General features: G+C 35.6%; 2 protein-coding genes and 1 pseudogene across 5 annotated transcripts; 1 reads left to right on the forward strand and 2 right to left on the reverse strand.

The window, feature by feature from the left end:
- The first annotated feature begins 10,048 nt into the window (after window positions 1-10,048).
- On the forward strand, window positions 10,049-49,852 carry MSANTD4 (Myb/SANT DNA binding domain containing 4 with coiled-coils). Its single transcript, XM_082660799.1, has 5 exons — window positions 10,049-10,086; window positions 20,361-20,978; window positions 21,333-23,875; window positions 24,794-24,940; window positions 48,820-49,852. The coding sequence occupies exons 2-3, from the start codon at window positions 20,517-20,519 to the stop codon at window positions 21,906-21,908; spliced, it is 1,038 nt and encodes a 345-aa protein (XP_082516925.1). The 5' UTR covers window positions 10,049-10,086; window positions 20,361-20,516; the 3' UTR covers window positions 21,909-23,875; window positions 24,794-24,940; window positions 48,820-49,852.
- A 17,480-nt stretch (window positions 49,853-67,332) lies between these two features.
- Window positions 67,333-579,965, reverse strand: GRIA4 (glutamate ionotropic receptor AMPA type subunit 4; the record flags this gene model as incomplete). Of its 3 annotated transcripts, none has more annotated exons than XM_082660213.1 (16): window positions 67,333-67,497; window positions 71,897-72,031; window positions 74,226-74,340; window positions 110,933-111,180; window positions 116,923-117,121; window positions 123,082-123,452; window positions 128,696-128,902; window positions 136,722-136,832; window positions 142,191-142,295; window positions 150,848-151,015; window positions 155,434-155,592; window positions 207,004-207,057; window positions 251,840-252,024; window positions 414,075-414,314; window positions 578,529-578,687; window positions 579,878-579,965. In XM_082660213.1, the coding sequence occupies 16 exons, from the start codon at window positions 579,963-579,965 to the stop codon at window positions 67,333-67,335; spliced, it is 2,709 nt and encodes a 902-aa protein (XP_082516339.1). The 3 variants fall into 3 exon arrangements, with proteins under 3 accessions (XP_082516339.1, XP_082516340.1, XP_082516341.1); XM_082660214.1 differs by lacking the exon at window positions 74,226-74,340 and adding an exon at window positions 80,623-80,737; XM_082660215.1 differs by lacking the exons at window positions 67,333-67,497; window positions 71,897-72,031; window positions 74,226-74,340; ... (2 more) ...; window positions 123,082-123,452; window positions 128,696-128,902 and adding an exon at window positions 135,350-135,382.
- Window positions 579,966-866,302: 286,337 nt separating this feature from the next.
- LOC309826852 (putative G-protein coupled receptor 45) lies at window positions 866,303-867,602 on the reverse strand (annotated as a pseudogene). The gene has a single exon. The product of its transcript is annotated as a putative G-protein coupled receptor 45 (transcript).
- Between the last annotated feature and the right edge of the window lie 285,831 nt (window positions 867,603-1,153,433).

The raw sequence follows: 1,153,433 nt of genomic DNA on the forward strand, positions 1-1,153,433 counted from the left end.
GCAGAAAAAGGTTTTGATAAAATTCAACATCCATTTATGATATGAACTCCAGAAAATGGGCATAGAGGGAACATACCTCAACGTAATAAAGGTCATATATGACAAACCCACAGCTAACATCATACTCAGGGATGAAAAGCTGAAAGCATTCCCTCTAAGATAAGGAACAAGACAAAGATGTCCACCCTCGTCACTTTTATTCAACATAGATCTGGAAGTCCTAGCTACAGTAATCGGAGAGGAAGAACAAATAAAAGGAATTCATATTGGAAAGGAAGAAGTAAAACTATCATGGTTAGAGCAAAAAACTTTACAGTTTGCATGGAAACACAGAAGACCACAAATAGCCAAAGCGATCTTGAGAAAGGAAAACAGACATGGAGGAATCAGGCTCCCTGACTTCAGACTATAATACAAAGGTACAGTAATCAAAACAGTATGGTACTGGCACAAAACCAGGAATATAGATCAGTGGAACAGGATAGAAATCCTAGAGATAAATCCATGCACCAATGGACACCTAATCAATGACGAAGGAGGCAAGAATATACAATGGAGAAAAGACAGTCTCTTCAATAAGCAGTACTGGGAAAACTGGACAGCTAAATGTAAAAGAATGAAATTAGAACATTCTCTAATACCATATACAAAAACAAACTCAAAATGGATTAAAAACCTAACTGTAAGCCTGGGTACTATAAAACTCTTAAAGGAAATCATAGGCAGAACACTCTTTGACATAAATCGCAGCAAGATCTTTCATGATCCGCCCCCTGGGGAAATAAAAATCAAAACATAAATAAACAAAGGAGACCTAATTAAACCTAAAAGCCTTTATACAGCAAAGGAAACCACAAACAAAAGAAAACCACAGCCCACAGAATGGGAGAAAATAGTTGCAAATGAAGCAACTGACAATGGATTAATTTTCAAAATATGCAAACAGCTCATGCAGCTCAATATCAAAAAAAAAACAACCCAATCAAAAAATGGGTGGAAGATCTAAATAGACATTTTTCCAAAGAAGACAAACAGATGGCTTAAAAAGCACATGATAAGTTACTCAATATCGCTAATTACTAGAGAAATGCAAATAAAAACTACAATGCGGTATCACCTCACACTGTTTAAAACAGCTATCATCAAAATGTCTACAAATGGGGCTTCCCTGGTGGCGCAGTGGTTGAGAGTCCGCCTGCCAATGCAGGGGACACGGGTTCATGCCCCGGTCTGGTAAGATCCCACATGCCGTGAAGCGGCTGGGCCCGTGAGCCATGGCTGCTGAGCCTGCACGTCCGGAGCCTGTGCTCCGCAACGGGAGAGGCCACAACAGTGAGGCTCGCATACCCGCCCCCCCCCAAAAAATGTCTACAAATGATAAATGCTGATGAGGGTGTGGAGAAAAGGGAACCCTCCTAAACTGTTGTTTGGAATGTAAACTGGTACAGCCACTATGGAGGACAGTATGGAGGTTCTTTTAAAAACTGAAAACAGAGGTACCATATCATCCAGCAATCCCACTCCTGGGCATATATCTGGAGAAAACCATAATTCAAAAACGTACATGCACCCCAGTTTCATTGCAGCACTATTTACAATAGCCACGATGTGGAAGCAACCTAAATGTCCATCGACATCGACGATGTGGAAGCAACCTAAATGTCCATTCTTTATCACAAATAATGTGATAAAGAAGATGTGGTACATATATACAATGGACTATTACTCAGTCATGAAAAAGAACGAAATAATGCCATTTGCAGCAACATGGGTGGACCTAGAGATTGTCATACTGAGTGAAGTAATTCAGACAGTGAAGGGCAAATATCATATGATATCACAATGGTACAAATGAACTATTTACAAATTAGAAACAGAGTCACAGATGTAGAGAACAAACTTATGGTTACCAGTGGGGGAAAGAAGGGGAGGGATAAATTGGGAGATTGGGATTGATATATACACACTACTATATATGAAATATTGAATAGATAACTAATAAGGACCTACTGTATAGCATAGGGAACTCTACTTAATACTCTATAATGGCCTATATGGGAAAAGAACCTAAAATTGAGTGGATATATGTATATATATAACAGATTTACTTTGCTGTACACCTGAAACTAACACAACATTGTAAATCAACTATACTCCAATAAAAATTCAAAAAAAACAAAGGAGGGTGGGGAGACAGGCAAATTAGTAGGTAGGTGTGTAGATAATCCTTAATTCCCCGTTCCCCCAGCCTTCATTGTTCATTCCATTTCATGTCTCCTCCAAGCTTTATGCTAAATGTTTAGTATTTTCGGAAGGCATTGTGAATGTGAGCAAATTGAGGATTCAGGGAGTGGAAGGGGAATAACTGGTTGTGAAGTGATACTGTAAGCAGAACTGTGAAGAAAATTTAAATGTATTTATTTCTTTTAAAAAAAAACTTTAAAGATATGAAGAAAAAAAGTGTCACTGTTTGTAGATGACATGATACTATGCATAGAAAATTCTGAAGATGCCACCAGAAAACTATTGCTATTAGAGCTCATCAATGAATTTGGTAAAGTTGCAGGATACAAAATTAATATACAGAAATCTGTGCATTTCTATATGCTAAAAACAAACTATCAGAAAGAGAAATTAAGGAAAGAATTCCATTTACCATTGCATCAAAAATATAAAATACCTAGGAATAAACCTACCTAATGAGGCAGAAGTTTCTGTATTCTGAAAACTATAAGATGCTGATGAACGAAATTGAGGATGACACAAACAAATGGAAAGATATACCATGTTCTTGGATTGAAAGAATCAATATTGTTAAATATACTACCCAAAGGCAATGTACAGATTCAATGCAATCCCTATCAAATTACCAATGGCGTTTCTCACAGAACTAGAACAAAAAAATTTTTAATCTGTATGGAGACACAAAAGACCCTGAATAGCCAAAACAATTTTGAGAAAGAAGAATGGAGCTGGAGGAATCACGTTTCCTGACTTCAGACTATACAACAAAGCTACAGTAATCAAGGCATTATGTTACTGGCAGAAAAACAGGCACATAGATCAATGGAACAGGATAGAAATCCCAGAAATAAACCCACACACCTATGTTCTATTAATCTATGACAAAGGAGGCAAGTATATACAATGGAGAAAAGACAGTGTCTTCAATAAATGAGCTGGGAAAACTGGACAGCTATGAGTAAAAGAATGAAATTGAAATATTCTCTAATACCATATAAAAAAATAAACTCAAAATGGATTCAAAAGCTAAGAAAGACCGGATACTATAAAACTTCTATAGGAAAACATAGGCAGAACAGTGTTTGATACAAATTGCAGCGATACCTTTTTGTATCTGTCTCCTAGAGTGATGGAAATAAAAACAAATATAAACAAATGGGAACTAATTAAATGTAAAATCTTTTGCCCAGCAAAGGAAACCATAAACAAAATGAAAAGACAACCTACAGAATGGGAGAAACTATTTGCAAATGATGTGACCAACAAGGCATTAATTTCCAAAATATACAAAGAGCTACACAGCTCAATATAAACTAAACTAGACTCTATGACTCATTTTCCCTAACTATAAACCCCTTTAAAGAGATAATACATGTGAAGTACTTAATAGTGTCTAGTATTTAGTTAGTGTCCAGCAATTGTAGTAGTTGTTACATTTTATAGCTGGGAATTATGGAAATGGAAGGAATTCAGAAAGGACATAACATGGGTCTATTTTGTTTTATGTTTTTTATCTTTGATTCTCAAATCATGAAGTTTTCGAGAAACCAAATAATTTGATATAGAAGAACATGCTATTTGAACAGGCAGAACATGACTCTGAAGTAGAACACAATAGAGTGGAAATAACCTAGAGGAGGAGCTGGCAGACTTCTGATGTGGTCTCAGATTAGCTACTAATTAGTTATTAGATAAGCCACAAATAACTCTGGACATGCTTTCTCTTTTGGAAAATGGAGATTAAAAGATAACATCTTGAGAACAGAAATAAAAGGATACACACTATAAATAAAAACATGATAATAAAATAGTCTTTTAATTGATCTTTTCATGAAGTTAAAAGTTATTTTGAAAAATGATTTATCACTAGGATCCCCCTATCTACCTTATTAACTATGGTTTAAATATGTATTTTCATATCTTGTACTTGCATATATATGTATGGTGTAATGTGTTAAATAGTATAAAGACAGTGTTGTATGCTTGTGAATGCGGGATAAGTTAAAATTTGAGGCACTGCTTATTTCTGGATCTTGTGAAATGCATTTTCCCCAAAAAGTCTTGTCAGGAACCACTACTCTTGTCTTTAAAAATTTAAATAAGTTGAGTAACCAAAGGCAAGTTCCAACTTAGGTTCCTATTTACATTTGTATTATTGTTACTGCATATTGATCACAGCCACTATTACTCCCAATAAACAATGTGAATAGGAAAAAGAACCGAGAACAAACTTTTCTCACAGACAATACAGGCTGTGGTGTTTAGCAGAAGGCATTCCATGGAAACTGGTGAAGAAGTGAAGTAAAAGCAATGGGAAATGTAGTATAGAAAAGCTTATATAAAATAGATAACTAATAAGGACCCACTGTGTAGCACAGCGAACTCTACCTAGTACTCTGTAATGGCCTATATGGGAAAAGAATCTAGAAAAGAGTGGATGTATGTATATGTATAACTGACTCACTTTGCTGTACACCTGAAACTAATACAACATTGTATATCAACTATGCGCCAATAAAAAGTTTTAAAAAACCTTTCAGACAGCTGCTAACCAATGATAGATTCATTGACTAAGGCTACTGTTCAGAGGAATTATATGACCGTTGTCCATCCTACAACCTGAAATCTAAATTTGTTTGGGAATAAACTGTGAATTCAAGGTCTTTGCTAGGTGCTAGGGGCAAAAGAAAGACATGATCCCTGCCGTTGAGGAGCTTACAATAGAGCCCAACAAATGTTAGAAGAAAGTGTTTTGTGGGGACACTTTTGTTATCCCTCTACTTCACTAAAATCTTTTCAAACGTTTTGGCATCTTTAAAACAATCTCCTTGCAAGTAGTGCAAGGAGACATTTTTTAAATGAGTTGAGGAAAGAGAACTGGCCAGTGATTTTTGGAGTTTGGAGCTCCCAACTCCAAAAATCTGTGAGATTCTTATAAAAGGAACTCAAGAATACACATCCATTTTGAGTGATGTTATAGCATGGGGTTTAAATGTAGGCTAACTGGGTTTAAATTTCAGCTCTGCCACTTACTAATTCTGCAAACTTGGAAAGATATTTAACATCATTTTGCCTCAGTTTCCTCATCTAAAAAATGTGAGGAATACCAGTAGACTTCCTACTTAGGGTTATCATAATAGTCCAATAGATTAATGTAAATGAAGCCCTTAGATCAGTGCTTAGCACAGAACAGTCTTCAAAACTTATTTTTTAAATGAGTTGAGGAAAGAGAACTGGCCAGTGATTCTTGGAGTTTGGAGCTCCCAACTACAAAAATCTCTGAAATTCTTATAAAAGGAAATAAAGAATGCACATACATAAGCACAACCAAGAGGTTATAAAAAGTCACAATAATTTCTCAAACTGAGAAAACAGTATGATCAATCTTTACTATTAAAATGAAATTTATGCATATGTTTTTCTGTTGATACATGATGTAAAAAAGGCTAGATCAATTTTCACTAAATATTAAGGGTGTATTTGGGATGGGTAGTTAAAATATAGGCTATTTGGCATAAATAAAACTCATTCTGCAGGGGACTCAAAGAAACAGGTGGTCATCCTACAAAAGTGCTAAAATTGTTATTCAACAAGAAGCCTCTGACTGTTAAACAGGAGAGATAAACCAAAAGTGATTTTTAAAAATGAGCTCCAAATAGATAGTCACCAGGGCACATATTCCAAATTATAAGAATAGATTTGCAACTGATCTGATTCTTTCATGGGCAACTCCATGTATAGGTGTACTGGAATGAAGAACAGAATGCGATATATACATATATGTGTGTGTGTATGTTTTAAATTCTACACTTTCTTCCTTTTCTTTTTTTAAAATTTATTTATTTTATTATTTATTTTATTTTTGGCTTTGTTGGGTCTTCGTTGCTGCATGCGGGCTTTTCTCTAGTTGCAGAGAGCAGGGGCTACTCTTCATTGCGGTGCGTAGGCCTCTCATTGCAGTGGCTTCTCTTGTTGTGCAGCATGGGCTCTAGGCACACGGGCTTCAGTAGTTGTGGCTCGCGGGCTCTAGAGTGCAGGCTCAGTAGTTGTGGTGCACGGGCTTAGTTGCTCCGCGGCATGTGGGAACTTCCCGGACCAGGGCTCGAATCTGTGTCCCCTGCATTGGCAGGTGGATTCTTAACCACTGAGCCACCAGGGAAGCCCCAGAATGATATTTTAGAAAATATATTTTTTAATGATTCTTCTAATAACCATTGACCTATAGTATTTCATAGGCTATTCTAGTAGAAACCAAACCTCCCACCATAAATAAAAATGGCAACCTAACCACAGCTGATGCTGGTTGGAATGCCAGAAACCATTTGACTTCTCAAGATTTGACCAAACTGATCTTTGAAACTAAAATTTTCCATCCCTACCTCTTGCTATAATGATTACCATTTAAAAATAGCTTGTGTTCTAACACTTCCTATTTTTCCCAGTTATAACAAAATCAAAATCTAAAGGAAATTAATTGAAACAATTCTACAGGAAACAAATGGGCTTTCCATTCAATGTAAATTTTTTAGAAACATGAAATTTGCTGGTGAAAAGTTTTCAGTGTTATTTTACAAACCATTATAACTTACCTGATGGATGATGAAAATTGCAAGCAATATTATCACAGAGGAAAAAACAGAGTGAGTTTTCTTTTGTCAGTTTTCAGGTCAATTCATCAAATATAATTTTGTCAGACTAAGTGCCAGGTAATGTGCTATGTGCTGAAGATAAAAAGGTAAAAGGTAATAGCAATACTGAATGATATCTAAATAGAACATGTATAGGTGTAAAACTCATATGAAAAAGGAAAAGATCTGTTCTAACATTGTCAAGGAAGAGTTGGTTTTAAAGGGGAATAAGAGTGTGTCGTAAGGACAAGGAGGAAGCAGTACCTGTGCAAAGGAAGAAGAAACAGCATGTGCAAAGGCAAAAATGGAGACTGAAAACAGCATTGATACAGTTAAGTGCAACTGTTGGTATATAATAAAGGTTATAACGTGTTCACTGGGTTATTTTTTTCTTAACTAAACTGTGTCTGGAAGAAAGAAAAAGTGATTTTTTTCTTTCCCTTTGGTTAAATAATAAGCAATGAAATAGAAAGATTTTTGTTAACAATTATATTCTTATTGTGGCCAGGCACAGTCTAGAACAGCATTGTCTAATAGAAATATAATGCCAACCACATATATGTTTAAATTTCCTATTAGTCTCATTTTAAAAAGTAAAAAATTCACAGGTAAAATTAATTTTAATAATATATTTTCCTTGATCCAATTATGCAAAATATTATAATTTCAACTTATCAATATAATCAATATGAAAATGATCAATGAGGCATTTTACATTTTTATATTAAATCTTTGAAATCCTGTATATACTTCACACTTACAGCACATCTCAATTCACATGTTAATTTTATCAGAAATATTCAATCTGTACTTAGATTTCAAAAAATTTATAGTTGAAAAAGTAGATTCACAAAGCTCAAGTTTCCCAAACATATATAGACATTATGTAGTAACTGAATTGAATATCAGTTTTTAAATTTAAAATTAAACACAACTAAAATTCAGTTATTCAGTTGTCGTAGCCACATTTCAAGGGCTCATCAGGCTTGTTCAAGTGGCTACTGCAGTTGAACAACCCAGTTCTAGAATAAATGTTAGGTCAAATCTCTAGTCTGAAATTACTATTACAAAAATCAAATCAGAGAGCAGACTAGCAGGTTGGTAATGAGGTACTAATATTAGGCATTTTGGATTACCTTTCACCTCTCCCTTGTTGGTCCATGTTTACCCAGACAAAATACAGATGAGAAAAAATAGTGAGGGTATCTGGAAAAGATCTTGCAATCAACAAGGAGAATGAGGTTAATTGGAGGAAGCTTAAGAGTTCATGATATAAAAGCAGAACGTTCCTAATACTTACTGACTTACTAGGCCTTAACCCTGTTACTGAAGTAAATAAATAGATTCAAGTAGTAGACAGATTCTGAAAGGGTCAGAGAGAAAGAGTCTGGTCATAATAAGGATGGATAGTTCTCTTGCCTTCTCACTACCCCAAAAAACATCCACTATAAACGAAACCCCAAAACATAAAATACAAGTTCTTATATTTTTCCAAAAGCAAAAAATTTTTTTTGTTCTACTTAGGCAAAGTTATAGACATGCTTCTTTCACAAAGTCATAGGTAAAAATATGAAAGACTAAACTAATTGTTACATTTCAAAGAGGATTATTTCATAAGTACTTCTATTTTATGGAAGAGAGTTCCTCCAGGAATATTGAGCAAGTATTCACGATTCACCTAGAATATTCCATTATTTATTTACCAAATCTTTTTTGAGCGACTATTATATTTTAGGCACTGCGCTAGGCAAAGAAATTTCAGCGGTGAACAAGAAACACCTGCCCGCACAGAATGTGTGGTAAGAGCTGTCAGAGGAAAGGTACTATGATAGGAGCATGCTGGAGTAGGTTGCCAGATTTAGCAAATGAAAATACAGGATGTCAGATATTAAATGGGACATAGTTATACTAAAAATTATTTGTTATTTATCTGAACTTCAAACTTAGTTGAGTATCCTGTCTTTTATCTGGCAAACCTAGATTAGAGGGACAACTTGGAAGTGGAGGTAGTGTGAATGGAGAGAAAGGAAGGCTTCCTTCAGAAAGCAACTTTAAAAACAAATTCTGGGCATAGCAGGGAATAGGCAGGGAGAAATCATTCCAGGGGGAAACAATGCAATGCAAACTAAGTCCCAAGGCCACTGTCAAATCTAGGAACTGACAGAAGGGAAGTAATTGGAGTAAGGAAGAAGGAAAACGAAAGAGGAGGAATGTTGATGAAAGATATGCCTGAGAGAAAAACAGAAGAAACTCTTTTAAAGAGTTTATACTTTATCATAAGATGAGTGCGGTTCCACTAAAGAACTTTAAGCAGCCTGTCTTGGCTACAGTGTGAACAATGGACTACAGTCGTACTGGCAGGATAACTGACAGACCAGTAAGAATGCTACTGATGTAATTCAGGATTTCAATAGAGGCCTGAACAAAGGCAATGGAAAGACGGACCCATTAGTAACACCGTAACCTGAGATGGCAGCGAAAGAGGCAACTGCAAAGGGGATAGAGAAGAGGACTGAGAGGAAAACCAGGAGAAGCATTATGTAAATCAAATGAAGAAAGGTCAACAAATCAAATATTTTTTGAGGAGGTAAGATAAGGACAGAGATGTGATGCCTAGATTTAGCCGTAAGACAATCACCAGTGAGCTTTGCCAGGGGCAGTCTCAGAGGAATGATTTTGAGGCCAAACTAGGTCACAGTTGTCTGAGCAGAAGGTGATGCTGGACTAGGAACCAGCTGGGGCAACGCAAGGATCCCACCTCCTCTTTGCCCTTTTAACAGGTAAGGGTCAGGATAGGAGTAGAGTTTGGGGACGGAGCAACCTGTGTCCCAATCTTGTTGAACAGGCTGCGGGCTGATTGCTAGGGGCCAATCCTTTCCTAGAGCTCTTGATTGACAGAGCCGTGCGCCAAAGACTGAGCTTGAACGGGAGGCCATGACTCACAAGGGGGCGGAATTCCAGGGCACTAACCCGGAACGGTTTGGGACTCGCGTTCCTTTGTGAGGAACACCTAGGGCGGGCCCTCTGCCAGAATGGCAGTATCCTCCGGGCCAATGGACGAACCTCGTTAAACGAGCGGCAGCCGCGCCAGCCAATGGCTTAGCGGCAGGAGGCGGGCGAAGTCAGTGGGCGGGGAATTAATGAAGCGTCTTTTTGCCACCCCACCCCCACACACCCCAGAGGCGAGCGTGGGGAGGTTCCGCCAGCGTCGTAGGTGAGCTGTTGCGTTGTGGAGGAGGTTGCTAGGGAAGTGGAGGCTCCGCGGCCGGTGGTTGCTAGCGTGGCAGCGTCAGGTAGCTGCCCCCCCGCTGCCGGCTCTGGACCTGGCCCTGCGGCGTAGCAGACTACGACGTTCAGGAGAAATACCAGTCGCAGCTGCCGCCTGACCTGGGAGGGTAGGGAGGGCCCAAGCCGCTGAAACAAGGCTGCGAAGGTTTTTCGGCCGCCCAGTCGCGACTCTAATTTAATACGCGGAGCGGGGACTCTTCCAGTTTGCCCCACATCCTACCAGGTGCAGCCATTGCTCTGTGGCAGAGTCATGGGCGCGCCCCCTACTACTGACTGACCTCCCAGGAATTCAGCCTTCCTGGATTCTCCCAAGGGGAGCTGCTCCAAAGGAAGAGGTGGGGAGTGAGAGGTATTTTATTAATATGATAACCGGCAACACTTAAGTAAACTTTAATCATTTACCTATCACAGCTTATAGAGAAGAGCGTCCTATTCGGCAGGAAGGTTAATTTCCTATAAGAATATGGTGGCGACTGTGGGGTGCGGGGTTGGTGGGAGGTGGGGAGCACACTTCCAAGAGGATTGGGGTGGGGGTTGGGGGAAGTTTGTAGATTTTGTGATGTTTTTCTTCTTGAACAGCCTAATGAGTTTACCAAAAAAAAATTTTGGACCCAGAATTTACTGCCTGATTTAACTCAGACCTCTTACTTCTGTCTTATCATGCAATATTTAGGAACTTCATTCTTAAGTATTAGTCCTTGAAAAAAATTGCCCAGGTATAATATGCCATTGGTGGTACACCATCTTCACAAGGATTACCTAAGTGAACTACTTATACCTATTTCCAACCAGGAAAGAATTATTGTGAAATGGGATTTCAGGAAAATGGCTGTTCTCTGTGATTGGGCATGGAAGAACTAAGAATTTTTAGAGGTTGCAACTACTAAATTCCCTTTTGTAAAGATAGGGAAGAAAACCAATATGAAAGGGATAGTGTTTGACATCTAAAATGGCATCTTTTCATATTTTGTGAGGTGTTTAGCCCCAGCACCAAGAATATGTGCCTGCTACATAGTAGGAGTTTGATAAATATTTGAGTAAATTATTGGGTAATGGATGATGAAAATCTAAGCTGTTACATGAGTACCAAAATGTAAAGGAGAAGAGAGAAAAAAGGAATTCCTGGAAACATAGCTTAGTTTCTTTTCATGCAAGCATAGCTACCAAATTTCAACTCGTTTGCTTTGATTTGGGTACTGTCTTAACACTAATCAGATGTCAAAGATTTTCACACACTTAAGCCATGACTGACTGGAAATCTAAGATACATATTGTTGTCAATTTCAGTGAGCTAAAAAATGTGTGTTAAAGTGCATTTTGTTGAGTTCCCTGATAGTCTAGTGGTTAGGGTTCCGCGCTTTTACTGCTGTGACCCAAGATTCCCTGGTCAGGGAACTCCGCAAGCCGTGCCTCCCGGCCAAACATTTAAAAAAATTAAAAAATAAAGTGCACTTTGTCAATGAAATAGTTCATCAGTTTAGCATAGAACAGTCAGGGACAAAGGGATACCACTTTTGTAGGATAGAGATATGGAGTTACAAATTGTTGGGGGGTGGAAACAGGATATGCACATAAAAGCAACTGCTGCCAAAATTTTAAGAGTGTATTGACTCAAGCATAGTTTTAGAAGGATTGTTATTTTTATCATTACAAAATTGATCTCAGACTCTAAGAGCAGCAAAATCTGATTATGGGTTTCTGCCTAAATTAGGATTCTCTTGACAACTGCAGTCACTGTTTATTATTATGCACTTGTATTTTGCATGTTATAGTTTGTATATTATTACAGTAACATTGCCTCCATATAAAAGGTATGTTGCTTGAATTTCAAAAATATGTGAATTTTCACTGATATATTTGCCTCTTATAGTAAGTTTTTTAGCAAAGAATAAGTTCTTACAAGCCAACATTAAAGATTTGCTGACATTTGGCCCCAGCCTAGCTATCCAACTTTGATTCCTGATACTTCTGCCATTTATTACTGCCCCTCATTATTATATTTGTTTTTTAAGACCCAAATCAAGTGCTAATTCCTTTTCACAACCTCCCTTGATCCCACCAAAGATTTCTCCTTCTGAGCACCCAGGGTATTTTGTTAATAACTTCTCTTGTTGCACTTTTCTTACATTCACATTATTCATTGAGTAAAGAAATATTCACTTACTATGTCTAGACTATACTAGGAAATGGATAATAGCTGGTATTTGTTAAGGGCTTATTATATCCTACATATTATAAGCTTCTTGACTGGATTATCTCATTTAATCCTCAAAACATCGTGAGTATTATTCTATTTTTCCCATTTATAAATTAGGAAATAAGTTTAAAAGGTTAAGTAATTTGCTTAAGATCACAGAGCTTCTAAGTGGTGGAATTAATATATAAGCCTAGGTAGTCCGTATTCAAACTTGACATTTACAGTCTCCATTAAAATTTTTTCATGTAAATTTTATGCGTATATGTTTTACTAAATTATAAATTATTTGATAGAAATAATATATTCATCTTTGATCCCTTATTGCGCCTAATGTAAAGTAAGTAATTATAATATAGCCTGATAGTGGAAGCATGTAGCAGGGACATTAGATTTAGATTAATGGAACAATGAAGGTGCTGAGGATGAATAGTCACTGGCCAGATAAAAGAGCAAAGACCATGGGAATTGGGAGCATGTGCCAAAGGAATACATGTATGATAGTCCTAAGGTAGGGATCATGAAAGCTAGAACTGGGCTGTCCAATACAGTAGCCAATAGGCATATATTGCTATTGAGCACTTGAAGTATGGCTAGTCCAAAATACTCACTGGATTTTGGAGACTTAGTAGAAAAAAAGAATGTAAAATGTCTCGATTGTTTTTATATTGTTTAAATATTGAAGTAATAATATTTTGGTATATTAGTTTAAATAAAATATATCGTAATTAATTTTTACCTGTTTTTCTTTACTTTTTTTAATGTGGCTACTAGAGGATTTAAAATTATATATGTGACTGTCATATTTGTATGGGACAGCACTGGTCTAGAATTTAGAGGAATTTCAGAATGACATACTGTGTGTGCCCATACTGACGTGTATTGGAGAGGGTGGGTTGGGAAAGTATGTTTGGGGTTAGTATTGGAGGTGATAAAATTGGCAAAGGTAGATACGAATATATATAGGTAGGACTCAGGGTTTGTAATAGGGAGAGAGAGAGAAAGACTAGGGAGAGTAAATTTACCTCCGAAATGTGTACAAAGCCTTTGAAAGGTTTTAAGCACTCAATACATATTTGTTGAATGAAGCATTGTGTCTTAATCGCTCAGTCTTAATGGATGTTTCCAATGTATACTCCTAGTTCAATGCTAATTCTAATAAAGATATGGGTAGCTGTCTAAAGACTTAAAAGAAAGTTTGGTTCTCTAACGAGAGCAGTCCATTTCTACTTAAGTCTAAATTGACTTAGCTTGTATTCCTTTGATGTATTCCCAACACGTAGGAGTGTGAATTGGTTCTTACAATTAGACATATTCCTCTTCCACCTAACATGACTTTCTCCTGGGCATATTTTTCCAAAAAGAGTCCAGCTTTGTCTGTTGTTGCAAGTCTTGTGGCAGATGAAGCCTTAATGATCTCTGAAGGGAAATTTCTTAGCAGCTACAACATTTGCACTCCATCTTGCCTCTCAGTACACATTTGAGCAAGTCGACTTTTAACACTGATTCTCTAGCGGGGTGCTTCTCAATCCTGGCTGCAAATGAGAATCACCTGGAGAAGATTTTTTTAACTTTATTGAAGAATAATTGGTAAATATAATTGTATATGTTTAAAATATACAGCATGATGATCGATATACATAATACATTATGGAATGATTACCAAGATAGAGATAATTAACACATCCATCATCTCACATAGTTAACTCTGTGTGTGTGTATGTGTTGAGAATGCTTAATATCTGCTAGAGCACTTTTTAAACTCCCAATGCCTAGCAGTATTTTAAGATTGTTTTAATTGCTCAGAGATAGGGACTGGTTATAAGTATTTTTTAAAAGCTCCCTAGGTGATTTTGATGTGCTGTAGATCTGTACTAATATATGCTATTGAGTTCTTAGAATGTGTTTAGTACAAAATGAGATGTGCTCTAATTGTAAAATATACACTGGATTCAAAGACTTAGTAGCAAAACAAGAATGGAAACTCCCTCATTAATCATTTTTACATCGACCATATATTGGAAAGATAATATATTGAACTTACGGGGTTAAATATGTTAAAATTAATTCTACAATTTTTTTGGTTTTGTTTCATTTTTGCTTTTCTGAGGCCACTAGAAGATTTTAAATTACATGTGTGGATCCCTATTTCTGTTGGTGTAGTCCAAGGACCAGCAACATCGGCATCATTTGGGAATCTGTCAGAAATGTAGAATCACTGGTCCCACTCCAGACCTACTGAATCAGAATCTCATTTTAATAAGCGCTCCAGATGATTCAAATACGTAAGGTTTGAGAGACAACATCTTTAGAATTTTTTCAATTTCATAATTTTTCTTCATTTTTTGTTGATTATTTTTCATTGTAGAGGGTGGTAAGTTTTTACATTCATGATTTCCTCTTTGTCTCTTCATTTGTCCTTTAGAATCATTCATATACATCTCATTTTTCTGTTTTCAATTTTCCTTTCATTTTCTTATAATTTAACATCTTCAACAGTCACTGCTTTTCTTTTTTTTTTTGGTGGTACGCAGGCCTCTCACTGTTGTGGCCTCTTGCGTTGCGGAGCACGGGCTCCGGATGCTCAGGCTCAGTGGCCATGGCTCATGGGCCCAGCCGCTCTGTGGCATGTGGGATCTTCCTGGACCGGGGCATGAACCCGTGTCCCCTGCATCGGCAGGCGGACTCTCAACCACTGCGCCACCAGGGAAGCCCAGTCACTGCTTTTTAAATTAATGAATGGAATTAATATGCATTCATGTAATATGTGTAATATATAATGTTTCATAAATACATCTGTACTTTTATATTCATATGATTTTCTGGAAAACATCTCAAGAAATTATTAATATCAATTACACTGGTGGTGGAGAGAGATTTTCACTTAATTTTGTTGCTTTATTTAGGTTCTCTAACCATACCTATGTATTTTACTGTTTTTTTTTTTTTTTAAGTCAACAGAGATCTGTGGGTATTGGGTTTATGGAACTTTAAAAAGTATATTTTTCTGTAATAAAAATTCCTCATAAATATATTTTTAATATAATGTTAATCACCTCAAAGTAAAATGAAACAGATGTGCTCTAGGCAAACAAACAGCTCTGTGATTGAGACAAACGACTGTATACATGATCCCTAGAACTGGTGGTTGGTGGTGGACAGAGTGAGTGAACCTGTTGTAGAGCATAGCATGTTCTGTCTATAAATGTTCCTAAGTTGAAAACTGAGCTTCTGTGAGTATGTACACACACATAGACATATGTACACATTCCTTTTCTGGTTTTGTTGGCTTGCATTAACATAGTAAAATGTTGTGCTAAGCCATATTCATACTTTAATTGGGCATCATATTCCATTATGTAGCTGTAGTATAGCTTATTCATCTAATCCCTTATTGATGAATATTTATATTTTTACCATGCTTCTACCTTTTAAATATGACAGTGCTTTTTAAATGGTTCAAGAAGCTATTTAAATGGTCTGAAACATTCTGTATCTTTTGGAAACAAAAAGTCTTCCTTAATGCATTGTAAGTAATTTGATATGGAATTTGATGTAACTTTAGCAATCTGTTCTATTTTTAAGGACATCTAACCTGCTGATTTCATTTTTTAAATATGTCTTTGATAACCTGCTCATCATTGGTTCATGCTGCCTAAGTAGTAACATAGCCTATTTATTTAAAATTTCCTTTCAGAATTTTGTATAACTTGTTAACTGTTATATTCTTTGGCATAGTTATAGGGTAGGTAGTTTATCTAAAGTCTTCACTTAATCTCACAAACTGCTTCTTGCCTATATTGACTTGAGCTGCCTTTTCCTTTTAAACATAATGCTTTGCCCATAGCAGTTTCAGTTTTGCTAGCTGACCTTACTTGAGTTATTTTCCATTTCATTTTCTGCTCTCTTTCCCATCCCTCAATCACTGCCTTATTTTAAGTTGTATTTTTACCTCCTTCTGTTTGTTAGGCACAGTGTTATGTGTTCAGGATACTGCCTTTGGAGCAGGTGGGCTACCATCTTCCAGCTCCTCATAGGGGTGGAGCAAATGGTAGAGGAAGGAGAAAGTCAAGTTTGACTGCAGTAATTCCTTGAAATATGCCACAACCACAACATAGGTACTAAAGAGAAGTATATTTGGGCTGGTTTAATAATGTGTAAATCAGTTAGGTTCAGTTCCTTTTTTGTGTTGCTTATAAATATAGTATTTCATGAGTATTCTTCAGTTGCCTCTAGAGAAAAGCAGAATACTTGCCCAGCCCAATTGATAACTTGAATTACATAAGGAATGTTAGGTCAGTGCTAATTAAATGTGATCCTCTAAAATTACAAGTCTTCTAGAATGTTCACTAAACTGTTGTGGGATCAGATGTTAAAACATTGCATTTTCTTAATTTTTATTAGGTAATATTTGAAATATGCAAAAATCATGTAGCTTTAAGTGTGCTAGTAAACTAACTCCCTGACCACTCAAAAGAAAAATGTTCTAGTTTGTAACATTTATCCAGTTCTATGTTATAAATACTGCCATCTTGGCCAGTTTCTATTTCCAAATATGACATTACTGAATGTGGAGTTGGGAAGAGATGTGCACAATGACCTTTGCCAGCTCACATCAGCAGGCTCCAATATACCACTAATGTTATAAAGCATAATGATAAAGACCCACAGACCTACCACTTGACCTACGAACTAGAACAATACCAATATTATTGTGGCCTTTCTGTTTCCTATGTCAAAATTATTTAAAGATTTGCCTTTCGTGCAATAGTAGTAAACCTAATTTGTTAACTGTGTTCCAGGAACTATTCCATATTTTACTAAAACCTTTAATCCTTACAGTATCTCTATGAAGTAATAATATTATTTTACAAGTGGAATTGCACATAGGGAATTTAAATTAGGCCACACAGCTAGGAAGTGGCAGAGTCAGGATTCTAACCCAGGCAGTCTGACTGCAGAACGTGTGCTCATAACCATTACACTACACTACCTCTTTTGATGATATATTTTTTTAATAGATCTTTATTGGAGTATAATTGCTTCACAATACTGTGTTAGTTTCTGTTGTACAACAAAGTGAATCAGCCATATGTGTACATATGTCCCCATATCCCCTCCCTCTTGAGCCTCCCTCCCATCCTCCCTATCCCACCCACCCCTCTAGGTCATTGCAAAGCACTGAGCTGATCTCCCTGTGCTATGCTGCTGCTTCCCACTAGCTAACTATTTTACATTCGGTAGTGTATATATGTCGATGCTACTCTCACTTCACCCCAGCTTCCCCCTCCTGCCCCATGTCCTCAAGTCCATTCTCTATGTCTGTGTCTTTATTCCCGCCCTGCCACTAGGTTCATCAGTACTATTTTTTTTTTTTTTTTTAGATTCCACAGATATGTGTTAGCATACGGTATTTGTTTTTCTCTTTCTGACTTACTTCACTCTGTATGACGGACTCTAGGTCCATCCACCTCGCTACAAATAACTCAATTTTGTTTCTTTTTATGGCTGAGTAATATTCTATTGTATATATGTGCCACATCTTCTTTATCCATTTATCTGTTGATGGACACTTACGTTGCTTCCATGTCCTGGTTATTGTAAATAGTGCTGCAGTGAACATTGTGGTACATGTCTCTTTTTGAATTATGGTTTTTGTATGAATATGTTTCCTTATATTCTAGTGACAAGAGGCTTATATTTGACTATAAAGGCAGGATTTGCCTAGGGCAAGATCAAAAGTGCTGCCGCTGATGATACATTCTTATTTAGTGGATTTCAATTTTATTATTAAATGTCTCAAGAAATTTTGGAAGTCTGCTTTAGGCATAGTTTGCTGCAATCTTTTTTTGTTTTTGCATGCTTTGCCCTTTTTGTGGATGTATGAAATTGACAATGATTTCTTGAGAGTTTATTTTCTACTCTTTTGAACTTTTAGTTCTCTCTAGTCTCCATTTCAGCAGCAAGTGGCAGTTCAGGAGATGGTTATTCTACATCAGAGGTTAGAAACAAAATGACATAGTGGTGGGTATGTTTTTGGTGATGTTATTAGATACACAGTTGAAAAAGATTACTGGAAACTTGAAAAGGAAAAAATGCATAGAAGTTTAGTGAAATCTTAATAAAAATTACCTTTTTATTAGAGTTTAGAAATAAGGGATTTGCATCCACTTTTAAGTCCTAGAGAGAAGAGGCTCAAACAGTGATAGAAAAGATTAGTGCATTTTCTGATTAAATTTAGTTAGCCTTACTCAGTTGCTGTATTTTTGCTTCAGTAGAAAATACTATTTATATTTTTAATTACAAGGGAAAAATTTTTCACTCTAATAAAAATTTTAAACTGGCAGATATTAAAGTTTTTAAGAGAAGAAACCATGGTAGAGTGAAACATAACTGGTTGAAACTTCGGAGGGTTTTTCTGCCTATATACAGAACTTTATCCAAACCTTCCACATAGATAAGGATCTGTTCTTTTTGAAAATTTTCTACTAAAAGGCATCTCAAAACTTAGCAACACATTTCTAAGATTTAGCTATCGCAAGCTGCTAATAAAGTGGAAGGAGATGTGGCCTAAGGGAGCCTGAATTTATATCCAAGTTCGGTCATTTAACTAGCCATGTAATGTGCAAATTATTCAGTTTGCCTGAATCTTGTCGTATAAATACAAATGCAAATGATGGTATCTCGCATTCAGTGCTGTGGTGGGGATTAAATGACAGGACATGGAACTTAATGGATATTTGGTATTTTTTTCTTTGTATTGGCAGGAAATGTGGACCTTAACAGCCTCATCCCAACCCTCTCATTTTGTAAGCAAGGGAAAAAAATCGGCTCTGTAGCAGTGATCAGTATGTGAATTAGAAGTCATAAACCATGGTTTGTTTATATATCCCTTACTCTTTCTGAGCCCTTGTCCCCATTACATACTTTTAAAAATCTCTTTTCCCAGAAAAAGACCCATTCAACATCTTTTCCAGTTTGCTAGTGTGCCTTCCCATAATGCAAAGGCTAGATAGCAGAAAAACTACATTTCTCAGCTATTGTATTGAGGACTTGGATGTGCTTTAGATTCCACCAAACAGATGCACTATTTATAAGACTCGAAATCAGAGTCTGTAAGAGAATCAGGTGTGTGAAGCATTTGTTTCACTGGTGTGAGTCAGCCCCATGGTTTTCAAACTTTAGCATGTATTAGAATCATCTGGAAGACTTATTGAAACACACATTGCTGGATCTTGCCCCCAGAGTTCCTTATTCAAATGGTCTGGGGTGGGGCCTGAAAAGTTTACCTTTCTAGCAAGTTTCAGGTACACCCTCTTTCAGAGTCTAAATTTTTTTGCTTTTTGACATCCCAAACTAATGGTCATTTTGGCAGGTTGACTCATTTATTCATTCAAAAAGTATGCCTGCCATATGCCAGGATCTCTGCTAGACTCTGGGGACGTGATGGTGAGTAGAAATGTTGCTGTCCTCATGAAACTTCTGTTGAAATAGGAGAGACATTCTTAGTTGTATGTTAGCACAAGTGTAACATTTAGATGAAGACAAGGAGTAATTTGACTTGTCAGCAAAGGCATCACTGAGGAGCAGATGTCTAATCTGCAAGTTGAAGGATGAGGAGGAATTAAGTAGGCTAGGCAGGGAACAATCCATTTCCTAGGCAGAGGGAACAGCGTGTGCAGAAGCCCTAAACTGGGAAAGGGACTGACAAGAATGGGTGACTGAAAGAGGCCTTTGTAGTTAGAGTAGAAAGGATGAATTTGGGAGAGTAGAGTAGAAGTAGGGAGCAAGTCAAGAGTGAATACTGTCAATTAGTTCGGAACCATTACAGCAGCCTAGGTGAGAGAAAACGGTATCTTGGACTGTGGTAATGCTGGCAGAGACACAAATATAGTCAGTTTTGAGCCATGTTTAGAGGTCTTTTGTTTTTTTAATTATATAGCTTATTGGGTTGAAGTACATTGCAGAAGTTGCAGGTTGATTGATTTTTACTTTTTTCTCTTTAGGAATCATCCATCCTGCCTGTGCTATTGGATGAATGGAAAACTCTGATTTAAACAAAGTACTAACAAGGAATTGTCCTTGATTTCTGTACTTCGTAGCATTCCTCAGAATTCTTTTTACATCTTTTCTTACTGTAAAAACTGCATTTAAGTTAGAAAATGAAGCAATTGAAAAGGAAAAGGAAAAGCAATTTCAGTGTACAAGAAACTCAGACCCTTTTGAAAGAAATTACAAAAAGGAAAGAAGTCATTTTTTCCAAGCAGCTCAATACAACAATTAATGTGATGAAGCGGATGGCTTGGGAGGAGATTGCACAGTGTGTGAATGCTGTAGGAGAAGGAGAACAGAGAACAGGGACAGAAGTGAAAAGGAGGTACCTTGACTGGCGAGCACTTATGAAGAGAAAGAGGATGAAGGCGAACATTAAGCTAGTTGGTTCGGGGTTTCCCCTTCCCACATCCGATTTAGATGATTCTCTCACTGAAGAGATAGATGAAAAGATTGGATTCCGAAATGATACAAATTTTGATTGGCAAAATGTGGCAGATTTCAGGGATGCAGGTGGATCCTTAACTGAGGTCAAAGTGGAAGAGGAAGAAAGAGATCCACAGAGTCCTGAAGTAAGTATTAGCCTGTGTGAACCCTCTTTTTATTTCTCCATTTCTGATATGAAAGTTTATTATAGACCAGGAACAGTTAAGAAATTCCCAGATTTTCAAGCTAACTTAAAAATAGTACATAACAAAGTCATTCCATTTTTTTCCATCTTAATATCATCAATCTCTTTCTTTTCACCTAAATATACTTCTCTTAATTATATATGTTAATGATGTCAGGTAATAGTAAATATTTTTCAAAATTCAAAGTAAATGGTTTTGTGTGCTCAAACAATACAGAAAGCTTTTAAGAAATTCTTAGACGAATTAACAACCATGAAGTATAAATAAATACTGAGAACTACTTTTCTCTTTTAGTTTGAGATTGAAGAGGAAGAAGAAATGTTGTCATCAGTCATACCGGATTCCAGGAGGGAAAGTGAACTTCCTGATTTCCCCCACATTGATGAGTTTTTTACTCTGAATTCAACACCATCTAGGTCTGCATATGATGAGCCCCATTTGCTTGTAAACATAGAGAAACAGAAACTAGAATTGGAAAAACGACGGCTTGATATTGAGGCTGAAAGACTGCAGGTAGAGAAGGAACGCCTACAGATTGAGAAAGAGAGGCTGCGACAGTTAGACATGGAGCATGAGCGGCTTCAGCTGGAGAAGGAGCGGCTGCAGATTGAAAGAGAGAGGTTGAGGTTACAGATAGTCACCTCAGAGAAACCATCTTTGGAAAATGAACTTGGTCAAGGAGAAAAGTCCGTATATCAACCACAGGATATAGAAACAGAGAAGTTAAAACTTGAGAGAGAACGCTTGCAACTAGAAAAAGATAGGCTGCAGTTTTTAAAATTTGAATCAGAGAAGCTGCAGATTGAAAAGGAGCGCTTACAAGTAGAGAAAGAGAGACTACGAATGCAGAAGGAAGGACACTTGCAGTGATCTATCTAGATCTCCATTTATCAATCGTTTGTAAACCATAGGCTTAGATAATATAAAAACGGTAGCAGGATTAGCTGTATTTTTTTTTTCCTGTTTAGTATTAGTATTTTCAGGGCTTCCCTGGTGGCGCAGTGGTTGAGAGTCCACCTGCCGATGCAGGGGACACGGGTTTGTGCCCCGGTCCGGGAAGATCCCACATGCTGCGGAGCGGCTGGGCCCGTGAGCCATGGCCGCTGATCCTGCGCGTCCGGAGCCTGTGCTCCACAACGGGAGAGGCCACAACAGTGAGAGGCCTGCGTACCGCAAAAAAAAAAAAAAAAAAAATTGGTGTTTTCAATAGGAAAAAGATAGTTATTTGTGGGTAATTATATGCTTAAGTAGTATATTGTATAAAAACTATGTGCCCTTGCATAAACAGTATAGCAAAAACTATTGTGCTATACTCTTTAAATTAGTAAAATTACATAGTCTTGTCTAATCTGTGCACTCAGAGTTTACAATTAGGTCTGTAAAATTCTAGCTCAATAGTTCTCAACTGGGGGTGACTTTGGCTCCCAAAAGATACTTGGCAGTGTCTGGAGACATTTTTGGTTGTCAAAACTGGGCAGTGGGGCATGTTGCTACTGGCATGTAATAAGGAGAGACCAGGGATGCCTACATCCTGCAATGCACAGGACAGCCCCCCACAAAAAAGGATGATCCAACCCAAAATATCAACATTGCTGAGGTTGAGAAACCCTGTCCTAGCCTGACTGAGCACCTCTTCAGCTTTGTTTCAGTTTCAGAATATTAAAACCTCAGATATTTATGTGGGAGTTACTTAAATGGCCCAGAACTTTAACTATGAAACATTACTGTGTAGTATATTGAATATAGAAAGTTATGAAGATTATAGGTATTTTATTCATATGTTTCCATCTGTAAATAACGTGAGTCAGAAAACAATGTAGGGAACATCAGAGATTGTCTAAAGTGGGTCACTTTGAAAAGCAGTTCATTCGTCTAGCTATTGATGCTTTAGATACCACGCACACTTTTTAAGCTTTAGTTAGTTACCCTTTCTTCTTTGACTTCATTGTCTTAGTTTAGACAAAAATTTTCATTTCAGACATGTACTGAAATCTTAATGTAAGTGGTTGAAGCTAGTAAAAATGTTACCAATTTAAAAATGGTACCCGTAGTCAATGAGCTTGAACTCGGTAAGTGGTAATTTGATTTTTAAAATAGATAATAGCTATTTGGAACTGGGAGTGGGGGTGGGGGGAGAATGTCCTTGTATCCAATAGTAATGATGATGGTGATGAAATAATGATAGTAGCTGTGTGTTTTGAATTAGGGAATCACTGCACACTACCTGACCTAATCTGTAGAAAACTGAGAGTAGTATCTATTATTATTCCTGAATCTGAGGCTTAGAAGTCATACAGTGTGTAAATGGCTAATTTCATATATCATGATGTATTTTGTCTTTGCTCCTCCCTGTGCAACAAAGTATGTATCTTTAGTCCCTTTGGTATTTATTCTGAGACCAAGGGCTTGCTTAATTTGGTGATTTGCCTTCAGTCCCCTGAAGGTACTTCTTCCACAATCCAGGTGATTCTAATGCACACTAAAGTTGAGAATCACTGCACGAGATCACTTTGTATTTTCCCATTTCCAGAGCTGATATGTAGCCTTAGTATATCTCTTCTATTGACAGGTACTACCTTGATTCTGCATTTGGTCCTTGTTAATTTAAGAATGTCTTGAAACCATATGTGACATTTGAGTATGGGTATATAAGGAAAAAATATACTTCTTCTTAGTTACCTTGACTTTGAAATAGTGTTATTTTTCTATAACTGAAATAAATGCTTCTACCATAAAAATAAAATTTGCCTATACTAACTATGTGAACGTTTATCATTTCAAGTGATGCTCAGTGATGAGGGTTGAGGTTGTGAAGCCTGGAAAAGAGCTTTATCATGGTGAGTGGGGGAAAGGGGCCTAAACATTTGTGTTAGACATTGTGCTATGTGCTTTTTTATACATTATTTTATTTGTTTCTCAAAACAATCCTGAGCTAAGTCATGTTAGCCCTACTTTTATAAGAAAGGAAATAGTGCCTCAGAATACTTGAAAAATGATATGCCAATACTGACCCAAGATTTTAGCATAAGAGCTCTAAGGAGCAGGAGTATTGAAAGTTTGTAGGTGTAATTATAAGTATTGTAGCTTGGTCACTTGCTACTTGTGAAAGTCATTTAATTTACTCTGTGATTTGATTTCCTCGTGTAAAATGAGTGTAATGATATCTGCTCTGCCTATGCTTCATAGTTCTTTTTTTGTTAATAAAATGGTATTGAAACTATAGGCTATTTTAAAATAGGCTATTTTAAAGGCAAGTTGATATTAATGTTACATTTAAGATCAATAGATGTTAATTTCCTAGAAGTAAGCATTGAAGATAGCCAATATTATTTATGGATGGAGCATTCTTGGTTACTATAAGTAAGAGACTTAAAAAAAAAAGCATCAGCTTAATATCTTCCAGGGCTTTGGTTGAGGAGCCTTGGGTTTCTTAACCCTGCCCCAGGTATAGATGGATTGGGTTGGGTCACTATAGTAGGAAACTTCATTGCTGCATTTCTGAAGTGGTAGGCACACTGGGAGTGAGTCATTTTGGTTATTTCTGTGTAACAAACCACTCCAAAACAGTGGCTCATGTTGCTTATGATTTTAGAGGCAATTAGGCTGAGCTCAGTTGGGTGGTTCTGATCTTGGCTGGGTTCTCATGGTCAGCTGCAGGTTAGCTAGGCTGTTCAGCTTCTGGGGGTGTTAACTGGATATTGGTTTGGGGTGGAGGGTTGTCTTAGCTCTCCTGATGGTGTTTAATCCTTTAACAGGATTTGTTTTAATGGCGATGGCAGGAGTTCAAGAGCGAAAGAAGTGATTCTCAAAGTGTCTTGAGGTCAAGGCTCAGGACTGGCACTTCACTTCTGCTGCACGATACTGGCCAAAAACAAATCATCGGGTCAGACCAGAGTTGACAGGTGGGGAATCGAGTCCACCTCTTGATATGAGGAGCTGTAAAGTCTTTGCAAAAAATGGGGATACAGAGAGGGGTGAGGAATTGTGTTCATTCTCATAATCTACTACACAGTCATTTTGGTTTGCCTGGGATACTCCTGATTATACCAGTGGTATTGGTAGCTTATCTGGTTTAGCATTTGTCCTAGGTAGAAATACCCCAATATGGGCATTAAATTATATTGTCATCCTGATCATGAGGAACACCTTCATCCCTTTTGTAAGGATGCTGATTTAGAAGAAGAAAGGGGCCATAAATTTGTTTATAAACACTATAGTCTTTGTGATTGAAGAGAATTTTTGCTTAACTTCTTTTTTCTACCTAATTTGTCCATTGTTTATTACTTTGCTTCCTCTTTTCATTTTTCTACCTCTTCATGCTTTGTCACTTATATCCTGAAAATAAAAACAGATCATAGTGCTTCCAGAATATTTTGTTTTAAATTGGTAGCTACCTTTCCTACCTCTCCTTAACTTTTTTTTTGTTTTGAAATCAAAATTGTTTTCACTGGGTTGCTCTACATTTGTTTTAACATTATACTTCCCCCCAAATAAATTAATTTTTTAAATACAGGTGACCCATTGAACAATGTGGGGGTTAGGGGCACTGACCCCCCTATGCAGTTGAAAATCTGCATGTAACTTTTGACTCCCTGAAAACTTAACTACTAATAACCTATTCTTGACTGGAAGCCTTACTGATAACATAAACAGTTAACACATATTTTGCATATGTATTACATTCTGTATTCTTACAACGGAGTAAGCTAGAGAAAAGAAAATGTTATTAAGAAAATCATGAGAAAGAGAAAACACATTTACAGTGCCATAAACAGTGTCTGTTTACAAGATGAATTGTCTGTCTTGGCAGTATCTACATCAATATTGTGTTATATGATGCAAAACACAGTAGATGTTATATGTATTACACCAGACATCAAAAATGAATAAAATATGAAAAATTCATTTATTTACAGGTATGATGCTTCATGCATTGATAATAAAGGAGCAGCAGTATGATTGCTTTATGGTAGCCTAGTGTAATCAATATAATTAATTTATGGTAGCCTAGCCTATACACTAATGAATGAATCGTTATAAAATTTTTATGAAATATAGTATACAGTCATATTCATTATAGAGTATTGGAAACATTGTTACATTTAAAAAAATCATTGTGATGATAGGCTGATACTGTTTCTCCAATTATGAGAGAGACATACTGTACAGTAATGTAATACTTTGAAAACAAGTTATAAAATAGCAAGAAAACTAACACATTACTAATCTTATATTAAATATCACTCACCTTATTCCTATATAAGGATAGGCTTTCCACTTATATACAAGTCTTGCACATGATGTTCTACACAGTGAATACTTAGGTGATAATGACTGTGACACAAAAACGTCTCATACAGTTCTTGCTGTACAGTTATTATATTTTCACATGCAGACACACAAACACAACAGATAAGTTTATTAACAGTACAGCATAGTGATTATTTACTATTCATTAAGTGGAAGTGGATCATCATAAAGACCTTCATCCTCATAGTCTTCACCTCGAGTAGGCTGAGGAGGAGGAGGAAGAGAAGGAGTTGATCTTGTGGTGGCAGAGGCAGAAGAGGTGGAGGAGGTAGAAGGAGAGACAGGAGAGGCAGGCACACTCAGTGTAACTTTATGGAAATACATTGTAATTTCTGTCTTTTTTGCTTTTTCATTTCTCTAGAAATGTTTTAACATGGTACCAAACCTTCCACTATCTGCTTTAGTTTTGGTGCCCGTATCAGAATGGTCCATGTTGTAAAAGAAGTCAAATGCAGTCTTGCATAATTGGAACACTTCTACCAGATTATCTAATGTCAATTTGTTTTCTGGCACTGCTTCTGTTATATCTCTTCCTCATCATCTGGTTTGAAAGCACTCATCTTCATCAAGTGGTCTTCTGTTAATTCCTCTGGTTGTGGTGTCTATCAGCTCTTGAGTCTCTCCAAGATCCATATCTTGAAACCCTTCCCTCACCCCCCACCTTTTTTGGTCATGTCCACAATCTCTTTTATGATTTCCTTGATTGGCTCTATCATAAGTCCTGTGATGTCATGTAACACAACTGGACACAGTTTTCTCCAACAGGAATTTACAGTTCCAGGCTTAATGGCTTTCACGGCTTTTTCTAAAATAACCATGACATCTTCAATGGTGTAATCCTTCCAAACTTTCATGATGTTCTGTCAGGGTTCTCTTCCATTGTGTTGATAGTCCTTTCCATAGAGTACCATGTGTAATGAGCCTTAAAGGTCCTTATGACCCCCTGATCTAGAGGCTGAATTAGAGATGTTGTGTTTTGGGGGAAGTAGATCACTTTGATGCCTTTGATGTTGAACTTATGGGGTTCTGGGTGGCCAGGGGCATTGTCCAATAGCAAAATAACTTTAAAAGACAGTCCCTTCCTGACAAGATATTTTCTAACTTCAGGGACAAAGCATCTATGGAACCAGTCCAGAAAAAGGGTTCTCATCGTTCAGACCTTCTTGTTGTACAACTAAAAGCCTGGCAGCTGGTGTTCATCTTTCCTTTTCAAGGCTCAGGTGTTAGCAGCTTTATAGATAAGAGCAGTCCTGATTATAAACCCAATTGTATTTGCATAAAAAGTAGAGTTAGCCTGTCCCTCCCTGCCTTAAATCCTGGTGCTCACTTCTCTTCCTTACTAATAAATGTCCTGCATGGAATTTTTTTCCAGAATAGGGCACTTTTGTCTTCATAAAAAACCTGTTCAGGCAGATATCCATTCTCCTCAATGATTTTCTTAATGGTGTCTGGGAACTTGTCTGCTGCCTCTTGGTCAGCAGAAGCTGCTTCTCCTATTATATTGGCATTTTTAAAAAGCCAAACCTCTTTCTAAAATTATCAAACTGTGCTGGCATTAAATTCTCCAGCTTTAGATCTTTCACCTTCCTTTTGTTTTAAATTATCATATAATGACTTTGCTTTTTCTTGAATCAAATTAGAGCCTATAGGTATGCCTTTCTTATAGCCACCCTGAACCCATATAAAAGCTGCATTTTCAATATGAGATAAAAAGGTATTTTGCAAAAGTGCAAGGTTTTCACACCTGCTGCTGGAGCTGCAGTGACAGCTTCATGAATTTCCTTTTCCTTTTTTACAATGGTCCTTATGCGGAATTCATTTATCTTGAAATGGTGGGCAATCGCAGCTGCAGACCTTAATCTACTCTTCACATCAAGCAATTCAACTTTTCCTTATAAAGTTATGACTTTTCTCTGCTTCTTGGGAGCATTTCCAGCATCACTAGTGGCATTTTGTATGGGTTCCATGGTGTTATTCAAAGTTGATGGTATTGCACTAAACACGATAAAAAATACACAGGAACTGTGAGAGATCACTTTTAACTGTGGTATGCAATTTACTGGAGAGGTAAACTGCTCATACAGAGATGATTAGCATCACATGGCATTTTAAGCTGATACAACACGAGCTCACCACAATAGCAACAAAAGGTGGCTATGAAATTATTATAGTGTTACAATAAACACTACAGTTAATTTATGCAGTTATTTAATACTGGATTTTTACATTTGTTTACATTTCTTTGGACTATGAATGGTGCCATATATGGTCTATGTGTGTGTAAGTTTTGATAAATTGTAATTTTTTATAATAGATTTTTGTATATTTTGATAGTAAATAATGAAATAGACTAGTACCTACGTATATTTTATGCATTCATGACATATCTTTTTCTTATGTTTTTGATATTTCTAGGCTATGCAGTTCATCTGTGAGTTTTTTCAAATTGTCACAAATCTCCAAAAAGTTTTCCAGTATATTTATTGAAAAAATTTGCACATAAGTGGACAGCTCAAACCTATGCAGTTCGAAGGTTCAACTGTATATAACTTTTGTCAAGGCTTTCTAGTTGCTATCCTTAGACCTGAAGTTGTAACTTCTAAAGCTCCCAGAATATTAAACACCTGTTTCATTTTTTGACCTCTAACTTCTTTTTGACACATGCTGAGCCTTTAGAACATACATGTCAGGTGGCATTTTGTGCAGTGCCTTAATTAAAACCCAGATGAGAATTGTCAAAGGTATCACTTTGAAATTTCTCCCCAATGCATATCAAAAAGGATTTAGCTTAAACATAGTGGGAAGAAAACCAAAGAACATATCTTCTTGGGGGAAAAAAAAGAGTTGTTGATTAAATCTCAGGAGATTAATTTACCACTGTAGATAGAAGCATTGAGACCATGCTGAATTGAACTGAGACCAGAAGAAATGAGAAATTAACAATGATTATAAAATTTGAATTTTGATAAATATATTCTGAGAAGAACTTTCTTGATATGAATTTTATCAGGGAAAACCCTTTATTATTTACCATTTATTTTCTGATGTGACCCATTCATCTTTAAAAAATTTTAATAAGTTGAAATATAAAATCCATCTACTCTGGTGTCAATTCCTTTCAAATCTAAATTTCCAGTTCCAACATTTGAATTGAACTATAAACCTGTATTTTCAATTGTTATATGGCATTTCACCATGTATAGTTTGCTGTTTTCTGAAATACATGGTATATGCCAGAATCAAATTCATTAACTCCCTTCTCTCATATCTGTAAATTATCTTCCCTATGCAGTTGGTATTATTTGTACCAGATTGTTTGGTTGGAAATTTTAGTGGTGTCTTCTAATCCTTTGCCTTTTTCAATCTGCTCATGTTGTTAAGTCCTGTATTTTCTTCTTTTGATGGCTCATTCCAACCTCCTTCAATCTCACATGTAGTCTTTGGCATCGTGGCATTTGCAGTCTGTATCTCAGGAGTCTCCTGATTCTCAGTTTGCTTCTATTTAATCCTCCCTGTATGATACTTCCAGAATAGATTTCATAAAGTACTGTGTTCATTATGCCCTGAGAATTAACAGGACGTGAACTAGTGGAAGAAGAGCAGAGCTCTGGAAAGACCATAGGTCCAGTCTCAGCTCCACTTTATCAGCTGAGTGATGTGGGGCAGTTGGTGTTTCTTAGTCATGGTTCTTCATCTGTATTACATTGAATATCATGCCCTAACTCTCACTGTGTTTATATTAATAAAATTAATATATGAGAATGCAGTTAGAATTTAGAAATCAGCTTAAAGACATTACACATTTTTCTTCCTTGTAACAAGGATTCCTTCTGAATTAAGTGTAATATCCTCAGATGTTCTTTGCCTACCCTAAGATTGTCTCATACCAACATAAATAGGTTTGTCAATGTTCTTTCCAAATACTCCATGAAGTTTTCTTCCCTTTTCCTTTGATCATGTTGCTTTTACACTTGAACTTTTCAGTTTTTATCCTAGAGTGACAATCAGAAGAGAAAAGCTTTTTTCTATATGGGGACTTAGTCATTTCTACCATTCTCTACCATAATTAAAAATATAAAAATGAATTTCCCTGAATAAAATTGAAATATTTTATCATATAAATTTGGTATCATTTTAACAAGTTGATGTATAGTTGACTTACAGTATTATCTTAGTTTTGGGTATACAACATAGTAATAGTATATAATAGTAATTTGATGTTTTTATAGGCTATACTCCATACAGAGTTATTATAACATATTGACTATATTCTTTGCTCTGTATATTACATCCTTGTAACTTATTTATTTTATACCTAGTAGTTTGCACCTCTTAAAGCCCCTCACCTATTTTGCCCCTCCACCCATCCCTCTCCCCTCTGGTAACCACTGTTCGTTTTCTATATCTGTGAGTCTGTTTCTGTTTATTTGTTTTATTTTTTTCTCTTTTTAATTGGGGTATAGTTGCTTTACAATGTTGTGTTAGTTTCTGTTGTACAACGAAGTGAAGCAACTATATGTATACGTATATCCCCACCCTCCTGGGAACTCTCTCCCAATCCCACCCCATCCCATCCATCTAGGTCACCACAGAGCACCGAGCTGAGCTCCCTGCGCTATACAGCAGGTCCCCACTAGCTATATGTTTTATACATGGCAGTGCACATACGTCAATCCCAATCTCCCAATTCATCCTCCCCTCCCCCCATGTCCACACATCCATTCCCTATATCTGCCCTGCAAATAGGTTCATCTGTACCATTTTTCTAGATTCCACATACATGCGTTAAAATACGACATTTGTTTTTTTCTTCCTGACTTACTTCATTCTGTATGACAGACTCTAGGTCCATCCACCTCATTACAAATAACTCAGTTTTGATCCTTTTTATGGCTAATATTCCATTGTATATATGGGCCACATCTTCTTTATCCATACATCTGTCGATGGACATTTAAGTTGGTTCCATGTCCTGGCTATTGTAAACATTGCAGCAGTGAACGTTGTGGTACATGTCTCTTTTTGAATTATGGTTTTCTCAGGGTATATGCCCAGTAGTGGGATTGCTGGGTCATATGGAAGTTCTATTTTTAGTTTTTTAAGGAAACTCCATACTGTTCTCCATAATGACTGTATAAATTTACATTCCCACCAACAGTGCAAGAGGGTTCCCTTTTCTCCACACCCTCTCCAGCGCTTATTGTTTGTAGATTTTTTGATGATGGCCATTCTGACTGGTGTGAAGTGATACCTCATTGTAGTTTTGATCTGCATTTCTCTAATAATTAGTGATGTTCATCATCTTTTCATGTACCTTTGGCCATCTGTGTGTCTTCATTGGAGAAATGTCTGTTTAGGTCTTCCACCCACTTTTTTATTGTGTTTGCTTTTTTGATTATTGAGCTTCATGAGCTGTTTGTATATTTTGGAGATTAATCCTTTGTCACTTGCTTCGTTTACAAATATTTTCTCCCATTCTGAGGGTTGTCTTTTTATTTCATTTATGCTTTTCTTTGCTGTGCAAAAGCTTTTAAGTTTAATAGATCCCATTTGTTTATTTTTGTTTTTATTTTCATTACTCTAGGTGGTGGGTCAAAAAAGAACTTGCTGTGATTTATGTCAAAGAGTGTTCTTCCTATATTTTCCTCTGAGAGTTTTATAGTGTCCAGTCTTACATTTAGGTCTTTAATCCATTTTGAGTTTATTTTTGTGTATGATGTTAGGGAATGTTCTAATTTCATTCTTTTACATGTAGCGTCCAGTCTTCCCAGCACCGCTTATTAAAGAGACTGACTTTTCTTCATTGTATATCCTTGCCTCCTTTGTCATAGATTAGGTGACCATCGGTGCTTGGGTTTATCTCTGGGCTTTCTATACTGTTCCATTGATTTATATTTCTGTTTTTGTGTCAGTACCGTACTCTTGATTACTGTAGCTTTGTAGTATAGTCTGAAGTCAGGGAACCTGATTCCTCCAGCTCTGTTTTTCTTTCTCAAGATTGCTTTGGCTATTCAGGGTCTTTTGTGTTTCCATACATGTTGTAGAATTTTTTGTTCTACTTCTGTGAAAAATGTCATTAGTAATTTGATAAGGATTGCATTGAATCTGCAGATTGCTTTGGGTAATATAGTCATTTTCACAATATTGATTCTTCCAGTCCAAGAACATGGTATATCTCTCCATCTGTTTCTGTCATCTTTGATTTCTTTCATCAGTGTCTTATAGTTTTCTGAGTACAGATCTTTTACTTCCTTAGGTGGGTTTATTCCTAGGTATTTTATTCTTTATGTTGCAATGGAAATGGAATTGTTTCCTTAATTTCTCTTTCTGATATTTCACTGTAAGTGTATAGGAATGCAATCGACTTCTTTGCGTTAATTTTGTATCCTTCAACTTTACCAAACTCATTGATTAGCTCTTGTAGTTTTCGATGGCATCTTTAGAATTCTCTATGTATGTACCATGTCATCTGCAAAGAAAAGAAGTTTTACTTCTTTGGATCTTCTTTGGATTCCTTTTCTTTTTCTTCTTTGTTTGCCATAGCAGGACTTCCAAAATTATGTTGAATAATACTTGCAAGAGTGGACATCCTTGTCTTATTCCTGATTTTAGAGGAAATGCTTTCAGTTTTTCAACACTGAGAATGATGTTTGCTGTGGGTTTGTCGTATATGGCCTTTATTATGTTGAGGTAGGTTCCCTCTATGCCTATTTTCTGGAGAGTTCTTTTTATCGTAAATGGGTGTTGACTTTTGAAGCTTTTTCTGCATCTATCGAAATGATCATACAGTTTTTATTCTTTAATTTGTTAATATGGTATATCACATTGATTGATTTGTATATATTGAAGAATGCTTGCATCCCTGGGATAAATCCCACTTGATCATGGTGTATGATCCTTTTAATGTGTTATTGGATTCTGTTTCCTAGTATTTTGTTGAGGAATTTTTTGTTGAGGAATTGCAGAGGAAGGAACACTCCCAAGCTCATTTTCCTCAGCAGTGTTTTGGAAGGGTATGAGGAGGATAGGTGTTAGCTCTTCTCTAAATGTTTGATAGAATTCACCTGTGAAGCCATCTGGTCCAGGACTTTTGTTTGTTGGAAGATTTTTAATTGTAGTTTCAATTTCATTACTTGTGATTGGTCTATTTATATTTTCTATTTCTTCCTGGTTCAGTCTTGGAAGGTTGTACTTTTCTAAGAATTTGTCCATTTCTTCCAGGTTGTCAATTTTATTGGCATATAGTTGCTTGTAGTAGTCTCTTATCACCTTTTGTATTTCTGTAGTGTCAGTTGTAACTTCTTTTTCATTTCTAATTTTATTGATTTGAGTGCTCTCCCTTTTTTTCTTGATGAGTCTGACTAAAGGTTTATCAATTATGTTTATTTTCCCAAAGAACCAGCTTTTAGTTTCATTGATGTTTGCTATTGTTTTCTTTGTCTCTGTTTCATTTATTTCTGCTCTGATATTTATGATTTCTTTTCTTCTACTAACTTTGGGTTTTGTTTGTTCTTTTTTCTCTAGTTGCTTTAGGTGTAAGGTTAGTTTGTTTATTTGAGATTTTTCTTATTTCTTCAGGTAGGATTTAATTGCTATAAACTTCCCTCTTAGGACTGCTTTTGCTGCATCCCATAGATTTTGGGTTGTCGTGTTTTCATTGTCATTTGTTTCTATGAACTTTTTCATTTCCTCTTTGATTTCTTCAGTGACCTCTTGTTTATTTAGTAGCGTATTGTTTAGCCTCCATGTGTTTGTGTTTTTCACAGTTTTTTTTTTTCCTATAATTGATTTCTAATCTCAGTGTTTTGGTTGGAAAAGATGCTTGATACGATTTCAATTTTCTTAAATTTACTGAGGCTTGAATTGTTACCCAAGATGTGATCTATCCTGGAGAATGATCTGTGTGTACTTAAGAAGAAAGTGTATTCTGCTGCTTTCTGATGGAATGTCCTATAAATATCTATTAAGTCTATCTGGTCTATTTCATTTAAAGCTTGTGTTTCCTTACTTATTTTCTGTCTAGATGATCTGTCCATTGGTGTAATTGGGGTGTTAAAGTCCCCCACTATTTTTGCATTACTGTCAATTTCCCCTTTTATGGCTGTTAACATTTGCCTTATGTATTGAAGTGCTTGTATGCTGGGTGCATAAATATTTATAATTATTATGTCTTCTTGGATTGATGCCTTGATTATTATATAGTGTCCTTCCTTATCTCTTGTAATAGTCTTTATTTGAAAGTCTATTTTGTCTGATATGAATACTGCTACTCCAGCTTTCTTTTGATTGCCATTTGCATGGAATATCTTTTTCCATCTCCTCACTTTCAGTTTGTATGTTTCTCTGGGTCTGAAGGTGGGCCTCTCACTGTTGGGGCCTCTCCCGTTGTGGAGCACAGGCTCCGGACGCGCAGGCTCAGCAGCCTTGGCTCACGGGCCCAGCCGCTTCGCGGCATGTGGCATCTTCCTGGACCGGGGCACAAACCCATGTCCTCTGCATCGGCAGGCGGACTCTCAACCACTGCGCCACCAGGGAAGCCCTGGGTCTTTTTTTGTATCCATTCAGCCAGTCTGTGTGTTTTGGTTGGAGCATTTAATCCATTTATATTTAAGTTAATTATCAATATGTATGCTCCTATTGCCATTTTCTTTATTGTTTGGGGTCTGTTTTGTAGGTCCTTTTCTTCTTCTTGTCTTGTGTTTCCTGCCTAGAGAAGTTCTTTTAGCATTTGTTGTAAAGCTGATTTGGTGGTGCTGAATTCTCTTAGCTTTTGCTTGTCTGTAAAGCTTTTGATTTCTCCATCAAATCCAAATGAGATCCTTGATGGGTAGAGTAGTCTTTGTTGTAGGTTCTTCCCTTTTATTACTTTAAATATATCCTGCCCCTCCCTTCTGGCTTGAAGACTTTCTGCTGAAAAAATAGCTGATAACTTTTTGGGATTCCCTTGTATGTTATTTTTTGGTTTTCCCTTGCTGCTTTTAAGGTTTTTTCTTTGAATTTAATTTTTGTTAGTTTGATAAGTATGTGTCTTCGTGTTTTTCTCCTTGGGTTTATCCTGTATGGGACTCTCTGCACTTCCTGGACTTGGGTGACTATTTCCTTTCCCATGTTAGGGAAGATTTCAGTTATAAACTCTTCAAATATTTTCTCAGACCCTTTCTCTTTCTCCTCTTCTTCTCGGACCCCTATAATTCAAATGTTGCTGTATTTAATGTTGTCACAGAGGTCTCCAAGACTGTCCTCATATCTTTTCATTCTTTTTTCATTATTCTGCTTTTTACAGTTATTTCCATCATTCTGTCTGCTGGCTCATTATTTGTTTTTCTGTCTCAGTTATTCCTTTATTGATTTCTTCTAGTGTATTTTTCATTTCATTTATTGTGTTGTTCCTCACTGTTTGTTCTTTAGTTTTTCTACATCCTTGTTAAACATTTCTTGTATTTTCTCAATCTGTGCCTCCATTCTATTTCCCATATCCTGGATCATCTTTAGTATCATTACTCTGAATTCTTTTTCATGTATGTTGCCTATTTCCTCTTCATTTATTTTGTATGTAGGTTTGTACTTTGCTGCTTTGTCTGTAACATGTTTTTCTTTGGTCTCATTTTTTTTTTTTTTTGATGAGTGGGGATGTGTTCCTGTCTTGCAGGATGTTTGGCCTGAGGCATCCAGCATTGGAGTTTGCAGGCAGTTGGGTGGAGCTGGGTCTTGGTATTGAGATGAGGACTTTTGGGAGTCTGCATACTGATTAATATTCCCTGGGACCTGAAGTTCTCTGTTAGTCCAGAGACTTGGACTTTTGATTGTGTTGTTTGCTTTTTTGGTTATTGAGCTGCATGAGCTGCTTGTATATTTTGGAAATTAATCCTTTGTCAGTTGCTTCATTTGCAAATATTTTCTCCCATTCTAAGGGTTGTCTTTTCATCTTGTTTATGGTTTCCTTTGCTGTGCAAAAAGCTTTTAAATTTCATTAGGTCTCATTTGTTTATTCTTATCTTATTATTAATATTTCCTTTCTTCTGCTGACTTTGGGCTTTCTTTCTTCCTTTTCTAATTCCATTAGATGGAAAGGATTTGAGATATTTCTTGTTTGTTGAAGTGAGCCTGTATTTGTATAAACTTCCCTCTTAGAACTGCTTCTGCTGTATCCCATAGATTTTGTAAAGTTTTGTTTCTATTTTCATTTTTCTCAAGGTATTTTTTTTAAGTTTTATTTTGTTTTTTTTTTGTTGCCCCATTGGTCTTTTAGTAGCATGTTGCTTAGTCTCCATGTGTTTGTGTCTTTTCCCCAGGTTTCTTCCTGTTATTGATTTTTAGTTTCTAATTATTGTAGTTGGAAAAAAGGCTTGGTATAAATTTCAATCATCTTAAATTTATTGACAACTGCTTTGTAGCCTAGCATATTATCTATTCTGGAGAAAGTTCCATGTGCGTTTGAAAAGAATGTGTATTCTGCTGTTTTCAGATGGAATGTTCAATGGATATGTATTAAGTTCATCTAGTCTAAAATATCATTTAAAGGCACTCTTTCCATATTGATTTTGTTTGGATGATCTATCCATTGATGTAGGTGGATATTTGTATTACTGTCAGTTTCTCCATTTATGTCTGTTAATATTTTCTTTATATTTAGGTGCTCCTAAATTAGGTGCATATATGTTTATGAATGTTATATCCTCTTCTTGAATTGACCCCTTTATCATTATATAATGCCCTTCTTTGTCTTTTGTTTTAAGACTTAAAAAAGTCTGTTTTGTCCAATATGAGTATTACTACCCAGATTTCTTTTCATTTCCTTTTGCATGAAACATTTTTTTTCTGTCCTTTCGCTTTCAGTCTGTATGTGTCTTTAGTTTGAAGTGACTCTCTTGTAGCCAGCATATAGATGGGTCTTGTTTTTTTATCCATTCAGTCACCCTGTGTCTTTTGAATTGAGCATTTAGTCCATTGACATTTAAAGTGATTATTGATAGGTATGTACTTATTGCTATTTTGTTACTTGTGTTCTTGTTGTTTTTGTAGTTCTCTTTTCTTCTTCTTTTAGTGTTTTCCCTGTGGTTTGATGATTTTTTTTTGTTGTATGTTTGGATTCCTTTCTCTTTGTTTTTGTGTATCTATTATAGGTTTTTGATTTGTGGTTACCATGGGTTCATATATTTTGATCTATAAAACTACTTGTTTTAAATAGATAGTCATTTAAGTTCAAACACATTCTAAAAGCTCTATATTTTTTATTTACCCCTCCATGTTTTAGGTTTTGGTGTAATATTTTACATTTTATGTGTATCCTTTAGCTGCTGATTGCAGTTATAGTTGATTTTACAATTTTTGTCTTTTAACCTTGATACTAACTTAAGTGGTTTATCCATTGAATTTCGTATATATTGACGTTTATCAGTGAGATTTTTCTTCATATATTTTCTTATTTTTTTGTTTCATAGCCTTTTCTTTTTCACTTAAAGAAGACCCTTTAACATTCTTGTAGGGCTGACTTAGTAATAATAAACTCTTTTTTTTTTTTTGCTTTTCTGGGAACTCTTTCTCTCTCCTTCAATTCTGAATGATAACCTTGCCTGGTAGAGTATCCTTGGTTGTAGGTTTTTTTCCTTTCAGCACTTTAAATATGTCATGCCTCTCCCTCCTGGCCTGCAAAGTTTCTGCTGAAAAATCAACTGATACCCTTATGGGAATTCCCTTGTATGTGACTCTTTGTTTTTCTCTTGCTGCCATTAAATTCTGTCTTTATTTTTAACTTTTGCCTTTTTAATTATGATATGTCTTTTTGTGGATCTCTTTGAATTCATGTTGTTTGGGACTCTCTGTGCTTTGTGGCCTTGGATATCTGTTTTCTTCTTCAGGTTAGAAAAGTTTTTAGCCATAATGTCATCAAATACCTTTTCTGCCCCTTTCTCTCTCTCTTCTCCTTCTGCATACCCTATAATGCAAATATTTGTAACTTGATTCTGTCCTAGAGGTTCCTTAAACTATCCTAATTAATTTGTCTTCTCTATGCCATTCTGATTGGGTGATTTCCACTATTCTGTCTCCCAGGTTTCTTACGTGTTCTTCTGTTTCACCTAATCTGCTGTTAATTCCTTCTAGTGTACTTTTACTTTCAGTTTTTGTATTTTTCAGTTATGATTGGTTCTTTTTTATATTTTCTAGTTCTTTGATGAAGTTCTCACTGTGTTCTTCTATTGTTTTCCCAAATTCAGTAAGCATTTTTGTTACTACTGCTATGAAGTCTTTATCAGGTAAATTACCTATCTCCATTTCATTATGTTCCCTCCCACCCCCAGGGTTTTATCTTGTTCTTTCCTTTGGAACATATTCCTCTGTCTCTCATTTTGTTTGACTTTCTCTATTTTTATCCATGAAATTAGGCAAAACAGTTACCTATCCTGGTCCAGAAGGTATGTCCTTGTGTGAGAGCATCCTCATGTGGTTTGTAGCTGCCCAGTGGTTTTGGTTAGAGACTTGGATCTGAAGCATGGATTGTCTTTCCCAGGGTGTACTGGCAACCAGTGGTTTGGTGGAGGGTAGGTCTGCAGTTTGAGGGGCTAGAGCTCAAGTCTGGTGCAAACAGGGGCTTCTCTCAGGGTCAGTGGTGGTCTCTGACTTGGCTGGGGGCAGGCCAGGGCCCAAGAGGCTGGAGCCATAGTTCTGATCTAGTTCCACTTCTCCTCAGGGTGATGGTGGTCTACACCTTGGCAGGAAGCAGTGCCACAGCAGGACAGCCTGTAGTAGGTTGGTGTGGGCTGGGGGCATGCTGGGGTGGTCCTGGCAGGCTGGCTAGAGCACCAATCTGCTGCCTTTTTGCTGGGACTCAGAGCAAGCAAGTCTGTATGCATGTTCTTCAAGAGCAGAGTCTTGGTTTCCTACAACCATCTGGTAAGCCCCACTGGTTTTCAAACCAGCCAAGGAGGTTCATCCTACCTAGGGAGGATCCCTGAGCCCATTATATCCCCCTCTTCTTCTGGGTCACCAAACATGAGTGTGGGTCCTGACTAGATTTCTTCTCCTCCCTTCCTTCCATACTCTGTGTGGTTCTTTCTTTATAACATTGGTTGTAGAAGAGCCATTCTGCTAGTCCTCTGGTCGTTCTCAAAGAGAATTACTCTATATGTAATTGTAATTTAGATGAGTTTGTAGAGGAAGGTGAGCTCGGGGTCTTCCTACTCTGCCATCTTGATTGATATTGAAAATCAGTATCTTTATGTCTTCCAAAGTCTTCCTGGGTACCTTTTGAATAAAAATGTTAATATAAAATGAACATCAATCTGCCCAGCTTATAATTCATTCCCCACTAATTTGAGCACTGTTTCCAAACCATAGGTGTGGGCCCTGGTAGCCAAGTGTGTGTTCTGTGATTCTTTTCCTTTGGCTGCACAATACACACTGCAGTAGGAGTGGACTTGGCTTGGCCTTGCATTCGCTGAGGTAACCATACCATTTGGATGATTCTCTTTCCCATTAAAGATGATTTGGTTTTCAAACCAGCCAAGGAGGTTCATCCTACCTAGGGAGGATCCCAGATCTAATGTTTCTTTTAATGATTCTGCAAATGACAGAATGACAAATGTTTCAATTCATACATATTTGCTATGTATTCTGGTGCCCTCCTATGGGATTTGGGATCAGTTGTTTCGTTTAGAGTCCTCTTTGCTCCCCATGCTTTTTCCAGATCGTTGCTTCTTCATTCTTTTATTAAAAAAAAAAATGCATCTTTGAAACTAATCCACTGACCAAAACCCAGTGTCGTTCTCTTTTCATTACTCTTCTCTGTCACATTCACTGACTCATTTTCTCTCTACACTTGATTGTTCTAGGAACTTTCCAGGTAACTTTGGTGTCTAGGTGGAGAATCCCTGAAAGCTTTGACCACTGAGTTCTGTGTCCTCATAACCAGTTCCACCTCTTCCACTTCACCTCAAACACCCATTCTGTCCCACAATATTCTGGGCTAAGCCACCCTGTTCCTCCATGATAATGAATTCAAACACCAGCTCAGTGAGTACAATTCCAAAACCTCCCAGCTTGCTGCAAGTTCTTTTTCATTCTCAGGACTTGTAGTCCAGTGCCCTTTCCAATTTCTCCTCTCTCATCTGTTCTTTCCCAGCTCATATTCTATGACCACCATTTCATTCTTGTTCCCAGGCAGATTGGTGTTACTTTAAATTCACAGCCCCATCTTGGCTCTCAACAGCACTTGACAATATTGCTTTGGTTCTTTAGAATGCACGCTCTTCCATTCTTCAAAACCATGTGCTGTGGGTTGAACTGTGTCTCTCAAAAAGATATGTTGAAGTCCTGACAGGTACTTGCGAATGTAACATTTTTGGGAAGTAGAGTGTTTGCAGATGTAATCAAGTTAAGATGAGGTTATATTGGATTAAGGTGGACCCTAAATCCAATGACTGGTGTCTTTATGAGAGTGCAAGATTTGGAGATGAGAATACACATAGGGAAAGACATGTGACGATGGAGGCAGAGAGTGGAGTGATGCAGCTATAAACCAAGGAACACCCTTGTTGGTAACTATCAGAAGCTAGGAGAAAGGCATGGAACAGATTCTCTTTCAACCTCCAGAAAGAAGTAGCCCTGTTGACACCCTGATGTCAGACTTCTGGATTCCTAAATTGTGAGAGAATAAATTTTTGTTGTATGAAGTCACCAGCTTGTGATTACTTGTTAAAGCAGCCCTAGAAAACTAATACACATGATTTCAAGAGGTTTCCCACAGGAAAGCTCGGACCTTCCTTTGCCTCTCCCTTTATGTTCAGTGGATAACCTTAACTTTAAGGAATTAGAAGCCACCAGACAGTAACTTATTGAACTTATGGACACCAGAGTTACATATCTACACTTATTCTTTTCCTAATTTTCTTCCTTTTAGAACAAGGACAGTATGATCATATATCAAGCAGTGATTAAGGGTCCAGGGTCTGTAATAAGAATATTTGATTTTAAATTTAGATTCTCCAATTGCCAACTCTATAATTTTGGATAAAATATCTAATTTCTCAGTGACTCATATTCTTTTTATGTAGAATGGTTAATACTTCACAGGGTTGTTGTAAAGATTAAATCCTAAATATCAGAATTAACTGTCATATAGTACTCAGTAAAGGCCAGTTATTATATTTAATTATCACTTGAACCTATGAAATTGTTATACTTATAAGTAAAAAGTGCTTAAATATTGGCAATTCTGTATAGTTCAGCATATCATTTCAATAAACAGTCCAGAGGGAGTCTGAACTTTTATTAAAAGAGAATATTTTCTTGTATCCTCTTGGTGTTGATCTCATTCCTTCCGCTTTTTCAGACACACACAAGCTATCTCTTTTCCTGTATTTTCAACCTCAGTCTTTATGTATGCTACTTTGCATCATTACATAAATGTGCTCTACTCTCTACCATTTAAAATTAATACATGGGCTTCCTTGGTGGCGCAGAGGTTGAGAGTCTGCTTGCTGATGCAGGGGACGCGGGTTCGTGCCCCGGTTCAGGAAGATCCCACATGCCATGGAGCGGCTGGGCCCATGAGCCATGGCCGCTGAGCCTGCGCGTCCGAAGCCTGTGCTCCGCAATGCGAGAGGCCACAACAGTGAGAGGCCACAACAGTGAGAGGCCCGTGTACCACAATAAATAAATAAATAAATAAATACAATTAATACATAAAAGCGACTGAATAAATGAATAATTTCTAGATGTCCATCTCCCCTCAATGCCTTTCACAGCCAAAGCTTTCTGACTTTTTCCTTTCTGACTCTGCCTGACTCAACTCCCCATTCTTTATCTCACTTGAGCTTTCAATATTATCCAAACCAGGTGACCACTCCTTTCTTACATTCTTTTTTTTTAATATAAACTTATATATTTACTTATTTATTTTTGGCTGCACTTGGTCTTTGTTGCTGTGCGCAGGCTTTCTCTAGTTGCAGTGCATGGGCTTGTCATTGTGGTGGCTTCTCTTGTTGTGGAGCATGGCCTCTAAGCACATGCACCTCAGTAGTTGTGGCTCGTGGGCTCTAGAGAACAGGCTCAGTAGTTGTGGAGCATGGGCTTAGTTGCTCTGTGGCATGTGGGATCTTCCCAGACCAGAGATAGAACCCACGTCCCCTGCATTGGCAGGCAGATGCTTAACCACTGTGCCACCAGGGAAGTCCCCTTTCTTCCATTCTTCATTTGGCTTCTCTGGTCACACTCTTGATTCACTGTTCTATATCTGACCATTGCTTTTCTCTGTCTTTTGCCAGTTCCTGGCATCTTTTCCCATCTTTTAAATGTCAAATTTTTTAAGACTCAGCACTATGATCTTTTTATTCTACATCAGTGGTTCTCAAAGTGTAGCCCCTGAGCCAGCAGCATCAATATTACTTGTGAAACTGTTAGAAATATTTACAAATTCTGGGGCCCTGCACTCAGACCTACTATACTTACCAGGGTTCTCCAGGAAACCAAGACCAACAGGGTATGTATTTTTTTAAAGAATTCGCTCATGCAATTGTGGAGACTGGCAAGTCCAGAATTTCTAGTGCAGGGGCAGGTGAGAAACTCAGGCAGGGAATTGATGCGTCAGTCTTGAGATAGAATTTCTTCTCTGGGGAATCTCAGTTTTTGCCCTTAAGGCCTTTCAACTGATTGGACGAGGCCCACTCATTTTATTGAGGGTTATTTCCCTTACTTAAAGTCAACTGATTATAGATGTTGACAACATCCAGAAAATACCTTCACAGAAACCCCCACATTAGTGTTTGATTAAATAACAGGTACTAGAGCCTAGCCAAGTTGACATATAAAACTAATCATCACACCCACTGAATCAGGACCTCTGGGGTGGGGTCCAGCAATCTGCGTTTTAAATAAGTTCTTCAGGTGATTCTCATGTGCAGTAAAGTTTGGAAGCTACAGGTCTATATTTTCTACCCAGATGCTCAGACATTTCAACGTCTTCAATTACTATCTATTGAATATATACTGACTCTCAAAGTTCAATCTCTTGCCCAGATTTCTCCTCTGTTCTGTTCAGATGTTTCACAGACACCTCAAATTCAGTGCATCTAAAATTGAACTCTTGATCTACTGCAAACCTGGTCTTCCTCAACTGTTCAAGAGGTCAACAAATAATAACACCCTCCTCCTAGGAGTTCAAGCTAGAAACTTGGCATTTTTCTTTGAGTAAACCCTGTTTTTCACACAGAAGTCCAATCAATCACATTTGTCTTATAGATTTTACCTCTAAATAATTTTTCATTCTGTTCCCTTCTTTCCATTTCTGCTGTCACCATACTATCCCAAACCCATCACTGTTTCACTTGGATTAATGCACTACTCCTTCCAATCATTCATTCTCCTTGTAGATGTTTTGATTTGTTTTGATGCAGATCTGGACATTACTTAATAATAGGTGATATACATCTGTTACACCTGTGCTTGTACTATTTAGGATACCTTTGGGTACAGTTAAAGAAAAGACCAACTCTAAATGGCTCAAACTATAAGGGAATTTATGATTTCACAAAACAAAGTCCAAGGTTAGATGATTCCAGAGCTGTTTAGTTTGGCAGTTCATCAGCATTATGAAGGACCAACTTCTGTCTGTCTCTCGGGGGACTACTGTAGTCTCATTGTAGGATGTAGTGTTTATTGTAGCCTCACTAATGTGTATTTCACAGACTGCATGACTGTTAGTGGCTGCCTCATGTGTTGGAAACAGGACCATGGAGGCAATGTGTGCAAGGACCAGTGAGGCCAAGGTTTAGATTAATTCTCTATGTGCATACTGAAATCACCAAAAATAGTGATACGAATGTAGGTAAAGAGATGGGCAGAAAGTCAGGGACTAAAATCTCTAATGAATGAGAAATGACCAGGAATATGGTAGATGACTGCAATAAATGGAAATAATAGATGTAAGGCAAGTCCTTCAACGGAGCTGGATTTTTAGAAAGAAGAGAGGAATAATGATCTGGCAGCAGCAATAAGGAGCAAGGATAGCATGTATCACCTTCAGATCCAATAGGAGAAAAGAAAGAGACTTCTTTTGAGAGGGCTTCAGAGGAAACTATGTCCTTAGGAGGCATCCAGTTTTTTAAGTGAAAGTTAAGGGACAAAATCATAGCCACAGAGGGAAGTTGGAAAATGAGTTTTGTGCCCAGATAAAAATCAAGAATTCAGGTTCAGTTATTTTTGAAGGAGAAAATAGATGATGTGGAAGAACAGCAATCTTTGCTGTAAGTACCATCTCCCCCAGTGTTACTATTTTATTTATTAGCAGGATTTAGGAAGATATAATGTAGGTTGTTCTTAGCATTTGGCATTGTAATTGTACTTTTAGGGCAAAGGTCCCTAATAGGTATTCATGAATGGATTCCAGGTGTACCTCAGCCCTGAGGATGGTGGTGAATGGCGTCAAACTAGGGGTTGTCTTGTCAGGGACACTTCTGAGAGCAAGTCCCATAGTTCCCTCTGATTTACCTGGTACCTGTTGCTCTGCCCCTAGTGCAGGGCCAAGGGGCCAAGGATTGTCCTCTGGATATCCATTTTAGTAGCCAACTGAAGAATGTGCCACTGCCCATTATGAACAAGGGACACCTAAATCTGCAGGAGGCATGCTCAAGGGTCACTGTACCTCACCCAAGGTTTTGCCGTGGTATCTATGGGTGGGAAGTGGAGAAAGGAGAGAGACTTTACAAAGCAGAGCTCTTGGCTGTAGCAGCAAAGAATCTCTGTCCTTATATATATTTGGCAGATTCTTCCATCCCTTTGTGTCACATATACTCTTTAATGGCATCCAAGTGAGCTTCAGGGTGACTGCTCCAATAAAGCATGTGCATTCATCAAAATTTCATCATTTTAAAATAATTCATACAAAAAGTTTTATTGGATTCAAATCTATTCACATTTATCAAGAACTTTCAACATTATATTTGTTGACAAAAGAAAGGGAAGATTTGTTGTATCCTTTAAATATAATTTTATTTGTTGTAAATATTTGAATGGTTGTAAAAATGGTTTAAACTTTTTAAAAAAATCACTAGTACAAATAGCGTTTCTGGTTGATGTCAACCATTAAGGATTTAAAGAGGTTGTCTCTCCTTTGTTGAGAATTGTGGGTAGGCATTTAAGTATACAACCTGATTTAAAACAAAAGGTATGGCTACAGAACTAAGCTCATGTTTCACAGTAAATTTATTTGGAAAATATCTGATTTGAAAGCATGGACAGATTTATTCACTAATGCTTTGTATTCTTATTTCTTATCAATTATGTAATATAGAAAAAAATAGAGTTAAGGTTTTTCACCAAGTCCCACATAAATGCCTCTAAATAGCTTCCAGTTTACTCCAAGTGGGCTGCTAAAATGTTAGTGCTTAAAAAAATTTTTATTGAAATATCATTGATTTACAATGTTGTGTTAGTTTCAGGTGTACAGCAAAGTGATTCAATTATACATATATATATATATATATATTCCCTTTTTATAGTTCCTTTCATTATAAGTTATTATAAGATACTAAGTATAGTTCCCTGTGTATATAATTGGTCCTTGTTGGTTATCTATTTTATATATAGTAGTGTTTATATTTTAATCACAGACTCCTAATTTATCCTTCCCTCCCTTTCCCCTTTGGTAACTATCAGTTTGTTTTCTATATCTGTGAGTCTATTTCTGTTTTGTAAATAAGTTCATTTGTATCATATTTTTTAGATTCCACATATAAACAATATAATATGATATTTATCTTTGGCTTACTTAGTATGATAATTTCTTAGTCCATCCATGTCAATGCATATAGCATTATTTCACTTTTTTATGGCTGAGTAATATTCCATTGTATATATACAACATCTTCTTTATCCATTCATCTGTTGATAGACACTTACGTTGCTTCCATGTCTTGGCTATTGTAAATAGTGCTGCTATGAACATTGGGTGCACAAAAATGCAACAGGGTAGAAAGCCCAGAAATAAACCTACACACCTATGGTCAACTAATCTATGACAAAGGAGGCAAGAATATACAATGGAGAAAAGACAGTCTCTTCAATAAGTAGTGTTGGGAAAACTGGACAGCTACATGTAAAAGAATAAAATTAGAACATTCTCTAGCATCATGAACAAAACTTAACTCAAAATGGATTAACGACCTGAATGTAAAGCCAGATACTATAAAGCTCCTAGAGGAAAATGTAGGCAGAATACTCTTTGACATAAATCACAGCAATATTCTTTTGGATTTGTTTCCTAGAGTAATGGAAATAAAAACAAAAATAAACAAATGGGACCTAATTAAACTTAAAAGCTTTTGCACAGCAAAGGTAACCATAAACAAAATGAAAAGACAAGCTACAGAATGGGAGAAAATATTTAAAACAATGTGACCGACAAGGGATTAATCTCCAAAATATACAAACATCTTATACAGCTCAATATTGAAAAAACAACTCAATCAAAAAATGGGCAGAAGATCTAAATAGACATTTATTCAGAGAAGGCATACAGATGGCCAAAAAGCACATGAAAACATGCTCAGCATCACTAATTATTAGAGAAATACAAATCGAAACTACAGTGAGGTATCACCTCACACTGGTCAGAATGGCCATCATCAAAAAGTCTACAAATAAATGCTGGAGAGGGTGTGGAGAAAAAGGAAACATTCCCATTGTTGGTACAGCTATTATGGAGAGCAGTATGGAGGTCCCTTAAAAAAAAAGAATAGAGCTACCATATGTTCCTGCAATCCCATTCCTGGGCATATGTCTGGAGAAAACCATAATTCGATAAAATTTTAGCACTTTTGATGTGGGCCAAGATGTGAAAGACTGCTTTAGTAAGAGTAACGCTTCAGTTTAACCAAAATGGTATTGGTAATATCTGTCTTCTCTACTTGTTAAAATACACATTAATAAATTGTGTGTGTGTTTTCTAAACATTCCCAGATAGTTTGAGTTACTACCAGGTAAAGTCATGCTTTTCTGTCCTGAAAGAAAGAGGAATCTGGCATCTTTTGCTACTGTGATATACGTACTGGTACCAGAAATATGAAAAATTCTGACTAACAGGCATTTTTGTTTTGTATGTCAGAATTCATGTCCTCTTCCTGGGTTTATAGATTTTCTTCTAGAAATCACTACGTTTCCCATCTTCACAGTCCAAGGAAGGTTGACTTGACCACAAGCTCTAGGAGTGGGGTATGATGTGTGCAAGCCTATCCCTATATTCCATTCTCTTGCTGCAAGGTTGGTTCAGAGACAGGCAGATAACTCATTCAGAGCCAATGAAACAGAAGAAGGTATTTGTTGAAAGTTCTAAGAAAGAAACGTTCACTCTTCCCCTTGACATCTTAGCTTCCCATGGAGATGAGATATCTGGAAATGTATAAAACCATTTTGCTATATTGAGTGGCACAGTTGGCAAGTCTCTGTATAGAGCTTATCAGGGAAGATATAAATGAGACGGTAAAGTTGAGCCCTTGATGAGATGACTTGAACTGTTGAATCAAACCTCTCCTGATGTTGAGGCTAATTCTGAATTTTCAATTTTATGAATCAGCAAATTTCTCCCTGTTCTGTGCTTTCCTAGATTCTGCATTTGTCTATTTGGCATACATTCATCGCAGGGTCAATTTGTGGCCTCTCTGACTAGGTAGAGACTGCTCCTCTCAGGACTAGCCAATTCTTAGAGATAGCCTGCAGCATGCATTTCATATGCAAACCAACCAATCTTGAGTCTATATGCCCCAGCCACTCCCTTTATCAAACTATAACAAACCAATATTTCCTCAGCCTTAAATCAACCCAGGACCAAGTATGCAATATTTTTTTTCACATCTTTATTGGAGTATAAATGCTTTACAATGTTGTGTTAGTTTCTACTGTACAACAAAGTGAATCAGCTGTATGTATACATATATCCCCATATTTATTAGACAACTTTCTTCTCTTACACCCTTCTCTCCCTCATTTCCTCCCCCTTTTTCTTTCCCTCCATTCAATATTTATGAAGTGTTCCTGAGCACCTGTGCTGGCACAAATGTTACAAAATTGTATGAGACAGTTCCTACCCTTGAATGTGTAGCAATGAATACATTTGGAGTAGACAGATGATAAGTAACCTGATAGAAGCATGTACAAGATTTAGTGGGGCCTGAGGAAGGGAGTGATCAGTTTTTCTTAAGAGTGGTATTCAGGAAGTTTCCTAAAAGGAGTGGGTACTAGGTAGATTTTGTTACCAAAGGCAAAAACAGAGCAGAGTAGAGCTTTCAGTCAGAGGGTACTGCATGGACAAAGACTCAGAAGATTAACTCTTGTCATGCTTAGGTGTGGACAAGTAATTTTCTATGGCTGGAGCACGGGATGTGGCACTTGGTATGGTGCAAAATTTAATGGCACACCAAAAAACTAAGTAATAGATAAATTTATTTTAATGCAGTATTTTTTTTTTTTTTAATTCATGCAGGGCTTCCCTGGTGGCACAGTGGTTAAGAATCCGCCTGCCAATGCAGGGGACACAGGTTTGAGCTCTGGTCCGGGAAGATCCCACATGCCGTGAAGCAACTAAGCCCATGTGCCCCAACTACTGAGCCTGTGCTCTAGAACCTGAGAGCCACAACTACTGAGCCCGTGTGCTGCAACTACTGAAGCCCGTGTGCCTAGAACCTGTGCTCCACAACAAGAGAAGCTACCACAATGAGAAGCCCACGCACCGCAACGAAGAGTAGCCCCCGCTCACCACAACTAGAGAAAGCCTGCGCACAGCGATGAAGACCCAACACAGCCAAAAATAAAATAAATTAATTTTAAAAATAATTTTTACAAATTCATGCAAAACTCTTGATAAACAAAATATGAAATTTTGAAAACTTAAAAATTGACATAGTAAAACAAATGGTACCTTGCTACCTTGCAAAAGAAGTTTCAGTAAGCTGAAGTTAATTAAAAATTATTGAAGATGTTTACTTATTTTAAAAAAGTGTCAAAAATGTCAATTCTCTCAATTGAAAAGAAGATAAAGAAGTTAATTTTGAAAGTACTATGAGTTTGTTTGATTAAAGCCAAGAAAGTAAAAACGTAATACAGGGGCTTCCCTGGTGGCGCAGTGGTTGGGAGTCCGCCTGCTGATGCAGGGGACACAGGTTTGTGCCCTGGTCTGGGAAGATCCCACATGCCGCGGAGCGGCTGGGCCCGTGAGCCAAGGCTGCTGAGCCTGCGCATCCGGAGCCTGTGCTTCACAACAGGAGAGGCCACAACAGTGAGAGGCCCACGTACAGCAAAAAAAAAAAAAAAAAAAAAAAAGGTAATACATTTTGTTTTGATATAAATAAAATATTTAAACCTAAAATAATATTGTTGGTTTAATACATCTATTTTTTAAATTTTCAATATTTTTTCAACTACCTTAATATTCTATAATAAAAGCTAACCATTACAAACAAAAAACTTATATAGGGACATTTTTTCTTTTACTTCACAGTCTCATATGGCTTGATATGGAGCTCTCTGAATATTATCTTTGTTTAAAATTTTGATGTTTTATCAAAATGTTTTGTAGCAATTTTGATTTTTAAAAGAATATTGCAATAAAATATTATTTAACTTGATTACTGAGTTATTTGATTTCCCCTTAATTTTTGCTCTTAAAGCAGTTGTCTCACTGGTCTCACTCTAATATTGGCCTTGGAAAAGGAGTTAGATTCATTTAAAGACGTAACATATTCTTACTGTTTATACCCACTACAAATTGCTTTCTGATGAGTGAACTTAAACTGGTAATACTTAACTGAAGCTTACAACCATTGCATTAGAAAAACTTAGCAGTCTTCCTTCTATGTGTCCCTCTTACTCCTCACACAGAACACTTCACTTCTGACACTTCTGGTCGCCAACTATGTGGGGATTTTTTTCCCCAACACCAAGCAATCCTACACAACACCAGCTGGTGTCCTATAATTTAATTCAAAATTGTAATTTAATGTCTCTGTCCCGTAAGACTGTTCCCACCCCACTTCAGATGCCAGTGGCAAATAGTAGGTTCCCAAGTTATTCACAACTTCTTTTTTTTTTTGGCTCCATTGGGTCTTCATTGCTGCACGTGGGCTTTCTCTAGTTGCAGTGAGTGGGGGCTACTCTTTGTTGCAGTGTACAGGCTTCTCATTGGGGTGGCTTCTCTTGTTGCAGAGCATGGGCTCTAGGTATGCAGGCTTCAGTAGTTGTGCCACATGGGCTCAGTAGTTGTGGCTCACAGGCTCTAGAGCGTAAGCTCAGTAGTTGTGGTGCATGGGCTTAGTTACTCTGTGGCATGTGAGATCTTCCCAGACCAGGGCTCAATCCCATGTCCCCTGCATTGGCAGGTGGATTCTTAACTACTGTGTCACCAGGGAAGTCCCAAGTTACCCACAACTTCTGTCAGACTTGGCTACAAATGAGAGCTTCCCATTACCTGCTCCTCATTGGATTTAATAATTTGCTGAGCAGCTCACAGACCTCAGGGAAACACTTAACCAGCTTATTAAAGGATATGATAAAGAATACAGATGAACAACCAGATAAAGAGATACAAAGGACAAGGTCTGGGAGGGTCCTGAGTACAAAAGCTTCTGCCCTTGTGGAAGGTGCATCACCCTCTCAGTAAATGGATGTTCACAGAACTGGAAGCTTTCCAAACACCATACTTTTGGGATTTTTATGGAGGAGTTATCACACAGACATGATGGACTATTAACTCCATTTTCAGCTCTTCTCCCTTCTCAAGAGAATAAGGGGTGGGGCTGAAAATTCTAAGCTTCAAATAATGGTTTGGTCTTTCTGGTGAATGGCCATCCAGGAGCCCACACAGAGTCTCCTCATTAAAATAAAAGCCACCCCTATCACTCAGCAAATTACAAGGGTTTCAGGAGCCCCATGCTAGAAATGGGGATGATGACAAAATATATATTTATTATAAACCACAATATCATACCATTATGTAAAACTCAGGCTTATATACATAGCCCTGCCCTCCAGAGAGCCTGCACTAGCTTCTAGACAAGCCTCACCTACCAGGGGGCAGACACCAGTTGTGAGAAAACAACAGCTCCACAGTCTCTGGACCTGTCCTCCCTTCAACCAGCAGGCCAGATCCTGTACTGAGATGGGTTGGGCCCTGGCCCTACACACTAGCAGGCCACCACAAGCTTCAGGACACACCAGAACCCACACCCAACTGTGTCAGAAACATGCCCTACTCACCAGTGATCTAACATCAACTCAGGGATCCCTGGGTGCTGCAATCAGACTCCAGGACCCAGCTCTGCCTGCCACTAGGCCAGCACTAGCCCCAGAAAATGGCTTTCCCATTAGTGGGTGAGCAACAGCCCTAGAGTCTCTAGCTTCTAGACAAGCCTCAACTACCAGGGGGAAGATACCAGTCATAAGAAAACAACAGCTCCACAGTCTGTGGACCTGCTCCCCACCACAACCAGCAGAAGGATACATGCAGCTCTCATAGGAGGAATCCCTAGAGCATATAGCTCAAGTGATGAGAGTGGACGGATGCATAAGGATGCATAGGACGTCTCCTACAAAAAGTCACTTTTCCAAGGTTGGGAAATGTAAACAACCTACCAGATACATAAAAAGAAAAACAGCAACTTAGGCAAAATGAGGTGACAGAGGAACATGTTCCAAATAAAGGAAAAAGATAAAACCCCAGAAGAACTAAGTGAAATGGAGATAAGCAATCTACCAAAGAAAGAGTTCAGAGTAGTGATTATAAAAGATGATCAGATAACTTGGGAGGAGAATGGATGCACAGAGTGAGAATTTGGAAGTTTTTAACAAAGAGAAAATATAAATAACAATAAAACAGAGATGAAGAATACAATAACTGAAATGAAAAATACACTAAAATACACTAAAAGGACAGTAGACTAAATGGTACAGAGGAGCAGATCAGCAAGACAGAAGACAGAGTAGTGGAAACCACTGATGCTAGACAGAAACAATAAAAAAGAATGAAAAGAAATGAGGACAGTTTAAGACACCTCTAGGACAACATCAAACACACTAATATTTGAATTATAGGGGTCCCAGTAGGAGAAGAGAAAGAGAAAGTGGCTGAGAACATATTTAATAGCTGAAAACTTCCCTAAACTGGGAAAGGAAACAGTCATACAAGTCCAGGAAGCACAGAGAGTTCCATATAGGATTAACCAAAAGAGAACTACACCAAGACACATTGTAATCAAAATGACAAAAATTAAAGATAAACAGAATATTAAAAGCAGCAAGGGAAAAGAAACAAATAGCATACAAGGGAACTCCCATAAGGCTATCAGCTGATTTTTCAGCAGAAACTGCAGGCCTGAAGAGAATGGCATGAAATATTTAAAGTGATGGAAGGGAAAAACGTATAATCAAGAATACTCTACCCAGCAAGGCTCTCCTTCAGATTTCATGGAGAAATCAAAAGCTTTATAGACAAGCAAAAGCTAAAAGAGTTCAGCACTACAACCACTTTACAAGAAAAGTTAAAGGAACTTGTCTAAGTGAAAAAGAAAAGACCACAACTAGAAACGTGAAAATTATGAAAGGAAAAATCACATCAGTAAAAGCAAATATACAGTAAAGGTAAGAAAACATCCATGCACAAATCTAGTGGGAAGGTTAAAAGTAGTAATCATCTGTATTCACAATAAGCAGTTAAGTGATATACAAAACAATTAGATGTAAATCACACTATCAAAAACAGTAAATGTTAGGGGAGAAGAGTACAAAGACAGGGTTGTTAAAAATGCTTTTGAAATTAAGAGATAAGCAACTTAAAACAATCATATATATATATATAGTTATATAGTTATATAGTTATATATATAGTTATATATAACCTCATGGTAACCACAAACCAAAAATCTATAATAGATACTACACAGAAAAGAAAAAGGAATCCAGACATAACACTAAAGATAGTCATGAAATCACAAGAGAAGAGAATACAAGAAGAAGAAACAAAAAGGACCTATAAAACCCCCAAAACAATTAAAAAAATGGCAATAAGAACATACATATCAATAATTACTTTAAATGTAAATGGACTTAATGCTACAATCAAAAGACAGAGTGATTGAATGGATATAAAAACAAGACTCATATCTGTGTTGCCTACAAGAGACTCACTTCAGATCTAAAGACACACACAGACTGAAAGTAAGGAAGTGGAAAAAGATATTCCATGCAAATGGAAATCAAAAGAATGCTGGAGTAGCAATACTTGTCTCAGACAAAATAGATGTTAAAATAAGACTGTTATAAGAGACAAAGAAGAACATTACATAATGATCATGGGATCGATACAAGAAGAAGATATAACAATTGTAAATATATATGGACCGAACATATGAGCACTTCAATACATAAAGCAAATATTAATGGACATAAAGCGAGAAATTGACAGTAACACAATAATTATAGGGGACTTTAACACCCCACTTACATTAATGGACGAATCATTCAGAGAGAAAATCAATAAGGAAACACTGGCTTTAAATGACACATTAGACAAATGGACTTAGTAGATACATATAGAACATTCCATCCAAAAGGAGCAGAATACATGTTCTTCTCAAGTGCATATGGAACATTCTCCAGTATAGATCACATGCTAGATCACAAAACAAGCCTTGGTAAATTTAAGAAAATTGAAATCATATCAAACTAGAAATCAACTACAAGAAAAAAACTGCAAAAAAACCCCACAAAACTCTTGGAAGCTAAATAATATTCTACAAAACAACCAACAGATCACTGAAGACATCAAAGAGGAAATTTTAAAAAACTAGATATAAATGAAAACAAAAACATGATCCAAAATCCATGGGATGCAGCAAAAGCAGTTCTAAGAGGGAAGTTTATAGAGATACAAGCTTACCCCAGGAAACAAGAAAAACTCAAATAAACAACTTAACCTTACACCTAAAGGAACTAGAAAAAAATAAGGCCCAAAGTTGGTAAAAGGAAAGGAATCATAAAGATCAGAGGGCTTCCCTGGTGGCGCAGTGGTTGAGAGTCTGCCTGCCGATTCAGGGGACACGGGTTCGTGCCCCGGTTCGGGAGGATCCCACATGCCAGACCCGTGAGTCATGGCCGCTGAGCCTGCGCATCTGGAGCCTGTGCTCTGCAATGGGAGAGGCCACAACAGTGAGAGGCCTGCGTACCACAAAAAAAAAAAAAAAAAAAAAAAAGATCAGAGCAATAGTAAATGAAATAGAGACTAAAAAAAAAAAGAAAAGATCAATGAAACTAAGAATTGGTTCTTTGAAAAGATAAACAAAATTGATAAACCTTAAGCCAGACTCATCAAGAAAAAAGAGAGAGGGCCCAAATCAATAAAATTACAAATGAGAAAGGTGTAGTTACAGCAGATACCAAAGAAATACAACAGATCATAAGAGATTACAATGAACAACTATATATCAATAAGATGAATAATGCTAGAAGAAATGGAAAAATTCCTAGAAATGTACAAACTCCAAAGACCAATTACTAGTAATGAAATTCAGTCAGCAATAAAAAAAAAAAAAAAAAAAAAAACTCCTAACAAACAAAAGTCCAGGACCAGATAACTTCAGAGGTGAATTCTACCAAACATTTAGAGAAGTGATAACACATATTCTTCTCAAACTGTTACCCCAAAATGCTTCCCAACTCATTCTGAGGCCAGCATCACCTTGATACCAAAACCAAAGATATCACACACACAAAAAGAAAATTTCAGACTAATTTACTGATGAACATAGATGCAAAAATCCTCAACAAAATATAGCAAACAGAATCCAACAATACATTTAAAGGATCATACACCATGCTTAAGGGAGATTTAACCTAGAGATGCAAGAATGACTTAATATCTGCAAATCAATGTGACACACCACATTAAGAAATTGAAGAATAAAAACCATATGATCATATCAAGAGATTCAGAAAAAGCTTTTGACAAAATTCAACATCCATTTATAAAAACTCTCCAGAAAGTGGGCATAGAGGGAACATACCTCAACATAATAAAGGTCATATATGACAAGCTCACAACTAATATCATACTCAATGGGGAAAACCTGAAAGCATTTCCTCTAAGATCAGGAACAAGACAAAGATGCTCACTCTTGACACTTTTACTGAATATAGATTTGGGAGTCTTAGCCATAGCAATCAGACAAGAAAAAGATATAAAAATATACAAATTAAAAAGAAAGATGTAAAACTGTCACTCTTTGCAGATGACATGATTCTATACATAGAAAATCCTGAAGACACCATCAGAAAACTATTAGAGCTCATCAATGAATTCAGTAAAGTTGCAGGACACAAAATTAATATACAGAAATCTGTTGCATTTCTATATGCTAATAACAAACTCTCAGAAAGAGAAATTAAGGAAACAATCCCATTTACAATCACATCAAACAGAAGAAAATTCCTAGAAATAAACTTGCCTCAGGAGGTAGAAGACCTGTATTCTGAAAACTATAAGACACTGATGGAAGAAATTGGAGATATGTTCATGGGTTGAAAGAATAAATATTGTTAAAATAGCCATACTACCCAACGCAATCTACAGATTCAATGCAATCCCAATCAAGTTACCAATGGCATTTTTCACAGAACTAGAACAAATAATTTTGAAATTTGTGTGGAAACACAAAAGACCCCAGATAGCCAAAACAATCTTGAGAAAGAACAACAGAGATGAAGGAATCATGCTCCTAACTTCAGATTAAACTACAAAGCTACAGTAATCAAGATAGTATGGTACTGGCACAAAGAAAGACACAAAGATCAATGGAACAGGATAGAAAGCCCAGAAATAAACCCACACAGTTATGGTCAATTAATCTATGACAATGGAGGCAAGAATATACAATGGAGAGACAGTCTCTTTAATAAGTGGTGCTGGGAAAACTGGACAGCTACGTGTAACATAATGAAATTAGAACATTCTCTAGCACCATACACAAAAATAAACTGAAAATGGATTAATGACCTAAATGTAAGATCAGAAAACATAAAATTCCTAGAAGAAATCACAGGCAGAACTGTCTTTGACATAAATTGTAGCAATATTATTTTTGGATCTGTCCCCTAAAGCAACGAAATAAAAGCAAAAATAAACAAATGGGACCTAATGAAACTTAAAAGCTGTTGCACAGCAAAGGAAACCATTGAGAAAACAAAAAGACATACTGAATGGGAGAAAATATTTGCAAATGAAATGACCAATAAGAGGTTAATATCCAAAATATATAAAAGGCTTTAAACTCCACATCAAAAAAAACCCAAACAACCTGATTACAGGATGGGTAGAAGACCTGAGTAGACATTTTTCCAAAGAAGACACACAGATGGCCAAAAGACACATGAAAACATCCTCAACATCATCAATCATCAGAGAAATGCAAATAAAAACCATGATAAGATATCACCTCATATCTGTTAGAATGGCTGTAATCAAAAAGAACAGAAGGATATATTGTATATCACAGGAATATAGCCAACAGTTTATATGAACTATGGAATACAATTTTTAAAAATTGTGAATCACTTTGTTGTACATTTGAAACTTATGCAATATTGTGCATTAACTATACCTCAATTTTTAAAAAAAGTTAAAAAATAAAAAATTAGGCTTAAATAATTTTTCTACTATTTATTGTATAACAGAATTTTAGAATTTTTGATCCATAGCACAAGTACAGAGAATAAACTATATGAATGAATTGAGAGCCTTTGTTCTTTATCTCATTTATTGTAACTAAGAAGTAGACTTTGAAATTACTGTTGAGCTTGTAAATCCATGGAGAGCTAGGGGCTTATGTAGATAGATTTCAAGGGGTGTTTGTGAACCACCTTAAATTTTAGGCAAACTTTTTTTAGATATGTACATGTCCATGATGTTGATCTGATTCTGTACTCACTCACCATTTTATTTTTCATATGCTATATTTTTCTGGCAATTATAAATTCCATTCATTCACTCAGTAATTTGAATCAGCATTTTTAATGTGTCAATTATTATATTTGTGGTTATGGTTATATTTTAAGTGGTTTTCTTGTATATAGCTGTGTATAGATAGTATAATGCTGAGTATTGCTTTTTCTTCTTATCCTCAATCTCTCTCTATCTTTAATGGATATATTTAGACCATTCACATTGGCTATAAATATTAGCATGGTCATATTTAAATTTATCATCTTGCTAGCTGTTTTCTATTTGTTGATTGGTTCTTTGTTCCTTTTTATTTTCCTTTCCTGCCTTCTGTTGTATTATATTTTATAATTCAATTTCAGCTCCAGTAATGGCTTATTAGTTATACATTTTTTTAAAAAGTAAATTTTTTTCATAGTGTTTCACCTAGGATTTACAATATATGCCTTCAATTTATCAAATCTACATTCAAATACTATTATAGTATTTCATGTGCAGTGTAAGAAACTTCACATAGTGTACTTTCAATTTTGCCCTCCCTTCCTTTGTCATTATTGTTATTAATTTTACATTTTCATGTATTTTAAGCCCCTTCATTTCCTTGCCACATGGCTATTCACAAATGGCATTCTTTCAGGCCAGCAGCAGTGCATCTCTCTTCTTTTTTTACCTCTAGGCCTCCTTTTAAGAACTCACTTTATTAGGTCAGGCCCACCCATAATAAACTCCCTTTTGATGAAATCAACTGGTTAGGGACCTTAATGACATCTGAAAAAAATCCATTTTCCCATATAATGTATCATATTCAAAGACCTGCACTTGTGATTATACAAGAGCTTGCCTCATTAGGGGCCATCTTAGAATTTTGCCTAATGCATTTATTTAAAGACCCTGTGTTATAGTTCCAGCAGCTGGGTATGTTCTGTTTATTAGTTTATTTCTTGATGATGGGCTTTATTTGTGTGTGTGCCTTGTAATTTTTGATTAAATACTGGAAGTTGTAGGCAGAAGAACAGGAGAGACTGAAGTAAGTAATATTTACATGTGTAAATGGCACTTCTTTTTTTTTGGTCAGGACTTTGTTTTGGGGGTGTTGAGTAAATCTAATTAGGAGTTGTGCTGGATTTTGTTGTCGTTAACATTACCTTCAGTATACCATAGGTTTCGAAGTCGTCTAGTTATGGGCTGCTGTTACCCTGTGCTTAATGTGGAGACTGAGGTGCAAGAGAGTTTTTCTCAGTGTTCCTGTTCCTCCCATAAGCTTTCAGCCAGTCCTTCACACTTTTACCACTGTAGAGACCTCTCTCCACACTCTTATCCCTCTGCTCAGTAGCAGACAGCTGTTGCTTGTTAATCAGTACTAGGCTTGTCATGGGAGCAAACTAGGATTTTCTGTTATGCTTGTCTAGCATCAGTCATAGGCAGGCATTACTTTGGCATTGAGAGTGAGACTTTCTCAGTATTCCTATCCTTCCATCTCTTAGAATCAAAGCTGTAGTCTATTTTGGGTGAGAAATTCCTGCCTCTTGCCAGTAGCAGTAGATGTCTGCAGAGTGTTGGTGTAGAATCTTGGGCCCATGACAGTTTCCTATGCCTCCTCAGGGGGGCTTCAGTTAGTTCAGTTATTCAATTATTTCTCCAAAAGCAATAATTCTTTGTTTGATGGAGAGAAAAGGATTTGCTAATCCTCCTCCAGTAGCTTGAGACTTTTGATTTGTAGAACAAAAGGGTCTGGGAAGTCATGCGGGACATGTTAAGTGTCCCGCAGTAGGTGCTATTCACCTCATGCATACCTGCTTCACCAAAGGAGTCTTCCACCTTGGCCTCAATCTTTCTTCTGAGCACTCAGTGAAGGGTCATGAGAAAGAGATTGCAAGTAAGTTTGAATTCTCGTGGTTCAGGGTCCTCAGCTATTTCAAACTGACCTACTAGCCAATACTTGGCCTTTAAGAATGTCTTGACATTTAAGCTGAATTCTTCTTACCCACTTGTGTTGGTAAGAACAGTGTCACCTCCTCTCTGCTGTACTAAGTGTGTGAAACTGTTTCTGTATCCCATCACTCCCTGAAGGGATTTGTCCTTTTTCCAAATTCAGTTTACTTGGATGCCATGAGAAGTTCCCTGACTTGCACAAAAAAAGTTATGATTTTATTTTTTTGATTATTTGGCTTTTTCTTGTTAGGGTGAAAGTGACATTTTTGCAGCTTTCTATCCTAGGTAGAAGCAGAAGTTGAAGGATATAGAGATAAAATAAATATAGTTTTTTTTATTGAGCTCCTGTTACCAGATGCTGTGATAAGCAATTTATGAACATTCATTCTCCACAGCAACATCAAATGCTAGGTATTCTTGTTTCTATCTTACAGATGAAACAACTGGCTTTTTTCCAGAGGTTAGAGGGTAAATGCCCCCAAAAAGGATTTATACTTAGTTCTGTCTGACTCTAAAGCTAATTCTGGTACTCATTGTTGCCTCTGGAACCAAAGAGTCTAGAAAGATAAACTGAAGAAGTTTATAAAACTAACCATGTAACAGTGGTATAAATGCTGTTATAGAGGCACACACAGTACTTAGGGAAACAAAAAAGAGGGATCTCCAAACTGAGAGAATCAGGAATGTCTACCCAAAGATATGATTTCCAGAATGCTTCTTGTTGGATGAGTAGGAATTAGGCACAAAGGGACAGATGATATATGCCACACTTTGTGCCCACTCAGCTTCTTTTGAATATCTTCTTACATATATTTTCCACAGTATGCTTCCCTAAAGTGGAAGCCAGTATTTGGTTTCCCTGTCTCCCTTGTGCAAAAGGAAGGAGAGAACTGAGTTATCATCTAAAACCACCAGTTAGAATTCATGCCTGCAGTTTTGATTGGAAAGAGGCCATGCATGGAGCCCATTTCCTGAGAAGGTGACAGAGTATGCTGGGAGGCACCCCACCTTCAGAGGCAGTAGAAACAGAAGTCCTAACAGCAGTGTCCCTTGTTCAGTGTCCTTGCTCTGATATATGTGTCCACTGATAGTTCGGGGCAGATCAGTGATATAACTTAGGCATTGTTCTTGGCTGCTTTGGCTTCATGTCTGACTCTCTGTGTTTTCCAGAGATTCTGTGAATTCTCTAGTATTCATTAATAAATTCACTTTTTGCTTAACTGGACTAAAGTAGTTCTGTTGGTTATAGTTAGGAATAATTTTTGAAACAGACACATTTCAGGTAGAGGTAATATTTGGCAAGACTTAGAAGGGAAAGAACATGAAGCATTCTGAAAACTAGAGCTGTGATAGTAATTTGGCATTAATGGAATGAAAAGTGGGTGAGGGAACATACTAGAGATGTTGATAGGCCTCATATAATGGATGTTGAATTATTTTAATCAGGAAGGTGACAGGATCATATTTGTGTTTTAGAAAAATCTCTCTGGCAGCCATGTAGAAATGGACTAGAGGGGGATATAAGTGAGAAAAGAAGCAAGGAAACCTATTAGGATACAACTGTAGTACTTACAGTGAGAGATTGAGTCCTTGATTAAGTCAGTCATTGTATGGATGAAGAGCATGGGACAGAATAAGGAGATATTCAGGACATACAAGAAATTTAAGGGGCTTCGCTGGTGGCGCAGTGGTTGAGAGTCCGCCTGCCGATGCAGGGGACATGGGTTCGTGCCCCGGTCCGGGAAGATCCCACATGCTGCGGAGTGGCTGGGCACGTGAGCCATGGCCGCTTAGCCTGCGCGTATGGAGCCTGTGCTCCGCAACGGGAAATGCCACAACAGTGAGAGGCCTGCGTACCGCAAAAAAAAAAAAAAAAAAAGAAATTTAAGATGTTGATTAATTATATGTGAGAATGATGAAGAAAAGTGGTTCTGGAATGATTCTCATGTTTCTAATTTGGGAGATTAGGTAAATGTTAGTGCCACTCACTGAGGGAATATAAAAGGAGGTAGGAATGTATAGTGAAAGTTTGACAAGTTGCAATTAAGTCAAAAAGAGATAACCACTAGAAAACTGGATATGTGAGACTAGAATGGAAGATAAAGATTTCTGAGCTAATAATGTATAGATGATTGTAGACATCTTAATGATGGTGAGATCAACCAGGTGGTTTATGTCCTGAGAAGAGAAAGAGGAAGAGGATACAACCCTGGGTATATCAACATGTAAGGTTTGGTTGCAGGAAATAATGAACATAAAATAGACTGAGAAGGAATAAACAGGAGATTAGGGGGAAAACTGAAAAGTAAAGAGATTAATTGGTTTAGATCCACATTAAAAATTTTTAGTTAATACAGCTATAGGATGTTTACTTGTGACCTTGGGATGGACATTTTGGTAAAGTGATGGAGCCAAATAGAGGGGTTAAACAAGGGATAAAAGGCCACTCTTTTTAGTGACTAGGGTATGAAAGGAAGGTGAGAATTGAGTTATCATCTGGAGAAAGATAAGAAGGTAAATAATCATAAGGTCTGCTACATGTCTATTGGTATGGGTGACTTAAATAACATAGGGTAAAAGAACTGCAGGGCTAGGGCTTACATGAAGCACCTACATTGACCTTGAAGTTGTTCAATACGATAAGAGAACTTGGAAAGAATGAATAAGCCAAATGCCATAGTCCTTGATGAATGTGAGGCAATGACAGAGAAGTCAGCAGACAAAATGGACAACTAGGCAGTCCATTTTGACAGTGTGCTTACATGACATACACTTCAAAGAGGAGAGGTTTTTTAATGCATGGAAGAAGATGTATAATTGTAAGGATTGCCATTCCTTTTCCTTCTAAATTCCACTACTGTATGTGGAGTGATATTGTTAGGAGATTGGACAGTGCTCTGGGGAGAGACTGAGGCTATCAGGAGTTTCCTAACTTTATAATGAAGACACTAGGAAGAATGGTGGCAAAGTCAGGGAGAGAGGGAAGCAGTGAGAAGATGAATGGGGAGAAAGATGAGAAGTGCAGAAGAATGTTGGGAGGAGAATGTGGGATGAGAGAGAGAGATTATTGGGATAATTTCGAAGTGTGGCTGTGACCAAAGATGACATGGAGGTAGGCCTAATGGGTTGAAAGTTTCAAGTGAAACTCAAGTCAAAGTATCAGAATTTCCTGTACAGGTCTGAGGCCCAAAGATCTGGAAGCTCTGACCTGCTCTGATGGTGGTCTTAGAAGATTCATGATGCTAATAGACTTTGATTGTGTTTAGAGTTATAAACAAAATATTGTTGTAAAGTATGGCTCTGAGAAAGTCTCAGGCAGGTAGAATTAATCAACCCCCACATTTTAGAAGTTTGGAATTGCACCAGTTTTCAGTGACTAAGGTCATTCTCTAGATGTATACAGATATGGCCTAAATTGTTTCAGATACCTTCTTTGTTAGAAAATGTTAAAAGCATTCACATTTATGCAGAAAATTAGCTCAGGGAGCTGACAGAAATTTCTATACAGGCAATGATCACGAACGTCTTTAGTTGGTTTTCACTCATTAGTTCCTTTATTCATTTAGTCAATCAGCTCATTCAATCATATATTGAAATACTGATTGCCAATGACACAGTTTTCAGCCATTACTAAATGTTTAGGAACTTTAGAAGTGTTGGCCAAGTGTATGAACTCTGAGGGGGAAGTTATAATAATCTTCTACTTAAGCAGATTCTCGTTGTGTTTGGGATTACAGGATTACAAATCTCATAAATAACTTCATTCAAGCCATGAATTAGACATTATAATTTAACAGATTATTTACTTAATGATCTTATTATATAATTAAATAATGATCTATGTTTTATGATTTATTTTGTTGTTCATGACACTTTGCAGTCAGCACAAGTGGCTAAAAAACAGTTTATGTATTCTGGAGGTCTTCCTAACCTGCCATCTTCTTCAAATCCAGAAAACAGTAAAATGAACCTTCATTCTTTGCCATGTGGAAGGACAAGTTTCAATCTAGATTTCTGCACATTTTTGTGGGAAGCAGACATATTATTAGGGCTATTTCTGGCATCAACCCAAACATGGGATTTAGAATTTTCTCCTTGACTCCCTCCTTTAATCCAACCACAAATACCAGTCTGTGGCATGTAGGAAATTTTAATCTGCAGGTCATGGGAAAAGGAATACATCAAACATTGCATACCTACAATGGAAAAATCATATGCCAAACATTCCTGTTCCTGTAAGCTCTTTTGGCCACCCAATCCTATTGGCCTTTTACCCAATTTCTGCTCCCTTAATGTCTCCTTTTTCCCTAATCTTTTATTTTTCCTCATTCTTCAGTCCACTTTTTCACCCAAAGAAAATGAAATTAAAGCAAGATAAATAAATGCGTTATTCTTATTTCATGGAAAATAATTTATCTCTCTCTTGTTTTTTGAGATACAATTTCCAAATCTCATCTCTTGCTCTTCATAATTTATCAAAATCTTTTCTTAAAGAGCAGCTCTCTTTTGAAAATATTACTGGTACTAGCTGTTTAGAAAATATATAAACATACTACTGATTACATTTGCATTTGGTTTTACAAATGCTAAGTACTCTAGCCTGCTGGACTATGTGAAATTAAAAACTGTTTATGAATGTGCATGAAAAAGCACACTTTTCATGCAGCATCATATTGATAAATATAAGGCAAATGAATCTGTGCAATTTCAATTTGTCTTTTCAGAAACTCTCCTAGATGTTACTTTTCATTTAGTTCTTATTAACACTTTATTGATTTTGAAAATTGGGATAGTCTATTTTCTGGGAAAGCTATTAGACCATTTTTTTCACTGATACTGACTATATAAAGTTGTGTTTATGCACTGACAAATATATTGAACACCCACTATGTGCTATGCCTTAGGGAAATGGAATGAGTTGACAGTTGATAAGTGGGAGACCAGGGAGCAACCTGAAGCAAGCCTGAAACAAGTGTAGTAACAGTGTGGCATTTTCAATTAGTAGCTATTGAATTGAGTGTAGCAAAGTGGTTCTCCTGAGGGCTCTTTATATCTTTCATATGTGGTCATCATGTACTAGCTGATATAGTTTCAAAATTGGCTTTTCCTAAAATGTTCAGGAAATTCTGCCCTGGATGGTGATCATGCTTGCTTGATAATTAAGTTCTTTACTTTATGGAACTAAGGTTTTTAGCTTAAATGTTTTTAACTTAGACATACATGTTTTAAAATCACATTTCCTAGCTTTATAGCATTTCCTCAGATTAGATAGATATCACTTTTTACTAAAGTCAAATTTAAAATTTTGTTTTTGGCAAAATTATTCTATAAGGAACACAGAAATTGAAACATATAATAGTATTACTAATATAGAAATAAAACTATAAGAAATATAACTTCTTAAATTTATATCACTAATCCACTCTGTGACTTAAATGAAAGCTATTTTTAGAAGCATGGCTAAAACCTTAATCACCTTATGATAGTTTCTCTAGCTAAACAAATTACTTCATAGCTAGATACAATTACATGGAATACCTTCTTATCTGATCAGAAAATTAATCAGATCATATATATTTTTTTAGTGCTGTAGACAATGAGGTAGACAATGCCATGAAATCAGCCAACCTTCACTCTTCACTTTGACTCACTATATACTTAACACACACTGTTAATGAGGAAAAGACTGTTAATGATGAAAGATGTTGTCTTTTTTTGCTTCTATTAAATTAATTCAATTCAATTCATTCATTCATTCAACAAATGTTTATTAAGCACCTACAATATGCCAGGCACTGTGCTGGGTGCTGGGGATACAACTGTGAACAAGATAGACAGTCCCTGCCCTCAAAGAGCTTACAGTCTAGTAGTTAAACAGACAAGTACACAGGCAATTACAATGCAGTATGGTAAGTGCTGTGATGGGGACAAAACATCAAAAGGACACCTAACTCAGTCTCATGGGCAGGGGCTGGTAGATAGTCATGGAAATCTTCCTGGGGCAGGTAAAATATGATTTGAGTACTGAAGAATGTGTACCAGTGAATCAGGTAAAGAGGAAATAGGGAAGTGTTATAGTTTGAGGAAATAGAAAATGCAGTGTCCCTGCTTTTGAGGTTCATTTATGGGCAGCAGAAGTTGGGTAGAGGGGAGAGAATTCATGGAAGAAATAAGTAAGGGCCAGATTATAAAGCAATTCATTTGCTTTGCTCAAGAGCTTGCAATTTTTCCTGAGGGAACTCTATGTGTGTGTGTGTGTGTGTGTGTGTGTGTGTGTGTGTGTGTAAGCTATCAGATTTGCACTTTTTAAGATTGCTCTTACTGCAGCACAGAAATTGAATGGGGGACGAGAATCTTGAGAGTTGAAGCAAGGTGATCAGTCTTTCAACTTTTCCAATTTTACCTTCCATGATATCACACCCATTTCTCTTCAGCTCATATACTCCTTAAACAATCCATTGACAAGCCAAACTTTGGGTCACTGCTCACCTATAAGGTTTTTAACACCTGTAAAAACTCCACCTATGAAAACTCAACTCATCCTTCAAGGCCAGACTTCCAAAATCATCCTATCTTGTGCTTTCTGCCAAGATCTCTAAGTATTGTATGTTTATCTGTGTTATGGTACTTATTATTTCAAATGATCTAAACCTCCTTTTGAACCAAGTTAATTTAATCCCTACATAACTAAGGTGATTTTTGTAAATAAACATGTATAATTTTCAACAAAGACTAATTCTTCATACGTTGTCTACCACAAAATATTATTAGTGCCTTCAAATTATTTAAATGGAACAATGGGAATGGGGAGAGAAGCCCAAGAGACACATTATTTTATGCAGCAAAATACAGCCAAGTAAAATTTCAGTACATAATTACCAGGTATGTTGCTGTTATGACAATGATTCATTCCCCAATTTAAATACTCCATCTTTGACAATTTAACTGCTAATGAAGCAAAGATCTGTTAAAAAGAGTAGCTTACTATGCAAAAATAATAAGGGCTTGCTACATTTTTAAATATGGCCCACAATTTACTTCTACAATCCCACCTATAGTCTTACAATTTCTCAAATAACTTTTATAATGATAAGAAAAAACTTTAAGCTCTGTAAATATTTTAAGAATGTCTGTTGTTTATTCTTTTTGGTGGGTACAAAAACCACAATTTTGTACACAGAACAAGATTATAAATAATATAGATAATATGAGTGACCCGTAGTCTCTTCTGAGTCTACATTGTGGACTGATGATTTTACTTTAAAGTTGTCTTCATTTTGTTTTTGTTCCTGGTAGTGAGACAAATGTAATCTGTGGACACTGATTCATGTGACAGAGTGAAGGTTACAGCAAACAAGAAGATGACCAACAACTTTTATTTTAAAAAAGTCTCTAAAGTTTCTTACAGTGGTGGCATTTATTTCAATTATTGCAATGTATTGTTCCCTAAGATGGTTAGAAAAAAGAATTGTGTTGTCCTCTACCGAATTTACGTCAGTTAAAAAGCAAGCATGTTTCAGTATTTGTTTTCTCCAAAGTAAGTGTAAATACTTCCTTTAAATTTTTTCACAGGATTTACATGTTTGTTTATTATTTTCTTATCAGAGTTTAGTGATTTTGTTTTCTTGGCTGGATAGTCTTCCATTGAATATATGGGTGTTCTGGAGACACAGGTTAGCATATTCATTGACTTCTGTAACTATTTTATCCCTTGGAGTGAAGACTGAGGCCTTTCTGAGCAAGAACTTCACAGTTTAATGTGCTAACTCGCATGTCTGATTAGTTTTTAAGTTCACTCAAGTGAAATCTTTGCTGTTGATACACCCATCCCAGCTCCCCCCACCCACTCCCCCCCAAAAATTCTAAATTTTGAGTTTTCCTGATATAAAATCTGAGTTTGGGTTTCCGAGCTGAGCTCATGCACATGTTGCTGCTGCTGATGTTCAGCGCCTTAGGATGTACTTCCCGCTCTCAGCCAAAGGATTGGTTTGCGAAGACCTGCACTTAGCATGTCCCTCAGGGCTGCGTTTCCATCAGTCACCAACACAGTTTAATTAAGGCACTCAATTATTTTTTTGGTTTTTATGGTAGGTCTGATGCAATGACAGCCAATCCTGAACTTTGTCTAATTGCAGTTCCAGTGTGTACAGCCTTTGGGCAGTCGGGTGTCAAGACGCGGCCATTTTCACCTACACTCCCAGTGATGGATAATCTGGCTTTGTTTCTTATGGCTTCAGAAAAGGTCAGCTGGGTTGCATGGAAAGGAAACAGAAAGAATGTGGAGTGTTACAATATTTCTGTCTTTTCAACAAAATATGACACAACAAACACCAAAATATCAATAATTAGACATCTGCATTTTTTCCATATTCTTCTGGTCATATGAAAACTGCTTATCACAGGAAAGAAAAGCTCAACTACCTGGAAGAATAAATCACTCTAGAGTTTGTGGTCCTATCTGTTTAAGAACTAATTCTAAAATCATAAAACAAGATTTTGTTTGGCAAATCTGGGCAGGACACATCTTTCAACTTGCTGCACTCTACACCCTGGTATTTCTAGTCCAACTTAAAAGCTTCTTTAGGTTTGACAACATTCTTTATTTGGATCTTTTTTTCTTGTTATAAAATGTCTTAACAGTTAAATGATTGTACTTTTAAAATTGTGATGAATTGTCTAACCAAACTATATATATATAGACTATTTATGACAGATATTCCTGTCTTCAGAACACAGATCTATCCACAGATACTTTCATTCATTCACAGCAGCTATAGATATGACCCAGAATAGGACAATTAGTGACATAAAGTTCATTCTATGCCTACTATGGAAGTTAAAGTTCATATTTTAAGAAGCTTTAAGTGGTTAAAGGGAAGTGCACTGAAAGGGGGCATGTTTCAATGCCTCATTGAACGGTCATCACTGGGGAAGTTCCCGGATTGATGTTATGGGGTCAGGTCTCATTATATTCTTGTTCTGTCATATTAGGTAGAAGGTAACAATACTACACTGAGGAGAAACAGGCAGTGTTATTATGAAAATCTACTTGCTGTTCATTCATTGCCTTTAAATTCTTTCTAGTAGCTGAAATTTAATGTTAAAATCTTTCTAGTAGCTGAAATTTAATGTTAACTCAAGAAGAAATAAGGTAAAGGAGATATTCCCTAAGTTTGTTGTGGCTTATCATAACTTTCTCATAACTCATATTGTGTCTTAATTCCCTGTTGTGAATTTAAGTTTACCTAATTCTTTAGGAAATTCCATCCCTGTATTTATTCTGCCTTGTAACTTAAATATTAGAATAATGATGTATTAAATATGAAATAAAAATTGGATTAGAAACTGTTATAATGAGAAGGTTTTGAGATCAGTTACCCTAATAACTTCAGAAAGTTGAAGTCAAATTGCTACTGATGTATGTATGATAAACACTGAGGTCATTATTATAGTTCACCTTTAGTAAACAGTCTCAAAAATTAAATTTTACTTATCTTTATAATCAGGAGTCAGGAGACAATCTCTATAGAAATTACTCATCCCTAAATTAAAACAAACCAAGATGACAGTCTGACTTTGTTTCTTCAGATTCCCTTTCAACATTTAATATTAAGTAAAATAATTATTTTAAAAAATCTATTAAAGTTTTTTGAAGAGGAAATATTAAAATATAATTAATAAGAGCATTGTGATTTTTTCAGAAAGCTTTTGCCATAAAATCTATTTTTTTTCCCTTTATTTTCTTGATTGCCTTTATGAGGAAAAGAAAATATCAAAACAGGAAGTATTCCATGTACTCTCAAGTAATCTCTCCTTCTCTATGGATTAATGCAACTGAGTGTTAATAAGTCTTTGACAACTTCTTATTCTCTCTTTAAATCTTAGTATTCTTAGTTCTCTGCATTCTTATTTCCTATACTTATATCTTCTGCTTCTTACATAAAATGTCGTTTCTATTAATCTTTGTGTGACCCTGCTGAGACTACTCAAACTGGAAAACTTTCTTATAAATTTACCCTATAGTCTGGTTCTGGTTCTGGTTGGATGTTATGGCCAATGGCTGTGACCTTAATTAGGTGTTCCCTTGAGGGATGATCACTTTTAAAGTAGACATTCAGGTTTTGTTTTTGAAATTCTGATACAATATTATCTAAATTATCAGTCATTTTCATAATTATGGTCAATAGAATTTTTGAAAGGAAAAATCCATTTAATATGGGAGTACAATGGAAAATGCTTGCTCTCAAGTCTTCTCTACAGAATCAGATCATTTCATTTGCTCTGAATGCCATTAAGTCTTTTAAAAAGTCATATGGATATGAATGCTTTATTTATTTATTTATTTATTTATTTATTTATTTATTTATTTATTTATTTATGCGGTACGCGGGCTTCTCACTGTTGTGGCCTCTCCGGCTGTGGAGCACAGGCTCCGGACACGCAGGCTCAGCGGCCATGGCTCACGGGCCCAGCCGCTCCGCCGCATGTGGGATCTTCCCGGACTGGGGCACGAACCCGTGTCCTCTGCATCGGCAGGCAGACTCTCAACCACTGCACCACCAGGGGAGCCTGAATGCTTTATTTTTATTTGAAATTTATTGTCTTAAAAGTTCAGCTCTAAAGGCAATTCATGTGATGAACTGCAGTACTAGGTTCTGACTCCAAAAACATTTATTACATGTGAATTTTATGTACATAACCTGGGAATTCATATCTCTTTCTAGCAATTTCCCAGAACTTTGTATTGAACTAGCATCCATGAGTATTTCTAGAATTTTTCTAGAATGCATTTGCTATGCTAAAGAAAACTTTTAAACGATATCTTATGAAATTCATCACAGAATGAAGTCCAAATAATTGTCTCTGAAAACTTCTCAGATATTGTTTTTTGCAGTTCGGGAAAAATCTCTCCACAATTCTATAAATATTAAGTTGAAAGCATTACTATAATGGCTAAGAAAGCTTGACATCATCATAATTTGTTGTTCTGCTATTAGAAGACATACTCTAAACATTCTGATCTGAGTGAATTGAGGATTTTGTTCTCAATTCTTTTTCACAAAATTTGGAAAGAACCACTTTGGGCTTATCTATGTACAGTTGTACTCAGTCACTGATTTCTAGATTATGGATAAAAGCAATTAGATCTTGGTTAAAGAGGGATGGCTTTTGCTCTTTGCTTTAAGAGACTAACAAGTATTTCAATAGCTTTTTTTTTTGGCCATGCCACCAGGCTTGTGAGATCTCAGTTCCCTGACCAGGGACTGAACCTGGGCCACAGCTGTGAAAGCCCGTAATCCTAACCACTAGGCCACCAGGGAACTCCCTCAATAGTTTTTTTTACAAATAAATATCAAAATCAAGCATGTTTACCTGGCATAACCTCAGGTATACATCTTATTCTTATAAAAATTATATTGGGTTTGACTCTAGGGTGCCTCAAGCACTAAGTGTCTCTTGGGAGTTCAAAGTTTCATTTATCATTGTTAATAGAATGGCCATTATATATAATTTCAGAAAATGGAATTTAGATACCCGACTTTAAGAAAAGCAACAACAAATGCTTCCAGATCTTATTTTAAAATGATTTTCTATTATCAGAGGGAAAAAGTACTAGACATTTAGTCTTAAAAAAAATGACCTCCATCCTATATTTTACTGAATGCTTATAATTTTTTATTGTCACATGATGAAAGGGTGTAAGTGGGACTGATCTGGCTTACTTAAAAGCAATTGAAATGAAAACAAAAGTCAATAAATACTCACTGCAATTTTTATTTTTACTGTGTCTCTCCTAATGAACATATATTGCTGACATCTTTGATGGAGAAATTGCCTAAAATGCCTGTTCACCTTAGTGATGCTGTGAAAATAAAAGTTGAATTTCATCTAATAAATGTGGATTGTAGTCAATATTCTGATGATCACTCCTGCCTAAAGGTCTGACTCAAGGACTACTGCCAGATGAACAAATAGCAGGGTTTCACTCTTTAAAAATATAGAAAGATGGCTAATGTATATAAAACAAATTAGAATAGGAGCTAAAATTCATTGAGTGCTTACTATGTGCCTTGGAGATTTTACATATATTTTCTCAGAAAACAACACAACCTTATTAAAAATAGGCAACTGTCTAGGCTTTGATCATTTGAAACAGGTTTTATGCTTACTTTGTTAGCATTTACCTTAAAACTAGTTTGTTCCAGAGAAGATTAGCCTGTTCTGTGTACAAGGAAACCCAGATCTAATTTCAAATTTCTCCCAATTTTCAGGTAGAATATACTGTTTAAAACATTTTACAGAGCAATTCTGGAAGTTTGTTTTAGTCTTTTGAACACTTTCAATGCAGATATCTATTGGCAACATAAAGTTTCGAACAGTACATCTGCAGCCAGAGAAAACTGAACAGTGCACTGAAGTTTTCAAAAATGTAAAGCTGTAAATTAGAAGCAAGCAATACCACCACAGACAGGTCACAACACTGCATTTACAGAATGCATCACCCACTCACTGTAGTAGGCCCTAAGTCCTACCCCTAAATTTTAATACTTTCGGTTCCATATACGTTGTAACCTTCTCTATAGGTTGCTAAATTCTGGGTATTCTGCGAGGAAGTTGGGTTAAAAGTCTGTGCACTCTTTGCCACCTTCATTCTCTTCGCTTCTGCCCTGGACTTGTAACAGAACTCTATCAAAGCCACCAGCATTGCCAAGCCCAAGCCGCCAACCAGAATGTAGAAGACGCCTGCTACGTTGCTCAGGCTCAAGGCACTCGTCTTGTCCTGGGGGGGATAAAGACACTTGAGTTAACTGTGCAAAGTCACATCCAGAAGATGAAAGAACACATGAAATCCAAACAGCTAATTAAAGTAAATGCTTAATTTAACCTGAAATTATTTAACATGTATAAGTCACTGGTGTAGCTTTATGGATTTAAACATAAAGCTTATAGGTCTTGGCAGAAGTGAAGTTATGATGATTACCAATAAATTGTGTGTAATTACATTCAATAAAATCTATAACATTTATCATTGCTAAATATACAATGAAAACCACTATACTTAGCCATATATAAGCATAGGCAGAAGTGGGCTTATTATTGTTAAGTTTGAAAATGACATTTTAAAAACCCAATTACATGTGAAGGAAACCTCTTTTGGCTTTCCCTCCATTAAAACATTTTTAATGTTTGATATTTCTTTTGAATAAATTTAACTGCATGCTTCCTACTTAAAGAACTAAGGGACTTTAAGCTAGCAGTTTCACATTTTGTTCATCATGACTTTACCAAATACATGCAAATAGTGTGCTAGGGTATATGTTATTTGTTCTTTTAGTCACATCTGTTTAAGAAATCTCCTGGAAAGTGTCAACTTTAACATATTATATACTATTTAGGAATAACTATATATGCAACACATTGGAAACTTTTTAAAAAGGTACTTTAAAAATATACAAATGTTTCCACGGTCAGTTGAGAACTAAATTATTTATGGACAGATTTATAACTATTTTTATTGACTTTAAAATATGATTCCATTTCGCTTAAAAATGCTTGATCAGTTAATATTTTAGACATATTATTCTCCAGAGATTTAGAATACATATTATTTCATAATAAATTCAGAAATAGTCTGAAATATGGAAGCATATAATTGCAATTAAAATTGTAACAAGAATTCATAATTTTTCATAAATTGTAAATATATGTTATATAACATTATTTGAATAAGTATTTTGGGTAGACTACCTGAAGGATGCCCCGTGGTCAGCAGTGTGTTTTGTGCAAGCTTAAATAGTTTTATTAGGAGAAGGTTTAATTTTAAAAATTACTATGTACACTGTTCTCTTAGCCATAACATCAACTGATTGGACCAAAAATTTAGGGTAACTTCATTTTAAAAATAATCACTCATTAAGTACTTTTGCTTCTCTAACTTTACATAAGGGCTTGAAATAGCTATTTCATTATTTGGCCAAGCTTTTCTCATTCCACTCTGGTTCAAAGGCAGACAAAAGTGATTAAAACACGGGGAGAAGCCTGAATAGAGATCAGTTAACATTACTTTGTCTCTTTCTTAAATTAACTGAGGTTCTCTTATATATGTAAGTCACTTATTTAATGTCGTAGAATAACCAATAATTTTTTTCTTTCTAAAAGAAGATACAGGAAAAAATAAATGAAGATTTCAAGAATCCTCAACAATGCCTTTCAGGCATTATGTCCTATTAATTTGTGCAGGTGTTTAGATTCACTGATAAATTGTTACATTTTTTTCTTTAAATGAAAATATAACTGTTTGTAACACTATTTTCATTTGTACTCAACATGATCAGGCCTATAGGTTTCTGCATTGTTCTAAAAAAAATTCATGAATGAGATCTTAGAAGCTGAAGATATTATTTGTAAACATTGATTTATTAAAATAATTTTTCTAGAACAGAATTGGAAGGTTTACTCTGTTTATCAGAACAAAAATATAATAGGTCATCTTCAAACTAAAGTGGAATGCTTGGCAAAATGGTGACAAAAGACTGAACTCCTGAATAAAATATATTTAATATTTAAAATATTCTTTCTGTAGATGACTGCTGATCAATTCCCCATTTCCTGTTCTGAGAATACATCAGTTCTTGAAATAATACATTTCATGGTCTTTGCCTCCAAAACAAACAAAAACCAAATCCAAAAGCACTATTTTTATTAGTGGTACGTATATTTGAGAATAATATAGGAATTCTATTATTTTATATATTTTTACAGTTAATTTGTTTATTTAAAAGCCTTAATATTGGGGAGCAGTTTGCAATTTTCTGAGAAGCTACTCCCTTTGGCTTAAATCTATGACATTAGCTTCTAGTTTAGGCAGTGTATAGAGAAACATTTAGTTTTTACTGTTTCCATATACTCTTGACAATTGCTCCCATTTACTGCTTTGTGAGCACAAGAGGAGGCCCCGAACTGCAGCGACTGACCTTGCTTCCAGAGTCCTTGGGTCCACATTCACCTTTATCGTACCACCATTTGTTTTTCAGCTTGTCTAAGACGCCTGCCTCACTGAGTTTCAAAACGGCAAGGTTTACAGGAGTTCTTCACGTGGAAAATAACATAAATAACATTATATATGTTATTTTATGTTATTCAAGTAAAACTACATTAGAATCGCATGGCAAAGTGACAGAGCAGAGGCCACAGTAGGTGTTATGTCTTGTACTGTAGGCCCAGGTTTCAAATCAGACATAAAACTGGGGCCTGCTCCATCGCTTTAGGTAACAGGCACATACTGCTAGGGACGATTTTTAAATAAAATGTATGCAATTACTGTGAATCCAAAACTATTAGCCTGGATTGGGTTTCTTGAGCATTTTCAGTTTTCCCACCATAAACGTGGAGTCATTCAAAGTCCAGAAGCTCCTTTTTTTCTTTCAAAATTAATGGAAGTGGCTATAGGTTGACAGGCTTAAAATAGAAGCTAGGTAGGACTGGTTTCATTTCTTGCCGGCATTATGATTCAGCTAGTGGAATTTTACTCTATGCCTTAAATGTATGGCTACAGTATCCATCATTAAATTGACTCCTTTGCCACTCTCATCCAAGACCTAATTGAAAGAGGAAGGTGAGTCAGGTGTTACTGACAAAGGGCCACCTCATGCAGAGGAAAGTCCTTATAAGACAAATATGTAAATCATTAGTTTAAAGTATAAGCCCATGCTGATATTTTCCTTCTGAATTGCAGTATTTAACTTAAATAATATCACCAGAAATAATTTTCATCTATCTTGAGTCTACCATATGAATATATTCTAAGTATAAAGTGCAGTAATTATAATATATTCTATAAATTCTTAGAACAAATACATGATAGGTTAGGGGTAACCAAGATTTTTATAAACAGACAAACTCCTCATACTATAAAATTCCATTTTTCTTTTCTACTGTCTTTGAGTCCTTCAATACTAAATATTATACAAGGAGTCTCAGAGAGGAAAGTTTCACTTGTCAGTCAGTGTCAGTGTTCTGAGGAACCTAAGAATTCTTCTGGCTTTCATTCCCATGTTAACCTCTGTGTGTGTAGAATAAAGCCTAAAAAGATGGATGGGAAGCAGTAACGCCTAGGATCTTCTGTTGTTACTGTTTTTGTGGTTGTTTGGTTTTCGTTTCTTTTTGCTTTTACATTCGGAGAGAGACTCCTTGCATTCCTCTTGACATTTTTAAGGCTGCCACAATCATTTTGTCTGGCTGTATCTCCTAATGCTTCACTTCTTCTAGGAAATATTGAGTGCATTTGGAGAAACACAGCATACATTTATTTGGTTACCAAGGGATTAATTCTATGAACCTATCTACACAACTAGGTAATGCATTAATAATTATGGTGATGATGATTCCTAACATTTACTGAGCACTCACTATGTACCAGGGACTATTAAAAATATTTTACATGTTTAGTTACTATTATCACCTGTATTTTACAAATGAGGAAACCAAAGCACAGAGAGGTTAACTCATCTAGTCAGCTAGGAAGTACCTGAATCAGGGTTTGTAATGGTCTGTGTAATTGAAAATATTAACAACAGAAGACTTAGGAAATAGGGGTTTCTGGTTAATTGAGTTTTCTGATTAACAGTTAAACTAAAATCCATTTTTTTTGGTACTGTTTTTCTGAAAAAAGTTTCTAAAATATAAGTTTTTGTTTATCTGGTTTCTGAATTCAATTAAATTTTTGTATCAATGTCAAAGATCTTACAAGGTTTATTGTTCAATTTAAGCATATGCACTTGCCACATTCATAAAATATTATATTGTTTTTTGGATTAAAATCTAATGTCAGCATGATTTAATGCTTTGTACTAAAAACCTGAGTTTGGGTGTGGGGTGAGGATTATGGTTAATTGGGGTCCTTGGTTAGCCCCAGTTAATCTAGATTTTACTGTCTATAACCTCCCCACCCCCACATTACATCCCCCACTTCCATTTATGAAATGATTGTTACAAAACTACACCTGAGGGTTGGTTGGTGAACTGTGAACTCCTTGAGAATAGAAGCCACATCTCATTCATCTTTGTAAAATATTTACAAGGATATCTGACTCAGGGTAGGGGCTCTGTAAAATTATTACATTTAAATTATTCTGAATCCAGAACAAGCATTTTTGTTTAACTGATACTAAGGGTTTTTAGGTCCCCAGGCTAGCTCACCAAAGCCTTTTTAACGCACGTGTAAAGTACCTTATATTAGTCTATATTGTACTTCTTGCATGGGTTGTGCGGGGAGGAGGAGGACTTAATGCTGAAAAGAGAAGGAAAATGAAAGCAGTTTCCTTAAAGTTTCTTATAGATGGGACAGCTATTTTGAATCCAAAAATATGGATTAAATCAGCGGTCCCCAACCATTTTGGCACCAGGGAACAGTTTCATGGAAGACAATTTTTCCAAGGGGTCGGGGGAGGGATGGTTCAGGTGGTAATGCTGGGGAGTGGCAGATGCAGCTTATCACTCGCCCAATGCTCACCTCCTGCTGTGTGGCCTGGTTCCTAAGAGGTTGCAGACAGGGTTGGGGACCCCTGGATTAAATGAAGACTGCCTTTGACTTATCTCTCTTCCTTCTTAAGGACCATTTCTCCTACCTGCTTCATTTTCCCCTTGCCTCTTTGTCCATTCTGCTATTCACTCCAGTAGTCTGGTTTTAGAGGATAAGATTAGATTGGAATTTTGAATAATAGATATTTATTAACAACCAAGCTTAATGGTCAACTGGTGGAATGTCAGGCACTGAGCAAGAAATTCATTACTAGGAGAGTCCTTCTCCAGGGGTTAGCTTCCCTTACTGGTCTTTGTTTACAACATTTTTTCCTGCTTATGAATGCATATGTTCCATAATAATCCCTTTATTATTGCATTGGTTTCCATGGCTGGGGAGAAGGCCATTTGCAAGTATAACATATTTTAAAGTCAGGAATGGACTGTATTCTTCAAAATGCCAAATTAAAAACTGGGTATTGTGAGATTTACTATAATTCCTAAAGAACTCATTATTTGGTAACAACATTTACAAAATGACTTAAATATGAATATCCACATCCATGAGTATGCCTATTTTTATATATATAGGAGGAGAATAAAGTATAAAACAAACAGAAAAAACTCAATAATTTTGTAGATATTATTAGCATTATGGGTCATTGATGATTACAAGTATTGCCAAAATTTCCAACTAGAACCTGGATTAAACAACTCACATAAAAATTGGCATAAAATTCTGTGTATCATTTGTGCTCAGACTAAATCATATCAGATTAATCAAAGGGGATATGAGTTTTAGACTTTGCAATGAAACTTTTAAATTGGTTCATTGCCAATTAGTAAATTTCTCTTATTCACAAGAATGAGTATGAATTTCTTATGACCATAAAAAAGGCCACAGCACAATAACATTCAAAGGAGTAATTTTTCAAACAAATTCATCCCCTCTCAAATCATGCCTTTCCACTTTATTTCATTTAACATACCAGACCTTTTCCCTTATTTCTTCTGTGGAGCCTCTGGCCTAGGGCTGCCTTGGTCATGCTCTGGGAATGGCTATCAGTTGAGTGGGGAGGCTAATTATTTTGTGAACTGGAAGCTGCCACTGTGACTCCAAATAATTCAGTTGTTGATTATATTAAATCAATCAATCAACAGTGGGTATTTCTTCTTTTACCCATAGATATTGGTGCATAGCCCAGGTAAAACAGAACTTTAATAATGTGCTGCTGTATGGAAGGCTGGAGATGTCTTTCCTTGTTATAATCCTGTAAATGACAGGTGGGTCAATTAGCCCCTCATTGGAACATATTCATGTGTGGTACAGCTTTCCATGCTTTCCCCCCTTTGCCAGATGAATCACTGTTAGGAAAGTTAATTTTTTCCTACTAAGATTCTTTATGTCAAGATCACACCAGATGATTTGTATACTTGTGCTGAGATCACTGAGTGTGCATTTCACACAATGTGCCTTGTAGATAAACTGGCAGTATTTAATTTTCTCTTCTGCGTTGGCTTTATACTTAGCAAAGGCTTAAGAGCCAGCCTCTTCCTCCAATTCAGCGCTTTTCCTCCTTTCACCTCTTTCGATAAAGATCAGGCCAAATGGAAGGGGTAAGTTTAAAAAGAAAATCAGTCACCCAAAGGAGCTACAGAACAAAAATTTAAAAGCAGCAACTATCTCCTGGTAATTTACTTTGATTCTAAGTTAGGTCAGGCCATTTAAAATACCACCTTTTAAAATAAATGCAGAGTAGGGTATTATTATTATTACCTATTCTATTGGTGATAAATATTATATCAATATACAACCGACTAGAAATATTTTTCTAGTGTGAAAACAAAATTCCTGAGGGAAAATAGAACATACTGTAATTATATATGTAATTAACATACATTTTATGTTAATTTTTATAACATTTTAGAAAATGACTCAAAATATGAAATAACATTTTAGAATGTCATCTTATAGTTCATGTTTGGTGAAAGTAACAGGTGAAAGTACAGGAATAAGCAGTTTGATTTTTGAAAACTACAAGGTTAGCTTCATATATTTATTTGGTGTCCATTATGTACCAATGTTGGATGCAAACAGATTAAAATTCAATTGAGTTGTCCAATCCCTTATTTAAGTAAAGTAAAATGACTTTTGTTACATAGATTTTTCCATTATGTGTACATTTCTGCTTCTGCTTGCTTATTTTTCTCTGGAAAGAGTCTAAGAGTCTTTAATATACACTAAAACAGGAATTCATTATTCATTTTTTGTGGAAAATTTTATCTGTTAAGCAATATTATACTTTGTTTATATTTGTGATAAAAATAAAAATTTGCAAACAAAGTTTTTCTAATTGAATAGAATATCTTCAGTTTTGTTTTCTCTGGTCTTATTAGAGTACATTTTCTTACATTTCTAATTTGCATAGAGGATTAGATTATTAGTGTAAATGAGCAATTTTCTATTTATGTGTGTATATTATTTACGTATTCATATTTTTATGGAAATGATCAGAACATTCTAGGTAAGTTGGGGCTCCAAAATATAAAAGAGTTAATACTTCTGAAGAAAACATACGGTTGCTGTCTTGAATGGAGGTGTCTTAAAGGGGAACCATCTCAGAAGAATCCCTGATGACTCTCTCTAGCTTTTCTCTGCTTTTTTTCTCCAGGGACTCAGATTCTCCCACAGGATAGGAGATGGATGATCAGAATTGGGTCCACACAATTCTGTGTCTCCTCCTTTTTCATGCCTCCTTCTGCGGCCAGAATATTCATTTTGCAAAGTTTATTTTTTCTTCTCCTGCAACAGGGCTGTCTATAAGATGGAAATATACAAGTAAGCTGAATTTGAAAGGCTTTTCAGATCAGGATCGAGGGGGAAGTTACCAGCATTGGAAGAGGTTGAGGTTTGCAGCCTCCTTGACAGATATACCCTTTTTAAACAGAGCATAATTCTCTGGGTTTGGTGGCCAGGCAAGTGAGAGAATTTGTAGCCCAACCAAGAACCTGAAGATGAGCAGGACTACTTGTTTTGGGCAATTCTCTAGAATTTAAAATAAAGAGTGTATATTTAAAATTTTTCAATGTTCTTACATACCAGTTGAAAATATGTAAGGAAAGAAAATTCAGTCAGAATATTCCCATCACTGGATTGGTTTTCTTTATGTCTATCCACAGTGAAGAAGAGTTCTGGAACACTAGTTAATAACTTCTGCTTAGAAATAAAAGCAAAACATTATTTTATGAAGCTGGAAATAAGACAGGGATGCAGTAAAGATAAAACTGAGTTGGTCTTATTTTTGTAGCCGGATATTTCTTTAGTTTGACCCATTATGGAAGGCAAAAACTGTCTAGTTCATATGATTACCTTTGATTTGTTATATAACTTGCTATTTAATGGAAGCCTGAGAGTTTTAAGTGGAGAAATGTCTTTCTGGTAGGTACCTGATTTAGTGGAGTCAGATTATTGTTATTACTTAAAAACATTTCGTGGCAGCTCTTTTCGTGAGGAAAACAAGACAGACTGAACTTCTCTGTTCTCTCTCCTCTTCGCTAATTGCTCTTTCAAAAGCCTGCTTTCCAAAACGAAGGTTCCTAGGACTATGTCTGATCCATAACTTCTTCAGAGCCAGAGATTTTCAGTGACTATTTTAGTTAGGTTTGTTAGTGTGTCCCCAAATTGATATTGTTTGCAAATATTTTTGCTTTGACAGTAATTGCATACTTAAGTTTGTGAAGGGACTTGACTAGCAACTTCAGTGGTATTAGTAGGTCTAAATTATGTCTCCCAGCAGATGCACCTATTACTTTACATACTGTTTACCCGCTTTTGGTGACATTGAGGCTAACCTTGGAGTCACCTCCCCCGCTGCCACATTCTCCTTTGTCGTACCACCATTTGTTTTTCAATTTGTCCAAGAGGCCTTGTTCATTCAGTTTTAAAACTGCGAGGTTAACAGCATTTCTTGAAACGATAAAACATATTTTGTAAGAAACTGCACAGCTGTTAAGATGTTAGAAGGAATGAGGATTTAAGCTCTTTTATAAGCTTCTCCCGGACGCTAAATAAACCTCTCATTTTGTCATCCTGCAGCCCCTTCCACCAGGCAATTGTAGTTTCCTTCAAAGTGTATTAAACCTGTAGCATTTGGTGTTGTTCACTTTCACAGTTCATTTCTTGTCAAGTAACTGACATCAACATCAACCAATTACATGGATTTTTTTTTTTTTTTTTTGCAAAACAGTAATAAACTTGAATTTACTAGTAATTGACAAAGAATTGTGTCTTGAATTCCTTTGCCTCTAAGAATGTCAACCACCGGTAAGAGACAAATGAAAATTCATTCCCAGAAGGAAAAACATAATTGCGTAAACAAATCAGCAAATCAGCCACTAATTTTTGTGTACAGATTTTCTGACAACAAAGAGTATGGCTTAATTATTATTCCTTTTATTATTTGTGTTGGTTCAGTTTCCTGGGCTGGAAGTCATAGAATAGTCAAGAGAAATGTAGTAGCAGCTCTCAGGGAGCTTATATTTGAATTTCGTGTTGATTCTTAAAGTCACTAGATGCTATTTAGAAACCAGGATCATATATCCAATTTGACTGTTTAAATTATGTAATTAAACCACAGGAAGTCATGCTGCATTTGATATGGACTTCGCAAACAAACACTAGATTAGATTTCCTCCATGTTTATCTCTTTAGGGGAATAAGGGTAGCACATTCTAATTATTCTCTAAAAGGATTAAAAAAATGTGTCATGGGTTTTGCCTCCCATAAAACAAAGCAACCTCATGTTAATGAGTAGCATTTGAACATTGATTTGCAAGTGAAATATCATTTAGTTGATTAATAAAAATGTCACATTTCACCACAAATCAGCCTATTAATGTATTTATTCTTTTAAAATGTTTTTGTAATATTTCAGGTAAATGATGTGCATTTTCCAGTGTTGTAATGGTCTGATCCACTTGGAGAGTAAACATTTCCCATGAGTAAACCACACACTTTGAGAGGATTAACACTTTTTTTTTTTTTTTTTTTTTGCGGTACGCGGGCCTCTCACTGTTGCGGCCTCTCCCGTTCCGGAGCACAGGCTCCGGACGCTCAGGCTCAGTCGCCACGGCTCACGGGCCCAGCTGCTCCGCGGCATGTGGGATCTTCCCGGACCGGGGCACGAATCCCTGTCCCCTGCATCAGCAGGCGGACTCTCAACCACTGCGCCACCAGGGAAGCGCAGGATTAACACTTTTTAAAAGTTAGACTACCATTTATTAAATGCTAAGTAAATAATTAGCTGTCCCCACATTTCCAAGTAAGTCCCATGTTAGTGGTGTAAAATAATTAATATACTTCCTGAAGTGAACAATACCAAGTTGTCAGTTTAATCACCAAAAGGACCAGACTGAAATCTAGGGATGAACGAATATTCAGTGAAGCTAGAGTCATCTATTTTTTTAAAATGCTGTTGGGAGAAAAGGGTTGTTTTAATTTATTTTACGTCCATAAGAAGCTAAATATATTTGTCTTTCAATGAAGTGAAGCTAACAACTAAAGTTTTCTATTTTGGAGAAAATTAGTTTTATAATCCACTTTAGTCTTAAACATTTCTATTAGATTTTTTTCCAATAAAGTGGTATCCCAATTATTTTATATGTTGATTTAGACCATTCCTTTGATAAAACTAAAATCATTTCATGAGAGGGTTATTTAACATGGTTACTAGCCATCTAGTATATCTAAAGACAGTTTCTAAAGATAAACATATCTAAAGACAGTTTCACAGCACAATAGAAAACAAAAAAGCAAAATTAAAAAATGGATAAGGAAAAAAAGCTTTATGTTGAGAAAACTGTTTGGAATAAAGCTTTCTACAAAGTTATTCTAAGGCATTGTCTTTCTAACAACATCTAATAGGCCATGTAAAAACAGTTCAGTTTCACACTGCTATCCTTATATATGTGTGTGTATGTATCTATATTTGGTTAATATAATATACTTGACCCGTAGGTAAGTCACCGCCCAGTTCACAATCCACATTTTCCTGTGGTCCTTCAATAGAATTCACATAATACTATCACATGTAAAATTTACTTTTACTTAATGAAGTAAAATTTTACTTTTCTTAAATGAAGGCACTTTGTAATTAATATTTAGAGACAGTCTTTAGGATTTCAAAATTTCTTTGCCTATTAAAAGTGCCTGCTATTTTCTACAATTGTCTGACTAAAGATGTAATTTCTCTATGTAATCAGTTTAAGTCTAAAGGCATCCTTAGATTGCTATTTAAAATGCAGCATAAACCACATCTGTAAGGACTATTTGAACATCTGTTCTATTTTATAGAATGCATCACTTTTACATGTTATTAATAAGAATCATCAACTGACTTTTAAAATGTACATAAAGTTACTTTACTCAGTTTTCTAGACTAGTTTAAAAAGTATTTTTTATCCAGGCAAAAAGAAAAAGGAACCCTGAAGGAATAATTACAAGCAAGCCTAAGGAAGTCATAAGGAGTCAGGTAAATAAGGCACATAGACAGCAGATCCTTGCTGCAGCACATTTTACTATTACTTTGGAATCCCCTTCATACATTTCAGACATAGATTTTGAAATCTATGTCAGAAACTCATATTGATGATAAGGATATTCTTGTCCTGATTAAGCATCAGAGAAGCCATAATAGTAATCTGCCAAGCAGATAAAAGAAAGAAGAAAAATATTGTGGGCTATTTTTTACATTAATTATTCCTTTCATTCTATTAAATGCAGCTTTTACAGAATAAACTCAATCGAAATGGATTGCTTTCATTTAAAAATGGAAAGAGAGGAAGAAACAACAATAAGTGATCATATTTTTGCTGGAAGTGTAAATAAACCACATTTGAGAGCCCAGGTATGTTGACAGTGACCTTTTATAGACTGCAATAGGACCCAGGTAACATACTTATTTGCCTTTTCCTTTTATAACTTAGGGGAATCCTAGGTAAGAAAAACCCCACTCCAAATAGCTTTTTTCATAGTGGTGAGGTGATGGAGAACTTAATTCAGGCCTGGAACAAAAATGCTCACCTGGACAAATTCCAGGACCTCTGGAAAAATTCCAGGAGTTTTTACTCCTGCAATCATTCAGTTGAGTTTGAGACTATGAAAATCCATCTCTCCTTGCCCTAGCATCTGGGACCCATTTTTGTTAACTAAACAAAAGCTTTAGAATGGAAATTAACAGACCTAAACTTTTTCCATTTATTAATTTTGGGTAAATTAGTGCAAATTAAGATTTTCTTGTTGAAACCATGCTCAATTTAAGCTAAGATATTTATCTCTTACTCTCTACATTTCCGTAAATAATTTATCATTAAATTCTATAGATTTAGATATGCTTTTATGTTTACTTTATGCCTCACTCATTGTATTTACTTCTAGACCATAATTCTTATAGTATAATTTTTTCTGTTGGTGAGATATTAAAGTTTACATCTGATGAAATGTTTACCTATATAAACAGAGAAATTTTTAAAAGTTTGTTTAGTAAAGTATTCTTATGATTTCCTGGATTTGAGAATATTATTGTAAAGGACTGATATACAAGCCTTAGACTTAGTCATTGTTTGCACACAAGATATTCAGGGTATATATAATTTGTAGAATAAATAGTTTCCAATATTATATTTAGTCTGGTTAAAACAAATTCAATTACATTTCACTTAGTAGGTTGAACACTTCATTATTGTCCCTGATATCAATAATATATGGACCTAATGGATTTTATTTGTCTAAACTACTGTGTAATTTTGCTAATGCTTTATTATCCTTATAAAAAAGGATCCATTAATTATATACACATGAGAAAGTCTCTTTAGTTTTAGGCCTGTACTCTTTTAACTTGAGTGTTCTCTTCATACTAAACTCTCTATAAAATTTAAAGATCAGGTGTTAAAATGTCCAGAATATTTACCTGAATGATGCTAGAAAGTTTTTTTGTAGTCCTGATACATTTTAATATATTTTTTAAAAACTGAAAAATTATGTGAATCAACATGCAATTGTGTAAAACACATAAGAAAATCCTTTAAAACCTGCAAAGGATATTGGTAGATAATTTATGCAGGAAGAAGTACAAAATCATATAAAAATAATTCAACCTTACTTGGAATTAAACTAATGTGAATTAAAGAAATGCAAATTCATTTTTTTGCTATTCATATTGGCAAAGATAAAAGTAAGGATAATATTCAATACAGTCAAGGATTTAATGTCCTAATACACTGAAAATAGAATTTAAACCAGGAAAGAAAATAATATGGTTTTATACAACAAAAACTAAAAAACAATTCTTACCCTTGAAAATTATTGACAATATTGAAAATTATTGATAATAATTCCTCTATGAGGAATCAATCCTAAGAAATTAATCAGTGATGTTGACAGAGTAACATAATAAATGTTATAGTATATTTATATAGCAAAACGCTGAAAGCAATTTATATGCCCAACAGAAAGGGAGAAGTAAGTAGACTTTAGTGTACAGCAGTGGTTTTCAAGCTTGATCTGAGTGTCAGAACCACTTATTACAAATACAGATGCTCAGGGCTAAACTTGCTGTATCAGAATCTTCTGCTGTATCAGAATTAGGGCAGTGTATCTACATTTTCGCAAAGTTCTTGAGGTGTTAGTATTGGTAAGCACCAATAATCCATATGACTGAATGTTTAACAATCATTACGTGATTTTAATGACCAGGGAAATGCTTAATGTTGAGTGAAAAAAAAGAAAAAAATTTGTATATTCATTGTGATCTTCATTTGAGAAAAACATATATAATGTTTATATGTATATATATATATATATATTAAAATGTTAATGTAAAAAAACTGGTAAGAAATACAACAAATAGCTATCTGTAGGTAGTGGGATTATGATTGATTTGGACTGCATATTGTTCTTTATGCTTCCGCACTCACCCCAAATTTTCTGCAATGAAAAGTGACACTTTAATAATCAGTAAAGAACAAACAAAAACACTCTCTTAATTATTTTATAATATAATGCCTAATAGAATTATTTCATGAAAATCAAAATATATATTCTATTTTGGATCAAGAAAAATTGAGGAAGAATTAGAACTTAGAAGTTATTCTTAAGGATCTCAGAAAAAACATTCATTGTTCTGATAATGTGGTTTGCTTTGGTTCACTTTGTTTTGTGTCTCTAGTCACAGGCTGAATGGAGAAAATGTGATGCATTTGGCTTCTACAAATGTTCTACCTTATTTGAGGGGAACAGGTCAGGAAGAGAGGTATGAGTCTACCCATCAGATAGTATCGGCAGGAGGTTAATGAAACTCTCAGTGGCCTAAAGAGAAGCCTTGCTGTTTCACATGAACTTACATAGACAAGGAGAGTTTTTTCCCTTAGGCCGGATTAAATGAATGTGATTGTGAATAAACTTGAGTCCTGCTACGTGGGTGATTAAAAAAATATAAATATAGCTCTGTTTTTAGAAAAAGAGATTCCATGGCTGGCAGCTTTGTTCTTTTCCAAACAAGTATTAGACACTCTAAGAAAAAAGTCTTTTTCAATGTTTTGCAGTAATTTTTAAAAAGGCAATTAAAACAAATCTTCCATCATATAACATATTCACGCTATCTTTTTTTTGAAATCAAACTAAAATTCCAGACCGGAAAACTCATTTGATTTAAATTTTGTTATGTAGCTGGTAAATATATGCAGAAGTTTTTCTAGGGCTACTCTAATAAGAAAATAGTAATTTCATGAAAAATAAATAATAACTAACTCTGTATAGATTATTCATTCTGATATTTAAATGATGGCCATATTGTCAGTATTGTAACAAGTGTTGCATACATGGAAGTCCATCCCATATACAAGATGAGATAGGTAGACATGAGCAAATATCACATGGGATTTTACTTTTGTGGTTTAATGATGTCCCCCTCCATCCCCTTCCCATCCCCACATAAAGGCAGCTAAAGTAAATTAGCAGGAAAACAGAATTTTCAACAAATCCCAGAACTTTGTATATAGTCAGTTAATAACTAGCTGAGAAAAAGAACTATTTTATCACTCAAGGAAATATAAAAAGTGAATAAAAATCAATAGGCTGTCAAATAATAAGAGGTTAACTAAATATATCTGATTTAAGGAAAGGTATTTGCTTTCACAGTTCTACCGTTTATCAGCTGTTTAGGCCTGGAAGACTAATTCTCAGCATTTATCAATGCTCCACTGTTTTCAATTTAACTTGTAGCTATGCTATTAATTTTTTTCCCAAATTATTCCTTCCAGTAAACAAGCACAAGGCTCTTTTTGCTTCATTGGATTTGTGCACTTTTTTCCAAAGGCAGAATTTGGGCTGAGTTGCTCTCCATATATATATACATGCAAACATTTTTAGAAAAGTTATTAAGTTTTCACTCCAGTTTGCTTATGCAATGACAGGTAAGATTTGCATAAAATGGCACTATTGATCAATAATTTAATATCAAAATTCAGAGGGAAATTTTTTTTTTAAGGGGAAAGACAATTCAGGCCCAGCAGGATTTATAATGAGCATTTGAAAACCACTTTGATAATGAGGGATTTATTGTCTTTATTTTGGATTTTGGCTGACATATACGCAGTTAAGTTAGTCTATAGAAATGTTTGTATTTCATACTTCAATTGAAACAAAAAGAACTGAACAAATTGAGTTAATACCAGGCTAGATTCCAAGAACTGTCTCTAAATTGTGTTCTTTGGAATTTGCATGACTAATTCCTATTTGAGAACTAGGTCTGAAGAATGTGATGTTTAGAAGGATCACTATGATATTTGTGAGGATATCTGCCAGTAAATTTAGTCAGCACACTAGCTAGAGATTGTGATAAATAAAACATTTAATTGTATTTTTACTGTTGAGTTTTTTTTAAATGTTATATTTACAAATATTTCATGCAGTCTAGTTTCTTGACTTTTGTCAATTTTAGGTCACAGAGTAGAATTTTCTATCCTCCTTTGGTCATGGACTTCTTTTAGAAGTCAATGAAAGCATGGATACTTTCTCAGGAAAAATGCACAAATGTACAAAATCCAGATTGATATACAATTTCAGGGAATTGCTGGGGAACAAAATCTGCCACCCCAAAATATCTCTGGACTTCGTGACTCTTGGTTTAAAATTTGGTAGAGTACTACTTTTGGTTTGTTGATCTTTTTTCTCCCAAGGATGGTCACTGTTTTTCTTTGTCTCTGTCTTTTGTGTCATTTGTTATAAGGAGAAAACCATTGGTCTGATCAAGTTTTCTTTTTGTCTTCTATGCCTTGAGAGTTTAGTTTATATACTAATGAGAAAAATCTCTCTGGTTTCTGCCATTCAAAAGGTCCACATACCAGTGTGCATTTGGCAGCCACTTAAATAGACTGGGATTCTGAGCAGTCTCTTTGTCCAGCTGTGCCAGCTTTCAGAGGAGTTTTGTCATTAGGGGTCCAGTCCATAAGGGGCCTTTATCTTCTCAAACTTTCTTAGAATATTTTTAGGAGTGAGCCTTTGGAAGATGGGAACTACATCATCCATGCCCTCACTTCGGGACGCCTCTTGTGTCCGTGGTACCATGGTCTGGAAAGTTACCTCAGGGTCTTTCCGTAAATTGGCTTATTGGTTTGAATCACTATTAAGATCCTACTCATCAATGGCCAGATGATGGATCCTTTGAATTGGAAAAACTTATAAATTGGTCAATTTTTAGAAAACTCTCATCATAAACAGCTATTTTACTGGTACCTATGGAAAGACCAAATTAAAAGGTGGATTTAATGATATATAACAGCTAACCTTAAGAACTCTCTTAGTTTTAAAAATAAAAACAAAAAACCTGTTCAGGAAGCCTTATTAAATTTGTGGTCTCCGCTTCCCCTCAATGGGTCTTACAGATGCTAATAAAAACATTAGATTAATTAATAAGAGAATTGAGGAGAAAGAGGCTCTTCCCAACAAGATGGAAATTTTTAAAGGGTTGTTAAAAAATAAAATAAATAAAGCAAATATTGAAAGTGGTAGAATAAAGAGGAATCAGAAAGGGAAGAGTCATGGAACTCACCACAGCAAGATGGAAATCTTTAGATGGTTATTAAGAGTTGGGATAAATAAAACGAACATTGATGGGATCAAAACAAAGGTTTTTAATACAGCACTACCTAGGACTGTGTGAGCCAAAGGGACCCCCCATTGGTGCTCCCCGACAAGGCCACCAAACAAATCTGCTCTAATTACCCCAGTTTGGTTAAATTTTAAAAGCTGGTAGGAAAAAATTACACTGAGAAACCTGACCAGCAATTGCTTGGGGCAAGATTTAGGCCAATTAATCAAATCAAAGATTGACAAAAAGGCTTGGGTCCCTTGGCTCAACCCCTTACTGGGGTCCTCAAAGCCTTTTATACAGGAATGAATAAAATGGCTGGGGGAAAAAAAGGAAAAGTTTCTGGGACTCCTTGTAAGACAGACTTGTTGGTCCTAATGGAAACTAAGGTTAAAATTATAAGAACTGATAGAACTAAGATGAAAGTTTATAAGGAAATTGGTGTATTTGAATGGGCTTTATGTAAGATGGTTGCATCTCTTTTGCCTGATTGCATTGTGGGGATGGACATTTTGTCTTCCCTTGCCTGGTATTGTAAGACAGGGCAGGTAAATCCACCCTTTAGGCAGTGTTAATTGAATATGCTAAAGGAAGCCAATAGGGTTGCCTGAGCCCGCATAATATGAGAAGGAAATTGGGGGTTGATATTTAGGGGATAAAAGAACCACTAGTGGAAGATTTTGCCCCTAGAGTGAATTGGTATGGGGTGGCCTTGTGCACTCAGAAAGAGGGAATTTATTGAATGCTTTGTGCAGACTTTTTGAAGGCACGATGCCTTGAATCCTAAAGTTCTAGAACATAGAAATCTTTTGGTTTCCATTTTAGTTGGAAATCTTCTTTGTGATATAAAGAAGCAAATTAAAGAAAATGTAGTTGGATGAACAGAGCAGCCTTTTGATATTATTTCGGCAGCAGCCCAGTTCTTAGGGGAAATGGAAAGCAACCATCTTTGTCTTGCAAATCTCTACAAAATCAGAAATGTAAATACAGCTCACAATGGCCTGAGACTGAGCCTGGCTGACTCAATCAGATAGAACCTGAAACACCAAAGAAAAAAAAGAGATCTTTTAAAAAGTACAATCTGCTGGAAATGCTCCCTCACACAAAATCTAATCCACAGCCTCCTTAAAGATTTATCAAGGACAAATACAAGTCTTAAAAGTCTTTTCCACATAGTAAAAAGCCTTAGCAATCTGAGCAGATACAAACTTATTCCAATTGTTGTTTATAAACCAGTGAGTTTTGTGTTGTACCTAATTCATGACTAAACTTTTACAATGAAAGCTATGACATCTGTGGTTGTGTCTATGTCTATGTGTGTACATTATAGATATGGTATTTTTGTATCTCTGAATGGTATTAACCAAAATTAATTTGTAAAGAACTCTTTTTAATTGACTTAAAAGTAAGCACTTACAAATTAAACATTTCTAAATGTAGCAGAAATGAATCCAAATAGTTTTCAAGTGTACCTGATCTAGGATTAATCTTTAATAAATAAAAGCAAGTTTAAGTTTGTTGGTTTAATTAAACAGGCTTATCTTGAGAGTTATCAGCATTAAATGTAAATTAAACACATTCTACCAGGTTTACCACAAGTTAAATATATTCAGTTATCTCTGTTACAAAATTTGTCACCAAAAAGGATAAATTTTGTATGATAAAATTTTCATAAGTAATTAAATAAATTTAAATAAAACAAGAGTTTTTAGATGAACTCTTTAAGAATAATTATGTTTTATGGCATATCTACTTAAAAGTAATTTCCTTAAATTTTATTGGTAACTTGAAGCTTTAGAGTTTTGCTAAGTTAAATGATGGGAATTCATTGACTGTCTAGATCATTTCTAGAGAAGATAAAATACTGAAATATTAATTGTTAAACAACTCTAAGTCTACTTTTGTCTTCTTATTACAGAAAAACTAAAGATGTTGGGTTTATTAGAAACATGTCATGCATCACATTGAAAAAAAATTATGCCATAAGGAAATGTATGTTTTTGGATATTATAAAATGTATTTATAAGTTTTCCAATAAAAAAAAATACTGGTATAACAGTTTACAGTTGCTTAGTTTTCAGTAGAAATTAAGGTTTCTAAGGGTTACAAATTCTAATTAATCTATATAAGTAAAACTACTAAAACTAATAAGGAAAACATCTTCATATGTAAGGAGAAAAAGGTATGAGTGGAAATGCTTTTTGTTAAGGAAAGAAAGTAATTTTGTCCTAAAGAGGGGTTAAAAAAAGAGGGAAAGAGTAAAAGAGAAATCACAGGACGAAATCTGAAGGTGAAAAAGGAAGTTATAGAAGATTTGTGGAAAAGGAGCCCTGCGAAGAGTTTTGTGCTTGGTCAGGACTGGTTAAGATTAAAATAAATTTAATTGAGTGAATTAATTTTAATGTTAAAAGTAAGCTGGTGCAAAATTAGAATTTGGTTTTCTCTCTTGTTAGGAAGACAAAGTTTTCTTGGAATATTCATCTACTTTGATAGCAGATTGTAAAATTTCTTACCTTTCAAGTAACCTGTTGTAACTTTCTGTATTTACTTTTGAAATCTTTTATTGTCACTTTGATTAAGTGAATAAGTATTGTTTCACAGTGACCTATAATCCTATTTGACCAAGTGTTTTAAAACCTTTTGATATCTTTGACAAACTTTCCTAAATCAAAATTCTAAATAAAGTCCTTTTGACCTCTAGCTAACTTTGGGATGTTTCAGAGGGCCCCTGAAAAAGCTCGAAGAGAGATATTAAACTAACAAACATGGTATGTCAAATTACATGGGAAGCATTGTCAAATGAGAAATGATAAACCTTCTTAGGTTATATTGTATGGGTAAATTTTATTAATATAAATGTTCTAGAAGTTATATGAAATTCCTAAAATTCAGATATGTCCTGGTATGTTACCATTTTTCTAGTTATTATCTTAAAATGTTGTATGTCACAGAAATAGCCAAATTTCCTTGTCAATCGCATTGCAATCAGATTTTTAATTTGTCTTTTGTCATTTATAGACAGTTATTGTCTTACTAAAATGCTTTTACAAAATGAAGATCTTCAAGATGATTCATAGAAAGGATTTTTGGACAAATATAAGTTTCTGATAACTTGTAGATCATACCACTAAACTAGTAAGAAATTATAGAATTCTAATGAAAAACCTAATGGCTTCATAAAACTGCTAATAAAAGATCAAGGTCAATAAGAATAATTATATGGGACTGAATGAACTGATGAATGTGAGTTATAATTTTTATGACTTTTTGTCTGAAATTATACTGGCTTTTTAATCTTTGCTTTCCAGATAAAAAGAAATATTTCCTCTTATATTAACTATAGCTTATAGCAATTCGGTAAATTATACCTTTGTAAATAGAATTGAAATAACTTTTTCTTCCTACCTTATCCCTCCAGAATTTGGAAACTCTTAGTGAGTATTCTTATTTTCATGACAATATATTTATTTACACATGTTCACTAAGAATCTATTCTCCTTGTATTAGAACGCAATTGGAAACATTGGTTATATTACCAAAGCTTTGACTGGAATGTCATCTTTGAGAATATGCATAGAATCAGATATGACCAGACAGCTTTAAGGAACTAAGATTGACTTTATGGAGCCATAAAGCCCTTTGGAAAAACAGCCTGGTACCTTTCTTACAGGGTTCCCAGCAGCCTTACCAGGTGAGTAAGGAAGGTCATTGCCTGGAAGGCACAAGAACCTCAGGATATTTTCGGGACATCAAGAAGAGAAGAATTCAACCAAATCTATATATATTACAGGTAAATTTGATGTCAAGTCCTTGGCATGGCTTCATGGTATGAGAGGCATTTAAAAGTTCAATCTGGAGATTCCTTTGAATAATTCCAGCAAAGCAGATTTAAAAGAGATTATATGGTCAATTACTATTTTTGCTGGACTTAGGTAAATAATCAGGCCAAGTTTAATGACACTAAACTTATTTTGCGAACAAATTAGTCTTAATTTGGTTTTCTTTGATAGAAGTGAGGGTAATTTTTAGAGAAAAAAATGTGTGTTTCAGCAGAAACTATAATCTATATATATAGATCCAGTCCTGCAAACTGGACTTGATCCTGAATTCGTATAGTTTCCTCAAATATTTGGCTACAGCTCTTCAAACTAATGTTTCCAATTTTTCTCCTGCTGCTCCTTTTCATTTGGAATCATTGAGAACTAAAGCTGCCCTTTTCCTGAAGCCCTGCACACTGAAGCTGAACAACTTGTTATAAACTTTAGAGAGATCACCATAATTGCCTATATTTAGACAAACCTCTTGACTGTTGCTGTGTAAGCTTCTTGGAAAGTTTGCCTGAACACCCAATGACATCACTGAAGACATTTCAAACTGTAAAAGATGCTTTGACCCTGATATCTAGAAATCTTGATTGGTAGCTCTCAGGACTCAGACACTGGGTTTAGAATTTGCTCCAATAATTAACCTTTGTTTTTCTTTTGTCTCCCCACAAATACCTCTTATTAAATATCTGATTGCTTGCACCCTATAGGCCTAACTTTGAGAGCCTACCTGCATCACAGCCTCCTGAAATGAACTGACTTATCGTCAGGACTATGAGACTGATTGGATAAGATATAAAGCAATATATCTATTCAACTTCTGGACTGTGAAACTTCTCGAAGTTTCAAAGGTGAGACTGTAGGGGAACAAAATCTGCCACCCCAAAATATATCTGGCATGTGAATTATTTCAAGCTGAAAACAATCAAGGCCCAAAAGACTCAGGAAGAAACTTTGACCTTCTTGCTAACTGCCTTAAGAATTTAGATAGAGGGCCTGTTATAGGAATAGAGCTATCACCAGAGAAATCTGCAAAGAATATGGACCAGGTGAGGTGGGGGTATCCTTAGAGATCAGAGGCCACTCAGTGTACCACTGTCTCCACATGACCCAAGCATTTGTTTGCTAAATATTTGCTTTTCCATCTCTATGTGAATTGTCTTCCTCCCCCTTTGAGGTCCCAAACGACTACCTCCAACATCCTCTTTTGTCTTTAGCTGAAGATTGTTTTTAAGGTGAGGGCTTGGGCCATTTTGGCAAGTTAGTCAGTTTTCCTGGGTCTCTCCCATGTATACATGTTATTAATCTTTTGTTTGATTTTTCTCCTGTTAATTTGTCTCATATCAATTTAATTCTTAGACCAGCCAGGGTAGAGGAAGGGTATCTAACCCTCTCTGACAATTCTAATAAATCTATTTTTAAATTAATTAATGACGATTTTCATGTATGCCTATTAAAGGTAAGAGAAGTAAAAATATTTCTATGACCCATGGTGGCTCCAGAATTTTAATAGAGAAGAGGTTTTTAGTTTTGTTTTTTTTTTGCGGTACGTGGGCCTCTCACTGCTGTGGCCTCTCCCGTTGCGGAGCACAGGCTCTGGATGCACAGGCTCAGCAGCCATGGCTCGTGGGCCCAGCCACTCCGTGGCATGTGGGATCTGCCCGGACTGGGGCACAAACCCGCGTCCCCTGCATCAGCAGGCAGACTCTCAACCACTGCATCACCAGGGAAACCCAAGAGAAGAGGTTTTAAGACTGTGATTTGGCAAGAAAGAATTTCCAAGGTATTAACTCAATTTGTGATCATTCTGCAAGCACATCATATATGGGTTTTTTTAAAGGACTGTCTGTTAAATCAATAAAAATTAAAAAAAAACTGTCAAAAGATATTATTTACCCTTACATAGTATTTAGAAAATATAAATTAATCATATTAAATCATTTAAATTTTATTTTATTTGTGGTGGCCTTTGAGTGTGCTATTTGAGATTATATGGGATAAAGTCCCTGCCCTAAGCCACCCCATTATCATTATCTGTTATCAAATTGTACAAAAGGGCTTTATTTCAAGGTGAAGTCACAACTACCAAGATTGTGAAGTGCTTCAAGTTATCTCTAGATATCATTCACTATTTAAGTTGTGATTATCATCATTCTAAAATAAAATTTAAAAAATACTAGGCCTTTCACAAAGATGCTTTGTCTGGACTGTCATTTGCTGTGTGCACTCTGCCCCATCCCTGACTTTAGATTCTTTCATCTCCTAGACCATTCTCCTTATTCTTTTTATACAATTTCCAGAATTCTAAACCATTCCATGAACCATGACCATGTTTCCTTTTTCCATCCTTTGCTGAGTCTTAAAAATGTCCATCGATTGCTTTAAAGAACTAGAATCCTACAATATTTGAGTCAAAATGTGGTTTAGAGGTTGTCTCCAACGTTCTCATTTTACAGATGTGGTCACTGAGGTCTAATGAAAGTTAGGTGACTTGCTCAACAAAGCCCAGCTGGGACACAGGTCTTCTGCCTTCTAGTCCAGTGCTCTTTTCTACAGTACTATGATATCTTTGTTCCTGTCTTCCTTTCTTGTGTAGTTAAACTATTTGCTCATTCCTCCTATGGCTATCTAAGGAAACTTTTCTTTTTCCTGAAAAGTTTTTCAGAGTTGGTAGGGGTTACCCCTTGATTAAGCTTTGACTCATATTCCCTGCACTAGGAAGGTGGTACCTCCTGTTCTCTCTGGCTAAATACTCCTTGAGCTGAGATAAATCTTCAAAGGTAAGTGATCTTGTCAACTGAATTGATCCTTCCCAAATATCCAAGAAGGAAGTATAGTAGATGACTTCCTTTAAAAAACAGTACTAAAAGCCTAAATGATGACTTGATTTCATTAGATGGTAACATTTATTTTCTCTCATGGTTAAAATAAGATAGGTTTATTTTGATACATACAAGGTTCTTAATGATTTAAGTGATAATCGTTTAGGATACCTAATCTTGGATCTCCAAGAACAGTATCATAATAAAGCTTCAGTATAGTGAATTAGAAGGTCACAGAAACTCAATCTCATCTTTGAATTCTCATTTCCCCTCCTTTCCTATAGCCAATTATCCATTAAGAACTGTTTTTCTGAAAAGTGTCTCTTAAATTTGTATTTTCATTTCTATTACACTGGCATCGCCTTATCAAAGTCTTTATCACCTGAGACAAGATCCACTGACTCTCGATCCATTCTCAGATCCTCAGAGTCAGAATAACCTTGTTTCTCTGCTTGTTTGTAGTGCTTTGTCAAAAACCTTCAGTGATTCCCGATTGCCTCCAAGATACTATTCTATTCTAGTTTTTCTGGTATTCAAGGCTTCCCAACAATTCAGTTTACATATATCTTTAAAATATAATTTCATTATATTTTGTTGAGCTAGACTCTGTGTCAAGTTCTCTGTATTCTCACTGAATCCTCATTGAATCCACATGGCTAGTAAATGGCAAAGATGGAAATAAAACCTGAGTCTGTCTAACACAGTAGCCCAGCCTCTTAACACCCCTAGTTTCCCAAACAGAACTTCTCTGCCTCCAGCCAGTCTTGTTTCCTCATAGTCCCAAATATGTTTTATGCAGAATCAATTCCAGTCTCACGATAGAAAGTTTACCAGGAATTCCTTTTTTTTTTTCTCTTAGCTTTTCTAAATTCTTATCATTTTCCAGTAATCACTCATTGACTTATTCATTCAATTAATATTTATCAACTATTACATCCGAACCTATTTTATCAGGTCTTTCCCAAATATTCTAGATTCTAATTATCTCTTGCTTCTTTAAATTATCTATTTATTTTCAGGAGCACTCACATTTGCTCTGAGTCATACATTCCTTTACAATGTTAGCTGTACCATTTTTTCTCCTTCTTGGAGGACAGCAGCTGTGTCTTATGGTACTTTATACCATTCTCAGTCCTAATGCAGGGCAAGAAATATAGTAGGCATTCAATAACTAAATGCAGAATTGATATCTCAGTGAGTTAACTTAAGGTGCTACTTTTCAAGCAACCTACTAAAATGAGAGTATAGTGTGTTAGACAACAAAAGAGAATCAACCATGGAACCTAATGAATTTTGGGAAGACCTGGTATGAAGAGTGTTTTAAAACACACAAAAAAATAAAATAAAACAAAATAAAGCAAAAGGCTTCAAAACTGTCTTTTAAATATTGGCAAGGAGGACATAAAAAATTACTGACACTAGCCGTCTTAATGAATAATGGCAAGCAATTTTGTCCATTGTATAAACAAAATAATCTAAGAAGGTATTCCATATTATAGATAGTTAAAGAGATCACCAGCTCAGTTTGTGTAGCCAAAGAATACTAAAAGATAAAATCATATACAAGTTTGTTTGTGAATATCAAGGGAAATCTGATACTTCCAACTAAACCCAAAGACAAAAATCACAGATACTGGCAATTTTATAGATCAGTTTTAATCTATTTTAGTGTAGCAAATAAAACATACTACCTTTAGAAATTTTTTTACTGCTTAGAACAATATAATTCAGCACATTTTAGAAATTAAAAATTTCATTTATCATAAACAGATTTTAAATGTCAACTGTATTTGTTTTAACTTAAGATTTATTTTATTGTATATATAAATAATGTATTTAATTCACTAAATACATCTACTTAACCTTTATATACAAATACTTTAAATTTCCTATCAAGTTCTTGAGAGAAAATATTAAAGTTTTAATTTTTCTCTTTCATTTAAGGTTGTAGGTTCATTAGTAATAGAATAGTCTTTAAATATAACTCAAAATACATAACTTAAAATGTCTTTTAATTGATCTTGTTTCATCTACCTTAACTTTTGGGTTGGATTTTGGTTAGGTGGGAGAATGGCACAAACAGAAAAAGGAAATTGATTGATAAAAATAGGTCTTAGAGAAATAGAGATTATAAGCTAATGGGATCTTGAAAGGAAGCTATCTGAACTTGCCATACAAACTAGGAGAGCATGTGACTTTTCTGTTATTCTCTGACAATAGCTGAAGACTAAGAATTCTAAATATTTGTCTATAAATATTTTAAGTTTATGCCATTCTAAGTGAAACATAAAGCTCTTATCTTTGACAGCAACAGGGCTCATAATCATATTTCAAACAGAAACATATTCTCTCATTTATTTTTATTAAAATTTAAATAGGAAGAAACGACAAAAAGTTTAAATTATTAAGTCTCGCCTACAGTTGTTCCTATTGGGGTTAATACTAGAACATATCACACAGTCTTTTAGCTATTAGCTCCTCATCAGGTTGGATACTTTTTAAACTACCAGTTTGGGCACTTTCATTAATTATTTTTAATATATTTAATAAATGGAATGCAGTTAATATGAGATCAATACTTTTCACTTTACTGAGAGACTAAACAAGAAAAAATGGTGTTTTATCTCAATTTCAGGTTATCCAAAAGAACTTGAAGTCACTGCAGAACCACCAAACAATTCTTTCTTGGAATTAGATTACCATGATATATTTCATAAGAATTCAAAGTACACAACAGATCTGCCTGACATAACTAATATCTGTGTGGGTGTCCAATTTTAACATATAAATAGCCCACTAAAAATATTATGACTTTTTTTTTCTTTGCTTAGGAATGAATAATGTGCCTCCAATATAGCCTATACCTTTCACTAAAGGAGTCAGTCATTGAGAAACTCGAAGTTAGTTTCTATTAGGTTTCTGGATTTGGTGACCATTGCAATATCATTATCTACATAAATAGTATACGTTGGCATTAAAATCAAATTTCTAGTTCGTATGTGTGCTCTCATGTATGTTCCTAATCACATGACTACTATGGCTCTTACTCAGAAGATAGCAATCTCTAACAAAAATATATCCTGCTGAAATGAATTTCTTTCATTAAAAACCCCAACAATCCAATTTTAAGATAACGCCAAGATTCTAAACACATTTGTAACAAAGCAAAAACTGTGTTTCTGTAAGATGATGATTATTTACTGACAACTCATTGCCTGAATTCTCATTCTTTTGGCACATTTCTTCTCCTTCCTAAAATTTCCTTCTTCTTGATCCCCAACTGTCTCAGTTACATGATCCTAAAGCTTTCCTAAAATCTGTTTGAGTCACATTAAGATGTAGCCTCCTTGGAGAGCAACAATAACAAAAAGCTATTGCTGGATAGAATCTGGAAGCTGATCCCTCCATAATCCATATGATTTCTTCAAATATCTCAAATTCTGGATGCTTTGTAAATTCTCTCACTTGTTTCCACTTTGGATTTCTCCCCTATGGAAGGACCAATTTGAAATAGAGTACCAAAGGCGGGGAATACTGATGATGTTCATTGACAACAACGTAAAACGTGAGAGGTAACACTGGAAACCATTAAAGAAAATGTAAAAGGCCTGGGAAGTGCTTCTGTAAGCATGGAGAAGTACTGCTCAAGACAATATTACCTCCCTTTCATCTTATTTTTCTAACCACAGTTTTCATAGGGTATCTTAAAAATTTCATTAATCCTATACTACTTCACACCAAAAGTCTAACTGACCATATTTCAAATTATGTATCATTTAAATTATATCAGCTGCTTATTTTAATAAAATTTTTTCTTAATGATATATTTTCTATAGAAACACTTTGGATTTTACTTTTAATATTTTTGTAACCTCATTATCCATTATGGTTTGATTGTCAGTTACTAACCATATTTTAAATGTAGTGAAATTAACAACTGATGACAATTTCCTAAGGCCTATGTAAAAATCTAATCCTTAATGGAAAACTGGCACTGATATTTAATGATGATGGAAAACCTTTACATATAACTGATAAGACTTGTGTGAAGGTTTTTATTTTTTTCCTATTTCATTTGTAAGTGGATATTCAAATAACTATTATGCATAGGTGGCAAGCTGCTTTCCTAATCCTGTTGGGTTAAAAAATATAAATGTATAAAGAAAAAGGGATTAAAAATAGGTGGGGGAGGGGTTTCCTTCAAATAAATGGAACCCATTCTTTTGAAAGAAAACTCCCCTCTTACCTTGGTCCTGGAGCTGGTTAGTTCTCCTCTGTCCTCCTCCTAGGGGAGAAATACCCAAAGTTAAACAATAATAGAACATGGTCTTGTATTAAAGTCAAGTTCAGTTCTGGTTGATCCCTTCCTCAGGTCTCACAAGACACTACCAACTATCTGATATACTGGGGCATTCATTGAATTGAACTTAAAATACATTTAAAAATTAAGCCAAAGGGGAATGAACATTAGCTGTGTAAGGGAGACAAAACTGTCTGCTCTTTAGTCAGTCTATTTTATTAGAGCTTCAATAAGCTGAAGACTGACTTAGCAGAGTAATTTATGGAAGGGCATTGATTGGGTAATTTTCATCAGCTGGAGTGAATCATGAAGGGTGTACCATGGGGAGTACCTAAAGTTCCCCAAGTAGAGAGAGGCATGCTGTGATGTTTCAATGCATTTCCCTGATGTTCTTCATGTCTTTTGAGGGTAAAATGATAGTGCTACAAGCAACACCATGTTTGAAGCAGTACTAAATCTAGTATGAACAAGAATTATTGTGAAAGTGAAAAAAAACCCTAATAGCTCATTAGATGGAAACATTTGGAAAAAGTCTGAGACATGGATATGATCAGAAACTATGTGCTTTAGTTTTTTCAAAACAGGGAATCATAGGTTAGATAAAGAGGGGATTTTTTTTTTTTTTCTCAATGTGTCTCTAACTAGTACTCTCAGTGTCTTTGGAGAGAAACAAGGCGGCATAGTGAAACAAGCATGGATTTTGGAATTATATAATAATGGGCTCCTATTGCAGTTCTGTCATTTCTCAGCTCTTTGACTTGAATTTCAGCAACATCATCTGTCCACATGAAGATAGTAGAACCAATGTCAAGGGGTTGTGGCGGAAAATATATTCATATACATGTGCTTGGTATGTAGTACAGTAGTTATTAAATTTTATTTCCTTTTTATTTATATGGTCTCTGATATGGAATATAGTTGATTTACAATGTTGTGTTAGTTTCTGCAGTACAGCAAAGTAAGTTTGTTATACATGATATGGTCTTTTCTTACTTGAATGACTTTATCTCTTTAGAGACCAATGTCTAATTAACTGACCTTAGCATCAATTCCTATATACCCCTTGGCGTAATTTCAGAGATAGTGACCAGCTCCCATAAAAAAAAAAAAAAATCAAATACCAGACAATTGATTGAATTCTGTGAGACATGGAGGAAAGTGGAGACCAAGAATGAGCCTGAACCCATACAAGATCATGTGCTATTGTTATTTAACTTTGGGTAACTTATTAAAATTCTTTATCAAGTAAAATGACATCAAGTGAGAAAATGGATGTACTTTTGGAACGTCAGGTTGTCACAGTATATCCCAGAGACGTCAAAATGAAGGATGCTGTAGTCATTACTCAAATGGCTATTATGAAAATGTGCAGGGAAAAAACACTGTATGGCAGATTCTATATTATACATCTATTACTGTTACCATTTATTTAATGTTGGATTCATCCTATGAACTTTAATCACTTTAACGTTACATGATATAAATATGGCACAATAAAACTCCTCCAACTACAAATATACATGTTTTTTCTCATGTTCTTCCTTGGAAACTTTAACTTCATATATTTAATGAATATTCTAAGAATGGCTATTTTGACAAACCAGCCTTTATCCACTATACTCTATAAATTCTAAAGAATATACACAGAAATAGAGACTTTCCTTTTTTTCTGAAACAGATATATTCAAAAATCATAAAGCTGTGCTATAAATAGAAAAAAAGAGTAAATTATATTTTATGAAACACCTACTTCATCCATGGAACCCACTTATCTGATAGAGTTTTTGATGGAATTATCTTTATATTCTGAAATGATCTGAGAATCTATGAATAAGAACAACTGTAGGTACACTGCCAGGCTTGGTTGCAATTACAGTGGCTATACAGTCTTCATGCTTCAGGGCATAAACTGATTGCTATTTATAATGAAGGGAAAAATAAAAAAGAAATTAAGTAGTACTAAAGTTGTTGGAGCTATTATGGTGCTCTTAAAAATCAACCCTCTCAAGTATTACATGTTGAACCACCACAGGATACCACATTTCATAGATCAATTTTTATCATATCTAGATATGGATATATATGTTTTATTCTTAAAAAAACAAAGTAAGTCCTTCTACATGTATGTGTATCACCTTAGCTGTTTTATTCCCACTTTAATATAATCCAAAGAATTTTGTCAGATTTGTACGTTGCCAAAAATTTGATGTCAGTATATAATTTTAAATCTCTCTATATATAAATATAAAAGAATTGTGTCTATCTCTAGCTCTGTGGTTCTCTCAGAGAAGTTCTTTCCTTAAATACTTTTCCATTTCACAATGTAGACAGACTATGATAAAAGTAGCTATTTACTTAATTAGTGACTTACTTAATTCCAAAACCTGATGAGTTTCTATTGATGTTCTGGGGATGAATTTTCCCCCAGTGTTATTAGGTGTCCACAACTTCAAAGAGGTATAAGAGAATTCTTTGGTTGTTTTGCTAAAGACAGTTCAGGGCATGACTCAGAATCTCAGACTCTCAAAGTGAGAAGGGAATTTTGATGTCACTGTCACAGTACTCTCTAAGAGATGTGAGAATCCCTTCTATTTCTGTTTGAACAACTCTGATGTCGAGAATCATAGCCAATTTCCCCCCATTTTTTGGACCAGTTTTAATTGTTGTAAAATCTTTCTTTGTGTTGACCCAAAATCTACCTCTGTGTAATTTCCTTAACTTATCAAGAGTTTATTTAGTTTTTAATATTAATTAGACTTTATAGTTTCTTGAGCTCTTATATGGCTATTTGCAATATGCCTTGAAATTATCAGTGTTGCTGAAACTGCAGCATGGAATAATCATAGAACCTGTTCAGTAAGTTTTCAAAGTAAACTATATTTATATTAATAAGTTTTTTTTCTTTTTTTGTTCTTTTCCTATAAGAGCACTGGAGAGAGTCAGAAGATCTCCGTTCCAATCTCAGCTGTGTGAGACTGTGGGCAAGTCACGTAACGTCTCTAATTTATAATGTCTTCCTCTGTAACAAAATGACATCATAAAAGGGTTAAAAGGAGCAAGTAAAAAATATATATATGTGGAAGTGGTTTGAAAGCTATAATGCTGTACTGCTACTATTATTGTTTCACTTTAGAAATACATTGCTCAGCAATTTTTAGAGCTCTATGTTAAGCTAAATTTAAACATTATGTCTTAAAAGTGAACAAATTAAAAAGCACATTAATTAAATAATAGATTAACTGATTCTTTGCATTATATGATATTATCATTCCTATATCATTTCATAGTAAATAATTCTTTTTTTTAGTCTATGACCTTCATTTTTACTCTGGAAGACAATCAGGTCAGTTTTTCTTGGATCCCATTTACTTCTATTTACCTCTGATTAGCCTAGCCTCAAATATAAGCCAAAAGTTAGGGCATTGATTTAGGGTTCTGGATACTTGGTTTAATTTTAAGTTTTTTATTTCACATTCTTTTTATCTTTTAAATTTACTTTTCATGCTAAAGATGTTAGCAACTTAGAGCAGCTGTACTTATTGATAATACTTTTTTTGTGATCCTAGTTGCAAATTCCTGAAAAGAGGGGAAACTAGGGACCGGGTGTCTGATGATGTCTTCTCTTAGTTACTAACAGGATTCTGGCCTGTTACTATATCTAAAAGGATGTTCAGAAGTTGCAAATCTGTCAGCTCCAAATATGAAACAACTAGGCTTCTATAATAGCAGAGGCCTTGCAGGTAGTTCTTGACAGTTTTTATATAATCTTTTGTGTAGTGAAGCAACAATGGAGAGGGTCCATATACTCTTATGTTGTCTTTGAAAGTGAGTTGCTTGTGTCACATTTGTTTGATTGACTCCAATTTGATTTTTATTTTGGCAAACTCCCAAATAGTTAACACTTAGAGAAAACAGATTGAATTTTTAACATTTCTGTAAAAAATATTTGTGTATTAATTTCTTCATTGAGTACCCTAGAGAAAAAGTTAAGATAAATAAAATCTAGATTATTTCAATATGATGTCATGACTTTGTTTGGTCAATAGTATTTACAGTGATAGATTTCTTCCATATTTTGGTATTGTATACTTTGAAAGGCAGAATTAATGCTAAGAAAATTTTTATGCCTTTAATGATTCTTTCATTGTTGAGTTGTGTGACAGTAAAGAAACATATTGAAATGGCTTTACGAAGTTTCTGAAAGTGTATTTCATTCTGTGAATGAGTCCTAACAATGAATTTTAGGTTTTCAGAAAGTTTGGAATCTGTCCATTTAAAATAAACTACTTTTAATCATGAAAAAGCTATTCCTGGTATTAAGGAGGATAAACAATATATTCACAGTATTTCTAACTTCTGTTTTTATGATTATTATTTTTAAAATGTTCTCATAATCAATATAATGCCCATTTCTGAGAAGGCTTGTGGCCAGGCTAGGTATTTTAAAAACTCGAATGGTGACTTTTCTATTCAGGTGTTGCCAGGTGTGTATGACTATGTTTGTGGCAAAGCTATTTCAAATGTATGTTATTTCATTCTGAAAACAAGAATTATAGGACTGATTTTTGGGGAGAAATAAATATTTAAATAAATGACCTACAGTTTCTTATCCCTACTTAAATTAAAGCAGAATATAATTCTAAACTAGGGTCTTTACTATTTCCCAGTTCATTCCAAATGACTGCCAAACTATTCTATCTTCCTTCTCTTAAATATGAATAATAAACCAGCCCCATCTTGGCTGATATTGTTTTGGCCAAACAGACCCCTTTTCACTTGCTTTGTTGTTCCTTTGTGTCCCCTTTATAACCTGAGCGCTAGCACTGCAATTGCTTCTGGAGTGAGATGATGTGTAAAGATGAGTGACATAATATGGAACCTGTCAAACTATTAGACATATATCAAGAGGAAACACTTAAATACACTACTAATATAGGGATAAGTTCATCTACAGCACGTTTATTACATATCAGATTATGAACTTTATCCTTAGATACAACTATATGTTTCCTAAATACACGTGGCATGGGTAGGTCAAGGCTGCTTGACTTGGTTGGCTATAGGTTCTACACTCACATTAGTTGTGTGTTGCAACTGAATTAACTTGAATTTTATAGGATATAGATATTCTTTTGGGGGATTCTTTACACTTAATATATTTGTTTATAAGACAATTGTGTGGGACTAAAGAACAACAGCTTGGAATTCTGGCTTTTCACAGAACTGTCAAAATTGAGATCTAAACTTAGATCTTTTGTCAAATCAGGTTGTGAAGGCTTAAACTGTTAAACTTCTTTTGTAGCAGTTTTATCTTATTAAATTTAATCCTCTTTGAAGTGGTATAAACTAAAACAGCCACAAATTATCCACGTTTCTCAGGCAAGTTACTAAAATATAGCTTCTAAGTGTAATGGAGAGGAGGCATATACAGGTAAACATTGAATTTAAACTTTCAGATGGTGTTACCTACGGCAGCCACAAAACATCCCCAGAATGAACAACTTGAAAACTCTCTGGTAAATTCTCAGGTGGAACCCAGCAACCATCTGTTGAATAAATTGGCAAATGAATGAAGGCAAATCATATTGGCATTTTTTTCTTTTTACAAGCAGGGAGAATGGAAAATGTATAATACTTGGTGATCTTAAAGAAATGCAGAAAAATGCAGGATTTTTTTCCTTTTCATGGGGAGCTGTAAATTTAATCATCTTTTGACTGCAGGAAAGAGCTAAATGAAAAATCTAAAATTTCAAATGGCAATAGAAAGTGTTATGTTTCCTACTGTACTCAGTATCTAGCAAGAGAAAGATGGGATGCATGAATTCTAAAGGGGATTATTTTCCCCTGGGACACATTTAGCATTGATACCTTTACCATGTGACATCTCAGTTTGTGAATGTAAAATACTTGGTACCCACATCTCTAATAGCAAACTGAGTAAGTGTTTAAGCATATCACAACCAGGGGGATTTGCATGTGTTTGTGTGCGTTTATGCTGAGAGGTGCAAATGATTTTTGTATGAGTGTGTTTTCTAATCCCTAGGCCAACAGACTATGTTCCAAAACATAATGGGATCACAAAAACTAAGTTCAAAAACTAAGTTATCTGTAGCATCTTTTAATATGCCACCTAATAAAATGAGGGATATTCATAAATGAAAACATATCTCTCCCTTTCCATAATAGTTAAAAATAAACCCATACTTGTGTACTAATCTGCTGCAACTCGTTTCCAGAAAATAAGTTAAAAGTATATTTACTTGAGGCCAAGTGCTGCTAAGTAATATTAAGTACTCACTTTAAATTTCTGTACTTTTAAGTTTTACTAGTGTCTACATTAAGTGCTAACAATTGACTTGTTACTAATACCAAAAACAGACTACAACTAGTGTCACACACAGCATCCAGCAAATTCCTTCTTTCTAAACTTTCCAAGTATACCTGAACTTATGACTAAATATATCTCAGAAATTTTATGTAGGAAAGTGGTTCCTTCAAGATAATATATTTTTCACACATGAATTTGAATATTAAATTTAATACATCTGCCCTAAAAAAATACTCCCAAGTTGAAGAAACATAATTTGGCCTACAGAGAACTCTACTTACCCTGATACAGATTTAGACTTGAGACAAGTGTCTTATGAGGTCAGTGATTGTGTTAAATACCGAAACAAAAAGTCCAATGAAGATGTGCTATTCTAATTCCCATTCTTAGTACTTCCTCTCCTCTGCCATGATATTGCTGTGGGGGCTCTGAGTTGCCTGTTGTAAACTAAGCATGATGTGCCTGGTTTCAAAGGAGCAGCTCCTGTTGCCACAGGTTCCTGTACCTGGGCATCAGCAAGTCCAAATGGGCCTCACTTTTCCCCAGATTTCAACCACTGATCAAGTTCTTTTGGAACTGCTTTCTCTTGAAAGACCTTTTTTTTTTTTTTTAACGACAGATCATTTGTCTTATATTAGGCACAGTTCCACAAATATCTTTAGAGAAGGCAAAATTTGAATGGGAATTATCCCTATTGAATAATAAAAGTATAGGAGACTAGCTTTTTTCTTTTTTAGTTTTATTTTTAAATTTTTGGCTGTGCCACGGCTTGTGGGAACTTAGTTCCCTGACCAGGAATCAAACCCGGGACCATAGCAGAGAAAGTGCTGAGCCCTAAACACTGGACTGCCATGGAATCCCCAGGACACTAGTTTTTTTAATGTGGCTTCAAACATTAGGGTCAAGCATAAAAATCTTTACAAAGGCCAGGAAAATTCTGAAGATATGATCCACTTCTTTGTTTCCTGGAAGTACTTGAAGATACTAGATACCATGAATATTTTTAAAAGGGGTATTTCTCATTTAACAACTATTTAATAGTCAGTAAATCTGTATTAAATAAATTATGATTTACTCTAAACAATCTTTATCAGTTTACTTATTGCATGGTAAAGTTGAGAGTCTAGAAACTAGTGTAATATAGATAATACACTAAAGAAACTACTTTTTGATAGTAAAGTATACAACTTTCCTAGATAATAAATACTATAGTATAGTACGTATCTATACTAAAGTTGCATAGTAAAGTTGATAGTATTGATAGTATAGTCAAAATACACTTCCTCTTTCATCTAAACTTTACATCACATTGCTATGCCATCTAGAGTGTCTATTTTAAAACAACCTTTAAAAATTTCTCAACCAGTGAAGGCTTTTACAAGAGTTTTGGATTGCCAAGGGTACTGGAGAAGGGATGAGAAGGAAGTTCATGTAGAATAAATGGCATTGTGTATGTGGAAAGAAGATTCAGGAGAAATATCAAAGTAGGGAGATAGTGAAACATAAGAGATTTTACCCTTTTATCTCACAATAAGACCTGAAAGTTTTCTTTGGAAGGTAACTTAGAAAAACAAATAGTAATGCCAGTAAGATTTAAGTTTTTTGACTCACTGATATTTATAGCTTGTAGGTACACTTACCTATAATTGCTTTCCTTTTCAATTTTAAAATTTATAGATTCTAAGTTTAACAACATCAATATACCTGGCATCATTCTATCACCTACAAATTGGAGAATCTATGTCAAATCATAATATACTGATAATTTCTGAGCATACTTACTGGCCTTCTGTTACTGAGAGCCGTTAGTGATAGCTTGATGGTTTTAACATTGTGAAATGCTACGTATGTGTATGCCCAGCAAACGCTAGCCTGAAATAAAGTCTCTCTGAACAATAGGGAGCTTTGAATATCATTCTCTGCCATAAAGATGGGTGCCAGTCATAACTGGTTTAATATTTGTTACCCTAGTCACAGATATATGCTCTGTGATGATCCTGATTGCCTGTGTTTTAAAGCCTACATTAAAGACCCAAGTCTTGATTTTCCATCCTGATTATATATCCTACTCTTACTCTTTTCTGTGACATTTACTTTGAAGCATTTTGACCAAACAGCAAGATCTGGAAATAAAAAAACTCCCTAGATCAACAGAAGATTGCTAGTCATTTGTCTGCATTCTCTGGTTATACTTATATAGAAGGAAGATTGTTTTCCTTTTCATAAAGTCTCATATTACCCAATGAATCAAAACAGCAGCGTTTGGAAGAAAGCCATAATTAATGACAGTGAAACAGACCAATCTCAATGTGTCCAGAACTATTAACCTAAAAACTTGGTTAAAAAAATAGATCTTGTGGGAAAACAGACTTAGTCTCAACTGAACAAATGAGGCAGAAAGTTTTCAAAGATACTCTTGATGAAGGTATGCCCTCTGGATCTTTCTCTGATGACTAATTATTTTGAATTTCGTCATTTATACAGAAGGTGCCTATTGGTCCATCTCTATATTAGTTTGCCTCTTTTGAAGCAGAAGGTTACTAGTTGAATAAGAATGAGAATTTAAGCTTAATGAGCCTCCTGCTTAGTTGGGCTGGGTGTGGGGGAGTAAGGAGGTGTGGGTAAGGTGAATGGTGGTTAGCCTTCAGTGCACTTCCAGTATTCTCAAAGACAGGACAAAATGACTGTGGTTTTGGCATGCAGGGGCCAGCTTGCTCAGGAAATTGTGGCATGTATAAAGCAAAGCACATAAACAAACTCTTAACCCAGGAAGCTGAGTTTAACAATTGCCTCATTAACAAGATCCAGGGAAAGACAGGAAAAGAGGGGGAGGCCAATAGCTGATTATTATACAGTTCTAGACAGATGAAGCCCTTCAGCTTCTCCCTAAACAATCCCTGTAGTGTGGATTTGACAAAGTGGTACATTTAAGAGGGAACACTCTTGCTATCAATGGGAGTCAGGCGCACCCTTATCTGAGGGCCAAATTCAGTCCCTGGAACTTGACTTTATCAGTAGACACAAGACAGAGGACAAGGCAGCTACATCCACAGAGAATTAATTAAGAGCAAATGCTACATCCAGTGAATGTAATCAATAGTATGAACAGTAATCTACATATCACCCTCTGTTGCTGTCTCCCTTTCTATTTACTACTATTTCGATAGAGATTTATTTGCCACATGGCCTCATTGAAATTACATATTTCTCATGTTGCATCAAACAATATATTCCCTTAAAGACCAAATATTCTAATGTCACTTTTAGTTTCTGAATGGCTGAAATCTTTTTGGGTAGAATTTTATCATAGATAATTTATTTGTTTGGCTTTCTCCGTGCACATTTCTCCAGTTTCATATGCGAAGTGTGTTCAAATAAACCTGACTTCAGTATTGCCAAAGTCTACACCCAAATATGTCTTTGCTGGCTAATTTTGTTCTATCTCCTTTAAAAATTGTCCCTTTTGAACATACCATGGAACCCCTCTTGAATTATTACAGTGTTGTTTGCAAACACAAAATACTGTTTTAACACAAACTTTTCAGTACTAGTATTTGTTTCTTATATCTGTCTCAACCTCTCCCCCACCCAGCACATATACCTAAAGTACATTGCAGTTCCCTTTTTGAAACCAATCATATAATTTTATATTGTTTTCACTCCTACTAGGCAACAGTACAGGTCTCATTACCTTCATTTTTCAAAGGCTTACCAGAAGCATCATTTTTCAAGACCAGGTTCTTGGTTAATTCCTTTGGCAAAGATTCTGATTTCTTCTTGAATCTGTGCTTTGTATGAATCTCTCCTAAGCAGCACTGAGACCAGAGTAATTTATCAGTCGTCACTTTTGACCCCAGCTTTGCTCTAACCCCAGCAATTCAACAGTAGCCTTTGTTACTTAAGGAAAATAGGAAACTCTGCCTCCTGGACATAAACATGTGAATTTTCTATGTCCAGGACCAAAAGGGTGAAAAGGGCAGATTTTACCAACATTTCCTTAAGAAACAAAGTCTCACTTTTAACACATGTGGACTACCAACCACATGTGTGATGCTTTGGTCATAAGTCACATTTTAGGGGTCTATGTGTGAACAATTTTGAATTGTTACTGGGTCTAATTTTACAGATCTTACTTACCCCATACTCCCTTTGCAACAGTAGAGAGTGTGACTTGAGTAAGCACAATAAAATCAGAGCCCAGTTTTCCCTCTGATCATAATTGCATTTATAAATAAATGTGATTTACAAAGTTAGCATTGATACAACTCAGGATTTTCTAAAATATAATGATGTCATAATAAATGAAACATTGAAATGGAAAAAAAGTGTTTTTCTAGAAGATATTGATTTCTTCTTAGAAACTAGCAAGCAGGCATAATTTTAAAAATAATGAAAAAATGTAGAATTATTACTGACACAATGAGAATGTAGATTTCAGTGACCAAAAAAAGTTGATGAGATATAGAAGCATATGCTACCCATGTTTTAGGCCCACTGGAAGCAGCTAGTGTTCAACCAGTTTGGTTTTTATATGGCCTTGAAAGATATATGTCAATTAAGATTAATTATTCTAAAATTAAAAAAAAATACCTGATTGTTGAGCAAAAAATATGAAATGGAGAAACAGAAAAACAAACAAACATACCATGTTCACACACAAAACAAAATAATTCTCTCAGGGACATCAGGGAAGGTGGAATACTATAACAACACATGTTATATTGTTATACTATTCCACCCACCTTAATGAAGAACCCTTGGGTGTTGCTACTCCATAGCCTTTCGAATCCAGATTTCCTCCCACTTTCATTGTGTCACATGGCTTTCGCTGCTCAATGTATTCATTCATAGTGGACTCCAGGAGAAAGGCAAATTTGCCCTTGGATTTTCGGACACGAGCTACTCCCTCAGCTGTAGTCCTAGTGAACACTGATGGCTCTGCTGATCGCATGTAGGTCCACATCTTTTCATACACTGCTATTTTTGATCTCTGGAGGACATTAAAATAAAATTAAATACAGGAAAGAAGGGAACAAGATGTTAATATTGACTGAACCGAGATAAGGATAAAACCTTCTACGTTACCCTCTAATTGCAATTTGCCATAATAACATTATTCTTTTACAATTAGAAAACTGCCTTTTACAACTGTTTAAGAAAATCACTGAAATGAAAGACATTTAAAAGTGATATTTGGAGAAAAAGGTACCTCATGTCATAATAACTACCTTACTCAACTGCTTAAAGAACAAATTATTATTATAAAATGTAGACAGCCATAGAGAGAGTTGTACTGAATTATAACAAACAAGGAGAGTTGTTATATTGTTTTATTTTCATATTTTTCCATGCCTCAAAGTTTTAATGTAAACCATTCTAAAAAAATGTATACAAAATGTGCAGTCCCTATCAAGTCAGTATTTGAACACCAAAGGAGGAGGAGAAATCTGCCCTAGTTTACAAACCAAATATCCATAAAACAAGAATCAAACTAGGTTCACCAAAACATTTTTAGACCTTTTTTAACAAAATCTCCAAATAGAACATATATTAAACTTTAAAGAGAACTAATTCTTGTTTTCCCACTTTATATTTTGGAGAGTTAGTTTTTCTAATCCCTTGACTTCAGCCAAGAAACTTACTTATATTTTTGTTTATTTGGGCTGTATCTACATTATTTGCAGGACTTAATTTATCCAATTCATTTTGTTGGTATCTGCATTCATATTAGATTTTTTCATCCACACATTTTTTCACACGAAAATATATCCAAATGAACTCAAATGTCCCCAAAGGATATATTTAATAAAATAGAAAAGCCCAAATCCTGTTTGGTGTTTGACAATACAATGATACACACAGACTTTTATCTGGTGCAATTAATTTTGTTCAATAGCAAGATGTGGAAATTTTGCATCTGGATCCAAATTAAAAGTAATGGAGACTTCAGTCAAACCTAAATCTAAGCATGAGGCCAAATCCTGAGTAGCATGTATACTTATTTACACCAACCTTGTTTTGTTTACCAGAAGATAGAATCCAACAAGAAGCAAATCTTCAATAATCAACAAGGTACCCAAATAGCAAATTTAAGAATACATGTTTTGGGTAAAAGCAAATTACTCAGGTGAACAAAGAAACTGATAAAAGTGGTATTCAAAATTTTGGCTTCATAAGGTGGAAATTTAGTAATCAATAAATCTATATAATAAGTCACACAATAAGAGATTTGCATACCTAAACACCAAAAAACCCCAGATATTTTATGTTAATGTATATTCAAATGGTGATAAATATCAGATAGGAAATAGATATCCTGTATCCTCTGAAATGTTTTTATGTTATTAACACTTGAAAATATCTCATGATTCAGAGATTCTGATATGTTTGTGTATGCGTGTTTAGGTAATGACAGGTTACTTCTGGCTACAGAAATCCTCACATTAGGAAAATTCTATGCCAAATATAATTCAGTTGCAAAGATTCTATATTGTACCAGGACAGAAGAGTATCTGGATTCAGAACCCTTAACCATGAGATCCACTAGGGAGGCCATGTTGCCAGGCCTCATTCACTCCATCTCTGATAATGAAGTTCTCTTCTAGAGTATGAACTACTCCATTTTATAATGAGTTCCAATTTCTGAAAATTATCAGCTCTCTGGATCACTTGATACTGATTGTGTTTAAACATCTATCCTGATGATTTCAATTTAGATGTGTTGCTAAACAACATCATTTAGGCATATAATCACTTTTTTTAATGTATTGATAACTTCACTTCAGAGTTACACCCCAAAAGGTACAGAGTTCTCTATATATTTTTTGTTTCACTATGTATACTACATTGAAACCAGAGGAAATAAAATCTGAGTATTATTTTAATTAAATTTCTTTTGAAAAATTTTAAGAATATGAGAATCATGCTAGTTACTTGGCAATTTTCTACTTATTTTTTATATCTTATTAAAGGAAAAGAGAACAGCTAAACAAAACTAAGGCAGCAAAATGGAAAAAGAGTATTTTTAGGGCTTGGTAATTATGAAGATAATTTAACTATATAGAATGCAACATAATATTAAAGCAAATGATTTTTTTAAAGGAATAAAATACCTTTAGGTCATTGATATTTTATAGATGTCCATTCCCATAATATTAATGTGAGGAAAATTACTACTGCTTTTGTTTAAATATATTGAATTACATATACCTTAAGTGCAAAAGAAGTTAAATTAATTCCTTTGAAGTCCAGAAGAAAGAGGAATCTGTAGTGTAATTATGCTTAGTTTCTTATGTATAATAGAAATTATAAAATACACACTCTCAGTGGAAAATAGAGGAATGATGAAAGAAACTTTTTTGGAAAAAAAATTTATATGGTGTGTCACTATGTTAATGTTTAGAAATTCTGATTCTGATTTAAAGGGGCATGGTTTAGATAAAATCAAGTCCACATGGTGGAGAGGGTGAGGTTGGGAAATTCAGGAGGTAAAGGACTGGAAATAATATCGCTGTGCCTTACTTGTGACTGTAAGAGGGTGTTTGCTAAGGAATGAGGATAAGGTAATTTTTATAAATTTGATGAGACAGACTAAAATGAGATTTTTGCAGACCCAGTAAGCTCATAAATGTAGTGATAGTGGGACTTTTACATCTTTATCTTCAATTGTGATATCTACTTAAAGATCAGGTTTGGGGAGTGAATATGCTCAAGGTAATAAGCCAAGATAATATGTCATTTTTTTTAAATTATAAAATTGATCTCAGATTTACTTGTTTCATCTTTATTGTGAAACACAATGCATGGGAAACTATTTAAAGCATTATTTCATTACTTATAATAATTCTTGGAGATTTAAAAATGTGCCATCCTTTTAATTTTTCAAAATTAAGTATTTTGCCATTTCTGCTTTTAATAGAAAATATGTAAAAATGTCATGCACTATAGTTGATATTTACATTGTTATCAGGTAAATTATTTCCTGCTTTTAGTAGCTTATACAGCAAGACTGATGTTCCAGTAAGAGCTTATCAATGTACTATTTGATAATATTATAAGCCCTGAAATACTAATCCATCTCATTTATGCATTCATGATTTCACTGATGACTGAAACAGGTACAGGATAAAATCTGCACTGAAATGAAAATCAGTGTGTTTAAATCAGGTTTATAATAATGTAAAAGTACCTTAAAAAAGCCTGTCATTAAGTGACAAGTACAAAATTCCTTTAAATGCCTCTATGTGTATGCTTAACAAGTGGCACAGAACATGAAACATATCAAGTTTCATAATGGTACAAAACCAAGGCAACAGTTGAATTCTGATGTAATTTTCTCCCATGGCCTAATTCTTTTTCCAGAACAACTGCAACATTTTTTGAAATGCTGAGTATTCATTTCCTGAGGCAGTTTAGTGAAGCTGATAGATGTACCATTACTGTGTTCCTATAAGAAAACATTTTTGACAAGGGCAAAAATACCTTTCATGTTCTGTTTCCTCAACAACCCATCAGACAAATGATTTATTTAAACCAGGTGATCATGTATGAGAGAGGAGGGAGAACATAGGGTAGGAAATGAAGGAGATTTTTATCAGAGAACTCAAATTTATGTATTTCTGGAAGTATGCTTCCAGGGAAAATTATTTTCTTGTCCTATTAGGGTTCAAACTATTCTGCAACATAAATACCTATACATATAACACTCTTTCAATTTTAAAACTATAATTGGGTGGGACAGAAAGGAAACAGGGCATGGTGACTGCACTACTTATATGGGAGGCTCTGTATCTAGGAAGCAGCTTTCCTTATTCCTATATTTCTAATCAATATATTCTCTTACTTACTTCATTAGTTTTTCAAACTTGAGCAGTTTTTAAAAACTCTCTAAAGATTAGAAATAACATTCTCAATGTATTTGATGCCAAAGAGCTCTACAGTGAGTTATTTTTGAAACATTTTCAGGGAATCAATATGATATTTCTTTTCCCCTTTCTCACTCAAGGCAAAATGATGAACCTACAAATATCTGCTTTATTTACATGAAAATCAGTCATCATTTTTCAGTAAAATGTAAATGATAGCACAAATTTGTATTCTATTTTGATGCATATACATAATGGTTTTTAGTCAAAGTCACTAAATTTTACCTAGTTTCTTTTGGGTAGAAACACAGATTTCCAGAAAAGTACTGAAATTATGCTGAATTATGTGTAAAAGTACTGAATTATGTGTTACTATATTAAGCTTTAGAGACTGGAATGCACTCAGTAAGTTAAAAAATTTGGCTAATTAAGTTTATCCATAGAATATTGTTAATAAAATATATTGTCATGACTATTATTCACAGTTTTAGAAAAATCTACAAATAGTTTATAATTTACAAATTTTATATCTATTAGTAATGCTCCAAATTGTTGACAAAGGTGTTCACTGCCTGTTTTTTTGAAAACAATGTGCAATGATGGGTTTGGCACAATTTTTGAGTGATTTGTTCCTGATTTAGTGTTACATAAACATCTGTCATATCTAAGAATACTATAATTAAATTTTTTTTAAAAGAAATATTATTGAAATTCAAGTGCATGAAAGTTAAGGCTGGCTTAAGGAGTAGTATCTTTTGTTGTTTTTAATTTCCAAGCTGAGTGAGAAAACAATAAATATACACATTTAAAATGAAAATGTAATCTCCCAAGTACTGTATATAAGTGTGAATTTACTTTAAAGGGCTATCATTAATTTTACACAATAGTTTAGGAAATAGTGAAACATATCTTGTCTTCTAAATTACTAAATATTTAGTCTCTAAGCAATTGATGTTAAATATAAGATGCCACAATTACCTAATGAAATATTTGTGAAAATTTCACCCTGACCACTTTTTAGTTTTTTGGTTCTAAAGTCACAAAATTAACCCTTATCTCTGATCACACATTGTGAAATTTCTGGATTTAAGTAAAAGCAGAGTGAAAGAGATTCACAGATCAAAAAATTCATCCTTATAGTGGTACAAACAGCTAAAAACCCCAAAACCTCCAAAATACCTGCCATCATGATGGCAAGCCAAAGGAATTATATCCATATGTGAAACACAATTATATCAGTTTGAACAATTTTATCTGCAAAAGCAGAGAAATCAGCAAAAATGCAATATCATACAATGTTTTACAAAGGTGCTAGAACTTAGTAGTTCTTGTTCCCATTATCATGTGAGAAAGCAAATATATTGCTTTGAAATCCATTGTTACAGAATAGATTATAAAATAATAAACATCATATAGGTACTATAACATGAAATTAAGGTTTTGGGATTCAAATGCAGCAAGGTAAATGTATTCTTTGAAAAAAAAAAAAAGCCATGCTTTCATTTTTATGCTCTAAATTCCAAAGCATAGATAAATCCAAATCTTGCCAGATGAAGTATCTTCATAGCATTATGAATATTGGAATCTTTGGGATAAATTATGTTATAAAGTTGCTTTATTTACCTTTTTATTGTTACTTTTCCTTAGTAAGGGTCCCTCTTGCAATGTGAATAAATCAATTAGCTTTTTCATATTAAAGTGATTATAAAATCCAAGTAGAAGTATATAGCATTGCTATGTTTAAACATAGCAGTTACCATTATGTTTGCAAAACTTATAATAGCTAGAGCCCATAATATAATAATTGGCAAAATTGCCTGAATTTGAAAGTTATGAACATTTCCTTTTTAGTTTTCCCCTCCACTTACTCTGAAAAATTCTTTTGTTGACCCTGAATCCAATGTTCCATAGGCAATTTCTGTTTGTTTGGCCAGGTCTTCTGCACTTTCTATGGGGGAGACCATTCTCTCGACAGTCAGGAAAGCAGCGAGGTTAGCAGTATAAGATGATATAATGATGAGTGTAAAGAACCACCAAACACCTCCAACAATTCGACCTGAGAGGGATCTAAACATGGATAAGATAATAACATTTTCCTTTCTATAATCAACATAGAGAAAGAAAAGAAATACCATCAGTTCACCGTGTATGTTTAATAATGATTACAAGTATCATTTTATGTTCTGAATAGTCTACTCAGAATGGTTCTATTATTTCTGTATCACCTGACATCCTTTTTGCGATATTGAATGTATAAATGCCACATTTAGAATACTTTTCCTTTTTATTGCTTACTTGGCAGAAATGTAGAACCAAAAGCCTTTCCTTCAGGTCCAGAAGAGGAATGCTTACTTAAATTCATTGATCCCTTTTGCACTTTAACATCTCTGAAATTAAGATGCAACCTATGTTTGATGAGATAAAACACAGTACCATAGTTTGATTGGCAGCACTGTTTCTCTCTCTGTGGCACATAAAATAGGAATACATCTTAACAATTGGTGAGCTCTTAGATTTGATACAAGATGGCAGATGCTCTTCTGAGAGAACTTGTTTTTACCTTCAGTCAGAGCTATGCCAAGATGGATGGGACATATGCCAAGGTGGGGCTGGACCACATGAAGATCTAGGATTGGTCTCAAAGTAACCAGTTAAGAATGTTTTGTTTGTTTGTTGGTTGGATTGATATTCCATTTCTTATCTGAATGGAGGATGAGCTATGTCTTAAAGTTCTTTACACACTGGTATAAAAATGTTCTCTCTGCCACTTCCAACCTGAGACCAAAGCATGTGACTTGTTAATATGCAGTGTAACGGCACTGAAAACTGAGGCTAGAGCTCAGAAGAACATTTTCTCTTCACCATTTCTCTGGTTATCAGGGAAGTATGGGTGAGCAGAAGAAAAGTGAGAATGAAATGAATAAAAATTCAGAGCATAATCATAATTGATCTCATTCAACAGGACCATCAGACTATTTTAAATTCCTGTGACAAATTATTTTTAAACATTTTCTTAATATGAGGAAAGATTTCATATTTTCAATGGCATTTCTAGCTTAAAATGCTCCCTTCTTAACCATTATTATATAAGTGACACCTGTTGGTTTTAACTTAACATTTGCTTAATCCTGGTTTTAAAACCATAAAACTGGGGATTTGTTCAAGATTGTGGAGTAGAAAGATGTGCGCTCACTCCCTCTTGTGAGAACACTGGAATCACAACTAACTGCTGAACAATCATTGACAGGAGACACTGGAACTCACCAAAAAATTACCCCACATCCAAAGACAAAGGAGAAGCTGCAATGAGACAGTAGGAGGGGCGCAATCATAATAAAATCAAACACCCACAAGGTGGGTGACTCACAAATGGGAGAACAATTATTCCACAGAAGTCCACACACTGGAGTGAAGGTTCTGAGCCCCACATCAGGCTTCCCAACCAGGGAATCTGGCAACGGGAGAAGAATTCCCAGAGAATCAGACTTTGAAGGCTAGCGAGATTTGATTGCAGTTCTTCAACAGGACTGGGGGAAACAGAGACTCCACTCTTGGAGGGCACACACATAGTAGTGTGTGCGTCAGGACCCAGGATGAAAGAGCAGTGACCCCATAAGGGACTGAACCAGACCTACCTGCTAGTGTTGGAGGGTCTCCTACAGAGGTGGGGAATGGCTGTGGCTTACAGCGGGGACAAGGGTACTGGCAGCAGAAGTTCTGGGAAGTACTCCTTGAGCTCTCCCAGAGTCCACCATTAGCCACACCAAAGAGACTGTAGGCTCCATTGTTGGGTCACCTCAGGCCAAACAACCAACAGGGAGGGAACCCAGACCCACCCATCAGCAGACAAGCAGATTAAGGTTTTACTGAGCTCTGCCCACCAGAGCAACAGCCAGCTCTACCCACCACCAGTCCCTCCCATCAGAAACCTTGCACAAGCCTCTTAGATAGCCTCATCCAATAGAGGACAGACAGCAGAAGAAAGAAGAACTACAATCCTGCAGCCTGTAGAATGAAAACCACATTCACAGAGAGATAAAATGAAAAGGCAGAGGGCTATGTACCAGATGAAGGAACAAGATAAAACCCCAGAAAAACAACTAAATTAAGTGGAGATAGGCAACCTTCCAGAAAAAGAATTCAGAATAATGATATTGAAGATGATCCAGACCCTGGAAAAAGAATGGGGGCAAAGACTGAGAAGAGGCAAGAAATGTTTAACAAAGACCTAGAAGAATTAAGGAACAAACACCCAGAAGAATTAAAGGACAAACAGAGATGAACAATACAATAACTGAAAAGAAAAATACACTAGAATGAATCAATAGCAGAATAACTGAGGCAGAAGAATGGATAAGTGACTTGGAAGACAGAAAGGTGGAAATCACTGCCACAGAACAGAATAAAGAAAAAAGAATGAAAAGAAATGAAAACAGCCTAAGAGACCTCTGGGACAACATTAAACACACCAACATTTGCATTGTAGGGGTCCCAGAAGGAGAAGAGATAGAGAAAAGACCCAAGAAAATATCTGAAGAGATTATTTGAAAACTTCCCTAACATGGTAAAAGAAATAGCCACCCAAGTCCAGGAAGCACAGAGAGTCCCAGGCAGGATAAATCCAAGGAGAAACATGCCGAGACACATAGTAACCAGACTGACAAGAATTAAAGACAAAGAAAAAATTTTAAAAGCAACAAGGGGAAAATGACCAATAACATGGAAGGGAACTCCCATAAGGTTAACAGCTGATTTCTCAGCAAAAACTCTACAAGCCAGAAGGGAGTGACACAATATATTTAAAGTGATAAAAGGGAAGAACCTACAACCAAGATTACTCTACCCAGCAGGATCTCACTCAGATTCGATGGAGAAATCAAAAGCTTTACAGTGGGCTTCCCTGGTGGTGCAGTGGTTGAGAGTCCGCCTGCCGTTGCAGGAGACACAGGTTCATGCCCCGGTCCAGGAGGATCCCACATGCTGCAGAGTGGCTGGGCCCGTGAGCCATGGCCGCTGAGCCTGCGCATCTGGAGCCTGTGCCCCGCAATGGGAGAGGCCACAGCAGTGAGAGGCCCGCATACCACACACACAAAAAAGCTTTATAGCCAAGCAAAAGTTAAAAGAATTCAGCATCAACAAACCAGCTCTACAACAAATGCTAAAGGAACTTCTCTAAGCGGGAAACACAAGAAAAGGACCTACAGAAACAAACCCAAAACAATTAAGAAAATGGTCATAGGAACATACATATTGATAATTACCTAAACGTGAATGGATTAAATGCTCCAACCACAAGACACAGTCTTGCTGAATGGATACAAAAACAAGACTCATATATATGCTGTCTAGAAGAGACCCATTTCAGACCGAGGGACACATACAGACTGAAAGTGAGGGGATGGAGAAAGATATTCCATGCAAACAGAAATCAAAAGAAAGCTGGAGTAGCAATACTCATATCAGATAAAATAAACTTTAAAATAAAGAATGTTACAAGAGACAAGGAAGGACACTACATAATGATCAAGGGATCAATCCAAGAAGAAGATATAATAGTTATAAACATATATGCCCCCACCATAGGAGCACCTCAAAACATAAGGCAAATGTTTACAGCTATAAAAGAGGAAATTGACAGTGACACAATAATAGTGGGGGACTTTAACACCTCACTTACACCAATGGACAGATCATCCAGACAGAAAATTAATAAGGAAACAAGTTTTAAATGACACAATTGACCAGATAGATTTAATTGATATTATAGGACATTCCGTCCGAAAACAGCAGATTACACTTTCTTCTCAAGTGCATATGGAACATTCTCCAGGATAGATCACATCTTGGGTCACAAATCAATCCCTGGTAAATTTAAGAAAATTGAAATCATATCAAGCATCTTTTCTAACCACAACACTATGAGGGTAGAAATAAATTACAGGAAAAACCCCCATAAAAACACAAACACATGGAGGCTAAACAATACATTACTAAATAACCAAGAGATCACTGAAGAAATCAAAAGGTTTTTGATAAACCACAGCAAGATCCTTTTTGACCCACCTCCTAGAGTAATGGAAATAACAACAAAAATAAACAAATGGGACCTAATGAAACTTCAAAGCTTTTGCACAGCAAAGGAAACCATAAACAAGACGAAAATGCAACCCTCAGGATGGGAGAAAATATTTGCAAAGGAATCAATGGACAAAGGATTAATCTCCAAAATATATAAACAGCTCAAGCAGCTCAGTATTAAAAAAACAAAGAATCCAATCAAAAAATGGGCAGAAGACCTAAATAGACATTTCTCCAAATAAGATATACAGATGGCCAAGAGGCACATGAAAAGCTGCTCAACATCACTAATTATTAGAGAAATGAAAATCAAAACTACAGTGAGGTATCACCTCACACTGATTAGAATGGGCCTCATCAGAAAATCTACAAACAACAAAGGCTGGCGAGGGTGTGGAGAAAAGGGAACCCTCTTGCACTGTTGGTGGGAATGTAAATTGATATAGCCACTATGGAGAACAGTATGGAGATTCCTTAAAAAAGTCAAAGTAGAATTACCATATGACTCAGCAATCCCACTACTGGGCATATGCCCAGAAAAAAACCATAATTCAAAAAGACACATGCACCCCAATGTTCATTGCAGCACTATTAACAATAGCCAGGTCATGGAAGCAACCTAAATGCCCATAGACAGATGAATGGATAAAGAAGATGTGGTACATATACACAATGGAATATTACTCAGCCATAAAAAGGAACGAAATTGAGTTATTTGTAATGAGGTGGATGGACCTAGAGTTTGTCATACAGAGTAAAATAAGTCAGAACGAGAAAAACAAATACTGTATGCTAACACATATATATGGAATCTAGAAGAATGGTACAGATGAACCAGTTTGCAAGGCAGAAATAGAGACACAGATGTAGAGAACAAACATATGGACACCAAGGGGGGAAAGCGTGTGTAGTGTGGTGGTGGTGGTAGGATGAATTGGGAGATTGGATTAGTGTACATATGTACACTAATATGTATAAAATAGATAACTAATAAGAACCTGCTGTATAAAAAACAAATAAATAAATTTTTTAAAACCCATAAAACTATTACTTGATTTGCTTTAATTTCTTTTCATTTCATTATTTGAGGATTATTGATTCAACTTTCTATGTTATTGGAATTTAAGCACATTTATAGTGTTCCTGGTTCTTAAGGAATGCAAACTGCATTGTAACTAAAATGTCTCTTTTTGAGAAAGCATTTCTTTAAAAATACATATATTTGTGATGCTAATATAAGTCACTTTAAATTGAATTCTTAGCTTCTCATGCCTTCAGCTATTTTTCTGAGAGAAATTTGGTATTTTTCTTGCAACAGGAGGTTGGCTGCATTTTTGACAAACATAACTGAAACACATCCTTATGGATATGAGCCGTTACTCCACCGATAAGGAAAACAAATATAGTATTTACGTTGCTGACTCTTCGCCTACTGCTTAGCTTGTTTATGATTATTAGATAGAACAATGTATATCTGGAACCTACTATATTAACTCAGGTTTTAGGTAACTCCATGGTAGAAATCTCCATTAAGCTACATGGGCTGTAAATCGAATTCAAAATTAATTTTCAAAAGTGAACAAAACAATAAAAACATTTGATTTTGAAAAGGAGACAACATAAAAATAAATTCCTATTCTTAAAAATTTAGATTTAGTTTCCATCTGTAATCACTGAAAGAAATATTAATACAAAGTTATTTTTGAGCATTCTGATGGGTTCCATATGTTACTTTTCCATTGGGAAATTAATCTTTATTATGTATCCATACTTTGTGCTAATTTGGAAAAATCGGTTATGAGTATATTTAGATTAATTTGGGATTGCAAAGTTTTTCTGTGTTTCAAGCAATGCTCTGCCTCCAGGAAAAGAACATATAGAGAGATGTTATGCACAATATTTAGAATTACTGTGGAATTGGTGAAGAACTTAAGGGTTTTGAAACTAACCTGGGTGAAATGTCACATCCTTGCTGCATAAAAGCACCCAAGGAAAACCAGAGGCTGTTAAAGATGCCAAACTCATTGGGAGGCTGGTCACTGGGTCCTTCCTTTCCATCTTCTGGCTCTTCTGTGTGCCACTCATATGGACTAAACCTACTAACTAGGAACAAGACCACGCTGACACCAATGTAGGCAAAGACTATGCACATCCAAATCTCATAGGCCAGAGGATCCAAGAAGGAAAACACTCCTGGTTTAGATTTCTGAGGCTTTTTGATCATAATAGATATGCCCAAACTCATGAAGGGCTTAGAGAAGTCAATGACCTCCTCTCGGACCAAAGTGATTGTCAGAGGGGCAATAGCAATCTCTGCTTTCTATAAAAGAAAAGACACATGAAAACATGTAGGTTAATAGATTTCATGAAGCAAGTAGTACTGGATTGATCCATTCAAAGTTAACCAGTTATGTATTTATTCTACATTTTTTGGGGAATACCAACAATAAATAAGGCCAGTAATAAATACAAAGATGAACAGATTTGTTTTCATAAAATATTATGTCACTTTAATTGCACAGAATATTTTTATTGGTGCTAGTAATTAGATGAGAGGAAGAGAAAACGAGTAGACATAAGCAAAAATAACTTGAATTCAAATAACTGCCTTAGTCTTTAAGGGTCTGAGATGGCGCAGAGGAGGATATTCGATAGCTTTTCCATATGGCTGAATTTCTGAATTTCTTAGCCAGAATTGCTGCTATTTTGCAGTGTTTTCTGTTTCATTTGGAATGTTGTCACTGATTCATTACTTGGCCATTCCTTAATATTATGAATTTCAAACATCCTTTTCTTTTTTATTCCTTTCCAGTTATGAGTAAACCTATCATAAAGTCTGCGTTTGTGAGATAAAAGAAACCTATTGTTTGACAACATTTTTTGACTCAGCACACACACACAAATCTGGAAACTGACATTTATTTCTTCCTATTCACATACTTTGATTTCTACTTTCAATTTCTAAAAACGATTTTGGAAAACAGTGGATTCAATTCTCATATATTATTATTAATAAGACACCAGCTTCCATTTTCATTTTGTGATTCTGAGTAATTTTTCTGAGCCTTTTTCCATATCTCTAAAATGAAGACATTTTCTTTCCTGTTTACCTCATTGTGTTATTGCAATTATCTGTTAAATAAGCCTTAATAAAACAATAGTGAGCATTTAATGAGGGATTATGTATCTATGCTGATTTAAATATTTGGAATGGCTTTTCACTTAACCTTCTTAAAGAGATAAACAATCTTATGTTTATCATTGTTTTATAGATGATGAAACTGAGACAAATGAGTTTTACACATCATAGCAGCTCTGCAATTTGAGACTGTAGTTCTTCTATTAAATCATGCCATCTCTAAGATCAAATGAAATAAAGTGTGGTGAAAAAACTGTAAATTGTTACATGATCTACAAATGAAAAAAGGTTTTTTGATTATTTATTTTAAATGGAAAATATTTGGCATTGAAATGGAATCTGAAACACAGACATATATGCTCTTACATAGTGGCTGCCACTCTTACATTCACTCTATATCTCCTCAGGCCCTGGATTGATACAATACAAATGCAACTGGAGGGTTAGCATGGGGAATGTACTCTGGCTGTCACGTTTTCCACTGGGTGACTGAGGATTAACTGCATACACTTTCAAGTGGGAATAAACTTAGGTCACATCACAAATGCCCACATATAATACAAAAGCCAGAGAATCATTGCTGAGAGGTTATTTCCCCATAGTTATTATTATCTGTATAATTTTCATTATACAGTGATATATGAAGTAGATATAGAAAAATTAGTATATAAAAACAGAACCAGAAATTTAGGAAAATTTATCTTCATTTCCTTCACCTACTCTTATTATTTTCTTTATATATGCCCTACTAGACATTGTTTTATGAATATTAATTTCTTATTTTAAAATGGGATAATATATAACACTATATTTTATAATTCCTTTTCTCAAGAGAATGAGTTATTTCAACATATATAGTAAAAATAAGTTTTAATGATTGCAAATATTTTATCATGTTAAAGCATCAAAATTTACTCAATTTATTATTTTATCAATTTATTATATTGTTTCCAGTTTTACACAATTTATAATAATGGTGATGTGAACACCTTTGAAGACAAATCTTCGCACATATCTTTATTATTTAAAATAAATTTCTAGAAAGGGATTGCTGATCTAAATGATAACAATCTTTTTAATGTTCGTTACATGTTTTGCCCAACTTTTCTCCAGAAAGATCATGCAAATAGCACTGTGGGAAAGCACCTTCGGCTTTGAACCTTGGATACCCCGTGTATCTTTATTCTCATCTATCTTCACCAATTTGCTAATTTCATTGTATTGATTTGAATTTTTTTTTGTAAAACAAATAGCCACTTTTACTCTTTTTATGTATTACTTGTCATAATCTGCCCCATTTCCATATGGGGTATTCATTTTTTTGCTTACTAATTTATGTGTTTTAAAATAAATATTAAAAATATTATTTTTCATATATGTTTTTAATATTCCCCCAGTCATCAATTTTGGTTTACATTACTTAGTTCATGATACTTTATTGCATTATATACGTTTTAAAATTTTGTTGTAGCCATATAAAATTATCTTTTTGTGTTTTCAGCCATTGGTTTCATGCTTAGAAATATCCTTCTCATATCATGATTAATCTCAATCATATATTTTATTCTAGTACCTATGCTCCCTCTATAATTTATCTAGCATTTTGCATGATAATGTATTACAAAATTGTCCTGCTTTCCCAGCAGGAATAAGTGAATAATGCATTCTTTCACTGATTTGAAATACTACCTTTCACATACTACAATGTTATGTGTAGTATCTTCTGAAATTTTTTATTTATACAAGTTACCACTAATGAGAGTAAGCCTTAAAAGTAGAGAAGCATGAAGAGAAATAAAGGAGTCTCCAACACATAAAACTAGATGCAATGGAAAGCAAGCATTAGATGATAGTGTGACAGCAATGTTCAATGAGGACACATTTGAAGTTCTGAAATTTGTGATTTGAAAGAGGCCAGTGAACAGAGGATACATCTGAGTTTTCTCTGCTAACATTGGAGATGCTGTGTTTGCCTTGTTCCATTACCTCTCAGTGACTTCCAAAATTGTGAGAAATATCTCCTGTAAGAACCTGATAATATTTGGATTCTCAAAGACCTCTGGAGTAAGGCTCATGAACCAGCATTTTAACACACACCACAAGTAATTCTGGTGTTGGAAGGCCATGGAACTTGCTTTGAGAAAACAATCCCTTGGGTTGTTTATACACACACAAGTACAGCGGGGCCCAGAAGAAGGCGCTGGAGCAGTGTACCACAGAAGATCATATAATGAACTTGCTGCAGTGTGCAGGTGTGACAGGCAGAATGGACCTGAGAGTGTCATGGAGGTTTTGAGCTTTGGGGTAACCATCTGGTGGTGTGCTGAGATTACATATGCCTGTCTCACAGATAATCTATCCCTAAAAATTACAGTAACAAAGTTTGCAAAGAGTAAAGTAAAAAAAAATGGATTCAAAGTTAATCATTTTGCTGGCTTTGTTGAGTATAAGAATATAGATGGAGTTTTATTTAGGGCCCTGCAAACTGGGATTTCATGTAAGTATTAGCAGTAAAAAGAAAAAAAAAGTAGTTGAGAAACAAGTAAAGACTTTGCAGACACCAGAATGGAAAATAACAAATCTGTGGAAAGTGTATGAGACATGGAAAAAGATTCCTTTTGCGAAAAAACTGGACAACTCAAGTGGCAAAGATCAGATTATTTAAACCCTAGCAGGCTGGCTGATGAATGAATAAGCATTAATAACCATTATGTTATCTTCTCTCTCTGAGAACTGCCTGGGACTTTCTGTGCCTGTGACACGAGTACTACTGATACAAATTTTTGGTGTTAATTACGTTACTCTCTTCATATCACCTGTTTTCATTATTTAAACAATATTCTCCCAATAAAATGTGGTCAGAACCCTTGCCAAGGGGTGAGCCTGGGCTGCCAAATTGGTAAGGACTCCAGAGGAGAGATATGTAACAAATGTCTTAGAAAGTAACTCTGGTTAGTTATCTGGTCCATAATTAATTGGTAATCCAAGAATGAGTTTTTGAGATCAAATACTCAATAGTGTCTTCTGAAGGATATGAATTAGTGTAGTTCTAACATTTAGGTTAATGTTCACATTTAAAGTCTAAAAATTTAAAATATTACCAATGGACACATGCTTTAGGAACCCTTTTTCTTTGGGACTTAAAACTCAATATCAAACTGTTGATGAGCCCTGTGATAAAGTACTTTTTGATTTTTTAAAAGTGCGAATTTAGTTTTCCTCACTTAGGGCACCTAACTAGTCGGCAGTTCTTTCAAATGAATATAAAACTAACTAATTGCTCTTTAATGTCAAACAATTTCCTCTTGCTGCTGAGGTTATAGCTACCATACTGGACTGTGTGGAGAATGTTCATTGCTTCACGGTCTGAAAAGCAGGATGCAGAATCACAAAACTATTGAATTGCAGTTCTGGCTCGGAAAGTGAACCCCTCTATATATTTCAGTTATGCTCTAACTTGTTCTACCTTTATTCTTTCCTGGTGAAGGATGACTCTTGTGTAATTCTTTATTTTTAAAGGGGTCTTGTGACAATTAATCAGACAATGTGTTTTGAAGGTGAAATTTGTGAAATATGAATTAGCTTATAGAAAGTTTCAGAATACATTTCAAGTGTATGTGACTTATTGGTTACTTGATGAATAGAGCTTACTGTGAGCTCTAGGTTTGTTTTCTGGACTTTGGAAATATCATACCTTCACTAGCATTTGATAACTGTTGGCTTGATTTTAACACTTTGCAGTGGAACCTGAAGAGACCAATCTTGTTCTGGTTCAGGCAGGAATGTCTACATTGAATTTGCCCTTGGCTTTCGATATATACACTCAATATCTTGTGAACTCAAAGGGAAGGGCATGACATGATTTCATGTGAAGCCCATTATGGAATAAATTCTAGCTTTTGTGTTTTGTTGTGTAGGAAAAAATGATGTTGTTGCATTAAGTTTAAATTTACTGTGTTCAGCAGAGTTGTAAGAACTTCACATTATTGGTGAATACTTTAATATATGTTAAAATAGTTTACTGATTGCTTCACCAATAACTTAAAATATATTTACCAGTAAATACAACCAACAGGGATATAAGTAACTCTCAAAATAGTTCTCAAAACAACATGTCTATTGTATAACAGCATCAGGCTTAAGAGAATAATCATGGCAGATACTGAAGTCAGTGTTATTTTTTATAAAATAGGACATTGTATTCTGAATTTTTATCTTTTTGAAATTATCAAGTATTGGTTTCTCCCATTGTTTGGAAATTGCATTATTAATGAAATAGAGAAACATTTGACATCATATATGCTTCTTTGAATGTAACTGCAAATTTAAAAGACAACAGTAGACATTTAAAAATTGGTATGTGCCCACATGAAAAAAAACTTCAGGTTTATGTAAGTAAATTTTCAATAGATTGATTTGCTTACCCCATAAACAAGTTCCCCTACCATCCCATTCCAGATTTTTGTGTCTGCATCCCTTGCTCCATATTTTCCATCAGGGACAATGGCAATTTTATACTTGATACCAATATGTTTTGCAATTTCAGATGCCAAATCTACACAGTATCCTTCATACTTGTCATTTCCTTCAAACATTTCATGATTTTTCTTGTACATAACATATGGGGATTCCTATAATGAGAGAAGTAGAACTGTAAGGGAGAAATTATAAAACATTCAAAAACTTCATGCAACTTTTCAGTTTCAGAATTTAACAAAATATTATATTTAGTATTAGTACACACACTGATTTTGTGTGGCAAGAAATTGATAGTAAAACAGATGAATGTATAAATGTGCTTAGAAGTATATTAAGTTGCTTTACATTGGATACTAAAAATTAAATCTTTAAAATAATTTTCTCTTGAGTGATTATTACATACCTAGCACTGTGACTGTGATAGGAAAAATATACATTAATAATAGACTAGAGAAGCATAAATTATCATTTATGGCAATGAAATTACTATTTCCAAAGTATCTCATGACCTGAAGACTATTTAGGAGTCAGCTTCGTGTAATAAAAGACTCATTCAAAGTCACAGTTCTCCGTATTCTGCATCTTATTCAGCCACATTCAACTGAGACTTTCTTTAGGAAAAGAGCTCTATCATTCTTTGCTCTTTAGCATTTAGCAATATGTCTTTCTCAGAGCAGGCATTATTAGCAAGTTCAAAGAAGAAATGAATTAGTAGTTTTTAAAATTTTATATACTAATTTACATTAAATTGGCTTTCCTAAAATTGTCCTATATTTTGGCTTTAATTAGGGCTGTGTTCCATGAATTTTTATTCTATTATAAAATATGTTTCCAATGGAAACTAATAATTTTTCCCCAGTTGTGACAATCACACACTTCAAGTAATATTCCCATTTAGTTTCTGAAGCAAGTAAGACAAAATAGCATGAAGAATTATTGTGAAAATCCTTATAAAATGAAAAAGATTACTGTTAACTAATAATAACTGAACAGTTTTCAGTACACATACACACACACACACACACACACACACACCTCTAAACCAAACCATTTAAAGTCTGTGAAACTAAAGAGACATGTTAGCAAAAAAGCACTTGATTTTATAAATAAAACCTAATGCCACCAACTCAAAGATAGGCCTGGCGAACACGCAGTACCTACAGAACTCCTGGTCACACTTCAGATTTTTTAATCATTTGCAGACAAGGAGTGACCACTTTTGACCACAGTGTCATTGAAGTAATGATTCATATTTTATAAAATTGTACTGAGACATTTAGTAATTTTAATACAAATCTTTTCTTTTCTCCCAGAAATCTGTAGTTGGGAAAGTTGAACTTGCTCTTAAAACTCTGGATTAGAAGGTAATTTACTTTGTATTACATGGCAGTCTACACTAATTCTGATTTTGTTTTTAAGTACTTTGTAAATGTAGAAACTATTTCTAAAAACTTAATAAAACTGTACATTACATGATATATGATTCGCTCATAGAGATGCCTAAATAACTCTATTGTGGGAAATTGTATAGCATTGCTCCTTGTATTGTTTTCTTAAATCCTGCCTTAGGTAGACACGGCCAAGTGACCCAGAAGTCTCTCACTTCTTCCTTGAATTTGATGAATATTCTAACACTGGACTTGGGTAAAGAAAGTTTCTCCACCAACAAAATAAAGGCCGCTAATTGTCTCTTTAGATAGATGAAAATTATTTGTTAACTTACAGAAAACATTCTCCAAATATGAAGCATTTTTCAAATTATGAATGTGGTTATGAAAATCGGTGAGTTGTTGCAATACATTGTTAACTTCTAAGCTATGCTGTGGAATATTAGTAGTTAAAATGAACTAATCCTTTCATTATTTCTTGAAATAGCTAGTTAAAATATGGAAGAATATGTATAAAAAAGCAAGAATCACACATTTGCAAAATGCTTAACATTCTAATTGAAATGGCTGTTAGTATAACAAACGAGAGGTTTTCAAAAGGAATATTGCTAAGGTTCACATTTGGTACTAAGGTTGATAAATTCTAAAGTGTCTGAAATATTTGAACACATGAATTTTAGCCCTCAGATATGTATACTACCATATTAGCTTGTGTACAGAATTTTCTCTAGCTAGCATTATCATCTAATTTGCAAAATCCCCTGTACATTATATAGTGAACAATTTGCATCATTCAAAGCTGCATTTTTAGTATTTACTTAAATATTTGTTAAACACCCACTGTGTGCCAGGCAGCTTTCTGGGAACTAGGGGTACACAAATAAATAAAATATCCCCTTCGTCCTCTTGTGATTAAGGTTAAATTCTTTTTAATAAAGGTAAAGGAGTGAGAGTGGTAGGGGACAATAATAAAATATAGTAGTAAAAAATAATATTAGCCCTCACTTATTTAGTGCTTACTCTGTGTCAGTTACAGAGTTCTAAGTTCTTAATTGTTCTTTAATTGTGCTCTTTTATTTACTTTTCACACTGCCATTTTGAGGTAGGCATTTCCCATTTTGCAGATGGAAAATTTAAGCTTAGTTTCAACAAATTGCTCAATTTCACAGAACTAGCAGGAGTGAGAGTTGAACCTATATTTTGAAATATCTGGACATTTTTGAAGCTATTGTTGCATCTGTCAAAATATATGCAACCATTTGAGATTTCATATGATTTAACAAGCAAGGTGACAAGATTAGATAAATGAATTTCTATATTTTTAGTGAATGAAATTCTCTATATGAAATCTTGAGTAAACAATGTAGATAAAATCGTTCCATATTTCCTCATTGTGTCTGGTACTCAATAAATATAAGGCATTCAATAAATATAAAGATCTCCTTGTCTATCAGTGCTTCCTAAGTAAGAATATCATGGAAAAGTAATTGTATTGGAACTTCTTATTCAGATCTTCAAAAGGAAAGTAAATATTGACAAGTTCCAGGTCACCTCTTCTGAAACAGGTACATGTATATATAAATACAAATTTATTTAGTGTTTTCATCTTTTTCAGTTTCCTTTTTGGATAGCAGGGGCACATCAGGTCTTTGTTTTCCTGACAAACGAACCAATAAAGGCTAGAGAAACCTTCAGCTTACCGAAGATGTTGATTAGAAATTTAGCTAGGCTTTTTGCACAAACAAGGGCATGCGTAATTGTTGATATTCAGATATTGGTGCATGGAAATTAAGAGAAATAAGATGATCACACTCAGGAAGATGGAAGAACAAAGGGAGAGAATTGCTAGGCATTTCTTGCAGGAAACCTCTCACAGTTGCTCAGCTCTTCCCAATTTCTTTGAGTGTGTCTCATTTTCCTTTTCTTCCACATCAAATCCAAATTAGCAGCAAATCCTCAACACTTTCCCAACCTCTTCATTTGCCCCATCTTGAATCTGATAATTTATCCCCAAGTAGCCCTTCAAACACTGCATACTTGAGGAGATTCAATACAAAGTTTGGGGGCTACTACAGGTGAAGAAAATACCAAATCTTTTCAATATAATAAAAAACGAGTCATAGCCAATCATTAAGGGGTATTTGTGGGCCGTTTTTGTTACGCAACCTTATGGAGCCCCAAGTGTTCAACTGTGAATAAAAATGGAATATAACCTACCATCTTTGTTATCAACTACTTTGTTCTGTGGGACAATAATTCCTTAGAAGTTATTTGAAATGCACTACTTCTTAGTGACTATGAGTTTATTACCACAATTTCCATAATGCATAGTGTTCTACATCTGCTCTGCAATTTCAGGAAAGAAATCAATCTCCGTTTAAAACTACTACATTAGGGTTTGCTTATGAAAATGTTTGTGTAAATGAATTAAGATGATTTTCAATCAGTAAAGTATCATTTTCCTATTGAGGAAATTCTTGTTTGTATTTAGCAAAAGTAAAACTATTGAAATATATATATTTATTAGAAAAGCTTTAAGATTTTCTAAACATCACAAATATAATCATTAAAATTGCTACTTGAAAACAGTTAAAATAATAAAATCAGTAGCATCAACAAAGGTTATTTGCTATGTGGATATTTGTTTTTCTCCAAAGATCTCAATGTAGATAATTTATCCCATGTGTAAAATTCTTAAAAGTGAATATTAAAATGTTATTATTCAATACATAAAAAATGAGTAAATTTAATGGTGGCACAGTTTTAAACTTATTAAAAATAACATTTAAAAACATTGAGTTATAAGCTCTTTGGAGACAGGTGTATGTATGGGGAAGATTAATATCTGGTACAGGAAGAAAATAAAAGTATCTATTTTCTGTATCGGTATATACATATATGTGTATATAAATATGCATGTGTATATTGTATACACACATGCATCTATGTATACTGCATTTACAAAATTCTACATAGAAGAGATAAAATATCAAACAACTCATAAAATGTATAAAAAATATTCCTCTGGTACAAGGAAGAAAATAAAAATATCTGTATTTTCTGTATCGGTATATACATATATGTGTATATAAATATGCATGTGTGTATTGTATACACACATGCATCTATGTATAGTGCATTTACAAAATTCTACATAGAAGAGATAAAATATCAAACAACACATAAAAAGTATAAAAAATATTCCTGGAAGGACTAAGTGGTATAAGTAAAATTGCTTTAAGGTTTATAATGTAATTCTGAGTCTACGGTGAATAAATTTGGATTTTATGCAAAAATTTCCAAAAGGATTGTTATGTTCCTATGATGGCAAGAAGTACATTCTTACTTTAGTAATGCATCATCAACCTCTTTACCTTCAGTGGTAAAGATTTGGGGAAAAATGGGCTTGGCTGAAATATAACTGCATCATCTCTCTTTTTCCAGAGAGTTCAGCCAAAGTAGTGAGATTACAGATGAAATCACCACTACGACGTCTACTGCAAACTGCCTTTTCCTCAATTGCTGCACTTACCCAAACCACATGGCACAGATTTGGCTTCCTTAGGTTGTTTATTTTGAATGTAAAATGTTAAACCACTGTATGGTTACAGTCTCATAAATTTTGCAAATTTTTAGTCACTAAGACTTAGAAAAAATGATGAGCATCTGAATCTAGAACTTTAGACCCTTCAACTTTGTAGTCATGATTCTCATGTGATGATATTGTCAATTTTACTTTTATTTAGATTTAGTTAAGTTATATTCAGTATGACTATATTCAGGAAGAATACATTAGTCATTAAAATGAAGATCACATGTAGATATAAAACAAATAGATTTCAGAAATTCTAAAAGCTAAAGACACTTTTTATCTAAGAATGATATCTACTATACTTATTTATCATGTTTCTTGTCTGCTTTCTCTCACTAGAATGAAAGTTCAATTGAGAGTGCAGGATTTTTGTCTGTTTTGTTGGCTAACATATCCCCGGGCTTATAACTGTGCCTAGCAAATAGCAGACGCTTAATAAATATTTATGAATGAATAAATGAATTTCTCAATCAACTTTATTTAACAGTATCATATACTATTACAGTGTATCAACATGTAAATAACAATATACACAAAGGAAAAACAAATGGGAGAACAGCAAGGCCATATCAATTTCGATCAAAATGAGTGAGTTCCAGTGCCACAACACTCTCAGCCTTCTTTTGTGTCTAGATATCTGTCTTGCACATAGTTTAATATCTAACCAGTTCCATTGCTGTTGGAAGTTTTCAACTGAATTTGAGGGGTTATTATACACTGGTGCCCATATCTCATTCATTTATAAGGAAGAATATTTCTTTCAAAATGAATGAGATGATGGAGATGTCATAGGTCCTGGAATATCATTTTCAACAAAAGCAAATATAAGGAAGGATTCTAGTTTTTTTTTTTTTGAATTATTGAAGTTGCAAAGGTCAGAGGCATTATTTATATGGAGACTACATTTTTATACAAAAGACAGATACTAGTATTGCACTATTTTGATTGCAAAAATATTGGTGATATCACTGTCAAAGAACAGATAACTTTACAGAATAGTCGTTATGTATATAGGAAACAATTGGATTCTTCAGTAATTTGTACTTATTTTTTGACAGCATGCTTCCTGAAAAACAGCCATGCTTGCAAAACTAATTCAATATTTTGGTTTTAAGAATTATATCTCCAGCTCCTTTAATAACAGAAAAAAAGGAGATTCTCTACATTATATTTATAATGCACATTAAAACACTTTATTTCACATATAACAGGCAAAATTTCAAAAAATCTTTAAAGAAAACAACTACGTGTATTCAGAAAAGAAGGACACAAATTCACAGATATTTACTTTTAGAAAATCTACGCTTGGAATTAGAAGTATGATAATTCCATCATTTACATACAATGACCTCATTTCCAGATATGGGAATGGATACATCAGAATTAAGCGACTCTTTTTCAACATCTATTTTCTTGAAAAAGATGAGGATTAATTCTTCTTTTGTTTTAGTATCTCTGGAAAGTCACAGAACTTAAAAACTTTTTTTTCTGGTTGTCCAGAGTTGGTCATCCAAGAAGAATCCCACATGAAAAATTAGCTTAAATTTACTACACAGGAGAAAAAGACTTGAGCTTTAGTTAGGAATGGTCGAACAGCGTGGAGCTCATTTCTTTCTTGATCAATTCCTTAAAATAGGATTCTTCATCAGAGGCTGAAAAGAGGAGGACTGAACTGAAGTATGACTTTCCATTACTGTCTTTTTTAGGAATGTATATATATATGTATATTATATATATACATACATATATATATATTTAAGTCCCATGCAAATATTACACAATTAAGTTAGAAGATATATATTTTGCATCCTTACACAAAAACTGCTGTTGGTTGGTTTGCATTCTAAAATTATAAACTTCCAACTAAGTCTTGGCAGATTAACATTAAGTTTCTAGCTGGTGATGCAACACTGATAAAATTAACTGCAACATTATGAAAGCTTTTCTCTGGCATTTTCATGCTTTGACCTCCATGTCAAAATTTTGGAAATAACTTGACATTACTAAAAGCATAAAATTAAAATTACACAAGCTAAAAACTAAATTACATAAAATACTTCCACTTTATTTAGAGTAAGGGCTTCAAAAGTAGTCAAAAATGTGTTCTGCCTAACGAGACAGTGAGCTGAGGATATACAACTTTAAATTAGATAGAAAAGGTTACCGATTGTTGATCTCCTTTGACTAGCATTGACTCTAAAAAGCATGTTTGAATTTAGAAGAGAAAAATATGAGGCATCATATTATTTAAAAGATAAGTTCACGAGAATCTCTTTGAAAAAGCAGCCTTAAAATTTAGAGTATTTTTCATTTTATGATGTGACTGAATGAATATCATTTTTCTTAATTCCTAGGAGAATTCCAGTACATTTTATTGTGTATTTGTCACAGGTCAATGAGAAAAATAATCGGTATAAAAACCCCTTTTTGCATTAAAATTAAATATAAAATAAATTTATTTCTAAAGCATAGTTGTGTAAAGCATACTCATTAAAATCTTCACATTCATACCTCCACTATTATAAACAGACAATGCAAATCATTATTAAATGGATAAAGTACCTGAAAATTATAATTTTAAACACTATTAACGATTATTACATTGGTGTTTTAAAAACATAATAACAACAATGATATGATGTTTACTACTGGATATTTTTATGTGATTAGTTGTTGATCTTTTTCATGTTTATTCTTTTGTCCTTTGAAATCTTAGCATTTCATACATTTCCAACTAGAGAGCTTCAATTTTTAACACCTGAGCATTTTTCCAAGAACAGTAATGCAACAAAAGATAATACAAATAAAAGTACTAAATGTACTCAAAGTTCGAGACAAACTTATTCAAAGCCTCGATAGACTTTTGTGGATCAGAACACCCATGCCACCATCACTAAGATGCAGCTTTCATCCTCCCTGTTCACTGTAGCTGGGGAATTAAAATTGCCTGTGGACAAAATGGAACATCATAAAGCACAGACCAAAACTTACCATAATAGTGGTTACAACCACTGTTCTGTTCTCAATAGCTGCTGTGTCATTGCCAAGAGTGGGCATATCTTGAATTAAGACTAATTTATCCATATCATTCCAGTACCCAACCTGCCAAATACAGAAAATTATTGAAAACACATTTTAGAAGAGTTTTCTTTAGTTCTTATCAGAGCAATGAGAGGTATTAATAAGTAAGCAAACAAAACAAATTTATAAAGCACACAGTAATGTGTTTGGAAGTTTTCTTAATTGATAATGAGCCAGTTTTCCTGATGCTAATGATACTGCCTAGTTATACATTTGGCAAATTTGCAATTTACAATCATGGAGTAGCCAAGACATTGAGAATGGATGAGTTCAAAAAAGAAGGTGGATACAGATGGAATACCATTTGTGTTGATCCTCTTGTAGTGAGATTGATTGGCACCTTCTGTAACTAATTTACATGATTTTATCAATAATGTTACAGGTTTTATGGTAAAGGGAAGAGTCAGATTTACATAGGGTACACATACAAGATGTTTTCAAGAAAAAAGACTTGTGTATTTTTAAAGCAATATGGAAATAGTTTTTGGTTTCACATAACCTAGCCACTAGTCTCACCATTTTTAAATGCTAAATACATCAGATGTTAATATTAATGATTACTTAACATTTTCACTTTTGAAATTTTTTAATTTTTTCACTTTAAATCCTTATATTACTTCTCATTTAGATGTGGAACAAACTCCTTTCCATAAAATATATGAAGTAATTAGTTAAACACTTTACAAAGTAAATAAATGGGGTCCTAAAGGAAATTTAAGTTTCTTTTTATCATGCAGACCACTAAGTAATACTAATGGCTACCTCTTCTTGCCTGCTTGCTGTCTGGCAGACACTGTAATGAATACTGTTTAAAAAATATATGCATCTTAAAGTTTATACACATAGCAAATGTAAAGGTAGGTGCAATTACCAGTCCATATACTTTGCTATTATGCTACATAAACTCCCCAAATGGGTGTTCGTTTAATGCTTGCCAAACTTCTTTCTTGAATTTCTGGCTGCAGTTGATAAAACTCATATTTCCAATAAAATGTATGTAATTGCTCACTGGTCTGTAATCACTATTTGTCCCAATATGTTTTGAAAGTCTCTCTTGCTTCCTCCAAGTTCTTAACTTTCATGTTAGTATTTGTGAACATTTTAAAATAAAGTAAGCATTAGCATATCAGAAAGAGACACTATATTATTCACAAATATTCAATAACAGAATAGACATAAAAAAGAATTTTCATTAATATGGTTTGCTATATTGCTTAGTTTGATCCAAAATTATGAGTATAAATCAATTCAGCAATTATTTTCAATTGCCCATTTGAATTTATTTATAGCTAATATTTATTTAATGAGTCAGTGAAAAATTTAATTAAAGCAAAACAAGTATGACTTTGAGGACCTATCCTCTCTTCAAATCCTACATGTACTTAAAAAATAACTTAAAAAACATAGTTGCTCCCTGTTAGTTTTCCTTTCCACATGACAGTTATACAACATAAAAATAGGTTTCACAGTTTAGTACTCTGTTACGATGCAGCCACCTTCCAGATCTCAGCAGCCCATTTTCTGGGAAAGCATTTTTTCTTTATTTTTGAGTTCCCACAACAGAAAAACTACAGATCTGGGACACATTCTGGAGAGTCTTCGGATGTTGACAAGACCTTGACATTTTGCAGTTAAGAACAACCTGTGTGTTCATGACTATCTCCCCCCACCCAAAGATAAATGATTTAGAAGTACTGGCAAATTAAAATAATAGGCAAAATTTTACCCAACTGTATCTATTTGCCTTATATCTGCTTGAAATTCTGGTGAAAAAGAAAACCATGGTTTGTGTATGGAGTCATGGTTTGTGCATAGATCTCATGTGGGTCATGGACTTTTTGGGAAGTAGGACAGTATGGGGTGAACAGTGATATAAGGGTCACTTCTTAAAGAAAGGAATATTAAAGTTTACACCTAGAACTTCATATGAGATAGAGTTTTTCTCTCCAATTTTTCACAACATTTTACAATTTACTAGGGACACTTCCCATGCCTGATCTCATTTAATTAGACAGGGAAAGAGGCACTTTTTTCCTAGAGACAGAAATTCGGTGAAAAATAATTTTGTAATGTTAAAGCAAAAACATGGAAGCATTTAAATTGCTAACTGGCAGGAAATGTCAGAGAAGTATTTGTCTTCTTTGGATTCCTAAAGGTGAATTGTGCACAAATATAACCATAATATAATATATGAGTAAATATCTCCATATTTATGGTGGACTTTGCCTGCAATGTAGGGATTATGTAGAGATGGAGGGGCTATGAGAAGCCTCTGTTCTACTCAAAGTTGGTTCCTGGGAGAGCTGGTTTGACCAGACCTGTCCTGAAAGATATGGCTTAGTTCTCATATCAACCCTCAAGGGAAAAGTTATGGGCCCTGGGACTGATGATATTTTGTAACAGTTACGAGAATAGCTTTGAAGCTAGATGAGCCTTAGTCTCCACCCCAGCTCCATCTCTTTCTAGTTTAACATCCCTGAGCAGGTTACTTAGTTTCTCTGAGCCTTACTTTTCTCTTCTATAAAATGAGAAAAATACATGTTACTTTCAGGTTGCTGTAAGGATTAAATATTAAAATGCACATCAGTTTCCCTTTACTGTGTCTGGTGTATAACCTGCTCTCAGTAAATACAATTTTTATGATTAAGAATTCCTGAAACCACGCAAGCCTGGTTTTAGAGCATTCTTGAGAGATCACTGGAATAGCAAGAAGATTCCACCATACTTAGGAGCTGAGACTTCAGAAAGAGCTTTGTGGCTTCTGCTTAATGAGACTCTCACTCACTTTCCCTGTTATGGAAGTCAGACAAACTGATGGGTTAACTCTCTGATCTATTTTCAAAGATAGCTCTCTTACTGGCAAGTGTTCAATTTAAAAGAATGGTTGCTCGCTTTTCAGACATACTGCCAAGTCTCACCAGCAGAGTGTTTCTCATGGTAGTTCATTTTTAAGTTTAATATTCCTGACAGAGTGCCCAAGAAAAACAAAGATGGATGAGTCTACACCATTTCACATTTCATATTTCTTTTAAGAGTCTTAGACAAATGTCAGCTGAGTGTGAAGATGTACCGTTCCTCACTTTTCCAACTTATTCTTTAACTTTCTCCTCTAAAAACCTTAATTTTTGTAACCATCATGTTTCAATAGGCCATGAAAAGATTCAGTGCCGTAAGTAGCCCACTTGATGTTACCACTAGTTACCACCAGCTTCCTTTTTCCATTATTCTTTCTTTTATAAAGAGATCATTTTACTTTTTGTACTTACTGTTTTGTGAAATATGGAATTGTCTTTTGCATTTTAGAAAGGTTCTACTTAAATGGCTAATTTTGCAGAGTCTGGTTTGTGGCAGGCTGGTCACCAGTTAGCCAATGATTTTAAGGACTTATGGAATATTCTGTCTGCTCCACAGCTAGCAGAGGGACTTTGCTTAAAATGGGCTTCTTTGTTTCTTGTTGCTGGTTGCGTGCTGACAGAGTGGGTGAAATTGGGTGTTTACATGGAACCTCCTAACTTTCTTCTTGGGAGCATGTCAGTCCCTTTCTTCGGGTAGTACCCTTAAAAGAGCCCATCATACAGCTTGGCTTTCAAGCTGTCATTCCATCTCTTGCCCTTACTTGATCTGGATCAGATAAGCTCCTGCTTACCCTATATTAGCTGGCAGCCTGCACTAAAGGAGATGCCACTAAAAGGCTGAAAAGCTAGAGATGGTTTGCATGGCAGCTCCAAATCTCTCCTCACACATATGCAGAAGCACATGCTATGACAGACTGGAGCAAAACACAGCTTGGAAAGTCTTTGCCATCTTCCATGTATGACTTTAATTATCCTGCATCCAGCCTATCCTCAGGTTCTTGCCTCTACCATTTCTACCTATCCAAACTAACTTCATGACTAACTTTAAATCTCCACCATGCAGCCTTCTTTGATTTGTTTTCCTCCAGCTGGAAGTGATCTCTTCCTCTTTAGACTTTCCACATGCTTTCTTTTTAACTGTCGTATGGAACTTACTATATTCTATGCTACTAGAAAATAAACTCCTTTACAGCAGAGTCTACTCAGGCAGGGTACTAGGTAGAAGGGTTCTGGAGTCAGACATATCTGAATTAAAAATCTTTGTTTTCTCACTTGTAGGCCTTAGACAAGTAACCATAGCCTATTGCACTGTAACTTTCTCACTAGAAAAAAGGAGATAATTGTACTCTGTTACAGGCTTATTGTGAGGATTAAATTACACCAAGTCCAGTGGTTGGGACATAGCAGGCATTTCATAAATTGTAACTATCATTATTATACTAACAAAGGAAAGTATATTTGGGAAAGTTTTTTTAAACAGCCAAGTGTTGAAACAAATAGTTTTTAGATAATGTAAACTGAGCATGTCTTTCCTTGAGCATCCTAGCTAATGCTAGAGAAAAGAATGTTAAAAAATTATATGTGTTAAGTATAAAATGTTTATAGCCAATTGCTGTGGTGGAATTATATTGTTCCATTATATAAAGTACTTTTTGGACATTGGGAAAACTATGCTTAGTCACATCATAAGAAGACTTGCAGAGTTACTTTCTGAAATCCAAAAGTCTTTCATCATCAGCTTCCTAAACAACCTCCCTGGCTCCTCAGTTGATGTTCTTAGGTGTTTCTCTCCCTCTTCAACCTAACAATAATCTTAACAATATTATCTTCCATCTCCTCTTTTCTTTGCTCATTTGAATGTTTACTTGCTTATTTCAGGAACATTTAGCTTGTTCTAAATATGCCCTTTAGAAGTAGTCTTCTTTGTTCTCTCTCTAATAGTTTCATAAATGACTACATGGAAGTGAGTAAGTCTCTTACCTACATTGTGTGCTTTCCTGAAGAGTACATTATGGGTTCTGTGGGATTTTTTTGCTAAGCCTTTAAAAATATTGCTTCTATTTTGGATAAAGGATGTAAACAACATGTAAATTAGTTCATTTCAGCTTTGGTACACCACTAAATATCAGTCATAGGACACAAGAATTTATTTCAGCCTGAATTATCAAGAAAGTATTATTTGTAAGTGTAGTTGACCCTTAATCAACACAGGTTTGAACTGCTCAGGTCCACTTCTACACGGATTCGTTTCATAGTAAATACTACAGTACTATACAATCTGTGGTTGGTTGAATCCTCGGATGTGGAACTGCAGCTATGGAGGAACCACATATATGGAGGGCCCACTAAAATTTAGACCTGGATTTTTGACTGTGTGGAGGGTCAGAGCCCCTAGCTCCCACTTTGTTCAAGGGTCAACCATATTCACAATTTTTAAAAAATGTAGACTATCCAGCTACCTTTCACCTATAAGGCTTTAAAAATGTCAAATGAAAACTAAGAAAACAGTTGAAGTGTGGCTCACCTTTCTAGGTCCTGTGCTCTTTAGCTCAAACACATCCATTGTGTAATTGACCCTACGTCCATAGTGGTCAAACTGAACATTTCCTGTCAGCCCTTGAATTTGAACCTATGAATGAAAAAGAAAATCCACACATGTAATCACTTGCCATTTTAATTACAGAAATCTTGACTTCATCTGCTAGGCTTATGACTACACATGGGTATGGAACTATAAATTATAAGCAACTCACTAAAAAACCATGGGATATTTGAGCTACTGGGATAGAATCTGAAAGAGGAATATCAAAGTAATATATAAGCAATTCTGTTATGTGTTTGGGAGATGAACATGTTTTATTTATTTATTTTTTATTATGAAGTTCCCATTGTAACTAACAGAATACTCCCTCAAAATTGTTTATAGGAATGGAAATATGGTTTGTTTTATAGTTACTTTTCTGTTTTATCTGCATATACACATAACAGATTAAATAGCCCTGATAACCACATCGGATCATATTTCTCCTCATTAATATTAAAATTAAGATATAAGAAATCCAGAAAAATAAACATATTTTTGAAAATATTCAAGTGTACTTTATTCCAAATTTCCTTTAATTCATTTATACTTAACTTACGTTCTGAATCCATGGCATTTCAGAACATTTAAGATGTAATACTAAAAATACAGACATATCACATTAATCACTTGAAAAATGGTGTTAGTATTAACTATAAAAGACTAAAGTAAACAAACAATCCAAGGTTACAGGCAATTTAAAGATCTACTGAGAAGAGACCTTCAAGATGGTGGAGGAGTAAGACGTGGAGATCAACTTTCTCCCCACAAATACATTAGAAATACATCTACATGTGGAATAACTCCTACAGAACACCTACTGAATGCTGGCAGAAGACCTCAGACTTCCCAAAGGCAAGAAACTCCCCCATGTAACTGGGTAGGACAAAAGAAAAAGGAAAAAACAGAGACAAAAGAATAGGGACAGGACCTGCACCTCTGGGAGGGAGCCGTGAAGGAGGAAAACTTTCCACACACCAGGAAGCCCCTTCACTGTCGGAGATGGTGGGTGGTTGGGTGGAAACTTCGGAGCCATGGAGGAGAGCACAGCAACAGGAGTGCAGAGGGCAAAGCAGAGAGATTCCCACACAGAGGATCAGTGCCGACCAGCACTCTCCAACCTGAGAGGCCTGTCTGCTCACCTACCAGGGCGGGTGGGGTCTGGGAGCTGAGGATCTGGCTTTGGAGGCCAGATCCCAGGGAGAGGACTGGGGTTGGTTGCGTGAACACAGCCTGAAGGGGGCTAGTGCACCACAGCTAGCTGGAGGGAGTCTGGGAAAATGCCTGGAACTGCCTAAGAGGCAAGAGAACATTGTTTCAGGGTGCACAAGGAGAGGGGATTCAGAACACTGCCTAAACAAGCTCCAGAGATGGGCGCGAGCCACAGCTATCAGAGCAGACACCAGAGATGGGCATGAAATGCTAAGGCTTCTGCAGCAACCAACAAGAAGCCTGTGTGCAAGCACAGGTCACTATCCACATCTTCCCTCCTGGAGCCTGTTCAGCTCACCAATTCCGGGGTCCCATGATCCAGGGACAACTTCCGCAGTAGAACACATGGCACACCTCAGACTGTCATGCCGGCCTCTGCCACTGCAGGCTGGCCCTGCATTCCGTACCCCTCCCTCCACCCAGCCTGAGTGAGCCAGAGCCCCCAGTCAGCTGCTTCTTTAACCCCATCCTGTCTGAGCAAAGAACAGACTCCCTCTGGTGACCTACACGCAGAGGCAGGGCCAAATCCAAAGCTGAACCCCAGGAGCTGTGCAAACAAAGAAGAGAAAAGGAAATTTCACCCAACAGCCTCAGGAGCAGCGGATTATATCTCCATAATCAATTTGATGTACCCTGCATCTCTGGAATACCTGAATAGACAACAAGTATTCCCAAAATTGAGGTGGTGGACTTTGGGAGCAACTGCAGACTTGGGGTTTGCTTTCTGCATCTAATTTGTTTCTGGTCTTCTGTTTATCTTAGTTTAGTATTTAGAGTTTATTATCATTGGTAGATTTGTTTATTGATTTGGTTGATCTCTTCCTCTTATTTTTTAATGGTTGCTCTCTTCCTCTTTTATATATATATATATATATATATATATATATATATATATATATTTCCTTTTTCTCTTTTTGTGAGTGTGTATGAGTATGGTTCTGTGTGTGATTTTGTCTGTAGAGCTTTGATTTTACCATTTGTCCTAGGGTTCTGTCTGTCCCTTTTTTTTTTTTTTTTGTACAGTTTTTAGCATTTGTTATAATTAGTGGATTTGTTTTTTGGTTTGGTTGCTCTCTCTTTCTTTATTATTACTTTTGAATTTTTAATAATTTTTAAATTTTATTTTAATAACATTATTTTATATTTTTCCTTCTTTCTTTCTTTTTTTCTCCCTTTTCTTCTGAGCCATATAGCTGACAGGATATTTGTGCTCTGGCTGGGTGTCAGGCCTGTGGCTCTGAGATGGGAGAGCCGAATTCAGGACATTGGTCCACCAGAGACCTCCCAGCTCCATGTAATATCAAACAGCAAAAGTTCTCCCAGAGATCTCCATCTCAATGCTAAGACACAGCTCCACTCAACGACCAGCAAGCTACAGTGCTGGACACCCTATGCCAAACAAGTAGCAAGACAGGAACACCACACCACCTATTAGCAGAGAGGCTGCCTAAAATCATAATAAGGTCACAGACACCCTACAACAAACAACCGGAAGCAGACTTGCCCACCTGAAAGACAAGATCCAACCTCATCTACCAGAACACAGGCAGCAGTCCACTCTACCAGGAAGCCTACACAGCCCACTGAACCAACCTCACCCACTGGGAAAGGACACCAAAAACTATGGGAACTATGAACCTGCAGCCTGTGAAAAGGAGAACCCAAACACAGTAAGTTAAGCAAAATGAGAAGACAGAAAACAGCACAGCAGATGAAGGAGCAAGGCAAAAACCAACCAGATCTAACTAATGAAGAGGAAATAGGCAGTCTACCTGAAAAGGAATTCAGAATAATGATAGTAAAGATGATCCAAAATCTTGGAAATAGAAGAGAGAAAACACAAGAAACGTTTAACAAGGACCTAGAAGAACTAAAAAGCAAACAAACAATGATGAACAAAACAATAAATGAAATTAAAAATTCTCTAGAAGCAAACAATAGCAGAATAACTGAGGCTGAAGAACAGATAAGTGACCTGGAAGATAAAATAGTGGAAATAACTATTGCAGAGCAGAATAAAGAAAAAAGAATGAAAAGAAATGAGGACAACAATTGTCTCAGAGACCTTTGGGACAACATTTAATGCACCAACCTTCGAATTATAGGGGTCCCAGAAGAAGAATTGAAAAAGAAAGGGACTGAGAAAATAGTTGAAGAGATTATAGTTGAAAACATCCCTAATATGGGAAAGGAAATAGTCAATCAAGTCCAGGAAGCAGAGAGAGTCCCATACAGGATAAATCCAAGGAGAAAAAGCCAAGACACATATTAATCAAACTATAAAAAATTAAATACAAAGAAAAAATATTACAAGCAGCAAGTGAAAAATGACAAATAACATACAAAGGAATCCCCATAAAGGTAACAGCTGATCTTTCAGCAGAAACTCTTCAAGCCAGAGAGAGTGGCAAGACATATTTAAAGTGATGAAAGGGAAAAACCTACAACCAAGATCACTCTATCTAGCAAAGATCTCATTCAGGTTTGATGGAGAAATTAAAATCTTTACAGACCAGTAAAAGCTAAGAAAATTTAGCACCACCAAATCAGCTCTGCAACAAATGCTAAAGGAACTTCTCTAGGCAGGAAACACAAAAGAAGGAAAAGACCTACAATAAGAAACTCAAAACAATTGAGAAAATGGTAATAGGAACATATATATGGATAACTACCTTAAATGTAAATGGATTAAAAGCTCCAACCAAAAGACATAGGCTGGCTGAATGGATACAAAAACAAGACCCATATATATGCTGTCTACAAGAGACCCACTTCAGACCTAGGGACACATACAGACTGAAAGTGAGGGGATGGAAAAAGATATTCCATGCAAATGGAAATCAAAAGAAAGCTGGAGTAGCAATACTCATATCAGATAAAATAGACTTTAAAATAAAGAATGTTACAAGAGACAAGGAAGGACACTACAAAATGAGCAAGAGATTAATCCAAGAAGATATAACAATTATAAATATATATGCACCCACCATAGGAGTACCTCAATACATAAGGCAAATGCTAACAGCTACAAAACAGAAAATCGACAGTAACACAATAATAGTAGGGGACTTTAACACCTCATTTACACCAATGGGCAGATCACCCACACAGAAAATTAATAAGGAAATACAAGCTTTAAGTGACAAAATAGACCAGTTAGATTTAATTGATATTTATAGGTCACTCCATTTGAAAACAGCAGATTACATTTTCTCTTCAAGTGGTCATGGAACATTCTCCAGGGTAGATCATATCTTAAGTCACAAATCAAGCCTTGGTAAATTTAAGAAAATTGAAATCATACCAAGTATCTTTCCCGAAACAACACTATGAGACTAGATATCAATTACAGGAAAAAATCTGTAAAAAATAAAAATACATGGAGGTTAAACAATACACTACTAAACAACCAAGTGATAACTGAAGAAAACAAAGAGGGAATCAAAAAATACCTAGAAACAAATGACAGTGAAAACACAACGACCCAAAACCTATGGGATGCAGCAAAAGCAGTTCTAAGAGGGAAGTTTACACCAATATAATTCTACCTCAAGAAACAAGAAACATTTCAAATAAACAACCTAAACTTACACCTAAAGCAATTAGAGAAAAAAGAACAAAGCAAACCACAAAGTTAGCAAAGGGAAAGAAATCATAAAGAACAGATCAGAAATAAATGGAAAAGAAATGAAGGAAATGATAGCAAAGATCAATAAAACTAAAAGCTGGTTGTTTGAAAAGATAAACAAAATTGATAAACCATTAGCCAGACTCATCAAGAAAAAAAGGGAGAAGACACAAATTCATAGAATTAGAATTGAAAAAGGAGAAGTAACAACTGACACTACAGGAAAACAAAGGATCATGAGATATTACTACAAGCAACTATATGCCAATAAAATGGACAACTTGGAAGAAATGAACAAATCTTAGAAAAGCACAACCTTCCGAGATGGAACTGGGAAGAAATAGAAAATATAAACAGACCTATCACAAGCACTGAAATTGAAACTGTGATTAAAAATCTTTCAACAAACAGAAGCCCAGGACCAGATGGCTTCGCAGGTGAATTCTATCAAACATTTAGAGAAGAGTTAACACCTATCTTTCTCAAACTCTTCCAAAATATAGCAGAGGGAGGAATACTCCCAAACTCATTCTATGAGGCCACCATCACCCTGATACCAAAACCAGACAAGGATATCACAAAGAAAGAAAATTACAGGCCAATATCACTAATGAACATAGATGCAAAAATCCTCAACAAAATACTAGCAAACAGAATCCAACAGCACATGAAAAGGATCATACACCATGATCAAGTGGGGTTTGTCTAGGAATGCAAGGATTCTTCAATATATACAAATAAATCAATGTGATATACCATATTGACAAATTGAAGTAGAAAAACCGTATTATCATCTCAATAGATGCAGAAAAAGCTTTTGACAAAATTCAACACCCATTTATGATAAAAACTCTCCAGGAGGTAGGCATAGAGGGAACTTACCTCAACATAATAGAGGCCATATGTGACAAACCCACAGCCAACATCGTTCTCAATGGTGAAAAACTGAAACCATTTCCTCTAAGATCAGGAACAAGACAAGGTTGTCCACTCTCACCCCTATTATTCAACATAGTTTTGGAAGTTTTAGCCACAGCAATCAGAGAAGATAAAGAAATAAAAGGAATCCAAATCGGAAAAGAAGAAATAAAGCTGTCACAGTTTGCAGATAACATGATACTATACATAGAGAATCCTAAAGATGCTACTAGAAAACTACTAGTAATAATAATTAATTAATAATAATTAATGCACAGAAATCTCTTGTATTCCTATACACTAATGATGAAAAGTCTGAAAGAGAGATTAAGGAAATACTGTCATTTACCACTGCAACAAAAAGAATAAAATACCTAGGAATAAACCTACCTAGGGAGACAAAAGACCTGTATGCAGAAAACTATGTGACACTGATGAAAGAAATTAAAAATGATGCAAACAGATTGAGAGATAGACCTTGTTATTGGACTGGAAGAATCAACATTGTGAAAGTGGCTATACTACCCAAAGTAATCTACAGATTCAATGTAATCCCTATCAAAGTACCAATGACATTTGTCACAGAACTAGAACATAAAATTTCACAATTTGTATGGAAATACAAAAGACCCTGAATAACAAAAGCAATCTTGAGAAAGAAGAACAGAGCTGGAAGAATCATGTTCCTGGTCTTCAGACTATACTACAAAGCTATAGTAATCAAGACAGTATGGTAATGGCGCAGAAACAGAAATATAGATCAATGGAACAGGATAGAAGCCCAGAGGTAAACCCACGCACATATGGTCACCTTATCTTCGATAAAGGAGGCAAGAATATATAATGGAGAAAAGACAGTCTCTTCAATAAGTGGTTCTGGGAAAACTGGACAGCTACATGTAAAAGAATGAAATTAGAACACTTCTTAACATCATACACAAAAATAAACTCAAAATGGATTAAAGACCTAAATGTAAGGCCAGACAGTATAAAACTCTTAGAGGAAAACATAGGCAGAACACTCTATGACATAAATCACAGAAAGATCCGTTTTGACCCACCTCCTAGAGAAAGGGAAATAAAAATAAACAAATGGGGCCTAATGAAACTTAAAAACTTTTGCACAGCAAAGGAAACCACAAACAAGATGAAAAGACAACTCTCAGAATGGGAGAAAATATTTGCAAACGAAGCAACTGACAAAGGATTAATCTCCAAAATTTACAAGCAGCTCATGCAGCTCAATATGAAAAAAACAAAGAACTCAATCCAAAAATGGGCAGAAGACATAAATAGACATTTCTCCAAAGAAGATATACAGATTGCCAACAAACATATGAAAGGACGCTCAACATCACTTATCATTAGAGAAATGCAAATCAAAACTACAATGAGGTATCATGTCACACCGATCAGAATGGCCATCATCAAAAAACCTACAAACAATAAATGGTGAAGAAGGTGTGGTGAAAAGGGAACCCTCCTGCACTGTTGGTGGGACAGTAAATTGACACAGCCACTATGGAGAACAGTATGGAATTTCCTCAAAAAACTAAAAACAGAACTACCATACTACCCAGGAATCCCATTACTGGGCATATACCCTGAGAAAACCATAATTCAAAAAGAGTGATGTACCACAATGTTTATTGCAGCACTATTTACAATAGCCAGGACATGGAAGCAACCTAAGTGTCCATCGACAGATGAATGGATAAAGAAGATGTGGCACATATATACAATGGAATATTACTCAACCATAAAAAGAAATGAATTTGAGTTATTTGTGGTGAGGTAGATGGACCTAGATTCTGTCATACAGAGTGAAGTAAGTCAGAAAGAGAATAACAAGTACCATATGCTAACGCATATATATGGAATCTAAAAAACAAATGGTTCTGAAGAACCTAGGGGTAGGACAGGAATAAAGATGTAGACGTAGAGAATGGACTTGAGGACACAGGGAGGGGGAAGGGTAAGCTGGAACAAAGTGAGAGAGTGGCATGGACATATATACACTATCAAATGTAAAATACATAGCTAGTGGGAAACAGCTGCATAGCACAGGGAATCAGCTTGGTGCTTTGTGACCACATGAAACAGTGGGATAGGGAGGATGGGAGGGAGATGCAAGAGGGAGGAGATATGGGGATATATGTATATGTATAGCTGATTCATTTGTTATAAAGCAGAAACTATCACACTATTGGAAAGCAATTATACCCCAATAAAGATGTTAAAAAAAGTAAATAAAGATCTACTGAGGTAGTCAGTAGATTAGTAGATTAATAGTGTTTGCCAATGTTTGAGGTTCTTCCTCATTCTTGGCCCAATGTAGGCTTGTACTTCTTGCACCCTTTTTGGTTAGCTAGGTCTATGTGACTCTTTCTGACAAATGAGTTGTAAACAGATGTGATGAGTGCCAGAGCATTTAATTGCCAATTAGAAAACTGCCCACAACTCTTTGCCCTTTGTAGCATTCAAGATGGTAGCTGCTATGTCAGCTTGGATCCCTGAGTGATTATAATAAACAAAGTGCCCCTACTAATCTGGTGATTGTGAGTGAGAAATACTCTTTTGATGTTTTAAGCCACTGAGACTTGGGGTTGTTTATTACTGTGGCATAACCAACTTATCCTGGCTAAGCATCTACATATCATATAAACATCAGTATTCTATCCAGTATCCTATTTAGAAAAGTCTCAGAAATGAAAATGGTTCAATATAATAAAATGACAATTGTAATATATATTTATTCACAGATAGATTATTCTGTTTTCTTGAATATGCCATTAAAAAATGACTGTGAAATAAATTGAATGTAAATAAAATTGTGAGTTACCTGTTTTAGCGTCCTCTCCATGTCAATCCCCTGGCCCCATGGAGCAGCAGGATTTGCCAGACAATCTCCAGCATTTCCTCTCCTGGAAATATCAATTTTCTGTCTCCTAAGACTTCGGAATGTTTCAGCCATCACAAGGACTCCATCATAAGTCAGAGCAGATGTATACTAACAAAATGAAAGTAATTATAATGGTAAATGTTAAATTCTTATCAATCACCGGAATTGGGGACTAGTCTGGGGACTCTGTTTGTTTATGACATAAAGTACCATGCTGCCAGAAGGGCAGTTAAATTACTGATAATTAATTGCCTCTAGCTTCAGAAATTTCTATTATTTCTTTATTACAAAGACTGTATATCAATTCTTAACACTGTGGTTTTAAAAGGAGAAAACACACTCTGAAAAATAGAAATTCTAATGCACAATTTTCCATCAGTTGGGAGAAGCAAGGCCTCTAGGTGTGGTCTTTTTGTTGTGTCCAAGTGAAACAGCTAAAGTATAAAAAAAAAAAGACTAAATGCCGTAATCTCTTGCTGTGTTTGAACCCCTGGAAGGCTGGAATGTCTCACTCTTTCCTCCTCCAAATGCCCATCAGGAGTCCCTGAGATTTAATATATGTTTATTGACTTGGAGTATATAACTCTGTCCAGTTTCTCAGAAGAATGAGTGGGAATGTTTACTGTTACTCAGATATAGAATGCCAGAAATAACATCTATTTATTTAACAAGTGTGTATACACATGGTTAAATAAGCACAAGTATTGTTATGTCCATGCCTGTTGAGTGTGCTCAGGAAGGTTAAGTCATTTCTCTAAGTTTTTATCATAACTTAGGATACAGTGGAGAAATGAAGTATAGATCATCTGCTTTCTGATGATTGTCCCATGCTTCTCTTTGAGAAAAGACAAAACTCTCAGGAAAAGATTATTAAGGTTAGGAGAGGAAATGAGGAAAATCTGAGAAGAAAATGTGATTTGTTTAAGCTGAAAATAAAAAGAACAGGGAACATTTGTAAAGTTTGATTAGAAAATTCCTAAACATATGAAACATATGGAACAATTCTCTTGTGTGGCAGAGCATCAACTGCTAGTCATAAGAAAAAAATACATTATCTCTTTCAGGAATTCCATATGGTCAATTCTATATGATTAACACATTCTAAGCCTATACGAGAGGTACTTTTGTGCTATGGAATGTGGAAAATGATCCTGAATTGCTGCTTATAAATTAATAAAAATCGTTTGAAATTTAAATCATAGAAAGTAAACTTAGGCAATATACCTGCTAAGCATAGCAGTCAGCGATCCTGGGAAGAGAAGGACTAAAACATGGATAAAATAAAGAATATAAATTCTAACAAAGAACATTTCAATGTCAGAGAATCTAATTAAAGCTTCATCAGAAAGATTTATGTGTGACTTATAAATTATAAGCCTTGCTATATATTCTTCAAGGACATGACAAAATAGGTTTAATGATAAGCATACACCTTCATATTTGGAATGGGATGGTCGAAGGAAATTAAGGTACTTAACCAAGGTACTCAGCCAAAAATGGACATACCTCCTCCACTGCCTGGAGCAACATACCTTTGAGTAGAGAAAGCCATCAAATCATCTTTCTGGATGGCAAGAAAATAAAAACAAGTAATAAAGTAGAACTTATCAAAGATATAAAGGGCAAGAGAAAATATGCAATGCTAGCATTTTAGGATCAAGGAGAAGAAAAGAAAACTATTGTTGCTTTTCTAATAGGAAGAAAGAAGCTGAGAGATATGACTCCAAAAAAGCAAAAGCACTTGCTGTGTTTTAAAAAGTCCATTCATTTTTATGAAACAAGTGAACTAGAAAAGAGAACAGATATCGTATAGAGTGGAGCAGAGAAAAGCAGACATTCAGCCAGAGTGGCAAAAGCTTTTGACGGGTCATAGAGCTGATAGATGGAAAGAAGCAGTAGTTTAAACTGGTTTTACCATTTTAAAGGATTTCATTCTTTTCCATGTGTCTTATTGTGCTGAAGTCCAAGAAACCATATTTATGGGCACGCATTCCTAGATGGTATCTAGAAATTCTTATTAAACATACTCTTCATTTTGGAGGAGAGTAAAACTAAGTCTTGACCTAGAGCTATTCACTGCTTTAACCAGTGATTAGAATGGTGGGATGAATTCTGTTTATCAACATTTGTATATAAAAATATAGAGTTTGGCAGAATCACAGCACAGTGGCAAGAATTTAGGTTTTGAGAACTAGGTGAATTCTAATTCTGCTACTCATAGTTTTATGGGAATATGTTGTACATTTTTCAGCTATGAAGCAGAACAAAATCAAATAAAATAATGACTATCTTCTGTGGTACTTGTGAGGATTGAATTTCATAGCATATCTGAGAGCTAGATACTGGCTAGGAATGGTGAAGACTACAAAGATGGCCCAAAAGATGGCTGTCTAGTGCTCCTCAGTACAAGAAAGCTGTGATGTGTCTTATGGAAAAAAATACATGTTAGATAAGCTTTGTTCAGGCTTGAGTTATACTGCTATTGGCCATGAATTCAATGTTAATTTATTGACAATGTTTTAAATAAGATATCTTTAAACAGAAACACAGATAAAACAAAGTGTTATGTGTTGATTGTTTGACAAAAATGTAGTGACCTAACCTTGTAATTTCCCCTAGGAGTAAGTGTTCAGTATTCACTCATTCAGTGTTCATGGCAACTTTATAGAATGGGACTACCATGAACAATAAGAACTGGCTATATCTATTTATTAAATGGCCACTGGGTGCCTACTATTACGCTAAGAAAACTCTGAAAGATGAGAAAATTATATGTATTTATATATAAAACAAAGTGCCCAAAGCTTTGACATAGATAAGTCTGGTTGGAGATGATCAAATAGTAAACATTGTGATAGGCTAAAGGCAAGATAGGGAAGGACAAACGACACCAGTGTGTCCAGACAGGAGGACCACAGTGGACACATATTATTACATATTATCACTGAAATGAAAAAAGTCACAAAGTGCTGCAAAACACTGCCAAGAAGTTTGAAGCCCATTCTACATACTAAAACTGTAAGGGTAAAAAGAACTTGAAGAGATGGTTTACAGAAAAAATGCTGAGATAAAATATGGCTGAGAAAAAAATGTGAGGAAGGAAGAAATACAAATAGAGAAGAGAAGGGCAAGGGAGTCTCTACATACATTGATGACAGAATGAGGGGAATATCTGTAAAGCAAACTGTCCCAATGAGTTTAGAAGGAAGCTTTACACTTTTCTCCTTGTGTATTAATACTTGATATAATTGAGCTTTTGGGATGATTTTTCTCTGAACCAGCTTGAAGGCAAAAAGACTAAAAGACTTCTCAAGTTTCTTTTAATCCTGAAGGTGGTTTACATCTTGAAAATTTTTTGGCTTTTTAATATGCTTTCATATGTATTATCTAAGCATGAGAAGTGGTGTAATATAGTGGACAATGCACTTGTCTAAGACTCAGGGAACCCATGACTTGGTCCTGGGCATTCCACAAACCTGGTCCTTGACTCAGGGACAGCCAATTAACATACCATTTAATATCTTGTATTTATTAATCTGTAAAATCAGAGGGTTGGACTACAGTGTTTGAGCATAGTGGATACTCAATAAATGCTTTCTTTTGAAATTCCATGCTTCTATAGAGTAGTGAAAATGTTATGACTAGCCAAATTCCTATATTACAGAGAAGAAATTGACATGGATAGTAGAGAAAGTTTTATAATTAGGAAATGGAAGAACCGACTTGCTCTACCCCTAGATCATAGTTTTCTAGGCTAGAATTTCCAAATTATATTTGAAAACTTTTTACTAGAATACACAGTGAGAGATTAGTAAAAGTTGTTGAAATGATGATTCCTTTTTATGTAGGAATTCAAAACCATGTAGGAGTTGGAGTTTAAGAAACATTATGCCATTATTTACATGATATCTAAGGAAGTCATCTATCTCTTCAGGAGAGAAAAAAATGTGCTTATGATCAGAAATTTACCAGCTTCCTTTGTAGATACCAATAACATACTTCTGTAATGTCTGTCACATAAAATTTAAAAATCTGACATTTTACTGTTAACTTGAAAGAGAAATTTTGCAGAAGCTTATACATTTTACATTTCTACCAATTTCCCAATTTCCCTACTCATTGTAAATCACTTTGCAAATATATTTTTATCTGGGTGGAATAGCTACCAGTGGTTGTTCACATTTGAAATATTTAGTTAACAAAATTTTTTTAAAAAGCATACAATTTCTTCATGGAAATTCATACACAAAGTAATCATAAAATAATATAAAAACATAATATAATATATATAATATAATATATAATATAATATAGTAAACTACTTGAACTAATGTCTAACAACTTTCTTAAATATAGAAATTTAGAAGTTATTAAGGGCTGTGTGACAAATAGTGAAAAAATATTTCTGCCCTATGCCACATTGTGTCTGGCAAAATATTACTAGGAAAACTGCATAATGAGCTTTCTACCTTAAATTTTAAAAAATACTAAAAATTCTAAAAATAGATAAGATAACAAACAAATACCTTTGGAGGTGTCTCGGATCCTGGATATTCTCTCTGATCTAGTTTCTTCCAGCGATCCATTAATTTGGTTACCATAGGTGTATTAAAATCTACTAACTGGAATCCTGTAACATTGGCTCCACCATGTATAAACCTCTCAAGAGAAATATCCTTGAATCCCTATAAAAATCAATATGACAGTTTGTTTATTATTTATTTATTATATACATTTATTATTATATACATTATTATTATATATACATTTATTATTATACATTTTGGCTCTTCAATGGTAACATAAATTGGTAATCAATATGATTTCTAATAAAGTGATGGCTAGAAACAGATGGAAGATCCAATTTAGCTGTTAAATTCTGTCATTCAAAATTTAATACATGACACAACATCAACAAAAGAAAAGACAAAGGTCACATGATCATCTCAATAGATACAGAGAAAGCATTTGACAAAATTCACCATCCACTCATGATAAAAATTCTCACCAAAGTGGGTATAGAGGATACATATATCAACATAATAAAAGCTATTTATGACAAACCCACAGCCAACATAATACTCAATGGTGAAAAGCTGAAAGCCTTCTTGCTAAAATCTGGAGCAAGACAAGGATGCCCACTCTCACCACTTCTATTTAACATAGTATTGGAAGTCCTAGCCACAGCAATCAGAGAAGAAAAAGAAATAAAGTGTATCCAAATTGGTAGGGAAGAGGTAAAATTGTCATTATATGCAGATGACATGATACTATATACAGAAAAATCCTAAAAACTCCACATAAAAACTACTAGATATGATAAAGGATTCAGCAAGGTAGAAGGATGCAAGATTAACATACAGAAATCTGTTGCCTTTCTTTACACTAACAATAGATATCTGAAAGCAAAAGTGTAAAAAATAAACTTTCAAAATCACATCAAAAAAATTTAAAATACCTAGGCATAAACTTGACCTCAGAGGTGAAAGACTTATATCCTAAGAACTATAAAACAATGATAAAGGAAATTGAAGATGATTCAAAGAAATGGAAGGATATCCCATGCTCTTGGATTGGAAGAATTAACATTGTTAAAATGACCATACTATCTAAAGTACATACAGATTTAATGTGATGCTTATCAAATTAGCCATGCCATTTTTCATAGAACTAGAATGAATAATCCTAAAATTTATATGGAACCACAAAGGACCCATAATTGAAAAGCAATCTTGAAGAAAAAGAACAATGGTGGAGGCATAACCGTCACAGATTTCAGACAGTACTACAAAGCTACAGTAACCAAAACAGCATGGTCTTGGCACAAAAACAGACATATGGATCAATGGAACATAATAGAGAGCCCAGAAAAAAACCCCCACACCTACAGTCAGTTAATCTTTGACAAAGGAGGCAAGAATATACAATGGAGAAAAGAGAGTCTCTTCAGCAAGTAGTTTTGAAAAAGCTGGACAGCTGCATATAAATCAATGAAGTTAGTATATCCCCACACACCATACACAAAAATAAATTCAGAATGGCTTAAAGACTTAAATATAAGAAATGATCCCATAAAACTCCTAGAAGAGAACATAAGCAAAACAATCTCTGACATAAATTGAACAATGTTTCATAGGTCTCCCAAGGCAAAGTAAATAAAACCAAAAATAAACAAATTGGACCTAATCAAACTTAAAAGCTTTTGCGCAGTAAAGGAAATCATAAATAAGATGAAAAGACAACCTACAGAATGGGAGAAAATATTTGCAAATGATGCAACCAACAAGGACTTAATTTCCAAAATATACAAACAGCTCATACAGCTTAATAGCAAAAAAACCACAAACAACCCAATCAAAAAATGGGCAGAAGACCTAAACAAACATAATAGACATGTTTCCAAAGAAGATATACAGATGGCCAAAAGGCACATGAAAAAATGCTCAACATTTTTAATTATTAGAGAAATGCAAATCAAAATCACAATGAGGTATCACCTCACACAAATCAGAATGGCCATCTTCAAAAAGTACAAATAATAAATGCTGGAAAGGGTGTGGAGAAAAAGGAACCCTCTTACACTGTTGGTGGGAATGTAAATTGGTGTAGCCACTATGGAGAACAGTATGGAGGTTCCTTAAAAACTAAAAATAGAGTTACCGTATGATCCAGCAATTCTACTCTGGGACATATATCTAGAGAAAACTCTAATTTGAAGACATTTGCCCCCCAGTGTTCATAATAGCTCTATTTACAGTAGCCAAGACTGGAAGCAACCTAAGTGTCCATCGACAGATGAATGGATAAAGAAGATGTGGTAAATATACACTATGGAATATTACTTAACCATAAAAAGAATGAATGCATGCAGCAACATGGATAGACCCAGAGATTATCATACTAAGTGAAGTAAGTCAGATGGAGAAGGACAAATATCATATTATATCAGTTATATGTGGAATCTGAAAAAATGCTACAAATGAATTTATCTACAAAACAGACTCAACAGACATAGAAAACAAACTTATGGTTACCAAAGGGGAAGGGGTGTGAGGGATAGATTAAGAGTTTGGGATTAACAGAAACACACTATTACATATAAAATAGATAAACAACAAGAGCCTACCATATAGCACAGGGAACTCTATTCAATATTTTGTAATAATCTATAATGGAAAAAATCTGAAAAAAAAATATACACACATATGTGTGTGTGTATATAACTGAATCACTTTGCTCTATACATGAAACTAACATATTACAAATCAACTATATTTCAATAAAAAATCTAATACCTGAGAAAAGGATATAAGTATTTCTAGTTCAGTTCAACTCAATTTAACAAGTATTTCTGAAATGGCTCTGAGTGCCTTTTATGAAGCATGGAGGAGGATATAGGAGATGAATGAAAGCATCAAAAAGTCTTCTGTTGATAATATAATTGCCCTCTGATATAGATAAGCAGATATGTGTCTCATGTGAAAATGCATCTTATATCAAGGTATAATGGTACCCTGAGTCTGTAATGGGTAACACTTTTTAGGGAGGTTCAGTTTAATTACAAAGTGGTTTTAAAGCAGACAGAGATGGCGACTTGAACTAGAGAGGGTGAAAGCTTTGATTACATCAGTCACTACAACCCTCGTAGTCCTGGGAAATGGCAGTGGACAAGAAGAGAGCAAATAGGCCATTCATGTGTGATAGGGAAAAATATGGGGCCCACCAGGTGGAGTGAGGAAGGTGGCAGGAAAGGGTGTCATCTCACTTGGCCCAGAAGTAGTTATCTGAGTTTAAAAAATTCTGGAAAGTTATTTATTTTCTAACTGTATCTTTCTATCATCTATCTATCTATCTCACTATCATCTATCTTCCATATAGTTTATTTTAGAACAGGCCCTCTCTTTTCCATTAAGAATTTAAGGTACATTACAAAAATACACACCCAATTTTGTAAACAAATAATTACAGGAAGAAGGCAAAAAGTGTATTACAGAAGTGAATTCATAAAACCAAATATATTAGCTCTGAGAAAAGTAAACCACACACACACACACACACACACACACACACACACACGAGTTTGAAGGATCTGTGCTTTCTTTCTTTTCTGTTCCCTCTTAGTATTTAGGAAACTTTCTTTTGAAAATGTGAATTTGATTCAGTCATGTTGAGAAAACTAAGGGAAAGTGTTTTGTCTATCTATCTATCTATCTATCTACCTACCTACCTACCTATCTATTTATTTATTTATTTATTGGTCAAAGTAAAATATGCAGCAGTGACCCTACAGTATAGTAAGATTCAGGGAGAAGAGGAAGACCTATCCTCCTGCATATGTCTCAGCCATGATTTTGGAAACTTCTCTGTGTTTTATTTTAATAACAAAGGAGACTGTCTTACTAGCCAATATATGCACGTTACTTTCTGGCTATCTAAAAAGAAACAGACCAGTCTATTGGCAACTAAGGAAGGTTGCTATAGAAAGACCCAGGAGTGTGTATTCATAGTTAATATTGCTGCTGGGCTTATTAGGTACCAGGCACTGTGCTAAGCACATTTCACAGATTATCAATCTAGTTTAGTTCTCATAACAAACTTATGAGATAGATCTTATTATTAGCCTTATCTTACAAAAAAGGAAACTGAGAATCAGTGGAGATCTATTCAAGATCTCCCAGCAAATACATATTAGAACCAAAAGACTCTTAAGTTTGTGTTTTTAACCCCATGGTCTTGTGTATTCTTACACAAATATGAGTTTTCAATTTTGGTATTTATCATATCCATAGGAGAGGCAGGGAGAAAGTGTAGAAAACAACCCAGGCTTTGAATCCCACTTCTGTAACTTTCTAACCTTAGGTTTCCCACATGCAAAATAAGAATGATAATGCTAAAGCAGCTAGCATCTGGTTTAAATTCAGTAAATAATAGATATTATTAATTCATTCAACAAATATTTATTGCATGCTTATTATATCCTAGCTAATTTGACAGTTCATCAGTAATATTCTCATTTCACTGGGAAAGAAACTAGACACCAGAAATTAAATCCATGTTTTTGAAATTGGAAAAACACTGTTTGTCAATTTCTAGCTAGTAAAATGTCAGTTGAACATTTGTTTGTTTCTATGAGAAGATAAGGCAGACAGAGGCAGGAAAATAATTTCAATTTTCTAAAAGACACAGTGATTCAACTATTGCATTAGCTGCTAATTGATGACATTTTATTTTATTTTAGCAGTGGCTGAAATAAAAGGCCTGCCAAGTTTTCTTTGATAGAGTTATCCCACAGCTGCAATACACACAGGCAAAAAACTGCAGCCTTCAGAAAAGTCATCTGATGTAAAGTCTAACTGATAAATAACAGTTCACATCTCTCTGATTCCATTCTGCTGCTATGCTGAAGGTAAAGGTGAAAATATTACCACATCTGATTACAAGCTCCTTTTAGTTATGATCTGAAAGAATGGTGGGTGGCTCAGTTAATTTTAGCTATGTCTGAGTACAGGCAATATTTTTTCCTTCATATATTTTAAAATAATTTTATACAGCAAATTGATAGGATCTAGATTGTGAAGCAGTTTTCTTGGAAACGGTTACTTTGGTGACTGTTTAGATTTCAGTTTTTACCCAGAGAATATTGTGGAACTGAAAGTTCTGAGAAACACTGTAATAAAATTGTAACTCTACAGTCCTGTGGCAGTGAGGGGAGGTGGTCAGTGGCTAAGTAACTAAGTAAATAATGTCCCACAGGCAGAGGGGAAACCAGGGTAGAGGCCTTCGGCTTGTTGAAATGGGCTATTCAACAATGCTTGCATTTCACAATGGTCAGTGACATCCTAATAAAATATTAATTTCCAACTTGGTTTTCCTTTTAATTTTCACTTAGAGTTCATACATCCTCTGGGAATAAGGGGGAAAGTGAAATTAATAAATTATAGAACTTCAGATATCTTGATGATTACTGATGTAAATCTATATACATCCATCACATCATAGGTATTTTATAAATACTTATTTTATGTTTTTTCTAATTAAGATAACATTTCTGCTGTTTTGAATTTCAGGTTCACAGGTTGACTAAATCATACTGAGACAGCTCGGGTGCAGTTAAAAAGAAGGAACCTTAAATAGAATGGGAAAGATTCTGTCTTAACACCTTTTAAAAATTAGGTTAGGGGGGCTTCCCTGGTGGCGCAGTGGTTGAGAGTCCGCCTGCCGATGCAGGGGACGCGGGTTCGTGCCCCGGTCCGGGAGGATCCCACGTGCCGCGGAGCGGCTGGGCCCGTGGGCCATGGCCGCTGAGCCTGTGCGTCTGGAGCCTGTGCTCCGCAACGCGAGAGGGCGCAGCAGTGACGGGCCCGCGTGCCGCAGAAAGGAAAAAGGGAAAAGGAGAAAAAAAAAAAAAAAAAAGTCTATTAAAAAAAAAAAAAAATTAGGTTAGGGCTTCCCTGGTGGCGCAGTGGTTGAGAGTCCGCCTGCCGATTCAGGGGACACGGGTTCGTGTCGCAGTCCGGGAAGATCCCTCACGCCGCGGAGCGGCTGCGCCCGTGAGCCATGGCTGCTGAGCCTGAGCGTCCGGAGCCTGTTGCTCCGCAATGGGAGAGACCACAACAGTGAGAGGCCCACATACCGCAAAAAAACAAAAAAACAAAAAAACAAAAATTAGGTTAAAAATTGACTTAAAGGATGCGGTTTTGATGATCATGTAGATAGATGGTGGAGTCAGACATGCTCAATGCAGAAAAGTTGAAAAATATAGGAAGCACCAAGCAAAAAGTAAAATAATGTCTCCAAATTAATGGAATCTTTAACTGGGGTCATTGCACTTGAGTAAAAACTTGCTAGACTCCAAATTTCAAAAATTGAGTTTTAGTCTCCATTCTTACTAACCAGACACCTAAATGTGGACATCACTTTCCTCTCTGTATATTAATTTCCTTACATTCTAAATGAAGCATGAATGGTGTGTGCATGTGTGTGTCTGTGTGTGGTGGTGTGGAATAGGTAAGGAATAGATTCTGTTAATTTTTAATGATACATTCTGAACATTCTATAATTTTATACTACTTTATGACAGAGCCAGGTGTTTTCCTAGATGTGATAGTAAATTTTAAATGATAGATTTTAAGAATGTGCCTTGAAGGAAATTGCCTTGGAACAAACATCAACAGTTCCTTATTGCTACTGTTGGCCATATTTAAATCATCTGACTGCTGGAGGAGAGATGAAGAATGCTCTGAATATAAATACAGAGAATGTTTGTAAGGTCAAATTTCCCCTTAAGGGTGGTATAGGAAATGCTTAAATTAATGGTCACTTTGTGGCTATATAACTTATTTACTAATCTTGAGTTTATTTATTTATTTGAATTTATTTATTCTTTGCAACTAGACAGCACAGAGCTTCAATCTTGATTTTGAGACTTAGATGTGTGTGATCTTGGGTAAATTATACTGAACCCCATTTTCTGATCTATGTTTATCTATTTTGAGGATTAATTTGAAAAATTATAGTAACAAAATAAATGCAGTGACATAAGCTGGGTGCTGGAGGATAAAAAGCCATTCAACACATAAAGAGTAAGGATAATGGCCCTTTTTACAAGGTCAAAAAAGACATTGTTCCTGCCCTTAATGATCTTGTGAGGTGCTAATGTTTCATTTGCCGCTAGGCTACAGGAAGTTGGACAATACCTGGCACAGAGGAAGTATAAAAAATGATTTCATAAAGGAAAACAATGAATGCATTCTGTACTATTAGTGTACAGGGTGATTTGTGAACCCAGAAGAGTGGCTATCTGATTAGGTATATAAGGACAGCTTTCTAAAAGAAGTAACTGTTAATTAAGACTGGGTGGGGTAAGTGCTTCCTGGTGTAGAAAACAGCATAAGCTAAAGCTGCAAACATAAAAGCAACATTAGGTCTGGGAATTAATTTGGTTTTAGGAAGGGACACATATAGGGTGGAGTGGGAGAGAGGCTCTTGGGTTAAGCAGGGATAAATCTTACAGAGCTTTGTACATTAAGGTAAGTAGTGTAATACTTTATCCTAAAGGATTTTAGTAGTGTGGTACTTAGATTTAGAATGCTTACTCTGATAGGAGATGGTAACAATGGGTGCAATTGCAGTATGTCATTTTGAGAGAAATGCAAGAAGTCAGTGGCAGGATGAGATGGAAGCAGGTAGAGTTGGAAAGACCAAGGGGTCTTTCCCTTTTATGAAGAGCATGAATTCTTTTACTGAATTTACAGCCTGGAGCCAATGAAAATAATTTAAGCAGGGGAATGAAATAATCATACATGTCTTTGAAAAATAACAGGGAGCAAAGTGAACAAACTGGAAAAGAGAAAGTGCAAGGGCAAAGTAGGCAAGTAATTTTCTTATTTAAATCTGAAAAACAGACTACATTGAACCACCAGATAGACAGTTTTCCTGTATCTAATTTTCTTTGAAATTTCTAGAACAGAGCTTAATTGATTGAGATACAATATGCTTTCACCAGTACCTCTAGATGTGTAAATAAAACATACATATACCCACATATTTTGGGCACCCTAGCCCTGGGGTCCAACACTGGGAAGATGAATCCCCTTAGCTGATTTGGAAACCAGTGGCACTAACAGTAGGCCTGTAAGAAACATAGACTGCTCATGAAGAACACAAACACACTTGCTTACCTGTGGGAACAAGGAAGAAGAAGCAAATTGAAACAGCCTGGAACTCTGGCCAGTTACCCATGACTGCCCCAGCATGTGCCCTGGTCTACAGTGAACACCTCCTCCAGCCTCTCTTGCTCCAGCTGCTCACAACTAGGGCAAAGACTACCATAGCTGAGGAGAGTGCACAATTGGTGGGGATGGAGTTGGCATGGCATCTGAAAGGGGTAAATGTGGCCATTACTGGTGTTTGTGAAGGTGGCAGATCAGGAGCAATATGGAACTCTGACTGGTGTGCCAAGGCTGTCCCAACACATGTGCCAGCCCCCACCTGGTACCTATTCTGGTCCCTCTTCTCCAGCACTGCTCCCCTCTGGGGCAAAAGTGCCATTATTTGGAGTGAGGAGGGCACACACTTAGAGGAAATGGAACCAGCTCTGACCCGAACCTTGGGGCATCTGCTCCAGCAACTTGGGACCCAACAACACCCATGATAGGGCAGTGATAGCCACTAAGCATCGGAGAAGCCCCAGATCACACTTGGCTCTGGATGAAGTCTCTCCATCATCAGCACCATCTCCTGTCAAAGTGATAGCTGCCAGTACATTCTGGCATGGGGAAAACATGAAACATGATCACTTCAGATCCAGACCTCCCACAAAAGCCACCGGGCACATATAGACTGCATTGAGATGTTCCCACACAAGGACACCCCTTGAAAATCAGGATGGGTTGCTGTGTCACCCAATTTTATAGAGAAAGAGAAAATTAAGCAAGATGAGAAGGAAGAGGAATTTGTTCCAAATGGAACAATAAGAAAAAACCCTGAAAAAACAACTAATAGAACAGACATAATTTACCAGATGAAGAGTTCAAAGCATTAGTGATAAAAATGGTAATGGAACATGGGAAAAGAATAGATGAACACAATGAGAATTTAAACAAAGAACTAAAAAATATAAAAAAGAACAATTCAGAGCTGAAGAATACAATAACTGAAATGAAAAATAGAAGGAACCAGAAGGAGAAGAGAGAGAGAAAATGATTGCAAATATATTTTATAATATTGTGGCTGAAAACTTCCCGAATCTGAAGAAGGAAACAGATATCCAGGTACAGGAAGCACAGAGCGTCATAAACAAGATGAACCATACAAGGACATATTATAATTAAAATGGCAAAATCTAAACAGAGAACTTTAAAGGCATCAAGAGAAAAACAAAGAGTCACATAAAAGGGAACCTCCAAAAGGCTATCAGCTGATTTTTCTGCAGAAACTTTGCAGTCAGGAAGGCAGAATGATGATATATTTAAAGTGCTAAATAGGGAAAAACCTACAGCCTACGATACTCGAACTGGCAAGATTATCATTCAGAATTAAAAGAGAGCTAAAGAAGTTATCAGACAAGCAAGAACTAAAAGAGTTCATCAATACCAAATCAACCTTACAGGAAGTGTTAAAGGGGCATATCTAAGTGGAAAAGAAAAGGCTACAACAAGAAGAACTTATAGGAAAAAAAATCCCACTAGTAAAGAAAAATATATAGTAAACGCTGTGGATTAACCACTTAAATAAGCTAGTATAATGGTTAAAAGACAAAAAAAAGGAAAATCAACTATAACTACAACAAATAGTGAAGAAATAGATATGAAGATGTAAAATATGACATCTAAAACACAAAATGTGGGGGAGGGGAGTAAAAAAGTAGATGGTTTATAACATGTTTGAACATAAGTGACTATCAGTTCAAAACAAATAGATATAGTTAGAGGTCAGCATTTATGAACTTGATGGTAACCAAAAATCAAAAATCTACAACAGATACACAAAAGCTAGAGAGAACCAAACACTAGCATACCACAAAAGAAAATCATCAAACCACAAGGGAAGAAACTAAAAGAAAAGAACAGAGAACTACAAAACAAGCAGAAAACAAGTAACAAAATGGCAATAAGTACATACCTATCAATACTCACTTTGAATGTCAATGGACAAAATACTACAATCAAAAGACTTAGGATGGCTGATAAAAGAACAAGACCCATCTATATGCTGCCTATAAGAGACACACTTCAGATCTAAAGACACACAGACTGAAAGTGAGGGGATGGAAAATATATTCATGAAATGACAAATAAAGCTGGAGTAGCAATATTCATGTCAGACAAATCAGAGTTTCCAAAAAAGTCTATACCAAAAGACAAAGAAGGATATGATATAATGATACAGGGATTGATACAAGAAGAGGATATAGCAATCATTAACATACACACACCTAAAATAGGAGCACCTAAATATATAAAGCAACTACTAATAGGCATAAAGGAAGAAATCAACAATAGTACAAAAACAGTAGGGAACTTTAACACCCAACTTACATGAATAGACAGGTCATCCAGACAGAAAATCACTAGTGCAACAGAGATTGTAAAATAAATGATAGACAAGTTGGACTTAATAGATATCAATAGGACATTCCATACCAAAGCAGAAGAATACACATTCTTCTCAAGTGTACACAGAATGTTCTACAGAATAGATGACATGCTAGGCCACAAAACAAGCCTCAACAAATTTAAAAGAATAGAAATTATATCAAGCATTTTTTCTGACCATAGCAGTATGAAACTAGTTATCAATTACAGGAAGAAAAATGGAAAAGACACAAACAAATGTTGAATAAATAATATGTTACTAAAAACAAATGTGTCAATGAAGAATTCAAAGAGGAAACCAGAAAATACCTTGAGACAAATGAAAATAAAAATACAAATTTCCAAAAACAATGGGATGCAGTGAAAGCAGTTCTAAGAGGAAAGTTTCTTTTAATTGTTAATGTTTTTTAATTTTAATTTTTAAAAATTTTTATTTTTTTAAATTTTAATTTAAAATTATTTTTATTTTTTAAAAATTTTACTGGGGTATAGTTGATTTACAATCTTGTGTTAGTTTCAGGTGTACAGTAAAGTAAATCTGTTATAACATACACATATCCACTCTGTTGTAGAATCTTTTCCCATATAGGCTATTACACAGTATTGGGTAGAGTTCCCTGTGCTGTACAGTAGGTCCTTATTAGTCATCTATTTTATATATAGTAGTGTGTATATGTCAATCCCAATCTTCCAATTTATCCTGCCTCCCTTTACCCCCTGGTAAAAATCAGTTTATTTTCTATATCTGTAACTCTATTTCTGTTTTGTAGGTAAGTTCATTTAGAGGCTTTTTTTAAGATTCCACATATAAACGATATCATATGATATTTGTCTTTCTCTGCCTGACTTACTTCACTCAAAATGATAATCTCTAGGTCCATCCACATGCTGCAAATGGCATTATTTTGTTCTTTTTATATAGCTGAGTAATATTCCACTGTATATATGTACCACATCATCTTAATCCATTCCTCTGTTGGTGGACATTTAGGTTGCTTCTATGTCTTGGCTATTGTAAATAGCACTGCAATGAACACTGGGGTGCATTTAACTTTTTGAATTATGGTTTTCTTCAGATATAGGCCAAGGAGTGAGATTGCTGGATCATATGGTAGCTCTATTTTTAGTTTTTTAAGGAACCTCCATACTGTTTCCATAGTGGCTGTACCAGTTTACATTTCCACCAATGGCGTAGGAGGGTTCCCTTTTCTCCACACCCTCTCCAAATTTATTGTTTGTAGACTTTTTGACGATGGCCATTCTGACTGATGTGAGGTGATACCTCACTGTGATTTTGATTTGTCCTTCTCTAATAATTAATGATATTGAGCATCTTTTCATGTGCTTTTTAACCATCTGTATGTCTTCTTTGGGGGAAAATGTCTATTTAGAAATAGACATTTCTAAATGTCTATTTAGATCTTCCAATCATTTTTTTTTTTTTTTTTTTTTTTTTTTTTTTTGTGGTACACGGGCCTCTCACTGCCGTGGCCTCTCCCGTTGCGGAGCACAGGTCCCGGACGCGCAGGCCCAGCGGCCATGGCTCACGGGCCCAGCCGCTCCGCGGCACGCGGGATCCTCCCGGACCGGGGCACGAACCCGCGTCCGCCGCATCGGGAGGCAGACTCTCAACCACTGCGCCACCAGGGAAGCCCCCAATCATTTTTTGATTGGGTTGTTGGTCTTTTTGATATTGAGCTATATGAGCTGTTTGTATATTTTGGAGATTAATCCCTTGTTGGGTGCTTCATTTACAAATATTTTCTCCAATTCTGAGGGTTGTCTTTTCATTTTGTTTATGGTTTCTTTGCTGTGCAAAACGTTTAAGTTTTATTAGGTCCCATTTGTTTATTTTGTTTTTGTTTTCATTACTATAGGAGGTGGATCAAAAAAAAAATACTTCCTGCGATTTATGTCAAAGAGTGTTCTGCCTATGTTTTCCTCTAAGAGTTCTATAGTATCTTACATAACATATATGCCTTTAATCCATTTTCAGTTGTTTTTTTTTTTTTGTATGGTGTTAGGGTGTGTTCTAATTTCATTCTTTTATGGCTGTCCAGTTTTCCCAGCACCACTTATTGAAGAGGCTGTCTTTTCTTCACTGTATATTCTTGCCTCTTTTGTCATAGATTAGGTGACCATAAGTGTGTGCTTTTATCTCTGGACTTTTTATCCTGTTCCATTGATCTATATTTCTTTTTTTGTGCCAGTACCATACTGTCTTGATCACTTTGGTTTGTAGTACAGTCTGAAGTCAGGGAGCCAGATTCCTTCAGCTCTGTTTTTCTTTCTCAAGATTGCTTTGGCTATTCCAGGTCTTTCGTGTTTCCATACAGATTGTAAATTTTTTTGTTCTAGTTCTGTGAAAAATGCCATTGGTAATTTGATAGGGATTGCATTGAATCTGTAGATTGCTTTGGGTAGTATAGTCATTTTGAAAATATTGATTCTTCCATTCAAGAACAGGGTATATCTCTCAATCTGTTTGTGCCATCTCTTATTTCTTTCATCAGTATCTTATAGTTTTCTGAGTACAGGTCTTTTGCCTCCTTAGGTAGGTTTATTCCTAGGTATTTTCTTTTTTATGTGATGGTAAATGGGGTTGTTTCCTTACTTTCTATTTCTGAACTTTTGTTGCTAGTGTATAGGGATACAAGAGATATCTGTGCATTAATTTTGTATCCTGCAACTTTACCAAATTCATTGATGAGCCCTAGCAGATTCCTGGTTGCATCTTTAAGTTTTTCTATTAATAGTATCATGTTTTCTGCAAGCAATAACAGTTTTACTATTTCTTTTCCAATTTGAATGCCTTTTATTTCTTTTTCTTCTCTGATTGCTATGGCTAGGACTTCCAAAAATATACTGAATAAAAGTGGTGAGAGTGGAAATCCTTGTCTTGTTCCTGATCTTAGAGGAAATGCTTTCAGTGTTTCACCATTGAGAATGATGTTTGCTGTGGGTTTGTCATATATGGTCATCTCTGCCCACTTTTTGGAGAATGTTTATCATAAATGGGTTTTGAATTTTGTTGAAAGCTTTTTCTGTATCTGTTGAGTTGATCATATGGTTTTTATTCTTCAATTTGTTGATGTGGTGTTTCACATGGATTGATATGTGAATATTGAAAAATCCTTGTATCCCTGATTTAAATCCCACTTGATCATGGTGTATGATCTTTTTGATGTGTTGATGGATTCTGTTTGCTAGCATTTTGTTGAGGATTTTTGTATCTATGTTCATCAGTGATATTCGCCTGTAGTATTCTTTCTTTGTGACCTCTTTGTCTCATTTTGGTATCAGGGTGATGGTATCAGAATGAGTTTTGGAGTGTTCCTCCCTCTACAATATTTTGGAAGAGTTTGAAGATAGGTGATATCTCCTCTCTAAATATTTGATAGTATTCATCCTGGGCTTTTGCTTGTTGGAAGATTTTTTTTTTTTTTTTTGGCGGTACATGGGCCTCTCACTGTTGTGCCCTCTCCCATTGCGGAGCACAGGCTCTGGACGCGCAGGCTCAGTGGCCATGGCTCACGGGCCCAGCCACTCCATGGCATGTGGGATCTTCCTGGACCGGGGCACGAACCCGTGTCCCCTGCATTGGCAGGCGGACTCTCAACCAATGCGCCACCAGGGAAGACTTGTTGGAAGATTTTTAATCACAGTCTCAATTTCAGTGCTTGTGATTGACCTGGTTATATTTTCTATTTCTTCCTGGTTCAGTCTTGGAAGGTAGTGCTTTTCTAAGAATTTGTCCATTTCTTCCAGGTTGTCCATTTTATTGGCATTTAGTTGCTTGTAGTAATCTCTCACGATCCTTTGTATTTCTGCTGTGTCAGTTGTTACTTCTTTTTTTTTCATTTCTGATTCTATTGATTTGAGTCTTCTCCTTTTTCCTTGATTAGTCTGGCTAATGGTTTATCAATTTTGTTTATCTTCTCAAACAACCACCTTTTAGTTTTATTGATCTTTGCTATTGTTTCCTTCATTTCTTTTTCATTTATTTCTGATCTGATCTTTATGATTTCTTTCCTTCTGTGAACTTTGGGCTCTTTTTTTTTTGTTGTTCTTCTTTCTCCAATTGATTTATGTGTAAGGTTAGGTTGTTTATTTGAGATGTTTCTTGTTTCCTGAGGTAGGATTGTATTGCTATAAACTTCCTTCTTAGAACTGCTTTTGCTGCATCCTATAGGTTTTGTGTCATCATGTTTTCATTTTCATTTGTTTCTAGGTATTTTTGATTTCCTCTTTGATTTCTTCAGTGATCTCTTGGTTACTTAGTAGTGTATTGTTTAGTCTCCTTGTGTTTGTATTTTTTACAGATTTTTTCCTGTAATTGATATCTAGTCTCATAACATTGTATCAGGAAAGATACTTTGTATGATTTCAATTTTCTTAAATTTCCCAAGGCTTGATTTGTGACCCAAGATATGATCTATCCTGGAGAATGTTCCATCAGCACTTGAGAAAAATGTGTATTCTGTTTTATGTGGATGAAATGTCTTATAAATATCAATTAAGTCCATCTTGTTTAATGTGTCATGTAAAGCGTGTGTTTCCTTATTTATTTTCAGTTTGGATGATTGGTCCAGTTGTGGAAGTGGGGTGTTAACGTCCTCTACTCTGATTGTGTTACTGTCGATTTCCCCTTTTATGGCTCTTAGCATTTGCCTTATGTATTGAGGTGCTCCTATATTGGGTGCATAAATATTTACAATTGTTTTATCTTCTTCTTGGATTGATTCCTTGATCATTATGTAATGTCCTTCATTGTCTCTTGTAATAATCTTTATTTTATTTTATTTTATTATTTTTTTATTTTTATTTTTTGCGGTATGCGGGCCACTCACTGTTGTGGCCTCTCCCGTTGCAGAGCACAGGCTCCGGATGCGCAGGCTCAGCGGCCATGGCTCACAGGTCTAGCAGCTCCGCGGCATGTGGGATCTTCCCGGACCAGGGCACGAACCTGTGTCCCCTGCATTGGCAGGCAGACTCTCAACAACTGCGCCACCAGGGAAGCCCAATAGTCTTTATTTTAAAGTCTATTTTGTCTGATATGAGAATTGCTACTCCAGCTTTCTTTTAATTTCCATTTGCATGGAATATCTTTTTCCATCCCCTCACTTTCAGGCTGTATGGGTCCCTAGGTATGAAGTGGGTCTGTTGTAGACAGCATATATATGGGTCTTGTTTTTGTATCCATTCAGCCAGTCTATGTCTTTTCATTGGACCATTTAATCCTTTTACTTTTAAGGTAGTTATTGATATGTATGTTCCTATTCCCATTTTATTAATTGTTTTGGGTCTGTTATTGTAGGTCTTTTCCTTCTTTTGTGTTTCCTGCCTAGTGAAGTTCCTTTAGCATTTGTTGTAAAGCTGGTTTGGTGGTGCTGAATTCTCATCGCTTTTGCTTGTATGTAAAGTTTTAAACTTCTCCATTGAATCTGAATGAGATCCTTGCTGGGTAGAGTGATCTTGGTTGTAGGTTTTTCCCTTTCATCACTTTAAGTATGTCCTGCCACTTCCTTCTGGCTTGCAGAGTTTGTGCTGAAAGATCAGCTATTAACTTTATGGGGATTCCCTTGTATGTTTCTTTTTTTTTTTTTTTTTTTTTTTTTGCATTACGTGGGCCTCTCACTGTTGTGGCTTCTCCCATTGCAGGGCACAGGCTCCGGACATGCAGGCTCAGTGACCATGGCTCACAGGCCCAGCCACTCCGTGGCATGTGGGATCCTCCCAGAAGGGGGAACAAACATGCATCCCCTGCATTGGCAGGTGGACTCTCAACTACTGCGCCACCAGGGAAGCCCCCTTGCTGCTTTTAACATTTTTTCTCTGTATTTAATTTTTGATAGTTTGATTAATATGGGTCTTGATGTGTTTCTCCTTGGATTTATCCTGTATGGGACTCTCTGTGCTTTTTGGACTTGATTAACTGTTTCCTTTCCCATATTAGGGAAGTTTTCATGTATAATCTCTTCAAATATTCTCTCAGTCCCTTTCTTTTTCTCTTCTTTGAGACCCCTATAATTTTAATGTTGGTGCTTTCAATGTTGTCCCAGAGGTCTCTGAAACTGTCCTCAATTCTTTTTCCTTTATTCTGCTCTGTGGTAGTTATTTCCACTATTTTATCTTCCCAGTCACTTATCTGTTCTTCTGTCTCAGTTATTCTGCTATTGATTCCTTCTAGAGAATTTTTAATTTCATTTATTGTGTCATTCATCATTGTTTGTTTGCTCTTTAATTCTTCTTGGTCCTTGTTAAACATTTCTTGTATGTTCTCCATTCTATTTCCAAGATTTTGTATCATCTTTACTATCATTACTCTGAATTCTTTTTCAGGTAGACTGCCTATTTCCTCTTCATTTGTATGGTCTGGTGGGATTTTCCTTACTCCTTCATCTGTTGTGTGATTCTCTGTCTTCTCATTTTGGTTAACTTACTGTCTTTGGGGTCTCCTTTCCACAGGCTGCAGGTTTGTAATTCCCATTGTTTTTTGTGTCTGCCTCCAGTGGCTAAGGTTGTTTCAGTGGTTTCCTGCTAGAGGGGAACTGGTGCCTGTGTTCTGGTGGATGAGACTGGATCTTGTCTTTCTGGTGGGCAGGACCACATCTGGTGGTGTGTTTTGGTGTGTCTGTGACATTATTATGATTTTTGGCAGCCTCTTTGCTAATGTGTCCCTCTCTTGCTAGTTGTGTGGCATGGGGTCTCCAGCACTGTAGCTTGCTGTTCCTTGAGTGGAGCTGGCTCTAGCCTTGAGATGGAGATCTCTGGGAGAGCTTTCTCCATTTTCTATTACTTGGAGCTGGGAGGTCTCCGGTGGATGAATGTCCTAAATGCAGCTCTCCCACATCAGTGGCACAGACCTGACACCCAGCTGGAGCACCAAGACCCTGTCAACCATGCAGCTCAGAAGAAAAGGGAGGAAAAAAGAAAGAAGGAAAAAAATAAAACAAAATAAATTTATTAAAATAATTTTTTTAATTTAAAAAGTTAAAAAAGCATAAAAAAGAAGAAAGAAGAGAGCAACTAAACAAATAAACAGATCCACCAATGATAACAAACCCTAAAAATTATACTAAAAAACAAAAAAGGAAACCGACAGACAGAACCTTAGGACAAATGGTAAAAGCAAAGCTATACAGACAAAATCACACAGAGAAGCATACAAATTCACATTCACAAAAAGAGGAAAAGGAAAAAAAATCTATATATATAAAAAAAGGAAGAGAGCAACCAAATCAATAAACAAATCTACCAATGATAATAAACTCTAAATACTAAACTACGATAAACATAAAACCAGAAACAAATTAGATGCAGAATGCAAACCCCAAATCTACAGCTGCTCCCAAAGTCCACCACCTCAATTTTGGGATGATTCATTGTCTATTCAGGTATCCAGTGATGCAGTGTACATCAAGTTGATTGTGGAGATTTAATCTGCTGTCCCTTAGGCTGCTGGGAGAAATTTCCCTTTCTCGTCTTTGTTTGCACAGCTCCTGGGGTTCAGCTTTGGATTTGGCCCCACCTCTCCATGGAGGTCACCTAAGGGTGACTCTTCTTCACTTAGACAGGATGGGATTAAGGTAGCAGCTGATTAGGGGGCTCTGGCTTAATCAGGCCAGGGGGAGGGAGGGGTATGGAATGCGAGGTGAACTTGAGGTGGCAGAGGCCGGTGTGATGTTGCAACAGCCTGAGGTGCGCTATGTGTTCTCCTGAGGAAGTTGTCCCTGGATCATGGGACCCTGGCAGTGGCGGGCTGCAGAGGGTCCCAGGAGGGGAGCTGTGGATAATGACCTGTACTTGCACACAGGCTTCCTGGTGGCTGCGGCAACAGAGTTAACATTTCATGCCTGTGTCTGGTGTCTGCGCTGATAGCCATGGCTCGTGCACATCTCTGGAGCTCGTTTAGGTGGTCATCTGAATCCCCTCTCTTAGTGCACCCCAAAACAATGGTTTCTTGCCTCTTAGGCAGTTCCAGACATTTTCACAGGCTCCCTTCCAGCTAGCTGTGGTGTACTAGCTCCTCTCAGGCTGTGTTCATGCAGCCAACCCCAGTACTCTCCCCGGGATCTGACCTCCAACACCCAAGCCTCAGCTCCCAGCCCCCACCCGCCCTGGTAGGTGAGCAGACAAGCCTCTCAGGCTGGTGAGTGCTGGTCAGCACTGATCCTCTGTGTGGGAATCTCTCCACTTTGCCCTGTGCACCCCTGTTGCTGCATTCTCCTCCATGGCTCTGAAGCTTTGCCCCTGCCCACCCCCTGTCTCTGCCAGTGAAGGGGCTTCCTAGTGTGTGGAAACTTTTCCTCCTTCACAGCTTTCTCCCAGAAGTGCAGTTCCCATCCTTATTCTTTTGGCTCTGTTTATTTCTTTCTCCTTTTGCCCTACCCAGGTACATGGCAAGTTTCTTGCCTTTTGGGAAGTCAGAGGTCTTCTGCCAGCATTCAGTAGGTGTTCTATAGGAGTTGTTCCAGATGTGGATCTATTTCTTATATATTTATGCAGAGGGAGATGATCTCCACATCTTACTCCTCTGCCATCTTGAATGTCTCCCCGTTTATTAATTTTCTGTCTGAATGATCTATCCATGGGTGTAAGTGGGGTGTTGAAGTCCCTTACGATTATTGTGTTACTGTTGATTTTCCCTTTTATGACTGTTAGCATTTGCCTTTATATTGAGGTGGTCCTATGTTGGGTACATATATATTTACAATTGTCATGTCTTCTTCTTGGATTGCTCCCTTGACGTGATGTCTTTCCTTGTCTCTTGTAACAGTCTTTATTTTAAAGTCTATTTTGTCTGATATGACTATTGCTACTCCAGTTTTCTTTTGATTTGCATGAAATGTCTTTTTCCATCTTCTCACTTTCAGTCTGTATTTGTCCCTAGGTCTGAAGTGGGTCTCTTGTAGACAGCATATATACAGGTTTGTTTTTGTATCCATTCAGCCAGTGTGCATCTTTTGGTTGGAGCATTTAATCCATTTACATTTAAGGTAATTATCATTATGTATGTTCTTATTGCCATTTTCTTAATTGTTTTGGGTTTGTTTTTGCTGGTCATTTCCTTCTCTTGTGTTTTCTGCCTAGAGAAATTCCTTTAGCATTTGTTGTAAAGCTGGTTTTGCAGTGCTGAATTCATTAGCTTCGTTTGTCTGTAAAGTTTTTTATTTCTCCATCGAATCTGAATGAGAGCCTTACTAGTTAGAGTATTCTTGGTTGTAGGTTTTTCTCTTTTATCACTTTAAATATATCATGCCACTCCTTCTGGCCTGCAGAGTTTCTGCTGGATAATCAGCTGTCAACCTTATGGGGATTCCCTTGTATGTTATTTGTTGCTTTTCCATTGCTGCTTTTGATTTTTTCCTTTGTATTTAATTTTTGTTAGTTTGATTAATATGTATCTCAGTGTGTTTCTCCTTTGGCTTATCATAGATGGGATTCTCTGCACTTCCTCGACTTGGGTGACTATTTCCTTTCCCATGTTAGGGAAGTTTTTGAATATAATCTCTTCAAATGTTTTTTTCAGACACTTTCTCTTCTTCTTCTGGGATGTTTATAATTTGAATGTTTGTGCATTTGATGTTGTGCCAGAGGTCTCTAATACTGTCCTCATTTCTTTTCATTCTTTTTCTTTACTGTCTTCTGTGTCAGTGATTTCCACTATTCTCCACTATTCTGTCTTCCAGCTTCCTTATTCTTTCTGCTGCCTCAGTTATTCTGCCATTGCTTCCTTCTAATGTATTTTTCATTTCAGTTATTGTATTGTTCATCACTGTTTGTTTGTTCTTTAGTTCTTCTATGTCCTTCTTAAACATTTTTGTATCTTCTGGATCCATGCCTCCATTCTTTTTCTGAGATCTTGGGTCATCTTTCCTATTATTACTCTGAATTCTTTTTCATGTTTATTGCCTGTCTCCTCTTCATTTAGTTGCTCTTGTAAGTTTTTGGATTGCTCCTTCGTCTGCAACATATTTCTTTGTTGTCTCTTTTTGTTTAACTTACTGTGTTTGTGGTTTCCTTTGCAGGGTTGTAGTTCCTCTTGTTTCTGTCCCCTGGTGGGTGAGTTTGGTCCAGAGCCTTGTGTAGGCTTCCTTTTGGGAGGGACTGGTGCCTGCGCTCTGGTGGGTGGAGATGGGTCTTGTCCCTCTGGTTGGCAGGGCTGTGTCAAGGGGTGTGTTTTGGCGTGTCTGTGAGCTTAGTATAACTTTAGGCAGTCTGTCTGCTGATTGGTGGGTTTCTGTCCTGTCTTGCTGGTTGTTTGGTCTGAGGGATCCAGCACTGTAACTTGCAGGCTATTGCATGGAGGTGGGTCTTGGTGCCAAGGTGAGGAATGCTGGGAGAGCTCACACATATTAATATTCTCTGGGGCCAGGAATTCTCTGGGCATCCAGCAGCCAGGACTTGGCACCCCCACCACAGGGCTCAGGTTCGACCCCTGGTTGGGGAACCAAGACCCCACAAGCCATCCAACATGGCAAAAAAAAGAAAAGAAAGCAAGCAAACAGAAAATAAGACAAACAATAAAAACCAAACCAAACAAACAAACAAAAAAGAAACAAAAAAGTAAAGAAAACAAAAACCAGACACACAAAAAGACAACAAAGGAAAATAGAAAAAAATAGAAACAATAAAGAAACAAAAAACCAAAGCAACATCAAACAAAAATCAAAACAAAAAATAAAATAAAAATAGAAAAATAAAAAATTTACTAAAAATTCTTTAAAAATAAAAAATAATAAAAAGAAATAAAACAACAAAACAAAACAAATTCCCTAGTGTCTCCATTATCAGTGTCATTTGCCCCACTGTGAGCCACAGCCAACCTCTACCGCCCCATGAGGCCCTCTTAGTAAATCTCTGGATCTGCTATGGGTACTGTGGGGGCAGCTCAGACTCTGACTTGCTCCAGCTCCCACGTGTACATGCCCCCAAAGTCCACAGCTGCTAAAACAAGACTGGTCTCAGTTGTGGGAGCACTTGTTTTCCATTCAGATATTCCACAGATGCAGGGTTTACCAAGCTGATCACAGGTATTTAATCTGCAGCTTGTGCAGCTGCATGGAGAGGTTTCAGTTCCTCTTCCTTAGTCACATAGGCCCTGGGGCTCAGTTTTGGTTTTGGCCCCTCCTTTGCATGTGGACCACCCTCAGGTGTCTGCTCCCCACCCAGGCAACAGGGGGCGAAGGAAACAGCTGACTGAGGTACTCTTGGTTGCTTAGGAGGAAGGGGCAAGAGGCAGTGACTGATGGGGGCAAGCATGCTTGCTTAGGGGGGTGAGGGATAAGGTGGCAATGACTAGGGATTGTGTGCTCACTCTGCTGGGATCCCCCTCTAGTGCCTGTGGACACAGGGGTTGGCAGGAGGTGGTGACAGAGTGGGGCACACATGCTAACTCAGGCATGAGGGAGGCAAGGTAGCAATGACTGAGGCATTAATGTTCACTCTGGTGGAAGACCCTCTCAGTGCCTATGGAGGGAGGAGCTGGCATGTGAGCAGACAGGCCGTGATGGCAGCCCCACCCCTTGCACACCACTCAACAATGGTGCCTTGCTTCAATGGCAGTCCATGCTTCCTCCAGGAGCATTCCCAGTTGTGGAGCTCCTCACTCCTCTCCCCTCAGGCTGTCTCCACGCAGCAGAGCTCCTCACTCTTGTCCCTTTGGGCTGACTCCATGCAGCCAACAGCAGTCCTCTCCACAGGTCCGCTCTCCTAATCTGACACTTCAGCACTCAGACCCTGCCTCAGGCTGGGGACTGCAGGGCTGTGGCACAGACTATCCGTGCAAGTCTTGCTCTGTCCTGCCTCTCACAGACTGGCTGCTGCACTTTCATCCAATAACCTCTGAAGACCTCCTCACCATTTCAGCTGATCTTGCTGCTGGTAAGGGGGCCTCCCTGGGTGCAGTAACCTCTCCTCTCCTTCAGCTCTCCCCCAGGGATGAGGGCCCTATCCGTTTTCTCTTTTCTTTATCTCCCCTTTCTCTCCTTCAGCCTACCCAGTTATGTGAGGAATTTTTCTTGCCCTTTTAGGTATCTGAGGTCCTCTGCTAGTGTTCAGCAGGTGTCCTGTGAGAATTGTTCCACTTGTAGATGTATTCTTGATGTACTTGTTGGGAGAGGTGAAACCCAGGTCCTCCTAACATGCCATCTTGACCTCTCTCCATAAATCCTTGTTTAATGACTCTAAGAGGGAAGCTTATAACAATACAGGCTTACTTCAAGAAAACTCTCAAATTAACAACCTAACCTACTATCTAAAGTAATTAGAAAAAGAACAAAGAGAGCCCAAAGTCAGCTGAGGGTGCTAATAATAAAGATTAGAGAGAAAACAAATAAAATAAAGACCCAAGAAACAATAAAAAAGATTAATAAAATGAAAAGATATTTTTTGGAAAAAAAAATCAAAATTGATAAGCATTTAGACAGGCTTATCAAGAAAAAATAAAAGACAGGACCTAAATAAACAAAAAAGAATGAGGAGAAATTACAACTAATATCATAGAGATAAAAGAATCATAAAAGAATACTATGAACATTTATATGTCAACATTGGACAACCTAGAAGATATGGATAAATTTCTAAATACATATAATCCAAGAGTGAATCAGGAGGAAACAGACAATATGAACCGACCAATCACTAGTAGTGAAATTGAATAGTAATCAAAAAACTCCCAGGAAACAAAAAAGTCCAGGACAAAACTGCATCACAGGGGAATTCTACCAAACATGAAAAGAAGAGCTAATACCTTTCCTTCTCAAATTATTCCAAAAAATTGAAGAGTAGGAAATACATCCAAACTCATTCTACAAGGCCAACATTACACTGATACCCAAATCAAAGTTACTACAAAAAAAGAAAATTACAGCTAATATCTTTGATGAATATAGATACAAAATTCCTCAACAAAATATTAGCAAACTGAATTCAACAATATATAAAAAGGATCATATAACATGATTAAGTGGAATTTATTTCAGAGATGCAAGGATGGCTCAATATTCACAGGTCAATAGATACGATTTACCATATTAACACAAGGAAGGATAAAAATCACATGATCATCCTAATAGACTCAGAACATTTTTTTTGAGAAATTCGGTATCCATTAATGATTAATTTGCTATGGAGGTAATTTATCTGAAAATAATGAAGGCCATATATGATCATACAAGAGCTAATATCATATTCAGTGGTGAAAAAGTAAAAGCTTTTCCTCTAATATCTGGAATAGGACAAAGATACTTACTCTCAACTCCTATTTAAAAGTGTTGGACGTCCTAGCCACAGCAATCAATAAAAGGCATCCACATTGGAAGGGAAGAAGTAAAATTGTCACTATATGTAGATGCTATGAAACTATATATACAAAACCCTAAAGTTCCCACTAAAAAGCTATTAGAACTAATAAATGAATTCATGGAAGTTGTAGAATACAAGATTAATATACAGAAATCTGTTCCATTTCTTTACACTAATAATTAAATTTCAGAAAACAAACAAGCAAATAATCCCATTTAAAATTGCAACAAAAATAATAGAATACGTAGGAATAAACTTAACCAGGAAGTGAAAGACCTATACTCAGAAAACTGTAAGATGCTAATGAAGGAAATGGAAGGTGATATAAAGAAATGAAAAGATATTACAAATTCATGACTTGGAAAAATTACCATTGTTAAAATGAACACACTACCCAATGCAATCAACAAATTTAATGCAATCCCTATCAAAATATAATGACATTTTTCACAGAACTACAATAAATAATCCTTAAATTAATATGGAACCACGAAAGACTCTGAATAACCAAAGCCACCTTGAGAAAAAAGAAGAAACCTGAAAGTATCACACTACCTGACTTCAGACTAAAATACAAAGATGAAGTAATCAAAACAGTATGGTACTGGCACAGAAATAGACACATAGATCAATGGATAAGAATAGGGCCCAGAAATAATTCCACAAACTTATGGTCAATTAATGTACAACAAAGGAAGCAAGAGTATAAAATGGGAAAAAGACAGTCACTTCAATAATGGTGCCGGGGAAAACTGCACAGTTACATGTATAAAATAATGAAACTAGAACATTTTCTCACATTGTATATGAAAATAAACTCAAAATGGATTAAAGACATAAAGACTGAAAACCAAAAAATTGAAGAGTAGGAAGTACATCCAAATTCATTCTACAAGGCCACCATTACACTGATACCCAAACCAGACAAAGTTACTACAAAAAAAGAAAATTACAGCCAATATCTTTGATGAATATAGATGCAAAATTCCTCAACAAAATATTAGCAAACGAATTCAACTCCTGAAAGAAAATACAGGCAGACCACTCTATGACATAAATCACAACAATATTTTGGGGGGCCCATCTCCTAAGACAAAGTAAGCAAAAGCAAAAATAAACAAATACAGACTAATTGAACTTAAAAGCTTCTGACAGCAAAGGAAACCATCAATAAAACAAAAAGACAACCTTCTGAATGAGAGAAAATACTTACAAATGCTATGACCAGAAATGGCTAATATTCAAAATATACAGATAGCTGATACAACTCAACACTAAAAAAACAAACAAACCACTTAAAAAATGGGTAGAAGGGCTTCCCTGGCGGTGCAGTGGTTGAGAGTCCATCTGACGATGCAGGGGACACGGGTTCGTGTCCTGGTCTGGGAAGATCCCACATGCCGCGGAGCGGCTGGGCCTGTGAGCCATGGCCGCTGAGCCTGCACGTCCGGAGCCTGTGCTCCACAACGGGAGAGGCCACAACAGTGAGAGGTCCGCATACCGCAAAAAAAAAAAAAAAAAAAAAAAAAAAAAAAAAAAAAAAAAAAATGGGTAGAAGACCTGAATAGACATTGTTTTAAAACAAGATGTAAACATGGTCAACAGGCACATGTAAACATGCTCAACATCATTAATCATCAGAGAAATGAAAATCAAAACCACAATGAGATATTACCTCACGCCTCTCAGAAAGACTGTTGTAAAAAAGACCACAAATGACAAATGTTGGCAAGGATATGGAGATAAGGGAAACCTAATACACTGTTGGTAGGAATGTAAATTGGTATAGCCACTATGGAAAACAGTATGGAATTTCCTCAAAAATCTAAAATAGAAATACAATATTATCCAGCAATTCCACTCCTGGGTATATATACAAAAATAAATAAATAAATAAAAGCACTACAAAAACATACATGTGCCTGCTGCCTGTGCCCACCCCATCCCCAACAGCCTCCCGCTGCTGAGTCTCTGCTGTGTCTCGACCCCAGACAGTGGCAAGAGAGACCCCATCACCTCCTTTCTGCTGTGTTTCCCAGCCTGGTCTCTGAATCTCCAAATGACCCTAGTTACAGGAGGTCTGGCCAATAGAGCGGACAAAGTTCTGCAACCTTGAGACACATGGAGTTTGATTTGGAACTGCAAGCAGTACCCTTCGATGTGCCTAGGAGGAGAAAGTACCCCTGCATCCAGACATAGCACCTGGACTAAGAACAACTGAAGACTTAAATAGTGCAGTGTGGCTGACAGGGTCCAGGTGCTCCAACTAGGTGACAGGCCTGAGCCTCTGAGGTGGGAGAGCTGAGTTAGGACATTGGACCACGAGAAACCTCCTGGCCGCATGTAATATCAACTGGTGAAAGCTCCCCCAGAGATCTCCGTCTCAACACTAAGACCTAGCTCAGCTCAACAACCAGCAAGCTCCAATGCTGGACATCCCATGACAAACAATTAGCAAGACAGGAACACAATGCCACCCATTAGAAGAGATGCTGCCTAAAATTATAATTAGTTAACAGACACCCCAAAACACATCACTGGATGCGGTTCTGCCCAACAGGAAGACAATATCCCACCTCATCCATCAGAACACAGGCACCAGTCTCCTCCACCAGGAAGCCTACACAACCCACTGAACCAACCTTACCAACTGGGAGCAGACACAAAAAACAACAGGAAAAACGAACCTGCAGCCTGTGAAAAGGAGACCCCAACACAATAAGTTAAGCAAAATGATAAGACAGAGAAATATGCAGCAGATGAAGGAACAAGATAAAAACCCAACAGACCAAACAAATGAAGAGGAAATAGGCAGTCTACATGAAAAAGAATTCAGAATAATGATAGTAAAGACAATCCAAAATCTTGGAAATAGAAAGGAGAAAATACAAGAAAGTTTAACAAGGACCTAGAAGAATTAAAGAGCAAACAAACAATGATGAACAGCACAATAAATGAAATTAAAAATTCTCTAGAAGGAATCAATAGTAGAATAACTGAGATAGAAGAACAGATAAGTGACTTGGAAGATAAAATAGTGGAAATAACTACCACAGAGCAGAATAAAGGAAAAAGAATTGAGGACGGTTTCAGGGACCTCTGGGACAACATTAAAAGCACCAACATTCGAATTATAGGGGTTCCCAGAAGAAGAGAAAAAGAAAGGTACTGAGAAAATATTTGAAGTGAATATAGTTGAAAACTTCCCTAATATGGGAAAGGAAATAGTCAATCAAGTCCAGGAAGCACAGAGAGTCCCATACAGGATATATCCAAGGAGAAACATGCCAAGACACATATTAATCAAACTATCAAAAATTAAATACAAAGAAAAAATATTAAAAGCAGCAAGGGAATCCCCATAAGGTTAACAGCTGATCTTTCATCAGAAACTCTGCAAGCCAGAAGGGAGTGGCAGGACATATTTAAAGTGATGAAAGGGAAAAACCTACAACTAAGATCACTCTACCCAGCAAGGATCTCATTCAGATTTAACAGAGAAATTAAAACCTTTACAGACAAGCAAAAGCAAGTTGAATTCAGCACCACCAAACCAGCTTTACAACAAATGCTAAAGAAACTTCTCTAGGCAGGAAACACAAGAGAGGAAAAGACCTCCAATAACAAACCCAAAGCAATTAAGAATATGGTAATAGGAACATACATATTGATAACTACCTTTAGTGTAAATGGATTAAATGTTCCACCTGAAAGACATAGACTGGCTGAATGGATACAGAAAAATACCCATATATATGCTGTCTACAAGAGACCCACTTAATATCTAGGGACACGTACATACTGAAAGTGATGGGATGGAAACAGATGTTCCATGCAAATGGAAATCAAAAGAAAGCTGGAGTAGCAATTCTCATATCAGACAAAATTGACTATTACAAGAGACAATGAATGGCATTCCATAATGATCAAGGGATCAATGTAAGAAGAAGATATAACAATCGTAAATATTTGTGCACCTAACATAGGAGCACCTCAATACATAAGGCAAATATTAACAGTGATAAAAGGGGGAATCGACAGTAACACAATCATAGTAGGGGACATTAACACCCCACTTTCACCAATGGAAGATTATCCACAATGAAAATAAATAAGGAAACACAAGCTTTCAACGACACATTAAACAAGGTGGACTTAATTGATATTTATAGGACATTCCATCCTAAAACAACAGCATACAGTTTCTTCTCAAGTGCCCATGGAACATTATCTAGGATAGATCATATTTTGGGTCACAAATCAAGCCTTGGTAAATTTAAGAAAATTGAAATCATAGCAAGTATCTTTTCCAACCACATGCTATGTGATAAGATATCAATTACAGGAAAAAACTGTAAAATATGAAAACACATGGAAGATAAACAATATGCTACTTAATAACCAGGAGATCACTAAAGAAATCAAAGAGGAAATCAAAAACTACCTAGAAACAAACGGCAATGAAAACACGACAGCCCAAAATGTATGGGATGTAGCAAAAGCAGTTCTAAGGGAGAACTTTAGAGCAATAAAATGCTACCTCAGGAAACAAGAAAAATCTCAAATAAACATCCTAATTTTACACCTAAAGCAATTAGAGAAAGAGGACCCAAAACCCCCAAAGTTAGCAGAATGAAAGAAATCATAAAGATCAGATGGGAAATAAATGAAAAAGAAATGAAGGAAATGATAGCAAAGATCAATAAAACTAAAAACTGGTTCTTTGAGAAGATAAACAAAACTGATAAACCATTAGGCAGACACATCAATAAAAAAAGGGAGAAGACTCAAATCAACAGAAATAGAAATGAAATAGAAGTAACAACTGACACTGCAGAAATACAAAGGATTATGAGAGATTACTACAAGCAACTATATGCCAATAAGTTGGACAACCAGGAAGAAATCGAAAATAAAACAGACCAATCACAAGCACTGAAATTGAAACTGTGACTAAATATCTTCCAACAAACAAAAGCCCAGGACCAGATGGCTTCATAGGTGAATTCTATTAAACATTTAGGGAAAAGCTAATACCTATCCCTCTCAAACTCCTCCAAAATATTGCAGAGGAAGGATCTCTCCCAAATGCATTCTATGAGGCCAACATCACCCTGATACCAAAACCAGACAAAGATGTCACAAAAAACGAAAACTACAAGCCAATATTACTAACGAACATAGATGCAATAATCCTCCACAAAATACTAGCAAACAGAATCCAACAGCACATGAAAATGATCATACACCATGATCAAGTGTGGTTTATCCCAGGAATGCAAGCATTCTTCAATATACATAAATCAATCAATGCGATAAACCATATTAACAAATTAAAGATAAAATCCACATGATAATCCCAATAATGCAGAAAAAGCTTTCAACAAAATTCAACACCGATTTATGATAAAAGCCATTCAGTAAGTAGGCATAGAGAGAAATTACCTCAACATAATAAAGGCCATATATGACAAACCCACAGCCCACATCATTCTCAAAGGTGAAAAACTGAAAACATTTCCACTAAGATCAGGAAAAAGACAAGGTCGCCCAGTCGCACCACTATTATTCAACATAGTTGTGGAAGTTTTAGCCACAGAAATTAGATAATACAGAAATAAAAGGAATCCTAATTGGAAAAGAAGAAATAAAACTCTCACTGTTTGCAGATGACATGATACTATGTATAGAGTATCCTAAAAATGTTACCAGAAAACTACTAGAGCTAATCAATAATTTCATAAAGTAGCAGGATACAAAATTAATGCACAGAAATCTCTTATATTCCTATACACTAATGATGAAAAAAATGATAGAGAGGTTAAGGAAATACTCCCATTTACCACTGCAACATTAAGAATAAAATACTGAGGAATAAACCTACCTAAGGAGAAAAATGACCTGTATGCAGAAAACTGTTAAGACACGGACAAAAAAAATTAAAGATGATCCAAACAGATGGAGACATATACCATGTTCTTGGATGGGAAAAATCAAAATTGTGGAAATGAATATACTACCCAATCTACAGATTCAATGCAATCCCTATCAAACTACCAATGGCATTTTTCACAGAACTAGAATAAAAAATTTCACAATTTGTATGGAAACACAATAGACCCCAAATAGCCAAAGCAATCTTGAAAAAGAAAAACGGAGCTGGAGGAATCAGGCTCCCTGACTTCAGACTATACTACAAAGCTACAGTAATCAAAGCAGTATGGTACTAGCACAAAAACAGAAATATAGATCAATGGAACAGGATAGAAAGCCCAGAGATAGACCCATGTACATATAGTCACCTTATCTTTGATAAAGGAGGCAAGAATATACATTGGAGAAAAGACAGCCTCTTCAATAAGTGGTGCTGGGAAAACTGGACAGGTACATGTAAAAGTATGAAATTATAACACTCCCTAACACCATACACAAAAATAAACTCAAAACGGATTAAAGACCTAAAGGTAAGGCTAGACACTATAAAACTCTGAGAGGAAAACATAGACAGAACACTTTCTGCCATGAATCACAGCAAGATCCTTTTTGACCCACCTCCTAGAGAAAAGGAAATAGAAACAAAAATAAACAAATGGGACCTAATGAAACTTAAAAGCTTTGCACAGCAATGGAAATCATAAAGAAGATGAAAAGAGAACCTTCAGAATGGGAGAAAATATTTGCAAATGAAGCAACTGACTAAGTAGTAATCTCTAAAATACACAGCAGTTCATGCAGCTCAATATCAAGAAAACAAAAAACCCAATCCAAAACTAGGGGGAAGACCTAAATAGATATTTCCAAAGAAGATATACAGATTTCCAACAAACATATGAAAGGATGTTCAACATCACTAGTGATTAGAGAAGTGCAAATCAAAGCCACAATGAGGTTTCATGTCACACCAGTCAGAATGGCCATCATCAAAAAATCTACAAATGATAAATGCTCGAGTGGACGTGGAGAAAAAGGAACCATATTTTACTGTTGGTGGGAATGTAAATTGATACAGCCACTATAGAGAACAGTATGGATTTTCCTTAAAAAACTAAAAATAGAACTACAGTATGACCCAGCATTCCCACTACTGGGCATATACCCTGAGAAAACCATAATTCAAAATGAGACATGCACCACAATGTTCATTGCAGCACTATTTACAGTAGTCAGGACATGGAACTAACCGAAGTGTCCATCAACAGATAAATGGATAAAGAGATGTGGCGTATATATACAATGGAGTATAACTCAGCCATAACAAGAAATGAAATTGAGTTATTTGTAGTGAGGTGGATGGACCTAGTGTGTCATACAGAGTGAAGTAAGTCAGAAAGAGAAAAACAAATACCATATGTTAACACATATATATGGAATAATAAAAAAAAAATGCTCTGAAGAACCTAGGGGCAGGACAGGAATAAAGACACAGATGTAGAGAATGGACTTGAGGACACAGGGAGGGGGAAGGGTAAGCTGGGACAAAGTGAAAGGGTAACATTGATATATATACACTACCAAATGTAAAATTGCTAGTGGGAAGCAGCTGCATAGCACAGGGAGATCAGCTCACTGCTTTGTGACCACCTAGAGGGGTGGGATAGGAAGGGTGGGAGGGAGGTACAAGAGAGAGGGTATATGGTGATATATGTACACGTATAGCTGATTAACTTTGTTATGCAGCAGAAATTACCACAACATTGTAAAGCAATTATACTCCAATAAAGATGTTTATATGGAACCACAAAAGACCCAGAATTGACAAAGCAATCCTGAGGAAAATGATTAAAGCTGGAAGTAAAACCCTTCCACACTTTAGACTATAGTGCAAAGTTCCAGTAAACAATAGAGTGTGGTATTGGCACAAAAACAGACATATAAAGCAATGGAACAGAATATAGAGCCTAGAAATAAACCTATGCATCTACTATAAATTAATCTATGACAAAGAAGTGAAGAATATACTATGGAGAAAAAACAGTCTCTTCATCAAGTGCTGTTGGGAAAACTGAATAGCTATATGTAATTCAATGAAATTAGAACACTCTCTCATACCATATACAAAAATAATCTCAAAACGGTTTAAAGACCTAAATGTAAGACAGGACACTACAAGCTCCTAGAAGAGAACACAGGCAAAACAGTCTTTGACATAAATCGTAGTAATATTTTCCTTGATCTGTCTCCCAAAGGCAAAATGTATAAAAGCAAAGATAAACAAATTGGACCTAATCAAACTTAAAAGCTTTTGTGAAGCAAAGGAAACCATAAGCAAAATGAAAAGACAACCTATGGAATGGGAGAAAATATTTTCAAATGATGCAACTGACAAGAGGTTAATATGCAGAATATACCCACAGTTCATATAGCTTAATATCTGAAAAATAAACAACCCAATCAAAAAATGGACAGAGACCTAAATAGATATTTCTTCCAAAGAAGACATACAGATGACCAATAGGCACATGAAAAGATGCTCAACATCACTAATTATTAGAAAGATGCAAATCAAAATCTCATTGAGGTATCATCTCACAACAGGCTATCATCAAAAAATCTACAAATAGGGCTTCCCTGGTGGCTCAGTGGTTGAGAGTCGGCCTGCAAATGCCCCAGTCTGGGAGGATCCCACATGCCACGGAGTGGCTGGGCCGGTGAGCCATGGCTGCTGAGCCTGCGCATCCGGAAACTGTGCTCCACAATGGGAGAGGCCATAACAGTGAGAGGCCCAAGTACAGCAAAAAAAAAAAAAAAAAAAAAATCTACAAATAATAATTGCTAGAAAGAGTTTGCACACTGTTTGTAGGAATGTAAATTGGTGCAGCCACTATGTAAAACAGAATAAATATTCCTTGAAAAACTAAAAATAGAACTACCATAAGATATAGAAATCCCTCTCCTGGGCACATATCCAAGAAGATACATGCAGCCCAATGTTCATAGTAGCACTATTTCCAACAGTCAAGACATGGAAACAACCCATGTGTCCATCAACAGACAACTGGCTTAAAATATATGGGATATATATATATATATATATATATATATATATATATATATATATATATATATATATACACACAATGGAATATTACGAAACCATAAAAAGAATGATATAACGCCATTTGCAGCAACATGGATGGACCTAGAGAATATTATGCTTAGTGAAGTAAGTCAGACAGCAAAAAGACATATACTATATGATATCACTTATATGAGGAACCTAAAAAAGAATACAAATGAATCTATATAGAAAACAGAAATGGACTCACAGACATAGAAAAGAAACTTATGTTTACCAAAGTGTAGAGGGAAGGAGAAGAAACAAATTAGGAGTATGGGATTAATGGATACAAATCTACTATATATAAAATAGATAAGGAATAAGAATTTACTGTATACCACAGGGAATTACATTCAATAATTCATAATAATCTATAATGGAATATAATCTGCAAAAAACCCCACACCTAAATCACTATGCTGTACACCTAAAATTAACACAATATTGTAAATGAACTATACTTCAATTATAAAAATAATATGCTTGTAAATTCATGATATAATTTTAAACATCCCATATTGATGTTTGCCTTGTTTCATTCTTCTCTTTTTGTTAAATATGAATTGGACTTCATACTTTCTGTTTTGATTTTCAACTTTATGACTACAGAATATTTGAAACTTTCTAGAATATTTGTAGCCTTCACTAACCAGTAAGAATTTTTATTTTAGGAATCAGTTCTTACTATTCTCATTAAATCAGTATTTTTTCAACTGTATTGAGGGATACATGACAAATAAAATTGCGATATATTCAAACTGTACAATTGATGATTTGATATGTGTACACACTGTGAAAGATACCCACCATTGATTTAATTAACACACCCAACACTTCACATTTCTTTTTTTGATGAGAACAAAATTTCTACTCTCTTAGCAAATTTCAATAATATAGTATTAATAACTATAATGACCATGTTATACCATGTTTTTATATATATATAATATATATTTATCCATTTAGATAATAGCCACCCTAACGAATTTGAGTTTTGAGGTGGTATCTCATTGGGGTTTTGATTTGCATTTCTGTGATGAGTAATTATGTTAAGCATCTTTTCATATCTGTTGATAATTTGTCTTGTTTGGAAAAATGTCTTAGGTCATTTGTCCATTTTTAAATTACTTGAGTTTTGTTATTAAGTTGTAGGAATTCCTAGTATATTTTCAATATTAACCCTTTATTTGATATGTGGTTTGCAAATATTTTCTCCCATTCAGTAGATTGTCTATTTATTTTGTTGATGGTTTCCTTTGCTGTGTAGAAGCTTTTTCATTTGATGTAGTCTCACTTATTTGGTTTTTTTTTTTTTTTTTTTGCTTGTGCTTTAGGTATCAGATCCAAAAACTCATTGCCAGGACCAAAGTCAAGGGGATTATCCCCTAGCTTTTCTTCTAGGAGTTTTACAGTTTCAGATCTTATTTTCAATAATCCATTTTATATAGTAAAAAGGTCCATTTTCATTCTTTTGAATGTGCATATTCAGTTTTCCCAACATTATTTATTGAAGAGACTAACCTTTCCTTATTGTATATTCTTCACTCCTTTGTTGAAAGTTAAGTGACCATATATGCTGGGGTTTATTCCTGAGCTCTATATTCTGTTCCATTTATCTATGTGTCTGTTTTTATTCCAATACAATATTGATTTGATTACTATAGCTTTGTAATAGAGTTTGAAATCAGGAAATGTAATGCCTCCAGCTGTTCTTAATTTTTCTTTCTGAGAGTTTGCTGTTATTGTATAGAAACACAACTGAGTTCTATATTAATTCTGTATCCTGCAAATTTACTGAAGTCATTTATTCTAAAAATTTTTTTTGGAATCTTTTTTGGTGATTTTTTCTATCAATACTATAATGTCATCTATATACAGACAATTTTACTTCTTCCTTTCTAAATTGAATCCTTTTATTTATTTATTTTTTGGCTCATTGCTCTGGCTAGGACTTCAGTACTATATTGAAAAATTGTGGTGAGAGGTTGAATCAAGATGACAGACTAGAAGGACGTGTGCTCACTCCCTCTTGCAAGAGCACCAGAATCACAACTAACTGCTGAGCAGTCATTGACAGGAGGACACTGGAACTCACCATAAAAGATACCTCACATCCAAAGACAAAGGGGAGGCCACAGTGAGATGGTAGAAGGGGCACAATCACAATAAAATCAAATCCTGTAACTGCCGGGTGGGTGACTCACAAACTGGAGAACATTTAAACCACAGAAGTTACCCACTGGAGTGAAGGTGCTGAGCCCCATGTCAGGCTTCCCAGCTTGGGGGTCTGGCAATGGGAGGAGGAATTCCTAGACAGTCAGATTTTGAAAGCTGGCAGGATTTGATTGCAGGACTTTGACAAGGCTGGGAGAAACAGAGATGCCACTCTTGGAGGACAAACACAGGGTGTTGTGCACATCGGGACCAGGGGAAGGAGAAGTGACCCCATAGGAGACTGAACCGGACCTGCCTGCTAGTTTTGGGAGGTCTCCTGCAGAGGCAAGGGGTGGCTGTGTCTTACTGTGAGGACAGAGACACTGGTAGCAGAAGTTCTGGAAGTACTCCTTGGCATGAGGCCTCCCGGCATCCACCATTAGCCCCACCAAAGAGCCTGGGTAGGCTCCATTGTTGGGTCACCTCAGGCCAAACAACCAACAGGGAGGGAACCCAGACCCACCCATCAGCAGACAAGCAGATTAAGGTTTTACTGAGCTCTGCCCACCAGAGAAACAGCCAGCTCTACCCACCACCAGTCCCTCCCATCAGGAAACTTGCACAAGCCTCTTAGATAGCCTCATCCACCAGAGGGCAGACAGCAGAAACAAGAACTACAATCCTGCAGCCTGTGGAACAAAAACTACATTCACAGAAAGATAGACAAGAAGAAAAGGCAGAGGGCTATGTACCAGATGAAGGAACAAAATAAAACCCCAGAAAAACAACTAAATGAAGTTGAGATAGGCAACCTACCAGAAAAAGAATTCAGAATAATGATAGTGAAGATGATCCAGGACCTCAGAAAAAGAATAGAGGCAAAGGTTGAGAAGATGCAAGAAATGTCTAACAAACACCTAGAGAATTAAAGAACAAACAAACAGAGATGAACAATACAATAACTGAAATGAAAAATACACTAGAAGGAATCAGTAGGAGAATAACTGAGGCAGAAGAATGGATAAGTGACCTGGAAGATAGAATGGTGGAATTCACTGCTGTGGAACAGAATAAAGAAAAAAGAATGAAAAGAAATGAAGACAGCCTAAGAGACCTCTGGGACAACACTAAATGCAACAACATTTGCATTATAGGGGTCCCAGAAGGAGAAGAGAGAGAGAAAGGACCCGAGAAAATATTTGAATAGATTATAGTTGAAAAATCCCCTAACTTGGGAAAGGAAATAGCAACCCAAGTCCAGGAAGCACAGAGTCTCATACAGGATAAACCCAAGAAGAAACGAACCGAGACACATAGTAATCAAATTGAAAAAAATTAAAGACAAAGAAATATTATTAAAAGCAGCAAGGGAAAAATGACAAACACCATAAAGAAGAACTCCCATAGAGCTAACAACTGATTTATCAGCAGAAACTCTACAAACCAGGAGGGAGTAGCATGCCATATTTAAAGTGAGGAAAAGGAAGGACCTACAACCAAGATTACTCTACCCAGCAAGGATCTCATTCAGATTTGATGGAGAAATCAAAAGCTTTACAGACAAACAAAAGCTAACAGAATTCAGCACCACCAAACCAGTTCTAAAACGAATGCTAAAGGCACTTCTCTAAGTGCAAAGCAGAAGAGAAGAAAAGAGCCTACAAAAACAACTGAAAATAAATAAGAAAATGGTAATAGGAATGTACATATCAATAATTACCTTAAACGTGAATGGATTAAAAGCTCCAACCAAAAGACACAGGCTCACTGAATGGATACAAAAACAAGACCCATATATATGCTGTCTACAAGCAACCCACTTCAGACCTAGGGACACATACAGACTGAAAGTGTGGGGATGGAAAAAGATATTCCATGCAAATGGAAATCAAAAGAAAGCTGGAGTAGTAATACTCATATCAGATAAATAGACTTGAAAATAAAGAATGTTACAAGAAACAAGGAAGGACACTACATAATGATCAAGGGATCAATCCAACAAGAAGATATAATAGTAATAAACATATCTCCACCCCCCATAGGAGCACCTCGATACATAAGGCAAATGTTGACAGCTATAAAAGAGGAAATTGACAGTGACACAATAATAGTGGGGAACTTTAACACCTCACTTACACCAATGGGCAGATCATCCAAACAGAAAATTAATAAGGAAACACAAGCTTTAAATGACACAATAGGCCAGAGATTTAATTAATATTTATAGGACATTCCATCCCAAAACAGCAGATTACACTTTCTTCTCAAATGCGCATGGAATATTCTTCAGGATAGATCACATCTTGGGTCACAAATCAAGCCTCAGTAAATTTAAGAAAATGGAAATCATATCAAGCATCTTTTCTGACCACAATGCTGTGAAGTTAGAAATCACTTCCAGGGAAAAACAAGTAAAAAACACAAACACATGGAGGCTAAAGAATACATTAATAAATAACCAAGAGATCACTGAGGAAATCAAAGAAGAAACCAAAACATACCTAGAGACAAATGACAAGGAAAACAAGACAATCCACAACATATTGAGTGCAGCAAAAGCAGTTCTCAGAGGGAAGTTTATAGCAATACAATCCTACTTCAAGAAACAACAAACTACTCAAATAAACAATCTAACTTTACACTGAAAAGAACTAGAGAAAGAAGAACAAACAAAACCCAAAGTTAGTAGAAGGAAAGAAATCATAAAATCAGAGCAGAAATAAATGAAATAGAAACAAAGAAAACAATAGCAAAGATCAATAAAACTAAAAGCTGAAAAAAAAACCAACTAAAAGCTGGTATTTTGAGAAGAAAAACAAAATTGATAAATCATTAGCCAGACTCATCAAGAAAAAGAGGAAGAGGACTCAAAACAATAAGATTAGAAAGGAAAAGGAGAAGTTACAACAGACACTGCAGAAATACAAAGCATCCTCAGAGACTACTACAAGCAACTGAATGCCAATAAAATGGACAACCTGGAAGAAATGGACACATTCTTAGAAAGGAATAAGCTTCCAAGACTGAACCAGGGAGGAACAGAGCAATCGCAAGTAATGAAATTGAAACTGTGATTAAATATCTTCCAACAAACAAAAGTCCAGGACCAAATGGCTTCACAGGTGAATTCTATCAAACATTTAGAGACGAGCTAACACTCATCCTTCTCAAAGTCTCCCAAAAAATTTCAGAGGAAGGAACACTCCCAAACTCATTCTATGAGGTCACCATCACCATGATACCAAAACCAGACAAAGATACTATAAAAAAAGAAAATTATAGACCAATATCACTGATGAATATAGATGCAAACATCCTCAACAAATGCTAGCAAACAGAATCCAACAACAAATTAAAAGGATCATACACCATGATCAAGTGAGATTTAACCAAAGAGTGCAAGGATTCTTCAATATATGCAAATCAATCAATGTGATGCAGCATATTAACAAATTGAAGAAGAAAAAATATATGATCATCTCAATAGATGCAGAGAAAGCTTTTGACAAAATTTAACACCCATTTATGATAAAAACTCTCCAGAAAGTGGGATTAGGGGGAACCTACCTCAATCTAATAAAGGTCATACAGAACAAACCCACAGCAAACATCATTCTCAATGGTGAAAAACTGAAAGCATTTCCTCTAGGATCAGGAAAAAGACAAGGATGTCCACTCTCACCACTATTATTCAACATAGTTCTGGAAGTCCTAGTCATGGCAATCAGAGAAGAAAAAGATTAAAAGGAATACAAATTGGAAAAGAAGAATTAGAACTGTCACTTTTTTCAGATTACATGATACTATACATAAAGAATCCTAAAGATGGCACCAGAAAGTTACTAGAGCTAATCAATGAGTTTGGTAATGTTGCAGGATACAAAATTAATGCACAGAAATCTCTGGCATTCCTATACACTAATGATGAAATATCTGAAAGGAAAATTAAGGAAACCCTCCCATTTACCACGGCAACAAAAAGAATAAAATACCTAGGAATAAACCTACCGAGGGAGACAAAAGACCAGTATGCAGAAAACTATAAGACATGGATGAAAGAAATTAAAGATGATACAAACAGATGGAGAGATATATCATGTTCTTGGATTGGAATAATCAACACTGTGCAAATGACTATACTACCCAAAGCAATCTACAGATTCAGTGCAATCCTTATCAAATTACCAATGGCATTTTTTACAGAACTAGAACAAAAAAATCTTAACATTTGTATGGAGACACAAAAGACCCTGAATAGCAAAAGTGGTCTTGATGAAAAAAAACGGGGCTGGAGGAATCAGACTCCCTGACTTCAGACTATATTACAAAGCTACAGTAATTAAGACAGTATGGTACTGGCACAAAAAACAGAAATATAGATGAATGGAACAGGATAGAAAGCCCAGAGGTAAACCCACAAACCTATGGTCAACTAACCTATGACAAAAGAGGTAAGGATATAGAGAAAAGACAGTGTCTTCAATAAGTGGTGCTGGGAAAACTGGACAGCTACATATAAAAGAATGAAGTTAGAATAGTCCCTACAGGGACTTCTGGGAAGATGGCGGAAGAGTAAGATGCGGAGATCACCATCCTACCCACAGATACACCAGAAATACATCTACACGTGGAACAACTCCTACAGGACATGTACTGAACGCTGGCAGAAGGCCTCAGACCTCCCAAAAGGGAAGAAATTCCCCATACAGCTGGGTAGGGAAAAATTAAAAAAACAATAAACAGAGACAAAAGAATAGGGACGGGACCTGCACCAGTGGGAGGGAGCTGTGAAGGAGGAAAGCTTTCCACATACTAGGAAGCCCCTTCATGGGTGGAGACTGCAGGTGGCAGAGGGGGAAGCTTCAGAGCTGCGGAGGAGAGCACAGCAACAGGGGTGTGGAGGGCAAAGTGGAGAGATTCCCGCACAGAGGATCGGTGTCGACCGGCACTCACCAGCCCAAGAGGCTTGTCTGCTCACCCACTGGGGCAGGCGGGGCTGGGAGCTGAGGCTCAGGCTTCCCTCAGAGCACAGGGAGAGGACTGGGGTTGGCAGCATGAACACAGCCTGCAGGGGGTTAGTGCACCACGGCTAGCCGGGAGGGAGTCCGGGGAAACGTCTGGACCTGCCGAAGAGGCAAGAGACATTTTCTTCTTTCTTGGTTTCCTGGTGTGTGAGGAGAGGGGATTAAGAGCGCTGCTTAAAGGAGCTCCAGAGATGGGCGTGAGCCGCGGCTAACATCATGGACCCCAGAGACGGGCATGAGATGCTAAGGCTGCTGCTGCCACCACCAAGAAGCCTGTGTGTGAGCACAGGTCACTATCCACACCTCCCTTCAGGGGAGCCTGTGCAGCTCGCCACTGCCAGGGTCCCGGGATCCAGGGACACCTTCCCTGGGAGAACACATGGCGCACCTCAGGCTGGTGCAAAGTCCTGCTGGCCTCTGTTGCAGCAGAATCGCCCTGCATCCACAACCCCTCCCTTCCCCCAACTTGAGTGAGCCAGAGCTCTCGAGTCAGCTGCTCCTTTAACCCTGTCCTGTCTGAGCAAAGAACAGACACCCTCTGGTGACCTACATACACAGGCGGGGCCAAATCCAAAGCTGAGCCCGGGGAGCTGTGTGAACAAAGAAGAGAAAGGGAGATCTCTCCCAGCAGTCTCAGGAGCGGTGGATTAAATCTCCACAATCAACTTGATGTACCCTGCATCTGTGGAATACATGAATAGACAATGAATCATCCCAAAATGAAGAGGTGGACTTTGAGAGCAAGATTTATTATTTTTACCCCTTTTCCTCTATTTGTGAGTGTGTATGTGTATGCTTCTGTGTGAGATTTTGTCTGTAAAACTTTGCTTTCACCATTTGCCCTAGGGTTCTATCCTACCGTTTTTTTTTTTTAATTTTTTCTTAATAATTATTTTTTATTTTAATAACTTTATTTTATTTTATCTTACTTTATTTTCTTTTCTTTTACGCTCTTTCTTTTTTTCTTTCTTTCTACTTTTTCTCCCTTTTATGCTGAGCCGTGTGGATGAAAGGCTCATGTTGTTGCAACGAGGAGTCTGTGCTGTGCCTCTGAGGTGGGAGAGCCAAATTCAGGACACTGGTCCACAAGACAACTCCCAGCTCCACGTAATATCAAATGGTGAAAATCTCCCAGAGATCTCCATCTCAACACTGACACCCAGCTTCACTCAATGACCAGCAAGCTACAGTGCTGGACACTCTATGCCAAACAACTAGCAAGACAGGAACACAACCCCACCCATTAGCAGAGAGGCTGCCTAAAAACATAATAAATCCACAGACACCCCGAAACACACCACCAGATGTGGACCTGCCCACCAGAAAGACAAGATCCAGCCTCATCCACCAGAACACAGGCACTAGTCCCCTCCACCGGAAACCTACACAACACACTGAACAAACTTTAGCCACTGAGGAAAGACATCAAAAACAACAGAAACTACGAACCTGCAGCCTGTAAAAAGGAGACCCCAAACACAGTAAGATAAGCAAATGAGAAGACAGAAAAACACATAGCAGATGAAGGAGAAAGATAAAAACCCACCAGACCTAACAAAAGAAGAGGAAATAGGCAGTCTACTTGAAAAAGAATTCAGAATAATGATAGTAAAGATGATCCAAAATCTTGGAAATAGAATAGAGAAAATGTAAGAAACATTTACCAAGGACCTAAAGAACTAAAGATGAAACAAGCAATGATGAACAAGACAATAAAAGAAATTTAAAATGCTCTAGAAGGGATCAATAGCAGAATAACTGAGGCAGAAAAACGGATAAGTGACCTGGAAGATAAAATAGTAGAAATAACTACTGCAGAGCAAAATAAAGAAAAAAGAATGAAAATAATTGAGGACAGTCTCAGAGAACTGTGGGACAATATTAAATGCACCAATATTCGAAGTATAGGGGTTCCAGAAGAAGAAGAGAAAAAGAAAGGGACTGAGAAAATATTTGAAGAGATTATAGTTGAAAACTTCCCTAATATGGGAAAGGAAATAGTTAATCAACTCCAGGAAGCACAGAGAGTCCCATACAGGATAAATCCAAGGAGAAACACGCCAAGACACATATTAATCAAACTGTCAAAAATTAAATACAAAGAAAATATATTAAAAGCAGCAAGGGAAAAACAACAAATAACTCACAAGGGAATCCCCATAAGGTTAACAGCTGATCTTTCAGCAGAAACTCTGCAAGCCAGAAGGGACTGGCAGGACATATTTAAAGTGATGAAGGAAAAAATCTACAACCAAGATTACTCTACCCAGCAAGGATCTCATTCAGATTTGATGGAGAAATTAAAATCTTTACAGACAAGCAAAAGCTGAGAGAGTTCAGCACCACAAAAACAGCTTTACAACAAATGTTAAAGGGTCTTCTCTAGTCAAGAAACACAAGACAAGGAAAAGATCTACAATGACAAACCAAAACAATTAAGAAAATGGGAATAGGAACATACATATCGATAATTGCCTTAAATGTAAATGGATTAAATGCTCCCACCAAAAGACACAGAGTGGCTGAATGGATCAAAAACAAGACCAATATATATGCTGTCTACAAGAGACCCACTTCAGACCTAGAAATACATACAGACTGAAAGTAAGGGGGTGGAAAAAGATATTCCATGCACATGGAAACCAAAGGAAAGCTGGAGGAGCAAATCTCATATCAGACAAAATAGACTTTAAAATAAAGCCTATGAGAAGAGACAAAGAAGGACACCAAATAATGATCAAGGGATCGATCCAAGAAGAAGATATAACAATTGTAAATATTTAAACACCCAAAATAGGAGCACCTCAATACATAAGGCAAAAACTAACAGCCATAAAAGGAGAAATTGACAGTAACACATACATAGTAGGGGACTTTAACACCCCACTTTCACCCATGGACAGATCATCCAAAATGAAAATAAATAAGGAAACACAAGCTTTAACTGATACATTCAACAAGATGGACTTAATTGATATTTATAGGACACTCCATCCAAAAACAACAGAATACACATTTTTCTCAAGTGCTCATGGAACATTCTCCAGGATAGATCATATCTTGGGTCACAAATCAAGCCTTGGTAAATTTAAGAAAATTGAAATTGTATCAAGTATCTTTTCTGACCACAATGCCATGAGACTAGATATCAATTACAGGAAAAGATCTGTAAAAAATACAAACACATGGAGGCTAAACAATACACTACTTGATAATGAAGTGACCACTGAAGAAATCAAAGAGGAAATAAAAAAAATACCTAGAAACAAATGACAATGGAGACAAAACGACCCAAAACCTATGGGATGCAGCAAAAGCAGTTTTAAGGGGGAAGTTTATAGCAATACAAGCCCATCTTAAGAAGCAGGAAACATCTCAAATAAACAACCTAACCTTGCACCTCAAGCAATTAGAGTAAGAAGAACAAAAAAACCCCAAAGCTACCAGAAGGAAAGAAATCATAAAAATCAGATCAGAAATAAATGAAAAAGAAATGAAGGAAACAATAGCAAAGATCAATAAAACTAAAAGCTGGTTCTCTGAGAAGATAAACAAAATAGATAAACCACTAGCCAGACTCATCAAGAAAAAAAGGGAGAAGACTCAAATCAATAGAATTAGAAATGAAAAAGGAGAGGTAACAACTGACACTGCAGAAATAAAAGAGATCATGAGAGATTACTACAAGCAACTCTATGCCAATAAAATGGACAATCTGGAAGAAATGGACAAATTCTTAGAAATGCACAACCTGCCAAGACTGAATCAGGAAGAAATAGAAAATATGAACAGACCAATCACAAGCATTGAAATTGAAACTGTGATTAAAAATCTTCCAACAAAGAAAAGCCCAGGACCAGATGGCTTCACAGGCGAATTCTATCAAACATTTAGAGAAGAGCTAACACCTATCCTTCTCAAACTCTTCCAAAATATAGCAGAGGGAGGAACACTCCCAAACTCCTTCTACGAGGCCACCATCACCTTGATACCAAAACCAGACAAGGATGTCACAAAGAAAGAAAACTACAGGCCAATATCACTGATGATCATAGATGCAAAAATCATCAACAAAATACTAGCAAACAGAATCCAACAGCACATTAAAAGGATCATACACCATGATCAAGTGGGGTTTATTCCAGGAATGCAAGGATTCTTCAATATACGCAAATCTATCAATGTGATAAACCATATTAACAAATCGAAGGAGAAAAAACATATGATCATCTCAACAGATGCAGAGAAAGCTTTTGACAAAATTCAACACCTATTTATGATAAAAACCCTGCAGAAAGTAGGCATAGAGGGAACTTTCCTCAACATAATAAAGGCCATATATGACAAACCCACAGCAAACATCATCCTCAATGGTGAAAAACTGAAAGCATTTCCACCACGATCAGGAAAAAGACAAGGTTGCCCACTCTCACCACTCTTATTCAACAGAGTTTTGGAAGTTTTAGCCACAGCACTCAGAGAAGAAAAGGAAGTAAAAGGAATCCAAATTGGAAAACAGGAAGTAAAACTGTCACTGTTTGCAGATGACATGATACTATACATGCAGAATCCTAAAGATGCTACCGGAAAACTACTAAAGCTTATCAATGGATTTGGTAAAGTAGCAGGATAAAAAATTAATGCACAGAAATCTCTGGCATTTCTATACACTAATAATGAAAAATCTGAAAGTGAAATCAAGAAACCACTCCCATTTACCACTGCAGCAAAAATAAAATATCTAGGAATAAACCTACCTAAGGAGACAAAAGACCTGTATGCAGCAAATTATAAGACACTGATGAAAGAAATTAAAGATGATACAAATAGATGGAGAGGTATACCATGTTCTTGGATTCTTGGAAGAATCAACATTGTGTAAATGACTCTACTACCCAAAGCAATCTACATATTCAATGCAATACCTATCAAACTACCACTGGCATTTTTCACAGAAATAGAACAAAAAATTTCACAATTTGTATAGAAACACAATAGACTCTGATAACCAAAGCAATCTTGAGAATGAAAAACGGAGCTGGAAGAATCAGGCCCCCAGTCTTCAGACTATTCTACAAAACTACAGTAATCAAGACAGTATGGTACTGGAACAAAAACAAAAATATAGATCAATGGAACAGGATAGAAAGCCCAGAGATCAACCCACGCACATATGGTCACCTTATCTTTGATAAAGGTGGCAGGAATATACAGTGGAGAAAGGACAGCCTCTTCAATAAGTGGTGTTGGGAAAACTGGACAGGTACATGTAAAAGTATGAGATTATAACACTCCTTAACACCATACACAAAAATAAGCTCAAAATGGATTAAAGACCTAAATATAAGGCCAGATACTCTCAAACTCTTAGAGGAAAACAGGCAGAACACTCTATTACATAAATCACAGCAAGATCCTTTTTGATCCACCTCCTAGAGAAATGGAAATAAAAACAAAAATAAACAAATGGGACCTAATGAAACTTCAAAGCTTTTGCACAGCAAAGGCAACATAAACAAGACCAAAAGACAACCCTCAGAATGGGAGAAAATATTTTCAAATGAAGCAACTGACAAAAGATTAATCTCCAAAATTTACAAGACTTCTTGCAGCTCAATAACAAAAAACAAACAACCCAATCCAAAAATGGGCAAAAGACCTAAACAGACATTTCCTGAGAGAAGATATAGAGATTGCCAACAAACACATGAAAGAATGCTCAACATCATTAATCATTAGAGAAATGCAAATCAAAACTACAATGAGATATTATGTCACACTAGTCAGAATGGCCATCATCAAAAAATCTAGAAACAATAAATGCTGGAGAGGGTGTGGAGAAAAGGGAACACTCTTGCACTGCTGATGGGAATGTGAATTGGTACAGTCTCTATGGAGAACAGTATGGAAGTTCCTTAAAAAACTACAAATAGAACTACCATATGACCCAGCAATCCCACTACTGGGCGTATACCCTGGGGAAACCATAATTCAAAAAGAGTCATGTGCCAAAATGTTCATTGCAGCTCTGTTTACAACAGCCAGGAGATGGAAACAACCTAAGTGTCCATCATCGGATGAATGGATAAAGAAGATGTGGCACGTATATACAATGGAACATTACTCAGCCATAAAAAGAAGTGAAATTGATTTATTTGTAGTGAGGTGGATGGACCTAGAGTCTGTCATACAGAGTGAAGTAAATCAGAAAGAGAAAGACAAATACCATATGCTAACACATATATATGGAATCTAAGAAAAAAAATTGTAATGAAGAATCTAGGGGTAAGATGGGAATAAAGACACAGACCTACTAGAGAATGGAGTTGAGGATATGGGGAGGAGAAAGGGTAAGCTGTGACAAGGTGAGAGAGTGACATGGACATATATACACTACCAAACGTAAAATAAATAGCTAGTGGGAAGCAGACACATAGCACAGGGAGATCAGCTCGGTGCATTCTGAACACCTGGATGGGTGGGATAGGGAAGTTGGGAGGGAGGGAGATGCAAGAGGGAGGAGATATGGGTACATATGTATATGTATAACTGATTCACTTTGTTATGAAGCAGAAACTAAGACACCATTGTAAAGCGATTATACTCCAATAAAGATGTAAAAAAAAAAAAAAAAGAATACTCCCTAACACCATACACAAAAATAAACTCAAAATGCATTAGAGACCTAAATGTAAGACCAGACACTTAAACTCTTAGAGGAAAACTTAGGAAGAACACTCTGACATAAATCACAGGAAGATCTTTTTTGATCCATATCCTAGAGTAATGGAAATGAAAAGAAAAATGAACAAATGGGAGCTATAGAAACTTAAAGGCTTTTGCACAGCAAAGGAAAGTACAAACAAGATGAAAAGACAGCCCTCAGAATGGGATAAATATTTGCAAATGAATCAATGGACAAAGGATTAATCTCTAAAATATATAAACACCTCATGCAGCTCAATATTAATAAAACAAACAACCCAATAGAAAAATGGGCAGAAGACCTAAATAGACATTTCTCCAAAGAAGACACATAGTTGGCCAAGATGCACATGAAAAGCTGCTCAAAATCACTAATTATTATAGTAATGCAAATCAAAACTACACTGAGGTATCACCTCACACCAATTAGAATGGGCATCATTAGAAAATCTACAAACATTAAATTCTGGAGAGGGTGTGGAGAAAAGGGAACCCCCTTGTATTGTTGGTTGGAATGTAAATTGATACAGCCTCTATGGAGAACTCTATGGAGGTTCCTTAATATAACTAAAAGTAGAATTACTATATGAACCAGCAATCCCACTACTGGGCATATACCCAGAGAAAACCATAATTCAAAAAGACACACATACTCCAATGTTCATTGCAGCAGTATTTACAATAGCCAGGACATGGAAGCAACCTAAATGCACATTGACAGATGAATGGATAAAGAAGATATGGTACATATATACAATGGAATATTACTCATCCAGAAAAAGGAACGAAATTGAGTCATTTGTAGAGATGTGGATGGATCTAGTGACTGTCATACAGAGTGAAGTGTCAGAAAGAGAAAAACAAATATTGTATATTAACACATATATGTGGAACCTAGAAAAATGGTACAGATCAACCAGTTTGCAGGGCAGAAATTGAGACACAGATGTAGAGAACAACTGTATAGACATCAAGGGGGGACGTGGCGGGGGTGGGTGGTGGTTGTAGTGTGATGAATTGGGAGATTGGGATTGACATATATACACTAATATGTATGAAATGGATAACTATTAAGAACCTGCTATATAAAAAAATAAAATAAAATTCAAAAATAAATAACTAAATAAATATAAAAATAAAAAAAGAAAAATAGTGGTGAGAGAAGACATCCTCATGTTAAATGAAAAGCTTTCAGCTTTTCAACATTAGATATGATGTTAGATGTGGGCTTGTCATACATGGCCTTTTTTATAGTGCAGTATGTTCCTTCTATACTCAGGTTCTTGAGATTTTTTTATCATGAAATGATGTGAATTATGTCAAAAGCTTTTTCTGCCTCTATTGAGATGATCATATGATTTTTATTCTTTTTGTAATGTGGTGCCATCACATTGGTCAATTCGCTGATATCAAACCATCCTTGCATCTCTGGGCAAATCCCTCTTGATCTTGATATGATCTTCGTTCCATCCTTTTAATGTACTGTTTAATTTGGTTTGTTAATATTTTGTAGAGGATTTTGCATCTATGTTCAACAATCAGTCTGAAATTTCCTTTTTTTGTAGTGTCATTGTCTGGCTTTGGTATCAGTGTAATGTTGGCCTTGAAAGTAAATTTGGAAGTGTTCTCTCTGCTTCTATTTATTGGAATAATTTTAAAAGTTTTGGTAATTATTCTTGTTTAAAGGTTTGGTAGAAATTATCCATGAAGCCATATGTTCCTTGACTTTTTTGTGGAGGAGTGATTTGGTTACTGATTCAAACTACTCTCTTGTTATTGGTTAGTTCAGATTTTCCTTTTAATTATAATTCATGCTTGATATGTTTTATGCTTCTAGGTATTTATTCATTTCTTCTAGGGTATATAATTTGTCAGTATTATTGTTCATAGTAGTTTCTTATGATCTTTAGTATTTCTGTGGTATTAGCTGCAATTGATCTTCTTACCTTTATGATTTTCAAAAGTTTTCTTTTTCCTTTGTCTAGTTAAAGATTTGTCAATTTTGTTTATCTTTTAAAACTACCTTCATCGATATTTTCTATTGTCTTTTTAGTCTCTATTTCATTTGTCTCCACTTTGATCTTTGTTATTTCCTTCCCTCACCTAAATTTGAGCTTAGTTTTTTCTCATTTTTCTAGTTCCTTGAGGTATAAAGTTCTTTATTTGATTTCTCTATTTTTATTTAATGTTGGCATCTATTTCTATAAACTTCCCTTTTAGAACTGCTTTAGGTGTATTCCATATGTTCTGGCATGGTATGTTTCCATTTCCAATTGCATTTGTCTCAAGGTACTTTTTTATTTCACTCTTGATTTCTTTTGACCCAATGGTTGTCAGGAGCCTTTGGCTAATTTCCACATATTCGTAGATTCTCCAGTTTTTTTCTTATAATTAATTTATAGTTTCACACCACTGTGGTCATGTGGATGCATGTCCCATTGGCTTTTGGACCTAGGTGTTTTTGAGGGGCTCTCTCTTGAGTGGCAGCCTTAAAAACTGAGGTGTTAAACATGTGGTCCAAGTCCTTTGCTCTTCATGTAGAAGCTGAGGGTTGGGGATTCCCTTCCAATTGTATGGCACTATGCTGGGAGTAGTGTTTATGGAAAGAGTGTGCCTCACCCTTTCCAACCCATTTCTGTGTGGGTGTTTGCTCAGCTGCCTGATGTGTAGGAGTCATTCAGCTAGTTTCTGGATTTTTCTCAGAGGAATTGCTCTGTATGTGTGTCTGTGGAAGGAAGGGAGTTTAGGAGCTTCCCTTGTCTCCATCATAATCCCTCCAACTAAATCAGTCTTTTCTACTTCATATGTTGTTACTTAGTCGTTATATAGATGACTTGAATGTGATGCCATCTACTAGGGCTGTTTAATACAGGCTGTTATACCCATTAGGATATTATAACTATTAATTCTTTTAATTTTGTATTGGTTTGTCAATGTCAGCAATTCCGTTCTGGCATGATAATCTGTAACATATTGTCTTTTTTTTTCCTTCTGAATTCCATTGTTTGGAAAGAATAGATGGTATTAAAACCTTCTATTTGCTAGAGTCTCCTTGTATAATGTCATTGTGACATTATAAGTCACATCAATAAATGTCTCTCTTTTTCTCTTATGGTGATTAATATCAGGATATATTTGCTTTAAGATTTATAGTTTTATAAAATATTTTGAAACATCCAGACTACAGGCCTACTAAAAGCAATGGAAAAAACAAGTAAAAATTTCTCAGTATTTTCATGATAATATTAAGTAACAAAATTATACTTTATTCAAGAAACACAATACAATAAAACTTTAGAGTTTACTGATGTATTTTAATATCTCAACTCCATAGTGAAACCTAGTTCACTAAAGACTTAAAATTCCTGTCTCAAAGTATGATGGCCCACTTGCCACATGAAAAGAGTGGATGAATATGAATCTGTTTTGTAGCATTTTGTTCTTTCCATGCTTTGAGTGCAAGATCCTCACCAAAGAAATATGTGGTGGGAAAAGAGGAAAAGGAGAACACATTCTTAACTTCTCTAGGATAAACCACTTTTGAGATCAAGCACTTAGGGAAGATATGATACTGCCCTTTTTATCAGGGTACTCTGATAAATCAAGGAGAATGGCCCTCTGCATGGTCAGTTTTCCCCCGCACTTGCAAAGTTAACAAGAAATACTTGAGCCTTGCCAAGAAATCTAAAAGGACTTGACTTACACCTTTAAGAATTTTATACTAATGCCTGTATGTTGTACAAACAATAAACATCTATATATATGTGAAAAGTTGACAGTATTAAAATAATTTGGATTACTCCCAACAAAAGACTTTCTTAAATAGCCATTTCAAACTTGTTTTTCATAAAATTAAAAAACATGGGTCATCAATTTTAATCATTCTTGTAATACATCTAAGTATTGACAATCTTCATCCATAGAGTAGCACATTTATCATTCACACAGACAAAAGGCCATTATCTAATTTGCCAAGTAATATCATAGTAAAACAAACATTATAATTAGCTTTAAAGGTCACTATGGCAGATATCAAGCTTATCTGCACCAAAATATATTGAATTAGAAATATGATCACTGTGATTAATGAAATACAATTGTTTTTAAGGAAAGACAAGAAAAATTTAACAAAATTTTTCCACCATTTGAGCTACCACCTCCTCCCCTTTAGTGTGCAGTGTGCATCTGCATTATACATTAATATATTACCTAGATTCTCTTAGATGACCCAGGCATGCCTACTCACAAAAAAAAAGAAAGAAAGAAAGAAAGAAAAAGAAGCAATTTCCTACTGGCACCAGCAAGCTAACTACTTAGGAGAGTAGGAGATAACATTCCTCTCTCAATCCTGTAAGGGGTCACAATGACCCACTATTGCCTTGTTGGACTATGTAAACTGTCAATATGTTACTTTGATTCATAACCCTTTATCTCAAAAAATTATGTTTTGACCTCTAAGTTGTGCAGAAAATCTCGTTGCTTTGACCTCTAATGGGCAGAACAGTCCTCAGAGCTTTCTGAAAGACTAACTAGCAGGTTATAATCCTCAGGTAGGCCTAAATAAAATTTTCCATTTCTTTCTTAGATTGACCATTAATTTTTTTGTGGACACATAAGAGTACTATCCTATGTGTTATAAAAAGCTTAGTAAGTAATATAGTTTAATAATAGAGCACTATTTCAAGGCACAGTTAACATAATCTTGAATGTCTGAGCAATTCTTATGAAAAATAGAAAATAAAGAGTTCTTACCAAGTTTGCAATGATATAATGGTAGCCTTTAACATGCTTTCCAACACTCACAATCTGTGAAGATATAAGGAAATATGAGAAAACCAATTTAACTTTACTGAATGATCATATTTTTAAAAACAGAATTTTAACTGTTCTAGCATAATGCCATGTGGAAACATGTTGAGAAAATGATATCGTTTCTCTTATGAAAGTGATTTATCCTAATTATAAGAAATTCATAAGCCACACTAAAAATTAAGTGGTTGAAGTAAAAAAAAAAAAAAAAACAAAAACCCTGTAATTTCAATCCCACTGTATAAATGACCAATCATTTCATTATATCTTGTTCAGAAAACTACTATGCTATAATCCCCTCAAAGAGAATGACAATGTTATGAGACAAACCAATAGTTTACATATATTTCTAAAAAAGAATACTTTAACATAAGAAAGAAAATTATTTTGGTTCAAAGAATTTAGATGTACTTAATTTATTGATGATTTATAAGAATTCATGATAGACTGTTAGGTGCCTCAACTGGTGAGAATCATTTTCTATGAGTAGATTGGATCGTTGTCCTGAAAAGCAGGTAAGATTTTTCTAGGCAAAATCTCTGTTTTTAGATACCTCTGATACCACAGAATACCTAGGTAATTCTCACTTTCCTATGGATATAGCAATATTTTATTATGATAAAAAGAATAAGGACAGGGGACCTTGAAGATGGCGGAAGAGTAAGATGCGGAGATCACCTTCCTCCCCACAGATACACCAGAAATACATCTACACGTGGAACAACTCCTACAGAACACCTACTGAACGCTGGCAGAAGACCTCAGACCTCCCAAAAGGCAAGAAACTCCCCACGTACCTGGGTAGGGCAAAAGAAAAAAAAAGAAAAAACAGAGACAAAAGAATAGGGACGGCACCTGCACCAGTGGGAGGGAGCTGTGAAGGAGGAAAAGTTTCCACACACTAGGAAGCCCCTTCGCGGGCGGAGACTGCGGGGGGCGGAGGGGGGAGCTTCGGAGCCGCGGAGGAGTGCACAGCAATGAGTGCGGAGGGCAAAGCGAGGAGATTCCCGCACAGAGGATCGATGCCGACCGGCACTCACCAGCCCGAAAGGCTTGTCTGCTCACCCGCCGAGGCGGGCGGGGCTGCGAGCTGAGGCTGGAGCGCAGGGAGAGGACTGGGGTTGGCGGCTTGAACATAGCCTGAAGGGGTTAGTGCACCACGGCTAGCTGGGAGGGAGTCCGGGGAAAAGTCTGCACCTGCCGAAGAGGCAAGAGACTTTTTCTTCCCTCTTTGTTTCCTGGTGCGTGAGGAGAGGGGTTTAAGAACGCTGCTTAAAGGAGCTCCAGAGACGGGCGCGAGCCGCGGCTAAAAGCGCGAACCCCAGAGACGGGCGCGAGCCGCGGCTAAAAGCGCGGACCCCAGAGACGGGCGGGAGATGATAAGGCTGCTGCTGCCGCCACCGAGGGGCCTGTGTGCGAGCACAGGTCACTCTCCACACCGCTCTTCCGCGGATCCTGTGCAGCCCGCCACTGCCAGGTTCCCGGGATCCAGGGACAACTTCCCCGGGAGAACGCACAGCGGGCCTCAGGCTGGTGCAAAGTCACGCCGGCCTTTGCCGCCGCAGGCCCGCCCCGCACGCCGTGCCCCTCCCGCCCCGCCGGCCTGAGTGCGCCAGAGCCCCCGAATCAGCGGCTCTTTTAACCCCGCCCTGTCTGAGCAAAAAACAGACGCCCTCCAGCGACCTACATGCAGAGGCAGGGCCAAATCCAAAGCTGAGCCCCTGTGAGCTGTGAGAACAAAGAAGAGAAAGGGAAATCTCTCCCAGCAGCCTCAGAAGCAGCGGATTAAAGCTCCACAATCAACTTGATATACCCTGCATCTGTGGAATACCTGAATAGACAACCAATCATCCCAAATTAAGGAAGTAGACTTTAGGAGCAAGATCTATGATTTTTTTCCCTTTTCCTCTTTTTGTGAATGTATATGTGTATACTTCTGTGTGAGATCTTGTCTGTATAGTCTTGCTTCCACCATTTGTCCTAGGGTTCTATCCGTCCATGGTTTTTTTTAAAAATGTTTTTTCTTAATAATCAATTTTAATTTTAATAATGTTATTATACTTTACCTTCTTTCTTTCTTTCTTTCTTTCTTTCTTTCTTTCTTTCTTTCTTTCTTTCTTTCTTTCTTTCTTTCTTTCTTTCTTTCTTTCTTTCCTTCCTTCCCTCCTTTAGACAACGAATCATCCCAAATTGAGGAGGTGGTCTCTGACAGCAAGATTTATGATTTTTCCCCATTTACCTCTTTTAGTGAGGGTGTATGTGTATGCTTCTGTGTAAGATTTTGTCTGTATAGCTTTGCTTCCAACATTTGTCCTAAGGTTCTATCTGTCCCTTTTTTTTTTTCTAAATAAGAATTTTTTAATTCAATAATTTTATTATACTTTATTTTATTTTTACTGTATCTTCTTTCTTTCTGTCTTTTTTCCTTCTTTCCCTCCTTCCTTCCTCCCTCCCTCCCTCCCTCCCTCCTTTCCTTCTTTCCTTCTTTGCTTCTTTCTTTCTTTCTTCCTTCCTTCCTTCCCTCCTTTCCTTCTTTCTTTCCTCATACTTCTACTAATTCCCTCTACTTTTTCTCCCTTTTATTCTGAGCCGTGTGGATGAAAAGCTCTTGGTGCTCCAGCCAGGAGTCAGGGCTCTGCCTCTGAGGTAGGAGAGCCAACTTCAGGACACTGGTCAACAAGAGACCTCCCAGCTCCACATAATATCAAACGGCGAAAATCTCCCAGAGACCTCCATCTTAACACCAGCACCCAGCTTCACTCAACGACCAGCAAGCTACAGTGCTGGACAACCTATGCCAAACAACTAGCAAGACAGGAACACAACCCCACCCATTAGCAGAGAGGCTGCCTAAAATAATAATAAGGCCACAGACACCCCAAACACACCACCAGACGTGAACCTGCCCACTAGAGAGACAAGATCCAGCCTCATCCACCACAACACAGGCACTAGTCCCCTCCACCAGGAAACCTACACAACCCACTGAACCAACCTTAGCCACTGGGGAAAGACATCAAAAACAGCAGGAACTACGAACCTGCAGCCTGCAAAAAGGAGACCCCAAACACAGTAAGATAAGCAAAATGAGAAGACAGAAAAACACACAGCAGATAAAGGAGCAAGATAAAAATGCACCAGACCTAACAAATGAAGAGGAAATAGGCAGCTTACCTGAAAAAGAATTCAGAATAATGATAGTAAGGATGATCCGAAATCTTGGAGATAGAATGGACAATAGAATGGACAAAATGCAAGAATCAGTTAACAAGGACCTAGAAGAACTAAAGATGAAACAAGCAACGATGAACAACACAATAAATGAAATTAAAAGTACTCTAGATGGGATCAATAGCAGAATAACTGAGGCAGAAGAACGGATAAGTGACCTGGAAGATAAAATAGTGGCAATAACTACTGCAGAGCAGAATAAAGAAAAAAGAATGAAAAGAACTGAGGACAGTCTCAGAGACCTCTGAGACAACATTAAATGCACCAACATTTGAATTATAGGGGTTCCAGAAGAAGAAGAGAAAAAGAAAGGGACTGAGAAGATATTTGAAGAGATTATAGTTGAAAACTTCCCTAATATGGGAAAGGAAATAGTTAATCAAGTCCAGGAAGCACAGAGAGTCCCATACAGGATAAATAGAAGGAGAAATACACCAAGACACATATTAATCAAACTGTCAAAACTTAAATACAAAGAAAGCATATTAAAAGCAGCAAGGGAAAAACAACAAATGACACATAAGGGAATCCCCATAAGGTTAACAGCTGATCTCTCAGCAGAAACCCTACAAGCCAGAAGGGAGTGGCAGGACATACTGAAAGTGATGAAGGAGAAAAACCTGCAGCCAAGACTACTCTACCCAGCAAGGATCTCATTCAGATTTGATGGAGAAATTAAAACCTTTACAGACAAGCAAAAGCTGAGAGAGTTCAGCACCACCAAACTAGCTTTACAACAAATGCTAAAGGATCTTCTCTAGGCAAGAAACACAAGAGAAGGAAAAAACCTATAATAACAAACCCAAAACAATTTAGAAAATGGGAATAGGAACATACATATCAATAATTACCTTAAATGTAAATGGACTAAATGCTCCCACCAAAAGACACAGATTAACTGAATGGATACAAAAACAAGACCCATATATATGCTGTCTACAAGAGACCCACTTCAGACCTAGAGACACATACAGACTGAAAGTAAGGGGATGGAAAAAGATATTCCATGCAAATGGAAACCAAAAGAAAGCTGGAGTAGCAATTCTCATATCAGACAAAATAGACTTTAAAATAAGGACTATTAAAAGAGACAAAGAAGGACACTACATAATGATCAAGGGATCGATCCAAGAAGAAGATATAACAATTGTAAATATTTATGCACCCAAAATAGGAGCACCTCAATACATAAGGCAAATACTAACAGCCATAATAGGGGAAATCGACAGTAACACATTCATAGTAGGGGACTTGAACACTCCACTTTCACCTATGGACAGATCATCCAAAATGAAAATAAATAAGGAAACACAAACTTTAAATGATACATTAAACGAGATGGACTTAATTGATATTTATAGGACACTCCATCCAAAAACAACAGAATACACATTTTTCTCAAGTGCTCATGGAACATTCTCCAGGATAGATCATATCTTGGGTCACAAATCAAGCCTTGGTAAATTTAAGAAAATTGAAATTGTATCAAGTATCTTTTCTGACCACAATGCCATGAGACTAGATATAAATTACAGGAAAAGATCTGTAAAAAATACAAACACATGGAGGCTAAACAATACACTACTTGATAATGAAGTGATCACTGAAGAAATCAAAGAGGAAATAAAAAAATACCTAGAAACAAATGACAATGGAGACAAAACGACCCAAAACCTATAGGATGCAGCAAAAGCAGTTCTAAGGGGGAAGTTTATAGCAATACAAGCCCACCTTAAGAAGCAGGAAACATCTAGAATAAACAACCTAACCTTGCACCTCAAGCAATTAGAGAAAGAAGAACAAAAAAACCCCAAAGATAGCAGAAGGAAAGAAATCATAAAAATCAGATCAGAAATAAATGAAAAAGAAATGAAGGAAACAATAGCAAAGATCAATAAAACTAAAAGCTGGTTCTCTGAGAAGATAAACAAAATAGATAAACCACTAGCCAGACTCATCAAGAAAAAAAGGGAGAAGACTCAAATCAATAGAATTAGAAATGAAAAAGGAGAGGTAACAACTGACACTGCAGAAATAAAAGAGATCATGAGAGATTACTACAAGCAACTCTATGCCAATAAAATGGACAATCTGGAAGAAATGGACAAATTCTTAGAAATGCACAACCTGCCAAGACTGAATCAGGAAGAAATAGAAAATATGAACAGACCAATCACAAGCACTGAAATTGAAACTGTGATTAAAAATCTTCCAACAAAGAAAAGCCCAGGACCAGATGGCTTCACAGGCGAATTCTTTCAAACATTTAGAGAAGAGTTAACACCTATCCTTCTCAAACTCTTCCAAAATATAGCAGAGGGAGGAACACTCCCAAACTCCTTCTACGAGGCCACCATCACCTTGATACCAAAACCAGACAAGGATGTCACAAAGAAAGAAAACTACAGGCCAATATCACTGATGAACATAGATGCAAAAATCCTCAACAAAATACTAGCAAACAGAATCCAACAGCACATTAAAAGGATCATACACCATGATCAAGTGGGGTTTATTCCAGGAATGCAAGGATTCTTCAATATAGGCAAATCTATCAATGTGATAAACCATATTAACAAATTGAAGAAGAAAAACCACATGATCATCTCAATAGATGCAGAGAAAGCTTTTGACAAAATTCAACACCCATTTATGATAAAAACCCTGCAGAAAGTAGGCATAGAGGGAACTTTCCTCAACATAATAAAGGCCATATATGACAAGCCCATAGCAAACATCATCCTCAATGGTGAAAAACTGAAAGCATTTCCACTAAGATCAGGAACAAGACAAGGTTGCCCACTCTCACGTCTCTTATTCAACATAGTTTTGGAAGTTTTAGCCACAGCACTCAGAGAAGAAAAGGAAATAAAAGGAATCCAAATCAGAAAACAAGAAGTAAAACTGTCACTGTTTGCAGATGACATGATACTATACATACAGAATCCTAAAGATGCTACCAGAAAACTACTAGAGCTAATCAATGAATTTGGTAAAGTGGCAGGATACAAAATTAATGCACAGAAATCTCTGGCATTCCTATATACTAATGATGAAAAATCTGAAAGTGAAATCAAGAAAACACTCCCATTTACCATTGCAACAAAAAGAATAAAATATCTAGGAATAAACCTACCTAAGGAGACAAAAGACCTGTATGCAGAAAATTATAAGACACTGATGAAAGAAATTAAAGATGATACAAATAGATGGAGAGATATACCATGTTCTTGGATTGGAAGAATCAACATTGTGAAAATGATTCTACTACCTAAAGCAATCTATAGATTCAATGCAATCCCTATCAAACTACCACTGGTATTTTTCACAGAACTAGAACCAAAAATTTTGCAATTTGTATGGAAACACAAAAGACCCCGAATAGCCAAAGCAATCTTGAGAACGAAAAAAGGAACTGGAGGAATCAGGCTCCCTGACTTCAGACTATACTACAAAGCTACAGTTATCAAGACGGTATGGTACTGGCACAAAAACAGAAAGATAGATCAATGGAACAGGATAGAAAGCCCAGAGATAAACCCACGCACATATGGACACCTTATCTTTGATAAAGGTGGCAGGAATGTACAGTGGAGAAAGGACAGCCTCTTCAATAAGTGGTGCTGGGAAAACTGGACAGGTACTTTTAAAAGTATGAGATTAGATCACTCCCTAACACCATACACAAAAATAAGCTCAAAATGGATTAAAGACCTTAATGTAAGGCCAGAAACTATCAAACTCTTAGAGGAAAACATAGGCAGAACACTCTATGACATAAATCACAGCAAGATCCTTTCTGACCCACCTCCTGGAGTAATGGAAATAAAACCAAAAATAAACAAATGGGACCTAATGAAACTTCAAAGCTTTTGCACAGCAAAGGAAACCATAAACAAGACCAAAAGACAACCCTCAGAATGGGAGAAAATATTTGCAATTGAAGCAACCGACAAAGGATTAATCTCCAAAATTTACAAGCAGCTCATGCAGCTCAATAACAAAAAAACAAACAACCCAATCCAAAAATGGGCAGAAGACCTAAATAGACATTTCTCCAAAGAAGATATACAGACTGCCAACAAACACATGAAAGAATGCTCAACATCATTAATCATTAGAGAAATGCAAATCAAAATTACAATGAGATGTCATCTCACACCAGTCAGAATGGCCATCATCAAAAAATCTAAAAACAATAAATGCTGGAGAGGGTGTGGAGAAAAGGGAACACTCTTGCACTGCTGGTGGGAATGTGAATTGGTTCAGCCACTATGGAGAACAGTATGGAGGTTCCTTAAAAAGCTACAAATAGAACTACCATATGACCCAGCAATCCCACTACTGGGCATATACCCTGAGAAAACCGAAATTCAAAAAGAGTCATGTACCAAAATGTTCATTGCAGCTCTATTTACAATAGCCCGGAGATGGAAACAACCTAAGTGCCCATCATTGGATGAATGGATAAAGAAGATGTGGCACATATATACAATGGAATATTACTCAGCCATAAAAAGAAACGAAATGGAGCTATTTGTAATGAGGTGGATAGACCTATAGTCTGTCATACAGAGTGAAGTAAGTCAGAAAGAAAAGACAAATACCGTATGCTAACACATATATATGGAATTTAAGAAAAAAAAATGTCATGAAGAACCTAGGGGTAAGGCAGGAATAAAGATGCAGACCTCCTAGAGAACGGACTTGAGGTTATGGGGAGGGGGAAGGGTGAGCTGTGACAGGGCGAGAGAGAGTCATGGACATATACACACTAACACACGTAGTAAGGTAGATAGCTAGTTGGAAGCAGCCGCATGGCACAGGGATATTGGCTTGGTGCTTTGTGACAGCCTGGAGGGGTGGGATAGGGAGGGTGGGAGGGAGGGAGACGCAAGAGGGAAGAGATATGGGAACATATGTATATGTATAACTGATTCACTTTGTTATAAAGCAGAAACTAACACACCATTGTAAAGCAATTATACCCCAATAAAGATGTTAAAAAAAAAAAAAAGAATAAGGACAAAACAACATCAAGAGACTTTTCCTTCTGCTACATTAATCTTTTCTATGAATGTTTTTTAGAAATGTTTAGAAAATTAGAAACTAAGAAAGTTTAGAAAAAAGTAATCAGATATTTTAAAAAGTGCAACTTTATTTCCGTACTAGAAATTAAAATTCTTATTTTGTGAAACTGAAAATTTCTTTAATTAGAGAAACTCTAATGACAGTTACTAATGAGCAGCTTTGTAGCCTCATTGGTGTCCTCAAAGGTAACAACACAATATAAGATTTACATATACTTTTATTATTATTTTTTTGCGGTACGCAGGTCTCTCACTGTTGTGGCCTCTCCTGTTGCGGAGCACAGGCTCCGGACAGGCAGGTTCAGTGGCCATGGATCACGGGCCCAGCCGCTCCGCGGCATGTGGGATCTTCCCAGACCGGGGCACGAACCTGTGTCCCCTGTATCGGCAGGCGGTCTCAACCACTGCGCCATCAGGAAAGCCCTACATATACTTTTTTCATTAAAGAAAAAATTGAGTTATTTTTGGTATTTTAATATCTTCTAAAATAATTCTTTGTAAATTAGTGACTTGTGTATGAAACACAGGAAAACCATTTTATTTTATTATTATTTTTTTCAAGATAGCAGAAGCAGCTTTATTCTGAAGCTTGCATAGCTTTGCACAAATAAAGCATTGGTGATATCTAGTATTTTAAAAGTTGCCGTATGAGTATTACATGTTTAATTAATAAAACAATTCAATTTAATGAAATGTTTAGATAATCCCAGAAATGTTTCAACAGAACTTCAGTCAGAGACATTCACGGTGAGAATTACTGCTAGTAAGTACCAGCTTATTCCAAACAATATTTGTGAACTAGGGAGCTACAATAGTGTTCTCATTTCCATTCTTATTCATGTCCCATAACCACACTTTCATGCAGGTGCAAATTTTATTCCTGAGAGATTGGAGTTAATTTGTGCAATATTGTCACCTTGCAAGCTTCCCAGCACCAGAAACAACCTATCTTATTTATAGCTGAAAAGGAAAACAGCTGGAGGCCAACAGATGCACTAACTGTCACTGTTTACATTCTACTCCACTCCTTGGTTAGTTTTTAACCAGAGCCAAGTTGGCCTCATGTTAACTCCCCCGTTTTATATGCTCACCTGCTCTTCCCCTTCTACCAATCTATTTTTCCCAAGGGGTCCAATCCAGTTTTTGTTTTTTTAAATTTTTATTGGAGTATAGTTGATTTAAAATGTTGTGTTAATTTCTGCTGTACAGCAAAGGGAATCAGTTATACATATACATGTATCCACTCATTTTTAGATTCTTTTCCCATATAGGTCATTACAGAGTACTGAGAAGAATTCCCTGTGCTATACAGTAAGCCCATACTAGTTATCTATTTTATATATAGTAGTGTGTATATGTCATTCCCAATCTCCCAATTTGTCTCTCTCCCCTTTTTCCCCTCAAGTTTGTTTTTTGATTGGGTTGTTCGTTTTTTTGATATTGAGCTGCATGAGCTGTTTGTATATTTTGGAGTTTAATCCCTTGTCAATTGCTTCATTTGCAAATATTTTCTCCCATTTTGTCGGTTGACTTTTCATTTTGTTTATGGTTTCTTTTGTTGTGCAAAAGGTTTAAGTTTAATTAGGTCCCATTTGTTTATTTTTGTTTTTATTTTTATTACGGTAGGAGGTGGATTGAAAAGATCTTGCTGTGATTTATGTCAGAGAGTGTTCTGTCTATGTTTTCCTGCAAGAGTTTTATAGTATCCAACCTTACAATTAGACCTTTAATCTGTTTTGATTTGATTTTTTTGGTATGGTGTTAGGGAGTGTTCTAATTTCATTCTTTTACATGTGGCTGTCCAGTTTTCCTAGTACCAGTTATTGAAGAGACTGTCTTTTCTCCATTGTATATTCTTGCTTCCTTTGTCATAGATTAGTTGATCATAAGTGTGTGGGTTTATCTCTGGACTTTCTATCCTGTTCCATTGATCTATATTTCTGTTTTTGGACCAATACCATACTGTCTTGATTACTGTAACTTTGTAGTATAGTCTGAAGTCTGGGAGTCTGATTCTTCCAGCTGTGTTTTTCTTTCTCAATATAGCTTTGACTATTCAGGGTCTTTTGTGTTTCCATACAAATTGTAAAATTCTTTGTTCTAGTTCTGTGAAAAATGCCATTGGTAATTTGATAGGGATTGCATTGAATCTGTAGATTGCTTTGGGTAGTATAGTCACTTTGATAATAACAATTCTTCCAATCCAAGAACATGGTATATCTCTCCATCTGATCTGCTTGTGTCATCTTTGATTTCATTCATCATTATCTTATTGTTTTCTGAGTATCTCCTTAGGTGGGTTTATGCCTAAGTATTTTATTCATTTTGATGCAAGGATAAATAGGATTGTTTCCTTAATTTCTGTTTCTGATCTTTCATTGTTAGTGTATAGGAATGTAAGAGATTTCTGCATATTAATTTTATATGCTGCAACTTTACCAAATTCATTGATGAGTTCCAGTAGTCTTCTGGTGGCATGTTTAGGGTTTTCTATGTACAGTATCAGGTCATCTGCAAACAGTGACTTTACTGTTTTCTTTTACTTTTCTTTTTCTTCTCTGGTTGCCATGGCTAAAACTTCCAAAACTATGTTGAATAATAGTGGTGAGAGTGGGCACCCTTGTATTGTTCCTGATCTTAGAGGAAATGCTTTCAGTTTTTCACCATTGAGAATGATGTTGGCTGTGGGTTTGTTGTATATAGCCTTTATTATGTTAGGTAAGCTCCCTCTGTGCCCACATTCTGGGAAGATTTTATCATAAATGGGTGTTGAATTTTGTCAAAAGCTTTTGCTGCATCTATTGAGATGATCATATGGTTTTTATTCTTCAATTTGTTAATATGGTTTATCACATTGATTGATTTGCATGTACTGAAGAACCCTTATCTCCCTGGGATAAATCCCACTTGATCACAGTGTATGATCCTTTTAATGTGTTGTGGTTTATGTTTGATAGTATTTTATTGAGGAGTTTTGTGTCTATGTTAATCAGTGATATTGGCCTGAAACTTTCTTTTTTTGTGATATCTTTGTCTGGTTTTGGGATCAGGGTGTTTGTGGCCTTGTAGAATGAGCTTGGGACTGTTCCTCTCTCCGCAATTTTTGGGAAGAGTTTGAGAAGGATAGGTGTTAACTCTTCTCTAAATCCTTGGTATAATTCACCTTTGAAGCCATCTGGTCCTGGATTTTTGTTGTTGGAAGATTTTTAATCACAGTTTCAATTTCATTATTTGTGATTTGTTCATATTTTCTATTCTTCCTGGTTCAGTCTTAGAAGGTTGTATCTTTCTAAGAATTTGTCCATTTCTTCCAGGTTGTCTATTTTATTGGCATAGAGTTGCTTATAGTAGTCTCTTATGATCCTTTGTATTTCTGCAGTGTCAGTTGTAACTTCTCCTTTTTCATTTTTAGTTTTCTTGATTTGAGCCCTTTCCCTTTTTTTCCTGATGAGTCTGGCTAAAGGTTTATCGATTTTGTTTATCTTCTCAAAGAACCACCTTTTAGTTTCATTGATTTTTGCTATTGTTTTCTTCATTTCTATTTCATTTATTTCTGTTCTGATCTTTATGATTTCTTTCTTTCTACTGATTCTGAGTTTTGTTTGTTCTTCTTGCTCTAGTTGCTTTAGGTGTAAAGTTAGGATGTTTATTTGAGATTCTTCTGAGGCAAGATTCTAGTGGTATAACCCTCCATCTTAGAACTGCTTTTGCTGCATCACATAGGTTTTGGATTGCTGTGTCCCTAGGTCTTTTTTTTTTTTTTTTTCATCTTTGATTTCTTCAGTGATCCACTGGTTGTTTATTAACATATTATTTAGCTTCTATGTGTTTGGTTTTTTACATTTTTTTCTGTAATTAATTTCTAATCCCATAGGGTTGTCAGAAAATATGCTTGATATTATTTCAATTTTCTTAAACTTACCAAGGCTTGATTTGAGATCCAAGATGTGATCTATCCATGAGAATGTTCCATGCACAGTTGAGAAGAAAGCATATTCTGCTGCTTTCTGATGAAGTGTTCTATAAATATCATAGTCTGCCTGTTCTAATGTGTCATTTAAGGCTTTTGTTTCCTTACTGATTTTCTGTCTGGATGATCTGTTCATTGACGAAAGCGGTGTATTAAAGTTCCCCACTATTATTATGTTTCTGTCAATTTCTCCTTTTATGGCTGTTAGCATTTGCCTTTTATATAAAGGTGCTCCTATGTTGGGTGCATATATATTTACAAATGTTATATCTTCTTCTTGTATTGATCACTTGATCATTATGTAGTGTCCTTCCTTGTCTCTTGTAACAGTCTTTAAGTCTATTTTATCTGATATGAGTATTGCTACTCTAGCTTTCTTTTGATTTCCATGTGCATGGAATACCTTTTTCCAACCCCTCATTTTCAGTCTGTATGCATCCTAGGTCTGAAGTGGGTCTCTTGTAGACAGCATATGTATGGGTCTTGTGTTTTTTTTTATTGGAGTATAATTGCTTTACAATGTTGTGTTAGTTTCTGCTGTACAACATTGTGAATCAGCTATATGTATACATATATTCCCTTACTCTTGGACCTCCTTCCCACCCACCATCCCACCTATGTAGGTCATCACCAAGCTGAGCTCCCTGTGCCATACAGCAGTTTCCTATGGGTCTTGTTTTTGTATGCATTCAGCCAATCTATGTCTTTTGGTTGAAGCACTTAATACATTAATATTTAGGGTAATTATCAATATATATGTATCAATATGTAAGTTCCAATTGCCATTTTCTTCATTGTTTGGGTATTTTTTTTTGTCCCTTCCATGCCTCTTTTGTTCTCTTCTCTTGCGGTTTGATCACCATCATAAGTTCTGTGTTTGGGTTGCTTTTTCCTTTTTTTATGTGTACCTATTGTACTTTTTTGGTTTCCATTTCCGGTTTGGTTTTGATAAAGTAGTATATATATATATATATATATATACACACACACACACACACACACACAAAGTTGTTTTAGGTTGCTGGTCTCTTAATTTCAAATGCATTCCCATTTCCTGCATTTGTACCCTCCTCTTCTTATGGTTGCTTGTTTTAATATCCTATTTGTGTATGGATGATTTCCTTTACCAGTGAGCTTTCCCATTTGTAATTTTCTTGTTTCTCATTGTGGCCTCTTTTTTATCCCTGAACAGAGAGGTTCCTTTAGGATTTGTTGTAAAGCTGTTCTGGTGCTGCTGAATTCTCTTAGCTTTTGCTTATCTGTAAAGTTGTTGATTTTTATGTCATATCTGAATAAGCATCTTGCTGGGTAGAGTATTCTTGGTTGTTGGTTTTTCCCTTTCATCACTTTAAATATATCATGTTACTCCCTTCTGGCCTGCAGAGTTTCTGCTGAAAAATCAGCTGATAATATTATGGGAATTCCCTTGTATGTTATTTGTTGCTTTTCCCTTGTTGCTTTTAATATTTTTTCTTTGTATTTAATTTTTGTTAGTTTGATTAATATATGTCTTGGCATGTCTCTCCTTGAGTTTATCCTGTATGGGACTCTCTGTGCTTCCTTGAGTTGGGTGAATATTTCCTTTTCCATGTTAGGGAAGTTTTGGACTATAATCTCTTCAAATATTTTTTTCAGGCCCTTTCTCTTTCTCTCCTTTTTCTGGGAACCATAAAATGCAAATGTTTGTGTGCTTAATGTTGTCCCAGTGGTCTCTGAGACTGTCCTCATTTCTTTTTATTCTTTTTTCTTTATTCTGTTCCACAGCAGTGATTTCCACCACTCTGTCTTCCAGCTCATTTACTCATTTTCTGCCTCAGTTATTCTGCTATTGATTCCTTTAGTGTATTTTTCCTTTAGGTTGTTGTGTTGTTCATTTCTGTTTGTCTGTTTGTTAAATCTTCTATTTTTGTTGTTGTTGTTGTTGTTGTTAATCATTTCTTGTATCTTCTCAATCTGTGCTTCCATTCTTTTTCCAAGATCTTGGGTCATCTTTACCATCATTACTCTGAATTATTTTTCTGGTAGATTGTCTATCTCCTCTTCATTTAGTTTTTCTTGTAGGTTTTTATCTTGCCCCTTCCTCTGCAACATATTTATCTGTCATTTCATTTTGTCTGCCTTATTGTGTTTGTGGTCTCCTTTCTTCAGGCCACAGGGTGTTAGTTCCTCTTGCTTCTGGTGTCTGCCCCCTGGGTTGTGAATTTGGCCCTGGGGCTTGTGCAGGCTTCCTGATAGGGGGGGACTGATGCCTTCCCTCTGGTGGGTGGAGTTGGTTCTTGTCCCTTTGGTGGATAGGGTCATGTCAAGTGGTGTATTTTGCGGTGTCTGTCAGCTTAGTATGACTTTAGCCAGGCTGTCTGCTGATGGGTGGGGCTGTTTCCCGGTCTTGTTGGTTGTTTGGCCTGAGGCATTCCAGCACTGGAGCCTGCAGGCTTTTGGGTGGGGTCAGGTCTTGGTGTCAAATGAGGACCTCTTGGAGATCTCACACAGATTAATATTCCCTGGAACCTCTGATACTAGTGTCCTTGCCCCATGGTGAACTACAGCCAACCCCCGCCCTCCCAGGAGACCCTCCAAGACCCCTAGGTAGGTATAACCCAGGTTCCTATGGAGGTACTGCTTTGTGCTCAGTCCCAGTGCATGTGAGACCCTGTGTGCACCTTCCAAGAGTGAAGTATCTGTTTCCCCCAGCCCTGTGGAGCTCCTGTCCTCAAGCCCTGCTGACCTTCAAGGTTAAATGCTCTTGGGGTTCTTCCTCTTGATGCCAGATGCTCAGACTGTCTTGGAGGTTTATTTTTATATGGGAACATCCCTATATAACCTCCATATGTTTAATTTGTGTGTGTGTGTGTGTGAGGGCTGTTTTTAGTATCAATGTCTGCCACCTCTTTCCTCAGTGTATGCTGGTCATTATCCCCTTGATAGGGTGTTTGAGTGGTTTTGTGGTGACCAGGCCTGCCCTGGATAGTAAGCAGGGTCTCCCCTTTACTCTGTGGTTGTCAATGCCTGTCAAGGGCAGGGTCTGCTTCCCAGTTGTTTGAATGGAGGCCCCCAGATTTGTCTCATAGCTGTTTCTGATCTACGGAGCGAGGTAGGTGAGATTGGAGCACTCCCACTGGGAAAGAAGCCACTGAGTCTTCCTCCTCTGGAGCAGTTCACCTGTGAGCATGCTGCATTGTATCACCTTTCACCCGTTGTGTGAGCTTACAAGTTATTCTTGTTGTTGGCACTGCTCTCGGCCCCACCTTAACTGTGGGTATGCTGGCAATTGGCCCCGGTGTCTCTCAGGCATTGTTTTCAACAGTCCACCAACATAGATCCACTGAAGTCAGCTCCCAGGATTGCAGTAATTATAGATCTGGACCTACTGTGGGCTCTATGGGGGCAGCTCAGACTCTGGCCTGGCCCATCACCTGTGTATGTGCTCACAAAGTCTGCAGCTGCTAAAGCTAGACCTGTCTTGGCTGCAGGAGCACTCATTGACCACTCAGATATTCTGCAGTCACTGAGTTTACAAAGCCAGTCATGGGGGTGTAATTCTGTGGTTTGTGCATCTGTGAGGAGAGATTTTAGTTCTTCTTCCTTAGTTGCAGTGCCCCTGGTTTCAGCTCCGCCTCTGCGTGGGGGAGCAGGATGCCAAGGGCGTAAGAGAGCTGGCCACAGCAGGGATGGGGCATGAGGTGTGGCCAGGGGCTGCAAGTGTGAGACAGCCAGTCCCAGCAGGATCCCTTCCTAGTGTGCTGGGGAGGCAGGGGCTGGAGCATGGGGAGAGAGGCTGCAATGGCAGCCCTGCCCTTTGTGCATCACTCAACAATGACACTTCACTTCTATGGAGGTCTGGGCTTCCTCCAGGAGCATTCCTGGCTGTAGAGCTCCTCTTTCCCATCCCCTCAGGCTGTCTCCTCACATCCAACAGCAGTCCTCTCCCCATGTCTGCTCTCCAAACCCCAAGTTCCAGCACCCAGGTCCTGTCTGCACTGGCAGACACATGTGTCAAGCTGGGGTATGCAGAGCTGTGACTTGGACCCTCTGTGTAGATCTCACTCTGTCCTGCCTGCTACAGACTGGTTGCTGCACTCTCCTCTGAGCTCCCAAAGCTCCCCTTCTGTCCCAGCTGATCTCCCTGCTGGTGAGGGGGCTTCCCCAGATGCAGGAACATGTTCTCTCCTTCAGCTTCCCACCAGAGGTGTGGGTCCTGTCCCGCTTCCTCTCCTCTCCTTTTCCCCTTCTTCTTTCTTTCATCTTACCTGGTTATGCAGGGATTTTTCTTGTCTTTTTAGGTGTCCAAGGTCCTCTGCTAGTGTGCAGCAGGTTCTCTGTGAGAATTGTTCCACTTGTAGATGTATTCTTGATGCATTTGTGGAGAAAGTTGAACTCTACATCCTGCTACTCCTCTGACATCTTGACTTCTCAACCCTTTTATTTTAAACCCAGAACATATGAATTGTGTTGGAAAACAGAGTTTTGCATACATAGCTTTTGGTGAAATGGAGTTTCTGTTCATCTAATCTTTTCTTTTCAATTACATCTAAGACATTTTCTTTGTATTAAAGATTCTTCAGTTTCATTACAATGAGTTTGGATTTTTACTTTTTAATTTTTGTTTACTTTGTTCAGCATTTTTGTGCTTCCTGACTATAAGGATTGTACTTCAACAATTCTGGGCAATTCTCAGCCAATATCCCATAACATATCCATTCAAAGATATTTTCTATTTGCTTCTAACAGATACTACAATGTTGGTATCACTGGCCTTAGGGCCACCTTTATGATAATTTTCCAGTTTCCAGATTCCCAGATCACAGGGTATGGTATAAATTCAAACTACAATATGCCTAACAAAGGCTGTGATGACAAATTCTCACCAAAGATATCTCCCTCCCTACACTAAGCCCAGGCCAAGACAGAAAACACTTAAAAGTAGATTTTTTCTACTCTTCCTCTTTATTGAGATGTTTCCTTTCAATAGTCTGGCTTTATGTGGGATCCAAGATCTAACTTATTGCCTTGACTGAACACAAAGTTCTTGTTGTTGAGTGAGCATTAAATCCCCAGTCAGGCTACCCAATCTGACAACTTCCTTCAGCACAGTCATCTTGCATTCTTGACCCCTGAAGATTTTCTTTACTTTCTTTGATGCTCAGCTATACATTTGTAATGTTCTACATAGTATTCTACATGTTTTATATTGCCAGATTTATGTAGTCCATAATTTATCTAAAACTGAAATCCCCTTGACAATCTTACCATAAAGATGAGGACAAGCAATAAATAGATTGCAGTATAAAGAAAGTTTGGTAAATAAGCAGTTTAATTACTCATGTTATTGGGTAATGCAAACCTGAGTGGTTTAGCATGGGCTGAGCAGGCTGGAGCCCTCTTATTCTCTGGGTAGCTCAGTTACAGCTTTTGCAAAGATAATTATCAAAGATGGTTGGTACATATTTGGGAAACTGCATACTCTATTGTTGAATCTTACTAGAGATTCCTGCTATTTGATCTCAGCAAGGATTGTTGCCACTTGGCAATCCATTATTTATCTCTTGCTGATTCACTATAACTTTTCTCTGGTGTGGCTATTTAAGCCTTTTATGCACTCTCTTTAACCCCCTTACTTCTCCTGCCTCTTCTTTCTCAGCTTGCATTTTCTGTGTGTCTGTAGTCAATCACCTCTGATTTCTTTTAAATTCATTTTAAAGTATAAACACTTGTAAATGTTAAAAAGATATGGAACCAATGGAAATTCTGCACTAGGTGTCTCCATGAAGAAACTACTCTTGGTTCTAGATTGCTAGAAAGAACTATAATAAACTAGAGCTTATGTAATACATTTTCAAGAGGTGAGGATTTAACAAAACCACAAAGAACTGAAAGTGATGTAAATCCTGGCAGAAAAGGCCTTGCACAGCTTGATATGTATCAATATTCTGGAAACTGAGAACTCAAAGGCCAGAGGTCTGAAGATTTATTTACCTGGCTGGTTATGCTAGACAGAATACCATTTTTGCTGAGCCAGATCTTGGCTGGGAAAAAACAAATGTGCTAGACAAACTGTTGCAAAGGTCTCATTGCTTTTAAACACTCACCACCCTAACCTAGTGTGGCCATGGTGTAAGGTCAGATTTTGGTCCCTCTGCCAAGCATCCACCACTAGATGGAAATTTCTTTGTGAAAAAAACCCTAATTTATACTCTGTAGCAAAGTGTCCTACACCTAGAAGGTCATTTGTCTAAGGTTTTTTTTTTTTATGTCTGTGTAAAACTGACAATGTCATGAGTATGGTTTTTCATAACTTTCATCATCACAACCAAAGTGAAGACTGTCCCGTAAAACAACCAAATCTGAGTGACTTAATTTTGCATGCAGATCAAACATTGTGTCTCTGTATTTCTGATGTTATTCTTTTATAAAGAGGGAAAATAAACAGCTTGAGGTGAAAGATATGTATAGCTGATTCACTTTGTTATAAAGCAGAAACTAATACACCATTGTAAAGCAATTATACTCCAATAAAGATGTTAAAATAAATAAAATAAACCATTAAGAAAATACAGTAGCAAAAACAAAGAAGAAAGAAAGAAAAAGAAAAATAGCATTACCTTCATACAGTGTGTTTGGCCAAGTCATTAAGAGAAAACAATGCCTAGGGTGAGGACTTGGTTGCAATAATTAATTAAGGCCTTTCATAGAGACAGAAAAATGTAGGAGTAGAAAATCTGCATCTCCATTCTTTTTACCTTCTTGAAAGACACAGAGGATGCAACTAGACAAAGAATAATGATCAAGTGTCTGTTTAGAATTCTAACTAATAGGTTAGGAAAGATTATACAAGTTACATTGATCATTCTCTTTCAAAGGAGTCCATCTTTACAAGAATAAAATACTTACAGAAAGTGACTAATTGATTCCTTTAATTACTTTTTCTTGTTTGTTTTTTAGGAAACAAACAGCTGTTTAGAAGTATCTTTGGTGCTGGTCAAATGAGTCAGTTCTAAAATTAAGCCTAGGTATATTACCATGGTAAACCCCAGATGAGATCCCAACAATTGTTTTATTAACAAATTATGACATAATTGATATTTATGAATGTGACTTCTAAATATTTATTAATTTATTAAAATTAGGGAAAATGGATTCAGGACAGTTCCATCTTGATCTCACCCTTAGATAAATTTAATTCAATAGCTGTTACCTATGTACAAGTTTAGGGTAAGGGGATTCAAGGACTATAAAGTAAGTCAGTGCTGCTGTTATAAGGGTGTTTACTTTCTCGTAAGGGTATAATATTTAAATAGAAATGACTGAAATGCAGAGCAGAGTAAAGGGAGTGTTGTGGGTTTTAAGGAGAAGTGGTATCACTTGGTTAGGAGAATAGGTAGTTTTAAATAGAGAACCGATAATAAATATTGATTAAAATATAAAGAAGTTAATGAGGATATAAATGTCACAAACACTAGTTTATTAAGATGAACTCAAGACTCCCAAATGAATGACAGTTCAGCCTTCAATCCACAATCTGATTTTGTGTTAATTCTTTATATTTCAATGACTTATAAAGCACTCAGATGTCTTTCTAGATAAGAGCTTATATTACCTCAAATTATTATTATAAAGCTATGACGATTATATTGAGCACTATTTTTAAGCTAAAGATCTGCAATGGCACACTTGAGTATGAATGATTTTGGTTTCCCTTTTAATTTCATAAGTTAGCTGGAAATTCCTCTCCCAGGAATTGTTAATTGTTATTATGTTCCAGAGAATTCAGTGACAAGGAGAAAAGAGTACAACATATTTGGTGGTGATAGGGACATGATGCCTGGTAAATGTTGGAAACATTATCATGAAGGCAGTCACTGTCACTAATACTTTTTTTTTATAGACATTCCAAAGTCCAAAATGTTCCCTGAATGTTGATTTTTAAGGTGTTTCAAAATATATTATTATTGATAAAAACAAAAGCTTTAGTTTGTTTAGTTCACTTCAGTTCCATCAAAGTAAGACATAAGGCAAAGGACTTTTGCAAACAACCTGCAAACTTAAACTACAACTTGTAAGATAACAGCAGGCCCTCAGTATGATGCACAGATGGGGAGAGGAAAAGAAGGAATCCCTGACCAAAAAGGACTAAGGCTGTTTAGTGTGAGAAGAGATTCAGGGAGAAAATAGGGAATGAGAACTCTCTTCATATATTTAAAGATAAATATTTTATTTTCTTCTATACTTGGAAATGTTAAAAATTATAAAAGTTTCTAATCAGGACAAACTCTTTTTAGGGGAAAGGGAGGGGAAGAGAGTTGTCCATAATAAGATGGCTGCCTCTTAAAGTAGTGATCTCTCTCTCACTGGAAGTTCTTAGCAGATACTGACTGACTACAAGTAAAAGATTTTGAGTACCCTTCTTTGAGCTCTAGAATCCTGTACAAACTTAAATTCCTATGTCTGTATTGTTAGTCAATGTAATAAACACTACTGATGCTCCACCTACGTTTTTCCTCTTACTATTTCAATGCATAATTGCTCACCTTCTAACTGCCAGCCCCTGAATTTCCTTGACTCAGGGTCTTCTCTGATCTCTAGAGCCCACTTTGCCCTTGGTGGTGGGGAGACCAGGTTAGAAGTGCCAGGGAATTAATACATTCCTTCTCAGCAGCCCTCATACAACGATTGACAGAAGCTGGTGCCTAAATACTCTCAACTCCTTGCCTCACAAGTGAGAAGATTCTGACATGTATGTTCTACACTAGCTTCTATTAATTAGTTTACGCTAATTTCAAATGAGATTAAGCCACTGTCACTCACATGATAATCTCCTAGATAAAGGCATCTTTTATTGACTGCATTTCTCCAGTCCGCTCTTAGTGTGTTCTTCCCCTCCTAAACCAACTGATTACACATACATCCTTGTCTTAAGATCTGTTTCTAGGGGAAACCAAACTAAGACAGTCTCCCAATAAAAAACTTACCAGTGTGGTAGTGAAATCAATAATGTAAAAAACACTTACTTTTTGTTGGCAAATTGTCCCAAACTTTTCATCTCTGTAGTGTAGCACATCTACATTATACTCTGTGTCCCTAGTCTGTATGTATAATCAAGGGTTCAAGTTTCATAAAATACTTTTATTTAGATATCTAAAGTTTGTGAAAAAGCTTTATTCTCTTATATAGGGAAATAGGAATGAACCAGTACCTTTATATTCCTGACTCATGATTCCCTCCTTCATATTGTCTTATATACCTTAAGGACACCCATTCTTAGTACTGGTTTGTTTTTGTTTCTTTCCTTGACTTTATTGCAAATGTTAAAAAATTTCTTCACTTTCATCCTTTCAGATCACAGATCACTTTATATACACCTCTCTCTCATTCAGGGCCTTATAAGCAATATAATTTGAGTAGGGTCATAGAACTATGAGTGAAAAGCAAGTGCTGATATGTGGGTGTTTCATTTCCACTCCATGACACTCCATCTCACTATGGTAACTGCCAATAGCTTCAGAAATGCACATTGTAGAGTATATCCTTCTCTCTGTTTATTATGGTGGTTTTAAAATTCTATACCCACAAAGCTTGGCTAAAATGATTCTCATTCATGTTAACTATGAACATCTCTTAGCAGACATCCATTTTAACTGCATTTTAATTTAGTGATTTAAAATATTTGCAAAGAGGCAAAAAATATTCTGTGGAATTTGTGGTTATGAATTTGAAATACACGTTATAGATTGAAAGAACCAGTGAGGAGCATGCTCTTTTAATTAACAGCCTTTTTTTAAGAAACTATATAAAAAATAATTTTAATGAGATGTAGGTGGAGGAGGCAATTCTTTGCTTTCATAAATAGAAACACAGAATAAATACAGTTATTAAGTGATGTAGGTAGGACTCCAGCCTGGGTCTTTTGACTAGAATTTTCATACATTTTTCACTACACCCTGTTGCCTTCCTTAGGCCAAGCAATTCAGAAAAATGATATATTTTTGGCCAATATTAATTTATCTTGTGCAAGAGAAAAATGAATAAAACAGATATTTGTGAGTGACATTTTAAATCATATTAGATATTTGATGAACGTAAAATTTGTTTATGAGAAAAAACATCTTTCTCATGATGAAACAAAGACACAGTTCCTTTTCTTCAAATAATCTATATGAACATATTGCTTAATTGAATAAGAACATACATGCAAGGTGTTCCTAGTTCCATTTTTCTTCTAGAAGTTTTATGGCTTTGGGTCTTACATTTAAGTCTACAATCCATTTTGAGTTTACTTTGTATATGGTGTGAGAAAATTATCTAGTTTCACTCTTTTGAATATAGCTGTCCAGTTTTACCAACACAATTTAATGAAGGAACTGTCTTTCCCATTGTGTATTCTTGCTCCTTTGTCATAGATTAACTGACCATATGGAGTGGGTTTATTTCTAGGCTCTCTATTCTGTTCCATCGATCTCTTTGTCTGTTTGTTCAGTACCATACAGCAGGGGTCCCCAACCTCTGGGCCATAGATACTGGTGTGTGGCCTGTTAGGAACTGGGCTGTGCAGCAGGAGGTGAGTGGTAGGTGAACAAATGAAGCTTCATCTGTATTTAGAGCTGCTCCCCATCACTCGCATTACTGCCTGAGCTCCATCTCCTGTCAGATCAGTGGTAGTATTAGATTCTCATAGGAGCGCAAACCCTACTGTGAACTGCACATGTGAGGGATCTAGGTTGTACACTCCTTATGAGAATCTAATGCCTGATGATCTGAGGTGGAGCTGAGGTGGTGATGTTAGCACTGGGGAGCGGCTGCAAATACAGATTATCATTAGTAGAGAGGTTTGACTGAACAGAGACCATAACAAATCAATTGCTTGTAGACTCATATCAAAACCCTATCAGTAGGGACTTATCTGGTGGTGCAGTGGTTAACAATCCACCTGCCAATGCAGGGGACGAGGGTTTGATCCCTGGTCTGGGAAGATCCCACATGCCATGGAGCAACTAAGCCCATGCTCCACAGCTACTGAGTCTGCATCCTAGACTCCCCGAGCCACAACTACTAAGCCTGTGTGCCACCACTACTGAGGCCCTCATGCCTAGAGCCCATGCTCCACAAAAAGAGAAGCCACCACAATGAGAAGCCTGTGCACCACAATGAAGAGTAGCCCCCGCTCTCCACAACTACAGAAAGCCCATGTGCAGCAATGAAGATCCAATGCAGCCAAAATAAAAACCCTAACAGTGAGTGGCAAGTGACAAGCTGCATCTGGTGGAAGAATTTATAGTGGCAAGTGAGTTGATGTACTTCAATTGTACAGTTGCATCTGGTGGCAGGGTTTAAGTCAGAATCCAACACTTATTTTAGTCTGTGTATGGCCCATCCATTATTTTATTTACCACTTCTGTCTGCACCTCTTTCCCTCACTGCACACTTGTCTCAGTCACAGTTTTGGTAAGCCCACAAGCTAACCCTAGCCAAAATGAGTTAAAAACAAATATTGCTGGAGAGGTTCTTTGAAAAGGGGGAAAGACTCAATGATGAGACAGCAGAAGACTCTAAGACTGCCAACAAAAAGAAAGCTGCATTTAAAAGAAAATAGCAAGAGTCCTACTTAAATTATTGGTTCATTGCAACAGGTGATTCACATTCTCCAAGCACCCTGCATTCAAAGACAAGGCTTTGGAGTTTTTCAAAAGAAAAAAGCATGAATACTAAGAGCAGAAGCAATTATTGAAGGCCACCACTTCATCAAATGTGTCTGCCCTGAGAGCATCATTCTTAGTGGCTAACCACATTGCTAAAGCTAAGAAGCCCTTTACTATTCATGAAGAGTTGATCCTGCCTGCTGCTAAGGACATTTGCTGTGAGCTTTTAGGAGAGGCTGCAGTTCAAAAGGTTCAGTTCAAAAGAGTGTTCCTCTTTCAGCTAGCACCATAACTGGATGAACTGATGAAATAGCAGAGATATTGATGTACAATTTTTAGAGAAGATTAATGAGTCACCGTGGCACACAATCCAGGTTGACGAGTCTACTGATGTTGACACCAAGGCAACAATACTTCTTTTTGTGTGATATATTTTTTAGGAGGATGTGCATGAGGATATGTTATGTGCACTTAACCAACAGCACAGCTGCAGAACTATTCAAGTCTTTGAATGATTACATATCAGGAAAATTGAATTGGTCATTTTGTGTCAGTGTATGCACAGACAGAGCAGCTGCCATGACTGGTCAACTTTCTGCTTTCACTACTTGGGTCAAAGAGATTGCTTCTGAATGTGATTCTATGCACTGTGTCATCCATAGAGAAATGCTGGTTAGCCAAAAAATGTCACCTAAACTTAACAACGTTTTGTAGGATGTGATTAAAATTATCAACCACATAAAAGTACATGTCCTTAACTCACTTCTGTTTGCACAGCTCTGTGAGAAGATGGACTCAGAGCACACATGTCTTCTCTTACACAAAGAAGTGAGATGGCATTCTAAAGGTAGATCACTAGCCAGAGTTTTTGAGTTACAAGGCTACCTCAGAGATTTCTTTCAGAAAAACAGTCACCACTGGCAGTACATTTCAGTGACATAGAATGGGTTGCAAAACTTGCTTACTCGTGTGACGTATTCAACCTGTGCAACGACCTCAATCTGTCACTTCAGGGGAGAAAGACAACTGTGTTCCAGTCGGCAGATCAAGTGGCTGCATTTAAAGCCAAACTAGAATTACGGGGGCGATGAGTGAACTTTGGGATTTTTGACATGTTTCAAACATTAGCAGAGATTTTGAAAGAGACTGAGCCAGGGCCTTCTTTCTCCTAGCTGGTGCATGATCACCTATCTCAGGTTTCCAGAGTTTGAGCATTACTTCCCAACCACAAAAGACCCCCAAACTGGGAAGGAATGGATCCAAGACCATTTGTGAATAAGCCAGGTGAATCAACTTTGTCTTGCTAAAAGAAGATCAACTGCTTGAGATTGCAAATGATGGTGGCCTTAAAAGTATGTTTGAGACAACTTCAAATCTCCATACGTTCTGGATTAAATTCAAGGTGGAATATCTTGAGAGTGCCACAAAAGCACTGAAAAGCCTGCTTTCATTTCCTACATCCTATCATTTTGAAGCAGGGTTTTCAGCAGTGACAGCAACCAAAAAGAGATTATGGAGTAGACTGGACATAAACAACACATTTCGTGTGTCACTGTCTCCCATCACCCCCAGATAGGACCATCTAGTTGCAGGAAAACAAGCTTAGGGCTACCATTGATTCTGCATTATGGTGAGTTGTATAATTATTTCATTATATATTATAATAGAAATAAAGTGCACAATAAATGTAATGTGCTTGAATCATCCTGAAACCATCCTCTCCCCTCTGGTCCATGGAAAAATTGTCTTCCATGAAACCAGTCTGTGGTGCCAAGAAGTTTGGGGACTGCTGCCATACAGTTTGATTGCTATAGCTGTGTAGTATAGTTTGAAGTATGGGAGCATGATACCTCCAGCTTTGTTCTTTTTTTTCTAAAGATTGTTTTGCCTATTCAGGGTCTTTTGTGGTTTCATACTTTTAGGATTATTTGTTCTAGTTCTGTGAAAAATGCCATGAGTATTTTGATAAGGATTGCATTAAATATATAGATTACTTTGGGTAGTATGGACATTTTAACAATATTAAATCTTTCAATCCATGAGCACCATATATCTTTCCATTTATTTGTACTGTCTTCAATTTCTTTCATCAATGTTTTAAAGTTGTCAGAGTATGGGTCTTTTATTTCCTTATTAGATTTATTCCTAGGTATTTTATTATTTCTGATGTAAATTGGATTGTTTTCTTAATTTCTCTTTCTGATAGTTCATTGTTAGTGCATAGAAATGCAACAGATTTCTGTATATTAATTTTGAATCCTGCAACTCTACTCAATTCATTGATGAGTTCTAGGATTTTTTGGTGGTGTCTTTTGGATTTTCTATGTATAGTCATGTCACCGGCAAACAGTGTCAGTTTTACTCTTCCTTTCCCACTTGGATTCCTTTTATTTACTTTTCTTGTCTGATTAGTGTGGCTAGGCCTTCCTATACTATGTTAAATAAAAATGGTGAGAGTGGGCATCCTTGACTTGTTCCTGATCTTAGAGGAAAAGATTTCAGCTTTTCACCCTTGAGTATGAAGTTAGCTGATGGCTTGACATATATGGCCTTATTAAGTTGAGGTATATTCCCTCTATAACAACTTTATTGAGAGTTTTTTTTTTTAATCATAAATGGATGTTGAATTTTTTCAAAAGCTTTTTCTGCATCTATTGAGCTAATCATACGATTTTTATCCTTTGTTTTGTTATTGTCGTGTATTAAATTGATTGATTTGGGGATATTTAGCCATCTTTGAATCCCTGGGATAAATCCCACTTCGTGATGTATAATACTTTTAATGTATCATGGAATTATTTGTCATTGAGGATTTTTGCACATATATTTATTGGGAGTATTGACCTGTAATTTTCTTTGTTTTGTGATATCTTTGTCTGGATAGTGTCAGGGTGATGTTGGCTTTGTAGAATAAGTTCAGAAACATTCTTTCCTCTACAATTTTTTTGGAAAAGCTTGAGAAGTAGAGGTATTAACTCTTCTCCAAATGTTTGGTGGAGTCATCTGCTCCTGGACGTCTGATTGTTGGTAGTTTTTTTAAATTACTGATTTAATTTCATTACTGGTAATTGATCTGCTCATATTTTCTATTTCTTCCTGGTTCAGTCTTGGGAGATTCTACATTTCTAGGAATTTGTGCATTTCTGCTAGGTTGTTCATTTTATTGGTGTATAATTGTTTGTGGTAAGCTCTTATGATCCTTTGTATTTCTGTGGTGTTGAATATAAGTACTCCTTTTTCATTTCTGATTTTATTGATTTTGACCCACTCTTTTTTCTTGATGAATCTCACTAAAGTTTTATCAATTTTGTTTATGTTTTCAAAGAACCAGCTTCTCATTTCATTGATCTTTCCTATTGTGTTGTGTGGTTTTTTTGTTTGTTTCTATTTCATTTATTTCTACTCTGAACTTTATGATTTATTCCCTTCTACTAACTTAGGGTTTTGTTGTTCTTCTTTTTCTAGTTCCTTTAGGTGTAAGATTAGGTAGTTTATTTGAGGTTTTTCTTGTTTCTTGTGGTAGGCTTTTACCACTATAAACTTCCCTCTTAGAACCTCTTTTACTTTGTCCCTTAGGTTTTGGATCATTGTGTTTTCATTTTTCTTTGGCTTCAGATATGTTTTTATTTCTTCTTTGATTGACTCAGTGATACATTTGTTGTTTAGTAGCATATTGTTTAGCCTCTAACTCTCTGTGTTTTTTGCAGTTTTTTTCTTGTAATTGACTTCTAGTCTCATAGCATTGTGTTAGAAAATATGTTTGATATAATTTCAATCTTCTTAAATTTACTTCTTAAATTTATTTACTTTAAAATACATTTTAAATTTATTTTGTGGCCTAGCATGTTATCTAACCTGGAGAATGTTCTATGTGTCCTTGAAAAAAATGGATAGAATACTGCTTTTGAATGGAATGTTCTATACATATCTATTAAGTCCAGCTAGTTTAATGTGTCATTTAAGGTCACTGTTTTCTTATTAATTTTCTCTCTGTTCTTTCTGAATTATCTGTCCATTGATGTTAGTGAGGTGTTAAAGTCCCTTACCATTATTGTATTACTGTCAACTTCTCCTTTTATGTCTGTTAATATTTGCTTTATGTATTTAGGTGTTCCTATGTTGGATGCATATATATTTACAACTGTTATACCTTCTCAAGGGATTGATCCCTTGATCACTATGTAATGTTCTTCTTTTTCTCTTGTTACAATTTTTGTTTTAATGTCTATTTTGTCTGAAATAAGTACTGCTACTCTGGCTTTCTTTTCATTTCCATTTGCATGAAATATCTTTTTTCATCCCTTCACTTTCAGTCTGTGTGTGGCTGTGCCTTTAGATCTGAAGTGAGTCTCTTATAGGTAGCATATATATGGGTCTTGTTTTTGTATCCATTCAGCCACTTTATGTCTTTAGATTGAAGTATTTAGTACATTTACATTTAAAGTAATTATTGATAGCTATGTACCTGTTACCATTTTGTTAATTGACTTTGGGTATTTTTATGATTTGGGAAGATTTTATTTTTTGGATGTTGTCAGAAATTACAGCAATAAATTCATATATATGCAATTACTACATTCAACAAATAATATTACAATACAATTAATGCATACAAGTACACTTAGAACAGGTTTAATTCCACAGCACCTAAACTGCCCCCAGAGTGACTAAGGCACTCTTCCTCCTCCCTCCCATGTACTGGTTCACTGTTCTAGCTATTAAGCACAGGTACATGCAAAGTAACACAACTGATTAGCATGGTATTCCTCAGGTCAAGGAAGAGTTAAGGAGTTTAGGTTAAGTGCTAGATCAGAAAGTTGGGGATATACTATTACAAATAGTAAGGAAGTTAATAGCCTAGTTACTTGGAAGAGTATAGAAGCAGCTACTAAGTGGCTAATCTACACTGTAGAAGGAGCAGGCTTTGTGTTGTTTGTGTAGTTCTTTTTTTTTTTTTTTTTGGTTTCTTTCTTCTTCTTTTGTTCTCTTGCACTGTGATCGATGACTATCTTTAGTGTAATGCTTTAACTCTTTTCTGTTTTCTTTTTAATGTGTATATCTATTATATGTCTTTAGTTTGTGGTTACCAGGAGGTTTGTATATAGCAATTCATATAGATACATATGATTATTTTAAGTTGCTAATCTCTTAAGTACAAATGCATTTTAACAACCCTGCATTTTTACTCTCCTGTCCATGTTTAGTGCTTTTGACATCATATTTTACATCTTTTTGTTTTGTGTATTCCTTAATTGTTTACTGTGGATATATATGATATTATCACTTTTTTCATTTAACCTTCCTACTAGCTTTATACATGGTTGGTTTTCTATCTTTACTATGTATTTACCTTTACTAATGAGATTTTCCTTTCACAATTTTCATATTTCTAGTTGTGACCTTTTCAGCTTAAAGAAGTCTCTTAACATTTTTTTGTAAAGCTGGTTTTGTGGTGCTGAACGCTTTTAGATTTTGCTTGTCTTCTAGTCTCATAACATCATTTTAGAAAATGTTTGATGTAATTTCAATCTTCTGAAATTTACTGAGACTTATTTTGTGGACTATTTTGTGATCTAAAACTGTTGATCTCTCCTTCAAATCTGAATGAAAGCCTTGCTCAGTAGAGTATTCTTGGTTGCATGTTTTATTCTTTCATCACTTTAAATATATTGTGCCACTCTCTTCTGACCTGCAGAGTTTCTGCTGAAAAGCAGCTGATAGCCTTATGGGAGTTCTCTTGTTCATAATTTGTTACTTTTCTCTTGCTGCTTTTAATATTTTCTATTTTTAAGTTTTGCCACTTTAATTTCAGTGTGTCTCAGTGTGGTCCTCTTTTTGTTGATCATATTTGGGACCTCTGTGCTTTCTGGACCTGGAGGTCTGTTTCCTTTCCCAGGTTAGGGAAATTTCCAGCTATTCTGTCTTTAAATATGTTCCATGTCCCTTTCTCTCTTCTCCTTCTAGGACACCTATAATGTGAATGTTGGTATGTCTGATGTTGTCTTAGAGGTCTCTTAAACTGTGCTCATTTAAAAAAAAAATTATGTTCAGTTTCAGTGATAGCTGCTACTCTGTATTTCTGGTCCATTCTTCTGTATCATCTAATTAATTGTTGACTCCTTTTAGTGTATTTTTATTTCAGTTATTGTATTCTTTACTCTGGTTAGTTCCTTTTTATATATTCTAACTCTTTTTTAAAATTCTTACTGTGTTCATCCATTCTTGTCCCGAGTTCTTTGAGCATCCTTATGATTATTACCTAAGACGCTTTATTGGGTAGATTGCTTATCTCCACTTCACTAGGTTCTTCTTCCCTGGTTTTATCTTGTTCCTTCTTTAGGAATGCATTCTTTTGTAACCTCATTTTGCCTAATTATCTGTTTTTAATTCTATGTATTTGGTAGGTTGATTACATTTCCCAATCTTGGAGAAGTGATCTTTTTTAGGAGATGTCCTATGAATCCCAGCAGCACACTCCCCTCTGGCCACAATAGCTATATATTTAGAGGTTCCCCCTCTGTGGGCTGCATGGGCTCTTCTGTTGTGGTGGGTTAACTACTATGGGTGATCTGGTTAGCATGGCTGGCACCTGGTCCAATTGGTTGTCAAGCTCTGCCCTTGTTTACAGGCTGCCAGCTGCTTGTGGGTGGGGTCTGGTCATGGGTTGGCTAACTGTAGAGCCCTGGTTGGGGGGGGGTCTCAGGGCTAGTGCTGATGGGTGGATTCAAGTCCTTGGGTGGGTGGTTTTGGGACCAAGTGTCCTGGATCTAGTTTTGGCCTCCTGGTGGGAAAGGTCAACTCCTGAAATGGGTGGCTGTGGGATCTGGGATGTCCCAAAGTTGGCACTGGCCTATGGGTGAGTGGGGCTGGGTCCCAGTGTGTGTGGTTGAGGAGCCCAAGGTGTCACAAAGCTGGTGTTGTCCTGCTGATTGCCAGGGCTGGGGCCCAGAGGTCGTTAGGGCTAGTGCTGGCCTGCTGGTGGATGGAGTCTGGTTCCAGAGTCTCTGGCTACAGTACCCTGGAGATCCTGGAGCTGGTGTCTGTCCACTGATGGGCAAGGCCAGTTCCTGACACAACTGGCTACGGCATGCATGGTGTCCCAAAGCTGGTATTGACCTGCTGGTGGGTGGGTCCTGGGGTCTCTGGCTCAAGACTCCAGGGATCTCAGAGTTGGTGTTGGCCCCTTGAAGTGGGGTGCCTGGGGCTAGAGGTGATTGCTGGCAGAGCAGAGTCCTGTGGAGTCCCAGGGTCTCTGGATGCAGGGCCTTGGATGTCCTGGAGTTGGTTTCAGCTGGCTGGTGGTAGAGCCAGGGCCCAGGGGCCTTGGGACTGGGGCCTGCCCAGCGATGGGTTAGGCTGGTCCCAGGGCTAGTGTCAGCCCACTGGTGGGTGGAGTCAGGTCCTGGGGTCTCTGGCTGCAGGGCTCCAGGGATACTGGGACTAGTGCCAGCACACTGGTGGGTGGGTCTTTGTCCTGGGCTTTCTGGTGGGCAGGTCCAGGTCCTAGGGTGGCTGGGGGCTCAGGGGAAGCTATGGCAGTCAGCCTGCTGATGGATTGGGCTGTGTCCCTGCCTTGTTAGCTGCTTGGCCTGAGGCATCCCAGTATTGGTGTCAACAGGCTGGTGGGCAAGTCCAGGTCCTGGCACTATAAGCTGGAAGGAGGATTCCAAAATAGCATTTGCTAGCACCAGTGTCCATGTGGTAGAAGGAGCTTCCCAAAACTGCTGCCATATTTGTAATTATCCTCCTGTTTGTGGCTCAACCACTGGGGGTATGGGACTTGACTATATTGTGTCTCCACCCCTCCTATAAGTCTTGTTGTGGTTTCTTCTTTATATCTTTAGTCGTAAAAGATCTTTTCTGCTAGTCTTCAGGTCCTTCTCATCAATAATTGCTTCATAAATAGTTATCTTTGTAAAAAAATTTCTCACTGTGTTTCTTCATTCTTCCTCTAAGTTCAATGAGCATCTTTATGACCATTACTTTGAATTCTTATCTGGAAGATTGCTTATCTCCATTTTGCTTAGCTCTTTTTTTTAGGTTTTGTCTTGTTCTTTCATTTGGAACATATTCCTTTATCTCTTCATTTTGCCTAATTCTCTGTGTTTGTTTCTATGTATTAGGTAGATCAACTATATCTCCCTGTCTTGAAAGAGTGGCCTTGTGTAGAAGGTATCCTTTGGGGTTCAGCAGCATGGTCTCCCTGGTCATCAGAGTCAGGTCCTCCAGGAGTACCCTCTGTGTTGGGTGTGTGTGCCCTCTTGTTGTGGCTTACTGTGAGAGAGCTGCTATGTGGGGCTGGCCTTTGGTGAGTCTGACTCTAAGGCCCAGCTGCAACTGTTGCAAAAGCTTTTATGTGCAGGGCTGGGCCCTTCTGTGGAGCCACTTTGGGGGGCATCAGTGAAATCCATGGGTGCCTGACAGTACTGGTGGTGTGGGGAGCCACTTTGGAGGGGCTCCAGTGCCTACTGAGGGAGACTGCCAGGTCTGCTTTGGGGGATTGCTGGTTGGATCTGGTCCAAAGCAAGTCGAATGCAAGGCAAAGTGAGTGGTGTTGATTAGATAGGGAGAACCAGAAATGACACCTGATAGTGCTGGGCCAGCAAGGTGGACAGTGAGCCACAACCTCCACCCCCCACACCCCCAAATTGGCATCCACTACTTCCTCCATTCCCAGAGAAAGTTCCAACAGATCCCTGCCCCTCAGGCATATGCTCTAAAATTAGTTGATTAATCTCCTTCATGTATGACTGAGGTGCTTTTCAAACTACTGTCTCTGTGCTGGGAATTGGGAGAGGGTAAGTTTTTAAGTGTGAACCCTATAATAGTGGATTCTCAATTTCCTATAGCCCTCTGGCTCTCCTGGAAATAAACCCTGCTGTTTTTCAAAGTCAGACATTATGGGGGCTCATATTCCCAATGCAGGTTCCCCAGGCTAGGGAACCCAACGTGGGGTTTGGAGCCCTCATTCCTCAGGGACGACCTCTGAGCCTATGATATTCCTTCCAGCAATGAGTTGCAGTGACGGAGTGTGGGTTCTGGCTAGAGCATGTCTCTGCCCCTCCTATCCATCTCAATGTGGCTTTTTCTTTTTATATTTAGTTGTGGAAGTCTTTCTATTAGTCTTCAGGTTGGTCTCAGATATAGTTTCTCTACATATAGTTGTAATTTTGGTGTGTTCGTGGGAGGAAGTGAGTCGAGGATCTTCCTACTCTGCCACCTTGTCCTGGTCCCTGGATTGAAATTGATTAACTTTGTATACAATGCTTGGAAATTAGTAGGTATTGGATAAATGTTTGCTTAATAAATGAGCAAATAGATGAGTGTTGTATACATGTTAAGAAAGCAAAATTATAGTGTGGGGTGGGCAGAGACAAGAAAAATTGTTTCTCTTCTGTTAGCTGCAAGATATTTGTATTATTATCTTACACAGAATATTTGACTTTTAAGTTTGCATTATGATAGCAATCAGCAGAAATAGACACAAGTTAATTATAAAAATAGAATTCAAATATATATATTTCTAGTATAGTTTCTATGGTTTTAAAGGGAAAGACATAGGGCAAGTACAGATACAATTTAAGCCTGGACTTTGGAAAAATGTAACAAACATTTGGTTTGTGACCTTGAAAAAAACCTTAAAAAATAGAAAATAAATTCCCTATATCTAATCTTGATCTTTCTTCCATTTGCCAGTGATTATGTGAACCTTTATTTTCTTCCTTCCTTCCTCCCTTCTTCCCTCCCTCTCTTTCTCTTTTTCTTTCTTTCCTCCTTTTTTCCTTTTTGTAAGAACAAGACCACTTTAATTTTCTGCCACAATCTGATTTTAAACTTGGCATTGGTTGTATATGAGCTCAGAGAAAACACAGAAAATCAGTAGGGGAGTATTGAATGATTATATGGTTGATCTTAAAGGGAGAATTAGGAGTGAATTTGTTCCTTTACCTTTCTGACTGAATCAAAGTGATCAAAAAGATTAATCACTTCATCTACTGGCAGATAGTAGACTTTATCACTGAACTATTTAATATACTCTAGGATTTATAAAGAGTAAATATATTTATAGTGTTTACAAGATTCAGAAAAAGTGTCCTCAAAGGTATTGTTGAATGTTTTACTTCTTTTTTGTTAATTTCACTGTCTTTTAAACATTTGAAGAGTAGATGCAAAATTCTACTGAAATAAATTACGAAGTTCTCTTTTCTATTTAAAGAGAAATAGGGGCTTCCCTGGTGGCGCAGTGGTTGAGAGTCCACCTGCCGATGCAGGGGACGCGGGTTCGTGCCCCGGTCCGGGAAGATCCCACATGCTGCGGAGCGGCTGGGCCCGTGAGCCATGGCCGTTTAGCCTGAGCGTCCGGAGCCTGTGCTCCGCAACGGGGGAGGCCACAGCAGTGAGAGGCCCGCGTACCGGGAAAAAAAAAAAAAGAGAGAAATAGTGCTTGTCTTTCCCTAAACCATAGTGGATACTTCTATGCAGCTGCTTTCTATTTAAGGCTAGTAAAACTAATTTATTTTATATTTCTAAAATTATCAAGAATATTTTTCTTTATCTTTTTTTTTAAAGCTGAGCTTTTGAATGTTTCTGACAACAATAATAATGGAAACTATTCTAATAAGTGTTCTTGCAGCATCAACTAAAACAAATTAGTTGAACACAATTTAATCCTAGAATTCACAATTCTTTTAAGACAAAAACTATATTTTTCTTTTTCAAAAAAACTTATATTCTTTGCTTGCTTTACTTTTCAATTTATCTTTTTAAAAAATTTTAGAACAAAATTAGGAATAGCTCCATCCATGGCAACAGTAGCTAAGAGACAATTAGAGACCCCTTTCTAATTCCCACAAATTTATACTAGTCTGACTGAGATATGTAAATGTATTTTCATTTTCTATGAAAACAACAAACCCCATAAATTGTAATGGGGCTTGTACATTCAAATCAATTTGGCAAAAAATAAAATGAAAGAAGTAAAATTTTCCTTTTTTTGGACATAACTTCATGTCTTTTAAGTTCCTCTTATTTTGTTGCAGCTCCTGACTGAGCAAAGCTCTATTTGCAAATGCAGCTTTATAATGAAGCAAAAGCAGCAAGCTCTGCCAGTACTGTAGTGTAGGAAATTGCTGATATAATTTCTTTGCTGTAGTAATTTGAGTGCCTGATTTGTTCCCATTGCACCTTATGCATTGTTACTTTAATATATGGAAATGAAACTCTTATGCTTTTTTCAGCTTATACAGCAAACTCTAGAAAACCCAAATTTCCTATCATCTTTGGTGGGTGATATATTCTGGACAAGAAAGCTTCTCAGGTAACTGAGAGCTTACCTTCAGAAACTCCGGGTGCTATTGGGTGCTCTTCCCTTGAACACATAAAAGAAATATCTCTTGCCTGTGTCTTCAAGTGAAGCTCATTCAGACTTTCATTTATTTAACAATAATTTTTTGATCCTCTTTCATATCACTGGGAATATATTGGTAAATAATTAGAATAGACCCTGCTCTGATGGAGATATGTCAACAGCAAAGACAGATAGCTAAACTAATACAACACAAAGAATTCATTTTCTTGCTACTACAGGTCTTTACCACTTCATCTTAAATTACTGTGCCACTCTAATTCTACATTTGCTCCCGCCTGATTTTTATCAGCTAGAACTATGGGTTGGTCAAGAAGTTTGTTTGGGTTTTCCCACAACAGTATCTGCCTTCTGAGCTTTTACAGACCTCCTTGTTTTCACAATTGTTTCTGTCTGGAATATCCTTACTTTTTTCTGTTCCTGGAAAAATACAATGCATTTTCAATTTAAATGTCTGTTTTCTCTGTGAAGCATTTCTGACTGTCTTGATTATATTCAGTCACCACATCTTCTGGGTTCCTGATATATTTTGTAATACTTCTGTTTCTGAACCAATCAAATTGTTTTGTAATTATTTATTCATGTTTCTGATATCCCAGCTTGAGTGTAAGCATTCTCAGTATAGGGAACATGTTTTGCTCGTCTTTGTACAGCCCTGCAATGCCTGGAATGATGTCTGGCACATAGATGTTGAATTAATACATTAGGAATCAAGGGCAGAATTGTCTAGTCTACTACTATTGACTCATTCCTACTGTTAGAATGTGTGCTGTTTAATCCTATAGATGATTCAAATAATCAAAGCTATTATCTCCAATTATCAGATTTCTTCTTCAGTGACTACTCCTTATAACTGAAGGTAGCTTTACTCTTTTCTTTGTGCTTCTTTTGTCTCGTCTATCCCTTACTCTTGTTTTTGTGTTTTCTTTAAAAATTTTAGTGTGAAAAAATGACTTTATGGTCATTAGCCAGTAACTAAATAAAACGTGTATTTCCTTCTAGATAATGATACAACCAGTTATGGCATAAGAGGCAGGCTACTGAAGGCTTTGGTTGTTTTTGATACTTTATTCAGAGCTAGAGATGTTTTTGGAAGTGGAGGTGGATTGGGTAGAGTTCTAGATTTAATGCAATTTTTTTATGTTAGAGAATTCTGAAAATTTGTAAATGCAGGCTCTAAATAAAGAGTCTTATCTGTTGCCATGCATTTGACAACTTGCCAAAAATCCTGTCTGGGATCTGACATCTCATTTAAGTAGTACTAGGTAAGGAGGTGGCCTTGGATTTAGAATAAGTTAGCTGGGGGCTATGTCCACATTTCACCACTTATGTGCAAACAGCCATATTTCTGTTTGTAAGGAATTTTCCTTTTTCTAATTGATCATGCCCTGAGATAGAATTATTGGCTTCCTTTGGTGATGTAACAAACCTCTGAGAGGTCAGTCATGGCTTTTAGGCTTTTTTGATTAATTTTCAAACAGTATGACAAGGTCACTGGGTTTGCCAATTATCTGAGTGTCTAGTGGGACACTGAGTTTCCCTGTCATATAGTGAAAGCAAGAATACTGTTGAAAGGGGCACCGATTTGAGTATGTATTAGAGGTAGTTTGAGATAACTGTGAGCCACCTGTAGAGCCATTTTTCCCCATTCTTTTGTTAAACATCTATTTCATACTGTAAGGTTGACCCATACCATCTTCTCCTGATAAATACTTGGTTAGACTCCTTAAATACATCCTATGGCCAAATAAATAAATTGTCCTAGAGCCAATATAGTTCCAGTTCTCTATCTAATGCCTTTCATATCATCATGTATTGAATAAGAACTGGCACTCATAGCAAAATTCCTGAGATGCTTGATCATTTTATATGTACTATATTTCTAAAAGAAATAATATATTTTAGTAGGATTTTAGGAAATGCTTTTGGTTTGAGCCTTAGTTAACCAGATAAGAGTTACTAACTAGAACAGAAATTGCTCATAAATTTATCTTCAGCAGAGCATAATGTCCGACCTAAATAAAGTGGACACTCAATAAATATTTGTAGAATGAATGAATATACAGAAATGGCCACTTGAGTGGCCATTGAATATGGCCATTGAATATACAGAAGTGGCCACTTGAATGGCCATTACTTCATGCTTCTTTTCAACGTATAGCCTATGTGTAAAATTATTTATTGCTTCAGGATCAAATGCAATTATCAGGAAGTCTTCATTGGAAATAACATTATTGACTTTTAGAGTGAGAAGGGTTTTACAAGATCATCTCAGCCCAATGCTTATTTAAAGTAAGGAGAATAAGAGTCATAGGCATTAAGTTACTCCACTTACTTTTTCAAAATTAACAATTGAAGATTTCTTACCCATCTCTCAAAAGCTAAAAACATTAATCATTTTTGGAAACATCATTATTTTGGGAATATGTCAATTGACCAAAGGAAGAGGTAGAAGAAAGTACATGCCATCCCACTGCCCAGACTGTATTCCAGAAAAGGAGGGTTTCACTGACTATAGAACAAGAAATCTAGCTGCATGACTCTTGGGTATTTTTCATGGTGTATTAAAAATATGTGAGCAACCATTAGCCTTAAGTGCTATTTTGGTCAAATAATCTTTAATGCCTGAAAGACAGTTAAGATCAAGTTTGTTGCTGCTTTTTGGTATACTGGGTTATACACATGAATCAAAGTCTGACACTTAAATGTCCAACTGATAAGGCATAAGATAAAATCATTAGGGACTTTTTGCAAGCAATCAAAATTTAAAATCAAAGTATATGTGTGAAAATAAATAATATATGAAAAGGTTCCCACTTTATAGTGGGCACTTATTTTGATATAAAAACAACTCATTTGTTTCCAGCTATATTAAGCTATTTTGAGCTACTCTATAAAATAATTGATGAAGAAAACTAGGTAAGATGAATAATGTTAGTGTCCAAAATGGTATATTACTTTAAGTAAAAATTGAAACTCTTTCTATCAATAATTGATCACAAATTCAACAAATACTCAAAAAGTATCTTTAGTTTTAAGTTTCTTTTCATAGTTTTTTCCTGCAGATGATTGAACCAAATTGCCCATTGGATTTAGAGAGACAAAATGTAATTTGTTTTATTGCAGCATGAAACAAACAATATAATAAATCTAACTTGGTGGTTTTGCTATATTTCTATTGCCTTAAATAGCTCTGTGAGTGATATTTACATAAATTCTTTCATTTTTTTCTGTGGTGTAATTTAGGGTGGAAAAGTCAATATAACTTTAAAACACATTTTCAAATACTTGTTTTGAAATTCATGTTTTGAGATGTTTGAATGACTATGTGGTTAACTGCTATTTTAACTAACAATACATTTATAAGAACTAATTAATTCATAGCATAAAAATAATTTGGAAAACATGTACAGAAGATAAAGTGCTTTTTGAAGCAGTTGTTCATTAACATATTTTGAGAGAAAATTGTGAGCTATTTCCATTAAGTTTTTGAAAATTGATACAAATTGAAGTGTCAATGAAGTAATTATTGACAGCATATCACCACAATATGAAGTGTGCCCATCCTTCTAGAAATTTACTAACACATCCCCTTATCCTCATTGTACTAATTTCACTATCTTCTGAGAAAGGGCTACCTTTTGTCAAAGGCATTTTTTGACGGGAGATAAAGATGGCAGAGAAGGAGGACATCAAGCTCACTTCCCCCCACAAACACATCAAAAATATATCTATATGTGGAGCAACTTTAGCTGTAAACAACTGAAACTGGCAGAAAAGCTCTTCCACTAACAAGACTGTAAGAAAGATCCACACAGGGATGGGTAGAGAGGGAAGAGAAGAAATCAGGTCAGAACCTCCATCCCTAGCAGGGGACACAGAAAAGGAGGAGGATATCATGGGGTTGGACATTCTCCCTCGACCGTGAGGGGTTCGAACCACATATTGTGCACCCCATACCTGGGGTCTTACACTAAGATAAGTCCCCTTAGCTGGTTTGTAAACCAGTTGGACTTAACACGAGGCTGTAAGAAATTGACACTTTACTTTTGAAGAATGTGCACACACACTTGCTTTTGGGAAAAGGTGCGGGAAGCAGATTGAAAACTCCCTGGGGTTCTGACCAGTTTCCTGTAGCCGCCCAAGAGCACACCCCAGCCCACACTGGCAGCCTGCTCCAGCCCCTCTTGCTCTGCTGCAACTCTCCACTAGGGTGAAGGCAGATGATGGTGCTGGCTGGGACCTAGACCTGCACCTGAACAGGGTGTACTGAGTGCAGAGGAGGCAGTTTGGGATTGGCCTGGGGCTCTATCTGGCAGGCCAGGGCTGTCACAGTGTGTGCCTGAGCCTGCTCCAGGTGTCTGCTCTGATCCCGCTTGATCTTTACTACTGAGATTTTTCCTTTCTTATAAATTCTCACTTCTTGTAACCTTTTCTTTTCCATTTTAACACTTCTTGTAGAGTCGGTTTAGTATTATAACAAACTCACGGGTCACATCATATTCAACAGTGAAAAGCTGAAAGCTTTACCTCTAAAATCAGGAACAGGACAAGGATGCCCAACCTTGTCACTTCTATTTTCATAGTATTGGAAGTCCTACCCACAGAAATAAGATGAGAAAAAGTAATAAAAGGCATCCACATTGGAAGGGAAGAAGTAAAACTGTCACTACTTGCAGATGACATATTAGTATATATAGAAAACCCTAAAATTTCCACTAAAAAACGATTAGAACTAATAAAACAATTTAATAAAGTTGCAGGATACAAGATTTATATACAGAAATCTGTTGCTATTCTATACACTAATAATGAACTATGGGAAAGAGAAAGCAAGAAAACAATCCCATTTACAATTGCATCAAGGAGGTTAAAGACCTATACTTTGAAAAATATAAGACATTGATGAAGGGAATTTGAAGCTGACCCAAAGACTTGAAAGGTATCCCATGTTTATGAACTGTAAGAATTAACATTTTAAAAATGTCCATACTACCCAAAGCAATGTACAGATTTAATGCAATCCCTATCAAAATACAAGGACATTTTTCACAGAACTAGAATAAATAATCCAAAAAATTATATGGAACCACAAAAGACCCTGAATAGCCAAAGCAAGATTGAGAAAAAAAGAATAAAGCTGGAGGTTTTACACTCCCTGACAACAGACTATACTAAAAAGCTACAGTCATCAAAACAGTATGGTACTGGCACCAAAAAGACACATATATCAGTGGAACAGAATAGAGAGCCTAGAAATAAACCCATGAACCTATGGTCAATTAATCTACAATAAAGAGGCAAGAATATACAATGGAGAAAAGACAGTCCTTCAATAAGTGGTTCTGGGAAAACTGGACAGTTACACATAAAAGAATGAAATTAGAACATTTTGTCAGACCATATACAAAGAAAACACTCAAAATGGATGAAAGACCTAAATGTAAGACTGGAAACCATAAAACTCCTAGAAGAAAACATCTGCAGAACACATTATTTGACATAAGTCATAGCAATATATTTTGGATCATTCTCTTCAAGCAAAGGAAACAAAAGCAAAGGTAAACAAATGGGACTTAATTAAACTTCTGCACAGCAAAGGAAACCATTGACAAATAGAAAGACAACTTAGTTAATGAGAAAAATTACTTACAAATGATATGACTGATAAGGGATTAATATCCAAAATATATAAACAGTCCACACAAGATCAAAAAAACAAACAACCTGATTAAAAAATGGGCAGAAGACCTGAACAGATATTTTCCCAAAAAAGACAGAGATGGTCAAAAGGCACAAGAAAAGATGGTCAACATCTCTATTTGTTAGAGAAATGCAAATCAAAACCACAATAAGGTAGCACTTCACACTTGTCAGAATGGTTATCATCGTCAAAAGCCCACAAATAACAAATGCTGGCAAGAATATGGAGAAAAGGGAACCCTAGTACACTTTTGGTGGGAATGTAAACTGGTGCAGCCACTATGCAAAATAGTATGGAAGTTTTTAAAAAAATTAAACAATAGAACTACCATATGATTTAGGAATTCCACTCCTGGATATATATCTGAAGAAAATAAAAACACTAATTCAGAAAGATACATGCACCCCAATGTTCACAGCCACATTATTTACAATAGTTAAAACATGGAAGTAAAGTGTCCATTGACAGATGAATGGATAAAGAAGTTGTGATATATATATATATATACACACACACACACACACACACACACACACACACACACGTGTATATATATAACATGAAATATTACTCAGCCATAAAGAAATAAAATTTTGCCATTTGTAACAACATGGATGGACCTGGAGAGTATTATGCTTAGTGAAATAAGTCAGGCAGAGAAAGACAAATACTGTTTGTTATCACTTATACGTGTAATTTAAAGAATAAATAAGTAATTAACATAAGAAAACAGAAACAGTCTCACAGATATAGAGCACTAACTAGTGGTTACCAGCAGGAGGAGGCAACGGGGGAGGGACAAGACAGGAGTAGGAGATTAAGAGGTACAATATACTATGTATAGAATAAAAAAGATTCAATGACATGTTGTACAGTACAGGGAATATTGCCAATACTTTATAACAACTCTAAATGGAAGATAATCTATGAAAATATTGATTCACTATGTTGTACACCTGAAAATTATCTATACTTTAATAGAAAAAAAATTAGAGACATTTTTCTGATCAAGATTACTTAGCATTTTACTTTTTAAAAAATGCTTTGTTTGAGTCTCTGAAATTGTTTTCTATTGTTATTTCATTTTATTAAGGAGGATATTGAAACACAGAGTTATTGAAGTAAATGTACAAGTTCCTGACAAAGTTTGGACTAGCTCTTGTTTTTAGATGAGTCAAGAAACATTAAAAGTGATTTTGCTTAGAGCTACAGGAATTAAAATATAGACAGTTAAAAAATGTTCAGAATAGGAAACAGTTTTTCTTGGGGAGAAATTTTATAGGACAATTAAGAACACAATATATTCTTACAGTAGAGTAGACTTTGTTACAATTTATGATATTTATATTTGAGCCGCATTTTAAATAGACAAAAATCTATTAATAGTCTCATTATTACTATGCAGTCATGATAAAAAAAAACTTTTAGCATTCTGAAGAAATTAAAATAGAAATGGTAATGGTAAACACTCAAGTTTTCTAAGCTCTGGGGATCTAATGTACAGCATGGTGACTATATTTAACAGTACTGTATTGTACACTTAGAACTTGCTAAGAGAGTAGACCTTAAATGTTCCCACCCCTAAGAAGAAATGGTAATTATGTGACGTGATGGAGGTGTTAGCTAGCCCTACTGTGGTAATCATTTCACAATATATTTGTGTATCAAATTATAATGTTGTATTCCTTAAACTTATAACATGTTACATATTAATCATATCTCAATAAAGCTGGAAAAAATAAAAAAAAAATTTCTTTGAAATCATAACAAAAGTTAGATGCTTGGTTCCCTTAGTGAGAGCTTATTTAAGGTTTATTTATTCAACAAGTTTATCCATAGCACCTGGGTGTACTGATTTTCTTCTTAGAAACCTGCTAAGCCTCTGAAATGGGTCAATATGCTTTAGGCACTCAATTGCCTTCTCCAGCTGTGGTCTTTTAAGCACAAGTCTTTTAGCAACTAGAGGGTCTTTCTGAGCCTTACCCACTGACAGGAAGATGTTAGAATTGACTGTTCTGTGGGATTCATGAAGAGTTATTTACAAAGCTTCAGTTGTTCATGTCAAACAACTCAAACTCTCAACATAGGGGTAGAGTGGGAGGGAGGGAGAATGGGAGTTTGAGCTGAAGTGACCAGGTCTTACTTAAGAAAGTAGGAGAGTTTTTTCTTGGATTCCATAAATGCGCACTAAAAGTTTCATATACCTCGTATAATCACAACCTTAATGATTTCTTGGACTCCCTGAGGAATAAACCTGAGTGATGTACAGGTTAAAATTAACATTTTCTAATAGAATAATAACACAATTCATCAATCAAATGTTTTTTTTTCTTCTTTTATAAAAGTGTAACAGGAGGAGAGTACTCTTTCATTTTTCCTTACAGTATAGTCTGGCTTCATGAGAACTTTAAAAGAAATACTACATGCTTTTTTTTTTTTAATAATCTTATTTATTCTCTCCTTGTTTATTTCTTTTTTTTTTAAATTTTATTTATTTATGGCTGTGTTGGGTCTTCGTTTCTGTGCGAGGGCTTTCTCTAGTTGCGGCAAGTGGGGGCCGCTCTTCATTGCGGTGCGGAGGCCTCTCACTATCGCAGTCTGTCTTGCTGCGGAGCACAGGCTCCAGACGCGCAGGCTCAGTAACTGTGGCTCACGGGCCCAGTTGCTCCGTGGCATGTGGGATCTTCCCGGACCAGGGCTCAAACCCGTGTCCCCTCCATTGGCAGGCAGATGCTCAACCACTGCGCCACCAGGGAAGCCCACTACATGCTTTTTTACTTTTAACATTTACAAATGCTAATTATAGTTGAAGAAGGAAACTTATGGCATCTAGTTCAGCGTCCCTGGATATTAAGGAGAAATCTCTGAAACATATCTTGGCTTTGATATGTATAGTTGAGTACTTAACTTGTTCTCATAAATAAACCTCCAAATTGGTAAGTGAATCAAATCATATTGTTATGCAAATAAACTGTATGTAGCAAACTAACCAATAAAACATGCTACATTATTGTCTAGCTAACCTAACATATTGTAGATAAATAGGAGCAAACATTTATAAAACCACTAGATGGCATTCATTCACTGCAATTTTGGCCAAATACAGCCTTTAAAGCTTTATCATGATATGCAGGATTAGGGGCAAGGCAAGTGTTATCCATTATTTGATGATATTTTTCTTTCATATAACACACTGACAAAGCTCAATTTTATCTTTTCCTGTATGCTTCAAATCAAATCAACAGATACTTACTGAAAGCTTTATTAAATGATTCTTTCTTGTGAGGAGATTTGAAAGCCATCTTCACTGTGGTGGTAATGTATTTACTTACAACATCTAGAAGAAAATATGCTATATGCACTGTGCCACTTAATTTTCTTTTATTTCATTGCTTTATTAATTCATGTTGATATTTCTCACAGAGCTATTTCTCTAAAGGTTATAAAAAGTACAGAGTCACATTTTCTAATATTTTAGATGGAATTAATCTTCAATCTTAATGCTTATGAAAATAGGAGGTCAAGAGCTCTTGAGTCACAAAAAGTCCTTTCTATTGTATGTCTTTAAAATGTGTGAGGAAAAGTACTTCTAACTTCATTGAGAACCACAATGACCTTTGGTGATAAAAGATTATGATTTAATCTTGGAGATAAATAAATCATGGAATGAAAACTCCCAAACTCCACACTTCAGGCTAAACTGTTGGAAGAAGATATTGATGGGCCAAAAAAAGTCAAATATTTTTGTAGAAGGTCTAGGTTAATAGTAACATAAAGTCCAGTACTTACCTGTTCTAATATGTTTTGAAGCCTCTCTATCTCACAGTCTATTACAAATTTCTTTTCTTGTCTTCTATCAAGCTCTTCTAGAAGTTGCCTATAGCTGACATCATTAAAATTTTCCACACATATAGCGCTGACATGCCAACCATTTTGTCCTGCTTTTTCCATGATAGCTTGAAGTATCGAGTATCCTAGTGGGGAAAAAAATCCAGAGGGGTTACTAAAAACATGCCCTTAAATAACATGCAGGCACTGAGTCTACATCAATATTTTTATATTCCAAAACATACAATGAATTATTAGAAATTTAAAAACATGAGTGGTTATTTCTGAATCATTTAATTTTACTTTCTTTACTTAGGGCAAAAACATTCCTTAAAAATATTGCTTGAATGAAGTAGCAACATCATACCTTGAGTAAGCTCTCAAAATCCCTCTACCAAAGACTATTACATTGCTTTGGATATATTTTTGATGAGATAAACCAAAAACAAAATCTAGTACCACCCGTAGTCAAGAACAATTTCATAAACTTTTTGCTAATTTTACTCACTAGACAGAATTAATTTTGAACAGCTGTATTGATTTTCCCCTTGAGCAAAGTAGTAACAACATTTTTGGGTTCAACTGTGTCATAAAATAAACATTGCAACACTATTTATTGAGGACCCATTATTGTAAATGGAGAAGGCATTATTTAACTCTTCCTGTCTTGGTAGGGGAGTGATGTGGATTGGGGGTGAACTGAATGAAAACTAGGTGATGCAATGGGCACTCAAACTCATAATCTAGTAGAGGAAACAGACATTCAAATAAACAAATGAAACTTAGTTTAAAACTGTGTAATGATAGCCGTACTCAAGGGAAAGTGTTGGCCCAAGGGAAAGTTTGGTAAAATCTGCCTTAATGGGACCAGGAAAACTGCCATGAGGAGAAACAACTTGAACTGGGTCTTGAAGGTTTAAAAGGTGCCTTTAAGATTGCTGAAAAAGGAGCATTTATTAGCGGGAAACAGACTTCCAGAGGGAATGGAATGGTCTTTACACTGTTCTTCATTCAGATCTCTCTGCATGTGGAAGGGAAGTCATGGGTCTTAATGTCTGGGTTAAAGATGAAGGGGCAAACTCATGAACCCAGCACTTAGAATATTTCTTCATGACAACATTGTCTTGAAATCTTGAATTTTTGAGCTCTCAGTTTTGAGTTGGAATGTGAAAAAAAGGAAAAAAGATTCTTTGAATCTATGTATAACATTTAAACGAAGGTTGTTTTGGATCAGAGCCTGTTATTTTTTCCCCTTGTGGCTTAGCATAAAAAAATATGCTAGTCCTCTTTAAGAAGGTCTAACACTTATTTGAGCTCATTCTATGGCAGCAGTTGCCTATAGTTTCTCCCTCCCTTGGTCCCTGGACTTAGAGTGGAGAGCTGGGTGGATTAAACCTGAAGACTTAAAATGAATGCAAAGCATTTGCTAGATAAGAGCACCCTTTACTCAGTTTTCTGTTTGGTATGTGAGTCTCTCAGGTTCAAGGATTTTTATTTTTAGGTATGTTTTCTACAAGTCAGAGTTTCAAACATTACGGATGTTCATTTAATATCAACAGATGGAACTGATGATGAGGTCATATTTGAAATATAAATTACCTGATATCCTGCCAAATGAAATACTGTGGCAGTCAGGATTAATTTTTATCAAAATGAAAACAATTCCCTAAAGAGGAAGAAAGAGGGCATGTTAATTACTATATAATTATTCTAGTATATCTATTGCTTTGTTTAGTCTTTCCTTTTGTAATGTATGCCTGTAATTATCTCTTCAAATCTTACCTAGATCCCCCCTATCCCTGCCCCAAATTCAGTACTCTTTCCCTTGTTTCCTACTATATGCATACGTAACATGATGGTCTGCATCCTATCTTAATGAAATCAAGCAGGACTCTGAGGGTCCTCCTGGGTTCAAAAGTCCCTCAGTGTCCTGCGTTTCTTGTTTTTAGAGAAAGGCTTTAGTCTTCTAGGCCTTCCTTGAGTTCCAAAGAGCATCAGTTACTAATTAGGGAAGTGAGGGAACACACAAACAAAGGTGAAGCAAACTCAAATGGTCTTGGAGAAAACACAAAGCCCAAAAGGTCTTAGAAAAAAACATCAGGGGCCAACTGGGAAATGAAATTCTTGACCATCACATAATGCTCTAAGTAAATAATAAAATGTCTCAACTATTGTTTTTGCTCTCTCCTAGAAAGAAGTTAAAGGATCATAAGACCATGATTTACTAATTTGCTTTGTAGGAACAATCAATCAAAATCACCAATGACACATCAAATCATAAGACGGTGGCAGGAAGTCTGCAACTGAGATCTATGGGAAGCTGAAATTACAAGGCCCCCTCCCCTTTTACCCTTTTTGCTTTTAAAACCCTTGCACCCTGGCCAACCAGCAAGATGGATCTGAGACAAACCTACATCTCCCATCTTCTCTGGAGAGCAGCACCCTCTAGATCAGTAAACCTTTCTCTGATCCAAACTCCGACGTTTTTGTTTGTTTGGCCTCACTATGCATCTAGCACACAAACTTGGGTTAAACAACATTAATGTACACTGTACACGTTCATGCCTCATTTATCCTGTTACTGGGATTTGCTCTCTGATAGTGAATTAATGTTCTTTCATTCATTTTTGACACCTATGAACATGCTCTTTTTAAAAATACCAATTGACATCTTATTTTCCGTTTTCTCCTTTTATTTACTGTAGTATCAAAATAATTAAAAAAAACTTTTTGTTTGATTTTCTTGCATGTTGTAAAAATAATAACTATGTCCACACACATCATCCCTGTGACCAATTCACAGCTTGGCACAGTTCTTTAGATACTGCCTTTGTTTGTTATCATCACGTCATGTGGATATGTCAGTGCTAGGCTGTTATTTTCCTACCTACAGGAATTTCACAGAATATAGAGCCACACATCTTCTGATGAAATTTATATACGTTCCCAGTTGCATAACAGATATTGAAAGATTCACACTAATAAAACAAAATTATAATTCAAATTCAACATTTTGTTACCTGAGTTTTCAGATTTAGAAGTGACACTAGAATTGAAATAAAACAAAACCCTAGGACACAATCTTTGTTAAAGGGCAAAGAAAGTTGGCTGCCTAAAAAGAACCATTAATCATAGTCAGAAATAAATGGCATCTTTTTAATGCAAAGGACACACAGTTATAGTTTCAGAGCCCAGGTGAAAATTTGAGTTCTTTTACAAGCTGTGTTTGATTTTAATATCCTATCTTATTCATTGCAACTCAGATGTACCTGTCTTATTTATTTGCCAAGATAGTTGGGAATACATTGTAATTCAGAGAAAATACTGCTGTTGAATCTATGATTGTGTAACTTACCTGTTATATAAACTAGAAAATCACAAGTCAAGTCATATTAATTCTACAACTGCCTACGATTTGTATCTCCTAGTTCTTAGAAAATCTGTAGTGCAATATTGTTGGTCAGAAAATGAATACTACAGTTTTAGGTGAATATCACAAGAGTAATGAGGAGTTCACTACTGTAAAGAATTTTTAAGTCTTGCTTTTATTTAAAAGCTGTCTAACATTTTAATCTAATACAATTTATTGAAAACTAAGACATCCGAGATTCTTTAAGATATGCCAGGATAAACAAAGTTATGATTCTTGTCTTGACCAGGATCTAGCAAAACTGATATTTAAGTAACTATTATACAAATTACACTGTATTGTGTAAGTAACTTCAAAAGACCCAAAATAATTTTATTAGAATAGTAGTGAAAATGTATGATGGAGAAGATCACATTGTTGGATTAAAATAAATGATTAAAGGCTTTTTCATGGTTATTAAAGAACACTATCAGTTACACATACAAATATTTTAAAATGTTATATTATATAATGATATTACTAATTATGTTAAATAGAATCATAGTGATTTAAGCAGTCTTGAGCTACTGTATCCTTACACATCAACACTTTTTATATCACCCATGAATAATGACCTATTTTGGGTGAGTAGTACCATCCAGATATTCAGCTGCTAGCAACACAAACTGGGCTTGTTTATCTGATGTTCTCTTTTGAAAGAGTTATTTGATTCAACTATCTGCACATGGAGGGGCAGGAGGAGAGTCAGGAAATATCTATGTCAGAGTGGATATAATTTCAAAAAGGAGAGAGTTATCTGTATGCTATTAAAAACCTTTCTCTTTGATAAGGATAGAAAAGTGCTTTTTAATTAGAAGGTCACTGGTGCACACAACAGGAGTAGCATCAATGGAATGCTGAATATAGGAGTCATATTTCAGAGAAGTAAGAAATTGAGGAGAAAATGAGAAGTGAAAATGTAGAAATTAGGGAGGAATATCATCAGAATAATTAATTTAATGAGATGAAGGATATGCCTCTATAAGTATGAGATAGAGAAAAATTGAGGCCATGGGAACTCATTTGGGAAGGAGAGGACTGGGTCTGTCCCATGTGGCATCGTTGAGCTTAAAAAGAAGTGACAAAGGGATATAGCAGCAGTTTGTACTTACTCAAATTAAAGCCTCTTTCATTAATTTTATAGATTGCTATGCAGGTACCCACTACTACCCAATTTCTCTGATCTGGCATAATTACTGGCATCCAAAGCTAGTATATTCCAAGAGAAAGGTGTGTATATCTGAAAGTCTACTTTATACTGATTTTAATCTCAGTCATGAGAGGAATACGATTCTGTAAACCTCACGGCATTTAACGCCATCATAATGGCACTACAGGGCCGATTTAGTAACCATTTGGTTTGGACTCTTTCCAAAGCAGCCTAGGTACTGAAATAACATGTTCAAAGGCTACAGTCTGAACTCTAAGATCTCAGAACACAGAAGGAGTAACCAACATTGTAGCTTGGTTAAAATTATCGGCAGCTGTGACTATAGCATTTATTTATGCCATAGTTCAAGAAGGGCATAGTGAAAATAAGCAAAGATCTGCCAACTTACACAGTTTGAAGCCATACATATAAACCTGAGGTAAGATGGAATGTCTTGAGTTTTCCCTTTTCTACAAAAAATCAAGAGTAAAAATAGAAAATCCTTCTTCAAAGATGGTTATTTTGGGTCTTAGATTTTCCCTAAGTCCTCTTGTATTTTCTGACAATAACATTTATTGTCTCTTGACCACTACATTGTAGTGTCCATATTTAATTCAGAGATATCATACAGGGGAATTTGATACTTTAAAACTTTAAAGTTTTCTGTCAGTTGCAACTGAACCTAATCTTTATTTATACAGGCATATAGCAAATATTTTCAACTATTTGCCACAGGTTCAAGGCACTAAACTCCTCCTCCCAGGCATGCGTTATTTTCTTATTTCTCTTGGGTTTTTCTAGAACTAGACCACTGGAGAATTTTATTTCACTTGTTTACATGGCAACTAGACTAATCTTTGTCTAGTTTGTTTCTGTCTGGAAAGTCTATGGTACTTCCTTGAATGAAGCTTTCAATGTTTTCCTATTCTTTTATGTTACATACCAAAATCTGGTCATACTTGTCTCCTCCCTCTCTTTCTAGTCTCATTTTGTACCATTATTCTTCTTGCTTTCTAACCTCTAGCAGCATTGTCCTTCTCAGATATTTTAAAAGGTAGCATGCATCTCCACCTCATTGCCTTTACACATGTTAGTGTTCCCTTTAAAAGACTATTTCCTTCCATTTTTGCCTTCTATTCATTTTTCAGACCTCACCTTAGACATCACTTACCTTCTAACTAGATCACTTACTCCTCATATAATCTCTTGTAGCTTTCTGTACATTTCTTTCAGAGATTTTTTTTTACCAGTTTCTAACCATATATTTTGAATGATGATCTGATTAGTGTCTTCCCTCTCCTCCCCCCACTCCCATACTGTAGGCTCCATGAAAGTAGTGAGTATTTCTGTGCTCAGTATTTAGTCTAGTGGTTCTCAGTAGATGCTCAGCAAAGTTGTCTGAACACAGAAATAAATTAATGGGAATTTCATAGAGAGGAATCAGGATGTCAAGAGGATCAGAAGAAGCATGGCAGGTCACATTCAGGAATTTCAAATGCTTCAGATTATGTTGTGTGTTTGGAAGAACAAGGAGCGTGTGGAAAATTGGTGTGGACTGTGGGAAGAGCTTCAAAGGCTGGAGAGGTAACAAGAAAGGGACACCTCATAAGGGCCTTCTCTACCATATTATAAAATTTGGCCTTTACTCCTCAGGAACTTTAAGAAGAGACTGACAGAACTGCATGTGTTTTAGAGGGATTGTTTAGCTAAGGTGTGAAGGATACAATGGATGAAGGTAACACAAAAAACAGGAAAACCAGTTGGGAGGCCATATTGAAGTAATCCAGGTGAGAGATAATAAGGAAGGAGAGTAATTTCTAGATTAAAGTGGCAGAATAAATCAACTTGGTTATTGTTGAAACATAAGGAATAAGGAGAAGGAAGATTTGAGCATAATGACAATCTGTTCTTCTGGTGTTCATTTTACTTGTTTTCAGAAGAAACTCTTAGGTCTTTTTGATCTCCTGAAGAAACGAATATTTTTCTATTTGGATTTCAGATGTCAAGTAACTTCTAATGATATGGTCTTTGCAGTCACCTCCCTCATCACCCAAAGCAGTATGCTAAATTCTGAGACAGGTTTGAGAAACCCACTTTTCTCTCTTGCTATAAACATCAATTTTTCAAGAGACCATCTCTGTAGATTTTGAATATTCCCTAAGAATAATTGGATATTTTTTCAAGCTTGTTTGTAGCATTTTTTATCTCCTCAGCCCTATGGATATTTATCAATATCTTTTTATAATATAAGGGAATCTCTTTTTATGCAAGAAAAGCATTCTTGAAAAATTTGTGTAATTTTAAAGCCAAATGACTGAAGACCAATTTCCTAAAGAAATAGATATCTAGCATAATTTATATAGTTACTATTTTGCTCATCAATTGAGATTTTATCTACTTTTTATAGTATACTACATAAAATTCACAATTCTGATTTTACCTATTTTTTAATATCACAATATATAAAGTTCACAATTCAAACTTGCATAAAATACAACCATTATATCTTCATAAGGAGATTAAAATATAGATTTATGAATTAACAGTCACTCAAATAATATTTGTTTCATATTAAACACTTAAAGTACTTAAGACCTAATTTTCTTTTTTTTTTTAACATCTTTATTGGGGTATAATTGCTTTACAATGGTGTGTTAGTTTCTGCTTTATAACAAAGTGAATCAGCTATACATATACGTATGTTCCCATATGTCTTTCCTCTTGCATCTCCCTCCCTCCCACCCTCCCTATCCCACCCCTCCAGGCTGTCACAAAGCACCGAGACAATATCCCTGTGCCATGCGGCTGCTTCCCATTAGCTATCTACCTTACGTTTGTTAGTGTGTATATGTCCATGACTCTCTCTCGCCCTGTCACAGCTCACCCTTCCCCCTCCCCATAACCTCAAGTCTGTTCTCCGGTAGGTCTGCGTCTTTATTCCTGTCTTATCCCTAGGTTCTTCATGACATTTTTTCCCTTAAATTCCATATATATGTGTTAGCATACGGTATTTGTCTCTCTCTTTCTGACTTACTTCACTCTGTATGACAGACTCTAGGTCTATCCACCTCATTATAAATAGCTCAATTTCATTTCTTTTTATGGCTGAGTAATATTCCATTATATATATGTGCCACATCTTCTTTATCCATTCATCTGATGATGGGTACTTAGGTTGTTTCCATCTCTGGGCTATTGTAAATAGAGCTGCAATGAACATTTTGGTACATGACTCTTTTTGAATTTTGGTTTTCTCAGGGTATGTGCCCAGTAGTGGGATTGCTGGGTCATATGGTAGTTCTATTTGTAGTTTTTTAAGGAACCTCCATACTGTTCTCCATAGCGGCTGAACCAATTCACATTCCCAACAGCAGTGCAAGAGTGTTCCCTTTTCTCCACACCCTCTCCAGCATTTATTGTTTCTAGATTTTTTGATGATGGCCATTCTGACTGGTGTGAGATGATATCTCATTGTAGTTTTGATTTGCATTTCTCTAATGATTAATGATGTTGAGCATTCTTTCATGTGTTTGTTGGCAGTCTGTATATCTTCTTTGGAGAAATGTCTATTAAGGTCTTCTGCCCATTTTTGGATTGGGTTGTTTGTTTTTTTGTTATTGAGCTGCATGAGCTGCTTGTAAATTTTGGAGATTAATCCTTTGTCAGTTGCTTCATTTGCAAATATTTTCTCCCATTCTGAGAGTTGTCTTTTGGTCTTGTTTATGGTTTCCTTTGCTGTGCAAAAGCTTTGAAGTTTCATTAGGTCTCATTATTTTTGTTTTTATTTCCGTTACTCTAGGAGGTGGGTCAGAAAGGATCTTGCTGTGATTTATGTCATAGAGTGTTCTGCCTATGTTTTCTTCTAGGAGTTTGATAGTTTCTGGCCTTACATTAAGACCTAATTTTCATATTAAAGTTATATACCAACACTTTGGGAAAGCAAAGTGTTGAATTGAGAGGAGGAATAGTGCCCCTCAGAGAGAACTTCACTGCAGAGAGAATGACCTGTACTATGATTTGGTCCTTAGAGGACAGGGAGGGTTTAATCGGTGGAGATGGTGAAGAGGAAGGAGTTACTGCAGCATAAGGCAAAGACAGAGAGGTGGAAGCTTAAAGAATACTTAATAGGGGCTTCCCTGGTGGCGCAGTGGTTGAGAGTCAACCAGCCGATGTAGGGGACACAGTTTCGTGCCCCAGTCTGAGAAGATTCCACATGCTGTGGAGCGGCTAGGCCTGTGAGCCATGGCTGCTGAACCTGCGCATCCGGAGCCTGTGCTCCGCAATGAGAGAGGCCACAACAGTGAGAGACCCGCGTACCACAAAAAACAAAACAAAACAAACAAACAAAAAAAGAATACTTAATAAATTATTAATAGTTAATAGACTAGTTTTCTAGAGTAGTAGATTCATAAACTATATTATGCTTTATTATCATTTTACAATACAGTTGAATCACCTAAGAGCCTTGTGAAGTAGGTATTATTATCCCCGCCATATAAGTGAAGATATAGACATAAAGATAGATTATGTGATTTATGTCAAATCATTACCCTAATAAGTGGCAGAGCCACAGTTTGAACTCAGGCCTTCCATTTTTAATTTTAGGGACTTTTCCACCACACTTTAGTGAACAGGGAAAGCAGGAGATAAAACTAGGCAGGAAGGTTGAGGCTGTGTTGTGAAGGCCTTTAAATAACAGTCATCATCAACTCTTCTTGTTCACAAACACATCTCATATTTCAGCATATTCTGTCAGTGCTATCTTTAAAATATATCAAGAATCTGACCGTTTCTCCCTATAGCCACTGCCAGCATCTAGGTCCAAGTCACATTGCCTCTTGTCTGGATTATTACAATTATCTCCTTACAAGTCTCCTTGCTCGGCCTTTGCCTCCTTCAGACTAGTCACAGCAAGCAAGTCAGATCATATCACTCACAGCCCAAAGCTTCTCACTGATTCTTTACAGTAGCCTGCATAGCCCCACATCTCTGACCTCATTTACTCTCGTTCTCAGAAGTCAGTAGCAAACTTGCCTTTTTGCAGTTGCAATAACCGGACAGGTGATACTCTAACTCAGGCTTTTGCCCTCGTGTGCTCTCTCCAATGTGGGTCTGCAAGGATTATTCTTTCATTTCCTCTAGGTCTTTACCCAAATGCTTTCTCTTCAGTGGGCCCATCCTAGGCTACTTTCTCCGAACTTTTGTCCTGACATTTCCTATTGCCCTTTTTTGCTTTATTTTTCCCTAACATCACCATCTAACATACTATATATTTTTTTCAGTTAGCCTTGTTTATTGTCTATTTCCCGCACTAGAATATAAGCTCATGAAGGTAGATTTTGTTTTGTCCACAGTGCTAGAAGAGTGCCTGGCAACTAAAAAGCACTCAGTGAAACTTCTGAATAATAAACTACTAAAAGTTAAATTTTACTCCATTGTCAACAGGGAAACTCTGGAGATTTTGGAGCAGAGAGGAGACAAATTTATAAAATTGCTTTCAGGGGCTTCCCTGGTGACGCAGTGGTTGAGAGTCCGCCTGCCGATGCAGGCGACACGGGTTCATGCCCCAGTCTGGGAAGATCCCATATGCCGCTGAGCGGCTGGGCCCGTGAGCCGTGGCTGCTGAGCCTGCGCGTCCGGAGCCTGTGCTCCGCAACGTGAGAGGCCACAGCAGTGAGAGGCCCGCGTACCTCAAAAAAAAAAAAAAATGCTTTCAGTATATTAGAATTTATAGTATTAGAGGAAATGAAGGATACAGTAGAAAGAGAAGAGAGAAAGATAGTCCAAATAGGACGCTACTAAAATTAATATAGGTGTAATGGAATAACTCCTCTAATCTAGATAGGTTCTGAAAAAAAATACAGAGAAAGGAGAATGTCAGTTGCTTGCTTTTCTCTAAATTCTATACATTTTCCCTCATTCTGTATTTATCTATGTAAGAGTCAGGAGATTTTTCATTATATCAGGTGGAACTATAAGAAGTTGTCATTCCTGTTAGTCTAAAATACTCAAATTTCGGCAAATGTCTTATGGTTCAATCTAATTTCTGAATCTATAATAAATAATATTCAGTGGAATTAAAGTGATATGAAAATGACTTAGTTTATATAGTTAGACCCTAAAAGAATGTGACAAGTAAATGCAAAAACTCCCAAACTGGGGCGGAGGGAGGTCATGAGTGGTATGAGCCAAGAGCCCTGCACACCTCAGCAAGTCCTTAGGTTATCCCTGGAAATTGCTCTAAAGTTTTCATGATCAGTCTTCATAGCAACCTTCTTGAGTCATTAATAAAGGCTAAAATAAGTCTCAAAAAACGTAGAATTAAAGAAATTGTGAAATCCATTTTAGAAAGGACTATATTCTGAATGATAAAAACAGGCATACTTTTGGTTCATAAAAACAGATCCTCAGCTAACCCTGAAAAGTTGGTTCATTGGTTAAGGATGCAGGAGAGCCAATGCTATACATAGAATTCTGGTTCTTAAAACAGCAATTAACTTATTCATCAATACACTATGTTGAAGTTTGAGGCCAATATATCTCCTTAATTAATCATGAAAACATCACTAGCAACAAAACATACAGAAGTGTTTCACAACATATTAAATATCAGTTTATTAGATTTAAATTCCAAATTGTGTACTATAAATAATATTAATTTGGATCTGGCTTTTACACACAAAGCCAAAACAATTCATTTGTGTTGATTTGAAAGTGATATTTTAAAATGTTACTTTTGTCTTCTCTTTAGAAAAGGAGTAGCAATGCATAATTTTCTGCGATGATTCTGGTGAAAGAATTTGCATACAATTAGTGAGACAATTTCTGTTTCTAGTAGGGACAAGCACAGGATGAAGTAAGTATTCACCATATGATTAACCTAATTTTTATATCCCACTGAGGCTAGCTCAGTTCCAAGAAGTAATTGTAAACTCATGGCAGGGACCATGAGCATGAATACATTTAATTACTCACTATTAAATTTCTTTAGTAGGGAAATGATACTGAGTTTATCATCTAAATAAAGAGAAACTTCTTCAACAGCATGCCAGGTGACAAATGATGGGTTCAGTGGAAGACTCAGTTATGTTCAACTGCAAAAATTTGTTTTTCTCATTTCAACTATATGGTTCTGAGGCAGGTTATTTGAATTTCTCAATTGTCCACTTTTGACTTCCGTGCAATGAAGATGATAATGTAGGGTTTTATTAGTTATAATAGTTTGCTCTGTAGCTGTTAATAAAAATCAGCTTCATTCCTTATGGTAGAATGAATGTAGACTGCTGTTGTACCTTTGAGGGAAATACTTTGTGAATTCTTGATAGGTGAGGGAATTCCTCACTACAACTCTGGGAGAATCATAATGTATGACTCAACATCCGACACCATCACAAAAATGAAAACAAAAACTTAACTCTTACTCTTGAATCCATATTTGGTTATTAGCCATTTACTCAGTCACTTTAGTCAGAAACCCAGGAGATACTCTCAGACTTGGCACTCTTCTCTACCCTTATACCAAGTCAATCCTGATATTTCTTCCTAAATATTATATTTAAGGTCTTTAATAAGCAAATCCCTACTTATTCTTTCATTTTTCATTCAATGAATATTTACTGAGGGTCTACTATATGTCAGGCCATTGCTCTAGAGGCTGCAGGTATTGAAATAATAAAAACAGTAAAAGATGCCTACCTTCATGAAGTTTACACTCCAGTGGCTGAGCCAGACAAACAAATATACAGATACATTTATAGTATAATGACAAGAGATGGTAAATATTTTGAAGAAAAATGAAGGAAGAACAGGACAGAAATGACTGGAGATGACAGTGGGAAGGGTGCTTATCTTTCCAAACCAATCTTTCTTAAGTATGCATCACTCAAGTAATACTAAAGATTGGTAGTTTGCTGAATAAACCAGGTTCTCTCTTGCCTTAATGCGTTGCAATGGCAGTTCCTTGTGCTAAGAGAGTCTGTATTCTTTATCCTCATTTGCAACTTCTAATCCTACTTTAAGTCTAGCTTTAGCTTTAGGCCATTTTAGACTTCTCTGACCTTCCTATATTGAGTTGTTGTCTTTTTTCTTTATATTTCCCTAGCTATCTGTACAATAATTATACCTCATGTCTCACTGAATTAATTAAATTTTTTATCAAGTAAGCACTATATGCTACTTTTGAAAGTACTAAGTATACAGTAAGTCACAGTTATTTATCTCAAGGGTTTGAATTACAATAATTGCAATTTCTAGTTTACCTGTCTAGCTCTCATTAAGTATGAGATGAGTTCTTATTCATTTTTGTTTCTCTAGTTTTTTTTTTTTTTTTTTTCACACAAAGGAAAGAATATGGTCAGTATGAGTTATATTGAATTGAATGGCAGGGTAAAAATCCTGCCTTTTTATATAACCCCTCCCTCATTTGATCAAGCATAATAATAATAAAGATAATAATAAAAATAACTAACAATTATTGACTGTCTACATAATCCATAATAGACTGTAGTAATTGTTTTATGAGTATGGTGATAGTTTTATTGTCTTCAATTTGTATAAAGAAAACTGATGATAGAGAAGTTAAATTCTTGGCCCAAACTACTTAGCTATTGATTGGTAGAGCCTCATTCTGTCTGATATTAAAGTCTGCCTTTTATTCTCCTCTATGATATGGTCTGTAATACAAGAAACAACTCTATTCTGTTTGGGTTAATTTTATCCCCTTATTAAGAATTAATTTCTGCCACAGAAATATCCCTGAATGTGAAGCACTCTTAGGTAGCATGGATATTTCCAAGGAGTGCTGTGTCCTCTATTCATGCTGGGGATATGCTTGCTGCTTTAATTCCAGGTTCACAGAGAAGTGAAGTACCTTCCCTTCAGTACCGACTCCCCAACAATTTCTGGCAGATCTGATCCAAATGTTACAACCACTGAAAAGATTACAATAACACAAAGTTTCTTCTTTGACAATAGCCTGTGAATGCTGTCCTGTGGTCAAGTTTGGTTAATGATGTCGTCCCTGGCACTGCTCAGGACATACCATCAACTACTTTCTCTCTGTAAGGATATCAAACATTAAATCATAGAATTAGGTAAACCCTGGTGGAAAAGCTTTTGAATTACTATTTAGATCAATCTATATGCTTGCCCAAGTTCTTCCCTTCTAGAAGGAGTCACAAAACCCTACAGCAATATTTCATAAGTTATACTTGAATCACAGTATGGGATGCCTTTTGCTGATGGAGGGATTAATGTCGGCGACTTATTTGAATAGGTATTAAGATAGTAAAACCAAAAAGTACTAGTATTTTTAATTAGAATACAGTTGCCTGAAAATTGTAATGGATTTAGAAACAATTGTATACACTTTTATTATTGTAAGAAATTTGAGCCAAGTTTGTATAGTCAGGATGAAAAGTCAGATCAAGCTATTCATTTTTTTCAATCAGCTATTTGCAATATGGCAGTAAGTCAGTAAATCAGTGTCTGCTTTGGTTTCTGAATCAACAATCTATAGATTGTCTATGTACCACTGACATCTTGACTGAAGGTTCATTTCAAGGTTCATTCTGATGAAACTAATAAGTCACTATCAAATTAGTTGTGTTAGTGAATTTGATTTTTATTAGTTTAGTTATTATAAAGCATCTGATGAATTAATTCATAAAGTTGGTACAAATTTCTTCATTATGTGCTTTTAAAATGTAAAATTTGAATTATATTATATACTGACTATTTTAAACACCAAGTGTTCCCTCAAGGCTCATAATGTTATGAATGTAATTATAATACTTGGACTTCCCTGGTGGCACAGTGGCTAAGAATCTGCCTGCCAATGCAGGGGACACAGGTTCGATCCTTGGTCCAGGAAGAACCCACATGCCACAAAGCAACTAAGCCTGTTTGCCACAACTACTGAGTCTGAGTGCCACAACTACTGAAACCCGTGCACTCTAGGGGCCCACATGCTGCAACTACTGAGTGGCATGCTTCAACTACTGAAGACCGTGTACCTAGAGCCTGTGCTCCACAGCAAGAGAAGCCACCACAACGAGAAGCCTGCACACTGCAACAAAGAGTAGCCCCTGCTTGCCACAACTAGAGAATCCCTGCACACAGCAAAGAAGACCTAACACAGCCAAAAAAAAAAAAAAAAAGAAAAAAAGAAAGATAATACTTGAACTCAACTATTGTCTTTGTTCTAAAAAGCTTTTAGTGCTGGGATTTGTGAAAATATATTATAGTCCATTTCTGAAATTATGCCCATTTGCAGATAGATACTTAGAATTAAATGAGTCTATATGCAATATTTCCTCAAATAATGCTGACTTCTTTAAACATGGGTTGCATTTTATGATACCCCCTTGATAATTCTAGCAATGTTTGTAGATTGCACTATTTCAGTACAATCTGGGGAAAAAATTTTTTTTTTTTTAATCAAATTGAAAAACTCTAGAGTTCAAAAAAGACTTATTTTTTTCCTGGGACTCACCTCTTTGTAGATGTGGGGTGGTCTTGGGTCCAGAAGAGAGTATAAGTTGGATTTCTGAATTTTGTAACAGAATGTTGATTTTTGCCATCTGTATATATTTTACATGAAGTATATAGACTCTCTTTGCAATTGGGAATGCAATTCTGCTCCCCTAGCAAATCTAAGATCTCATTGACTATTTGCAACCCAAAGAGACTTTAGGGATAATGTAGTCCAAATTCTTGAACTTGAGGGAATGAAGGCCCCCACCCCCCAAAAAAAGGACTTACCAAGATGTAAGTGCTAGGTATGGTAGACACTAAAACAGAGGTCTCCTGACTTCTAAATTAGTATACTTTCCTGCATATCACTGTCTCATATTCCTGTTACAAAATTCCAGCTAGCAGTTACTATTTGAAGAAAGTGATCTAAAGAATATGCTATTCACTAACGATCTAATTATCAGATATGAATCTTTATATTCTACTTATTTATTTGGACCTCAGCATCAGATATTTTGCAAGGTAATAAAGCATACTTAATGACCCTTGTAGAAGAAAGAACCTTGATAAATTCCTTTTATAATGCAAATGAAGAAAGAGTTTGCCTCTCTAAATCAAGATCCGAATCTAGATCTTCCTAATCTAGATCCTTTTGTAAAACAGTATGAATAAAAATTTAGCTAAACATGTCTCCTGTTTTGCTTTGGATCCAAGAAAGATAAGACTGAACGCTAAAATCATGGTATATCTTTCTCTGAGTATACTTCTACTGTATTATGATGCCATGTTTCAAATATTATTGCACTAAATGCAAAGCAACTATTATTATGCTACCAAATGTAAACTAATGATCACAAGTGGCCCAGGTAGGGAATGGGAAGGTGTGTTTGTAAATGTTGGAGGCCTGTAGGAAAATAATTTAAAATTATTGAATATGGCTGAGTAGTTACTGAATGCGGCTGAGCGCTATTTTCATATTTAGCAATCATAAAATTTTAAAGAGAGAAGAAAACTCTCATTTTATAAATAAGGGAACTGAGTCTTAGGTAGAGGAGATGCTAGACACCTCTTAAGAAGTCAATGGCAAAACCAGGAGCTGAAGACTAGAGACTATGAAATATTACACATATAATGAGGATCCAGAAGTCTCTCTTTCTCTCTCCCATTCTTCTCATTCTCTTTCTCCTCTATTTCTTTCTGTTTCTCCCCATCCATCTAACCCTCCTTCCCTTCTTCAGTAATCATTTCATCTTACTACACTTAAGATTATTTACACTAATTACATTTCACTTTACAAAATGATTTACTGTACATATAGACATGATATCCAAAATATTTAACAAATCATGTAATACTGGTCATTCAAAATGATCACTGGTGCAGCATGGTCCTGGAGGGAAGAATATAATTTCTATGCACATGTTTTTTTTGTAACCCTCATTTTTCTTTAATAATAGATCATTTGTATCTTTTCAGGTCAAAAACATAGAACTATATCATGATTATTAATGGTAACAGAGTATGCCATTGCATGGTGTGTCAAATTTTATTTAACATTTAGGTTATTTCAACTTTTTTTCTTATTATAAACAACAACATAATTTTTCATTTTAAAATGTAACTCAGATCAAATCAATGTTAATTAATAAATTGGTGAGCAATAAAAAACAGGCTAAAATGTTACAAATCATTTTTGTTTTCAATAAATGTGTAATTACTAAATTGCAATATAGGTTTTTGGCTTTTATAAACAGAAACCAAATAGTATTGGAGTATTCTCTTTCTGGCAAAAATCCTTCCATGTACATTTAAAACTGCACATAAAATCAAACTGATTTCTCTTTTCTTTGCATGTGGCTGTGTGCTTGTGTATGTGTCCACATGCACACATTTACTTAGGTCTTTACATTCAAGCATCAGTCTAAAAACTTTAAAAGCTCCTAAATAATGTAAATGTAAATGAACAAAGAATATCTTAAACTTGAAAATAAACCAAATGTGCCATTTGAGAGATTTAATCATATAAAATAAATGTGCTTTTGCGTATTTGTCTTTCTTTTGCCTCAAAATGCTCTAATCTCAGTTTTAACACACTGTTAGAGCTGAGAGCAGGTAAAGTGTGAGATGAGTTAACTTCTCTTCCATGACAGGGACTGTCTTGGGTCTTTCTTGAATATAAGCCTTGATCAGGTGATCGAAACGTTTCTGCTGTCACTCAAAAATATCTCAGATGGCAAATCAGCACAAAATTTAGAAAAAGACTATGCTCAAGTAGGTACACCTTTGCAACTTTCTGATACTGGAAGAAAATTTTAAAGGTTTCAATGGGTTTTTATCAACTGTAGCTATTTAATGTTTTCCAATTTCTAAAAGTAATTCATCCAAATCTCTGTCTACCTATGTAACTATTTGTCTGTCTAACTATCTGTTGAGAGAGAGATAGAAAGAAAGAGATAGCAAGAGATATGTACAAAGTAAAACAAAATTTAAAAAATCAACCATATAGATCCTCAAGATGGCAGAGGAGTAGGAGGATGTGGAATTCATCTCTACTTACAAACACATTAAGAATACATCGACAAATGGAACAATTCTCACAAAGCACCTGCTGAACACTAACAGAGAAACTCAGACACCTAAAAGGACAAGAAAGATCTACATGTAACTGGGTAGGATGAAAGAAAGGACAAGGGAAAAGGAAGAGGAGAGGAATGGGACAAGACCTGTGTCCCCAGCAGGGAGCTGAAGGTGAGGAGAGGTTTCCACATCTGGGGAAGACCTCACCACTGGGGAGATCAGCTGGGACAGAAGGAGAGATTTGGGGGTTCAGAGGAGAACCCAGCAACCAGTCTGTGGCAGGTAGGACAGAGTGAGACCTACACAGATGGTTCGTGCCACAGCCCTGTGTGCCACAACCTGGATTGGGTGTCCACTGATGTGCACAGGGGCTGGGTACTGGTTTGGAGAGCAGACCTGAGGAGGGGACTGCAGTTGGCTATGAGGAGACAGCCTGAGGGGATGGGAGTGAGTAGGTCCACAACCAGGAATGCTCATGGAGGAAGCCCAGACCACCAAAGTAGTGAAGTGCCATTGTTGAGTGATGTGCAAGAGGCAGGGCCATCATTGCAATCTCTCTCCCCATGCACCAACCCATGACTCCATGGGCACTAGGAAGGGCTCCTGCTGCAGTCAGCTTCTGTGACTAAGGAAGAAGAGCTGAAATCTCTCCTCACAGCTACATGAACTGCAGAGTTACACCTCTGCTGATGGTTTCCTAAATTCAGCACCTGCAGGATATCCAAAAGTACAACAAGTGCTCCTGCAGCTGAGAAGGGCCTGGCTTTAGCAGCTGTGGGCTTTGTGGGCACGGACACTGGGGGTTGGGCCAGGCCAGTTTCTGAGCTTCCTCCATAGCTCCAAAGCAGGTCCAGGTGAATGACTACGGCAGTCCTGGGACCTGACCTCAGTGGATCTGCAACAGTGGCCTGGTGAAAACAACATCTGAGGGTTAGCAGGGCCAATTGCTGGCATACCCACAGTTAAGGTGGGACTGAGAACAAAGCCAACAACAGTGTACTTTGTAAGCCCACACAGTGGGTGAAAGGGGACACAACAGAGCACATACACACATGAACATGTCCAGAGGAGGAATACTCAGTGGCTTCTCTCCTGGTTGGAGTGCTCCATTCTTACCTACCTCACACTGCAGATTGGAAACACAGCTAAGAAACAGACCTAGGGCCTCTACTTCAGTAACTAGGGAGCAAACCCCACCCTTGACAGGGCATTGACAACCACAGAGCAAAGGGGAAGTCCCACTAAATATCCAGGGCAGGCTCTGGTCAATACAACACCAGTTGACCCCCCTATCAAAGGGATACTGGCACAAACCTCTGGACCAAACTCATCCACCAGGGGGCAGTCACTGGAAGCAAGAAGAACTAAGATCCTGCAGCCTGCAGAAAGGAGACCACAAACACAGTAAGTTAGACAAAATGAGATGACAGAGAAATATTCTGCAGACTTAGGAGAAAGATAAAAACCTATAAGAAAAACTAAATGAAAAGGAGAAAGGCAGTGTACCAGAAAAATAATTCAGAATAATGATAGTAAAGATGATCTCAGAAAAAGAATAGAGGCATGGATCAACAAGATACAAGAAGTGTTTAACGAAGACCTAGAAGAGCTGAAGAACAAGCAGAGATGAAATCACAATAACTGAAATGAAAAAATACACTAGAAGGAAGCAGTGGCAGAATAACTGAAGCAGAAGAGAGAATAAAAGAGCTGGGAGACAGAGTGGTGGAAATCACTGCCATGGAACAAAATAAACACAAAAGACACTAAATAACCAATGGATCACTGAAGAAATCAGAGAGGAAATAAAATACATACAGACAAATGACAACGAAAACACGACGATCAAAAACCTATGGAGCACAGCAAAAGCAGTTCGAAGAGGGAAGTTTATAGCAATACAATCTTACCTCAAGAAACAAGAAAAAACTAAAATAAACAACCTATTCTTACACCTAAAGCAACTAGAGAAAGAAGAGCAAAAAAACCCTCAAGTTAGTAAAAGTTAGATAAAAATCAGAGCAGAAATAAATGAAATAGAGACAAAGAAAACAATAGCAAAGATCAATAAAACTAGGAGCTGGTTCCTTGAAAAGATAAACAAAATTGATAAACCTTTAGCCAGACTCATCAAGAAAAAAAGGGAGGGATTCAAATCAATAAAATTAGAAATGAAAAAGGAGAAGTTACAATGGACACCACAGAAGTACAAAGAATCATAAGAAATTACTACAGGCAACTATATGCCAATTAAATGGACAACATAGAAGAAATGGACAAATTCTTAGAAAGGTACAACCTTCCAAGACTGAACCAGGATGAAATAAAATATATGAACAGACCAATCACAAGTAATGAAATTGAAACTGTGATTAAAAATCTTCTAACAAGCAAAAGTCTAGGAACAGGCAGCTTCACAGGCAAATTCTATCAAACATTTAGTGAAGAGTTAACACCTACCCTTCAGAAGCTCTTGCAAAAAATTGAAGAGGAAGGAACACACCCAAACTCATTTTATGAGGCCACCGTCACCTTGATCCCAAAACCCAACAAAGATATCACAAAAAAAGAAAATTATGGGTCAATATCACTGATGAACACAGACACGAAAATCCTCAGCAAAAAACTAGCAAACCAAATCCAACAACACATTAAAAGGATCATACACCATGATCAAGTGGGATTTATCCCAGGGATGTAAGCACTCTTCAATATATGCAAATCAATCAATGTGATACACCACATTACCAAAATGAAGAATAAAAACCATATGATCATCTCAGTAGATGCAGAAAAAGCTTTTGACAAAATTCAACACCATTTATGATAAAAACTCTGCAGAAAGTGGGCATAGAGGGAACTTAACTCAACATAATAAAGGCCATATACAATCAACCCACAGCAAACATCATTCTCAATGGTGAAAACCTGAAAGCATTTCCTCTAAGATCAGGAACAAGTCAAGAATGTCCAGTCTCACCACTTTTATTCAACATATTTTTGGAAGTCCTAACCTTGGCAATCAGAGAAAAATAAGAAATAAAATGAATCCAAATTGGAAAAATAAGTAAAACTGTGATTGTTTACAGATGACATGATACTATACATAGAAAATCCTGAAGATCTTACCAGAAAACTATCAGAGCTCATCAATGAATTTGGTAAAGTTGCAGGATACAAAATTAATACACAGAATTCTCTTGCATTCCTGCACACTAACAATGAAAAATCAGAAAGAGAAGTTAAGGAAACAATCCCATTTATCGTTCCATCAAAAAGAATAAAATACCTAGGAATAAAACTACCTAAGGAGGCAAAAGACCTGTACTCGGAAAACTATAAGATAGTGATGAAAGAAATAACAGATGACACAAACAGATGAAGACATATACCATGTTTTTGGATTGGAGAATAAATATTGTCAAAATGACTATACTACCCAAAGCAATCTACAGATTCAATGTAATCCCTATCAAATTACCAATGGCATTTTTCACAGAATTAGAACAAAAAATTTTACAATCTGTATGGAAACACAAAAGACCCTGAATAGCCAAAGCTATATTGAGAGAGAAAAACACAGCTGGAGGAACCAGGCTCCCTGACTTTAGACTACACTACAGAGCTACAGTAATCATACAGTATTATACTGTTACAAAAACAGAAATGTAGATAAATGGAACAGGATAGAAAGCCCAGAGATAAACCCACACACCTATGATAACCTAATCTATGACAAAGGAGGCAAGAATATACAGTGGAGAAAAGGTCATCTCTTCAATAAGTGGTGCTGGGAAAACTGGATAACCACATGCAAAAGAATGAAATTAGAACACACCCTAACACCAAAAAATAATCAACTCAAAATGGATTAAATATTTAAATGTAAGGCCAGATACTATAAAACTCTTAGAGGAAACCATAGGCAGAACACTCTCTGACATAGATCACAGGAAGATCTTTTTTGATCCACTTCCTAGAGTAATGAAAATAAAAGCAAAAATAAACAAATGCGACCTAATTAAACTTAAAAGGTTTTGCACAGCAAAAAAAAAAAAAACAAAATAAAAAGACAACCTACAGAATTGGGGAAAACATTTGCAAATGAAGTAACTGACAAGGGATTAATCTCCAAAATGTACAAACAGCTCATGCAGCTCAATATCAATAAAACAAACAACTCAATCAGAAAATGGGTGGAAGATCTAAATAGAAATTTCTTCAAAGAAGACATACAGATGGCCAAAAAGCACATGAAATGATCTTCAACATCACTAATTATTAGACAAAAGCAAATCAAAACTGCAATGGAGTATCACTTCACACCCTTCAGAATGGCCGTCATCAAAAAATCTATAAACAATAAATGCTGGAGAGAATGTGGAGAAAAAGGAACCCTCATACACTGTTGGTGGGAATGACAACTGGTAGAGCCACTATGGAAAACAGTATGGAGATTCCTTAAAAAACTAAAAATAGAGCTACCATATGATCCAGCAGTCCCACTTCTGGGCATTATCCTGAGAAAACCATAATTCAAAAGATACATGCACCCCAATATTCACTGCAGTGCTATTTACAATAGCCAAGACATGGAAGCAACCTAATATCCAACCACAGAGGAATGAATTAAGAAGATGTGGTACATATATATACAATGGAATATTACTCAGCTATAAAAATGAACAAAATAATGCCATTTGCAGCAACATGGATGGACCTAGAGATTGTCATATTGAGTGAAATAAGTCAGAAAAAGATAAATATGTGATATTGCTTACATGTGGAATCTAAAAAATGGCTACAAATGAACTTACAAAAGAGAAATAGAGTTACAGGTGTAGAAAGCAAACTTATGATTATCAGAGGGTAAGGCTGGGGGTGAGATAATTTGGGAGATTGGGATTGACATATACACTCTATTATATATAGAATGGACAACTAATAAGGACCTAGTGTATAGCACAGGAAATCTGCTCAATACTCTGTAATGACCTATATGGGAAAAGAATCTAAAAAAGAGTGAATATATGTATATATATAATTGATTCATTTTGCTGTATGCATAAAACTAACAGAACATTATAAATCAACTATACTCCAATAAAAATTTTAAAAAGTCAACCATATATCCACAATCCAAACTTTTAATATTTATTGAATTTCTTCTAGTTCTTCTTATTTATATTCTCACCAACATGAATGCTAATGTTGTATGCATATTTTTGTTTCCTAAAATAATTATTTATCTCTGCTATTAAAAACCTAACAAGCACTATTTTAAAGGCTGCTTAATATTATTTCATGATGGTTTTCTAAAGCTCATTTGTATCCTTATTAAGATTGTTCTCTTTTTTGTTCTTGTAAACAATATTGTAATCAATATATGGCTTCTAATGCTCCATTTCAACTGTTTCAACTCCATAGAGGTAGTTCTGTATTATGTGTCAATAGATATTCATAATGTTAAACCATTTTATTTGCTTTCTATTTGGGAAAACATTCATTATCATCTCTCTAAAACTGGAAAGTTTAGTAAGGCAATAAGACATATAGAACACAGAAAATACACTGATTTATTAGGTACAAATCCTTTTAGAAACTTTGTTAAAATTTTTTTGAGAATGATAAATTCCAGTAGGAAATCCTAGGGTTTGTTTTTAAGGCTAATTATGAATGTAAATCTTGAGGTATTTATATCCATAACATATCTTTAGTAGTCGAGGTTGCAGAAAGGAAGGGATCGCTACTGTTGTTTGAGGTTCTATTTATCTTAGATTACTAGTCCTAGAACAACTGCTTCCAAGTTTATATAGCTTAGACTCTCCTTATCTGAGGCATGTACACTGGTCCTACATCATTTGATCCATCACTTCACACTAAAACTACTTTGGCTGTGTTGCTGCTGCTGATTTGTTTAAACAGGTAGTTCAGCATCATTGCCAAATTAACCACTCCAATACTCAATTAGCTATTCATTTTTAAAAAAGCAAGCTTGTAAATTCAAAACTATAGACTTATTATCTTGCTAGTTATCTGTACTCAGATTTTATGCTAAGTGTTTCTTTGGGAATTGTGCTGGATTGTCCATCCAGATACACTTTTTAAAAAATTGAAGTATAGTTTACTTATAATGTTATGTTAGTTTCTGTTATACAGCAAAGTGATTCAGTTATACATATGTATACATTCTTTTTAATATTCTTTTCCATTATAGTTTATCACAGCATATTGAATATTGTTCCCTGTGCTATAAAATAGGACCTTGTTGTTTTTCCATTCTATATATAATAGTTTTTATCTGCTAACCATATGATATCACTTATACATGGAATCTAAAATATGACACAAATGAACCTATCTACAAAACGGAAACAGACTCACAGACATAGAGAACAGACTTGTGGTTTCCAAGGGGGAGGGGGAGTGGGGGAGGGATGGATTGGGAGTTTGGGGTTAGTAGATACACTTTTCATTTTTCCCCATCTTGCCTTGGGTTGATGGAAGAGAAGCCTGACCAATGTGGTCTGAATTTATGATATTTGACTTCCAGTTGAGTTGATTAAAGGAAGTCAGTTGCAAGAATACCAAAGAGCTGGAGAAGAGTGAGGTTAGGCTATTCTTTCCATGATTCCTTTCCTGCCAGGTCAATGTGGGGTGACCGCATCCATTAAATAACCTGCCATTCAGCATTCTCCATACAGCTACACTCTCCATACAAACATATCATCCACTTACTTGTGCAGTCACACTTATGGATGTAAAGTCTCCATGCTGTTGCTAGCTTGAGGATATAGCACAATCCTTTTTCTTGTTGGTGTCCCTAAACCCTGCCAACAATTTTTCAAGCAGTTCTTGATTACTGTTTCAGTCTGCTCTGGCTGCTATAACAAAAATAACATAAACTGAGTGGCTTTTAAACAACAAACATTTATTTCTCATAGTTCTGGAGTCTGGGAAGTTTAAGACCATGGCACTGGGACATATTAGATCATGGCCCACAGTGCAGGCCAGCTTACTCATTGACAGCTCTTTCCTCACTGTAACTTCACATGGCAGGAGGAGAAGGAGAGTAAGCTAGCTCTCTGGGATCTCTTTTAAAGGCACTAATCCCAATCATGAGGGCTCCACCCTCATGACCTAATCACTTTCCAAAGGCTCCACTTCTTAATACCTTCACACTGGGAGTTAAGGTTTCAACATATGGGAGAGGGGGAAGATGGCAAAAGAGTAAGACATGGAGATCACCTTCCTCCCCACAGATACATCAGAAATACATCTACATGTGGAACAACTCCTACAGAACACCTACTGAACTCTGGCAGAAGACCTCAGACCTCCCAAAAGGCAAGAAACTCCCCACGTACCTGGATAGGGCAAAAGAAAAAAGAATAAACAGAGACAAAAGAATAGGGACGGGACCTGCACCAGTGGGAGGGAGCTGTGAAGGAGGAAAGCTTTCCACACACTAGGAAGCCCCTTCGCGGGCAGAGACTGCGTGTGGCAGAGGGGGGAAGCTTCGGACCTGTGGAGGAGAGCACAACAAAGGGGTGTGGAGGGCAAAGCGGAGAGATTCCCGCACAGAGGATGGGTGCCGACAGGCACTCTCCAGCCCGAGAGGCTTTTCTGCTCACCCGCCAGGGTGGGCAGTGCTGGGAGCTGAGGCTCGGGCTTCCCTCAGAGCGCAGGAAGAGGACTGGGGTTGACGGCGTGTACACAGCCTGCAGGGGGTTAGTGCAACACGACTAGCCAGGAGGGAGTCCTGGGAGAAGTCTGGACCTGCTGAAGAGGCAAGAGACTTTTTCTTCTCTCTTTGTTTCCTGGTGCGCAAGGAGAGGGGATTAAGAGTGCTGCTTAAAGCAGCTCCAGAGACAAGCGCGAGCCGCGGCCAAAAGTGCGGACCCCAGAGACAAGCATGAGAGGCAAAGGCTGCTGCTGCCGCCACCAAGAAGGCTGTGTGAGAGCACAGGTCACTATCCACACCTGCCTTCTGGGAAGTCTGTGCAGCCCGTCACTGCCAGGCTCCCGGGATCCAGGGACAACGTCCTTGAGAGAACGTACGGCACGCCTCAGGCTGGTGCAACGTCACGCCGGCCTCTGCCACCACAGGCTCGCCCCACAATCCGTACCCCTCCCTCCCCCCAGCCTCAGTGAGCCAGAGCCCCCAAATCAGTGGCTCCTTTAACCCTGTCCTGTCTGAGCGAAGAACAGACGCCCTCCGGTGACCTACACGCAGAGCCAGGGCCAAATCCAAAGCAGAACCTCGTGAGCAGTGCAAACAAAGAAGAGAAAGGGAAATCTCTCCTAGCAGGCTCAGAAGCAGCGGATTAAAGCTCCACAATCAACTTGATGTACCCTGCATCTGTGGAATACCTGAATAGACAAAGAATCATCCCAAATTGAGGAGGTGGACTTTGAGAGCAAGATTTATGATTTTATCCCCTTTTCCTCTTTTTGTTACTGTGTATGTGTATGCTTCTGTGTGAGATTTTGTCTGTATAGCTTTGCTTTCACCATTTGTCCTAGGGTTCTATCCTACTTTTTTTTTTGTTTTTACTTAAAAAAATCTTTTTTCTTAATAATTATTTTTTATTTTAATAAATTTATTTTATTTTATCTTACTTTATATTATTTTCTTTTATCCTGTTTCTTTCTTTCTTTCTTTCTTTCTTTCTTTCTTTCTTTCTTTCTTTCTTTCTTTCTTTCTTTCTTTCTTTCTTTCTTTCTTTCTTTCTTTCTTTCTTTCTATTTTTCTCCCTTTTATTCTGAGCTGTGTGGATGAAAGGCTCTCAGTGCTGCAGCCAGGAGTCAATGCTGTGCCTCTGAGGTAGGAGAGCCAACTTCAAGACACTGGTCCACAAGAGACCTCCCAGCTCCATGTAATATCAAACAGTGAAAATCTCCCAGAGATCTCCATCTCACCACCAACACCCAGCTTCACTCAAAGACCAGCAAGCTACAGTGCTGGACACTCTATGCCAAACAACTAGCAAGACAGGAACACAAGCCCACCCATTAGCAGAGAGGCTGCCTAAAAGCATAATAAGTCCACAGACACCCCAAAACACACCACCAAACGTGGACCTGCTCACCAGAAAGACAAGATCCAGCCTCATCCACCAGAACACAGGCACTAGTCCCCTGCACCAGGAAGCCTACACAACCCACTGAACCAACTTCAGCCACTGAGGAAAGACACCAAAAACAATGGGAACTAGGAACCTGCAGCCTGTGAAAAGGAGACCCCAAACAGAGTAAGATAAGCAAAATGAGAAGACAGAAAAACACACAGCAGATGAAGGAGCAAGATAAAAACCCATGAGACCTAACAAATGAAGAGGAAATAGTCAGTCTACCTGAAAAAGAATTCAGAATAATGATAGTAAAGATGGTCCAAAACCTTGGAAATAGAATAAATGCAAGAAACATTTAACAAGGACCTAGAAGAACTAAAGATGAAACAAGCAATGATGAACAACACAATAAATGAAATTAAAAATACTCTAGATGGGATCAATAGCAGAATAACTGAGGCAGAAGAATGGATAAGTGACCTGGAAGATAAAATAGTGGAAATAACTATTGCAGAGTGGAATAAAGAAAAAAGAATGAAAAGAACTGAGGACAGTATCAGAGACCTCTGGGACAACATTAAACGCACCAACATTCGAATTATAGGGGTTCCAGAAGAAGAAGAGAAAAAGAAAGAGACTGAGAAAATATTTGAAGAGATTATAGTTGAAAACTTCCCTAATATGGGAAAGGAAATAGTTAATCAACTCCAGGAAACACAGAGAGCCCCATACCGAATAAATCCAAGGAGAAACACGCCAAGACACATATTAATCAAACTGTCAAAAATTAAGTACAAAGGAAACATATTAAAAGCAGCAAGGGAAAAACAACAAATGACACACAAGGGAATCCCCATAAGGTTAACAGCTGATCTTTCAGCAGAAACCCTGCAAGCCAGAAGGGACTGGCAGGACGTATTTAAAGTGGTGAAGGAGAAAAACCTACAACCAAGATTACTCTACCCAGCAAGGATCTCATTCAGATTTGATGGAGAAATTAAAATCTTTACAGACAAGCAAAAGCTGAGAGTGTTCAGCACCACAAAACCAGATTTACAACAAATGCTTAAGGAACTTCTCCAGGCAAGAAACACAAGAGAAGGAAAAGACCTACAATAACAAACCCAGAACAATTTAGAAAATGGGAATAGGAACATACATATAGATAATTACCTTAAATGTAAATGGATTAAATGCTCCCACCAAAAGATACAGACTGGCGGAATGGATACTAAAGCAAGACCTATATATATGCTGTCTACAAGAGACCCACTTCAGACCTAGAGACACATACAGACTGAAAATTAGGGGGTGAAAAAGATATTCCATGCATACGGAAACCAAGAGAAAGCTGAGGTAGCAATTCTCATATCAGACAAAATAGACTTTAAAATAAAGACTATGAGAAGAGACAAAGAAGGACACCAAATAATGATCAAGGGATCGATCCTAGAAGCACATATAACAATTGTAAATATTTATGCACCCCACACAGGAGCACCTCAATACATAAGGCAAATACTAACAGCCATAAAAGGGGAAATCGACAGTAACACATTCATAGTAGGGGACTTTAACACCCCACTTTCACCAATGGACAGATCATCCAAAATGAAAATAAATAAGGAAACACAAGCTATAAATGATACATTCAACAAGATGGATTTAATTGATATTTATAGGACATTCCATCCAAAAACAACAGAATACACATTTTTCTCAAGTGCTCATGGAACATTCTCCAGGACAGATCATATCTTGGGTCACAAATCAAGCCTTGGCAAATTTAAGAAAATTGAAATTGTATCAAGTATGTTTTCTGACCACAATGCTGTGAGACTAGATATCAATTACAGGGAAAGATCTGTAAAAAATACAAACACATGGAGGCTAAACAATACAATACTTAATAATGAAGTGATCACTGAAGAAATCAAAAAGGAAATAAAAAAATACCTAGAAACAAATGACAATGGAGACACGATGACCCAAAACCTATGGGAGGCAGCAAAAGCAGTTCTAAGAGGGAACTTTATAGCAATACAATCCTACCTTAAGAAGCAAGAAACATCTCGAATAAACAACCTAACCTTGCACCTAAAGCAATTAGAGAAAGAAGAAAAAAACCCAAAGTTAGCACAAGGAAATAAAACATATAGATCAGATCAGAAATAAATGAAAAATAAATGAAGGAAATGATAGCAAAGATCAATAAAACTAAAAGCTGGTTCTCTGAGAAGATAAACAAAATAGATAAACCACTAGCCAGACTCATCAAGAAAAAAAGGGAGGAGACTCAAATCAATAGAATTAGAAATGAAAAAGAAGAAGTAACAACTGACACTGCAGAAATACAAAAGATCATGAGAGACTACTACAAGCAACTCTACGGCAATAAAATGGACAAACTGGAAGAAATGGAAAAATTCTTAGAAGTGCACAACATGCCAAGACTGAATCAGGAAGAAATAGAAAATATGAATAGACCAATCACAAGCACTGTAATTGAAACTGTGAATAAAATTCTTCTTCCAACAAACAAAAGCCCAGGACCAGATGGCTTCACAGGTGAATTCTATCAAACATTTAGAGAAGAGTTAACACCTATCCTTGTCAAACTCTTCCAAAATATAGCAGAGGGAGGAATACTCCCAAACTCATTCTACAATGCCACCATCACCCTGATACCAAAACCAGACAAGGATGTCACAAAGAAAGAAAATTACAGACCAATATCACTGATGAACATAGATGCAAAAATCCTCAACAAAATACTAGCAAACAGAATCCAACAGCACATTAAAAGGATCAAACACCATGATCAAGTGGGGTTTATTCCAGGAATGCAACGATTCTTCAATATATGCAAGTCAATCAATGTGATACACCATATTAAAAAACTGAAGGAGAAAAACCATAGGGTCATCTCAATAGATGCAGAGAAAGCTTTTGACAAAATTCAACACCAATTTATGATAAAAACCCTGCAGAAAGTAGGCATAGAGGGAACTTTCCTCAACATAATAAAGGCCATATATGACAAAACCACAGCCAACATCATCCTCAATGGTGAAAAACTGAAAGCATTTCCACTAAGATCAGGAACAAGGCAAGGTTGCCCACTCTCACCACTCTTATTCAACATAGTTTTGGACGTTTTAGCCACCACAATCAGAGAAGATAAGGAAATAAAAGGAATCCAAATTGGAAAAGATGAAGTAAAGCTGTCACTGTTTGCAGATGACCTGATACGATGCATAGAGAATCCTAAGATGCTACCAGAAAACTAGTAGAGCTAATCAATGAATTTGGTAACGTAGCAGGATACAAAATTCATGTACAGAAATCTCTGGCATTCCTATACACTAATGATGAAAAATCTGAAAGTGAAATCAAGAAAACACTGCCATTTACCATTGAAACAAAAAGAATAAGATATCTAGGAATAAACCTACCTAAGGAGACAAAAGACCTGTATACAGAAAATTATAAGACACTGATTAAATTAATTAAAGATGATAGAAATAGATGGAGAGATATACCATGTTCTTGGATTGGAAGAATCAACACTGTGAAAATGACTCTACCACCCAAAGCAATCTACAGATTCAATGCAATCCCTATCAAACTACCACTGACATTTTTCACAAAACTAGAACAAAAAATTTTGCAATTTGTATGGAAACACAAAAGACTCCGAATAGCCAAAGCAATCTTGAGAATGAAAAACGGAGCTCGAGGAATCAGGCTCCCTGACTTCAGACTATACTACAAATCTACAGTAATCAAGACAGTATGGTACTGGCACACAAATAGAAAGATAGATCAATTGATCAGGATAGAAAACCCAGAGATAAACCCATGCACATATGGTCACCTTATCTTTGATAAATGAGGCAGGAATATACAGTGGAGAAAGGACAGCCTCTTCAATAAGTGGTGCTGGGAAAACTGGACACGTACATGTAAAATTATGAGATTGGATCACTCCCTAACACCATACACAAAAATAAGCTCAAAATGGATTAAAGACCTAAATGTAATGCTAGAAACTATCAAACTCTTAGAGGAAAACATAGTTAGAACACTCTATGACGTAAATCACAGCAAGATCCTTTTTGATCCACCTCCTAGAGAACTGGAAACAAAAAAAATAAAGAAAAAAATGGGACCTAATGAAACTCAAAAGCTTTTGCACAGCAAAGGAAACCATAAACAAGACCAAAAGACAACCTTCAGAATGGGAGAAAATATTTGCAAATGAAACAACTGACACAGGATTAATCTCCAAACTTTACAAGCAGCTCATGCAGCTCAATAACAAAAAAACAAACAACCCAATCCAAAAATGGGCAGAAGACCTAAATAGACATTTCTCCAAAGAAGATATACAGACTGCCAACAAACACATGAAAGAATGCTCAACATCATTAATCATTAGAGAAATGCAAATCAAAACTACAATGAGATATCATCTCACACCAGTCAGAATGGCCATCATCAAAAAATCTAGAAACAATAAATGCTGGAGAGGGTGTGGAGAAAAGGAAACAGTCTTGCACTGCTGGTGGGAATGTGAATTTGTACAGCCACTATGGAGAACAGTATGGAGGTTCCTTAAAAAGCTACAAATAGAACTACCATATGACCCAGCAATCCCACTACTGGGCATATACCCTGAGAAAGCCAAAATTCAAAGAGTCATGTACCAAAATGTTCATTGCAGCTCTATTTACAATAGCCAGAAGATGGAAACAACCTAAGTCTCCATCATCGGATAAATGGATAAAGAAGATGTGGCACATATATACAATGGAATATTACTCAGCCATAAAAGGAAACGAAATTAAGTTATTTGTAGTGAGGTGGATGGACCTAGAGTCTGTCATACGGAGTGAAGTAAGTCAGAAAGAGAAAGACAAATACCGTATGCTAACATATATATATGGAATCTAAGAGAAAAAAAATGTCATGAAGAACCCAGGGGTAAGACAGGAATAAAGACACAGACCTACTAGAGAATGGACTTGAGGATATGGGGAGGGGGAAGGGTAAGCTGTGACAAAGTGAGAGAGTGGCATGGACATATATACACTACCAAACGTAAAATAGATAGCTACTGGGAAGCAGCCGCATAGCATGGGGAGATCAGCTTTGTGCTTTTTGACCACCTAGAGGGGTGGGATAGGGAGGGTGGGAGGGAGGGAGATAGGAGGGGGAAGGGATATGGGGACATATGTGTGTGTGTGAGTGAGTCACTTTGTTATGAAGCAGAAACTAGCATACCATTGTAAAGCAGTCATACTCCAATAAAGATGTAAAACACAAAAACAAACAAAAAAAACCCCCCAAAGATTACAACATATGAATTTTGGAAGGGGGTGGAACACAAACATTCAGACCATAGCAATTAGCCAGTTACAGTGCACTGTTTGTTTCCTCCCAGGATCACAACTAACTGAAGTAGTTTGAGTCCAAAGAAATACAAGTTTCGTAGAAGGTATTTATAGGTATGATTATTTTACCTATCCTGTTACATTTCTCACCTTAATATAAATTCCAAAAATTTCATAAGACAGTTCGTTACTTTAGCTGTGTGATTATTTCTTTCTGTGGTCAGAAAAGCCTGTGAGCTAACCCTTTATCCAAGATATCACTACTTCCAAATATGCTACATTTTAATATTGCTTCAAAAATTAAGAAGATCTAATGCAACAGTTTATAATTTCAAAGAGTATAAAAAAAAGCTGCATTCTGGCCCTCCTTATTTTTGGGTTGTACCTTAATGATCTTGTATTCCTTTTACATTTTCGACAAAGGCTATTTTATAATAAATAATAAGCAAACCTTCTCCATTATGTTAGTGATATATCATTTTTATGAAACAGATATGATTTGAAAAGACAAAGGTTTTTGTTATCCAATTGCTGCCACAAAGATTGGCTTACTTGACCAAAAAAATCTGTCAAAATTAAAATTATATTTGTTAGACATTATCCAAAATTAAATTGTTTAATTCTACAAAACTTCATCCAGCAAGTTTTAAATTACATTGAGTATATTTTCTAGTTCACCCAGGCTGGCAGGCACACCAGATGGTTAAGTGCTTCATAGCCAGATAGTCTATAGGGACCTCAATAGGGGATTTTCAGTGACTCAAGTGGATCAGTTTTAATACTTGTTATTAAAGTTTTCCAAATCTAAATATTTCTCCCTTATGATTTGGAACTTTGGGATTACAGTCAAGCGAGTATACAAATGTTTGACTTGACAGGTACAAAGATGCTTTGTGGGAAACATTGCAGCCTTGTCTACAAATTATTTTCTGCAGGGAGATAGGGATACCTTTTCTGTAATTTTTCGGCATTCAAAATAAAATATCTTATCCTGTCACCTGATCATCTGATTCTCAAAACATATGGATGCTGTCTCAGTCAGTAATAAGAAACAAAAAACAGTGTTTTAGGACCTCATTAAATATACTTGAATAATCTGCTATCCTTTCATTAAGTACAGATAGAGAAAAACAGGTTGATTAGTTTTACCCTTTAGTTGCTTACACATTTTACAGTATAGCCTGTGTCAAAATAGGTTACTGGATGGCACCTGCTTAGCCCCACCTACAGAATTGGGTTAACAAATATCCTATAATATTATATACTCAACTTTTATTGAGAAACACTATTTAGACCATTTCTGCATTTGTTGTAAACTATCTCTAAAGAAAATATTTTTTACCCAATGTCCTCCAAATAAGTCTCACATTTAACCTATTTTTATGACTTCATCATCAGGATGATCCTTCTTGGAGAACTTGTAAACTCAATATTTTATGGTAACAGGGATTACACAATCAATACTTTTCCTTTTGTCCCCACTGATTACCAAGCAGTTCAGGACAAATGCTATATTCAATTATTATAACTGTATTAGCCCTTGTGTTTCCATAGTTGTTCTTTCCTTCTTTTTCATGCCTTTGTCTTTTATTTCTTTTAAAATAATATACATGTATGTGTGTGTGTGTGATATTCAGATATATATGTAATGCATATATACATATATGTATAATTACATAAATATGTAATTGCATATATGTGAATTCCATAGTATATTATGTATATACATTTTCATTATCTTTTAAAACCATCTCAGTTCCATTTTGTTAAGAATCAAGTTATGAATAGATATGAAAATACTTTCTGAAATTTCATATGAATACATGTAAAAATAATTTCTTCTTCTCTTCTTCAAAACTAACTGCAGATGTCAAAACAATTTACATGCAATGGACATTAGAAAAATCAGTAATTTAAAAATGGGGTTTGTTTTCCAAATTCCAAATACAAGTTTCCTAATTTTTAGAATTATTAACAAAGAACCATTATATATACAAAAGAAGTATGTATATGTAGATTCCCAAAGTATTTAAATATTGTCATCAGGAACTTATTCTTATCATTTATTTTACAGACAAACACATCATGACTAGTTAATGATCAATTATTTTTCTTCTTTTCTTTGACAAATGAAAGCATTCCCTCTAAGAAGAAACTGCATGAACCATAGTTCATGAGTGCTTACTTAATTCTCACATATACTCAGTGGCTTTTGTGGGAGGCCTATAGCTGAAATGAGTGTGGGCTGAGGCTTTTTCTGGGACTCACCAGGATTGCTGCCTTGGTAGGGGTGCTGGAGCTGGAGCAGCTAGAGCTGAAGCCTGGCATGGGATAGGCCCTCTCCTGGGGTGCACTGGGAGTTGCAGCTTTGGCAGGGGGTGTTGGAGCCAAATATGGGCTGGGGGTGTGCTAGGGTGGACTTGGCAGGCTGGCTAGAGTACCAGGTGCTTTTCAGTCTGCTGCCTCTGTGTTGGGACTTGGAGAGAGTAAATTTGTGTTTGTGCCCTTCAAGAGCAAAGTCTGGTTTCCTACAGCCCTCTGGCTCTCTCTGTGGTAAACTGGTTTTCAAAACCAGTTAATGAGGCTCATCTTTCCGGTGATGGCCCCTGGTGTTGGGGTGTCCAATGTGGGGCTTGAGCCCCTTGATTCTTAGGGAGGACCTCTGAGTTTGTGATAGCCCCTTTCTCTTTTGGGTTGCCTGCTGGGGGTTGTGGATCCTGATTAGATCAATTTTCTTCTTCTCTTAGCCATCCTGGTGAGGTTTTTTCTTTACATCCTTAATTGTAGAAGAGCTGCTCTGCTAGTCTTCAGGTTGTTTTCAGAGATCATTATTTTATATGTAGTTGTAGTTTTGATTTGTCCTTTGGAGGAGATTAAGCTCAGGATCTTCTTACTTTGCCATCTTGATCACTAGTAATAGACTATTCATCCGTTGAAAAATCTGAAATTTTTTCAAGCATGGCTGACAGGGATCTGCATCTCAAATTCATTCAGACTGGATTGGTCATTTCTTAGCCCAACAATATTTAACCTTGCTTATAGGTAGAATGATTATACAATTTATCATGCAAACTGAGATATTTTCAAGAGTAAAAGGGGGCACTGTTAATATTACACTAGGGTGTCAGGTGTAAACCAGAACTTTGCAGTCAAACCAAAATATAGGGGTCAGCTGTAAGCCTATGTTCTGGGGACAACAGAGGTAAATAAGGCATTGCAAGCAGCTCATAATTTTTGAATTTCTCTTATGTTGTAATTGAGAACTGATCAAAACCATTGACAGAAAAAAATGATCAATGGGAGAGGTCATGTGAAAGTCCAGAGGTATTATCTGTGAAGTGGTCTTAGTTGTCCAGGCAATCTCTGAGTCTCCTTTATTGTTTTTCTTGTTCTTACTTGGCTAAAGTTTAATTAATCCATGTCTCTGAGGACTTACATGTGAACCTATCAACACTCTTTTTTTTTTTCAAATCTCAGAAACTTAGGATAATAGAAATTCTGTGAGGTGTCTAGAGCTGGGGATCTGGAATAAGGATCCAGTGTTTGAGATCAGAGAGTTCTGGGCCCAATGGAAAGCAATTCAAGCTTTCTCAGTTTGGAAAGATATTAAAAGGGTGATGCACTTGGGTTAATAGAATGGATTCAATGGATTCTATTTCTGAAAAGCCAAATTAACTTTTACACATATAAGAAAATTCAAAAATAGGCCTAATACATTATTTATTGAAGCTTTGTTTATTGCATATTATATTTTATACTTTTGAAACCAATTTAAAGATGTTAACAAATAAACATAATAGTACCTTTCTAAACAAAACAACATAGACTAGTAAATTTGAAGATCAAGTGACTTTATCAGGCAAGCAAATTTCACTTCCAATTCTAATCTATGTTGAATCAAAGCATTTTACAGCTGGGAGGAATTATAGTGCAATTTAATCAAACTTCTGATGTGAACACAAAGGCTGAGCCAGTGTGCTTATATGACTTGCCCAAGGCAAAGGGCAAGTTATGGGAAGCTGATTGGTGGCAGAGAAGGATCTAAAAAAAAAACCTTCTTGTGTCTCTGAGAACATTGTCCTTGTCCTTGGGGAAATCTGGATGAGGCAAAGCTAAAAAGAACTCAGCAGTCCTCAAAAGGATTTGGACTTCCATTAGCTTTGGGCGGAATAAAGCAAAAGAGGAAAAAGAGCAAAATAACGTGCCTATTGAGTTCCTATGAAAATAAATATTTTAAGAAGGCTCTTAAGGATTATCAAAGGTTTAGTTTTCTTTTTCCTCAGCTTCATATCTTTCTAGAAATAGATTTGTATCAAGAATTCTTGAATCATTCAATGATTCGTTGGTTCCAGACTCTGTGGACATGAAACTCCACTTTCCATTGTATCTCATTGCTTTAACTCTTTCATTTCTCCTTTAAGAGGAGTGGCTGCCACATCTTTGAAAGAGATCAAGAGAGTATGTGTTGAAAATTATCATGTGATTGTCTCATGGCCTACTTAAGCAAAGTTACAGTTAAAGTATTTGCTGGTAGAATGCTCTAGGAAGTCATTTATCCATACCTTCCAGGAAAGTATGATCTAATATTGCTAGATCCTGTACTCTCTGCATTCTCTCGGTTCTGCCTTCAAAATTAAGGTGGACACTTCTCAACATATTCACTACTGTTGCTCTGGTCCAAATCACCATAATCTCTCATCTAAGTTATTGCAATAACCTCCTAACAGCTTTTACTGTTTTGGTCCCGGTCTCCTTCCAGTCTATTCTCATCACAGTGGTCAGATTGATCCTGTTCTGATCCTACATCTCTGCTCAAAGTCCTCCGATAGCTTTCCATATCACTCGGGGAGTACATACATAAAATACATACATACATAAAATAAGTAGAAATTTTAAAAAATAAAGTTTTTACAATGGCACTTTCCTCCCACTCTTGGACTTCTTTACCTTTCCTCAACAATTTGCTCACTCTGTTTTAGTTAACTGACTTCATTTATATTCCTTAATTATACAAGGCATACTCTCTCTTCAAGGCTTTGCACATGCCGTTCCCTCTACCTTCCATGTTTTTCCCTCAAAAAGCCACACAGCTTCCTCATCTCTTTCAAGTTTCACTCAAATAATACCTTCTCAGTGAGACCTTCCCTGAGCATCCCATTTAAAAATTAAATTTAAAAAAATGTTTAAAAAGTAAAACCTATATCCCCAGTGGTTAGTATGTGGTAGGCATTCCGTAAATATTAATTCAGTGAATGAAGGACAATCACTTGTGCCCCATTAGCTGTGACATTCACAACTATCAGCACTAAGCATCTCTTCTTGTCTCTAGCTTCTCTTGGGGAGCATAAAATGACATGTGTAGATTTGACGGTTTCAAATCCAGAACTGGAGTGAAATCTCCATGTGACTTCGGAATCAAGACTACAATCTTTGGAACAACAGCAACAATGAAAATGCAGGTACCCACCTGAATTTGTTTTTATTTTAACAAATCAGGATGATAAAAAATACACAAAAACCTTATAACTACCATCTATATCTGCACAATTTTATATGAGAAAACATTTTAATTCTAAAAGAGTAGGAAAGATACAGTTTTAGAATAAGGAACGTTTCTTCAAATTAAAAAAATTAGCTTCACAGAAACTCTCTACAATCTCTTGATTTTGTCTCCTGTGCTCACTATGGTAGGTGGATCCATAAGAGACATGAACTTTGGACTCCAGACTTGCAATCCTGCTGTGAATGAGTCCCAACCATCCACAGACAGAGCAGGCTCCCTCTGCCCACAAGGCTGCAAGACAGAACAATGCCTGTGTCTTCACTTTATTAAAAGACAAAGCTAAGGGTTTAAGAAAAGGTTTTGGGGTTAAGATGTTGTATATAAAAACAAGAGTGAAAATTTTAAGACTTAAGGACTTTTCTTGGGAATACTCATTCTTTGTATGTAGGAACAAGAGTGAAAATTTTAAGACTTGAAAACTTTTCTTGGGAATGCCCATTCCGCATTCCTTTTGCAGTTCAAGTATCTGAATGTTGACTTATTTGACTTTACCAAAGAGAATTGGTAGAATTCTGGTAGAATTTGGGAAATTCTCATACTCCACTGTCTGACATACTCCACTTAGTATGATATTCTCTAGGTCCACCCACATTGCTGCAAATGGCAATATTTCATTTTTTTTATGGTTGAGAGGTATTCCATGATAGATGGATAGATAGATAGATAGATAGATCAATCAATAGATAGATAGATAGATTATAGATATAGATAGATATAGGTATAGATAGATATCACATCTCCTTAAACCAATCATCTGTTGATGGGGACTAAGGTTGTTTACATGTTTTGGATATTATAAATAATGTTGCTGTCAGACAGTATGTCAGACAGTGTAGTATGAGAGTTAAAGAGAAACCATTAAAACATATAGGAGGAATGTTAATCATCTGAATTTTGCTTTGGAGCAGATTGGAAGCTTAAGAAGCCCAAAACAAAATTCAAATTTTTAAGGCTTCTTAATAAATAAACAGTAATTTCTACACAGGTTGACTCCTTTGCTTGCTTTTAAAGCTTTCCATAAGACATAGAGGGCAACAGTATATGTTTTGAGGATTTAGGATGCTTAATTATGAAAAGGTCTAAAAGGTAAGAAAAGGTCAAACCTCTTGGTTAATAATTGATAATGAACAATGTATGAAACCACAGGCACATTAAAATGGAGGAGCAGTTCAGATTTCAATTTCTTTATAAGACTGGCTTTCTAACTAATACACAGTTTTCACCATATTTTGAGTCTGTGAGATGTTTGTACTTTTTGATGTCACAAGTTAAACTTACAGATGATATACTGAAGTTGAGAGCTTCCTTGAAACAATTTTGGGGTATATTATAATATTGTAAAGAAACTGCATCGTTCAAACCTTCTACATACATGTGAACGCAGCACATCACCACTAGTATTCTACAACATATCAGGATCCATTATGCTGTATTAATAAGGCATTCTAAATGCTGTGGGTATATGCTGCAGGTATATTTGGAAATTTCTATCAAAACAAATTATTTCATGTTCACCTATCATATTATGCTTATTAAGTTCCCCCATGAGTTATGTTGTCAATTTTGAGGGACAGTACTGGAACTTGAAACATAATAATGTACTTATGGACCATTTATTAGTGGCTTATACATTGTGGAAGAATACATATGTTTTAGTGTCAATAACAGGGTGATGCACTTTGTTGTGGGTAATAATTTGGTTATTAAATATTTTAAACAGCTTCAGCGACAAAAAGCTTGTGTTCAAGAGTTTATAATGGAAAAAGAACATTAGTTTAATTTATGAAAAGAAAAATCTATTGACTTAAAATGAATTAGAGTTTTCATCTTTTTCAGATATATCCCCAGGAGTCGGGATTACTGGATCACACGGTAGCTCTATTTTTAAGTTTTTAAGAAACGTAGGTATTGTTTTCTATATGGTCTGCACCAATGTATATTCCCACCAATAGTGTAGGAGGGTTCTCTTTTCTCCATGCCCTCTCCAATATTTATTATTTGTAGACTTTTTAATGATAGCTATTTTGACTTGTGTAATTCAAAAAAATACATGCACCCCAATATTCGCAGCAACATTATTTATAATATCCAAAACATGTAAACAACCTTAGTCCCCATCAACAGATGATTGGTTTAAGGAGATGTGATATCTATCTATACCTATATCTATCTATATCTATAACCTATCTATCTATCAATCTATCTATCTATCCATCTATCATGGAATACCTCTCAACCATAAAAAAAATGAAATATTGCCATTTGCAGCAATGTGGGTGGACCTAGAGAATATCATACTAAGTGGAGTATGTCAGACAGAGAAAAACATTATATGTTATCACTTATATGTGGAATCTAAAAAGTAATACAAATTTATCTATATACAAAACAGAAACAGAGAAACTTATGGTTACCAAAGGGGAAAGGGAAGGAGAGAGGGATAAATTAGGAATATGGGATTAACAGATACAAACTATTATACATAAAATAGGATTTACTATATGGCATAGAGAGCTATATTCAATATCTTATAATAGCCTATAATAGAAAATAATCTGAAAAATATATGTATAACTGAACCTCTCTGCTGTATACCCAAAACTAACCTAATATTGTAAATCAACTATACTTCAGTAAAAAAAAAAAAAAAAAAGGAAAAAATGAATAAAAGTCTTCAGGGTTTTTAATCTACTATTCAAAGTAAATAAGAATTATTTGAAATGTCATAATGTTATCTATCTATAATAACTTGTGAAATATTAGTTAAATTGTTTTAAAACATAGAACTTTTGTTTTGACAGTAATAACAAAACAATCTAAAAAGACTTATATAGCATTAGCTAATTTAGCACTTGTAAAAAGTTCAGATAAGGTAGGCCCAGGTTTATATTTCCCTTAACTATTAATGAAATTTTGCTAGAAAATAATATTATTAAAATAAAATAATAAATTAAAGCTGATTATAGTTAAAAATATATTTTAGACAAATTTCTTTATAAGATGATTATGGAAATTATAATATTCTGATTAAAATTATATTAGATAAACATTTCTGTATAAGACAATAGTTATGATCATTATAAATAATGGTTATGTATATTATAGAAAACCTCTGAGGAGTTCTATTTGCTCACAGCGGTTGGTCAACAGCATGGTATTGAATATGCTTGATTCACATAAAATTTTATTTTTGTTAAAATGTTCTGTAACACTGATTTATGATTATTTCACATTATTGAAGTTTGAATGTATTAGAAAAAAGTCTACCTCCATTATTTTTACTAGACTTTCAATACTTGATATTTTTAAGATAGATTTTAAAAAAGAAACTAATAATATATTAACTTATACCCACCCATTTATCATTACACCTTTGAATACGGGGGATGGAGGGAGTTATGATTATTCCCATTTCACAAATAGAGAAGTTGATTATAGGAATTATGTATCAACCATTATTAACAAACTAGAGATAAAGCTAAGTGTGTAATTTGGGATCCTTATTTTCAATCTTTCATCCATTAATTCTTATAAATTATTGACTGTGCTTATATAAGATTTTGACACAGTATCCCATACAAACATGTGATACATTTTCAAGGAAGAATGATATCTTTTCTGTTTTATAGCCAAATAAAATGAGATAGAGATTAAATGACTTGAAAAAAGATAAAAAGGGAAACCATTATCAGAATAGAAACAAGAATTGAGAGAATCTTGTTTCTTCGGTATCCATTCTTTCAATAAATATTTATTGAACACCTTTCTATATTTAGATATAGTGATTTAGACTTGAGAAATAAAGAGAAATAAAACTGGCCCATGCCCATGAACAGTTCACACTGTATCAGGAGGGGCAGGAATCCTCCTCTATAGTAGGAAAGATGACATGTATATAAATAACTTTCCTACAAGGCTGAAATTAGTAGATATAATTTGAGAGCTCTAGATACACTACTGTAAAATTTCAGTAACAATAACTTCTTTTTCTAGAGTGAGTAGAATCTTCCATATGTATATCTTTATAGCATCAGAAAGGAAGGAAACTAAGCTATAGCAGTAGATGGCAGGCTGGAGGAAGCCTGTATATGGATGGGGTAGGATGAGGGCCTTGTCTCTCAAAATGGGTATGGGGACATGGGAGACACTGAAGAAGCATATGAAATACAGTTAAGTAGCAAGAACTAGAAAAGTTCCCGAAGAAGAAAGCTGTGCTAGTAGGAACCTGAATGTCAATTTCATGGAATGGTCATGTTTCAGGGGTCTGTCATTAGTCGCTATCCTGTCCCCAGGAGAGAGGCAATATTTTCTTCAATGCAGTAGTTCTTTGAGTTGACACAGGAAGCAGTGCTTCTGCTTCAGGTAGATTTGAGACTGTTTCAGGGGTCAGATGAGGGTCAACTCTTCTGTATCTTTTTAATCAATACTCCTTAGATCATTCTGCATAGCCAGAACCAGAACTCCACAGGCAAGCATTTATCTGGGAACCTGGGGAGTATAAGGTATGTATCTATAAAGTAGTGGGCTGGGCTTGTGAGCTCCACAACAGAAGAAAATGCATTATTTTACACAGAATGAAATAGGCCTGTGCCTATTAACACATGCCACATCATCATGTAGAAAAGGTTCATATTATTGCTTAATTTGTAGAAATGGAAATTCCAGGTTTTAATTTAAAACTTAAAACATTTTAACTCACAAAAAGAGAACCGTAATTATTTAGTTAGGTGATTTTTATCTTTATTAGAAAATAATACTCATTTTTTTTACCTTTACCGTTTAGCGAGCATTTTAATCAAAGTTTAATTTATTTTAATGATCAAAACCTAGTGTGATTTTGAAAATTGCCAGAAATTGGTCAATCATTTTGAAAACAATCTAAATAAATTGTCTTCAGTGTACTGGGAAGATAAGTGATTGTAATAGAAACAGAGTGAATTACTCTGTCTTGTTTTCTCACTCAGCACTGCAATTCACAATGATATGTAGCTCTTATTTGGAAATCATAATATGCTAACACTCTAATTTGTAATATTTTTGACTTAATTAAAAGATAGTAACAATAAATATCATACTAGACCTTAAAAATCAGGCAAAATTCAGGAATTCCTGATTGAAAACATTTCTTCATACCATGAGAACCTACTCCATGGCAGTATGGAATGCACTTATTGATTCTGGATTGAGTTCCACAGAATGCTTCTCTTTTCCCTTTTGATTTGTAGATCTAGTCTCTTTCTGTCCTGTATTAATCTCACCTTCAGCAGTTGTACTTACTGTTCTACCTGACTGAGAATATGAAAGACATCTGGAAGGATGTCCTTTAAGCACTCCCTAGCATGTGAATCTAGACTGTGCTCCTTGCCCTTTCCTCAATAATGGAGGGATTACTGGAAGGTGCACCTTCTTCTCTCTAATGTCAATGACGCCAGCTGTGGTCTTGGATATAGCATGTGAAGATCCAAAATGGTCCTAAGGTGTCTCTGGGAACATCCTCGCTAGTGGGAATCACTAATTTTAACTATGTCATCTGAGTCATCCTGCTGCTAGTTCAAGAATATTATGCAAATATTTTTGGAGTATGGATTATCACATATATAAAATATAAAATCAAAGTTATCAGTATTAAAAGTAATGCACACACATAATAAATTCATCCTTGTATATCACTTAAGACTATTTCTCAAAATGTTATTTTCAGATCATCTACATCAATATTACCCAGTGTGCTTGTTAAAAAGAGTATACTTGGGCTCTACACCAGACCTACTGAATCAGACCCTCGGGGTGTGGGACTCATAAGCTCCCCATGTGATTATTATGGAAAATAAAGTTTGAGAGTCATTGACTTAATATGATGGCAAAGGTAATATTAGCTACGAGTGCTCTGAAGTTGAAACCTAAGGTGAAGAAAAGTGTCCATAATATGAAGGAATATTTGCCAAAGCAAGGAACCCAGAGTAAACATAGGGCAATGGCCTCATGGGGAGGATAGGAACTCCACCAATCATCTAGTCCATGCTCTTGATATCACTGTACAACCTCACGATTACTTTCAGTTCAATGGCTAAAAGTTTTGAGTCACCACTCCATCTCTTTGGACAGTCTTCTCACTGAAATTAAGTGAGGTGGTCCCAATATTAGCTCCTCCCCCCACCGCTCAGAAGATAAGTAAGTCAAATAGAGCAAGTCAGCATCCAGTACTTTCTCCTTTCTCTTTTATGCTCTGGGTCTGGTGAAAAGGAGGAGGGGAGAGGAATATAAAAAAATTGCTGCTTCAAGAGTCCCATGTTGCGATGACTAATTACTTTCCCTTTCTACCAGCCTAGGAGCTTAACTTTTTATTATTGAGAAAAGCTAAGAGAATATTATTGAGCTGAAATTCTATTAATTCACAATATATTTTTGTTATCACTTTTATCCCCTTCTTCTCCCTGATACTCAAAATCTCCTTTTAACAGCTCTAACCTTCTATCCTCAAACATACTGAGACCCTTCCATCTTGATAAACTGTTTATCTTTCCCCCCTCTTACCTTAATTAATTACTGTATTATTTTTCTTCTTTCTTTCATTACCAATCTTCTCAAATGCCTAGTGTTTACCTGCTGAACTCATTTTCTTGCAACCCACTTTATTTCTACCCCCCCACTTTAAAGACACCACTCTCAAACAACAATGGTCTCTGCTTTTCTAAATCAAATGACTTTCACTCTTCTTCATGTTGATTAAAAGCTATAAAAGAATTATGCAGTTTAATATGTATCATCTGGGAATCCATTGGCCAAACTGTTAATTGATCACAAGTATTAGTGTGATATTTAATAAAAGCCCATGGATTTGTCAATCATTATTTGCACATAATTGGTTACATTTCATCACCATTTGATTCTGCCCACTGTTGCATTCATAGCTTTATTTCTAACTCATTAAAATGGAGGATGAGAATGCAAAATCATAGTATAGTATAATTTAAATAAAAATCACATCACATACATCTGTGTTTAATAGACTGTACAATTTACAATATTTTTTGTATTATTTGTATATTATATATAAATTTGTAAATATTTACAAATCAAATATTTACTAATGTATTAGTAAAAACCACATCATGTAATGAATGCATCCCTCATGTGTAAATCAAATTTTATAATCTGATTGTGGGATATTTTAATTTATGAAGAACATTCTCCACTTAAAATTTGTCAACATAATAAATCTTTTTGATTTGTTTTGCTCAAATTTTTAAATTTTTAAGTACAATGTTTAATAATAAAGTTAAAAATATTTTTAAAAAATTTAAATATATTATAAAATACATGGAGTAGACAATAACATATTTCAGCTCTTTGGATTTTCAGTTTAATATTAACATTTCTAGAAATAGAAAGTAAGAATTACTTTGTATTTTATGATAAAAGATAAATAATTAGAAATCTTAAATATCCCCCAATTTCATACATATATTGATCAGAAATTCTTGAATCAAATGCACTACACTAATGTATTTATTAGGATGATGTTAAAACTTATTGAAGACTATTTGCAGCAAGTTGAAATTTAAACAATCAGCCTGAATAGGTTTTCTGTTTGTTAGAACATCAACTTGATGCAGGTATATTCAAGGACTGCATGTCTGCCTGAACCCCCAGGAAACTGAACTTATCCCTTAAGGTCACACAGCATGGTAGCTAAAAAAGGTCTTTATGTAGCAGGACTATAATACTTACATCTGCAAATTTATTTAAATAACTCTTTAGATTTCACTGCATATTTCTAGGTGAAAACCATATTTTCCATAACTCTTTGATTCACTTAAGATCTTTTCTATCTTCTTATCCTTAAAATGCTAGCATGCTTCCCACAGAGAATATTAGCATTGCTCTCCCCAAACACATTTCATTAGTGGGGACAGCATGCTACCATGTCATTCTCCATTTAGAGACTCTGTACTCAAGCCTGTGCTGATTTTAACATGGAATGGTCAGAACTTTGTAATGGATAGGGCCATGTGTATAAACAGCATATGTGGGATAATTTGGGCTCTGAGCCCTCATCTGTCCTTAAATACTTTCCCATTGATCTTCCATTACATTTGCACAGATTAATTTACCATGTTAATAGTTATTATCTTGGATAATTTAGATATTATGAAAAGATTGAAAAATTGAGATATGGAAGATGGAGTGTGTGTGTGTGTGTGTGTGTGTGTGTGTATGAACATAAAGACAGCAACCTCTGGAACAGTGTCAGCTCTTCTGTTCCTCCTCTAATTTTTTCTGACTATGATATGCTCAGATATTCCTACTGGCACATCATAATATCCTGTATTTCCCAAGTCAGGACAATTACAATACTTTATTATAACTATTCTTTACATTGACTATATTGAACTAGTCAATTAATCAACATATGAATTAAAATAAAGTATTTTATAAATGGAGACTTAACAGCCAGGAATTATGTTTATAGAAACACAAAATGAATGTAATAAATATTAATCATGTAAAAATAGTAACATAACAAAAAAATTTGAAGATGGTTGGAGATAGGTAGGAGAAAATGTAAGGGTACTATGTACCATGGCTTATATAGCACAAAGCCAATCAGCACCTTTTAAATAAAACATATAAGGGGACCAAAAAGGTGGAGTAGGAGGATATGGAACTCACCTTCCCCCACAAACACATCAAAAATGCATCTACATATAGAACAATTCTCACAGAAAACAAACTGAAAACTAAAACTGTATAGAAGAAATCCTATACAACTAAAGCTGCAAGAAATATTTCCACAAAACAAGGTAGGATGGGGAAAAAAAGGCATTAGATTGGGACCTGTGCCCCTGGGAGGGATCTGTAATGAAGAAGTAGTATGTATGGACAGATCTGAGCCCCGGGGAGTGAGCAGGTCAAGCCACAACCTGGGCATCACAGTCCTGGGGTCCTGCATGGAGGAGATGAGAACTTTGCCTGCTGGGAGAACCACTGGGATGGAGGAAAGGTCTAGGGAAGCCGAAACTGTATTTGTGAGGAGTGCCTGCAAGCTGCTTTGCCAACAATCAGGGCAGAGAGAGTCTTGCACTGGTGGCTGCCACCTCACCACAACCCCCAATCTGAATGGGGTAAACACACTGGCCCCACTCACTCCCCAACACAGACTTGCACTAGGTCTGGGATAAATACAACAGAGAAAGGGACGAGATTTTGCACTACTTCTGAGTAGAACCAGGACACATCCACAGGCAGTGCATAGGTCCTCTGTGACTGCATGAGCCTTACTTGTTTCAGCAGACCCCTTCTCTGACAGTACAGCAACAGCCATGGAGCAGGGAGGAAGTCTCACCTCACATCCTGAACAAGCTTTAAATTCCCCACCACCAACCACATACTCTGTCAAAGGGATAATAGCCAGCACACACTGAAGAAAGATGCATCTGGCATCCATAGTAAAACCAGCACTCACAACAAAGACATTAGACACACACAGTCTAGACAGGAATGCTCCCACAGAAAAACACCCCTTCAAGACCACAGTAGACAACTGTTTCTCCAAAATGCACAGAGACAGAGAAAGTTAAGTAAAATGAAAAGACAGAGGAACTACTCTCAATGAAAAGAACAAGAGAAATCCCCTGAAAGAACAGATAATGAAACAGAACTCACCAATCTACCAGACCCCAAGTTCAAAGAGATGGTAATAAAATCCTAACTGAATTAAGAAATATTATCTATAGAAATGCAGATCACTGTAACAAGGAACACGAAACTATAAAGATGAACCAATCAAAAATAAATAATTCTGTTGCCAAGATAAAAACCAATCTAGAAGCAATGAATAGCTGATTAAATAAAACAGAAGAAAGAATAAGTGATCTGAAAGATGGAATAATGGAAATCACCCAATCAGAGCAGCAGACAGAAAGACAAATGAAAAAAATAAAAGCAACATATAAAATATATGGGATAATATAAGGTTGCCAACATATGGATAATAGAGGTTCCCCTAGGAGAAGAGGGGATCCAAAAGCTATTTGAAGAAATTATGGCTGAAAAGTTCCAAAATCTAAAGAAGAAAGCAGATATCCAGGTATAGGAAGCACAGAGTGTCTCAAAAAGATAAACCCAAACAGACCCACACCAAGACATACCGTAATTAAAATGGCAAAATTTAAAGATAAAGAAGATTCTAAAGGCAGCAAGAGAAAACCAAAAACTCAGTTACAAGGGAACTCCCATAAGGCTATCAGCTGATTTCTCCACAGAAACCCTGCAGGACAGGAGGGAGTGGCATGATATTTTCAAAGTCATGAAAAGGAAAAGTCTGCAACATAGAATATTCAACCCAGGAAGATTATCATTTAGAATAGAAGAAAAGAGAAAGAATTTCTCAGAAAAGCAAAAATTAAAAGAATTCAGTCATACTATTCCTACCCTAAAAGTAATGCTGATGGCTCTTCTCTAAATGGAAAAGAAGCAAGAATCTGTAGGAATGGGAAAATTACAGTGGGAAAGGCAAATATATGAAAAGATTGAAGATCACTTAAATACATCAGTACATAGATTAAAAAAACATTTAAAAATTTGTAAAAATGATTACAACTATGATAAACAGTAACAGGATAAGCATGAAGATATAAAATAGGACATCAAAATCACAATATTGGGGGAGTATAAAAATGTAGATCTTTTAGAATATGTTTGAAATTGAATGACTATCAGTTTAAAGCAAGTATGGATCAACATACCTGAACTCCATGGTGACCACAAATCAAAAACATACAACAGATACACAAAAACCAAAAAGAAAGGAACTCAAGCACACTACAAAAGAAAATTATCAAACCACAAAGGAAAAACAAAGAAGAAAAAATGAACAAAGAACTACAAAAACAACTGGAAAAGAAGGATTAAAATGACAATAAATACATACCTATCAATAATTGCTTTAAATGTCAATGCACTAAATGTGTCAATCAAAACACATAGAGTGGCAGATTGGTTAAAAAATAAAACAAGAGCATGAAATATGCTGCCTACAAGAGACTCACTTCAGTGCAAAAGGCACACACAAACTGAAAGTGAGGGGCTTGAAAAAGATATTTCATGCAAATGGAAAATGACAAGATATTGGAGGTAGCTATACTCATATCAGACAAAATAGACTTTAAAACAAAAAATTATAAAGAAAGGCAAAGAAGGGCATATAATGATAAAAGAATCAATATAAGAAGAGGATATTACACTCATTAACATATACATACCCAATCTAGGAGCACCTAAATATATAAAACAAATACTAACAGACATAAAGGGAGAAATTGACAATAATACACTGATAGTAGAATTTAACACTCCACTGACTTCAATGGCCAGATGATCCAGATAGAAAGTCAACAAGGCAACAGAAGTTATAAATGACACAATAGACCAGTTGGACTTAATTGACATCTACAGGACACTATATCCCACCAAAACAGAATACACATTCTTTTCAAGCACAAATGGAATGTTATCTAGGATAGACCACATACTAGGTCACAAAACAAGCCTCAACAAATTTAAGAGGATGGAAATTATTTTAAGCATCTTTTCTGATTACAACAGTATGAAACTAGAAATCAGCCACAGAAAGAAAAATGAGAAAAGAATGAACACATCGAGACTAAACAACATGCTACTAAAAATCCAATGGGTCAACAATGAAATTAAAGAAGATATCAGAAAATACCTTGAGAAAAACAAATATGAAAACATGAATTTATAAAATCTATGAAATGCAGCAAAAGCAGTTCTAACAGGGAGGTTTGTAGTGATACAGGCCTTCCTCAGAAACAAGAAAAATCTGAAATAAACAACCTAACCTAACACCTAAAAGAATTAGAAAAAGAAAAACAAACAAAATCTAAAGTCAGCAAAAGGAAATAATTAGGATCAGAGAGGAATCAAATACAATAGAGCTAAAAAAATAATAAAAAGGATCAATAAAACCATGATCTGATTTTATGAAAAGATAAACAAAATCGACAAACCACTAGCAAGGCTCACCAAGAAGAAAAGTGAGAGGACCCAAATAAGCAAAATAAATAATGAAAGAGGAAGAAATAGTAACAATACAACAGAAATATAAAAAAAAAATCATAAGAGAATACAATAAACAGTTATATGCCAACAAATTGGTCAACCTAGAAGAAATGCACAAGATTCTAGAAACATGCAGCCTGCCAAAGTGACTCAAGAAGAAACAGATAATTTGAAAAGAAATCACTAGAAGTGAAATAGAATCTATAAAAAAAAAAAAAAAAAAATCCTTGCAAGCAAAATGGCAGATGGCTTCACTGGGGAATTCTACCAAATATACAGATAAGAACTTATACCTATCCTTCTCAAACTATTCCAAGAAATTGAAGAGGAGGGAACACCCCCAAATTCATTCTATAAGGCCACTATCACCCTGATACCAAAATCAGACAAAGACAGTATAAAAAGAGAAAATTATAGGCCAATATCTTTGATGAATATAGATGCAAAAATCTTCAACAAAATGTTAGCAAACTGATTCCAGCAATATATAAGAAGGATCATACACGTGATCAACTTGGATTCATTTCAGAGTTGCAAGGATGATTCAACATATACAAATCAATCAATGTGATACACCACATAAACAAAAAGGATGACAAAACTACATGATCATCGCAACAAACACAGAAAAAGTATTAATATTTGACAAAATTTAACATCTGTTCATGATAAAAACTCTCACCAAAGTGGCTATAGAGGGAACATACCTCAATATAATAAAGGCCATTTATGACAAATCTGCAGCCAACATAATATTCAATGGTGAAAAGCTGAAAGCCTTCCCACTAAATTTGGGGACAAGACCAAAATACCCACTCTCACCACTTCTATTCAACATAGTATGGAAGTCTTAGACACAGCCACCAGACAAGAAAAATAATAAAATGTATCCAAATTAGAAGGGAAGAGATAAAACTGTCACTGTTTGCAGTGACATGATACTCTATATAGAAAACTGTAAAGTCTCCACACAAAAACTATTAGAATTAATAAATGAATTCACCAAGTTAACAGGATATAAGAATAATATACAGAGATCTGTAGCATTTCTTTACACTAATAATGGAATATCAGAAAGAGAAAGTAAAAAAAGAAAAAAATCCCATTTAAAATCACGTCAAAAAAAACACACCTAGGAATAAAGTTAGCCAAGGAGGTGAAAGACCTATACGATGAAAACTATAAAACATTGATAAAGGAATTTGAAAATGATTCAAAGAAATGGAAAGATAGCTTGTGCTCTTGGATCAAAAGAATTTGTATTGTTAAAATGGCCAGAAGCAATCTACAGATTAATACAACTTTATCAAAATATCTATCACATTTTTCACAGAGCTAGAACAAATAATCCTAAAATTTATATGGGATAACAAAAGACCCAGACTTGCCAAAGCAATCCTGAGGAAAAAGATCAAAGCTGGGCTTCCCTGGTGGTGCAGTGATTGAGAGTCCGCCTGCCGATGCAGGGGACACAGGTTCGTGCCCTGGTCCAGGAAGATCCCACATGCCGCGGAGCGGCTCGGCCCGTGGGCCTGTGGGCCATGGCCGCTGAGCCTGCACGTCCGGAGCCTGTGCTCCGCGACGCGAGAGGCCACAACAGCAGGAGGCCACAGCAGTGAGAGGCCCGCGTACCGCAAAAAAAAAAAAAAAGATCAAAGTTGGAGGTATAACACTTCTTGCCTTCAGGCTATACTACAAAGCTACAGTAATCAAAAGTTTGTGGTATGGCAGAAAAAACAGACATAGATCAATGGAACAGAATAGAGAGCCCAGAAATAAACCCACGCACTTATAGTCAATTAGTCTACAACAAAGGAGACAAGAATACACAATGGAGAAAAGACAGCCTCTTTAACAAGTAGTGTTGGGAAAGCTGGACAGCTACATGCAAATCAATGAAACTAGAACACTAGAACACTTCCTCACACCATATACAAAAATAAGACCCAAATGGTTTAAATACAAGACATGACATCATAAAACTCCTGGAAGAGAACATAGGCAAAACATTCTGTGACTTAAATCACAGCAATATTTTTGTAGATCAGTATCCCAATCCAAAAGAAATAAAAGTGAAAATAAACCTATGGGACCTAATTAAACTTAAAAGTTTTTGCACAGCAAAGAAAACCATCAACAAAATGAAAAGACAACCTATGGAATAGGAGATAATATTTGGAAATGATGCAACTGACAAGGGGTTAATATCCAAATATACAAACAGCTCATATAACTCAATATCACAGAAACAAACAACCCAATTGAAAAATGGGCAAAAAACCTAAATGGACATTTTTCCAAAGAAGACATGCAGATGGCCAACAGGCACAGGAAAACATTCTCAACATTGCTAATTATTAGAGAAATGCAAATCAAAACCACAATGAGGTATCACTTCACACTGGTGAGAGTGGCTATCATCAAAAATAACACAAATAACAAATGCTGGAGAGGGTGTGGAGAAAAGGGAACCCTCCTACACTGTTGGTGGGAATGTAAATTGGTGCAGCCACTATGAAAAACAGTCTAGAAGTTCTTTAAAAAACTAAAACTTGAGCTACCATATGATCCAGCAGTCCCACTCCTGGGTATATATTCAGAAAACATGAAAACTCTAATTAGAAAAGTTACATGCACCACAATGTTCATAGCAACACTACTTACAATAGCCAAGATATGGAAACAACCCAAGTGCCCATCAACAGGAGACCAGCTTAAGAGGAATGAATTATTACTCAGTCATAAAAAAGAATGAAATGTTGCCATTTGCAGCAACATGTATGGACCTAGAGAATATTATACTTAGTGAAGTAAGTCATACAGAGAATGACAAATACTATATATCACTTATATGTGGAATTAAAAAAATAATATAAATAAATCTATATATAAAACAGAAACAGACTCAGAGACGTAGAAAACAAACTTTCAGTTACCGAAGGGGAGAGAGAGGGAGGGAGGGACAAATTAGGAGTATAGGATTAACAGATACAAACTACTATATATAAAATAGATAAGCAACAAGTATTTACCGCACAGGGAATTATATCGCACAGGGAATTATATTCAATATCTTGTAATAACTTATAATGGAATATAATCAGAAAAAAATAACTGAATCACTATGCTGTACCTCTGAAATACACAATATTTAAATCAACTATACTTCAATAAAAAACTTTTAAAATATAAACACATGTCTCTAAGACAACAAAAATGACCATGATGACTCCAGCCTCTTAATATTTTTCAGTCTTTTTCTCAAAATTAAAATAATCTCTTGGGAAGTAATATCTTTTGTCATAAAGGAATTTATTTAAAGTTTATCAATTGCTTTTTCCTTGTCTTCTAATGAATTCAAGTAGAATAATTATTTATTATATATATAAAAATTACATTATTGCTCAAAGTCAATTATGTGAAATTATTTCCATCCTACCTTTTACATATATTTGTATATCTTCCATTATATTATCACAGGTTAATTTACAAGGTCAATAATTATTATCTTAATTAAATTAGATATTACACAGAGATGGAAGGATTGAAATATGAAGTAGGGTTATGGAGATATACCTGTCTATCTATCTACCTAGAAATAGTTGAAATAATGTTCATCAAATATTGACACCTGTTATTTTTGGGTAATAACTCTGTTCTGACTCAAGAATCTTATACAATGTCTAACATCTAGTAAGTGTTCAATAAATATTTGTTGCATGAGCTATGAGAAAGGAAACTCTGCTTAGAAATACAAAGTAAAGCAGTGGACACCCTCATAATTAACTTCTGACAGGGGAGTGCTAAAAAGGGGGGTGGTGAAAGATGTAGGAATTTGAAAGAAATAGTACTGTTAAACTCTTAAGAATATGTTTTATAATTACATATAATTATGTAATTATGAATATGTTTTATAATTACATATAATTATGTAATTCATATAATTATGAATTTGGGGGCTGAAAAGATAATGAGAGATGTTTCTATCAGTAAAAAGGCATGCTTGGGGCTTCCCTGGTGGCGCAGTGGTTGAGAGTCCGCCTGTCGATGCAGGGGACACGGGTTCGTGCCCCGGTCCGGGATGATCCCACATGCCACGGAGCGGCTGGGCCCGTGAGCCGTGGCTGCTGAGCCTGTGTGTCCGGAGCCTGTGCTCCGCAACGGGAGAGGCCACACAGTGAGAGGTACGCGTACTGGAAAAAAAAAAAAAAGGCATGCTTGATTTCCTAGTTGTGAGCTTTGTTCAAGTGCATTTGTAAAGGCAGTGACAACCAATTAACTTTCTTCATCATGTGGAAGAAGTAACATATACTCTGAAATTCACACCACAGAAAGAGAAAGAGTGGAATGCATAGCCACAAAACCATGGAAGGACATGTACCAGCCACCCTAGAAGCCCAGCTGCTGCCACACCTTTCCTGTCAGAGCTGTTAACTCTAAGGCAGGAAATTCTCAGTTTGGATAATACAGGCACCTGCGTAGATGAATGAAAAGCAAAGATTTGATCCTTAATGTAACAGAGCAGCTCAGTGGGAACAGAATTGAATTAGGTGTCAGAGGACCGAGCTCCACTTTGGAATAATCACTTCTCTCTGCTTCAGTTTGCTCCTCTGTAAAATGAAGGTACTAATACTTGCCTTGAGTACTTCTGAGGGTGATGGTAGATCACAAATTAGATAAAGGAAGTGACATGCTTGGTAAACTGTAAAGCACTACCCAAGTCAAACTTATCATTATTTAAGGTTATTTTTGATACTCTGCAGCAGGAAGAAAGTCAGAAAGAAAAAGCAGCTTTACCGTGAATTAATACCTTGTCTCAGAGAGTGAGTGTAAAGACAGTGATAGAAAGTTAATTGTCCCTGTTTTAAGCAGAGATCTTTACATTTGTTTTAAGAAAATGGCTTTTACTGATCTATCTCAACTAGCCGATACATGTCACGTCATGTCTGCTCTTTCTCAGAATGCTTCACTGCTCCCATCATTCTGTCTCTTACATTCCAGACTCTTCCTCTTCTATCCGAACCTCTTGTTCTTTGGTGATCTCATCTATTCCCCTGCCTTACTCTGCTCCAAATGAACACTTCCTATCATACACATAGACATAGATGTTGAATAGGCACTTCAAACCCAGAATGTCCAAAATGGAATTCATTGTCTTCCTTACTACACTTACCTCTTCTGCTGGGCTTTCTATCTCAGTTGGTTACATTGCTGTTTACCCAGTTTCTCAATTTTGAAATTATAGAACCAAGGATGTGGTAGATAGTTTTGCACTGCATAACTCTAAGGGATGCCATTCATACAGTAGTCTCTGTGAATGCAGCCAATGTTGTGCAGTGTACAACCTGCACAACTGAACATGGCAGTCCTCCCAACAGCTCCCCAACTTGTTCCGTTATCTCAATTGTCATTTATTTCTTGATTTTCTACAATAGAGAGAAGTCTGTGGACAATTCTCAATTTATCGGAGGAGCCCACTTAAACATTCATGACACTTTATCACAGTTTATCTTTAGTTAATAAGTCAGAGACAGTATTCTCAGTATGGACTGTTATAGGTGAAAATGATAATGCAGGAACATTTTTGTATTAATTTAAACATATATATTTTAATACCACATACAGATGAATATGGTGTGTATGTGTGTGTATATGTGTTTAGTAGAGAGTATACAAAGATAACCCTCAAAAATCCCCCCTCCCTGTATGCACATGCTGCTCCTCACGTCAAGAGGTGGAGCTTATTTCCCCTTCCCTTGAATCTGTGTTGATCTTGTGACTATCCTTGGTCTATGGGATATTACAGAAGAGATGCAACTGAAGGCTTGCCAAGTCTTGAACAGAGTGTGTGAACCTTGTCCTTGTCCTTCTGAAACACTACTTTTTAGAACCAAGCTACCACGTTTGAGAAATATACAAAGAGACATGTTGGTTAATAGACCCAGCTGAGATCCCAACTGACAGATAGTATCAACTTGACAGTCATGTCAATTAGCCATCTTGGACGTTCTCGCTCACTCAAGTCCCCAAATGACTATAGCCCTATCCATTGTCACAGGATTGCCCAGCTGAGCAAGTCACCACTAAAAGTCATTAGGAATAATAAATGCTCCTTTTAACTCACTAAGTTTGGGGTGGTTTGTTACCCAGGGATAGATAAGAAAGATAGTATATGTATGTGTGTGTACACATGAGTGTGTATTTAATTCATCTCTTTAAGGAGCCTAAGGTAAAGGCACAAAAGGCCATTAGCTAAAAGTGGTATGTATACTTTTGGTGGGAACAGTTTCCAAAACAGTTCTCTCCAATATTCAGTAAAACCACCAGTTAAGGCCATGGGATAAATAATAGAAAGGAAGAGAATGCCCCAGTGATGAGGAAAACAGGGCCTGATCCTGGGTGGAGAATGTAGACAATGAGTCTCATAATCTAAGCTTCTAGTTATCCTTTTGTATGTCATATCTATGCCTAACTGAGTTGATAAAACTTCAAGCAAATGAATAAAAGTGAAGCAAGTGAAGATTGAGGAGTTTCAAACATGTCTTCCACCTTTAAATTCCATACATAGAGACCCTACCATCTGGTGACTTGTCTATAAGACCAGAAAACCTGCTGAGATGTAGCTTGTCATCTATGGGACTAGTACCATCATCAACTCTATGGGAGCTAGGAACCAGCAGGGAGGAGCTTGCTTCTCTCTTCCCAGTCCTTATCTAATGTAGATCCTCCAGATTTTGTCTAAACAGCCTTGAGACAAAACATTCTGCTTTTGAGAAAACTTAGATAAGTCTTAGCATTCTGAAATTCAAGTCCAATGCAATTCCCATTTCCACTTTCACTATTTTAGTTTATAGCCTTTTCATCTTTGAGACTAAACCACTACATTAGTTTCCTAAATCATTACCCTATAGTTTCTATTTCCTTCCATTAATACTCGATTCTGCTGTCAGTGATCTTTTAAAACACAAATCTGTCACTTTACTGCCCAGTTAGAAATGTGACATCGAATTTCTCAACACACAGAATGGAGTAATTGTTAAGAAAAACAGGGATGGGAGATCTTGGGTTTTATTCAATAGGGAATAGGTATAATGATTTTTCAGGCAGGAGTAAAATAATCAAAGCAGTATTTTGAAAATGTCTTTCAATATCAGATTCATTAATTCCTCTTGATTTTAAGAAGCCTGTTAGTTTTAGTTCATAGCAACTATTTTTTTGTGGGTCTCTTTTTTATCCTTTTTTCCATTTTAATCTACACATGTCTCATGCTCCAATTCACACTCCTAGTCACACGTTTCCCTAACTCAGACCTCCCTATACTTATCTCTGTTTGACTCTACAACTTTAAGTTTATATTTACATATAGATACAAAAGCTTTCTGCTTTTCTCCCTTCAATTTCTGTCATCTAAAGAAAATGGAACTAGTCCCAATAGATCAGATAAATATTTCCCTTTCCTTTGAACACCTCCCCAAACAAATATCAGCACCTCTGTTAGTATATGTTGACATGAAGTAGGGAATATATCTTATAACTGGGACATTTTAAGTGGTTTCTCTTGCATGAGGATTAACTCTCTGTGGGTAGTTGATCATGTTTCAATTTAAACTGCCTAGCACAGTCCCTTCACTCTCCACAAAGACAACTGCAGGGGTTGTTCCCAGAAGCCAGCAGTCATTGCTACTTTTGTCACTGGCAGATGAGACTGGTAAATTAAAATGATTCTATAGGCATCCTCTGAAGTCTTCTCAGTTTGTAGCAGATTCACTGAATAAGAAAATTAAATATTAGGACATATTTCTTGACTCCATGTAGCTCCTGCTAAAGAGTTAGTTATTGCTCTTGCATTGCCAGAAATTTGGACTTCAACTTAGAAGGGTCTTGATGTTTCAATTCCTCATTTAGACATGTCCACAGTTCAAATCTCTCTCTTCCGTGCAAGCTGGATGGTTTTCCATAAGTTACTAAATAGTTTCAATATTCTTGTCTGTAAAAGGGTTATAATGGTATCTTCTGAGAATTAGAAATTATCAGTCTGTGCGTACATGTGTGTGTATGTGTGAACATTACTGACATAGCACACAGTAAATAGAGCTATTATTATTAGGTGATTCTATGACTCTTTTCCCTATTGCAGGTCTGTCTGGGAATACTGGGAACTCTATGTCTTCCTCCCCACTGAGGAGCAGTTTCTCATTTGTAATGTCAGCAAGCTATTCTCTGAGGTAAATCTGAAAATTGTCTCTATACATTTGGAATACTTTAAGTAGCTGAATATAAGCAATCTCATGTCAAAAATCACATCTGTGACACTGCATGGAACAAGAGGTAATCCCCAAAGATATGTTTTCAGATAAACCATTTCTCAAGAATTGTGCTATGGCCCTTGGAAAATTTTGTTACACCATGTATAAAAAGTCAGATCATGGGGTACACAAAAACTGAAAATCTGAAAGCCTTACACTCTTTTTATGAAAACACTGAGATTTGTCTCACCTGTCTTTCATTCTCTAGGAAGTCTGCTGACCAGCAAAATGTCATGTTTAAATCTCTCCTTATTTTGAATTGTGATCAGGAGGTACAAGCTTTCTTAAATATGATTTTCATCTATTTTAGTAGCCTCCGTACCCTGTATTGGCCACCTCAGGTAGGCACTAGCAACAGTGCTTAGCTGCATTTCCAACATATGGAATAATCTGGGTACATACCACATACAAGGTCAGTGGTGGCTACTGTGTCAACCAGTTTCTCATGCGTAAGAAATGCGTGCCTGGCTATGTCATTTGTCCAACTTTAAAAATGTATCTAGACTCAGCATGAATACAGTGGCTCTTAAATAGAGCAAAACAGCTTGGGAGATTTTACTTTCCCTCAACAATGCCCAGAATCCCTTGTTCAGTTAAGAAATAAATTAAATTTTGTGGAGGAGAAACAATAGTATGTTTGAAATATCCATAGCTGTTCCCCTTTACTTATATTTTAAAATGACTAACATTATTTAATTTACATTTGTGATGTCAATTGTCAAGTAGAAATAAAATCTTGTGGACCTATTTTTAATGGCTAAAAATAGTGTTGCAATAAAAATTCCAACTAAAAAAGCAGTCCTGTTTCACTGATGGTATCTTAAGAAAGCACAACATATTGGAAGTGTTTGCTGAATGGTCTTTTCTTATGTGTACTAAAATTCTTTTTTTTTTTTTTTTTTCAGTACGCAGGCCATGGCTCACGGGCCCAGCCGCTTTGTGGGATTTTCCTGGACCGGGGCACGAACCCTTGTCCCCTGCATCGGCAGGCAGACTCTCAACCACTGCGCCACCAGTGAAGCCCTAAAGTTCTGTATACCAGAAACATACCAAGTTGTTTGGCAGAACCTGTGATACATTGTTTAATCCTTGTTTATATAAGAAAGCAAATTGATTTTAAAATATTTATGCAGTGTAAAAAAATGTGAGGAGAATTAATAAATGCATATTTTTCCCTTTGGTATCCCCATTAGTTTCTCCTCTGTTCTTTTGATGATGAAAATTATAAAATAATCAGCAGTAATATCATATAGCTCTATTTCCTCTCTAGCTCTATAGCACTGATGATTGGAAGAGAATTTCAACAAATTTTTAGCTCTCATTATCTTTTACTTTTTGAAGACTTTTTTTTTGCGGTAAGCAGGCCTCTCACTGTTGTGGCCTCTCCCGTTGTGGAGCACGGGCCTCAGACACGCAGGCACAGCAGCCATGGCTCATGGGCCCAGCCGCTCCGCGACATGTGGAATCTTCCCAGACCAGGGCACGAACCTGTGTCCCCTGCATCGGCAGGCGGACTCTCAACCACTACGCCACCAGGGAAGCCCTGAAGACATTTTGAAAGTGTTACCAGGACAGCTATGCCATCCTCTTCTCATCCCCTAACTATAAAATAAAATTATACAATATTTTAGTAAACCCATGAGATGAAAGGGATTGATTTTAAGATAAGTTGCTTTAACGTGAAAAATTTTTCTGAAATAGAAATTTAACTTTAGGTTATTTTTCCAGTTTACTGTTTCTTTTCTAAATATTTTATATTTTGCTTCATAGTGTCAACTTTAGTTGGCACTCGCCATTGGCACTTGCTATCTACTGCTACAAAGATTAAATCATGTGCTGCTGCAGATGCTGATTTTCAACACCCCCTGAAAAGAGTTCAGCGTGGAGAGCAGAAATGAGGAACTCTGTGCAGAACAGGTCTTCAGATAGTTAGGTATTTTCAGGAGCCAATTTTATGAGGCCAATTCTTGTATCTCCTCATACCTAGAAAAACACTAAAATCCTTCATGATGATGTCTGCTCCTAATGACTAGCAATAACCTTCATGAGACTAGCAGAAACCTTCTACAAAAAATATGTGCTTGATTGCATGTACTCCCCCTTCACCAAAATCACATATATACTGACCTTCCCCCCTACCTCTTTGGAGCAGTTTCTCAGAGCTATCTGAAATGCTGTCTCCTGGGCTGTCGTCCTCATTTTGCCCCAAATAAAACTTAACCCGCAACTCTCAAGTTGTGCATTTTTTTAAGTTGACAATAGTAATCAATTAACAATGTAATTTAGCAAATACAATGTCACTGACATTGGTATCTTGTACTGAATTAAATTACTAGGCCCAAGATGGAGCCAGTCCTGCCAGGGGGGCCATGTCAGCAGACTGAAACTTAGATAACTTTTGTGAATGAAAAAATGTCGCCTGCTATATTAGTAAACAAAGGATGTTGCAGCCATCAACCCATCAGCCACTGCAGCTGCCCCTGACTGTGTACCCTGAAGGGATTAAGGATGGAGAAAAAGAGGGTACTGGCTCTAGACCATTAAGATGCATATCAAAGGAATGATTTCAATAAGCTCAGACTCTTGCATCTTCCCATACATAGAAAAACCCTAAATTCATTAACTTGAGATGTCTGGTTTTCTTTAATTAACAGTAATTTTTTGATGTTCCAACTACCTGCTTTTTTTGCAAAAACTCCTATATACCCTGGGCTCCTCCCTTACCTCTTTGGAGCAGTCTCTCAGAGCTATCTGAGAGGCTGCATCCCAGGCTTAAGTCCTTAGCAATTACGCTTAATAAAACATAATTCTCAACTTTTAGGTTGTGCATTCTTTTTTCCGTCGACACTTCTGTGTCCCTGTAAATGCTCTATTTAACCAGAAACTTAGTATATCCAGTCAGCCAGTCTTCAAACACCAAGCCAACTATCGGCTCTATACATATTTCCTTGTTCTTTATTCATTTTCTATTTTTCTCTTTCTTATTTCTTATTCTTTATCCTATAAAAGCTTCCTGCCTTCTGCCTCATTTTGCAGTTCTCTGGACCTTGGGAAGAGAGACTGACTGCTTTAGGAAGTGTTAAATAAAGTTTGCTTGCAAATTGTCTTCTTTAATCATCTTAACAGTTGTATATAACAAAATATTATTTTGCTATGGCAATATTTTATGAATTTTTGATTTAAATGTATATTTTTGGAATCTGTTCAGATTTCAAGTAGACACTAGAATTACACAAGCTTGAAAACTATTTTTATCTCATGTTTTCAAGTGGGAGCCTAGATATTCTGCTAGGTCATTTGAAAGCAATTGCTGAGCTTAAAAACTTCTATTTTGGCATCTTTGCAGCTTTGCAAACAATGATGCTCAATTAACATATGAAGAAGCTCCATTTCATCTATAGGAAGTGAGAGTCTTTTCCTATTTTGCTTCTTTGTATCTCCATAGGCCTTCCCTTCCTTAAAAATCTATCATTGTTCTGGTTAAATATGGCAGACTGAATGCAAATGAATATTTTTTCTTCCTCCTTAAATCCAACTAAAATGACATTGCGAAGGGATAAAACTAAGGTAAAAACCCACAGAAACACAGAAAATTGGAGAAGATATGAAAGAACACACTTGAGATGTCAACAAAATATTGGAAGCTGAAAAGCAGATGGACAAGTGGTGACATTTAGACAAGCAGAGGCAGATGAAAGGTACTTGTTTGCAGTGAGGGAAGCAAGAATCAAGACAAATAATGCTGCAAAACACCAATGTCTCAGGATTTGGAGGTGTCAGTTACTTCTGAAGGTTAGAAAATCAGTAAGGCTAAATAACAGAAATAGAGTGGGTTAGTCTTCCAGATTCTCTCTTTAATCCTAGCAGGAAACAAGTAGTTTACTGCCTGGAGAGGACACCAGCAGAGATGAGGGTAAGAGTACTGTATTGAGCAGAGGGGATAATGTGAAAGTCTATATGTTAAAAGGTGAAGAATCTCAGTCCTTTTCTCCAGCTCATTTCCAAGAATTGTGGCTGCTAAGGTTACATACAATAAGCAAGAGATTGATGATTCTTCCTGGGGATATTGACTAGTCCAAGAAGAAAGACCTAGGGAGTTGAAATGGCTAGGTTCTTCCCCAGTCATCCTATAATGAGGCCAATCACTTGACAAACTCCAGCCATTGCTACAGAGCTTCTAGTCAGCTTTTTTTGTTCTCTCAATCTTAAATAAGGGTAAATAGGCAAGGAACATCACACATTCAAAAAAAGTTGTAAGATTAAAGATAGAGATCAAAACAAAAAAGAACTTAAAGGGAACACATCAATTCAGGGAGCAGAAGAAGACTCAGAAAACAAAACAAAACAAAACAAAAACATTATAATCAGTATGCTCAGAGAACTAAGAGAAAGTACTGTACCCATGAAACAAAAAAGTGTAAGCTTTTGAAAAGAAACATTCAGAAACTTAAAAGAAGGAATTTAAAACTTAAATTTGGAAACTAAAAAAACGACAGCAGAAATGAAAAATTTAGTAACTGAGTTGGAAGAAAAAGTTAAGAAAAATCTCTCATAAAGTAGAACAAAAAAAGAGAGAAAACATAAAAAAATTAGAAGATAAGTCCAGAAAATCTTATAGTTAAATAATAGGAGTTTTAGAAAGGGAAACAGAGAACACAGAGAAGAAGAAATTACCAAAGAAACAATAAGAAAGTTTCCCAGAAGCGAAGGGCAAGAATTTGGAAACAATTTACTCAGAGCAATTAATTCAAGAACAAATGTTTGTCTCACACCTACATTGGGAGACAATTCTTCACGACCTCTCACATTTATGCATGTCTTGTGAGAACTGCCTTTGTTACAGACTATCTTTTCATAGATATTTGTATAGCAAACAACCTTGGAAAATAGAGATAGCATTTACTTCTGGGGCAAATAGTAGGTTTGTTTACAGCTCTGGAAGATGAAGATAGTGTCTCCTCTGGAGCATAGGGTTAGGCATCCTTACTGCCCATGAAAAAGATTCCTCAGCTCAGGGTTCCTTTCCTTAGATGCAATGTACTGTGTATGCAGATGTCACCTGTCCCTTTTTGTTTCATCTTCTGAAAATTGGAGCTTGGGGAATGAACACAAAAATGATTGATACTCTAGCTACTATGATTGCTATGAGTAATAAACTGTCCTTCATCTTTGATCCAGGAGACTTTTGTCTTCTTCCAGCATTCATAAAACAGTATCAGGATAACTAAGCCTACAGATAGGGTAAAATTTCAGACCCATTACAACTCTTGACAGTTTTGGCAATGAGGATGAGATGTGGAGAGATAATGGCTTTCTGAGAGCAGAGGGGTATGTGTCTCACAGGCTGATTGACAGGCTTTAAAGGAAATCCATAGGAATCAGTAGCAAAAATGTTGACTAAACTATATCGTCAAACAAGGCAGTAAATTATCCTCCACTTTATAGCCTGTTAACGAGAAGGAACTGAAGATGTGGTTGCTGACTGAGTAACAGAAAGTAGGTTCAAAGACAGCTGCCCAAATAGTGCCCTATTTATTGTTAACTCTATTCCAGATAGGGAATTTCCTTGCCAGTGTGGTATTCAGTCTCAGGTCTGCCCTATTGTAATGAGCATTACTACTGCTCATTCTGTGTGGGAAGAAGGTTTTCCCACCTTTCACATAATACTTTCAGAGTTGTGCACTCTCACTGAGGGAGAAAGGAGAGAAATTTGTTACAATTTTGTCTGGTTTGCTTAGAAAATGGGGGTGGGGTACATAATACTTGTTAAGGAATAATGTCAACAGCAAGGCCATCGTTAGGCTTAACCCCCCTTGCAGTCTATGCTGACAAACTCTGATCCATTCAAACACAATAACAAAATATCTAAGAGTTGTTTTTTGTTTTTGTAGTGGGTGTTGGTTTTTGAAACGGAGCTTTGGCCCTTTGGGGTAGATTTCCCCCAAAGATAAACTCTAATCAGAAACTACAGATGAGACATTGACTAGTTTGGGGGCTTTTAGTGCCCTGGATCTGGTTGTAACACTGATGCAGTTGACACACTGCAGAATGAGAAACTGACCCAGAGAAGTCTAAAAGTCTAGCAGTAACACAGCTTGAGATGGAAAGCAAAAGCAACACCCAGCTTCTACAGAGCTGCTTTCTTCCTCCAAGTCCTCTCCTGTCTCCACATCTCCTCCCTCCCAACTACCCCAACATCAGCTGCTTTAAGGAGAAAGATGTTTAATGGTGGGGTCAGATCTCCTCAAGGGGAACTGAAGGTTATATACACATGTCTAAGTATGTCAGGGAGGGAAGGGACTCAAACTTTTACAGCACTGTTGGATATAGGTGCCCCTTATCCCAGTCTGTCCTGCTCAGGAGAGAAGACACCCACATTTAACTGATAGGATTTGAACAGAGTTCACAGTGGGGACCGGAGCTGAAATGACCTTGTGAATCAGGCTTTTTGTGCTAATTTGATGTATTATTTTTGTGGCTTCCTCTGTAGAATATATAATTGGTATTGCATGCATGCCTGTACTATGAATGTTCATAAATGCCAGAGGGGGTGTTCCCATATGAAAAGAGCTATAGTTGGAGAGGTGATAGTATCTGCCCACAACCCTAAAGACCCTTTGAGATAAATGTCTCTGTGACTGATGATTTTGCCAATTGAAACCTCTGGCAAAAGGAGGCAATATCTATCCAGAGACACCCTTGGGGTTTGGGACTCTTTGTGTCCTTAGCACAGCTACCAGGTACATCCTTTTATAAAGCAGCTATTAATTTGCTTCTAGGTTCTTGCTGAAATCAAATGTCTGAAGCATAGAAGTTTTTTGACTCTTTGACCTGACATTCCCATTTTGGGGTAAGTCAACTTTCACTCAATGCCTAATAAGGTAAAAGGGCCCAGCAAGCCTCAACTGTTAGACAGCTGTGATGTATTAAAGAATGTAGCTGACCTAGACACAGCAGCATATCAATATTAGGTAAAAAATTGCACTGCCTAAACCAAATCTCTGGCTCAATGCTATCTCCAGTTCACAGCAATTTCTCTAAATGCCTGGGCCTAGTTTACTGATGGTTACTGATGATTCAGCTAGGCTGAAGTCTAGTGATATCCGCTGAAATACTGCAGCTTTTACCAAACACACAGAATTGAAAATGGATGTGGTTGCTTTGTTTAGTGGGCAGAACTCAAGTCCATTCTCATAGCTCTGGCTAATGCTTCCCTTCATAAACCTCATTATATTTTTACTGACTCATGGGTGATTGCCACTGGCCTTAGCTTTTTGGCCTGACACTTGGAAAATTATAAATTGGCAGATTAGTGATCTCCTCTTTGAGACCACAAACTGTGGGAAAAAATTGTGACTGCTGATTATACTGAGTCATTCACTTGCCTCAGTGACTAATGGGAATGGGTCCATTCTCTGATAAGACTGGAATCAAGGGCTGATTGAGCCTGCACCACTCAGACTGCCACCATTTCTTCCTGGATGCATCATTGTGCTAGCAATGACAACACATCCATCATAACAGACTGGGAATAAAATAAATGGCCCCAAGTGTTTAAGGAAATGTCTGCAGTAGATCTTGCAGCCTTCAGATGACTCTGGCAATCTCTTCAAAATGAGGCCACCCTTGGTTTATTGGGAGATCTTCTTGGAGAGCTAAATGAGTTGTTATTTGTGCACAATCTGTGAGGTAATTATTAACTCCAGGGAAAACAAAATATATTCCAGTTATAATCATGGTGCTCTACATGGCTCAACTATGAATAATATTTCAATAAGCACAGAAATGAAAACATCAAATATTATGATGAATCTATATTGTAAAGATGGGGGAAGTGAAATGTGTATGTAGATGTGTTTTTGTGTTTCTTCAGCAGAATAAGCCACTGAAGAGCTAAATCCCCATCTTTCTTAGTAGGGAGTCATTAGATATTGTTTAATGAAAAATTTAAGAAATAATGTAAAGTGCTATTTAAAAATATGTAGGTATATAACACCAGGAAGAAAAACTAAAAGACCTGGTAGCAATTGACTTTGTGGAGTGGGAAGTGGAATGTGGGAATTGGAATGAGCAGGGGGTGGAGCAGGAAACTACAGGGTGTTTTTAAGCTTAACTAAACTGTTTGACTCTTAAAACCATATGCATGCTGTATTAGTTTGCTAGGGCTGCCATAACAAAATACTGTACTGGGGGGCTTAAACAACAGAAATTTATTTCTCATATTTCTGGAGGCTGGAAGTCCAAGATCAAGATGCTGATGGGCTTGATTCTTTCTGAGGTGAGAAATGGAATGTTGTCTGCCATATCAGTAAACAAAGGATGTCACAGCCATCAGCAATTGCAGCCACCATGAGCCCTGAGGGAACTCAGGAAGGAAGGAATACCTGCCATCTAGCAGCCATCAGACTTCAGCCACTCCCTATGGTGACCTCTGAGAAAACTCAGGATATGGAAACACAGAATACTGGTCCCGGATAGCTGAGGTACATATCAAAGGAATAATTTCAGTGAGCCCAGACTCTTGCATCTTCCCATACATAGAAAAGCGTTAAATTCCTTAACTTGAGATATCTGGTTTTCTTCAATTAACAATAATCTTTTGACATTCAGACAACCTGCCCTTTGTTGCAAAACTCTTGTATAACCTGGCTTCCCCTCCCCCTTGCCTCCTCGGAGCAGTTCTCTCAGGGTTACTTGAGATGCTGCCTCCTGGGCTTGAAGTCCTAAAAATTTCCACCGAATAAAACATAACTCTCAATTTTAGGTTGTGAATATGTTTTAGTCAACAGAGGACTCCTTCCTTGGCTAGCAGATGGCTGCCTGTCTCTGTGTCCTCATATGGTCTTTTCCTTGTGCATCCTTGGTGTCTCTCTCTGTGTCCAAATTTCCTCTTCTTATAAGGACACCACTCAGATGGATTAGGGCCCATCCTAGAGTTCTCCTTTTAATTTAATCACTTCTTTAAAGGCCTTAGCTCCAAATATAGTTACATTGAGGTTCTGGGGGGTAGGGCTTTAATATATGAATTTGGGGGCAATGCAATTTCAGCCCATAACTTATGCATTAATTAAAATAATTGAAAAAAATTCTATCTCAGAAACATCCTTCAGATTTAAACCATGTAGCACTTGATAGTTATCTGGAGTTTCGAACTTCATTGTTAGCTCTAACAGCAATATCCATAGGTATTAATATACTTTGTAAAATATGTCAGGACTTGAAAAGTAACATTTAATTTTAGATCCATTTATCATGTTTCAAGTAAGATAGCAGTAACCACAATATCTTGGGAGAATGCCACCCTTACTATTTTGTCAGTTGTTTCCACTCAATCTTGCAAAATACCCTTTCCATCACCTGCTTTCTTGAGCTCACACAAGCAGTTCTTCAAGCTACTTATCTATGTTTTTTCAAATTTGTTTATTTTGTCCTCTTTCCCCCATTTTTTGACCTCTTCTCTTTTTTAGCTTAGTACCTTATTTTTCTCCACAAGAACCTAACCACAGAATTCTTGCCTATTCTTAGATGAAATTGGATAAGACGAGAAGAAAAAGAAATTCACCTCTATCGTTTGTAATTAGTTCCGTAATTCAAACTCTATTCTATAATAAGTCAAAACCAACTCTGGCAAATCCTTCGGGAGACATCTGCCAACAAACATTGTGATTCCAAATGAATTTTTGTAAACAGTGATAAGAATCCTGCTTTATCACAATGCATTTGAGAATATCTTGACAGAAATACTAAACAAAATTAATGACGAAACATGAAATGAGATTGAACTGAGAGAGAGTTAATATATTGCTTAGTACCACTGTCATTCTAAAAGAACAGAAAACGTTGGGAATAGCCTATAAATACTGAAAAGAACTGAGTATTTAGCACATTATGAAACTAGGGGTGTTCAAAAGCATCAATTGTACTAAAGGTAGCAGAAAGGAATTGGCCAACAAAATATATTGTATCCAGACCTTGCAAAGTAATGCTCAAATATTATACACTCCCATAAAAAAAAAATCCATTTTTGTTATATAATTTTGTGACATATTAACTGCACCTTATTTTTCAGATACTTTTGCTCTTTTTCCTGCCATTATACTATTATTATGTTAAGAAGATATATAATTAAGACATATCATAAGGCTGTGAACTAAGAATGCTGCCAGCCATATAGGTAAACAAAGGGTGTTGCAGCCACCAAGCTACCACATGCCCCATATATAGAAAAGCCCTAAATTCCTTAACTTGAGATATCTGGTTTTCTTTAATTAACAATAATCTTTTGATGTTCCGACCACCTACCCTTTGTTGCAAAAACTCCTCTATATCCTGGCTCCCCCCTTGCCTCCTCAGAGCAGTCTCTCAGTGTTATTTGAGATGCTGTCTCCCAGGCTTGCAGTCCTAAGAATGTCTACCAAACAAATCATAACTCTCAACTTTTAGGTTGTGCATTTTTTTTCAGTCGACAAGGCTAATTAAATCCCAGTTCATCACACTTTAATTAATTACTCTATTACCAAAACCCAACAAAATTTAAGTAAGCTTACAAGGACATAGAATAAGAATGTGAGCAAATATGGTAAAAGTAAAATCAGGGAAGAAAAAAATCAATGCATTTCCTGAACACCCTACTGTTTGCCAACATTATGCTAAATGTTATATACATGCAAAAGTGTTTAAAACATGTTTCTTTCCTAAGAGTTTAAAATCTGCTTGGTGACATCAACCTGCATAAACACTTATAGTAGGTATCTAACTTTCCCAAACTTACAAATCATTCTCTAAAATCAACCAAAAGAAAACAGAAATGTCAATAAACCTCAGGTTCTTTTTCTCAAAAAATTTCTGCTTTCCTTTGGGGTAGGCTTCAGGCAGCACTCCTAGCAAAGTTTTCTGGCTGGCATTTAAACTTTATCTTGGTTATTATTGCATACTAGTCATGAAACCATATATTTGTCAAGTGCCTTATTACCTTGAAGTATGAAATGTGCTACAGGAGTTAAAATAACATTATATACCCAAAGGAATGGCTTGGCTTCAAGCTAAGCATTTTCAGTTCCACTTAAGCTTTTGGTATTACTGTCTCTTTGTAATGCAAATTGTTCTACAGCACAAGGATTTTCCCAGTTCTGGGAACCTTTATGGCTAGGAAGGCTTAGACTAGCTCATCTGCAGTTGTAATAGTTCTGCTGCATTATGTGGTACTTAAGAGCAGCAGTGAAATCAGCCTAATATGCTTAATATGATAAGTCATGGTTTGTGTCAGCCTTTGGCCTAATGTGGTGTCTGTGTGTATGTGTGTAGAGTTTTTTTAACATAATTTTTTGGGAAATTATGGACAAGAAATAGAAACTACAGAATTCAAATTAGTAAGATCCTTTGAAAATTTCTTCAGAAGGAGTGGTATTGACAAAATTAAATTACTTCAATACAATTTTAATTAAATCATTCAGATTTTGAGTTTTCCCTTTTTTTAACATATTATTTTCTGAAAACAATTTCTAAAATGCAACTTTTGAGTCTAAGTTCTCATCTCACCATTTTCTTGAGTATTGAGGTAAAGTGAGCTCTTAGTTCAGGGTCTTCTAAAGATTCAGTGAAATTTAAAATTTAACAGAAGGCACACAATAGAGGCAAAGGGGTCAATAGTGGTGTAAATGGAGAGCCAGTTAATACACAACAGTATCAGCAACAAACTACTGGAAGCCCAGGCTTCATAATTGTCATGGAAGTCTTCCCTCTGTCCCTAACTGCCTGTTGATCAATTTCTGGATTGGAGAATTGGACAGAGATTACATATGGCATAAGTATACACAGCAAAACCTACATTTAAAAGTTGTGAGTGCCTTAGTTTACGGATCCTGAGTATAAGGAACTTAAAATTCATGAGGTTGACAGCCTACTACAGGTTACTAATCACCTGCAAGCACAACTGAATGAAATGAGAGCTAAATGAAATAATGAATAACGATAGGATGTGGATATAAACAGGAAAAAAAAGGAGTAATTCTGACTAGGTAGATGAAAAACATGGATTTGGGGGCGTTTGACTTAGAATTTGAAGGGTAAGGATTTTCATGAAGGGAAAATGGAGGGAAACATTTCAGGTTGAGAGAACACTGCATATGAAAATTGCCCAGTGTGATGCCTGGCATGGAGGAACCAGGCAATAATTACATTTTCCTCCCTTTGACCAAGTACACAGAAAGTGCATGCCTGGCAGTGGGGAAGGATTAGTTGAGGAGCATGGCTGGAGTGGAAGGTGTAAAAAGGAATGATGGAAAGATACAAGGAGTTGGGTCTTAAATCCAAAACATGTGGATTCCTTTACCTACTAATTATGTGATCTTGGATAAATCTTTTACTCTCTGGGCCTGAATTTCCTTATTTGTGAAATTGGGATTGTATTAGCTTCCTAGAGCTGTTGTAACAAAATACCACAAATGTGGTAGCTTAAAACAACAGAAGTTCAGTGTCTCACACTTCTGCAGGCTAGAAATCCAAAATCCAGGTGTGGACAGGGCTCTACTCCTTCTGAAGCCTGTAGGGAAATCTTTCTTTTTCCTTTTCCTAGCTTCTGATGGTTTGCTTACAATTTTTGCTGTCCTTGGTTTGGAGCTGCATATCTTCAATCTCTGCTTTAGTTGTCACACGGCATTTTCCCTTTGTGTCTCTGGCTTCACATGTTGTCTTCTTATCAGGATTCCCTAATAATACTTGATTAAGAGCACCCCACTCCAGTATGACCTTATCTTAAATACATCTGCAATGAGCCTATATCCAAATAAGGTCATGTTCTGAGGTATTGGATGTTGGGATTTCAATGTGTCTTTTTTAAGGTGACACAATTCAATCAGTTGGAGGCATTGTAATGTCTACATATTTCATTGTATTGTTGAGAGGCTTACCTATGATAGTGTATGATAATGTATGCATGTTATAAAATACAAAATTACTTGAGAGCAGGTTATGTGCTGAGCACTGAAATTATATGAAATAATTGTCACCCAAATAAATTCATGACCATTCTCACTTTAACAGATGGGAAAAGTAAGGTACAGAGATGTTAACTGCCTTGCAGAAGGTCACATAAAATAGTAAGAGGAAGAGCCAGGATCCAAAATCAGATATGATGATTAGACCACAGGTTCTCGAACTGTGCTCCATATGTCTCTCAGCAATAGCATGCAGACAAATAAGTAAAGATCCATTTCCACTTTTCTACCCTTGATGCCCTAGTTCTTACTGAAACCATAAAATGGTTTCATAAAAAAAACATGCCTCAAGGGAAAAAATTATATACTAAAATAAACTGACAGTGTCCAAACTTGAAAGCCTGCTTTTTTAGGTCCTTAATCCATGTGCCTTAGAAAGATGAAGGAAAAATTTTCTTCCATTGTCCTGATTTCCTTGTCTAAAATGGATGGTCATGAAATCTAACAATTCACATACTTTGATTTTCTTATACAATCATAAAAATTTGATTAAAGACAGAGGAAGTGTTTAGGTTTAAAACATATGACTTCTAAAATCCCATATCAAAATTGTAGCAATTTTCAGAGGCATGTCAGCATCAAGGAATAAAGGTGACTTATGTATGGCTATTAAGCAGAAGCCCTTCTTGGCTGCATTTTCTGTCCTGCTGTTGCCCTTTGGCCATTTGGTTCCCATTATGCTCTCTTCTATGCACGTGAAGGGAAGAGGTCAGCCTTTAAATGTTGCATTTGTCACAAAATTGCTCTCAGCAGGCATTTTGTGCTGTAAGGTGACTGAAGTTTCACTTGGAGGAAGATTGTGACCATTCTAAGAATGTCATCCATCTGAACTACCTCTGTCACTGTTATTATGTGTAATAAATTATTAACTAAATATTTGGAGAAAAATAGCATAACATGCAAGGAAGATGGAGATTAGCGTCAGTGATTAATAATGGGTAGAACTGTCAACAGCCATATATGCAAGTTATTGCTGTGCAATAGGTTACCCAGGCCACTCTCTTAATGTGAAAAAAAATGTTGTGAATTTGCATCCACCTCTCTCCTGAGTAACAGACCTGTACTTCCAACTCTCTATGGGACATCTCCATATGAGGGTGGCACGGGCACTTCTAACTCATTAGACGCCAAACCAAACATCACCTTTTCCTAACAAACTCTTGGGACTATAATTATTCATTGAGTGGATTTACTGGGCCTGTCTTCCATAACTGCAATTTGCTATCTAATCTCTTAAAAGTCTTTAGCAAACCACTTTATTTGGCTCACTTTTGATGACTCATACTGTACTTTTAGCAATGTTAATTCTCTCCTGTCCTTCTAATTTCACCTTTCTTTCTTTTTTTTTCCTTTACTTTCCTGAGCATCTTTATCTCTGCTTTGTGTTCTTTCTTCATTTAAGTGCTTGCATCATTAAATTGAAATGTTTGGCAAACAAACAAACAAACTCATAGTAAAAGAGACTAGATTTGTGGTTACCAGAGGCAGTGTGGGGACAGGGGATATTGAATGAAGGCAGCCAAAATGTACTACAAATTTCCAGTTTTAAGATAAATAAGTACTAGAGATATAATGTAAACGATGATACATAGAGTTAACACTGCTGTATGTTATACATGAAAGTTGTTAAGATAAAAAATCCTATGGGTTCTCCTCACAGACATTTGTTTCTTTTTCTTTTATTTTGTATCTATATGGGATGATGGATGTTAACTAAACTTATTGTGATAATCATTTCATGATGTATGTAAGTCAAATCATTATGTTGCATACCTTAAACTTATACAGTGCTTTATGTGAGTTATCTCTCAATACAATTAGAATAAAAGAAAATAAATTAAAAAATAAATGTTCCAAAAACTTGTTTACAAGTTTTGCTGGATTCAATTTGTTGGTGTATATTCTTTAGTTGTTTGTTTTTTCCATTTATTTCCATCCTTCCCACCTCCCTGCCCCCCCCCCCCCCCCGCCACATACTTTTTGATTATTAACCTTTGAAGGAGGTCATTTTCTTCCTTAAGTATCTATTTGTAGACAATATATATTGGGGAGGGATGGGTGGAGCTCTTTTCTAAGGAGACAAATTTTCTTTCTGAGCCAGGGTTTTGCCAATGGGTCTGCTTCACTTTTACTTCTCCCCATCCAGTGGAGAAAGACAGATGCTAGATTGCTGGCAATGTAAACCCTTTCTTCTCCCCAGACTCCCTCTACCAGCTATGGGGATTCATCTCCTTGCAAATACAGATTGTCTGTGTTAGTTCTTACTTAGCAATATCTCCTCTACTTCTTGGAACAAAACAGTCCAAGGAAGCTCCTGGCACTATGATCTGTCGCTGTCACAGATATGAAATTGAGGCTTTATATCTCAGGTAGTGCCTCTCACTTTAAGACACATAATTTTCCAGTTCTGAAATCTGTGGCTTCGATGTCTTTTCTAAGTTGCCCTTCTACCACAACCCTGCTTGATAGTGCTTTGGGTAAATTTTTTATAGTTAAATAAATAATTGTTTTGTTTTGTTTTAAGGTTTCTGTTTCTAGTTTGTTTTAAGGTTTCTAGTTTCACCAATGATGGACTTTATGATTGTTTCTAAATTTCCTTATTTGTTATTGTGGAAAAATCCAAGAGGTAAGGTAGCTAACTTTATTTCACCATATTTAAATATGATTTGAATGTGATAAATGTTTTTAAAGTAAAATCTATAGATATTCAACAAGATTTTGGTTATCCAAGCATTGGAGTTGTGTTATTCTTGAATATGCTGTCTTTATAAAAAAAGAATCAAAATGTAATTCATATACCATAACATTTACTCTTTTAAAGTGTACAACTTAGTAGTTTTTAGTATATTCACAATGTTGTACAATTATTACCACTATCTAGTTCCAGAAGATTTTCATCACTCCATAAAGAAACCTTATACACTTTAGTGGTCATCTCCAATTCCTTCTTCTTCACAGCTCCTGCCAACCACTAATCTACTTTTTGTCTCTATAGATTTGCCTGTTCTGAACATTTACTATAAATAGAGTCATACAGCATGTGGCCTTTCGTCTCTGGCTTCTTTCACTTAACATAATGTTTTCAAGGTTCATCCATGTTGTAGCATGTATCAGTACTTCATTTCTTTTTATTTCTGAATAATACTCCATTATATAAACAGACCATATTTTGTTTATCCATTCATTAGTTGACGGGCATTTGTTTTGTTTGCAAGAAAACTGGAATGGGGCAGAAAGTAAAATAATCACATAATATTTACAAGTGTCTATCACTTATATTATGTAAGACCCTATTAGAAATCATACATGTACTATTTCAAAACATAAAATACCTTATAAAGTAGGTATTATTTTACTGAAAGGGAAACTAAAGCTCAGAGAAGTGGCTTGTTATAGACCTAGGATGAGTGAGCAGAGACCCCAGGCATAGGAAATCTAAAGCCTATGCTTTCTCCATTATGCTATGCTACATCATGTTGTATCACACACACCCAGAGTGGTATATATGACATCAGGTGGGCTACTGGACAACAAGGAGGAGTTGCATCTTAATTAATTAATTCCTGGAAATTTAGAAAAATGAATGAATATCTTGGAACATTAGTAAATTCAATCAACCTTAAAGTGACTGAGAAATTTCATAAGAAATTATGACCTTTTCCTATTAAAATTATACACTCCCTGAAGCTATCTGACTTCCTAAAATATTTATTAAAATTTAGATGTAGCAGAAATTATTTCCAAACTCTATCAACTCTGCTAATGCTTTGGAAGTAAGAAAGAAGATATCCTGTTAGGACTCATTCGTACAAGTTTTGTTTTGTTTTGTCATTTTTTGATTATATAAACTCAAATATGTAACTGTCAGTGTATCTAAAAGTTTCTTACTCAGCCTTCAGCGGTAGTAGCTGGAGCAACATCAATAACAGATGGGCTAGGTAACAGAAAGGACACAGAGAGATCTCAGAATTGAGGGTGACCTGGCAGGTGAGGGAGGTCAGGAGTCAGGTAAGAGTACAGATGAATAGTGGGAGTAACAGCAAGGCTCTGGAAAAGGAAGGACATTCCCATTTACTTCTCTGTGAGGCGAAAGAATCTTAGCAACATTTCTTGTCTTAGCTGACTCTATTTCTAAATCCCTTTTTTGAAACCAAGTAAAGGATTTGCTTTGTGTTCAAAATGGATGAATATACTTCCAGAAGTGACCTTAAATTGCATTGGTCTATTAGATAGGAATCTTTGATTCATGACACTGGTTTAAGCAAAAAGGGGGGTTTATTGACTCATGTAACTGGAGATGTCCAGTGGAAAGGCTGGCTTTGTATTGCTTGATTTAGAGACTTACACACTATCATCAGGAGTTTATTTCTCAATGACCAAAAAGGACTCTTGGTAGCCCCAAACTCAACTTATCTACCTATTCACTCCAACAAAAATTTTTCTTATTGCTGTGGCAGAAAAGTCCCTGATTGGCAAAGCTTGGATCACATGCCCATCTTTGAACCAATCACTCTGGCTGGGGGTAGGATATTATAATTTGGGCAACCATGAGTTATGTGTTAATGGGGTTAATGGCAAGTAAGATCTACCCCATCCTTGGAAGGGGTTCTCCATGAATTAGTAGAGATATCCCATAGTGAAAGGAATAACAGGAAGAGCTGCCAGGAATATATGACAATAGATGTTCACATGAATTGCTATGCATTTATTTCTGTATATATTGCATGTGTTCTTAAAGATATGAGACAGAAAATGTATCCAGTTTTGTTTTCCCCTTTGTGTATACACTTAAAATAATAATAATGAGCAGCATTTATTATTTGCCTACTATTTGCCTCTCTGTTAGGCATTTTGTGTTTTTTCATTTGAATCCGAACAGCCTTACCATTGTTACCATTTTACAAATCAAAACACTGAATTTCCAGCGAGATTAATTTGCTCAAGACTACACAGAAACCAACATATGTACAAAATAATCTATCCTACTTAACACCATATCGTTTTAATTTCTGTAAATGGTCATCATGCACATGACACTGTCACTAATACTCTGCTTGTACATTTAGAGTAATATCAACAATAATGATTAGCAGAGGTATTATTTATAAAGTAAGAATAAAATATTAATTGATAACATTTATTGGACATTAAGTATGTATCAGACACTAAAATTCACTTTCTGTGTAGCAGCCACATGATTTCTTTAAACTATAAGTCGAATAAATCAGATCCCCTATCACCTGTTTAAAAATCTTCATTGATTCATTTTGCTCTTACAAGGAAACCCAAACTTCTTAACAAGGGTTAAAAGACCCTGCTTCTCTCACTAACCTCAAATCATACCCCTTGTCCTCTTGCTAATTTTGCAACACACTGAGTTCTTTTTTAGTTCAGCACATTTGCACTTGCTATTACATCTTATGGAAAGTTTTTGCCCTTTTTTTGTTGTTTTCTGCAGGGCTGATTCTCTCTTATCCTTCAGGTCTCAGCTGAAATGCAACCTGAAAAAGAGGCTTTCCAGGACCACTTATCTAAAGGAACCTCTCACCCCCACCCCTTACTCTCTTGCACATCCTCTTATTTGTTTCCTTCCTTTTATAACCTGTAAATGTCTATCTTGTATTGTTCATGTTTCCTGAGTACTTTGAGCACAGGCAGACACATACTAGGCACTCAGCACTTTTAGAAGAGAAGGTTGTTTTCACAGTCTCCTATGAACAGGACACTATCAGAATCCTAGTTTATACTAATAAGGAAATGAGTTGTTAGGTGGGATTAGGTCGTGTCCAAATGTTGCATAGCTACTAAGTGTCAGAGTCCACATTCAGCCTTATTACCTGACTCCAGAGCCTGTACACTTGCTGTCCTTATTTGTTTGGGGTTTTCCTAGATCCTAATTAAATTTGGAACTAAGTAACAGTGTCTCCATACCATTTTTCCCCAGTCATTTATAAAGTATAAGGCAGGAATGTTTCTGCCTTCAACTCCTTCTAGAATTTTTCTTCATTTTGGAGAACTATTCTTGGCACTTTAGTGACTCAGGATCACACTATGAATTTTATTACAGCTGTTCAATTCCTGAAAATATTTCAAGCTCTACATAACATTGCTAAATGTGAAACAAATTACATAATAGATGAATTCCTCCTTATTGAGGATCTCCAATTCTCCAATTAATCTATTATCTGAATATGAATAGATAAGCTGTGGTTTTATGATTCCTTCTCCTTCTTCCCTTCCAACTTACCCTTATAAAAAATGGCATGTTTCACTCTTCAGGGTAACTTTGGTACTTACTTCTTAACTTAGATGAAGAGAACAGCTAGTCATTCCTAATTTCCTTGTAATCATCCTTTAAATAAGAACGAAAACACTTTTCCCTAATCTTCCTGTCATACCTGTCTATGAGCAGAATGATTTGGAGAGAAGGTAAGAATCAGAAGCCTGAAGTTGTAATTTGGGTTATAACATTATGTATTTGTGACAAGATCCTATAAGGGAGAGGAGAGGAAAGAAAGGAACACTGAGTTCTCACTTTGTATTAGTTACTTGATATTCATATTCTTATTTAATTTATTCCAAACACCAATTAGGTTATTATTATCACTGTTTCAAAGAGGAGAAAATAGGTTTGTAAAGGTTATACAAATTTCCTAAAAGGACAAAGGTGATAGTAGGTGACAGAGATGGGATTCAAACTGTGGTGTGACTGAGTCAAAAGTCTGGGTATGGTGTGATCCTTCACATCACACTAGAAGATGGCACCAGGTAGTGGAAAGGTCAAGTCAGAACTTGCCTGGGTCTCAGTGTTCTAATCTGGAGAATGAGATGGCTGGAAAAGGGTCTCCAAAAGTTCCAATAAATCAAACTTAACGTAATTCTTCATGCCAATTATTCACAACATTTACATGAAGCCTGGTTTATCCATAAATGCTTATCAAATAAATCTGAAAGAATCCCTGTATGCTACTTAGGAAAGGGCAGAGAAAGCAAGTGGGCAATAATCTGGAGAGAACAAAGGAATGACAGTTCACAGTAGAAACTCAAAAGCGTTTATGAATAAATGAATAAATTATAAAATAACAGAGATAATCCTTGGCAAAATAATGAGATATTCAAGGTTTACTTCAGGTGCTTTCCTTTCTCCTCCTCAATATTTTCCCACCTGTCCAGGTGTCAGTTCTGGGTACATTAATGGAACCATCTTACTCTGAAATCAGAGTCCACAGGTTTCCTTTCTGAAAAGCAAGAGAGGGAAAGGTAAAGCAAAGGATGGTAGGGATAGAAGGGAACTAATGAGTAATGCAAGGATGCTGATCTTTGTGAATTCTAGCCCAGCAGAAGCACTTACTAAGGAGAGTGAGTACAAAGTATAAATGTCCTTGCTTGCTTTGTCATGGCCTAGCTTTGTGATGTGATCTAAGATTGCCAGATATAGTAAGTAAAAATACATGATGCTCAGTTAAATTTGAATTTCAGATAAACATCAACTAATTTTTTAGTATTTTCCATGCAGCGTATAGAATATAATTTTCAAAAAAAATTCATTGTTTATCTGAAATTCAAATTTAACTTGGTATCCTGTATTTCATCAGGCAGCCCAGTCTTTCATTTTTTAAAGACACTAAAGCATACAGATAATATCACTGTTTCATTCATAAGTGGGCATTAAAAAAATTCCTCCTGAGACTGAACAATTCCAGTCAACCCTTTGTTTACTGCCAGGCTGAGGCTTGGAAGTCGCTGACACCAGAAGCTGCCTTTGGGGACTTGACGTTTGGGACTTGACACACCAAAAGAAAGTGGGAGATAGGGTGAGAGAAAAAGGAACTGAAGAGACAGGTTAAAGGTCTCCCTGCCTCTGGTTCCCAGATATGTTGCCATAAGAATTTGCATTTTATAGTCTAAGACTGTTGAGGTAAATCTGAAAGTCACAACTTGTTTTTAATATAATTCCCTCGCCATTCATTCTCTGCAGTGCCTGCAGTTCTCTCAACCATGGGTCATACTGGCAGCTTCCTTTCTCCTCTTACCACTTAAGACTCCCTGCATGGATAATTTTATAATTGGGAGAAGGGGTGATTGCACTCTAATAAAAATGCAAGTCATCACTTCCAAATAACTCATCCCTCTCCCCTCTCTTCACAAATATACAAAATCTCATCTTGCATATAATTTGCTAAAAGTTGTAGCATTGCAATTAGTATTGCAGTGCATGCTAGACAGCTTCAGAAATAGCAGGCTTAAAAAAAAAGCAAACAGTAATCAACATTTTAAAAATGCTTAAACACAGTTGCAAATATTGCACTTTCTTATAAAAGTAATTCTGAAGAAGGAGGCCAACAAACATTTGCCTTTTCTTATATTGTAGCTTACGCAAAAATGTCTGCTTACTCTTGTTTTCAGGTGTCAGGTGAAATTCTGAAAGATGCTAGGGAGATAGTAAGGGAAGTTTTCCCAAATATCCAGGCAAGCTTTAGCATTTACATATAACCTCTTCTTTAGAGAGTCAGCTAGGCCTCGGGGAGAAGTTTGGAGACAGGTATATTTTGGAAAAGTTCCTTGAGGAATTGCTTTTCCTTCTTACCTTGGCCACCCATACTCAAGAAATGCTACTTGGTTATATTAAGATTTACAGGGGTTGTGACCCATTTTAGCCCCCTTGAGGACTGATTCCTCTAGGACCTAATGGAATAAACTTTTTAAAGATAGGCTTTTACTGTGACAGGTTCACTAAACTGAGTTGCTTGGCAAGTGTCATTGCCTGGGGTCCTTTAAATCACCTTCAATAGGTGTCCAGATGGCTAGTGAGAGCAGCAGATCCTGGCTTTCAGTCAGGTGGAGGTCTAGCTCCCTCACTCTTGCCCTTCCTCTCAGAGGAAAGAAAGAGGTTAACAATTGGCAAGCTGTCTTCCAGAGCTAAAACCAAGTTATATGACTGCAACTGCCACCCCACAACAAGGCTGCTATAATATGACTGTTAGTTAATTCATTAGCCAACAGTGTAGTAACAAATAGAATATGTTCCTTTGTATAAAAGTGTATCTCTTAAACTATCTTTATGTTTAATATTTTTTTTAAAGTGTATTAGTGACAATCATATAGTGCTTCATATTAATTATGTACCTTTTTTTAGGAATCTTATCCCCATCCTAGAACATTCATGGTTATCATTGTTACTGTTTCAGGTAGAAAATAAATATTATTTGTTTTGATTCAAAGAAGACGAAATGTTCTAACATGGAAGCCTCAAACTAAACTCCAGGCTCCACAGATGAAAGCTGTGAGGCAAAGCAAAATGAAAGCTATCCCTATCCTTAGAGGTCAACAGTGATGGATCGTTGGAAGAGACTGAGAAAAAGCAGAAATCAATGAGTTGCACTTTCTTGTAACAGATAACAAGTTTAAGTTTTTGAAAACTCTTTAAAAACTATTAAAAATGATGCTTAGCATTGCCTTTATTTGATTATTATCTGAATAAAAAATTAAATATATGCATTTATTCCATAAATTTATGGAGCTATTTGTTTTTCTTTGGAATTCATTCAATTCTACATTTGCTGTTACATTATGAATTAGCTGCAGATTTTTTTGTTCCCCATTTGTTATTCATATTTTAGTTTTTATTAGTTAACAGACTTTTAACTTAGTCACTTTAAATTTCAGGGGATATAGATTGAATCTGTATTTTACTACTTGTGAGACAGGCTAGATACTGGCATTTATTCATATTTAGGGAAAAGATGTACCTAACTATATTTTTGATCAAAAGTCTCTGTCAGCTAAGTTTAAGTTTGTCTGTTGATCTGCCAGTGATCTTGTTTTACCATCTCTGGGGACAGGAGTGAATTACAAGCAATAGCAAAGATCTTGCCATTCCTGAATTTCTTTATCATAATTAAAATATTTTTACAGCCACTATGGAGAACAGTATGGAGGTTACTTAAAAAACTAAAAATAGAACTATCACATGACCCAGAAATCCCACTACTGGGCATATACCCTGAGAAAACCATAATTCAAAATGAGTCATGTACCACAATGTTCATTGCAGCACTCTTTACAATAGCCAGGGCATGGAAGAAACCTAAATGTCCATCAACAGAGGAATAGATAAAGAAGATGTGGTACATATATACAATGGGATATTATTCAGCCATAAAAAAGAACAAAATAATGCCATTTGCAGCAACATGGATGGACCTAAGATTATCATACTGAGTGCAGTAAGTAAGTCATACACAGAAAGACAAATATCATATGATATTGCTAATATGTGGAATCTAGAAAAAGGGTACAAATGAACTTATTTATGAAATAGAAGTAGAGTCACAGATGTGGAAAAAGAACTTATGGTTACCAGGGGATAAGGGGTAGGGAGGGATAAATTGGGAGATTGAGATTCATATATACACACTACTATATATAAAATAGATAACTAATAAGAATCTACTGCATAGCACAGGGACCTCTACTCAATAATCTGTAATGGCCTTTATGGGAAAAGAATCTAAATAAAGAGTGGATATATGTATATGTATAATTGACTCACTTTTCTGTACACCTGAAACTAACACAACACTGTAAATCAACTATACTCCAATAAAAAATTTTAAAAATCAAATAGCAAAAAAAACCCAAAACCGTTTTTTTTTTGATCAAGCAACAACAATGGAAAAGGACAGGGACTGTTACAAACCCTGAGAGGGTTTACTATCATAAGTTTTTCCAGTGGAAATGGATCTTTATTTTCATCTTTTCCCAGTTTGTCTTCTAATCTTGGATCCAGACAGAAGGAATTCTGAGCTCCTGAGCCATATGAGAAAAATAATTAAAAGCTTCCTCCCCTTTATTATTTTTCCCCTCCAGTCCTGGGTAAGATTTTCTATTTCAACCATGACTCTGGGGGTAAGATATTAAGTAGCCCTTCAAGATTGATTGAGCCCACAATAAAGATCAACAAATTGAACTCAAGGAATAAATAAATAGAAAATAGTAATTAAATCCATGGAAAACATTCTTAGCACATACATTAAAAAATGGACAACACGGTGAAAATGTAGAAAAGGATATATCTCCTTAATTAGATTTAATAGATTTCAAAGAAATGAATGCTAGAAATAGCTATTTTTATTAAATAGAACAAGACAGGATCAAAAGAATGGACCATGATATGAAAACTGAAATAGACCAAATAAAATTAATATTGTAAACAATAAAAAGTAACAGGCAATAGAGATTATCTGAAGTTACACAGACGATAATTGTGAGAAATATCCAGAAAAAGAAAGAGGCAAGTAAAAAATCCAGAAAAATATGAGCAAAGATAATCAGAGTAGGAGATATGGAGAGCTATTATATGAATAACTAAAGTCTTTGAAAATAAAGGACAGATATAATCAGTGATAGAGTAGGACAAAAAAAAACGCTTCAACTTTTCAGAACCAGAGAAAGATACTTAAATCAGATATTATGGATCTCACTGAACTCTACAAAAAGCAAATAAGTAGTAATTAATATCAAAACACACACACTACTGCAGAGGGCAAAGCAGAGAGATTCCGCACAGAGGATAGGTGCCAACAAGCACTCACCAGCCTGAGAGGCTTGTCTGCTCACCCACCGTGGTGGGTCAGGACTGGGAGCTAAGGCTCGGGCTTTGGAGTTTGGATCCCGGGGATAAGACTGGGGTTGGCTGTGTGGGCACAGCCGGGGGTGGGCTGGTGTGCTGCAGCTAGCTGGGGCAGAGTCTGGGAAGAAGTTTGGAATTGCCTAGGAGTCAAGAGACCATTGTTTCGGGGTGTGCGAGGGGAGGGGATTCCGTGGCTGTCAGCACAGACACGAGAGACGGGCATGAAACACTAATGCGGCTACTGTAGCCACCAAGAAACCTGTATGCAAGCACAGGTCACTATCCACACCTACCCTCCCAGGAGCCTTTGCAGCCCTCCACTGCCAGGGTCCCTTGATCCAGAATCCCTGGCAGAACACATGGCATGCCTCAGGTTGTTGCAGTGTCATGCTGGCCTCTGCTGCCGCAGGCTTGTCTCCCCCTCCCATTACTTACCTCTCCCTCCCCCCAGCCTGAGTGAGTCAGAGCCCCCTAATCAGCCATTCCTTTAAAACCCTCCTGTCTGGGTGAAGAATGGATGCTCTCAGGTGACCTGCATCCAGAGGCAGGGCCAGGTCCAGAGCTGAGCCCTGGCAGTTGTGCAAGCAGAGAGGAGAAGGGGAGGTCTCTCTGGGTGGCCTCGGGACCAGTAGATTGAATCTCCACAGTGAACTTGATGTGTGCTGCATCTGTGGAATACCTGAGTGGAGAGTGAATCATCCCAGGACTGAGGGCATGGACTTTGGGAGCAATTGTGGACTTGGGGGTTTGCTTTCTGCATCTAATTTGTTTCTGGTTTTGTGTTTGACTTAGTTTGGTGTTTAGAATTTATTATCATTGGTGGATTTGTTTTGTTTCTGGTTTTGTGTTTGACTTAGTTTTGTGTTTAGACTTTATTATCATTGGTGGATTTGTTTTTTGGTTTGGTTACTCTCGTTTTTTTTTTTAATTACTTAAAAAATTTTAATAACATTTTTTTATTTTAATGACTTTCTTTTCTTTCTCTTTCTTCTTTCTTTCTTTCTTTCTTTCTTCTTTCTTTCTTTTCTCTCTTTTCTTCTGAGCTATGTGGCTGACAGGGTCTTGGTGTTCCAGCCAGGTGTCAGGCCTGGCCTCTGAGGTGGGAGAGCTGAGTTCAGGACATTGGTCCACCAGAGACCTCGGAGTCACAAGTAATATCAACTGGAGAGGACTCTCCCAGAGATCTCTGTCTCAATGCTAAGACCCAGTACCACTCAACAACTAGCAAGCTCCACTGCTGGACACCCCATGCCAAACAACTAGCAAGACAGGAAATCAATCCCATCCATTAGTGGAGAGGATACCTAAAATCATAGTAAGTTCACAGACACACCAAAACACGCCACCAGACAAGGTCCTGCCCACCAAAAAGACAAGATGCAGACTTAACCACCAGAACACAGCCACCAGTCCCCTCTACCAGGAAGCCCACACAACACACTGAACCAACATTACCCACTGGGGGCAGACACCAAAAACAATGGGAACTACAAACCTGAAGCCCATGCAAAGGGGATCTCAAACACAGTAAGTTAAGGAAAATGAGAAGGCAGAGACATACACAGCAGATGAAGGAGCAAGGTAAAGACTCACCAGACCAAGCAAATGAAGAGGAAATAGACAGTCTACCTGAAAAAGAATTCAGAGTAATGATAGTAAAGATGATCCAAAATCATGGAAATATAAGAGAGAAAAATACAAGAAACATTTAACAAGGACCTAGAAGAACTAAAGAGCAAACAAACAATGATGAACAACACAATAAATGAAATTAAATATTCTCTAGAAGGAATCAATAGCAGAATAACAGGCAGAAGAACGGATAAGTGACCTGGAAGATAAAATAGTGGAAATCACTACCACAGAGCAGAATAAAGAAAAAAGACTGAAAAGAATTGAGGACAGATTCAGACACCTCTGGGACAACATTAAATGCATCAACATTCGAATTATAGGGGTCCCAGAAGAAGAAGAGAAAAGAAAGGGACTGAGAATATATTTGAAGAAATTATAGTTGAAAACTTCCCTAATATGGGAAAGGAAATAGTTAATCAAGTCCAGGAAGCACAGAGAGTCCCATACAGGATATATCCAAGGAGAAACATGGCAAGACACATATTAATCAAACTATCAAAAATTAAATACAAAGAAAAATATTAAAAGCAGCAAGGGAAAAGCAACAAATAATATACAAGGGAATCACAACCAAGACTACTCTACCCAGAAAGAATCTCATTCAGAATTGACAGAGAAATTAAAAACTTTACAGACAAGCAAAAGCTTAAAGAATTTAGCACCACCATACCAGCTTTACAACAAATGCTAAAGGAACTTCTCTAGGCAGGAAACACAAGAGAAGGAGTGGACCTGCAATAACAGACCTAAAACAATTAAGAAAATGGTAATAGGAACACACATATTGATAATTACCTTAAATGTAAATGGATTAAATGCTCCAAGCAAGAGACATGGACTGGCTGAGTGGATGCAGAAACAAGACCTATGTATGTGCTGTCTGCAGGAGACCCACTTCAGAAGTAGGGACACATACAGACTGAAAGTGAGGGGATGGAAGAAGATATTCCATGCAGATATTCCATGCAGATATTCCATCCAAGAAGATATTCCATTCCAAATCAAAGTGGGGCTGGAGTGGCAATTTTCATATCAGGCAAAATAGATTTTAAAATATAGACTGTTGCAAGACACAGAGAAGGACACTCCATAAAGATCAAGGGATCAATCCAAGAAGAAGATATAACAATTGTAAATACTTATGTACCCAACATAGGAATGCCTCAATACATAAGGCATATGCTAGCAATCATAAAAGGGAGGTCAACTGTAACACAATAATAGTGGGGGACTTTGGCACCCCACTTTCACCAATGGACAGATTGTCCAAAATTAGAGTGAATAGGGAGGCACAGGCTTTGAATAACACATTAAACAAGATAGACTTAATTGATATTATAGGACATTCCATCCAAAAACAACAGAATACACTTTCTTCTCAAGTGCTCATGAAATATTCTCCAGGATAGATCATATTTTGGGTTGCAAATCAAGCCTTGGTAAATTTAAGAAAATTGAAATCGTATCAAGGATCTTTTCTGACCACAACGCTATGAGACTAGATATCAATTACATGAAAAAAAATGTAGGAAATGCAAACGCATGGAGGCTAAACAATACACTAATGAATAGCCTGGATATCAGTGAAGAAATCAAACATGAAATCAAAGAATACCTAGAAATGGGTGACAGTGAGGACCCGATGGCCCAGAACCTAAGGGATGCAGTGGGGGCAGTTCTAAGAGAGAAGTTTATAGCGATGCAATCCTACCTCAAGAAACAAGAGAAATCTCAAGTAGGCAACCTAACCTCACACCTAAAACAATTAGAGAGGAAAGAGAAGAGGAAGCCCAAAGTTGGCAGAACATAAGAAATCATAAAGGTCAGATCAGAGATAAATGAGAGGGAAGTGAAGGAAATGACGGCAGAGATCAATAAAACTAGAAGCTGGTTCTTTGAGAAGATAAACAAAACTGGTGAACCATTATCCAGACTCATTGAGAGGAAAAGGGAGAAGACTCAAATCAATGGAATTAGAAATGAAAAAGGAGAGGTGACAGCTGACACTGCAGAAATACAGAGGATTATGGGAGATTGCTACAGGCAACTATATGTCAGTGGAATGGACAACCTGGAAGAAATGGACAAATTCTTAGAAGAGCATGGCCTTCTGAGGGTGAACCAGGAAGGAATGGAAAATATGGACAGACAAATCACAAGCACTGAAATTGAGACTGTCATTAAAACCTTCCAACAAACAAGAGCCTGGGACCAGATGGCTTCACAGGAGAATTCTATCAAACATTTAGAGAGGAGCTGGCACCTATCCTTCTCAAACTCTTCCAGGGTATGGCAGAGGGAGGAACATTTGCAGGCTCATGCTCTAAGGCCAAGATCACCCTGGGGCCAAGTCCAGACAAAAATATCACCGGGAAGGAAGGCTGCAGGTCAGTGTTACTGGTGAACATGGATGCAAAAATTCTCAGCAGGGTTCTGGCAGGCAAAGACCAGCAGCACACTGAGAGGGTCATACACCATGATCAAGTGGGGTTTATCCCAGGAATGCAAGGATTCTTCATTATATACAAATCAATCCAAGTTGTACATCATATTAAAAAATTGAAGGAGAAATCCATATGATTATCTCAAAGATACTGAAAAAGCTTTTGACAAAACTCAACACCTATTTATGATAAAAACCTTCCAGAAAGTAGGCATAGAGGGAAATTACCTCAACATAATAAAGGCCATATATGACAAACCCACAGCCAACATCATTCTCAATGGTGAAAAACTGAAACCATTTCCACTAACATCAGGAACAAGACAAGGTTGCCCACTGTCACCACTATTATTCAACATAGTTTTGGAAGTTTTAGCTAGAGCAATCAGAGAAGAAAAAGAAATAAAATGAATCCAAATCTGAAAAGAAGAAGTAAAACTGTCACTGTTTGCAGATGACATGATACAATACATAGAGAATCCTAAAGATGCTACTGGAAAACTACTAGAGCTAATCAATGAATTTGGTAAAGTAGCAGGATACAAAATTAATGCACAGAAATATATGGCATTCCTATACACTAATGATGAAAAATGTGAAATAGAAATTAAGGAGACACTTCCATTTACCACTGCAACAAAAAGAATAAAATACCAAAGAATAAACCTACCTAAGGAGACAAAAGACCTGTATGAAGAAAACTATAAGACAATGATGAAAGAAATTAAAGATGATACAAACAGATGGAGAAATATACCATGTTCTTGGATTGGAAGAATCAACATTGTGAAAATGACTCTACTACCCAAAGCAGTCTACAGATTCAATGCAATCCCTATCAAACTACCAATGACATTTTTCACAGAACTAGAAAAAAATTTCACAATTTGTATGGAAACACAAAAGTCCCTGAACAGCCAAAGGAATCTTGAGAAAGAAAAACGGAGCTGGAGGAATCAGGCTCCCAGACTTCAGAGTATACTAAAGCTACAGTAATCAAGACAGTATGGTACTGGAACAAAAACAGAAATATAGATGAATGGAACAGGATAGAAAGCCCAGAGATCAACCCACACACCTATGGTCACCTTATTTTTGATAAAGGAGGCAAGAATATACAATGGAGAAAAGATAGCCTCTTCAATAAGTGGTGCTGGGAAAACTGGATAGCCACATGTAAAAGAATGAAATTAGAACACTCCCTAACACCATACACAGAAACAAACTCAAAATGTATTAAAGACTTAAATGTAAGGCCAGGCACTATAAAACTCTTAGAGGAAAACATAGGCAGAACACTCTATGACATAATCCCAGCAAGATCCTTTTGACCCACCTCCTAGAGAAATGGAGATGAAAATAAACAAATGGGACCTAATGAAACTTAAAACCTTTTGCACAGCAACGGAAACCATAAACAAGATGAAAAGACAACCCTCAGAATGGGAGAAAATATTTGCAAATGAAGCAACTGACAAAGGATTAATCTCCAAAATTTACAAGCAACTCATGCAGCTCAATATCAAAAAAACAAACAACCGAATCCAAAAATGGGCAGAAGATCTAAATAGACATTTCTCCAAAGAAGATATACAGATTGCCAACAAACAAATGAAATCATGCTCAACATCAGTAATCATTAGAGAAATGCAAGTCAAAACTACAATGAGCTATCACCTCACACCAGTCAGAATGGCCATCATCAAAAAATGTACCAACAGTAAATGTTGGAGAGGGTGTGGAGAGAAGGGAACACTCTTGCACTGTTGGTGGGAAAGTAAAGTGATACAGCCACTATGGAGAATATTATGGAGGTTCCTTAAAAAACTAAAAATAGAACTACCATGCAACCCAGGAATCCCATTACTGGGCATATACCCTGAGAAAACCATAATTCAAAACGAGTCATGTACCACAATGTTCATTGCAGCTCTATTTACAATAGTCAGGACATGGAAGCAACGTAAGTGTACATTGACAGATGAATGGATAAAGAAGATGTGGCACATATATACAATGGAATACTACTCAGCCATAAAAAGAAACAAAATTGAGTTATTTGTAGTGAGGTGGATGGACCTAGAGTCTGTCATACAGAGTGAAGTAAGTCAGAAAGAGATAAACAAATACCGTATGCCTACACAGGTATATGGAATCTAAAAAAAAGAAAAAATGGTTTTGAAAACCTAGGGGCAGGACAGGAATAAGACGCAGATGTAGAGAATGGACTTGGGGACACAGGAAGGGGGAAGGGTAAGCTGGGATGAAGTGAGAGAGTGACATGGACATATATATACTACCAAATGTAAAATAGATAGCTAGTGGGAAGCAGCCACATAGCACAGGGAGGTCAGCTTAGTGCTTTCTGTCCAACTAGAGGGGTGGGTTAGAGAGAGTGAGAGGGAGATGCAAGAGGGAGGAGATATGTGGATATATGTATACGTATAGCTAATTCCCTTTGTTATACAGCAGAAACTAATACACCATTGTAAAGAAGTTATACTCCAATAAAGATGTTAAGAAATTAAAAAAAAAAACATGCTGTGGCTCAAGAAGAAAAAATAAAGTAAAAGTGAAAATTTAAGGATTATAGAGGGCTTAAAACAGAACAGAAGCAAAGAAAGTTGCAATTGCAAAAGACAAGTCCAAGCTATCATTTTTCAATGCAATAAAAATAATCTACCTTTCTTATTTTAAGTTAAAACATTTAAACTTCTAGTTATATAAGAATTGAACTTATTTCTTTATTCAAGACAATGTGAATGGGGGAGCTATGAATTGGGGGATCTGTAAAGTAGTGAGATTCTAAGTATTTGACTTAGCATAATGGAGGAAGCTGAAAGACCTAAGGAGGGACAATTAGAAGCACAGAGCCCAGCAGAAAGGCTCAAGAATGAAGGCACCAATTTCATTGAAAAGAGAATACCTCTGGGGCTAGAAATAGGTACATTGGCTGAAAGTCTACTTTAAAAAACTTTTGAACACCCCACTTCTTTCCTAAGTCAATTAACTGCATTTGCCTATCTCCTACCCATGCACATCCAGATGAATAATTTATAAAGAGAATAAAGCAAAGGTATTCTAGACTTGAGGACAAGAAGCTGAGTTTAGGGAAGACGTGCCATGATGAAAATAGGCTGTGAAATGAAAATCTGCATGTTGAATCATAATCCTCTCCTAGTTAGTTTTTTAGTGCCTTACTTATACATCTTAGCAGTCACCTCATGGGAAATTTGAAAAATGCCCCAACTGGAAAATTATTCACCCAAACAAAACAAAGTAAATAATTTTCAAGTGAAAAGACGTCAATAAGGAAGCCAAAGAATATGTCAAAACACTTTTGTTAATACATGAGACAATGCTATGTATGCATGAAAAAAGAGCAGGAAGCTATTAAAAAGGACTATTCAGAGAACAACAACAAAACGCTCTTGAAAAGTAAAAATAAGATAACAACCCCCCAAAACACAGAAAAGTACAACACTGAAGTATAAAATTGGCAAAATCTCTTAAGAGGTGCAACCAAAAGACAAAGAAAGGAAAAATAGGAGTGAAAAATTCAAGTAAATTTGATAATCAGTCCATGACACCCAATGTCCAAAGAGTGGGAATCTCTAAAGGAGAAAACTGAAAATATCATATACTTCAAGGATAAAAATTTCTAAATTGAGGAGATCCACAGATGGTTCAGCACAAGTAATGGGGGGAAAACACTCAGGCTTCTTCATCCTATAAATTAAAAACACTGAGAAAAAAAGAATAGGTTCTAACAGCTTCCATAGTGAGTAACAAAGTGGACTGATTCAAATAATTGGGAATAAAATAACACTGTACATTGATCTTACTTCAAAGGATAGCAATTTTATTAGAAGTAAGAGAATAGAGGTAGGGTACATCGGTGGGTATTAAAGAGGAGGGAGATAGCTCAGTCTTCATCTTTAATGGCAAGAAGCCAATAGATAATATTTAACATTGAAAAAAGGCCAAGAAAATAGCAGTTTAAGTATGATATTTAGAATTTATGTATTTAGATATTTAGGATCTAGTCCAAAACTGTCAGGAGTTACAAGTGCTTACCTCTAAGGAATGAAAACTGAGGTTAGAAAGGAAAGATCTTTTTCTTTTCATGCCTTCTGGAACTAGTTGTCTTGTTAAACTGACTATATGTATAATATTGATTTCTTTTAATTAGTGGGTGTGTCTTGTTTTGTTATGTTTTGGTCTTTTTTTGTTTTTTTTTATTTTTTAACACCTTTATTGGAGTATAATTGCTTTACAATGGTGTGTTAGTTTCTGCTGTATAACAAAGTGTATCAGGTATACATATACATATATCCCCATATATCCTCCCTCTTGTGTCTCCCTCCTAACCTCCCTATCCCACCCCTCTAGTTGGACAAAAAGCGCTAACCTGATCTACCTGTGCTATGTGGTTGCTTCCCATTAGCTATCTATTTTACATCTGGTAGTGTATATATGTCCATGTCACTCTCTCACTTCATCCCAGCTTACCCTTCCCCCTTCCTGTGTCCCCAAGTCCATTCTCTACGTCTGCATCTTTATTCCTGTCCTGCCCCTAGGTTCTTCAGAGCCACGTTTTTTTTTTTTTTTTTCAGATTCCATATATATGTGTTAGCATACGGTATTTGTTTTTCTCTTTCTGACTTACTTCACTCTGTATAACAGACTTTAGGTCCATCTACCTCACTACAAATAACTCAATTTTGTTTCTTTTTATGGCTGAGTAGTATTCCATTGTATATATGTGCCACATCTTCTTTATCCATTCATCTGTCAATGTACACTTACGTTGCTTCCATGTCCTGACTATTGTAAATAGAGCTGCAATGAACATTGTGGTACATGACTCGTTTTGAATTATGGTTTTCTCAGGGTATATGCCCAGTAATGGGATTCCTGGGTTGCATGGTAGTTCTATTTTTAGTTTTTTAAGGAACCTCCATAATATTCTCCATAGTGGCTGTATCACTTTACTTTCCCACCAACAGTGCAAGAGTGTTCCCTTCTCTCCACACCCTCTCCAACATTTACTGTTGGTACATTTTTTGATGATGGCCATTCTGACTGGTGTGAGGTGATAGCTCATTGTAGTTTTGACTTGCATTTCTCTAATGATTACTGATGTTGAGCATGATTTCATTTGTTTGTTGGCAATCTGTATATCTTCTTTGGAGAAATGTCTATTTAGATCTTCTGCCCATTTTTGGATTCGGTTGTTTGTTTTTTTGATATTGAGCTGCATGAGTTGCTTGTAAATTTTGGAGATTAATCCTTTGTCAGTTGCTTCATTTGCAAATATTTTCTCCCATTCTGAGGGTTGTCTTTTCATCTTGTTTATGGTTTCCTTTGTTGTGCAAAAGGTTTTAAGTTTCATTAGGTCCCATTTGTTTATTTTCATCTCCATTTCTCTAGGAGGTGGGTCAAAAGGATCTTGCTGGGATTATGTCATAGAGTGTTCTGCCTATGTTTTCCTCTAAGAGTTTTATAGTGCCTGGCCTTACCTTTAGGTCTTTAATACATTTTGAGTTTGTTTCTGTGTATGGTGTTAGGGAGTGTTCTAATTTCATTCTTTTACATGTGGCTATCCAGTTTTCCCAGCACCACTTATTGAAGAGGCTATCTTTTCTCCATTGTATATTCTTGCCTCCTTTATCAAAAATAAGGTGACCATAGGTGTGTGGGTTGATCTCTGGGCTTTCTATCCTGTTCCATTCATCTATATTTCTGTTTTTGTTCCAGTACCATACTGTCTTGATTACTGTAGCTTTAGTATACTCTGAAGTCTGGGAGCCTGATTCCTCCAGCTCCGTTTTTCTTTCTCAAGATTCCTTTGGCTGTTCAGGGACTTTTGTGTTTCCATACAAATTGTGAAATTTTTTTCTAGTTCTGTGAAAAATGTCATTGGTAGTTTGATAGGGATTGCATTGAATCTGTAGACTGCTTTGGGTAGTAGAGTCATTTTCACAATGTTGATTCTTCCAATCCAAGAACATGGTATATTTCTCCATCTGTTTGTATCATCTTTAATTTCTTTCATCATTGTCTTATAGTTTTCTTCATACAGGTCTTTTGTCTCCTTAGGTAGGTTTATTCTTTGGTATTTTATTCTTTTTGTTGCAGTGGTAAATGGGAGTGTCTCCTTAATTTCTATTTCACATTTTTCATCATTAGTGTATAGGAATGCCATATATTTCTGTGCATTAATTTTGTATCCTGCTACTTTACCAAATTCATTGATTAGCTCTAGTAGTTTTCCAGTAGCATCTTTAGGATTCTCTATGTATTGTATCATGTCATCTGCAAACAGTGACAGTTTTACTTCTTCTTTTCAGATTTGGATTCATTTTATTTCTTTTTCTTCTCTGATTGCTCTAGCTAAAACTTCCAAAACTATGTTGAATAATAGTGGTGACAGTGGGCAACCTTGTCTTGTTCCTGATGTTAGTGGAAATGGTTTCAGTTTTTCACCATTGAGAATGATGTTGGCTGTAGGTTTGTCATATATGGCCTTTGTTATGTTGAGGTAATTTCCCTCTATGCGTACTTTCTGGAGAGTTTCTCTTATAAATGGCTGTTGACGTTTGTCAAATGTTTTTTCTGCATCTACTGAGATTATCATATGGCTTTTATTCTTCACTTTGTTTATATGGTGTATCACACTGGTTGATTTGTATTTATTGAAGAATCCTTGCATTCCTGGGATAAATCCCATTTGATCATGGTGCATGATCCTTTTAATGTGCTGTTAGATTCTGTTTGCCAGTATTTTGTTGAGGACTTTTGCATCTATGTTCATCAGTGATATTAGCCTGTTGTTTTCTTTTTTTGTGACATCTTTTTGTGCCTTTGGTATCAGGGTTATGGTGGCCTGCTAGAATGGGTTTGGGAGTGTTCCTCCCTCTGCTATATTTTGGAACATTTTGAGAAGGATAAGTGTTAGCTCTTCTTTAATTGTTTGATGGAATTCGCCTGTGAAGCCATCTCATCCTGGGCTTTCGTTTATTGGAAGATTTTTAGTCACAGTTTCAATTTCACTGCTTGTGATTCATCTGTTTATATTTTATGCTTTTCTATAGTTTATGCTTTTCTAAGAATTTGTCCATTTCTTCTAGGTTGTCCATTTTATTAACATATTGTTGCTTGTAATAATCTCTCATGATCCTTTGTATTTCTGCATTGTCAGTTGTTCTTCTTTTTCATTTCTTATTCTGTTGATTTGAGTCTTCTCCCTTTTTTTCTTGATGAGTCTAGCTAATGGTTTATTAATTTTATTTACCTCCTCAAGGACCAGCTTTTAGTTTAATTGGTCTTTGCTATCATTTCCTTCTTTTCTTTTTCATTTATTTCTGATCTGATCTTTATAATTTCTTTCCTTCTGCTAACTTTGGGTTTTTTTGTTGTTGTTCTTCTTCTTCTTTCTCTAATTGCTTTAGGTGTAAACTTAGGTTGGTTATTTGTGATGTTTCTTGTTTTTTGAGGTAGCATTTTATTGCTATAAACTTCCTGCTTAGAACTGCTTTTGGTGCATCCCAGAGGTTTTGGGTTGCCGTGTTTTCATTGTCATTTGTTTCTAGGTATTTTTTAGTTTTCTGTTTGATTTCTTCAGTGATCTCTTGGTTATTTAGTAGTGTATTATTTAGTCTCCATGTGTTTGTAGTTTTTACAGATTTTTTCCTGTAATTGATATGTAATCTCATAGCATTGTGGTCAGAAAAGATACTTGTTATATTTCAGTTTTCTTCAATTTACCAAGGCTTGATTTGTGACCCAAGATATAATCTATCCTGGAGAATGTTCCATGAGCACTTGAGAAGAAAGTGAGAAGTGTATTTGATCACATATACTGACCTTTAACATTCTAGAATTTTTTGTTTTGGCATTTATATTGTATTACCTTAATTAAGTCATGAATTTTATGACAATGCTTTGACTTTGGCTAGTGGTTTTGCTCCTATTATTCCAGTTTTTGGCTTCCGATATGGGTTTATCTTTTTGTAGGTGTTTCCTTTGGTTTTGTAATTTCTTCCTATTCACTTAAGTAAAGGTTAAGCTTTACACTGCTTGGACATTTTGAAAATTTTGATTAACTTGAGAGCCAATTTAGGGTTAATTGTTTTGTTTCCCCTCTTAACCATCAATTACTGATGAGTGGGCTGCCTTACTAAATCATGGATGATCTCTTCACTCTTTCTGCTTTATGTTCATGATCAATTGTTCTCAGATGAGTCATATTAATTAAACAGTACTCTGAATCTTTGTTCGCCCTCTTACTCATTCCTAAATAAACTTCATATTACAACGTCAACATTGCAGAAATGGAATGGGAAAGACCAGCTTAAAGTAATCAATGTAACAAAGTGTTAATTTAAAATATTAGCAGCTAAATTCTCAATCCCATATAAAATTGTTTTAAATTTAAGAATTCTATGTCTGAAAGGGAAGAGTCCTTGAAATCAGTTCCTTTAACTTATGAGGATAAGATAACCTCTAAAGTGTATTTTTCTACTAGGTACTCACACATATTAAGTAATTATTTTTTAAATAGAGTTATTTTAATGTTCTCTTTGGAAAAAGGCAAAATACTGTGTTCCAATCATTGAATTGAAAATAGCTTTACAATGGTCATATCTGGTACATTTCCCCAGTGGTTTTCACATGAGAATAGTTTTCAAGCAAAGCATACTTTTCATACGTTAAGAAAAGGAAAGTGGTTAAAAAAAGGAAATTCGGGGCTTCCCTGGTGGCGCAGTGGTTGAGAGTCTGCCTGCCGATGCAGGGCACACGTGTTCGTGCCCTGGTCTGGGAAGATCCCACATGCCATGGAGTGGCTAGGCCCGTGAGCCATGGCCACTGAGCCTGTGCATCCAGAGCCTGTGCTCCGCAATGGGAGAGGCCACAACAGTGAGAGGCCCGCATACGGCAAACAAAAACAAAACAAAACAAAAAAACTGAAATTCGGGATTCCCTGGTGGTGCACTGGTTGAGAGCCTAACTGCCAACGCAGGGGACACGAGTGCATGCCCCGGTCCAGGAAGATACCACATGCCGCGGAGCGGCTGGGCCCATGAGCCATGGTCACTGAGCCTGCGCGTCTGGAGCCTGTGCTCTGCAACGGGAGAGGCCACAACAGTGAGAGGCCTGTGTACCACAAAAAAAAAAAAAAAGAAAGAAAGAAATTCATTAACTTACCACTTGCTACTACCATGCTCTCAGAATTTTTAAATTGTGCAATCATCCATGGAAAATTTATTTAGTTTTATAATAGTTTTCTCCTTTATTCCAACCAACTACAGTTAGCCAGTACTTAGTTACCCTCTTGACAACTTTAACAATCCTTATCAGAACCTCCTCATGTCTACTGTCATTTTTCTTTTTGTGCAAGAGTACACAACCAGAATTCATTTTATCTCTTTTTTGATACAATTCATAGTTAAAAAAATCTGTTTAGAAAGTAATTCTGTTTTTTCCTTTAAATTCAAAACACGTACCATTTCCTGAGAATGGTGTGTGTGGTGTGATTTGTGTGCATGTTTCAATTAAATGGAAGCAAGAACACTTGATGTTCAGAAAATTGTTATTTATTAGGGGAAGCTAAAGATTGCTTTAAGTCATAATATGACTCTAATAATCAGGTTTATATTTTTCTTTTTTTCAAATTTTTATTAAAGTATAGTTGATTTACAATGTTATGTTAGTTTCTTCTGTATAGCAAAGATAATCAGTTATACATATACATATATCCACTCTTTTTAAGATTCTTTTCCGATATAGGTCATTACAGAATATTGAGTAGAGTTCCTTATCCTGTACAGTAGGTCCTCATTAGTTATCTATTTTATATATAGTAGTGTGTATATGTCAATCTCAATCTCCCAATTTATACCTCCCCCAGGTTTACATTTTTCAAAGTGTAGGTGAAATTATTTTAAGAAGTTATTTTGTCACCCCTACCTGCCCCTGGAAGCTAAAGGATCCTTGCCTTGATTTATCTCTGTGTTTGTTTCAAAAGCCTCCGGAATTTAACAGAGATATTTCACAGCTGTGCTTTAAGAGACATGCAGTGGTCAATAGCCATGAACTGGCTCTGACTTGACCACAGAAACATGCCTGCACAGATTAGACCTGGAGGTGTCCAAAAGTTACCTCTGCATCATTACCATGCTAAGATCTCCGCACAAGGGTGGATTCGTACTCTACTAGGCACAATTCATGCTGTGTGCAAAGTAATGTGGAAGACTGTGCATGCCCCGTCTGACCAGCTTCCCCTGGCAAATCTCTGCCCCTTTCCTAGAGCCCTGATGACATGTCTGCTTCTTACCTCTTAAACTTCCCTCACTCCCTTTCCTTTGGGAAGAAGGTGTTTTTAGAGCATGAGCTCTCCCTTCTTCATATCTTGGTCAATGGAAAAGTTTCTGCTTTGCTATACTGAACCTGGCTTCATTTGATTTACATTTGTGACTCTAGAGGGAAAATGACCCATTGAGGGGTCACTGACCTGCTGAGGATTGGTAACAATATCATACAAATTTATTAATTAGGATGTTTACTTAACATGTCCTATGTGTGTAATGTAAGAGTGATTCACTAGATTACTAATTTACACTTAAATAAATGTAACATCAAAAACAAGTAAATAACAAAACATTCTACAATAAAGTTCCCAAATATAACAAATGAACAGCTTTGCTTATTTTCCATGCTCAAATACCTCATCTTCTTATCTGAAATTTAACTTTAGCTTTTTCAGATCTAGGAAATACGAAGCATACAAGAGAGAGCCAGTCTTAATCGTAAACTTCAAGATATCAATATCTTGATATTTAATTTTTTTTTTTTGGTATAGCACCAAGTAGAATTACTTATCTATTCAACTTACCAAATATATTGTAAGCCTACTTTGAGACTACCACCATATTTACATTTTTGAAGCCTAAAACAAACCTCATTAAGAGCTTATAAAGTGTTCTTTATCTGGAAGATTTACAATGTGTATTGCTTAACTAATTAAGAATTATGATGGAAATAACACCTCAATTTATTTAGCTGTTCATGAATGTTGCTCTGAAATATTTTTCAGAAAAATCTATGGATTTAATTACCTCAATTATGCCTTAAAGCAGTTAAAACAAATAATTAACTTTTCAGTGTAACTTTGCGTTCACATTAACATGAATACCTAACTTTTGTTATGCTTTATGATGCCATAATATCATACATAAGACTGTCATATATATATATATAAATGCCTGTATACATCTCTATATGTATATTGAAGATGTATTTATTTATATAGGTAGACATAAATGTATAATTCTAAAAAAGAATCTAGACTTCAAAGTGTCAATAATCCAAAATCCTAGAGCCCCAGTCTTCTTTATATTATAGAAATAATATTAAACCCAATTAAATGATTAATTAAAAGGATCATACACCATGATCAAGTGGGATTCATTCCACAGATGTAAGGATGGTTCAAAGTCTGTAAACCTATCAGTGTGATACACCACATTAACAAATGAAGAATCAAAATCATATAGTCATCTCATTAGATGCAGAAAACTCTTTTGACAATATTCAACATTCATTATGACAGAAACTCTCAACAAATTAGGTATAGAGGGAACATACCTCAGCATAATAACGGCCAAACATAACAAAACTACAGCCAACATTATACTCAACAGTGAAAAGCTGAAAGAATTTCCTCTGAGATCAGGAACAAGACAAGGATGCCCAGACTTGCCACTTTTATTCAACAGAATATTGTAAGTCCTAGTCACAACAGTCAGACAAGAAAAAGAAACAAAAGGAATACAAATTGGAAAGGAAGAAGTAAAGTGTTGCTGTTTGCAGATGATATAATACTATGCATAGAAAATCCTAAAGATGCCACCAGAAAAACCTATTAGAAGCAATAAATGAAATACATTTATTCAATTCATATATTCAATTTATAAAGTTGCAGTATAAAACTTAATATGTAAAAATCTGTTGCATTTCTATACATTAACAACAAACTATTGGAAATAGAAATTAAGAAAACAAACTGATCTAAAAGTATAAAATACTTAGGAATAAATCTAACCAAGGAAGTAAAAGAATTGTACTCATCTAACGTAAGATATTGATGAAAGAAATTGAAGATGACAAAACAAATGAAAAGATATACCATACTCATGGATTGGAAGAATTATTATTGTTAAAATGACCATACTCCCCAAGGCAAATCTACAGATTCAATGCAATCCCCATCAAAATACCAAAGGCATTTTTCACAGAACAAGAACAAATAATTCTAAAATTTGTTGGAAACACAAAAGACCCCAAACAGCCAAAACAATCTTGAGAAAGGAGAACAAAGCTGGAAGAACAATGTTCCCTGATTTCAAAATATACTGCAAAGCTACAGTTACTATAGCAGTATGGTACAGATAAAAAAACAGATACATAGATCAATGGAACAGAATAGAGAGCTGAGAAATGAACCCACAGTTATATAATCAATTAATCTATGACAAAGGAGGTAAGAATATACAATGGGAAAAAATACAGCCTCTTCAATAAATGGTATTGGGAAAACTGGACAACTACATGCAAAAGAATCAAACTGGACTACTTTCTCACACCATATACAAAAATAAACTCAAAATGGATGAAAGAGTTAAATGTAAGACCTGAAATCTTAAAAACCCTAGAAGAAAACATGCCCAATACACTCTTTGACATCAGTCTTAGCAATATTCTTTTGGATATGTCTCCTCAGGCAACGGAAACAAAAACAAAGATAAACAAATGGGATTACATCAAACTAAAGAGCTTTTCACAGTGTAGGAAACAAAACAAAAATGATATATCGTATATCATTATATCATTACAAATATATGCTGTAAGGGGTTAATATCCAAAATATACAAAGAACTCATATGATTCGATGTCAAAAAAAACCAAAAAACAACCTGATGAAAAGATGGGCAGAGGATTTAAATAGAAATTTTCTCAAAGAAGACCTAGAGATGGCCAATATGCAGATGAAAATATGCTCAATATTACTAGTCATCAGTGAAATGCAAATCAAAACAACAATGAGACATTATCTCACATCTGTCAGAATGGCTATCTTCAAAAAGACAACAAATAATAATGTTGGCAAGGATGTGGAGAAAAGGGAACAATTGTGCACTGTTGTTGGGAATGTAAATTGGTGCAGCCACTATGGAAAACAATATAGACATTCCTCAAAAACTTAAAAATAGAACTACCATACAATCCAGCAATTTAACCTTTGGGTATTTACCTGAAGAAACAAAAACACTGATTTGAAAAAGATATATTCACTCCAATGTTCATTGCTGCATTATATACAATAGTTAATATATGAAAGCAACTTAATGGATGAATTGATCAACAAATGGATATCCAGCAGTGGACAAATGAATAAAGAAGTTATGATACACACACACACACACACACACACACACACACACACACACACACACAAACACAATGGAATATTACTTAGCCATAAAAAAGAATGAAATCTTGCCATTTATGAAAACATGGATGGATTTAGAGGGTATTATGCTAAGTGAAATAATTCACAGAGAAAGACAAATATGGTATGGTTTTTCTTATATGTGGAGTCTAAACAAAACAAAGCAAAGCAAGTTTGTATATACAGAGAACAGATTGGTGGTTATTGCCAGAGGCAGGGGGTGGGAAAAATGGATGAAGGGGGTCAAAAGATAAAAAGAAAATAGAACAGCAATGACTGGAGCTAGAGGAAGTAGAGGAAGACAGCTGGTTTGAACATATTTTCATATACTTGGATAAGAAACAGAGAGCAATTCAGAAAAAAAAAAAAAAAAAAAGACAGACTCCTAGGTCAGAAAGGTGATATATATTCAAATCTTGAGACCTCAAGATAGGTTTTCAGGGGAAAAAAAAAAGCCTAAAATTGACACGTTTTGTACATGCTACATTAGCTACTGAACCTAACAGCAATCCAGTGAAGTAGGAGTTCCAACATATAAGTAAACTTAGTTTTAGTGAAGGTAGGAAACTTTTCAAAAGTTGTACAGCTAGTATATAGTGCCAGGATTCATCTCTCTTTTCTATCTGAACTGCAAAGCCCAGCTCTTTTGTTATGCTGTCTCAAAAAATTTAAAGTATATAGTGAATACTATTATTAAGAGGTTCTAGTATGTGTGCTTATGCCTGTGTATATATGCAGTGTGTCTATACAGGTACATAGTGTGTATAATATTTACATTCTTAATATAAATTGATATATTAATATATTATAATAATATAAATTAATAAAATATAGCTATAAATAATCTTTTTGAAAGAAGTAAGATAAAAAGAAATGATACTTCAAGGACATAAGCTTTGAAATTAATTAAGTTATAGAATGTGCTTTTGTAAGAAAAATTATATTCAATATGCTTGTAAAGAAAAACAATTCTTAATAGAGACACAGATGTACAGAACAAACGTATGGACGCCAAGGGGGGAAAGAGGGGGGTGGGTGGTGGTGGTGGTGGTGTGATGAATTGGGAGATTGGGATTGATATATATACACTAATATGTATAAAATAGATAACTAATAAGAACCTGCTGTATAATAAAATAAAATAAAATTCAAAAACAAACAAAAACAAACAAACAAAAAAGAAAAACAATTCTTGGTAAACATTAAAGAAATTACCAGTATTTTTATTTGTAAGAATTTCTGATTGATTAAATAAGCAATATCCAGGAAAACTTTTAATAGCTTTACTGATGCTGAGAAGAGAGGGAATATCTTACCTATTGTAATAGGCTCAGAAATATTAAAAATAATTACCTTTACTGATAGGCTTGGTTGTGTCACAAACCATTTTTCTCATTTTGTGCCCACAGTTCAATTAGCTAATACTTTCTACATCTTGACAGCCAGGGTCACTGATGAGGTTAACTAACTCCTTGGATTTTATTTGATATTAATGTATGCCTACTCATCTTTATTCTGCAAGTACCTATTTATCTCAGATTGTTCTAAAACTAAGAGTCATTGACTCAGGTCTTAAATAGGAATGCATAGAAGAAGCTCTATTTCAGCATCTTGTCTAGCACTGCCATTCTGGCTTTGCTTTTGATGTTCTACCAGCAGATGGATTCTTGCTCTTGAATTCCAGCCTCCATTTGGCTATTTCTGTTCTTATGCTCCATTTTCCCACTGCCAGTCTCTGGAACTCAGATGTCCTGTGTTTGTAAGTTTGTTTTGGTCATTGACCAAACAGATGAATCTCCTTGAAGTGGAAGCATATTCCCATCTGGACCTAAGCAGGTCGCCTGTCCATCTGAGTCTTTGTTAAGTTATTCTCTATCTTAGATATCCACTAATTGCCTGCCTTTTTCTGCTAGAATTGGCATGCCAGATGCCAATTTTCTTCAACCTTGTCTAATAATACTGCTCTTCTTCATGTCTTTCCTTTGTGACTCATACCTAGGCATCACACTCTTAGCATTAGAGACTATTTTAGTTAGATATTATGAAATATTTTCTTGAACACCTCCAGTGATCAGAAGCACAGTATCTTCTAAGGAACTCAATTCCATTTTCATTATAATTTTGTTAGAAAGTTCTTTCTTATTTTGAGTCAAATTCAAGCTCACTATAGTTTTTTCCCTGGTTGGCTTAAAAATGAGCATAGTGTTTATGCAATGAATACAATAAATCATAGTGTTTATTATTATTTACAACACAAAGTTTTCAATTAAAAGATATTTCTGCCCATGGATAATAATAGTGGAAACAAAAAGCCACCGTTCAGAAAATGTAAGTAACACGCAAAAAGTTATAGTTAGTAGATTGTGGTCCCAATATGAACAAATGCCATTTTGGTTTTGTTATTTCTTTTTTTCAAGTGATCTTGATTTCACCCAATCACACTGTAGCCACTCCTTCCCATGGATATAATCTTGACGTTGACAAAAACTGCAATCGCTACATAATCAATTGGACAACCTTTAAATTTCACTTCCTATGCCTCCAACTAATTCCCTCTAGAGCCATACTCCAACAATTCTTTGACCCCATTAGAATCATCAACCCATTGATCCTACTGCTTTTGTTCTATCCCTCATTGTCCTTATGTGTTTTCTTGTCTCCTAAACCGCTTATAATTCATGGTTAATCATAGTTACACTTGTATACACTCTCAACCCCTTTACCTCTCTCCAGTTTATCATATTCATTTGGCAAAATTCTAACCCAGATTAAGTCCAATTCTTAATCAGACTGAGCCTACATCCATATAGCTGAATGTGGCTGGATAAAAACTCACAGTCATACCAACTAGTGTCTTTAATGGTGTCTGGAAACCTAATTCATTCTCTTTCCTACTATCTTAGATGATTATTATATCTTTTCTTTCCTCAAATATGAAACTTTTTCACATGCTCAGTTTCAGCAGACCTTAACTCCTGTTTTGTCTAAAAACTGAAGCTTTCAGAAAAGAACTTCCACAAGCTCCTACCACTATATCTGCCCATGCATCTGACTCTGTGTGCAAATATTCTACTTTCTCTTCTGTTACTATGAGTGAATTATCTGTGTTCCTAGCTAAGACCAAGTCCTTTATGTGTACCTTAGATTCCATCTGCCCTTACTTACTCAAGGACATCTCCTTTCTCTCCAACATCACCATTTTTCTCCTCTCTAGATCATTTATCAGCGTATAGACATGCTATTATTTCTTCCATATCTTGATCTTATTTTCTCTCCAGCTACTGCCTCATTTTTATCGTTCTCTTTACAGCAAAACTCCTTGAAAGAGTCATCTACTTTTGCTGTCTTCAATTTCTCTCCTTCTGTTCTTTCTTGAACACAAATTAGGTTTTCACCCCCTCCGGTGAAACTGCTCTTGTGAGGATCATCAATGACCACAATTTTGTTAAATACAATGGGAATTTCTCAGACCTAATCATACTCAATTTATAAATAGCATTTTACTCAGTTGATCACTCTTCCTTGAAACCACTTGATACTTGGCATCTAGAACTACCACACTCACCTCACTTTCCTTCTTTCTAGCCATTCATTTCTCAGTCTCTGTTGGTTCCTTTTCATCTCATCCATGTCTATAGATCACAGTGCCCAGGGCAGAGTTCATTACTTGGATTTCTCTTATTTTTCTACCCTCACTGTCTATGTGCTGACATTCTCTTGTGATGGCGATGACTTTAAATACCACCTTATACTAATAACTCCCAAATTTATATCTTAATCCTGTTCCTCTCTAAATTCTAGACCAACATATATGTCTACTTAACATTTCCACTTGGAGATTGAACAATGAACACCTCAAAATTAGCATGTTAAAACCTGAGTTCTCCTTCACTCCCCACCAATGTTCTTCTGTCTGTCCACATCTCAGTGATGATAATTGCATTTCTAGCTGCTAGAGCCTAAACGCTTGATGTCAATGTTGTTTCCTCCATTTCCCTCACACTCCACAATAGCAAGTTCTATTGACTCTCTTCAAAACATATCCTGAATTTAACCACTTGTGACCACCCCCAGTGCTAGTCTACGCATTTCTTGCCTGGATTATTGCAACAGTCTCCTAAATGGTCTCGTGTTTCTGCCCACTCCCATTCTCAGTCAGTACCATAGAGATCCTGTTAAAAATGTAAGTCATATTATGTCATTTCTCTTTTCATTCAAAACTAGATCCTGCAGGGTCCCATGTAATATAACATCCATCACTTCTCTGAGCTAACTTCCTATTCTTCTCCTTCTCTTCCTGTATTTCCAGCCACTTCATTTTATCACTATTCGTCAAGCACTCTAAGGAATCTGCTTTCTTGCTCAGGTTTTTGCAATTGTTTGTCCTGCCTGAAAACTCTCCCATAGATGTTCTGAGGGCTAAACCTTCAATTCTTTCAAATCTTCCTCAAAATTACCTCCACAGGTGACTCCACCCTTCTACTAACAATTCATATCTCTTTCCCTAGCTTTATTTTTTTCTTTGTCAACGTGTCATCTAACATATCTTTTTATTGTTTGCCTTTTCTCTATTTCAACACAAGCTCCATGAGTATAGCATGTATTGCTGGCTCTGTGTGTGTGTGTGATTTTGTGTGTATGCATATTGTGATTTCATCTGTTTTGCTTACATGGCTAAATCTAGGATAGTTCTTAGTAAAAAGTTGTTTCTACATATATTTTCTAAATAAATGAATACATAGGAGGAAGAATTCAAACTAGGCTTATCTTGTTCAAAAAATTCATGTAATTTCTATTTAAATTGTAGTCAGCAGTCACCTAAACAAATACATTGAGCTCTATGCTGTATACTAGAAGACATGCTGATATAGAGTTTGCATTCTTTCTGGAGAACAGATGAAGCCAACAATAAGTAGCAGAAATTGGCTTATAATTAATTGCTAATGATATAGTACTGATGACAAGTCCCAAGAAGGGGAAATGAATAAGATATAAAGGAATCCATTATGGTTTCAAAAAGGTGGTGTAGTTATTAAGCTGATTTAAGTGATGGGTGATATTTAGCCAGATAATGAGGATAAAGCATGAGTTAGATTGGAAGGATGTTGGAAACCTGACTAATTAGAATGGCTTAAGAGTGAAATCGGGGAATAAATTTTAATTTGGTGATGGTATTCCAAGAAAAATACAGAAGCATGCAGTGTTAAATTGATAATTAAAGTGTAATAATAGACCCCAAATCTCACTGTATAACCAGGTTTCCTGATTATTCATATTTGTAGAACCAAAACAGTTAAATTTTTCTTTGTTACGCATGTACCATAATTATCTTCTAAAAGGTGCACACCACCCTTTAAGCCTTCATTCTATAACCTTACTTAGAGTGAGCTTTATTTATGTCTTTTTTCTCATCTAAACATAAATTCTTTAGTATTTCTTATATGTCATTGCTCCTAATGTAGTGCTTTCTGTACAGTCTCTGATTTACTTTGGGCTTCTTTCTTCTATTACCAAAATAAGATATTAAGGTTTACAGTGTGTGGAAAAGAAAAATGACAAAAACTTTTATGAACTCTTTATAAGACAAATCATCAGTAGCTATGAAAGTATTAATCTATTGCTCAGTGTAAGTTTGGTACAACTATTTAAAAAATGTTCAGAGGAAAATAAATTCTATTTTATTTATTTACAGAGTCACTTTATAAAGATGATTTTTCTTTCTTATTTTCTTAGTTTCCCATGTGTTTAGACTCTAGATAACTATCTAGTACCTATTTGTCTTGTCCTGTACCTCACAGGATGATGGAGGAACCAGAACACTGATGGAAATCACCTCATACAACGAGATTGGTTGAAGGTAAATCAAGTAATGACACAATATTTGTCAAATATTGGAAATGTATGACTACAATGAACATTGATATTCATGAAACTTGGTACACTGGAAACTAAATGCTTTAAGAGGCCATCTTATAGTTTCCAGAGGTCACTCATTGTGTCCAACATATATAACTTTAAAAATCATATATAAATGATATACAAAAATCATATATAAAATAATTATATATAAACAAAATTAAATTTGTATCACGTGTCAATCGATTTGAAAGAAAACAATATGTTTAACATTTAATCGACAGAAAATACCCAACTAAATGAGAATGTGCTAGAAAGAGCAAAATTTTGGACAACCTTGCCAAACAATGTACTGCATTTGATTTTAGGAAAACGGATTAGTTGGATGGAATCAATGAAAATATTGAATTGCATCCTGGGGAACTAACAGTACATGAAAGAGAGGATTTGGCTAAAGATAAAATTAAAATTGAAGCAACTGATATAAATGTGCTTTGAAATGATATAGCTTATCAAAAAATCACTATGTCAAGATTGGAAGCTTAGAATGATGATTAGAAATGGGTTCCACTTCAGGCAGTTGGCTGGCAGTCTTTCTTGCATGGACTCACAGCTAAAATGGCTTTTGTCACCTGCTGAAGCTCCTACCTTACTTCCTTTAACCGCTAAAAGAAATGTAAATGGTTGTATTAGGCAAGGGAAATAAGGTTTATGCTACTAATAACAAAATAATTGTAGTAAAGTTGAATATGAAAACATAATAAGCATTGATGTTCTAATACTGTGTTAATTTTATTTCTGTATTTTTCTAATGACAATGCAGGTCTCAGACAATCTTCCTGAATTATTGTAACTATTTTAATTGCTCTCCCTGCTTAATGGTTGCCCCTCCCCAAATCAATTCACTCCAGAGTAATCTTTTACTCTGTTTTTAAAACTCATCAATAGCTTCCCACTATCCTTAGAATAAAGTGCAAATCTTACTTAGCCTAAGTGTATCTCTCCAGCTTCTATCTCTTACCCCCCAAACACCCACCTCATTTACTCACACAGTCACTCTGGTTCCTTTCACAGTAAACTTCCTTCAGTTTCTCAAACATGTATACTCTCCTACTAATGCTTCAGAGGGAGCAGAGGCATGACTTCTCTGGAAATCCTTGCAAGACACCCCATCTATCCTATGTATGTGCAATGATAGCATCATATTCTTCCCCTATCAGCATACTTGCCATATCATTGAATAATAATTACTTTTTAAATTAATTTATTTTATACCCCTAGACCTGGAGTTCTTAACAATTTTTGGTATCATGAACATATTTAGTATTCTGGTGAGGTCTTTTTAAAGGCATAAGATAGATTACTTAGGATAACAAAAGAAACCAGTTATATTGAAATAAAATTTCAAGATATCAAAATTGTATTTCAAGATATTGAAATACAATTTCAAGATATATTGATATACTAATATATTTGCTTTTTAATTATTGCATTGAGTAATAAAACCTAGTGGCATGTCAATAGCAAACAACTTAAAAATTATGATGAGCAAAAATGATACTTTCAGATATCTGTAGCACTGAAAAGTGTTATCTCTGATTTTTAATGGTGACAGAGTCACAGGTATACTAACACCTCTGCGATTTGTGGCCTATATTAATAATTAACTTTAATGCTAATTTTCAGTTACAGGTTAGGAAATATAAAGATGTCAATTTTTTTCCCCATACTAGTTTACAACCCCTCTCTCGCTATCCTAGGTTAAAACCTCTCTACACGTGGGTCAACTCAGTAAGGAGAGGCACCAGATCTGTCTTGTCTATCATTGAATCCCCATTTTTTTTTACTATATAACCATATAGCAGTAACTATAATATAACTACATATATAACACTTTCTGTTTTAGGTGTTGGAGATGGAGCTGTGAATAATAAGACAAAAACACTCTGTCTTATGGAACCTTCATTCTAGTGGGAGAGGAAAGCACATCATACACACTCATATTGTTTCTGGAAACAAATGTTCCTCTTTTGCTTTGACCTCTTCTAAGATCAATAAGTGCCTACAAACTGCTACTATAGCAGTTTCTAGTCAGGTATTGAAGTTCTGAATTAATTGGCTGATAATAAAGAGATCATTTAAAAATGGAGAGAAATTCTTATTGCCCTTTAAAATATACATTTTCATAACTGTCTGCTCATTTAGGGTTTCTTGATAGAGAATCATAATTCCTACATCTTCGTGACCTAGCTTATGCAATTCTCCCTTGAGATCCTACTCTTCTTGGTTAACTACTAACTTTTCAAGACTGAGATACCACTTACTCTGGGGAGATTTCTTTCCAATTCTCCCCACATAGCTTCACCATTCTGGTTTGGAATTCTTCCTTGGTGTTCAAGTAGTACTTTGGGCATATCAATTTTTGAACAGCTGACAGACAGGAGTGAAATTATCCACCTGTGTATTCATAACCTCGTTTGCCTTCCCTTAAATTATGTGACCCTCTGTCTCTGCTAGACTACAAGGCCCTCAGTAAAGCAGGCACATTGCTCTCTCTACTGAAGCACTGCTTCTGAATTCCCTGTGGGGATGAAAACCTTTCAACTCTGAGAACATTCATTCTTGCTTTATTGAGAATGTTTAAAGGTCAATTTTAAGAGAGGTAGCAGAATGCCTGTATTTTGGGGCTCTCAAAACTCCAAATGACATTATATGCACTTTTTGAGTTCCTTACTGTTGGATTCTATGGGCTATCTCCCTGTAGGACAAGGACTCAGCAGCGATTGTGTCTAGATATTGTGATCCTAATACCTGACCTGCATTATACCTCATCCTCTATTTACCTGCGAGGAGGTGTAGAATAGGGACTGTGTAGTATCCTTATTACTGTCTATATCTTTAAAAGTATAGGAAATGGTGCTGGCTTCAGGTATACCCTCAAGGGATGTGTCAGACCTCACTTACATCTACTTTGTCTAGCCTAAAATCCCAGGGAGTGGTAGCCCACTCTTATTTTATTTATATCTCCAGGAGTTAGCACAGTGCTCAGCAAGGGCAGTAGTTAGCTAGAAATGTTTCCTGAAGTGAACCAAAATGACTTTAACAAAATTATGAGATTTCTAGCCTGCTGGCACAAGAAAATGTTTTTCTGTTGATAATGCACAATTTTCCTTAAATAAGAGAATAAAGGAACCTGTGAGAATCTGATATGATTTTGGCTGTATTATTTTAAAATCTTAATAATTTAATTTATGGGTAGACAATAGGGATGATATGCCACCTAACTTTGTATTTTGGATCAATCAGTTGATAAAATGACATAGCCTTGACCAGATGCCTGATTGGTACTTTAAATATCAATTTAAGAAGTTGGTGGATGAGGAAGACCCTGAGCTCACTCCCCACCATGAGCACAACAAAATTACAACTATTTACAGAACATCTATTGATGAGAGAGACCTGAAGACTAGCAGAAAAGATCTTCTACAACTAAAGATGTAAAGAAGAAACCACAATGAAATGGGTAGGAGGGGAAGAAATGAGGTATAGTCAAGACCCATATCCCTGGATGGGTGACCCACAAACAGGAGGATAATTACAATTGCAGAGGTTCTCCCCAAGGAGGAATGGGTCCAAGTCCTACATCAGGCTCCCCAGACCGGGGATCATGAACCAGGAAGATGAGCTCCCAGAATGTTTGGCTTTGAAGGTCAGTGGGGCTTACTTTCAGAAGAGCCAGAGGGCTGCAGGAAATAGACTGAACTCTTAAAAGGGTGCACACAAAATCTCACATGTCTCAGGACCCAGGGAAGAAGCAGTGATTTGAAAGGAGCCTGGGTCAGATGCACCTGATGAGATCTGGAGAGGCAAAAGGCAAATGAACCTCAACCTGGGGACACAGACACTGGAGACAGCCATTTTTAGAAGCTTCTTCTGCCACAAGTACACTGGTACTGGCAAGCATCATTTTGGAATCCTCTCTTATTAACACTCACACTCAACCCTCCCAACAGCCTGATGGCACCAGTACTGAGATGCCTCAGGCCAAGCAGCTAGCTGGGTGGGACAATAGCCCCATGCACCAGCAGGGTGGCTGCCTCAGGGTACCCCTGAGTCCCCAGATGCTCTGGGACCCAGCCCTACCCATCAGAGGGCCCAGAACCCAGCCCCTCCTACCAGCAGTCTATCACCAGCTCAGGGACCCTTGGTCCCTGCAGTCAGAGACCTCACATCCTAGCTCCATACCCAAGTGGGCTGGCACTAGCCCCTGGTATCTCTAGGCCCCTGCACCCCCCAACAGTGGACTGACACCAGCTCTGAGAACCCTGTACCCTGCAGCAACAGATCCAAGGAACCAACATCACCCACCTGTAGGCTGACAATAGGTCCAGGAAATGGCTTCATCCACCAGTGGTACGCACTAACCCTGAGATACTCTGAGCCCTGGTCCCACTCATGAGCAGGCCGACACCAGCCTTAGCACCCCACTGAGCCCCAACACTTCTCACCAGCAGGCTGCACCCAGTCTGAGAGACATTGGGTCCCTAATCTAGCCACCCAGGGATCTGATACCACCCACCAGCAGGGCAACACCTCCTTTGGAACACTCTGGACCCTGTAGCCAGCTGTGTCAGGAACTGGCCTCAACCACCAGCAGGCCAACACTAAATCTGGGATACCCTGGCCACAACCAGATATTCCAGGACTCTGCGCCACCCACTAGTGGGCTAGTGGGCCAGGAACAGCCTGAAGCTACACAGCCAGCCATCTTGAGACCTGGCCATGACCACAATGGCCAGCATTTGCTGCATAAGGCAGGGCCTGGCAACCAACGAAACTGTTGGAAAGCCACACTTACAAGACCGCCCACAGTAGTCAGCCTGCCACAACAGAAAGGTCCATGCAGCTCACATATGGGGCTCCCCTAGAGCACATAGATCTTGTGACCAGAGGACTGCATTGCTGGGATGAATAGGATGTCCATGGAAAAGGCCAGTTTTCCATGATCAGGGAACATAACCAACACACCAAAAACAAAAAATAAAAACAGCAAATTAGGCAAGATGAGGGGACAGAGAATATATTCCAGTTGAAGGAACAAGATAAACCCCCAGAAGAAGAACTAAGTGAAGTGGAGATAAGCAATCTACTCAAAAAAGAGTTCAAGATAATGATCATAAATATGCTCAAAAGTACTTGAGATAAGAATGGACAAACACAGTGAGAACTTTAACAAGGGGTTAGAAAATATAAAGAAGATCCAAACAGAGCTGAAGAATACAATAATCAAAATAAAAAATATACTATAAGGAATCAACAATAGATTAGATGATACAGAGGAAGAGATCCATGAACTGGAAGAAAAATGGAAGTCACTGAAGCTGAACAGAAGAAAGAAAAAAGAATAAAATAATGAGGACAGTTTAAGAGACCTGTGGAACAACAGAAAGCATACTAACATTCACATTATAGGGGTCCCAGTAGGGGATGAGAGAGGGAAGAGGCAGAGAACATATTTGAAAACAAAATAGCTGGAGACTTCCCTAGCCTGGGAAAGGAAACAAACATTCAGGTCCAGGAATCACAGAGAGTCCCAAACAGGATCAAACGAAAGAGGAACACACCAAGGCATATTGTAATCAAAATGGTAAATATTAAAGATAAGAGAGATTATTGAAGTCAACAAGGGAAAAGCAACAAGTTACACCCAAGGGAACTCCCATAAGCCTATCAGCACACTTTTCAACAGAAACTTTGCTGGCCATAGGGGAATGGCATGATATATTTAAAAGTGACAAAAGGGAAAAATGTACAACCAAGAAGGCTTTCATTCAAGAAGGCTACCTGGCAAGGCTTTCATTCAGATTTGAAGGAGAGATCAAAAGTTTCACAGACTAGCAAAGAGTTCAGCACCATGAAACAAGCTTTACAAGAAATGTTGAAGGGCCTTCTCTAAGCAGAAAAGAAAAAGCCACAACTAGAAATATGAAATGGATTAAAGGAAAAATCTTATTGGTAAAGGCAAATATACAGTAAAGTTAGTAAATTAACCACATATAAAGCTAGTAGGAAGGTTAAAAGACAAAAGTAGTAATATTATCTATATCCACAGTAAGTAATTAAGGGATACACAAAGCAAAAAGATGTAAAATATGATGTCATAACAGTAAATATGGGTGGGTTGTAAAAATGCAGGGTTTTTAAAATGCATTTGAACTTAAGAGATTAGCAACTTAAAATAATCATGTATATATAGGATGCTATATATATAAACCTCATGGCAACCACAAACCAAAAATATATAATATAAATACACCTACAGAAAAGAGAAAGACATCTGAATATATCACTAAAGACAGTAATCAAATCACAAAGGAAGATAGCAAAAGAAGAAAGGACCAAAAAGAACTACAACAACAATCCAAAATCAATTAACAAAATGGCAATAAGTACATACCTAACAATAATTACTTTAAATGTAAATGGACTAAATGCTCCAATCAAAAGACATAGGGTGGCTGAATGGATACAAAAACAAAACCCATATAGATGCTGCCTACAAAAATTTCTCTTCAAATATAAAGACACACATAGACTGAAAGTGAGATGGAAAAAGGTATTCTATGCAAATGAAATGAAAATAAAGCTGGAGTACCAATACTTAGACAAAATAGACATTAAAACTAAAACTGTAATAAGATGATCAAGGGCTCAATCTAAGAAAAAGATATAACATTTTAAATATATATGCACCCAAAATAGGAACACCTAAATACATAAAGCAAATATTAACAGACATGAAGTGAAATATTGACAGTAACACAATAATAGTAGAGGGCTTTATCTCCTCACTTACATCAATGGACAAATCATCCAGACAGAAAGTCAATAAGGAAACAATGGCCTTAAATGACACATTAGAGCAGATGGACTTAAATGATAATAGAACATTCCATCCAAAGCAGCAGTATACACATTCTTATCAAGTGCACATGGAACATTCTCTAGGATAGATCACATGCCAGACCACAAAATATGTCTCAATAAATATAAGAATATTGAAATCACACAAAGTATCTTTTCTGACCATAATGCTATGAGACTGGAAATCAACTACAAGGAAAAAAAAATTCAAAAGATCACAAACACAGGGAGGCTAAATAATATGCTACTAAACAACCAGTGGTTCATTGAAGAAATCAAAGAGAAAACCAAACCATGCCTCGAGAGAAATGAAAATGAAAACACAATGATCCAAAATCTATGGAATGCAACAAATTAGCTGTAAGTGGGAAGTTTACTGTGATAGAAGCTTACCTCAGGAAACAAGAAAATCTCAAATAAATGACCTAATTACATATCTTATTAAAATAGAAAAAGTAGAAGAAACAAAATCCAGTTAGTAGAGGGAAAAAATCATAAATATCAGAGCAGAAATAAATGATATAGGGAGGAAAATAACAATAGAAAAGATCAATGAAACTGAGTTAGTTCTTTAAAAAATAAGCAAATTGATAAACATTTATTCAGACTCACCAAGAAAAAAAAGACTTTCAAAACTAATAAAATCAGAAGTGAAAAAGGAGACATTACAACTAATACCACAGAAATACGAAAGATCATAAAAGATTACTATGAACAATTATATGCTAATAAAATTGACAAACTCGAAGAAATGGACAAATTCCTAGATATGTCCAATGTCCCAAGACTGAATCAGGAAGAAATAGAAAATATAAACAAACAAATTACCAATAATAAAATTGAATCATTAATTAAAAAACAATTCACAACAAGTCCAGAACCAGATGGCATCACAGATGAATTCTTGTAAACATTTAGAGGAGCATTACTACCCAAATTTCTTAAATTATGCAAAAAATTGCAGAGGAAGGAATGCTTTCAAACTCATTCCATGAGGCCAGCATCACCCTGACACCAAACCAAATATATCACAAAAAAGAAAATTATAGACCAATATCCCTGATGAACATACATGCAAACATTCTCAATAAAGTATTAGCAAACCCAGTTCAATGATCCATTAAAAGGATGATACAACATGATCAAGTGGGATTTATTCCAGGGATGTAAGCATGGTTCAATATCCCCAAATCAATCAATGTGATTACCATGTTAACAAATTAAAGAATAAAAATCATATAATCATTTCAATAGATGAAGAAAAATCTTTTGACAAAATCCAACATCCATGTATGATAAAAACACTGAACAACGTGGATATCAAGGAAACATACCTCAATATAATAATGGCCAAATGAAAAATCTACAGTCAATATCATACTCAATGGTGAAAAGCTGAAAGCATTTCCTTGTAATATCAGGAACAAGACAAGGATGCCCACTCTCAATATTTTATTCAGCATAGTATTGAAAGTCCTAGCCATAGCAATCAGACAAGAAAAATAAGTACAAGACATTAAAATTGGAAAGGAAGAAATAAAAATGTCACTGTTGGTAGATGATATGACACCATAGATAGAAAATTCTAAAGACACCACCAAAAAAATTTAGAAATAATAAATGAATTTGGTAAAGTTGCAGGACACAAAATTAATATGCAGAAATCTGTTGCATTTCTGTACACTAACAACAAACTATCAGAAAGAGAAATTAAGAAAACAATCCAGTTGCAACAAAAAAAAATAAAATAAAATACCTGGTAATAAATTTAACTAAGGAGGTAAAAGATCTGTATTTGGAAAGCTATAAGACAGAAGAAAGAAATTGAAAACCATGCAAGCAGATGATAAGATACAACATGCTCATGGACTGGAAGAATTACTTTTGTTAAAATGATCATACCATCTAAGGTAATCTGCAGATTTAATGCAATCCCTATCAAAAAACCAATGGCATTTTTCACAGAACTAGAACAAATAATTCTAAAATTTGTTGGAAACATAAAAGATCTCAAATAGCCAAAACAATCTTGAGAAAGAAAAAAATCTGGAGACATTATGCTACTGGATTTCAAACTATACTACAAAGCTACAGTAATCAAAACAGTGTGGTACTGGCACAAAACAGACACATGGATAAATGGACCAGAAGAGAGAGCCTAGAAATGAGCCCACAGTTATGTGGTCAATTAATCTATGACATAGGAGGCAAGAATATACAATGGAGGAAAAACAGCCTCTTAAATAAATGTTGTTCAGAACAGCTACATGCAAAATAATCAAACTGGACTACTTTCTCACACCATATACAAATATAAACTCAAAATAGATTAAAGACTTAAATTTAAGACCTGAAACTAAACCTTCTAGAATAAAAATAGGCAGTATGCTCTTTGATATTGGTCTTAGCAATGATTTTATGGATATATCTCCTCAGGCAAGGGAAACAAAAGCAAAAATTAACAAATGGGATTACATCAAACTAAAAAGCTTTTGCACAACAAAGGAAGCTATCAGCAAAATGAAAAGATTGCCTACTAATGGGAGAAGATATTTACAAATGACAGATGCCATAAGGGGTTACTTTCCAAAATACACAAAGAACTTTTATAATTCAACATCAAAAAACAAATAACTAGGGCTTCCCTGGTGGCGCAGTGGTTGAGAGTCCGCCTGCCGACGCAGGGGACGCGGGTTCGTGCCCTGGTCCGGGAGGATCCCACATGCCGCGGAGAGGCTGGGCCCGTGAGCCATGGCCGCTGGGCCTGCACGTCCGGAGCCTGTCCCCCACAACGGGAGAGGCCACAGCAGTGAGAGGCCCGCGTACCGCAAAAAACAAACAAACAAACAAACAAACAAAAAAAACAAATAACCAGATGAAAAAATGGGCAGAGGATCTAAATAGACATTTTTACAAAGAAGACAGAGAGATGGCCAACAGGGACATGAAAAGATACTCAACATCACTAATAATCAGGGAAATGTAAATCAAAACCACAATGAAATATCACCTCACAATTGTCAGAATGGCAAAAGGATGACAAATAACAAGTGCTGGCAAGGATGTGGAGAAGAGGGATGCACACTTTTGATGGGAATGTAAATTGATGCAACCACTATGGAAAATATTATGGAGATTCCTCAAAAAATTAAATAGAATTACTATATGATCCAGTAATTCCACTCCTGGGTATTTATCTGAAGAAAATGAAAAACTAATTCAAAAAGATATACACATCCCTACATTCATTTCAGCATAATTTACAATATACAAGATAGGGAAGGAACCTAAGTGCCCATCAATGGATGAATGGATAAAGAAGATGCTGTATATATATATGTATATATATATATATATACACACACACACACACACACACACACACACACACACACACACAATGATTTATTACTCAGCCATAAAAACCAATGAAATCTTGTCTTTTGTGACAACATGGATTGGCATAGCGGGTATTATGCTAAATGAAATAAGTCAGACCGAGGTATATAAATAGTATATGATTTGACTTATGTGGAATCTAAACAAAAAAGCAAATGAATAAGCATAACAAAACAGAAATGGAGTCACAGATTCAAAGAACAAACAAACAGATGGTTGCCAGAAGGAGGGGGTTAGGGAGAGGATAGAAATAAGTGAGGGAGATTAAGAGGTACAAATCAAGTAAGTGTCATGAGTATAAAATGTACAGTGTGGGGAATATAAATAATTATGTAATATCTTTTTATGGTGACAAATGGTAACTGGAGTTATTGTAGTGATCATTTTGAAATGCAAAGAAATATTGAATCACTATGTTGTGTACCAGAAACTAACAAGAGTGTTGTAGATCAGTTATACTTCAAAAATCAGCAAACAAGCAAACATACTCATAGAAAAAGAGATCAGATTTATGTGTACCAGCAGTGATGGCAGGGGAAGAGGCAACTGAATGAAGGCAGTCAAAAGGTACAAACTTCCAATTATAAGATAAATGAGAACAGTTAAGTCCCCATATACAAATGAGTTCTGTTCCAAAAGCATGTTCATAAGTCTAATTTGTTCGTAGTCCAACAAAGTTAGCCTAGGTACCCAACTAACACAATCGGCTATATAGTACTGTACTGTAATAGGTTTATAATATTTTTCACACAAATAATACATAAAAAGCAAATAAACACCAAAAATAAATTAAACATTTTAATTTTACAGAACAGTACCTTGAAAAGTACAGTACAGTACCAGCTACATCACTGCTGCTTTTATGCTTGCTTCCAGACATACTGGGCTTGAAATATAGATACTGTACTACTGTACTCTATACAGTACTGTACAGTAAAGTACACACAAGTACAACCACTTATAGAGGATGCACACGTGACAATGTACACCAGACACATAAACTAACTTATGTAACTGGACATGCGAATGCACGTTCACACCTTTGAATGTTTACAGCTTGAAGGTTTGTATGTAGGGGACTTCCTGTACTAGGGATGTAATGCACAGCATGATAAATATAATGAACACTGATGTATGTTATACATGAAAGTTGTTGAGAGCAAATCCTGAGTTCTCACCACAAGGAAAATATATTTTTTCCATTTCTTTAATTTTGTATCTATATTAGGTGATGGATGTTCACTAAACTTATAGTGGTAAACATTTCATGATGTATGAAAGTCAAATAATTGTTGTGCACCTTAAATTATACAATGCTGTATGTCAATTATATCTCAATAAAACTGGAAAAAAAATGTAAAATATCACTTTATCAGTGTCTATATCCAGTTCTAGACTATAAACCACTTGAAGGCATGTTTAAATGAACAGTTTAGATAAAGATCCCCCTCAAAAGATATGTATAATCATTAAGTGTCTTCCCTCTTACTTATAATTATTGGAAGAACTAAGGAAATATCTTCAGGTATGTTAAAAATATGTGTTCTTTATTATTTTATTATTTTTTTTTTGCGGTATGCGGGCCTCTCACTGTTGTGTCCTCTCCCGTTGCGGAGCACAGGCTCCGGATGCGCAGGCTCAGTGACCATGGCTCACGGGCCTAGCCGCTCCGTGGCCTGTGGGATCTTCCCGGACCGGGGCAGGAACCCATGTCCCCTGCATCGGCAGGTGGACTCTCAACCACTGCGCCACCAGGGAAGCCCGATGTTCTTTAATTTAAAAAACATACATCGTCAAAATACAGTTAATGTATATAAAATTATACTGGGGAGATTGACCATGTTTGAGCATCAAAGTTTTGATTAAGAGTTGTGTTGGTTTTCCATATGAAAAGGACCTAATTTATTCTTGGCAAAAAATCTTTAGAAGGATTATGATATAAATATTAATATCCAAAGCTTTTAATTGTAAGGTGTTAAGACTTTGTTTTCACTACTAGTAGCAAAAATTTTTCTTTTATAGGAACTCTCTTGACTAAACTTAGGCAAAAAAATTGCATATTTGACTATGGCCACTCCCCTTGCAAATTACTTTTTATATCTGAATATATTTAAAATATATAAAAGATAATTTATGTTCTTACTTTTGATGTTGGTTTGTTTCTTGTACTTTATATCTACTTTTTCAAATTCCACAGCCTGACATTGACTGTCATCCTACAGACTTAATAGTTATATGATGTTCAATAAAATAGTATTTTATTTCTGCTTTTCATATGAGAAGAACCAAGTGCAGTTTTACTCTATGGCCTTCCTAAATATTCTTCTATTTTTTTAACATATGGCATTTATAAATAATATTTTAAAAGCATTCTGCTACCCTTATAAGGGGAAGTGATGGTTCTTCTTCGGTCTATTTTCATTCAGCTAACATTAGTTTGGTTCCATGTAAAACAACTTTCTTACATGACCCTCCATGAGAATCTTTTCAGCCTTCTACATCACCTATTGATCATATGGGGAGAAATCCTTTCACTAAGCTTTAATGTTTTAGAACACAGATGACATTGCCGAAGTGTAATTCATTTTAGAATTAAATCTCTAACGTTAATTTCAAGTGGATATTCAACTAATAGCAAAATTCATATTGCTATGGCATCTCTATACCTCTGAGTGTATCATATTTCTATACTCTCTATGATGACATAAACTCTAGAAGCTGGGCCAGGTCATTCCTTTTGAACAGACGAAAGGATTACTGAGTGGCTAGTATAACTAGGAACAAGTTTTTTGTGTAGATACACGTTACATGTAGTTGATAAGACAGGACAGGGCCAGAATTTGGTGACTGGTGAAGAAAAATAACCACTAAGAATTTAGGAATGAAATGGAGGCACCCTCCCTTAACAATGAAGATGGCAGCCCCACGTGTATATTGAATATGTAATATTTTTAAGCTTTAAAAAGTGAATTAGAAAAACAATTACAATGTCTTTTATAGAAGGACTGTGTGTATGAAACTCACATTGCTTTTTGAGACCAAGCAACAAAATAGAGTATACTTGGACCTGTTACTATTGATACACATAAGCGCATATCACAACTTTTTTTTTCTTTAACACTGTGGAAAATACCTTTACTGTCTTTAGTTTTTAAAACAGCACTGTAATTCATAATTCAAATGTATTATTTTTTTTGTTGGGTGAGACCAAACTGCATCAGATAAACCCTATATTAAATGAGCCAACTTAGATGGGAAAAAAAGGAAACAAAACAACCCTCAGGCATAAGCAGCAAGAAGGCCATGTGGGGTGAAATTCTTCAACACTTAAAGGGATGGAACACTCAAACTTATCACCCATCCAGTGGGAAGGCAATACTCACAGAAACCATTGGATCTGCTGACACAGACTTTGGGTGATGATAAATAGGGTAGAAGGCTGTCTATGTGAAAAGGTTTTTCAATGGACAGCCAATGTTCTTTAGGGCAGAAAAGCATGCAAATGATCAAGTCACATAAGAAGTAAATGAAAATATACATTATTCTACATGCAACAATCATCATTTTAGTTTGTCTCTTCAGGACTTAGCTCTTCTCACCACCTTCTTCAGATCTAAAAAACTTTTTTTAAAAAAAAGTACAAACAGTTCATACAGCTCAATATCAAAAAAGCTAATAACCCAATAAAAAAATGGGCAGAAGATCTAAGTAGACACTTCTCCAAAGAAGACATACAGATGGCCAAAAAGCACAGGAAAACATGCTCAACATTGCTAATTGTTAGAGAAATGCAAATCAAAACCACAGTGAGGTATCAGCTCACACCGGTCAGAATGACCATCACCAAAAAGTCTACAAATAATAAATGCTAGAGAGGGTGAGGAGGAAAAGGAACGCTCCTATACTGTTAGAGAGAATGTAAATTGATGCAGCCACTATGGAAAACAGTATGGAGGTTCTTCAAAAACTAAAAATAGAGTTGCCATATGATCCAGCAATCCCACTCCTGGGCATATATACAGAGAAAAACATAATTTGAAAAGATACATGCACCCCAATATTCATTGCAGCACTATTTACAATAGCCCAGACATGGAAGCAACATAAATATCCATCGACAGATGAATGGATAAAGAAGTGTGGTATCTATATAAAAAGGAATGAGAGTGGCTGCATCCTAATAAAACTTTATTGATGAAAAATTGGTAAAGGGGCATAACTTGCTGACCCCTGAGTTTTAGAGAATTGACCTACCCAAGATGGTGGAGACGGAGATGGTGATAACAGTTACAAAAGAAGCAGCAGTAGCAACTCACTTGTATACTGAGTTTCTTGGCACAGTTGGCACAGTTCTTGGTAGATTGGGCACAGTTCCAAGGATCTAAAGTGCAATAGCTCATTTAATTTTTTTTTTTTTTTCGGTACGCGGGCCTCTCACTGCTGTGGCCTCTCCCATTGCAGAGCACAGGCTGCGGACGCGCTGGCTCAGCGGCCATGGGCCCCCGGCCCAGACCCTCCGCGGCATGTGGGATCCTCCCGGACCGGGGCACGAATTCGCGTCCCCTGCATCGGCAGGCGGACCCTCAACCACTGCGCCACCAGGGAAGCCCACTCATTTAATCTTGATAATAATTTTATGAAATAGGCACTATCTAGCCTCATTTTATACACTAAGAAACAGTATATATACAGTGGAATATTACTCAGCCATAAAATAGAGTGAAATAATGTCATTTGCTACAACATGAATGGACCTAGAAATTATCATACTAAGTGAAGTAAGCCAGACAAAGACAAATATCATGTATCACTTATATATGGAATCTTAAAAAAATGATACAAATGAACTTATATACAAAACAGAAATGGACCCACAGACATAGAAAACAAGCTTATGATTACCAAAGGGGAAAGGGTGGGGAGGGATAAATTAGGAGTTTGGGGTTAACATATACATACTACTATATTTAAAATAGATAATCAACAAGGACTTAATGTGTAGCACAGAGATCTATGCTCAATATTTTGTAACAACCTGTAAGGGAAAAGAATCTGAAAAAAATATATATATATGTATATATATATCTGAATCACTTTGCTGTACACCTGAAACTAACACAACATTATCAATCAACTATACTTCAATAAAACAAACACACTAAATAAAACTAACTGGCAAAAATAAATAAATAAATCAAAACATTTAAAGTGCCAAGAGTAACACAATAAACTCCTGTGTCTTGCAAACCTCTACTAAGGCCTCCACTGACTGTCACAGTTTTCAATTTATAGCATTACATCTAATTCTTTTAGTTCCCAGACTTGAGACAGAAAGGGGAAATGTAATGGAAGAATGGTATACAAGGGCATTAAGGTTATATTAGGGATGCTTCGCAATTTTATCTTTATTCTCTGTGCTTGACAGTGTAGTTTAAAAACTGGCAAGGGAGTTATAGAGGTAGCATGTCATTTCTGCAGCATGGGAGAAGATAAATAAGCTCACAGATCACCTGCTACCAGTGTCTGAAATTGAAGATGGGCAACACATGTGTTGCTAGTGATTGACACAGCTAAACAGAGCTTCCAGATGACGCTTAGTAAGATTTGTTGCAGAATGTTGGCATGGAATAACCAAAGCCTGACATACACCAATGTGAGTTGGCTTCTATAAAGGTAACAGATGTCTCTTTGACAGGTTAGCTAGAGAAAACAGTTTTTATAGTAAAAGAATGTAGAAAAGGAGACAGAATAAAGAAATTTGGAGAAGTTCCCACCCAGCCTGTGGTTATTATCCATGCAGGTGGAAGGAAAGAAAAGATTATCTTCTCTCAGATTTTGGTAGTCGTTTTTGCATTTTGAATAGCTAACAGCATTTCATAGCTGTGTGAGAGTGATAGAAAAAAAAATTCTGTATTTTTCTCTTCATTTGCAGAAGCATAAAGTCCCCTTGTGTGACTCAGACTGCCTTGATCATCCATCAGTGTTGCTGTCCACTATGTTTTAAAGAGGAGTGCTTCAGAAGAAGCAGCCTATTGTTCAAATTGACATTTAGTACTGTTAAGAATATCACAATGACTTCACTCAGCATTTTTGTGTGTTTGTGCTGCTGCTTTTAGTCAGTAAAGTCATCCTGAACAACAATGAAATTAAAGATATTCATTTAGAGAATCTGTTTATATAAGCTTAAATTTCACTTCAACAGGTCAGAATATTATCTTCTGTGTTTTTCTTTTAAGTAATGTACACACAAGATAACAATTTGAATTGTTGATGCTGTAATCAGCTGAGGGTATGATTGAATCTAACTATTTTCCAACTGAAAAAAACAAGGGCCAAAGAGATAGAACTGTCAGCATCACAGGGCAAGTTAAGTAAAGGGCCCTTCAGGTCCAGCACTGAGGCAGATTATGTTGCAAGAACAAAGGAGGCTCCAGTAGGACACACACATCTTGTCTCTGAATACTCCGGAAATTTGTTTAAATATTCATTTTACTTGGCATACATACCTGCTAAAACTGGTGTTAGATTTTTCATGTTCTAGATGAGTTCAGAGAAAATAAAAATTGGTGGGGGCTTTAGTAGTCATGGAAGCTTCCTCAGCAGTTTGAGATCTTGAACCATTGGTAAGATTCTAAACTCAATGGCCGTTTATAGTTGCAATTCACCAGACTAGAAGCCTATATATTACTATTTTTATAGATCTATATTTCATCATACCATGGAATTAAAATATTAATTTGTCTTGCATACTTTTATGTCTTTTTGGCTTTTATCAGTTATACTTGTAATTATACAAAGTTTGACTTTTTTTTCCAAAAAGTGCTTATTTACCTCTTGGTTCGATTTTACCTTTAGAATGAGGGTAGAAGCCATTAAATGCTTTCATCTACCTGTGTGTGGCTAGAAATGTCTAATTCCCACATTTGACTGTAGATATTTTAGTCATGATCCCTAATTTCCTTTGACTCGAGAATTCCAGATTTCATCATTCAACATTTTTAAGCATAATCTTCATGTCACTGTCTAGTTTTTATATGAATATATTTTATCAGAATTTTTAATTATCAGAATTTTCAAGGGCTTTAATAGATTGTCCTTATTTCATACCTGACTTCCAGTTTTCAATCCAACCAGTCCTGAAGATATTGACTAATGATGGAAAGACTTTTTTCCCCTACCATTTATTTGCATGGATATTTGCAGTTGCTTATTGAAAGTAACAGTGATATGGTAGAACATCTTAATTCTATTAATTTTAGAATGATCACATAGAGTTTTATGGGTTTGTTTAGAATATTTTAATCCCATTTTCATACAGCATATTGCAATTTCTAAAATGGTATTTTTGTCATATAATCATTCAATTTCAATTTTATTTTTATTGAATGTTAATTTATTATCAACAATAGTTTTTGATATTAGTGTTATTAATCAAACATGGAGTAATTCCATGTGCTTTTCTTTCTTTGATTTAGGGGAGTAAATCCGTGTGCTTTTCTTCTTTGTAATGAACAGTCAGTATACTCCTATTCATTAAATAGAAGTATACTATTATAAAAACATTATATTTTCAGTGCTAATGCTAATAAAACAAAGACAAAACAAACACAAAATCCCAAACTAGGGACACTGGCAATTCACTTTTTATATTTTACTACAAACAGTATTTAAACAACATTTAAAAACATTAAACTTGTATGATATCAATAATACTTGCAAGATTCTCCCAGTCTTTATCAGCTTTTCTGTTTCTGAACTTGAGAACAGCTCAATGTATAGAATTCTTCACCTCTAACAGACTGTATAATGTTGCTTACAAAATGTTTCCTTGGTCTTAGATTTGTCTAAACTCCATGACTACATGGACAACATTTCACGTTTTTTTTGTTTTCTTCAGGGGGATCTAATACAACTCTACACAAACAATGGGGCTTCATGTACTTTTAATTGATTGGGGAAAAATAATCACCATTGCTTATTCACTATGTCTGCTCAAATTTACATTATAAAGAGTTATATAATCGTTTATTAATTGTTTTGAGTATAATCTAGTAGAGTCAAATGCCTTTTGACTCCTTTATTCACAGAAAAATAGATTTTGAACGATTCTGAAATTGTCTTTGTCTAGAACTACCAGAATAGATTCTCTCTGGTCTTTTCACCAGAATGTCAAGAATGGAAATCATTGTAATGTTTCAGCTCTGTTTTCTGAGGAGAAGCTGGGAGAGTCAGAGAACAATACCTTCATCTCCATGGGGGTGAGTGCCAGCTCTGATAGCTTTTCCTTTACCTCCTCTCTGAAGGAGATTTCTCCCTTTGCATGAGGGAGTCCATTTCTCTTTTCTCAAAGTCCAAGATGCACCTTAACAGCATGTTTACAGTCTAATTCACAGTGGAACTGCTAGTGATTCGATTAAAACCACTGTTTTGTAGATTAAATCTTTAAATGGAGCTTCTCCTGCAAAGTAATGGTAACATTATTTTTAAGCTTACCTTACAAAAAAAGCAAAAGAACCTCATTTAATAAAAGACCTTGCCATGGGGCAAGATTTTTCCCTCTACTGAATTAGAAGAGAAAGACTAATATGTACTATACTTTATTTATCGTTTAATCACCAGAATTTAGCACACTACATGATACCACATCAGCACATGAAAATTTTTGGTTAAATGAATTAACCAGTGAATTAATTAACATAATTAATTAATCCAGTCTTAGATTCTGTTTAGTATGCTATCTTTCACCTAAAAAATTCACATAAGTAGAAATTAAAGCATTATAAAGATAAGTGTTTCACAAATCAATAATATATGGAGAAGTAAAATCTACACTGCTTAAATGATTTTTGAAATTTGTTATAATGAATGATCAGAAAAAGAAACAATTTATTGCTTCACTTCCCTCATGAATTGCGATAATCCACTGTAATAGGAGATTCAACTCAATGTGATCTTAACGGCTGTAACAAGGGCAATATTTTATGAAACATTGTCATAAACTGCTGATTAATAGCAGACATTTCATTCTAGGCATGAATACTTTTATCCCAGTCAGCTGATACCATTGGCAAGAGTTCCCCACTATTTTCTTTTGTTTCAATTGTTTGCTTTTAGTACTAGATTAAAAACAGAATACAGCAGTTAGGAGAGATTAGCTATCAGATGTTAAATTGAAACAAGTAACAATTGATGTTATATAACTTTAAAGATGTGAGCATAACTTGATTTATATTGTAAATTTCCTATGAAAGTACTATCATTTGAAAAAATATTAAAAGTCCAAGCTATATCAACACATGCCTAGTTCATGCTTTAGAAATGTCTGAAGATGATGATTAGTTATAACTTCCCAAGAAACAATTTGTGTCTCTTTGGTACTTTATAGCAGTAAATTAAATCACTGCTAATTAATGTAAATATATTTTTTTGCGGTACGCGGGCCTCTCACCACTGTGGCCTCTCCCGTTGCAGAGCACAGGCTCCGGACGCGCAGGCCCAGCAGCCATGGCTCACGGGCCCAGCCGCTCCACGGCACGTGGGATCCTCCCAGACTGGGGCACGAACACGTGTCCCCTGCACCGGCAGGCGGACTCCCAACCACTGCGCCACCAGGGAAGCCCTGCTAATTAATGTTTTATTTGTTAAACATTTTTTTTTCATTCTGTCCTTTTTGCAATGTCTTGCTTATTCCCCATTTGATATTGGAAACAAAATTTATTGCCTTTCAGACTGATATAATTGATCAATATTATAGCAATAATTAATATATGCATACTTTACATATATATGTATTGGTGAATTTCTTCAGATTCCTGGAATCCACCCCATACCCACTAAATCAGAATCTCTACTGAGAATCACAGCTATAGTCTTTCCAATTAAGTGATGCTAATCCTTTTTTAAAAATTATTTTTTCCTTTCAAAAGAGGTTATATTTTAACAGGTCCTTTCTTTTTAACAACACAGATGTGATTTATGCCAGCAAAATGTGTATGGGTAAATCTTTGACTGCAAGAAATACTTGTAAAATTTAAAGTTTACATAATTTATAAATGGAAAATTGATAGTTTATTGTGGTACAGTAGAAAATATGATTTGTACAAAAAAATAAGAAATTTCAAGAAGCCTAAGTCAATCTCCACTATTTACTAAATAGCTTTTATTCATTCAACATGTACTGACTGAGTGCTCAGACATGCCCAGTACTGTGCTAATTACCAGGATTACAAAGATGAGTAAGAGGGGGACAGACTCCTGTAGTCATGCCATTTAAACAATATGTTCAGTTCTAGAATTAATATTGAATTAAATATTTTAATAACAGTAGTGAATTTTTAATAGCTATTTGTCTAGCCTCTATGTAAATTATAGAAATGTAGAGATGTCTAACAGACTACAGAAAATGTTTTTTTTCTTCCAAATTAAATGTCTTCCAAATTAAATCTGATAACAAGTTCACCAAATTATATTGCAATTAATTTGCTAAACCAACATAGGGATAAATTTATGGGATAATAAATAATGCTAATAATGAAAACTATAACTTATATAGTATTTATGATGATTCAGGCACTGTTCTAAGCACTTTTCATAGATGCACTCAATCTTCCAAAACAAGTGTGTGGGGAAGGTAGTATTATTGTCTCCATTTGACATGTTAGGGTGAGATACAGAGAGATAAGCAAACCTGTGAAACCTGTGAAAAAGCAAACCTGTGAAAAAGTTCACAGAAATATAGGAGGTAAAGTCAGCTTGTAAATACAGGTAGGCTTGCATTGAAGACAATTATGCTGTAATAACTTTGCTACATCTAAATCAGCTTGTAAATGATTAATCTATTTCAATGCAACTTCATAAATTTGAGTAATATGAAGCTTAATGCTGGTGCATTTTCTCAAATTAATTTTGTCTCTTGACCTTATACTTTATTGTTTCAATTATGTAATAGACTGGTAAGATATTTTCTCTTTTATACACACACACACACACACACACACAAAACTAGAAGCTATTTTATCTCTTCTTATTTGAAGGTCTGCCATATTTTGAATAGCACAATTGAGAAAATATTTTAATACTATGCCTGAATAAATAGTATTCAATATAATTTTGGAATTGCAACTGTCAGGAAGAAACATATGGATAATAAAGGAAACTTTGCAGCATTTCTGATGAGCAGCTGTTCTAGTTGGTTGAATCCTTCCTTAGGATGACCGTTATTGAGTCTTTATACTTCTGCACTGGTATTATGCATCCTCTGAAAGGAATTCAGAATTATGCAAATGAGTGGAAAGAGATCTATCTCTGTGCAATTGGATAATTCCCAGTGTAACAGCTGTGTGGGGCTAAGACTGAAAGTGACTCTGGAAGCGAAAAGATTGTGTGGCTTCGTGTTCCCTTAATTTTGGATTTAAACTTTCCCAAGTGTTTGAGAACTGCATACACTAAATTGTTCATATTAGATGAGTTGAAAATGCCTTTTAATCCACTATAATGATAAAGTTGATACATACATTTTCTTTTCTTCATAGAGTGTTAAATATTTGGGGAAAAAAAGAGCTACAATAAAAGACATTTCTCCCTGAATTATATTAATTTTGAATTTTTTCAAGGGCAGCACAGTGTTATAAAGGTAAAACCATAGAATTCAGTGTCAGAAGATCTCAATTTTATGCAAAATTATGAGTAAAGTGGGAATAACCTTTATTAAGCAACTCATGGGCTAAGTATTGATTTGAGTACTGCTATAACTTTACATTTATTATTTCACTCTATCCTCAGTCCCACTGGAGGTTTGGAAAGTTGAATAAGCAGCCAGAAAATGCTGAAGCCAGAATCCAAACCCGAGCCAGGTCTGTTTGAACCTCAAGTCCTTGACCTTTCCATAGCACACTAGCATTTCTCTTCTTGTTTATGAAGTCAGCTGGGCTTTTGTTGATGAAGAGTGGGGAGTTCCTTGGCATGATCTGAGAAGGACAAAAAGATCTACCTACAACAGTGCTTAATCTCCATCCTGCTGCTTATCCATTTGATTCAGTCTTCAAGTTAAGGCAGCGCTTCTCAAACTTGAGAAATCACAGACTCAAAAGAGTATCTTCAGACCTCTAGGAGTCCGTGAATCCTAATGTGAGAAACACCACCTTAAAAACTGAACCCTGTAACTTTGCTGTATGGTTTGAGGACATGTAATGGAGAGTAAAACTTCACACATTGATAGAAATACTGAAATAATGCACACTTGGTTATAAAAGGATATTCAATAACCCTTCACTAATTTTGTTATTATTATTGAAATAAAAGCATACATTTTAAAAGTCTCAAAAACTTGAGAATTTTTTAGTATGAAAACTTTGGGATGTGGAATTTTGTTTCTAAGAAACTATGTTAGGGCTTCCCTGGTGGTGCAGTGGTTAAGAATCCACCTGACAATGCAGGGGACATGGGTTCGAGCCCTGGTCTGGGAAGATCCCACATGCTGTGGAGCAACTAAGCTCGTGCACCACAACTACTGAGCCTGCACTCTAGAGCCCACGAGCCACAACTACTGAAGCCTGTGTGACACAACTACTGAAGCCCACGTGCCTAGAGCTCGTGCTCCCCAAGAAGAGAAGCCACTGCAATGCGAAGCCTGCACACCCCAATGAATAGTAGCCCCCACTTGTCACAACTAGAGAAAGCCCATGTGCAGCAATGAAGACCCAACACAGCCAAAAATAATAAATAAATAAAAATAAATAAATTTAAGAAACTATGTTAACATCAAACACATTTTGGTAAGATGCATATTTATTCAGAATCATTCATTAAAAAATTGGTGCTGATGAATTTGTGAGATTAATTAGTAAATATCTAGAACTATCCTGAGGGGATGAGGCAAAAGCTAGATGTTTCCCTGTGGGAAAGAAGTCTAAACTGTGCAGGTGAAGGGTTATTGATACTACAACTGATAGAGAACTTAGCCCCAGGCCAGATACACCATGTGTGACCTGATCATAACTGGTCTTAAATTCAGGAAAGGGGAACAGTTTCCAAGATTATGTTTATGATTTAGAAAATACAATGAGTTTATCTTAGGCATCATCTTCTGCTTCTGCTTCAGATTTGTTTATTTTACAATTAACAAAATTCTACCATCTTCTCTGAATCTTTAAGCAAACATTACTTTAAGAGCCAAATACCCTTTTGTTAATTGTAAAATAAATCTGCAGTGAAGAAATAAATGCTTCTCTTTTTGGAGGTGGGGAGAGATTCTTTTTCCAACCACTTTTTCCTAGGCCCCCTGGGTATAATTTACCCTTGCGTGCGCTGGAAATTTAAAAGTAAGCATCTTTAGGATTTTCTATGTGTAGAATCAAGTCATCTGCAAATAGTGACAATTTTACTTCTTCTTTCCCAATTTGGATTCCTTCATTTCTTTTTCTTCTCTGATTGCTGTGGCTAAAACTTCCAAAACTATGTTGAATAAAAGTGGCAAAAGTGTACATCCTTGTCTTTTTCCTGATCTTAGAGGAAATGCTTTCAGTTTTTCACCACTGAGTATGATGTTAGCTGTGGATTTGTCATATATGACCTTTATTATGTTGAAGTATGTTCCCTCTATGCCCACTTTCTGGAGAGTTTTTATTATAAATGGATGTTGAATTTTATCAAAAGCTTTTTCTGCATGTATTGAGATGATCATATGGCTTTTTATTGTTTAATTTGTTAACGTGGTGTATCACACTGATTGGTTTGCAGATATTGAAAAATCTTTGCATCCCTGGGATAAATTCCATTTGATCATGGTGTATGATCCGTTTAATGTATTGTTGGATTTGGTTTGCTAGTATTTTGTTGAGGATTTTTGCATCTATGTCCATCAATGATATTGGCCTGTAATTTTCTTATTTTGTAGTATCTTTGTCTGGTTTTGGTATCAAGGTGATGATGGCCTCCTAGAATGATCTTGGGAGTGTTCCTTCCTCTGCAATTTTTTGGAAGAGATTTAGGAGGGTAGGTGTTAACTCTTCTCTAAATGTTTGTTAGAATTCACCTGTGAAGCCATATGGTCCTGGACTTTTATTTGTTGGGAGTTTTTAAATTACAGATTCAATTTCAGTACTTGTAATTGGTCTGTTCATATTGTTTATTTCTTCCTGGTACAGTCTTGGAGATTGTACCTTTCTAAGAATTTGTGCATTTCTTCTAGCTTGTCCATTTTACTGACATAGTTGCTTGTAGTAGTCTCTTATGGTCCTTTGTATTTCTGTGGGGTATGTTGTAAAAAACTAAAAATAGAGCTATCATATGATCCTGCAATCCCACTCCTGGGCATATATCCAGAGGAAATCATAATTTGAAAAGATACATGCATTCCAATGTTCCTTACAGCACTATTTACAATAACCAAAACATGGAAACAACCTAAATGTCCACTGACAGATGAATGGATAAAGAAGATGTGGTATATTCATACAATGGAATATTACTCATCTATAAAAAAAGAATGAAATAATGCCATTAGCAGCAATATGGATGGACTTAGAGATTATCATACTAAGTGAAGCAAGTCATACAGAGAAAGACAAATATCATATGATATCACTTATATATGGAATCTAAAAAAAAGTGATACAAATGAACTTTTATACAAAACAGAAATAGACCCACAGACATAGAAAACAAACTTATGTTTACCAAAAGGGAAAGAGGGGGAATAAATTAGGAGTTTGGGATTAACATATACACACTATTATGTATAAAATAGATAACTAACAAGGACCTACTTTATAGCACAGAGAACTATACTCAATGTTTTGTAATAACCTATAAGAGAAAATAATCTAAAAAAATAAATATATATGTATGTATAATTGAATCACTTTGCTGTACACCTGAAACTAACACAACATTGTAAATCAACTGTACTTCAATAAAAAATAAAATAAAAGAAGTTATACAAATGGGCAATATACACTTTAATATATATATATATATATATATATAAATAGAGGATAAAGAAAGTTCCCCAGAGAAAAAAATTCACATAATCAAATAAAAAAATACTCAACCTCAAAAAAAAGTAAGCGGAAGTTACACTGTGTATTATTGCACTAGGTGATTCCTATGAGGTTTATAAGCGATTTTTAAAAGACTTGTGAGTTGAATTTAAACTAGCTATAAATTGAAAGAATACCAGTGAGAAAACAGTTCTTTTTTCCTGTAGGATCTAATTCTATACAGAAGCATTAATTTTTATTTTCCATGAGTAATGAAATAATCACTGATATAAAATGAAACGTACCCCCAAAATTGTGAAACAAAAATTTAAAAAAATTAGTTATGCAATTTATATATCTAGAAACTTCATCTTTGATTTAAAAAATTAGACTCTGAATGGTGGAATTAAAAAAGAACAGGAATGGGACTTCCCTGGTGGTCCAATGGTAAAGAATCCCCATTCCAATGCAGGGGATGCGGGTTCGATCCCTGGTCGGGGAAACCAAGATCTTACATGCCGCAGGGCAACTAAGCCCATGCATCACAACTACTGAGCTCACGCGCCTCCACGAGAGAGCCTATCTACCGCAGAAACTACAGAGCCCACGCTCTCTGAAGCCTGCGTGCCACAACTAGAGAGAAGCCCGTGCGCCGCAACAAAGACCCGACTCAGTCAAAAAAAAAAAAGGAAAATAAATAAATATTAAAAAAAAAGAACGGGAGTTTGTATGGGTGAACAAAGATAGGAGAAGAACTAGAGATCCACAGCTAAGATGTCCCTGTCAGAGTCTAACACCTAGAAGATTTTAAAGCCTGAGGGAAAGCTACACATGAGGAGACCACTGTAAGCAGGCAGTCAGGGTAGACTTGAGGCACTCATCTCTTTGAGCACTAATCAGTGCTCTGTAATTCCATTATCCTAATACTTTTATTCTCTTAAGTAACCCCTTGAGTCAACTGATGCCCCATTGAAAACAGACATTCCATAGCTTTCAAACAACTGCTATTCAATTGAAATGCAAAGTCCATAAATGTGAGCTACTGAATATAAATGTGGATATTATTCTTACTTGGATAACTTACTATGATAATATAAATGGAGTATGAGCTGAGATCTATACTCTGTAACATTGATGGGACTTTTAATAATGTTTTCCTATGTTTGGTTTGTGTCTTAAACAGCTCCCCTTTTACTTAGTGATTTAAAGATTTTATTTACATTCACTTAATAAAACTAGAAAGGCATTTGTAAAAGATGTGTGCATCTTTGCAAAAAATATATTTAGGGGTTTCCACATGGCACAAATGATCCCCTTTTTTGAACATACAATCTATAAGATGGGTTCCCTGAATTTATGATGAAATAATGTTCAGTAATAGAAACTACAAGGCTTTTAAAAGCATTAGGGAAACTACATACGAGGAGACCATTTTCTTTAGTTATTTGGACAAGCGGAATTCCTTACCAAATCTGGACCAAGAATTCCCTTTAACAGAAATTTAGAATAAAAACTAAGAGGACCTAACCTAGTTCAGTCTGGCTTAGTCTCATGAATCAGTATCTGTGGAGTGACTATCTTTGACCCATTTTTGAAATATAGGAACTATGATTGAAAACCTGAAGCAGAAGTGAATCCTCCTGCCTGGCCTGGTGATTTTTCAGTTCTTCGTCCCTTTCCCTTACTGAGGCCTCTTTGTATTCCTGACTTTGGGACCAATGAAGCACCCGTGCACACTCACTGTCATCACTTTCTGTTACTTTCAAGTGAGGGGTTGCGAGAAGTAACATTTTTGGGACTGTTTTGGGACTGTTATTGTACTTTAATTATTCCTATGAAATTGTACTTTGGGACTGTTATTGTACTTGAATTATTCCTATGAAAATTATTGAGATGAATGGCTGTCACTCTAATATGTAAAATGGGTTCTAGAAGCTGAACTTTCCTGGCCTTCTTTTATATTTCCATGAACTTAGGCTTCATCCTGATGGTATTTGGAATCATAAAGATTTTTTAAAAGACACTATTTGATTAATGTGTTATTTGGGACACCACTGAAACAACGTTAAAGATTTTCCTGAATGATTATGCAATAAAATGAATAAGGACTTATTTTAATCAGATGAATATGAATTTTATTTAAATAAAATATGAGAATGTAAGGCAAGATGTATGAATATTAAATAGAATGTTTCATCTCTACGGGGAGGGAATGGGGAACTATTTGGCAATAAATAGGTAGGTGAAATTTTCTTTCAGTTTTATTAATCACATATATTAATTTCTGCCCTTGACTGCATTATTTATTTTTCTGCATGTTTAACTTAGGTATATAATGTGTGTCTTTTTGTTTTTTAAGCTTCTTGAGTTGAAAGCTTAGTTTATTTGTATCCAATTTTCTTGTTTTGTGATAAATGTCTTCAAAAATATGAAATTTCTTCTCAGTACAACTTCAGTTACATCCCACATATTTTTATAATTTACATTTGGAAATAATTTTAACTTATGGAAAAGTTTAAGAATAAAAATAATACAAGAGGGCCTCCCTGGTGGCACAGTGGTTGAGAGTCCGCCTGCCGATGCAGGGAACACAGGTTCGTGCCCCGGTCCGGGAATATCCCACATGCCGCGGAGCGGCTGGGCCCGTGAGCCATGGCCGCTGAGCCTGCGTGTCTGGAGCCTGTGCTCCGCAACGGGAGAGGCCACAACAGTAAGAGGCCCGCGTACCGCAAAAAAAAAAAAAAAAAAAAAAAAAAAAATAATACAAGAAAGACCCATACGCCTTTTATAAAAATTTACCTATAGTTAACATTTTACACACACAAATATATATATATATATATATATATATATATATATATATATATATATATATATATATATATATATACACACGTGCACACAGACACTTGTATGGGTTATACGTACTTTTTTTTTATACGTACTTTTTTTCTGAAACAAAATGCATACATCATGACCCTTTAATCCTAATTATTTCAGTGCTTCAGGGATTTTGGAATCATTCAGATCAAAATTACAGTTAAGCAATGGTAAAAGCAGCATTGGCTCCAGAGGGAATGTTGAGAGAGCAGAGTTGAGCAGTAAGAACTGAATGTGGAGAATACTAATGGTTAGGATCAGGAACATAAGGCAGAGAACAGGCAGCATGCTTGTCCGTTAGTATCTGCAGAGTATCAGTTCCAGGACTCTTGTGGATACCAAAATCCACAGTTGCTCAAATCCCTTATATAAAATGTAGTATTTGCATGAAACCTAAGCACATCCTCCCACATACTTTAAATCATCTCTAGATTACTTATAATACCTAACACAATGTAAATACTATGTAAATAGTTTTGATTTTTGGAACTTTCTGGAATTTTTTCCCAATATTTTTGATGCAGTTTGTTGAATCTTCAGATGTGGAACCTATGGATATGGAGGGCTGACTGTACTGAAGATGATCATGGGAACATAATGTTTCAAAAGTTAGTGCAAAATAATGTCAGATACCAAAGAACAATTTAAGAGGATAAAGAATAAGAAGCACTTAAGAATATGAAATATCAGGAACATCTTTGGATTTGGAGAGCTGAAGGTTAATTTTTGAAGAGGTTAAATTCTGTAGAGCTGGTAGGTAGAACCCAAATTGCAAAGGACTAAAGAGTGAAAATGAGGAAGAACTTTGTAGACTGTGTTTCAATGAATGTGATGATGAGAGACTTAGCATAGTGGTTCAGGAGAGCTCGAATTATAGAGGGTGTTGAGTGCTTGTTTACCGTTGGGGAAATTTGGTCTTGTATATAGACAAAGAGAGAGAAACTGAAGGTCAAAGAGGTTGTGTAGATAACTGAAGGGAAATATGAGAGAAAACATTTGGAGGGTTAGCATTGAATGAAGGCAAAGACTATTTCTTGAAGGCAGAAAGAACATAGAGTATTCAGATCATTTTGATGTGGATAGAATATTGAGGGAACTCATGTTAAATGACCTCAATAAAAGTACCCTGATCTCCAGAGAACTAAGGGAGTAGAAAAAAGTCCAGTTTGATATATGTGAAAATTGGTAAAACTTTGAAATAAGAGCTTTGGGGAAAGTAATAAGGTTTTGACTAAGGATGAGCAGAAATTGCTCAGCCAAAGTGAGGGCCTTGGTCAGTCTGTAATGGCACAAAGTGATCCCATTTTATGTCTTTCTCCAGGACTACTTGGCAGTCTAGAAATAGAAAAAGACTGAATGACTGGGTTTATTTTAAAAATTGTGTTAAATTGGAGGATATTGTTAAGTCATGTATTAAAATACTTAATATTTTAAGTATTCAGGTGTCATCACAGTCAAACTGTCCTTGCTTCAGGATGTTATGTGCATTACAAGGCTGTAGTAAACTAGAGCACTTTATCATCCACATTCTATATGTATATCACGTAAATACACAAAATAGTAATATAAATGATGTATTATGACATAAAGAAAATGTATATATTGATGTTACTAGCATCTTTAGTACATATTGAAATACAGAATTGATGTAAGAACCCATGAGTTAAAGTAATACCTTGTTTTTGTTACTTAAAAGTAACTTAAAAGTTAAAATGGAGGAAACTTTTTAAAAATAAAATCTGGCTCCAAATCCCTAATGATAAATTTTGACTAAAGCCAGCCTACTCTGATGATTCATGTACTTGACACCTTCTTAGCATTTATGTATATAGGTTTTACTATGCTCTTTTTCACTTGTTTATGTGTCACATTCTAATTTTCCTAGTTGCTTTTTCTTCCCTGCAGAATCTTACCACCTTCAGTTCATTGTCTATATTGCTTTAGTGTTCTATTTTCGAAGCATAACCTTTTATCATGTCAACACTCTACTTTAAAATAACTATTGGCACCCCTTTACCTAGGGCACAGAGTCCAAATTCTCAGGTGGGCGTATACAATCTGACATTATCTGTTCTCATCTGTTCCAGACATCCTCGGTCAGCCCCATTCTCCCTGACAGTCATCTCCCACTCCCTTTTTTATTGAGCCATACTGAGTTACTTACCATTTGCATAACATATCATACTGTTGCCTCTAAGAAACACCATTCTTCCCTCACTTCATCGGGAAATCTCTTAGTCAGTCTTTAAGATCTACCTAGCTCAAATGTCATCCTTTCTGAAGCCTCCTCTTGACTGTCTAGGCAAATTAATCTGGCTCCTGTGTACCTGTGCTCAGTCTTGTATTGTATGTGCCTCAATTAGAGCATGGTTTACATTAAATAATGGTTATCTGCATAAATACCATTACACAAATTGTTGCACTTAACATTTCACCTACGTGTTATCTAATTTCACCTACATTCCAAACACCTGTTATATATCAGCCACAGGTCTGGGGAGTCTGAACAAGACCTAGTACTTCTCCTTTGGCTCACAGTTCTCTTACTAGATGCTAATCTTATCCAGGTTACTAAGCCTGTGCCCCAGAAAATGTGGACAGCTCTCCATTCATGTTGAAACTTTACCTTCCTACCTCTACGCCTTTATTTATTCAATTTCCTCTCCCTGGAATGCCTTCCCTTTCCTGTAGTTGAAAGCATGCATTAACTTCTTAGGCACCAATTCAAATTCTACTTCCTACTTAGGGCCCATCTTAGTCTCAAATCTGATATGGGGGTCTTCTTCCTTTGAATCCCAACATTTTCTTTGTAACTTTCTTATGTTACTTTCTTTTTTTTGCTAGATCACCATTGTATTTATTTATTTTAACATCTTTATTGGAGTATAATTGCTTTACAATGTTGTGTTAGTTTCTGCTGTATAACAAAGCGAATCATATACATATGTATATCATATATATATGTATACATATATCCCCGTATCCCCTCCCTCTTGCATCTCCCTCCCTCCCTCCTTTATGTTACTTTCTTAATGTACTTTCTATTACAGTGACATGTGTTCTGTTTTCTTTTTGCTATCAAAATCTATAGTTTATGCATATATTCATGTAGCATGGTACACATGGCTAATCATCCACAAACATTTGTTTAATTCAGTTGGATGATTTAACTCATATAAGGAAAGCTCTAGCCCATTTTCACCAAAGCATCATTTATTATGGTCTGAAGCCTCTACTTATAGAAAATACCAGGTTTTTTTTTTTTTTTTAAAGGTCTGGGTATGGTTTATTTATTCACTTTTCTTTTTTTAAAATATTTTTTCCATGAAAAAGTAAGCAATACTTTGACTTCCTAAAATAGAAATATGTAGATTCTGATTGTTCACTTGATATTCAAGTAGTCATTCCTTGATGTAACTGTCTGATTTCATTACTCTGTTATCTTCAGTTTTTAAATAAAATTTTAACTTTTAAAGCCTGCTAATGTTACTATTTTTATGCCAGTATCATCCTTTATCCATCTACAGATGATGCTTTTAGAAGACAACTTTGTTTTTAATTAAGTAAAAATGCATTTAGAAGAAAACTGGCACATGCATATCTTTGACTTTCAGTATTAAACTTGGCACATTATCTCTTGGGGCTGGCAGTCGCCACTATGCTTGCCTTGTCATTCTCCATTATGTGCTCTAGTAGTACAGCCAACACCTGTGACCACACAAAAGCCCATACACAGCAGCTGCAGGACTCAGATGTCCATGCTGAAATAAATTTCTAAAGCTGAAATATTTGGATCTGTAACTGGTTCTTCTTTTGAGCCTTTCAGGAATTGTTGGGATTTCCCAGTGCTGCATAGTGTTACATATGAAGTGTCCAGGACCTGCTTACTCTGCTATCTTCTTTGGCTATCTTTGATTCATTTTTTTTTTTTTTTTTTGGCCGTGCCACAAGGCTTGAGGGATCTTAGTTCCCCAACCAGGGAACGAACCCGGGCCCTGGCAGTGAAAGCACCAAGCCCTAACCACTGGACTGCCAGGGAATTCCCTATCTCTGATTCAAATTAAAGGTGGAGGTCCTCATTAGTATCATAACGTAGTGTGTTGAGCACAGATTTTGAAGTCCAACTGCCCAGATTTGAAGCCTGGATCTGTAACTGACTTGCTGTATTATCTTGGAAAAGTTATTTAACCTCTGTAGTCCTCAGTTTTATGATCTGTAAAATGGAAATATTAATATCACCTACCTCAGAATACTGTGATGAAGAAATGAGTTTATATATGTATAGCTTTTAGAATCATGCCTATACACTGTATGCACTATATAAGTGCTTGCTATTATTACTAGATTATAAATTTTCGAAGAACCTCAGACACCACTTGAAAGCAATATTCCTCTAATACCTATGATTAGCCTTTTTCCTTGTTCATAATTTTCTTTTTCCATTTGCATTTTTGTAGCATATGCTTCTTTTTTATCAAAAAATGCATGAGTCATCAAAAACACATTGGTGGGGGGACTCGCACATGTTTTAGAATATTTTAAGAACGTACTATACCACTTCTTATTTATACAGTCACAAATTGTTAAGTGTTAAAATTAGAAAAATATTTTCCTAGTTCAAGTATAAATAACTTAATAAGTGATAAGATATCAGAAACTCCATGAATCCCATGTCTGTCTTAGAAACCAAGCAATCCTGGTCATTCATTCCTGGGCCTCAGGAACTCCAGACCACCATCTCCTGAAATAACGATTAGATGACGGTACATGCTCCAGTCTTTTGTTTTTTTAATCATTATACTTGCCAATTCTTAATTCATTTGTCAAATTTCATTTGACACATATGTATGGTGTATCTTCTATGTGCCAGGTACAAATCTAGACCCTGAGAGTGCAGCACTGAATAAATAAACACAACATCCTGTTGTAATGGAGCTTATGTTAAGTAAGTAAATGTTTAGAATGCAGAGTGGTGAAATGTGATATAGAGAAAAATAAAGCAGGAAGGGAGAATGGGGAATACCAGGATGGAGAATGGAGGTGGTCAGAGAGAATCTCACTGAGAAGGTGACATTAAGAAAAGACTTGAAGGAGAGGCAGAGAGGTCTTTTTACTTCTGTAGAAAGAGTATTCCAGGCAGAGCAAAGAGCAGGTACAAAGGCCCTGAGGGTACAATGTACCTGGCATGCCATCATAAGAACTTTGATCTTACACTGAGTGAGTAGGAAGCCATTGAATAGCTTTGGGCAGAGAGCTATGGTCTGCCTATCTTAGAAGGTTCACTCTGGTTATTGCATTATGAAGACACAGATTGGGGTAAGGATGGGAGCAGAGAAATCAGTTAAGAAGCTATGGTAGCAATCCACAACAAGGACCTACTGTATAGCACAGGGAATGCTGCTCAATATTCTGTAATAACCTAAATGGGAAAAGAATTTGTAAAAGAATTGATACATGTATATGTATAACTGAGTCACCTGAAATTAACACAACATTGTTAATCAACTATGCTACAATATAATATAAAATTTTTTTAAAAAAGCAAAAAAATAGAGACAGAATGCCAGAATAGTAAAGAGCAGAGCAGATAACAACAACAAAAAAGAAGCTATGGTAGCAATCCAGCTTAGATATGATGGTGCCTCTGCCTTTGATCTATTTTTTATTTGAGTTACTAAATATGTAACTAAATATTACTAAATATGTAAGTCATAAAACAAAGCTAAGCCTTATATGCAGGCCCAATTAAGATTTTGGAAATATGTGTAAATGCATTCTAAAGTTAAAATTGCTGGTACTACATCACAGTGGTTCCAAGGTTAATTTCCAAAGTCCATATCTATTACTTAACATAAGTATAAACATAAGCATAAAACAAAAAAACGCTAAATATGACTTGGGATAAGTGACAACATTATTTTATGTTGTTTTTCTTCATCTACCATATATACATAAACAGTAAAAACTTCTATACGCTTGGATGCCTTCGAGAAATAGTTTTTTTCCCCTCCTAGAGAAATCTCATGCATAAAGGTAAACAAACAAATAATCCCTATTTTGATATTTCACATTAGAGGTTTTGATCAGGTTTATGATTATAGGGTATCCTGAAGAATAGGAAATATCATTATTTAAATAGAAAGACTTGAGTTCTATTTATCTAGTAATTGAAAGGAATAGTTCAACTGTGAAAGATATGAAAACTAAAACTTTGTTAGGTCAGGAATGCAATATATCAGGTGTAAACACCTATGTTCACGGTATAATAGATTTATAATAAATACTATTTCCATAGTACTCATACTCCACTCTTGTATAAATCCTGAAATCAGCTGCTCAAATATTTAGTGAGTTACTTTTATGAATAATTTTTAAAAGATATTTTTGTATTATGCAAATTTGGTTACTTAGCAATGTAAGCATACACAGAACAAACAGAAACTTAAACTCTTTCATATAAGATGATTCTATTGACATAATCAATTTTCAATGAAGATTCTAAGTCAGGGGTTAGCAAGCTTCTGTAAAGGGTCAGGTAGTAAATATTTTAGACTTTGCAGGTCATACAGTCTCTGTTGCAACTACTCAGCTCTGCCATTGTAGTTAGAAAGCAGCCACAGATTATACAAAACTGAGTATGTGGCTGTGCTCCAATACAACTTTATTTGCAAAGAAAAGCTGTTGGCCAGAATGGATCCTCCAGATGTAGTTTGCTCAGTCCTGTTCTAGAAGTTAGGAGTGAAAAGTTTCAGACCTATGAAGATTTGTGGTAACTGGGAAATTCTAGTTATTATGGATGCCCAAAGGCACAATTTTCAGACTTGGTCCTGTCTATGCTCTTCAGCATTATCCGTTCCAAATTTATTTCCACTAAGCAGTTCATTTTCTCATCAGTGATTTCATTAGCAATATGTTAGCTCCAGTGCTTCTTTAAACTCATTCTGATTTGTCTAATGTACATGAGTTTTCAGTACCTTAACTCTTGCCATTGTTGTTGATGCAATTCTACTCTTGCTAGTTTTAAAAACATTACTCTGTATTTTAAATTTAAACATCTGTGTACAGAAATACAGTGCTGAATAGGATTATTTCTCTATGTTAGATCAGAAAAATCTTAGCTATTTCATGATCTGTTCCATTTTGAACCCTATGTTAATCTGTATTGAGTTCTGCTGTATCACAGCCTTTGCTAACTTGGGATGCTCTTTCAATCCACTTTTCAAGGTTATACTGCTTTAATGGTCCTCTCCCTCTGAGGGCATATCTTAGAATCTATACAGCCATAGAGCTGAAAACACCATTGGTCACACAATTCTGGGGGCTGATCTGCTTGGCTGTAGTAACATCTGGCCCAATGGGTAGCCCTGGCCTTATTCTGACAAATGCATGACTTTAATAGTCCTCTTGGATCTAGTAAGGATCTACCTTGTTACATGTTTTTGACAAGAAACAATAATTTCCTGCTCAGGTGCTACTAAGAAGACTGTTTCTTAAGAAAATAAAAATTCCCTTTCTTAAGTCTTCTTTTTCCTCTTCTTCTTTTTAAAAACAACCTGCTTTTCCCTGACTACAGTAATATGCAGCCAACATATGTTTAATATTTAAGAAGACAGCTCACTCTCAAACTTGCCATTCTAGCTGAACAGACATTTTGTCATTTAAAACCTGCTAACTCCTTAATACACTATCCATAGTTCCTATGTAAACCAGTGCAGATTTTCAGGGGGTTTGAGCTGGGGTAGGGGTAGGGAGAAACTCTTTCTAATATAAATTAAATTTAGAAGGGTATTTTTTAGACTTAATAGGAATGCATACTCTTTGATTCTATATATCATTTATTTCCTAAATAACTGAGTGAAAACTTAGATAATGTAAATAGATAATATAAAATTCACAAAATGAAGTAACAGAAATGCTTTAAATAGCATACATTTCAAGTAAAAATTTAAAAAAGAATTAACATAAATCATCAAGTTTAATATAAAACTACAGAAAAATAATCTCTTCAGGATATATCAGTGGCAAATGTTAGTTTTAATTTCATACTCTACTTATTGTTTATTTCTGAATTGACATTTTAAGGTCGTGTTTGGGGGTATTTTAAGATACAAGCACACAAATTTTTTAAATGAGTCGTAGCTCAAATCTTCCCTAAATTTGAATTGATAGAAAGGTACCTTTTAGATATCCTTTTCTAAAATTCATATGAAAAGAGCTAAATGATTCTCAATGAAGTGAGAGAGGAAGAGAGTAACATGTGCACTCATATAAAATACCCTATGACATAGAATCCTTTCTGACAGGGTATGGTAAGCAAAAATGTAAAAGTTTCAGAGAGCAATGTCCCTCACAAAATTCTTTTCTCTACTTTCCAAATTAAAGTGGCAGAGTATTACAAAGGAGGGTATTTATACTAATTTCCTCTAGTAGAGGAAGAATGCTTGTTTGTTATTGATCTTAATCTGGCAACTATCAAAACATAATAAAACCCTAAAATAAAGTTTGAAAAATAGGTAGAATGTAATCTTTTGTATGACAATCATTACTGTGTTTAGATACCAAATATTCTGGTATATTCTGTTTGTCCAGTAGATCTTATCTATTCTGCCATGAATTGATGATTCTAGTTACATTCCAAACTCTCTCAGAAGTTTTAAAAGGTAGCTTTAGTAAATGCACAATGGCACAGGGCCAACGCATAATCTTAGTGAACTCTTAGTGAAACGTAGTCATCACAACCACCTTGCTGGCCTCAACTGGCACCTCCCTGTAAACCCTGTGTGCCAAAGGTTTTAACCAAACCAGACTTCTTAGCATCTGCAAAAGTCCATGAGTTTTTCACTTTCATGGCTTGGTTTGTGCTGCCTGCTGTACCTAGAGTGCTCTCTTTTCTCACTCCTATTTCTTCTAGAAAATCCTATTTCTTCTAGAAAATCCTATTTCTTCAGACTCTTTTTGTCCTCCCCAAAAGAATATTAGAATCTCCTATTACTTTGAACCTGGTATTTACCCATATCCTCTTTTTATTTTGTATTTCTACCCACTGCTCAACTTAGCATAGGACCATGCATATACCACACTGAAACATGGTCCTTAAATTTGATTCAACAGTTGCTCTTGACATTGATCTCAAATAGTTCTTTATGCCATTTTGTTTGTTATTCTGTAATCTGTTGGTATACAGATGAACTATGATGTAAAAAATCTTCAAAGCAAACAAAAATATTTATGGCAGATACATATTTCCCAAACAAGCTAATACCATATAGGTTGGAGATCTGGATTTCAATTTTGGAGATCAGAAGTTTATTCTAGTCATTAACCAATTAGAGACAAAAAACACAAAGAAAATAATTGTCAGAAAAATTATTAGTTTGACTCTAAACAAAAATCTATCAAAGAGTATCTGGTTCATGTCCTATAGAGTTTAAATATCAAGACATCCCAAAGGAGTATGAGTAAGAGCTATCTTGGGAAGGTGTGCAGGCTCATACATGTGTAGTAAAACTCCATTTATCTATATAATTGGAGAACCATTTCTAACACATTAATGAGTTTTTAATTTAATACAGTTAACCCTATTAAACAACAACACAATGCTTAAAAATTATATATTTTTTAAAAATGGAGATCTGTACACATTTTGCAAACTATAGTTCATGGACCAGGCCCCCAATTGTCTTGGTATGGCCTATAAAGAATTAATGGTTTTTACATATTTAAATGTTTGGAGGGGAGTGAAACAAAATAAAAATAAATTTTTGTGACACATTAAAATTATATAAAATTCAAATTTCAGTGTCTATAAATAGAGTTTTATTAGAGCACAGATATTCTCATTCATTTATGTATTATGTATTAGTATTATCAGTGGCTACTTTTTCATACAACATCAGAGTTGAGTAGCTGTAACAGAAACCAAATTGTCTGCAAAGCCTAAAGTATCTGCTATCTGGCTCTTTATAGGAAAAGTTTGCTGACCCTTGGCATAGATCATTCTCCCTCATTAAGTAAGGCATAATGAACATAATGTAAACTTTTATTTTGGTACGTAGTATAACATAATGGTTAAAGGCAAGAGTTTGTCGACTAAAGAGGCCTAGCTCTCTCATTGACTGCTCTGTGACTTTGGGCAAATTAATATTTAAACTCTCTAAGTTTTAATTGTCTCAGGAATAAAACAGGATAATAATTCTACTTATCTTTTGGGTTTGGGGAGAATTAAATATATAACATACATAGCAAATAACCTAGTGCATATGACAGTTGTGGAGCCCAAAAATATGCCTAAAATGTAAGGATACAGGAAAGAAAATAAAACAATGGCAAAAGATACACTTGACAAATATGGGCCAAAAGAAAACTTGGGTAGCTATGTTAATATTGAAAAAATAGACCTTAAGACAAAAAGCATCATTGAGGAGAGAGGGGCTCATTACCCCTCTAATATACATTAAAAAAGGTTCAATTTACCAGGAAGATGCTAAAAATTCTAAAGTATTTTATATAAGATATATCAATCACATATAAAGCAAAAATCTATATGAATACAGTTAGAAATTGATAAATCTATGACCACAGTGGGAGGTTTCCATGTACATTTCTCAATTAGGTTAAACAGTCAGAAATTTAATAAAAACATAGAAGATTTGAATAAAAATGTGTAATGATTATATAGAAAAATTCTCCATGAAATATTATTAAAATTGTACTTGTACTGGAACACGAAGAAAATTCTAAGAAGTTTCAAAGAATTAGTATTATTGAGAACACATTTTCTGCTAGAATTCATTAAGCACTTCACACAAATGAATTTTATATATCTTAACAAATGTGACACAAGGACAAATGAAACATTTGAATGAGGCTACCGACTCATGAAAGAAATTGAAGCATGGTTTAAAAAGGTTCTTCAAACTTCATGCCCAAATATTTTAAGACAAGTTTTATCAAACTTTTGAGGAAAAGTTAATTTTAACATTATACAAACACATCCAGAAAAGATAAAAATACATAATATTCTGCAACATATTCTAGAAGGCTAATATAAATCTTGCTACAAAATTCCATTTGTAATTACATGTGTAAAATGACATGTGTCGTAAAGGGGGTGATGTAGTTTTATTTCCCCTCCACTCCTTCCTGTTGACTTTAATACAGATATATGATTGGAGCTTAAGTAGCCACCATGGACCTTAAAGTGAAGCCACATGTTGAGGATGTCATAGCAACAATAATAGAAGTCTGATTGCCAGAAGATAATGGGACTTCCATAGCAGTTATATAGTAGTGCCATACTATATGTACCTCATATATATATACATATCTATGCATGCGTAGGGGTATGCATACATATATTGTTATTTTGTATTTGTTATTATTTGTGGCCTAAACTATTCCTATCTAATACAAAACCAAGATAGAAAACAATTTGCAGTAATTTTCCATTGTACTTTTCTTAGAAATATCACACTTCACACAAGTGTCTCATGAATTATTCTTTCCAAATATATAGGGGAGTCTTCCTGGCAAGTATTTGTAAGTACAATGTACAATTTATGAATGCTTCTGAAGATTTTAAAGCACAAAAGTGGCATATCTGTGGTTTGTGTTGCAAGTAGTTCACCCTTGCAAGTTAACAGAAGATGAGTTTAAGAAGGACAGTACTGGAGCCAAGGAGAGAAGTTGATTGATGCAGGAGAATGAAGAGGGCCTGAGCAAAGACTTCACTACTCTCCTCCTCAAATTTATCTTCTGTGCACTTACATGGAGGAAGGGATAAATTTGGCATATTTTTATGTGGCACACATTTGGCAGGACTGATGATTGGTTTGAAGAAAAAGGAGCAAGCCTAGCATGCAAGGCAGAGCACTACCTTCTAGGATAGAGAATATATGAAAAGGAACAAGTTTGAGGGGGCAGGTGATAGATTTATTCTTGAAATGCTGAGTTTTCAGATACAAATGGGACACAATAGTTACTATGTAAATGAGTCATACAAGTGAGTATGAGACCATAAGATTCATTCATTCATAATTACTGAGTGTGACTAAATAACTGGTCCAGTCCTTGTTCAGGGAAACTCAGTGAGTAGGACAGAATTCCTGCTATTATAGACCTTAAATAGTCCAATGGCAAACGCATAGAATTAAAGAGTTGGAATACCAGGTTGATAGAGATAATACAAAATGCTATGGAAGCACACAGAAGGGGTGTTAACTCATTCGAGGGTAAATGTGTAGAAAAAGACTCCTTGAAGCAAGTTATGCTCAGACCTGAAGGATGAATAGGAATTACTCCAGAGATATGCAATATATGTTTGAGGTTGAGGAAATGGCATTTGCAGAGCTGTCAAGGCAAGAGAGAACCTAGGGCTCAAAATCTTTAGAAAAGCCATTTTCACTGGGGCTTGGTGTTTCAGGGGAAGTGGACTATATAATGATATGGGAGAAGCAACCAAGAGACGGACTGTAAAGCATCATTTAAGGAATTTGAACATTATAAGAAGGGTAATGAAAAGTCATAAAATAAATTCTAATCAGGAATGGGGTATATGCAGGTTTGTGTTTAAGAAATTTACAGAGGCAAAGTTGCTGAGGACAGACCCCAGGGGGAAATGTCAGCATTTTAAGAGAAGTTAGAGGAAGTCTACAAAGGAGATGAAAAATAAGAAATCACAAACTTATGCTTCAGTCTGTTTCTTCATCAATTTAGCATTTATACCCAGAAATGTCTTATGTATTATGAAGGTTTATGTCTCATAAAATATTATCTTATAATAAAAAATTGTCTCATAATATAAAATATTATATAAAATATTAACCAAACACCTTTGATTTGTGATTAATAATACTGAAATTATAAATAGGGCTTCCCTGGTGGTACAATGGTTAAGAATCCGCCTGCCAGTGCAGGAGACATGGGTTCAAGTCCTGGTCTGGGAAGATCCCACATGCCGCGGAGCAACTAAGCCCATGCTCCAGCCACAACTACAGAGCCTGCGCTCTAGAGCCCGCAAGCCATAACTACTTAGCCCATGTGCCACAACTACTGAAGCCCATGAGCCTAGAGCCCATGCTCCACAACAAGAGAAACCCCTGCAGTGAGAAGCCTGCACACCACAATGAAGAGTAGCCCCCGCTCGCTGTAACTAGAGAAAAGCCCATGCACAACGAAGACCCAATGCAGCCATAAATAAATAAACAAACAAATAAATAAATAAATAAATTTATTAAAAACAATTAAAAACTCTGTTTAAAAAATGATAAATATTTATTGGAGTTTAAGCATAAATTATTATGGTATTAGTATACTACTACCACTAATTGCTACTACTAATAAATATAGTAGCAACAGCAACAACAAAATAATAGCTATAACATATAGTTTATTATATGCCAGGAATTTGATAAGCACGTCATGTATAACTCATAGTGACCCAGTAGATTTGATTATTAATACTATTTTTCAGACTAGAAAACTGAGATCTAACTATGTTAAGGAACACCTAATAAGTAATACATCTGAGATTTGAATTCAGGCACTTAACACTATGGTCTTAGGACTGTCCTCTACGGACAAAATCTGGGCTATAGAACTGAAAGAATGCTGGAGCTATTTCTGTTTAAACATGCAAAAGATTGTCAAGGCTATCATATATTAAACTAAGGAAGTTATATCTAAGAACTCCTTTCCATTGCTTCAAATAGTAAGTTACTGCTTTCCATAGTCCTGATATCATATGTATTATAACATGGTGAATGAACTCTAAAAACACCATTGAGTAAACCTTACCTCTGACATAAGTTTTATGCTGTAAGGATTTTAACCTTAATTGTGCATTGTCACTACACGCACATTTTGTTCCATTTTTATAATAGAATGAAAATTAATTGAGACAATGTAAATTATCTTGAGGCACTGTATTCAATCAGAGCTCTAAAAGAAAGCTTTTCCCCTCAGATCTTCAAATAAGCAATATTATTTTTAAACAAAGAAGCAGTCAGGAAATTGCAAGTCATTTGCAGACTTACTGCTTTTGAAAGTTGTGGGTCACTGAAAAGGTGGAATCATGAGAAAGCTTATGCAGTTTGACCTTTTAGGATAAAAAAAAATTGCTAAAACATTATACTCACATTCCATCAATTTAAGGATTCTCAAGGAACGTGTTCCCTACCCTTGGTCCTCAGATGTGGCTGAATAACTCTATTGACAGATTCAGCATCTGTTCAGGGCTCTGACACAGCAAATGCTTTAAAAATTTTTTAATATTTCAAAAAAATCATTAAAATGGTCACCATGAGGGAAAATTAGAACTCTCTTGGACTCCCATATATTTATTTTGTAATTTGTTTGTTTGAATTTTGAATTTCCATTGGGCAGGGCATAATCACCTTTCCAGTGAGTAGGGCCTCCAAAGGTCTCATCCAGATCTGTTCTTTTAATACATTACTTATTTATATATTTCATTGAAGTATGCCTGATTTATAATATTATTTTCAGGTGTACAACATAGTGATTCAATATTTTTATAGATTATATTCCTCTTAAAATTATTACAAAATAATAGCTATGTTTCCCTGTGCTGTACCATATATCCTTGTTGCTTATTTATCTTGTACATAGTAGTTTGTATCTCTTAACCTTGTATCCCTATCTCACCCCTCACCCTTTCTCTCTCTCCACTGGTAACCACAACTTTGTTCTCTATATCTTCAAGTCTATTTCTGTTTTGTTATATGCATTGGTTTGTTTCACTTTTTGTTTTCCATATATAAGTGATAACATTCAGTATTTGTCTTCATCTGACTTATTTCACTAAGCATAATACCCTCTAGGTCCATCCATGTTGTTGCAAATGGCAGAATTCCATCCTTTTTTATGGCTGAGTAATATTCCATTAGATCTTCCTTATCCATTCATCTGTTGTTGGATACTTAGGTTGCTTCCATATTTCTGTTAATGTAAATAATTCTGCTGTGAACATTAGAGTGCATGTAATTTTTCAAATTAATATTTTTGTTTTCTTCAGACATATATGCAGCAGTAGAATTGTTAGATCATATGGTAGCTCTACTTTTAGTTTTTTGAGGACTCTTTATACTGTTTTCCATAATGGTGCCCCAATTTATATTCCCACTAACAGTGTACTAGGGTTCCCTTTTCTCCACATCCTCCCCAACATTTGTTATTAGTGGAATTTTTGATGAAAGCCTTTCTGACACATGTGAGGTGGTATCTTCTTATGGTTTTGATTTGCATTTCTCTGATGATTAGCAATGTGGAACATTTTTTCATGTGCCTGTTGGCCACCTGTGTGTCTTCTTTGGAAAAATATATATTCAGGTCTTCTGCCCATTTTTTAATTATATCGTTTGCTTTTTTGATATTGAGTTGTATGAGCTGTTTATATATTTTGGATATTGACCCTGTATTGGTCATATCATTTGCAAATATTTTCTCCCATTCAGTAGGTTGTCCTTTTGTTTTGTTGATGGTTTCCTTTGCTGTGCAAAAGCTTTTAAGTTTAATTAGGTCCCATTTTAAAATTTTTTCTTTTGTTTCTTTTGCCTTAGGAGACAGATCCAAAAAATATAGCTAAGATTTATGTCAAAAAAGTATTCTGCCTATGTATTCTTCTAGGAACTTTATGGTTTCTGGTCTTTAATCCAATTTGAGTTTATTTTTGTATGTTGTGTGAGAAAATGTTCTAATTTCATTCTTTCACATGTAGCTGTCCAGTTTTCCCAGCACCACTTATTGATGAAACAATCTTTTCCCACTAATATTCTTGCCTCCTTTTTTGTAGATTAATTGATCATGTTAGTTTATTTCTGGATTCTCTATTCTGTTCCACTGACCTATGTGTCTACTTTTGTGCCAGTACAATGTTGTTTAGATTACTGTAGCTTTGTAGTATAGTCTGAAGTCAGGGAGCATGATACCTCCAGCTTTGTTCTTTTTTCTCAAGATTGCTTTGGCAATTTAGGGTCTTTTGTGGTTCCATATACATTTTAGGATTATTTGTTCTAATTTTGCAAAAACTATGGATATTTTTATAGGGATTGCATTAAATCTGTAGATTTCTCTGGGTAGTATGGACATTTTAACAATATTAATTCTTCCAGTCTAAGAACACAGGATATCTTTCCATTTCTTTGAATCATTTTCAAATTCCTTCATCAATGTTTTATAGTTTTCAAAGTATACGTCTTTCACCTCTTTGGTTAACTTTATTCCCAGATATTTTATAATTTTGATTTGACTGTAAATAGGATTTTCCCCCTAATTTCTATTTCTGGTAGTTCTTTATTAGTGTATGGAAAAGTAATGGATATTATAGTATATTAATCATGTATCTTGCAAATTTATTAGTTCTAATGGTTTTTTGACAGAGACTTTAGGGTTTTCTCTATATAGAATCATGTCATCTGCAAATAGTGAGAGTTTACTTCTTACCATCCAATTTGGATGCCTTTTATTTCTTTTTCTTTTCTGAGCATTGTGGCTAGGACTTCCAATATTACGTTAATTAAATAGAAGGAGTGAGAATGGGCTTTTTGTCTTGTTCCTGATTTTAGGGAAAAAACTTCTATTCTAAATGATAATCTTGCTGGGTAGAGTATCCTAGGTTGCAGGTTTTTCCCTCTCAGGACTTTGAATATATAATGTAATTGCCTTATGGCCTGAAAAGTTCCAGCAAAAATATCAGCTAATAGTCTTATGAAGGTTGCCTTGTATATGACTCTTCATTTTTCTCTTGCTGCCTTTTAGAATTCTATCATTAACTTTTCTCATTTTAATTATGTTGTGTCTTGGTGTGAGCTATTTCAGTTCATCTTGTTTGGGTCCCTCTGTGCTTCCTGTACCTGAGTATCTGGTTCCTTCTTTAGGTTTGAGAAGTTTCCAGCCATAATTTCACTAAATACATTTCTGGCTCTTCTTTCTCTCTTCTCCTTCTGGGGACCCTATAATGTGAATGTTGGTACAATTCATGCTGTCCCAGAGGTCCCTTAAATTGCTCTCAGTTTAAAAATTTGTTTTTCTTTTTGCTGTCCTGATTGGGTGATTTCCATTAGTTTATCTTCCAGATCAATTGTGCATTCTTCTGTATCAACTAGTCTGCTGTCTTTTTGTTTTGTCTTTTTATTTTGTTGATGGTTTCCTTTGTTGTGCAAACGGAAAAAAGCTTCTAATGTGTTTCTCATTTCAGTTATCACATTGCTCAGTTCTGATGGCTTCTTTTTTATATTTTCTAGTTTCTTGTTGAAATTCTCACAAACTTCCCTATTTCAGTTAACATTCTTATTACTATTCTTTTCCCTAATTCAGTTAGCATCCTTATTACTAATGCTTTGAGCTCTTCATCTGGTAAATTATTTATTTCTGCTTTATTATTTATTTTTCATGGGTTCTTCTTGCTCTTTCAATTGAAACAAATTCCTCTGTTTTCTCATTCTACTTAACTTTCTCTGTATGAAATTAGGTGAAACAGTTACCTACTGCAGTCTTGAAGGAGGGCGTCTTTGTGTGGGTGTGTCTGTATACAGTCTGCATGTGCCCAGTGACTTTGTTGGTAGAGCTGGATCTGATGTGAACACAAGACATGACCTTCCCCAGAGTGTGCTGGTAGCTATCACCTTGGAAGGAGGTGGAGCTTGAGATGGAGTGGCTAGGCCAGAGTCACATGTAGTTGGGGCTTCTCTTCAGCTCAGTGGCCTTCACTACCCTATCTGAGGTGCAAGTGGGTCCTAAGTTGCTAAGACATAGGTCCTGAGGGTTAAATCTGAGCTGGCTCCATTCCATTTAAGTGTGTGTTCTACCACCTTCTAGCACCTGCACCCTCACCCCTGAGGGGAGCAGTGCTTGGGCAAGAGGGGCTGGTGTGGGTGGTCCACTTGGGTCTGCACATGGGCTATGGTGGTCCCACCATAGTTGGAACCCCAGGATGCTTCTGATACACTGCCTCTGTAAACACCATCATGGCTGCCCCTGCCCTGCTCAGATGCAGCTCAGCGTCTAAGCTGCCTTTGTCCCTTCCAGCTGAGCTCTCCCCTCAGCGGCAGCAGCCCTCACCCCAATGGGGAGCTGTGTCCTAAGCAACCGGCTTAGGCTGAAGTACATGCAGGGGTTGTCACGGGAAAATGGCCAGTGACCTGGTGCAGTTTCAATCTGCCCTCTCTGCCCTGCTTCAGGAATAAACAAGTGTGTGTGTGCTCCTCAGGAGTGGAGTCTAGGCTCCCCACAGCCCTCCTGCTAGTCCCACTGGCCCTCCAACAAGCCAAACAGACTCGTTCCCCATGTCAGACCCTGGGTCTGGGAGTCCAATATGTGGCTGGAACCACTCACTCCCCAGGGAGGATCTCTCCTCTTCTGTGTCCCTTCTTGGGGGTACAAGTCCCAACCTGATTGCTTCTCTTCCCTTCCCACTGGATTCTGTGTGGATCTTTCCTACAACCTTGTTTGTACAGAAGTATTTCTGCCCGTCTCCGGTTAGGTGCAGTGAGAATTGTTCCATACGTAGGAGTATTTTTTTTATTTTATTTTATTTTTGTGGTACGTGGGCCTCTCACTGTTGTGGCCTCTCCCATTGTGGAGCACAGGCTCCGGACACACAGGCTCAGCGGCCATGGCCCACGGGACCAGCTGCTCCGTGACACGTGGGATCTTCCTGGACCAGGGCACGAACCCGTGTCCCCTGCATCGGCAGGCGGACTCAACCACTGCGCCACCAGGGAAGCCCGGTAGGTGTATTTTTGATGTGCTCTTTGGGGAAGTGAGTTCTGTGTCCTCCTACTCTGCCACCTTGATCTCTTCCCCCCAGATATGTTCTTAGTTTTTTTATTTAGAGACTGAACACTGATGGTGGGAAAGAAGTGAGAAAGGAAGAACATCCAGACAGGTGATCTGTCAGTCAGTCAACAATATGTGTCTAGTGCCTACTAAGTGGCAACTAAATTGACCCAAATATTCATGGAAGGTGCAAACTTATTTTCTCTGCCATCACACTCAGGCCTCTTTAACCTTTCAAATGAATGTTTGAGAGGCTGATGGCACCACAAAAGCAACTGTAGGCTTCTGTATTTCATCACAGAATTTCTCCATCCTGTCAACCCACTGCTTATTTTGCTGCTCCTTACTCTGCTCTCTTCTTTGACTACCCTTGTTTTAGCTTCATGTCATTGTTCTTTGCTAATCTCTGCCTTGTTTGGCAGTCCTGTTCTGATTCATTCTCCTTGTTAGATTTCACGACTCTTTCAGCATACAACTTTCAGCATTTGTCCTCAAATCTTTCATTCTATGACCAGGGAAAGTGGGAGGTGACAGAGAGATGTGCACCTCTCTTTTCCTTCTCTCACCAGGGAAAAAGGATTAGACACAAACCCTCTTTGTAAAAACACCCACCAATAGTCCTTCATCCCATCCACTCACCCCTTAGTACACTGTTCCCCTTCCTAGTCCATTGTGGTAACAGCCTGTAGAATCTGGGATAATAAGGGCAGGGAATAAACATTGCAGTGACAACCAATGGAGATGCTATGAAGGGAGCAGAGAATGCCTTACCTCTTCCTGATTACAGTAGTCCCTGTTATCCAAGGCTTCACTCTCCATGGTTTCAGTAACATTTGGTCAACCATGGTCCAATAATATTAAGTGGAAAAGTGTAGAAATAAACAATTTATGTTTTAAATTGTGTGCCCTTCTGAGATGCGTGATGAATCTCCCACTGTTCCTGCTCCATTCTGCCTGAGATGTGAATCCTCCCTTTGTCCAGCCATCCTGCACCTTAGTCACTTAGTAGCCAGCTTGGTTATCAGATCAACCTTTGTGGTATAGCAGTGCTTGTGTTCAAGTCACATTTATTTTACTTCATTTTGGCCCCAAAGCACAAGGGTAATGATTCTGGCAATCCAGATATACCAAAGAGAAGCCATAAAGTGCTTCCTTTAAGTAAAAAGGTGAAAGTTCTCGACTTACTAAGAAAAGAAAAAAAATAGTATGCTGAGGTCACTAAGGTCCACGGTTAGAATGAATCTTCTATCCATGAAAGTGTGAAGAAGAAAATGGAAATTTATGCTAGTTTTGCTGTTGCACCTCAAACTGCAAAAGTTATGGGTACAGTGTGTGGTAAGTGCTCAGTTAAGATAGAAAAGGCATTAAATTTTTACAGTAAGATATTTTTAGAGTAAATATCAGTACATGTTTATAATTTTCTATTTTATTATTAGTTATTGTTATTAATTTCTTCCTGTGTCTAATTTATAAATTAAACTTTATCACTGTAAAAACATAACATATAAAGTGTTCAGTACTATCCATAGTTTCAGGCATCCACTGGGTGTCTTGAAACATATTCTCCATGGATAAGGGGGGACTACTGTACTATTTCTTCCTCAATTACAAGTTAAAATCTCTATAGGAAGCTCCACTGTTATTTTTATACCTGTATTTTCCTTTGCTCTCCCACTGGCCTGGATCCAGCAGGAAGACAGTGATACACTTGAAAGATACAGTTAAGTGTTGTTTTCCTCCTGTTGGAATGTATTTTCCTCACACTTAGCAACTGGCAACAAATAAATATTTGGCATTGTCAGACTGACCATAAATGTAATAAAAGTCAGTAAGCAAATAAATTTGGATGAGCTATAAAATATAGTCTAAATCCTAATGGGTTCACTATAAACAGTTACCTGAAAGTTGTCACAGTAGGTTTACAAAAAGGGAACTCTTCTTCATCCTGGTGAGGGTTTTAGACTTAAAGATTTTTTTTTCAGGATTAGAAAATAAGTTGAAAATAGGACTTAATGTTGTAAAGAATTAAAGATAAATTACTCATCCTTTCTTGGATAATACCCAGTTAGAACCTGAAAGATTCTTACTTCTCCTGAACTGATATGTCAATTAACTCTGTTTTGCTATTGTGTTTGTAATTTTGTTTTTAATAAGAAAAATGGTCCAGAGCATTTTAAGTGGCACAATTAATGGTAGATGTGTGCTAGCAGAGTATCAGTATGTGTGGTAATTAGGAATTGGAGATGGGGGGAATGAGGAAAAACAGGTGCTTGTAATTAGCACTGTAGACACTAAGCACTCCAAGTCCAGTTGAGAGGTTGTATAATTACCCCTGATTTTCCCCATCCCACCCCTATTTAAAGGGATTTCAAAGAAGGAACAGATATCAGTAATTTTACTTTGGTGTGAATTGAAGTCATTAGGCTCTGTTCCTTAGAGTTATCTGCTCTGTCATCCCTCTATATTATTATGAACTTGAGTTTAAAGGGATCCTAGGAGTCCATAACTGGTAATGGATGAGAGAAAGGTTAAGGTTCCCATTGTGCCTGAAATCATTCACTTTGCCTTCTCTCTCTAGGTTCTGAGGGAAGGCAGAGAAAGAGGGAAAGAGCAATAAAATGAAACAGTATGAGAAAAAAATAAAGAAGAGAATTGGAACTGAACCCAAAAGGAAGATAGGAGAGTTTTCTGGAGTGATTTATACAGGTTTAATTTTGGGGAAATAAAAGAGATATCGAAAGGTGTCTCATGCCTCTTCCTTTTCATTTACTCCTTTTTCTATTACTTAGATCTCAACTTTTTTGTAAAAGGATTTAAAGCAGTTTTAAAATAAAAGGTATGCATGCATTGAAACCCAAAAAGCAGAAATAAAATAGGAAGATCTCTCCCCTCCCCATGCAAACATACTCCTCTTTCCATCCCCTCATCACTTGCACTGGCTTTAGCATGGGATAGCAGCATATACATATTATGCCATCCACAGCATTGTTTCCTAGACTTCTCAAAATATGTTGTGCAATGTGTAGAACGTATTTTTGTAAAAAATAGTGCTAAAAAGAAAAAAAATGACCAAAGGAAACAAGCCAAACTAGCCAAAGTAAAGTTTTATCCTCTATGCTTTGCCAAATATATCTCTCCTAGAAACAATTTACATAATGTTATAATATTTATTAAGATAATGGACACAAGATATTTAGCAACCTGTGAAACATCATTAGCCTGGAAAGCACTAATGTAGGTAAAACACTGAGCAGTAAATGTTAAAGAGAACCAGGATTAAGTAAAATAAGGTCAGTGTCAGCCATTGCTTACATTAGACACGAGGTCAAAGTTGCTGGTCATCATAACAGTTTTGAAAAATACCGACAGTGATCATTAGAATTTTAAAAAATGTTAGGTTTATGTCTCATCTTTCCCTTGATCATAAATTCACCTTGTTATCAGTGTTGTTAGAAATGGTCTTAAACACATCATAAATACTTAAAATTCTGGGCAACAGACGCAGGTAAAAAATATGTTATTTTGAAAAGATTTATTGAAAAACAACCATACTTATAAATATTTAAATTAATGTCTCTTTTTCACTCAAGGAAAATGACATATTAATTAAATTTGAAAAAAATTTCAAGATTTTATATAACTGAAAATATTATTTAAATTTTTCTAAATATTTAATTTAATATGTCTAAATTAAGAATGTTATTTTTCAGCCTTCTCCATATTTCTTCATCATAATAAAATTGCATTCAATTCAAGTACCATTCTTACAGGAGAATTTTTCATTTTGACTACTCTATGAACTATTTGGTTCATTAAAATATGGTGCCATTAATAAAAAATAAGTTACATGATTAGTTATTAGAGCTCTAAATTTATTTGATACTATTGTCAATGACTTCATTTGATTAATTCATTTATTTCATATTTATAGTAACCCCTGATAGTATGCCTATCAGGGGTTACTATGCTAAACATGAAAGGTATAAATATAAAAAGATATAACAATAACTGGAGAAGGACTTACATTTCTAAGGGAAGAAAAGATATGTAAATGTATAAAAAATGCAGTATGAAAATTACTATATAAAGGATTATGTGCAGGATGTTCTCTAAGTTCTTTTCTTACATAGTAAAATATAAATCAAGAAGAGATTTGGACATTTCACTCAAAGTGAAATATTGCAGATGAGCTCTGTGGTTAGATATGCTATGTTGTCCAATACAGTAGTTTTTAGGCAAATGTAGTTATTTAAATTAATCAATTAAAGTTAAGCAAAATTTAAAATTCAGTTTCTCAGGTAGATACATAAGTCACATTTTAAATCATTCAAGAGTATCATATTTATTAACACAAAAATCTTATCAAAGTTTGTGTTTAAATGATGTTTTATAATTGTTTTTCCCAAAAAGGCAATGATCTTTTTGGAAAATAGTTGTGTTCCAAATTAAAATTGTAAAAACATCAAGCTATGCATCAAAGACAAGTTTCCAGTTGTCAAGTAGAGTGTTGTGCACTATTTTCTAATGAAGTCATAGCAAGAGAGTTAATTTATTTTCAGTAGTAGCTTGCTCATTATTGCCTTATTAATATTTATCAAAGTACCTGATGAAAACTGAACAAAGTTTTATTAAATGTTAAATGGATAAATGGATACATTGAAAGAATAAATAAATGAACACATTTTTTTTCTTCTTTGAGAGTCAGTCAAACGCACAGAAGCAGGAAGTCATCTGCTGGTAAAGAGATCACTGATGCCACCTACTACTTTTGTTTTCCACCCACAATTTCCAGGGAAGGAATAGAATATTTGGAATATAAAATATCAAGAAACCTTAAAGATAGTTTGAATGAGCCTTAAAGAAAGTGCAGTTCAACTTTCCTTCCTCCTGCCCCTGCGTCCCCTTTCTTTCTCTTTCTTTCTTCCTTCCTTTCTTTCTCTTCCTTTCTTCCTTTCTTCCTTCCTTCCTTTCTTTCTTTCTTTCTTTCTTTCTTTCTTTCTTTCTTTCTTTCTTTCTTTCTTTCTTTCTTTCTTTCTTTCTTTCTTTCTTTCTTTCTTTCTTTCTTTCTTTCTCTGTCTCTCCCTCCCTCTCTCCCTCTCTCCCTCCCTTCCACCCTCCCTCCCTCCCTTCCTTCCTTCCTTCTTCTTCCTTCCTTTCTTCAGGTGTGGACAAAAATATAGACAGGTTCACACAGCTCATCAACAGCAGACCAGGACTAGAACACAGGTTTTATATCAGAGGAAATAAAGTATGATTCCTTTTATTGATTGCAATTCAACATTTTAAAACACTACTTAAAGTTATAATAGAGTGAAGCTCTTGTATCTTAAGATATCACTGTATCACTATAGTGATTACAATTTCAGAAATAATTGAGTGGATCAATGAAATAATTTATTCCAAAATAAGAATTTATGAGGCATCAGAAAGTCAGGTTCCACTCAAGTTCATAGAGAAATTCAGGGTCATATTAAGGCAGCTACTTAGAACAGGAAAAATGTTTAGATGAGCAGTTCATGATCACAGTAGAGGATTAGAGAAAAGTACTAAAATGTACCATACTATCTTATTTCTTTACACTTCATTTTTGCATTATATTTAAATATTCTGATCTTTAATGTTGATGTGTGTTCTTTTAATTATTCATGATGTGAAAATATGGATGACTCTTAGACAACTATATTTATGACAGAAGTTAATCATACTTTCATAACGTGGTTCACACCTCAGTTGGTGATAGTGATACATAATTTTAAAAACTGTATCTAAGAGGAGGTAAATTGGGCTTGTGATCCTAAATTCATAAAATGAGCACAATAATTTCAAAGAGGGAAAATTATTCTCGTCTTTTGCAAGTACTTACGTAAGACCCAGAATATTGAGAAAAATGGTAGTATCATGGCAAAGTGAGCCATCTGAACATAAGAAACAGCCATTTTCCTGACATGTTATTTTTCATTCATGCAATTACCACTTGGAATAAAGGTGTATACTCTGTGATTTTTTAAAAATTTATTTATTTGTCTGCATCGGGTCTTAACTATGGCACACAGGATCTTTGTTGAGGCAGGCAGGATCTTTTTTGTGACGTGGGCTCTTCATTGTGGCATGTGGGTTTTCTCTTCTCTAGTTGTGGCATGTGGGCTCCAGAGAGCATGGGCTCTGTAGTTTGCAGTGGGCTCTCTAGTTGAAGAATGAGAGCTCAGTAGTTGTGGCACGTGGACTTAGTTGCCTCGCAGCAGGTGGGATCTTAGTTCCCCGACCAGGGATCAACCCACATCCCCTGCATTGGAAGGTGGATTCTTTATCACTGGACCACCAGGGAAGTCCCTAAAGGTGTATACTTTGAAGTTGGATCGAATTACTATAATAGAAGGCAATTCAAAGGACTAGCTATTCATCCCAAAGTAAGTATTGGAGAGAACTAAGAAATACTAGAGAGTGATTTACATCAACTGGTTAAAAGTAACCAGTTAAATTCTAGGGTGATGACAGGAGAAAGCAGGCTTTTGTGCAGCAAGTTAATAGGTAGATTAAAAGTTACAGGATGCCTTATTAGAAGAAATAGTGCTGGTACCATGATGAGTTTAAGCCTTTGAAGGCAGAAATTTAACCAGGAGAAAGAATCTCTAAATAACCAAGTATTGTCTGCTTATACTAGAGAGATCCCATGGTAAAAAGTAATGGGAGGTGGACCAAGTTTGGATCATCTGACTTGTTATGCAGGAGTGAGGATCCTAAAAAGTACAAACTGGTGCAAAAGAAAATCATTAATTTTAATCCCTGTTTGGTGGGGAGACTGATGCATGAATGCCTAGAATCCTCTCCTTGCCAGAGACTGGTTTGCACAAGGGCAGAGGAAAGTGAGACAGGTCCCACTGGTATTTCAATGAGACCAAGATGCCATAAGATAAGGATCTTCTGCCCAAAGTGGCAAACTAAGCTGTGTCATAACAAGCCACAGGAAGAACCATCTCATCCATATTCCAGTATATATTTCTTGACATTATGATTCAATTTTTTAAGCACTTAAAATCAATTTTATTGAAGTGGAATTTTTTTTTCACTTGACACTCATATTATACAATTGATGAACTTACATTGGTACGTTATTACCCAAAGTCCTAGTTTACACTAGGGTTCATCCTTGGTTTTATACATTCTATGGGTTTGGAAAAATGTATAGTGACATGCATCTACCATTATAATATTACACAGAACTCTTTCACTGCCCTAAAAATCCTCTGTGCTCCACCTATTGATCCCTTCTTCCCCTTCACTCCTGGAAACCACTGATCTTTTTATTGTCTCATAGTTTGTCCTTTCCCAGAATGTCATATGGTTGGAATAATGCAGTATTGTATCCTTTTCAGAATGTCTTCTTTCACTTAGTTATATGCATTTAAGTTTCCTCCATGTCTTTTTATGTCTTGATAGCTCATTTCTTTTCAGTTCTGAATTGTCTAAATGTATCACTGTTTAATCATCCCTTCACCTACTGAAGGACATCTTGGTTGCTTCTAAGTTTTGACTATTATGAATAAAGCTGTTATAAACATCTGTGTGAAGGTTTCTGTGTGGTTTGGGTGAAAACACCAAAGAGCATGATTGCTGGATCATATAGTAAGAGAAAATCTAGTTTTGTAAGAAACCGCCAAATTGTCTTACAAAGTGGCTGTACCATTTTACATTCCCCCCAACAATGAATGAAAGTTCCTGTTACTCCACTTCCTAACCACCATTTGATGTTGTCAGTGATCTAAATTTTTTCCATTCTAATAGACATGTAGTAGTATCTCATTGTTGTTTTAATTTGCATTATGATTCAATTCTCAGTGTCCCCTAGCTTAAGAATATTTCCAAAAGTTAGAAGTGAGGAGAGTGATAATCTCTCTAATCTGTAATACATTCTCTAGGATGCTTTGGATTGTTAGCTATTGGAAAATGATACCATGAGATATAGATAGGCTCCCAAATTTCAAAATGAGAATTAGAGTATGCTACAACCATGAAGAAAATACACTGATGATATTAAATTTTCTGAGCTTGTTTCCAAATGGAAAATTTACCAAGAATGCCAATATAAACAAAGGACTATCATTGGTGTGAAATCTTATATGACTTACATTTCCATCTAATTAAATATGTAAATATAAATGAGAAATATGAATTCATTTAATAAGTTTTTGTCTCAATATAGGATTCTGAATATTTGGATTTTGAAGATAATTATATCTTCAAATGATTTATTTTGTTTATTGTTTTTATATTTATTGTTTTACTCACTTCACAGGTAGAATTTTACTAAGCATGTTCTTGAAATGTTGCCTGTTTGAACTTTTACTATAACTTCTTGTCTGCTCCTAAATCTTACACTTTAAGGAAAAAGAACTGAAAACAAAACCCCACAGGTGATTCCCTGATGTTTATTTTGAAACATAATATGTTGCTATATTCTGGTCACTAAATAAAAAGCAGAACTGAACAAAAATTGGAATTCCTTAAGTTATGTCTCCAACCGAAAGTCAAAGTATATCAACATTGTACAGAACTGTATGGATTGCCAATAATTTAGTGTTAGTTATCCACCTTGTTTCTCCAACACATGGATCATACCACTTATTAATCTTTAAAGACTGATAGGTAAAGACAAAGTGAAAGATTGCCAGCAAGCAGAAGCCTTACCACCAAATCTTTATTCTCATTATCATGACCCTTCAATTACTCATTTAACATTTTATATTTCAAACTCAATACTATGCCTCAACCTGATACTATTTAAAAATCTTCCAAATCATGAAATAATTTGCATTTGAGGTAAAGGACATACATATTTTATGACTGCACCTGAAATATCATCATGGAAATTTAAAAAAAATTATCTATTTTAATTTCAACTAAAGAGCATGGTTTGCTCAAGTAACCTTGTGAATTTGAAGTTCATTTAATTAAAAATTTTTCCCCAGAGTCAAGATAAAAACACTGAGAATACACATTGACCATTTTCTGATTTTAGCCACATTAGGGATCAAAATATTTTGCTCACACAAGTGATACAAAGTCATTTCAGATAGCAAATTAGAGTTTTACTTATGTAGATGTGGAATTGCGACTTACCCCTGTCTGTGTCATACAGGAAGACAAAACAGTTCCATTCATAGTGATCCAGCAGACTCAAGAGTGCTCCTCGTAAGGAAGGCCTTAGCTGCAGCACAAACTGGCTCTCCCCCTCAGTAGGGAAACTTGGTGTGATGAGGGAGATGTGTAAGGCGCTGCAGAATGAGGTCAAGGTATGTACTGACCTCTTATCATAGAGTCCAAAAATGGCAAATACTCCTCTAGAATACTGGGAACAGACTGAAACAAAAACAAACAAAAAAACCCATAAACTATTAGCACACTCTAAAATTGTTGACTCCACATCTATAGTTTATGAAACAAACAAAATCTCTGAGCCATTGATATGTCAGGAATATAATATAAGGAAACAGTAAAAGTGAAGTGTGCAATTATTTGTATAATCAATTAGTGAAATGTTAAGTTTGTCCTCAAAGCCCTGCAGTAAATGAGATAACAAGGGGTTTTCTCAAGAGACCAATTTGAATTAAGAAAAATTTGACTAAAATGAAGTAATATATAACATTCCACGATAATGTGACAAATCCTATGCTAGAGACTTTTAAGTGTGACCATAAGAAGCCTAGGGTGTTGGGTAATCTAGAGGTATTTATCTTAGGAGTAGTTCCTTGTGAAACAAAGAAATTAGATTTTTCTTTGTTAAAGCAGTTATAGTTTCTTGAAAAAAATTAACTGTCCTGATAACATTTATATCTATATTCTATATCTGGGTTTTAGGAAATTATGAAGCATAATTAAATAAGATAAATTAATAAAATCTGGAGGTATTTCGTTTATTCTTTTTTATTGTGCCTCTTGAAACTGGAGAGAGAGCCTAAGAAATTTAATTAAATAAGAAGAGGGTAACAATTAACAGAAAATAAATTGCTACTGGTTTTCTTTAGATGATGTGCTGTAAGAGATACACACATGTTCTGGAAAAACTAAAGTCCAATTAAGGGACCAGAGTTTACATTCATAAAAAAAGACTAAGAATTGACATTAAGATATAGGGGGAGCTTACCCGGCTCTTTGGTGGGGATAATGGCAGACACTGGGAGGGCTCACAACAAGTAGTACTTCCCAGAACTTCTGCTGCCAGTGTCCTTGTCCCTGCAGTGAGCCACAGTCACCTCCCATCTGCAGGAGACCCTCGAGCACTAGCAGTCAAGTGGTTGACAGAGTCTTGGTGCTCCGGCCGGGTGTCAGGCCTGAGCCCCTTAGGTGGGAAAGCCAAGTTCAAAACATTGGTTCGCCAGAGACCTCCAGGCCCCACATAATATCAAATGGTGAAAACACTCCCAGAGATCTCCATATCAACACTAAGACCCAGCTCCACTCAACGACCAACAAGCTACATGGCTGCACAACTCATGCCAAACAACTAGCAAGACAGGAACACAACCCCACCCATTAGCAGAGAGGCTGCCTAAAATCATAATAAATTCACAGACACCCCACAGACACAGCACCAGACATGGTCCTGCCCACCAGAAGACAAGATCCAGCCTCATCCACCAGAACACAGGCATCAGTCCTCTCTACCAGGAGTCTACACAACCCACTGAACCAACCTTAGCCACTGGGGGCAGACACCAAAAACAATGAGAACTACGAACCTGAAGCCTGTGAAAAGGAGACCCCAAATGCAGTAAGTTAAGCAGAATGAGAAGACAGAGAAATACACAGCAGATGAAGGAGCAAGGTAAAAAAACACCAGACCAAACAAATGAGGAAGAAATAGGCAGCCTACCTGAAAAAGAATTCAGAATAATGATAGTAAAGATGATCCAAAATCTTGGATATAGAAGGAAGAAAATACAAGAAATGTTTAACAGAGACCTAGAAGAACTAAAGAGCAAACAAAAAATGATGAACAACACAATAGATGAAAGTAAAAGTACTCTAGAAAGAATTAATAGCAGAATAACTGAGGCAGAAGAATGGATAAGTGACCTGTAAGATAAAATAGTGGAAATAACTACAACAGAGCAGAATAAAGAAAAAAGAAGGAAAAGACTTGAGAACAGTCTCAGAGACCTTTGGGACAACATTTAATCCACCAATCTTCGAATTATAGGGGTCCCAGAAGAAGAATTGAAAAAGAAAGGGACTGAGAAAATAGTTGAAGAGATTATAGTTGAAAACGTCCCTAATATGGGAAAGGAAATAGTCAATCAAGTCCAGGAAGCACAGAGAGTCCCATACAGGATAAATCCATGGAGAAACATGGCAAGACACATATTAAACTATCAAAAATTAAATTGAAAGAAAAAAATATTAAAAGCAGCAAGGGAAAAGCAACAAATAACATACGAGGGAATCCCTATATGGTTAACAGCTGAATTCTCAGAAGAAATTCTGCAAGCCAGAAGGGTGTGGCAGGACATATTTAAAGTGATGAAAGGGAAAAACCTACAATTAAGATTACTCTACCCAGTAAGGATCTGATTCAGGTTCGATGGAGAAATTAAAACTTTACAGAAAAGCAATAGAAATTAATAGAAATTAATAGAAATTAATAGATTAATAGAAATTAAGGAGACACTCCCATTTACCACTGCAACAAAAAGAATAAAATACCTAAGAATAAACCTACTTAAGGAGACAAAAGACCTGTATGAAGAAAACTATAAGACACTGATGACAGAAACTAAAGATCATACAAACAGATGAAGAGATATACCATGTTCTTGGATTGGAAGAAGGAACACTGTGAAAATGACTACACTACCCAAAATAATCTACTGATTCAATTCAATCCCTATCGAAGCACCACTGACATTTTTCACAGAACTAGAACAAAAATTTCACAATTTATATGGAAACATAGAAGACCCTGAATAGCCAAAGAAATCTTGAGAAAGAAAAATGGAACTGGAGGCATCAGGTTCCCTGACTTCAAAATATACTACAAAGCTACAGTAATCAAGACAGTATGCTACTGGCACAAAAACAGAAATATAGATCAATGGAACAGGATAGGAAGCCCAGAGATCAACCCGCACACATATAGTCACCTTATCTTTGATAAAGGGGGCAAGAATAAACAACGGAGAAAAGACAGCCTCTTCAATAAGCGGTGTTGGGAAAACTGGACAGCTACATGTAAAATAATGAAATTAGAACACTCCCTAACAACATACACAAAAATAAACTTAAAATGAATTAAAGATCTAATTGTAAGGCTAGACACAATAAAACTCTTAGAGGAAAACATAGGCAGAACACTCTGTGACATAACTTACAGCAAGATCCTTTTTGACCCACCTCCTACATAAATGGAAATAAAAATAAACAAATGGTACCTAATGAAACTTAAAAGTTTCTGCACAGTGAAGGAAAATATAAACAAGATGAAAAGAAAACCCTCATAATGGGAGAAAATATTTGCAAATGAAGCAACTGACAAAGGATTAATCTCCAAAATATGCAACCAGCTCATGCAGCTCAATATCAAAAAAACAAACAATCCAATCCAAAAATGGGCAGAAGACCTAAATAAACATTTTTCCAAAGAAGATATACAGATTGGCAACAAACACATGAAAGGATGCTCAACATCACTAATCATTAGAGAAATGCAAATCAAAACTACAATGAGGTATCACCTCACACCAGACAGAATGGCCATCATCAAAAAATCTACAAACAATAAATGCTGGAGAGGGTGTGGAGAAAAGGGAAACCTCTTGCACTGTTGGTGGGAATGTAAATTGATACAGCCACTATGGAGAACAGTATGGAGGTTCCTTAGAATACTAAAAGTAGAACTACCATATGACCCAACAATCCCACTACTGGGCATATACCCTGAGAAAACAATAATTCAAAAAGAGTCATGTACCACAATGTTCTTTGAGGCACTATTTATGATAGTCAGGAGAAAGAAACAACATAAGTGTCCATTGACTGATGAGTGGATAAAGAAGATGTGGCACATATATACAATAGAATATTACTCAGCCATAGAAAGAAATGAAATTGAGTTTTTTGTAGTGAGGTGGATGGTCCTAGAGAGTGTTATATAGAGTGAAGTAAGTCAGAAAGAGAAAAACAAATACCGTATGCTAACACATATGTATGGAATCTAAAAAAAAAAAAAAAGTTTCTGAAGAACTTAGGGGCAGGACAGGAATAAAGATGTAGACATAGAGAAGGACTTGAGCACATGTGGAGGGGGAAGGGTAAGCTGGGACGAAGTGAGAGAGTGGCATGGACATATATGCACTCTCCAAAGTAAAATAGCTAGCTAGTGGGAAACAGCCGCATAACACAGGGAGATCAGTTTGGTGCTTTGTGACCACCTAGAGCGGGGGGATAGGGACGGTGGGAGGGAGACACAAGAGGGAGGAGATATGGGGATATATGTATACGTATAGCTGATTCACTTTGTTATACAGCAGAAACTAACACACCATTGTAAAACAATTATACTTCAATAAAGATGTTAAAAAAAAAAGATATAGGAGAAAGACTGCAAACTTTGCAAGTAAGTTCAAATTGTTGTGATTTTGCTTATTAGCCAGGTAACCTTGGCTAAATTCCTTAAAATTGCTTGTCTCAACTCTGAATATATAATATGTCAAGGATTATATGAGATAATGTATCTAAAACTGCTATCCTATGAGGCTATACGAGGCAATTAGTAAGTGATAGATTTTATAAACACAAATTTTCTACATGCATGTATAAAGTTTAGTATTTTTATTATTTAATAAGAGAGTAAAATGATTAGAGGGTAAAATACCACAATTGATCCACAACCAACTATTAAGATTCTTATAACAAATACCAGTTATTTTCATGAATATTTAATAAAGAAATACTATCAAGAAAGTACATCCAATTCTAATTCTATGCTCACCAGAAACTGGAATTTGATTACCTGAGTAGATTGACCAAACTGGAAAGCTTGTTCTGACAGTGTGACTGGCTATAATTTTCCTGCAACTTATGAGAAACATCATAATTTAACATATGAATATCTTAGGCTTAAACTCAATTCAGTTCTATGATTTAAGGGACCGAATAAATCAAGTTGCTGAATTGGACCTTAACCTCATGAATGTTCCACCAAAGTTTGGAGATATTTATGTAAGTGCTATACATTTGGCATATAACCTGGAGTTACTCGGTGCTTTTCTTATTTCATATTTTCTTGTTCCTTTGATTTTCATGCAAGTTGAGGACCCACTTTCCATCTTTATGTAGTAGATAATCTAGTTCAATTAATTTTTATTTTACTTTACTGAAAAAAATTTTAAAGAGCTTTAGAACTCAAATCTAAGATACTGGCTTTCAGTTTGGCGCTGAAAAATATTGTACTTCATATAAATTCATAAAATTCATAAAATTTTATATAAAAATATATTTTATTTATATCTTTTCTTCATTCATTCATCCATCAGTGAACACTTAGGTTGTTTCCATGCATTGGCTACTGTATATTAATATATAATAATGATGTATAATGATGCTGAAATGTACATGGGTATACAGATATCTCTTTGAGGTGGTGATTTCACTTCCTTTGGATATATACCTAAAGTGGCATTGCTGGATCATATGGTAGTCCCGTTTTTTAATTTTTTTGAGGAACCTCTATACTGTTTTTCATAGTGGCTATACCAATTTATATCCCTCTCTCCCCACAGTTTGTGAAGGTTCCCTTTTCTCCACATCCTTGCACACTTGTTATCACTTGTCTTTTTGATAATAGCCATTCTAACAGGTGTGAAGTGATATCTCATTGTCCTTTTGATTTGCATTTCCCAGATTGATTGATTTCTCTGATGTTGAGCATCTTTTCATGTATCTGTTGGTCTTCTTTGAAGAAATGTCATTCAGGTCTTTTACTCCTTTTTAAATCAGATTGTTATTATTGTTATTAAATTGTATGAGTTCTTTATATATTTTGAATATTAACTCCTTATCAGGTATATTATTTACAAATATTTTCTCCCATTATGTAGGCTGTCTTTTCATATTGTTGATTGTTTCTTTTGTTGTCCAGAAACTTTTTAGTTTGATGTTTATTTTTGCATTCATTGCCTGTGCTTTTTGTGCCATATCTAAAAATATCAATGCTATGACCAGTTTAAGTCTTTTATCCATTTTGAATTAATTTTTGTGAGTGGCATAAGATTGGGGTCCAATTTCATTCTTTTGCATGTGAGTATTAAGTTTTTCCAAAACCATTTATTGAGACTATTTTTCTTCATTGAGTGTTCCTGGCTCCTTTGACAAATATTAGTTGACTCTAAGTATATGGGTTTATTTCTGGGCTCTTGATTCTGTTCCATTGTTGTATGTATTTGTTTTTATGCCAGTATCATACTGTTTTAATTACAATACTTTGTAATGTAGTTTGAAATCAGGAAGTGTGGTTTCTCCAGCTTTGGTTTTCTTTCTCAAGATTGTTTTGGTTTGGGGGTCTTTTGTGGTTCCATACAAATTTTTAGGATTATTTGTCTTAGTTCTGTGAAAAATATCATGGGTATTTTTCTAGGGATTGCATTAAATCTGTAGATTTCCTTGGTGGAGGGACATTTTAACAATACTAATTCTTCCAATCCCTAAGCACGGTATATTTTTCCATTTATTTCTTTCATCAATATCTTACAGTTTTTGGTGTACAGGTCTTTCACTTTCTCGGTTAAGTTTATTATTAAGCATTTTATTGTTTCTTAAGCTATTGTAAATTTTTAAAAATTTATTTTTCAGAGAGTTCATTGTTAGTATATGGAAACTCAACCGATTTTGGTATGGTGATTTTATATCCTGAAACTTTACTGATTCATTTATTAGTTCTAATAGTTTTTTGGTGGAGTCTTTAGGATTTTCTATATATGAAAGCATATAATCTGAAAACAGAGACATTTTTTACTTTTCCCTTTCTGATTTGGGTGCCTGTTACTACTTCATCTTGCCAATTGCTCTAGGTAGGACTTCCAATACTTGGTTCAATAGGAGTGGTGAAAGTGGGCACCTTTATTTTGTTCCTGATCTTTCAACTTTTCACCATTAAGTATGATGTTAGCTATGGGCTTATCATATATGACTTTTATTTTGTTAAGGTACTCTTTCTATGCTTTCTTTGTTAAGAGTTTTTATTATGAAAGGATGTTGAATTCTGTCAAATATTTTTTCTGCATCTATTGAAATAATCATGATTTTTATCTTTCATTCTATTAATATGGTTTATAATATTTATTGATTTGCAGATGTTGAACTATCCTTTCATCCCTGAAATAAATCCTATTTGATCCTGGTGTATAAACCTTTTAATGTGTAGTTGCATTCAGTTTGCTAGTATTTTGTTGAGAATTTTTGCATCTATATTTTTCTGGGATATTGACCTGTAGTTTTCTTTTCTTTCATGTCCTTATCTAGCTTTGGTGTCAGGTAATGCTGGCCTTGTAAAATGAATTTGAGAGTGTTCTTTTCTCTTCAATTTTTGGGAAGAGTTTGAGAAGGATTGGTATTAATGCTTCTTTAAATATTCACCCATGAAGCCACGGGTTCTGGGCTTTTCTTTGCTGAGAAGTTTTTGATTACTGATTAAATATCTTTACTTATTATCAATCTGTTCAGATTTTATATTTCTTCATGATTCTGTCTTGGTAGATTGTATGTTTCTAGGAATTTATCCATTTCTTAATACCATCTTAAGAATTGTTTCCTGGCTGTTTTGTAATTCCTTTGCTCCTTTCTTCATCTCTTGCTGTCTTTGTGAATTAATCATTTTCCATAGTGATTTTGATTCCCTTCTCTTTATGATTTGTGTAACAACTGTGGGTTTTTACTTTATGGTTACAATAAGGCTTACATAAAACATCTTATAGATATAACAGTCTATTTTAAGCTAATGCCAGCTTAACTTCAATAGCATACAAAGCTCTACCCTTTTACTCCTCCCCATTTTATGTTTTAGATGTCACAATTTCCATCTTTTTATATAATATATCCATTATGGTTATTTTTAATACTTTTGTCCTTTAATTTTTTTTTTTTTTTTTTGGTCGTACGTGGGCCTCTCACTGTTGTGGCCTCTCCCATTGTGGAGCACAGGGTCCAGATGCACAGGCTCAGCGGCCATGGCTCACGGGCCTAGCTGCTCCGAGGCATGTGGGATCTTCCCATACGGGGGCACGAACCCGTGTCCCCTGCATCGGTAGGCGGACTCTCAACCACTGCACCACCAGGGAAGCCCTGTCCTTTAACTTTTGTACTAGAATTGTGATTAACATACCATCATATTACAGCATTGGAGTTTTCTGAATTTGCCTATATAGTTACTTTTAACAGTGTGCCTTATAGTTTCATACATTTTCATGTTATTAATTAGAATGCTTTCATTTTAGCTTGAAGAATTCTTTTCAGTATTTCTTGTGAGGCAGATCTAGTGGTGATGAACTCCCTCAGCTTTTGTTTGTCTGGGAAAGCCTTTACTTCTCCTTCATTTCTGATGGACAACTTTGCCAGATAAAGTATTCTTGGTTGAATTTTTTTTTTTTTCTTTCAGCACATTGAATATATCTTCCCACTCTCGCCTGGCCTATAATATTTCTGATGAGAAATTCACTGATAGCCTTAGAGGATCTTTTATGAGTGGCAAACTTCTTAATTCTTGCTACTTTTATTATAATGTGTTTGGATAAGAACTCTTTGACTTTAATATGGTGACCTGTGAGCCCCATAATCTCAAATATACAAATCTTGCCCCTGATCTGGGAAATTTTCAGCCATTATTTTTTTAAGCAAACTTTCTGTCCCTATCTTCTTCTCTTCTCCTTCTATAACTCCCATAATTCATAGATTGTTTATCTTAATGGTGTCTCATAAGTCCTGTAGGTTTTCTTCATTTTCTTTTCTTTTTTTTTTTTTTGTTTTTTAATGTTACTCTAACTTAGATATTTTCAAATTGGGTGCCTTCACACTCATTGATTCTTTCTCTTGTTTGGTTGAGTCTGACGTTGAAGCTTTCTATTGAATCCTTCAGCCAGTCATTATATTTTTGAGCTCCAAGATTCCTGTTTGGTTATTTTTATATTTTCTATCTCTTTGTTGAACTTCTCATTTTTTTGTATTGTTTCCTTGATTTCTTTAAATTGCTTACCTGTGTTCTCTTGTGGCTCTCTGAGAACCTTTAGAACAATTATTTTGCATTCTTTGTCAGGCAATTCATGGATCATCATTTCCTTAGGGTCAATTACTGGATATTTACTGTGTTCCTTTGGTGGTGTCATGTTTTTCTGATTCTTTGTGATCCCTGTAACCTTGGGTAGGTGTCTGCACATTTTAAGAAAACATCTCCTTTTCCAGACTTTATGGGCTGACTTATCTGTGAGTTGGGGAATGCTGGAACATTTTGTGACTCCAGCCTAGTCTAATACTACAGAGTGCCAAATGCAGGGGTGTGTGTGTGTGCTCCAGGTCTTGGGGGGGCATTGTGTCTCATCAGCTCAGGCAGCTGGGGTCTGTGACATTGAAAACTGCATGGTCCTTGGCAAGAGTTATGGGGGTTTCACATTGGCTACTAAGGCTGATGGTGGGGTTCTCAAGAGCACCTCCAGGTCCAGCAGCTAGGGACTGGGGAAGGTGGCAGTGGTGGCCAGAACCAGTGGTGTGCATACACTTGGCTGACTGCATACACACACACAGTGGTGAGAGCTGGGACCAAGAGGAGTCAGAGCCAATTGCAGGAGCACGAGCAGCTTCTGGAGCCCTGGTTGTTGGCATGTAGTCATGGAACAGCATGGCCTAGCTGCAAATGCATGTATGGTGGTGGGGGCTGGTGACAGGAATCAGGGCAGGCATCGTGCAGGTTCTTGACTACTAGGACAAGCTGCAGGCAACCAACCGCAGGGCAGGCCAGTGAAAAAGGTCAGGGCCAGATCCAGGCCGACAACAGGTGTGGGGACCTTGTTTGTTGGTGGGCACTGATGTGGCTACAGGGGCTAATAATGGGTGTGCACACAGCAGTGGGAGTTGGCTGCAGGGGTCTAGGCTGGCATCTTGCATGCACATAGCTGCAGAGGCTGGGACTGGCTGCTAGTACTGATCTTGGGTTCTGGCAGGAGGAGGAAGGAAGAGAACAGGAAGGGATTCAGGCAACTGGCATCTGTGAATGTGGAAATCTGTAGGACAAAAATTTCAGCCATGAAATAGGCAGGGGATCTGTGATGGTTGTTTTGATTGTTGGTTTCTTCAGCAGAGAAATCTGCCTGTGTCCTTTGTGGGCCAATCTGCTGGGGTCCAGTAATAAAAGCTGTGCTAGTCTGCAATATCTTTAAAGGTTCTGAGATTCTTAGTAGTGAAGCCTACTGGGATCCTCTGACAAGCAGGCTACTGGGAACCAAGGTCATTCCTGCACATGGCTGTTATTGGTAGCCCCTTCCCTTCTTCCTTGTTCCTAGATGTCTCTAGATGTCTCAGCTTTGCTGGTCTCTGGATGGGGTGAAACCACAGTGGGTACTTTGTGCAGTTCCCTAAAAGACTGGGGAAGCTGGTCACTCACCCTCCTCTCCTTTTCTGGGCCAAGAGAAATCTCTTGGGTTGGGAGTTCCCTTTTGGCACTAAACAGTGCCAGTCTTGGGGAAGGGATGATGCAGGCAAAATGAAACTTTTCTTCCTATCGTTTCTGTGTGGTTGTTCTCAGATTTTTGCTCTATTGTGTTGCTGAAGCTTCGTAAGTGGACTCCTGAGCTCTGAGTTATTTTCATTTGTGGATAGCTTCCTAACTGTTGTTCTTTGTGGGAAAACAGAAGCCTGGGTCTCTTACACTGCCATCTTGGTCATAAAATTCTAAATTTATTAAATATCTCCACATTCCATCTGAATAACACAAGGACATTTAAGCATTTTAACCTAGAAATTGTGCTCCTGTCATACATGTTATTATTATTCAATATTGTAGTTCCACATGTGTTTAAATATTTTAAACATATCATAGCCTCTATCCAATGTTACTATTAACTGAAACCCTTGGTAATTTAACACTTCTTTGTGTGGATTATAGTTCTTACTCCAGGTGAATTGTCAACATGTTAGTTTCATAGCTTTGAACTGTGAGCTCATTTTAGCAAAGTCTGTCTGTGAGAATTTAGAGAAACCTGCTTGGATAAACATTTCTCAAAAGTGATTTTGCATTTGCCAAGCATCCCAGTGTATTTGTATATGTGGTGGTGGTGGTGGTGGCAGTGCTGGTGTGTGTGTGCATACATACCTGTAAATCTCAGTTTATGGTCTCTTGGAAAATGCAGAGTGCATAAATTTGTACAGGAAACTTACATGAGAGCAGACCATGTGTAAAAATTCTCATGAGAGACCATCATTATGATTATTTTTGTATACAGAGCTCCTGGCAAGCCACTAAAATTACACTCTCTCACTAAAGCTATAGCCTGGTTTGTATGGTAGTCTTAGCTCCAACTTCATGCTACTTGTTGGTCCAATGTCTTTAAGATTATGTTCTCATTCAGACATTTAGTTCAAATCTCCTCAAGGGAAAGCCACAGTGTCCACTCTTGGTTTTAAATTATTATTGTTTTCAGTTCCCCAGTTCTGTCCTTTGGATATATACATTTTTATTTTCTTGTAAACTCAACATACATTTAAAAAATTTTTTTTTTTTTTTTTTTTTTTTTTGCGGTATGCAGGCCTCTCACTGCTGTGGCCTCTCCCGTTGCGGAGCACAGGCTCCGGACGCGCAGGCTTAGCGGCCATGGCTCACGGGCCTAGCTGCTCCGTGGCATGTGGGATCTTCCCGGACCGGGGCACGAATCCATGTCCCCTGCATCGGCAGGAGAACTCTCAACCACTGTGCCACCAGGGAAACCCTATAACTGTTTTTAAAAAGTATGTTTATGTTATAGAATCAGTAATAATTCTGTAACTGAAAGTCTTTGCTGCATGTGTTACTGTATATGCAGATGTTGTGATCTAAGGTAGAAATTTCATCCAAACTTATGTTTGGCATAGCCTCTAAAATATTTTGCTGTTTCTATGAATTATCAATCCTAATTATGCAGAAATTTCCTTTTCTTGTAAACCTTCCCTGATTCCCTTAGGCTGAATTAGAGGCCCCTTCTCTTTTCTGCCCTCATACTCTGTGCATTTCTTAAAACACTGACCTTCCTTAGCTGTATTTGATATAGTTATTTTTGATATTGTCCATCCCTAGCAATAGTCATGAGATTCCTGGGAGTCTTATTCACCTTACATACCCCAATTGATATTGTGTTGACTGGACAAGTGAATAAATAAAGTACAATAATATTTTAAGGAAGAGTATCATTTTATATAATCTGATATATTATTCTCTCAGAAACTTTATTACTTCCTCTCTATTATTACATTGTAATAAAATTACTTGTTTCTCTCTTATCTACTAGGTTTGTATATACAATTAAGATTAGACATTACATGTTGTACACATATTGCATAAATGTTTATAAACATATTACAGAAATAATTGTTGGGTAATATTAATAAAAATTACATCTATTAATATTGGAGAAAGGGAATGTATTAATTTTATTTACCAGAAATGGAATGTGTTGAGTCAGTAAGTTCAGGGGAAGAGGAATAATCAAGCAAACATTGAGGAGAAGGAGACAAGCTAAAACAGAGGAGGCTACAGGATATTTCCATTCCGATGATCACAGCAGTGAGGTAACTTAAGAATGTGTTGGAACAAGGCTATGTGGGACAAGAGTCTCAGGATAAAGTGAACTACACAGGTCTCATTGCTAGCAGTCATGGTCATAAGCTTCCTCCTTATATTGATGATATTTTACCAATGCAAATAATGTTAAAAATGGCAATTAGAACAACAAATGAAGTAGTAATTACATTTTGCAGATAGAACTAGGGAAGAATTTGTGAGCCAGATATAGGTGAGGTGAGGATTGTAAAATAAAAGGCATTGTTATGCTGGGGATATTGGCTTGGTACTGCAAATCTGTTGTTTCTCCCTTCTCATGGATTAGTCAGTGTAAACATAATAGGTGTTTTGTGCTTATATGTTACTTCACCTGTTTTACCTGATGGTCATTATTACACTGGTGGATACCCAAGAATTAAACACATTCTCCCACTCTGATGGCTTTGGCAAATTGGCTGATGCTGTTAGCATTTGTGAAAATCTATTGCCTTGAATAATTTCCCCAACCTTTTCTGCTACAAGAAGGGTTAGAATGTGTCGGCAGAAGATTAAAAAAATAAAGATAACAACTTATTCCTTTAGATAGATCTTTACATTTTACAAAGAACATTCACATATATTACCTCATTCATCATTATTGGTATTCTATTATTGTTACTCTTATCTTTGCATTGTGCAAATACATACTATAGAGATCCTGTACCATTAAAGCCCAACCAGACAAGAGCTGAGGCCTCTCTGGGTGTTGAGGGGCGTTGGCAGCAGCAGAGATCACAATTATCACACTGTTGCTTATTGTGGGGGAGCCAGCTTGCTCTGCCTGGGCTGAGTGGGCAGGTTGTACTGGCTGACACATGCTCCCTGACTGGGGTGGGCTGGTGGGTATGTCTGGAAACTTCAGTTTTCCAGGAGCCTCTTGAATTTGGGGTTCACAAAGGAGAAGCCAGAGAATGCTGTTTGGTCGATGGGGTTCTTGTCACTGTAGGAGAAACATGGCTTCTGATCCAGGAACTCCTGGTTAAAGTTGCTATACATAACTTCTAGGAGTTAATTAGCAATACTAGTAATAGTGAGTTCCTAATAATACATTTCAGATTCATGATTCCAGTAACAATTGGATTAGATATCAATAAAATGTTGTCTTCATTAATGATCTAATGATGAATTTATCTTCAAAGGAATATGACTTCTCAGAATATCAAGTAGTAATATATATATATATTCGGGGGGTGTTCCTTGAGGGAGGACAGGAGAAATTTGAGCATGTTTATAGTTTGAGGAAATGGAGCCAGTAGAGAGGGAGATATAGAAAAGAAAGGGGGCAGTGATTAAGTAAGGCCCCAGAAAAATAGAATGTTTGGGGTCAGTGATGGGTATAAGGTTGGCCTTGAATGAGATGTGCAAGTGTGTGAAGGGTACCTCTTTCCATAGATTTCACAGATGAAAAGATTAGATAAGATGTATGTGGGCTGATAGTTTTCTAGTTGCACTGATATAAAAGACAATGTTGTATCACTGAGGTTTGATAAAGGTGTTTGTAAGTGGCACACATTTCAAATGGTTGCAGAGGGTAGGAGAGGAAACTAAAACAAGAACATATAAAATGGCTTATAAATTCCATGATGCTAAAGAACCATGCCTATTTTATCCACAACTGTAACCAACACAACATATTAACACAATACCTGGCATTTAGTAAGTGCCCTATAAAACCTTATTGAATGAATGACAAAACACAAGATCAGAAAATATGAGTTGGAAGTGGCAGCAACTTAGAAATTCATGATTTTCTTCAGGCTCAACACAAGGATGGTGATCAAAGGGAATAATAAAGAGGAGTTGGTGTTTAGGAGTTTATTACTGTCTTTTTTCTTGAAACACATTATTGTCTTGGTTTACTTAACAGCACACTTTCTTGGGTCTCCTCTTATCTGAACACTGATTCTCAGTTTCCTTGCTTGTATCTCCCTGTCTGACCTCCTTCCTTTCCTTTCTTCTTTCCTTCCTTCCTTCTTTCCTTCGCTTCTTCTTTCCTTCCCTTTTTCCTTCTTTCCTTTCCTTTCTTTTCCAGCTTTACTGAGATATAATTGACACTATGACTTATCTTGAAATAATGACATAACCCTTCTTCTATACTCTTTCTTTAGATAATCTCATCTATTTTTATGATTTCAAATATCATCCATGTACCAATATATCCCTGATAAATATCATCTGTTTTGTCATCTCTGATGAGCTTCTGACTCAAATATCAATGCTTGACATCTCCCTTTGATTGTCTATCCAGCACTGAAAATCCAGCTGGGACAAAACAGAAGAATTTCATTTTTTTCCAGAACGTGGTACCTGTTTTCCCCAATCCTAGTTAAAAGCATGACCATTTATCAAAATGTTCTGTATTTTTATCTTCTTTTTGTCCCCATATTGAAGTCGTGAGCAAATCTTGATGGTTTTACCTCCAATATGTCTAAAATAATATCTAAGTCCCTTCAGTTCTCTATATCCCCATTACACTGCCATTATCTTGCCCAGTATACTACAAAAGTCTATAAGTATACTAACTATACTTCCTACTTCCAGTTTTCTTCCTCCCCAATTACTCTACAGTCAGCAGAGAATGCAAGTAAGATTGCATCTCATTCCTACTTAAAATTTCAGTGGCTTTTCATCATATTTAGAATAATATTCATGTGGTCTTAAAAACTTCTAATGATCTTGCCTTCACTAGTCTCATTGACCATTGTCCCCTCTCTCAGTACACTCAGCCAAACACTCCCTTTTCATCCCATGGTAGGGCCTTTGCCTTAGCTGATCCCTCTTCCTGGCCTTCCTATGGCTGGAATTTTCCCTGTTCTTGTCTCAGCAAAGATTCCAACTCCTCAGAGAGGAGCTCCCTGACACCTCTATGAAATGAGGCTCCCACAGCTACAGTTACTCTCTATCACATGATCTTTTTAAATTTTTTGTATAGTCCTTACCACTATTTGAAATTGTCTTATTTATTTGCTTGCTTATGCATCTCTTTTATCCAGCAGAATAAAGGATCTACAAGAGCAGATAATTTGACTTCCTTGTTCTCTGATGTATTCTCAGGTTCTAAAACTGGCACATGGAAAGTGCTCAATTAATATTTGCTAAATGATTGAAATCATGGTCTCTAGTAAGAGAAATAAGGAAATAAGACAGACTAGGAGAGGGTGGAATGACTGACTGGAAGCCACAAAAATCTACTTTCAGGTTGATGAGTTGACTTAAGTAGTTAAAAATTTTCATTTCTACTGTGAGGCTAGACAATTTACTTTCGATGTTTGTGTGTGTTCTCTCTTCCCTTTCAACTGTGTGCCAGTTTACTCTTAGTTTTTAATTAAATTTTAGTCTCTGAAAACTGCCAGCTATTATGACATAGAAATTTAATGATTCTATATAAGGAAACCGATTGTAGTCAAAATTATATATTAATTTTTTAACAATTTAAAATTCAGGTAATAGGACAATCCTCTCCTTCACAATTGAAAAAAACATACTTTTTTATTTCATATTTTTATCAGAGCGATGTTATAATTTCATTTTTATGCATTTAATTTTCACTACCTAGAAGATGATGAGGCTATGAGTTCACCCAGCAGCATAGATTCTGGAGCTGCTGGTGAAATTTTATTAATTCCTGGTCCTGCAACCTCTCCTGAACCTCATCCTGCACAGCTCCTGGTCCTAGACTTTCCTGACTACTGTTTTCCACCATGAGTTCATCTAATTTCTACCCGTTAATTTTTAGAATTCTGCCATTTATTTTTCTTCTAAAAGAAATATTATCACCCATCTGGATCTTTAAAATAATTTCCCTTAAAACACTAACAGTTTATATGAAATCTTTAAAAAGTCAGAAAGTATTCATTAAGCATCTTCCTCTTTCTCCAATTATTTGCTGTTAAAATGATAACCTCCTCATAGTCAAATTTGAACAGGCTAAATCAGATGGTAGGTAGTGCATGCTGGACCCAGAATTCATTAATTTATGCCTTTAAGGCATTATTATAGGTTATTAATATATAAAAGCTAATTTTCTTAGATGTCTAAATGGTGGGTAGCTACAGTACATAAAGTTACTGAAGTTCTTCACCATAAATGACAAGTTGAAATGCAAATTACACAAAAATATTTCACCTTAATTATACCACAATTAAGTTCTTTCACTTTCTCAGAAATGTCTTCTCTGAAGATGCTCTGCACAAGGCCATCAAAGATCACAATGAAATATAATCATGGGCTGCACTTGTACAGCCCTGTACATGCTCCCCTTCAGTTTTATGGTGTCTCAGCTAGAAAGAAGATTTAAATTCTAAATTAAACTAATTGAAAGCTTAGTAAAATCATACAGACTTGTTTGCACATTTCTTTCTGCAGTCAGGCCATTGTAATGGAAACACATGGCTCATTTTTCTTTCAAGGCCTATAAAGGAATAAGCAGAAGCCTATTTGCAATATTCAGCATGAGAAACAAGATTCCATTCAGTGTAAGGTGGCTTCCTTGGCAATAGTTTTGGTGGTGTGAAGATCATATCTTTCTTTTACGCTACTAATATATAACTGAAGGACTCCAACAAGTGAACCTTTAGAAGGAAAGAAGGTGAAAGGAGAGGAAGAAACCAATTCTAAAAAGCACCTAAATCATAGCAAGTATGTTTGGTTCTTTATTTGTCAACTTCCAATCATGAAGAAAGTGTAGAAGGAAGGGCAACCAGTGATTTACTGTTTAGCATTCAAGGATCTGGAGTATATTTTTACCTTTAAGTGGCTCCTTAATGGAAAAATTTGATTCATCATCTGTATTTTATACCATATAACTCGGTTGCATAATTTCAGTAGATTCTTCTTATGCTGGAGAAACACTTTTTCAAGGATCTTAAATAATACGTTGAAAGCTTTTCTTCATCAGAGGAGACACAGCTGTCTTCCTGAAAAGCATTTAAATACATCATGGAAGTGGTGGATAACATCAATTAAAAATGGAATGGAATAATATTTGCCAGATATTTGAGTGGGTTTTAGAAATTGTTCTCATGAATATTATGCTTCCTGAATAACTGAAATGTCATCACTTATTTTGGATGCAGAATTTGTGACATTTGTTTAATGTCTGTTGGTACTACTAGACATAATTCTGTGGCAGCAAGGATCCTGGCACCTTTTTTCCTCCAGCAGCCAGCATAGTTCTTGGCACATAGTTGGTGGTCAGCAAATATTTGCTGAATGAATAACCAAATCAATGGACACAAAGAAGAGGTTATGTGTGAAAGGTATTTGTGATTCATTAAGATATTTGGCCCTAACTAATATTTTGAATGAAGCAAGCAGCCATTTCAAGCAAATCTAACATGTAAAATTGTGTTTGCACAAAGTATAATTATGCCTCATTGTATTTAAGATGACACAATTTTACCAAAGTTAATTTACACACAGCTTGTTTGGAGCTCACAGCTTACATACTATTTTTTAAGATTTTTTTTTTTGATGTGAACCTTTTTTTTTTTTAAGCCTGTATTGAATTTGTTACAATACTGCTTCTGTTTTATGTTTTGGTTTTTTGGCCATGAGGCATGTGGCTCTCTGACTTGGGATCGAACCCGTACCCCCTGCATGGGAAGGCAAAGTCTTAACCACTGGACCAGCAGGGAAGTCCCGCAGCTTACATACTTTTAATGGGACTGCCTGCTCTGTGCTTTAGGCTAAGGATACATGTACAAATGTTCTAATGTCATGTTCCAAGCATGAGGGAGCCATCCAGACAGCTAGCTGAAGAAGGGAAAGGGAAGACAACTTGACAATTATTAAACTATTGTGTGTCAGGCTCTGTAATAATAGTCATTTTATATTCATTATCTCATTCAAACTTTCTACAACCCTGCAAGTTATGCATTATTCTCATTTTTCTTTTCCTTTTTTAAAAATGAAATTAGGTAAAGTTATATAACTTGTATACAATTTTACATCTAAGTGGGGAAAGAGCAATTTTTAACCCAAGTCTGATTCCAAAGTTCATGCTTATTCTACTCTACTGCTTGAAAAGAAAATCGCTGGTGAAGCACTTCTTCCATTCTGCTCTGCTGAAGGGATTTTGGCCATTATACCCCTGTACTACTGGAAGAGGCACGATAAGTGTACTTATACTTCATGGAAAAAGAAGTAGGTCTTACAGGATTATGGAAAACTGATGTTGTGTTAAAAAGCCACTTCTTAAAGCAAACCAAATTTTAGCTGTCAATTTAAAAAGGACAAACACATACATAACTCAGACAAGTAAGATTGCAGTATCCACTGTTTCAATTTTTTTTTGTAATTGTGCATTTCTAAAACACCCTGCACAAAATCCTGAAAGAGAATTTACAAGTAACAATGACTAGATGGAAATACTAAACATTTGCATGGTTTAGTTGGTTCATCTATAAAAACATCTACTAAAATATTTTTCCCGTTCTAGAATATAATATTAGAGCCAGTAGTCAGATGTTAGTAAATATCATAAAATGGTTGGTTTAATTGTGTGTTGTGATACATTATTTTGTCTATAATCAAATTTTAAGAACAATTGTCAAACATCTGGACTGTACACTGAGAAGGAAAACACAAAATAGAAACAATGAGCCACTCTAGTTACTTTTTCAGTCAAAGTTATATTTTTAAGCTTTTTGAGTTCTCAGAACCATTTCCAAAGTTTTCATAGTTAAATAAACTCTGATTTATAAAGCACTTTACTGCTTTGCTCTAAGCTATTAGGATATTATAGAACAGAATGGTGTCTAATAAAAATGCTATTTCATTCCCTATGATATTAAACCATGATTTATTATTCAAAGAATATTATTTATAATTTGCTTTGACTGTGTTTGTGTGTGTGTCTGAGTGTGTGTGTAATGAAAATAGAAAACACTTTTGGGTTTTGAGAAATTAGAATATGCCTTAGTATAGTAATCACTACAATCACAATACTTTTAAAAGCATTAAAGCTTGAAGTATTTATTTCCTTGCTTTTATACTAAAATAACATTTTTTCTAATAACTATTCTTAGAATAGTTAAAATCCCTCATGACCAAACAATCAGACTTTATATTAGAACATAGACTTTTGAAAAAAATTGAAATTTATGTACATCTGTTTCTTAGCCAATAAAATGAAGAGAAGTTTATTCATTCTATCCAAAGGAAAATAAATTATGCAATATGAGATTTCATTATGTATATAAAGAAATTTATGTCAAGGGTTGAAGAGACTGACAGACATGTATACTGTAAGATATAGTACACAGGGAGATTCTAAAATTTTTCTAAACAACTTATTTGGTACGCTATGAAAGAAAAGAGATTTCAGAAATTATATAACACTAAGATCCACAGTTTTCTGAAAAATCATGAACTTTTCAGACACAATAGTTTTCTAACATAACCAACCATGTTTTTAGAGAAGTGCACAATAATAAATGTTTTTTTCAGTTTGGCTCTCCAGCCACCTGTTTATTCACCTAACATTAATGTCCTCTAAATGACAACTGCAAAATTCAACCACTGCAGGTGCTACGTGGGGAATGTGGATGGGTGAAACAGGGAAGTGTGGTGACATCAGAAATGAACTTGAGAGGACTTGCCCATTTAAGGGGGCTAGCCACTCTCATCTCCATGTAATTGTGGCAAGAGGGATTAATGGCTCAATGTGGCTGGGAATTCAGAATTTTTGACAAAATATTTAAATATGAATATTTGTGAGTAATCTGCTCGTTTTTAAATGTTGGCCAACAATTGAAACATTATTTATTGTAGACTGGGTCAGGACAACTTTTATTTGTGGTCAGCATAATTCCTAGAACTGACAGTTTTCTGGGACTATTGCTGTCCTCTGTTCATTTAGGTTTGACAATATATTGCCAAACTAAATTTTATGATCTTCACAGTGTTTTTTAACCTGGTGCTCTTAAATTTGAGCTGTTTATTGTCAGTATTAAAAAGTATGTATAAGTATTTAAGTGTGTATATTTCCAGCGCCAAAGAGAAAATATCTTTCCTAGATTATGGAATTTGGTGACTGGAAGAGACCTTAGAGACTACCCTGATGAACTATCTCCTTTGTGAAGGAGGAAAGTGAATTCCTGTTACACAGTTGCTTTCCTATGGCCTCTGGACACTGACAAAGCAAAGCAGACATCCTTAGCTTAGACAAACAGTACAAGTCAAAAGTCCATCCAAATGAGAGAAACAGTAACAAGATGCTAACATGAATTAATAGATATTTAAATTTTATAGAGTGTATTATTTGTTACTGGTAAGGCAGGGAGCTCTGCGAGAAAGGAAAGTGTACACTGTCTTGTGTCATGGTGTTAAACTATATTTCATGAAATCATTGAGCTCAGAGAGTCTGCCAGATACTTCTGTAGATTTTCATTATGGGTCTGAGTACCTTTTAATTACTCAAATATTTAATCAGTGCTTCATTTTGTGTAAACTGTTCTCCTTTTTCTTCTGCTGATCAAGACAAAATGAGTTGCTTATTTCTTCTATTCACTTACAGGCAAACAGACATATAAGCCATAGTGCACTATATTGAGTCTTTAGGCAGATTTTTTTTTTTTTTTTTTTTTTTTTTTGCGATACGCGGGCCTCTCGCTGTTGTGGCCTCTCCCGTTGCAGAGCATAGGCTCCGGACGCGCAGGCTCAGCGGCCGTGGCTCACGGGCCCAGCAGCTCCGCGGCACGTGCGATCCTCCCGGACCGGAGCACGAACCCGTGTCCCCTGCATCGGCAGGCGGACTCTCAACCACTGCGCCACCAGGGAAGCCCTAGGCAGATTTTTGTTTTTGCAACTTGATTTTTCTTTTCTGAGAATGCTTGCAGATGTCATGGGTAAAATTTCTTAGGACGTTTTATATTAAAAATTTTATAATTTTTTTATGTTTAGAAGTTATATTTTTTTATATTTAGAAAATATAAAAGTGAATTATTTTGAATAATAATTTGTGGATGAGGTAGCTATATATTAATTCAGCATATAATGATTGATTTGCATATTATGTTTCAGGTCCTCTATTAGGGGCTGGGAAAATAAAAATAAGTAAAATATGTTCTATAATTTTGAGAATATGCAAAATTAGACATTTATGTAACAGTATTTAATTCCATCAGGGCTAGAATATTCATTCAACAGTATTAAGCATCTATTTTGAGTTTCACAATGTTCTAGGTGCTGGGGGACACCCCGATAAATAATTCACATGTGATCCCTACTCTTACACTGAACAAATGATGACAAATGGAATAAATGCTTTTAAAAGAGGAGAGGAGTAAAGGATGCATATTTAATGAGTGTTAACTAGGAGTATGTCAGTCATAAGGTGAGGAAAAACTTTTTCAGATACAACAAATGAAAACTGCAAAGAGCTATAAAGAAACTAAAGAAAGACTATTTTGTTTCCCCTCCTACAGAGGGTGGGGAAATGGTAAGCTATAAGGCTGAAGAGCAAGTACAAAGCCAGGTCTTGGAGAACAGTGTAAGAACAGTGTGGATTTTGGACTTTATCCTAAGTGCAATGGGAAGCCACTCTCCTATTTGGAAGTAGGACAGTAAAGTACTATGATTTGTGTTTTTTTTTTTTTTTTTTTTTTTTCGGTACGCGGGCCTCTCACTGGTGTGGCCTCTCCCGTTGCGGAGCACAGGCTCCGGACGCGCAGGCTCAGCAGCCATGGCTCACGGGCCCAGCCACTCCGCGGCATGTGGGATCTTCCCGGACCGGGGCACTGGTGCTAGATCATGCGAATATTTTCTATTGCCAGCTGATGGAATGTGAGGCTTCATCACAGAGGGCACAAGGTGGTAGTAGCAGGCAGATATTGGCTTTAGGGTTTGGTCCTCCATTATTACTTTTCCATGCAGGAATACAGCAGCTCCCTCTGAGGAGCTCCAGCAACATCCCCAGGCCACACTCTCCTCACCAGAGACTTCCAAGCTTCTCCAGCCCACTAGAATACTCTAGCAACACACAGCTGTTCTATAAACCTGTACACGTGAGACAGGCTGGGACCTAGGACCCTTTGTTGCAGTGCTGCAATGCTTCCACCTGGACAAACAAAATACAAAGAAACTATATGGGACTAAAAATAACTGTGTGCATGTGCAGTTGGGGCAAATTATGGACAAAAAGATACAAAAGACCAAAAAACTGCTGCCACTTCTGAAGAGCCAGGAGCAAAAACATAGTATTGGGAGCAAAAGCAAGGTACTGAGCATGCCCCCTGCAGTCAACACCACCTAAGGGGTAGGCAAAACACCTAAGCCACCTCTCTGGCCCGACCCCTGGACACATCTCTACCCTTACACCATATAAGAAACAAGCTTGCCCCCTGCTGCAACAGGGGCCCCAATAAAGCCTTGTCTGAATTTCTTACCTGGTCTCTATTCAATTTCTATTGATTGGGGAAGGCCTGGTAGGTATCACACCCTCCAAACAATAACAGTTTCAAATGCTTCTGAAGATCTGATTCTGCGAGCTCGAATCCTCTACTCATCAGATCTTCTCTGGCCATTTCTAGAAACCAGGATTGGCCTGAGACTTCCTGCAGGTTTGCCTCCTGCAGGCTGTAATTTCCTATGGTAGGTACACTCTCTTCACAGAAGTCTGAATTTCTTCCCTTGACAGGGAATCTTCTCCTAGTCTTTAATTCTTATTGTTCACTCTTCCTCAGCCTAGGATTGTAGCTATTCTTTTGCATTTGCTAATTTTGGACATGTTGGAGTCCTCTTGCATGCCTTTTAGTACTTAACTTCATTCTACTAATGATTCTTTACATTAATTCCCCACCCCCCACCCCTAGCAAATAAATCATGTGGTTTCTAACTCATGATGAGATTCTGACACAGCTCATGATCTGTATTTTGCTAATCAAAGCATCCTGAAGTAGCAACCACAGGATGCCTTCTGTGGTGGCAGTCAGGTTTATGTCCTAAGCCTGGTGCAAGAGGCTATATGTTGTGTGCAGGGCTGAAGCCAGGCAATGATACACGTGTCCTCACTGGATCATTTTGTGGTCAATTTGTGCAATGTTCGTGCCTTGTTCTTGGATCTAGTTAACCAGTCCTCCTGGCAATTCTGGGAAGTACTTAGTAAATTTTTAATGAATTAGCTTTTGACTTAAGTGAGCTAGAATTAGTTTCCATTGCTTGCTACTAAGAACACTGTTAGAAATAGCTAATATTTATTGAGTACTTAAATTGTTCAAGCACTGTTCTAATTACTTTATATGTATTATCATATTTAATCCTCATAGAAATCCAATAAAGTATCGATTATTCATATTTTACAAATGAGGAAACTAATGTTCAGAGAGGAAAGATTTGTCCAAACTCACAGAAATAAATAGTAGAGTTGACAGTCAAAGTGACATTGATTTCTAAATCTAGTGCTCTTAATTGCACCTACAGACATCCTCTTTATTATTTTTGTGACGACAATGTGTGATCAAACACAGAGTTTTATTTTTCCCAAACAACATAAGAATTACATTTGATGGTCAAGCTAGAGAGAAAAAGCTATCTCTGTATCATTAGTGTTTAATCCAGAGCTCAAATTTTATTGAGTTTGGGGGCCAAACTGAGTCAACATTTCCTTGAGATATTTTCTGATCATTTTCTACCCATTTCTCATAGTTCTGCTAAAAATTGATATATTGGGAAATCTAACATAATTATTAATTTTCTATCCAGTGAATGGTCCAGATTAGGGAGGATAAGGGAGTTGAGGTTAAGATTAATTGCTATTAACAACAAGGTAAATAAAATTAGTAGGAAGTAAGAATCTGATATCCTTTCTTCCTCATAGTGTGAATATTTTTTCTTAGAATTTACATATCCTAACTCTCTAATTTGTTCTTTGGAAAATCATCTTATTAATTTATCATAAAAGCTAACAAATCATTATTGTTTACTAGATATGTTGATATATTTTATTCTTGAGAAATGTAAAATTTAAATTTATATTTTTATTTTAAAAGTGTAATGATGTAGTTCAGTCAGTCATTCTTTAAGGATATAATTTAGAAACACAGTTTAGGCAACTAAATGCTCTTGGACCATTTTAGAAAAAACCATGGTTTAAACAATTTAAAGAGCCCATTACACTCAACTGCATTTTAAAAATTGCATAATTTGATTAAAATGACATTTAAATGTCAAGTACTTTTCCAGCATTTCCTTTCTCATGATTGCTCACTGCTGAGATATTTGTGCATAATTAGGAGGGTTTTCTCCCCCTCTTTCTTTTTTAAGTAAAAGTCTATCTCTTCAACCTTATTCATTGACACATTTGAGTGTCCATTTGTTTTCTTCCTGGAATTGAACTGTGGGGTAATTAAAACTGAGCTATTATATCTCTAACAGTTTTAATATTTAATTAAGTGAAAATCATTTAAAAGAAGAAATAGTATTTTTAAATAAGTTGACTTATAGAAGTGACAAATTCTAAGTGTGTAAATTATAATATTGGTTTGGTTGTAATATGATTTCATCAGTATAGGGAAACTGTAAACTACCTAATTTCCCAATATTGAAAAATTTCACAGTTGAATATACAATATGATTTCAAATTGGTAGAGTAGAAAAATATGTGCCAAGATATCAAGAAAAGTTGTCTTTGAGAGAAAAGTAAATGAAATTTTTATATATTCTCTTATAATTTCGAGCTCATATCAAGTTTACTATGATCAACATTCATTACGTTTTTGTTGTAAAGCAGAAACTAACACACCATTGTAAAGCAATTATACTCCAATAAAGATGTAAAAAAAATAATAATTTCAAAAACAAAAAACAAACAAACAAACAAAACATTCATTACTTTTATAATTAGGAAAAAAAAAGCTTTATTTTGAATGTTTGAAGATAATGACTGGCTCTTCTTCAAAGTGTAAATGGTCTTTGAGCTCAAGACCAAAGCTTTCCCCAACATTTCTAGTGCAGTTTATCTTGGGCTGTTTTAGTGTTCCATGTCCAATATTAATGATTGGGAGGATAATATTTAGTTTGCTGTGGGAATAGCTGAGGGCAAAATGCTCCAGGCAGAAGGTAGAAAATTATGAAGGTCAGGATTAATAATTGCACAAATAATTTGTGCAATTGCTTGTTTAATTACGTTTTTCTTTTCTGTTTGATTGTAAAACCCACTAGGGCTAGACCTTCTGCAGGGATCTATCTGCCGCACTTTTTACAGTGCTTTGCAACATTAATAATACATACCATAATATATACCTCATATATACCATGAGGTATTCATGGTATTCATGAATACCATGGGGTATTATCGCATTGTGGTTTTGATTTGCATTTCCCTAATAACTAGTGATATTCAATAACTAGTGATGTTGAACATCTTTTCATGTGCCAGTAGGCCATCTGTATGTATTTTTTGAAAAATGTCTATTCAGCTCCTCTGTCCATCTTTTTAATTGGGTTGTTTGTTTTTTTCTTGTTGCGTTGTGTGAACTCTTTATATATTTTGGATGTTAATCCTTTATCAGATATATGATTTGCAAATATCTTCTTCCATTCAGTAGGTTGTATTTTCATTTTGGTAAGTCAGACAGAGAAAGACAAATAACATATGATTTCATTTGTATGTAAAATATAAAAAAATACAAACAAAAAACAAAATAAATGAACAAATCAAACCAAACAAAAACAAACACATAGATACAGAGAACAGAGTAGTGGTTATCTGAGGGGAAGGGGGGGGAGGGTGAAATGGGTAAAGGAGATCAATTGTATGGTGACTAATACAACTAAGTTGTCGGTGATAAGCACACTGTAGTGTACACAGAAGTAGAAATATAATGTTGCATATGTGAAACTTACATAATGTTATAAATCAATGTTACCTAAATAAAAAATATTTAAAAAAAATAATTAGGGACCTCTCTGATTGACATATATATTAAGTAAAGGAACAACTGAAATGTTCATATATTGCTGATGGGAGTGTAAAACAGTACAACCACTTCAGAAAATTGTTTGTTCCTTATGAAGTTAAAAATACACCTACCCTGCATTCCAGCAATTCTAGCCCCTAGACAAATGAAAGAACATGTCTACTGAAAGATTTGTACAAAAGTAGTAGGTTTATTAATAATCACCCAAACTGGAAACAATCCAAATGCCCATCAACAGAATAAAGTCATGGTATAAATACTATTCAGCAATTTAAAAGAATGAGCTATGGTACATTCAACAACATGGATGAATCTCATAAACATTATGTTGAGCAATAGAAAGTATATTTCATATGACTCATTTACATGAAATTTAAGAATAAGTAAGTATAATCAATGTGAAAGAAATCAGAGCAGTGGCTGTCTGTAGGGGTGAGGATTGATTGGAAGGAATCATTAAGGAATTTTCTGGAATGATAGGGGGTATAGAGATCAATACAGTTATCAAAATTCATTAAATTGTACACTTAAGATCTGTGCATTTCACTATGTGTAAATTTTACCACAATAAAGAAATGAACACATAAAGAATAAAGAATAAATTTCAATAGTTAGTACTGCTTATGAGGAATCTGAGGATGAAATATGCTTAGTGAAAGACTAATTGGCAATAATGTGAGCAATGCAATTTTAAAGAATGTTATTTGCTGTGAAAAATACAATATAGAACAGGAAACCCTTCACATTTATAGTTTCAATAGTCATTGCTTGGAATATTACCCATGCCAAGTCAGGCTCCTTTTCTCCATCAATGACTTTCTCCCTCCCACTTAGCCAAAGTCCATCTGAGTTATGTGTAAAATAAAAAATTGAAACAAAAACTTTGTGGTATATATTTACATCCCTGTACAGGGCCCTCAAGAAGAAAAGCCCCATGAGGGATGAGGGCTTCCTCATTAGTTTTCAGAATAAACTGATCATACATGTTTATTTTAAAAATAAACTCTGTTTTGAGTGCCTATTATGTGTCTGCTGCCTACGGTGCCATGTCCTGAGGACTCCATAAACTCGGTTCCTGCTCTAAAGTGGTTCATAATTATACATGTGTTTCTACCTGCTCAGAATTCTCCAATGACCTATTTCTAATATTTACAAAACTTAAAAGCATACATGTGCACAAAGGACCGATGGTTTGGTAAGAGGTATGTCCACAACAGATCAGGAATCGTAACCTCCCAAAACATAGTGACTCAGGGGAAAACTACACTGTAATTACCTAATCGTTTTGATAATTCCTAATACCAATCACAATTCTCTCTAGCAAACACAATGAGTGGCAGGGAAAATGGAGAATTCTGTTAGTCATTATTACCCTTTGGGTGAAAACGGACTCTTTTTTTTTTTTTTTTTTTTTGCGGTACGTGGGCCTCTCACTGTTATGGCCACTCCTGTTGCGGAGCACAGGCTCTGGACTCGCAGGCTCAACGGCCATGGCTCACGGGCCTAGCTGCTCCGCGGCATATGGGATCTTCCCGGACCGGGGCACGAACCCGTGTCCCCTGCATCGGCAGGTGGACTCTCAACCACTGCGCCACCAGGGAAGCCCAAAAACGAAAACTCTTTATAGCACTTTCTAAACTTAAAATTAAAAAATCGGGTACCAAGACCAGGTACTAATGTCTGAAGAGGTTCAGCTTGTCTGTTCTAGAAATAAATGCCATACAGTTAAACTGTTATCAGTCGACTTTCTTTTAAATTTAGAAATAATTCAAAAAGTCAATTCTTCATATCAAAAAACAGAGAGAGAGCAAGAGGTTGAGAGAGAGAGAGAGAGACTGTAAGAGAGATAGAGAGAAAGAGAGATAAATTTTTTAAGAATAAAGGCTGCAACACAGTCAATGGCTCAAATATGGAGCTCAACAGACATACCTGTGATGTAAGCTCATTCATGTGTTCACCTTGTGTCCCGTTTATGGTTCCAAATTTCTAAGTAGGCCACTGATTGAAATTGACAAGAATTCTGCTCTAGGAGTTTCAGCAAGCACAAATCTTTTCCATTTCAATACACTGATAGCTCAAAGGAATAAGCTGCCAAGGGAGCAATAGAATGGAACGGCATTCCCTCTCCTTTCATCAGTGCCTGCATTAACAGTAAACTCAGGCTTCCATTTTAGCTCCTTTCAAGAGACATTAGTTTACTAGGCAAAAAAGTTATCACTGCCACCAAACACAAAAAAGAGACCTCATTTAGGAATTTGAATATGCATATCATTTGGTAAGAAAATAATCAATTCTATTTTAGGTGACTGGTCTTTTAACTCTCTGCTATCAAGTTTCTTTTAATAAATTGCTCTCTCACTGAAGTAAAAAGTATGCAAATTTTCTTATAAAGAGAGTTGCCTACACATTTTTAAATTGAGAATCCCTCAGAGAGACAAATATGTTATCTCTGAAGATTCTACCAATGAATCTTTATGAATAATAGTACTCTGTCATATCACAACCTGTGAGATCTTCCAGACTCTCGTAAAAATGAGGTAGGAGATAGATGGGCCCCAGGCCAAACAGCAAAGTTCGTTCTCCATAAAAGCAGGATAATGGGGAGGCTGGGGCCCGCCCAGATAAGAAATAAAAGACCACATATACCTCACCCTCGCAGTCAAGAAGACCTCCCCAACTACACATGCACAGAAAGACTCCCTGGAGGTCAAAAAGAGAGGGGGCGCCACCCCATAGTAAGTGATGTCAATTACCCATAGGACTTTTCCCTAGAATACATCTTGGCTAGGAGATGTGCACGCACACACGGGAGGACCCTGAGATATACCAAATACAGACTCAAAACCAGGCAAAACCAGATGATTGGTCAAAGGAAACCCAGAAGACATGCCCCATATAAATGATTCAAACTACCACAAGGGCGCAACTTTCTCTCTCTGAGCCTGCCCATGTGTCTATCCACAGGTACTGTACTCTTTTTCCTCCTAATAAACACTTTATTTGCTTCACTACTTTGATCTCAATGTAGAAATTCATTTCTACACAGCTAACGGGCCAGGGCCTTGTTCTGATTCAGTGCTCTCACTGCCGCTGCCCAACCTCAATCTCTGGCTGGAAACTGAAACCCTGCTTCAAGAAGCTTTAGGCCGAGGCTACCCGAGATCATATTTGGTGCTGAAACCTGGGACTTCAAGGTAAATTGTGGGCTTCGCCCAGCTGTGGCTTGAGACCTCTGACTTTCCTTTTTTCTCGCTTTCTCTTGCTCTCTGCTTCACTTTCTTTTCCAGTCCCACCCCTCAGGCCCTCTGGTCCTGACCCCCATGGAATTTTCCATTGCGGCCAACTCTAATTCCTCCAGGAGTTCCCCCTTCACTCCAGGCCTTGGTAGTCCACACACTGTAATGGACATCCTATTGGGCTGGCCACTTTTAAGCAGACGGCAATGCTCAAGGACAGCCCTAGCAATGCACTAGCAATGGTCCAAACGTCCCCTATTGGGGTCCCCTCGTGCAAGGGGCCTGGTTGATCAGAAACATCTAATCAGGGGTTCATGGGAGAGTAGAGTATGCTCAAAATCCCATCAAGCACAGGATTCAAAGGAAATTCAGAGGACACTCTGAATCTCCTTCAGGTGTCTCCTAATAATGTTTCCAGGATGCTGGACTTCATTTCTAGGAGTGCAGTTAAGCCAGATGGGCTGAGAAAAGGAAAACTTAGGTTCTGCTCTAACATTTGCCTGGCCTTTATTTAAGTTGGGCATGGAAAAATGACTTGAAAATGGGTTGAAAAACACTTACCTTACCTAGACGATCTCTAATTCTTGAGACTGAGGGGAAAAAAACACCAAAAGTGGAAGAAGCCTTTAAAATTTTTTCTTATTCCAACTGTTATTTATAAACTAGTGAGTTTTATATTGTGACATCTGATTCATGACTATGTTTAGAAAAAGAAGTTAGATCTCTCGTGTCTGTCTGGATATATGTATGTCTCAGTATGTGTCTCTGTGTTTGAATAATATTGCTGAGGTTAATTTGTAAATGAGCTCTATTTAATTGGCTTAAAAAAAGTAAGTGCTTACAAATCAATCAATTCTAAATACAAAAGAAATTAAGCTAAATAAATTTCAGGTTCATGTGAACTGGGAAAAATTCAGTATTAAATTAATATCTGGTATTAATGTATAAGTTTGTCAATCTAATTAATATAGACATGTCTTTAGAGTCATCAACACTAAGTATAATATTTTATTACACATAGGTCTAATATAAGTTAAACAAAATCTTGTTGTATTTGTTACAAATCTGTCAGCAAGGAAAGTAACTCAATATGAAGAAACTTTAAGGAAATAAAATGCAAATGAGGTAAAAACTTTGAGTGAACTTTTAGGAATAAAATAAATACTGACACATAAATTACTGAACATTGGCCTCCTTTTACAGAGAAACAAAAGGTTTAGAACTATTAATAACTATGTTTGGTGTCACGCTGAGATATTTTCTATAAGAAAGCACGTTCTTTTCAAAGAATTATTATTTGGATTTATGTTTACCAACCTACAGAGTGCTGACATAAAGGACAGTTTGTGGTTGCTTAAAGAAAGTAGGATGTGTGTTTTCACAAAAGAAGGTATAAAGAATTAAATTGCATTTTATTAAGGGAAAAGGAAGTAGGTCTGACTTACAGGTGGCTGTTTTTGGATAGAAAAATATGGTGATGAATACAGAAAGTGTTAAAAAGATTTGTGGAAAGTGGACCCTGAGAAAAGAGTTTTGTGCATGGTCAGGATTGACTAAGTTTAGAATGAATTTAATTGAGTAAATGAATTTTAAAAGTAAGCTGGGGCAAAATTTGAATTTGGCTTTCCTCTCTGTTAAGAGGACAAGTTTTATTAAAATGTTGAACTGCCTTTGATAACAGATTTTAAGTTTTTTTTACCTTTTATGTTATCTGTTCTGTATTAGCCTTTGAAATCCTTTATTCTTACTTTGGCTAAGTGAATAATTTTTGTTTCACAGTGATCTATGATCCTAACTGACTGACTGTTCTAAACCCTTTTGATATTTTTGACAAAACTTCCTAAATCAAATTCTAATGAGGGAGATAGATAGGTTCTAGGTGGTGGAGTAGAAGGATGTGCGCACACTCTCTCTTGTGAGAGAACCGGAATCAAAACTAACTGCTGAACAATCATTGACAGGAGGACACTGGAGCTAACCAAACTAAATACCCCACATCCAAAAACAAAGGAGAAGCCTCAGTGAGACAGGAGGAGGGGTGCATTCACAATAAAATCAAATTCCATAACCTCTGGGTGGGTAACTCACAAACTGGAGAACAATTATACCACAGAAGTTCACCCACTGGAGTGAAGGTTCTGAGCCCCACATCAGGCTTCCCAACCTGGGGGTCTGGCAATGAGAGGAGGAATTCCCAGATAATCAGACATTGAAGGCTGGTGGGATTTGATTGCATGACTTCGATAGGACTGGGCTAGACAGAGACACCACTTTTGGAGGGCACACACAAAGTAGTGTGTGCATCAGGACCCAGGGGGAAGGAGTAGTGACCCCTTAGTAGACTGAACCAGACCTATCTGCTAGTGTTGGAGGGTCAAATGCAGAGACAAGGGGTTGCTGTGGCTCACCACGGGGGCAAGGACACTGGCAAGAGAAGTTCTGGGAAGTACTACTTGGTGTGAGCCCTCCTGGAGTCTGCCATTCGCACCACAAAAGAGCACATAGGCTCCAGTGCTGGGTCACCTCAGGCCAAACAACCAACAGGGAGAGAACTCAGCCCCACCCATTAGCAGACAAGAGGATTAAAGTTTTACTGAGCTCTGTCCACCAGAGCAACACCCAGCTCTACCCACCCACAGTACCTCTCATCTGGAAGCTTCCACAAGCCTCTTAGATAGCCTCATCCACCAGAGCACAGAGAGCAGAAGCAAGAAAAACTAGATTCCTGCAGCCTGTGGAACAAAAACCACATTCACAGAAAGGTAGACCAAATGAAAAGGCAGAGGACTATGTACCAGATGAAAGAACAAGATAAAACCTTAGAAAAACAACTAAATGAAGTGGAGATAGGCAACTGTCCAGAAAAAGAATTCAGAAAAATGATAGTGAAGATGATCCAGGACCTCAGAAAAAGAATGAAGGCAAAGATCGAGAAGATGCAAGAAATGTTAAACAAAGACCTAGAAGAATTAAAGAACAAACACCTAGAAGAATTAAAGAACAAACAGAGATGAACAATACAATAACTGAAATGAAAAATACAGTAGAAGGAATCAATAGCAGAATAAATGAGGCAGAAGAACGGATAAGTGACCTGGAAGGCAGAATGGCAGAAATCACTGCCATGGAACACAATAAAGAAAAAGAAATGAAAAGAAATGAAGACAGCCTAAGAGACCTCTGGGACAACATTAAACACAACAACATTCACACTGTAGGGGTCACAGAAGGAGAAGAGAGAGAGAAAGGGCCTGAGAAAATATTTGAAGAGATTATACTTGAAACTGTCCCCAACATGGGAAATGAAATAGCCACCCAAGTCCAGGAAGTGCAGAGAGCCCCAGCAAGATAAACCCAAGGAAAAACTGCTGAGACACATAGTAATTAAACTGACAAAAATTAAAGACAAAGAAAAATTATTAAAAGCAACAAGGGAAAAATGATTAATAACATACAAGGGAACTCCCGTAAGGTCAACAGCCGATTTCTCAGCAGAAACTCTACAAGCCAGAAGGGAATGGCACAGTATATTTAAAGTGATGAAAGGGGAGAACCTACAACCAAGATTACTCTACCCAGTAAGGATCTCATTCAGATTCAATGGAAAAATCAAAAGCTTTACTGACAAGGAAAAGCTAAGAGAATTCAGCACCACCAAACCAGCTCTACAACAAATGCAAAAGGAACTTCTCTGAGTGGCAAACACAAGAGAAGAAAAAGACTTACAAAAACAAACCCAAAACAATTAAGAAAAAGGTAATAGGAACATACATATCTATAATTACCTTAAATGTGAATGGATTAAACACTTCAACCAAAAGACATAGACTAGCTGAATGGATACAAAAACAAGACCCATATATATGCTGTCTACAGAAGACGCACTTCCGACCTAGGGACACATACAGACTGAAAGTGAGGGGATGGAAAAACATATTCCATGAAAATGGGAATCACAAGAAAGCTGGGTGGCAGTACTCATATCAGATAAAATAAACTTTAAAATAAAGAATGTTACAAGAGACAAGGATGGACACTATATAATGATCAAGGGATCAGTCCAAGAAGAAGATATAACACTTCTAAATATATATGCACCCAACATAGGAGCATCTCAATACATAAGGCAAATGCTAACAGCTATAAAAGAGGAAATTGACAGTAACACAATAATAGTGGGGGACTTTAATACCTCATTACACCAAAGGACAAATCATCAAGATAGAAAAATTAATAAGGAAATGCAAGCTTTAAATGACACAATAGACCAGAGAGATTTAATTGATATTTATAGGGCATTCCATCTGAAAACAGCAGATTACACTTTCTCAAGTGCCCACAGAACATTCTCCAGGATAGATCACATCTTGGTTCACAATCAAGTCTCAGTAAATTTAAGAAAATTGAAATAATATCAAGCATCTTTTCCGACTGCAAAACTATGAGATTAGAAATAAATTACAGGTAAAAAGACATAAAAAACAAAAACACATTAAGGATAAACAATACGTTACTAAATAACCAAGAGATCACTGAAGAAATCAAAGAGGAAATGAAAAAATACCTAGAGACAAATGAGAACAAAAACGCAATGATCCAAAACCTCTGGGATGCAGCAAAAGGAGTTCTAAAAGAAAAGTTTATAGCAGTACAATCCTACCTCAAGAAACAAAAAATCTCAAATAAACAATCTAACCTCACACCTAAGGGAACTAGAGAAAGAAGAACAAACAAAACCCAAAGTTAGTAGAAGGAAAGAAATAAAAAAATCAGAGCAGAAATAAATGAAATAGAAACAAAGAAAACAATTTAAAAAATCAATAAAACTAACAGTTGGTTCTTTGAGAAGATAACAAAATTGATAAACCTTTAGGGAGACTCATCAAGAAAAAGAAAGAGGGGACTCAAATCAATAAAATTAGAAATGCAAAAGGAGAAGTTACAATGGACACTGCAGAAATACAAAGCATCATAAGAGACTAATACAAGCAACTCTATGACAATAAAATGGACAACCTGGAAATAATGGACAAATTCTTACAAAGGTATAACCTTCCAAGACTAAGCAGAAAGAAAGAGAAAATATGAACAGACCAATAATGAAATTGAAACTGTGATTAAAAGTCTTCCAACAAATAAACTCCAGGACCAGATGGCTTCACAGGTGAATTCCATCAAACATTTAGATAAGAGTTAACATACATCTTTCTCAAACACTTCCAAACAATTGCAGGGAGGAGATCACTCCCAAATTCATTCTACAAGGCCATCATCACCCTGATACCAAAACCAGACAAAGATACTACAAAAAAAGAAAATTACAGACCAATATCACTGATGAATATAGATGAAAAAACCCTCAACAAAATCTAGCAAACAGAATCCAACAACACATTAAAATGATCATACACCATGATGAAATGGGATTTATCCTGAGGATGCAAGGATTCTTCAATATCTGCAAATCAATCAATGTGATGCACCATATTAACAAATTGAATAATAAAAAACATATCATCATCTCAATAGATGCAGAAAAAGCTTTTGACAAAATTCAACATCAATTTATGATAAAAACTCTTCAGAAAGTGGACATAGATGGAACCTACCTCAACATAAAAAAGGTTATATACAAGAAACCAACAGCAAACAACATTCTCAATGGTGAAAAGCTGAAAGCATTCCCTCTAATATCAGGAACAAGACAAGGATGTCCACTCTTGCCACTATTATTCAACATAGCTTTGGAAGTCCTAGCCACAACAAACAGAGAAGAAAAAGAAATAAAAGGAATCCAAATTGGAAAAGAAGAAATAAAATTGTTACTGTTCGCAGATGACATGATACTATACATAGGAAATCCTAAAGATGCCACCAGAAAACTACTAGAGCTAATCAATGAATTTGGTAAAGTTGCAAGATACAAACTTAATGCACAGAAGTCTCTTGCAGTCCTATACACTAACAATGAAGATCAGAAAGAGAAATTAAGGACACAATCCCATTCACTATTGCAACAAAAAGAATAAAATACCTGGGAATAAACCTACCTAAGGAGGTAAAACACCTGTACTCAGAAAACTATAAAACATTGATGAAAGAAATCAAGGATGACACCATCACATGGAGAGATATACCATGTTTATGGATTGGAAGGATCAATATTGTGAAAATGACTATATTACCCAAAGCGATTACAAATTCAATGCAATCCCTATCAAATTACCAATGGCATTTTTACAGAACTAGAATAAAAAATCTTAAAATTTGTATGAAAACAAGAAAGACCCCAAATACTCAAAGCAATCTTGAGGAAAAAAAACAGAGCTAGAGGAATCAGACTCCCTGAATTCAGATGATACTACAATGCTACAGTAATCAAAACAATATGGTACTGGCACAAAAACAGAAATATACATCAATGGGACAGGACAGAAAGGCCAGAGATAAACCCACGAACCTATGGTCAACTAATCTATGACAAAGGAGGCAAGGTTATACAATGGAGAAAAGACAGTCTCTTAAATAAGTGGTGACAGGAAAACTGGACAGCTACATGTAAAGGAATGAAATTACAACACTCCCTATCACCATACACAAAAGTAAACTCCAAATGGATTAAAGACCTAAACGTAAGACTGGACATTATAAAACTCTTAGAGGAAAACATAGGAAGAACACCCTTTGACATAAATCACAGCAAGATCTTTTTTGACCCACCTCCTAGAGTAATGGAAGTGAAAACAAAAATAAACAAATGGGACCTAGTGAAACTTAAAAGTTTGCCCAGCAAAGGAAACCATAAACAAGACGAAAAGACAACCCTCAGAATGGGAGAAAATATTTGCAAATGAATCAACGGACAAAGGATTAATATCCGAAATATATAAACAGCTCAAGCAACTCAATATTTAAAAAAACAAAACAACCCAATTAAAAAATGGGCAGAAGACCTAAATAGACAATTCTCCAAAGAAGACATACAGATGGCCAATAAGCACATGAAAAGATGCTCAACAGCGCTAATTATGAGAGAAATGCAAATCAAAAATACAATGAGGTATCACCTCACGCAGGTCAGAATGATCATCATCAGAAAATCTACAAACAACAAATGTTGGAGAGGGTGTGGAGAAAAGGAAACCCTCCTGCACTGTTGGTGGGAATGTAAATTGATACAGCCACTATGGAGGGCAGTATGGAGGTTCCTTAAAAAACTAAAAATAGTACTACCATATGAGCCAGCAATCCCACTACTGGGCATATACCCAGAGAAAACCATAATTCAAAAAGACACATGCACCCCAATGTTCATTGCAGCACTATTTACAATAGCTAGGTCATGGAAGCAACCTAAATACCCATCGACAGACAAATGGATAAAGAAGATGTGTTGTATATATACAATGGAATATTACTCAGCCATAACAAGCAATGAAATTGGGTCATTTGTAGAGATGTGGATGGACCTAGAGACTGTCATACAGACTGAAGTATGTCAGAAAGAGAAAAACAAATATCATATATTAATACATATATGTGGAATCTAGAAAAATGGTACAGATGAACCGATTTGTAAGGCAGAAATAGAGACACAGATGTAGAGAACAAATGTATGGACACAAAGGGGGCAAAGCCAGGGTGGGTTGGTGGTGTTGGGATGAATTCAGAGATTGGCATTGACATATATACACTAATAACTATAAAATAGATAACTAAAAATAACCTGCTGTATAAAAAAATAAATAAAATTAAATTCAAAACAAAAATTTCTAATGGAGTCCTTTTGACCTGTAGATAACTTTGGGATGCTTCAAAGGGCCCCTGAAACATCCCAAAGAGCGATATTAAACTACTTAGGTTCATTTGGCATGCTAAATTACATGGGAAGCATTGTCTAATGAATAATAAATATTCTTATGTTATATTGTAAGGTAAATGTTATTAATATAGATATTCTAGTAATTATATGGAATTCCTAAAATTCTGAGATGCCCTGGTAAAATGTTATCAGTCATAATTCTAGTTATTATCTTAAACTGTTGTATGTCACATCAGAAACCAAGTTTCTTTTTCAATTGCATTGTAATCAGATTTTAAACGTGCCTTTTTAAGGCTTTTATCATTACAGACACAGTTTCACTCTAATGCTTCGCAAAAATGCTTCCTCTTCAAGAAGACTCATAAAAAAGACTTTTTGATTAATACAAGTTTCTGACTCTCAGACCATAATGCTGAACTGTGTAAGAAGTTGAAGAATTCTAATGAAAAACCTGATGGCTTCATAAAAAGTTAACAAAAGAACTGATTGAACTGGTAAATATGGTTATAATTTTTATGGCTTCTATCTGAAAAATTACTAGTTTGAATCTGTGTTTTCCAGGTATAAGGAAACCTTCCCCTCAAACTTATTATGGCTTACAGTAATTTGGTAAATTATACTTTTATAAGCAGAATTGAAACATTTATCTTTTTTCTCTATCTGCTCACTCCAGAGATAGGAAACTCTTATGTTCCCAGCAGCTTTATCAGATAAATTAGGAAGGACACCTCACTAACCGTTACAGAAATCTCCAGGTATTTTTGAGCCTTGAAAAGGGATGAATTCACCTAGATCTGTTAGGCGAAATCTGTGATAAGCCCTTGGCATGAATTTCCTAGTACTGAGAGGTCTTTTAAAGTCCAGTCTGAGACTCATTATAAAAGTTTCAGCAAGCAAAACACCTGTATGATCAAGTATAGTAGGCTAAGTTTATTGAAACCAGACTATTTTGCAAACAAATTACTCTTAATTTGGTTATGCTTGGTAAAAACAAGGATAACTTTAGAGAGAAAAAGATTATGTTTCAGTGAATATTAAATTCTAATTTTGTTAATGGAAGTCTGTATTTACTAAGACACACCTCCCAGATAGTTCCTTGCTTTTATGTTATGTTAATGTAAAGTTTAATTGAATTATTTAAAGGACACTCTAAGTTTGTTTCTGAAGCTTATCTCAGTAATCTACCTTTGAATGAAGGTCAGATGCCCCACAACCTGAAACCAGTGGATTATGCACACTGGAAAAGACATAATTTAAAGGACTATCTCCAGCTTAGATGGAAGGACCCTTAGCAGGTACTCTTAACTAGCTCATGCACAGTGAAACTAAAGGGAACTGACTCTTGAATTAATTTCCACTCACAAAGGGCCCCTGAATTGGACTGGCCTATAAGGAGGACTGCTGACCTCAAACTCACCTTAAAACAAAGCTCAAACAGAGGAGAAACTACACTCACACTAGGACAAAAAGAAGACGACACCAGAAGTAGACAGCTAGCCCAAGATCCTGGACCTGACTTGTACGATCATTTATAATGTTTTATTTTGTTTCCTTTTTTTGTTGTTGTTGGAGTATAGTTGCTTTACAATGTTGTGTTAGTTTCTGCCACACAGCAAAGTGAATCAGCGATACATATACACACATACCCTCCCTATTGGACCTCTCCCCCACATCACACCCAACTAGGCCATAACAGAGCACCAAGCTGAGCTCCCTGTGCTATACAGCAGGTTCCCACTAGCTATCTGTTTTACACATAGTAGTGTATTTATGTCAAACCTAATCTCTCAATTCATCCCACTCTCCCCTTCCACCCCTGTGTCCACATGTCTGTTCACTACATCTGCCTTTCTATTGCTGCCCTGCAAATAAGTTCATCTGTACCATTTTTCTATTTTCCACATATATGCGTTAATATACAATACTTGTTTTTCTCTTTCTGACATACTTCATTCTGTATGACGAACTCTAGGTCTATCCACGTCTTTACAAATGACCCAATTTAATTACTTGTTATGGCTGAGTAATATTCCATTATATATATGTACCATATCTTCTTTATCCATTCATCTGTCAATGGACATTTAGGTTGTTTCCATGTCTGGCTATTGTAAATAGTGCTGCAATGAACAGAGGGGTACATGTGTCTTTTTGAATTATGGTTTTCTCAGGGTATATGCTCAGTAGTGGGATTGCTGGGTCATATGGTAGTTCTATTTTTAGATTTTTAAGGAACCTCCATACTGTCCTCCACATGGCTGTATCAATTTACATACCCACCATCAGTGCAGGAGGGTTTCCTTTTCTCCACACCCTCTCCAACATTTGTTGTTTGTAGATTTTCTGATGATGATCATTCTGACAAGTGTGAGGTGATAACTCATTGTAGTTTTGATTTGCATTTCTCTAATAATTAGCGCTGTTGAGCATATTTTCATATGCCTCTTGGCCATCTGTATGTCTTCTTTGGTGAAATTTCTATTTAGCTCTTCCGCTCATTTTTTAATTGGTTTGCTTGTTTTTTTTGCTATTGAGCTGCATGAGCTATTTGTATATTTTGGAGAGTAGTCCCTTGCCTGTTGTTTCATTTGCCAATATTTTCTCCCATTCTGTGAGTTGCCCTTTCGTCTTCTCTATGGTTTCCTTTGTTGTGCAAAAGCTTTTAAGTTTCATTAGGTCGCATTCACTTATTTTTGTTTTTATTTTCATTACTCTAGGAGGTGGATCATAAAAGATCTTCTGTGATTTATGTCAAAGAGTGTTGGTCCTATGCTTTCCTCTAAGAGTTTTAAAGTGTCCTGTCTTACATTTAGATCTTTAGTCCATTTTGAGTTTATTTTTGTGTATGGTGTTAGGTAGTGTTCTAATTTCATTCTTTTACATGTAGTTGTCCCGTTTTCCCAGCCACATTTATTGAAGGGGTTGTATTGTCTGCATTGTATATCCTTGCCTCCTTTGTCATAGATTAGTTGACCATAGGTGTGTGGGTTTATCCCTGGGTTTTCTGTCCTGTACCATTGATCTATAATTCTGTTTTTGTGCCAGTACCATACTGTCTTGATTACTGCAGCTTTGCAGTATAGTCTGAAGTCCGGGAGCCTGATTCCTCCAGCACAATTTTCCTTTCTCAAGATTGCTTTGGCTAATCGGGGCTTTTGTGTTTCCATACAAATTGTAAAATTTTTTTGTTCTAATTCTATGAAAAATGTCATAGGTAATTTGATAGGGATTGCATTGAATCTGTAGATTGCTTTGGGTAGTATAGTCATTTTTACAATATTGATTCTTCAAATTCAGGAGCATGGTATATCCCTCCATCTGTGTCATCTTTGATTTCTTTCATCAGTGTTTTATAGTTTTCTGTGTACAGTTCTTTTGCCTCCTCAGGTAGGTTTCTTTCTAGGTATTTTATTCTTTGTGTTGCAGTGGTGAATGGAATTGTTTCCTTAATTTCTTTTTCTGATCCTCATTGTTAGTGTACAGGAATGCAAGAGATTTCTGTGCATTAATTTTGTATCCTGCAACCTTTCCAAATTCATTGATTAGTTCTAGTAGTTTTCTGGTGGCATCTTTAGGATTTCCTATGTATAGTATCATGTCATTGGCAAACAGTAACAGTTTTACTTCTTTTTTTTCAATTTGGATTCCTTTTATATCTTTTTCTTCTCTGATTGTTGTGGCTAGGACTTCCAAAACTATGTTGAATAATAGTGGCTAGACTGGTCATCCTTGTCTTGCTCCTGATGTTAAAGGAAATGCTTTCACTTTTTCACCATTGAGAATGATGTTTGCTATGGTTTTGTCATATATGGCCTTTATTATGTTGAGGTAGGTTCCCTCTATGCCCACTTTTGGGAGAGTTTTTATCATAAATTGATGTTGAATTTTGTCAAAAGCTTTTTCTGCATCTATTGAGATGATGATATGTTTTTTATTATTCAATTTGTTAATATTGTGTATCACATTGATTGTTTTGAGTATACTGAAGAATCCTTGCATCCCAGGACAAATCCCACTTGATCATGATGTATGATCTTTTTAGTGTGTTGTTGGATTCTGTTTGCTAGTATTTTGTTGAGGATTTTTGCATCTATGTTCATCAGTGATATTGGCCTGTAATTTTCTTTTTTTATAGTATCTTTGTCTGGTTTTGGTATCAGGGTGATGGTGGCCTTGTAGAACGAGTTTGGGAGTGTTCCTCCCTCTGCAATTTTTTGGAAGAGTTTTAGAAGGATAGTTGTTAACTCTTCTCTAAATGTTTGACAAAATTCACCTGTGAAGCCGTCTGTTCCTGGACTTTTATTTGTTGTAAGATTTTTAATTACAGTTTCAATTTCATTACCTGTGATTTGTCTGTTTATATTTTTTAATTCTTCCTGGTTCAGTCTTGGAAAGTTGTACCTTTCCAAGAATTCATACATTTCTTTCAGGTTGTCCATTTTATTGGCATATAGTTGCTCATAGTAGTCTATGATCCTTTGTATTTCTGTGGCATCATTTGTGATCTCCCCTTTTCACCCCTATTTTATTGATTTGAGTCTTCTCCTTTTTTTCTTGATGAGTCTGGCTAAAGGTTTATCAATTTTGTTTATCTTCTTAAAGAACAAACTTTTAGTTTTGTTGACCTTTTCCATTGTTTTCTTCACTTCTATTTCATTTATTTCTGCTCTCATCTTATGATTTCTTTCCTTCTACTAACTTTGGGTTTTCTTTGTTCTTCTTTTCCCAGTTGCTTAATGTTTTCTTGAATTTTTGTACCTTTGTGTATGAATCAAATGTTTTCCTATCATGGACACGATCCCATGTTAGTTGTAAAATCAATCCAATTGTTGGGTTTGTGGCTAATTACTTTTTCTAGGCCTTATGGGTCACCTTGGTGGTTTTCTCCACTCCAAGTCTCTTATTGGCCAGCTGTTAGGGAATTTTTTCTAGAAGAGAGAATTACAGTCATGTTCAGGCCACTACTGCTATTACTAGGTGGGATCCCCTCACCTAGCTGATTAATAATATTTGCTCTGACCCTGGTCATGAATGTGAATTTTCCTCTATTACTCAAGCTCAATCAGAGCAGCAAGCAAAATTTCAGCCAATAAATAAAACCTCCCACAATTATGGGATGGATTTATGTAGTTAACACCAGGGTATGGTAATTTAAGTTTAGAGGCTCCTTTATGCTGGGAACAATTAAATCCTTCTAAGGCTAATCAGTCTAGTAACACTAGGAAAGTGAGCTGGGTACCTTATGGACAGTGCCAATATATATTTTCCCTTAATGATAAGGATTGGTACAGAACAGACTAAGTCAGACGACTTGAGGATATACTGAGCTACACCTAATGGAAGGTTTTGACTTAAATTCTTAATTGTGAACTTACTAATACTGCTAGATATATTATTTTCTATATTGCCTGTTTCAGAAAATTGTTGTTTCTTAAATTACCAAATGTATGACTGAGCCTCTGATAAAATGATGATATATAGTCCCATATGAGATCAATGATTGTAATATTGTAACTCTAGATGTGAAAAGGAGCAACGAGAGGGAATATTTTCCTGGATCATAAGAGACTAGTAAGACAGGTGGCCCAGAGAATTTTTGCTACTTGCAAGGCCTAGTCCTGTAAAAGCACATTGAGTCGCCTATCAGTGAAATCTTTGTCAGACTTGGAAATGAGCATTCCTAGCACCATGGGACAAAATGGTCATGAAATATCCCCCCAAACCATGGTCGAATTTATGACCATGAAGGGACCCTGCCAATTGGAAACTGGTACTTGCTATTTAACTCCATGAAGATTAAATCATGGCCATTGAAGCTGCTGACTTTCAACACCCCCTGAAAGGACTTCAGGGTGGAGGTCAGGAATGAGGCACTCTGTGCTCTGGGAAAAACTTGCAGAACAGGCCTTCAGATAGTTAGATACTTTCAGGAGAAGATTTTGTAAGCCCCAATTCTTGCATCTTCTCATACCTAGAGAAACTCTAACATCATTGATGGTGACATCTGCTTTGACTATTAAGGAGAAAATTACAACTAAAAGTCAAAATGGAGTAGCTATGGTTTAGATATCCAAGGAAATAACTAGGGACACTATGGGTGTGATTTCAGACAAGTTCTTGTATTGCTAAGAACTTGAGTTTTCTGAGCTATGTCAGACTTGGGATACCACCAGCCACTCTCAAAACAATGTCAGTTGGTGGCTGGTGACTAAAACCTTACTTTTTAAAGCTCTCCTCTTGGAACTATTACGTTTTTTACACAATGAAATTACTTCAGATCATACATTAACAAAAGGAAGGGACATGTATAATGACCAATAGCACTTGTTATCTATGTGTTAATAACCACATTAAAAGTTAAAACCTGCTTAGATAAAACTAGACAACTGGCTACCTGGCTACAAGTCTCTCCAAAGTGCCAGGCCCAGACTGGGTTTCAGCCTTATTCTCCTGAAAAGAAATAAGATCTATTTTGTCTACTAATGTCCAAATTGTCCAACTACATCTAACTGGGTCTGTTACACCTATATCAATCATACTGAGCTAATAGAAGAGTACATCAAAAATGTATATGACCATCCCAAATGGCTCCATTCCTTTGTTCAGCGTAACCCAAGCACTGACTCTATCTGGACCAAGATCAAAATTGCTATCACATGTAACCTGGTTCTTACTCCTGCTTGGCCCCTGCTTACAATAATTCTTTCACTGATTTTTGACCCATGCCTTCTTAATCTACTTGTCTAGCTTGTTCTTTCTAAGGGCACAACAGTTTCCCAGACAAGATGACAGTTAGGCAGAGATTCCAGCCACTCCTTGAAACAGATCCTGCTGGAATAACAACAGAAGTCACCCTGGGCCCCTTAAAGAGACCAAGCGAGAGCTCCGTGACCCAACTAGGTAAGGTCAATAAGCCCCTTGCCAGTCTGAAGAAGCTACGGAAGACAGACCTTTGCCCTTCATCCTCCCAAAAAAGATTTCTTGTGTTCTATGTCTCTCAGGGGAAATTTGAGGTAGGAGATATGTGGGCACCAGGCCAAACAGCTGAAGTTTGTCCCCTGTGGACAGAAACTCCATAAAAGCAGAATGATGGAGGAAGCTGGGTCCTGCTCAGATAAGAGATAAAAGACCACATATTCCTCATTCTCAAAGTCAAGGAGACCTCCCTGATTACACATGTGCAGAAAAATTCCTTGGAGGTCGAGAAAGGAGAGGTGTCACCCCATAGTAAGTGATGTCAACTATCCATAGGCCTCTTCGCTAGAATACATCTTGGCTAAGAGATGCACATGCACATTAGCCAGACTCATCAAGAAAAAAAGGGAGAAGACTCAAATCAACAGAATTAGAAATGAAAAAGGAGGAGTAAAAACTGACACTGCATAAATACAAAGGATCATGAGAGATTACTACAAGCAACTATATGCTAATAAATTGGACAACCTGGGAGAAATTGACAAATTCTTTGAAAAGCACAACCTTCTGAGACTAAACCAGGAAGAAATAAAAAATATCAACAGACCAATCACAAGCACTGAAATTGAGACTGTGAATAAAAATCTTCAATAAATAAAAGCCCAGGAACAGATGGCTTCACAGGTGAATTCTATCAAACATTTAGGAAGAGTAAACAGCTATCCTTTTCAAACTCTTTCAAAATATATCAGAGGGAGGAACACTCCCAAACTCATTCTATGAGGCCACCATCACCCTGATGCCAAAACCAGACAAAAAAGTCACAAAGAAAGAAAACTACAGGCCAATATCACTGAAGAACATAGAAACAAAAATCCTCAACAAATACTAGCAAACAGAATCCAACAGCACATTAAAAGGATCATACACCATGATCAAGTGGGATTTATCCCAGGAATGCAAGGATTCTTCAATATACACAAATCAAACAATGTGATAAATCATATTAACAAATTGAAGGAGAAAAACCATATGATCATCTCAGTAGATGCAGAAAAAGCTTTTGACAGAATTCAACACCCATTTATGATAAAAACTCTCCAGAAAGTATGCATAGAGGGGACTTACCTCAACATTATACAGGCCATATATGACAAACCCACAGCCAACATGATTCTCAGTGGTGAAAAACTGAAACAGTTTCCTCTAAGATCAGGAACAAGACAAAGTTGTTCACTCTCAGCACTATTATTCAACATAGTTTTGGAAGTTTTAGCCACAGAAATTAGAGGAGATAAAGAAATAAAAGGAATCCAAATCAGAAAAGAAGTAAAGCTGTCACTGTTTGTAGATGACATGGTACTATACATAGAAAATCCTAAAGATGCTACCAGAAAACTACTAGAGGTAATCAATGCATTTGGTAAAGTAGCAGGATACAAAATTAATGCACAGAAATATCTGGCATTCCTATACACTAATGATGAAAAATCTGAAATAGAAATTAAGGAGACACTCTCGTTTACCATTGCAACAAAAAGAATAAAATACATAAGAATAAACCTACCTAAGGAGACAAGAGACCTGTATGCAGAAAATTATAAGACACTGATGACAGAAATTAAAGTTGATACAAACAGATGGAGAGATATACCATGTTCTTGGATCAGAGGAATCAACATAGTGAAAATGACTATACTACCCAAGCAATCTACAGATTCAGTGCAATCCCTATCAAACTACCAATGGCATTTTTCATAGAACTAGAACATGAAATTTCACAATTTGTATGGAAACACAATAGACCCTGAATAGCCAAAGCAATCTTGAGAAAGAAGAACAGAGCTGAAAGAATCATGCTCCTAGACTTCAGACTACACTACAAAACAGTAATCAAGACAGTATGGTAATGGCACAGAAACAGAACTATAGATTAATGGAACAGGATAGAAAGACAAGAGATGAACCCATGTAGGTATGGTCACCTTATCTTTGATAAAGGAGGCAAGAATATACAATGGAGGAAAGACAGCCTCTTTAATAATTGGTGCTGGGAAAACTGGACAGCTACATGTAAAAGAATGAAATTAGAACACTCCTTAACACCAAATACAAAAATAAAGTCAAAATCGATTAAAGACCTAAATATAAGGCTACACACTAAAAAATTCCTAGAGGAAAACATAGGCAGAACACTCTATGATATAAATCACAGCAAGATCTTTTTGACCCACCTCTTACACAAATGGAAATAAAAACAAAAATAAACAAATGGGACTAATGTAACTTAAAAGCTTTTGCACAGCAAAGGAAACCATACACAAGATGAACAGACAACCTCAGAATGGGAGAAAATATTTGCAAATGAAGCAACTGACAAAGGATTAGCCTCCAAAATTTACAAGCAGCTCATGCAGCTCAATATCAAGAAAACAAACAACCCAATCCATAAATGGGCAGAAGACCTAAATAAACATTTCTCCAAAGAAGATATACAGATTGCCAACAAACACATGAAAGGATGCTGAACATCACTAATCATTAGAGAAATGCAAATCTAAACTGCAATGAGGTATCACCTCACACCAGCCAGAAAGGCCATCATCAAAAAATAAATGTTAGAGAGCATGTTGAGAAAAGGGAACCCTCTTGCACTGTTGGTGGGAATGTAAATTGATACAGCCACTAATGAGAACAGTATGGAGGTTCCTTAAAAAACTAAAAATAGAACTACCATACGACCCAGCAATCCCACTACTGGGCATATACCCTGAGGAAACCATATTTCAAAAAGAGTCATGTACCACAATGTTCATTGCAGCTGTATTTACAATAGCCAGGACATGGAAGCAACCTAAGTGTCCATCGACAGGTGAATGGATAAATAAGATGTGGCACATGTATACAATGAACTATTACTCAGCCATAAAAAGAAACGAAATTGAGTTATTTGTAGTGCGGTGGATGGATCTAGAGACTATCATGCAGAGTGAAGTAAGTCAGAAAGAGAAAAACAAATACTACATGCTAACACATATACATGGAATTAAAAAAAAATGTTTCTGAAGAACCTAGGGGCAGGACAGGAATAAAGACGCAGACGTAGAGAATGGATTTGTGGACATGGGGAGGGTGAAGGGTAAGCTGGGATGAAGTGAAAGAGTGGCATGGACATATATACCCTGCCAAATGTAAAATAGATAGCTAGTGGGAAGCAGCCACATATCACAGGGAGATCAGCTCGGTGCTTTGTGACCACCTAGAGGGGTGGGATAGGGAGGGTGGGACGGAGTCACAAGAGGGAGGAGATATAGTGATATATGTATATGTATAGCTGATTCACTTTGTAATAGAGCAGAAACTAACACACCATTGTAAAGCAATTATACCCCAATAAAGATGTTAAAAAAATTATTAAAGTTAAGGTAGTTGAGAGTCCAGTGATAACTAAAACTTCTGAAAATCATTTGAAATGTATATATTATCAAATTGTACTGTAGAAGTAAGAAAATTATTTTACTTCTTTATGTAAATGGAAGTCTGTTCTTCCTTCTATGCTCTCAATGAAATCTACATTTAATCAGAGCTATAAAATGTGCTATAGTATAGGCTGGTGTCCTATCAATCTAGGATTTCTTACAGAACTAAAACCTTTGAGAATATAGCTAACATTTTTGCATATGGAAAAAGAAATAGTTGTAATGGATAAGAAATTTACAGAGAAATTATAAACATTGTCTAAGAAAAAATTATGCTTGTTACTACACCTAACTTTGTATTTTAAATGTAAGTTATTATTTTTAATATTTGTGGCAGAGTCCACTAGCATCTATTCACTTCTTCCTGGCACTCAGTTACACTACATTTCTGGGTCTCGCTTGCAGTTACTGGTGGCTGAGCAAGTAAGTCTTTCCCAATGGAAATCAAGTAGAAATGATATGATGAGCCACTTTCAAGCTTGACACATTTCACCTCTTATGTGTACTTTGTACTTTTTCCTGCTAGCTGATGGCAGATGACAGGGATGTCTTTATAGGATGCCAACACCACAAAATGAAAGGATCCCAGGTCCCCAAACACCAAATAGAGGAAAGCCCTTCTCCCGTTAACTTGAAAACCCACTATTGAGTTACGACTTCTCTTGTCTTCATCTTGAAATGTTTGGGTCTTTTTGTTATAGCAACCTATCATATTCTAGCCAGAACAGAGCTATATTGAGGCCTTTATGCCTGTTTAATATCCAACTATATTCCATATTCTCAGACCTGGCTCAAATTCACTATCTTCTGTGCAGCCTTCCTATTACTTTTATCTTGATGTAAATCGTATCTTCCTGACCAGATTTCTTATACTAATCTATTGACTATTAATTAGAGCGAAACATCTGCCTGTAGGCTTCTTGGCCATCGAATCAGAATAAGTTCCATATTCTTACTTCCAGTGGGGCCAAATCATGGATGGAAAGAAAGATTTCTCTAGTGTTAAATTCTAAAATATGTTTCAAACATGGAACTTCATATAGGGAAGACAGTGATATATAATAGAAAATGCGCTCAACAACATGCCTGCAACAAATGTAATGAATAGATGCAATAGTATTGTAAGTTATAGCATCTTTTGATTGTCATGGTTGGCAGCCCTGCAGGGTGCCAAAGTGAAACATAGTAAACAAGTAATTGATGTTTTCTTGCCTCAATCCAAAGATCAGTCTTATACTTATTTGACAACACATTGTTTAGTAATTCTCCATAAGATATAATATCTGTATGCCAGATTAAAAAAAAAAAAGAATTGAACAGCTATCAATTGTGATTGTCATCAATTCTGACCTCGAAGACAGCAAGTTCTGAGTTGTTGGTTGATGGTGAATCCATTGCATTTGAGACCAGAAAAGCATATGCTTTGACTGCTATCATTTTGTGGACATTAGGAAACCTAATCTAGACTGTTTATTAATAGAAGGCTTTCAAAGACACCTGATGAAACAGTCAGAATATACACAAACATGCACACACACACACAGATTTCTGGGTCTGTTCCAACTTGCTTAAGATCACAGAGTCATTCTGTGCAGTGTAACTGTATTACATTCTAAAGCAGATATTATCATTGCAGTTGAATAAATATCTGCATTGCCATGTCTAGTTTGAGCAATACAGATTCCTGGTGAATCTGAATAAAATAATTATTTGGAAATACATCCATCAAGATGGGTTTACTAAATATGAACCAATTACATTTTGAAAGACAACTGATGTTATTTTATAATAGATTATACTAGTCTTAGGTCTAATAATATTTAGGTGCCAGGCTCAACTGTTGATTGAGGCCATTGTTAATTTGTGACATATCATTATTTTACTATGGGGACTTGTCCATCATTTATTATAGGGAAATGTCAACAAGGTTATGTAGAAGTGGTATCAGATCATTAAAATGTTAAGAAATTGAACACAGTCTAATTTTGTGACACATATTCTCCAGCACAATATCTTATATATACAAGTTGCACCAATTACTTTGTCTCAATTATATGTTGATTTGGTTTCTCTTGTTTTTTAGAATTTAAAGTATTTCACAACTAATTTTTGTAACTCTTAGTTTAAAAATTACAAAAATAAGATTGAGATAATGAATTCCTAAAAAAGAAAAAAATATTTAATTTTAGTTTATCAAATATAGCCTCTAAATAATGTTTCTGTAAATTTGAATTTGGAAGTTGAGATATAATTTCTACAATTCTCACATAAAAGAAGCTCAAAAATATTTTGTAAAACCTAAATCATGTAGACTTTGTCTAAAGGCCTTTCTAAGTTTAGTGGTTTCTGTATTATCATTATAACAAAGAAAATTAGCTTAGCATAGCTGTGCTCACTAAGTACCATACAAGTTCCAAAGCCTGCCACTGCACAAGTTAATTGTTTTACTGACAGCTGTACCTACTACTGGTCCTCTGGGTCAGTTGCTAATAATTGTTAAATTGTCCTTTTGTTACTTTAATGGTCACGAGCTACTTTAAATTTCCATTCTGGTTTCTGTTTGTGCATCTTTAAAATATTTTATATTCTTAATTAGCATATATTAATTAATAATTCCTGAACTATTTTCCCTGAGTAATTTAACAACAAACCCAATTTTAAAAGCTTCTCATCAAGATAGAGAAACAGGTAGTTGAAAGTTTACTGAAAGCTTGTGTTCCCACAGATCATTCAGGAAAGAAAAAACACTTGCAGTTGATATTGGAATATATAATTCATGATGGTGTTTTTGTAAATTAAGCATGGGTTTAAGTTATTAAAGCATTAGAGAAAAATTAGAAATTTCCCATAATCCTATCATTTTAACAAATAATTTCATTTTATAAATTTCCTTTGAGTATGTGTCCATAGGTACACAATTAAATGTATTCAGAATGTTTTTCTGTACTATGTTGCAATAGTAACCTGTTACTTAGTAGAAGAGTTTTGCTTAGATTTCTAATGATAAACACTATTTTTATATCTCCATCATGAAATTAAACATCTCATCATATACAAAAAAAATTGAGCAATATTTACCTTTCTAAATTGTATTTAAATTTAATATATGGCTTCTGTTTATGAAATCATTTCTCCAGTGCCTTTTTTAAACACTGTTTTCATATTTTTTGAGCATTCACTAGTTATGAGGAATGGCCTGAGGTCAAATGTACTTTTAAATCTGGACTGCAATGATTTATTCATAGGTAATTCACTCAAAGCTTTTTCAGTGTTTAAAAAAACAAAACAACAACAACAAAACTACATGAAAAAGATTCACTAAGTATGGTAAAGGGTACAAGTAATGTGATTTTTAAATTATGCACAAAAATAGGATTGTTTGAAGTGTTGAAATAATCTTTTTATTGAGAAGCAAATATGAATTGACTTTGAAATTTTTATGTCTATGGGAGGAAGTTTGCATTTCCATTTCTATGATATTTTCTCATTCCAAATAAGATAAAAAAACTTAGTGAATTAAATGGTTGACATAGCATGAATAGGAATATGCCTATAGACCTTTACAGTTCCCTTTAGTTTATCTTCGTTATCTGAAGATTTTACTTTTTCTATCTAGATATTCTACATATAAATCTCTTGGACAGTTTAACATGAATTAGATACACCAGTTCTTTATTATAGGGGAAAAAAATCCACCAATACTTTCCAGTGTCCTAGTATGAGATGTTGGCCACAGAGATGAACCGACCAATATGTGTATTCATTTGGTGAGACTGGCTTTCTTGATAAGTGTAAATTGAAGCCATTTTTCTAATTATTCATAATAACAATTATTTACATATATAATGATTTATAACCTATAACATCCATGTATTTTAAAGCTGAATCTTCTCAAAAAATGCTGTCATAAAGGGTAAAGGAAAGAAACACTGACATTTATTTCCAGCCAATTATTTTCAGAATATTTTACATTTAATTCTCACAAGTTTTCAAAATAAGTGTTGTGGTATCCCCATTTTACGAGGGTGAAACAGCAGTTCAGAGAGGTTTTAAACTTGTCCAATAGTACAGCTTTAGTAAAGTGCTGAGCCAGAATAGAATTAAGCCTCAAGGACTATATAGTTCCAAATCCTTAAGGACTGATGCCTCATCTTAAAAAGATTATATCAACAAAATTGCCTATAACGTATGGAACATGCTTAATCAATATTCATTTCATGAAATAACCTCTCTTTCCTGTATCGCCATCCCTGTAATATCTTCTTAAAGTCGCTCTCATAGAAATAGTGTTCCGAGTTAAAGAAGTGTATTTTATTGATATTTTCAAAGAGTGGCTGCTATTTTGTTCATTTTCAGTTTTTTTCCCCAAAGGGAATGTATAGATGAAATCCATATAAATCAAGTTCTATATAATGAGAAAAAGTTTGGACAGACTAAAACACAAGTATGCTGTAACACATGAAGGAATAATTTTTCTTCTCTTCATAATTTTATTTTTAGAATGTTGTTTTGAACTATTAGGTGAATAAATTTGAGTTACACAGGTCAGAGGTGTATTGTGTATACTTTGGCAATAATCTGTCTGCTTTAGCAATGATTCACTATATTGATATTTATGATCTTCAAATAAATAAACTGATGTTTGCTTAATAATGTGGCTGATAAATGGAATACTGACTGCCATATCAGTAAACAAAGGATGTCACAGTCATCAGCGATTGCAGCCACTGCCAACGGTGAGTTGGTGAGCCCTGAGGAAACTCAGGATATGAAAATACAAGATAGTGGTCCCAGGTAGCTGAGATACATATCATGAGGAATGATTTCAGTGAGCCCAGACTCTTGCATCTTCCCATACATAGGAAAATGCTAAATTACTTAACTTGAGATATCTAGTTTTCTTTAATTAACAGTAATCTTTTGACATCCAGACTACCTGCCCTTTGTTGCAAAACTTTTATAATATATAACCTGGTTTCCCTCCTTGCCTCCTTGAAGCAGTTCTCTCAGGGTTACTTGAGATGCTGCCTCCCAGGATTGAAGTCCTAAAAATTCCCACCAAATAGAACATAACTCTCAACTTTTAGGTCGTGAATATTTTTTAAGCCAGCAGTAGTATATATTTGTGTATGGTATACAATCAAAATATTGTTTCTGCAAATTACTAAGTGAATTATTTTTTCCTCTATCTCCTTCAAGTATGGTTATGCCATTCATTTGTAACATAGTTAGGTATTTTTGTAGTATTATTATTTTTTGTATTCCATTTTGGGCTCCCCCTACATCCTGGTTTTGTCATATATTTTTGTTTGAGGGTACATCCTATAAGACAGTGCTACACAGAAAAGTATACTTAAAGAAGTATCATCCCTTTTACATTCTTTCATTTCCATTCCTACCCACATTATATTGGTAACCAATCTCATTATTTTCTGATTTATTTTTCTGATATTTCTTTTGAAGAGATTAGTGGATAAATGTGTTTTATTCATTGCCCTTTTTTCTTACATAAAGGATCGCATACTATAGGTACTCTTTCACATATCCTTTTTTTCATGATTGTACAAATGATTTTTTATTTAAAAATACAAAATAAATGATCTATAAGCATGGACAATGAAAATCATTATATATTGTCAACTGAAACTAGTAATTGAGGATTATAGTGAGTTTCTTAAATATCAGACAGCCTTTTCTTCATTTTCTTCAATTGACTTCTCTGAAATTATTGGTGAGAAACATTGTCTCAAGCATCCTGTCATAGTTCATTAGTAATGGTGAAGCACTGTTCTAGGAATTAGAACTTATCACCCTCTATACCATCCATTCCACTGATTTCCAGGATCTTTCTCTTCTTTAGCATCCAATAAAGAAGTTCTTACAAACTTAGTTGGATCAGTAATTCCCTTCTGCACCATATTCACAAAAGCTCCAAGCATAGCATCATAACCAACTTCTGAGGAATTTAGCATAATTTTCTCAATTATCAATAATCTTTCAACATCTACATTCTTAACAATGATAAGTACAAGAATTTTGAGTGTTCTTTTAATAATTTCTGTATCATTTTTAAAAATCTTCATTAGTTATAATTAGTGAGTCTAAGGCTGAAATGTAGCAAAGCAGAACACAACCCCCTCCCAGAACAATGCTTTGTTTAACAGCAACTCATGGAACATCAAGGGCATCTGTAAATATTTTTTCATTCACTGCAGCATAACTTGTTTAATTAACCTTCAGCACAGCTATTCTACTGAAAATTTTGCTAGAGTCCACTCAGTTTTTCCTTTTCACATTCTTTAATTATGATATCTGACTGCTCATTGATTTCTTGAATATGTTTTTCAATTTGAGACTGCTAACTTTTTCCTTTTAAGAGCAGAACTTCATCTTTGGTCATAATGACCTCTCCAACTTTTCCTAAGTCATGAGTCTGAAAATCATCATCATCATGATTTAGGGTCAATCTCTCTTCTCTGAACACTGAACCACCACTAGCTATTGCCATGTTTTTAAACAGGTTTTTTTCTATTGTCACAAACACCTGGAGCTTTGACTGCTACAATCTGAAGACCAACTTTTAGCCTATTCAAAAGGAGTGTATTTAGAGCCTCTCCATCAACATCTTCAGCAATTAGTATCAAGGGCTACAATGAACATTGGCAATTTCAAGGGCCAGTATAATAGACTAGATACTTTCTTTTCAGTCAATAGAACACAGGCATCCTGAAATACACATTTCTGATCTTTTGATGTATACAAATTATGAAGAAATATAAACTTCAACTTAATAATTTATAATTTCTAGTTCATCATTCGGGGGTTTTCTATCCTTTAACATGTCTACACCATTTATTCCAATCTTTTTCATTGCATTGGAAATTATATTGCCAATTTCTTTGTTTGCAGAAATCTTAGCAATCAGCAATTTCTTAAAGGGTTGGTACAAGTTTAGACTGTGTCCTAAGTTCAGCAATTACAGCACCTATATCTAACATTACACGTCTTCTGATTTCCACCGGCTAAACACCTTTGCTAATCTTCTCTAAGCCATCTTTGGTAATAGAGTATATCAGTAGGGCAGCAGTGGTGGTGGGCCTATGGTCTTTTTATTTGTATCATTGGCAATATTTTTAACAAATATGCTTTTTCTGTCTCTGTGAATGGCTGCTTAAGTCTTTTTCTTATTTTGCCATTGGGTTTTTGATTCCTTTTTCTTCAGTTTTAAGAGTTCTTTATGTATTAGGGATATTGGCTCTTGTGTTACACATTGCAAATGTTTTCTCCCAGTTAATAAATTGTCTGTGATATTGCTTATGTTATTGTCTTAGCTTCTTTTTTTTAACTTTCACTTTCACGTAGTCAAATTTATCAATGTTTTCTTTCATTTCCTCTAGAGTTTGTGAAATAGAAAGTATTTTCTTATTGTGAGGAGAAAGAGAAATTCATACCAGTGTTCTTCTAGTTCTTGTTTTCATTTTTTATATTTGCATTCCTGATCAATTTGAAGTTTATTTTGGTATATGGTGTGTGATATTTATCAAATTTTATTTTTTTCCAAATGGCCACCCAGTTGTTCTACAACCATTAATTAAAAAGTCCACCTTTGCCTCATTGATGCCCCACAGATTACCTTGATCATATAATAAGCTTCCTTATGTATTTGAATCTACTTCTGGGTTTTCCATTCTGTTCCTCTGTTCTCTTTATCTATTCATGTGCCAGTACCACACTATTTTAATTGCAGCTACTTTGAAGTATATCTTTATAGCTTTCTATCTGGCAGGGCTAATATCCTTTCATAGATTTTCTTTTTCAGTGTTTTCCTGCCTCTTCTTGTATGTTTGTTTTTCCATATGAACTTTATTATTATTTTCTACACCATAAAAAAGGCTGCTAATATTTTGATTAAGATTGAGGTAATTTTATAAGTTAATTAAGGGAGAACTGACATCTTTATAATGTTGAATAGTCTCATACAGGAAGAGGGGATGTCTCTTTACTTGTTCAAGTATACTTTTACTTCTTTCAGGTATGTTTTAAAGTTTTCCTTATAGAGGTAGCACATATTTCTTTTTAAGCTTATTCCAAAATATTTAATCTTCTTTGCTGCAGTTGTTAAAGGGGTTTTCTCTACCCATTCATATCTTTCTTAGACTACTTAAGAAACTCCCAGCAATCATCCATATCTTCCTTCAATCCTTTCTCTACACCAGATTCAGGGTGATCTTTTAAAAATGTAAATTTGTTCATTTTCTTTCAAAGTCCTTCAGAAGCTTCTACATTAAGATGAAGACCAAGTTCTTAGCTAAGCTTAACAAGTCTTCCATCTTCTGGCCTATACAGCCACTTCTCTGTGGACTTTGACCACACTGGCCATTTTTCTTTCTGTGGGGCCTTTGCCACCTACTCCCTCAGCCTGAAATGTTCCTCTGCACTTAACCACTATTCACTCACCTAGTGGCCTCTTAGTCACTTTTCATTACTCAGATCAGTTACTATCTTGAGGATATCTTTCCTGATCCCTAAATTCAGCAAACATTTTGCAAGCTCTCATAGAACCTATAATTTTTATTAGCATTCCCTGCAATTGTAATTAAATAGTTAATTAGGTTATAAATTGATTAATAAAAACTTACGGGGAAAGAATTATTTCTTTGGTGGCTGCCAGAGAGTGTTGTGTATTATAGACACTCACTGAATGAAGAAAGTAAACGTGTCTTTTTAAACAAGTATTACATGTTAAGTTGTATTGAATAAGTATTTATTATATTTACAGACCTGGAGATATCTGTAAGCTTTTGAAATAAATTAGATAAAGATATATTTATAATTATAAAATATCAGTGAAGTTTTTGGTCCTCTTCTTTACTTTTTTGAGTATTTGTGCAAAATCAATTAAGTACTAGTAATTTTATTTTATTTTATTTCTTACAGAAAAGCATTGTCAGCACTTAAATGTACTATAACTAAAATATTAGATGAAGTATAATAGATTAATCCTATAAATATTCACAAGAAACTGCTCATTCTTTATACATCCCAGTAGGCTTTGGAATCTAATGCAGAAAAGGCAGAAGGTAATAGGTTTGATAATTTGGTAAATTAAAAATAAAGCCGTAGTCTTAATTTTCTTTTATGTTTGTAAGTGCATCAAAAAGTGAATTTATTTTTTCAGAAATGTAAAATATTTAAAAGGAATCTATCATTTTGTCTCCATTATGGAATAACTACTGTCTCTGCTTACCAATATTTATTTTTTGGTACATATAGGTTTAAAATAGTTCTAAGAAGAGTACACTTAAAAATGGTACTCTGGAAGAGTCATGCAGAGTTTGGGTCAAGAAGGCAGAATAGGAGGACCTGGGGTTCACTTATCCCCACAAGTATATCAAGAATGCAGCTACAAGTGGAACAATTCACACTGAGCACCTGCTGAGCACTAGCAGAGGACCTCAGACACCTAAAAGGACAAGAAAAGACCCTCGCGTAACTGGGTAGGACAAAAGAGAGAAAAGAAAGAAAAAGAAAAGAGGAAACAGGATTAGCTCCTCCTCTTGCAGAGGAGCTGAAGGAGATGAGAGGTTAACATAACTGGAGAGGCCCCCTCACTGGCAGCTCCATCAGCTGAGATGGAGGGAAGCTTTGGGGGCTATCGGAGGAAATTGTAGCAGCGGGCCTGTGGCAGGTAGGACAGAGAGAGAATTTGACGGACAGTCTGTGCCACAGTTTTGGGCACCCCAGCCTGAGACAGGGGTCTGCCAGTGCTGGCGGGGGTTGGGTGCTGAAACATGGGGTTTGGAGAGCAGACCCAAGTAGAGGACTGCTATTGGCTGCATGGAGACAGCCTGAGGGGATGGGAACGAGGGGCTCCACAGCCAGGAATGCTCCTGGAGGAAGCATGGACTGCAATGGAAGGCATCAGTGCTGAGTGGCACACGAAGGGCAGGGCCACCATTGAGGCCTCTCTCCTCACACACCAGCCCCTGCTCCATGGGTAATGAGAGGGACTCCCACCAAAGCAAGCACTCATGCACCAATCAGTCACCACCTTTTGCCCCCCCACCTAAGCAAGCAAGAGTGACCCAGTCAGTAGCTGCATGCCCCATCCCACTAAAATGGGCCATCCTGCTCCCAGTCCCTGCCTTCACCTCATCTCTCCTGGGTGGGGAGCAGATGCCTGAGGGTGACACACATACAGAGGTGGGACCAAAACCAAAGCTGAACCCCAGGGGCTATGTGACTAAGGAAGAAGAGCTGAAATCTCTCACTGCACCTGCACATGCTGCAGATTAAACCACTGTGATCAGCTTGGTAAACCCAGCACCTGCAGAACATCTGAATGGACAATGGGGTGCTTCCACAACTGAGACTGGTCTAGCTTTAGCAACTGTAGACTTTGTGGGCACGTGTACATGAAAGTAGGGCCAGGTCAGAGTCTGATCTGCCCCTACAGTGCCCACAGTGTGTCCAGAGACCTAATAAGAGGTCTTGGAGAGCCTTCAAGGGAGGCAGGGGTTGGCTATGGCTCACTGTGGGGGCAAGGACACTGATAGCAGAGGACCCAGGGAAGTTTTTAACTTATTCATTTATCATTTTTATTTCTTACATTTTTTAATATATATTGTATTTCTTTATTTTTATATTATTTTTTGTTTTTGGGGGGTGTGGTTTGGGGAGGTTTTTTGGTTGTTGTTGTTTCTTTGCTTTTTTGTTTGGGTTTTTCTGTTTTTTGTTTTTGTTAGTTTTGTTTTTATTGTTTGTTTTGGTTTCTGGTTTTTTTGTTTCATTGTTTACTTTGTTTCTGTCTTGTTTTTTGTTTTTATTGTTTGTCTTGGTTTTTGTTTGTCTGTTTGAATGTTTTGTTTTGGCTGTGCCACAAAGCTTGTGGTGTCTAGGTTCCCCTGCTGGGGGCTGAACCTGAGCTCCCAAGGGGGAGCACCGAGTCCTGGCCACTGTACTGCTAGGGAATTCCCGGCCTCAGGGAATATTAATTAGCATGAGCTCTCCTGGAGGTCCCCATCTTGGCACTATGACCCAGCTGCAACCAACTGCCTGCAAATTCCAGTGCTAGAACACCTCAGGCCAAACAACCAGAAACACAGGAACACAGCCCAACCCATCAGCAGAAAAGCTGGCTAAAGTCATGCTAAGCTCACAGACACACCAAAACACACCACTTGACATGGCCCTGATCACCATAGGGACAAGACTCAGCTCCACCCACCAGAGGGCAGGCCCCAGTCCCTCCCACCAGGAGGCCTACACAATCCCTGGGACCAAGCTCACCCACCAGGGGCAGACACCAGAAGCAAAAGGAACTACAACCCTGCAGCCTGTGGAAAGGACACCACAAACACAGCAGAAAAAGTAAGACAACAAAGAAATATGCTGCAGAAGAAGGAGCAAGGTAAAAACCTGTAAGACCAAGAAAATGAAGAGGAGACAGGCAATCTACCTGAAAAAGAATTCAGAGCAATGATAGTAAAGATGATCCAACATCTCTGAAAAAGAATGGAGGCAGGGATCCAGAAGATACAAGAAATGTTTAACAAGGACCTAGAAGAACTAAAGAACAAACAGTGATAAACAATACAATAACTGAAATGAAAATACACTGGAAGGAATCAATAGCAGAATAACTGAGGCAGAAGAAAGGCTAAGTAAGCTGGAAGATAGAATGGTGGAAATCACTGCCATGGAACAGAATAAAGAAAAAAGAATGAAAAGAAATGAGGACAATCTCAGAGACCTCTGGGACAAGAAAAACACACCAACATTAGAATTACAGGGGTCCCAGAGGAAGAAGAGAAAGAGAAAGAGACTGAGAGAATGTTTGAAGGAATTATATTAGGAAACTTCCCTAACATGGGAAAGGAAATAGTTATCTACATCCAGGAAGTGCAGAGAGTCCCATACAGGATAAACCCAACAAGGAACATGCTGAGACACAAATTAATCAAACTAACAAAAATTAAATACAAAGAAAAATATTAAAAGCAGCAAGAGAAAAGCAACAAATAAGATACAAGGGAATCCCCATAAAGTTATCAGCTGTTTTTAAAGAAGAAACTCTACAGGCCAGAAGGAGTGGCAGGATATATTGAAAAGGAAAAACCTACAACCAAGAATAATTTACGCAGCAAAGCTCTCATTCAGATTTGATAGAGAAATCACAAGCTTCAGAGACAAGCAAAAGCTAAGAGAATTCAGCACCACCAAACCAGCTTTAAAACAAGTGCTAAAGGAACTTCCTTAGGTGAGAAACACAGGAGAAGAGAACAAAAGAGGAAGGGAAGAAAAAAGATCTACAGAAACAAACCCAAAACAATTAAGAAAATATCAAGAGGAACATACATATTGATGACTATCTTAAATGTAAATGGTTTAAATGCTCCAACCAAGACACAGACTGGCTGAAGGGATACAAAAACAAGACCCGTATATATGCTATCTACTAGAGACCCACTTCTGACCTAGGGACACGTACAGACTGAAAGTGAGGGGATGGAAATAGATACTCCATGCAATACTCATATCAGATAAAATAGTCTTTAAAATAAAGACTATTACAAGAGACAAGGAAGGACACTACATAATGATCAAGGGATCAATCCAAGAAGAAAATATAACAATTGTAAATATATATGCACCCCACATAGTGAGCACCTCAATACAAAGGCAAATTCTAACAGTTATAAAAGGGGAAATCAACAGTAACAGAAAAATAGTGGGGAACTTTAACACCTCACTTACACCAATGGACAGATCATCCAGACAGAAAATTAATAAGGAAACAGAAGCCTTAAATGACACATTAGACCAGATAGACTTAATTGATATTTATAAGACATTCCATCTGAAAGCAATACAATACAACTTTCTTCTCAAGTGCACATGGAATATCCTCCAGGATAATCACATCTTGGATCACAAATCAAGCCTGGGTAAATTTAAGAAAATGGAAATCATATCAAGCATCTTTTCTGACCACAACACTATGAGATTATAAATCTATTACAGGAAAAAAAAGAGTTAAAAGCACAAACACATGGAGGCTAAAAAATATGTTACTAAATAATCAATTGATCACTTAAGAAATCAAAGAGGAAATAAAAAAAAAATACCTAGAGACAAATGGTAACAAAACCCCAGTGATCCAAAACCTATGTGACACAGTAAAAGCAGTTCTAAGAGGGAAGCTTATAAGAATACAATCTTACCTCAAAAAAAAGAAAAATCTCTAATAAACAACCTATCATTACATCTAAAAGCAACTAGAGAAAGAACAAACAAAACACAAAGTTAGTAGAAGGAAAGAAATCATAAAGATCAGAGCAGAAATAAATGAAATAGAGAAGAAAAAAACAATAGCAAATATCAATAAAACTAAAAGCTGGTTCTTTTAGAAGATAAACCAAACTAATAAAACTTTACTAAGACTCATCAAGGAAAAAAAGGAAGAGGACTCAAATCAAAGATTAGAAGTGAAAAAGCAGGAGTTATAACTGGCACCACAGATGTACAAGGATTATAAGACATTACTACAAGCAACCATATGCCAAAATAATGGACAACCTAGAAGAAATGGACAAATTCTGAGAAAGGTAAAACCTTCCAAGATTGAACCAGGAAGAAATAGAATATATGAACACAATCACTGTAAATACAATAATTTCACAATTACTGAAATTGAAACTGTGATTAAAAATCTTTCAACAAACAAAAGTCCAGGACCAGATGGCTTCACAGGCAAATTCTAAGAAACAGTTAGAGAAGAGTTAACACCTATCCTCCTGAAACTCTTCCAAAAAAATTGCAGTGGAAGGAACACTCCCAAGATCATTCTACAAGGCCACCATCACCCTGATCCCAAAACCAGACAAAGATATCACAATAAAGAAAATCACAGGCCAATACCACCAATGAACATAGATGCAAAAATCCTCAACAAAATACTAGCAAACTGATTCCAACAACACATTAAAAGGATCATACAACATGATCAAGTGGGATTTATCCCAGGGATAACAGAATTCTTCAATATTGGCAAATCAATCAGTGTGATACACTACATCGACAAATTGAAGAATGAAAACCGTATGATTATCTTAATAGATGCAGAAAAAGCTTTTGACAAATTCAACAACATTTATGGTAAAAACTCTCCATAGAGAAGGCATAGAGGGAATCTTCCTTAACATAATAAAGACCATATATGGCAAACCCACAGCAAACATCATTCTCAATGGTGAAAAACTGCAAGCATTTCCTCTACAGCAGGAACAAGACAAGGATGTCCACTCTCACCACTGTTATTCAGCATAGTATTGGAAGTCCTAGCCATGGTAATCAGAGAAGAAAAAAACATAAAATGAATCCAAATTGAAAAAGAAGATGTAAAGCTGTCACTGTTTGCAGATGACATATACATAGGAAACCCTAAAGATGCCACTACTAGAGCTAATCAATGAATTTGGAAAAGTTGCAGTACACAAAATTAATACATAGAAATCTTTTGTATTCCTATACACTAACAATGAAAGATCAGAAAGAGGAATCAAGGAAACAATCCCATTTACTGTCCCAACAAAAAGAATAAAATACCTAGGCATAAACCTACCTAAGGAGGCAAAAGACCTGTATTCAGAAAACTGTAAGATACTGATGAAAGAAATAAAAGATGACACAAACAGATAGAGAAATATACCACGTTCTTGGATTGAAGAATCAATATTGTAAATGATTATACTACCTAAAGTGGTCTACGGATTCAATGCAATCCCTATCAAATTACCTATGGTATTTTTCACAGAATTAGAACAAAAAAATTTTACAATTTGTATGGAAACACAAAAGTCCATGAATAGCCAAAACAATATTGATAAAGAAAAACACAGCTGGAGGAATCAGGCTCCCTGACTTCAGACTATACTACAAAGCTACAGTAATCAAGACAATATGGTACTGGCACAAAAACAGAAATATAGATCAATGGAAAAGGAAAGTCCAGAGATAAACCCACGCACATATGGTCACCTAATCTATGACAAAGGAGGCAAGAATATACAATGAAGAAAAAATAGTCTCTCCGATAAGTGGTGCTGGGAAAACTGGACAGTTTCATATAAAAGAGTGAAATTAGAATACTCCCTAACACCATAAAGAAAAATAAACTCAAAATGGATTAAAGACCTAAATGTAAGACTGGATACTATAAAAATTTAAGAGGAAAACATTCACAGAACACTCTCTGACATAAATCACAACAAGATCTTTTTATGATCCACCTCCTAGAGTAATGAAAATAAAAACAAAAATAAACAAATGGGGCCTAATTAAACTTGAAAGCTTTTGCACAGCAAAGGAAACCATAAACAAAATGAAAAGACAACCCTCAGAATGGGAGAAAATATTTGCAAACAAAGCGACCAACAAGGGATTGATCTCCAAAATATACAAATAGCTTATGCATCTCAATATCAAAAAAACAAACAAGCAAGTCAAAAAATAGGCAGATAATCTAAATAGACTTTTCTCTGAAGAAGACATACAGATGGTTAAAAGTACATGAAAAGATGCTCAACGTCACTAATTATTAGAGAAATGCAAATCAAAACCACAATTAGGTATCACCCCACCCCCTTCAGAATGGCCATCATCAAAAAATCTACTAACAATCAGTGGTGGAGAGGGTGTGCAGAAAAGGGAACCCTCCTACACTGTTGCTGGGAATGTAAACTAGTACAGCTACTGTGGAGAACATTATGGAGTTCCTTAAAGATCTAAAAATAGAGCTACCGTATGATCCAGCAATCCCACTCCTGGGCATATATCCAAATAAAACTATAATTCGAAAAGATACATGCACCCCAATGTTCACTGAAGAACTATTTACAATAGCCAGGACATGGACACAAACTAAATGTCCATCAACAGAGGAATGGATAAAGAAAATGTGGTATTACTCAGCCATAAAACAAAACAAAATTGAGTTATTTGTAGTGAGGTGGATGGACCTAGAGTCTGTCATACAGAGTGCAGTAAATTAGAAAGAGAAAAACAAACACCGTATGCTAATCCCAAATATATATGGAATCTAAAAAAAAATGGTCATGAAGAACCTTTGGGTAAGACGGGAATAAAGCCACAGACCTACTAAAGAATGGACTTGAGGATATGGGGAGGGTGAGGGGTAAGCTGGGACAAAGTGAGAGAGTGGCATGGACATATAAACACTACCAAATGTAAAATAGATAGCTAGTGGGAAGCATCCGCATAGCACAGGGAGATCAGCTCGGTGCTTTGTGACCACCTATAGGGGTGGGATAGGGGGTGTGGGTGGGAGGGAGGGAGACGCAAGGGGGAAGAGATATGGGGATATATGTATATGTATAACTGATTCACTTTGTTATAAAGCAGAAACCTACACACCATTGTAAAGCAATTATACTCCAGTAAAGATGTTAAAAAAGAAAAAAAGAAAATGTGGTAATATATACAATGGAATATTACTCATCCATAAAAAAGAACAAAATAATGTCATTTGCAGCAATATGGATGGACCTAGAGATTGTTATTCTGAGTGAAGTAAGTCATTCAGAGAAAGCCAAATATCATATGATATTGCTTATATGTGGAATCTGAGAAAAAGGGTACAAATGAAATTATCTACGAAACAGAAATAGAGTTACAGATGTAGACAACACAATATGGTTACCAGGTGATAAGGGGGGGGTGGGGGGAGGGATAAATTGGAATATTGGGATTGATATATACACACTACTGTATATAAAATAGATAACTAATAAGGAACTACTGCATAGCACAGGGAACTCTACTCAACACTCTGTAATGGCCTATATGGGAAAAGAATCTAAAAAAAAAGAATGGATATGTATATGTATTACAGATTCACTTTGCTGTACACCTGAAACTAACACAACATTATGAATCAACTATACTCCAAAAAAAATTCTATTTCGTCCTTTCACTTAATGTTATTTCACAAATACTTCTCAGTACTGCTTTATATTTTTGAAACCTATCATTTTTAAATTGTCTTTATTATTTATTTATTTTATTTTTATTTTTCTCTGAATCGGGTCTTAGCTGCGGCACGCGGGATCTTCTTTGACGCATGTGGGATCTTTCGTTGTGGCACGTGGGCTCTTCATTGTAGTGCACAGGCTTCTCTCTAGTTGTGGTGCATGGGCTCAAGGGTGCGTGGGCTCTATAGTTGTGGCATGCAGGCTCCAGAGCACATGGCCTTTGTAGTTTGTGGCACACAGGCTCTAGTTGAGGCACACGGGCTCAGTAGTTGTGGCACGCAGGCTTAGTTGCCCTGCGGCGTGAGGGATCTTAGCTCCTGACCAGGGATCAAACCTGCATCTCCTGCATTGTAAGGCAGATCCTTTACAACTGGACTTCCAGGGAAGTCCCTGAAACATATCATTTTAATGGAGATATAAGTTTCATTACAATGACATCTCCAATCTCTTTAACAATTTATCAATTTTTGAGGTTTTTGTTTTTTAGGAATTACTGCAACTACATAGCCCTGCCTACTCAGCTCCCTGTGCAAACATGTTGTAATGTCTTTGTACAGAACTTTTTAATTACTTAAGTTTTGAATTATTTCTTTGGAATAAATTATAAGAAATGGCATTATGAATCAGAAGGTTGAATAAAATCATTTCGTTTTAATATTAAATTCTTCTCCAAGAGAACAATAACAAATTACTATTTAATTGATATTTATTCATAAGTCTCTCTGTTCTATTGCATCTTCACATGTGTAATTTGATTGTCCTTATTTTAAATACATGATTAGATGTGGATAAGAATCCCTGCCAACACCGGGCAAGTCATTTATCCTATCTGTTCTTCAGTTTCCTTAACTTTAAATGGCGATAATATCACATATCTTATAGGACTAAATGCATTAATATATGCAAAATGTTTAGAACAATGGCTGGCATACCTCAAACACTATGTATGAGTGATATCAGCATCATGGTGACGTGAGATGTTTCTACTTTTTGTCCCCTTTTCAACCAAGAATTAGATACCCTTCCATGAACAAAAGCACATTTTCTGGGAGTTGTGGGATCCAACATTACATGACAAGGAACCTAGGAGAAGTCTTGCCCATTTGTGCATCCAAACCAGGCAGACAGACTGTTCAGGCTGTGGAACTGGCAAAGTAGCCAACCTGTCTCAACCCCTGTTGCCAAGGTCAGGAAAAGAACCTGGAGAGTGCTGACCTGGTAAGATACCTACAAATGAGAGAGAAACTGTAGAAGTCCAGCCTCTTAAGGGGAAATTCTAGCACACCGTTGGAGAAAAAAATGTATATGAGTTATAGAATGCAGTGAAGATGGTAAGAATTTTAACAGTGCTGTCACCACTCCCACCCCCTCATCCCATGCAACACCACATGGGGATGACCTATCAAGCAGTGGCCTCCTTTCTTGCAAAGGAAAAGGACAGCAGTAAACCCATTTCTCTCCAGCAGCACCCAGAGTACTGAGGCAAGATCTCCATGACTGGGAAGAGGGAGCTGATCAAGAAAAAGGAAGATAACAATATCAAAGGGATTAAAGGGATGCAGTTCCTGCAGACTGCACTGCAGACTTCATCAGGAAGCCCACCTGTGAGTTTTTGGGAGTACCTTACCTGAGTATCTCCCTACTAGGTCTGTAGGCACCCCCAATGCCACAAGTGGTAAACACACACCACTCACCACACTGAGGCAGCTTCTTGTGCATGTTCCAAAGTGCAGAGGGAAGATTGAGCTACAGCAGACAGGAAATACACTCAGAAAACAGACCAGGGTCTGTGGGCAAGGGAGAAACCACAAATTTCAGCTATGGTGCCACCTTTTGAAAAACAAAAGAAAGGCTTCCAGTAGCAGTCTGGTGAGTTGTAAGAACCAGATAAGACATCAAAGCTTAAGAATTCTGCCACAAGAGGGAGCAAGAAGAGTAGAATGTACCTATACAAAGGCAGAGAAAAACGCAGATTTTTTTTTTTTCTTGGGGTCTCATATTGGAAAAGATACAGCAGCAATGAATAGAATAACCTAGCTGAAGGAAACTAGCAAAGATTTAAGGTGTCTGCTATGTCAAATATGAAAGCAGCAATGTAAAACTACAAAGAACATCAAAAAAATCAAGGGAATGGGGACTTCCCTGGTGGCGCAGTGGTTGAGAGTCCGCCTCCCGATGCAGGGGACACGGGTTCATGCCCTGGTCTGGGAGGATTCCACGTGCCACGGAGCGGCTGGGCCCGTGAGCCGTGACCGCTGAGCCTGCGCGTCTGGAGTTTGTGCTCCGCGACGGGAGAGGCCACAGCAGTGAGAGAGGCCCGTGTACCGAAAAAAAAAAAAAAAATCAAGGGAATGTTATTATCAAAAGATAAAAATAATTCTCCAATACTGAGCTCAAGGTCATGGAGGTTCATGATCTAATACATAAATAACTAAAAATAGCTGTTTTTAAAGAAACTCAACAAGCTACAAGAAAACTCAGAAAGACATTTCAATGAAATCATGAAAAAAATACATGATCAAATTGAGATATTTATGAAAAGAACTAAACAGAAATTCTGAAGCTTAAAAAATCAATGAATGAAGTAAAATATACAATAAAGAGCATCTGCAGTAGAGCAGGACAAATGAAGACGTAATAAATGAGTTAGAGGACATAGATGTTGAAATAACTCACTTAGAAGAGAAAAAAGAATGAAAAAGAACACAGAAAGTCTATGTGATCTATGGGATTCCATAAAAAGCACAAAGAATAATCAGAGTCCAGAAGGAGAAGAGAGGGCAAAAGGGATAGAAAGTTTATTTAAAGAAATAATAGCTGAGAACTTCCCAAACCTGGGAGAGAATTGGACATCCAAGTTCATGAAGCTGATAGCTCACCCTATTATTTCAATGCAAAAAGACCTTCTCCAAGACACATTGTAAGGAAACTGTCAAAAATCAAAGATAAAGAAAAATTCTAAAAGCAGCCAGGGATTGATTGTAACCTACAAAGAAACCTCCATTAGGCTATCAGTATGAATGTATAAATGTATCAGTACCATGTATAAAATCAACATACAGAAATCAGTTGCACTAACAACCATACACAAACAACAAAACAGCTGAAAAGTAAATAAAGAAAACTATCACATTCATAGTAGCATCAAAAACAATAAAATACTTAGGAATAAATTTGACTAAGGATGTATAAGATTTGTACAATGAAAACTACAAGACTTTGATGAAAGAAACTGAAGAAGACACACATAAATGGAAAGATGGCTGGGTTCATGGATCTGAAGAATTAATATTATTAAAATGTACATACTACCCAAAGCCATCTATAGATTCAATGCAATCCCTGTCAAAATTCCAGTGACATTTTTCACAGAAATAGAAAAAGAACTGTCCTAAAATTTGTATGTATTCACAAAAGACTCCAAATAGCCAAAGCAATCTTGAAAAAGAAAAACAAAGCTGGAGACATCACATTTTCTGATTTCATACTGTATTACACACCTATAGTAATAAATTAGAACAGTATGGTACTGCCATAAAAATAGACACATAGACCAATGGAATAGAATCAAGAGCACAGAAACAAACTCCCACATTTTCAGTCAACTAATATTTGACAAGGGAGCCAAGAACACTCAATGAGGAAAGAATAGTCTCCAACAAATGGTGTAAAAACTTGATAACCACATGAAGAAGAAATTGGACCCCTCTCTTACCTCACTCTGAAAAATTTACTCAAAGTGGATTAAAGACTTAAACATAAGACCTAATATGATAAAACTCCTAGAAGAAAACATAGGGAACAGTTCCTTGACATTGGTCTTGGCAAAGATTTTTTTAGATAAGACACTGGAAGCGCAAAACCAAAAATCAACAAGTGGGACTACATCAAACTAAAAAGATTCTGCACAGCAAAAGAAACAATTAACAAAGTGAAAAAGAAACCTGTGGAATGGGAGAAAATATTTGCAAACCATATTGGATTAGGGTTAACATCCAAAAATATATAATGAACTCATATAATTTGATGAAAAAATCTGTTTAAAAAATGAGCAGAGGAACTAGACATTCTCCAAAAAAGACATCCAAATAGCCAACATGTACATAAGAAGATACTTGACATCACTAGTCATCAGGTGAATACAAATAAAAAATCAATGAGGTATCACTGCACATCTGTTAAAATGGCTATCAACAAGTAGACAAGAGATAACAAGTGTTGGCGAGGATGTGGAGATATTTACTATTGGTGGGAATGTAACTTGTATAGCCACTATGGAAAGCAGTATGAAGGTTCCTCAAGAAATTAAAAATAGAACTACCATTTGATCCAGCAATTCAACTTCTGGATATACAGGCAAACCTTGGAGATATTTCTGGTTCGGTTCCAGACCCCTGCAATAAAGTGAATATCACAACAAAGAAAGTCATGCAAATTTTTTGGTTTCTGAGTGCAGATAAAAGTTATCTTTACACTATACTGTAGTTTATTAAGTGAGCAACAGCATTATATCTAAAAAACAATGCACATACCTCAATGTAAAATGGTTTAATGCTAAGAAGTGCTAACCATCACCTGAGCCTCCAGCGAGTGCTAATGTTTTTGCTGGTGGAGGATCTTGCCTTGATGTTGATGGCTGCTAACTGATCAGTGGTGGTTGCTGAAGGTTGGGGTGGCTGTGGTACTTCCTTAAAATAAAACAACACTGAAGTTTGCTGTATCAATTGACTATTCCTTTCACAAACAATTTCTCTGTAGCATGCAATGCTGTTTGCTAGCATTTTACCCACAATAGAACTTTCAAAATTAGAGTCAATCCTCTCAAATCCTCCTGCTATTTCATCAGCTAAGTTTATGTAATATTCTAAACCCTTTGTTATCATTTCAACAATCTTCACAGTGTCTTCACCAAAAGTAGATTCCATCTCAATAAATCACTTTCTTTGCTCATCCATAAAAAGCAACTCTTCATCTGTTAAAGTTTTATCATGAGATTGCAGCAATTCTTTCTGTCACGTCTTCAGGCTCCACTTCTAATTCTAGCTCTCTTGCTATTTCCACCACATATGCAGTTACTTCCTCCACTGAAGTCTTGAATCCCTCAAAGCCATCCATGAGGGTTAGAATCAACTTCTTCCAAACTCCTATATATGTTAATATTTTGACCTCTTCCCATGAATATTAATGTTCTTAATGGCATCTAAAATGGTGAATCCTTTCCTTTCCTTTGCCCAGATCCATAAGAGGAATCACTATCGATAATAAGACTTGAAAGGCAAAATTACGCCTTGATCCATGGGCTGCAGAACAGATGCTATGTTAGCAGGCATGAAAACAACATGAATCTCACTGTACCTCTCCATCAGAGCTTTTGGGTGGCAAGATGCATTATCAATGAGCAGTAATATTTTGAAAGGAATTATTTTCCTGGGCAGTAGGTCTCAAGAGTGGGCTTAAACTATTCAGTAAACCATGCTGTAAACTGATGTGCTGTCATCCAGGCTCTGTTGTTCCATTTATAGAGCATAGGCAGAGTAGATTCAGCATAATTCTTAAGGGGCCTAGGATTTTGGAAATGATAAATGAGCACTGGCTTCAACTTAAAGTTGAAGTTAGCCTCTAACAAGAGAATCAGTCTGTCCTTTAAAGCTTTAAAGGCTTCTCTAGCTTTGAAAGTCTTAGAAGCCATCTCCTTCCAATATAAGGCTGTTTCATCTACATTGAAAATTTGTTGTTTAGTGTGGCTATCTTTATTAGTTATTTTAGCTAGATTTTCTGGATAACTTGTGGCAGCTTCCACATTAGAACTTGCTGCTTCACCTTGTACTTTTATGTTATGGAGATGGCTTATCTCCTTAAACCTCAAGAACCAACCTCTGCTAAGCTTCAAATTTTTCTTCTGTAGCCTCCTCATCTCTCCCAGTCTTCATAGGATTGAAGAGAGTTAGGACCTTTTTCTGGATTAGGCTTTGGCTCAAGGGAATATTGTGGCTGGTTTGATCGTCTATACACACCAGTAAAACTTTCTCTGTATTAAACATAAGGCTGTTTTGTTTTCTTACCATTTCTGTGTTCACTGGAGTAGCACTTTTAATTTCCTTCAAGAACTTTTTCTTTGCATTCATGGCTTGGCTACCTGTTTGGTGCAAGGGGCCTAGCTTTCTGCCTATTTAGACTTTCAACATGCCTTCTTCACTAAGCTTAATCATTTTTAGCCTTTTATTTAAAGTGAGAGGCATGTGACTCTTCCTTTCACTTGAACACTTAGAGGCCATTGTAGGGTTATTAATTGACTTATTCCAACATTGTTGTGTCACAGAGAATATGGAGGTCTGAGGAGAGGAAGAGAGATGGAGCAATGGCCAGTCAGTCAGTGGAAAAGTCAGAACACACACAACGTTTATCAATTAAATTCATTGTCTTATATGGGCATGGTTCACGGTGCCCCAAAGCAATTATAACATCAAAGATCAATGATCACAGATGCCCTTAACAAATACAATATAACGGAATTTTGAAATATTGAGAGATTTACCATGGAGACAGAAAGTGAGCAAATGTTGAAAAAATGGTGCTAACAGACTTGCTCTATACAAGGTTGCCACAAACATTCAATTTGTAAAAAAAAATGCAATATCAATGAAGCGCAATTAAGTGAAGAGCAATAAAATGAGATATGCTAGTATTACACACACACACACACACACACACACACACACACACACACACACAGAGGAATATTATTCAGCCATGAAAAAGAAAGAAATCCTGCAAGTTGCACAACAATATGGTTGGACCTTGAGGGCATTACATTAAGTGAGATGTCAGACAAAGAAAAACAATACTGTATGATATCACTTATATGAGGAATCTAAGAAACTAAATTCATAAAAACAGAGAGTAGAATGATGGTTACAAAGGATGGAGGGTGGTAGAATTAGGAAGATGTTATTTAAGGGTACAAACTAGCAACTAGTAGATAATTAAGTTCTGGAGCTGTAATGCACAGAATAGTGATTACAGACAATACTGTATTATAAATTTCAGAGTTGCTAAGAGGCTATATCTTAGTTGTTCCCACTACAAAAAAGAAATTATAATTATGAGACATGATACAGGTTTTAGCTAATTCTATGGTGGTGATCATATTGTAATATATAAATATATTAAATTACATTGTACACCTTAAACTTACATAATGCTATATGTTAATGATATATCAATAAAAAATTTTAAGAAACTATACATGTTAATATCATTACTGTGATTTGTTAATACTTTAAAAAATATTTTTATTATATGAATTTCTTTCTATTCCTGTTTCCATCAGCCATTAGTTATATGTTTCCCATTCTTTGGTTTTCCTATTATCTTTATTATTATTATTTTTATTTTATTTGTTTTTTTAGTTTTATATATATATACGTGTGTGTGTGTGTGTGTATGTGGTTAAATATCTTACAATTATATTCATCAGTTTACCTTTGTATTTTCCTGTATTACTTCAGAATCTTCTGAATGATCTGTATATTAAATTTTGTTTTCAATTGTTTTATTTTATTTTTATTTAATTTGAACTTATTGTGCTTTGTCTTTGAAGCTGTAGATAGCTATAAGCTAACTTTTCTTCAATGACTAGAAAAAAGTGTGTAAGAATAAAAGTGCCTTGAGAAAAAATTAATATATATTATTGTGGTCAAATATTTCTTCTACAGCACAAAGTAGAAATAAAACAATTTACAGTTTTAAGTCACACACCTAACTTTAGGGGAAGTCACTTTAAAGTTTGATAGTATTAGGGCTTCCCTGGTGGCGCAGTGCTTGAGATTCCACCTGCCGATGCAGGGGACGTGGGTTCATGCCCCGGTCCGGGAAGATCCCACATGCTGTGGAGCCATGGCCCGTGAGCCATGGCCACTGAGCCTGTGCGTCCGTAGCCTGTGCTCCACAACGGGAGAGGCCACAACAGTGAAAGGCCCGCGTACTGAAAAAAAAAAAAAAAAAAAAAAAAAAGTTTGATAGTATCAGGTTTGAATGTGTATTATGCTTATTAATTTACTCTTACTCATTTTCTGGTGTTGTCACAAATCCAATAATTAACACTTTTCAGGTAGAAGAGGCTAAATAAAGTGTAATCTTAATCAATGATTTTTCCACACTGTTTAATTGCATTCAAGGAGGTTAAAAATTATGTTTGCCTTACACTTGCTGAAAGTGTTAGCCAATACTTTAAATAAACCTTGTTTCATATTCATATGAACACACGTACTCTCTCCAATAATCGAAGTGAATTTTTGATCAACATGTAATGGATACATTCTGCTTTGAAATAAAGAAAAGCTTTAATTTAAAATCACATTTGTATATATTCTAAAGCCTCTGATTGTCTTGAAGGATCTGTGAACTTCCAAAAGTGACTTCTACGTAGACGTAATATGGAAACATACCATCTCAATGAATATAAATACACTTTCATTGCAGTTAAGAACTTATTCAACAAATAATGCTGAACATTTACTGTGTGTCAAGCACTGTGCTGAACACAGAAGATATACCTGTAGGCTAGTGGGTAAGGAAGAAAGTAAATAAGCAGTTTCAGCACCGTTTGTTTTCAATCTTGATAGGGGTGATCACAGAGTGACAAATAAGCACAGATAAAAGACACCTAACTCAGTCTCAGAGGATCAAGAAAACTCTGAATATGATAGTCTCCAAACTGAAATCAGGAAGGGGGAATAAACTCCACTAAAAATGGGAGAGAAGTTTTACCAAGTATAAGGAATAATGTGTACAAAGTCCAGAGTCAAGAAAAAACATGACTTTTTCAGAGATTTTGCAGATAACTCAGAAGGACTGGAGCTCAAAGGGATTAGGAGTAGTTGGGAAGCTGGAAAATGAGGCAGGTGTCTATTCATAAATTATCTTTCATGCCAAGCTGAAGATTTTGACTTTATTCTGAAGATTAAGAGAAGCCAATATAGATTTGCATTTTTGAAAAACTATCTTGTATTCTGTTAGGAGAATGCATTGGAGAGAAACTAGACCAGAGGCAGGAAACCCAGGGAGAAGGTAATGCATTAGTCTTCCCAAGAGGTGATGTTTTCTTACACTAATTTAATGTCAGTGGGAATTAAAAGAGGTCAGCTTCAAGACAGAGCTGACTTACTATTTTTAATGCTTGGATTTGGAGCTGAAGAAGAAAGAGGGATCAAGGATGCTACTCCAGCTTCTGGCCTGGGCATATGGGTAAATGTAAGCTACCATAAGTGTATAGATATCTTCTGACAAATAACGGAAAAGGGAAAGAGACATTCAGTGCAGGATTAGACAGATTCATTGAAAATTTGCCAGCATCTAACTAATTATCACATGGGATTTGAGCACTTCTGTTCACAGTGAGGCATAAATATGGGGGAAAGTAACAGGACCACATGGGACTGAAACTACCAATAGAAATGATCTACTCTAGTTTAGCAAAATGTGCCTGGCATAAGCTTGCAATTTTCAAAGCAATCATTTCACTAATTAAATAAGAGGAAGATGATATGGTAGAATTCTGGAAATGTATTCACCTATCTATGGTTCAAGTGTTATACCAGAAATGAGCAGACTCATTCTTCTCTTTCTGCAATTATGCAATTATTGTATCACATCAAGTCAATCGTTGTCAAAAAGGTTTTTGCTACTGGGAGTTATGTCATCATCCCAGAGGAACTTTTACAGAAGCATCTACCTGAACTCTTCACATACTACCAGTGTCATACAATAAACCATCATATCTCTATGCTTTGTTAGGCAGTATATGATATGCATGGATTTATATCATTCATTCATTCATTCATTTATTCAACAAATGTTTATTGAGTATTACATTAGGTTCTAGGCATTGTTCCAGGCCTTGGGAATAAAATAGTGAATAAAACAAAGTTCCTACCTTCACAGAGCTTTTGGTAGTTGAAAACAGATGATAAACAAATGTGACAGATAGTGATAAATGCTATGAAGAACAATAAATCAGAGTAAGGAGAATAGGATAGGAAGTGTGAGCAGTGGTGGAATAGGAGGTTGTGAAGTTTCTAATTTAAGTAGGTTGGTTATGGTGAGCCTCTCTGATGAGATCATGTTCAAACAGAGTGAAGGGTTGAGGGAGTGAACCATGTGGGTATCCATGAGATGAGTATTTCAGGCAGAGGGAATAGTAAGTGCAGAGGCTGTGCAAAATCAAAGCAGGAACATATTCCTGTAGTCAAGGAACAATAAGAAGTTTTATTGTGCACCAACTATATATATGCCAGGTTATATGCAAGGTTTAACAAAGGAAACAAAGATAAAGAAGCCCTTGCCCCCAAAGAACATATATTTTAATGCAGAAGATAAAAAGTACAAAGTAGAAGGTGTCAATATAAAGAAAACGTTATGGTATTATTTCTGGCAGAATGGATTGGGAAACAAAACACTGATTAAAAACTGGAGTAACAAATGACATAAATGTATTTGCATCATTTGTATCATTGTATCCATATCCAAACATCACAGGTTAACAATACCTGAAGTTATGGGTCTGTTCAAATTTCAGTATTGTCATGTGACATGATTTTGTTCCAGAGAGGGCTACTTGTTTCTTGAGTAATTCTATAAACCTTATTTGTAAGCCATCTTTAAAATTAAGTAGCAGGGGCTTTCCTGGTGGCACAGTGGTTGAGAGTCTGTCTGCCAATGCAGGGGACACGGGTTCGTGCCCCAGTCCAGGAAGATCCCACATGCCGCGGAGCGGCTGGGCCCGTGAGTCATGGCCGCTGAGCCTGCGCGTCCAGAGCCTGTGCTCCGCAACGGGAGAGGCCACAACAGTGAGAGGCCCGCGTACCAAAAAAAAAAAAAAAAAAAAATCAAGTAGCAGGTTTGGAACAGCCAAAAACAGTGTTCAGGGAAAGTATTTGTCTTCTTCCTGCTCTATTCTTCACATAGAGCACATGGAAGGAGATAGGGACATGATAGGTCTTCAAGAATCTTTTCTGAATGAATGGATAAATGAGTGAAGAGAAAACAAATGCCCAGAGTTTAAATGATATTCATGAAAACATAATTCTTGTCAGTTTCAGCATTAGTAAAGAGTACAGGAGTATTTGGGGAAAGCAATATGATGGAGCTGTAGAAAGTTAGGTAACTCAGCACAGACAGATCAAACTGTCATGGTATATTCAGGAATTGGGTGGCTCTTTTGTGCAGAGTTGGGATTGGCTTCACATTTAAATGGATGCCCTTTAAACAGCAGCATGCTTTGCAAATAGCAGCTGCAGCTGCAAAACCAGAGAATCATCCTAGCATGTGCAGCATGAAAAGGCCCATTGTTCACAAATAGGTCTTTCAGTCACACCCGCACATGGGTCATAATATGTCATCAAGTATGGTGGATAACAATATCATATACACGTGGTGCTATGCCCTCCTTTCCAAGGTGATTGTTTACCCACATTCTCTCTGGTTTTCTGACAGATTATATACAAAAAGTTTTCTTTGGTTCCACTGCAATTTACTTGAGGCCACAATTACTTCAATGATTTGATCAAAGTTTCCCTTGGTGTCTCATTGCAAAGCAGTTCCATGTTACTAGGAAAACAGACCCAAGCCTGAGTCTCAATGAATGTCACAGAGAATTAAAATTACCTCTAACCCCACCTGAATTTGACTGAAGCCACAAAAACTGTTATGTTAATTTGAGATATCCCTTTGCATGTAAATAATTTCAGGGTAATCAAAAGATGCCATGTTTTCCATTAAATTTCTATAAAAATATTCATCCTATTTTGGGCACTGTTATGATGCTTAAAACGATAACCTTACAATATTACTGCATTGATTATATGTCACATTAATACTTTTCATTCTAGTCATTTAATATTAATATAATTAAATCATATTTTGTGATTCTAGAATTCATTAAAATTTTCATTTATTTGCACGTAATATCAATTAGGAATGAAAAATGGCTACTGGGTATAAAATCAGTGTCATAGTAAGCAGAAACTTCCAAACAAATGAATTCATTTTCCTTATCTCTAGCATGATATGCTAGTTTATGTGAGAAACACAGAGAAATTGCCTAGTTTAAAATAATAACTATTCTTCCACAGTTGCACTTCCCCTTCACTCTCTCAGTTCCTAGCACAGCGGCCAATTGAATGGGTGGATGCGTGAATGAGTACAAGTTTTTTTTATTACAAACAATTGAAATCATCTTTTTAGGTAGCATTCAAGTTAGGAAGTATTTCAGATTTATACACCATTGTGCAGCCTTTTCTGAAGCACATACTTCTTGACCATTTTTAACACTCTTGTCCTTCCACCTTTGTCCCACCTCTTGGCTGAGTCCATGTTCTTTTCAGGTTGATTTTAGTCTGGGATTTCTTAACCTATTTTTCTTGAATGAAACACAAGAATCTTAAAATTGTAGGCAAAATTGTTGAGGATATGTGCATTTGGGCATTGTTCTGGAGAGAAAGAGAGAGCCTATATCTTTTATCAGTCTTCAAAAGGATGTTGTGTTCCAATACAAGAACTACCCTTAAATGACTTTACACATCAACAAAATGTCTCTCACTGGGTTCTAAGTGCTTGTTTCCAGAAAATAATATTTTCCAGAAAGTACTAAAGTAATAAGTATGCTAGAAAATATGAACTATAGTTAGTTTAGAATATAAAATATGTTATCAGGAAAATGTTATTCTTATATTTCTTGGAACTGCATTTTATGCAGAATAAAATACACTTTAAAAATCCTTATCAGGTACAAACATTTAATTAAATTTTAGTAAGAAGTAGTATCTTGCAAACTATTGAGTAATTATTATTATTAAATTTTAAACACCTTTAATAAACACTTCATTTCAATACATTCTGAATGCATTTAGGAAGCCCACAAGTATAATATAATGACTATATACAACAGCAATTCATTTGCACATTAAAGATAGTTCAATTGACTCAGTACATACTTACTGAGGTCCTGCTTTTATGTTGGTCTCTATGGTATATGCTAGACTAGAAGTACAATGAGAATAAGACACCACTCTCTTGTCTTCGGGGTTATAGTGTAGCAGAAGCCTTATTCTGAAGGCATACCCAGGACCCTATAAGAACCAAGGTCAAATGCCTAACAAGTCTTTGGAGCTTAGGGGAAGCTTCAAAGAGGAAGTAACTCCTGTCTTGACCAGTATCTCCCAAGGGAGATGGGATGGGGAGGAGGTGGTGTGAGATCAATGAACCAGCAGTAGGGGCAGCCAACATAAAAAGTCCAGACTGCCAGGGAGGTTGCCACCTTCAGAGAACTAAAGATTTTTTCAGGAGAACTGAAATGCCAAAGGTTTCTGTCTTTTATTAAAAGAGTTTGCTTGCCCCTTATTCAGAGGGCAATGGGGATCCACTAAAGACTTATAAAAGAAAAAAAGGAGATGCAAATTGGAGACAAGAATGCAATGCTATTCAACATTTAAAGCGTTTAGAAGTTAATAGCTGAGCAAAATTAGTTTGAATACTTCAGGCCTCTAGAATTTGTTTTCCATAATCTTCAGATTAAGGAATGGCTCCTAGTCAATAAATAAGTGAAAAAAACCCTAAACTAAATTCTCATTTCCTGTTAAAGAAATAGCTATTTAGCAGACAAAACCAAATACATGTGACTATAAAGAATAAAGGACTTTAAGTCTGTGCTACAAACACAGGTTAGGGAAGAAACACTGATTAACTGGTGTTTTTAGGAAAGGCCACTCATTTCAAGTTAAAGTAAGAAAAAAGGGAGAACCAAGAAAAGACCTCTCCCCCCATCACTTCCTCCTCTCCCCAGGATGAAAACATAAGAAGAAGAGGAAATAAGAGGAAAGAAGGCAATGCCGCTGAGAAGCAGTGACACTGACTATGGAGCCATTCCATGGATTGAGAAAGACTGACAGTGACTGACAGACACCATCACAGCAGAGAAGAAAATCACTTGGGAATAGATGGCAGATATGACTGAGCTTTTCAAAAACAAAACAAAATAAAACCAAAAAGCCTGAGATGAGAAATGTAGTGCTCTGCAAGGCTAATACACAAGTGGGAAACGTGTAGTTAATATTTTTCCTAAAGATTTTTAGTTCAAATTAAACAAGCATGTAGACAATGCTTTAGCATGTAAAAGATAAACTAGTTTTCTGAGTATGAAGTTGGAGAAAAGATAATGAGGCAAGATCTTGAGTTCAGATCTGCTACTTACTTGGGCAAGTTACGCCCTTGGGCAAATTACTTTGTTAACTTTAACCCCTAGATTCCACATCTGTTGAGGATTTTGTGACATAGTAAGAGGCCCTTCATTGACCATTTTCATACAATATTTCTAATAATCACAATAGCACTGTCAAATAGACCCTATTATCTACATTTTCAAAATAAGAAAAACTTAGTAAAGATTAAAAAATTTACCTAACCTTACATACTTAGAAGTAAAAAAAAAAAATTCCTGAGAGAAATGTATACATGCGTACACAAATATACATATATATACTGAACATACACACACACATAGTGTCTTTAGGGCATGGTTAATATAATTCCTCAGTTTTATTAATTTAGTTGATGACACAGAAAGATAAAAGAAGTTTCCAAAGTAAATGGGTGCTAGAACTTAAAAATGCTTTATAATTTTAAAAAGTGTTCTAAATTGAATTCAGAAATAAACACCACAGGCAATACAAACAAGAGTTCACTCAGAGTTTGACTCCTCTATGCAAAATATAAACTTTAGGAGACAAGGATTCTGTTTTGTTCATTGCTGTATCTTTAGTACCTCAAAGAATACCTGGCACATAGTTGTCCTTAAATAAATATATTTTGAAGAAAGTTATTTCCACAGGCAGTAAAATTTTAGTTAGATTCTTATATTGTAGGATACTACATTCACACATTGAAATAGCCTAGAGTTAGAGGCAAACTGGGAGTCTCACAGGAACGGATGGTTAACAATAGTGAAGGCACAACACAGAGTATACACAGCACACAGAAACAAGAGATTAGAGGTTTGGACTAGGTAGACTGTAAGAACATACTTTTGGAGAGAGGAAGGGAAAGGAGGAGGGAAGGAAGGAAGAAAATAAGAAAATAAATATAAAATAATGAGGTAGGAGATAGATGGGCTCCAGGCTAAGCATTTACAACTGGCCTCCTGTTCACACCTCCTGGGGTGAGAAGAAGATGGACTCCAGGCCGGACATTCATTACCAGCCCCCTGTTTACATTTCCCTAGGCAAGAAACAAACGGGCTCCAGGACTACATGTTTATGACCAGACTTCTTTCTATATTTCGAGATGTGCACCTCAATATAAGAAACAGCAATAGGAATAGGGTAGATAACCAGACTTTGGACACTTTTATGGCAGGGACAGAGAGGACGTAAACCCTGTTAAAAGATCAAGAGGTCATACATTTCCCATCCTTCGGGCAAGGGAGACACTACGCATGGGCAAAAACGTTCACAGGGTCAAAAAGGCAGGGGATGCCAGACCATAGTAAGTCCTGCTATCTCCCTCCCAGAGGCCTTTGCGATGAAATCCATCTTGACTGAGGAGTGCGTGCATACCCAGGGGAGGGTCCAGAGGCAAATTCGCCATGGGGTCAAAACAATAAGATTGGCCCAGAAGAAGACAAAGACCCAGAAGACTGCCCCCTTAAAAAGGATATAAACTTCCCAAAGGCACAACTCTCACGAGTCTCCCGCTGAGTTTGCCTGTGCATCTTTTCGCATATACTCTGCTTTTCTAATAAATACTTTACTTTCTTCTATACCTTCCAACACCTTGTCAGATTCTTCATTTCAAGGTATACAAAGCACTGGGGATTTAGGTTCTGGCTGCTGACCCTGTGGTCTAGTGGTTAAAATCCTGGTTTCTATCCAGGCAACCTGGGTTTGATTCCCCGTCAGGGAACTGAGATTTTGCTTCCAGCTACTGCTTGCTGCTGCTTGCTGCAAGCTGCCGCTTACTGCCACCTGCCGCTTACTGCCACCTGCGTCCGAAATCAATACTATGCACAGTTTAAGGGTTTACAATGAATAAACAGGTAAGCTAAAAATAATAAAAAAGAAGAGTGTAATAACACGCTAAAAAGAGTACTGCACTGTGTGAACACACAGGAAGAAATGCCAATTTCTCCCTCTGGCCATTAAGTGCAGCACGTCTCTAGGAATATTTACATCCTCTCATTTTTAAATCCTAGAGTTTAAAAAAATATAGACTGCTCTACAATCAATTATTTTTTAAAGTTATTTTTTTAAAAATCAAAAACACCAATTGAGATTTTTTTAATAACTAATTTTAGAAATCCTAAACCCAAACAATTTTTTCCTTTTCCCTTGACCAGTTGCCATTTGCCAGTTTGCTGATAAACTGCATATTTATCAGGTGCAAGAATGGAGTCATATATAACAATTATTTTCATAACATGCACAAATATTTCAGTTTGCAAGAGACTAAGCAGCAGACATTATTGTTAGTTATATTTTCACTCCTTTTTTCTGAACTTTGATTTGATTTGACTCATTATTTTATTTAGTTATGGCTTTTTATCTTGGGTGATTGAAAATATTAAAAATACAATCTATTAATATTAATAACATAAAGTCGTATTGGTATAGCTGAAGCTTTCAACTCCCTGCCTTCAGTGAAGTCTCTGGCAGATGATGACCAAGTGACTTAACAACAAAATACTATGGCTCTAGAGTCTAGCATATTTTTTTTTCCAAAAAGCACAATCAATATATGCCAAAAGTGCTGTAATTTGCTTTTACGTATTTCATATCCATTTATATTTTGCAATGCTCAAATCTGCATCATTTAGCTGAAATAAAGAATACTATAAATTAGTTTAGTAATTTATATTAAATTATCTGCATTAACCCCAAAGGAAAAGTTACCCAATTGATACGTTACAGATAAGATCATTGTAGTTTTCGATGATTACAATTCAGAATTCTATATCTCTCTATGATAGTTCAAATATCTTCCATACTTAAAGCTGAAATAACTTACCAAAAAGTTATGTAAAAGCATAGTTAGACAAGTAGCTCTTTTGAGTTTAGCAGTGAAATGGGTATGATAGTCTATCCTTTTGATTTGGATTTCAAGGGAACATGTTAAGATGAATTTTTTTCCCTAGTTGATTTTATGAGTTATTTACATTTGAGTAGTACTGAATACAGTACTACTTTCCAATCAAAGGAATGAAGCTATGGAAGTTTGGAGCAATTGCAAATATTTCACTGATATTTAATTTGTCCTAGTTCATATCATATCTCTCCAATAGCACTGGGTACTTTGAGATCAGAGGCACCATTGGAGTCTTTGTGTTCCCAATAATGTTTATTATGGTGCTTTAGTCCTAAAAATCACTCAGTAAATGCCAACTTAAAAAAAATAAGTAATTACATATACGATGTTTCCAGTACAGATCTAACCCATGGAAGGTACTTAAATAAATGGTGAGGTCTTCTCTGGTGGCACATTGGTTAGGAATCCGCCTGCCAATGCAAGGGACACGGCTTCAAGCCCTGGTCGGGAAAGACCCCACACGCTGCAGAGAAGCTAAGCCCGTGTGTCACAGCTACTGACTGAGCCTGTGCTGTAGAGCCCGTGAGCCACAACTACTGAAGCCCGCGCGCTTAGAGCCCGTGCTCCACAAGAGAAGCCACCGCAACGAGAATTCAGTGAACCAAAACAAACAGTAGCCCCCGCTCGCCGCAACTAGAGAAAGCCCGAGCGCAGCAACGAGGACCCAATGCAGCCAAAAAATGAATAAATAAATAAATTTATTTAAAAAAATGGTGATTATTACTCTTTTTCTCACCATCATCATCGTCTTTGTCATCATCAACATCACAATACCATAAAATTTATACAATCCCTGCATTCTGTACATCTTAGGGATCACGTATCTTTCAAATAGGTCAGCACCGTGGGGTTAACTTGTAACTTAGTTTTTGTTGATTTTAGATATTCTCTTAGGTGTATGGTTTTAGAACCTAGCAATTATTTCTATAGCTATTATTTAATATTATGTGATAGCATTTAAAAATACTCTTCAATAAAATTATTCATTTAATCATCAAAACAGTCCTATGATGTAACTACTATCATTATATTCATTTTATAGATGTGGAAACTGAGGCTCAGTTGTTTAAAACTAAATTTTAATTAAGCTAAGCAAAGTATTATTCAGACTCTTATAGAGTGCATGTTTGATTTTCATAAGAAAATTTAACTTCTCCTTCTGGCTAAATTCTACAAAGGAAATAGACTGTATTTCTTTCTAAGAAATTTCTTATTCTGTATTGTTTGTATTTCCTCACTTTTATTTTCTATATTTAAACAACACAATCTGGAAGCTTACATTTCCTTTTGATTGCTCAATCTTGTCATCTTCAGCAGATACACATCAGTCAGTCTGTCTAACTTGGCTGCTGTAACTTACTTACAAAAATCTGTACCAAGGAATCATACCTGCATGCACTTTTCAGCATGCTAGTCTTAAGCTAAAGAACTAACTCATTAACTAGCCAATTAACTAACCTACTGAGTAACAAGAAAAATAAAAACCCTTAACAAGGAGTAGGTGATTTTTCCTCTCATCTTTGTCTTAGCACCGTGATTATTTTCTTCTGAGTCAGTACAAACTATGCAGGAAGCATCTGATCTTGATTATTCACCTCAGGGTTCTATCACTGCACTTCTTGATTTCCACTCTCTGCCCTTGGCTGTTAAAATGAAGTACTAACATAAGGGGAAGACATGCTTCGCCCAAGAAAAGTACCCATCTATATTCTATTTCAAGATTTTTAAAAGTCCTTAATAGTAAAGAAAACTGATACAATCATTTATTTGTATATAAGAGAATGGTAACAAGGATTCCTTCCCCACATGTGTGCACACATACGCAAGCACACACAAACACACACAGCCCACACACATACACACCACACAGAGCATCATAAAAGCCCAGTTCTAACTAATCTCCATGTAAACCTCAGGTTCTTATGACAAGTTCAACCTTCTTATTTTAAAGATGAGGAAATAAAAACTGAATATAAAAGACACACAGAGAAAGAGAAAGAAAAGACATGGACAAATTAATTAATCCACATAGTTTAAATATTTAATCTTGAAATTATTGTAATTCTTTAGTAACTTTGCCTTTATTAAATATGAGTGGAATCTGAGATGTGATTTTTAAAAAGTCTCTAGAAAAGGTCACTTAGATGGATCTCCAGCCTTGGCAAGAAAATGACTAACCATGGTGGGTGGGTGAATATTCTCAAAATTTTGAGATAGAGCATGCATACATCTTTTTATTTAAAATACATACATATTTCTGTTATTTAAACAACTTGACCACAGAAGTTGTGAAATAAACTTTATGTTAATTTCCAATCATTTCATTTCGAATCCTTATTTTAAGAATGTCCTTTCTATGTTAACAGCCCTATTTAGACCCTACTCTCCCCTAACTCTGTTAAGAGTAAACCTATCAGAATTTGTTGATGTCCACTAAGGTAAAAGTGACTGATTAACCTACACAGAGCAAAGTTATCCACATATGTATTGCAGAATGTTCAAATGTTAAAGTTGCCCCCAAACTGTAAGATCCTTTTATTTGTTTATTATTTATTTATTTTTAAAATTTTTATTGGGGTATAGTTGATCTATAATGTTGTGTAAGTTTCAGGTATACAGCAAAGTGAATCTGTTATACATATACATGTATCCATTCTTTCTTAGATTCTTTTCCCATATAGGCCAGTACAGAGTACTGAGTAGAGTTTCCTGTGCTATACCGTAGGTCCTTATTAGTTATCTATTTTATATATAGTAGTGTGCATATGTCAAACCCAAACTTCCAATTTATCCCTCCCTCACCCTACCCCCTGGTAACCATGAGTTTATTTTCTACATATGTAACTCTATTTCTGTTTTGTAGGTAAGTTCATTTGTACCTTTTTTTTAGATTCCACATATAAATGATATCATGATATGTCTTTCTCTGTCTGATTTACTTCACTCAGTATGACAATGTCAGATCCTTTTTAAAAAAAGCAGCTTCTGTCAGCAAATGAACATGAGCTCAGTTAAGAAAAATAATGTCAGTTCTATTAAATATAAGGAAAAATTAAGTATAAACTTGCTAAAGGCCGGAGCAGTGGGTTTGCCGTGGAAATCAAGTTATACTCCTTTTCTGAAAGGGCAGAAAAATCATTAGATCAAGAAGGATGGAAACACTGCATTTCTTTTCTCTCTCATACTTCCACTCTCTAATTTTGAAGAAAAAAAATATAAGGATAGGTGTCAGGGAAAAATGCAAGTAAAACGATTTTTCTGCCATGGGTAGCAGAAGGCTGCTCTAGGAAAGGGGGTTACCTAAGGTGTAAGCACTAATTAAGGATAGCTAAGGTGTAAGGATTAGACCAGAAGCTGCTGGCAGGAACTTGAAGGCTTTTCTGCAAAGATGGACTAAGTTTCAAAGTTAAGAAATAATTGTGCTTCTGTTGCAACCTCCTGAGGTCCTACTTCAAAAAAGCTAGTTGCTAGAGAGGTTGGAATTTGAAGCACAAAGTTCTGGGCTGACTGCATGAGAGGGATTCTATCACATGACTTGTTGACACTGAAGTAAAAGAGAGAGAATAAAATTGTAATAAAGGTGAACTAGACTGATTAGAAATGAAGTATTCTGCTTGAAGTTTTGAAAAGCCTTCTCTTGAAGGTGGTACTCTTTTGGTATCAATTATGATTTACTTCTGTAAATTATAGGGCAATATTTTGGCAATACAATTTTAAATCTGCTTAAGAAAATAATTATGACTCTGATAATTTTATTTTTTTAATTGAAAAAAATTTTAATACAATTTTGAAAGGTTACTTTCCATTCACAATTATTACAAAATATTGGCTATATTCCCCATGTTGTAAAATACATCTTTGAGCCTATCTTACACCTGATAGTTTATATCTCCCACTCCCCCACCCCTGTATTGCCTCCCTCCACTGGTAACCACTAGTTTGTTATCTATATTGGTGAGTCTTCTTCTTTTTTGTTATATTTTTAGACTCCATATATAAGTGGTATCATAGAGTATTTGTCTTTCTCTTCCTGCCTTATTTCACTTAGCATAATACCCTCCATGTCCATCCATGGAGCTGCAAATGGCAAAATTTCATTCTGTTTTATGGCTGGGTAACATTCCATTATATATATGTGAGGCATATATATATATATATATATATATATATATATATATATATATATCACATCTTCTATATCTATTCATCTGTTGATGGACACTTAGGTTGTTTCCATATCTCGGCTATTGTAAATAATGCTGCTGTGAACACTGGGGTCCAATTAGTGTTTTTCCCAGGAGTGGAATTGCTGGGTCACATGGTAGTTTTATTTTTAGTTTTTTGAGAAACCTCCATACTGTTTTCCACAGTGGCTGCACCAATTTACATTCCCACTAACTGTGTAAAATTGTTCGCTTTTCTCCACATGCTTGCCAACATTTGTTTTTTTTTTTTTTTTTTTTTTTTTTTACGGTACGTGGGCCTCTCACTGTTATGGCCTCTCCCGTTGTGGAGCACAGGCTCCGGACGCGCAGGCCCAGTGGCCATGGCTCATGGGCCCAGCCACTCCACGGCATGTGGGATCCTCCCGGACCGGGGCACGAACCCGTGTCCCCTGCATCGGCAGGCGAACCCTCAACCACTGCGCCACCAGGGAGGCCCTTGTTATTTTTGATGATAGCCATTCTTAGAGGTTTGAGGTGGTATTTCACTGTGGTTTCGATTTGCATTTCCCTGATGATTAGTGGTGCTGAGCAGCTTTTCATGTGCCTGCTGGCCATCTGCCTTTCCTCTTTGGAAAGATGTCTATTCAGTTCTTTTGCTCATATTTTAATGGGGTTGTTTGTTTGTATGTTTTTGATATTGAATTTTATGAGCTGTTTATATATGTTGGATTTTAATCTCTTACGGTCATATCATTTGCAACTATTTTCTCCCATTCAGTAGGTTGTCTTTTCATTTTGTCAATGGTTTTCTTTGCTGTGTAAAAGCTTTTAAGTTAAATTAGGTCCCATTTGTTTATTTTTGCTTTTATTTCCTTTACTTTAGGAGATGGATCCAAATAACTATTGTTGCAAGTTAGGTCAAATAGTGTTCTGTCTGTTTTCCCCAAGGAGTTTTATAATATCCAGTCTTACATTTAGGTCTTTAATCAAAGGAATCCAAATTGGAAAGGAAGAAGTAAAACTGTCACTGTTTGCTGATGACATGATACTATACATAGAAAATCCCAAAGATGCCATTGGAAAACTGCTAGAGTTCAACAGCGAATTTGGTAAAGTTGCAGGCTACAAAATTAATATACAGAAATCTGTTGTATTTCTATACACTAACAATGAACTCTCAGAAAGAGAAACTAAGGAAACCATCCCATTTACCAACACATTAAAATAATACAATACCTAGGAATTAACCTACCTAAAGAGGCAAAAGACCTGTACTCTGAAAACTATAAGACATGGATGAAAGAAATTGAAGACGACACAAACAGATGGAAAGATATACCATGTTCTTGGATTGGAAGAATCAATATTATTAAAATGACCATACTACTCAAGGTAATCTACAGATTCAATGCAATCTCTATTAAAATATTAATGGAATTTTTCACAGAACTAGGACAAATAATCTTTAAATTTGTATGGAAACACAAAAGCAATCTTGAGAAAAAAAAATAGCCAAAGCAATCTTGAGAAAGAAAAATAGAGCTGGAGGAATCATACTCCCTGACTTCAGATTATACTACAAAACTACAGTAATCAAAACAGTATGGTACTGGCACAAAAACAGACTCATAGATCAGTGGAACAGGATAGAAAGCCCAGAAATAAACCCATGCACTTATGGTCAATTAATCTATGACAAAGGAGGCAGGAATATACACTGTAGAAAAGACAGTCTCTTCAATAAGTGGTGCTGGGAAAACAGGACAGATACATGTAAAAGAATGAAATTAGAACATTCTCTAACACCACACACAAAATAAACTCAAAATGGATTAAATACTCTGTGAATTTTAGAGGCCTGTTTACAGAAGGAGAAGTATATGACCAGGTTTAATTTACCCAAAATTCAGTTTAATTCACAGTTGTCTGGTTTTACAATAGAACTGAAATACAAGTTCTGGGTCATAAAAGGGATCAGGAAGGATGCATACAACTCACAGTGTGCTTTTCAGTCAAACACAATACCTTAAATTTTGGCATCGAAGAGCAGGCAAGGGTTTGGAGAAAGCCAATTGAGCCTTTCATTGTTTCCTTTTTTTTTTTTTTTTTGTGGTATGTGGCCCTCTCACTGTTGTGCCTCTTCCGTTGCGGAGCACAGGCTCCAGACGCACAGACTCAGCGGCAATGGCTCACGGGCCCAGCCGCTCTGCAGCATGTGGCATCTTCCCAGACTGGGGCACGAACCCATGTCCCCTGCATTGGCAGGCGGACTCTCAACCACTGCACCACCAGGGAAGCCCTCATTGTTTCTTAAATGATAGCAAAAGTTTTGTCTCCGAATCTAATACATTATTCCTTTTGCCCACTTACAATGTCTCCAATTTAACCAAATACCACCTCTCCTTTGTGTCCCCTCCAAATAACCATGGCCGTGAATAATTAAACCTCTTCATCATAAAAATACATGTATTGATTTAAAAAGCAAATAATCTTATATTTTGTTTAATTTCTTTTATAAAAGAAAATCTAAACATATATCCTCTCTTACCTTACCTAAACCACTCTCTCACACTTGCTATTCATCTGTCTAGAATATGTTTGTCACAATTAATATACTGGATAAGTCACTCTTCAGTTGTTGTTTTATATGTCCCCTCATCGGAAATACCTTCCCTGATCAACTAGGCTAGGTCAGATCCTCCTGATATAAATAGCATCTGAGACTTTTTCTTTCTAGCACAGCCATCTTTGTTAATGGTGTATTAGCTGTATATTACTATCTACCTCTCTGCTACCAAAATTTCTTTCTCATAGCAGATGTGTGAAATGCAACTGTGTTGAAGGCATGGTGAAAAGATTGTAAGTACCATAAAAACGTGACCCTCTATTCCATTAAACATTGTATCTCTAGCACTATGCAATCCTGTTGCATATTGGTAGCTAATATATATTGTTGAGAGTATGGATTTGTTTCCTATTCCACCTTATTTTCATCATATTTTTCTCATTTCTATTTTCCAAGACCCTGAAATGTGTCAGTTACCAGATATTTGAGAAAGACAGAGAGAGAGGGAGAGAAGAGAGAAAGGCAGAGACAGAGACAGAGACATACAGTCACAGACTGAGACTGATTTTGGATGGAAGTAAACCTAATTTCTTCATAAGGCCAGTTTCTTGCTCTCTGCTTAGTGCTGCATATCAAACCATTCTTTGATGGTGATTAAGAAGTTCATTTCTTATAAACAAATGCAGCTGTTGGTGCTGATGATTAAAATGAAGAAAAATGCAGAGAACTAAAAAACTGATTTTATAAACATATGTAGAAACATTAAGGATCAGCCATACATTATTGCATTTTAAGGGGAAAATGATATAGTGATATTGAGTGTCTGGAGTTTTGAGAAGGTCTTAGTATTTCAAGTGTCTCCTGCCTAACTCAGCTCTCTCAATACTCACAACCCTGCACTTGCACTGGCATCTCTCACCTTCAGCCTGGCTATAAACGAAGTCATCATCATTCCTCTGAGAACTATCTCATCCTTCAATCAAAATATCTTTATTTCCCTAGAGAGCACTGTCATTCAGATTTGGAAACCTAGTTATCATTGATTCTTCTTTTTTAATTGCTAACTCCCCCATGTTGAATTAATTGCCAAGTCATCCTGATGTGTCCAAAGTCTACAAATATTTGAAGATGTAAATACTATTTCTCCTTCTTCACAATGCGTTTCTTGTCTCTTCCCCAGAAGGAACTCCCTAGCACTGTCTCTCCAGTAATATCACTTTCTGCCTTCTACCTGTTAGTAGTCTGGCATGTAGAAGGGCCACAAAATTTAATAATACTAATAATAGACACTGAATTGCATCTGTTATACTGTTTACTACACTCTAAGATCCTTGGAGACCAATCTAGATATTTCATAGCATTTAACCATGTCCATAGAAGAGAGTAACGAATGTAGATTAACTCCTCACAGTGCTTCTCAAGTCCCTCTTTTGTTTTCCATTTCTTCTGCCAATTTTGTTCTAGCGTTATTGCCAGATTATTATTGCTAAAATAGTTTTAATTTTATTTCTCAGCTTTGAGGGTCTGCTCACACACCTTTTGTCCAATATACACACCATTGCCTTACCCATCTTAAAACAGTTCAGGACAGCTCACGTGACTTTTCTGAATGAAAAGCCTTTATTACTTTTTCTATTATATACTAGATTCATATATTTTTCATGTAACTGTCAAAGATCTTTAAAATCTGGCCACTGTTGGCCCTTAGATTCTTGGCTCTCTCTATTCTTTCACATGCATCCAATAGAAGTCTACTTTTTATGTTATAACTCTCCCAATACAGTCTACATTTTCCTACCTTCATATATTTGTTGGTATTTCTCTTTTCTCTTAGAATGTCTTCCATCCTACTTCCATTCTCAATCCAATCTAATCCACTTTAAAACTTTTCTGATCATATATAAAACATAATTTTCATACTTGACTTCTTTCTCTTATGTAATTAAGAACTATTAGCAGACAAACATATATTGTCTCCTCATACCCTGTAGTGACTATTACTCTTCTATTAGGTTGAATTATATCAAAGTGCTGACACTTGTCAGTTTTGACATTTAAAATGGCAAATCCATAGGATTTAACATTATATTTTCATGCTGTCACAGAGCCAATTTGGCAGTGATTTCAAACCAGGGGCCAAGTCCAGTAAGTTTGAACACAAAATTTTTTAAAGCTCATGTTTTATTTTAAAATTAGAGCTTTGGCTGAGAATCTCATTTTTATGAAGTGACATCCATTTCTGAAGACAGGCTACAGCCAGTGGGCGTATTTCAGTTTTATAGGTGTGTGAAGAATTTTTCTTTCTTCCTTTCTTTCTTTCTTCCTTTCTCTTTCCCTCTGTCCCTCCTGGCCTCTCTCATTCCTTCCTTCTTTTCTTCCTTCCTTCCTTCCTTCCTTCCTTCCTTTCTTTATCTCTTTCTCTCACTTTTTCCTTCTTTCCTTCTTTCCTTCCTTCCTTCCTTCCCTCCTTCCTTCCTTCTCTCTCTCCCTCTGTTTTTGTAGCTAGGATTTTGGTGACAAAACCACAGACTCAAAGGAATTCAGGTGACAAATAATCGATAAATAGATGTGTTACCTAATAATAAATGTTATAACCCATATGAAGAATATTCTTTTTTAGCCAGGAGATTAGTCATATTGTTTTTATTCACAAGAAAAATCAGTGCAAATAGTTATTCAAGATTCCAAATCTTTACATGACTTATGGGAAACAAGGCATACACCAAATACTGAGTAATCTTTATAATGAAATTAAGATAAAGGATTTTTTAAAAAATATACTTTCTTTATGAGAACATTAGTCTACTATTTTCTAGTGTATTAAGAAATACTGATGCATCAACTTAAGCAATATTAACAATTCTTGTAAAGTTAATACTATTTCTAAAGTGTCCATCTTTAGAATAGACAGAGTTTAAGTAAGCCAAATTCTTTTCCTTCTCTGCTGAAGTAAGATTAAGCAGGACTGATTTTTTTTCCCCTTAGGTTACATTATTTACCCTATATTTCCTCAGAAAAGAAAATCACCTAAGGTTGTTTTATTTTCTTTTGTTTTAGTGTGGTCAGTCTAAGCCAACAAAATCTTCATATATTTTTATTTTAGCTATTGAAACAAAAGCAACTCATTCATCCAAACAAATGACTGAGACACAGAGCATTAGGATTACATACAGTTGTAACAGATACATGGTATAATGATGAACAAATCATGCAACCTCTGTGTTCCCTATTTGTATAATGTCATCCATGAAATTCTTAAGCTCAGAATATCCTGATGACGCAAAATCTATCATACTGACACTAAGGTTCCCTTGAAACAGTCTGTGTGGCACACCCCCACTCCAATAATATGCATTTATTTCCATTTCCTCTATATCTTCCACTTTCCCCATTTTCACTCTTTCCATTAGGTTCTTAAGACTTTCATTTTTCTCCTCCTTGCTTTTTTTCATAATTGTATGATACTGAACAACACTGCACTATCTAAATATTATGATCAAATAGTCAAATCAATGTATTGTGTATTATTTGATAAAGATGATGGGGTTTTTTATATGTTATTATTCATACCAGACAAGAGTTAGAAAGTAGTAGCAAATATTTCCATGAGTAACAAATGAAGTGAAATATTTTATATATAAATACTCTTTGATGAAATATTGCATAAATGAGTCATAAATTAAAATCTAAGGAAGTTTCTAAAAAGTTGGTTATATATTATTTTATACTGGAAAAAAACATTCCTTTGGCCTTCAGAAGCCTTGGTTTTAAGCTTAGTTCCAAGTTAAGTAAATATTGTCTGTTATCACACATTTTCCAATCAAACTGTAGATTTTTAAAAGTGTCAAAGATACTAGTTATTTGCTGCTTCAGATTGATTCTGGGTATGAGCAAATAAAAAACAACTAATTAATATTGGTTAATGACATATTATTTTAGGGGCCATCATATACAATGATTCATTTGCAAAATATCAAGTGCAATACAAACTTAAAATATAACATTAAATATCGTTGAATGAAATGCCTGAAAAAATAATATATATGTTTAATATACAGAGAAAAAACATAGATTTTTAAATTTCTTATACATCCACTCTATCTTAAGTGTTTTAACCTTAGTTTGTCAATTTATTTCCTTAGAGTTCTAAGACTAGAAAACTCGAAGACTTACCATTATTATAAATAGGTTATGTATTTCAAAGGTACGATTAATATTAGAGGATAGATCTTTTTCCCCTCTGGGAGGACTTGACCTATCAAAATTAAGGGATAGATTATGGGATATTTTTATATGATGGGTGAAGGTTTTGTCATTCTTCACACCAGGAATATGCATCATCAGTTCAAGCATACAGTTTTTGCTAAAGACAACTATAGTCGCTGTCCAATCATTTATTACTGTGAAAGTGACTGTCATTTCCTAGAGATTAGTGTTGGGGTTCCAAACTCTGCTCTTCTTTAAATTGTAGTGTTGCTTAATTAATCATCTGAGCCAACTGCAGCGCTGGGTTAAAAAAACAGTGTGAAACAGCACAAATCTGATCATGACTGCTTTTGGTACACAGGGTTAAGTAATGCCCATGGCTGGAACTGTAAGTAAGAGTAGGTCTGACCACATCTCTAGTCAAGAAGTGCGTTATTTGCTATCTGTTTAAAATCCCACTGTTAAGTAGACAGACCCTAAGTATATCTTCTGAACACATTGCTTATACTGGTCTCCAATGAAAAGAGCAGTGTACGACCCTTGAAGTGCTCATTTCACTTGATAGAAAGTCATTGAAAAGCACTAGTTTGTAAAGCAAATAAAAGTTGATGGAGTTAAATAGTAGTTTTGTATGCACTTTGTTGCTAAAATTACAAATTTCAAAGAAATGTCTTGTCTTTGGCCACTGAGGGATTCCAACCTGAAGAGAGTTGGGGGATGAAATGGTTCAGTATATTTACTGTTTCACCATTAATGGTATTTCCTTTTTAATATTTTGGAAACAGTACTTAAGAAAGTCAAAAATAAATTTGTCTTCAGTTAGAAGCTCCTAGAAAACCTGAATGGTTGTATAATACAACATCCAAATATCTATGTCTCAGGAATGAAGGTTTGGGTCTCCCCACCAAGTAATGAACCATGACCAGCTGACATGCTTGCTCTGACCACATGACCATATAGAAATCAGAACTATAATTGTCATGAATATTTTCTTTATTTTATTACAAATGTGTTTTCACATATGAAAACACATTTGAAACAAATGTGTTTTCTGTCCCCTCTTATCCTCTTATCATGTAACAGAAGATGCATTTACTTTGTATTATAGTATTCAAGTATTGTTAACTTTACATCATAATATTTAAGTTACAGGATGTCAAGGAGAAGAGTAAGCATCACACAAGGACTTTGCATCCTTTACTTGAAAAAGGGTTAGCCATTTTCAGTTGTATGCAGGCTAGTTGTATCATATTAGGCAGAATTATGACCTTATTATTGCCCTTATTGAGAGATTAAGTATAATTTAGGAGATGCATATAGGTGACAAGGTGACAAGGGGTAGGTTTGTAATGGTTAATTTTATGTGTCAACTTGGCTGAGCTAATTGCCCAGATATTGGGTCAAACATTACTCTGGATATTTCTGTGACAGTGTTTTTTGAATGAGGTTAACCTTTAAATTGGTAAACTTTGAGTAAAGCAGATGGCCTCTGCTGTGTGTGAGTGGGCCTCATCTAATCAGTTGAGGCCTTAATAGAACAAAAACTGACCTTCCCGAATCAAGAAGGAATTCTGCCAGGAGAGGGCCTTTGAACTTGAACTGCACCATGGCTCTTCCCTGGGTCTCCAGCCTGCCAAAACACCCTGCAGATTTTGGATTTGCCAGCCTCCATTATTATCATGTGAGCCAATTCCTTAAAATAAATCTCTCTGACTCTCCATATATAAATACACATTCTATCAGTTCTATTTCTCTAGAGAACCCTGACTAATCATTCACTAAACCACAATTTCCTTAGTGGAATCTCCAAATCTTGTCTTTTTCTTTTCATTAAACAATATTCTCGAAGACATTCTGACAATTCAAGGTTGAAATCTCTTCAAGTGGGAAAATTAACTACAGTTCTCTCCTAACTTACCCCTTTACCCCCAAAAAACCTCACATCCCACCCTCTATGATTAAATATCACTTCATTTTATTTACTTCTGCAAATACTATGCTTTTTAAATATGCTTTTAGCTTAAATATATTTTAAAAATTATCTAGAATGACTTATTCAGAGTCTCATCTCATAATATCTTGATGTGCTTCACTGACATCAGTCTGAATGGCAATTTCAGTGAGAAGCTTCTGTGAATAAACACTCAGAAATTAATTTCAAAAGCTGAAATTCAGAGGTGTATTTTGGATGCTAAACATAGAGCTTATTCATGAAGCAACAGGTTATTAGAGTTGCTTAAATAAACGTAGAATACAAATTCTGTGTGGCTTACATGAAATGTCAAAAGCCGTACTGCATTCATGAGGCAACAATTATGAATAGAAAACTGAAATAGAAAAGCATTAGTTTCCCCAATTAAATATAGAATTAAAGTGAATAAGACAAGTGAGAACCATTTTCAGCTCTGACCACTGTCTTTAATCTTCTGACATGCTTGCTCACTAATGATCAAGATAATGGGTAAAGCTCATTAGAGTTCTACGTGAGAAAGGAAACATCATAATCAATGCTGAACTAGATTTAGCTTAAAGCATCTACATAATTGAGACCCCACATGACCTTTACATTTACTCATAGAGAATTTTCTTATTATTGTTAGTGACCCAAATCCTGGCTTAAATATAGCTTGCTCCCAGGCTTTCAAATACATAAATTATAATATTTTTTAAAGTACATACTTGAATAGAAGTTATATACGGAAGTACCAAATTCCAATAAAATAGGTTGTTCATCTATCATTTCATCCAAAAAATATCTACATATTGTCTACTTAGTGCCAGGCACAGTATGAACCTCAGTGATACACTGGGAGATGAGATGGAGTTAGTCTCTGAACAGGCTTATGGAAGATGCAGACAAATAGATGATTACAGTGCAACACATCCAGATTCCTTATCATAATTTACAAATATTTATTTAGTCTATCTGCCTCTGTGACCTCACCTTTTAGGAATACCTCCATTGTTCATGCGCACAAGCCAGATTGGCTTTTGCAATGGCTGTTTCCTGAACCTACAATTCTTTTTGTAGATATTTGCTTGGCTAGTTCCCTCATTCAGGTCTCAACTCAAATATTATCTTCTTTCTAGACTGAAATTGTTGTGCGGCTATGCTATTTTTTAAGTGACTACTAGGGAATACTAGGTATGAAAGACAAGAAGGAATCTGAGATGTGGTGGTCTAAAACACATTAAAAAGATAGTTACAATATACAGCACTTTCTGAAGATCTGAACTGAAGTTTTGCTTTGTTTTGTTTAGGGAGGGTAAACTCTTTGTTTGAATTTGTAAATTCCTTTTCAAAAAAATTGCTAGCTGTATTGCATGGCCATTTCCCGTTTTTTGGCATCTTTTTAATTTGTTGATACTTTATTAACTGATCATGCAGTTCATTAGGAATGTTTCCTGCTGAGTAAAACAGAAGAAAGCTACCTCAACTTATTTTTGCCCAGTTAACTTCTTCTTCAGTTAACATTACATGCATCAAGAGTGCGTTGCTTAACTGTGGTTATCACTTTGTCCTTCTCTTAACTTCACCAGAGGACACACCAGAAAGTTACAATGATTGCTCAAAGGCAGTTTATATTTAAGGTTTTATAGCTTAATGATTATCATTATTTATTTATTCATTCTAAAGATAAATAAAAATTAGAGATTGAATCACTTGTTTGTCGCTAATCTGGAAATACTGAAGATAATAATTTTATCTTTAAGTCTGATCTTTTCACATATATGTACTTATTTAACAATAACATTATATAGGGCTACTTCTGTGCTTTACAAATTCTGTACTTAGTATAACTGAATTTTTAAAATTGCTCATTTTTCTTATTAAAAGCGTGTGACCTATGTAATATACTTATATTCATATGTAATTACCAAGTATTCAATAGCAGGTGTGCAAAGGGAACTGTTCACCTCCCTCTATTTCTGCTCCCCAAGACTTCTTTTCTCTAGCAATACTAAAGTATTTTAACATTTCTGTGGTTATTAAAATATATTATCTTAAACTGAATCATTAAGCTCATCCTTCAGGGTCCAGAAAATGCAACATTTGCTCTTTCAATGTTCACTTAAATTTTCACCTTCTCTGTGAAACTTTTTTCCATCCTTTCCATTTAAATTTAACCGTTTATGATCAATGTCCTCTTTACATACTTCTATCTCTACATTTACACAACGTTAGCACACTTCTTGGTCAACCTGTCTTTTTTTCCCCTCTTAGAAATGAAGCTTCTTGAAGATGAGATTTTACCCAACTCACTTGGTAGGCACAGCACCCACTGCAATGTTTAGCAGATACACTTCATAACAAGGTGAAACATTTCAGCAGCCAGAATTCCAGAGAGAGCTTTTCCTCATGAGAAAAGCAACAGACTAGAGAATAGGATACTTTAATTCCACAGGTACACTGAGGTGGGAGGGTCATGTGTGACATCTAGAAGATTTTGGTAAGAGAGGGCTGCTGAGATTCATAGGACCAGGAAGGAGAACACCAAAGAGGAAACAGCATAGGGTGCAGAGTGGGCAGTGGAGAGGGCGAGGAGTAGCTGCCCTAAGTGTGAGACTTTGGGGTAAACAATATCCAATGCCACTGTAGGAAGTTTTGCCATGGGAAAAGCTGCACAAACCCTATATCATACCTCCATGAAATCTTTAAGATATAAATTGGTAAAATGCACTTTGGAATGTAACACATACAGTGAATGTCTGTTGAACTCAGTAATGTGAACTATTTCCCTGCTCTAGAGCCACCTAAAATTAGTCACTTACTGTTCTTCACTCCTGCATGTCTCTACAGCATGCATCACACTAAATTTTATTTTTGGTATTTATTTTTAATTTTACAAATGTTATATTATGATATGAGAAATAATGCTGAAGTTAACTTTTACCATCACTCACGTACCTAGTTCTTTCCCCACAAGGAGCTACTATTATCAGTTCATGTATACATTTCTGACTTCTTACTATGAATTTATACACACACACACATACCCCTGTAAATATCTTGATTTGTTTTTATAGATATTTTAAAATATAAGATATCTAGTGAATATGTTCTACAAACCCAAAGAAACTTTTGTCCTATTCACTCAAATTCTTGCATAGTATTACAATGTAGTTTATTTAGCTATTACTGATGGAAGAACATTGGTTTGTTTCTCTAGTTTATCTAATGCAAACAATTCTGCTGTAAAATAATGAAATGGCCTTCTGTATACTTGTGCAGGTATTTTTCTAGAGCAGATACCAAAAGCTGGTTCCAAAAGAATATGCACCTATTTTTAATAATGCTATTTACTACAAAATTTCCTTACACAGTGGCTATAACAATTTTTTATCTATCAGTAGTGTAAGTGCTCACCTACTTCCTCTTATTCTTTCCAATACTTAACATCCTTATTATATACTACATTTTAAAAAGAACATTCTCTATTTTATTAATTAACATATGCCCTGTGCCTAACATATTTTGGTTATTGGGTGTTTATTAAATACTTGTTGAATAAATTAATACATTTATAAATGTGAGAAGACTACTGTGAAAGGATCAAAGGCATACTGATAATGTCTTTCATGTATTCTTAGAATCACTACAGTTAGTCTAGGAACAAATATTAATAAAACGACTAAATATATCTGGCATATAGATACATATCATATTTTTTAAATTGGATAATTGAAATAGTATAAATATCAGAACATATAAATACTCACATTTGCCAAAAACCTGTGATTCCATAATTAAAAAAATGATTTTTGGATCCTGAAAATAAGACAGCACTATTATAGGAAATCAAATATTACAGAGAAGTAGATTTTCTGAGTCCAAGATTATAAAAAACACTGAAATTAATTGGATAATAACTCTAATGTTTGACGATCCTTATAGACCTCGTTCTTAAGAAAACAGTTCAAAAATTAAAACTGGGGCTTCCCTGGTGGCTCAGTGGTTGAGAGTCCGCCTGCCGATGCAGGGGACACGGGTTCGTGCCCCGATCTGGGAAGATCCTACATGCCACGGAGCGGCTGGGCCCGTGAACCATGGCCGCTGAGCCTGCGCGTCTGGAGCCTGTGCTCTGCAACGGGAGAGGCCACAACAGTGAGAGGCCCGCGTACCGCAAAACAAAAACAAAAATTAAAACTGAATTCCAATTGGGGAAGGGTATGACACCTGAGATAGAGTTTTTAAGTGTCAGGTTATGCTTTCTTTAAATTCCTCAGTGTTTTCTATTAAAAATTAAGCAAGAGAGGAATTCTAAACATTAATTAAATCTACTGGTCAATAAACTGTGCTTTGACTCCTAAATATTAAACTATTGTTCTTTGATTATGTCAATAAGCAGATGACTCAAGTAATTACATTCTTATGGAATTCAAAATGTGCAGAAGATTTCAGTTAAGAGTTACCCTGGGTCACAAATATCATGCATTTTTTAAAAAGTTTCATACAAATAAGTGGCAGATAGCTATTTACAAAGAGAGCATCAGCACAAGGGGGAAGCAATTATCCATAGAAATTTTTATATGTTGACATCAATTCATACCTAATTACCTGAAAACAGAAATCAACTCAAAGTCTGTGCCATTAATTGACTAGCTTTCCTGAGTTTCAGCTATAGTGAAAATCTTGAAAAGAACATAACTCTCTGCCTGTCAGCTACTGTAAGAACATATCCCCAAGGAGACCATTTAGTACTTTAAAAATGTTCTCCATGCAGAGATTTCCTTTTTTACATAGGCACTTATATCTTTAATTCTCTACAAGTCCCTGAAGATTAAGAGAAGGATAATACTTTCATCTGAGATGATGGCCTAGTGCTACTGAGGTTTTGATTTTATAACTGAGCTTCTCACCTGAATCAGCATTTGTTTTATTTTTCATGGCATAGAAGATTTGTTTCATATTTACAGATAGGGATACTAAAGTAACCCTCCATTTTCTTCTTTCAATACTCCTTTTTTAAACTTGGAAACTAGGCTTTCCTTTTGATGCATACTTTTAATTCCCAGTAGTAATAAATGCGATAATACAATATATATATAGGCTTCAGAGGCAGTATACATATCTTAATGGAAATGCTGGAATAGCTGGGTTCACTACTTATGCAGACAATTTCAGAATTGCTGACATACTGAAGCCATGTTGTCCACCAGATAGAAATTCATAATTTTTGTCCATGACTGAATTGTAATGTAGCCTGTATTTGGCCACAGTGTTACTACTATCTTCAGAAGTCTACTCCATCCTTTTTCTTTCAACAAAAATCATCTTAGGCAAATGGGTTTCTAAATCATCTAGTAGGTATCAAGTTATAGAGATGTGGACTTGGCTTCTTTGAATAAATTTAAAGATTACCCAATTCTCTTGCCACACACTCACACACATTGTCTACTTTGCTAAACTCATCTTAATCCAACATTGCTAAAATTAATTATAAAACTGATTTACTTGCATGGTAAAATGCTAATACACCATGGAATATACAGGTTATCAAAATACATACATAAACATGATTGCAAGAAATTGGTAGAATATTTCACTATTACATAGAAGAAATAGATATTTCAAGTACTATTTCTCCATTTCCACATATATTTTCACATTCTTCATTCTTCATATGTAATTCAGGTAAGTAACAGATTATACTTCAAATATAGAGGTAACTTTAAATGGATTACATATGCAGGTGGTTGCTAAATAGTCCTTTCCTTGAATCTCACTACATTAAAAAAAAATCTAGGAACACATGAAAATCCACTTACATTTAAAAAACATTAGATATACCCTGCTATTTAAAATTTTTGCCTTTAAAACTATATTCAATTGATCTCATAATTCGATGTAGATAACTTTAAGAAATAGTTTTATCAGTCATAAAGTTTCTGAATGTAATAATAAATAACTCATGCACCTGTTTTGAGTACTTTCTTGTCTTTAATTAAACCAATGTTAATTAATAGTCCAATATTTATTTTTAAGTAAGACTAATAAATACAATAGAGTTATTTCATGAGCGATGATTGTGGAAAAAATGAGAGTGGTAAATTGTGAGCTGACATCTTGTCATGCTCATAAAATTCATAGCAAATGGATAAAAGCCCTTTCCAAGTCCTAACAAAAGGGGGAGTAAAGAGTAAAACTGCTTCTTTTTCATATAGAAGAAAACATTTATTTTATTTGTATCAATTTACAAATAAATTTGTATCAATTTATTTTATTTGTATCAATTTATCAATCCCTTCTACTTTTACATTTTGCCAACTCCAGTGCAAAGGTCAGGAAACTTATTTGGATTTGTACACCCTATTTTACATATGAATAGTTCTATGTTAATGTCACTTGCCATATAACACTTTAATCTGTGTTTTCAAGGTGACTTCGTTTTTTTTTTTCCATTATTTTGTGAGCTACTTGGAGCCAGGAACCTAGTTTTAGGCTGGAGAGGGGAGTAGGAGTCAGATGGTGTTGACCTTTTCAGCCCCCTTCAGGTGGTTAGAGTTATTCTAAGAGCAAAGGGGATAGATTAGAATAGGTTAATTAGAAAAGTTAAGTGAACTATCCAATCTGATTTTCAATTAGGAAAGTTCAATTCAGCTACAAGGAAATATGTGACCTACCTAATCTAAAAATAAATTGTTAAATGAATGCTGGTATTTAATAAATATCTGTAATATGTATGAAAATTGATAACAAAACTATAAAAGTAGAAAACAAGTTTTAGATTGGTAAAAATAATCAGAAATTAGAAAAATAAATTTTTCTAATAATCCTTTAATTAACGTATATTTTTTCTTATAGTACTCATAGGTTAACTAACTCATGGAGATGACTGCATCTCTGGGTTAAATAACAGGTTGGTAATTCAGTAAAATAAAATTATACCCAATTATTTGGCTCTGAGGATACCATTATCATTGTCACTACAAAGCAATATTAAGCTCCGCATCAGAAAGTCGTTCTCAATTTTATGTTAAAATGTCAATCTATTTCTGCTGGACCACTGTACTTCTCTTTCTGGGAAAGTTCCATAGTTGGGCTTTAGTATTAGAAAGTGTCCTTCAATTTGTATTATATTTATAGTAAACTAAATACAGTAATAGTAAAACTAATATTTTCTTTGGTAATTTATGAGCTACAGTAACTCTATTTTTCCATTAACATTCCATTAGAGAAATTATTTTCTCTTTAGCTTTAAAGCAGAATGGGTAAGATCAAATATGCTTTCTAAAGTTGTGACTACAGAGAATACTCCTTTGATCCTCACAGAGCAGTTGGCCCAGATTTATGTGTAGAGTGGCCAATCAATGAATTTATTTTGATATTCAACTCATTTTAATTGTACACAATCCTTAAATGATAAAAGAATTGTAGTAACTGATTAAAAAGCTGTATTTTTCATAAGCCCCAATCATTCTTTTTCCATTAACTTAAAATTCTTTACTGTGCTATTCTATTTCATACTAAATGTCACTTTTGAATAATATATGTTCTCCAGAGTCAGCAGTTCAAAATTCCAGTTAGAGCAATTAAGCTGTTCTAGCTCCAGTGGTAAAGAAATAAAAACTACAGCATCATTTATTGAAAGATGGTAGTAAATGGACACAGTCATCAGAAATCACCTGATATGCTTGTTAAAAAGCAAAATTCTGCACCTCAGCAAAGGCCTCCTGAGTCAGCATCTGTGGTGGGTGGAGTCTGTGATGTACATTTTAACAGAATCTATAAATATCAGTTGTGATAATGGAATAGAACTTTACCAGTATTAATAGATATTTCCTTAAGAGTAGGTGATATTATAATAATTATCTAACTTTTCTTCCCCTAATATGATATTGACCATACAATTAATTCCATAAGTACTTAAATTCTTATTTTGAACTTCATTTGATTTATTATCTACATCAGAAATGAAACTTCTGTTAAACACCTCCTCTGTATGGTCCTTTTAACTCCCTCTCATACTTCCTCAAGCCATTCTCTATTTTGAAAAGAAGGTATGGTAGGTAGAAAAATGGTTCCACAAAGACATCCATGTTTTGATCCCTGGAACCTGTGAATACAGGTTACAGAACTAAAGGGACCTTGCAGAAATGATTAATGTTAAAGACTTTGAGATGAGATTATCTTGTATTATCCAAGTAGGCCTAATCTAATCACATGAACAAATGAAAGCAAAGGAGCTTTACCAGAAGTGGTCAGAGAGGGAGAAGTATCTATGGAAGAAAGGCATAAGGATGCATCTGCATGTTGCAAATGGCTTTATTTCGTTCTTTTTTATGGCTGAGTAGTATTCCATTGTATACATGTACCACATCTTCTTTCTCCATTCATCTGTTGATGGACATTTAGGTTGTTTCCACGTCTTGGCTATTATGAATAGTGCTGCTATGAAAATAGGGGTGTATGTATCTTTTTGAATTACAGTTTTGTCTGGATGTATACCCAGGAGTGGGATTGTTGGATCATATGGTAATTCTATTTGTAGTTTTCTAAGGAAACTCCATACTGTTTTCCATAGTTACTGTACCAACTTACATTACCACCAACAGTGTAGGAGGGTTCCCTTTTCTCCACACCTTCTCCAGCATTTGTTATTTGTAGACTTTATCACAGCCATTCTGACTGGTGTGAAGTGGTACCTCATTATAGTTTTGATTTGCATTTCTCTAATAATTAGTGATGAACTATATCCAATAGCCTGTGATAAACCATAATGGAAAAGAATATTAAAAAGAATGTATATATATATATATACACACACACATATATATATACATATATATGTAAAACTGAGTCACTTTGCTATACAGCAGTAATTAACACAAAATTGTAATTCAACTATACTTCAATTAAAAAAAAATCACCTCGAAAAAAGAGATACATTGTTGTTATTTTTTAAGCTGAAAGAAAGGGACCAGGAGCCAAGGAATGCAGATGGCCTCTAGAAGCTGGAAAAGGCAAGGAAACTAATAAAACAGACCTGGGCTGCTGGAAAAGGATGAAGCCCTCCTGACATTTATTTTTAGCCAAGTGAGAGGCCTACCAGGCTTCTGATCTCCAGAATTATAAGAAAAAAAGATTGCTGTTTTAAGCCACTGAATTTATGGTAATTTATTTTGGCAGAAATAGAATATAGAAGGCATTGGCTATGTTTATTTATTTAGGATACAAGTACCTGTATGACTGGTATCTGTCATGAGAAAAAGATATTCTAGTTATTATCAATTTAGTTTTCAAATTTTAGCTAAAGTTGTTAGAGGTTTACAAAATACACAATTGCATGTAACACACAAAGGTATTTAGAACTGAAGGCTATCACCAAAAATTTCTTTGTTGCATACACTTTTAACTGCTGAAATGCTGAAATAGATTAATAGAAATAATCTTAAATTTGATCTAGATCATTTACCACTTCTTAGCTCTGGTTGTCTTAGACAAACAGTCCCCCTTTCTGTGTACATCATTCTTTATCTGGAAAATCCATATGATAATGCCTGGCCATCATCCTTAGGGTCTCTATTTGCAATTACGAAAAAGCCAACTGATGAACTTTAAAATGTCCTGAAAATATATTTGAAAATATTATAGTAAAATATCCATGGGAATTAAATTACCTCAAAATAAATCAATGTAAAAGGAAACAACAGAAGGATTTTCTGTGTGTCCTATACTTGAATACATAGGCACAATAGATCTTAAGTTTCTTGGTTGCTCCTAGAATCTAGAAGTAAATTTACTAAATAAATGATACTTTTAGTAACTCATTTTTTCTGGAGGTTGTCTTAAATTTTTATAATGCCTCGTATTTACTATGCCCATCGAATCTAAAGCGAAGAAGTGGTGGCTTGGGAGTCCATAAAGTGTTTTCTGAACAATTCTTTCACTGGGTTAGAAACACAGATATCTATTTAAAATATGTAAAACAGATGTACTCATATAGGATCAGCAGCCTGTAGAAACAATTCTGGAAAATGTACATCTTTGGTCCCACTTAAGGGGGACTTAAGGGAGTTCTTTGGGAAGGACTAAAGACTGACAATATAAGATCATGTGGATATGAAACACATGATGTTCACTCACTCACAAACCTCCTTAATGTCAGCAGACACTCTGCTGGGTACCTGATATACAGGAAAATATACACATATATTTAAAGTCTCTGATTTCTAAGTTTGATAAAGGAATAGAGTTGGGGAGACCAACAAGTTAATCATGAAGTGCAATGCATTGTGATTATCCTGTGATAAAGGATCAAAATAGATCTGTGAGAAAATAAATCATAGCATTTTACATTCTGGGTGAAAAAGTGAAGCTGGGCTTGTGTGAGAGATTGTGAGATTTTATTTGTTTGTATAAGGGTTTGGTTAAAGTATTCCCAGTCAGAAAGAGCAGCATGAATAAAAGCACAGTGACTGCACATCCTGTATAACTGAATTTGAAGGTAATAAGGAAAGAATTTTGAAGGTGATCATAAGGCAAAGATATTGTTTTTTGTTTTAAACAAATGAATAAACAACATATATATGTATATGGCTATATATATATATATATTATACATATAAAATTAGATGTTTTTATTCTGGTATGGAAAATGACTGAAGTCCAAAGAGATTAGTGTAAACGTGATACATGTGAAAAAGGTTATTGTAATAATTCAGCGAGAAGACAAAAGTAGAACAGAGGCTATAAAAGTGGAAGAAAAGACACAGAATAAGAGAAATTCTGGGGGTATCATGGGTTTGTTGATTAATGTGTAGGAAGTGTGGGAGACATAAAAATGACTCCCAGTTTTCTGGCATATGTGACTGAAATATATGTACTCTAAAAAAAGCAGCAAATGATGGAGGAGTAAATTTTTCTTGGACATTGTGCCAGGGGCATCTAATTGGCAATGTCCAGCAGAAGAAGGTTAGAAACAGATGAACAAAGCTCAGGAAAGATACTGGGATTAAGAATTCAGGCTTTATTCACTTAATTTTTTTTTTGGCCATGCTGTGTGGCTTGTGGGATTTTAGTTCCCTGACCAGGGATTGAACCTGGGCCACAGCAGTGAAAGTGCTGAGTCCTAACCACAGGACCACCAGGGAATTCCCTTTATTCACTTTTTAAACCAAGCTCAAAGGAGACTATTAGTTCTTTAATATTTTCAGATTTTTCAAATTGAAGTATAGTTAATTCACAATGTTGTATTAGTTTCAAGTGTACAGCAAGTGATTCAGTTATACATATATATAGACATATATATATATATATATATATATACACACACACATTCTTTTTCAGATTCTTTCTCATTATAGGTTATTACAAGATATTAATATAGTTCCCTGTGCTATACAGTAGGTCCTTGTTGTTTTACCACTATCCCTTTTGGTAATAATCAGTTTGTTTTTTATCTCTGTGAGTCTATTTCTGTTTTGTAGGTAAGTTCATTTGTATAATTTTTTTTTAGATTCCACATATAAGTGATATCATATGATATTTGTCTTTGACTTACTTCACTTAGTATGATAATCTCTACTGTGTGGCAAAGGATTACTTGTGCAATTAAAAATAGTAAAAATCAAACAAATAAAACAAGAGGTCATTTATTTCTGAGATATTTTTCAAAACAGTCTAATGATATGGGTTATGCCAGTCCTTGACACCCTCATTTTCATTTCCATTCTACACCACTTTGATTTCTAGGCATTGACTGCCTTTTGCAGTTATCAATTCTCTATGTTTATCACCATAGTAGTTTATATCATAATCTCTAATAAACATTAAATCCAGAGAAGATAAATGTAGGGTATTTTCATACAAGGTACTTTGCCATCAAATCTGCTTTATTTGGTGGAAGCAAACAGAATCCAGCACAAGGTACATAGCTACTTGGCCTTTGCTTAATTAAAAAAAAAGAAGTATGAAAGTTGAATTACCCTGCCTGCAATATGTGCATAAATGGCTCTGAATATGGGTAGTTACGTTGTGTGGCTTTGAAAGTATTTTCACTATAGCTAGAGAGGCCTGTTTGTAGGAAGTATTTAATGCCTTTTGTTTCATGCTCCACTTGAACAACTGAAGAGACTGAGCAATCTTGAGACCATGTGTTTCAATACTCAGTGGAGAGAGTAGATAATCAATTCAGGAAGATGCTTAAGAAATTGACAGTTTAAGCTTGACCAAAAAGAAGCATGACTTTTTTTTTTTTAAGTCAAAAGGGGTGTTCAGAAGCAAAAGCAAACAAAGGAAGAAATTAAATAATGTTTCATATAAGGCAGATGCTGATCAGGTTAAGAAGTTAAAACCAAACAGAAAGAAAGCCAGTACAATTTAGGTAAGGTAACCACAACATCTACTTAGCTTTTCTTTTATGAATAACTAATTCAAAAATGATCAAAGTAACACATACCAGATACTAAAGATTCTCTTCAGTAACTTAATCATACAATTTGAATAATACCAACAAAAATAACAATAAGCATCTATGCCAAACACTGACTCAATTAGGTATAATCATTATCTCATATTTTAAAAAAGAGATTAAGTTTTCCAGAATATCTGCTTAAACCAGTTAATTCAGAAGTCATGAAGGAGTACTTTCATGTTAATATCTACATGAATGAATCTTTGATAAAATATAGTTTATTTCTTGTCATCTTTCCCCCATAGTTTTCCATAGAGAGTTAGGAAGGACATCATAAACATTTATGGAAATATATATTAGCACTAACATAGTACACAGCACATAATAGATATTCAATAAATATTGTTTGAATGGATCAGTGAAAAATAGGGTACAAAGAAATTAAAATAAGTTGTTCTTTGAGATTTATATAAAATAAAATGGTTTCTTTCATTTTTTGTCCCTTGAGAGAGCAAAACAATGGTTATTAACACACTGTCATTAATAACTACATTTTAAGAACTCTCAGGTTGTGGTTTAAAGTATTTAAGTACAGAGTCTCACCTATTCACAGCCCTCACTTTGCCTCTAAACAGAAAAACATTAAAATAACGCAAATTGTTTTTTAAAAAGGTGGAAAGACCCTTTGTTTTGATAAATAACTGAATTTCACTTGATTATTCCTAGTTGTTATTCCATGTTCAGGTGAAAACTATGACTAGGATCCTTCTTGGCCAAAAGCATCCATCTATCACATACCTGCATGCAAGTAAGCATAAACGTTCTTCAAAAAATGGCATGGAGACCAAACTTTGTGTACTATTTTTCTGTGAAAATACTTTATCAGCATTAAATTCATTGTAGGAAGTGTCTCACAAATAGATGTGCTGTATTAACATATTCCTAATTTCATCTGAATACTTATGAAGTCATTTTGACATAAATTGTTCCCCAAAGGAGAGTTTTTGAATTCAAGTAAGAGTTGAGAAATTAGCAGTGCTTTATATATTTTATTTTGGCTCTGTAAAAAACAAGAATTAATTAATAGCTTGGTTTATATGCTACAGTCAGATAAATCACTTCACACTTGTGCTTCCTACTTTCTGACCTCCTTTCATTTCCAGTTCCCAGTACCTTGTATTATGCCCTAGTTCCTTGCAGCATCCCACCTGGTCTTGTGCCAATGCCTTTCTCCATGGACAGTGCTACAACAATAAAGAGTAATGGTTAAAAACCTGAAGTGAGAGTCAGCATGGGTAGGTCCAAATAAATGGAGTTGCCTTTTTGTTTTGTTTATAGTTTCTTTTGCTATGCAAAACTTGTAAGTTTGATTAGGTCCCTTTGTTTATTATTACTTTTATTTCTATTGCATTGGTAGACTGACCTAAGAAAACATTGTCACAATTTATGTCAGAGAATGTTTTGCCTATGTTCTCTTCTAGGAGTTTTATGGTGTCATGTCTTATATTTAAGTCTTTAAGACATTTTGAATTTATTTATGTGTGTGGTGTGAGGGAGTATTCTAACTTCACTGATTCACATGTGGCTGTCCAGCTTTCCCAACACCACGTGCTGAAGAGACTGTCTTTTCTCCACTGTATATTATAGCCTCCTTTGTCATAGATTAATTGACCATAGGAGTGTGGGTTTATTTATGGACTCTCTATTCTGTTCCATTGATCCATATGTCTTTGTGCCAATACCATGCTGTTTTGATTACTGTGGCTTTGTAGTATTGTCTGAAGATGGGGAAGGTTATGCCTCCTGCTTTGTTCTTTTTCCTCAGGATTGCTTGGGCAATTCTGGGTCTTTTATGTTTCCATATAAATTTTAGGATTATTTTTTCTAGTTCTGTGAAAAACCTCAAGGGTAATTTGATAGGGATCACATTAAATAGGTAGACTGCTTTGGGTAGTAGGGCCATTTTGACAGTATTAATTCTTCCAATCTGAGAGCATGGGATATATTTCCATTTCTTTGAATCATCTTCAGTTTCCAGTATCAATGTTTTACAGTTCTCAGCATATAAGTCTTTCACCTACTCGGTCAGGTTTATTCCTAAATATTTTTTTTGGATGCAACTTTAAAAAGGATTTTTTTTTAACTTTCCCTTTCTGATATATCATTGTTAATGTAAAGAAATGCAACTGATTTCTGTATGTTAATCTTGTATCCTGCTACCTTTCTGAATTCATTTTTCAGTTCTAGCAGTTTTTGTGTGGATTCTTTAGGGTTTTCTATATAGAATATCATGTCATCTGCATATAATGACAATTTTACCTCTTTCCTTCCAATTTGGGTACTTTTTACTTCTTTTATTTGTCTGATTGCTGTGGCTAGGACTTCCAATTCTATGTTGAATAGAAGTGGTGAGAGTGGGCATTCTTGTCTTGTTCCAGATTTTAGCAAGAAGGCTTTCAGCTTTCCATCAGTGAGTATTATGCTGGCTGTGAGTTTGTCATGAACAGCTTTGATTATGTTGAGATACGGTCCCTCTGTACCCACTTTGGTAAGAGTTTTTATCATGAATGGATGTCGAATTTTATCACATGTTTTTTTTTTTTTTTTTGCATCTATTGAGATGATCATGTGGTTTTTACCTTTTCTTTTCTTGATGTGGTTTATCACATTGATTGATATGCATATGTTGAACTATCCTTGACCCTGGGATGAATCAAACTTGGTCATGGTGTATGATCTTTTTTATGTGTTGTTGGATTTGTTTTGCTAATATTTTGTTGAGAATTTTTGCATCTATATTCATCAAAGATATTGGCCTGTAATTTTCTTTCTTGGTAAGTGTCTTTGTCTGATTGTGGTATCAGGGTGATGACAGCTTCACAGAATGACTTTGGGAGTGTTCCTTCCTTTTCAATCTTCTGGAAGAGTTTGAGAAGGATTGGTGTAAGTTCTTCTTTGTATATTTAGTAGAATTCCCCAGTGAAGCCACCTGGTCCTGGACTTTTGTTTGTAGGGAGTGTTAATAATGTAATAAACAGTGTAATAATGTAATAGATTCTATTTCACTTCTAGTGATCAATCTGTTCAAATTATCTGTTCCTTCTTGATTCAGTTTTGGTGAACTGTATATTTCTAGAAACTTGTCCATTTCTTCTAGGTTGTCCAATTTGTTGTCATATAATTGCTCATCATATTCTTTGTTAATTTTGTTTACTCTTCCAAAGAACCAGCTCTTGGTTTTATTGACTTTTTTCTATTGTTTTTTAATCTCTATTTTATTTATTACCTCTCTGATTATTATTTCCTTCCTTCTGATGACTTTAGTTTTTGATTGTTCTTTTTTTTCTAATTCCTTTAGGTGGTGGCTTAGGTTGTTTATTGGAGATTTTTTGTTTTTTGAGGAAGGCCTGCATCACTATGAACTTCCCACTAAGAACTGCTTATCCTGTATCCCATAGATTTTGTATCATTGTGTTTTCATTGTCATTTGTCTCAAAGTATTTTTTAATTTCCTCTTTGATTGCATTGCTAACCCACTGGTTTTTCAGTAGCATATTGTTTAGTCTCCATGTAACTGTTTCTTTTTTTAAATTTTCTCATATCTTTTTCTGTGGTTGATTTCTAGTTTCATGCTGTTGTGGTCAGAAAAGATGCTTGAAATAATTTCTATCTTCTTAAATTTGTTGAGGCTTATTTTGTTTCCTAACATGTGGTCAATCCTAGAGAATCTTCCATGTGCACCTGAAAAGAATGTGTACTCTGGTTTTATTGGATGTAATATCCTGAAAATATCAATGAAGTCTAACTGTTCTATTGTATCACTTAGGGTCTCTGTTTCCTCTTAAAAGGCAAGTCCTGTTATCTCTATTGATTTTCTGTCTAGAGTATCTGTCCATTGATATGAGTTGGGTGTTAAAATCTCCTACTATGATTGTATTCCCAACAATTTCTCCCTTTATGTCAGTTAGTATTTGTTTTATATATTTGGGTACTTCTATATTTGGTGCATATATATTAACGAGTGTAATATCCTCTTTTATTGATACTTTTATCATTATATAGTGTCTTTCTTTATCTTTATGGCCTGTGTTTTAAAGTCTGTTTTGTCTGATATGAGTGTTGCTACCGCCAGTTTTTTGACATTTCTGCTTGCATGAAATATCTTTTTCCATTCTTTCACTTTCAATCTATATGTGTCCTCATCCTAAAGTGGGTCTCTTGTAGGCAGCATATTGTAGACTCTTATTTTATTATCCAATCTGCCACTCTATGTCTTTTGATCGGAACATTTAGTCTATTGACTTTTAAGGTAGTTATTGATAGATACATATTTATTGCCATTTTAAACCTTGTTTTCCAGTTGTATTTCTTTTTCTATGTTCCTTTCTTTTTCATTTTGTGGTTTGATGGTTTTCTTTTGTATTATGTTTGTGTTTTTGTGAAATTATTGTGTTTTTGAATTGGGTAACATAAAAACACATTACCCTGTTTTTCAAGTATGTTGAACCCTTCCTATATCTACTTGCTTTAGACTGATAGTCATATAGGCTCAAACACATTTTTAAAAAATCTACCCTCCACATTTTATGATTTTTTGATGTCCACTTTTACATCTTTATGTTTATCTTTTTTGCTGTTCATTGTGGTTATTTCTTTCACAAAAATGTTTTGATTTTTTTAAAAAAATCTTTGTTCTGGCTTATTTAAGTGATTTACATTACATTTGGGATTTTCTCTTTCCTACAGATTTTTGCTTCTTTTCCATTTAGAGAAGACCTTTTAGTGTTTCTTTTAGAATAAGTTTAGTATTTCTGTATTCTTTTAGTTTTTGCTTGTCTGAGAAATTCTTTTTCTATCCTTCTATTCTAAGTGATAATCTTGCTGGGTAGAGAATCCTAGGTTGCAGGTTTTTCCCTTTCAGGCCTTTGAATATATCTTGCACTCTCTTCTGGCCTGCATTGTGTCTGTAGAGAAATCAGCTGATAGTCTTTTGGGGGTTCCTTTGAAATTATTTTTTTTTCTCTTGCTGCCTTTAAAATCCTCTCTTTAACTTTTGCCATTTTAATTACAATATGTCTTGTTATAGGTCTGTTTGGGTTCATCTTTTGGAGGACCCTCTGTACTTCCCATACACAGATATCTGTTTTCTTCTTCCAATTTGGGAAGTTTTCAGTCATAATTTCTTCAAATACATTTTTGATATCCCTTTCTCTTTCTTCTCCTTCTGGGATCCCTATTATGTGTAGATTGGCAAGTGTTATATTATCCCATAGTTCTCTTGTATTGTTTTTCTTTCATTGTCTTTCTGTCTGCTGTTCTGATTGGATGATTTCCATTATTCTATCTTCCAGATCACTTATCATTCTTCTGCATTATTCAATTTGCTATTTATTGCCCTTGCTTGGCTTTTGTCTTGGCAAATGAGTTGCCTAAGTTTTCTTGGTTCCTCTTTATAGTTTCTCATTCCTTTTTATAGTAATCTGCTTTTCTATCAATAGCCTTTCTTAATTCCTTCAGTATTTTCATTTCCTCCTTTTTGAACTTGGTATCTATTAGACTGAAAAGGTCTCTTTCATTGTTTGTTCTTTCAGGGGAATTTTCTTGATATTTTAATTGGGAATGGTTCCTCTGCTTCTTCATTTTACTTATATTTCACTGAGTCTATGAGTTTGGGGGAAACAGTTATCCATTGTGGTCTTGGAGGGCTGCTTTTATGTGCAAGCATCCCTGTGTAGCATGAGTGGCTTTAATATTTTTGGTGTGAGGGCTGTTTTTAGTATGGATGCCTGCTGCATCTTTCCTCAGTGTATGCTGGCCTTTATCTCCTTGATCGTGGGTGTGACTGGTGGTGTTGTTACCAAAGCCTGTACTGGATACTAAATGGAGTCTCCTCTTTGCTCTGTTGTTGTCACAGCCCTGCCAGAGGCAGGGTCTGCTCCTTAGTTGTTGGAGTAGAAGCCCCCAGATCCATTTCTGAGCTGCAGTGTGACGTAGGTGGGATTGGAGCACTCCTCTTGTGAGAGGAGCCACTGAGTAATCCTCTGCTCTCCACAGAGGACTGCATTCTGTGGTGTTGCCTGTCACCCATTGCACAGGCTCACAAAGTGCACTGTTGTTGGCACTGCCCTTGGCCCTGCCTCAACCATAGGAATGCAGGCAATCGGCCCTGGTGTCCCTCAGGTGCTGTGTTTACAAATCCACCAGAGATTGTAGGTGTATTTCCACTGAAGTCAGGTACCATGACAGCAGTCATGCACCTGGACCTGCCTTGGGAGCTATGGAAGCAGCACAGACCCTGGCATGACCTCCACATATTCGTGCCCACTCAGTCTACGGTTGCTAATGCTAGACTTGCCTCAGCCACAGGAGTACCTGTAGACCACTGGGATGTCCAGCAGAAAGCCCCAGAGGCTGTAAACCTGTGGATCACACACCTGCAGGGAGAGGGCTCAGATTTCATCCCTGCTTCCTAAGTCACATGGTCCCTGGAAATCAGCTCAGATTTCAGCCCTGCCTCTGCATGTGGGCAACCCACTGGCATGTGCAGGATTCCAGAGCTTGTATAGGTGGTGCTGTGCTGGCTGAGAATGTGCTGAGAAAAAGGCTACTATGGGGGGCTCTTTCCTTCCCTTCATGCGCCTGTTAACAATGGTGCTTCCCTTCCTTGATGGGCCTGGTCTTTTTCCATGTACACCCCTAGATGCAGCCTGTATCACACTGCAGCCACTTCAGACTGTCTCCACACAGTCAATCCCAGTCCTTTCCCTAGGTCTGTCCTCTGAAACCCAAGTTTCAGCACTGAGCCTTTGCCCACACTAGCAGATGCACGTCTTGGACTGGGGAGTGCAGGGAGGTAGCAGGGACCTTCTGTGTGGTACTGCCTGCTGCAAACTGGCTTCTGCACTCTCCTCTGAGTCTCTGAAGTTACGTTTTTGTCCCAGCTGACCTCCCCACTGGTGAAGGGGCTTCCCTGGATGTGGGAACCTTTCATCTTTCATAGCTCTCTCCCAGGGGTGCAGGTCCCATCCAGATTCCTCTTTTTATTCCTTGTCTTTCATCCTACCTAGTTAGGTGGAGATCTTTCTTGCAATTTTGGCTGTCTGAGATCTTCTGCCAGTGTTCAGTAGGCATTCTGTGAGAACTGTTCCACATGTAGATGTATTTTTGATGTATTTGTGGGAGGAGGTGAGCTCCATGCCCTCTTATTCCACCATCTTGATTGGAGTCCCCTTTGACATCTTATCTGATTTAACCACTTGGTCACACAAAGATTTATCCTCTGAAGACAGACCAGAATATTGCTGCCTTGTACAGAGGGGTAATGAAATCACACTAGTTTAACAAAATAAGATTTTAATTGGTTATTTTAGCAAGTTATTTTACAGAGAGAAAAGACGACTGGTTCTGCCACAGAAGTGCCAGATAATATTTGTGGCAATGTGCATCAAAGCTACAAAATACATATAATATAGCTAGAGTTATCATTTTAATATATACGTCAGATTATGTTGCTTTCCTGCTTTACTCCAACTTGAGATAAAAATCAAAGCTCCTTATTCTGGTTTTCAAAGTCCTTACATGCTCATAGCTCTTGGATCTCATCTGTTCCATTTTCTTTCTTACTTGCCACCCTGTCTTCATGCTGGAAACACTGGTTTTCCTTCTGTTTCAAAACCAACAAGCTCATTTTTATCACAGGGCCCCTAGTTTGGACTTTCTTTTTCCTAATCTTCACTTGTCTGACTCTGAGTCATTCACATCTTTGTTAAAAATGGACTTCAGGGCTTCCCTGGTGGCACAGTGGTTGAGAGTCTGCCTGCCGATGCTGGGGACACGAGTTCGTGCCCCGGTCCGGGAAGATCCCACATGCCGCGGAGCGGCTGGGCCCGTGAGCCATGGTCACTGAGCCTGCGCGTTCGGAGCCTGTGCTCCGCAACGGGAGAGGCCACAACAGTGAGAGGCCCGCATACCGCAAAAAAAAAATAAATAAATAAATAAATAAAATAAAAAAATTAAAAATGGACTTCAAATGAGAGACCTCTCCTAACCACTCCCATCACTAGAATCTACAAGCCATGGAAGCAACACCTTGGCTACCTTTTCTCTAAGGTATCCCCAACATCTTGATTAGTTCACTCTGTACACTAGACACTCAATACATTATTTGTTGAGTAGTGAAATAATCACTTACTATGTGATAGTCTCTGTGCTGCTAGTGATACATACAGCATTTCATTCAGTCTTCCTAACAACCCTACCAGGTAAATATTATTATTATGATTTATAACTAGTAAGGGCCCAGATTCACCATCTGGTGTGTCTGGCTCCAGAACTCTTATTTTTTCACTAACCTACTAGCAAAGATGAATGAAAACTTGAACACTGTGAGTACTATTATCATCTCCACTTTCATGTCATATTATACAGATGTCTATTGAAGCAATTGTCACTTTAAAGCATATTTACAGGGACTTCCCTCGTGGTGCAGTGGTTAAGAATCCTCCTGCCAATGCAGAGGACTGGGGTTTGAGCCCTGGTCCGGGAAGATCCCACATGCCGTGGAGCAACGAAACCCGTGCACCACAACTACCGAGCCTGTGGTCTAGAGCCCATGAGCCACAACTACTGAGCTCATGTCCCACAACTACTGAAGCCCATGTGCCTAGAGCCCATGCTCTGCAACAAAGAGAAGCCACCGCAATGAGAAGCCTGTGCACTGCAACAAAGAGTAACCCCTGCTCGCTACAACTAGGGAAAGCCTGTGCATAGCAATGAAGACCCAGCACAGCCAAAATAAATAAATTAATTAAGTAAATAAATTTATTAAAAAAAACATATTTACATGTTGATTTTCCACATGTGACTATGAGTTCCTTGGGAGTAATGACTGTGCCTTATTTATCTATATAACTCTTATGCCTGGAACATAGATTTGCAATGAATATTTGTTGAAGAAATAGATGAATTTAGACAATTTCTATTACTAAAATGAGATCTTTTTGTTGAATTTATGTATTGAAGAGAGCTTTATAATATAATGAATTTTCTTAGCCAAGTAACTTTTGAATCAGAAATCTTATGCACTTAAGATATATAAACTTCTCCATATTGAAAAATTGGTTGAGTAAGTTGATGTACTTGATATAAAGGATTTATGGTTTTCAAGACAATTATTCTTTTAAAGATTTTTCATTCTCAGAGACATGTTTATAATAATTACTGGTATTCGATAACAATGTTTCTTCATAAAGGTATAAGGACACTTTGTATTATCTGCTATGTAAACATTTTTGACAAAATTGCTTTTGTTCACTAATTTCTAGAAACTATTTTATTATGTAGTATTTTGCTTTCTGTGTCATAGCTGTAAACAGCAGAGGATTTAGTGTGAGAGAGAGTGAGTGCCACTACAATGATACCTCCATCTGTAGTTTAAAGAACATAGATATGTCCCTCCATCATTCTTTTCACTGACTGAGGAAATCTCAGCCTCAGCCTGTAACTTCTTTTTTTCTGACTTCAACCATTATCTTTTCTGAAATGTTCAACTTTTTCCTACATCATTTACTTTCACCTTTCTATGAATCCCTTTTTTATTATGTAGAATTTGCTTTGCCATGTAGTATTTTCCATCTTTCTCAAAATTCTACTTCAGAATAAGTATAGAGTAAAATTTTTCTCTCTAAAAATTCAATACTTTCACTTTACTATGGACTTGTTTACTATGGTTTAGTCCTATTGATCTGACTGATCCCCCTTTCCTTCATAACTTAACTTCCTCACTTTGGTCTATTAGTATTCTCAATTGCCATCCTATCCACCCTATGAAATGGATATTTTATAAGGGTTATATAAGATGATATGGTGGACTGCCAAATTTCTAATTGTGTATAGAGTAGCTTAAATGTACATGACCCATTATTACTCTATGACAAATAAAATCTCATCTGCTTTGTTAAGTCTTGCCTGATTTGCCACATCACATTCTTTTAACCTTGTCAAATACTATTGAGTTCATATTTTTAAATACATTTGGTGTGCACACACACACATACAGGCACACACACTTTGCATAGTTAAAAGTCTTATCACCTCAAATTTACAGTTCCTTAATGGTTCTATTAGAATAAATTCATTAAGTTTTTTTTTATTATTGAAATATATGAGTATGATTTTCAGAAAAATCAAGTGGTATAGAAAGTCCTATAATGACAAGAAAATCTCTTGTCTCATCTTTCCTTAACCAAGTCTTCTCTAGGGGCAACTATGCTTGCAAAAAATATTACTTAACCCCCATATCCTGTCACCCAAATTTCATAATCATCAAGAATTTACCACACTACTTATATATTCCCCTTCTTTTGCTCCTCCTGTCTCAGCTGGATTATATTTAAAAGCAAAGCCCAGACAAAATGTTATCTCATCATTTTTATACATCAGTCTGTACAAGGAATTAAGGATCAATTTCTTTAAAAGTACGTAAATTTTCACCATCTAATATGATGCCCTTATCTTACCTACACAGTTAATTCCTTGATTTCATCTAATATCCAGCCCATATTCTTATTTTCCTATTTATCTCAAAATGATTTTTTCCCTAAAAAGGTTGTTTGAATCAGAATCTAAACAGAATACATATATTACATATTACATATAGTTTTTTTGTGACTTCAGAAGTTACTAGGGACAAGGAATGTTCTGATGATATAATTAGTGGTTTTAGTCTTAAATTTATGTTCTTTTCACTGAATTATCTTTTTTCTTGTGGTATTTTTTTCTGATATTCTTTTAATATTATGTTACAGGCTTTCCTCAAAAGTCTGGTGCCTATTTGTTCATATTTTAGAATAAAGCAATAAAAAATTGACTGGGACTCTGGACATGGTAGGAGTTTGTCAATTACAGGTTTTATTTGAGGCTGTATGTTGGGAGAATTTTGGCCTGAAGTAACACAATAATTAAATAAAATGCCTTAAACAGTGTGGAACAACTAGAAATATGAAGGTAGGTTATTTCAGGGTTAATTCATAAGTTCATTGATGCTATTCAGGGAAGAGGTCATAGGCTTAGCCCTTAGTCCCAAAAGGCTGTGGCAATTCCAGGTATCCTAGGTAGACATGACAAATATGATAAAGAAGAAAGATGTTTTCTCCTAACACTCTTTACTTTAGTGAGAAAAACCTTCCCCAGAAGTCTCTCAAGACTTCCTCCCATCCAACTTATCAGGGCTGGGTCAAATGCTCGTGACCAAGATATAAGGGATTCTTCAAAAGTGGGTATTTGGCACTTTTACCTTTGATGGTGACAGCCATCTCTTCCAGTAAGGGAAATTGTGGGGGTTGACATAGGTGACATTTGGGTTAATAACCCAAGCAGCTGTCACATGGGGGTGAGGAACGAACTAATATTATGGAACTTCCAGGTATTTTTGTTTCATGAATCTCCTTGGAGTTTGGTTAAATTCATTGGTTCCTTTTTGGCTTTGTTTCTGTGAACATTTGGGGATCTACTGATGGCCTTTCCCCACTACCTCCATCAATGTGGATTTATATCTTTTAATTATTTGAATATCATTTTTAGGGTTTTGGAAGAAGAGATTAATGTGTGAATTCAGTCTATCATCTTGACCTGAAAGTTTAAAATTCAAATTTTTAAAATTTTTAATTATCAACCTACTTTTCAAGTCACAATTAAGGAGGAAATTATGAGTTTATTACATTCTGCTACTTTTCCATAGACAACATCTCTTAGAAACTTCCTTCAAAAATTCAACAAAGATTTGTGGAAGTCGTTGTTCATTTCATACTTGAATCCTATATCCTTCTAAATTTTTTCTTGACAATATGAAATATCACAGCCCAAATAATTTCTACTACCTGTTGTTTTATTTGTCAATAATTTTCCCTTCAGACCCTTATTTCTTTCTGCATTAATTTACACATATTGAATTCATAGACCTCCACCAGTTTGTTCCCACAGAAATCACCCCTCTTAATCCCACATCTTTTTATCTAAAACAGTGAACTTTCTCTTTTCTTTTTCTAGACACACTTCAGATTTTCCTTTGTAATACAATAGATCATTTTATGAATTCCAGGCCATTTAAAACACTCTGTTTAAAGATCAGTTACTTATTTTTCTGAGCCTTATTTTTACAATGTAGACTACAGGTTTTAAAAGAAGAAATCTATTCAATATAAAAAATGAAAATTCAGTTCTTTCATTCTTTATCCTATAAACTCATGGCATGTAGCATATTCATCTAGAGACAACTTAAACCTAAAAGAGATGCACTTAAATATTTATTCAGCCCAAATATTTGTAATTTATTATAATATCTACTGCATTAATGGTACTCCTCTATGAAAAATCATGATGCTTTTTGATAAAGGACAATTTAGTCCAAGCTCAGCATCTTACCTCTGCATAAATGCTTCAGGTTTCTAGATACATTCACAGCAGAAAGTATAACATTTCTATACCCATAAGTAAGCACTAAAAATAAATAATAAGTTCAACCTCTTTTTAAATTAGGAAACTCACTTTGTACTTTATAACATTAGTTTTGCCATTTTCTTCAAACAGGTAAAGGATGTTTTCATCACTATTTCTCTCTGTAAATACTAAGTTGAAAATTTAAGTATATAAGTATATAAATTGTTTAATAAATTTAATCTTTTCAGGTACATGGTGATAATGTCCATCACATAACTTGAATGTTGAAATATATATATATAGTCAATTTCTATACATACTTAAGTAATACTGCTGATTACTTGGAAACTAAGAAAGACCAGACACACAAACATTTTGTAAGTTGAGACTATATGACATTTATATGAATAGTCTTCAACTTTTAAATTTTCCTATATTTATGAAATATGCTAGTTAATAGTTTCTCTAAAATAAAATTTAAAATGAGGCATTTAATGATAAAATAATTGTAAACACAAATATTTAAATTAAAAGATATAATAAAAATCTAAAGTTATTTTTGATGACAGAGAAAATGCCTTCCATCTGTACTTTCTTTAAATATATAAATCTTATTTTTCCTTTTCATATTTAAGTTAATCTAATTTTGCATAAACAACAAAACACATTCCTTTTAAATAGACAACTTTGATTTAGACTCTTAAATTAATGTACTTACTAAATAAAATACAAGATTCATGCCAAACTTCAATCAGAAAGTCCAATACACAGTTGTATATTTTTGTATATGTTGTTCACTTATCACATAATATACATGTCACTATTTAAACCATTAACCCCATAATCATTGCTTTAAGTTACAACCTTTGAAGGTGAAATTTCCATATAGAGGAAGAGTTTTATAGCAGCAAATAATAAACAGATTCTAATATTTCTAAGAATAGAGTCCATATTTTCTCTATGCCCTGTAATCCACTGCTTCTTGCTTGTCACTTGTCTTTACTTTGTGGCTGTCCAAGACACACTGAAGTGTTATGTTTATGATGCAATATATATACTCTTCAAGAATTTTCCATACCTTCTAAACATAGATTTTACAAAACTGAATGACTATAAAGTAACTCTATTGATGAGATATCAGTATTTACTAACTCTAAATAAAGGAAATATTTTGCTCTCCAAATACAGATATAAATCCAGAAGAAACTTGCTGAGTGTTGAAAAGGGCACATATATTCAAAGGAAAATTTTATCTTTCCTGAAGAAGAGAGCTGTCTTCTCAGTACTGAACATGAGATACATTTTTAATTCCAGTTCTCAGTTCACATAGCCATTGAGCTACATGAGTGACAACATCCACTGTTCCAATGAAAATTAAGTCTCTTGTTCAGTAGAATAGATGAACCAATTTTCTGAGAATCTGAATTACTATTTAGTAGAAAGTCTCAAAAATATATCAAAGTTGTATCAAATAGATCCTTATGAAGATGAACAATATTTGAAAGTGGAAGGGAACAATGGAATGCAATTCTACTTACTCTGAAGTATCATCCTAGTCAGGCAAATTGACAAGGTCAAGGGTGAAGACTGTTGACTCTTACAAATTCACAATAAATATGTCACGTCAATTGACAATACCAATAAAGCCACAGTGAAAATGTACTGGATATGTCCTAGGTAACAGAATCCATTTTTAAGTTTTCATCCTTAAAGTATGAGTCTATTTATTGCTATTTATTTGCACAACACTCTTCTGTTTTTTTTAAGTTTAGTTCAGTTTTTTTTAACTATAGTGGCCTTTAAATTCAAAGTGCTACATTACAAATAAAAAGCCTTGTGCTGTTCCTTTGATTTGACTTCAGGTTGCTGTGTCCACTTGACAAATTTATGAGCAGTATACAATCATGTAGTTTATGTCTCAGGCAACTTGACAGTTGAGTATACTACCATGAGCAGATGAAAATTGGAAACATTGCTGGATGCCATCAGTAGGTAGCTGATTATGAACCTGAACCTAAAAGGTATTACAGCATTCAGAATACTCTGAGACACATTGGAGCAGATTTTCCAAGGGATCTGGAAAGACAGTTTTGTAGTAACTTATAGAGGCTTAGAGATGACTAAGCTGGTTATAAACCAGCCCCTGCACCTATTCTTCAGATTTTGGTATCACTTTTAATATTAGGTTAGCAGTTCTCAACCAATAATACTAAGGGTAAATCAATGGAAGACCAATAACACATCTAAGAATCATGCTATTTCCTTTGTTAACTAAGGAAAAGAAAAATTTATTCCAATATTTGTAAAATATTTTTGAATACTATGAGTAACTTTTGAAAAGCTTGATTGTTGCCCATAAAAAAGGTGGGAAAAGCTTGAGCTTACATCAGTTAACAATAATTATTTCCTTAGCACAGATTTGTTTATTCTGGAGTTAACTGCTGGAAGCTCCAAAATATGTTAAATGTAAAATGAATGTAAAATGGCTTACTTTGTGTGTGAAATTTAAACCTGTTTCATCAGCAATACTTAATTACTACCTTGGATGTGAAGTGACAGAGTTCCATTAATTAGCTCAGGGATGGGCATTACTCATTCTTCTGGCACTGAAGCAATTCCTACTACAGCAAAGCTGATGTGGGAATGATAAATGACAACAGACTACATAATTGTTACTATCTATTGAGCCAAATTAATGTAACCCCAAACGGAAGTGTGCAGAGGAAAACACTGCAGTGATATGGAAAATTTTTGAGTCTAACGAATATCTGTGCATTTTCATAGATACCTCAGGTAATTGTGATGCAGGTTTGCTTCAGTTCACTCAGTGTAGCTGTATGTTGCAAAGACGCTGCATGCCAAATGAAACTGTAACATTATTTGAGGAAAATAGCATTTGAAATATAATATTTATACTGATTGTCATTTCAGAATAGTATTTTCATGAACTATAAATTAGGCATGAAAATGCATATTTTGTGAGTTTTTATGTTTACCTAAGTTAGGTGGAATTATTTTTTCTTGTTTAATCAATTGCTTGAAAATTCATAGAAAAATCCATGCTGAAATACTGATCTGCCTGAAATTTCATTTTTTAACATGAATTTACAAAACTTGGTTTCCTTATAAATGTCCAATTTCAACTGATTACACTGCAAAATGTTTGCTCAAATAGCCACTACTTTAAGATTGGATCTACCCTACTGACTGATGTGATTTTGCTATAACAGGGACCTATTGAAGATAATTTGTATATTATTTAAACACTGCTAATTTTTATTGAGAATATTTATATACAATCTTCCTTTCTGAGATTTCTACAGGAAAAGCCAGCTTGTCATTTGAAAGTCTAAAATGAATGTGCTGGGCTTCCCTGGTGGCACAGTGTTTAAGAATCCGCCTGCCAATGCAGGGGACTCGGGTTCGAGCCCTGGTCCAGGAAGATCCCACATGCCGTGGAGCAACTAAGCCCGGGCACCACAACTACTGAGGCTGTGCTCTAGAACCCGTAAGCCACAACTACTGAGCCCGCACGCCACAACTACTGAAGCCCGTGCGCCTAGAGCCCGTGCTCTGCAGCAAGAGAAGCCACTGCAATGAGAAGCCCACGCACCACAACGAAGAGTAGCCCCCCCTTGCCCCAGCTAGAAAAAGCCTACACACAGCAACGAAGACCCAACACAGACATAAATAAATAAATAAATAAATGTATAAAATGAATGTGCTTCATGGACCTTCTGAATAAATAGTCTGAGAACCCTCATAAAAAATTTTAGTTCCTGGGACTTCCCTGGCAGTCCAGTGGTTAAGATTTCACCTTCCAATGCAGTGGGTGTGGGTGTGATCCCTGGTTGGGGAGCTAAGATCCCACATGCCTCAGGGCCAAAAAACAAAAACATAAAAAAAACCCCCAAAAAACCAGAAGCAATATTGTGACAAATTCAATAAAGATTTTAAAAATGGTCCACATCAAAAAATAATAAAAAAAATTCTAGTTCCTGTGCCCTACTCTAGATCAACTGAATCAAAATTTGAGAGGCTAAGTCTAGGAATTCTTTTTTTTTCTTAAGTGCCTTTCCACTCCACTCAGAGATTCTCAAGTTTTTCTTTGTCTGGATGTTTAAAAGTTTCATGTTGGTGTAGTCTTTTTCAATAATGGAAACATTCTTTCATACTCTTTAGTTGTTATACAACAAAATATTTAAATCTTATAAGTAATTATAACTGGTATCCTATTTTCCATTCTCAGGAAGCTGCTTTAAGTATAAGGAAGCCTGAAGGGCTGTGTAAATGCTAGGGATTACCACTACATGGAAACAGGACAAACTTTTATTTATCTGGCAGTCCCTCTCTTCTGAGAAAATACTCTTTGAGAGATTTGTACACTCCAAGGCTTCCCTTATGAAGACGATGAATGGAAAAGTCCCCAAATAGGTGAGACTTGCAAAACAAATAAAAGGAAGTATTCCCACCATTTTCAAATTATAATTTGGAACATTTGTAAATGCAGAACAGTTTAATGAATCATCATTTATTTATTCTCCCAACACTCAGAAAGACTCAGTGAATATTTTGGCACTTTTTTTTCTTTTTTCTTTTTTTTTTTCTAAATGTCTTCTCTTTATACACAAATCTTCTTCCACTTGCAATAGGGTTACACCCAGATAAACCCAACCCATCGCTAGTTGAAAATATCATAAGAAAAATGTATTTAATACATCTAACATACCAAACACCATAGCTTAGCTTAGCATACCTTAAACATGCTTGGAACAATTTCATTAGCCTACAGTAGGACAAAGTCATCTACCACAAAGCCTATTTTATAGCAAAGCATCAAATATCTCATGTAATTTGTTGAATACTGTGCTGAAAGTAAAAAACAGAATGGTTGTGTGGGTACAAGAGGGTTATATTATCTTGGTTGTTTATCCTCATGATGGCATGGTTGACTGGGAGCTGTGGCTGACTGCTTCTGCCCAGCATCACAAGAGAGCACCATACAGCATATCGCTAGCTCAGGAAAAGATCAAAATTTAAAATTTGAAGTACCGTTTCTACTGAGTGTGTATGGTTTTTGAACCATCATAAAGTGGAAAACTCTTAAGTCGAACCATTGTAAGTGGGGACCGTTGAGATCATATAGTATACATGTCTTTGAGGTTCTACGTTTTATACTATCTTCTTTCATAGCTATTTTCTCAGATAGTTCAAAATTATTGGCATTATCCTTTTAATGTCTTCATATGAGTTGACTGTGTAGGTGACATTATTTCAGTAATCATTACCTTGTATTTGTACATTTAGTTTGTATTTGAATTTTCAATATTATATATAATGCTGAAATCTACTTCTGTGTTGCTGAAATATTTATTAATTTACAGGTCAACAGTTATGAGTATTTAAAAGTTCTTGTTAAATAATAAAAATAATAATAAAATTGCTTTTCAGAATAAGTAAATCAGGGACTTCCCTGGTGGTTCTGTGGTTAAGACTTCACCTTCCAGTGCAGGTGGAGCAGGTTCTATCCCTTGTGGGGGAGCTAAGATCCCACATGCCTTGGGGCCAAAAAATCAAAACATAAAACAGAAGCAATATTGTAACAAATTCAATAAAGACTTTAAAAACGGTCTACATCAAAAAACAAATCTTAAAAAAAAAGAATAAGTAAACCAATTTAAACTTTCACTAGAAGTATATGATAAACCCCATGTATGAAATCTCACACAGTTTAACTTTTATCCTTCTTTGAATTTCTCTAATTTGTTATGAATTGGCATGCTGTTTTTGCATAGGTGATTTTTAGTTTATATGACAAGGAAAAAGGTCACATTTACAAGCCAATGCTAATACATAACAAAAAAAAGCCGAAGTTCTTGATTTTTCTACCTTAAATCTTGTCTGTCAGATAGAACTGTCAGAGCAATACAATAATAAACAACATTTTAAAGATATAATTAAAGGCCAAGAATGGATGAAATAATTTAATAACATTATTTTCTAAATGAATTTAAGTCCTATACTGAAGTATTCAAAGACCTTATAAGTAAAAATGCTGAAACATTCTCAGAGATATTTTGCTGAGGTAAACTGGAGAATTAATTATATTTTCAATCCATTATAGCTCTATTTCTTATCTCTCTGATCTATTATGCTCTATTATTAATATTGTATTTATATTTTCTTCCTAATCTATTTTGGAGGGTAACTGGTAGTTACCTTTATAATTCTAAATAATATGCTTATTTCCTAATGTATTTACTTTAACTGTTAACAGTGTATGTTATCATATCTCACTTCACTCTGAAATTTACTTTCTAGTGTCCACTTTTGAAAAATATCGTTTTCTGGTAACAATGAATTATATTTAATTTAACATTATTTTCATACTTTGTTTTAAGAATTAAACCTGTTTCCAGTTTTCAACAATAATTATTAGAGTTTTATGACTAATTACTATTTAAATAATTATACTTACCTCCAGATCTACAACGCCATAAATTTCCTACTAAGTTTAAGTATTTGATAAAACTTTCTGTTTATTGAAATACATTCTCTAATATTATTTTTAGAAAGAGCAAATTGGTGGTTTACGTCCTGATTTATTGCATTTTTGATATTGCTTTTATATTTGAGTAACCATATAATTGGTAACACATGCTTAACTAACAGTGTTCCCCTCAATACCTGTAGATAACATCACAATGCCATCTCTCAGCTAATGTTGGTGAGAAGATGTCTGAGAAGAGCCTGATTTTTTTTTTTTTACCTTGTAGGTGATCTTCCTCTTTTCCTCTCATGGCTTGTGGGAATCTTTCTTTCTTTCTTTCTTTCTTTTTTTATCGTGTTAGTTTTTTGTTTGTTTGTTTTTAAATTTCTTTATTGTTTGGCTGCGTCAATCTTAGTTGCTGCATGTGGGATCTTTCGTTGTGGCCCGTGGGCTCTTAGTTGCAGTGCCTGGGCGTCTCTCTAGTTGTGGAGCGTGGGCTCCAGAGCACACGGGCTCCAGAGTTTGTTGGCTCTGTAGTTGCAGTGTGCGGGCTTAGTTGCCCCACGGCATGTGGGATCTTAGTTCCCTGATCAGGGATCGAACCAGGGTTCCCTGCATTGCAAGAACGATTCTTAACCACTGAACCACCAGGGAAGTCCTTGTAGGAATCTTTCCTTACCCTAATTTCAAACAGTACACCAGACTATGCCTCAGCCAATCTTTGATAATTTTCCTTAGAATTGTCAACAAAAAAAAATAATCCATCTAAGAAAGAAACAGAAAATTTAATTCAAGCCAAATTGAGGATTATAACCTGGGAATAGCACCTCAGAAAGCTCCAAGAACTGTTCCACCAGTTAGAAGTCAAAGCACAATTATGTAAGTTTTTTGAGACAGAGAGTTGTATATATATATTTTTAACATCTTTATTGGAGTATAATTGCTTTACAATGTTGTGTTAGTTTCTGCTGTATAACAAAGTGAATCAGCTATAGGTATACATATATCCCCATATCCCCTCCCTCGTGCCTCTCACCCATCCTCCCTATCCCACCCCTCTAGTTGGACACAAAGCACCAAGTTGATCTCCCTGTGTTATGCAGCTGCTTCCCACTAGCTATCTATTTTTCATTTGGTAGTGTATATATGTCAGTGCCACAGTGCCACTCTCTTACTTCATCCCAGTTTACCCCCCTCCCCTTGTCCTCAAGTCCATTCTCTACATCTGCATCTTTATTCCTGTCCTGCCCCTAGGTTCTCCAGAACCTTTTTTTTTTTTTTTAGACTCCATATATATATGTGTTAGCATACAGTATTTGTTTCTCTCTTTCTGACTAACTTCACTCTGTATGACAGAATCTAGGTCCATCCACCTCACTACAAATAACTCAATTTCATTTCTTTTTATGGCCAAGTAATACTCCATTGTATATATGTGCCACATCTTCTTTATCCATTCATCTGTCAATGCACTCTTAAGAGTGCTTCCAGGTCCTGGCTATTGTAAATAGAGCTGCAATGAACACTCTGGTACATGACTCTTTTTAAATTATGGTTTTCTCAGGGTATATGCCCAGTAATGGGATTGCTGGGTCATATGGTAGTTCTATTTTTAGTTTTTTAAGGAACCTTCATACTGTTCTCCATAGTGGATGTATCAATTTACATTCACAACAACAGTGGAAGAGGGTTCCCTTTTCTTCACACCCTCTCCAGCATTCATTGTTTGTAGATTTTTTGATAATGGCCATTCTGACCGGAGTGAGGTGATACCTCATTGTAGTTTTGATTTACATTTCTCTAATGATTAGTGACATTGAGCATCCTTTCATGTGTTTGCTGGTAATCTGTATATCTTCTTTGGGGAAATGTGTATTTAGGTCTTCTGCCCATTTTTAGAATGGCTCGTTTGTTTTTTGATATTGAGCTGCATGAGCTGCTTGTAAATTTTGGAGATTAAACCTTTGTCAGTTGATTCATTTGCAAATATTTTCTCCCATTCTGAGGGTTGTCTTTTCGTCTTGTTTAGGGTTTCCTTTGCTGTGCAAAAGCTTTTAAATTTCATCAGGTCCCATTTGTTTATTTTTGATTTTATTTCCGTTTCTCTAGGAGGTGGGTCAAAAAAGATTATGCTGTAATTTATGTCATAGAGTGTTCTTCCTATGTTTTCCTCTAAGAGTTTGATAGTGTCTGGCCTTACATTTAGGTCTTTAATCAATTTTGAGTTTATTTTTGTGTATGGTGTTAGGGAGTGATCTAATTTCATTCTTTTACAGGTAGCTGTCCAGTTTTTCAGCACCATTTATTGAACAGGCTGTCTCTTCTCCATTGTATATTCTTGCCTCCTTTATCAAAGGACCATATGTGCATGGCTCTATCTCTGGGCTTTCTATCCTGTTCCATTGATCTATATTTCTGTATTTGATCCAGTACCATGCTGTCTTGATTACTGTAGCTTTGCAGTATAGGCTGAAGTCAGGGAGCCTGATTCCTCCAGCTCTGTTTATCTTTCTCAAGATTGCTTTGGTTATTTGGGGTTTTGTGTTTCCATACAAATTGTGAAATTTTTTGTTCTAGTTCTGTGAAAAATGCCACTGGTAGTTTGATAAGGATTGCATTGAATCTGTAGGTTGCTTTGGGTAGTATAGTCACTTTCACAATGTTGATTCTTCCAGTCCAAGAACATGGTGTATCTCTCCATCTGTTTGTATCATCTTTAATTTCTTTCATCAGTGTCACATAGTTTTCTGCATACAGGTCTTTTGTCTCCTTAGGTAGGTTTATTCCTAGGTATTTTATTCTTTTGGTTGCAATGGTAAATTGGAGTGTTTCCTTAGTTTCTCTTTCAGATTTTTCATCATTAGTGTATAGGAATGCAAAAGATTTCTGTGCATTAATTTTGTACCTTGCTACTTTACCAAATTCATTGATTAGCTCTAGTAGTTTTCTGGTAGCATCTTTTGGATTCTCTATGTATAGTATCATGTCATCTGCAAACAGTGACAGCTTTACTTCTTCTTTTCCAATTTCAATTCCTTTAATTTCTTTTTCTTCTCTGATTGCTGTGGCTAAAACTTCCAAAACTATGTTGAATAATAGTGGTGAGAGTGTGTAACCTTGTCTTTTTCCTGATCTTAGTGGAAAGGGTGTCAGTTTTTCACCATTGAAGATGATGTTGGCTGTAGGTTTGTCATATATGGCCTTTATTATGTTGAGGTAAGTTCCTCTATGCCTGCTTTCTGGAGGGTTTTTATCATAAATCGATGTTGAATTTTGTCAAAATCTTTTTCTGCATCTATTGAGATTATCATATGGTTTTTATCCTTCAATTTGTCAATATCAGAGGGCTGTATACTAAATGGGATATAATATTATTGACAGTTGATACCATCCACATCTAAATATCATTGTGGCCCCTTACAAGATCAAGAATGTATGTTGTCTTTTAAGGAGTTGCCCTTTGATGCTAGGAGAATGTTGCTCTTTATGGTTGAGCAGGTGTTTCTGCTGATGGGAGAGATTTGGTCAATGCATAAGAAGATACACAATTCACATTAGGAGGGAGAGAGGAGGCCAAAGGGCAGAGAAATTTTTTTTTTTTTTTTTTTTTTTTTGTGGCTTGCGGGCCTCTCACTGCTGTGGCCTCTCCCATTGTGGAGCACAGGCTCTGGATGCGCAGGCCCAGTGGCCATGGCCCACGGGCCCAGCCACTCCACGGCATGTAGGATCCTCCCAGACTGGGGCACGAACCTGCGTCCCCTGCATCGGCAGGCAGACCCTCAGCCACTGCGCCACCAGGGAAGCCCCTGAGAAAATTTTTTATGTTTAAATATTTTTTGGCTTACCATAAAATGTGAGCTTTATCTCACAGGATATAACAAGCTCTTTCTACACAGAACTTTAGATGAACGTTGTTGCATTATCTGGAACTTCCTTGTACTCCTTCTTGGATTTTTTCCCCGTCTTCAAAAATTCCAATTATTTATATATTTGATCAACATTATCTTCCATAGCTACAATAGCTAATCTATCATTACTTCGTAATCTATCATTACTTGGGTTCTGGTTCTGTAGCTCTACAGTGTGTGATATTTTCTCCACTGTATCCTTCTTATTTTAAAATTGCTAATTCTACTTATTGATGTTGCTAAAGTAGGTTTAAGTTTTGAGATGATTTTACTTTTCTAATCAAATGCTTTACTTAATTTTACCAGCTCCCTTTCATCTCTTGAGGTATATTCCTTCTTTACTCATAATTCTTTTCTTAGATCTCATGGTCTCTTAAATTTTCTTAAACGTTCAAACACCTGCTTTTTAATTTTCTTCTAATTTCTTAGGATATACATTTAATTGAATACTCCTCATTTTTCCTTTGCATGCTATATTCTCTTTTGTCAATGTAACAGAAATTTTAGAGTTACCATGATATTCTTTGTTGCTTTTGTTGTTTTTATACACTTTATTTCTGACTTCGAGAAGTTCCATCCATTCCTGTTAACTGTCCAAAATAGTGCTGACTGTCCCCAAATAGTGTCTTTTATTTCCCTTCCCTGTTTAAACAGATGCTATTGGAATCTTCTCCTTATTCTTTGAACTGGGTGCTTTAGTTATTCACTTGCTTGAAAGAGGGTGTAAACAGGGCCTGAGGCAATGGATAGCTGCATTCTGCATTTGTTATTTCTTCCCACTTTCTTTCCAAATCAGTTGACTCCCTGCCAAGGAGCATATCTGGATTTTGTCATTCTTCAGCTTTGGCACAAGCAATAAGGTTTTCAGTAATTTCCTTTGAAAATCTTTATAAGCAGAACTCTTCTCATACTTACTTTTATATCTGACATCAATCATATTTGTAACTCAGTTAAACTGCAGCAGGAATAACTGTGTGCAACACAATATTAGAAATAGTCTTACTTCTAATTCTATAACTACTAGTATTACCTATGTTACTACAGTAAGGACGATCTCCACCAGTTCCACTGAAGGAGACCAGGGAAACAAGGTACACCTAGTTTATTGGTACCTCAGCAGAGCTTATTGTAGAATCTCTTTAAAATCTCTAAGTAAATCATAAGGAAACGTGGGATCACAATAGAAAAGACAGGGGCTTTGTAACTGGTTAAATGACTGTTGACAATTGGTAGACATCAACATTTCCTAAAGGGAAGAATTTTTAAAGAAATTTTACAGTATCTTATCTTTTTCATGTTCCTATACTACATTGATATTACTATCATTCCCTTGAATATTTATCACAATATTTTCAGAAAGCAAGAAGCAGATAAAATGGTAAATATATCAAACATATTGTATTGAACTATGATCTGTATTCAAAACAAAAATCATAGGAAGAAATATAAAATGCTGTACTTTAATTTAAATAAATTACCTAAATATTTATAGAATATGAAGGGTGTGACTTTGCATCAGAATTAAAATAGACAATATTTTAAGCTAGATATGTCTGATTCAACAATATAATACAAACTTATCTGGAATTAATAGAAGTCTGATAACCTAAACCTAGGATCTAGGACATGTGGTCTAGATCAATTTAGACACATCTGTTCTTTTCCGGAACTTTTTAGGAACTGGTAAAGTAGTTGGGGAGGACTTCTGCTGCCAGTTATGTATTTGCAGAAAAATTGAGAATATTGATGATATAGTCTGGTTAATACCTTTGAGGCTTTTTTATGACTGTCAAGGTTGAGGGCCCTACTTAGGAACAAGGATCACCCCTTAATTTTCCAAGGATTGTTGGATGTGACCCAACTGCAGGGACAGAATTTCACCATAATAGTTAACACAGTCAAAGTGTGCAATTTCGTTTCATGAATAATTGGTTTCCATCAGGATGGATGGATGACTTTGTTTGATGCAATGTGTGTTCTTGTCTGCTGCCCACTCCTCCTCCCTCAAATGTGGATTCCTGTGAAAGAAGGGTTGGAAAGGGCAATTTTGTATCTTGCAAGAAATAGAATACAGGTAACACTGCTTTGTGGACCAGTAACACAACACTCACTGGAGAACATTTTTCCTACTATAAGGTACAGAAGGATAGAGAGGTGGCTAACTTTCTATGGACTGGAAGTGAAATTGGTGAATGACATCACAACAGGGCCCATAGGATCCACATGATCAAAATCATGTGGACATAGAATGATATCATATGCTGGCCCATATGTTTGTTAATGTATGTTCTCTCTTGTTGTATTCAAGGATTCTTTGGAGATTAAAAAAAAAAACCTCCCATATCAGAGATTCTTACCTGCCATGTGTGTTGCCATTTAATTGCTCTCATTACTAGTCTCAGATAAACCATTAAGCAGAAAAATTCCTCTCAATTTTCTGCTCATTTAACTGCTAAAATAAACATTAGTGACCAGATTGAACTGGGAAACAAATTCAGAAGAGACAATAACGGCTAGGGTGAGTAGAGAGCAAAAGCCTAATGTAATACAGCAATTTAGGTTAAATGACCACTAGATCTAAATTCCATAAAAATTAAATTCTGATTAAAAATTAATATAGTTACTAATTTCAGAATTGTATTAAAAAAAGAAGTAATAATTATTTTATGTTACTTACTCATTAAATGCTAATAAAGTTTTAGATTTAAATGATAAATCAAAGTTCTATTTTATTTTACTTTTAGTTTCTTCAATATTATCATGACAAATACTGGATAAGTAAACACACATAAACGTTTGTAAGTGCTCATTGCACTTACAAAGCAAAGTTGCATAATTTTAAACATAGTAATTTACAATAAAAATGATAATTAGGATAAGAACAATGCTAGAAAATATGTTCTGTTTGAGGTTTAAAAGCACGTTTATTTTTACATGTTATATGAAAGGAAAAATTAAGCAAAAGAAATGTAATTAAAAATACATTACAAACAAAGCAAAACAAAATAAAAATAATTAGCTATGACCAGTCATCCATCTAATTAAAAAATGAATAAAAATTAATATGCATTATGATGAAAAGGGTATCATCATACACTGTTGATGGTCATGTTTGTCTATTTGGAAAGCAATTTCACAGTATGTATCAAGAGCCTATAAATGTGTATGCTCCTTCATCCAGTAGTTCTTCTAGAAATATATCCAATGGAAATAAGTAGAAATATGGTCAAATTGTTATTTATATTCGTTAATACTGGAAAAAATAAAAACATTTAAAAATAAAACATTAGTTAAGTACATTATTAACTTCCATAGACTAAACTATTAGTTGGTCATTAAAACAGTATCTTTGAATATTTATTGAGAAAATGCCTAAAATAAAATGTTAATTCAAAGAAGCACAACATAGTTTACAGATAAGTGTTTTTAAAACAGTAAAACTAGTATCCATAGATTTATTATTAGGTAGTCTAATTACTGTGATTTTAATTGGTTTAGTTGTTATAACTGTATTTTTCAAATTGCCTAACAGACACATTACTTTTGTAATTTAAAATATCTGTCAATTGGAAAGGAGATCAAGATGGAGGAGTAGGAGGATGCTGAGCTCACCTCACCCAATGAACACATCAAAAATACATCTACATGTGGAGCAACTCTGAAAACAACCTAGGGACTATAAGAAAAGCTCTTCTACAACAAAGGCTGTAAAGAAAGAGCCACACGAAACCAGGTTGGAAGGGAGGAGAAGCAATCAGCTTGGGACCCATGCCCCTAGAAAGGGATACAGAAGAGGAGGGACATATGATGTGCTCAGGGAATGAGTGGTTCAAACCACGTATTGGGCACCCCAGACCTGGGGTCTGACACAGGGAAAATGATTCTCCTTAACTGGTTTGAAAATAAGTGACAACTGGCCAGGGGCTGTAAGAAACCAAGGCTATACTCTTGCACGTGCACATACTTGCTCATTCCTGGGAATAATGTAGAGGCAGTAGATTGAAAACTGCCTGGGCTCTGACCAGCTTGCCAGGACCATTCCAGTCCAAACCTTAGCCCACACCAGGCACATGCTCCAGCCCCTCTTGCTTCAGCACTGCTCTCAACTAGGGTAGAGTTGCCATTGACAATGGGAGAATGCACAATTAGAAGGAACGGAGCTGGCTTGGACCACACCATGCCTCTGAATATGGCAAACACAGCCATTGGCAGTGCTTGCATAGAGGCAGTAGATTGGAAATTGCCTGGGACTCTGAATGGCTTGCCAGGACCATCACAGCTTGTACCCCAGTGTGCATAGGGCATCCACTCCAGTCCCTCTTGTTCAGGCACAGCTCTCCACTAAGGAGAAGGCTGCCATTAGCAAGGAGAGTGCACAATTTAGAGGAAACAGAACCAGCTCAGACATGACTTTCAGGGTTTCTACTCCAGCACCTTGGGTGCTGCCACCTCCCCTGATAAGGCAGTGATTGCTACTGAGCATAGGAAAAGCCCTGGCTCAAACCTTGCTCTGGCTCTAGCTCCTCCTTCTCCATCCCTGCCTCCCAACACAGTGGTAGCTGTCAGAACACTCTGGGGGAAGATGTGACCTGTCCTCACTTCAGAACCAGATCTCCCACCGCAGCCACTGGGCACATGCAGACAGAGAAGGAGCCTCCACACAAAAAGATATCCCTACAAGATCAAGATAGGTAACTGTTTTACCTTATTTCATAAACAGGGAAAGTTAAAAAATGAGAAGACAGAAAATACAGTTCAAATGAAAGAAGAAGAAAAATCCCTGAAAAAAACCCTAATGAAAAAGGATAATAATTTACCAGATAAAGAGTTCAAAGCACTTAGTAATAAGAATGCTAACACAGTTAGAATTTTAACAAGGAACTAGGAAATATAAAAAAGAATCAATCAGAGCTGAAGAATACAATAACTGAAATGAAAAATACACTAGAAGGAGTTAACAGAAGAGAAGGTGATACCAAAGAATGCATAAAAGAACTAGAAAATAATAGAAGTCACCCAATCAGAACAGCAAAAAGAAAAATACATTTTAAAAAATGAGTATATTTTAGGGATGGTTTGGACAACATCAAACATACAAACATTCTCATTATAGGGGTCCAAGAAGAAAGAGAGGAAAGGGTCAAAAATGTATTTTATGAAATTATGGCTGAAATTTCCCAAAGCTGCAGAAGGAAACAAATTTCCAGGTATCGGAAGCAAAGAGAGTCCCAAACAAGGCAAACCCAAAGTGACCCATACCAAGACATATAAATAAAATGGCAAAATCTAAAGATAAAGGGAAAATTTTAAAGGCAGCAAGAGAAAACAAAGAGTCATATACAAGAAGACCCCCATAAGGCTATTAGCTGATTTTTCTACAGAGACTATGCAGGTCAGAAGGGAGTGGCATGATATATTCAAAGCTCTGAGAGGAAAAACCTGTAACCTAGAGTACTCTACTCACCAAGATTATCATTCAGAGTTGGAGGAGAGATAAAGAACTTATCAGACAAGCAAAAACTGAAAGATTTCATCAATACTAAACTCACCCTACAGGAAGTATTAAAGGGTCTTCTTTAAGTGGAAAAGAAAAGACTATAACAAGAAGAATTTACAGAAAAGGAAAAATCCCACTAGTAAAGAAAAATGTATCATAAAGCCTGTGGATCAACCACTTAAGTCAGCTACTATGATGATTAAAAGACAAAAAATGTGAAATAACCTGTAAATGCAATAAATAGTTAAGAGTTAGACATGAAGATGTAAAATATAATGTCAAAAACACAAAATGTGGGGAAGGAGAGCAAAAAATGTATAACTTTTAGAATGTGTTTGAACTTATATGACTATCAATTTAAAACAAGTAAATATAGACCAACACATAGTTATAAGTCAATGTAACAAGTAGATATATTTATAGATCACCATATAGTTGTTTGTCAACATACACATTCAGATCTGGATCTGAAGTGAGCATGAGTGATGTCTTCCCCTGGGGTATTCTGACAAATCAAAAACATGCAATAGATACACAAAAACAAGACAGAAAGGAACACAAGAAAAACACTAAAGAAAACACTCAAATTACAAGAGGAGAAAGCAAAAGAAGAAGAAAAGAACAGAGAAGAAATACCAGAAAAAAAATATATATAAGTAACAAAATGGCAATAAGCATATACCTATCAATAATCACTTTATATGTCAATGGACCAGTCAAAAGACATAGGATGGCTAATTGGGTAAAAAAACAAAAGTCATCAATATGCTGCCTAAAAAAGACTCATTTTAGAGCTAAAGACACACATGAACTGAAAATAGGGGATGAAAAAAGATATTCCACACCAACGGGAATAAAAAAAGCTGGGGAGGGGGGTGGCTTCCCTGGTGGCACAGTGGTTGAGAGTCCGCCTGCTGATGCAGGAGATGTGGGTTCGTGCCCCAGTCCGGGAAGATCCCACATGCCGTGGAGTGGCTGGGCCCATGAGCCATGGTCACTGAGCCTGCGTGTCTGGAGCCTGTACTCCTTAACAGGAGAGGCCACAACAGTGAGAGGCCAGTGTACTGCAAAAAAAAAAAAAAAAAAGAAAGCTGGGGTAGAAATTCACATATCAGACAAAATGGACTTTAAAAAAAATCTATATAACTAAAGACAAAGAAGGGCATTATATAATGATAAAAGTATCAATACAAGAAGAGGATACAATATTCCTTAACCTATATGCATCTAATATAGGGACACATAAATATATAAAGCACATATTAACAGACATAAAGGGAGAAATTGACAATAATACAATAATAGTAAGGGACCTAAACACACCATTTAACATCAATGGACTGATAATCGAGACAGAAAATCCATAAGGAAACACTAACCTTAAATGGCACATGAGACCACTTGGACCTAGTAGATATCTCTAGGACATTCCATCCAAAAACATCTAAATACACATTCTTTTCAGGTGCACATGGAATGTTCTCCAAGATAGATCACATGCTATGCCACAAAACAAGTCTCAACAAATTTGAAAGGATAGTAATTATATCAAGCATTTTTTCCAAACACAACAGTATGAAAGTAGAAGTCAATTACAGGAATAAAAATGCCAAAAACACAAAGACATTGAGACAAAACAACAAGCTACTATAAAACTAATGCATCAATGAAAAAATCACAGAGGAAATTAAAAAATACCTTGACAAAAATGAAAATAAAAACAAAACTTTCCAAAATCTATGGGATGCAGGAAAAGCAGTTCTAAGAGGGAAGTTTATAGCAATACAAATCTACCTCAAGAAATAAGAAAAGTCTCAAATAAACAACCTGACCACCAGGAATTAGAAAAAGAAGAACAAAGTCCAAATCAGCAGAAGGAAGGAAATATTAAGGATCAGAAAGGAAATAAATGAGACCCAAAATCAATAGAAAAAATCAGTGAAACCAAGAGCTATCTTTCTAAAATAATAAACAAAACTGACAAGTGTCTAGGCTGGCTCATCAACACAAAAAAAAAAATAAGAGAGAGAGAAAAGACACAATCAAAAAAAATGAAAGAGGAGGTATTAAAGCTGAGATACAAAAAGATACAAAATTACAACTGAGATACAATCACAGAGATACAAAAAGTCATAGGAGAATACTATGAACAGTTATATGCCAACAAACTGGACAACCTAGAAGAAATGGGTAAATTTCTAGAAACATGCAACCTTCCAAGACTGATTCAGGAAGAAACATACAATCTGAACAGACCTATCACTAGTAGTGAAATTGAAAGAGTAATCAAAAAACTCCCAGCAAACAAAAGTCCAGGACCAGATGGCTTCACAGAGGAATTTTACCAAATATATAAAGAACAGCTATTACTTATCTTCTCAAACTATTCCAAAAATCTGAAGAAAAGCATCACTCCCAAATTCATTCTATGTGACCATGATTACCCTGATATCAAAACCAAAGACACTACAATAAAAGAAAATTACAGGCCAATATTTTGACAAATATAGATGCAAAAAATACTCAGCAAAATATTAACAGAGTCCAACAATATATAAAAAGGATCATACAAGGTGATCAAATGGGATTTATTCCAGGGATAAAATGATGGTTCACTATCTGCAAATCAATGTGATACACCACGTTAACAAAGAGAAGGACAAAAATCATCTCAGTTGATGCAGAAAAGCATTTGACAAAACTCAACATCTGATCATTATAAAAACTCTCATCAAAGTTATTATAAAGGGAAAATATCTTAACGTAATAAAGGCGGCTTATGAAAAACCCACAGCTAACATCACACTTAATGTTGAAAAGTGAAAAATTCTTCCTCTAAAATTAGGACAAGACAAGGATGCCCACTCTTGCCACTTCTTTATAACATAGTATTGGAAGTCCTAGCCACAGCATTCAGAAAATAAAAAGAAATAAAAGGCATTCAAATTGGAAGGGTAGAAGTAAAACTGCCACTATTTGCAGATGACATGTTATTACATGTAGAAAACCCTAAAGTCTCCACCAAAAAACTATTAGAACTCATAAATGAATTAGGTAAAGTTGCAGGATCCAAGATAAATATACAGAAATCTGTTACTTTCTATACACTAATAATGAATTATCAGAAAGAGAAAGCAAGAAAACAATCTTGTTCAAAATTACATCAGAAATAATAAAATACATAGAAATAAACTTAACCAAGGAGGTGAAAGACCTATACTCTGAAATCTGTGAAATAATAATGAAGAAATTTAAAGATGATACAAAGAAATGGAAAGATATCCCAAGTTCATGGTTGGAAGGATTAATATTGTTAAAGTGACCAATCTACAGATTTAATGCAATTCCTATCAAAATACCATGACATTTTGCACAGAACTAGAACAAATAATCTGAAAACTTATATTGAACCACAAAAGACACAAAATAGCCAAAGTAATCTTGAGAAAAAAGAAGCTGGAGGTATCATATGCCTTGACATCATACTATAGTACAAAGCTACAGTCATCAAACAGTATGGTACTGGTACCAAAAAGACACATAGATCAATGAAACACAATAGAGAGCCCAGAAGTAAACCCACACACTTATGGTCAATTAATCTATGACAAAGGATATATATCTATTCAATGGAATACTACTCAGCCATAAAAAATGTTTGAAATCTTGCCATTTGTGACGACATGGATGGACCTAGACGGTATCATATCAAGTGAAATTAGTAAGACAGAGAAAGACAAATACCATAAGATTTCACTTATATGTGGAACCTCAAATATAAAACAATGGAACAAACATAAAACAGAAGAAGACTCATAGATACACAGAACAAACAAGTGGCTGCCAGAGGGGCAAGGGGTGGGAGGTCGGAGCAGGGGTGAATGAAATAGGTGAGGAAGATTAAGAGATACAAACTTTCAGTTACAAAATAAATGAGTAACAGGGATGAAATGTGCAGCATGGGGAATATAGTCAACAATATTGTAATATCCTTGTGTGATGACAAATGGTAACTAGACTTATGGTGATTATTTTGTAATGTATAGAAATATCGAATCACTATGTTGTGCATCTGGCACTAACACAGTGTTGTAGGTAAATAATACTTTAATAAAGGAAAAAAGTGAATCAGTGAACTTAAAAATTAATATGATTAAGTAAATATTCCCTTTCCAAGTAAGTGTGAGATAAGGTGTATTTGCTGCTTTATTTATGATGATTTGTTTTCTTTCTTTGTTGTTTTATTGTTTTAAGGGAAAATGAAGGCATGTTAGTGAAATATTGAGTGTTTATGCAAATATTTTCTAACTATCTATTATGTGTACTACTCTAATTTGAGAACTGAGAATACATATTAGAAAGGATATGTGGACAACTTCACTAATAAAAAAGGTAAAAGATGATGGAGAAGAAAAACGAAGAATGAATGTTATCCTGAAAAAGTTAGAGAAAGTGAGTTCAAATAATTCAAAGAAAGATGACTAAAGAAAGAAAGCACTTCCCTCAAGGAGGAGAGATAAAGTGAAAATGGTAGCTCACAGTAAGTTTTCTAATGGAGGCTAAAGTGTGAAAACCTAAGGTCCATGAAGAGACTTTGAAATATTAGAGTAAATGAAAATAGTGAGTTTTTACTAAAAAGAAAGTCTGAATAATAGAAGACTATTTAAAAAGGGGTACAAATAATATGAATTAATCATATGTATGATTACTGAGTAATCATATTTTTTCTCTATATGAGTATGGAGAAAAAAAAGTACCCCCTAAGGTGCAGATTCCTGAAGAGAAAAACTATTTGATAATATCACCACTTTGTACTTATGGCATTTGTTTAAAAATGAATTTATATATTATTTATGGAATAAAATAATAAGATTTAGAGCAACAGGTGTTCAGCAGATTCAAGGCAGCTGCATTTATACTCTGCTTATTGGGTATTGTTTGTGGATGCCCCAGGCCTTGATAGCCTCTGTTAACACAATGTTTCTGAACCGTCTCTTCCACCACATCCCTCCCTGTTCATATCAGCATGATCTGTCTGATGCTCTGGTTTCACAACAATCACCATCAATATTGCACAGCTTCCATTAGTGTTTCAATTAGTGTTTCAACTTCAGGATTTCCTTGGGAGAAGTACTTCACAATTCCACTCTTGCATAAGAACTCGGCATAAGAGCTACTCTACTTCTTTCAGAAAAAGCAACCTATATCATCTATCACGTGACAGTGAAATTAGTTCAATGTTATATGATGTATATATTGGTAACAAAAATATACCTTTATAAGAATTCAGGATCTCAAATATCCATGTTAATTGGAACTAGAACTCCATTGGTGAATCATTTTCTTCTTTCACGATCATTCTCACTTGGGTTGGCTTTTAAAAACTTTCATGTTCAAATGCATTTTATTTTACCTAGCTTCTAAAATAACAGTATGCTATAATGACTCTAAAATATGAGTTACCCATAATATGCCTAGCTTTAAGACACAATGCCATATTTTCCTGGCTAAAAATTTTTCTGTCCTTCCTTAGAACCTGCAGAGTACACTGTGGTATTTACCACTACCTAGTTTGTATGATGGTCATCTATTTACATGTCTTATTTCTCCTTTTAGACTTTAAACATCAGGAGGTCAAGCTTTTCTTTGAATCCTCTAGTGTCTAGTAGGGTATGATGCACTGGGTAAACACTCAGTAAATATTTATAAATACTTGTTTTAACAAATGTAAGTGTTTTATCTGAGATGATTCATATCACATAGTATGCACAAAATCCAGAGATTCTATTCCCCAGAGATATTCAGTCTAATTAAAAGTATTACTTTTAAAATGGCAATGATATTAGAATAAGATTTTATATAATGCTGTTGTAAGCAAAAGGATTTTTTAAATGTGACAGGCGTAGAACTCATAGAATTCTATTGTTAATATCATGAAATGCATTAATTTAATTATATATTTCCATTTCTAGTGTTAAAGGCAACAAAGTTTCTATTCAAACCTCACACCATTAAGATTATCTAACTTCACGGGGAAATATTTTCAAATGATTGATTATTCTCAACAATAACGTGGAGTACAAATATCAAAGTTAAACAGCATTACATAGAGTTTTAATCTTATAAATGTTCAAATTCTTCTGTCTCTATAGTTAATATTTTAGATGCCAAAAAAAAGTCCCACCATTGTTTTGTATTGGTACATGCTGAGGTCATTTTTTTATTAATACCAACTGAAAAGTCAAGAAACTGAACAATCATGTGGTAAGATTCAAACACATCAGACTGAGGGGACCTGGTTGATTTGATGGTCATGACAGATAATGCACTGATTCAATTCTAGCCAAGTGCAGTTAGAACTGAGCACCTCTGCCTCTGTGATTTATTTGAAATGATTCATTGTTGAGAGATACTGTCATCCCATGTCATCATTTTAGGATTTTTCTTTACAAAGAGTTCATGGATTAAATAAGCATCCTTTTTCCAAAGCATATGTTTACAATGACATTGTCACAACAGTGGGGAAGCATTACCATATAGTGTGCATTAAGTGAGGGTAGACTTTAGACCATGGACTTCCAAAACCTGGGAACACTAGGGAAAATGGAGGGGGCACTCTTTTCCATGTTAGCCTTGATAATGTATAGGCTACTTATTGTACCTATAAAGAAAGGAAAAGGATGAAAATATATGATGTTCTGATTTGGTAAGTGGGTCAGGCGGGGTAAGGAAAGTAAATAAGATTCTGAATAAAAAGTCACTTTGAAATTTAAAAATGAAAAATGACAAAGTATTCTTGAGGGATAAAATGAAGAGAGCAGGATATTAGAAAAAAACATAGAAAATTATACTATTTACACTTCTGCAAATTTTGTTCACCATTGCCTTAAAATATATATTTCATGAACATTATCTACTTTTAATAAACATGAAAATTTTATACTGTTAGACATTCCATGTGGGGAATCATCTAATAAAAACAAATGATGGAAAGCAAGAAGGCATTTGTCTTTTACTTTCTCTGTATTGGAAGCTGCTCAGTTTGTATTCCAAAACTGTCTGCTTCACATTTAACGGATTCCAAATATACTCGATAATTAAGAGTCAGTGTTTAGCATTACACACACGGATGGTAACAGAGATGTGAGGCAGAGATGTCTCTGGGTTGATGTGGAATACTCAGCTCTCAGGTCTTCCAGTAGCATTCCATGTCAGACTACAGAGATCATCTTCTATACCTTCCTGTTTCTAAACCATCTTGAGTATATACAATAATGTATATATGCTTTTTTTTTAGGATTTGAGTTTATGGTGAATAGTTGAAATAAATAAGGTTAGAGTTTACTGTGATATTGAAATTGTACATTAAAAATGTAAGAAATAGTTCATATTGGTCTGTATTCAAGGCCGTTAGCCACTAACACAGTTTCAAGTGCAATGATGGTGAGGGTCACTCGAGAAGATTGTTTGGCTGGGACGCTCTGTGTGGAATGCTGTCACAGCCCAGCCAGGCAAGAAAGAGCAGCCTGTTCTCATGTCTCTTATGACCTGTGAAATGGCATGAATCCAGGACAAGACTCACCTCTGTGAGTCCCACAGAAGTTACAAAATGTCCTTCAAGTTTTTCCTTTGCCAAAAATATAATTTCCACAATTCATATTTCAATTTTACTTAGCCACTTCTCCTAAAGTAAAACCAAAGAAATTTATAACGTATATTATTATGCTTGACATTTACTGTGGAACCATCATTTATCAGCACTATCACAAATCTTCTTTATATTGTCTTTCCCCTTAAAATACTGGTTTGGCTCCTAAGTCACAAATTATATATTTCTTAGTATGGCTATAATTCAAATAATGACATTTTATTTTACTTTCAGCAGTTAATTTCCTACAAAGAGGTTAATTCCCTGGTTCTATTTTGTGTTCCAAAGAAACTTAGAGATAAATTATTTCTGAAGTCTCTGATAGTGTTATTTTAGAGAATATTTAAATATGATTCCTGTATTTGATTGTAGATATTTAAGAAAAAGACACAAGTTGTAGTTTTAACTGACAATACTGTTGTCAGAAATTCTGTATATCATCTAATTTCTAAATACCTTATTTTTGAAACACTGTGAATACTATACATGTGTGAGGTATTATTATCACAGCTATACAAAAGTATTCATATTCTTCAAGTCTCAGCCCAAAAGTACACACCCTAAAATCATTTAATAAAAATATTGGTGCATGGACTACAGAGTGCACACTTTTTACAATGGAATTTATGAAAACTTTTCCAACATTCACGTATACCTAGAATATCCGACAATGTTTTATTTTCACAATCAGTCAGCCAGTCCAGAAGATTATTTTCTATATACTGTATTACATAATAAGTTCACACAGGCAACCTAGGAAATCCAGGGACTGCCAGAGTCTGAGATATTAAAGAGTGGCAACTTTCAAGACTGTGTAGCCTTTTGTGGAATAGGAAACACAGCCTGGAATCTGGAGTCAAAAGCTTTCAGTTTGGAGTCCACTTACTGGCTGAGGGACCTTGGGCAAGTAGCAAAGTAGTCATAGTCACAGTTGGACTGATCCATGTGGCAGGCACTGTGCTAGGCACTTTACAAGCAAAATCTCCCTCAAATAGTTACTCCATCAATAGTTATTACTATTTTCCCTGTTCTGCACATCAGGAAACTGAGACTCAAAAAGTTTCAATAATCTGCTTAAGGTCATGATGTCTAGGAAGTGGCAGAAACCATTTGCAACCTAAGAGCACTAAGCACCAGGCTAGTGCTAGGAGTCTCAGGTTCCAGACTAATATTTCTAGTTATTTCTCGGGGTTGTATTGAAAACCAAATGACATAAGCTGTATGAAAGGTTTTGTAAATGATGTAGTTGTTATTTACGTGATTTCAAAAGATATCTTCCAGGTCTTGGATTCTGATTTTGTTATTGAACTAGGTCTGGAATACAGCCCTTTGACCTATATAGTCTGGATTTCTGTGGTGCAAGAGATTTCCAAACTTGGCTTCAAAACTCCAGTGCAATTACACTTGATTTGTGGACTTACAGCTTGAACAGCTTGAAAAATAATGCAAATTTACATTAAAAAATATTTCCTGAGAGTTTATTACAATTTATACACTGTGCTATGTTCTAAGTTCAGGGGATAAAACAGAAACATAGCTGGAGACTCTGTCCCTGAGGAGCTTACTCTACTGATCAGATTTACAACTTGTGCATAATTTGTAAATTTGTACTTTGGAATCAGTTTCTTTGAATCTGACAACCAGAAAAATAAATACTTTAGATAGACATATATAAAAATCTTCTAAGAAATGGCAATATTGTCAGTTGTGAAAACCACTCCTGACAAAAAAAAATCAACCTTGACTTTAAGGTAATTTTCAAACAGAAATCCACATATGTGGAAGAATAAAGTTCATCTATTTAAATTGTACATTTTGTTAAGGTCATTTAGGAATTACTGAGCACCTACAGAACTAATATTTCCGATAATATATAAAATACAACATAGAACACCATGGGGTAACTACCTTTAAGGAGCTTCTATGTTTATATTCTGATTTGTTCTAAATACTGCAAGGTATTGGGGAGGTTGCCTTCTTAAATGATCTTAAAGCAGAGAAGTCTCTCCTAATCACAGATATTTCAGTTTTACTTCCCATGCCTATCTAAGGCATATGCCAGGGTTGTAATTCTCTGTGGCTTCTGAGAAACTGTTCTCGCTTATTTGTTCTTTATCTCAGGGGTCATAAAGTCAAATGCCTATAAAGCCTAGATGGGAAGTAGGCCCTCTGGGTTTCTAAGACCCAACTAGAGAGAACAGACCTTTTTAAAATGGGGGCCACTCACTAAGCTCCAGATCATTGTTGCCATTAGGAAATTCTGATACATTGTAATGAGGATTTTGTAATTTTCCAGAGAAGTCAGAAATCCAAAATTTTATGTACAATCCACTGATTTTTAGGTTTGCAACAAATTAAATTTTTAAATTCTTGTGAACCAAACAAGACAGTTTGCTATCTTCTTTCTCATGATGTTGCTCTTCCCCAGGATCCTTTTTGTTATAATGCTAACTAGATATATTCCAGCAATCTGCTTCTTGTTCATGGTTTTAACTGTCACCTACCTGCAGAGTATTCTAAAACCCGTATCTTCATCCCAGATCTTTCTACAGCTACTTGAATACTCAACTGCCTCAGAGCTCCTCAAGCAGACAGAAATCCCTAATTGGATTAGCTCCAAAATGAAAGCATAAATTGCTTTAGGACCTTTTTATTCTAACTTCATTCCATATCCTACTTAACAATACCCTCCACTATCTTTTAAGTCGTGATCCTAGAGACACCTTCCCCTTCACCTCCATCAGCCATTGAAGTCTGCATTTTATTTTGTTCACATGAGGCTGAGTGAGTGATACATATTATTATTTCAATGATTACAGCAGGTACACTAATCCTCAGAGGACAATACCTAACACTTCATGTGACATATTTTAATACACATTGTTTTATGTTTCCAATTAAAAACAAAGTAATATTTCCCTTAATTTATAATTTATATTCCTGAAACTCAAAGAAGTTGATTAACCTGTCAAAAATTCACACAGTTTCCCTGGTGGTTCAGTGGTAAAGAATCTGCCTTCCAATGCAAGGGACGCAGGTTCGATCCCTGGTCGGGGAAATAAGATCACACATGTTGCAGGCCAACCAAGCCCATGCGTCACAACTACTAAGCTTGTGTGCCTCATCTACAGAGCCCATGCGCTCTGGAGCTCACGTGCCACAACTAGAGAAGAGAAAACCCTCACACTGCAACTAGAGAGAAGCCCATGCGCTGCAATGAGCAGCGCAACAAAGATCCTGCATGCCACAATAAAGACCCGGCACAGCCAAATAAATAAATATTTTAAAAATCAATCAATCAATAAATAAAATACATGTGGCAAAGTCCATCAATGTGCTGATGACGACTTTGATACTTTCAGAAATATTAAATTCTTTAAAAAAAAAAGTCACACAGCTAGTGAGTAACAAAGATGGGAACTGAATCCATGTTTGCCTCCAGAGCCTATGCTTTCTCCCTTCACGGGGATTGGAAGGATGGAAATGTTTCTACATATGCAACAAAAGTGGAAATACATTTAAGGCAGTGCTATTTATTGTCTTTGAAGCTGGGTAGAAGTGAGAGCAGAGGCTAGAAATTGAGAAGTATAAGTAAACAGACGTGTCTAGAGTAGATCCTTATGAGGAGAGAAGAAGTCAGTTTAACCTATAGATTGAAGGGAACCCAGAACAATGAAGGGTGATAGAGATGAGTGAGACTTTGCCCTGGTTCATTTTATGTTCTTGCATCTATCCTCTTTTCTCTCTGGTTGATACTGCATATCATGCCAGAACAATGGTCCCTGAATTCCACTTTTCATAATGCCAGTCCCCTGCCCAAACCTTTAGAAAGTCCTGAATTTACAATGGGCTCCACCATCTCACTCCCTTCACTGTAACTCTACTTGGATCCAACAAGACATTTTCCTGGGCTGTCCTACCACCTTTTCAAGGTCAGCGTGCTTGCTTACTCTGTTCAGCCCTCTTTTATGCGTCTTCCTTCCCTTCCCGTTACTTTCATGACAAGATTAAATTACACTTTATTAAGGTTTATGTTGATAAAGTCTTGCTTCTTCTGATATTCCTTTTTTGGTGATTATTAGACAACAGTATTCTAATTTAACACCTTCTTATTCCCTTATTTCACATTAAGTTATTTCTACTTTTCCAGCAGATTATAAGCCTTTTATGGTAAAATATCACATCTAGTATTTCTTTTCAATAAAATGTGTGGTACAATGAAGGAAGCAAGACAGTTGCCAAATGAATATTCAATTAACTAAAGTGACAACTGAACACTTAAAAAGCTGCATATTAACAGGGGCATAATAATATAACAGGGGCATAATAGCAAACACATACAGATGCTTAAGGAATATAGAATATAGAAGTGATAAGCAACTTGATATCTCTGAGACAATAGGGTGGTTCAGATTCATAGGTGTTGTGTCAAATCTGGAGCTGACAAAGAATTTGGTTTTATTCTTTCCATATAAATTCTGGCATCTAAGTAAATCAATCCAATCTTACTTCATTAATCAAATTAGTGTTTATAATGTAGAATCCTTTTCTTGAGTTTATTATCTTGGCCCTATAAGAAACAGTCAAACTGTCTTCTCCCCTTGAGGAGAAAAAAGAGAAAATGGCTTTTAAAGTACATTATAAAAACACTAAGGCAGGCAGAGCTAGCTGCCTCCTTTCTAATGTAATCATAGCATTTGTCACATTGCATTGAGACTTTCAGTAGTCATCACTAAATTGTGTGCTGCTTAGGAGCAAAGAGCCTGTGTCCCCAGAATGGAATATGGTTTGGCACACTAGAAACACAAAAAGTTGTCTTGGGGGCTTCCCTGGTGGCGCAGTGGTTGAGAGTCCGCCTGCCGATGCAGGGGACACGGGTTCGTGCCCCGGTCCGGGAAGATCCCACATGCCGCGGAGCGGCTGGGCCTGTGAGCCATGGCCGCTAAGCCTGCACGTCTGGAGCCTGTGCTCCGCAATGGGAAGTTGTCTTGGAAACCAGGTAGAAATGTGAGAATCTTTTGGAGTCTAAATTTTTATGGATGCTGTGTAAAAAAGTCTGGGGTAGAAATGAGAATGAACCATTGATGCTTGGATCAGAATTTTAAATGGAGAGCTGAGACATCCCTGTCCATGGGCAGGCATCCTGGCAGTATCAATAATTCAGGTGAAACAATCCTCATGAGACATAGGAACACAGAGGGAGGGCAACTTGTAAGACTGTCCCTTCTTACATGGAGACTCTAATTATAGAACTCTTTGCCTCTAAATTCTGAAGGCAATGTGTTTATACAATTATAATCATTGTAATAATATTTAAAATCCTTCACCAGTCATCTATTCATATGGGGATGTCAATAAAGAATTGTTTTTCATGTTTTTATAGTCTCAACAGTCACTAACACAGAATCTGCCACAATTCTGAACTGGATGCTCAAAAAATTGATTTAAAACACTAGTATCTAACCATCAACTCCCAAATCTCTCCATTCTCATATCCATAATCTCAATGGGTAGTAATTTAGTGTTATGTGCCAGGCATTGTGCCATGAGCCAAGCACTAGGGATTCATTCACAAATACAACGGCATCCCAGTCATCCAGAAGTTCACATTCCAGGGGGAGAATGTACAGCTAAATAATAATACAGTGTAAAAAGGGAAGCTCAGGATGCCACAAGGATCATAGCAAAGTGGAGCTAAACCAGCCTAGGGTGATCAGAAAAGACTACCCAGAGACAGTGACCAGTTATCCAAGAGCCATCAACTCACTCATGCAGCTACTGTGCTTTCTACAGAAGTGAAAATAATATATGCAGTTAGACTCAGTAAGTTATATATTTCAATTGGCAATGAAAAATGCTTGTAATCACCAACAGTTCTCTTGGCTCTTTTAAAGTAAATATAATGACTTAATTTAATACTTTTAATTAATTCAAGCTGATCTTTTCATTTTAAAATAATGAACGTGTGTAAACAAAGAGATCAAACATGGCAACTGCTAAGTGGACATGATATTCTGACAACAAGACCTATATTGGCTTAAATGTCTAAAGAGCTCCTTAGGTTATCTGTCCCATTTGAACAGAGCAAGACAAACACAATACTTACTGGTAAGATCACAACATTTTCCTTTATTTAAATATTGTTAATCAGAAAACTATAAATGTATGCTTTTTTGTAAACATATAAAAAACTCAGAAATATGTAAATAAAAATTCTGCATAGTAACATTAAAGAAAAATAGTCACTACCAAATTTTGGTATGGTAGTTTTCAATCTCTTGTATATATTATGGTTCTTATGAAATTGGAATCAAAAGACAGTCTATATTTTTTCACTGACATTATAGCTTTTATATTTCCCATATATTAAGTGTCTCTAAATTATTAACAGTTATACTATTCTGCCAAGTAGAGGGCACATTGGCTGCAGTCTATTGATTTAAAAGCACTAGAGTATTACTATCACTAAATGCAAAATTACCCTTTGAAATAAAATAAAGTGTAGAGGAGGTAAAGACATTGCTATTTTTTTTTAATTTTAACAAGATTTCCTTCTCAATAAAATATTCACACTTGGTTTCTAATCTGAGATTTTATCACTTCTGTAAAATGAGGCTTATTTTCACAGCCACTTATGGTTTCATAACATACAGTCATTACCAAATTTTGTGAAAATAACAAGAATTAAATGCTAAAGGCATGTATATATTATATATGTACACAATACATTGTGATGTATATGCTATATATTTTTATATCTATGCATAACAATATAAAATTACTTACAAAGTTATTTGTAACTGTACTAATTATTATTCTCGTCTTACAATTATTCAGCTTACTTTTTTTTTTAACATCTTTATTGGGGTATAATTGCTTTACAATGGTGTGTTAATTTCTGCTTTATAACAAAGTGAATCAGTTATACATATACATATGTTCCCATATCTCTTCCCTCTTGCATCTCCCTCCCTCCCACCCTCCCTATCCCACCCCTCCAGGCTCAGCTTACTTTTTTAAAACCCGTTCTTAATACTCTATATGTGATTGAGTGACAAATCACAATTTTAGTACAGATGCTCATCTGTGCCAAATAAATTAAATTATACACTTCTACGAAGGTCGATAACTAAAAAAAAGGGAGAATAGTCTGAAATTTAATCTGGAATGTATATGCTGTGTTCTATAACCATCTATACCAATCTGTAAGGAGACTTAATTGCCTTTAAACACATTATTAATGATGCCTGTTTGTTCATTTTTTTCCCTCCCACAGATCCCAACAGATACCAACTCCCACAGATACCAACTCTTTTCCAACCTGCCTATTATCATAAATGGCCTGGTTTGCAGTCTGAAGATACATGGTTGAGATAGTAAGCTGAACTCAAATTCCTGAACTCAACTGCTGGGACAAGTCAGATAGAGGACTGTCATGACTGACATTCTTCCTTAAACAGTCTGGCTAGACTTTAATTAATTTAACCATTCCTCCAACTAAATACTGCCAAGTAATGCTTTAATGAGCATTTTCATGGCTAGAGATTTTCCTGTATTCCTGAGTTCAAATGATTTACAATTTGTAATGTTTTTGATACATTGTGACAAATTGATTTTCAAAAGCATTGTATCAATTTTAAATGCCCCAGCCATCTTGAGTAATTTGAAATTTTCTTTTTCAATTAAATTTGATGGCCTTTGTGTTTGTTTTAATGTTTAAAAAATACAAGTGCAATGAAATGACAATCTTTATAAACAACATGGAAAAATTTGATCAATTATTATAGGATAATTCACATTTAACTACCACACATACCTAAAGAGTATTGGTTCATGACCTGGTATCACAGCCTGTTTTTAATTTTAATCATCAATAAGGATAATCATATAGTGAAGAGTCACATGGAATTTAAAATAGTTTATAGCTAACTTAATTATGACTCAAGATGGTCTTGATGTTTCCAAACAAGTTGAAATTTAAGAGTGTACATGTAAAATCTTTCATTTTGAATTTTAAAAAATGCCTATGGAGAAGTTGATTTGTAGCAATTCATGTGGAAAAAAGGGCAAAGTGTTAAGTTTTAATTGACTATGAATTTAACAAGAACAGAGTGATGTAACAAACTAATTAAAACTCAAATAATCTTGGTCTACACTTTATATGCAAAATGCCTAAATAATCGGAATTAACATTCTCACCTGGACAGATCATGTCAGATCATAATCATGAGTGTCAAAAATGTGGTTTAATTCTAGACAGATCATGACAGGAGAATCGGGTTAATTCAGGTCAATATATTTTAATAAAATTATGATAAATCCATGGGATATTCAGAATGCCAGAACTAGGTTGTTAATGGTTTTAGAAACTATGTTATACAAGGAAATGTTATTTAGCTTGGGGAAGTACAAAGGGGACTTGTGTTATCTGTTTTCAAAAATGTGAAGTGTTTGAGTCATATAGAGAAGAAGTTGATTTATGTTATGTTATTCAATTCTGGCTAAGAATTAGTTGTTATAATACCCAACCAAGAAATGGATTCCTTTCCTCCTTTTCCTCCTCTCATAATCAGTCAGCAGACATTTATTAAGTATGGAACATAATTGTTCCTGGCACAGTGAAAGACCCTCAAAATAGAGGTACTAATAAGGTATCATCCTTGTCCTCAAGGAACTCGCAGTCTAATGGATTTGACAGATTATCTATCTATCTATCTATCATCTTCCAAGGTATACACAATATACAGAAAGTACTATACAGGAAAGTTAACTATTCAAGCAAAAGCTGATCAACATCTTTGTTAAAAGGGATATCATTTATACTTTTAATTTATAGCTGCTGTACCTTTGTGTTTCCTTCTTAAAATGATGTGCATAGTCTTTTAAGGTATATTTATAAACATAATGTTTATATCGTACTCATATATTATTGACATATATTATTTAAGAAAAATCCAAATATAAAAACAAAGCTAATTTTTAATGGGATCAATGTTGTTACTGCTCAGTAAATGTGAAATTGAGCTCCTTGGTTATCAGAGGAAAAAGGGAAACATTTGGACTTACAAGTGTTCCATTAAGAAAAAAGAAAGCATGCATATGTTTTTCAGAAAAAAAATATTTATCTTGATTCTAAGTCTTTGGAGCAGAGAAGTAGTGAAATATCTTTCAAACTTGCCAAGGTAAGATTATATACATAGTTTAAAATTTAAGTAATTTACACAGGGTAAACTAATTTCAAAAGAGGGAGGGATAAGGGCTATAGAAACAAGCAAATTGTGAAATTTACTATAGAAAATGCAATGTGGATAATCAAGAATTGACAGGTTTTCATCGTATGTTTGACTCCAGATGCCTTCTTTCACATCTTCTAGTTTCATGAACTTTAAGAAGTGCTAAGGAAGCAGTCAATGTCTGAACAGATGGTTCTCCTGAGTATGCTTACTAGTACACCTGGTATGCTTACTGGTACACCTGGGCTTCCCACATGGGCTTTCTCCTATTCTGAAAGCAGATTGTATCAGCATTTTCTAGTTCTTTTGTCAGCAGACACCACATGTTATAAGTACCTAGAAGTTCTCTTCTACCAGATTTAAATTTATCAAAGTGCTCTCTGGCCAGCACAATGTACGTCAATTTGCATTAACTGTCCCACTTTGTTCTTTATAGGACTTACTTTCCTCCTTTTTTAACCCATCCCATCAATTGACTCTAATGAAAACAAATGAGAAAAAAACATGCTTAAGATAAGGAAGACACATAACATTTATTTTGGATCCACTACCTCATTGTTCATTTTGGATCCACTACTTCTGTTCATTTTTTTCTAAGATAACACATGAAAAGTCTTAGCTATCTTAAGGATGCCCCAAGGATGAGTGGAGAGAAAACTCATCACATATTGTTCATTCTTATATTCAAAGATATTTACTGATCCTTGCTTTGTACCAGGTATTGTGCAAGGCTATGAGGATATATTGTTTAACAAGGCAGATAAAGGCCTTGGTTCTGGGAGTTTATTTCCTAGTGGGGAATTATAGATGATAAATATGTAAACAAATGAAAATAATAATTACAGATTGTAATAAATGCAAAGATTATCATATGGTTGGTAATGCAATATAAAGTAATTGGAGTTTGGGAGTGGGAAAGCTTACTCTAGAGAGGCTGGCAAGGAAGGTTTCTTTTAGGTGATGACTTTGACCTGAGTCCTGAAGATTCAGAAAAAGCTAGTCAAGCAATAACTGGATTGGAGGAACAGCCCCTCTCCAAAAAAAGGTAATGGAAAGTACAAAGGTATAGAAAAAAGAATGAAAGGGTTAAAGGATGTTCAGGAAACAAAAAGAAGAATGAGGAAACTTCAGCATGGAGAACAAGGCAAAAAGATGGGCAGGAGTCAGATCATGCTTATAATCAGAGCCTGTTAAAGAGTTGCAATTTTACTCTAAGAGACTGAAAAGCCATTGGAGGGTTTTAAGTAATGAAAAATGTCTCTTCTTTCAATTCTGAAGGGAACCACTGGCTCCTGTATGTAAAGTGGATGGGAGAGGTAAGGTAGAAGCAGATTAACTATGAAATTATTAGAAAAGTACCATTAACTTGGACTAGAACTGTGGGATAGAAATGGAGAAAGGTGGAAATACTTGTAATGTACTTTGGAGATAGGAGCAAGAGGACCTGGTCAGATGTTAAATGACAACAGGAAAAAACCTAGGAAAGTAATAGATGGAGCAAGAAAGCAGATGAGAAAAATATCAAAACTAGAAATATGACCACTAGGGACTGTCAGGAAAGGTAGATGAAGAAAAGCAAATAGGAGAACTTGAGAAGAGGTAATATGCAGAACTTCTGCTCAAGCTCAAATTCAGTCATGATAACGGAGATCTGCACAAATATATCAGTTCAAAGAAGTTGTAAAAGAATAGCTTATTCAAATAATTAGAGCAGAAAAAAATAAAGATCAATTCCTAACACACATAAGAAAATAAATTCCAAAAGAGTTAGCATTATAAATATAAAATTTTAAACCATAAAGTATACTAGAAAAATGTGGAATAATATTATATAGTTTTAAGGACAGGAATACCTTTATAAGCAAAGCATGAAACCTAGAAGCCATAAAGAAAATGACTCACAGATTTGAGTACATAAAAATTTAAAATGTCTGTACAGTAAAAGGCATCATAAATGAAGGTGGAAGCCAAAGGCACAGTAGAAAAATAATTTGCAACATACATGACAAAGGGTTCATTTCTTAGCATGTAAAACACTCCCTCAAATAGAAAACACTGACAAAGTAAAAGAACAACAGTTCACACAGAAAGATATACATGGTCTTATAAATATAGGAAAATATTCTCAGCCACACTATTAATCAAAAACATGTAAATTAAAGTAGCAACTAGATGTCATTTTTATCCATCAGGACAAGTGAAGATTCAAGAGACTGATAATGACTAGTGTTAGCAGGTCATAGAAAAACAATTATTCTCACATTTAGGTGGCTGTAAATTTAAATAATACTTTGTTTTTGAGGAGAAGACACTGACAATATGTACTAAAAGCAATAATCCACATTATTTGATATAGTAATTTCATTTCCAGGAATTAATCCTACAGGAATATTCACACAGGTACTCAAGTAGTTTTACTGCTATTCTGTTTGTAATATAAAAAATGTGGAAACAACCTAAATGTTGATCCAGAGTGTACATTTATCATAGTAACTTTGCACAATGACATTATGTAGCAGTAAAAGAAAATAAGATAGCTCTATATAAGTATAGTATATAACTGACAGAAAACATTTTATGATAAATGAAATAAAATAATAAAATATAGGTATAAATTAATATCATTTTTATTAAAAAGTTTCATTTATTCAATAGATATATATTAGTACCTTATGTTTATAATACTCTTATCTCTCTACCTAGGTCTATACAGATAAGAAAAGAAGTCTGGAAAGATCTATAAACCTTATTTACTGTGATTATCTCTATGTGGTGAGACTGCAAAAATATTTTGCCTATTTAAGACTTCTAAATTATTTGAAATTTTTGTGTCAGTTTAAAAAGATAAAATATGAAAAATGGAAAGATCACAGGGTATAATATATTTAAAGTTACTGATGAGAAACTGCCTATTTTAGAAAAAGCAGATAAGCAACAAAAGTAAGCAAACAATGATTACAGCTTATGGTGTAACTTTTGCTGTAACTGGAGAAATACAATGGCTTATTCAAAGAAAATACTACATCTCAATTTTTTTACCCTTTATTTTTGAGATAATGTTGAACTTTTTATTTATGACACTAGTAGTTTTATTAAGTTGGAGACAAGTGATGATGCTATGAAGACTGCAGAAAATTTGACTTAGGGTGATGATCTTTAAGACAATCCTCACTATGTTTATTGGAATCCAAAAACGTGTAAAGGAAAACTGAAATGAAATCCCTGACAGCTAAGCAAATCTTTAAAGCACTGGGGAAAATATGTTTCGATTCGAATAGATGTAGTTATTCTGAAATCAAATAACATTCCTATAAAACTTATGTAGGTTGGCCAACTAATGAAGTATCCAACACTGTTTGTGTAACATATAAAGACCCACTTATTAATTTTTACACCTGGTGGTATTTATAACATGAATTTGGAAATATAAAGTAATGAGAGCATTATCATTTAGAATACTCAAATTTCTGTGCTGCATTACAAATCACATAGAAAACTCGATGTCCAGTGTAAAATGGACATATTCACTGGAGTGAATGAAAATTGTTAAAGAACTAACTTTGAAGAAAACATCTTTCTATTTAAATTAGGAGTTATCTAGCTACTGTCACAGAGTGATGGCTATCTTGTGAATACTGTACTAACCAAGATACTATAGTGTGAATGGCAGGCAAAACTGACTTCAAGATCTGATGCCCTGGATACTTGTCATTAGGCAAATTTTCTTAACAACAGATCTTCAGTTTCTCCACATAAATAATTAAAATAATAATGATGCCTGCTTCTAGAGTTGTGTAAGAATTGAGGTAACTAACACAGAGACTTGGCACATAATCAGTAGCTATTATTATCGAGGAGAAATGAGTTTCAAAGAACAGGGAGTTATCAGCTATGTCAAATCCTGCAAACTACAATATTAAAAGACAATGACTAAGGAAAAATGGGATTTACTATTCTGTAAGTCACTGATGACCTTCAAGAACACTGTTGCAGGAGTGGTGATGGTTAAGGGAGAAGGTAAATCGTGATAAAAATAGAAGGAGCTGATGTGGAATATGTAGAACTTTTGATAGTAAGAGAAGGAATAAAAATAATATGATGACAGTTTAAGAGGCAGAGGACCAAGTCAAGCATTTTTCCAGCTAGGACACACTGATTATTTTCTATGACAAGGAAGAAGCTACTGGAGATGGAGTTTATGGGAAAATTCCAGGTTAGTTTCAAAGATAAAATCCAACTGGCTTTCTTCTTTTTTTTTTTTTTTTTGAAATGAAGAAGGTAGAGAATGAAGTACTGTGCATTTATCTAATATATGTGTAGCTCCTTTAGGGCTGTGGGCTTTTTTTTTTCTTTTTCTTGTAACTGGAATTCATTGAGAAGCTGTTCAAAAGTTTAGACTGTCTCTCTGTAAACACACACACACACCGTGCTCATGAACACATAATTTTGCATGCAATTACGAGAATTCATCAATCTCTTTAATCCATCCATGAACCAGTTCTCTCTCCAAATGGTCCATAGATCCCAGACAAAGTTACCCTCTCATAGGACTTAGAAATAATTTTAAAAAATATGCATTTAGATTTGTGTATATAAACTAAAATTAACAATTCAGTTAGAGGTCAAAAACATTCCTATGAAATATCAACAAAATATATTTATTCAAAACATAAATTGCTTTTTCAAAATATAAACAGAAAATATAAATAAACTTGAAGTTTTAACATTGGTTTTGAAATAAATGTTCTATATGTCAAAGAATGTAATACGACTAAATTTAATTGAGTTATAGGCTAAATATTTTCCAAACACTTTTCTAATATTCATAAAATTCATGTGTTTTGTATGTTAATGAATGAAGAAACTGTGGCTCAAAAGTGTTAAGTAACTTACCCACTATCAGGTTGTAAATTGAAGCCTATGTGGCTCAAAAGTCCAGAAAAGACTCTCCCTACCTCTAAATAAAACATAAGACTATTCTAGGCCAACATACATGAAAGAGTATATATTAATAGAATTTATGTGGGATTAATAAAGGTTGTGTTTTTTCTGGTCAAAATACAAAAGAACACTAAAGAATAAAGAAGGAAAGACTTGTTAAAGATCAATTATCCATGCAACTCATTATTAAAATTCTGCAGCCAGTGACAAGGTTGATGACTATTTACTTGAAATTCTTCCCATTTCTTGGCTCCCGTGAAATTACTCTTGCCTCAATTTCATCTGAACTCACTGACCCATTTCCTTCAGTCTCTTTTTCTCTCTCTGTCCCTCAAGTACTGTATTTCCTGGATTTATGTCCTCAACATTCTGTTCAATGTTTTTGCTCTCTCTGTATGATTTTGCCCACATCCATGGTTTCAGCCATTATCAAATGTCTCTCTTTAGTTCAAACTGAGCCCAAGAGCCCCAGATACACATGTCCAACTCTCTACTGCATTTGGATGTCTCTTAAACTCCTCAAAATCAGTACATCCACACCATACTCATCTTCCCCATTCAAATCTGCTCCTGTGTGTCCCTTCCTAGTTGATGGTACTGCTATCTAATCATTTTTCCAGACCAAAAATTGAAGAAATCATCTTTAATTCTTACCATACTTCCTTTCCATTCTCCCACACAGACATCCAATCTATCACTAAGTTCTGTCAACAGTTCTGTATTCTTAGATCTATGTACTTTTCTCTCTCCTTAGTGCTTCTACTTTTATTCAAGCACTTAATCATTCTAAATTGCATTACTTCAAGACTCAACTGTTTTTTTCTTCCCATTTTGCCCCCTTCTAATACATTCTCTTTCTTGAAATCATCCTGTTCTTTGTAAAACATAAATCTCATCATGTCACTGTTGTTTTTAAATCATTTATGGGTCCCCCTTTTTATTCAGAAGAGTCTCCTTACAAGAGCTACAAGATCCTGTGTGGATCTACAAAGCCCTGCCCCTTAGCACACCTCTCCTTCCCAGTACAATCAATACTCTACAGCCAGACTAAACCATATCCAGTGGCTCAATCACACCTGGCCCTGCCACACCTTGGTGCCTTGTCATGTTCTGCTCCTTTGGCCAGGCGTGCCTTCCTTCCTCTCTATTTTTCAAATAACTCAACTAGAGTCTTAACACCCAGATCAGATAACATTTCCCCTAGGATACCATGCCAAGTTTGATGTTCCTTCCTGTGTTAATGTCTGTCATAGCACTGTTTCTCTGTCATAATACTTTGTCTTACTGTACTGTGATAACTGGCTTGTACATCTTTCCCCCTAGACTATTAGCTTCTTGAGGGCAACAACTACTCTTATAAGTTTCTGTATGCTCATTTCTAGTATAGTGTCTTAAATACAGTTACCCTTGATAAGTATGTTTCATGAATAAATGGATATGTTTATTATCTAATCTACTGAATGAATGGACAAATTCACTACACAATATGGCTTCAGTCTTTGTTATATCACTCACTGCCATCTGATTAATGAATAAGTTGCCAGAAATGTCTTGCCCTATTTTCTTCAAAATGTTACAATTAAATTAGAAAAAAAATGACAATTCTTTTCTTTCTTGGTTCAAGTAATCTCAATACAGATGTAGTTTTCACATCCTACGGTCTCCTGGTTAAAGTACTAGGATAGTAATTAGAAGACCTGAGTTCAAACTCAGGCTCTGCAACTTATTAGCTACATGGTCTTTGGCAAGTCAAGTAACTTCTTTGAGTCAAAGCTGGCTTAACTAAAAAATAATAACTAAAAAATAATGACTATCTTCTCAGACAGTCTCACTCAAAGACTAGCTTGAGGTCAAATAAAATCATGTACATAAAAGCAGTTTAAAAACTATGTGTTGTAGTAAAATGTAAGGTGTATGGTATTTATTCTTCATTTTAAATTCCTGAACTATAGTAAAATTCTGTAAATAAGACATATACATATTTCCCAATGTCAGAAAGTAAAATTTTTTTCCTCTTTGAGAAATAAAAAACCCTTGGGAGAATCCACAAGAAAAAAAACAGTTTAGAGAGTTTTTCAAATGGCTTTAAGAAAGCTTAGTACTGTGACAATTCTGAAATACATCAATGCAAATTGTGCATCATTTAAGAAAGGGACAAGCCATAGAAATGTGACTCATCTTTGTCATCAATCTCATGGGGAAAATTAAGAAAAAGAGGGAAAGAATATTATAAAACTAAAGAATTATTTCAAATCAACATAGAATCTTGCTATCAATTCAAAATAAGGAAATCTAATGACAGTCACTCATTTTCCTAAAAATAATCAAAAGTCAAATAGTATTTAATGTATTTCTGCGAACAACTTTGCAGGTCAAACCATCAGAACTTATTTTTAGCATTTTTAAGATTATTATATCAGTCCAATATAAACTCTTAGAATGTCTTTTTAGGACTACATGTCCTTGAGAAGGAAAATGTACAAAACTTAAACATTGTTGAATTAAAGCCAAAAGTTTGTATTATTTAGTACCCTTAAACAAGTTTGAATTAAGTCCCTATTATATAAGCTCTGCCTGCAGAGCCTACCGGATATAATGTCACATTTTCAATGTATTTAGATTAACTAAACAAGTATATTTTACATACCAACCTACTTTTACAAGTGGCACACAACTGGGTATTTAGAGTTGATAACTAAACCCATCACAAATAGAACTAATATTTAACTTAAAAAGAACAACTTTCTCATCATTACTAGGGTACAATATGCATTCTATTTTTGACTTACAACTTTCCTATCCATCATGTTGTAAACTACTGAATAGACAGATTTTAGACAGAAAAGGAGAGTAAGATAAACACATTATTTGTAAAAAATAAAACAAAAATATTAACCAGTTGGTCTTTCCTATCCAAGTTTAAAAAGTTGGGAATATTCCACAAAATTCTCTTATTATTTCACCTAAGGGACAATACATGAGTACTTGATCTATTTCACTATGTTTTTCCTACTACCCATATGAAATTAAAAGAATCATTTGAGAAACTGAACATCTGTGGATTATATTGTAAAGGGACTGCCTTACTTATTAAAGACTGATTCTTTTACAGGATAGCTAACGTAACTGGACTAAATTAATAATTGCAATGTCTCATCTTTTTATCTTTTAGAAAGCTTGGGATAGATTATTTTAGTATTTTGGTTATTACTTCTTTGGCAAAATTTAAGATACATCATCCTCCAAACCAAAATATCTTTATTAATTAACTATTAGAAAAATATAAGAACATAGCCTGCTTTTTCAGGTTGTCTCAAATGTTTTGTAAAGAACATATTCAATTTAACTAGCATGTTTGTTTGCAAGGATAGCTATTTTGGGTCAAGTGTATAATATTTTATTAGAGGACATTCCATATTGAATATTTTATTAAATTAATTTATTAAAGGACAGTCCGTATTGAATTTATTTTTTAAATAAATTTATTTTGCCATACACCATACTTTGAATAGATTACAACAAAGAAATGTATACCTTTAATTACATTTTGAAATTTGACTACTTGGGCTATTTATTACACCTATACTTTGTTATTGAAATATGTCATAATTCTATATTATCTGTATTTCTTATAATTTCAGTTTTATACTTAGCAAAGTGTGATTTTTCAACCATGTGAATAGTTTAAAATGAGAACAATATTTTAATTTAATCTTACACAAATATTGTAAAAAAAATAAAATGAAACTATAAGCCAAAATTATCCCCACCCTCTCTCAGCAACTTGGGATTTATACCAAACGTGAAAAATTTGAGTTAATTGGATTTATACTTATGCAGTATGTAAACTCTATACACAGAATGTTTAGATTGTCTGAAGTATTCTTAGAATGCTAAATTAATTTTGAGGCAGAAGAACCAATGTTAAATTACATCTGTCCAATAGATGACCAATAATACTCTTTATTCTTTAATCTGTCTTTTTTGTCTTTAAGTATACATTCCGTAAACTAAACATATCCTGTTTAGTGGCCCTTATTCACAAAGACACTAGATTATGAAGTTTTACAAGGGCACACTGCAGGAAAATCGTATTTAAGATAAACCTAGCCAGACACATATATTTTTTTATATTTAAAAAATATATGTATATTTAATCCAACATGAAAAATTTTTAAATCTAGCCTGTATCACTGTGAGGAATAAGTTCCATGTTAATTCTACAGAACACTATTTTTATCCTTTTGTACCCAAAGGCATACAGCTTGATATATGAGTTTGCCTCATACTTATTGCTTACGTGTCACCTTTAATTAGACTGGAAAATCACGCGTCTACATGCTCTAGGTCAGTTCATTTAACAAACACCAATCACCTGACCCACGCTCTCTGACCATTGATTTTTCCCAAATTCTGCTTAGATTTGCCTTAAGGACATTTGGCATACTCATTTGTCAAAATTTTTTCCTTTTCTTCACTAGAAAATGGGTTTTTTCCTTATTTACAATTTATGTTTTTTAAAAATATTTTAAGCATGTATGCAAAGTCAGTTATATGTGATTATGAAAAACATGACACCACTAACATTGCCTTACACTTGGAATCAAAATAAGCAGACTTAGTTTACTTAGCTTTAATTTTCTCAATTCTAACATGTTAAAGAATAGCATATTACCTATATTTTATACCTTTTTTTAAACTTTTTCATTCTGTGTACAGATTCTTAGCAATTTCTTATGTTTACAGGTTCTTTACCAGTACACTTTATTTTATACAATATTTTTATTACATAAATAATATAATACTAATTAAAATTTTCCTGAATGAGATTAACATATGATATGGAAGAAGAAAGAACTATCACTTTATAGTTTATATAGCTGGAAGCCATAACATAAACTTTAAAATACTGAAGCACTTAGTTAGAAAATATAAAACGAATATAGCTCCACTTTTAAGACAGTCTTTCATTAACTAAATAATAAAAATGAATACTTATATAGCAATTTACTGTAGACAAAGTACCTTCAAATATATCTGAATCATGAATTATCTGTAAACTTAGAAATGGTTTTGTTGACAGAATCTCAAGAGAGACACAAGAAAAATTTTTAAATCAACAGATAATAATCACACACTAAGAATATTTTATACCTAGAACTGTTTGAAATGTTAACATCTCTATCAAAACTTGGAACAAAAATTAATAACTTAAGACATTTTCAAAAATGACTATCCACAAACTTAGCTCTAATTTATGTTCATTTCTGCTTAAAAATAACTCCCATATAATTATCATTATAATGAATATTGACTTTATTACTAAATACAACAAATGATTTTTTTAATTAAGTAGTACCCAAAGGAGCTAGAGGATTCCTGAAAATTAATACAATTGTAGCAGTTAAAAAAAAAGTCAGATCTTTAACCTCCTTATGAAATCAAGTTCTAAAGTAAAGTAATTAGATGCCAAAAAAAAGGAAACGTAATCATGTCACTTGTTAGATGAATTAATGGCAAATATATATGAATTAAAATAATTAATGAAACAGATATCCTCCTAACACAAAAACTCCTTGTTTTCAATTTCAGTAGTTTGTTCAGTATACACTTGTACTCAGAAAGAGGACATTCAAAATTAAAATATACTCAACTTGATATAATAAAAATATCATACAAAGCAGATTGAATATTTTATTACTGCTGTGCAAAATTTTATATAGAAACTATTCCTATATGTCTTACATAATCTATAACCATTATCTTAACATGTAAATTTTGAGCAGTAGTAAATTAGCATGTAAAAATAAGGAGGTATGTGAAACATGTTTCCCTCAAGAGTGAAAATGCAATCTAAATGTTCTATTGACTGATCATATTTTAGTGATTTTTAAATTAATACACAGTTGATTATATTTTTACTTTGTTATACAGTATTTTGGCAGGGGAGCTCTGTACAACTGTTTAATTATAGTGTTAGGTAAGATCACCAAATCTCAATCTTATTGCATAAAATAACAGATCCAGCTGGGTTGGTTTGTAAATTCAGTGGATTGGAGACTAACATGATTTGCCACCAAGGTAAGGATTCATGGAGTTATATTCACAGGATATATGCATTACCTGATAGCAGGAGACATTCACAACCCAGAATATAAGAGCAGGGCAGTCTCAAGTGACATCACCAGATCATCTGCAGCGTCAGCCAACCGACTCAAATATATATCCTCCACACCACCGCTCCCCTCTTTCTAACTGTTAGCAAACCTTCCATTGCCTTTACCAGTGTAAGAGAGCATGTGTCTTCTTTAAAAGCAAGACATATGCTTACTCAAGTGAAAAGCAAATAAAAACCAAGGAACAGAAATCAAAAACTAGATTGAGTACAATTTTCACTAACTTGATATTCAGGTTGTAGAAATAATACTGAAATGTTAAAGGAGAAAGTAACTTCAATTAATTTCAAGAAAAAAGAAAGATGGAAGAAGGGAGTGAGGGAGGTGGAAAAGAAAGAGGGAGGGAGGGAGGAAGGAAGGAAGAGAAAGAAAGACCAGCTAAATATCCCTGAGACTAAATCTTACTTTTAACTGATTTGCTCTGTAACCAGCAAACTGTGGAGGTCTTGAATGTCTTTCTTAAAAATATAATAATAATAATAGTAATAATAATAATATAGAGGAAGGGGACTCTATTGCCCCATTTTAATTCTCTTCTCATTTACCTACAACTTATGTTTTACTTACAAGCATTTGTTACAGCGAAACTGTTGGCTGTCTCAATGTTGTCCACATGAGGTACCAAATTAAAGGGAGCTTCTGACGCATTGGGGCTGGTGTTATGAAGAAAAATTGCTAATCGAAAAGCAGTGTATTCCTGATCTGTGTTTCGGATGAAGAGACCACCTATTAAAAACAGCAGAAAAAGCACATTCAGTGTCTCCTCTTGTAAATGTTACTATACCCACCCCAAGAACTGTCAAATTCACTGCCATTCACCAACACATACAATTAAGGAGCTATTCCTGCCACATCTTGGGAGACTGCCCTTTGTCCCTAAGGTGTATGCTTAATATTTTAGTCTTTAAGGCAGCTCAGCCTTTTCCTGTCCCAATTTGTCATGATCACCGTGACCTCTGAGACAGATCATTTAGTGTGCTTTCCTTTCTCTCTCTTGCACTGCCCATGATTCTCAGCACACTGCTACAGAAGCCAGCTCCAGGGCATTTCTAAGATGCATGCAGATGGGAAGAAAAGATAATTTGCATTAAAATACAGAAATCAAGGGATGTGGTGAAGTGCAGGTTAGAGGGAAATCAGAAAGGAGACATGAACTTTGTCTTTATGCAGCTCTTGGACTCAGCCTAATTAGCACCGTTTTGTGCACTGTCTACGAGAAATGATGCAGTCTGAGGCTGGTCTTAGCTGGAAGAAATTCAATTGCTGCGTCCCATTAAAAGACAGGAGAGAATAGCAAGAAAAGCGAAGGACGGATAGGGTCCCTGGAAATAGAGTCGAGAGGGAGGATTAAGGGCAAAAGATTCAAGAGGAAAACAAAAGAAGAAAAGGTTCCGGGAAAGGGATCTAACTTTGGAATCCGTTAACTGGTAGCAAGCAAAGACAAGGAGGTGTGGGTGTAAATGCTTTTTTTGCACAGGGTCTTTCTGTAATAGAGAAAGCTGCTGCGTACAGCACGGGAAGAAGGGGGGGGGGTGTTTTGTTTTGTTTTGTTTAAACAAACTCTACATCCCTTCATGCTTTAGAGAAAGAAATGAAAAGAAATATCAGATAAAATGCTACCAAACCCCACGGAGGTTTTTTTCCCCCAACTTATTGCAATCCTACTTAAGCGACATGATCCAAAGGTGGAAACAGGAGTATAGACTGAGGATGGACGGGTGGGCAGCTCTGTGCTGTTCTAACTGAACCTGCACCAAAGAGGCAGTCTTTTTATAAAGGGGAGAAAGGAAGAGGGAAGCAGAGGGGAAAGGAGCCGCCGAAGGTTCCCCTAAATTGCTTATCAGTAACTCATTTGATTCACTTTCGGATATCTGCTACAGCCACCCACACGCATACCCCACCGGAGCAAAGCTTACCTATTTGCACGCTGCTCGGAAAGGCTCCCATGGCGAGTCCCCAAAATCCAGAAAATAACAAGACTATCTGTCTGCAAATAATCCTCATCTTCTTTTCTCCTCTCCCTGGCGCGCTCTCTCTTTCTCTCGCACTCTTCCTAAAGGCTGTTCAGAGAGACATTGAGGACTATGGCGCTAAAATTAAAAACAACCAAAAAAGAAAAAAAAAAAAAAAAAAACAGAGGAGAGAGGTTTGGGTGGTTTGGGGTTATGACTATTTCCCTTTAGCAATCCATCCCGAGCTGCCAGATTTTTCCCGCAGTCTCCATAGCCCTGGGAGAGGTTTTCTGTCCGGCTGCAAATGTTACACATGCAAAAGATGGTGGTGGAGCGGCTACTGGCTGCTCGCAGAGATGAGACATGCGCTCTCTCTGTGCCTAGCTCGCACTAGCTCTCGGCCCTCGCTTTCTCACCTACACACACACACTAGCGCCGCGGCCGCCGCACGCGCTCTGCTGCTCCTTTCAGCCAACAGCCACCTAAAGCCTACACCAGCCCGGAGCCTCGCGCCCCCTCCGCGAGCGCGCAGCACTCCCTCCGCACGCCCCCCGCCCACTACTCGGCAGGCTTCATCCCTTGGGTGCTCACCCGAGCGCCTCAGTCTCTTCGACGCTCCAGAGCCAATCTGGAGACAGGTTTTTCCTTTTCACGACTCCCGCCTCTCTTCTTCCCGCGTTCGCAGTGGGTCCTACTCTGGGGATGGGCACCCCCAGCGTCCCTCTCTGCTTTCCGGGCGCCTCTGCTTCGCGGCTGCACTTGGCAGGAAATTCACCCGCGGGCCAGGTCCTCAAGCCCCGAACAGGGCCTCGGGGGGTTAGTACTTCCCCATGCCCCCGGCCCCCTGCCGCATTCTTGCAGGCTCTCGGGGAGGACCGGCTGCCTCCCTCTCCTTCAGCTCAGCCTTTCTCTCAGCCTCGCCCTCTTCTGCCACTGGGCTGCGCGCGGGGGACTCCGGTCCTCGCTGCAGCAAAGATTTCTCACCAGCAAACAGCCCGGGAATCTGGAGAGCCTGAGACGGGAATGGACGAGATGAAGGGGCTCGAGAGAGAGAGAGGAGGATGAGAAAAGGGGGCAAAGGGCAGCCTAAGGCAGGTTTAAGAAGCTGGAACCAAGGAGGAAAGAATTGATGGAGTTCAGGCTGGAGAAGAGACACAGAGAGGTCAAACCATTTTAGGAAAGAGAGGAAGGAAGAAAAAGTTAATTTAAATAACAAAATAGGGTGATGAACGGGGTGGGGAAGAGACTGAGAGGTGAAAACTGAATAGGGGGTCTACTTGTACTTTGAAAGGCTTGGAACTAGGAGTAGGAAAGGTAATTAAAGAGTTCTTTCTCTCCAGTCGCCTTTTCAAGAGACACTTTGCCTCTGTGCTAGACACACTTCAGGAGTAGCAAGAACATAGTTCAGGGGCTGATGAAGAAGAATGGGAAGGGCAGTGCTTGGAGCAGTGGGCACAAGTTGGTATTTGTGCCTGATAGAAAAATGGGGTATTTTACATGTACATAGTTTCTTAGCTGGAGCTCCAGAATACTCACTCTACTCCATGTCACTCCAAGAATACTTAAGCACTGCCTTGATGATGTCAATAGTTGTTTTAAATGGGTAGAAGAAATTTATTATTCTAGAAAGTTTTAGAGCTATGGTGTCATTGCCTCTCCAAGGGTCACCTTTAAGACTTCATTTCACTTGGCTGTATTGGATGGAGTCTGTACCACACCCAGAGAGAGTGACTGCAGTAGCAGTGAATGAAAGGTTTCTGATTTCCTCTTTATGGTTTGAGGTCTTCTGACCTAGACAGTATATCTAATCCCCTAATTCCATTAAAATGTAAGAGGAAATGTGTTTTAAATCTTTACAGTTCTTTGGGTGCCATTGGTTGAATCATATTATTTTAGAGCCTGGAAGGCTGGATCACATCAGCTAAAGCCAAGCTTTTGACGAATTATTAGAGGGAGGGATTCTCCTTAAAGGTTAACTGTAAGAAATTTTAGAAATCTTCTAGGATCACACCTTCATATTAGTGTCTTCTACACCTAAAGTACTGTCTTCCATTACATTTTACAAAAGAATATAGTAAGTGCCTATGCTTATCTGATGTAACATTTGGGAAAAGAGGAGAAAGAATTGATCAGTGTGGCCCACCCGGTAAAGACTTCTTGAAATATGTACTGCCTTTACTCCTTCAAGTCTCCTTTCATTAGATATCACTAATTGCCTACAGTTGGAATTTGAGGATGACATTTAATAATCCTCAATTAATCCTCTGTTAAATCTTCAGAGTGCTTTTCTTCAGAGTGCTTCTCTAAGTTCTGAATTTTGCTTTTAAAGTCACATCTTTTTGTTGTTGCTGTTATTTATCCACTTTTCTGTTACATTTCACAACAGATTGTTATGACAAAAAACATCTTAATTGTGAGTAATTGGATACCACAAATCATACATTTGTCATTTCAGTTTATAAGGCTTTAGTCTTACAAGTCAAGTGGGATTTGAAATGTTTTCCTTTTTGTCTTTTCTCTCAATGTAAAAACCAAGCTGTAATAATATTATTCTGTTTCTCTTATAAGAAGATAATAAAATAAGCCACATAAAATTCAAGTTGAATTTAACTGAAATTAAAATTTCAAAACCCACCAAATCATTAAATTCATAACCTAGTTGGGCAACTAGTCTAGCTCCCCCTAATGCACAGAGGCAATAATTAACTTTTGTTCTTCTCAAAATCAAAAGATTTGAGGTTTCAAATAATGTAATGCCACCATCACTATAGGTGCAGGACAAGTTTTATGTTTTTATTTTTTAACAGAATCTAATTTTTATTTAAATGGAATGGCATTACTTTCATATAGAGTATTAATCAAGGTTAACCAATTCTTATCTTGTTCATCTAAATTTCTACATGTAGTACGGTCATTTTATTTTTCATCTAACCACGATAATGACACCTTGACTAATATGACCACAGATGACACAACTATAGTTTTCCAAAATAGTAATCTGGTTTTTTTTAATTTCTATTTTTCCAGTTAATTAAAACCTCCATTTTACTTTATGCATCTAAATTATCTTTCTCTGTAGGATATCTCTATTTATCTCTCTATATATCTATATCTACAGGGATATACTTATAGATATATCCTCATGTCATGCTTGTCTTTAAGATGTACCAAAATGGAACAAGTTTTAGAGTTGACTCGGAAGGAAGGCAAGTGGAGGCTGTGGCAGACGTTGTGCATTCATATATAATAGAAATTATAATCAACAACACTGAAGACAAAACAGTGAAGAATAAAAATGTAGCTAGTAATGGTACAGCTAACACCTGCACTTTTAATCTTGAGTTTCTGATCCTCCAGTCATATGTATAAATATGACTCATGATACACTTCTTATTATCCTAAGTATGAATTTACATATAGAAAACAATTACTTGAGACTCTCTTTGGAGCACTTGTAAAGGCAGAGGTAAGATCCTGCTATATCTCTGCAAAAAATTTGAAGGATTATTACCAGCTGAGAAAACCAAAGATACATATGTTTGATCTTATTGCTTTTGTGTTATTCTAAGTAAATATTTTCACAGTTTTCTGAAATTCAACTTACTAATATATTAAAAGAAGGTATCATACTAGAAGGTTTCTAAACTTTCTTATAGTTACCCAAATCTCTGATCCTATGAAGTAAATTCAGCCAGCATTTGGGCAGTTCTGCTATGGGAAAGGCCCGATGCTGTGGGCAATCCACAGATGAACATGCCACAGCCTCATACACAAAACATTCACATGGTGTGGCAGGGAAGGCTTTGTGGAGAATTTTCTGTGAGAAGAGATAGATATTGATAGATAGGTATAGCTCTCTAAGTAGAAAAATGGTGTCCAAGGGCCTGATGATATAAAGCACATGCTGCCGAGCTGTTTTGGGGTATAAACTTGGGGTCGTAGAGGATGATAAGAACAGAAAGTTAGGTTAGACTGTCAATGGAGCATACTGAATGAAGTGCTTGGGATACTGAACCTTATTCTGTGAGGAGGTATCTGGTATGTGTATACAGAGAAAGGGAACATTGGTGATAGTGAGGTGGTTTGGTGATGTAGACCAGGAAAGGCAGGAGCTGAGACTAGTTTATAGACTGCCTTTCAGAAAATCATGTGAGGTGGGACAAAGATCTGGAGTAGAACCATAGAAAAGCAACAGGATAAGGGAAATAGGAAAGTTATTGCTGAGATAAAACTGACAGGGCACACTCATCACCTGGTGGGGAATCATGGGTGTGCCATATATTTAAGAGTTAGGATCAAAGGTAACCTCAAGTTTGAAACCTGAGTGTTCTAAAAAGAAGCTGTGGTAATCAGCAGGTTGGTGATATCTTCAATTGGGAAAAGAAATTTAGGAGAAAGGGCAAGTTTGCTGGGAAATAGGCTTTTCATCAAATTATTCACACTCAGATAGTTATATTTTGAGCACCTACCATGTCTAAGTGCTTGAGATATAGTGGTGAACAAAACAAAATTCTGGCTATTACTGGAAGATTCCTAATATCTGTGAACCTTCACTATTTTGCTAAGGCCTTTCATATATCATTTGATCTACAGAAAAATTTAGATATCATTAAATTGATTAGGAAACCCATCTAAAGGTTAAAATTCTTACATAAATTTATATTCTTAGTAACTGATAAAACCAAGAGCTAGGGATAAAACTCAGGTCTGTCTGATTTCAGAGACCATGCTGTCCTCATTAAAGCCTGCTGAGTTAATGAGCTCAAGGTGCAAAGAGGGGTCTGGAAGATTAAAAAGTAAACTGGAAGAATCCACAATATTTAGAAAAGTAGTATGGTCTTCGAAGACCTCAGGTTTTTACAGTAAAATAAGTGAGTTCAGATTATAGACCCCTAGTGCCTTGGTTACATTAGCATGGATACATTACTTAACCTTTCTATTCTGGTAGAACATATGTAAATTTTCAGCACAGTTCTGGCACATCATAGGCAGTTCTTATTAATAAAGAGTTGCCAAAAATGTGATCAAGGTTCCAATAGAGGGAGGCACAGGGTACCACGTGAGCAAAATAGGAAGTCTAATTCTGATTTCGAGGGAACCCAGGAAGAACTCACAAAGAGAATTTGAACTGAATTTTTATGGGTGTGTTTTATGGATTAGGTAAAGAGAAAAAATTATGTGCATTACATCAGTGGGCATATGCCTTTCTGTAAGCTACTAGAAGTTTGGTAAAACTGGACTTAATGTTGTATTAGGGGGAGTGCTGGAAGTAAGGTTGGAAAGCAAAGCAAGGGATGGTTATGAACTGTTTCATTCAGTTCATATGAACATTTCATGTCTGAATCTCATAGACATAGAGAAAAAACATTATCAGCAAAGGGGTAAAAAGATAAGATTTTCATTTTAGATCCAAAATCTTGAAATGTGTAGTAAATGCTACACAGTGAGGCTGGAGGCAGGAGAAATTTGAAAGCTGTAGAAATAGTCTAGGTGTAAAATGATTGTGTGAACAAAGCTAATAACAGTCGAATTTACTTGAAGTTGTACTTTTAGGTTTCTATACACTAGCAGAATTATAAAAGTTCCATGTACAAAACTATGTATAACAGTACTATTTACCACAGCAAAACCCCAAACAACCCATATGTTCTTTGAGAGGAGACTACCTTACAAGCTATTGTATATCTAAACATTGGGGTTATTCAGTGAAATAGAATTGCCTCTATATACCACTGTGGAGTGATCTCAAGGATATGTTATGTGAGAAAAACGAAGGTAGAGACAAGTACGTGCACACTAGCATTTATCTAAAAGAAGGAGTATTTTCTCTAGGGACAGAAAATCAGAGTAAAGAGAAAGAAGCAATAAACCTTCCATAGATACTCAGAGTTACATTATCTTAATTTATTTAAAAGCAGATAATTCTGGCATCCTCTGTAGTGGGATATCTCCTAAAGACAAAAATAATTGCAAAAAGCAACTTACACTGTTTTCACTAATCATATTGTTGATGCTAGTATTGATATTGCTGTTCTGAGAATGTTTTGTATATATTGTTGCATAAAACCAATGAATTATTATGCTGGTGTTGTTGGAAAAAGCATCAGAGAAAGGTGATACATGTTTAAGATCAAAGAGGGTAAGTAAAAAACCTGGTAGTTTTGAATTTGAATTGGAAGTTTCAGTATGGATTAATGATTTATTTTATATTTTCAATGAAATATGTATTTTCTAGTTCTATACACTACTGGCATAGAAATAATGACCAACCTATTAAAAATCAACACTTCTTGTACTCATTTTGTGGTATCTAATACTATACCCTACTAAAAGACATTCCAAGTCTAGGGAAAGGACTCATTCCAGGTCTATGGAAGGAACTGTACAAAATGCACTTGGAACATTGTGTCATAACAAAAAGATATGAAGCTATTATAATTACTGAGTTCATGTCAAGAGTTTTCAGCAGCCAACTGGAAGATCTTTCCATTGACTGAAGATATCAAAAGGAATAATGCTTGCAACATATTATAACACATCACTGTTAAATCCACAGCATCATAGTTATAATTTTGAAAAGAGATAGAAGCCTCATCAATCTCCTTTATGTTAGTTAGGAAACCAACTCATAAATATTTTAACATAAACTTTTCATTTTGGCATATTTGATTTACAGAATAGTTGGAGAGATATTACAGAGAGTTTCCCTATACCCCTCACCTAGTTTCATTTTTCTTTAGTGTTACCTTACATTACTCTGGCGCATTTACCAAAATTAAGAAACCGACAGTAGCATGTTACTGTTAACTAAACTCCAGATTTTATTTGGATTTTATCAGTTTTTCCATTAGTGTTTTATTCTGTTCCAGAACCCAATTCAGAATACTTCATTGCATTTAGTTGTCATATCTGTTTGGGTCTCTTCTATTCTGCAACAGTTTTGTCATCTTTGTTTTTCATGACCGTGACAGTTGGATGAGTACTAATCAGGAGTTTTGTAGAAAGTCCCCCAGTTTGGATTTGTCTGATGCTTTTCTCATGCTAATTGAGGTTTTGGACTTTCGGTAAGAATACCATAGAGTATCACATCATGCCAGGCTTTCCATGATATTCCCATTGACATCACTAGTGATAACCTTCATCAACTGGTAAAAGTGTATTTTCAAGGTTTCTCCACTGTAAAGTTACAATTTTTCCATTCCATAATCTATTCCATAGAAGTGAGTCAAGAAGTATGGCTCACTCTCTAGGGTGAGAGAATATGTACATATATTACTTGGAATTTTGTAAGGAAAATCTGTCTCTTCTTCCCTCATTTTTTAATTTAATCATTTGTTTATATCAGTATGGATTTATATTTATTTTATACTTTGGGTTATAATCCAATGTTAAAGTATTTACTAATTATTTTTGTTGCTTAACTTACTCCAGCTTTGGACATTTGGAGCTACAATTATTCCCCCATCCTTTTGTTTTTTGAACACTTCCATGCTTATTGTAATTACAAGATAATCCAGGATCATCTTGTATATTTTCTGTTGTAGCCTTAGTATAGTACATTTCTTCAAGGAGTCCTGCTTACTCTTATTAGAAGATGATATGTAAAAAGCAAAATCTGGACAGTGGGTTTGCTCATTGTTACTGGGTTGTCATTGTTTCCAGGTTTCCATGTAGGATAGAGCTTGTATACTAACCTATGTATACATACATATCAAAAATTATTTCTCTAGCTATCCATCTATATATGTATTAAGCTAAATATGAGTTCATACTGATTTCTCCACTTCAAATGCAGCACTGCCGAGTTTGTTCTAGCTTCCATTCTTCCTTATCTTGCTTAGATATCAAAAGAAATGATATCTTCCATATATTATAACATATCAATATTAAATCTATGACATTATAATGATGAGTTTAAAAAGACAACAGTCTCATCAATCTCCTTTATATAATGTTAGGAAAGCAACTCATAATTTCTCTCCAACTATGAGAAACCTGGTTCCAACAATCAAGTAAGATACATTTACTTATGATATAAACCTAAATTTAAGTTTTACAAAACAATTTAATTTTTATACCATATTTTTTTTAATCCACTGGTGATTACTGAAAACCCATATATACTATTGTTGATTATCTGCATGCCTGGAACACACTGAATTCTATAGACATTAATATAAATGGATGACATTGTTTATGACATTCTGTCCTATAAGAGGCAGGTGCATTATCCAGACTAATACCAACAATTTAATAAATAAATTTATTTATGTATTTATTAGCTAAATCATTTCTTGACAGGGCCTAGATTTTTCAATATGTATGTATTTTTCCCCAACTAAACTGATACTTTTTGATTTTCATATAGTTTGATGCAATCACTTTCCAGCAATAGGAACAATACCCTAGTGCCTCATAGAGTGCATTGCTGTACCTTTTTATCTATCTGTTAAACGTGCTTGAAATCAGCACACTAATCTTGCCCTATAGCAGTTGCTTGATTAATCTTTTTCCAATCTATCTACCTCACATGGTCTCTCCATGAAACTGATTGACATTGTGCATGATTTAAATGCTGATAAGTTGTCTCTCTTTCAAAACCACAGAATCCTTATTACACCAAAAAAAATTACTTTCCTTGTTTTATGTTCCTCATTCCTCTCTGGAGTCACTGCAATTGAAAGGGGTCACCAAGTAAGACTAATTCACTCATTCATTCACCATTTATTTATAGAACATTTACTATGGATCATGGTATCATGAAGGAATGAAAAAGTTTTTTAGCCTTTATGGCATTTGTTCCTTAAAATTAAAAGATCCCAAATACAGACACATATACATAAACACACATATCCAAGTGAGTACAAAAAAATATGTTGTAAACCTTACATTAGTGGTAGAAACCTGATGTGATTGATCTCCTTCAAGGCGGGAATTATGTTGTATTAAACATGAATCTACCCCTACAGCAGCACTAGCTCCTCATCTTAATACCTATTCAAGGATAGGAATAGCTAAGTAAAGTATCGTGGGAAAGTTAGTATTTGAGCATGATTATAAAAAACTGGAAGGTTATCATTTGTTGAGAAATGGAGGAGCATTTCAGACAGAAGAAAGAAGTGGGTGCTCACTAGGAGCAATGAGTAGCCCAGAGATGGGAATCATGATGGGGATTAGTAGCCAGTAGGACTCAGGAGTTTAATAAAAGCCAGATTCTGAAGAGCTTGGCATATGTAGACATGAAATAAATATTTTGTAAACAAATTGGAAAATGTTACAAAATGGGGTGTTGAGACATACATTTCCCCTTTACCTTGTTTATTAACAAATACTATTGTATTTCTTTTAATAATGGAGTCACGGATTGTTTGTTTAACTTGATTCATATACAGGCAGTTGATGGAGAATTGATGAAATTACTTTGATAATCAAAGTCCTCCAAAATGATATTTCAGATTTAAAAAGTGAATATTATATTGTGTTTTCCAGTTTAAACAACTACATTGAACACATTCACAAATTATGTGTTTAGTATTTTAAAATTTAATTTGACTTTGGACAGTTTAATTGCGATGACTATAATTGTTCTTTATTAGGCAACTACAATGATTTAAGAATGTAATTTTTAGTTCTTGAAACAATCTTTCAATTTAGTTACTACTAGGCTTGTTTTTAAAGATGAGAAGATTAAAGCATAGAGTGTTTAAGTAACAAGCCCAATGTCACATAGCTAGTAATGATACAGCAGGATTCAAAGAAATATTCAGTTCCATAAATACCACATATATTTATAAGAAAAGCCAAGTGTTTTGTTTGCATCAATTGTCATGGCTCTGATTTAAGCTGAAGCTTATGCATCATTAATGAAAGAAAAATTATGTACTTTCTAATATTGTAGAAATATAAGTACTGAGTAAGTCATTTAACACAAATGCCATGGTAGCAAAGTTAGATCAATAATAATTATTTCTTCCAGTTTAACAAATATAAATATTTGATTGGTTAGGAAGGAAAAAATCTAAAGAAAGGGAAATAAGCATACTCACTCTAGTTATATAACCATCTGATACTTGAAACAACTCAAATGGTTGATCTATAATAGAGTTACCTCTCCCTATTATAAATCATATACATCCCAGTTTATTACATTTAAGTTCTAAACATTTTTCTGATTCCATTTTTTTCCTCCTTTTTTTATCACCTAAGAAAATTTGAGTTGTATGTATTTAGTCACACCATATCCAACTTCTTTCCCTTGAAAATATCCTCGGCTGTGACTGAATACATTTTGCATAGCATTTTTAACAAAAATAACATGAAGCCATACTGACTTCACTTCTAAGATGATTCTACTCACAAACTTGTCTGGTTTCCTGAATGTTCAAAACAGTCTTGTGCAAAATGTTTGTCAGCCAACATACTTCTTAGTCCAATGGAGAGATTATGGATAAGCTATTTATGAAAGTGATCAATTACTGCTATCCCCAGATAAATTCTTTTTATTTATTTATTTTTATGGTGGTAACGTTATTATTAATTTATATATCTATTGATCTATTTATTTATTTATTTGTCGTAACTTTATTTATTTATTTATTATTGTTTTTGGTGTGTTAGCTTCTACTTTATAAGAAAGTGAATCAGTTATACATATACATATGTTCCCATATCTCTTCCCTCTTGTGTCTCCCTCCCTCCACCCTCCCTATCCAACCCCTCCAGGCGGTCACAAAGTACCGAGCTGATCTCCTGTGCTATGCAGCTGCTTCCCACTGGCTATCCACCTTACGTTTGGTAGTGTATATATGTCCATGCCTCTCTCTCGCTTTGTCACAGCTTAACCTTCTCCCTCCCCATATCCTTAAGTCCATTCCCTAGTAGGTCTGTGTCTTTATTCCTGTCTTACCCTTAGGTTCTTCATGACATTTTTCTTCTTAAATTCCATATATATGTGTTAGCATACGGTATTTGTCTTTCTCTTTCTGACTTACTGCACTCTGTATGACAGACTCTAGGTCTATCCACCTCATTACAAATACCTCAATTTCATTTCTTTTTATGGCTGAGTAATATTCCATTGTATATACGTGCCACACCGTTTTTATCCATTCATCCGATGACGGACACTTAGGTTGTTTCCATCTCCAGGCTACTGTAAATAGAGCTGCAATGAACATTTTGGTACATAATTCTTTTTGAATTATGGATTTCTCAGGGTATATGCCCAGTAGTGGGACTGCTGGGTCATATGGTAGTTCTATTTGTAGCTTTTTAAGGAAACTCCATACTGTTCTCCATAGTGGCTGTACCAATTCACATTCCCACCAGCAGTGCAAGAGGGTTCCTTTTTCTCCACAGCAGTGCAAGAGTGTTCCTTTTTCTCCACAACATTTTTTGTTTCTAGATTTTTGGATGATGGCCATTCTGACTGGTGTGAGATGATATCTCATGGTAGTTTTGATTTGCATTTCTCTAATGATTAATGATGTTGAGCATTCTTTCATGTGTTTGTTGGCAGTCTGTATATCTTCTTTGGAGAAATGTCTATTTAGGTCTTCTGCCCATTTTTGGATTGGGTTGTTTGTTTTTTTGTTATTGAGCTGCATGAGCTGCTTGTAAATTTTGGAGATTAATCCTTTGACAGTTGCTTCATTTGCAAATATTTTCTCTCATTCTGAGGGTTGTCTTTTGGTCTTGTTTATGGTTTCCTTTGCTGTGCAAAAGCTTTGAAGTTTCATTAGGTCCCATTTGTTTATTTTTGCTTTTACTTCCATTTCTCGAGGAGGTGGGTCAAAAAGGATCTTGCTGTGATTTATGTCATAGAGTGTTCTGCCTATGTTTTCCTCTAAGAGTTTGATAGTTTCTGGCCTTACATTTAGGTCTTTAATCCATTTTGAGCTTATTTTTGTGTATGGTGTTAGGGAGTGATCTAATCTCATAATTTTACATGTACGTGTCCAGTTTTCCAAGCACCACTTATTAAAGAGGCTGTCCTTTCTCCACTGTACATTCCTGCCTCCTTTTTCAAAGATAAGGTGACCATATATGCGTGGATTTACCTCTGGGCTTTCTATCCTATTCCATTGATCTATATTTCTGTTTCTGTGCCACTACCATACTGTCTTGATTACTGTAGCTTTGTAGTATAGTCTGACTTCAGGGAGCCTGATTCCTCCAGCTCCGTTTTTCATTTTCAAGATTACTTTGGCTATTCGGGGCCTTTTGTGTTTCCATAAAAATTGTGAAATATTTTGTTCTAGTGCTGTGAAAACTGCCAGTGGTAGTTTGATAAGGACTGCAATGAATCCGTAGATTACTTTGGGTAGTAGAGTCATTTTCACTATGTTGATTCTTCCAATCCAAGAACATGGTATATCTCTCCATCTATTTGTATGATCTTTAATTTCTTTCATCAGTGTCTTATAATTTTCTGCATACAGGTATTTTGTCTCCTTAGGTAGGCGTATTCCTAGATATTTTATTATTTTGGTTACAGTGGTAAATGGGAGTGTTTTCTTGATTTCACTTTCACATTTTTCATCATTAGTGTATAGGAATGCCAGAGATTTCTGTGCATTAATTTTGTATCCTGCTACTTTACCAAATTCATTGATTAGCTCTAGTAGTTTTCTGGTAGCATCTTTTGGATTCTCTATGTATAGTATCATGTCATCTGCAAACAGTGACAGCTTTACTTCTTCTTTTCTGATTTGGATTCCTTTTATTTCCTTTTCTTCTCTGATTGCTGTGGCTAAAACTTCCAAAACTATGTTGAATAAGAGTGGTGAGAGTGGGCAACCTTGTCTTCTTCCTGATCTTAGTGGAAAAGCTTTCAGTTTTTCACCACTTGAGGACGATGTTTGCTGTGGGTTTGTCATATATGGCCTTTATAATGTTGAGGAAAGGTCCCTCTATGCCTACTTTCTACAGGGTTTTTATCATAAATGGGTATTGAATTTTGTCAAAAGTTGTCTCTGCATCTATTGTGATGATCATATGGTTTGTCTCCTTCAATTTGTTAATATGGTGTATCACGTTGATTGATTTACGTATATTGAAGAATCCTTGTATTCCTGGAATAAACCCCACTTGATCATGGCGTATGATCCTTTTAATGTGTCGTTGAGGATTTTGCATCTATGATCATCAGTGATATTGGTCTGTAGTTTTCTTTCTTTGTGACATCCTTGTCTGGTTTTGGTATCAAGGTGTTCATGGTCTCATAAAATGAGTTTGTGAGTGTTCCTCCCTCTACTACATTTTGGAAGTGTTTGAGAAGGATAGGTGTTAGCTCTTCTCTAAATGTTTGATAGAATTCGCCTGTGAAGACATCTGGTCCTGGGCTTTTGTTTGTTGGAAGATTTTTAATCACAGTTTCAATTTCAGTGCTTGTGATTTGTCTGTTCATATTTTCTATTTCATCCTGAATCAGTCTTGGCAGGTTGTGCATTTCTAAGAATTTGTCCATTTCTTCCATTTTGTCCATTTTATTGACATAGAGTTGCTTGTAGAAATCTTTCATGATCTTTTGTATTTCTGCAGTGTGAGTTGTTACTTCTCCTTTTTCATTTCTAATTCTATTGATTTGAGTTTTTCCTTTTTTTCTTGATGAGTCTACCAATTTATCAATGAGGTTTATCAATTTTGTTTATCTTCTCAAAGAACCGGCTTTTAGTTTTATTGGTCTTTGCTATCATTTTATTGGTCTTTGCTATCGTTTCCTTCATTTATTTTTCATTTATTTCTGATCTGATTTTTATGATTTCTTTCCTTCTGCTAACTTTGGGGTTTTTTTTTGTTCTTCTTTCTCTAATTGCTTGAGGTGCAAGGTTAGGTTGTTTATTCGAGATGTTTCCTGTTTCTTAAGGTAGGATTGTATTGCTATAAACTTCCCTCTTAGAACTGCTTTTGCTGCATCCCATAGGTTTTAGGTCATCGTGTCTCCATTGTCATTTGTTTCTAGGTATTTTTTTATTTCCTCTTTGATTTTTTCAGTGATCACTTCGTTACTAAGTAGTGTATTGTTTAGCCTCCTTGTGTTTGTGTTTTTTACATATCTTCTCCTGTAATTGATATCCAGTCTTATAGCATTGTGGTCGGAAAAGATACTTGATACAATTTCAATTTTCTTTAATGTACCAAGGCTTGATTTGTGACCCAAGATATGATCTATCCTGGAGAATGTTCCATGAGCACTTGAGAAGAATGTGTATTCTGCTGCTTTTCGATGGAATGTCCTATAAATATCAATTAAGTCCATCTTTGTTAATGTATCATTTAAAGCTTGTGTATCCTTATTTATTTTCATTTTGGATGATCTGTGCATTGGTGAAAGTGGGGTGTTCAAGTCCCCTACTATGAATGTGTTACTGTCAATTTCCCCTTTTATGGTTGTTAGTGTTTGCCTTATGTATTGCAGTGCTCCTATGTTGGTTGCATAAATATTTACAATTGTTATATCTTCTTCTTGGATTGATCCCTTGATCATTATGTAGTGTCCTTCTTTGTCCCTTGTAATAGTCTTTATTTTAAAGATATGATATGAGAATTGCTACCCCAGCTTTCTTTTGGTTTCCATTTTCATGGAAAATATTTTTCCATCCACTTACTTTCAGTCTGTATGTTTCTCTAGGTCTGAAGTGGGTCTCTTGTAGACAGCATATATATGGGTCTTGTTTTTATATCCATTCAGCCAATCTGTGTCTTTTGGTGGGAGCATTTAGTCCATTTACATTTAAGCTAATTATCGATATGTACATTCCTATTCCCATTTTCTTAATTGTTTTGGGTTCATTATTGTAGGTCGTTTCCTTCTCTTGTGTTTCTTGCCTAGAGAAGTTCCTTTAGCATTTGTTGTAAAGCTGGTTTGGTGATGATGAAATCTCTCAGCTTTTGCTTGTCTTTTAAAATTTTAATTTCTCCAACAAATCTCAATGAGATCCTTGCTAGGTAGAGTAATCATGGTTGCAGGTATTTCTCTTTCATCACCTTAAATATGTCCTGCCAGTCCCTTCTGGCTTGCAGAGTTTGGCTGAAAGGTCAGCTGTTAACCTTATGGGGATTTCCTTGTGTGTTATTTGTTGTTTTTCCCTTGCTGCTTTTAATATGTTTTCTTTGTATTTAATTTTTGACAGTTTGATTAATATGTGTCTTGGCGTATTTCTCCTTGGATTTACCCTATATGGGACTCTCTGTGCTTCCTGGACTTGATTAACTATTTCCTTTCCCATATTAGGGAAGTTTTCAACTATAATCTCTTCAAATATTTTCTCAGTCCCTTTCTTTTTCTCTTCTTCTTCCGGAACCCCTATAATTTGAATGTTGGTGCGTTTAATGTTGTCCCAGTGGTCTCTGAGACTGTCCTCAATTCTTTTCATTGTTTTTTCTTTATTCTGCTATTCAGTAGTTATTTCCACTATTTTATCTTCCAGGACACTTATCTCTTCTTCTGCCTCAGTTATTCTGCTATTGATCCCTTCTAGAGTATTTTTAATTTCATTTATTGTGTTGTTCATCATTGCTTGTTTCATCTTTAGTTCTTCTAAGTCCTTGTTAAATGTTTCTTGCATTTTGTCTATTCTATTTCCAAAATTTTGGATCACCTTTACTATCATTATTCTGAATTCTTTTTCAGGTAGACTGCCTATTTCCTCTTTATTTGTTAGGTCTCGTGGGTTTTTATCTTTCTCCTTCATCTGTTGTGTGTTTTTCTGTCTTCTGATTTTGCTTATCTTACTGTGTTTGGGGTCTCCTTTTTGCAGGCTGCAGGTTCCTAGTTCCCGTTGTTTTTGACGTCTGTCCCCAGTGGCTAAAGTTGGTTCAGTTGGTTGTGTCGGCTTTCTGGTGGAGGGGACAAGTGCCTGTGTTCTGGTGGATGAGACTGGATCTTGTCTTTCTGGTGGGCAGGTCCACGTCTGTTGGTGTCTTTTGGGGTGTCTGTGGACTTATTATGATTTTAGGCAGCCTCTCTGCTAATGGATGTGGTTGTGTTTCTGTCTTGCTAGTTGTTTGGCATACGTTGTCCAGCACTGTAGTTTGCTGGTCATTGAGTGAAGCTGCATGCTGACATTGAGATGGAGATCTCTGGAGATTTTCATCATTTGATATTACGTGGAGCTTGGAGTTCTCTTGTGGACCAGTGTCCTGAAGTTGGCTCTCCCACCTCAGAGGCACAGCCCTTACTCCTGGCTGCAGCACCAAGAACCTTTCATCCACACGGTTCAGAATTAAAGGGAGAAAAAAGTAGAAAGAAAGAATTAGTAGAAGTAGAAAGCAAGCAAGCAAACAAGAAAGAAAGATGAAAGAAAGAAAGAAAGAAAGAAAGAAAGAAAGAAAGAAAGAAAGAAAGAAAAAAGAAAAGAGGAGTGAGAGAGCAAGGGAGGGAGGGAGGAAGGAAGGAAGGAAGGAGGGAAGAAAGGAAAAAGGAAAGAAAAATAAGATAAAGTAAAATAAAATAAAGTTATTAAAATAAAAAATAATTATTAACAAATATAAAAAAAAATTTAAAAAACGGACAGATAGAACCTAAGACAATGGTGGAAGCAAAGCTATACAGACAAAATCTCACACAGAAGCATAAACATACACGCTCACAAAAAGAGGAAAAAGGGAAAAAATCAGAAATCTTGCTCTCAAAGTCCACCTCCTCAATTTGCGATGATTCGTTATCTAAAGGAGGGAAGGAAGGGAAGAAAGAAAGAAGATAAAGTAAACTAAAATAAAATACGATAAAATAAAACAAAGTTATTAAAGTGAAAAATAATTATTAAGAAAAAAACAACAACAAAAAAAAAGCAGGTGGATAGAACCCTAGGACAAATGGTGGAATCAAAACTATACAGGCAAAATCTCACACAGAAACATACACACTCATAAAAAGAGGATAAGGGGAAAAAATCATAAATCTTGCTCTCAAAGTCCACCTCCTCAATTTGGGATGATTTGTTGTCTATTCATGTATTCCACAGATGAATGGTACATCAAGTTGATTGTGGAGCTTTAATCCGCTGCTTCTGAGGCTGCTGGGAGAGATTTCCCTTTCTCTTCTTTGTTCTCACAACTCCTGGGGCTCAGCTTTTGATTTGGCCCTGCCTCTGCGTGTAGGTCGCTGGCGAGCATCTGTTCTTCACTCAGACAGGACAGGGTTATAGGAGCAGTTGCTTCGGGGACTCTGGCTCACTCACGCCGCAGGGAGGGAGGGGTACGGATTGCGGGGCGAGCCTGCGGCGGCAGAGGCCGGCGTGACGTTGCACCAGCCTGAGGCGTGCTGTGCGTTCTCCTGGGGAAGTTGTTCCTGGATCCCGGGACCCTGGCAGTGGCAGGCTGCACAGTCTCCCCGGAAGGGGGGTGTGGATAGTGACCTGTGCTCACATACATGCTTCTTGGTGGCGGCAGCAGCAGCCTTAGCTTCTTATGCCCGTCTCTGGGGTCCACGCTTTTAGCCGCAGCTCGCGCCTGTCTCTGGAGCTCCTTTAAGCAGTGCTCTTAATCCCCTCCCCTGGCACACCAGGAAACAAAGAGGGAAGAAAAAGTCTCTTGCTTCTTCAGCAGGTCCAGGCTTTTCCCCGGACTCCCTCCCGGCTAGCTGTGGTGCACTAACCCCCTGCAGGCTGTGTTCACGCTGCCAACCCCAGTCTTCTCCCTATGCTCCGACTGAAGCCCGAGCCTCAGCTCCCAGCCCCGCCCGCCCCAGCGGGTGAGCAGACAAGCCTGTCAGGCTGCTGAGTGCCAGTCGGCACCGATCCTCTGTGTGGCAATCTCTCCGCTTTGCCCTCCTCAGTGTGGTGGCTGCGCCCTCCTCCGCAGCTCTGAAGCTTTCCCCTTCCGTCACCCACAGTCTCTGCCTGCGAAGGAGCTTCCTAATGTGTGGAAACCTTTCCTCCTTCACAGCTCCCTGCCACTGGCGCAGGTCCCGTCCCTATCCTTTTGTCTCTGTTTATTCTTTTTTCTTTTGCCCTACCCAGGTACGTGGGGGAGTTTCTTGCCTTTTGGGAGGTCTGAGGTCTTCTGCCAGCGTTCAGTAGGTGTTCTGTAGGAGTTGTTCCACGTGTAGATGTATTTCTGTTGTATCTGTGGGGAGGAAGGTGATTTCTGCATCTTACTCTTCTGCCATCTTCCCCTCCGTCCTTCCCAGATAAACTCTTAAAATCTGATTATTTCAATATCTTTATTAGAAGAATACAAAAATATATTTTTATAAATTATACATAATTATATGTAATAGAATATTGCATGTAAATCAGATGTGCATCAAAGAAAATATTATTAGTGGTTATTTGGAGAATGTGGGATCATATGTATTTTAATTTTCTTTTACATATTTTACGTACTTTCAAAATTTTCTAAATTGGTCTTTATTGCATTTATTTTTTATTATTATTATTATTATTATTATTATTATTATTATTATTTTTATTATTATTTTGCAGTACGCATGCTTCTCACTGCTGTGGCCTCTCCCGCTGCAGAGCACAGGCTCCAGACACGAAAGCTCTGTGGCCATGGCTCACGGGCCCAGCCACTCCGCAGCATGTGGGATCTTCCTGGACCGGGGCACGAACCCACGTCCCCTGCATTGGCAGGCGGACTCTCAACCACTGTGCCACCAGGGAAGCCCTGCATTTATTTTTATTTATTTATTAAGGTGTAGTTGATTTTCAATATTATATCAGTTTCAGTTATACAACATGGTGATTCAATATTTTTGAAGATTTTACTCCATTTAAAATTTTATAAAATATTGATTAGATTCCCAGTGTTGTACAATATATCCTTGTTCCTTATTTATTTTATACCTTGTAGTTAGTACCTCTTAAGTCTCTACCCATATCTTGCCCCCTCCACCCTTCCCTCTTCCCACTTCCCACTGGTAACCACTAGATTTTTCTCTATATCTGTGAGTCTTTTTCTCTTTTGTTAAATTCATTTGTTTATTTTATGTTTTAGATTCAACATATAAGTCATAACATACAGTATTTGTCTTTCTCTGTCTGACTTATTTCACTCAGCTTAATACCTTCTAGGTCCATCCATGTTGCTTCAAATGGCAAATTTTCATTCTTTTTTAAAGCTGAGTAATAGTCTATTGCATATATATATATATATATATATACACACACACCACATCTTCTTTTCTTTTCTTTCTTTCTTTATTTTCGGTACATGGCCTCTCACTGTTGTGGCCTCTCCCTTTGCAGAGCACAGGGTCCGGACGTGCAGGCTCAGTGACCCTGGCTCATGGGCTTAGCCACTCCACGGCATGTGGGATCTTTCCAGACTGGGGCACGAATCCGTGTCCCCTGCATCGGCAGGCAGACTCTCAACCACTGCGCCACCAGGTTAGCCACCACATCTTCTTCATCCATCACTTGTTGATGGACACTTAAGTTACTTCCATATCTTGGCTTATAGAAATAATGCTGCTAATGGATTTTGAGGTGCATGTATATTTTCCACTGAGTTTCATTTTATTTGGATATATACCCAGGAGTAGAATTGCTGAATTATATAGTAGTTTTATTTTTAGTTTTTTTTTGAGAATCTTGTACACTGTTTTCCACAGTGGCTATACCAGTTAATATTCCCACCAATAGTGTACAGGATTCCCTTTTCTCCACATACTCGCCAACATTTGTTATTTGTGGTATTCTAGGTAATAGCCATTCTGACTGGTGTGAGGTGATATCTCATTGTGTTTTTGATTTGCAGTTCCCTTATGAATAGTGATGATGAGTGTATTTTCATATGTCTGTTGGCTGTCTCCATGTCTTCTTTGGAAAAATATCTATTGGGATCTTCCCTCCATTTTTTAATCGGGTTGTTTGTTTTATTGATTTTGAGTTATATGAACTGTTTATATATTTTGGATTATAACCCCTTGCCGGTAATAATATTTGAAAATATTCCCTTCCACTCAGTAGTTTGTCTTTATGTGTTTTTGATGGTTTCCTTTGATGTGCAAAAGTTTTAAAGTTAAATTAGGTCCCATTTTTCATTTTGCTTTTGTTTCTTTTGCCTTAGGACACAGATCCAAAAAATATTGCTATGATTTATGTCAGAGAGTGTCCTGCCTATCTTTACTTCCATGAGTTTTAAGGTTTCTGGTCTTACATTTAGGTCTTTTATCCATTGTGAGTTTATTTTTGTATATGGTACAAGAAAATGTTCTAATTCCCTTCTTTTATGTGTAGCTGTCCAGTTTTCCCAGCAGCACTTATTGAAGAGACTATCCCCCATTGTGTATTCTTGCCTCCTTTGTCATAGATTAATTGACTGCAAGTGCAGGTGCATGAGTTTATTTCTGGACTCTCTATTCTGTGTTATTGATCTACATGTCTGGTTTTTTTTTTGCCAGTACCATGTTGTTTTGATTACTGTAGCTTTGTAGTATAGTCTGAAGTCAGAGAGCATGATACCTACAGCTCTGTTCTTTCTAAAGATTGCTTTGGTTATGCAGGGTCTTTTGTGTTCCCATACAAATTTTAGATTTACTTGTTCTAGTTCTGTGAAAAATGTCATTGGTATTTTGATAGGGATTGCATTGATTTGTAGATTGCCTTGGGTAGTATGGTCATTTTAACAATATTAATTCTTCCAATCCATGAACATGCTGTATCTTTCCATCTGTTTGTGTCATCTTCAATTTCTTTTATCAGTGTCCTATAGTTTTCTGAGTAAAGTTCTTCTACCTCCTTAGATTAATTCCTAGATATTTTATTCTTTTAATGTAATTATAAATGGGATTGCATTCTATTTTTGATACTTTGCTGTATAGAAATGCAACAGATTTCTGTACATTTTGTATCCATTCTTAGACTGTTTATTCTATATGCATAAAGAAAGCTAGAACATAGGTAAGATAGATGGTAGGCAAAGGAGTCACATGGCATCAACAGCTATGTTATGAAAGGCTTTTAATATTGTGTACAGATGATAGTGGTATCCAAATTTTTCTGCATCCTTCTATCAATAAATAATTGTAATGTATCTTTAGTGGTATTTATAAATAATTTGCATTTATTATCACCCTAACATATATTTGAACATTAATTTAATATATTATTAGTTTATATTTGGACATTAATCAATTGGTAGAGAAAAGTGGCTGTGCTTCCTTTGTAACTGGAAGAAATAAAATGTATATAATGAAATGAACCAAATACTTCTAGAACAAGAATAAAAGCATGTATAATATCTTGGTTGGAGTAGAATCCATATCAAATAAGTGAAATCCCTGGTAAGACAGAGAAGGAACATATCAAATGGGTAGAGAAATTTGAGTAACAGTCAGGCTATAAAAATGTGTTGAAGAGTGATTATATGTTTTCTAATGGCAGACTTATGTTCATTCTTAGGTAAACCATGAAAATACGGACATTAAAAGGTAGAAATAAAGAATATTTCAATTTCATTTTATTCCCATAAGTGGAAAATCTTTTGATTTTTCCCTAAAATATTGTTTTTATAATTTGTTAATAAAATCTAATAACATCATGTTCTTTGTTTTACAGTATGTTTTTATTTATTAATAGTTTGTGAGAGAGAAGTGTGATCAAATGTGCTTCATTAGCTTTGCTTTAATTCTTTATGATACAGACATTTGAAGATCTGGTTATAATTTTGGTTTGTTTTAGTACTGGTTTTAATGGCTATCAAAGTTGAAAATGCGCCATAAAGATATACAGGTTCAAATGGAACAGGTTTACTGTATTGCGTTATCCAGTCACCATATTTATTTTTCAATCCAACCCACTAATCATTCAAACTCTATGTGTTGAAACCTTGTATTCAATTATTATTTTTTTTTTTGATGAGAACTCTTAGGATTTATCCTTTTAGCAACTTTGACATACAACATAGAGCAGTGTTAATTATACTTATCATGTTGTACATTATATTTCTAGCACTTATTTATCTTGAAACTGGAAGCTTGTACTTTTTATTGCCTTCATTCAGCTCCCCCTCCCCTTAACCCCCTCCTCCCTGGTAACCACAAATCTGATCTTATTCTATGAGTTTGTTTGTTTGTTTGTTTTTGCAGTATAATTGATCTACAAAACTATGTCAGTTCCTGGTACATAATATAGTGACTTGATATTTCTATACATTTCAAAATGGCCATCTAGTTATGATAAGCCTAGTAATGAACTGTCACCATACAAAGATATTACATGATTATTGACTGTATTCTTCATGCTGTACATTTCATAACCATGACTCATCTATTTTGCAATTGAAAGTTTGTACCTCTTAAACTTCCTCATCTATTTATTTCCTCTCCCCTTTCCCCTCCCTTTTGGTTACCATCTGTTTGTTCTATGTATCTATGAGTCTGTCTGTTTTGTTACATTTTTTCCATAGTATTGCTTTTTAGATTTCACATATAAGTGAAATCATTTAGTGCTTGTCTTTCTCTGTCTGAATTATTTCACTAAACATAATACCCTCTGGGACCATCCATGTTGTTGAAAATGTCAAGATTTCATTATTTTTTTATGGCTAAGTAGTATTCCATTGTGTGTGTGTTTGTGTGTGTGTGTATAAAATCTTATACATATATAACATTATATATATATAAAACATCTTATTTACCTATTCATCTATTGATGGGCACTTAGGTTGCCTCTATATCTTGGCTATTGTAAATAATGTTGCAATGAACCTAAGGGTTAATGTATCTTTTTGAACTAGTGTTTTCATTTTCTTTGGATAAATACCAAGGAGTAGAATTGCTGGATCTTACGGTAGTTTTATTTTTAACTTTTTGCATAATCTCCATCCATATTTTCCACAGTGGCTGCACCAATATACATTCCTACCAACAGTGCACTAGGGTAGCATTTTGTCCACATCCTTGCTGACACCAGTTGTTTGTCGTCTTTTTGATAATAGAAGTTCTGCCAGGTGTGAGGTGATATATCTCATTGTGGTTTTGACTTGCATTTCCCTTATGATTAGTGATGTTGACTGTCTTTTCATATGCCTCTTTGCCATCTGTATGTCTTATTTTGAAAAATGTCTGTTAATGTCTTCTGCCCATTTTTTAATAGGATTTTTTCCATGTTGTGTTGTATGAGTGCTTTGTATAGTTTGGATATTAACCCCTCATGGGATATATTGTTTGCAAATATCTTTTCCCATTCAGTAGGTGACCTTTCCTTTCTGTTGACAGTTTTTTCACTGTACAAAACCTTTTTAAATTGATGTAGTCCCATTTATTTATTTTTGTTTTGTTTCCATTGCCTGGAGAGACACAACCAAAAATATTAATAAGACCACTATAAAGAAGTGTACTGCCTATGTTTTCTTCTAGAAGTTTTATGTTTTCAGGTCTTACATTTAAGTCTTTAATCCATTTTGAATTGACTTGTGTGCATAGTGTCAGAGAGTGCTCCACTTAGATTGTTTTGCATGTAGTTGTCCAGTTTTTTCCAGAAATATTTATTGAAGAGACTGTCTTTCCCTGTTGTGTATTCTTGCCTCCTTTGACATAGATTAATTGCCCACACAAGTGTGGGTTCATTTCTGGGCTCCTGTTCCATTGATCTATGGACCTGTTTTTGTGCAAGTATCATATTATTTTTATTATTGCAGCTTTGTAGTATAGTTTGAAATCAGGGAGCATGATATCTCCAACATTGTTCTTTGTTCTCAAGATTGTTTTGGTTATTCAGGGTCTTTTGTGTTTCCATACAAACTTTAGAACTATTTGTTCTAGTTCTGTGAAAAATGTAATTGGTATTTTGATATGGACTGCATTAAATTTGTAGATTACCTTGGGAAGTATGGTGATTTTTAAAAATACTGATTGTTCCAATCCAGGAGCACAGTATATCTTTCCATCTGTTTCTGTCATTTTCAATTTCTTTTGTCAATGTCAAAGTTTTCTGAGTGTACGTCTTTTACCTTCTAAGTGAGATTTATTCCCAGTTATTTTATTCTTTTTGATATGATTGTAAATGAGATTTTTCCCTTAATTTCTATTTCTGCTACTGTGTTGTTAGGGTATAGAAATGCAGCAGATATATTAATTTTGAATACTAAAGCTTTACTAAATTCATTGATAAGTCCTAGGAACTTTTGGGTGATGTCTTTGGGATTTCCTATGTATAGTATTATGTCATGTGCAAAAAGTGATAGTTCTACTCCTTCCTTTCCAATTTACAGTGTTTTTATTTCTTTCTCTTTTCTGATTGCTAGGGCTAGGACTTTCCAAACTATGTTGAATAAATGTGGCAAGAGTAGGCATCCTTGTTTTACTCCTGATCTAAGAGGAAATGTTTTCAGCTTTTCACTGTCAAATATGATAGCTGTGTGTGTCATATATGGTCTTTATTATGTTGAGGTATGTTCCCTCTGTACTCACTTTGTTGAGTTTTTATCAGAAATGGATGCTGAATTTTGTCAAAAGCTGTTTTTGGCATCAGTTTGAGATTATCATAAGATTTGTCTTTTAAAAAAAATTACTAGAGTATAGTTAATTAAGAAGATAGTTAGTTTCTGCTGTACAGCAAAGTGAATTAGGCATACGTATACATATATCCACTCTATTTTCAATTCTTTGCCCATGTATGGCATTACAGAGTACTGAGAAGAGTTCCATGTGCTAAACAGTAGGTCCTTATTAGTTATCTATTTTATATATAGTAGTGTGTATATGTCTATCCCAATCACCCAATTTATCCCTCCCTACCCACCCCCACTTTTCCCTCTGGTAACCATAAGTTTGTTTTCTATAGCTCTGTTTTTTAAATAAGTTCATTTGTACCATTTTTTAAGTTTCCACATATAAGCAATGTCATATGATATTTTTTTTCTTTGTCAGACTTACTATACTCAGTATGACAATCTCTAGGTCCATCTATGTTGCTGCAAAAGGCATTATTTCATTCTTTTTTATTGCTGAGTAATATTCCATTATATGTATGTATCACATCTTCTTTATCCATTCATCTGTTGATGGACATTTAGGTTGCTTCCATGTCCTGGCTATTGTAAATAGTGCTGCAATGACAACTGGGGTGTATGCATCATCTTGAATTATAGTTTTCTCTGTATATATGCCCAGTAGTGGTATTGCTTGGTCATATGGTAGTTTATTTTTAGTTTTTTAAGGAACCTCCAACCTGTTCTCCATAGTGGCGATTTACATCCCCACCAACAGTGCAAGAGGGTTCCATTTTCTTCACATCCTCTCCAAAATTTATTTATTGTTTGTAGATTTTTCCATGATGGCCATTCTGACCGGTGTGAGGTGATACCTCTTTGTAGTTTTGATTTGCATTTCTCTAATAATTCGTGATGTTAAGCATCTTTTCATATGCCTCTTGGCCATCTGTATGTCTTTTTTGGAGAAATGTCTATTTAGATCTTTTGCCCATTTTTTGACTTATAAGTATCAATTAAGTCTATTTGGTCTATTTTGTCATTTAAAGCTTGTGTTTTCTCATTGATTTTCTGTCTGGATGATGTGTCCATTGGTGTCAGTGGGATATTAAAGTCCCCCACTATTATTGTGTTACTGTAAATTTCCTCTTTTTGGTGGTTATCATTTGCCTTATATGTTGAGGTGCTCCTATGTTGTGTGCATATATATTTACAATTGTTATTTCTTCTTCATGGATTGATTCCTTGATCATTATGTAGTGCTCTTCCTTGTCTCTTGTAACAATCTTTATTTTAAAGTCTATTTTTTCTGATAAGTATTGCTACTCCACCTTTCTTTCTATTTCCATTTGCATCAAATATCTTTACCCATCCCCTCACTTTCAGTCTGTATGTGTCCCTAGGTCTGACATGTATCTCTTATAGATAGCATATATACGGGTCTTGTTTTTGTATCCATTCAACCAGTCTATGTCTTTGGTTAATCCATTTATATTTAAGGTAATTATCAATATGTATGTTCCTTTTGCCATTTTCTTAATTGTTTTGGGTTTGTTTTTGTAGGTCTTTTTTCTTCCCTTCTTCTTCTGTACTCTTCTCTTGTGGTTTAGTGACCATCTTTAGTGTTGTATTTGGGTTGCTTTTCCTTTGTTGTGTGTGTATGTATTGTAATTTTTTTTGTTTGTGTTTCTCATGAGATTTTGATATAACAGTCTATATAAATATATATATATATATATATACATATATATTTATATTTATACACACACAAGTTTGTGGTTATTTGCTGATCTCTTAATTTCAAATGCAATTCCCATTTCCTGCATTTGTACTCTCCTCTTCTCATGGCTGCTGGTTTTGATATTATATTTGTGTGTGGATGATTTCCTGCTTTTGCTGTAATTTTGTTTTTACCAGTGAGCTTTCCCATTTGTGTTTTTCTTGTTTCTAGTTGTGGCCTCTTTTTTTCCCCCTGCCTAGAGAATTTATTTTAACATTTCTTGTAAAGCTGGTTTGGTGGTGCTGAAGTCTCTTAGTTTTTGCTTGTCTGTAAAGCTCTAGATTTCTCCAACAAATCTGAGTGAGAGCCTTCCTGGATAGAGTATTTTTGGTTGTAGGTTCTTCCCTTTCATTACTTTAAATATATTGTGCCATTCCCTTCTGGCTTTCAGAATTGCTGTTGAGAAATTAGCTGATAACCTTATGGGTATTCCCTTGTACATTATTTGTTATTTTTCCCTTGTTGATTTTAATATTTTTGTTTATCTTTAATTTTTGTGTATTTGATTACTGTGTGTCTCGGTGTGTTCCTCCCTGGGTTTATCCTGCGTGGGACTTTCTGCATTTCCTGGACTTGGGTGAATATTTCTTTTCCAAGGTTAGGGAAATTTTCGTCTATAACTTCTTCAACTATTTTCTCAGGTCCATTCTTTTTATCTTCTTCTTCTGGGACCCCTGTAATTCAAATGTTGGTGCATGTAATATTGTCCTAGAGGTCTCTGAGACTGTCCTCATTTCTTTTCATTCTTTTTTCTTTATTCTGTTTTCGGAAGATATTTCCACCATTCTGTCTTCCAGGTCACTTATTTGTTCTTCTGCCTCAGTTATTCTACTATTGATTCCTTCTAGTGTATTTTTCATTTCAGTTATTAAGACAATAATATCTCTATTCATCTGTTTCTTCTATAGTTCTTCTAGGCCTTTGTTAAACTTTTCTTGTATCTTCTTGATACATGCCTCCATTCTTTTACTGAGATCTTGAATCGTCTTTACTATCATTACTCTGAATTATTTTTCAGATAAATTGCTTATCTCCTCTTCATTTAATTGTTCTTGTAGGTTTTTATCTTGCTCCTTCATTTGCAACAAATTTCTCTGTTGTCTCATTTTGTCTGACTTACAGTGTTTCTAGTCTCCTTTCCACAGGCTGCAGGATTGTAGTTCTTCTTGCTTCTGGGGTCTGCCACCAGGTGGGTGAGTTTGGTCCAGAGTCTTGGTCCATTATCCCCTTGATAGGGGGTTTGACTGGTGTTGTAGTGACCAGAGCTTGCTCTGGATATTGAGTGGAGCCTGCCCTGTGCTTTGAGGTTGTCTGTGGTTGCCCCTTTCTGGGGCAGGGCCAGCTCCCTACTTGTTGGAATAGATACTTCCACATCTGTTTAGTAGCTGTGCTTCTGATCTGCAATGCGAGGTAGCCGGGGTTGGAGCATTCCCACAGGGAGAGTAACCACTGAGTGTTCCTCCTCCAGAGCTGTTAGCCTGTGAATGAGCTCTGTTGTGTCACTGTTCACCCATTGTGAAAGCTCACAAGTTACTCTCTTATTGGCACTGCTCTCAGCCCCACCTTAACTGTTAGTATGCAGACAATTGGCCCTGGTGTCTCTCAAGCATTGTTTTCACCAGGCCACCAGTGTAGATCCACTGAAGTGAGGTCCCAGGATTGCAGTAATCCTGGACCTGTGTCCACTGTGGGCACCATGGGGGCAGCTCAGACTCTGACCTGGTTCAACCCCCACGTGTACCTGCCCACAAAGTCCAGAGTGGCTAAAGCTAGACCGATCTCAGTGGTGGGAGCACTCATTGTCCATTCAGATGTCCTGCAGGTGCTGAGTTTATCAAGCATGTCATGGGGTTTAATCTATGGTTTGTGCAGCTGCAAGGAGCTGCTTTCTTCAGCTTTCTGCTTTCACCTCTTCTTCCTGAGTTCCACAGCCCCTGGGTTTCAGCCCCACATCTGCATGTGGGCCACCAACAGTCACCTGCTCCTTGCCCAGGTGAGATGGGGTGGAGGTGGTGACTGACAAGGGTGCACGTGATTGCCAGGAGTGGGGAAGGAGGCAACCACTGACTGAAGTGTGCAAACCCACTCCAGAAGGAGCCCCTAATGCCTTCTGCAGGTGGGGGCTGATGCATGGAGAGAGAGGCTGTAATGGCAGCCCTGCCCTGCATGCATCACTCAACAGTGGTGCTTCAATGACTTCCTCCAGGAGCATTCACATTTGTGGAGCTCCTCACTCCTGTCCCCTCAGGCTGTCTCCACACAGCCAACAGCCGTCCTCTCCCCAGGTTCCTCTCCAAACCCCACAGTCTAGCATCCAGTTCCCATCAGCACCAGTGGACACATGTTTCAGGCTGGGAATGCAGGGCTGTGGCATGGACCATCTGTGTCGGTCTCTTTCTGTCCTGCCTGCCACAGACTGGTTGCTGCGCTCTCCTCTGGACCCTGAATCTCCCCTTCTGTCTTTGCTGATCTCCCTGCTAGTGAGGGGACTTCTTGCGTGTGGGAACCTCTCCTCTCCTTTGGCTCCCCATCAGGAGCACAGGTCCTGTCCAGCTTCCACTTTTCGTTTTTTTCCTTTTCTCTCTTTCATCCTACCTTGTTACATGGGGATCTTTCCTTGTCCATTTAGGTGTCTGAGGTCCCCTGCTAGTGTTCAGCAGGTGCTCTGTGAGAATTGTTCCATTTGTAGATGTATTCTTTTTTTCTTATTGAAGTATAGTTTATTTACAATGGTGTGCCCACCTCTGCTGTACAGCAAAGTGACTCAGTTATACACATATAGACATTCTTTTTTTAATATTCTTTTCCATTATGGAACTATTATATATAGGATGGAAAACAACAAGGTCTTACTGTAGATGTATTCTTGATGCCCCTGTGGGAAGAGGTAAATTCCACCTCTTGACCGCTCCTGATTGTATGATTTTTATATATTTGTTTTGTTATTGTAGTGTATAAAGTTGATTGATTTGGGAATACTGAACTATTCTTGCATCCCTGGGGTAAATCTCACTTGTTCATTTCTTCTTTTGCTCTTTTCCTTTGTGATTTGATGACTAACTTTAGTGTTATGTCAGATTCATGTCTTTTTTGTTTGTGTATCTATTATAGATTATTGATTTGTAGTTACTATAAAATTTATATACAGCAATCTATATAAATGTAATTATTTTAATTTGCTGATCTCTTAATTTCAGATGCATTTTAAGAGCCCTGCATTTTTACTACACTTCTGCAATGATTACTCTTTTTGACATCATGTTTTATATCTTTTTGTTTTGCATATCCCTTAACTACTTATTGTGGATATAGGTGATTTATTGCTTTTGTCTTTTAACCTTCATACTAGCTTTATAATTGTTGATTTACTACCTTTATCATATATTTGCCTTTACCAATGAGACTTTTCTTTTTATAATTATAATATTTCTATTTGTTGCCCTTTCTTTTTCTTTTAGGGAAGTTCCTTTAACATTTCTTGTAAAGATGGATTGGTGACGCTGAACTCTTAGATTTTTCTTGCCTGTAAACCTTTGATCTCTTCATCAAATTTGAATGAAAGCCTTGTCAGGTAGAATATTCTTTGTTGTAGGTTTTTCTCTTTCATCACTTTAAATATACCATGCCACTCACTTCTGGCTTTCAGAGATTCTGCTGAAATAGCAGCTGATAACCTTATGGGAGTTCCCTTGTAACTTGTTGTTCTTCCCAGGGTGCTTTTAACATTCTGTTTATCTTTAATTTTTGCATTTCAGTTACAATGTATCTGGTATGTTCTATTTGGCTTGATCCTGTTTGGGACTCTCTGTGCTTCCTTGACCTGAATGTATGTTTTCTTTCTCAGGTTAGGGAAATTTTCAGTCTTATGTCTTCAACTGTGTTCTCTGCTTCTTTCTCTTTTCTCCTGGGACCACTATAATGTGAATGTTAGTACTCTTGTTGTTGTCTCAGAGGTATCTTGAACTGTTGTCATTTTTAAAATCTTTTTTTCTATTCAGCTTCAGCGATTTTCACTACTCTGTCTTCCAGTTTGCTGATTCATTCCTCTGTATCGTCTAATCTTTTGTTGATTCCTTCTAGTGTATTTTTTCTTTTAGTTATTTTATTCTTCATATCTATGTGATTCTTCTTTAGATTTTCTAACTCTTTGTTAGAAATGTCTGACTTCTCATTGCGTTCCTCTTATCTCAAACTCTTGATCATCTTTACAATCATTACCTTTAACTCTTCTTCAAGTAGATTTCTTATCTGCACTTCACTTAGTTCTTCCTCTTGAGTTTTATGTCATTTCTTCATTTGGAATAGATCCCTTTGTTGTCTCATTTTGCCTAATTCTCTGTTTTTATTTCTCTATATATGGTAGGCTGCTTACTTTCCCCAAACTTGAAGAAGTGGCTTTATATAGGAGATGTCCTATGGGGCCCTGCAACATACTTCCCTCTGGTCACCAGAGCTATATGCTCTAAGTGTTCCTTCTATGTAGCTGCTGTGGTGGGCTGACTATTGTGGGTGGTCTGGTAGGCTTGGCTGGCCCCAGAACTGGTGTCAGCACACTAGTTGTGGGGTTGTATCCCAGGGAAGTTAGCTGAGAGTTCCAAGTTGTCCCAGAGCTGGTGTTGGCTTGGTGGTGGGCAGGACCAGGGTCCAGGGAGTCCTGGGGCTGGTGCCAGCCTGTTGATGGGTGGGTTGGGTCCTGGTGTCTCTGGTTATAGGGCCTAGGATTCCCAGAGTTGATATGGCCAGCTGTTATGTGGGCCTGGGTCTGGATGGCTGGCTATGGAATCCTGGTGCCTCCCAGGAGTAGTGTCTGTGCACTGGACTGTGGGGCTGGGTCCTGGGCCCTCTGGTGGGTTCTTACCCTCTTATGTAAATCCATATATTAACCCTTCATATAATGTATTTTTCTCATTTTTAGATAGAGAAGTGGCATAAAGAAACATACAGATTTCCAAGAGAGCATTAATAGGACTACAAGATAGGCTGGACTAAGGGAATAGAATTTAGAGATCAAGAAAAAGAAAGATGGTTGCTGATTTCCAGCTTGAGTAAATGGGTTGATGATTATGTTATGCAATATAGGAATTAAAAAATGAAAAGATTTGAGGTAAGACATGTAGTGTATTTGTGGCTTGTTGATTACCTCAAGATACATAATGGAGACCTCTACTTGGCAATACAATATATGGATCCAAGGCTCAGCTGAGATCTGAATCAAACATGTGATAGGTCACACCTTGGATGTGACAAGGAAACTAAGGGAGATGGTGTATAGAGAGAAGAGAAGAGGAGCTAGGAAACCTGTAGAAATGGAGTGGGCAAAGGAAAGAATTTCATGAAAGATGAAGACAAGTGATACTAAGAACACTGCAAGGAAAAAATGGTGTCATAGATTTCAAGTGAAAAGAGAGAATAATAACTGTGCCACACGCTATAATGTGCAGACAAACTGTAATCTGAAAATTGGTCATTAGAAATGAAAAACTGATGATAGAAGTCCAAAAGCAATTTCAGTTTATGAGTCAGTGAAAGAGCCCAGTTTTAGCGGGTTGAGGGAAAATAGGAAATGACAGCAAGAACATCAGTGGAAATTAACTAAGTTGACAACCGCTTCTGTGTTTTTGAGCAAACCATTTTTTTTTTATCTAAAGCAAGCTTTTTCCTTTACATTTGTAACTTTGTTTTTCCTTAATTTCTTTCCCCCAATCCTCATTCTTTTCCTGATTTTCCAGCTAAATACAATTGCTCAATTGTTTGCATTTCTACAGCACCAGGTACTACTAGCGTCATACTTTATTGCAGACATTTCAGTTCACGTTCATGTAACTTGTGAGAGGTGAAGGTCCTCAGAGCTAGTGGTGCATCTATGACTGATCCTGTTTCATTGAGGCAGGATCTCCCACCTTTTGAAGGCATCTCTATGGGGCTTGGTGAAAAGGCTAATTAACTCTTCAATATATTGAATAATTATAATGAGTAATTAACTGCAAAGTAAAAAGGAAAATACTAAATTATGAATTCGTATCCAACTTCAAAGTAATGTTTTCCACTTTCTAAGGAGAAACTTGAGCTTCCTGTGAACATTAATTTCTTTTAAAATCAGGTTTTATGCTTTGAATGGATAAGTGAATTCATAACTTTTTAGTTGTGATCTATTCATGTGTTTGTGAGTTTTCATCTATGAGAAACTTTGTTCAGAGTTTGGTGATAAAAATATTAACCCTTTATTTAATAATAATTTAACACTTTTCCTGAGTTAAAATGATTAAATAATTTAAATCTTCTTTAATTGATAACTTTATATTGAACTTTCTTGAAACAATAGGTATGGATATAATCAAAGTTTTCATATTAAGTATTTCAAAATAATTATCTTTGATTTATAGAATTCACATACATTCTTGGGCATCCAATGTAAAGCCAGTGCAATGAACATCAGCTGCAAAGGGACAGAAATATTCAGCATATGTGAAGACAAAATTTGGGAGTGGCTACCTGAATAGTCATCTGTCAGGAACCTCGTTCAACTTTTTTGTTCCCTAGGCCCCAATTGGCAGTACTTTGGGCTGAGTGAAAAGCTAAATGGACACTGGGAAAAGGAATTCCTCCAAAAATCCCACCCCTCTGTAATAGACAGTAGCTGTTCTGTAGCTAGCTGCTGAGGTAGACCCTCATGTGGCCGAACACCTTTGTGGTTGTCCTCTGTACCTAGTATAGGAGGAGTGAGGCTCATTATCTGTAATATGCTCAATGCCTGCAAGATAGAAGGGATTGACTCCATTTCACCCAGACCTCTCCCACAAAAGCCAGGGAAAAGTCCACTTTAATTTGGAGGTGACCAGCAAAAGACTCTGGAAGCTCTAAGTTCCAACTGTTCATCCCAAGGACTGAAGTCAGTATCTTATGACATACCTATAAGCCTTCTACAGTGCACCATTGAGCTATTGGAAAGCTCTGCTCTACAGCATATAGCAAAATGTTTTATCCATAGAATGAAAGGAAAGAGATGGAAAGGAAATAGCAGTCAGCTCTAAGAACACACACTGTCCATTACAGAATTCAGGAGCTTCTCTATAGAGAATAGAACCTAAAGAATAAAGAGTGATAGCCACTGTCAAACATAGTTGAGAGGTACAAAAGTTTGTATCATTATTAACCACCTTTAACATCAAGATGCCGTGTTTTGAAGAAGGATTCCAAAATATATAAGAATGCTCTGCTTGGAGACATACATATCTCAAGTAACTGTAGTACAAAATGGAGTACAGTAAACCCAATAAGGGTAAGAACACAACACTGTGAGAATGCACTGATTGAGAGTGATTATTCTATATCCGCCGGAGTTAAATCATTTCAAATATGTAATAAGCTCATAAGTCTTTAAAACTTGGCAGTTTCTTCATCTTTTACATAGCAATATCAAAGCAATTTGCAAATTTTCAAAAATCTAACATTTTTGTTTATGAAAGATAAATGACAGTAAAGCAATGCCTGAAAAATAAAAATATAATTTGTATTTCTTTCTGATTCAGGAAAACTTTTGATTATATTCACTAATTTGGTAATACTCCTTGAATAACAATAATATGAGATGAGTCTGATCTATGAAAGAATTCTTAATTCTTGCAGCGGATTGTAAGAGCAGGCAAAGATTGAGATTCTTTAATAATTCACATACTCAAAGTATTCTAGGAAGATACATGTACTAGAAGATAAAATAATGTCCCAAATTATTAAGTGTTAAATTATTTTCATGGAAGCGTAATCCTAACTTATGTTCTCTGCATGAAAGACTGTGCACCTTACTCCCTAGAACGTAGCTCTAAGGATTTGCTGCAATGATATTATCAGTTGTCAGCAGGAGACCACTGACTTTTGTCATGAAATAATTATATTACCAGTATATTAAATAGTTTATTGACTAGCTTCTTAATGGCTTGCAAAAAAATTGAAATGTTAGGTGACATTTTATGCAATGATTTTTTTCTTGTTGAATACATTTTAATAGTTAATGTTAAATGCTTCATAATGCTTTGTAGTAGCATTTGATACTCATGAAACTGACTGTTACTATTAATGAATGTTGATATCAATCTTTAAAACCTTCTGTTCAGGAAAGCATCAAAAGAAAATTAAAAAATGAAACAAAAATATTTTCTCAGATTAGTTATTTCATTTATAAATAATAGATTAAATGTTGAAATATATTTCATATGAGTAAACAACATGATGTAATCAAAACCATGAGCTTTGCTAGTTAAACATATACAAATTTGCTAATATGAAAAATAATTTTAATATCTTAAAATTTAAGTACAGTTCTTCCTAAATATGTAACAAATTAAAAATTTTAACTTAATGTTTTGCACATTTTTTTAGAAATTTTAAATGCAGTTATGATTTTTCAATGCATATGTATCTAAATATTATATTAAAAACTCTAAATATACTTTTTAAATACATATCTATATTTTTAATATAATTTTTACTTTAGAGTAGTTTTATATTAATAGGAAAATTACAAACATAGTATAGACAATTCCCATAACTCCCACACCCAGTTCTCTACTATTAACATCTTTCACTAATATGGTATATTTTTGTCTGTCCTGGTTTATGTTCCATGTGATTCTGTGAAGAATGTGCATTCTGCTCTGATGGATAGGGTATTTTATAAATACTAGTTAGGTCAATTGATCCATAGTGCATGATCAATTTTATCCTAATTGTCTTCCTGCTGGATTTATCAGTTACTGACAGAGGTGTTGAAGGCTCTAACTATAATAGTGAATGTCTATTTCTTCTTGCAGTTCTATAAATTTTTGCCTCATGTACTTTCATGCTCTGTTAAGTGCCTACACAGATAGAACTTTTATGTCTTTTGGAGAATTGCCCACTTTATCATTACTTTGTGTCCCTCATTACCCCAATAACCTTCCTTGTTCTGAAGTCAAATTTGTCAGGTATTAGTATATCAACCCCTGCTTTCTTTTTATCAGCATTAGCATGGTATATCTCTCCATCCCTTCACTTTTAACTTATCAGTGTCTTTATAGTTAAAGTGGGTTCTTATAGACAACACAACATGTGGTTCGGTGTTTTATAAAAACATCTATTCTGACACTCTCCATCTATAATCAGTGCATTCAGATAAATTACAATGAAGTTTATGATCATCTATTTTACCACCTATAGTTTGTAAAGAACTTTCAATGGAGCTAAAGCTAATATTTAAAAGATGGGTATGTTTATACATACATTAAATGTTTATGATAGCAAAATACTATAAACAAAATGAAACTATATAAGTTTGAGAAAAATTATTGTGTTACTTAAAGGATTAATAGCCATAATATTTTGAAAGTTCTTATAACTGATAATTCTAATGGAGCAACAAGGAAATGATAGGAATAGACAACACAGAAGAGTAAACAAAATGGCCCAAGAAATATCGTGTGGTGCTCCACTTCTGTAGGGAATACAAATGAAAGTAATGAAGAGCGAGGACAATTAAAGTATAACATTTATACTTAGTAGTTTGACAAAATGTTGGAGAAGATAATAGAGAGGACATGACCGGTGGTTGACAAGCGAGATGGACCCAGGCAATTAGAGGCTTCTCACTCCTTCCCCTGACCTTGAAATGTAAGTTCTGCCCACTGTTCCCACAGATGGAGCCATATTCAAGGACACAAACTTCCGAGAGCAATGTGTTGTAGAGACCACCTGGACTAAATACGTGACTGAACCCAGTTAAGGCCTCTATATAAACTTTTCAGATTCAGATGCAGCCACCCAAGATAAGGCTTGTAAGTACATTCCCTTGTTTATTAAATCTGCCATGTACCAATCTAGAGCGGTCTGCCTCTTTGGTCTTTCCTTGACCTTGGTGTACAGGGATCACTTTCTGATTTCACCAGGAAGCTTCCAAGTTTGCAAATTAACACAAAAGTTAAAGAATACTAACATTTTGTACTACAAAAGCTAAACAGTACTAACACTGTACTGACAAAAATATGGCACTTATATATTAATTGTGAAATTAAGTATTGCTACAACCATTTTCAACAGCAATCTGGCCACATCTATTATGGTGAAAAGTTCATGTATAATTTGATGCAACAGTCCAAGTCCTATGGATGTACCTCATAGGAAAAAGTGCATCAATACATAAGATTATATATAGGAAGATATCAATTGTGGCAGTTTTAGTAGTAACAAAAGGGAGGAAGAAAGGAAGGAAAGAAGGAAAAAATGAGGAAGAAGGAAGGAAGGAAGGGAGGGAGGGAGGAAGGGAGAAAATGAATGGTTTCATAAATTATGATATATCCCTACCATGGAATTTCATGTAATTACTAGAAAGAAAGAAAGGTGTGGAGGGGTTTCTAGTCTGTTTTGTAAAGTGAGAAAAGCAAGATTCACAGGCATTTATAGATAATTATCCTATTTATGCATTACAAACTCTGAAAATGGCCTACATGTGTATATGTGTTATACATGTATATATAGACATGTACACTTATATACATTTATATGTATGTATATATTATATACTGTGCATGCACATACACACATATGTATATATGATTGAGTGCATATTTAGAGAGAAGATAGAAGGGTTTACACCAGATTATTGACCATTGTTATCTTGGGGTAGAAAGTTGGAAGTAGGGGATGTGGGAAAGAGGGAGGAAGGGGATAAAATATAATTGTCTATGATAAAAACAGTACATATGATATATAGTTACTTAAAAGTATGAGTTTATATATAATTCATATGTATAATTCATAAAGATGTTTATGAAAGGATGTTCACCAAAGTGTTGATTATTATGTCAGTAATAGCCTAATTTTAGGTGATTTTAAACTTTTTTCTTATATCTTTTATTATGTAAATTCTTTACAAAAATTCCTTTATAAATTTTAAAATATAATTTTAAACATAAAGATAATGAGCTATATAAACTATAATCCATTTGTAGTGCATACCATTAAATTTTGGATTGTAATTTGATTTCTTTGATTATCATGGACAATATTTTTAACTTTTAGATTATATGGCTAATGTTTTATTGTAATAGATATTTTATGATTAAAATTTTTTTAAATTAAATCTTTCTACTTACCTTCTATTTGGATTCATCTGTTCATTCGGTGATATTGTAGCATTGTGATATATATTTTCTGGCTTAGGTTTAAAACAGGTAAGATAATTCCACATAGCTTAAGTACATTACCATTAGCAAATAAACTCTGTATTTTACAGTATATTTCAATTTTATAAATCTTTATTTTATAGAGAAAATAAGGTAAACTAATATTTTAGAGTTCTGTTATAGTCTCAAAAACATTAGCTTTGAGAATAGAAGGGCACATGAAAATATGAATCGTTATTTTTCTGTCTTGTTCTAGTCTCTACTTTTTCCTGTTGTAGTGTTTAATCCTAACATATAGATGCCATCACTAGACTTATGATTCTGTTTACTGATATTTCTTTTTCATCTGTTTCCTTTAAAATTTTGTTCCATGATCATATCATTGGCAACAATATATTTCAAAATATTCCACCTTTTTAATTGCATAATATTATTTAAAGGGTTAAAATGATGGTTTTTCTATATTTGAGGAGGTAGAAAGAATTATAACTACGACACCAGGTCAGATCCATATTAGATTTTAATGTCCGTGCTATCATAACTAGCACTTGAATATGAAACACTGCAGTATAAAAATGATTTGATGTAATTAACTAAATGAAAAGAGGCCACAGAGTTGAAGCTATATCATTCCATCTTAAAATCTGATATCTTTACATGAACACAATGATCAGTTTACCGAGCTCTTGCAGTCCCAGAGTGACCAAAGCTCAACCAGTGGGGAGATAAATGTTTTCAATTATTCAAGGATTCACTGGAGACCCTGTGAAGCAGTTAATAATTAAGAAATAGATAGATTTAAAGCATAAAATAAAGAACACTAAGCATCAAGGATAAAAATGACAAGGAGTTAATAAATGCCAAGCACTAAAAACCTCTCCATTTTATCCCAGCTTGGTTATCTTTTTATATGTGATCTACTAATTCCTATTTTTAAACTTTGAAGTCACCAAATACTGATGCTGAGTATTCAATACTTATTGATTCCTTGATGCCAGAGATGTCTAAGCTAAATACTGTAAACCTGTAAAACCTTATAAATACCTGAACAAAGATGGGTTAGTATAGTTATTTTGTTTATGTATGGTGAAACTGTGATGTAATCATATTTTGTTCTGGAAATGGAAAAGAGCCACCCATATATTACTATCGTGATGTAGAAATACTACTCAATTTTTCTCTATATGTTTGTGTAACTACAATCATTGTAATGGTTGTCACTTTTAAATATTCTGCTATGATTATTTTGAGTTTCTACTGGAGTTCTTTTTGGGTTGGTATTGGTTATACATACTGAACATGGTCAAAATAATGGAATCCTAAAGAGAAGAACTTCTGATTTTTAAAAAATAAGAGCAGAAAGCCAGCATTGTATGCCTGGCCAGAGCTTCTTATTCAATTCTATTCTCAAACTCTGATTTACATGAAAGGGACCATTTTCTGTCTAATGAAATGGCTTAGGAAACTATTTCCTTCCAATTGAGTATGTGATCAATACTCACATATCCATCCTGAGCAATTTCTCTCTTTTTTTGCATTGTTTTTCTCCAACCAATACTAAAAAACGAATATCAGTGAGATGATGAAGTGAAACTAAACAGAATAAAATGTAACAGAATAAATACAATAAAGATTCATTAAAACATATGAATAAAAATTTTAAGTGGTAACTTTAGAGATCTCTAACCTTGGAGGAGCTTGTAGAGATAGTGGAAGAATACATGTGTGTTTGTGTGTGTGTATAACTCTAGTTCTTACCATGTTTACCCATTACTTCCAAAAGCAAATACAATTTCTACTATTAGATGAATGCCTGTGTTCTTATTTTGATCAATAGTGACTCCTGATCATATACAGAAAATTTATCACACATCAGTATCAATAACCACAATAAGCACGATCAAGTAATTGCCTTTGATGTGGTGTTTAGACCATATAAAACTGCTTTCTTTGAGCATTGATAGCTGTAGCTAATTTCCCTCTCTTACTTTCCTTCATTCTTTTTATACAACAATCATACCTTTCAAATTCCAACAGTTATTCATGCTTTCGATAATTTTCTAGTGTAAATTTAATTGGTATTGTTTAATATAGCTCTGGTGGATTTATGCAATCTAACATTACTTAGACTGCATAAATCCAACAGGGATATAATTTTCAAGAAAAGTCTCTTCTTGAATAAAATATCATAATAAAACTCCGCTAAATCCAGAGAAAATCACTGTATTAACACTTGATTTTTATTTAAGTGTCATTATCTTTCTATTCTTGAAAAAAATGTTTCCAAAGTTGGCATTTCCTCCTTACTTTCAGTGTGCCTTTAACATGTTATATTGTCATAACATTTTATTTAATTGCTGAAAGAGTAACAAAAATTATAGTTTATTCCTATGACATTTTTATAAAGTAATTTAAGGAGTATAATTTTAGAAGGATGATTATTATTAACACAATGTTATCTACAGAACAAAATGTGTTATTAATACCCTTGTATCATATACATCTTTTCAACACAGTGACTAGAAATAGATTTATCCTGGGCTTTATAGGATCATTTGATGGGAAGCTCAAAGATTTTGTAGTCTGTCTCCCTACAAGCATGTTTGGATGATTACTTCATAAAGATGAGAAGAAGAGGTGAAATAGGAAATTTAAATTATAGCTCTATAGAATAAGCAGTAGAAAGCTGATTGTTAAATAAATTTTATTTTTATAGGATGTCAGATTTGTTTTCTTCATATTCCAGATCAACTTTTTGATCCTTAGTATTTTTAAAGTCTACACTATTTTAAGTGTTCAACATTTTATATTTGTGAAACATAACCATAACATTTTTATTGAGCTAAGTAAATAATATTAAATGCAGAATACTCATTTTGTTTACTCTAAGGAAAAAGAAATTTTTGAGTTGATGGTATAGAGTTAATCTAACAATCCTGAGAAGTTAGCACTATTTAACCAATGTAGTCATTATAGTCATTTTCATACAATATTTATTAGAACTATCCTATATATTTAAAAAGTTTTTATATATGATACATATGTTATATAGCATATATTCAGTTGAATGTATATTTGCAGAGGAATGTTCTGATATCTACTTACATGAAATGTTTTTGGACAACACTGAATGTATAAAATTTGTACAATAAAAAAATAAACACAAACAGTCTAGCAGAGGGAACAGCAAATGCAAAGGGCCTGAGTTCGGAGGAATCAGGGTAACTTTGTGGAACTAAACTAAAGCCCATTTAGCTAAACCCACACAAAATGTAGTTAAATTATTTGGGCTTGTGTATTGGGAAGGCATGTCACATAAGACTTTATATGCCATACTGAGCCTTTATCCTCAGCGAAATACAGGGTTTCTAAAAGGCATTATGAAAAGACTTCATAGAATCCTATTTGCATTTTACAAAATCACTGTGGTTGCAATGTGAAAAATGTGTTAGAGTTGGGGAATCAACATGGGTGTGGGGACACCAGTTGTAAGGCTATTGCATTTGTGAAAAGTAATTTTTTAGGAGAGGGTACTATCTCATAAAACATAATTTAGGAGGTAAAAATCACTGACAGAGTGATGGATTAGATATGGAGACTGCACCAGAGGTAACATAGGTAATTCCTATGCAAGTTTTGTCCTATGCATCATTTAAGTCTCAGTGTTAGAAACTACTGTGAATCACGTTTTTCTGTTTCTGTTGATTGCTCCAATATTAAAGGCAAATTGTGGCCCAGCTCCAAAAAGTGCATAAGACTTGAAGGAATGAATTTTTTGTACTGACCTCATTACTTTCTCCATTTGCTTTTGCAAATTTTTTCTTTGCAGCATTATTCTAATTTATATTAAACATACATTATGGCTTCCTGAGTTCTTTGAATTCTTGTAAGCCACCTTAATCATTTTTTAAATAATATATGGCAAAACTAAGAGATACAAATTACATTTAAAAATTTTAATGAATTAATTGAATTTCCAATAAAATTGTAGCAGGTAAAATAGAATACTTATTAAAATATTAGTTAGTTAAACTGGAAAATAAAGGTAGTAATTCAAAATACTTATCAAATGATTGACACTTCCACTACTCTCCCCACCATATTCCTATTACTAATAAATCCTGACTCTTGTAATTAGATTGCTATAGCAGTACCATTAGGACATTCCAACATATATTTTAGTTTAAGAAATAGTTAATGATTATACATTACATGCCATGGACTTTCTGGACACTGGAAATTTAGAAATTAACAGATTATGGTCTTATTATTTAGATATTTTAACACCCATAGAGAAATTTTAGAAGGACACTCTAAAATTAGTGATAATAATTACCATAGTAGCAGCAGTGACAGCAACTTCCTACCATGACGTACGCTGGTAAGACACTATTAAAATTGGCTAAAAATAAGCAGAATTTTGAAGTCCTGTAGACCACGAAAATCTTCTTGATACTTATAATTTAAAAGTTGGTTAATCAATTGATACCTACCTGATGGGAACTTTTTACTGGTATTCTAGAAAGCTCTGTTCTCAAGTTTATTACCAATGTTTTGGATGAAGAAACATAGGAATGCTCTTTAGCAGTGGAAAACATGTAGCTAGGAAATATAGAAAAATGCAGGATGATAGGTCAGTACTCACAAATGTTTCCATAGAAAATAAATAAATATCAATCTAGAATAGAGCATACACAGTTTAGTAGTAGTATGTGTGGAACAGGCTTGAAGGTTTTATGTGGTAGTTAATTTGATAGAAATAACTATATGATATGATTACCAAAAATTTGGTGTATTCTTTGGCTACCTTAAGGTGAAATACAAGATAGAGTATTGTTTTAATCTGCTCGGACTGCTATAAAGAACATCATAGACAGGGTGGCTTAAACAACAGAAATTTATTTTTTTCACAGTTCTGGAGATTGGAAAGTCCAAGATCAAGGTGTTGGCCAAGGTCATTTTGGTTCCAGGTATATGCTTCTTTGCTGTGTCCTCACATGGAGGAGAGCAAGAGAGAGAGCTTTCTCCTGTTTGGTCTCACAAGGATACTAATCCTAGTGGATTGGTGTCTCATCCTTATGACCTCATTTAACCTTAATTGCCTCCATAAAGGCCCTATCTCCAAATAGAGTCACATTGGGGGTTGGGCTTCAACATATGAATTTGGGGTAGGGATATAAACATTCAGTCCATAACAAGTATTTTGCCTGAGGTCTGTAAAAGCTTATGTGGTTGTGTTACAGAAAATATTGTTTCCAGTTTTGGACCCCACACTTTAAGAAATATGTAGATAAGCTTGCTGTGTTAATAAGAGAGCAACTGAGATGGTGATTAGGATAGAAATTGGAACAAAAGTGGAACAGATGCAGACTAAGTGAAGTTTGGTTGAGAAAAGTGATTACTGTTGAAGAGAAGCAGCAAATGATTTGGATGGGCTGTCATGAGGAAGATACATTTTATTGAATGTCCCCACTATGTTCTAGGAAAACATCAGTGTGCCAGATGCTTCAGGAAGACAAGGTCACTGAATACAGAAATCTTCATTTCTATATGCAGAGCCATCCGAAGAAAAAATGTCCTATCTTGAAAAGTATTGTCCTTCCAGTAATTTGAGATATTTGAAAATAGGCTGGATAATTATTTTGTCAGAATGATTTAGTAGAATTAAAATATTGGAGGAAAGTTCCCATATTTTGAAGTTTGGTTTCCTGATGCTGGCTTTATCTTTATTAATATCTTTGAAATTTTCTCTGAGCTATCAACTCATTAAAATTTTAAGATTTTTGAGGACAATTATTATATTCATAATTAAAATCTTATACCTATACAGGATGCATTATAGTGCTAGGTATATCTATATATGCATATTTCATTTAAAAACTCATTTGCAAGTAAATTGAGGTGAAGTTTTAATTTGTAAATAAAACGAATACTGAGAATTGATCCAAGTTGAAAAGTTTCATTAATGTTAATGTCATTTCATGAAGGTTATTAAACTATTTCAAAAGAAGATTTATTTCAAAAATTTTTAAAGAATGATTAGGATCAGATTCCCCATGAAATGTGAAATTCTTTCTTTCAATCTAGTTACTCAAAAGTTGATAGTGACTAACACACCATTGTAAAGCAATTATACCCCAATAAAGATGTTAAAAAAAAAAGTTGATAGTGGCAACCTTCTTGATTAGAATTTCATTTTCAGACATTTTGAAACAAAGTGATTCAATGAAATAAATATTTGTATAATTGGATGTAGAAATAGATTAATGTTTAGAATGTCAATTTTCTCCAGTTCATGTTTCCCTGCTTAATAAGACATCTGAAATGAAGCTGCTGATGATAAAGATTAATACTTTTAAAGTTCTAAGAGATTCAGTGAATGAACATGAGAGATTATCTCACTAATATAAGCCACTTAACCAGTCCTAAGATAATTACTTTAAATGTTCATATATAAGCATTTATTATTTATGGTATACTTTATTTTCCCAACTTTATCAAGGAATAATTGACAAATACAATTTTATACTTTTAATGCATATGATTTCACCATTTATCTATATTTAAATAGATAGATATTATATAGATATTCCCTTTCATATATAAATATGTATGATTACCAAGATTAAGATAACATATCTATCATTTTAGTTAACTATATTTTTCTTTTTTTGGTGAGAATGCTTAAGATCTACTCTCAGCAACTTTTAAGTATAAAATATCATGTTATTTATTTATTTATTTATTTATTTATTTATTTATTTATTTATTTATTTATTTATTTATTTATTTGCCGTACACGTGTCTCTCATTGTTGTGGCCTTTCCCCTTGTGGAGCACAGGCTCCGGACGCGCAGGCTCAGCGTCCATGGCTCAAGGTCCCAGCCGCTCCGCAGCATGTGGGATCTTCCCGGTTCGGGGCACGAACCCGTGTCCCCTGTATCGGCAGGCGGACTCTCAACCACTGGGTCACCAGGGAAGCCCTTAAGTATACAACACCGTGTTATTAACAATAATCTCCATGCTGTGTATTTGTGTATTAGATCCTCTAAGTTTATTTTTCTTATAATTGAAACTTTGTACCGTTTGACCTGTATCTCCTCATTTTCCCTTTTACCCAGCTCCTGGAAACCAGCATACTATGTTTCTACAAAGCCAGCTTTTTTCCATGTAAATGATTACAATGCAGTATTTTTCTTTCTCTACTTGTGTTATTTCACTTGGCATAACACCCTTCAAGTTCATCCACGTTGTCACAAGTGGCAGAATATCCTTCTATTTTATGGCTGAAAAATATAACACATTTTCTTTATGAATTCATCCACTGAAAGACAATTAAGTCCATATCTTGGCTACTGTGCATAATGCTGCAGTGAATATGGGTGTGCAGATATCTTGAGATCATGATTTTATTTTCTTCAGATATGTACCCGGGATTGGGATTGCTGGGTCATATGGTATTTCTATTTTTAAATTTTTGAGGATCTGCTATACTGTTTTCCCTTATGGCTGTACCAATATACATTCCACAAACAGTGTATAAGGATTCCCTTTCTCCACGTCCTTGCCAACATTAGTTATCTCTGTCTTTTTGATAATAGCCATCCTAACAGGTGAGATATGACATTTTATTGTGGTTTTGGTTTGCATTTCCCTTCTGATTAATAATGTTGAGCACTTTTTCATATACCTATTGGCTAACTGCATGTCTTCTTTGGGAAAATGTGTATTTTGGTACTTTATTCATCTTTTAATTGGATTATTTGCATTTTTGCTATTGACTTATATAAGTTCCTTATCTATTTAGTATTTTAACCCCTTATCAAGACATATGGTTTGCATATATTTTCTCCCATTCTATAGGTTACCTTTTCAATTTATTGACTGTTCCCTTTGCTGTACAGAAGCTTTTTAGTTTGATGTAGTCCCACTTGTTTACTTTAGCTTTTGTTACCTGTACTTTTTGTGTCTTATCCAAGAAATCTTTGCCAAGACCGAAGTCATGGAGCTATTTCCCAAAGTTCTCTTCTAGGAGTTTTATGGCTTCTTACATTTCAGTCTTAATCCACTTCAAGTTAATTTTTGTGAGTCGTGTAAGATAGGGGTTTAATTTTATTATTTTCTATGTAAATCACCAGTTTTCCCAGCACCATATATTGAAGAGATTATTCTTTTCTTATAGTGTGTTCTTAGCATTCTTGTCAAAATTAGATTGACTGTATACACATTAGTTTATATCTAGGCTCTCTTCTGCTCCACTGGTCTATGTTTCTATTTTTATGCCAATAACACACTGTTTCAATTACTATAATTTTGTAATATATCTTAAAATCAGGAAGTATGATGCCTCTAGCTTTGTTATTTTTTTCTGAAGATTGCTTTGCCTATTTGGGGTCTTTTGTGTTTCCATACACATTTTAGGATAGTTTTTTTTTTCTATTTCTGGGAAAAAGGCCATTGGAATTTTGAATAAGGATTGCATTGAATCTGTAGATCATTTTGGGTTCTATATACATTTTCACAATACTAATTCTTCCAATATAAGAAAATGGGACATCTTTCAATTTATGTGTATTTCCTTTTTTTGTTTGTTTGTTTTTTGTTTATTTATTTATTTTTAACATCTTTATTGGGGTATAATTGCTTTACAATGGTGTGTTAGTTTCTGCTTTATAACAAAGTGAATTGTTTATACATATACATATGTTCCCATATCATTTCCCTCTTGCATCTCCCTCCCTCCGACCCTCTCTATCCCACCCCTCCAGGCGGTCACAAAGCACTGAGCCGATATCCCTGTGCCATGGGGCTGCTTCCCACTAGCTATCAACCTTACGTTTGGTAGTGTATATATGTCCATACCTGGCTCTTGCCCTGTCACAGCTCACTGTTCCCCTGCCCCATATCCTCAAGTCTGTTCTCCAGTAGGTCTGTGTCTTTATTCCAGTCTTACCCCTAGGTTCTTCATGATATTTTTTTTCTTAAATTCCATATATAAGTGTTAGCATATGGTATTTGCCTTTCTATTTCTGACTTACTTCACTCTGTATGACAGACTCTAGGTCTATCCACCTCATTACAAATAGCTCAATTTCGTTTCTTTTTATGGCTGAGTAATATTTCATTGTATATATGTGCCACGTCTTCTTTATCCATTCATCCGATAATGGGCACTTAGGTTGTTTCCATCTCCGGGCTATTGAAAATAGAGCTGCAATGAATATTTTGATACATGACTCTTTTTGAATTATGGATTTCTCAGGGTATATGCCCAGTAGTGGGATTGCTGGGTCATAGGGTAGTTCTATTTGTAGTATTTTAAGGAACCTCCATACTGTTCTCTATAGTGGCTGAACCAATTCACATTCCCACCATCAGTGCAAGAGTGTTCCCTTTTCTCCACACCCTCTCCAGTATTTATTGTTTCTAGATTTTTAATGATGGCCATTCTGACTGGTGTGAGATGATATCTCATGGTAGTTTTGATTTGCATTTCTCTAATGATTAATGATGTTGTGCATTCTTTCATGTGTTTGTTGGCAGTCTCTATATCTTCTTTGGAGAAATGTCTGTTTAAGTCTTCTGCCCATTTTTGGACTGGGTTGTTTGTTTTTTTCTTGTTGAGCTGCATGGGCTGCTTGTAAATTTTGGAAATTAATCCTTTGTCAGTTGCTTCATTTGCAAATATTTTCTCGCATTCTGAGGGTTGTCTTTTGGTCTTGTTTATGGTTTCCTTTGCTGTTCAAAAGCTTTGAAGTTTCATTAGGTATCATTTGTTTATTTTGCTTTTACTTCCATTTCTCTAGGAGGTGGGTCAAAAAGGATCTTGCTGTGATTTATGTCATAGAGTGTTCTGCCTATGTTTTCCTCTAAGAGTTTGTTAGTTTCTGGCCTTACATTTAGGTCTTTAATCCATTTTGAGCTTATTTTTGTGTATGGTGTTAAGGAGTGATCTAATCTCCTACTTTTATATGTACGTGTCCAGTTTTCCAAGCACCACTTATTAAAGAGGTTCCATGACCACTTGAGAAGAATGTGTATTCTGTTGTTTTGGATGGAATACCCTATAAATATGAATTAAGCCCATCATGTTTAATATATCATTAAAGCTTGTGTGTCCTTATTTATTTTCATTTTGGATGATCTGTGCATTGGTGAAAGTGGGGTGTTAAAGTCCCCTACTATGAATGTGTTACTGTCAGTTTCCCCTTTTATGGCTGTTAGTATTTACCTTATGTACTGAGGTGCTCCTATGTTGGGTGCATAAATATTTACAATTGTTACATCTTCTTCTTGGATCGATCCCTTGATCATTATGTAGTGTCCTTCCTTGTGTCTTCTAATAGTCTTTATTTTAAAGTCTATTTTGTCTGATATGAGAATTGCTGCTCCAGCTTTCTTTTGGTTTCCATTTGCATGGAATATCTTTTTCCATAACTTTACTTTCAGTCGGTATGTTTCTCTAGGTCTGAAGTGGGTCTCTTGTAGACAGCATATATATGGATCTTGTTTTTGTATCCACTCAGCCCATCAGTGTCTTTCGGTGGGAGCGTTTAGTCCATTTTCATTTAAGGTAATTATCAATATGTATATTCCTATTCCCATTTTCTAAATTGTTTTGGGTTCATTATTATAGGTCTTTTTCTTCTCTTCTGTTTCTTGTCTAAAGAAGTTCCTTTAGGATTTGTTGTAAAGCTGGTATGGTGGTGCTGAACTCTCTCAGCTTTTGCTTGTCTGTAAAGGTTTTAATTTCTCCATCAAATCTAAATGAGACCCTTGCTGGGTAGAGTAATCTTGGTTGCAGGTTTTTCTTCTTCATCAGTTTCAGTATGTCCTGCCACTCCCTTCTGGCTTGCAGAGTTTCTGCTGAGAGATCAGCTGTTAACCTTATGGGGATTCCCTTGTGTGTTATTTGTTTTGTTTTCCCTTACTGCTTTCTAATTAGCTTTGTTTGTATTTAATTATTGACAGTTTAGTTAATATGTGTCTTGGCATATTTCTCCTTGGATTTATCCTGTATGGGACTCTCTGTGCTTCCTGGACTTGATTAACTATTTCCTTTCCCATATTAGGGAAGTTTTCAACTATAATCTCTTCAAATATTTTCTCAGTCCCTTTCTTTTTCTTTTTTTCTTCTGGAACCCCTATAATTTGAACGTTGGTGCATTTAATGTTGTCCCAGAGGTCTCTGAGACTGTCCTCAGTTCTTTTCATTCTTTTTTCTTTATTCTGCTCTGTAGTAGTTATTTCCACTATTTTATCTTCCAGGTCACTTATCCGTTCTTCTGTCTCAGTTATTCTGCTATTGATCCCATCTAGAGTCTTTTTCATTTCATTTATTGTGTTGTTCATCCTTGCTTGTTTCATCTTTAGTTCTTCTAGGGCCTTGTTAAATGTTTCTTGCATTTTTTCCATTCTATTTCCAAGATATTGGATCCTCTTTACTTTCATTATTCTGAGTTCATTTTCAGGTAGACTGCCTATTTCCTCTTCATTTGTTAGGTCTGGTGCATTTTATCTTTCTCCTTCATCTGCTGTGTGTTTCTGTCTTCTCATTTTGCTTATCTAACTGTGTTTGGGGTCTCCTTTTTGCAGGCTGCAGATTGGTAGTTCCCGTTGTTTTTAATGTCTGTCCCCAGTGGCTAAGGTGATTCAATGGGTTGTGTAGGCTTCCTGGTGGAGGGGACTAGTGCTTGTGTTCTGGTGGATGAGGCTGGATCTTGTCTCTCTAGTGGGCAGGTCCACGTCTGGTGGTGTGTTTTGGGGTGTCTGTGGACTTATTATTATTTTAGGCAGCCTCTCTGCTAATGGGTGGGGTTGTGTTCTTGTTTTGCTAGTTTTTTTGACATAGGTTGTCTAGCACTGTAGTTTGCTGGTCGTTGAGTGAAGCTGGGTGCTGGTGTTGAGATGGAGATCTCTGGGAGATTTTTGCTATTTCATATTATGTGGAGCTGGGAGGTCTCTTGTGGACCAGTGTCCTGAAGTTGGCTCTCCTACCTCAGAGGCACAGCACTGACTCCTGGCTGCAGCTCCAAGAGCCTTTCATCCACACGGCTCAGAATAAAAATGAGAAAAAGTAGAGAGAAAGAATTAGTAGAAGTATGAAGAAAGAAAGGAAGAAAGAAAGAAAGAAAGAAAGAAAGAAAGAAAGAAAGAAAGAAAGAAAGAAAGAAAGAAAGAAAGAAAAGAGAAAGAAAGAAAGGAGGGAAGGAAGAAAGGAAGGAAGGAAGAAAGAAAGAAAGAAGAAAAGAAGGAAAGAAAGGAGGGAGGGAGGGAGGGAGGGAGAAAAGAAGGAAGGAAGGAGAGAAGGAAGGACAAAAGAAAGAAAGAAAGAAGATACAGTAAAATAAAATAAAGTATAATAAAGTTATTAGATTAAAAATATTTATTTAGAAAAAAAAAAACGGACAGAGAGAACCTTAGGACAAATGGTGGAAGCAAAGCTATACAGACAAAACCTTACACAGAAGCATACACATACACCCTCACAAAAAGAGGTAAAGGGAAAAAAAATCATAAATCTTGCTCTCAAAGTCCACCTCCTCAATTTGGGATGATTTGTTGTCTTAAGGAGGGAAGGAAGGAAGGAGGGAAGGAAAGAAAGAAAGAAAGAAGGAAAGAAAGAAAGAAAGAAAGAAAGAAAGAAAGAAAGAAAGAAAGAAAGAAAGAAAGAAAGAAAGAAAGAAAGAAAGAAAGAAAGAAGGAAAGAAAGAAAGAAAGAAAGAAGGAAAGAAAGAAAGAAAGTATAATAGTTATTCAAATTAAAATTAATTATTAAGAAAAAATTAGAAAAAAGCAGATGGATAAAACCCTAGGACAAATGGTGGAAGCAAAGCTATACAGACAAAATCTCACACAGAAGCATACACATACTCACAAAAAGAGGAACAGGGGAAAAAATCATAGATCTTGCTCTTGAAGTCCACCTCCTCAATTTGGGCTGATTCATTGTCTATTCACGTATTCCACAGATGCAGGGTACATCAAGTTGATTGTGGAGCTTTAATCAGCTGCTTCTGAGGCTGCTAGGAGAGATTTCCCTTTCTCTTCTTTGTTCTCACAGCTCACAGGGGCTCAGCTTTGGATTTGGCCCTGTCTCTGCATGTAGGTCGCTGGAGGGCGTCTATTTTTTGCTCAGACAGGACGGGGTTAAAGGAGCCGCTGATTCGGGAGCTCTAGCGCACTCAGGCCGGGGGTGGGGGGGGGGGGGAGGGAGCGGCACAGTGTGCGGGGCGAGCCTGCGGCGGCAGATGCCAGCGTGACATTGCTCCAGCCTGAGGCCTGCTGTGCGTTCTCCCAGGGAAGTTGTCCCTGGATCTCCGGAACCTGGCAGTGGCGGGCTGCACAGGCTCCCCGGAAGAGGACACACAAGCCCCTTGGTGGCGGCAGCAGCAGCCTTAGCGTCTCCTGCCCGTCTCTGGGGTTTGCACTTTTAGCCGTGGCTCGTGCCCGTCTCTGGGGTCCACGTTTTTAGCCACGGCTCACGCCCGTCTCTGGAGTTCCTTTAAGCAGCGCTCTTAAAACCCTCTCCTCACGCACCAGGAAACAAAGAGGGAAGAAAAAGTCTCTTGACTCTTCCGCAGGTCCAGACTTTTCCCCGGACTCCCTCTCGGCTAGCCGTGGTCACTAATCCCTTCAGGCTTTGTTCACAAAGCCAAACCCAGTCCTCTCCCTCTGCTCCAACCAAAGCCCGAGCCTCAGCTCACAGCCCCTCCTGCCCCAGCGGGTGAGCAGACAAGCCTCTCGGGCTGGTGAGTACCTGTCGGCACCGATCATCTGTACGGGAATCTCTCTGCTTTGCCCTCCGCACCCCTGTTGCTGTGCTCTCCTCCGCGGCTCCGAAGCTCCCTCCTCCGCTTCCCACTGTCTCTTCCTGCAAAGGGGCTTTCTAGTGTGTGGAAACCTTTCCTCCTTCACAGCTCCCTCCCACTGGTGCAGGTGCCATCCCTATTCTTTTGTCTCTGTTTTTTCTTTTTTTCTTTTGCCCTACCCAGGTACGTGGGGAGTTTCTTGCCTTTTGGGAGGTCTGAGGTCTTCTGCCAGCATTCAGTAGGTGTTCTATAGGAGTTGCTCCACATGTAGATGTATTTCTGTTGTATCTGTGGGGAGGAAGGTGATTTCCGCGTCTTACTCTTCCACCATTTCTCCTCTGCTATGTGTATTTTCTTTAATTTCTTTGATCAATGTCTTATGGTTTTCAGTGTACAGGTCTTTCATCACTTTGATTGTTGCCTTCTTAATTTCTCTTCCAGATAGCTCAATGTTAATATATAGGAACAACTGATATTTGTATGTTGATTTTGTAACCTACAACATTACTGAATTTATTTAGTAGGTTCAACAGTTTTTTTTGTTTGTTTATTTTGTTTTATTTTTTTGTGTGTGCATTCTTTAGGATTTCCTGTATATAAGATCTGTAATCTGCAAACAGAGATAATTTTACTTCTTCCTTTCCAAGATGGATGCCTTTTTTTCTTGCCTGACTGCTATGGCTCAGACTTCCAGTACTATGTTCAATAGAAATGGTGAGGGTGGACATCCTTGTCTTGTTCCTGATCTTAGAGGAAAAGCTTTTAACTTTTCACTGCTGAGTTTGATATTAGCTGTGAACTTGTCATATATGACCTTTATTATATTGAGGTACATTTTTTCTATACCCAATTTGTTGAGGGTGTTTAATCATGAAACAGTGCTGTATTTTGTCAAATGCTTTTTCTGTATCTATTGTGATGATCATATAACTTTTATCCTTTATTTTGTTAATGTGGTGTATCACATTGGTTGATTTGCATATATTAACCCATCCTTGCATCACAGGGATAAATCCCACTTCATTATGGTGTATAATCCTTTTAATGTGCTTTTGTGTGTGTGTGTGTGGTACACGGGCCTCTCACTGTTGTGGCCTCTCCCATTGCAGAGCACAAGCTCCGGACGTGCAGGCTCAGCAGCCATGGCTCACAGGCCCAGCCGCTCCGTGGCATGTGGGATCTTCCCAGACCGGGACATGAACCCGTGTCCCCTACATCAGCAGGCAGACTCTCAACCACTGTGCCACCAGGGAAGCCCTTAATGTGCTTCTAAATTCAGTTTGCTAGTATTTTATTAAGGATATTTGCATATATGTTCATCAGGGATATTGGCCTGTAATTTTCTTTTCTTGTGTTATCCTTACCTGGTTTCACTATCAGGATAATGTTGGTCTTGTAAAATGAGCTATATCAGAAGGCAAAAATAGACAACAATGAAATAATAGTAGGGGGTTTCAATACTCCACTCTCAACAACAGATAGATCATTCAGACAGAAAATCAATAGGAAATAATTGACCAGAACTACACTTTAGACCAATTGTGTTTAACTGACATATACAGAATATTCCATCCAGCAATAGCAGAATACACATTTTTTTTCAAGTGCATATTCTCCAGGATAGATCTAGATCACAAAACAAGTATTAACAAATTTAAGATGATTGAAATAGTATCAAGCATATGATTGATATGACCAAAGTAAGCATATGATTTTCCAACCATAATGATATGTAATAGAAATTGATAATGGGAAGAAAGCTGGCAAATTAACAAATAATGTGAAAATTAAACAGTACACTTCTGAACAAGCAATGTGTCACCAAAAGGAAACAAAGGAAAATTTTAAAATCTTCAGTTGTACAGAAATGGAAACACAGCATACCAAAACTTATGGGATTCAGCAAAAGCAGTTCTAAGTAGGAGGAAATTTATAAATGCCTTTATTAAGAAAAAAGAAAGATCTCAAACAATCTGTCTTTACACCTCAAGAAACTAGAAAATGAAGAACAAACTAAGCCTAAATTTTGCAGAAGGAAGAAAATAATAAATATTAGTGCTGAAGTAAGAGAAATAGAAACAAAGAAAGACAATAGAAAAGATCAACAAAACTGAGTTGGTTTTTTAAAAAGATAAATAAAACTGACAAACTTTTAGCTAAATTAAGAAAAAGGGAGATTTCTCAAATTAATACAATTATGAACATGTGAGGAGACATTACTGATGCCACAGAATTACCAAGGATCATGGAAGACTGTTATGATCAATTATATGCCAACAAATTAGATAACTTAGAAGAAATAAATTCCTAAAAACACACAACTCACCAAGACTGAATCAAGAAGTAATAGGAAATTTAAACAGACCAAAAATGAGCAAGGAGATTAAATCAGTAATCAAAAACTTCCCCCCAAAAAAGTCCAGGACAAGATGATTGTATAGGTAAATTCTATCAAAATTTTAAAGAAGAATTAATATCAATTATCCTCAATCTCTTTCAAATAATTGAAGAACTCCAAACTCCAAACTCCAATACTTCTAAACTGACTATTTAAAAATCTATTTATGTATAGGGTTAGAAAAAGCATAGTCTATACATTTTGTATGCATGGGCTATGTGCTAAAGTTGTCATATGCTACTCTGAAAACTATAAAACATTGATGAAGAAATTTGAAAATGATATGAAGAATTGAAAAGATATCCCATGTTCTTGGATTAGAAGAATTATATTGTTAAGACTTCCATACTACCCAAAGCAATCTACAGGTATAATGCAGTGCCTCAAAAATACCATGACATTTTTCACATAACGAGAACAAACAACCTTAAAATTTATATGGAACCTCAAAAGGATCTGAATTGTCAAAGCAATTTTGAGAAAAAAACAATAACCAAGCTGGAGGTATTCTGCTTCCTGACTTCAGAGTATATTACAAATCTATAGTAATAAAAACAGCATGGTACTTGTACAAAAACAGCCACATAAATCAATGGAACAGAACAGAAGGCCCAGATATAAAACAATACAAAAAGAGACTCACAGATATAGAGAACAAACTAGTGGTTACCAGTGGGGAGAGGAAATAGGGGAGGGGCAAGAAATAGAGGTATGGGATTAAGAGGTACAAACTACCCTGTATAAAATAGATAAACTACAAGGATATATTGTACAGAACAGGGAAATGTAGCCATTGTTTTGTAATAACTTTAAATGGAGTGTAATCTATAAAATATTTAATCGCTCTATTGTACCTGAAACTGAGATAATATTGTACATCAACTCTACTCAATAAAAAGTAAAATAAAAAAATAAAATTATGACCCACTAATAGTAAACTAATAGTAAACTAAACTATATTTATGTCATTCTAATACCTTGCTCCTATTATTCATGTCTTACTTTATAGGCATTAGACTAATTCAATTTATTGGAAAATGTAATTTATAAACTTAGGTTGTTTGTAAGAAACTATACTGCAGTAATTTGGTACTTTTTTATGCCATATATGTAAGACAGTTTTAGAGTCTGATTGTGATGAAGGCATATAATTTCTTTAAATTGTGAAGAGAATCATTTACATGTTTCAATAAATCAATCAAAATATTTATTGAGTCTATTATAATTAGTTCTTAGAATACTATAATCCATTTCCTGACAATGGTATTTCATTTTGGAAACATGTTCAGGAAATATTGTTGCATGAATTTTGGAAGATCAACCTCTTCCTCATCAGGAGCATAATATAGATGAGATCAATTAATCATTTATAGAGCAATTATTTTAAGAACTAGTTTCTCTGGGGTAACTATTTGTAAGCTCTAGGACAGGAAACTGAAATATATAGAGAACTTATATATAAGAAAACTATATTACCCCAATAGCACATATACATAATTAATACAAGAGTATATAAAATACATACATAAAAGTGTTTCACTTCACTAGTGATAAAAATGTAAATAAAACTGATAAAGTTGCTTTCATACTCATAAAATTGGCACATCTTTTAAATTTAATATTCAATACTGGTGATTTTATGATGAGAAAAATATATCACAAGAGAGAATATAACCAGTATAAGTTTCTTAATTATTCAATTATTTATTATCCTTTCATGATCCCCATTCTCTTTTATAGTAGATAAAGAATTGGAAGTCAATATAACTTATGTGCAGAAATGCTTTTCTGTTTTATCTGTGATAAAAAATATTGGAAAAAATCATCCAAATGTTTAATGGATACATAAATTATTATATATCAATTCAAGTCAATATTATGAAGTCTTTGAAATTATATTTATGAAAGTCATTAATGATGAAAAAGTGTTTATGATATAATGTTAATTTTTTAAAAAAGAATAATTTGATAGGTCACAAATAAAAATAAGGTGCATAAGAAAAAAGAGACAGGAATTAGAGACTGTCAAATTGCCAAAAGAGTTGGTCAAGTGATGAGACCACAGGTGTTTATTTTTTTCTGAGTCTTTAAATTTTTATGACATTTGCAACATCCTAAGGTGAACATTACTCTACCAATCAGGGGGAAAAGTCACAGTATAAACAGATAGTTTATACCAGGTTTATACTTGATAACAAGCTTCCATTAAGAAAAAGGTGATTTTGCAATTCAGTCTGAAAACTGAAGTATTTCTTAGTTTAATCTAGATAGCAGAATTTCTCAAACTAATACAATGGCTATATGTAAAGAAAAAGAATGAAACATGAAAATGAACCTCTACAAATGCATAAGTTAACTTGTAAATATATTCTAGAGATAATAATTTGTTAGATTTGAGGGGGGATCTGCTAAAAGTCTTGAAAATCACGACCTTCCAGATAGAGTAATTTTCTCAGTTTATTCAACTCTCTTCAGAAAGAAATTGCCTGATTTTCGATGACCAGCTTGGATGATTGTGGATGACAGAAACGTCTGTCTTGAGGAGACTCCAGCTTTTCTGTTTTTATCAGCAAAGAACCTTTTGATTTACAATTTCTTATCCTGAGATCCCTTACTTAGTGGAAAAATGTGAGGCCCAGTATTCTTCTAAAATATATGTTAAACCTGAGATACATAGGGAAAAATGACATAGTACTTTTCCTTACAGTGTTCTTAGGCAAGATACAGATGTATAAAATTATAAAATATAACACAGTATGATGACTACAACATTGGATTCATGTGTAATACAAGGACTGTAAAGAGAGGAAGTGATAAAATGTGTTGAGAGGACATTACATTACAAGGGAATTTTCCAGAAGAGAGATTTTCTAAGTTGAATTTTAAAAGAAAAGTGGAAGTTTATCAGAGGATGGGTGATGTCAGTGGCATTCTCTGCCAATAAAGCTGATGTTTGTAGACATGTATAATATGCAGAACTTTCAAAGCTGAAAGAAAGAGAATCATCCTAGATGGAGTTATTCTATACATATCCCTACTGGTAATTTAAAAAACAATGAGTAATATCAGGTAATACAAGGTTGACTGGGTAGCCAATGTTAATCTTATCAAATGTGCAGAAATACAGATCAAATACAAACTCAAAAGATAATTTTGTTTTCTGTCTCTCTGAAAGTGACACTTTTGGTAAGTAGGTCAAAATAATTATTTTTTTTCATTTACTTGATTAGACAACATGGATATTTTAATGTTATGGACAATATGAGAGGAGATGAAATGTCATGTGAGTTTATAATACTGTGTCCAAGAATATTCTAATTAACTAAAAATAGAAACAACAGGATTTTGATCAGAAATATTCAGTATTTCATACTTTTCTTAATGGTAGACTATTTTTAAAATTTTATTTAATTTATTTATTTTTGGCTGTGTTGGGTCTTCTTTGCTGTGCATGGACTTTCTCTAGTTGTGGCAAGCAGGGGCTCCTCTTCGTTGTGGTGTGTAGGCTTCTCATTGCAGTTGCTTCTCTTGCTGCAGAGCATGGGCTCTAGGTGGGCAGGCTTCAGTAGTTGTGACACGCAGGCTCAGTGGTGGTGGTTCGTGAGCTCTAGAGCACAGGCTCACTAGTTGTGGTGCATGGGCTTAGTTGCTCCATGGCATGTGGAATCTTCCCAGACCAGGGTTCGAACCCATATCCCCTGCTTTGGCAGGCAGATTCATAACCACTGCATGATGAGGGAAGCCACATACTTTTTTTAAAAGTAATTTTCTCTCAATTTTATTACCCATTTTTGGAATAAATGCAGTAATTTCCCACAAACTTTCCTTTTATCTTTCTTGAAAAAAAACCACAGCTGTTAAATATAAATTATGAACCATAATTTGAGTTGATTTAAATGAATATGCCATATATCAGGGGAGTTTATGATAATTTCCCACAAATTTTAAAACTTTTCTGAAACTCCCTGTAATGATACCTCAAAGAGATTCCTAATAAAACTCCAGAATTACAATGAATTTACTTTTTAAAAAAACCTGTTATTGGAGTATAGTTGACTTACAATGTTGTATTAGTTTCAGGTGTACAGCAGTGATTCAGTTATACATATACAAGTATCCACTCATTTCTTTCTTTTTTTTTAGATTCTTTTCCTATACAGTCCGTTACAGAGTATTGAATAGAGTTACCTGTGCAATACAGCAGATTCATATTAGTTATCTATTTTATATATACTAGTGTGTATATGTCATTCCCAATCTCCCAATTTATCCCTCTCTCCCTTATTCCTTCATAACTATAAGTTGGCTTTCTACATCGTAACTCTACTTCTGTTTTGTAAATAAGTTCATTTATACCTTTTTTTTTTTAGATTCCACATGTAAGAAATGTCATATGATATTTATTTTTCTGTGTCTGACTTAGTCCACTCAGTTTTACAACCTCTAGGACCATCCATATTGCTGCAAGTGACATTATTTTGTTCTTTTGTATGGCTAATATTACATTGTATATATATACCACAATTTCTTTATCCATTCCTCTATTGATGGACATTTATGTTGCTTCCATGTCCTGGCTTTTTTAAATAGTGCTGCAATGAACACTGAGGTGCATGTATCTTTTCAAATTATGGTTTTCTCCAGATATATGCCCAGGAGTAGTATTGCTGGATAACATGGTATTCCTGTTTTTAGTTTCTTAAGGAACATCCACACTGTTTTCCATAGTGGCTGTACCAATTTACATTCCCACCAACAGTGTAGGAGGGTTCCATTTTCTCCACACCTTCTCCAGTACTGACTGATTTTAGATTCTTTGATGATGGCTATTCTGACCAGTATGAGGTGATGCCTTATTGTAGTTTGATTTTCATTTCTCTAATAATTAGTGAGGTTGAGCATCTTTTCATGTGCTTTTTAGCCATCTGTATGTTTTCTTTGGAGAAATTTCTATGTAGACCTTCTGCCTATTTTTGATTAGGTTACTTGTTTTTTTGATATTGAGCTGCATGAGCTGTTTGTATATTTTGGACATTAATCCCTTGTCCATTTCATTGTTTGTAAGTATTTTCTCCCATTCTGAGGGTTGTCTTTTCTTTTGTTTATGGTTTCCTTTACTGTGCAAAAACTTTTAAGTTTAATTATATTCCATTTACTTATTTTTGTTTTTATTTTCATTACTCTAGAAGGTGGATCAAAAAGATCTTGCTGTGATTTATGTCAAAGAGTGTTCTGCCTATGTTTTCCTCTAAGAGTTTTATAGTGTCTGGGGTTATGTTTAGGTCTTTAATCCATTTTGAGTTGATTTTTGTGCATCATATTAGGGAGTGTTCTAATTTCATTTTTTTCTTTTACATGTAGCTGTCCAGTTTACTCAGCACCATTTATTGAAGAGACTGTCTTTTCTTCATTGTGTATTCTTGCCTCTTTTGTCATAGATAAGATGATCATAGTTGTGTGGGTTTATCTCTGGGCTTTCTATCCTGTCCCACTGATGCATATTTGTTTTTGTCCCAGTACAATACTGTTTTCATTACTGTAGCTTTGTAGTATAGTTTGAAGTCAGGATTCCTGATTCCTGATTCCTCCAGCTCCGTTTTTCTTTCTCAAGATTGCTTTGGCTATTTGGGGTGTTTTGTGTTTCCATACAAATTGTAAAATTTTTGTTTTAATTCTGTGAAAAATGCCATTGATAATTTGATAGGGATTGCATTGAATTTGTAGGTTGCTTTGAGTAGTATACTCATTTTCACAATATTGATTCTTCCAATCCAAGAACATGATATATCTCTCCATCTGTTTTTTTTCATCTTTGAATTCTTTCATCAGTACCTTATAGTTTTCAGAATACAGGTTTTTGCCTCCTTAAATAGGTTCATTCCTAAGTATTTTATTCTTTTTCTTGATATGGGAAGTGGGATTGTTGTCTTAATTTCTCTTTCTGAACTTTCATTATTGGTGCATAGGAATGCAAGAGATTTCTGTGTTTTAATTTTGTATCCTGAAACTTTACCAAATTCATTGAGGAGTCTTAGTAGTTTTCTGGTAGCATCTACAGGATTTTCTACGTATAGCGTCATGTGATCTGCAAACAGTGACTGTTTTAATTCTTCTTTTCCAATTTGGATTCTTTTTATTCTTTTTCTTTTCAGATTGCTGTGGCTAGGTCTTCCAAAAGACCTAGTAGTGTTGAATTATGTTGAATAGTAGTGGTGAGAGTGGACATCCTTGTTTTGTCCCTGATCTTAGAGAAAATTCTTTGTTTTTCACCATTAAGAATGATGTTTGCTGTGGGTTTGTCATATCATGGCCTTTATTATCTTAAGCTAAGTTTCCTCAATGCCCACTTTCTGGAGTTTTTATCATAAATGGGTGTTGAATTTTGTCAAAAGCATTTTCTGCATCAATTGAGATGATCATATTGTTTTTATACTTCAATTTGTTAATATGGTGTATTCCATTGATTGATTTGTATATAAAGAAAACTTCTTGCATCCCTGGGATAAATATCACTTGATCATTGTGTATGATCCTTTTAATGAGTTATTGGATTTGTTTACTGGTATTCTCCTGAGGATTTTTGCATCTATGTTCATTGGTGATATTGTCCTGTAGTTTTCTTTTTTGGGATATCTTTGTCTGATTTTGGTATCAAGGTGAGAGTGGCCTGTAGTTTTCTTTTTTGGGATATTTTTGTCTGGTTTTGGTATCAGGGTGATAGTGGCCTTGTAGAATGAGCATTGGAGTGTTCCTTCCTCTGCAATTTTTTGGAAGACTTTCAGAAGGATAGGGGTTAGGTCTTCTCTAAATGTTTGCTAGAATTCACTGATGAAGCCATCTGGTCCTTGACTTTTGTTTGTTGGAAGTTTATAAATCACAGTTTCAATTTCATTACTTGTGATTGATCTGTTTATATTTTCTGTTTCTTCCTGGTTCAGTCTTGGAAGATTGTACCTTTCTAAGAATTCATCCATTTCTTCCAGGTTGTCCATTTTTTTGGCATATAGTTTCTTGTACTAGTTTCTCATGCTCCTTTGTATTTCTGTGGTGTGAGCCATAACTTCTTTTTCATTTCTAATTTTATTGATTTGAGTCCTCTCCTTTTTTTTTCTTGATAAGTCTGGTTAAAGGTTTATCAATTTTGTTTATCTTTTCAAAGAACTGACTTTTATTTTCATTAATCTTTGCTATTCTTTTCTTTATTTCACTCATTTCTGCTCTGATCTTTATGATTTCTTTCCTTCTACTAACTTTGGCTTTTGTTTATTCTTGTTTCTCTAGTTGCTTTAGGTGTAAGGTTATGTTGTTTATTTGAGATTTTTCTCTTTTCTTGAGTTAAGATTGTATTGCTATAATCTTCCCTCTTAGAACTGCATTTGCTGCATCCCATAGGTTTTGGATTGTCATGTTTTTGTTGTCATTTGTTTCTAGGTATTTTTTGATTTCCTCTTTGATTTCTTTAGTGGTCCATTGGTTATTTAGTAACATATTGTTTAGCCTCCAGGTGTTTGTGTTTTTTTACATTTTTTCCTGTAATTGATTTCTAATATCATGACATTGTTGTTGGATAAGAAGCTTGATATGATTTAAATTTTCTTAAATTTACTGAGGCTTGATTTGTGACCCAAGATGTGATCTATCTTGGAGAATATCCCATGTGCACTTGAGAAGAAAGTGTATTCTGCTGCTTTCAGATGGACTCTCGTATAAAGAGTAATTAATCTTTCTGGTCTAATGTGTCATTTAAGGCTTGTGTTTCCTTATTAATTTTCTGTCTGTTGTAAGTGGGATGTTAAAGTCCTCCAGTATTAATGTGTTACTCTTGATTTCCCTTTTTATGGCTATTAGCATTTCTCTTAAATATTGAGGTGCTCCTATGTTGGGTGCATATATATTTATATTCATTATATCTTCTTCTTGGATTGATCCCTTCATCATTATGTATTCTCCTTCCTTGTCTCTTGTAACAGTCTTCGTTTTAGAGTCTATTTTGTCTGATATGACTATTGCTACCCCTGCTTTAGCTTGATTTCAATTTGCAGGGAATATCTTTTTCCATCCCCTCACTTTCAATCTGAATGTGTCCCTAGGTTTGAAGTGGGTCTCTTGTAGGCAGCATATATTATATATGGGTCTTGGTTTTGTATCCGTTCAGCCAGTTTCTGCCTTTTGGTTGGAGTATTTAATCCATTTACATTTAAGTTAGTTATCTACATGTATGTTTCTATTGCCATTTTCTTAATTGTTTTCAGTTTGTTTTTGTTGGTCTTTTTTCTTCCCTTCCTCTTTTGTTCTCTTCTGTCATCTTTTTTGCCTAGATAAGTTCTTTTAGCATTTGTTGTAAAGCTGGTTTGGTGGTGGTGAATTCTCTCAGCTTTTTCTTGTCTCTTAAGCTTTTCCTTCTCTGTCAAATCTCAGTGAGAGCCTTGATGGGTAGAGTATTCTTGATTGTAGGTTTTTCCCTTTCATCACTTTAAATATATCCTATCACTCCCTTCTGGCCTTCAGAGTCTCTGCTGAAAAATCAGCTGATAGCCTTATGGGGATTACCTTGTATGTCATTTGTTGCTTTTCCCTTGTTGCTTTTAATATTTTTTCCTTGTACTTAATTTTTGTTAGTTTAATTAATATGTGTCTCAGCATCTTCCTGCTTTGTTTATTCTTAATGAGACTCAGTGCTTCCTGGACATGGGTGACTATTTCCTTTCCCATGTTAGGGAAGTTTTCTACTATGATCTCTTCAAATATTTTCTCAGGCTCTTTCTCTTTTTCTTCTTCTTCTGGAACCCTATAATTCAAATATTGGTGTGTCTAACATTGTTCCAGAGGTCTCTGATACTGTCCTCATTTCTTTTCATTCTTTTTTCTTTATTCTATTCTGCAGTAAATATTTCCACCATTCTGTCTTCCAGGTCACTTATCCCTTCTTCTGCCTCAGTATTTTTGCTATTGATTCCTTCTAGTGTATTTTTCCTTTCAGTTATTGCCTTGTTCATCTCTGTTTGTTCTTTAGTTCTTCTAGGTCTTTGTTAAACTTTTCTTGTATCTCCTTGATCTGTGCCTCCATTCTTTTTCTGAGATCTTGGATCATCTTTACTATCATTACTCTGAATTCTTTTTCATGTAGATTGCCTATCTCCTCTTCATTTAGTTCTTGTGAGATTTTACCTTCCTCCTTCTTCTGCAACAAATTTCTTTATCTTCTCATTGTGTCAAACTTACTGTGTTTGTGGTCTCCTTTTTGCAGGCTGCAGGATTGTAGATCCTCTTGCTTCTGGTGTCTGTCCCCTGGTGGGTAAGGTTGGTCCAGAGGCTTATGCCATTATCATCTTGATAGGAGGTTTGATTGGTGATCTGCGCCTGCCCTAGGTATTGAGTGGTGCTTCCCCTTTGCTCTGTGGTTTTCACTGCCCTGTCAGGAGGAGGTTCTGTTCCCTAGTTGTTGGAGTAGAGACTCCCAGATCTGATTCTTAGCTGTGATTCTGATCTGCAGTGTGAGGTAGGTGGAATTGGAGCATTCCCATGGGGAGAGAAGCCACTGAGTATTCCTCCTCTTTAGCTGTTCACCTGTGAATGTGCTCTGTCATGTTTCCTTTCACCTTTGTACCATCTCACAAAGTATACTGTCATTGGTCCTGCTCTTGGTCCCACCTTAACTGTGAGTATGCCAGAAACTGGTCCTGGTGACACTCAAGTATTGTTTTCACCTGGCCACTGGTACAGGTCCACTGAGGTCAGGTCCCAGGACTGCAGTAGTTGTGCACCTGAACCTGCTGTGGGAGCTATGGAGGCAGCTCAAACTGTGATACACCCCTACCCCGACAGTACATGCCCAGAGAGCCCACAGCTGCTAAAGTCAGACCCATCCCAGCTGCAAAAGCACTTGAGTCTTTTCAGATATTTCACAGGCACTGAACTTAGGAAGCTGTCAGCCAAGGTGTAACTCCTCAGTTCATGCAGCCATGAGGAAACATTTCAGCTCTTCTTCCTTAGTCACATAGACCCCGTGGCTCAGCTGTGGTTTCAGCCCCTCCTCTGGGTAAATTTACTAGTGGGGAGGAGGTATCTGCACCCTCCTGGGACACCAGGGCAGCTCCTGGCACCTGCTGACAGATTTCCTAGTGGGGAGAGTTATCTGCATCCTCCCAGAACATCAGGGCAGAGCCTGTCACCCACTGGCAGATTTCCCAGTAGCAAGAGCTTTCAGTGTGACAGAAGGGTGAGTTCCAGCACCCACTGACAGATTTCTCAGTCATAGAAGCTATCTGCACCCTTTAGGAGCAGCAAGAGCAGGTCCTGGGGACCACTGTCAGAATTCCCAGTGGTTGAATCCTTCTAAGCCCCTCTGGGTCAGCAGGGGTGGGTCCTGTTACCCACTGGTGGAATTTATAATTTCAGGAGCTGTCAGCACCCTTCCAGGTCAGCAGGGGCAGGGTTTGGAGTCTGCCCATAGGCATGGAAGGGGCAAGCAGTGACCATTTCTGGAGCCCAAGATGGTAGCAGCACTTGGTGTCCATCCACTGAGCTCCTGTAGGCAGAGTCCTGTTGCCTGGGGGTGCTCACAGGGAAAGAAGCTTTTATGGTGGTCCTGCTCCTCTCCTGGTGCCTCTCCTAATAATGGTGCCTTATCTCTCTGGTGGTCCCAGACTTCTTCTTAGTACACCCTCAGTTGGCACAGCCTGATCTCTTCAGGCTGCTTCTGCACAAAACCCTTGTCCTCTCCCTGGGACTGAGCTTCAGTGTCTGGGCTTCAGCACCCAAACCCTACCTTCACCAACAGGGGAATATCTCAGGTTGGGGAGAACAGGGTAAAGGTTCCAACCCGCTGTGCAGGTTACTCTCCATTTTTGCCTTCCACAAACTGGTTGCTGCTCTCCCCTTTTATGCTCCAAAACTCCCCCCTCTGTCCAGTCTAATTTCTCCACTGGTGAGGAGTCTTCCCAAGGTGCAGGGAACCTTTCCTCCTTCACAGCTCCCTCTTTGGGGCATAAGCCCCATCCTGATTCCTTTTCCTTTTGTCCTACCCATGGAGGTTTTTTAATCTTTTTGGACACCTGAGGTCTTATGTCAGTGCTCAGTAGCTGTTCTGTGTAAATCGCTCCATTTGTAGATGTATTTTCAATGTTTCTGTGGAGGGAGTTGAACTCTGTTTCCTACTCTGCCACCACCTTGATTCCTCACCTATTTTGTAATAACTTTAAATGGAGAATAATTTATAAAAATATTGAATTACTATGTTGTACATCTAAAACTAACATAATATGGTAAATCGATTATACTTCAACAAAAAATTTTTTTTCATGCTTATGTAAGAGCACAGGACACATAGTTTAAGAAAACATAGTTGTCTTTTCACTGCAATCTTCTGGAACCCATATCCCAATCCAAACGAATGGCTCTAATAATGCAATTTAAGCAAATTAGCAGGTAATAAAGAGATCCTTTCACACAGGGAGACACTTGCTCTCTCTCAAATTAAACACATTTTCTGGCATATTTATTCACAGGAAGTTTTTTATTATAATGCATATTTTCAGCACTGATTTGTATTTAAAAGTATAGAGAACACCCAAATGAGTAAATTATAATGCCTTTTTTATTTTTCTTTGTCAGTGAAATGATCCCACCCTGAAAATTTTGAATTCATTGGCAAAGTTATTTTGTATTACCTTTAAATTTATCATTTAACATAGCAGAAAAGACACGTCAACTCACCTGGCAGTAGGCACTGCAATATTTTTAATAGCATTTTATAAGTAATGTCATATTCAATTAGTAATTTCACCATTCCACCTCAATAATTACTGAACTAATCCATAAAATGTCAACAAAAATCACATCAGGTGATTGTTTCCTCAGCCATTTAGAAGTTATTAATATGCTGTCAAGTTTAGAACTCAAGCTGAATTCAAAGCAAGTCCTTGATCTTCAGATTTTCTCAGTGACATTATAAACTGGCGATTAGGTGAAAGGTTCTATTTTCTTATTCCCTTTTATCTAAATCATAGTCTTAATTTCTCTGTGTGTCTCCTCTGTTCTCTCTACACAACAAGACTCATGAGTTGTGTTGGCACTGAACTGAGTCTCCTAATTAACTCAGCTTCTGTCTATTTCTATATTCCAGTCAGAAGATGATGGATTTGGCTGAAATTTCAAAGATAGAACATGTCATTAACATTGATTTTTTGTAATCTGTAATAGGGTATTATGTTGGCATCCCTTCACTGAAATTCTAAATATGTGGATTAATCACAAAACGATATTCTTCAGAAATACTGAAATTACAATATTTTTATGTTTTTCATATATCAAACTGCATTTGTGCTGTGTTCTTTCATTAAAATTTTTTTTCTCTTGTAATTTGCTAAATTTCAGGTAATTCCTGGTTGTTTCTTTTCATAAATTTCAAAATAAAATTAAGACCTGCTTTTTTCTAGGGCATTGTTTCAGAATAATTGTGAAGTTAGATATATCTCTGACACTGGGACATAAATTAAGTTATTTATTAACCAACTAATATTTTGAAATTTCTACTTTAAGAAGACCTTAGAGGGATACAAAGAGATGCCAACTTTTGGTCCTCAAGGAGTTTATAATTTAGGTTGGAAGGAAATGCTCCATCAAATGAAAAATCAATTAATAATAATGAGTTAAATTGGAATGCAATACTGGTTCAAAATGTGTAATTAGATATTATACAACTGTTAAATTAATAGTGAAAATAAGGTATATGTTGTCCAGTGACGCTTCAAAGCACTTTAGCTAGACTTTGAAGGACAGCATTAAAATTTAGAGATTTTTGTAGAACATCCAGTCCTATGCTTCAATATCAGCACATAATAAAATAAATCTGATTCCCTCTTGGGGTCATCTCATTTTAATTTGCCCTTAACTGGCAATCCCAGGATACTTAACACCTACACGTAGCATGAACAGTCCCTAATCCTGACATTAGGAGCCATACCCCAGATGAGCTATTGTGTTGTATCACTGACCAATTTTGCCCTTAAACATCAATTCAAATTAAGCAATGGTTATCTGTCAAACTTTGTGATGGATAATTCAGGGGTTATAAAAATAACTATTATATGGTTGTTATTTATATTTTCGTGTCTGGGAAAGATATTCTCTCAGATTTCCCCTCCCTCCTCCTGCTCCTTTATAAAATGGTAACTGACTATATGGTGGAGGAAGTATGGGTTGAAATAACTTTGGAGATTTACAGGAAAAATGATGCTCATAGTCACAGGGCTCTTCAGGAACCACACAGGTTACAATATTTGAGTAGTTTGTCTGGGTGAAAACTGAATCAGTGACTGATGAGCTGCAAATGGTTCTACCTGGCTCCTTTGGGAAATTAAATATTATGGCTACTACCCACTGCCATGGTCCTGATCATTTATTCCTGGTCCTCAAGCCCAAACCATCAACAGCTTCTCATCCCAATCTATATTCCTGCCTTTATACCTCTGTTCTCAAGGCAGACAGGAATAACTTTGGACAACCAGGACCTCTGTTCTAGGACCACCTGTTTGGATACCTCCTATCAATGAGTCTGTACCATCTTAAAATTTTATGCTTTTAGGGATATCCCCAGAAACTTACAGACTCTTTCTAGTGTCCCGAAAGAAGCATGAGACAAGTTCCATACATTCTTGAGCTACCCATCCCTCACTGAATATTTATAAAACATTGGTAATTTCCCAAGTAGAGAACTTGAGGTCCAAACATGAAAAGGTGTGCATAAGCATCTTCCTTCCTTTACCATATATTGTTACTACTCTTAAATAGAAAACTTCATAACTACTATTGGCAGAAAGAATTTCTTCTCTACACTTATAGAAGAAATTCTGTAACCTAAGATTTTAGACTTGGTTATTATTATTTTAAAGGATTTTGGAAAATTCTTTTGTTTCTTTTCCAAATCTAATGATAAAGCTTGGTATTTTGACACATAAACTTATGTTAATTGTCAAGTGCTTACTGTTAACTCTATCTGACTTTATTAATTTTGAAATGATCCCAATTAATAAACATTTCGATCTATTCACTTATGCAGATAACTCAAGCTAGTTATAGATAAAGTCTCGCATAGAGAAATATAAACAAGAAATTAAAGCAATATTTAACAAAATATTACTCCAGTTAAATTCTGGCAAAAGGTGATAAGGATCTGTATCAGTTAGAGTTCCACCAAACAGAACCAGTAGTATATGTATAATCATCATGATATATAAGAGAGAAAGGTATTTGGCGGGCAGGAATATGAACTCTAGGGTAGAAGCTGATGCTTCAGTCCACCTACCAGCAGAATTTCTTTTTCCTCATTGAAACCTGCTTTGCTGTTAAAGGCCTTTCAACTGACTGGTTAATCCTTCATTTACTAAATATCAACTGATTGCAGATATTAAGCACCATCTACAAAATATCTACGTAATGCCTAGGTTAGCGTTTGATTGCAGAGATGGCTACTATAGTATAGACTTGTTTAAAAAATAAAACTAACCATTACAGGGCCTAAATTAAGCTGGAAGTAATGGAAACAGAATATAAAGGATCAACTATGAGGAAAAACAACTAATTAGATAATAGAAGCAAAGGTGATGGAGCACTCAAGGATAACTTGGAAGGTTTTATTTTGGGTAACTAAGAAATGATGTACATGTAACAAAACTATAGGAAACTGATTTGGAGAAAATACTAGCTAATCCAGTTTTAGATATTGATGGATGCAAGTTGAATGGCCAAATAATTGGAGGTTATTTGCTCAACCGACATAATTTAATTGAATTGCTGAAAGGATGGCCACATATCTCCACTTCCCTGCCCTGGAAAAAGTTGAATAGACTAGTAGTGCACACTTGACCCAATCCAAAGGGTAAGCCTAAACACATTTAAATACCATGCACATAAGCTAGTCAGATGGTCACGGGTTTTACAACAAGCATAGTATTCTAGAGTTAGAAGTCATAGAGTTGCAAGAGTATTCAGTATAGCCCAGGCAAGAGAAGAAAAAGTCACAGAAAGGCATAGATGAGAGAGATTAGGCAACCCTTAAAGATGGGGGATATGACTTTAGTTCCTGTCTTCCTAAACACTGTTTTCATGATACCTGGCTTTACTTCATTTTAAATTTTACTTCATTTATTATACTATTTCTAAGTTTTATTATTATTACAATTCCCATTTTCTAAATATATTTGAGTTAGATTGAGTGGATTTCTGTTCTTGCAACCAGGAATAAAACCATGTACTGGGAAGAAATCTAGTTAGAAATATCAGCACTATTTATTTTCAAACATTCTACTACCTCAATAGTTAGTGTGTTTGGTAATGGTAAAAAGGAGAAAGAGAGAATTTTAAAACCTAGACCAATATGAGTGTGATATAGTTGAACTGGAAAATAATGGACTCCATTAATAGTTGTATTTGGTATAACATGGCACTTGCAGGATTGAGACTAAATGTTTATGAATGTTTATGCTATGTTCTGATGCCTTCACTGCAACAATTATTCAACAACACGTGTAGTTATAATCCATTGACCCTACCATATTTTCACTGCTCATGTCCTCAGTTCCCACCTTATCCAGCTTAAATTCCTTGATCCATCATAATCTTCACTTTCTTATGTAAGTAAAGTCCCTAACTTTCATATCATTTTTTGCTTTGCTATTCTCATCTGGTAAAATCCCAACCACATTTAGTTCCAGTTCTCTGACTACTTCATACATCGCCATCCAGAACATCATTGGAAAAATACTTCAACAATGTTTTTGGTCAAAATTGAAATTTACAATCACTAACCTCAAATGGGCCCTTCATGTTAACCAACAATCATGCTACATTTGCTTAATTCAGTCACATCTGCTTTTCTAGGCAATGATTTTATACTTTCCTCTACTCTCATTAAAACTCTAGCACTCCCTTCTTCCCCTTTCATTCCCTTTCTTATGGTGATGATCATGCTTATTAGTTTACTAAAAGTATAGAACTACATAAATTCATTACCATATCTTTGTTGTCCATTGGTTAGATAGTATGACTTTCCCAGAAAACCTCTGTTATCACTTCTATAGTTCAAATTTCCCCCTTTTGCTTTTGATTCCTATCAGCAAGAGCTGGTATTGGAGAGAGGGAGAATAAGAATTGACCCTTAATGGATGTGGGGTTCTTTTGGGGTTGATGAACATGTTCTATGATAATGGTTATACAAATTGGTACTTATACTAAAAACTAATACATTTTACACTCTGAACAGGTAAACTTTTGGCATATAAATTATATCTCAATAAAGCTTTTTTTTTTAAAGAACATATAAAGGAATATTTTTGTGACCTTGTGGTTTGCTAAGGTATCTTTGACAGTAACACAAAAACAAACACACACACACACACACACACACACACAAGTGTATAACCATTGAAAATTAATAAGCTGGTCTCTTTCAAAATGAAAAATTTCTGCTCGTCAAAAGTCATCATTAAAAAATAGACAAGCTATAGCATAGGTTAAAATATTCACAATACAAATGTTTAACAAGACACATATGAAGATGTGAAAAGCTCCTAAACCCAATATTAAAAATCAAATAACCCAATTAAATAGTGAACAAAAGACTTGGACATTTCACAAAGGAGGATATACAAGTGTACAGTAAGCAAATTAAAATGTGCTCCAACTGTCATTAGAGAAAGAAAATTATTTGATACCACTCTACTAACTTAGTAAAAATATAAAGAAGAAATGAAAACATGAATATTAGTGAGGATATGAGGCAGTCAGAACTTTCATTCACTGACAATGGAAATATGAAATGGAACCAAGTTAGAAAATCATTTGATAGTTTCTTATAAAGTTCAGTATCACCTTCCTATGACTTAATAATTCCATTTCCTATTTCTTTTTACAAGAGAAATGGAAAACATATATCCACAAAAAATTAGTACAAGAATGTTCAAAGCCCCAAATATTTCCAAAAAACTGGAAACATTCCAGTTGTCTATAAATAGATGAGTAATTTAAAATGTATATTTATACAATGTATAAATATACTACTCTGCAATTAAATCTACTCTGCAATTAAAATTAGTTAGCAACTGATATATTCAACAAAATGGATTAAATAAAAACAGTACCTAAAACAAAAGAAGCTTTATACAAAAGAATACATCATATGATTTGATTTATTTAAACTCCAAGAAAAGACAAAACAAATTTGTGATAATAAAAATCAAATCTGATGCCTCTTGCTATAGGGGCATTGACTGGAAAGGGATATGAAGACATTTTCTGGGATGGTGAAAAAGTTCTAAATCTTGATTGCAGTATTTGTTACACAAGTTTATGTATTTTTCAAAATATACTAAACTATTAAGGATGATCTATGCATTTCTCTACATGGAAATTATACATCATAAAAATAAATAAAAAATTAACATACCTCATTTAGCTTAGTTAGCAGGTGGCAGTCAGTGAGGAAGCTGTTATCAAACACTGGAAAGTTGCCAATGCATATTATGGTGAAAGATAAATATTTTGTAAATTGTTTCCTTTGAAAATCTGGATCGCTGCAGAGGAAAAGGGCTACACAGCAGAGTATCAGTTATGTGTGCTGAGTATCAGTATGTTTTTAAAGTGATTCTTAGAGCAAAGCATTACAACAAAAAAGAGATGAGCCTCAGGAAGAATTGGTTAGTTTGAGAGCAGAAAAGAATTCAAACCAGAAGAAATAAAAAATCTGAGACTTGCAGATTGAAAAAGTCAACTGCTTCTACATCCCCAACTGGGAAAGGCCGATAAAGATATTTCAGTTGAACAAAGGACTTAGCCTTTGTACGCAGAGGTTTAAGAATGGGAGGACTGATTAACAGGGTTCAAATCATATGTCATTAATTTCAGAGGGAAAGAAAGAAAATCAAGGAGGTAAGACTCAAATAAATAAATCATGCTAGATAATTACATTTAGCAGAGAACTTGAGTATAGTTACAGATATGTGGTACTGACTGAGGTGATAAGGTTAATTTATTCAAGAACTTATTGCCAAATAAACCATAAGCTTGGCCTAAAAATACTTGTACTTGCAGGATTTGGCTACAGAATATGAATTCTCCAAGGAGGAATACTCCCTAATGCCCATTACAAATGTTGCCATAGACCACAGAAAAAAGAAGTGGACAAAAGATTTGTTCCCAGAGAAGAAAGTCTACTTAAGTAACTTTCTCTATTACCAGGACAGAGAGTTGTTACAAAGTCAGTCCCATAGGATTTTGTCATTACTATCGCTTTCCCATCCTTCCCTTCCCCAAATGAGACTTTCATTGAAGTTTGCAGCCCATCCCTGCTTCAGGGCAGGGCAGATCACCTGTCTTTTGTCCACTGATTGTTAGAGTAGGATGTCATATCTGATGAAGAGGATTGTACAGCACCCGCAAATCCCTCCTGGACTATGAGCTGGATACATTTCCTGGGTGAGGGAGTGGGTATTTAATGAGGCTTGGGAGGCAAATCATGCAGGGATTCATAGGCTGACTCAGTGAATTTAACTTAAAAACAATGGTCAGCCATTGAAGGATTTTAGCTTACATGACATGACCTGATGCGGGTCTTGAGAATGCCTCTCTAGCTGTATGTAGTATGAGTGGATTGGAAGTGGATCCAAGTGAAAAATAGGCAGTAAATTAGGTTCTACAGCAATCAAGATAAGAGAAGATGATAGCTCGTAGTAGGCTTGTGGCAGAGGAGATTTAGAAGCATGGATCAGTGTGAGAAATATTTAAAATGTAAAGTAAACTGAAATTGGTGATGCATTAGAAATAGTAGGTGAAAGAAGGGGGATAGCAAGAGGGTCTTTTAAAATTTTGACCTAAAAATGTAGTTGGATGATGGTGTTATTTGCTGAGTAAGCAACTAAAAACTAACCAGGTTTGGAAGAAATAGATTGAAATTGGACCAGTTGGATAAGAGGTGTTTACAGTCACCTGGAGACATCTAACGTCTTAAATTCAGAAGAAATATCATCCTTAAATATACATCTAGGAATAAGTAAGATATAAAAAATGATTGAGGGCGATCGGGAAGATGGCAGAAGAGTAAGATGCGGAGATCACCTTCCTCCCCACAGATACACCAGAAATACATCTACACGTGGAACAACTCCTATAGAACACCTACTGAATGCTGGCAGAAGACCTCAGATCACCCAAAAGGCAAGAAAGTCCCCATGTACCTGGGTAGGGCAAAAGAAAAAAGAATAAACAGAGACAAAAGAATAGGGATGGGACCTTCACCAGTGGGAGGGATCTGTGAAGGAAGAAAGGTTTCCACACACTAGAAGCCCCTTCGCGGGCAGAGACTGCGGGTGGCAGAGGGGTGAAGCTTTGGGGCCATGGAGGAGAGCGCAGCAACAGGGGTGTGGAGGGAAAAGCAGAGAGATTCCGGCACAGAGGATTGGTGCAGACCGGCAATAAGCAGCCCGAGAGGCTTGTCTGCTCACCCACCGGGGTGGGCGGGGCTGGGAGCTGAGGCTCGGGCTTCCATCAGAGCGCAGAGAGAGGATTGGGGTTGGCAGCATGAATACAGCCTGCAGGGGGTTAGTGCACCACGGCTAGCCAGGAGGGAGTCTGGGGAAAAGTCTGGACCTGCCGAAGAGGCAAGAGACTTTTTCTTCCCTCTTTGTTTCCTGGTGCGCGAGGAGAGGGGATTAAGAGTGCTGCTGAAAGGAGTTCCAGAGATGGACGCGAGCCGTAGCTAACAGCGCAGACCCCAGAGATATGCATGAGATGCTAAGGCTGCTGCCACCGCCACCAAGAAGCCTGTGTGCGAGCACAGGTCACTATCCACACCCCTCTTCTGGGGAGCCTGTGCAGGCCGCCACGGCCAGGGTCCCGGGGTCCAGGGACAACTTCCCTGGGAGAACACACGGTGCACCTCAGGCTGGTGCAATGTCCCACATGCCTCTGCTGCCACAGGCTCACCCCGCATCCGTACCCCTCCCTTCCCCCAGCCTGAATGAGCCAGAGTCCCCGAAGCAGCTGAACTTTTAACCCCATCCAGTCTGAGCGAAAAACAGACGCCCTACGGCAACCTACACGCAGAAGCAGGGCCAAATCCAAAGCTGAGCCCTGGGAGCTGTGCAAATAAACAGAAAGAGAAGTCTCTCCTAGCAGCCTCAGAATCAGCGGATTAAAGCTCCACAATCAACTTGATGTACCCTGCATCTGTGGAATACATGAATAGACAAAGGATCATCCCAAATTGAGGAGATGGACTTTGAAAGCAAGATTTATTATTTTTTCCCCTTTTCCTCTTTTTGTGAGAGTGTATGTGTATGCTTCTGTGTGAGATTTTGTCTGTATAGCTTTGCTTCCACCATTTGTCCTAAGGATCTATCGGTCTATTTTTTGTTTTCTTTTTCTCTTTAAAAAAAATTCTTAATAATTATTTTTTATTATAATAACTTTAATTTATCTAACTTATTTTATCTTCTTTCTTTCTTTTCTCTTTTCTTTCTTTCTTTCTCTTTCTTTCTTTCTTTCTTTCTTTCTTTCTTTCTTTCTTTCTTTCTTTCTTTCTTTCTTTCTTTCTTTCTTTCTTTCTTTCTTTCTTTCTTTCTTTCTTTCTTTCTTTCTACATTTTCTACCTTTTATTCTGAGCCGTGAGGATGAAAGCCTTTTGGTGCGGCAGCCAGGAGTCAGTGCTGTGCCTCTGAGGTGGGAGAGTCAATTTCAGGACACTGGTCCACAAGAGACCTCCCAGCACCATGTAATATCAAATGTTGAAAATTTCCCAGAGATCTCCATCTCAACACCAGCACCCAGCTTCACTCAACGACCAACAAGCCACAGTGCTGGACAACCTATGCCAAACAACTAGCAAAAACGGAACACAACCCCACCCATTAGCAGAGAGGCTGCCTAAAATCATAATAAGGCCACAGACACCTCAAAACACACCACAAGATGTGTACCTGCCCACCAGAAAGACAAGATGCAGCCTCATCCACCAGAACACAAGCACCAGTCCCCTCCACCAGGAAGCCTACACAACACACTGAACCAACCTTAGCCACTGGGGACAGACACTAAAAAAAACGGGAACTACCAACCTACAGCCTGCAAAAAGGAGACCCCAAACACAGTAATATAAGCAAAATGAGAAGACAGAAAAGCACACAGCAGATGAAGGAGCAAGATAAAAACCCAACAGACCTAACAAATGAAGAGGAAATAGGCAGTCTACCTGAAAAAGAATTCAGAATAATGATAGTAAAGATGATCCAAAATCTTGGAAATACAATAGAGAAAATACAAGAAACATTTAACAAGGACCTAGAAGAACTAAAGATGAAACAAACAATGATGAACAACACAATAAATGAAATTAAAAATACTCTAGATCGGATCAATAGCAGAATAACTGACGCAGAAGAATGGATAAGTGACCTGGAAGATAAAATAGTGGAAATAAGTACTGCAGAGCAGAATAAAGAAAAAAGAATGAAAAGAACTGAGGACAGTCTCAGAGACCTCTGGGACAACATTAAACACACCAACATTCGAATTATAGGGGTTCCAGAAGAAGAAGAGAAAAAGAAAGGGACTGAGAAAATATTTGAAGAGATTATAGTTGAAAACTTCCCTAATATGGGAAAGGAAATAGTTAATCAAGTCCAGGAAGCACAGAGAGTCCCATACAGGATAAAGCTAAGGAGAAGTATGCCAAGGCATATATTAATCAAAATGTCAAAAATTAAATACAAAGAAAACATATTAAAAGCAGCAAGGGAAAAACAACAAATAACACACAAGGGAATCCCCATAAGGTTAAGAGCTGACCTTTCAGCAGAAACTCTGCAAGCCAGAAGGGAGTGGCAGGATATACTGAAAGTGATGAAGGAGAAAAACCTACAACCACGATTACACTACCCGGCAAAGATCTCATTCAGATTTGATGGAGAAATTAAAACCTTTACAGACAAGCAAAAGCTGAAAGAGTTCAGCACCACCAAACCAACTTTACAACAAATGCTAAAGAAACTTCTCTTGCAAGAAAAACAAGAGAAGGAAAAGACCTACAATAATGAACACAAAACAATTAAGAAAATGATAATAGGAATATACATATCGATAATCACCTTGAATGTAAAAGATTAAATGCTCCCACCAAAAGACACAGACTGGCTGAATGGATACAAAAACAAGACCCATATATATGCTGTTTACAAGAGACCCACTTCAGACCTAAGGACACTTACAGACTGAAAGTGAGGGGATGGAAAAAGATAGACCAGGCAAATGCAAATCAAAAGAAAGCTGGAGTAGCAATTCTCATATCAGACACAATACACTTTAAAGTAAAGACTATTACAATGGACGTGAAGGACAGTACACAATGATCAAGGGATCGATCCAAGAAGAAGATATAACAATTGTAAATATTTATGCACTGAACATAAAAGCACCTCAATACAAAAGGCAAATACTAACAGTTTTAAAAGGGGAAATCAACAGTAACACATTCATAGTAGGGGACGTAACACTCCACTTTCACCAATGGACAGATCATCCAAAATGAAAATAAATAAGGAAACACAAGCTTTAAATGATACATTAAACAAGATGAACTTAATTGATATATATAGGACATTCCAAATGTCCTATATTTGAACACTCCATACAAAAAAAAAAAAGAATACACATCTTTCTCAAGTGCTCATGGAACATTCTTCATGATAGATCATATCTTGGGTCACAAATCAAGCCTTGGTCAATTTAAGAAAATTGAAATTGTATCAAGTATCTTTTGCAAACACAACGTTATGAGAATAGATATCAATTACAGGAAAAGATCTGTAAAAAATACAAACACATGGAGGCTAAACAATACACTACTTCATAACGAAGTGATCACTGAAGAAATCAAAGAGGAAAACAAAAGTACCTAGAAACAAATGACAATGGAGACACAACGACCCAAAACCTATGGGATGCAGCAAAAGCAGTTTTAAGGGGGAAGTTTATAGCAATACAAGCCCACATTAAGAAGCAGGAAACATCTAGAATAAACAACCTAACCTTGCACTTAAAGCAATTAGAGAAAGAAGAACAAAAAAAACCAAAGCTAGCAGAAGGAAAGAAATCATAAAAATCAGATCAGAAATAAATGAAAAAGAAATGAAGGAAACAATAGCAAAGATCAATAAAACTAAAAGCTGGTTCTTTGAGAAGATAAACAAAATAGATGAACCACTAGCCAGACTCATCAAGAAAAAAAGGGAGAAGACTCAAATCAATAGAATTAGAAATGAAAAAGGAGAGGTAACAACTGACACTGCAGAAATAAAAAAGATCATGAGAGATTACTATAAGCAACTCTATGCCAATAAAATGGACAACCTGGAAGAAATGGACAAATTCTTAGAAATGCACAATCTGCCAAGACTGAAACAGGAAGAAATAGAAAATATGAACAGATCAATCACAAGCACTGAAATTGAAACTGTGATTAAAAATCTTCCAACAAACAAAAGCCCAGGACCAGGGGGCCTCACAGGCGAATTCTATCAAACATTTAGAGAAGAGTTAACACCTATCCTTCTCAAACACTTCCAAAATATAGCAGAGGGAGGAACACCCACAAACTCGTTCTATGAGGCCACCATCACCCTGATATCCAAACTGGACAAGGATGTCACAAAGAAAGAAAACTACAGGCCAATATCACTGATGAACATAGATGCAAAAATCCTCAACAGAATACTAGCAAACAGAATCCAACAGCACATTAAAAGGATCATACGACATGATCAAGTGGGGTTTATTCCAGGAATGCAAGGATTCTTCAATATACGCAAATCAATCAACGTAATACACCATATTAACAAATTAAAGGAGAAAAAACATATGATCTTCACAATAGATGCAGAGACAGCTTTCAACAGAATTCAATACCCATTTATGATAAAAACCCTATAGAAAGTAGGCATAGAGTGAACTTTCCTCAACATGATAAAGGCCATATATAACAAACCCACAGCCAACATGATCCTCAATGGTGAAAAACTGAAAACATTTCCACTAAGATCAGGAACAAGACAAGGTTGCCTACTCTCACCATTCTTATTCAACATAGTTTTGGAAGTCTTAGCCACAGCAATCAGAGAAGAAAAGGAAATAAAGGAATCCAAATCGGAAAAGAAGAAGTAAAGCTGTCACTGTTTGCAGATGCCATGATACTATACATAAAGAATCCTAAGGATGCTACCAGAGAGCTACTAAAGCTAATCAAAGAATTTGGTAAAGTAACAGAATAAAAAATTAATACACTGAAATCTCTTGCATTCCTATACACTAATGATGAAAAATCTGAAATGGAAATTAATGAAACACATATAAAATAAAAACATAGGCAGAACACTCTATGACATAAATCACAGCAATATCCTTTTTGATCCACCTCCTAGAGAAATGGAAGTAAAAACAAAAATAAACAAATGGGACCTATTGAAACTTAAAAGCTTTTGCACAGCAAAGGAAACCATAAACAAGACCAAAAGAAAACTCTCAGAAAGGGAAAAAATATTTGCAAATGAAGCAACTGACAAAGGATTAATCTCCAGAATTTGCAAGCAGCTCATGCAGCTCGATAACAAAAAAACAAACAACCCAATCCAAAAATGGGCAGAAGACCTAAATAGACATTTCTCCAAAGAAGATATATAGACTGCCAACAAACCCATGAAGAATGTTCAACAACATTAATCATTAGAGAAATGCAAATCAAAATTACAATGAGATATCATCTCACACCAGTCAGAATGGCCATCATCAAAAAATCTAGAAACAATAAATGCTGGAGAGGGTGTGGAGAAAAGGAAACAGTCTTGCACTGTTGGTGGGAATGTGAATTGGTACAGCCACTATGGAGAACAGTATGGAGGTTCCTTAAAAATCTACAAATAGAACTACCGTATGACCCAGCAATCCCACTACTGGGCATATACCCTGAGAAAACCATAATTCAAAAAGAGCCATGTACCAAAATGTTCATTGCATCTCTATTTACAATAGCCCGGAGATGGAAACAACCTAAGTGCCCATCATCGGATGAATGGATAAAGAAGATGTGGCACATATATACAATGGAATATTACTCAGCCTTAAAAGGAAACGAAATTTAGCTATTTGTAATGAGGAGGATGGAACTAGAGTCTTTCATACAGAGTGAAGTAAGTCAGAAAGAGAAAGACAAATACCATATGCTAACACATATATATGGAATTTAAGGGAAAAAATGTCATGAAGAATCTAGGGGTAAGACATGAATAAAGACACAGATCTATTAGAGAATGGACTTGACGATATGGGTAGGGGGAAGCGTAAGCTGTGGCAAAGTGAGAGAGTGACATGGACATATATACACCACCAAACGTAAAACAGATAGCTAGTAGGAAGCAGCTGCATGGCACAGGGATATCAGCTCGCTGTTGTTACCACTTACATGGGTGGGATAAGGAGGGTGGGAGGGAGGGAGACGCAAGAGAGAAGAAATATGGGAACATATGTATATGTATAACTTATTCACTTTGTTATAAAACAGAAACTAACACACCATTGTTAAGCAATTATACCCCAATAAAGATGTTAAAAAAAAAAAGAAAACTTAAAATAAAAAAATGATTGAGGATTTTTACTTAAATTAGCCTAGGAAGAAACTATAGAATTAAAACAGAAGAAAGCCTAGGTCAATGGAAGGGGCAGCTCCGTGAAATAATTATGTCTAATACAAGTTTTGTAGCACTTAGATTAAGTTCAAATTAAATTCCAAATACATATCATATTCTACAACTCTGAAAGGAATATGCTGCAGTGGCAAGAATTTGAGCTCTTGAGTCAAAATATTATTTTGTCACTTAATAGCTGTTGACCTTGGGCTAATTATTTAACAAGTTTGGGCTTCAGTTTATCCATGGGAAAAGTAAGGACAAGATTGACTTGAAGAACTACTGTGGAGGGTTACAATTTTTTTTTAAATGTGAAACATTTGATATGTATCAGGAGTTCAAAACAAAAGTAGCTCTTAAATTATTAATTCTGTGACCTTAGAAATACTGGGAAAAAATAAGTACCTGTGTAATATTTTATTTTTTTTAAATTTATTTATTATTTATTTTTTTAACATCTTTATTGGGGTATAATTGCTTTACAATGGTGTGTTAGTTTCTGCTTTATAACAAAGTGAATCAGTCATACATAAATATATGTTCCCATATGTCTTCCCTCTTGTGTCTCCCTCCCTCCCACCCTCCCTATCCCACCCCTCCAGGCTGTTACAAAGCACCGAGCCAATATCCCTGTGCCATGCGGCTGCTTCCCACTAGCTATCTACCTTACTACGTTTGTTAGTGTGTATATGTCCATGACTCTCTCGCGCCCTGTCACAGCTCACCCTTCCCCCTCCCCATAACCTCAAGTCCGTTCTCTAGGAGGTCTGCATCTTTATTCCTGCCTTACCCCTAGGTTCTTCATGACATTTTTTTCCTTAAATTCCATATATATGTGTTAGCATACGGTATTTGTCTTTTTCTTTCTGACTTACTTCACTCTGTATGAAAGACTCTAGGTCTATCCACCTCATTACAAATAGCTCAGTTTCGTTTCTTTTTATGGCTGAGTAATATTCCATTGTATATATGTGCCACATCTTCTTTATCCATTCATCCGATGATGGGCACTTAGGTTGTTTCCATCTCCGGGCTATTGTAAATAGAGATGCAATGAACATTTTGATACATAACTCTTTTTGAATTTTGGTTTTCTCAGGGTATATGCCCAGTAGTGGGATTGCTGGGTCACATGGTAGTTCTATTTGTAGTTTTTTAAGGAACCTCCATACTGTTCTCCATAGTGGCTGAACCAATTCACATTCCCACCAGCAGTGCAAGACTGTTTCCTTTTCTCCACACCCTCTCCAGCATTTATTGTTTCTAGATTTTTTGATGATGGCCATTCTGACTGGTGTGAGATGATATCTCATTGTAGTTTTGATTTGCATTTCTCTAATGATTAATGACGTTGAGCATTCTTTCATGCGTTTGTTGGCAGTCTGTATATCTTCTTTGGAGAAATGTCTATTTAGGTCTTCTGCCCATTTTTGGATTGGGTTGTTTGTTTTTTTGTTGTTGAGCTGCATGAGCTGCTTGTAAATTTTGGAGATTAATCCTTTGTTGGTTGCTTCATTTGCAAATATTTTCTCCCATTCTGAGGGTTGTCTTTTGGTCTTGTTTATGGTTTCCTTTGCTGTGCAAAAGCTTTGAAGTTTCATTAGGTATCATTTGTTTATTTTTGTTTTTATTTCCATTTCTCTAAGAGGTGGTTCAAAAAGAAACTTGCTGGAATTTATGACATAGAGTGTTCTGCCTATGTTTTCCTCTAAGAGTTTGATAGTTTCTGGCCTTACATTTAGGTCTTTAATCCATTTTGAGCTTATTTTTGTGTATGGTGTTAGGGAGTGATCCAATCTCATAATTTTACATGTACGTGTCCAGTTTTCCAAGCACCACTTATTGAAGAGGCTATCCTTTCTCCACTGTACATTCCTGCCACCTTTATCAAAGATAAGGTGTCCATATGTGCGTGGGTTTATCTCTGGGCTTTCTCTCCTGTTCCATTGATCTATCTTTCTGTTTTTGTGCCAGTACCATACCGTCTTGATAACTGTAGCTTTGTAGTATAGTCTGAAGTCAGGGAGCCTGATTCCTCCAGTTCCTTTTTTCGTTCTCAAGATTGCTTTGGCTATTCAGGGTCTTCTGTGTTTCCATACAAATTGCAAAATTTTTTGTTCTAGTTCTGTGAAAAATGCCAGTGGTAGTTTGATAGGGATTGCATTGAATCTATAGATTGCTTTGGGTAGAAGAGTCATTTTCACAATGTTGATTCTTCCAATCCAAGAACATGGTATATCTCTCCATCTATTTGTATCATCTTTAATTTCTTTCATCAGTGTCTTATAATTTTCTGCATACAGGTCTTTTGTCTCCTTAGGTAGGTTTATTCCTAGATATTTTATTCTTTTTGTTGCAATGGTAAATGGGAGTGTTTTCTTGATTTCACTTTCAGATTTTTCATCATTAGTATATAGGAATGCCAGAGATTTCTGTGCATTAATTTTGTATCCTGCCACTTTACCAAATTCATTGATTAGCTCTAGTAGTTTTCTGGTAGCATCTTTAGGATTCTCTATGTATAGGATCATGTCATCTGCAAACAGTGACAGCTTTACTTCTTCTTTTCCGATTTGGATTCCTTTTATTTCCTTTTCTTCTCTGATTGCTGTGGCTAAAACTTCCAAAACTATGTTGAATAAGAGTGGTGAGAGTGGGCAACCTTGTCTTGTTCCTGATCTTAGTGGAAATGCTTTCAGTTTTTCACCATTGAGGATGATGTTTGCTGTGAGCTTGTCATATATGGCCTTTATTATGTTGAAGAAAGTTCCCTCTACGCCTACTTTCTGCAGGGTTTTCATCATAAATGGGTTTTGAATTTTGTCAAAGGCTTTCTCTGCATCTATTGAGATGATCATATGGTTTTTCTCCTTCAATTTGTTAATATGGTTTATCACATTGATAGATTTGCGTATATTGAAGAATCCTTGCATTCCTAGAATAAATCCTACTTGATCATGGTGTATGATCCTTTTAATGTGCTGTTGGATTCTGTTTGCTAGTATTCTGTTGAGGATTTTTGCATCTATGTTCATCAGTGATATTGGCCTGTAGAGTTCTTTCTTTGTGACATCCTTGTCTGGTTTTGGTATCAAGGTGATGGTGGCCTCGTAGAAGGAGTTTGGGAGTGTTCCTCCCTCTGCTATATTTTGGAAGTGTTTGAGAAGGATAGGTGTTAACTCTTCTCTAAATGTTTGATAGAATTCGCCTTTGATGCCATCCGGTCCTGGGCTCTTGTTTGTTGGAAGATTTTTAATCACAGTTTCAATTTCAGTGCTTGTGATTGGTCTGTTCATATTTTCTATTTCTTCCTGATCAGTCTTGGCAGGTTGTGCATTTCTAAGAATTTGTCCATTTCTTCCAGGTTGTCCATTTTATTGGCATAGAGTTGCTTATAGTAATCTCTCATGATCTTTTTTATTTCTGCAGTGTCAGTTGTTACCTCTCCTTTTTCATTTCTAATTCTATTGATTTGAATCTTCTCCCTTTTTTTCTTGATGAGTCTGGCTAGTAGTTTATCTATTTTGTTTATCTTCTCAAAGAACCAGCTTTTAGTTTTATTGATCTTTGCTATTGTTTCCTTCATTTCTTTTTCATTTATTTCTGATCTGATTTTTATGATTTCTTTCCTTCTGCTAGCTTTGGTGTTTTTTTGTTCTTCTTTCTCTAATTGCTTTAGGTGCAAGGTTAGGTTGTTTATTCTAGATGTTTCCTGCTTCTTAAGGTGGGCTTGTATTGCTATAAACTTCCCCCTTAAAACTGTTTTTGCTGCATCCCATAGGTTTTGGGTCGTTGTGTCTCCATTATCATTTGTTTCTAGGTACTTTTGATTTCCTCTTTGATTTCTTCAGTGATCACTTCATTATTAAGTAGTGTATTGTTTAGCCTTCATGTGTTTGTATTTTTTACAGATCTTTTCCTGTAATTGATATCTAGTCTCATGGCGTTGTGGTCAGAAAAGATACTTGATACAATTTCAATTTTCTTAAATTGACCAAGGCTTGATTTGTGACCCAAGATATCATCTATCCTGGAGAAGGTTCCATAAGCACTAGAGAAAAATGTGTATTCTGTTGTTTTTGGATGGAGTGTCCTATAAATATCAATTAAGTCCATCTTGTTTAATGTATCATTTAAAGCTTGTGTTTCCTTATTTATTTTCATTTTGGATGATCTGTCCATGGGTGAAAGTGGGGTGTTTAAGTCCCCTACTATGAATGTGTTACTGTTGATTTCCCCTTTTATGGCTGTTAGTATTTGCCTTATGTATTGAGGTGCTCCTATGTTGGGTGCATAAATATTAACAATTGTTATATCTTCTTCTTGGTTCGATCCCTTGATCATTATGTAGTGTCCTTCTTTGTCTCTTTTAATAGTCCTTATTTTAAAGTCTATTTTTTCTGATATGAGAATTGCTACTCCAGCTTTCTTTTAGTTTCCATTTGCATGGAATATCTTTTTCCATCCCCTTACTTTCAGTCTGTATGTGTCTCTAGGTCTGAAGTGGGTCTCTTGTAGACAGCATATATAAGGGTCTTGTTTTTGTATCCATTCAGCTCATCTGTGTCTTTTGGTGGGAGCATTTAATCTTTTACATTTAGGTGATTATCAATATGTATTTTCCTATTCCCATTTTCTAAATTGTTTTGGGTTCGTTATTATAGGTCTTTTCCTTCTCTTGTGTTTCTTGCCTAGAGAAGATCCTTTAGCATTTGTTGTAAAGCTGGTTTGGTGGTGCTGAACTCTTTCAGCTTTTGCTTGTCTGTAAAGGTTTTAATTTCTCCATCAAATCTGAATGAGACCCTTGCTGGGTAGAGTAGTCTTGGCTGCAGGTTTTTCTCCTTCATCACTTTCAGTATGTCCTGCCACTCCCTTCTGGCTTGTAGGGTTTCTGCTGAGAGATCAGCTATTAACCTTATGGGGATTCCCTTGTGTGTTATTTGTTTTGTTTTCCCTTACTGCTTTCTAATTAGCTTTGTTTGTATTTAATTATTAACAGTTTAGTTAATATGTGTCTTGGCATATTTCTCCTTGGATTTATCCTGTATGGGACTCTCTGTGCTTCCTGGACTTGATTAACTATTTCCTTTCCCATATTAGGGAAGTTTTCAACTATAATCTCTTCAAATATTTTCTCAGTCCCTTTCTTTTTCTCTTCTTCTTCTGGAACCCCTATAATTCGAATGTTGGTGTGTTTAATGTTGTCCCAGAGGTCTCTGAGACTGTCCTCAGTTCTTTTCATTCTTTTTTCTTTATTCTGCTCTGCAGTAGTTATTTCCACTATTTTATCTTCCAGGTCACTTATCCGTTCTTCTGTCTCAGTTATTCTGCTATTGATCCCATCTAGAGTACTTTTAATTTCATTTATTGTGTTGTTCATCATTGTTTGTTTCATCTTTATTTCTTCTAGGTCCTTGTTAACTGTTTCTTGCATTTTGTCCATTCTGTTTCCAAGATTTTGGATCATCTTTACTATCATTATTCTGAATTCTTTTTCAGGTAGACTGCCTATTTCCTCTTCATTTGTTAGGTCTGGTGCATTTTTATCTTGCTCCTTTATCTGCTGTGTGTTTTTCTGTCTTCTCATTTTGCTTATCTTACTGTGTTTGGGGTCTCCTTTTTGCAGACTGCAGGTTCATAGTTCCCGCTGTTTTTGATGTCTGTCTCCAGTGGCTAAGGTTGGTTCAGTGGGTTGTGTAGGCTTCCTGGTGGAGGGGACTAGTGTCTGTGTTGTGGTGGATGAGGCTGGATCTTGTCTCTCTAGTGGGCAGGTCCACGTCTGGTGGTGTGTTTTGGGGTGTCTGTGGCCTTTTTATGATTTTAGGCAGCCTCTCTGCTAATGGGTGGGGTTGTGTTCCTTTTTTGCTAGTTGTTTGGCATAGGTTGTCCAGCACTGTGGCTTGCTGGTTGTTGAGTGAAGCTGGGTGCTGGTGTTAAGATGGAGGTCTCTGGGAGATTTTCGCCGTTTGATATTATGTGTAGCTGGGAGGTCTCTTGTGGACCAGTGTCCTGAAGTTGGCTCTCCTACGTCAAAGGCAGAGCCCTGACTCCTGGCTGGAGCACCAAGAGTCTTTCATCCACACGGCTCAGAATAAAAGGGAGAAAAAGTAGAGGGAATTAGTAGAAGTATGAGGAAAGAAAGAAGGAAAGGAGGGAAGGAAGGAAGGAAGGATGGAAGAAAGAAAGAAAGAAAGAAGCAAAGAAGGAAAGAAGGCAAGAAGGAAAGAAATGAGGGAGGGAGGGAGAGAGGAAGGAAGGAGGGAAAGAAGGAAAAAAGACAGAAAGAAAGAAGATACAGTAAAAATAAAGTATAATAAAGTTATTGAATTAAAAAATTTTTATTTAGAAAAAAAAAAGGGACGGATAGAACCTTAGGACAAATGTTGGAAGCAAAGCTATACAGACAAAATCTTACACAGAAGCATACACATACACCCTCACTAAAAGAGGTAAAGGGGGAAAAATCATAAGTCTTGCTGTCAGAGACCACCTCCTCAATTTGGGATGATTCGTTGTCTAAAGGAGGGAAGGAAGGAAGGAAAGAAAGAAAGAAAGAACGAAGGTAAAGTATAATAACGTTATTAAAATTGATTATTAAGAAAAAAATTTAAAAAAGAAAACCATGGACGGATAGAACCCTAGGACAAATGGTGGAAGCAAGACTATACAGACAAGATCTCACACAGAAGCATACATATACACATTCACAAAAAGAGGAAAAGGGAAAAAATTCATAGATCTTGCTCCCAAAGTCCACTTCCTTAATTTGGGATGATTGGTTGTCTATTCAGGTATTCCACAGATGCAGGGTATATCAAGTTGATTGTGGAGCTTTAATCCGCTGCTTCTGAGGCTGCTGGGAGAGATTTCCCTTTCTCTTCTTTGTTCTCACAGCTCACCGGGGCTCAGCTTTGGATTTGGCCCTGCCTCTGCGTGTAGGTCGCTGGAGGGCGTCTGTTTTTTGCTCACACAGGACGGGGTTAAAAGAGCCGCTGATTCGGGGGCTCTGGCGCACTCAGGCCGGGGGGGAGGGAGGGGCACGGAGTGCGGGGCGGGCCTGCGGCGGCAGGGGCCGGCGTGACCTTGCTCCAGCCTGAGGCCCGCCGTGCGTTCTCCCTCGGAAGTTGTCTCTGGATCCCGGGAACCTGGCAGTGGCGGGCTGCACAGGCTCCGCGGAAGAGGGGTGTGGAGAGTCACCTGTGCTCACCCACAGGCCCCTTGGTGGCGGCAGCAGCAGCCTTAACGTCTCCTCCCCGTCTCTAGGGTCCGCGCTTTTAGCCACGGCTCGTGCCCGTCTCTGGAGTTCCTTTAAGCAGCGTTCTTAAACCCCTCTCCTCACGCACCAGGAAACAAAGAGGGAAGAAAAAGTCTCTTGCCTCTTCGGCAGGTGCAGACTTCTCCCCGGACTCCCTCCCGGCTAGCCGTGGTGCACTAACCCCTTCAGGCTATGTTCAAGCCGCCAACCCCAGTCCTCTCCCTGCGCTCCGTCCGAAACCGAAACCCAAGCCTCAGAGCCTCAGCTCACAGCCCCGCCCGCCCCGGCGGGTGAGCAGACAAGCCTCTTGGGCTGGTGAGTGCCAGTCGGCACCAATCCTCTGTGCGGGAATCTCCCCGCTTTGCTCTCCGCACCCGTTGCTGTGCACTCCTCCGCGGCTTCGAAGCTCCCCCCTCCGCCTCCCGCAGTCTCCGCCCGTGAAGGGGCTTCCTAGTGTGTGGAAACTTTTCCTCCTTCACAGCTGCCTCCCACTGGTGCAGGTGCCGTCCCTATTCTTTTGTCTCTGTTTTTTCTTTTTTTTTTTTCTTTTGCCCTACTCAGGTACGTGGGGAGTTTCTTGCCTTTTGGGAGGTCTGAGGTCTTCTGCCAGCCTTCAGTAGGTGTTCTGTAGGAGTTGTTCCACGTGTAGATGTATTTCTGGTGTATCTGTGGGGAGGGAGATGATCTCCGCATCTTACTCTTCCGCCATCTTCAAGGTCCCTACCTGTGTAATATTTTAAATGTGAATTCTATTTTAAAAAATAAATGTTCTAGTAATTACTATGTGCCAGAGTTATCTTCAAAAATAATATTACATGTTCATTGTTTATAATCATCATGGATTGAAAGGATACTTTAAAATTTAATTGAAGGAAAGGGTATTATTATTATTTTTTACATCTTTATTAGAGTATAATTGCTTTACAATGGTGTGTGAGTTTCTGCTTTATAACAAAGTGAATCAGTTATACATATACATATGTCTCCATATCTCTTCCTTCTTGCATCTCCCTCCCTCCCACCCCTCTACATGGTCAAAAAGCACCGAGCTGATCTTCCGCTGCTATGCACTACTTCCCACCAGCTATCTATTTTACGTTTAAACGTGTATATATGTCCATGCCACTCTCTCACTTTGTCCCAGGTTACCCTTCCCCCTCCCCGTATCCTCAAGTCCATTCTCTAGTAGGTCTACATCTTTATTCCTGTCTTGCCCCTAGGTTGTTCTGACCATTTTTTATCTGTTTTTTAGATTCCATATATATGTGTTGGCATACTGTATTTGTTTTTCTCCTTCTGACTTACTTCACTCTGTATGACAGTCTCTAGGTCCATACACCTCACTACAAATAACTCAGTTTCGTTCCTGTTTATGGCTGGGTAATATTCCACTATATATATATGTGCCACATCTTCTTTATCCATTCATCTGTTAATGGACACTTAGGTTGATTCCATGTACTGGCTACTGTAAATAGAGCTGCAATGAACATTTTGGTACATGACTCTTGTTGAATTATGGTTTTCTGAGGGTATATGCCCAGAAGTGGGATTGCTGGGTCGTATGGTAGTTCTATTTTTAGTTTTTTAAGGAACCTCCATATTGTTCTCCTTAGTGGCTGTATCTACATCCCCACTAACAGTGCAAGAGGGTTCCATTTTCTCCACACCCTCTCCAGAATTTATTTTTTGCAGATTTTCTGATGATGGCCATTCTGACCGGTGTGAGATGATATCTCATTGTAGTTTAGATTTGCTTTCTCTAATGATTAATGATGTTGAGCATTCTTTCATGTGTTTGTTGGCAATCTGTATATCTTCTTTGGATAAATGTCTATTTAGGTTTTCTGACCATTTTTGGATTGGGTTTTTGTTTTTTTGATATTGAGCTGCATGAGTTGCTTGTAGTTTGGGAGATTAATCCTTTGTCAGTAGCTTCATCTGCAAATATTTTCTCCCATTCTGAGGGTATCTTTTCATCTTCTTTATGGTTCCTTTGATGTGCAAACACTTTTATGTTTCATTAGGTATCATTTGTTTATTTTTGTTTTTATTTCCATTTCTCTAAGAGGTGGTTCAAAAAGAAACTTGCTGGAATTTATGACATAGAGTGTTCTGACTATGTTTTCCTCTAAGAGTTTGATGGTGTCTGACCTTACATTTAGATCTTTAATCCATTTTGAGTTTATTTTTGTGTATGGTGTTAGAGAGCATCCTAATTTCATTTTTTTTTTTTTTTTTTTTTTTTTTTTGCAGTATGCTGGCCTCTCACTGTTGTGGCCTCTCCCGTTGTGGAGCACAGGCTCCAGACACACAGGCTCAGCGGTCATGGCTCATGGGCGCAGGAACTCCATGGCATGTGGGATCTTCCCGGACTGGGCATGAACCCATGTCCCCTGCATCAGCAGGCAGACTCTCAACCACTGCGCCACCAGGGAAGACCCTAATTTCATTCTTTTACATGTAGCTGTCCAGTTTTCCCAGCAACACTTATTGAAGAGACTGTCTTTTCTCCATTGTTTATTCTGACCTCCTTTATCAAAGATAAGGTGACCATCTCTGTGTGGGTTTGTCTCTGGGTTTTCTATCCTGTCCAATTGATCTATCTTTCTGTTTTTGTGCCAGTACCATACTGTCTTGATTACTGTAGCTTTTTAGTATAGTCTGAAGTCATGGAGCCTGATTCCTCCAGCTCCATTTTTCTTTCTCAAGATTGCTTTGGCTATTCGGGGTCTTTTGTGTTGCCACACAAATTGTGAAATATTTTGTTTTAGTTCTCAGAAAACTGCCATTGGTAGTTTCATAGGGATTGCATTGAATTTGTAGATTGCTTTGGGTAGTATAGTCATTTTCAAAATGTTGAGTCTTTTAATCCAATAATATGGTATATCTCTCCATCTATTTGTTTAATCTTTAATTTATTTCACCAGTGTCTTATAATTTTCTGCATACATGTCTTTTGCCTCCTTAGGTAGGTTTATTCCTAGATATTTTATTCTTTTTGTTGCAATGGTAAGTGGGAGTGTTTCCTTAATTTCACTTTCAGATTTTTCATCAATACTGTATAGGAGTGCAAGAGATTTCTGTGCATTAATTTTGTGTCCTCTTACTTTACCAGATTCATTGATTATCTCTAGTAGTTTTCTGGTAGCATCTTTAGGATTCTCTATGTATAGCATCATCTCATTTGCAAACAGTGACAGCTTTACTTCTCCTTTTCCTATTTGGATTACTTTTATTTCTTTTTCTTGTCTAACTGCTGTGGGTAAAACTTCCAAAACTATGTTGAATAAGAGTGGTGAGAGTGGGCAACCTTGTCTTGTTCCTGATCTTAGTGGAAATAGTTTCAGTTTTTCACCATTGAGGATGATGTTGGCTGAGGGTTTGTCATATATAGCCTTTTTTATGTTGAGGAAAGTTCCCTCTATGCCTACCTTCTGGAGGGTTTTTATCATAAATGGGTGTTGAATTTTGTCAAAAGCTTTCTCTGCATCTATTGAGAAGATCATAAGGTTTTTCTCCTTCAGTTGGTTAATATGGTGTATCACATTGATTAATTTGTGTATATTGAAGAATCCTTTCATTCCTGGGATAAACCCCACTTGATCATAGTGTGTGATCCTTTTAATATGCTGTTGGTTTCTGTTTGCTAGTATTTTCTTGAGGATTTATGCTTCTATGTTCATCAGTGATATTGGCCTGTAGTTTTCTTTCTTTGTGGTGTGTTTGTCTGGTTTTGGTATCAGAGTGATGGCAGCCTTGTAGAATGAGTTTGGGAGTGTTCCTCCCTCTACTAATTTTGGAAGAGTTTGAGAAGGATAGGTGTTAGCTCTTTCCTAAATGCTTGATAGAATTTGCCTGTGAAGCCATCTGGTCCTGGACTTTTTTTTGTTGGAAGATTTTTAATCACAGTTTCAATTTCAGTGCTTGTTACTGATCTTTTCATATTTTCTATTTCTCCCTGGTTCAGTCTCAGAACACTGTGCATTTCTAAGAATTTGTCCATTTCTACCAGGTTGTCCATTTTATTGGCATAGAGTTGCTTGTAGTAATCTCTCATGAGCCTTTGTATTTCTGCAGTGTCAGTTGTTACTTCTCCTTTTTCATTTCTAATTCTATTGATTTGAGTCTTCTCTCTTTTTTTCTTGATGAGTCTGGCTAATGGTTTATTAATTTTGTTTATCTTCTCAAAGAACTAGCTTTTAGTTTTATTGATCTTTGCTATCGTTTCCTTCATTTCTTTTTCATTTATTTCTGATCTGATCTTTATTATTTCTTTCCTTTGCTAAATTTGGGGTTCTTTTGTTCTTCTTTCTCTAATTGCTTAAGGTGTAAGGTTTGGTTGTTTATTTGAGATGTTCCTTGTTTCTTAAGGTAGGATTGTAATGCTATGTACTTCCCTCTTAGAACTGCTTTTGTTACATCCCATAGTGTTTGTGTCGTTGTGTTTTCATTGTCATTTGTTTCTAGGTATTTTTTGAACTCCTTTTTGATTTCTTCAGTGATCTCTTGGTTATTAAGTAATGTGTTGTTTAGCCTCCATGTGTTTGTATTTGTTACAGGTTTTTTCCTGTAATTGATGTCTAGTCTCATAGCATTGTTGTCAGAAAAGATACTTGATACGATTTCAATTTTCTTAAATTTATCAAGACTTGATTTGTGACCCAAGATATGATCTATCCTGGAGAAGGTTCCATGACCACTTGAGAAGAATGTGTATTCTGTTGTTTTCGATGGAATGTCCTATAAATATCAATTAAACCCATCATGTTTAATGTATCATTTAAAGTTTGTGTTTCCTTATTTATTTTCATTTTGGATGAACTGTCCATTGGTGGAAGTGGAGTATTAAAGTCCCCTACTATGATTGTGTTACTATTGATTTCCTTTTTTATGGCTGTTAGTATTTTCCTTATGTATTGAGGTGCTCCTATGTTTGGTGCATAAATATTTACAATTGTTATATCTTCTTCTTGGATTTTTCCCTTGATCATTATGTAGTGTCCCTCTTTGTCTCTTGTAACTGTCTTTGTTTTAAACTCTATTTTGTCTGATATGAGAATTGCTACTCCAGCTTTCTTGTGATTTTCATTTGCATGGGACATCTTTTTCCATCTTTTCACTTTCAGTCTGTATGTGTCCCTAGGTCTGAAGTGGGTCTCTTGTAGACAGCATATATATGGGTCTGGTTTTTGTATCCATTCAGCCAATCTATGTCTTTTGGTTGGAGCATTTAATTCATTTACATTTAAGGTAATTATCGATATGTATGCTCCTTTTACCATTTTCTTAATTGTTTTGGGTTCACTATTGTAGGTCTTTTCCTTCTCTTGTGTTTCTTACCTAGAGAAGTTCCTTTAGCATGTGTTGTAAAGCTGGTTTGGTGGTGCTGAATTCTCTTAGCTTTTGCTTGCCTGTAAACTTTTAATTTCTCCATCAAATCTGAATGAGATTCTTGTTGAGTAGAGTAACCTTGGTTGTTGGTTTTTCTCCTTCATCACCTTAAATATGTCCTGCCACTCCCTTCTGGCTTGCAGAGTTTCTGCTGAAAGATCAGTTGTTAATCTTATGGGTATTCCCTTATGTGTTATTTGTTGTTTTCCCTTGCTGCTTTTAATATTAGTTATTTGTATTTAATTTTTGATAGCTTGATTAATATGTGTCTTGGTGTGTTTCTCCTTGGATTTATCCTGTATGGGACTCTCTGTGCTGCCTGGAATTGGTTAACTATTTCCTTTCCCGTATTAGGGAAGTTTTCAACTATAATCTCTTCAAATATTTTCTCAGTCTCATTCTTTTTCTCTTCTTCTTCTGGGACCCCTATAATGTGAATAATGTTGTCCCAGTGGTCTCTGAGACTGTCCTCAATTCTTTTCTTTCTTTTCTCTTTATTCTGCTCTGCAGTAGTTATTTCCACTGTTTTATCTTCCAGGTCACTTATCCGTTCTTCTGCCTCAGTTATTCTGCTCTTGATCCCTTCTAGAGAATTTTTTAATTCATTTATTGTGTTGTTCATCACTGTTTGTTTGTTTGCTCTTTAGTTCTTCTAGGTCCTTGTTAAACATTGTTTAAGTCCTTGTTTCTTGTATTTTCTCCATTCTATTTCCAATATTTTTTATCATCTTTAGTATCATTATTCTGAATTCTTTTTCAGATAGAGTGCCTATTTCCTCTTCATTTGTTAGGTCTGGTGGGTTTTTACCTTGCTCCTTAATCTTTTGTGTGTTTGTTTGTCTTTGCATTTTTTTTAACTTACTGTGTTTTGGTTTCCTTTTTTCAGGCTGCATGTTCATAGGTTCCATTGTTTTTGGCGTTTGTCCCCAGTGGCTAAGTTTGGTTCAGTGGGTTGTGTAAGCTTCCTGGTGGAGGGGTCTAGTGCCTGTGTTCTGGTGGATGAGCATGGAACTTGTCTTTCTTTGGGCAAGTCCAAGTCTGATGGTGTGTTTTGTGGTGTCTGTGGCCTTATTATGATTTTAGGCAGCCTCTGTGCTAGTGGATGTGGTTGTGTTCCTGTTTTGCTAGCTGTTTGGCATAGGGTATCCAGCACTCGAGCTTGCTGGTCATTGAGTTGAGTTGGGTCTAGGCGTTGAGAAAGAGTTCTCTGGGAGATTTTCTCCATTTGATATTACATGGAGCTGGGAGGCCTCTTGTGGACCAGTGTCCTGAGCTTGGCTCTCCCTCCTCAGTGGCACAGCCCTGATGCCTGGTTGTAGCACCAAGAGCCTGTCCTCCATGCAGCTCAGAATAAAAGGGAGAAAAAAGAAAGAAAGGAAGAAGAAGATAAAATAAAATAAAGTTATTAAGATAAAAATAATTATTAAGAAAAATAATATTTTAGTAAAAAAAAAAAAGTGGACAAAATGAACCCTAGGACAAATGGTAAAAGCAAAGCTATACAGACAATATCACACACAGAAGCATACACATACACACTAACAGAAAGAGAAAAAGGGGGAAAAATATATATATATATATCTCGTTACTCCCAAAGTCCACCTCTACAATTTGGGATGATTTGTTGTCTATTCAAGTATTCCACAGGTGCAGCGTATATCAAGTTGATTGTGATGATTTAATCCTCTGATCCTGAGGCTACTGGGAGAAAGTTCCCTTTCTCTTTGTTCACAGAGCTCCCAGGCTTCAGCTTTGCATTTGGCTCTGCCTCTGCGTGTAGGTTGCCTGAGGGCATTTGTTCATTGCTCAGACAGGACAGGGTTAAAGGAGCAACTGATTTGGGGGCTCTGGCTCACTCAGGCTGGGTGGAAGGGGGGTACGGATGCAGAGCTAGCCTGCGGTGGCAGAGGCCAGCGTGACGTTGCACCAGCCTGAGGTGCACCGTGCATTCTCCCGTGGTAGTTGTCCCTGGATCATGGGACCCTGGCAGTGGTGGGATGTGTGGAGAGTGACCTGTGCTGGCACACAGGTTTCTTGGTGGCGGCAGCAGTAGCCTTAGCATCTCATGCCCATCTCTGTGTTCCGCGCTGATAGCTGTGGCTTTCGCCCATCTCTGGAGCTCCTTTAAGCGGCACTCTGAATCCCCTCTCCTCGTGCACCAGGAAACAAAGAGCCAAGAAAAAGTCTCTTGTCTCTTCAGCAGCTCCAGACTTTCCTGGACTCCCTCTTGGCCAGCTGTGGCACACTAGCCCCCTTCAGGCTGTGTTCACATAGCCAACTCCAGTCCTCTTCCTGCGATCTGACTGAAGCCTGAGCCTCAGCTCCCTGCCCTGCCTGCCCAGGCAGGTGAGCAGCCAAGCCTCTAGGGCTGGTGAGTGCTGGTCGGCACTGGTCCTCTGTGCAGGAATCTCTCCGCTTTGCCCTCCACACCCCTGTTGCTGTGCTCTCCTCCGTGGCACCAAAGCTTCCCGCCCCCCCTCCGCCACCCACAGTCTCTGCCCGTGAAGGGGCTTCCTAGTGTGTGGAAACCTTTCCTGCTTCATGGCTCCCTCCCACTGGTGCAGTTCCCATCCCTATTCTTTTGTCTCTGTTTTTTATTATTATTATTATTATTATTATTATTATTATTTGCCCTATGTGGGGAGTTTCTTGCCTTTTGGGAGGTCTGAGGTCTTCTGCCAGCATTCAGTAGGTTTTTCTGTAGGAGTTGTTCCACATGTAGATGTATTTCTGATGTATTTGTGGGGAGGAAGGTGATCTCTGTGCCTTACTCTTCTGCCATCTTAGCTCCTCTGAAAGGGTATTATTATTTATTTATTTTTTGTGTTATGTGGGCCTCTCATTGTTGTGGCCTCTCTCATTGCAGAGCACAGGCTCTGGATGAGCAGGCTCAGCGCCATGGCTCATGGGTCCAGCCTCTCCACGGCATGTGGGATCTTCCCGGACCAGGGCACAAACCCGTGTCCCCTGCATCGGCAGGCGGACCCTCAACCACTGCACCACCAAGGAAGCCCCAGGGTATTATTTTTATAAGTTCAGAGATATAGAGAAAAAAGCTCATGACTTTGCTGTTGCAATAATGGAACAACTATAATATTGATATTAAGCTGACTTTTTTTCAGTAGTCATCAATGTCATTTTGCTGTCACATTATTTCCAAGATAAGGGAAAATTAGCAACTCGGATGCAGTTACTCTGAAACATTTCATTAATGCGGCCCCTCATATTTACTTGTACATTTAATCATTCTCATTTTTTCCCTTCTTGAAGAAGAGCAATTAATCTGTTGGCTGGGAAAGGACTTAGATACCAAATACCCACAAGGAGAAAATGTTCTGTAGTTCCTGTTAATATCATTATTCTATTGCCATGTTAGAAAATAAACTCTCTGAGGGTGTAAAATGTCTTTTACTTTATTACAAAGTTCTCATCTCTAAAGAGATCTCTAACCCATAAAGTCCTCTACCTCAGTGGATACATAATAAAAATTGCTGATTTAAACCAGGACAGAACATATAAAAACACTGTCTGTTAGATATTTGATCACTTTATTTTCTATTAAGTATTTTATTTATGCTACATTTATGTAGTTCTGTGTATGAAATTTAATTTTGCAGAACTTCCCTGATGTGGCCTGTGGTGTGCAGGTAAGGGGGATGGTCAGGCTGGAAATAGACTTAAGAAAATGTAGTGTGCTATCCATTGATAGAGAGCAATATATTTAAAATTAACAGTTGCTATGTTACCATCACAGCAGGGTCAAATGAAAGGGAAAGCTACTAGGAACAAAACTTCAGGCAAACTGTGGAATCAAAGGCACTAATTAGTCTTGTCAAACAAACAGCTACAGTCATCACTTTGTGACCAACATGAGAAAAAAATGCAAGTAAGTTTATTGTTGCTAGCTTCTTCACAAAGATTCACTTTTTGTGCAAAGCTATAAATTCAAGCCTGTAGGTGTGCTTAGCTCAGAATTGTGTTTCATTAGCTTTACTTTGAAATATCCAAGGTTTTTCAATCTGGTTCTGCTACTCAGCACTCCCCCCATTCCTAGCCTGGCCGTTAAGAGCATGGATTACATTTTTTATTTTCCAACAGGAAGAAAGCATTTCCGTGTGAATTTCATCTTGTCAGAGAATAGTCACTAAATAAGTGGCATTTAGAACACTTCAGGGGAGACCAGCACTGAGTCAGTCAGTCCATTATATATACTTTAATGGACGCATGAGTTCACAAACATTTACTTTCTCAGTTAATCTATTTTCTCCCCAGATTTGTTTACCAAAATAAGGAAGATTAAACTTATCTCCCATTTGCATTCTTGTAGAAAAATAAAAGGTTAGAATAGTCCTAGTTTTGACATGGTGTTAATATATTTATGTTTCTTGGTTCAATTTAGATTTGTTAACTCTTACCTTAAGAATTAAATATGAAGGTTGGAAAGCTTTCATTTTACCCTTTGTTTTAGTTTTTTATTGTCATTTTCTTTTCCTCCTTTCAAATTCTAAATTCTGTTTAAACTGTATTTGCTTGTCTAATTTAGGCATCCACTTTTTTGTTTGTTTACTGTGGTCCTGATATTAGTATAACTGGTTAAGAGCAATTATACTATTCATTCATATTTTTTCTCTTCAGTGACACCAGTGTATCAAGGAGATTTGACTCATAAGACTGAAAACCAACCTTTCACTTCTTTGTTCTCAATTCCCTGCTCCCTTTCACCACAGGGGACTCCTCCTGTGTTCATCAAGGCTGGCTGAACCCAGCTGGCTATGCTGAGTTTTCAGAGTGACTCGGGCACTGGGGACAATCTGGCTCATTTATTAGCATCTGACTTTTTGGCCCAAAGAACAACATCTTATAAACAACACATAAAAGTCTGTTTTTCAGGATGTCAAGTTTTGTGAAAACCATCTTCTTGGAAAAAAATATATTCTTTTTCCTTTAGTCCTTACATTTACAACATTTCTTTTTGGAAAGAATAGCTGTGGAATTTAATTGAAAAAACTAACAACAAAAAACAAAACAAAAACCCCTGAAAATCCTAAATGATCCAAACGGGAATGCAGGTAGGGCTAAGTCAGCAAATCATTCAATTTCAACATCTACTTCTCAAACCAAATATTCTAAAATATATATGGTATAATCTATGGGTATTTAGTGAAGCTGGCTTTTGATCTCACTTAAGTCATTTTTCAAAAAACAAACAAACAAACTCAAATATCCATTGCTTTAAACTCTTAACTTCAAGTTGTCAAGAGAGCTTTGTGTTAACAAAAGTCTATTGCAGCTCAAACACAAAAGATTATTTCCCTAAAATTTACACATAATTACAATATCAATAAGCTAACATTAAACAATTTAATAGCTTTCAGGTCTTGTTCTAAACAAGTGACAGTTTCTTTATTTATTGTTAAAGGGATAAGACACAGGTGAAGTGAGCTGAAATTAAGATGGTATAGTGGTTATATCCAAAACTTATCCATAGTAATTATTACTTAAAAGCTCGAAGGTGAACACAGAAAGGCAGAAGTCAAGGGCACAGGAGACCAGCACTGAGTCAGCAGCAAATAAATACAGACATGGCCACGGCAGAGTCCAGGGTCAAAACCAGAGTTAAACAGCAGATATTACACAAAGGACAGAAAGTCCAATGGGTAAGATGGCAAAGTATAGGCTGAATGACTAAATCAATAACCAGAAAGGTAAATGGGGTAGCAGAAGATGAGGCCCTCCTAAAAGAAAGCCAGATGGTACTTGATTCTTCTAATAGACATAACTCTGTCTCAGGGTTTCTATCTAAACATTGGGTTTCAGCTTTAAAGACAAATAGTTGAAACTTTAAGGCCAAATAAGTATTCTCTTGAATTAATTATCCTTAAGACTCTGTAGTCACCAAGTTAATTTCCATACCTGAGTGTCCATATGTATATATTATTGGATGGTATTTTTAAAAAAATATTGTTAGGTATTTATCCATCTTTTATATCTTGCCACTAAAGTGGAATAGGAAGAGCATCCTTTTCTATCATGTTCATGGCTCTATGCCTAGCAGATGGCTTAACACTGTCAGGTAAAAGTTGCTTTATAAATATTTGGTGAATGGGTCAATCAATAGCTATTTTTCTTTTACATTAATGCTTCATTCTTAAAATTATGAATTGTGTCTCCTAACATTCTTTTTCCTACAGTTTCAATCTGTTTTATTACATATGAAAATTGAACATCTTTACTCTAGATAGATTAGCAGTGCTCAGTAGCAACAGAAGTTAATCCCAAATTCCATTTTTCTATTGGAAATACATCCAAAATTCTAGGAGCTTATAAAATGAAACTGTGGCATATGGTGTGATTGGATCAAAGAGGACAAAAGTATAAATTCATAACATCATCTCTTTAAAAAAACAAAGAAAACAATATTTTAAAGAGCAATGTTTCTTTCATAAAACATCATGAGTGCCTAATATTAACAATATTTATTAGTTGTTAATATAACTTATAAGAATTTCTATAAATCTTGAAGGCCAGTGTTTTTAACCTATATAAACTTTGTAATTTCTAGAGGATTATATATTTTGTAAAACCTGTTGTATAATGAGCAAATAATAAATATGAAAATTGGGATTTAGAACTTTATTTTAGTTCTATATTAGTTTATTATAAAGTAGAGAACTTCTTAAAGATATCCTCTCATAGTTGACTATTGCCTATGTCAGGGCAGATTCCCAAACCTGGCTTCAAGATTAAAGCCAAACCAGTCTAGTTGTGTGTTGTCAAGGGGTTATACAATGTGATACAAAACATGGCATAGGAATCACTGTCTCTCCAACAAGGCCGAATGGAACAGTTCACTTACAGGGTGTTTGTTGGGGGTGGGGGGAGCGGTGGGACTGGGCAGTTCCCATTGACAGGCTCTACCATCCAACTAAGAAAGTTTAGATGGAAGTCAAAAACTCCCCATAATACACTCCACTGTTTACTTTTGGAGTTCTATAATCAATAAGTAACTTCCCTATTTTCTTGGCAAATATAGAAATAATGGAGAGAGAGAAGCAGGAATCACACAAATGGAAATCAAAATGCCAGCTTCATAACAGGTAAGACTGTTTGAAGAGCTTGGCTTAGTTCTATGGCAACAGTGGCTTCTTAATGCTGTACTCCAGAATTAAGTTTATCCATCTAGTCATTAACCATGCTGAAATACTCCAGAGTTTCTCCAAAAGGGCTGTGCCTCTAAAACTAATGTCATGTAGACGCAAAGCAAATGCAGTTGGCAATGGGCAAGAATAAACAATTCATTTTCTCAAATTCATCAGTCACCTAAATATACCTCTATCCCAGGGAGTAGAGACAAAAAGGCATAGGGAGACAGGTCAGGATTACACTAGAGAGTCCTTCCTCATGAGAGGCCAAGGGGTTGGAACTAAGCATCACTCTCCAACACCATTATTTTTTGGTCTCCCACACTGGTTTTCTGTCCTAATAGATAGCTATATATTGTTACAGATTAATTCTTCCTTTTTTGCTCCTTTACTCTTTTCTTAGTTTTCTTTCCCATCTTTTTCATTTCATGTTTTCTTAGTTTTACAATATAAATGGTATTATTAAATAACTATTCAAAAATAAATCTGCTCTGTACAGAAATACATTAGGGTACTTGAAAGAATGGGAAATCCCCAACACAAACGTCTCAATCAAAACAAAATTGGAAGAAAGCAAAATCACCTATAGTTTAGTGAAAGCAGAGAGGTTTCATTAAATGTTAACATGAACTGAATTGTCATGGAGGGCAGAAGTATATGAAGAGCCACAGAGAGGTTACTGGGCAAACAAATGCTGAGTAAACACTGAGAGAAAGATCTTGTCCCTAAACACCTGTCTTGGTGTTACAGCCAGGAATATAAAAAATGTATGGTCAAGGGTAATGAGGATTTTTTTGCTTAGCTATAATGGGATATTTCATAAATGTAGTTCTTCATTTTTAATACAGAGTATCTTCAAATAGTATAAAGCATTAGACATAGAAAACTTGTAGCTTTGTAACATTTTATTAGCAAAGATTTCAAATGATAATAAATCATTTAAAAACTCAGAGCAATCTTAAAATATCAAGAAAAAATTTAACCTACTTTAAAATAACATCTCATCACCTACACATTTCTTACAAAATATGATTTTAAGGAATCGTGAAAATTTATGCTCCTTTGTATACACTTTATGTAAAAAATAAATTTGCTTACTGACTATAAAACATACTTACCTTTGTAGACTCAGCCATCAGACAATAAACAAAATCTATGCTACTCCAGCTGTGCTACATATCAAGTTGTGCACTACAAGAAGAAATGACTTCAAAAATTCTTCACCTGAATTCAGAAGTAGCAGAAGACTTTTCTATTGTTTGATGTAAGCATAAAAATCCAATCTCACTTTTATATTCTAGACTTGAAGAGCAGATGAATAAAGCTGGTCAGCAGTCAAACTGGGCAGTAGCTCAGGCTGAGATGAACCGGCTAAGGGTTAAGGACTTCTGCAAGTCATAAACAGCCAGAGATCTGGACCTCAAGTTCTTGAAATGAAGCTTACACAATTTCAGTTCTGACTAAATTGGAGAAAGCTGAAAACACAAAAAGTAGGAATATAGCAAGAGAAGGCAGAAATGGTCAAGGCAGGAAGATGTCTGTAGATGTAAAATTTTAGCAAACTAAAATCCCAAGTGTGACTGACTCTAGGTCTAGATTATCTTTGCTTTGATTATTTTAATATATTTTGTCAAGCACAGGAGCCCATGACTCATAAATAACTATGGGAAATAGTTATAGGTAAAGGAAAAGTCAGAAATCCCAAAGAAACTGTCTAGCCAAGCTCTTTCTTTAAACAGCCAACAGGCACACAGGCACACATGTGACCTACAGCTCCATTTTTTCAGAAATCAATGAAATATTCAATTTTAATATCTGTACTCCTTTTCTCAATGTGTTTCACTGACTTCATGGTCTCTAGATCTTCTAACTTTGATTCAATTTTGGTGTCATATTTGAAAATAGAATCCAGCTTCCATAGATTTAGTCCTTGATTGCTATAGCAGTTTGCTAAGACTACCATAACAAAGTATCACAAAATTGAGTGGTTTAAACAATAGAAATTTATTGTCTCACATTTCTGGAGGCTAGAAGTTTGAGATCAAGGTAAGGTGCTGGCAGAGTTGGTTCCTTCTGAAAGTTGTAAGAGAGAATCAGTTCCATGCCTTTCTCTTAGCAGTCTTTGGCACTACTTGAACTGTAGATGTAACAATTTGTGATTCATGTTTACATGGAGTTCTTCTGTGTATCTGTTTCCAAATTTCACCTTTTTATAAAGACTCCAGTCCTATTGGATTATGGGTCTAGCCCACTTCAGTATGACCTCATCTTAACTAATCTACTGCAGTAACTCTAGTTCCAATAAGGCCACAATCTGAGGTACTGGGAGGTACCTCAACATATTCATTTTCAAGGAACAGAACAAATCTATAACAATGCTTCTGATCATAAGGCTTCCATGCAAACCTTGTGCATTAGTCTTGTTTTAGACCCACTCTTTCAAAGAGTTGATTGTGATTGGTACAGTCACTATGGAAAAGAGTATGGAGGTTCCTCAAAACATAAAGAAATAGAACTACCATATGGTCTAGTAATCCAACTTCTATGTATATAACTGAAGGAATTAAAATAACTATCTCAAAGATAGTGCACCCCCATGTTTACTGTAATATTCACAATAGCCAGACGTAGAAACAGCCTAAGAATCCACTGAAGGATGAATGCATTTTTAAAATGTGGTATACATTTACAGTGGAATACCATCTAGCCATAAAAATAAAATCCTGCTTTTGTAACAACATGAATGGACCTTGGGGGTAATATGCTAAGTGAAATAAATCAGATAGAGAAAGAAAAATACTGCATGATCTCATCATATGTGGAATCTTAAAAAAAAATCTAACTCATAAAAACAGAGTGTAGAATGGTGCTTGCCAAGGGCTATGAAGTAGAGGAAATGAGCAGATGCTGATCAGAGGGTACACATTTCTAGTTACAAGATGAATAAATTCTGGGGAGCTAATGTACAACATGGTGACTATAGTAAAAAATACTGTATGATATACTTGAAAGTTGTTAAGTGTTCACACACACACACGCAAATGTTAACTATGTGAGGTAACAGATGTGTTAACTAACATTATAGTGGTAATCAATTCACAATATGTACATAAATCAAAACATAAGGCTGTACACCTTAAACATATATAAATCTATATGTCAAATATACCTCAATAAAGCTGGAAATTTTTAAAGCAAATAAATCAATAATTGATTATGAAGTGGGATGGAGAACATTGAGGAACCTGTATAAGATCAATAAAAGTGATCATAGCTGTGTTATAACCATTTAAAAGTTCATTTCTTAAAATAGTACTGTATACTCACTTTTTCCATTTTCTTACCACCTACTGATACTTTACTCACTTTTCTTCTGGCTTTATACTTTACACTTACATTCTCACAACAGTGATCATTTGAAGGCTGCCTTCATGTGACTTTAAAATCTCCAAATTGGAAGCTCCATTCTTTATCTCAATTTCCTCTAACTCTCTGCAATAATTTTCATTAGAACCTCAGCCAGACTCTCTCTGCTCCAGGATTTTATTGTACCCAATCTCTGGTCTCTTTATGTCTCTGACCACATACTTTTTATTGTATTGTCTTTCTATCCATCTTTCTTCTGCTTTTAAAATACTTGTTGAATAATTGAGTGTATAGATAAATGGATGGATGGACAGATGGATAGATGAATAAATTTTGTACGTAAGAGCAATGGAAAGGCAGTGTAAAGTTTTAATTAACAAAATTATATAACTAGATGTATACTTCCTTTTGATAATAAAAATTATATGTAAGGTGAGCATGATGATACACATACATAGTGAAATGAATACCATACTCAAGCTAAAATATCATGCCCTCACATAGTTAACATTTTTTGTATGTGTGATAAAAGCATATGAAATCTACCCTCTTAGCTAATTTCCAGTATGCTATGCAATATTTTTAACTAGAGTTATCATGCTGTACATTGAACCTATAGACTTATTCGTCTTACATAACTTCAACTTTACACACTTTGACAAACATCACCGAATTTTTCCCACCTCCCCACCCCTGGTAACCACCAGTCTACTCTCTGCTTCTAGGTATTCAACTTTTTAGATACAAAATATAAGATATATCATACAGTTTCTTTTTTTTTTCTTTTTGTGTTTGGCTGATTTCACTTAGCATATTTCTTGATGGCATTCCCACACTTTTTTTTTTTCTAACTTCAATTTTTCCCAACAGTTCTTTGCCAAATTATTTTTTTCAAGAACTCTCTTGTTTGAGAACTTCATTGGTACTCATTATCTAATGAGTGATAACAATACATTACCCCAGATCAAGGTCTTTTAATTTTCTATCAGCCCCAAACCCACTACTTTCATACAGGTTCTCTAAGATAGTGATCAAGTATTTCTGAAGCCCAAACTTTTCTATTTCAGTGATTTTGCTACTGCCACTCACCCTGCCTAGAATATCTTTTGGAAATGGATTCTTTAATTATGTTAATAAATTACCTTTAAGTGTGTTATCACATTTCCTGGAAAAAATGTTTTGCATATTATCTGACAGTTTTGTTTCCCAGAAATGGAAAAGTCATTTAACTTTCTTAGATTACAATAATTCTTACAATTATTTAGAAGGAATAGTATTACTTCTATTTCTCAGAAGTTCTGTGGTGGTTCGTTTCATACTGTTCGTTATATAGAACTTTACCTGTAAAGCTTATAGAATTCTACAACTTAAAAAAGCTTCTATTTCTGAGTTATCTGGATTTTGCTATTAGGCCGAGAAGAACTAATGTATATTAGGTTTATTAAGTTATAAATATTGTTTATTTGAAGATAATGAAAATGTTTAGATAACAGACACATACAAAGTTGGATAAGAGATCAAAATCTTATCTTTTTTTTTAACATCTTTATTGGAGTATAATTGCTTTACCATGGTGTGTTAGTTTCTGCTTTATAAAATAGTGAATCAGTTATACATATGGCCCCATATTTCTTCCCTCTTGCATCTCCCTCGCTCCCACTCTCCCTATCCCACCCCTCTAGGTGGTCACAAAGCACAGAGCTGATCTCTCTGTGCTATACGGCTGCTTCCCACTAGCTATCCATTTTAAGTTTGGTAGTGTATATATATGTCCATGCCACTCTCTCACTTTGTCACAGCTTACCCTTTGCCCACCCCATATCCTCAAGTCAATTCTCTAGTATGTCTGTGACTTTATTCCCTCTTGCCCCTAGGTTCTCCATGATTTTTTTTTTTTTAGATTCCATATATATGTGTTAGCATACTATATTTGTTTTTCTCTTTCTGACTTACTTCACTCTGTATGACAGAAAATTGGTCCATCCACCTCACTACAAATAACTCAATTTCATTTCTTTTTATGGCTGAGTAATATTCCATTGTATATATATATATATATATATATATATATATATTCCATTCTTTTTATGGCTGAGTAATATTCCATTGTGTATATATATATATATATATATATATATATTCCATTCTTTTTATGGCTGAGTAATATTCCATTGTATATATATATATATATATATATATATCTCACATCTTCTTTATCCATTCATCTCTGATGGACACTTAGCTTGCTTCCATGTCCTGGCTCTTGTAAATAGAGCTGCAGTGAACACTGTGGTACATGACTCCTTTTGAATAATGGATTTCTCAGTGTATATGTACAGAAGTGAGATTGCTGGGTCATATGGTAGTGTTATTTTTAGTATTTTAAGAAACCTCCATACTGTTCTCCATAGGGACTGTATCAATTTACATTCCCACCAACAGTGCAGGAGGGTTCCCTTTTCTCCACACCCCCTCCAGAATTTAATGTTTGTAGATTTTTTGATGATGGCCATTCTGACCACTGAAAGATATCTCTGTAGTTTTGATTTGCATTTCTCTAATGATTAATGATGTTGAGCATTCATTCATGTATTTGCTGGCAATCTGTATATCTTCTTTGAAGAAATGTCTATTTAGGTCTTCTGCTCATTTTTGGATTGGGTTGTTTGTTTCTTTGATATTGAGCTTCTAGTAAATTTTGGAGATTAATCCTTTGTCAGTTGCTTCGTTGGCAAATATTTTCTCCCATTCTGAGGTTGTCTTTTGGTCTTGTTTATGGTTTCCTTAGCTGTGCAAAAGCTTTTAAGTTTCATTAGGTCCCATTTGTTTATTTTTGGTTTTATTTCCATTTCTGTAGGAGGTGGGTCAAAAAGGATCTTCCTGTGATATATGTCATAGAGTGTTCTGCCTAAGTTTTCCTGTAAGAGTTTTCTAGTGTCTGGACTTACATTTAGGTCTTTAATACAATTTGAGTTTATTTTTGTGTATGGTGATAGAGAATGTTCTAATTTAATTCTTTTACACGTAGCTGTCCAGTTTTCCAGGCACCACTTATAGAAGAGGCTGTCTTTTCTCCATTGTATATTCTTGTCTCCTTTATCAAAGATAAGGTGACCATATGTGCGTGGGTTTATCTCTGGGTTTTCTGTCCTCTTCCATTGATCTATATTTCTGTTTTTATGCCAGTACCATACTATCTTGATTACTGCAGATTTCTAGTATAGTCTGAAGTCTGGGAGCCTGATTCCTCCAGCTCCGTTTTTCTTTCTCAACATAGCTTTGGCTATTCGGGGTCTTTTGTGTTTCCATACAAATTGTGAAATGTTTTGGTCTAGTTCTCAGAAAAATGCCATTGGTAGTTTCATAGGGATTGCATTGAATTTGTAGATTACTTTGGGTAGCATAGTCATTTTTACAATGTTGATTCTTCCAATCCACCCACATGGTATATTTCTCCATCTCTTTGGATCCACTTTAATTTCTTTCATCAGTGTCTTATAATTTTCTGCATACAGGTCTCTTTTCTCCTTAGGTAGGTTTATTCCTAGGCATTTTATTCTTTTTGTTGCAATGGTAAATGAGAGTGTTTCCTTAATTTCTCTTTCAGATTTTTCATCATTAGTGTATAGGAATGCAAGAGATTTCTGTGCATTAATTTTGTATCCTGCTACTTTACCACATTCATTAATTAGCTCTAGAAGCTTTCTGGTAGCATCTTTAGGATTTTCTATGTATGGTATCATGTCATCTGCAAACAATGACAGCTTTACTTCTTCTTTTCTGATTTGTATTCCTTTTATTTATTTCTCTTTTCTGATTGCTATGGCTGAACCTTCAAAGACTATGTAAATAATAGTGGTGAGAGAGGGCAACCTTGTCTTGTTCCTGATTTTAGTGGAAATGGTTAATGTTTTTCTCCATTGAGGATGATGTTGGCTGTGGGTTTGTCATATATGACCTTTATTATGTTGGCTGTGGGTTTGTCATATATGGCCTTTATTATGTTGAGGTAAGTTCCCTCTATGTCTACTTTCTGGAGGGTTTTCATCAAAAATGGAGTTGAAATTTGTCAAAAACTTTCTCTGCATCTATTGAGATGATCATATGCTTTTCCTCCTTCAATTTGTTAATATGGTGTATCACATTGATTGATTTGCATATATTGAAGAATGCTTGCATTCCTGAGATAAACCCCACTTGATCATGGTGTATGATCCTTTTCATGTGCTGTTGGATTCTGTTTGCTAGTATTTTGTTGAGGATTTTTGCATCTATATTAATCAGTGATATTGGCTTGTAGTTTTCTTTCTTTGTGACATCTTTGCTTTTGGTATCACGGTGATGGTGGCCTCATAGAATGAGTTTGGGAGTGTTCCTCCCTCTGTTATATTTTGGAAGAGTTTGAGAAGGATAGGTGTTAGCTCTTCTCTAAATGTCTGATAGAATTCGCCTGTGAAGCCATCTGGTCCTGGGCTTCTGTTTTTTGGAAGATTTTTAATCACAGTTTCAATTTCATTGCTTATGATTGGTCTGTTCATATTTTCTATTTCTCCCTGGTTCAGTCTAGGAAGGTTGTGCATTTCTTAGAATTTGTCCATTTCTTCCAGGTTGTCCTTTTTATTGGCATAGAGTTGCTTGGAGTAATCTCTCATGATCCTTTGTACTTCTGCAGTGTCTATTGTTACTTCTTCTTTTTCATTTCTAATTCTATTGATTTGAGTCCTGTCCCTTTTTTTCTGATAAATGTGGCTAATGGTTTATCAATTTTGTTTATCTTCTCAAAGAACCAGCTTTTAGTTTTATTGATCTTTGCTATTGTTTCCTTCATTTCTTTTTCATTTATTTCTGATCTGATCTTTATGATTTCTTTCCTTTTGCTAATTTTGGGGGTTTTTTGTTCTTCCTTCTATAATTATTTAAGGTGTAAGGTTAGGTTGTTTATTTGAGATGTTTCTTCTTTCTTAAGGTAGGATTGTATTCCTATAAACTTCCCTGTTAGAACGGCTTTTGCTGCATCCTATAGGTTTTCATTGTCATTTGTTTCTAGGTATTTTTTTATTTCCTCTTTGATTTATTCAGTGATCTCTTGGTTATTAAGTAGTGTATTGTTTAGCTTGTATGTGTTTGTATTTTTCCAGATTTTTTCCTGAAATTGATATCTAGTGTCATAGCATTGTGTTCAATAAAGATATTTGATAAGATTTCAATTTTCTTAAATTTATCAAGGCTTGATTTGTGACCCAAGATATGATCTATCTTGGAGAATGTTCATGCACATTTTAGAAGTGTATTCTGTTGTTTATGGATGGAATGTTTTATAAATATCAATTAAGTCCATCTTGTTTAATGTATCATTTAAAGCTTGTGTTTCCTTATTTATTTTCATTTTGGATGATCTGTCCATTCATGAAATTGGGGTGATAAAGTCCCCTACTAAGAATGTGTTACTGTCAATTTCCCTTTTTGACTGTTAGTATTTGCCTTATGTATTGAGGTGCTCCTATGTTGGGTTCATAAATATTTACAACTGTTATATCTTCTTCTTGGATTGGTCTGTTGATCATTATGTTGTGCCTTTCTGTTTCTCTTGTAATAGTCTTTGTTTTAAAGTCTATTTTGTCTGATATGAGAATTGCTGCTCCAGCTTTCTTTTGATTTCCATTTACATGTTATATCTTTTTCCATCCCCTCACTTTCAGTCTGTATGTGTCCCTAGGCCTGAAGTGGGTCTCTTGTAGACAGCATATATATGGGTCTTGTTTTTGTAACCATTCAGCCAGTCTACGTCTTTTGGTTGGAGCATTTAATCCATGTACATTTAAGGTAATTATCGATATGTATGTTCCTATTACCATTTTCTTAATTGTTTTGGGTTTGTTTTTGTAGGTCTTTTCCTTCTCTTGTGTTTCTTGCCTAGAGAAGTTCCTTTAGCATGTGTTATAAAGCTGGTTTGGTGGTGGTGAATTCTCTTAGCTTTTCCTTGTCTGTAAAAGTTTTAATTTCTTCATCAAATCTGAATGAGATCCTTGCTGGTTAGAATAATCTTGGATGTAGGCTTTTCTCCTTCAACACCTTAAATATGTCCTGCCACTCCCTTCTGGCTTGCAGAGTTTCTGCTGAAAGATCAGCTGTTAACATTATGGAGATTCCCATGTGTGTTGTTTGTTGTTTTTCCCTTGCTGCTTTTAATATTTTTTCTTTGTATTTAATATTTGATAGTTTGATTAACGTGTGCCTTTGTGTGTTTCTCCTTGGATTAATCCTGTATGGGGCTCTCTGTGCTTCCTCGAATTGATTAACTATTTCCTTTCCCATATTAGGGAAGTTTTCAACAATAATCTCTTCAAATATTCTCTCAGTCCTTTTCTTTTCCTCTTCTTCTTCTGCAGCCCTATAATTCTAATGTTGGTGCATGTAATGTTGTTCCAGTGGTCTCTGAGACTGTCTTTAAATCTTTTCATTCTTTTTACTTTATTCTGCTCTGCAGTAGTTATTTCCACTATTTTATCTTCCTGGTCACTTATCTGTTCTTCTGCCTCAGTTATTCTGCTCTTGATCCCTTCTAGAGAATTTTTTAATTCATTTATTGTGTTGTTCATCACTGTTTGTTTGTTTGCTCTTTAGTTCTTCTAGGTCCTTGTTAAACATTGTTTAGGTTCTTGTTTCTTGTATTTTCTCCATTCTATTTCCAAGATTTTTTTATCATCTTTAGTATCATTATTCTGAATTCTTTTTCAGGTAGACTGCCTATTTCCTCTTCATTTGTTAAGTCTGCTGGGTTTTTACCTTGTTCCTTCATCTTTTGTGTGTTTTTCTGTCTTTTCATTTTGCTTATTTTACTGGGTTTGGGGTCTCCTTTTTGCAGCCTTCAGGTTTGTAGTTCCTGTTGTTTTTTGTTTCTGTCCCCACTGGCTACAGTTGTTTCAGTGGGTTGTGTAGGCTTCCTGGTGGAGGGGATTACTGCCTCTGTTCTGGTGGCTGAGACTGGATCTTGTCTTTCTGGTGGTCAGGTCCACATCTGGTGGTGTGTTTTGGGGCATCTTGTACCTTATTAAGATTTTAGGCAGCCTCTCTGCTAATGGGTGGAGTTATCTCCCTGTCTTGCTAGTTGTTTGACATAGGGTGTCCAGCACTGTAGCTTTCTGGTCGTTGAATGGAGCTGGGTCTTGACATTGCAATGGATATCTCTGGGAGATTTTTGCCATGTGATATTATGTGGAGCTGGGAGGTCTGTGGTGTACCAGTACCCTGAACTTGGCTCTCCCACCTCTGAAGCAGAGCCTTGGGGCCTGGCTGGAACACCAATAGTCTGTCAACCACATGTCTCAGAATAAAAGGGAGAAGAAAAGAAAGAAAGAAAGGTAAAATAAAATTATTAAAATAAAAAAAATATTAAAAAATAATTTAAAAATTAAAAAAAGGAAAGAAAAAAGAAGAGAACAAACAAACCAAAAATCCAATCCACCAATGATAACGTGCTAAAATCTATAATTAAGAAAAAAAAAGAAAAGGAAAGACAGAACCCTAGGACAAATGGTAAAAGCAAAGATATACAGACAAAAGCACACACAGAAGCATATACTACACACTCACAAAAAGAGAAAAAGGGAAAAAAAATATATATATATATAATTGCTCCCAAAGTCCACCTCCTCCATTCATTGTCTATTCAGGTATTCCACAGATGCAGCGTACAGTAAGTTGACTCTGGAGATTTAATCCACTGCTCCTGTGGCTGCTGGATGATATTTCCCTTTCTCTTCTTTGTTTGCACAACTCCTGTGGTTCAGCTTTGGATTTGGCCCTGCCTCTGTGTGTAGGTCGCCTGAGGATGTCTTTTCTTTGCTCAGACAGAAGGGGATTAAAGTAGCAGCCGATTAGGGGGCTCTGGCTCACTCAGGCTGTGGGGAGGGAGGGGTATGGAATGCCTGTGGTGGCAGAGGCCAGCATGATGTTGCAACAGCCTGAGGCATGACATGTGTTCTCCTGGAGAAATTATCCCTGGATCATGGGACCCTGGCTGTGGTGGGCTGCACTGGCTCCCAGGAGGTGATATGTGGATAGTGACCTGTACTTGCACATAGGCTTCTTGATGGCTGCAGCAGCAGCCTTAGCTTTTCATGCCCATCTCTGTGGTCCACGCTGGTAGCCATGGCTGATGCCCATCTCAGTAGCTCTTTTAGGTGGTGCTCTGCATCCCTTCTCCTTGCACACCCTGAAACATTGTTCTCTTGCATCTTAGGCAGTTTCAGACTTTTTCCTGGACTCCTTCCTGGCTAGCTGTGACACTAGCCCTCTTCAGGTTGTGTTCATGCAGCCAACCCCATCTCTTTTCCTGGGTCTGTACTGCGAATCCAGAGACTCACCTTCAAGGCCCCACCCGTCCCAGGTGGAGGGTGAGCAGACAAGCCTCTCGGGCTTGTGAGTGCTGGTTGTCATCAATCCTCTGTGTGGGAGTCTCTCCACATTGCTCTCAGCACTCCTATTGCTGTGCTCTCCTCCGTGGCTCCAAAGCTTCCCCTCCACCACCACCCCTCCCACCCAACTCTGCTAGTAAAGGGCTTCCTAGTGTGTGGAAACATTTCCTCCTTCACAGCTCCATCCCAGAGGTGCCGGTCCCACCCTTGTTCTTTTGTCTCTGTTTTTTCTTTTGCCCTACCCAGGCACATGGGGAATTTCTTGCCTTTTGTGAAGTCAGGTCTTCTGCCAGCATTCAGTAGGTGTTCTGTAGGAGTTGTTCCCTGTGTCGATGTGTTGTTGATGTATTTGTGGAGAGGAAGGTGATCTCCAAGTCTTACTCTTCTGTCATCTTGAAGGTCTCCCCTCTGTGCCATTTTTTTTAGATTCCACCTATAAGTGATGTCATGTGATATTTATCTTTCTTTGTCTGACTTAACTTCACTCTGTATGACAAACTCTAGGTCCATCCATGTTGCTGTAAATGGCATTATTTCATTCTTTTTAAGGTAGAATAATAGTCCATTTTATATATGTACCACATCTTCCTTATCCATTCCTCTGCTGGTGAACATTTAGATTGCTTCCATGTCTTGGCTACTGTAAACAGTGCTGCAATGAACATTGAGGTGTCTGTATCATTTTGAACCGTGTTTTTGTCTGGACATATGTCTAGGAGTAGAATTTCTCGGTCATATGACAACATTATTTTTCATTTTTTAAGGAACTTCCATACTGTTCTCCATAGTGGCTGTACCAATTTACATTCCCACAACACTGTGAGAATAGTTCCCTTTTCTCCACACCGTCTCCAGCATTTATTGTTTGTAGATTTTTTGATGATGGCCATTATGACTTTTGTGAGTTGATAGTCATTGTAGTTTTGGCTTGTATTTCTCTAATAATTAGTGATGTTTAATATCTTTTCATGTGCTTTTTGTTCATCTGTATGTGTTCTTTGGAGAAATGTCTATTTAGATCTTCTGCCCATTTTTTGATTGCATTGTTTGTTTGTTTTTTTGATATTGAGCTGTATGTGCTGTTTGTATATTTTGGAGATTAATCCCTTGTCAGTCACTTAATCCCTTGTCAGTCACTTAATTTGCAAATATTTTCTCCCTTTCTGTGGGCTGTTTTTTGTTTTGTTTGTGGTTTCCTCTGCTGTTCAAGAGCTTTTAAGTTTACCCCATTTTTAAATTTTTGTTTTTATTTTCATTACTCTAGGATGTTGATCAAAAAAATCTTGCTGCAATTTATGTCATAGAGGGTTCTGCTTATGTCATAGAGGGTTCTACTTATGGTTTTCTCTAAAACTTTAATAGTATCCAGCCTTATATTTAGATATTTAATCCATTTTGACTGTATTTTTGTGTATCATGTTAGGTAGTGTTCTAGTTTCATTCTTTTACATGTAGCTGTCCAGTTTTCCCAGCACCACTTAATGAAGAGACTGTCTTTTCTCCATTGTGTATTCTTGCCTCCATTGTCATAGATTAGGTAACCATATGTGCTTGCATTTATCTCTGGACTTTCTATCCTGTTACATTGATCTATATTTCTGTTTTTGTGCCAGTACCATACTCTTTTGGTTACTGTAGTTTTGTAGTATAGTCTGAAGTCAGGGAACCTGATTCCTCCAGCTCCATTTTTCTTTCTCAAATTGCTTTGGCTATTCAGGGTCTTTTGTGTTCCCATACGAATTGTAAAATGTTTTCTTCTAATTCAGTCAAAAATGTATTTAGTTAGGGATTGCATTGAACCTGTAGATTACTTTGGATATTATAGTCATTTGCCAATACTGATTTTTCCAATCCAAGAACACAGTGTAACTCTCCATCTGTTTGTGTCATCTTTGATTTCTTTTATTAGTATCTTATAGTTTTCTGAGTACTGGTCTTTTGTCTCTTAAATAGGATTATTCCTAGATATTTTATTCTTTTCAATGAAATGGTAAATGGTATTGTTCCTTAATTTGTCTTTCTGATCTTTCATTGTTAGTGTATAGGAAGTGCAAGAGATTTCTGCATATTAATTTTGTATCCTGCAACTTTACCAAATTCATTGATGAGCTCTAGGAGTTTTCTGGTAGCATCTTTAGAATTTTCTATGTATATTATCATGTCATCTGCAGAGTGACAGATTTACTTCTTTTCCAATTTGGGTTAATTTTATTTATTTTTGTTCTCTGATTGTTGTGGCTAGGACTTCCAAAACTATGTTGAATAAAATTAGTGAGAGTGGACATCCTTGTCATGTTCCTGATCTTAGAGAAAATGCTTTCAGGTTTTCACCATTGAGAATGATGTTTGCTGTGGGTTTGTTGTATATGGCCATTATTATGTCTAGGTCGGTTCCCTCTATGCTCACTTTCTGGAGAGTTTTTATCATAAATGGATGTTGAATTTTGTCAGAAAATTTTCCTGCATCTATTGAGATGATCATATGGTTTTAATTCATCAGGTTAATAATGTGGTGTATCCCATTGATTGATTTGTGTGTAAGAATCCTTTCATCCCTGGCATAAATCCCACTTGATCATGGTGTGTGATGCTTTTAATGTGTTGTTGGACTTCAGTTTGCTAGCATTTTTTTGAGTATTTTGTGTTTATATTCATCAGTGATATTGGCCTGTGATTTTCTTTCTTTTGTGGTATCTTTGGTTTTGGTATCAGGTTGATGGTGGCTTCGTAGAATGCATTTGTGAGTTTTCCTTCCTCTTTAATCTTTTGGAAGAGTTTGAGAAGGATTGGTATAAATTCTTTGCATTTAGTAGAATTCCCCAGTAGAATTCCCCATCCAGTCCTCAACTTTTGTTTGTTGGAAGTTTTTTTTTCACAGTTTCAATTTCAGTATTTATGATTGTTCTGTTCATATTTTCTACTTCTGTTTTCTATTTCTTCCTGGTTCAGTCTCGGCAGCTTGTGCATTTCTAAGAATTTGTCCATTTCTTCCAGGTTGTCCATTTTATTGGCATATAAGTTGCTTGTAGTAGTCTCTTATGATCCTTTGTATTTCTGTGGTGTCAGTTGTAACTTCTCCTTTTCCATTTCTAATTTTATTGATTTAATTCTTCTCCCTTTTTTCCTTGATGTGTCTGGCTAAAGTTTTATCAATTTTGTTTATATTTGAAAAGAACCAGCTTTTAGTTTCATTGATCTTTGCTATTGTTTTCTTTGTCTCTATTTCTTTTATTTCTGCCCTGATCTTTATGATTTCTTTACTTTAGGTTTTGTTTGTTCTTCTTTTCTAGTTGCTTTAAATGTAAGGTTTGGTTGTTTATTTGAATTTTTTCTTCTTTCATGTGGTAAGATTGTATTGGTATAAACTCCCTTCTTAGAACTGCTTTTGTTGCATCCCACAGGTTTTGGATCATCATGTTTTCATTATTATTTGTCTCTAGGTACTTTTTAATTTCCTCTTTGACTTCTTCAGTGATCCATTGCTTGTTTAGTAACATATTATTTCATCTTCAATCCCTTTATTTCTAAGCTATTAAAAATTATTCAAACTCCTATATTTATTAACGGAGTAAAGTAGTGAAATGAATGAAGTTTTACATTGAGGTGACAATAGAGAAGAAGTGCTCTTCATAGGACATGTGCATTTTGAAAAAATGTGAAAAATGTAAAGACAAAGCAAGTACTCAAATTATTGTGTTTCATCTACATTTGGGCTCTGCAAAAGGACTTTACCATTTCAGGATACCTCTTTCCTTTAAATATTTTACTGTTTAGGTTAATTTAAAAGAGATGGCTTTCATGAATATTAAAGATGTATGTTGAACCTAAGCATATATATTTACATGAACTCTTATTCTTACTATATTTTGTCTTTAAATTATGAGGTAAAATATTTGAAAAATTGATTCTACAGAGTATGTTGGTAAATTCTTGGCAGCTTTGTGCATGGAGAAGAATCTTATTATATATTTTATAAACATAAGTCATTACATATATTAACTTTTCTGAGAGATATTTTTTTAGTGTGTGTAACTAAGACATGAATAACTGCAAGATTTTGCTTTAGTGTTAGCTGTTGTTATCAGAAAGTTTAATCTATTACATTTTTTCTTCAACACACAGGCTTACATAGCTGAAGATATCATTTAAGATATAGAATATAGAGCAATAGTTCTGGCTTGCCAAGCTCAAGAAAAATGTATTTCAAAGGAGTAAATCTTCTTTCTTGAGAGGGACATTTTATCTTCTGTTAATTAAAGAAAGTGATCTTGAGATGATAAAATAAATTTATAACTAAGATGATACTAAGGCTAAATGTACAAATACCTCTGACATTCTAAAACTGTAAAAGTAGCATAAGCCCCAAAGAAGTGTGAAATGCATTTTAAAGAATAGCATAACTTTGGAAGAGAGTAAATAGTTACATTCAGGTAAATGAAGTAAAGGTATGAAATTAACTTAGCTCTAGAGATCTTTCTTGGAGATCTCATCAGATATTAGAGAAAAATTATGCTAAACCATACATATGCATGCATACAAGTCTGGTCACTTTCTGTTAGAATCACCTCTAATGAGTACAGAGACTGTGACAGTAATACAAATGGAGTCCACAAACCATATGTCAAAATATTTAAAATTTATAAATTAATTTTTCAAATTGCTAAAATATCTTAAAAAATTAATTATATAAAGTATGCTTTAAACTCCTGCCCTGACAAACATAAATTTGTTATGATCTTCAACATGTTGATTCAGGGAGAACTAGCTCAATCAGCTCCCAGGGCCCTGATTCTGCTACCCCCTCAATTCTTTTCCTATCCCTGACTTTATCTTTCACTACAAGAGGTCTTAAATCCACATGTGTGCACAGATGAATCAGTTCCACCAGTTTCCTTAAAGAGTCACCACTTGGTCCCCTCCTCCTGTAAGTTTAGGCTTGGGTACAGTGGCTATGCAGTCTACTCTTAGGAAGACAAACCAGGAAGTGTTCCAAACAGATTCAAGATGGAGCTTAGGGCCATTCAAACAAGCATTCCAATTACCCAGAATGTTGTGCCAAAGGGAAATTCAGAATCCATATGCTTCCACCTGTTGACCCTGTAAACTCCTAGCCATGGGTTGAGGTCCACTGGTGGGGGCCTCTCATGCCAGGATTTTTAAGGACAATACTGCTTTCCACAAAGGAAACAAGCACACCTTTTTCAATAAACACTTCAATACTATACATTATTTATACTGAGTATGAACAGAAAACGGAAATGTCAAAATAGTATTTCAAGTATATTTTAAACATAGAATACATGTGAATTTTATATGATGTCAATGTTTCATAGCTTTAGCAATGTCAAAATGTATATAAATTCTGTTTTCAGTCTCATAAATTGTTATTTCTATTGCTTCTGCTATGTGCACTCTGTTAATCACTGTGGATATAAAATTGAACAAGACAGCCACAACCTCAACAGCCTTGGGGGTAAATAGATAATTAGTGTAAAATAAACATTATAAGATGTAGGTCCCTATGAGGCAATGGATGCAAGTTTGACAGTTTAGGGAAGTCTTCCTGGAGATGTGATTTTAAGTTGGGATCTGCAGAATAAATAGAAATTAGCCAGACAAATGGAACCTGTGAAAACTATAAAGTTAGAGAGAATAAGACAAATTCCAGGAACTAAAAGAAACTCATGATTCTATATAATTTGGGTAAGTATATGAGTGTCAGAGCTAAACCCAGAAAAGTAAGCTTGGACCATGAGGGTCCTTGTGTAACAAGATAACAGTGTAGACTTGAGCCTGAAAAAAATAACAAACCATTGAACAGTTTTAATAGACATATACAAGATCAGATTAGATTTGTTTGCTCATTTGTTTGTTTTTAAAGTTTGCTTTAGCTTCTGTTCTTTTTCTAATAGATCTTTACTGGAATATAATTGCTTCACAATACTGTGTTAGTTTCTGTTGTACAACAAAGTGAATCAGCCATATGCATACATATATCCTCATATCCCCTCCCTCTTGTGTATCCCTCCCACCCTCCCCATCCCAAGTCTCTAGGTCATTGCAAAGCACCAAGCTGATCTCCCTGTGCCATGCTGCTCCTTCCCACTAGCTAACTATTTTACATTCGGTAGTGTATATACGTCAATGCTACTCTCACTTCACCCCAGCTTCTCCCTCCACCACTCTGTCCTCAAGTCCATTTTCTATGTCTATATATTTATTCCTGCTGTGCCATTAGGTTCATCAGTACCTTTTTTTTTTTTTTTTTTTTTTTAGATTCCATATATATGTGTTAGCATACGGTATTTGTTTTTCTCTTTCTGGCTTACTTCACTCTGTATGACAGACTCTAGGCCCATCCACCTCACTACAAATAACTCAATTTTGTTACTTTTTATGGCTGAGTAATATTACATTGTATATATGTGCTACATCTTCTTTATCCATTCATCTGTCGATGGACACTTATGTTGCTTCCATGTCCTGGCTATTGTAAATAGAGCTGCAATGAACATTGTGGTACATGTGTCCTTTTGAATTATGGTTTTCTCAGGGTATATGCCAAGTAGTGAGATTGCTGGGTCATATGGTAGTTCTATTTTTAGTTTTTTAAGGAACCTCTGTACTGTTCTCCATAGTGGTTTTATCAGTTTACATTCCCACCAATAGTGCAGGAGGGTTCCTTTTTCACCACACCCTTCCCAGAATTTCTTGTTTCTAGATTTTTTGATAATGGCCATTCTGACCGGTGTGAGGTAATACCTCATTATAGTTTTGATTTACATTTCTCTAATAATTAGTGATGTTGCTTCAGCGTCAATATGGGAAAATGAATAGATTGATACAAGATTGAATATAGGGATCTAGGCAAGAGAGTACGTTGGGACTACAGTGGTATTTGTAAAGATAAAGAGAAGTGGAAAGTTGTAAGGGGTATCTGGAAGGTATAATTGACAAGGCAGCTGATTCATGTAGTATAAGGAATGGGAGAAAGAAGGAATCAAAGATGATAAGCTTAGGGCTTCCCTGGTGGCACAGTGGTTGAGAGTCCGCCTGCTGATGCAGGGGACACGGGTTCGTGCTCCGGTCCGGGAAGATCCCACGTGCCGCCGAGCGGCTAGGCCCGTGAGCCATGGCCGCTGAGCCTACGTGTCCGGAGCCTGTGCTCCACAATGAGAGAGGTCACAACAGTGAGAGGCCCACATACCCCCCCACCAAAAAAATGATGATAAGCTTAAAGCAGGTGTCTGCTAGTCGCATTCACTGAGAATAGAACATAAGAGGAAAAAGATTTGGTAGCCATGTGTGAAGAGCTGTCCTGTCCTTAACATGGGTGGGACCCAGTACAAAAGTGTAAATAAACCCTTCTTACATATGTCTGCATATATGAAAGTTCTGAAGCAAGCAACAAATGCTTTAGTAAAGGTATTCTACTCCCTCACCTACATAACCTGGAAGGCCAGTTTTAGGTTTAGAACTCTTGAACTTCCCAAAGTTTTGTACTAGGACATGGTGACAGAGAGATAGCTGGTCCCCACCTCCCCTCTCTTCCCACCCATGACCCTATGTTCTTTATGTGAAGACCCCAGCCTGCATGTCCAAATCCCTTGGAAACAGACATCCATTGAACACCCACCCCTCAGGTGCAAGGGTCAGTATACCTGTAGGTGAGGTCTGCTTTCAAGGGAACAACCCCTGGGAAGAAATCCATGCAGGCTCAAGAGAGGGAATTGAGAGGTCCTGGTACAAGAAGTGTGGTGCAGAAGTAAGGATCAAGCCACAAGCGGGTACATCATTAGTCCTGCCAATCTCTTAACCTGAGTAGAACCGTTCAGCTGGAGAGTAACAAGAGAGGAGAACTTTAAAGCACAAGGCCCAAGGCATGCTTCCTTATACCCTGTCTACTGGGAAGGTGGTGTGCTGAAAGTTGGATGCAGACAAGAAGTAATATGAGTTCATTTTGAGACAGGTTTACTTAAAATTGCTGGTAGAATATCTAAGCAATAACATTCCATAGTCAGTTAAAATACAGGTACAAGTTTTTAGAAAACCAATGTACCATGTTTCCAGTACTGCCATAACAAAACACCACAGACTGGGTGGCTGAAACAACATAAATTCATTTTCTCACAGTTCTGGAAGTTGGAAATCCAAGATCAAGATGCCAGCAGGCTTTCTTCTTCTGAGTCCTCTTTCTTTGTCTTGCCAATGGTCACCTTTTTGCTGTGTCCTCACATAAATGTCCCTCTGTGAACATGAGCCCTTGGTATTTCTTCGTGTGTCCAAATAACCTCTCCTTCAAAGAAATTCTTCTGTTTAGATTACATTAGTACCCACCCTAACAGCCTTATTTTAAATTTAGCTTAAAATCTTAACCACTTTAAAGGCCCTATCTCCAAATGCAAGTTAGTACTTCAAAATACGAATTAAAGGGGGGAATACAATTCAGATCATAATAGTCATTCTGGCCAAAATATAGACTTGGATGCTACCAATTGCTATGGGCTGAACGCATCCTACCCAAAATTCGTATAATGAAATCCTACTTCCCAGTCGACGGTATTTGGAGGTGGGGCCTTTGGAAGGTAATTAGGTTTAGATAAGATCATCAAGATGTGTCCCTCAAGAATTAATGCTCATATAAGAAGACACACCAAATAGGCTGCTCACTTGCTCTCTTTGCCAAGTGAGGACACAGCAAGAATACAGTCATCAGCAAGCCAGGAAGAGAGGTCTCTCCAGGAACTGACCTTGTTTGTCCATTGATCTCAGACTTCCAGTCTCCAAGACTGACTGTGAGAAAATGCATTTCTATTGTTGAACTCTTCCAAATCTATTGTATTTTGTTATGACTAAAACATCAGTGAACAGAAGTTGAAGTCATGTGAAAAATGAGTTTACCTGGGAAAGAATGTCCAGGAAGAACCCTGATTTACACCACAAGCAGAAGCAGAGGAGCTGATAAAGAAAATAAGAAACAAATAAAATAAGGTTGAAGAGGGAAAAAATTACTTTGATCTATTAAGATGGCTTGCATAACTATGATTAAAAAACACAAACCTAAATAAATGAAAAATGAACCTGTGATGGTTAATTTTACGTATCAACTTGATTGGGCCATAGGTGCCCAGATATTTAGTCAACTATTTTTCTAGGTGTGTCTTGGGGTGCTTCTGGATAAGAGTAACATTTGGAATGGTTGACTGAGCAAAGTAGGTTACACTTCCCAGTGTAGGTGAGCCTCACCCAATCAGCTAAAGGTGTAAATAGAACAAAAAGACTGACCCTCCTGTGAGTAAAGGGAAATTTCACTTTGCCTGGCTGCTTTGAGCTGGAACATTGGTTTTGTTTTTGCTTTTTTTTTTTTTTCCTGCCTTCAGACTTGAACTGAAATATTGACTCTTCCTGTATCTTGAGAATGCTGTTTTTTTTTCTTTTAACAACTTTACTGGAGTATAATTGCTTTACAATAGCGTGTTAGTTTCTGCATTAAAACAAAGTGAAGCAGCTATATATATACATATTTCCCCATATCCCCTCCCTCTTGTGTTTCTCTCTCACCCTCCTTATCCCACCCTGCTAGGTGGACACAGAGCACTGAGCTGTTCTCCCTGTGCTATGTGGCTGCTTCCTAATAGCTATCTATTTTACATTTGCTAATGTGCATATGTCCATGCCACTCTCTCACTTCATCCCAGTTTACCCTTTCCCCTCCCCGTGTCTATATTGCATTCTTTACATCTGTGTCTTTATTCCTGTCCTGCCCCTAGCTTCTTCAAAACCATGTTTTGTTTTTGTTTTTTTTTAGATTCCTTATATATGTGTTAGCATACAGTATATGTTTTACTCTTTCTGACTTACTTCACTCTATGACAGTCTCTAGGTCCATCCACCTCACTACAAATAACTGAATTTTGTTTCTTTTTATATCGGAGTAATATTCCATTGTATATATGGCCACATCTTCTTTATCCATTCACCTATCGATGGACACAGGTTATTTCCATGTCCTGGCTATCATAAATAGAGCTGCAATGAACATTGTGGTACATGACAGTTTTTCAGCTATTGTTTTCTCAGAGTACATGTCCAGTAGTGGGATTGCTGAGTCATATGGTATTTTTACTTTTAGTTTTTTAAGGAACATCCATAATGTTCTCCAGATGACTGTATCAAATTACATTCCCACCAACAGTGCAAGAGGGTTCCCTTTTCTCAACACCCTCTCCAGCAATTATTGCTTGTAGATTTTTTGATGATGGCCATTCTGACCAGTGTGAGGTGATACCTCGTTGTAGTTTTGATTTGCATTTCTCTAATGATTAGTGATGTTGAGCATCCTTTCATGTGTTTGTTGGCAATATGTATATCTTCTTTGGAGAAATGCCTATTTAGATCTTCTGCCAATTTTTGGACTAGGTTGCTTGTTTTTTATTGACATTGAGCTGCATGAGCTCTTTGTAAAGTTTGGAGATTAATCCTTTGACAGTTGCTTCATTTGCAAATATTTTCTCCCATACTGAGGGTTGCCTTTTTGTCTTGTTTATGGTTTCCTTTGCTGTGAAAAAGATTTTAAGTTTCATTAGTTCCCATTTGTTTATTTCTGTTTTTATTTACATTTCTCTATGAGGGGGGTCAGAAAGATTCCTGCTGTGATTTATGTCATAGAGTGTTCTGCCTAGGTTTTCCTCTAAGAGTTTTACAGTGTATGGCCTTACATTTAGGTCTTTAATACATTTTGAGTTTATTTTAGTGTATGGTGTTAGGGAGTGTTCTAATTTCATTCTTTTACATGTAGCTGTGCAGTTTTCCCAGCACCACTTATTGAAGAGGCTGTCTTTTCTCCATTGTATATCCCTGTCTACTTTATCAAAGATAAGGTGAACATATGTGCGTGGGTTTACCTCTGGGCTTTCTATCCTGTTCCATTGATCTACATTTCGGTTTTTGTGTCAGTACCATACTGTCTTCAATACTGAAGCTTTGTAGTATAGTCTGAAGTCAGGGATCCTGATTACTCCAGCTCCATTTTTCTTTCTCAAGATTGCTTTGGTTATTCAGGGTCTTTTTTGTTTCAATACAAACTGTGAAACTTTTTGTTCTAGTGTGGTGAAAAATGCCATTGGTAGTTTGATAGGGATTGCATTGAATATGTAGATGGTTTTTGGTAGTAAAGTCATTTTCACAATGTTGATTTTTCCTATCCAACAACATGGTATATCTCTCCATCTGTTTGTTTCATATTTAATTTCTTTCATCAGAGTCTTATAGTTTTCTGCATACAGGTCTTTTGTCTCCTTAGGTTGGTTTATTCCTAGGTATTTTATTCTTTATGTTGCAGTGGTAAATGGGAGAGTTTCCTTAATTTCCCTTTCAGACTTTTCATCTTTATTGTATAGTAATGCAAGAGACTTCTGTGCATTAATTTTGTATTCTGCTACTTTACCAAATTCTTTGATTAGCTTTAGTAGCTTTCGAGTAGTATCCTTAGGATTCTTTATGTATAGTATCATGGCATCTGCAAACAGTGACAGCTTTACTTCTTCTTTTCTGATTTGTATTCCTTTTATTTATTTTCATTTTCTGATTCCAGTGTCTAAACCTACCAAAACTATGTTGAATAATAGTGGTAGAAGTGGGCAACATTGTCGTGTTCCGGATTTTAGTGGAAACGGTTTCAGTTATTCACCATTGAGAATGATGTTGACCATGAGTTGTCATATATGGCCTCTATTATGTAGAGGTAAATTCCCTCTCTGCTTTCTTTCTGGAGGGTTTTTATCATAAATGGGTTTTGAATTTTGTTGAAAGCTTTTTCTGTATCTATTGAGATGATCATATGGTTGTTCTCTTTCAATTTGGTATATAGTTTATCACATTGATTGTTTTGCATATATTGAAGAATCCTTGCATTCCTGGGATAAACCCCACTTGATCATGATATATGATCCTTCTAATGTGCTGTTGGATTCTGTTTGTTAGTATTTTGTTGAGGATTTTTGCATCTATGTTCATCAGTCATATTGGCCTGTAGTTTTCTTTTTTTGTGTGACATCATTGTTTGGTTTTGGTCTCAAGGTGATGGTAGCCTCATAGAATGTGTTTGGGAGTGTTCCCCTCTGTTGTAGTTTGGAAGACTTTGGGGATAGCTGTTAGCTCTTCTTTAAATGTTTAATAGAATTCACCTGTGAAACCACCTGGTCCTGGGCTTTTGCTTGTTGGAAGATTTTTTTATCACAGTTTTAATTTCAGTGCTTGTGATTGGGCTGTTTATATTTTCTATTTCTTCCTGGTTCAGTCTCTGAAGGTTGTGCTTTTCTGAGAGTTTGCCCATTTCTTCCAGGTTGTCCATTTTGTTGGCATGCAATTGTTTGTAGTAATCTCTCATGATCCTTTTCATTCCTGCAGTGTCAGCTGTTACTTCTCCTTTTTCATTTCTAATTCTATTGATTTGAGTCTTCTCCCTTTTTTCCTTCACTTGTCTGTCTAATGGTTTATCAATTTTGTTTATCTTCTCAATGAACCAGCTTTTAACTTTATTGTTCTTTGCTATCATTTCCTTCATTTATTTTTCATTTATTTCTGATTTGATCTTTATGGTTTATTTCCTTCCTAAATTTAGGTTTATTTTTGTTCTTCTTTCTTTAATTGCTTTAGGTCTACAGTTAGGTTGTTTATTTGAGATGTTTCTTGAGGTAGGATTGTATTGCTACAAACTTCCCTCTTAGAATTGCTTTTACTGCATCCCATAAGTTTTGTTTTGTTGTGTTTTCATTGTCATTTGTTTCTATTTTTTTTTTTTATTTCCTCTTTGATTTCTTCAGTGATCTCTTGACTTTTTAGTGGTGTATTTTTTAGCCTCCAAGTGTTTGCATTTTTGCAATTTATTTCCTGTAATTTATAACTAGTCTCATAGCGTTCTGGTCAGAAAAGCTACTTGATACAATTTTAATTTTTTAAAAATTTACCAAGGCTTGATTTGTGACCCACGATATGATCTATCTTGGAGAATATTCCATGAGCACTTGAGAAGCGTATTCTGTTGTTTTTGGAAGGAATGTCCTATAACTATCATTTAAGTCCACATTGTTTAATGTGCCATTTAAAGATTCTGTTTATTTATTTATTTTCATTTTGAGTGATCTGTCCTTTGGTATAAGTGGGGTGTTAAAGTCCCTTACTATGATTGTGTTACTGTCAGTTTCCCCTTTTACGGCAATTAATATTTGCCTTATGTATTGAGGTCCTGCTATATTGTGTGAAAAACTATTTACAATTTTTATATCCTCTTCTTGGATTGATCCCTTGATCATTATGTAGTGTCCTTCTTTGTCTATTATAATAGTCTTTATTTTAATGTCTATTTTGTCTGATAGGAGAATTGCTTATCCAGCTTTCTTTTGATTTCCATGTGCATGGAATAACTTTTTCTGTCCCCTCACTTTCTGTCTGTATGTGTCCCTAGGTCTGAAGTGCATCATTTGTAGATAGCATATATATGGGTCTTGTTTTTGTATCCATTCACAGTCCACATCTTTTTGTTGGAGCATTTAATCCATTTACATTTATGATAGTTGTCAATACATATGTTCCTATTCCAATTTTCTTAATTGTTTTGGGTTTGTTATTGTAGGTCTTTTCCTTTTCTTGTGTTTCCTGCCTAGAGAAATTCCTTTAGCATTTGTTGTAATGCTGGTTTGGTGGTGCTGATTCCTCTTAGCTTTTCTTGTCTGTAAATGTTTTAAGTTCTCTGTCGAATCTGAATGAGATCCTTGCTAGGTAGAGTAATCTTGGTTGTAGGTTTTTCTCTTTCATCACTTTAAATATGTCCTGCCACTCCCATCTGGCTTGCAGAGTTTATGCTGAAAGATCAGCTGTTAACCTTTTGGAGATTCCATTGTATGTTATTTGGTACATTTCTCTTGCTGCTTTTAATATTTGTTTCTTTGTTTTTTATTTCTGATAGTGTGATTATTATGTGTCTTGCCATGTTTCTCCTTGGATTTATCCTGTATGGGACTCTCTGGACTTCCAGGACTTTACTGACTATTTCCTTTCCCATATTAGGGGAGTTTTCAACTATAATCTCTTCAAATATTTTCTCAGTCCATTTCTTTTTCTCTTTTTCTTCTGTAACCACTATAATTTGAATGTTGGCACATTTAATGTTTTCCCAGAGGTCTCTGAGACTGTCCTCAATTCTTTTCATTCTTTTTTCTTTATTCTTTTATTAGAGGAGTTTTCAACTATAATCTCTTCAAATATTTTCTCAGTCCATTTCTTTTTCTCTTTTTCTTCTGTAACCACTATAATTTGAATGTTGGCACATTTAATGTTTTCCCAGAGGTCTCTGAGACTGTCCTCAATTCTTTTCATTCTTTTTTCTTTATTCTTCTCTGTGGTAGTCATTCCCACTATTTTATCTTCCAGGTCACTTATCCGTCCTTCTGCCTGAGTTATTCTGCTATTGAATCCTTCTAGAGAATTTTTAATATTGTGTTGTTCTTCTTTGTTTGCTTGTTCTTTAGTTCTTCTAGGTCCTTGTTAAAAATTTATTGTATTTTCTCCATTCTATTTCCAAGGTTTTGGATCATCTTTACTATCATTACTATGAATTGATTTTCAAGTAGACTACCTGTTTCCTCTTCATTTGTTTCATCTGGTGCATTTTTACCTTGCTCCTTCATCTGCTGTGTGTTTTTCTGTCTTCTCATTTTGCTTAATTTACTGTGTTTGGGGCCTCCTTTTGCTGGCTGCAGGTTCATAGTTCCTGTTGTTTTTGGTGTCTGCCCCCAGTGGGTAAGGTTGGCTCAGTGGGTTGTATAGGCTTTCTGGTGGAAGGTACTGGTGCCTGTTTTCTGGTGGATGTAGCAGGGTCTTGTCTTTCTGGTGGGCCGGACTGTGTCCAGTGGTGTGTTTTGATGTGTCTGTGACCTTATTATGATTTTAGGCAGACTTTCTTCTAATGGGTGGCATTGTGTTCCTGTATTGCTAGTTGTTTTGCATACGGTGTCCAGCAGTGTAGCTTGCTGGTGTTTGAGTGGAGCTGGGTCTTAGCGTTGAGGTGGAGATCTCTGGGAGAACTTTCACCATTGGATATTATGTGGACCTGGGAGGCCTCTGGTGGACCAAAGTCCTGAACTCAGCTCTCCAACTCAGAGGCTCAAGCCTGACACCCAGCTGGAGCAACAAGTCCCTGTCATCGACACAGCTTAGAAGAAAAGGGAGAAAAAGAAAGAAAGAAAAATAGGAGACAGGAGAAGATGGCAGAAGAGTAGGGTGCGGAGATCACCTTCTTCTCCACAGATATATGAGAAATACATCTACACGTGAAACTGTTCATATAGAACACACATGTAATGCTGGCAGAAGACCTCAGACCTCCCAAAAGGCAAGAAACTCCCCACATACATGGGTAGGGCAAAAGAAAAATCAGAGACAAAAGAATAGGGATGGGACCTTCACCAGTGGTAGAGAGCTGTGAAGGATGAAAGGTTTCCACACAGTAGAAGCCCCTTCGTGGGAGGAGACTGTGGGTGGCGGATGGGGGGAAGCTTCAGAGCCATAGAAGAGAGCACAGTAACAGGGGTTCAGAGCACAAAGTGGAGAGATTCCCGCACAGAGAAACAGTGCCGACCAGAACTCACCAGCCTGAGAGGCTTGTCTGCACACCGACAAGAACTGGTGGGGGCTGGGAGGTGAGCCTCGGGCTTCGGAGTGTAGATCCCAGGGAGAAGACTGGCATTGGTGGCATGAAGAGAGCCTGAAGGGGTTAGTGCACCACGGCTAGCCGGGAGGGAGTCCGGGAAAAGTCTGGAGCTGCCGAAGAGACAAGAGATTTTTTCTTGCTCCTTGCTGCCTGGAGCATGAGGAGAGGGGATTAAGAGTGTTGCTTAAAAGAGCTCCAGAGTTGAGTGTGAGCTGCGACTATCAGCGTAGACCCCAGAGACGGGCATGAGATGCTAAGGCTGCAGCTGCAGGCACCAAGAAGCCTGTGTGCGAGCACAGTTCACTATCCCCACCTCTCTTCCCTGGAGCCTGTGCAGCCTGCCACTGCCAGGGTCCCGTGAACCAGGGACAACTTCCCCGGGAGAACGCATGGCATGCCTCAGGCTGGTGCAACATTACGCTGGCCTCTGATGCCACAGACTTGCCCCGCACTCTGTACCCCTTCCTCCCCCTGGCCTGAGTGAGCCAGAGCCTCTGAATCAGTGGCTCCTTTAACCCCATCCTGTCTGACAGAAGAAGAGACACCCTAAGGCGACCTACACACAGAGGCGGGACCAAATCCAAAGCAGAACTCCGGTAGCTGTGGGAACAAAGAAGAGAAAGGGAAATTTCTCCCAGCAGCCTCAGAAGCAGTGCATTAAAGCTCCACAATGAACTTAATGTACCCTACATCTGTGGAATACCTGAATAGACAACAAATCATCCCAAATTGAGGTGGTGGACTTTGGGAGCAAGATAGATTATTTTTTCACCTTTTCCTCTTTTTGTGAGTGTGTATGTGTATGCTTTTGTGTGACATTTCGTCTGTATAGATTTGCTTTCACCATTTGTCCTAGGATTCTGTCTGTCTGTGTTTTTTTGTTTGCTTGTTTGTTTTTTACTTTAAAAAAATTTTTCTTAATAATTATTTTTTACTGTAATAACTTTATTTTATCTTACTTTATTTTATTTTTTTTCCTCTTTCTTTCTCTGTATTTTTTCTCCCCTTTATTCTGAGCCGTTTGGAGGACAGTCTCTTGGTGCTCCAGCCAGGCGTCAGGGCTGTGCCACTGAGGTAGGAGAGCCAACTTCAGGACACTGGTCCACAAGAGACCTCCCAGCTCCACATAATATCAAATGACAAAAATATCCCATAGATCTCCATCTCAACACAAAAACACAGTTTCACTCAACGACCACCAAGCTACAGTGCTGGACACCCTATGCCAAACAACTAGCAAGAGAGGAACACAGCCCCATCCATTAGCAGAGAGACTGACTAAAATCATAATAAGGCAACACACACCCCAAAACACACCCTTAGATGTGGACTTGCCCATGATAAAGACAAGATCCAGCCTCATCCAACAGAACACAGGCACTAGCCCTCTCCACCAGATAACCTACACAACCCACTGACCAACCTTAGCCACAGGGGACAGTACCATAAACAATGGGAATAATGAACCTGCAGCCTGTGAAAAGGAGACCCCAAACACAGTAATCTAAGCAAAATGAAAAGACAGAAAAACACACAGCAGATGAAGGAGCAAAGTACAAACACAACAGACATAACAAATAAGGAAATAGGCAGACTACCTGAAAAATAATTCAGAATAATGATAGTAAAGATGATCCAAAATCTTGGAAATAGAATAGAGAAAATGCAACATTTAACAAGGACCTAGAAGAACTAAAGAGGAAACAAGAAATAATGAACAACACAAGAAATGAAATTAAAAATTCTCTAGAAGGGATCAATAGCAGAATTACTGAGGCAGAAGAATGGATAAGTGACCTGGAAGATAAAATTGGGGAAATAAGTACTGCAGAGCAGAATAAAGAAAAAAGAATGAAAAGAACTGAGGACAGTCTCAGAGACCTCTGGGACAACATTCGAATTATATGGGTCCCAGAAGACGAAGAGTAAAAGAAAGAGACTGAGAAAAATTTGAAGAGACTATAGTTGAAAACTTCCTTAATATGTGAAAGGAAATAGTTAACCAAATCCAGGAAGCACAGAGAGTCCCATACAGGATAAATCCAAGGAGAAAATGCCAAGACACATATTAATCAAACTATCAAAAATTGAATGCAAAGAAAACATATTAAAGCAGCAAGGGAAAAACAACAAATAACACACAAGGGAATCCCCATAAGATTAACAGGTGATTTTTCAGCAGAAACTCTGCAAACCAGAAGGGACTGGCAGCACATTTTAAAGTCATGAAGCAGAAAAAGCTACAACCAAGATTACTCTACGCAGCAAGGATCTCATTCAGATTTGATGGAGAAATTAAAACCTTTACAGACAAGCAAAAGCTGAGAGAGTTCAACACCACCAAACCAGCTTTACAACAAATACTAAAGGAACTTCTCTAGGCAAGAAACACAAGAGAAGGAAAAGACCTACAATAACGAACCCCAAACAATTAAAAATGGGAATAGGAACATACAATTGATAATTAGCTTAAAAGTAAATGGATTAAATGCTCCCACCATAAGACACAGACTGGTTGAATGGATACAAAAACAAGACCCATATATATGCTGTTTACAAGACACACACTTCAGACCTAAGGACACATACAGACTGAAAGTTAGGGGATGGAAAAAGATAGTCCATGCAAATGGAAATCAGAAGAAAGCTGGAGTAGCAATTCTCATATCAGACAAAATAGACTTTAAAATACAGATTATTACAAGAGACAAAGAAGGACACTAAATGAGGATCAAAGGATCGATCCAAGAAGATGATATAACAATTGTAAATAATTATGTACCCAACATAGGAGCACCTCAATACATAAGGCAAATACTAACAGCCATTAAAGAGGAAATCGACAGGAACACATTCATAGTAGGGGACTTTAACACCCCACTTTCACCAATGGACAGATCATCCAAAATGAAAAAAAAAGGAAACACAAGATTTAAATGATACATTAAAAAAGATGGACTTAATTGATATTTATAGCACATTCCATCCAAAAACAAAAGAATACACATTTTTCTCAAGTGCTCAAGGAACAGTCTCCAGGATAGATCATATCTTGGGTCACAAATCTAGCCTTGGTAAATTTAAGAAAATTGAAATCAGATCAAGTATAATTTCCAACTACAGTGCTATGAGATTAGATATCAATTTCAGGAAAAGACTTGTAAAAAATACAAACACATGTAGGCTAAAAAATACACTACTTAGTAATGAAGTGATCACTGAAGAAATCAAAGAGGAAATCAAAGAGTACCTAGAAACAAATGACAATGCAGACACGACGACCCAAAACCTATGGAATGCAGCAAAAGCAGTTCTAAGTGAGAAATTTATAGCAATAAAATCCTACCTTAAGAAACAGGAAATGTCTCAAATAAACTACCTAAACTTGCACCTAAAACAATTAGAGAAAGAAGAACAAAAAAATCCCAAAGTTACCACAAGGAAAGAAATTAAAAAGATCAGAACAGAAATAAATGAAAAAGAAATGAAGGAAACAATAGCAAAGATCAATATAACTAAGATCTGGTTCTTTGAGAAGATAAACAAAATTGATAAACCATTAGCCAGACTCATCAAGAAAAAAAGGGAGAAGATTCAAATCAATAGAATTAGAAATGAAAAAGGAGAAGTAACAACTGAAATTGCAGAAATACAAAAGATCATGAGAGATTACTACAAGCAACTCTATGCCAATAAAATGGACAACCTGGAAGAAATGGTCACATTCTTAGAAACGCACAAGCTGCCAAGACTGAATCAGGAAGAAATAGAAAACATGAACAGATCAATCACAAGCACTGAAATTGAAACTGTGATTAAAAATCTTCCAACAAACAAAAGCCCAGGACCAGGTGGCTTCACGGGCGAATTCTATCAAACATTTAGGGAAGAGCTAACACCTATACTTCTGAAACTCTTCCAAATTTTTGCAGAGGGAGGAACAGTCCCAAAGACATTCTATGAGGCCACCATCACCCTGATGCCAAAACCAGACAAGGTGTCACAATGAAAGAAAACTACAGGCCAATATCCCTGATGAACATAGATACAAAAATCCTCAACAAAATACTAGCAAACAGAATCCAACAGCACATTAAAAGGATCATACACCATGATCAAGTGGGTTTTATTCCAGGAATGCAAGGATTCTTCAATGTATGCAAATCAATCAATGTGATACACCATATTAACAAATTGAAGGAGAAAAACCATATGATCATCTCAATAGATGCAGAGAAAGCTTTTGACAAAATTCAATACCCATTTATGATAAAAAACCCTGCAGAATGTAGGCATAGAGGAAACTTGCCTCAATATAATATAGGCCATATATGACAAATCCACAGCCAACATCGTCCTCAATTGTGAAAACTGAAACCATTCCCACTATGATCAGGAACAAGACAAGGTTGCCAACTCTCACCACTATTATTCAACATAGTTTTGGAAGTTGTATCCACAGCAATCAGAGAAGAAAAAGAAATAAAAGGAATCCAAATCAGAAAAGAAGAAGTAAAGCTGTCACTGTTTGCAGATGACATGATACTATACAGAGAGAATCCTAAAGATGCTACCAGAAAACTACTAGAGCTAATCAATGAATTTGGTAAAGTAGCAGGATACAAAATTAATGCACTGAAATCTCTGGCATTCTTATAGACTAGTGAAGAAAAATCTGAAAGTGAAATTAAAAAACACTCCCATTTACCATTGCAACAAGAAGAATAAAGTATCTAGGAATAAACCTACCTAAGGAAGCAAAAGACTTCTATGCAGAAAATTATAAGACACTGATGAAAAAAATTAATGATGATACAAATAGACGGAGAGATATACCATGTTTTTGGATTAGAAGACTCAACATTGTGAAAATGACTCTAATACCCAAAGCAATCTACAGATTCAATACAATCCCTATCAAAATACCACTGGCATTTTTCACAGAACTAAAACAAAAAAATTCACAATGTGTATGGAAACACAAAAATCCCAAATAGCCAAAGCAATCTGAGAATGAAAAATGGAGCTGGAGGAATCAAGCTCCCTGACTTCAGACTATACTACAAAGCTACAGTATTCAAGACAGTATGATAGTGGCACAAAAACATAGATCAATGGAACAGGATAGAAAGCCCAGAGGTAAACCCACGCACATATGGTCACCTTATCTTTGATAAAGGAATCAAGAATACACAGTGGAGAAAAGACAGCCTCTTCAATAAGTGGTTATGGGAAAACTGGACATGTACATGTAAAAGTATGAAATTAGATCACTCCCTAACACCATACACAAAAATAAGCTCAAAATGGATTAAAGACCTTAATGTAAGGCCAGACACTATCAAACTCTTAGAGGAAAATATAGGTAGAACACTCTATGACATAAATCACAGCAAGAACCTTTTGGACCACCTTCTAGAGAAATGGAATAAAAAACAAAATAAACAAATGGGACCTAATGAAACTTCAAAGCTTTTGCACAGCAAAGGAAACCCTAAACAAGACGAAAAGACAACCCTCAGAATGGGAGAAAATATTTGCAAATGAAGCAACTGTCAAAGGATTAATCTCCAAAATTTATAAGCAGCTCATGCAGCTCAATAATAAAAAAACAAACAACCCAATCCAAAAATGGGAAGAAGCCCTAAATAGACATTTCTCCAAAGAAGATATACAGACTGCCAACAAACACATGAAAGAATGCTCAACATCATTAATCATTAGAGAAATGCAAATCAAAACTACAATGAGATATCATCTCACACTGGTCCAAATGGCCATTATCAAAAAATCTAGAAACAATAAATGCTGGAGAGGGTGTGGAAGAAAGGGAACACTCTTGCACTGTTGGTGGGAATGTAAATTGATACAGCCACTATGGAGAACAATATGGAAGTTCCTTAAAAAACTAAAACTAGAACTCGCATACGACCCAGCAATCCCACTACTGGGCATATACACTGAGAAAACCATAGTTCAAAAAGGGTCAGGTCCCAAAATGTTCATTGCAAGTCTATTTACAATAGCCGGGACATGGAAGCAACCTAAGTTTCCATCAACAGTTGAATGGATAAGAAGATGTGGTACATATATACAATGGAATATAAAAAAGAAATGTAATGGAATATAAAAAAGAAACATAATGGAATATAAAAAAGAAACATAAAAAGAAACGAAATTGAGTTAGTTGTAGTGAGGTGGATGGACCTAGAGTCTGTCATACAGAGTGAAGTAAGTCAGAAAGAGAAAAACAAATACCGTATGCTAACACATATATATGGAATCTAAGAAATAAAATGGTCATGAATTACCTAGGGGTAAGTGGGAATAAAGATACAGACGTACTAGAGCATGGACTTGAGGATATGGGGAGGCGGAAGGGTATGCTGTGACAAAGTGAGAGAATTGCATGGACATATATACACTACCAAACATAAAATAGATAGCTCGGTGTAAGTAGCTGCATAGCACAGGGAGATCAGGTAGGTGGTTTGTGACCACCTAGAGCGGTGGGATAGGGAGGGTGGGAGGGAGGTATATGCAAGAGGGAAGAGATATGGGAACATATCTCTTCATATCTAACATTATATCATATGTATAACTGATTCACTTTGTTATAAAGCAGAAACTAACTCACCATTGTAAAGCAATTATACTCCAATAAAGATACTTAAAAAATTAGAAACTAAAAAGTAAAACTAACAAAAAACATTTGTTATTATAAATAACAATGGAATTTAGTATGTTATTATACCCTCAGACTTACTGTAGGACATGCTGTTCTTTGCTGTTCCACTTGTGGCAGGATTCATAGTTGTTCTAACAGGTACAGATCTCTATGCCTGATACTGTGAGGAAATGTTATACTTGAGCTCCACTCTTATCTCTCTCAGGCATTTTTTGGAATTGTCTAAAATGTAAATACATACTGTCAACCTCCAGCATGATACCAAGCACAAAATAGAAACCCAATAAATGTTTAACTGTCAAAAAAAAAAAGAAAAAGAAATCAAATAAAATGAAGTTATTAAAATAAAAAATTAAAAAAATATATTAAAAATTAAAAAAATACAATAGTACTTAAGAAAACAAGAAAGAAAGAAGAGAGCAACTAAACCAAAAACCAAATCAACCAATGATAACAATAGCTAAAAACTACACACAAAAAAACCCCAGAACCCTAGGAAAAATGGTAAAAGCAAAGCTATACAGAAAAAATCACACAAAGAAGCATACACATACACCCTCCCAAAAAGAGAAAAAGGAAAAAAATATATATATATATTAAAAAAAGGAGTAGAGTAACCAAATTATTAAACAAATCTACCAATGATAATAAGCTCTAAATGCTAAACTAAATAAACAAAACCAGAAAAAATTAGATGCAGAAAGAAAACCCCAAGTGTACAGTTGCTCCCAAAGTCCACCACCTCAATTTTGGGATTATTCATTGTCTATTCAGGTGTTCCACAGATACAGGTACATCAAATTGATCGTGGAGGTTTAATCCTCTGGCCCTAGGCTGCTGGGAGAAATTTCCCTTTCTCTTCTTTGCTCACATAGGTCCTGGGCTTCAGCTTTGGATTTGACCCTGCTTCTGCGTGTAGGTCGCCTGAGGGCCTCTGTTCCCCAACCAGACATGATGAGGTTAAAGTAGCAGCTGATTAGGCAGCTCTGGCTCACTCAGGCCGGGGGTGGGTAGGGAGGGAGGGGTACTGTATGCAGGGTGAGCCTGCAGCGGCAGAGCTGGTGTGATTTTGCAACAGCTTGAGGTGCACCATGCGTTCTCCTGGGGAAGTTGTCCCTGGATCACGAGACCCTGGCAGTGTCAGGCTGCAGAGGCTCCTGGGAAGTGTGGTGTGGATAGTGACCTGTGCTTGTACACAGCCTTCTTGGTGTCTGTAGCAGCAGTCTTAGCATTTCATGCTCGTCTCTGGTATCCGCACTGATAGCCGTGGCTCACGCCAGTCTCTGGAGCTTGTTTAGTCGGTGCTCTGAATCCCCTCTCCTCCCGCACCCTGAAACAATGGTCTCTTGACTCTTAGGCAGTTCCAATCTTTTCCCTCAACTCCCTGTCAGCTAGCTGTGGTGCACTATCCCCCTTCAGGCTGTGTTCATGCAGCCAAACCCAGTTCTCTCCCTGGGATCTGACCTCCAAAGCCTGAGCCTCAGCTCCCAGCCCCTACCTACACTGGCGGGTGAGCAGACAAGCCTCTCAGGCTTGTGAGTGCTGATTGGCACTGATCCTCTGTTTGGGAATCTCTCTGCTTTGCCCTCTGCACCCCTGTTGCTGCTCTCTACTCCATGGCTCCAAAGCTTCTCCCCTGTCCACCCCCCATCTCCACCAGTGAAGGGGTTTCCTAGTGTGTGGAAACTTTTCCTCCTTCACAGCTCCCTCCCAGAGATGCAGGTCCTGTCCCTATTCTTTTGTCTCTGTTTATTCTTTTTTCTTTTGCCCTACCCATGTACGTGGGGAGTTTCTTTCCTTTTGGGAGGTCTGAGGTCTTCTTCCAGTGTTCAGTAGGTGTTCTGTAGGAGTTGTTCCACGTGCAGATGTATTTCTGGTGTATCTGTGGGGAGGAAGGTGATCTCTGCGTCTTACTCTTCCACCATCTTCCCCTCGTCCTTGAGCATGGGTTTTATAGCTAGTACTGTGCAATCAAAATATTTAGCTGGATAAGGTTTAGTTCAGACATTTTACAAATATTTTCAAAGTTATTTTAACCAAATATAATGTCTTAGAAAAGACATTATACAACTATAAAAATCCTTATAATTACACTGACCATAAAAACTAGTAAAACATTTCATCAAAGCAGAGTAAATAATCACAAGAACTGTCTGGTCATGAGTAATTGTTAAACATGAATTTTAACTCAATCCTTTATACAACAATTTGTCAGAGGAGCTATTATTATCCTCCCCTTTTGTCATAGATGAGAAATTTGAGAAAAGAGCTTATGAAACAACTATTTCCAAACTAGAGAGTGATGGGGAAGAGATGGAACCCATTCAATTCTTCATCAGAGGCTGCTCTCTAAAGCAATTTATTTAAAAAAAAATACACTACACACACGCACTCTATATAACTGTTAACTTTAAATGAATCTCCCATATTGTTAAGACAATTAGTCAAACTGAGTGGAAAATACTTTTAAATATTTTTTACTCTAAAGGCTAAAATATATCTCAAATGGATTTAAAAGTTAAATTCTATGAAAATCAAACCATAAATATATAAGTGATATCTACACATATATATGAATAGTGATCAAGCCTTTGAAGAAGAGAAAGATTCCTAAGTTTAGGAGTAAAGGAATATTATGAAGGATGAGATAAACATATTTCACTCTCATAAAAAACTGAAATTCTTTACAATGTTTGATTAAAATGGTGCTGTAATGAGCAAAAACAAAGTAAGAATATATCTGAAATAAATGAAAAAAGCAAAAGGTACAATTAGCTGCTAAAATTTTTTATAGGTTTATTTCAAAGAACTAAATGATAGTATTATTATTTATAAAAAGAGGAACAGACAGAACATTTGAATTGTAAAAAAACCCAAACAAACTCAAATTCCAATATATAAATGGATAACAGGAATAAATGCAAAATTCACAAAAGGATAAATAAAATAGACTTAAAATTATAGAAAAATATTAATTTCCTTTTGTATTACCAGAATTACAAATTTAAGATATTAATGTATGTATTTTTCACCATTTAAATTAAGGAATATTTTTAAGACAGTAAATGCTGCAAAAAATGAAATAAAAAAGATATTCTCATGTATTGCTCATAAGATTATAAATCTAATATCAGATATTGATACACAGATTTTCACTCATAGTAATAGTCCATAAAAAAACATTAGGAATAGAACATTATGAACATCATGAAAAACTGAAAATAATCTCTTTCCAATTTTTTGGTGGAATGCTAAGAAATCTAAAATGTACCTACTCAGAGGAATATTAGATATTTCATTCTTTGTATATAATAATGTAGAAGGTATGTTGATATAATATTAAATGGAAAGTACAGGACATAATATTGTACATTTAGTACAAAAATGTTATGGTCTTCAAGACAAGGAACCTGCTCTCAACATTCCTATTCAATACAGTCTTAGCAAGAGCAATTAGACAAGAAAGAGGAATAAAAGGCATCCAAATTGGAAAATTAAAACTGTCACTATTTGCAGTTAACACGATTGTATATATATATATATATATATATATATATATATATATATATATATATATATATATATATATATATATAATATTGTAAAGACGCTACCAAAAACTATCAAAAATAATAAACTAATGCAATAAAGTTGCAAGGTACAAAATCAATATACAAAATTCATTGTGTTTTTACACACTAACAATGAAATAGCAGAAAGGGAAATTAAGAAAATAATCCCATTTTAAATTGCAATAAAAAAGAAGAATAAAATACCTAGAAATAAATCTAACCAAGGAAGTAAAAGACCTATACTCAGAAAACTATAAAACTGTTGAAGGAAATTGAAGACACAAAGAAATGGAAAGATATTTTGTGCTCATGGATTGGAAGCATTAACATTGCTAAAATGTCCAAATAGCAATCTACAGATTCAATACCATCCCTATTGAAATCCCCACAACATTTTTCACAGATATAGAACAAACATCCTAAACTTTACAAGGAATCACAAAAGGCACTGTATAGCCAAAACAATCCTGAGAAAGTTGGATATATTACAGTCCCTGATATGAAACTATATTACAAAGCTATAGTAATCAAAATTTTATGCTACAGGCAGAAAAACAGACATGCAGATTAATGAAACAAAAACGAGAGTGCAGAAATAAACCAACACATACATGGACAATTAATTTATGACAGAAGAGCAAAGAACATACAATGGAGAAAGTATAGTCTCTTCAATAGTGTTGGGAAAACTAGACAGCTACATTCAAAAGAATGACACTAGACCACTATCTCACACCATATACAAAAAATCAACTAAAAATAGATTAAAGACTTGAATGTACAACCTGAAAGCATAAACTCCTAGAAGAAAACAGAAACAGTGCACTCTCTGACATTGGTCTTAGCAGTATCTTTCTGGATATGTCTCCTCAGGAAAGGGAAGCAAAAGCAAAAATAAACAAATGGGACTTCATTGAACTAAAACGTTTCTGCACAGCAACAGAAACCATGAACAAAAAGAAAAGACAGCCTAATAAATGGGAGAAAATATTTTCAAATTATATATTTGATAAAGGGTTAATATCCAAAATATATAAAGAACTCATTCAACTCAACAACAACAGAAAATCCCAATTCATATAAGGACAGAAAAGCTGAATAGACATTTTTTCAAAGAAGGCATACAGATGGTTAACAGACATATATATTAAAAAAAATCAAAGCCACAATGAGATATCACCACATTCCAATTAGAATGGCTATTATAAAAAAAAAGACAAGAAATAACAAGTGTTAGAATATGGAGAAAACAGAATCCTCATACACTGTTAGTGGGAATGTAAATTGGTACAACCACTATGAAAAGCAGTATGAAAATTACTTTAAAAATTAAGAATAGAACTACCATAACATCCATCTATTCCACTTGTTATTTATTCAAAGGATATGAAAACACTAATTCACAAAGATATATGCAGTTATGTTCATCACAGAATTATTTACAGTAGTCAAGATATGGAAGCAACCTAAGTGCCCATTGATGGATGGATGGATAAAGAAGATGCAGTATATATACGCGATGGAACTCTACCCCGCCATGAAAAAAAGTGATGAAATATTGCCATTTGCAACAACATGGATGAAACTTGAGGGTATCATGATCAGTAAAATAAGTCAGACAGAGAAAAACAAATAGTGTATGATTTCACTCATTTGTGGAATATAAAAATAAATAAAGAAGCAAAGAAGCAAAACAAACAAAAAAAGCAAAACAAAACAAACAAAAAAACACATAGATACAGAGAACACAGTAGAGGTTATGAGAGTAGTGGGTAAAGGGAATCAAGTTTATGGTGACAGATGGAAACTAAAATTTTGGTAATGAGAGCATGCCATAGAGTATACAGAAGTCAAAATATAATGTGTATACACAAAACTTATATAATGTTGTAAACCAATGTTATGTCAATGAAAAATATGTGCTCTTATTTATGTCAATAGGTATTTACCAAGATATAGATATAAATGTATGTCTCTGTGTGTGTGCTTATACAGAGAGAAAGAGAAAGAACCTAAAAAAAAATTGACCAAAATGCCAAGGAATTTGTGTGAGTGACTTTTTGAATTTCCAAAACACATTTATTAAGTATAGATTACTTTTAGAGTGAGAGGGAAAAAAAGTTAATAAATCAACAGAAATGGGTAATATAATGAATTATCAAAAAGCTTCCTAATGAAAAAATATCAGAATTTAAAATACATGCTATTATTTTCTCTAATACTTTGTTACTTATATATATGAAATATCTTACAGAGATCATGAGTTTGGGGAAGATGTCATCATAAAGCCACAACTGCTTTTCATCATTTAGAAATGTGCTTTTCAGATGATCCAAAAAGAAACTCAATTTTTAGTTTGCTTTTGTGAACTGTTTCCTGAAACAAAATCTTCAGGTGACAATTCAATGAAAAAATCTGAGAATACTCTCCTGAGCTGAAAATTAAATCCTGGGGGACTAATAGGTAATAAAATCATCAAGCTGCTCATGGAATTCTACTCTTTCCTTGAATTCTTGTCTTCCCTGGTTATTCCAGAGTTATTCTTGTGGGGAGAAAAATGACAGTCATAATTGCCCATTGTAAGGCAGCATGTTTCCCAGAGATCATGAGCAATGTGATAGGCTGCTGAAAAAAATAACCCTCTCTAGAGTCAAGTGGGTAGCCTATGAATTCCAGGGGATAATAGAATTTTGGGGGAATTCCTTGGTGGTCTAGTGGTTAGGACACCACAATTTCACTGCCAAGACCAGGGTTCAATCCCTCATCAGGAAGCTAAGATCCTACAAGCCATGTGGTGTGGCAAAAAAAAAAAAAAAATCATTTTATATACTTCTCAAGTGGACAACTGTATTCTAATACATTATTCTTTTTTTTTTACTATGCTATATTAAAGGAATAATTCTGACAAACATTGTAAAGTCAATATTTTCTTAACCTGTCTTAGAATTTATAAAGTCAAGCTGACTTCATAGTTCAGATGATTCTTATCTTTAAGGGATTATATTAATTTAGTTTTGCTCAAGAAGCTAAATTACATTTATTTAGCAAGGCACAAATTATAGTATACTAGTAATCTGTATTCTCTGAGACAGTAGAGTTAAATCTAAAATGGCATATTTATAGGAACAGAGATAAATTAAAAAATATAATTTTAACATGATATGCAAAAAAGGTCATTCTTCTATTTTTTGGGTATTTTAGAAAATTCTCATTTCATGAAGTCTTAAAAGTTTCTCTCACTTTTAAAGAATTTGGTGAAACTCCTTTCCTTTCCCCCTGTCCATTTCTAATCAATCCTATCTCCACATTCCCATTAAAGTTATTAAATTACTTAATTGAGCAATAGCCTCATTCATTATCTCTATAACAATGAATTTCAGAGTCTTAGGCCACAGCCAGGACTAAATTTCCTATCCTGAGGTAACACCTGAAAGTCTGTTTTGCCACACAAATTCCCTGAACAGTGGAAGATAATACTTAATATTTTTCTTTCATTTTCATGTGGTCTTTTGCATTTTGTTGGACGTAATTCTGTTTAATAATTTCAGGTCCAAAAAAACACATATTGCTGAAGTTGTTTCATACCATATAATGTGCAATAAATATATCATTTAAAAATGTTAAAAAGTACTTTCTTTTTTAACATGTTTATTAGAGTATAATTGCTTTACAATGGTGTGTTAGTTTTTGCTGTATAATAAAGTGAATCAGCTATACATATACATATATCCCCATATCTCCTACCTCTTGCGTCTCACTCCAACCCTGCCTATCCCACCCCTCTAGGTGGTCACAAAGCACCGAGGTGATCTCCCTGTGCTATGTGGCAGCTTCCCACTAGCTATCTTTTACATTTGGTAGTGTATATATGTACATGCCACTCTCTCACTTCATCCCAGCTTACCCTTCCCCCTTCCCATGTCCTCAAGTCCATTCAATATGTCTGCATCTTTATTCCTGTCCTGCCCATAGGTTTTCAGAACCATTTTTTTTTTAAGATTCCATGTATGTGTGTTAGCATATGGTAGATGTTTTTCTCTTTCTGACTTACTTCACTCTGTATGATAGTCTCTAGGTCCATCCACTGCACTACAAATAACTCAATTTCGTTTCTTTTTATGGCTGAGTAATATTCCATTGTATATATGTGCCACATCTTCTTTATCCATTCATCTGTCAGTGGACACTTCGTTTGCTTCCATGTCCTGGCTAATGTAAATAGAGCTGCAGTGAACATTGTGGTACATGGCACTTTTTGAAATATGGTTTTCTCAGGGTATATGCCCAGTAGTGGGATTGCTGGCTCATATGGTAGTACTATTTTTAGTCTCTAAAGGTACCTTCATAGTGTTCTCCATAGTGGCTGCATCAATTTACATTCCCACCAACAGTACAAGAGGGTTCCCTTTTCTCCAGACCCTTTCCAGAATTTATCGTTTGTAGATTTTTTGATGATGGTCATTCTGACTGGTGTGAAGAGATACCTCATTGTAGTTTTGATTTGTATTTCTCCAATGATTAGTGATGTTCAGCAGCCTTTCATGTGTTCGTTGCCAATCTGTATATCTTCTTTGGAGAAAAGTCTATTTAGGTCTTCTGCCCATTTTTGGATTGGATTGTTTGTTTTTTAATATTGAGCTGTATGAGCTGCTTGTAAATATTGGAGATTAATCCTTTTTCAGTTGCTTCAGTTGCAAATATTTCCCCCTATTCTGAGGGTTGTATTCACATCTTGTTTATGGTTTCTTTTGCTGTGTAAAAGCTTTTAAGTTTCATTAGGTCCCATTTGTTTATTTTTGTTTTTAATTCAATTTCTCTGAGAGGTGAGTCAAAAAAGATCTTGCTGTGATATATGTCATAGAGTGTTCTGACTAGATTTTCCTCTAAGAGTTTTACAGTGTCTTGCATTACATTTAGGTATTTAATCCATTTTGAGTTTATTTTTGTGTCTGGTGTTAGGGAGTATTCTAATTTCAATCTTTTACATGTACCTGTCCAGTTTTCCCAACACCACTTACTGAAGAAGTTATCTTTTCTCCACTGTATATTCTTGCCTCCTTTATCAAAAATAAGGTGACCATATGTGTGTGGCTTTATCTCTGGGCTTACTACCCTGTTCCATTGATCTATATGTCTGTTTTTATGCCAGTACCATACTGTCTTGATTACTGTAGGTTTGTAGTATAGTCTGATGTCTGGGAGCCTAATTCCTCCAGCTGTGTTTTTCTTTCTCAAGATTGCTTTGGATATTGGGGGTCTTTAGTGTTTCCATACAAATTGTGAAATTTTTGATTCTAGTTCTGTGAAAAATGCCATTGGTAGTTTGATAGGGATCACATTGATTCTGTAGATTGTTTTGGGTAGTATAGTCATTTTCACAATGTTGAGTCTTCCAATCCAAGAGCATGGCATATCTCTCCATCTGTTTGGATAATCTTTAATTTCTTTCATCAGTGTCTTATAGTTTTCTGCATACAGGTCTTTTGTCTCCTTAGGTAGGTTTATTCCTAGGTATTTTATTGTTTTTGTTGCATTGGCAAATGGGAATGTTTCCTTAATTTATCTTTCAGATTTTTCATCATTAGTGTATAGGAATGCAGGAGATTTCTGTGCATTAATTTTTTATCCTGCTACTTTACCAGATTCATTGATTAGTTCTAGTAGTTTTCTGGTAGTATCTTTAGGATTCTCTATGTATAGTATCATGTCATCTGCAAACAGTGACAGCTTTACTTCTTCTTTTCCAGTTTGGATTCCTTTTATTTCTCTGGTTGCTGTGACTAAAACTTCCAAAGCTATGTTGAATAATAGTGGTGTGAGTGGACAACCTTGTCTTGTTCCTGATCTTAGAAGAAATGGTTTCAGGTTTTCAGCATTTAGACAAATGTTGGCTGCCTGTTTGTCACATATGACCTTTATTATGTTGAGGAAAGTTCCCTCTATGCCTACTTTCTGGAGTGTTTTTATAATAAATGGGTTTTGAATTTGTCGAAAACTTTTTCTGCAACTATTGAGATGATCATATGGTTTTTCTCCTTCAATTTGTTAATATGGTGTATTACATTGATTGATTTTCATATATTAAAGACTCCTTGCCTATCTGGGGTAAACCCCACTTGATCATGGTGCTATGATCCTTTTAATGTGCTGCTGGATTCCGTGTGCTAAAACTTGTTGAGGATTTTTGCTTCTATGTTCATCAGTGATATTAGCCTGTAGTTTTCTTTCTTTGTGACATCTTTGTCTGGTTTTGGTATCAGGGTGATGGTGGCCTCATAGAATGTGTTTGGGAGTGTTCCTTCCTCTGCTATATTTTGGAATATTTTGAGAAGGGTAGGTGTTAGCTCTTCTCTAAATGTTTGATAGAATTCACCTGTGAAGCCATCTGGTCCTGGTCTTTTGTTTTTTGGAATATTTTAAATCACAGTCTCAATTTTAGTGCTTGTGATTTGTCTGTTTATATTTTCTATTACTTCCTGGTTCAATCTTGGAAGGTTGTGCTTTTCTAAGAATGTCCATTTCTTAGAGGTTGTCCATTTTATTGGCATAGAGTTCCTTGTAGTAATCTCTCATGATCCTTTGTATTTCTTCAGTGTCAGTTGTTACTTCTTCTTTTTCATTTCTAATTGTATTGATTTGAGAATTCTCCTTTTTTTCTCGATGAATCTGACTAATGGTTTATCAATTTTCTTTATCTTCTCCCAGCTTTAATTTAATTTATCTTTGCTATTGGTTCCCTCATTTCTTTTTCATTTATTTCTGATCTGATCTTTATGATTTCTTTCCTTCTGCTAACTATGGGGTTTTTTGTTCTTCTTACTGTACTTGCTTTAGGTGTAAGGATAGGTTGTTTATTTGAGATGTTTCCTGTTTCTTGAGGTAGGATTGTAATGCTATAAACTCCCCTGTTAGAACTGCTTTTTCTGCATCCCATAGGTTTTCTGTCATCATGTTTTCATTGTCATTTGTTTCTAGGTATTTTTTAATTTCCTTTTGATTTCTTTAGTGATCTCTTGGTTATTTAGTAGCATCTTGTTTATCCTCCATGTGCTTGTATTTTTTAAAGATCTTTTTCCCTGTAATTGTTATGTAATCTCATAGTGTTGTGGTTGGAAAAGATACTTGATAGGATTTCAATTTTCTTATGTTTACCAAAGCTTGATTTGTGACCCACGATATGATCTATCCTGGAGACTGTTCCATGAGCACTTGAGAAAAATATGTATTCTGTTGTTTTGGATGGAATGTCCTATAAATATCAACTAAGTCCATCTTGTTTAATGTGTTATTTAAAGCCTGTGTTTACTGATTTATTTTCATTTTGAATGATCTGTCCATTGGTGTAAGTGGGGTATTAAAAACCCGTACTATTATTGTGTTACTGTCAACTTCCCCTTTTATGGCTGTTAGGATTTGCCTTACGTATTGAGGTGCTCCTATGTTGGGTGCAGAAATGTTTAATTGTTACATATTCTTCATGGATTGATCCCTTGATCATTATGTAGTGTCCTTCTTTGTCTCTTGTAATAGTCTTTATTTTGAAGTCTATTTTTTTCTGATAGGAGAATTGCTACCCCAGCTTTCTTTTGATTTCCATTTGCATGGAATATCTTTTTCCATCCCCTCACTTTCAGTCTATATGGGTCCCTAGGTCTGACGTGGGTCACTTGTAGACAACATATATATGGGTCTTGTTTTTGTATTCATTTATGCAGTCTATGTCTCTTGGTTGGAGCACTTAATCCATTTACATTTAAGTGGTTGTCAATATGTATGTTCCTATTACCATTTCCTTAATTGTTTTGGGTATGGTATTGTAGGTCTTTTCCTTCTCTTGTGTTTCCTGCCTAGGGAAATTCCTTTAGCAATTGTTGTAAAGCTGGTTTGGTGGTCCTGAATTCTGTTAGCTTTTGCTTGTCTGTAAAGCTTTTAATTTCTCCATCGAATCTGAATGAGATCCTACTGGGTAGAGTAATCTTGGTTGTATGTTTTTCCCTTTCATCACTTTAAATATGTCCTGCCACTCCTTTCTGGCTTGCAGAGTTTCTGCTGAAAAATCATCTGTTAACCTTATGGGGATTCACTTGTGTGTTATTTGTTGTTTTATCCTTGCTGCTTTTAATATTTTTTCCTTGTATTTAATTTTTGTTAGTTTGACTTACCTGTGTCTTTGCATGTTTCTCCTTGGATTTATCCTGTATTGGAATCTCTGCATTTCTTGAAGTTGATTGACTATTTTCTTTCCCAAATTAGGAAAGTTTTCAACTATAATCTCTTTAAATATTTTCTCCATCCCTTTCATTTTCTCTTCTTCTTCTGAGACCCTTATAATTCGAATGTTGGTGCATTTAAGGTTGTCCCAGAGGTCTCTGAAACTGTCCTCAATTCTTTTCATTCTATTTTCTTTAATCTGCTCTGCAGTAGTTATTTCCACTCTTTTATCTTCCAGCTCACTTATCCATTCTTCTGCCTCAGTTATTCTGCTATTCATTCCTTGTAGGGTATTTTAAATTTCACTTATTGTGTTGTTCATCATTGTTTGCTCATTAGTTCTTCTGGGTCCTTGTTAATAGTTTCTTGTATTTTCCCCATTCTATTTCCAAGATTTTGTATCATCTTTACTATCATTACTCTGAATTCTTTTTCAGGTTGACTGACTATTTCCCCTTCTTTTTTCTTGTTCTTTTGGTTTTTACCTTGCTCCTTCATCTGCTGTGTTTTTCTCTGTCTTCTCATTTTGCTTAACTTACTGTGCTTTGGATCTCCTTTTCACAGGCTGCAGGTTTGTAGTTTCCATTTTTTTTGGTGTCTGCCCCCAGCGGCTAAGGTTGACTCAGTGGCTTGTGTAGGCTTCCTAGTGGAGGGGACTGGTGCGTGTGTTCTGCTGGATGAAGCTGGATCTTATCTTTCTGGTGGGCAGGACCACATCCAGTGGTGTGTTTTGGGGTGCATGTGACATTATGATTTCAGGCACCCTCTTTGCAATGGGTGGGGTTTTGTTCCTGTCTTGCTTTTTGTTGGCATAGGGTGTCCAGCACTGTAGCTTGCTGGTCATTGAGTGGAGCTGGGTCTTATCATTGTGGTAGAGGTCTCTGGGAGAGCTTTTGCTGTTTGATATTATGTGGAGCCAGGACTTCTCTGTTGGACCAATGTCCTGACCTCAACTCTCCCATCTCAAAGACACAGGCCTGACACCTGGCTGGAGCACCAAGACCCTGTCAGCCAAACGGCTCAGAAGAAAAGGGAGAAAAAAGGGAAAAAAAAGATTAAAATAAAAAAATAAAATAAAATAATTATTAAAAATTTTAAAATGTAATAAGAAAGAAAGAAGAGAGCAACCAAACCAAAAAACAAATCCACCAATGATAACCAGCACTGAAAACTATACTAAAAACAAAAAAAAACAAAAGATAAAAATGGACAAATAGAACCCTAGCACAAATGGCAAAAGCAAAGCTATACAGACAAAATCACAGAAATAAGCATACGCATACACACTCACAAAAAGAGAAAAAGGAAAAAAATATATATATATATAAAAGGAAGGGAGTAACCAAATAAATAAACAAATCTACCAATGATAATAAACTCTAAATACTAAACTAAGATAAACACAGAAACAGAAACAAATTAGATGCAGAAAGCAAACTCCAAGTCTATAGTGGCTCCCAATGTCCACCACCTCAATTTTGGGATGTTTCATTGTCTATTCAGGTATTCTAGAGATGCAGCATACATCAAGTTGATTGTGGGGATTTAATCTCTTTGTCCTGAGGCTGCTGGGAGAAATTTCCCTTTCTCTTCTTTGCTTGTAAATCTCCTGGGGTTCAGCTTTGTATTTGGCCCTGCCTCTGCATATAGGTCACCTGAGGGCATCTGTTCCCCAGCCAGACAGTGTTAAAGTAGCAGCAGCTGATTAGGGGTCTCTGGTTCACTCTGGTTCACTCAGGCCTGTGGGAGGGAGTTGTACAGAATGCGGGGGGAGCCTGCGGTGACAGGCAGGCGTGACATTGCAACAGCCTGAGGTGCTCTGTGTGTTCTCCCAGGGAAGGTGTCCTTGGATCATGGGACCCTGGCAGTGGTGGGCTGCACATGCTCCTGGGGGGGGAGGTGTGGATAGTGACCTGTGCTTGCACACAGGTTTCTTGTTGGCTGTAGCAGCAGCCTTAGCATTTCATGCCCATCTCTGGTATCCGCACTGATAGCCACGGCTCAAGCCCATCTCTGGAGCTCATTTAGGTGGTGCTCTGAATCCTCTCTCTTCATGCACCCCAAAACAATGGTCTCTTGCCTCTTAGGCAGTTCCAGACATTTTCCCAGACTCCCTCTCAGCTAGCTGTGATGCACTCACTAGCCCCTTTCAGGCTGTGTTCATGCAGCCAACCCCAGTTCTCTCCCTGAGATCTGACCTCTGAAGCTGGAGCCTCAACTCCCAGCCCCCACCTGCCCTGAAAGGTGAGCAGACAAGCCTCTCAGGCTGGTGAGTGCAGGTCGACACTGATCATCTGTGCAGGAATCTCTCCACTTTGCCCTCTGCACCCCTATTGCTGCACTCTCCTTCGTGGCTCCAAAGCTTCCCCCCACCACCCACCCAGGCCCCTGTCTCCACCAGTTAATGGGCTTCCTAGTGTGTGGAAACTTTTCCTCCTTCACAGTTCCCTCCCAGAGGTCCAGGTCCCATCCTTATTCTTTTCTCTCTGTTTTTTCTTTTTTCTTTTGCCTTACCCAGGTACAGGTGGAGTTTCCTGCCTTTTGGGAGGTCTGAGGTCTTCTGCCAGCATTCAGCAGGTGTTCTGTAGAAGTTGTTTCACATGTAGATGTATTTCTGATGTATTTGTGGGGAGAAAGGTAATCGCCACATCTTACTCCTTCGTCATCTTGAATGTCTCCTCCTAAAAGTTACTGTTTTAATTTAATTCCTTTAGCAGCCATTGTAAATGGCAATTCATTAGGTGCTAAATATATATATTATATATATATTTATATTTCAATATATATTTTAAAATATATCAACAAATTTTCCATTGTCATGTTACTATGACTGACTGATTTCTTCAGGTATAAATCACTTTGAAAAATGTACATAATCACTTTTTAAAAGTTTTAAACATATCATCCAAATAGGAAGTTAATATTTGTTCAGCAAAAACTATGTCAGTTTGACTCTACTTTCATTGGCTTTAAAATATAACAAATAAAGTTAATCTTAGCCATACTATATGTTAAAGCCAAAATTATACAATGTGATTAATGAGGAAGTAATGGAAGATAAAAAATAGAGCTGACAAAGATCCAGGCTGATGATTCAACAATCATAGTGTTAGGTAGGGAAAAACAAACGAACAAACCACAGATTTGAGAGTGAGTTTTCCGTTCCCCTTATTAGTAGTGGTAACTTAATCCTTTCTGTGTTCTCAGAAAAAGAAACCACTGTAAAGATGTTGAGGGAATAATAGATGGTAGAAAGATTCAGAGCATTCTGGCAGTAGAGCATACATGTATAGTAAATTTCACTGCTTATTTAGAGGCTGGGATAAGAGAAACAATATTAAATTGCAATGCTCAGTAGGCACAGAAACACATAGTGCTTGCTCTCTGCTAATTCAAAAAGAAAAAAATATTAAACCTAACAATACATCTAAATGTTCACAACAAAAAAATTCTTCTAGAGGCTGACTTTTAGAATATATTGCATAATATTTTCTGGACAGAACTTATTTATAAGTAAACATTACTTTAGTAAAACTCTGTACCAACCTAGATCATACTATGTCGTGTTTATGATAGTCTCTGCCTCTTATTTAAACTTTATCACCAAGCTTCTGCAAGCTATGTTATTTCTTCCACTTTTATTCTTATAAATTTTTAAGTTTATTTTATTCCAGTAAGTTTAATTGTCATATCTTTTTAGTTATTATTTCTCTGACTCTTAGCCTACATTTATCCATTACTAATGTCTACACTAGTGTTCCATTGGATAAATTTGTTTCCTTTTATGATTCATGCTAATAATTATACTTAAATATCTATTATTCACAAAAAATATAATATACATATTTAACTCTCTCAACAACTCAGTGGGGTAGTATGGTCTATTGAATTATTGCTTCTGTCAATTTTCTTCCTTCTAGTAGACAAAGAACAGTATATCATCAACCTCAGACTTTTAGTTGGATCGTGTGACTCACCTTGATCACTAGATAGTATGTACAAGTGTCAGTGTGTCAACTGTGAACATAGGCTTTCAGAGCTTTGATGTTTCAAATTGCCCCCAGAAATTCTCTTGCTCTCATGAAGACAGTGTATTCCAAATAGTGGTGCCTTTTTCTGCCTATGTTTCAAAAAAGACTGCAGGTGTCATGAAACAAATCTCCACCAATCTCAGATGAGCCCAACAAAATCTAGATGACTTCTAAGGTAACAGGATTGTTCATTGCCAAAGAAAATCTATCTAATGTAAATATGTATTTTAACAGGAAAAAAGGTCTCACAGAGTTCACATGAATTAGTAAATCACCATTTACTCTGTGACAAAAACTTAGGCCTTCTGAAAAGTACACAAATTTTTTTTACTCAACATCAGAGTGACTTCTCAACTAAAGAAGCCAAGTTCCTTGAAGAAGTCATTCCTAAATATACAGTAAAAAGGGCAGGTATTTTCCCTCAGCAAGCTTCCTGTCTCCCAAAATCCATCAAGAGCAAAAAAACTCTCTCCATTCTCCTTCCCACAAATACATTTATCTTTATGATGTACATAATGTAAGTGCTCTACTTATTCCATGACTTTATTTTGTGTATATGAGATAATCTGTATCTCCTCATATCAGTTCCTTTCTGGGTTAGAATTTCATTTCAATGTAATTAATATAATTACAACAGTGGTTACTAAATGGTAAAAAGAATGAACATGCTGAGTTTGGTAGTAGTAATATGTCAACAGACAGACACATAGTTCTTCCTAAATCAAGCTTGAAAAATAACTTTCTAACATAAAATCAAAACCCTTGTTATAAAATAGGAGACCTGGAGGTGAGAGGCATTATATCATTGTTTAAGGAAAGGTCCATTATTTCTTATTGTTTAAGGGAAGAAGAAAAGTGAGCAAATATAACATATATAGACTCCAAGGTATCAGGCCAACTAAGACACCAAAGTGTCCAGGGATCATAAAATAAATATATTAGCAACAAATCACCCAATCACTCATTTGTTTACCTATTCATTTAATCACTAAGCTTGGGCTGCTATAACAAAATACCATAGACTGGGTGGCTCAAACAGGAGAAATTAATTTTCTCATAGTTCTATATGTTGGAAGTCTGATTTTAAGATACCAGCATGATTGGATTCTAGGGAGGACCCTCTACCAGTTTGTAAAATGAGGACATCTCTCTGTGTCCTCACATGGAAGACAGAGACAGACAGACAGGAAGAAAAATAAAGTTATTTAGTACCTTCTCTTATAAGGGAACTAATCCCATCATGAGGGCCTTACCTTTATCATTTCATCTAAACCTAATTATCTCTCAAAGAATCCACCTCCAAATACTATCACCCAGGAGGACTGGGATTCATCATAAGAATCTGAGGAGGGCACAATTCAGTCCATAGCAAACATGTATTGATCATCTATGTGCTAGATACTTTGCTAAGCCCTGAATATATATTGATAAACAAGAGTGTCATATTCCCCACTCTCATGGAGCTTTTGGTCCAGAAGGAGGATAGAGAAAATAAATAATATAGTTCAAAAGAAATATTCTTGGGAAAATGTAGGCATTATAATGAGACATCTTAAGTACCTGGAGTTGGGGAAGTTTTCCTGAAAAAGTGTTCTAAAGTGAATATGTTCCAAGTGAATGAGTACAGGTTATCCACATAAAGGAGGCAGGATCAAGGCCTACAGGCAGATGGAATGTTATGTATAGAATTCTTGAGTCCAGGTAGAGTAAGGTGAAATTAAGAACTTGAACTACAAAGTAGCTGAAGCATAGTTTTTTTTAATCACACACTTTGATAGGACAGACTGATGAGAGATGATGCGGAGGTTAGCAAGTACCAGATCATTCAAGAACATGTAATGAATGTTAAGAACCAATTTATACACTAAGAACAAAATCATAGCAATCAATTTTAATTTCCTGGAGAAGACAGACTGTCTGTAAAACCCATTGTATAGAGTACCTAAAGCAAATTCATTCTCCATAAAGGTGATGAGAAATACAAAAAATATATAATTTCCCCAAATTTATAACATTAATTCAGTTTGAAAATTTGCATTGGTATTATAGTTTCATGGTTCCCTCTTAATTTAGTAATAATAATACTTGAATTCAACATTTTGTGAAAGCAACACAGGTACCTGACTATGTATGTAATTGGACAAGCAATAAGAAAAACTCAAATACAACTACTAACATATAAATTGCCACACTTAGATTGTGTCATTCATTTATTGGGCCATTTAATGTATTTATTGAAAATCTACTCTAAGCCTGGCACTAAATAGATGTGATATGTTTGTGAATAAAAAAATCATCTCCACCCTCATGGAGCTTACATTTTGGGGGGGCGGGCACAGAAAGAGTAAGCATACTAAACAAATAAATTAAATAGTATGTTAGAAGGTGATGTGTACTTTGGAGAGTAGAAATAGAACAGGAAAAGAATATTAGGAGTACCTAGATTAGGAATAGGTGATGGTTGCCATTTTAATGAGATATTCAAGGTAGTCTCATTCAGAAAATGGCATTTCAATAAAACTTGAAGGAGGGAATTAGCTATGCAGATATTGAAGGAAACAACATACAGGCAGAGGGAAAAATATTTCATGCAGAGGAAGAGCCAGTGTGAAGGTCTTAACAAGGGAGCATTCTTGTATTCAAGGCACTAGAAGGAGGCTGATGTGGTTGGATCGAGTAAATGAGAAGCAAAGAATAATAGAAGATGAGGCTTAAGGAGGATCATCTCATGGAGGGCTTTATAGGTTATTGTAGAGGATTTGGCTATTACTATGAACAAAATGCAAAGTCATTGGAGGGTTTTTGAACAGAGAAGTGATAGGATCTAACTTACGTGTAAAATGAATCACTTTAGTTACTGTGGTTGGCAAAATAATGGGCGCTCAGAGATGTCTACATCCTAATACCTGGTATCTATAAATATATTGTACCTTACACGGCAAAAGGGAATCTACAGATGTGATTAAGTGGATCCAATTTGATCACCTAAGTGAAGAAATTCAGAAATGGAAGAGGGAAGCAAAAGGCTGGATCAGAGATGCAACATGAGAAGGACTCTATTTGCCATAGCTAGCTTTGAAGATGATGGAAGAGGGCCAGCACCTGAAGAATGAGGTGGCCTCTAGAAGCTAGGAATTGCTCTCAAGTTATAGCCAGCTCTCAAGATAATGGGGACCTCTGTTCTAAAACCACAAGGAACTGAATTCTGCCAACAACTGGAATAAACAGGAGACAGATTCTCTACTAGTGTCTCCAGAAAGGAACATAGTCTGCCAACACCTTGATTTTTGTCCAATGAGACCTTTACTAAGCTTCTGATCTGTAGAACCATATAACAATAAATTTAATTATTTTATACCACTAAGTCTACGGTGATTTGTTACAGCAGCAACAGAAAATTAATACAATTAGTGTGTTGAGAAACCGCTTTGGAAGGTGGGAGGAAAGGTGAAACAAAGAGAAGAGTTAGGAAGTTATTGCAGTAATCAGATGAGAAATGATAATTTGGATAAAGGTGGTAGCCATGAATGTGAAAAATGATCAGATTCTAGCTATCATCTGAAGGTACAGACAACAGGATTTCCTAACAGATTGGATGTAGAGGATGAGGAAGAATCATGTATAGCCCCCAAGACTGATAGCCTGAGTAAATGAAAGGATAGAGCTGTCATCAGTTAATACTGAGAAGACTGTAAGAAGAGCAGGTTTGGGGGAAAGCCCAAGAGATCAGTTGAGGTGTATATTAGACATAAGAGTAAAGTCTGAAAGTAAGAACTTGAATATGCAAGACTGAGCACATGAGAAAGGACAGGGCTGGTTATAAAATTTGGGTGTAGGTGGCACACAGACTGTTATTAAGATATAGACAGGATGGAACACACATGGAATAAGTGTTGATAGAGCTCCCTTTGGCTAAATATTCTTCTCCAGAAATATTTAATTTTAAAATATATACATTTATTATGTTGCTCAATATTCTGTAATAACCTAAATAGAAAAAAATTTGAAAAGGAATAGATACATGTATATGTGTAACTGACTTTGCTGTACTTCTGAAACAACTAACATAACATTGTTAATCAACTATGCTCCAAAATAAAATAAAAATTATATATAATGTATATATATATGTATATATATACACATTTTTTAAAGTAGCCTATGATATATTTGGAGATATCATCCTTCCAAATTATTTTCTTTCATCACAGGAAGGACACAAGACCCACAGAATATGTGGAGTTTTAAAAGCAGGGTGTTTAAGATAGATATAGAGAACACTGTGAGTATCTAGACAGAAGGGACCTAGATAAACAAAAATAAACTTTTCTTACTGGGCTATTCTTCCTAATTCCTTCTCTGATTACATAAGCGCATTTAAAAAAAAATTCTGACACCATTCCATGTTAGAAACTGAATCATGCTCAGCACATTAGTCTCTGGGTCATTGCTTGCTTTGCCTCTGGAAAAATGGCTACATTACTTTGTCAAACTTCATTTCTTCAATTGCTACAGTTCCTTGAGAAAGACTGGTAATAGGTAAACCTTAAATAAGAAAGTCAATCTGAAACAGAAATGAGCAGACTCAGATGTCTTTTTTCCCCACCAAAAAATGCTTAGAATGGGCCAGATGCCATGCTAAATGCTCTGCATGTGTTATTTCACTTAACTCCTCACAACAGTCTCATGAGATGGCATTATAATTACAGGTGAAAAAATTTGGGAGAGATTAATAAGTTGCCAAGTGTCATTCACAGAGTTAGAGAATGTTAGAATCAGGATTCAAATGCAAGTAACACCATCTCTAAAGTTTTCTCTCTTAGCTTTCTTGCTATGGTATTAGTCCATCACACATTCTTCTAATTTTAACTCTAATATTATCTTTAAATCTTCCCATTATCTCCATACCTACCACTAGTGCTTAGCTCATGCCCTCTTTATTTTATTTTTCTTAATTTATATCACATGCATTGTTTTTCTTGCTCCTTGTTCTGTTTTCTTCCAAAACATTCTCAATGAGCTACCATAATATTCTATCTCAAAAACAACACTTTAATAATTCTCTTGCTTAAAATCCTTTTGTGATGGCTCCCTATATCTTACAAGATGAAGTGCATCATCCTTAATATGCTATAGAAATTCTTCATTTTATACCTTCAGCCTCACATCTCACAAGCCGTTCCTGCCTGGCATCTTATGTTCCAGCCACACAAACAAAATGTACATCCCTGAATATCCTTAAGCATCTGGCAACTCTGCCACAAACACCACCTGATGCCCCCTTGAATAACTTCTATTTAGCATTAAAACTTCCCCTTATAGGGCTTCCCTGGTGGTGCAGTGGTTGGGAGTCCGCCTGCCGATGCAGGGGACATGGGTTCGTGCCCCGGTTCGGGAGGATCCCACATGCCGCGGAGCGGCTGGGTCCGTGAGCCATGGCCGCTGGGCCTGCGCGTCCGGAGCCTGTGCTCCGCAGCGGGAGAGGCCGCAACAGTTGAGAGGCCCGCGTACCGCAAAAAAAAAAAAAAAAAAAAAAACTTCCCCTTATAATACTTTCCTTATACAAAAAGAAACATTTATTGAGCATTTACTCTGTGCCACACACTATACTAGACACTCTTGAAATAATAGATAGAGAATATGACTTTTCTTAAGAAATTATGACATATCTTGGAGACAACCACATAAAATGTAAATGTGATGTTCAGAGTAATGAAAGCTGAGCCTGGGAAATCCTAAGTACACTCAGTAATCCTCTCTGCACTCACAACTTTCTTATCATATCACATTAAAATTACTTGCTAATGATTCTGAAAAAATATTTATTATTTTAGATTATGAAATATTTTTCTAATATGCTGTTAATATCACACCAGAACTCATTTGAAATGAATTTAAATACATGGATTAATTTACATAACAAATTTGATTTCTCTTTATGAAAAGAATGTTCTTAATCTATACAAATAAAATAAAAGTGCAAATATAAAAATAAAGAATAAGAATATAACTATTTTTAGAAAACATTTCTTAACATTTAAAATTTAAAACATAAGTCTCTACAAAACAAAGTGTTATTCTGAATCAATACATGTGATTTGGATTCTTGTCTAGCACTTATCCTGAGAGCTGGCTATAACTTGAGGGCAATTCCTAGCTTACAGAGGCCACCTCACTGTCAAGGATTAATCAAGGACAATCTGGCACAATTAACTTTTTCACATTAAATAGCCTAAAAATGGCAACAAATGGAAATTTGTGAGTGCTATAAACCTTTCAAGTTTGTAAATTACCAAATCTTTCAAAATTGTATTTTTGCAGGTAAAATTAAACCCTAAGGGCTAGTAGTTAAAATTCCTTAGCTGTAGTCACTTTATTACACCAAATGTTTTGCTTATATGTGAATATACACACATTATGCCTCATATGAGGCATATTACCATATTATTTATATTCACACTTCTATATTCACAATATATATTCTATATATTTTCACATATTGTATTAATATATTTTTCAAAATCTATATTTTATGTATATATTCTCAATATATCATATTTCTATACACATTTTATATATTTGAATTTAATATTGTAAGAAGCCATGGCTCAGAAAATTTGAAAACCTTTCTAGAACTTCAGAGCTAACAAACAGAGCTGGAATCATGTCCTCAGGTTTATCTGACACCAAATGATTCTTTGATCCTAACAAAAAACATGAAGAGCTGAAAGGATTTGCCCAAGAATTAATCATCTAGTTAATGTTGCAACCTTGATCAGAAAACTAGTTTCTTAAACTAGTTGATGTTCTATTATACTTTTTCATATTAATATGTTGAGAAAAAGGTACCTATTGATCAGTATTCTAGATTCTAGCAACATGACTGACTAAGCTATCATAGAACTACCTTTCATTATAAAAAAATTAAAATGCTGGAGAAAACATGACAGTTAAATAATAATATTATTTTACATGTATCTGTCCAGTTTTCACAGCATTACTTATTGAATAGGCTGTCTTTTCTCCATTGTATATTTTTGCCTCCTTTGTCATAGATTAGGTGACCATAGGTGTGTGGGTTTATTTCTGGACTTTCTATCTCTTTCCATTTATCTATATTTCTGTTTTTGTGCCCACACCATACTGTCTTGATTGCTTGGAGCTTTGTAATATAGTCTGAAGTCAGGGAGACTGATTCCTCCAGCTCTGATTTTCTATCTCAAGATTGCCTTGGCTATTCAGTGTCTTTTGCATTTCCATACAAATTGTAAAGAGTTTGTTCTAGTTCTGTGAAAAATGTCATTGGTAATTTGATAGGGATTGCATTGAATTTGTAGATTGCTTTGGGTAGTATAGTCATTTTCCCAATATTGATTCTTCCAATCCAAGAACATAGTATATGTTCTTCTGTGTCATCTTTGATTATTTTCATTAGTACGTTAAGTTTTCTGCATACAAGTATTTTGCCTCCTTAGGTAGGTTTATTCCCAGGTATTTTATTATTTTTGTTGCAATGGTAAGTGAGACTGTTTCCTGAATTTCTATTTCTGCCCTTTCATTGTTAGTGTATAGGAATGCAAGAGATTTCTGTGTATTAATTTTGTATTCTGCAGCTTTATCAAATTCATTGATTAGCTCTAGTAGTTTTCTGGTGGCATCTTTAGGATTTTCTATGTATAGTATCATGTCATCTGCAAACAGTGACAGTTTTATTTCTTCTTTTACAATTTAGATTCTTTTTAGTTCTTTTTCTTCTGTGATTGCCATGGCTAGGACTTCCAAAAATAAGCTGAATAAGAGTGATGAGAATGGACACACTTGTCTTGTTCCTGATGTTAGAGGAAATACTTTCAGTTTTTCACCATTGAGAATAATGTTTGCTGTGGGTTTGTCATATATGGCCTTTATTATGAATGTTCCCTAACACCATACACAAAAATAATCTTAAAATGGATTAAAGACCTAAATGTAAGTCCAGACACTATAAAACTCTTAGAGGAAAACATAAGCAGAACACTCTTTGACATAAATCATAGCAAGATCTTCTTTGACCCACCTCCTAGAGTAATGGAAATAAAAAAAAATAAATAAATGGAACCTAATTAAACTTCAAAACTTTTGCACAGCAAAGGAAATTGTAAACGAGACAAAAAGACAACCCTCAGAATGAGAGAAAATATTTGCATATGAAGCAACTGACAAAGGATTAATCTCCAAAATACACAAACAGCCCTTGCAGCTGAATATCAAAAAAACAAACAACCCAATACAAAATTGTGCAGAAGACCTAGATAGACATTTCTTCAAAGAATATACAGATTACCAACAAACACATGAAAGGATGCTCAACATCACTAATCATTAGAGAAATGCAAATCAAAACCAAAATGAAGTATCACCTCACACTGGTCAGAATGGCCATCACCAGATAATCTACAAACAATAAATGCTGGGGAGGGTGTAGAGAGAAGAGAACCCACTTGCACTGTTGGTGGGAATGTAAATTGATGTTCTCCACTATGGAGAACAGTATGGAGGTTCCTTAAAACACTAAAAAGAGAAATACCATATGACCCAGCAATCCCACTTCTGGATATATGCCCAGAGAAAACCATAATTCAAAAAGACACATGAACCCCAATGTTCAAAGTAACACTATTTACAATAGCCAGGACATGGAAGCAACCTAAATGTCCATCAACAGAGGAATGGATAAAGGAGATGTGGTACATATATAAAATAGAATATTACTCAGCCATAAAAAAGAACAAAATTGGGCCATTTGTAGAGACATGGATGGACCTAGAGAGTGTCATACAAAGTGAAATAAGTCAGAAAGAGAAAAACAAATGTTGTATATTAAAGCATATATGTGGAATATAGAAAAATGGTATAGATGAACTTATTTGCCAAGCAGAAATAGAGACACAGACATAGAGAACAAATGTATGGATACCAAGGGGGAAAGGGGAGGTGGGGGTCGGAGGAATTGGGAGATTGGGATCAACACCTATATGCTATTGATACTATGTATAAAATAGATAACTAATGAGAACTCACTGTATAGCACAGGGAACTCTACTTATTGCACTGTGGTGACCTAAATAGGATTAAATCCAAAAACGAGGGGATATATATATATATATATATATATATATAGAGAGAGAGAGAGAGAGAGAGAGAGAGAGCGCTGATTCATTTTGCTGTACAGTAAAAACTAGCACAACACTGTAAAGCAACTATACTCCAAGAAAAATTAATTTAAAACAATAAAAATTAACAATACAGAGTTAGATAATACAGAGGTAAATCCCAATTGTCAGAATAAAGCAGGAACTAAAAGTCATACTGGTAAAAGTGGTCTGATATCATTTGGTATCATATCTGAGAAAGAGCCCCCCAAAACAGTATCTAGTGTTTTAATAACCACACAGGGAAATAATAAATAACATTGGACTTGGTCAAGTTCAGAATTGTAGTTGAAAAGACTGCATCAAGCTGGGACCGAAAAAGGCTATGCATCCATGAAAAGCACCTAAAGCAGTAAAAATGTTTGCTTTTTCTGGGACCCCTGGTGACGGAGAAACAATTTCCTGTGAGAAATTAAGACTCCAAGCATATAAGCTATGCATGTTAAATTCTCCTGAAGATGTGAGACTCCCAAGATAAAGGAATTGACCAAAATAATTTGTTTAGGACCCAAGAAACCCACAGAGCTCTAGCAGAAAAAAAATTAGAATTACACCATAAGGTCACTTCAACAACAGGAATGTATGAGATTCTTGAAATATAAAAAGCAAACTATCCCTAAAAGGGAGTTTTCAATAAACATTTTAAGACAATGTGGAAACCACTATGAGGGAAAGTCACCCAACACAATCAATAAGAGAACTGGGACATCAAGAACTAGAAATTATAGACTTATCTAAAAGGTACCATGGTACATTTAAAATATTTTAAGAGATGGAAGGGAAACCACAATGAACAAGAATAAACACAGGGAACAAAGTGTCACCTAATTTGAAAATATTAAGAAAATAACATCTTAAATATGAAAGCTAATGTAATAAATAAAAGTAGATTCTAAGTGGATTAAAAAGCAGATAACTCACAACTGGATAATTAGAAGACACAGCTAAGAAAATTGCCCAAAAGAGAGAGAAAGAGATACAAAGATTGCTTATATGAAAGAAATATTAAAAAACTCTGAAGACAGAAGAAGTTCTAACATATGTCTAATGAGAGTTTCAGTGAGATACAACAGAAATAATGAAAGAAATGTAATACTTGAACAGACAGTGCCCTTGGTCTTCTAATTCCAGCAATAATAGATTAACATAGTTTGACTATTAAGTCTTATTGAGGAAAACCACCATAGCAGGGCAAAATAATTTTTAAAATTATATGGAAGGCAGAATACAAATAAAATAGTAAGTAATGAGGTTAAGGGAAATTCTGAGAATGAACTCTGCGTTTTGAAATGCTTTTCCCTGGGAGTATTTGGCACAACTTTGTGCAGGACATCTGATAGACTCAGGTCTTGGAAATAAAAGTGGAACCTAGATACTGGCAAAGGCAAAAGCATGACTCTTTTCCCATCTGAAGGGCTGCATGCTGGGAGTAAAGATAAACTAGACATAATTCAGAAGTTGTCCAGCTTTAGGCAAGTAAATTTCTAACTCTCAAAAATTCTGACTCTCTGACTTTGGATTAAAGTGACTTTAGATTGCCAGTGCCACCAAATAAGGAAAATAAAATCGTCTCTGAAAACAGATTCCTAGAACTCAAATTATTGCAACAATTACTTTTCCAAATATAATTTGCAATTTGAAAAGATAATGGCTTAGAAATTTCTTGAAACAATCCATAAAATACAAGAAACCATGAATTAAAGAAGTCCTATGAACCTTAAGACTGAAAAATTTTAAAAGAAGTTTAACATAGAAACATCACCGGGAAATTTCTGAAAACCAAAGTCAGTGAGGAAAAAAACATAATACTTTTAAAGGAAAAACAATTAGACTAACAGTTAACTTCTCACCAGAAACAACAGAAGCAAGAAGAAAATGAAATAAACATGTTCAGTCCCTAATTACTTACACAGTAAACAAAATATAAATAAAAAGTTCAGAAAAAAAGTGAAACAATATTGTTCAGAAATGGACAAGCAATAAATAAAATACCAAAATATTTCCTTTGGCCTAAAGAAAGATGATTCAATATGGAAGATAGAAAAGTGAAGAAGAAATAGCAAACAGTACAATGATAAATATATGGATAAATGAAGAGTTTATTTTATCAATCAAAATTTCTTTAAAAAATGCATTATTTCCCTAATTGTATTGAATAGATAATTGGGAAAAATCAGATGACTGTATGTGTGTCTGTCTATTTCTGAATTCCATTCTTCCACGGGTCTAATTGTCTTTCTATTCCAATACCATACTCTATTGGTTTCTGTTATTTTACATATGTCCTTAAATTTTCCTTCTGAAGGTGATTTGACTCCTCCAAGTTCTTTTCATTCCAGCTAAATTGAGCAATCTTAGTGTCAATTTTAATCTTAGTATCATTTTACAGCAAAAATGTTTGTTGGAGTTTTTATTGTGATTGTATTCAATTTAAAGATCTTCACATAGCACAGGGAGATCAGCTCGGTGGTTTGTGACCACCTAGAAGGGTGGGATAGGGAGGGTGGGAGGGAGGGAGACGCAAGAGGGAAGAGATATGGGAACATATGTATATGTATAACTGATTCACTTTGTTATAAAGCAGAAACTAACACACCATTGTAAAGCAATTATATTCCAATAAAGATGTTAAAAAAATGATCTTATGGGAAAGACTTGATAACTTAAAATATCCATGACCATCATATTTCACTTTCAGTTTGTCTTTCATTTCTCTTAGAAATTTTGGGGTTTTCAGTGTATAGGTCTTTACACATTTTATTTATTTCGATGTATTTTTGGACTTTGATTTTTCTCAGAATCTTTTTTTTTTTTTTGCAATTATCATCATAGAGATCTTGGATGTCAGTCACTGAATTTATTTCTAAGTATTCTGTATTTTCTGATTCTATTAAAATGGCATTGTTTATTTCTTTTTCCAAATATTTGTTGCTGATATATAGAAATTAACATTTTTGTATGTTGACCTGTATTGAAAATAAATCACTATTAGTTTTAAGATTTTTTTCAATAACTTCCTTAGGATTTGTTTATATACACAATAAGACAATCTATGAAGAAAGGTTTATTACTCTTCCCAAACTTTATGTCTTTTATTTGAGCACTTCATAAGTATTATCATTTTTTGTATAAGGCTGGATTTAATTTACTAATATTATGTTGAGGATGTTAGCATCTGTGTTCATGAGAAATACTAACTTTCTCACCTTCTAATATCTTTATCTACTTTTGGTATTAGGATTAAACTGATCTCATAAAAAAGGTTGAGAAGTTTTCCATTTTCCTCCATTTTCTGCAACAGTGTGTATAATATTGCTGTACTTCCCTGGTGCCAATGCAGGGCACACGGGTTCGATCCCTGATCCTGGTAGATCCCACATGCCGCAGAGCAACTAAGCCCATGCACCAAAACTACTGAGCCCGAATGCCACAACTACTGAAGCCCCCACACCTTGAGCCTGTGCTCTGCAACAAGAGAAGCCACCACAATGAGAAGCCCGCTCACCACAATGAAGAGGAGCCTCTGCTCACTTCAACTAGAGGGAGCCCATGCACAGCAATGAAGACCCAACACGGCCAAATAAATTTATTTTTAAAAAATTGCTGGTATTTCTCCCTAATTTGTAGAAATCACCAATGAATCAATCTGAACTTGGGATTTTCTTTGTGGAAAGATGTTTAATTACAAATCCAATTGTTTTCACAGATACATGGCTATTCACATTTTTTTTTTTTTTGGCGGTACGCGGACCTCTCACTGCTGCGGCCTCTCCCGTTGCGGAGCACAGGCTCCGGACGCGCAGGCTCAGCGGCCGTGGCTCACGGGCCCAGCCACTCCGCGGCACGTGGGATCTTCATGGACCAGGGCACGAACCCGTGTCCCCTGCATTGACAGGCGGACTCTCAACCACCGCGCCACCAGGGAAGCCCAGATTTGGACCATTTTTAAAGTCTTTGTTGAATTTGTTACAATATTGCTTTTGTTTTGGTTTTTTGGCCACGAGGCATGTGGGATCTTAGCTCCCCAACCTGGGATCACAGCCCCTGTATTGGAAGGCGAAGTCTTAACCACTGGACCACCAGGGAAGTCCCTGGTCATATGTTTTTCAAATAACTTATGTTTCATCAACATTTTCTAATTTATTGGGATAATTTACTCATAAAATATTGTTATTCTTTTAATTTCTATAAAATTTAATAATTCATTTATGATATTGGTTATTTGAATTTTCCCTTTTTTCGAGAGATTTAACAATTTTATTAATATCTTAAAAGAGCAAACTTTTGGTTTTATTGATTTTTCTCTATTGTTGGTTTGTTTTCTAATATACTGATTTCTGTTCATGTCTTTATATACCTTTATTATTTCCCTCATTCTACCCTTGTTTGGGTTTGATTTGCCCTTACTTTATAGCTTCCTATTGCTGATTGATTTTAAACCTTTATTATTATCTAATATAAGCATTTAAAACTACAATCTCCTTTGAACACTATTGGTACCTCACAGTTGTAAAATGTTGTAATGTTATTTTCATTCAGTTCAAAATGTTCTATAAATTCCCTCATGAAGTTTTCTTTGACTCGTGGATTAGAAGTATGTTGTTTAATTAGAAGTATGTTGTTAGAAGTATGTTGTTTAATTTAGATGTATGTTGTTTAATTAGAAGTATGTTGTTTAATTTCCAAATATGTGGGTATTTTCTAATTATTTTATTATTCTTGATTTCTAATTTAATTGTACTTTGGTTTGGGTATACTCTATAAATTCCAATATCTTAAAATTGGAACTTGTTTTATTGTTCAACATATGGACTTCCTTGAGAATATTCCATATGCCATTGGGAAAATAATATGTATTGTGCAGGTATTAGGTATAATGTCTTAAAAATGTCCATTTGATAAAGTCAAATTTTATTTGACTGATTGGTCATGTTACTGTTGGAGAAGATTTTCAAAGCTATATCCTCAATGTTTTTTTCTAACAATTGTTCTATCAGTTACAAAGAGGGGGGCTTTCAAATATCCAACCATGCTTGTGTACTTGTCTATTTCTCCCTTTATTTCCATCAGTTTTTATATCATACATTTTGAAGTTCTCCTTATAGATGCACACATATTTAGATATTTATATAATATTCATATAGTTGGATTTAACTCACTGTCTTGTTATTCATTTTAAACTAATCAATTATTTTTCTTTCTTCATCCTCATTTTCTGCCTTTTTAACTGATCAATTCTTTATTGTTATATTTGATCCTCTCTGTTAGATTGTTTCATATAATTTATTAATTTATTTACAATTGACATTTATTATAATATAAAATAGTCATAGCAGGTTTCCTTTTTGCAAAAATATTCAAAGCAATTCAAATATTTATCAACAAGATAATGGATGAATATATATTTTTACAGTAAAATAATATAAAACATTGAAAATGAATGAACCAAACTTACATAAGACTTCACAAATATTAAGGTGGAAAAAAGGTAGTATAGTTCAACAGTTCAACTTCTATATAAAATATTAGAAGAACAAAAATATTTGCTTTAAATATTAGCACATATAGTGCAATTAAATAAAATCAAAAGAATAATAAACAAAATATTAAGAATAGTGGTTACCTGTGTGGAAGAGGGATGGTAACAAATAGATCAGTAAGTGTATAATACAAGATAGCTTCAATAAGCATATTAAAGTTCTAATCTTGTAACTAGATGGTAGGTACAACTATGTTCATTATGCTACTATTACTATTTACAATTGCTTTGCATTTAAGTATATATATTCTTTAGCAGGCATAACATTTCATAATAAAATAAAAAATGATAAAAATTGATAAGCATATTTATATTCGGTGAAGAGTAGATTTCAGAAGAATATATAAAATGTGATGACATTTATGTATATTTCAAAAATAAGTGAAAATACTATATTTTGGGATACATATAGATATACGAAATCATTGTGCAAGATTACACACACCTCTTTCAGTTTTTTTAGTGCTATGTAACAAATCACCTTAAAACTTGATGGCTTGAAACAATTTACTAATTTTGTCATGTTCTGTGAGCTGATTGGGCTCATTTGGATGGTTTATGCTTGGACTTTTCTTAGGGCTGCCAAAGTACAGCACCTGGGTTGGAGTCACTAGAAAGTTCTGCGCCTGGATACTCTTTGTTGTTTTTCTTCACATTCCAGGGCCTCTCCATGGAACTTAACTTCCCACAACGTGGCAATCTCAATTGTGTCATACTTCTTACATGGTGGATGGCTTTTATGAGTCAGGAGACAGAAAGTGCAAGCCAGTTGAAGACTGCTCAGAACCAACCTAGCATCACATCTGCCATTGGTCAAAGCAGTCTCAGCAGTTGCTCTGATTCAAGGGGAAGAAGCAATAAGCTCCATCTCTTATTGCAAGATTTTCACAGCCACATTGAGAAGCACATGTGAGATGCTGGATATTACTGTGGCCATTTTTGTAAAATACAATCTGCCACAACACGCATTTCAGGCTAATGGTAGCCATAGCAGAGGCAGGGAGAGGAGAAATGAAATAGATAATGTTACAAGGAGAACTTTAACCCCACCTGCATTCTTTTATCTTTTAAAAATGAAATATCTGAAGTAAATGTGACAAAGCAGCTTGTGAGTACACAAATATTTATGATGTGGTTCTCTATACATTTTTACACTTAGAGTATTAAAGCATTTTGTAATTTTCCAACAACGCATATGATATTTCAGAAAAAAAAAACATTCTAGGTTTCAGAAGATGGAAGAAACTTGTTATATCTTAAGTTTACCTGTATCTAAGGTGTCACAGTACTACGAGTCAGAAATTTTAGTTTCGGATCTTTTAAAAATATTTCAGTTCTAGATTATTTTTTGAAGAAGCTAAAAGATCATTTTATCTTCAAGATATATAAGTATCACTGTTTTTTTCCCAAATAAAATATTGTTGAATAAGTCTTGATTTTAAATTCTTTCATGAAGTTATATAAAAAGTACGATGACATCTCTGTAAGGTTTATAGCATGCTTTTATAAAGTTACATGCTTTTATACTTTTATTATAAAAATAGAGCTGCAATTTAAATATGTATTCCATTTTAGAACATTAGGTAATTAACTGATTTTACTGTTTTCTAATACTTTCATTCACTAATCACTGCAAGAATCTGAAGAATATTACAACTCTGTAAGAAATGAAAAATCATGGGAGTCAGCTAAGGATAGTCATAGAACATGGCTTGCATTTTAGTATAGCATTGGTTTGGAAAAGATCTAAAAGTATTCAATCAAAAATACTTCTAAGTGTCACTGGTTCTAGGGGAAGGATTTAGTCATTTTATAAGTTGTTTTTCTGATATTCACTGCTATACTTTATTCTCCACATAATCTAAAATCAGTCTTATGGACACAGAATATGGTTTTTGTGTCAGGCATGCATAGTCCTGAGAACCCTGGTTAAAGAAGGACCTGTGTAGGTCACTATTTCCCTTTTCCTAGTATTCCTTGAATAGATATGCTACATTTATTGGTCAAATGAAAACGGAATCTTTTGCTTCAATATGGGGAAATCCTGTTTCTCCTCCTTTGCTACTTGCATGCAATCACAAGACTCTTGGTGACAAAGACAAAAAATTAGCAGCATTTTGTCTTTTAGCACTGTAACTTTCTCAGCCTGAAATTTGATTTAAGCCAATACATGGATTGCAATTTGAGAAAGAAGCAATGAAATAATATAAACTCCAATAAATATTAAAATTTAAATTAAAAATAAAAATTATGAAAATGAAATCTTCTTTGAAGAATGAGAATATCATCCAGTTTTCTCTACAATTTTATTCACAAATTCAAGTGAGCAGGAAATTTAAGTGTATTTTTCTGATTTAAATTCATTCTAATTTTGAGAGCTTATTCTGTTGGATAGGAGAAACTTGATGTTATTCAGTTTCCATCTCCCCTTTCCTCTGCTTTTGCCTAAATTTTGGTGGTCTTATATAGAGCTGAGGTGTTGGAGGAGGGACCATTCTGCATTCAAGTCATTTATACTCAAAGGTATCTGTGGAGATGCCTGTCCTCCCATCTGGACTGGGATATTTACAGGTTGCCTCAGTGATGCCCCTCATTTCCATAAATATCCTTCAGGTCTGAGAGATCTTTCATATATTTCTCCTTCACCATTGAGGGCTAGAACCTAATTCTGGTGTTTTTTCCTTTGCTCTGGACCATGGATATCTCTGTGAGACCATCTGTTGTCTTCATCTTCCTAGACACCCCATATAGACAGTCCTTATATCCAATAAATAGACGAAGAAGTCCTATCAATTAATAAGAAAAATACAGATAAACCAGTATAAAATTGAACAGGTCTTAAAAGGGTACTTCAAAAGAGGATATTTAAATGAAGCATGTGCCAATATATTCAATACTATTAGTTATCAGAGAAATACAAGTTAAAATCATGAGCTACCATTACATATATAGTGTAGATAAATTTTTTTTTTTTTTTTTTTTTGCTGTACGCGGACCTCTCACTGTTGTGGCCTCTCCCGTTGCGGAGCACAGGCTCTGGACGCGCAGGCTCAGCGGCCATGGCTCACGGGCCTAGCCGCTCCGCGGCATGTGGGATCTTCCCAGACCGGGGTACGAACGCGTGTACCCTGCATCGGCAGGCGGCCTCTCAACCACTGCGCCACCAGGGAAGCCCAATAAATTTTTTAATGTAAAAGCCGTTACATGTATAAAGCAACCAGGTCTCCCTTTTACTGGTGGGATTACAAGTTAGTGGTACTACTTTTAAGCTTTCAGACAATATAATATATGAATAAATATATGCATAAACCATGACCCTATAATTTTTATTTATCTATTAATCTATCTACCCACCCAAGCAAATGTACAAATGTGACCAAATATGCATTATTCATAATATCCAAATTTATATCGGCAGTATAATGTATAAATAAGTATGGTATATTCATTGAATAGAGTACTATAGATCAATGAGCTTCAAAATGTGATTCCTGGGCCAAAAGCATCAGTACCAATTGAGAATAGTTGAGACTCAGTACCACTTGTTATAACTGCAAATTCTTAGTCCCCACCCCAGACCTACTGATTTGGAGACTCTGAAAGTGAGGCTTCAGATTTCAGTTTCTGACAAACCCTCCAGGTAATTCAGATGCATGCCTAGCTTTAGAAGCACTATTCTAAGTGTATATATATATATATATATATATATATATATATATATATATATATATATATATATATATGCAAAAAATCAATATATGAAAAAAATCTGCTACATGCCATATACTGAAAAAAAATCTATCCTTAAAGACTGAGAGGGAAGATGAAGGAAATTCTGGGGTAATATTCTATTTGGATGCTAGTTACAAGGTATTTACCTTGGCAATATTCATAAATATATGCACTCATAATTTGTTAATTATATATAAAAAATAATAAAATGGCAAAAATATCATGCCCCAATCCTCAGTTCTTTTTATATCACATACCCAATAATATGTGATTATTATCTCCTTTAAATTGAATACCATCCTCCCACATGCATGTTAAAATTTATTTGTATTTTTAAAAGACAGTTTACTTTAAGAAAATTCATCTAACCAATTATTTATATTGTACTTTGAGTGTTTGCTTGTATATATGTTAGATTTTAACAAAAACTTTACTGGAAAGTAAATTATTTTCTCTCAGTAGTCTTTCATGTCAAAATCAGATGGTACTGATGGCTTTATTTGTTGACCACTACCACGTGGTAGGTACTTCACATATTTCACTTTATTAAAACTTGCTATGAAATGAATAGTATTCCTATTTTAGAAATAAAAGTACTGAGGCCTAGAGAAACTGCACAATGTCCTCAAAAAGTAAATGGCAAACTCAGGATTGGAAATCAAGTCTGTTTAATTTCAAGTTCATAATCCTTCTACAGTATCACATCATAACAGTAGATGCACAAAATAATAATTAACTCTACATGGAATAAGATTATAAGAAAGGTAAATGAGGTTGATAATGCTAGGAACATCATATATTCTCCATGAACTAGCCAAGATTATAGATTTTCAGAGTTGGATGGCATCTTGAATGTCATCTAATTAGATCATTTTGAATTCCCTTTGAAATCACCTCCAGGTACGGGGAACTTGGTTCTTGTAAGCTTGCCCTTCCTTTTACAACTCCTTTTATTAGAAAAATTTTTCTTATATTGAGGCCAAATACATTTCTCTGTGCCTTATAACCAATGGTTACAATTCTGCCTATTATAGTCGTATGAAAATGTTTATTTACATGACAGAATATCAAATATTCAAAGAAAGCCATTGTTTTTTGTTCCTTGAGTCTACTTTTTCCTTGGTTCCTCCCACTTTTTTCAGTATTACCTCCTTTCAGTCACTTCATGATCCTGATCTTTCCCTTCTGACTGCTTCAATTTGTTTATATCCTTTTAAAAGAATCTTCACACTTAGGTGTTGCCTAAGAAGAAAAGCAGAGCAAGAACACTTCTTTTTCCAAACCTCAAGTGCTTTTCATTACACCAGAGAATTGTAAGAACTAAAAGAAAGAAACTATTAATTTTTTGATTTAAGATATACTTCATAGAATTCCAAGAACTAAAAGGAAAGGAACTACCCATTTTTGTTTAATATATACTTCAGTTTGGATCACGTCCTTGTAAGAGTTTCAGCAGAGGCAAGATTTTACTAATTATGATTATAGATATGGAAATATGTCATCCTCAGTTGTTCAAAACAGTTTTATCAGAGTAATGATATGATCCAATATAACCCATGTTAGAGTCCTAAATAGAATGCCTGACAGTTAACGTGTGCACTAGATAAATGTTTTCCCTTCGTTAAGTCAGCTTCCTTACTAATAAAAATGGCCTGAGTAGATTAAGTCAAAAAATTTTATGAAAGTAACAGTACTTAATACATAATGGTTTCATTTCCCCTTTCCACAGTTTCCAAAAAGACACAAATACAGGACTAGCTTATTCAAATGGAAAACATCACTATCATTATCATAACCATCACACTACCATCATTATCATCACTATCACACACATTTGTTACATGCTTACTGTGTGCCAGACACTTTCCCAACCCTTTTCATGTTTTATCTCATTTTATTAAAATCCTATATTAATGTCCTACAGTAGCTATATGTATTAATCCTGTTTTATATGTGAGGCAACTAAGACACAGAAAAGCTAATAATGACACGTTATTGTTTATACCAAGGTAGTAAATGATGACGTACTGTTCTATACTACAGGTTCTAAGACCTTTATTAATAAAAGAAAGCTCTAAATCTGTCTTCATTACCAATACATTTGGCCATGCATGCTCACTCCTAATCAAAGAGATATGGAGCACATTACTATAGGCCAAGCCTTTAATAACTAAACAGAACTAAGACACAGTCTATTCTTCTATGGAGCTTACACCATAGAGGTGACAGTGATATTAATGCAGTTGAACCAAGAGAACAAAAGGAAATTGTAATATGCCATGATATATTCTATAGAATAGTAGAAAGCTAATAGGAGTTAATGGTCAAAATGAGTCAGGAGGCAAAAACTTTCCAAGAAAGAAAAACATAAAATGCAAATACCTAAAATCTAGCAAAAAACTTGTGATTTTAGGTAACTTTTAAATTAGTTTTATGTAAGCAAAACATGGAATTAAAAAAGGGCTCTCACATGTGATGAGGCTGGAAAGGTAAGCAGGGGCCAAATCTAGACATAATGACTACAAGTTTTGGACTTTACCCTAAAAGTGATGTAGAGCTTCTGAAAGATTTTTGTCATGGGAATAATGTGAGTAGTTTGAGGTTTTATAATATCTTTCAGACAGTGTTTCTGTTTCAGACAGAAATTGATGAAGAGGGAGAGTTAAAAGCATTGGCAAAAGTGGTCTCAAGAGAAAAAGACTAGTAATCTGTGGAAGTTCTGCAAATTAAAAAAAAAAATTCATGAGGTACTAAAGAGGGAGGATAGAGAGAAGGGGGCCAGTATAAGGCACATTAACAAAAGTGAACCTATAAGACGTGACTGGATTTGTGTGTGTGTGTATTTGGGGTGTGAGGAGGTGAAAAAATGGAAAAAAAACAAAGGATGAGTCCCATTTTGTTAAAATGCACCTACCTTGATGATGCCTTTGTTTTCCTTCTTAAATGTAATAACTTGTAGATATTAGCAGCCCTTGTCTTATTTTCTCCTACCTATGCTTGTCTCCTCTCAAAGGTAAAACCCTATTCTCCCAACCAGAGTTTCACTAATTTTCAGAATAATTTCCCAATTTTCAAAATAAAACAAACTAGAGAAGGGAAATACGTAAGCAACTTCAGATTCAGATTTAAATCACTTTCCCAGGCATACAGAACCCCTGTTAACCAGCAATGAACTGGTTTTCCTGAGTCAACCCCCTCTCAGGCCAACTAGGGACATCAGGCCCCAGGGCTCATCACTGGGCTTTAGGAATTTTATCTGCTTCCCTCTAACCTGGAGCACAGCCATTGCTGACCAATGACTTCTCTCAGGTCACATTTTTCATCTTTATTCTCTTATTCCAATAATGAGGTTCCTGCATCTACGATCAGGTGCCTATGTTAACACATAATTCTTCCTATCTGGTTTTGATTTTGGCTCCCTTTTTCACATGATTATTTTCGTAACCTGCTTAGTATTTCAGACCTCTCTTAAGACAGTCACACTTCTGCTAGGTCCACACCCCTGGAACTAAAACACTGCCAGCAATTTCTCATCCTGGAGCAAGGAACTAGTTACCTATTTTTCACATGTCCCCAAAACTGTCTTTCTGGAGCTCTGAATATCTCCTGATTGCCTTTTCAAGGATCACTTTTCCCTGAGGGAGCATCTTGGTATAGTTTCACTATTGATGCTGATCATATACCTGAGAAATAATTTGGGATTAGAATGCTCCAAGGACACAATAATGTCCATTGGCAGCTGACCTAGAATCTAGCCCTAGGCCCCAATCTTATTCTGTTTCACCTTTTTGTGACCATGCAGTTATGCCCTGTCAATCCACTCTGAGATGTGATAGGCATCATCTGTAAATTTTCCTCTCCTTTGGATAGAATATCAAACACATAAAATGTCTCTGGATTATAAAAAAAGGAATAAAGTGTTATTCTGAATATATTACAGATAAAAATACACTATCATAAGAATCAATAATAGCACACACATGCCTGGCTTTGCAATTATCTTAAAGGAGACTAACTTTATAAAACAGCTACAGTAAAGAGTGTTTGTTTGCAAAACAGTTTATTTAAAATTTATTTAAATTTGAATTACTCTATATGTGATCTGAAAAAAATTCCTATCACCTCTCTCTTCCAAAACACATCCATTGATTAGTCCAAAAATATGCTGGAGTGGCAAGGATGTGGAGATACTGGAACCTTTATACATAGCTGGTGGGAATGTAAAATGGTGCAGCTGCCTTGGAAAATAGTTTGGCAGTTCCTCAAAAAGTTAAGCATAGAGTTATATGATCCAGAAATCTACTCCTAAAAACCATATGTTTACACAAAAACTTGCATATAAGTTCATAGCAGCATTATTTATAATAGCCAAAAAATAGAAGAAATGTAAATGTCCATCAACTGCTCAATGGATAAATAAAATGTGTCATATTCATACAATGGAATATTATTCAGCTAAAAATGAATGGGATACTGATACATGCTACAATGTAGATGAACTTGAAAACCTCATGCTGAATGAAAGAAGCCAAGCCAAAGAAATGCTACATGTTGTATAATTTCATTTATATTAAATGTCCATAATACAGAAATCCATAGAAACTGAAAGCAAGTTAATGTTTGCCCATGGAGGGGGTAAAGGGGGAGGAGAGTAACTACTAAGGGGCACAAGATTTCTTTGGGGGTTGATGAAAATATTCTGGAATTAAAAAGTGATGATGGTCACACAACCTTGTAAATATCCTAAAAACCAATGAGTTTTATACTTCAAAATGGTGAATTTTATAGTATATGAATGACATTTCAAAACATAATAAATCAGAAGAGGGCCAGTGTGCAATATAATGTGTGAAATATTTGGAAATGTCATAAAAAATTCACTTGATTAGAGAATTTGAAAAATTAGATACAAATTGACCCTTAAAGCCCTAAATCAGAATATATTAGACTTCTGTGCTTTACTTTTTCTTTATGATCATATTATTTCCTGAAACCTAAAAGTAGTTGCAAATTCCTAGGGATTTTCAGAGCATTTCAGAACGTCCTCATCTGAAAGATAATTTAAAAATTTAAAGAACACTATGGTTCCACTTATTCCTTGTTTATTTCTTTTTGCTGGATTTGGATTGTTGTTTCATTCCATAGGAGGAAAATTCTCTAAATCAATTTTCAGAGTTGAAAAAAAAGTACAATAATGTAATCCAGTCCTCTTATTAAAAAGATAGAGAAACTAAGGTCTATTATATAAGTTAACTGAGCTGCTGCCCACTAGTATAAAGTTAGTTAGTGAAACAACTAAGATTATGTTATTAAATCACAATGAATTATTATTTTGTCCTTTAAGATATAGGAAGTCTTTCTTATCTCTTGAAATGTTAAAATTTGATAACTATTTATTATAAAGTTCCCTTATCCTTGTTGTTAATTATATATTATGATTAGGTCAAATATGCCAGGATGGGGTCAGTCAACATGCTCTGGCCTTTGTCCACTTCTCTGACCTCCTTCCCTAGTGTGTCCTCCCCCTCATTCATTCTCCAGCCCATATTGGCCTTCTGTTTATCTTCTAGTATCTAAGCATTTTCCACCTTAGAGAATTTGCATTTAATAGTCCCTCCATCTGGAAAGTTGGCTGCCTAGACCTGTGTGCAGTGTGTTCCTTCATATCATTTATATACCTACTCAGAGGCCTTCTCTGACCACCTAACTAAATTCAGTCCCTCACCTTCCAGACCCCTAACTTTACCTGCAATATTTTTCTTCATAGAATTTACATTTATCTGAAGGTTTTTAAATTGAATTCGTTAATTAGCTTTTTCTTTTTTTTCTGTACTGCCTTTCTTTCTCACTAGAACATAAGTTCCAATAAGGATTTTACCTCTTTATCTCCAGCACTTTATTTCCAGCACTTAGGACAGTGCCTGACTCATCTCAGACCTAAATATATATGTGTTGAATGAATGAATTAAATGGAAGTGGTCACTTTTATCTTATAAATAGAAGCCTAAAGGTTGAGATTTTAAGTTCATTTTCTGGCAAAAATGACTATTTTGTGTTATAAATTTAGTTTTTTCCATTCTGAAGGGGCAAGAAAAAGAAAGGTACTTAGGTTAAGATCCAGATATTCCTTTTTTTTAATTTTTATTTTATATTGGAGAATAGTTGATTAACAGTGTTGTGTTAGTTTCAGGTGTACAGCAAAGTGATTTAGTTATACTTATACATTTATCTATTCTTTTTCAAATGTTTTCCCATTTAGGTTTTTACAAAATATTGAGCAAATTTCCCTGTGCTGTACAGTAGGTCCTTGTTGATTATCTATTTTAAATATAGCAGTGAGTACATGTCAATCCCACACTCCCAATCTATCCCTTCCCCCAACCCTTCCCACCGCTCCACCAGTAACCATAAGGTCATACTCTAAGTCTGGGAGTCTGTTTTTGTTTTGTAAATAAGTTTATTTATATCATTTTTTTAAAATATTCTGCATATAAGCTATATATGATATTTGTCTTTCTCTGTCAGACTTACTTCACTTAGTATGATAATCCCCAGGTCCATCCATGTTGCTGCAAATGGCATTATTTCATTCCTTTTAAGTGCTAAGTAATATTCCATTGTATATATGTACTACATCTTTATTCATTCATCTGTCAATGGACATTTAGGTTGCTTCCATGTCTTGGCTATTGTAAACAGTGCTGCAGTGAACATTGGGGTGAATGTACCCTTTCAACCAATGTTTTTCTCTGGATATATGCCCAGGAGTGGGATTGCTGGATAATATGGTGGCTCTATTTTTAGTTTTTTAAGGAACCTCCATACTGTTCTCCATAGTGGCTGTACCAATTTACATTCCCATAACAGTGTTAGGAGGGTTCCCTTTTCTCCACACCCTCTCCAGCATTTATTGTTTGTAGATTTTTTGATGATGGTCTGGTGTGAGGTGATACCTATTGCAGATTTAATTTGCATTTCTCTAATAATTAGTGAAGCTGAACATCTTATCATGTGCCTCTTGGCCATCTGTATGTCTTTGGAGAAATGCCTATTTAGGTCTTCTGTGTATTTTTTCATTGGCTTTTTTTTTTTTATATTGAGCTGCAAGAGTTACTTGTTGCATCATTTGCAAATATTTTCTCCCATTCTGTGGGTTGTCTTTTCGTTTTGTTTATGGTTTCCTTTGCTGTGCAAAAGCTTTTGAGTTTAATTACATCCCATTTGTTTATTGTTGTTTTTATTCCCATTACTCTAGGAGACAGCTTGGAAAAGATATTGCTACAATTTATGTTAAAGAGTGTCCTCCCTATGTCTTCCTCTAAGAGTTTTATAACCAGTCTTACATTTAGGTCTTTAATTCATTTTGAGTTTATTTTTGTGTGTGGTGTTAAAGAATGTTCTAATTTCATTTTTTTTTACATGTAGCTGCCCAATTTTCCCAGTACCATTTATTGAAGACACTGCCTTTCTTCCATTGCCTCTTTGTCATAGATCAATTGACCATAGGTTCATGGGTTTATTTCTGGGCTTTCTATCCTCTTCCATTGATCTATATTTCTATTTTTGTGCCAGTACTATACTGTTTTGATTACTGTAGCTTTGTAGTGTAGTCTGAAGTCAAGGAGCCTGATTCCTTGAGCTCCAATATCTTTCTCAAGATTGCTTTGACTATTCAGGGTCTTTTGTGTCTCCATACAAATTTTAAGATGTTTTGTTCTAGTTCTGTGGAAAATGTTGTTGGTAGTTTTATAGGGATTGCACTGAATCTGTAGATTGCCTTGGGTAGTATAATCATTTTGACAATATTGATCCTGCTAATCCAAGGACATGGTATATTTTTTTCCATCTACTTGTGTTATCTTTGATTTCTTTCATCAACATCTTATAGTTTTCAGAGTACAGGTCTTTTTTCTCCTTAGGCAGGTTTATTCCTAGGTATTTTTTCTTTTTTGTTGTGATGGTAACTGGGATTGTTTCTTTAATTTCTCTTTCTGATCTTTCGGTGTTAATGTATAGAAATACAACAGATTTCTATGTAGTAATTTTGTATCCTGCAACTTTACCGAGTTCATTGATGAGCTCTAATAGTTTTCTCATAGCATCTTTAGGAATTTTCTATGTATAGTATCATGTCATCTGTAAAGAGTGACAGTTTTACTTCTTCTTTTCCAATCTGGATTCCTTTTATTTCTTTTTCTTCTCTGATTGCCATTACTAGGACTTCCAAAACTATTTTTAATAGAAGTGGTGAGAGTGGACACCTTTGTCTTGTTCCTGATCTTAGAGGAAATGTTTTCAGCTTTTCACTGTTGAGTGTGATGTTAGCTGTAGAAAATCCAGGAGATTTCTGATGGTTGAACTTCAAAATGACTTCAAAATTGGTTAGTGAGTGCCATTGTGGAATCTCTATCTGTACAAATGTTCATGCATAAATCAGAAGTCTACTTGTATGTTTCTTAGTTTGATAAGTATGTTTATCATCTGATATTATTATATTTTCAAAAGTCCTGTTTCATGCTGTTAATTTAGTATATGTATTTTGACCCTTTCTAATAAATTAATGTGACATAATGAAGCTATTAGATACACAAATAGTGCTTGATAATTTCAAATAAGAGTAAACCAAAAGTCACCTTATAAAACATATTATTCTCAGGGTTTTCCATAATACATATATGTCAAATGCTAATTACAGCTACTATTTCCTTATTATTCAGTTGTCTCAGCCATGGTAATTTAACTGTTTATAGGAGAGCAGCAGTATGTACAGTCTTTTTGTCAATTGTTTTTACCATTAGTGACAAAATGGATTATTTTTTGGTTAGAATTAATTTGTTCCCTAGTTTGTTCCAACTGGATGTATTTTAAATTAATATGCTAGCATCAATTTTGTATTACAAAGAGATTTCTTTGCCCTGCAAACTAAGCCTTGAAATATTCCTTCAAAAACTGAGGTCCTAATCAGCACCTCAGTACTGATCATAAATTTTTATTTGAATTGGTTGAGGATTACCAGGAGCCTTTTTTTCATAAAAATATTCTGATGATCAGTGACATTGACAATTCTTAAAAATAATGTTTTTCAGATGATCTATTTAGAATAAAAAATTTCCTAAAATAACTTGTTATAAATTACTAGCTTGTAGACCATTTTTCTGAAGTGAGAGATTCAGGTTGAGTGACTAATAGGATACCTGTGGGAAGAATTGTCACTATGAATTTAGAAATGGAAACAACAATGCTACTATATATTAGCTTGCTAGAGCTGCCATACCAAAATACCACAAACTGGTGGCTCTTAAAAAGCAAACTTACTCTCTCATCACTCTGGAAGTTAAAAATTTGAAATCAAGGTGTTGGCAGAGTTGGTTATTCCTGAGGCCTTTGATAGAAGGACTTGCTCTAAGCCACTCTTTTTGGCTTGAACTGGTTTTTTCCCTATGTCTCTTCACATCGTCTTCCCTCTACCATGCATCTATGTCCAAATTTTTCCTTTTTATAAGAATATCAGTTGTATTGGATTAGAGGTCTACCCTAATCCAGTATGACTTTAACTTAACTAATTATAATACATCTGCAACAACCCTATTTCCAAATAAAGTCACATTCCCAAGTACAAGGGTTAACATGTGAATTTTGAGGAACACAATTCTACTTATAACAACTACTAATAATAATTATATCTTTTGTGTATAATATTATATTTAATCCTTTATGAGATAGGTAGTATTATTCTTATTTTGTAGATGAGGCTAAAAGAATGGTTTGTCACAGACTTTATTATATGCTAAGGTTGGAATTACTTCTGACTCCAAACTCATTGCTGGATACTTTTATTGAGCTTCACCATCATCATCATTTTGACCAGGGCCACTTGTTGAACAAATTGAGATAAAATCTGATAATAAAGTGATGACTTTATAATGTATTGAATCATTTACCTTTAGAATTGTTCATTTATCTGTTTCTGTATAACTACCCTAAAACCTAGAGGCTTAAAATAGCACTCTTTTTATTATATCTCATTATTTGGTGGATACTCAGATGGCTGATTATTTTGTTCCACATAATGGCAACTGGGTTTACTCAATAGTATTTAGCTGATAGTTGGTCTAATCTGGAGAGTCCAAGAAGGCTCCATTCACATAGCTGGGATCTTAGTGGGGCCACTGGAAGCCTGAGCTCAGATTCTCACCCTCTGGTCCTCAGAATTTCTGTTCAGTGGGTAGTTGGACTTCTTCCATGATGCTCAGGGCTCCAAGAGTGAGTATACCAAGAGGCCTGACTGAGTCACATTCAATTTGTTAAAAGGACTGTCTCAGAATTAGGGAAGAGAGCTACAAAATTTCTTGGAAGTATAGTTCATTTGGGAGCCCTATTTGAAGACTAACTACTAAAAAACTATAAGGGCTTAAAAACCACCTAATTTAGTTTTCAATCTTGTTAAAGATATCTGCAAATGAAAGTTTTAATGCTCTTTGTATATTTGTAATATCACAAATACTGTTATAAATTAAAATAAGTATTTGATAGAGTTCAATAATATTTCATCTGCTCTTAGATTCTAGTATTTATAATTAGAGAATTAAGAAATAAGAATTTGCTATACATTCACTTATTTTTATTTCAGTAAATTAAGATCTATCTTAATTATTTGATTACAGGCTTCGAGAACCCAACTATTAGATACAAGCCATCTTCTGAAAGTGTAGAAGAAAACAAGATGAATTATTTCAGTTCCTAAATCTTGGTTTTGAGATATCTGAGACAGGCCTGAGAGATGATATGACCTCTCCAAGATCACCTCTAGTCTAAAGAATAGACCTCATAACTCCTGTATTTGTTCTTAAACAAACAATGCTGCTCTCTCTGATGCTTCACTAGTAAATTTTGCAGCAATAAAACATAGTATAGTAGTCAAGTGTAGACACAGGAGCACAAGTATTAAAATTCATAATTCTGATTGTGATCATTAGAAAGTTAAGTTATTTTATCTCTCTATGTCTCAGTTCCTTCATTATTATCTAATGTTAACATTAGTACCTCCTTTGAGGAGATGTGAGAATTTAGAGTTAATAAATGAAAAACACTTAAAGCAATGTCTAGGACATGGTAAGTATTGTATAAATGTTTACTGTCATTATTACATTCACAAAAAACATAATAATCATTGACACATATCAATAGAAAGCACCTTTCTTTTTGCTCTTAGAAAAAGCTTGGCATTTGAAATTATGTAATAGTATTAATTAAATAACTTTTATATGTAAGGTAGTTTATATACTTCACTCACTTAAAATCTTAGATAAAGATTAAAACATATACATGGACTTTTAATTCTAGAACAACTTTTTAAAAATTCTATACAAATTTTTCTGAATTCTTATTTAATAGATTGGGAAAATGATGTCCAAAAAGGATATGTAATTTTCCAAGTCTACACTGTGCACAAGTGAAAAATATATCAATTTCTCTTACTAAATCAGTGATATTTCATCTCTAGTATATTTCAATTTCAAAATCAAATCATAACTTTCTCTATTCACATTTAAGTGGAAACTTGCATGTCAAATCTACTCCTTAATTTTTGTGGCTATAATGAAATGCATAATATCTTGAGTAATTGATAAAACTTGCAGTAGGCACATCAGCAAACAAAAGGATATTAGAAGTGTGGAATATATTGAGAATGCATGCCAAAGCAAGTGACAGTTCAGTATATGCTGATGCTGTGCTTTCTGCCAAACAAGCATGGGATGCCAAACATGCATACCATACACTTCCTAATCTTCAGTCTTAACACATCGTAGGCTTTTTGCCTCGAATGCTCTTCCTTCCCAGTTTTCATTAAATTCATTCTTTAGGCCTAAGGCTGTTTAGCAGGTACTTCAGGAGCCTTTTCCTAACCTCCCAAACTAGGTAAATTCCCTATGTCATATGTTTCTGTGGTTTCATTATACTCCTATATTTATTTGTTGAGCTTGTATCTTTTACCCAACTCTCTTAGATATAGAAGAGCATAAACTGTACCTATCATGTTCAATGCCATGAGCCAAATACCCAACACACTGTCTGTAGAGATTACAGACATTAGGTTGCCAAAAATGTTTGTATTTCTTTTAAGAAATTCTCCTGAAATCTGTTATCATTTAATGTAAAATGAATCAAATAATCACCTTAAAGGTGATTTAAAGTTTTTGAGACCAGAAACCATGTGATTTGTTATTAATTATATTTTCAGTACTTAACATGCCTGTACACAATAGATGTGCAAGAAGTCAAGGTTAAATGACAGTTCTCAATACATTAGACAATTTAGAATGCTAAAAGTATGAACTGGATTGAAGATCTTTGTTCTAGTTTGACTCCCATCCTTATAAACTGTGACCAAAGACAAGTTGCTTAACTTCTCTAAGTCTCATTCCTTTTGTCTATAAAATGAGAGAAGAGGGGAATAATACCTTCCTCATAGGATCAAATGAGGAGAAAAATTCCTAATACATTTCAAACATCTAAGAAAGAAGACAAAATAGAAGTTACTTTAGCCCAGCCTACAAAACCCCACATTTGGGCTTCCCTGGTGGCGCAGTAGTTGAGAGTCCGCCTGCCGATGCAGGGGACACGGGTTCGTGCCCTGGTCCGGGAAGATCCCACATGCCGCGGAGCGGCTAGGCCCGTGAGCCATGGCCGCTGAGTCTGCGCGTCCGGAGCCTGTGCTCCGCAACAGGAGAGTCCACAACAGTGAGAGGCCCGCGTACTGCAAAAAACAAAAACAAAAACAAAAAAGACCAAAAAAACTCCCACGTTTTCTCCTGCTGTCATGTGAAATAAGAAGCAAAACTATTCCATGATAAATTCAAGCTACAAAATTACAAGAATATTGACTTTGGTTAAATATAAGGAACATAGTTCTAATAATTATTGCTGTCCATCAGGAGATGAGACTGTCTCAAAAAAAAGAAAAAAGAAAAAAAAAAAGTAGATCCTTTCCTGCACCTTAATAGATTTAGAGAATGGCTGATTTAAAAAAAGAAATTCCTACCTTGTAAAGCAAATGAGACTGGACAGTCTCCAAACTTATTTTAATTTGAAAATTACATTAATCTAATCTTCCCTGATGGGAGCTCTTTTTATCCCTTATTTCTGAATTTTGATGCTTTAATTAACTTAGCTATTTGAACTAAGGGCATTACAAATTAGCCTTGAAGTAACCCAGAAATATGTTGTAATATGGTTTTCTGTGGACTATAGTTTGTGATTAGGCATGTCTCTTTTGGATACCAGTCAGTAGATTTAGATGCTGAATTACCAAAAGTACTTCATTAAAAATCACTTTATCTTGTAAGGTAATATTCCAGATTGTGTTCTTATGTCTGTTGACATCAGGGTGCCTGAGAGATCCATTTTTAACAAGGAGTTAACTAGAAATTATGTAATACAGTGATTACAACTAGCTTATCAACGAAGTCTTTAACATTGAAAAGTATGTTATCTAAGATTGTGAACAATTTTATGAACATTTTGACATGATTTCATAATGCAATATTCAGCATATAATTTGGGGTTGAAAGAGGGCATCTTTATAATCATAAAAGTATCATGTCATTGCACACAAAACAATTTCTAAAGTTAAAACAAATTCTGTGATATTTGATATTTTCTGGTAAAATTAAATTATTCAGCATGAAAAGAGTTATCAAGAGTAAATATTAAGGAAGAATCAACAATGTGAAAATGACTATACTACCCAAAGCAATCTACAGATTCAATGCAATCCCTAACAAGATAGCCATGGTAGGACTTCCCTGGTGGCGCAGTGGTTGAGAGTCTGCCTGCCGATGCAGGAGACATAGGTTCGTGCCCCAGTCCGGGAAGATCCCACATGCCATGGAGCGGCTGGGCCCATGAGCCATGGCCACTGAGCCCGCGTGTCCGGAACCTGTGCTCCACAAAGGGAGAGGCCACAACCGTGAGAGGCCCGCACATTGCAAAAAACAAAACAAAACAAAAACAAAAAATAGCAATGGCATTTTTCACAGAACTAGAACAAAAAATTTCACAATTTGTATGGAAACACAAAAGACCCTGAATAGCCAAAGCAATCTTGAGAAAGAAAAATGGAGCTGGAGGAATCAGGCTCCCAGACTTCAGACTATACTACAAAGATACTGTAATCAAGAAAGTATAGTAGTGGCACAAAAACAGAAATATAGATCAATGGAACAGGATAGAAAGCCCAAAGACAAACCCACGCACATATGGTCAACTTATCTTTGATAAAGGAGTCAAGAATATACAGTGGAGAAAAGACAGCCTCTTCTCTTCAGTAAGTGGTGCTGGGAAAACTGGACAGGTACATGTAAAAGAATGAAATTAGGATATTCCCTAACTTCATACACAAAAATAAACTCAAAATGTATTAAAAACCTAAATGTAAGGCCAGACACTACAAAACTCTTAGGGGAAAACATAGGCAGAACACTCTATGACATAAATCACATAAAGATCATTTTTAACACACCTCCTAGAGAAACGGAAATAAAAGCAAAAACAAACAAATGGACCTAATGAAACTTAAAAGCTTTTGCACAGCAAAGGAAACCCTCAACAAGACGAAAAGACAGCCCTCACAATGGAAGAAAATATTTGCAAATGAAGTAACTGACAAAGGATTAACCTCCAAAATTTACAGGCAACACATATAACTCAATATCAAAAAAACAAACAACCCAATCCAAAACTGGGCAGAAGATCTAAATAGACATTTCTCCAAAGAGGATGTACAGATTGCCAACAAAAACATGAAAGGATGCTCAACATCACTAATCATTAGAGAAATGTAAATCAAAACTACAATAAGGTATCACCTCACACCAGTCAGTATGGCCATCGTCAAAAAATCTACCAACAATAAATTCTGGAGAGGGTCTGGAGAAAAGGAAACCCTCTTGTACTGTTGGTGGGAAGGTAAATTGATGCAGCCACTATGGAGAACCATATGGAGGTTCCTTAAAAAACTAAAAATAGAACTACCATACGACCCAGCAGTCCCACTACTGGGCATATACCCTGACCAAACCATAATTCAAAAAGAGGAGTCATGTACCACAATGTTCATTGCACTTCTATTTACAATAGCCAGGACATGGAAGCAACCTAAGTGTCCATCGACAGATGAATGGATAAAGAAGATGTGGCACATATATACAATTGAATATTACTCAGCTATAAAAAGAAACAAAATTGAGTTATTTGTAGTGAGGTGGATTGACCTAGAGTCTGTCATACAGAGTGTAGTAAGTCAGAAAGAGAAAAACAAATATCGTATGTTAACACATATATATGGAATCTAAAAGAAAATAAAGGTTCTGTAGCACCTAGGGGCAGGACAGGAATAAAGAAGTAGACATAGAGAATGGACTTGAGGACATAGGGAGGGGGAAGGGTAAGCTGGGATGAAGTGAGAGAGTGGCATGAACTTATATATACTACCAAATTTAAAATAGATAGCTAGTGGGAAGCAGCCGCATAGCACAGGGAGATTAGTTCCGTGCTTTGTGACCACCAGGACGGGTGGGATAGGGAGGGTGGGAGGGAGATGCAAGAGGGAGGGGATATGGGGATATATGTATGCATATAGCTGATTCACTTTGTTACACAGCAGAAACTAACACACCATTGTAAAGCAGTTATACTCCAATAAAGATGTTTTAAAATAAAGAGTTAATATTAAGGACTAGAGTTTCTCAAAGTTTGTTCCAGAAAAAAAAAAAAATCATATTAGCAACATCAGAATTGCACGGAGTGCTTATTAAATGTTGAAACATCTCAGTTTTCCCCAAGAACTAATAGCTTTTGGGGAAATAGATAGATAGATAGATAGATAGATACATAGATAGATAGATAGATAGATAGATAGATAGATAGATAGATAGATAGATAGATGATAGATAGATAGATAGAAGGGAGGAATAGAGACTAGGAACATGCATTTTTACATCCCACATGAATCTTACAGACACCAAGGTTTTGAAATTCACTGTAATAAAATATGACTGTGGGCAATATATGAGAACATAAACAAACAGACTGTATTTTCAAACTGTGGTTCATATGGTCAGGTTTCTAAGATAAAGTAATAACTGAAATAGTTTTATGGGATAATTCTGAACTGAAAATATTACTTTCAAGGTATATACTCTTGTGACAGAAGTGAAGTAGAGGTTTGTCTGGACAGGAGACAGTGTAGGGGGAGAGGGTCTATCATCTGAGGGATTAAATAAATGTTAATTAGTATAAAGATAATGAAGAGACTGGCAAGTTGCAATGTAGAGCTTGCTACATCTGAAAGTCATCAAGTTTAATCCAGAATTTAAGTTTTGTTGAATATTTAGCCTCTAGTTATAAAAATGCTACATTAACAGAATCACAGAATCATAGAACTGGAAGAGTCTTCAAAAGTCACCAAGTTCAATCATTTATTGCTATTGAATCAACATCACAAATCCTTAATATATTAAAGTCTATTTGTTCAGAAATTAAAAATTTTCTCATCTCAACTCAATGTCCATACTCAAGTGTGTTTTATACAAATATGAAAATCTAAAGGTAGATGATGTTAATTAGATAGATAGATAGAAGAGAGGACTAATTTTCTTTATGTGCTGCTATTTATAAAATTCTTTCTTTGCTTTTTAAATGTAGCAAATGATGAATTTTATAGAAAAGTATGAGTCACATCTGGCAAGCTATTTTTGATTTACTGAGCTTGGAATAGCTGCAAAAACACTTCCTTTTATAGACTTGTATAGTCAATCATTTGTTGCTTTCCTTGCAAATCAGCATTAGTTTTATATTACTAAGATTTCCCCCCATTTTACAGCATTAAAATGGGTCACAAAGCAATTCAGTTCAACTTTAAATTCAATCAAATTAAGAATATATTTATTGAGCAGTAGTTCTCTGCTAGCACTTTTCTATGTACTGCAGCAAAGCCCAAGTCTTTAACCACCACAAGCTTCTAACTTTACTTGAGGTCTCCCCCAAGCAAACTAAGAAATGGTGAAGTAACAAAATAAAGCATTCTAGAATTTGGGCTGAAAGAAAATGGTTTTAATGGTTCAGAACTGGGAGGTGGCACTCAGTATTAGTAGGAAGATCTAAAGATGGCTTCATGATAAAGATGAACACATGACTTAAGTTTTGATAGGCATTGAATAATTCTTCACCACTTCCATGACAAAAAATGTTTGAAAGTTGGAATGGGCATGATTACGCAGGGATCAGTGAAGGGGTAGTTTATGACTTAGATCTTTGAATCTCAGACTTTTATATATGTTACGTAGCAAAAAATGTAAGCCCTTTGAGCATAAAGACTACAAAGGTAAAATTGATAATGGAAAGGTTATAAATTATGGAGTTAGAAAAACCTCAATTCTCAATCTTGTTTTTGCAATAACGAACAGGGTTATCTGGAAATTTTACTTACATTCTTTGCGCTTGGCACTGGGTTTCTTTATAACAATGGGAATAATGAACCCTTTTTTTTTTTTTTTTTTTTTTTTGGTGGTACGCGGGCCTCTCACTGTTGTGGCCTCTTCCGTTGCGGAACACAGGCTCTGGACGCGCAGGCTCAGCGGCCATGGCTCACGGGCCCAGCTGCTCCGCGGCATGTGGTATCTTCCCGGACCGGGACACGAACCCGTGGTCCCTGCATCGGCAAGTGGACTCTCAACCACTGTGCAACCAGGGAAGCCCAATGAACCCTTTCTTGAAGGGCTGTAGTAAAGATTTAATGAGAGTAATAACACTGTACAGCAAATAATGAGTCAAAAATATAGACGGTCTTGTTGTAAGTATATGACCTGCACATAATAAGAGCCCAATATGTGTGATGTGGCTGATAGGAAGATGATTCTGTAGGTAGTGGGACATCATTATGTTTTTTCAAGAATGTTAGGTACTTAAATCATAAGCATGGATAAGGTTACACAGGGAGAACATGTGGAGGAAAGTAGATTAAGGATGGAAACACAGGAAGAATCACAGAGTGGGAAAAGGAGGAGAATTTCACCAAGAAAACAGAGAATAAGCAGTCAAAAGTATGCAACGATATGCTTAGGAGAGCATGGGGGTATTGAAGGCAAGGGAGTAGAAAATGCCAAAACATATAAGGTGTTCAACAGAATCTAATGTGTTAGAGAAGCCTGAAATTGTAAATACTGAAAAGTTTCCATTGGGTTGAGGCCATCATTAAGCTTCATGAGAACAGGTTCACCTGCTTGGCTGGGGAGAAAATCAAACTGCAAGAGACTGAGGAATGAAGGAAAGTTGAGAAAATGCAGACAGTGAGTTCCTACTGCTTTTCAAGACTTTGCTGACAGTAGAAGAGAAAAAGCAAGGTAATTAGAAGGAATGCTGTATGAAGGTGGAAGGAGAGTCAGGAGCTTGAAACAGAAGTGTAGAGCAAAAACTGGTCTCCATGGAGTGAGCTGAGAATGGTTAGAAAGAATTAAGTAAAATGTAAATTGAGATATTTACAATCTACATTTAGTGTTAGGAAGTACATAAGATCTTTACCACTAATCATAGAAAACATGACAGAATTTTCTTAGATAAACGATGGTTGAGGAGGGATGTAGGAAGAAGAATAGGGAAGAAGAGAGGGATGCAACTTTTTTTCTTTGCTTGAATAAATACCAGCAAAAAATGTATTACACTGATATTAATTGTAAATATAAACTCTATTAAAATCTTTTAGTGCCTGCATAGTATCCATAGCAAAAATCAAGAAACAGAATTGAAGAGAGAAGGGGATCAATATGGAGAAGTAAGAGGACGTGGAGTTCACTGCCCCCTACAAACCAACAAATATATCGAAAATACATCTACATGTAGAAAAATTCTCATGGAAAATTAATCGGAAACTGGCAGAAGTATTCCTAAACAACCAAGCCTTTTAGAAAGACTCCATTTCCAGATAATCTGGTAGGACAGGGGGAAAAAAGCATCAAGTTGGGACCTTTGCCCCTGGGAGAGAACTAAGAGGAAAAGGAAGACCACCCGGGTAGAATGGGTGGGTCTAACCACAGACTGAGGTGCCGAGTCCTGGGGTCCTAAGCAGAGTAGACAAGACCCTGTGGCTGCATGGAGAACCACTGGGGCAGAAAGAAAGGCTGGAGAAGCCTAAACTCCACTCAAGAGGAGCAGTGCATGGGTGTTGGCTTGCCACCAGACAGAACAGAGAAAGGTCTGCCTTAGTGGCTGTGGCTTCACCACACTCCCCAAACCAACCTGAGTAAAAGTGAGGCCTCACTCACTCCACACCACAGCTTGGCACTGGATCTAGAAAGGCCAGTTCCTGGGAAATGATTCAATCTAGAAATGCAGAGGCTGCCCCTGGGCTCTGGGATGTGGTCTAAGAGGGGCAGTGGTGGCCATTTTTGGTGATTACTGAAACGTGACCCAGAAGCTCAAACTTTTGAGGGAAGCACAGCCTCTTCAATTCCCATGACCACAATGCCCTGATGCCCAGTCCCAGCCAAGAGAATACTCCAGCCCCATCTGCTCCATGCCATAACTTTGCACTAGGTCTGGAATGTCCACAACAGGGGAAAAGATGCTACCTTAGACTATGTCTGAGAGGAGGCACAGACACCTACATCAGACCACTGGAAGCACACAAACCTCACTTACTTCAGCACTCTCCTCCTTCAGGACAAAGGCTCCAGTGCGGGGAGAAGGAAAAGGAAACACTTAAAGGGAACAGAGCCACCTTGAGCCCAAATCTCAAGGATTCTGCTCCAGCAATGTGAGAGCAGACCCCACCTCTGACAAGACTGAGACTGCCACTGAGCAGAGAGCAAGTCTCACCTCACACCCTGTACAGGCTCTAGCTCCTCCAACACCAACCACACCCCCTATCAAGTTGACAGCTGTCAGCACATCCTGAGGAAAGAGGTGACTGGCATCAGCATCAAATCCAGCCCTTGCACCAAAGACGTTGGGCAAATGCAGTTTATGTAAGGATGTTCCCACATAAAAACACCCCTTCAGGACCACAATAGGTAACTGTTTCTAAATTCATAGAAACAGAGAAAGTTAAGTAAAATAAAAGGCAGATGAGCTACTCTCAATTGAAAGAGCTAGAGAAAAACCCTGAAAAAATAATGAAACAGTCTAGCAGACAGGTAGATAATCAGTCTACCAGACTCTGAGTTCAAAAATCTGGTAATGAAAATGCTAACTGAATTAAGAGAGAGAATTGATCTAAACACATATTTTTAAAATTCTTTTCCATTATGGTTTATTACAGGATATTGAAAATAGTTCCCTGTGCTATACAAGAGGACCTTGTCATTTATCCTTTCTGTATATATAATAGTTTGCATCTGCTAGACCCAAACTCATAATGCAACCCTTCCCTAAACTCTCCTTCCCTTTGGTAACCACGAGTCTATTCTCTATGTCTGTAAGTCTGTTTCTGTTTCACAGATAAGTTCATTTGTACCATTTTTTAGATTCAACATATAAGTGATATCATATGGCATTTGTCTTTCTCTTTCTGGCTTACTTTACTTAGTATGATAATCTCTAGGTCCATCCATGTAGCTGAATATGGCATTATCTCATTCTTTTTTATGGATGAGTTTTATAGCTAATTATCTAGCTAGCTAGATAGCTAGATAGATAAAGAAGATGTGGTATGTATGACTTACCACATCTTCTTTATCCATTCATCTGTCGATGGACATTCAGTTTGCTTCCATGTCTTGGCTATTATAAATTAAGCTGCTATGAATATTGGGGTGCATGTAACTTTTTGAATTAGAGTTTTTATCATTTCCAGATATATGCCCAGGAGTGGGATCACTGGATCATATGGTAACTCTATTTTTTTAGTTTTTTAAAGTAGCTCCATACTGTTCTCCACAGTGGCTTCACCAATTTACATTCCCACCAACAGTGTAGGAGGGCTCCCTTTTCTCCACACCCTCTTCAGCAGTTGTTATTTATAGACATTTAAAATGATGGCCATTCTGACCAGTGTGAGGTGGTACCTCATTGTAGTTTTGATTTGTATTTCTTTAATAATTAGCAGTGATGAACATTTATTCATGTGCCTATTGGCTATCTGTATGTTTTCTTTGGATAAATTATATGCAGATCCTTTTAACAGGAACTAGAAACTATAAAGAAGACTTAATCAAAAATAGATTAATTCAATTTCTGAGATAAGAAGCACTCTAGAAGCAATGAATAGTCAACTAAATTACACAGAAGTATACATAGGTGATATGGAATATAGAATAATGGGAATGATCTAATCAGAGCAACAGAGAGAAAGACAAATTAAAAATGAAAGCAACATGGGAGTATATAGAATAATATAAAATGTGCTATACACATTATAGAGATCCAGGAAAAGAGAGAGAAAAGGGGATCAAAAATGTATTTGAATAAATTATGGTTGAAAACTTCTCAAACCTAACAAAGAAAACATATCCAGGTGTAGGAAGCACAGAAAACATATCCAGGTGTAGGAAGCACAGAAGTTCTTAAGCAAGTCCTCTTGTCAGGCTCACCAAGAAGAAAAAAGGGAGTACCTAAATAAAATAAGTAATGAAAGAGGAGAAATAACAACTGATACCACAGAGATAAAAAAAAATCATGAGAATACTATGAACAGTTATATGCCAAAAAATTGGACAACCTAGAAGAAATGGACAAATTTCTAAAAATATACAGCCTCTCAAGAATGAGTCAAGATGAAGCAGACAATCCAAGCAGATCAATCACTAAAAGTGAAATAGAATCTGTAATTTAAAAAAAACTCCCAGCAAACAAATTACCAGGAATGGATAGCTTCCTGGAGAAATTCTACCAAACATAAAGAAGAACTTATACCTATCCTTCTCAAACAGGTCCAAAAAATTTAATGAGAGGGAACACTACCAAATTCATTCTATGAGGCCACCATTACCCTGATACCAAAATCAGACAAAGACACTACAAAAAAGAATATTACAGGCCAATATCTCTGATGAATATATATGCAAAAATTCTTAACAAAATATTAGCAAACCAAATCCAACAATACATAAAAAGGGTCATACACCATAATCAAGTTAGATTCATTCCAGTGTCACTAGGATGGTTTAATACATGTAAATTAAACAGTGTGATACACCACAGTAACAAAAGGAAAAACAAAAACCACATGATAATCTCAATAGATGCAGAAAAAGCATTTGACAAAATTCAACATCCATTCATGATAAAACTCTTATCAAAGTGGGTATACAGGGAACACACCTCAACATAATGAACATATTGTATTTAATTAAATTAATTAATTTATTTATTTTTGGCTGTGTTGGGTCCTCATTGCTGTGCACAGGCTTTCTCTAGTTGCAGAGAGCAGGAGCTACTATTCGTTTTGGTGGATGGCCTTCTCATTGCAGTGACCTCTCTTGTCATGTTGCACAGGCTCTAGGCACATGGACTTCAGCCGCCATGGCACGTGGGCTCAGTAGTTGTGGCTTGCAGGCTCCAGAGCGCAGGCTCAGCAGCTGTGACACACAGGCCTAGTTGCTTCGTGGCATGTGGGATCCTCCCGGACCAGGGATCAAATCCATGTCCCTTGCATTGGCAGGTGGATTCTTCACAACTGTGTCACCAGGGAAGTCCCCATATTGTATTTTGAATACAATAAGCTCAGAGGCAACATAATACTCAACAGTGAAAAGTTGAAAGCCTTCCCACTAAATTTGGGAACAAGACAAGAAAACCCACTCTCACTGCTTCTATTTAATGTAGTATTGGAAGTCCTAGCCATAGCAATCAGACAAGAAAAAAAAAAGTATCCAAATTGGAAGGGAAGCAATAAAACTGTCACTATTTGCTGATGACATGATACTCTATATAGAGAACAATAAAGTCTCCACCTAAAAACTATTAAAATTAAAATGAATTCAGCAAGGTAGCAGGATACAAGATTAATATACAGAAATTTGTTGCATTTCTATACACTAATAATGAAATATCAGAAAAGAAATATAAAAAAGAAATCCCATTTAAAATCACATAAAAATACGTAGGAATATATTTAACCAAGGATGTGAAAGACCTATATGATAAGACAGTAAAACATTGATGAAGGAAATTGAAGATGATTCAAATAAATAGAAAGATATCCTTTGCTCTTGGATTGGAAGAATTAATATTATTAAAATGGTCATAGTACCCAAAGTGACTTACAAATTTAAAGTAATTTCTATCAAATGCCCAGGACATTTTTCACAGAACTAAAACAAATAATCATACAATTTATATGGAAACATAAAAGACCCAGAATTGCCAAAACAATACTTAGAAAAAAGAACCAAGCTGGAATTATAACCCTCCCAGACTTCAGACTATACTACAAAGCTGCAGTAATCAAAACAGCATGGTATTGGAACAAAAACAGACACATAAATTAATGGAATAGAATAGAGAACCCAGAGATAAACTCACACACCTATGGTCAATCAAACTTTGACAAAAGAGGCAACAATATACAATAGAGAAAAACCAGTTTTTACAATAAGTGGTGCTGGGAAAACTGGACAGCCACATGTAGAACAATGAGATTAGAACATTCCCTCACACCATATACAAAAATAAACTCAAAATGTTTTAAAGAACTAAATTAAGACATGAAACCATGAAACTCCTAGAAGAGAACATAGGTGGAGCACTCTGTCATAAATTGTAGCAGTATTTCCTTGAATCAGTCTCCTAAGGCAAAATAAATAAAAGCACAAATAAACAAATGGCATGTAATTAAACTTAAAAGATCTTGAACAGCAAAGGAAACCAGCAACAAAATGAAAACAAAACCTATGGAATGGGAGAAATATTTGCAAATGATGTAACAAATAAGGGGTTAATATTCAAAATAGAGGAACAGCTCATACAACTAATTATCAAAAAAAAAAAAAACACCAAACAATTCAATGAAAAATTGGCAGAAGAATAGACTTTTTCTAAACACATAGAGATGGCTAACAGGTACGTGGAAATATGCTGACCATTGTTAATTATTAGAGAAGTGCAAATCAAAACCACAATGAGTTATTACTTCACACTTGTCAGAATGGTTATCATCAAAAATTCTACAAATCACATATGTTGGAGAGGATGTGGAGAAAAGGGAACACTTTTACTCTGTTGGTGGGAATGTAAATTGGTGCAGCCACTATGAAAAACAGTACAGAGTTTTCTTAAAAAACTAAAAATTGAGCTACCATATATTCCAGCAATCCCACTTTCAGTTATATATCCAGAAGAAACAAAAACACTAATTCAAAAAGATACATGCAATGTTCATAACAGAGCTATTTACAATAGTAAAGATATGGAAGCAACCCAAAGCCCCACTGACAGATGATTGGATTAATAAGAGTGGTATACAATGGAATATTACTCAGCCATAAAAAGAATGAAATACTACCATTTTCAGCAATGTGGATTGTCCTAAAGAATATTGCACTTTGTGAAATTTCAGACAGAGAAAGAGAAATACTATATGATATCACATATATGGAATCTAAAATAGAAATAAATGTATATACAAAACAGAAACAGATTCACAGACATAGAAAACAAACTTGTGGTTATCAAAGTGGAGAGGGGAGGAAGGGATGGACAAACTAGGGGCATAGGATTAACAGAAACAAACTTCTATATATAAAATAAGTAAGCAACAAAATATACTATTTACCATAGGGAATTATACACATTATCTCGTAGTAACCTATAATGGAATATAATCTGCAAAATACTGAATCACTATGCTGTACACCCGAAATTAACAAAATATTGTAAATCAACTATACTTCAATAAATAATAAAAAGCAAATTTCAGAAATTTAAGTACCATATAAGGCTCTGAAATAAGCAAAATTAAATTATTTTGTTTAGGCTTCACATATGGTTTCAAAAATGCAAGGGAATGATAACTCACCATTCAGAGCAGTGGGAAGGTAGGAGGATAGGATAGAGGAATCACACACGAGTCATCTCAGTGGTATTAATAATTTTCTAGTTAAGTTGGGTGATGGGTTTACTGATGTTTATAATCTTGCTCCATAACTTACATATACTGTTGTGTCTATGAAATACTACACAGTATGAATATACTTAAGGGCCTTTTTTTTTTTTGCAGTAAGCGGGCCTCTCACTGTTGTGGCCTCTCCCATTGTGGAGCACAGGCTCCGGACACGCAGGCTCAGCGGCCGTGGCTCATGGGCCCAGCTGCTCCACGGCATGTGGGATCTTCCCAGACCGGGGCATGAACCTGTGTCCCCTGCATCGGCAGGCAGACTCTCAACCACTGCGCCACCAGGGAAGCCCTAAGGGCCTTTTTAATAACACTAGCTCCTCAGAGTAGAACCTTTCCTCTGTCCAGGTAATTAGAGTTCCACACATGTTCAGAGCATTAGACCCTTGCATTTTCTGCAGTTCCCTTTGCCTAGAAAGCACAGATTGTCCCTGTGACTTGTGTTCCCTGATGTCACTTGTAACAATCAACCTATTTGTTAACATTTCTTAGTTAATACTTCCAGTTACACTTTTTACTATCCATTCTCTTCCAGGGAAAAGGATTTTAAATGTTTTTGTGTATCTTCTATTACCGGATATTTCCATTTAGTTCATTTAAAGATTAATGTTATGAAAACATTTTGAATGTAATATTAATAACTCCTGGGCTTAAGGATTAAAAGTTTTGGTTTTGAAGCCAGAATTCTTGGTTCAAACTCCATCTTCATCATTAACTAGAGTTATGACTTTGGGCAAATTAGCCTCATTATACTTCCATTTTCTCATTTATAAAGTGGAAGTAATAAAAAACCTATTCATAGAGATATCCTATATTTAAAGTAATTTATAAACTTTAACCACTTAAAAGAGTGGCTGGCATCTAGTAAGCTTTTAATTCATGCTAGTTATTATTTTGTGCATGTCACTCATTTGCTAAAATAAAGCTTTTAAAGAGAAATTCTTCCTCCCACCCCAATTTTGAATCCTTTTAAAAACATTTGAACAAAAGAGAATAGTTTAAAAATTGTTACAAAAATGGATGAACCTAAAAATCATTATGCTAAGTGAAAGAAGCCTGTTGTGACAGACTACATGTTATGATTCCACTTGTATGAAATGTCTAAAAGAGACAAATTTGTAGACAGAAAGCAGAACAGTGGTTCCCTAAGGTTCTGGGTAAGAGCAAGAAATAACAAAATGGAGGTGATGAAAATGTTCTAAAGTTGGATTATGGTGATAATTGTACAACTCTGTAAATTTACTGAAATTATTGAATTGTACACTTATAAATTTTTTAAAGAATATTTTCAGAGTTTTTACTTTAACAGAACCTTTATCTGGATGGGTAAAATCTGATTAAACTCTCATATTTGAATGTAGTCCAAAATCCAGCCACATACTGTTATGTGTGCAATGCAGAGACTATGTCTTACGTTACTTGGGGGAAGGTTGATTTTGTTAAGTCTTACTGTTCAAGAATATACTATAGCATTTGAATTAAAAAATAGAATTGGAGAAAGGGAGTTATTTAAGTTTAAATGGGGACTATATTAAATTTTTTTCAATATATGTTTTCTTCTTTGCACAACTAAGTTTACAAAACCAACAACCTTGTCCTCCAGGGAAGAAATACTACACTATTTCTTTGAGAAAAAAATGTTTAGGCACAGTACCCGTGATATCTAAGAGAATTTAGAAAGAGCCATGAAACACAGAAGAGAATTCTATCCTCTGAATACTAAAACACACACACCCCCCAAAATCCTAAAATAAAACAAATAAGAGAACAAAGGAAAATAAGCATCATATTTGTAACTTCTGCCACATAAATTGAAAAACAAAATTTCTGACCATTCATTTCCATTAAGGATCCAACTTCTCTATTAGAAACAACTTTGACCTCAGGCAAGATTCCACTTGGTTTATTACAGTCCTCTTTCCCATTCACTAAAATCTATTCAAATTTCTTCCCTTTCTGACATATGTTTTGCAGTATGTTGATATTCACTTGGAAATAGCTGTTTTCCTAGATTCTAATGATGTCTAAGCCAGCAGCTGCAAGCTCACTGAGAATACAGCAAATGTGTATGCACAGTACAAAATTCTTCCAATTAGGACTGCTGCTTAATTGGCAAGTTTGATGTCACATAGCATGACCACTGCATTATATTTAAATCTGAATTCCATGGAAATGTAGATATTTAAGAGCTTATTAGAGTATTTGATGGGAGATGAAAGAAAAAAATAGTTCATGTGTTTGACGGAAACAAATATGACTCGATTTTAACATTATTATTTTCTTAAACTACTTGAGCAGTGTAGCAAACTGGTTAAGGGTGTCAACTCTGGAGTTAGAAATGGATAAGAATTCTAGCTATTCATCTTGGCAAATCATGTGATCTTAGACAAGATTCTTAACCCATCTGAGCTTTAGTTTTTCTATAGGTAAACTAGAGATAATGAAAGCATATAACCCTTAGGTTGTTTAAAGTTTAAATGAAATGATAAATATCAATCACTAAGCATAGCAACTATTAGATAGGAAGTTCTCAATGAATTATAGCTACTATAATTATCCAGTCAAGGACAAGGAAAATATTCCAGGTTTTTTTTAAATTCAATGCTATACATTACAGACTCAATAAATACTATTAAATTTAAATTTTTTCTCTTTTAAAATTTATTTCAGTTGATTTTAATGCCAGCTTGGAATAAAATATGTATTTTTGAACTTATGAGCACATATTTTTGTGTCTGGCTTCAGAATCCCTTTATTCCCTCTATAGATATAACTTGCAGTCTTTCTCTTCGTCCTTTCATACTGACTCCTCTTTGTGCCTTTGTGGATGTGATGGTGCTGATGGTGGTCAGGGTTTTTAGAAGCAGGAACATCCACAACATTTCCTCATACAGTGGAAGAATCATCAGTTTTTCTCATTAGTTATGATGAAGGACCATCTGCTGCCACAAAACTGTCATGGTCTGATTTTACTTTACTAGTCTAATCAAGCTCTCAGTGCCTACATTGATGCTCCTTCCCTGACTAGGAGTTTATATGATTAGCTAATACTCACACAGACAACAGTCAGACTTGATGGCAATTACTAGTCATCCCCTGACAGGATCATATTTCTCATCCAGCTGTTCAGACTTGGTGACAATGTTACCCCTTGAAATTTCTAGTGACCTTTGTTCCAATATGTACAATCTTAGCTGTCCTTAATATCTGTCTCTGAACTCTACAAGTACAAATCCTCAACGATCAACCCCACACCAACATCACTACACACACTGTTACCATCCTCACTATGGCAAAAGAAGAAATAAACAAATTGAAATGGCTTAAAATGAAGGTCCTCATTTGCTTAGCCGTAAAGGGGATGAAAATCCACATTATTTGCTAATATAGAGCCCATGTAAGCCAAACAGCAAGACCAAACCCCACAAGTTAATAAAAAACTTGGCAGAATTTTCCAGAAGTGTTGCCTGTTATGTCTTATGATCCCAGGACCATTCCCATTATCAAAATTGTTGTGACTCCAAAGAAATCAGGAAGACTGAGAAGCCATCTTCCATGCCTATCAGAGGAGGGAATAGTCCACTTGCTGCCTCATTCAAATATTAAGAAGAATAGATAATCATCCAAGATCTTTTTTATATATATAAATGTTTATTTGTCCTATATCGGCTAAAACTGTAGAGAGATCTAAATAAGGATTAAAACTCTATCATAATAAAGAGAAAAGAGCTAATAAATTGATCTCAAGCAGAGGGTGGGTATTGCCGGATAGAAAGTCTGTGTGAAGAATTACTGCACTCCCATTTTCTGTCAGCAAGAGTGTTTCTCAAGACTCCACTTACCTTCAATAATTTAACAATGTTTATCTTCTCTATAAAACTCAATGTCAGAGAAGAATAGAGGAAAATGTGAGTGGAAAATACGTATATTGGATTTAGATCCTAAAAGTACTGTGTGTATTGGCTATGGTTACAAGATTGATTTATAACTACAATGATAGATTAATAGTGGGTAGATATGTAGGTAGAGAGAGAGATAATTATTGCTGGAATAATTGAAATGTTTTTCTTTGCTGTAATTTTTAAATGAATTATTTTTTAAAATTTCCAAATCATATATTTGCATGTTGGTGCATTTACCATCATTTTACCAAGTGATAAATGACACTCTTCATGAACAAGCTTGAAAACCATTTTTAACTTAGTCTACGGTGACCCGGAATCTTCAGACCTTCCTGCAACATTCCTACAACTGTCACCAGATAACATTATAAATAAAGTATGCAAAATGTAATCCTTTAAAATGTACCCTGGAATATCATGTGATACTCTAACATGGTTCTGAGTTTATTATTTGTGATAATTGGCCTTTTGAGATCTGAGGGTTACTCTTAAGGAAATTTTAATGATTTATATTATTTCTTAACTTCATCATATATAGTCTTACTTCACATAATATATAGATGCAATTAGCTTTAATTTTTGCACAAAACTAGTTAAGACTTTTCCCCAAAGAAAATTCTTCCTTTTGAGAAGTTAACATTGTAGAACTTCTAGAGTTCACACTATTGGTTATCCTCTACACTTCCGTGTTTTCCCTTCTGCTTTCTAAAATCACCCAGATTTTATTCAACTATCCACCCTTTTCTCCACATGAATAAGGAAAAAAAAAGAACCCATTTAAAATATCAGACAGGGCTTCCCTGGTGGTGCAGTGGTTGAGGGTCCACCTGCCGATGCAGAAGACATGGGTTCGTGCCCCAGTCCGGGAGGATCCCGCATGCCACGGAGCGGCTGGGCCCGTAGGCCATGGCTGCTGAGCCTGCGTGTCCAGGGACCTGTGCTCCACAACGGGAGAGGTCACAGCGGTGAGGGGCCCGCGTACCACAAAAAAAATAATAATAAAATAAAATAAAATAAAATATCAGACAGTGGGTTTTGATGAGCCCAAGATAATCATGGTAATCTCACTGTGCTTTGCCGTAATTGATTAATTGATTTAGGCTTGAATGTGTGATTCTGATGGAGACATAAGGACAAATCTGTTAAGGGATGGCAAAAAGGAGTCCCTCCTTCTTAATAAAGAGATAAAGTAAGAGACAACCCTTCTTTGTACTTTGGCTATTATGCTTTTTATATGTGATACCTGCAACTGCTGAAATTAGTTACAGGTAAACCCATCTAATAGAGGTTAGATCTCTGACGTGCTGGACCTGGGGCCTATATATCCTCCTATATGAGATAACAAATTCCTACATTAATTAAATCAGTTTCAGATGGGCTTTTATTATAATTTAAAAATCCAATTCTTTGACCTTTAAAATTCAGTGGAAAGGCTACTCAAATTGCAAACACTCAAGAAATTACACTTAGATTAACTGCAGCAGAAAACAAATTGGATGATGGAAGTGAACATTTGCTATAATTAGGAACTCAAAGCACATTTGGCAAATTCAGTAAAGCTACCATTTGTAAGTGTTTCTGTCACTTTGATTTAAAGTTAAAGGTTAAAAAGCTACAGGAATACCTATATTGTGGTATGTTGATGATACATTATTTATTTATATTCATTAATAAAGATTGATTTAAGTGCAACTCTCATTCAATAAAATATATCAAAAATTAAATGACTGGATTCAGCATTCAGATAGAATTTATAAGTTTTTAGCACTCAGAACTTATAATCTAGTTGGAAAATATATGAGCCATTCATTTAAAACAACAGCAATCAAAATGCCATCAGATTATAATTACTCAAAAATGTGTCAAAGACTATAAAAGCTATGGGAGTACAGGGTTGTCAATGAAAGATGCAGAAGTCTCTGAAAATGCCATGTAAGGGGTAGATATTAGACACTGGAAAGTGAAACACTCACTATAATTTGTAATACATGATATGAAGGTGTGAAAATCAGAACACTGTTACAGAAACTATCTCATGGTACAGGAGTGCTTCTTGTCAGTTTCTATAAATAAAATCAATATTCTCCCAGTCATATAGCCTGGGAATCACTTCTCTCTTTACTTGGTTTACTACAGTCAGTTTACTGAGTTGTTTCAATTCTTCCTGCATGGTGTTTTTCATTCTTCCTCTTTGTTTCCACTACAGAAAATTTTCCCACTGCTGAAAGCTTCCTAACTAGGATTGATGTTTTCACTCCGTATGGTTTTCTGTCCTTCTTCTGGTCACCTTCAAATTAATATTTCTAAAATACTGATGTCAGCTTTTTTACTTCTCCTCAAAACCTCCTATGAATCCTTGTTGCCTGCAGGAAATGATATAGAATGAAAATTATTATCCCTTCTATTAAATTCTTTATAGTCTGGTAGGAAATTACAGAAAAACACAAACATAAGTACAACAAATTATTAAAGAATTTCTGATAGAAGCTTGCTCCTAGTAGAAAATATCTTTGTGATTGACCACATTAAAGTCCTTATCCAGGCAAAACTATTCATTAACCCTCTCTAGCCAAATAACTTTGCACTTCTTCATCAATACATTTTTCCATAAAACATTTATCTTCTCTGGAAAATTCACTCTACCTAATTTATTCACTAATCCTTAACAATTCTTCAATGCTTATTTACAATTTAGCTTTCTTCTCATTTTGAAACCTCTTATTCTTAATATGGATTCAGCAAACCTCTTTCTAGTCATCCCCTGTGCTAGAGAGCATTGCACTTTAGAGAGCAGCTTGTTCTATTTATAAACAGTTTGAATTATCAGCACGAACTTGTTTAATGGAACCAAAATTTACTTTTTTCTGTCAGTTTTAGTGGACTATTACAATGTAGCATTAAGTAAAATAATTTTTCTTTTTTATAACAACCATTTAAATATATGAAAATATCATTTTGACAGCCCTATATTTTGTCTTTTCTAGGCCAGCTATCAATAACAGATTTGTTTCTCAAATGATGTTCTTTCTAGACTCTTCACTATTTGATCGTTTTTACTTCAGGAATTAATTATGGAATTGTTAACATATCTCCTAAAATAAAAATAGTGTCCAGGATATCTGCTTTTGACTATGACAGATGAGCTTATAATACCACAACTGTTCCAAATATGAAAAGTAGGAAAACTTAGCAAAGTAGTTTGTATGCCACTTATTTTAAGAATTCTGTTTCCTAAGAAAGCAAAGGACTTAAGGGAAAAGATCAAAGACAGAAAGAAAATATAAAGAGATGAACCAAAACTTTCAAGTGTTACTTCCCATCAAGGAAATTGTCACTACTGAGTTTTAGCTGAGAAGCCAAATTCTGAGAAAAGAAAAGGCTTCCTGCAGCAACATGGACCTAGAGATTATCATAATAAGTGAAGTCAGACAGAGAAAGATAAATATCATATGATATCACTTATATGTGGAATCTAAAAAATGATACAAGTGAACTTATTTACAAAATAAGAAATAGACTCACAGACATAGAAAACAAATTTATGGTTACCAAAAGGGATAGCAGGGAGTGGGAGGGAGATAAATAAGGAGTTTGAGATTAATCTATACATACTACTATATATATAATAGGTAAAAAACAAGGATGTACTGTATAGTGCAGGGAATTATACTCAATATTTTGTACTAACCTATATATATATATATATATATATATATATATATATATATATATATACATACATACATACATATACACATATATGTAAAGAAAAAAAAAGCTTTCTAAGAAACTGAATCTGTGCAGGGCACTAAGCAGTCACATGGGGCTGCTGAGAGAAATTGGGGTTCAGAGCTAGCCAAAGAGGAGATGTCCTGGTAAAATGCCAGCCTCTCAGTTGAGACCTCTGAAGGTCCACAAACAATAGTAAGAACAAAGTTCAAATAGAATGACTTTCAAATAATCTGAAGTGAATAGCTTCAATCTAAGCATATATTATAGTGATGTGCCTCTTCTTTAAATGACTGTCAAGAAGAAAAAATAAAATTTTAAAAAATCATCTTTAAATAAAAATAGTGATACCAAGACTAAAATAATAGTAAACTAACTCTATATGTTTTCATACCAAATGACTGGCATTTAATAAAAATTCACCAAGTCCAGCAGAAAACAAAATGATGAAAAACTAAGAGAAAAAAAAAATGAAATAGAAACATGAGATTAAAGATATTTCTGTATCCAGAAGCAGACTTTAAAATAGTTTTGATCAATTTGTTCCTGAAAAAGAATAACACTGTGAAGAATTTAGGCAAAGTGAAATCTTTAAAAAACAGACTGAACACAAACACTGAAATTAAATATATAATACCATTTAAAATCACTCAAAAGCTTAAAACATTGTATAAAATATGTACAGTACTTGTATGCTGACAATCTCTAAATGTTGATGAAAGAAATCAAAGAAAATCAGAATAAATGGAGAGACATACTATGTTCATGGATTGAAAGGCTCAATATGGAAAAGATGTCTATTCTCCACCCAAATTTTATACACTTAATGTAATTCCTAACAAAATCCCAGCACATTTTTGTAGATATAGACAAGTATTATTCTAAAATTTATATTGAAAGGCAAAGGAACCAGAATAACTAAAATAATTTTGAAAAAGAAAAGGAAGAATCAGTCTACCTAATTTTAAATTTTATTATATAGCTACAGTAATCAAGACTGCATGACATTGTTAGAGAAATAGACACTTTGATAAATGGAACTGTAAAAAGAACTCAGAAATAGATCCAACCAAATATGCCCAACTGATTTTAACAAAGGCATAAAAACAATTCAATGGAGGAAAGATAACCTTTTCACCAAATGGTACTGGTAGATATGGACATCCATAGGCAAAAAACAACCTCAATCTAAGCCTCAAACCTTATACAAAAACTCAAAATAAACCACAGAATTAAATGTAAAAGTATAAATCAATATGGAAAAAATTGGGAGAAAATATGTGGGCTCTAGGGCTAGACAAACAGTCTTTAGACTTGGCATCAAAAATATGGTCCATAAAAGGAAAAAAAAAAAGATAAATTGGACTTCATCAAAATTAAAAACTATTACTCTGTAAAATACCCTGTGAGAGTATGAAAAGACAAGCAACAAACTGAGAAAAAAAATATTTGCAAAATACATATCCAAGAAAGTACCAATTTCTATACAATAAAAGAATTCTCAAGCTCAACAGTTTAAAAAATATCCAATTAGAAATTAGGCAAAAGACATAAAAAGACATTTCCTTGAAGAGGTTATACTGATGGCAAGTAAACACATGAAACAATGTTCAACATCAGCAGCCATAAGAGAAATGTAAATTAAAACCACAATAAGGCCCTACTGTATAGCACAGGGAAGTCTACTTAATATTCTGTTATAACCTATATGGGAAAAGAAGAAAAGGAATGGGTATATGTATATGTATAAATGAATCACTTTGCTGTACACCTCAAACTAATACAATATTGTAAATCAACTATACTCCAATATAAAATAAAAAATTCAAAAAGAGTAAACGACTCTTTTTTCTATGAATTTATATACAAAAATATATTTTATATAAATGAGAATAATTTTCAATTAAAAAAGACAACAACAAGTAAGGTGTCACTACACAACTATCAGAATGGCTAAAATTAAAAATAGAGGCAACACCAAATGCTGGAGAAGATATAAAGATAATGGATCATTCATACATTTCAGTAAGAATGTAAAATGGTACAGTCATTCTGGAAAACAATTTGGCAGTTTCCCAAAGGTTACATACTATATTATTCCATTGGTTAACACTCTTGAGATTAGAAAATTATAGAAATGGAGGTTAGATTACTGGTTGCCACGGGGGAAAGAGAGGATTGAAGTGGGAAAGAAGTGGATATGGCTACAAAAGAACAACATGCAAGATTCTTGTGTTGATGGAAATACTCTGTATCTTGATTGTATCAGTGTCAATATTGTGGCTGTGATATTATACTATTGTTTTACAAGATATTACCATTGGGGGAAACTGGGTAAATGGTACACTGAACCTCTCCATACTGCCTTTTACAACTGCATATGAATCTATGACTGTCTCAAAAAAGATATACTAATATCAATATAAGTGTAATTTAAGGCATAAAGCATTATTTGAGATGCTTAAGATTATTTGAGATAAATAGGGTTACAAGCGAAAATACAGCATTTCTAATGGTGCATGATTCTGTTAAGTTAGTCTCAAAATACACAAAGCAAAAACTTCAGTCCTATAAGGAGAAATAACTAACTCACTCACAATCATTGTTGGAGATTTTAACATGCAGTTCTCAATAACTGATAGATCAAGTAGACCATCATGCAGAATACTACATGATTAAATAATATAATGTAATTGACATAGAACACTACATAAATGAACTACAGAAACATATTTTCTCAAATGCACGTGAAACATTTATGAAAAACTATATTATGCTGCCATAAAAATGTCTCAACAAATGTTATAAAATTACATAGAATGTGTACTCTGACCATACAATAATTATTTTAGAAATCAATAACATAAATTGAAAATCTCTAAAAAATATAACCAATAACTTATAAATATCTCATGAATCAAATAAGAAATCACAATAAAACATAGTAAATATTTTGGATTGATTGATGTAAATGGCAATATTGTCCACAAGGGTAATATTTAAATATTTGATATAATTTTTATATAGCAGTTATATATGTAATACATTTTAAATATAAATATTTTAAAATATTAACAACTATAGCACTAAAAACATCAAATATCTTAGAAGAAACATAACAAAAGAAAACCCAACAAACAGTAAAATATAACACATTAAAAAAAAAATCAGTGACCTGCTTCCAGTCTATCAAGTTTATTGATTGGAACAAACAATATAAAAATATTCTCCCAAATTTATATCAATTCAGTGCAGTTACAATAAGAATCCTAGACAATTTGGGTTTATGGCATGTCTGAAAATTGACAATTTTAAAATTTATTTTTAAAAAAGAGAGTAGGCAAGATAGCAGAGTAGGAAGAGCCTGAGCTCACCACATTCCACAAGCACATCAATATTACAGCTATTTACAGAGCAACTTTCAATAAGAACAACATGAATACTAGCAAAAAAAAAAGTCTTCTAAACTAAAGATATAAAGAAGGAACCACAATCAGACGTCTAGGAAGGACAGAGGCATGGTATAGTCAAAGTGAGTCAAAGCTCTAAGTGAGAAACCCTCAAATGGGAGGATAATTACAATTACAGAGGTTCTCCCCAAAGAGCAAAGTGTTTAAACCCCACATTCCTTGGCCTGGGGCTCCTGCAGCAGAAAAACAAACCCCTACAAAGTTTAGCTTTTAAGGCTAATGGGGGTTACTTTCAGTAGAGCCAGAGGGCTGTAGAAAATAGAGACTTTACTCTTAAAGAATGTACACAAAATCTCACTGTCAGACCCAGGGAAGAAGCAGTAATTTAAAAGTAGCCTGAGTCAGACCTCCTTGCTGATCTTGGAGTGCCTGCCAGAGAGGCAGGAGATAACTGGGACTCACCCTGTGCACATAGATGCTGACAGTAGCCTCCTGGGGGAGTTCATCCTATTGTGAGGACACTGATACTAGCAAGCAGCATTTTGGAATGTTCTCTCTAGCTTATAAGCTCTGGTGCCAGACCCACCCACCATCCAGTTTCTACCAGTCCTTGGACATACCAGGCCAGGCAGTTAGCTGGGCAGGGACACAGTCTGACCCAATAGCAGGCAGGCTGCAATAGGGACCCCAGAGACCCCAAACACCCCAGGAACATGCTCCACTCACCAGAAAACAGACACTAAATCTGGGAGTTCCAGGGACCTTGCAGCCAGAGGCCCTAGGACACAAGCCCATCAACCAAAGGGATGGCACTAATGCTAGGACACACTGGGTTCTAGCCTAACTCATCAGGGTGCTGACATCAGCTCCAGGAAACTCCAAATACCACAGTTACATACCCCAGGACCCTGCTTCACCCACCAGTGGGTGGACACCAGCTCAAGGAACACATGGGATGAAGCCCTTCCTACCAGTGGGCCAATATCAACTCTCAGACTCCCAGGGCCCTGCAAACAAAGACCCTCGGCCTGGCTCCTCCCACTAATGGGCATACAGAAGTTCTGAGATACCCAGGGCAGACAGATAAAGACCCCAGGACTTGGCTCCAGAAAGCAGTGGGAAGGTACCAGCTCCAGGATCCCCTGGGCCCTACTCTGCACATGAGCAGGCCAATATCAGCTCTGGGACCATTGAACCCCTCAGCCAGCTGCCCCAGGAGCAGGTCCAAACCATCAGTGAGCAGAAACCAACTCTGAGACTTCCAGCCATGTCAGGTACCAGCCTCGCCTACCAGCAGGCTGTCACCAGCCCTTCATTAAGACCTAACATGTCATGGTTCTGCCCATAAGCAGGCAAACACTAACTCTGGGAACTCCAGCAACACAGCCAGCCATGCCAGGACTAAGCTCAGCTGACCAGTGGGCCAACAGTAGCCCTGTGAACCCACAGGGCCCCACAACTGACTGCTTCATGATCCAACCCTGCCCACCAGCAGGACTGCACCACCCAGCACCCCCTGAGCTGTGCAGCCAGGCTTGTCAGAACCTGTGCCTTTCCACCAGCTTCCAGCAGCCTCTGCACTAGAAACGGCCTAGCAACCAACCAGACTGGGGGACAGCCATGCTTACCAAAACAGCCATAGTAGTCGGCCTAACAATACAGAAGGGCCCATGCACTCCACAGAGACAGAACCCTAGAGCATACAGCTCTGGTGAGGAGAGGAGGTGCAATGCTGGGCCCCATGGGACATCTCACACATACTGCCACTTCTCCAAGATCAAGAAATGTAACCAAACTACCAAATACATAGAAATAAAAACAGAATTAGGCAAAATGAGGTGACAGGAATATGTTCCCAATGAAGGAACAATATAAAACCCAAGAAGAAGAAGTAAATGAAGTGGAGATCAGTGATCTATACAATACAGAGTTCAAGATCGTAAAGATGCTCATAAAGATCATAAAGATGCTCAAAGAACTCAGGAGAAGAATGGCTGAACGGAGTTTTAATAAAGAGTTAGAAAATATAAAGAAGAACTAAACAGAGCTAAATATAAAATAAATGAAATTAGAAAATATACTATAAGGAATCAATAGATTAGATGATGCAGAGGAAAGGATTCATTCAAAAACTGGAAGACAAGGTAGTAGAAAACACTGAAGCTGAACTAAAAAAGGGAAAAAGAATTTTAAAAATGAGAGCAGCTTAAGAGACCTCTGAGACAACATGAATTGTATGAATGTTCACATTACAGGAATCCCAAAGGAAGAGGAGAGAGAAAGGGACAGAGGACATATTTGAAAACAAAGTAGCTGAAAACTGTCCTAACCTTGGAAAAGAAACAGACATCTAAGTCCAGGAAGCAAAAAGAGTACTAATCAAGTTGGACCCAAAGAGTACCACACAAAGGCACATTGTAATGAACATGGCAAAAATTAAAGATAGAGAGAGGTTATTTAAAACAACAAGGGAAAATCAACAAGATGCCTACAAGGAAATTCCCATAAGATTCACAGCTGACTTTCCAGTAGAAATTCTGCATACCAGAAAGGAGTGGCATGATATTCTTAAAGTAATAAAAGAAAAAAACTGACAACCAAGAATACTCTAACTGACCATGCTACCATTCATTTTTGAAGGAGAGATCAAGTTTTACGGAAAAAAAAGCTAAAAGAATTATAGCTTCACAAGAAATGTAGGGACTTCTCTAAGTGGAAAAGAAAAGCCTGCAACAGGAAATATAAAAATTATGAAAGGAAAAATCTCATTTGTAAAGGAAAATATATAGCAATGGTAGTAGATCAACCACTTATAAAGTTAGAAGGATGTTAAAAGGCAAAATAATTAAAATCATCTATATCCATAATTAGTAGTTAAGTAATACACAAAACAAAATGATGTAAAATATCATGCCTAAAACATTAAATGTGTGGGGGAGTAAATATGCAGGATTGTTAAAATGCATTCAAACTTAAAAGATCAGCAACTTAAACATATATATCTATCTGTATATAGGTAGATAGATAGAGAGATAGATAGAGTTATATATAAACTTCATAGTAACCACAAACCAAAAATCTATAATTGATACACACACAAAAAAGAAAAAGGAATCCAAACATAACACTAAATATAGTCATCAAATCACAAGGAAAAAGAGCAAGAGAAGAAAGGAAAAAATAGAACCATAACAACAACCATAAAACTATTAACAAAATGACAATAAGTACATAATCAATACTTACTTTAACTACAAATGAATAATGTTTAAATCAAAACACATAGACTGGCTGAATAGATACAAAGCAAGAACCATACATATGCTGCCTAAAGAGACCCACTGCAGATATAAACACACAGACTGAAAATGAAGGGGTGTAAAAAGGTATCCAATGCAAATAGAAATTAAAAGAAAGCTGGGGTGGCAGTACTTATATCAGACAAAATAGACTTTATAACCAAGAGTGTAACAAGATAGAAAGAGCAATACATAATGATAAAAGGGTCAATTCAACAAGATATACCAATTGTAAATATATATGCATCCAACAGAGTAACACCTAGATACAAAAAGGAAATATTAAAAGACTTAAAGGGAGAAATGGACAGTACCACAGTAACAGTAGGGGGCTTTAACACCCCACTTGCATCAATGGACAGACCACCCAGGTAGAAAATCAATGAGAAAACACTGTCCTTAACAATTTATTAAACCAAATGAACTTAGTAAATCTTTATAGAACATTTCATCCAAAAGCAACAAAACACACATTCTTTTCAAGTGCATATGTAATGTCCTCCAGGACAGATCACACGTTAGACCAAAAACCATACCTTAGTAAATTTAAGAAGATTGAAATTACATAAAGCACCTTTCCAGACACAATGCTATGAGAATAGGAATCAACAAAGAAAAATCTAAAAACAAAACAAAACCCACAAACACATGAGGACTAAGCAATATGCTACTAAACAACAAATGGATCACTGAAGAAATCAAAGTGGAAATCAAAAAATACCTGGAGACACTTGGAAACAAAAACACAAGTTCCAAAATCTATGGGATACAGTAAAAGCACTTCTAAAAGAGAAGTTTATAGCAACAAGAAAAATCTAAAATAAACAACCTAACCTTATGCTTAAAGGAAATACAAAAAGAAGAATGACAAAACCCAAAGTTAGAAGGAAAGAAAATAAAGATCAGAACATAAATAAATAAAATATAAACTAAAAAAATAAATCAATGAAACTAAGAACTGGTTCTTTGAAAAGATAAATGAAATCGATAAACCTTTACTCAGAGTCAACAAGAAAAACAAGGAGGGCCCAAAATAATAAAATCAGATATAAAAGAGAAGTCACAATTTAATCCACAGAAATACAAAGGATCATTTGAGATTACTATCAATAATTATACACCAAAAAAGGGACAATTTAGAAGAAATGGACAAATTCCTAGAAATGTACAATCTGTCATTACTGAATTAGGATGAAAGAGAAAATATCAACAGATGAATTGACAGTAATAAAACTGAATCAGTAATTTAAGAACTCCCAACAAGCAAAAGTCCAAGATCAGACAGCTTTGCAGGTGAATTTTACCAATCATTAAAGAAAGGTTAAAGTCTACTCATCTCAAAATATTCAAAATAACCCAAAAAAATTACAGAAGACTGAATGTTTCCAAACTCATTCTACAAGGCTAGTATCACTCTTATACCAAAACCAAAGACATAAAAAAAGAAAATTACAAGACAGTATCACTGATGAATATAGATGAAAAATCCTCAACAAAATATTAGCAAACTGAATTCAAAAATACATTAAAAGGATAATACACCATGATAAAATGAGATTTATCCCAGGGATGCAAAAATGGTTTAATATTTGCAAATAAATCAATGTGATACACCAGATTGACAAATCCAAAAATAAAAATCATATGATCATCTCAATAGATCCAAAAAAATCACTTGACAAAACTCAACTCCTGTTTATGATAAAAATTCTCAACACAGTGGGTATAGAGGGAAAATACCTCTGCATAACAAAGACCATATATTGACAAGCCCACAGCTAACATTAAATTCAACAGTGAAAAGCTGAAATCATTTCCTCTAAGATCAGGAACAAGGTAAGGCTGCCACTCCAGCCACTTTTATATAACATAGTATTGGAAGTCTTAGCCCCAGCAATCAGACAAGAAAAAGAAATTTAAAAATCTAAATTGGAAAGGAAAAACAATGGTCACTGTTTGCAGATGACATGATACTATACACAGAAAATCCCAAAGATATCACCAAAACACTCCTAGAAACTACCAATTAATTTGAAGAATAAAAAATTAATATTGTATTTTAATACAATATTTAATACAAATTAATATTGTATTAATATTGTATTGTCCATTGTATTTCTATACACTAAACACCAAATACCAGAAAGAAAAATTAAGAAAAAAAAACCATTTACATTCATATCAAAAAGAATAAAATACATGAGAATAAATGTAACTAAGGAGGTAAAAGACCTGTATTCAGAAAACTACAAGACACCTATCAAAGAAATTGAAAATAATACAAACAGATGGAAAGAAATATCATGCTTATAGATTGGAAGAATTAATATTGTTAAAATGGCCATACTACCCAAGGCAATCTACAGATTCAATGTAATCCCTACAAAAATACCAATGGTGTTTTTCAGAGAACTAGAACTAATAATCCTAAAATTTGTGTGGAAACACAAAATTTCATGACATGAACAGTCAAGTCAATCTTGAAAAAGAACAACAACAACAAAAAAACTGGAAGCATCAGTTCCCTGATTTCACACTTTACTACAAATCTGATATAAACAAAACAGTATGGTAATTTGGCATAGAGGGAAACTACCTCAGCATAACAAAGGCCATACATAACAAACCCATGGCTAACAACATACTCAACAGTGAAAAGCTGAAAGCATTTCCTCTAAGATCAGGAATAAGACATGGATGTCCACTCTCACTACTTTTACTCAACATAGTTTTGGAAGTCCTAGCCTTGGCAATAAGAGAAGAAAAAGAAATAAAAGGAATGAAAACTGGAAAAGAAGAAGTAAAACTGTCACTGTTGCAGATGACATGCTATATATAGAAATTCCTAAAGACACTACCAGAAAAATACTAGACCTCATCAATGAATTTGGTAAAGTTGCATGGTACAAAATTAATACACAGAAATCTGTAGCATTTCTATACACTAACAATGAAAGATCACAAAGAGAAATTAACAATCTCATTTAACATTTCACCAAAAAAATAAAATATATAGTAATAAACCTACCTAAGGAGGTAAAAGACCTGCACTCCAAAAAGTATAAGATGCTGATGAAAGAAGTCAAAGATGACACAAACAAATGGAAAGATATATTGTGTTCTTGAATTGAAGAATCAGTAGTCAAAATGACTATACTACCTAAGGCAATGTACAGATTCAATGAAATTCCTATCAAGTTAACTATGGCATTTTTCAGAGAACTAGAGGGAAAAAAAATTTAATTTGTATGGAAACTCAAAACACCCCAAATAGCCAAAGCAATCTTGAGAAAGAAAAATGGAATTGTAGGAATCAGTCTTCCTGACTTCAGACTATACTACAAAGCTACAATAGTCAAAACTGGCACAAAAATAGACTTAGAGATCAGAGGAACAGGATAGAAAGCCCAGAAGTAAAGCCAGGCACATATGATCAATTAATCTATGACAAAGGAAGCAAGAATATTTAATGGAGAAAAGACAGTCTCTTCAATCAGTGGTGTTGGGAAAACTGGACAGCTACATGTAAAAGAATGAAATTAGAACATTCTCTAATGCCATATACAAAAATAAACTCAAAATGGATTAAATGAATTAAAGACCTAATTTTAAGACCAGATACTATAAAATTCCTAGAGGAAAATATAGGCAGAACAATTTTTGACATAAATTGCAACTATATCTTTTTGGATCCAACTCCTAGAATATGGAAATAAAAACAAAAAAAAACAAATGGGACCTAATTTAACTTAAAATCTTTTGCACAGGAATGAAAGCCATAAACAAAATAAAAAGACAACCTAGGGCTTCCCTGGTGGCGCAGTGGTTGGGAGTCCACCTGCCGATGCAGGGGACGCGGGTTCGTGCCCCGGTCCAGGAGGATCCCACATGCCGCGGAGCGGCTGGGCCCATGAGTCATGGCCGCTGAGCCTGCGCGTCCGGAGCCTGTGCTCCGCAACGGGAGAGGCCATAGCAGTGAGAGGCCCGTGTACCAAAAAAAAAAAAAAAAAAAAAAAAACCTACAGAATGGGGAAAAATGTTTGCCAATTATGTGACTGACAAGGGATTAATCTCCAAAATATACAATACAAACAGCTCATACAGCTTATTATCGAAAAGACAAACAAACCAATCAAAAAATGGACAGAAGATCTAAAAAGACATTTCTCCAAAAAAGACTTACAGATGACCTGAAATCCCTTGAAATGATGCTCAACATCACTAATTATTAGAGAAATGCAAATCAAAACTTCAATGAGATATCACCTCACATTGGTCAGAATGACCATCATTAAAAAGTCTACAAACAAGAAATGCTGGAGTGGGTATGGAGGAAAGGGAACCCTCCTACACTGTTGGTGGGAATGTAAATTTGTGCAGCCACTATGGAAAACAGTATGGAGATTCCTCAGAAAACTACAAATAGAATTACCATATGATCCAGCAATCCCACTCCTGGGCATATATCTGGAGAGAACCATACTTCCAAAAGATACATGTTCCCCAATGTTCATAGCAGCACTATTTACATTAGCCAAGACATGGAAGCAACCTAAATGTCCATCAACAGATGAATGGGTAAAGAAGATGTGATTATATATATATATATATATGTATATGTATACATATATATCACATCTTTTGTATATATATATACTGGAATATTACTCAGCCATAAAAAAGAATGAAACAAAACCATTTACAGAAACATGGATGGACCTAGAATATCATATGGTATTCAAGTATCACATGATATCATTTGTATATGGAATCTAAATAAATAATATTAATATAAATACAAATGAAATTATTTACAAAACATAAATAAACTCACAGACATAGAAAATAAACTTATGGTTACCAAAGGGGAGGGGGGAGGGATAAATTAGGAGTTGGGATTAAAATATACACACTACTATATATAAAATATGTAGTATGTGTAATAGATAACCAATAAGGACCTACTGTATAGCACAGAGAACTATACAAAATATCTTGTAATAACCTATAATGGAAAAGAATGTAAAAAAATATATATATATATGCATATATGTATAACTGAATCACTTTGCTGTACTCTTGAAACTAATGCAAATTTTTAAATCAATTATATTTTGAAAAATTTTAAATGCAGTATGGTAATGACCCAAAAATAGACACATAGATCAATGGAACAGAATAGAGTGCCCAGAAATGAACCTTCACTTACATGGCTATTTAATCTATTATAAAAGCAATAACAATAGACAATATGGAAAAGACAGTCTCTTCAATAAATTGTGTTGTGAAACTGAACATCTACACATAAAAGAATTAAATAGGACTAGTTTCTCATATACAAAAATAAACTCAAAATGGATTAAAGACTTAAATGTAAGAACTAAAACCATACAACTTCTAGAAGAAAACATAGGCAGTACCTTCTTTGAAATGCCTTAGCAATATTTTTTTGAATATCTCTCTTCATGCAATGGAAACAAAAGAGAAAATCAACAAATAGGATTACATCAAAGTAAAAAGATTTTGACATGATGGATCTTCACTAAACTTCTACTGTAATCATTTCATGATGTAAGTCAAATCATTATGCTGCACACCTTAAACTTATACAGTGCTGTTAGTCAATTATATCTAAATAAACTGGAAGAAAAATAAAATAAATTTTATTTGGAAAATGTAAGGTCCAAGAATAGCCAAAAAGTTCTTTAAGAAGAAAAAAATGGAGGACAATACTGAATAGCAACAATCATTATAAAACTACAATAATTAAAATAGCATGGTATTAGAACAAGGCTAGACAAATAGAGTAGAATCTAGAAACCCTAATAGGGATATATACATATAGATATCATATGTGACAAAGATATGACTCTTGAGCAGTAGTTGAAGGTCAATCTTTTTTTAAAAAATTTATTTCATATAGGAGTATAGTTGATTAGGTTTGGGTGTACAGCAAAGTGATTCAGTTATATATATACACATATTTATTCTTTTTCATATTCCTTTCCCATTTAGGTTATTAAAGAATACTGAGCAGAGTTCCCTGTGCTATACATTAGGTCCTTGTTGGTTATGTATTTTAAATATAGCAGTGTGTACATGTCAATCCCCATTGTTCTGGGTTAATTTGCTATCCATGTTGAACAAATATTTTCCAATATTTCACACTACAAAGGATACTCAGTCTAGGTGGATTGCAGATCCAAATGATAATGGTAAATAAGCCAATCTTTTAGAAGATAATTGTTTTTAAAAAACTCAACTTTTCAAGGTAGGCACATATTTCTTAAGCACTAATCATAAAGGAAAAGTTTGATAACTTGGGCAACATTAATACTAAGAACTTTCAAGACAAAGTATCAATAAAAATGAAGGTCACAGATTGAGTAAAGACATTTGCTATATATATAACTAGGAATCCTTATCCAGGATAAAAATTTTAAAACTCATCCAAGTTAATTTTTTTAAAACAACAAAACGAAAAATATGAAAAAAAAGACTAAACACTTCAGGAAAGAAAATTTCCATACAGTCAATGAACAGGGAACCCACTTTTCCTAAAATAGTCCTGGTCTACATCTACTGGCATTGCTTCCAATTAGTGACCATTTCATTCTCAAAAGTGTTCTGATTTGGATGATAAATTATAGGATCACTCTGATAGATTTTTAAAAAATGCTCACAATATTTCCCATCTCTGTACTCACATCTCATTGAAACATGACTTTGCCCTCCTCCTTTCAGTAGGAGCCATAGCCATATTAACCTATTTCTCCATCCGTCCCTTTGAATTTATCTGGACTTGTGATTGGAGTCGACAATTAAAATGCAACAGAAGTCACTTCAGAGGAGTACCAGTGAAAAGCCTAAGCTAGCCCCTATGAGAAAGAAAGACCACATTAAGAGAGAGGCCCAGCTGACAGCACAAATGACCAGACAGTTCAGTGCTGCCATCTTAGATCCAGCCCCAGTTGATCTACAAGATGACTACAGCAACAGGACCAGCTCCAGAATGGAACAGCTGACTACTGGCTGCTGGCTACATAGTTCTGCTCAACTTGTGATATTTCAGGCAGCTCCAACAATTTGCCATTTTTTTCTGTGTACGTTGTATTTCAGTAAGAATTTATTTTTATAAATATAGTCCTGAAATCTAAATTCAAAACTCTTATAAGATCTAATCATCTAACTGTAACTATTATGTTCATTATTTTGGACAAAGTCCTCATAAAATTCAGACTAAAATTTATTTGATTTTAAGCACCCAGCCCATTGTTTCACTTTGAAGTCACCTTAAGCCATTTACAATTTACCTGAACACAATGACTTTTTTCCTTCTAATTCTATGTTGAGAAGTTTTTTTTTTTAGACCCAAGTGTAATATATCGCCGTTAATGCTCATTTGGTTACTTTTATTATGTAGGCATTACTTTAACCTCTTAAGGTACATTTAAATTTTTGTTCATAGTCAAAAATCAATCATCACTGTTTCCAATTGCTAATCCTCTGAGCATATTATTAGTTATACCTCTTACATTTGAGTAATCTGGAAACTTCATTAAAATACTGGATAAAGGGGGCTTCCCTCGTGGTGCAGTGGTTGAGAGTCCGCCTGCTGATGCAGGGGACACGGGTTCACGCCCCGGTCTGGGAAGATCCCACATGCCGCGGAGCGGCTGGGCCCGTGAGCCATGGCCGCTGAGCCTGAGCGTCCAGAGCCTGTGCTCCGCAATGGGAGAGGCCACAACAGTGAGAGGCCCGCGTACCGCAAAAACAAACAAACAAACAAAAATACTGAATAAAATGTTAGGTGATCAATATATGTGAGTTTATTGATAAATATAAATAGTTACAATGTTATGACTTGAGTTATATACATATATTGATAGGAAATGAGTGGATATACAAATGAAAACATGAGAAAATTATCTTTCTCTTTGTATATTCCAATTGAGTGGCATTACAGTATAGAGATAAAGAAGTTTAGATTTAGAACCAGATGAGGTGGTTTAAAATACTACCTGTGCTATCTCCTCACCACAGGACATCAGGCAAGTTACTTAAACTTTTTCTGTCTAGGTTAGTTCATCTGTAAAAAGTAGAAAATAATGGTACCTACTTCAAACTGTTTTTGTGAACGTTAACTATTGTAATACATATAGATCATTCAGAGAATCGTTCTGCAGTATGGCAGTTCTGCCTTTATACAGTAAATGCTCAATAAACGCTAGATAGTAGTTTTTAACTTGGTGAACTTATTCAGAGGAAAAGCAAACCTGCTGAAACAAAGGGACTCAATAATATAGTGGCTCAAAGAACATAAAATTGAATTCTCTTTTGTACAACTTTTCCAAGGTGAGTGGTCCAACCTGATCAGGATATTCAGGGACCCAAATTCTTTCCACCATGTTGCTTTACCACCTCTTAGGGCCTTATTTTTGTCTGTAAAGTCGAACAAGTCACAGACATGGCCATGCTCCACCTGACTGGAGGACAACGGTGCATGGAGGCCAGCATGTTCAAGGCCTTATAGCTCATAATTTCATATCCTCTCCATTCACATTCCATGGTCAAAAAATGTAGTTAAATCACCACATCTAGCCTTAGAGGAGTCTAGTAAATGTAGTCTATTATTCTCTTTCTCTGGAAGAAGGGGAGAGTGAATCTGGATGGATTAAAGCAGCCTGGATCATACTTGTTATCTGCCATATAAGGTTGTTGCCCTTGACCGGTTACAATGGGTAGCATCGTTCAAAACCATAAGAAAATGTCTCTATAAAAGAGTGTTTCCTAAATCATTAATATTAATGAAGACTTCATATAGATGAAAGGAATGTAGCAGAGATGAAGCCCAAGGTCAAATGCAAGACTTAACATGTCTCGTACCACATACCACATCAAGGAAAGAAATAGTGCTTTGGGAAGATCCATGTTTCTAGAGGTTATGCAATATTTCAATCAGGGAATGCTAATGTAAAATACAGTTTATGGTTACTTAAGGAAAGTAGGATGTGCGTTTTCAGTAAATGAAGGTATGTGAAATGTAAATATTTTGTTAAAGGAGAAAGGGTGATTTTTTCCTTGGAACTGGTTATTTCTGAATAGTAAAAAAAGGGGACAAAATAATATAGCTACAGAAAGTTGCAAAATGTTTGCCGAAAAGGAAAATTGGGGAAAGAATTTTGTATGTGGTCAGGACTTTCTAAGTTTGGATTAAATTTAATTAGGTAAGTGGATTTTATCAAGAGCAGGAAAAATGGTACAGATGAAACTAATTCCAAGCCAGGAATACAGACGCAGATGTAAAGAACAAACGTGTGGACACAGAAGGGGAAGGGGAGGGCGGGATGAATTGGGAGATTAGGTTTGACATAAGTACATTACCATATGTAAAATAGATAGCTAGTGTGAACCTGTGGTATAGCACAGGGAGCTCAGCTCGGTGCTTTGTGATGACCTAGCTGGGTGGGATGGGAAAGTGGGAGAGAGGTCCAAGAGGGAGGGGATATATGTATACATACACCTGATTCACTTCATTGTACAGCAGAAACTAACACAACATTGTAAAGCAATTATAATCCAAAAAAAAAAAATGAGTAGGCTGATGCAAAACTGGATTTGGTTTGTCTCTGTCATATGAGAACAAAGTTTTCCTAGAATGCTGCTTTTGATAACAGATCTTGTGAATTTCTGTGTGTTTTAGTGATCTGTATTTACTTTTGGGATCTTTTTTTCAACTTAGCTCAAGGAATAGTTATTGTTTCACTGCAATCTATGATCCTCGGTGTTTTAAAACTTTTTGAAATTTTTGACAGACTTCCCAAATATCATATTCTAATTAAAGTTCTTTTGACCTCCAGCTAACTTCGGGGTGCTTTAAAGGACCTTTGGAGCATCCCAAAGAGAGATCCTAAACTAACTGGATTCTTTTTGTATGTTAAATTACATGTGATGTCTGCTGGTTTCTTCTGCCAGTGTCCCTTCTCCATTTTTCTCTCTTCTCTGCTCATTGTGCTCCCATGAGGAAAAACCTAAACCCAGACAATTACAGCAACAAACAGCTTTACTTTCTCCTCTAGCTTATGTGCTCTGGATAAAACCTTGCTTTTTAAAGGGCACAAGGTTTCTATAGAAATTTAAAATTTAATGTAAAATATAGAACCTATTTCTAATAAATGTTATAATCATAAAAATGTATCTGAAATAAAATAATGTCAAGGACATTTAAAATAATAATTATTAATTAAAATTTTTTTGAGAATGTAAAAATTTTCAAATTGAGACTTTTGGTAAAATTATCTACTTATGATAATACTTTAATAGATAAAAAGAAAAACTTGAAAGTTAGTTAAGGCTTGTCACTGTTATGATATTTCATATCAAAATATGATACAATATAAGGCTATTGTTTTTCTCTGTCCTGAAAAGATTCAGTGTTCTATTTTTTTCTCCTTAGGAAACATCTACACATTATATACATAGTTAAGGTAATTAATTGATGTTAAACAGTATCTATTCTAAGTTGTGTTGGTGATTAAAATTAAAACTTTTTATTCAATGTGAATAAAGAAATAGGAACATGAACAGATAATAGCACAACACTAGGGAGGGTTGTGAACTGGAAGGTGAGACAGGGTATTCTCCAACTCTAATTTTCTGAAGTTAAATTAGGAACTTAAATATGTACAGTAACCTCAAAAAATTCAGTAATATTGTGACAACTGTGTATGTAGGAAAAATTTGATGTGATGGTTCTTTTCCTGCAATGGTGAAATTAATTTAAGTGTGGCATTGGAAATCATGGATTTTGTAGTAAAGGAATAAAACTGCCAAGGAAGTTCCTATAGATGAGGTTAAAAGCAAGGCCATCTCTAAAGACACAGCATAGTGGCCTAGTAATAAGATACCAAAAAAGAACCCACCCACAAATAGCATTTGCTTTATTTCAAACACTTTCCTGTGTGGAACAAATTTTGAATGTAAATTTATATAACTGGTGACAAAACATGAAATGTTTTACCCCAAAAATGAACTTTTATGATAAGGCCCATCTGCATTCCTATTTTAAATTTTCCAGGGAGAATATTTAAAAACCTCCACCTTTTCTTTCCTAAATATGAGGATTATTCATGATTTATTAAATTTCATTAATAGTGAAAAAGCTGAGCTTATGAAAATCAAACCATAAAGATAATCAATTTATTTTACTAAGCAGGTAATTGACCTTGAACAAACTGATACAAAGGGCAGATTTAGAGCATTCTGGTAGAGAGGTTGATTTTAGTAAAGTTTTTCGGTTATATTAGGAATCTCTAAATATCTGGACTTGGGATTTTCCAGAGAAGCAGCAAAAGCAGATCAAATAGCTTCCTTTCATATTTTATAGCTTCTGGGTCCCCAAAAGTTAGGAGACAATGTGGGTGATCAGCACAAATTTTTCATAAAATGTCCACCTTCAATTTGATGAAATAAAATTTATATTTTAAGGCAGTACAAGAAAAATTAAAATATAAAATTCTCTCTTTGTTCAGGCATGTTCGTTCCCTCTCTCCCTAATGTGCAATGTGTATCTGCATTACACATTAACCAGAGCTCCTCAAAGATGTTAGTGCCTGCTTGACCCTAAAGATCATTTTTTCTTCTTCTGACATTAAAAATGTAACTTTTTAAAAGAATGGTGGTTTTTCCCAACTCTGTAGGGAGTCATGGTGACTTGATTCTTGCTTTGTATGTGCTTACCTGGACTATGTATTCTTGGTGAAATTTATGTAAAATATCAATACTTCATTTTGATGTACAATCATTTGTCTCAAAAATGTATATGGCCATGCCTTCAACGTCTAACAGGCAGAACAGTTATCAGCACTTCTGAGAGTCTATTTCTCAGTTTATATTCCTCAGTTTGGCTTGGAATAAAATTTTCTTTTTTCTTCTTAACTTGATTATTAACTGAATGTTCATAGACACATTACAATTGACAGAATTAGAGGATGCACCAATCTTGGTCAAAGAAGTCTTAGCAGAGAAAATATATCAGGATTCACTTCTATCTCCCTTTTTTCTGCGCTGCTCTTCTGTATGTGGCATTCCTTTCCTGTAAACTTAGTGAAATGTTATGCAGTGGAACAATTATGTAATGGAAAACTATTTACTACAGTAACCTAGTTCTATTAGGACAGAAATATCCTAAAATTAGATTTCAGATATATCTATGTCTGTTTTTGAAATTATGCATTAATCAATCTTTTAAAGTGTTACTTTTTAAGTGATGTTTACAAATCTGCTAGTCAAATAAATAAGTGATTTCCTAAGAGGCAAATCTGCCAACAATTTAGGTAAGCTAATTATCATACTTTAATATATGACTAAATGCTTCACCAAAAGGCATTTTCTGAACCTAAAAAGATTGCCATAGGAAAGTTTATTATAAAAAAAGAGAGAGAAAAATCAGATGTTACTGCTTAGTTAATTGATAAAAATCCAAATACATTTAAGTAACAGATTTTTATATAAGGCTTTTTAACAAAAGAAGTATAATGCATTCATTTAAACAATCTCTAAAATCAAATAGTGATTTAACAATTTAACAATCCTATGGCACATTATTTCTGGAATGCTCAGAACACAAAATGAAATGCTACTTATGTCACAGAAATTACATATATATAAAAATGCATATTAAAAATTCTTGACCTACAAAAAGTATTTAACTCAGGAGAAAGGGGAGGTATTGATGTTTTGCATAATCTGTTTTGGGACACAACACTGTACATAACATTGCAGCAACAAAATGCATAATTTCTATACCAAGTACTTACCTTCTGTGAAGCTTTTTATTCAGAATAATCACCCTAGTCATTGAAGTAGCACTCCCAGGGACACACATGAGTATATTTCCCAAATATGGAAGCATTTTTTGATCCTGGTTTAAAACAATTAAGCAGCTATGAAAAATGTGAGAAAGCAAAGACTTGGAAATAGTGGCTTGCCTTTGAGCTATGTGATCTTGGACACGAATATAACTCTCCTGAGCCAAAATTCCCTCATTTGTAGCAATAGAATAATAATAATAATATTTGTGTGAAATAAGGATCCAATTGTCTATCATTAAGAATGTCCATTGCGTATGTAGTGCCCCAAATTTTTAGTTACTCATAATATTATCAAGATATAAACAGAATCCAGAACGACACAAATTCTACATTATTTTCTTTCATGCTTAAAGTCACACACTACACACTCAAGTGCTTTATAAAGTTTCAGTGCACTAAATGATAAATGTTTATAAACCTCTTTTTAGGTTTATTAACTAGTCATGAAAGACAAAAACACTCATTTTTTCTGCTGCAATAAAAATGGCTGAAAGGACATACTGAAAATATAATGCTTTCTTTTCTCTGCCAAGAATGTTGGAAATTTCATAGAAAACATTACTAAAGGTGTGAAAAACAGGTATTAAGAAAAACATGCAGTGTGAAGTTTTGATATACAATTAGATTAACTTAGAGCCTTTGTAACATCTCTTTGCTTATTATATTTACTAGACTACAAATCAAGAATAAGAACAAGAATAAATTTTGTGTGTTTGTGAGCCTGCCAACTGTATCAGGTCAAATGACATGGACCAAGTAGTATGTACACAAGTTTCAGAACAGCATTTACTGAGAAAAACATAAAAAGCAAGAAAGTAGCAGGCACTGAGTTTCCCCATTGCTCATTTTGCTCTGTGGCAATGAAATGAGCTCTAACAAAGCTGGATGCCATATTTTGGAAGAAGGATCCTAGTCTTTGGACTATGAAATTTATAAAATCCATGGTTAGAGAAACACCTGGCCCCTCTTTGGCAGTGATTAGGGACTGGGATCCATCACATATTTGTTGCTGTGACCAGTGAGACCATAGGCCTTTTTTGCCACTTCAGCATTCTTAGTTGGGATACATCCACTCCTCTGGTGGTGTAATTTGAGACTGGGTTCCAAATTTTCTGGATGAAGCTGTGTCCCAGTGATTTCAAGCCTTGATGCACCACCTCATCATTCTATTAGGATTGATTATTCCTTAATTTAAAGGAAAATGTTTTATGGTAAAACTTTTATTTTCTCCATTGATGGACCATCTCCTTTAACTGAAACAAGAATGGTGAGAGACTTAGCACCAATAGACAATTTTAATTTCAACCTCTGCTACACAATCACTTGAAAATGAATGGTGTAGATATTGTGTCATCTATAAATACATTATGAATTTTTTCTTATGAACATTTTATTTTAAAAATTTAATAAACAGCAAAGTTGAAATAACATTACAGTAAACACCTGTATACCCATCACATACATTTTATCATTGACAAATTTTATGGTAGCCTTATTGAGATAGGATTCACATGGCATACAAGTTACCTGTTTAAAGTATACAATTTGATGCTTTCTAGTATATTCACAGAGTTGCACAACCATTACCACAAATGATTTTAAAATATTCTAAAATGGTTTCTGGTGGGGACTGTCAAATTATTTTTAATACAATTTAACACACAAGAGAATTGTAACAAATATTTCTAATAAGAAAAATACGGATTAAAAGGGGTGTTTTGGTACCACACAAAGATTTTTTTAATTATCTGGGGCAAACGCTTATAGGCTATGGTTACATATTTTTCTTCTTCAAAGAAAAAATGTTCAAAAATTTTTAGCTTTTTTCATTAAAAACAGTGTTGAAAATAGTATGGTACTTGGTTGTTTCAGAAAACTAAACAAACAATTATGTAAATAGTACTTTTAAGTAACTATTACTTTTAAAATATATATGAGCACATAGCTATGCTTTGGAAAACATGTTGGAAAAAGAACATCTTTAAAATATTTATATTTGCATAATTTTGATGCAGAAAAATCAACCTATAAAAATTCTCAAGTGTACATTTCAAACAAACTTTAAAAAAAATCCTCGGGCTTCCCTGGTGGCGCAGTGGTTGAGAATCTGCCTGCCGAGGCAGGGGACACGGGTTCGTGCCCCGGTCCAGGAAGATCCCACGTGCCGCGGAGGGGCTGGGCCCGTGAGCCATGGCTGCTGAGCCTGCGCGTCCGGAGCCTGTGCTCCGCAACGGGAGAGGCCACAACAGTGAGAGGCCCACGTACCGCAAAAAAAAAAAAAAAATCCTCAATACAAAAAAATTAACTCAAAATGGAGTATACACCTAATTATGTAAATAAAATTATAGAATTTCCGTAATAAAATACAGGAGCAAATCTTTGTGACTTTAGATTTTGCAATAATTTCTTAGAGATAACAGCAAAACACAAGCTATCAAAAAATATCAAGATACTTCTTTCAGATTAGAAGTTTTTTTTTTTCTCAAAAGGCACAATTAAGAACATGAAAAGAAAAATTACAGACTGGGAGCAAATATTTGCAAATCACATATTTTTAAAAACTTGTATCCAGAATACTGCTCAATTAGAAGACAATAACCCAATTTTTTAAACTGGCAAAAGACTTGAATAGATATTGTACAAAAAAGATATATGCAAATAGCTAATAAGCACATGAAATCATACTCTACATCATTAGTCATATGATAAATACAAATTGAAAGTGTAACAAGTTACCACAAAATGACTATTATCAAAAGTCTAATAATACCAAATGCTACAAAGACTATAGAGAAATGAACACTTCTGCTGGTTGGACTAGGGAATGGCAATCTACTTATTTAAAAAAAAATATTTTATATTGAAGTATACTTTATTTTACAATGTTGTATTAGTTTCAGGCATACAGCAAAGTAATTTAGTTATACATATGCATGTATCTATTATTTTTCAGAGTCTTTTCCCATATAGGATATTATAGAGTATTGAGTAGAGTTCCCTGTGTTATATATTAGGTCCCTGTTGATTATCTATTTTATAGATAGTAGTGTGTATATGTTAATCCCAACCTCCTAATTTATCCCTGCCCCCCAACCTTTCCCCTTTGGTAACCATAGGTTTGTTTTCTAAGTCTGCGAGTCTGTTTTGGTTTTGTAAATAAATTCATTTGTAATAGTTTTTGGATTCCACTTACAAGTGATATCATATGACACTTATCTTTCTCTGTCAAATGTACTTCACTTAGTATGATGATCTCTAAATCCATCCATGTTGCTGCAGTATATAAGAACCTACAGTTTAAAAAAACAAACAAACAACAACAAAAAGAAAAACAAGTAATACTAAACTTTCTTTGGGTTATTTGTATGGAAATATGTAATATAAATTTTTCAGACATTACATGAAATTTCTAAAAATCTTATATGTTCTGGTATAATGAGTCATAATTCTAATTATTATTTTAAAATATATATATATCAGAAATACTAAATTTCCTTGTCAATTGCATTATTATGAACTTTCATTAAATCTTTAACCATGGTCATTTTTAAATCTTTTGTCATTTACAGACAGTCCTGGGTGTACTCTGATGCTTTTGCAAAAATGTTCCTATAAAAGGGTTTCATCTTCAAGGAATTCATGAAAAAGTCTCTGAAAAGTACAGGTTTCTGGTAACTGACTATACTGCTGAACTGAATGAATAAGCATTTTCAGAAGTCTAATAGAAACTGATTAATTCATAAAAGTGCTAACAAAAGATCAAGATGAAAAAAAAAATAATTACATGGGATTGAGTGAACTGATGAGGATGATTATAATTTTTGTGACTTACTGTTTGAATATAAAAAAAAAATCCCACAAGGACTCAGAGGCAAAAATGTACAAATCAATTTTCACTGCCAAGTAAAGGAGCTGTTACAGTGGAGGATTACTGGACTGAATGTCAATATTATGACATAGTATGAGAGTGTTTTGTGTTTGGTAATTGCAATCATTGTTGCTTTTGTTGTGGTCATCCATTTACAATGCTTGGTGTCAGTTTATTTATCTCTTGTAAAAATAAAATACAGTGTGTGTGTGTGTGTGTGTGTGTGTGAGAGAGAGAAAAAAATGATGATGATGAGAGATAGATGATAGATAGATAGATAGATAGATAGATAGATAGATACAGATAGAAATTCCTTATTGTCTGTTTTTCCTACTAGAATGTTTTGTTTCCTGATTAAACTTTCAAATAAAGAAAAGCCAATGAGATTTCAGTGATTTGAAATTGACTTATGAATGGCAATCTATCTTCTTTTCCCATTTAATCAAAGAAAGTGTGAGAAGGTAAAATCTATAAGAATAAAAGAAAGATTATCAGTGAATAAAATATGACAGAATTTACTTCAGAAAAATATAATATTCTTAAGCATTGATAAAAATAGCTCTTTCATTAAGTCTGGATTATAAAAAAAAAAAAAACTACTTTGAATCAATATAAGGATTACTGTTTAATTTCCTGACTACTGCCATTAACAATAAATGTCTAGATGAGTATATTAAATATACAGTGATATAAAATATTTTAGGATTCAAAGTTTTTACTGTCTTTAAAATACATCATATTTATGACAGAATGTCATTTAAAGCGTGCTAAATATTTCCAATGAGGTCTCTGGAAGCACTGACCAAATATTCAGCATTTGAATTCAATGGTTTTTTTATAACATTAGAATATCTATTACAGAAACTCTGTATATGTATATATATGTTACATGCATATTTATAAAACTATGCACAATTACAATAAATATACATACATATAACTATATTATTTTTCTGAAGAAATCTTTTCTTCATTCTGCTATCTACCATCTTTGGACTGCAGTTATGTCATAATAGGAACAATCATAATCATAATTAACTAGTTAACATACATTGAGTGCTTGTTATATGCCATAAACTGTTTCATTTCTTCTAAATATATTCCAGCTATAGTCTTTGACAGATGTAATGTTATTCATGATATAACTGAGAAAGAAGCCATCTTTGGTTAGGTAATCTGCCCATGATCACAGAGTAAGGTGGGAAGGTGAGATTTCAACTCACAAAATCTGGTTCCAGGGTTTAAGTTCCAGCAAATAAGCAATCAAAGGAGAGAGATTTTAATAAAGTGCAAAATATTTACAGATCAATAGCAAAGGTAATTATAGTAATGTGACCTTCCACAACGAGATCAACATTTTTTCAGATTCATCAAAGCATACATATATATTTGATCTATATGTTAAATTTGCATTGTCATTGCCTCTTACTTGTGGATTAATGACAGTATAAAAATAAAATCCTCACCATCTCAGGATGGGTTTAGTAAGGTGAGAGATGTGCTATATACCTAAAGCAACGTTTAAAGGTTTTTTTCCTCATTTTTAAATGCATTTTGTTATAAATAGTAAGATAATATAATTTTTATTTAACTGTTGTGCACACTGGCATTAATACAATATTTAATAGCATAAATTTATTTCTGCTTGGTCACATCATAAGTCACCAAACATTTTATTTTTTGAAAGATATGATATAGAACAACTTGTCACTTTTTGTTAAATTTAATATAGAAATCAAAATTAGGGATTTCCTGGTAGTCCAGTGGTAAAGAACTGGCCTTCCAATGCAGGGGACATGCATCCATCCCTGGCCGGGGAACTAAGGTCTTGCATGCCACAGGACAACTAAGCTCTTGTGCCTCAGCTATTGAGCCCACGTGCTCTGGAGCCCACGCACCACAACTAGAGAGAGAAAACCTGCATGCCACAGAGAGGAGCCTGCGTGCCGCGACGAAGAGCCCATGCATTGCAACAAAATATCCCGCATGCCTCAATGAAGATCCCGTGTGCCGCAACAAAGACCCAATGCAGCCAAAAAAATAAAAATTAATTAATTAATTAAAACAGAGTAATAAAATTAGCTCAAATATCCATTTATTATGTCTAATTTTTCTTCAATTATATGTGTACAAGTCCTCTTTTAAATCCAGCATTTATGTTGATTGCAAGACTGATATCATTCTTCTAATGGAAATCCTAAAAAAGCTAAATTAAAATGGAAAAATTACTTTTCCCTAAATATGTTTTATTTAGTACTTAAATTATTTTTTAAATATTTTGCTGTATTTTTCTTTTTACTTTCCCCAGGAAACAAAAGGAAATTCTAACAAATATATGTTTGTACTTGAAATTGCACTTGACAAAAGTGATTAAAAGATCTTAGTAAAATATTCAGAAAATTTTATGGCAAATTCTTTGACATTATATTATTTCAATATTGAATTACTATTATATTTTAGTTTTTATTTAAACAGTATTACAGAAGAGACGGATTTCCCATGCAGAAGATTTCCAAATATACTTTGTATAGATACTCTGCCATCAAGATGGAACATAACTTTCCCCTCCTTTAGAGTAGGCTATGCATAGAGACTTCCTTCCAAAGAATACAGAATGGAAAGGTGACATTGGGAGGAAATATTTTACAGTGGAGAAATCTGGCAAACACTAGCTCACACAGATGATCAAGGTCAACATCAACAGCTATAAATCATGTTGATAGTATGTACCCTTGTTATGATGTGTTGAAAATGGCACTTTACCTCTATGGTTTTCCTCCCAATACTCATGGCACCCATATAATCATGAAAAAAATCAGACAAATCCCAACTGAGAGCATTTTACAAAATACCAGACCAGTACTCCTAAAAATTTTCAAGGTGATCAAAAACAAAGAAAGTGTGTGAAACTGTCACAGCTGAAAGGAGATTAAAGAGAAATGAATGCTAAAGGTAAGGTGGTATACTGGACAGAAAAGAACACTAGGTAAAAAGTAATGATATCTGAATAAATTATAGACAATTAATAATAATGAACCAATATCAGCTCATTAATTTTAACAACTGTAGCATGCTAATGTAAGCCACTATAATAGGGGAAACTGTATGTAGAGCATATGGGAACTTTCTGTACTATCTTTGCAATTTTTCTGTAAATTCAAAACTGTTACAAAAAATACAAGTTATTAAAGTACATCCCCAAATTAAAAAATAACAAATAAATAAATAAATACTATTTTTTGAAACTTGAAAATGTATAAAAAGAGTTAAAAAATATATTATCTGTAATCTCACCATCCAGGTATAACCACTGTTAGTGGTCCCATGTGTTTCTTTCACAATCTTTTATTTATAAATAAGCATATATATTTTTACCCAATTTGGATCTTGAATCCAATACTTAATACTATTTGACCATCTTACCTTTACACCTAACCTTATAATCTAAATATTTTATCATGCCATTGCACAGCCTTTAAAACATAATCTTGGGCTTCCCTGGTGGCGCAGTGGTTGAGAGTCCGCCTGCCGATGCAGGGGACACAGGTTCGTGCCCCGGTTCGGGAAGATTCCACATGCTGCGGAGCGGCTGGGCCCGTGGGCCATGGCTGCTGAGCCTGTGCATCCGGAACCTGTGTGTCTGGAGTCTGTGCTGTGCAACGAGAGAGGCCACAATAGTGAGAGGCCCGCGTACCACAAAAAAAAAAAAAAAAAAAAAACCCATAATCTTAATAACTGCATAACACTGAATTGGGTTCATGTATTATAATTAATTTCTTTTTTAAATAATATCAGACAAGAGAATTTTTTATAATTTCCATTAATTTTTAAGAGGATAATTATTATTGTAGCACATAGATGTTTACCTAATCTACAATTATTTCTTCAGTACAAATTCTGTTCTGTATTACTACATCAAAGAGTAATAACATTATTTAGACATTTGATAGTCATTGCCAAATTGCTTTTTAAAAATTTTATTTCTACATTTACTCTTGAGGTTATGAGTTTTGTGCTATTCTCTCTGTACTTTTTGCTAATGAGATCATTAAATAACAACATCTATAGATTCAATTTTATTTCTTTGATTATTAGTAACATTTGTATATTTTTCATATATGTTTTTATTTCCTCTGTACAAGTCCTTTGTCTTTTGTTCTTTGTGTTTTAACTGGAAATTCACATTTTTCATTTAGGCTTTAATAATCTTTTATGTATTAAAGAACTTAACTCCCGAAAAGTCATGTTTATTTCTAACATTCTAAGTGTTTTTTCTATTAGATTTATTTAATATTATATTTGTATGTAGTAAAATCTAACAATGTTTTCCACTAACACTATATCCACTGATTTTTGTTAAGTTGCTTTCTTATCAATGTCATATGCATTCATATTTTTCTTTCATCTATTTTGTTTGTCATTTATTATTTTTTTGTTTGTTGATTTTGTTATTTGAAAGCTCTAAATTATATGTAGATGCTAGTAAATATTTTGAGAGTAAGGCCTAATGTTTTACATAGCTGTTTTTTTTTTTGCTCAGAGAATCTAGACCAAACTAAGAATGGGACAATTTTTACTAGCTAAAAAAATTAATGTTGATTAGAGTAGAAGGACAGTGGGGAAATTGTTAAAGTTATATGAACAACTTTCTTTGAGCTATCGTCATTCATGAGAATTGGCCCAGTCATTTGGGAGGACTTGGTGAAGCTCAAGAGTTTGGATTATACTCTGTAGGGAAGAGAAACAAAGGACTGATAGGATTTGAGATGAGAAATAGGGAATGCTTACTCATTTGGAACTTGGAATCCTTACTTCAAGAATTTGCATTAAATTTCCATTGTCTCTTTGTCCTATAGATCAATTAGATTTAGCCTTTTCATCCACTTGTTCCTTCAGAACAGAATGGGCAGAAATTGTCCCATCCCCCAAATCTGTTTTTTTCCTTATATCATTTTCAGCCTCTGACCTAAAATTGTGAAACAACTTTTCAAACTTGGAGGATGCTTCCAGCATTAAATTTTGCTTCCTGGGACCTTTTCACATTCATTTATCTCTGAGTTTGTCCTGCCTCTGCTTGGTCCTGGCAACTTGGTCCTGGGAAATGGGATGTCTCCACCTTCAGTCACAGATTCCAGTCTTATCGTCCTCCTACTAGGACCTATCATGATAGCCGAGAACCTCACCTGTGCTTTAATTGGTGAAAATTCTCCTGGTTTTCATAAATGACAGACTGCTACAAAATCTGATGTAACATTACATTTAATCTCTAATCTTTATAAACTTTTAATTAGGAAGAAAAATGAGAGAAAATCAGACAAACTCAATTCAGAAGTTCATATTAAATTTTGAAAATATTTAAAACATGTTTACATAAGTAATTTGGTGCATATAAATGGAACTGACATGCAAACATTATACAGAAAATTAGAATGTTTCTATATATGGTATTTGAATTATAAAATAAAATCTGCAGTATCATGATGTTAAAGAATTGAAATGTGAAAAGAATAACTAAAATTTTCATAGCTGAACAATCCAAGAAATATTCTTATAAACATTATAAGATGCCCAGTTAGGTTCTCAGCTTTATTAAAAGAAAGGACCACTCAGACTAAAATCTAGAACTCTTTTAGAAGATGAAAAAAAAATGTTATATAAATTCACCCCTACTTTATCCCCTTCAATATATCCCCTTATGTCTGGAGTCTTTTATTAATTTAAAAGTATGGAGTTGGGATCAAGATGGCAGAGGAGCAGGAAGCAGAGCTCACCTCCTTTCACAGAAACAGTGAAAATACATCTACAAGTGGAACGATTCACACAGAACAGTTACTGAGCACCAACAGAGGACCTCAGACGTCCAAAAAGACAAGAAAGCCTCCACATAACCAAGTAGGACAAAAGTGAAAAAAAAAGAAGGAATCAGGATAGGACCTGTGACCCAGGGAGGGAGCTGTGAAGGAGGAAAGATTTTCTCACCTTGGAAAGGTTCCCCAACAGCAAAGAGATTAGACTGGATGGAGGGAGAGTTTCAGAGCCTAAGAGGGGAGAGTAGAGACTGGTTTGTGGAAGGCAAAATGGAAAGTAACCAGTACAGAGGGTCAGCACCACCAGCCTGCATTCTCCAACCTGAGATACTCCTCTGTTGATGAGGGTGGGGGTTGGTTGCTGAAGCTCAGACTACAAAGCTCAGACCCAGGGAAATGACCAGGGTTAGGTGCAGCAAGAGCCTGAATAGGTCATGCCATGGCAACTGAAGGTGTACTAGGAAGAAGCTTGGGCCTGCCACAGTGACAAGGCACCATTGTTAGGATGTGCAGGAAGAGAGGGGAGGGACCACCAAAGGAACTTCTTTCCATGTAGGCAACAGGACATCACCTGCAGGAGCTCTGGGGGCAGACGTGAGTCACCACCGCCATCTTGGGCTCCAGAGGCAGGCACTGGCCGCCTCTTCCAGACCAACAGGCAGACACTAGGACTTGCCCCTGATGACCTGGAAGGGCGAAGACTGCACCTGACACTAGGAATTCTGCCAGTGGGACACATGTCCTACCCCTGCTGAATCAGAAGGGCACGGACAGCTCCAACCACTAGGAATTATGCCAGCAAGTCCAAGGACCTGTCCACCCTGTGCTGGGGTCACATGGATAGCTGCGAATACTAGGAAATCCATCAGTGGGTGCCAGAATCTGGCCTGTTGTCCTGGGAGCATGTGGCTAATTCCCCCCACTAGGAAATCCACCAGTGGGTTCCAGGACCTGCCCCACTCTCCCAGGAGCATGCAGATAGTTCTTGCTACTAGGAAATCATCAGTGGGTACTGGGACATACCCTGCTGTCCTGGGAGTGCACAGATAGCTCTCACTACTAGGAAATTTACCAGTGGGTGCCAAGACTTGCCTCACTGTCCCATTAGGGCACAGATAACTCTCCCCATTAGGAAGTCCATCAGGAGTTACCAGGACCTGCCCCACCATCCTAGGAGTATGTGAAAATCTTTCACTTCTAGGAAATCTGCCAGTGGGTGCCAGGACCCACCCCATTGCCCTGGGAGGGTGCAGATAGCAACCCTCACTAAGAAATCCTCTCAGAGATGAAACCACAGCTGAACCGCAGGAGCTGTGTGACTAAGGAAGAAGCATTGAAATCTCTCTTCATGCCTATACAAATTGTGGAGTTGCACCTCCACTGATAGCTTCTTAAATTCAGTGCCTGTGAAATATCTGAAAGGAAAAAAAGTGCTTTTGTAGCTGGGACAGGTCTGGCTTTAGCAGCTGTGGACTTTGTGGTCATGTTTATGTAGGGGTTTGGCCAGAACAGAGTCCAAGTTACCTCCATATCTCCCACAAAGGGTCCAGGTGCATGACTGCTGCAGTCCTGGGACCTGACCTCAGTGGATCTGTACCAGCAGCTGGGTGAAAACAATGCCTGAGAGTCACAAGGACCAATTGCTATCATACCCACAGTTAAGACAGGACCAAGAGCAGTGCCAACAACAGTATACTTTGTGAGCATGCACAATAGGAAAAAGTGGACACAACAGAACACATTCACAGCTGAACAGCTCCAGAGGAGGAATACTCAGTAGCTTCTCTCCCTGTGGGAATTCACCAATCCCACATACCTCACATTGCAGATCAGAATCACATCTAAGAAACAGATCTGAGGGCCTTTACTACAAAAACTAGGGAGCAGACCCTGTTCCTAACAGGGCAGTGAACACCACAGAGCAAGGGGGAAGCACTGCTCAATATCTATGGCAGATGCTGATCAGCAATCAAACCACCTATCAAGAGGATAATGGCACAAGCCCTGAAGCCTGAAGAAAGGCGACCACAAACACAGTAAGTTTGACACAATGAGAAGACAAAGAAATATGTTGCAGAAGAAGGAGCAAGGTAAAGTCCCACAAGAGCTAAATGAAGAAGAGATAGGCCATCTTCCTGAAAAAGAATTCAGAATAATGATAGTAAAGATGATCCAAGATCTCAGAAAAAGAATGGAGGCACAGATCGAGAAAATTCAAGAAAAGTTTAACAAAGACATAGAAGAACTAAAGGACAAATAAACAGAGATGAACAAGAAAATAACTGAAATGAAAAATACACTAGAAGGAATCAATAGCAGAAAAAGTGAAGCAGAAGAAGGGATGTGAGCTGGAAGACAGAATGGTGGAAATATTTGTTGCAGAACAGAATAAAGAAAAAAGAATGAAAAGAAATGAGGACAGTCTCAGAGACTTCTGGAACAACATTAAACACACCAACATTCGAATTATAAGGGTCAAGAAGAAGAAGAAAAAGAGAAAGGGCCTGAGAAATTTTTGAACAGATCATAGTAGAAAACGTCCCTAACATGGGAAGGAAAATAGTCACCCATGTTCAGGAAGCAGAGAGTCCCATTAAGAATAAGTAAAACAAGGAAAATGCCAAGACACATATTAATCAAACTAACAAAAAGTAAGTACAAGGAAAAAATATTAAAATCAATAAGGGAAAATAACAAATAACATACAAGGGAATCCCCATAATGCTATCAGCTGATTTTTCAGAAGGGACTCTGCAGGCCAGAGGGAGTGGCAGGATATGTTTAAAGTGATGAAAGGGAAAAACATACAACCAAGAATACTCTATTCATCAAGGCTCTCATTCAGATTCGACAAAGAAATCAAAAGCTTAGGAGAAAAGAAAAACTAAGAGAATTCACCACCACAAAACCAGCTTTACAACAAATGCTAAAAGAACTTATCTAAACAAGAAAGATGACAGAAGAGAACAAAAAAGGAAGGGAAGAAAAAAGACCAACAAAAACAAACCAAAAACAGTTAAGAAAATGGCAATAGAAACATACATGTAGATAATTACCTTAAATGTAAATGGATTAAATACTCCAACCAAAGACAGAGACTGGCTGAATGGATACAAAAACAAGACCTATATATAATATATGCTACCTACAAGAGACCCACTTCAAACCTAGGTGTGGGAAGCAGTCAGCCTTGAGAGCAGGCTGCGGACATGCCAGGCATGCCTCTGCTGCTCGAAAAGACTGTCCCTACTTTTTCCCCTCCTTGTTCCATTTCATGGGAGCTAAATCACCAGGGCCCAGAAATCAGAAAGAATGTAAAATGAGACAAGCAAAGCTGTCTCTTCCCTGCACGTGCAGGTTATTTTTTATGATTCTGGGTTTATGGGTTTTCTTCCAGGGAAGTTAACCTTGAGCTGAGACAGTCTGTAGATAATGTAAACCACCATCTGGCAACCTTTCTTTTTCTAGTCTATATAATCTGCACCTGTAGCATAATAAAATTTGCCTTGCAACCATCAGTTGTCTTGGTCCTTCTGACCCCATTCGTCAGTGCTACTTCAGTTCCTTACCCCTTCCCTTCTGACCCTGGGCAGTGAACTCCTCTTTCTCTGGCTGGTCCGTGGCACCTAGGCACACATACAGACTGAAAGTGAGGGGATGGAAACAGATATTCCCTGCAAATTGAAATCAAACTAAAGCTGGAGTAGCAATAGTCATATCAGAAAAAAAGAGACTCTAAAATAAAGACTGTTGTAAGAGATGAGGAAAGACATTACATAATCATGAAGGGATCAATCCAAGAAGAATATATAACAAATGTAAATATATATGTCCCCAACATAGGAACACCTCAATATATAAGGGAATTTCCCTGAAATTAAGACTGTGATTAAAAATCTTTCAATTAAAAAATGCCCAGGACCAGATGGCTTCACAGGTGAATTTTATCAAATATTTAGAGAAGATCTAATGCCTATCCTTCTCAAACTCTTCAGAATATAGCAGAGGGAGGAAGAGTCCCAAACTCATTCTACGAGGCCACCATCACCCTGATATCAAAATCAAAGATGTCACAAAGAAAGAAAATTACAGGCCAATATCACTGATGAACATAGATGGAAAGTCCTCAACAAAATACTAGCAAACAGAATCCAACAGCACATTAAAAGGATCATATACTATGATCAAGTGGGGTTTATCCCAGGAATGCAAGGATTATTCAATAAATGCAAATCAATCAATGTGATACACCATATTAAAAAACTGAAGAATAAAAACCATATGATCATCTCAATAGATGCAGAAAAAGCTTTTGACAAAATTCAATACTGATTTATGAAAAAAAAAAACTTCCAGAAAATAGGCATAGAGGGAACTTTCCTCAACATAATAAAGGCCATATATGACAAACCCGCAGAAAACATCTTTCTCAATGGTGAAAAATGAAACCATTTCCACTAAGATCAAGAACAAGACAAGGTTGTCTACTCTCACTGCTATTATTCAACATAGTTTTGGAAATTTCAGCCACAGCAATCAGAGAAGAAAAAGAAATTAAAGGAATCCAAAACAGAAAAGAAGAAGTAAAACTGTCACGGTTTGCAGATGACATGATACTATACGTTGATAATATTAAAGATGCTACCAGAAAACTTCTAGAGCTAATAAATGAATTTCGTAAAGTAGTAGGATAAAAAATTAATACACAGAAATCTCTTGCATTCCTATACACTAATGATGAAAAATCTGAAAGAGAAATTAAGGAAACACTCCCATTTACCACTGCAACAAAAAGAATAAAATACTTTGAATAAACCTACTTAAGGGGACAAAAGACTGGTATGCAGAAAACTATAAGACACTGATGAAAGAAATTAAAGATGATCTAAAGAGATGGAGAGATATACCATGTTTTGGATTGAAAGAATCAACAATGTGAAAATAAATCTACTACCCAAAGCAATCCCTATCAAACTACCAATGGTATTTTTTAAAGAACTAGAACAAAAATTTTCACAATTTGTATGGAAACAAAAAAGAGCCCAAATAGCCAAAGCAATCTTGAGATAGAAAAACGGAGCTGCAGGAATCAGACTCGCTGACTTCAGACAATACTGCAAAGCTACAGTATTCAAGACTGTATGATACTGGTACAAAAACAGAAATATTGATCAATGGAACAGGATAGAAAGCCCAGAGATAAACCCATTCACATATGGTCACATTATTTTTGATAAAAGTGGCAAGAATATACAATGGAGAAAAGACAGCCTCTTCAATAAGTGGTGCTGTGAAAGCTGGACAGCTACATATAAAGGAATGAAATTAGAACACTCCCTAACACCATACACAAAAATAAAGTCAAAATGGATTAAAGACCTAAATGTAAGGCCAGACACTATCAAACTCTTAGAGGAAAACAGGCAGAACACTCTATGACATAAATCACATCGAGATTCTTTTTGACCCACCTCCTAAAGAAACGGAAATAAAAACAAAAATAAACAAATGGGACCTAATGAAACTTCAAAGCTTTTGCACAGCAAAGGATACCCTAAACAAGATGAAAAGACAACGCTCAGAATAGGAGAAATATTTGCAAATGAAGCAGCTGACAAAGGATTAATCTCCAAAATTGACAAGCAGCTCAATATCAAAAAAACAAACAACCCAATCCAAAAATGGGCAGACCTAAATAGACATTTCTCCAAAGAAGATATACAGATTGCCAACAAACACAAGAAAGAATGCTCAACATCATTAATCATTAGAGAAATGTAAATCTAAACTACAATGAGATATCATCTCACACTGGTCAGAATGGCCATCATCAAAAAATCTGCAAACAATGAATGCTGGAGAGGGTGTGGAGAAAAGGGAACTCTCTTGCACTGTTAGTGGGGATGTAGATACAGCCACTATGGAGAACAGTATGGAGTTTGCTTTAAAAACTAAAAATAGAACTACCATGTGATCCAGCAATCCCACTACTGGGCATATACCCTGAGGAAACCATAATTCAAAATAGTCATGTACCAAAACGTTCACTGCAGCTCTATTTACAATAGCCAGGACATGGAAGCAACCTAAGTGTCCATCGACAGATGAATGGATAAAGAAGATGTGGCACATATATACAATGGAATATTAGTCAGACATAAAAAAAAAACGAAATTGAGTGTTTTGTAGTGAGGTGGATGGACACAGAGACTGTCATACAGAGTGAAGTAAGTCAGAAAGAGATAAACAATCACCGTATGATAACACATATATATGGAATAAATTTTAAAAAAAGGTTCTGAAGAATCTAGAGGCAGGACAGGAATAAAGACATAGACGTAGAGAATGGATTTGAGGACACAGGGAGGGGTAAGTGTAAGCTGGGGTGACATGAGAGAGTGGCATGCATTTATACATAATACCAAATGCAAAATTGATAACTAGTGGGAAACAGTGCATAGCACAGGGAGATCAGCTTGCTGCTTTTTGACCAACTAGAAGGGTAGGATAAGGAGGGTGGGAGGGAGATTCAAGAGGGAAGGTATATGTATATGTATAGCTGGTTCACTTTGTTATAAAGCAGAAACTAACACACAATTGTCAAGCAATTATGCTCCAATAAAGATGTTAAATAAATAAAAAAATAAATAAAGAGGAAAAAAGTAGAATATTAAGGTCTGGGCTCTGAGTAGAGACTTCAAGAGCTGGGAATATTTATTTGAAAGACTGTTGAAGAGCAGCATGAGTAAATCTCCCTCTTTTCCACTCACATCTCCATGATGCAATGTAATTGCCTTTGGGATGAAACAAAGCAGATATTGTCCAAGAAATTTAACAGTCTCCTTGAGATGATCTTGGGCCCCTAATGTAGAAACTATTTTCCCAGATTTGGCCCATACAAAAATTTGGCATACTCTTTATTAACATGTACAAAATAAATCCACCCACTGCATGCCTGGGTTAGATGCACAGAACTGGTAGTTAGCTACCTCCTTCATGAGAGGAGCCTACAAGGGAAAGAAAAATACAGGTTAGCTCAGTGAGTTATCTCATACAAAAATAAATACTTACAAACTATAAAAATAAATAAACTTGGAGTACCAAGCTTACCAGATGTTTGGGGTAATTTAGCAGCACAATAAGAATTTCTAATATTAAAACACAATGTTTGCACATATAATTGATAACATAGAGTATTTGTCTTTCTCTGTCTGAATTATTTCACTAAGTATAATAGTCTCTAGGTTCATACACATATTTGCAAATGGCAGAATTTCATTCTTTCTTATGGCTGAGTAATGTTCCATTTTATCTATCTATCCACCTTCTTTATCCATTTATCTGTTGAAGGATATTTAGGTTGCTTCCATATCTTGACTATTGTAAATAATGCTGCTACCAACATTGTGGTTCATGTATCTTTTTGAATTAGTGTTTCCTTTTCTTTGGTTATATACCCAAGTGTATAAATGCTGGATCATATGTTAAAACTTATATATGGAAACTAAAAGGTAAAACAAACAAATGTATATAACAAAACAGAAACAGACTTATAGATATAGGAAACAAAATCCTGGCTACCAGTGCAGAGAGAGAAAAGGAGAGGGGCAAGATAATGGTATGGGTTTAAGAAATACTAACTACTATGTACAAAATAGATAAGAAGCAAAGATATATTGTATAGCACAGGAAAATATAGCCATTGTTTTTTAATAACTTTAAATTGAGTATAATCTATAAAATATTGAATAACTATGTTGTATACTAGAAACTAATATAATATTGTAAATCAATTATACTTTGTTTTAAAACATCACAATTATTTATAGTAGAAGACACAAAGTTAATTTAAGGAAGAGAAAGAACTTTAAAAATTATTGACCATAGAGAGTTTTAGAGGATATATTGCATCCATGAAAGTAATTGATAACATTCACTGTTTATTTTTTTGTGCCACACACTGTGCTAAAAGGATTACATATATCATCTTATTTAGCCCTTTGTGAACTAAGAATGCTGCCTGCCATATTGGTAAACAAAGGATGTTGCAGCCATGAAGCCACCACATGCTCCAATGGCAAGCCCTGAGGGAACTCAGGAAGGAAACATAGAATGCCCAACATCTAGCAGTCACCAGACTTCAGCCACCCCCTATGGTGCAACCTGAGGAAACTCAGGATGAAAAAACAGGATACTGGTCCCAGATAGCTGAGGTTCATATCAAAGAAATGATTTCAGTGAACTCAGACTCTTGCATCTTTGTACTTTAATAAACTAGAACTGATTAAATAGCCAATTTATTATGGAATAATTGCCAGTACTTTTTGGAACTAAGAGGGAAAAATGGATAAAGATTCAAAGCAGTGTATTGTATATCCAATAAATGTAATGAAAACCATTCAATATCTCCCCCCACTACATGGAAACTCAATTGTAACTTAAATGCATATTTTGATTGTTAAAAGCATATTCATAGCTTTTAATAGTATCAATCATTTCAAATCATTTATTAACATAATTAGCATGCAGTTTTTGAAACTATTCATTTGCTTTGAGTTTCATCACAGTCTTAAAGAACAAACCAAGCATTAACTGCTGATATCAACTAAATTTTTAGGAAAGCAGAAGCATGGTATCAATGAAGACTGGAATTAGCATTATTAATGGAGAAAAGGGGAAACTTGCACTCTCACTTTTCAGTTGAAAGAATTGGCCCATATAAAATTTAGTTGACAACACTGTATTTTTAAATTACTTTTATTGCTAAGCTGTCTTACATGTTAAATTAAAATTTCTATTTTTTGTTATCAAAAATTGTTAATGTTCAATAACTGAAAATAAACCTTGGGTCACTAGCAGGGAATTTTCATACATATGAAAAACATGAAAACACATCATACAGACTTTGTCACTGTCAGTGTGTGCATATTCCTATAAAGTAAGCACTTTAGGAATTTTTTTATTGGGGTACAGTTGCTTTAAAATGTTGTGTTAGTTTCTGCTGTACAATGAAGTGAATCAGCTATATGTATACATATATCCCCTCTTTTTAGGATTTCCTTCCCATTTAGGTCACCACAGAGCACTGAGTGGAGTTCCCTGTGCTATACAGTAGGTTCTCATTAGTTATCTATTTTATACATAGTACTGTACATATGTCAATCTCACTCTCCTAATTCACGCCAATTCTTTTCTCCCCTTGCTATCCATACATTTGTTCTCTGCAGATGTACCTAGAGTCTGTCATACAGAGCGAAGTAAGTCAGGAAGAGAAAAACAAATACCGTATATTAAAGCATATATGTGGAATCTAGAAAAATGGTACAGATAAACCTATTTACAAAGCAAAAATAGAGACACAAACACTTTAGGATTTTGCATAATCTAGTTTTATTCTCCACAACAAGATATCTAATGATTTTTCAGAATTTAATTATATTTAGGCTGATAGGAAATGAGCTTCCTGCAATCTTGATAGAATTTGCCAATTTTCAGGCATGGTTACTTATTTATTAGTTTTTCTGAGAGCAAATTTCTCAAATTTGGTGTTTAAGACATCCAGTTCTATTCAATTATATTATTAAAGATTTATTACTTATTGAAACTGTAAATGCTAAGATAGAGCATATTCCTTACACTGAAAAAACAATTAGATTTTTTTCCTGAGTTCTATGAATTTATCTCCCTAAATTTTTCTCTTCTTATTTTCAGACAACAGAATATTTTTAAACAAATTTTAATGACTTCTGAGATATATCTGCACCTGTTTATATTAAAATTATATATTTAAGAGCATAATACAGGTACCTTCATTTATTAGTTTATATTTTCTCTGCATTCAAATACTTGTTGACTGACTGAATGAAAAAATCAACTACTGACTGACATGATTTTTATATTCATGTTTAAACCTATTATATTTTACCTTTTATAATTTTAACAACAGGTTTATTAATTATAAAGTAATTCAGAAGAGGTTGAATGTTCATGAGCAAAATGAATGTGTGCTCAGTGAAAACAGGTATTTATAGAAAACGTTGTACCAATCATCATGTTACCATGTTCATTTTCTTTTTCCTAAACTGTTTACTAAGATTGTACAAGAAAATAATAGTACCATATAGTCAGTTTCTCTGAACTGAACTGCATCTTGGAATCCTAACTTTGTTTTCTTGCTAGATTTCAACTTCCACTGTTAGATAATTAGTTCCTTCCATACTATCCTTGAAACATAAAACATTTCTTATGTTTAACCACCTCCCCACTGTCCCAGTCCTAGTTCAAAACATCATTTCTCAGTCAGAATTTTAAAACAGCCTCTGTACTCTTCTCCCTTTCTTTAATCTTATCACTTTCCAATACACTTGAATTCTATATCAAAGTGACTTTTCTAAACAAATTTTATTCACTTGCTCAAAATTCTTTATTCACATTCGAATACCTACATAATTATATCTTACTTCCTTAACATGATATGTAACATCTTGTATACTTGGTGAGCCTTATTTTTCATTATTCTCTGCTTTCAGTAAATGGTTTGTTGTTATCTAAACCCACTGTATAATTTCATGTACTTATTTCATGTTTCCACTATCTAGGATGATTTTTTCTCTTAATATTTATCTGGAAACTTATTGCTTATGCTTCAAAATTCCTGCAAGTATATTAAGTCTTCTGGAATGGTGGAATGAGGACCATGGCAAATCCTCTCCCCCCAAAAGGAACAATTAAAATCCTCAAGTTATCAGATTACCAAAAATAACAACTTCAGAACTCTGAAAATTAACTAAAGGCATAAAACAACTTAAAATATATATGCAAGATAAATGACTCAATCTTGGTAATGACAGCAGGATGTGTGGTGCTTTAACTTGTAACTGTACAATTTTGTCAGGGTTCATTTTGTCTGAGTCTCCATGGAGAAGATCCACTCCCAGGGGCATTGTCAAAAACAATAACAATTGGTTGCAAATAATGGGGGAAAAAGCATCATCTCAGCTGACTAATAATGTGATGTTAGTTGGGGCAAGAAAGGGATCAGCAAAAAACTTAACAGGGAGATCTAGGGAAAAGCTTCAATGCATTCCTAGTAATCTAGAAGGCTGTGTGCATGTGCAACATTATGTTTATGTACAGGGCTGAATACATGTCCAGGAAATAAGGGAGATGATCACAGTTAATCATACCTAGCAGACCATGAGACACTTTACAAGGAGAAAGGAAAAGTCAAAGCAAACAACTGAATTGCCTAAACTTTGAATGTGTGCCACAATGCACACACAGATTCCCTCAGCAAATAGTGGAAGCATTACTGGCTTATAATGTTTAAAGAAAAAGTTTTTCCCAATCACTAAGTGACCACTAAGCTCTATTTAGGAAACAGTATTTTTAAAAAATAATAATAAAGAATTTTTAAAAGTAGTCAGAGATTTTAGTGTTTGTATACTGTAGGGAAAACATTTTCTACAGAACTAGTCCAGGCAAGTCACTAACAAACAATCAAATTAAGACAAAAAATGAGGGACATCAGAATCCTGAGTTGCTACAATAACTTACCTAAAATGTCGAGTCTTTACCTAAAATTATGAAACAAACAGAGAAAAAGGACACTGACCTATAGGGAGAAAAAAAGCAATCAATATAAAAAGTTTCTAGCTTTCAGTCAACTATTATAAATATCTTCAAAGAACAAAAGAAAAATAATTGTAAATAATTAAAACAATTTAGAATACCAAAGACCCACCAAGTATAGAATAAACAAAGAGATATGAATTATTAAAAATAGAAATTATGAGGTTACAAAGAACAGCAACTGAAAATGAAAAATTCACTAGATGGTCTTGACTGCACGTTTGAGTTGGCAGAAGAAAGAATCAGATATCATCTCACACCGGTCAGAATGGCCATCATTAAAAATCTAGAAACAATAAATGCTGGAGAGGGTGTGGAGAAAAGGGAACACTCTTGCACTATTGGTGGGAATGTAAATTGATACAGCCAAACAGTATGGAGGTTCCTTAAAAAACTACAAATAGAACTACCATATGGCCCAACAATCCCACTACTGGGCATATACCCTGAGAACACCATAATTCAAAAAGAGTCATGTATCAAAATATTAATTACAGCTTCTTTTACAATAGCCAGGACATGGAAGCAACCTAAGTGTCCATCAACAGATGAATGGATAAAGAAGATGTGGTGCATATATACAATGGAATATTACTCAGCCATAAAAAGAAACAAAATTGAGTTATTTGTAGTGAGGTGGATAGACCTAGAGTCGGTCATACAGAGTGAAGTAAGCCAGAAAGAGAAAAACAAATACTGTATGCTAACACATATATATGGAATCTAAGGGAAAACAAGGTCATAAAGTACCTAAGGGTAGGATGGGAATAAAGACACAGACATACTAGAGCATGGACTTGAGGATATGGGGAGAGGGAAGGGTAAGCTGTGAGAAAGTGAGAGAGTGGCTTGGACATATATACACTACCAAACGTAAAATAGGTAGCTAGTGGGAAGAAGACCCATAGCACAGGGAGATCAGCTAGGTGGTTTGTGACCACCTAGAGGGGTGTGATAGGGAGGGTGGGAGGGAGGGAGATGCAAGAAGGAAGAGATATGGGAACATATGTATATGTATAACTGATTCATTTTGTTATAAAGCAGAAACTAACACACCATTGTAAAGCAATTATACTCCAATAAAGATGTTAAAAGAAAAAAAAAAGAATCAGGGAATGTAAAGATAAATCGATAGAGATTATCCAATCTGCACAACAGAATGAATGAAGAAAAAAAATGAACAGATTCTGAGAGACCTGTGGGATACCATCATTATACACATAATAGGAACACCAAAAAGAGGAGAGAGAAAGGGGCAGAAAAATTATCAGAAAGATAATAACCAACAATGTCCCAAATTTGGTGAAAAATATTAATTTATATACCTAAGAAGCTTAATGCAATCCAAGAAGGATAAACTCAAAGAGGTCCACAACTAGACCCACTATGATCAAATTATCAAAAACAAAGAGAAAATCTTGGGTGAAGCAAGAAATAAAATGACCCATCACATACAAGGGAACCACAATAAGATAGGTAGCTGCCTTCTCATCATTCACATTGGTGAATGAACCAATGAGGTGATATTTTTAAGGTGCTGGAAAAAAATTTAAAAAAGAAAACTGCTTACCTACCAAAATAAAGATATTCCCAGATAAACAAAGATTGGGAAAGTTGGTTGCTTGCAGACTTGCCTTACAAGATACACTAAAGGAAGTTCTGCAAGCTGATATGTAGTAGCTCAAATAAGCACAAAGAAATAAAGTAGTAATGAAGATAATTACACAGAAAAACATAAAAGACAGTATTTTACTCTTAATTGATTCAAAAGGCAGCTACATAAAACACTGTAACATTGTATTGTTGGGCTTAAAACATAAAACTGCCATTTGTGTCACAATGATAACATAGAAGAGGGGCAGGGAAGTGAGGAAAGTTTCTATATACTATTTAAATTAAGTTAGCATTCAGCAGATATAAATTTTTAAAAATTACAATGTATTTTTCAATTTCAAGAACAACTTAAGAGATGCTAAGAAAATGAGAGAATAATTAAAAAATGTAAAGTGAAAACAAAAAGCGATGAAAAAGACACACTAGAAAATATCTATGTAACATAAAAAAAGGCAGTAGAGGAAAAACAGAGGAACAAAAAAGAGATGAAAAGAAAATTGATAGATAAATGATATGTAAATCCAATAATGACATTAATTACATTAAATATAAAATGATTAAATACTGCAATCAAAATGTAGAGCTTATCAGACTGGAAAAAACATATATTATATATATATTATAAAATATACACATTGTGTATGTATGTGGATAAAGTGTCAAAGAAACAAATAGATTAAAATGAAAGGAATGAAAAAATATGCCATGCAAACAGTAGCCATAAGTGACCTGGAATGGCTATGCTAATATCAGACAAAATAGATTTTAAGACAAAAAGGTGTTACTAGGAATAGACACATTTTATAATGGTAAATGGGTCAGTTCATCACGAAGATAGCATAATTATAAACATACATAAACTGAACATAGAGCCCCAAAAAACATGAAACAAAAAATTAGCAGAATTAAGGAAGAAATTGACAATTCATCAACAGTAGTTGCAGACATCAGTACTCCACTCTCAATAATTGATAAAATAACAACTAGAAAATAAGCAAGAATATGGAGGACTTGAACAATACTGTTAAACAACTTGATCTAATTTGTATCTATAGAATATTTTACTCACCAACATCAGAATTTACTCTTCTCAAGTGCATATGGAACATTTTTTTCAGACTATATCATATGTTAGGCCATAAAACAAGTGTTAATAAATTTTGAAGGATTAAACTCATGAAAAGCATGTTCTTTGACCAAAATGGAATTAATTAAATTAGAATCCAGTCACATAACTAAGTTAGAAATCAATAACACAGATGTTTGGAAATTAAACAATACTTGTGATACTTGTGATGCAAGGTGATTTTGAAGGTTAAATCAATATGTATATAAAAGAAACTTGCACCACTAATTCACTTATTTATTAGTTTATTTCACAAATATTATTGATTGTCCATTATTTGTCAGATGCTGTGTTGAGCATTGGGAATACAATATGATAAAAATAGATACATTACCTAGTATAACATATATTACACCCCAAATTAAATTCTCACAGTTGTATAACTGCAGAAGTTTCCTTGGAAGAATGTGGAAAGAACACAAAGTAGGATCTTCCCTGGTGATGCAGTGGTTAAGAATACATCTGCCAATGCAGGGGGCACGAGTTCGATCCCTGGTCTGGGAAGATCTCACATGCCGTGGAGCAACTAAGCACATGCACCACAACTACTGAGTCCGTGTGCCACAACTACTGAAGGCTGTGCACTTTTGTTGTGCTCCACAACAAAGAGAAGCCACTGCAATGAGAAGCCCACCGTTTGCTGCAACTAGAGAAAGCCTGCGTGCAGCGACGAAGACCCAATGCAGCCAAAATAAATAAATAAATAAACACAAAGTAGGTAGTGGTAGGAAAGGAGTGAGTACATGTAAATTAAAGCTTCTTAGAGGAAACTGAGGTCTGAAGAATGAGAAGAGGTTGGAATAATTGGAGGAATGTCAAGAAAACTATTCCAGGTACAGGGAATAAGATACGTGGTGAATTTCTCACAGAAACAAGTATGACACATCCAAAGAACTGAATTCATAGTACACACTTACTGTGTATCTGTGGTGATGAGAATAGTGGGGAAAAGATGCTACAGAGAACAGATTCTTGAGAGATTTACAAGATATGTTAAGGAGTTTGTATTTTACTGTAATGTCAAAGGGAAACTTTGGGGATATTAAGCAGAAAAATAATATTATATTTCCATGCTAAAGGATCATTCAAGCTTATTAGAGAACATATGAGAGATGTGCAAGACCAGAGATAGTCATGGGTAATCCAGGTGACATCTGACAGCTGTGCTGCTGGAACTGGCTCATACCGGATCATGAGAGGGGACTGTTACATAGTTTAATTGTATAATTTCAATTCTTCTCATGTGAGGTATCCAAGAAGAGATTTCTTTCAGGAAGCATCATATGTATGGATTCAGAGCTTAGAAAACAGAGCTGAAGTAGAGAAAGCATATAGATGTAAACTGAAGCTATAAGAGTGAATGACATCACTCAAGGAGTGTATATAAGGTGAAAAGATGAGAGGAAATCCTAAGTAACCACAACATTTAAGGTATTGTCATATAAGGAAAGCAGAAAACTGTGGTCAGACAAAAAAGGGGGGAAACCATGAGAAAGTCATATCACAAAAACAAATGTTTTAAAAAGGAGCAAGAGCTTGATAAATACAGGTGATCTAATCACAATAATTACCTATTTATGCCTTTCCATTAGTTAACTGGTAGAATCAATTTATGCACTAATCAACTTGTCCATTTGTCCTTTCTCTTTGTCATTTGCTTGCTTAACATCTTCTCTCAAATCTGGTAACCTATGGCATTTTAGCATATTCAAGGAAAAGCTCCTCTGATTATATGTACATATTATTGTGACAATACTATAAAATGAATAGTCATTTGTAGTCTAAAAGTGTGCATTAAATCCTTTGAAAACTCTACCTCAAATAGATTGAGATTGTGTGAATTTTTAATTTTCAAAAAATTTAATTAAATTTGTCTAAGAGCCACAGTTAATTTAATATTTATTCAGTACAAAAGTTATCAGTATGTTGTATGATCTCAAGGTCAAAACACTACTTTATTCAAGGTAAGGAAACTATATAGAACTAGCTACTTGTAGTGGTTTATATTTTTATTAACCAGAGTCAGAATGAATGTCAAACTGGACAACGAGAAAATAGCGCTTCTAAAGATTATACCTACTGTGGTATTTTTTTCCTTCAACAGAGTACTTATAAACAAAATTCATCATTATTTGTTTTGTATTGTCATATATGACATACAACTGTAAATTAATATGACTGATTTCTTTTAGTCAACTATTTTAAGTTTAATTCCCAATAACAATATATCATTGACTAAAAAAAGTAACTGTAGAAAAATTTTTACAAAACAAAACAATACTAATCATTTTCTTTGGACACATATGTATGTTTTTGAGGAGAAAAATATCTAAAGGTATATATAACTAACCTAATATTAGAAATGACTTCTAGGCAGTTGAGGTAGAGGGAAGGGAGAACTGGATTGGAAAAGAAATGTCCAAGGGAGATTTAAATGCATTTGTCTTTTAAGTTGGAAAAGGTAAATGCATTCATGTGTTATTTCTACAATTGTCATTAATTTTTTAAATTAAATTTATTATGACAGTGATAGACCATGTGCAACCAAGGCGTCAAGACATTTAAGACACTGTTGTTCTAGCTCATTCTTATAGAAAAGGGAGCAAGGCAAGGTCCTTTATTTTCATTTCTATCAAGGCACACACTACATTTGTAGGTGTTTTCTCTTTAAGAGACACTTTAGCTTTTACTATTGTCAGTCTTTAGAACAACCTTAGATATTTAAGCTTAGGACTATAACCATTTTACAGAGGCAGAAGCTTAGAGAAATGCATGAATTAGCAGCAAATCTTGGTTTACATACCATTCTTTCTTTTTTTACTTTGGCTAACTAAGAGTGTCCTTAAAAGCAGAAATTTTATCTACCAAAGAAAAGAAATTCATGATTGGATAAATCACACCTAGTAAAGTGCTATGGATATAGCTGGTATTCAATAGATTCTTGCAACTGAATTGGTGTTGAATTAACTATATCAGTACATCATTTGAGTAATTTTTCTTTTATTCCCTGAGAGCAAAGACAAAAAAAAAAATGTTGTGCTGTTTTTAGTTCACAGAGTCCAAGATTGTTTGCACTAAAGTGAAATTCACAATTAATCACCTTCCTGAATGACTTTATTTTGGAGATGGAGAGCTGAGATCAAAAGTGAAAGAACTAATTTCAATGATAATGATAATAGTTCCTCTTATTCAGTGTGCATCCAGCCACTTTATTTGAGTTGTGGTTGATTCTTTCAATAATCAAGCAAGGCACGTACTATTTTTTTCTTTCTCAAGCAAATAATAAGACTAAGAGAAGTTTAATAAATTACTGAAAGCTTTTACCTTTAGTCCTGGGAAAACTTCACTTCTTCTAGAGGTCCTGTCTTTTCCTGACTACCTTAAAGACCTCTCCCCTCAAGTCTGTCTTAGGACACTTCCCCAATTTGTTTTTACTTTAACATTTATCTCTACCTATTCTTTTGCTTAACATCTGTATTCCCATTTAGAAAATGTGTAAACTTATGAGAGAAGGAAACTTCCTGTTTAGGGTTTTACTCATGCCTTTAGGGAGAAGGAACTCTGCAATTGTTAAATTGTTTTCTCCACTGTCAAATTTCTTGCCCTTAAACTTAGACTGTCTCTATCTTACTCAGATGTTGTACCAATTCAAGTACATGCGTGAAAAATAACAATAAGAAAATATGTTCAATGTTGGTCACATTAGGTACTTGATGCATTTTTACAGAAATGGAAGTTATGATATTTGGAAGTATGATCTCAAACATTTTTATATTTATCATTAAACAATCAACATCTCTCAAAATGGATACTTCCACTGCTCATTTATGAAAAATTTAGCAATGTTTAGAAATAGCCTTTGAAATTTTAGATCTATTATGCTATTTTCTATTTTACCAATTTGAATCTATCATAATATTTCTGATTGTAAAATGAACAAAAGTATCAAGAAATTGAAATTATCTCTCTTAATATTGTTCTATCTTGACATTTTTCCTTGCTTTGAAATTTGGGCTGCCATTATGCATGTATATTGCATTTGTCTTTTCATATGAGCAAAAATGGTTTGTGTTTGTATCTTGAGAAAAACAAGTAGCTTGTTCATACTTCTAGAAACTCTACTGTTCTATTTTTTTGTAGAAAAATATAATATCTCATTAGCAGAATATCACTGAGATCCTGTACCAGGTAAACAGTCCTGATTTTAGTTTTAAGGTGTGATGAATCTACTATGATATAGTTGTGATATTGAAAAATCAACAAATTGTAATTCACTTGTGTAAGTTTTTATGAGTACTGGGGAGGTCTTAAATCACTGGAATACATCACAATCTACAGTAGCACCTACAAGAATAAGGCTATGTTTCTTGTTGCTGTTGATGCATTATTTTGCTACTGAGCTGTTCGAGATGTTGGTCTCACATGATCACATCTTTTTGGTATAGTTACCCTAAAAGTAGACAGAAAAACCCTGTCTACATTAAATTTGAAGAGGCACAGAACTTTTTAAGCACAATTTATCTAATATACAGAGAAAGCACCAGCTGCAATAGCTATTTTTAAAGCATACAATTAATTTTAGTTTTCCCTAAACAATCCTGGTAAGAACTTGAATATATGTTGTAGATGCCCAATAAGGAATTCTAAGAATTTCAGTGTGCTAAGTAAAAATGGAAAATATATAGAATAGATTTAATTATAAAAAGAGGACAGTTTGACTTCTTTGGACACCCTAAGAACAATGATCAAAAGAAAAACACTGTGGATAATTGTTAAAGATGCTAAAATTTATTCTCCATTTAAAATTTTAGGTAACTCTTTGGGGATCTTATTAAAACTATCTGTGTTATAAGAAAATTATAAATTTATTTTACAGTAAGGAGATCATTATTTATTTATTGCAAAATTGTAGACAACTTTCATCCTTGACTCAAGGACATCATGTGGCTGGGGGACTGGCAATGAGATATTGCTACAATAAGGAACCCTAGCCTAGAAGTGCTATCCTTTCCTGATGGACCTGAAGCTGTCTTTCTCCACCTGAGTTACGAGGCAGCTGGCAGAGGGATGGGGGAAAAGAAAGAAAGAGGATTCTGAAGCAAAAAGCACTCAATTAGAAAGCCTCAGAAAGAGAAAAACAAATACCGTATCCTAACACATATATATGGAATCTAAAAAAAACAAAAACAAAATTGTCCTGAAGAACCTAGGGGCAGGACAGGAACAAAGACGCAGACATAGAGAATGAACTTGAGGACATGGGGAGGGGGAAGGGTAAGCTGGGATGAAGTGAGAGAGGGGCATGGACATATATACACTACCAAATGTAAAATAGATAGCTAGTGGGAAGAAGCCGTATAACACAGGGAGATCAACTCGGTGCTTTTTGACCACCTAGAGGGGTGGGATAGGGAGGGTGTGAGGGAGACACAAGAGGGAGGAGATATGGGGAGATATATATATATATATATATATATATATATATATATATATATATATATATGTATAGCTGATTCACTTTGTTTTATAGCAGAAACTAACACACCATGTAAAGTAATTATACTCCAATAAAGATGTTTAAAAAAGAAAGCCTTTTTGTCCCTGTGGGTCTGAAGTTACCCTCCTCTGCCTAGGTATTAGCAGCCTGCAACACCAGTACTTGCCTAGGAATCACTTATGTTCATGGGTTGGAGACTCCATTTCACCATCAAGAGGCACCAGCTTTCCCAGACTGGGCAAACTCTCTTTAATCCTCAAGCAGCACCAGGAGGAAACATGGGAACCCCAATGACATGAGATAAACCACAACATAGTAGCACAATGACTCTAAAAAGTAGCTCTCAAAGGAAGGCCAATACCTGTTTATTACAGGTAAACAGTGTAACTGTCTCCTAAAATAACAATAACAAGAACAAAATTAAATAGGACTCTGAGTTTCCCAACATAATAGCTAAAATGTCCAGAATAAAAAAAAAATAATAATTACTCATCATACCAAGAATCAGGCAAACAATTTAAGTGAGAAGAGACAATTAAGAGACACAAACATTGGGGTGATGGAATTATGTGCAAAGGATTACACAGTAACTGTATGCAAAGAATTATAAAGTTATCATGAAAATAATCCAAATAGCTAAAATTCTTATTAAACAAATTTTTAAAAATAGAAAACTTTGACAAATAATTAGAAGCTATAGTAAAGAGCCAAATGAATATTATAAAACTGAAAAAAATAATAACATAAATTAATAAAAACTTGTTAGATGAACTACAGAGTTGAGTGACAGTGAAAGTAATAAGTGAACTGAAGGACAAGTCAAATGAATTTACTTGGTTTGAACAAAAAATAAATGAACAGACCCCTAGAGATCTAATAACAAATGATCCAACATTTATATCATTGGATCCTAGAAGGAAAGGATAAGAAGAGTGGGTCTGAAAGTATTTTAAAAAATAAAGGCTGAGCATTTTTCACATTTGCAAAAGACATAGACCTACAAATTGAAGAAGCTGAGAAAATGAAAACATGAAAAACAACCCTTCAAATTCCACCCCGAGATACATTATAATTAAACTTCTGAAACCTAAATCCAATGAAAAAGCCTTGAAAGTAGCCAGAGATAAATGACACATTACCTTTAGGGGAACACCTATTCAAATGACAGCATAATTCTTATCTAAAACCATGGAAACCTGAATGAAATGTCACAATATTTTCCAAGTGCTGAAAGAGAACTGCCCATTATTATTTCTATGTGAAGTGAATGGAATGAAGGGGAAATAGACACATTTATCAATAATTTCTTTCATTACAAATGGTCTAAATATACCACATAAAAGGCATAGATTGGAAGAGAATATACAAATATGGCACAACTATATTCTTATAAGAAACTTGATTCAAATTCAATTACATAGATTCATTGAGAGTAAATAGGTGGAAAAATATACCAGGCAAACATTAAAAAATAAGGAGGGTTATATTATTATCTGATAAAATACACTTCTGAGGAAATAAAGTTACTAGAAACAAAGGGAAACTGCATAATGATAAAAGGATTAATCAAGCAAGAAAACATGACAATTCTAAATTTATATAAACGAAACAAGAGAGTCTCAAAGTACAAGAAGCAAAAATGAATAGATCCAAAAGGAGAAATATACAAATCTGTAATTATAGTTAGAAATTTCAGTATCTCTCATTCAAAACTGAAAGAGCTGGAAGAAGTGGAAAATCAGGAAGAATATAGATGATCTGAATAACACAATTAACCAATGGGATATAACTTACATAATAAACACTCCACCCAATATCAGCAAAATAAACATTTTTTTTCAAATGCCTACAAACATTCATCAAGATAGAACATATCCTTAGCCATAGAAGCACCTTTGAAATATTTAAAAGGATCAACATAGCTCAAAGCATATTCCCTGACCATAATGGGATAAAACTAGAATTTAATAACATAAGAACAAAAGGAATATCTCTGTACATGTAGAAATTAAATATTCCATTCCTAAATAAAACACACATCCAAGAGGATGACTGAGGAAATAAAAAATATAACTAAATGAAAGAGAAAAACAATATATCAAAATGAGAAGGAAATACACAGCACTAAAAGCTTACATTAGGAGAAAAGAAAAGATCTCAAATCAATAATCTACTTTTCTAACTCAAATAAGGATTAAAGAAGAACAAAGAAAGCCCATAACAAGCAGAAAGAAGGGAAAATAAAAGGCAGAAGACAATAAAATTAAAAACAGGAAAACCACAGATAAAATCAATGAAACAAAAAACTAGTCCTTAATACAAAATCAAGAAAGTTGACAGAGGGGAGAGATCAAGATGGCAAAATAGAAGGAAGTGGAGCTCACCTCCTCCTGCAAATACAACAAAAATACATCTAGACATAGAACTATCCTCACAGAATGCCTACTGAATGCTGGCAGAATATCTCATACAACCAAAGCTGCTAGAAATGTCACCATGTAACTGGGTAGGACAAAAGAAAAAAAAGGAATCATGGTAGGACCTGTGCCCCTAGGAGGGAGCTGCGAAAGAAGAAAGGTTCCCTCACCCTGGGAGACCCCTTCACTAGTGGGGAGATCAGCTGGGACAGAAAGGGAGCTTCAGAGGCTCAAAGGAGAATGCAGAATCTGGCTTGTAGCAGGCAGAACAGACAGAAAACAGCACAGATAGTCCTAGCCGCCCTGCTTCACTCCACAGCCTGAATGTACATGTGTTGTTGCACACAGGGGCTGATTGTTGAAACTCAGGTCTCAGTGGAGAGACCTGGGGAGAGGAATAGGGTTGGCTTTACAGAGACAGCCTGAAGGGGCTGAAGAGTGGCCCAGGTTGCAGCTAGGAGTGTGTGAAAGATGGAGCCCAAGGCTGCCATAGGAGCCCCAACATTAAGACATACATTAAAGGAGGGATAGGGCCCAGTCACAGCAGCCTTATTCTTGGCGTGACTCTACCAGTTATGGGAGTACACAAACACAGGTGGTTGACCACATGCTGAAGGAGGCAAGGTTACAATCTGAGCCAAGCCCCAGGGACCACATGCATTTTGAAGCTGGGCTAAAATCAGAGCAGCTTTGTGACTTTGGTGGATTTATGCCACCTTTGTAAGCTTAGTGCCTGCAAGACATCCCAATAGATTACTGGTGTTTCCCTGGTTGGGATGGGTACTGAGTTAACAGCTGCAGGCTTGTGGGTACATGAACAGAGAGGCAGAGCCAGAGACTTTACTAATGGCTTTGGGAGCATAGCACCTGAGGGATATCTGGGATGACTGCCTGCATTCTCACAGATGAGGCAGGGCTGAGAACAACACCAACAACAGTATATTATGTAAGCATGCACAACAGGTAACAGATGACACCACAGAGTGCATCTCCTGTGGAGGAAGACTCAGTGGTTCCTCTCCCAGCAGAAGTACTCCAGTCCTGACTACTCCACACCACAGCTCAGAAACAGATCTGGGGGCTTCTACTCCAACAACTGAAGAGCAGACCCTGATCCCAACAGGGGTGTGACAGCCACAGAGAAAAGAGAAGAGTGTGTTCAACATTCAGTGCAGGTTCTGGTCATAACAACACCAGTCACAAAACTTATGAAGGGGATAATGGCCAGCACACACTGAGAAAAGAGACAGCAGTCACCATAATAAAAACAGCCCTCACACCAAAAATATTGGACTCAAACAGTCTACACAGGGAGGTTCCCACATGAAAAGAGCCCTTCAAGATCACAATAGATAACTCTTTCTGCTAAATTCGTAGGATCAGAGAAATATAAGTAAAATGAAGAAGCAGAGGTACAAATCCTAATTAAAAGAAAAATAGAAATCCCCTGAAAGAACAATGAAACCAGATCCCAAATTCAAAAAGGAGGTAAGAAAAATACTGAAGGAATTAAGAAAGGCTATTGATGGAAATGCAGATTACTGTTATAAAAAACAAACAAACTAGAAACTATCAAGAAGACCCAATTATAATTAGATAACTAATTTGCTGAGATGAAAGCTGACTTAAAGGTGGTAAGTAGCAAACTAAATAATGCAGAAAAATGAAGAAGTGATCTGGAAGATCGAATAATGGAAATCATCCAATCAGGACAGCAGACAGAAAGCCAAATGAAGAAAAAATGGAAGCAATATAAGTGACCTATGGGATAACATAAAGCACTCCAATCTATGCATAACAGGGATTCCAAAAGGGGAAGAAAGAGAAGAGGGGATCAAAAATGTATTTGAAGAAATTACGGATGAAAGCTTTCCAAACCTAAAGAAGGAAACAGATATGCAGGTACAGGAAGCCCAGAGGATCCCAAACAAGATGAACCCAAACATATCTACACCATGACATATCATAAATAAAATGACAAAAGTTAAAGAGAGAATTTTAAAGGAAGCAAGAGTAAAACAAAGAGTTAGTTACACAGGGACCCCCACAAGGCTATAAGCTATTTTCACTACAGAAACAGTCCAGGACAGAATGGAGTGGCAAGATATATTCAAAGCCCTGAAATGAAAAACCTGCAACCTAGGATATTCTACCCAGCAAGGTTATCATTTAGAATAGAAGGAAAGAGAATTTTTCAGACAAGTGAAAACTGAAATAAAACACCCCACTGACATCAATGGACAGATTTTCCAGACAGAAAATCACTAAGGCAATAGACATCTTAAATGAAATAATAGAATAGTTAGACTTAATTGATATTTTCCAAGACATTACATCCAAAAAAAAAAAAAAAAAAAACCCCTGAATATGCATTCTTTTCAAAAACGCATTCTCTAGGATTGACCATATACTAGAACACAAAACAAGCCTCAACAAATTGAAGAGGATACAAATTATTCAAACATCTTTGCTGGTACAATGACATGAAATGAGAAATCAACCACAGAAAGATAAATGAGAAAAAAAAATCACATGGAGACTAAATAACATGCTACTGAAAAACCAATGGATCAATGATGAAATCAAATAGAAAATTAAAAGACATCTTGAGATAAATTAAAGGAAAACAAAACCATACAAAATCTATGGGATACAGAAAAAGCAGTCCTAAAAGGGAAGTTGATAGCAATATAGGCCTTCATCAAGAAAACAAGAAAAATCACAAATAAACAACCTAAACTTCTACCTAAAGGAATTAGAAAAAGATGAACAAATTAAATGTAAAGTCAGCAGAAGGAAGGAAATGATAAAGTTCAGAGAAGAAATAAATACAATTGAAATTAAACAAATAGTAGAAATAATCAATAAAACCAAGGGCTGTTTTTTTCCAAAGGGTAAAAAAAATTGACACACTTTGGGTCAGGGTCACCAAGAAGAATAGAGAGAGGACCCAAATAAGCAAAATAAGAAATGAAAGAGGTGAGAGAACAAAGGAAACTGCAGAAATACAAAAAAATATATATATACTATGATAAATTTTATGTCAACAAATTGGAAAACCTAGAAGAAATGGACAAGAAACATACAGCTCACAAAATCTGAATCAAGAAGAAATAATTTGAACAGACCAATCACTAGAAGTAAAATAGAATCTATAACAGAAAAATAAAAAAAAATTAAAAATTAAAAAAAAAAAAAAAAAACTTCCTGCAAACAAAAGTCAAGGACCAGAAGACTTCACTGGGGAATTCTACTAAACATATAAAGAAGAACATATACTGAGCTTTATCAAACTTATTCTAAACGATTGAAGAGGAGGGAATACTCCCAAAATCATTCTATGGAGCCACCAAGACTCTTATACCAAAACCAGACAAAGACATTACCAAAAAAATAAAATTACATGCCAATATCTTTTGATGAATATAAATGCAAAAATTCTCAACAAAATATTAGCAAACTGAATCCACCTACACACACAAATGATTGGATACCATGATCAAGATGAATTCATCCCAGGGTCAAAAGGATAGTCCAACATAAGTAAATCAATAAATGTGATACACCACATCAACAAAAGGAAAGACAAAAAACACAAGATCATCTCAATGGATACAGGAAAAGCATTTGATATAATTGAACATCCATTCATGATAAAAATTCTTTTTACCTTTTATAAGATATAAAAGATAATTATATTTTTATCTTTTATAAGATAAAAATTCTTATAAAAAGTGGGTATAGAGGGAACATATCTCAACATTATAAAAATTATTATGAAAAACCCACCTCCAATATGATACTCAGCTGTGGAAAGATGAAAGCCTTCCTGCTAAGATCTGGAGCAAGGAAAGAATGCCCACTCTCACCACTTCTATTCAACATAGTACTGGAATTCCTAGCCACAGCAATCAGACAAGAAAAAGAAATAAAATTATCAAAATTGGAAGGGAAGAGGTAAAATTATCATTATGCGGAGATGACATGATACTATATATAGAAAACCCCAAAGACTCCACATAAAAACTACTAGAATAGAGAAACGAATTCAGCAAGGGAGAAGGATACAAGAATAACATACAGAAATCAGCTGCATTTCTTAACCCTAACAATGAAATCACATAAGTGGAAAGGAAAAAAAAAAGGCGTTTTAAAAACTCATCAAAAAATAAAATACTTTCAAAGGGAGCAATCAGGATGGCAGAGTAGTAAGATGTGAAGCTCACTTCCTCCCACAAATACATCAAAAATACATCTGCATGTGGAACGATTCTCACAGAATATCTACTGAATGCTGGCAGATCTCACACTTCTGAAAGGGAAAGAAAATCTCCACATAACTGGGTAGAAAAAAAAAGAAAGAAAAGTGTGAAAGGAATTGGGATGGAACCTGTGCCCTTGGGAGGAGCTGTGAAAGAGGAAATGTTCCTGCAACTGTGGAAGTTCCCTCATGGACAGGGAGATCAGCCAGGACAGAGTGGGACCAGAGCCTTGGAGGAGAATACAGCACCTGGTTTGCAGCAGATTGAACAAGAACCCCCATAAGCCTATAAGCTATTTATATCTACAACCTAGGATACTCTACCCAGCAAGGTTATTATTTAGAATAGAAAGAAAGATGAAGAATTTCTCATACAAGCAAAAACTAAAAGAATACAGCAATAGTAAATCCACCCTACAAGAAATACCGAAAGGTCTTCTCTAAATTAAATTTTTTTTTAACATCTTTATTGGGGTATAATTGCTTTACAATGGTGTGTTAGTTTCTGCTTTATAACAAAGTGAATCAGTTATACATATACATATGTTCCCATATCTCTTCCCTCTTGCGTCTCCCTCCCTCCCACCCTCCCTATCCCACCCCTCCAGGCTGTCACAAAGCACCAAGCCAATATCCCTGTGCCATGCGGCTGCTTCCAACTAGCTATCTACCTTACTACGTTTGTTAGTGTGTATATGTCCATGACTCTCTCTCGCCCTGTCACAGCTCACCCTTCCCCCTCCCCTAAATTAAATTTTTATAGTAAAAAATCTATTGTAAAAATGTATACAAAAGAGAAAACTGAAATCAGAAAGCAAATAAGCCAGTACACAGATTAAAAAATTTTTTTTTAATTTCTGTGAAAGTGATGATAACCACAATGAAAAGCAGAAGAATGAACGTGAAGATGTAAAAGAGGACATTAAAATCATAAAAATATACTGGAGGATAGTAGGAAAATATAAATTTTTTTTTCATTTCCTAAAATGTGTTTGAGCCTATATGACTACCAGTCTAAGGCAAATAGATATAAGAAGGGGTTAACATACTTGAAAAACAGAATAAGCACAAATCAAAAATATGCAATACATTCAAAAAAAAAGAAGAGAACATAACTATAATACAAAAGAAAACAAACATCAAACAACAAAAAGGAAAAAAAGGGACAAAGAAGAAATATAAAATCAGTGGGAAAACAAGGTTTAAAATGGCAATAAATACATATCTATCAATAATTACCTTAAAGGTCAATGGACTAAATATTCCCATCACAAGACATAGAGTGGAAGATTGGATAAAGAAACAAGAGCCTACAATATGCTGCCTACAAGTGACCCACTTTAGGGCAAAGGACACACACAGATTGAAAGTGAGAGGATGGGAAAAGATATTTCATGCAAACAGAAATGAAAATAAAGTAGGGGTCGCTATAGTCAAACCTGACAAAATAGACTTTAAAACAAAGGCCATAAAGAAAGATAAAGAAGGGTACTATGTAATGATAAAAGGATCAATATAAGAGGAGGATTTTACACTCATCAACATATATGCACCCAATATAGGAGTGCCCCAAAACATAAAACAAATACTAACAAACATAAAGGGAGAAATTGACAGGAATACAATAATAGTAACATCCACTAATATCCCACTAACATCCCACTCACATCAATGGACAGATCCTCTAGATAGAATATTAATAAGGCAACAGACATATTAAATGACAAAATTCAACAGACTTAATTGATATTTTCAGGACATTACATCCCCCCCCCAAAAAAAAAACCAAACAAACAGAATATACATTCTTTTGGAGCACACATGGAACATCCTCTAGAATTAAGCACATACCAGGGTACAAAAACAACCTCAACAAATTTAAGAGGACAGAAATTATCTCAAGCATCTTTTCTAACCACAATGGCATGAAACTACAAATCAATGACAGAAAGATAAACAAGAAAAGAACGATCATATGGAGACTAAACAGCTTGCTACTAAAAAACCAATGAATCAACGATGAAATCAGAGAAAATTTAAAGAAATATCTTGAGACAAATGACAGTGAAAACACAACCATACAAAATCTATGGGATTTAGAAAAAGCAGTCCTAAGAGGGATGTTCAGAGCAATACAGGTCTTCCTCCAAAAACAAGAAAAATGTCAAATAAACAAGATAACCTACTACTTAAAAAATTAGAAAAAGAAGAACAAACAAAACCTAAAGTCAGCTGAAAGAAGGAATAATAAAAATCAGAGAGAAAATAAATAAAATAGAGATTAAAAAAGAGAAAAAAATAAATAAAACCAAGAACTGGTTCTTTGAAAGGATAAGATTGACATACCTCTGTCCAGGCTCACCAAGAAGATAAGAGAGAACATAAATTAAAAAAAAAAAAAAAAAAAGAAATGAAAAAGGAGACAAAGAAACCAATACTGAAGAAATACAAAAAAACAGTAAGGGAATACTATGATCAAAGATATGACAAAAATTTCGACAACCTAGAAAAAATGGAAAACTTTCTAGAAACATATAGCCCACCAAAATTGCATCAAGAAGAAATAGATAATATAAATAGAACAATCGCTAGAAGTGAAATAGACTCTGTAATTAAAAACCTCTCTACAAACAAAAGTCCAAGACCAGATGGCTTCACAGGTGAAGTCTACCAAACATACAAAGAAGAACTTATACTGATCCTTCTCAAACTCTTCCAAAAAATTGAAGAGTAGGGATCACTCCCAAAGACATTCTATGAAGCTACCATCATCCTGATACCAAAACCAGACAAAGACACCAACAAAAAAGAAAATTACAGGCCAATATATTTGAAGAATATAGATGCAAACAAAATATTAGCAAACCAAATCCAACAGCATGTAAAAAAGAGCATACACTATGACCAAATGAGATTCATCCCAAGTTCACAAGGATAGTTCAACATAGGCAAATCAATTAATGTGATAAACCACCTCAACAAAAGAAAAGACAAAAACCACATGATCCTCTCAACAGATGCAGAAAAAGCATTTGACAAAATTCTACATCCATTCATGACAAAAACTCTTGCCAATGTGTGTATAGAGGGAACATATCTCAAGATAATAAAAACTGTTTATGAAAAACCCACAGCAAATATAATACTCAATGGTGAAAACCTGAAAGCCTTCCCACAAAAATGGTACAAGACAAGGATGCCTATTCTCACCTGTTCTATTTAGCATAGTACTGGAAGTCCTAGCCACAGCAATCAGAGAAGAAAACGAAAGAAAATGTATTCAAATTGGAAGGGAAGAGTTAAAATTATCATTATATGCAGATGACATGATACTATATATGCAAAACCTTAAAGACTCTACACAAAGAGTACTAGAACTAATAAATTTAGCAAGGTAGCAGGATACAAGATTAACATACACAAATCAGCTGCATTTCTCTACAGTAACAATGAAATACCAGAAAAAGAATGTAAAAAGAAAAATACCTTTTAAAATTGCACCCTGAAAAATAAAATACTTAGGAGTATATATGACCAAGAAGGTGAAATACTTAGACACTGAGAACTATAAAACATTAATAAAGGAAACTGAAGATGATTCAAAGAAATGGAAAGATATCCCTTGATCTTGGATTGGAAGAATTAATATTATTAAAATGGCCATACTACCAAAAGCAATCTAAAGATTTAATGTGATCCCTATCAAATTACCCATAACATTTTTCACAGAACTAGAACAAATAATCTTAAAATTTATATGTAACCATAAAAGATCCAGAATTGCAAAAGCAACCTTGAAGAAAAAGAACAAAGCAGGAGGTATAACCCTCCTAGACTTTGTATAATAGTACAAATCTACAGTAATCAAAACAGTGTTGTATTGGCACAAAAACAGACATATAGATCAGTGGAAAATAATAGAGAGCCCACAAATAAACCCACATACTTAAGGTCAATTAATCTTTGACAAAGGAGGTGAGAATATACAATGGGAAAAATACCATCTATTCAGCAAGTAGTGTTGAGAAAGTTGAAAAGCCACATGTAAAGAAGTTAGAACATCAAAGGAGTTAGAACACACCATCTCACCATACACAAAAATAAATGCAAAATGGCTTAAAAAGTTAAACATAATACATGACATCATAAAACTCCTAGAAGAGATCATAGGCAAAACATTCTCTGACATAAATCTTACCAGTGTTTTCTTAGGTCAATCTCCCAAGGCAATAGAAATAAGAACAAAAATTTAAAATGTGACCTAATCAAACTTATAAGCTCTTGCACAACAAAGGAAACCATAAACAAAATGAAAAGACAACATACAAACTGAGAAAATTTTCTGCAAATGTTGTAACCAAAAAGGACTTAATTTCCAAAATATACAAACAACTCATACAACTCAACAACAAGAAAAAAACAAAACCCGATCAAAGAAAGGGTAGAAGATCTAAATAGACATTTCTCCAAGGAAGAAATACAAATGGCTAATAGACACATGAAAGATGTTCAACATCACTAATTACTAGAAAAATGCAAATCAAAACTACAGTGAGGTACCACCTCACACCAGTCAGAATAACCATCATAAAACAATCTACAAATAAAAAACACTGGGGAGAAAATGGAACCCTCCTACACTGTTGTTGGGAATGCAAGTTGGTACAGCCACTATGGAAAACAGTATGGAGGTTCCTCAGAAAACTAAAAATAGAATTACATATAATCCATCATTCCCACCCCTGAGGATATATCCAGACAAAACTCTAATTCTAAACATATGTGCATCCCCATGTTCATAGCAGCATTATTCACAGTAGCCAAGACATGGAAACAACCTAAATGTTCATTGACAGATAAATTGATAAAGAAGTGTGGCACATATATACAATGGAATACTACTCAACCATAATAAGGAACAAATTAATGCCATTTGCAACAACATGGATGCAACTAGAGAATTTTATACTAAATGAAGTATGTCAGAAAAAGACAAATACCATATGATATCACATATATGTGGAATCTAAAATATGACTCAAATGAACCTATCAAAAAAGAGAAACAGCCTCATGGATATAAAGAAAATACTTGTTGTTGCCAAGGGGGAGGAATGGAGTGGGAGGATGGGGTTAGCACATTTAAGCTATTTTATACATAGAATGGATAAACAACAAGGTCCTATTGTATAGCACAGAGAACTATGTTCAATGTCCTGTGATAAACCATAATGAAAATGAATATTAAAAAATATATATTTTTATATTTGTAAGTATATATGTATAACTGAATTACTTTTTCTGTGCAGCAGAAATTAACACAACATTGTGAATCAACTATACTTCAACTTAAAATTTTTTTTTAATAATTAAAAAGTACTTAGAAGCAAACCTCACCAAGGAAGTGAAAGACATATGTTGAGAAACATAAAACATTGATAAAGGAAATTGAAGATGATTCAAAGAAATGGAAAGATAAGATGTTCTTAGATTGGAAGATGTTCTTAGATTGGAAGAAATGGAAATGGAAAAAGAAATGGAAAGATAAGATGTTCTTAGATTGGAAGAATTAGTAGTGTTAAAAAGGCCTTACTAACCAAAGCAATCTACTAATATAATGTGATCCATATCAAATTACCTATGACATTTTTTACAGAACTAGAATATATAATTGTAAAATTTATATGGAACAATAAAAGACCCAGAATTGCCAAAGGAATCCTGAGGTAAAAGAACAAAGTAAGAGGCATAACCCTCCAGACTTCAGCTAATACTACAAAGCTACAGTCATCAAAACAGCATGGTATTGGCATAAAAACAGACAGATGGATCAATGGAACAGAAGAGATACCCCACAAATAAACCCACAAACCTACATTCAATTAATCTTCAAAAAAGGAAGCAAAAATATAGAGTGGAGAAAAGACAGTCTCTTCAGTAAGTGGTGTTGGGAAAGTTGGACAGTCCCATGTAAATCATTGAAGTTAGAAATTCTTCACACCATACACAAAAATAAACTCAAAATGGCTTAAAGACTTAAATATAAGGCATGACTCCATAAAACTCCTAAGAGAGAACTTAGGAAAAACATTCTCTGAAATGAATTTTTGCAATGTTTTCTTAGATCAGTCTCCCCAGGCAATGGAAATAAAAGCAAAAATAAACAAATGGTACTAAATCAAACTCATAAGCTTTTGCACTGCAAAAGAAACCACACCTGAAACCAAAAGACATCCTACAGACAGGGAGAAAATATTTGCAAATGTTGTGACTGACAAGGGCTTAATTTCCAAAATATAAAAACAGCTCCTACAATTCAATAACAAAACAACAAACAACCCAATCGAAAAAAGGGCAGAAGACCTAAATAGACATTTTTCCAAAGACTAGAGATGACCAATAAACACGTGAAAAGATGTTCAGTATCACTAGTTATTAGTGGAGAAATAAAATCTACAGAGATGTATTAGCTCACAATTGGCCATGATTAAAAACACTAAAAATATTAAATGCTAGATAGGGTATGGAGAAAAGGGAACCCTACCACACTGTTGGTGGGAATACAAATTGGTGCAGCCACTATAGAAAACAGTAAGGAGGTTCCTTAGAAAACTAAAAATAGAGTTGCCATATGATCCAGCAATCTCATTACTGGGCATATATCCAGAAACGAAGAAAACTCTAATCAGAGAAGATATATGCACCCCAATGTTCATAGCAGCACTATTTATGACAGCCAAGACCTGGAAGTAACCTAAATGTCCATTGACAGATGAATGGATAAAGAAGGTGTGGTATATATACACATTGGAATAATAGTCAGCCATAAAAGAGAATGAAATAATGCCATTTGCAGCAACGTGGATGGACTTATAGATTACCATACTAGGTAAAATAGGTGAGACAGAAAAAGACAAATATCATATGATATCACTTATATGTGAAATCTAAAATGTGATACAAATGAACAATTTACAAAAGAGAAACAGACTTACAGACATTAAAAAACAAACTTATAATTACCCAAAAGGAAAGCTGGGGGATAAATTAGGAGTTTGGGATTAGGAGATATAAACTATATATAAAATAGATATATAAAATAGATAAACAACAATGTTCTACTGTATATAACACAGGGAACTGTATTCAATGTCTTGTAATAAACCATAATGAAAAAGAAAACCTCTGGCAAGATTACAAGAATTGAAAGAAATGACTTAAGTTATTAATCTTCAGATTGACACAGGGTTATCACTACAAATTGTGCTACCATTAAATAGAATAAGAAAATAACTATGAAAATGTTACACTCATAAATCAAAAACTTAGAGTAAATGTACTAATTCCTCAATAACGAGAAACATTCCAAACTCAACCAAGACAAAGTACATAATGTAAATAATTCTATAAACATAAAAGACATTGATTGTATGGCATTAACAATTATGACTTCTTAATCTTCCTTGATTCTGAAGAAATTTTTTCTTCCTCTGAGTCTACACACTTTCCTTTTACTGAAATCTTGTCCTGTACCCATCCGTCTAAACCTTCCCTTAGCCTAGTTAAGATTTACTCATCTGTTAGGTCAATTGAAGAAATGATTTATTGAAAAAGAAGTCTTTCCTAAGACCCAAAATAAGTTAGGTTCTTGTAGGGGTTATTTTTTATCTGTTTCCACTTGTGCAGCATTAACTTCCATTCCCCCTAGTATCAGCTCCTCACTTTTCTAGTATTTACTCAATTTCAATCCATGTGGTTTCAGTAGAACTGACTCCACAGCTTGCTACAAGGTATTTATGTCATAGGCCTGGTCAATCAGAAAACTGCATTATTTGGCATCAGTGGCCAAAATGGATGGACATATGGCTGAAGCCATGACAATTGTCCCAAAGACACAATTCCATACCTTTGTTTTGAACCATTGAGAATAAAAACACTCTTGCTATGAATTTGAAGTCAGTAGGTTGTAAACTACATATTTTAGAGATATTTATCCTACCACCATGGACACTCAACATTAGACCAAAGTCCACAAAGAGGGAAGCAAAGTTTAATGGTGGAGACTAAGTCCTGATAACATTGCTTTAATATGTAGGTAAAGGTTTAATTTTTTTCAACACGAGCTAGTTAATTCCTTCTTGCCTTAAGTCATTTTGGATTTGGATTTGTGGCACTTCTAACTTAAAGGGCACAGATTAATATAGACCCTCTATTAATTGTGGGCTTTGATTTTATAACATTACAATTGTGATATATTTGTCTCTTGTACTAGACATGTGTAAGTTCTATGAGGGAAGGCTCATGCTTGTTTTGTTCCTGATTCTCCCATAGCTTTAAGCACATTATATGTCCATTAAGTATTTTTCAATGAATTAATACAATTATTCAAGTTTCTATTGAGCTTTTTGTTTTCATATCCAAAAATATCTTGTTCATTTGTCTTAGATTTTTCCATCATAGATATTTAAAAAATATTTGATGCATTACTTTGCCTCTCAATTGTCATACATATTGTTTTTATATTTTCCTTTTACATACACATTAAATTTCTTATTAATATTATACCTAGGTATTTTAAGTTTTGCGTTTCTATTAGAAATCAGATCATCCACCATAATTCTCCAATTGTCTTTGGTATATAAAGGAAAGCTCTTGATTTGGTGTTATTCATTTCACATCTACACATTACAGTGACCTCTCATTTCAACTATAACAAAGTTGCTTATCTTTGGTTTTATATGAGGAAACAAATAAGGATATTTTTGTCCCTGTCCATATATTTTACTGCATTAACAATAAAGTTTAGTATTTAAAGAGTAGAATCTTTAACTTCTATATTGATTTGCCACATGTTTTTTTAAACTTTATTTTCACTTTCTTGTCCCTAGGTTTTCTTTCTTTTTTTAACTTTTCATTTTGGAGTAATTAGACTTAAAAAATTAGCAAAAGTAATACACAGAATTCCCATGCATCCTTCACCCAGCTTCCCCTAATTGTTGATATCTTATATAATCATAATATTATTATCAAAATCAGGAAACGAACATTAATACATCACTGTTACTGTTACTAATTACAGACTGTAATCAAATGTTACCAGCTAATGTGCTCCATTTTAGTTCTCTGAGTTGAGATGCTAACAAACTTTGGAGTTGAAGGTTACATGCATAACAATTGGGACATATTGCCAAATTGCTTTCCCAAAAGGCTGAACAAATTTGAAGTACCCTATAGGAAGATTCCATCACTGTAAATTCACAAGATCATAGTTATCTCTTATGTTGCTGTTGTTCATATGTTGGTCATTGATTACTAGTGAGCATGAAACCTGCTTTATCCTCCAAAATTTTTATTGCCTAATTATGTAGGGATATCTTTCTAATCATTTGTACATACTTGATGTATAAACTATTGACTTCTCTGTCTCTCTCTGTATATATATATATATATATATATATATATATATATATATATATATATATATCAACATATTGTTACATATACTTTATTTGTTGAAATATTTTTTAAGTCTACTTCGTGTATTTTTATATTGTTAATTGTAATCAATTTCACACTATATATTATGAAAATGTAATTTTAGAGTCAACGTATTTTAGCAAATCAGATTCTTCTCACTGAGGGAGCTTAATCTTTCCCAGTAGTTCTATTTCTGGCTTTGTATCAAGGTTTATGACCACTTCTAACATGACTTGTGGGCTTTATTATGCTAAAAGAGTGTGTCTCTTGCCTACCCTGTGTTCTATTAAGTTAGACTTGGGCGACACAGCCAGGCAAATTGCACTTTTCCAGTCTAGGAATTTTTTCCAAGGATTGACCTAAAGGGAGAAGGGGACACACTTGGATTCTTTTTTTTTAACTGAAGTATAGTTGATTTAAATGTTGTGTTAGTTTCTGTGCAAAGTGATTCAGTTATATATATATATATATATATATATATATATTCTTTTCCAATATGGTTTATTACAGAATATTTACTATAGTTACCTGTGCTGTACAGTAGGACGATGTTGTTTATTTCATATATAGTAATATGTATCTCCTAATCCCAGACACCTAATTTATCCTTCCACCACCCCTTTTCCACTTTGTTAACCATAAGTTTGTTTTCTATGTCAGTGATTCTGTTTCTGTTTTCTAAATAAATTCATTTGTATCATATTTTAGATTCCACTTATAAGTGATATCATATGGTATTTGTCTTTTTGGGTCTAACCTATTTCACCTAGTATGACAATCTCTAAGTTGATCCCCATTGCTGCAAATGACATTATTTCATTCTTTTTTATGACTATTATTCCAGTGTGTATATATACCACATTTTCCTTATCCATTCATCCGTCAGTGGACATTTAGGTTGCTTCCAGGTCTTGGCTATTATAAATAGTGCTGCTATAAACATTGGATGCATATATCTTCTCTGATGAGAGTTTTCATAGTTTCTGGATATATACCCAGTAGTGGGATTGCTGAAGCATACGGCAACTCTATTGTTAGTTTTTTAAGGATCCTCCATACTGGTTTCCATAGTAGTTGTACCAACTTATATTCCCACAAACAGTGTAGGACGGTTCTTTTCTCCACACCCTCTCAGCCCATTTGTTACTTGTAGATTTTTAATGATGGCACACTTGGATTTTTATCTTAGTTTGCATGAGTTGTGGGAAATCTCATATCTTAAATTGAATTACTGACTCTCAAACCTTATAATATTTCTATCATGAACATTTCTTTTCTGCTTCTTTGAAACAAATTATTGACTAGCAGTTTCTTAACATGTAAAGATAGTTTCCTTTTAGAGAGATGAAACAATTTTGCAAAGCATGTCAAGTAGTGTCTGATATTTTTCTCTTAGAAAAATAAAAGTCAAAGCTTATGCCTGAAGAGTGGATGTTCCACTGTTACATCTAATTGTACAGTTTCTCTGTGCAAGTTTGGTGATCTTATTTAAGATTCATCTGATTGTGAATTCTTATTAATCATTGAGTTGATTTTTTCCAATCTGTGGACTTAGAAACATGAATTTATGATGATATTCAACCAGAATTCCCTAGAGTACTAATATAAATGTGACTCTCCTAACTTGTTATTACCACCATTTTGAACTATTAAGACCTGTGCTGTAGTTGTTGTTAAGTATTTTTTGAGGCATACTTCCTGAAACTAGCATTGATTCTCACTTAAAAAATCATTATATTTGTATTGTTCTAGATTGTATTGTTCTCATTAAAACAATTTTAAATGGCTTTTTAATTATTTACTTATATAGAAATTTTATATGCATTAAATATATATTAAATAAATAAATATACGTATATATAACAGAAACATAAGCTATCAATAATTTCAACAAATCAACATTTCAAAATATTTTAAGTGAAATTTACTATTGAGATAATTGTAAATTCTCATACAGTTGTAAGAAATAATAAAAAAAGATCCCATGTATATTTTTTCCAATTTCCCACATTATCATTTGCAAAACTATAGTACAATATCATGACCTCTATTTTGACATTGATATAATCCACTGATATTATTCAGATTTACCCAACTTTACCTTATTGATTTGTGTACGTATATGCGTATGCATATTTTGTTCTATATAATTTTTAGGACATGTATAGTTTTATGTATGCACTACAAGTCAAGATACTGACAGTTCCATCATCACAAGAACCCCTCTTGTTGCCCTTTTATGACAACACCCACCTCCCTTCTGTCTGCCCCTCTCACTCTCATCTGTAATGCCTGACAAGCATTATATTCTCCACTAGTGAAATTCTGTCATTCCAAAAATGTAATATAAATGGAGTTTTATGGTATGTAACCTTTTGAGACTGGAGTATTTTCACTATGCACAGTTATCTGGAGATGCAGTCAAATTGCAGTCAAATGCAGTCAATAATTCATTCCTTTTTTATAGCTGAGTAGTTTTCTGTGATTTGGATGTACCACACTTTGTTTAACCATTAGTTTGTTAAAGGACATCTGGCTCTTTTCAGCTTTTGACTATTACAAATGAAACTGCCATGAGATTTTTGTGTTGAACATAAAGTTTTATTTCTCTGGGATAAACATCCAAGAGCACAATTGTTAGGTTATATGAGAGTTGCATGTTTGGTTTTATTAGAGCTAAGAGATTCCAGAGGGGCTGTATCATTTTAATTTCCCATTAGCAACATATAATTGATCCACATTAATTTTTTAATTGATCCCAAGTTTATATTTGTGTTTTAGAAAATATCCATTTCTTTATATTGTTCTTACCAACATCATTAATATTATCATTTTGTGTTTCTTTTAGAATCCATACAATAATAGATACAAAGTTTCTTCTGAAGGTAGTTGAATGAAAAATGATTAGTAGGAGAGACCAGAAGCTGTAGAGAGGCAGGTACTGGAGTTTTCCTAAGCCCATGTGCTATTATATGTCCCCCGCACTAGATGGTTTTTCCCTCATACACAGAAACCTCGCCATATGAACAACTTAAATTCTGCCTCAAAACAAAAACAAAACTGCAAAGTACTGCATGTCATGGTTACTTTCAAAGAATCAAAAGAGCTACAATTAATGTGACTGCCAAAGGTGTACTAAAAAGGTTATATTAAAGGAAAAAGGAGCAGTGATCTGTAGTTAAAATCAACAACACTAGATTATAGAGTCCTGGGTTCTAGATCCACAAGTGACACAGATTGCTGTGTGGGCTTGTATTTTTCACTCACAATGCTTTGTCCCTCAGACAACTCTGAGCCACCTGTATAAGATCACATATTTATTTTCCTGGAAATTAAAATGAATTGAATGATTTTTCTCATTTACATTCATGTTATATAAAATACATATATTAATAAATTGAAATAATTGGTAGTCTTTCTTTGGGATTGTAGAAGAAATTCTCTGTGAGAATTTATTTTAACATGTTACACAGCCTGCAAGTAGGAGTGGCTTACACATTGCTATTCGAATTCTAAGAGGACAAAGTTTTTCACATCTCATCTCCAGTACAAATTCTGGGGGAAAGAGGAAAAGCACAGATTATCACCAGATCACTATTGGTTAAATTCTCTAGTAACCTATGGAAATCTAAACTTACCTGTGTCCTAAAAAGTGACCAATTAGTACATAACAAGGATATATATTTTGTAATCATGACTTGTAGTTCTGATGATTGAAATTTAATGGAAATAGATTATAGGAAATTAATAGAGTATTGTGAAGCTTATTTAAAAAGAAAACTAATGTTCAGGGAAATTCAATTTTTTCATGTGTTAAACATATCTTAGTGTTTCAAAACGCACTGTAAAAAGTTTAACTCGGACACATTCATTAAATTGCATTTGTTTGCCTTATCAAACAGCAGATGGTGAGTCATTGTTCGAAAAGTAACATGTGTTACCTTTACCAAATAGAGTTATTTCAGACAATTGTTTTGAATGTGCTATTGAATTTTTTATTTTCAGTGTGGAAGCAAAATAAGCACACAAAAACTTCCTTGGAGTTCTAGCCTTAGTTACTTGCTAACATTTCAAGGTTATCCTATCTCTTGTCAACAACTGGTTATTGACCCCTGATGCATACAAAAGGAAAGCTCTGAAACCATATTTGTGGCAACTAATCTATTTTTTTTAACCATGAAATCAAGAGCCTTAATCACATTAGTAATGCCTGACCATTCTGTTTCAATTCCAGGGCTGTCTAGTGAAACTAATGAACTGTCTTGATGGCTCTAAAGCAGAACCAGGGTCTCACAGGCCAGTTGTGAATTATGAGTACATTTCTTTCTATTGCCCATAAATATTTTCTAGTTTTATATTCACAGTAGCTTAAAACACCTAAATTCACATCACTGACAGTGTAGCAGTGCTCTGCATGTTTGGGATTAATAGTTGAGTTAAGTATATCCCCTATATTTAAAAAATTCATTTTCAGTATAGTCCAATCTTAATTACCATAAATCAGACCTTATCTGGTGATAAGGTTGATAAATGTCAGCACCTTTTTTTTTCCCTGTGTGTGTCATAATAACTTTCACACTGCATCATGAAATAGTATTTTGGAGAGAAATAGACCTAGAGTTAAATACTATAACGTCAAGTTTGAAAGGTAATATTGGTTTTGACATGAGACCATCGCATGGCTGGTAGGGCTAAAGAATGGGTGTGGAGAAGTTGATTTGGCCATTATGTGTATGGAGGTAAGACTTTGATTACAAATGGAATTTCTCAGGAAGGTGATGCAAAAAAAAAGGTTGGTTTTAACATAGAGATTGGGGAAATGCCTGTAAAAGAAACAAAGGAAGGGGAAAAATTTCAATTGAAGGTCAGCAGGACTTAACTGAAAGAAAGGCAAGTGACGTAGATGTAAATGGAGATGAAAGACACAGAAGTAGTGAGGGCCTTTCATGAGGCAGCCATTTAAATATGTCAGAAGCAAGGTGAGTGTCCAGGAGGAGGCAAGTATTAAATTTAATGAAAATCGATGAAAACAAAAAGTGTCTGGATTCAAGTTCTAAATGTTCAAGGGAAACCTGAGAAGGGCGTTACACAGAATGGTAACTAGCTCATGCTTAACTCTGCTGAGTGAAGAAGAGGCAGATGGAATGAAAGTAAGTTGTAAGGGCACATATGCAACACCGACCTGACTGCACTGTACAATTTGCTGTGTCCCTTATTTTTCTCTAAGGTGCCATCGACTAGCTCAGGAATCTTTGCCTTAGTAATATTTGAATGTATTCTCCAACCTTCTACTCCCACACACACATTCTGGTTTTTGGCTGGAAGAGTCATTCAAATACAAATCACCGTTGTTTACTAAATACATTTTTCTCTAGCTCTAGCAATTTATAGGAGTTTTTTACTAAGTTCATTCATTGTCTTTAATAAATCCTTGAAAGTAGACTTACAACTGTGAAAAGGATGCCTGGTATAACCTCTAACCATTCTGATGTAAACTTACCCTGTGATAATCCCAGGAAGGAGAAGACCAGGCTAATATAATGCAGAGATAGTGTAAACCTGTAGCTCCAATAGAGCACCAGTACTAAGATTTCCCTAAAATACAATCATATTTGTAAAAATGGCCATTTATTTAATATATCAATAATAATAATAATAATGACAGTAACAATAGCCCCTATTTTGTGATGAGCATTTGTTATATGCCAGGAATTCTAATATGTGCTTTGCTTATTTCATTCTTTTAAATCTTCTCACCAACCTTATGATTTAAGCATTATTTTCCCAATTCACAGATGAGCACTTTGGAGCTCAGAGAGATTGAAAAACCTGCCCAAGGTCACTCTCAGTAATTAGAAGAGTTGTGGCTCTAGTCAGATATGCTCTAGTACAGAATCTCAGACAACATGGATTTATTTCATGGGATTAAGGATTGTCTTACCTTTTGTTTTTTTGTTATAAAAATACTCTAAGACAAGGGGTAATTTAAAATTCCATAACTCCATAGTTTAAGTGAATGCCTCATTTATTTTTTAATTTTTATTTATTATTATTTTTTTTGCGGTACTAGGGACTCTCAATGCTGCGTCCTCTTCCGCCACGGAGCACAGGCTCCGGACGCGCAGAATCAGCGGCCATGGCTCACGGGCCCAGCTGCTCCACGGCATGTGGGAGTCTCCAGGAATGGGGCACAAACCCGCGTCCCCCGCATTGGCAGGTGGACTCCCAACCACTGCGCCACCAGGGAGGCCCCTTCATTTATTTTTAATTCAGAAGACATGGGCCCAAAAGAGTGTGAAAGCATAAGACATTAGTAAAGGAACAATGTGCTTAAATGTTTGCTGAGAGAGAGGAAATGTGTCAGGGGCATGAAAGGAAATATTCTCCTATATTACACTTTTGTTTAACCTTGTTCCTGACTGGAAGAGTTTAAGATTAACTCATTTCAACAAGATGTGCAGTTTCATGAGAGGATAAAAGATCTCCAGTAGAGCCCTAGTCATGAAATTTCCCCAAAATATAATAATAGTACTAATGATCATTTATTTGTTTGATATATTCTTAATAACAACAATAATAGTCTTATTTTGAGTTGAACATTTATTATATATGAGGGATTCTAATATGTGCTTTTCTTATTTTATCCATTGAGATCCTTCCTGCAACCCTATAATAAAAACTGACAAATATTTCCAGGAAGTGTGAGTTCCTAGACACTAATGGATCAGTGCCACAAGTGATGGTAGCAGTTCTGCTTCCAAATAAAATTTGGGACTTCAAAAGAATGAAAATAATAGGAAGTAATGAATGACAATAAAGGCCTTGAGTAAAAACAGGATTGAAATTAAGACCATGGGTTAAGCCTAGATAAATATTAAAGTCCTGTTCAGATGTGAGAAATTAATTGCTTTTCATGTTTCTAAAGTAGGCTCTTATAGTTTTAAGTCAAGATAACTGTATGCAAATATGTCAGATTAAAATCTAAAGGCACTTATTTATAGTTCCACCAACAACGGTATACAAGTGTTTCCTTTTCTCCATACCCTCATCAGCACTTATTATGTCTTGTCTTTTTGATGAGTACCATCCTAAAAAGTGTGAGGTGATAACTCATTGTGGTTTTGATTTTCATTTCCCTAATGATTAGTGATGTTTAGCATAGTTTTATATACCTTTCAGTCACTTGTACATCTTTAGAAAAATATCCATTCAGGTTCTTTGCCTGTTTTTTAAATTGGGTTATTTGTGTGTGTGTGTGTGTGTGTGTGTGTGTGTGTGTGTGTGTGTGTATTGTATAAGTTTCTTATATTTTTGAATATTAACCCCTTGTCAGATATATGATTTACAGATATATTCTCCCATTTTGTGTTGGTGGGAATGTAAATTGGTACTGCCACTATGGAAAACAGTATGGAGTTTCCTTAAAGTATTAAAAATAGAACTATCACATGATTCAGCAATCCCACGTCTGGGTATGTATCCAAAGGAAATGATATTAGTATCTTGAAGAGATATGTGCACTCCCATGCTCATTACAGTTATTAACTATAGCCAAGATATGGGAAAAAACCTGTCTCCACCAATGGATAAATAGATAAAGAAAATATGATGTATGGAATATTATTCAGCTTAAAAAGAAGGAAATTCTGCTAATTGAGACAACATGGATGAACCTGGAGGACATTATGCTAAGTGAAATAATCCAGACAGAAAAAGGCAAATACCATATAATCTCACTTATATGTGGAATCTAAAAATATTGAACTAGTAGAATGGTGGTTTCTTGGGGCTGGGGGTGGAGTGGGGGATCAATGGGAAGCTGTTGGTCAAAGGGTACAAACTTTCACTTATAAGATGAATAAACTCTGGGATCTAATGTAAACATGGTGATTATTGTTACTAATGCTATATTATATAATTGAAATTTGCTATGGGAGTAGATCTTAAGTGTTCTCACTGCACACATGCATACACATAAATAGTAACTACATAAGGTGAAAAGGTGGGGAAAAATAGCTAAAAGCACTAGAACTTGGGATTGCTATTCCAAGAGGTAGTTGCTTTAAAGGGAAACCAGGGAACCAGAAAAGAATCAGAACTTTGTATATCTGTGATTGAGGGGGCTGGTCAAGTAATTAATATAACAATGTTAATGAGGCCCTACCATAATCTGTGAAGCCCTTGAAGGAAGAGATATATGTCATGATTCTTTCCCAAGAGGATCAACAGTCTAATGGTGGCAGAGATCATATAGAGAATAATTTAAATATAAAATGGCAATATTTAAGGTACATTTGGAGTACAAGAACTGTTCTTAATCTGGACTGAGAGGAAAGATTTCCTGGAGGAAGCATGATGCCTGAACTAAGTCTTGAAATAGGAGAAAGAGTTACCTTGTAAAGAAAACTAAGGTCTTTCATCTCTAGCAATATGGCAAATGACTTAGCATCTTCCAAATGAAAGAACTAAAATGCTCAATAAAATATTCAAAACCTTTTAAAATGCATTTCTGATCTGACATTGCAAAAAAGGATTTTTTCTTTATGGAGCTCATAAAGTGAAAGAAAAAATACTACTGTTAGTAGTGCATATCAAAACCATCTTCCAATGAAAAGTTTCTGTCACACTCTGGAAACCTTGAGCTTAAGGGAATAGTACTCAAAGCTTACTCTCTGCTAAAGATGGAGCATCTTAGAAAAGACTTTTATAGAAAGGTGAGACCTCAAGGGACCAGTCTCAGTGTAAAATTAAATACTAAGTAAAATCCCTACTCAGAGGGAATAGTAAACAAATGAACTGGAGATTGATATTGAGTAGGTGGGAGGAAATAGTCTCTCCTGATAAATTTTTATGAGCCAGGTGACCCCTGATTTATGTCTGAAATCATAGTAATTGTTTAGTCTGAAAAATATGAAGCAGATAATTGAATTTAAAATGGTCTGTAGATGATAAGCTTTCAAATAAACTCATAGCATCAACAAAAGCGTAAAAATGTCCCACAGATGCAATTCCAATGAGAATATGCTGCTGACAATAAAAAGTTACATAGTACATATTGAAATAATGCCCCTGGAATGAGACCTACAAAAGTTTCAGAAAATATGTTAACATATATTTCAACTGGAATTATCAGGTGGCAAAGAATACAATATATTTGCATTAAATGCATCTCAGAAAACGAAGAGCACGATATAAATAAAAGCAAGGAACAAAAAACTACAAAGAATAAGAGAGTTAAATATAACAAAATAAGACTTGTAGAAATATTATAAATACATGTGTGTGCACAATATATTATACACCTAATTGAATTTTAAAACTCAAAGGATAGACTAAATTCCAGAGTTTAATAGAGAACTTTAAGACAGAAAATACATTTTAAGAATTATCCAGAATGCAGAGAGATTAAGATACAACAGAGTGTTTAAAAGTCAGGGATGAGAGAGTGAGAAGTTACACCATATAGCTTTTCAGAGTCCCAGAAGAAGACAAGAACAAAAATGGAGAGAAGCAACACTTGAAGTGAAAAAATCAAAAATCTAAGAAGCTCCATATATCTCAACAGATTAGTGAAAAGTGAAGAGAAATCCAGCCTGGGCCTGTAATATTGAAACTGTACATCAAGAAGGAAAAATAGCCTGAGAAGAAACAGAAATCACCGCCAAAGTCACCATAATTAACTTTGATGGCTGCTTCTTAACAGCACCAATGGAAACCAGAAGACAGTGGAGTATCTTCCAAATTCTGAGACAAATGAACACTCAAGAATTCAATATTGAGAGAAGCTTTCTTCAAGAATGAGGATAAAATAATGATACTATAAAGGGAAAACCTGAGAGATCTTACAGCCAGCTGACACTCACAGGATAACATATCAAGGCAGGAATTGAGGAAGAAATAAAATCATCCCATGGGGAAGATCTGTGGTTGATGAGAGAATATTCTGGTTGCAAAGATATTGGCAAATGTGTGGGTAAATTTAAACAAACTTGTGAAACAATAATAATACATATGTTTGTAAGAAGAAAAGAAAAAAACATAAAGCTTATAAGTAGGGAGTAAGGTGAGCATAGTTGAAAACTTTGGCAAACTGTTGTCACTTTCTTAAAAAGTTAAACATGCATCTACCCTATCCACAACTAGTTATTTATCCAAAGGAAATCGAAACTCTGTGCCCACACACCCCCACATAGGCTTGAAAAAAAACATTCAGAGCAGTTTTTTTGTTTTTTTGGGTTTTTTTTGTTTTTTGCGGTACGCGGGCCTCTCACTGTTGTGGCCTCTCCCGTTGCGGAGCACAGGCTCTGGACGCGCAGGCTCAGCAGCCATGGCTCACAGGCCCAGACGCTTCGCGGCATGTGGGATCTTCCCAGACCGGGGCACGAACCTGTGTTCCCTGCATCGGCAGGCAGACTCTCAACCACTGCGCCACCAGGGAAGCCCCAGAGCGGTTTTATTCACAGTAACCTAAACCTATAAATGGCTCAGATAGCCATAAATAGGAGAATGTATTTTAATAAAACAAAACCCAAAATACAAAATTATAATACATTCATACAATGGAGTACTACTTATCAATTTAAAGCAATAAACATCTGATACATGGGTACTGATGGATGAGTGAAAAAAGCCCAGTATAAAAGAGAGTCTACCGTATGATTCAATTTATATGAAGTTCTATAACAGATAAAACTAGTCTGTGCTATCTGTAATAGATATCAGATACATGGTTGTTTCAAGGGGTGGAGATGGTTTGACTGAGAAGGTGAACAAAGGATCTTTCAGGAGTGATGGAAAAGTTCTATATATTGATTTAGTATAGATTATACAGGTGCATTTTCAATATGATCAAATTGTACATGGAAGACCTGAGATATTCATTGTATGTAAATTATACATCAATAAAAGGAGACATAGACTACATAGCTTCTCAACAAGTAGAGGGAAAATAGAATGAGAAAATAAAACTACATACTGAATAATTGCAAAAAAGGCAAGACAGACAGAAAAAGAAAAAGAAAGTGAAAAAGAGGGACAAATAGAAAGTACATAATAGGAAGATAGGAAAAATTCTAAAAATTGACTAAAGTCTCAAAACACAAACGGCAGATCATCACCCTATATATGTTTAGAAAGTGTAGCTATATGGTGTTTACTGCTATATATGGACAACACAGAAAAAGGGAAAGAAAGATTGAAAGTCAAAGGGTAAAAAAGATATACTAGAAAAAAAGCAACTTGGAGATGGTAAGAATGCATTAATATCTGACAAAATAGACAATAAGGCAAAAAGCCATACCAGAAATAAAGTAGGGCTCTATAAAATGATACAAAAGATAAATTGAGCAGATGTCCATAAAAACTCTATGAATAGGAAGAATTTCAATCTTTAACATTTTAATTATTTTTATAATTTTTACATATTCATGCAGTGGTTTGGTCAGGCATGGGTAATGTATCCACCCCTGTATTGGCTAGAAGTGCTGTAATTAAAGAGAGGAGTGAGAGCTACTTATGGAGTTGGAGTAGGTAGCTCTGTTGGAGTGTATTTCCTTTCCCAGGTAAGAAAAGGGAAGATTTACCTTAGGTTATCTGATTGGTACTGGTAACCTTTAATCATGTTAAGTTTTACAGGTGTCAGAAGGATAGTAAATTCATTTCTGCACATTTAAATTTACTGTGAGAATTTCAGGTAAAATATTCAAAATTACCTGGTTATATGGGTATGGAGTTAAACACAGAGGATAAGATTGGAGTTCCAACATTGTTAGCCTTCAGTATAGAAGTGTATTTGTAACTGTGAGGTGAGATGAATTAAGAGAAAGTCATGACAAACAATTATGGCCAGCACAACAATTACATGAAATAAATGTAGTATTATGCTTTAGTGTGATAGGTGTATTTCCAGGAGTAGAAAGGAAGTACATTTACAATTACAGACTCTGAATTTTATTTGAAATTGACCTTGTAAAAATAAAATGATTTACACACAACTTTTAGTTATGTTCTTTTCTTAAAGTAAAACTCTATAATTTCCTTTTGCCAGAGTTTGTGGTTTGTCACAAGTCTCTGCATAATTTGTGTTTATTTTTAAAACATCCATACCACATTCCCACTCACTTGTTCAATAAAGAATTTGAGGCAAATAAATCCTTAATTTTATTTTGAATCTTACACAGATTTCAATTTAATGATTTCAAATTTGCAAATAAAATGAAATTTCTTATTCAATAAAAATTTGTACTCACTGTTGCTCCTTAATATTTGATTTAAAAACAAGAACAAAATGATTTTACTGTAACACAAACTTCGATTAGATGGCAAAATTGACCTTATAGGCTCCTTATTATTTCCAGCATCCTTCATTTCTAGCATCTCTGTGATTACATTTTTAGCCCTGAACTGTGTTTTGTACATGAATCACTTCTGTCATTGCTGTTTTAACCAAAGGACTTTTCAAACCTTCAGTGGGTGTGGTATTCATTCTATTTTTTTTCTAGTTAAAAAGAAACACGGACAATATAAAACATTAAGTTTTGGAGAAAAAAACAGCTTTTATTTCACTGTACTGTATCATACTTGTAACATACCACCAAAAATGAGATTGTCCAGGACTTAATCTTTTAATAAGTGGGCAGAAGGTAATACTGGTCCTCATAGTATTTAACTTTCAAATCTCTTCTCAAAATAGGTTCTTCTTTAAAAATAAATCATAAAACTTAGTTGAGAGTGTTGCAGTGTGTAGAAGTAGCAATTAGTGTTAGAAACATAAAAAGCTAAAATACCACCTTTCCAAAGCTTTTAGTGTAAAGGACCATGTAATAGCTAAGGCATTTCTATAGGAAAACTGCATTTGCTTGTGGTTCCTCTTTACTTTTAGACTCACCTAGTTGGAAAAAAAAATACAAAACAGATAACAACCAGAACTTCTGAATTTGCATTAATGCGTGCAACAGAAAATGCTATGCAATATAAAGGTTAGGCTGATTTTTTTTTTTTTTTTTTTTTTGCAGTACGCCGGCCTCTCACTGCTGTGGGCTCTCCCGTTGCAGAGCACAGGCTCTGGACGCTCAGGCTCAGTGACCATGGCTCACGGGCCCAGTCGCTCCGCGGCATGTGTGATCTTCCCGGACCGGGGCACGAACCCGTGTCCCCTGCATCGGCAGGCGGACTCTCAACCACTGCGCCACCAGGGAAGCCCTCAGTTTATATTTTGAATTTCTTTCACACTTACTCCTTTAAAAAATCTGACATGGTAATAAGGTAGCAATAATATTTTAACTATTAAGTATTTCTTAACATAAATTTTCAATATGGTTTTAAAATGTTAAATTTTTTAATATAGATCTTTTATTCTCTGCAGTATTTAAGATGCAGGTACCATGCTGGTTTTGGTCATGTACGGTAAAGAGCTGGGCATAGAATGATTACTATCCATGTCTGCAACTTACCTGTGTACAAGTGAAGCTTGTAATTGAGCGGGCTCCTCTTTCCTTCCATTATAAAGTGAGACATTATATTTCTCCCTTTACATGTAGTTATAATTTTTCTACTAAAGATCCTATTATCTGCTGTAGCACACAGTAGCCTACAGGATTGATGATGTGCAAGACCGAAGGGGCTAACACATAGCTCAAGGTTACCAGTCTGTGTGGCTCCAAGGTAGTTGCTAAAGGAACTCTTTTACTATTACCATTATTATTGTTTTGTTTTATTATTGAAATATAGTTGACATACAATATTAGGTTAATTTTAGGTGTACTACATAATGATTTGACATTTACATAAATTATAAAATGAGCATCATGATAAGTCTAGTAACCATCTGTCTCCGTAAAAACTTATTACAATATTATTGACCTATTCCTTATGCTATATATTATATACTCCTGACTTATTTATTATGTAACTGGAGGTCTATACCTCTTAACACGCTTCACCTATTTTGCCTACACCCCAAACCCTCCCTTCAGGCAATCATCCATTTATTCTCTGTATCTACGAGTCTCTTTTACTTTGTTTTCTTTGTTTGTTTTGTTTTTTAGATCACACATATAAGTGAGATGCAGTATTTGTCTGTCTCTGTCTGACTAATTTCACTTAGGCTAATACCCTCTAGGTCCCTCCTTATTGTTGCAAATGGCAGGATTTCATACTTTTTGTAACTAATATTCCATTGTGTGCATCCATTTTCCTATCAATGGATAAAAAGGTTGCTTACATTATCTTGGATATTGTAAATAATTCTGCAATGAACATTGGAGTGCATAAGCCTTTTTAAATTAGTGTTTTTGTTTTTCAAGTAAATATGCAGAAGTGCAATTGCTGGATCATATGGCAGTTCTATTTTTAGTTTTTTGAGGAACATCTATATTGTTTTCTAGAACTGTTGAACCAAATTACAATCCCAACAGTTCTTGAGGGTTTTTCCTTTTCTCCACATTCTGCCAATATTCACTATTTATTGACTTTTTGATGATAGCCATTCTGACAGGTGAGAGGTAGTATCTCATTGTAGTTTTGCATTCCCCTTACGATTAGTGAGTTGAACATATTTTCAAATGTCTGTTGGCCATCTGTGTGTCTTCTTTGGAAACATGTCTATTCATGTCCTCTACCCAGTTTAATCAGGGTTTTGATTTTGAGCTGTATGAGTCCCTTCTATATTTTGGATATTATCCCCTTATCAGGTATATTGTTTGTAAATATCTTCTCCCATTCAGTAAGTGGCATTTTAATTTTGTTGATAGTTTACTTCACTGTGGGAAAGCGTTTTAGTTTGATGAAGTCCAATTTGTTTATTTTTGCTTTTGCTTTCCTTGCCAGAAGAGACAGACCCAAAAAAGTATTGTTAAAACAAATGTCGAAGAGTGTACTGCCCATGTTTCCTTCTAGGAGTTTCAGGTTTTACAATTAAGTCTTCAATTCACCTTGAGTTTATGGGGTGAGAAAGTGATTCAGTTTATTTCTTTTACATGTAGCTGTCCAGTATTCCCAAGGTCATTTATTGAAGAGTCTATCTTTTCCCACCTGTATATTCTTGCCTACTTTGTCATAGATTAATTGACCATAAAATATGTGTTTATTTCTGGGATCTCTATTCTGTTCCATTGATCCATATATCTTTTTGGTGTCAGTATCATACTGGTTTGATTACTGTAGCTGTATATTATAGTTTGAAATCAGGAAGCATAATACCTCCAGCTTTGTTCCTCTCTCTCAAGATTTTCCTGGCTATTCAGCGTTCTTTTGTGCTTCCATACAAATTTTAAGATCAATTTTTCTAGTTCTGTGAAAATAGTCATTGGTATTTTATAGGGATTTCATTGAAGCTGTAGATTGCCTTAGGTAGTAAGGTCATTTTAACAACATTAATTCTTCCAATCCATGAGCACAGTGTATTTACACATTTGTTTGTGTCATCTTCAATTTCTTTCATCAATGTCTTATAGTTTTCTGAGTACAGATCTTTTACCTCCTTGGTTAGATTTATTCCTAGGTATTTTATTCTTCTTGATGCAATTGTAAATTTGATTGTTTTCTTAATTTCTCTTCTGATGGTTTGTTGTAAGTGTATAGAACTGTAACATATTTCTGTATATGACTTTTTTATCCTACAACTTTACTGAATTTATTTATTAGTTCTAATGGTTATTTGTTCGCACCTTTAGGGTTTCTACATATAGTATCCTGTCATCTGCAGACAGTGACTGTTTTACATCTTCCTTTTCAATTTGGGTGCATTTTTTTTCTTTTTCTTGTCTGATTACTGTGGCTAAGACTTCCAATACTATGTTGAATAAAACTGGTAAAAGTGGACATCCTTGTCTTTTTCCTGATCTTAGAGGAAATACTTTCAGCGTTTACTGTTGAGTATGATGTTGGCTGTCGATTTGTCACATACGGTCTTTATTATGTTGAGGTATGTTCCTTCTATACCCACTTTGTTGAGAGTTTTTTATTATATTTGGATGGTGAATTTTGTCAAAAGCTCTTTCTGCAGGTATTGAGATGATAATCTGATTTTTATTATTCAATTTATTAATGTGGTGTATCATGCTAATTGTTTTCCTTATAGAGATACTGAACCTTCCTCATGTTGTAAAATCCTTTTAATGTATTGAATCAGAAAAGATGCTTAACATGTTTTCAGTCTTCTTAAATTCATTGAGACTTGTTTTGTGATGTGATGTGTCCTGCATAATGTTCCATGTTTTCTTGAGAAGAATGTGTATTCTGCTGCTTTTGGATGAAAAGTTGCAAATATACCTATTAATGCCAACTAGTAAAATATGTGACTTAAGGCCAGTGTTTCCCTAATTGATTTTTGATCTGGATAATCTGTCCATTGAAGTAAGTGGGGCATTAAAGTCCCCTACTATTCTTGTATTACTGTCAGTTTCTCCCTTTATGTTTGCTAACATTTGCTTTATGTATTTAGTTGCTCCTAGGTTGGGTGTATATATTATTACAATTCTTATATCTTCTTGTTTGTTTGATCCCTTTATCATTATGTAATGGCCTTCTTTGTTTCCTATTAGTCTTTGTTTTAAAGTCTACTTTGTCTAAGTATTGCTCCCCCAGCTTTTTCTTCATTTCTGTTTGCATGGAATACATTTTTCCATCCCCTCATTTTCAGTCTGTGTGTGTCTTTGGATCTGAAGTGAGTGTCTTGTCGGCAGCATATTTATGTATCCTTTTTTTTTTATTATTATTCATTCAGTCACTTTATTTATTTTCATTGGAGAATTTAGTCCATTGACAGTTAAAGGGATTATACAGCCACTATGGGAGACAGTATGACGGTTCCTTAAAAAAATAAAAATAGAGCTACTGTATGATCCAGCTATCCCACTCCTTGGCATATATTTGGAGAAAACCATAATTCAGAAAGATACATGCACCCCAATATTCATTGCAACAGTATGTGCAATAGCTAGGACATGGAAGCACCTAAATATCCATCAACAGAGGGATGGATAAAGAAGATGTTGTACATATATACAGTGGAATATTACTCAGCTATAAAAATGAACAAAATAATGCCATTTGCAGCAACATGGATGGACCTAGAGATTGTCATACTGAGTGAAGTAAGTCAGACAGAGAAAGACAAATATCATATGATATCACTTATATGAGAAATCTAAAAAAAATGGTACAAATGAAATTATCTACAAAACAGAAATAGAGTTGCAGATGTAGAAAACAAACTTATGGTTACCAGGGGATAAAGGGAGGGGGGATGAATTCAAAGATTAGGGTTGACATATACACACTACTGCACATAAAATAGATAACTAATAATGACCTACTGTATAGCACAGGGAACTCTACTTAATATTATGTAATGGACTGTATTGGAAAAGATTCTAAAAAAGAGTGGATATATGTATATGTGTAACTGATTCACTTTGCTGTGCACCTGAAACTAACACAACATTGTAAATCAACTATATACCAATAAAAATTTTTTTAAAAAATAAAGAGATTGTAAAGTAAGTATAGGTATGTACTTATTAGCATTTTGTTAATTGTTTTCTGGTTGTTTTTGTAGTTCTTTTTATTCCTTTTTCTCTTGTTTTGCTGTCTTCCTTTGTAATTTAATGACTAATGCTATGTTTAGATTCTTTCCCCTTTTTGTGTGTGTGTGTACCTATTATAGGTTTCTGTTTGTGGTTATCATAAGGTTCATATATACCAAATATATATCTACATATACCTATATATATGATTATTTTAAGTTGATATAATTTTAAATTTGAGTTCATTCTAACAACCATGCATTTCTCTCCCTCTCCCAAAGTTTAATTTTTTGACATAATATTTTACATATTTTTTTATTTTGTGTACCCTTTAATACACAAAACATATAATTGATAGATGGTAGTAGATATGGATAATTTTACTACATTTCTCTACTATGTTTACTGTATGTTTGTCTTTACCTATTATTGTTTCTGTCGTATTTTTATATTTCTAGCTGTGGTCTTTTCTGCTTAGAGAATTCCCTTTAACATTGCCTGTAAAGCTGGTTTAGCTGTTCTGAGGCCTTTTAGATTTTGCTTTCTGTAAAACTATTTTCTCTCTTTCAAATGTGAATGATAGCCTTGCTAGGTAGAATATTTTTAGTTGTAGGAGTTTTCCTTTCATCACTTTGAATATATCATATCATTCCCTTCTGGCCTGCAAAGTTTCTGCTGAAAAGTCAGTTGAGAGTCTTATGGGAGTTCCCTTGTACATAACTAGTTGTTTTTCTCTTGCTGCACTTAAGATTCTCTCTTTATCTTTGCCATTTTAGTTTTGATATGTCTTGATGTAGAACTCTTTAGTTTCATTTGTAGGGGGACTCTCTGTGCTTTCTGGATCTGGAATTCTGTTTTCCTCCCCAGACTAAGGAAGTTTTCAGCTATTATGTCTTCAAATAAATTCTCTTCCGCTTCTCTCCCTCTTCTCTTTCTGGGACCTTTATAATGTGAATGTTAGTACACTTGATGTTGCCCCAGAGGCCCCTTAAAATATCCTTACTCTTAAAAATTATTTTTTCTTTTTTTCTATTCAGCTTGGATGATTTATACTATGCTTCAAGTTTGCTGATCTGTTTCTTCTGAATCATCTAATCTACTGCTGATTCCTTCTAGTGTATTTTTTATTTCAGTTTTTCTATTCATCAGATCTGTTTGGTTCTTCTTTAAATTTTCTAACTCTTTGTTGAAATTTTCACTCTGTTCATCCTTTCTTCTCTTGGGTTTGGCAAGCATCTTTATGATCATTACCTTGAACTCTTTTAAATTGCTTATCTACACTTCTTTTAGTTCTTCTGAGGTTTTGTCCTATTCCTCCTTTTGGAAAATATTCCTTTGTATCCTCATTTTGCTTAATTCTCTATGTTTATTTCTATGTATTAGATAATTCAGTTAAGTTTCTTGATCTTGGAGAAGTGGTTTTATGTGGGAGATTCCTTATGTGGCCTAGCAGCACACTGCCCTCTGGTCACCAGAGCTATGATCCAGGTGTGCCCCTTATATGAACTGCATGGGCCCTTCTCTTGTGGGAGGACTGACTACTGTGGGTGCTCTGGTAGGTGGAACTGGCCATTGGCCCAGTTGGCTGCCAGGCCCTGATTCATGTGGTGGCTGCCAGCCAGTTTGTGCATGGGGCCAAGTCCCAGCATGGCTGTTTGCATAGCTTGGGGTGTCCTGGGGTTGCTGCTAGCCCACCTGAGGTTGGAGTCAAGTCCTGAGACAGTTGACTTCATGGCCCAGGGGGTTGTGGGGCTAGTTTCAGCCCTCTGGTGGGCTGGTAAGTTTCTGGCACTAATAAGCTAGAGGGAGGACTCCAAAACTGCCTTTTGATCTCCCAGCCTCCTTTGCAGCTGGTGTGATCATGTGACTGGGCTCTGGACCAGGGAAGACCAGGAAAGACCAGGGGAGTGTAGATATGCTTTATCCCACCCTCCTCCACACTTTTGTCTCCTGAGGAGCCAGGACACAGACCTGGCTGTAACCTGGACTGACCACAAAGATGAGGATGATGCCCTGGGTGGAGCCTGAGTCCTGAACAACCCAGTGGGCAGGGACCCCACCTCACTGCTGGACTTTCATGAGAATCTGAGACTGTAAAGAGAGCTCCATCGACTCAACCGCATGCCTTGGACTCAGCATCAGAAGCTCCCGGTGGTAAAGGGGGCCCTGGGTTAGAGGCCACATGTACAGAACAAGCTGAAGGGTCCCCTCCCCTCTAGGCAGCTGCCCTCCTGGGATCCCAATCCTGCTTGGGCTGGGGGACCAAGGTCCCTGGAGAGGACCCAGATGGCAGTGGTCAGACTCCTGCAGCCCTGAGTGAGGTAGAGGAACACAGAGGTCAATAGGGGCAGCCAAGCAATGGGTGGCAGGGGTAGGGGCTTGTTGTGCCCCCGCCACAGGTCCTGTGACAGGATGATGTGGCAGCCGCAGGGTGTGGAAAGAAACATGTAAACAAAGCCCCAGACCCCTTCTGAGACTGAAAGCAAGTCACTACAAGTACTTGCTGAAAAGATGAATCACAGGAAAAGAAGTGTGGTTCCTGCTCATAGGGACAGATCAAATGAGAAGGGGGGCGCTGGGGACCAGAGGTGAGAAAGAGAGAAGGGGTGGGAGCTGTCACGGCAGGCAGGGAGGTGACAAGCTTCAGGGTGAGGGGCCGGGTGGGCTGGTCCAGGGAGGAGGGTTGAGGATGTGAACTGGGGTGGTCTTATCGTTTCAGCTGAGCTGCCCTCGAACATTCTCTGGGCTTCGATCCACCAAGGCCTCCCATGTGTCACATGGGGAGCTGAAAAGCCCAGGGGCTTCTCTATTTCCCGTGTGACTTTGGTTTATAGAAAGCGTGATTTGGCATCATCTGAAATGCACATCTGACCAATGTAAAGAACCTTGCAAGTTTCCACAACATATGCCACAGACACAAACGCCTCTGAAGAATGCTGGTGCCCAGTAGTGATTGATGACCCAGCGATGAACCTACTTGGATCTCTCACATCAGAACATGGCACAATGGGTGCCTCCGAGGCAGGTCTTGAGGGAACTCTTTAGACAGAGCCTTCCTCCTGCCCCACAGCCAACCTCCCTCCCTGATCCCCTTGCCTCCCTAAGGTTTGACCCAACTCCTTCATCACCCACCCCTTTCCCCTTTTTACTTGACCATCCAGTTTCCATCAGACCCTCAGCGAGAAACAAAAATAATTCATGGTGCAAACTTGGGAGAAGCAGCTCACCTGGTAAAAAATAAGTCCCTTTGTACTTAAGAGGCCCCACCAAGTGCTGACTGCACGGAAGTCCCAGGAAGCTGAGTGGGGGGCAGCAGGGGATGGGGGGTGGGGGTGGGGCTAACTGCCCCTCCCCTACACAGGGTACTGGTTTTTGGTGCATGCGTAGATGGTGCTCAGCTGGCTTCTCCTCCGGATCCGCTCAGGCACTTTGGGGAGGATCTGGAAGGTCTGAGGCAGCAGCTCCAGACAGGCCTCACAGAACTTCTTGATTCACCAGCAGTAGATGATGGGGTTGAAGACAGACTTGAGGTAGCTGAGCTCTAGGACGCAGAGGCTGGTGGTGTAGAATGTGTGTCCGCAGTAGAACCTCCAGTTGAACACGGGACAGCAGGCTGTAGACAGAGTGTGGCAGCCAGCACAGCGAGAAGCCCACGAAGAGGATCAGGATGGTGGTGAAGGCCTTGGTTTTGAAGCTCAGGTCCAGGCTGACCTGCTGCTGCCGTTGGAGCCCCCGCAGGCCGGTGCAGGTTGGCAGCTGCAGGTCCAGGCTGTAGGACTTGTTGTGCACGTGCACGGCGTCCTTGCACACTGTGTGCAGTATGCCCAGGTAGGAGCTGAGCATCACGGCGAAGGTCGCGAAGAAGGCGGCCCCCACCAGCGTCAGCACTTAGGCGCGGCCGGCCAGCAACTCGGTGTAACCCAGCATGCATTGTGGTGCCCGCGCTGGCACCTCCACCTGCGGCCAGTCGCCCAGCAACAGGGTTGAGACACAGAAGTACAGAGCCCAGGACACGGCGGTGATCACCTTGGCCCTGCGGGGGTTCAGCCTTTCCTGACGCTGGACGATGATGAGGAAGTGGTCCACACTGATGATGAGTAGGATGGCCACGCCCTCCAGGACGAAGGACCAGTAGAGCGCAGCCGAGAGACTGCAGAAGGAGTCCCCGAAGTGCCAGGAAACAGTGATAAGGGTTACGACGGTGAAGGGCATGAAACACAAGGACAGTATGATGTACGAGAAGGCCAGCGTGGCCAGCAGCAGGGTGATGGTGGAGTGCATGGCCGGCCTCTGGTACACGATGATGCAGACCACGGTGTTGCTGAGGAACCCCACCACGATCATCAGCATCATGAGGACTGCCAGGGACATCCTGAGGGGCGCAGGTGAAGGGGGTGCCCGAGAGTCTGCCGCGTGGCTCCCTTTGGGCAGCAGGTATTCGTAGGTCTCAATGGACGAGCGGTTAGAGGCCATCATGGAGGAAGTCCTGGAGCTGGGGCAGAAAGGAGAGGAAGGGGCCTCAGCGCTTCAGGGGCTGCTGCATTCTTTCTGCTGGCTGCATTTTCCTCCCGGTTTTCTTGGATCTAGAGGGCGCTGCAAGGGCTGGGAGGAGCCTGCCTCTTTGGGAGCAACTGGCTGGGATTTGCGATTCATCACAGCCTCATCATCTCCGTGACAATGACTGTGTCCGCAGCTTTCTACTTGGACGCTCTCACTGGCCTGTTGCAAAGAAGCATGAAAGAGAAGGGGGTTAGACCTTCCAAGCATGGGTTGAATAGAGCAGTTTTTACCTTTTACAGGTATTTTAAACATCAGAGTGGAGCTGACTCACTTATTTACCACGTGGGGAAAAGGCTTGGTCTTCACAAATACGACGAGCCTTGTCATGTAACCCAGGAAACCTGATCAGACCTACCTTGTGGGGGACCAGAATTTGTAATCAACATTTCCATAATCAGCATGTATTTTATAACTTGAATTACAAACATCCTGATCCAGTGAAGCTTTGGCTGAGGCAACCCCCAGTAGAGAGCCAGCTCCATGAGGGCAGGGTTTTGTCTGTGTGGTTTGCTGTGTCCCCAGCAGAGAAGATGTTTAAAAGAAATTCTGTTGAATGAATAAATGGTAGTTGATGCCGCTGCTATTTGTTTAAGTGTGGAGTCACATGCAGTTTTAAAAAATAATCCAGCAAGATCCCATGTACCCTTCCCCCAATTTCCCTTAATGGTAACACTTTGGACAACTGTAGTGCTGCTAGAATGTTAGTTTTGGAAACACTGATGAAAAGGAAGACACTATCCCCCCAGATAAACTCTTTTAAAGGATGCTGTTGGGGCTTCCCTGGTGACGCAGTGGTTAAGAATCCGCCTGCCAATACAGGGGACGTGGGTTTGAGCCTTGGTCCAGGAAGATCCTACATGCTGCAGAGCAACGAAGCCCATGTGCCACAATTACTGAGCCCACGTGCCACAGCTACTGAAGCCCACACGCCTAGACCCCATGCTCCGCAACAAGAGAAGCCACCACAATGAAAAGCCTGCACACCACAATGAAGAGTAGCCCCTGTTCGCTTCAACTAGAGAGAAGCCTGCGCACAGCAAGGAAGATCAAACACAGACAAAAAAAAAAGAAAAAAAAGTTGCTTTGTCAGCACCAGTGTCCTCATGGTAGAACAAGCTTCCAAAAATGTCTGCCACTAGTGTTTATGTCTCCAGTGGGAGTCCTAGTAGCTTCTTGCCTCTCCAAGTCGTTCTCCAAGGTCAACTAATGGGTCTGACCCAGACTCCTTTCAAATTATTTCCTCTGTGCTGGGATTCAGAGCATGTGAGATTTTGTGCATGCCTTTTAAAAGCAGAGTGTCTGTGTCATATAGTCCTCTGTCTCTCCCACATGCAAGCCCCACTGTCTTTTTTTTTTTTTTTTTAATTTTTTTAACATCTTTATTGGGGTATAATTACTTTACAATGGTGTGTTAGTTTATGCTTTATAACAAAGTGAATCAGTTATACATATACATATGTTCCCATATCTCTTCCCTCTTGCGTCTCCCTCCCTCCCACCCTCCCTATCCCACCCCTCCAGGCTGTCACAAAGCACCGAGCCAATATCCCTGTGCCATGCGGCTGCTTCCCACTAGCTATCTACCTTACTACGTTTGTTAGTGTGTATATGTCCATGACTCTCTCTCGCCCCGTCACAGCTCACCCTTCCCCCTCCCCATAACCTCAAGTCCGTTCTCTAGGAGGTCTGCGTCTTTATTCCTGCCTTACCCCTAGGTTCTTCATGACATTTTTTTTTTCTTAAATTCCATATATATGTGTTAGCATACTGTATTTGTCTTTTTCTTTCTGACTTACTTCACTGTGTATGACAGACTCTAGGTCTATCCACCTCATTACAAATAGCTCAATTTCGTTTCTTTTTATGGCTGAGTAATATTCCATTGTATATATGTGCCACATCTTCTTTATCCATTCATCCGATGATGGGCACTTAGGTTGTTTCCATCTCCGGGCTATTGTAAATAGAGCTGCGATGAACATTTTGGTACATGACTCTTTTTGAATTTCGGTTTTCTCAGGGTATATGCCCAGTAGTGGGATTGCTGGGTCATATGGTAGTTCTATTTGTAGTTTTTTAAGGAACCTCCATACTGTTCTCCATAGTGGCTGAACCAATTCACATTCCCACCAGCAGTGCAAGAGGGTTCCCTTTTCTCCACACCCTCTCCAGCATTTATTGTTTCTAGATTTTTTGATAATGGCCATTCTGACTGGTGTGAGATGATATCTCATTGTAGTTTTGATTTGCATTTCTCTAATGATTAATGATGTTGAGCATTCTTTCATGTGTTTGTTGGCAGTCTGTATATCTTCTTTGGAGAAATGTCTATTTAGGTCTTCTGCCCATTTTTGGATTGGGTTGTTTGTTTTTTTGTTGTTGAGCTGCATGAGCTGCTTGTAAATTTTGGAGATTAATCCTTTGTTGGTTGCTTCATTTGCAAATATTTTCTCCCATTCTGAGGGTTGTCTTTTGGTCTTGTTTATGGTTTCCTTTGCTGTGCAAAAGCTTTGAAGTTTCATTAGGTCCCATTTGTTTATTTTTGTTTTTATTTGCATTACTCTAGGGGGTGGGTCAGAAAGAATCTTGCTGTGATTTATGTCATAGAGTGTTCTGCCTATGTTTTCCTCTAAGAGTTTGATAGTTTCTGGCCTTATATTTAGGTCTTTAATCCATTTTGAGCTTATTTTTGTGTATGGTGTTAGGGAGTGTTCTAATTTCATTCTTTTACATGTACCTGTCCAGTTTTCCCAGCACCACTTATTGAAGAGGCTGTCCTTTTTCCACTGTACATTCCTGCCACCTTTATCAAAGATAAGGTGTCCATATGTGCATGGGTTTATCTCTGGGCTTTCTATCCTGTTCCATTGATCTATCTTTCTGTTTTTGTGCCAGTACCATACCGTCTTGATAACTGTAGCTTTGTAGTATAGTCTGAAGTCAGGGAGCCTGATTCCTCCAGTTCCTTTTTTTGTTCTCAAGATTGCTTTGGCTATTCGGGGTCTTTTGTGTTTCCATACAAATTGCGAAATTTTTTGTTCTAGTTCTGTGAAAAATGCCAGTGGTAGTTTGATAGGGATTGCATTGAATCTATAGATTGCTTTGGGTAGTAGAGTCATTTTCACAATGTTGATTCTTCCAATCCAAGAACATGGTATATGTCTCCATCTATTTGTATCATCTTTAATTTCTTTCATCAGTGTCTTATAGTTTTCTGCATACAGGTCTTTTGTCTCCTTAGGTAGGTTTATTCCTAGATATTTTATTCTTTTTGTTGCAATGGTAAATGGGAGTGTTTTCTTGATTTCACTTTCAGATTTTTCATCATTAGTATATAGGAATGCCAGAGATTTCTGTGCATTAATTTTGTATCCTGCTACTTTACCAAATTCATTGATTAGCTCTAGTAGTTTTCTGGTAGCATCTTTAGGATTCTCTATGTATAGGATCATGTCATCTGCAAACAGTGACAGCTTTACTTCTTCTTTTCCGATTTGGATTCCTTTTATTTCCTTCTCTTCTCTGATTGCTGTGGCTAAAACTTCCAAAACTATGTTGAATAAGAGTGGTGAGAGTGGGCACCCTTGTCTTGTTCCTGATCTTAGTGGAAATGCTTTCAGTTTTTCACCATTGAGGATGATGTTTGCTGTGGGCTTGTCGTATATGGCCTTTATTATGTTGAGGAAAGTTCCCTCTATGCCTACTTTCTGCAGGGTTTTTATCATAAATGGGTGTTGAATTTTGTCAAAAGCTTTCTCTGCATCTATTGAGATGATCATATGGTTTTTCTCCTTCAATTTGTTAATATGGTTTATCACATTGATAGATTTGCGTATATTGAAGAATCCTTGCATTCCTGGAATAAACCCCACTTGATCATGGTGTATGATCCTTTTAATGTGCTGTTGGATTCTGTTTGCTAGTATTTTGTTGAGGATTTTTGCATCTATGTTCATCAGTGATATTGGTCTGTAGTTTTCTTTCTTTGTGACATCCTTGCCTGGTTTTGGTATCAAGGTGATGGTGGCCTCGTAGAATGAGTTTGGGAGTGTTCCTCCCTCTGCTATATTTTGGAAGAGTTTGAGAAGGATAGGTGTTAGCTCTTCTCTAAATGTTTGATAGAATTCGCCTGTGAAGCGCCCCACTGTCTTTTAAAGCCAAATGTTCTAGGGACTCTTCTTCCCTGTGCAGGAACCCTGGACTGGGGAGCCTGATGTGGGGTTGAGACTCACCATTCCTTGTGAAGAACCTCTGCAATTGTGATTCCTCTCATTTGAGCATTGCCTATCCAGGGGTGTGGGTCGTCTTCTCCCACACTTCTAGTTGTGGTTCCTCTTTTATATCTTTGGCTGCGGAAAATCTTTTCTGCTAGTCTCAGCTTGTTTTCATGGATAGTTGCTTTGTAAATACTTGTAATTTTGGTGTGCATCCATTGTAAGAAGGGAACATTTTCTTTCGCTTGGATTTTCAGTTGCTTGAAAAAATAATACAATATCATTTTTTTCTATAAAAATTGAGAAAAATCAAATGCATAGATATGTTCAACTTTAGAAAAGTAGGTATTTGGTAAAAGATACTTAATAATTGGTATATTACCCTCACACACACACACAAACATAATTTAACTCCATATGCATACTACATTTATTTTTCCATTCCTATTTATTTCATATAGATCACACATTTTGTAAACTAGCAGGGGCCATACCAAATGGCTCACTTTTTCTATTGCCCTATACATTTTCTGTACAAACCATCTAACTGTGATGTTGCTTATTTAATAATCTGAAATTCAATACTGGCAAAGCCAAGAATTTATGCTGATAATAAATCAATTTCTCTGAGGGGTGTGGAGTTGGGTTCTTGCTTTCCGTTCCTGGAAGGAAACATTTAAATACTGACAACTGTTACTTTAAACCCACCTTGGTATTACAGGGGCTTGAGTCTAACCTCCCTTTAAATGCATACAAGTTTTCAGAGAATTCAACCTAGGCATTCAAAAGGAAAGGAAAACTGGCTCAACTTTGTTCCATTTTCCTTCAGATAATGGATAGGAGAATGTGAAAGAGAAGCCATTTAGTCTTAAGTACACATTATATGGTATTTTCAAGGATGTAACAGTCCTTAGTTCTTGGGCAAAAAATCTTAAGTCTCAAGAGAAGTAAAACATTGACTTGTGAAGAGTTAGGAATTATATACACTAAAACCAAAACTTTTATTTATCTAGAAAGAAAGTTGACAAATACTATAACATAACACATGATCTTACAGATTTTGAAATTTTTAAATGTGGCATTACTATTAAATAAATCATGTGGAAAGCAACTATATTGACAACGATAGCAAAAATCTGTATTTTGTACATCCTGCTGACAGTTGATAGCATGACTGAATTGATCAAAATCTATTAATTATTTCTTTCAACCTTCAAAATCTCTCCTTGCTTAAAACTGATGAAATCACAACATCATTAATCCAAATAAGTGATTATAATTATCAAATTAATTATTCCTATACTATCAAGTTCTGGTTATTTTGATCAGTTTAAGTACTATGATCTGAAGACTGATTTCTGAATACTAAACATATATTTAGGGGCTTTTACTTTGATTTCTGGTAAAGCTTTGCATATTTGATAATAACAATGACAGATTACATTTGAATTTCAACCCAATACACTGATTTTATTGTTTCTGTATTTCAGATAGTCAAAAATCAATTACCTTGACAATAGTGCTTATTTCATATGTACAAAAAATATTTTAAGATTAGACAAGGAATTTTCTTTTTCTTCTTCTAATATTAATATTATTACTACTACTACTACTTAGGACTGGCTTGCCTCACCTATATAGAGAGTAAAGGAATAGTTTATTATAAGACCATCTGGTGTCAATATGAATGAATTGAAATTAACAGATAGATAACCCTCTTCATTTTTAAAGAAAAGTGTTATTTCTCAAGTGTTAGTGTGATTATATTTTCTGTCTTCCAAGACTTCACAAAATGAATTGCTGCTGAAATTTCTATGACATTCGTCCTTTTCTTAAGAAGAAGAAGCCTATATCAGTCAGGACAGCTGATTTGGTTGGATCCCATTTCCACCACGGAGAGGGGGAAGCTTTTTACTGAGGCATTGTGCTGTGTTACATATAACAAAACTCTGAGAGAGTTGCCTATACCCCATTTCTTCTCCTTCCATTCACTTTTGAACCCACTTCAATTAGGTTTTCATGCCCATTCTTCTATTTGTTATTCTCAAAGTAACAAATAACTTGCACATTGCTAAATACATTAACCAATTCCCAGTCCTCAGTGTATTTGATCAACAGTGTGTTAATCAATCTAATTCTTTTTAAAATTTTTATTTTATATTGGAGTATAGTTAACTAACAATATTGTGTTAGTTGCAGGTGTACAGCAAAGTGATTCAGTTATACATATATATGTACATATTCTTTTTCAAATTATTTTCACATTTAGGTTATTACAGAGTATTTAGCAGACTTCCCTGTGCTATACAGTGGGTCCTTCCTGGTTATCTATTTTAAATACAGCAGTGTGTATATGTCAATCCCAAACTCCCAATCTATCCCTCTCCCCTAGCTTTCCCCTCTGGTAACCATAAATTCATCCTCTAAGTCTGTGAGTCTGTTTGTTTTGTAAATCAGTTCATTTGTATCATTATTTTTAGATTTTGCATGTAAGTGATATACGATATTTGTCTTTCTGTGTCTGACTTACTTCACTTAGTATGATAATATCTAGGTCCATTCATGTTGCTGCAAATGGCATTATTTTATTCTTTTAAATGGCTGAGTATATATTCCATTATATACAGGTACCACATCTTTATCCATTCCTCTGTTGATAGACATGTAGGTTGCTTCCATATCTTGGCTATTACAAACAGCGCTGAAATAAACATTGCTGTGTGTGTATACTTTTGAACCATGTTTTTCTTGAAATATATGTCCAGGAGTGGAATTGCTGGATCATATGCTAGCTCTATTATTAGTTTTTAAAGAAATCTCCATACTGTTTTCCATAGTGGCTGTACCCATTTAATACTTTCCCACAAACAGTGTGGGAGGCTTCCCTTTTCTCCACACCCTGTCCAGAATTTACTGTTTGTAGATATTTGGTAATGGCCATTCTGACTGGTGTGTGGTGATATCTCATTGAAGTTTTGATTTGCATTTCTCTAATAATTAGCAGTGTCGAGCATCTTTTCATTTTCTTCTTGGCCATCTGTAAGTCTTTGGAGAAATGTCTATTTAGATATTTTGCCCATTTATTGATTGTATTGCTTGTTTATTTTATATTAAGTCACACGAGCTGTTTGTAATTTTTTTATATTAATCTCTTGTCTGTTGCTTCATTTGCAAATATTTTTTCCCATTCTGTGGGTTGTCTTTCATTTTATTTATGGTTTCCTTTGCTGTGCAAAACTTTTTGAGTTTAATTAGGTCCAATTTGTTTATTTTTGTTTTTATTTCCATTACTCTAGGAGGTGGATATAAAAGATCTTATTTTGATTTATTTCAGAGAGTGTTATGCCTATGTTTTCCACTGAGAGTTTTATAGTATCTGGTCTTACATTTAAATCTTTAATCCATTTTGAGTTTATTTTTGTGTATGGTATTAAAGAATGTTCTAATTTCATTTCTTACATGGAGATGTCCACTTTTCCTAGATCTGTTTACTGAAAAGACTGCCTTTCCTCCATTGTCTTGCCTCCTTTGTTGTAGATTAATTGACTTTAAGCACTTGGGTTTATTTTTGGGCATTTTATCCAGTTCCATTGACCTATATTTCTGTTTTTTGTGCCAGTACCATAGTGTTTTGATTACTGTAGCTTTGTAGTACAATCTGAAGTTAAGGAGCTTGATTCCTCCAGCTTTGTTTTTCTTTCTTAGGATTGCTTTAGATATTTAGGGTCTTTTGTGTCTTCATACAAATTTTAATATTTTTTTATAGTTCTGAGAAATATGCCATTGGTAATTTGATAGATATTGCATTGAATCTGTAGATTGCCTTGGATTGTATAGTCATTTTGACAATATTTATTCTGCCAATCTAAGAACATGGTATATCTTAACATCTGTTTCTGCCGTCTTCAGGTTTTTTCATCAGCATATTATAGATTTTGGAGTACAGGTCTTTTGTCCCATTGGTAGGTTTATTCCCAGGTATTTTATTCTTTTTAATGTGATGGTAAATGGGATTGTTTCTTTAATTTCTCTTTCTGATCTTAGCTGTATGTTTGTCATATATGGCATTTATTATGTTGAAGTATGTTCCCTCTATGCCCACTTTCCTGAGAGCTATTATCATAAATGGGTGTTGAATTTTTGTCAAAAGATTTTTCTGCATCTATTGAGATGATCATAAGGTTTTTTTATTCTTCAATTTGTTGAGGTGGTGTATCACACTGATTAATTTGTGGATATTGAAAAATTCTTGCATCCCAGGGATAAATACCACTTGATCATGTTATATGATCCTTTACATGTATTATTGGATCCAGATTTCTAGTATTTTCCTGAGGATTTTTGTGTTGATGTTCATCAGTGATATTGGGCTGTAATTTTCTTTTCTTGTGATATCTTTGTCTGGTTTAGGTATCAGGGAGATAGTGGCCTCATAGAATGAATTTGGGAACGTTCCTTCCTCTGAAATTTTTGGGATAGTTTCAAAGGATAGGTGTTATCTCTTCTCTAAATGTTGGTTAGAATTCACCTGTGAAAACATCTGGTCCTGGACTTTTATTTACTGGAAGTTATTTAATCACAGTTTCAGTTTCAGTACTTGTGATTATTCTCTTCATATTTTTCTATTTCTTCCTGGTTCAGTCTCAGAAGTTAGTACCTTTCTAAGGATTTGTCTATTTTTTCTCAGTTGTCCATTTTGTTGGTGTATAGTTTCTGGTAGTAGTCTCTTATGATCCTTTTTATGTCTGTGGTGTCCATTGTAACTTCCTCTTTTTCATTTCTAATTTCATTGATTTGAGTCCTCTCCCCCACACCTTTTTTTTTTTTTTTTTTTGATGAGTCTGGCTAAAGGTTTATCAATTTTGTTTTTCTTTTCAAAGAACCAGCTTTTAGTCTCATTGATCTTTTCTGTTGTTTGCTTTCTTTCTATTTCACTTATTTCAGCTGTGATCCTTATGATTTTTTTCCTTCTACTAACTTTGGGTTTTCTTTGTTCTTCTTTCTCTAGTTCCTTTAGGTGTGAGTTTAGATTGTTTACTTGTGATTTTTCTTGTTTCCTAAGGTAAGATTTTATTGCTATAAACTTTTGTCTTAGTACTTCTTTTGCTGTGTCCCATAGGTTTGGATCATCATGCTTTCTTTCTCATTTGATTTCCTCTTTGATTACTTCAGTGATCCATTTGTTGTTTAGTAACATATTGTTTAGCCTCCATATGTTTGTGTTTTTTTACAGTTTTTATTTTCTTGTAGTTGATTTCTAATCTCACAGAGTTGTGGTCAGAAAAATTGCTTGATATGATTTCAATTTTCTTAAATTTGCCGATTCTGGCTTTGTGGCCCAACATATGATTAATCCTGCAGAATGTTCCATGTGCCCTTGAGAAGAATGCATATTCTGCTGCTTTGGGATGGAATGCTCTATAACCGTCAATTAAGTCCATCTGGTCTAATGTGTCATTTAAGACCTGTGTTTCCTTATTGATTTTCTGTCTTGAATATCTGTCCATTGATGAAAGTGGGGTGTTAAAGTCCCCCACTGTTATTGTGTTACTGTCAATTTCCCGTTTTATGTCTGTTAGCATTTGCCTCATATATTGAAGTGCTCTTACTTTGGATGCATATTCACAATCATTATGTCTTCTTCCTGGAATGATCCCTTGACCATTATGTAGTGTCTTTCTTTGTCTCTTATAACAGTCTTTATTTTAAAGTCTATTTTGTCTGATATGAGTATTGCTAGTCCTGCTTTCTTTGATTTCCATTTGCATGGAATAAATTTTTCCATCCCTGCACTTTCAGTCTGTATCTGAAGTGGATGTCTTGTGACTGCTTATATACAGGTCTTTTTTTTTTTTTTTTTAACATCTTTATTGGGGTATAATTGCTTTACAATGGTGTGTTAGTTTCTGCTTTATGACAAAGTGAATCAGTCATACGTAAACATATGTTCCCATATGTCTTCCCTCTTGCGTCTCCCTCCTTCCCACCCTCCCTATCCCACCCCTCCAGGCTATCACAAATCACAGAGCCAATATCCCTGTGCCATGCGGCTGCTTCCCACTAGCTATCTACCTTACTACGTTTGTTAGTGTGTATATGTCCATGACTCTCTCTCGCTCCGTCACAGCTCACCCTTCCCCTACCCATAACCTCAAGTCTGTTCTCTAGGAGGTCTGCGTCTTTATTCCTGCCTTACCCCTAGCTTTTTCATGACATTTTTTTTCTTAAATTCCATATATATGTGTTACCATACGGTATTTGTCTTTTTCTTCCTGACTTACTTCACTCTGTATGACAGACTCTAGGTCTATACACCTCATTACAAATAGCTCAATTTCGTTTCTTTTTATGGCTGAGTAATATTCCATTGTATATATGTGCCACATCTTCTTTATCCATTCATCCGATGATGGGCTCTTAGGTTGTTTCCATCTCCGGGCTATTGTAAATAGAGCTGCAATGAACATTTTGGTACATGACTCTTTTTGAATTTTGGTTTTCTCAGGGTATATGCCCAGTAGTGGGATTGCTGGGTCATATGGTAGCTCTATTTGTAGTTTTTTAAGGAACCTCTATACTGTTCTCCATAGTGGCTGAACCAATTCACATTCCCACCAGCAGTGCAAGAGTGTTCCCTTTTCTCCACACCCTCTTCAGCATTTATTGTTTCTAGATTTTTTGATGATGGCCATTCTGACTGGTGTGAGATGATATCTCATTGTAGTTTTGATTTGCATTTCTCTAATGATTAATGATGTTGAGCATTCTTTCATGTGTTTGTTGGCAGTCTGTATGTCTTCTTTGGAGAAATGTCTATTTAAGTCTTCTGCCCATTTTTGGATTGGGTTGTTTGTTTTTTTGTTATTGAGCTGCATGAGCTGCTTGTAAATTTTGGAGATTAATCCTTTGTCGGTTGCTTCATTTGCAAATATTTTCTCCCATTCTGAGGGTTGTCTTTTGGTCTTGTTTATGGTTTCCTTTGCTGTGCAAAAGCTTTGAAGTTTCATTAGGTCCCATTTGTTTATTTTTGTTTTTATTTCCATTACTCTAGGAGGTGGGTCAGAAAGGATCTTGCTGTGATTTATGTCATAGAGTGTTCTGCCTACGTTTTCCTCTAAGAGTTTGATAGTTTCTGGCCTTACATTTAGGTCTTTAATCCATTTTGAGCTTATTTTTGTGTATGGTGTTAGGGAGTGATCTAATCTCATACTTTTATATGTACCTGTCCAGTTTTCCCAGCACCACTTATTGAAGAGACTGTCCTTTCTCCACTGTACATTCCTGTCACCTTTATCAAAGATAAGGTGTCCATATGTGCATGGGTTTATCTCTGGGCTTTCTCTCCTATTCCATTGATCTATCTTTCTGTTTTTGTGCCAGTACCATACCATCTTGATAACTGTAGCTTTGTAGTATAGTCTGAAGTCAGGGAGCCTGATTCCTCCAGTTCCTTTTTTTGTTCTCAAGATTGCTTTGGCTATTCGGGGTCTTTTGTGTTTCCATACAAATTGCAAAATTTTTTGTTCTAGTTCTGTGAAAAATGCCAATGGTAGTTTGATAGGGATTGCATTGAATCTATAGATTGCTTTGGGTAGTAGAGTCATTTTCACAATGTTGATTCTTCCAATCCAAGAACATGGTATATGTCTCCATCTATTTGTATCATCTTTAATTTCTTTCATCAGTGTCTTATAATTTTCTGCATACAGGTCTTTTGTCTCCTTAGGTAGGTTTATTCCTAGATATTTTATTCTTTTTGTTGCAATGGTAAATGGGAGTGTTTTCTTGATTTCACTTTCAGATTTTTCATCATTAGTGTATAGGAATGCCAGAGATTTCTGTGCATTAATTTTGTATCCTGCCACTTTACCAAATTCATTGATTAGCTCTAGTAGTTTTCTGGTAGCATCTTTAGGATTCTCTATGTATAGGATCATGTCATCTGCAAACAGTGACAGCTTTACTTCTTCTTTTCCGATTTGGATTCCTTTTATTTCCTTTTCTTCTCTTATTGCTGTGGCTAGAACTTCCAAAACTATGTTGAATAAGAGTGGTGAGAGTGGGCACCCTTGTCTTGTTCCTGATCTTAGTGGAAATGCTTTCAGTTTTTCACCATTGAGGATGATGTTTGCTGTGGGCTTGTCATATATGGCCTTTATTATGTTGAGGAAAGTTCCCTCTATGCCTACTTTCTGCAGGGTTTTTTATCATAAATGGGTGTTGAATTTTGTCAAAAGCTTTCTCTGCATCTATTGAGATGATCATATGGTTTTTCTCCTTCAATTTGTTAATATGGTTTATCACATTGATAGATTTGCGTATATTGAAGAATCCTTGCATTCCTGGAATAAACCCCACTTGATCATGGTGTATGATCCTTTTAATGTGCTGTTGGATTCTGTTTGCTAGTATTTTGGTGAGGATTTTTGCATCTATGTTCATCAGTGATATTGGCCTGTAGTTTTCTTTCTTTGTGACTTCCTTGTCTGGTTTTGGTACCAAGGTGATGGTGGCCTCGTAGAAGGAGTTTGGGAGTGTTACTCCCTCTGCTATATTTTGGAAGAGTTTGAGAAGAATAGGTGTTAGCTCTTCTCTAAATGTTTGATAGAATTTGCCTGTGAAGCCACCTGGTCCTGGGCTTTTATTTGTTGGAAGATTTTTAATAACAGTTTCAATTTCAGTGCTTGTGATTGGTCTGTTCATATTTTCTATTTCTTCCTGATTCAGTCTTGGCAGGTTGTGCATTTCTAAGAATTTGTCCAGTTCTTCCAGATTGTCCATTTTATTGGCATAGAGTTGCTTGTAGTAATCTCTCATGATCTCTTTTATTTCTGCAGTGTCAGTTGTTACCTCTCCTTTTTCATTTCTAATTCTATTGATTTGAGTCTTCTCCCTTTTTTTCTTGATGAGTCTGGCTAGTGGTTTATCTATTTGGTTATCTTCTCAAAAAACCAGCTTTTAATTTTATTGATCTTTGCTATTGTTTCCTTCATTTCTTTTTCATTTATTTCTGATCTGATTTTTATGATTTCTTTCCTTCTGCTAGCTTTGGGGTTTTTTTGTTCTTCTTTCTCTAATTGCTTGAGGTGCAAGGTTAGGTTGTTTATTCGGGATGTTTCCTGCTTCTTTAGGTGGGCTTGTATGGCCATAAACTTCCCCCTTAGAACTGTTTTTGCTGCATCTCACAGGTTTTGGGTTGTTGTGTCTCCATTGTCATTTGTTTCTAGGTATTTTTTGATTTCCTCTTTGATTTCTTCAGTGATCACTTCATTATTAAGTAGTGTATTGTCTAGACTCCATGTGTTTGTATTTTTTACAGATCTTTTCCTGTAATTGATATCTAGTCTCATGGCATTGTGGTCAGAAAAGATACTTGATACAATTTCAATTTTCTTAAATTTACCAAGGCTTGATTTGTGACCCAAGATATGATCTATCCTGGAGAATGTTCCATGAGCACTTGAGAAAAATGTGTATTCTGTTGTTTTTGGAAGGAGTGTCCTATAAATATCAATTAAGTCCATCTTGTTTAATGTATCATTTAAAGCTTGTATTTCCTTGTTTATTTTCATTTTGGATGATCCGTCCATGGGTGAAAGTGGGGTGTTTAAGTCCCCTACTATGAATGTGTTACTGTCGATTTCCCCTTTTATGGCTGTTAGTATTTGCCTTATGTATTGAGGTGCTCCTATGTTGGGTGCATAAATATTTACAATTGTTATATCTTCTTCTTGGATCAATCCCTTGATCATTATGTAGTGTCCTTCTTTGTCTCTTTTAATAGTCCTAATTTAAAAACTATTTTGTCTGATATGAGAATTGCTACTCCAGCTTTCTTTTGGTTTCCATTTGCATGGAATATCTTTTTCCATCCCCTTACTTTCAGTCTGTATGTGTCTCTAGGTCTGAAGTGGGTCTCTTGTAGACAGCACATATAAGGGTCTTGTTTTTGTATCCATGCAGCTCATCTGTGTCTTTTGGTGGGAGCATTTAGTCCATTTACATTTAAGGTAATTATCGATATGTATGTTCCTATTCCCATTTTCTAAATTGTTTTGGGTTCGTTATTATAGGTCTTTTCCTTCTCTTGTGTTTCTTGCCTAGAGAAGATCCTTTAGCATTTGTTGTAAAGCTGGTTTGGTGGTGCTGAACTCTCTCAGCTTTTGCTTGTCTGTAAAGGTTTTAATTTCTCCATCAAATCTGAATGAGATCCTTGCTGGGTAGAGTAGTCTTGGTTGCAGGTTTTTCTCCTTCATCACTTTCAGTATGTCTTGCCACTCCCTTCTGGCTTGTAGGGTTTCTGCTGAGAGATCAGCTGTTAACCTTATGGGGATTCCCTTGTGTGTTATTTGTTGTTTTTCCCTTGCTGCTTTTAATATGCTTTCTTTGTATTTAATTTTTGACAGTTTGATTAATATGTGTCTTGGCGTATTTCTCCTTGGATTTATCCTGTATGGGACTCTCTGTGCTTCCTGGACTTGATTAACTATTTCCTTTCCCATATTAGGGAAGTTTTCAACTATAATCTCTTCAAATATTTTCTCAGTCCCTTACTTTTTCTCTTCTTCTTCTGGAACCCCTATAATTTGAATGTTGGTGTGTTTAATGTTGTCCCAGAGGTCTCTGAGACTGTCCTCAGTTCTTTTCATTCTTTTTTCTTTATTCTGCTCTGCAGTAGTTATTTCCACTATTTTATCTTCCAGGTCACTTATCCGTTCTTCTGCCTCAGTTATTCTGCTATTGATCCCATCTAGAGTATTTTTAATTTCATTTATTATTTGTTCATCGTTGCTTGTTTCATCTTTATTTCTTCTAGGTCCTTGTTAACTGTTTCTTGCATTTTGTCCATTCTATTTCCAAAATTTTGTATCATCCTTACTATCATTATTCTGAATTCTTTTTCAGGTAGACTGCCTATTTCCTCTTCATTTGTTAGGTCTGGTGCATTTTTATCTTGCTCCTTTATCTGCTGTGTGTTTTTCTGTCTTCTCATTTTGCTTATCTTACTGTGTTTGGGGTCTCCTTTTTGCAGACTGCAGGTTCATAGTTCCCGCTGTTTTTGATGTCTGTCTCCAGTGGCTAAGGTTGGTTCAGTGGGTTGTGTAGGCTTCCTGGTGGAGGGGACTAGTGCCTGTGTTGTGGTGGATGAGGCTGGATCTTGTCTCTCTAGTGGGCAGGTTCACGTCTGGTGGTGTGTTTTGGGGTGTCTGTGGCCTTATTATGATTTTAGGCAGCCTCTCTGCTAATGGGTGGGGTTGTGTTCCTGTTTTGCTAGTTGTTTGGCATAGGTTGTCCAGCACTGTGGCTTGCTGGTTGTTGAGTGAAGCTGGGTGCTGGTGTTAAGATGGAGGTTTCTGGGAGATTTTCGCCGTTTGATATTATGTGTAGCTGGGAGGTCTCTTGTTGACCAGTGTCCTGAAGTTGGCTGTCCTACCTCAGAGGCAGAGCCCTGACTCCTGGCTGGAGCACCAAGAGCCTTTCATCCACACGGCTCAGAATAAAAGGGAGAAAAAGTAGAGGGAATTAGAAGTATGAGGAAAGAAAGAAGGAAAGGAGGGAAGGAAGGAAGGAAGAAAGAAAGAAAGAAGCAAAGAAGGAAAGAAGGCAAGAAGGAAAGAAAGGAGGGAGGAAGGAGGGAAAGAAGGAAAAAAAGAAAGAAAGAAGATACAGTCAAAATAAAATAAAGTATAAAAAAGTTATTGAATTAAAAAAGTCTTATTTAGAAAAAAGAAAAAGGGACAGATAGAACCTTAGGACAAATGTTGGAAGCAAAGCTATACAGACAAAATCTTACACAGAAGCATACACATACACCCTCACTAAAAGAGGTAAAGGGGAAAAAATCATAAATCTTGCTGTCAGAGACCACCTCCTCAATTTGGGATGATTCGTTGTCTAAAGGAGAGAATGAAGGAAGGAAAGAAAGAAAGAAAGAAAGAACGAAGCTAAAGTATAATAACGTTATTAAAATTAAAATTGATTATTAAGAAAAAAATTTTAAAAAAAAACTGTGGACGGATAGAACCCTAGGACAAATGGTGGAAGCAAGACTATACAGACAAGATCTCACACAGAAGCATACACATACACACTCACAAATAGAGGAATAGGGAAAAAAATCATAGATCTTGCTCCTAAAGTCCACTTCCTTAATTTGGGACGATTGGTTGTCTATTCAGGTATTCCGCAGATGCAGGGTATATCAAGTTGATTGTGGAGCTTTAATCCGCTGCTTCTGAGGCTGCTGGGAGAGATTTCCCTTTCTCTTCTTTGTTCTTACAGCTCACCGGGGCTCAGCTTTGGATTTGGCCCTGCCTCTGCGTGTAGGTCGCTGGAGGGAGTCTGTTTTTTGCTCAGACAAGACGGGGTTAAAGGAGCCGCTGATTCGGGGGCTCTGGCGCACTCAGGCCGGCGGGGAGGGAGGGGCACGGAGTGCGGGGCAGGCCTGCGGCGGCAAAGTCCAGCGTGACTTTGCACCAGCCTGAGGCTCGCCGTGCGTTCTCCCAGGGTAGTTGTCCCTGGATCCCAGGAACCTGGCAGTGGCGGGCTGCACAGGCTCCGCGGAAGAGGAGTGTGGAGAGTGACCTGTGCTCGCACACAGGCCCCTTGGTGGCGGCAGCAGCAGCCTTAGCGTCTCCCGCCCGTCTCTGGGGTCCGTGCTTTTAGCCGCGGCTCGCGCCCGTCTCTGGGGTTCGTGCTTTTAGCCGCGGCTCGCGCCCATCTCTGGAGTTCCTTTAAGCAGCGTTCTTAAACCCCTCTCCTCACGCACCAGGAAACAAAGAGGGAAGAAAAAGTGTCTTGCCTCTTCGGCAGGTGCAGACTTTTCCCCGGACTCCCTCCCGGCTAGCTGCGGCGCACTAACCCCCTGCAGGCTGTGTTCACGCCGCCAACCTCAGTCCTCTCCCAGCGCTCCGACCAAAGCCCGAGCCTCAGCTCCCAGCCCCGCCCGTCCCGGCGGGGGAGCAGACAAGCCTCTCGGGCTGGTGAGTGCCGGTCGGCACTGATCCTCTGTGCGGGAATCTCCCCGCTTTGCCCTCCGCACCCGTTGCTGTGCTCTCCTCCGCGGCTTCAAAGCTCCCCCTCCACCTCCCACAGTCTCCGCCCGCGAAGGGGCTTCCTAGTGTGTGGAAACTTTTCCTCCTTCACAGCTCCCTCCCACTGGTGCAGGTGCCGTCCCTATTCTTTTGTCTCTGTTTTTTCTTTTCTTTTGCCCTACCCAGGTACGTGGGGAGTTTCTTGCCTTTTGGGAGGTCTGAGGTCTTCTGCCAGCCTTCAGTAGGTATTCTGTAGGAGTTGTTCCGTGTGTAGATGTATTTCTGGTGTATCTGTGGGGAGGAAGGTGATCTCCACGTCTTACTCTTCCGCCATCTTCAAGGTCCCCCTACAGGTCTTGTTTTTGCATGCTTTCAGCCAGTCTGGATCTTTTGTCTGAGCATTTAATTCATTTGCATTTAAGATACTTAACAATATGTATGTTCTTATTGCCATTTTGTTAATTGTTTCGGATTTGCTTTGTAGTTGTTTTTTTTTTTTTTTCTTCCTCTTCTGTTCTCTTATCTTTTGATTTGGTGACTAACTTGTGTTTGAATTTCTTTTCTTTTTTAATTTGTTTTATTTTTTATTTTATTTTATTATTTTTTTTGCGGTATGCAGGCCTCTCACTGTTGTGGCCTCTCCTGTTGTGGAGCACAGGATCTGGATGCGCAGGCTCAGCGGCCATGGCTCACGGGCCCAGCTGCTCCGCGGCATGTGGGATCTTCCCGGACCGGGGCACAAACCCGTGTCCCCTGCATCGGCAGGCGGACTCTCAACCACTGTGCCACCAGGGAAGCCCTAATTTGTTTTATTTTATTTTTTGGATGTGCCAAAAGGCTTGCAGGATCTTAGTTCCCTGATCAGGGATTGTACCCGGGCCCACAGCACAGAAAGCACCAAGTTGTAAACACTGGACCACCAGAGAATTCCCATGTTTGGATTTCTTATTTTATTTATTTATTTTTTTTAATGTGTGTAGATTTTGAGTTTGCTGTTAGCATGAGGTTTTAATATGTTAGTCTATATATAAATAAGATTGTTTTAAGTTGCTGGTCTTTTAAACTCGAATCCATTTCCAATATCCTGCTTTTATGCTCTCTTCTTCTCACAGTTCTTAGTTTTGATATCATATTTTTGTGCAGATGACTTACAGCATGTTTGCCTTTACTGGTGAGCTTTTCCATTTGTAATTTCTTATTTCTAGTTGTGGCCTTTTTTTCTACCTAGAGAAGTACCTTTAGCATTTGTTGCAAAGTTGGTCTGGTGGTGCTGAATTCTCTTAGCTTTTGATTGATTGTAAAACTTTTGATTTCTCTCTAAAATCTGAATGAGAACCTTGCTGGGTAGAGTATTCTAGGTTGTAGGTTTTTCCATTTCATCACTTTAAATATATCATTCCACTCCCTTTCGGCCTGCAGAATTTCTGCTGAGAAATCAGCTGAAAACCTTATGGAAATTCCCTTGAATGTTATTTGTTGCTTTTCCCTTGTTGCTTTTAATACATTTTTCTTTGTCATTAATTTTTGTCAATTTGATTACTATCTGTTTCCATAGAATAGAATAGAATAGAATATGAATGTTGCTGCATTTAATGTTGTCCCTGAGGTCTTTGATACTGTCCTCATTTCTTTTCATTCTTTTTTTTAAATTCTGTTCCACGTCAGTGATTTACAACATTCTGTCTTCCAGCTCACTTATCCATTCTTCTGCCTCATTTATTCTGCTATTGATTCATTCTAGTGCATTTTTCATTTCAGTTATTGTATTGTTCATCTCTGTTTGTTCTTTAGTTCTTCTAGGTCCTTGTTAAACATTTTTTGAATATCTCAACTTGTGTCTCCGTTCTTTTTCTGAGATCTTGGATCATCTTTACTACCATTATTCTGAATTCTTTTTCAGGTAGATTGCATATCTCCACTTCACTTAGTTGTTCTTCTGGGGTTTTATCTTCTTCCTTCATCTGGGACATATTCCTCTCCTGTCTCATTTTTTCTAACTTTCTATGATTGCATTTTCTGTTTGCAGCCTGCAGTGTTGTAGTTCTTCTTGCTTCTGTTGTCTTCCCCCAGTGGATGAGGCTGTCTAAGAGGCTTGTGCAGGCTTCCTAGTGGGAGCAACTGGTTCCTGCCCCCTGGTGGGTGGGAGTATGTCTTTTTCCTTTGGGCAGGGTCATGTTGGGGTGTGTATTTATGAGGCAGCTGGTTTTCAGGAAGACTTTAAGAAGCCTGCCTGCTGTGTTCCCTCCCTGTTCATTTTTTGGCCTGAGGCATACCAGCACTGGAGCCTACAGGCTGTTGGGTGAGGCCAGGTTTTAGTGAGAAAATGGCAGCCTCCAAGAGGGTTCCAGCCAATGAGTACTCCCCAGAACTAATATAACCTGTGTCTTTGTTTCCACTGTGAAGCACAGCCATCCCCTGCTTCCATGGGAGACCCTCCAATACTGGCAGGTAAGTCTGGCCCAGTCTTTTGAAGTCACCACTTTTTCCCCATTGGTCCTGGTATGCTTGTGAGCCTATGTGCATCCTCTGAGAGTGCAGTTTCTGTTTCTCCCAGTCCTGTGGAATTACTGTGATCAAACACTGCTGGCCTTCAAAGCCAGGTTCTCTGGGGACTCCTCCTTCCCTTGCCCAGCACTGAGGTTGGGGTGCCTGATGTGGGTCTCAGAACTTTCACTCCTGTGGAAGAACTTCTGTGGTATAATTATTTTCCAGTTTGTGGGTTGTCCACCTGGCATGTACGGGATTTGATTTTATGGTGATTGTGCCCCTCTAATAGTCTTATTGTGGATTCTTTGTCTTTGGATGTAGGATATCTTTTTTGGTAGGTTCCAGCATTTTTTTGTCGATGGTTGTTCAGCAGTTAGTTGCAATTTTGGAGTTTCCATAAGATGAGGTGAGCTCATGTTATTCTACTCTGTCATCTTCAATATTTAATTCTTGAAGCATTTATTTTACTTGGCATCCAGGATACCAATCTGTGTTCTCCTACATTATTGACAATATTATTGCAGATTCTCTTCCTGATTTATCCAGACCTCTAAATCAGGAGTGCACAAAGCATCAGACTTCTATGCTTTTTTTCTATGCTTTCCTTCTATGCTTTCACTTTCTTGTTGATCTAATACAGACTTGTCTTTAACTAGTGTCTTTAGACTGCTGATGCCCACATTTACACACCAACAATCCCTATGGTAGATTAAATTATTATTCCCATCTTCTCTAGATGAGAATTAAATATCTCCCCTCCAAAAATGTCAGATTTAACAATGTGACTTAATTTGGTCAATAAACTGAGAATGGAAATTATATTGTTCACCTGTAGGAGAAGATTTATGAGCCAAGGTATGATTCATCATGTTGCCTTTTCTTTCTGCTGTGGACTGGTAAAGCGTTAACACATCTATTTTGTTGGACCAGGTCTCAGAATCAAGGTAACTTGGAGCAAATCCTCAGCAGCCCCAAGGTAACCATGGAGCATGAGTGGAAAAAATGTTTCCTGTAGGCCACCAACATTTGGGTGTCATTTGTTACTGTTGCATAATGAAGTACTTTATCTGATGCAAACCCGTCTTTTTCCTCAGATCTCATATACTTACTCTTTATTGAACTCCTGTATGTTGGTATTTAACATGTCATAAATAAACTGATCATTTCCCTCCAAATATTTTCCTCCTACAGTTGTCTTTATCTCACCAAATTGCAATTCTATCCCTTCTGCTGATCAGACATTGACTTCTCTCTTACCTCACAGTCCCTAATCAATCCTTTGACAGGTCCTGCAAACTTCAAAATTAGCTGTAGTTATATCTATAAATATATGACTGCTTTTAACCATTTCCGCTCTAAAACATTTAACCATCATCTTTCATTTGAACCAACTGCAATAACCTCCTAAACAGTCTCTCTGTCTCTACTTTGGCTTTTTATATTCTATTATTTCTACTGCAGCCTGAGTGATTAAATTTTTTGGTCAAATATCTCCACTGGTTTTCCATTTCACTCAGATAAAGAAATATTTTTACCATTGCCTAGAGCACCCTTATAATCTACTCTCTGAATTTACCTTCTCCCACTCTCTTCCCTCCTCACTTTATTTCAGTCACATGAGCTTCCTTGTGGTTCTTCAAACATACTAAACACAGTCTTTCCTCAGGGCCTTTACATTGCTGTTCCTTATGTCTTGTATCTTTTCCCCGATACCATGAAGGTTAAGTCTCTTACTGTCCTCACATCTTTTCTTGAAATATCACTGAATTCATGAGGCCATCCTTAATGATTGTATATAAATCTCAACACTGACTATCCCAAGCTGCTCCTCAACTCTTCCAAATACATTTTTCATAATTTTTCTCCAAGGTACATAACATTATATGACATATTACATATACACTAGTTTATTGACCCCCTCACATAAATATAAGCTGTATTACAGCCAAGATTTTATCAGTTTTCTTCACAGCTGTATCTTTCGTACCCAGATCAGAGTCTGTCATATAGTATGTGCTCAATAATATAAAGAGATGTGAAAGGTCCTGGCTCTCCCTTTACCTTTGTGACCTTGGACAAGTTAATGACCTCTGTGCCTTAGATTTTTTTTTAATATCTGAGACCAATTTGAACCTATCTTATATGGTTTGTGTGAGGATTTTAAAAGAGAAAATATAGATATAACACTTAGAGCAATGTCTGGCACATAGTAAGTAATCATCAACATTAGCAAAAAAAAAAAAAAAAAAAGGTGATGTATAACTTATTATACAAACTGAGAGTATATTCTATACCAGAAACACATGGTTTCAAATCCTTACTCTGTTATTGAAAGCTGTGTTGACCAACATAAACCTCACCTTCTATGCTTCATTGTTCTTATCTATAAGTTGATGATAACAGAATTTATAAAATTAGAGATAATGTATATGTAATGTCCAGACTGTGTCTTAATTATAGTAGCCATACATAGAGTTACCATTATAATGGAAACAATTTATTGAGTGATTGATCTGTACCAGGAAATGAGTACTTGGACAATCTTATAATGTAGCCATTGTTATTTTCTCACTTTTCCAAATAAAGAAATTAAGTTGTTGAGAGTTTTGGGAACTTTATCAGAACTTATAGCTAATAAGTGGAGGGGCTGGAATTTGAACCCAATTTTTGTTCTTGAACTCTAGCCTACCCTTCTTTATTTATATATTGACTTACTAATTAATAAACATAAGTGTTAATCCTCAAAGAATTTAATACCTATCTTGTAGACTAGTGGTTCACATATAAATATAGTAGACACTGATACAGGATGTAAGTAAGAACTGGAGCCAATATTAAAAGCTTCTTGTCAAACATTTGAAATTATTACACCCTGAATATTATTAACAGGAATTCACATCAAAGAGGGAGAAATGAAGGAAGTTTTAAAGAGGAAAAATAACTTTACCTGTGTGTTGACATAAGTAAGACTGAGGAGGACTCTATTCTGATTGGCCAATAACATCGGATTTTATTATTTCTGAATTTTCCACCCCCCTCTGTAGAAGAATGGTCCTCTGAGGCTTCTTTAGCTACTTGAGAAGCATAGTGGTACTTTAGGTTTGGTCTTGTTATATGTCTGTTCTAGAAAAGAGGCCAAGAATGTTCTTCTGGGCAGATTTGTAATAATAAATATGAAAAGATAAGCAGTTTGTCTTACTTCTTAAGCTTATAAAAAGTCTAATAACTTATTTAAAAAGTTTAGTTTTCATAAACAAGGAAAAAAAGGAAATAATAATTAGGAAAATAACAATTATCTCACTTAATCCTCAGAAAGCTATTTAAGGTAAATGATACTATTGCTATTTTATACATGAAAGAACTGATGTATAGAGAAACAAATAAGTTGTTCAAAGTCATGTAGCTTTGACAAGTACTGAGTGTCACAGGAGTGTAGGTCTCTGAACAAGCACTCTTTTCTCCCTTAGACTCTTCATTTTACTAAATACACCTTAATGAGATTAAGGAGGGGGAATGAAATGTAGAGCAAACATTTCCAAGTTTTAGCTCTTAAAGTTTAGCTGCCATTTTAACTCATCTCTTTAAAACCTATATTAACTTTAAACTCTGAAGCTCTGTTAGAAAAGAAAAAAAGATTCATAACATATTTCAACACTTTGGAAAATTTACAGTGAAAAGTTTCAGAAACTTAAAAAGGATTTGAGACCAGTGAGATCTATATCTGTATCTATATCCATATCAATATTCATACCTATGTCTGTATCTACAACTGTATCTATCAATTCACCAATGAATCTATTGACCAGTCTCTATCAGATAAGAGGATTCTTCCAATATATCACTATGCCTTTTTTCCGATGTTGAAATAAATGACTATGTGCTTACCAACATACCTTTAAAAACTAGAAACTATGATCCATATCTGGTGCACGCAGTTTTCCTAGAGCATAGAATACTTTTTACTGTGTAGACTAAATGTAAAATAAGGCTCAATGAAAGGCAGAAGAAAATCAGAGATGAACATTCAGCTATTGGCAAATATTGTTGCTCTCTTTCCTGATAAAACCTGCAAAATGTTTTGTAGGGAGGTTGCTTGGGTTCTTTGGGTAGGGGGTTTCCCCAGAGTGTTGAAAAAGAGATAATGAAGGAAAGGAAATGCCAAACTACAATCAGAGAAAAGAGTTAAAAGACTCTCTCATGCAGGTGAAACTAGCTCCGTACAATGTACCTGCAAGTTAATAAAGTGATGCTCCACGTTCACACTTTTGCCCTCTTTTTCCTGGAGGGTTGCAGAAAAAAGTCTTCCCTAACTACACAGACATATCATGGCATAAGATTGGTCCAAAGACAGTATTGTCAGATTTCTCTCAGCAATCTGAGCCTGAATCATATTCTCACTGTCTGTTTGAATTTGTGTTCCAAAAGAGCAAGTTGTCATTGCCTGCCAGAAGCAAGCCTGGCCTGTCTGCCTCTGTTGTTTCCTAGTATGGTTAAGACACTCTGCTAAATGCTGTTTTCAGTCGGTTTGAATGTATGTTTTCAGTTTTAGCTGCAACCCTTACACTTCTGTCCCTAAATTTGTCCATTATGTGTTCAAATACTAAGTGATGCCCCAGTCTATACCATGTCACACGTTCTTTTTAAAGATTCTTCTTGGAGACCTCATACTTGTTAGTCTTATGTAACATGCTGAGAATTTTTTCAGAGAAACAAATTGAGTAAAATCCTGGCTTAGTGTAGTTTCAGGCAGGTCCAAAGGCTGGAGTAAATCATACTACATATATATATATATATATATATATATATATATTATGTGTATATATATGTATATATTTAAATACATCTTTTTTTCACAATGTTATATAGAATGTGGCTGCTTGGTTATTTCATCTGGAGGCACAACTCTTGTCAGATCACGGTCCTACTCAGGAACCTCAGTGACTCTACATTGCCTACTGAAAAGAGAAATACTATGTCGTGTAGTCGAAGGCATGCTAAGGACTTTAGACAACTCATTTAATCCTCATACACTTGCTACTCTATTTTACCAATGGGATGGATTTTACCTGAGCTTTAAGTAGATGGACCACAAGGTCAGCTTTCTGGTGCCCTTTGCAGCATCAACGTTATATCTCTCTGCTCCTTCATGGACTCTCCCTTCTAGCCAAAACAATCCTCCATTGACTTTATATTTTTCATATAACTGAGCTTTGGCTTATATGGTTCCTCCCCTCGTCCCAAGCAATATCCTTCTTCTTTTACTGCACATTCAGATCCTGCAATCCTAGCACCTCCCATTTTGTCCAGGTAGCTTTCTCTTATTCCTCTACTACTTACTATGGTCCTTTCTCCAAGCATGCTATGATAACGTTTTCTTCTGAATGATCAAAATAATGTATGTGAAATTCTTCAACACACTTTCTACCTGTGTATTTTATCATATGCATTTTACTTCTTTCTATAATACTCTAAGATTCTATGAAAATGGAAGCTTCCATAATTTCTTATGCCATGATTTTATTAAAGGATTAATAGGTCAAAGGCTCTAATATCCAGGTTTTTTAATGTGAAAATTTAAAAGTCTAAATTTTACTCTAACTCCTATTTCTAATTAAATTTGTATCTTTCTTCTTTTGCTCTGAGCATTCATTTATATTGCTTAACTTGAATTTAGCTTATAAATGGGATGGAACCTCAGCGTTAAAGAAGATCAAAGGAAGAGGTGAAGATGAAGAACAGCAAAAACAAAGAAGGGATGAAGATAAAATAGTGTGTTTTGAGTATATAGTGACATTACAGAAATGGTAGTCTCATTAGTTTATCTGCTTTGCTTATAAGAAAACTAGTAGTGCCATTTTTTAAATAATCAGAATTTCTTCAACCCCAAACACTCATAGGAAAAGTGAAAATAGTTGTTTAGACAAATACAATTGACTAAGTAAATGTACGTACATGTCATACAGAAGTATGAGATCAAAATTCGTATCAACTTTTTATAGATGAAGAAGCTGAGGTTGAGAGGTTTTTTTACTTGCCTAGTGTCATATAGCATCTAGAAGACAAAGCCAAAATAACAAGACTTCTTTATCTTGAAATCTCATGCAACATAGCTTGGCTTCACAGACTTTAGTAGACCTGGATGGAGCTACCAAATCCTATATCGTTGAGTCTATCTGATTTGCATCAATCATCCTAATGCACTAATCCCTACTACTTGCTGCTTTCAGCATATCCTACAAGTATAGTGCTCCCAAGTTGTTTTGGACACCTTTGCAAGCACCATCACTCCAAATTCACACCAAGGCATTGAGAAAGGAATGCTCTCCTTCCCAAGAAGTTTTGCATTTTGAAAGGCTAGATCCATGTTAGAATGAATATTAGCATTGGTCAAATGATTTTATAGAACTAGAAGACTTCTTGGGAAATTCTAATCTAGAATGAGCATTTATGGTACAAAACAGAACTCTTAAGAGTATCCTTAGACATTCTTTCAGACAAATCAAAATAATGGTGTCACTATTTAAAACACACTTGCTCAACTATGTATGAGTACCTGCCTTTGATTTTAGATATTTTGAAGCAAGAAAATTTGAAAAATTGATGTTAATAAAAGCTTTCATACCTTTCATTGGGCACAGTCTAAATATAACCTATATCCTCAATGTAGTGAACTTGAATGTGATAGTTGCTTAAATTCCAGAATAAGAGATGTTCTTTCAGTTTGCTGGTAAAGTAAGTTACTGCAAACTTTAGTTTGTTCAGATTGTAAAGAGAACATGCAAATGTCTTATAAAGGATTAACTTATTTTTACTCAATTGTTCATACGCGTAGGGTTTTTGGCACGGTTCATGTAATGAAAAACAATAGTTCTTATTGTTGCCAGCACTGTAATAATTAAATACTTTTTTCTGCATAAAAATGGAACACTTTGAAATTAGTGTGAAGACTAGGGTAAGATAAATCTCAGATAAAATGTCAGTTTAGAAAAATGATGAGCTCTTTTATAAAATATCTAACACTTGAAGAATAGTTGACCATTAAATTATCACTTTAATTTGGTATTAATTGTGCTCTATGAAATTTTCTACTTCTGTCGTTCACACAAACCTGTTTGATTGATTTACTGAATATGGATATTTGTTTCTATTTCCCATCTTCAGTCTGATTTTTGTAGCTATTATATTTTAAATTATTGTTAGAAAATGTAAAGCATAACCAGGAAATGTGCTGGGCTAATTCCTTGAATATCAACACATGAGACATGTTTCTTGACATGTATTTGTATGTTATACCAATATTTGAACATTTACTATTTGAAAATCATGGTTATATTTGGTGAGGACCAAAATATTTAAAAAATAAATAATGTCCCAATGGCTTGTCAGATTAGTTTCTTATTTACTCCTAAATGTTCCATATTTCTATTTGCAAACATAAATGGTATTTTTCAATTCCAATTTCCATTTCTTCATTGTTCAAATATAGAAACACAGTTGAATTTTGTATATTGACTTCATATACTGTGACATTACTAAAGGCATTTATTAGTTCTACTTGCTTTCTTGTATATATGTTAGAATTTCCTTCATAAACAATCATGGTATCTGTGATTAAAGAGAATTTACTTCCTCCTCCCTAATCTGTAGGCCTTTTATTTCCTTTATTAGCCATTTTATTTATTTATTACATTGACAAGGTCTTCTATTTCAAACTGGAATAAAAATGGTGTGAGCAGACATAATGTTTTCAGTCTTGGGGGATAGCATTCAGCCTTTAACAATTAGCTATGACATTACCTGTAAATTTTTCATACATGCCTTTGATTAGTTTGAGGGAGTTCCCATATATTTCTCATTTGCCAATAGAGTTTTTTTTCTTTTAATCATGAATGGGTATAAATTTTGCCAACTTATCTTTTACATCTATTGAAATAAATATTTTATTTTCCTTTTCAGTTCACTAATTTGGTGAATTACATTGCTCAGTTTTCAAATGTTAAGTCAACCATACATCCTGGGGTGAACCACACTTGGTAATTGTCCTTATTCTTTGTATACATTGCTGTATTCAATTTTCTAAAATTTTGTTGAGGATGTTTACATTTAAGCTAATGAGGGATTTTGGTGCCTAGATTTTTCCTTGTAATGCCTTTGGATTTTGTATCAAGATATTTCTGACCACATATAATAAGTTGGGAAGATTATCTTCTGGAGAATTTGTATAAAATTGATATGATTTCTTCCATAAGTGTTTGGCAGAATCCACGGTGAACTCATCTCGGCCTAGAATTTTCACTGGGGGAATAATTTTAAACTTAGATCAAATTTGTCTAATAGCTAAAAGGATATTAAAGTTATATATTTTTTTCTTGTGTGGGCTTTGGAAATTTGTATCTTGCAAGTATATATTTGTGCATATGACCTTCACTGTTGTCTTATTAACATATAATTGTTTATAATATTTTATATTAATACTTTGTTCCTTGTAGGATCTTTAGTGATTGTTCCTTCTCTAATTTGTAGCATTTCTCTTCATGTCCTTTCAGTATGATTAGAGTTTATAAATTTTCATACTCTTTGCAAAGAACCAGTTTATGATTTCACTGGTTTTCTCTACTGTTACTGCTTTTATTTCATTCTTTGAGTCTTTTAAAAATTGTAATATTTTTCTTTCTGATTACTTTGTGTTTAAATTATTTTTTACTCCCTAGTTTCTTATGGGAGAAGAAATGATCACTAGTATGAGACCTTTCTTCTTTTCCAAAATATTTAAAATTATAATTTTTCCACTGCTTAACTGCATCTCACAAATATTGACATGTTTGATTTTCATTTTATTAAGAATATTTTTAATTTTACTTATAATTTTTTCTTTAATTCATGGACTATCTTTTTTTTTTTTTAACATCTTTATTGGGGTATAATTACTTTACAATGGTGTGTTAGTTTATGCTTTATAACAAAGTGAATCAGTTATACATATACATATGTTCCCATATCTCTTCCCTCTTGCGTCTCCCTCCCTCCCACCCTCCCTATCCCACCCCTCCAGGCTGTCACAAAGCACCGAGCCAATATCCCTGTGCCATGCGGCTGCTTCCCACTAGCTATCTACCTTACTACGTTTGTTAGTGTGTATATGTCCATGACTCTCTCTCGCCCCGTCACAGCTCACCCTTCCCCCTCCCCATAACCTCAAGTCCGGTCTCTAGGAGGTCTGCGTCTTTATTCCTGCCTTACCCCTAGGTTCTTCATGACATTTTTTTTTCTTAAATTCCATATATATGTGTTAGCATACTGTATTTGTCTTTTTCTTTCTGACTTACTTCACTGTGTATGACAGACTCTAGGTCTATCCACCTCATTACAAATAGCTCAATTTCGTTTCTTTTTATGGCTGAGTAATATTCCATTGTATATATGTGCCACATCTTCTTTATCCATTCATCCGATGATGGGCACTTAAGTTGTTTCCATCTCCGAGCTATTGTAAATAGAGCTGCGATGAACATTTTGGTACATGACTCTTTTTGAATTTCGGTTTTCTCAGGGTATATGCCCAGTAGTGGGATTGCTGGGTCATATGGTAGTTCTATTTGTAGTTTTTTAAGGAACCTCCATACTGTTCTCCATAGTGGCTGAACCAATTCACATTCCCACCAGCAGTGCAAGAGTGTTCCCTTTTCTCCACACCCTCTCCAGCATTTATTGTTTCTAGATTTTTTGATGATGGCCATTCTGACTGGTGTGAGATGATATCTCATTGTAGTTTTGATATGCATTTCTCTAATGATTAATGATGTTGAGCATTCTTTCATGTGTTTGTTGGCAGTCTGTATATCTTCTTTGGAGAAATGTCTATTTAGGTCTTCTGCCCATTTTTGGATTGGGTTGTTTGTTTTTTTGTTGTTGAGCTGCATGAGCTGCTTGTAAATTTTGGAGATTAATCCTTTGTCGGTTGCTTCATTTGCAAATATTTTCTCCCATTCTGAGGGTTGTCTTTTGGTCTTGTTTATGGTTTCCTTTGCTGTGCAAAAGCTTTGAAGTTTCATTAGGTCCCATTTGTTTATTTTTGTTTTTATTTGCATTACTCTAGGGGGTGGGTCAGAAAGAATCTTGCTGTGATTTATGTCATAGAGTGTTCTGCCTATGTTTTCCTCTAATAGTTTGATAGTTTCTGGCCTTATATTTAGGTCTTTAATCCATTTTGAGCTTATTTTTGTGTATGGTGTTAGGGAGTGTTCTAATTTCATTCTTTTACATGTACCTGTCCAGTTTTCCCAGCACCACTTATTGAAGAGGCTGTCCTTTTTCCACTGTACATTCCTGCCACCTTTATCAAAGATAAGGTGTCCATATGTGCATGGGTTTATCTCTGGGCTTTCTATCCTGTTCCATTGATCTATCTTTCTGTTTTTGTGCCAGTACCATACCGTCTTGATAACTGTAGCTTTGTAGTATAGTCTGAAGTCAGGGAGCCTGATTCCTCCAGTTCCTTTTTTTCTTCTCAAGATTGCTTTGGCTATTCGGGGTCTTTTGTGTTTCCATACAAATTGCGAAATTTTTTGTTCTAGTTCTGTGAAAAATGCCAGTGGTAGTTTGATAGGGATTGCATTGAATCTATAGATTGCTTTGGGTAGTAGAGTCATTTTCACAATATTGATTCTTCCAATCCAAGAACATGGTATATGTCTCCATCTATTTGTATCATCTTTAATTTCTTTTCATGGACTATCTTTAATCCATGTTGTGTTTATTAATTTTCAAATATTTGGGGATTTTCCAGATTTTATCTTTTTTCTTTTAGTATAATTTTACTTGATCAGAGAATATATTTTGTACAAGTTCTATCCATTTAAATTTATTAAGATTTGCTTTGTGGATCAGAATGTGGTCTATCTTGGTGAATATTCCACATTACTTGAAAGGAATGTATGTTTAATGTGGTTTTTAGGGGGAGAGTTCTCTAAATGTAAACATGTACAAGTTGGTTGATAGTATTGTTCAGGTTTTTTATATCCTTTCTGATTTTCTGTCTACTTGTGTAACAATTATTGAGAAAGAAGTGTTCAAATCTCCAGTGATATTTATAGATTTGACTAATACTCATCTTATGAAATTTTGCTTCATATATTTTGAAGCTCTGTTTTTGGATCAATACACAGTTGGGGTTATGTTTTCTTGATAAATTGACTCCTTTATCTTTATGAAGTTTCCCTCTTTGTTGTTGATTATATCTCTTGTTCTGTGATCAACTTTTTCTAATATTACCATAATCATTCCAGTTTTTTTAAAAAAAAGTTTGCTTTCATAGTATTAAGGGGGCTCAGGGAAGGGTGTCCCCAAATATGCCAAAGTGGCACATTGATTATTTTGTATTAAAGTTACTTGAGAAACAGCCAGTGCAAAAAAGGAGACTCTGACCCTCCTTTTTGGTCCCCCTGAAAGCAGAAAATAAATTTCCCATGTGAAAGGTATCCTCCCTGCATCAAGAGGTAGAAAGACATCTTTATGACCAGAGACAGGGTATTCAGTGCAGAGAAGGCTGTGTAAACAAAGTCTGCCTAGTTTTTTTACTAATTACTACCCAAACCTAAGTTTCTTGTCTTGTCAGTTCTTTACACATTTGTTGCTTCTTTGTCTAAAAGATATATAAACAGCTTGCTTTGGTCACTTGAGTTTTATATGAGTGAGACCTCTGTGCAAATGAAATTAAATGTGTTATTTTTCCTGTTAATCTGCCTTGTGTCAATTTAATTATTAGATCACCAAAAGAACCAAGAAGGGTAAAGGGAAAATTTCCTCTCCCTGACAATATTTTTTTAATCCTTTTACTTTTAATTTCCCTGTATCTTTATATTTAAAGTAGATTTCTTATAGACAGCATATAGTAAGGTCTTGCTTTTTTATACAATCTGGCAATCTGTACATTTTAATTGGAATATTTAGACAATTTATACCTAACATAATTATAGATAGGCTGGGTTTTAAACTTACTGTCTTTAAATTTGTTTCTATTTGTCACCACCTGTTCCTTTTTATCTTTTCTTCCTATATTCTTATAAATTGTGTATTTTTTATGATTTCATACCATCTTCTAAATTGCCTTAAGAACTATACCTCTTTTTTTGTTAGCAGTTGCTTCAGGTTTTTACAGTAGTCATCTTTAACTTATCACAACATATCTTCAAATCTTATAACACTTTATATATAATACAAATACCTTATCAGAGTGTATTTCAACTTCCCTCACCATTCTTTATGCTACAGTGATCATAAATTTTGCTTCTGCTTATGTTAGAAACTCCAAAATATATTGCTATTATATTTGCATGATATAATCAATTAAAGAGATTTTAAAATAATAATAATTTTAAAATATTTGCCCATATATTTACCATTTCCAGCACTCCTCATTTCTTTGCACAAAGCCAAATTACCTTCTAGTATTATTTTTCTTTTGCCTGAAGAACTCTCTTCAACACTTTTTTTAGTGCAAGTTTGTTGATGATGAATTCTCTCAAATTTGTCTATCAGAAATACCTTTATTTTGCTTCCTTTTTGAAAGACAGCGAGATTATTTTAGTCTGTGGATAAATTTAGGAAAAATTGACATCTTAAGAACTCCTAGGGCTTCCCTGGAGCTGCAGTGGTTGAGGGTCCACCTGCCAATGCAGGGGACACGGATTCATGCCCCAGTCTTGGAAGATCCCACATGCCGCAGAGCGGCTGGGTCCGTGAGCCATGGCTGCTGAGCCTGCACGTCCGGAGCCTGTGCTCCACAACGGGAGAGGCCACAACAGTGAGAGGCCCGTGTACCGCAAAAAAAAAAAAAAAAAAAAAAAAAAAAAAAAACTCCTAGAAACTCAATATATGATTTATTTATTCTAATAGTACATTTTTGTAGATTTAAAAATATATACTCCTAATTTTTCTTGTTGTTTATTCTTATCTTTTTTATCTTTATGCAATTATTTTTTAAAATTATCTGTTTTTTGGCTTCTATGAAGCTACATTTTTAATATTTATTTTTCATATGGCCACTCTTCTCAAGGATGTGAGTGAGTCTAAGAATTGTATAAGTCATGCCACTTGATAAAAGCAGGGGAAATGACTCTCTTTCTGAAACAATTCCCATTTCTGATTGGCGCAAATCTTAGATCTCTGAGCCAGTAATGAAATAGCACTAACCAGATGTCTCCCTATTGATTGGGTAAGACTGCAGTACTTTGTGAGTTAAAATATGCATGTGTCCCCAAAATATTTCTTTACTTTGTTCTATGGACTATTTTTATAAGATTTATAGGAGTTTGCTAATTTCTTGAGTGGAAGATTTGGCTTTCCAAGTTATGTTTTTTGTTTTGTTTTGTTTTTTCTCAGTCTTCATGGATACTTCAAAGAAAATTGAGTAAGGAAAATTTATAAGCTTTTAATTAGATACACTTTTAAAGGGGAACCCAAATTACCATTGTTAAAGTATCATTAAATTAAAAAAAGTTTCAAAGGAAAAGCGTTAGTACACTATTTTCAGGAATTGCATTCAATTAACAGTAGAATACTCTAATTCAAGTCACTTTTTTTAGGTGTTATGTATTTCATTGTGTAAAACATGCATGCTCTGGGCTCTTGCTCTTGATAAGCTCTTAGCTTTACATAAGAACACTTCCCTGAAAACCCACTGTAAAGAATATTCTACTTTTATTGCATGATTGTTTGGTCTTCATTATCATTGCATTTTTCCCTGTCTATACTGATCTAGTACACTAATTTGTCTACTTATACTTGTCATGTCTCCCGTCACTAGAATATAAGCTCCATGAAAGCAGAACCTTGTGTGTTTTTTTCATTTTTGTACTGTTAGTGCCCAAAATATTTTTGCACATGTAATAGGTATTCAATAAACAATTTTGTATGAAAATATATGCAATGAATTAACTTAATTTAAATGCTATGTTTTCCATTAAAGTACAGAAGAAAAAATCAATTTTTGCCTGGGATATTAAGATGGAGGAGCTATACTGAAAGACTTCAGAGGAAATGTATTTGAACTGGACCCTGGAGAATAATAGTAATTTACGGGGTGGAAAAGAGTGAGAACGGTAACTTCTTAGTTTGGGTTCCATAGAAACCAAGCCTAAGGCAAGGGTTGAGGTACATGTGGTTTATTAAAGGAGTACTCTTCAGGAAAATCCTTTAAGGGAATCAGTGGAGCAGACTAGGGAAAGGAAACTTGCTCATCGGGGGTGTGGTCTCAAGTAAAGTCTAGCATTAATTGACTCCACCCTTGGGAGCTCTGGAGTGTAAAGCCTCAATATGTCTCTTGATAACCAGCGAGATTCTCTGGAGAAGGGTCCAGGTATAAGCTCTTATTTTCAGACATTGCAGCAACTTGAAATAACTATACCAGCTGATTAAGGGAATCTGAGTGAAGTACGGACATGTCACAACTCAAATTCAGCAGCACATGCACTAACTAACTAAATAAATGATAAAGAAAACAACATTTAGTAAAGCTGTTTTCTTTTTTGGAGAAATCAACCATTTGGGAAAAATTCTAGGTTTCATAAATAGCCCAGGAGTTTCACTCCCCTAGCTCGCATTTTAATTGAATGATTTTCAATAGCTGCTGCTCCAGAAGGCAGAAATCTTTTGAGAATCACCAAATACATCTCTAATCATAACAAATGCTACTCTTCTGAGTTATGATTGTCACTTTAAAATTACAATTGTAAGTCTCCATAAGTAGATTTTTATTTAAAATGCCTCCCATAACTTCAAATTTAAAGAGATATAATTTGGGGATTTGAAAATTATAACAGTAAGACCTAAAATTCACAATATTAATATTAAAAAATGTTTGATAAATTGTTTTGGGCTACTTATTAGGATAGGTTGAGCCAAGAAAAGTTAGTCTTGATATAAATTGAGAAGGTAGAAACAAATTCTGTTCCTTTTTTTTTTCAAGAGGAATGAGCATTCCTGAACAAGGGACCCTGCAAAGAAAATGCCTGTCATGATTTCAGCAGTTTTCAGAGCAAAGATAGATTGTAATTGTGTCATCACTGAAAGATGCTATCAGGTTAGATTGAATGAGAGATGATGGTTTCACAGTCAAGAAATAGCTATCTCCTAAGATCATTTTTTTCATTTAAATTCTCTGTGCAAGATTGTTCTTATCTTATTTGGGCTTATTATCTACACTGTTTTCATTTCAAAGGAATTTAATATTGAAACACTGAGAATGAAAAACTGTGAAGCTTTTACTAACCTTCCAGATCTAAATTTTCTGGGTTTTTCCTTCGACATGAGTAAAATGGTGTGTAATACCTACCTACGTGGGACAGACACAATAGTCATTACCATCTTTTAGAAATGGATTTTTCTGTCCATTTCTCTCCACCTGCCTTCCCTGCCGAACAACCTCTGTTACTTGTATATATTTCTTATATTAAGTATTATGAGATAAACATCTTTTATTTAAGTAAAATTCCTGTGTATCACATATTAATGCATGAATATCAATCAAGTGCAGCATGCTCATTAAGAACAAAGACACTGGAGGCAGACTTTTCAAATAACAGCTTCACCATTTACAAGCTGTGTGACATTAGGCAAGTTATTGACAGACACCCATTTCTGGCTCTATAAAATGGAGTAAATAATAAAACCAATCATTCTGTGTGTGTGTGTTTGTGAAGATGAATTAATTAACATTTGTAAAGTACATCAAGAGAATTTCCTGGGCTAGGATTGTAAAAGACCCATCCCTAAAGTCTTGTGATGTTGTAATTTTCATTGCATTGACTGAGTTATGCTAGAGAGTAAGGCATCATTAAAAGTGTCTGATCCTAAGTAGGTGCCTAATAAATATTTGGTAAAAGAAGAGACGAAAGTAAAAAGAAAATAAGCCCACCTATTTCTTGTTTGGGTAAGCTAGGAGAATTGAGTTAAATTATTTCTGACCGTAGAATTATTCATTCACAAACATTTTCACATCAGTTTTACATGATTTCACAATCACAGCCACCACAACTCTTTGACAGTTATTGATATAGAGGAAAATAATTAGTAACAGGTTTGTAATTGTGTAATTCATTATTTTCCTTTCCAAGGGAGAGGATGTGGTGGTTCTCAAAGCAAAGGAAGGGAGGGAGGGAGGAAAGAAAGAAGGGAGATAGAAAGAGAGAGAGATGGCTTTCTTCTCTCCTGTCAAACTGCCCTCTTAGGTCCTGGTATCCTTGCCCTATACCCATTTACACTTAGCCTCATATAGTCCTTCAGTCAGCCTGAGGAGACCAGTTCACTGACCTTTGCCTAACCAACAGAAATAGATCTTGCCCAGTGTCCCTGAGAGAGCATCTGACATTCTGTCTACTCTGCTCACCCAGATAACACCTTAAAAAAAATTCCACATTTATCTGTTTGGGTATTAGTTTTCACATGGGCAAACCCTTTGGAACTGCAGTAGAAAATGATTTATCAAATGGGAGACAGATAGTGCTGCAGAGAGGAAGGACTTCAGAACTTTATATAAGTCAAAATTGCTGTCTCTTGCTGTAGCAATTGTGGCTAAATACAGTTAAGAAAGTGCCAAAAGATTGAGCCAGACATGTGTCTTTCTCCTTTGAATCTCCTTCTGCTTCTCATACAATGTGTAAACCCAGGCTTATTGTTCCAGCCTGAGAGAGCTGAGAGTTTGTGGCTTAGACAGATCTACAACAGACATTAAGATATTCTGTTTCTTTCTTTCTTAAGCTTGTGTGTGTGTGTGTGTGTGTGTGTGTGTGTGTGTGTGTGTGTTTGCTACAGGCATGCTTTCACACAAGCTCATATCTGTACATTGACTGCTGCACTTTGAATTGACTCTTTCATTCATGAGAATGTTGAGATGTGAAATTTCACCCTGAACATTAAGGAAGCATGAGGCAGGTCTTTTTGCTGACTTTAGTTTGAGGGTTAATTGTAGTGTGTTCTATACTGGGCTTTGTGGCCAAACATTTAGTTAATGTATAGGTTTACTTTACTCTGTTTCTATTATTTCCTACACATATGTATTTCTTCTTGAAAATATGGCAAGTAGGTTTTCTGGTTGGGTCAGGGCAGAATCTAAATAATCTTGGTGATTTGTACAAAATCTCAGTATCTTATAACACTTTAAGGGCATTTAAATCCAACTGTTACTTCTAGCAAAAGTAACTTCTTATAATTCCTTGAACATGGGCTTCAGGATGTTTTCTTGCCTCTTCTTTTCTCTTAAGGTAACCCTGAATTTGTATTCACATTATGAATTTTCCCTTAACCTCTTGATTTGTCCAAATCAATTTTTACACAGGGCTACATCAATCAATTCAAGGACAACAAGTAAACACTGTCAAAGAAAGTAAACAGCCTCGACAGGACAGAAGAAAAAGGTTCACAATATATAACATAACTATAGTGACTTGGTTCTTCCCACACTAAGAAAAATAATGCATAACTTATCTTCAAGCTGGCAAGTGGTTAATATTTTAATTCCCCTCAACAACCTGAAACTTGAAAAATAAGGAAGTCAAGACTGACTTTTTCCTGAATTATGATCAGACAGGGACATACTTTTGTTACATTAGTAGAAAAAAATCCATGTATGGATTTGGAATGATTAAAAACCAGATATAGAAGGGAGTTCTTAATGCATTTCACTAGTATTCATACAACAGATTTCCTCATAAATCTCCTACGCTTCTGTTTGGCTTCAGAAGACAGGATAAGTCTCTAGGGTTTCGTCTCAATGAAAGTTTAATTTATCTCATTTCCACCTCTGTGAGAGAATTTCTGATGGTTGTCTAGATTTTCTAAAACATCTATTTTAGAATGATAGCCCATATTTTCATTTGACACTTAATATGTCTGCTTCTTAAAGAAACAGTGGGAAATTTTTATCTGGCTGTAATGTAAATTCAGGTGGGGAGTTCTGAGGGTTTATGCCAATTACTGAAGGAAAGAACATCGCTAACCAAGATTTTAAGGTAAAGAAAATCCTCAAAATTTGATGTGCATGTATATATCAGAAATGAAGAATTTTACCATAAAAAATGGAAAGCAAAGTGTTTAATCTAGATGATGTAAGAATGTTTCCACTGTGCATAAGAAGCAAAAGAACAATTTTCATTGCCCTGCAGCGTGTGAGTGTTGTATTAAAAAAGAACTGTGAATAACGAAAGAATATCACTTCATATACTGGAGCAGAACTGATTTTCATTTATGAATTCTTTCCTAGAAAGCTCTGGGATTTGGAGGTGAATACCCACAGGTTAAAGTGAAAGCAATTTGCATAGGCATTGAAGAACTCTCCAAGGGACAAGTGAAACAAAATAAACATATAAGAACGTAACTGTATAATATTGTACACAGTACTTATTCAGTTATCTACACATAATTTAATTAGAATTTTTTTCTGAGGTGGAATTCAAATATATTAATCAACATTTTCAAAAATAACTTAAAAGTTTCATTTATTTTTCTTCATTAGCTAATCTATTTCACTTTCACTACAATTATCCATTATTGTCTTTAGGCCTCATACATTTACAGCTGTGTCCTTAATATACAGTGCCCTTGCTGCTCAGGCCCACACTAACCTCCATGAATAAAATGTGGTAAGCTACGTGGTCTCTATTTTACAGCTATGATTCAGTCACATAAGAATAAAAAAGGACAAAGATCAACAGCAAGCACTTAATCTGGTTTTGCAAAAAGTCTGAACAGCTGACTTTCTGTCAGCTTGAAGTTCATTTTTATCTGGATATAAATGCCCAGCAACTTAAATGCATGGGAATCAAAATCTTTCTGAGACGGTTTAAATGTGGGCATGCTTTAATTAATGATTGGTTTCACAGTACATACAAATACATGATTTAATAAGTTCTGAAAGTCTCTTGTCAACCTAATTCCCTGAAGATAGGGAAAACTCCTAGAGTTTAGTCAAGATTTAATTGTAGGCACCTTTATAAAGACCTCATTGCCTCCTTGTCTACTGGGGTATTTGGAAGAGATATAGTCTGGAAATTCAGGCAATCTCAACCACATTAGTTTCTTCTGTTTCTTAAAAACTAAAATCTAGAATGGGGAATTGAAAATAAGTACCATTAAAGTACTAACATTTAATTTCGTTCACCTCTCTCTTTCTTTACATGCAAATACTTATTAGTTTAATTAATGCAATTATGAGTACCCCCAAAGTCTATCATAATGGTACATAATGATATATACAAATTAGAAAAAAATGAAAAAGATGTTGGTAGATTAGAAGTTTAACTTTAAACATTTAATAGATGTCTGTGTATATAACCATGCAGTTGACCTTATCCTGGCTGTATGATAGGTTTGATTTTTAAATTACTTTATGCTTGGTATTTAGTGGACAGTGACTTGTTTTTTGCCTCATGGATTTGAAGACCAAACTGTTTTTCCTCCTTGCCTCACAAATTTGAACATCAGATAATATTTACAGCCTCCTGTAATTCAGTTTATAACACCTGCTCTCCTGTGAAACTACTGAAGGCTCACTTCAACACAATCCACCTATCTAGTCCTCACCTTGTCCACCGCTCAACTCCAAATAACCAACATAATGATGTGATTCATATGTTTTATTTTTCTTTGAGATACCAAATCTAAAGGTAAAATACTGTATTTTACATATATACATACAATCCTATTCATACACTCCTTTTCTAGAAAACAATGGTTGAAAAAAAATAAGGCTATTATATGAAATACAACAATTATGTTCAATTGTCCAGTCACATGCAAAATAAGAGTAGTATTTCTCCCAAATTTGATGAAACTCAATCTGCAGGAAAACACCAAAAATACCATATGGATGATATAAATGACAATAAACCTAGTTTCTTTTTAGTAGATATTAGCTTGCAGAAAACAAAATGAGTTTTAGTAATGTGTATTATTTGTATTACTTTCTACCAACGACTATTCTTAGTAAAGAATGAAGTAGTTACATGATTCAATCCAGGAACAACTAAATGAGAAAAAAATAGAATTTATATTTACTATTGACAGAGAGTTTTATAAATATTAGAATTCTAAAGAATTTCTAGGCTTACTGAACAAATGTTTTCTTTCTAACAAGTTTTGTGATTCTATTAAGTTTGAGAGAAAATTAGCCAATGAGTGTGGCTACTAAGGGAAAAGTGGCAGCCAAACTTTTGGAAGTAACTCTGAATTTTCTTCTTTCAGGAAATTTTGTTTTCAGAAGGCATACACAAAGCATGCTCTTGATTTACACTTCTGTTTTGTTGAGTCTTAAACCTGCATGAAGTGCAAGATCAGTGTACTGGATGTCTGTTGACAGATACTCTTAAAAAAAGGAACATCATACAGCAGGCTGTCTGAACTCTCACACTGTATTAGCATTGTCATCTCAGGGTTATATTTAAATACCTTTTCTGCCCTCATATATTCACATGCCTTACTTGAAAGTTGCCATGAGTGTAAAAAGTTACAATTACGTACAGAAATATGAGGAAGCTGTGACTACATTTGAAATATGGCCTTAAGAATTATGTCTAATCCTGGTAAATTTTATTATATACATATCAATTCTGAGCCTTATGTAAGTTGATTATACAGTACATAATCATTTCCATCTGGTTTCTTTTGCTCAAAATAATGTTTTTGAGATTCAATCATGATGTTGCCTTTATCTGTGGTTAGTTCTTTTTTATTGCTTATCAATATTTCATTGTATAAATTTACCATAATTGTTTATTCATTCACCTGTTTTGGGATGGTTTGATTGTTTTCAATTCTTGATGTTTAGGAATAAAGCTGCTGATATCATTCTTGTGTAAGACCATACTTACATTTCTCTTGTGTGAATGCCCAGGATTGACACTGATGGATCATATGAGAAGTGGATACTTCACTATGGAGTGGCTGTACACTTTTGCATTCCCACTAGTAACATATTAGGGTTCTAGTTATGCTGCATCCTCACCAGCACTTGGAACTGTCAATCTTTTTAAATTTGGACATTTTGTTAGTGATGCAGTGTTATCTAATTTGGCTTTTTACTTGGATTTCTCTCGTAACTAATGATATGGAGTATCTTTTCCTGTGTTTATTGGTCATTTATTAATCTTCTTTTGTGAGGTTTCTTTAAGTTTTATATATATATATATATTCTATATATTCTTTTATATTCTAGTTTCAAGTCCTTACCAGAGATCTGTATTGAAATGATTTTTAATTGGTCTAAAGCATGCTTTTTCATGTCCCTTAATAGTATTTTTTAAAGTAAATTTTTAACTTTGCAAAAGTCACATTTTACCTTTTACATTTCTTGCTTATTATTTTCAGAAATATAACCTTACAACAGCTTAATTTCACTTACCCAACTTCCTCCTTTGCACTGTTGTTTTCATGTATTTTCCATCTGCATATGTAGTAATCACCACCTGATACTGTTATAATTTTTTAACTAGTTATTATTTACAAAGAAATTAACAAGAAAAAGCTTAATTTTAAATTATTTTTGAAGCGCTTTATTCCTTCTTATAGATTCAAATTTTTACTTGATATCATTTTCCTTTAGCCTGAAGAATATCTTTTAGCACATCTTGTAATGAAACTTTACTAGTAATCGATTCCTTCAAGCTTTCATTTATCTAAAAATGTCTTTATTTCAACATCCTTTTTTTATGAATGAGGTTATCATTTGAAATAATATTTTGGCATTTTCATTTTTTCTCAAAAAATTTCAGAAGCTTCACAGTTATGTGTCTATAAATGAGGTTTTGTTTGTATTCATCCTACTTGGGCTTTTCAAGTTTCTTTAATCAATTAAGATGATTTTTTTTAATCAAATTTAAGACTATCATGCTTTATCTCTTCCAAATATTTTTCCTCATCCTCACTCTTTTCTCCTTCTGGGTATCTAATTATACTTATATTCATCCACTTAATAGTTTCCCACAAGTTTCTGAAAGTCTGTTATTCTTTAATCCAATTTTGTCTGTTCCTCATATTGGATCATTTCTATTTATCTCCCTTCTATGTCACTGACACTTATTATTGACTTCTTCAAGTTACTTTTGAGTTAATTTAGGAACATTTTCCCATTAATCTGGACATTTTAAATAGTTTTTTAAAAGGATACACCCTGTCTGTTTACTGATTATCATAATATTTTAAGAATATGTTTTCCTTTAGTTCATTGAACTAGTTGCTTTAAAGTCTTTGTCTGCTAAATGCAAAATATATGTGATCTTGAGGCTGATTACTATTAAGTGATTTGGTTTGTTGATGTAGATGCATGTTTAATTGTTTAAGAATTTCCACACTCTGTTCCAAAATAGTACCCTTTTACATGTTCATCAATATTGTATAAAAGTTCCAGTTCTTCCACATCCTTTTCAACACTTTGTGTTTTGTATTTTTAAATTTTAGCCTTTCTAATGGTTTTCTAGTGGTGTCTCATCGTAGTTTTAATTTATATATCCCTAAAGAAAAATGATGTTGTTGAGCAATTTTTTCATGTACCTATTTGCTATCCATATATGTTCTCTGCTGAAGTATCTGTTCAAATCTATTCCAGTTTTTAAAATTGAGTTGTTTGTTTCCTACTGAGGTTTAAGATCGCTTTATATATTCTGGATAGACATCCTCTATCAGATGTATTATTTACAGTCATTTTCTCTCAGACTTGTCTTTTGATTCTCTTAACACTATCTTTTGAAGAGAAGAGCTTTATAATTAGATGAAATTCAACTTATCAATTTGTTATTTTGTCTATCATGCTTTTATTTTCATATCTAAAAAATATTTTCTATCTCAAGATCACAAATGTTATTTCCTATATTCTTTTAGGCATTTCAGAGTTCTTCGTTTTGAATTTTGACCCATAATCGATTTTGAGTTATTTTTTTTTTTTTACATCTTTATTGGGGTATAATTGCTTTACAATGGTGTGTTAGTTTCTTATATGTGGTGAAAAATATAGATGGAAGTTGTTTTGTTTTATTTTTCTTTGTTTTTGCCAGTGGATGTCCAACATAATTGGATATTGTGTTGGATAGCCAACAAATTGGCAGCACAATATGTTGAAAGGGCTTGACATTTTTCACCAAATTGTTGAAAATCAGTTGTTCATAAGATGTGGGTCTATTTCTGGACTCTACCATCAGTTGATCTATTTATTGATTTCTATGCCAACATCATGCAGTCTTGATGATTGTAGTGTTGTAATAAGTCTTGAAAACCAGTAGTGTTAGACATACAACTGTGTCCTTTTTCAGAGTTGTTTTGGCTACTCTAGGTCTTTTACATTTCCATATGTATTTTATAATCAATTTAAATGACATGTTAATTGAGATTACCCCAAATGTTTATCTCAATTTGAAGGTGAGATGACATCCAATAATATAGAGTTAGGGTAATTTATTGATCCATGAGCATCATTCATATGTCTTTTTTGATATTTTCTAGCAACTCTTTTGTGCTTTTCAGTTTGAGGCCTTTTACATCTTTTGTTAAGTTTATTCAAAAGTAATCCATATTTTTGATATTTGATTTTTGTGTATTGATCTTGTATGCTGAAAGTTTGCTAAACTCACTAACTCACTATTCTAGCTTTTTGTCTTTTTTTTTAAATAGATTCCATCAGACGTCTTTCATGTTCTTTTCTTATTTATTTATTTATTTATTTATTATTTTTGCCTAATGCCCTAGCTAGAACTTCCAGGACAATGTTGAACAAAAGTAGGGAGGGAGGGAACACTTACTCTGTTCTTGATTTTAAGGGAAAGAATTCAGTCTTTCAGCTTTAAGTATAGTTGTAGCTATAAGTGTTTTGTAGATGACTTTTCTCTGGTTTAGAGAGTTTTCTTCTATCTTTCTGGAAGTTTTTATCATGAATGGGTAGTGGTTATTGTGAAATGTTTTCTCTGTATTATTGAGGCAATCACATGATTTTTCTCTTTTAATATGGTGTATAACATTAATTAACTTTCAGATGTTAAATAACCATACCTTATCAAGATGCATTATTTCTTTTCTATATTGTTGGATTTTGTTTACTAAAATTTTGTTTAGAAATTTTCCAACAATATTTATGAGGCTTATTGGTCTGTAGCTAGGTTTTGGAATAAGAGCATAAAATGAGTTGAAATATGTTGCACTATTTTCAATTTTCTGGGAAAGTCTTTGTAGAATAGGTTTTTTTTCACATAAATGTTTGTAGAATTTACTTGTGGTAAGGCTTTAACTATAAATTCAATTCCTTTGATAGATACTGGGATTTCAGGTTACCTATTTCTTTTTGAGGGAGCTTTGGTGATTTTTGTCTTTCAAGTAATTTTTACATTTTATATAAGTTATCAGATTTATTGGTATAAAATTTTGTAATGTTCCCTTGTTATCCTTCCAACATTTCTGGAATTTATAATGATGATATTGCTTTTATTCCTTGTATTGGTAATTGGTACCTCTCATCTTCTTTCCTGAACTGGATAAACATTTATCAATTTTAATAATTTTATTAAATCATTTAGTATTCATTTTTTCTTTATTTTCTGTTTTATACTTTATTACTTTCTGTTCTTATTTTTATTATTATTTTTTCTTTTACTTAGTGTGGGTTTCATTTGCCCTTATGTTTTCAGTTGTTCAAGGTGGAAGCTGAGGTCATTAATTTGGGAACTGTCTTCTTATACAGTTTTTAGAAATACCATAAGTACTGCTATAGCACTGAATCCTGGTATTTTAATCCTGTATTATACAGATGTCCTTCTACTTTCACTGGACTAGAACACCAAAGTTCCTGGTATAACTTGACCTTTTGTTTCTCTTTTGTGTTCATAATGTCAGAACAACTGATCTCTGGTAAACTTGAATAGTCTTACCATTAATCCTTAGATTTCTGCTTCCCTTCCCCATCTGCACATCTTCTTCCTTTCTAATAATTTTATCCAGAGATTATAACTGCTTCAACTTCCCTGACCTCTAATCTTTGTCTACTCAGGTTAACTTGTTGGCTTGGTTTCCATTTCATTGTGCTGTGCTCTGGAAATTGTTCCCAAAGTGCCAAGATGTCCATGGGGCTCACCTCTTAGGTGTTCCTTCTTTGAGGTATCGCTGTCTTGCACTGCTCATTTTCCAATGCTGAAAAATAGTTATCTTTTATATTTATCTACTTTTATGTCGAGACAGAAAGAGAGAGAGAAAGAGAGAGAGAATGTAAGGTGACAAATTTCTTTCAAGGATCACTATTCGAGACCATTCAATCACCCAGGTGAGACCATCATCTAAGAATGTCTAAACGTCCTGATTCTGTGCCAAAGAAATTCTGCCATATTTAAGTGTTGAAGTAATTTTGCTGATTCATCAGGTAAATTAATTAATTATTCATTTACCTTAATGAACTAAATTAATATAATTAAATAATTAATAATAATAAACTAAATAATTAACCAGTAAATTAATTATTAATTATTTTTTTACTTTATCATTTGATGCTTCGATTTTCCTTGTGGTTCTTAAATGTGAAATCCCAGGGAAGGTTTTTGTATGTGTTAAAAAAAATGCAAATTATAGATTAATACTAAGCAAAAAAGAGACTGCACTTTCTAGTTCCACTAATTGACAACATAGCAAAAGACAACCCACCAAAAGGGGGAAAATATTCACAAAATGTAACTGACAAGAGATTAGTCTCCAAAATTTACAAACAGCATAAGTGGCTCAATATCCAAAAACAAAAAACCCAATCAAAAAATGGTCAGAAGGCCTAACTAGACATTTCTCCAAATAAGACATACAGATGGCCAAGAGGCATATGAAAAAATGCTCAACCTTGATAATTATTAGAGAAATGCAAATCAAAACTACAATGAAATATCACCTCACACCAGTCAGAATTGCCATCATCAAAGAATCTACAAACAGTAAATTCTGGAGAAGGTGTGGAGAAGAGAACCCTCCTAACACTGTTGTGGGAATGTAAATTGGTACAGCCACTATGGAGGACAGTATAGGTTTTAAAAAAAAAAAAAAACCCCTAAACATAGAGCTAGCATATGATCTAGCCATCCCACTCCTGGGCATATATCCAGATAAAAATATAGTTCAAAAGGATACATGCACTCCAACGTTCACTGTAGCACTGTTTACAATAGTTAAGACATGGAAGCGACCTACAGGTACATCACCAGAGAATGAATAAAGAAGATGTGGTACATATATACAATGAAATATTGCTCAGGCATAAAAAGGAACAAAATAATGCTATTTGCAGCAATATGAATGGACCTAGAGATTGTCATACTGAGTGAAGTAAGTCAGACAGAGAAAGACAAATATCATATGACATCACTTATATGTGGTATCTAAAAATATTGGTACAAATGAACTTATTTACAAAACAGAAACAGTCTCACAGACAGAGAATGAACTTATGGTTACCAGGGGGCAAGAGTGGGGGAGAGGGATAATTTGGAAGTTTGGGATTGACATGTATACTCTGCTATATTTAAAATAGACAACCAACAAAGACCTACTATAACAAAATAAAAATTAAACATAAAAAAAGAGAAAACATGACATTCCAGATTCCAAATAGATGAGATGGGAATGGTATTTATAGTTGGAAGAAAAAGACAGAGGTATCCAAAAGGGAGTTGACGATCACATATTTTGGAGTAGCCAGGCTAACTGAATTGGGAGTATAAGACGTACAATGGAAAAAAAAATGTGTAGTTTATACAATTGAGAAAAACATATTGTGACTGTGGGTAGGAAATTATTAATAAAAACACAATCAATATTTCTTTGGGATCAATACTGTTTTAGACCAGTACAAAGAACTATTGTAAAAGGAAGTTTTACTAAATTTGACTTCTAAATATAATAAAGGTAGACCATGGATGGTGATCAAAATCACTGTTAAGGCCTTTCTCTATCTAATTTTAATATCATAACATTTTTCAAATTTTTGAAGAAATTTTGTTAAAAACATAGCTTTGAGGTAAGAAAGGTGTGGATTCAAATACTTGTTCTAGCAGTTAAAAGAACTGTTATATTAGGAAAATTACATTTGAGTTTCAGCATCTTTTATTACATGGGTGGTAGAATAAAGGATTGTGGTAGGAATTAAAGGAGTTAATTTATACATTGTTAACATAATGTTCATCATTTAAGAGCATCAATTAGGAATAATTTATTATTTGTTATTAGTAACATTGTTATCATCATCTCCATTAGTCAAGAAATCTATACTGAGAGTTGGTTGCATCTGTGATTATTTAACAAAGAAAGGGGATGTAGTTATACAGAGGAAGATGGTTCTTAGATGAGAGATACAGGGAAAGCTTAAGCCCTTAGAAATAGGCAAGATGAGGATGTAGACTGAAAATGTGAGAAACTTGTTATGCTGACAGTGAATATGAAACTTAGAGCATCCTATAGGGTCATAGCTGTAATAGATTATCTTGCTGTATTTATCTTTACAAACACTAGTATTATTTTTACTTAATTTTTAGAAAGGTAAGTTTAGAAACAACTATCCCAGTGTTAAAAACATTTACAAAAAATACATTAAAAAGTAGCCACTGTATTTTTGAAATTAAAATCAAATTGAAAGGTGAGTAAAAAGATGCAGCACATATGGAAAGCAATTTAGCACTCTATACAATGAGGCATAAACTGCATAACTTGTGACTTAGTATGATTACCTCTGGCAGCCATTCTAGAGCTAATCAATAAATTTGGTAAAGTAGCAGGATATAAAATTAATGCACAGAAATCTCCTGCATTCCTATACACTAATGTTGAAAAATCTAAAATAGAAACTAAGGAAACACTCCCATTTACCATTGCAACAAAAAGAATAAGATACCTAGGAAGAAACCTACTAGAGGAGAACTGTATGCAGAAAACTATAAGACACTGATGAAAGAAATGAAAAATGATACAAACAGATGGAGAGATATACCATGTTCTTGGATTGGAAGAATCAACATTGTGAAAATGACTCTACTACCCAAAGCAATCTCCAGATTCAATGCCATCCCTATCAAACTACCAATGACATTTTTCACAGAACTAGAACAAAAAATTTCACAATTTGTATGGAAACACAAAAGACCCCGAATAGCCAAAGCAATCTTGAAAAAGAAAAGTGGAGCTGGAGGAATCAGGCTCCCTGACTTCAGACTCTACTACAAAGCTACAGTAATCAAGATAGTATGCTACTGGCACAAAAACAGATATACAGATAAATGGAATAGGATAGAAAACCCAGAGATAAAGCCACACACATATGGTCACCTTATTTTTGATAGAGGAGGCAAGAATATATAATGGAGAAAAGACAGCCTCTTCAATAAATGGTGCTGGGAAAACTGTACAGCTACATGTAAAAGAATGAAATTAAAACACTTCCTAACACCATACACAAAAATAAAGTGAAAATGGATTAAAGACCTAAATGTAAGGCCAGACACTATAAAACTCTTAGAGGAAAACATAGGCAGAACACTCTATGACATAAATCACAACAAGATCCTTTGTGACCCACCTCCTACAAAAAAGGAAATAAAAACAAAAATAAACAAATGGAACCTAATTAAACTTCAAAGCTTTTGCACCGCAAAGGAAACCATTCACAAGATGAAAAGACAACCCTCAGAATGGGAGAAAATATTTGCAAATGAAGCAACTGACAAAGGCTTAATCTCTTAAATTTACAAGCAGCTCATGCAGCTCAATATCAAAAAAACAAACAACCCAATCCAAAAATGTGCAGAAGACCTAAACAGACATTTCCCCAAAGAAGATATAGAGATGGCAAAGAAGCACAAGAAAGGATGCTCAAAAATACTACTCATTAGAGAAATACAAATCAAAACTACAGTGAGGTATTACCTCATACCAATAAGAATGGCCATCATCAAAAAATTTACAAACAATAAATGCTGGAGAAGGTGTGGTATAAAGGGAACACTTTTGCACTGTTGGTGGGAATGTAAATTGATACTGCCACTAAGGAGAACAGCATGGAAGTTCCTTAAAAAACTACAAATAGAACTACCTTATGACCCAGCAATTCCACTACTGGGCATATAACCTGAGAAAACCATAATTCAAAAGAGGCATGTACCACAACGTTCATTGCAGCTCTATTTACAATAAGTAGGACATGGAAGCAACCTAAGTGTCCATTGGCAGATGAATGGATAAAGATGTGGCACAATGGAATATTACTCAGCCATAAAAAGAAACGAAATTGAGTTAGTTGTAGTGAGGTGGATGGACCTAGAGTCTGTCATACAGTGAAGTAAGTCAGAAAGAGAAAAACAAATACCATATGCCAATACATATATATGGAATCTAAAAACAAACAAACAAAAAAAGGTTATGAATAACCTAGGGGAAGGACAGGAATAAAGATGCAGACATAGAGAATGAACTTGAAGACACGGGGAGAGGGAAGGGTAAGCTGGGACAAAGTGAGAGAATGACATGGACTTATATATACTACCAAATGTAAAATAGATAGCTAGTGGGAAGCAGCTGCATAGCACAGAGAGATCAGCTCAGTGTTTTGTTACCACCTAGAGGGCTGGGATAGGGAGGGTGGGAGAGAGACACAAGAGGGAGGAGATATGGGGATATATGTATATGTATAGCTGATTCACTTGCTATAAAGCAGAAACTAACACACCATTTTAAAGCAATTATACTGCAATAAAGATGTAAAAAATAAACCAATATATGGAGGAATCCATTAATGTTTTTATCTCAGTATTATTTGTAATATTAAGCTTCCAATTTACACTAAATATACAGCAATAAGGAAATTATTGATAAATTATTAAATATTATTTATAAAACCATTTAAATAATTAAACTATGTAATAATAGAAAAATGCATTATATATATCAATTTTATATATAATTTTTTTAGTTTAATTTTATATATTAAACTCAAAATGTCACATTATAGAATGGTTATATTAATGTGAAAGAAACAGTCATATAATGGAGAAATACACTAATGAATTAGCATATTAACATTGAACAAGTAGAGAGATAGGAATAATATTTTGTGTTCTAAAATTTGCCAATAATGGAATAATTCTCTCTTATGGAACAAATATTCTCTCTTATGAAAACACAAGCTATGTAATTTTAAAAGAGAGATTGGTTGTGCCTTTTCAGAGATAATTAACATAAACTTGCATAAGCTTTAGTGGCATAGATTCTCTGGCTTAGGTGAAACTTAAAGTTCATACCATTTAAATTCTAATCGGATGGCTATTTCTCCTAGGGTCTTCTCTATTATATACCCCTTTGTAGCTGGACTTTCAGCTTTAGCACCTTTTTATGAAAATGGTTATTGGTTCTGTTTTTGTTTTCAGTCCATCTTTCAAAGTGCTGAGAACATTCTTTCTTCTGTTGCTTCAAAATTTGTCTTCCTATTGGTTAAACTCATTTTTTAAAAGTATAATCCCTCTTCTAAATGGCAGTCTTTCAAATGCATAAATACACTAATCATACAGAACCAAAAAACCCAAAAAACAAAATAATCGAGCCAAACCAAAAAGAAGAAAGAAAACCCCACAGAGTCTCATTTACTTAGCATTGAGACCTTTCAATATTTTGGTAACACTATTCCTAATGCATTTGTAATTTATTTGTAGTCTTCCTTAAATTTTAAAATTACTCAGATTTGAATACATTCTGCAGTTTTGTTCTTACTAGCTCAGAACAGAAAGAGACATCACCTTCTTTCTTTCCATTAATGAAGCTTGATCTAATTAGCTTCTTTTGGCTTCATAGGGAAAAGAGTTTTAAAGGGGCATAGTTTATAAACAGAGATTTCCTTTGAGTTTTAAGCTTGTCACAACTAATTTTTAATGAAAAAATAAAATAAAAAACATTTCTATGCTTCTCATCTTCTCAACTTTCAGGGAATCAATAATACTACCTAAAACATTCCATAAAACATGCATTCCACATAATAAGGTGTTAGCAAATCAATACCAGCAAAGAAAAATTATTTTATGGGAACAGAAACTTACACCCTATTAATTTAACTGCTTAAATATACTGTGCATTACATTTTAAATATGTCTTCATAGAATGGGAACTGTATTCAAGGCTTTTCTTTGTTATGCTTCCATATATATCTTACAGCTAAAATTATACATATATTTAAAATACATTTTAAAATGTTCTGACCAATTGACTGTGGCGTATTTGGTTTGTTGAATTCATCTCTTCTTAAGATGCTCCCTTGAATTAGAGTTGACATAAATTGATTTAAGTGAATACTTTAAAAACTTGTTTTCAATTTTCTGTAAGTTCTCACTGATGACTTTTTCTTGAATGGAATCCCTAGGATGATATATATCACATTCAGTGTATAACTCTTTCAGTGCACATCAAAAAATTGTTAGTGTACTATGCTTACTATAGTTCAGTTTTTTTTTTTTAATTTAAGTAACTTTTATTTTAGAGCCAAATCATCCTTGTAATCTTAGGTTGGTCATTTTGTCTTTATCTATAGCTTGTCTATATTAAAAACTCCTGGCAATGATTTTACATACTTTCCTGGGAATTTTTATACACCATAATCTCAGCTGAGTTATTCAGCTATGCAAAAAGACCATTTGGTACAGGGAATTGTGTCTTCTCACAGTTTATTGATATACAGTGAGACTGTAGAAGAGTGATAACTGGTCAGAACCACATTTTAAATTGTGGATTAAAATTGCACAACCACTGGAGAGGAGATCCAGATGGCAGAGTAAGAGGTTTCTGAGTTCATTCCACCACCAAACACATCAAAAATACATCCACATGTGGAGCAAGCAACTTTCACTGAAAACAAACTGGCAACTGGCAGAAAGACCCTTCTATAACCAAAGCTCTAAAAAAAATCCACATGGGTGGGGTAAGAAGGAAGGAGAAACAATCAGGTCAGGACCCAAGACCCTAGCGGGAGCCACAGAAAAAAAGAAAGATATCGTGGTCTCAGAGAGCCTCCCTGGGGAATGAGGGGTTCAAGTTACATATTGGACACCCCAGCCCTGAGGTATGACACTGGAAAGATGAGTTCCCTCAGCTGATTTGAAAACCAGTGGAACTTACAAGAAGGCTGTAAGAAACTGAGACTCCGCTTATGGAGAATATTTGTACATGCTTTCTTACTCCCAGAAACAAAGGGGAGGAAGCAGATTGGAACTGCCTGGGACTCTGGCCCATTTCCAATGACTGCCTCAGAATGTGCCCCAGCCCACACTAGGTGTTTGCTCCAACCCCTCTTGCTCCAGTGTAACTCCACACTAAGGTAAATGCTGTCATTGCCAAAGTGTGCACTTGGGGAGAACAAAGTTGGCAAAAACCTGGCACAGGATCTGAACAGAGTAAGGGTGGCCATCTCTGGCATTCATGGAGGTAGAGGATTGGGAACAGTCTGGAACTCTGACTGGCATACTGGAACCTTCCCAGGCATGCCTCAGACCACACTAGGCACCCACTCCAGCCCTTCTTGCCCCAGCTCTGCTCCACACTGGGCAAAGTTGCCACTGTTGGGAGGGGAGAGAGTGCACACTTAGAATGGAAACAGCTAGGACTCAAACATCAAGGTTTCTGCTCCAGCACTTAAAGACCTGACCCCACCACTGATAGGCCATTGAGCATAAGAGAAACACTGGCTTAATCCTGGTTCCAGGTCTACTCCCTCCATCTCCAGTCCTACCTCCCATCAAGGTGGTATCTGTCAGTACACCCCAGGGGAAGATGTGGCCCATGCTAAATTCAGTTCCAGCTCTTTTATCAAAGCCACTGTCTACACACAGACTGCATAGGGACACTACCACACAAGGACAGCCCTTCAAAAACTGGATAGGTAACTTATTCACCTAATTTTACAGAGACAGAGAAAGTGAAACAACATTAGAAGACAGAGGGACATGTTTCGAATGAAAGAATAGGAAAAAAATAACCCTGAAAAAACAACTAATGAAATAGAGATAAATAATTTACCAGAGAAGACTTCAAAGCATTAGTAATAAAAATGCTAACTGAGATGTGGAAAGAACAGATAAACATGGTGAGAATTTTAACAGGGATCTAGAAAATATAAAAAAGATGAGCCATAGTTGAAGAATACAATAACTGACATGAAAAACACATTAGAAAGACTTAATGGCAGACCAGGTGATACAAAATAACACATAAGCAATCTGGAAGGTAAAATAATGGAAATCACTCAACCAGAGCAGAAAAAAGAAAAACAAATTTTTAAAATGGGGGCAAGTTAAGAGACCACTAAGACAATATCAAGCATACTAACATTCATATTACAGGGGTCCAAGAAGGAAAAGAGAGAGAGAAAATGGTCAAAACTATATCTGATAAAATTTTGACTGAAAACTTCTCCAACCTGAGGAAGGAAACTAATATCCAGGTAAGAAAAGCACAGAGAACCCCAAACAAGAGAACCACATACAGACATATTATATTAAAATGGCAAAAGTTAAACATAGAGAGTTCTAAAGGCAGCAAAAGAGGAAAAAAAAAAAAAAGGAAGAGTAAAATACAAGGGACCAATGCCCCCCCACATAATGCAGATTTTTTTTTTCCAGAAACTGTGCAGGACAGAAGGGAGTGGCATGATATATTAAAAGTACTGAAAGGGAAACTGCAACCTAAGATACTCTACCAGCAACATTAATATTCAGAATTGAAGGAGAGAAAAATAATTTCTCAGACAAACAAAAACTAAAAGATTTCATCAATACTAAATTGACCCTATAAGAACTATTAAAGTGTCTTTTTTTAATGTGGAAAAGAGAAAGCTACAGAGAATTTATAGGAAAGGAAAAATCCCACTAATAAAGGGAAATATATAGTGGAGTCTGAGGATCAACCACTTAAATAAGCTCGTATGAAAATTAAAAGACAAAAAGTGTAAAATCAACTATAACTAAAATAGACAGTGAAGGGATAAACATGGAGATGCAAAATATGACATCAAAAAAAGCAAAACTTGGGGGGAATGGGGTAGAAAATTTAGATCTTTTCAAATGTGTTATAAACTAATGACTACCAGTTTCAACAAATAGATATAGTTACAGGTCAACATATATGAACCCTATGGTAACCACAAATTGAAATCCTAAAATAGGTACACAAAAACTAGAGAGAAAGGAACACAAGCATACTGATAAGGAAAATCATCAAACCATGAAGGAAGAAATTAAAAGAAAAAGAAAACAAGAAAAATAACTACAAAACCACCACAAGACAAGTAACAACATGGTGATAAGTTCATACCTAAAAATAATTACTTTAATTCTCAATGGGATAAATGCTCCAATCAAAAGACATAATGTGACTGACTGGATTAAAAATACCCATCTATATGCTGCCTACAAGAGACTCATTTTAGGACTAAAGACAGACAGACTGAAAGTGAATGGATGGACAGAGATATTTCATAAAAATGGAAACAAAAAGAAAACTGGAATAGCAATACTCAGACAAAGTTGACTTTAAAATAAAGTCTATAACAAAAGATAGAGAATTATAATAATATAGTGATCAACAAAAGAAGAGGAAAAAACATTCATTAACATATGCACCTAATATAGGAGCACCTAAATTTATAAATAAAATATTAATAGATAAAAATGGAGAAATTGATAATAATACAATAATAGTAGGGGACTTTTAACAATATACTAACATCAAAAGACGTATCATCAAGATAGAAAATCAATAAGGCAATAATAGTTTTAAATGTCACAATAGGCCATCCAAAAACTGCAGAATACACTTTCTTTTCAAGTGCACATGAAATGTTCTTGAGGATAGGTCCCATGCCAGGTCACAAATCAAATCTCAACAAATTAAAAATTAAAAATTTTATCAAGAACTTTTTTTTCTGAAATGAAAATAAAACACAACTTCCCCAAATATGTGAAACACAGCTAAAGAACTTCTAAAGGGTAAGTTTATAGCAATATAGGCCTACATCAATAAACAAGAAAAATCTCAATTAAACAACTTCACTTACCATCTAGAAGAATTAGAAGAAGAACCAAAGCCCAAAGTCAGCAGGAGGAGAAGGAAAGAAATAATAACAAAATCAGAGAATAAATAATTAAAATAGAAACAAACAAACAAAAAACAACAATAGAAAAGATCAATGAAACAAAAAGCTTGTTTTTGAAAATATAAACAAAATTGATAAGGCTTTATCTAGGCACATTAACAAGAGAGGAGACCCAAATAAACAAAATAAGAAATGAAAGAGGAGAAATTACAACTGATATCACAGATATACAAAAAAATCATTAAAAACTTCTATGAACAGCTACATTTCAACAAATTGGACAACCTAGAAGAAATGGATAAATGTCTAGAAACTTACAAATTTTCAATAATAAGTCAGGAAGAAACAGACAATCTGAACAGACCTATCACTAGTAGTAAAATAGAATTAGTAATGAAAAACTTCCAGCAAACAAATGTCCAGGACTGACAGTGTCACAGGAGAATTCTACCAAACACATAAAAACAAATTTACAGCTATCCTTCTCAAAGTATTCAAAAATATTGAAAAGGAGGGAACACTCCCAAATTCATACTACAAGGCATACTACACTGATACCAAAACCAGAAAAAGACACTACAAAGAAAAATTGCAGACCAATATCTCTGATGAATATAGATACAAAAACCCTCAAAAATTATTGGCAAACCAAATTCAATAATATATAAAGGGGATCATAAACATTGATCAAGTGGAAATTATTCCAGGGATGCAATGATGGTTCAATATCTACAAACCAATCAATGTGATGCACAACATTAACAAAATGATCAATCACATCATTTCAATAGATCTAGTAAAAGCATTTGACAATATTCAAGATAAATTTATGAGAAAAATCTCTCATGAAGGCTGGTATAGAGGGAACATATAGATGTATTGTCATACTCAGTCATGAAACCTGAAAGCTTTTCCTCTAAAATCAGGATCAAAATATAGATGCCCACTCTTGCCACTTCTACTTAACATAGTATTTGTATGCCTAACCATAGCATTCAGGCCAGAAAAAGAAATAAAAGACAACCAAATTGAAGGGAAGAAGTGAAACTGTCACTATTGCAGATGACATGATATTTTATACAGAAAACAATAAAGTCTCCACCAAAAAACAATTAAAACATAAATGAATTCAGTAAAGTTGCAGGATACAAGATTAATACACAGAAATCTATTGTTTTTCTATACTATAATAACAAACTATCAGAAAGAGAAAGCAAGAAAACAATCCCTTTAAAAATCACTTTAAAAAGTATAAAATATCTAGTAATAAACATAACTAAGGATGTGAAATACATGTACTCTGAAAACTATGAAATACTGATGAAGAAAATTGTATATGATACACAGAAATGGGAAGATATCTAATGTTCATGGATTGAAAGAATTAATATTGTTAAAATGTCCATACTACTCAAAGCAATAACAGACTTTATGCAATCCCATCAAAATACCATGGCACTTTTCATATAACTAGAGCAAATAATCCCCAAATTTACATTTTATTTACATTACATTTGGGATTTACAATCCCAAAGACACTAAATTGCCAAAGCAATCCTGAGAAAAAAAGAACAAAACTGGAGATTTCATGTTTCCTGATTTCAGACTACCCTACAAAGCTACAGTCATCAAACTGCATGGTACTGGTATAAATACAGGCAAAATGGAACAAATAGAGACACCAGAAGTAAAGCCACTCACTTACAGTCAATTAATTTATGACAAAGAATGAAAGAATATACAAGGGAGAAAAGACAGTTTTTTCAAAAGTTGTGCTGGGAAAACTGGACAGCTACATGTAAAATAATATAATTAGAATGTTTTCTCACACCATATACAAAAGTAAACTTAAAATAGATTATAAACCTGTAAGACTGTAAACCATAAAACTCCTAGAGGAAAACATGAACAGGACACTCTTTGACATCAATCTTAGCAATGTATTTTTGGATTTGTCTCTTCAGGCAAAAGAAACAAAAGCAAAAATAAACAAATGGGACCTAATTTGATTTAAAAGCCTTTGCACAGCAAAGGAAACCATTGGTAAAATGAAAAGACAACCTATTAAATGGGAGAAAATGTTTGCTTGATAAAGGATTAATATCCAAAATATATAAATATTTCACACAACTTAATATTAAAAAAACATTCAGATTAAAAAATGGGCAAAATTCCTGAATAGAAGTTTTCCAGAGAAAACTTAGAGATGGCCAACAGGCACATGAAAAATACTCAACATTGCTAAGCATCAGAGAAATGTAAATCAAAACCACAAAGAGATACTACGTCATACCTGTCAGAATGTCTATTGTCAAAAAGACCACAAATAAAAATTGTTGGAGAGGATGTGCAGAAAAGGGAACCCAAATACACCATTGGTGGAATTGTAAATTGGTGCAGCCAATATGGAAAACAGTGTGGAGGTTCCTCAAAAAGCTAAAAATAGAACTAGCATGTAACCTAGCTATTCCATTCCTGGATACATAGCCAAAGAAAATAAAAACACTAATTCAAAAAGATACATGCACTCCAGTGTTCATAGCAGCATTATTTACAACAGTCAAGACATGGAAAAAACCTAATGTCCAAGAAAAGATGAATGAATAAAGAAAATGTGGTATATAAAGCTATATATATACAATGGAATACTACTCAGCCATAAAAAGGAAAGAGTTTTGCCTTTTGCAACAACATGTATGGACCTGAAGGGTATTATGCTAAGTAACATAAGTCAGATGGAGAAAGGCAAATACTTTATGTTATCACTTATATGTGGAATCTATAAAACAAAACAAAACAAATGAATATAACAAAAGAGATACAGACTCACAGACATAGATAACAAACTAGTGGGTTTTAATAGGGAGAAAGAATGAGAGAGGGCAATATAGGGTAAGGTATTAAGAGATACAAATTACTATGTATAAAATAAATAATTTGCAAGGATATATTGTACAGCATAGGGAATATAGCCAATATTTTATAATAACTTTAAATGGAGTATACTCTATAAAATACTGAATCTCTATATCACTGTATACCTGCAACTAATATAATATTATAAATCAATGATATAATTAATTAAAACTGAACAACCACTAATGTTTAAATTCTCATTCTACAACTTTACACATGGGGTACAAAAGAAAGTAAGTGAGCTTGAAAAGCCTATCTGGAGGAGAAGTATATTATATTGATGTGTGAAAAATATATTAATCACCACTTAAAGCACTGTGAGATAGGCAAATGCATTTCATATGCACAGATCAGAAATCAGCCTGTCTTCTCTCAGTAGTACACAATAGATTACATTAGCACACTCTCAAATAATTCCTTTTTCTCAGATGTTGTTAACAATACTTTTATGACGTTTTGCCCCAGTATTCTACTTCATTATTCAAATTTGTATGATTCCATAAGAATTCAATCCCTTTTAAAGCAAAGATGGACTATGTGGCTAAAAGCGAGCTTTTATATTTCTCAGTCTTTTGGTCTACAGATAAGGACTTCTCTTTTGACAGAAATGTTTGACATTGTCAAGAGATTCTATTAATTGTTGTAGCAATTAATTATACAAAGAAGCACTTAATGCTTTCAGAAAATTGAAATGATTTTCTATAGTGTCACCTACAACACACAATTCCACCCCCCCACACACCCCACATTATGTTTCTTAATATCTTGTACCAAAATACCTGTGTCTCTCCAAGCAGAACATAAAGGAGAAGTCTTTATTTGTTCAATTGCTGAAGCCACAGTGTTTAGTAGGATGCCTGAATCATAGTAGACACTCTTAATTTTTGTTAAATAAGCTAAGTAATAATTTGTATGATTATTTAGTTTCTTATTAAATGAATAAATAATAGAATGTATAAGTAATTGAATAACTAAATTAATAACTGTGATATTAAGAGTCATGTCTTCATTTAACAAATATAGGAAGAAATAATAGGGTTTACTTAAATACTGAAATGAGTCTGTAAAGAAAACATTGGCTCCATTGGCTCCAGATTTTCTGGTATTTTTGTATCAATGAGTGGAGTGGGGACTTTTATAATGGCAATTGGTTAGTTGGATTGACTTTTTAGCAGTGAATATGAAGCAGCAGCAGGAAATCTAACGGGAAATATTTTTAAGAAGTTGGAAATAATAGTTTTAATGAAAAGTGAGACATCAAAGATAAAGAAATAAATGGTTGTTGTAAACACTTAAAATACTCCTCAACACTTCTCAATGCAACACACCATATAAAAATTTCCTCCATGCTCTTCTGTGTACAACTCTTGTGAGATGGTTGAGCTATCTTATTAATCCACAAAATTTTTCAAACTATTTAATATGAATATCATAATTATTTTACTTTTGAAATGAGTTTCTGGAATTCATTTATCTACCTAATGAAAAGAACAGAATAAAAATTTTGTGACATAGAATCCCATGCTCTCTTTTCCATTTTTAATTTCACCTTTTGTAAAACAGGCAGAATCTAACAACTTTTAATAACATTGTTTCTATAAGTAATTTGTTTGGGGATAAAATTAAAATATATGTTGTGGGAAGAAAAGTTTTATCTAATTCATATTACCCATAATGTGTGCAATAATTTTTATTATAGAAGTATTGATTTTTGATCAACAGCTTTTACTTAAAGGATTCCTGTGGTAAGAAATAATATTTTCTATGGAAAGTAACATAGAATATATTAAGAAAACCATTGCTGGATATCAATAGAAAATTCTTTGTATAAAACCAAATTTCCTTCCCTATAGCTTTTAAATATTGGTCTTAATATTGCTTTATAGAACTAAGTGAAAAAGACAATTTTCTTTAGTCCTTTTGTTGAATGCATTATCATGTTCTTTGTGGACTAAATTGTGTCTACAAAAATTCATAGATTGAAGCCCAAATGCTCAATGTAATTGATAAAGATAAGGCCTTGAGGAAGAATTAAGGTTAAATGAGAGCCTAAAGGTGGGGCCCTAATCCAATAGGACTGATGTCCTTATCAGAAGAGGAAGAGACTCCAGAAGAGCATATTCACAAAGAAAAGGCCATGTGAGGACAGCGAGAAGGCATGGGTCTACAAGCCAAGGAGAGTGGCCTCACTAGAAATCGACCCTGCTGGCAACTGGATCCTGGACTTCCAGCCTCCAGAACTGTGAGAAAATAAATCTGTTGCCTAAGACACTCAGTCTGTGGCATTCTGTTATGCCCTAGCTGCCTAATATAATATTGAATTTTTTTTTAATTAATGACTATGATTTGTTGAACATTTATTTAAGTGACATGTAGTTCAGGTTATCTACTTATTTGCTACAAGTTCTCAAAAATATGATGCTCAGAACCAAGCACATATGTATCTTTGTTATTATGTGTTATTTTCTCAGTGAATCCTTCAGGTAAAACATACAGTTAACTAATTCTTTTTTTCAGAATGACCTAGTATTTATGCATTTCTATTTTCACATGCCCTATATATATTTTTTATTTCTAGAAATTTCTTTTTTTCTTTTTGAAATATTCCTGACAAGAATCACTCATTTATTTGTCACAATGTTTATAACATCATATATTACTTTAAACCTATTAAATATAATTATTTATTTTATGTGATAATTCCAAAAGCTATCATATTTGTGACTTTGATTCTGATGACCTTCACTAGTAATGGCTTGTTTCCTCAAGTAATTTTCTTTTATGTAACATGTGTGTGTATGTGTGAGCTAATATTGTTTGGAGTTGTATATATGGTTATTTTTTCAGCTCTTTTTGTTTTTCCAGAAATGATTTGTGTTTGCCTCTGCCAAGTATTAGGAGCAATGACAAAACATGAGAATTTGATGATTTGGAACTAAGTATTTGTCTTGAATTTCTTTGAATAACAAAGTAATGGGAAGTGTAGACTGAACTCACACTATATGTGAAAAAAACTTTTAAGTTTTAGTGTTTTTTCCTCTTATTTATCCTAGGTAAATGATCAATAAGATAAGTAAAGTCCTGTTTCTCTTTTCTGGTAACACTTTGGTTTTGTCCCTTCTGAGGATGTCACATTTTAGCAGTTTCAATTTTATGTGGAAATGAGCAATCTATCTATAAATATTTAATAGTCTGCTTAAAACTCATTCTCTAAACCAAAATGAATAGAGAGATGTTCCAAGGATAATTGTAGCTTTAACACATCTCTGGATTTTTTCCTCTTGTTATTTCTTTCTCTTGATGTTTTTCTTTACCAGGTGGGAAATTTATTCAAGCACTTAAAAACATTTGTAGGTATACATTTTATTCCAAATTTTCAGTATTCAAAGCAAAATTCTGTACACTTCTATTGTCTATAGTGTGAAAATGGAATTTTAGAGGACTTTTTGTATTTAAATTTGTGTTTAAGCAAATCTCCCCTTCCTATATATTACTTTACTGAACAACAATTTGTGATTGTTCATTTATTCCTGTTAAATTTAATACTGTTGAGTCTCACCAGTTGGAGAGAGCATCAAGATTTATTTTAAAGTAGACATTTACAAGTCTGTTCAATCTCTTAGACTCAAACTCAAAGGGATTGCACCAATGACCCCAGGTTAAGAATGATCTTGAGATGAAATCGAAATATAATCTATATTTTAAAGTTGCTATCACTTTAAACACAACATATAAAAATAAATTAAACATTGAATATCTAATATTATTGAATTAGACCTCACAATTTAATTGGCAGTGAATTCTGAAGAGAATTTAATTTTAACCACTCAAAATACTCTTATTATCTGGCCTGAAAAAAGAGTACTAAACATTTGCTCTGTAATGGAAATATGAGTTCACAAAATTGGCCACTTTTACATATCTCTAAATAAGAAACTGTCAAAAATGTTTTAAAATGTTTCAAACTACTCAAAAACAAGTTGGACATCTTTACTAACCATAAATAGAATAGGAAAGTCATATTAGGAGGGGGTTGAAGTCAATGTGATGTTGGTTTCTAGGGAAGAAAATGGAAGAGGCAGCCAGGAATTCAAATTTTAAAGGAAAATGGATTCTACTCACTTTATAAAATGTGGAGTGTACAGAGCATAATCCACCAAAACTGAGAGAATTGTGGCTTGTAGTGAGTTATTATTGCTGAGGAGGACAAGTTCACTGACAGACAACCAAGTAACCAGGTCCTGAGCTGGAGCAACAATACACTTGAATTTCTCTCTCTCTCTCTCTCTCTCTCTCTCTCTCTCTCTCTCTCTCTCTCTCTCTCTATATATATATATATATATATATATATATATATATACCTCATTCTGAACAGGTGGTCACATGGTTCTGGAGGGATCAATCAAAAGCTATCAGTCAGTGAAGAAAGATGACAGAGAGATTAAAAAAGAAAAAAAAAGGGAACTGAAATTATCACATAAATTCCTTCTTATACTTCACAAAAAAAGGTTAAAGCATGAAAAGAAAATTAACAATTTAAGAAAACTAATTCACTTAACAAACAGAGGAATTTGTCACTTGAGATTTTCAAATAATCAAGAAATCTACTATAGAGGAAAAACAACTTTAAAAAAAACAACAACATATACAACAGTGTTATAGAGATACAGGGAAGAATGATATCCACAAAATAAATAAAACATTACAAAGGAATATAATGATAACGAATTGCTGGAGATCAAAATAATAAATTATAAGTAATAGAAATTTTTAAATGTCAAAAGAAAATAAACATAAGACAAATTTTAGACTTTCTACAAAGAAAGAATAATTATTTCAAGATAGTTTTGAAATTAACCCATAATTCTGCACTGATAAATATGGAAGTTGACATGATGAAGATACTGAAAGACATTGAACTTAATATACAGTGTGAACATATGATTTTACAGAAACAAAATGAAACAAAAATATTTGGAAGCATGATGGAGACAAAATCTTGAAAACCATGACTGAGAATTTTCCTGGATTATAGAACACATAGAAAATTCCTCATATGAAGTGTATCAAGAGTATATTTAAAGTGCCAAATAGGAAAAATAAAAATCTATGCACTAAAAGTTTATAAAAATAATGAAGCCATGGGATTTCAAATACATAAAGAAAAATATTAAAACAACTGACAGAAGAATGGGAGATTATTCACAATGGAATTTCAATTATCTTGACAGTGACAATATCTCACTAGCAATAGCAATTGAGTAAAAACTAAACATATTTTCAAAATGCAAAATAACTAAAAATTATCATTTTAAAACTGAGAACAAAGAAGTATTTTAAATCTTCACAAATAAAGAAAGTTTACTACCCACATGTCCTCCTTGAAATAAAAACTAAAAATGTATTTCAGCAAGTGGAAACATGAACAAAGAGGACTGAGGGAGTCACAAGAAGCAAAAATTAGCCTAGATATTGACAAAATATCTTGATAAAATTAATCTCCCTATTGTTGTAAAAATAAATAATTACATCTAAATTTGATCTTTGGATAAGTTATAGTAAAATAAAATGTTAGCTAATTGTGTCATGTAAAATGGAATAAGATATAAAAATGTATTTAAAGTTCTGGTCCTGTTTTGTTGGTCAATACAGGTACTGAGAAATTTTAGACTCATTTAGGTAAAATAAGTCAAGAAAAAATATAATAATTTACCAAAACAAAACTGGTTTCATAAATTAATTTCTTAAAAATTATTTAATTTTTAAATAAATTTATATAAATTATTTATTTAAAAGTGAAATATTAACATGAGAGAATTATGTATGTAAAAGAACTATTCAATTAAAAAGATATAAAAATCATAATCTTGTATAATTAAGTAGTGTTATAAAGATAAACCTGATAAACCTGATGGGATTTTTAGAAGTTAGAATATCCAAAATTATAATCAGAAAATTTAACATACTCTTCTCAAAAACTGACATATTAAGAAGGCAAAGTGTACTAAGAATACAGAAATACATAACACTACAATAAGAAATAAGTGTTTATTAGTGGGAAATATGAGGTACCAAATTTACTTACTTGTAAAGGAAAATAAAACAAAATATGAATACTGAATGTTAATACACCAAATGATCAAATAAAGATAAAATACAATGAAAATAAGGGAAAAGCTAAAAGCTATAGTGGAAGCATCAAGGTGGTGGAGTAAGAAGACCCTCAACTCACTACTCCTACAGACACAACAAAATTAAAGTTATTCACAGAACAACTATTTATGAGAATGACCTAAAAAACTAGCAGAAAATATCCTCCATTGCCAGAGACATAAAGAAGGAACCACAATGAAATGGGTAGAAATAAGGGAAACATGGTATAGTCAGGTCATACACCCTGGTTTGGCAAACAACAAATGAAAGGAATATCACAGTGATAGATGTCCTCCTCAAGAAGCAAGAGGTCTGAGTCCTACACTGAGTTAACCTGGCCAGGGGTCCAGGCCCAGGAAGACCAAGCCCTCAGAAATCTGGCTTTGAGAACTAACAGGGCTTATATTCAGGAGAGTTGGAGGGCTGTAGGAAATAGACTCCACTCTTAAAGGGTGCATGCAAAACCTCACATAATACAAATCCCAGCTCAGAGGCAGTTGTTTGAAAAGAGCCTGGGTCAGACCCACTTGCTTATCTTGTAGAGCCTCTTGAAGAAGCAGTAGGCAACTGGAACTCCTGGGAATATAGATGCTGGAAGCAGCCAGCTTTTTGGAGCTTACTCTATTGCAAACAAAACCCTACCCTGGTAAACACTGATTTGGAATTCTCCCTCTAGCCTATTAATGCTGGGGACATGGCCCCACACTCCAGTGTGTCAGTGCCTACCTTGAACCTCCCTGGGCCCAGCTGACAGCTACTTGAGTACTCAGCTAGGTCCACCAGCAACCTGGCAGCCGTCCCTTGACTCCTAGACTGTGCAGCAAAGCACACAGGAGGTCAGCTCCATCTACAAGTGTATCCACAGTAATCAGCCTCACCACAACAGAAGGGGACTCATAGGAGGCAACCCTACAGCATATATCTCTGGTGACAGAAAGGAAGCATGCTGAGCCCTATAGGACTTTAGCATAAAGCCATATAATCAACATATCTAACACAAAGAAATAAACACATAAAATAGGGCAAAATAAAAAGACCGATGAATAAGTTCCAAATGCAGGAACAATACAGAACCCCAGAAAAACAACTAAACAAAGTGGAGGTAAGTACTCCACTCAATAAAGAGTTCAAGGTAATGATCATATATATGCTCAGAAAACTCAGAAGAAGAATGAATGAACATAGTGAGAATTTTAACAAAGAGTTAGAAAATATAAAGAAGAAACAAAGCTGAAAAACACAATAACTGGAAAAAATACACTAGAAGGAATCATAAGTAGGTTCAATGATACAGAGGAGTGGATCAGTGATCTGAAAGACAGAGTAGTGAAAATCAACCAAGCTGAAGAGAAAAAAAGAAAAAAAGAAGAATTTAGAAAATGACGATTTTTAGTCTAAGAGATGTCTAGAACAACATCCAGCCTACTAATATCCACATTATCAAGGTCTCAGAAGAAGATAAAGAGTTTTGCACTAGCTTTACAAGAAATGTTAAACGGACTTCTCTCAGCAGAAATTTTTAAAAAAATGACTAGAAATATAAAAATTATGATAGGAAAAATCATAGGTAAAGATAAACAGTAAAGGTAATGGAGACAAAATAATAAAATCATCTATATCCACAATAAATAGGTAAAGTATACAAAAATTCCCCCAAAAGATATAAAATATGATGTCAAAAAATTTGGGAGACTGAGCAAGAATGGGAGACTGAGCAAAAATGCAGGGTTGTTAGAATGTACTCAAACTACTTAAAATAATCATTCATATATATAAAAATATATATATATGAATATATTTATATATGAACCTTATGGTAACTACAAACATTTATAATAGGTACACAAAGAAAAAAGAGAAAGGAATCTGAATATAATATTAAAGCTACAAGGGAAGATAGCAAAACAAGAAAAAGTGAATAAAAAGAACTACAAAAACAACAAGAACACAATTTTTAAAAATACTAATAAGTACATATCTATCAATAATTACTTTAAATGTAAGTGGACTAAATACAGAGAGTAGATGAATGGATACAAAAATAAGATCCATATATTGCTACCTACAAGAGACTCTCTACAGATCAAAAGGCACATAGACTAAAAGTTAGAGGATAAAAAAAGATATTCTACTCAAATTAAAATTAAAAGAAAACTGAGGAAGAAATACTTAGACAAAATAGACTTAAAAAGAAAAAAAAAACTAACAAGAAACAGAAGGACACTACATAATGATAAAGGGATCTATACAAGAAAATATAAAAGTTGTAAATATATGTGCACTAAATATAGGAGCAACTAAATATATAAGGCAAATATTAGCAAATATAAAAAAAGAAATTGACAGTAATACAATAATAATAGGGGACCTTTCACCCCACTTACCTCAATGGACAGATCATTCAGTAGAAAATCAATAAAGAAACACTGGCCTTCTGAAGAACCTAAGGGCAGGACAGGAATAAAGATGCAGATGTAGAGAATGGACTTGAGGACGCAGGGAAGGGGAAGGTAAACTGGGACGAAGTGAAAGAGTGGCATTGACATATATACACTACCAAATGTAAAATAGATAGCTACTGGGAAACAGCCACATAGCACAGGGAGATCAGTTTGGTGCTTTGTGACCACCTAGAGGGGTGGGATAGGGAGGGTGGGAGGGAGAAACAAGAGGGAGGAGACATCGAGATATATGTATAGCTGATTCACTTTGTTATAAAGCAGAAACTAATACACCATTGTAAAGCAATTATACTCCAAAAAAGATGTTTAAAAAAATAAAGAAATATTAAATCCGTGAAAAAAAAAAGAAACACTGGCCTTAAATGACACATTATATCAGATTGAGTATATATATATATATATATATACACACACACACACACACACACACACACACACACACACACACACACACATAATTTTATAGATAACTTTCCATTCAAAAGCAGCAGATTCTTCTCATGTATATTTGGAACTGTCCCCAGGATAAATCACATGTTAGGCCACAAAAAAGATCTCAATAAATTTAAGAAGATTGAAATATATTAAGCGTCTTTTCCAAAAACAAGAGTTTGAGACTAGAAGTCTCTGCTACTAAACAACCAAGAGTAACTGAAAAAGTCAAAGAGGAAATCAAAAAATACCTGGAGGCAAGTGAAAATGGAAATAATATTCCAAAATATATAGGATGCAACCAAAATTTCCAGGAGGGAGGTTTATACCAATACAGGTCTACTGCATGAGACAAGGAAAATCGCAACTAAACAATCTAATATTATGCTTAAGGGAACTAGAAAAAGAACAAGCTAAACCCAAAGTTAGTAGAAGGAAAGAAATAATAAAGGTCAGAGCAGAAATAAAGAAAATAGAGACTAAGGAAAAATAGCAAAAATTCATAAAACTAAGAGCTGGTTCTTTGAAAAGGTAAACAAAATTTATAAAACTTTAGCCAGACTCATAAGAAAAAGAAGGCTCAAATAAATAAAATCAGACATAAAAGAGGAGAAGTTACAACCAATACCACAAAAATACAAAGGATCATAATAAATTACTACAAAGAATTATATGCTAATAAGATGGACAACCTAGAAGAAATGGATAAATTCCTGAAAACGTGTATCTTCTGAGACTGAACCAGGAAGAAATATAAATAGAAAGATGCATTGCCAGTAATAAAATTGAATGAGTAATCAAAAAACTCCCAACAAACAAAAATCTAGGCTCAGATGACTTCACAGATGAATTCTACAATGCATTTAAAGAAGAGTTAACACTTATCCTTCTTAAACTACCCCAAAAAATTAAAAGGAAGGCATGCTTCTGGACTCATGCTACAAGGCCAGCATCATCCTGATACCAAACTCAGACAAAAATACAACAAAAAAGAAACTATGATGAATATAGATGCAAAAGTCCTCAACAAAATATTAGCAAGCCAAGTTCAGCAATATATTAAAAGCATCTTACATCATGGCCAAGTGGAAATTATACCAGAGAAACAAGGATGGCTCAGTATCCACAAATCAATCAACTTAATATACTACATTACCAAGTTGAAGAATAAAATTCATATGATAACTTAATAGGTACAGGAAAATCTTTTTTAAAAAAATCAACATCAATATATTATAAAAACACAAGTTGTGTATAGACAGAACATTCATCAACATAATAAAGGTCAGATATGACAAACCTAGAGCCAACATTATACTCAACAATAAAAATCTGAAAGCATTTCCTCTAGGATCAGGAATAAGACCAGGATGTCCACTCTACCCATTTTTATTCAACATAGTATTGAAAGTCTTAGCCACAGCAATCAGACAGGAAAAAATGAAATGCATCTAAATTGGAAAGGAAGAAGTAAAACTCACTATACACAGATTACATGATAATATACAAAAAATGCTAAAGACACTACCAAAAATCTATAACAAATAAATGAAATCAGTAAAGGTGCAGGATATAGCATTATATAGAAATCTGCTGTGTTTCTATACACTAATAATGCACTATCAGAAAAAGCAATCAAGAAAACAATCCCATTTACAACTGCATCAAAATGAATAGAACACCTTGGTATAAATATAACCAAAGAGACAAAATACCTGTACCCTGCAAACTATGGCACTGAAGAAAGAAATTTAGGATAACACAAACAAATAGAAAGATGTACTGTGCTCATGAATCGGAAAAATTAATATTTTTTAAATGACCATACTGTCCAAGGCAATCTACAGATTCAATAAAACTATCAAAATGCCAATGGCAATTTTCACAGACCTAGAACAAATAATTCTAAAATTTGTGTGGAAACCAAAAGACCATGAATACCCAAAGAAATCTTGAGAAAAAAGAAAAAGCTGGAGGTGTAGTTCTCTGACTAAAACTATAATACAAACCTTCAGCAATCACATTGTATTAGCACAAATGACACATAGATCAACAGAAAAATGGATTCTCAATAGAGAACCCCCAAATAAACCCACACTTACGTGGTCAAAAGAGGCAAGAATATACAATAGTGAAAAGGAAACCTCTTCAATTAATGGTGCTGGAAAACTGGAAAGCTATATGCCAAAGAATCAGACTGGACCACTTTCCACATCGTATACAAAAATAAACTCAAAATGATTTAAAGACTTAATTGTAAAACCAGAAACCATAAAACTCCTAGAAGAAAACTGGCAGCATACTCTTTAACACTGGCCTTAGCAATATTATTTTGAATCCACCTTCTCAAGAAAGGAAAGTTAAAGCAAAAATAAACAAATGAGGGACTTCCCTGGTGGTGCAGTGGTTAAGAATCTGCCTGCCAATTCAGGAGACATGGGTTTGAGACCCGGTCCAGGAAGATCCCACATGCTGGGGGAACAACTAAGCCCATGCACCACAACTACTGAGCCTGTGTGCCACAACTACTGAAGCCTGCACATCTAGAGCCCATGCTCCACAACAAGAGAATCCACTGCAATGAGAAGCCCATGCACTACAATGAAGAGTAGCCCCTGCTGGCCACAACTAGAGAAAGCTTGTGCACAGGAATGAAGACCCAATGCAGTCAAAAATAAATAAATAAATTTATTTTAAAAAGAAATACATCAAACTATAAATCTTTTGCACAGTGAAGGATACTATCAAGAAAACAAAAAGGCAGCCTACTGAATGGGAGAAGATTTTTGCAAATGATATATCTGATGAATTATTATAAAAAAAATACAGTTCAATATCAAAAAGCAAACAATCTGATTGAAAAATGGGCAGAGGACTTGAATAGACATTTTTCCAAAGAAGATGCACAGAGGTCATCAGATGATTGAAAATATGCAACTCACGAATCATAAGGGAAGTGCAAATTAAAACCAAAATTAGATATCACGTCACATCTGTTAGAATGGCTATTATCAAAAAGACAGCAGGGCTTCCCTAGTGGCACAGTGGTTGAGAGTCCGCCTGCCAATGCAGGGGACATGGGTTCATGCCCCTGTCTGGGAGGATCCCACATGCCATGAAGCAGCTAGGCCCTTGAGCCATGGCTGCTAGGCCTGCACATCCATAGCCTGTGCTCTGCAATGGGAGAGGCCACATCAGTGAGAGGCCCGTGTACCACACACACAAAAAAAAGACAGCAAATAACAAGTGTTGGCAAGATTGTGGAGAAAAGTGAACCTACTGCTCTATTGGTAGTATTGTAAATTGGTGCAGTCACTAAGCAAAGTACTATGGAGGTTCTTCAAAAAATTAAAAATAGAATGACCATATGATTCAGAAATTCCATTTTTGGGTATTGATCTGAAGAAATAAAAAACACCAATTTGAAAAGATATATGTGCACCAATATTCATTACAGCATTATTTACAATAGGAAACATGTGGAAGCAACCTAAGTGTCCATCAATAGAAAAATGGATAAAGAAGATGTGTTGTGCATTTATATATATATATATATATATATATATATATATATATATATATATATATATATGTGATATTACTCAGGCAAAAAAGAAAAAGAAATCTTGTTGTTTGTGACTACATGAAGGATCTAGAGTTTATTATGCTAAGGGAAATAAATCAAACAGAGAAAGACAGTGTATGATCTCATTCTTACATATAATGTAAAAAACAAAACAAATAATGAAACAAACAAAAAGAGAAACACACTCTTAGATGTAGAGAACAGGTGGCTGCTCTGGTGTGTCACTGGGCCCACAGTGACACAAACCTGAACTAAAGCTCCATTGATGACCTGACCCCCATAAGCCTGTACTCTGATGGGTGGACCACAGTAATACTTGGGGTCTTCTGGAATTAGTGTCAGTTCTGAGGTAGTATCTAATAATCTTTAAAAAGTCTGACTATATTCTTTCCCACAATGCACAGTTTCATTCAAGGTTTCTGGGTCTGTAAATTGACTCAAGTCTGGAAATTGATCCAGGGGTCATGATTCTGTTTTGTGATTCAAGCTAGGCTTCTGTTTACTTGACATAAACTCCTCTGCTTATATAGATCAAGAAAGGATTTATTATACTTCCCATTTATTTCGCTTCTAGGGATACCATGAGCTAACAATGCCATGTGTTTCTTCAAGTCAGACTATTCTGCTTACTGCTTTGACTCTGCTGTTCTTTATGGTAATCATGCTCACTTTGCCTTTGGCAATTAAGTGATACCCCTTAGTGCCTGCCACCTGGGATTCAATTACTACCATGGCATGTATGTTTTCCAGTTTAGTGGTAGCAGTTTCCACTGCAATTTCTGGTCTACTGCGAAGAGTGAGCAGAGAGCTCTTCAAATATTCTGGGGCTCCCCTCACATATTTATGTCTAGAAAAATAAAATGATGAGTGTGGGTGATGAAAAGAATCAGGAGTACCTTGAATGCAACTACCTCAGGGGAACCCATTACAGTTTTTTTGTTTTTTTGGTTTTTTTCAGGCAAAGCAAGGTTAATCTCCAGAGGTGAGAACACTGAGCCAAATTTAGGGGTTCAATGACCCAGATTCATTTAGGTTCTTCACATATATCCATACTACAGTTTTCAGAACGACATTCCTTCCCAGTCAATATTCTCACTTTAATAGCAGACAACATGCAAGTTTGGGAATTCAATTTGTGTTGTAATTCATCCCCTTGCAGGATGAGACTCTGTGTTTGGTTTTCAGAAATCTCAGCTCTTTAGCTACAGGGGATAAAGTTTTCTTTCAAAAATACACAAAAATATTCAGATCATTTATATGGTTCTGGAGCATCTCTGAGCTAATCCTTTTCTTTGCCTTCTTTGTCCAGTGCAACTAGGAGAAACCAATCAATCTCACTATACCTATATTCTAAGGTGTCAAATACATGGGCACCCAGAACCTTGCTTCTTATAAATATTTAACTACAATTATCTAATACTGTTATTTTGTGAATCTCCATTGCTACATTATATTATAGACTATCAGTCCTCTCTTTACTAGTGGAAATAGAGTAATTTGCACTTTAAATTTAATAATACAGTAGAATCAAGTCCAGAAACCTCAGAACAAGTTCATAAAAATCATTCTTAAGATTCTGTTCCTATGAAACCACTCTCAATACCAAAATCTGTATTAGTCATTGTTCTCTGCCTCTGTCTAGCTGGCTTTCTGTCTGTGTGTCTATCTTTTTCTCAATAGAGCGAGAGAGAGAGATTTATTTTAAGAAACTGGCTCAAGCAATTTGGGTATTGTGAGGAATGGCAAATTTGAAACCTGTAGGGCAAGTTGGTAGACTGGAGATCTGGAGATTCAGGTGAGAAGAAATGTTGTAGACTAAAGTCTAAAGGCTGGAAACTCAGGTGGAATTTCTGTTGCAGTCTGAAGATAAGATTCCTTCATTGGGAGACCTCATTTTTTGCTAAGTCCTTCAACTGATTGGATGAGGCCAATACACATTATGGAGGTCAATGTTCTTTACTTAAATTAAACAGATTTAAAGTGTTAATCACATCAAAAACATTTTTAAAGCAACATCTAGACTAGTGTTTGACAAAAAAAATCTGGTCAGCAAAACTGACACATAAAATTGACAATCACAGCCAGTTTAGGTAATTTGCATGTTTCTAGGAATTTATACATTTTGTCTAGGTTAACTAATTTGTTGTCATACATTTGTTTACATTATTTCATACTATTATATTTAACTGGTTAATTTATTCATTAAGATTATCATAGCTTTGTGGAAGCTATGATATGATGTCTGGGAGAGTTATGCCTCCAGACTTGTTCTTTTTTTCTCAGTATTGCTTTGGCAATTCTGGGTCTTTTGTGGTTCCATATAAATTTTAGGATTATTTGTTCTAGTTCTGTGAAAAATTTTAAGGGTAATTTGATAGTGGTTGAATTAAATCTGTAGATTGTTTGGGGTCTTTTTTCCATTTTAACAATATTAATTCTTGCAATCAAAGACCATGTGATATCTTTCCATTTCTTTGAGTCATCTTCAATTTCCTTTATCAATCTTTTATCTTTTTCAGTGTAGAAGTCTTTGATCTCCTTGGTAAGGTTTATTCCTAGGTTTTTTTTTTTAATGTGATTTTAAAAGTGACTTTGTTTTTACTTTCTTTTTCTTATGTTTCATTGTTAGTATAAAGAAATGCAACAGATTTCTGTATGTTAATCTTTTATCTTCCTACCCTGATGAATATTTTTTTATCAGTTCTAGTAGTTTTTGTGCGGAGTCTTTAGGGTATTCTATATAAAATATCATGCCATCTGCATATAGTGAAAATTTTACCTCTTCCCTTCCAATTTGGATACATTTTATTTCTTTTTCTGGTCTTATTGCTGTGCCTAGGACTTCCAATACTATGTTGAATAGAAGTGGTGAGAGTGGGCATCCTTGTCTTGTTCCAGATTTTAGCAGGACAACTTTCAGCTTTTCACTGTAAACTATAATGTTTACTGTGTGTTTGTCATAAACAGCTTTTATGATGTTAAGATATATTCCATCTATACCCACTTTGGTAAAACTTTTTATCATGAATGTAGGTTGAATTATGTCAAATGCTTTTTCTGCATCAATTGAGATGATCATGTGGTTTACATCTTTTTGTTTTGTTGATGTGGTGTACACATTGATTGATTTGCGTATGTTGAACCATGCTTGTGATCCTGGGATGAATCCAACCTGATCAAGGTGTATGATGCTTTTTATGTGTGGTTGGATTTGATTTGCTAATCTTTTCTTGAAGATTTTTGCATCTATATTGGCCTGTAATTTTCTTTTTTGGTAGGATCTTAGTCTGGCTTTACTATCAGAGTGATGGTGGCTTCACAGAATGACTCTGGGAGTGTTCCCTCCGCTTCGAGTTTTTGGAAGAGTTTGAGAAGGATCTGTGTATGTTCTTCTTTTATGTTTGGTAGAGTTCCCCAGTGAAGCCATCTGGTCTTGGTCTTTTGTTTTCAGAGACGTATTATTATTATTATTATTATTACAGGTCCTATTTCACTTTTAGTGATCAGTCTGTTCAAAATCGGTTTCTTCTTGATTCAGTTTTGGTAGGCTATATGTTTCTGGAATGTTGTTCATTTGTTTTAGGTGGTCCAATTTGTTCATATATTGTTCATAGTATTCTCTTATGGAATTTTGTATTTCTGCAATATAAGTTATTTCTCTTCTTTCCTTTCTTATTTTGTTTATTTCGGTCCTCTCATTTTTCTTCTTGGTGAGCCTGGCCAGAGGTTTGTCAATTTTGTTTACCCATTTAAAATACAAACTCTTGGTTTTATTGATTTTTTCTATTGTTATTTTTTAATCTCATGTAATTTATTTCCTCTCTGATCTTTATTATTTCCATTCTTCTGCTGAATTTAGGTTTTTTCTTATCTAATTGTTTTAGGTGATAGTTTAGGTTGTTTATTTGACATTTTTCTTGTTTTCTGAGGAAGGCCTGTATTGCTATGAACTTCCCTCTTAGGACTGCTTTTCCTGCAGCCCATAGTTTTTGTATGGTTGTGTTTTCATTGTCATTTGTTTCAAGGCATTTTTAAAATTTCTTCTTTGATTTCATCATTGACCCACTGGATTTTCAGTAACATGCTGTTTACTCTACATGTAATTGTGTGGGTTTTTTTCTCATTTATCTTTCTGTGGTTGATTTCTAGTTTCATGCTGTTGTGATCAGAAAAAATGTTTGAAATAAATTTTGTACTGTTAAAATTGTCGAGGCTTTTCTTGTGTCCTAATATGTTGTCTCACCTAGAGAATATTCCATGTGCACCTGAAAATAATGTGTATTCTGGGATTTTTATTAGTTTGTTTGTCTTGTTTTTTGTTTTGTTTTGTTTTTGGATAAAATGTCTTGAAAAATTTCAATTAAGTCTAACTGTTAAATTTTGTCATTTAATATCTCTGTTGTCTTATTGATTTTCTGTCTGGAATTTCTGTCCATTGATTTCAGTGGGGTGTTAAAATCTCCTGCTTTTATTGTATTTCTATCAGTTTCTCCCTTTATGTCTGTAAGTATTTGTTTTATGTATTTAGGTGCTCCTCTATTGGGTGCATATATATTAATGAGTGTAATATCCTGTTCTTGTATTGATCCTTTTATCATTGCATAGTGGTTATCTTTCTTTTTGGACTTTGTTTTAAGTCTATTTACTCGATATGAGTATTGCAACCCCCACTTTCTTTTCATTTCCATTTGCATGAAACATCTTTTTCCGTACACTTACTTTCAATCTATGTGTGTTCTTCGCCCTAAAGTGGGTCTCCTGTAGGCAGCATATTGTAGGCTCTTGTTTCTTTATCCAATCTAACACTCTGTGTCTTTTGATTAGAGTATTTAGTCCATTGACATTTAAGGTAATTATTGATAGATATATATTTATTGTTATTTTAAACCTTTTTTTCCCATTGATTTTATATTTCTTCTTTGTCCCTCTCTTTTTCTTTTTGCTTTTCCTTTTGTGCTTTGATGGTTTTCTTTTGTATTATGCTTGGCTTCTCTTCTTTTTGTTTTTTGTGAATCTATTGTATGTTTTCGATTTGTGGTTACCCTAATTTTTAAGTATGTTAACTCATTACTCTATTTGCTTTAGACAGGTAATTGCAGAAGCTCAAACACATTCTAAAAAATCTACATTTTCTTACTTCTCTCCCCCACATTTTATGATTTTGATGTCTTATTTTACAACTTCATGTTTAACCTTTTGATATTCATTGTAGTTATAGTCACTTTCACAAAATGTTTTTGGTTTTTTTTTAATCTACGTACTGGCTTATTTAACTGACCTACAATTCTTTTATGTACTTGATTATCCTATTGTGCTTTTTCCCTTTCCTGTAGATTCTTGCTTCTTTTCTATTTCGAGAAGACCTTTCAATGTTTCCTTTAGGATAGGTTTAATATTGCACATTTCTTTTTTTTTTTTTTTAATTTTTGCGGTACGTGGGTCTCTCACTGTTGTGGCCTCTCCTGCCACAGAGCACAGACTCCAGACGTGCAGGCTCAGCAGCCACAGCCCATGGGCCCAGCCGCTCCGTGGCATATGGGATCCTTCCGGACCAGGGCACGAACCCGTGTCCCCTGAATCGGCAGGTGGACCCTCAACCACTGCGCCACCAGGGAAGCCCTGCACATTTTTTATCTCTCTCTCTTTTCTAAATGATAGTCTTTTTGGGTAAAATATCCTAGGTTTTCAGTTTTTCCCTTTCAGGACTTTGAATATATTGTACTACTCCCTGTGGCCTGCAAAGTTTCTGTACAGAAATCAGCTGATAGCTTTATTGGGGTTCCCTTGTAATTAATTCTTTGCTTTTTACTTGTTGCCTTAGAATCTTTAACTTTTGCCATTTTGATTATAATATGTCTTGATGTAGGTCTGGTTGGCTTCATCTTGTTTGGGACTCTCTGCACTTCCTGTACCTGGATATCTGTTTCCTTCTCTAGGTTTGGGAAGTTTTCAGCCATAATGTCTTCAAATACAAATAATTTCTTTCAATCCCTTTTTATCTGGGATTCACAATTACATGTAGATTGACATATTTTGTATTATCCCATAAATCTTGTATGTTGCTTTCCTTTTTTTTTTAATTTGTCTTTCTATCTGCTGTTTTGATTGGGTGATTTCCATTATTCTATCTTCCAGATCACTTATTTGTACTTCAGCATTATTTACTTTTCTATTCATTGCCTTTAGCTTTGTTTTCTTCTCAGAAATTGAGTTGTCTAGTTTTGATTGGTTCATCTTTATAAATTCTAGTTCCTTGTTACAGAGACCTGCATTTCTATAAATAGCCTTTCTTAATTCCTTTAGCATTTTTATTACTTCCTTTTTGAACTCATGGTCTGGTAGACTGAAGAGGTCTCTTTAATTGTCTTTCAGGAGATTTCTCTTCTTCTTTTAACTGGGAGTGATTCCTCTCCTTTTTCATTTTACTTATTTTCCCTTGACTCTATGAATTTAGGGAAAATAGTTATTTATCATGGTCCTGAAGGGCTATTTTTTATGTGAGAGTGTCCCTGTGTAGCCTACATAAGTCCAATTTTTTTGCTGTGAAGGATGTTTTTGGCATGGATGCCTGCCATGTTTTTCCTTGGGGTGGCCTTGAGGCAAAGGGTGTTATTAATGGAGGGTGTTATTGGTATTGTTTTGACCAGAGCCTGCACTGGACATTGAGCAGGGCATCTTCTTTGCTCTGTAGTTGTCACAGCTCTGTTGGGGGCAGGGTCTACTCCTCAGTTGTTTGAGAAAGGCTTCAGATCCAGTTCTAAGGTGTGGTGTGTGGTAGATAGGACTGGAGCACTCCCTCTGGGAACGGAGCCACTGTGTATTCCTCCCCAGGAACTGTCCACCAGTACGTGCACTCTTTGATTTCACCTGTCATCTGTTGTGGCACTCGCAAAATAAACTATCATTGGCACTGCACTTGACCCTGCCTCCACAGTGGGCAAACTGGTAATTGGCTCAGATTCCACTTATGCTCACCAACAAAGCCTGCTATGGGTGTGCCATTAATCTTCCCCAGGCTCTGCTGCCAGCCATGAGCTGCACCCGCTGTTAGCACAGGGAGAATGAAACTGCTATGGTGGGCACCCACCCCTCCTTTTGTGTGTCTTAACAATGGGGATTCTATGTAGGACTTGGGCTCCATCCTGCACACAAAACCAGTTGTGGTCCCAACCACACTTCAGGCCCTTTTGGCTGTCTCCCCACCACCAAACTGAGTCCTCTTCCTGGGTCTGTCTGTTGAAGTCTGAGTTTCAGCACCTAGCCACTGCACACAACAGTAGACACCTGTCTCAGGCTGGGAGGTGCAGTGAGGTCTGTCCTCGTCTCTCTCTGTCCTGCCTGCTGCAAGCCAGCTGCTATACTCTCCTCTGAGTATGTGTGGCTCTCTATCTATTCTGGCTGACCTCCTAGTCAGTACATGATGTTCCCATGGTGAGGGAACATTTCTCCTTTCACAGCTCCCTCCCAGGGACACAGTCCAGTCCCAATTCCTTTTTTTCCCTTTTATACTACTCTGTTACATAGTGATATTTCTTGTAGCTTTGGTAGTATGGGGTCTTCTGCCAGTGTTCAGTGGGTATTCTGTGAGAATTGTTCCACATGTAGTTATATTTTTGATGTATTTATGGGAGGAGTTTAGCTCCACATCTTTCTTTTCTGCCATCTTGATTACTACCCTCTTTTCCTGCTTTTCTGTTCTTTATTTTATTTTTCTCTCTCTAATAATTTTATTACTATTATTATTTACTCCCTACTGCTAACTTTGGTTTTAGTACTTTTCTTACTTCCTCAAGGTGTAAAATTAGGTTGTTGATTTGAGATCCTACTTCTTTTTAAATATAGCTGTTTAGAACTATAACTTTCCTTCTGAGACTGCCTTTGCTAAATCTCATCACATTTGGTGTATATTTTAAAATTAATTTTCCTGTGATATCTTTTACTCCTGTGATGCTTGAGTGTATCTTTTAAGTTTTCACATAGTTATGAATTTTGTAATTTTCCTTCTGCTATTGACTTCCACCTACATTCCATTGTTGTCAGAGAACATATTTTGTATGATTTCAATATTTATAATATACTGAGGCTTTTTTTGTGGGATAACATATGACTTACCTTGGAGAATGTTCCATGTGTTCTGAAAAAATGCAATTTATGCTGTTTTGGATGACCTGTTCTACATATGTTTATTAGTTCTACATATGTCTACATATCTAGTTGGTTTATAGTGCATTTCAAGTCCTTTGTCTCTTTGTCGATTTTCTGTCTAGGTGTTCTGTCCATTATGGACAATAATCTATTGAAGACTTAACTACTATTGTAGAGCTAATGTTTCCTTTAATTCTATTAATAATTGCTTCATATATTTTGGGGTTCTCTTCTTTGGGGTAAATATGGTTAAAATTGTTATATTTTTGTGATAATTTGAGCCTTTTTATCAATGTGTAATGCCCTTCTTTGTCTTTTGTAACAGTTTGACTGAAGGTCAGTTTTGTGTGATATCAGGATCACTACGCCTGCTGTCTTTTGATTACAATATGCATGTATTTTTTTCCCCATTCTTTCACTTTTAATTCATTTGTGTCTCTAGATCTAAAGTGAGCTTCCTGTAGAAAACATTGGTGTTGGGTTGTTGCTGTTTTATCCATTTTTCTCATCTATGGCTTTTGATTGGAATGCTTAATGCAACATTTTGAAAGTTAAAGAAAAAGAATGACTTACTTCTATCACTTTCCCATTTACTTTTTATATGCCTAATAGCTTTTTGTTCCTCATTTCCTCCATTACTGCATTCCTTTGTTTTTAGTTTTTTTTAATAATAATAAGTTTTATTTTCTTCTCATATCTTTTTTGTGTAGTTTTTAGACATTTTCATTGTGAATACCACTAGGATGACACTAAAAATCCTAAAATTATGTTCAAATTGATGCCAACTTAACTTGGCACACACACACAAAAAAAATACTCCTGTCTCCCCCTGCCTTATGGTGTTACAATGAATTACATCTTTATATATTGTGTGCCCAATAACATAGACTTATAATTATTTTTATGAATTTGTCTTTTAAATTCTATAGGAAATAAAAAGTGAAATTACAAACCAAAGGTATAATTGTACTGGATTTGTTATTTGGCCAGATATTTATCATTACCAGATACATTTACTTATTAATACAGCTTTGAATTACAATTGTCCTTTTAACTTACCCTAAAGGATTCCCTTTATCACTTTTTATAAGACAGGTCAAGTGGTAATGAACTCAATTAGCTTTTGTTTATCTGGGAATATCTTAAGTTCTCCCTCATTTTTGAAAAACATGAATTCTGGATAGAGTATTCTTAATAGTTTTTTTTTTTAGCACTTTAAATATCATCCCACTGCCTCCAGGAATCCATGATTTCTAAGAAGAAATTGGCTATTAATCATATTGTGAATCCCTTTTACTTGATAAGTTGTCTCTGTCTTGCTGCTTTCAAGATTTTATCTTTGTCTTTGAACAATCTCATTATAGTCTGTCTTGGATAAGGTCTATATGGGTTTATCTTACTTGTACTTTGTCTTTGTTGAGTGTTTTGGATTTGTAGATTGTGTCCACAGTCTACGTTGAGATATTTTCAGCTGCTATTTCTTCAAATATTCTCTGCTTTTTTCTCTTTTTTCCTTGTGGTACTCCAATAAAATGTACTTAATGCAACTTGATCGTGTAGCACGAGTTTGTTGGCTCTTCTCATTCTTCTTTAATCTTTTTTCCTTGCTCTTCAGATCAATAATTTCAATTGTCCTATCTTCAATTTTGCTGTCTCTTTCTCCTGCCTGCTCAAATCTTCTGTTAAGACCTTCACTAGTGAATTTTTGCATAACTGTTATTTCAGCTATGGGATTTTCATTTGGTCTTTTAAAAAAAATTATTGCTTTACTGTTATTTTCATTTTCATACATTGTTTTTCTGATTTCCTTTAGTTCTTTTTGTTTTCCTTTAGCATTTTGACTGTATTTAAGACAATTGTTTAAAGTCTTTGTCAAGTAAGTTTGCCTTCATCAGAGATGGTTTCCCTCCATTTGTTTTATTCCTTTAAAAGGGTCATTCTTTTACTTATTTTTTATTTTTTAAATATCTTTATTGGAGTATAATAGCTTTACAAAGGTGTGTTAATTTCTGCTGTATAACAAAATGAATCAGCTATATATATATATATATATATATATATATATATATATATATATATATATATATATATATATATATATCTCCCCATATCTCCTCCCTCTTGCATCTCCCCTCACCCTCCCTATCCCATCCCTCTAGGTGGGCACAAAGCACAGAGCTATTCTCCCTGTGCTATGTGGCTGCTTCCCACTAGTTATCTATTTCAAATTTGGTAGTGTATATACGTCCACGCCACTCTCTCACTTCATCCCAGCTTACCCTACCCCATCCTTGTGTCCTCAAGTCCATTTTCTACAACTGTGTCTTTACTCCTGTCCTTTCCCTAGGTTCTCCAGAAACGTATTTTTGCTTCTTTTGAGATTCCATATATATGTGTTAGCATACAGTATTAGTTTTTCTCTTTCTGACTTCCTTCACTCTGTATGACAGTCTCTAGGCCCATCCACATAACTACAAATAATTCAAGTTCCTTTCTTTTTATGGCTGGTAATATTCCATTGTGTATATCTGCCACATCTTCTGTATTCATTCACTGTCAGTGGGCAATTAGGTTGTTTCCACGTCCTGGCTATTGCAAATAGAGCTGCAATGAACATTGTGGTACATGACTCTTTTCGAATTACGGTTACTCAGGGTATATGCTTAGTAATGGGATTGCTGGGTCATATGGTAGTTCTATTTTTAGACTTTAAGGAACCCACATACTGTTCTCCATAGTGGCTGTATCAATTTATATTCCCACCAATAGTGCAAGAGGGTTCCTTTTTCTCCACAGCCTCTCCAGCATTTATTGTTGGTACATTTTTTGGTGACGGCCATTCTGACTGGTGTGAGGTAATACCTCACTGTAGTTTTGATTTGCATTTCTCTAATGATTAGTGATGTTGAGCATCCTTTCATGTGTTTGTTGGCAATCTGTATATCTTCTTTGGAGAAATGTCTATATAGGTCTTCTGCCCATTTTTGGATTGGGTTTTTTGTTTATTTGATATTGAACTGCATGAGTTGCTTGTATAATTTGGAGATTAATCCTTTGTCAGTTGCTTCATTGGCAAATATTTTCTCAAATTCTGCAGGTTACCTTTTCACCTTGTTTATGGTTTCCTTTGCTGTGTAAAAGCTTTTAAGTTTCATTAGGTCCCATTTGTTTATTTTTGTTTTTATTTCCATTTCTGTATGAGGTGGGTCAAAAAGGATCTTGTTATGATTTATGTCATAGAGTGTTCTGCCTATAGTTTCCATTACGAGTTTTATAGTTTCCAGTCTTACACTTAGGTCTTTATCCATATTGAGTTTTTTTGTGTGTGTATGGTGTAACACAGTGTTCTAAATTCATTCTTTTACAAGTAGTTGTCTAGTTCTCCCAGCACCAGTTATTGAAGAGGCTGTCTTTTCTCCATTGTATATTCTTGTCTCCTATACCAAATATAAGGTGGCCATATGTGCATAGGTTTATCTCTGGCCTTTCTATCCTGTTCCATTGATCTATATTTCTGTTTTTGTGCCAGTACCATACTGTCTTGTTTACTGTAGCTTTGTACTATAATCTGAAGCCAGGGAGCCTGATTCCTCCAGCTCCGTTTTTCTTTCTCAAGATTGCTTTGGCTATTCAGGCTCTTTTGTGTTTCTATACAAATTGTGAATTTTTTTGTTCTAGTTCTGTGACAAATGCCATTGGTAGTTTGATAGGGATTGCATTGAATCTTGAGATTGCTTTGGGTAGTATAGTCATTTTCACAATGTTGATTCTTCCAATCCAAGTTCATACTATATCTCTCCATCTGTTTGGATCATCTTTAATGTCTATCATCAGTGTCTTATAGTTTTCTGCATACAGGTCTTTTGATTCCTTAGGTAGGTTTATTCCTAGATATTTTATTCTTTTTGTTGTAGTGGTAAATGGGAGTGTTTCCTTAATTTCTCTTTCAGATTTTTCATCATTAGTGTATGGCAATGCAAGAGTTTTCTGTGCATTAATTTTGTATCCTGCTACTTTACCAATTCATTGATTAGCTCTGGTAGTTTTCTGGTAGCAACTTTAAGATTCTCTATGTATACTATCATTTCATCTGCAAACAGTGACAGTTTTACTTCTTCTTTTCTGATTTGGATTCTTTTTCTTTATTTTTCTGATTGCGGTGGCCAAAACTTCCAAAACAATGTTGAAGAATACCAATGAGAGTGGGCAACCTTATCTTTTCCTGATCTTAGAGGAAATGGTTTCATTTATTCACCATTGAGAACGATGTTGGCTGTGGGTTTGTCATATACATCCTTTATTATGTTGATAATATCCTCTATGTCTACTTTCTGGAGTGTTTTTATCATAACTGTGTGTTGAAATTTGTTGAAAGTTTTTTTCTGCATCTATTGTGATGATCATATGGTTTTGCTCCTTCAATTTGTTAATATGGTTTATCACATTGATTGATTTGTGTATATTGAAGAATCCTTGCATTCCTGGGATAAACCCCACTTGATCATGTTCTATGATCCTTTTAATGTGCTATTGGATTCTGTTTGCTAGTATTTTGGTGAGGATTTTTGCATCTATGTTCATCAGTGATATTGGCCTGTAGTTTTCTTTCTTTGTAATATCTTTTTCTAGTTTTGGTGTCAGGGTGATGGTAGCCTAGTAGAATGGTTTGGGAGTGTTTCTCCTACTGCTATGTTTCAGAAGAGTTTGAGAAGGATAGGTGTTAGCTCTTTCTTTAAATGTTTTGATAGAATTCACCCGTGAAGCCATCTGGTCCTGGGCTTTTGTTTGTTGGAAGATTTTTAATCACAGTTTCAATTTCAGTGCTTGTGATTGGGCTGTTCATATTTTCTATTTCTTCCTGGTTCAGTCTCTGAAGGTTGTGTTTTTCTGAGAGTATTTCCATTTCTTCCAGGTTGTCCATTTGTTGGCATATAATTGTTTGTAGTAATCTCTCATGATCCTTTTTATTCCTGCAGTGTCAGTTGTTACTTCTCCTTTTTTTATTTCTAATTCTATTGATTTGAGTTTTCTCCCTTTTTCTCTTCACTTGTCTGGCTAATGGTTTATCAATTTTGTTTATCTTCTCAAAGAACCAGCTTTTAGTTTTATTGATCTTTGATATCGTTTCCTTCATTTCTTTTTCATTTACTTCTGATCTGTTCTTTTTGATTTCTTTCCTTCTGCTAACTTTTGGGGTTTGTTTGTTCTCATTTCTCTAATTTCTTCAGGTGAAATGTTAGGTTTTTTATTTTTGTTTCTTGAGAGAGAATTTTATTGCTATAAACTTCCCTCTTAGAACTGCTTCCTGTAGGTTTTGGGTCATCATATTTTTATTGTTATCTTTTTCTAGGTATTTTTTAATTTCCTCTTTTATTTCTTCAGTGATCTCTTGGTTATTTAGTAGTGTATTGTTTAGTCTCCATGTGTTTGTACGTTTTGCCATTTTTTTCCTGTAGTTGATATCTAGTCTCATAGCGTTGTTGTCAGAAAATATTCTTGATATGATTTTAATTTTTAAAAATTTACCAAGGCTCGATATGTGTCCCAAGAAATGATCTATCCTTGAGAATTCTCCATGAGCAATTGAGAAGAAAGTATATTCTGTTGTTTTTAGATGGAATGTCCTATAAATATCAGTTAAGTACATCTTGTGTAATGCATTATTTAAAGCTTGTTTTTCCTTGGTTATTTTCATTTTGGATGATCTGTCCATTGATGTAAGTGGGGTGTTAAAGTCCCCTACTATGATTGTGTTACTGTTGATTTCTCCTTTTATGGCTGTTAGCATATGCCTAATGTATTGAGGTGCTCCTATGTTTGGTGCATAAATATTTACAGTTGTTATATCTTCTTCCTGGATTGATCTCTAGATCATTATGTAGTGTCCTTCTTTGTCTCTTGTAATAGTCTTTATTTTAAAGTCATTTTTCCTGCTATGAGAATTGCTACTCCAGCGTTCTTTTGATTTCCATTTGCCTGGAATATCTTTTTATATCCCTTCTGTTTCAGTGTGTATGTGTCACTAGGCCTGAAGTGGGCCTCCTGTAGACAGCATATATACAGGTCTTGTTTTTGTATCCATTCAGCTAGTCTGTGTCTTTTGGTGGAAACATTTAATCCATTTACATTTAAGGTATTATCGATATTTATGTTCCTATTACTCTTTTCTTAATTGTTTTGGCTTTGCTATTGTAGATCTTTTCCTTCTCTTGTGTTTCCTGCCTAGAGAATTTCCTTTAGCATGTGTTGTAAAACTGGTTTGGTGGTGCTGTATTCTCTTAGTTTTTGCTTGTCCATAAGGATTTTAAATTCCCTGTCGAGTCTGAATGAGATCCTCGCTTAGGTGAGTAATCTTGGTTGTAGTTTTTCCCTTTCATCATTTTAAATATGTCCTGCCTCTCCTTTCTGGCTTGCAGAATCTCTGATGAAAGATCATCTGTTAACCTTATGGGGATTCCCTTGTATGTTATTTGTTGTTTTTCCCTTGCTGCTTTTAATATTGTTTTTTGTATTTAATTTTTGATAGTTTGATTAGTAGGTGTCTTGGCGTGATTTTCCTTGGATTTGTCTTTTATGGGGCTCTCTGCTCTTCCTGGACCTGACTGACTATTTCCTTTTCCATATTAGGGAAGTTTTCAACTCTAATATTTTCAAATATTTTCCCATATCCTTTCTTTTTCTCTTCTTCTCTGAGACCACTATAATTCGAATGTTGGTGCATTTAATGTTGTCCCAGAGGTCTCTGAGACTGTCCTCAATTCTTTTCATTCTTTTTTCTCTATTCTGCTCTGCAGTAGTTATTTTCACTGTTTTATGTTCCAGGTCACTTGTCCGTTCTTCAGCCTCAGTTACTCTGCTATTGATTCCTTCTAGAGAATTTTAAATTTCTTTTACTCTGTTGTTCATCATTGTTTGTTTGCTGTTTAGTTCTTCTAGGTCATTGTTAAACATTTCTTGTATTTTCTCCATTCTATTTCAAGATTTTGGATCATATTTACTATCATTACTCTGAATTTTCTTTTCAGGTAGACTGCCTATTTCCTCTTCATTTGTTTGTTCTGGTGGGTTTTTACCTTGCTCCTTCATCTTCTGTGTGTTTCTCTGTCTTCTCGTTTTGCGTAACTTACTGTGTTTGGAGTACCCTTTTTGCAGGCTGCAGGTTTGTATATCCCCTTGTTTTTGGTGTCTGCCACCAGTGGGTAAGGTTGGTTCAGTGGGTTGTGTAAGCTTCCTTGTGGAGGGGACTGGTGTCTGTGTTCTGGTGGATGAGGCTGGATCGTGTCCTTCTGGTAGGCAGGACCACATCCAGTGGTGTGCTTTGGGGTGTCTGTTACCATATTATGATTTTAAGCAGCCTCTCTGCTAATGGGTGGTGTTGTGTTCCTGTCTTGCTAGTTGTGTGGCATATGGTGTCCAGAACTGTAGCTTGCTTGTCATTGAGTGAAGCTGGGTCTTAGCACTGAGATGGAGATCTCTGGTATAGCTTTTTCTGTTTGATATTACATCTGGCCTGGAGTTTTCTGGTGGATGAGACCCCCTGAACTCGGCTCTCCCAACTCAGTGGCTCAGGCCTGATACCCAGCCAGAGCACCAGGACTAAAAGGGTGCTTTACTGTTCTGTATGTTTTGTATTTTTTTGTTGTTGTTGTGGTTGAACAGTTGAGATTTGAATACTATTGTATGGTAAGTATGGAAATCAGACTTTTTCTCTTCTCCAGGAATTACTTTTATTTTCTGATTTTTGAAACCTATAGTTTTCTGTTTGTTTAATGACTTTTACAAACTTTTTTTCCCACTGATATGATTTTTTTTCTTTAGTGTAGTTACTGAAGTTTCTGTTCCATAATTTTCTGTTCAACTAGTATTTTCACAGAGCTTTTCTTGAACCCCAAAGTCTACAAACTAAGGTAGAAATAGAGAGACAAACACCTCTTCCAGTCTATACAGATTGACTCAATGTGACGACATTCATTCAAAGCTTAGCTGGGTTTGCATTGAGTCTAGGGATCAGACTAAAATTAAAGATGAAGGCCTTCTCAAGGCTTTCCTGGTAGTGCAGTGGTTAAGAATCTGCCTGCCAATGCAGGGGACATGGGTTTGATCACTGGTCTAGGAAGATCTCAAATGCCACAGAACACCTAAGCCCTTGAACCACAACTACTGAGCCTGTGCTTTAGACCCCATGAGCCACAACTACTGAGCCTGTGCACCACAACTACTGAGCCCATGTGCTGCAACTACTGAAGCCAATGCTCCTAGAGCCCATGCTCCACAAGAAAAACTACTGCAATGGGAAACCCATGCACTGCAACAAAGAGTAGCACCTGCTCTCCACAACTGGAGAAAGCTTGCACAGAAATGAATACCCAGTGCAGCCAAAATTAAATTAAATTAAATTAAATTAAAAAAATTTTTAAATCTCCCACCTTAAAGAAAAGAAGATGAAGGCCTTCTCAAGTTGTTTATTAGCATGTCTCTTACCCTGGGCATGCACATGTCCACTTAAAATCCCCAATATGCATGGATGATTTTGAAAGCCTTAATTTCTCTATGAAATTCTACTCAGTATTTCTTCTGACTCTCAAGGATTCTATTGTTCATTTCAACCATAATCTTCTGACCTAGGAATCTGTGAGTTATTAGTTTGGTTTGCTATAGTTTCAAACAATGTGCATCTCTGTCTGGACTGAGTTCTGAGTAAAGTGAAGCTGAGACAAGCATTATAAGCACTTTAGACAGATTTATTTTATGAATAAATTCTCATTGCTCTATGTAACCTCTATAAGCTTCCAACAAATAAAACAGTATGGTATAATCAATATATTTGTGCATCAAAAACATGTATTTTCCTAGACTTTTAAGCAAAAACGTGTAGAGGGGGAAAGGAGAACATTGAGAGAGAAAAGAGAGAAATGGACATATTTTCCCTCTTTTTAATGTTTTAAAGAAAAATGAAGGCAGATTTGATTTTCTTTCTATTTATGAAAGAAAAAAAATGCTTTCTCCACTAAAAGAATACATAAACATGTCACTGTAAATAAAAGAAGAGTAATGAAATGCACTGTTATTGTTTTCAAGAGAAAGTGCAAGAAATTATGTCAAATAAAATAAATGTTTCAATCAATTCCCCACGGGCCATCCAACAGCTGTCTAATAGTTTCTGTTCAATTATTTGATGATATGCGTCAACAAACAGTCCAAGCTTGATTACTCTTTTTAATTCTCCATTAACAAAATATTCACTCACTAGGTGCATAGGACTGCTTGCTGAGTGTTTTCTGTCTGGGAACTCTTCCCCAACAGGCATAGCAGTATGCAAGCAAATATTGTCTCTTCTTATGGCATGGCATACATTAAAGTCTGTGAACCATCATGACAGTTTCTGTCGAAAGTGAATGGGATGCTAAAAAGAAAGTGAGACAGGTACACTGTGCCTTGAGTAAACTGCCATCAGCATGATGATTGGATGTTATAATAAAACACTATGTGGAAGTGGAAGGCAGCAAATTCTGTTCATATTCTGTAGTAATTGACTATCCCTTCCTTACCTATAATGAAATTTGAAAGAGAGACACGTTTGTTTCTTTGTTTTTTTTTGTTTTCTATGCATTAATTATTAAGATTAAAAATGTTTACAGAGTGGTATTCTCAATTGCACTCAGAGGTCTTACTCCTTTTATGGAAATTTAATATCTGTTCTCCTCTATATTACTTAAGTACTGTTCAAAACCCATACTGGGATTTTAATTCCAAAATAAAATATGGACAAGAAAATGAATCAAGACAGAGTGGATAATATCAAAACAATAAAATAAACTGGCTCATGAAACATAGCTTCCCCTACATTGGAAGATTAAGCAGTGGTGAGAATCTCTCAGAGATGCAGTCAATGGTATTTCTCATTAAAGTAGAAGGCTGGACTAGATGGCAGATAAATTCTAATAGTGCCATTAAAAGTAGTTACTTAGATTCATTGATCTTTTCTATTTTGTTAGTGTCTATTTTATTTATGATCTGATCTTTATCATTTATTTACTTCTACTAACACTGGGTTTTGTTTGTTCTTTTTCTAGTTCCTTTAGGTATAAGGCTACACTGTTTATTTGAGATTTTTCTTGTTTCCTGAGGTAAACTTGTATCACTATAAACTTTCCCATAGAACTGCCTTTGTTATGTACCATAGATTTGTATTGTCATGTATTCATTTTCTTTTGTCTCTAGGTATTTGTTGATTTCCTCTTTGATTTCTTCAGTGACTCATTGGTTGTTTATTATATCATTTACCCTTAGGTATTTGTGCTTTTTGCATTTTTTCTTTGCAGTTGATTTATAGTCTCATTGTGTCATGATCAGAAAATATGTTTGACATGGTTTCAGTTTTCTTAAATTAACTGAGGTTTATTTTGTGGCCTAGAATGTGATCTATCCCTGAGAATGCTCCCTGTGCACTTGAAAAGAATGCATATTCTGCTGCTTTCAAATTCAATGCTCTATAGTATCAGTTAAGTCCATTTTGTCTAATGTGTTATTTAAGGCCTGAGTTTTCCTTATTGATTTTTTGTCAGGGTAATCTGTCCATTGATGTATGTGTGGTTTTAAAGTACCCTAATATTATTGTGTTACTGTCACCTTTATGTTTGCTAACATTTGCTTTATGTATTTATGTGATACTATGCTGGGTATATATATATTTACAATTGTTATATCTTCTTGTATTGATCCCTTGATCATTGTGTATTGTTCTTCTTTGACTCTTGTAAACATCTTTACTATAAAGTCTATTTTGTCTGATATAAATATTATTACCCCAGTTTTCTGTTTATTTCTATTTACACTACTCTATGTCTTCTGATTGGAGCATTTAGTCCACTTACATTTAAAGTAATTATTGATATATATGCTTTCATAGGATAAAGAAAATTGATAAATCTTTAGCCAGACACAGCAAGAAAAAGGGTCCATACCAATAAATCAGAAATGAAAAAGTAAAAGTTATAAACAACACCACAAAAAGAATAATAACAGAGCTCTACAAAAAATATATACCAATAAAATAGACAGCCTAGAAAAAATGGACAAATTATTAGAGATATACAGTCTCCCAAGACTGAACCAGGAAAAAATAGAAAATATGATCCAATCAATTACCAGTATTAAAATGAATCAATAATAAAAATATTTCCAATAAATAAAAGTCTGGGATCAGTTGGCTTCACAGTTGAATTCAATCAATTATTTTAAGAAAAGTTAACACCTATCCTTCTAAAACTATTCCAGAGTGCAGAGTAAAGATTTCTTCCAAACTCATTCTATAAGGCCAGCATCACCCAGGTAAAAAAACCATAAAAAGATATCATAAAAAAAGAAAATTACAGACCAATATCCCTGATGAACATAGATGCAAATATCCTCAACAAAATATTAGCAAACTGAATTCAACAATACATTAAAAGGATCATACACCATGCCCAAGTGAGATTTATCCCAGGGATACAAAGATTTTTTCATTATCTGCAAATAAATCAATGGGATACAATATATTAGGGAACTGAAGAGTAAAAAATATATGATCATCTCAATAGATGTAGAAAAAAGCTTTGGACAAAATTAAACATGTTATCTCCAGAAAGTGAGAATTGAGGGAACATACCTCAATGTAATAAAGGTCATATATGGCAAACCCACAGCTAACATCATACTCAATGGTGAAAAGCTGAAATTATTTCCTCTAAGATCAGAAACAAGACAAGGATGCTCAGCGCACTCTCACCACTTTTATTCAACAAAATATTGGAAGCTCTAGTTACAGTAATCAGACAAGGAAAAGAAATAAAAAAGCATCTAAAATTGATAGGAAGAATTAAAACTGTCACTGTTCACAGATGACCTGATACTATATGTATTAGAAAACCCTAAGGATACCACCAAAAAACTACTAAAGCTCATCAATGAATTTGATAGTTTCAAAATACAAAATTAATACACTGAAATCTGTTGCTTTTCTATACACTAACAATGAAGTCTCAGAAAAAGAAATTAAAGACATAATCTCATTTACAATTGCATCAAAAAGAATAAAATACCTAGGAATGAATCACCTAAGGAGGTAAAATTGCTGTACTCAGAAAACTATAAGACACTGATGAAAAAAACTGAGGATGATACAAGCAGATGGAAAGATATATTGTGTTCATGCATTGGAAGAATTAATATTGTTAAAATGAACATAGTACCCAAAACAATACAGATTCAATGCAATACCTATCAACATACCAATAGTATTTTTCACAGAACTAAAACAAATATTTTTAAATTATATGGAAACAAAAAAGACTCTGAATAGACAAAACAATCTTGAAAAAGAAGAACAGAGTTGGAGGAATCATGTTCTCTCACTTCAAACTACACTACAAAGCTACAGTATCAAAACAATAAGATAGTGGCAGAAAAACAGCCACATAGATCAATGGAACAGGTTAGAGAGCCCAGAAATAAACCCATCAATCTATGGTCAATTAATCTATGACAAAGGAAGGAAGAATGTAAAATGAAGAAAACACAGTCTTTTCAATAAGTGGTGTTCAGAAACTAGAGAAAACCACTACATGTAAAAGAATGAAATTAGATCATTCTCTCATATCATATAGAAAATAAACTCAAAATGGTTAAAGACCTAAATTTAAGACCAGAAACCATAATACTTCTAGAGGAAAACAGAGAGAATACTCTTTGGCATAAATCATAACAATATATATATTTTTAGGTCTGTCTCCTAAATCAAAGGAAATAAAAACAAAAATAAAGAAGTGGGACCTAATAAGCCTTAAAAGCTTTTACACAACAAAGAAAACTGTAGACAAAATGAAAAGACAATGTACTGGACAGGATAAAATATTTGCAAATGATAAGACTGATAAGGGTTTAATATTAAAAATATATCTTAATAGCTTATACCACTCAACATAAATAAACTCAATTTAAAAAGGAGCAGAATATTTGAGTAGTCATTTTTCCAAAGAGGACACTCAGATGGAAAACAGGCACATGAAAATATGCTAGACATGGTTAATCATTAGATAAATGCAAATTAAAACCACAATGAGATACATCTTACACCTGTCAGAATGACTATCATCAGAAAGAACACAAATAAATGTTAGTGAGGATATGGAGAAAAGAGAACCCTTCCCACACTATTGGTGGGAATGTAAATTTGGGCAGTCACTGTGAGAAACAGCATGGAGGTTTCTCTAGAAACTAAAAATAGAACTATCATATACCTAGCAATTCCACTCCTGTGTATATATTTGAATAAAAAAACAGAAGCAGAAACACTAATTCAAAAATATACATGCACCCCAATGTTTGTAGCAGCATTATTTGCAATTGCTAAGATATAGAAACAACCTGAATGTCAAAGAAGCGGACAAAGTGGATAAGGAGAGGGAATGGGGGAGGGCCAAGATAGGGGTAGTATATTATGAGTTACAAACTATTACGGGTAAAATAAATAAGCTACAAGGATATATTGTACAACACAGAGAATATAGCCAGTATTTTATAATAACTGTAAATGGCATATAACCTTTAAAAATTCTGAATCACTATGTTGTACACCTACAGCTTATATATTATTTTATATCACCTATACTTCAATGAAAACATTTTTAGTAAATAAGTGTTTGGAGAAGTCATTTGATTTCCTCCAATTTTTTCTACACATTTTAGTCAGCTTTCCTGATTGTAACAATCTGTACATATTTTACAAGCATTCAGTTATGATTTATGGAGATTAACATTTATTGAGTACTTTTAGGTTCCTAACACTGTGTCATCAAATGTCATTAATTTTTCTCCTTAAATCTATAAATATAGGAATTTAGGGAGAATAAATAATGTCATGTGGCCAAGGTTTCTTACCTAGGCTATTTGTTAAAAGGTGTTATTCAAAAGCTGAGGCAGGAAACTCAGGATGATAAAAAGTTTGAGCCACATAGAGTTTGAGATCTTGGTGAACACCAGTAGAAGATATCAAATGTGATTGAGGAGCACTTAGGATTATGGACTAAATTCATTTGAGTGAAAGCCAATTGCAGGATATTAACCATATTAGTCTCAGATATCTTGGAACTTGAACATTAGCTCAGCAGTTCCATTAATAAGAAAGGGAAGAGAGGAAGACTTGTTCAGAACATCAAAGGAGCACAATCTTCAATATTTGTCTCCTAATAGCTTTATTGATATGGAAAGCTTATGTAACTCTTTATTAAGGATATTTAAGTTGTGGCTTGGGCTGGTGGTAAGCAGGGTTGAGGGAGGGTGCATATTCTGTTCTGAAATTGGCAAATAGAGGAGTGATGGAAAGTGAAGCTGCAAGAATTATATTAATCACAGTAATTAGGTTTACAGAAAAGCAATTTTCCAATTATTCTCAAATTCAAGAATTTATTGAGCATTTACTTGTGTTTAAGTGTAAAGTAAATAATACAGGGTATGACTTCATGGACCTCATTTAGTTTAACAAAAAGAGTAAATTAGTTTAGTAATGAAAAGAACAGCTTACTCCTCATCGAATGCTTTTTGGCAAACCTGCTTATTTAAAAATTTTATTTTTTTATTTGACCTAATAATACACAAATTCCTTCATGGTAAATGTCATTTTAATCATGTTTTTTAGTCATTTGAAACTTAGTGAAAATAAATGTATCATATTTTTTCCTGGAGTGGGAAAAGGAAGTCTTCATGAAGACAGGAGTGCTTCTGAAGAAAAAGTATTTTTTCTGAAGAAAAAGTACTACTGACAGAATAAATACCAGATATACTATCTTGTACATGGTTAGAGTGGTACCAAAACATATTGCTCCAACAATTTCTCTGCCAGTGTCTTTGATATTTCATATGTCTTAGGCATGAAAATCTGTAATTAAAAAGTTTTTATTCACAGCCTTGCTTTTTCAATATTGTCTAATTTTTACCTCCATTCTCAAATTAAACTACTTTACGATTATATTGCTGAAGGTAGATGATCATGATATTGGTCCTGATTGTAATATCTTGCTTTACTGATGCACAGAGTCTGTTTCCTTTATTATCTATTTATGCTAGATCCCTGCCAGTTATGCTGCTGTGTGCTAGAATGCTCTGAAATGTGTGGCCAATGATTCTGTGCAGCACAGTCCTCCAATCTAATTTAACTTTGCCCTAGACTTTCATAACAATCGGAGGCTTTCTTATGGGCATTTTGAATTCTATTGAGCAGAATTTACTTCCTTTGATCCACTGACTTAAGTTCTCTGATGCCTTTCCAACCTTTCTTGGAGAGTTTTCCTTATCCCAAGTTCTCAGATTTTGGCATTGCAACCCTACTTGTTGTTTTCATTTAAGGAAAAAGAAAAAAAGTTAACATGCTCTAGGACTTATACTCTATTATTCTTCCCTTTATCAGTTTTGTGTATACATACATTTGTGTGGCAATCTCAGTAATCATTCATGAAAAATCTTAGATGGCATCATTGTTTTACTAAATTTCAAACAAATCCTTAATAAGAATACATGTGGCAGCTTCTAATTTGTAAAACTGGAAACAAGAATTTTTCAGATTTTACTATATAATTAGTATCTCTGAGAACAGAGAGAAACAAAACCTTAAAATTTTCATGATCCTAAAGAGTATCAAATATTATGCTCTGATAGTGCAAGATAAGTCCTCTAATAACATCACAGGCAGATGTTTGTGTTTAGTTAAATGAAATTTAGAGTGAAACATTATGGTGAAGTCCAAACTTCATTTCTCTCAATTCATAGCAGAGTATAATATAGACTTGCCAATATATTTTAAAGAACTTATTTTTCCTGAAATCTGGCAAACTTATTCCTCTTCTTCTATCATATTTTAAAATAAAAATAACATTAAGTTTGACCACAAGAGGCAATGTATTTAACTGTCCATTTAATGCAAGAATCTCCCATCTAAATACTCTTACAAATGGAATTCAGTGTTGTTTAAAGTGGTTCATCAAAATTATATGTCAACTCTAATGGCTAAGATGTTGCATTGTTTTTGTTTTCTTTCAGGCTAAAAAATTCCAATTTCAATTAGTCCCTATAGGGCACCATTTCTACATCTTTGCCATCTTGATAGCTCTTTTAATAATCCTGATTTGTAAACACACTTTTTAAACTTTACTATACTCTGACAATACAAGTGAAACAAACAAAAAAATTCATTTAATTTGGTAAAATAAAAGCTAAATTTTTTAAAAAAAATAAATTTTATCGTTTTAGTGTTCTCCTTTATAAAAATTAAACATTTTATATTTGAATAATTTTAGAGTTGCAGAAAATATGTGAAATGTACAGAGAATCTCTCTTACCCCACATTTAATTTCCCCTATTATTAATACCTTGCATTTTTATGGTACATTTATCACAATTAATTAATATTGATTAATTAACTAATATTGATACAGTATTATTAACTATAGTCCATATTTCATTCAGATCTCAGGGAGGCAGAATAATGGCCCCTAAATTGGTATACATGCTAATTCCTTGAACCTGTGTACATATTAGATTATTAGATTATATCAATTCAGATTGCAGAAGGAATTAAAATTGCTAATCAGCTGACCTTAAAATACAGAAATTCTTCTGGATTCTCTGGGTGAACTCAATGTAATTACAAGTTCCCTTAACTGTGGAAGAGGGAAGCAGAAGAAGATGTTAGAGTGATGCAAAGTGAGAACTCAAGTCACTGTTTCTGGCTTTGAAAACAGGAAGAGGACCACAAACCATGAGAAGTTGGCAATCTCTAAATCCTAGAAGAGACAAGGAAATGAGTTCTCCCTTAGAGCCTGCAGGAAAAAAATGTAGCCTTGCCAGAACCTTGATTTTCCTTCAATGAACCTCATTTTGAACTTCTGAACTACAGAACTGTAAGAAAATAAATGCATGCTTTTAAGCCACTGCTTCCACTGTAATTTATTACAGCACCCATAGAAAATTGAAATGCTTAACTTTTTTAAAAAAACAATTTATTGGAGTATAGTTCATTTACAATGTTGTGTTAGTTTCAGGTGTACATCAAAGTGAAACAGTTATATATATATCTCCACTATTTTTAAGCTATTTTTCCATATAGGTCATTACAGAGTATTGAGCAAAGTTTCTTGTGCTATACAGTAGGTCCTTATTAGTTATCTATTTTATATACAGTAGTGTATATATGTTAATCCTGATCTCCCAATTTATCCCTTCCCTGCTGATAACCATAAATTTGTCTTCTACATCTGTGACTCTATTTCTGTTTTGTAAATAAGTCCATTTGTACCATTTTTTAGATACCTCATAGAGGGTGAAGTCATATGATATTTGTCTTTGTCTGTCTGATTTACTTTAGCTCTTTTTTATGTCTGAGTAATATTCCATCATATATATGTACCACATCTTCTTTATCCACTCCTCTGTCAGTGGAAATTTAGGTTGCTTCCATGTCTTGGTTATTGAAAACAATGCTGCAGTGAAATTTGGGGTGCATTTATCATTTCAAATTATGGTTATCTACAGATATATGCCCAAGAGCAGGATTGCTGGATCATATGGTTGTTCTATATTTAGTTTTTAAACGAACCTCCATATTGCTCTCCATAATAGTTGCGCCAATTTACATTCCCACCACCATTGTAGTGGGGGTTCCCTTTTCTTCACACCCTCTCCAACATTTATTATTTTTCTTGGAAGAAAGGCTTGCTTTGTGGCCCAACATGTAATTAATCCTGTAGAATGTTCCATGTGCACTTGAAAAGAATGTGTACTCTTCTGCTTTTGGATGGAATGTTCTATAAATACCAATGAAGTCCACCGGATCTAATGTGTCATTTAAGACCTGTGTTTCCTTTTTGATTTTCTGTCTGGATAATCTGTCAATTGATGAAAGTGGATTGTTAAAGTCCCTCACTATTATTGTGTTACTTTTGATTTCTGCCTTTATAGCAGTTAGTATTTGCCTTATACGTTGAGGTGCTCCTATGTTGGGTGCATATATGCTTACAACTTTTATACCTTCTTCTTGGATTGCTCCCTTGATCATTATGTAGTGTCCTTCATAGTCTATTGTAACAGTCTTTATTTTAAAGTCTATTTCTTCTGATAGGAGTATTGCTACTCCAGCTTTCTTTTGGTTTTGATTTGCATGGAATATCTTTTTCCATCCCCTCACTTTCATTCTGTATATATCCCTAGTTCTGAAGTGGGTCTCTTGCAGACAGCCTGTATACAGGTCTTGTTTTTGTTGCCTTTCAGACTAAGTCTTTTGGTTGGAGCATTGTCAATTTGCATTTAAGGTAATTATTGATATGTATGTTCTTATTGCCATTTTGTCAATTGTTCTGTTTTTGTAGATCTTTTTTCTTCTTTTCCTCTTTTGTCCTCTTGTGTTTTAATGACTATCTTTAGTGTTGCATTTGGATTGCTTTTTCTTTTATGTGTGTGTATCTATTGTTGATTTTTGGTTTACAGTTCCCATGAGGTTTTGATATAGCAGTGTATATATATACAAGTTTTCAGTTGCTGGTCTCTTAATTTTAAATGCAATTCTCATTTCTTGTATTTGTACTCTCGTCTTCTCATGGTTGCTGGTTTTGATATTATGTTTGTGTGTGGATAATTTTCTACTTTTATCATATATTTGACTTTACTGGTGAGCTTTCTCATTTGTGATTTTCTTCTTTCTAGTTGTGGTCACTTTTATCTCCTCTTAAGAAGTTCATTTAGCATTTGTTTTTTTTTTTTTTTTTTTTTTTTTTTTTTGCCATACACGGGCCTCTCACTGTTGTGGCCTCTCCTGTTGCGGAGCACAGGCTCCGGACATGCAGGCTCAGCGGCCATGGCTCACGGGCCCAGCCGCTCCGCGGCATGTGGGATCTTCCCGGACCGGGGCACGAACCCACGTCCCCTGCATCGGCAGGCGGACTCTCAACAACTGTGCCACCAGGGAAGCCCTAGCATTTGTTTTAAGGCTGGTTTTATGGTGCTGAATTCTCTTAGCTTCTGTTTGTCTGTAAAGTTTTGTTTTCTCCATCAAACCTTATCAAGTGCCTTGCTGGGTAGACTATTCTTATTTGTAGGTTTTTCCCTTTTATCACTTTAAATATATCATGCCACTCACTTCTGGCCTGCAGAGTTTCTGCTAAAAAATCAGCTGATAACCTTACAGGTATTCCCTTATATGTTATTTGTTGCTTTTCCCTTGTTGCTTTTAATATTTTTTCTTTGTATTTAATTTTTATTAGTTTAATTATTATGTGTCTTGGAGTGTTCCTCCTTGGCTTTATCCTGTCTGGGACTCTCTGTGCTTCCTGGACTTGGGTGTATGTTCCCTTTCCTATATTATGGTAGCTTTCAGCTATAATCTCTTATAATATTTTCTCAGGTCATTTCCCTTTCTCTACTTTTTCTGGGAACCCTATAATGCAAATGTTGGTGTATTTAATGTTGTCCCAGTGGTCTCTGAGACTGCTCTTACTTCATTCCATTCTCTGTTCTTTATTCTCTTCTGCAGCAGTGATTTCCACCACCCTGTTTTCCAGCTCACTTCTTTGTTCTTCTGCTGTTGATTCCTTCTAGTGTATTTTTCAATTTAGTTATTGTGTTGTTCATCTCTGTTTTTTGTTCTTTAAATTGTCTATCTCTTTGTTAAACATTTCTTGTATCTTCTCAGTCTGTTCCTCCATTCTTTTTCTCCAAGATTTTGGATCATCTTCATTATCAATATTCTGAATTATTTTTCCAGGAGATTGTCCAGCTACTCTTCATTTAGTTGTTCTTGTGGATTTTTTCTTTTCCTTTGTCTGCAACACATTTCTCTGTTGGCTCATTTTGTCTAACTTTCTGTGTCTGTGGTATCCTTTCTGCAAGCTGCAGGATCATAGTAACTTTGCTTCTGGTGTCTGCCCCTAGGTGGGTGAGGTTGGTCCAAGGGCTTGTGTAGCCTTCCTGGTGGGAGGGACTGGTGCCTGCACTATGGTGGGTGGAGCTGGGTTTTGTCCCTCTAGTGGGCAGGGCTGTGTCAGATGGTGTGTTTTGAGGTGGCTGTGAGCTCATTAGTACTTTAGGTAGACTGTCTGCTATTGGGTCAGGCTGTGTTCCTATCTTGTTGGTTGTTTGGTCTGAGGAATTCCAGCACTGGAACCTGCAGGCTGTTGGGTGGGGCCAGATCTTGGTGCCAAAATGTGAACCTCTGGGAGAGCTCACTCCAATCAATATTCCCTGGGGTCTCTTCTAGCAATGCTTTTGCACCCACAGTGAGCTACAGCTGACCCTTGCCTTCCCAGGAGACCCTCCAAGACCCCTATGTAGGTCTAGCCCAGGTTCTTATGGAGATACTGCTTTGTGCTGTATCCCAGGGTATGTGAGACCTTGTGTGCACCCTCCAAGAGTGAAGTCTCTGTTTCCCCCAACACTGTGGAGCTCCTTCACTCAAGACCCTACATGGCTAGATGTTCTTGGGGTTCTTCCTCCCAATGCCAGGCCTTATTCCCAATACTTATCTTGCATGGCTTATCCCATCTTGGTGTTGGGTTTTTAAAAGACATAAGCTAACTCATTTTTCACCCAATCTGACAACCTCTCCCCATCATCCCCAAACAGTCTGCAGTCAGTGTCTAACTAATGGTGGGGTTCTAACTGATGGCAGCCTCTATGATTTTAAAATTGTTCAAATTATGCTCTGGATTCCAGCTGAGACCACTTCCTTGCTTGTCACCTTCCCCTGTTCTATCATACTTTAAAAATTCCCTTTCGGTCCTTCCCTGGTGGTGCAGTGGTTGAGAGTCCGCCTGCTGATTCAGGGGACACGGGTTCATGCCCTGGTCCGGGAAGATCCCACATGCCACGGGGCAGCTGGGCCTGTGAGCCATGGCTGCTGAGCCTGCACGTCCGGAGCCTGTGCTCCACAACAGGAGAGGCCACAATAGTGAGGAAAAAAAAAATTCCCTTTCATTTGAGATCACTTCTCCCATAAATCACATGTCCCTGAAAACCTGGCTCAGATTCTACATCTAAAGAATAATATGTAAGGTGAGCCCCAGACATGTTTGAGTGAATAAGAGAACATTATCTTTGCTCTCAAGGATTTCAGAGCCCACTGTAGAAGAAAAAGTAAAAAGATAGTTTTAACATGCAAGTGCTAAGATACTGACAGACATGGGTACACTTGTTTGGTTTCTAGTGTACTTATTGGTGGAAGTCTTGCAGAAAGTCCAGTAGGCCCTTCCCTAATACTGGTGTATTTCTTAATTGGCTAAGAAGACTTGCAGACAAGAAATTGAGAATGATGTGTTTACTAATCATTTATTATTCTAAGTCATTTAATAAATTTATCCACTGAAGATTATTTGTAAGGAAAATTATTTTATTTGGCCACAGTCCTGGTTATGAAACTTTCTATGACATGGCATGTCCCCAAATACAAATAAATCCAAATAAGTATTCAGTGCAGACCACTGGGTCACAAAGACTTACAAGATCCCTAATCCCACCCCTCTTACTCAAAACAATTACCTTTATAGTGGCTCTTTAGCTTACTAATCATATTTCAGAAGTATTTCTTAGTGGTCAGTAATTCTACATTTTGAGGATTTACTCTAAATCCGTATCTAATGCTATTAGTCAATGAAAATAATCATTTGAGTTTAATACCTTCAAGTCTATTTCTGTCATGTAAGCAGAAAAATCAATTTGAAACATACAAACAACTAAACATTTGGTCATAAATTAATTCTTATAATAGTAAATAAGCTTTATATTTAGCCTAATATTCACAGTTTAGAATCTGATCCCAGTTAATAATTGATGATGACATACTGCACAAAATAGTCAAAGTATTTTTTCTGGAATACAAAAACTGCTGATTAAATAATTTGAGTTAATGATGTATATAGATATTTAAATGTTAAATGTTTCAATACAACAAATGTTAATTGAGCACCTAATCTAGGTGGAATTATGCCATGCATTACGGGGGGAACAAAGTTAAACAAGACATAGTTCCTGTAATTTCAGGGCATGAAAAGTATTAAGGAGACAGATAGATACATGAGAAATTCTAAGGCACATTGTAAGGACTGCCATAATAGAGATAAAAAAAGTGTTATCAATAACAGGGAATACAGAAAGTGGTTAATTGCTGTGTGAAAGAGCAAAACATCCTAACTAGTTCCCCAAAAGAGTATATAATGTCCCTCTTTTATCTTCAGGTGAAGTTAATTCTTCTTCTGATTCATATCCCCCTTTGATAGCCTGTTATTGAAATCCCGAATAATACATTAATACATCTTATATCAGATGAAAAGATGAAAGTGGGAGAATAAACAAAAATATTTTATATATACAAATATAATCATATCAAAATAAAGAATAAATAATCATAACTATTATAGTGCTTATTTCTGAAACTTGCACACATGGTCATAGGTATTTTTATAACTACCTTTTCCAACTACTCATTCCATAGTTCCTTTGCCTTCAACAAGAACCTGGGTTGGTTGTGGTTCTTTGCCAGGTGATGTGACCTAAACCTTTATTCCTGAAATTTCTGGGTCATTAGCTCTCCTGCCTGAATTGTTTGGATTTATTTAGCTTACTTATATTTATTTTCTATTGATTTTCATCATAAGATATGAAATGCACAAGGCACAAATTACAGGATCTCCTACATTCCAACATACTCCTCCTTATCCCATTGTGTAGTATCAACTTAATTTTAATTTGATAGGATCAGTTATTACAGACCTCTGCCTAGCCTGCTTATTCAGTGTCATGATGATCCAAAAATGGGTGACAATCTTAACTTCCCATTTGGTGACATTTTATTGCTTATTGGAAACATTTCTCTATTTGCAACTAAGCCCTTTAGAGCATCAAATCCTAAAGTCTTGGGAACAAGAAGAAAAATTTTTGCTTGTGGATCACTAAGGGTAATATGAAGAAGTGCCACTCAATTTTCCATCCCTTGATTCCCATACTCACCTATCTCTCACTATATCTCAGTCTTCAAAAGGCTATTCCACCATTCTGTGAAACCAGTGATTTAAGACAATGGGCGACACAGTAAGATCAGTGGATTCATTAAGCATGGACCTATTTCTGCACTTCATTTTCTGTGAAATGAATTTCTTGGTCAGCAGCAGTGCTGTGTGGAACACCATGCCAGTAGATACATAAGAGTTCTGATCCCAGTTTCCAATGTGTGGAGGGGAGAGGGTTGTTTTCACACTAACAATTCTCAAACACTGGGTGTCTTAACAATTCAACTCATTTCTGACACTATCTACCTGGAAATAGCATCAGATCCCACAGGTTAAGACTGTCCACCTCTCCCACTTCAGACACCAAAAGCCCAGGTTATCACCTTTGCTCCTGACTCAACTGTCTATATATCAGAGTTTTCAGTGACTCCCTCCTTGGGTTTGACTGATTTGCTACAGCAGCTCATGGAACTCAGAGAAACAGTTTATTTACTAGATTACCAGTTTATTATAAAATAATACAACTCAGGAACAGCCAGATGGAAGAGATGCATAGGGAAGTTTTCCCCCTCTGAGTACACCAGTCTCCCAGCACTTCCACATGCTTATTATTCTGGAAGCTCTCTGAACCCAGCCCTTTTGGATTTTTATGGAGATTTCCTTATATAGGCACAGCTGATTAAATTATTGGTCATTACTGATAGACCCAACCTCCAGCTCCTCTCCTTTCCCAGAGGTCAAGAGGGTAGAACTTAAACTTCCATCCCTCTAATCACATAGTTGGTTCCTTTGGCAAGCCGACCTATCTGTAGGTTCAGTCCAGTCACCTCATTAACATAACAAAAGACAGTTTTGTAACTCTCATCACTTAGAAAATTCCAAGGGTTTTAGGAATTCTGTGCCAAAAACAAGGAGAAAGACCAAATATATTTTTCTTATTATAAATTGTAATATCATAATAAGGCATCCCATAATTTCCAAGATGACAATTTTAGCAGAAACATTGCAGTCTAGGAAAGCAAATTATATTCAGAGTAAATCTCTCTTTCTGTAAGACCAAAGCACTCCCTTTCTATGATGGAAGCAGTGTACCTGGTAGGTAACTGGTTGATACCCTGAGGAATGGTGTCATTTTGGAAGTTCAGTGTTAATCTTAAAATCCTCTACTGCTAAGGTCACTTTTGGTAAGCATTCTCATGGGACACAAATATCTTCATATTCTGTGCCCATTTAGAGAGAACTATATACATATTTCTTTACGAGACCTTCTTATCACCAATTTTCCAATCGTATTTTGTTCTTCCCAGTCCTTGACCATCCTGACAAAATATTAATCACATTTCAAAAATTGATGCAGACATGTACCTCTGGTCATCTGTCTTTCCAGGCAGAAGGATCAACCAGGTGCACAGCTTGAAGTTCTGCCTACTGACAAGATTTCCCTTATCACTGTCCTTCAGTGTTATCCCAGATAACACCATGGCACTGTAGCTGTCCAGTTTTCAGTTGTGTGTGTATATCATGCAGAATCATCTGTAAACCAGTCCTGTGTTTGTTCTTCAGTCAAAATATTCTAAGGAACTCCCCATGAGCCTAGAGTTACAAGTAGGGAGAGAAGGCAAAATACCAGGAGTAGTGGTCATGGGCATCTAAGTCATTCCCTTGTGCAACTTACTTGTGCCTTCATGACCTGCTTGAGCCTGGTCCTGTTTATATCATTTCCATTTGATGATGAAAAGTACTGTCCATTTTTAATTCTGTGGCTGAGTGGGCCAGACAACACTCAGTTCATGATCACCAGTTCAAGTTGCATGATAACTGTCAAAGGATATAATCAAAGGAGCAATGTACTTACAAAAGAAAGAAAGCATGGGATCCAGACCATAAGTGGAAAGTTTGGACCTAAATCAGGGCAGAGATACATTTTTCCTTAGTAATTAGAGAGAATGTTTTGTACGTTCATATTATGAAGATTTGTCTCTAGAAAAGGAAGTTTTACTTTGTTGACGTCTATGTTTTTCAATAAGATTTAAGGCATGGCAAAACTTTTCAAAAGTCATCTTCCAAAAGTCAACTCTGATAACAGCTTTACCAATAAACCATCCCTGTCTGCCTGGTCTGGTTTGGGTAAATATTTTATTGATTCCAGAGCAGCATATTTTCACTTCTATTATCTTAGATCACATTATGATATACTGTCTCTCTTCCTGTGATGTGTATGGTATCACTTAGGGACAGAAAATGGTTTTTGTTGTTTCTAGTATTTTTCATAATGCCTCATAATTGTCCATATTTGCTGAATGAACAAATAAATAGAAGATGTAGACCAAGCATTATACGGAGGATTAAGCACTATGCCAAGCTTAGTTCACATTGATAGGCTTCAAAATTTTTCTCAGGATAATTGAAATTAGCTCATACAATCAGAGAAATACTTTTTTGAGTTATAAGAAATCATAAAGAGTTGCTGAAAGAGAAGACATTACCAAAAATTGGCCTGACTTACATTATCATACTTTACAAAAAGAATATACGTCATGGCAAAGAAAGTAAAACAAATCAGAATTTATTTAAGTTTCAATAGGGTGAAAATGCCATGATGTGGATATTGAAAGCTAATTAACTTTAAATGAAAAGACTATATAATTTATGTCTTATATATTCTAAATTAATCTTTTGTTATTTCAGTCCAGAAATTTGTTTCTATAAACTCTTACTAAAATCCTTAGAATTGAGATTCTATTTCCATGTATGTTATATTCATTAAAGGTATAAACATCTGGTCAAAATATTTTGTATGCTCGAGGAGAGTATACTGGCAATGTTAAAATGCAAACCTTATTTAACGTTATAAATGATTCCTTATAACAGGAGTAGTAATGGGATATCAATCCATATATCGGTCTATTTTTATTTCTGTTGTGGGAATTAACTCATGTAAATTTTTTAATATACATATTAACTGCAAAGTATTCGTCCCTAAATTTTACATAAATATAGTTTTGTCCAATGAGGTAAACTACTTTAAATTTTTTTACACGTAGAATAAAATATTATTTACTCAAGCTCCTATTTAGTCTAATATATATAGCTTATGAAAATTATTTTTACATGCACATTTATATTCATTAATGCAGTATTGTTTCTACATTTATATTAACAAGCACACCTATAAAATAAACTATTTAGTTTTGAAAATTACTTAGGTGTAGTTAATTCTGTATACTCAAAGGTTAATGTTTCAGTTTAGGGAAACATTATTAACTTGTCTAATTAATCTAGGTTTTAAACATTTCTCTGAGAATTTAAAGGTGGTCACATGCAGTGAATTCTTTTATGTCATACTGAATACACTATATCTTTTAGAAAACAATGTCTTTAGTCTTTTACAAAGTTCACTTTCATTTGTACATTACTAGAGCTGAAAATATAACTCATTTAAAAACACGCATTTAGGGGCAAACACAGTAAGAAAATAATCTTTATTTTAATCTCTTTAATACATAACCTCATACATGAGTTGTGAAAACATCAAGAAAGGTAATCCATCTATATATGGAGAGAAACAATTCAAAATGAGATAGATTTTCTTTTAAACAGATATATCTAAAAATAAACCTAACTAAGGAGACAAAAGACCTGTACGGAGAAAATTATAAGACACTGATGAAAGAAATTAAAGATCATACAAATAGATGGGGAATTATACCATGTCCTTGGCCTGGAAAAATTAACATTGTGAAAATGACTCTACTACCCAAAGCAATCTACAGATTCAATGCAATACCTATCAAACTACCAATGGCATTTTTCACAGAACTAGAACAAAAAATTTCACAATTTGTATGGAAACACAAAAGACCCCGAATAGCCAAAGCAATCTTGAAAACAAAAAATGGAGCTGGAGGAATCAGGCTCCCTGACTTCAGACTATACTCCAAAGCTACAGTAATCAAGACAGTATATTACTGGCATAAAAACAGAAATATAAATCAGTGGAACAGGATAGGAAACCCAGAGATAAACCCACACACATATGGTCACCTTATCTTTGATAAAGGAGGCAAGAATATACAGTGGAGAAAAGACAGCCTCTTCAATAAGTGGTGCTAGGAAAACTGGACAGATACATGTAAAAGTATGAAATTCGATAATTCCCTAACACCATACACAAAAATAAGCTCAAAATGGATTAAAGACCTAAATGTAAGGCCAGACACTATCAAACTCTTAGAGGAAAACATAGGCAGAACACTCTATGATATAAATCGCAACAAGATCCTTTTTGACCCACCTCCTAGAGAAATGGAAATAAAAACAAAAATAAACAAATAGGACCTAATGAAACTTCAAAGCTTTTGCACAGCAAAGGAAACCATAAAGAAGACCAAAAGACAACCCTCAGAATAGGAGAAAATACTTGCAAATGAAGCAACTGACAAAGGATTAATCTTCAAAATTTATAAGCAGCACATGCAGCTCAGTAACAAAAAAACAAACAACCCAGTCCAAAAATGGGCAGAAGACCTAAATAGACATTTCTCCAAAGAAGATATAGAGATGGACAACAAACACATGAAAGAATGCTCAACATCATTAATCATTAGAGAAATGCAAGTCAAAACTACAATGAGATATCATCTTACACCAGTCAGAATGGCCATCATCAAAAAACCTAGAAACAATAAAGCTGGAGAGGGTGTGGAGAAAAGGGAACACTCTTGCACTGCTGGTGGGAATTTAAATTGATACAGACACTATGGAGGACAATATGGAGGTTCCTTAAAAAACTACAAATAGAACTACCATACGACCCAGCAATCCCACTACTGGGCATATACCCTGAGAAAACCATAATTCAAAAAGAGTAATGTACCAAAATGTTCATTGCACTTATATTTACAATAGCCAGGACATGGAAGCAACCTTAAGTGTCCGTCATCGGATGAATGGATAAAGATGTGGCACATATATACATGGAATATTACTCAGCCATAAAATGAAATGAAATTAAGTTATTTGTAGTGAGGTGGATGGACCTAGATTCTGTCATACAGAGTGAAGTAAGTCAGAAAAAGAAAAACAAATACCGTATGCTAACACATATATATGGAATCTAAGAAAAAAAAAAAGGTCATGAAGAACCTAGGGGTAAGACGGGAATAAAGACACAGACCTACTAGAGAATGGACTTGAGTATATGGGGAGGGGGAAGGGTAAGTTGTGACAAAGTGAGAGAGTGGCATGGACACATATACACTACCAAACGTAAAATAGATAGCTAGTGGGAAGTAGCCGCATAGCACTGGGAGATGAGCTCGGTGCTTTGTGACCACCTGGACGGGTGGGATAGGTAGGGTGGGAGGGTGGGAGGGAGGGAGACACAAGAGGGAAGAGTTATGGGAACATATGTATATGTATAACTGATTCACTTTTTTTAAAGCAGAAACTAACACACCATTGCAAAGCAACGATACTCCAATAAAGATGTTACAAAAAAAGTTATATTTGAAACCGAAAAAAAGAATCAAGGTATATATAGTATATATCTGATCACTCTCTTAGGTTAGGTTTCACCATTTATAAAATGGCACAGTGATAGCAAACTTCATAAGATTCATTTAAGATGAAATCACATGATGTATGTATTAGCACTGTCCCTGATCACAGCAAACACTTTCTAATTTAGCTAGTATGTTATCATCTACACAAGTAAAGGGAAGGACAAATGTCAGGCATCTATTTCCTCCAATTGTCTCGCTGAAGGTAAAATAAATCTTTAACAATCACTTTCTTCTCTTCCTTCTGTGTGAGTTGATATTGCTCTAGTCCTAGACTTTGAGTCATTTTAGCCCTTGTCAACTGGAAAAAACAAAGAACAATGGTAAGAGCTGTGAGGTGAGTTTTATTCGGTGTCTTACTGAGGACTATTGACCTGGAGACATCTTTTCAGATATCTCTGAGGAAATTCTCTGAAGGCGTAAGGGGAGAAGCCAGTATATATGTGATTTTGGCTAGGGGATACATGTAGTAAAGCATACATCTTGGCAAAATGTTACTGATAGTAATGTGGATCAGATATCCAGTTACTGATTTTAGTGCTTTTCTATATATGAGAAGAGGCAAGAATGTGAGTTTATTAACATTTTTTCTGAAATATATAACTATCTAAGGCTATATTTTGCCTGTTTTCCCAAAGCACAGAGTACTTTTTGTCCTGAATTCCTTTGATAGTGTACTGCAGTGGCTAATGACTTAATCCTTATAGAACCAGATGGTAAGTGACATTCCTTGTTTACACCCTGGGTAAAGAAAGTTCATTTAAGAAATAATCCACTGATCATATTGCCATGACTGATTGTTTTTCTGACTACACATGGTAGATAGTAAAGTCTGTAGCTATTGAGCTTCCATGTGAAATTTAACAACCTACAAATTGGAGTGAGTACTTAAAGAACTTTATCTATTAAGTTTTGTGGCAGGCATAATTATAAAATAGCCTCTGAGAGGTGTGAACACCCTTTATAATCCTCATCCATTAAGTGTAGGTGGGTCTGATTTAGCCAAAGTGACTCATTTTTAAAAAGTTCTAGAGATTAGAGAAAGAAGGAGATTCAAAGTATAAGAAAAAAGATGATGGAAGGGGCTGTGTTGCAAGGACCTGAGAACGACATCTAACTGAGAGCAGATCCTGACTAACAGACAGAAAGAATACAGGGACCTCAGTCATATAATTATAATAAAAAAATAAATTTTCCAACAACTTAAGGGAGCTTGGAAGTGGATATTTCCCTAGTTGGGTTTCCAGATAAGGACACACTCAGTCAACATCATGATTTAAGCCTTGTGAGACCCTGAGCAGAAGACCCAGCTAAATTATGCAAGATTTCCATGGAAACTGTTTTGTTTCAGCTAACTTTTTGTAACTTGTTACACAACAATATAAAACAAATACAAGAGTACATGAGTGATTCTTTTAATTTAACATATAATTTGAGGATATCTGGAATGTATCAGGCACTGTCATAGATTCTGCTGTCTACAAAGGTTAAGACTTCTAATTTTGCCATTTTCTAATGATTTGATAGAAAATAAATGAAAAGAATTATGAGACATCCCAGGAGGGGGTAAGAGAGACTTGGGAAGCAGGGTATTCTCAAAGACTATTTCCTGGGACTAGGTGCCAGAGGAATGCTGTGGTGAGAGGAGGTACACTTCAACAGGAAGCCACATTGAAAAGTTTGCTCTTGAGCTCATTGTTCAGGAACCAACTTTGAACTGGGCTTGACTAATATCTTTTCCTTTGTGTGACAATCTGGAATTCACTGGATATATATGCACTTTTTAATCCTATAAGACAGTACTTTGCAAAGTGTGGCCCATTATTTGCCCACCAAGCACTTTCTTTTGTACTGGTGAGGAAGCAGAGTAATTAGTTTAGTGGAAACTATGCAGAGGGTCAGAGGTCCTTTCCAGAAATTGCAAAGACCAGGAAAGTTGTTAATATTAACAACAACAGGGTGAGTCTTGAAAGATATTGTTAAAGTATTTGTTGTCTAATTTAATGTGGAAAAAAATCACCTAAGATTGTGATAGTGAGGAAACTTCCCTGTGTTCCACACCATACCTACTGAATCAAAATCTCTGGAAGCAGGGCTGAGCAAAGATACATTGTTATCAAGTTCTTTAACAATTATTCTTTGCCATGCTATATTAGAGAAACAATGCCACAGAATTATTTTGTTCTTGCTAATGTGGATAACTTTCTTGGTCTTTGTTATTCCTTGGGATATCTCATGATATCCACTTAGCTGATTGACCTGCTTCCTTCCTCAGGAGATTGAACTCTTATTCTGACTCAGTAGAACTGACTTAGATCTGTTAAACTTTTTTTATCAGATGCCATTCAGTCATATCAAAATTTCTTTGATCCCCTGAGAAATGACCATTGCACACATTGCCTAATTGGACTGGAGAACATTTATTAACTCTTAACTGGATACTACAACACAATGACAATATATCTCAGAAAGAGAAAGATTATTATATGAACAAAAGGGCTTAGCTCTAAGAGAAAGAAAGAGACTGTCATCATCTAAAGACATCATGCATAAAAGGAAAATAAAACAAGCTGATAGCAAAAGGCAGAATATGGATTATCATCCTTTATTTCTGTTTTTCTTCATGGAGAGCATCACTTCATATAACCCTCAATCTTACTTCAGGAACTATCTCCCATTGTTCCTATCAACAAAGTGGCTTTGTTTAGTGTTTCCTCATGATTGCACCTAGGTCATGCACTTTTGTCTAGAATACCAGAGAATTGATGCTGCATTCTTTCATTGCATCCTTCCATTGTGGCACATGATATTGATTGCCCCATTATTTGTAGACTTACTTTGATCATTTAGTGAAGATAAAATCTCTGGATACCTTCATTGTAAAGTTACATGTCTCCCCTTTGTAAATGATAAATAATTTATGAGGAAATATTTTGAGACTACATAAAATTCTGTTCCTCATCCCACCTTCTCCCACCATTTCAGCATCCATTGATGATTTTATCTCGTCTGAATTTTTACTATGATGATTGCCAAATAGTGGTTATCTGATTCCACCATTCTTTCTACATTTATTAGTTGACATTTTATTGTAAGAAATAGTCTCTTCTGGTTATTTATTTACTTACTTATGCATTTTCTCATTTATGGATTCCTAATTCATTCAGTATGTTATAATCCATTATTTTTATTACATGTCTTCTGTTCAAATTGTTTCACATTTGGCTGTTAGGAATTCCTTTAATCTAACTCCTGTGTCTTTTTGTTATGTCCTCATCATTTCTGAGTGTTTTCCTACTTTTGGCCAAACAAGATGTTCTAGGTTCATCCTGTACTTTCCCTACCCCAAGACTGCATCAGCCATTTTTCAAGAATCTCTGGGTTATTTTACTACAGAATATAATCAGTGAGCAAGATCTATGCTGTAAGTGTGCTCATTGCTACTGCTATGTTGCTTTTCAGAGACCTTCACAATGTACGGGACTATAACACAAACACATTTGCATCTATAAACATCCTTTTCTCTATCAAATTTATATTTCTATCTCTAATACATTGAAATCCATGAGATTATACAAATAACACAAATTCTAATGCAATACTACAGGGTTCATTCTAGATTTGCCTCTTTCGGTATTTATAACACTCTTTTCCAAAGGTAAGAAACCTGGATTCCATTGTACTCAACATAGTTTCTTATCTGCTTAACTTCCCTGCATGTAGGCAGAAGGCCACCAATAGGCTTTGAGGGGGCCCAAAAATAATTTTTGTGGGCCATATGTCTACATTAATAATATAATTTAAATTACTTAAAAAACTCAGGGGTACATGTAAAGTATAGAGACATATCGATGAAGATTTAGAAAAATGGGTGAAGGTACATCTGTGTTAGTTTATTGTCAAATCAGAGCATCAGATATTCTTCACATTGTCTTGACACTATCTCTTCCTGTTAAGATTTAAAACCAAGCTTTTCCTATTCTTTATTGTCAAATGCACCATTCTTGGTTAATTTTTTATCTCCCAGGAAAAAAGAACAATGTTGTTATTACTTAAAACAGGATTTTCTGAACCTGTTGTTATTGAAACAACATAGATGTTCTTGTTTCTGCAATGCCCTATTACTTTTTATTTATTGCTGATTGTGTAATTTCTCATGACACTGAATCATCCAACCTGCAGCTCATGAATATTGGTTTCCAATGACTCTCAAAGTTTGTTACCATATTTTATTGATAGTAACCATAAATGTAAGTCTTTACTCAGAGTGGGCAGGAAAAATATGAATGATATTCATTTATTATTCATATGAAATTTTCCTTAAAGAATTTTCCAGTAAAAATATAGTAGAACAGTATACCCTAAAATTCTGTTTTCTGTTGAACTCTATAGCCTGTAATCACCGAAATCTTAGAATGAAATCTCTTTCAATATTACCACATTCTCTGCCTTCCTGCCTTCCATACCATTGCCAGCAAAAGGGAGAGCAAGAATGGTCCCTTTTGGACAAGAAATATCTATCTCTCATCCAGTATGTCTTAAGACAAATAAGGGAAAGTATTACATCACATCATTTAGCAGTAATAGTGCACAAAACTTGTTGATGGTCATGAATGCCTTTGCAGGAGATAGGCTGAGACTCTCCTGGAGGAATTCTTGACATGATCTGTGAAGGTATACCAGTGGCGGTGGACTCTCTACAGACCTCAGATGTTGATTAGAGGGAGCACAGTGATCAGAAGGCAGAAGAACAAGAGGCAATGTACTGCCCACCTGTTTGGTTCAAGTGAGCAAAGTCTGTTGCCCAGAGTGCGGAAATCTCCTCAATAATAAGCGTAGAACTCAGCATGTCAGTATCTTTCTCATGCATAAATCTTTCTCAATCCTGTTAAAAAAAAGATGGCCTCATGGGATGAATTTTCTCACTAACTGGTTTCCTGAAACTATGGAGGGACCCAAGGAAGATCCCATAGGCACGAGTCCTTGTGGTCTTTGAGGTATCTGCTTTATCCCACATGGGACTGGGGAGAAATAGGTTAGAGAATGTCCCCAAAGGGAGAAACAGGGACAGTCGTACATGATTTCTGGTCTAGACTTGGAGTACCCTTTCTTGATAATGCTGCAAAGAAAGACACTCCAAGGAGTTAGGTCTCTGAAATGCAGGCCTTAGGCAGGGATCCTGCATACCCAGGTCTAGGGCATTCTGTGTAGCTAAACTCCTAATCGCTCCAGGTCACTGACTGCTCAGATGTCCTCCTGCCTCAGGCTTGGCCACCTTCAGACTGTCTTTCCTGATAAGACACCTTCCCTGTGAGCTTCCCACTGCCCCTGAGCTGCCATACTATCTCCATAGCTTTTAATTATTTTGAAATTTTTAATATCTAGGTTATATTCAAAATTTCTATTATAAATATTGGTGTATGAAACTGAATATCATCTTACACAGATGTTGCAGTCATCACTGATTATTTCCTTGAGGTATATTCGTGGAAATGAATTTGCAAGGTCAAAATATAAACTGTAAATGTTAAGCATATATTAAAAAGGGCTTGCATGATAACTATGAGGTTTAACTCAAAAAATACTTCAACTACATTTTATGTTTAATCTATATATCTATTTTTTTTTTTTTTTTTTGCGGTACGCGGGCCTCTCACTGCTGTGGCCTCTCCCGTTGCGGAGCACAGGCTCCGGACACGCAGGCTCAGCGGCCATGGCTTACGGGCCCAGCCGCTCTGCGGCACGTGGGATCCTCCCGGACCGGGGCACGAACCCACGTCCCCTGCATCGGCAGGCGGACTCTCAATCACTGTGCCACCAGCCCTAATCTATATATCTTTAACTTTATTTTCTGCTATTTGATATATCCTCTTTTTTTTTTTTTAGTTAATTATTTTTATTTGGCTTACTCTTTTTTACTGAATTTGTATTCCTGCTTGATTTTTCAGAAATGTTAGTAGTACTTAAATGATATATCAAATTCCATTGAAAATATTTGTAAAGCAAATGTCATCTGTGCTAGTAAGCCTGGCTTGAAAATGACTTTGCACCTAGGTCTAAGGGAGCCATAAAATAATCTCAAAGTTATATGGAAAAACTTTTCTCAATGAAAATAATTTGGAGAGAATAAAAATCCTAGAATCCTGCAGAAACTACTGTTAGATGTAAATACTGCAAATTATATATATATATATATATGTATATGTATTGTATATAGTAAGTATGAGCACATCAATTTGAAATATATTTTAAATCTTATATTCAAGCTTTATTATTCTAGTTAAGGATGCTATAATAAAATTTAGACCTTTTATAAAAATTTGGCTGATTTATGGTTATTTTATTTATCAAAAGTGAATTGTTCAAATGTAGGATATTGAGTGGTTAATTACTCACTTCTAAAAATGTCTCACATTCTGATACTAAAACCTGACAAAGATGTCACAAAAAAAGAAAGTTACAGGTCATAGATGCAAAAATCCTCAACAAAATACTAGCAAACAGAATCCAACAACACATTAAAAGTATCATACACCATGATCAAGTGGGATTTATCCCAGGGAAGCAAGGATTCTTCAAGATATACAAATCAATCAATGTGATACACCACATTAACAAACTGAAGAATAAAAACCATATGACCACCTCAATAGATGAAGAAAAAGCTCTTGACAAAATTCAACACCATTTCTGATAAAAACTCTCCAGAAAGTGGGCATAGAGGGAACCTAGCTCAACATAATAAATGCTATAATATGACAAACCCACAGAAAACGTCACTTTCAATGATAAAAACCTGAAAACATTTCCTCTAAGATCAGAAACAAGACCAGGGTGTCCACTCTCACCACTATTATTCAGCACAGTTTTGGAAGTCCTAGCCATGACAATCAGAGAAGAAAAAGAAAAGGAACCCAAATTGGAAAAGAAGAAGAAAAACTGTCACTGTTTGCAGATGACATAATACTATACATAGAAAATCCTAAAGATGTTACAAGAAAACTACTAGAGCTCATCAATAAATTTGGTAAAGTTGCAGGAAACAAAATTAATGCACAGAAATCTCTTGCATTCCTCTACACAAATAATGAAAGATCAGAAAGAGAAATTGAGGAAATAAACCCATTTACCATAACATCAAAAAGAATAAAATACCTAGGAATAAACCTACCTAAATGGGCAAAAGAGCTGTACTCAGAAAACTATAAAATACTGATGAAAGAAATCAAAGATGACACAAACAGATGGAGAGATATGTTCCTGGATTGGAAGAATCAATATTGTGAAAATGACTATACAGATTCAGTGCAATCCCTATCAAATTACCAATGGCATTTTTCACAGAATTAGAAAAAAAAATTACAATTTGTATGAAAACACAAAAGACCCCAGATAGCCAAAGGAAACTTGAGGAAAAAAAAAAAAAAAGGAGCTGGAGGAATCAGGCTCACTGACTTCAGACTATATTACAAAGTCACAGTCATCAAAAGAGTATGGTGCTGGCACAAAAAGAGAAATATAGATAAATGGAACAGGATAGAAAATCAAGAGATGAACCCGTGCACCTCTGGTCACCTAAACTATGACAAAGGAGGGAAGAATATACAATGGAGAAAACACAGTCTCTTCAAGTGGTGCTGAGAAAACTGGAAAACCACATGTATAATAAATGAATGAAATTAGAACACTCCCTAACACCATACACAAAAATAAGCTCAAAATGGATTAAAGACCTAAATGTAAGACTGGACACTATAAAACTCTTAGAGGAAAACATAGTCAGAACACTCTATGACATAAACTGCAGCAAGATCTTTGTTGATTCACCTCCTATAGTAATGAAAATAAAAACAAATGGGACTTAATTAAATTTAAAACCGTTTGAACAACAAAGGAAAGCATAAATGAAATGAAAAAATAAAAAACACAGAATAGGAGAAAATATTTGCAAATGAAGCAAATGACAATGGATTAATCTCCAAAATATACAAACAGCTCAAGCACTCAATATCAAAAAAAAAAATCCCAATAAAAAAGTAGGTGGAAGATCTAAATAGATATTTCTCCAAAGAAGACATAAAGGTGGCAAAGAGGCACATGAAAAGATGCTCAACACCGCTATTAGAGAAATGCAAATCAAAACTAAAATGAGGTATCATCTCACACCAGTCAGAATGGTCATCATCAAAAAATCTACAAAAGACAAATGCTGAAGAGAGTGTGGAGAAAATGAGACCTCCCCTCACTGTTGGTCAGAATGTAAATTGGTACAGCCACTATCTAAAACAATATTGAAGCTCCTCAAAAAAACAAAAATAAAGCTGCCTTATGAACCAGTAATCCCACTCCTGGGCATATATCCAGAGTAAACCATAATTCAAAAAGACACATGCACCCCAATGTTCACTGCAGCACTAACTTACAATAGCCAAAACGTGGAAGCAACATAAATGTCCATCAACAAAGGAGTGGATTAAGAACACGTGGTACATATACACAGTGGAATATTACTCAGCCATAAAAAAGAATGAAATAATGCCATTTGCAACAACATGGATGGACCTAGAGATTGTCATACTTTGTGAAGTAAGTCAGACCAAGAAAGACAAATATATGATATCACTTATGTGTGGAATCTAAAAAAATGGTACAAATAAACCTATTTACAAAACAGAAATAGAGTCACAGATGTAGAAAACAAAATTATGGTTACAAAGTGAAAGGGTGCAGAAGATGATAAATTGAGAGATTGGGATTGACATATACACACCCTACTATATATAAAATAGATAACTAATAAAAATTTACTGTACAGCACAGGAAACTATACTCAATACTCTGTAATGATCTATATGGGAATAGAATCTAAAAAAGAGTGGAGATTATATACCTATATAAAACTGATTCACTTAGTTGTACACTGGAAAGTAACACAACACTATAAATCAACTATACTCCAATAAAAAATAATTAGCAGTAAATATGTCTCATGTTATTCCTTTTAATCACTAGACACAATTTATTGAATACCTTTTATCTATTTTTTGATCTATTACCCCCAGGGATACTTTTCTCTAGTCTTATGTTTTTTTTCATATCTAGTCAAATCATATTTCTTCTAATATTCATTGGATTGTATTTTTCTAAGATTGGAATCTATTTTGTTTCTTGGCTTAATTCAACTTTACCCAGCTTCAATTTAAAAATGATGCACATCACTTTATTAATATATTGAACATTATTCACTTCATTTTCAATACTTAATTGTAGTTTTTGACTTTTGTTAAAGGAAGTTAAAAATTAAACGTTTGCCAGATCATATTTTTAGTACTGTAAATGCTGCATTTAATGGGAGAGAGTTTGTGTCTAAATACACAGAAACAAATTTTAAAGGCTAGTGACTTTAACACACATACACATAGGCAGAGGTTAGGGTACTCAGACAAACAAGGTAGGGAGTAGGAAATTAGATCACTGAATAAAGCTTAGAAACTCTAAGTTCCAATGAAAAACTTACCAGTTCAGGGAGCAAATAAGAAACTTTTTTTTCCCCTACGTGTTCTGATTGGAGAATATACTTTCCTGTGAGGAACTGGCGTACAAACCGTTTCCCATTTCCTGGTTATTGGTTGAAATTTTATTAACTTAAGAGGAGTAGGAAACTAATTAGCCTGGAAGGTATGAGCACAGCACATTCCAAGGTGTAAGAAACCACACCACACTTCATCTGAACAAATTCCAGAAAACATATGAAGGTATTTCTGAATATACGATTAAGAATCTCCTTTATTATACTTTTTTTAAATAGAAAGAGTAATCACAATCAGATTTGGAAAATAGTGGACCTTGGTTGATATATTTAAATCTTGCCTTAAATTCCTATTACAAGACTCCTGTTTCTGGTCAAGATGGAGTAAAGGAGAACAACTGAACCCTTCCCACTGAAACAGCTAAAAACATACAAAATATATGAAATGATGGTTTATAAAACACTGGGCAAAAAATGGTAAAGAAAATATTCCTTGAGTCACAGGAAACAACTTAGGATAGATCTTTGATTACCTCAGCTTACTGAACTGAATAAGTTTCTAGGCTGTGGTACAAGGATGGGGAATTGCAGCAGTTCTTAGGGAACTCCCTGAATGGAAGATCTAGAACTGAGAGTCCAGGGAGTCTAAGGCTGCTAAAGTTTGTTGGACAGAGCACCAGGGAGGAGAAAGCTTCACAGAGCTCTGTAGTGTATCCCTTTCCAGTTTTCAGCTGTAGGATGACCGTGTATATCAGTGATGTAAAATTTGTATTGGGAGAAAACTTGAGGCTTAGAAAATAAACAGGATTGGAAAATAAAAGGATTAGAGAGAAGGCATGAACATAAGGCTTGGAATACTCCTTATGCCCCCCTGCCATACTCGAAAATCTGAGAGGAATCACACAAGACACACAGAAAGATGTATTTTGAGTAGCTGGGAACAATTAGCCTTGACTGAACACTGCTCTCGTCCTCTCTTACAAATTTTAAGCATAAGACCTGATAAAAATAAAATTATCTCAAAATAAATTTATTGCATTATAGAATAAATTCAAGAATATGCACAATGGAGTTGAATATCATATATTTTATGAAATACAACATACTTTAATTCAAAATATTTAATGTAAAAATATCTAGCAACAAACAAGATAAAATCCACTATGTCTGGCAACAATAAAAAATTTATCTGGCTTGCAAAGAAGCAGGATAATATGACCCATAAGGAGGAGAAAAATCAATCAATTAAAACCCAAGCTGAACTGACACATATGTTAGATTAAAATATAGGCATATTAAAATAATTATTATGACTGTACTCCATATGTTCAAAATATTACATAGAGACATGGAACATAGAAAAAACGTCTAAAGTATTTATATAGATAAAAACCATAATGCATGAGCTAAAAATTTCAAAGGATGAGATTAATGGCATATGAGACACTACAGAAGAAATTATTAGTAAACTTGAAGGCATAGCAGTAAAATCTATTTAAAATAAAACGCAAAGGAAACAGAAAACTAAGAATAATAAACAGAGCAGTGTAGGACAACTTCAAACAATCTAATTTATGTGCAATTGGAGTCCCTGAAAGAGAGAGAGGAGGACAGAAATAATATTTGAACAAATAATGGCAAAAGTTATTCCACATTTGACAAAAACTATAGCTCCACACATCTAAGAAGTTCAATGAAACTCAAATACAAGAAAACATAAATAAAATGACATCAAGGTGCATCGTAATTAAACTGGTCAAAACCAACAATAAAGAGAAAATTTTCCTTAAAAGCATTCAGAAGGAGAAAAAGAAAAAGACGTTACATATAGATGAACAAAGATGATGAAGACAAAAGGTTTCTCATAGGAAGTAATGCAAGAGACAAGACAGTGAAATCACTTCTTTAGAGTAACAAGGGGAAAATACTGTCCGATTAGAACTCTGTGAAAATATCTTTCAAAAACACAAGTGAAATAAAAATATTTCCAGTCATAAAAAAAAAAGTTGAAAGAATTCATCACCAACAGAAGTACACTATAGGAAATGTTTTTTTTAAAAAAAATCATCAGACAGGACAGATATGATGCAGGATGGAAATATGGGTTTACTTAAAGGGATAAAAAGCACCGGGAATGGTCTTTTTTTCCCCATCTTTTCCCTAAGCAACTTGAGATTGCCAACGGTCTGCTTGGCTATGTAATCTCTCAACCACCTGTTTGGGAAAGTGGAGCCAAATATTAGTCTCATCTCTCCATACTCCCCCTCTCCTCAGGATTTTACCTCTCTACATCCTTACTGCCTTGTTATCACCAAAAATACTTTCAAGCACATTTAATATTTTACTCAGCTTTTTTACTTTGTTTGAAACAAGATATTTGGATTATATAAAGTTTGATTTACTTAAAATAAAATTTTAAATATTCCCTATTCTTTGTAGTTCTTTGCACATAAATATGTTAATGTATTTTATATAATGCATGACCATATGTGAATTTGACTACTTTTTAGAAGCTGTTTCACCATTGAATATGATGTTAGCTGTGGATCTATCATATAAGGTCTTTGTTATGTTGAGGTATGTTCCCTCTATGCCCACTTTTATCATAAAACTGTGTTGAATTTTAACAAAAGCTTTGATCATTTGGTTTTTAATTCTTCAATTTATTAATGTGGTATATCACACTGATTTGTGGATATTGAAAAATCCTTGCATCCCTGGGATAAATCCCACTTGATCATGGTGCATGATCCTTTTAATATATTGTTGGATTATGTTTGCTAATATTCTGTTAAGGATTTTTACATCTATGTTCATCATATGATATTACTTATATGTGGAATCTAAAAAAATACAAATGAATTTATTTACAAAAAGAAAGAGACTCATAGACATAGAAAAGAAACTTATGATCACCAAAGGGGAAAAGGGCATAGGGAAGGACAGAAAAAAGTTGGAATTAACATATATACACTACTATATATAAAATAGATGACCAACAAGGATCTGCCGTATACTGCAATGAACTATACTCAAAATTTTGTAGTAACCTATAAGGGAAAAGAATCTGAAAAACTAATATATATATATATATATATATTTGAAAAAGAATATATATGTATATATATATATTATAACTGAATCACTGTGCAGTATACCAGAAACTAACATAATATTGTAAATCAAATATATTTCAATAAAAATTAAAAAATTTAAAGATAAAAAAGGTGTTTCATGTCTTTACAAAGTCTCAAATTTAAATATTATTTGAAACTGTTTCATAAAGTTACCTAGTATAAAAAACTACAAAAGTAAGCAATAACTGTAACTGCTGAAATTCCTTAGGAAACAAAACATACTTTTAGATATCTACATTAGAAATGGTATATTTATAAGTATACATCTTTGGTAATCTTAGTGAAAATTGCATATATTGAAACTTTAATAAATTATCTTATTTCTGTATAAAAAGATCATGTATGCTCTTCTTTTCTCTTATGAATGCACACCTGGGATAAGCCTTACTTTTTTATTTATTAGAACATGCAAATATTCACACCTTCATTAGCCATGAAAGATGGTAAAATGTAGTAAAAAGTTTTAAACCAGAAAAACATATGACCTAATTATGAATCTGGGATTAAGGACATCTGCTTGTGGATACTAAGCCTTTCTACTCCTCAGTTCCCTTGTCAGTAAAAGGGGAGGAAATAATATTTAACTTGTACATTTGTGGTAATAATTTAAAAGGATTTTGGTAAAGTACCTGGTATATGATAGGCACATGATAGCTAGTTAGTATAAGCCTGGAGCTAGCTATAATTCACATTCCATGTCTCTATACAGATGATTGATAACATTTAGCAACTCTAAACAACAGAGCATGAGTGAATTATGTCATTACTTTATTCATTCATTCATTTTGAATGCCAACCACATTCAACATCAAGCCCATTTCAATCCCTGGGATGTTTAATATTTCCTGTGTCTGAAATGTTCTTCCCCAGATATTCACATCCTTAAATAGTAGCATCACTGTTATTCTCTATCCCTTTACCCTGTTTGCCACTACCTGACACTGTATTACTTATAGTTACTTATCTCTGTTATATGTTTTCACCATGAAGATGTAACATTTACAAGGGCCAGAACTTGTTTATGGTTTGCAATTCAGTACCTTGAATTGTGTCAAAGAAACTATATATGTTTATAAATATTTTTGAATAGAAGAATTATAAACTATTTATGCCCTTATCATAAAATATATTTTATAATATTATTCAATGATGGAATATTGTTTTGTGTTTAAGGCTATACTATAGCTTATTTTTGTTTAACTAACCATTTCAAGTAATGCTGAAGTAAACATTCATGTACATAAATGTTATTGTCTACATCAACTTCTTTATTTTTTATAGATCTTTATTGAAATATAATTGCTTCACAATAGTGTTAGTTTCTGTTCTACAACAAACTGAATCAGCCATATGCATACATATATCCCCATATCCCCTCCCTCTTGAGCCTCCCTCCCACCCTCCAAACCCATCCCTCTAGGTCATCGCAAACCAATGAGCTGATCTCCCTGTGCTATGCTGCTGTTTCCCACTAGCAAACTTTTACATTTGGGAGTGTATATATGTAACTGCTACTTTCACTTTGCCCCAGCTTCCCCTTCACTCCCCTGTCCTCAAAGCCATTCTCTACGTCTACATCTTTATTCCTGCCCTGCCACTAGGTTCATCAGTACCTTTTTTTTTTTTTTTAGATTCCATATATATGAGTTAGCATACAGTATTTGTTTATCTCTTTCTGACTTACTTCACTCTGTATGACAGAATATAGGTCCATCCACCTCACTACAAATAACTCAATTTCATTTCTTTATATGGCTGAGTAATATTCCATTGTATATATGTGCCACATATTCTTTATCCATTCATCTTTTGGTGGACATTTAGGTTGTTTCCATGTCCTATCTATTGTAACTAGAGCTGCAATGAACATTGCGGTACCTGACTCTTTTTGAATTATGGTTTTCTCAGGGTATATGCCCCGTAGTGGGATTGCTGTGTCATACGGTAGTTTTATTTTTATTTTTTTAAGGAACCTCCATACTGTTCTCCATAGCGGCTGTATCAATTTACATTCCCACTAACAGTGCAAGAGGGTTCCCTTTTTGCTATACCCTTTCCGGCATTTATTGTTTCTAGATTTTTTGATAATGGCCATTTTGGTCAGTGTGAGGTGATACCTCATTGTAATTTTGATTTGCATTTATTTAATTATTAGTGATGTTGAGAACCTTTTCATGTACTTCTTGGCCATCTGGTGAAATGTCTATTTAGGTCTTCTGCCCACTTTTTAATTGCATTGTTTGTTGTTTTGATATTGAGCTCCATGTGCTCTTTGTATATTTTGGAGATTAATCCTTTGTGCATTGTTTCATTTGCAAATATTTTCTCCCATTCTGAGGGTTGTCCTTTTGGCTTGTTTATGGTTTCCTTTGCTGTGCAAAAGCTTTTAAGTTTAATTAGGTTCCATTTGTTTATTTTTGTTTTTATTTTCATTACTCTAGGTGGTGGGTCAAAAAAGATTTGCTGTGGTTTATGTCACAGAGTGATTTTCCTATGCTTTCCTCTAAGGCTTTTATAGCGTCTGGTCTTACATTTAGGTTTTTAATCCATTTTGAGTTTATTTTTGTGTATGGTGTTAGGTAGTGTTCTAATTTCATTCTTTTACATGTAGCTGTCCAGTTTTCCCAGCACCATTTATTGAAGAGGCTGTCTTTTCTCCATTGTATGTTCTTGCCTTTTTGTTGTAAATTAGGTGACCATATATACGTGCCTCTATCTCTGGGCTTTCTATCTTGTTCCATTGATCTATATTTCTGTTTTTGTGCAGCACCATACTCTCTTGATTACTGCAGGTTTGTAGTATAGTTTGGAGTTGGGGAGCCTTATTTCCCCAGCTCTGCTTTTCCTTCTCAAGATTGCTTTGGCAATTTGGGATCTTTCATGTTTCCATACAAATTGTGAAATTTTTTGTTGTAGTTCTGTGACAAATACCATTGGTAGTTTGATAGGGATTGCATTTAATCTATAGATTGCTTTGGGTAGTATAGTTATTTTCACAATATTGATTCTTCCAGTCCAAGAACATGTTATATTTCTCCATCTGTTTATGCCATCTTTTATTTCTTTCATCAGTGTTTTATAGTTTTCTAATAAAAGTTTTCACCTCCTTAGATAGGTTTATTCCTAGGTATTTTATTCTTCTTGTTGTGATGGTAAATGAGATTGTTTCCTTAATTTCTCTTTCTTATTTTTCATTGTCAGTGTACAGAAATGCCAGAGAATTCTGTGCATTAATTTTGTAACCTGGAATCTTCCCAAATTCATTGATTACTTTTAGTAGTTCTCTGGTGGCATCTTTAGGATTTTCTATGTATAGTATCATGTTATCTGCAAACAATGACAGTTTTACTTCTTCTTTTCCAATTTGGATTCCTTTTATTTTTTTTCTTCTCTGATTGCCACGGCTAGGACTTCCAAAACTATGTTGAATAAGAGTGGCAGAAGTGGACATCCTTGTATTTTTCCTGATATTAGTGGACATGCTATTTGTTTTTCACCATTGAATATGATGTTTGCTGGGGGTTTGTCATATATGGTCTTTATTATGTTAAGGTAGGTTCCCTCTATGCCAATTTCTGGAAAGTTTTTTATCATAAATGGGTGCTAATTTTGTCAAAAGCTTTTTCTGCATCTGTTGAGATGATCATATGGTTTTTATTCCTTAATTTATTAGTATGGTGTATCACTTTGATTGGCTTGTGTATATTGAAGAATCCTTGCATCCCTGGGATAAATTCCCCTTCGTCATGGTGTATGATGCTTTTAATATATTGTTGGATTCTCTTTGCTAGTATATTTTTCAGGATTTTTGCATCTACATTCATCAGTTATATAGGTCTATAATTTTCTCTTTTTTTTGATATCATTTTCTGGTTCTGGTATCAGGGTGATGGTGACTTCATAGAATGAATTTGGGAGTGTTCCTCCCTCTGCAATTTTTTGGAAGAGTTTGAGAAGCATCAGTGTTAACACCTCTCTAAATGTTTGGGAGAATTCACCTGTGAAGCCATCTTGTCCTGGACTTTTGTTTGTTGGAAGATTTGTAATTACAGTTTCAATTTCATTACTTGTGATAGGTCTGTTTATATTTTCTAATTCTTCCTGGTTCAGTCTTGGAAAGTTGTACCTTTCCAAGAATTTGTCCATTTCTTCATTGTTGTCCATTTTATTGGCATATAGTTCTTTGTAGTATTCTCTAATGATCCTTTTTATTTCTGTGGTGTCAGTTGTAACTTCTCCTTTTTCATTTCTAATTGTATTGATTTGAGTCCTCTCCCTTTTTTTCTTGATGAGTCTGGTTAATTTTTCTTGATGAGTCTGGCCAATTTTTTTCATCTTCTGAAAGAACCAGCTTTTAGTTTTATTGATTTTTGCTATTGTTTTCTTCATTTCCTTTTCATTATTTCTACTCTGATTTTTATAATTTCTTACCTTCCTACTGACATTAGGTTTTCTTTGTTCTTTTTTCTTTAGTTGCTTTAGGTGTAGGGTTAGATTGTTTATTTGATATATTTCTTGTTTCTTGAGGTGAGATTGAATTGCTGTAAACTTCCCTCCTAGAACTGTTTTGCTGCGTCCCATAGGTTTTGTGCCATCATGTCTTTGTTGTCATTTTTTTCTGGTATTGTTTTATTTCTTCCTTGATTTCTTCAGTGATCTCTTGGTTATTTAGTAGTGCAGAGTTTAGCCTCCATGTTTTTTGTTTTTTCTTCTGTAATTGATTTCCAGTCTCATAGAGTTGTGGTCGATAAAGGTGCTTGACAAAATTTCAATTTTCTTAAATTTTCCAAGGCTTGATTTGTGACCCAATTTGTGATCTATCCTGGAGAATATTCCATGTGCATTTGAGAAGAAAGTGTATTCTGCCACTTTTGGGTGAAATTTTTTATAAATATTAATTAAATCTATCCAGTTGGTTGTGTCATTTAAACTTGTGTTTCCTTATTTATTTTTATTTTGGATGATCTGTCCATTGATGTAAGTGGGGTGTTAAAGTCCCCTACTATTATCATGTTATTGTTGATTTCCCATTTTATGGCTGTTAGCATTTGCTTTATAGACTAAGGTGCTTCTATGTTGGATGCATATATATTTACAATTGTTATATTTTTTTCTTGGATTGATCCCTTGGTCATCATGTAGTGTCCTTCCTTATCTCTTGTAACAGTATTTATTTTAAAGTCTATTTTACCTGATAAGAGTATTGCTACTCCAGCTTTCTTTTGATTTTCATTTGCATGGAATATATGTTCCCATCCCTTCATTTTCAAACTGTATGTGTCCCTAGGTCTGAAGTGGATCTCTTGTAGACAGCATATACATGGTCTTATTTTTGTATCCATTCAGGCAGTCTTTTGGTTGGTGCTTTTAATCCATTTACATTCAAGGTTATTATCAAAATATATGGTCCTATTACCATTTTCCTAATTGTTTTTGGATTGTTTTTGTGGACCTTTTTCTTCTCTAGTGTTCCCATATAGAGAAGTTTGTTTAGCATTTATTGTAAAGCTGGTTTTGGTGGTGCTGAATTCTCTTAGCTTTACTTGTCTGTAAAGGTTTTCATTTCTCCATCAAATCTGAATGAGATCCTTGCTGGGTAGAGTAATCTTGGTTGTAGGTTTTTCTCTTTCATCACTTTAAGTATATCCTGTCACTTCCTTCTGCCCTACTGAGTTTCTGCTGAAAAATCAGTTGATAACCTTATGGTGATTCCTTTGTACATTATTTTTTGTTTTTCCCTGCTGCTTTTAATATTTTTTCTTTGAATTTAATTTTTGTTAATTTGATTAATATGTGTCTTGGTGTTTTTCTCCTCAGGTTTATCCTGTATGGGACTCTCTGTGTTTCTTGGACTTGAGTGACTATTTCCTTTCTCATGTTAGGGAAGTTTTCCCCTCTAATCTCTTCAAATATTTTCTCAGACCCTTTCTTTTACTTTTGTTCTTTTGACACATCTATAATTCAAATGTTGGTGCATTTAGTGTTGTCCCAGTGTTCTCTGAGATTGTCTTCAATTCTTTTCATTCCTTTTTCTTCATTCTGCTCCTCAGCAATTGTTTCCACCATTTTGTATTCCAGCTCACTTATTCGTTCTTCTGTCTGTTATTGATTCCTTCTAGTGTATTTTCATTTCAGTTATTGTGCTGTTCATCTCTGTTTGTTTGTTCTTTAATTCTTCTATATCTTTGTTAAACATTTCTTGTATTTTCTCATTCTGTGCCTCCATTCTATTTCCGAGATTCTGGATCATCTTTACTGTCATTACTCTGAATTCTTTCTCAGGTAGATTACCTATTTCCTCTTCATTTATTTGCTCTTGTAGGATTTTAACTTGCTCCTTCATCTGTGACATATTTTTTTGCCATCTCTCTTTTTTTTTTTATGAGTGGGATTGTGTTTTTGTCTTACTTGTTGTTTGGCCTGAGGCTTCCAACACTGGAGCTTGTTGGCTATTGGGTATAGGTGGGTCTTTGTGCTGAGATGAGGACCTCTGGGAGACCTCACTCTGATGAATATTCCCCAGGGACTGAGGTTCTCTGTTAGTCCAGTGGTTCAGACTCAGAGCTCCCACCACAGGAGTTTCCACCCAATCCCCTGCTCATGAACCAAAATCATGCAAGCTTCATGTGGCAGAAAGAAAAAAAAAAAAAGAAGAGCAATACAAAGTAAAAAAATAATATTAGTTTAGGAAACTAACAGATATGTTAGAAAGAATATGAAAAATATATACAGATGAAAAATCAACCAGAAGGTAAAACAGAACCACAATAGTAAAAAAGAGGAGGAGAAAAAAAGTGGAAAACACCTTGGCTGTGGAGGGCAGGGTCTATTCTTAGTACCCACAGGGCTGGAAAAGGCCTTGGGAGGTGTGGGGGGTGGGGCTTAGGCTCAACAGAATGGAAGGGATCCAGGTGTGCCTCCCGCTTCTGGTCTCAGAGGGTGGGGGACCCCATCTGGGTGCCCAGCAAGCTTCCTGATCCTGAGTGGGAGAGGCCAACACCCTCCACCCTTCTTCTGCTCCTTCAGTCCTGGAGATCCCCTCCAGTCTGCCTCTCCTGTCCTCCCCCGGCCTCCCTTCTATTCCCTCAGGACCAACATGGACCAGAGGGGTCCTCTGAGGGGTTACCAGGCCCCATAGCCGGGCAGACTTCCCCTGCCAATTGGGCAGGGGAATTACTGGGCATGCTCCCCCTGACCCAAGTCCCCAAGGGTCCCTCCAGGCGTGGGAATCCCTCCCTCCTTCAGCCATCCCTCAGGTTCTGTCCAGCCTCCTCTTCTCCTTGCCCCTCAGTCCCCCCACATCCTACCAGTTTGCTTGGCAGTTCCTCCCATCTCCTTGGGCATTGAGGTACCCCCCAGTGTCAGGCAGATGTCCTAGTTTGTGGGGAGATGTGAACTCTGCATCTTCCCACACCACCATCTTGACTCTACTGCTTATTTCTTTAAGATTAAAAAAATTCTTATTATGGTGTCTTTCACACTTTTAAAACTTCATAGATTCTTTGGACAAATGCCCATGTCTGGAGTAATTTGGAGTAAGCATGGTAAAGACCAAGACTATTGAGTTCATTTCTGCATTCCTCCCATTTGGCACTGATTCCAGGAAAATAGATGGTAATCAGTTAACATGACATTTTATTTTCCAAGATCACAGGATTTTAGAATAAGTAACACCTGGAACATCAAATTAAAATGCTAGCTGTTTGGTTTAGAATAATTTATTAAACTGTAAGTGAGGATTTAGGTTGTTTCAATGATTAATTATACATAAATTGATAAGCTAGTGCTGGACATTAACCAATCAATAAATACTAGCTACAACTGTAACTAAAGAGTATAAATTTGGTTACAAATATTCCCAAGTTTCTGCGTTCTTCCTTTTATAAATACCAGGAATTAAAATCACAAAGAACATACTCAGACATTTTTCTAAAGGTTATACATTAGAGAAAGATATTGTAACTTTTCATCACCAGCATATGCTGGTATAAAATATGAAATCAATTATTTATACTGTACATTTTACCTACATAATTAAAAATTGTATTAGTAATATGTCTTGAAACTATTGCATTGGATTATATAATTAACTATGAACTTACTTCTCTACAGAACTAGCTATGAAGAACAATTATAATTCAAAATTGATATGTTCCCAAAGTACTATAACAACCTCCAGATAGTTTTTCTAACATTCTAGCTGTATATTGCTGACTTAAAAGTTAAAGCTCAAATTTTACCAGTTTACTTCATAGGTAAACTGGTAACAGGCAAGGCTGAGAAATATTGAGAATAATTTGTTAATAAAAATTCTATCATGTTACACCAATATGAATGTGTTAAAGTATTCCTTGTACTTTTCAGTTGCTAGTTATAGTAAAAACTGTGTCATTTTTTCCAATAAGTACAAGTCAACATCTAATGGTGAAGAATTTTATTCAGACATCAGCTTCAGAAGAGTTGTGATAATGTGATTATTCTGCTTATATCCTGACAGTATATTGTATGACAAAAAGTAAAGAAGCATGATGGAGTTGATGATTGGGAGAAAAATGCCCTAATATTGACTTACCACCTGAAAGTAGTGGGACCTTCAGTAAATGTCTTCATTTTTATGGGTCTCAATTTCCTCATCTATTGTATAAAATAAGGAGTTTAAATGAGACAATGTATAAAGTCCATTTCAACTGTTAACATGATGTGAATATATTGTGACCAAATTACCAAAGAGTTTATATTCACTTATTTTTAAGCTCTAAAAGTATTATAAAGCTAGAATTTACATATTTTGATTAGAAAATAAAGGGTATTCAAGTCAAATCAATACATTTATTAGATAGCTGATACACAGGAAATATTCCACTTATTAGAACATCAGAAAAGCTAGAAATCTTAGTGGGCCTCCTGCTGTTTCACTTAAGAGCTCTCCTCATGAAGGATTAAAAGAAGGGTACAAACAAATCTGGAATAGATATGAGACGGAGAACTGGAAGTTTCCAGATTTATTCCATATTTTAGTATAATCAGTTTTCTTCTTTGAATTATTATATTTTGTTCTATGAACTTGATAGTATGAGTATTTAGCCAGATTGTTCGTTACTTGGTACATAGAATTGAAAGGGTTCCTGAGACTCTCTGTGAGAGGGTCAGAGGAGAAACAGGGTTAACTGAGGACAAGTGTTTGAAGGAGATGGGTATTGAACTCATACTTAATGGAATAGAAAGATGGAACAAGGGCAAAGTGGGCAACATGGGCAAAATGCTGCTTGACAGGAGTAGGCATTTATGAGAGAAGCAGGGTGAGGAGTAAGGTTAAGAGGAGACAAGAGAAGGGAGGGAGAACAAGTCTAGCTTCAGCATTTTGAAGGTAACATTCAGAAGGTGGTGTTTGATCTGAGGGCAAAGGAGACTCACTGAAATAGACAGAAGACAGCTTAAGAGATTGGTATAGAAAATGATTTCAGAATAGTGTGTTACACACCTGGAGGGAAAAGAAACCAGGTTCTAGAAAACCAACAAAGAATAAATTATTATGTTTTATATCTTAGGTAACTAGGATTTCTACACACACAAATTGTAGGCTAGAAAGGAAAGTAGAGAAATTAAAACTATATAACCGGGAATAAAGTTATTAGATTTTTACAAAAGTAGAGCATAGAGGGAAAAACCACACTTTGGAATTAGAATAAACATCAGAGATTATCCATTAGTTTATGTGAAACATAGAGAAGCTATTAGAATTACTCAGTTATTTAGTTTGTTACTTTCAGAGCTATAAATAGTAACAGGTCTCCTGACATCAAGTTTAATTTTATATTTACTAAGTTATGATCCCCTTTCTTGGAAATTGAGAATTACTAGTGTTTGGATATATAAAGGAAAGGGAAATATCATCATAATTTTTCCTAAATTGTTGGAAAAATAGACAATGTGGAAACTTTTGGGTGCACAAGCTTCATTTTTGCCAAATAAACTTGAAGATGGTAAATAGAAGTCCATATGTTACTAATTTATTCATTCAATACATGCTTAGATTTATTCATTCAGTATATGCTTACTTCATGTATGGTTCTAGGAGATTCTTCTACAAGAAAGACTTTGTCCCTCAAGACATTCATTGTCGATGGTGTATATAAATGTGAAGGTAAATAATGATAACACAAGGTCATAAATTACATGATAGCATTGTGCATAGGAAGTTATGTGAACCCAGAGAAAGGGTAAAACTAACAGTTTTATTTAATCAGAGAAGACTCCCTGGAGGAGAAAATATTTGTAAATAAAGAGCAGGAATGATTTAGCCCAGAAGGGAGGGGAGAAAGGAGCTTCTCAGGATAAAGACAGCATTGGGATAAGCAGGTGTTACTGTGGTAAACTATAAGAAGTTCTGTGGGACTAGATATTGGAGGAGTGGGGTTGGGAGTGGAGACCACGGGAAAAGGCTAAGATCAGATCATGAAGTGCTTCATATGCTATTGAGTTTACAGTACCTACTGCCAGTGCACAAGGAGCTAATAAAGGAAGCTAGTACGAGAATAATGATCAGATTTGTGCTCACTCTGGTAGCAATGTAGATAGCAGTTTAGAGTCTGGGAGACTAGGTAAGAAGAAACTTCAGAGCACTTAAAGGAAAATAAAAGACAGCTTTAACTAGGGAGGTGTGGAGACTAAGTGTGAGGTAGGAAGAATTCAAGACTTCTTTAGGAAGAAAGTTGCAAGGCTCACTATCAAAAGAATGGTACTTGGAGGTAAAGACTATATGTCTCCAGGACTCTTGACTTGGATGATTTAGGAGGTGGTAATGCTATTAAGAGACAGTGTCTGTTCAGGAGAGGTTAATAGAATAGCAATTTAATGGAAAGGTGAGAGAAGGAATAATAAGAAGAATACCTAATATGTGTTAGGTATTGTACTAGACACTTTGAAAAGGTTATCATTGTAATACTGATGATCAACAGTTTTAAGCAAGCAAGGCTCTCTCTCTCTCTCTCTCTCTCTCTCTCTCTCTCTCTCTCTCTCTATATATATATATATATATATATATATATATATATATATATCCCAATTTCCATATATTTTAGAAAGAGTTACAAGATTTGAACTCATATACCTATGATTCAAAATTTATGCTCTGCCCACTTTATCCTTCTGAGTGAATCTCAGGCTGCATCCGAGCCCTAGCTATCCCACATATCAATCATTATGCTTTAGAAAAACATCACCTAAAATCACCTAACATTTAATATCCATAATTATAAAAATGATGGTAATAGTATTACCTCTCTCACAGTGATAAGTATCCAACAAGATGATTATGTGAAAGTATATTTGTAAATTGTAATTTGATAAATGTTCACTACTACTGTATCAACATAACTATTAGAGATTATTATGAGAATCTAAATTTATCTTTTTAAGTCATATTAATTGAGATTTAATATACAATACACACTTTTTATATATAGATTTTGATGAAGTTGACAAATCTGTACAGTCATGTATCCACTACTACAATTGAAACATAGAATATTTCCATCACACACAAAGTCCCCTTATGCCATCTTGCAGTCAGTCTCCTGACCATACCTCTCCTTCTGGCAACAACTGATCTGACTTCTGTTTCTATAGTTCTGCTTTTCTAGAGTGTCATATAAATGGATTCATTTGTATGTGGTCTTTTGTTTCTGGTAGTTTTCATTTAGTGTAATGCTTATGAGAATTACCAAAGTTCTTGCATATATAAGTAGTTCTTTATTTTTAAGGCTGAGTCATAGTCCATTGTATGGATGCACCATAATTTGTTTATGCATTCACCAGCTGATAGAAATTTAGATTGTTTCCACATTTTGGCTATTATGAATAAACCTTCTTTGAATATTCAAGTACAATTGACCCTTGAACACTGTTGCGATTAGAGGTGCTGACCCTCTGCCCAGTGGAAAATCCATGTTCAATTTATAGTCGGCCCTCCTATCCAAGTTTCTGTATTCTTGGATCCAAACAACCTTGAATCATGTAGTACTATAGTATTTACTATCGAAAAAAATTCATTTATAAGTGGAGAAACTCCGTTCAAACCTGTGTTCTTCAAGAGTCAACTGTAAAGGTATTGCATATGTTTTCATTTTTTTCTGATACTTAGAAGTAGCATTTCTAAGTCATGTAAGTGTATGTTTAATTTCATAAGAATCTGGCAAGCTTCTCTAGAGTGCATTCCCACTAGCAATGTATGAGAATTCTAGTTGCTGCACCTCCTTACCAGCAATTGATGTTGTCAGTCTTTTTCATTTAGCCAGTTGTAGAGGTATCTCAATGTGGCTTTATGTATTCCTCTAATGACTTAGAATTTGAACATCTTTCATGTGCTAATTTTCCATCCTTCGTGTATGTTTCTGTGTGAAGAATCTGTTTAAAAATTTTCCCAATTTTTGTGAATTCTTTTCTCATAATTGAGTTGCAAGAGTTCTTTATATAAAATGTTTCTGGATACAAGGCATTTGAAATAATTTCACCAGTTCTCCAGCTTGTCATTTCTTTTCTGAAGTCTGTCATTCTGAAAACAAGGTTTTTCATTTTTTTGTCCAATATTATCAATTGTTAAATTTTATGTATCATATATTTCTGTCCTAAAAATTTTTACTTAAACTAAGTTGTACAAAGTTTGCAAAGCTAAAGTTTCACAAAGTTTCTCTCCTATGTTTTCTTGTGGTAATTTTATAGTTTTATCTTACATTAGGGATATAATCCAATTAAAACTCAATTTTTTTTTGTAGGAGGTATGGGTAAAATTATTATTTTTTGACACACATATGCAAAATTGTTCTGGTGTTGTTTATTTAACAAAGCAATCATTTTCTTAATGAATTACCCTAGAATCATTATTGAAAGTCAGGTAACTATGTATGTTATGAGTCTATTCCTGGTTTCTCTCTTCTTTTCCAATGATCCATATGTCTCTCCTTATGTTAATACCACACTGTCTTGATTATTATAGGTTTAAATAAGTATTGAGACCTGTTAATGTGATCTTTGAGTTTCTTATAGAAAAGGCTTTTATCCAATCTGATAATCTCTGAATTTTAATTGCATAAAAGTACAAAGAAGAAAATAAAAATCACACATAAGCTTTTCGACAATGATTATTATTCAGAAATGGATATAGTTTCTTGGTATTTTTATTTTATAATGCTTATAAAATTATTATCATAGTATATTTAAAACACAATATCTTAAAATTGTTGTATAACATAGTAGCATGGACCATTTGTCCTGTTTGGAATTCTTATCTTTATTTGAAATTATTATTTAATGGATATTTATTTGTATAGAAATATCATAAATTATGATGCAAGTATTGGACATTTAGGTTGACTTTAATTTTTGGTGTTTTACAACATTGTGATGAGTTCTTTTTCCATAATTCTTTATTTATATCTCTGGTTATTTCCTACTACAGCTTAATTCCAAAAAGTAGAAATATTGGGTCAAAGAGTATGAGCAATTTTAAGACCCCTAAATATCTATCCATAGATAAAAATAGGGATAGAAACAAAGATATATTATTACACATTGTCCACCAAGTTTATATTCTTATCAGCCTTATATAGAGTGCTAATTTCCTCTAATTCTTACAGAAACTGGATATTAAATTTTTAATCTTTGCCAAATTGATAAAAAAATAAAACCTCATTATGACGATGATGAATTTTCTTGGATTACTAGTGAGGCTGAATGTTTTACAACTTAACTGGCTATTTGTATTTTTCCATGTGTTAAATACTGATGCACAATGACAATTCTTCTTTTGAGTATTCATAAATTTTTAACGATTTGAAAAAAGTCTTTGGTGTTGTTTGGTATATATTTTGCACATTAATTAACATGTATACTAACTAAAACATACATGACCATATTTCATTTGCCTTTAATTTTATTTATTTATTTTTAAAGAGATTAAAAATTATATATGTTGCCAAGCTGGTCAATATTTCACATTGTTGTTATCTTCCGTTCACAACTATTTTATATTCCATCATGATATACTTAAAATAGTTTATTTCATACCCAGAAATCAGAAATTCATCCATATTATTAAAGGTATTTTGTAACTTTTTTATTTTTGAAATTTTATTGTTTGATATGTTTGCTTTTGTTTTTGTAACTTTACAATATAGTTTAGCTGAAAGGGCAAGGAATTCTTACTCACAATTATAGGAATAATATTTCTGGCCATTCTAAGATTTTTTAATTAGAAAAAGGAAAAAAAAACTAGGATAATTAACAAAGTTGTGTTTATAAATTAAGTTGGGAAGAACAGTCAAGTTTTAATTATTTAGTTTTCTTACCCTGGACTTTATTCAAATCTGTTTTCCTTAGTAATGTTTTAAAGAGATTTAAGTTTTTGTAGATATAGTTAATTTTTGGTTGTAAATTCTCTATATTTTATGTGGCTTAGTTTACAGTGTTCCAATCTTTGACTTCTAACATCTCTATTTTTAAATAGTTAGTATTTTATTGATTCATAGGGTTGTGTATGGTAAAATATATATTTTCTGAAAATAGTGGAATTTAGTTCTTTGTCAGTTTGTCCGTTTTGGATCTTGGTAATCAAAATTTTTCCTACTTAAATCAGACAAAAAAACACTTTTAGGATTGATGCAATAAACTCTTGACAAATGAGGAAAAATCCACTTTCTACTTGATTCATTTACAGGGACACAGTTGGCTTGGAGAATTTCTTCCTTGTCTAGATGCAAACAATGCACAGGTATGGCAGGGTCCCCAAAATAGAGCAGAGCCTACAGTTCCATGCCTTTCCTGAATGGAAGTCCTGAATAAAAAAACAAAATAAAACAAATTCTTTATTAGCTCAACCTTAGGAAGGAGGCCAGCAATTAACAGCTTGAACAATTGCATTTATGTTTGAAAATGATGGCTTAGGGAATACTTCATAAATAGTTTTATGCCATTGGATTCTCAATAAATTCTGTCATATGTCTTTTGTAATAATTAAAATGCATTTGCCATTTTCTTTTCTTATCATTCCCTGACCCTCCTCAGTCTTAATTAGGGTAAGCAAGACAGAATCAATTTACACTTCTTCGTAGCTTTGAAATATATCTGGTAGTTTTAACAGTGCTCTTTTTTCAAAAAATGGATGCCAAGATTAATCTGTCAAAGTAAATTAGACATGGAGAGATTTACTAGCTTAGTATCTAAAAATTAAAACTTTGTAACATGAATAGATACTAAATTTTCATTGAAAGTGTACACCCTGGAATTTCAGACCTGGAATGAAAATTTTTTTTTCTTTATAAAGATAATAACAGAAAATATACTGCCCAGGAAGCAATAGAATAGATTTTATAATTATAATCTATACTTAATTCATAGAGCTTGCTGAAATTTCCAGATATTTCTCAAGCATAATTAAGTTTTAGATATATGTGTGATATTACAATATTTAGAAAATTTGTTTTTTCTGTATGAATTTTTGATAAATCTTATTTCTTATTTTCTCCTTGTCAACTTCAAAATATTTCCATTTTCACACTATACTTGGGTGTTTTACCAGAGTTTAGTTAATGATTGAATCAGATAACGAGCACTCTATCAATATTGCCACCTATGGTGGAGGTATTTTGCCTTAGGTTTACCTCAGTCTGAATGAATAGGATAAAATAATAATATGTAAAAAAAAGAACTGCATTTGGGCTCCATCTCCAAACTAACTTGAGTCATTGTTTCATTTATGATTTATGATAATATAGAATTACTGCATTATTATTCACTTTGTGGAACTACTATTTGTTTTACATATCAAAGTTTTTCAACTTAAGTTTCCATTACTTTTTTAACAGCACAGATTCTTTGGGTTTAAAAAGAAAATTAAAAAATAATCCTGTGATAAACCAAAGTTGGAGGTGATACAATTTTTAATGAGGGAGAAGTGTGAGTGAAAGAGAAATTGAAGATTTGATTAGGCTTTGCAATGGGAGTTATTTTCTCAAAAAAAAAGAAAAAAGAGGCCACAATTGAGATAGGTCAAAGGTTTACAATGCAAGATACTCCATAAGCATAGCAGTCACTTCTGCTCTAAATAGGGGAAAATAATATTTCTATCAAGAAGCTGCCAGAACAGGAATTTAGACAATAACTATTTTAAATTGATAGAAGTATTTTCTATTCATCTTAGAACTAATTTAAGATCCAAGAGTACCTGTGGATTTGAATGAGAATTCTCCATAAAATAAATGTGGGTAAATATTTTCAAACTTGTAACATTCTCCTGATATATAAGTAGTTTCTATAAAGTACCAATTTAACATATATCTCCTCACTGGTTTTACATTTATTCTGTTTACTGAAATATTGCTAAAAAATGAAAGATTTCTTGTACATTTATTCTGAACAAGATATGTATGATGCATTTTCACTGACTAAAAGTGACTAAGAAAATTAGGTTATTTAAACGGGTATTATTCTCCCTCATTAAATTTCATAAAAAATCCAAGACAGTAATTATTGTTTTATTTGAAAATAGTATCTTTTATTAAAAAGTAGACCCAACTTAGGGGTTTTGGATATCTCCTTAATATGTTAAGGGGCAGGAATTGTCATAGACAATATTGTAACAATGTGCCTTATTTAAGAATCATGAGCTATAGATCTCATGAATGATTGACTTGATCCTATCATTCAGTTTTAGACTTTCTCAAGAGACTTCTCTGAGTCTCTTTAGAAACTCTCTCTCCCTCTCTTTCTCTGTCTCTCTTTCACACACACACACACACACACACACACACACACACACACACACAGAAACACAGTTTTTACTGGTCCTTGACATTTCCTCTATCACATACTAGAGGAACAGACAATCCAGGATTCTGAGACCTAGGTTTAACTGTTATCTGTATCTTTTTCCAGGTTTTAAAATTGAAAAGTATATCATGTAAGCACATCACATAGTTTGGCAAAAAGAAGAAACAGTCTAGTGAAAGTTCATGTTTATTAGATTAATTTACAGGATATTACAAATAATTTGGGGAAACTAAAGTTTGCATGAAAAATAAATGCCTAATAAGTCATTTGAGTGTATTAGTTTGCATTTTAAGTTTAGCTATTTCAAAGTATTATTATTAAGTTTGGAAGCACATCACTTATTTTGTATATTACATATCAGAAATATTTATTGAATGCTAAGCAATGTAGTAGGCATTTTGCATCCATTAATTCATTCAATACTTAAAACACACCTACGAGATAGGGTTACCCTGTCCATTTTACCTATGAGGAAACAGAAGCTCAAAAAGAATCAACACTGTTACACAGTCAGCACATCACAGAGCAAGGACTTATGTCATCACCAGCCTAGATACAAACTCCAGGGTCTGTCTTTCTTCTGTAGGGTAATACAACATTGCAATTGTCTATTGCTGCACTCTTTAAATCTCTGTTTTTTTCCCACTTATTCGATCAAAATATACTGAATGCTTCCAATATCCCAAACATTGTTCTGGATGCTAAGAATAAAGAACACAGGTGTGTATAACAGGTACAGTCCTTGATCTCATGGAGGGTTCAGTTGAGTAAGAGTATGTGGTATTCACATTATCACATGAATGAATGTATAATGATAATGTGTATTATGTGTTATTAAGGAAAAATAAGGCATGTGATGAGAATATAACAGAGGCACCTTGTTTAAGTTTTGGAACCGGTACTCTCAAGGGAAGTCTTGATTGAGGAAATAACATGTAAAGTTATGCAATGAGTTCACCAGGTGAAAAAGTAAGAACAGCACTCTTGGTTCCAGGGTCAGCATGTTAACAGGTTCTGCTCTGAGGTAGTAGTTGGATCTCCTGCAAGAGGATAGCAGGAGCTAAGCAATGTAGAACATTATGGACTATAAGAACAGTAACTTTTATCTCCCTTCTTTTTATTACTGAAATTCTACCTGTCCTTCCAGGCCCTGAAGAAGTCTGTCCTACTCTATGAAACATTCATGACCACTCATGCCTATGCTAACCTCTCCTTTCTTTGGTCACCTATGTGTATATCTTCATGCACTACTAGCCAAAATGTTCACATGTGTGAAGCTGTAGGTCCTTAAGAGAAGAAGCAAAGTGATATAATCCTCATCACATGGAGTGGATGAGTACATATACTGAATTTAAATGTGAAATTGAATTTTGTGACAGGCCTTCTTAAGATGGGGAATTAGATACAACTAAAACCTTTTACGAGAAACCAAAGATGATTTATATGAAGTCAGTGACTTGCTTCATTAGCATATCTGAATGTCTGAAGTGAAAATAGGTGAAATAAATAAAATTGGAATACTATATAAACATGAAATATTACATTAAGGATAAAGCTAAAGATATACAATTATGGGGTTTTGAGAATTAGCAAACACCTTAGCATCATATTCTTTTGAAGTTAATGTATAAATAGTATGTACTTCAATAAAATCAAATTCATACTGCAAGTCTGAGAAATACATAGAATTTTAGATCTTTCCTTATTTGAGAATAACTCTCAAAAGAGGAAAGAACACAAAGAAGTAATTTGCGCCAAACTTAGAAGGTTTGTTTTCACAAAAATGAGTTATAATACTGACAGCTTTTCATGGATAAGGAAACAATAGAAAATAACCTTGTTGGGTCCTTTTGTTTCTATGACAACGTTTGTTTCATGACATGTAAGATGACTAAGAAAAAGCCTCCCAAATTGGAGTTTATGATGAAAATATCAATGGAACTTTCAGTAGTGCATTTTTTCCCCTATAAGTTGTTCTACCTATTTCATGTTTATTTGTTCCACTGACAGCCAACTTACTGGAGACAAATTGAAAATAACTTCTCTTCTTTTTGCTCCCATATCTGAGAATCATTAAATAAGTGCTCTCCTTATGACTATGGCAGGTTTATAAAAGCTTCTATTTAATACTTTAAAAATTTCATTTACTGGAAATTAATGCAGTTACTGTAATTGAGTTTGATATCTTTTTGGTTGATTTTATAAATTTATAAATAAATTATAAAAAGTATTATGATGCAAATTTAAAATGTATGACCAATCAGAAGATTCTATCAAACTGGAGGTAATGATTTGACAACCTTCTCTTTCCTCAAATAATACTGCAGTAAAATTTAACAGTGAACCACTAAGATTAGAGAAACAATTGGATTCTAACTAATATTAATGTAATTTTTATCCCATTGAAATCTATTGTCATAGTTGCTTCTGACATATTGAATCTCTATGGTTAAACCTAATGAGTTATTCTCATTTTTGGTGTGTCTGTGATTCAGTTCTCCTCCTCCTCCTCTTCATGTTCCCCACACAAGTGATTAATCTGCAGTTACCCTCTTTCATGTATTCTCTCCTCAATTCCCTCTTCCCCATCAAAATGTACCTACTATGTGACTCATTCCCTCAATGAGGAAATAATCTGATAAATAACTGATAACCAACCATGACAGGGTGATAAATCCAAGAGTACAATGGTTCCAAGTGGGAAAGTATTTGAAAAAAGATACCTTTTGAAGATGTACAACTCAAATTCTACTATGCAGGTCACTCTATTCATACATGCTATCAGTTCCACTGAGAAATTAACCATTGATAATCTTTGGAACAATATGACAATCTTCATATGTCATTTCTTCTGAAAAAAACAATTTAACAAATCTTTCTATGTCATGATTTCAGCAACACTTATTGAGAGGGCATGCCACTTGGAAAATAAACAAGCCTAAAATGCATCAAAACAGAAATGGCTCCTAAGGGGTGCATTCTAGCTTATAAACAGTTATTTTGAATATCTGTGAAGATCACTTGAGTCAGTGGATTCTAATATTGGCTCTGCTACTGATACTTTTTCAGACCCTTTGTAAAAATATGGGCCAGTTAATGTCCAAAGTACTGGAATAGAGAGAGATGAATACACACCATTTCTATCCTGGGGGATTTTTCAGTCTAGTGAAAGAAACTGATATATAAATGGATACTTTCATCATAATGTAGAAAATGCAGTGATTGAGATATGCACAGGGGCAATGAGGGTTTAGGATGGAGGAAAGTAATAATGTTTTTCTGTTTCAATTACTCAGAGACACTGTTGAAACAGACGGCAACATACAAAATTACCCTGAACTCTATGGACAAGAAAAGTCCTATTGAAATCCAAGGTATTATTAACTATCATCATCCATTAAGTGACTACCTTTCTGGTTTATATAATATGTAAAGTATATGAAATAGGCTATTCAAATTATGCAACAGTTAGACTTATTTTCTTCACTTATTCTTGAAGATCTTCTGACTTGAAAGGCATGACTTGAAAAATATTCTTATTTGTGATCCTGTCAGTTTTTGATTACAGTAAATATTTTGATTCCAAACTACTGTAAAAATACAAAAAAATAGAAAGATATTTCCTGTTATTTAAAAGTTAAAATTATTATTTAACAGTGAGAAGTGATTTTATGACAAGTCATTTCAAAAACATCTGGAAGGTGGTAGAAATTCCTCTCCATGGGATTCTATACGTACTTCTACAAAAGCCAGACTTCCTCAAACCCCAGCCTCAGCTGTGGTAATGGCAATTAAAACCTTATTTCATGCTATATTTTAATGGAAAAATGTCTTTCTGGACTTCTGAATTATTATTCTGCAAGATGGATTAAATTCAGTGTTCATTTCTAACTGATTTGGTTCACTGTTGTCTAGTAATATCAGTTATTTATCAAACTTGATTAAATGTAAGTGACATTCATTCAACAAACATTTACAGAGCGCCTGCAATATACAGGGCAGTGTACTAATCACTGTAGATAAAACATGGCTTCTGCTATCATAAAACTTATGATTTATTGGAGGACAGAGACAAGTATATCTATGCTTACAAGACAGTGGTGCATGTTATAGGAGAGAAAGATGAAAGGTGCAATACAGGCAGAGAAAAGGACATTTAAACTAGACTGGAATAGCTGAGAACACTTCTTCTGAGAAGTGTGCTTGAGCTTTATCCTGTCTAAAACATATATGGTTGGATGAGGGCATTTGAGCGTTTTTCACTTGAAATTAAATATACAGTTTTGTCCCTTGCTAGGGTAGTAATTTTAAGAGCTGATGATTTTTTGAATAAATTTTGAATATATTTTAATCTGTGTAGTAAAAAAGAATTTTTTATAACCTACTTCACTGCACATTTTAAATTATTGAGACAAAATAAATGTGTAGTTAGAAATCACATGACCAGCATCTCAGAGTTGGGGTGGCACTAAAACATTCTTTCAATATTGTATCTGAGTCTATTTTAGTCTCTATTAAAAAATCAGCAAGCAAAGTACATAGGGAGATAAAGATGGAAGTGCCATAAGTTATCCTTATCTTTCCGGACCATATCCATTGTTCTTCGCTAGGATTTAGTCATTTTCTACATGGTTTTTGGGGAAGTGAGCTTGAAAGATTAATTGACTGTCTGAGGCAGAGAGGCATAAGAGAGACAAAAGGCAAATACTGCTTAAAAACAAGGTTAAGCAACTATAAAGGACTCACCTCTCCTCTTGCTCCATAGAATGCACTCACTGTTCATTCATTTACACAGTTAATATATTTACTTATAAAACTTTTATGAATTATCCACTATGTGGTCAGACTCTCTGCTGGGATTCACAGAAGTATCAGACATAGTTTATATTACACTGGAGCTTACGGTGTAGCAGAGAAACCTATATTCACATAAATGTTTGTAGTAGAACGTAATCGATCTATTGATTGAAGTACATAGGTTAGATGCACAGGACCAAGCAAAGAAGGAGACCTGGAAAGGCTTCTGGCAGGAGGTGATGCCTGAACTGCTTCTTGAAAAGCCAGAAAATTAGTAATTAGTAAGTGTTCAACAGGTTGATGAGGACATTTTGGGCAGTGGCAAAGCCTGATCTTTGAGATGTGTGACAACCTTGATCATGGGCTGTGTATAAGAGTTGGGAGGAGGGTTCTGCATAAAAGGAGGAGAGGTGAGAGAAAAGTCTGGAAAGACATGCAAAAACTGGACAACACCAAAAATCACACTGAAAGAAGATCTTAGTCTTAGTCTATAAGTTGAAGGGAAGTCTTAACATTATAAAATTATAACAGCTTAGTCAAAAAAATACTTGTACACAAATGTTCATGGCAGTATTATACACAATAGCCAAGAGATGGAAACAATGCAAATGTCCCTCAGTTGATTAATGGATAAACACAATGTGACCTACCCATAATGGAATATTATTCAGCCACAAAAACAAGGGTGAAAATGTAAATATTAAGCTAAGCGAAAGGTCACAGATTGTATGATTTTATTTACATGACATGTCCAGAATATGCAAATCCGTAGAGACAGAAAACAGATTAGTGCTTACCAGGGTCTGAGGGAAGAAAGGAATGGGGATTGGCTGCTTATTGAGTAGGGAGTTAACTTTGGGGGTGATTATAATGTTCTGGAACAAGGTAGCAGAAATGGTTGCACAAAACTGTGAATATACTAAATGTCAATGAAATATATATTTTCAAAAGGTTAAAAACGGTAAATTTTATGGTATGTGTATTTTACCACAATAAAAACATAAAAATCTTAGCTTAAAACTAAGGGAGATGGCAGGAACTGATGTCATGAACAGTCATTTTTTTTATACACGATACACAGTTGCATGTGCAAGATTCAGGAGAAGATGTCTGCTGTTAAAACAGATCAGCTACACAGTCCTAGTGGGCCTTTTGCCAGGATATGGAATCATTTTGTGTCTCTGTTGTAATTCATTGTCCTTTGCTAGTACAGCCACTCAGATACTCTTTTGAGTGTAGGGCCTATGACTATTTTACACAGTAGGCATTCAAGAAACCTAATACATGATTCTGCCAAAACAGGGTTTAGTATTTATTTTGTCTTTAACTCAATAAGTTATAAACTCTTAAACTATTTCCTTAAGTGGTCCTTCCTTATCCTCTTAAGAGGCTATTCTTCATTTTTCAGTTAAAGTAAGTTTACTTTTTCTCACATTATTAAGCAGTATACCTTTTTAGTTTACATCATAGCTTGCTTTTCCTTCAAGAACAATAATTTAATAGCAATTTATCTTGTGTTGTCATTATTCTATTTCAATTCAGAAGAACTTATAAGTCCTGGTTGGACCATGCTAAGCTAATGTGATCAGTATATATCATATCAATCCAGTGAGTTGACCAAACACAAATTATTCTTAAATTACCAAATTAAAAAATTAAGGCTCAGGGTAATTAAGTGACCTGGCATAAAAATAGTAGAGGGCAGAGCCTGCACTCACACTTGGGCCTTCACATTGAAGATGGAAATTAGCCCAAGACTGAGGCTAATTCATCAGCTCTCATCCGAGTAGACTGAGATTAGTCAGCCAGTTTTAAACCTGATCCTGTAGAATGACATTAAACTTCTGCCTACATCTTTCCTTTGTCATGCCCCTCTTGCCCTCATTGATAAGACCCTAAATATAAATTTGGCCCACCCTTTTCTATCCTACTCAGAAGCTTCATTCTTAGTCCTCTCCACTGGGTAATCTCAAGCTTTGGGAACATAAATATTCAGAATGAAGGGAAGTTTGAAGCTCATCTTACAGCCGTACTGGGTTGTAAGAATTACCTGTGATCATGGATGTGGTATAGTGTCTCTGTGGCATCAGAATGTACACCACTATGGGTGTGGTGGGACATGGGCAAATGTGGTCAAAAAATAAAAACTACTAGTAATAAGTTCTGGGGATGTAAAGTACAGCATGATGACTAAAGTTAATAATACTGTATTGTATTTGAAAGTTGACAAGAGAATAGATCATTCTTTTGTCTTTTTAAAATTTTTTATTTTTTATTGAAGTATACTTAATGAGATTTGATCTTAACAGTTATCATTACAAGAAAAAAATGTAACTATATGCAGTGAAGGATGTTAACTAAACTTATTGTGGTAATCATTTCACAATATACACAAATATCAAATGATTATGTTGTACATCTTGGACTAACACAATGTTAAAAAAAGAACATACAACACTACAGAGATGGTCTTATGGATTGCAGCATATTTTTAATCCCCCAAACTGTAGTTACTATATCTACTATAAAATATCTCTCACTTTGAATTTATTACTTTTTAAATGACCTCATCACATTGTAATATGAGTTGAACGAGGAAAATACGGTAACTTTAGGTACTTGCTGACTGTGATTGCCTGTGCTGCTGATGTGGCAAATGTCTTCTTCCTGCAATATCCAAGAATCATATACTCTCCAATAAATATGTTAAATAAAAAAAAAGAATCATATACTTCTAAAGGAAAAAAAATCACACTTGTATGGGTAAATAAACAAGTCACTCCACACTATGGTAATGAATTAGACACTTTTGGAGGTTGTATTTATTAACCTTTTAGAGGCTAATTCAAATTCATTCTTAAACTGTGTCTGAATGGCAGCATCTGTGGCACCATTGAACTGATACGAATCTATTTACTTTGGTTTTAATATGATTAAATCAAATTAATTATTTAGTGTGTTAGCAATCATAGGTTCTGGCACTTATAAAGCAGTCAAAGTTTTGATTCAGCCAGCCCTTCCCCCATGATACTTTGTATAAATGATTGTTATATACATTATTCTATTAAATCCTGAAGCAACACTGTGAGGTGTTTGTTTGGTTTTATTTTTGTAGGTTTTTTTTGCCATTTTTGTAGATAATTAAGCAGTATCATAAACGTTATCATTTATGATAACGTTTAAACTACTGGGCAACTACTAGTTTACTTTGTGAAGCTAATAAATTAGGTTGTATTTTCTAGAAGTTTACTACTAGTTTACTGGGCAACTACTAGTTTACTTTGTGAAGCTAATAGATTAGGTTGTATTTTCTAGAAGTTTATATATTAGGGATCATACAGCACATTCCTTGTTTTGCCCAGCTTCTCCGACTTAGCATATTTATTGTGAGATTCATCCATGTTGTTGCATATGTCAACAGTTCATTCTTTTTATTGTCATATAGTATTCCACTATCAGTATACACCAAGCATATTTATCCATTCAACTGTTGACAGTCATTTGGGCTGTTTTCATTTTGTGCTGATACAAATAAAGCTGCTATGAACATTTGTTGTGCAAGCTGTTGTATCTACAAATGCATTTGCTTTTCTTTGCCTAATCCAAGGAGTGGAATGACTGAATCATATGTTAGGTATATGATTAGCCTTTATGTAATTGCCTTTCTGAAGGACTTTGTTTTCCAAATTGATTATGCTATTTAACATTTCTACCAACAGTGTATGAGTGTTTTAGTTTTTCCACATCTCTATATTTTTGCCAAGGATTTATCCTTTATTATATATATTATTTGCAAAATATTTTCTACTGGTCTATGATTTGATTTTTATTTTTTTAGCTCTACTTTCTGATTGTTCATTGCTAGTATATGGAAATATAATTGATTCTGTTTTTCTATAGATCTTTTATCCTACAACCTTTGTAAATTTACTTATGAGATCCACTGGTTTTCCTGAAGGTTCCATTAAATTTTCTATATCGATAATCATGCCACAGGCAAATTAATATGGTTTTACTTTTCCTTTCCAATTTTGATGCTTCTCTCCCACTCAGTTTCTATATTTACTTGGGTAGAACGTGTAGCACAGTTTGAAGAAAAGTGAGGAGAAAAGATATTCTTGTCTTTTTCCCAATCTTAGAGAGAAAACTTTCAATCTATTAAGTATGATGCCTGTTAGCAAGTGAAGGATGTTAACTTCCATTCCTAGTTTACGAGAATTTTTATTAGCAGTAGGTAATGGATTTTGTCAATTATTTTTCTGTGTCTATTGAGATAACCATATGTTTTCTATTTTATTTGTTAATATCATTAGTTACACTGATTGATTTTCAAATGTGTAAGCAATCTTAAAGTGATATATTTCACTAGGTCATGATGTATTATCCTTTCAGTATATTGTTGGATTCAATTTACTAAAATAATTAATAAGTGCATAGTGGTATCAAATCAGAATTTCAATTTGGATTTCCTTTTTGGTTACTGAAGCTGAATAGATTTTTATGTATTTATTTGTCATCTCTGTTATCTTTGGTAAAATGTCTGTGCATTTTTAGTTGAGTCATTTGTTTCCTTCTTGTTGATTTTTGATAATTGTTTATAGTTTTAGAATGCAAATCCTATTTTGAATATATGTTTTCCAACTATATTCCCCTTTTGCTCAGTGTGCTCCAGGGTTTTACTTGTTTTTTTATTCTCTAGCAGTGACTTTCACAGACGAAAAATTTTTAATTTTTATGAAATCCAATTTACTATGTTTTCTTTTATGAATCATATATTTGGTGTCATGTCTAAAAACTATTTGGATAACCCCAGATGGTGAATATATTCTCTTAATATTTTACTCTAACTTTTATAGCTTTACATTTCACATTTAGATCTATGATCCATATTTAGATAAATTTTGTACTAAGTGTTAGGCTCCACTGTGCACATTTACCCTACATCATGGTCTAGAAACTCTTTCAATGCAGTAACCTGAGGCAACAGCAAGGCTTATGTCCTTTGTTTCTCATCTCTCAAGATCACTGTTTATATGTCTTTTAAAAAAAATCTTTATTGGAATATAATTGTTTTACAATGGTGTGTTAATTTCTGCTTTATAACAAAGTAAATCAGTTCAAATACATATGTCCCCATATCTCTTCCCTCTTGCATCTCCCCCCCTCCCACCCTCCCTATCCCAACCCTCTACATGGTCACAAAGCACCAAACTGATTTCCCTGTGCTATGCGGCTGCTTCCCACTAGATATATATTTTACGTTTGGTAGTGTATATATGTACATACCACTCTCTCACTTTATCCCAGCTTACCCTTCCCACTGCCCGTATCCTCAAGTCCAGTTTCTAGTAGGTCTGTGTCTTTATTCCCATGTTGCCCCTAGATTCTTCATGAACATTTTTTTCCTTTTTAGATTCCATATATATATATGTCTTAGCATACAGTATTGTTTTTCTCTCTGACTTACTTCACTTTGTATGACACACTCTAGGTCCATCCACCTCACTACAAATAACTCAATTTCATTTCTGTTTATGGCTGAGTAATATTCCATTGTACATATGTGCCACATCTTCTTTATCCATTCATCTGTTGATGGACACTTAGGTTGCTTCCATGTCCTGGTTATTGTAAATAGAGCTGTAATGAACATTTTGGTACATGACTCTTTTTGAATTATGGTTTTCTCAGAGTATAGGCTAAGTAGTGGGATTGCTGGGTTGTATGGTACTTCAATTTTTAGATTTTTAAGGAACCTCCATACCGTTCTCCATAGTGGCTGTATCAATTTATATTCCCATCAACAGTGCAAAAGGGTTCCCTTTTCTCCACACCCTCTCCAGCGTTTATTGTTTGTAGATTTTTTGATGATGGCCATTCTGACCGGTGTGAGATGATATCTCATTGTAGTTTTGATTTACATTGCTCTAATGATTAATGATGTTGAGCATGCTTTCATGTGTTTGTTGGCAATCTGTATATCTTCTATGGAGAAATGTCTTTTAGGTCTTCTGCCCATTATTGGATTGGGTTCTTTGTTTCTTTGTTATTGAGCTGCATGAACTGCCTGTAAATTTTGGAGATTAATCCAATGTCAGTGGCTTCATTTGCAAATATTTTCTCCCATTCTGAGGGTTGTAATTTAGTCTTGTTTATGGTTTCCTTTGCTGTGCAAAAGCTTTTAAGTTTCATTAGCTCCCATTAGTTTATTTTTGTTTATATTCCCATTTCTCTAGGAGGTGGGTCAAAAAGGATCTTGCTGTGATTTATGTCAGTGTTCTGCCTGTGTTTTCCTGAAAGAATTTTATAGTGTCTGGCCTTACATTTAGATCTTTAATCTATTTTGAGTTCATTTTTGTATATGGTGTTAGGGACGGTTCTAATTTCATTCTTTTACATGTAGCTGCCCAGTTTTCCCAACAGCACTTACTGAAGGGACGGTCTTTTCTCCACTGTATATTCTTGCCTCCTTTATCAAAGAAAAGGTGACCATATGTGCATGGGTTTATCTCTGGGCTTTCTACCCTGCTCCATTGATCTATATATCTGTTTTTGTGCCAGTACCATACTGTCTTGATTACTATAGCTTTGGAGTATAGTCTGAAGTCAGGGAGCCTGATTCCTCCTGCTCCATTTTTCTCTCTCAAAATCGCTTTGGCTATTCGAGGTCTTTTGTGTTTCCATACAAATTGTAACATTTTTTGTTCTAGTTCTGTGAAAAATGCCAATGGTAGTTTGATAGGGATTGCACTGAATCTGTAGATTGCTTTGGGTAGTATAGTCATTTTCACAATGTTGATTTTTCCAGTCCAAGAACATATATATATATATATATATATATATATATATAATATAATTCTCCATCTATTTGTATGATCTTTACTTTCATCAGTGTCTTATAATTTTCTGCATACAGGTCTTTTGTCTCCTTAGGTAGGTTTATTCCTAGATATATTATTCTTTTTATTGCAATAGTAAATGGGAGTGTTTTCTTAATTTCACTTTCAGATTTTTCATCATTAGTGTAAAGGAATGCAAGAGATTTCTGTGCATTAATTTTATATCCTGCTACTTTACCAAATTCATTGATTAGCTCTAGTAGTTTTCTAGTAGCATCTTTAGGCATCTCTATGTATAGTATCATGTCATCTGGAAACAGTGACAGCTGTACTTCTTCTTTTCCAATTTGGATTCCTTTTATTTCTTTTATCTCTCTGATTGCTGTGGCTAAAACTTCCAAAACTATGTTGAATAATAGTGGTGAGAGTGGGCAACCTTGTCTTGTTCCTCCTGATCTTACTGGAAATGGTTTCAGTTTTTCACCATTGAGAATGATGTTTGCTGTGGATTTGTCATATATGACCTTTATTATTTTTGGGAAAGTTCCCTCTATGCCTACTTTCTGCAGGGTTTGTATCATAAATGGGTGTTGAGTTTTGTCAAAAGCTTTCTCTGCATTATTTCTCTGCATTATTGAGGTAATCACATGGGTTTTCTCCTTCAATATGTTATTATGGTGTATCACATTGATTGATTCCCATATATTGAAGAATCCTTGCATTCCTGGAATAAACCCCACTTAATCATGGTGAATGATCCTTTTAATGTGCTGTTGGATTCTGTTTGCTAGTAATTTGTTGAGGATTTTTGCTTCTATGTTCATCAGTTATATAGGCTTGTAGTTTTCTTTCTTTGTGACATCTTTCTCTGATTTTGGTTTCAGGGTGATAGTGGCCTCATAGAATGAGTTTGGGTGTCTTCCTCGCTCTGCTATATTTTGGAAGAGTTTGAGAAGGATAGGTGTTAGCTCTTCTCTAAATGTTTGATAGAATTTGTCTGCGAAGCCATCTGGTCCTTGGCTTTTGTTTGTTGTAAGATTGTTAATTACAGTTTCAATTTGAGTGCTTGTGATTTTTCTCTTCATATTTTTTATTTTTTTCCTAGTTCAGTCTTGGAATGTTGTGCATTTCTAAGAAGTTGTCCATTTATTCCATGTTGTTTATTTTATTTACATAGAGTTGCTTGTAGTAATCTCTCATGATCCTTTGTATTTCTGCAGTGTCAGTTGTTATTTTCCTTTTTCATTTCTAATTCTACGGATTTGAGTCTTCTCCCTTTTTTTCTTGATGAGCCTGGCTAATGGTTTACCAATTTTGTTTATCTTCTCAAAGAAGCAACTTTTAGTTTTATTGATCTTTGAAATCAATTTCTTAATTTCTTTTTCATTTATTTCTGATCTAATCTTTATGATTTCTTTCCTTCTGCTAACTTTGTTTTTTTGTTGTTGTTGTTGTTCTTCTTCTTTCTCTAATTGCTTTATGTGTAAAGTTAGGCTGTTTATTTGAGATGTTTCTTCATTTTTAATGTAGGATTGTATTGTTATAAGCTTCCTTCTTAGAACTGCTTTTTCTGCATCCCATAGGTTTTGGGTCATCGTGTTTTCATTGTCATTTGTTTCTAGGTATTTTTTGATTTCTTCTTTGATTTCTTCAGGGATATCTTGGTTATCAAGTAGTTTATTGTTTATCCTCCATGTGTTTGTATTTTTTACAGATTTTTTACTGGAATTGATATCTAGTCTCATAGTGTTGTGATCAGAAAAGATACTTGATACGATTTCAATTTTCTTAAATTTACCAAGGCTTGATTTGTGACCCAAGATATGATCTATCTAGGATAATCTTCCATAAGAACTTGAGAAGAAAGTGTATTCTGTTGTTTTTGAATGGAATGTTCTATAAATATCAATTAAGTCCATCTTTTTAACGTATCATTTAAAGCTTGTGTTTTGTTATTTATTTTCATTTTGGATGATCTGTCCATTGGTCAAAGTGGGATGTTAAAGTCCTCTACTATGATTGTGTTACTGTTGATTTCCCCTTTTATGGCTGTTAATATTTGCCTTATGTATTGAGGTGCTCCTATGTTGGGTGCGTAAATATTTACAATTGTTATATCTTCTTCTTTGATTGTTCCCATGATCATTATGTAGTGTCCTTCTTTGTCACTTGTAATACTTTTTGTTTTAAAGTCTATTTTGTCTGATATGAGAATTGCTACTTCAGCTTTCTTTTGATTTCCATTTGCATGGAATATCTTTTTCCATCCCCTGAATTTCAGTCTGTATGTGTCCCTAGGTCTGATGTGGGTCTCTTGTAGCCAGCATATATACAGGTTTTGTTTTTGTATCCATTCAGCCAGTCTATGTCTTTTGGTTGGAGCATTTAATCCATTTACCTTTAAGGTAATTATTGATATGTATGTACCTTTTACCATTTTCTTCATTGTTTTGGGTTTGTTATTGTAGATCTTTTTCTTCCTTTGTGTTTCCTGCCTAGAGAAGTTCCTTTAGCATGTGTTGTAAAGCTGGTTTGGTGGTGCTGAATTCTCTTATCTTTTGTTTGCCTGTAAAGTTTTTAATTTCTCTGTCAAATCTGAATGAGATCCTTACTGGATACAGTAATCTTGGTTGTAGGGTTTTTTCCTTCATCACTGTAAATATGTCCAGCCACTCCTTTCTGGCTTGCAGAGTTTCTGCTGAAAGATTAGCTGTTAACCTTATGGGAATTCCCTGTGTATTATTTGTTGTTTTTCCCTTGCTGCTTTTAATATTTTTTCTTTTTATTTAATTTTTGATAGTTTGATTAATATGTGTCTTGGTGTGTTTCACCTTGGATTTGACCTGTATGCGACTCTCTGTGCTTTCTGGACTTGTTTAACTATTTCCTTTCCCATATTATGGAAGTTTTCCACTATAATCTCTTCAAATATTTTCTCAGTCCCTTTCTTTTTCTCTTCTTCTTCTGGGACCCCTATAATTCGAATGTTGGTGTGTTTACTTTTGTCCCAGAAGTCTCTGAGACTGTCTTCAATTCTTTTCATTCTTTTTCCTTTATTCTGCTCTGCAGTATTTATTTCCACTATTTTATCTTCCAAGTCACTTTTCTATTCTTCTGCCTTAGTTATTCTGCTGTTAGTCCCTTCTAGAGGATTTTTAATTTCATTTTTTGTGTTGTTCATCACTTTTTGTTTGCTCTTTAGTTCTTCTCAGTCCTTGTTAAATGTTTCCCATTTTTTCTCCAGTCTATTTCCAAGATTTTGGATCATCTTTACTATCATTTCTCTGAATTCTTTTTCAGTAGACTGCCTATTTCCTCTTCATTTGTTAGGTCTGGTGTGTTTTTGCCTTGCTTCTTCATCTACTGTGTGTTTCTTTGTGTTCCCATTTTGCTTAACTCACTGTGTTTGGGGTCTCCTTTTCAGAGGCTGCAGGTTCGTAGTTCCCCTTGTTTTTGGTGTCTGTCCCCAGTGACTAAATTTGGATCAGTGGGTTGTGTAGGCTTCCTGGTGGAGCCGACTAGTGCCTGTGTTCTGGTGGGTGAGGTTGGATCTTGTCTTTCTGAAGGGCAGGTCCATGTCTGGTGGTATTTTCTGGGGTGTCTGTGGTCTTATTATGATTTTAAGCAGCCTCTCTGCTAATGGATGGGGTTGTGTTCCTGTCTTGCTAGTTGTTTGGCAAAGGGTGTCCAACACTGTAGTTTACTGGTCATTGAGTGGAGCTGGGTCTTGGCATTGATATGGAGATCTCTGGGAGATTTTCGCCATTTGATATTACGTGAAGCTGAGAGGTATCTTGTGGACCAGTGTCCTGAACTTGAGTCTCCCACCTCAGAGGCACAGCCCTGATGCCTGGCTGGAGCACCATGAGGCTGTCATCCACATGGCTTGCACACAGGACTTCGGGCTTCTCAGTGGTAGCCTCTGGTTCTTTCACAGAATGGTTCACTCACTCTTCCATTTATTTGGACAATCCTTATGAAACTCTGGTTACCTGAGGAGGGCTCAGTGTCCACCAATCCAGTTTCTCTAGACTCTGAATACTGTTACTTCCTCAGGGCACTCAACAGCATGGTGCATGGAGCTTTTACAGAGGGTCTCAGGAAGCAGGGAGTCCTGGGATACCTGCTAGTATTGTAGGGTCTCCTGCAGAGGTGGAGGGCAGCTGTGGCTCACCAAGGGACAAGGACACTGGCTGTTGAAGTGCTGGGAAGTACTCCTTGGTGTGAGCCCTCTCAGAGTCTGCCATTAGCCCCACCAAGAGCTCAGGTAGCTGAAGGAAAAGAATCAGTATAAGTTCTTCTTTGTATGTTTGGTAGAATTCCTCTGTGAAACCATCTGGTCCTGGACTTTTGTATGTAAGGAGTTTTTTTTATTATTATTATTATATATTCTATTTCACTTCTAATGATCAGTCTGTTCAAATTGTCTATTTCTTCTTGATTCAGTTTTGGTGGGCTGCATGTTGTCCATTTCTTCTAGGCTATCAAATTTGTTGGCATATAATTGTTCATAGTATTCTCTTATCATTTTTTTTTTTTTTTGTATTTATGTGGTTTTGGTTGACATGTCTCCTTTTTCATTTCTTATTTTGTTTTTTTTGTGTTTCTCTCTTTTCTTCTTGGTGAACCTGGCCAGAGCTTTGTCAATTTTGTTTACCTTTTCAAAGAATCAGCTCTTGGTTTCATTGATTTTTTTCTATTGTTTCTTTAATCTCTATTTTATTTATTTCCTCTCTAATCTTTATTGTCTCCTTCCTTCTGCTGATTTTACATTTTGATTGTTCTTCTTTTTCACATTTTTTTAGGTGATGTATTAGATTTTTTATCTGAGATATTTTTTTCTTGTTTCTTAAACAAGGCCTCTATCCCTATGAACTTCCCTCTATGAACTGTTTTGCTGCATCCCACAGATTTTGCATGGCCTTATTTTCATTGTCATTTGGATCAAGGGCTATTTTAATGTTTCCTTTCCTTTCATCATTGACCCATCTTTTTTGAGTAGCATGTTGTTTTGTCTCTATGTAATTTTTTTTTCTCATTTCTTTTTCTATAGTTGATTTCTAGCTTCATGCCATTGTGGTCAGAAAAGGTGCTTGAAATAATTTCTATACTCTGAAATTTGTTGAGGTTTGTTTTGTGCCCTAGTATGTGGTCAATCCTAGGGAATGTTCCATGTGCACTTGAAAATAATGTGTATTCTGTTTTTTTTTTGGATGTAATGTCCTGAGAATATCAATTAACTTTAACTGTTCTATTGTATCATTTAGCATCTCCATTGCCTTATTGATTCTCTGTCTCAAAGATCTTTTCATTGATGTGAGTGGGTTGTTACTGCATTTCCATCAATATCTTCCTTTATGTCTGTTAGTATTTGTTTCATGTATTTGGGTGCTTCTATATTGGGTGCATATATGTAGTCCTCTCCTTGTATTGATCCTTTTATCATTATATAGTGTCCTTCTTTATCTTTCTTTATAGTCTTTGTTTTAAAGTCTATGTTACCAGATATGAGCATTGCAACCACCACTTGCTTGTCATTTCCTTTTGCATGAAATATCTTTTTCCATCCCCTCACTTTCAATTTATTTCTGCCCTTTTCCCTAAAGTGGGTCTCTTGTAGGCAGCATATTGTAGGCTCCTGTTTTTTTGTTTGGTTTTGTTTTTTTTATCAAATCCACCACTCTGTGTCTTTTGATTGGAGCATTTAGTCCAGAAAATTTAAATGCTAAAAAATTCAATAATGGTTTACTTTTTATGTAACACTCTTCTTAGGTCACTCAAAGATCTTGCAAGACATTACATTTTTAATCTATACTAAGGGCAGGAAGATGGTTATCTTCAGGGTTATATTGGGGGAAACAATTTGCTCAATGTCAAGAGAAGGAACTATTGCTAAAAATCTTTCTCCCCATGAATTACTTCCAGTTGTGTTTTCATTTATATTAAATAGTACAGGAAAACTATTTCATGGCTACTGAATAATATTTGATAAAGAAGGCACAGAGGTCTTAATATTTACATATTTTTAAAATGTTGGAAATGAAATAGATTATTTCTGCAAGTAATTCTCTAATTTAATGGGCCTAAAACTTCTGTTGGCCTGCAAAGTTTTATTAATTCTTAATTCTTTTTTCCAAGTAGCACCTGGTGACTCTTCTTACCAGCTCAATTTCTTTCCTTTTTTTTTTGGAGGTAAAATCACAGGCATACGCTTCCTGGAAAAAAATATAATAACCTTGACTAATGATTAATGAAATTCTTCTGGAATACTAGAGAGTTGGGAGAAAAGAAAAGTAGTTAGAGAATTTACTGATATAGTGGACCAACACAGATTTTCAGAAATTTATGTTACTTAGATTTTGAGATCCTGAATATAAAAACAGAGTATTTTATATATAAAAATAATGATAATACTTATATATATATAATGATAATGATAATTTTCTATTCATCAGTCATGGACCTAAGCATGTAACATGATGTATTTCTTAGAAATACCCTAAGGTTGTACTCAGTATTTATTTCACTGGGTACAAATCTGAGATACAGAAATTTTATCATCTCAAGATTATCCTGCAAATATTACTTGAGTTATCAATGTGTATTTTAATATGTGGTAACTAGATAGTATTTTTAATATTACTTTACAAAGAATATCTTTCTCTACAATAGCAATATTGCCTCAAAAGTCTATATATCTCAGAAAGACTGGAGTTCTGTAAATAATATGATTATTTGGGTCCATATAGAGGTCATTTGAAGTGACCATAATCCAGAATTTCATAAACTTAATTATAGTGAATTTCAAATAAATACAAGTTGTTTTACAGTTTAAGCTTGTCTGTGAACTTTAATATTTTAGAGAGTCTTAAACTTGAACATCTATTTAAAAATGGAGACCTTTTCTATAAAATTCTGGTTATATTTCAGATAGTGTTCTCTTAGATATGAAGGTATAAATTTACATTGCAAACAATGGGATTGCATTTAGAAATGTATCAGTGTGTCCTTCAAAACACTCCAGAACTCAATTTAAAGTTCTGAAGAAAATATATATTTCTCTTCCTTTGTATTGATTACCTATCTATTTATTAAGCAACTTTTATTTGGCAAAGATTTGTTGTAAGTAAACTTTGTACTAGGATTTGGGTTATGCATTGTTGATAAAATTATTAATATGACTTGGTTTCTGCTCTTGAGGAGCTTAACAATGTCTTTCAACATACTTTTTTAAAAATGAGCTCATAAGGTGTGTGAGGTTCATAGAGTCTCCATGAAGAGTTACCACCAAGAAGTGCTCTGAAATTCACTCAAAACACTGGCCTACTTGCATCACCTTTGAATATTGCTGGGAAAATGACACCTATATAGCAACACAACATTTAACTATATGAAAGTTAATTTTCTGGAGAATCTAATCCTGGACAGAAATTCTGGTACAGATGCCTGAAAGACTGCCCATTTTCCCAACTTTCTGGAAATAAGCTAATGTGGGGAGGGTAAGAAACATCTTTAGGGGAGAATATAAGTGTATGCTCCAGGAAAGACTGTTTGTTTCATCCCTCCATCCCTATCCCATAATTTTGTTTTTCCCACTTGGAAGCCAAATGAGAAAGTTGCTTATCTGGTATTTAATTCTCTGACATCACCCTTAAGCTACAAAGGTAACTTTCCATGAAGGAGCTACGGATGAGATGGAGCAGGGAGAAATGCAGAGGTTTAATGAAACTAACATAACTGAGCCATAGGTGATTGGCTACAACTCTACCACAGAGAAGATGGGTATAATTAAGTTTTTTTTTAATCTGTGAGAAATAAAAGAAAAAGAAAGTATAAATTATTATGTTATGGATCCCTGAAGAGAAAACATAGGTAGACTCTAGGTTTTTAAGTGGCAGATGACAGAGCCACTTCTCAGACTGGTTTGTGTGGGTGATTAGGTTTGCTGAGCTGAGCACTGAGTTCTACTAAGCCGTCATTCCAGGAAAAAGGCCAGCTTGACTCAGTCTATCTCTTAGGTAGTAGATACAGATTGTGTCAAAGGCCTGCAGAGATCTCGTCTGGGAACTGGACCAGCAACATTTAACCATTAGAGTGGATAAGTAGCATCTATCTCTCTACAGAGAGCATGACTTCAAGAGTTTCACCCGACATGAAGGACTGATGGTAACAACAGCAACTGTGGACTGAAGAGACATTTGGTGATTTCTAGAGTTGGTTATGGGATAAATTTAGTCTTCAAGTTCTCATGCATGAGTCCATTATCTAGCACTGGCTCATTTATTTTTATACTAATTCCAATGAGAATAGAAGCTGAGGCTTGCAGTCAGTCCGATTTTCATTCAAATCTGCCTCCAAATAGGCCTACCACGCAACAGATTCAGTCAGAGGAAAGCACTAATTTCTGTAAACTTCAAACACGAAGTGGTAATAATTATAGTAATTACAGCTAACACTTGTGTTTAAATAACATCATTATTATTTACAATTAAAATTTTAGGTGGTAGGCACTGTACTTAGTGGAAGATATACAAGCAAAGAAAAAAGTACAAGCTAAGTTGATGAGTGGTTTTGAAAACTTGAGCTGTCTTCCTGAGATAGTGAGAAATTGAGTTTGGCTACAGTGAATTGTACATAACAGCAGCAGAATCACAAAATCTTAGAGGGGCCCCCAGTATCATATTACTCAACTACTTACTAAAAGATGGAATTATCTCTGTGATTTCCTTGATTGAGGTTCACATCTCTGTTTAGATTCTGAAATACAGGGATATATCCAACGTAACTTGAAAAATTTTGGAGTCAAAGGACTTAGATTCAATTTTTATCCTGGCCATTACTAATTTTAAGATCTTAGTTCCATGGTTCCATCACTGCCTCAGGTTTCTCACCTATGAAATGGGGCGTGTTAGTGAAAATATCTTTCCCACTTAACTCACAGGGTTATCATGAACCTCAAACAAGATAATATATGTAAACTTCTTGTGTAAATGTTAAAACTCTGTGCAAATAATAGTGAATATGAATATTTTTATTTTACAGTTAGCATTAGAAAGAGACAACTGTTTCAGAGATGGTGGTTTATTCATTATTCCTTTAAAACAGCATTGGCATTTTTATCTATGTAATCCTTTTTTCTATTTTTTAAAAATTATTGAAGTATAGTTTATTTACAATGTTGTATTAATTTCTAGTGTACAACAAAGTGACTCAGTTATATACATATATATATATACATATATATATATATATTCTTTTTCATATTCTTTTCCATTATTTTATCACAGGATACTGAATATAGTTCCATGTGCTATATAGTAGGACATTGTTGTTTATACATCCTATATTTCACAGTTTACATCTGCTAATCCCAAACTTCCAATCCATCCATCCCCCAACCCCTCCTCCCCCTTGGCAACCACAAGTCTGTTCTCTATATCTGTGAGTCTGTTTCTGTTTCATAGATAAGTTCATTTTTGTTATATTTTAGATTTCACATATAAGTGATAACATATGGTATTTGTCTTTCTCTTTCTGACTTACTGAACTTTGTATGATAATCTCCAGGTCCATGCCTGTTGCTGCAAATGGCTTTATTTCATTCTTTTCAAGTCTGAGTAATATTTCATTGTGTATATATATACCACATCTTCTTTGTCCATTCATGTGTCTATGGGCATTTCAGTTGCTTCCATGTCTTGGCTATTGTAAATAGGGCTGCTATGAACATAAGGGTGTATGTATCTTTTTGAAATATAGTTTCATCTGGATATATGCCCAGGAGTGGGATTGCTGGATCATATGGCAACTCTATTTTTAGTTTTTTGAGGAACCTCCATACTGTTCTTCATAGTGGCTGCACTGACTTACATTCCCACAAACAGTGTAAGAGGGTTCCCTTTTCTCCACACCCTCTCCAGCCAAATTGTTTTCATTCTTTTCCTCAAAATCCAAAAAAATACACTAAAAGCATAACGTAAATATTCCGTAATGTGACAGTTGGAATTTGCCATAGTTTCTGCCCACTGATTCTAAAGTCAGCAAACACTGCTTGGTACCCACTTGGACCCAGAGATATGCCAGACAGGAGAACCCAGAAATAAAGCACACGACCCTGCTCTGAATTTCCACAGACAGGGGTGGGAGATGATCTGCTCACAATGTGTACCCCAACCTGGCCTGGCCAAGACACCTTTCCTGAGCCACCTCTTTGCTGTCTCTTGTTTCTGGACTCTCAATTACACAAAACAGTTATTGAAGAGGAATGATCCAGGCCAGGAGCTCATCAGAAGGAACGTCTAACAACTCTCTGCCCACCTCATTATTTTGAGTTTTTCCTTTAGAGTTTTTGTGTAGTTTTCAATACCCCAAGTTCCCATTTATGAAAATTTGAAAGATATGAAAATATCATAAAAGAAGATTAATAACCTGACAGCATCAAACAAATACAACCAGTGCCAACCCATTGGTTCATTTAAGTCTCATTTCCCTCACTCCTTGTAGGGACTATTGTTATTTTTGTCCTATTATACAGAGAAGTATGCATCTATTTTCACTAAACTCTCTATCTCCAGCATTTTTTTTTCATGTTAGCACAATCACTTTCAAGCATCTCTCCTTGTGGCTACATTATAGTGTATCAAGTGGATATATAATATTATTGACCTGCTCCTAGTGTTGTACCTCTGCGTTGATTCCAATTTTGGACTATTTCATAGAAAACTATGATAAACATCTTTGTGCATAAGGGTTTTCCACATTAAGGATTTTTGCTCTTTAGGCTAGATTCCCAGAAATAAAATGATCGTTTAGGGTTAAAAATATTAAGCCCCCTGAGACACATTTTCAGGCATTTAGTTGAAGAAAAACACCTAAATAGTGAAGGTCGCTGAATGCTACAGATGCCATCAGGCCTACTGCTGAGTCATCTTATTTTTGCAGACTCATTGGGGCACCACTTTACACTAAAATTAGGTCTTTGCTTCTACATTGAACCCCAAACAATATTTTTTGTTATTTGCATAATTATTTCTTAACACTTTTATTGGAGTATAATTGCTTTACAATGTTGTGTTAGTTGCTGCTGTATAACAATCAGCTATATGTATACATATATCCCCTCCATCTTACATCTCTCTTCCGCCCTCCCTATCCCACCCTTCTAGGTGGTCACAAAGCACTGGGCTGATCTCCCTGTGTGATGCAGCTGTTTCCCACTAGCTACCTATTTTAAATTTTGTATTGTATATATGTCAAAGCTACTCTCTCACTTCGTCCCATCTTACCCTTCCCCCTCCCAGTGTCCTCAAGTCCATTCTCTATGTCTGTGTCTTTATTTTTGTCCTGCCCTTAGGATCATCAGAACCATTTTTTTTTTTCTTTTAGATTCCATATATATGTGTTAGCATATGGTATTTGTTTTCCTCTCTCTGGCTTACCTTACTCTGTATGACAGACTCTATGTCCATCCACCTCACTACAAAAACTCAATTTCGTTTCTTTTTATGGCTGAGTAATATTCCATTGTATATATGTGCCACATCTTCTTTATTCATTCATCTGTTGATGGACATTTAGGTTCCTTCTATGTCCTGACTATTGTAATAGTCCTGCAGTGAACATTATGGTACATGACTCTTTCTGAATTATAGTTTTCTCAGGGTGTAGACCCAGTAGTGGGATTGCTGGGTCATATGGTAGTTCATTTTTTAGATTTTTAAGGAACCTCCATATTGTTCTCCATAATGGCTGTATCAATTTACAGTCCCACCAACAGTGCAAGAGAGTTCCCTTTTCTCCACTCCCTCTCCAGCATATAATGTTTGTAGATTTTTTGATGATGGCCATTCTGACCAGTGTGAGGTAGTTTTGATTTGCATTTCTCTAATGATTAGTGATGTTGAGCATCCTTTCATGTGTTTGTTGGTAATCTGTATGTCTTCTTTGGATAAATGTCTATTTAGGTCTTCTGCTTATTTATGGATTGGGTTGTTTGTTTTTTGACATTGAGCTGCATAAGCTGCTTGTATATTGTGGAGATTAATCTTTTGTCAGTTGCTTCGTTTGCAAATATTTTCTCCCATTCTGAGGAGAAATGTATTTTCATCTTGTTTATGGTGTCCTTTGCTGTGCAAAAGCTTTTAAGTTTCATTAGGTCCAATTTGTTTATTTTTGTTTTTATTTCTATTTCTCTAGGAGGTGGGTCAAAAAAGATCTTGCTGTGATCTATGACATAGAGTGTTCTCCCTATGTTTTCCTCTAAGAGTTTTATAGTGCCTGGCCTTACATTTAGGTCTTTAATCCATTTTAAGTTTATTTTTGTGTATGGTGTTATGGAGTGTTTTAATTTCATTCCTTTACATGTAGTTGTCCTGTTTTCCCAGAACCACTTATTGAAGAGGCTGCCTTTTCTCCATTGTATATTTTTGCCTATTTTACCAAAGATAAGTTGACCATATGTGTGTAGGTTGATCTCTGGGCTTTCTATCCTGTTCCATTGACCTATATTTCTGTTTTTGTGCCAGTACCATACTGTCCTCATTACTGTAGCTTTGTAGTATAGTCTGAAGTCAGGGAACCTGATTCCTCTAGCTTCATTTTCCTTCTCAAGTTTTCTTTTGCTATTCAGGGTCTTTTGTGTTTCTATACAAAGTGTGAAATGTTTTGTTCTAGTTATGTGAAAAATGCCATTGGTAGTTTGATAAGGATTGCATTGAATCTGTAGATTGCTTTGGGTAGTATAGTCATTTTCAAAATTTTAATTCTTCCAGTTCAAGAACATGCTATGTCTCTCCATCTGTTTGTATCATCTTTACTGTCTTTCATCTGTGTCTTATAGTTTTCTGCATACAGGTCTTTTGTCTCCTTAGATAGGTTTATTCCAAGTATTTTATTCTTTTTGTCACAATGGTAAATGGGAGTGTTTCCTTAATTTCTCTTTCAGATTTTTCATCATTAGTGTATAGGAATGAAAGAGATTTCTGTGCATTAATTTTGTATCCTGCTACTTTACCAGATTCATTGATTAGCTCTAGTAGTTTTCTGATAGCACCTTTAGGATTCTATATGTATAGTGTCGTGTCATCTGCAAACAGTGACAGTTTTACTGCTTTTCTGATTTGGATTCTTTTTATTTCTTTTCGTTTCTTATTGCTGTAGCTAAAACTTCCAAAACTATGTTGAATAATAGTGGTGAGAGTGGGCAAACTTGTCTTCTTCCTGATCTTAGAGGAAATGGTTTCACTTTTTCACCATTGAAAAATGATGTTGCCTGTGGATTTGTCATATATGGTCTTTATTATGTTGAGGTAGGTTCCATCTATGCCTACTTCCTGGAGAGTTTTTATCATAAATGGGTATTGAATTTTGTCAAAAGCTTTTTCTTCATCTATTGAGATTATCATATTGTTTTACCCTTCAATTTGTTAATATGGTGTATCACATTGATTGATTTGTGTATATTGATGAAACCTTGCATTCCTGGAATAAACCCCACTTGATCATGGTGTATGACCCTTTTCATGTGCTGTCGGATTCTGTTTGCTAGAATTTGTTGAGGATTTTTCCATCTATGTTCATCACTGATATGGGTCTGTAGTTTTCTTTTCTTGTGACAACTTTGTCTGGTTTTGGTATCTTGGTGGTGGTGGTTTCATAGAATGAGTTTTGGAGTGTTCCTCCATCTGGAAGGGGAAGGGACAGTTTTGGAAAAGTTTGAGAAGGATAAGTGTTAGCTCTTCTCTAAATATTTGACAGAATTCGCCTGTGAAGCCATCTGGTCCTGGGCTTTTGTTTGTTGGAAGATTTTTAATCACAGTTTCAATTTCAGTGCTTGTGGTTGTTCTGTATATATTTTCTCTTTCTTCCTGGTTCAGTCATGGAAGGTTATGCTTTTCTGAGAATTTATCCATTTCTTTCAGGTTGTCCATTTTATTGGCTTAGAGTTGCTTGCAGTAATCTCTCATGATCCTTTCTATTTCTGCAGTGTCAGTTGCTACCTCTCCTTTTTCATTTCTAATTCTGTTGAGTCTTCACCCTTTTTTTTTTTTTGATGAGTCTGGCTAATGGTATATTAATATTGTTTATCTTCTCAAAGAACTATATTTTAGTTTTATTGATCTCTGCTATCAAAGATGGTTTCTTTTTCATTTATTTCTGATCTTTATGATTTTTTTCCTTCTGCTAACTTTGGGGTTTTTGGTTCTTCTTTCTCTAATTGCTTTAGCTGTAGGGTTAGGTTGTTTACTTGAGATGTTTCTTGTTTCTTGAGGTAGAATTGTATTGCTATAAACTGCCCTCTTATAACTGCTTTTGGTGCATCCCATAGGTTTTGGGTCGTCGTGTTTTCATTGTCATTTGTTTCTATGTATTTTTTATTTCCTCTTTGATTTCTTCAGGTATATCTTGGTTATTAAGTAGTGTATTGTTAAGCCTCCATATATTTGTATTTTTTACAGTTTTTTTTTCCTGTAATTGATATCTAGTCTCATTGCGATGTGGTCAGAAAAGATACTGGATACCATTTCAATTTTCTTAAATTTACCAAAGCTTGATTTGTAACCCAGGATATGATCTAGCCAGGAGAATGTTCCATGAGAACTTGAGAAGAAAGTGTATTTTGTTGTTTTTGAATGGAATGTGCTATAAATATCAATTAAGTCCATCTTGTTTAATATATCATTTAAAGCTTGTGTTTCCTTATTTATTTTAATATTGGATGATCTGTCCACTGGTGAAAGTGGGGTGTTAAAGTCCCCTACTATGATTGTGTTACTGTCAGTTTCCCGTTTTATGGCTGTTAGCATTTGCCTTATGTATTGGATTGCTCCTATGTTGGGTGCATAAATATTTACAACTGTTATATCTTCTTCTTGGATTGATTCCTTGATCATTATGTAGTCTCCTTCTTTTTCTCCTGTAGTAGTCTTTATTTTAAAGTATATCCTCTCTGATATGAGAACTGCTACTCCAGCTTTCTTTTGATTTCCATATGCATGGAATAAATTTTTCCATCCCTTCACTTTAATCTGTATGTGTCCTTAGGTCTGAAATGGGTCTCTTGTAGACGGCATATATATGGGTCTTGTTTCTGTATCCATTCAGCCAGTCTGTGTATTTTAGGTAGAGCATTTAATCCAATTACATTTAAGGTAATTATCGATATGTATGTTCCTATTACCATTTTCTTAATTGTTTTGGGTTTGTTATTGTAGGTCTTTTCCTCCTCCTGTGTTTTCTGCCTAGAGAATTTCCTCTAGCATTTGTTGTAAATGTGGTTTGGTGATCCTGAATTCTCTTAGTTTTTGCTTGTCTCTAAAGGTTTTATTTTCTCCATCAAATCTTAATTAAATCTTTGCTGGGTAGAGTAATCTTGGTTGTACGTGTTTCCCTTTCTTCCCTTTAAATATGTCCTGCTCCTCCCTTCTGGCTTGCAGAGTTTCTTCTGAAAGATAAGCCGTTAACCTTATGGGATTCCCTTGTATGTTATTTGTTGTTTTACCTTGATGCTTTTAATATTTTTTCTTTGTATTTAATTTTTGATATTTTGATTAATATGTGTCTTGGCATGTTTCACCTTGGATTTGTCCTGTAAGGGACTCTCTGGACTTGATTAACTATTTCCTTTCCCATATTAGGGAAGTTTTCAACAATAATCTCTTCAAATATTTTCTCAGACCCTTTCTTTTTCTTCTGGGACCCCTATAATATGAACGTTGCTGTGTTTAATATTGTCCTAGAAGTCTCTGAGACTGTCTTCAATTCTTCTCATTTTTTTTTTTTAATTCTGCTCTTCAGTAGTTATTTCCACTATTTTATCTTCTAGGTCACTTATCTGTTCTTCTCCCTCAGTTATTCTGCTCTTGATTCCTTCTAGAGAATTTGTAATTTCATTTATTGTATTGTTCATCATTGTTTCTTTGCTTTTTAGTTCTTCTGGTTCCTTGCTATAAGTTTCTTGTATTTTCTCCATTCTATTTCCAAGATTTTGGATCATCTTTACTCTCATTATTCTGAATTGTTTTTCAGGGAGACTACCTATTTCCTCTTCATTTGTTTGGTCTGGTGGGTTTTTACCTTGCTCCTTCATCTGCTTTGTGTTTCTCTGTCTTCTCATTTTGCTTAACTGACTCTGTTTGTGGTCTCTTTTTGCAGGTTGCAGGTTAGTAGTTCCTATTATTTTTATTGTCTGCCCCCAGTGGCTAGTATTGGTTCAGTGGGTTGTGTTTGCTTCCTGGTGGATGGGACTAGTGTCTGTGTTCTGGTGGATAAGTCTGGATCTTTTCTTTCTGGTGAGTAGGTCTGTGTCCGGTGGTGTTTTTTTGGGGTGTCTGTGACCTTATTATGATTTTAGGCAGCCTGTCTGCTATTGGTTGGTGTTGTGTTCCTGTCTTGCTAGTTGTTTAGCATAGGGTGTCCAGCACTGTAGTTTGCTGGTCGTTGAGTGGAGCTGGGTCTTAGCATTGAGATGGAGATCTCTGCGAGAGCTTTAGCTGTTTGATATTATATGGAGCTGGGAGGTCGCTTGTGGACCAATGTCCTGAATTTGGTTATCCCACCTCAGAGACCCAGGCCTGACACCCAGTCAGAGCACCAAAACCCTATCATGAGACACAAGGCTCAGAAGAAAAGGGAAAAAGAAAGAAAGAAAAAAATAAAGTTTTTAAAGTATAAAATTTAAAAAAAATATTTACTAAAAATAAAAAGATTAAAAAGTAATATAAAAAGAAAGAAAGAGAGAAGAGAGCAATCAAACCAAAAAACAAATCCACCAATGATAACAAGCCCTAAAAACTATATAAAAACAAAGCAAACAAAAAAAACAGAACTGTAGGATGAATGGTAAAAGCAAAGCTATACATACAAAATCACACACAAAGAAGCATACACATACACACTCACAAAAAGAGAAAAAGGAAAAAAATATATATCTTTGCTCCTAAAGTCCACCACCTCAATTTCGGGATGATTTGTTGCCTATTCAGGTGTTCCACAGATGCAGGATGTATCAAGTTGATTGTGGATATTTAATCCGCTGCTCCTGAGACTGCTGGGAGAGATTTCCCTTTCTCTTCTTTGTGTTCACAGCTCCTGGGGTTCAGCTTTGGATCTGGCCCTGCCTCTGAGCATAGGTCGCCTGAGGGCGTCTGTTCTTTGCTCAGATAGGATGGGGTTAAAGTAGCAGCTTATTAGGGGGCTGTGGCTTACTCAGGCCAGGGGGAGGGATGGTATGGAATGTGGAGTGAGCCTGCAGCAGCAGAGGCCAGCATGACATTGCAACAGCCTGAGGCATGCCATGTGTTCTCAAGGGGAAGTTGTCCCCAGATCACAGGACACTGACAGTGGGGAGCTGCACGGACTCCTGGGAGGGGAGGTGTGGATAATACCTGTGCTTGCACACAGGATTCTTGGTGGCTGCAGTAGCAGCCTTAGCATTTCATGCCGGTCTCTGGTGTCCGCGCTGATAGCAGTGGCTTGCGCCCATCTCTGGAGCTAATTTAGTCAGTGCTCTGAATCCCCTCTCCTAGTGCACCCCAAAACAGTAGTCTCTTGCCTCTTAGGCAGGTCCAGACTTTTTCCCAGCCTCCCTCCTGGCTAGTTGTGGTGCACTAACCCCCTTCAGGCTGTGTTCATGCAGCCAACCCCATTCCTCTCCATGGGATCTGACCTCCAAAGCCCGAGCCTCAGCTCCCAGCTCCCACCCGTCCCTGCTGGCGGGTGAGCAGACAAGCCTCTCAGGCTGGTAAGTGCTGGTTGGCACCCATCCTCTGTGTGGGAATCTCACTGCTTTGCCCTCTGCACCCCTGTTGCTCCCCTCTCCTCCATGGCTCTGAAGCTTCCCCTCTGCCACTCTCCCTCTCCACCAGTGAAAGGGCTTCCTAGTATGTGGAAACTTTTCCTCCTTCACAGCTCCCTCCCAGTGGTGCAGGTCTCATCCCTATTATTTTGTCTCTGTTTTTTCCTTTTTCTTTTGCCCTACCCAGGTACATGGGGAGTTTCTTGCCTTTTGGGAAGTCTGAGGTCTTCTGCCAGAGTTCAGTAGGTGTTCTGTAGGAGTTGTTCCACATGTAGTTGTATTTCTGATGTATTCATGAGGAGGAGGGTGATCTCCATGTCTTACTCTTCTGACATCTTGAAGGTCTCCCCTAATGTTTAGTCTTGGTGTGAACCTTGACCACCTGCTTGGAAAAGTCCTACCAGCAACTCATGCAGTGGGGGCAGAGGGGGAAGTGGGGATTCCTTCAATTTATTCATGAAGTCTAAAAAATCTAGTGTAATGGCAAGAATTAGATATCTGGATTTCAAATCCAAGGATGACTTAATTAGGTTATTTAACAATTCTGAGCCTTGGTTTCTCTTCTTGTAAAGTTTGGAAATGTATTTCTATCATTATTAGGAGATACTAAATAAACACGTAAATCATGGGCATGTAAATGCAACATAATGATGTGCTCTTTCTCTCCTCTTGTCCTTTAACCATATGAAGATTTTCCTTGTATTGTGATTTCACAGACACTGATTTTAAATGTTGGTTGGCCTTTGTTATTGAGTATTTTATGTCATTAATATGTTTACACTCCTTGAGGGGAGGTACTGTGTCCAATACATCCATCTAACTCTCATCAGTTCTCAGCATAGTATTGGTTGAGTAGGAAAATGCCCAATGAGTCACTGTTTAGTAAGATTAACAACTCGTTCTGTTTGTTGATTTACAGCTTGATTAGAGTTAAGCACACAGTGTCCACTTTATTCCCACAGTAAACTTAGGTATTTCCTGTATCTGATAAGAGTGCAGTCCAAGTGAGATTTTAGGAGCCATGTGACATTCACAGAGGTGATCCTCAAATAATGGGAGAGGACTGAACATCCTGAAAAGACCATTGCATTTGTTGTTCTTGAGGATACAGGTGCTTTTAATGAAAGAATGGAAGTGACAGTAAAGAGCTCTCCCACCTGAAGAGGACATATTTGACAGGAATATATAGAGCAACCTTAAGCTTCCATCATCCTGACTTGGCAAAGTAATAATGGCTTGCTGATTTGCAGCATAATTAAATCAGCTGAGTTTACCCCCCAGCCTTAAAAGACACATAACTTTAAACTGTGGATGAGGTGAGAATATTTCTCATCAATGAATCACTTACTATCTCAATGACTATGTTCTTTTGCCCCTACTTACCCATAGTAGTGCCTTCCACGTTAAATATAAGAGCTTAAAGGGCAGAGACCAGCTCTCTGGGATTCTCTTTGATTATTTATACATCCCAAGGCTTTTGCATCATTAGATGTTACTTAAGTGCTGAAGATGAAGTATCCAAAGTGAATGCTAATTTTAATCAAAGGATCTAAAAAGACTTTATTTCATGGTACCATAATGGCACTAGTAAAAAGAAATTCTGCTGGCACATTCTTACAGATAATTTCCAGTAACAAGAAACAGATCAAAGATGGAAAGAATGTCTCTCTGTGCTCTCCAGAGAGATGCTGAAAGTGACTGTGTGACACTTAGACTGCTGAAACAGATTAGAAAGATAAAGACCTTCTGCCAAATTTAATTTTATTAAAAAGTCTGTGCCTTATTAATCTTGTTGTCTGTTATTATTTAAGACAGGAGTCGCATGTGGAAGGATGAGAAAGAGAGCAGTGAAAAAGAAGGGACTTTTCCTAAATAGGAAGGAAATCCAAAGAAGAGGGGATAAAGGTATATGTATAGCTGATTCACTTTGCTGTACAGCAGAAACTAACACAACGTTGTAAAGCAACTATACTGCAATTAAAATTAACTAAAAAAAAGAAGAAGGGAATTTTAAACTCCTCTCTGGAGTCACCATGGAAACCTTAGTCTTGGTCAAATAAGTTAGGTCTTAGTGTCCACACATATGTGTGACTATTTCTATTGTACTTAATCCCTACATGCCCATCTGAAATATCCCTGAAATGTGCAACATACATACCAACTCATATTATGTATGAATATGATATAATACTTTCCTCAAAATAAAGCATAATCAAATAATATAAGAATATACAATGATATAACTTTGCCTGTTGGGTAAATATCTTATCAATCTTATATGCATAAACTTTATTGAATGCACAGTGGCAGACACTTGGGTTCTATAATGACCAATGAGAAAAATGAGAAATTTATCTTCTGGGCCATTTGGTTTACTGACCACAAATGTTTTTCCAAGGACTTTAACTTATAAATGGAAACAAATAGCAGAAAATATCACTGACCAGTTGTTTTGAATTTCTACAGGTGATATAGTAGCTCTTAAGCAGGGTATCCAAAAGATGTCCTAGGAAACTTTTTCAAAGCACACCAACCTGGATTCCTCTCTGATTAGTTAATTTGGTTCAGGTGAGCCAGTATTACATCTTTTGAAGACAGTCTCCCAAAAGTTTTTAATGTGTAGAATTTAAGAAATATAGCAGTAAAAAAACATTTATGCTGTGTATTTCAGGCAAATATTTAACCTAAGTATTAGTGCCTATATATGTAGATAATATCTTGTGTTACCATTACTTAACTTCAAGCCTTAGGTTCTCCAGCATGCTAAAGTTCTCTGGCAGTGGAACAGTCTTATTTGATTTTGTAATTTTTTGCATCAGCTGAGTTCTGAAAATACTGAAAAAGATACAATCAGCTTTTTCAACTATCAAGTTACATTATATCTAGGTTACTAGAGAGTTTTATATAAAAATTAGGGGTGCTCTAATAGTTTAACATATTAAATAGGTTTTCTTATAATTTAAATTTATAGTTTAATAACATCAGAATAAGCTTTCTCATGTAGCATAGACATAATAGGTCTTTGGCAAGTGACTTAAGGGGCTCAGCTCTACCATGTGCCCTATCTGAAAATCCGCTATTGAACTCAAGTTCTTACCATTAGAGATTCATTCTTTAAGCATATACATAGGTGTATGTATGAAAGTTACATTTAGTTCAAGAAACTGGTTTACCCAATTGTGAGGACTGGCAAATCAGAGATTTGTAGAGCAGTCTGGTAGACTAAAAACTGTCTCAGGCCAGAATGATGTTGCAGTCTTCAGGCACAATGTCTTCTTCTCCAGGAAGCCTCAGTTTTTGCTCTTAGGGCATTTCAACTGATTTGATGAAGCTTACCCACATTATCAATGGTAATCTCCTTTACTTAAAGTACGTAATATGCCTTCGTAGAAAAACTTAGGTAAATATTGAATTGAATACTGGATACTACAGCCTAGCTGAGTTAACACATAGAACTACCATCATACCTAGTGATAAAATGTAAATGAGGGAATGAAAACTAAGGCAATTTATTAACATTTTGTTATGGGAAATTTCAAACATGTACATAAATGGAATAGTATAATGAGAACTCATGTAACTGTCACAGTTTCAAGAGTTATCAACTCATAGATGACCTTATTGCTTTTATACTCCTCGTCTACTTATTTCACTGCCCAATCACTTATTTTGAAGCAAGTCCTAGATATCATGTTATTTCACTCATAAATATTTAATATTTGTATTTAAAAGCTAAGGACTCTTCTAAATAATATAACTGGAACAGCATTTTCACCCCTAAAAATAAAACTGTTAATAACTTTTCGATGTCATAAAATGTCCCAAAACTGGAGTTAGGGACAATGCTCAGAAGAAGATGCTGTAGTTTTGTGACTCAATTGAAACACCTTAAAATTAAGGGGTGAGGTGATTTGTGTGGGATAAATGGAGTAGAGAAACAAAAAGGTGTTGGCAGGAGAATGCTCTGTTTATAATTTTTATTTTTACATAAGCTGGCTTAGTTAGATATACAACATTCTAAGATACTCAGAAAAATTTTGTATAAAATTTTTATTTTTATTAATTTTGTAAAAAATATGGTGCTTCTAAATGTCCTTTAGAAAGGTCTATCCAAAATAAATATTATATAGAAAAGTTATGTGTTAAGAGCTCACTAGTCTTGAAATTCTATGGAGGAGAAGATTGAAGATTTGTTCACCTCTGAAAATATATGTCTAACAAGTCCCTGACAAATAAAAAATGTCAGTAAATACTTGCTTTTAAAATTAGTGAACATTGGCTCTAAGGAAGTTTCACTACAGGGAGTGACTTAACTCCATGTTGAAGTAGAAATAGAGCTTTGGTATTCTGCCATGACAGAGATTTGAAGGACAAATCTGGGATGGGGGAGTAAAAGGGAGATTGGCCAGATCTACAAATGAGTCTTGAATTTTATAAGACTATGGCTGGGTTATTTAATATAAATAATACATATTTATTAGCGATCAACACTTAAATGAAAATCACTCATGAGAGATGGAAGAAATCTTTTTAAAATTATAGTTGATTTACAATATTATATTAGTTAAAGGGGTATAACATAGTGATCCAATATTTTTATAGATTATACTGCACTTAAAGTTATTATAAAATATTGGCTATATTCCCTATGCTGTACAATATGTCCTTGTATCTTAGTTATTTTATACATAGAAGTTTGTACCTCTTAATCTCATACTACAATCTTGGCATTCTCCCACCCCTGTCCCCACTGGTGACTTCTAGTTTGTTCTCTATATCTGTGAGTCTGTTTCTGTTCTATTTACTTTTCATTATTTTTTTATGGCTGAGTAATATTCCATTTTTCTCATATATATATATACACACACACACACACACACACACACACATATATATATGGACACATCATCTTTATCCGTTTTTCTGTTGATGGATACTTGGGTTACTTCCGTATTTGGCTATTGTAAATAATGCTACTATGAACACTGCAGTACAAATATCTTCCTGAATTAGTGTTTTCAGTTGCTTTAGATATATAGCCAGGAGTGGAATTGCTGGATCGTATGGTAGTTCTATTTTTCATTTTTTGAGGAATATTCATGCTGTTTTCTATAGTGGCTGTACAACTTTACATTCTCATCCACAGAGTATTAGTGTTCCCTTTTCTCCATATTCATGTCAACATTTGTGATTTGTGGTCTTTTTGACAATAGCCACACTGACAGGTGTGAGATGATATTTCACTGTGGTTTTGATTTGCATTTCTCTAATGATTAGTGTTTTTGAGCATATTTCCATGTATTAGTTGGCCACCTTTTTTGGAAAAATATCTCTTCAGGTCTTCTGCCCATTTTTTAATTGGGTTGTTTATTTTTCTGAAACTGAGATGTATGCATTGTTTACATAGTTTGAATATTAAACTCTTATAGAACACATCATTTGCAAATACTTTCTCCCATTTAGGAGGTTGTCTTCATGTTGTTGATGGTTTCCTTTGCTGTGCAAAAGCTTTTAAGTTTAATTATGTTGCATGTGTTTATTTCTGCTTTTCCTTCCTTTGCTTGAGGAGACATATCAAAAAAAATATTGTTACAACTTATGTCAAAGAGTGTTCTGTCTATGTTTTCTTCTAGGAGTTTTATGGTTTCCAGTGAGTGTGGAATTAAATCCTTAGGGCAAGAGTTGTGATAGCTTCAGTAACCTCCCCAGGTGTTCTGAAAAATATTGGATGTTCAATAATGACTATTGGATAAAGTACATTCTCTATGTTCATTTAACCCTTTAGGAAACATGCATACTGTTTCCATTGTTTTGTTTAGCTTTTCTAAAACCTTTTGCAATTCTAAAGAGCTAATCATATCTTATACATATTTTTTGACATGAGGAGCACTCAGTATCTAGAATGATTTGAAATAGCTCTCATCTAAATAGAAAGGCGACTAGACTGAAAATCAGCAAACTGGAATTAGAGTCTTCGCTCTTTGGCTTCTTATTTGTTAGCAAATCACTTAATCACCCTAACAGTAGATTAACTTTATTATAAAAGAGCTCCACTTATTCTGTGGAATGCTTTATGGATGCATTCAAAATGGTATTTACATAAAAGAACCTGCAGGGCTTCCCTGGTGGTGCAGTGGTTGAGAGTCCACCTGCCGATGCAGGGGACATGGGTTCATGCCCCTGTCCAGGAAGATCCCACATGCTGCAGAGAGGCTGGGCCCGTGAGTCATGGCTGCTGAGCCTGCGCATCTGGACCCTGTGCTCCGCAACAGGAGAGGCCACAAAAGTGAGAGGTCCATGTACCGCAAAAAAAAAAAAAAAAAAAAAAAAAAAAAGAACCTGCATACTTTAAATAAGGTATAAACACAAAATGACAATATGGCTTTGTGATAATCTCTAGTTGTTCTTGTATTGGTAGTATCTGTGTATATTTTTCCACACCACTGTATGAAGCCTGACCTACATAGAGCACTCCACTCCCTACAGCTATTGTGGTGAGCCAGAACTGCCAGTAGATCAGTTCTTCTTTTAGCAGACTGCTCTAAATTCTAATGAAGGGACAAAAAATGCTTTATGATAAAAATTTGCCCACTCTCCCTTATGGAACCTGGAAGTTTAACAGCTACTTTGTCTCCAGGGAATGGTAAAAGTAAACTTAGATAATTTGGTTTTCCTTATATTAGTTTATATCAAGATGTTGCAGTATTCATTTTTTGTTATTAATAACCATACTGATGTGTATAAAATAGATAGGACATTCATGAAAATGGATATGAAGAGTATGTATTCAATAAATGAGTATTCCCTGAATACTTTCTAAATGCCTATTGGACTCTAAATAGAGAAACATGCTCTTACCTAGGGGAATCTCAGAATTCTTCATGGAGGAAAAGAAAAAGGATTGGCAGTTAAAACATTCATGTTAGTAAAACTAATATCAAAATAACTGATAAGCATTTCACTAATACCCAAAATAAAATTCCTGAAATTATTTGAGAAAGGCTTCAATTATTTGTGACATTTTACCAGTAGGTAGAAATTTATTTAGATTTGTATGCCTAAAGGGTTTAAGGAGTGATTCTAGTGTTCTACAAATCACATTTTGGGAAAATACTTCAAAAATCTGAATAGACCCCAATTAATTCATGGTAATAAACAAGTATATATGTCCAAATATGCTTATAAAAACAATGTACACTATAAAATTAAATATCCACACCTAGAGTTTACCTAACAATCTGAAATCTAAATAAAGTTTGTTATTTGATTATATTTCTTCTGACATACAATATTGCATCTCATAATTCAACAGATGTTTTATATTGACATTTAGGAAGGGAATTTTCTCCCCAGCTCCTCAAGACCCAGGCTTCTCTTCAGGTTTAATACTTTCAACATAATACAGAGTACATTGTATATAGTTGGTACTTAAATATTTATCCTCCCCGTAAGATTCACCAAGTCCAGTATATGTCTTTATTCTCAATATATTTTCCATCCTCATGCTGTTGATCATCTACTAATACAGTAAGAAATCTAGTTTTGATTCTAATTGTAAATCACAAATGCTGTTTTTCTGCTATTGTTGTTGTTGCTGTTGGCTTTATTTTTTTAAATTTATACTTCTGTTCTGCCATTTCTGATGTAAAGCTTCTTCCATTGGAATAGTTTATATTGAGGGTGTTTATTGTTAATATTTTTTCTATAGTTAATCTTGTACCTGCATTTTAATCCATTATCGTAATGGTAATAGTCTATAAAACAAAAGGTATTCCATATTAGAAATAACATGATTGTATAGTGAGACAATATTTAAACTAATAGTATAAAGTATCATTTATTCATTGAAACTTTTCAGTAAATAAAGGACTACATCAAAAAATCAGCAAACTCCTTTCTACCTTAAGTGTCCAAGTTAAGCAATATGGACCCTGGCCTTTTTTTCTGTATTTTTTTCTTAATAATAAATAATAATAATAGTAATAATAATAATATAAGGGTATTACTAACAGAGTATTTGAAAAATATGGCCTTAATAAATGTGAGGAATGAAAGAATGAATGACTTAAGGACTCAGGTTTCCTTTATTTCTAGTCAGAAATTCAAAAGAGAAGAATGTGCATATTTATTCAAATTAACTGAAAATTATTATCCTGTATTTATTTCACTGGCTGTACCTGGATGACTGAAGGATAAGAATTTTTTTTAACATCATTATTGGAGTATAATTGATTTACAATGCTGTGTTAGTTGCTGCTGTATAACAAAGTGAATCAGTCATCTGTATAAATATATAGCCATATTCCCTCCGTCTTGTGCCTCCCTCACACCCTGCCGATCCCACCCCTCTAGATAGTCACAAAACACAGAGTTGATCTCCCTGTGTGATGCAGCTGTTTCCCACTATCTATTTTATATTTGGTAGTATATATATGTCAATGCTACTCTTTCACTTTGTCCCAGATTACTCTTCCCCACCCCCTGTGTCCTCAAGTCTATTCTCTACATCTGTGTCTTTATTCCTGTCCTGCCCCTAGGTTCATTAGAACCTTTTTTTTTTTTTTTAAGATTCCATATATATGTGTTACCATATGGTATTTGTTTTTCTCTTTCTGACTTACTTTGCTCTGTATGACTGTCTCTAGGTCCATCCACCTCAATATATTTGATTTTGTTTCTTATGGCTGAGTAATATTCCACTGTATATATGTGCCATATCTTCTTTATCCATTCATCTGTCGATGGAAACATAGGTTGCTTCCATGTCCTGGCTATTGTAAATAGTGCTGCAATGAACATTGTGGTACATGTCTCTTTTTCAATTATGGTTTTCTTAGGATATATGTCCAGTAGTGGGAGTGCTAGGTCATATGGTAGCTCTATTTTTCATTTTTTAAGGAAGCTCCATACTGTTCTCCATAGTGGCTGTATCAACTTACATTCCCATCAACAGTGCCCTAGTGTTCCCTTTTCTCCACACTGTCTCCAGCATTTATTGTTTCTAGATTTTTTGATAGCCAATCTTACTAGTGTGAGGTAATACCTCATTGTAGTTTTGATTTGTATTTCTCTAAGAATGAGTGATGTTGAGCATCCTTTTGTGTGTTTGTAGGCAATCTGTATATCTTCTTTGGAGAAATTTCTATTTATGTCTTCCACACATTTTTAGATTGGGTTGTTTGTTCTTTTGATATTGAGTGGCATGAGTTGTTTATATATATTGGAGATTGACCTTTGTCAGTGCTTCATTTGCAAATATTTTCTCCCATTCTGAGGGTTGTCTTTTCCTCTTGTTTTTGGTTTCCTTTGCTGTGAAAAATCTTTTAAGTTTCATTAGGTCCAATTTGTTTATTTCTGTCTTTATTTCCATTTCTCTAGGAGGTGGGTCAAAAAGTATCTTGCTATGATTTATGTCACAGAGTGTTCTGCCTATGTTTTCTTCTAAGAGTTTGATAGTGTCTGGCCTTACATTTAGGTCTTAATCCATTTTGAGTTTATTTTTGTGTATGGTGTCAGGCAATGCTCTAATTTCATTCTTTTACATATAGCTGTCCAGGTTTCCCAGTACCTCTTATTGAAAAGGCTGTCTGTTCTCCACTGTATATTCTTGCTTCCTTTATCAAATATGGGGACCATATGTGCGTGAGTTTCTCTCTGGGCTTTCTATCCTGTTCCATTGATCTATATTTCTGTTTTTGTGCCAGCAAAAAACTGTCTTCATTACTGTAGCTTTGTAGTATAGTCTGAAGTCAGGGAGCCTGATTCCTCCAGCTCCATTTTTTGTTTTCAGATTGCTTTTGCAATTTGGGGTCTTTTGTGTTTCCACACAAATTGTGAATGTTTTTGTTCTAGTTCTGTGAAAAATGCCAGTGGAAATTGGATAGGGATTGCATTGAATCTGTAGATTGCTTTGGGTAGTAGTTATTTTCACAATGTTGAGTCTTCTAATGCAAGAACATGGTATATCTCTCCATCTATTTGTATCATCTTTAATTTCTTTCATCAGTGTCTTATAATTTTCTGCATACAGGTCTTTTGTCTCCTTAGGTAGGTTTATTCCTAGATATTTTATTCTTTTTGTTGCAATGGTAAATGGAAGTGTTTTCTTGATTTCACTTTCAGATTTTTCATCATTAGTGTATAAGAATGCCAGAGATTTCTGTGCATTGATTTTGTATCCTGCTACTTTACCGAATTCATTGATTAGCTCTAGTAGTTTTCTGGTCGCATCTTTAGGATTCTCTATGTATAGGATCATGTCATCTGCAAACAGTGACAACTTTACTTCTTCTTTTCCAATTTGGATTCCTTTTATTTCCTTTTCTTCTCTGATTGTTGTGGCTAAAACTTCCAAAACTATGTTGAATAGCAGTGGTGAGAGTGGGCAACCTTGTCTTGTTCCTGATCTTAGAGGAAATGCTTTCAGTTTTTCACCATTGAGGATGATGTTGGCTGTTGGTTTGTCATTTATGGCCTTTATTATTTTAAGGAAAGTTCACTCTATGCCTACTTTCTGCAGGGTTTTTATCATAAATGGGTGTTGAAATTTGTCAAAAGCTTTCTCAGCATCTATTGAGATAATCATATGGTTTTTCTCCTTCAATTTGTTAATATGGTTTATCACGTTGATTGATTTGCGTATATTGAATAATCCTTGCATTCCTGGAATAAACCCCAATTGATCATGGTGTATAATCCTTTTAATGTGCTGTTGGATTCTGTTTGCTAGAATTTTGTTGAGAATTTTTGTATCTATGTTCATCAGGGATATTGGCCTGTAGTTTTCTTTCTTTTTGACATCCTTGTCTGGTTTTGGTATCAGGGTGATGGTGGCCTCATACAATGAGTTTGGGAGTGTTCCTCCTTCTGCTATATTTTGGAAGAGTTTGAGAGGGATAGGTGTTAGCTCATCTCAATGTTTGATATAATTCACCTGTGAAGCCATCTGATGCTGGGATTTTGTTTGTTGGAAGATTTTTAATCACAGTCTCAATTTCAGTGCTTGTGACTGGTCTGTTCATATTTTCTATGTCTTCCTGATTCAGTCTTTGCAGCTTGTGCATTTCTGAGAAATTGTCCATTTCTTCCAGGTTGTCCAGTTTATTGGCATAGAGTTGCTTGTAGTAATCTCTCATGATCTTTTTTATTTCTGCAGTGTCAGTTGTTACTTCTCCTTTTTCCTTTCTAATTGTATTGATTTGAGTCTTCTCTGTTTTTTTCTTGATGAGTCTGGCTAATGGTTTATCAATTTTGTTTATCTTCTCAAAGAACCAGTTTTAGTTTTATTGATCTTTGCTATTGTTTTCTTCATTTCTTTTTCATTTATTTTTGATCTGATATTTATGATTTCTTTCCTTCTGCTAACTTTGGGGTTTTTTTCCTTCATTGTCTAATTGCTTTAGGTGCAAGGTTAGGTTGTTTAATCGAGATGTTTCCTTTTTCTTAAGGTAGGATTGTATTGCTATAAACTTCCCTCTTAGAACTGCTTTTGCTGCATCCCATAGGTTTTGGGTCATTGTGTATCCATTGTCATTTGTTTCTAGGTATTTTTTGATTTCCTCTTTGATTTCTTCAGTGATCTCTTCGTTATTAGGTAGTGTATTGTTTAGCCTCCATGTGTTTGTAGGTTTTACAGATCTTTTCCTGTAATTGATATCTACTCTCATAGCGTTGTGGTCGGAAAAGATACTTGACAAAATTTCAATTTTCTTTAATTTACCAAGGCTTGATTTGTGACCCAAGATATGATTTATCCTGAAGAATGTTCCATGAGCACTTGAGAAAAATGTGTATTCTGTTGTTTTTTAATGGAAAGTCCTATAAATATCCATTATGTCCATCTTGTTTAATATATCATTTAAAGCTTCTATTTCCTTATTTATTTTCATTTTGTATGATCTGTCCATTGGTGAAAGTGGGGTGTTAAAGTCCCCTAATATGAATGTGTTAGTGTGGATTTCCCCTTTTATGGCTGTTAGTATTTGCTTATGTAGTGAGGTGCTCCTATGTTGGGTGCATAAATATTTACAATTGTTATATCCTCTTCTTGGATCAATCTCTTGATCATTATGTAGTGTCCTTCTTTGTCTCTTCTAATAGTCTTTATTTTAAAGTCTATATTGTCTTATATGAGAATTGCTACTCCAGCTTTCTTTTGGTTTCCATTTGCATGGAATATCTTTTTCCATCCCCTTACTTTCAGTCTGTATGTGTCTCTAGGTCTGAAGTGGGTGTCTTGTAGACAACATATATATGGGTCTTGTTTTTGTATCCACTCAGCCAATCTCTGTCTTTTGGTGGTAGCCTTCAGTCCATTTACATTTAAGGTAATCATAGATATGTATGTTCCTATTCCTATTTTCTAAATTGTTTTGGGTTCGTTATTGTAGGTCTTTTGCTTCTCTTGTGTTTCTTGCCTAGAGAAGTTCCTTTAGCATTTGTTGCAAAGCTGGTTTGGTGGTGCTGAACTGTCTTAGCTTTTGCTTGCCTGTAAAGGTTTTAATTTCTCCATCAAATCTGAATGAGATCTTTGCTGGGTAGAGTAATCTTGGTTGCAGGTTTTTCTCCTTCATCACTTTCAGTATGTCCTGCCACTCCCTTCTGGCTTGCAGAGTTTCTGCTGAAAGATCAGCTGTTAACCTTATGGGGATTCCCTTGTGTGTTATTTGTTGTTTTTCCCTTGCTGCTTTTAATATGTTTTCTTTGTATTTCATTTTTGACAGTTTGATTAATATGTGTCTTGGTGTATTTCTCCTTGGTTTTATCCTGTAATGGACCCTTTGTGCTTCTTGGACTTGATTAACTATTTCCTTTCCCATATTAGTGAAGTTTTCAACTATAATTTCTTTAAATATTTTCTCAGTCCCTTTCTTTTTCTCTTCTTCTTCTGGAACCCCTGTAATTTGAATGTTGGTGCATTTACTGTTGTCCCAGTGGTCTCTGAGACTGTCCTCAGTTCTTTTCATTCTTTTTTCTTTATTCTGCTCTGCAGTAGTTATTTCCACTCTTTTATCTTCCAGTTCACTTGTCCGTTCTTCTGCCACAGTTATTCTGCTATTGATCCCATCTAGAGTATTTTTAATTTCATTTATTCTTCTGTTCATCTTTGCTTGTTTCACCTTTAGTTCTTCTAGGTCCTTGTTAAATATTTCTTGCATTTTCTCTATTCTATTTCCAAGATTTGGATCATCTTTACTATCGTTATTCTGAATTCTTTTTCAGGTAGACTGCCTATTTCCCCTTCATTTGTTAAGTCTGGTGGGTTTTTATCTTGCTCCTTCATCTGCTGTGTGTTTTTCTGTCTTCTCATTTTGCTTATCTTACTGTGTTTGGGGTCTCCTTTTTGCAGGCTGCAAGTTCATAGTTCCTGTTGTTTTTGGTGTCTGTCCCCAGTGGTTAAAGTTGGTTCAGTGTGTTGTGTAGGCTTCCTGGTGGAGGGGACTAGTGCCTGTGTTCTGGTGGATGAGGCTGGATCTTGTCTTTCTTGTGGGCATATCCACGTCTGTTGGTGTGTTTTGGGGTATCTCTGGCCTTATTATGATTTTAGGCATCGACTCTGCTAATAGGTGGGGTTGTGTTCCTGTCTTACTAGTTGTTTGGCATAGGCTGTCCAGCACTGTAGCTTGCTGGTCGTTGAGTGAAGCTGGGTGATGGTGTTGAGATAGAGATCTCTGGGAGATTTTCACCATTTGATATTATGTGGAGCTGAGAGGTCTCTTGTGGACCAGTGTCCTGAATTTGGCTCTCCCACCTCAGAGGCCCAGCACTGACTCCTGGCTGCAGCACCAAGAGGCTTTCATCCACACAGCTCAGAATAAAAGGGAAATAATGTAAAAAGAAAGGAAGAAAGAAAAATAGAAAGAAAGAAAGAAAGAAAGAAAGAAAGAAAGAAAGGAGGGAAGGAGGGAGGGAGGAAGGAAGGAAGAAAGGAGGGAATGAAAGAAAGAAAGAAGATAAAATAAAATAAAGTAACATAAAATAAAGTTATTAAAATTAATTATTAAGAAAAAAATTTTTTAAAGAAAACAATATGGATGGATAGAACCCTAGGACAAATGGTGGAAGCAAAGCTATACAGACAAAATCTCACACAGAAGCATACACATGCACACTCAGAAAAAGAGGAAAAGGGAAAAAATCATAAATCATGCTCTCAAAGTCCACCTCCTCAATTTGGGATGATTCATTGTCTATTCATGTATTCCACAGATGCAGGGTACATCAAGTTGATTGTGGAGTTTTAATCCCTTGCTTCTGAGACTGCACGGAGAGATTTCCCTTTCTCTTTTTTGTTCTCACAGCTCCTGGGGCTCAGCTTTGGATTTGGCCCCGCCTCTGCGTCTAGGTCGCAGGAGGGCATCTGTTCTTCGCTCAGACAGGACAAGGTTAAAGGAGCAGCTGCTTCGGGGACTCTGACTCACTCAGGCCGGGAGGAGGGAAGGGTACAGAGTGCGGGGTGAGCCTGCAGTGGCAGAGGCCCGCGTGACATGGTAGCAGCCTGAAGAGCGCCATGTGTTCTCCCGGGAAAGTTGTCCCTGGATCCCGGGACCCTGGCAGTGGCGGGCTGCACAGGCTTCCTGGAATGGGTGTGTGGATAGTGACCTGTGCTCGCATACAGGCTTCTTGGTGGCAGCAGCAGCAGCCTTAGCACCTCATGCCCGTCCTTGGGGTCCACGCTTTTAGCCGCGGCTTGCGCCCGTCTCTGGAGCTATCAAGCAGCGCTCTCAATCCCCTCTCCTCACGCAGCAGGAAACAAAGAGGGAAGAAAAAGTCTCTTGCCTCTTCGGCAGGTCCAGACATTTCCCCGGGCGCCCTCCCAGGTAGCCGTGGTGCACTAACCCCCTGCAGTCTGTGTTCATACTGCCAACACCAGTCCTCTCCTGGCACTCCGACTGAAGCCCAAGCCTCAGCTCCCAGCCCTGCCAGCCCCGGCGGGTGAGCAGACAAGACTCTCGGACTTGCGAGTGCCGGTCAGCACCGATCCTCTGTGTGGGAATCTCTCCACTTTTCCCGCCGCACCCCTGTTGCTGTGCTCTCCTCCATGGCTCTTAAGTTTCCCCCTGCGCCACCCGGAATCACTGCCCGTGAAGGGGCTTCCTAGTGTGTGGAAACTTTCCTCCTTCACAGCTCCCTCCCACTGATGCGGGTCCCGTCCCTATCCTTTTGACTCTGTTTATTCTTTTTTCTTTTGCCCTTCCCAGGTACGTGGGGAGTTTCTTGCCTTTTGGGAGGTCTGAGGTCTTCTGCCAGCCTTCAGTAGATGTTCTGTAGGAATTGTTCCACGTGTAGATGTATTTCTGGTGTATCGGACAATTGCTGGTGGTATTCCAGCATGGCCCTGAGACCCGGAACGAGGTGGGTGAAGCATGCGTGTGCAAGGAGCACGAGTAGACAGTCCGGTGTTCCACCGCAGCCTTCCTTGCCTGCCGACCGAGCCAGGTGAGAGGAAGTTGTCTGCAGAGCCAAGCGCTGGAGAAGCCACAGGCAAAGGGAAAGCCATGGGGTCCACTTTGTGATGTGCTCCCGGAGGGCTCGAGGCAAATCTGAGCACGTGGCGTGGCTTGTGTTCTAGGTGTATTTTTGATGTATTTGTGGGAAGGAAGGTGATCTCCACATCCTGCTCCTCCACCATCTTGAAGGTCTCAAGAATAAGAATTTGAAACAGGAAACCCAATCACTGAAAAAACTTTCCATTTATTTAAAACAATTATAGTTTAAAATGGTTTTGATTTTGTAATACTGCCATCAGAGACAGAAGATTAATTTTTAGGGTCCTTCACTTGCATAAATTTTCATTTAAGTTTTTGTGTTTTGTTTCTTAAAGACTTCTAACTTGTACATGCTTCAGTCTCCACAAAACCGGGATCAGATCTATGACTGACTGTCTCTCAGCTCTTTAGTATTTTATGGCTCAGTCTTGGAGAAATTCTGGCCTACCTGACACAACTGCCAAAGTGGTATTTCCTCTTTTCTTTTCCCTCAAAAATCCCACCTATACATTCCTGCCAGATCAAACTTCCTTCCTCTATAACCTCTTCTTCTGTAACCTAATTTCTCAGAAATAGTCAATTCTTTTCCTAGTCCATAGAATTAAGTCCTCAATCTGACCTTTGATGCCACCTACAAGACGACCACAGCCTCCCCACTTTTATTTTTCTGCTAATCTACTTTACATAACCTATTTAACTGGGTCACTATTCCTCCCTAGTGTAGCTCATATATCCACAAATCCTGTCTTTTCTCATGTACTTTCTCCTTTTTTTGAAATGCTGTCTAGAGTGGTCCTACATAGAACTGATGTAGTATGGGGAGAGAGGGCTATGGAAAGATGTGGAGTCCAGCTGTTCTACGATTCAGTACTGTACCATTAACATACTCCAGAGAAACACAGCTCTAGCTTGCACTACATTTACCTTAGAATACTTCACTTTTCTAGAAGTTGACATGTTTACCTAAGATTTATTGGTACTGGTCATAGGACAAGGAGTTAAGGATGAGGACCTCTAATAAAATTTGCATCCGTTTTTATGGAGAGATGATCATAAGATGCAAATCATCCAAAAGAAAGACATATTTCTTACTCAAGAATACAAGTATGAATGCAAAAGAGATTTATTTGATTCCACAAAATGGATTGTTTTTGTGTTATCGTGCATTGTGTAGAAAAGGGACTGCAATTGAGAAAAGATTGTGAATTGTTGACTGGAGAAGGGAATTTCTGGTGAATATACATAAATATTTTCGCTAACTGTGAAATTTAAGGTATCACATTGCCTGTTTCGTATAAAGTGTTTTAGACTCTCAGGATCACAATACCTTAATTTCCATCAGAGTTTATTTATCTTCCTTTATGTTACTCCAGAACAACAACAAAAAAACCCTGAAAAACAAGTCCCCATACCAGTAACAATGCTCTCCACCTTCCCAAACATCCTTCCATTACCATTATGTTCATATCAATGTATTTGACTCGTAAGATTTACATGGTACTTCTTCCTCCCTTGGTCTCTACTTCTGCTATCTCATTTTCCTTTACATTTTAATATTTCTAAATTATTCTCCATGAAATTAGCCTACAAATTCTTTGAAGACATTTCTCTAAAGACAGTTTTGTTTTGTTTTTTACAATGTGTATTCTGAAGATCTTCCAGATATAGATTAAAAGTGTACAAAGAATGATGGTGAAAATTTGGTAACAATGGAGGTGGTAACAAGAGGTCAGATTCTGGATGAATTATTTCAATAATTTCCCACATCGTCACCCTGCTCAACACAGCAGCCAAAGCTATCCTATTAAAATGTAAGTCAGGGGCTTCCCTGGTGGCGCAGTGGTTGAGAGTCTGCCTGCCGATGCAGGGGACACAGGTTCGTGTCCCGGTCCGGGAAGATCACACACGCCACAGAGAGGCTGCGCCCGTGAGCCATCGCCACTGAGCCTGTGTGTCCAGAGCCTGTGCTCCACAATGGGAGAGGCCACAACAGTGAGAGGCCCACATACCACAAAAAAAAAAATGTAAGTCAGGTCATATTAACTCTAATCAAAAGCTCAAATTGCTTCCCATATCACTGTACAATTTGCTCCCACCTCTATAACCTTTCTGTCCTCAATTCCTACTGTTCTCAGCCCCTGGGTCCCACTGACTCCTTAATGCTCCTCATACACTCTGGTCTATTCCCACATAGCCCTTTGCACATGCTTCACTCCCTCATCTCCTCTAAGTCTTTACTCTAATATCACTTTTTGTGTGAGGACTTCTCCCACCACTCTATCCTCCTTCCCTGCTTTATTTTTCTCCATCATACACCTCACCACTCACAGCATTTTAATTATTTACCTGGTCTCTCACTTGCCACAACACACCATCACCACCCTCACACACACAGAGACCCACAGAAGACATAGTAGATTGTTATCTCCATGATGACAGGGATTCTGTCTGTTTTACTTATTATTGCATCCCTAGAGTACCTGGTTGGCACATGGAAGGCCATTGATAAACATCTGTTGAATAAATGAATGGGATTAAATTGCTTTGGCTGAAGTCATGTCATCTAAGCCACTTTGGGAGAATCTGGACACAGTTCTTTTGCTCTAGTTATTATAACAAGTAATATACTGTCAGCTACAATAATAGAATAAATCAAATAAATCAATAAAGAAAATGTACTATCTTATGAAACAGGAGAAAAAGTATACAGAGAGAGATTTTCCACCTTTTCCTTTAAAACATGTTTCTGTTGAGTGTATTGTCTCCCCAAACGTCTAATCATCATTCATTTTACTATATTGTTCTTAGAGCTGCTAAAAGATTTCTTTGTCTCCCAAGTCTTCAGGGAAGTAATGTTATATTTCTTATCCTCCATGTCCTAGGCAATTAATTCCTTTGATTACCGTCCATCTGTTAGAGCCCATAATTTTATAACTTCCTTGATACATTTCCTATATATATATATATATATATATATATGATTTTGCATATTACTAAAATTTGGCATGTTCACTTTCTTGTTTCTGTGATATTTTTTCTTCATCTCCAGATTATTTTATTGCTCTTTTCCTTATTTTAAGCTAAGTGTTTTCTCTTACTTTGCTTCTCCCTATACTTCTAAGCTATTCTGTCTCCCTGTTGTTACTTCACAGTCAACAGTGGTTTCAGTGAGACAGTGTCCAATCTGCTATCAGCTGTGAATATCATTAGTGTGGTGTTATTTACACACTTTTAGCTCACTAATGAAGGTGCTGGATAAACTGTACCATACGTTAACTATCAAGAGACAATATGGTAAGAGTAGCCACTTTTCATTATCTTTCATTTTTGGTCTTTGGCCTATACTGCACCTTGTCTAAACTTGAGAAGCAAATGTCATTGAGGCAGACGTAATTCCTTTAATCCATTCTACATCTGGTTCTTTTTAATTACTTAAACAAATTGTCATATGTATTCAACAGGATGTTTTCTTCATGATCCAATAACCATTATCTTTTTGAGATGGTATTAGTCCAATTCCAGGAGTAATTTGCTATATTGCATTAAGTTTTTTCAAACAGCGTGTGAATTTCATTGGCATGGCAAAAACGAAGGCTAAATTTCATCGTTTGTGCTTCTGCTTGTAGGATAAATGGTGGTGTTCTCACAATCTATTGCTTTTCTATACCATCGTGGCTTCATCATTTCATTTCTTTAACTTGATCTGACCCTATTTCCTTCTGCACTTACCAAATTCCTCTCTAGTTAACTCTCAAATCATGTGTGCATTTTCCCTAGAAGATTATTTGTTCTTTGTATTCCAGTTTACCTATATTCCAATCATAACTCTATTACTGCACTAGTCATGTAATAGTACACCTCCCTTTATTTCCATATCTATCATTGATCTGGGGTGTGAATACCTGGAGGGCAGAAATCTTGCCATATTCATCTTTATTCCTTAGTGATTAGCATACAGTAGACACTCAGTAAATGTTAGCTGACTGAAAGAGTGAATTAATGGCTTGTTTATAGGGACATCAGTAGAAGCCTTTATTTGAATGAATCAACTTTCTATAAGCTGATTTACATCAGAATGGCTTTCCTCCAAATTAGTTCTATTTATTAACATTTTTATTAGAAAATGCCAACTTGTCTTTGTTTCTCTACATAGTTTCCATGCTTTGAATTGTTCATAAAATGAACAAAAAAGAAAATAAAAAAGTGAATAATGTATCATCAATTACTGTTATAATTTTAACCACAGATACCTTAGCTAACAATTTTTTTCTTTTAAGAATGGAAAACAAATGTCAAGAAAATGAGCCTTATAGCATAGTTTTAAAACTTCCTTAATATGTTATGATTTCAATAAACATTAAACTATCTACTAAAATATAGATTCATATCATTTGAATCTACAGCTATTAGACTGATGACTTTTGAATAGTTTCCATCTTGCATTTTCCAGTATAGATTCAACTACCTGTAGTAGATAACGTTTTAAATATGTATTAAAGGAGTTGAAAATTATTTAACCCAAAAGTTAAAAAAAAATCTTATTAATCAAAATGAATATGATTTTTTCTAATGTTACATTATCTATAGGCTTTGCTGATTTTAATTTACAGGTTGGCAATGTTTTAAATACCAGATGCATTCTTGCAGGCAAATGATTAAAGGAAATACAGGATTAACTTTATTCCTTTAATCCAGATTTCATAAGGATTCCCTTAGATCAGTAATTTAGATAACCTTGGCTTGAATCCTCAATTTTAAGGCTCATAGAAAATCTGAATATTTATCACTCTGCCAATTTTACTGAAGAATTGAAGGACTGTGAAGCCATAGTTAAAAGTTAAAGGGTGGCTTGGAAGTAGGCTTTAATACATTCCCTAAATTATATCCTTAAATTATACTATCACCACCACTAAGACATATGAAATTAAAGATCTAAGTTAAAGTTGTGTGGTCTCTGTTATGAAAACTCAGCATTAAGTCAAATCTATCAGCCTCTCTTTCATGCCAGATTATCCTCAAAAAGCCAGGACATCATCAACATTATCGCATGACATGATGCATATTCTTTCTTATTGTGCTGAGCTTCACTTTTCTCTCTAGGTGATTCTGTCCTCTTTCTGCTGTTTGAAATAATAAAATCTTAACTCCTTTGGTGTAAGGATACCCATGATTTGCATAAACCGGGTATGGTGAGACACATAGATTTGGAAATGACTGTCGTGAAGAAAGATGATTTTACCTTCTAGGTAGCAAGGTCCCAAGAGGTCAAAACACTAAACATAAAAACTAGAAAACATGGTTATTACATCTTTTCTTGATCTCCTAGAAGCATTTAAATGTGTATTTTTTCCAGACCATCACACACATCTATTCTGTGGTAAAGTAACCTGAGCCAATTATGTTGTACACAATTATTAGTAACCTTTTTGTTTGTTTTTTATTTTAAATAAAATAAATAAATAAATATTGGTAGCCTCTCTGAAGGTTCTATGTGAAGGTTCTGGGACAGGCTGGGACCTGGGACTTGGGACACTTTGCTGCAGTGCTTGCACATGGACAAACATCTCCTTAAGCAACAGAATACAAAGAAACTATGAGGGACTAAAAGTAACTGCATGTATGCACAGTTGGGGCAAATTATGGACAATAAGATACAAAAAGACCAAAAACCCAACTGCCACTTCTGAAGAGGAGGGAGCAAAAACAGGGTGTCCATAACAAAAGCTGTGTACTGCGCATGCTCCCTGTGCACACCACCACCAAAGGGGTAGGCAAACCGCCTAAGCTACCCCTCTGGCCTGACCCCTGGACACACCCCTACCCTAACCCCATATAAGGAACCAGCTCAATTTCTATTGATTGAGGAAGGCCAAGAACCCTGATTGGTAACAGTTCTACAATCTCATTACTAGATTACAATGAAAGCAAGTTTATATTTATATTTATATTAGATAATATAAAATATATATACTGGTCTCTGCCCCCAGTTCATGGCATAAGGCTCCTGAAACCCTTGTGATTTCCTGGGTGATAGGAATAACTTTCATTCAATGAAGTGACTCTGGGTGGGGCTCCTGGATGACTTCTGGATGAGTGCTGGTCCCTGGAAAGAAAAGGTCATGATTAGAAGCTTAAAATTTTCAGCCCCACCTTCACTCCTTCACATTCTCTCCCACACTCCTTCCAGTCTCTTTAAGAGACAGAAGGACTGGAAATGGAGTTAGTGATCAATTATGCCTACATGATGAAGCCTCAAAAAAATCTCAAGAGTACCAGGTTCAGAGAGTATCCAGGTCAGTAAACACATCCACATTCAATGTTGGTGACACACCCCAACTGTACAACAATAGAAGCTCCTGTGCTCGGGATTTTCCCAGACCTTACCCTTTATCTGGCTGTTCATCTGTATACTTTATCAGATCCTTTATTATAAAATAAAGTAGTAAACATAAGCAAGTGTTTCCCTGAGTTCTATGAGCTGCTGTAGCAAATTAAACAAGCCTAAGGGAACCTCTGATTTGTAGCCAAGTCAGTCAGAATTTGTGGGTAACCTAGGAATCTATTACTTGTAATTGGCATCGGAGTTGGGGGGGGTCAGTCTCATGACACTGAGCCCTTTACCTGTGGGATCTGAAGCTATCACCAGGTAGATGGTGTCAGATTTTGAGTTAAACTGTAGGACACCCAGCAGGGGTCAGAAAAGTGCTGGGTAGAGAAACCCCTCTATACACACATCTGGTATCAGAAATGTCATGAATGTGGTAGTAATGTGAGAGTAAAGGACAAATACAGGAGGGAGGATGGGGTTTTTCCCAACTCACAGACATATTATATATACATATAAACAATTATTAGCCAGTAGGCACAAAGGCAGCCAGGCAACCTATTTTTGTAATTTTAATGAACCCAAGTTCACTGTTCTTTAATTACTACAATAACACCTTTTGTGTAAAGTTCACCTGAGTAAAATCAACAATACCTTAAAAGCAAGTTTTATCAACAAAATAGTGGATACCAGACAGAAAGAATCAGTTGGGCTAACAGTCAGACTCAGAACTGTTTCTGAATCAACCTTGATGTGCCACTCTGAAAGGTAAGAGTATTGAGGTCCTTGGCTCCTGAAGCCGTCTTTATGAAAAGGTAATTGTAGTGTCTCTAAAATATTAGTTCTAGTTATTTTTCATAGCTTGAATGCCAATATCTCATCAAGAAAAAAAAAACATTTCTAACATCAAATATGCTAAGTAACAAACATGACTTGTTGATCCCAGAAAAAACATAGCCACATAGCTGAAGCATGTCACATCTTTGTCTCTGGAATATGGAGTCAGTTAAACATCCCTGAATTGTGTATTACCAATTAGGGGCACTGACCACTCCTAGGTTGTAGATTAGAACTAACACATACACAAGCGTATTGCACTTTGCTCAAAGGCTTTGAAGAAATTATAGACTATATAACAATTTCCCAGAAGAAATTCTGCTATCAGCTGCTAATTTCTTTTACTATTTTGGTATATTCCTTTATGGGGTCACAACTTGTGACCTAATATGGGTCAATCTTAAAAGGAAGACAGGCCTTTCAATGGGTCCAGCAGTCCTAGGTAAAAAGAGTCTTTGTGGAACAAAAGGAAATGGGATGCATAAAATAATAGCAATGTGTACTCCACAAATTACTGATTTTTTTTGTGATTGCACTGGGTCTAAAAGAAAGAGGAATTGGTGTACCAACATACAATTTACAATCATATGGAAAAAATATATATTATCTATTGTTTGGCTAAAATATTCTTATTCCCTGTATCATCACAAATGAGTAAAGCTTGACTTCACCTCACCTATTAATTCCATCTTGAACTAACAGATACTCTGTTTGATAGTGTAAAAGCCACTCTGCCCGTTGTTTCAAGCTTCTGGTGAATAGGACACATGGAAGCTCCACAATAGTATTTTAAATTTACCTTAGCTACACAATAACCAAATAGAAAATTTTGGAGCAAGAGGATTTCCTGTAATTTTATTTCAGTTCAGTTTGATTTCTGTTATATCATGTATTTCAATAAAAATAAATACTACAGATTTCTTTTTCTATAGAATTCTAAACATGTATATTTGAAGACTTCTAAACTTTTTGTCTATTTTTTCATTGTTTATCCTTATGTTTTTATTGAATAGTCAAAAACTTAATGTAATAATTTGATAGCATTTACAACAATGGAAAACTTGGAAGCTTGTATTCACAAAATCATAAACATAAGGCAAATATTTCCTCCTCTGTATTATGTTGTTGTCACCAGCTGATTAATGATTCACTGAGTTAAACTCCTCTGTATTATGTTGTTGTCACCAGCTGATTAGTGATTCACCAAGTTAAACTTCTCACATGTAAACATTTAAGACAAAAAAGAAAAATAACTGTTTTAACATAATCTAAAAGTTAAACATATATTAAATATAAGCATAAATGAGTAAAACATTAATATTAAATTATTACATACAAATAGAGTTTCTGATGTTCTAGGTGCTAAAGAAACATTGAAGAATAATATAAAATGTGCCCTGCTGTCAAAGAGGCTATACTGTAAAATGGAGGGTGACAACTAATAAGTAAACAAATAATGTAACAATAGCAAGTCAGGTTTTGGTAAAGTTTTGAAGCAAATAGGGCGATATGACTTGCGTACTGGAAATTGGGAAATGTGGTGCTGTACCTAACATATGTAGTTAGGAAAGGTGTCTAAGAGGAGGTGAACGTGTTGCTGTGAACAAAGGATGAGAAAGAGTCAGTCATGTTAAAGCTGAGGAAAGAGCCTTCAAAGCAGATGGAACATTAAGCACAAAGACACTGAAATGGAGAGAGGTTAGGTTTTTAATGACCAGAAAGGAAATAAGTTTGCCTAGAGTTGACTGAGTAAGGAAAGAATGGTTCAAGACTCATTTGGAGAGATAGACAAAGACCAAGTTGCCAAACACATCATTAAAAATATCAAACTCCTAAGTACAATGTTAGTACCCATTCCATAAGACATTGCAACTGGTATTAAACATTCATAAAATTAAGAATATATTTCACAGTTTACATTAAATGAAAATCTTTAACTTCTTCCTCTACCGAATATTTGTTGAATCCTTACTATGTGCTAGACACTGTTCTAAGTTCCAAGAATGGAGTAATGCATGAAGCCTGACCACTTGGAACTTGCCTTTTCTTATAGCACTTTGTGTGCTAAAAGATGACAGTTTCTAGGTTTTCCACTGGCAGCTCTACATTGCTGTTTGTTCTAATTTTGCTGACTAGAGTCTTATGTAAGCCTCAATAATCCTAAGACTAAACAGTTAATACACTTCCCTTCTATAGGAAAAAAATTCCTCTAATGAAGTCAAATTTTGACCTTGTGAGAATACTTTCTGATGAGCAACAGAAAATAATTATAGAATATGAAGCTATTAACTGATCTTACATCTGAAATGATATTACTTATGATAGCTGTTCCCCCAAAGTGAGCTGTACTCACTCTATTTCCTTTATGGAAGCCATCCATTAATTCCTTGGTACATATTACTATGAAAGTTTAATATGATGTAGAAGGACTTCAGAAATGTTTTGAATAAGAGTGACTTTTCAAATAAACCAGCATTTTCTACCTTCTGAATAATTTGGAAAAAAAATGTCATAACAAAGACTTAAGATAGTTTTTACAAAACTTCCAAGCCCTTTCTATAAAGACACATCTCACAGAATTAATTTTTTAAATGTTCACAATTTTGTCTCCATCATCGTATATAAATACTACTTGAAGTCTCAATTTTGGCTCTTCAATTTTACAATGATATTTCAATTGTAAAACCAGGTTGACAAGTAAATGTGTTATGAAAAGAGGGTTATGAATTAAGAGATTAAGAACTCACAGAACTAAAACTCTGTAGGAATGGAAGGAAAGTGACTTGAGAAATGAAATTTCAAGTTAATGGTTGACAATTTAAATATCTATAAACAAACAGTTAAAAAATGAAGAGATGATGAGCTTCATAGGCAAAACAGTGCTCTGATCTTTATGTAGGGGGTGCAAAACTTTACAGAGGTTTTCACTAAAACATGTTACTGAGACTGCTCTAAAATAATTTAAACAAGATCTATTCTCTTTTGTTCTTCCTTCTAGTTATGAAGTGAAATAACTTTGATTTACCAAATCAGTACTAGCAGAATTTTCATGTATGAGGAAATTAATTTTGGGAAAAGTCCTCCAATATGATGCACCACATGGCTCCAAGGGTCACTTATAGGAAATATTTCTTGAGTAACTTTTAGTATGATTTATAAATATCATACGTTGCTTCATAATTGTTTTCATGTTATTTGTTTCTTCATTCACTGTGGTTATAGAGGCAGGATATGAGATCACAGTGGGTCAAGAGTTTTATAGATAATTTGATTTTTTAACTCAACAACTGTATAATACCTAGAAAATAAATAGAAGGTAAAATCATTATAAGAGTATTCATAAATAAAAGTATACTTCAGCAAGCTGACTTTAGAGATGCACCATAGGATTTTGCAATTAGTGAATAATATGTCTTCCATGAAGCTGCCCTTCCTCAATTCACATCTGTTTTGGGGGTCTCAACTCTGTTTCTCATAGCTCCCTGAGAATTACCTCTTTTTCCATACTTATCACACTGAATTATGGTATAATACCAACAGCAAGTAAGTTTTGAGGTCTTTTTATATTCTAGTGCTGGGATAAGTAATACATCACACAATATTATTAAATCTCTAAAACAAACAAACCTGAAGGGTAGGTTTTATTGTCTCCATTTTGCACCAAAGGAAACAGTTCTGAGAACTTACTCTTATGCAAAACCACATGGCTAGAAAATTCAGGAAATAGGATTAAAGTCCATGTCTCTCTTATTCCAAAGAACATTACTTCTATTTATTTATGTCTGTTATGTTGGGAATTTTTATGAGGTCAAGGGGCTTAAACTTTCATACAGGGTCTTCAACAAAAGCCACTGTTCCATAACATACAAAAACAAAACAACAACAAAAAAACAAACTTATAGGAGTTTAATAAGCCCCTTACTTTTCTAATCCTGTGCTATAAGCTTGCTGTACACACCGAAAATACAATATAAATCAGTATTGAAGTACTTACTGTTTATGTTGAGGGGTGCTAACAAGGAGGGCTTTAGACTTTGGTATACCTGCATCTTGTATTTAAAATAATGAAGCCTCACAATTTACATTTTAGTATCTTTATTATTCTATTATTATTATTCTATTATCCTTACTATTCTATGATCCTTAACCCTGACTACACATTTGAATCACATGTATAAGTTTTCTAAAAATACGGTTACCTGGACCCCACCCAAGATCAATTAAATCAGTATTTCTAAGTGTTAAGTGGTCATCAATATTTTACAAAATCTACACTGGTGATTCTATAGTTGAGAACCACTGTTAGAAATAAGTGACATCTTCCTCACAGTCTTATATTCAAGGAAGTCAATTTCCCTTATCCCTATGAAAATTAAAGACAGTAATATGTCACAACGGACACAAGACAAAAATATCAGTCTTCAGGATTAGTGCTCATACTTCATAGGAGATAAGTGGAAATCGGAGTCTAATTAGCAAAATGAATCATATTTCCTGAATGCTTGTAATTGAAATTTATGTAGTTGACTTTGTGGGAGGAAGCAGCTAGGAGCTAGCTCCACATGCACCTGGAAGAAAGTGCTGAAACTACATCTATAAGACTAGAGTCACTGGGTGTTTTAAAATTTTTTTTACCTAGCTTTTTATGTAACCCATTTCTAGATTACACCATTTTACATAGGTTTAGAATTGAGAATTATATATTTTAAAAGAATAGTTGATATCTAAAACTAGGCCATAGTGGAGGCTTGGACTGCAGTCCTTCAAGCTATGTGGAACCTTTATTTGTGCAAACTTGAGCAAGTTATTCAACCTTCTATGCTTTACTTTCTTAATCTGCAAAATGGGGAGAAGATGATAACTATGGCTATTCATGCTTAACAGTTTACATGTATTATATTAACCTTCAACAAACACTGTAAGGGAGCTACTAATTATTATTCTCATTTACACATGAAAAAACTGAGGCACAGTGAGGTTAGGTAGTGTTCAATGTCTCAGAGCTCATAAACAGTGCAGTCTGTAATCAATGCCAGTTTTAACTCCAGATCAAGCATGCTTAACTGCTCCAGATATCTGCCATAATTACACTATTTCAAAGGACTATTTAGAGGATGTGGTGAGATAAAACAGTGGTTTCCAAAAAACACTGATGCCTGGTTGCCATCACTGGACATATTGATTTCACTGGTATGGGGCGAAACCTGGGCTTCAGGATTTTTCAGATCTTCCCAGGTGATTCTAATGTGTCACAAAGTTTTAAACCAAATGATATAAAGCATAGAGTGGGATCCATAATGGGAGGATGATAAATATTATCTCTATTAACACCTTTATTATTATTAATGTTAAAATTAGACAATGGTCTGAAAGAAAATCAGGTGGATTTAAAAAAAAAATAACAGAGTAAGGCAAAACTGAAACAACAACAAATTAATTGGTACATGTCCAAAATATTTTTCCTGTTAAAAAAAGAACAATTTTAAAATTGGTTTTTTAAAAGATAAACTAAAAGTAGAAGCTTAAAAAATAAACCAATCAAACAATATAGACCTGAAACTTTGCTTTCAGTTGAGTTTTACTAAGTTCTGTTATCCTATTTTAGTCAGAGACAGTCCTCTTTGGTGCTTCCTTTTTATTTAGGTGGCTACACAAGAGCTTTCAGGAGTACAACCATTTCTATCTATGCTTCATGTTTTCCATGAGCCTTTGGAGATTTCTGTAGTGATTATTGAGTCATCTATGGCTTTACAAAAAAGAAAATTGGTATTCAAGGTGACAGACAAAGCTCAGAACTTTCTAATCTTTCTGTAATATTTCCAAACTGTTCCACTTGGAGACAGGGATATGGATTTCTTAAACTCTCAAGGTTTATTTGAGCCCCATGATTCTGCTGTTATGCCTGTGAATAGTAATACCTAAGGCTTATAACGATACAACTAACGAAGTACTAGGCACAATGGCAAGTTAGAGTGAGCCTCCCTTTTCTCTAGTTTTCCAACCTCCTGCTGTGGTTTGCTGTAGGCAAGGGACATGTGGTTGCTAATTTTAGTTTGGTTGTCATTAGTTGAGTTTCCTAAGGTCAGCTAGCTTTGGTGACCAGCAGGAAATATGTTTGTACATGAGTGTGTTAAGCAGAACAGAGGGGTTATTTTCCCAATAACTTCTAATCTTTCTGTACTTGTCCTGGAGGTGGTGATTTGTAAATATTTTATACAATCTATTAATTTTAACTTACTTTTATATGTGATACTTGAAAACTCTGTAAATGAAACAAAGTATTGAAAAATTTGACTCTGATGAAAGAGTGGAAGTATTAATATAATTTGTCTTCTTTTTGTCTCTCTGTGAGTCTCTGTGACAGCTGAGGAGTGTATCCATTCTATACTAAAGCTACTAAATTAATCATTTTCCAGATATCTTAATACTGTTCATATATATATACAATCTAAATACAACTCTATAATCATAATTACCATGATTTACATTTCTGTCCACAAAAGATATATTAAGTTCGCATAATGTGTTAGAACAAATACATAAATTCCCTGTGCAATTTTGTCATGAATAATATATGACCTAAAAGCTAGAGTTTTTCTATTTGGTTACAGTAAATGGATCCAAGCAAATCAGAATTGTCAGAGCATGAATGCAATCAATTTGAGCCTAGCTATTCTGGTTTAGAAAAGTCAGCTCAATTATTTCCAGTTATCTAGTTGTTTCTTAACAAGAATTTGGTTGTTTAAACATCACAATAAATGTGTATGTTATACTAACTGGAAAATATGTTTCTCATATCTGATTCTACATACAAATGCCTAGAGTCAGTTATACAACCCAAGAAAATTTAATTTTCCATGCGCAAAAAAAGCACCTCAGCAGAAAGGCTAAAATTATTTTACTCTTATGTGTTAAGTACATGTGTGGGAAAAAATTCTGCCTTGGATTCCCTGCTAAGATTTTCAACAGTTTTGCCAATTAGTGTCGAATGAAAGAGGATACATCTCTTTAAGTAGGAGTTGAACTGTAATTTATCCTGTAAAATACAGACTTACAAATAAGTCTTACTTTTTGGTGTTTATACTAAGATGAAGTTATTTCGAACCATTAATCGACCTCCTAGTCAATGTTTTGTGTGTGTGTGATTTAAAAGATTAAAAGTAGGGCTTCCCTGGTGGCGCAGTGGTTTAGAGTCTGCCTGCTGATGCAGGGGACACGGGTTCGTGCCCCGATCTGGGAGGATCCCACATGCCGTGGAGCAGTTGGGCCCGTGAGCCATGGCTGCTGAGCCTGCGCGTCCGGAGCCTGTGCTCCGCAACGGGAGAGGCCACAACAGTGAGAGGTCCATGTACCACAAAAATAAAATAAAATAAAATAAAATAAAAGGTTAAAAGTAAATGAATAAATAACAAATAAATTAGCAGTATATCATCCTTTTCCCTATAAGTCTTATGTTTGTAGAGACTGCTCTTTAATTTGTAAAGTTTGATGTGTATTTATATTAAAATGGTTTTACTTTCCAACAAATGAAATCTAACAGAACAATCTTTAGGAGACCCTAAAACATGAAAGAATATTTTAGTCATTATTCTAAAACTGATTTACTAACTGACCTAGCAAGAGCATTGGGAATTCTGGCAGATCCTGGTTTGACTATCATGATGAGGACATAATTTACCCTTTTGTTTTCATGGTATTCTCTGCCTCAAAGCACACTGTGGGTCCATTCCTGAGTGCTGTCAGCATTTCACTTTCCTTTATACATGTAGTGCTATGTACTTAACCCCCATGCCATGCAAGGCTGATCACTGCCATTTTTGCAGATCTGTATAATGGTAAACTATTTAATCAGATCTCTTTCAATTCTGAAAAGCTCTCCTTATTTTCCATATTATTCTAGCATCATCTTGTATCAATGAATTAATTCCTTTATCAACATATATATAGGTAAAATCAACTGGGGAGAGGCATTTCTCTCTGTGTATGAGGGAAGGGAATGCTAAAAGTGAAACAGCAATACTGGATCCAGCATCTGAACCTTTTATTTTAGAGGTCATTTTTTTAATATATAATTAACTTTTGGAGGAATTAGGATTGTGTTGGGATGGCCAGGAAAGGAACCTAAGGGTCACAGAGAGAACATTTCCAGTGCTAGGATATGTTTTGTAGGAGAGCTTATGTTGTCCAAATGTAACATAAGTGGAAGGCACTTTGATTCCCAACTACTTTAGCACAATGGTTGCACTTTGGGAATACTGGCTGAGCATGTGAATATGAACCAAAATATATACAAACAGAGAGACAAAGCCTATGGTGTATTATACTGACATCTGGGTAAACCGGATCATTTCCGTATCAATGCACATGCAACAGGAAGTGTGGGATCAGTTTTCAATAGAGACATCGAATGGCAGTGATTAAAACAACAGGTTCATTGAGGCCTCCAATCAACTCTCACCCATACAGCTGTGCTCCCAACTCCTCTTCCATCTCTACCTACACAGAACAGAATCCACAGTCCATCAACACAATCACTTTCTTGCAATAATCCTCCAACTCTTTCCCCTTTCTACCTCCATTGCAGTCACAAGGAATGGCTGTAAGGATACAATATCACAACTTTGCTTGTAGTATCAGCTTCAATTCTTGATTGCACACTCAAAAGGGCACCCGATACTTTCTGACAATCCTACCATTTCTTTAGTGAGTTTACCTTCACCACTTTTGGAGACAACTATTTTATATCTACTTTTCTTTTGTCAAACCACCACTTTTGTCTGATGAGCTCATCTAATACTTCATTGATATAATAGAAAACAGTAGAAGAAAAACTCTCATCTTCCATCACCATGACCTTCACTTCTAAGATGAATGAAACAGCCTTGCCCCATTCAAAGTCTGTCTCTTCAGCTCTTGACCTTATCACCTTCTGTTATCTGCTGGACTCAGCTTCTGCAGGCATTCTTTCCTTTTGCATTTCAACAACTCCTCATCGACCCCATATTTATGATAATGTATAGATACCTTCAAAAATCATCTACCCTTTAAAAATTTCTCATAACTCCATTTTGCTTTTCTACTATTTCCCAATTTCTCCCTCACCCTTCAGAGCAAAACTTAAACCTCTCTATTTCCATATCTTTAGTTCTCACCATTACACTGAAACTTCTTTGCCAAGATTGCCAATGGCCAAAGTGTTGCTTTGTTCACTTATCACATCCCTGTTCTCATCTTTATTAAACCTTCAATAGTATTTGAAACTATTAAGTATTTCCTCCTTCTTGAAATATTCTCATCTCTTGGCTATTGTGAAACCGTGCTGTTGTAAGGTTTCCTTTCTGTCTTTGCCACCTCAAGTATGTTTACTGTCTCTGTGTAGTAAAAATTAACCTTACCCAAAGAGTGGTTTAGCTTTTGCCCTACACTACCGGAAGGTGGTATCTAGATCCTTGGAATGTTCTGCATTATAAAAGTGTCTTCGTTTGCCTAGGAGGTCTTGGCCACTGGACAGTCAAAACTTGTGATTTATGACAGGGGATTTATGACAGGGGCTTTGGGGCCTGCAGTATTCACTCTACCTCTGGAAAGGATAGAGACTAAAGGTCACCCATGTGTACAGTTAATCATGTAGCCCCAATAAAATTTTGGACACCAAGACTCAGGTGAGCCTATCCAGTTGGCAATGATCCATTCATAGTCATACATTGATTTCAGGAAATAATTTTCAGTGAGTTCTGTGAGTTATTCTACAGAATTTTCAAATCTGAGCATTGTTGGAGAAACCCCCAGGCATGAGGTTGGTATTACAAACGAGGGGGGTCTATGGACTGCATTCCCTCAAAATCCACAGGCTCCTTTTATTCTCCCTTTTTAATAATGGAGTGCTCCAGGCTTGGTCTCAAACTCCTTTTCTCTTGCTACACACTCTTCCTAGATGATTTTACAGAATCCTAGAGCTTCAAATGCCATTCAAAATTTATGTCTCTAGCCCCAAATTTTCCTTCAGGATAATTTCCGGATAAATGATCAACCTCATGTATAACATTGTATGCATTTATGACTGTTAGCTGCTCAAATTCACATATCCCACAGAAAGTTCTTTTTTACCCGTCCCTACTCTGTTTCTTTTTATCCAATATGGTGATCAGTTCAAAGCACCCATATGCTCAAATTAAAACCTAGAAGTTATTCTTGATTCACCGTTTCCCTTATCTCATTATATAGGACCCCTCAGCAAGTTGTATTTTAATTAGTGCTAAAATTCCATTCATATACATTGATATGGTCATCTTGATTGTTAAAACAGTATACTACCTCTGGATCAGTTGATAAAGTTCCATTTCTGTGAGCAAGACCCCTTTTACCCTCTACCATCTGTCCTAGCCTCCCTGGTCCCATACCTAATTACCTCCCCACTTCCCACAATCCAGCAACTAAAGATTCAATGACTGTCAGGGGACCTCCAGGACCTGACCTTGTTTAGCTCTATGACCAGCTTCAGTTGTGATTGGTTGGTGCGTGTGCTAACTATTTTTCAAAGTGTTTTCCTCCTGAGAAGTTCTCTTGGCACCTCTTGGGGCTACTCATAGCTGATTATGCCATTCCAGCACCTGACATTATGCTGAATCTCCCACCAACTCACTGTTGCTTCCCTGAGAAAGCCTACTTTTCCAATATATCCTTGGCCAGTGCAGGAGACAGAGTGGATGGTAGCCATGATTGTACCTCAGCATGTTAATACCTAATGGCCATCTGGTATCCTGAAACTATACTTCTGGCCACTGCTCTCGGAATCATTCTTGCTAACGTGGCTTATTATGTGAATTATATTATGTGAATTAAAGCTTTCTTGGGACTTTTTTCTATAGAGTTCCTGGGGGAAACCTGAAGAGTGGGTAGATTAGTCTTAATTAGGCTCAGCAAAGGCAGTAGCTGAGCACTGCAGTCTCTGAAAGTATAGTGGGTGCTCCGTAGAAAGTTGAGAGGGTGGGGGAAATAGACGAGTCCTCAGGTCTGTTTGAAGCTGGCAGAGGAAGGCAGTGTCTGGAGTACAAATGTCCTTTATCACCCTTCCCACTGATTTTTTTTTAACTGAGTAAAAATGGAAATGCTAGAACATTCACCATTTTAAAGTGTACAACTCAGACATTATTAGTATATTCACAAGGTTGTGAAACCACCATTACTACCTAATTCCAGAACATTTTCATCATCCCCAAAAGAAACACCATAACTACTAGCAGTCACTCCCCATTTTTCAACCTCTGGCAACTACTAATCTACTTCCTGTCTCTATGAATTTGCTTATAATGGAAATTTTGTAAAACTGGAAACATACAGTATATTCCCTCCTTTATCTTGCTTCTTTCATTTATAACGTTTTCAACATTCATCCATGTTTTAGCATGTAGCAGTACTTCACTCCTTTTTATTTCTAAATGATTATTCATTATAAGAATATACCCTTTTTGTTTATCCATTCAGCAGTTGATAGACATTTGGGGTGTTCTCACTTTTTGGCTAACATGAATAAAGCTGCTATAAACTTTGTGTACACGTTTTTGTGGAAATTATGATTTAAATTCTTTATTTATATACCTAACTGTGTAATTGATCACATAGACTCTATGTTTAACTCTCATGGAATTGTCAAAATGTTTCCAAATGGCAGCTCTATTTTACATTCCCATGAGCAAAGTATTAGGCTTCCAATTTCTCCACATTCTCACCAACAGCTGTTATTATTTTTTTCTATAATAACCATCCTAATTTGTGCAAAGTAGTATCTTATTGTGCTTTTGTTTTGCATTTTTCTAATGATAAGTAGTATTGAGCATCTTTTCGTGTACTTATTGGCCAGTTGTACATAATCTTTGGGGAAACATAAACTCAAATCTTATGCTCACTTTCAATTGAGTTATTTGTTTTTTAATGTTGAATTGTAAGAGTTCTACATATATTCTGAGTACTGGATACTTTTCAGATATGTGATTTGCAAATATTTTCTTCCATTTTCTGGGTTGTCTTTCCACCTTCTTGGCAGTGTCCTTTGAAGCAAGGAAGTTTTCTTAATTTTGATGAAGTCCAGTTAATCTATTTTTTCTTTTGTTGGCAAATTCAAGGTCATGAAGGTTTACCCATGTGCTTTCTCCCAAGAGTTCTACAGTTTTAGCTTTTACATTTAAATCTTTGATTCATTTTGAGTTAATTTTTGTGTATGATTTGAAGTAGGCATCCAAATTCATTCTACTGCATCTTTTTTTTTAAACATCTTTATTGGAGTATAATTGCTTTACAATGGTGTGTTAGTTTCTGCTTTATAACAAAATGAATCAGTTATACATATATTCCCATATCTCTTCCCTCTTGCGTTTCCCTCCCTCCCACCCTCCCTATCCCACCCCTCTAGGTGGTCACAGAGCACCAAGCTGATCTCCCTGTGCTATGTGGTTGCTTCCCACTAGCTATCTATTTTATGTTTGGTAGTGTATATATGTCCATGCCACTCTCACTTTGTCACAGCTTACCTTTCCCCCTCTCCATATCCTCAAGTCTATTCTCTACCAGGTCTGTGTCTTTACTGCCCCAGCACCTTTGGTTACAAAGACAATATTTTCCCCCATTCAATTGTCTTGACACACTTGCTGAAAACCCGTAGATGTATAAGTTTATTTTGAGACTCTCAATTCTTGTCCTTTAATCTATATGTCTATTCTTATGTCAATGCTACAGAGTCTTGGTGGTTGTAGATTTGTAGTAAGTTTTTAAATCAGGAAGTGTGAATTCTATACCTTTGTTCTTTTTCAAAAATATTTTTACTACTCTGTGTTCTTTGGATTTTCCTGTGAATTTTAGGATCAGATTCACAAGTTCTGCAAAAAATGTAAGGGGAGTTTTGGTAGGGATCATGCTTAAACTGTAGATAAATTCAGAAATTATTGCTATCTTTAAAATAAGGAAGTCTTTTATTTTGTTTTTTTGCCAAATTACCCTAGACAAAACCTCCAGTGTAATGTTGAATAGAAATGGTGAGAGTAAACATCCTTGTATTTTTCCTAATCTTAGAGAGAATTTTTTTGTCTTTTTTGGGGTTTTGTCAAAAGACTTCTCTGTGTCTCTTAAGATGATTGTGTGGGTTTTGTATTTTACCTTATTAATAATGTGTATTATATTGATTGATTTTCATATGTTGAATCAATCTTATGTTACTAAGAAAAACTCCACTTAGTCACAGTGTATAATCCTTTTTTATAAGTGAGTAGATTTGTTTTGCCAAAATTTTGTTCAGGATTTTTACATCTATGTAGTTTTCTTTTCATATGGTATCTTTGCCTGGTTTTGGTATTAGGATAATATGGGCTTCATAGAATGGGTTGTGAAATTATCCATTTTCCTTTGTTTTTGGAAGAGTTGGTGAGGTATTACTGTTAATTCTTTAAATATTTAGTTGAATTCACCAGTGAAGCCATGTGGCTTAGGGATTTTCTTTGTGGGTGGATGTAGTTTTATGATTACTAATTCAGTCTCTACATTCTCTAGATTCTGCTTCTATTTCTGCCTTATTACATAGTATTCTTCCTCTTTTCCACTAGTGTCCATTGAGGTTAGCCTCATTCTGTTCCTTAAATAACCAAAATTCTCACCTCAATGTCTTTACACATGCTGTTTCCTCTGGCTAGAACTTTAAAACATAAACTAATTAATAATATTCTATGTGCTATTCATTGTGATAATAGCTTCACATATTTTATCTAAGCAACAATGATTTATGATCTTGGAAAACTAAGGCCTAAAGAGGTTAATGTAATCAACAAATGTACAGAGATAAGAAAATTCTGAAAAAAATAACTGGAGAATTAACTACTTTTTTAATAAATTTCCTAATGTCTCTGATGTAATATGTCTTAGAGCCAGAATTTAAACCATGTCTGTCTGACTCCAGAGTCCAAACACTTTACACTGTACTACTTTGCTACATTAGTATGAGTGTCAAATGATATGATACTTGCAAGTGAAAAATATTTTTGTTCTACTTCTCAACTTCTTCTATAAGCATCATTTCTTCCTTATATTTATGCTCAAGCTATATATATGTTTCTTTCTGCTACAGTCTTTTCACACACTATTTTCATTGCTTCAAGTGCCATTGTCAGAATGGAGAAAGTCCATACCAATTTTTTTCTTAATTATATTTGTATTGTGGTAAGAACACAATGTAAGATCTATACTAATAAAAAAAATTGAAGTGTACAATACAGTACTGTTAACTTCAGGGAAAATGTTTTACGGCAGCTCTCTAGAACTTATTCATCTTTCATAACTGAGACTTTATACACATTGATTAGCATAATCCCCATTTTATCCTTCCCTCCCAGTGCCTGGCAACCACCATTCTACTCTGGTTCTATGAGACTAACTAACTCAGATACTTCATATAAGTGGAATCATGCAGTATTTGTCCTACTGTTATTGACTTATTTTACTTACTTAACATAATATGCTCAAGATACAGCTATGTTGTTACATATTCACTATTTTCTTATTTTTTTTTAATCCACAGAGTTCAGGTTCATATATTATTTCAATTTTTCTTTCAGTTTTATTAAGATATAATTGACATACAGCACTGTGCAAGTTTTAGACATACAGCATAATGACTAGTGGTACATATATTATGAGGTGATTACCACAATAAATTTTAAATCGATATGGATTTTTTAAAAAATCATTTTTTTCCTTGTGATGACAACTCTAGGATCTACTCAACAACTTTCAAACACACCATACAGCAGTGTTAGCTATAGTCATCACATTGTACATTACATACATAGTACTTATTAATCTTATGACTGGAGGTTGGCACATTTTATTTATTTATTTATTTTTGCCCAATGTTTCATCTTTTTGTTTGTTTTTTAAATTTATTTTTATTTTCTTATACAGCAAGTTCTTATTAGCTATCAATTTGTATACATATTGATGTATATATGTCAATCCCAATCTCCCAATTCATCTCACCACCACCCCCACGCTTTCCCCCCTTGGTGTCCATATGTTGGTTCTCTATATCTGTGTCTTTATTTCTTCCTTACGAACCGATTCATCTGTACCATTTTTCTATATTCCACATATGTGCATTAATATATGATAGTTCTTTTTCTCTTTCTGAGTTACTTCACTCTGTATGACAGTCTCTAGGTACACCCATGTCTCTACAAATGACCCAATTTCATTCCTTTTTATGGCTGAGAAATATTCCATTGTATATATGTACCACATCTTCTTTATCTATTCATCTCTCTATGGGCATTTAGGTTGCTTCTATGACCTGGCTATCATAAATAGGGCTGCAATGAGCATTGGGGTGCATGTGCCTTTTTGAATTATGGTTTCCTCATGGTATTGCCAGTAGTGGGATTGCTGGGTCATATGATAGTTCTATCTTTAGTTTTTCAAGGAACGTCCATATTGTTCTCCATAGTGGTTGTATCAGTTTACATTACACTGTACCCACCAATAGTGCAAGAGTGTTCCCTTTTCTCCACACCCTCTCCAGCATTTATTGTTTGTAGATTTTTTGATGATGGCCATTCTGACCAGTGTGAGGTGATACCTCATTGTACTTTTGATTTGCATTTCTCCAATAATTAGTGTGTTGAGCATCCTTTCATGTGTCCCTTGACCATCTATATGTCCTCTTTGGAGAGATGTCTATTTAGGTCTTCTGCCCATTTTCTGATTGGGTTTTTGTTATATTGAGTTCCATGAGCTGTTTGTATATTTTGCAGATTAATCGTTTGTCCATTGTTCTGTTTGTAAATATTTTCTTGCATTCTGAGGGTTGTCTTTTTATCTTGTTTATGGTTTCTTTTGCTGTGAAAAAGCTTTTAAGTTTAATTAGGTCCCATTGGTTTATTTTTATTTTCATTATTCTAAGAGGTGGGTCAAAAAGAAATCTTTCTGTGGTTTATGTCAAAGAGTGTTTTTCCTATGTTCTCCTCTAAGCATTGTAAAGTGTCCATTCTTACATTTAGGTCTTTAATCCATTTGGAGTTTATTTTTGTGTATGGTGTTAGTGTTCTAAATTCATTTTTTTACATGTAGCTGTCCAGTTTTCCCAGCATCACTTATTGAAGAGGCTGTCTTTTCTCCATTGTACACTCTTTCCTCCTTTGTCATAAAATAGGTGACCATAGGTGTGTGGGTTTATCTCTGGGTTTTCTATCCTGTACCATTGATCTATATTTCTGTTTTTGTGCCAGTACCATACTGTCTTGATTAATGTAGCTTTGTAATATAGTTTGAAGTCATGGAGCCTGATTCCTCCAGCTGCATTTTTCTTTCTCATGATTGCTTTTGCTATTCAGGGTCTTTTGTGTTTCCATACAAATTGTAAAATTTTTTGTTCTGATTCTGTGAAGAAGGCCATTGATAGTTTGGTAGGGATTGCTTTGAATCTGTAGATTGTTTAGCTAGTAGAGTCATTTTCACAATGTTGATTCTTCCAATCCAAGAGCATGGATTTTTATCTGTTTGTGTCATCTTTGATTTCTTTCATCAGTGTTTTGTAGTTTACTGAGTACAGGCCTTTTGCCTCTTTAGGTAGGTTTATACCTAGGTAAATTTTTATTGTTGCAAAGGTAAATGGTATTTTTCCTTAATTTCTCTTTCTGATATTTCATTGTTAGTGTAGAGGAATGGAAGAGATTTCTGTGCATTAATTTTTCATCCTGTTACTTTACCAAATTTATTGATTAGCTCTAGTAGTTTTCTGCTGGCATCCTTAGGATTTTCTATGAATATTATCATGCCATCTGCAAACAGTGAGAGTTTTACTTCTTCATTACCAATTTGGATTCCTTTTATTTCTTTTTCTTCTCTGATTGTCATGGCTAAAACTTCAAAAACTATGTTGAATAATAGTATTGACAGTGGACATCCTTGTTTTCTTCCTGATCTTAGAGGAAATTCTGTCAGTTTTTCACCATTGAGAATGATGTTTGCTGTAAGTTTTGTCATATATGGCCTTTATTATGTTGAGGTAGGTTTCCTCTATGCCCATTTTCTGGAGAGGTTTTGTCATAAATTGGTGTTAAATTTTGTCAAAAGCTGTTTCTGCATCTATTGAGGTGATCATATGGTTTTTATTCTTCAGTTTGTTAATATGGTGTATCACATTGATTTATTTGTGTATATTGAAGAATTCTTGCATTTCTGGGATAAATCTCGTTTGATCATGGTGTATGATCCTTTTAATGTGTTGTTGGATTCTGTTTGCTAGTATTTTGTTGAGGATTTTTGCATCTATGTTCATAAGTGATATTGGTCTGTAATTTTCTTTTTTTATAATATCTTTGTCTGGTTTTGGTATCAGGGTGATGGTGGTCTTGTAGAATGAGTTTGAGAATGTTCCTTCTCTGTAATTTTTTGGAAGAATTTGAGAAGGATGGGTGTTAGCTCTTCTCTAAATGTTTGATAGAATTCACCTGTGAATGCATCTGGTCCTGGACTTTTCTTTGTTGGAATATTTTTAATCACAGTTTCGGTTTCATTACTTGTAATTGGTCTGTTCATATTTTCTATATCTTCCTGGTTCAGTCTTGGAAGATTTTACATTTCTAAGAATTTGTCCATTCTTTCCAGGTCCATTTTATTGGCATAGAGTTATTTGTAGTAGTCTCTTATGATGCTTTGTATATCTGTGGTGTCCTTTGTAACTCTCCTTTTTCATTTCAAATTTTATTGATTTGAGGACACTCCTTCTTTTTCTTGGTGAATCTGGCTGAAGCTTTGTCAAATTGGTTATCTTCTCAAATACCAGTTTTTAGTTTTATTGATCTTTGCTGTTGCTTCTTTGTTTCTATTTCATTTATTTCTTCTCTGACTTTATGATTTATTTCCTTCTGCTAACTGGGTTTTGTTTGTCTTCTTTCTCTAGTTCCTTTAGGTGTAAGTTTAAATTGTTTATTTGAGATTTTTTCTTGTTTCTTGAGGTGAGATTTTATTGCTATAAACTTCTCTTTTAGAACTGCTTTTGCTGCATCCCATAGGTTTAGCATTGTCTCATTTTCATTATCCATTGTCTCTAGGTATTTATTGATTTCCTCTTTGATTTCTTCAGTGATCTCCTGTTTATTTAATAACATATTGTTTAGCCTCCATATGTTTGTGTCTTTTGCGTTTTTTTCCTTGTAATTTATTTCTAATCTCATGGCATTGTTGTCTCAAAAGATGCTTGATATGATTTCAATTTTCTTTATTGTACCAAGGCTTGATTTGTGACCCAAGATGTGATCTATCTTGGAGAATGTTCCACGTGGACTTGAGGAGAAAGTGTAGTCTGCAATTTTCAGATGGAATGTCCTATAAATATCAGTTAATTCTATCTGGTCTATTGTGTCATTTAAAGCTTGTATTTCCTTATTAATTTTCTGTCTGGATGATCTGTCCATTGGTGTAAGTGAGGTGTTATTGTCTATTTCTTCTTTTATAGCTGTTAATATTTGCCTTATGTATTGAGGTTGGGTGCATATATATTTATAATTGTTATATATCTTCTTGGATTGCTCCCTTGATCATTATGTAGTGTCCTTCTTTGTCTCTTGTAATAGTCTTTATTTTAAAGTCTATTTTGTCTGATATGAGAATTCCTACTCTAGCTTTCTTCTGATTTCCTTTGCTTGGAATATCTTTTTCCACTCCCTCACTTTCACTCTGTATGTGTCCCTAGATCTGAAGTGGGTCTCTTGTAGACAACATATATACAGGTCCTGTTTTTGTATCTATTCAACCAGTCTATGTCTTTTGGTTGAAGCATTTAATCCATTTACATTTAAGGTAATTATCTATATGTATTTTCCTGTTACCATTTTCTTAATTGTTTTGGATTTGTTTACATAGTTTCTTTTGATCTCTTTTGTTTCCCAATTAGCATTTGTTGTGGAGCTGATTTGATGGTGCTGAATTCCCTTAGATTTTGCTTGTCTGTAACACTTTTGATTTCTCCATCGAATCTGAATGAGATCCTTGCTGGTTAGAGTAATCTTGGTTGTAGGTTCTTCCGTTTCATCACTTTAAATATATCACACCACATCTTTCTGCCTTATAGAGTTTCTGCTGAGAAATCCACTGTTGATCTTAAGGGAGTTCCCTTGTATGTTATTAGTCATTTTTCCCTTGTTGCTTTTAATAAATTTCTTTTTAGCTTTAATTTTTGTCAGTTTGATTACTATATATCTCGGCGTGTTTCTTCTTGGGTTTATCCTGCCTGGGACTCTCTGCACTTCCTGTACTTGGGTGGCTATTTTCTTTCCCATGTTAGGGAAGTTTTCTACTATAATCTCTTCAAATATTTTCTAAGGTCCTTTCTCTCTCTCTTCTCCTTCTGGGACCCTTATATTGTGAATGCTGGTGCATTTAATGTCCCAGAGGTCTCTTAGGCTGTCTTCACTTCTTTTCATTCTTTTTTCTTTGTTCTGTTTTGCAGCAGTGAATTCCACCATTCTGTCTTCCAAGTCACTTACCCGTTCTTCTGACTCAGTTATTTGACTATTGATTCCTTCTAGTGTATTTTTCATTTCAGTTATTGTATTGTTCATCTCTGTTTGTTTATTCTTTAATGCTTCTAGGTCATTGTTAAACATTTCTTGCATCTTCTCGATCTTTGCCTCCATTCATTTTCTGAGGTCCTGGGTCATCTTCACTATCATTATTCTGAATTATTTTTGTAGAAGATCACCTATCTCCACTTCATGTAGTTGTTTCTCTGGGGTTTTATCTTGTTCCTTCATCTGGGACATAATCCTCTGCCATTTCATTTTATCTAACTTTCTGTTATTGTGGTTTCTGTTCTGCAAGCTGCAGGATTGTAGTTCTTCTTGCTTCTGCTGTCTGCCCTCTGATGGATGAGGCTATCTAAGAGGCTTATGCATACTTCCTGATGGGAGGGACTGGTGGTGGGTAGAGCTGGGTGTTGCTCTGGTGGGCAGAGCTCAGTAAAATTTTAATCCACTTGTCTGATGATGGGTTGGCTGAGTTCCCTCCCTGTTGGTTGTTTGGCCTGAGGTGAACCAGCACTGGAGGCTGGAGGCTCTTTGGTGGGACTAATGGTGTACTCCAGGAGGGCTCATGCCAAGGAGTACCTCCCAGAACTGCTGCTGACATTGTCCTTGTCCCTGTAATGATACACAGCACCCCCTGGCTCTGTAGGACACCCTCAAACAGTAGCAAGTTGGTCTTGTTCAGTCTTCTATGGTGTCACTGCTCCTTCCCCCTGGGTCCTGATGCACACACTACTTTGTGTATGTCCTCCAAACATGGAGTCTCTGTTTCCCCCAGTCCTGTTGAAGTCCTGCAATCAAATCCCACTAGCCTTCAAAGTCTGCTTATCTGGGAATTCCTCCTCCTGTTATCAGACCCCCATGTTGGGAAGCCTGATGTGGGGCTCAGAACCTTCACTCCAATGGGTGGAGTTCTGTGGTATAATTGTTCTCCTGTTTGTGAGTCACCCAGCCAGTGGTTATGGGATTTGATTTTATTGTGATTGCACCCCTCCTACTGTCTCATTATTGCTTCTCCTTTGTCTTTTCATGTGGGGTATGCTTTTGTTGAGTTCCAGTGTCTTCCTGTCGATGGTTGTTCAGCAGTTATTTGTTATTCTGGTGCTCTCCCAAGAGGAAGTAAAGGTGGTACATTTTGACCACATTTATCCAGCTCTCCCACCCACCACACCTCTGCCTCAGGTAACCACAAATCTGATCTTTTTTTCTATGAATCTGATTTGCTTTTAGATTCCACATAAAAAGAGAGATCATACAGTATTTGTCTTTCTCTGTCTAAGTTATTTCACTTAGCATAATGTCGTCAAGATTCATCTCTGTTGTTGCAGATCCTGACAATTTGAAAACACTAAATATTATGTCTTTTATATATATTTATTATTTATACATATGTGTATAAATATATTTATAAATTTTTGGTTTTATAAAAATTTGCATGTAGGAGTTCCTACTATATTTGCTTTACTTATTTCTTGAAACAGAAAAATAGCTTTCTTTGAATTTTAAAATCTTGGCTCTTTCATTGTATTCATGCAATAAAACCAACATGTTAAGTGAGAAAATGAATTACTATTTCTATCACCAATAAGTTATGCAAAATTAGTCAAATTATATATTTCATATTTGTGAAAAGGACTGTTTTAGAAAAAAATATGTTTGTTAATCTCTTTGTATCTCAAGTATTTTGTATAACTTAAGGAATGTTCTAGAACATATCTCAAGGATAATACACAGTCATATATGTAAATCTAGATATACCTCTATCTAGCTATAATTTTATGATTTCACAAGCATTCTTAATCTGATTTATGGATATCCCTGAGTTCCTTTGACCACATGTTAATAAATCTAATCTAGCCACTATTTCTCCCTTTCTGTGAAGAATTGTGCTATGTCAACTTGATTAAGGCTGTGGACTATACATTTTCCAAAATCCCCTTCTCCCTTCTCTGTATTCTTTTGACCTACAGTAAATTTTATTTCCCAGCTTAATTTTACTTTCCATTGCTCTGTCTTCAGCTTGTCTTCCCTATTACTGGCCTTATCAACCAAAAGTGGCTTCCAGCCCACCAAACCAGATCCTTGACACAGAGATATGGTACTTATGCTGAGACAACAAATTCCCTTAGATCTTGCTGCATTTTCCCATCCACAGTTTTACTTTGATGGTGTAAGCTGACTGGTTTCTCACATTTACCTGCAACCTCCAATTTAACTACTTGCACTAATTCATCTGTCAGATTAGTTGTTGAATTTTTCTCTGATCCTCCAACTCTCCCTTTCAGCCTTTCATTTCCTATTATAAACCACTCATTACCACAACACTTGTTATGTTCTGCTTCTTCAAGTAAATACTGACTGATATATTCTAAATATTTCTAGTATTTCTTGATTTTTTTGTCTCTGAAGTTTCCTCATTACTTGTAATTTAATTCATGTAGTGAAGCCCTTGATGAGACTTAGTTCAAAAAGATGATTATGTTTCTCTCAGATAAAGTGATTCTATAAAGCTGAAAATGGCATACAGAAGGCAGAGCAGGAAGAAAAAATTCTAATCTTTGATAAAGGAGGCAAGAGTATACAATGGAGAAAAGACAGCCTCTTCAATAAGTGGTACAGGGAAACCTGGACAGCTACATGTAAAAGAATGAAAGTAGAACTCTTCCTAACACCATGCACAAAAATAAAATCCAAATGGATTAAAGACCTAAATGTAAGACCAGACACTATAAAACTCTTAGAGGAGTTTTATAGGAAAAACACTATAGGAAAAACACTTTTTGACATAAACCACAGCAAGATTTTTTTTGACCCACCTCCTAGAATAATGAAAATAAAAATAAACCAATGGGACCTAAATAAACTTAAAAGCTTTTTCACAGCAAAAGAAACCATAAACAAGACAAAAAGACAACCCTCAGAATGTGAGAAAATATTTGCAAACAGAGCAATGGACAAAGGATTAATCTAAAAAATATACAAACAGCTCATGGAGCTCAATATCAATAAAACAAAAAATCCAATCAAAAAATGAGCAGAAGACCTAAATGGACATCTCTCCAAAGAGGACATATAGATGACAAAGAGGCTTATGAAAGGATGCTCAACAACACTAATTATTGGAGAAATGTAAATCAAAAGTACAAAAAGGTACCACCTCACACTGGTCAGAATGGCCATCATCAAAAAATCTACAAACAATAAATGCTGGAGAGGGTGTGGAGAAAAGGGAGCCCTCTTGAACTGTTGGTGGGAATGTAAATTGATACAGCTACTGTGGAGAACAATATGAAGGTTCCTTAAAAACTAAAAATAGAATTACCATATGACCCAGCAATCCCACTCCTGGACATATACCCTGACAATACCATAATTCAATAGGACACATGTACCTCAATGTTCATTGCAGCACTATTCACAATAGTCAGGACATGAAAACAACCTAAATGTCCAATGACACATGAATGGATAAAGAAGATGTAGTACATATATACAATGTAATATTACTCAGCCATAAAAATGAATGAATTTGGTTCATTTGTAGATATGTGGAAGGACCTCGAGTCTGTCATACAGAGTGACTTAAGTCAGAAAGAGAAAAACAAATATTGTATATTAACACATATATGTGGAATCTAGAAAAATGTTACAGATGAACTTATTTCCAGGGCAGGAATAGAGGATACTGGCATAGAGGATGAACAGGTGGACACGGTGGGTGAAGGGGAGGGTGTGATGAATTGTGAGATTAGGATTGACATATTGGGAGGGAGGTCCAAGAGGGAGGGTATATATATATATATACATATAGCTGATTCACTTCTTTGTACAGCAGAAACTAACACAACATTGTAAAGTAATTATACTCCAATAAAAAAATGACCAGTTTGATATACCATGTTTTGTACCATCTGTGAGACAGCCTATCACAGGGCTTAAGAGCAAAGAACACACAATGGGTTCAATCCCTGACATTTTCCCTGCCTAGCAATGTGAACTTGACCAAACTTTGCAAGCTCTTTGACTACCTTATTGAACTATAACACAATGATTATCATAGTATTTACTGCATTATGTTGTTGTGAGCCTTAAATGATTTGTTATATCTAAAGAACTTGGCACACGGTAAGTGAACCACAAACATTAGCTTATATTATTATTACATATATGCAACAACTCTGAAGTCTTGCCTATTTCTCAAAGTGCCAGAGATCTGAGGGAGGATTTCTGCATAGGTTGAAGTAGGACAATTTCATTTAAGGACCAAAATAAGCCTCCATTAAAAGTTCTTTTGAATCCTGGACAAATTTGAGCCTGTGACATTGAGAGGTGATATGGAGGGCCCAAAGTAAACATAAGAGATTGGGTCTGTTTAAGGATTTTACAGGTTTGTTTCTCTTTAATGACAATATTAGGCATAAATATCCACCTTCCTCCCTCAAGCCAAACAAAATATTGTTGAGGTAATAGTATTACTGAGTCCCTTGGCCTCATATCTGATGACATCTAGACTCCATTTCATGGTGCAATACTTATTCAAATATTCCGTTTTACCCTAAACACCCTAGTGTTTAAGATACTAATTAAACTTAGTGCAGTTCATTCCCTCAGGTATTTTTTCTACTTTCTGTATATAGGAGCTCACTCTTTCTCTCTGTCTGTCCCTATAAAGAGAAATATTTTTATGCAATAGAACACCAAAGACTGTCTTAGAACTTCATATACATGTATGCTTTTTGTGGAAAAAATATGTTGTAAAAGTGCTAATTTAAGCTGTTATAATTTGCCTCAATTTTTTATAAGGATTGTATGAGAAGATAACTGAATGATTGTAAGGACAATTTTAATAAAACCATATTTCATTTTTATGCAGTGCTATTCTCTTTAGAAAATGAGATTGATGCTCCCCTTTCTCTCTGTTCCCATCTTTATATTATTTACAGGGAGGGGTCCAGAGCAAAGGAATTCACAGAACTGTCTGGAATTCTCTCTTCCATTGATTGAGGTCAAAGTCACTGATGTTGTCACAGCTTCTAGAAGTAGACTCTTAACAGGAGGAACATACATATGGCTGTGTTGAAGAACAAAAGCTCTACCACAAGCAATTTTTTCTTTTTCAACTCAGTACTGGATCCTGACAATTCTCTGTTTACTATGAGAGGGGTGAGGCCTTGATGAAGAATGGCCTTTCAATGCATTTTTATTACTGGTGCTAAGCATTTCCAATTTAGACAAATGGAGTTCTCCAAATGGTTCAGCTCAGATAATTAGAAACCTTACTTGTGAGCAGAACTGAGAGGTTAGGAGGATGAGCTACAGTCCCCATCAGCTGCATCTTCCACCATGAATTGTGCCCAGTTAATGGATATGAATGAATATTTAGGGAATTGGTGAGGACTAGAAGAAATAAACTGGAACTGAATTCCCAGTAAAACACTACATTCTTGACCTTATCATTCATAACATTTTACTTAAAGTTTATGTGAGTTTACTGCACATAGGCTCTTCTAATTTATAAGTCAAATGTGTCTCTGTTTCTTAAGGGAAACTTGAAAGTTATCAGTCTCCTTAGTAAAGGGTTAACCTCTTGTATCAAATGAGAAAGTGAACAAAAGTTCACTGTTTTTAGAATTGTTCACTGATTTTAGAACTCAAAAATTAGTGCACAAAAGTTCACTGTTTTTAGAATTGTTCACTGCTTTTAGAACTCAAAAATTAGTGCACAAAAGTTCACTGTTTTTAGAACTGTTAGTTATACAGAACTGCAGTTATACAGAACTCCTCAGTCACAAGTCATTCTAAGTAACTTTTGCTTCACTTTTTTTTAAGGCTCTTACCACACAGATGCTGGTGTTATCAGCTGATCTATTTTGGGGATAACACATTGAAGTGGTAGTAATTTCTAGTTTCTGTTTTCAAAAGAAATACATTTGATAAGGTATGTGTTAGTCTTTTTATTTCACACATAACTTCTCAATTTAAATATTCTCCCTGTGACCTCTGCACATCCCTGGGCACAATATTTCACAAATACCATAAATGAAGGGAATTTTTTTTCTCTTTATGATATATTAAAAATACAAACTGCATTTGTGAGCATACAAAGAGGCAGAGGCTGTCTGTATGAGAGAAATTAAGTTGTGATAAGATTAGGTACTTTAGAAGGCTCCTCTGGTTTGAAATATTATAGAGAAAAGCCTCTTTTCCAAATGTCACAATTAATGAATGTCTGTGAATAGTGAAAGACTTCACAATACAATGCAAAGTGGAACTAGCAAAGTAACAACATTAAAAAAATTCATGTGACCTATTGCACACTTTGGACTCATCATTTTGTTGCAGTTCTCCTTTCTGCTTAGCTAGACTTTGCATCCCACATTCTCAAATTATGAGCTCCTGAGATCCTGCACCCCACCACTACTTTTCAATTCAGCAAACCCCACTTCATACGTAGGACATTACATTCTGCTGGATACCATAGAGAACATAAATAAATTATGAACCTGTTCTTAAAATATGCACAGTCTTCTAGGAGAGGTAAGAATTAACTGAATGAACCAATTAGAAAAGTGCTAAATATAATAGAATCAAGAAACAATATTCATTGACTATAAATAAAATGACCAACAAAGAATCAAGTCCATGTCATTGATAGCTGGTAATTTTCAAAGGGCTTCTTAAAGTTACTGCACCCAGAATCATAAAAAGAGAGAGCCTATCTGAGTTCATCGTGCATCACAAACTTCAAGTCACATCCTGCATCAAGATCAATCTTATTTTTGCAAAATATACTTGAATCAAGATGAGGGAAGAACCTATCAAAGATGCATACACAATAATGACACAAGGGTTCTGAGCAGGTGCATTTGGAGGCCCTGGTTCTTGTGAGAAAAAGCAGAAAATAAGGTAAGATTGATTTGCACAAAAGTGTTTTCTGTGAACCACTAGTTTAGAACATGTCATATTGAAATCCCCCCTAAAAATTTACTTGCACATTAGCATATTAAAGGGGCTGAGTCCTCGTGTAATTTAAGCTGTTAACTTTTGTTCATCCTATTATTTCCCAAATTTGTTTGACAACAGACCATAATGACACTTATCATACAAATAGTTTTCTATAGGATACACATTAGGAAATGTTGAATTCTATATGCAAAGTAAAATGTAAGAAACCTAGAATGCCAACTTAGATTTGCAATTTTTTGTTTAACAGGCAAAATTATTGAGTAGGAGATTTCACTGATCCAGTTTAGACAGTAAGAAAGATCTTCTGAAGCTACTTCATGCAAATGGAGACAACAATAAAACATGAGTAACAATATTCATAATAGACAAGATAGACTTTAAAATACATCTATAAAGAAAGACAAGGAAGGACATTATATAATGATAAAAAAGGTGAGGATACTACACTCATTAACATATATTCATCCAATATAGGAGCATCTAAATACATAAAACAAATGCTAACAGACATAAAGGGAGAAATTGACAGGAATACAATAATGGTAGGAGACTTTAGCACCCCACTGACATCAATGGACTGATCTTACAGAAAGAAAATCGATAAGGCAACATCCTAAATGACACAATGGAGCAATTGGACTTAATTGATATCTATAGGACACTACATTCAAAAAAGTATACATATATGCATTCTTTTCAAGAACACCTGGTACTTGTTCTAGGATAGACCACATACTATGACACAAAACAAGCTTCAACAAATTTAAAAGGATAGAAATTATTTTCTGGCCACAATTGTATGAAACTAGAAATCAACCACAGAAAGGAAAATGAGAAAAATATGATTACATGGAGACAAAAAAAAAAAAAAAGTTACTAAAAAACCAATGCATCAACAAGAAAATCAAAGAGGAAATCAACAAATATCTCAAGACAAATGATAATGAAAACACAACCATACAAAAACTATGGGATTCAGCAAAAGTAGTCCTAAGAGGGAAGTTCAGAGGAATATAAGTCTTCCTCAAAAAGCAGGAAAAATCTTAAATAAACAACCTAACCTACCACCTAAAAAAAATAGAAAAAGAAGAACAAACAATGCCTAAAGTCAGCAGAAGGAAGGCAACAAATAAAGATCACAGAAGAAATAAATACAATAGAAATCAAAGGAAAAATAGAAAATATCAACAAAACCAAGAGCTGATTTTTGAAAGGTAAAACAAAATTGACAAACCTGTAGCCATGTTCCCCAAGAAGAAAAGAAAGAGGACCCAAATTTAAAAAGGAAATAAAAAAAGAAAGAAAGAAATGTAAGAGGAGAAATAACAACAAATACCACAAAAATACCAAAAAATATATAAGAAAATATTATAAAAATTATATGCCAACAAATTAGACAACCTAGAAGAAATGGACTGGTGTAGAAATATACAGCCTGCCAAAACTGAGTCAAGAAGAAACAGATAATTTGAACAGATTGATCACTAGAAGTCAAATAGAATCTGTAATTAACAAAACAAAACAAAACTGCAAACAAAAGTCCAGGACCAGATGGCTTCACTGGGGAATTCTACCAAACATATGAAGAAGAAGTTACACCTATCCTTTTCAAACTATTCTGAAATGTTAAAGAGGAGGGAACACTACCAGAGTCAGTCTATGAAACCACCATCACCCTGATACCAAAACCAGACAGACACTACAAGGAAGGAAATTAGAGGCCAATATCTTTGATGAATGTAGATTCAAAAATCCTCAGAAAATATTAGCAAACCAAATCCAGCAACACCATGATTAAATTGGATTCATTCCAGGGTTATAAGGATGGTTCAACATACACAAATCAATCAATATGATACACCACATCAACAAGAGGAAAGATAAAAACCACATGATCATCTCAATAGATGTAAAAAAAGAATTTGCTAAATTAAGCATTTGCTCTAATTCAACAACCATTTATTATAAAAACTCTCACCAAAGTGAATATAGATGGAATGTATTTTAACATAATTAAAGCTATTTATGACAAATTCAGAGCCAACATAATACTCAATGGTGAAACCATGAAACCTTTCCCTCTAAATTATGGAATAAGACAAGGATGCCCACTCTCATCACTTTTATTCAATATAATATTGGAAATTCTAGCCACAGCAATGAGCAAGGCACAGAAGTAAAAGTTTTCCAGATTGGAAGGGAAGAGGTAAAATTGTCATTATATGCAGATGACATGATTCTCTATGTAGAAAACCCTAAAGACTCCACACAAAATCTATTAGAACTAATAAATGAATTTAGCAAGGTAGCAGAATACAAGATTAATATACAAAAACTGGTTGCATTTCTTTATACTAACATGAAATATCATAAAGGGAAAGTGAAAAAAATCCTGTTTAAAATTGTGTACAAAATAATACCTAGGATTAACCTAACCAAGGAGGTGAAAGTCCTTCATGATGAGAATTATAAAACATTGATAAAGGAAATTGAAGATAATTCAATGACACTGAAAGATATCCCATGCTCTTGGACTGGAATAATTAATATTGCTAAAATGGCCATAAGACCACAAACAATCTACAGATTTAATGCAATCCTTATCAAATTACCCATGATGTTTTTCATTGAACTGAAACAAATGACATAAAACTTATATGGAAAAACATTAAACGGAGAGTTGCCAAAGCAATACTGAGGAAAAAGATCAAAGTTGGAGGCAAAACTCTCCCAGGCTTCAGACAATACTTCAAAGCTACAGTAATCAAAACAGTATAGTATTGGCACAAAAACAGAAAAGGGAGCAGAATAGAGAGGCCAGAATAAACCCAAACACCTACAGTCAATTAATCTTTGACAAAGAAGGCAAGGATATACATTGGAGAAAGATAGTCTTTTCAGCAAGTGGTGTTGGGAAAGCTAAACAGCCTCCTGTAAATCAGGGAAATTAGAATGCTCCCTCACACCATGTACAAAAATAAACTCAAAATGGTTTAAAGACCTAAACATAAGACATGACACCATAAAACTCCCAGAAGAGAACATAGCCAAAACATTCTCTGACATAAATTACAGCAACTTTTCTTAGATCGCTCTCTCAAGGGAAGAGAAATAAAAGCACAAATAAACAAATGGGACTAATTAAGCTTAGCAGCATTTGCACAGCAAAGAAAATCATAAACAAAATAAAAAGACAACCTATGGGGGGGGGGGACCTTGAAGATGGCGGAAGAGTAAGACGCGGAGATCACCTTCCTCCCCACAGATACACCAGAAATACATCTACACGTGGAACAACTCCTACAGAACACCTACTGAAGGCTGGCAGAAGACCTCAGACCTCCCAAAAGGCAAGAAACTCCCCGCGTACCTGGGTAGGGCAAAAGAAAAGAAAAAACAGAGACAAAAGAATAGGGACGGCACCTGCACCAGTGGGAGGGAGCTGTGAAGGAGGAAAAGTTTCCACACACTAGGAAGCCCCTTCGTGGGCGGAGACTGTAGGAGGCGGAGGAGGGAACTTCGATGCCGCGGAGGAGTGCACAGCAACAGAGGTGCGGAGGACAAAGCAGGAAAATTCCCGCACAGAGGATCGGTGCCAACCGGCACTCACCAGCCCGAGAGGCTTGTCTGCTCACCCGCTGGGGCGGGCAGGGCTGCGAGCTGAGCCTTGGGTTTCGGTTTCAGTTGGAGCACAGGGAGAGGACTGGGGTTGGCAGCTTGAACATAGCCTGAAGGGGTTAGTGCACCACGGCTAGCCGGGAGGGAGTCCGGGGAAAAGTCTGCACCTGCCGAAGAGGCAAGAGACTTTTTCTTCCCTCTTTGTTTCCTGGTGTGCGAGAAGAGAGGTTTAAGAACACTGCTTAAAGGAACTCCAGAGACGGGCACGAGCCGCGGCTAAAAGCACGAACCCCAGAGACGGGTGTGAGCCGCGGCTAAAAGCGTGGACCCCAGAGACGGGCGCAAGCCGCGGCTAAAATCACGGACCCCAGGGACTGGCGGAAGACGCTAAGGCTGCTGTTGCCTCCATCAAGGGGCCTGTGTGCGAGCACAGGTCACTATCCACACCCCTCTTCCGGGGAGACTGTGCAGCCTGCCACTGCCAGGTTCCCGGGATCCAGGGACAACTTCCCCGGGAGAACGCATGGCGGGCCTCAGGCTGGTGCAACGTCACACCGGCCTCTGCCGCCGCAGGCCCGCCTGGCACGCAGTGCCCCTCCCTCCCCCCCGGCCTGAGTGCGCCAGAGCACCCTAATCAGCGGTTCCTTTAACCCCGTCCTGTCTAAGCAAATAACAGACGCTCTCCAGCGACCTACATGCAGAGGCAGGGCCAAATCCAAAGCTGAGCCCCTGTGAGCTATGAGAACAAAGAAGAGAAAGGGAAATCTCTCCCAGCAGCCTCAGAAGCAGCGGATTAAAGCTCCACAATCAACTTGATGTACCCTGCATCTGTGGAATACATGAATAGACAACAAGTCAACCCAAATTGAGGAGGTGGGCTTCGAGAACAAGATCTATGATTTTTTCCCCTTTTCCTCTTTTTGTGAACGTGTATGTGTATGCTTCTGTGTGAGATCTTGTCTGTATAGTTTTGCTTCCACCATTTGTCCTAGGGTTCTATCCATCCATGATTTTTTTTTAATTTTTTTAATAATTAATTTTAATTACTTTATTATACTTTACCTTCTTTCTTTCTTTCTTTCTTTCTTTCTTTCTTTCTTTCTTTCTTTCTTTCTTTCTTTCTTTCTTTCTTTCTTTCTTTCTTTCTTTCTTTCCTTCCTTCCCTTCTTTAGACAATGAATCATCCCAAATTGAGGAGGTGGTCTCTGAGAGCAAGATTTATGATTTTTTCCCCTTTACGTCTTTTTGTGAGGGTGTATGTGTATGCTTCTGTGTAAGATTCTGTCTGTATAGCTTTGCTTCCAACATTTGTCCTAAGGTTCTATCCTTCCCTTTTTTTTTTCTAAATAAGTATTTTTTAATTCAATAACTTTATTATACTTTATTTTACTTTACTGTATCTTCTTTCTTTCTTTTTTCCTTCTTTCTCTCCTTCCTTCCTTCCTCCCTCCCTTCCTCCCTCCTTTCTCTCCTTCTTGCCTTCTTTGCTTCTTTCTTTCTTTCTTTCTTCCTTCCTTCCTTCCTTCCTTCCCTCCATTCTTTCCTTCTTTCTTTCTCTCTTTCTTTCTTCATTTCTTCCTTCCTTCCTTCCTTTCTTTCTTTCTTTCTTTTCTTTCTTTCTTTCTTTCTTTCTTTCTTTCTTTCTTTCTTTCTTTCTTTCTTTCTTTCTTTCTTTCTTTCTTTCTTTCTTCATACTTCTACTAATTCTCTCTACTTTTTCTCCCTTTTATTCTGAGCCGTGTGGATGAAAGGCTCTTGGTGCTCCAGCCAGGAGTCAGGGCTCTGCCTCTGAGGTTGGAGAGCCAACTTCAGGACACTGGTCCACAAGAGACCTCCCAGTTCCATGTAATATCAAATGGCGAAAATCTCCCAGAGACATCCATCTTAACACCAGCACCCAGCTTCACTCAACGACCAGCAAGCTACAGTGCTGGACACCCTATGCCAAACAACTAGCAAAACAGGAACACAACCCCACCCATTAAAAGAGAGGCTGCCTAAAATCATAATAAAGCCACAGACAACCCAAAACACACCACCACACGTGAACCTGCCCACTAGAGAGACAAGATCCAGTCTCATCCACCACAACACAGGCACTAGTACCCTCCACCAGGAAGCTTACACAACCCACTGAAACAATCTTAGCCACCGGAGACAGACATCACAGACAGCGGGAACTACGAACCTGCAGCCTGCAAAAAGGAGACCCCAAACACAGTAAGATAAGAAAAATGAGAAGACAGAAAAACACACAGCAGATAAAGGAGCAAGATAAAAATGCACCAGACCTAACAAATGAAGAGGAAATAGGCAGTCTACCTGAAAAAGAATTCAGAATAATGATAGTAAGGATGATCCGAAATCTTGGAAATAGAATGGACAAAATGCAAGAAACAGTTAACAAGCACCTAGAAGAAATAAAGATGAAACAAGCAACAATGAACAACAAAATAAATGAAATTAAAAGTACTCTAGATGGGATCAATAGCAGAATAACTGAGGCAGAAGAACGGATAAGTGACCTGCAAGATAAAACAGTGGACATAACTACTGCAGAGCAGAATAAAGAAAAAAGAATGAAAAGAACTGAGGACAGTCTCAGAGACCTCTGGGACAACATTAAATGCACCAACATTCGAATTATAGGGGTTCCAGAAGAAGAAGAGAAAAAGAAAGGGACTGAGAAAATATTTGAAGAGATTATAGTTGAAAACTTCCCTAATATGGGAAAGGAAATAGTTAATCAAGTCCAGGAAGCACAGAGAGTCCCATACAGGATAAATACAAGGAGAAATACATCAAGACACATATTAATCAAACTGTCAAAAATTAAATACAAAGGAAGCATATTAAAAGCAGCAAGGGAAAAACAACAAATAACACACAAGGGAATCCCCATAAGGTTAACAGCTGATCTCTCAGCAGAAACCCTACAAGCCAGAAGGGAGTGGCAGGACATACTGAAAGTGATGAAGGAGAAAAACCTGCAACCAAGACTACTCTACCCAGCAAGGATCTCATTCAGATTTGATGGAGGAATTAAAACCTTTACAGACAAGCAAAAGCTGAGAGAGTTCAGCACCACCAAACCAGCTTTACAACAAATGCTAAAGGAACTTCTCTAGGCAAGAAACACAAGAGAAGCAAAAGACCTATAATAACAAACCCAAAACAATTTTGAAAATGGGAATAGGAATATACATATCGATAACTACCTTAAATGTAAATGGACTAAATGCTCCCACCAAAAGACACAGATTGGCTGAATGGATACAAAAACAAGACCCATATATATGCTGTCTACAAGAGACCCACTTCAGACCTAGAGACACATACAGACTGAAAGTAAGGGGATGGAAAAAGATATTCCATGCAAATGGAAACCAAAAGAAAGCTGGAGTAGCAATTCTCATATCAGACAAAATAGACTTTAAAATAAGGACTATTAGAAGAGACAAAGAAGGACACTACATAATGATAAAGGGGTGGATCCAAGAAGAAGATATAACAATTGTAAATATTTATGCACCCAACATAGGAGCACCTCAATACATAAGGCAAATACTAACAGCCATAAAAGGAGAAATCAACAGTAACACAATCATAGTAGGGGAGTTTAACACCCCACTTACATCAATGGACAGATTATCCAAAATGAAAATAAATACGGAAACACAAGCTTTAAATGATACATTAAACAAGATGGACTTAATTGATATTTATGGGACACTCCATCCAAAAACAACAGAATACACATTTTTCTCAAGTGCTTATGGAACATTCTCCAGGATAGATCATATCTTGGGTCACAAATCAAGCCTTGGTAAATTTAAGAAAATTGAAATTGTATCAAGTGTCTTTTCCGACCACAACGCCATGAGACTAGATATCAATTACAGGAAAAGATCTGTAAAAAATACAAACACATGGAGGCTAAACAATACACTACTTAATAATGAAGTGATCACTGAAGAAATCAAAGAGGAAATCAAAAAATACCTAGAAACAAATGACAATGGAGACACAACGACCCAAAACCTATGGGATGCAGCAAAAGCAGTTCTAAGAGGGAAGTTTATAGCAATACAAGCCCACCTTAAGAAGCAGGAAACATCTTGAATAAACAACCTAACCTTGCACCTCAAGCAATTAGAGAAAGAAGAACAAAGAAACGCCAAAGCTAGCAGAAGGAAAGAAATCATAAAAATCAGATCAGAAATAAATGAAAAAGAAATGAAGGAAACAATAGCAAAGATCAGTAAAACTAAAAGCTGGTTCTTTGAGAAGATAAACAAAATAGATAAACCACTAGCCAGACTCATCAAGAAAAAAAGGGAGAAGACTCAAATCAATAGAATTAGAAATGAAAAAGGAGAGGTAACAACTGACACTGCAGAAATAAAAAAGATCATGAGAGATAACTACAAGCAACTCTATGCCAATAAAATGGACAATCTGGAAGAAATGGACAAATTCTTAGAAATGCACAACCTGCCAAGACTGAATCAGGAAGAAATAGAAAATATGAACAGACCAAACAAAAGCACTGAAATAGAAACTGTGATTAAAAATCTTCCAATGAACAAAAGCCCAGGACCAGATGGCTTCACAGGAGAATTCTATCAAACATTTAGAGAAGAGTTAACACCTATCCTTCTCAAACTCTTGAAAATGTAGCAGAGGGAGGAACATGCCCAAATTCCTTCTACGAGGCCACCATCACCTTGAAACCAAAACCAGACAAGGATGTCACAAAGAAAGAAAACTACAGGCCAATATCACTGATGAACATAGATGCAAAAATGCTCAACAAAATACTAGCAAACAGAATCCAACAGCACATTAAAAGGATCATACACCATGATCAAGTTCGGTTTATTCCAGGAATGTAAGGATTCTTCAATATACGCAAATCTATCAATGTGATAAACCATATTAACAAATTGAAGGAGAAAAACCATATGATCATCTCAATAGATGCAGAGAAAGCTTTTGACAAAATTCAACACCCATGTATGATAAAAACCCTGCAGACAGTAGGCATAGAGGGAACTTTCCTCAACATAATAAAGGTCATATATGACAAGCCCACAGCCAACATCATCCTCAATGGTGAAAAACTGAAAGCATTTCCACTAAGATCAGGAACAAGACAAGGTTGCCCATTCTCACCACTCTTATTCAACATAATTTTGGAAGTTTTAGCCACAGCAATCAGAGAAGAAAAGGAAATAAAAGGAATCCAAATCGGAAAAGAAGAAGTACAGCTGTCACTGTTTGCAGATGACATGATACTATACATAGAGAATCCAAAAGATGCTACCAGAAAACTACTAGAGCTAATCAATGAATTTGGTAAAGTGGCAGGATACAAAATTAATGCACAGAAATCTCTGGCATTCCTATATACTAATGATGAAAAATCTGAAAGTGAAATCAAGAAAACACTCCCATTTACCATTGCAACAAAAAGAATAAAATATCTAGGAATAAACCTACCTAAGGAGACAAAAGACCTGTATGCAGAAAATTATAAGACACTGATGAAAGAAATTAAAGATAATACAAATAGATGGAGAGATATACCATTTTCTTGGATTGGAAGTATCAACATTGTGAAAATGACTCTACTACCCAAAGTAATCTATAGATTCAATGCAATCCCTATCAAACTACCACTGGCATTTTTCAGAGAACTAGAACAAAAAATTTCACAGTTTGTATGGAAACACAAAAGACCCCGAATAGCCAAAGCAATCTTGAGAACGAAAAAAGGAGCTGGAGGAATCAGGCTCCCTGACTTCAGACTATACTACAAAGCTTCAGTAATCAAGACAGTATGGTACTGGCACAAAAACCGAAAAATAGATCAATGGAACAGGATAGAAAGCCCAGAGATAAACCCACGCACATATGGACACCTTATCTTTGATAAAGGTGGCAGGAATGTACAGTGGAGAAAGGACAGCCTCTTCAATAAGTGGTGCTGGGAAAACTGGACAGGTACATGTAAAAGTATGAGATTAGATCACTCCCTAACACCATACACAAAAATAAGCTCAAAATGGATTAAAGACCTAAATGTAAGGCCAGAAACTATCAAACTCTTAGAGGAAAACAATGGCAGAACACTCTGTGACATAAATCACAACAAGATCCTTTCTCACCCACCTCCTAGAGTAATGGAAATAAAAACAAAAATAAACAAATGGTACCTAATGAAACTTCAAAGCTTTTACACAGCAAAGGAAACCATAAACAAGACCAAAAGACAACCCTCAGAATGGGAGAAAATATTTGCAGATGAAGCAACTCACAAAGAATTAATCTCCAAAATTTACAAGCAGCTCATGCAGCTCAATAACAAAAAAACAAACAACCCAATCCAAAAATGGGCAGAAGACCTAAATAGACATTTCTCCAAAGAAGATATACAGACTGCCAACAAACACATGAAAGAATGCTCAACATCATTAATCATTAGAGAAATGCAAATCAAAACTACAATGAGATATCATCTCACACCAGTCAGAATGGCCATAATCAAAAAATCTAGAAACAATAAATCCTGGAGAGGGTGTGGAGAAAAGGGAACACTCTTGCACTGCTGGTGGGAATGTGAATTGGTTCAGCCACTATGGAGAACAGTATGGAGGTTCCTTTAAAAACTACAAATAGAACTACCATATGACCCAGCAATCCCACTACTGGGCATATACCCTGAGAAAACCAAAATTCAAAAAGAGTCATGTACCATAATATTCATTGCAGCTCTATTTACAATAGCCCGGAGATGGAAACAACCTAAGTGCCCATCATCGGATGAATGGATAAAGAAGATGTGGCACATATATACAATGGAATATTACTCAGCAATAAAAGGAAACGAAATTGAGCTATTTGTAATGAGGTGGATAGACCTAGAGTTTGTCATACAGAGTGAAGTAAGTCAGAAAGACAAAGACAAATACCATATGCTAACACATATATATGGAATTTAAGAAGAGAGTAAAATGTCATGAAGAACCTAGGTGTAAGAGAGGAATAAAGGAACAGACCTACTGGACAATGGACTTGAGGATATGGGGAGGGGGAACGATGAGCTGTGACAGGGCGAGAGAGAGTCATGGACATATACACACTAACAAACATAAGGTAGATAGATAGTGGGAAGCAGCTGCATGGCACAGGGACATTGGCCCGGTGCTTTGTGACCACCTGGAGGGGTGGGATAGGGAGGGTGGGAGGGAGGGAGATGCAAGCGGGAAGAGATATGGGAACATATGTATAACTGATTCACTTTGTTATTAAGCAGAAACTAGCACACCATTGTAAAGCAATTATACTCCAATAAAGATGTTAAAAAAAAAAAAAGACAACCTATGGAATGAGAGAAAATATTTGCAAATGATGCAACTGATGATGCGTTAATGCTCATACAACTCAATATCAAAAAAAACAAGCAACCTAATCAAGAAATGGTCAGAAGACCTAAATAAATATTTCTCTAAAGAAGACATACAGATGGCCAATAGGTACATGAAAAGATGCTCAACATAGCTAATTATTAGAGAAATGCAAATCAAAATTACAGTGAGGTACCACTTCACACCATCAGAATGACCATCATCAAAATGTCTACAAACAGTAAATTCTCAAAAGGGAGTGTAGAAAAAGGAACATTCCTACACTGTTGGTGGGAATGTAAATTGGTGCAACCACTATGGAAAACAGTATGGCGTTTCCTTTAAAAACGAAAACTAGAGCTACTGTATGATCCAGTAATCCTACTCCTGGGTGTATATCCAGAAATGATGAAAACACTAATTAGAAATGATACATGCACCTCAATGTTCATAATAGCACTAATTACAAGAGCCAAGACATGGAAGCAACCTAAGTGTCCATTGACAGATGAAAGGATAAAGAAGATTTTATATATATACAATGAAACATTACTGATCCATAAAGAAGAATGAAATATTGAAACTTGCTGCAATACGAATAGACCCTATATATTGCCATACTGAGTGCAGTAAGTCAGATAGAGAAAGACAAATATTATATGATATCACTTATATGTGGAATCTAAAAAATAAAACGAATGAAATATTTATAAAACAGACTTAAAGACATAGAAAACAATCTCATGGTTATCAAAGGGGAAAGGGGGGGATAAATTAGAAGTATGAGATTAACAGATATACTCCACTGTTATAATACATAAACAACAAGGATTTCCCACATAGCACAGGGAACTATATTCAATATCTGTAATTACCTATAATGGAAAAGGATCTGAAAAATATACATACATGTGTATAATATATATGTGAATAATGTTGCTGTATACCTGAGAATAACACAGTATTATAAATAAACCATACTTCAACAAAAAAAAAAAAGAGAAAAGAAAGCTCTTCTATGAGATGGACAAAAATCTTGAAATTTTGAGGATCACTAGGGAGATAATTGCAAGAATAACTTTTATTTTTTTGTTTTTTTCTTGGTAAAGAGTTGGATTAGGATGGTGGCTTTGAAAAAAGAAAAGAGAAGCACTAGAGTATGTGCAAGATAAATGGTATGAAAGCAATAGAAGAAGTAGCAAAGACAAATCACTCAAAAGAAGGAAGAAAACAAAAACAAAAAGCATAAATTCGAACTAATTCACTGGAAGTTTTGTCTTGGCACATACAGTGACAATCTGGTTAAGATAAATGTGGTTAGACAGAGATGGAAAACATATTCAGGCCATCAGAATATGGTGATTCCAAATGATGGGCCATGGTCTATGGTGGTTTTGTTTCCCTACGTGAATCCCAACAGTTAATGTTATTATTTTACAGGTATAAAAAATAGCATACACAAGGAGGTAAGGTGATTAAAATAAGCTTATAATTTTAAGGAGAAAATCCTCCAATAATGTGGTTGTATACTATTCTATGAGAATTACCTGAGGTGCATATTAAAAATTAAAATTCATTGTCAGGGACCCAAGAATCTGTCATTTAATTACTATTATTGTTGATTTTTAAGCACAGTGAAGTTGAGAACAGCTGCAGGATCTTCAACGCTAGCATATGTGAAACTCTTCAGTTAACTTCATGTGACAGCTGTGAGAATGTGCTGGACAGACCTCCAAAAACAGAGGGCATAAGTGAGCAATGGTTCCACAGCAGCTGAGCTCAGAAATCTGTCCTGCATTTTGAGGCCACTCCTTCCTTGGGCTGCTTGCAACCAATGGCCACCACTGCAGGGGTGCTAAGGAAGACCCTATCTTGGGAGAAATAGGGTTCCTCTGTGGACCAACTTTGCCTCAAGGAACCCCCTAGACTTTGCCAAACCTTCCTTAGAAGACCTGGAAGTCTGGTATGCTTCCATCCACCCTTTTCTCTCTCCTTCACTCAGGTCCATTTGCATCAAAGTCTGATGATTCTTCAAGTGTCCTGTCTATTTTCCTCATGCAGAGGAAATAAATATGTATGTCTTACATATTTAATTCCTTCTTGGTATCTACTTCCTGGAAGACCTAAACTATTCCTTTCTTTTCCGTTTGAATAAACTACAATGAACATGGTTTCACTATTTACTAATAACACCTGGTTTATATTTTTGTAATGTGAACAGTTGGATTGCTTTAGAATCCTTGATGTAGCATGTACAGAATAATTCCCTAGTAATAACCATAATACTTATTGACTTCTGAGGGACCAGGCAGTATGCTAAGTACTTTACATTCATTATTATGATCAGCAGTGTGCTGGTAAAGAGGCTTAAAAAAAAGGAGCTTTTAAAATAACATTTGCCAATTATTGTGGTGTAAAAACATCCACCGTAGCCAATTTCAAGCTATATTAACCAGATTAAGAACTAACTGGCATAATTCTTTAATATTTAACACTTGGCTCTTGAAAGTTGGTAGAAGCCTGCCTGAACACACAAGATTAGTCTGCTATCATTTTATAATTTTTGATGTAGGTTTTTAATCCCAGTTCTACTGTTGAAGATACTCAGATTAGACAATTTGCCCAAATCATAGGTTTGGGATTTGCACCCAGATCTGACAGCCATTAATCTAAAAACTACCCAGTTTTACCTAGGGCTCTTTTGATTGCAAGTCATAGCTTGTTTAAGCCAGAAAAGAGAAGAGTGGGGGCTTAGTGAAAAATCTCAGGTATGTCTCATTGAGAGCAAGATCAATTTAGATAGGCCTTAGAGACTTACTGAGATCCAGGACATGGGAAGCCATCAGGTTCCCCTCATTGCTTCCTGGCTTCTTTCTGTTCTTGCTCAACATCTGTCAATGAATGAACCAGCATGCTCTGCTTTTGTGGTTCACGTGGCAAGGATAAAGGAGGTCCCAAGCTTATGGACCATGTTTTATGTATAAAATCACCCACAGAGACTTGTTTGCTCTCTATCCTAAGCTCAGAATCCCTAGGAAGAGACTCTGACTGGCCCAGCTTGTGTCATGAGTCCACCATGGTCCAATTGACTGCATTTTGTCTTTTAATAAAAGGAGAATTAAAAGAGGAAAGGCTGTAAACAGGATGGATTCTCCAATTTGGGTCTACAGCATTATTTTACATAACAAAGCAAAGATATCATTAAATTATGATGCAGTAATACATATTCATATGTTTATTTAAACAATATAACTTTTTAAAATAAATACTAACACCTAGGCACAATAATCTCCCTGAGTTATTAATTTTTAGTTTATCACTCTCAGATTACTAAGACTGGGTTTACGAGTCTTGACAAAGTCAAAGTTACTATGATCCCTTTTTCTTGGTTAAGCCCAGTTTTGAGGGTGGATGGGGAGTATGCAGGTTTATACTTTTTGAGTCAGCTGTCATATACTTCAAAATCCCCTGATGCATGCATATATTATTACAAATGTATTTAGTTCCATCTTCCATTTATACTGACCTTCATTCTCATGGTAGAAACCTGCTACTTGAAATTTATCAAACAAAACATTAATTGCTCTCCTTATTCACTGCTCAGGAGTGGGAAGGGTAGGAGGATGGTTGACTATAAAACAGGAAATGGGCCACTCTAAGCTGAATTCCTTCTTACCAGGATATTTTCATGTCCTCCATATACCTCGTCTCCTTAGCCAGCCCACATATATAAAATCCTATTTTAAATAAATTGTGTCTTTTCCATAGAAGAAAGGGGGCTTTAATGCATATATAAATAGAGAATAATAAAATGTTAAAACAAAGAGATAATGTGATTTTTGAACACGAGAGATACACATTAATGGAAACCTAAGCTGTGGAGATTTTAAGTATTAATGCATGGAATATCAGCATGTAATGAGATCTGTCAGGATTTTTAAGAATCAGAGTTCAAATGCAAAGAGCAATCTTGTGAAGACTTTTCTTCTTCAGAATATTTCTGGCTAAAGATAAGGGGCTAGTCAAATGTCTTTTGCAAGGTTATTAGAAAAGATAGGAGGTAAGAAATCCTTCCAAAATACCTTACTTTATTTTTTGACCTGATTTTATTATCAATTCCACATAATATCTGCTGATAGCTCAAAATGTGCATATTTCACCAGCTCTAGGCAAAATTATGGAAGCGGGATTCATGAGGCTTTGGTGTTTCTCCCCTCTGCTTTCTGGATTCTCACCTACATTCTCTCCCAACAAGTTTCTCACCCCTAACCTAACTCCTTTTCCCTGTCCAAAACACTTTTTTAACAATTTTAACGATATATTCTCAGCAAAATGCAAACCAGTGTGATCTACTGACCCACATTCATGGATCACCTTGTTACATCTCTCAGGTAAAGATCTTACATGAGAAAATGGGCCTGAAAGAGTAAAGCTAAGCTGTGGAGAAATCAGACTTACTGAAGTGGTCTCTCTCCTGCAGTGCGGGTGCACTTCTGGATCTTTAGCAGGCTCCAAATGTGCTCCAGGATTTCTTTTTTCTTTTTCCTTCTTTCTTTTATTACATTTTTTAAAATGGAGTATAGTTGCTCTACACTGTTGTGTCAGTTTCTGCTGTACAGCAAAGTGAATCAGCCATACATATACCTATGTATATTTTTGGATTTCTTTCCCATTTAGGTCACTACAAAGCACCGAGTAGAGTTCCCTGTGCTGTACAGTAGGTTCTCATTAGTTATCTATTTTATACATAGTAGTGTATATATGTCAGTCCCAATCTCCCAATTCATCCCACCTCACTCCCACCCCTTTTTCCCCTTGGTATCCATATGTTTATTCTCTATATCTGTGTCTCTATTTCTGTTTTGCAAATAAGATCATCTTTACCATTTGACAGCAAATAAGTTTGCAGCTGTTACAGCTCCCATAGAAATTAAAGGCTAGTCTTGGCAATACTCTGCAGTACTTAGCAGCATGTGTGAAATTATTCATGGAAATGCCTCTCATTTTGTGCATTTTATTTATTTATTATTTTTTTAACCATGGTATGAAACTGAATTCTGTCTAGATGTAGTAAAGTGAGTCTCCATATTGCTTTTCAGTGATAGTAAAAAAACTTTCTGTCCACCTAAGGAATAAAAAACATTACAAGTGGGCTTCCCTGGTGGCGCAGTGGTTGGGGGTCCGCCTGCCGATGCAGGGGACGCGAGTTCGTGACCCGGTCCGGGAGGATCCCACATGCCGCGGAGCGGCTGGGCCCGTGAGCCATGGCCGCTGAGCCTGCGCGTCCGGAGCCTGTGCTCCGCAACGGGAGAGGCCACCACAACAGTGAGAGGCCCGCATACCGCAAAAAAAAAAAAAAAAAAAAAAAAATACATTACAAGTGATATTTGGTACTACATCAAAATACCTGAAGATGTGCTCAATTGGAAATAATTTATGTAATGATTGAAAGTGTTTGCTGACCAAACTATGTTGCAAATTCATAATGAAGAAGTTGGTCAAATGAGTTGGTGGTGACAATATATTTAATTCTTTTAAAATGCAGACTGCATAAAGAAGACTCAGTACTTTAAGATCTTTACTTGATAAATAATGACCAAAACCCCCAAAACCAAAAACCTGGATATGATTGGATTTCAGCCTGCTCCCAACGAGGATGACACCATGTCTATAACAGAAGTTGAAAAGATGGTGGCAAAGAAAGGAAAGGGCCATTTCACTGTGACATTAATGGTTTCAATATTTCAATACAATATATATTTGTTTATCAACATCTATGTGTCAACAACATCCACATAATGTTCAAATGATTAAATAGTACAACTAACATACACAGGCTCTGCTGAAACAATACATTGTAGGGAATTTTGGGCAAACTGTGATGGCTTCTAAAATCATGTCTAAAATAACAAATTCACTTGGACAAAAATAAATAAATAAATAAGATAAGAGACTAGTTCTACAAGATTGTAAATAAGTAGCAAAGCTACAATAATAAAAGCAGCACACTACCAGCCAGGAATAGATTATCACCAATGGGACAGAATTGACAGTTCAGAAGTAGATCCAGAATCATATATAGATTGGGCATATGATAAATCTGGCACTTAAAATCTGTGGGAAAAATTATTTAATAAACATCTTTGTGACAATTAGCCATTTCAGCAGAAAAATAATGCTGAATTCCTACTTGTGTTCTAAGATCAAAATAAACTCCAGAAGTAAAAACAGTTAAGTATAAAAAAATTAAGCCAAAAAGCACTAGATAAAAATAAGGGCAATTCACATTTTTAAAATAATTTTGGAAGGGACAAAATGCTTTTTTATAGAAGAAAACAAATTCCAGAAGGTATAAAGTTTAGAAACATGGCTTCTTTAAAAATATTTTTAAACAAGTGTCTATTTTACAATAAATTAACAATAACATAAAGAGATAAAGGAAGGTTTTGAGTTTCTTTCATTTGATTCCTAATTTGAATGACAAATGCTAACACATGTGATGCTATGGCAAGTTCAAACCATTTGACTACATAAGTGAACACACTGGGTTCTCTCTCCTCTGAATCACACAGTGGAAGCCACTCTTCTCTTTGGGGATGGTCTGATCAAGGAGAGAGACCTGAGAAACGAGCTGAGCTAGTAACTTGGTGTTCCTCACCTGAAATAAGGGCAGTATTACATTGCCTGGATTTGTAGCGTTTAAATAGCCCTGTGTTCTCAGGTCTCCTCTGTGATTTTTTTTTTTTTTTTGTGGTATACGGACCTCTCATTGTTGTGGCCTCTCCAATTGTGGAGCACAGGCTCCAAATGCACAGGCTCAGTGTCCATGGCTCACGGACCCAGCTTCTCCGTGGCATGTGGGATCTTCCTGAACCGGCACGAACCCATGTCCCCTGCATCGGCAGGTGGACTCTCAACCACTGCTCCACCAGGGAAGCCCCTCAGTGATTTTATTGTTGTTATAAACTTGATATTTTTGGTAAGTTTATTTTCTAGAGCTCTCTCATAGCCCTCTCTGCATGCTTCACACATGCATTTTGTTAACTTATTCTTCTTATCTCAATAGCTTAGCAGTTAATACAAGCAAGCTGTTATAGAAGACTAAAACAAATAAATGTATACTTTATAATTCTCATACCCAATAAGCCACCTTCATAACTGGAGTAGTAATTATACATGTGAGTAGACAAGTAAGATAGGGGGGTCTAGTGAGGAAGCTGATAATTTATTGCCAAATTCTTTATCATATAAAAGGTCAATTTGGGCAATCTCTTTTAACTTCAGTCTGTCTCATATAAATGGATGTAATAATAGTATCTTAAAACTTAATTGGTGAGCTTCAAGATGGCAGAGGAGTAAGATGCAGAGATCACCTTCCTCCCCACAGATACATCAGAAATATATCTACATGTGGAACTGCTCCTATAGAACACCTACTGAATGCTGGCAGAAGACCTCATACTTCCAAAAAGGCAAGAAACTCCACACATACCTGGGTAGGGCAAAAGAAAAAAGAAAAAAAAAACAGAGACAAAGAATAGGGATGGGACCTGCACCAGTGGGAGGGAGCTGTGAAGGAGGAAAGGTTTCCAAACACTAGAAGCTCCTTCACGGGTGGAGACTGCAGGTGGCAGAGGGGGGAAGCTTCAGAGCCATGGAGTAGAGCACAGTCACAAGGGTGTGGAGGGCAAAGTGGTGAGATTTCCACACAGAGGATCAGTACCAACCAGCACTCACCAGACCGAGAGACTTGTCTGCTCACCCACAGGGGCGGGTGGGAGCTGAGAGCTGAGGCTCGGGCTTCGGTCAGATCGCCGGTAGCGGACTGTTGTTGGCGGCATGAACACAGCCTGAAGGGGGCTAGTGCACACAGCTAGCCTGGAGGGAGTCCGGGCAAAGGTCTGGAACTGCCAAAGAGGCAAGAGACTTTTTCTCCCCTCTTTGTTTCCTGGTGTGTGAGGAGAGGAGATTAAGAGCACTGCTTAAAGGAGCTCCAGAGATGGGCATGAGCAGCGGCTATCAGCATGGACACAAGAGATGGGCAGGAGACGCTAAGGCTGCTGCTACAGCCACCAAGAACTCTTTGAGCAAACACAGGCCACTAACCACACCACCCCTCCCGGGAGCTTGTGCAGCCAGCCACTGCCAGGGTCCCATGATCCAGGGACAACTACCCCGGGAGAACACATGGCGTGCCTCAGGCTGGTGCAACGACACGCTGGCCTCTGCCACCGTAGGCTCTCCCTGCATCTGTATCCCTCCCTTCCCCTGGCCTGAGTGAATCAGAGCCCCCAAATCAGCTGCCTCTTTAACCCCGTCCTGTATGATTGAAGAACAGACGCCCTTAGGTGACCTAAATGCAGAGGTGGGTCCAAATTCAAAGCTGAACCCCGGGAGCTGTGCAAATAAAGAAGAGAAAGGGAAATTTCTCCCAGCAGCCTCAGGAGCAGCGGATTAAATCTCCACAATCAACTTGATGTACCCTGCATCTGTGGAATACCTGAATAGACAATGAATCATCCCAAATTGAGGAGGTGGACTTTGGGAGCAATGATATATTAATTTTTCCCCTTTTTGCTCTTTTTGTGAGTGTGTATGTGTATGCTTCTGTGTGTGATTTTGTCTGTATAGCTTTGCTTTCACCATTTGTCCTATGGTTCTGTCCATCCATTGTTCTATTTTTTTTTATTAAATTTTTTTTCTCAATTATTATTATTTTTTTATTTTAATAACTTTATTTTATTTTACTTTATTTTATCCTTTCTTTCTTTCTTTCTTTCTTTCTTTCCTTTCTTTCTTTCTTCCTTCCTTCCTTCCTTCCTTCCTTCCTTTCTTCCTCTCTTTCTCCCTTCCTCTCTTCCTCTCTCTCTCTCTCTTTCTTTCTTTCTTTCTTTTTCTTTCTTTCTCTTTCTTTCTTTCTTCAATTTTTCTCCCTTATATTCTGAGCCGTGCAGATGAAAGGCTCTCAGTGCTCCAGCCAGGAGTCATGGCTCTGAGGTGGGAGAGCCAACTTCAGGACACTCAACCACAAGAGACCTCCCAGTTCCACATAATATCAAATGGGGAAAATCTCCCAGAGATCACCATCTCAATGCCAAAACACAGCTTCACTCAATGACCAACAAGATACAGTGCTGGACACCCTATGCCAAACAACTAGCAAGACAGGAACACAGACCCTTCCATTAGCAGAGAGGCTGACTAAAATCATTATAAGGCCACAGATACCACAAAACACACCACCAGACGTGGTACTGCCCACCAGAAAGACAAGTTCCAGCCTCATGCACCAGAACACAGGCACTAGTCCCCTCCACCAGGAAGCCTACACAAGCCACTAAACCTACACCAACCACTAAACCAAACTTAGCCACTAGGGACAGGTACCAAAAACAAACTTTCAGCCTGCAAAAAGGTGACCCCCAACACAGTAAGTTTAGCAAAATGAGAAGACAGAAATACACACAGAAGATGAAGGAGCATGGTAAAAACCCAACAGATCTAATAAATGAAGAGGAAATAGGCAGTCTACCTGAAAAAGAATTCAGAATAATGATAGTAAAGATGATCCAAAATCTTGGAAATAGAATAGAGCAAATACAAGAAACATTTAACAAAGACCTAGAAGAACAAAAGAGCAAACAAACAATGATGAACAACACAATAAATGAAATAAAAATTTCTAGAAGGGATCAATAGCAGAATAACTGAGGCAGAAGAACGGATAAGTGACGTGGAAGATAAAATAGTGGCAATAACTACTGCAGAGCAGAATAAAGAAAAAACAATGAAAACAACTTAGGACAGTCCCAGAGACCTCTGGGACACTAAACGCACCAACATTTGAATTATAGTGGCCCCAGAAGAAGAAGAGAAAGGAAAGGGACTGAAAAAATATTTGAAGAGATTATAGTGGAAAACTTCCCTTATATGGGAAAGGAAATAGTTAATAAAGTCCAGAAAACACAGAGAGTCCGATAAAGGATAAATCCAAGGAGAAACACAACAAGACACATATTAATCAAGCTATCAAAAATTAAATACAAATAAAACATATTAAAAGCAGCAAGGGAAGAACAACAAAACCACACAAGGGAATCCCCATAATATTAACAGCTAGTCTTTCAGCAGAAACTGAAACCCAGAAGGGAGTGGCAGGACATAATTAAAGTGATGAAGGAGAAAAACCTACAACCAAGATTACTCTACCAAGCAAAGACCTCATTCAGATAGGAAGGAAAAATTAAAACCTTTACAGACAAGCAAAAGCTGAGAGAGTTCAGCACCACCAAACCAACTTTACAACAAATGCTAAAGGAACTACTCTAGGCAGGAGACGGAAAAAAAATATTCCAAGCAAAAGGAAATCAAAAGAAAGCTGCAGTAGCAATTCTCATATCAGACAAAATAGACTTTAAAATAAAGACTATTAGAAGAGACAAAGAAGGACACTACATAATGATCAAGGGATCGATTCAAGAAGAAAATATAACAATTGTAAATATTTATGCACCTAACATAGGCACACATCAATACATAAGGCAAATATTAACAGCCATAAAAGGGGAAATCTACAGTAACACAATCAGAGTAGGGAACTTTAACACCCCACTTTCACCAATGGACAGATCATCAAAAATGAAAATAAATACAGAAACACAAGCTTTAAATCATACATTAAACAAGATGGACTTAATTAATATTTATAGGACATTCCATCCAAAAGCAACAGAATACACATTCTTCCCAATGGCACATGGAACATTCTTCAGGATAGATCATATCTTGGGTCACAAATCAAGCCTTGGTTAATTTAAGAAAATTGAAACTGTTTCAAGTATCTTTTCTGACCACAATGCTATGAGACTAGATATCAATTACAGGAAAAGATCTGTAAAATATACAAACACATGGAGGTTAAACAATACCCTACTTAATAACCAAGTGATCACTGAAGAAATCAAAGAGGAAATCAAAATATACCTAGAAACAAATGACAATGGAGACACAATGACCCAACACCTATGGGATGCAGCAAAAGCAGTTCTAAGAGGGAACTTTATAGCAATACAATCCTACTTTAAGAAACAGGAAACATCTAGAATAAACAATGTAACCTTGTACCTAAAACAATTAGAGAAAGAAGAACAAAAAAAACCCCAAAGTTAGAAGAAGGAAAGAAATCATAAAGATCAGATCAGAAATAAATGAAAAAGAAATGAAGGAAATGATGGTAAAGATCAATAAAACTAAAAGCTTGTTCTTTGAGAAGATAAATAGAATTGATAAACCATTAGCCAGACTCATCAAGAAAAAAGGGAGAAGACTCAAGTCATAGAGTTAGAAATGAAAAAGGAGAAGTAACAACTGACACTGTAGAAATACAAAGGATCATGAAAGATTACTACAAGCAACTCTATGCCAATAAAATGGACAACCTGGAACAAATGGACAAATTCTTAGAAATGCAAAACCTGCTGAGACTGAACCAGGAAGAAATAGAAAATATGAACTGCCCAATCTCAAGCACTGAAATTGAAACTGTGATTAAAAATCTTCCAACAAACAAAAGCCCAGGGCCAGGTGTTCTCACAGGCTAATTCTATCAAACATTTAGAGAAGAGCTAACACCTATCCTTCTCAAACTCTTCCAAAATATAGCAGAGGGAGGAAGACTCCCAAACTCATTCTATGAGGCCACCGTCACCCTGATACTAAAACCAGACAAAGATGTCACAAATAAAGAAAACTACAGGCCAATATCACTGATGAACATAGATGCAAAAATCCTCAACAAAATACTAGCAAACAGAATCCAACAGCACATTAAAAGGATCATACACCATGATCAACTGGGGTTTATTCCAGGAATGCAAGGATTATTAAATATATGCAAATCAATCAATGTGATACACCACATTAGCAAACTGAAGGGTAAAAAACATATGATCATAATGGATGCAGAGAAAGCTTTCGACAAAATTCAACACCAATTTATGATCAATATCGTCCAGAAAGTGGGCATAGAGGGAACTTTCCTCAACATAATAAAGGTCATATATGACAAACCCACAGCCAACATCGTTCTCAATGGTGAAAGACTGAAAGCATTTCCACTAAGATCAGGAACAAGACAAGGTTGCCCACTCTCACCACTATTATTCAACCTAGTTGTGGAAGATTTAGCCACAGCAATCAGAGAACAAAAAGAAATAAAAAGAATCCAAATTGGCAAAGAAGAATTAAAGCTGTCACTGTTTGCAGATGACATGATACTATACCTAGAGAATCTGAAAGATGCTACCAGGAAACTGCTAGAGCAGTTTCTGCACGTTGGAAATTTAAAAGGTTAGAGTCTTCAGCTGGAAGGAAATGTGACACTTGTATAGAGAGAGAGGCAGTGTGGTGTTTTGAAAAAAGTGTAAGTTTGAAGCAAGTAAAATATCTAGGTTCAACTCTAATCTAAGCCAATTTTAGCTGTAAGACTTGGCATGACTCTGAAACTCATGATGCTGCTCAATAAAATGGAAATAATCATGATCTTAACAAGATTAGAAATCATTTGTGAGAAGTTCTTGGCATGCAATAGGTGTTCAACAAGGGGCAGCCACTATTATACATCCCAGTTCACTCATTTTGTCTGGAAACCCACTCTCTTTTATGACTAGGAAACTTGTTTTCATTTCTCACACCCCGGTGGTAATATCCACTCCCTTTTGAATGCTAGACGTGGTCACTCAGAGAGAATCTGATGCTCTGCCTTTGTTTGCTAACATCAATTTTCATCTGCTTGGTAATAGCACCATTACTCAAGTGTGCTTACCTTTCCAATCATCATCATAGCAAGACTGTCAGCTCTTGAGGGCAAAAACCGTCTGATTCATATTTCTATCTACAACTCAGGAGGTCCTAATAAGATTTCTCTGGATTGTATCAATGAATGAGAAACCTGATACCTAGAGGGAAAAAACAGGTTCAAGAGTTACTCAGAGGCGGTAGTAGAAAGCCCATCTCTTGTCTTTCAATCTTCTGCTGTATTCACTGTCTGAAACATAATTTCTGGTAAATACCTAAAGGAGAAATTATAGTTGGGAAAGAAAATTAAAATAAACAACATTTAGTGTTTTATTTTCTTGCTGATTATTTTACTTCTGGATTTTAGTTACAAATTTTTGGCAGATGATAAGTATTTTAAAACAGTTGGTGGTCAAATATCAGTTTATTGCTCCAAGGTTGTCACTAGATGTCTGGAGTTCCTACTCTATCAATAAGTACCATGTGCTATATGTTGATGCCACACCGTGACAGTGATGTTATATCTAAAATCAAACACTAGCTTAAATCGTGGAATAGTCTGGTGACTGGCTTATGTGGCACAAGTGTTTACTCTGAATATATTCCTCAGTTTTAACTGGAATAACAACAGATTACTGAAGTTCTGAGACTCTGGGAAGTACAGCATCATAGAACTAGTTGGAATTTTAAGACCATCTGGACAAATATTGTAATTTTATAAGGAGAAAACTGTTCAATAACTGAAATGTTCAGTAACTGAGATGTTTAATACCTTACCTAAATGCAAATAATGTTAGAAACCATGTAAGATCCAGCTTCCACTGACAGCCATTCACTGAGCCAATTGTTTTACGATCATTATGCATCTTGTTAACTAAAAATCATTATTTTCACTAAAGTTAGTCTTTATTACACATAGCATTTAGCTTGACTTTTATAATGACCCTCAAAAGTTGAATAAAATTTAGATTCACAATATAGATAAAAAGAGGAACACTGAGAAAGGCTGAATCTTTAACTCTGTATCAGAGGATGTTACCTATGGAGGCTTATGCATGAAGCCACTTGATTCTTCTTTTCTTAATTGGAGTAAAATTGCTTTAAAATGTTGTGTTAGTTTCTGCTGTACAATAAAGTGGATCAGCTATATGTTACCTATATCCCCTCCATCTTGAACCTTCCTTCCACCCCACCCCAATTCCACCCATCTAGATCATCACATAGCACTGAGCTGAGCTCCCTGTGCTATACAGCAGGTTTTCACTATCTATCTATTTTACACATGATAGTGTATTTATGTCAAACCTAAACTCCCAATTCATCCAACCCTTCCCTTCCCCCCTGTGTCCACATGTCCATTCTCTATGTCTATGTCTCTATTCCTGCCCTACAGATAGGTTCATCTGTACAATTTTTCAGGATTCCACATATATGTGTTAATATACGATATTTGTTTTTCTCTTTCTGGCTTACTTCACTCTGTATGACAGACTCTAGGTCCATCCACATCTCCACAAATGACCCAATTTTGCTCCTTTTTATGGCTGAATAATATTCCATTGTATATATGTACCACATCTTCTTTATCTGTTCATCTGTCATTGGACATTTAGGCTGCTTCCATGTCCTGCCTGTTGTAAATAGTATGGCAATGAACATTGGGGTGCATATGTCCTTTCGAATTATGGTTTTCTCAGGGTATGTACCCAGTGGTGAGATTTCTGGGTCATATGGTACTTCTATTTTTGGTTTTTTAAGGAACCTCCATACTGTTCTCCATAGTGGCTGTATCAATTTACATTCCCACTAACAGTGCAAGTGGGTTCCCTTTCCTCCACACCCCCTCCAGCATTTATTGTTTGTAGATTTTTGATGATGGCCATTCTGACCAATGTGAGGTGATACCTCATTGTAGTTTTGATTTGCATTTCTCTAATAATTAGTAATGTTGAGCATCCTTTCATGTGCTTTTGACCATACGTATGTATTCTTAGGTGAAATGTCTATTTAGGTCTTACACACATTTTTTAATTGGGTTGTTGTTTTCTTTTTGATATTGAGCTCCATGAGCTGTTTATGTATTTTTGAGATTAATCCTTTGTGCATTGCTTCATTTGTAAATATTTTCTCCCATTCTGAGGGTTGTCTTTTTGTCTTGTTTATCATTTCCTTTGCTGTGAAAAAGTTTTTAAGTTTAATTTCGTCCAATTTGTGTGTGTTTTTTTTTTTTTTTTGTATTTTCATTACTCTAAGAGGTGGGTGAAAAAAAATCTTGCTGTGGTTTATGTAAAAGAGTGTTTTCCTCTAAGAGTTTTATAGTGTCCACTCCTTACATTTAAGTATTTAATCCATTTGGAGTTTAATTCTGTGCATGGTGTTAGGGAGTGTTCTAATGTCATTCTTTTACATGTAGCTGCCCAATTTTCCCAGCACCACTTGTTGAACAGGCTTTTTTCCATTGTACGTTCTTGCTTCCTTTGTCATACATCAGGTGACCATAGGTGCGTGGGTTTATCTCTGAGCTTTCTATCTTGCACCATTGATCTATATTTCTGTTTTTGTGTCAGTATCATACTCTCTTGATAACTGTAACTTTGTAGTATAGTTTGAAGTCAGGGAGCCTGATTCCTCCAGCTCGGTTTTTCTTTCCAAAGATTGCTTTGGCTATTAGGGGTATTTTGTGTTTCCATACAAATTGTAAATATTTTTTCTCTAATTCTGTGAAGAATGCCATTGGTAGTTTAATAGGGATTGCATTGAATCTGTAGATTGCTTTGGGTAGTATAGTCATTTTCAAAATATTGATTCTTCCAATCCAAGAACATGGTATATTTCTCATCTGTTTATGTCATCTTTGATTTTTTTCATCAGTGTTTTATACTTTTCTGAGTACAAGTATTTTTCCTCCTTAAGTAGGTTTATTCCTAGGTATTTTATTCCTTTTGTTGCAATGATAAATGGGATTGTTTCCATAATTTCTCTTTCAGGTCATCTGCAAGCTGTGACAGTTTTACTTCTTTCCAATTTGGATTCCTTTTATTTATTTTTTTCTTCTCTGATTGCCATGGCTAAGACTTCCAAAACTATGTTGAATAAGAGTGGCAGGAGTGGACATCTTTGTCTTATTTCTGATCTTAATGAACCTGCTTTCAGTTTTTCACAATTGAGTATGATGTTTGCTATGGGTTTGTCATATATGGCCTTTATTATGTTGAGGTAGATCTCTATATGCCCATTCTCTGGAGAGTTTCTATCATAAATGACTGTTGAATATTGTCAAAAGCTTTTTCTGCATCTACTGAGATTATCATATGGATTTTATTCATTAATTTGTTAATATGGCTTATCACATTGATTGATTTGCCTATATTGAAGAATCCTTGCATACCTTGGATAAATCAACTTGATCATGGTGTATGATTCTTTTAACGTGTTGTTGGATTGTTTCTTAGTATTTTGTTGAGGATATTTGCATCTATGTTCATCAGTGATATTGGTCTGTAATTTTCTTTTTTTGTGATATTGTTGTCTGGTTTTGGTGTCAGGGTGATGGTGGTTTTGTAGAAATATTTTGGAGTGTTCCTCCCTCTGCAATTTTTTGGAAGAGTTTCAGAAGCTTAGGTGTTAGCTTTTCTCTAAATATTTGATAGAATTTTCCTGTGAAGCCATCTGGTCCTGGACTTTTGTTTGTTGTAAGACTTTAAATTACAGTTTCAATTTCACTACTTGTGATATGTCTCTTTATGTTTTCCAGTTCTTCCTGGTTCAGTCTTGGAAAGTTGTACCATTCCAAGCATTTTTCCATTTCTTCCTTGTCCATTTTATTGGCATATAGTTGTTTGTAGTATTCTCTAATGATCCTTTTTATTTCTGTGGTGTCAGCTTTGATTTCTCCCTTTTCTTTTCTAATTTTATTGATTTGCATCCTCTTTTTTTTTCTTGATGAGTCTGTCTAAATGTTTATCAATTGTGTTTATCTTCTCTAAGAAACAACTTTTAATTTTATTGATCTTTGCTATTGTTTTCTTCATTTCTATTTTATTTATTTCTCCTCTGATCTTTATGATTTCTACTTACTTTGAGTTTCCTTTGTTCTTCTTTCTCTAGTTGCCTTAGGTGTAAAGCTAGATTGTTTATTTGAGATTTTTCTTGTTTCTTGAGGTGAGATTGAATTGTTTAAACTTCCCTCTTAGGACTGCTTTTGCTGTGTCCCATAGGTTTTGGGTCATCGTGTTTTCATTGTCATTTTTTTCTATGTGTTTTTTAAATTTCTTCTTTGATTTCTGTAGTGATCTGTTTAACACACTCTGTAGCCTTCATGTATTTGTGTTTTTTAAAGTTTTCTTTTTTGTGTAATTGATTTCCAATGTCATAGCGTTGTGGTCAGAAAAGATGTTTGATATGATTTCAAATTTCTTAAATTTTCTGAGACTTGATTTGTGACCCAAGATGTGATCTATAGCAGAGAATGCTCTGTGTGCACTTGAGAGGAAAGTTTATTCTAACACTTTCAGTTGGAATGTCCTATTAATATCAATTAAATCTATCTCATCTATTGTGTCATTTAAAGCTTGCATTTCCTTATTTATTTTTTGTTTGGATGATCTGTCCATTTGTGTAAGTGGAGTGTTAATGTCCCCTACTATTATTCTCTTACTGCCAATTTCTCCTTTTATGGTTTTTAGCATTTGCCATATGTATTGAGATGCTCCTATGTTGGGTGCATAAATATTTATAATGGTTATATCTTCTTCTTGGATCAATCCCTTGATCATTATGTAGTGTCCTTCCTTATCTCTTGTAACAGCCTTCATTTTAAAGTCTATTTGATCTGATACAAGTATTGCTACTCCAGCTTTCTTTTGATATCCATTTGCACGGAATATCTTTTTCCAACCCTTCACTTTCAGTCTGTATGTGTCGCTAGGTCTGAAGTGGGTCTCTTATAGACAGCATATATATACATGTTGTTTTTGTATCCATTCAGCCAGTGTGTATCTTTTGATTGGAACATTTAATCCATTTATATTCAAGGTTATTATTGATATGTATGTTCCTATTCCCATTTTCTTAATTGCTTTGGGTTTGTTTTGTGGGTCTTTTCCTTCTCTTGTTTTTCATGCTAGAGAAGTTCCTTTAGCATTTGTTGTAAAGTTGGTTTGGTGGTGCTGATTTCTCTTAGCTTTTGCTTGTCTGTGAAGCTTTTGATTTCTCCATCTAATCTGAATGATGTCCTTGCTGGGTAGAGTAATCTTGTTTGTAGGTTTTGTTCTTTCATCCCTTTAAGTATATCCTTCCACTCTCTTCTGGCCTGCAGAGTTTCTGCTGAAAAATCAGCTGATAACCTTGTAGGGATTCCTTTGAATTTTATTTTTTGCTTATCCCTTGCAGCTTTTAATATTATTCTTTGAATTTAGTTTTTGTTGGTTTGATTAATATGTGTCTTGTTGTGTTTCTCCTGTGGTTTATCCTGTATGGGACTCTCTGCACTTCCTGGGCTTGAGTTGCTATTTCCTTTCCCATATCTCTTTTCAATTATATCTCTTCAAATAATTTCTCAGATCCTTTCTTTTTCTCTTCTTTTTCTGGGACCCCTATAATTCGAATATTGGTGCATTTAGTGTTGTCCCAGTGTTCTCTGAGATTGTCAGAATTCTTTTCATTCTTTTTTCTTCATTCTGCTCTTTGACTGTTATTTCCACCATTCTGTCTTCCAGCTCACTTATTTGTTTTTCTGCCTCAGTTATTTTGTTATTGATTCCTTTTTTAGTGTATTTTTCATTTCAGTTACTGTGTTGTTCATCTGTTTCTTTGTTCTTTAGTTCTTCTAGATCTTTGTTAATCATTTTTTGTATTTTCTCATTCTGTGCCTCCATTCTATTTCTGAGATTCTGGATCATCTTTACTATCATTACTCTGAATTCTTTTTCAGGTAGACTGCCTGTTTCCTCTTCATTTGTTTGGTCTTGAAGGTGTCTACCTTGCTCCTTCATCTGTGACATATTTTTTTTTTTGATGGGTGGGATTGTGTTCCTTTATTACTTGTTTTTTGGCATGAGGCTTCCAACACTGGAGTTTGTAGGCTGTTGGGTACAGCTGGGTCTTGGTGCTGAGTTGAGGACCTCCGTGGGACCACACTCTGATGAATATTCCCTTGAGTCTGAGGGTCTCTGTTAGTACAGTGGTTCAGACTCAGAGCTTCCACTATAGGAGCTCTGGTTAAATCCCCGGCTTGTGAGAAAAGATCCCGCATATCATGCAGGGAGGGAAAAAAAGGAAAAAAAAAAGGAACAGAACAATAACAAAGAGTGAAAAATAAAATAAGATTAGAAAACTAGGAGATATGTTAGAAAGAATAAAAAAAATAAAATTATAGATGAAAAAACAACCAGAACCACTATATTAAAAAAGAGGGGAATAAAAACCAGCTGGAAATGGCCTTGGCTGTGGAGGGTGGGGCATAGGCAGGGACAGGGTTTAGGTGGTGGGCAGGATCTATGCTTAGGACCCACAGGGCCAGAAATGGCCCTGGGGGGGGGGAATGGGGGTCTTAGGCTCAATGCCACAGGGTGGCCCAGGAGTGCCTCTTGCCTTGGAGGGCAGTGGGCCAGGTCTGAGATCCCAACAGCCTCACTTGGCTTGAGTGGGTGGGGGAAACACTCCTTCCAATCTTCTGATCCAGGAGGGTCTTTCTGCATTAGCTTCTCTTCTTCTTACCCCCTTCCCTCCTTCCTATGCCCCTAGGACCCACGTGGCCTCAGGGGGCCCCAGGAGGCAGAGAACCAAACCCGGAAGCTCAATGGGCTTCCCAGGGCCAAGTGGGTGAGGGAAATGCCTGATGCATTTCCTCTGATCCCCCTGCCCTGGAAGGCACCCCCATCTGTCTCACCTCCTCTTCCCCCCTCCTCCTTTCCTCCCACACCCCTAGGATCCACAAGGCTGGAGTGGACCCTGGAGATTCAAGGACCAGGTCTGGGAGTCCAGCAGGTTTCCTGGGATCTGAGTTGGCAGGGGAAATGCCCTCCATGCCTCCCCTGACCCTGTGGTTCTGCAAGGCCCTGCCCGCCCACCTTTCCCCCCCGCTCTGCTGCCCTCTTACAACCTAGGACCTCGGAGGTGTCCTCAGAGGATGGAGGACCCACGCTGAGAGTCCTGCAGGTTTCCTGGGGCCTGATTGGATGGCAGAAATGCTAGGAACAATCCCCCCAATCCTCAGGTGTCCTTACAGGCATGGGAATGCCTACTCGCTCCCAGACACCCATCAGGGTCACCAGTCCTGTCTGGTCTCCACTTCTCCTCCCCCCTCACTCCACCTATGTCCTACCTGGTCACTCGGGGTTTCCTCCCATCTCCTTGGGTGTCAACGTCCCCCACCAGCATCTGGTAAGTGCCCTAGTTTTGGGGAGACATGAATTCTGTGTCCTCCCCCTCCAGCATCTTGACTCTGCCCCTCCACATACTTGATTCTTTAAACAGTATTCTTTCACCATATCTCACTTCTATACTTAAACTAACCCAGATGAATAGGGTTTTTGTTGCTATTGTTTAGTGTTTCTATCAACTAATAAATGTCCTTTTTTAAAGAAATTTTAGATTCATAAGAAAATTAAGCAGAAGATACAAAGTTTTTGTGTTTCTTCTTAAATATAACTCCTGTCTCTACACACACACGACCCCTCCACCAGAGTCATACATTTGCTACAATTGATGAGCCTAGAATGACACATCATAATTATCCAAAGTCCTCAGTTTACACCAGGGTTCATTCTTGGTGTTTTACAGTTTATGGGTTTTGACAAATATATAATGACATGTAACCACCTTTGTAGTATCATACAGAATAATTTCATTGCTCTAAAATTCCTCTATATTAACCAATCACCCTCTCTCCTCCCTAACCCCTAGCAACTACTGATCTTTTTACTGTCTCCATAGGTTTGCATATTTCAGAATCTAACATAGTTGGAATAATACAGTATGTAGCCTTTCCAAAGTGGTTTCCTTCACTTATTTCTATGCCTTTAAATTTCTTTCATGTTTTCATATCTTGAGAGCTCATTTATTTTTAGTGCTGAATAATATTCCATTTTCTGGGTGTACCACAGTTTATCTATTCACAAACTGAAAGATATACTGGTGTCTTCCAATTTTTGTCAGTTATAATAAAGCAGCTATAAATATCCATATGCAGGTTTTATGTGGATATAATTTTCAATTCATTTGGATACATACCAAGGAAAATGATTGGTGGATCACATGTTAAGAGTCTGTTTATTTTTGTAAGAAATTATCAAACTGTGTTACAAAGTAACTGCACCATTTTGATCTCCAGCAGCAATGAATGCAAGTTCTTGCTCCACAACCTCATCAGCATGTGCTGTTCTCAGTGTTTTACATTTTAGCCATGCTAACGTGTGTAGTGTTATCCCATTTTAAATTGCAATTTCCTAATGACATATAATGTTGAACATCTTTTCATATGCACAATTTCTATTCAAATATATTCTTTGATGAGATGTCTGTTCAGGTTTTTGCTTATTTTTTAATTGGTTGTTTATTTTCTTAGAGTTGATGAGTTCTTTGTATATTTTAGATAATGCACTTTATCAGATGTATCTTTCCCAAATATTTTCTCTTAATCTATGACATTGTCTGTCACAAAGCAGAAGTGTTTAATTTAAATCAAATCCAGCTTATCATTTGTTTCTTTCATGTATCATGTGCCAGTCTTATATCTAAAAGTTCTTTGCCATACCCAAAGTCCTCTATGTTTGTTCCTATGTTATCTTCTAGGAGTTTTATTGTTTTTCATTTTATATTTAGCTCTTCTGATCCATTTTAAGTTAATTTGTGTGAAGGTCTGTGTCTAAGTTCATTTCTTTTGCATGTGCATATCAGTTGTTCCAGCACCATTTGTTGAAAAGACTATCTTTGCTCCATTGTTATGCCTTTGATTCTTTGTCAAAGATGAGCTGACCATATTTATAGGGTCTATTTCTTGGCTATCTATTCTGTTCTTTTGATCTATTTGTCTTTTTTTTTTTTTTTTTTTTTGCCAATATCAACTATCCTGAACTGTTTTTTTATAGTAAGTCAAGTAATGTTAGTTCTCCAATTTTATTCATCTACTTCAATATTGTGTTAGCTATTCTGGGTCTTTTGCCTTTCTGTGTAATCTTTAGATAAGTTCATTGATATCCACAAAGTAACTCACTCAGATTTTGATTGGGATATCATTGAATCTATACATCAAGCTGGAGTAATAAGGTAAAAATAAATTTCTGTAAGAACAACTATCATTTGAGTTTTGGGAAGTAAGCCATATTGATACATGAATATTTTTTAACAATTAGATATACAAAATGTAAATGTCTTTAAAAAGAAAGATGTTGGAACAGGGTTCAAGATGGTGGCTTAGGAAGATCCTGAACTCAACTGCTGGCATGGGCACAACAACTATACTACTACATTTGGACTAATTCTCCCTGAAAGGGACCTGAAAACTTGCTAAACAGAGTGTTCCCAACAAAGGGGAAAAGGACAGTACCTGGGTGGGTAAGAGAGGCAGAGAGATGGACTTACCATGGGAAAAGAACACACTCCATCCATGGCAACCATCAGATAGGAGGGATTACAAAGGTACAGTTATTTTCCCTGGGAAGCAGGTAATTTAACCTCAACATTGGGCACCCCAACTCTGGGTCCTGTACAGGAGAGATGACACCTACCCAAAAAACACCTGGCTTTGAAAGACAACAAGGAATATATTCAGAAAAACTATAGAGTTTCAGGGAACAAAAATCCCACTTTTAATATACCCATGAGCAGACTCGACCCAAACAACAGCACAAAACACCAAATTGAAAAGCACATGGACCACAGATGAGTGAGACTCACTTATTAATCTTGAAACAAGTGCTGGAGAGACGGACCAGTAGGGACAGTCACTGGGTACAGAGACGGTCTGTGTTAAGAATCAGTTTTGCAATTTTGCGTTACCTTGCTGATATCAGCACCAGCAAGTGCCATTTGGAATTTCATCTGTAGCCTGTTAACACCAGTGGATGTACCCCACTGAGAGCTCTGACCAAACTTGAGCCTCATCCAGTCCTCAGAGCTGACTGGACAATTAACCACACATGCCACCATACACCAGCAGCCATGGTCAGACCCTGCAGCGATTCCAGGGGCCTGCCCTCCTTACTAATGCTCCACAGAAACAGACACAATCCAACCCACCACAATAGAAGGTCATGTGCAACGCATATAGGGAAAATCCCTTGAGCTCCTGGCTTTTGTGGCCAGCTGAGGTTGTGTTTCTGAGATCCACAAGACATCTCCTATATAAGATCACTGTTTCAAAACTGGGAGAGGTAGCTGTTATTTAATATATAGAAACAAACACAGAGAATTAGGCAAAATGAGGAGACACAGGAATATGTTCCAATCAAAAGAACAAGACAAAACTTTGGAGGAATAGTTGAAAGAAAGAGAGGTAAACAATCTATCTGATAAAGAGTTTACAATAATGTTAATAAAGATGTTAACCAAACTCAGGAGAATAATGGACAAACACAGTGAGAACATCAAATATATAGGAAATATAAGTACAAAACAGAAGTTATAACTGAACTGAAAAGGGTTCAACAACAGATTAGATGAGGTAGAAAACAAATAAGTGAGCTGGAATACAAAGCAATGGAACTCAAAAAGAGCAGCAAAATGAAAATAAAAATTTAAAAAGTGAAGGTACCTTAAGGTACTTTTGAGACAACATCAAGTGGAATAACATTCAATTTATAGGTGTCCTAGAAGGTGAAGAGAGAAAGTGTCATAAAAAATGTTTGAAGAAATAGTGGATGAAAACATTCCTAATATGGGGAAGGAAACAGATATCCAGGTCCAGGAAGCCCAGATAGTTCTGATTAAGATGAACCCAGAGAGACACACACCAAGACACATTATAATTAAAATGGTAAAAGTTAAAGATAAACAAAGAATCCTAAAAGCAGCAAGAGAAAAACAACTTGGGAAACCCCAAAAGGCTATCAGCCTTTTTCATCAGAAACTTTATGAGTCAGAAGGAAGTGACATGATATATTCAAAGTGCTAAAAGGAAACAATTTCCAACCAAGAATTCTCTAGCCAGCAAGGTTATCATTCAGAGTTGAAGGAGAGATTAAGAGTTTCCCAGATAAACAAAAATTAAAGGAGTTTACCATCACTAAACCAGCCCTACAAGAAATATTAAAGGAAGTTCTTTAAGCTGAAAATAAATGACAATAGTTAATAATAATAAAACATATGAAAGTAAAAATCCCACTGGAAAATGTAAATATATAATAAAGGTAGTAGCCAATCCCTTATAAAGTAAGCACGAAGGTTAAAAGACAAAAGTAATAAAATTAACTAAAATTACAATACTTACTTAAGATATACATAAAATAAAAAATATAAAATATGTCATCAAATGTATGAAATGAAGGGAGTTTAAAATGAAATCTTCAGAATGTGTTCAAATTTAATTTGCTACCTACTTAAAGAAAACTTCTACTTACATAGAAGGTTATATGTGAACATCATGGTAACCACAATGAAAAAATTTATAGTAAACATACAAAAGAAAATGAGAAAGGAATATAAATATTACACTAAAAAAAAAGTCAACCAAAATGCAAAAAAACAGAGAAAGAAAAGTAAGAAACAGAGAAGAAATACAAAAGCAGACAGAAAGTATTAACAAAATGGCAATAAATACATACCCTATCAATAATTACTTTAAATGTAAATGGACTAAATGCCCCAGTCAAAAGACATAGAGTGGCAGAATGGACAAAAAACAAACCCCACATAAGTGCTGCCTATAAGAGACTCAGTTCAAAAGTAAGGATACCCACAGTCTAGGTATTTCATGTAAATAGAAATGAAAAGAAAGATGGAGTAGCTATACTCATATCAAACACAATAGACGTTAAAACAAAAACTGCAATAAAAGACAAAGAAGGGAATTGCATAATGATAAATGGGTCAATCCAACAAGAAATATGACTTTTACAAATGCACCCAACATAGGAACACCAAGGTGAATAAAGACATGTTAAGGGATTTAAAGGGATAAATTGAAAACAACACAATAATAGTAGGGAACTTTAAAACCTCACTTATATCAATGGATAGATCATTCAGACAGAAATTTCATAAAGAAACTTTGGATTTAAACACCATGTTAGATCAGATATTTAGAATTAATAGACATATAGAGAACATTCCATCTGAAGACATCAGAATACACATTCTTTTCAAGTGCTCATGGATCATTCTCCAGTAGAGATCACATGTTAGGTTGTAAAACAAGTCTCAGTAAACTCAAGAAGACTGAAATCATATCAAGCATCTTTATCAACTACAATAGTATGAAGCTAGAAATTAATCACAAGAAAAAGCAACAAAAATGTGGAGATTAAATATGTTACTGAAAAAACAATGTGTCACCCAAAAAAATCAGAAGCAAAACAAAAAAAAAAAACTAGAGGAAAATAAAAACAGAAATACAACATATTAAAATCCATGAGACACAGCAAAATTGATTCTGAGAGGGAAGTTTATAGCAAGACAGGCCTACATCAAGAAATAAGAAAAATCCTCCAAAGAAGATTTAACTTTACATCTAAAGGAGCTAGAAAAGAAGTACAAACAAACCCAAAATTTAGTGGAAGGAAGGAAACAATAAAAATCAAAGCATAAATATATAAAATGGAGACCAAAAAAGTAGTAGAAAAGATCAATAAAACTAAGAGCTAGTTCTTTGAAAAGATAAAATTGACAAGCCTTAAGCTAGACTGACCATGACAAAAGGAGAAAGGACCCAAATAAATAAAATCAGAAATGAAAGGGGAGAAATAACAACTATACCACAGAAATACAAAGATTCTTTTCTTTTCTTTTTTCTTTTGTGGTACATGGGCCTCTCACTGTTGTGGCCTCTCCTGTTGTGGAGCACAGGCTCTGGACATGCAGGCTCAGTGGCCATGGCTCATGGGACTAGTCACTCCGCGGCATGTGGGATCTTCCCAGACTGGGGCACGAAGTGGTGTCCCCTGCATCAGCATGCGGACTCTCAACAACTGTGCCACCAGGGAAGCCCCAAAGATTCTTAAGAGATAATTATGAACAATTAAACACCAACAAACTGGACAACAAAATTGGTATAGAGAGAAATACCACAACATATTAAAGGCTATATATGACAAACTCAGAGCTAACAACATATTCAGTGATGAAAAGCTGGATTTTTTTCCTCTAAAGTCAGGAACAAGACAAAGGTGCCCACACTCACCTGTTTTATTCAACATAGTAATAAAAGTCCTGGTTAACCCTGCCATCCTGCATGGGTCACTGCAGCTTCACACCCCCATACCAAGGAGATAATGGCCAGCACATGTTGAGGAAAGAGGCAGAAAACATCCAAACTAAAAATAGCTCCTCAATTTCAGACAAGATGTAGAAGGACTTGAGCTATCTCCATCTCATGAAAACACCAAAATCACAATTAATTGCTGAACAACCATCAATAATAAAGACTGGCACCAACCAAAATAGATATTTTACATCCAAAGACAAATAAGAAGCCACAACGAGATGGTAGGAGGGGTGAATTGTCTATAAAATCAAATCCCATACCCACCAGGTGGGCAACCTACAAAACTGGAAATAATTATATTGCAGAGGTTCTCCCACAGGAGTGAGAGTTCTAAACCCCACGACAGGCTCCCCAGACTGAGGGTCTGGCATCTGGAGCAGGAGCCATGAGAGCATTTGGGTTTGAAGGTCAGCAAGGCTTGAGTGTAGGAGTTCCACAGGACTGCGGGAAACAGAGACTCCACTCTTGGGGAGCTCACACAAGGTTTCATGTGCACTGGAACAAAGCACAAAACAGTGACTCCACAGGAGCCTGGGCTAAAATTACCAGTGGGTCTTTGAGGGTCTCTGGAGGGAACAGGTGTTGGCTCTGGCTCACTGTGGGGGCAAGGGCACTGGTGGTAGAGGCCACAGGGAATAGTGATTGGCATGAGCTCTTCCAGAGGTAGCTATTTTGGCACTGAGACCTGGCCCCACCCAAAGGACTTCAGGATCCAGTGCTGGGACACCACAGACCAAACAACCAGCAGGGTGGGAACTCAGTCCCAGTCATCAACAGAAAGGCTTCCTAAAGTCGTATTGTGCTCACAGAAACATCTAAACACACCCCTTGACATGGCTTACCCACAGGAGGAATAGAAAACAGCTCCACACAAGTCAGCAGGCACTAGTCCTTCCCACCAAGAAGCATGCACAAGTTGCTAGACCAACCTCACCCACCAGGGTCAAGACACCAGAAATAAGAGGAACTACAACTTTGCAGCCTGTGGAAAGGAGACCACAAACACAGAAAATTAGACAAAATGAGATGGCAGAGAAATATGATCCAGACAGAGGAACAAGGAAAAAACGCAGAAGAACTAAGTGAAGTGGACATAGGCAATCTACCTGAAAAAGAATACAGAGGAATGATAGTAAAGATGGTCCAAGATCTCAGAAAAAGAATGGAGCACAGACTGAGAAGGTACAAGAAATGTTTAACAAAGAGCTGGAAGTCTTAAAAAAACAAATAAACAGAGATGAAGAATACAATAACTGAAGTGGAAAATAAACTAGAAGGAATCAATAGCAGAATAAATAGGGCAGAAGAATGAATAAGTGAGCTGGAAGACAGAGTGGTGGAAATCACTGTCACAGAAGAGAATTTTTAAAAAAAATGAATTAAAAGAATTGAGGATAATCTCAGAAATCTCTGTGACAACCTTAAACACACCAACATTCAACTTATAGAGGTCCAAGAAGGAGAAGAAAGAAAGGGCCTGAGAAAAATACTTGAAGAGATCATAGCCTAAAATTTCCCTAACATGGGAAAGGAAACAGTCACTTAAGTCCAGAAAGCACAGAGAGTCCCATACAGGGTAAAGCCAAGGAGAAACATGATAAGACACATAATTATCAAATTATCAAAAATTAAGAACAAAGAGAAAATATTAAAAGCAACAAGGGAGAAGCAACAAATAACATCCAAGTGAAGCCCCATAAGGATAGTAATGATTTTTCAGCAGAAACTCTGCAGGCCAGAAAGGAGTGGCATAATATATTTAAAATGATGAAAGGGAAAAACCTACAATCAAGACTACTAAACCCATAAGGCTCTCATTCAGATTCAATGGAGAAAACAAAAGCTTTACAGACAAGTAAAAACTAGCAGAATTCAACACTGCCAAACCAGCTTTACCACAAATGTTAAAGGAACCTTGCTAGGCAGAAGGAAAAGGACACAACTAGAAACAAGAAAGCTCACCAGTAAAGGCAAACATGCAGTAAAGGTAGGAAATCAACCACATGCAAATTTGATATCAAAACCAGCAATCATGAGGAGAGTAGAAATGCAGGATATTGTAAATGCATCTGAAATTAAGAGATGAGCAATTTAAAACAATGTATACATGTGTATGTGTGTGTGTATATATATATATATACACACACACACACACACACACACAGAGTGCTATAGCAAAACCTCATGAGAACCACAAATCAAAAATCAATAATAGATATGCGGACTTCCCTGGTGGCACAGTGGTTGAGAGCCTGCCTGCCGATGCACGGAACACGGATTCGTGCCCCGGTCTGGGAAGATCCCAGATGCCACGGAGCGGCTAGGCCCATGAGCCATGGCCACTGAGCCTGTGCGTCTGGAGCCTGTGCTCCACAAAGGGAGAGGCCACAACAGTGAGAGGCCCATGTACTGCAAAAAAAAATAAAATAAATTTAAAAAATAATAGATATGCACACAAAGAAAGAAACAGCAATCTAAACACAACACTAAAAATAGTACTCAAAACACAAGAGAGGGGAACAAAAGAGGACGGAAGAAAAAAGACCTGAAAAAAAAAATCCAAAACAATTAACAGAATGGCAATAAGAACAGCCATATCAGTAATTACCTTAAATGTAAATGGATTAAATGTTCTAACCAAAAGACATAGACTGGCTGAATGTATACAAAAGCAAGACTCGTATACATGCTGTCTACAATAGACCCACTTCAGATCTAGGAACACATACAGACTGAAAGTGAGGGGATGGAAAAAGTTATTCTATGAAAATGAAAATCAAAAGAAAGCTGGAGTAGCAATTGCCATATCAAATAAAATCAACTTTAAAATAAAGACTGTTACAAGAGAAGAAGAACACTATCTAATGATCAAGGATCAATCCAAGAAGATATAACAACTGTAAATATATATGCACCCAACATAAGAGCATAAGGCAAGTGCTAATTACCATAAAAGGAGAAATTGACAATAACACAATAATAGTGGGGGATTTTAACACACCATTTACATCAATGGACAGATAATCCAGACAGAAAATCAATAAGAAAACAACAGGCCTTAAAAGACATATGAGACCAGACGGAATCAATTAATATTTATAGAACATTCCATCCAAAAGCAGCAGAATACAAACTCTTTTCAATAACCTAACCTCACATCTAAAGGAACTAGAGAAAGAAGAATAAAAAACCCATAGTTAGTAGAAGGAGAGAAATTACAAAAATCACACCAGAAATAAATGAAATAGAAACTAAGAAAACCATAGCAAAAATCAATGAAACTGAAAGCTGGTTCTTTGAGAAGGTAAACAAAATTGATAAACTTTTAGCTAGACTCATCAGGAAAAAATGGGAGGGCTCAAATCAATAAAATTAGAAATGAAAAAAGAGAAGTTATAATGGACATCACAGAAATACAAACGATCATGAGACTACTAGAAGCAACTGTATGCCAACAAAGTGGACAACTTAACAGAAGGAAGTAGCACTACCAAACCCATTCTATGAGTCCACCTTCACCCTGATACCAAAACCAGACAAAGATACTACAAAAAAGCAAATTACAGTCCAATATCACTGATGAACATAGACTCAAAAATCCTCAACAAAATACTAGCAATCTGAATCCAACAATACATTGAAACAAATCATACACCCTGATCAAGTGGGATTTATCCCAGGGATGCAAAGACTTTTCAATATCCACAAATCTATCAGTGTGGTAACCCACATTAACAAATTGAAGAATAAAAACCACATGATCATCTAATAGAAGCAGAAAAAGGTTTTGACAAAATTCAACACCCAGTTATGAAAAAAACGCTCCAGAAAGTGGTCAAAGAGAGAATATACTTCAACATAACAAAGGCCATCTAGGAAAAACTTACAGCTAACATCATACTCAACACTGAAAAGCTGAAATCATTTCCTCTAAGATCAGGAACAAGACAAGGATGTCCACTCTAACCACTTTTATTCAACAAAGTTTTGGAAGTCCTAGACATGGTAATAAGAGAAGAAAAATAAATAAAAGGAATCCAAACTGGAAATGGAGAAGTAAAATTGTCAGTCTTTGCGGATGACTTGATACTATATATAGAAAATTCTAAAGATGCTACCATAAAACTAGAGCTCATCAAAGAATTTGGTAAAGTTGCAGGATACAAAATTTGCCTTTTTATCTTTCTTGAAATATTAAAACATAATATTTCAAAAAATGTTCCTCTTTTTCCTACATCTTCAATATTAAAATGGCTACACAAAAATCCACCAATTTTGATGTTATTTTTTAAATGCATGCTGATATGACAGCTGTCACAATACAATCTAACAAAATTGTTTTGAATGAAGTTAAAGACAACAAAGTGCTACTAGAACCTTATTACAGAAAACATTGAACAAATTTTTGGCCAACCCAATAGAAGATTCCATCCAAAAGCAACAGAATACAAATTCTTTCAAGTGCACATGTAACATTTCCCATAATAGATTACATGATAGGCCACAAAATAATCCTTGGTAAACTGATGAAAATTGAAATCATGTGAAGCATATTTTCTGACCACAGTGCTATGAGACCAAAATCAACTACAAGAAAAAACCTGCAAGAAACACAAACATATTTAAGGTTAAACAATAAACAACTAAATAACCAATGAGCCACTGAGGAAATCAAAAAGGAAATAAAAAATACCTGTAGACAAATGAAAATGAATATACAATGATCCACAATCTATAGAACACAGCAAAAGCATTTCTAATATTGATGTTCTTAGTGTTAAAAGCTTAGCTCAGAAAACAAGAAAATTCTCAAGTAAACAACTTAGCCTTAAATCTAAAGGAACTAGAAAAAAAGAGAAAGAAAAAAAAACCCACAGATAGTAGGACAGACATCATAAAGATAAGAGTAGAAATAAATAAAATAAAGACTAAAAAGCAATAGAAAAGATCAATGAAACTAAGACTTAGTTCTTTTACTTGATACCATAAAACTCCTAGAAGAAATCATAGGCAAAACATTCTCTGACATAAATCTTTTCAATGTTTTTTCAGATCAGATTACCAAGGCACTAGAAATAAAAACAAAAATAAACAAATGGGACCTAATCAAACTTACAAATACTTGCACAGCAAAGGAAACCATCAACAAAATGGAAAGACATGAATGGAAGAAATATTTGTGAATGCTGCAACTGACAAGAGCTTAATTTCCCAAATATACAAACAGCTCATACAACACAACAACAAAAAAAACAAACAATCCAATCAAAAAATGGCCAGAAGCCCTAAATAGAGATTTCTTCAAAGAAGACATACAGGTGGCCAACAGGCACATGAAAAGATGCTCAGTATCGCTAATTATTAGAGAAATGCAAATTCAAACTACAATGAGGTACCACCTCACACTGGGAAGAATGGCCATCATTAAAAACTCCACAAATAACAAATGCTGGAGAGGGTGTGGAGAAAAGGGAACCTTTCTACACTCCTGGTGGGAATGTAATTTGGTACAACCACTATGCAGAACAGTATGGAGGTTCCTTAAAAAAAAAATGGAACTAGCATTTAATCCAGCAATCCCACTCCTGGGCATATGTCCAGAGAAAACCATAATTTGAAAACTTATGTGCACCCCAATATTCAGAGCAGCACTATTTACATTAGCCAAGATATTGAAGCAACCTAAATATCCATTAACAGAGGAAAGGAAGAAAATGTGTACATATATACAATGGAAAATTACTCAGCCATGAAAAAAGAATGAAATGATGACATTTGCGGCAACATGGATGTGACTAGAGATTATCAAACTAAGTGAAGTAAGTCAGAAAGAGAAAGATGAATGCCATATGATATGGCTTACATGTGGAATCTAAAATATGACATAATGAAACTATCTATGAAACAAACAGACTCATGGACATAAGAGGACAGAGTTGTGGTTGTCAAGGGGGAGGGAGCTAGGGGAGGGATGGAGTGGGAGGATGGTGTTAGCTATTACATACAGAATGGAAAAACAACAGGGTCCTACTGTATAACACAGAGAACTATATTTAATATCCTATGATAAGCCATAATGGAAAAGAATATACAAAACCAGTCAGAATGGCCATCATTAAAAACTCCACAAATAACAAATACTGGAGAGAGTGTGGAGAAAAGGGAACCCTCTTGCACTCATGGTGGGAATGCAAATTGATACAGCCACTATGGAGAACAGTATGAAGGTTCCTTAAAAAACTAAAAATAGAGCTACCATATGATCCAACAATCCTACTACAAGAAAACCATAATTCAAAAAGAGTCATGTACCACAGTGTTCATTGCAGCACTATTTACAATAGCTAGGACATGGAAGCAACCTAAGTGTCCATCGACAGATGAATGGATAAAGAAGATGTGGCACATATATACAATGGAATATTACTCTTCCATAAGAAGAAATGAAATTGAGTTATATGTAGTGAGGTGGATGGACCTAGAGACTGTCATACAGAGTGAAGTAAATCAGAAAGAGAAAAACAAATACCATATGCTAACACACACACACACACACACACATATATATATATATATATATATGGAATCTAAAAAAAAAAAATCATTCTGAAGAACCTAGGGGAAGGACAGGAATAAAGATGTAGAAGTAGTGAATGGACTTGAAGACATGGGGAGGGGGAAGGGTAAGCTGGGACGAAGTGAGAGAGTGGCACTGACATATATACACTACCGAATGTAAAATAGATAGCTAGTGGGAAGCAGCCACATAGCACAGGTAGATCAACTCCGTGCTTTGTGACCACCTAGAGGGATGGGATACGGAGGGTGGGAGGGAGATGCAAGAGGGAAGAGATATGGGCTATATGAATACATATAGCAGATTCACTTTGTTTTACAGCAGCAACTAACACAAAAATGTAAAGCAATTATACCTCAATAAAGTTGTTAAAAAAAGAATTCATATATATGTATAACTGACTCATTTTTATGTACAGCAGAAATTAACACAACATTGTAAGTCAACTATACTTCAATTAAAAGAAAGTTTTTGTTCTTTGCAAAGAGAAACAACTTTGACAAACTTTTGACTAGACTCATCAAGAAAAAAAAAAGAGCTGGTCCAAGTCAATAAAATCAGAAATGAAAAAAGAGAAGTTACAACTTACACCACAGAAATGTAAAAGATCATAATAGACTACTGTGAGCAACTATACACCAATTAAAATGGACAACCTAGAAGAAATGGAAAAGTTCTTAGAAATGTACAATCTCCCAAGACTGAACCACAAGAAATACAAAATATTAACAGACAAATGACCAGCAATGAAGTTGAATCAGTAGTGAAAATTTCTTAACAAACAAATGTCCAGCACCAAATTGTTTCAGAAGGGAATTCTATGAAGCATTTAGAGATGACTTAACACTGATTCTTCCCAAACTATTTCAAATCTTGCAAAAAAAGGAACACTTCCCAACTCATTCTACAACACCAGTGTTATCCTGAAACCAAAACCAATGATCTCACAAAAAAATAAAACTATAGGCCAATATCCCTGATGAGCAGAGATGTAAAAATCCTCAACAACATAATAGCAAACTAAATACAAAAATACATTACAAGGATCATACAGCACAATCAAGTGGGATTTATTCTAATGATGCAAGGATTTTTCAATATCTGCAAATCAATCAATATGATACACCACCTTATCAAATAGAAGATTAAAAACCATATGATCATCTCAATACAAGTATAAAAAGCTTCTGACAAAATTCAACATCCATTTATAATAAACTCTCCAGATTTTGGGCATCAAGGGGACATAACTCAACATAATGAAGACAATATATGACAAGCCCACAGCTAATATCATACTCAAAGGCAAAAAGCTGAAAACATTTCCTCTAAGTTGAGGAAGAAGACAAGGATACCCACTCTCATCAATTTTATTAAACATATTATTGGAAGTCCTCACCACAGAAATTAGATAAGAAAAAAGAAATTAAAATAATCCAAGTTTGAAAGAAAAAGAAAAACTGTCACTGTTTAATAGATGACATGATGCTATACATAGAAAATTCTAAAGAAACCACCAGAAAACTACTAGAGTTTATCAATGAATCTGGTAAAGTTGCAGGATACAAAATTAACATACAGGAATCTGTTGCATGTCTATTCACTAATAATGAACCATCAGAAAAAGAATTAAGGAAACAATCCCATTTACTATTGCATCAAAAAGAATAAAATACTTAGGAATATACCTATCTAAGGAGGTAAAAACCTGTACTCAGAAACTATGTTACTGATGAAAGAAAATGAAGATGACACAAACAGAAGGAGAGATATACCATGTTCATGGATTGGAAGAATTAATATTGTTAAAATGACCATACTACCCAAGGCAATCTACAGATTCAATTTAATCCCTACCAAAATAACAAGAGCACTTTTCAGAGAACTAGAACAAATCATTTAAAAATTTGTATGGAAACACAAAAGAAGCCAAACAATCAAAACCATCTTGAGAATGAAGTACAAGAGCTGGAAGAAACACACGCCTTGACTGCCAACTATATTGCAAAGCTTCAGTAATCAAAATAATATGATACTGGCACAAAAACAGACACTTGGATGTCAAAATAGAACAGAATAGAGAGCCAAGAGATAAAAGCATGCACTTATGAGCAATTAATCTATTACAAAGTAAGTAAGAATATACAGTGGAGGAAATCAGTGTCCTCAATAAGTGGTTCTGGGAAAGCTGAACAGCCACAAGTAAAAGAATGAAATTAGAACATTTTTTCACACCATATGCAAAACTAAACTCAAAATGGATTAAAAACCTAAATGTGAGACTGGAAATCAAAAACTTCCTAGAAGAAAACATAGGTAGAATACTCTGACATAATTTGTAGCAATAATTTTTGGATCTGTCTCTTAAAGCAAAGGAAATAAAAGCAAAAATAAACAAATGGGACCTAATAAAATTTAAATGCTTTTGAACAGCAAAGATAACCATCCATAAAATTTAACGACAATCTACTGAATGGGAGAAATTATTTGCAAATGATATGACCAATAAAGGATTAATAACCAAAAATGCATAAAAATGTCAGAAAACTCAACATCAAAACAAACAAACAACCCAATTAAAAAATGTGCAGAAGACCTGAATAGACATTTTCCTGAAGAAGGCATGCAGATCTCCAACAGGCACATGAAAAGACATTCAACATTGTTAATTATCAGAGAAATGCAGATCAAAACCACAATGAATTATCAACTCACACCTGTCAGAATGGTTACCATCAAACAGTACACAAATAATAAATGTTAGTGAGTTTGTAATGAAAAGGGAAACCTCATATACTCATTGGGAATGTAAATTGGTGCACTGTGGAAAACAATATGGAGGTTTCTCCCAAAGCTAAAAATAGAGGTACCATATAACCTAGCAATTCCACTCTCGGACATATATCTGAAAAAAATAAAAACACCTAATTCAAAAAGATACAGGCACTCCAATGTTTATAGCAGCATTATTTTCAGCTACCAAGATATAAATGCAACCTAACTGTCCATTAACAGATGGGTGGTTAAAGAGAGTGTGGTGTATATAGTCAATGGAATATCACTCAGCCATAAAAAAGAATGAAATTTTATCATTTGCAGCAACATGGATGGACTGGGAGGGCATTATGCTAAGTGAAATTTGTCAGAGAGAGAAAAACCAGTATGTATCACTTATACATGGAATTTAGAATGTAAAACTAGTGAATATAACAAAAATTAAATAGTCTCACAGATATAGAGAACAAACTAGTGGTTACCTGTGGGGAAAGGGAATGGGGGAGGCCAAGAAGGGAGTAGGGTATTAAGAGGTACAAACTACTATTATAAGTAAGCTACAAGCATATATTGTACAACACAGGGAATATATCTAATATTGTATAATAATTATAAATGGAGTATAACCTTTAAAAATTGTGAATCACTATATTACACACCTGTAACTTACATAATATTGTACATCAATTATACCTCGATAAAAATAAATATTTTTTAAAAAGAAAACAAAGTGTATATACTACAAAAAATAGAAAAGAAACAATGAGTACAGTGAAATAGTAACATAGGGATAAAATTAGAACAATCTATAAAAAGAAAAATGGGGAAGTAAACATGAAACATTAAACTGAATACAAGTGGTGGGGGAGGCACTGGCTGAATACTCTGGTGTAACTCAACAGATCTGAGGCAAACAATTATGCACTAGTATGAATCAGGGATAGTAGCAGTAATCATGTTGTCACCACAGTGCCTCATGTCTTACAATTATTTGATGATTTTGCATATAAAATTTGTTATTCTCATACTGTTTTCAGCATGCAACAAGCAGTCAATATTACCAGAGTTGATATTGTAGATAATCTTTGGATCTAATCATAAAGAATAATCCTGTTATGTTGCATACTTGCTTGGGGATTGGTTTCCACAGAAGATAACCAAATTATTCTACATACTTTGCATCCAAAGGAAATATCTCTGATACATCGAAAAGAGGTTGGTGTGTGCTTGGTGGAAGACTGTTCAGTATAAGAGGAGCAGGCAATTAAAAATTTAAAGTCCAATTTCCAAATATTCTTTGAAAAAATGATCTTTAAGCCTGTACAAATAAAATGTACTATTAGTATTACTCTGGGGGTCATGAAGATAACAATTAGTAATAACTTCAAAATAGAACTGAGCTTGATCCTATCCTCTATTTTGAATCTTTTTTTGTTGTGTCAGTAAACATTTTGTATCACTGTGTTTCTCCAATTGCAAAACAAATCAATACTACATGAAACTTTCAAACCACTTAAATATTTCTTACATCAACTTCTATTGAACGGTGGTAAAACTTCCATATAAACAATTTTTTGGACTTGCTTTTTGTGGATATAAGAATCTAAAGGAGAATCAAAAGTTAAATTCAAAAGTCTGAGAGGTAAGAAAAATACAGCTCAGGAGTATTAACAGAAATCAATTCAACAGATAATTTCACCTTCTCTCCATTTGACATTTTCATTGTTACGTGAAGGACTGAAAAGATGGGATTATTTAATTCAATATAATTCAAAAAGTATTTACTTAATGAGTACCTACTTTGCACCTGGTACTCTTTTAGACATGTGAGATGCAGAGATGAGTAAGAAATAATCCTTGTGTTCAAAAAGCTTATAGTTTATTTGCAATAAATGCACGAATATGGTAATTGTTATGATATAGTTGAAAAATATCTGTAACCATATTAAGCATGTTAAGTGGCATTAGAGAAGGAAAATCAAATATTAATTAATTTTAAAGAAGGGCAATTAAATTTAGTGAGGTAATAATTCGATTGAAGAGATTATGAAGACAAAGATTAGGGGTAGGTGGGATAGTTATATTTTACTTCAAATTTACAGCTTGCTGGAGAGTAAAGATCATTTAGGAGACAAATAAGACAGGCAGGATGAAGATTTTGCATGCTTAAGCAGAGGCTATTGGTACCCTGCCAATTTCCCCCTGGCAATTACCTCTATAAACCTATACTGGGTACTGAGATTACCTGTGATTCTACACCTGAAGTATTTAGTTCTGACCAACAAAAACAGGAAGGACAAGCCAGAAGTGCCAGAGAGTTAGGGTCCTTGATGCAACTCTTAGCCAGTGATGGACTAAGAGTGAGAAGTCTCCCAATGGCAGAGCTTTGAGCAGTACAACTAGCTATCAACACGGTGGAGAAAGGCAAATATCCTGGACCAAGATATTGACAAACCTCTATCTACTGGCTTCCCTAATTATTTAAGGTCTTAGAAGGAGCAAGCTTAGAGGACTGAAGACAAAGAGATCTGGCAAAGAAGCTCGTGATGGACATAGAGGAGTGGATGTGAAGTGTGTAAATCTTTATTTCTCATGTAATGCCCATCAAAAAACATCCAGTGCACAGAAGACATTGAACAATTACTTGAACAAGATGACTGGTCTGGTGGAGTTCAGCCAGTCTCTGTTTTTGCCACCTCAGTTATTTAACTATTAGTTTTGTAAACATAGTGACCATGGTGATACAGATGCAGGTTAGGCATGGTCCAATATCACAGGCTCCAACAAATGATGAAGTAGCTATTGACACTGCTAAATGTCCAAGTTGTTATCAACATAAACCCACAATGCGCTTTTGATATTGTACCATTGTCTAGGAGATCTACAAGTGGCAAGTTGATTATTTTTGTCATTTCCACTTTGGAAGGTGGCACTCTTTCCAATGATTTGTCCTCATTGAAAAGACATATCAATGGAATTGAATTCATAGAGACTACCAGTGGTACCTTGGCTTGAGTTCTCACAGAATACCTGAATTATTATTGTAGGATCTCATATAACATGCTTCAGACCCACTTTACAGTAAAGGAAAAAGATAATAATTAATATTCATGAAATCCACTAGTTATATACCAGACTACCCAGAAGTTTCCAACTTGATAAAATGTTGGAATGGACTTGAAGGCACAATTTAAGTGACATTTTGGTGATCAAGTTCTGTGTAATTGGGACAAAATATGGTGATTTTACCTGATAGTTGGAAACCATGGGCGAAGGAACCAAGCAGAAGAGCTAGGACTTTCATCTCTTGTCATCATTCTCAGTGACCTACTTGGAAATCTGTGCTTCTCATCCTCATAATTTTAGGCTTCCTTGGACTAGAATTTCTAGTTCATATATGAGGGAACATACACATTAAACTGAAACTATGACTACTGTTTGTTTATTTTAGATTCTTTAACCTAATAGCCAAGGAAATCAGTTAATACTGACAGGATTAATTGACCCTGTGTGATGGTTAGTTTTATATGTCAACTTAGCTGGGCCACAAGTTGCCCAGATTGGTCAAACATTATTGTGGATATGTCTATGAGGACATTTTTGCATGACATTAATATTTGAATCAGTAGACTAAAAAAAGCAGAATGTCCTCTCAAATGTGTGTAAGCCTCATCTAATCAGTTGAAGACCTGAATATAACAGAAAGGCTGAACTTCCCACAAATAAGAAGGAACTCCTCCTGCTTGACTCCTTGAGATGAACTTTTCCTGCCTTTGGACTTGAACTGAAGCATTGACCCTTCCAGGGTCTTGAGCCTGCTAGCTTTCAGACTGGAAATTATACCATCAACTCTTCTGATTCTCAGGCCTTCAGACTTGGACTAGAACTACACCATTGGCTTTCCTGGGTCTCCAGCTTGCTGACTGCAGATCTCCTTTAGGCTCCAATTCTCTGGATAAACTCTAATATACCCTGATTATTATGAGGCAAATGACAAAATGTGACTGGGTCTCAAAGGTTTACAGGAACTTATCTTATTGCTTCCATGGCCTGTGTTAAACTTGACTGAAAGCCATTTATTCCAAAACAAGTTCTGGCTCAGTGTATTGAGAATCCTGTTATTTTAAGGCATTAGTTTTTGTTTATCTAGAGATTGTGACTGGACAGTCTCTTGAAAAGTCAATTATAAGACAGAGTGGGAGTAATGTGCAATACTAGTAGGTCTTTTAAGGAGTAACCTGCAGCAAATGCTATTCATGACCTGCCCACATCCCTTCAACACTTAAACTCTATATGCTTAATGTTGCTTACTACACCTCTCTGTGAGATATTTTTCTTTTGGCCAAGAAAATCTTTTTCTTCTCAACCCCTGTAGTTTTGGTAAAAAAGTCTGTCCTGGTAACCCTCAATGCACTTCCCAAGAACAAGATTAAAATCATACACAGGGGGGTGTTTTATTCCTCCAACAGAAAGACTAATCTAGGGATAGATCCAACATATAAACTAAGCCAGATTCTTCCCAAATGTGTGATACATAGGCCCTAGAAGGGAGGAAATAGAGAGATGAGAGAAAGAAAGTGAGAGGTGGAACTGAGCTTGATAACCCACTTTGATCATTTGAAATTAGTTTTATACAGAAAATAATAACATGCATATCCTAATTTATTTTAGTTCTGTTTGTCAGTTATAACTGGAAAAAATATCATGGTTAATATAAAAAGTGAGACATGGTAGATTGACTGAGTAGACAATCTTCATGGCCCAACGGAGTAGTCTATGCTTTAACTGTTATTAATTGAGGAAACAGAAAGTAAGAAAGGTTCAAGTGACTTAAAGCTGCTTAGTTTTGGGCTTCCCTGGTGGCACAGTGGTTGAGAGTCCGCCTGCCGGTGCAGGGGACATGGGTTCCTGCCCCGGTCCGGGAAGATCCCACGTGCCGCGGAGCGGCTGGGCCCGTGAGCCATGGCCGCTGAGCCTGTGCGTCCGAGCCTGTGCTCCACAACGGGAGAGGCCACAGCAGTGAGAGGCCCACGTATCACACACACACACACACACACACACACACACACACAAAAAGCTGCTTAGTTTTTATTTTTCTTTATCTTTTGTCTAAATTTTCTTAACTTTTATTGTAATGTAGATTCTCAGAGTTACATTTATCATATACCTCAGTTCATCTCACACTATCATTCTTTCCAAATCTAATGACATATTTCCTCTTCATCTTTAATTTTTCTTTCCAAGACAGGTACTAATTTTAATGTATTGATATATTTCCCAATAAAAAACAAATGAAATAATTTATTTTTAGATATATATGAAATTATTATTTTATTTATATATGACTAGTTTACTTACATGATTATATAAGAGGTATGTTGTATTATAAATCTTCTTTCTTTTTTTAATCCACCCAACAGTTACAAAGGATATCTGTATTGTCATACGTAAATCTAGTTCAAATCTTCTCAGTACTGAAGCATATTCCATAATCCAGTCTCCTATTGATGCTTCCAAGTTCTTACCAATGGAACAAATACCAGAAAGCACAACTTTGCACATGCTGTCTTATGAACCTGATAGAGACGTCTCTGATATATAACCTGAAGTATAACTGCTGAATTATAAGTTATACACATATTTATGTCACTTAAGTACTATATGATTGATATATAAAGTGATTAGAACTATTTTACAGTCTTCCTGTGACTGTAAATCTTGGTCAGCATTTGATGCTCCCTAATTCTACATATTCTAATCTAATGGTACTTCGTTGCTGTAGTTTGTTTTTCTCTGGTGGCTAGTGAGATTGAATATCTCTTCATGTACTCTCTAGTCATTTCTGAATCTCTTTTTGTGAATTTCTCAAACATTGACTTCCATCTTTTTCTATTCTTTTCTTTTGTCTATCCCTTGTTGAAGGAGTGGACCTCTTTATAAATTCTAGATATTATATTTTAGGCAACTTCAAATGTTGCAAATACCTTTATCGACTGAACTGTTTAATATCTTTGTGGTATCCTTTGTTGAAGACAATTTCTTTATTTTAATAAAAATATTATCAAATTTACTGCTACTATTTGTACTTTTCAGATCTTGTTTAAGGTGTAATTCCCAACCAAGTTCACAAGAATATTGTTCTAGAATTTCTTCATTAATTTTATAGCTTTATCTTTTACAATTGGGCTTTAATCCATCCAGAGTTTATTATTGTATACAGTGTGACTTGGATCCTGCTTAAAGTTTCCCAAACATCATCTAGTAAATAAATATTTTTCTCAGTGAACTGTGATACAAATACTAACATTAAAATTGATTCAACTATATATAAAATTTTGTTCTCATATTCAATTTCAGAATAATTTTTTACAGCTTCTCCATAAAACCCCATTGGAATTTTGTTTGTTATATTGAATTTACCTTTGCATAATTTCTCTGAAAAAATTGAGAGGAAGCAAACCAGTGTTTATGAAGTACATGCTATATGTTGTGGGTTATAATTTTGCTGGAATGAGATAGAAACAGGCTATTAAAAATGAAAAATAATCTCCAACCTTACTAGAAAAAAAGACATATATATTACAATGAAGTAAATAACATTTACTTTTAAATTAAATATTTTAATAATGCTAATAATTTAATTAATGTGTGAGAAAGTGTGGTAAAAAATTTTTTTACACTGGTGGGAGTGTCATTTTTACAGTCTTTCTAGAACATTCTTTGTCAATACTTTTAAAATCTTAAATATGAACAGATTTTTTCAGAGAGCTATCTACTTCCAGAAATTTATCCTAAGGAAATAATCATACAAGAAGGCAAAGATTTATATATTAAGACATTCATTGAAGAGTTGTTTATACTTGTAAAAACAAAGTAAATATTGTTAACATCCAGTTATAGAACATTTTTAAGTAAATTGTGGTTCATCCACATAATGGACTATACTCAGTCACTAAAATTTGTGTTATAGATTGTAATGTAAGTGCCTGGCATGAAGCTTTTGATTCCTGAGACATCCATTTCAAAGACATCCATCTGGAATAAACTTATTGCCAGCTAGATGATATGGCTACCAGCAAAACAACTAGATATGAAACCAGGCCACTCCCACCCATGAAGTTCCCCTTTTAGAAAATCCATGGAAACCTAGATAACTAACCAGTTGTATGATCCTGCTTTTCCCTTTCTACCCCCTAATTCTTTTGTTTTAAATTAGCCAGTAAAAAGTAAACCTGTGAAACACCAAACACCCTACCCTGGACCCTAAAAAAGACAGAGCTTCAGGTCCATGCTCCCTCTCTCTACCTACAGTAACCTCTGTGTGGCACTTGGGCATGACAAGGTCCCTCTGAGATCTGGATTAATAAATCTTGATTTTTCAGGGACTTGATGTTTGTGGTTGAGATACATCCCTCAATCATAATAAGAACAACAAGGGCTGGTCCAGCCACAACATTGACTCCAAATGGGGGAATGTCTGTAAGGGTTTGTCACAAGTAGTATGGGCCCAGGCAAGTGTCTCAGGCATTTCTAGCCAATAACATTGCTATCAATAGGCTGAGACCAACATAACATAGATGAATATTATTTCTGTGGATAATATAATAAAGTAAAAAGTAGCTTACAGATAAATATAATACAACTCCATTTTTTTAAAATGAGAGAAAGAAGTTATATGAATATGTATATATATATTTTGTGTGTATTAAAGATTTATTATCAAAATAGTAATTGTGTTTATCTATGAGTAAGAGTTACAAGTGATTTCTTTGTTTGCCTATCAATATTTATATTTTTCCAACATAGGCATGAATGCTTTCTCTATATTAAATTGTTACAAAATTAATAACTCAGATGCACTTCCTTCAAATATTTTGTTCTAATTCCGTTCTTCATAAACCACTGTCTGACTTTGAGTTTTCATACCATTTACATTTAAGATATCTTGTGGTTGTTTCATGTTGTACATTTTGCTTTCCCCTTTAAATTATAAATATCAGGGTAAGTCCTAATTCTTGAATATTACTCATAATACTAGAAAGGAATACTAGAAATATCCACTAGAACATAACTATAAGTGAACGAATAAATATTCTGATATAGGCATCCGCCTCTTGTGAAGTTGGTGTCAGTGAGCATCTTAGGTCTGGTGGCCCTTTTTATAAGCTCACATTTGTGGACTAGCAAACACAAGGAGAAGGTCTCAAGAGCTACCAAGATAATGCCGTACTTTGCAGCTCAGTCTGACTATTACCATTCTTGGTAATGTTTTTCAATTTGATGATTTAAAAAAATCATAATTTAAAACTTGTATTTCTTTATCATTGTTGAACTTGGGCTGTAAATGTTGTACATTTGAGCAGTGGTCAGGACATACATGGTATGTATATAAATAGAAAGCATCCTGTGAATGATAGAGAAAATGATTATGATTTAACCATACAGTTTTCAATATTATAGTAAAATTGGAAACAGAAATAGACTGAAATCAAAATTCACCTTCATGATTATTGCAATACAGGCTTGAGTTCTTTATAAAGAAAATTATCTCACATAAACAGCATACCAGAAAAAAAATAGTATGAATAGTTTAGGAAATATGATTTTTCTTTTTAGAAAAAGCATTTTTTTTTAATTTAAAAAAATGTGTAGCAGGTATACCCTACATTTTTATTGCAAAAATATAGTCAAGTAAACTAAATCCAGAAGAATTTTTTCCTAGTTGCTAGACAATAAACCTCAATAAAATGATATTAAACCCTTACAAGCAATTTTTAGATTTTTTAACCATTTAATTACTTTTATTATATGAAAACAGCATTTGTATTGATTTATGCTATTAATTTAATGGTATTCTCAAATTTATAACAGATTAGTAGACTAATACACTAAGGAAAAAATAAACTTTTATATCTGACTTTTGTTTGTAATTGAAATGCTTTTTAAAAAATGAACAGCCACAAAACTTAGGTTTTTGTATAATCTTCTGAAAGTTTCTGCATACTTTAAATCTCCACTATTATTGTTTTCAATCTCTCATCTAAACAGATTTAATTAGGCACTCCAGAGAGGAAGTCAGGGGTATTTTTTACTTATGGTCCTATATTCCCAAGGTAATGTTAATGTAAACATCATAAGCACAATACACCCATACTATACAAGAGATAAGTCCCAGCTAAGGGTAATATTAAAAACATATATTTTTAGCTCTCAGCAATTCTGCACAAAAATGATTCTCTGTGGTGGCAAAATTTACGAGCTTTTCTTCTTAGCTTGAAAAATAATATTGAATAATGAAGCTAACATTTAATTCTAAATTAATTAAAGGTATTTTTCAGACTTAATGAAGATGTGCTGTCAATGATCATAGGCCATATAAATTCCTAATACTTAGAATATGAAATTTATAGCATACCAAAAATATTTAGAACTATGATGTAAAAAAATTATTTGCCATTGAAATCAGTAATACCAATTACAACTATTTAACACATTTCAGTATTTGCATTTGTACACTTATTAATTTGTTATTATATTACCCAATCTTCACCATTCTCTTCTTAGAAATTCATAATGACAATCTTCCATTTAAACGAGAAGGATTACATACCACCTGAAATCATGTCAGAAATTGTTGGCAGATATTATTGGTTGGGTATGATTTAGCACACAATATAAGGCTAGAAAATATGCTACCATGCATGGATTTGTAATTTCCACTTAGCTATTTTCAATCACTATTTTATTATGTACTCAGGATTTATCATGCTAATCTATAATTAGTTCTCCTCACCTTCCAGATATAAAAGCGTTACACTTCCTAGTCCCCTTGCAGCTAGACCAATGGGTTGTAAGTTAAAGCAGCATGAGTCCACATGGCCTGAAGAATTTAAATACTGATGCAGAACCTTCCAACCATCTCTTCTTCTGCCGTAGCAAAGATGAAAGGGCATGTATGTTACATGGAGATGGCAGGAGATAAAAGCCCGAGGATTGTTGAGCCACTACATGGAAGACAGATCCATTAGATTGTCTCTCACACCCATGGCGACCAAAGCTTGAAAAATAAAAAAAACTTTTATCGTACTAAGCTACTGAAACTCTTGTGTTTGCACTGCAACATAACCTCATAGTCCTGATTTATGTAATAATTTTGCCTTTTTTAAGGGTGAGAATGAGCTGAAAACTCAGAGATTTATTCAATAAGGAAAGAAGATCCCAAATACACTGGAGTCACTTAGAAACTGGATATAGAGTTTGCATAGTTGAAGAAGACTCTTAAAAAACTGTTCTTCAGAAGGAAAAAAAAAGGGAGACATTTCTCCAAATTTGTTCTGTATTGACATTTAACCTAAAATTGCCTTCAGCATTCTGGAATCATTCCTAAAGTGTATAATTAGAGATTCTTGTTAAAAGTAGTTGATAACTGAGAATAGAAGGAATTTCTGTGAGGTAAAGTGTGATAGCCCTGCTAAGAATTGTCACCTATGTCTGTTGTTGGAACAAAGGAAGAATTGGTTTTTGCTCTTCATATATGAGATTTCCCTTTTATGAAATACTGAACTAGTTTCAGGATGTGTGTATACATGGAGAGCAGATATTTGTTTACTATAAAATATGGGTTAGAAGTGTTCCTTTTATCAGTTTGGACTTCCATTGTATGGATTTTACTTAGAATAAAATAGATTGGAAGACTGGGCAAAGTTCAGAATGATCTAGGGTAAAAGAAATACAGTTTCTCTTTGTGTAGAGCTCAGGCAAGTCAAATAAATCAAATCAAAGAACTACCTTAATGATTCACTGAAGCTAATGTTCAAATAAAACCACAGCAGCAACCAAAACACCTGAAAATACTACAATTGCTAGTGAAGCATATACCTTTCTGAGGAAAGGTAAAGGAAGAATATCAGTCTAAGAGAAATAAATTCTCCAATAACATGTGTCAGCAAAAAGTGATTAAAAGAGTCCAAATCAAGGTCAAAATTTAAGCAAATGCTTTGGTCGTACAATGACTATAGTACTTCGTTTCAAGTCATAGTTCTGCTGTGATCTTGGATTAAATCTTGGGTTTTTTGCGGGGGCGGGTATTAGTCTTCTTAGCTGTAGAATAAACAACTGTCCTGCAAGGTTTCTTCTATAACAAATATTCCATTCTATTGCATAACTGCAGCAGTCCTTAGAGCCAACTTCAGCTAGGGATTCAGTTCTGTTTAACATAACTAATCTATTTCCTAATGTGCTGAGAGAAAGCATAGGTCTAAAGCAAAGCTGAGGAACAGAGAGTCCCAGCCCTCAAGCACATGTGAAAAGTTGTCTAGAGCTCATCACTCATTGTTATGGTGAGGAATCTATGTTAGATAATTTGTGGACTGAAATACCTGTTGCCTGAAAAAATGTGAGAGGTACACTTTTCTAGGGTAAAACCTTCTCCTAGTTACTTACAACCTAAAGAGCAGATGGACTCCTAATGGTTTTAATACTCACAAAAGCATTAAATCACAGATGAAAAATTGCAACTAATTAAACACCTAACCCCTTACAAACTCTTGCACTGCTGAGCTTGCTTAGGGAGAGGAGCAGAACCTAAACTGTGCAATGCATTATTTGGAGGCAGAGTCTTTGCTTCCAAAGTCTAGCTAATAATGATAATTCAATTTAATGACTGACTATGTGACCTTGGGCGGCTCAAGTTCTTAGGAGCTCAGGTCTCTCATCAACTGTAAAACAAAGAGATGTGGTCATTGAACAAGATGATCAGTAAGATTCTACTCATTTAACATTTTCATGGTTTCTAAAGTATCTTTATACACTAAAGTAGAAGCTATAATGCAGCTTATTAAAACTGAGAAAATTTTAGGAAAAGAATACTCATTTTTAACAAGGATTATCTACCTGAATGTTTTGGATAAAATCTTTCAATAACATCAAATGAAAAATAAGGATAAAATTCAAGCTTTTCTTAAGTGTGAAGAGCAAAGGGATGAGAAAGAGAGTGACATATCCTCATAGGAACGTAAATTTATAATGAACATAAAATTGTATTTAATGTCAATGATTATAAGGTCTAGTTTTGCCTTGATATCAACTTTACCTTTCTGTGTTACCTTCTAGCTGATATGTATTTAGCACTGCACATGTGCCAAGTGAATCACAGTAAATTACATTGTTCTTAAAAAGTTTTACTCAGTCATAAGATAGATACGAGGAAATATTTTCTTCCTCAGGGTCCAGCATTACTAAATACAACTAATTTCTCCACTTCTGTGAAGGAAGAGCAAATAAACTGAAATGCAAATCTATCAGGTTATGTATGTGACAAAAGGCCTTATCTGACAGGTGAATTCCTTCATTTTCTGTTCATTTATAGACCCCAAATGATTTAATGTTTTTCATAGGAGTTCATTCCCAAATCTCTGATATATATATGTATGTATGTGTGTATGTGTATATATATATATATATATATATATATATATATATATATATACATCACAAACCATATAGAATGGTATAGATGCAAGTAATATTTTCTGCCCTGTTTACTACCCAAAAGTAACTGCCATAAATTTGGTGCTATATCAATAAACTTGAAAATAAAAGTTACTTTCTTTTCGATAAAATAATTCAGCTAGAGATGACATAAAATGCTTTATATTTAAGCATGGGGAGATACCATGCTTTCTCTTGCTCTAAAAAAGATCTGATGCTACTGACAAGCATCTGACTATGTTTGTATAACAGGAAAGAACTGCTCTGCAAATGGCTACACAGATTGATAGTACCACGACTAGCTTCCAGATTTTCTCTTGCTCTTTGTTTGCTGAACTGAGCTATATTTCTGAGAATTTCTCCATCCCCCTACCACGCTTAAGTTTGTAATGAGAGTCATCTGCAAATATGGCTGATTTTTCAGGGAAAAATGATTGGCCTTATTTTGTAGGTTTTGCTGTGTGGATACCATTTTGGAGTTTGGGATTATGAGAATTGTTAGCCATATTAATAAGGAGGTTTAAGACTCTTCAAAAATGTACTAAAAAATTAGACGTCCTCTTTATTCTCACTCTAGGAGGAGTCAGTAGGAGACACAGCTTACCTTTCCTCTGAGGAGAAAATTGTCATCTCCTGGGCATTCTCAACAGGTAAATGTATTAGATATTATAGATTTTAGTCCACTAATTATTGTCAGTATGTTGTCATGTCAGGGTTTTCAATGAGACTTTCTGACTTAGAAAAAAGGAAACGACATTGCCTTTGAAAGATAAACTAAAAAAGCAGAACTTAGTTTATCAAAGCAGATATATGCAAAATAACTTGAGAAAGGCAGAATGGATTCAAGAACTGCTAATGAACTATTTGCAGTTGAATTTGTTATTGCAATAATATAAATACTTTTTATTGAAAATTGTACTCTACTATGTAGTAAACATGACATATAACATGAATGTTTGCATATTAATATGAACATATATATATATATATATACATATATATACCTTATACAAGGTCCTACAGTTAGTAAGTGACAGAACCAGTTCTCAAATTCAAGTCAAATTCTACTGGCTGTTCTGCTTATCATATGCCAATGAGAAGGAAATTTGCTGACCATTAAAACATAGATGTTACACAAGTTTTGAAAACATCAAATCTCTTAACCCAGCCCTATATTGGCTGCATTATTTTATGGGGGGAAATAGTATGCAAATACTTAGTATATTGCTTGGCACTACAAAATGGAGAGTAAAATAGGGTTACTGAATCCATTGAAACACACTTGCAGGGGAAAAAAGGCATTAGCCTATGAAATGTGATTTTTTTTTCTGTTGGCAAGATTATCTGATTGTGAAAGTAATGAATCAAATCATATTATCCTAATGTCCCCAATATGTGAATCAATTAAAAATCTCTTGATTCTGATCTGCTCTCCCCAAACAAGCTTCTGAATTGGATTGGCTGCATTTACTGGTCTACCTGTAGGGTAAGATTATGATTTTCATACTACATAAGTATACCGGCCCAGGTGAAAGTTATTTTCTATTATAAACTCATCAGTTAATGTGGTGTTTACATATCAGTTTTGTGGGTTTGATTAATTGATGTGAGGAATGGGTATCTTTGATAAGCTGAGCTATCCTTAGTGTGCTGTTCAAATTAGGATTCTCAGCTTCTCCGCCCAGGTAGAGCCCCTTGAGAAAGAGTGAACCCACCTCCTTTTGCCCTCACATCCCCTCTCCAGCCTCACCTTCACCCTCAGGTACCAGCCATGCTGAGGACTTGTATGGCAAAGAGCCATGCTCTACCTCAGCTCTGGCCCTCACATGTACTATTTCTACTCTTCAATTCTGTATTTCTTATTCAGCTTTGGAACATATTCTAGGCTCTTCAAAGAATACATCTTTGACCTATTTATTATGTGGGTTAGAGCCTCCTCCCATGTGTTTTCAGTCACTTTGTACATAATGTTATTATAGCAGTTGCTATATAACATTATTATAGCAGTTGCCATCACTAGTAGTTCCTTAAACACAGACAAGACCTTACTTATCTTTGAATCCCAGAACTGTACTTTGTCATTTAGTGGGTAACAAAAAATTTCTCCCTAGATCCTGGCATAAATTATAGATAATATCTTGCTCACTGCAGAAACCCTAGGGCCTAGCTATTTATTGAATTTTTAGTAAATACTTATTAAGTAAATAATCAGAGATGACATTTATGGTTGTATCAAAAGAAAATATTAAAGTTGTTTTTTTTTTTTTTTTTTATCTCTAAGCCTTTGGTCAGCATGGTCAGCCTTCTTGGTGTCTAGTTATTATTAGAACAAAATACTATTTACATTTTTGCTTCTTATAGTCTTTCCTTAGAGAAAAACAAACTATTTATTTTTTAAAACAATGAACCATATATAAGTTTGTTCCAGAGTTATAACAAAATCAACAAAATTGAATGATAGACATGGAAAATCAGAACTGAATACAGGGACAGAAGATTAAGTAAAAATTTGGCAAGATGCCCAGACAAATCTCAGTTTACGGCAGCAGAAATGAAGAGACAATCAGATTCCTGAATCACATCTTTGAGTTGATCTGTTTTTCTTTCTCATGTGTGTCTCAGTGGCATGTGGGAGAGAGTATGAATAGGTTGGTTTGCAGTCTCTGGAGTGAAACTGTTCAATTAAATATTTAGGAGGTCTGTCATGAAGTAATTGTTTATAAATGCAGGCAACACAAATGAGTGTGTTGTAAGCATATGTAAATGCAAATGTAGATAAAAGGCATTGCTAATATGTACAGAAGGGAAAATAATTAGCAAATTTATAAGGGTCAGTCTGTAATTCTAATGTTAAAACTAATCCTTTGTTCATTTTAAGATATTCCTTTAATGGGTTTACCATGCATTTTCAATGGTAAGTAGTGATGTGCTCGAATTTACAAAGCAGAAAAGAAACAAAGTGAACATTTTTAACTCTTGGGAGGCTATCCAAAGCAGTGGAAGGTGTTTGGTGGCTGCCTTTGCTGTTCATAAACAGTTGAATTGTGCCTTGTTACTCACCGTCCCACACCACTGCTGTTCAGGTCTTTTCCCAAAATTTCATTCAAATCTTGCAGCTGCCAGTTCTATGAGAGCATTACCTATATTGTAATTACTGAATAGGTTGAGTGAACTTGAGCTCTTCAGCCTGTTTCAGAAACCCATATTAACACCCTCATTGACCTCTTCTGTTGGGTGATTCTCATGTGACTGGGCCATTGCTGCATTCTTCCCAGCAATATCTTTGATAAAAAAGCCAGCTGGCTCCAAAACATAGTCTTGAAATTCCATTTTTAATGCCCCTCTCCTGCGTATATCTGTTGGTCCCTAAGTGGCTTTTTCTTCTTACAGTTAATCCTTGAGACGATGACAGAATTTGTAGGAGCATATCACATAGACTTCTTGGATTTTGTGAGGCTGAGTAAGTCAGATTTTAAAGTTCATGGGCTTTAGCTACATACTCCTAAAAATATTAGCTCTCACTTCCAATCTTTCTGATCCAGAGTACTAAGTGTCTACATAAATGTCTCCTGCATATATTGTTACTAATATTAAAGATAACAATGATTAGCTGCTCATCATATTCCAGGCAGTGTGCTAACCTATTTACATGAATTACTTCTTGTAATCAAGATAACCAAGCTTGGTAGTTATTGTCATTACCCTCATTTTACACATTTGAAAGTAAGCTTAGAGAGGTTAAAACTGTAGTAGCTCAGAGCTAATTGGTATTTCTGAGATTTGAATCCAGACTACTTGACCAAAGAGCCCACTGTCTAAACCATCATGTTATAGGGTTATTTTCACCTGGTGTAGGCACCATTATGAACCCCTTCACATGATGATTTTGTTACATGATTTGAACATCTGGGGTCCAAGTTCAATCATTAATGTAATAGACCCATGTATAATGTTGGTGATTTATTAAAAACAAAAATGTATGATTTTATGTTTACGTGTGACCTTTTTCTCTTCATTTCATGCTGTGATTATAAGCACAAATATACAAATATATGTACATATATATGCACACACACAGAGAGAAAATATGTTTTTTTGGAGGAAAAAAAATTTAAATCATTGATTTATGCTGACATCTTTATACTTACTTATTGTTTTTAAGTATAAAAAATGGCTCATTGGCATAAAGGAAGAGTCTATGTTCTCAATGAATCATGCAGCTTTGTTAACACTTTCTTTTATATGGGAAAATGACCCTGTCTCCAGGAGAACTTATTAAGGAAGGTATATCATTGGAGAATTTGACTGCAAGTGAACCAAGTATTGAAAACACTAGCATTTATGATATTATTTTGGAGATATATATATATCAGTTAGAATGAGGGGTTTTTTTCCCCATGCAAAATAATTTGTTAGTTTATTTTCCACATGTTCCAGTGAGAAGGGCTCCCAGAGCTACAGGTAAGAATATCCCTAAGCACTTGGGCATTTTTTCCCTATTTTCATGATTAACAGCATTCGACTACCCTTACTCCATCTAATTACAAATATACACTATGAAGACAATTTAGGAGATTGCTAAATAATTTTTTAATTAAAAAAAAGGTGTCCTTTTTATGAGTGCTGAAAAAAATAACACTGTCTTAAAAATATAGAATTTAATTTTTCTCCCACAGAAAACAAGCCCAAAGGTAGGTAGTTTAGCTGACATGCCACTGAATGGTACCATCTACCAAATTCCTTCTAACTTGTCTTGGCATTTGTATTTCCCAAAATAGATCAAGATGGGTGCTTGACCTCTATCCATCATATCCATGCAGCATAGAGAAGGCCAATATCCTTCTTTTTGAAGATTTGTCTCTATAGCTTTGTAAAGCCTGTTATTAGTCAGTTCTCCAGAGAAAAGGATCAATAGGACACACACACATATAGAAACCGATAAATACACACACACACATATATATATATATATATATACATATATATAAATGGAGTAAGAGGGAGAGAGATTTATTATAAGATTTGTTTTTCATGCTTATACTCTTATGGAGGCTGAAAACTCTCAAGATCTGCAGTCTGAAGGCCTAAGACCAGAAAATCTGCTGTTGTATGTTTGGGTTTGAGTCTGAAGGCAGAAGACTAATAAAGACCAATGTCCCAGCTGGAAGACCATCAGGCAGAGAGAGAGAGAATTCCTTCTTGCTTAGCCTTTTGTTGGATTCGGGCCTTCAGTGGATTAGATGAGGCCCACCTACAGATTGGAAAGAAAAATCTGTTTACATAGCCTACCAATTCAAATATTAATATCACCCAGAAACACCCTCACAGACACACCAGAATAATGTTTAATCAAGTATTGAGTAACTTGTGGACCAGTCAAGTTGATAAGTAAAATTAACAAAGCCCTTCTGTTTACAGCCTATTGGCTAGAACATAGTGGTAAAAAAAAGGATGGTAAATTTGGTCTATATCATGGAAAGTCATATACCTAGATAAAAATCAGAGATCCTATTGTTACAGAAAAATTAGACAACAGATAATGGGACATATTTAGCAGGCTCTGCCTCTGAGGAGACCCAACACTAAAGGGTAAAAAAAGAGAAAGGAGTTTCCTAGATGAAATAAAATGAATTTAGCTCTCTGAACTATGGAAGGTAATATTTTATATCATTTAAAATAATCATTATTTTCATCATTTGTTGATATTCTGATTTTATGAAAATTGCAATAGAGTCAATGTTTTGTCATTCTGGATTAAATTTTTGAAAATTTCTGCTACTATTTGTGCTATTATTTGAGAAATATATTACGATTTACTATTTTTAAAGTGATAATGAAATACTTCATTATATATATATTTATATATGTAAATTATAATTTATACATACACTATATATATGTGTATATATATATATATATTTTTTAATTTTTTTTGGCGGTACACGGGCCTCTCACTGCTGCAGCCTCTCCTGCCACGGAGCCCAGGCCCCGGAGGCGCAGGTTCAGAGGCCACGGCTCACGGGCCCAGCCGCTCCACGGCATGGGGGACCCTCCCGGACCGGGGCACGAACCCGCGTCCCCTGCATCGGCAGGTGGACTCTCAACCACTGCGCCACCAGGAAAGCCCTATATATATATTTCTTGAATCATGAGCCTCACAGTTTATTTAGGGTGGATACAAGTTCTTTTAAATAGAATTGGTGGTTTTCTTTTTCTTCTTCAGGAAAGTTTTCCCAGAAAGTAACCTTCCAATCATTTGCCCACAGAGTAAGAGCAAAGGAGCCAGAGTTGTGAGAGGCAGGCAGCATTCAGGCAGGTGCGTCATCACTCAGTATACTATCAATCACCCTATCCCAGGTGTTCAGGAGGGTGTCTCATTTGATCTCCCAGTTGTTCAAACTGTCTCCAATGCAGATTCTCTGTGATTCAACATCTCCAGAGAATAAACATATTTTCTTCTGCAAAGCTCATGGAAGAGCAATTGCCTATTTGCAATGGAAAACATCTTGGAAGCTACTTGCTACTAAAAACAAACTTTTAAAAGATCTTTTGCATTTAACCTCACTTCACACTCAGAAAGAGTGAATTACAAGGAGTAATTCAGAGGTTATTGCACCTCCAATTCTTGAAACTTGCAATGGTTCTGCAGCACAAATAATCACTTTTTTTATTGGCATCCTTTAGGCTGTCATGTTCTGGCATTTGTATAGACAGAGTCAGTTACTATTCATGTACGTGCTTTCCATATTACAAAATTAGCATTGTAGTGTACTATGTCCTTTTTTTTTCCTTTGTTTTTTTGATCTTGTATCTTTGAAAACTACTTATGGATCTGGAAAAAGAATGGTTATTGTTGACTTCCCAAGACCACTTCCAATGGATTCTTTCCAGGGACACTTTCTTGAGGACCATGTACCACTTTCCAAAAATTCTATTCGATTGATTTTTGTGACCTTTCTCTTTAAGCACCTCCCATTCACCATCTCTTTCTTACTCTCATTTGTTTCTCTATCTCCTTTCTGTCTTCTAGTTTCTTTGTCTTTCCACTGGTCTTTGGTGTTCACTGAAATTCTGACTTTAGTCAGTCCTAATCCCAATTTTACATCTTGAGTAATCCCATTTCTCAAGTTATTTTTACTACCAGTTGTATAATGGTGAACCCCACTCCCCCAAATCTGAATCTCCATCCCTGACTGAATTCCTAAGCTTCACATGCATATACCCTCTATGTGATAGACATTTCAATCCTGCTAAACATTTCAATTTGGGTGTCCCATAAGCAGCTCAAATTCAATATGTTTAATAATGAATTCACCATCTCCTATACCACACATGTTCCTTCTCAATGGTACTGCAGTTCAGTTGACAGCAGTACTCATTCATTCAAGTTAAAAAAAAAAAAAAAAAGGAAATCAATCAAGGTTTCCCCCTTTCTCTCTTACTATCATATCCATTAAATTGTTTTGTACTTAGTCTTTGACTTATTTCTAATTTCCTCCTTACTTTAAGCCCATTTCTTCTAATATAGTTTTCAGGTTTATCTGATACTGTCTTTTTTCCTTTGAATTCATCTTGATTATTGCTTTTGAATGAACTATCAAAAATTTAAAACTGACAACTTTACTACCTCAGACTGAATACTCAGTGCTACCCACTACCTGTACTCTATAAAGATCACACTTCCTAGAATAGTATGCAAGAACCATGATTACTAGCCACTATCTCTATTGCCTCATCTTCCATAATTCTTCCCTGATTTCACTACAGCAGATGAAAATTTACTTGAGGTTTTTTATAAACTTGACACTGTTTCATATGCAAAGGATTTATTTCTTAATACACTGTATCCTTTGCAAGAATGCTCTCCTACTTTTCTTCAGCTAACTTCTAAGATTTATCTAGATTCAATATAGCTTCCAACTCTAAACTGTCTTCTCAAATCTACCAAGGATGAAATGACTGGTCTTTTATTCTTCTCTTATAGAATCCTCTATCTCTGTTTACAGAATAGCTTGTTCACCAGTGTGTACCACAATGTTTTATATTTCTTAAAAGAAGAAACAATGGGAGAGCCTCATAATCTAGTGGTTACGGGAAAATAGTGGGCAAGTGTAAATCTTTTGTTGAATTACCAAGAAATTCTTCTAAAACTTTGCATTATTTAGCTTATTTTCCTTTCACTTCCTTTCAAATATTTTCAAGTAGAGAATTTCTTTTTGCAAATACACGTGTTTTCACAACCATGGAAAATGCTACTATACTCTAACTCATGATGAAGTTATACCTTAATACTGATTTAGATAAGGTAGATTCTAGTTTGGAACTTGGGTTTTGAGACATTAATTTAACCCTCCAGCTCTCCAGTTTCTATATTTGTTAAGTGAAGAAATAGTGCTAGATGAGCATCAAAGCACTTCCTATAAGTTCTAAGGATATGTAACTTGCTATTTGAAAGAAATTCCTTCTAGAGGCTTATAAACAAATAGTCAGTTATGGATATCAGTAACAAATGAGAATTTTTCTTTCCCATGTAAAGCTAAAAGATGGGCAGAGAGTAAAACTGGACATCTTGACACAGTTCCCACTATCCATGAATGTGCCTTTAACTATGACTCCATGATAAGGAGGTATAAGTGAGACCATTTGTTTTCCTTATATCTTTTGTTAGCTTTGAGTTATAACCAAAGTAATGTGTTTATATATTTTTTATTGAAAGAAATGGTATTAAGAGCTTCATTTTAGTATAAGCAATAATATTTTGTTACTTGGGAAAATCATAAAGTAAAATTTAGGACTAATGAGGTGTATTTCCCAAACTAAAACAGTTTCAGTAATTTATGAATCATCATGACAAGATTTCTCTTGTGACCAATTCACAATTTAACTCTGCTACAAGCTATTAGAGATAAAAACAATTTCCTAGGGTTTTAATTTATCCTGCATATTTTTAATTACTTACAGCTGTAGCCAAACTGATTCTGGATGAAGCTGAACATAGAATTAAAGGAAAAAATAAGAACTCCAATTTTATTCATTAAAAAAATATAATTTGGACACCATAATATATTTTGTCAGGCTCAAAATGAACTTAGAAGCAACCTTTCAATTGTCATGAAAGTAGCTGATGAACAAAAGAGAATATAGGAAGCTATTTTCAGTCCCACTTTTGTGAATTCAAGTTTTATTTATCATCATATCAATTTTATATCATTAATGATCTTGTTCTTTTTCAAGCAGAAATGCATGACGTGAATTACTTTAGTGTGTAATAAACGTACGCATCATTTGTAGATAATCTTTCAGATTTAACTCAAGGGGTGAGTTAAAGGTAAAGCTTTAGGGGTCTTCAAGAAGTTGACATTTTAAATTGGTACATGTTGAATGGTTTCAAAGATGATGCAATGATGTCCACATTTTAGATTATAGTTGTTTTCTCAATCTCTATTCTCTTCCATTGTTATAGACTTTATTTCTGGTGTATGTATGTGTGTGTGTGTGTGTGTGTGTGTGTCTGTTTGTGTTGTGGAATGTGATCTCCCCAAATAGGAAATCCTTCTGATGGAAATGTGGGCAGGAAGAAGAAAATAAGCTATTAATGTCAGCATATGGCAGTTTCCATATACTCTTGATTTTTGCTTTATAACTCCTCTTTAGAGAGACAGTATACATAGTGTATTCGTTTTCTAAGACTGCTGTAACCAATCTCCATAAACTTGATAACTTAAAACAAGAGAAGTACTGTAAGCCAGAAGTACAAAATCAAGGTATTTGTAGTGTCATGCTCCCTCCAAAGGCTCTAGGATGGAATATTTCTTTGCCTATTCCAGATTCCGGTGGCTCCAGGTGTTCTTTAGCTTGTGATTGAATAACTCCAATCACTGCCTCCCTTTTTACATGGTCTTCTTCTCTTCTGCTGTCTTTTATGAGGACACCTGGCATCATATATTGGGTCCACTAGGTTAATAGGGTAATTCAGGATGATTTAATCTCAAAATCATTAACTTAATTACATCTGCAAAGACCCTTTATTTTTCCAAATAAGATCAGATCACATTCAGTTTCCATATGTATATTTATATTTGAGGAAGGCCGTTATTCAACTCACAAATAATTAGGCTGAGTACCCAACTATATAACTAGTGGGAAATATCATCTACTTCTCTGGATTTGGCTACCAAGTTCGCCATGAATGTCCTTACATGAAAGAGGACATGGAGAATTCCCTGATTGCTCAAGAAAATCTCTACTTAAAAATGGACTTGAGGACATGGGAAGGGGGAAGTGTAAGCTGGGATGAAGTAAGAGAGTGGCATTGACATATATACACTACCAAATTTAAAATAGATAGCTAGTGGGAAGCAGCCACATAGCACAGGGAGATCAGCTTGGTGCTTTGTGAACACCTAGAGGGGTGGGATAGAGAGGATGGGAGGGAGACGCAAGAGGGAGGGGATATGGGGATATAGGTACACATATAGCTGATTCACTTTGTTATACAGCAGCAACTAACACAACAATGTAAAGCAATTATCCTCCAATAAAGATGCTACAAAATGTAATTGGGGCTTCCCTGGTGGTGCAGTGGTTGAGAGTCTGCCTGCCCATGCAGGGGACACGGGCTCGTGCCCTGGTCCAGGAGTATCCCACATGCCGTGGAGTGGCTGGGCCTGTGAGCCATGGCCGCTGAGCCTTCATGTCCAGAGCCTGTGCTCCGCAACGGGAGAGGCCACAACAGTGAGAGGCCCACATACCGCAAAAAAAAAAAAAAAAAAAGTAATTGACTGCTACTTATCTTCCATTTATCTGATGCATTCAGTGTTGATCCCTCTACTTCTCCTACCTTTCTAAATGCATCTGTCATTCATGGCTTTCTCTTTGTTTCATGCTGTTCATTTCTTTTACACTATTTCCATTTCATTTTCTCTCTTAGGTATTTCCTCATAGATTTAGGACTATAGATATATAGACTACTGTAGCTAAGAATAATAGGAAGAAACTTAACTGCTTGTGTAATAATTTCTGATTCAAATCCACATAATACTGTAGTCAACTTTTCAAAGAGGGAGAGGGGTTTTAATAAAATGTTTTATTACGTATATACACAGGAAGACCAAGTTACAAAGAGAGGGATTCTTAGAGCAATTAATGGATGGAGACTAAAAGGTATAAAATAAGTTTATAAATGCTTATTTAGAAATACATGAACAATGAAGACAGATTTGTATCACAGAGAAATTATGTGAATGCTAGAACTGTAAAGAGAAATGATGGGCAAAGGAAATGCAATGAGGAAGAATAATTGCACTTTACCCTTCCAAATGAAGAATTCCAAAAGGAATTGATAAATTCATAAATTAATGCATTTCATTCAGTGTCAGGTATATATATAGATTTTTTTCACTTCTACAAACATTTAGCATCTACTGTAGACTAGTTACTCTTTAGTACATTCAATCTGTTATAATCACAGAGAAGCCATTGTGTTGTATCCCTGATATGGGTGTGATAACCCAATGCTGCAAACTCTCAGTTCCGTGGCTTACAAAATAGATAAAATATGGCACACAGTAAAAACACAAATATTGAAATTCAAACACATATGTAAACATAAAT

The sequence above is a fragment of the Grampus griseus genome, assembly GCF_964374135.1.
Source record: "Grampus griseus genome assembly, chromosome: 8".
NCBI classification, from domain to species: Eukaryota; Metazoa; Chordata; class Mammalia; order Artiodactyla; family Delphinidae; genus Grampus; species Grampus griseus.

Coding starts and splice junctions, on each gene's coding strand:
- MSANTD4 (XM_082660799.1), top strand. CDS start 20,517: ATGAAGCAATTGAAAAGGAAAAGGAAAAGCAATTTCAGTGTACAAGAA. Junction 20,979..21,332: donor GAGATCCACAGAGTCCTGAA/GTAAGTATTAGC, acceptor TTTCTCTTTTAG/TTTGAGATTGAAGAGGAAGA.